Source organism: Carcharodon carcharias, chromosome 22, assembly GCF_017639515.1.
Source record: "Carcharodon carcharias isolate sCarCar2 chromosome 22, sCarCar2.pri, whole genome shotgun sequence".
In the NCBI taxonomy this organism is placed as follows: Eukaryota; Metazoa; Chordata; class Chondrichthyes; order Lamniformes; family Lamnidae; genus Carcharodon; species Carcharodon carcharias.
Genome location: NC_054488.1, coordinates 18,574,547 through 19,727,979, shown reverse-complemented (window position 1 = coordinate 19,727,979; position 1,153,433 = coordinate 18,574,547). Strand labels below are relative to the sequence as shown.

Below are 1,153,433 nucleotides of genomic sequence, written 5' to 3'. Positions count from 1 at the left end.
TTATTTTTCCATCCATTGTTGTATCTCTACCTTTCAGCCTATTTCGATCCCTTCCCCCCACCCCACCCTACTACGGCTATCTGTACCTTGCTCGTCCTGCTTTCTACCCTTAATTAGCACATTTCTTCGCTAATATCACCACCTTCAACACCTCTTTGTCCTTTTGTCTATGACATCTTTTGGCAATCTTCACCTATCACTGGCCCTCTATCCAGCTCTACTTGTCCCACCACCAGCCCCCCCCACCCACCCTTAAACCAGCTTATATTTCACCTCTTTTCTATTTTTACTTAGTTCTGTTGAAGAGTCATACGGACTCGAAACGTTAATTGTGTTCCTCTCCGCAGATGCTGCCAGACCTGCAGAGTTTTTCCAGCTATTTTTGTTTTGGTCCTGGAACTCTCTTCCTTACAGCACTGTGGGTATACCTACGTCACCACAGGAACTGCAGCAGTTCAAGAAGGCAGCTCACCACCACCTTCTCAAGGGAAATTAGGAATGGACAATAAATGCTGGCCTCAATGCCACATCTCATGCAATAAAAAAAAGCATACAAGAAAAAGCAAAAAAGAGCACAGACCCTGGGAGAGATGCAACAAACAATAAAAGGCGACACAACAGATAGTAAGAGCTACAGAAAAGGAAATTTATAAGGGATGTCAAAATCAATACATGTCTTTACAATAAATCAGGAAAATGAGTGTGACCAGGGAAAACATGGCTTCTTGCAAACTGATATTAATATTGTAAATAAAAATAAAGAAATGGCAGACATGCTGGATAATGACTTTGCATTGGCACCTACAGGAGAGGAAGAGGTCAGCTTGCTGCAAATCCCAAAGAAACTAATCTTGAAACAGGAGCAGAGGCTCATCAAAATTAATATAACGTTCATGAAGAAAATAATGGCACACACCAACTCCCAGTTCAGATCGTTTCCAACCCAAGGTTTCAAATTAAATAGGTGAGAAGATGCAGATGCCATAAATGTAATCTTCCAAAGTTCCCTAGATTTGGAAACCACACCTTTAAATTGGAAATTTGCACATGGCACTCCACTATTTAAGAGAAGTGAGAGAGGAAGAAAGAAACCAGAGAATTTTAGTCTGTTCTGTTGAAGTGTCATACGGACTCAAAACGTTAACTGTGTTCCTCTCTGCAGATGCTGCCAGACCTGCTGAGTTTTTCCAGGTATTTTTATTTTTGTTTTGAATTATAGACCAGTTAGCCTAACATCTGTTGTCAGGAACTAATAATGGGAATTTTCAGCTGATTGGAGAGAACCAGCATAGATTTGTAAAGAGTAAGCTGTGCCTGACTAGAGTAGTGGACAGGGGGATGTTTATAGATGCTACTGATAAGGGCCTCTAGAAGATATTCAATAAAATCCTCAAAATAGACTGTTAGCTAAAGCTGATGCTCATAGAATTGAAGGCAAGTTATTGAGCAGCTTAGGGAACTGCTGAGCAACAGGAGACAGAGAGTAGGGATACTAGGCTAGGACTCTAATTATCAGGATGTGACTACTGGCATCCCAGAAGAATTTATGTTGAGCCTCAACTATTTGCCATCTTTATTAACAAAAGAGATGATGGGACGGAGAGCTGATCACACAAAGATAAGGAGTACTGTAAGTAGATGGAAGCATAAAATTATAAAGAGATATGAATAGCTTAAGTGAATGGTCAAACTTGTGGCAAATGGATTTCAATACTGGCAAATGTGAGTTCATGCACTGTGAATCTTAAAAAGATAGATCAGAGTAATTGCAAAATGGTGAAAAGCTAGAAACAGTTGAGATCCAACGAGATTTGGGAGTCATGGGCAGATGCAGAATATAATCAAAAAGGCAAATGGAATTCTGGCCTTTGTATCTAGAGAACGAGAATACAAGAGGATAGAAGTTATGCTTCCATGATATAAAGCCCCATTAAGGCCACACCTGGAGCACTGTGTTCAGTTCTGGGTACCTTATACCTTATGAAGTGTATATCGGTCTTGGAGTGAGGCAGTGTATGTTCACCAGAATGACTTCAAAGTTTAGATTATGAGGAGAGATTTCACAAACTAGGATTGTAAAACTGTGAATTTAGAAGTTTAAGGACTGATTTGATCCAAGTTTTCAAGATATTAAGGAGAACGGGATTAGAGAGAAGCTATTTCTACTTAGGAGTAAGGGACATAGGCCGGGACTTTCCATGCCCGATCATGATGGCCATGCTTGGTGGTGAGATTGAAGAATCTCTCGAGAAGGCCCTAGTCACATTTCCCAATGACATAAATCCGGGACCTGAATGCCCCCTCCCCCATCAATGGCAGGCCTTGTTTCCCACCATCGAACGTCAGGAACTTAATTTTAATAAATTTGCATCTCATTATTGTGGCCACATGCCTACATCAAATTTAAACCCCACATCAGCATGATTTCACAATGGCATGATTTACAATTGCCTTTAAAAGGCGTGTACCTGGTGACCTCTACTTGGTGGGGAACTCGGAGGTGAGTGCACACAACTTTGCGCAGTGCTCACCATGATCCCAGTGGCTCCACAGATTTCTGGGGGCACAAGCAAATCTCCGCAGCGGCTTCTTCGTGGCTGACTTGTGGTGCCAGAGGAAGAGCGACAGAGCTGGGGAGAAGACAACTCAGGGCAAAGGCAACAGTGCTAGGGGGAAAGGGGAAGAAGGGGACCTCAGGGCAAGGGCAACAGTGTCGGGGTGAAGGAGGAGAAGACAACCTGGAGGCAAGGGCAACAGTGCCAGGGGTGGGGGTCATGTCAGCACTGACTGAAGTTTGAGTACAAACACATGTGTGCAGTGAGGGGAAGAAAACGGCTGGGCTAATGGCAAAACATGACAAAGGTGAGCACTCCACCACAGCTAAGAGCGTTTAGCTTGAGCTCAATTGACACACTTGGAGTCAGACTAATCAAACAAGTGTGCCCACTCAAGCAGCACTAATTCATGACCGTACCAATGATTGGTCCTCTACTGTTAACCCCTCAGACGCACACTTCAAACTTGAATGAGTGCTATGGTGCTGCAGAGCTATTGCGAGACTGGGCAAGCTTGAGGATCCTGTTGGGAAAGGTGGCCGTCGCACACTGATGGAGGGGTAGGCCCCTCGTCCTTTGCATTATGTTTCAGATGACATTGAAAAGCCGTCCTCATGGTACAAGCAAACTACAAAGCCTTTGAGTCCAGATTAGGAAAACGCCTGTGCCTGAGATGAGAGTTCAGGGTGCAGTCGAGTGGCTGAAGTTGCTGCCACTCAGTCATGTGGTGTGGGGCAGTGCTGGGTATGGGCATGGAGAGCCATCATGCACACTAAACACTGGGCATCCATGTGGTGGCCTGAACTCTCTGGCATGCGTTAAGGAGCCACAGGCAATGACTTGACCAAGAGTGGTCCTTAGGAGACAATTGCTGACCCTTGCATCTTTGTTTGATACTGCAGCAAGGAGGCCATCGGGAGCATCGTCATGAAATTATTAATGTAATAATATTTTTGGAAAATGTTTTTCTTTTAAAATAGAGCTTTTGTCTGTGGGTGTGTCTTAATTGGATTAAAGGCTGGGTGCTTTGATGTATACTAGTCTTGAGATGTAAGAGAGGTAGAGTGTATTTGCATTTTTTGAATAGAGCATTCAAGAAGGCAAGTGAAATCTGGCACCTAGCTAGCAGAGACCACGCAAAATGTTTATATTACTAATAACATTGATACTATGAAAGGGGTTTTATTGTTAGAAGAGGCTGGTGATACAATGAGAATTTACATTCAATGAGCTGTGCTGGGTATAAGGATAGCAGTTTTATGTGCCGAAGCAGAGGCAATGTAAGATCAAAGTAGCTCTAAGCCTACAAGTGTTTCCACAGGAACCAAAGTGAAAGGAACCTCATTTTGAATTCATAAGGTGAAAACGCTTTGCCTGGTGTCTGCTTACAAATCTATGGGTTGCAGTTGCCTTCATGGAGATTAGTTTTGGAACTTATTAAAAGTTACGATAGTACTAATTTGTAGCCACAAGTATTTATTTAACATGTGTAAATTAATTAAATGTTTCATTTGGTTTAATATAGAACCTCACGAGAACTGGTGGTCTGATTCCTGAATTTAGAGCTGCATCTCAAACATACCACTTAAAAATATAGGTTATGACAGTTGTTTAAAGTTTCCCTCTGGGATTTTTAAATAACTCAGCTTTACTGAAAGGCTGTCTCATAACAAATGGGGGCTCTTGCCTGGATAAAAAATATTTCTAATTCCTTGATTGGTTTGGAATTGGTGAGTGATAAGGTTACGAGTACGAGAAGCACCTTGAATTCAGGAGTTGGTGAGGTATTTTAGGAGTGGTAAGATTGCAAGATGGCTTTGCCAATTGCTAAGACTTGTCTGGGAGTAGAAGAGATAACTCTGATTGGATTGGAAAAAATAACCAAAAGTAAATCAACAGAGTTGGCAGACAAGTTAAAATTGGGGTTATCTGAGGGGGCTAGGAAATCAGATATAATTAAAATGATAGTACAGCATCTACAGTCGGAAGTGAAACCTGACACTAGTGAGTCATATCTGGAGGTAGTGAGACTTCAGTTGCAAATGAAAAAGCTTGAATTAGAAGCAAAGGACAGAGAAATGTCTTCTGAAAGGGAATTAGAAATTGTGAAGATAAAGAAGGAGGAAAGTGAAAAAGAAAGAGAGAGAAAATTCCAATTGAAAATGTTGGCAGTTAAAAAAAGAGGTGTCGGTAGGTGAGGAAGGATCCATCCCTAAAGTAGAACCCAGTGAGGAGATGTTTAAATTTGTACAAGCTCTTCCAAAGTTTGAGGAAAAAGATACTGAAGCTTTCTTTATTTCATTTGAGAAGCTAGCTAAACAGATGAAATGGCCACAGGAAAACTGGACATTGTTATTAAAGTCTAAGTTGTTAGGTAGGGTGCATGAGGTATATGCTTCGCTTTCAGAAGAAATGTCAGTGAATTATGATGTGGTGAAAAAGGCTATTTTGAGTGCACATGAGCTGGTTCCTGAAGCAAACTGGTAGAAATTTAGGAATATGAGAGAACAGCCTGGGCAAACTTTTATTGAGTTTGAAAGAGTAAAACAAAATAATTTGACCTTCTACAGATCTACAGATATGGGCGTTAAAAATAGAAACAACTTCTGCAGCTCTTAAAGAAGGAATTCTTTTGGAAGAATTTAAAGATTCAATCCCTTAGGTAGTGAGAACTCATGTGGAGGAACAGAGGATTGATTCTGTAAGATAAGCAGCAGAGATAGCTGATGGTTATGAGTTAGTTTAGAGATCTAAACCTTTCTTTTACTACCCTTTCAAATTGGAAAGGATAAAAAGTGGCAAGGTGAAAGGAGGGTAGATAGTCAAGGAAGAGGAGTGGCTGGGAATTCTCAGGAAGTTTTTTCTCAGAATAAAAAGGAAGGTGCTGAAGGTAGAAGTGACATTTGAAAATTGAGGTGTTTTCATTGTGATAAAGTAAGGCACACAAAGTCAGTGTGTTGGAAAATGCAGAGAAAATCTGTTGGAAATTTTGGGGTACAGAAAAACTCTGGAAGTAAAAGTGCTGTGTATTCTGAGGTTCAGGCACAGGGGCAACCAATGGTTTATGTGCAGGTGAAACGGAGGATCAATAAAAGGTGAAGGAGTGGGATTATGTTCATAGTTTACTCAAGAGAATTCTGAGCAGCAGCTTGCAGAAATGTTTAAGGACATTGTGTGTGAAGGGCAAGTCTTTCCATATGTATAGGGTGGAGTAGGTAAAGATGTTAAAATTTTAAGAGGCCCAGGGGCTAGTCAATTCTTAATGTTGTGGGACAGTGATATTTGTTGTTCAAAGGGAATATTACAGAAGTAGGTAATAATAAGCGGGGTTCATGTTAAGGAAGGTGAATTTAAAGAGCAGATGGAAGACTGGTGAAGTTATAGTTGGAGTGGTGGAAAAATTGCCCATTTCAGAGGTTCAATTTATTCTGGGTAATGATATAGCTGGATAGCAAATGTTGGTGATGCTTATGGTAGCTGAGCAGCCTGTATAAGTGTTTTCAACAGAGGTGTCACACAAGGAACATCCTGGATTGTTCCCCGAATACGTTGTAATGAGATCTAAGGCTCATAGGGAAGAACAAGACAAATGAGATAACCAGGCAGTTCAAAGGCAAAAAGAAGGTGGTATCGAAATCCAATTAGCTGGCATTGTATTTGATAGCATTATTCAGGAGGATGGAATACAGAACAGTTCAGCTGAAATGTTTAACTCAAAAAGGTTAGTGGAGTTACAGAAAAATGGTTTACAATTAAAACAGTTATATCAGAAAGCTTATCAGGAACAGAAGCAAAATGTATTCCAGGGTGGTATTATCTTCGGGAAGATATTTTGATGAGAAAGTGGTGGTCGGATTATATCTCAGCAAATGAAAGTTGGAGGGAGGTGCATCAGATTGTTATCCCATTAGGGTATAGAAATGAGATTTTGAAGATTGCTCATGAAATTCCAGTAGGGGGCCATTTTAGGAATTAGGAAAACACAGGAAAAGATAGAGGTTTTTTTTTGTCCCAGGTTGCATAGGGATGTAGTCAAATCCTTTATAACCTGTTATACTTGTCAAATAACAGGAAAACCACAAGCAGTGATTAAGCCGGTGCCTTCAATCCCATTACCAGCATTTGAAGAACCTTTTACCAGGTTCATGATTGATTACGTAGGACCCTTCCCTAAGACTAAAAGTGGAAATCAGCAGTTACTGACACTAATGGATGTGTCTACCAGGTTTCCTGAAACGATACCTTTAAGAAAGATTACAACTAAGGAGATTGTGGAAGAGTTAATTAAATATTTTATAGGGTATGTTTTACCTAGGGAAATACAATCAGGTCAGGGGTCAGACTTCATATCGCAGCTGTTTAAGGAAGTAATGAACAATTTGGAGATAAAACAGTTTAAGTCAACAGCTTATCACCCAAAGTCACAAGAAGCTTTCGAAAGATGGCATCATCTTTAAAAAAACTATGATGAAAACGTACTGTCAGGATTATCCACATGATTGGGATATTTGCTATCAGAGATGCTCCTAATTCATTGACTGGTTTTAGCCCTTTTGAACTAGTTTATGGTCATGAGGTAAGGGGATCACTGAAATTGATTCATGAGAAATTGGTGGGTCAAAATTCAGAAACTATTCCCTGGATTACATATCAAATTTAAGGGAAAGCTTGACCAGAGCATGTGAATTGGCTAAGGATAATTAATGCATTGCAGGGGACTGTAGAACAAGTTACTCCACTCAGCACGGTTGTCTGATAGATGTATCCCTCATTTGGTTGAGCATTGCCAACCTCACTGCCATCACAGAAACTGTCCAGACCATTGCTGGCCAGCTGGATTATTCTATTTTCAAAGACTGTGAGGACCTTGATGTTAACATTCCTCCACCAGTCTGGTTCATCCCCCTCCATTTTGTTGTATGCCAACTTGTCCTGCATGAATACAGATGGAGAGACTGTAAGCAGGATGCCTGCCAGGCCAGGTGAGAAGGATGTCCAGCATGTGTGGGTGGTGAGGGGTGCCATGGATGGCATGAGGACACGATCCACAGGGCAGATGGAGGTGGGTGTGAGATAGAGTGGTGATGTCCCTTGAACTGGCAGTGAATGAGATCCCAGTGGATGTGTGATGGCTTTGTGAGTGTGTGAGTTGAGAGTGATGAGAAGAATGATTTACCCTGGTGGAACGGAGATCATTCATCCTCTTTCTGCACTGGGTGGCTGTCCTCTTTTGCAGGGCATTGGCATTAATCACTGCTGCCACCGCCTACCATGCAGGATTGGTGACCTTGCTTGCTGGTCTTCACCCAGAGCAAGGGTAGGGGACCTCGTGGCAGGCCTCCACTGTGTCCAATAGGTGCTCGAGTGTGGCGTCACAAAATTTGGGGGCAGCATGTTTCCTCCCTTTGGCAGTCATGATCTTCCAGCAGCTTCCGGTCTCTTAGTGCATCCTCTGTGCAGGGGCACCTTTTCAATATGTTGTCTGGATAACTGAAGGCCGGAGGCCATGGGGTGAATCAGAGGCTGCCCCCCCACCGCCCCCCACCCCCCCCAAACTGATCTGACATGAAACCCGCACCTCTGCATTTTTTCAATAAAGTACTGCACGATATGGCAGAGAAAGCTTTCCCTGTCTGATGTTGGACTTTGCAGATTTCTGGGGTGATTCTGTTCATAGTTTAAAAGTTAGAGCCAGTCTTTTTGGGAGTGAAGTAAGGATATATTCCTACTCACAAAGGATGATAGAAGTTTAGAACTCTCTTACGTGAATGACAATTGATGCTAGATCAATTGTTAATTTTGAAACAGATTTTTGTTAGTCAATAGATGGAATTTTCCATGCCCGCTGGCATCAGGTGGTTTTGATGGACCGAGTGGACAATATGGTGAGAAGGTCTATCAAGAAGAGATTAATGTCTATAATGTTATTGGAATTTTTTTTCAATAGAATTTAGTGATGTCTGTGTCTATGCGTGTGTATGTTTGTGTGTGTCTTAATTGGATTAAAGCCAGCTGGTCTAGAGGTTTTAAAGTATAGAAAGAATTAGGTTTGAAATGGTAATTAGATAAACATGGGGAAATTTAGAAACATAGGTGTCAGGGGGGGCAATTTGTATTTTTAAATAAACCATTCAAAAAAATGGATGAAAGCTTGCACCTAGTCAGAAGATGCCAAGCAACATGTTTATTTTTTCAGCTTACTAATAAAATTGATGGAATCAAGATGATGTTATTGTTAGAAGAGGTAAAATTAAAAGCCTAGTGATGCAATGGAAAATTTACATTCAAAGAGAAAGATGTGTGCAAAGGAGAAAGGAGATTGTGTGTAAGGGAGAAGCATTTTAAGATCCATCAAGTGTAAGAAGCCTCCAGCCTGTAAGCCCCAAGTCTGTCTGCGAGGACCCAGAGCTGAAAGAAACTCATTTTGAATGTGACTGTCCAGGGTGTGCTTTGCCAGGAGTCTCTTTAAATCTATGAGTTTTACTGTTGCCTTAAGAGGGGTGCAACTGAGAGTCAGATTAATTAGCGGATGTTTGTAGTTATTGTAGTAGTAATTTTGAAGACATATGTACGTGCTTACAATTCTTCTTAGTCATAGAGTCATAGAGTTATACAGCACAGAAACAGGCCTATCGGCCCATCATGTCTGTGCCAGCCATCAAGTACCTACATCTTCTAATCCCGTTTTCCAGCACTTGGCCCGTAGCCCTGTATGCTATGGCATTTCAAGCTCATCTAAATACTTCTTAAATGTTGTGAGGGTCCCTACCTCTACCATACCCTCAGGCAGTGTGTTCCAGATTCCAACCTAAAAATTTTTCCTCAAATCCCCTCTAAACCTCCTGCCCCTTACCTTAAATCTATGCTCCCTGGTTATTGACATCTCCGCTAAGAAGAAATGTTTTCTTCCTATCTACCATGCGTATGCCCCTCATAATTTTATAAACCTTTATCAGATCCCCCTCAACCTTCTCTGCTCTAAGGAAACAGTCCCAGCCTAATCCAGTCTCTCTTCACAGCGGAAACACTCCAGCCCAGGCAACATCCTGGTGAATCTCCTCTGCACCCTCTCTAGTGCAATCATATCTTTCCTATAGTGTGGCGACCTGAACTGCACACAGTACTCTAGCTGTGGCCTAGCTAGCATTTTATACAGCCCCAACATAACCTCCCTGCTCTTATATTCTATGTCTCAGCTAATAAAGGCAAGTATCCCATATGCCTTCTTAACCACCGTATCAATCTGCGCTGCTGCCTTCAGGGCTCTATGGACATGTACACCAAGGTCCCTCTGATTCTCCATAATTCCAAGGGTCTTACCATTCATTATGCATTCCTTGCTGTGTTAGCCCTCCCAAAATGCATCACCTCACACTTCTCAGGATTAAATTCCATTTGCCACTACTCTGCCCATCTTACCAGCCCATCTATATTGTCCTGTAAGCTGAGGCTTTTCTCCTCACTATTTACGACAATGTCAATTTTCGTGTCATCTGTGAACTTACTGATCATACCTCCTATATTCACATCTAAATCATTAATGTACACTATAAACAGCAAGGGTCCCAGCACCGATCCCTGTGGTACACCACACATCACAGGTTCCAATCGCAAAAACCATCTTTGACCATCACCCTCTGCCTCCTGCCGCTCAGCCAATTTTGGATCCAATCTGCCAAATTGCCCTGGATCCCATGGGCTCTTACCTTTTTGACCGTTCTCCCATGTGGAACCTTGTCAAAAGCCTTACTGAAGTCCATGTAGACTACATCAACTGTATTACCCTCATCTACACAACTAGCCACCTCCTTGAAAATTCAAACAAATTTATTAGACATGATCTCCCCCCGACAAAGCCATGCTGACTATCCCTGATTAATCCCTGCCTCTCCAAGTGGAGAGTAATCCTGTCCCTCAGAATTTTTCCAATAGTTTCCCTACCACTGATGTTATTGTATTAATAATAGTTCTATAAAAAAACCTCTTGAGACTTGGTGGTCTTATTACTATTGAATTCAAAGCCTGCGTCTCGAAACATACAAATTGCAAGCAGTTGTTTCAAGTTTCCCTCTGGGATTTGAACAACTCTGCCTTTATGCATCCATAATGGGCCAAAAATCGGTTTCACACCATTGTGAAACCAGATTGTGATCATCCGCTTTTCCGTCAATGGTGGGCTGTGTTTCCCACTGTTGGACATCGGGAACCTCATTGTAATATATCTGCATAGGCCCAGCTCACTGGAATCATCCCAGCACTCTGGATCTTCTGGGCACTTTGGCATGATCGCACGCTGACATGTGTCACGACTGTACATGAGCAACATGCATCTGGCGCGATGCACTTTGCTTGGGACTTTGAGGTTTGTTTGCCTAGCTTACTCCAGGAAGCACTAGCAGTCATCAGTGCCAGGCTTCGCAGGCAACACCACATCACTTTTAGGGGGACTCATAGGCAGGTCTCTACTTACGTGATCAGCCTTAAGCATTTTCAATGGTTGCAGGGCTCGGGCTTGCTTGGGGAAGGGGGAGGAGTGGCCTCAGGCAAAGGAAGAGGCTGTAGGGCTAGGGCATTACTGGGGCAGGGGATATCCCAGGGTGTGTGTGAGGCACATGTTAATCAGTGTAAGTGACCTCAAGAGGATGAGGGCTTAGGAGGCCATCTCCAGAGGAGATGAGGCCAGATGGACATGTGAGGGCATGTGTGAGAGAGTGAGTGACGATATCCCTTGAGCTGTTAGTGAGTGAGCCAGTGGATGTGTGCTGGGCTTGTGAGTGTGTGAGCTTACAGTGATGAAACGGTTGTCTTACCCCATGGATGAGATCATTCATCCTCTTTCTGCATTGAGTTACAACCTCTTCTGTGCAGTGTTGGCACTGACCACCACTGCCACCATCTTCCAAGCCAGAGTGGTGGCACTGATGGACCTCCTGCAGCCAGACCTGGGGTAGTGGACATCGTGGAAGGCTCGAACAGTGTCCAGAAGGCATACCAGGGATGCGTCACTGAATCATGGGGCTGCATTCTTCTTGGTTTTTGGGGCCATGTCTTCACTGGTGCCCTCCTGGGCTAAAAGTGCGCACACAGCTGTACTTGAAATATGGCACCCGGCGTGATGAAGTGGTGAGGTGATGGCAAGGTGGGCAAATGACAACCTGCCCACCATTGAAACAGCATGTTTCCCGGGAATGCGCGATTAATGAAGTGGGATTGGGATGATGTGGCACGAAAAGCCGCCATTGCGGCCGGCAGGAAAAGCATTCTTTCCCACCCACTACCACACTTAGTGCAAATCTGGGACGAATCCACCCAATGGTTTTAAGGGATCTGGATTAAAGATGAGTGTATGGAGTTAGGTTTCAGGTCAGCCGTGATCTCATTGAATGGCGGAACAAGCTAGAGGGGCTAAATGGCCTACACACATTCCTGTGTTCTTGTGGGCATTGGTAAAGTAAGTGCTGGCCCACTTGTGAACCATTTACATGCGATGTAATTTATATAAATCATTACAGACGCATCAGACTGTTGGGTCTACAGAAGAGGTGACTGCCTACTTAGAGAAACAATTTAAATGGCTGATTACTCGGATGGGTGCACACAAATGCAAACTGTAAGCTCCGAAAATCAACATGTTGAGAGGAGCTGAGCAGCTTGCACCCAAACAGGACAATTATTCCTGGTATTTAAACAGCAGATTAAATGAGAGGCAATAGCTTAACTGATGGCAACAATTCCACAAAATATCACTTGGCCTGGCACTCAAGGTTATACTGGAAGCTTCTGTGTACATAAAGCACAGAAAGAGACTATATTCAATCCAACTGGTCTATACCCATGATTATGCTCCCGTTCTGGTTCATCTAAATCTATCTGCAGATCCTTCTATTCCTTCTTCCTTTGTGTACTTACCTACCTTTTGTCCCATGTACTCCTTATACCGAGGTGGTGAACCTTCTCCTTTGGGGCACAGCTTCTGGATCAGTTTATAAATGAATTGCCAAGATGGAACTGAGTCAAAGAAGCTGGGAAGATGTCAGGTCTCTCTGAGGAGGCATGGCGTTACGAATAGTACAATTTACCTCAGCTCACCACAGCATTGCTGTCCAATTACTGCTGCCAACCACTATGTGGGATATCCTGGGGGACAGTGAGGACAAGAACCAATTTTGGCTCTGATGCCTTCTATGGTTGAAGAGTTTGGGAAGATGATGTCATAGTGTCAATGTCATTGGACTAGTAATCCAGAGACTCAGGTTAATGTTCCAGTGACATGAGTTCAAATCCCACCATGTCAACTGGTGAATAATTAAGTAAATCTGTGTTTAATTTTACGTTCAGTGGGCAGATGCGCGCCCAACCCGAACGGACATAAAATTGTGCGAAGTGACGTCGGGCGAGCGTCCTGATATCATAAGGTGCTCGCACGATATTTTGCTCAGTGGGAACGCACAGCAGTCGGAAGAGCGCCCGCCGACAACTAAGTGGGCAATTCAGCCCATTAACGGCGCAATTCTAAACAACTGTTTGTGGCCCGTCCTATCCTTATGGTTGACGGACGGGCCAAATGGCCAGGCAACCTTTACATTTTTGATGAAACGTCATCCAAAGACAGGATGAAATCTCCATTAGGAAACAAAATAAAAAGAAATATCTGGGAACAACATTTTTACGAGATCTGCTTCCAGGTACTGATTGTGCTGCACGGACATTTGTCGCAGCAATTTTGTGCTTTCTTATATTATTTGAAGGTCTGCAGACCCTTGAGGCAGCTGTCTGCCTTCAGGGAGCTCAGTGGAAGTGCTTACCCACACCGGCGGTGATGCCAACCTCCTGCCCCCCACCCGGGCAGCGCTGAGTTTTTCAGCACATGTTTCACACTGGCTGTCCGTTAATTGGAGGCCCGTTTCCTGACCACCCCCAGGCCCACAGATCCTGTGCCCAACGAATGCAAAATTCAGGCCCCTAGTCTCAGTAATGGTGACCAAGAGACTATCATCAATTGTTGTAAAAACCCATCTGGTTCACGAATGTTATTTAGGGAATGAAATCTGCCATCCTTACTTGGTCTGGCCTACATGTGACTCCAGACCCACAGCAATGTGGTTGATTTTCAACTGCCCTCTGAAATGGCCGAGCAAGCCATTCAGTTCAAGGGCAATTAGGGATGGGCAACAAATGCTGGCCTCACTAGAGATGGCCACGTGCCATGAAAGAATAAAGAGAAACTATCTGGGCTTGCACACAAAGCATGACTGACTTTGCATTAAGGTTGAAGAGTAACTATTGGACAAACCGCGCCCCCCCCGCCATGTTTCAGTGCAATTAAAAGAGAAAGCAAGAAATTTATGGAAAGAAAACATGGAGTTGATTCTGCATTCTGGTGCACCATGGGTGGAGCAGTGCCCGCTGGTTTCATATCTCAGGTATGTGTCCCACTTCCTGTTCTCCACGAGTGCTGCTTACTGGGGGCAGAACCATCCCTTATATCTTCACCCATATTAAAAACATGGCCAGAATGAAACTCCTCCCAGTGCCCCTCGCTGTCATACTTCTACAGTCCTCAAAAAGATCATCAGTTGTTATCTTTGACACCTGGTCAGGTCATTATAATGATCTATTTTTCCAACAAGTTCATTAGATCATTTCCCTGCAGACGATGCACTGACCATTATGGTCGAAGTGTTTATCTATTATCTCTTGAATGCTGAAAGAATAGAGCTGTCCACAATCCTCAGTTCCCAGTGTGGAACCTGCTCCAATCAGGGATTCATTGGGAATCTGTGTGTGCAATCAAGAAATTCTACAGAAAATTGGGAATGTTAAGTAATAATTGTAGTTCAAGGTGCAATTCTGAACTTGTGTTAATTAAACATCCCTTAATAACATTTATAGGATTTCTCAACACCAGCAACCTGGGGACCAAGGCTATGCCAGATTTCCGATCCAGCGGTTTGGGATGTGGGCAGTTCGTGCCAAGCTGGGTAGGGTAGGGTCAGTAACAAAAACAGAATTACCTGGAAAAACTCAGCAGGTCTGGCAGCATCGGCGGAGAAGAAAAGAGTTGCCGTTTCGAGTCCTCATGACCCTTCGACAGAACTTGAGTTCTAGTCCAAGAAAGAGTTGAAATATAAGCTGGTTTAAGGTGTGTGGGGGGGGCGGTGAGAGAGAGAGAGAGAAGTGGAGGGGGTTGGAGTGGTTGTAGGAACAAACAAGCAGTGATAGAAGCAGATCATCAAAAGATGTCACAAACAATAGGGGTCAGTAGCTGCTTGAGGCGTGGGAATAGACCAGCTTGCAAGCATAAAGCGAATAACTAGTCTGGCGCTTTTGCAGTGCCTACCCAAATTGTCCAGGTAAGTCATTTTTTTTATTTTACTCAATTAAAGTTGATGCATGACACATTCTCAAAATGTCTGGGTTTTGGACGTCTGGTTTCTGGACAGTCAAATTTGAGACAATTTGTACCTGTATTTAACAGTCTGCTAAAGGTTTTGTTAATTTGTTTATATATGATTCCCTCTGGCTTGGTGAATTTATTCAGTGACTCAGGCAAAGTTCAATGACTCATCTGGGCAGCAATAAATATGTTACAATAGGATTCAGTGTCCTTGAACATGGTATGAAGTTTATCAAGCTTCCACAGCCTTCTGAGAAATACACACATGCATATGGAGACTGCCAATAGGATTTTGCTCACCAATGATGCTGCTCATAGTCCAATAGCCTTGCAACAGTCGCTGTCAATGTTTACATATGAATGGTGCAAAATAACTTGAGGTTGAGTGGTTAAGAATTGACGATGGTGAAAATGCTCAGCAGGCCAGGCAGCATCTATGGAAAGAGAAACAGAGTCAATCTTTCTGATCGATGACCTTTCCTCAGAATTGGAAAAGTGTGGTAAAGTGGAGTGCTATGTACCTTTAAGAGCATGTAGTTAGTTAACCATGTGACTGTATTGACCAATTGCTGCACAACACGGGCTTCTTCGGTAACTGTAAGTCTAGAGCTGGAGGTGATTGAAAAAGTATTCCAGTACTGTGGAAGGAGAGAGCTGTTCCATTGGGACGGGCTTCATTTGAACCATGCTGGGACCAGTGTCCTGGCGAATCATATAACTAAGGTTGTAGATAGGACTTTAAACTAATTAGTCGGGGCGGGGGGGAGGGTTCAATTGTAGGGAAGTTTAAATAATCAAAAAGAAATGAGAGACCAGAGGTGCAGGGTAGTGAAGAGGTAAACGGTAATCAAAGTGTGATAGGAAGGGGCAGAAAATATAAGCAGATGGTGCAGCAGAAATTAGAATCAAAATGAGTAATAATGGTAAAAAGTCAAAACTTAAGGCTCTTTATCTGAATGCGCACAGCATTTGTAACAAGATAGATGAGTTGATGGCACAAATAGAAATAAATGAATATGACTTGATAGTTATTACAGAGACATGGTTGCAGGGTGACCAAGACCGGGAACTCAATATTCAAGGGTATTTGATGTTTCGGAAAAAATGGCAAAAAGGAAAAGGAGGTGGGGTAGCTTTGTTAATAAAGGAAGATATCAGTGTGCTGGTGAGTAGTGATATAGATGCAATAGATCATGATGTGCAACCAGATTGGGTAGAAATAAGGAATAGCAAGGGGAAGAAGTCATGAGTGGGAGTCATCTATAGGCCCCTGAAGATTTGCCTCACTACAAGACAAAGTATAAATTGAGAAATAATGGAGACATGTAAGAAGGGCACTACAATTATCATGGGTGATTTTAATTTGCATATTGATTGGACAAATCAGATAGGCAGGGGTAACATGGAAGACAAATTTGTAGAGTGCATCAGGGATTGTTTCTTACAGCAATACATTGCAGAAACTACCTGGGAACAGGCTATTTTAGATCTAGTAATGTGTAATGAGGTAGGATCAATAAGAGATCTTGTAGTTAAGGATCCTCTAAGGGGTAGCGATCACAACATGGTAGAATTTCAAATTCAGTTTGAGGGCGAGCAACTTGGGTCTCAAACCAGTGTCCTCAACTTAAATAGGGGCAATTACAGAGGTATGAAGAAAGAGTTGGCTAAAGTGGGCTGGGAAAATAGGCTAAGGGGAAGGTCAGTGGATGACCAATGGCAGACATTTAAGCAGATATTTCATAACACTCAGAAAAAATTTATCCCGGTCAAAAAGAAGGACTCATTGAGAAGGATGAACCACCCGTGGTTAACAAAGGTGGTCAAGGAAAGTATTCAATCAAAAACTAAGGCACATAAAATGGCAAAAACTAGTGGTAGGCCAGAGGATTGGGAATTTTTGAGGAACCAGCAGTGAATGACTAAAAAACTAATAAAGAGGGAGAAAATTGATAATGAAAGTAAATTGGCAGGAGATATAAAAGCAAACAGCAAGACCTTCTATGGGTATATAAAAAGAAAGAGAGTAGCTACAATGGGCATGGGACCCTTGGAAGATGCAACTGGAGAATTGATGATGGGGAATAGGGAAAAGGCAGATAATTTAAACCAATATTTTGCATCGGTCTTCACGATGGAGGGCACTATTAACATTCCAAAGATATCAGATAAGCAAGGAGCTAATGGGAGGAAAGATATTGTAACAGTCTCTATCACAAGGGACAAAGTATTTGAGAAACTAATGGGACTAAAGGCAGACAAGTCACCAGGACCTGATGGCTTGCATCCAAGGGTTTTAAAGGAAGCGGCTGCAGAGATAGTGGAGGCATTGGTCGAAATATTCCAGAACTCATTGGATTCCAGGAAGGTCCCAGCAGATTGGAAAACTCCTAATGTGATGCCCATGTTCAAGAAGGGAGGGAGACAAAAAGCAGGAAACCATAGACCAGTCAACCTAACATCTGTTGTTGGGAAAATGAGGGAGTCCATTATTAAGGAAGAAATAGCAGGACATTTAGAAAAGCTTAATGTAATCAAACAGAGTCAACATGGCTTTGTGAAAGGGAAATCACGTTTGACAAATTTGCTAGAGATCTTTGAGGATATAACAAGCAGAGTTGATAAAGGAGAACCAGTGGATATAATGTATTTGGATTTCCAGAAGGCATTTGATAAAATGCCACATAAAAGATTATTGCACAAGATAAGAGATCACGTTATTAGGGGTAACGTATTAGCTGATTGAGGATTGGTTAACACAAAGAAGCCAGAGTCAGAGTTAATGGGTCTTTTTCAGATTGGAAAGATGTAACTAGTGGAGTGTTACAAGGATCAGTCCTAGGGCCTCAATTATTTACTATTGACATTAGTGACTTGGAGGAGGGGGCAGAGTGTAAGGAATCCAAATTTGTTGATGATACTAAAATAGGTGAGAGGGCATGTAGTGATGAGGACATAAGGAATCTGTAAGGGGATAGAGATAGGTTGAATGAATGGGCAAAAAACTTGGCAGATGGAGTTTAATTTAGGAAGAATCAAAAGACAGACTATTATTTAAATGGACAGAGGCTCCAAAAAGTGCTGCACAGAGGGATCTGGGTGTTCTTGTGCATGAAATGCAAAAGGTTAGCATACAGGTGCAGCTAGTAATTAAGAAGGCAAATGGAGTTTTGGCCTGTATTGCTAGGGGGTTGGAGATTAAAAATAGGGAAGTCTTGTTACAGCTGTACAGGGCGTTGGTGAGGCCGCACCTGGAGTACTGTGTACAGTTTTGGTCCCTGTATTTAAGGAAGGATATACTGGCATTGGAGGCAGTTCAAAAGAGATTCACTAGGCTGATTCTTAGGATGAAGGGGATTGGCTTATCAAGAATGACTAAACAAGTTAGACCTTTATTCATCAGAGCTTAGAAGAATGAGGGGTGATCTTATTGAAATGTACAAGATTCTGAGGGGGCTTGACAAGGTAGATGTTGAGAAGGTGTTTCCACTAGTGGAGGAATCTTGATCTAGGGGACATAGTTACAGAATAAGGGGACACTCACTTAAAACTTGATGTGAAGGAATTTCTTCTCTCAGAGGGTAGAGAATGTCTGGAGTTCTTTACCTCAGAGAGTTGCGGAGGATAGATCACTGAGAATATTTAAAGAGGAGGTAGATAGATTTTTGAAATATCGGGGAGTTGAGGGCTTTGAGGAGCTGGCACGAAAGAGGAGTTGAGGCCTGGGGAAGATCAGCCATGATCTTATTGAATGGTGGAGCAGGTTTGAGGCACTGAATGGCCTCCTCCTGCTCCTATTTCTTATGTTCTGAAATGGTGTTAGTGTTCTTTTCTTAGTTCGAATAAACCACCAGAGTTTGTTCAGTTAATTGGTCTCTCGGCCTATATTGTTTCAAACACCAACTAATGTGTTAATATCAAGGGCGCAGCTAGCATTCACTGGACAAAGCAAACCTGGTAACCAAAACCATAAACAAAAGCTAAGAGATGCAACAGGTTTTAAGTATGTACAGAGGCAGGGAAAGACAGGTCAGGTGGAAAGAATGGCCTGAATTTTCCCGTCAGTGATCTGAGGGCGGGGCCCTCTCGCCGAGGGGAAAATGATGCGTGATGACATCGGGAGGAACCCCTGACGTCATCCCGGTCCATTTAAATTTGTCTTCCATGTTACCCCTGCCTATCTGATTTGTCCAGTCAATAAGCAAATTAAAATCACCCATGATAATTGTAATGCCCTTCTTACATGTCTCCATTATTTCTCAATTTATACTTTGTCTTGTAGTGAGGCAAATCTTCAGGGGCCTATAGATGACTCCCACTCATGACTTCTTCCCCTTGCTATTCCTTATTTCTACCCAATCTGATTGCACATCATGATCTATTGCACCTATATCACTACTCACCAGCACACTGATATCTTGTTACAAATGCTGTGTGCATTCAGATAAAGAGCCTTAAGCTTTGACTTTTTACCATTATTACTCATTTTGGTTCTAATATCTGCTGCACCCTCTGCTCATATTTTCTGCCACCTGACCAACCCGTCTGTATGCGTGTCTAATGTTTGGGCCTCCTCTTGACTCTTTTCCACCCCACCAATGTTCATCTCCTTAGGGTCTTGAAGGGTGAGCGACTTATGAGGCTTAGGGGGAAAGGGATGAAAGGTTTAACTGACTGTACGCTAACTGATGCACTGTCCTTGTTGTTAATTTCAGCATCATCACCAGAGTGACCCGCACGTTGACACCGCAGCCCCCCTCCAGACCTGAGGCCCAAGACGTGCAACTTGCGGCACATCATTTCAACCAGCCAGGCACCAGTGCAGACACAAACACCTGGATGGGAAATTTACCATCAGCTAGTGTCCCAGGTCACAGTGGAGAGGGCACTTCACAATCACTGGAGGAGATGGTAGGGACAGAGAGTGCCGATGGTGTCAGCAGCCAGAGGGCTGCAGGGGACCAGGCACATGCTGAGTCTGGCACTGATGACGTGCCTCTGGAGTTGTCACCAATGCAGCAGCTGCCGAACAAGTGGCAGGAATCGCATTTGCATCTGGCAGGGTTGCATGAAGCTATGCTTCAGTTGATCTCTGCGATGGAGGAGTCCAGGCAGAGTGTAAGTGAAGGCATAAACCTCAGGGCAGAGCTTCAGGCTCCCTCCACTGAGAGATTGGCGACTCTCATGGTGAGAGGCTTTGATTGGATGGAGATTCTTCTGATTGGGTTACACTCTGACCTGCAAGTCCTCACAGTGGTAATGGCCATGGGTGGTCATTCCCAATGTGGGAGCTATTGTGGGCACCAAGTGTCGCTGCTCAGTGCTCATGCATCTGTGGTGAGCAGGGAGGTCCAATGTGACCTCAAATTGGCGCAGCAGCTGCCAGTCGTCACTGTGAGCTCCTCTCAGGGCGCTCCAGATGAGGGCAGCAGCTCTTCCACCCCTCTGCCAGTGACTGTTGCTTCCGATGAGTCTGCAACAACTGGGGAGGTGCCAGTTCTGGAACTGGCCACTCCCTCCCAGGCAGGCCCAGCACAGGCTCCATGAGCCAGAGGACACCCACCAAGGTCATCGAGGCCAACAGGACAGCAGAGGCAGCAGGCTGTCTCACAAACCATTCCGACCGATGGGGCGGCACCTAGACGGAGCACCCGCAAATGAAAGCATAAGGCACGTTAGGCACTCAACGGGTATGTCAATGGTGATTTTGTGTTGGCCTTAGAATAGGGGAAAATGTACTTATATTTGCCATTGAGACGTTTCTGTTTTATGTTGGACATAATAAAGTCCACTTTTCTGACCATGGCTGAGGATGTTTCCTTTGTGCTGCATTTGTCTTTTTCACAGACATCTCATGAGTGTTTGAGTGGACATTGATGTTTATGTACGAAGCCCTTAGTTGTAGCTGATAAGTTGGAAGATATAGCACCTATGTGCCATGTGTGGGAGCGCCAGGCAATGCTGGTGTAAACACGCTCGCCCCCACGACTATTTTCCCGTTCTCCACGGGAGTCGCTAACCCGCTGGGTGGGCCTTAATTGGTCAGCCTGTGCAAAATAGCAGCGCGGCCCGTTTTGGCGGTGGCAATCGGCTGCCCGCTGGCCACCAAGTCGGTCAGGCCCGCCCGCCCATCAAGGGCAAAATTCTGCCCTGGGTTACTGAGTGGAAAATAGGTCAAGGTTTTGGTTCTGGGTAGCATTTTACTTTTTGGGTTAGAAGGCTGTGTGCTTAAGTCTGTCACCACAGAGTTGAGTACAAAGTCTGTTGCAGTGCTGAAGGGTTGCTGCATTGTCAGAGGTGTTGTTTTCAGGGTGAGAGATTAAATCAATACCCTGTCTGCCCTCTCAGATGGACATAAAAGTTCCCATGGTACGATTTGAAGAAGTGTTCGAGAGTTCCCCCCAGTGTCCTGGTCAATATCTACCCCTTGATGACATCACTAAAAACAGATTATCTGGCTAGTTAAAATAAGTAGATTATATTCCCACATTGCAACAGTGACTGCACTTCAAAAACAAGTCGATAGCTGTAAAGCACATTGGGATGTCCTGAGATTGTGAATGGTCCTAGATAAATGCAAGTATTTCTTCCCCTTTTTGATCGCCACCCAGCAATGCTCACTGAGAATGTCCATCTAAGAGCAGGATTGGTCTTGGCTTTGATCATCCTCTGATATAGTCCTGAGGCAACTTCTGTCAAAGTTCATACAATGACCATTTGTGCAAGGTATTAGGGTTACCTGGCATCCATTGATCTACAATCTACAATCTTCCATTCAGGGAAGGAGGGAGGGGGAATAAAATTACCTCAAAAATGCCCCAAAAGGAACTAAATTTGAGCTACCAATGCAAAGATGGCTGAGGAATCTTTTCCCCAATTTCTAACCTGTGTTCACATCAAACATTCCAAGTTAGAGATGAAACAGCTTAGCTATAGAAGTTGCTCCATTCTGCTCCATTACAGTCCAGGTTGCTCCGTTACAGTCCAAGTTGCTCCATTACAGTCCAATCATTTGTTCAGCAATTCCATTTCCAATGCTACCTGAGGAATGCTCAACCCAATCATTGTGAAGAGCAGAATAGCGCAGAGTCTTGTTAGGTTAGATCACTGTGCCAGTAGGCTGCCCTGAGATTAGCTGAATGTAACTGGCAAAAGCGCTTCCTGTTGCTGCTCGGCACAGGGTCATTTCCAATTTCGTAACAATTACTACAGTGTGATGCTTGCTCAGAAGTAATTACATTGAGCCTGGTCGAATCCACTTCACACACGGCACTTAACAATTAGGAGGAAAAAGAGATTTCAGCCTGAGTTGGATTCAGACACAGGGCCAGAAGGTGAGAGGACAATGTGTTCAGCCACAACTAATAATATCACTGGAAGGGATGTAACACTGGGCAGAATTTTACAGCCCTGTCATAGCGGGGGCAGGGCCAGAAAATGCAGTGAGCTATGCAAATGTCCATTGACTTGGGCAGGGCCAGAAAACTCCGCTGGTGGGTGGGGGTGGGGGGGGGAGGGGTGCTGTAAAATTCCACCCACTCATCCTATTTTCTTGCACTTTCCTCTCTTTATTTCTCTTGCAAATCATTGACCTTTTAATGAACTGAAAGACTGGATGGGCAACCTGCTCATGGTATTAGCTGTTAGATGTCCAACAGCAGCTTAGCAGCAGCATGCTTCCTCATGCGGAGAGGCACCGCGTCTGTTCCGCATCTTCACACACAGTACGGCTGTGACTTGGAACTGGGTGGAGAAGGATCTGATCTGCGTCCCTCCACTCTGTGAGGATGCCCAACCACTGTAATGTTAATCTGCCTATTTTATATGCATCTTGTATCTATATACTGGTAACTGACAGCGAAATGTTCTTTTACAAGCTTGAGAAAAATTTATACCCCCACAGGGAATGCAGCGGTTCAAGAAGGCAGCTCATCATCACCTTCTCAAGGGCAAGTAGGGATGGGCAATAAACGCCAGCTTTTCCAGTGACGCCCACATCTGCCTGGCCAATTTTTTTCACGTTAATAGGGCCCCATTTTCAGAATGATGACACAAATAAATTTTGCTTGTGGACCACAAAATAAAATCCAGGCAGTGGAAACAAATCTAATAGCTGCACATTTGTAAACATTTCATAACCAGCATTCATTACAAATTAATATTGCATGTTGCTGATGGTATTTGCAAACTGTTTATATTTCAGAGTAGCACTGTTACTAATTAGAATGGTGACATAACTGTATGTTGATTAAATACATGTTTAGATGTTATTGGGTTTAGTGCTTTGAAGGTCAAATGTGCAATACAAATGTTAATTAAAAATCCTATGGAATCTCTCCAACTCATTAAATTTCTTGAGGTAAGTCAATAATCACAGGGAAACTTCCCTGAAAATAAATTCTCTACTGGGTTGTGAAAGCTAATTATTGTCATTTGCAGAATAGGAAGTTATGTCAGTATGGGGATCTACCAGCTTGTATGTGGGTCAATACTCTGGCAGCTTTCTTTCCTTGACAGAGCCAGAGTGGTTTAAGAAATCATGGAGTTCTAGGCACTAAGAACATTCAGGGCCTCTCCATTCTTCCCCATACAATCTCCCTCATCTATATGTTTTAGAATGTTTATATACTGCATTTACACTAAAGGACGGCATATCACAAGTACTATCCCCATCTCTTAAGGTGTTTTCACACACAATTTGTCCATGACAAGCTGATACAGTAAAACCATCACACGTTATAGAAATGAAACCAGGCACCCTCATGAGGATCCAGACTGTACACTTCTGGTTGAGTTTGTACAGGGGGCTGGGTATTTGTACACCTATGGGATAATATGTGTTGTAACATGCATTTAAGGGATAGCAGCATGCCATCATTTTAAGGGAAGTGTGTCATGTGATCCAGCCTCAGTGTCACTTTAGCCTGGAACAGAACATAGTACACACAGCTCTGTAGCTCTGTAGCTTCTATCCATGGACGGACTTTTATGTCAGCGGAATTTTATGATCCCACCGAAGTCAATGGATTTTTGAACGGCTCACCGTATTTTACGGCCCTGCCCCTGTAGCAATAGGGTTGTAAAATTTCAACCCCATAGTTATCCGTTCACATGTAGCTGTTCTTAATGAATGAACCCACAGTGTGTTTGCACAATCCTTTATGAGTGATTGGTGCCTTTATATCAGCATAACACATACGATAATATGAAGCTCGGGGTTTCCACCGGTATCTAGTCACTATCTCACATGCTATTCAAAGAAAGGGCCCTGGGCTTGAGAACTTCAATCAACCATACCCCCATAGTGACGGAGAATCTTCCAATCACTAACATCCATGTATCGATGTAATTTCACAGATGATAAAGAGGCTACTTTCCTGTGATATTAAGAAAAATAGGAAACTTGTTGATGCATCATTGAGCACCGGGGATTGAACTGCCTGAAATAGTTGGCTAGCTTCAAAGTTCAAAGTGATGCCTTTGTAACTGATGTCCATTGTAATGGCAAACAAATGCCTAATATAAGCATCTTCCTGCAAAAAGTAGGGACAGTGGTGAAGACCAACATTCCCATTAACAGCCTAAAAAGTACTGCTTCAGGCATTGTTCTGCTCAAGTGTGAGATCACACAAAAAACTTTAAAGGGATCGCATACTTTAAAAAAAGGGTCGTGTGCAACAACGAAGGGCAGAATTTTCTGCCTGACAGATGGGTGGGCCCGATCCAATCTCCAGCCAATCCCCGCTGCCATTTTAAGTGGGCGGGCCAATTAAGGCCTGCCCAGTGTGACATCCACCGGGAAGCCCAATGCTCTTCCTGTGCAGGCAGGGGGGATTCCCCAAAAGCAGGAGTGTGCTCTTTCATGCCTGCTCATGAAGGAGCACATATCTCCCCATGGCTAAGTCTCAGGGAGATCGCTGACACTTTTAAAAATGTTAAAAATAGAAGAAGAAAATCCTTAACATGTCGCCCTCATGTGACAATGTCACATGAGATGGGACATGTTCACTAATTACACTAAAACTTTATTAAACTTGTTAAATCCCGAATGAAATCTCATCCCGCCGGTAGATGAATTTTCATGTTTTCTCTATTCCCCGCCGTGGCTCCTGGCCTGCCCGCCAATCTTAATGTTGGATGGGCAGGTGCTTTAATTGTTTCAATGGTCCTGTCAATGGTCTCAATTGGCCATTGACAGGTCGGCGGGCGCGCAGCTGATTTCGCTGTGCCCCCACCTTCCTGAAGATTTAAATGGGGCGGGATGACGTTGGGGATTCCGACATCATCCTGTGTCATTTTACGCGTTGGCGAGCGGACACTGCCCCCTGCTCACCAATGGCAAAATTCAGCCCTAAATTTCCAAGGAACATAGGTGAAGATTTAAAGGAAACTGTTTAATTTTGTAACACACAAAAAAATTAAATAACAGTTGACTCTAAATCCCAAAGGTTTAATACCGAGGGTTTGCTATCTCACTGAAATTATCAGCTGTCAGCATATAACTATGACTATGGATAGAAAATACCAGACCAGTGAACATTTCAATTGCAGTATTTTTACAATAGAACAAATCCAAGATATATCTGCTCCATGCACTGTCTACTCAAAATAATTGAGTTTGCCTGCTATCAGGTACTCATTTTCAACTACTGTCATTTTTTTGCAGGAAGGATAGCAGGAAGAAATGTGGAACGTTGATTCAGCTAGACTAGAACCCATCAGAAGACATAAAATCCTATCATTCCCATGAATATGTGAGATTAATATAAACACAAAAGTAACTGCTACAGCTTGACACCATCCAAGACAAAGCAGCCTACTAGGTCACGCTATCAACCACCTTAAAAATCCACTCTCCCTACCACCAGCACACAATGGCAGCAGTGTGTACTATCTACAACATGCACGGCAGCAACTCACCAAGGCTCCTACTACAGCACTGTTATAGAGTTAATTTTTGAAACATTTGTTTTAAAAGTTTTAATTCTGAGCTGATCTCCCTGAGGCAGCGCTTAGCCTTATGGAGATCAGTGTGCTCTTTCATGCACATGCAGTCCCGGCTGAGGGAATCCACCCCCACCCACCCCGCCCCCACAACCTGCACAGGGACCACATAGCGCTTCCTGGCGGATATCACGCTGGGAGGGCCTTAATTGGCCCGCCCACTTAAAATGGCAGCCCGCCCCCAACTGGGGGCGCCAATCAGAGGCATGCCTGCCTACGCCCACTCCTGCTCTACCCCCATGATGGGTGGCAAATTTTTCCCAATGTTTTGGTCTCAACTACTTTCTGTGGTAGCGAATTCCATAGGCTCACCACTTTCTGGGTGAAGAAATTTCTCCTCATCTCAGTCCTAAATGGTCTACTGCATATCCTCAGACTGTGACCCCTGGTTCTGGATTCCCTTACCATTCGGAACATCCTTCCTGCATCTACCCTGTTTAGTCCTGTTAGAATTTTGTAGGTTTCTATGAGATCCCCCATCATTCTTCTGACTCCAGCGAATATAATCCAAACTGACTCAAACTCTCCTCATATGTCAGTCCCGCCATCCCAGGAATCAGTCAGGTAAACCTTTGCTGCATTCCCTCTATAGCAAGAACATTCTTCCTCAGATAAGGAGACCAAAACGGCACATAATATTCCAGGTGTGGTCTCACCAAGGCCCTGTACAATTGCAGCAAGACATCCCTGTTCCTGTACTCGAATCCTCTGGCTATGAAGGCCAACATACCATTTGCCTTCTTTACCACCTCCTGCACCTGCATGCTTACCTTCAGCAACTGGTGTACATGGATACCCAGGTCTCGTTGCACATTCCCCTCTCTCAATTTATAGCCATTCAGATAATAATCTGCCTTCCTGTTTTTGCCACCAAAGTGGATAACCCCACATTTATCCACATTATACTGCATCTGCCATGCATTTGCCCACTCACTCAGCTTGTCCAAATCACACAGAAGTATCTCTGCATCCTCCTCACAGCTCACCCTCCCATCCAGCTTTGTGTCATCTGCAAATTTGGAGACATTACATTTAGTTCCCTCATCTAAATCATTAATATATATTGTGAATAACTGGGGTCCCAGCACAGACCCCTGCGGTACCCCACTAGTCACTGCCTGCCATTCGGAAAAAGACTCGTTTATTCCTACTCTTTGTTTCCTGTTTGGCAACCAGTTTTCTATCCATCTCAATACACTATCCCAAACCCATGCGCTTTATAACACAGGATTATTCTTGAAGTTACAATCCTACATTTATCAAAACTATAATTACTGCATTCCTCTTACTTTAACTTTTCTGTACATTGATTTTACAAGGATATTTGTATTTACAAGGATATTTATCTCATGACATTTAAATATTTACACAGGTCATGAAATTATAAGTTCAGTCTTTCAGGTGGTTTCCTGATCCATGTGGAACGTTGTAGCTCCATGACTTCCAATTCTTTTGCAGGAACCACAGTCTCTAGAACCGCATTAATATCAGATACCTCATTAGGCACAGGCAGTTCAGTGTTGTGCACTCCGACAGAGACATTGGGCATGCCTATCCTTGGTTGAGCAACTTCAACAGGAACCATAGGTTCAACAATGGTTACAGGTGGAATATCACTTTGTTGGGTTATCTCCCTTCTTCTGAAATGATCCACATGCTTACAGGTGATCCGGCCCTTCACTTCCACATGGTACAACAATGGCCCAGTCACAGAGCTTTACTTTACCAGGTAACCACTTTGGCCCTCCACCGAAATTCCTTACATACACTGCTTCTCCAACAGTAAACTGTTGCTCACGATTAGGCAAATCGTGAGTTGCTTTTTGGTTCCCTTGGCTTCTCCCTACCTTCTCCTGCAAATTGGGAAGTAACAGGCTTCGTCTTGTTTGAAGACGATGCCGCATAAGTAATTCTGCAGGTGTTGCGTCTGTTGTTGTGTGGAGGGATTTTGTTCTGTAATGAAATAGGAAACGAGCAAGTTTAGTTTCTGAGTCACCTGTTAACTTTTTCACTCCCGCCCTAAAAGTTTGTACTTCTCTTTCTGCCAGTCCGTTAGATGACAGATGATACGGTGCCACTGAGGCTGATAAATTGTTGAAATTCAGCCTTCGTAAACGCAGTACCATTATCTGAGACGAGTACCTTGGGCAATCCATGGATGGCAAAGCTTTGGAGTAGCTTTTCTATAGTTGCACCTGGTGTTGGTGATTTTACTCACAAATGTCTAACCACTTGGAATGAGCAGCTGTAATCAGTGGAAACATGGTTGCAAGGAAAGGACCGACCTAATCTATATGCAATTTCACCCAGGTTCTGCCAGGCCACTCTCGTGGGTGTAATGGGGCTGCCACCAGCAACGTTTGGAGCTGTTGGCATTGCACACAGTGTTTTACCAGCTTCTCAATATCACCGTACATCCCCGGCCACCAAAGATAACTTTGTGCTATCTTCTTCATTCGTGAGATTCCTGAATAAGCCGCACTAAGAGTGGCTCCTTCCTTGTGTACTACTCATGCACCCCATAATAGATTACCATCTTGACTGCTCATCTCATGTCTCCAGTTGATAAATGGCTTCATTTCATCCGAGATTGTTAACCGGGACCAAACATGTGACACTTGGTCTCCCACTTGAGACAGGACTGAGCCACGATTCATCCAGTTTCTTATCTGCCTGGCAGAGACTGGTGAGGGATCCAGGAAATTCATCACTAATGCAAGCTCTTGAGGAAATGGGACACGGTCATTGTTCTCTTGCAAAGGAGGGCAATTTAGGGTATCGGCATTTGCTATATGAATCCCAGGTGTCAAGAAGATATAATGATTCTCATAATGTTACTGGAATTTATTGCAAAGTAGAGTAATAGCAGTATCTGTGTCTATGTCTGTGTGTGTGTGCACGTGTGTGTGTGTGTATGTGTATGACTTAATTAAATTAAAGGTAGCTGGCCTGAAGGCTTTGATATAACAGAAGATAAGCTAGGCTTGAAATGTTAAGTTGGTAAACATAGGGGAAGATTCAAGGTGTAAAAGGAACAATTACATTTTTAAATAAATCAAACTAGACTGAATTCAAAAGAGAGAGTGAAATATTACACCTGGCCAAAAGAAGTTAAGTGTGTTCATTTTTCCCAAGGATTACTGCTAAAATTGGTGCTATGATAGATTTTATTACTAGAGAGGTAAAAGCCCAAAGTCATAGTGAAAAATGGGAATTTCCATCCAAAGGGGAAAATATGTATAAAGGAGAATAAGGGCAGGAATTGTAAGATTTAACAAGTGTGAAAACCTCCAGCATCTATGCCTCAAGCTGCTGTCCACAAAGAGCTGAAGTTAAGAAAACTCACTCCAAGTTGGATTGTTCAGAGTATCATGTTTCTTTGCCTGGATCTTTTAAAATCTATGGGCTGTATGTTTTGCTGAGTGGGCGTGTGCACACCCAACCTGCTTGAACATAAAATGATGCACAATGACGTTGGACAAGCGTCCTGATGTCATTGCACACTCGCGTGATATTTTGCTCGGCAGGCACACACGGGAGCCGGCAGCGTGCCCGCCAACAATTAACAGGCCTATTAAGGTCATTAAAGTATTAATTGAATGTGATTTTTCACTTTGCGTCCAACCTCATGGTTGGTAGACAGGCGAAAAGGCCAGACAGCTTTTGGATTTTTTATGAAACCTCATCCATGGGCGGGTTGAGGTTTCCAACAGGAATTAAAAATAAAACAAAAATTTTAAAATATCTAAGGGTTCTTGGAAGATTACTACCAGTGCACCCACTATCTCTGTAGCTACTTTAATATCCTAGGATGCAACCCATCAGGTCCAGGGCACTTATCGAACTTTAGCCCCATTAGTTTCCCTAGTACTTTTTCTCCGGTGCTAGTTACCGTCAGTGATAGTTAGTGTTAGCTCTGTGCCTCAGGGAGCTTTCATTGCACACACCCATATGCATGCGCAAACTTCCGCACGCACCCTCCTCCTGCCCCCACCCAAGCAGTATTCAGCATTGCAGCGCACATTTCACGCTGGCTGGCCGTTAATTAGCCAATGTGAAATCGATGTCGGGGCTTGATTGCGAGCATCAGTCAGCTTTGCAACCACTCCTGGACCCACCTGCGCAACAAGGTAAAAATCCTGCTCTAAGTGTCTAACTGTTGCCTTAATGAAAGTGCAACTGGGAGTTAGATTAATTAGGGGATTTAGAAGTTAGCATAGTAGTAATTTGTAGATTTACATATATATACTTAAAATCATTTTTGCTATTAATAAAGGCTTAATTTAGTTTTATAAGAAACCTAGAAGACTTTATGGCCTTATTACTACTGAATTCAATGCATGTATCACAAAATTTATACAAATTGCAAAACAGTTGTGGCAGTTGTTTCAAGTTTCCCTCTGGGATTTGAGTAGCTCAGCATTTACCATCCACTGTGCCATAACACTGGTCTGTGTACAAAGGTGTTTTCATATGCTCCCAAAATTAGGGCCCATCTTTGTATTCATGCAGAAGCTATGGGATGTATAGCTTTTTCCTCACTAAACAGGCCCAAAAGTTGTTTGTGGTCTAATACTATAGTGAAATGTCACCTATACACCTATGGGTGGAATTTTTTTACACCAAAAATAATCAACAGACCTTCCTTTTCAACCTGAAAATATCCTTTTTCATCTGTGGTAAGTGTCCTGCATATATAGCCCATCGGCCTCTCTGTACAGTTGTCCACCTTGTGAGATGATACCGCTCCCACTCCATAGGGAAATGCATTGCAGGTTAGCACCAATTCCTTTGTCGGGTCTTAATGCACGAACAAATTTGAAGAGTGAGCTGTTTTACTTTCATGAAGGCATCATCTTGGGGTGATCCCTAAACCCAGTGCTGTTTTCACTTTAGCAGTGAATGTAGAGGGGCTAGAACCATTGATAACTTTGATAGAAATCAGCCATAATAATTTAACATTCCCAAAAATGATTTAAGTTCAGAGACGTTTTTAGGTGCCGGTCCCTCTCTGATTGCTTTAACCTTCTCTTCAACAGGGTGTAACCCTTGGGCATCTACCCAGTAGCCCAAATAAATGACTTAATTTGCCTGAAAGTCCATTTTTCCTTCTTTAGGCGCACTCCAGCATCTAAAAATCGTTTCAGGACTTCCTCTAGATTAGGCAAGTGTTCCTTTTCTGTGAATCCAGTTATCAGTACATCATCCAGGTAGACCAGAACCTGAGGTAGCCCTTGTAGCAAGCTCTCCATCGTCCTCTGAAAAATGGCACAGACTGAGGAAACAGCAAAGGGCAGGTGTGTGTGTTGATATAACCCTTTGTGGGTATTTATGGTCACAAATTCTCAGAAGGCATCATCCAGCTCCAGTTGCTGATATATATGACTCATGTTAAGCTTTGTATACGTTGTCTCTCCCGTTAGTTTGGCACAGAGGTCTTCAACCTTGAGAATAGGGTACCTGTCCAGTTTGGTTGCTCCCCACAGATCCGGATGGCTTGGTCTGGTTTTAGGGCAGGGACTATGGGTGTTGCCCACTCTGAGAACTGAACTGCTTTTATGATAGCCAGCCAGTTCAGCTCAGTGTCAACCTTCTGTCTCAAAGCATATGGCACCAGTCTTGCTTTCAAGAAGTTGCTTCTGGGTCCACATAAATCCTGGCCTGTAGGCCTTGGATTTTTCCCAGTTCAACCCTGAAGACGGTGTCATGTTTTTTTTTAGCAGCTCTGGCTGTCCCCCTGCTCACAAGATTTCAGACAGTTTAATTTAATCTCTTTCAACCAATCACAACCTGGAAGGCTTGGTCCTTCACCATCTGCCACCATCACTGATAGCTGTGCCAATTGGTGTCTATAATGAACAGTTACACTGGAGATACCTTTTATCTGGATTTCTGCGCCTGTGTACGTTTTCAACTTGGCAGATGTTGATTCCAAATTTAATTATTGATCACTTTTATTTAAATATAGGATAGTGTGTTCTCTTATTACAGTGGTAGAAACGCCCATGTCTACTTCCATTTTTAAGGGTTTACCATTCACTTGCGCTGTGACAGTGATTGGCTCCGTCTTTCACGTTGATAATAAATAAATGTCAGAATTGACTGTTTCTGGCTCTTCCACACTATGGGCAGAAATCTTCGCTGAGCAGGTGGGTTTGCGCCCGACCCACTTGAGTGTAAAACGACGCATGATGACCTCGGTTGAGCATCCCGATGTTATCGCGCATTCGTGTGATATTTCACTCGGCAGATGCACGCAGGAGTCGGAGCCACACCCGCCATTCATTAACAGGCCAGTTAAGGCCCTTGACAACCCAACTGATGGCGGTTTAACGTTGCCTGTCGCACGGGCAAAACGGGCAGGAGGGCAGGCCAAGTTTTGCAAAACCTCATCCGTGGGTGGGATAAGAAGGATCAGCAGCATTGTCAATGTGAGTAGTGAAGAGTTTTGGAGATAACTTGCTGCTGGTGGCTTATTGAGATTTGGCAGCTTATTCTCTGATCAGGGCTTCACTCTTGGCAATTCCAGGCTTCATTTCTGGACTCATTGGTGTCTTCCAGGCCCCCTGAAGATTCAGAAAGTATGGACCCTTCCAGGTTTCAGACAGCCTTCCCTTACCAAGGTAAAGGGGATTGTGGTCTCCACTGGAGGCACCTTCTCTGAGGGGGAAGAGAGGGGCAGAAGGGAGAGGAGGCCAGGTGTCCCAATGCAGCTTCCAGGGGAGGGACCTGTGGGAGGAGAGGCACAGGCACAAGGGGCGCAGGGCCAGCAGGTAGCCCAAGGCAGAAGGGGCTGCAGAAGATGCCACTATCCTGCTGCCAGAGTTTAACAGACGGTGATGCAGCTACCTCAATATGTCCGAGTTGCGATGTTGAAGGAGGCTCAGCCTCTCAAGGGAGACCATGACCTCCATTCGCCAGATGATTGGGCCTGAGATCAGCTCCGAGTATGTGAGTGGACACCCCATGCCAGTGGCTCTGAAGGTCACAGTGGCCCTCAGCCTCCATGCCTCCGAGACTTTCCAGAGCTGTGTGGAATCTGCCAATCAACTATCCACAGTTGCATCAAACTAGTGACAGAAGCTCAGGTGGGTATTGACTTTCCTTCACTTCAGTATGGATGAGGCCAGCCAGGCTGAGCGAGCCGGAGGCTTTGCAGCAATTGCTGGCTTCCACCATGTCCAGGGTGCAATAGAATACACACATGTGGCCATCAAGGCATCAGAATGTCAGCCTGGTGCCTTCGTCAAGGGATTCCACTCCATAAATTTGCAGATAGTATGTGACCACAGGATGCAGATTCTGCAAGTTTGTGCAAGGTACCCAGGCAGCTCCCAGGACTCTTACATCCTCAGACACTCCCAGGGGCTGAGGCTCTTCTCTGCTCCAGCCTGACTGGGTGGATTGCTGCTGGAAGACAAGGGCTATTCCTTGAAAAGCTGGCTTATTTGCCTCTCTGCCACCCAAGAACAGAGGCCGAGCAGCGGTACAACAGGAGCCATGCCTCCACAAGGGTGGTGGTAGAAAGGGTCATTGGTCTTCTCAAGATGCACATCTGATGCTTGGACCATTCAGGGGGCACACTATAATACCCCTGAGAGCGGGTGTCACTGATAGTGCTGCGCTCCCCACAACCTGACACTGATAATGGGGGACCCACTGGAGCAAGACGTTGTTGACACAGTTGCACAGGCCACAGATGATGAGTCCAATAGTGAGTCAGAAGAGGAGCATGGTGAGGAGAACGCTGAGGGAGTGGAAGCAGACCTCGGTAACCTTCAGGGAGGCAGGGACACCATGGACGCCTTGATCCAATGCTCCTTCAGCTAGACTGTCAAATAAGAACTACCACCTCATGCCAGGGCTGCCGCCTCCATCGTGGATCCACAGAAATGACCCTTTACTTGGCGCGCAAGATACACTCAGTGCCTGTGGAATAAAGGTTCGAGCCTCCGAGGTCCAGCATTACATACTGGCCTACCCTGTACCTACAAAATAAACAAAGCATACTCGGGCCAATAACACAAAATCAAATGTAATTTTATGTTGGAGCTCACATAGCCTTGAACAGAAAAAAAAGTGTTGGTAGCCACACCATTAATAAAAGGAAAGCAAATTTGGGGAACAAAAGATCACCTGTGACAAGTCCCTTTTGTGCTTAAGATGCTTTAAACTTACAGTTATGGGTGCTACATCTTGGTGCTCCCCCCTCGCTGGCACTGGCATTGGAGACAGCTGCTGACTCTGGTGTCTTGTTGGCCTTGATGACCTTGGCAGTCGTCCTCCAGCCCGTGGAGCCTGCGCTGGCCCTGCCTGGAAGGGGGTGGCCAGTGCCATGGTTGGCATCTCCCCAGTCACCACAGCCTCATCAGATGCCACAGTCACTGGCAGAGGGGCGGAGGAGCTGCTGCCGCCATCCAGAGCGCCCTGAGAGGAGCCCACAGAGATGACAGGCAGCTCATGCGCCAACGTGAGGTCACCCTGGACATTAATGGACGGGCACCTAGCTGGGATACTGGGTGCCCCATTGATCTCACACACGGACACTGAGGTCATTGCTTGTGTGAGGGCTTGCAGGTCTGAGTGCAACTCCAAGAACCCCTCATTCTGTCCCTTGTGCAGCCTCTCCATGGGAGTCGCCACTCTCTCCATGGACGAGGCATTGCGCTCAGCCATGAGGGTCAATGCATTGCTCACATTCCGCAGGGACTCCTCCACAATGGAGATCATTGCACACATGCCCTCGTGGATCACCGCCAGGTCCTCCCATACAGCATCTGCTGCCTAATGGACGACCCAGAGACCCATCATCAGCCATCGACTGAGCATCGCCATGGTCTCCAGCAGTCCTCCGACTGCCAGCGCCCTGGGCACCCTCTGTCTCCGCCTGCACCTCAAGCGAGTGTGAAGTGCCCTCAGCGATGTGCACCGAGATACTAGCTGCTGAACTAATGCCCACCGAGGTGCTGGTATCTGCACTGATGACTGCTTCAGAGAGTGGGTGTGACATAGGTGCTTGGTCCTCCGATGTCAGGGGTGGCCCTTTGGGGTCCGGACAGCGAACACCTACTGGTGAACCTAAAAGGGAGAACAAGGACATGTCATTAGTTAAAGTCATCACACTGTCACTGTGCATGCCAAGCACCCTGGTGAGACAATGGAGATCTGCATCATGGTGCCAGCATCTTTCAATAATCCATGGGGGCTCTAGGTTTGAGGCTCCCATCAATGAAGAGACTGCACTAGAATGGTTGCACAAACCAAATTCTCACCTCAGTGCACTACGCTCTTACCTTCATCAGACACCCCAGTCTCACTGCGGCCACTTGACCAAAGTGCATGGCGCCTCTCGAGCTCCAAGGCCTCCTGCTCACAATGGGAGAGGGTGAGGAGGTGTGGGGGTCCCCTGCCATTGCAGCCTCGCCAACCCCAGCTGAGCAGAACCTTGCAGGACACATCCGAGTCATGGCCCTCGAGCCGCAAGCTGCACAGTCCAAGCAGCTCAACCCATTGGCCAGCTCCAGTGTGATTGACAGTTGGCACTCAGACTCTAACACCCCTGAGTTCCACAGTGAGGAACGACCAGCCGAAAACAATTGAACGCACTGACTCATGCCAACATGGTACTCACCCTTCTCAGCAGGTTATTGAAGCGCTTCCGGCACTGCACCCAGGTGCACCGCACCATGTCATGGCTGCCCACCCGGACTGCCGCCTCCTCCCAGGCCCTTTTCGGGAGGTGCGGTAGCTTCTTCCTCCCATCTCTGGGGATATGGGTGTCCCTTTTGGCAGCCCCCTCCTCCAGGAGGGCACCGAAGCAGGGGGGCCGAGTGCCTCCCCACTGCCCCCCCACCCCTGACCCTGCTTTCCAGCCTGGCGTCTGCTGACACACTGGACTCCATTCTTGCAATGGCAGACAGATGTCCTTCCCTGGCAGCCTCTCTGGCTCTGTCTGGGCCATTTGAAACACGCCGATGGGCCGCCATTGGACCTGGCGGCCAACAGGCCCCACCCCCCCTGCTCGGCCCTTCCCAGCCAGTGACGAGCCGCGTTTCACGCTGGTCAGGCCTTGATTGGTCTGTCAGTGTGAAATCGCGCTCCGGCCTCAATCGCAGATAACTGTCAGATATCCAACTGCCCCCACCAAGCCCGCCTGACGAGGGCAATATTCTGCCCTCTGTACTTCATTGGACTTCATTTATTGTCTGGAAGCCTGTTTAAATCTCGCTTAGTAATGTTTCAATATGTGTCCACTCCTGTGACAAAAATAACATTCTAACTTTTTAAACTGCCAATCATTAGGAGTATGATTGTTTCCACGTCGATAAAAATTAGTTTTTGACTTTGTTGCTAAGCTGTTTCCTCTAATTTTTTGGTTGGTAGGAGCTGTTTCCAGCTTTTCTCGCCGCACTTTCAGCTGACTGTTCCTGCCCTACCATTTTGCGCACTTGAATCGCTTGTGAAACCTTTACAGAGCTTTCCATTGCAAGCACTATTTCTCACGCTTTCTTAGCAATCTTTGTTGACTAGCATCCTCCTGCACACCACAGACCAAATAATCCATGAGCATGTCATTCAGGGTTTCACTGAAATCACAATATTCCATTAGCTGTTTTAATTTCACCATGCAGGTAGCAATGGTCTCTCCTGGGGCCCTACTGCATGAATTGAACCTGAACCTCTCCATTGTGACTGAGGGCTTGAGTTGAAAATGTCCCATAATGAGGTCTACTAATTCACTGAAAGTCTTCGAATGTGGAGCACTGGGGGCCTTCAAGTTTGGAATTAAACTGTAGGCAGAATTTTCTGCCCGTTGGGCAGATGGGCCCGACCCAATCTCCTGTGGGTGGGAAGCCGATCCCCTCCGGAGAAGCGGGCCCCGCCACCATTTTACGTGGGCGGGCCAATTAAAGCCCGCCCAGCATGACGACTGGTGGGAAGCACAATGCTCTACCTGTACGAGCAGTGGGGGGTGGGGTGATTCCCCAAAAGCAAGAGTGTGCTCTTTCGCGCATGCACTCGAAAGAGCACCCATCTCCCTGAGGCTAAGTGCTGCCTCAGGGAGATCGGTTACAGTTTGAAAAATATGAAAAATAGAAAAAAAAATATTCCAACATGTCCCCCTCATGTGACACATGAGATGGGACATGTTCATAATTTGCATAATAACTTAATTAAAATTTTTGAAACCCCGAATGAAGCCTCATCCCGCCGCTGAATGAGGTTTCATGTTTTTTCTATTCCCCACTGGGGCTCCTGGCCTGCCCGTCAACTTTAAGGTTGGACGAGCAGGTCCTTTAATTGTTTAACTCATCCTGTCAATGGCCTCAATTGGGATGACGTCAGGGATTCCGCTCAATGTCGTCCCTCATCATTTTACATGTCAGGGAGCGGGCCCTGTCCCCTGCTCACCAACGGCAAAATTCTGCTTCCATAAATACTCAGAAAAATCGCTCTCCTCTTTTCCTCCCCTGTGATTTTGTTGGCATGAAAGTAGAATGCAAGATGTCCTATATACTGAGACCAGTTGTCTGTGGCTGGTTCAAAGGGATTGTTTCTGTCAAACTGTGGCATCTCAGATGAGTATACCTTCCTTTCTTTTTGAATAACTTAGATACTCACAATTGCTGGGCGAGGAACAGCTCCGGATTTAATTTATCCTCATTGCCAGTTTGTTATAGAATTGATTTTCCAGACAACCTTTCTTAATGGAAACATTGAACTTTACTTACAAGACAGCAGGCGCAAGTTGTGCATCAAATTCTATAACTAAAGAAGAACTCCATATTCGAGGTTCCCTGCACTGCTAACTGATTGGTTCTGATTTGGAAGTTCTTTCACTGTCACTAGGTCAAAAACCTGGAACACCCTTCCCAACAGCATGGTGGGTGTAATTACACCATATGGACTGCAGCAATTCAAGAAAGTGGCCCATCACCATCTTCTCAAGGACAATTAAGAACTGGGCAATAACTACAAACCTCTCCAGTGATGTGCACAACTCATGAATGAATTCTAAAAAGGAACGTAATTTGGACCTATATCACATCCTAGCTCATTGCTAACTCTAGGACTGTTCGTTGTCCTGCTCCACACTGCAGTTTTTATTTGGCAGGAGAAGCTTGGCGACAGAAGCCATCTTTCCTGATGTGGGAAGCTCTAAGGGCCAGGAGACCCCTGCCAGCTGGCGAAGAAAGATCTCAGCAGCGTGCAGGCACCAGATGTGATACACACCCCACATGTTCTACTTCACTATTCTTCTTCCAGTTTGCTGGCTGCACTGCCCGGGGAAATTAATCTTTCATTCTTGGCCATCAGGGCCCATTCCAGGGCCATCAGGAGAGTTGGCGACCTTAGTTGGTTGGATTTCTGCAGGACCCCTGGGCACAGGCGCTGTACATCCTTGTGTTACTCTGCCCCTGAACGAAGCAACCTTTCTAAAGGTGATGGACAGCTGTTCGCTCCAATCCTCCAAGACTGCAATACCCAAATGGCCATTTTACCTCCCAGTTTCATTCCGCCTCCCAGTGTTGATTTTGATCAGGCAGGGAACAAAGATTTTAACAGGGTTAAAGTATGAGAGAGAAGGGACAGGATTCTCTGTCTGCTCCTGGCTGGGATCTTGGCCAAGGATGACAGAAAATGTAGGCAGTGAGGCCTAGTGCTCCCCTACCACCTCAGCCCACCATTGCAGCATTTTCTTCATTTGTTCTCTTCATCTTTATCCACTGCAGTCCTCTTGGTGATCCTATTCCCACACGGTGTTAAGTAGGAAATATCAGGTAGCAGTTCCTGTGATGATACATGAACAGTGATGTATGACCAAGTTAGATGAGTGTGACTCAGATGGGAACCTGGATTAGTGCTCTTGTCCCTTTCAGTGGTACAAATTGTAATAACTGTCAGAACAAACTTGGCAAGTTTCAGGACTGCATCCTGTAGATCATTTTCTGCCTTATCTTAGCCTTTCTGAGGACTATGGATCTCTGGAATGTCTTACTTCCTTCAGCCTTCCTTTCCTCTCAAATTCTCAGCCTTTAAAATCCACGCTTTGTGTCCCATATTTGCCTATTGTATCACCGAGCAGCACTGAGGGAGTGCTGTGCTATCAGAGATGCTGTCTTTTAGTCAAGATGATAAAACAAGGCCCCATCGGCCTCCTCAAGTGGGTGTGACAGGTCTCATTGTGCTATTTCAAAGAAGAGCAATAGAATTCTGCTCTGGTCTGCCCTCAATCAGCATCACTAGGACATATTTTCTAGTCATTTCTCATTGATGTTTGTGGGAACTTGCTGTGTGCATATTGGCCGCTTTGCTTCCCTACATTTCAAGAAGACTACACACCATAAGTACAGTATTGGCTGCAGGGCACTTTGGGACATCCTGAGGCCATGAAAAGTGCTATGGAAATGAAAGTCTTTCTTTAATTACAATTGTTACTTATTCATTTGCCTTGTCTTCTGTTCTTTTTTCAAACCTTGGTGGTTCCTTCGCCCTGAGCCTTCAGCCAGGAATCTCAACAAGAAGTAAAATTCCATTCTTCACTGTGAACTGTATCTCAACGACACCAGAGTAGCGAAGAACACTGAGGATCAATTTTGCCCAACTTGCAAAAATGTTTTCACATCTAATATGTTTCAAATGTTTGACTTGGTTGGAGTATTACACCATTGCTACACATTAATTGTTGGTTTCGCATTAAAAATTCGAAGTTTTACTGTGCTATTAGCACCTTATTGGAAGGGCTCATTTCCTGAAATAGCCCCCTTACAATCTTGCTTCACTGCCCATTATGGTAATCTGGTGTCACAGCCACAGTACCACATGGCATTACATGAGACCTCTACTATTCACAAATTTCTTTTGGATGACTTTTACAGTCAAGCAGTTAATGCTAGAAGGCAGAACATTTTGGTCTAAGTGAGACAAATGTTGAAACACAAGTTTTATTTCCCATAAAAAGCTGTTTTCTGAATTAGGCCAAAAGATTGAATTATTTTGTTCCCATCGGTTTAATTAGTAATTGATTGAAAAAAAGTGGTTTGTTCTATTGCGATGATTTGATACACACGTGCAAAGCATTCTCAGCTTCCTGGATACTTGGTGTGTCTTTTTAGGTTAATCTTTAGTTACATATGAAATGTTTTGTCATATTTGTCTGGGATTCTCTACATTAAGAAACGCTCCTGTTAATACTTAAAATCAGAGAGTTTGAAGTGGCACATGAAAGCTGGAGAGGAACTGTATTTGTTATGCTGTAGTGGGGACTTTGATCTCAGATTTCAGGAACACAAATCAGAAGTCAGCTTTACAATGGACGATCAACCCTTTACAAACTTTGCAGTTATGGTTAGATATAAGGGTCTATTTTCTTAGTATTCATCCATTTCACCATTTGCAAATACAGTAGCATCATTAGTGGCTACAACTCACAATCTTTAGGGTATGTGTTTTTTCCACTGCTGTGAGGAATAATGAGCAACACAGTGTTTGTGCTAAGTGGGCCACCCGAAGTGGATATGGGTTTCTCTGAAGACAGAGCACAAAAAAAGCACAGCATTAAGATTTGTAGGACATAAAGCTGGTCAGTAGATTTACAGCATTGACCGTTAAGAAAGAGAATGGTAGTAAGTACTCCAAACCATTGTGGTCAGCAGGAAACATTCCCACATAAGAACACCACAGGTTTCTGTAGAGTAAGCCTCCCTCTATTCTGCCCTCTTTATCCTCTTTTGCCACACATTATTCCTGCCACAACTGATCCTGCAGTGCCATTTCCCACACCCTCTATCCTGAGGGCGCTCCAACTGCCAGTTTAATGTCAAATTAAGTGCACCTTTGTGTTGTGGGTTTACAGGGACTGGGAACTCAACTGGCCAAACTCATTTCATGTGGAACTCCTACAGCCAGTACACCTAGAAGAATTTTATCCAGAATAACCTGGGTTGGATTTGGGCCCCAAAAATAGTCTCTTGTTCCCTGAATTTGCCATCTTTGCTCTCTGCGGTTGCAGGTTCTCATTGTCTGTGTAAGAAGTGTTCAATAATGCTATAAATGTGTGCTGCTATACTGTAGTGAGTCCATTTTTTAATTTATTCATGCATGGGTTGTGGCTGGCTTGTTCAAACAGTAGCTCCTATAACACTCTGATTGGACACTGAATACTTAAGATGGATTAAGAAGAACTGACCCTCGAATATTATAATGTGTCAACATGTGAAGTGGTTTGAAAAGCTGATTTATTACTTATATTTATTTTCTATTATTCTTTGGGATATGGAAATTGCTGGCAAGGCAACCATTTATTGGTCATCTCAGTCTCCAATTGAGAAGTAATAGTGGGTCATCTTCTTGAACTGCTACAGTTGTGTGATGAATGGGCTCCCACAGTGCTTTTAAATAGGGAGATCCAGCACTTTGGTTCAGTTGCAATGAAAGAACAATGATATATTTCCAAATAAGAATGGTGTATGATTTGGAAGAGAACTTGGAGGCAATCATGCTCCCGTGCATCTAATACTCCTGATGCGAAGTTCAGGAGGTGCCACCTAAGAAACCATGGCAAGTTGCTACAGTGCATAGGTTGAAAACACTGCAGTTACAGTACCCCAATGATGGATAGACTGAATATTTTTGGTGGGCCAAGTGAATTGCTTTGTCCTGCTTGGTGCCAAACATTTTGAGCGTTGTTGCAGTTGAGGAGTATTCCTGTCACACTCCTGACTTGTGCCTTGTAGATGGTGGATATTTTTGGAGGAGGCAGGAGTTGAGCCACTTGTCATAGAATACCTAACTTCTGATCTGCTCTAGTAGCCAAGGTTGTTTATGTGGCTGATCCAGTTGAGTTTCTGGTCAACGGTGGCCCACAGATGTTGATTGTGGGGGCTCAGTAATGGTAATGTTATTGACTGTAAAGGGCAGTTTGTTGCGATCTTTCATAATGGAGATGGTCAGTGCTTTGTACATGCATGGTGCAATGCTACTTGCCACTTGTCAGCTCAAACTTGGATGTTTCCTGGGTCTTCCTGCATGCTAGCACAGATTGCTTCATATATGGAGAGCAAAGTAGGCTGATTCACACAATCATGGAAGCTGCATTGGGCCATTAGTATATAATGTGCCATTTGGGTCCATACAACATGAATTAGCCATGAGCAGGACGCTGCAATAGATAGAATCCAGAATGTCACTGGAGCCTTTTCAGTTGATCAAAGAAACTTTACACAAGTATTGGAGGGATGCAATTGGCCTTGAGTTCATTACTGTTGCTTTTGGCTATGATTGAAATACATGGATGCATAGAACACAATGCATCCCTGATGGAGCAGTGGCTTTACACCAGATACTAACCACTCTTATACTTTCTGCCAACATTATTAGCAGAATTGGAACCTGCCTCATCATGAAATAAACTGGAAGAAGCTCATATAACTGAAATAAGACTTTCCCTCAGCATGTTGCAGACTATTAATCATTTCCAATCAAATTGCTTTGTTTCTGCTAAAGAGATAGGTAAATGACTATTTGCTGCAATCCATATAATTACATGAATGCCCGTTGATATATTGTATTCACACTTTCCACTGAAAGTACCTTATTGTTAGGGATCCAAACCCCATAGCAGCAGCCTGAGCTCATAATCTGAGTTAATGCTACAGTGCACTTTCAGGGGAATGCTCTGTTGCTAGGTGTTCTTTGGATGAGATATTAAATTGACATCCCATCACCTGTTCAGGTAGACTTAATCGATCACATGGCACTATTTGAAGAAGAGCAGGAAGTTGCCTCAGTTTCCAACATTCCCTCTTCATAGAACACAACATGGTAGGTTCAGCACCATATAAATTGAAGTCTTCCTTTCCGTTTGAGTTGTGAGCATGCAAACTTGTCAAAAGCAATAGCTTCATCCATTGTTAAGGACTAAGTCTACCTTTCTGACCCACAATGTAGAACACAAGGCTGCACTCTAGTGAAAGGAGCACATATGCACAAGATTGGTTTCTGTGAATGGCACCTGAATAGAAATGCATTGCTAAGTGTCGTAAGAATTGCTGAACTCAAGGGACAAGTATTTTAGAAATATTCCTATGTCATGAGTTGCATTTTATTCCCAGCATCAGCTGCCCCCAGTTTGGGAATTCCATTTGTATCGTGTGTTTCTATGGTGCAGTAATAAAACAAACAACTGAAAATTGCACAACTTAAAAAAAACTCAATGAATCAATTAAATATTAGCTTGCTTCCTTTTTTTTTGTCTCTCCCCCAACCCCACACCTATCCAATTCATGCCTGTTGGCTATTTTTGTAGGAGCATGGGGAAGAATTGAAAAATATCATTTTATTTTTAAAAAGTTTTAAAAGGATTGCCTAAACTAAATAAAACAATATTTTCTCCATTTAGCATTGACTGCTTTCATAAGCTGTTTCCCCAATGGTAAGAAAAAGAAACAGCGCAGGACGTCCCAACGCACTGCATTCTTGATGAGGTACTTTCAGAGCGAAGTCACTGTTGTAATATAGGGAGCATGGCAGCGAGATAATCTGTTTTAGTGGTGTTGACTGAGGGATCAAAGTTAAACTGGAAACTGGGGAGAACTCAGCTGCTCTTCCTCAAATAATGCTGTGTGATCCTTTGCATCCATCTAATAGGGCAAACAGGCTCTTAGTTTAAAGTTTCAGCTAAAAGACAAACACTTTGACCTGTGCAGCACTCCCTCAGTACTGCACTGAGATTGTCAGCCTAGACTTTGTGCTCGAGAACAGGACTTCAACCCACAACATTTGGGCTCAGAGGTGAGAGAGATATAGGTGGACCACAGCTAACAATGGTAGCAAAAGGCATAAAACTGGGTCTTAGACATCCTAGCCTTCAAGTTAGGTAAAGCTGCTGTTGAACAGACATGGGCTATTGAATTGGCTGAACGAAGAACATAGGGGATAAATCAGGTGAAGAGGGCATCACAATCTGAAGGTGACCTGCCCCATTATCCTCAGGGAGGGCAAAGGACGGGAACGAATGATTTTCCTTGCTTTGCTGTGTCCTGCTGATCCAAATGCCCAACTGCAGAAACACAGAAACCTGCATCTAGTCTTTACCACATTTATTTATAAAAGATAAAAAGTTAACAAATTAGGATGATTTCAATGTACTGGAATTCCTTGAAACAAGTTAAGGATTCCTTGAGACCAGATGCTAATTGTTGTTAGATGTTCTAAACTCATTGCTGAGCATCACAGTATTTGGCCAAGTGCTTTCTCACAGTCCAATCATGAGTTGTTAATACTTTGCTGAATATGCACGGATAATAAAATGATCCCTTTCATACAACCTCACCACTTCTTGCCAGTCCTCGTACTACTGACACTTTGTCAAGAACTGGTGCCCCATTCTGGACTGGTCTAGTTTATTTTGACCCTGCCTGTGTCACTTGTTGCAGTGTCCAATTGGCATTGGGAGGATTCAGCAGTGATTCTGGAGGGGTTACTGTCAAGTTAGGTCCTTGCATTTTCCACCTTTCTCTTTGTAAGGGAAAAACTTTTCAATAATTTAGTGCCTCTTCTATGTCTTGGCCAAGTTTTGGAACTGGCTATGGGAGAACGATTAGATTATCAAAATACTGCATTATGTGGTCCATATGTTCCTCAGTTTGTACGTAAAATTTCAACGTGGACATAGCTGCATATTACCACATGATGTAACCACCCACCGAAGAAACGTAACATAATGAGCTGTGTATATATATATAGTGCATCTCCATATTTTGTAGCTTACTAACAGACTATTATTTTCATATCTTCTCCTCAATATGATTTATCTTGTTACAAAAAAAAACTTGGCTGCTTTGGGAATTCCTTTGCCAGATACAGGCTGTGAAGATGTAATGAGAGGGTGTAAATCCTGATCCAGAGTAGAACAAACACTTGCTGCCAAATGTCACAGCCAAAGCTCCATATATTAAAGAATGTAAAACTTTTCGGTTTACAATTGAAAGTTTACAATCTCAGCTGTTTAGCTCAGAGACCTGAAAACCCAATTACCTGTTAATCACTAACCCCTTTCAAGTCAGGGTGCACAAATCCAATGAGAACCTCCAACTGGCCCTGTCAGTCAAACCTGCTCCTGCAGTTAGAAGGTATTAGTTCTCTGCTAATGGACTGATTCAACCTAACAGGTTGGAGAGAGGGAGAAAGGACACAGAATATGGGTATTAGTGCCTCTCTAAAAAGCACATCTCATGGTGACTCAGGATGCAGTGATGTCGACAGAGTCTGTCTATGGTTAGCTCCGCTGCTCACTCCAAAAAATATTGCTGAGGCTGGGTCAATTGAAAACTTCAAACTGAAGTTGATAGCTTTTTGGTAGGTGAGGGTATTAAGGGATATGTTCCAACATCATCATCTTGGCTATGGTCAACACGCCCAGAAATAATGACCCAATTCTCCTGGTCTTCGGATCGTCAGAGGCTGGATGTAATGCTTGGAGGTACATTTCAGGGTCCTGCGGAAGTCCTGGTGCACTGATTCCATGGGAATTTCCAATGAAGTTTGAATTTCTGATGGGCAATTCCCTGCTCTCTGAGATCATCCAAAAAAGTCTCCAACTCTGGGTTAGAATCAGAGACTTTGGACGGTTCCAACTGGATAGTTACCCTGGGAATGTTAGACAGAAACATCCTAGTCTAACTCCTGTGTAACTATAGAACTGACCCTCCAACTAACCCCCTTGACATCCCCTATTACCTCCCCTGACCCCTGACCCCTGACTACCTCCCCCAACCGGTCCTAACTAGCTCCCACCAGCTGACTCCCCTGACCCCTGACTCTCCCCAGCCAATCTGACTAGCCCCTACAGACTAACTCCCCCAACCCTCCCAACTCCCCTCGACCAGATCTGACTAGGCCCCACCACCAAAGTCCCCACAGACCACCCGTCTCGGTCCCTGACCTTCCAACTCCATCAACCAGATCTGACCAGGCCCCACCACCAAACTCCCCACTGACCACCCATCTTGCCCCTTGACCCTCCAACTCCCCTCAACCAGATCTGATTAGCCCTCACCATCAAACTCCCCACTGAACCCCCAAACTCATCCCCTGACCCCCCCAACTCCCCTCGACCAGATCTGACTAGCCCCCACCATTGAACTCCCCACTGAACCCCCAATCTCACCTCCTGACCCCCAAACTCCCCTCGACCTGACCTGACTAGCCCCACCACCCGACTCCCACTGCCCCCCCACCCCGACACCATGACTATACATTCACCCGTTCACCCATACACTTACTCACTAACACATGTAGGAGATTTGGGACATTTAAAGTCCTACAGGAATGTGGCAGCTAGCATCGTGAAAAGGGGAACGGCTTCTGCACAGATTCTCTCTGCTGCTCCCTCCGAGGTTTCCTGTGCTGAGTGAGTTTTGCAGGACCCTCCATCGGAAGATTGGTCAGAAAAATTGGAGGAAGGTAAGTGGGTAAGTTTTTTTTTATCTGATCAGGGTCAGAAACAGGTTCTGGCCCTAATTGGAAGATTTTGGCCAATTTTCAACAGCAACACGGAGCCATAGTGCACAGACCTTATGACACAGTGGGTAGCACCCCCTAGTTCTGAGCTAGAAACTCTGGGTTCAAGCTCCATTCTGGGTACTTGGTGGCCACAGAAGGTGTGTTCATAATGTGGCTTAACTAGGTTGATAAACTCACAAATCCTTCTGATATGCCTGTGGCAGGTGGTACGAGTGGACGAGTCTCCTGGTCAGCCAGAGCCACGTGGTAGCTGCAGTGCAACAGCTTCTCCATGGTGAAGGCTCCAACCGCAGGTTCTTGCCAAAAGGCTATTCTCTGTGGCAAGCATCCTCCTCACTTCAAGGGACCACGAGACAGAGAAGTGACAACTGTTAATAGATATTAGACTGTCCACAAGCTAATGATGGTTTTACAGTATGTCTGCTCCAGCAGGTCTGGATCTAAAGTTAATTAATTTATTTTTGTAGACTCCAACTGATTATGGACAATGACAACTTATAAAACTTACTTCACAATATCAAAAAGACCTTTGATTTATATCAGGCTCTTCATGTCTTCCGGACATCCTGAAGTGCCTCAAAGTCAGTGTTGTTAAATAGGCAAATATGGAAACCAATTGTGCACAGACAGACCCACAAACAGCAAATGAATCAATGACTAGATACGCACCTTTTTTACTGGAAATATGGAGGTCTCCTCTGCCCTTCTTGGTATAACACCATTGGCTCTTTTACATCCAAATGAATATTCAGGGCTATGGTTTAGAAGGAGCAAAAAACAAAGCACTCGCAGTTCTGTGTCATTTTTCACAGTCTGAGAACTGTCAAGGGAGTACTTTGTTAACTGTAGTCACTGTTCTAAGTTGGAAAACTTGGCAGCCAATTTGCAGATGGCTAGGACCCACAAACACCAGTGAGATAAACGACAAATAATCTGTTTTATTGTGGTTGATTGAAGGATAAATGTCACCCAGGGCATCAGGAGAACTTATTGTTGCAATAAATGTCCTAGTTTCTTTTTAACATCCATTAGCAAAGGCAAATGAGGATCTCTGTTTAATATCTCACTAAAAAGAAGCATCTCCAACAATGCTGCACTCCCTCAGTTCTGAGCTGAAGCATCAACCTAGATAATGTGCCCAAGTTATGAACTCACAACTTTTTGACTTGCAGGTGATAATGCTACTACCCTAGTGCTATTGAAAGACAGTAGCTCTGACAATGTCGCACTCCTTCAATACTGCACTGGAGTGTCAGCCTAGATAATGTGCTGAAACCTCAAGTATGGCTTGATTTGCAGAATCTTCTGATATTTATTGAAAATAACTGGGATTATTTACTGGCATTTTTCCTTAACTGAAATCTGGTGTGTTGGTTCCCTTATCCAGATGAGGCACTCCCAGCCCAGGGAGGTGAATTTTTTGGCGGGGTGAAAGATGAACTCAGCTCGCTTTATCGAGTCTTTGTCTTCACAATGCTCAAACCTCTTCTGAACAACACACTGAAGGACGTCATTGCACTCTGTGCATTCTTCAGCATCATAAATTGTACTGGAGCCTTGATAGCTTTCATAAGCTGTGCTGGCCAATGCCTTCTGATTGCCAGTTGCACTGACCATTTTTGCTGCATTTCTAAAAGTATTGTTTGCATTTCATATTTATGGTCTTCCATTAGAATCTAATTAAAGCTCTCTGAGAACATATTCCACATGTGGACTTGCTTGGAGTCACTGTTATCTGCCAGATCTGTATGCAGCCAGCCTCATTTGCAAAGGTCAAGTGGCGCACTTCCAGCTGTTAATAGCGGTAAATGTGAATCACTTTCACCAGCTTACCGTTGGATAGCTTTGTGTACTGATGACCTTTTTCAGCAGTAACTTTAATGCCTGCCAAACCAAACATGGAGCCCAACAACCAGTGCCAAATCATTCATGTTTTTATCAGGGTTTGAGTGAAGCTTGCTGTGATCAATTGGTAAGCGCACAGCCCGTGTGGAATTGAGCTTTCTGGACCAAAAACATTGTAGATTCTGTGCAGCTAGGATGGCAAGAGTGATACTCAGCACCCCTGGGCTAAAGGAGGGGAAAATTGGCCAGGCTTCTTAACCCCCACTCTTAATTATACCTTTGGAGCTATCGGCAGAATCGTCCCAGGTTTTGTCTAAGTGTGGTAGCGGGCAGGAAAAGGACATTTCACCAGCTGGCCGCAATGGTGGGTTTTTCGCAACGTACATCCCATTCCTGACTCATTAATTATGCGTTCCCGGAAAACGCGTCTGGTCACTGGCAGGGTACCCTCTGATTCACCCACCATGCCATCACCCTAAGCGTTCAGTAACCCGGACGCCATATTTAAAGGCCGCCCTTGCACAGAGCTAGCACTCGTCAAAGGGTAGGAAGCTGCTGCAAATTGATGGTTGTCAAAGGGAGGAAACATGCAGCCCCTGATTTGGTGACACCTCCCTCAAGTGCCTATTGGATGCAGTGGAGGCCCACCATGATGTCCTCTACCCTCACTCTGGGCAAAGACCAACAAGCAAGGTCACCAATCCTGCATGAGAGGTGGTGGCAGCCATGGTCAGCGCCAACGCCCTTCAAAAGAGGACAGCCACCCAGTGCTGCAAGAGGATGAATGATCTCCTCTGTTCCGCCCAGGGTAAATCACTCTTCTCACCACTCTCACACAAACCCATCACACATCCACAGGGATCTCACTCACTGCCAGTTCAAGGGGCATCACCATTCACTCTCTCACACACACCTTCATCTGCCCTGCAGATTGTGTCCTTATCCCGTCCATGGGACCAGTCACCACCCACACAGGCCAGGCATCCTTATTATCTGGCCTGGCAGGCGTCCTGCTTACACTCTCTCCATCTGGCCCATGTAGAACAAGCTGGCACACAGCAAAAGGGAGAGTTTGCAGACCGGTGGCAGAATGCCTAAAATCAAGGTCCTCATGGACTTGAAAACAGAGCCATCCAGCTGGCCGGCGATGACTGGGACCAGTCATGTGCTGACGGTGAGGTCAGCGCTGCTGTAACAAGTGAGGATCCAGCAGTGCAACATCCATCAGATAACCATGCTGTGAGCGGGGTCCTCTGTCCGGCAGTCCCCTGCCGTGTACTAATTATCTCTTCTTGCTTTCACAGGCACATCTGGGAAGCAGCCGAGGGGGTCCATAACCCAGTCCTTGGCTCAAGCCCCGAAGAAACCTCGGAAGAAGAATCTGATGATGCCCTCATTGAAATTCCGTCACAGTGCACACCCACACCCTCCACCAGCACAGAGACACACACCTCGGCCGGATCTAGCTTTAGACTAGCCTCAGGGTCTCAATCTGATGAGCACAGATTGATCCACAGCAGGTGGAGGCAGGGACTTCCCAGGTGTCCGGCACTCGGACGACTGCTGGAGGCCAGAAATCTGTAGTCGGTCAGATGACGAACCTCTGGACTCGGTCATGTCACAGTTGCTGGAGCTGCAAAGGCAAGTTCGGGAATTTCATGAAGGGATGTCCACTGCACTCCTCAGATTGCAAGGCATGACAGAGGAGTCCATCCACCTTCAGGCTGAGCTGATAGCGCCGGCATGCCAATGCATAGAGGTCGCCACTGGTAAGATGGTGGCCGCCATGGAGACCTTGGTCCAGGACGTTGCTCCTGCACTGTTGCATGGCTGAACTCCATCGCTGATGTCATAGTTGACCTCCAACAATATCAATGTGAGGGCTGCGGGTCAGCTTGATCCCACCCCAACTTCCCCTTCTCCTCGAAGAGTCAGCTCGGGGCCCTCAGGCACCCGGAGGGAGGAGGATCAGCAGGTGCACACCCCAGAGTCATCTCCACAGCTGATTCCGGGTGTGTCCGGCCCAGCCGAATCCCCTCTTCCTGTGACCCCAGCAGCTCCAATTCCAGCTCCACAGGTTGAGGCAGGCGCCATTGCCACACAGCAGGACCCCAAAAGCAGACAGGGGCCCTCCAGAGGATGCTCATTAACGTCATCACAGACAGGGCATCGCAGTCAGCAGGCTGCCTCCACCTCCGCTGTGGGTATTGGGGAGCAACAAGGCGTAGTGGCAGGGTTAGGAAAGTTAAGCAGATGTAACTCTTTCTTGAGTCAAACAATCAAATTAAATTAACAAAATTGGGATAAATCAAGCACAGCCCCTAATTCAGGTCAGCTGTGGCTCTAAGAACAAAGTTGAAAGGAAACTTACAAATTTTAAACCAAAATGTGATTAAAGGGGTCAATAAAACACCCCAGTCCCTGCAGTGCCCACCGAGCACGGAAGGCCTTGAGAGTGCCGGCAGACACCGCGTGCTCCTTCTCCAGGGACACCCGGCCGCGAACGTAGCTGCGGAAGAGGGACAAACAATCGGGCGGGACTCCCCCGTCGATCGCCCGCTGCCTGGACCTGTTAATGGCCAACTTGGCCAGGCCCAGGAGCAGGTTCACGAGGAGGTCCTCCTCCTTCCCGACCCCCTTCCGCACCGGGTGTCCATAGATCAGGAGCGTGGGGCTGAAGTGCATACAAAACATCAATAAAAGGTTTTTCAGATAACTAAAAAGGGAGTGCAGCCTACCACACCCTAAAAAAGCATGGTCCACGGACTCCACAAGACCACAAAAAGGGCAGGTGTCCTGGGAGTCCGTGAACCTATGCATCCTGCGATTATAAGAGACTGCTGCATGCAACACCCTCCAACCCAGGTCCCCGATAGAAAGGGGGAGGACACCTCCGTAGAGGGCCTCCCATCAGGGGCCTCCGCCGCCGAACGGCAACAAGGCACGCCAAGGCGTGTCCAGGCGGCAGACAAAGGCGAGAAAATGGAAGGTGTGCAGCAGCAGTCCGTACAAAAAGCTCCTCCGCGCCGTGCCAAATGGCACAGAGGGCATGTCCCCGAGGCGGCTCATATTGCAGGGCACCAGCACCCGAGGGAGGGTTCGGGGCTTGGGGCCAATGTGGAATTCTGTCCGAACAGGGGAACGCTCAGACGGAAGACCACCGCGCACCTGGGCCACCTTGAGACCTAAAATTACTTCGGGTCCGAGCACGACCATTCTCAGGTCTTGGATGGCATCGGCTGCGACCTGGACACTCACAGACGCGCATCGCGCCAACTCCTGCGGGAGCATCCAGCCTGGGCATGGGTGTTAATCACATGTACATAATGTTCACTTTGTTAATAAACTTCTTGTTATGATGAGTAGTGTTCGTGTCGTTCAGATGTGAAACCTTGGTCCCTGCACAAGATAAAGACAGGTGCCTCAGTCTAGGGACTCCTCCTGTGCTTTGTGCAAACCTTTCCAGCACACTGATGGTGCACCTTCACTGTCACTGGTCACATCAGTCATGCTGGCACCTCTTTGGTGCTTATCATTGTGGCCAGAATGTCCTGGGTCGGCAGCACAGAGTTCCGTCATTCTCTCTCTGTGTGCACCTTTTGTAGTGCAACTGGCCCCCAATCCCATCAGCATCTGTGTGGCCCTGAAGGTCTAGGCTCACGAATGATGCCATAAGATCAGGAAAAGTTAGTTTCCCCGCTGCATCTCCAAGATATGACCCTGTGCACAGAGCACAAGCCATCTGCCATCAGCCAGACAGGAGTCAGACATTCATATAAGGTACGTGAGGATATATGGATTCTCCTCGCTGCATGTCATCCTCATCCTCCTGGAATGTGGGAACAATGGGCATCTGCTGCATCTCCATGACAGGAGCATTATCACAGAGGGTGTGTGCACTGCCATAAGCCAGACAGGAGTGAAACATTCACAGATGAAATGTGAGGTTCTATGGTGTCTCCTCACTGTATGTCGTCATCATCCTCCACGAATCTAGAAGCTGTGAGGGCCTCTCGAGCGTGCCTGCTGCATCTGGCCAGTGCAAGGGCCTCACCACCATCATCCTCGCCTCCGAGGACTTCAACTTCACCAGCCTCATCCCTATCGACATCCTCCTCATTGGAGCAGACCTCCAGATCCTCCTCAGCCAGCTCGTCTCCCTGCTGCAGCGCCGGATAGTGTAGGGCACAGCCGATGTGAACGATGTGCACCGCCCTCTGTGGACTGTATTGCAGAGCTTCACCAGAACGGTCCTGGCACCGGAACCTCATTTTCACCATCCCGATGGTTTTCTCCACCAAAGTGCGAGTTGCAGCATGAGCCTCATTATACCTACTCTCTGCTGCAGTCTGAGGCCGCCGCACGAGCCTCATTGGCAATGTCCTCTGTGGGTAGCCCTGTCCCTGATGAGCCATTCCTGCAGCCTCCGTGGACCCTGGAAGATATCAGGGATCTGAGACCAACTGAGAATGTAGGAGCCGTGGACTTTGCCTGGGAACCGTGTGCAGACCTGAAGGATGTGTTTGTGGTGGTTGCACCAGTTGCATGTTCAGCGAGTGGAAGCCCTTGCAGTTGACATAGTTGACTGCTTGTCATGACAGAGATCTGAGTGCCACATGAGTACAGTCGCTGGCACCCTGTACCAGTGGGAAACCTGAGATCTGCACAAATCCCAAGGCTCTTGCTTCCTGGCTTTCCTGATCCTGAGCAAAATGCACAAAGTTGTGTGCCCTCATGAAGATGGCATCCGTGACCTCATGGATGCATTTGTGGATGGAGGTTTGTGATATCCCACTGAGGTCACCTGTGCAGCCCTGAAAGGAGCCACTGGCGTAAAAATTGAGCACCATGGTCACTTTCACGGCCACTGGCAGTAGATGTCCTCTATGTCCACATGGTGCCAAATCCTGCAGCAGATGTGACCTATCAGTTCCTTGGATCTGTACACTCTTCGGTAACACTATTTCTTGGTCATTTGCGAGAATGAAAGCACCATCTATGGACCTTGGCTCTAGCTAGTGCCAACCAGCGAAGGCTCGCTGTGGCTCTTCAGCGACATACACAGGAGCCCAGATGCCCCTTATTCCTGAAGATGCTGCTCTTTCCTCTGCACAGCCAGACTCTCTTCTCCTTTGTCACCGCTGTCTATAAGCCATGAGGCATATAGCCAGGTCACCAGGCTCCATGCTCCTGATGTACTCCTCCTGCAGGATGAACGAGAGAGATGTGTAGGTTAGCTTGGGTATACTAAGAACCTCTCTTGGTTAAGTCTCAAGGCCCCTTAACGCATCCCAGAGAGTGCTGACCACCAAACGGATGGCCAGAGTTTAGTGTGCTGTATGGCTGCCCAAAACCCCACCTTCAGCAGACTGACTGTCGGCAGCTTTGACCTCTGGATTGCATGCTGTGCTCTCAGCTCAGGCGCAGGCATTCTCCTAACCCACGCTGCAAAGCTGCACTCTTAGCTTGAACCATGGGGGAGACTGGTCCAAACCGGGATGATAACATTGCAAGGGGCTGTGAGCGCCTCCACCAGTGACTGCTCCATGGACAGCTTTAGCAAGGCAATCGTACAAGTGCCCTGTCATCCAATTGTTCTGCAGTCCATAAAAATGTTCATTAGTTTGCAGTCTGTGCCTGAGGGGTGATAAGCTCTGGAGCACTTGGTGGCACTTTCATCCCTCTGCATTGCTTGACTGGGCTGATAAGCTAGAGGCTCGACTCCACACATGTCAATGTGGCTGTGCCTGAACTGTCTCAGCTGTGGAGGAGTGGTCACTTCATGCAAGGTTGAGTGTTGCTTATCGTGGCTTCTTATCCCCATCCCTACATGTGCATGTGCACTACCATCAGACTGGGCTGCCTTGCCCCCCCCCCCACTCACATCAGACGCAGTGCAACCCTTTCGCTGGCACCGCACTGTCAGCCAGCTGGGGAACAGCGACATGCCTGTGCTCTCGCCTGAATATACGGCACCTCAGCCTTGAAGTCCAGCGGGTGACTCTGGCCAGCGCTGCACAGCGTTGCTGTGCACTCACCTCCGAGTTCCCCTCCAAGTTCAGCTGGACAGATGCACGCCTTTTAAATTCTGTTGTGAAACAACTTGGCGTGCAATGACGCTGACAAGCCTGGATAATCCAGCATGGATGGATGATTCCGGCAAGCAGGCTTATAATAATATGCAGATGTATTAATGTGACGTACCCAACGTCCGGTGGTGAGAAACGTGGTCCGCCATTGACGGGCGGAGTGGACAATCTCAAACTGGTTTCACAATGTTGTGAAACTGACTTTTGGCCTTCCTGCCATATTCTCCACTCGTGCCCACCATGACGCCCAGCGCCAACAGGGACGGAAAATTCTGGCCGTAAGCTTTCTAGTAATGGTTGCTCTTCCAAGCCTTCCACCCGCCATCCACCCTTCCTGCCCCAAGCACCAGTGTCTCCCATTTTCATCTTCCTCACCAATGTGTTGCCCTTTAACTGTCTAGATCCCATACCCTGAAAGTACCTCCCTCAACACCTCCCTCTCCACCTTTAAGCCTGTGCTTAAAAATTCTCTTCTAAACTCTCTTCCTTTAACTCGGCATGTTTTCTTCACATCTCTGTGGACAGCCTTGTGAGGTGCTATATGAATGCAAGTTGCTGTTGCTGATGACGATGGTGGTGATAATAGCGACAACAGTGGGAGTGAAATTGACAGCCCCCCCCACTGGCGGGAGGGATGTAAAATAAAGCAGGTGGCCAGCCCACTGCCTTCCTGTCCACCCTCGACCTGTCCCCCACATTAAGAGGGGTGGTGGGTAAGGTGTTAGGCAGCCTACCCACCCTTAGGCCTATTGAGGCCCTCAAGAGGCCAATTAATGTAATTTATTACCACTTTTAAGGGCCTCATTCCAGCTCTGCTGCAATAATACACGTGGCTGGGGAAGGCGTGGAAAGGCCGAGTAGCTCGACAGGTTACACTACACAGTCTAAAGGTAGGCCGAAAGGGAGATTACCTCCCCTCAGGGGTATCCCCCAACTCCAAGATCATACCTCCACTTTTTGCCTCTTCCCTGGCCTTCTAAAACCTGACACCCCAACACTCTCCCTCCCCTGCTAGGATCACAAAAACCTCCCTGACCAAAATGCCCGAATTATCCAGTTGTTCTCGAAACTCGTTGTAGTCCCAGCAGTCACCACTACTGCACTCTGGCTCTCCTGGGGCTAGAGAGCTGCCAGCCAATCAGAATGGCTGGAATCTCTCAAGTGTGCGACTTCCTCATCCCTGAGGGGTGGAAATCCCACTCTTAACTCGTTAAGGCCGTCCCCGAGTGCATTATCATAGCAGGGCAGCCAGACTTAAAGTCGGTATGTCGCCAGCTGACTTTGTGATTGTTGGGGGGGTGGGGGTGGGGGGGATGCAGATGGGAGGGTTTTGGATGGGAAGGCGAGCAAGACATACACCCCCCCCACCATAGAATTCATCCCAGTGATCTTCAGATGCTGATGATGACCCCATTGGAAAGTGTCCATCTGTGAACATTGAGTAAGGACAGGATTGGCTTGGTGGGAATATCCCCTTCCTTCCATGCCCTGTCACAGTATCTAAGTTCAACCGTGAAGGTTAGCAAACTGATCAGGGAACTAGATGGTAGTTGGCACCCCAGCAGTTGTATCTCAATATTAACCTGTGTTTCAGCAGATCCGCAGAGAATAAAGATTGAGGGGAGACTAAAAAGAATCATAAAACAGCATCGCACTGAAACGCATGTCTCAACCTTAAGCCTGCCTCTGTGGGTCAATTACTCTATAAATATTTCATTACATTTTCAGAAGGAAAGAAAGATTCTTCGGAGTGATAATTCAATCAGTGATTGTGTACACAAAATGAACTGTGCAAGGTGATTTCTCGAATTGAACAGTAGCTATAAGCTCTGTAAATGTTATTGCCCTGTCTCTCCCTTGGGCGTTGCTTCACTGAAAAATGTAATTGGATGCAGTCCTGAATTAATTGAATGATCTAGCAGCTGGAAAATTGGACTTTGTCTAAAATAGGAAGAACAATTAAATCATCCTATAGTTTAATTGCAATCTGGTGTTTGTGGAGATCACCCTTTGAACAATTCTGCATATTTCCACACTCCCAGAATTAAGTCATACTCAAAGGAAGTCTGGCTTTGGAAATCGGGGCAACAACTGTGGCAGCCCCATCTAACCCTAACCCTAACCCTAACCCCCTCCCCACTCCCACCCCATTCTCTGTGACCATGGCTCCCAGTTGGAATTATAGGATTGCAGAGTTCTCTTTTCAATGGGTGTCTCAGCAGACCCCAGCAAATATGCATTATGCTATGGAATAATAACATATTGAAAAGTGTCATTGAGGGCTGGGTTTTTTCTGTATTCAGTCCGCAATTTCCCTCATTCAAGTCAAATTGTGGGTGGTGCATGCAGGTTTGGAAAACTCTAGGCCTGTAAGTCTATAGTCTTTAAAGACAGCATCATCGTGCATAACAGGCCAATGGAAAATGATGCACTGAATAAGCACACAACACAAAGGTGGAATTCACAGGAGTTTAGAGGGTGCATTTTCAACTTTGCTGCCTGGGTATGAAATTAGCATTGAGGGTCGATTACCCATTATAGAAACCGCCACAGTTACAGTTTTGTTTCATTGGAGAACTTTAGAGAAAAGTAAACTGAAGGGTGAATCATTTAAGCTTCATAAGATGTTGAAGGCAGCAATCTGCAATTGTATTGATAGTTTCAATTAAATAGTTTAGAGAGGAGCAGGGAGCCATCATTTCAAATTATGTTAAGCCAGAACTAATTTCAAAGTCAGGAAGCAAATCTTTCCCCCAGAGTATAGTGGACCTGTGGACCAGGCTACCAACTCAAGCAGTGGATGCTGGTTAACTGAGTTCTTTCAAGTGAGAGCTTGTTATTGGCTGGGGTGCAGAAATCCTCACACAAGAAGTATGTAAAGTATAACATCAATCATGGTCAGAGTGGTAGCTTGGACTAGCTTTGATTGGATCAGAGAAAAATTTTCCAAATTTTTTCCCCCCTTAATTGGCCTGGAGATTACATGGTTTTGATAGAGGTGGGGGGTGTCTGTCTGTAATGCACATGACATTTGTGTGGAGCAGGTTGACTGGAACAATAGGTCTTTACTCTTCATCATGGGATAGTTGCATCTCTGGGATATCTGTGTGAGGTTTCCAGTTAGTCTGTGAATGGCCAATACACAAGGCTAGCTGCAGTGCAGTTGGCCATTGTTCAGCTGTGAATCCAACAGCGCCTCAAAACTAAAGAGGGATGTGAAAAGATAGATTATATTTATGCAATTGTTATGACCAATGCAGTTGGTAAAGCTGAGTTATTTAAAAATCCCAGAGAGAAACTTTAAACAACTGCCATAACCTATAATTTTAAGTGTTATGTTTGAGATGCAATTCTAAATTCAGGAATCAGACCACTAGTTCTCCAGAGGTTTTATATAAATGAAACATTTTATTAATTTATACAAGTTAAATATACACACATAGCTACAAACTACTACAATCATAACTTTTAACAATTCCCAAATTAATCTCCATTAAAGCAACAGCAACCCACAGACTTAACCAGACACCAGACAAAGCATTTTCACCTTAAAAATTTAAAATGAGATTCCTTTCACTTTGGTTCCTGTGGAGACAGATGGAGGCTTACAGCTGCCTTTTGATCTGAAATTGCCTCTGCCCTGCACACACAAAACTGCTGAAGTTATACCTATTGAATGTAAATTCTCATTGTATCACCAACCTCTGAACTAAACCTCTCTAACAATAAAACCTCTTTCATAGTAACAATTTTATTAGTAATATAAACATATTGCTTGGTATCTGCTAGATAGATGTCAGTTTTCACCCCACTTCTTGAATGCTCTATTCAAAAAATACAAAGGCACGCTATCTCTCTTACATCTCGAAACTAGGGCACATCAAAGCACCCAGACTATCTGGCTTTAATCCAATTAAGACACACCCACAGACTAAACCTCTATTTTAAAAGAAAAATATTTTCCAATAATATTGTATACATTAATAGCTTCATGACAGCAACACATGCTGAATGCAAGAAGACAAGGGGAGTAGGCCATTTAGCCAATCAAGCCTCCTCCTCCATTCAATTAGAGCACGGGCAGAATTTTGCCCCTGGCGGGCCAGCTTGGTGGGGGTGGGCAGGGGCAGTCGGGAAGCTGACTGCCGCCCACGATCAGGGCCGGACGCTGGCTCAGCACTGACTGTGTGGGGTGGGGGGGAGGAGGGCGAGCGGGGGAGGGGGGAATTTCGTGCACGTGCGCTGAATTGTTTTTAAAAAAAAAATTAAGATTTGAAAAATGTGATAAAACATGTCCCCACATGAGGGTCTGTCACATGAGCAGGGACATGTTATTAATTAAAATTTAGAACTTTTACTTTATTTGTATTTGCTTTTGGAAGCCTCCTGCCTGTGGATGAGGTTTCCAAAAACTGCAAAGGCCAACGTAAGGTTGGATGGGCAGTGAAAAATTTAAGTTAATTGATTGATCAATGGCCTTAACAGGACTTTTAGTTGTCGTTGGGCGCACTGCTGACTCTGGCACACGCCCGCCGACGGAACTATCGCGCGGCTGCGCGTTGATGTCGGCATGCTCTGCCAACACCAACGCGCATCACTTCACGCTCGAATGGGTCGGGCACATGCCCGCCCACTGAGCAAAAAATTTTGCCCCATGTCTGATCTGCATCTTGACTCCATTTTCCCCCCTTCCTCCATGTCCCTTGATACCCCAAACCATTGACTTCACTGTAAGTAATAATAATGGGGAGGGGTGTTTAACGGGTGCCAAGCTATTATCATCCACTTTACACACTATTGCCCAAAGTCAAAGCTCCTGCCCACCCTGTGACATAAGGCAAATGATTTACAAGGAATCAGATGTTGTAAAAGGATATGGCTATAAATATTTAAATTCCATCAGAACCTCATGATTTTGGCACTAATGTACCTCAGACGCTATGGGATTGCTCTCCTCCCACCCAGTCCATGCTGATAGACTTTGTAGTATTTTCTATGGTTGCTTTTATCGATAGGTAATATTTGAAACTAATCCCACAATATTTCCACAAGCATCTTGCGACATCTTGCTATGCCAAAAGCACTATATAAGTGCAAGTTACTGTTATCAGCTTCCAGGATTGGACTCAACAATGATAAAGGAACAGCCATATATGTCCAAGTTGGGGGATTGTATGAACTTGGAGGTGACCTGCGACTCTTGTCCTTCCAGCATCAGAAACAAGGAGTGGAGCACCCACTGAAATCCATCCCCCTGCCCTTTCTTCCTTCCCACAAGTCCCCCTAGACAGTGACTCCCCTCCCTGCAACACCCATCCCACCATCATTCACCTACAATCCCTCAATGTCCCTCGCCCTCTGATGGGTGCATTGCCAGGAGCTGTCACCACTCTCAGTGGCATTGACACGCAAAGGAGAGCTGCTGGCACCTGGCTGACTGGCAGCTCTCCTGGGTTGGGGTGGGGGGCAGGATTTCCACCCCCAAAGATCCTAAGTTATAAACTAAATAGTGGGGGAACGTTCTGGAGCGGGGATACATAGTCTAACAAAGCAAAAGGACATGCAGCATTGTAGGGCAACTATTTAGGGAATGATTCCCAGAGTGCAACAGGAAGGGACAGAGTGCACAAACATTAAAGAAAAGCAGCAGATAGGGTCAAAGAGGGAAAAAAATGGTAAAAAGGCAAAACTATTGCCTCTTTACTTAAATGCACATGGTATTCGAAATAAGGTAAAAGAATTAATGGCACAAATAGAGGTTAATGGGTATGATCTTATAGCCATTACAGAGACATGGTTACAAGGAGATCAAAGCTGGGAACTAAATATTCAGGGTATGTGACTTTTGGAAAGAACAGGCAGGAAGGAAAGGGTGGTGGGGTAGCTTTGTTAGTATGATATGGAATAAATACGATACAAGAAATGATTTTGGATCGGAAGCTGTAGAATCTATATGGGTGGAGATAAGAAATAACAAAGGGAAGAAGACACTGGTGGGATTAGTCTATAGGTGCCCTGACAGTAGCTATACTGTAGGACAGATAATAAATCAGGAGATAATGAGGGCATGTAAAAAAGGCAGTACATTAAGCATGGGTGAATTTAATCTTCATATAGATCGGGAAATTCAAATTGGCAGAGGCAACCATGAAAAACAATTCGTAGAGCATATTTGGAATAGTTCTCTCGAACAATATGTTGTGGATCCAACCAGTGATCAGGCCATATTGGATGTGGTAATGCGTAATGGGGCTGGTGCAATAAATGACCTCAGAGTAAAAGATCCCCTAGGAAACAGTGATTATAACATGGCAGAATTTAGCATTCAGTTTGAGAGTAAGAAACGTAGGTCAGAAACAACTGTGCTAAACATAAATAAGGGTAATTACAATGGAATGAGGGCAGAGTTGGCTGGAGAGGACTGGGAAAGGAGGTTATCAGAAAAGATGGTTGATGAACAATGACAGATGTTTAAGAAAATAGCTCATAACTCACAACTAAGATCTATCCCAGTGAGGAAGAAGGATTCTAGGAAGGGGATAAACCAACCATGGTTAACTAAGGAAGTTAAGGATAGTATCAAATTGAAAGAAACAAACATACAATGTAGCAATGTGGTAAGCCAGAGGATTGGGAAAGTTTCAAAATCCAACAAAAGATGACCAAAAGAATAATAAAGAGGAGGAAAATAAGTTTTGAAGGTAAACTAGCAAGTAACATAAAAATGGACAGTGAGAGTTTCTTTAAAAACATAAAAAGGAAGAGAGAGGCCAAAGTGAACACAAGACCCTTAGAGAATGAGGCTGGGGAAATAATAATGGGGAACCAGAAAATCACAGAGAAGTTGAATAAATAATTTGCATCAGTCTTCATGGCAGAAGACACTAGTAGCATTCCAAAAATACCAAATAATCAAAGGGCAAAAGTGGGGGGAGGAAATAAATACAATAACTATCACTAGAGAAAAAGTACTAGGGAAACTAAAGGGTCTAAAGGCCAATAAGTCCCCTGGACCCGATGGATTGCATTCTAGGGTATAAAAGGAAGTAGCTGCAGAGATAATGGATGCACTGATAGTAATCTTGTAAGAATCCTTAGATTCTGGACAAGTCCCAGAGGATTGGACAACTGCCAATGTAATGGAATATTCAAAAAGGGAGGGAGGCAAAATCAGATAACTATAAGCCAGTTAGCTGAACATCCATCACTGAGAAAATGTTAGAGTCTATTATAATGGACGTAATAGCAGAGCATTTAGAAATGCATAATATAATCAAGCAGAGTCAACATGGCTTCATGAAGAGGAAATCATGCCTGGCTAATTTTTTAGAATTCTTTGAGAAGGTAACAAGCAGGATAGATATAGGGGAACAAGTAGATGTAATATATTTGGATTTCCAAAAGGCGTTTGTTAAGGTATCGCACATTAGGCTACTAAATAAGACAAGAGCCCAAGGTTCTTGAGGGTAGTATATTAGCATGGATAGAGGACTGGCTAACTAATAAACTAATAGAAGATAGAGAGTTGGGATAAGGGAGGCATTTTCAGGATGGCAACCTGTAACTAGTGGAGTGCCACAGGGTTCAGTGTTGGGGCCACAATTATTTACAATATATATTAATGACTTGGATGAGGGAAGTGAATGTACTATTGCCAAGTTTGCGGAAGACACAAAAATAGGTGGGAAGACAAGTGGTGAGGATGACACAAAGAGTCTACTGAGGGATATAGACAGGTTAAGTGAATGGGCAAAAACTTGGCAGATGGAATATAATGTGGGAAAATGTGAGGTTATCCACTTTGGCAGGAAGAATAGAGGAGCTGAATATTATTTAAATGGAGAAAGACTGCAGAAAGCTATAGCACAGAAAGGTTTGGGGCTACTCATGCATGAATCACAAAAAGCTAGCATACTAGTTCAGCAGGTAATGGGGAAGGCAAATGGAATGTTGACCTTTATTTCAAAGCAAATGGAGTTTAAAACTAGGGAAGCCTTGCTAAAACTATACAAGGCACTAATTAGATCATACCTAGAATACTGTGAACAGTTTTAGTACCCTTAGCTAAGGAAAGATTTACTGGCATTGGAAGCAGTCCAGAGAAGGTTCAATAGGTTGATCCCGGCTATGGAGGTATTATCTTACGAGGAGAGGTTGAATAGATTGGGGCTGTAGTCATTGGAGTTAGGAAGAATGAGTGGTGACCTTATTGAAACATATAAGATCCTTAGGGGGCTGACAGGGTAGATGGTGAGAGGTGATTTCCCCTTGTGGGAGAGTCTAGGACCAGAGGGCATATTCTCAGGGTAAGGGGTTGCCCATTTAAGACAGAGATGAGGTGTAATTTCTTCTCTCAGAGTGTAGTGGATCTTTGAAATTCTTTACTGCAGTGGGCTGTAGAGGCTTGGTGGTTAAGTATATTCAAGGCTGAGTGTCATGAAGCTATTGATGCATGTAATGTTATTGAAAATTAATTTTTAAAAATTAAGCATTAGCCTGTGGGTGTGTCTTAATTGGATTAAAGCCTGCTAGCCTGGGTGCTTTGATGTGTCCTAGTTTTGAGATGTAAGAGGGGTAGCGTGCATTTGCATTTTGGTGAATACAACATTCAAGAAGGGAGGTGAATTCTGGCACCTAGCTAGCAGAGGCCAAGCAATGTTTATATTACTAATAAAATTGGTATATTGAAAGGGGTTTTATTGTTAGAAGAGGTTGGTGATACACTGAGAATTTACATTCAATAGGTATAACTTCAGCAATTTTGTGTGTGCAGGGCAGAGGCAACATCAGATCAAAAGGCAGCTGTAAGCCTTCAACTGTCTCCACAGGAACCAAAGTGAAAGGAACCTCAGTTTGAATTTGTAAGGTGAAAATGCTTTGTCTGGTGTCTGCTTAAAAATCTATGGGTTGCTGTTGCCTTAGTGGAGATTAGTCTGGGAATTTGTTAAAAGTTATGATATTAGTAATTTGTATCCACGTGCATGTGTTTAATGTGCTGTAACTTAATAAGATGTTTCATTTAGTTTAACATAAAAACCTTTCGAGAACTGATGGTCTGATTCCTGAATTTAGAGTTGCGTCCCAAAAATACACCTTAAAAATACAGGGTGGAAATTTCTGAGCCCGCTGGCAGTAAGCATGATAGGTGGCATGCGCAGAAAATATGGCAGGAAGACAGGTCATGATCCGCTCAGCCCACCGACAGCGAGTCACTTTTACTCACATCGGTTGGTGGGGGGCTAATTGTAATACATCAGCATATAATTAAAAAGCCACCCCGCCATGCTCTTGGAACCCCACAGTATCATCCGTCCATGTCAGCAGGAAAGCACACCAACAAGTTTCATAACAACACACAGGCGCCGTGCACTTGGTGACCTTCACTTTGGGGGAACTGAGGTGAGTGAGCAGCAGCGTTCTCCACAGCTCGCCTGTTGTTTACAGGCCTCAGGGGCACCGGCGGATGGGGGCAACTGATGGCTGGCCCGCAGGTGGCTGTTGAGGTGTGGGGGTTGCGGGGGGAGTTGGTGTTGGTGGGTTGTCTGGGGGCAAGTGCTGGCCAGCTTCAGAGGCAAATACTGAGTTGGGGGGGGCTCAAGTTCTGCCCCAGTGCTGCATCTCATGCACAGGCAATCGAGGTGGGGGGCAGGGTAGGCGAGGGAAGTGGCATGTAGTAGGGATACCTGTATAAACTGACCCTGTCTGAGCAACTGAGACAGTTCAGGCACAGTCAATGAAATGATTGGGGTCGGACTCCTGGACTGCCGCCCATGCAAACATTGCAGAGGCACCAAAGGGCCACCAAGTGCTCCAGACCTTACACCCCCCACCCCCCACCCCACCCCACCCCCGGCACAGACTTCGAGTCCACCACCACATTATTGTACCGCGGGGCAGTTGGACCGCACAGGTTGTATAATCTCCTCGCCGTCGCTGGCCATGTAGCAGTCACTGCTGGAGGTGCTCACAGCCCCTTACAATCTCAGCATCCTGGTTTGGACCAGTGTCCCCCATTTCACAGGCTGACAGGGCAGCCATGCAGCTCCCTCATCTCTGACCATCCGAGGGGTGACCAGCACTCACCGGGAAGTGTTAGGAGGCGTTCACACAGGGTCAGGAAAGGTGCTAAATGCAGCCACGATACCCACGTCTCTCTCTCTCTCTTTCATGCTGCAGGAGGACCACGTCAGGATCATGGATGCTGGTGACCTACCTGTGTGCCTGATGGCTTACAGAGAGAGAAGAAGACGGAGGAGAAAGTGACTGAGGCTCCTGGCTGCGCAAAGGCAGGAGCAGCAACCTCATGAAGAAGGGGCAGCAGGGACTCTAACACACACTGCCCAGGAGTGACAGTGAGCCGTGGCTGGTCGGTGCCTAGTGACACCCAGGGTCTATAGACACTGCCTGTCATTCCTGCAAATGACCGAGAACCAGTGTCGCTGACGACTGCGCATGTCTAGGGAACTAGTAGCTCACACCTGCCACTTACTGCAGGACTTGGTGCCAAGGGGACATGGAGGGCATCCACTGCCAGCAGCTGTAAAAGTCACTACAGTGCTCAATTTCTATGCCAATGGCTCCTGTCAGGGCTTCACAGGTGACCTCTGTGGCATTTCACAATCTGCCACCCACAAATACATCCATGAGGTCACGGATGCCATCTTCACAAGGACACACAACATTGTGCATTTCTCCCAGAACTGGGACAGCCAGGATGCAAGGGCTATTGGATTCGCCCTGATCTCGGGATTCCCACAGGTGCAGGGTGCAACTAACTGCACTCATGTGGTGCTCAGAACTCCATTGCTACACTCGGTGGACTGCATCAACAGCAAGGGCTTCCACTCACTGAACATGCAGCTGATATGTGACCACCTGAAATGCATCCTGCAGGTGTTTGCACGATTTCCAGGGAGTGTGCATGATCCCTACATCCTGAGTCGCTCACAGATCCCTGGAGTCTTCCAGGGCCCACAGAGGCTGCAGGGTTGGCTCCTTAGGGACAAGGGCTTACCAATAGAGGCCGTAGCTGATGACACCTGTGCAGCGGCCTCAGGCTGCAGCAGAGCGACGGTATAATGAGGCTCATGCAGCAGCTCACAACTTGGTGGAGCAGACCATCGGAATGCTGAAGATGCAGTTCCGGTGCCTAGACCGGTCTGGTGGAGCCCAGCAATACAGTCCACAGAGGGTGTCATGCATCGGCATTGTCTGCTGCACCCTTTACAACCTGGTGCTGCAACAGGGTGAGGAGCTGACTGAGGAGGAGATGGAGGAGCTGCACGTATCCTCCGATGAGGAGGGCACTGACAGGGATGAGGGTGAGGGGGTCCTCGGTAGTGATGGCGATGGGGATGAGGCTTCTTGCACTGGCCAGAAGAGTCAGGCACACTCGGGAGGTCCTCATAGCTGCTAGATTTGTGGAGGATGGTGACGACATGCAGTGAGGTGACCCCATAGATCCTCATTCGCAGTTGGGAACATTTGACTCCAGTCTGGCTTATGGCAGGGCCAACATCTACTGTAAGAATGCTCCTGTCATGGAGATGCAGCGGAGGCCCCAATAGTCACTCAATCGCAGGAGGATGATGACAACATGCAGTGAGGACACTCCATAGACCTTCACATAGCCTCTGAGAATGTCTGACTCCTGTCTGGCTGAGGGCAACTTGCTTATGCTCCATGATCAGGACCATCTTAGAGATGTAGCCCTGAAACTTTAGACACATCTGATGCTGTGTCCACCTTCAGCACCTGAACCCTTTAGGAGTTGGAGCACAGCATCACTGGTCACAGATGCTGAAATGATGGGGGCCAGCCCCACCTTAAAGGTGCTGAGAGCACACAGAGAGAATGAGAGAACTCTGTGGTGCCTGCCCACTAGATTCTGGTAGCAATGACCAACACTGCCAAGGTGCAGGCATCAACAATGTTCCAGGGAGTGAGGGGCCGGACCATCACTCTGGTCTGAAGGCTGCACAGACACAGGGAAGAGGCCCTGGATGGAGATACCTGCCTTTATCTTGTGCAAAAAGGTTTCTCATCTGAGTGACAAGAACACTGCTCATCAGAACAAGGAACCATAGACAGGGAGACATTCTTACGAGTTTATTGACAATAGTGAACATTATGTACAAGTGATTAATGCCCGTACCCAGGCTGTGCAACTAATTCTCCATAACTTTCTTAACCCTGTCACTACGACTTGGTGCTCCCCTGACATCCACAGTGGAGGTGGAGGCAGCCTGCAGACTGTGACGCCCTGTCTGTGATGACTTTGGTGAGTGTCTTCTGCAGGGCTGTGTCTTGGAGGGCCCCGGGCTGCTTTTGGGGTCCTGCTGGGCCTGTAAAGCTGGAACTGTGGAGGTCACAGGAAGAGGGGACTCAGATGGGCCGGTCACTCCCAGAGTCACCTGGTAGATGGAGTGTGCACCTGCTGATCCTCCGCCCTATGGGTGCCTGAGGGCCACTGGCTGACTCCGTGAGCAGGAGTAGCTGGTGTGAGATCAGGCTGCCCAGCACCCTTCTCTCTGTTGGAGGCCAACTATGGCATCAGCGATGGAGTTGAGCCCACGCAGCAGTGCAGGAGCAACGTCCTGGACCAGGGTCTCCATGGTGGCTGCCATCCTGCCAGTGTTGACCTTGGTCCATTGCAATGCCACTGCTATAACCTCAGCCTGAGTTGGACAGACTCCTCCATCGTGCCTTTCAATCTGAGGAGTGCAGCGGACATCCCTTCCTGATGTTCCCGAGCGTGCCTTTGCAACTCTAGCAACTATGACATGACTGAGTCCAGAGGTTCATCATCTGACTTGGAGTCAGCAACGTTCTGGCCTCCAGCAGTCCTCCGAGTGCCGGCAATCTGGGAAGTCCCCACCTCCACCTGCTGTGGATCAGACAGTGCGAGCTGCTCACCAGATTGTGATCCCGAGGCTACTCTAAAGCTAGGACCCACCAAGGTGTGTGTCCCTGTGCTGGTGGAGGGTGTGGGTGAGTGCTGTGATGGGACTTCAGGGAGGGTGCCTTCAGATTCCTCTTCAGATGTTTCTTCAGGGTTTGATTGGAGGCCCTGGGTCATGGACTCCATTGGCTGTTTCCCAGATGTGCCTGTGAAAGCAAGGAGAGATAATTAGTGCCTGGCAGTGGCCTGTGAAAGAGGACACATCACTCACAGCATGAATGTTGCACTGCTGGATCGTCACTTGGTAAAGCAGCGCCAACCTCACCGTCCCAGTCATCGCCAGCCAGCTGGATGGCTCTGTTTTCAAATTACAGCATCCCTCCACGTGTCAGTGACCTTTGCCTCCTGTTGTGAGCCAGCTTGCCCTGTGTGGATAGAGATGGGGAGATCAGGATGCCTGCCGGGCTTGATGATAAGTCTGCCTGGCCTGTGTAGGTGATGAGTGGCCCCATGGATGGGATGAGGATAATGAAGGTGTGTGTGAGAGTGTGAATGGTGATGTCCCTTGCAGTGGCAGTGAGTGAGGGCCCTGTGGATGAGTGATGGGTTTGTTAGTGTGTGTGTTGAGAATGTGAGAAGAGTGACTTGCCCTGGCAGAATGGAGGAGATTATTCATCGTCTTGCAGCACTGGGTGGCTGTCCTCCTCTGCAGGGCGTTCGCGCTGCCCACCACTGCCACCACCTCCCAACACTTCGATGACTTTGCTGCCCATCCTGCGCCCAGAGCAGGGGTACAGCACACCCTGTTGGGCCTCCACGGCATCCAGCGGTCGCTCGAGGGACCCGTTGTTGAAGCTGGGGGGCTGCAGTCTTTTTGCCTTTGCTGGCCATGTCTCCCAGGCAGCGGCGGTGAGCTGGTGGCGATGAGCACTTTGCTGGAGGCTGCCTTTTAAAGATGGCGGCTGATGAGATGCAACATCGGGGTGATGGCGGGCGGGTGAATGAGAGTCCACCCACCATGGAAATGGCGTGTTTCGCGGGAGTGAATATGTAATGAGGTGGGCTTGGGAAGATATGGCATGAAAACCTGCCATTTTCATCGGGTAGGACTCCATTTTACCTGCCCGCTACCGCACTTAGTGCAATTCTTGGAAAATTCAGCCAATAGATTATGACAGTTGTTTAAATTTTCCCTCTGGGATTTTTAAATAACTCAGCTTTACCAACTGCTGAGTCATAACAATTGGGGGCTGTAGTGGGATCAAAATATTTCTAATTCCTTGATTGGTTTGGAATTGGTGAATCTTAATGTTATGAGTACAAGAAGCACTTTGAATTCAGGAGTTGGTGAGGTATTTTAGGAGTGGTGAGACTGCAAGATGGCTTTGGGATTTGCTATAACTTGTCTGGGAGTAAAAGAGGTAACTCTGATTGGGTTGGAAAAAATAACCCAAAGTAAGTTAAAGTTGGCAGATAAGTTAAAATAGGGGGTACCTGAGGGGTCTAGGAAATCAGATATAATTAAAATTATAGCACAGTATCTACAGTTAGAAGTGAAACCTGATACTAATGAGTCACAGCTGGAGGTAGTGAGACTTCAGTTACAAATGAAGACGCTTGAATTTGAACAAACAAAGGAACTGAACAAGCTTTAATTAGAAGCAAAGGGCAGAGAAATGGCTTTTTAAAGGGAATTAAAAATTGAGAAGATCGAGGAGAAGGAAAGAGAAAAAAAGAGAGAGGATTCCAACTGAAAACTTTGGCAGTTAAAAAAGAGATGCCAGTTGGTGAGGAAGGACTTATCTATAGCATAGAACCCAGTGGGGAGATCTTTAAATTTGTACAAGCTCTTCCAAGGTTTCAGGAAAAAGATACTGAAGCATTCTTTATTCCATTTGAGAAGCTAGCTAAACAGATGAAATGACCACAGGAAAACAGTACGTTGTTAGTTGGGTGCATGAGGTATATGCCTCGCCATCTGAAGAGGTATCAGTGAAATATGATATGGTGAAAAAGGCTATTTTGAGTGCGTGAGTTGGCTCCTGAAACAAACAGGCAGAAATATAGGAATATGAGAAAACAGCCTGGGTAAACTTTTATTGAGTTTGAAAGAGCAAAACAAAGTAATTTTGAACGGTGGATACGAGCGTTAAAAATAGAAGCAACCTATGCAGCTCTTAGGGAAGTAATTATTTTGGAAGAATTTAAAGAATCAATCCCTTCAGTAGTGAGAACTCATGTGGAGGAACAGAAGGTTGATTCTGTAAGGCAAGCAGCAGAAGCTGATGATTATGAGTTAATTCATAGTTCATGGAGCTAAACCTTTCTTTCATCACCCTTTCAAATTGGAAAAGGATACAAAGTGGGAAAGTGAAAGGAAGGAAGGTAGTCATGGAAGAGAAGGAGTAGCTGGAAGTTCCCAGGAAGTTTTTTTTCTGAGGATAAAAAGGAAGGTGCTGAAGGTAGCAGTAACATTTGAAAATTGAAGTGTTTTCATTGTAATAAAGTGGGGCACACGAAGTCAGTGTGTTGGTGATTGCAGGGAAAATCTGTTGGAATTATTGGGGTACAGAAAAGCTCTGGAAGTAAAAGTCCTGTGGGTTCTGAGGTTCAGGCACAGGATCAACCAATGGTTTGTGTACAGTTGAAGCAGGAAGAATCAATGAAAGGTGAAGGAGTGGGATTGTGTTCACAGTTTACTCAAGAGAACTCTGAGGAGCAGGTTGCAGAAATGTTTAAAGACTTTGTATGTGAAGGGAAAGTATTTCCATGTGTGGAAAGGTAAAGATGTTAAAATTTTAAGAGACACAGGGGCTAGTCAATCCTTAATGTTGTGGGATAGCGATATTTGCTGTTCAAAAGGAGTATTGCAGCAACAGGTAATAATAAGTGGGGTTTATGGAGATGCTGAATCTATTCTGTTGTGGAAGGTAAATCTAAAGAGCAAATGGAGGACAGGTGAAGTTATAGTTCGAGTGGTGGAAAAATTGCCCATTTCAGGGGTTCAATTTATTCTGGGTAATGATATAGCTGGATCGCAAATGTGGGTGATGCCTATGGTAGCTGAGCAGCTTGTAGAAGTGTTTTCAACAGAAGTGTTACACAAGGAACATCCTGGATTGGTCCCTGATTGTGTCATAATGAAATCAAAGGCTCATAGGGGAGAACAAGATAAGCAGGCAGTTCAAAGGCAAGAAGAAGGTGTCAAAATCCAATTAGCTGGCACCGTATTTGATTGTATTGTTCAGGAGGAAGAAATACAGAACAGTTCAGCTGAAATGTTTAACTGAAAGAGGTTTATGGAGTTACAGAAAAATGATTTGCAATTAAAACAGTTATATCTGAAAGCTTATCAGGAACAGAAGCAAAGTGTATTCCAGTGTGTTATTATCTTCGGGAAAATATTTTGATGAGAAAGTGGTGGTCGAATTATGTCTCAGCATATGAAAGCTGGAGGGAGGTGCATCAGATTGTTATCCCATTAGGGTATAGAAATGAGATTCTGAGGATTGCTCATGAAATTCCAGTGGAGAGACATGTCGGAATTAGGAAAACACAGGAAAAGATACAGAGGCTTTTTTTGGCCAGGATTGCTCAGGGATATAGACAAATTCTGTAGAAGCTGTCATATAAGTCAAATAACAGGAAAACCACAAGCAGTGATTAAGCTGGCGCCTTTAATCCCAATTCCAGCATTTGAAGAACCTTTTACCAGAGTCAGTGTTTATTGTGTAGGACCCCTCCCTAAGACTAAAAGTGGAAATCAGTATTTACTGACAATAATGGATGTGTCTACCAGGTTTCCTGAAGTGATACCTTAAAGAAATATTACAACTAAGAAGATTGTGGAAGAGTTAACTAAATGTTTTACAAGATATGGTTTACCTAAGGAAATACAATCAGGTCAGGGATCAAATTTCATGTTGCAGCTGTTTAAGGAAGCAATAAACAGTTTGGGGATAAAACTGTTTAAGTCAACAGCTTATTACCCGGAGTCACAAGAAGCTTTGGAAAGATGGCATCAAACTTTAAAAACTATGATGAAAACGTACTGTCAGGGTTATCCACAGGATTGAGATACAGGAATTCCATTCTTGTTATTTGCTATCACAGATGCTCCTAATTCATTGACTGGTTTTAGCCCTTTTGAACTAGTTTATGGTCATGAGGTAAGGGGACCACTGAAATTGATTCATGAAAAATTGTTGGGTCAAAATTCAGAAACTATTCTCCTGGATTACATATCAAATTTCAGGAAAGGATTGAACAGAGCATGTGAATGGGCTAGGGAACATTTAAAGTGATGACAGTGAAAACAGATAAGAAAGTTAAAATGTGCAGTTTTGTTTCTGGAGAGAATGTATCAGTTTTGTTACCAGTACTAGGTGATTCATTAAATGCAAGGTTTAGTGGGTTTTTAATTAGGATTGAAAAAAATTAAATGAAGTAAATTATTTAATAAATACTCCAGGGGCAGAATTTTCCCGGTGGCATGTGCCATCGCGATATTTCATTGGGCGGGTGTGCGTTGCTCACCGATGCGGGCCCACCATTAATTAACGGGCCACATAAGGCCCTTGATGCTCCAATTGACTGCGATTTTTTGGCACCCATGCAATCTTCGGGTCAGCACACTGGCGCAACAGGCAGGTGGGTAGAACACTTTTGTATAAGCCTCATCCACAGGCAGGATAAGAGGGCTCAGTCGGGTCGCAAGTGTGCTCTGGCAAATATTGATGTTTCAAAGTTCCTGAAACTTGCCTGTGTGATCTGCAATACTTCAAAACGCATACCAGCTGCTTGGTCTGGACTCACAACCTTCAGGTCAGCACTCTGTAGCGAGGAATCTTTTTTGGGCCTGCATTTTTCAGGAAGCCTTCCCTTAGCCTGGGAATGGGAGCTGAACTCTCCACTGGAGGCAGCTCCTCTGAGGAGGAAGATAGGGCTAGAAGGGGGAGGAGGCCAGGGGAGCCACCTATGGGAGGACAGGCACAGGCACAAGGGGTGCAGGGCCAAGAGGTAGTCCAAGGCAGAAGGGGCCACAGAAGACACCACTATCCCATTGCCAGGGTATACAGGCAGTGAAGCAGCTACCTCAATATGACTGAGGTGCAGTGCTGAAGGAGGCTCTGACTCTCAAGGGAGACAGTAAAATATATCTGTCAGATGATTGGGCCTGAGATCTCCGCGTATTTGGTCATGTGGTGCAGGGGGGGGCTCCTCATCCTATCCTGGGCTATGAGCACCTCCCACCATACTGCCACCTCTTTGAGGAGGGCAGCAAGGTAATCATCAGAAAAACAAGGGGTACAGTGCCCCCATGCCCTTCCTCCCGCCTGGCCTGCTCACCAGCAGCGCTCCGGGTAGCCCCTCCACTGGTCATGATTCACAGCCTTTGAAAGGCTGCAGCAACTTTTTGAAACAAGCCGCCGGGTCGCCATTGGACCCAGTGGTCATTGTAGACCTGCTGCCACCCACCCACTCCCACTGTCCTTGGGAGCCACGATTCATGCTGGGTGGGCCTTAATTGGCCTGCCCACATAAAATGGCAATGTGGAGCTGATTACAGGTGGCAATCGGGTCCGTGCCCGCCCATGCCCACTTCCACACCACCCCTTCCCCACCAGCCAGAAAAATCTACCCCAAGTAGAAGGAAGAAACAGAGGATGTGATCTGTAAATATGCTTCAAAAGTACTTTGACAGGGGAGAAGAACAAGAAGAGGTGTTAGTGATGGTGGATGATGAGAAAGAGCTGGAGGTGCAGGGAACTGAGATTGATTTCCCTCTAATCAAGTTGGATAATGAGGGACCGCTTGAAAATTTAAATGAAATATTGAATTACCTTCCAAGCAAGTGTCAAAAGTGAGTTGAAAAAGCTGTTGCTGTCACACAACTTATTTGTGGAGATAAGCATGGAAAGACAAATTTAACTTTACATGATGTATGTATAGAAATATCATCTTCAATAAAGCAACATCCCTTATAGATTAAATCCAGAAAAGTTATCACAAGTACAAAAGGAAATTGATTTCATGCTTCAAAATGATGTAATTGATCTAGTTGCAGTAACTGGAGTTCACCTATTGTACTGGTAACGAAACTGGATGGAATATACAGGCGGTGTGAACTGTTGAAAGCTGAATATGGTGACAAAAGCAGATTCATGTCCTATACCACAGTTGGAAGATTGCATTGAGAAAGTGGGACAATCAAAATTTATCACAAAGATTGACTTGCTAAAATGATATTGGCATGTACTGTTGTCAGATAGAGCAAAGGAGATATCAGCTTTTGTAATGCCAGGTGGACTATATCAGTTTAAAGTCATGCCATTTGGTATGAAGAATGCACTTGCGACATTTCAAAGACCGACAAACAAAGTAATTGCTGGTCTAAGCAATCGTGCTGTTTATATTGATGATCCAATTGTTTTCAGTCAGACATGGGAGGAGCATTTACAGCATCTGGAAGAATTATTCACTCAATTACAAGAAGCTAATTTGGTAATGAACTTGCCTAAAAGTGAATTTGCAAAAGAACAAGTTACATGTCTAGGCCATACCATTGGACATGGTAAGGTGGCTCCAAGAGACATGAAAGTCAAGGATAATGTAGATTTCCCAGTGTCTACAACAAAACAAGAAGTTTTGAGATTTCTGGGCATGAGTGGGTTTTACCGGAAATTTGTACCAAATTTTAGCCAAGTGGTTATTCCATTGACTATTAAAAAGGAACAAGAAGTTTCAATGGACACTGGAGTGTCAGGAGGCATTTGATAGTTTGAAAACTGTATTAACTACAACACCAGTTTTGGCAGTACACAATTATGCCAAGCAATTAAAGTTGGCCATTGATGCAAGCGATATAGCCATTGGGGCTGTACTGTTACAAGAAGATGATGCTGGAATTGAAAAGCCGATAGGATATTTTTCATGGAAGCTAATGTATAACAGAGAAGATATTCAATGATTGAAAAAGAGACCTTGGGTTTGGTGTTAGCATTGCAGCTTTTTGAAATTTATGTTGCAAACAACTCATCAGAAACAATTGTTTATACAGACCACAATCCTTTGAAGTTTTTGGACAAATTTTGAGACAAAAATGCAAGGCTTTTCAGATGGAGTCTATTATTACACCATTTAATCTACAGATTATACATATTGCTGGAACAGGGAATCTGTTCACAAATGCATTATCAAGAATCTGAAGCTTAAAGGAAAATTGGACATTTTTAAAACCCTGGATGTTGAACTGGAGGGATGATATTTATATATATATGTAATGCATGCATCTGGTAATGTAATGGTGTAATAAGTACAGGAGATAGTGTGAGATGGGTTTGCAAAATGAAGCCGTCTTTTAGAATTATGATGGTTTGTTTTTCAATAGGGAGGGGGATGTCATGAGGCTATTAATGTACATAATGTTTTGGAAATTATTTTTTTCAAATGGAGGATGAGTCTGTAGGTGTGTCTTAATTGGGTTAAAGCCAGCTAGTCTGGGTGCCTTGGTGTATACCAGTTTTAAGATGTAAGAGAGATAGAGTGCATTTGCATTTTGTTGAATGGAGCATTCAAGAAGCAGAGTTGTTTCTGGCACCTAGCTAGCAGAGACGAAGCAATGTTTGTATTACTAACAAAATTAGTACTATTAGTACTATGAAAGGGGTTTTATTGTTAGAAGAGGTTCAAAGGGGCTGATGATACAAGGAGAATTTATATTCAATGAGCTGTGTTGGGTATAACAGACAGCAGTTTTGTATGTACAGGGCAGAGGCAATATAAGATCAAAGCAGCTATAAGCCTACAACTGTCTCCGCAGGAATCAAAGTGAAAGGAACCTCATTTTGAATTTGTAAGGTGAACATGCTTTGGGTTGCTGTTGCCTTACTGGAGATTAGTCTGGGAATTTGTTAAAAGTTATGACAGTAGTAATTTATAGCCATGTGTGTGTGTTTAATGTGTTGTAACTTAATAAAATGTTTCATTTACTTTAATATAAAAACTTTCAAGAACAGATGGGTCTTATTGCTGAATTTAGAGTTGCATCTCAAACATAGCACTTAAAATTATAGGTTATGACAGTTGTTTAAAGTTTCCCTCTGGGATTTTTAAATAGCTCAGCTTTACCAACTGCTGAGTCATAACACTGAGACAGATTTTTAATCAGTAAGGGAATCAAGAGTTATGAGGAAAAGGCAGGAAAGTGGAGTTGAGGATTATCAAATCAGCCATGATCTCATTGAATGGTGAAGCAGACTCAATGGGCTAAGTGGCACCACGTCTTGTGATCTTATGGTCTAACCCACACCCCTGATCGGTTAAGTGTCTGCTGGGCACTTAATGTGGTGGGCCTTCCCCAAAGGAGGCACTGGGGGCTCCTTTTTCCAGTTATCCAGCTGGAGGGGAAGACCCCCATCACCTCCATTAAACAGCACCCATCAGCTTTAGTTCGAAGGTCATCCAGGGTTTGTTGCTGACATACAGTGGCGTGTAACCAGATTTACTTTATTAAAGCTGGAATAAATTCCTTTTCGCATTGGTTGTTGTATGGGTATTTTTGTGTATATTTTCCTCTCAAAGGATCATGAGTCTATGGAACTCTCTTCCTCAAAAGGTGGTGGAAGCAGAACTTTTGAATATTTTAAGGGAGAGCTGGATAGATTCTTGATAAGCAAGGGGGTGAAATGTTATCGGGGGTAGCAAGAATGCAGAGTTGAGGCTACAGTCAGATCAGCCATGATCTTATTGAATGGTGGAGCAGGCTCAAGGGGCCAAGTGGACTATTCCTGCTCCTAATTCATTTGTTTGTATGTTACTGATTTGAGCTATTCTCCAACATAAGAACATAGGAACAGAAAAAGGCCATTCAGCCCCACGGGCATGCTCCATCATTCAGTTTGATCATGGCTGGGAGTTGGAGTGGAATGGATCTGCAGGAGACAGTCGGGAGCTGAGGAGCGCGCTGGTTCAGCTGCTGTGACACTGCAGGATGGGGGGAAAGAAGCAAATGCGATGTCACAGGAAGTTAGAAAGTTGATTGGCCGGTAAGTGCTCAGTCTATGGGACTGTGCATGAGAAACCAGTTTAGGACAAGCGAGTTCAGGTAGATCTCCAAATAAAAAGAACTAAAACTTTAAAATGATAAACCAAAATTTGAAAACTCCAAATTTAAAATAAATCAATAAAGATAAAAAAAGCAATAAAAATAAAGTAATTTAAACAAACATCTAAAATTCACACCTTGTAGTTAAGAAGCATATAACATTTAGTTGTCAGTGGTACCAGCATTCAATAAACACAGTAAATTGTAGCATACATAGGAAGAAAGAAATTAAAGTAAACTAACTAAGTAACATAAGTTAAAATGGCAGGACAGGTGTTAATGTTGCAGCTGTGGGATATGAGAGACTTTGGACATCAAGGCAATCCATGACAAATACATCTGCAGGAAGTATAAGCAGCTAGAGGAATTCAGAATTAGGATTATTGATCTGAAGCTGAAATGCAGACACTGCACAACATAAGGGAGAGGGAGAAATACCTGGACACTTTGTTCCAGAAGACGGTCACAACTCTTAAAACAGGGTAATCTGCTTGGGTCAGCAGTGAGGGTCAGAAGGATGTGACTGTCAGTGAGGCAGGTAATGGGCCTAAGCAGACAGTAAGGGAGGAGCCTCAGGCTTTGCAGTTGTCAAACAGGTTTGAGGTGCTCACACCTCATGATGCCACTACCAAACACATCTTCCCTTCACCCCCCTTATCGGCATTCCGTAGGGATCGCTCCCTCCGGGACACCCTGGTCCACTCCTCCATCACCCCCTACTCCTCAACCCCCTCCTATGGCACAACCCCTTGCCCACGCAAAAGATGCAACACCTGCCCCTTCACTTCCTCTCTCCTCACCGTCCAAGGACCCAAACACTCCTTTCAAGTGAAGCAGCATTTCACTTGCATTTCCCCCAACTTAGTCTACTGCATTCGTTGCTCCCAATGTGGTCTCCTCTACATTGGAGAGACCAAATGTAAACTGGGCGACCGCTTTGCAGAACACCTGCGGTCTGTCCGCAAGAATGACCCAAACCTCCCTGTCGCTTGCCATTTTAACACTCCACCCTGCTCTCTTGCCCACATGTCTGTCCTTGGCTTGCTGCATTGTTCCAGTGAAGCCCAACGCAAACTGGAGGAACAACACCTCATCTTCCGACTAGGGACTTTACAGCCTTCCGGACTGAATATTGAATTCAACAACTTTAGGTCGTGAGTCCCCTCCCCCATCCCCACCCCCTTTCTGTTTCCCCCTTCTTTTTTTTCCCAATAAATTATAAAGATTTTCCTTTTCCCACCTATTTCCATTATATAAAATAAAAAAAAACCCACTAGAGCTATACCTTGAGTGCCCTACCATCCATTCTTAATTAGCACATTCGTTTAGATAATATCACCAACTTTAACTTTAACACCTATGTGTTCTATTGTACTATTGTTGTTGACATCTTTTGATGATCTGCTTCTGTCACTGAGATAAAAACAAAAAAACTGCGGATGCTGGAAATCCAAAACAAAAACAGAATTACCTGGAAAAACTCAGCAGGTCTGGCAGCATCGGCGGAGAAGAAAAGTCTTTTCTTCTCCGCCGATGCTGCCAGACCTGCTGAGTTTTTCCAGGTAATTCTGTTTTTGCTTCTATCACTGCTTGTTTGTCGCTACAACCACACCAACCCCCTCCACCTCTCTGTCTCTCTATCTCTCCGCCCCCCACACACACACCTTAAACCAGCTTATATTTCAGCTCTTTCCTGGACTCGAACTCAAGTTCTGTCGAAGGGTCATGAGGACTCGAAACGTCAACTCTTTTCTTCTCCGCCGATGCTGCCAGACCTGCTGAGTTTTTCCAGGTAATTCTGTTTTTGTTTTGGATTTCCAGCATCCGCAGTTTTTTTGTTTTTATATCTGTGTGGATGAAAGCAAGGTCTGCAAGGTGGATGAGCAGGGTGGCCATGGCACTGTGATACAGGAAGCTGTTCAAGAGGGGGGAGCAAAAAGGAATATAGTGGTAAAAGGGGACAGTATAGTGAGGGGGATTGACACTGTTCTCTGCAGCAAAGAGCAAGAGTCCAGACAGTTGTGTTGCCTGCCTGGTGCCAGGGTTCAGAACATCTGCTCAGGGCTGGAGAAGAACTTGCAGTGGGAAGGGCAGGATCCAGTTGTCATGGTCCATGTAGGTACCAATGACATAGATGAAACTAGGAAAGAGGATCTGCAAAGTCAGTACGAGGAGCTAGGTATCAAATTAAGCAGAACCTCAAAAGGTAATAATCTCTGGATTATTATCTGAGCCACGTGCAAATTGGCATTGGGCAAATAAGATTGGACAGATGGATGTGTGGCTCAAAGACTGGTGTGGGAGAAGTGGGTTCCAGCTTGTGGGGCACTGGCATCAGTACTGGGGAAAGTGGGAGCTGTACCATTGGGACAGTTTACATCTGAACCATCTGGGGTGAGTGTCCGTGCAATCACATAACTAGGGAGGTAGAGAGGGCTTTAAACTAAACAACAGGGGTGAAGGATCAAACTTGGTAGAGGTAATAATTCAAAGTGCAGAGTCAAGGCATGAGAGCAAAAAAATAATATGAGAAATGAGAGTCAGAGAAAGAAAGAAAAAGCCTAAGAGTACATCAACAGTCAAGACTAAATGTTACAAAGGTAACAAAAAGACAAAACTGAAGGCTCTCTGTCTGAATGCATGTAGCATTCATAACAAAGTACATGAATTGATGGCCCACACTGAAGTAAATAAATATGATCTGATAGTAATTACGGAGATGTGGCTGCTCGACAACAATGATTGGGTCTTTAATATTGAGGGGTACATGACATTCAAGAAGAATAGGATGCTAGGTAAAGGTGGAGGGGTAGCACCTTTAATCAAAGAGAGCATTTGGCACAGTAGTTAGAGAAGACCTTGGTTCAGGAGGTCAGGAAGTAGAATCGATTTGGGTGGAGGTGAGGAATAGTAGGGGAAAGAAGGTATTAGTGGGAGTGGTCTACAGGCCCCCTAACAGTAGCCACAGTGTAGGACAAAGTATGAAAGAAGAAATATTGGGTGTTTGTGATAATGGGATGGCAATAATCATGGGTGATATTAATCTACACATGAACTGGAAAAATCAGATTGGCAGTAGTAGCCTGGATGAGGAGCTCTTAGAATGCTTTCGAGATGGTTTCTTAGAGCAGCATGCTCTGGAACCAACCAGAGAGCAGGTTATATTAAACTTGGCATTGTGTAACTTGACAGGATTAATTAATGACCTCAGAGTAAAGGCACGCTTAGGTAGTATATGATTGAATTTTACATCCAGTTTGAAAGGGAGAAGAGTGGGTCTAAGACTAGTATCTTAAAAGTAAATAATGGCAACTATGTGAGGATGAAAGCTGAGTTGGCTGAAGTGAACTGGGAAACTAGGTTAGAGGTTAGATCAATAGAGAAGCCTTAATGATCGATTCTAATATCATCCCATGACAGACTTCAAGCTAACTGGCCTATAGTTTCCTGTTTTCTGCCTTTAACCCTTCTTGAATAGTGGGGTTATATTTGTTACTTTCCAGTCTGGTGGAACCTTTCCAGAATCTAGCCAATTTTGAAAACTTAACACTAGCGCATTGAGTACCTCATTAGCCACCTCTTTTGATGTCGGGGGTAACATATTAGCATGGATAGAAGATCGGCAGAATGTGATAAGTGGAGTCCCACAGAGCTCTGTGCTGGGGCTTCAACTTTTTATGATTTACATCAATGGTTTAGATGAGGGGAGTGAAAACATGGTAGCTAAATTTGCAGATGACACAAAGATAGGTAGGAAAATATGTTGTGAAGAGGACATGAGGAAGTTGGAGATGGATATAGATAGTTTGAGTGAGTGGGCAAAGATGTGGCAAATGGAGTTTAATGTGGGAAAAATTGAAGTTGTTTACTTTAGCAGGAATAACAAAAAAGCAGAGTATTACTTAAACAGAGAACTACTGCATAATTCTGAGGTGCAGAGGACCTAGGTGTTCTGGTACATGAGTCACAAAAATTTGGTATGCAAGTACAGTAAGGATTAAGAAGGCTAATGGAATGCTGTCCTTTATTACGAGAGGGATTGAACATAAAAGTAAGGATGTTATGCTTCAGTTATCCAGGACATTGGTGAGACTGCACCTCAAATACCATGTGCAGTTTTGGTCTCCTTCTTTAAGGAAGGATGTAAATGCATTGGAGGCAATTCAAAGGAGGTTTACTAGATTGCTAGCTGGAATGAGTGGGTTGTCTTATGAAGGAAGGTTGGGCAGACTGGGCTAGTTTCCTCTGGAGTTTAGAAGAGTGAGTGGTGATTTGATTGAAGTATACAAGATCCTGAACGGCCTTGACAAGGTAGACATCGAAAGGATGTTTCCTCTTGTGGGTGAGTCCAGAACTAGGGGCACTGTTTTAAAATTAGGGGTCACCCTTTTAGGACAGAGATGAGGAGAATTTTTTTCTGTCAGAGGGTTGTGCGACTTGGAACTCTCTGCCTCAGAAGGTGGTACACGTGAGGTCATTGAATATTTTTAAGGCAGAGTTAGATAGGTTTCTGTTATCCAAGGGAATCAAAGGTTATTGGGGTTAGATGGGAATGTGGAAATTGAAACACAAGAAGATCAGCCGTGATCTTGTTGAATGTTGGAGCAGACTCAAAGGGCCGAATAGTCTATTCCTGCTCCTATTTCTTAAGTACTTATGACCTGCACTTTAATTCTATTTTGCTCCCTTTTCTCCATGCCCAGGGCATGCTAACATAACAAAATTCTGTCTATCTCAATCTTGAAAGCTGCAATTGGCCCAGAATCTACAGCATGCTCAGGGATTATGTTCCAAATTTTTACTACTCTCTGTGCGATTTTTTTCCCCTGAATGACCTATCTGATTTTAAGATTAGGGGCTGAATTTTCCATCGGGGGTGTTAGAAACCCAACATCAGGATTGTATGGGGATCCCGAGCCTGCATTTGTCGCCAAGGTGACCGTTGGCACATCTTTACGTGAGGCAGGCTCCTAATTGGTCGCCTCCCTGTTCTTCATCCAATTAGGATAACAGGTGGAACACCAACACATTTTGGGGGGGGGGGGGGGGGGGGGGGGGGGGGTGGGGGGGGGGGGTGCAATAAGAGGACCTGGAACACTGGCCAGCTGGCAGCCTCGCCAGGAAGCACACCCAGAGGCCTGCTGAAAATTTAAAATGAAAGGAGTCCCGCAGTTGTTAGAACTATCAGTGTGGAGGGAAAACCCTTCAACAGGTATGGTTTTGGCCACGGATGAAGCTTTTTCATCCTTGCAGCTCATTCATATGGCTATTGTGAGGTGGCAGCAATGGCCTGCTACCTGGAGAGTGCCTCCAAGTTGCTGACGGCCTTAACGAGGGCTGGGAAGCTGTTCTGATGCCAGGAAAATGCAATTGACACCTGGAAATGGCCCCTAAGTTGGGCCTTAATTGACCTAATTGACATGGCCGCTTCCAAAGAGCAGGTTGCTGATTCCCATGGCAGTTTGTCCGTTGGGAACTCACCATGTAGACATGACCATATCGGGAAGCCTTACGAACGGGATTTTCAGCTTACTTCCCAGTGTCTCCAAACTACAGGGCTGGGAATATCCTGACCTGTGTCTTTCATCCTTGATTCTCCCACCAGAGGAAATCATTTCTCCACATCTACCCCAGTGCATAACGCCTCCATCTTCTCATCTGCTCAAGGGGATACAAGCCAAGTTTATGCAACCTGTCTTCATAATTAAACCCAGTAAACTCCACAGCCTTCTCTATATTTTGTATGCTCAAGGGCAAAAAGCAGCAGACTAACCATTTCTGATAGCAAGCCATTTTTCTCCAATTTTAACCATTTTGCTCTTCCTATTTGGGTATGAACATATCAGCTTCAACTTATTGGATTAGTTAAGGCAGAGATTGCAATGATATCGTAGTAGTCATGACAAATATCTTGGAGCAACCCCCATTATCAGTAGCATGTGTAATTTATCCTTAGCAGATGCATGCAGTTGGCTAGAAGCCTTAGCATTTGTCACTGGAGAACAGAACTAGATAATGCAGGACTGATGTCAATGAGAGGACTCCTGATATAACAGTGCAAGTCTATCCCAGTCTTATTTAAGTAATAGTGCATCAAGACCCCTATCTGGCACTTTAAGCTATGAGTCACTGTGCCCTACAGAAATTGAGTTTCTATATTTCCATTCCAGGAGGAAATCCCATGGTGACTAATGGGGGCTTAATATAGACAGTAATGAACTGAATAAATATGAGTTACTTCAAGGCCAGGGGATACAATGACACTATCAGCTGGGGCTCAGTGGGTGCTGCTCTCACCTCTGAGTCAGACGGTTGAGGATTCAAGCCCCTCTCCAAAATCTAGGCTGACCCTCCAATGCAGCACTGAGAGAATGCTACACTGTTAGAGGTGCTGTCCCCTAGATGAGGTGTTAAACTAAAGTTGTGTCTGCACTCTCAGGTGGACCTGAAAGATTCCATGGCACTATTATAAGAAGAACTGAGGAGTTTGCCCTGGAATGCTGGCTGATATTTGCCCTCAATCATCACCGAAAGAAGATTATCTAGTCATTATCTCAATGCTGTTTGTGGGATCTTGCTATGTAAAAAATAGCTGCCATTTTTCTTACACTCAACAGTGACTACACTTCAAAAATTCTGAATTGACTGCATAATGCTTTGGGATGCCCTGAGATTGTGAAATGTGCTATGTAAATGCAAGCATTTTCTTTCACTAAGGTTGCATGCCCTGAATGTGTGTGGTGCCTGGAAAGTTGCAGATCTCCAGTAAGGTTTCCGCTAATGAATCAGAGATAATACTGTTACTGAAGATTTCTGAACTGTTTTACAGGCCAGGTCTCTCTCTTTGTTTTACGTGCCATTTTCTTCCCCATGTAAAGGAGTTATAAGCTAAGATGTTCATTTGAAGAGCACATAATTTATGAAAGCTATGGAAGGACAAATAGTTAGCTACATTACAGCACTGACTACATTTCAAAAGTATCCCTCAGCTCGAAGTTCTTTGGGATGACCAGAGGACATAACAAGCCCTATTAACATGTAGTATAAAAGAGTGATAGATTCATGGGCCCCATGTGAGATTTGATACCAGCAGTGGTATGAATCTTTAACCACTTTCTATCAATTACCACTGACAAACTTGGATGCATCAATATTTTAATCATTGAGGTGCCGGCCAAATGACTTTGATCTGATTAGATTCTGTTCACGAGGTAGCACATTAACAGAATCACTTGACATTGACAGATAATATTTATGTATTTCTCTCACTTTTCACAGGGCTCTCCTGCTATCACATTAGCAGTGCAACACCCAAACTTAAAAGGTAGATAAATGATGTCGACTGCAGCACAGCAGAAATGGAACCCACAATTCTTGCGTAACAAGTCCCTTGCCCGGCACTGATTAAGCATCGGGATGAGGCCTGTAAGTGGCCATTAGTTACTCACTTTAGCGCCTCAATTATTGTCAGGGCAGTAAGACTGCCAACGAGCCTTCCTGTCTCGGACTTAATCGGCTTAATTAAATTCCGCCTTTTACATTTTTTTGAAGAGTAGGCACTCCTGAATTTGGGCCTGGATTTTTTTCCCTTTGCTCTCACCAGGCAACCACCACATGTCAATGTTGCCTTGTAGCCTCCCAGTAGTTCAGAGAATTCATCTCTTTTTTACTTCCACACAGCAACACAAGCAAGGCCAAGAAGCCAACAGAGCAGACATTTGAGTCAGTGCGCGATGGATAATGATGCTCGAGCTGTATAATTACTGTGGCATTATAATGTGGTAAATGTAATGGATCCAGTGACGAGGCATTAGAAACTACCACAAATGCACAAACAATGAAACATACAATGGCGCTAAGTTCTAGGGAGGAAATCTGGGCTTCAATGGAATCAAAATTAGGAAAAAAGTCAAATAGTCTGTTGACTCGCTAACATTATCTTATCACACAAAAGTCAACAACTACCTCCAGGAGTCTCAAGTAAACAACAACTTAGTGCCATAGAAACAGAAAATTCTGGAACTACTTAGCAGATCAAGCAGCATCTTTAGAGAGAGGATCAGAGTTAACTGGCTGGGTTTTTTCAGCCCTGTAGAAACAGAGTTGGAGGTTGTAGGGTGGCGAGAAAATAGGGGGAGATCACATCAGGGCGTCTCCCTCAAAATCTCCCCGCCTCCGGGCAAACTTCCCAGGGTTGGATTGGGAATGGGAATGACAGCCTGCTGGCCAACGGCAGTTACCCAATTGAAGCTGTTAAAAGATGGTCATAAAGGGTAATTTTGCACATTGATTGAATTCTGTAGAAGGTGCATCGCCGCATGGGACCTCAGCAGCTAGCTAGCTCAAATGAGGCGAGGGCACAGCAGGAGGGGATTGTTGCCTGTGGCTGACAGGCACATACAGGGTTGCCTAGCAGTATGGCTCAGGGCTGGCGCTCGAAGGGAGCATACATTAAAGCGATTGCTGTGTGGAAAGACAGCTGCGGAGGCTAGAAACTAGCAAAGGGAGATGGATACACTCAGAGATTGTCTCCTCCAATCAAGAGCAACTGAGAAAAAGGATCTTCAGCATCCACATGGGAACAGGCTGCAATGGGCAGAGCAGGACCAGCAGCACATGGAGGGTGCAGGGGGCAGTAATGCAGGTGAAGGTTAAAGAAGGTGCTACCCAGCGCATAAAGTTCACAGACTACAATTCAGCTTCACAGATGTGTCAGAACGACAGTGTCTCTGAAGACTGCGTTTATCAAGGCTGATAGTTGCTGACCTTTGCGGATGCTGAAGGCATTGAGGCCACTGGGATCTGGTGGGCACCCATTGCCTGATGTTCCGCTTTGTTGTTGCAGGATTGGTCCAGGGATCGGTTAGGCCTTTTTGTGGGATCTCACAATCTGCAGCCCATCGCTGCATCTGACAGATGCCTTGCTAGGGCAGGGGAGTTCCCAGGTAGATAATACAAGTCAGGCCAAGAGGGCAATCGTCTTCGGAGCCATGGCAAGATTGGCAGGAAGGGGTCCCGAGCTCTCAACCTGCAGGCTGTATGTGACCACCACAAAAGGATTGTGCAAGATTGCACAATGTTCCAGGAAACTACCCCCTTCATTCTTAGGCAGTCCCAAGTGTCTCAGTTGTTCACTCCACTGGAAAGCCATCATGGATGGATATTGGGATGAACACTGAGGACATGGCTGCTCACACCAGTACAGAACCCCAACAGGAACCATACAACAGCTGCTATATAACTGCAAGACAGTCAGTGGGCAACCAGTTGGCCTCTGATAATGCGCTTTAGATATTTAGACTGCCCTGGGGGCAGGCAGCATGAAGGGGGCAGGCAGCATGAAGGATGCAGAATGCCCTTTAAAGACGATTGGCTCCCTTGCGACCCCTGATGATATTTGGCCACATTGTGCAAGATATCTACAGAAACCGGACATCCACCCATACGGGCAGAACTGACGACTGCTGATGAAAGGTCATTGGCCTGAAATGTTAACGTTGTTTCTCTCTCCACAGATACTTCCTGTCGAATATTTCCAGCATTTTCTGTTTCTTATTCCAATTTCCAGCATAAGCAGTATTTTGTTTTTTTGGCAGTTTAGTGTTGTTCGAGTAGAAGGGGTAAATACTGAAACAACAGGACACTGCAGAAAGAAGCTCTGCATTGATACCAAGCACAGTTTCTCGCCCACAAGTTTCAAGGTCAGTTCAACTCACACTCGAGAACGGAGCACAAAGTCCAGGCTGACACTCTCAGTACAGTACTGAGGGAGTGCTGCACTGTCAGAGGTGCTGTCTTTCAGATGGCACATTAAACGAGCCCCTATCTTCTTTCAATGGTGGATGTAAAAGATCCAATGGTGCTATTTCTAAGAAGATTAAGGGAGCTCTCCTCAGTGCCATGGTCAATATTTATTCCTCAATCAATACCATAAAAGCAGATGATTTGGTTACTAGCATTTTGCAGTTAGTGGGAGCTTGCTATGCACAAACTGACTGCTGCATTTCCTACATAAGAACAGTGGGCTACACTTCAAAAATGAATTAACTAGCTGTGAAATGCGTTGGAAACTCCTGCGATCATGAAAGGTGCTATATAAAAGCAAATCTTCCTTTGTGTTTTGTTGAGGAATAATTGGGCTGAAGCATTTCTCCATTTACAGTCAGCATCTTGATATCCTTTTCTCTAGATGTCTTTGAGATGTGGAACAAATTAAATCCATTATTGATTCACTGGAGGAGTTGCTAAAAATAAATAGAATAACGTAGGCAAAAGCTTTAAAACTGCTGCACCCAATAATTACTCTCATTTTGATTGACGCTCTGAAATCTGACAGCAGGAAGTACTTAGGAACAGTACAGGGAAATAGCTTCCCCTGCGCTTCACCATGGTAACACAACTAAAATCAGAAAGAACATTAAGTGTGAACTAATCACAATCTGGAAATGATATTCAGACTTGGCAACCAAGACCTTGACTGGCGAAGCATATACTTGATATTTAATGGCACTGACTGTCACTCTCTGATCCCAGTCCCTCTCCCTGAGGTCAAAGGATAGAGCTCATTGCGTGAGTAAGTGGTAAATACTGCATTTCTTTAGATGAATCTCAACCAACCCAACAGTGCATTTGCTACTATAGTGCTGGTGTGAAGCACTTTAAAGTTGCATTATTGGGGACAGTGTAAATGCAGCCTGAATCCAGGATCAGACTCTGAACTGACATTCCAGCAAGGGTTCGGGGAGGCTCCCTGTGGGAGGGAGTCACACTAGGTTGAGTTTTGAATCTATTCAGGACTCAACAGCTGAATTACGCACAAAGGTTTAGCGTTAATGCAAAGTCAAAGCCGTGACTAATGCTAAACTTGTCATATTAATGCATCCCTAAACTAAATATCAGGATGATTGGTTACTCCTGGAAAGAAGTGCTTCAGATCTGCTCTTTAACCTTGAGCTCATCCAAACTCTACTGTCCTTGTCTTAACTCACAGGAAGTCCCGTTCCGCTGTCAACCTGTGCTCTAATCAAATTGGCTCCCAGTCAAGCAATATCTTGATTTTAAAATCCTCTTCCTTTGTTTTCAAATCCCTCCATGGTCTCACCCTTCCTTAGCTCTGTAATCTCCTCTAATCCCACAGCTCTGTGAGATTTCTGTGCTCCTCCAATTCTGGCCTCTTATGTATCCCTAAGGATAATCGTTCTGCTATTGGTGGCCATGCCTTCAGTTACCTAGGCCTTCAGTGTGTGGAAGTCCCTCCCTATGCTTTTCTGCCTCTCTATCTTGTTTTCTTTCTTTAAGGACACTCCTTAAAACCTACCTCATCTAACCTAATATCTTTTATGTGGCTCTGGGTTGTACCTATTTTGAGAAGAATCCTGTGAAGCACCTTGGGACATTTCATTACATTAAAACTGCTAGATAAATATAAGGTGTTGTTTAAAAATAAGGTGGTGTTCCTCACACAGCACAGCTATTATTGAACCACGCAGATGTAGAAGGCCAGAATGACATTCATGTGTCTCTGTACTTATCTTTGCTTTATGCTTGTTGGGAGAACGATTATAATAGAAATGAACCACTTGTGCATATTTGCATTGTCTTCAATATATTGCCTATGGAATGATAAAGGTTAAATACTGACTTCCTGTGGTGATGCTTGCAGTTGCAGTCTAGAGTATGGCTTTGACGCTTAACAATTAAGCTGTCCTGCCCCTTTAAGGACACTGTTCACATAATAATAATAGTGATCTGCCTAAGGCCTAGTCCTCTGCCACTTTCTCCATGCTGCTTTTCCTGTCCATTCCTCTTCAGTCGCACGTAGAAGCCTCCCGTTTTCAAATTCAATGAGTAATATGACTAGGAAGAAGAATGCATGAAGCGTTTCCCATTGCCTTCCCCATGTGTGCTTAATGGAAACACAAGTCCTCTCCCTGGTGGATCCTCCACCTGTAAGGAGCCAATCTCCCTCTAAGTTCTAGCTCTTTCGCCATTACTACTTAAAATTTGCTGGTTCCACCACCATTGGCCACGATCTGTAACCCTGATCCTTAGCTGGGCCTGGAGCAACTCGCAAAAGAGCAGGGATAAGCACCCCTGGGTTCTCAAATCACTCTGCTACCCTGTTCAGGTTCCTCCTGTGGAAAGATGGTGGAGGACATGGTGAGACGAGTGGGGAGATAAAAGAATAGCAGCATGGCAGTGAGAGTGAGAACAGAGAAAAACCAGCGGGGAGATGTGTGAGTTCAGAGCCCACTGACCATGTTCGAATAAAATTATAGTGTGACATCAGAGAGAAGTAGATAAGTGATTGGTCAGTGAGTATATTTTCTCTTCTTCTCTCTCTAAACTCTAAACTGAGAAATTAAAAGTTTCAATCAGTTAACAATAATAGGAAGTGAATTAATATGAGTATAAGCACAGAACAGGTCTAGAGGCCATTAATTTACTGGTACTATGGAGATACAAGTACTGAATTAAATTTATAGCTTAACCAGTTAAACTACTTAATATAACTACAAATATTTGTTGAGTAATGGTTCTAAACTTGAAACCTAATAAGTTAAATAAAACACAATAAAGATGTCAAAGTAGGCGATGTGCTGCAGCTGTAGCATGTGGGTGCTGGAGGACACCAGTAAGCAACTGCAGTTCAAACAACTTCAGCTCAGAGTTGATGAGCTGGAGTCTAAGCTTTCGAGACTGCAATGCATCAAGGAGGGGGGATGATACCTGAACACATTGTTCCAGGAGACAGTCAAACACTTTTAATGAGGTGCTTCAGATTTGGTCCATGGTGAGGGATAGCAGGGTGTGACTGCGAGGGAGGCAGGGGATCTGGAAGGTAGCAACGCAGGAGCCTAGCTCTCACTCTTGTCCAACAGGCTCAATGTTATTGTATCTCGTTTTTACAAGTGAAGGGACTGCAGGGAGAATGAGCAAACTGACCACAGCACCATCTTTAGGAGGCTTTTCAAGTGGGAGGAGTAAAGAGGAATGTAGTTGAAGCAGGAGAAAGCCAGCTGTTTTGGGTTTCTGGGCATGGGTCTTCTTGTGACTGAGCAGCTGATTCTCAACCCACAGATCTTTGGGTCATGGAGCAGGAGGTCCCACGAGTTAGTGGGATTCAGAGCACAGGATTTGCTTCCTTTCCTTTCCTACTCCGCTGCCACTCTGCTTCATCAGTAAGACGTTGTGACTCAAAGTGTGATGGAGCTTAATGGCCAGGTTGTCACCACTTTGAATGGTTCATAGAAAGCTCCTCCCAATCATGAAGGTCATGCTGCTGTGCTCCAAGGAGGGCATCAAAGTGTCTTCGAAGCATTTTCTTTGTTCCCCCCTCCCCAGAATGCTGACTATTTGAAAGTTGAGAAAACAGGACCTGGCGGTGGAGACACTTTTCAGCCATCCGGACAAGCTGTCTAGTTCATTGAGATTGATTGTGCAGGCATTTTGCCTGAATGTTTGTGGAACTTGCTTCAAAAAGGACACAAGCATTTATTTGATGGTCCTCGCATTAAATCCGGAGGATGCAGCAGAGGCATTGCTGATGGAATTTCTCAAGTGCTCATATGTGTCACTACGTCCAGGTTTATATTAGTACAGGTGTGCTGTGACAACAACTGCTCTGTACACTAGGATTTTTGTTGACTTGCGGAGGCCTTTGTTGTCAAAGACACACACCTGTAGTTTGTAGAAAGCTCTGCTGGCATAACTGACCCCTATGTTGGGTTTCCTTGTCAAAGGTGGCCTTTTGAAAGAGGTGGCTGCCAAGGTATGGGAAGTGGTCAACATATTCCAGTGTCTCTCCTCCAACATTTATGGGAAGTGGAATATTTGGCTGACCAGGTGTAGGTTGATAACTGAGTTTTGTTTTGGCAACATTGAAGGACAGGCCAGGTTTCTTCTGTGCAGAATTGAAGAGATCAAGAATGGTTTACAAATCTTGTGCAAAGTGAGCAGCGACACTACAATCATCCGCAAACTGTAGATCATGTATGTCCATGGCGGTCAGTTTAGTTTTGGCACAGATGTGAGTGAGGTCAAAGATCTTTCCATCTGGATGGTATCTAATACTGACACCAGAGGGTGGTTGATCTTTGATGAGGTGAACTGCAAATAATACAGGACTATCACACAGCCTTGTTTGACCCCAGTCCAGATTTTGAAGGCATCTTTTTCAGATCTCCCATTCAAGACAGTTGCAATCTTACCATCATGAAGCAGTTGCAAGATTGAGATGATTCTCCTTGGACATCAATTTTTGGAGCACAATCCACAGAGTCTTGTGATTTACCGAGTCAAATGTTTTGGTCAGGTTAATGAATACAATAAGGAGTTCCTGTTGTTGTTCTCAACATTGTTCTGCAATTTGTCTGGCAACAGAGACTATGTCAGAGGTTCCTCTGGAAAGTTTAAAGCCACACTGTGTCTCTGGGAGGCAACAGAGACTATGTCAGAGGTTCCTCTGGAAAGTTTAAAGCCACACTGTGTCTCTGGGAGGCAACAGAGACTATGTCAGAGGTTCCTCTGGAAAGTTTAAAGCCACACTGTGTCTCTGGGAGGCAACAGAGACTATGTCAGAGGTTCCTCTGGAAAGTTTAAAGCCACACTGTGTCTCTGGGAGGCAACAGAGACTATGTCAGAGGTTCCTCTGGAAAGTTTAAAGCCACACTGTGTCTCTGGGAGGATTTCCTCAGCCGCAGGAAGCAGGTAATTCAGGAGAATTCCTGTCAGGACTTTTCCTGCTATGGGCAAGAGGGAAATACCTCGATAGTTTCCACAACCTGATTTATCAACAAGATATTTACAATTGTCGCATTCCTGATGTCGGTAGTGAGATTGGAGTGGGGTCGGAGGGAGGATTCTTTTTCCTCCCAAGTGCATAGCATGAGTGTTTGGAGTCTTGATGTGAGGAAAAGCCCACCAGCTTTGAAGACCTCAGCTGGGATACCTCCAGAGCCTCCAGCTTTGTAGATTTTTTTCCGTTTGATTGCTTGTTGCAGCTCTCCCATCAAAGTAGGTTCATCCATGGATTCTACCACAGGGTACTGGGGATGGCCTGGTGAGTAACAGTTGCCATTGTGGATTCACGGTTGAGGATTTGTTGAAAATGTTCTTTCCAGCATTGATGGATGGCATTGTCATCTTTAGGAAGAGAACCAGCAATGAATTTTTTTCTATTTGACCTTGGTCTATGGATGGCCCTGCTGGCTTCGAAAAAGCTTCTCACGTTATGACGGTCAGCATATTGTTGGATTTCTTAGGTTTTCTCTTCCCACCAAATGTCCTTTATCTTTCGGATTTGTCTTCGGGCATTACACTTGAGCTGTTCTATTTCTGCCTTTTGACTTGTGACCTTAGCTTGTTCTGCCAGGTAACAAAGGTTGCTCGTTTTTATTCTAGGAGGTCACTTTTTCAGCATCGTTTCCATTGAACCAGTTCTGGTGATGATGATGATGCTCAAATCCAATGGTCTGGACAGAGGAGCCTAGCAGAGCTGAATTTATTTGATCCCACAGTTCTGGAATTGAGTTGGATGTGTGATGATTTTCCAGATTGGTCATGAGCTGCACTTGGAATTCCTCTCTTCGATAGGGCTGCTTTAGGGCCAAGACATTGATTTTCTTCCTCTAGAACTTTTGTACATTGTGATGTCTTGGTGCTGGGTGGATGTTCATCACCGATCAAACAAGTCTATAATCTGTTCAGCAGGCATCAGTCCCCTGCAAGGATCGAGTGAGACAGACATCATTTAGATCTTTGACCTGAACAATGTTATAATCTCGGAAATGCCAATAGTTTGATCTCGGATGCCTCCAAATGGCTTTGTATTTGTCCTTCTAGTGGAAGACAGTGTTTGTTATAATGAGGCCATGCTGAGCACACTTTGTCAGCAGGAAGACGCCATTTGCATTGGCTTTTCCCACCCAGTTTTTCCCAGTGGTTCCACTTCAGACGTCGGAGTCACAGTTTCCTGATGATGAAGCCCCCTAGAAGGATGATCTTTTCTTCCTTTGGGATGGCAGTGAGGGCTTCATCAAGGTCACGGTAGAATTTTTTTCTTAACATCTTCATTGGAATCAAACGTCAGGGCATAAGTGCTGACGATGGTGGCATATTGGTTGTGGCTGAGCTGTAGGTGGAATGTCATGAGTCTTTCATTTATACAATTTGGGAGGTTCTGTCAGTGCAACCAAGGTCCTATTCCAATGGCAAGACTAGCTCCATGGACATGAGGGTCAGTGTCAGCCTTGCCTTTCCAATGGAAGGTGTATCCCCCTGCTTGTTCTTTCAGATGCCCCTCCCCAGGAAGATGGGTCTCACTGAGGGTGCTGATGTCAATTTAGCTCATGATAGCTCATGTGATACGATTGCCGTTCTTCTTCCTGGATGGATACTCTTGAGATTATCCATGAATGTTCTAACATTCCAAGTTGAAAAATTTAAAGTTTTCTTTCTTAGACCACGATGATGGAGATCTTACAAGGGGTGGTTCCCCAGCCAGGAGAAAGAGGGACAGCCTATTTTTAGGGCACGTTTTCTAGCCCCCTTCCCATTTGGGGTGAGCAGAGGGTATTCTGAAGGGGACTGCTCAGTCACAGATGGTGCTGCCCAAAGATACATCTGTCCCAAATTTGGTGTTCAACAGCATTCATGCAACTGCTGCCAGTGTGCAGATTCTTGATTTGGGGCTTCCAGGTTTACTGTTCTGCCCCTGTTGCCAATTCTCCATCACCATAGGATTTGGCATATGGACACTGGTAGAAGCCTATGCATTACTTTGTTTAACATGGGGACTGTTTCAAGTTTAAAGACAGCAGAACTTCTCAATCTATCTCAGTGAGTGGTCATTATTGAATTGCTTGTTAAGGTTCTGCCTCCAGAGAGACAGTCTCATGGCATGATCACATGACTATGGAAAGCCAGATATGCCTTCAGGCTCATTACATTTCAAAACCCAAACATCCCCTTTTCATATTGAACAAAAGATGCAAACATCCCCCTTTCCCTAGCAAACAGAAGATACATTTGAATGTACGATCCTGTGTGACTGTGTGTTGCCCAGGTTACCCACTGTTCTCATGCATTAATAACTGCTTGTTCTGTTAGTCAGTCACCGCACATGCATTGTACACATAGGGCGGAATCATCCCAGATTTGCACTAAGTGCAGTAGCAGGTGGGTAAAATAATGGTTTACCCGCCAGCCACAATGGTGGATTTTTACGCCATATTGTCCCAAATCCCCCACATTATTTATGCAGTCCCGGGAAACAAGCTGTTGCACTGGAAGGCGGGGCTCATTTACCTGCCTGCCATCACCTCACCGCTTCATCACATCAGGTGCAATATGTAAAGTCCAGCTACATGTGCTCATCTCAGTGATTCCAGCTCACCACTGCTGCACAGAAGACATGGCCCTGAAACTGAAAAGGACTGCAGCTCCCAGGTTCAGCGATGCATCCTTTGAGCACATTTTGGATGCCGTAGAGCCCTGCAGGGATGCCCTCTACCCCCATTCTGGCCGCAGGATGGGCAGCAACAGCAATAACCCATGTTGGTAGGTGGTGGCAGTGGTGGTCAGTGCCAATGCCCTTCAGAAGAGAGCAGCCACCCAGTGCCGCAAGAGGATAAATGATCTCCTCTGTTACGCAGAACAAGTCATTTTTCTCATCACTCCCAATGCATACGCTCACAAACCCATCACAAATCCACAGGGCCTTCACTCACTGCTGGTGTAAGGGACATCACCATTCACCCTCTCACACTCACCATCACCGTCCTCATCCCACCAACAATGGCCAGGCATACTTATCATTTGGTCTGGCAGGTGTCCTGCTTATACTTTCTCCATCTCTATCCATGCAGGACAAGCTGGCACACAAAAGGGAGAGGTCACAGACTGGTGGCAGAATGGCCGAAATCAAGGTCCTCATGGACTTTGAAAACAGAGCCATCCAGCTGGCCGGCGATGACCAGGACTGGTCATGTGCTGACGGTGAGGTCAGCGCTGCTCTACCAAGTGAGGATCCAGCAGTGCAAAATCCATCAGATAACCTTGTGATGTGTCCTCTTTCACAAGCCACTGCCATGAACTAATTATCTCTCCTTGCTTTCGTAGGCACATATGCCAAACAGCCAACAGAGTCCGTGACCCAGAGACTCCAAACAAGCCCCAAAGAAATTCCTGGAGAGGAATCTGGAGACACCTTCCCTCAAGTCCCATCACAGCGCTCACCCATACCCTCCACCAGCACAGAGACACACACCTTGATGGGATTTAGCTTTAGAATAGCTTCGGGATCACAATCTGGTGAGCACATCGCAATGTCTGATCCACAGCAGGCGGTGACAGGGACTTCCCAGGTATCCAGCACTTGGAGGACTGCTGGAGGCCAGAACTTTACTGAGTCTGAGTCAGATGATGATCCTCTGGACTTGGTCATGTCTCAGTTGCTGGAGCTGCAAAGGCAAGATCAGGAACATCAGGAAGGGATGTCCGCTGCGCTCCTCAGATTACAAGACATGATGGAGGAGCCCATCCACCTTCAGACTGAGGCGATAGTGCTGGCATGCCAATACACTGAGGTCAACACTGGTAGGATGGCGGCCGCCATGGAGGCCTTGGTCCAGGACTTCACTCCTGCACTGCTGCGCAGGCTCAACTCCATCACTATGCCATAGTTGGCCTCCAACAGTGTGAATGCGAGAGGGGTGCTGGGCAGCTCGATCTCACTCCAGCTACCCCTGTTCCACAAGGAGTCAGCCAGGGGCCCTTGGGCACTCATAGGGAGGAGGATCCGCAGGTGCGCACTCCGGGCCCATCCATCCAGGTGACTCCAAGAGTGTCCGGCCCATCTGACTCCCCTCTTCCTGCGACAGCAGCAGCTCCAGCTCCACAGGCCGAGGAGGGAGCCACTGCCACACAGCAGGACCCCGAAAGCAGGCCGGGGCCTACCAAGTGTCAGTGCTCCAGAGGAAACCTGCCAAAGTCATCGCAGACAGGGCATCACAGTCAGCAGGCTGCCTCCACCTACGCTGTGGATGTCCAGGGAGCACCAAGACATAGCAGCAGGGTTAGGAAAGTTAAGAGGAATTAGTTGCACAGCCTGGGCATGGGTGTTAATCACTTGTACATAATGTTCACTATTGTCAATAAACTCCCAAGAATGTCTCCCTGCATGTGGCTCCTTGTTCTGATGAGCAGTGTTCATGTCACTCAGATGTAAAACCTTTCTACACAAGATAAAGGCAGGTGTCTCAGTCCAGGGCCTCTTCCCTGTGTCTGTGCAGCCTTTCAGACCAAAGTGATGGTCCAGCCTCACACTCCCTGGACACATTACTGATGCCTGCACCTCAGTGATGCTGGTCATTGCTGCCAGAATGTAGTGGGCAGACGCCACAGAGTTCTCTCATTCTCTCGATGTGCTCTCAGCACCTTTAAGGAGGGGCTGACCCCCATCTCTTCAGCATCTGTGACCAATGATGCTGTGCTCCAGCTCCTGAAGTGCTCAGGTACTGAAGGCAGACAAAAGATCAGATGCTTTTAAATTTCCTTGGCTGCATCTCTATGAGATGTCCCTGATCATGGAGCGCAAGTGAGCTGCCCTCGGCCAGACAGGAGTCAGACATTCTCAGAGGCTATGAGAAGGTTTATGGAGTGTCCTCACTGCATGTCATCATCATCCTCCTGATGTTGAATGTAGCACACAATCCTGCAGTCGATTGACTGTTAGGACCTCCACCGTGTCTCCATGACAGGAGCACTCTCACAGAGGGTATTCGTGCTGCCATAAACCAGACTGGAGTCAAATATTCACAGATGACTATGAGCGACTATGGACTCACCTCACTGCACGTCGTCATCATCCTCCACAAATCTAGCAGCTATGAGGGCCTGCCGAGCATGCCTGCCTCATCTAACCAGCGCAAGGGACTCATCGCCGTCATTGTCACCTCTGAGGACCTCCTTACCCTCATCTCCTTTGGCGTCCTCCTCACTGGAGGAGACATGCAGCTCCTCCATTTCCTCCTCAGCCAGCCCGTCTCCCTGTTGAAGAGCCAGGTTATAAAGTGTGCAGCAGACGGCGACGATGCTTGACACCCGCTGGGATGTATTGCTGGGCTCCACCAGACTGGTCCAGGCACAGGAACCTCATCTTCAGCGTCCCGATGGTCTGCTCCGCCAAGTTGCGAGCAGCAGCATGAGCCTCATTATAGCGTCGCTCTTCTGCAGTCTGAGGCAGCTGCACGGGTGTCATCAACCATGGCTTCTTGTCCCCGAGGAGCCAACACTGCAGCTTCTGTAGGCCCTGGGAGACTCCAGAGATCTGTGACTGATGGAGGATGTAGGCATCATGCACACTCCCTGGAAACCGTGCGCAGACCTGCAGGATGTGTTTGTGATAGTCGTGTAGCAGCTGCTCATTCAGCAAATGGAAGCCTTTGTGGTTGATGTAGTTCACACCGTGTTGTAAAGGAGACCTGGGTACCACGTGAGTGCAGTCAGTTGCGCCCTGCACCTGTGGGAAACACAATATCTGGGCAAATTCAATTGCTCTTGCATCCTGGCTGTCCTGGTCCTGGGAGAGAAAGTTGTGTGCCCTCGGAAAGATGACATCCATGACCTCATGGATGCATTTGTGGGAGGAGGCTTGTGAGATCCCACAGAGGTCACCTGTGGAATGAACCACTAGTGTAAAGACTGAGTGGCTCATTCGCCGTCCATGTCCCCGTGGTGCCAATTGCTGCAGTAGCTGACAGATGTGACCTAGTCTGGCTAGGCGCCAGCCTGCGATGGCTCACTGTGGCTCTTGGGCAGTGTGTGCAGGAGCCCCAGCTGCCCCTTCTTCCAGAGGTTGCTGGTCCTCCCTCTGCACAGCCAGGAGCCTCAGTCGCTCTCTCCTCCGCTGTCTTAAAGCTCTGTAGGCCATCAGGCACACAGTTAGTTCACCAGGCTCCATGATCCTGATGTAGTCCTCCCGCAGGATGAAAGAGAGACACGTGGTTAGCATGGGTGTACTAAGAGCCTGTTCTGGTTAAGTGTGAAGGCCCCTTAATGCTTACTGGAGAGTGCTGGCCACTACTTGGATGGTCAGAGATTAGTGCGCTACATGGCAGCCCACGCTTGAACCATGGGGGAGACGGGTTTCCCGAATGCGTGGCCATTTCCCTCATCTATCTGACCCCTACCACAAATGCTTGTGTGCTATATTCAACATCAGGACTGCCCTTAAACCCCCACCTCCACCACCAGTTGCCTCAACAGCAAAGTTGCCCTGAACCAACCTGCCACCAGTCGCCTCAACGGCATGGTTGCCCTTAACCCCAACCCCTGACCCCCCTCGAGCTTGAAGCTGAACAGGCAACCCTGGCGAGTGTTGCACAGAGTTACTGAGTACTCCCCTCCGAATCCCCCTCAAAGTGCTGTTGTGAAACACGTCGGCGTGCTTTCCCACCCACATGGACGGACGATCCCGGGGGGGTGGACGATTCTGGTGGGCTAGCCTGATAATGATAGGCTGATGTATTACAATGAGGTTCCCGACATCTGATGACAGGAAACAAGGTCTGACGTTAGCAAGCTGAGCAGACGATTGCGAACTGGCTTCCCGCTGTCGTAAAACCGATCGGGTCATATTGTCCGCTCACACCACCGATCACGCCCGATGCCAGCGGGCACAGAATATTCTACCCATAGTCCTTAAATGGTGCAGATCTCCTAATATAACTCATGTGCATTGACATTGGCTGTTCATCTGAGTGATGTTCCTTGTCTGGAGCGTGTCTTTCCCATGGCCCTTGTTGTTTCGTTAACTGTTATTCCCTTGCCGTTCTTGGAGACACCTGGAGCTCTGGGATTGATGGTGGTTCTGTACTCAGTACAACTGGTGCGATCCCTTCTCCCTGACCAGCCGACTGCAATGAAGGAACAGCTTCCCTAATTGTGCGTGTATGTCCACGGCTGTGCTAGTATATTTGATCTTCACTTCCACCATGTGGAGTTGAGCAATTTCTCTACAAATATCCCAAGTTTACACATGGGCTGGCTCCTGTTGAGAGCATTGAGAGTTTGTACCCTGACTGGCTCCTCATGTTTTTCCACAGCTACATGTTGATTCTTCAAGGAGCTGGGAGAAACTTCGACCTGTTTCCTGTAAAGTGTGAAACTCTGTGGAGAGTGTGCTTTAACGTATATATTCAGGGTGGGGTTTTCGAGTGTGTTAAAACATTAATAAGGGATGTCTTCTCTGTAGTTCAGTATACTAGTTGCCCACTAAGTAATGTTTAGTTGATGTCGGTTTCAATTTGTTTGTTACAGTAAAACTCTTTACATGTGAAATCTTGTTGTGTGATCCTTTGAGTCAGTCACTGGGAATTCTTTTTAAACGTTATCTGTGAGCAGCAAGCTGCTTCTGCTCCTGCTGCTGCTGGTCAGCCTGGCCTTCATCTCAGGTCCAAACTAACACAGTGTATGTGCAGCCCATGGATCAAATCTCCAAAGTGCAGATCAGACCACCCAAATCTCCAAAGTGCAGATCAGACCACCCAAATCTCCAAAGTGCAGATCAGACCACCCAAATCTCCAAAGTGCAGATCAGACCACCCAAATCTCCAAAGTGCAGATCAGACCACCCAAATCTCCAAAGTGCAGATCAGACCACCCAAATCTCCAAAGTGTAGATCAGACCACCCAAATCTCCAAAGTGCAGATCAGACCACCCAAATCTCCAAAGTGCAGATCAGACCACCCAAATCTCCAAAGTGCAGATCAGACCACCCAAATCTCCAAAGTGCAGATCAGACCACCCAAATCTCCAAAGTGCAGATCAGACCACCCAAATCTCCAAAGTGCAGATCAGACCACCCAAATCTCCAAAGTGCAGATCAGACCACCCAAATCTCCAAAGTGCAGATCAGACCACCCAAATCTCCAAAGTGCAGATCAGACCACCCAAATCTCCAAAGTGCAGATCAGACCACCCAAATCTCCAAAGTGCAGATCAGACCACCCAAATCTCCAAAGTGCAGATCAGACCACCCAAATCTCCAAAGTGCAGATCAGACCACCCAAATCTCCAAAGTGCAGATCAGACCACCCAAATCTCCAAAGTGCAGATCAGACCACCCAAATCTCCAAAGTGCAGATCAGACCACCCAAATCTCCAAAGTGCAGATCAGACCACCCAAATCTCCAAAGTGCAGATCAGACCACCCAAATCTCCAAAGTGCAGATCAGACCACCCAAATCTCCAAAGTGCAGATCAGACCACCCAAATCTCCAAAGTGCAGATCAGACCACCCAAATCTCCAAAGTGCAGATCAGACCACCCAAATCTCCAAAGTGCAGATCAGACCACCCAAATCTCCAAAGTGCAGATCAGACCACCCAAATCTCCAAAGTGCAGATCAGACCACCCAAATCTCCAAAGTGTAGATGAGATCTCCAAAGTGTGTGGCGTACTGTGCACAAACTCCTTTACACAAGCAGGAAAGAATGCAGCTGTGAATACTGAGTCTTTTTTGGAATACTTCCTTGTATGACTTCAGCCCCCACAACTGATGCAATTACTTCCCTTGCTTTCGCTGGCAAGTTCCAGGAAGCCTGGGAAACCAATGGAGGCAAAGGTAAACTGAAAAACCCACATCAATATCACTCGAATCGAGTGATTACACAGAAATTGACAACTAGCCCCTTCCGATGTGCAGGAGTGAAAAGTGAAAGTCAGAGGGTTGGAGCCAGTTTTTTGATGATGTCACATTTTTCCAGGATTTCAGCTCCCTACCCACACCCAAGCCCACACACTCACCCGTGTCAAAATCCAACCCTCTGACCACACCCCACCCCCACACCGCATTCCTGCATGATTCAAACCAGCTCAGATAAGCCATTTCCTTCCTGCATGTGACATCTTGTCATGTGGAACTTAGTGGCCAAGTTTGGCTACATCATAGCAATCACTTCAGAGCAACCCATTGTGTTAAGTACTTTGACATGTTTCTGAGAGGCATAGTAAAGCACTATAAAAATGCAGGTCTCTTTTTCTGTATTAGAAAGTGCAAGGCTCAGTTCAAGTGTTCATACTAGACCAACCGAATTGCAGGACAGGACTTAAATCTTTAATGTTATGATGGGAGAGTCCAGAGTACATCTTTCCTGGCTGTCAGACTACCTGTTTAGAATCATTCCATCCATCGAGTTATCTCCCAACAAACAGAAAAATAAACATGAGGACTCGAAACGTCAACTCTTTTCTTCTCCGCCGATGCTGCCAGACCTGCTGAGTTTTTCCAGGTAATTCTGTTTTTATATCAGTTGTGTTTTGTTTATTAACCTTCCTTAGATACACCACTAGCTCAGGGAGCAAGTAGTTTTATATTCTGACAGCAAACAGAGCCTTTTGTCATCTCTGTGCTCACTCCCAGTAGATTTATTTCCATTCGGTAATTTATAAACAGCTTTTTGAAGTGAATTGATGATATTTCCAATAACTGTATTTCCCAAAAGATCCTGGGAGAATTCTGAAACGAACTGTCAAATGATTTGCCCGCAAATTGTATCGGGTGATATGGAGAGCTGGGAGTGAGGGACAGGAACAGGACCAGTGAGAGGTTCTGGTAATGAAATGGAAAAGCACAGAAGCAAAGGCCGTATGGCCCATCATTCCCTGGCAGTGCTGTACACAGCTGGGTTGAAACAAATGCAGGTTATTGACCTACAAGGAAAACAGATTATCATTCGGCACCGCACTAAGCCACATAGCAATCTGCAGATAAAAATAATCTCAACATACTTAGGCTGGTAGCCACAAGCTTCACAATGTATACAGATACTTTCTGCTCCAGTTTATACATTTCCCCATGAATGGCAGCTTGCCTGCTTAGAAACCACACATTGCTGACTCTGGCATCAATACAGCTTGTTCGCTTGCAAGTTACATTGGGTATGGGTGGCTCTACGAGGAGCTCCCCGAAGGCATCGCGGCAAGGCCGGGGGAGATGCCAGGCAAAGTGCTGCCCAAAAAGTCCTCAACAGTGGAATGGGTGAAGGAAGACTGTGCATCTCACCGGTTGCGAATGTGGAAGAAAGCTGAAACGACAAGGTGGTCCCAGTCACTGTGATAAGACAAATCACTGAAATCTGATCACGAGCTCCTTAAGATCATGTGGATAATGATGGTGCCCTGAGACCCCTGTTTGGGTTTTGAAATGTAATATGTCTGATGTTACATCTGGTTTTCCGTAGTCATGTGACTGTGCCATGAGGCTGTCTCTCTGGAGGCAGACATCTTAACAAGTAGTTCAATGAAGACCTCCCCCGGGGATAGACAGTGAGAAACTCTGCTTTCTGTCAGGAGTGGAGAAAAGATAGATTTTTAAAGCCTGGAAATTTTGCAGAGAAGACATAGTTCAGGAAGACACACAAAAATTTTAACAGCAGCAAAAAGCTGCTGAAAAGGACAAAAGGAAAGCAAGTACATACCCAAGGCTGCAAGTAAAATACTGGGTGAGTAACATGGCTGCAGTAACTTTTCCAATCCCCTCTCCAGTAGAAATGAAAAAAGATATGTGGCAAAACTGGTAGTTCTTCCACTTGCAATAGCAAAACTATGAGATTGCAACAGACATAATTAACAAGCCGGAACCAATAAGAGTAGCCACACTCCTCCTGCTGGGGAGGGACTGCAACAAACTGTATACCTCTCTAAATCGAACTGATCACAAAATCACACAGTGCAGAAGAGGCCCTTCGGCCCATCGAGTCTGCACCGATACGTGAGAAACACCTGACCTACCTACCTAATCCTATTTACCAGCACTTGGCCCATAGCCTTGAATGTTATGATGTGCCAAGTGCTCATCCAGGTACTTTTTAAAGGATGTGAGTCAACCCGCCTCCACCACCCTCCCAGGCAGTGCATTCCAGACCATCACTATCCTCTGGCTAAAAAAGGTTTTCCTCACATCCCCCTAAACCTCCTGCCCCTCACCTTGAACTTATGTCCCCTTGTGACTGACCCTCCAACTAAGAGGAAAGCTGCTCCTTATCCAACCTGTCCATGCCCCTCATAATCTTGTATACCTCAATCAGGTCACCTCTCAGCCTTTTCTGCTCCAACGAAAACAACCCAAGTCTATCCAACCTCTCTTCATAACTTAAATGTTTCATCCCAGGCAACATCCTGGTGAATCTCCTCTGCACCCCCTCCAGTGCAATCACATCCTTCCTATAATGTGGCGACCAAAACTGCACACAATACTCCAGCTGTGCCCTCACCAATGTTCTATACAACTCCAACATGACCTCCCTACTTTTGTAATCTATGCCTCGATTGATAAAGGCAAGTGTCCCATATGCCTTTTTCACCACCCGACTAACTTGCCCCTCCACCTTCAGAGAGCTATGGACACACACGCCAAGGTCCCTTTGTTTCTCAGAACTTCCTAGTGTCATGCCATTCATTGAATACTTCCTTGTCAAATTACTCCTTCCATAGTGTATCACCTCACACTTTTCAGGGTTAAATTCCATCTGCCACTTATCTGTCTATTTGACCATCCCATCTATATCTTCCTGTAGCCCAAGACACTCAACCTCACTATTAACCACCCGGCCAATCCTTGTGTCATCCACAAACTTACTAATCTTCCCCCCCCACATAGTCATCTATGTCATTTGTATAAATGATAAACACTAGGGGAACAAGCTCATATCCCTGTGGTGCACCACTGGACACTGGCTTCCAGTCACTAAAGCATCCTACTGTCATCACCCTCTCTCTCCTGCAGCTAAGCCAATTTTGAAACCACCTTATCAAATTACACTGCATCCTATGTACATTTACCTTCTTTATAAGTCTCCTATGTGGGACCTTGGCAAAGGCTTTGCTGAAATCTATATAAACTACATCAACTGCACTACCCTCATCTACACACCTGGTCACCTCAAAAAATTCAATCAAATTTGTTAGGCATGACCTCCCTCTGACAGAGATTTTGAATGCCTTGAATGCACATTTTGAACCCCGAGTGAATGTTACATATGAAAGCTATGCGTTCAATACTAGAGCTCAAGGAGACAAAAACCATAGATCGGTACATGACTGAAGTGATACAGTTTGCAGAATCATGTGAATTCAGACAGCTAAAAGATAACCTGATTAAAGATAGATTAGTCTTAGGCTTGCAAGATCCCTTGGTGAGAGCAAGTCTATTGAAAGATGAGAAACTGATGCTCAAGAAAGCAATAGATGTGTGTAGAAATGTGCAAGTTGTGAAACGTCAGCTAGAGCACATTATGGCAGAGCAGACCAGGAGATACATTATTCTGAGAGACATTCCAGGCTGAAAGAGCAGAGCAATCGCAGGCAAAGGGCAGGGATGCAAATACTGCGGGGGACATCATACAAAGGAAAAGAAGGATTGCCCAGCATGGAGAATGCAGTGTTTTAACTGCAAGAAGCAGAATCATTTCACACATAAGTGTTTGGCTAGAAAGAAGCAAAACAAGTCTATACATATGGCCACTGGCGAGTTTTCAGCAGAAGAGTCTGATGAAGACCGAGACACGATACAACAGGTTGATTCCGTCAAGTGTATAGGTGACAAATGGTTTGTGACTGTTACAGTAAGGACTGCAGAGGAAGAGTATCAAGAAATGTCAGGTAGACACTGCTGCGTCATGCAACATAATGGCCTTCACAAATCTGTGCGAAGTGGCACAACAAGCCGATGGAAGATGAAGGCCTTAAAAGTGAGGTTGAGTCTATATGATGGCACAATACTCATACTAAGAGGACAATTTAGTCTGAGAGCCCAATGCAATGGCAAGAAGGAAGATCTAAAGTTCCAGATGATGGATGGGACATAGCGACCACTCATCTCAGCTGAAGCAAGTCTAAAGCTTGGGCTGCAAACCCTAAACATGCCAACAGAGAAAGGGCAAGAAAGGACTTGAGAAAGGACAGCAAAAGACCTCAGAAAAAAGGCAACAGAAAACACCAGAGAGAAGGAAACAAAAGACCCCAGAGCGAGGGAGACAACATTCAAGTAAACCACAAGTTTACCACCTTCAGTGCAAAATGAAGCAGTTTGACAGGAAAATATACACATCAGAGCTGAAGTGGAAGATTTGAAGGGCAAGATTCCAGCTGAGTATATACCTTTCAAAGTGCAGGATAAACTGAGGTCTTCAATGAGCCAAGCTGTGTGCAGTCTGAACAGACAAAGTTCAGAGACAACAGAAAGTTACCTGGAGGAAATACCAGCCCTAAATTCCACAGTTAGCAACTCAAAGCAGGAGTTGAGAAAACCCAACCAGATGTACAGTCAAAATGGCAGACAGAAAAGGCACACAAAGAAGTTGCAATCTTGGAACTCCATGGGCTCGCTCCTCTTCATTTCGCTGAGTTAAAACGTTTAGTGACCATCGGAGATCCTACCCTCAGTCTTCAGAGAAATTCCGAAACAACTTCCAGTAGCATGGCTCATTTTGATGATTCCCTCCCCCAGCCACACCAGGATGAATCTTCCAGAGCCCTTAAATTTCCATGGGTTCTGTCTTTTACCAGAGACCATCGTCCCACCTGCATTCTGCCAAATAGCTAACAGAGAAAAACAGCCTTTCCCCCCCCGCCGCTGACCCCAGCAGCTGCTATCTCTGTCTCTCCCGCTCCTGGACTCTCTCTATCTCTCCCTCTGTTTTCAGGGTTTTCTTTAATCAGAGTGCCTGAGACTCTGTATGCCTACCCATGGCAAAGCTCAGGTCATTTGTTTTCAGATGTTAAACCTGACATGGAGATTTCAATAGCATTTGACCTGGGTTCCCAGTCCCATTTTGTCCAGATTACATAAATTTATCAGCAAGCAGTACTATTGGGAGGTCACATGCTCTATTTTTACCTTGATTTGAAAGAGACAGTTTAAAACATAACCATCTTATCAAACCTTACACTCTTAACAAGGGAGAGGGGAGCCGTAGGAGGATATACCCAGTGTTAATGTTGAAATCCTGTCACAATGAAGAGTATGCTCTAGCTGTAAGTAAGAGTAGCTGTTACTAATTGGGGAAAGGTTAGGGAATTATTTCATGTATATGTAAGAACCGGTTTCCACCTGTGGTGAGGGGAGGAAAAGGGAGTCTGTACCTATGTTCACTGGGTTTTGTGAAAAACTTATGTGTTAAAGAAATAAAAATGGAAAATTCTGGAAAAACATAGCGGGTCTGACAGCATTGTGGAGAGAGAAACAGAGTTAATGTTTCGAGTCCGTATGACTCGGAAGAAGAGTCGAACAGACTTGAAATGAACTTTTTATTTCAGATTTCCAGCATCTGCAGTATTTTGCTTTTATCATATGTTAAAGAAAGACTGGCTCCAGATTCCTCCTTTACTCAGTGAGTTATGAAGCCCAGCACTTGGTGTGTTTAGTCAGACGATAAGCTTCATCTACAGGTCTAACCACAGTGCCTCAGGAGACTTAGGGTATCACCTCAAGACAGACATATTGGATGACAGGCATTTCCAGCCTGCTGAAACAAAACCTGCTCCCAACTGGGCCTGGTGGTCACACTTTACCAGTGTCGAAGTCACACTCACCAGCACACTCACCCTTTGCCTCTGGATTCTTCCAGGTCTCTGCTGGAGATAGTTGCAGGATCTCACAGTCAGTGCATAAGACATGGTTTCTTTGCCTGGGCCAGCAATCACCTCAACGTTACCATTGATGATGCCAGTCAGAATGAGCAGAGTCTCGGGTTTGTGGCTTTGGTTGACTTCCCACAGGTTCAAGGCCTCTTCGACAGCTCACATGTGGCAATTAAAGCACCCATTGATCACCCAGGAGCATTCATCAATTGCAAGGGCTTCCACCCCACCAATGTGCAGCTGGTGTGCAACCAAAAGAAAAGGTTTCAACAGCTGTGCGCCAGATTCCTGGACAGCTGCCATGGTGTATTTGTCCTGTGATAGCCCGCACTCCCTGATTGCCTCACACCTCGAAGGAGAGTTGCCAACTGGCTGCTTGGAGACTAGCACACTCACTTAAAACACGGCTGTTGATACCTCTCAGAAGCCCAAGGAATGAGACCCAGGAGTGAGACAATGAGTGCCAAATGATCACCAGATGTGCGATTGAGTAGGTCATTGCCATGCTGAAGATTGATTGATCTGGAGGCGTCTTTCAGCATACAGCAGCCAGGGTCTCCAGAGTGCTTGTGATGTGCAGTGCTCTGTACAACATTGTGCAGCAGCGAGATTTGGATCTGCAAGAGGAACAAGGCACAGCAGAGTTCCTTCTGAGGAGGAAGAGGAGTAAGCGGAGGACGGGGGGGGGTGGGTTCTGTGGAGGAGACGGAAGGTGACTTGGACAGTGCACCAAAGTCAGTGCACATGACTATCTGGAATGCCCTCATTATTACAAGGCTCAGTTAAATTCCACAAGTGCATCCATCGACCACCAGATGTGAAAGTCACTCTGCAACAACCAGCCCCTACTCCAGTCCACCCCGCTATCCTCCTCCCCACCCCACCCCCCAACTAATACCAGTACAGCAAAGCAGTCCTCAATCAACCAAGTCTCCCTTTCAAAGCCCCCACTGCTTGCCATCATCTCATGTTTTCACATTCATAGTCACACAATTGAAAAGGCTAAACATCAGTCAGCAACCAAAGGTTGGAAAGTGATGCAAAATGTGGCTGAAACATAACACAGAAACTTACCAATCTAACTATGAGTAACACACCCATATGTGGAGCTGTTCTGTTAAAAGGTGATTGACCTTTAAACATTAACCCTGTTTCTCTCTCCACAGATGAGTATTTTCAGAGCAACACTGTGCCTTCAGCAGAGGTAGAGGCAGACTGCTCAGATCCCTGCTCTGGCTCTTGTGATGTTCTTGGTTGATGTCCTCGGGGTTCTGGAGCTTCACTACCAGACTGCACTACCAGTACTAGCCCAGGGGCAGACTCAACCATCGGGTGATGAGACGCTACGTGAGCTGGGTGGCAACAGCTTTTTTTTAATTCATTCGGGGGATGTGAGCTTCACCGGCTGGGCCAGCATTTATTGCTCAAACCTAGTTGTCCTTGAGAAGGTGGTGGTGAGCTGCCTTCTTGAACCGTTGCAGTCCATGTGGTGTGGGTACACCCATAGTGCTGTTAAGAAGGGAGTTCCAGGATTTTGACCCAGTGACAGTGAAGGAACGGTGATATATTTCCAAGTCAGGGTGATTAGTGTCTTGGAGGGGAACTTCCAGGTGGTGGTGTTCCCATCTATCTGCTGCTCTTGTCCTTCTAGATGGTCATGGTCGTAGGTTTGGAAGGTGCTGTCGAAGGAGCCTTGGTGAATTCCTGCAGTGCATCTTGTAGATGGTACACACTGCTGCTACTGTGCATTGGTGGTGGAGGAAATGAATGTTTGTGGATGTGGTGCCAATCAAGTGGACTGCCTTGTCCTGGATGGTGTCAAGCTTCATGAGGGACTGTATTTAAATGCCCTCCCCATGGCAGGTTCACTAGCAGGGGCATTTAATCGGGCAGGAGGGTGGCTGGTGGGAACCCCATTACCTTCTTGCACCTGTCCTGATTAAGTCTGTGGGGAATGGTTTGTGGATGGCCTTCCTGATGTGCTACAAATTGAGGCCTTAAAATAGGCAATTACCTCACGTGCTGAGCTGTTGCACTGATGCTGGGAAAATGATAGATCAGTTGCACTGTGTTGGTTATACTTTATATCTTCGTCCATGCTGAGTGGTTTCTGCCTTCATCTCAGTACACATTCAAATAAGCCAAGCTAAAGTTAGGAGGTGAGGGGAGCAGTCTGAAACCATTTGGGTTTCACACCCGCTGTAATCTTCTGCTTATTCATTCTCGGGATGTAGTTGGCACTGTCAAGGCTGTCATTCATTGCCTATCCCTGGCTGCCCTTGAGAAATAGCGAGCCTCTTTTTGAGCTGCCGTCCATCTGGTGAAGGAATACCCACAGTGCTGTTAGGGAGGGAGCCCCAGGGTTTTGACCCAGCGACCGTGAAGAAACAGCTATACAGTTCCAAGTCAGGGTGATGCCTGACTGGAGGATTGGAATTGCCATGCTTCAGAAAGTCTACAGGCAATGCAACAGACACAGTTGAATTTCTTTTAACTGCTTTAATTTTTAACATTTTCGATGTCATCATTTGGACTCCAGTAGTTCTGTAACTGTGCGTGTGCAGTATTTCACTGGACCTGAAGGGCAACATGAAGCTAATAATGTAATCTGAGCGCTAGTCTTGGCTGAGTGGGAACACTTTTGCCTCTGAGTCAGAAGATTGTGGTTTCAAGCCCCACCCCAGGACTTGGCTCACAACCCAGGCTGACATCCAGTTTGGTACTAAGGGAAGCATACATACTGACGACGAGCAGTTCATGACGATAATCGGTGTTTGGGGGCCAATGTTTGCTGAGAAAGATAAGCAAGACTGGTCCTGTTTCAGGGGTTATCATTCCCACTGCAAAGGCAGCAATTACAGCCTCTGTACCTTCTGGTTGGGAATTATTGAAATAAGTTTCCCTTGAGAAAGAAAACAAGAAAGATTTGCATTTATATAATGTCTTGCCATCCCAAAGCACTTTACAGCCAATGAGGTACATTTGAAATGTAGTCACTATGGTAACATGCCAATTTGAGCACAGTAAGCTCCCACAAACAGCAATATGATTATTAATAGATAATCTGTTTCAGCGATGTTGATTTGAAAGATAAATATTAGCCAGGCCACCAGGGAGAACTCCCTTGCTCTTCTTCGGTATAGTGTCATGGGGTCTTCTACCTGAGAGAGAATTTAATGCCTCATTGAAAGTCGGCAACTCCAACAGTGCTACAGTCCCTCAGTACTGCATTGGAGTGTCAGCTTTGATTTTTGTGGTCAAGTCCCTGTAGTGGGGCTTGAACTCACAACCCCCTGACTCAGTATAATGGCTGCAGCTTCTGCCATTAGCACTGGGAGTAGTGTGGTATAGAGATGGTGGAGGACGGTGTTGGGGCAGTTTGAGCGGTGGATAACAGTGAAGTGAGGGAAGCAGGCAACAGTGATCATGAGATCATAAGAAATAGGAGCAGGAATAAGAGTAAAACAATGACTTGAGAAGGGAGGATCTCCCTGAGAGTTGGATGGGGTCAAGTGCTTCTGAACGGTGTCCAGAAGGGGTTGAACTGAGAAGGGGGTAGGAAGGGTTGGATTTGACAGCGTTACTTTAGAGCTAACTTTTGGGTAAGTGTAGAAACTCCACATGTTTCTCTATCTTTCCTATTCTTCAGATTAGAACCTGATTAATTGTGAAGGATGACACAGAAATTGGTGGGGTGGTAAATAGTGAGGAGGATAGCCTTAAATGACAGGAGGATATAGACGGGCTGGTCAAATGGGCTGATCAGTGGCAATTTAATCAGTGGCAATCAGAGGGAATTTAATCCGGATAAATGTGAGGTGACGCACTGGGGCAGGACAAACAAGGCACGGAAATACAAAATGAACGGTAGGGCCCTGGGAAGTACCAAGGGTCAGAGGGACCTTGGTGTGCATGTCCACTGGTCCTTTAAGGTAGCGGGACAGATAGATAAGGTGGTTAAGAAGGCATATGGGATACTTGCCTTTATTAGCGAAAGCATAGAATATAAGATCAGGGAGGTTATGCTTGAACTGTATAAAACGCTGGCTAGGCCACAGCCAGAGTATTGAGTGCAGTCCTGGAATCCGCATTATAGGAAGGATGTGATTGCACTAGAGAGAGTGCAGAGGAGATTTACTAGGATGTTGCCTGGGCTGGAGAGTTTTAGTTATGAGGAGGGATTGGATAGACTGGGGTTATTTTCCCCGGAACAGAGGAGATTGAGGGCGGGACATGATTGATGTGTATACAATGGGGGGCATAGATAGGGTAGACAGGAAGGAACTTCTCCCCTTGGTGGATGGATCAATAACCAGGGGGGATTTTAAGGTTAGGGGCAGGGGGTTTAGAGGGGATGTGAGGAAGAATTGTTTCACTCAGAGGTTGGTGGGAATCTGGAACTCACTGCCTGAAAGGGTGGTAGAGGCAGAAACCCTCATAACATTTAAGAAGTATTTGGATGTGCACTTGCGATGCCATGGCATACAAGGCTATGGGCCTAGTGCTGGAAAATGGGATTAGAATAGTTAGGTACTTGTTTGACCGGAACAGACTTGATGGGTCGAAGGGCCTTTTCCTGTGCTGTAGACCTTTATGACTCTATGATAAAATGCTTAAGATTAACCATACTTTAATTTTTATGGGAGAACATTTTCCCAGATCCGCTCCCTAGAAATGACCCATCCATTTTGTGCCTACAACATTTGGATCTCCCTTTCAAGGTCTTGCACTTTTATTTTTGTCTAGTGCTAATTAAGGAATGTTGAATGCTGGTATGATACAAGGTTCACATGCCAGTGTTGTGCTCAAATTGTGATCTCAATGGAGATGTGGGGGAAGGTAGATTGGGCAGCTTTGGCCAGTCTCCTAGATTTTTTCTAATTTAGACACATTCACTTTTGGCAGGTACAGATCTCGAGGTGAAAGGTGTTGGTAACTCTTGGTTGTGGGGTGCACAGATGTGCTGCTGCATTGTATTCCTGAATGTGCGTATCTTCTCATTTTATTGGCAAGTTCTTTCAACTGTTAGTCATAAGTGAGGAACTATCGAGTAGAAGGGGATTTTTTTTTTGAAGCCCAGCCCTCTAATTAGGCCATAAAGCTTGTGAGCTAGGGAGAAACCGCAGGATTATTAACTTCAAATAAAAATGGAACATTGGAAATGAAAGTGAATTGTAACCATTCCTCTGCCAGAACTGAATGGATCTAGTTTATTTTGCACAGTGCTGTTGATGGGAGCCAGGCACCAGGCATTTTATAGAAGGGTTTTGTAGTTTATTATTTGATTTTTAGTAATGTGACTCAGAATTGACACTGGAAGGGGGGAAAGGAGCTTTCACATAGAGGGTTACTCCAAGCAGCTATTGAAGGAAGCACACTAACACCATCTGACAGGGAACTGAATAAGTATTTTGAAAAACCAGAGTATAAAACAATTCCGTTGAAATGGCAAGCAAATGCAATTACTGAAAAATGCTCCAATTGAAGAGCTAGCATTGGCACAGAAACAATGGGCTGAATGGCCACCTTCTGCACAGACAATTTAACCTAGGACAACTTTCAGGAAAATTAAATATGAAATCCAAGAATGCGAGGAATCAGACCAGAATCCAGGGTGGTATTGACGCCTGCCACCTCAGTTTGAGTCAATGAGATTTGTCAGAACATTCCAGAAAGGTGTTGGGAGATTTTTTGGAATGTGGAATGGCATCATTCATGTGAGCCTGACAGCAAGGTCTGCCAAGGATATTCACACCCTTGAGGGCAGTAAATGTTTTGACTGGGAGTTCATTAAAGCCAAAGTTCAGGTGCTTTCCCCAATCATTGGACTCTTGAAGTGCAGCTTGGTCAAGGTATCCCAAGGTTATTGTTGGCTGCTGCATGTGAATAACTTTACGCTGCATTAGGACATTGTTATAGAGCAAAAAGAAAGGGAGAGGCATGAGGCAGAAGAGGTGTTTGCAGAGCACTAAGCAAGGCAGGCTGCGATTGACAACACCTTTGGTTAAATACTTATGTCTTCTAATGCATGACAGTCAACTGCACTTGTGCCTAATACCCTGCCAAAAAACAGGATCTCTGCCATTGCCCTCAACTTCACATCAAGACAATTAACAATGTCCGATATGGGTGTTTGTAACTTGGAGCCTCTCCTTTATGGCAGAGAAGGTTGCATCTTTTCCAATTCCTGCCTCTTCTAAGTGCTAAGTGTAGGCGCTGCTGTAAAGTATGAAACACAATAGTAAATTTGCACACAGCAAAGTCCCACAAACAGCAATAACCAGATCAGCTGCTTTATGGTGATGTTTGAGGGAAAATTATTGGAACATCTGGTGATTTTCTCTCCTTTGGAATAATGACATGTGATCTTTTTCATTCGCTTGAGAGGACAAGCAGGGCCTCGGTTCAACATCTGAATGTTGACACTCCCAACTGTGTAGCACTCCCACAGTACTACACTGAAGTATCAGCCTGGATTATGTGCTCAAGTCTCTGGATTGATGTTTGGACTCACTACCTCTTGACTCGAAAGTGAGAGTGTACGTTACCACTATACAAGGCTGACATTCAATGATATGATCCTAATTGAAAAAACATGAGAGTGGAAGTGAATTATGAACCTTCTAACATCAACAGTGAGCTAGCTCTCTGGGGAATGTTGGCCAACAAACATTCACCTTTAAGTCACATCCACACCACAATTAAATTACCCAACATCCTGGGGTAATTTAGCCATTTTACCCAGAGGGCATAAATAAAACAATCGTAAAAAGTCATCACAAAAAACTACATAGGAGGTAGATTTTGAAAACTTGGACCCAGACCATGGTAGTCATTACAATCTATAAATCTCTGTAATTCAAACACACCCTTCACACAATCAAGTCAAAGACTATTGCTAAGCAGTTCTTGAATTTTATTCACCAAGGTTACTTCATGGTCAATATAAATGGGGCTTCGCCTGTGTATCCCTATCTATGCAGCAACATTCCAATCCAACTTTGTACTACTAGGACAGCTTAAGGTTAATGTTGCATGTTATTCAGTGCAGACAGTTAGAAACAATTCTCTATTCCAAACACTTCTAATCTATTGAGAGTTGCATGTGGCCTCTAAGCAGCTCTGTTCTTGAGTTGAATTTATTCTTTGTACAGAAGGAACTTTGCATTCATGTGGTGCCTCATCCATCTCAGAATTGTCTCACGTTTCGCATAAAATGAATTATTTTCAAAGGCAATGGCTGTTATTTAAGACAATGAGTTCAAGGACAATAACAGTAACAGCTTCCTTCATGTCTCATTGAAGTTTCCAGACAAGCGTTACACCACTGTCAATGTAGCTGTAGTGCAGTTGGCATCGTTGCCTCTTTTGTGAGCTTGCAACATTGCTGATTGAGTTTTTGAGCGCAGTGATCCACATTGATATTATTATGGAGACTGCAGATGGTAACAGCCACTAGAGGGCATGATGTGATTAACTTGAGGGAGAACTGATGGGGTTTGGGGGGTGCATGTTGTGAGTTGAAGAGAGTACAATATGTGCAGCTAATCTAACAGTCAACATACTTTAAAACCTATAAGTGACTGAACTAACTGTAAGCTCCTAGAGGTCTGAGGGTTGTGATTTCTGTTACCAGCAATTAAAGCTGCATTAAGTTGCAATCCAGTTTTGAATGGTGCCAGCTATATTACAGATCATTTCTTGTTCAACTCAATAATGTAGGCAATTACATTGAAAGAGTTAAAAGCAAAATACTTGTGGATGCTGGAAATCTGAAATAAAAACAGAAACTGCTGGAAAAACTCAGCAAATCTGGCAGCATCTGTGGAGAGAGAAGGAGAGTTAATGTTTTGAGTCTGTATGACTCTTCATGACATTGAAATAGTCCTGGTTTTGCCACTGTGTGCCAGTTTTGCCCTCTGTATCCCCATCTTTAGAGCTGCACAATCTAATGTACTATTTATCAAAGCATGTTTGGATGTTCTACAAGAAATGTCTCCTCTCTCCAGGGATGCATTCCTTTGTTTCTGACCCACTGTGACCTCATTAGATGTGGTGACAATCCTGTCCTCCTTCCTACAGAATCCTTCCTGACTGTGCCCCACACCAACATCTTTCTTTTTTTTTAACTCTCATTTTATCCTGATTTTCATTCATTGAGCTTTGATAGGTAGATCCTACATCTAGGGTATCAGAAGAAAAAAAATGCATGCAACCTTCATACTCATCAATATACATCATATTTCAGGCTGAGATAATTATGGATCAGTTGTTGTGGGTATGGTTTAGACTGTGATGGAAGAAATCTCCACAGAATGTATTGATTTCTTCATTGCTACAGGGCTGGAGAGGAGTAGCACTCGTGGGGTGTAAATGTGTAAACGTGAGCAAGGATAAATATTTTGGAAATTTGTTTGAAATTATTTATGGAGGTTTCTTGTGGAATGTGAGTGGTACCTATGAGGCATATACCATTCTTTCTTACCTAACTGTTTCTTTAAAGGGAACTTGCCTGCATGGGCTAGGACCCTAAGCAAGAAAAGAGGAATAGACAATACTGAAGAGACTAAGATATAAGTGAAAAAGGAAGGAGTGTGTGACAATAATTGAGAGCAAAGGATGCTAAGCGCAAGTGGCTGATAAACTACTAGAAACATAAAAAGATGTGGAATGTTTACCAGTGGAAAAGGAAACTCAAGTGGAAGAGACTAAAGGTGAAATAAGAACATGGGGGAGTGACTAAAAGGAGAGAAGCAGCTCTTTACATGAAGACATTTTTTTCTAACCTTTTTCCTCGCTTTTCATGACACTTCATTTCATGACTCTGTCATGATTTCCTGACTGGATGACTCACTGCATCAAATCTCTTCATAGTTTCCTTCACTGTCGCTGGGTCAAAGTCCTGGAACTGTCTTCCTAACAGCACCAACAACGCATGGACTGCAGTGGTTCAAGAAGGCAGCTCACCACCACCTTCTCAAGGGTAACTAGACATGGGCAATAAATGCTGGGACTGGGCAATGCACTCAGATTCCATGAACGAATAAATGAATAAAAAACCTCTATTAAGTCTCCTTATCTTTCATTGCTCTGGTGGAAATAGCCCCTATCAGTACTTCAAGTATCCCTGCATAACTATTGGCTCCAACCCCTGGCATTTTCCCGAAGAACCTATGCTGGATATTTTCCAAGTCCTTTGTTTAGAGCGTTAAATTTCCTTTATTTAATGATGCACACAAAACTGTACTCATAAGAACAGAAGAAATAGGAACAGAGGTAAGCCATTCTGTCTTTTGAACCTTCACCTCCATTCAATAAGTCCTTCAGGTCTACCTTCCCACAGTATCGCCATTTCCCTCAATTCACTTAGAATCCAAAAATTTGTTGAATATACTCAATAACTGAGCAGCCACAGTTCTCTGAAGTAGTGAATTCCAATGAGTGAAGAGATGTCACCTCAACTCAGTCTTAAATGGCCCACCCCTTATTCTGAGGCTTCGGCCCTGAATTCTGAACCCCACAGCAAAGGGAAACGTACCCTATAGAATCTGTCCTGTCAAACCCCATAATAATTTTATACGGTTCAATGTAGGCCTATTCTGACTGTGGTATAACCAATTTGTACAAATTTATCATCACTTCCTTACCCTTGTACTCTATATCCCTAATTATAAAAAACAAGCTGTTGTTTGTCTTTTGCGGCTTTATGCATCTGCACTGACACTGTTAGGGAATTATTCATTTGAACCTCCAGGTGTCTCTGTTCATTCATACCCTTAAGCATCTTCCCACTGAATGCTTACTCCCTCTCTTTATATTTTCCCAAAACATATTACTTCACAATTACTCATCTTAATTGGCATCTGCCAGTTGTCTGCCACTCTGCTAGTCACACCATGTCTTCCTAAAGTCCTTTACAGTCCTCCTCAGTGTTTGCCAACTTTCTACTTTTGTGTTGTCAGCAAATGTGTTCCCTATGCCCATATCTAACTCAACAAAGCTGAGTGTAGCATAGATGTCACTGGGACATACAGCTTCTAGCCCTTCTCCAGTCCATTTGCCATAAATCTTTTTTCATTTTTCATTTTACATTTTTTCTTATATTATACACTTTAATTTTTGTGACAAGCCTCTTGAGATACCTCATCAAATGCCTCCTGATTCAGAAATATCATCTCTACTGCGTTCCCTCAATCTACCCCAATTGTCACTTTTCCAAGAGAAACCTCTGCTGAATTTTGTCAAACATGAATTGCCTTTAACAAATCCACATTGGCTGTCCTTGATTAACCTATGCATTTCACAATACTTACTGATTTTATCTTGAATTAGAGGCTCTAAAGAGTTTTCTCACAACTGACATTAACTGACATAACTGGCCTGTAATTTATCCTAAATTACAGAAGGAGGCCATTCAGTCAATCATGCCTATTTTGGCTCCTTGAAAGAGCAGCTGTTAGTCGAACGTTGCCACTTTTGGTTTGTAACTCTGTAAGTTCCTCAGCCTCGAGCACCTGTCCAACTCCTCTTTAGAATTATTTATGGAATCAGCTTCCACCATCTTTTCAGGGAGAGTTTTTCAGACTCCAACATCCCCCTGAGTGAGAACATTCATCTCGTCTCTAGAGCTGTGCACTTTGGGAGACCAAAGTTGATAGATATAAATCTATGACCTATAGTGACCCACTTGTCACTTTTCTTGAACAAAGGTGTTAGATTGATTACTCTTCGGTCCCACAGTGCAATTTGCCTACTTAAGAAAAATTGAAAAATTATGTCCAGAATTTCTGCTAACTCCTCTTCGACTTCATTAACAGCCTGACCATGCAGCCATGGAGCCCAGTCGTGTACATTAGCAATGCTAACTCTTTCTCTATGGTTATGTATCAGGAGGTCTTATGGTGAAGTGATTGGTGTCCCTGCCTCTGGGCCAGAAGCTCCGGGTTCAAGTCCCACTCCAGGAGTGGAATTTTATGGCAGTGGGATTTTACGTTCCCGCCGAAGTCAATGGAGTTTAGAATGGCTCACTGCATTTTACAGCCCAGGACTTAATAGGAAGGTGCATTCATAATGTAGCCAAACAGGTTGAGTATCATATCCTTCCAACAAACGCCAATAGCAGCATTAAGAGTGGGAGAGATTTCTGGTCAGCCATGTGAAGGAAAGAAAATTGAAGCCTCTACCATCACTATTCATCACTCAGGGCTACAACACTGCTGCTTGGGGGTGGGGGCTGGGTGGCAGGAAAGTACAGGGTTTGATCACTGTTCCAGCTGGGTTGGATCCTGTCTCCTTGCCCGGCCCATGGTGGAGGTTGTGGTGCTGTGGGTTAGACTTGCCTTCAGACAGCGAGCTCAAGAAGAAGGTTATATATTGCATAGCCTGAGAGACTCAGACAGGAAAACTCAAGGCCTGAATTAACAGGTTGGGGTCAAGTCTCCCAAAGCACACAGCAGTAAAGAAAGAGCCACCCATACAGAAGGCAAAAGAGAAAGGGAGAGAAGTAAAAACTGCTGAACTCTTCAATAATTTGAGACTTTTTTTGCAATTGTCCATTGAGGTTAGTTAATTAGAAAGCTGCTTGTTAAATAACATTTTCTGTCCATTACCAATTCCAACCAAAAGCTTTCTCCGAGTCATTGAGAGGAAGGGCATACTATGCCATCAAGTTACATCTGACAGCTTTAATGTGCACCATATATTAAATAAAAAATGATTTCTCCATGCTCGATAGAGGAGAGTGGAGATGGTGGCAGGTGAACCTATGGCCAATACACAGCTTTACTGAGAATCAATACGTACATTGTAACCAACAAGAAAGCTCCACATAAGCGTCACCATTCAATAAATTCAATCAATGTCAACTGGGCCCTTGGTTGTCATAACCACTGGAAGGAAAATTGAGTCCAAATTAGTTCAAAACCCAGAGGCAACCACAGGAAAACCAAGGGTTTCAGGGAAGTTCTGCTGCCAGCTGTATCAGCCTCTGAACTGGAGATTACTAGGTTTACCCAAACCTTCACCTGTCCTAGTTATGGAAAGGAAAAAGAATATCATTAAGTGTCAAGACCATCAAAAGAAGAAGATCGTCTTGGTCCCTCATCCAAAATATATCGTAAATAAGCTGGAAGTGACTTTGGGCTTGAAATTGCCAGAAGTAATAGGTTCCTAGCGAATTGGCAATTGTGTTTTTTCACTGTGCCAATTTTATTGCCCACTGACTTGGAAAATATCACCAAGATTTTTAATTTCAAATCAAGTAAATGTGGCCGAGACTAGAAAACAAGTAAAGGGTTTGAAGTATCTTTTTGCGAAATTCAATGAAAGAATAAAAGGTGTGGCTGCTGATTCGCTCCTAGCATTGACCAATTCCACCCCCTTTATATTTAAGTCTATTAGTGAACTCTCCCAATGGTTCAGTCAGTGACTGCATAAAACATAATGTCAAACTGAACAATTCTGAGCACATCCCGGACAGGGCAATTGGCAGGATTCCTATAGTTGACCACACTGCCCCTGTAGGGTTGAAAAGAATCAACCAAGTTTCAGGGGAAAAAATAGTTCACAGAATGGGGTATTGAGCAAGGGTAGTATTGATGAGGGACCAATGGGTTCATACTGAAAGTCAGACATGAGCAGAGTAATAGTTGTAATAGAGGATTAGTACAGCTACTTTGAAACAAACTCTTGCAGCTGCGGGACCATATACATCTTTCTGTACACGGTGAAGAAAGGTGACCTGAGTAGTTTGAAGGAATTCAAAAAGCTGGATATGCAAAGCCATCAGCTACCTGAACGGTGTTGTGAAGAAACAGTTTCTGCAATTAGTCATGACAATGATTACGAGGATGAGAGATGTCAGTTACATGGATAAATTGGCAAAGCTTGGAGAAGGGAAGGCTGAGAGGAGATTTGATAGAAGTATTCAAAATCATGAAGGGCCTGGGCAGAGGAGATAGAAAGAAATTGGTTCCTTCGGTGGAAGGGTGGAGAACCAGAGGACACCAATTTAAGGTGAATAGCAAAAGAACCAAAAATGATAATGAGGAAAAACGTTTTTACATGACAAGTTGTTAGGACCTGGAATGTGCTACCTGAGAATGCGGTGGAGTTAGGTACAACTGTGGCTTGCAAAAGGGAATTGGATCATTATCTAAAAAGAAAAGATTTGCAGAGCTAAGGGAAAAAGGCAGGGGACTGGGACAAGTAAGCTGCTTTTTCAGAAAGCTGGCACAGACATAATGGGCTGAATGGCCTCCTGTGTTGTAACAATTCTATGAGGCACCTGTGACATCCATGGCTCAATTAGTAGTGGTCTCACTTCTGAGTCAGAGGTTGTAGCTCACAGTCCCATCCCAGAGGCTTGGACTCAATATCTAGGCTGACATTTCAGTACAGTGCTGAGGGACAGCTGCACTGCAGGGCAGTGTTGTTTTTTCAGATGAGATCTTAAATCAAGGCTCCAGAAATGATCCCATGGCGCTATTTCAAAGAAGGGCAGAAAATTCTCCCTGGAGAACTGACCAATATATTTACCTCAAACAACAACATCTAAAGCAGATTATCTGGTTATAACCAATATGCTACTTGTCAGACATTGCTGTGTGCAAATTGGCCATCACATTTCCTACATTACAACAGTGACTATACTTCAAAATGTGGTCCATTGGCTAAAGTGCTATGAGATATCCCGAGGTCATGAAAGGCACTTCTTCTGTCTTCTGTCTCACCTGTGGTGGTGACCATAGTTATGTGGATCATAGGGGCATCTCTTAAGAATGCTCCCATTGCTGCTGTGGAGGCCTCTGGTTTGTCATGTCATTACCAGCTTGAGCTTCTTTTAAGGACATTAAGCTTAGGCAGACATTCTGAGACATCACATGTTTCATGTAGTAAGATCGGTGATCATGGTGAGGTGATGCTATCCAACAGTGCCAAGTTTGCATTACCAGGAGAAGATTGGCTTTATGCCATCAACAAAGTGACAGATCTTTGCTAACACATTGCCCTGCATTAATAAAAACACCGTATACAGTGAAATGAGTCCACAGTGACTCCTGAAAAAGATTCCCCTGGGTTAATACAAATCCTCCAGAGGCATTTTAATGCACAAGTAATGAATGACTATTCTACCTCAATCCCAATAATTTTCACTTACTGCTGTAGTGGGTCAGTTGTTAGCACTCTTGTCTCTGAATTGTAAGGTTCTGGCTTCAGGTCCTGCTCTAGAGCTTCAGCACAAAAATCAAGGCCAATTCTCCAATACAGTACTGAGGGAGTGCTGCACTGTTGATGGTGTGGTCTTTCAGATGAGATGTTAACCCAAGCTCCCACCTGCTTCCTTGGATGGATGCAAAAGACCCCATGGCACTATTTCAAAGAAAAACAGGGAAGATCTCCCAGTTCTGTCGAAGGGTCATGAGGACTCGAAACGTCAACTCTTTTCTTCTCCGCTGATGCTGCCAGACCTGCTGAGTTTTTCCAGGTAGTTCTGTTTTTGTTTAAGATCTCCCTGGTGTCCTGGCCAACAGTTATCTCTCAGGCAACATCACAAAAAATAGATGATTTGGTCATTATCATGTTGCTGTTTGTGGGAACTTGCTGTGTGCAAATTGGCTGCTGTGTTTCCTACATTACAACAGTGACTAGACTTCAAAAAGTACTTCATTAGCTGTAAAGTACTTTGAGATGTCTGGCTGTCGTGAAAAGCACCATATAAATGCAAATCGTTGTTTTCTTTTAAAATCAGCATTTCTGAATCAGGATATTTCTGGGCTTGTAGGGATTCACAGTTAAGCCTCTATACTTATTGCTCATAAATAATGCAAATCTAGTACCTATATTGCAAAAAGGATATAGAGGTACTAGAGAAGGTGAAAAGAAGATTTACACTATGATGCCAAAACTGAGAAGTCATAACTATCAGGAAAGATTGAAGAGGCTGGGGCTCTTTAGCCTAGCAAAGAAAAGCTGAGGCTGTATTAATAGAGGTCTTTAAAGTTATGAAGGGGTTTAATAAGGTAGGCTTCGAGAGAATCTTTCCACTCATGGGGGAGTCCAAATTGATTTGAATCGATATAAATTTATATGGCTTCAAATATAAAAAAACTCTCCAACAAATTCAATGACCAGGAACTTGCCCTCGTTGGGCAGGCTCAGGATGGGCGGGTGGGAGCGGTCACAAAGCTGACCACCACCTGCGATTGGGGCCCGACTGCAATTTCACATGGGTGGGCCAGGTAAGGCCTGTGGAGTGTGAAACACATGCTCAGCGCTGTCTGTGTGTGTGCGGGCGGGTGGGCGGGGTGGGGGGAAGGCCAAGCAGGGAACTTTGCGCATGTGCGCAAGTACACACAGACACACAGTGGCACAACATTGCCTCAGGGAGCTGAAGATATTAAAAAAAAATTTTTAAAACGATTTTAAAGATGTTACAAAACATGTCCCCTCATGTGATATGTTATTAATGAAAAGTTAAATTTTTAATTTTATTTCTAATTGCTGTTGGAAACCTCATCCCACCTGTAGATAAGGTTTCCTAAAAAATGTAAAGGCCGCTTGGTCTTTTTGCCTGCCTGTCAACCATAAGGTTGGACGGGCAGCAAAAAAATGACATTTATTTGATACTTTAATGGCATTAATAGGCCTGTTAATTGTCGGCCGGTGCGTTGCCAACTCCTGCGCAAGCCTGCCGACTGAAATATCGCACGAGCACACGATGACGTTGGGATGCTCGCCCGACATTTTACATACATTCAGGTCAGGTGCACACCTGCCCGACAAGGTAAAAGTTCTGGCCAATAAGAATTCAAGATAAACTTTTTTACCCAGAGAGCGTTAAGAATGTGGAACTTACGCATGAGAAGTAGTTGAGACAAATAACTTAGATAAATTTAAAGGGAACTAGATAATTGCTTGAGGGAGAAAGGAAAATAAGGATGTACTAATTGTGTTAGATGTGGAGGGGTGGGAAGTGTCTCATGTGAAGCATAAACACTGGTGTAGACCAGTTGGACTGAATGGCCTGCTTCTGTACTGTAAATTCGATGAAGTTGCCTATAAATATAGAGACACAGGTAGAGATGTCTCTTTTGTAATGACCGCTGGATGTTATAAGATGGGTTTGCTTTAAACTGTCTGTCTTAATTCAAGGTAAAATGGAACATGTGACCTCCTCTGCCTTGTGATAAGCCAATGTGAGCTGGTTGCCATTGGGACCAGGTTCCAGTCAAGTCCTCTTGAAACCCAAGTGTCAGACTTAATACCTGAAAACAAAGGAAGAAGCAGCTGGCATATCTTTGTGCAGATCTACAGGCTCCCAGATTTACTAACTCAAAAATCCTTAAAGAGAGAGTACAAGCGATAGAGACATGAGAAAAGCAGCTGTTATGAACAACAGGGAAATGCTGTTCTCTGTTAGTCACCAGGCTGAATGCAAGTGGAAGCATATTCTCTGGTCAAAGGGATGAGACCAGTAGAAATTTAAGGACAGTTGAAAGATTTGTCCTGTAGTGGCCAGGAGCAGGAATCACCGGAGTGGGCCTTGCTGCTGGAATTCACTTCGGGGATGCTCAAAAGAATGAGGGAAATGACTTTTGATGGACACTGGACTTTATGACTCAGTGAAATGGGGAGAAGTGAGCCCATTGGAAATGGGAATAACTTTGGAGAGGTTTCTGAAAGGACTACAATTTTGCACAGTAATGTATAAATATGGTGTGGGGTAGTTGGTCATGTTAAGAAACTAATAAGGAATACCTATTCTGCAGTTTAGGGTATTACTTGCCTACTAAGTAATGTTTAGCCTTTTTGATTTTAGTTTGTTTGTTGCAGTAAAAGTCTTGAAATGTAAAATCTTGTTATGTGATTCCTTTAAGTTGATCACTGGGAATTCAAATCTCTTTTTTAAAAGTGATCAGTCTCTATGGGGATCGTAACAGATAGCAGATGATAATTATATGGAAAAATGAAATTTCTTGTGTTAAAAAATATAATTTCACCTTCTCAAAATACCAAACTGCCCTATGATCACTGCCCAAAGGACTTTATCATTACAGGGGCTGGATTTTCTGAAATGAATCAGAAAATGTTAACTGATTAATAATTATTCACTACTCAACTTTAAGGGTAATTTTAGGGTATAGGTAAGGATATTGTCCGGTTTCAAATTTCATACATGTGAAAGAGGCCAAGCGTTAAACCTGTTATGGTTCAAAAAAGGATTAAAAAGGGGAATTATCCAAGTTCTTTAAATTGTGAAGGGAAAGTATGGGTGAGATTTTTTGTGCTGAACTAGGGAAACAGGATCAAAGGATGTGATTATGAGCTAAAGAACTTGCTATCTGAAATGTAAACTGCATTGTTGTTTAACATATATTTAACTTATGGAATTTATTACCATATCAAGCCGTGAATGGTCCAAAGGAATATGCATTAAAAGAATAGACCCTGGCTCAGTGGCAGAAAGGCACAAACTGACCATCAAACGAGAAAGGTATAAAGGATCTGTGCATGGAACTTCCTATTAAAGCTGACTCAGATTGTCTAAGTACACTTTACTCCCACTTTACCACAGTTTCAAACTGGTAGAGGAATCTACACTGACCATAGACTGTATGAAGATCAATAATATTTGAGATGTTTAAAATTTTTAAAGCCATGTTTAAAGGACGTGGCTGCAGAGAAAGCGGAGGCATTAGTCAAAATATTCCAGAACTCACTGGATTCCGGGAGGGTCCCAGCGGATTGGAAAACCATTAATGTGATGCCCCTGTTCAAGAAGGAGGGGAGACAAAAAGCTGCAAACTATAGGCCAGCAAGCCTAACATCTGTAGTTGGGAAAATGCAAGGGTTCAACATTAAGAAAGAAACAAGACATTTAGAAAAGCTTAATGCAAACAGTCAACATGGTTTTGTGAAAGGGAAATCATGTTTGACAAACTTGCTAGAGTTCTCTGAGGATATAACAAGCAGAGGTGATAAAGGAGAACCGGTAGATGTACTGTATTTGGATTTCCAGAAGGCATTTGACAATGTGCCACGTAAAAGGTTATTGCATAAGATAGGAGTTCATGGTATTGGGGGGGGTAATGTATTAGCATCAATTGCGGATTGGTTAACACACAAAAGACAGAGAGTCGGGATTAATGGGTCTTTTTCAGGTTGGAAAGACATAACTAGTAGAGTGCCACAAGGATCAGTCCTAGGGCATCAGTTATTTACTATTAATATTCATGACTTGGAGGAGGGAGCAGAGCATAATGTATCCAAATTTGTTGATGATACAAAAATAGGTGGGAAGACATGTTGTGATGAGGACTTAAAGAATCTACAAAGGGATATAGGTAGGTTGAGTGAGTGGGCAAAAACTTGGCAGATGGAGTTTAATTTAGGAAAGTGTGAGGTCATGCACTTTGATAGGAAGAATCAAAAGGCAGACTATTATTTAAATGGAGAGAGTCCAAAAAGTACAGCACCGGGGGATCTGGGTGTTCTTGTGTATGAAACACAAAAGGTTAGCATACAGGTGCAGCATGTAATTAAGAAGGTAAATGGAATTTTGGCTTGTATTGCTAGGGGGTTGGAGTTTAAAATAGGGAAGTCTTGTTGCAACTGTACAGGGTGTTGATGAGGCCACACCTGGAGTACTGTGAACAGTTTTGGTCCCCGTATTTAAGAAAGGATATACTGGCATTGGAGGCAGTTCACAAGAGATTCACTAGGCTGATTCCTGGGATGAAGGGGTTGACATTATCAAAAACGGCTTAACAGGTTAGGCCTTTATTCATCAGAGTTTAGAAGAATGAGGGGTGATCTTATTGAAACATACAAGATTCTGAGGGGGTTTGACAGGGTAGATGTTGAGAAGATGGTTCCACTAGTGGGGGAATCGTGAACTAGGGGAAATAGTTATAGGATAAGGGGACACAAATTTAAACTGAGATGCAAAGGAATTTCTTCTCTCAGAGGGTCGTGAATATCTGGAAATTTCTACCCCAGATAGCTGTGGAGTCTAGATCACTGAAAGTATTTAAAGAGGAGGCAGATAGATTTTTGAAAAATCGGGGAGATGAGGGCTGTGAGGAGTTGGCATGAAAGAGAAGTTGAGGTCTGGGGCAGATCGGCCATGAGCCTATTGAATGGCGGAGCAGGTTTGAAGGGCTGAATGGCTTCCTCCTGCTCCTATTACTTATGTTCTTATTCACATTGGAAACAAACTGGATGCTGTGATAACACAGGTGAGCAAAACTGCAGGGGCAAGCATTGTTTTTGTCCCAATGGTGTTTGAAGCTGATTCAGACAAATGGGTCGAAGGCATCTTCTTCCTGGCAGGCTCTTTAAGGTTTCTAAGTGAAATGGAGTGGATGGATGTACTACAATTCCCAGCGCGCAAAACTATCCTCAGTCAAATCCTTGCTGGCACTTATTTTCAACCTCGTTAAGGTCTGGGGAATCACTAGCAAAACTAGCAAGAGAGCTATAGACTATTCCAGCTCTCTGATCTCAGTCCAGATGAACAAGCTGCACATTCTCTGCTCTGTGACAGCTGTTAAGGTCCCTAAAGCACAGTGAGATTGGACAAATGGAATTCAACTGTAAATTAATGCAGACCACAAAACTATAGGAACGTAGGAATGGACACTGGAAAAGAGACAATCGCGTTCACCTTCTACTATACTGGTGTTCACATTTTACAACGATAATGGAATTCTTGACTAATCACAACAAACAACTTTCATCAACTGACCTGCAGTAGATGCAGACAGAGGAGAGGGAAACTGCAGTGGTGGAGAGCTTTGGGAATTATAGATCCAAAGTCACCCCTATTCTTCCAAAGTATGCCACACTTACCACAAAACATGTTTTGTCTCAAATTCCTCGTACACTATCCCAAAAATAATCTGAAAGAAATCTATCCAATTTGCATGTGAATAAAACAGCATTAGCTGCTCCCACTGTCCTAGGAAGACTATTTCATAGGTTGTCCATTTGTTCTTCACTGTTTTACTCTTAATGTCATGTCAAATTTGCACTGATAATTAACGTACTTCCACAAATTTATGAATAAAGTATATCCTTGGAAAAAAGAAAAGAAATGGTGGAGCAATGTAAATTGGAGACACACAATTCACCAGAATTGGCGAGGGGGGTGGAAACAGATATCTTGAAGGGTTGGAGGGCTGGGAGAGGTTACACAGATAGGGGGGTGGCATTGCCATAGTTTTGAAAACAAAGCTGAGAATTTTAAAAGCAAAATACTGTGGATGCTGGAAATTTGAAACAAAAACAAAAGGCGCTGGGAAAACTCAGTGGGCAGAATTTTGCCCCCATCAGGGAAGTTCAGGAGCTGGTGCGTGGAGGTGCGCTTTCGGTTGAGGGCCCGCCGCCATTTTACATGGGTGGGCCAATTAAGGCCCGCCCAGCATGACGTCCGCAAGGAAACGCTTCCCTGTGCGAGTGGGGGGTGATTCCCTCAGCCGGGAGTGTGCTCTTTCACGCATGTGCACGAAAGAGAGCACTCTTCTCCCTGAGGCTAAGTGCTGCCTCAGGGAGATCAGCTCCAGTCCGAAAAAATTTTAAAAACAGGAGAAATAAATTTCCATGACATTTCCCCTCGTGTGACACTGTCATATGAGTTGGGACATGACCATCGCTTTCATTGACAATTTTATTAAAAATTTTAAAACCTACATGAAACCTCATCCTGCCCGTGGATTTTTCTTAAGCCCGCCAGGGCTCCTGGCCTGCTCCTGAAGGTTGGACAGGTGGGTCCATTAATTACTTTAACTACTTTGTCAATGGCCTCAGTTGGCCATTGACAGGTCAGCAAGTGCGCAGTTGATTCTGCTGAGCCCCCGCCAACTTAAAAATTGAAATGAGGCAGGGTGATGTCGGGAGTTCCGCCCGACTTGTCCCATGTCATTTTATGCAATGCCCCCTGCTTGCCGACCGGGAAATCCTGTCGCCGACCCCCAACACTTCATCCCCCTCCCATGGCACCTTCCCATGCAATTACAGAAAATGCAATAACTGCCCCTTTATCTCCTCCTTCCTCACCGTCCAAGGGCCCAAACGCTCCTTTCAAGTGAAGCAGCATTTCACTTGCACTTCCCTCAATTTAGTCTTCTGCATTTGCTACTCCCAATGCGGTCTCCTCTACATTGGAGAGACCAAACGCAGATTGGGTGACCGCTTTGCAGAACACCTTCGGTCTGTCCGCAAGCATGACTCAGACCTCCCTGTCGCTTGCCATTTCAACACTCCACCCTGCTCTCATGCCCACATGTCCATCCTTGGCCTGCTGCAATGTTCCATTGAAGCCCAACACGAACTGAAGGAACAGCACCTCATCTTCCGCCTAGGCATTTTACAGCCGTCCGGACTTAACATTGAGTTCAACAACTTCACACCAGCAGGCCTAGCAGCATCTGTGGGGAGAGAAACAGAGTTATCATTTTGAGTCCATATGGTCCTTCTTCAGAGCTCTGAGGAGAAGTGGAAATATGATGAAATTTATACTGCATAAGGGGGGTGGGGCAGGTAAAGCTGGGTAGAAGACCAGCGATAGGTGGAGGCAAAGGAGGGATTGACAAAGATATCATGAAACAAAGGACAAAGGGAATGTTAATGGTAATGGTCAGTGGTAAAAAAAGTGCTGATGGTGGCATAAAGGTAAGAAAGCAGAATGTGATAATAGCAGGACAAGGGTAGCATTGTGTGAAAGAACAACATAGAACAAGTAACAGATGGTCCTGTAGGGGATGGGATGGAGGGAGGGGGCAGTGGTGGGGGGAAAAAAAGAGAGAAAATGGGATAGAAATGGGGATAAAAAAGGGGATAAAACCACAGATAAATGAATGAAAATAATAATAAGTAGGTAATAAATAAAAATGAACGTAGGAAAAAAGGGATTTAAAAAGGGGTGAAGATGGAGGAGAGAGTTCATGGTGTGAAGTTGTTGAACTCAATGTTAAGTCCGGAAGGCTGTAAAGTGCCTAGTCGGAAGATGAGGTGCTGTTCCTCCAGTTTGCATTGGGCTTCACTGGAACAATGCAGCAAGCCAAGGACGGACATGTGGGCATGAGAGCAGGGTGGAGTGTTGAAATGGCAAGCGACAGGGAGGTCTGAGTCATGCTTGCGGACAGACCGAAGGTGTTCTGCAAAGCGGTCATCCAGTCTGCGTTTGGTCTCTCCAATGTAGAGGAGACCGCAATGGGAGCAACGAATGCAGTAGACCAAATTGAGGGAAGTGCAAGTGAAATGCTGCTTCAATTGAAAGGAGTGTTTGGGCCCTTGAATGGTGAGGAGGGAGGAGGTAAAGGGGTAGGTGTTGCACCTTCTGCAATTGCATAGGAAGGTGCCGTGGGAAGGGGATGAAGTGTTGGGGGTGATGGAGGAGTGGACCAGGATGTCCCGGAGGGAATTGACCCAACAGAATGCTGACAAGGGGTGTGAGGGGAAGATGTACTTAGTGGTGGCATCATGCTGGAGTGGGCGGAAATGGCGGAGGATGATCCTTTGAATGTGGAGGCTGGTGGGATGAAAAATGCGGACAAGGGGGACCCTATCATGGTTCTGGGAGGGAGAAGAAGGTTAAGAGCAAAGCGTGGGAGATGGGTCGGACAGAGTTGAGGGCCCTGTCAACCACAGTGGGAGTGAAACCTCAGTTAAGGAAGAAGGAAGACATGTCAGAAGTGCTATTTTAGAAAGTGACATCATCAGAACAGATGCAATGGAGGTGAAGGAACTGAGAGAATGGGATGGAGTCCTTACAGGAAGCGGGGTGTGAGGAGCTGTGGTCGAGGTAGCTGTAGGAGTCAGTAGGCTTGTAATGAATATTGGTGGATAGCGTATCACCAGAAATCAAGACAGAGAGGTGAAGGAAGGGAAGAAATGTGTCAGAGGTGAAGCATGTGAAGTTGATAGAGGGTTAGAAATTGGAAGCAAAGTTGATAAAATTTTCCAGGTCCAGACGAGAGCATGAAGCGGCACCGAAACAATCATTGATGTACCAAAACAACGTTGTGGGAGGGGGCCTGAGTAGGACTGGAACAAGGAATGTTCCACATACCCCATGAAGAGACAAGCATAGCTGGGAACCATGCAGGTACCCATAGCCACACCTTTAATTTGGAGGAAGTGAGACAAGTTTAAGGAGAAATTGTTCAGTGAGAGAACAAGTTCAACCAGACGGAGGAGAGTAGTGGTGGATGGGGATTATTTGGGCCTTTGTTCAAGGAAGAAGCAGGGAGCCCTCAGACCATCCTGGTGGGGGATGGAGATGTAGAGGGATTGGACGTCCATAGTGAAGAGGAGGCAGTTAGGGCCAGGGAACTGGGAATTCTTGATATGACGCAGGGCAATAGAGGAATCATGGATGTAGGTGGGAAAGGACTGGACAAGGGGAGAGAGACAGAGTCAAGATAGGAATAAATGAGTTCCATGGGCAGGAAGAGGCTGACACAATCGGTCTACTGGGACAGTCCTGTTTGTGGATTTCCAGCATCCGCAGTAATTTGCTTTTATCTTAGTGTTCAGTTCACTGCCACTTCTCTTCCAGGAATGCCAACCTTGAAGAAGTACTGCTCTTCTCTCGGCAGGATTTCTGTTTGTCTCTTTTGCCTTGTTCACTTCATTGCTTTCCATTTCCCTCCTGGTGTTTGACAAGGAATTATGCACAAACAGGACTGGGTGATGTTACAGAGGTGGTCTTGAGGCAGCACAATTGTGTTATCTTTAGTACTTCACCATCGCATGGTATGAATAGAATTATGATAAAAGTAGGGTGAGGACTGACGCAATGAATAGGCTTTATGGCTGTAAGTGCTATGCATATTGTTGTCTTGATGCTTTTCAGGTTCATCTTGGTGGCACTTACTTTGACAAATGATTCTTCTTCTTCCCCAAAGGTCTAACAGCAGTTTATGTGGAAAGACCTGAGAAGCTGGATTGTTCCTCTTAGGGCTTAGAAGGTGAAGAGGAGGTTTGATAGAGGTGTTCAAAATCTTGAACAGTTTTGATGGAGTAAATAAAGTGAAATTATTTTCCAAGTAAAATGGTTAGAAACCAGAGGTCATAGATTTAAGGCAGTTTTTTTTTCATATTCTTTCACCGGATGTGGGCTTTGCTGGCTAGGCCAACGCTTTTATTTTCCATCTCTAATTGCCCTTGAGAAGGTGGTGGTGAGCTGCCTTCTTGAACTGATGCAGTCCATGTGGTGTAGTTACACCCACAGTGCTGTTAGGGAGAGAATTCCAGGATTTTGACCCAATAACAGTGAAGGAACGATGATATTGTTCCAAATCAGGATGGTGTGTGACTTGGAGGGGAACTTGCAGGTGGTGGTGTTCCCATGTGTCTGCTGCCCCCCTCCTTCTAGGTGGTAGAGGTCATGGGTTTGGAAGCTGCTGTCGGAGGAGGCTTGGTGAATTGCTGCAGTACATTTTGTAGATGGCACACACTACTGTTACTGTGCATCAGTGGTAGAGGGAGTGAATGTTGAAAGTGCTGGATGGAGTACAAATCAAGCAGGCTCCATTGTTCTGGATGGTGTAAAGCTTCTTGAGTGTTGATGGAGCTGCACTCATCCAGCCAAGTGGAGAGTATTCCACCACATTCCTGACTTATGCCTTGTAGATGGTGGACAGTCTTTGGCGAATTAGGGGTGAGTTACTCGCCACAGAATTCCTAGCCTCTGAACTGCTCTTGTAGCCATAGTATTTATATGGCTAGTCCAGTTCAGTTTCTGGTCAATGGCAACCCCCAAGATATTGATAGTGGGGGATTTAGTGATAAGTGGGAAAAGAGAAAATATATATAAAAAATATATAATAATTATTAGAAAAAAGGGGATCAAAAAAGGGGTTGGGATGGAAGAAAGAGTTCATGATCTGAAATTGTTGAACTCAATGTTAAGTCCGGAAGGCTGTAAAGTGCCTAATCGGAAGATGAGGTGCTGTTCCTCCAGTTTGTGTTGAGCTTCACTGGAACATTGCAGCAGTCCAAGGACGTACATGTGGGCATGAGAGCAGGGTGGTATGTTTGAAATAGCAAGCGACAGGAAGGTCTGAGTAATGCTTGCTGACAGGCTGAAGGTGTTCCGCAAAGCGGTCACCCAGTATGCGTTTGGTCTCTTCAATGTAGAGGAGACCACATTGGGAGCAACGAATGCAGTAGACTAAATTCAGGGAAGTGCAAGTGAAATGCTGCTTCACTTGAAAGGAGTGTCTGGGCCCTTGAACGCTGAGGAGGGGGGAAGTAAAGGGGCAGGTGTTGCACCTTCTGCGGTTGCATGGGAAGGAGGGGGTTGAGGTGTAGGGGGTGATGGAGAAGTGGACCAGGGTGTCACGGAGGGAATGGTCCCTACGGAATGCCGACATGGGGGGTGAAGGGAAAATGTGTTTGGTGGTGGTATCATGCTGGAGTTGGCGGAAATGGCAGAAGATGATCCTTTGAATGCAGAGGCTAGTGGGGTGATAAGTGAGGACAAGGGGGACCCTATCATGGTTCTAAGGGGGAGAGGAAGGTATGAGGGCAGATGCGTGGGAGATGGGCCGGACACGGCTGAGGGCCCTGTCAACCACTGTAGGTGGAAAACCTCGGTTAAGGAAGAAGGAAGACATGTCAGAAGAACTGTTTTAGAAAGTGACATCATCAGAACAGATGGGATGGAGGCGAAGGAACTGAGAGAATGGGATGGAGTCCTTACAGGAAGCGGGGTGTGAGGAGCTGTAGTTGAGGTAGCTGTGGGAGTCGGTAGGCTTGTAATGAATATTGGTGGACAGAAATTGAGACAGAGAGGTCAAGGAAGGGAAGGGAAGTGTCAGTGATGGACAACGTGAAAATGATGGAGGGATGGAAATTAGAAGCAAAATTAATAAATTTTTCCAGGTCCGGACAAGAGCATGAAGCAGCACCGAAGCAGTCCCAATGTTTTGCTCAGGCTCCTTGATGCCATACTCAGTTCAATGTTTGATGTCAAGGACCATCACTCTCACCTCATCTCACATTTTGAGTTCAGCTGTTTTGTCCATGTTTGAACTAAGGCTGTGATGAGGTCAGGAGCTGAGTGGCCCTGGCAGAATTGGCAAAAGAACGAGAGACGCCATGTGAGAAAACATTTTTTACACAGCAAATCATTTTGGTCCATTATGCCTTGCCTAAAAGGGTGTCAGAAGCAGCATCAATTGTAACATTGATAAGGAAATTAAGGGAAATGTTTCTTTAGGGGCTATGGGGAAAGGACAGGGGGAGCGGGACAGGTTGGATAATCCAAAGAGCTGACACAGGCACAAGGGCCAAGCTGCCTCCATCTGTGCTGAAAAGTTCTGCAATTCTATGACTTCCACATAGATGTGCACACTGTGGACCATACCAAAACAAAATGACTCCAAACCATTAGTAACTGGCCTACTTTATGTGTCTAAGTGGATGCGCCAAAAATACAATTCTCAGCCATTGGCATTGAACTGATCTCAGTCACAGTTGGTAAACTGATTATTGCAGTAATCTAAGGGGAGGGCCTGGGTCTCCTGGAAGACAATTCCTTCTTTTGTTAACCTGCTAGGCTCTCCTTCAGGCTATTAAAAATAGAATGTGTCCCACCCCATCATAAACTTCAAAGTTTTAAAAGAAAGGTAATAAAGGAAAAGTTAGTGGTGGAGCAGATTGTCTACCATCTATGTTTACAGCTCTGTAAAAAGTTACTGCACAGGCATTTACTGAATTTTTCAGAGTAATTAGCTTGAATATTTGCTCAGGATTTTTTATATAAAAACCATGTCATATGGAGTTGATGTTTAATACGTCGTGAAGTGCTGCCTTTGGTAGGCTACCAAAAAGTGGTTTCTGGCAGTGGCACAGTGGGGACAAAGGGGAAAGTGGGACACTAATGAACTGGCCTTTGACTTGGGCTGGTTTTAGGGTGCCTGTCAGCTGACATCTGTTCTAGGAAATAGTCTTGAAATTCACTCCAGCTCTGGCGTCCTTGTGTCTGTGGAAATCCTATTGGCTAAGCTCCACTGGTTATGGGCAATGAAGCCCTGGAGATGCATCGGAATTGTTTATGTAATCACAGAATCATTGAAATTACAGCACTAGAGAAAGCAATTCGGCCCATTGTCTTATGCTGGCTCTCAGAAAGAGCAGCCCTGCTTCGTCCCATATCTCCACTTTTTGTCTATTACCCACTAAGTTCCAAATCCTCAGGTATCAATTCAACTCCATTTTAAAATTATTTATGGGATCAGCTTCCACCATCTTTTCAGGTACCAGAATCCGACAACTCTCTGAGTGAAAAATGTTCTTATTTCCCCTCTAGGTCTTATCCCAATGATTTTGAACCTACAACCAATGGGAATCGTTTGTCTCTGACTACTCTACCAAAACCTCGCATCATTTGAAAGCCTTCATTAAGTCATCTCTTCCCCTTTGTTTCAAGGAGCACTGTCCTAATAACTGGAGCCCCTGATAACACTGTGCTTAACCTCCACTGTACTGTTTCTAAGATCTTTACATCTTTTCTGAAGTGTAATGTCCAGGAATGTCCACAATACTCCAATTGAGGTCTAACCAATGATTTATGTAGTTCCAGCATGATCGAGAGTAATAGGGCCTGGATTTAAGGTAACTGGCAAAAGAAGAAAGGGAGACACGAGGTGAAACCTTTTCACAAAGTGAGTGGTTACGATCCGGAATGAGTTGCCTGGCAGTGTGGTGGAGGAAGGTTCAACCCAGGCATTTGAGAAGAATTGGATTATTATCTGAAAAGGAAGAATGTGCAGGGTTACAGGGAGAAGGCAGGGCTGTGGCACTAGACGAAATGTTTATTCGGAGTGCCAGTGCTGAATGGCCTCTGTGCTGTAACAATTCTTTGATTCTGTGATTAGTTTGCTTTTATATTCTATTCTCTCATTTATAAATGCAAGTAAGCCATTTTCATTTTTTTTTTAACCAACATATCTTTGTGCCCTGCCAACTTTAAGGATTTGTGTCTCTGGATGCCAAGGTCTCTTGGATCATCTACACTTATCAAAATCATGCCATTTATAGCACACTGTCCTTCCACAGCAGTCCATCCAAAGTGCACCACTTTACTCTTCTATACGTTGAACCCCATCTGCCATGCTCTGCTCCTTTCACCCTCCTACCCATGTCATCCTGAATTCTATAACTATCCTCATTACCATCTACTACTTTGCCAAGTTTCCTGTGGACTTTTAATGCTGCTTCCGACACCCAAGCCTTGGTCATTTATAAAAAGTGGAGGAGCAATGGGAAACACCTTTGCAAACCTCCTTCACCAGAAAATCATCTATCTGCCTCTACCCTTTGCTGCCTGTCACTGAGCCAATTACATATCCATGCTGCCACTTTCCACTTAATTCCACAGGTTTCCATCTTTTTAATAAACCTCCTGTGTTGCATTTTGTTGAACTCTTTCTGAAAGTCCATACATGCAACATGCCCTGCACTGTCCAATCTGTTACCTCATCAAAGGATTCAATCAAATTAGTCGAACATGACTTACTTTAACAAATCTATGCTGGCTCTCCTTGATTAACCCATGACTTTCTAAATGAAATTTTATTTTGTCCCTGATACTTTCTAGTAACTTCTTCACCACCAATGTTAAGCAGTTTGGCCTATAGTTTCCTAGTTTATCCCTCTTCCCTTTCTGTGGTGTAACAGTAGCAGCTCTCCAGTCCTCTGGCACTACACTTGTGACCAATGCCTCTGGTATTCCTACCTTTGCTGATCTTTCATCAATCTAGGATATAATCTTTGAACCAGGTGACTTATCAACTTTCAGTTATGCTAACCGTTTTAATATACCTTCTCTAACTATTACTATACTTCCATCTCCTCTTTGAGTCTAATTTTCATCTGCTTCCTTTATGCGGACAGAGACAAATTGCCCCAAATGACTCTTTGACTCACTGACAGCACTGTTGCCTTTGAGTCAGAAGATTGGGGTTCAAATCGCACTCTGGATTTAAGTGCCTAATCTAGGCTTGTTCTGAAATGGCTATTGTGTTGTCAGAGGTACTATCTTTCAGTTGAGATGTTAAACAGAGTCCTGCCAGAAAGGTGTATATAATCTTGTGGCCCTATTTAATGAAGAGCTGGGGATGTCTCTTGACTACTAGTTATCCCTCAATCAACATCACTAAACCATATTATCTTAACATTTGTTTACTTACTGTCTGTGGGAGTTTGCTATGTGCAAATTGGTTGCCACATTTTCTACATTACTCTTCAAAATTCTCATCCTTGTTTACAAGTACCTCTATGGCCTTATCCCTCCCTTTCCCTCTAATCTCCTCCAACCCCACAACCCTCAGAGATATTTGTGCTCCTCTAATTCTAGCCCAGGATGCTGGTTAGCTCAGTTGGCTAGATGGCTAGCACAGGTTCAGAATGATGCCCACAGTTTGGGTTTGATTCCTGTTCTGGCTGAGGTAGATTTGGGACCTGCTTTCTCACACTTACCTTGAGAGTAGAAGGTTAAACCACTGACAAAAACTGTCAACTCAGGATGGAAGCAGCTATCTTTGAGCACACGTGACTGACTGCTGGCCTCTTGAGTACCCCCAATTTTATTTGTACCATCATTGGCGTTCATGCCATCAGCTGCTGAGGAACTAAGTTCTGGAATTCCCTCCCTTAAACCTCTCCGTTACTCTGCTTCTCTTTCCTCCTTTTAGGTGCTCCTTAATACCTGTCTCTTTGATAAAGCTTTTCACTATCTGCCCTAATATTCCTTTATTTGGCTTGGTGTCAAATTTTGTTTTATAATACTCCTGTGAAGCGCCTCGGAATGCTTTATGATGTTACAGGTGCTATATAAATACAACTTATTTGTTTGTTTCTTACAACAATCACCATAATCAAAAGTACTTCATCGGCTGTAAAGAAAGTGTCTATATAAATGCAAGTCTTCTGACTTTCTTTCTTCAGATTATGGGAGGCAGAGTAAGGTAGAGAATGTGGTTGGTGCAGTGATTTATCAAGCTCAACTTTTAGCTTGGAGGCTAAATTCAAATCCACCTGAGACACCTCCCTTGGTTGACTCCAAGACCCCTGGGTAGAATAAGTTTGTTGCCTCCAACGCCTTCTGTACTTTGGCTCACATTGAAAAACTGGCCATAATAACCGGGACCAAAGTAAATACTAACTTGGTCATTTGAACCAGAGAGGCTGCTGCTGAGAGAAACTGCAGCGATGCTTTTTTGGCGTTCAGGCAGTATAGAGAGACCTAATTGGTCTAACTAAGCAAGAAAGACTTAATTCCTTACACTGGTTGCCAATTTTTGGATAAATGTTCTAGCCCACAGGGATGCTCTCCTTATTTGCTTCATCACCATATTGACACTCCAAAACACTCCATCTTCCAGAACTGATGTCCCTAAATGTTACAGCCCCTATTGTTAACCTCCAAAAAGCTAAATTCCACAGTCCCTAAATTCTCCAAACCCCATCCTCAGCACTGACACTGCAAAATGCTTCAAATCCCAGCAGTGAATTCCCGAAATGCTCCAAATCCCAGCAGTGAATTCCCGAAATGCTCCAAATCCCAGCAGTGAATTCCCGAAATGCTCCAAATCCCAGCAGTGAATTCCCAAGTGCTCCAACTTCCAGTATTGAATTCCTGAAATTCTCCAGATCCCAGCACTAAATGTCCCAATCCCACTGACACCCCAAATTCTCCATTCTTCCACAGAGACAAATTACACAAATGCGGAGGTAAAGGTTTGGAAGAGTAACAAGGCGCAGAAAGGAAGGAAGGATGTTGGAAAATAAAGGGTGGAATAAAAGTGGTTAACTACACACAGCTAGTTAATTGTCTTCTTTCAAAAAGGATTAAAAACAATCTGCAGCCTACATGTATGTAAGTGTCTATTTACATTTAATGCTGGTAACCTTTACCTGCTGAAAAATTTGGCTTTATAACAAATCGATCAATTTGTTGGGTGGGTTGGGGTGTTGTTCACTCATATGCCCCAGCAACCAGCTTATTCTGTATATCCCAGTCTGCCTCCTATAACATTGGACAGATTTGGCCAAGTTATTAATCTCCTACAAACTATGACAAAATTCTCTATTTCAGCTTGGCTCAACTGTCTCAACTTTGGGTCAGAAGTTATGGGAATCAGCCCCTAACCAGGCCCATGTGCATATAATCTACTCTGAGCTGTCAGACGGCTGCATCTTTGATTAAGATCTTAAACTGAGGTCTCCCTTTCCTCCTAGCGCTGCTTGAAGTCGAGCAGTGTCCAAGCCAACATTCCTCATTAAACCAATACCACCAGGAACAGATTAAGTGGCCATTCATCTCATGATTTTAAGAGAGATGTTGCTGCCACAGAATGACTGCTGTGTTTGCTTACATAACAGGTCACTGCACTTCAAAAAGGAACTCAATCCGTGAGGCACTTTGATGTTTCGTCATGAAAGACACTTGATATTTATTTTACATCAATTAAATTACTAGCCCAGATCTTCCAGCCTCCAGATGGTCGGAGATTGGACGTACCCAGGAAGATGCACTATGAGACCTCTTGGAAGTCCTAATGCAAGGATTCCATGGGAATTGCCCGGGGAGTTTGAACTTCCGATGGGTAGTTCCCCTGCTCCCTGGGGCCCTCCGAAAAAGTCTCCAGCTCAGAGTTAGAGTCAGAACCTTCAGATTATTGAGACTTCCTTACCTGGATACTTACCCAGACAAAAGCCTAGCCTAACCCCTGGGTAACTATACAACTGACCCCCTCAATCACTCATACTGACCCCCCTGACTATCCCCTGAACCTTCAACTACCCCCGAACCCCATGACAACCCTCCGACCTGACCTGACTACCAGCTGACCCAACCGTACATTCCCCAACCCAACCTCACTATCCCCCCGCCCCGAGACCCGGCCGAAAAATCCCCCAAACCCCTGAACTGACCTGACTACCCAAGACCTGACAATCCATCCTAAACCATCCCGACAAACCCCAGCCTACCTACCCACCTCACTCATCTGCCACTCTACCCCTTTGCTCACTTACCTTACCCACCCTATCCTTTTACCCACCCTACCCCCTCAAACACTTAACTTACATAAGATTAAAGCAAAATTCTGTGGATGCTGGAAATCTGGTGGAGCAAAATAGAAGGTCAGAGATAGAAGGTGGGAGCTCAGGAGAGATTGACAAAGATGCCATGGACACAAGATAAGGGGAGTGTTAATGACTAAAGAAGGTGCTAATAGTGGCATAAAGGTAAGATGGCAGAATGTGTTAATAGCAGAACAAGGGTCAGCATTCTGTGAAAGCACAACATAGAAACAAGTGACAGATGGCCCTGTGGAGGGGCTGTTGGGAAAAAAGGGTGAAAAAAGTAAAAAATAAATAAATACTTACCTTCTCTTGCTTTTCAAAGAAGCTTTTGTACATTAAAACTCTTTACTTACTGGAATACAGCAGCTAGTGCCATTAAACGGGAGCATGGCTTCTGCACTGGCTCTCTGTGCTGCTCCCTGTGAGATTTGCTGCACTGAATAGGATACAAAGGATCCTCCTTCAAGAAGATCACTCAGAAAAATCAGAACAAGGTAAATATGTATTTTTATGTCTGATCAGTGTTGGAAATAGGGTGTCTGATCCTGATCAGAAGATCTGGGCCATTGTTTTTATATATATGCAGATGTCACAAAGGTATTTCTCTGAAGTATATTTGCAATGTTGACTTGTTAATCTGATCTATCTTTCCTGTACTACTCCCAAAACAAATCTAAATTGAGTCTTGCTGAAAAAAGAGACATTCTGTCAAAGGTTTTCATCTTACACTCATCAGGACAGATTTGCAAGAATGCCAACTGTAAAGGGAACAATAATTTATGCTGCTTGAGAAGAGAGAGCTGATTGGTTGACACGTCTAAATAATTGTAACACATCCCTGTTGGAGGTAATGTGACGGGGTAAGTTAACAGAGATTTTATCCTTGGGCTTTACAGCTGGCTTTCCTTCTTTTTTATTTGAGGTATTACAATTTGTATCTGGAGTGAGAAATCTATACTATGGTGGTATCTAAAGAGTGAGAAACATACACTGTCGTGACCTCTGGAGACAAAGAGAAAGTGATGCACATTTTCCCAAACAATTGGAGAGAGAAATGTACACTGCGATGATATCTGTAAAGTGAGGGAAATATAAATATGAAAAATAGTTTGAAACATTTTGACCTTCCATTTGAACATTGCAGAGTATGAGCAATATGATTGGAGTGTTTAAAATTATGAAAGGATAGGACAGAGTAGGTAGAAGCAGTCTTCTTCCAATAATTGAGAGGCTGAGATCAAAGAGCTATTGATACAAGATTAAATGTAAGAGATTGGGAACAGAAAGCAGGAGAAACAACTTCACACCAATGGTTATGAGACTATGGAATTCATTTCTGTGGTCAGTGATGGAGGCAGGAACTATGTCAACACTCAAGGTTCAATTACATCAGTGGATGAAGGAAAAGGTGTTGAAATGGCATTGAAGCAGGGCAGGTAAACGTGATTAGAGCTAGTTACTGGCATGGTTAGGCTGAATGCCCTGGCCCTGTGCTGTGAATTCTATGGCCTGAATTTTACGCTCCCCTACCGATTGGTTTTCAGGTGGGGGGAAGTGTGAAAAGGAAGGAATAGGATTCCCTCCTGGTTCCCGACCACTCCAACAATGCAACAATAGGTGGGCATGGCCTCGGTCAGGAGGCCCACCCTTGCCCCAGCTGAGGCCATTAAGTGTCAATTTTTGGCCACTTAAGGGCCGTTTCCCACCCAGCAACTCCATCAGAAATCCCCGTCTGAAGTCAGGCAACTCCCCCACTTGAAGTCCGCTGGACTCTGGACTTCCCTCCCCCCACCCAGCCTCTCTCCTGAGATCCCAATCACTCCCTTCATGCCCCGCCAGGCCTGCCCTACCCCCCGGAACCCATTAAACTTACCTCGGCCTCTGGTGCCTGGACTTAGTCTCAGGCGTCCTCATGCAATGCCTCTTCTGTCCTCTGCAGGAACTGGAGAGCTGCCAGCCGATCAGCTCCATTACTGACTCCATAGTTGTGTAGAGGAGAGGGGTGCAGGGCAGCTCAATCTCACTCCAGCTACCACTTCTCCTCAAGGATTCAGCCAGGGGTCCTTGGGCACCCGTAGGGAGGAGGATCAGCAGGTGCATACACCTGGGGCCATCCCCAGACATCCCCTAGGTGACTCCAGGGATGTCTGCCCCAACCGAATCCCCTCTTCCTGTGGCCTCAGCAGCTCCAGCTCCTTAGGCCGAGGAAGGCGCCACTTCCACACAGCAGGACCCCGAAAGCAGGCCGGGGCCCTCCAGAAGACGCCCGCCAAGGTCATCACAGACAGGGCATCACAGTCAGCAGGCTGCCTCCACCTACGCTGTGGATGTCTGGGGAGCGCCAAAACGTAGGGTTAGGAAAGTTGAGAAGAATTAGTTACACAGCCTGGGCGCGGGTGTTAATCACTTGTACATAATGTTCACTATTATCAATAAAATCCCAAGAATGTCTCCCTGTCAATGGCTCCTTGTTCTGATGAGAAGTGTTCTCATCAGATGAGAAACCTTTCTGCACAAGATAAAGGCAGGTGTCTCAGTCCAGGGCCTCTTGCCTGTGCTCTGTGCAACCTTCAGACCAAAGTGATGGTCCGGCCTCACACTCCCTGGAAACATTACTGACGCTTGCACCTTGGTGGTGCTGGTCATTGCTGCCAGAATGTAGTGGGCAGGCACAACAGAGTCTCTCATTCGCTCTGTGTGCTCTCAGCACCTTTGAGGTGGGACTGGCCCCCATCACTTCAACATCTGTGACCAGTGGCGCTGTGCGGACAAAAGATTAGATGCTTTTAAAGTTTTATGGCTGCGTCTCCATGATATGACCTGGGTCACAGAGCACAAGTGAGCTACCCTCGGCCAGACAGGAATCAGACGCTCTCAGAGAGCTATGTGAAGATATATGAAGGGTCCTCAGTGCATGTCATCAACATCCTCCTGCAACTGAGCAACTATTAAGGCCTCCACTCCACGACAGGAGCATTATCACAGAGGTTATGTGCATTGCATAAGCCAGACTGGAGTCAAACATTCATAGATGCAATGTGAGGATCTATGGTGTCTCTTCACTGCATATAACCATCATCCTCCACAAATCTAGCAGCAATGAGGGCGTCCGGAGCACACCTGCATCACCTGGCCAGGTGAGGGTCTCATCTTCGTCATCGTCGCCCTTGAGGACTTCCTTACCCTCATCCCCATCGAGATCCTCCTCATCTGAGGACACCCCCGCTCCTCCATCTCCTCCTCAGCCAGCTCCCCTCTCTGTTGCAGTGCCAGGTTGTAAAGGGGGCAGCAGACGATGACGCTGAATGACACCCTCTGTGGACTGTATTGCAGGGTGTCGCCAGAATGATCCAGGCACCGGAGCCTCATCTTCAGCATCCCGAGGGTCTGCTCCACCAAGTTGCGAGCTGCAGCATGAGCCTCATTATAGCGTCACTCTGCTGCTGTCTGAGGCAGCTGCATGGGTGTCATCAACCACGTCCTCTGAGGGTAGCCCTTGTCCCCGAGGAGACATCCCTGTGGCCTCTGAAAAACGTCAGGGATCTGTGACCGACTGAGAATGCAGGAATTGTGCACACTCTCTGGAAACCATGTGCACACCTGCAGGATGCATTTGTGATGGTCACATAGCGGCTGCACATTCAGCAAATGGAAGCCCTTGCGGTTGACATAGTTGACCATGTGTTGCTTTGAAGATCTGATGGCACCTGTGGGAAACCCGAGATCTGGGGGAGTCCAATCGCTCTTGCATCCTGGCTGTCCTGGTTCTGGGTGAGATACACAAAGTTGTGTGCCCTCGTGAAGATGGGAAGAAGGTATCCAGACCTTGTGGACGCATTTGTGGGAGGAGGCTTGTGAGATCCCACAGAGGTCACCTGTGGAGCCCTGAAACAAACCACTGGTGTAAAAATTAAGCGCCGCGGTTACTTTCAATGACAATAGATGCCCTTTACGTCCACTGCCAACCCCTGCAGAACTGGCAGATGTGACCGACCAGTTCCATAGACATGCACAGTCTCCGGCAACACTGTTTCTTGGTGATCTGCAGGAATGAAAGGCAGCGTCTATAAACCCTGGGTCTAGCTAGGCGCTGACCAGCAACAGCTCGCTGTGGCTCTCCAGCAGCGTGTGCGGGACCCCCAGCTGCCCCTTCTTCCTGAGGGTGCTGCTCCTCCCTCTGCGCAGCCAGGAGCCTCAGTCGCTCTCTCCTCTGTCATCTTCACCCTCTGTAGGCCATTAGGCACACAGCTAGTTCGCCTTCCATAATCCACCCCTCCCCCACGTCTTCGTGCACTACCTTCAACCACAGGGCAACCATTGCTACCCCCCGCCCACAAGTTGCATCAACCACAGGGCAGCCCTTGCACACCCCCTCCCCACAATGCACTTCAACCTTGAAGTCCTGATGTACTTCTCCCGCAGAATGAAAGAGACACATCGGTTAGCATGGGTGTACTAAGAATCTGTCTTGGTTAAGCCTGGGGAGCGCTGGCCACCATTTGGATGGCCAGAGTTTAGTGCACTGCATAGCTGCACAAAACCTCACCCACGTCGGCCCCACTCCACCTGACAGATTGGTGGCAGCTTTGCCCACTGGACTGCATGCTGTGCTCTCAGCTCAGGCACAGACATTCTCCTAACCAAGGCTGATCTGTTAGCTTGAACCATGGGGGAGACTGGTCCAAACCGGGGTGATAACATTGCAAGGGGCTGTGAGCGCCTCCACCAGTGACTGCTCCATGGCTAGCTTTAGCAAGGAGACTGTACAATGTGCCCAGTCATCCAACTGTTCTGCAGTTCACTAAAACACTCATTATTTTGCAGCCTGTGCCTGAGGGGTGAGAAGCTCTGGAGCACTTGGTGGCACTTTCATGCCTCTGCGCTGCTTGAGTTGGCAAAAAGGCTAGAGGACCAACTCCACGCATATCAATGTGGCTACATCTGAACTGTCTCAGCTGAAGAGGAATGGTCACTTTATACAAGATGTCCCTAATGCATGGCCCCTTCCATAATCCACCCCTCCCCCATGTCTTGGTGCACTACCTTCAACCACAGGGCAACCATTGCTACCCCCCGCCCACAAGATGCATCAACCACAGGGCAGCCCTTGCACACCCCCTCCCCACAATGCACTTCAACCTTGAAGTCCAACAGGCGTCCCAGGGGTACATCTCCGCAATGTTACTGTTTTTTTCTATTCATTCATGGAATGTGGGCATTGCTGGCTGTGCCAGCATTTATTACCCATCCCTAGTTCAGAGGGCATTTTTTAAGAGTCAACCACATTGCTGTGGGTCTGGAATCACATGTAGGCCAGACCAGGTAAGGACAGCAGATTTCCTTCCTTAAAGAACATTAGTGAACTAGATGGGCTTTTACAACAATCGACAATGGTTTCATGGTCATCAATCAGACTTTTAATTCCAGATTTTTATTGAATCAAATAATCAAATTCCACCATCTGCCATGGCGGGATTCGAACCTGGATCCCCAGAGCATTACTCTGGGTCTGTGGATTACAATCCAGTGACACCGTGCACTCATCTCCAAGTTCCCCTCAAAGTGCAGCCCGCCAAGTGCACGCCTTCTATGTGCTGTTGTGAAACACACGGGCATGCAATCACGCTGACGTGGGTGCACGGTCCAGCAGGTAATTGCTCCGGGATGGCCTTATAATGAAATGCTGATGTATTACAATGAGGTTCCCGAGGTCTGATAGAGGGAAACGTGGTCCGCCACCAGCGGGCGAAGCGGACGATCGCAAGTTGGTTTCACGATGCCGTTAAACCGATTTTTGGCTTTCTCACCGTATTGTCCACTCACGCTACCAAACACACCTGACGCCAGCGGGCATGGAAATTCCCTGCCCATGAGTTATTGTAACGTAGTGGCACTGTCACTGTACTAGCAATCCCGAGGCCCAGGCTAACATGCTGATGACACAGGTTCAAATCCCACTATGGTAATTGGTAGAATTTAACTTCAATTAATAAGTCTGGAATTGAAGGCCAATCTCAATAATGGTGAACACGGAACTCTCATCGATTGTTGTAAAAACTCATCTGGTTCACCTTTTGGGAAGGAAATCTGCCACCCTTACCCAGTCTAGCTTACATATATGTGGCTCCAGACACACAGCAATGTGATTGACTCTGTCCTCTGAAATGGCCTAGCAAGCCATTCAGATCAAGGGCAATTAGGGATGGGCAGCAAATGCTGGCCTTGCCAGTGATGCCAACATCCCATGAAAGAATAAAGAAAAAAAAAAGCTGATGAGTAACTGCACTGAAGTAATTCAATAATACATTTTTTTGCCACACAGCAAGTTTTGCCCTATCCATATTTTGATATCTTTTTGATGCATCACAAGTTAAATGAGGATAATTTAATTGGTTTATGTAGGACAATACAACAGCCAAAGTAACATCACATACTGAAATCTCATTGATACAAACTTAAGCCCCCAAAGATTGTTCCTGTCTGTAGTTGTCTTAATTTTTTCCTGGAATGCCGCCAGTCATTCATAAAAGGACCGATGTCCTAACCTTAGAACTTAGGAACAGGAGTAGCCTGTTAGCCCCCTGAACATGTTCCACTATTCAATATGATCATGGCTGACCTGTGACCTAAACCCATATCGCTACCTTTGTCCTACATCCCTTATACTCTAAAACTTGACAGATGAATTAAATAAAAGGAAATATTTTCTCTAGCCAGAACTTTGGAAATCCGGAGTCAAAATTAAAGTTTCAGCATGGTCTTATTGCAGGACACTTCAAAGAAGTTATCAAGAAGGATCTGTATATTTTTTGTTGCCTGGCAAGAAATAATATTCTTCACTATTGACCCAATGTCCGGCGGAAGCCTTAACTAGTTGGATCCCTTTAATCTACTTCCTTTGTTTCTCAGCTGTATTTTCTGCTTCTGAACTGCTAATGTGCCTTTGTCATTAATGCTGAATTGATTGGGCAATGACTGTATTGTAGGGCTGGTTAGCTCAGTTGCTTGTGAGTTTGGTGCTTAATAACGCTGATTACGTGGGTTCAATCCTCATCCTGGCTGAGATATTTCTTGGTGCCTGCCACATTGTGATATCATGGCATTGTTGAGCCAAGGTAGGAAACCCTTGGACAATGAGAACACTACATGAAGAGTGACAGAGAGATGACTTGTGGACAGACACAATTCGCCTAGTATTGGATGAAAGGTTGAGCTAGCCTTCTGCTGCCCCAAGTATTAGTGGCTCAGATGAATGTCTATCCATTGGTAATGAGCACTGCTAATAGACATATGGCACACAGACTAGACTGTTGGTCTTCGGCCAAGACTTGTACCTGAATCCTATTGAATGCCTTTCTGATTAAGTGTCAAGCTTGGCAAGGAAGAGCAATGCGTTTAACATTTCTGTGTAAAGGGCACAATGAAACACTGGTAAAGTAAGTTGCAACAACAAGAATGCAAGGCAATGTAGCTATGATTAACCAGCATAAAATGTCAAAACGATACTGGATGAAACCCCTCCATATTTCTTACTACATACCTTGGCTCTTTTGAATATGTTTGGTAGTCCAAATAAATTTTATCACAAAAATTGGGAGGAACACCATGTTTTTATTTCCAGCCCTGCAAACCTTCTACATTGCCTCTCTTTGACTTTTACGAGAGATTTTTTTTGTCCTCTGTTATAGCACTTTGGGATATTGCTGAATGCTTATATGCATTTGTTTTTTTCAAAAAATCTGAGATCTGGTTGAAATCCAGGAAGTGAGGGTCTATCCTTAAATGAGAGTGCTTTTTGTTTGTAAGTGCCAGCTTGACTCTGTTGGTCACGCTCATCCCAAAATCAGGAGGTTGTGGGTTCAAGTCCTGCCACAGATTTTAAACAATTTGTAGGCTGACCATTCAGTGTGGTGCTGCTTTATTATTATTCAAAGTCAAACAGGGAGCTTTCCTACTGCCCTTCCTTCAGTCAAAACCACAGAAACATTACCCATCGCATTAATTTTAGTTGAGTCTTGCTGTATAAAAATGACTGTTGTGTTTACTCACATAAAAACAGTCGCTGGAATTGATTGTATATAAAACACTTTGATACATTTCTGAGCATTGCGATAAGCAATTATATAGGTCCATGTTTCCCTCTTAGTAGACAGGATCTGTGTGGTGAATCTGTCCAACTAAAGGCAGAAGTCTCCTGGCAAAGCCAAGTTTACTTCAGCTTTTAAGAAATAATTACCTTGAAAATAAAGTAAACTTGGATTTATATAGCACCTTTCACAACCACAGGGCATCCCGATGCACTTTACAGCCAATAAAGTACTTTTTGAACTCTCAGCATTGTTTAAATGTAGGAAACTCAGCAGCCAGTTTGAACTCTGCAAGTTCCTGCAAACAGCAATATAATAATGACCAGCTAATCTGTTTTAGTAATAACGCTTGAATGATAATAATTGGCCAGGACACCAGGGGTAGCTCCTTTTCTTCTTCAAAATGCTGCCGTGAGATCATTTACGTCAGCCTGAGAGAGCAGATGGGCCTTGGTTTAACACTTCATCCAAAAGCCAGCACCTTTAAAAATGCAGCACACCCACACTCCTGCACTGGAGTGTCAGCCTTGATTTTTACTTCTGGAGTTCAGTTTGAACTCACAGCCTTCTGATTTAAAGGTAAGTAACTGAGCCACAACAGTTAGTGAATATGCTTGCAGTCTAAAGTAAAAAGTGAATTTTGTGTTTTGTCAAGCTATTTCTATTACCTCTTTATTCAAGGTTTTATTTTCTTTCCAAATAAGGATAAGGACTGAACAACCACACCATGATTGTGCCCTGCAAACTGTCAGTGCCACAGTGTACAAAGGATCCAAAGAATAGGTGGGGAGTTTTCCCAGTGCATTGACTGTAATATCCTGGTATCATTTAATTCAAACATCACGCTTGCTTCTTCTACATAATTGAGATTGCTGTAAACAGCATCACACGGCGAACTACTAAATGAATGTAGCATTTGACAAGTACAAAAAAAATGTGTGTAGTTACTCTTACATTATCAATAGCCTTTTACCTTTGCAATCAATACATGCTTTCGAGAACAAAGCAAAGAAAAAGTGTGAATGGATTGGATCTATGGTCTCAAACAGCAATATCTTCCATGCCAGTTACAACTGCCAGCATTAAAATGGGGTGTTAGGGAAGATGTGGTCAGAAATAATTGGAAGCAGCTCTTTGAATAGGTTAATTTTCCTTTTTGCTTTCAAACAGAAGAGTTTTGCAGAAGGGTAGAGAATTAAATTTTAAAATAGCCTGAGCGTAATTGTCATGGTGTGGGGTGAAGTGGGGGGTCATGGGGGGTGTTATGATAAGCATGAAAAAATCTTACAGACGTGCAGATTTTTTAAAAGTAAGTTTCATAGTGCTGCCTGTACAGTAACAGAAAGTTTATACCCAATGGCATGTATTTGTATTCACAAATGGTGCCAGAGTAGGGTCTGTACTGAATGACCTCTGCACATGTCATTTTATATTCCAGTTACCCAGGTGACTCAACCTCTGGTGCCTTATTAGTGCTGAATCTCTGTGCTTAACAGTATTGAGGAGGCCTGGTCCACCACAACCTTGGCAAACCCCTGGGTATCTCTGTTCCCTCCACGCTTTCTCACTCTTTTACTGACTATCATTGTTAATCAAAAACAAATGCACGTTGCTTGAAAGCTTCTTTCTCGGGATGAAATCTTTTAGGAAAAAATGATATGTAAAGAAAAGAACTCAGAATGAGATTTATTACAGAGTTTTGTGAAAACCCAGGTGCTGGAAAAATATCTATGCATTTGCTGTCATGTAACCAGCATAGACCCACTTCCAGTGTGGAGTAAGAGTCACTTGGACCATTGTAGCTTTCTCAGTTCTTTGTCAGAACATTCCAAAATTAATCCCGTCACCCTGAACTCCTCTTGTAACCAGAATCTTTCTCTGCCTCATATATTTATCCTCCATTTCTCTTAAAAGTTGTAATGGCCTCTGCTTCATCTCCTCACTGTGACAAAGCATCCTGTGCTCCAGCAACACTCCAAAAATATGTCTATTCTAACACCTAATCCTCAGTAACTATTTTTAATTGATGAGCTTTCATCACTGACTCTCCAACTTGAGAAATAATCATTCCCTCTTCACCTCATTAAAATTGTTCACAATTTTTAAAAGCTCAACTAAATCACTGCTTAACCTTTTTTAATGCCAGTGGAAATAGTAGCAGAATAGCAGGTCACCGTTCATAAATATGATTCCTCATCTCTTCCAAGACATCAGACCCCATTTCTTTCCAGTATTATTACAACTCAATTTGTGTCTATTCTAATTCTTCCACCAACATTTTCCCTTCATCTCAGGCAAGTCCATTCTGCAGTTTGCACCCAAATGAACACCAAAAACTTAAGTTTGGACAGTATCTTCGGAGATGTGCCCAAGTTACCTGTTGGTGAAAGGTTACGATGTGAAGATCACTGCTAAACGTGTCAATGCTGGAATGAAACCATGTGTTTCCCAGGAATATATGAGTAGTTGCAATCTTAACATTTTAAGCTATTGTGGGAAAACTGCATAAGAGATTAGGGCTTGACAATCTCACTTCTCCTTATGGGACTCTCTGTCAAACGCTCATAATTTAGAGCGTTCACTCGTTCACCCTCCATGTTTCTCTCTCTCTCTCTCTCTGTTGCTCTCCTTCTGCCTCCCTTTTTCTCTCTTAATCAAGAAATAAAAGCAGAGCAATTACACTACTTGGTGTGTTATAAGCCAAAGACTGGGAAGGAGGAGCAGATTTGCAAATAAATTACTGAGAGGTGCAAGAACCAGAGGGTAGCAATAATGGGACTCACAAGAAGGCAAAACAGTCTGCCAAGTCTTCATGCTGTTGTCTTAAACAGTCTTCCCACATTGGTATAAGATGATGAGATGTGACTGCAACTGCTCATGTGTTCCTGGGATACATACAGAGTCTGGTTCTGGAGATGCCACATTGAGTGGGGCAATGATTGGGCTAAAAACGGAGAAGGGGAAGAATTTCTGAAGTGTGTTCAGGAGAATTTTCTTGACTGTTATGAGTCCTGCTCAATGATGAAGGAGGCATTGCTGGATCTAGTCATGAGGAATGAAATGGGACAAGGGCAGAACATCCTAGTCAGGGAGCATCTTAGGACTAGTGATCATAGTATCATAAGGTTATGGCAAAGGACAGAAATCAATTTTGATTGAAAAATACTGCACTTGAGGAGGGCTAATTTCAATGACTTGAGGAGGAACTTGGCACAGGTAAAATGGAGTGAGTGACCGGCAGGCAATGTAATGGATGAACAACAATCTTTAAAGTGGAGCTGGGTAGGGTAAAATCTAAGCATGTTCCCACAAAGGGGAAAGGGAATTCAACTAAGCCCAGAGCTCCACAGATGATGAAAAAGTGAGAGATTAGGATGAAGCAGAATTAGGGGGTGTATGACAAATGTCAGCTTGATAGTACAAGGGAGATCAATCAGGCTGAAAAAATACAGGGGGCTGAGAATGGAAAAAGACAGTACAAGAATAGACTAGCAACTAACATGGAAGGGAACCCAAAGGTCTTCTGTAGGCACATCAAAAGTAAAAGTTTGTTTTCAGAAGAGTGTGGGCCAATTAAGAACCAAAATGGAGATCTTTTGGTAAGGAAGAAGGCTTGGCTGAGGACAAATTAAATACTTTACATCAGTCTTTATCAAGGAAGAGAACTTTGCCAAAGGAATGGGGAAGTTTCTGAGATACTGAATGAGATAAAAAAAAATAAAGGGAATCTACTAGAAATGCTGGCAATGCTTAAAATTGATAAGTCACCCAGTCTAAATCAGATGCATCCTAGGTTGCTGAGGGAAAGAAGGGCAGAAATTTCAGTACACAATATCCTAATTCTCCTTAGAAACAGGGGCGGTGTCAAAGGACCAGAGGACTGTACCATTGTTCAGAAAAGTGGAGAAGGATAAACCTGGCCATTACATGTCAGTCAGTTTAATGTTGGTGATGGGGAAGTTATTAGAAACAGTACTATGGGAGAAAGTTAATAGCCACTTGGCCAAGCATGGACTAAGGAGAGCCAGCATGGATTTATTAAGGGAAAATTGTGTTTGATTAACTCAATTAAAGTTCTTGATGAGTTAACAGAGTATGGATGAGAGTGGTACGGTTGATGTTGTGTATATGGACTTAAAAAAGAGCTTGATAAAGTACCACATATTAGGCTTGTTAGAAGAATTGAAACCCATGAAATAAAACATGGATTCAAAGTTGGCTAATTATATGAAACAGAGAGCTGTGATGAACAATTGTTTTTCAGGCTGAAGGAAGGTATACAGTGGTGTCAACCAGAGTTCAGTAATAGAAACACATCTTTTAGAAATACATTAATGATTTGGAGATAGAGAGAGCATTTTGAAATTTATAGATGGGACAGCACTTGGAAGTGTTGGGAACAGTGAAGAAAATAGTAATAGATTTCAAGAGGACATAGGCTGGTGGAATAGGTGGACAAGTGACAGATCAAATACAAAGCAGAAAAGGGTGAGGTGATACATTTTGGTAGGAAGAATAAGGAGAGGCAATTAATGCTAAATTTTAAAGTTAGTGGAAGAACAGATCAGTGCACAAATCTTTCAAGGTGCAGGTCGGGTTAATAAAACAGTTAAATAAAGCTTATGGGACCCTGAGCTTTAAAAGTTGGGAGCATAGAGTTAGGAGAATTCCCAGCTCCATGAACCTGACTCCTAAAAAACAGCCCCAGATGTTTTGATTTTCCTTCTGGGCATGTTGGGTGTAATGGGATTCCGGCCTGCCAGCCTCAGAAAGGGTGCTGAGGCAGACTGGGCAAAAAGCTGGCCTCAATAATCTGACACTTTGTCCCATTTGCAAAAAAACCCCAATAAAACAGAAAAAAACTACCTTCTAGTCCTCACTCCCTCATATCCCCTTACCCCCCTCCATTCTTACCATGCCCCATCCATGTAAAGCCATGTTAACTCATGCCCCCACCCACCATCTATGGCCCCTCATAGCCTCCATCCCAATCAATGCTTCCCACGCACACCCCATGGCCCCTCATAACCTGCATGCCAACCTATGCCTCTCCAGCCCTCCCCATGGCCTTTGTAGACTTTATTGCAATCCATGCATCTCCACCTTCCCCATGGCCCTTTATAGCCCCTGTGCCAACTTGCTTCAAACTCATGCCAACCTATGACCCCCACCTACTACCTTTTGACCTGACATCTTCCATGCCAACTCACCAAGCATCCACCATGGACAAACCTCAGGGGTCATGCTGAGAGCAAATAAAATAAAGCTTTGAGTGTCTACTGATTAATTCACTATTTAAAAAAATCTCATTGATAAAAACCCATGCGCTCCATTTAAATTCCTTCAACTACTTAGTCCCTTATAACAACAAGCAATTTTATTCACAGCCCCACATCAATGACTTTATATGCACTTGGAGCTGACAACCAAACTGTGAACTGACAGGCACTCCACTGTGATAATGATAGGTTGTGAAATCAGTCATGCAGCACAAATCCGATAATGATAACTCTCAGGATTGTGTCAATAAACAGAGTGATATAGCAAGCACTGATTTTTTTTTAACTTGCAGAGGGCTTTTTAAAATTTAGAGGCCAGGAGTGCTAAATCCCTTGACAACTTGACACCTCACTTGTTAGTTTCCTTGATAACAACCTTTACTGCTTGACATCTTCCTTGACAGCTCCCTTGACAGTTCCAATGAGCTTGACATTTGCACTGGGTTAAGTCCACTTTTTATGCACATTCATGTTTACTTTTAGCAATTGCAAAGGGCAACTTGCCTCTCCCAAAGGGCACCTTACCCTGCCCAAAGGTATCCCTGGGCCTAAACAAAAGGGTACCCAATATCTTCAAAGAACTTTGCTAACTTTAGACTTTAGCCTGATATACATAAAGTGCACAAGGCATGTTTTGGACATCCAATTGGATCTGACTAAAGCTAGCTGCACTTTAACATGTGCAGCTGCCTTCATGAACCATGGATGTGCAAAGGGCAAGAACCAGAGGTGACATGAGGAAAAACGTTTTTATGCAACAAGTGGCTAGATATTTGAAATCACTGCCTGATTGGGTCGTGGATGTAAGTTCAATAGTAGCTGTCAAAAGGGAATTGGATAAATACTTGAAAGGGAAACGATATTGCAGGAATAGGCTAAAGAACAGGGAGTGACACTGGTTGGATAGTTCTACCAAAGAGTTGGCACAATAGGTGGTAAGGTCGAGAAGTGGGAAATGATAGTTTCAGAGGGGCGAAGTTCAGGGAGTAAGTGGGGAAGAATATGTAACGGGGAAGAATATAACAACGGGGAGGTAGGTATAAGAGGGGAGGAAGGTGTAAGGGAAGGAGCATGGAGGCCAAAAGGAGTTCGGAGGGGGGAAGGACTTCAGGGGAAGAAAGGAGTCCAGAGGAGGAAGGAATCCAGGGGGAGGGAGGAGTCTGGAGGGGGAAAGGAGTCCAGGGGGAGGAAGGAGTCCAGGTGGAGAAAGGAGTAAGGGTGTAGGGAAGAGTAAGGGGTAGGAATGCCCAGGTGAAAGACAAGGGGGGGAGGTCTGTGGAGTCGATGACTGCCTCCTGGGGATCGAAATGATGGTGGGCATGGTAGAACGGGATGGTGAGAATAAGAGAAGACAGAGGGAGCCTGTAGGGTGGTAGAGTGAGGGTGTGTTGGTAGCAGTAGAGGGGGTGGTGAGGGTGGTTGGTGGGGACTTGGAGACAGACACAGACCCTGGGGGTGGGAAGGAGGAGGTCAGGGAGGTCAATGTGGATGGGGGTGGGATTTTCAGGAAGGTTGGGAATGTGTGGGTTCACCTGGACACCCCAGAAAGAAAAGGGTTGTGGCTGGTAGGTCACAGAGGGGAGGTGATGCCAGGGGGGTCAACAGTGATGGGAGAGAGGAAATGGGTGACTTGGAGAGGGAAAGGACGGGGGAACTGAAGACAAACTTTACCAGTACCGTGCTTCTAAAATCAAAAGTGAAAGGAGCCTCATGTTGGCCAGTTGAGATGCTCCATGGGAGTGTGGTCAGTGGGTGGGCGGAGATGCGGGTCAGCTCACATGGATGACTGAAAGTGAACCCCAGCAGGAAGCATTGAAAATGCTCAGGACAGTGAGATGAGTGTGATACAGGAAGGAACCGGGTACCTGGGAGAGTGCTTGTACGAGGCTCCGAAAGGCCCTGCCACACACACACCTCATTCTCCAGAATCACTCGCAGGCCGGCTGGGTGGAGCTGAAGTACTAGTGGGGAGATGTTGCAGGGAGAGGACTCATGAAGCCTGTCAATGAAGCTGAAAGACACCATTACACATTATTCAGTAAAAGTGAATATACTTTCAGATTATGAAGTGACAAAATATGTTCACCCATGATTTGTGATCAGAAATTCTTAACTTTTTGAAGCCTATCACTTTTAGGTGCTACCCTGACATCTGCAGCAGGGGTGGAGACAGTCTATGCAATGGTTGGCCCTGTTGCCTCTGATGACTTTGGCATTTGTCTTCTTCAAGAGTTTGAAGCCCCCAGCTTGCTTTGGTTGTCCTACTGTGGACCAGCTGCACCCTCTGCAGTGACAGAGGATGAGGTTGAGGGGGTCACAGGCAAAGTGAGCTCCAAAGGAGAGGACAACATCTGAGATTCCACAGTAGATGACCCAGGGGTGTCCAGCTGCCACTTGTCCTCCCTTCGGGTGCCCGGGGGCCTCGGCATGACTCCTTGAGGGGAAGGAGCACCTGGAGGGACATTGAGGTGCCCGTTTCCCTCTCTTATTGCCTCTGCAGGAACTCACTCATGGCTACCATGATGGAGTGCAGGTCTATGCTGTTTTGCTGGGCCAGGATCTCCATGGCGTCTGCCATCCTCCCCATGGAGACCTCCATACGTGCACATGTGGGCACCACTTCATCAGAGAGCAGGTAGACACACCATTTTGTTGAGGGCTTCCAACAGCTCTGCATGATGTTCCCCCGCCTTCTGCTGACTCTCCACAATAAGTTGGAAGACTGAATCCAGATTACCGCCATCTGACTCAGACCTCACAGTTGCCTCTTCCCTGGCAGTCCTCCAGATGCCAGGGAGCTCAGCTGAACCTGCCTCCTCCTGCTGTGGACACATGTCCGTGTGGTGACCAGAAGATTGTGAACCCGAGCTTGCTTTAGTCTAGGCCCCATCAAGGCGTGTGTCTCTGTGCTGGTGGAGGGTGTGGGTAAGAGCTGTGATGGGTCTTTCAGGCTGCTCATTTCCAGCTTTTCAAATGAGCGAGGTGTTCTTGGCTGGAGGTGAGGACCTGGATGGAGCTGAGGGACTGGCTGGCTGAGGGTGTCAGTCGTTTGACAGAGCTCCCTGTGAACCAAAGTAGAGATGCGGAGAATGCAAGAGCAGGGCCCTGGGACAGGCAGTCAGCAGCACCTAGAGGAGAGTGAGAGAAGGGCCCTGAACCAGGCAGTCAGCAGCACCTAGAGGAGAGTGAGAGAAGGGCCCTGAACCAGGCAGTCAGCAGCACCTAGAGGAGAGTGAGAGAAGGGCCCCGAACCAGGCAGTCAGCAGCACCTAGAGGAGAGTGTGAGAAGGGCCCTGAACCAGGCAGTCAGCAGCACCTAGCGGAGAGTGAGAGAAGGGCCCTGAACCAGGCAGTCAGCAGCACCTAGAGGAGAGTGAGAGAAGGGCCCTGAACCAGGCAGTCAGCAGCACCTAGAGGAGAGTGAGAGAAGGGCCCCGAACCAGGCAGTCAGCAGCACCTAGAGGAGAGTGTGAGAAGGGCCCAGAACCAGGCAGTCAGCAGCACCTAGAGGAGAGTGAGAGAAGGGCCCAGAACCAGGCAGTCAGCAGCACCTAGAGGAGAGTGAGAGAAGGGCCCTGAACCAGGCAGTCAGCAGCACCTAGAGGAGAGTGAGAGAAGGGCCCCGAACCAGGCAGTCAGCAGCACCTAGAGGAGAGTGTGAGAAGGGCCCCGAACCAGGCAGTCAGCAGCACCTAGAGGAGAGTGTGAGAAGATGGCCCCAAGCCAGGCAGTCAGTAGCACCTAGAGGAGAGTGAGAGAAGGGCCCCGAACCAGGCAGTCAGCAGCACCTAGAGGAGATTGAGAGAGGAGGGCCCCGAACCAGGCAGTCAGCAGCACCTAAAGGAGAGTGTGAGAAGATGGCCCCAAGCCAGGCAGTCAGCAGCACCTAGAGGAGAGTGTGAGAAGATGGCTCCGAGCCAGGCAGTCAGCAGCACCTAGAGGAGAGTGAGAGAAGGGCCCCAAACCAGGCAGTCAGCAGCACCTAGAGGAGAGTGAGAGAAGGGCCCCGAACCAGGCAGTCAGCAGCACCTAGAGGAGAGTGAGAGAAGGGCCCCGAACCAGGCAGTCAGCAGCACCTAGAGGAGAGTGTGAGAAGATGGCCCCGAGCCAGGCAGTCAGCAGCACCTAGAGGAGAGTGAGAGAAGGGCCCCAAACCAGGCAGTCAGCAGCACCTAGAGGAGAGTGTGAGAAGGGCCCTGAACCAGGCAGTCAGCAGCACCTAGAGGAGAGTGTGAGAAGATGGCCCCAAGCCAGGCAGTCAGCAGCACCTAGAGGAGAGTGAGAGAAGATGGCCCCAAGCCAGGCAGTCAGCAGCACCTAGAGGAGAGTGAGAGAAGATGGCCCCGAGCCAGGCAGTCAGCAGCACCTAGAGGAGAGTGAGAGAAGATGGCCCCGAGCCAGGCAGTCAGCAGCACCTAGAGGAGAGTGAGATAGGAGGACCCAGAGCCCGGCAGTCAGCAGCATCTAGCACCTAACATCACAGGAGAAAAATAAGTTCATTGGCTGGTGAGAAACTGCTGTTCGAGAGTGTCATCAAGTAACTGAGAATTAGAAAACACATTCTTTTTAAAAGGGACATGTTACATTTAACTAAGAAACACAAGCAATCAGGAAATAAAGTTAAGCTGAGGTCAGGTGAAGTAAACTTGCAAAAGTAAACCAAAGTAAAATAAAGTTAATGCAAAGGAAGTAAATTCAAGCCATGGCAGGATAGCACAGTTGTGTGGAATGCATTCTTGTAATATGTGGGAAGTTGTGAACTCTACCAGTGTCCTAAATGACCACATTTGCAGGAAGCGTCACCAGCTGCAGAACCTTGATCTCTGGGTTTCGGAGCTTGAGCGGGGGCTGGAGTCACTGTGGTGCATCCGCAAGGCTGAGAGCTACATAGATATCACATTCAGAGAGGTCGTCACACTATAGCTTATAAGCCTAGAGGCAGAAAGTGAATGGGTGACTGCCAAGCAGTCCAAGAAAATTAGGTAGGTAGTGCAGGAGTCCACTGGGGTCCTGCTCACCAATCAGTTTTCCATTTTCAATACAGGTGAGGGTGTTGATTCCTCAGGGTTTGTGGTCAGAGCTAAGTTTGTGGCACTACAGACAGCTCTACTGTAGAGGAGCGGGGAAAGAAGAGGGGAAGAGCAGTAGTAATAGTGGATTCATTAGTTAGTGGTACAGACAGGTGTTTCTGTGGCCATAGATGTGACTCCAGGATGGTATGCCCTGCTGCCAGGGTCAAAGATGTCACTGAATGGCTATAGGACATTCTTCTGGGGCAGAGTGAGCAGCCAGAGATCATGGTCCATGTTAGTACCAATGACTTAAGTAGGAAAGGGGATGAGGTCCTGAAAGCAGATTTTAGGGAACTAGAAAGGAGATTGAAAAGCAGGACCTCTAAAGCAGTAATCTCAGGATTACTCCCAGTACCATGTGCAAGCAAGCATAGAAATAGGAGAATTGAGCAAATAAACACATGCCTGGAAAGCTGATGTAAGAGAGAGGGCTTCAGATTTCTGAGGCACTGGGACTGGTTCTGGGGAAGGTGGGAACTGTAGAAGCCGACAGGTCTACACCCTGATCAGGACTGGGACAAATATCCTCAAAGGGAGATTTGCTAGTGCTGTTGGGGGGATTTAAACTAGATTGGTAGGGGGATGGGAATCTGAGGGCAAGTTCAGAGCAGGAAACAGGAGGTGGAGAAATAGTGAGTTACTCTGAAAGACAAAAGCAGCACAGGTTAAAAAGTGCACAGCACAGAAATTTGGCAGTGTTAAAAGGTATACATGTAAATACAAGGAGCATAGTAAATAAAGCCGATGAGCTGAGGACACAGATAGATATATAGCAACATGATATCATTGATATAATGGAAACTTGGCTTAAGGAGAGGTAAAAATGACAGCTTAACATCCCTGGATATTGAGTTTTCAGGCAGGATAGGGAGGGGGATAAAAAAGGTGAGGGCATAGCATTATTGGTTAATAATTCAATTACAGCTGTGAGGAGGGATGATATACTAAATGAAACATCAAACTAGGTCATATGGGTCGAGCTCAGACATAAAAAAGGGGCAGCCACACTGCTAGGACTGTACTATAGACCCCCAAATAGTAGAAGAGCAAATATGTAGACAGATTTCTGAATGCACAATCAATAGGGCAGTAATTGTCGTGGATTTCAACTACCCTAATATCAATACGAACAGTGTGAAGGGCACAGAGGGCGCAAAATTCTTGAACAGCATTCAAGAGAACTTTTTTAGCTAGCACATAACAAGCCCAATGAGATGGGGCACAATTCTAGATTTAGTCTTAGGAAATGAAGCTGGGCAGGTGGATGAAGTGGCAGTGGGTGATCATTTTGCAGATAGTGACCATAATATAGTTAGGTTTAGCATTGTTCTGGAGAAAGATAGAACAGGGGCAAAAGTTCTAGATTGGAGGAAGACAAATTTTACAAGGCTGAGAGGTGAGCTGGTGAGAGTGGACTGGATCCAGCTATTGGAAGGAAAAACTGTGTCAAATCAGTGGGAGACATTCAAAAGTGAGATTCTACAGGCATAATGTAGACATGTCCCCACAAAGAAAAAGGGCAATGCTGCCAAATCTAGAGCCCCTTCGTTATCCAGAAGCATACAGGGTAAGATAAAGCAGAAAAAGAAAGCTTATGACAGTTACAAAAATGTTAATACTGTAGAAAGCCTAGAGGAATATAGAAAGTACAGGGATAAAGTAAAAATGGAAATTAGGAAGGCAAAGAGAGGATACAAAAAAATATTGACAGGTAAAATCAAAGAAAACGCAAAGATGTTTTACCAGTACTGTTATGTTTTAACTACGGAGTCACTTTGTTCGTAAACCGGATGCAAGCTTATCTGTTGGCAAATGAGTCAATTACAATATACGGCAGACGTAGAGGCCAATATAAAATGAAGCACATACTATTTATTAACACAAACAACATAGCATTAGCATGATATGTGCTTCTCCAACCAGATCCTACTCTAGACTAACATTAACATGGTAGCCCACACTGCACAGCAATTGGGTCTTACAGTCATGTGATCATCGGCTCACAGTCTCTTAAAGGTGTATTACACCTCAGATTACCATATCCTACCCCCCCCCCCTTTACTTGAAAGTACATTTTACAATATATTAACAAAAATGAACTATTAACAAATTCAGTCTCTCAGGAGGCTTTTCCAAACGTGTCGCCATCGTAGTTCTATGACTTTGTATGGTTTATCTGAGGCCACCCTCTCAGGAGTTATCTGTCCACTAGGCTCCCCAGTAGGAACCTGTAAGTTGCCTCTTCAACTCCCTCAGGCTCAATGGGTCCTACAGGTACTTCTAAAGCAAGAGGAGTTTCTTCTCCCTGTGTTGTAGACTCCAATGGGAATATTTTCTCACTCTTTCGGGCCCCATTGCATGCACCCCTGCTGCCCTCCCCCTCCTAGTTCAACAATATGAAGGGCAACTGTAAGGCAGGTTCTGAGAATCAGGATGTTGGACAAGGCTAAATTTAACACGAAATGATCAGCTTCCTGTTGTGTGTAAAAAAAAAATTTGGGGCCTTGTTAACAATTTTGTTTTCTCTTCCTACGTGTCTTCTTTTGATGGGTTTTCTTCTTGGCAGCGCTAACTTTAATCTTGGCTTCCTCTTCAACTTCCCTATTAGCCAGACTAGGCTCACATATCAGTTCAACTTGAGTGAACTCGGCGGTTGAGCCTTCCAACATTGCATCATCTGTCAGCTCCTTTGAAAACTCATGGGTCTCTATTTTTAAGGCTTATTGGCTTCCACGTAGCTGGTTCTTCAGTTCTTCCATTTCTTTTTTATATTTGTTATTTGTTTCCTGGGGAATTAAGTATTGTTGTGCTTTCTTGGCTAATTGATTCTTCATCTCGGTCAGAGACATGCAGAATTCTTTCTGTTCTTCCTCATATCTTTTTAGAGATACAAATTGGGATCTGAGAGAATCTTGCAATATGTGAAAGTCCTTCAGCAGGTTTTCTTTTTCTTTTTAGAGGTTACTGACTTCAATGCGAACTCTGTCCTGAAGCATCGGCTCTATGAGTTCCTTTTGTTGAGCCTTTACACGCTCCTTTTTCCAAAAGTAACATTTCCTGCTTCTAACTGAGAGCTCAGTAATCCCTCAAGGTTGACCTGTCTTAACCAGCTTCATCCGAGGACACTCGATCCTCTGCCTGCTATCGCCATGAGGGGTAGATTAGCAGACTGGTTTTCGTATTGTACTGGAACCTTGCATATACCTTTCACTCATAAGCTTGTGCCAGTATATGTCTTTCATCCGGCATCTGAGTTTTCCAGCTTTAGTGAGTGGCCTCCTCCCATTCAGATACTTAAACCTGTGTTTCCCTGTGACTGTTGTGGATGCAACTGTATCCTCCTACATTCGAATGGGTTTTCTGTTGACTTCTACTGTCACGTAGATTGGCACTGTTTTACCCAGTTTTAAGTTGTGTAGCGAGTAAATATCTGACTCTGTTTCTTCTGGCTCCTCCATTATATAAATTTCATGACTGCTGCCTTTTCGTTTGAAATTTGGCCTCAATCTTCATTTACAATATTGCATAATGTGCCCATTGTGATGACAATAGAATCATTTGGTTCTTTTAAATTGTCTTTCGTTTGTAGGCTGCCTGGTTCCAATTCTCCTCTTAGGAATGTGGTTTTTACCCATTAAGCCTTGCTTTTTGCTGGTCTGTTAATGACAGCTGTTTCCCACCTTTCCACGGAGCCCTATTCTCCCGCGCCATTTCTAGCTGCTGCCTCCTTCCCAAAGTGAAGAACTGAGTCCCTGACTGCGTTTTCCATTGCGAGCTCCAGCTCCAGGGCTTTGCTGAACCCAAATTTGTCTCAGACAGCAACCTTTTTTGAATGGCGTCTTTGTTAATCCCACACACTAATCGGTCTCTTAACATGTCATTAATTGACGTCCCGAGCTCACAGTTCTCTGACAATTGTTTTAAGGCTGCTACATAGCGAGCAGCTGTCTCTCCAGGGGTGCGACACCTCGAATTGAAGGTTTCGGCTAGAAATGGCCTTTCACTAGATTCACCAGCTTATCAAAGCTCTTGGAATCTGGGGCGTTGGGTGCCGATAGACTACGAACTAGGCTGTACATTTGACTGTCACATGTTGACAAGAAGACCACTCGCCTCTTCTTCTTCCCCGATATGTCATTGGCCAAAAATGTGAGTCGTTCAATATCATGTGATCAGTCACCTGTGATCTGATCAAATGGTTCACTTTGGTGTATTGGAGGGCAATAACTTTGACTACTATGGTGAGGGTTTATAATGTAATGTACTTACAATTGGCCTGCAGTTAGGGCTACTTCAACACAGTTGAGTTTTCGCAGCTCTCCTTGGTGTCATTGACTGGTGGTGTTTTGCCTCATCGCCAGTTGTTATGTTTTAACTATGGGTCGTTTAGCTCATGAAACACTTGCACCCTTATCTGTCAGTAGACGAATCGATTACAATATACAACAGGCACAGAGACCAATATGAAATGAAGCACATACTATTTATTCACACAAACAACATAGCATTAGCATGATGTGTGCTTCTCCAGCCAGACCCTACTCTAGACTAACATTAGCTTGTGCTACATGGTTATTGGGTCTTCCAGCCGTGTGGTCAATCTGCTCACAGTCTCTTAAAGGTGTATTACACCTCAGATTACCACAAGTACATTAAGAGCAAGAGATTAACTAAGGGAAAGGTAGGGCCTATCAGAGATGTACATGTTAACTTGTGGGTTAACGCAGAAGATATGGGCAGGGTTCTCAACGAGTACTTTGTCTCTGTCTTCACCAAGGAGTGGGATGTTGTAGACATTCTAGTTCAAGAGGAGAAGTGTGAAATATTAGATACAAAAAGCACAGTGAGAGAGGAATTACTGGAGGGACCAGCATCCTTGAAGATGGATAAATCACCAGGGACAGAAGGATTGTATCCCAAGCTGTTGAAGGAAGCCAGGAAAGAAATAGCAGATGCTCTGAGGATCATTTTCTAATCCTCACTAGAGACAGGCAAGATCCCAAGGATTGGAGGTCTGCAAACATTGTACCATTATTTAAAAACGTTGCAAGGGATAGGCTGGTCAGTCTGACTTCGGTGGTGGGCAATTTATTGGAAACAATTCTGAGACAGGATGAACTGTCACTTAGAGAGGCACAATTGATCAGGGATAGTCACCATGGTTTTGTTAGGGCAAGATCGTGTCCTACTAACTTAATAGAATTTTTTGAGGAAGTAGCAAGGAGGATTGATGAGAACCGTGCAGTGGATGGTGTCTACATGGATTTCAGTAAGGTGTCCGACAAGGTCCCACATGGCGGACTGGTCAGAAATGTGAAATCTCATGGATACAGGGCCACATGGCAGGTTGGATCCAAAAGTGACTCAGTGACAGAAAACAAAGGGCAGGATTTTTCATTGAGCGGGCGTGCGTGACCCACTCGAGTGTAAAATGACATGCAATGACATCGGGTGAGCATCCCGCATCATCGCGCACTCGCACGATATTTCGGTCGGCAGGCACGTGCAGCAGTCGGCAGCGTGCCCGCCGACAAAATAACAGGCCGATTGAGGCCATGAAAGTGATAATTAGATGCACTTTTTCACTGCCAGTCCAACCTTATGGTTGGCGGGCAGGCAAATCGGCCAGGTGGCCTTTGGATTTTTCATGAAACCTCATCCATGGGCGGGATGAGATTCCAACAGGAATTGAAAATAAAATGAAAATGCGTGAATCTCATTTATAACATGTCCCTGCTCATGTGACAAAGGGGATATGTTTTTAACAGTTTTCAATTTTTTATTTTGTTTTTAAAGGTCTTCAGCTTCTTGAAGGTGCTGTGCGCCTTCAGGGAGCTTTCAGCGCACACACACTTCCACGCTCGCCCTCCTCGCGACCCCACCACCCCGACTGCGCTCAGCGCTGCAGTGCACGATTCACACTGGCTGCCCGTTAATTGGCCAATCAGCGGGAAATCGTGGTTGGGTCCACAACTGCTCCCAGGCCCCACCCCTCGCTGCGCCTGGCCGACACGGTAAAAACCCTGCCCGAAGGGTAATGGTCGATGGATGTTTTTGCGAATGAAAAACAGTTTCCAGTGGTCTTCCACAGGGCTCAGTGTTGGGGCTCTTGCTGTTTGTTGTATATATTAATGATCTAGACTTAAATGTGGGAGGCATGATTGGGAAATTTACAGATGACACAAAAATTGGCCGTGGAATTGATAGTGAAGAGAATAGCTGTCAACTCCAGAATGATATCAATGGTTTGGTTGAGTGGGTGAAGTGGCAAATGGAATTCAATCTGGAAAAGTGTGAGGTAATGCATTTGGGGAGGGAAAACAAAGCAAGGGAATACTCAATAAATAGGAGGATGTTGAGAGGTGTTGAGGAAGCGAGAGACCTTGGAGTGCATGTCCACAGGTCTCTGAAGGTGGCTGGACAGGTGAACACGGTGGTCAAGAAAGCATATGGAATGCTTTCCTTTATTGGGCGAGGTATGGAATATAAAAACACGGGTGAAGTGATGGAACTGTATAAAACGCTGATTAGGCCACAGCTGGAATTTTGTGTACAGTTCTGGTCACCACATTACAGGAAGACATAATTGCTCTGGAGAGAGTACAGAGGAGACTTACAAGAATGTTGCCAAGGCTGGAAAATTGCAGCTATGAGGTGAGATTAGAAAGGCTAGAGTTGTTTTCCTTAGAACAGAGGAGGCTGAGGGGCGAGCTAATTGAGGTGTCCAAAATTATGAGGGGTGTTGATAGGGTAGACAGGAAAGACTTGTTTCCCCTAGCTGAGGGATCAGTTACCAGGGGGCATAGACTTAAGGCAATTGGTAGAAGAATAAGAGGGGACATGAGGAAAAACCTTTTCACCCAGAGGGTGGTGGGTGTCTGGAATTTACTGCCTAAGTTGGTGGTTGAGGCTGTAACGTTCAACTCATTTAAAAGGTACTTGGATCTGCATCTGAAGTGCTGTAACCTGCAAGGCTATGGACCAGGTGCTGGAAAGTGAGATTAAAATGAGCAGCCAGTTTCTTTTTTCTCTTTTTCGCTGATGCAGAAATGATGGGCTGAATGGCCTCTTCCTATGCTGTAACTTTTCTATGGGTTCTATGATTAGTACATGGCAGCAGAGTCAAAAGCAGGAGAGAGAGCACTCACAGTTGCGTTGACAAAGGGATGATGTGGTGCAGGATCCTCACGTGGGAGTTCACCGCCGACCTCACCATCACTGCAGGCACAGTTCACAGTCCTCACCAGTCAGCACAATGGCACACTCCTCAAAGTGAGTGAGGGGCCTAATGTGGGCCACTCCAACCCCAGTCCTGGACCTCTCCCTGCTGTTGTGAGCCAGCGTCTCCTGCATGAAAGCAGATGGAGAGAATGTGAGCAGGACACGTGGCACTGCATGGAATGTTTGTGTGGTGAGCAGAGCCATGAACGGGATGAGGACACAAGCTCCAGAGGATATGAGTCTGATGGAGATGTGAGGGTGTGTGTGAGAGTTAGTGATGCTGTCCCATGAGATGTGAGATCCCTGTGGATCTGTGATGGGTTTGTGAGTGTGTGAGTTGAGAGTGATGAGAAGAGTGACTCACCCTGGCAGAATGGAGGAGACCATTCATCCTCTTTTGGCATTGGGTGGCTGTCGTCTTTAGCAGGGCGTTGGCACAGCCCACCACTGCCACCCATGCTGGATTGGTGACCTTGCTTGCTGGCACTCGCCCAAAGCCTGGGTACAGAATTTCGCGGAGGGTCTCCACTATATCCAGGTACTCGAGGGAGGCATCACTATATCTGGGGGCAGCATATTTTCTCCCTTTGGCAGCCATCAGTTCCCAGCAGCTTCCTATCCCTTGAAGAGTGCTAGTTTTTTACAGGGATGGTCCTTAAACATGGCACCCGGTTTACTGAATGCCTGATGCGATGGCAGAGCGGGTGAATGAGAGGTCACCCCACCAGCAACCCAGCATGATTAATGAGGCAGGATTGGGACGATACGTCATGAAAAGCCACCATTGTGGCCAGCGGGTAAAACGTCCTTTTTCCCGCCCACTACTGCACTTAGTGCAAATCTGGGATGATTCCGCACATGATTCTAGAAATCATTCTCTCCCTCTCCCTGCCACCATCTCTCGTCCTTTCTCTCCCGTCCTCTGTCAGGAGTTCACTTGTATGGTTAGAAATCATCTCTTGAGTCAGGTCAACACTCTTGGGCCATTTGTGGCATTCAAGCCTACCTAAATGTTGCAGAGTCAGAGTTATCAGAGCAATGGTATCAAGTTTTGAGAAATTTGTGAACTTCTTGATGTTACGTGGCTCAACTTTTCCAAGGTTTTCTGTGCATCCAGAAATAATTCATTCATTCAGGCATTGTGGGCATTGTTGGTAGGTATTTATTGCATATCAGTTATAATGTGCTACAAGTGTATGAGAGACATGAAGCACATTTGTGGCACTTCTGGTGACACAGGCAATATAAAATTGCTGCCAATGTTTCTGTACGACAAGGACTTGCTGTTTTCTTTCTTCTCTCTGAAGCCGGGCCTTTGGGATAAGTTACATGAGCCCACTTCAAATCATGGAGTAAATTAGCAAGTAAAGGTCTTCCAAATCCTTCAACAGATGTCTGTACACACTGTTGGCTCAAGCTGGACATTGGTTAATATTACCTGGATTGAGGAGGTAAATGACCGCTGAGAAATGTTGGCAGATGTGCCTTTAATGTATTGAAGTCGTGGGCCTAAGGAACTCTCCGACTGAGTCTGTCGCTGGGGATCATAAAAATCCCAAATTCATCCTCATCCTTGCCTAACAGTGCTTGTCCAGTGGGTAATGTGTACTTTAAAAAAAAACTCAATTAAGTAAAAGCAATCCTCAAAAATCAAACCACAGCACACCGAGCCTGGTGCCAGCTCAAAACTCTTCACTCTAGGGAACCGGACGGCGTAAAGTTTCATCGCTTTTTGCCGTGGTGAGTCAGTTTTGCAATCCATTGAACTGCTGCTCAATCAAACACAGGCCTTTTGTTCAAACTCAGCTGCGGAACAGAGAAAAGTAGCGAGAAGTTTGCGTGACTCTGCACTGTAGAAAGAGCGAGGCCAGTGGAGCTCAGTGAATGACTCCGGCATTCTGGCACCATTTCATCAAAGTATTTAGATACAAATCTGCCAGCTGGAATTTAAATTGAAAACAGAGATGCAGGCACAGAGTTAGGCAGATGTGGTGAGGTACTTCTGTTGCTCAAGAAGTTTACAGGTCAAGACACTTCTTGTTTTGTTTATCAAGTAATTCAAATTAAATTAATTTGATAGCTTTACTCTAAGACATGAAATGTAAATAGTTGCCAACCGGTGAAGGACGGACATTCAGGTGGGCTGAACAATATGTGTTGTGTAAAAGCTGACCAGTACACACACCAGAACAGATGCACGTCTCAGTTTTGACTCAACTGTGTGCTCCTTGTAAGCGAATATGGCTCATCGCAACTGACAGGTTGCAAATTGAGCATGGGACAAGCTGCATTAGTAATATGGGGATTGGCATCCAATTGTGTCAGCAGCTCATGTCAGGCCTTCCCTTTATAATGTGAATCCATGTATTCTAATCACAGGATTCTCCCACCCGAAATAAAGAATCTATGTATTCCTTTCATGATCTTAAGATATCACAGAGTGCTTTACAGTAATTTTTGAAGTGTAGTCACTGTTGTGACACAGTGAAATGTGGCAACCAATTCATGCACACTAAGATCCTGGAAGCAGAATGTGACAGCAACTGGTTCATGTGGTTTCTGTTGTTGGTTGAAAGATTAACATTGACCAGGGCTCTAGGAGAAACTACACTGCTCTTCTTCAAAATAGGGCCGCGGAATCTTTTATGTCCATGTCACAGGGCAGGCAGACAAAGTCTTGGTTTAATGTCTCACCTGAAAGATGGCACCTCCCACAGAGCAACACTGGGACCCCAGCCCATATTATCTGCTGAGATTCCTGGATCCACGACCTTCTGACTCAGAGGCAAGAGTGCCACAGCTACAGCTCTCAAATGGGGGTGAGGATCTGTCTTCAGTGCTTTGGTGATAATTCAACAGAGTCCATCAATGAAATTCAATGCATTGAAAATCAAGCAGTTCTACAAAGGATGAGCTGTCGATTCCATTGGATTGCTGCCCAGGTAGTGAAGAAGGCAACTTAGCCCATTATATTGGAGTTGATTCCCACACTAAATCCTGTTTGCCTATCAATGACCTTCTCTCCATCATAAGATCAGCTGTAGGGATGTTCGATGATGGTTTCCCAGAGTTCAGTGCCATTTGCAACTCCTCAGATACCGAAGTAGCTTACGTCCAAGACCTGGACAAAATTCAGCATTGGGCTGATAAGTGGCAAGTAACATTTGTACCACACAAATACCAGGCAAAGGCCATCTTCAACAAAAGAGAATCTATATTCTCCTCTTGGTATTCCCATTACTGACTCCCTCAGCATCACCATCCTGAGGGTTACCATTGACCAGAAACTTAACTGGACCATCTCTATAAATATTGTGGCTACAAGAGCTGGTCAGGACTTGGAACTCTGAAATAACTAACTCACCTCCTGACTCCTCAAAGCCTGTCCACCTTCTACAAGGTACAAGTAAAGATGGAATTCTCTCCACTTACCTGGATGAGTGCAGGTCCAGCCAAACTCAAGAAGCTCAACACCACCCAGGACAAAGCAGCCCAATGCAGTCCCTCCACCACCAGTGCACAGTTGTAGCAGTTTGCATGTACAAGATGCCCTGCAGCAACTCGCCAAGCCTCCTTGAATAGCACCTTCCAAACCTGTAGTCTCTATCATCTAGAAGGACAAGGACAGTAGATACATGGGAACACCACCTCCTGCAAGTTCCCCTCTAAATCACATACCATACTTAGTTGGAACTACATTGCAGTTCCTTCACGATCATTGGGTCACAAACTTGGAACTCCCTCTCTAACAGCGCTGTGGGTACTGGGGAAACTATTGATTATTTTCTTCTTTTCCAGAGCAGGGAAAATCCTGATTTGCATTCTCTTGAATCGCTTACTGTCTATGGCTGAGAAAATCCTCCTAGAGACACAGTGTGGTTTAGACCTTCCAGAGGAATCTCTGATATGGGCTGGGATTTTCCAGTCCCACTGCTGGTGGGACCGGAAATTCCCGGCCATGGTCTTTGTTACCAGACAAATCCAAAAAAAAAAATGTCAAGAACAACACCAGGAACTCTTCATTGCATTCATCAACCTGAACAAAGCACTGGTAAATCATGAGGCTCGGTCGGTGGACTGTGCACCAAGGACTTGGATGTCCAATAAACTTCATCACAATCCTGCAATTGCTTCATGAGTGGGAGATCTGAAACAATTCCCTTCCAAATCCGGACTGATGTTAAGCTCGTGTGTGATAGCCCCCATACTATTTACAATCTACCTGACAGTGACTATTCACATCGTCAAAGCTCAACTGCCCTCTGGTGTCAGTATTAAACACCATCTAGATGCAAAACTCTTTAACTTCAGTTGTCTCCATGCCAAAACTAAACTGACCAACAGACCAACATGGACATATATAATCTACAATTTGCGAATGACTGCAGTTGCTACTCTACACCAGATTTACAGATGACTGCAGTTCCTACTCTACACCAGTATTACAGATGACTGCAGTTCCTACTCTACACCAGATTTGCGGATGACTGCAGTTCCTACTCTACACCAGATTTACAGATGACTGCAGTTCCTACTCTACACCAGATTTACGGAATACTGCAGTTCCTACTCTACACCAGATTTACAGATGACTGCAGTTCCTACTCTACACCAGATTTACAGATGACTGCAGTTCCTACTCTACACCAGATTTACAGATGACTGCAGTTCCTACTCTACACCAGATTTACAGATGACTGCAGTTCCTACTCTACACCAGATTTACAGATGACTGTAGTTCCTACTCTACACCAGATTTACAGATGACTGCAGTTCCTACTCTACACCAGATTTGAAGATGACTGCAGTTCCTACTCTACACCAGATTTACAGATGACTGCAGTTCCTACTCTACACCAGATTTACAAGCCACTGTGGACCTTTTGATTCTGCAGACAAGGGTCTTGGGCTTGAATGTTGCCAAAACAAAACTCATATATCAACCCAGTCATGATTAGCGGTGACCGCTCCCCCTCACCTGCCCACCGCCCAAATATGTTGAAAGAGATACTCTGGAATATATTGAACACTTTGCATACCTTGGCAGACACCTCTCTCAAAAGGCCATCATGGATAAGCAGGTCCAACACAGCATCCGCTGCACCAGCTCAGCCCTCTACAAACTACAGCAGCGATTGTTTGACAACAATTAGGGGTGGGCAACAAATGCTGGTCTTGTCAGCAGTACTCACATTCCACGAGCGAATAAAGAAAGATCTATTCCTGTTTAAGTTTTCTTCTTCCCTTCTACAATACATCACGGCCTGAATTTCACACTCCCCTGCTGTCAGGTGTTTAGGCAGGGGTTAGGGCGTGAGTGTGAAATAGGACGAATGGACTTCCTGATGGGTGCCTGCCTGCCCCAACCTCGCAGCTATTTTATACTGAGGCATGACAGCCCTCAGTCCACCCTTGCCCAGATTGAGGCCCTTAAGTGGCCCATTATTGACCACTTAAGGGCTGTTTCCCACTCAGTCTCAATTTTTAGGCTGGCGAGAGGACTTCCCGGGTACGAGGGGAGACTGAAAATAATCGGGTTCGGGCCTCGAACGGAAAGGGGTGGGGCACCTCCATCTAATTCCGGGTGCCTCCCCCCACCCTCAAGGTCCATTGGCTGCTGGGGCTTAGGCTCCATGGACTGTGTGAAGTCCCACTTCCGTTCACTGCAGCTTCTGGTGCTGCAGGGGCTAGAGAGCTGCCAGCCAGTCTGATTGGTCAGCAGCTCTCTAAGGTGGGACTTGCTCCCAACTGGCGGTCACAAGTCTTGCCTGCAGCCAATTAACACTCAGCGTGAAATGACTGTGGGGCAGGCTGCATCGGCGGGAACGTGTTCCCCACCGACCCTTCAGGCAGAGGCCGGGAAACCCCACCATCCGAAACATCCTGACCCATGTCTGCTACCTTTAAAGCAATAAATAAGTCACTTTCATTGCAATAGTGAAAGTACTTTCCATATTCTTTGTGACATTGTCAGAGAAGACATTTCCATTTATGGGGCGAGGGTGAACAATACCAGGGGCCAAAAATATAAATATAAGCTAATCATTACTTAACTCCAATAGGAAATTCAAGAGAAACATTTTTGCCCAGAGGGTGGTTAGAATGAGGAACTTGCTACCACAAGGAGTAGTTGAGGCAAATGGCATTGAGGCATTTAAGGGCAAGCTGGATAAACAAGAAAAGGAGAAAGGAATAGAAGGTTATGGGTTGGATGAAGGTAGTGGGAGGAGGCTTGGGCACACCTTAAACCAGTTGGGCTGAATGGCCTGTTTCTGTGCTGTGCATTCTATGGAATATAGTGATGTATTCCCAATTACAGTCACTGCACTGATGAAAAGTACCAAAAAATTGATTGGGGGACTATTGTTTGTCTATCTTTATAAAGCTCAAAATCTTGCTAATATGGTGTGTTTGGGACAATACGACGTGAAAACCCGCCATTGTGGCCAGCGGGTAAAATCCCACCTGCCACCGCACTTAGTGCAAATCTGGGGCGATTCCGCCCACCTCATCAAAAGCCTTATGTCAAAGCTGGAACAGCCTCTCAGGTATTGCTGTCCAGTACAGTTACAGTCTGTTACAGTTCTGAAAGAATTCCAGTAAACTTCCTAGGTATCATAAACACACCTCTCTTTACTTTCATTCAATATTATTAAATTGTTTTGCGTTTAAGAGACAATACTGCTTTCCCTTGTATAAAAATCCAATTTCTAAGACTATCCAAATGACCTTTATTTTATAATTTGGAACATTGACCATGTCTTACCCAAGTATTTAATGAATAGCAAACTTTAACCTCTGGTCCCTAATTTCTAACTCTCATTTCTCAAAGTACCCTTGATTTATTCTCTCTGCTTCTGTTTCCTTATGAATATTCAAATACCACTGTTTTATTAATGACCATTTCATTATTAATCACTGTTTTATTCATGAACTTAAGTGCATCTGTGATCCCTCCAAATGCCAGGAAAAGAATTCCACTTCATATTCTCTCAAAAAACAACACTCTTCACTTTCTTCCATATTCTGTAGGTGCCACCTAATTAACAAAACAAAGTGGAAAATCTGCCATGAAGAAGCATCTTTCAGGAACAGCCCATCATAATTTACCTCCAACAAATTACTTTGATGTGTATGGACACTTGTTATGTAAGTACATGTGCAGCCATTTTTACGCAACGCGTGGTCATTCATATAGAAGTGGAATGAAAGGCTGATTAATCCATTATTGCTGGTATTGTGAGAGAGAAAGAAGAATGTTGGCCAGGAAATCAGGGAAGCTCCATATCTGATTTGATTTGTGCGTTGGCATCATTAACAAACGGTTGAACAGACAGGCCTTACAGCTCTTGTGAAGGGAAGCCTTTCTGATCATTCAGTGTCTTACTCAGCTGCACAGAAATACATAGAAAGCAACTCAATAAGAGGCCACTTGCTCAACCTAATCCATGTCAGCTTTAACTCTCCACGTCAGCAAATAGTTTTAATTACATTTACCCACTCAGTTCAATGTTTCTTCATCTACATAATCTGCATATCGAACAACCAAGCTGACACCAGCATGACTTCATTCACCTCATTGGGCTGAATCTTCTGATGAGTGGCAATCATCATTGGATAGGTGCTCTGCTCCTGTTTACTTACCTCGCACTTGAGCTCCACATTTCTCAGCCAGACCTCCAAACTGAGCCTCCTCAGACATGTGGAGTGTAGTGTCCTCCTTTGCAGGGCAGGATTGGTGGGAGAAGCCAAGCCATGTCCCCCTTTTATAGCACTAGCTGCCATTTACCATAAGTTTAAATGTCCTAAAGCCACTTTGAGAAGCTACAGAGAGAAGATGAGCATGTAAAGTAAGTAGGTGAGGGGTCAGGGTGGCAGGTAAGTGGGTGAGGGGCTAGATTGGCAGATGAGTGGGTGAAAGGGTAAGCTGGCAGGTAGGTGGGTGAGGGGGTATGTTTGCAGGTAAGTGGGTGAGGGGCTAGATTGGCAGATGAGTGGGTGAAAGGGTAAGCTGGCAGGTAGGTGGGTGAGGGGGTAGGTTTGCAGGTAAGTGGATGGGGGAATAGGTTTACAGGTAAGTTGGTGGGGAGGTAGAGGGGTCAGGAGGGTAGTTGGGTGGTTGGGTGGAGGGCTAGTTAGGTAGCCGACGATAGCCAAGGGGATTGGGGGATAGTCAGTGGGGAGGATTAATAGTATAGTTACCTAGGAGTTAGAACTCATTTCAATCCTTCTAACTTTTCTTGGGTAAGTATTCTGGTGAGTCAGAACTATCTGAAGTTTCCAACTTTAACTCAGAGTTTTGGAGGACTCCAGATGCAGTGGAATTACTCATCGGATGTTGAAACTGCCCAGGCAATTCCTGCAGAGTCCTTACTTTGGTTTGGACCATTGTCTCATGCTCATTTTAAATTTGGCCCTTCAAAGGGGTTTCTTAACAATCCATAAATCCTGTTAGTACTTGTTTTTTCCTCTTACCATCGCCAGGTCTATCGGTTCTTCTTAAGGTTTGCTGAGTCTTTTACTCCTGACTGCTGCCACCATGTTTTATTGTGTGGTCGTGATCTAGTTGGGGCTCTTTGAGTCTTGTCTATTCTCCCAAAGTAGGCTGCTCCAGACTCAAAATGGTTTCTCTAAACCATACTCTTTGTTTACAGTTACTGTGCGCAGACTGGAACCTCTGCACAAGATTGGAACATCTGCTCCTTCCAGATCGCTCTGATGTTAGCCCTTTAATCTACAACAGCTTCTGGTAATGCTCCCCTAAATTTATTTTTTGTCATGTGTGGCTTATTCATTTATGTGCATGGGCCATTTATTTTTTCTTTGAACGGCCATATTTGCAGTAATTTAAAAGGGCCAACTTTTGCTCAGTATATGCAGGAAGCTTTGGGTTGTTGCACAGATGCGCAGTTTAAAGGGAACATTGGCTTTAATAACTTTAATAACTCTTCACTGAAGGGTCTGAGTGGCTCAGTGGCCATAATTCTTGAGCTAGAAGGCCCTGGGTTCATGTCCCATTCCAGAACTTGTTGGCCCTGAAAGAAGTGTGTATGTGGCTCAAGGGCTGTTAATCAACCTACAAAATGCTCCACACCATTCTCCAAGGAAGAAAAGAGTGTAAAGATGTGCCAAGCAAACAATAATTCTTCTCTGTGAGCCTATTTAACCATAAGCCTGGGTCTTTTCCTGTCATCACCCAACAGGAAACCTGTTTATATTTCCCCACCCTAGTCAAGGTTGGGTGATCCTAACAATATTGTCCCAAATGTTGAACTAGCAGAGGTCAGCAATATTTCTGCTTGAAAAATAATATTTTGTCCTCTCTCTTTTGAAGCGACACTCAATCTCCAGGAGACATTGATAAATTGGTAAAATCACTGGAAGACATTTGCAGGAGCATGCTGTGACACATTTATTGAATTGTAACAGCATGCTCATGCAATCATTGTCATATATTCATGGATCCACAGTGACAGATTCATTGACTCATGGTGATACATTCAACGGGCTGAATTTTAATGAAACAGACCCTATCGTATCTGGTGGCCAGTAACGGGCCATGGTATTGTGCTTTACCCTAGCTCTTTAACTCAGCCACAATACTAACGTCCTGCTTCTGGGTTTCCTGGCCAATCTAGAGTTTGTGTGTGATGATGATCAACACTGGATCAAAGGAAGTTAAAGGGACCCCAGGAGGGCTCAGAAAAGCTGAATTCGAGATTGTTTCCTGAGGCTTCAACAACCACAGGAATGGGAGCAAGAGGTGGGAAAGCTGTCTCAACCTCCCCCATGCCATGCATACCCATCCTACCCCTTCCCCCACCCCACCCCACCCATTCAGGCTCTCTGGCTCTCCCCTTGAGGTCTTACTGGGGGGAACTGCAGTGAAGTGCTATTTCCCACGCACAGCAGGGAGAGACCAGCCTCTCAAACCAAGCAGAGGTGAATGGAAGTGGCTGGGAAAGTCAGCAACAGGAGTGTTGTCCCTCAAATCCGCATACAGTGCTTGAAGAGACTTAATGACCTTGGGGGCAAGAAAGATACACTTTTTAAATTTTTAAATTTTGGGATGTGAACATTGTTGACAAGGCCAGCATTTATTGCCCATCCAAAATTCCCCCTTGAGAAGGTGAAGGTAAGTTGACTTCTTGAACTTCTTGTGGTGTAGGTACACCCAAAGCACTGCTAGGGAAAGGGTTCCAGGTTTTTGACCCAGCTACAGTGAAGAAACTGTGGGATATTTCTAAGTCTGGATGGTGTGTGACTTGTGGGGGAGCTTGCTGGTGGTGGTGTTTCCATGCGCCTGGTGCCCTTATCCTTCCAGGTGGTAGAGGTCATAAGTTTGCAAGGCGTTATCGAAGGAATCTTGGTGAGTTGCTGCAGTGCATCATGCAATGGTACACACTGCTGCCACTGTGCATTGTTGGTGGAGGGAGTGGATGGTTAAGTTGGTGCATGGGGTGCTAATCAAGCAGGCTGCTTTGTCTTGGATTTTGACAAGTTTCTTGAGTGTTCTTGGAGCTGTATTCATTCAGGCAAGTGGAGAGAATTCCATCAAAACATGGACAAAGGAGCTGAATTCAAGAGGTGAGGTGAGAGTGACTGCCATGCCATCAAAGCATCATTTGACCAAGTGACGTTAAGGTGCTTCAGCAAAGTTGAAGTCCATGGGATTCAGGGGAAATCTCTCTATTGGTTGGAGTCATGCTGAACACAAAGGAAGAAGGTCAATTTTGGAGGTCAATTATCTCAGTCCCAGGACAGCCAGGCAATGACCATCTCCAACACGAGATAGTCTAACCATCCCCCCTTGACATTTAACAGCACTGTCATTGTTGAATCCCCACCATCAACATTTTGGAGCCTTATCATTGACCAGCCTTATAAATGTGTGACTACAAGAGCAGGTCAGAGGCTGCGAATTCTGGACGAGTAACTCACCTGCTGACTCCCCAAAGTCCATCCACCATCTAAAAGGCACAAGTCAGGAGTGTGATGGAATGCTCTCCACATGCCTGGATGAGTGCAGCTCCCACAACACTCAAGGAGCTCGGCACCATTCAGGACAAAGCAGCCCGCTTGATTGACATCCCATCAACTCCCTCCACTACTGACGCACAGTGGCAGCAGTGTGTACCAATTATAAGATGCACTGCAGCAACTCACCAAGGCTCTTTCAACAGCACCTTTCAAATCCACAAACTCTACCACCTGGAAGGTCAAGGGCAGCAGATAGATGGGAATGCCACTACCTCAAAGTTCCCCTCCAAGCCATTCACCGTCCTGACTTGGAAATATATCACTGTTCCTTTACTGTCGTTGGGTCAAAATCCTGGATCTCTCTCCCCAACAGCACTGTGGATGTACCTACACCACATGGGCCACAGCGGTTTAAGAAGGCAGCTCACCACCACCTTCTCAAGGGCAATTAGTTGTGGGCGACACCCATGTCCTGTGAATGAATAAGCAAATTAAAACCTAATCAACATCGCTATCTAAGTAGCCGACACTCTCACTCACCCTCATCCTTGCACCATCTTGCCCTACAGCCACCCTCCACAAATGTTGTCATTATCTCTGCACAAACCATTTCTCATGCTCATAACTCTCTGCTTTCTCTCCTTGCAGGAAGAGATAGGGACCTAGCCGCCCTGACTGGTGCAGAGGAGAGAATAGAAATCAGCAGAGTGGCGATGTGCATGGGCTATTGGTCACAAAGGGACTGGGATTACTCAGTTATCTGTGACAGAATCGGAAATCAGACTACAACTTGGCACGTAAGAAGTACTAATGTTCCTGTCCTGTCCCCACAAAGTGAAATGGCATTAGCATAATGGTGACTTTTTAACCTTTCTCTATAGCAGTCCTAACTCATGTCTGTCAGCTCATACAGGTCCATCATGCATGACCCAGGAGCTGGAGCAGGAGGTGGCTAAGGAGTCCACAGAGGAGACTGAGCACTCCACAGCATGACTCATGAGCACCTTCCACCAAGTTGGACACACACACATCAATGGGGACACCACTATCACACGGTGAGGTGCACGTCACATTTGAGCAGCAGCAGGCTCTGGAGACAGGAACAGTAGTGAACAGTCCCCATCAGAGGGGTCAGGACACTCCGAGCTCTCCTCAACTGAACATAGATGCCAAGGGTCCAGGGGTTATCCACAAAGAAGACCATTCTGGAGCAGCAGCAGAAAATTTGTGAGGTTCCGTCTGCATTTCCAGATGCACTGTGCACCCTTTGAGAGAGATTGGAGTCTATCTGAAACATGAGTGACATGAGGTGTTTGAGCAGACGTCCATCTCATGGACAAAAGTGACCATCTTTATGGAGATTCAGACATGGCAGGTGGCTGAATACGTGCTTGTCCTGCCCAATGGACTGCTTACTCAGATCTCCACTTCAAACAGGATGGAGGAAAGCCACGATTGTTCAACATCTCCCTGAAGTGCAATGAAGTGTTCTCTTAGTGTTTGGCTAACAGGGAAGTATTGGTGGACCATGAAAGGAAAGGTGGAGAAAGGGCACAAGGAAATGAGGACTCAGTTCAAGGTGCTCCTACTTCTCATCCTTTCCCACCTGCCCCTCTGTCAGAGCCCCACAGGCTGCCTCCTGCCTGCAGCAGCAAAGGTGCAATGGGGCAGTCTTTGCCAGGGCCTTCAGGGGTCCAAAACGCAGAGGATGCCCACCATGGGTATCCCAGCTGTCAGTACAGACAAATGAGCAGCCTGCCTCTAGCTCTCCTGAAACCACAGGGGTTGCAGCACACAGGGGCAAATGGAAAAGGAAAGGAAATACATTTTAGTTGCACTTGGCTGATCATAAGAATGTTAGTGTGTTAATTTATTGTAAAATGTAAATGAATCATGCTCTTTATTTCAAGTTTCCATTGTTCATTCACCTCCATTGATGCCTCCCGCCTTCCAAATGGACATTAGCCTTGAGGAGAATTGTATAACAAGAGGGGCAGATGAACAAAAGGTGTTGATGAGATAGAACCATAGAACCATAGAAAAGTTACTGCACAGAAGGAGGCCATTAGGCCCATCTTGCCCATGCCAGCCTGAGGACACCCAAGTGCCCTTTCTAATCCCACCTTCCTGCACTCGGCCCATAGCCCTGCAGCTTACAGCACTTCAGTTGCAGATCCAGGTACTTTTAAAAGAGTTTAGTGTTTCTGCCTCTACCACCAACTTGGGCAGCGAATTCCAGACACCCACTACCCTCTGCGTAAAAAAAATCTTCCTCATGTCCCCCCTACACCTTCTGCCACTTATCTTGAATCTATGTCCCCTGGTTCTAGAATTCTCCATCAAGGGAAACAATTTTACCTGTCCACTCTATCTATTCCCCTCATAATTTTGTACATCTCAATCAAGTCACCTCTCAGCCTTATTTGTTCTAAGGAAAATAACCCCAACCTATCCAATCTCTCCTCGTAGTTACACTTTTCTAACCCAAGCGACATTGTTGTAAACCTCATCTCTCCAGAGGTATTAAGTCCTTCCTGTAATGTGGTGACCAGAACTGCACACAATACTCCATTGGCCTCACCAGTGTTTTATACAATTCCATCATTATATCCTTACTTTTATATTCTATACCTCTGCCAATGAAGGAGAGCATTCCATATGCTTTCTTTACAACCTTGTCTACTTGAACTGCTGCCTTCAGGGACCTGTGTACTTGTACGACAAGATCTTTCACTTCATCTACCCCTCTTAGTATATTCCCATTTATTGTGTAATCCCTGTAACTGCTTGACCTCCCTAAATGTATGACCTCACACTTCTCTATGTTAAAATCCATCTGCCACTTTGCCGCCCACTCCACCAACCCATCTATATTGTTTTGGAGATTATGGCTATCCTCTACACTATCCACTACTGGGCCAATCTTTGTGTCATCTGCAATTTTCCCAATCGTGCCCCCCACATTCACGTCCAAATCGTTAATATATAACACAAACAGCAAGGGTCCCAACACTGAGCCCTGTGGAACACCACTTGAGATAACTTTCCATTCACAAGGGCATCCAATGACCATTACCCTTTGTTTCCTGTTACAAAGCCCACCTTTTATCCAGTTTGCCACATTACCCTGAATCCCATGGGCTTTTACTTTCCTGACAAATCTGCCATGTGGGACCTTTTCAAGTGCCTCGCTAAAATCCATGTACACAATATCCACTGCACTACCTTCATCAACTCTTCTTGTCACTTCCTCAAAGAATTCAATCAAATTTGTGAGGCAAGACCTTCCTTTAACAAATCCATGCTGACCATCCCTGACTAGTCCATGCCTTTCCACATGACAATTAATCCTATGTCTCAGGATTGATTCTACTAATTTGCTCACCACCGATGTAAGACTAACTGGCCTATAATTGTTTGGCATTTCCTTTGATCCCTTTTTAAACAATGGAACTACATTTGCATTTCTTCAATCCTCCGGTACCTCCCCTGTATCTAGTGAAGATTGGAAAATCATCCTCAGAGCATCTGTTATCTCCTATCTGACTTCCTTCAGCAGCCTCGGAAACAATCCATCTGGCCCTGGTGACTTATCAACTTCCAAGGATTTCAACCTTTTAAGTACTTGCTCTCTCTTTATGACTATCCCATCCAATATCTCGCAGTGTTCCTCCTGGACTACTATATCTACATCCTCCCTTTCCTTTGTAAACACAGAGACAAAATATTCATTCAAAACCCTTCCCATAGCCTCTGCATCTCCACACAAGATTCCATCTTCATCTCTCTTAAGTCCCACTTTTTCCTTAACTAACCTTTTAGCATTAATGTATTGGTAAAACATCTTTGGGCTATCTTTAACTTTACTTGCTAATCTTTTTTCATGCCCTCTCTTTGATTTCCTTATTTCCTTTTTTACTTCGTCCCTGCACTTCCTATATTTGTCTAGGCTATCTGCAGTGCTTAGTTCTTCGTGCCTATCGTACACTTTCTTTTTCTGTTTGATCGTCCCCTGTATTCCTCTAGACAACCAGGGGGGTCTAGATTTGGCAGTACCACTCTTATTTTTGTAGGGGACATGTCTACTTTGTACAATTAGGATCTCGCTTTTTAGTGCTTCCCACTGGTTTTCCACTGTTTTATCCTCCAGCAGTGCTGTCCAGTCCACCTCAGCCAAATCCCTTCTCATTTCTGCTAAATTTGCCTTCCCCCAGTTCAAGACTTTTACTCCTGCCTTATCTCTGTCCTTTTCCATGGTAATGCTAAATCTAACTGAATTGTGATCACTGTCCCTGACATGGTCGCCAATTGTCACGTCACCCACTTTCCCTTCTTCGTTCCCCAAGACTAGGTCTAGAATTGAATCTAGATGGAATGGTTTCTGACACTGTGTTTTGGTGTGATGGCTGGGAGGGTGGAAGGTGGTAGTGGGGTTAGTGTTGTTCTGCATCAGGGCTTTGTACACTCAGGATATCTGAACTGTGCTTGGCTGAGTCCACCTGAGTTTCTCTGGCAGCAAGGTGGGCAGCTATAGGCATCCTGGACACATCAGGCTCTTCCTCATCCTGCTCTTCCTCCTCTTCCTCTCCTGAGGATCAGAGTGGTCCTCACCCTGTTCCTCCTGCAGCACCAGTTCTCTTTCCAGTGCCATATTGTCCAAAGCACAGAAAACCACTATCATTCTGGACACCCTTCCTGGTAGAAACTGAAGGATGCCCCCAGGTATGTCCAGACACCTGAATCACACCTTCAGCAACACAATGGCATATTCAATGACAGTTCATGGGCTCATGTGGCTCTGGTTGTAGCCTTCCTCTCCATCCTCAGGTGCATCAACAGCCATATCATTGGAGGGTGGTTGTTGTCTCCAAGGAGCCACCTGCTGACTTGTAGGTGCAATGATCTGTAGGACATGTGACTGGCACTGAATGAAGGCATCATGGCAGCTTCCAGGATATCTTGCAAAGACATGCAAGAACATTTGCCAGGGGTCACATGCCCGCTTAACATTGATGGAGTGGAATCCCTTCCAATTGACATAAACTGTTGGTTGATCCGAGGATGCCACATGTCTGTATAGTCTATGACTCCACTGTAGCTGTGGGAATTCAGCCACAATAGCAAAGGTGAGAGCCCTGTGGTCCTGACTGTCCTCATCAGTAGCAAAGTCAATGTAAGTGGCAGCCCAACCTAGGATGGCATCAGTTACCTTGAGGGATGTACTTGTGGACATCCTGAAGATTTCAACAGCAGATCCTGGGAATGAGCTGGATGTGAAATATTCAGGGCTGTGGTGACTTTGATAACCGTTAGAATGCAGAACCACTTGGTCCACCGGGAAGGAGGTCTGGTTCCAGGAGGCTGCAAATGTCAGCAATGATAGTCTGAACCTTCTAGCGCTTTCATGTCAAGAAAGCAGATCACTGGTAGTATCATTTCCTGCTATCCCCTCTCTCCTGTGGAGCAGCATGTGGCCAATGATAAAGCAGTTGCTCCTGGTGTCAGTGTTGCTGCTCATCTTGCTCCTCACAGAGGTCCAGAGTAGAGCTGTTTACCTCCTCCCAGACTGAAGTGAAGGCTGACAGCAAGAAGGTCACATCAAGGTTAGTGAAGTCCAAGACACAAGACATGATTTCCAAGAAGTTAGAAATTACCTGTAAAACAGTGAATGCACACTTTCTTTTTATTTATTCTTTCATGAGATGAGGGCATCAATGGCAAGGTCAGCTTTTGTTGTCCCTTAATTGCCCCTGAACTGTGTGGCTTGCTTGGCCATTTCAGAGGGCATTTAAGAGTTAATCGCATTGTTGTAGATCTGGAGTCACATGGAGGCCAGACCAGGTGAGGATGGCAGATTTCCTTCCCTAAAGGGCATTAATGAACCAGATGAGTTTTTACAACAATCAATGATAGGTTCATGGTCACCATTATTGAGATCAGCTTTCAATTCCATGTTTTTTTGATTAATTGAATTCAAATTCCTCTACCTGTCATGGTGGCATTTGAACCCATGGCCCCAGAGTATTAGCCTGGAGAACTAGTCCATTGACAATACCACAACACACTATACCATCATCACCACCCACTGCACCCCCCCCACACCCACCCCCACCCACACCCCCACCCAAACTCTCAGAAGAAGTCCTGTAAGCACAAGCATTTCATTCAGATAGGGGAACAACAATGCAGTTTCACTGTTTAATCAATTTCCAGCCGGTCAGTTTCACAGAGCAATGAGTCCCCGCTGTGCTCTGCCCTTGTTGACACTGGCGAGTTTCACACATCTCAGGAACACCGTGTGCTGGCTGTTCAAGCCAGTCTACTGGATACAAGTCTGCATTAATTGACTCTTTACATATTTAAAATGCAGACCAAACAGCTCTATGGGAGTGTTCTGTGCATCTCAAAAAGTTCCCCAACAAAAGTTGGAGGTGAAGAACATTTTGATAGGTTTCCAACACCAGACATTTTGGGCTGTGTTAGCCCACAATAATTAGAACACATTCCCCTTACCAGTGAAAATTCCAACTTTTGAATCAGAGTGACACATTAATTGAATAAGTAAGAAATCCATTGAATCAGTGATACATTCATTGAATCACTATCACATAAAATGAATCATAGTGGCACATTCATTGAAATATAATGACACATCCATTGAATCATCGAGGCACATCCTTGAATCATAGTGACACATTCATTGAAATATAATAACACATCCATTGAATCATTGAGACACATCTTGAATCATAGTGGCACATTCATTGAAATATAATGACACATCCATTGAATCATCGAGACACATCTTTGAATCATAGTGGCACACTCAATAAATAAATGACACATTCATTGATGCATAGTGACAGATTTATTCAATCATAGTAACACATTCCTTGAATGACAGTGACACATCATTGAATCATAGTAAAACACTCATTCAATCAATGTGGCACATTGAATCATTGTGACAGATTTATTGAATCATAGTGACATATCATTGAATCCATATTGACACATTCATTGAGCAAATGACACACTGAAGTATAGTGACAAATTTATTCAATTGTAGCAACATATACATTGAATGATGGTGTCACAACAATGAATCATAACGTGATACATTCATTCAAAGTGACACATTGATTGAATCATGGAACATTGAATAATCATAATGACAGTCTTTGAAGGATATTCAATGAGTAATATTGAATAAATTACACATTAATTGATGCATTGATACAATTATTGAATGATAGTAACACATTAATTGAATCATGGGGACTCATTCGTGGGATCATAGTGACACATTTATTCATTCCAAGTGATGCATTAATTAAATCAGTGACATGTTCATTAAACCTTAGTGACACAATGACTGAATAAATGACACATTCAATGAAGCATAGTGACACATTTATTAAATTGTTATAATACAATCATTGAATAAGACATATTCGTTAAACCAAAGTGACACATTCATTGACTCAATGACATGTTCATTGAAGCGTGGTTGCATATTCATCAGTGACAAAGCGAATCAGTGACATCTTTGTTAAATCATAGTAACACATTCATTCACACATTAATTGAATCATTGTAGTATATTCATTGAAACACAGTGGCCGGTCGTTGAATCATCATGACACATTCATCAAACTTATAGAGACATTTACATTGAATCAGTGACACAATCTATGAATCTTAGTGATCAAATTATTGAACACATTCATTGTATCAGTGACACCTCCACTGAATCGTAGTAACAAATTCATTGAAATATAGCATCAAATTCATTGAATCGATGACTCATTCTTTGAAACATTTTGACAGATATATTGAATATACAAACATGTTAATTGAATGATAGAGACCCACTCATTGAATCATATTGACACATTCAATGTATCAGTGACACTTCTATTGAATCACAAGGCTGAATTTAGTGCTGCCAGCAGGAGTCCAACCTTCAGGCCTGAAAGTGGCGGCTGAACCCTCTTTAGTGGTCATTGGGACCAGGGCCCGCATCTTGATTGTCTGCTGCTGGGGCCAGCTTCTCTAGTTAGGATGGCTGCCCGCACTCAAGAGCTGCTGACCAATTGGAGGGCTAGCAACTTAGCAGCATTACCAGGGATGTAGCCACTGCTACACATCGATGGTAAGTGTAGCCTGGGGTGCCTGGGCCATTCAGGCAGGCCCAATGAGGGGATGGGGGCTGGTGAGAGCAGGCAGCCTTGCCTTGGGGTGTCCAATGCCATGAGGGCAGCCATTGCCTTCGGGACGGCCCCACCATGGGCCAAAGAGTGCAAAGATTATCCAAAAAGAAGAGCCTTCTAAGAGCCTGCTGCAAGGCCACTAGAGTTTACTTGATGGTCTCCCCATGCAGTGGAGGCCACCACACCCCACCCTACCACCCCACTGATCCCAGCCACTGGTGAAATGTTAGCGGAGATGGAAGTTCTTAGAGTTTCAAAGAATTAGAGGTGATCTTATTGAAACATATAAGATTCTGAGGAGGATTGTCAGATAGGTGCTGAGTGGATGTCTCCACTCATGGGGAATCTAGAACTAAGAACACTATTTAGAAATAAAAAGATTTCCCATTTAAGATGGAGATGAGAAGGAATTTCTTCTCCAAGAGGGTCATTAGTGCTTTGAATTCTCTTCCCCAGTGAACAGTGGAGGCTGAGTCATTGAATATATTCCAGGCTGAGTTAGACAGATTTTTGATTGACAAGGAAATTAGGAGTTTTGGGAGTGTTGTAGTGTGGCACAAAAATGGAGTTAAGGCCATAATCAGACACCTAAGGTTTTATTGAATGTGAAGCAAGCTTCCATTTCTTTTCTTCTTTTGTTTTTTAAAGAGGTCTTTAATTAGCCACTTAAGAGGGTCAATTGGGCTCAGGCTAGAAGGGCCAATGGGTGCCTTTCCAGCTGGTGGCAAGATGGCATGGTGGCAGGAAGACAATAGGCATGCCACCTGGCACCTTTCTGTGTCATCTTGCCAGCCTTCCTGTCACAATGCACATCCCTATAGGGCTGGTAAAATCCATCTTAAGTGGCACATTAATTGAATAACTCTGGAGAAATGCATCCTTAAGTTTCTATTCTTGTGTGTCCCAAAGAACATGAAATTAGTCATTTTTAGTGATGATTCACATGCCAACCTTCCTGATGGATATTCAAGTGCAGCTGGTTTCATAATATCTTTGATGGGTGAACATTAGAAATATTGGTCATTAGCCGGGGAAGCTAAGAAAGTTTTTTTTAAAAAAAGGTTGTTAAAAGTACTTTAGCTGCGGAAACACTGGTTGTTGCAAAAGCAGTGGATTTAGGATTCTATTTGTTAAATATTTTAGGGGAAATTCTATATAAGGGGCTCACTGAAGATAGTTGCCCTATTGAATGTTGCATAGATACTCATTCTTTGTGGCATAACATAATCTCTACAAAAAGTGTGAGTGAAAAAAGATTAAAGATTGACCTTGCTGGAATGTAAGGAGGAAGGAAGCCTCCAAGATTAAATGGGTTGATGCAAACCATCAATTATCTGATTGTTTCGCAAAACAAAGTGTTGCACTAAAATATTGTTGCAAGTCCTAGAAAAGGGGTGTCTCATAATGTAATGTTTTGACCAGAACCTGCAAAACATATTTTTTCTCTTTGATTTGTTTTGAAATATTGATTGTACATGTTAACTGCTACATTTAAAGAGAAAAAAAATTCATTAATTGTATCAATTGAAGTTAATTAAATACAGGTGGAAGGCATTGATTGGATGGTTACTTGAGCACATAAAGACATATACCCTTCCATGATTGGTGGGCACCATGGGTACTGGTGTGCATCATTGGCCCTCAAAATAACATTTTAATTTAGGTTTGATAAGTTTCCTTTCAGATTTTTTGCCTTATTGTTAATGTCCCTTTAAGGGGCTATCCCCTTAATTTGATTTGTTAATTTGACCCTTTAGTTTAATTGGTTATATTCAAAAGAGTATAAAGAAATTTACTGACACAGGAATTGACCAGAATCAGGTGATGTATACTTGTAAGGTTTCAGTCTGTGAATAAATCTATTCCAAGGACTGGCTTTGGAATCTTCCTTCAGCAATTGGCTATCAGGTGTATACAACCTTACTCCAGTATGATTACCATTCTTTCAGCCCTGTTTTTAAACATGTTGAGACTACCTTTTTCTGAAAAACATTACGTAACCCAGTTTTTACGTCGCTTATCCTGAACTTTGCATAAGCAATGCACTATATCATATCACGTGCCATAAAATTGGCCTGAGCATATCAATGCAGGGGGTAACACACTACCATGGTTATGTTTATAAATTGGATACATGGTGGCCGCCATTGGATTCAAGTAACTAACCGTGATGATGTATGAAGTACTCAGTCATTTGAAATAATAATAAAATGTATTTTTTTTTAGACCTTGGTTTTCATGTCTGCATGCTTCATAGTCCAACAGCTCTGTTATTCGAGCAGAATAGCAATCTAATATCAGTGCTTAGCTACTTGGAAGGGACATGGTGCTCTGCAATTTCAACATGAGCTGTTTAGTCTATACTCCAGACCCATGGACAATTGGAATATGATCTGAAGCCAATTAACCATGGTTCCAATTTGTAAATGAAAAACAACCAGAGGTAATAATTCCCTGCTGGAAACCATTCTGTTCACCAAGTAAATCCACCAAAGTCTGCACCTGGTGTTCTTCTCAAGATCCCTTGGGAAGCCACGTAAGATTCAGACCAGGTCCAGGTCAACTTGGTGTTTTGCAAACAGTTTTCTAGAGATTCATTTATTGTCCAATTTTAACCCACTCAAATCCCGTTCACTTAGCCACCAGTAAAATCAAGTCTCAGGCTCAGTTAGCATTGAAAGCAGGATTTCTCAGAGGGCAGTGTTTTCTGCCCAGTTATCTCTAGAGTGATTACAGCTCTGAGGAGAGTTAATTTGCTGGAAATGGGGCTTCTGCCCGAGTAAGTGTGGAAATCCCACCTCAGAGAGATGCCAGCCAATCTGATTGGCTGTCTGCTCTGTAGTCCCAGCAGTGCCAGTGGCAGCCGTGGCCAGGACTAGAACTACAGGGGGTCTCTAGATTCTAAGCCTCAGAGTCTGGGACCAGTATTTTATACAGTTCAAGCATAACCTCCCTGCACTTATATTCTATGCCTCAGCTAATAAAGGCAAGTACCCTATATGCTTTCTTAACCACCTTATCTACCTATCCCTCTGATCTTCGATACATCCCAGGGTCCCACCATTCATCGTGTATTCCCGTGCCTTGTTTGTCCTGCCCAAGTGCATCGCTTCACATTTATCCGGATTAAGTTCCATTTGCCACTGATCAGCCCGTCTATATCCTCCTGTAACTAAGGCTTTCCTCCTTACAATTTACCACCCCACCAATTTTTGTGTCATCCGTGAACTTACTGGTCAACCCATTCAAGTCTATTTTGTTTATATATACCACAAACGGCAAGGGACCCAACACCGATCCCTGTGGAACTCCACTGGACACAGGCATCCAGTCACAGAAACACTCCTCGACCATCACCCTCTGCTTCCTGCCATTCAGCCAATTCTGGATCCAATTTGCCAAATTGCCTTGGATCCCATGGGCTCTTACCTTCATTATCAGTCTCCCATGAGGGACCTTATCAGAAGTCTTGCTGACATCCAAGTAGACTATGTCAAATGCATTGCCCTCATCTACATACCTGGTTACCTCTTTGAAAAATTCAATCAAATTGGTCAGACATGACCTCCCCTTAACAAAACTATGCTGACTGTCCTTGATTAATCCGTGTCTCTCCAAGTGTAGATTAATTCTGTCCCTCAGAATTGCTTCCAATAGTTTTCCCACCACTGAGGTTAGACTGACTGGCCTGTAGTTCCCTGGTTTATCCCTTCCTCCCTTCTAGAATAATGGCACCACATTGGCTGTCCTCCAGTCCTCTGGCATCTCTCCTGTGGCCAGAGAGGTATTGAAAATTATTGCCAGCGCCCATGCTATCTCCTCCCTTGCCTCACTCAACAGCCTGGGATGCATTTCATCTGGGCCTGGAGATTTATCTACTTCTAAGCCTGCCAGATTACTGAAAAACTCCTCCCTTTCTATGCTAATTTCTTTAATTATATCACAGTCCTTCTGCCTGATTTCCATACCCATGTCGTCCCTCTCACTTGTGAACACCGACACAAAGTATTCATTTAGAATTCTACCTACGTCATCCAGCTCCACCACAAATTACCACTATGGTCCTTAATGGGCTCTACTCTTTTTCTAGTTATCCTCTCACTCTTAATGTACTTGTAAAATAACATTGGATTTTCCTTTATTTTACCTGCCAATGTTTTTTCATGCCCCCTTTTTGCTCTCCTAATTTTCTTTTTAAGTTCCCCCCTACACATTCTATTCTCCTGTAGGGCTTCCATTGTTATAAGCCCTTGATATCTGCCATAAGCCTCCCTTTTTCTCCTTATCCAATCTTGTATATCCCTTGACGTCCAGGGTTCCCTAGATTTGTTGGTCCCACCCTTTGTCTTTACTGGAATATATTGGCCCTATACTCTCCCTATTTCCTTCTTGAATGAGTCCCAATGTTCTGACGCAGATTTACCTAAAAGCAGCTGCTCCCAGTCCACTCTGGCCAAATCATATCTGATCTTATTAAAAATCGGCCTTCCCCCAATTTAGAACAATGATTTCTGGCCCATCCTTGTCCTTTTCCATAACAACCTTTAATCTAACGGAGTTCTGATCACTATCTGCAAAATAGTCCCCCATTGATGCCTCTACCACTTGCCCAGCTTTATTCCCTAAAATTAAGTCCAGGACCACCCCCTCTCTTGTAGGACTTCTACATACTGGCTTAAAAAGCTCTCCTGGATGCATTTTAAGAATCCTGCTCCCTCTAAACCTATCACACTATGACTAACCCAGTTAATGTTGGGAAAGTTGAAATCCCCCACTATCACTGCCCTATTATTTTTACACCTCTCTGAAATTTGCCTACATATCTGCTCGTCTATTTCTCTCTGACTGTTTGGGGGCCCCACACTTAAGTGGCCAATAATTGGACCCCCAATGGGGCCAGGGTGGGCAGGCTGTGAGCCTCTTGTAAAATTGCGGACAGGTTGGTCAGGGGCAGATAGGAGGGCATCAGGAAGACAACCCGATGAATTTTACAGGCCCCTCCCATTTGCAATCCTGCCAGCCGGAGACCATAAGCCAGCGTTGGTAAAGCACCTGAAGGGCCAGGCAATTAGCAGCTGAAGAGGAATGTTGTTGAGGAATGGTGATCCAGCTTTTGCACCCCAGTCAGATCGGCCGGAGGTGATTTGAAGTCACTGATCAGCAGAGGAGTCACTTGTTGCGGTCAATGGGCAGGTTCTTCCGGTCCTGTCAGTAATGAATGTCATGGCGGGCAGGAAGGGAAAATGTGGAGGAGGGTAAAAAGTTGGCTTCCTGCCAGTGTAGAAAAAATTGCCATTTTCCGCACTGGGGGAGGGGAAGAGTTGGGAAGGGTACACAAAAACTCATGACTGGACGGGGGGGAAACTGGGGGAGGGTGCACACAAAGACATGACTGGATGCGGGGGAAACTGGGGGAGGGTGCACACAAACACATGACTGGATGGGGGGGAAACTGGGGGAGGGTGCATACAGACACCAGAAGGTAAAAAACAGTAAAAACTGGGAAGTAAGTGTACTGGTCCAAACTGGTCTTGTATACTTTAAAATGGAACACCACTAAAAACTATTTTTTCCTTCTGGGTGGAACTGGTGCACACAGACAAGTGACTTGGTGGGGGGTGGGGGGGCAGGGGGATGACTGGGAAGGGTGCACAGAGACACATAACTGAGCAGAGGGAGACTGGGAAGGGGTGCAGGGGGTGACAGGGGCAGGTGGTTGAACACAGTTGGGGCCAGAAAGCATGGTCATTCCTGTGGATTCGTGCCACAATTTAGTGGGCTATGCTTGGCAAGCCTGTTCTGGTCCCAGTTCAGGGAGGGAGAGGCCAGTCAATGCTCTGTCAGTTGTGCCCAGCATGTGAGCAGGACATGGTCATTCTCTCACACCATGTCAGGCCTGGGGATTGGTCATTCTGGGCAGCAGATGGCACAGTCACAGTCAGGGGAGGCATCTGCAGCCTGTACATGGGGAACAATGAATGTAAGGGCAGGGGGTATCATGGGGACCGTCTCTGTAAGGTCACAGTGCAAAAGGCCTCCAGATGGGAAGATGGAAAGGGGTCAGGTTAACATGGACATCAGGGCATCAACATCCAATGGCTCAGAGAGAGGACTGGGACATTAACCACAATCATGATGGGATCAAGGATGAGAGGGGGAGAAAGGAGAGTGATCAGAGGGAGGGAAACCTGAACATGATGCCCCTCCAGCATGATGAGAGGGATCTCAACGATCACAGGGTGGAGGGAGGGAGGGGGTCGAAGATGGTCTGGCAGTAAAATGTCAGCACCACTATTTTTCAAGCTGATCCAGTGGCGCAGTTGGTAAACAAGCACTGAAAAAAATTGTCAGGGGAGGGCTCTCAGGACTTGTGGACTGGGTTGCCAATTGCACTTGTGGGGCCGATTGAAGGGGCACCCAAATAAATTGCGCTTTTCCAAATTGAGAGGAAGGCACAGTTGACACGTTAGGAACAGTCAAAACCCAACTTAGGGAACGTGGCACCTTAACTCTTGTAGTGCATTTGTGCGAGAGTATATCCCAATTGGGGCTATTGTAGGATTGGCTTTCAAGGACCCTTTGCCCCTCTGGTGGAAAATCCCGAGGGTCAGAAGGACCCAACTGAAAAGGGGCCGGGGGCCAAAATGCATCTGCCTAATGGCCCAAAGACCTCTAAACCTTGCAGCTGGCATGTACACTTAGTGAATGCCTGGCCCCACCCCATTCCCCCCCCACCCCCCACCCCCCTCCCCCTCCCCCAAACTATCAGACCACGATTGTAGGTTTGGGCTGCTGTGTAATCCGAAGGATACAGCCTGAAAGTGCCCTGAGTGAGGCTTCTGCTGCCTGGCAGGACTCATTGGCATCCAAGCTCCAGTGTCACAGCACCGTCAAACATGTGTCACCTTGTGGAGGGGGTGGTGGGGGTTGGGTCTGCTAGTGATGACCCAGAAGCCTGTAATAGCGCTGCAAAGGGACGGAGTGGTGATGTAATGACTGGGATGATAGGAACCCATGGGCTCCACACAGGTTCTCTAGTTGACGAATGTAAGGCCACCAATGCAGGCTTATGTTCATCCATGTTTCTGTTCATTACTTCCGTACAGACGAGCACAAGGGCATGATGGGAGTTGCAGGAAATGGTGTATCCATCCTGACAACAAAGGAGGAGGAGAAGAAGGGCCCATCACCACCTGGTGGGGCAAAGGCAAGAGCCTCACCCTGCTGATCAAGGGCCAGCGGGGCCCCTTGAAGACCCAGGAGGTGCGTAGGCATGTGGCAAGACCAAGGGTGTACAGAAGCCACCTCACATTCCTCCAGATAAGCGAGAGACAGTGGCATAGATGCTTTTACATGTCTAGGGATGTGGTGGCTCACAGCTGCCACATTTTCCAGGAGGAGTTGATGCCGCAGGGACTGGGAGGCCATCTCTTGCCAGTGGCTCTGAAAGTAACTGCCACTCTGAACATTTTTGCGAATGGCTCCTTCCAGGGCTCCACTGTGGGATCTCTGCAGGATTTCTTAGGCATCTACTGATGTGTACCCTTTTTAGCAAGGTGCACAATTAGATCCAGTTCTCCCTAGATGAAGCCAGCCAGCCTGCTATAGCAGTGGGATTTGCAGCAATCTCTGGATTCCCACAAGTGCAGGGTGCCATCAACTGCTCTCATGGCTGGAAGAGCTCTTTGGCAGCAGCCATTATAATTCATTAACAGGAAGGGGTTCCACTTTCTAAATGTGCAGCTTGTCTGCAACCACCAGAAGCAGGTAGTGCAGGTATGTGTGAGATATCCTGGAAGCTCCCACAACTCGTACATCTTGTGTCATTCCCACCTGCCACAGATATTCAAGGGCCCTCAGTGCATCCAGGGTTGGCTCCTTGGTAACAAAGGCTACCCACAAAAGCCATGGCTGATGACGCCTGTTCGGCGTCCACAAAATGCCTCCGAGAAGTACAGCGCAGCTCCTGCTGCACCATGCTCATTGATTGAGCAGACTATTGGCACCCTGAAGATGCATTTCCAATGTCTGGACAGGTCAGGGGGTGCTCTCCAGTACTCTTCCCAGAGGGTCTCACACATCGTCATGGCCTGCTGCACTCTGCACAACCAGGCACTTCAAACAGGGGGATGTCTTGCCAGAAAGAGAGATGGAGGAGCTGCACGTCTCCTCCGGTGAAGGAGACACTAAGAGCACTGACCTGGATGAAGGTGAGGAAGCTGAGGCTCCAGAGGAAGAGGCCAAGGCACAGACCAGATGAGGTAGGCGTGCATGTGAGATGCTTATAGCTAACAGGTTCCAGGAGGTGGATTAAAAAAAGCCAACAGTAGCCTCTTTGATCTGTGCCCTCCATGCTGGGCCCCTGTAACCACTTACGTTGTGATCCTCATTGTGTGCCCGCAGCACATCAATCTGAGTGAGTAGTCAGAGGAGAGTCACAATGGCCTCACCCTTGGAAGGCAATGCAGTCTCAGGAGCATGTGGCCCTTCTGTGGTGGGATAACAGCTGTAATACGGTATTTGGTGAGCAGATAGTGCAGCCTCTGCAAACATCTCAGAGACATTCCACTGCATATGGCAGCCTTCAAGAGGCAGGAGCAGCCCTGTAATCCTCATTGCTTTCCTGGCAGTATTCCCTGCATTCATGCACGGCACCTCAAGGATTGCAATCATCACTCATTGGATATCTACTTCATAGGTGGAATTTAATGGCCTCGTCACAGCAGGGGTGGGGCCAAAAAATGTGGCGAGCCATTCAGAAGTCCATTGACTTCTACAGGACCAGAAAATCCCACCGGGGGAGGGGCTGTAAAGTTTTGCCCCATGTCTCAGGTACATTCTGAATTAGGCCTGCGGTTTCTACACACAGGCATATTTCTCACAACAAGAGGTTACAGTAGAAGCATTAATGCAGGCTAGTCACTTGGTTAAAGCTGGTTTATTTCCAGGACAATGCCTCAGTGCTACTAACTTCCTAGTAACTTCCACACAACGTGTATCAGCTGTACTTTTTTATTCTGTTCAGTTGGGGTAACTAATGCCCATCAGCTGCTTAACCAGCAATTGGTTTTAACAAGATGATTGCCATATTAACAAGGCAATCATTCCTGCAAGACAAGTGCTCAGGCCTCTTCATTCTACTCGGTCCCCAGTGTGACATACATCCTCGCAATGCAGTCATCCGTAACTCTGAGTTATGGATGCCATGCAACAGTTCAACTCATCTCTCAGTGGACCGTGAAAGGTTCAGGAAATGCATAGTTTGATATGTACGAGGCACTCATGACCAGGCCTCCGTTTTCAGTCCCCCAATACCCTGCGCTGCCAAGCTGTCATTTTTTTTTTGGCCTGAAAATGTTGACACTCCATCTCGGCCTTAAGGACCCAAATCATTGATAATAGGGAACACACATCAGCGCCAGGATTTCCCAGTTGTTGGGCGGGCTCGATGGGGGCAAGTCGGAGTGGCCACAAATTGGACCGCCGCCCACGATCACCATTTCACGCTGGGTGGGCCAGTTAACGGCCAGACAGCATGAATCGTGCGTTTCAGTGCTCAGCAATGCCTGTGGTGGAGGGTGGGGGAAGGGGGGCAAGTTTGGAAGATCACCCATGCATGTGGGTGCGCACAGTAAAAGCTCGCTGAGGTGCAGAGCTGCCTGAGGGAGCTGAAGCTTTTTGAACATGAAAAATAAAGAATTTAAAAATGTTAAAAACATGTCTCCCCCGATGTGATCTGTCACATGAGCAGGGATATGTAACAAATTACTATGAAAATGTTTTATTTTTTTTTAATTACTGATCAAAACCTCACGCCGCCTGTGGATGGGGCAAAAAATCCAAAGGCCGCTTGGTCTCTTTGCCTCCCCTTTCATTTGGAAAGATTTGGGTTAACCAAAGAGACCTGGTATGGATTTGTTAAGGCAAATCCTGCCTGACTAACTTGACTGAATTCTTTGAAGTAACAGAAAAAGTCACATACGAACATACAAATTAGGAGCAGGAGTAGGCCACTCGGCCCCTCGACCCTACTCAGCCATTCAGTAAGATCATGGCTGATCTGATTTTAACCTCAAATTTCTGCCTACCCCCAATCACCTTTCACCCCCTTGCTTAGCAAGGATCTATCTACCTCTGCCTTAAAGATATTCAAGGACCCTGCCTCAACCACCTTGTGAGGATTTTAATTCTACAGACTCACAATCCTCTTGAGAGAAAAAAAACCTCATCTCTGTCCTAAATGGGCAACCTTTTAGTTTGAAACAATGACCCCTAGTTCTAGATTCTCCCACAAGAGGAAACACCCTTTCCACATTGGCCCTGTCAAGTCCCCTCAGGATCTTATATGTTTCATACGAGCAAGAAGCAGGAGTAGGTCATTCAGCCCCTCGAACCTGTTCCACCATTTAATGAGATCATGGCTGATCTGATAGTAACCTGAAACCTGCTTCCCACCTACCCCCAATAACCTATCACCCCCTTTCTTACCAAGAATCTATCCACCTCTGCCTTAAAATATTCAAAAGACTCTGCTTCCACCACCTTTTAAGGAAGAGAGTTCCAAAAACTCACAACCCTCTGAGTGAAAACATTTCACCTCATCTCTGTTTTAAATGAGAGGCCCCTTAGTTTTAAATAGTGACCCCTAATTCTAGATTCTAGATTCTAGAATCAAGTTGCCTCTTACTCTTCTAAACTATAGCAGATACAAGCCTAGTCTGTCCAACCTTTCCTCATAAGACAACCCACCCATTCTAGGTATTAATCTAGTAAATCTTCTCTGAAATGCTCCAAATGCATTTACATCTTTCCTTAAAGAAGGAGACCAGTACTGTATACAGTACTCCAGTTGTAGTATCACCAAAGCCCTATTCAACTGAAGCATAACCTCCCTGCTCTTGTATTCAATTCCTCTTGCAATAAATTATTACATTCTATTAGCTTTGCTAATTACTTGCTGCACCTGCATACTAACCTTTTGTGATTCATGCACCAGGACACCCAGATCCCTCTGCACCTCAGAGTCTGCAATCGCTCACCGTTTAGATAATAAGTCTCTTTTTTATTCATCCTGCCAAAATGGACAACCTCACATTTTCCTACATTATACTCCATTTGATAGACCTTTGCCCACTCACCTAAACTATCTATATCCTTCTGCACCCTCCTTATGTCCTCTTCACGTCTTACTTTCCTACCTAACTTTGTGTCACCAGCAAATTTAGCAACCATTCTATTTGTCTCTTCATCCAAGTCATTTATATAAATTGTAAAGAGTTGAAGCCCCAGGTCTGTGGCACACCACTCATCACATCCTGCCAACCAGAAAATGAACCACTTACGCCTACTCTCTGATTGCTGTTAGCTGGCCAATCTTCTATCCATGCCAAAATGTTATTCCTCTGCACCATGAGCTTTTATTTTCCGCACCTTATCAAATGTCTTTTGAAAATCTAAGTACAGTACCTCCACCAGCTCCCCTTTATCCATAGCACCTGTTACTTTTTCAAAGAACTCCAATAAATTGGTTAAATATGATTTCCTTTTCAGAAAGCCATGTTGGCTTTTATCTAAGTGCTCTGTTAGAACATCTTTAATAATAGCTTCTAACATTTTTGCTATGACAGATGTCAAGCTAACTGGCCTATAGTTTCCTGCTTTCTGTCTCGCTCCCTTTTTGAATAAAAGACATACATTAGCTAGTTTCCAATCTAATGGAACCTTTCCGGAATCTAGTGCATTTTGGAAAATTAAAGCCAACACATCAACTATTTCGCTAGCCACTTATTTTAAGACCCAAGGATGAAATCCATCAAGACCTGAAGATTTATCAGCCCACAGTTCCAACAATGTGCTCAGTACCACTTCCTTGGTGATCGTAATTTTCCTGAGTTCCTCCATCCTTCCAATTCCTGATTTACGGCTATTTCTGGGATGTTACTTGTATTCTTTATAGTAAAGACCAGTGCAAACTACCTATTCAATTCACCTGCCATCTCTTTATTTTCCATTATTAATTCCGCAGACTTTCTTTCTTTTGGACCAATGCTCACTTTGTTAACTCTTTTCTTTTTAAAATATCTATAGAAACTCTTACTGTCTTTATATTTTTTGTTAGCTGTCTCTCATACACTAATTTTTCCCTCTTTATGAATCTTTTAGTCATTCTTTGCTGTTTTTTATATTCTGTTCAATCTTCTGACCTGCCACCCATCTTTGCATAAGCTTGTCACAATCTCGTTTAATCCTATCTCATTGCACAAACTAGATCTAGTATAGCCTGCTCCCTGGTTGGCTCTAGGATGTGCTGATCTAAGAAAATATTCTATGAGTTAAAAGGACTTGGGAGTCCTAGTCCAGGATTCTCTTAAGGTTAACTTGCAGATTGAGTCGGTAGTTAGGAAGGCAAATGCAATGTTGGCATTTATTTCGAAAGGACTAGAATATAAAAGCAGGGATGTGCTGCTGAGGCTTTATAAGGCTCTGGTCAGACCACATTCAGAATATTGTGAGCAATTTTGGGCCCCGTATCTCAAAAAGGATGTTCTGGCCCTGGAGAGGGTCCAGAGGAGGTTCACAAGAACGATCCCAGGAATGAAAGGCTTAACATATGAGGAACATTTGAGGACTCTGAGTCTCTACTCGATGGAGTTTAGAAGGATGAGGGGGAATCTGATTGAAACTTACAGAATACTGAAAGGTCTGTATGGAGTGGATATGGGGAAGATGTTTTCATTAGTAGGAGAGACTAGGACCGAGGGCACAGTCTCAGAGTAAAGGGAAGACCTTTTAGAACAGAGATGAGGAGAAACTTTTTTAGTCAGAGAGTGGTGAATCTATGGAATTCATTGCCACAGAAGGCTGTGGAGGCCAGGTCATTGAGTGTATTTAAGACCAAGTTCTTGATTGGTAAGGGGATCAAAAGTTATGGGGAGAAGGCGGGAGAATGGGGTTGAGAAACTTATCAGCCATGATTGAATGGCGAAGCAGACTAGATGGGCCGAATGGCCTAATTATGAGTTCATCATCTACGCAACCTATATATAGATTCAAATCCTCCATGATAATCACTGTACCTTTCTGACAACTCCCACTATTTCTTCTTTGATACCTTGACCTACCATGTGATTATTGTTAGGGGGCAGGTACACCACTCCCATAAGCAGCTTCTTTCCTTTATCATTCCTCATCTCTACCCAAATCACTTCTATATTCTGGTTTCCTGAACTTAGGTCCTCATTCTCTATTGTGTTGTCATCTTTAATTAACAGAGCCACCCCTCCACCTTTTCCTAACTTCCTATCCTTCCTAAAAGTCACGTTACTTTAAATATTCAGGTCCCAAACTATTCCACACTGTAGCCATATCTCTATAATGGGTATTAAATCATACTTATTTATCTTTATTTGTACTATCAGTTCATCTGTTTTGTTTTGAATACTATGTGCATTCAGATACAGAGGCTTAAGTTTTGTCCTTTTATTATTTTTGTAACCTCTAGCCTTATCTTTTGGTCAATTGGCCAGGCAGTGTGAAAAGCGTGTTGAAATGTTCAGTGCTGCTGGCGTGGGGGTGGGAGGAGGGCGGGTGCTGATGTAAGTGAGGGCGCAGGATAGTGCGGAATGAAAGCTCCCTGATGTCCACGCATCAGAATCAGTCACCTGAACATATATATGATGAAAATTGTGTCCATACATTTTTATTTTTTTTTAATTTAATAACTGAAGCCTCATCCAGCCCTTGGATGATGTTTCATCAAAAATGCAAATATTGCCTGTCAGTTTCGCCCATCCGCCAACCGTAAGGTTGGACAGACCACGGAAAATTGGAGACAATTGGAACTTTAATGGACTTGATTGCCCTTTTAATTTTTGGGGGACATGTTTCTGAATTTCGTGCTCATCCCCCGACTGAAATATCGCGTGATCGCGGGATGGAATCGGGACGCTCGCCCAACATCATCACGCGCTATTTTAGGCTCGAGTGGATCTGCATGCTGAGCTAAATATTCTGCCCTTAGACTTGTACTCTCTATCCCATCCTATCATGGTCTGTTTATCATTTCCCATATTAATTCCTTCCCCTCTCACCTTGTCTCTACTCTTTGATATGTCACATCTCCCCACATTTGATCCCTCGCCATCACTATTTAGTTGAAAACCATTTCTACTTCCCTAGTTACGTGATTCGCAAGAACAGTCGTCCTAGCATGGTTCAGGTGTAGACCGTCCCCATGGCACAGCCCCCACTTTCCCCAGTGCTGGTGCCAGTGCCCCACAAACAAGAACCCACTTCTCCCACACCAGTCTTTGAGCCACGCATTCATTTCTCTAATCTTATTTACCCTACGCCAATTTTCATGTGGCTCGGGTAATAATTCAGAGATTAATACCTTTGAGGGTGTGCCTATTAATTTGATACCCAGCTCCTCATACTAACTATGCAGATCCCCTTTCCTTGACCTGCCTTTGTCATTGGTACCTACATGGACCATGATAACTGGATTCTCCTCCTCCCATGGCAAGTTCCTCTCCAACTCTGGGCAGATGTTCCGAACCCTGGCACTGGGCAGGCAACACAGCCTCTGGACTCTCACTTTTTGCTGCAGAGAACAGTGTCAATCCCCCTCACTATACTGACCCCTACTATGACTATATTCCTCTTTGCTCCTCGCACTTGAAAGACTTCCTATATCATGGTGCCATGGCCAGCCTGCTCATCCACCTTGCAGACCTCACTTTCGTCCGAATAGGTTGCGAACACCTCAAACCTGTTTGACAATTGCAAAGTCTGAGGCCCCTCCACGACTGGCTGCTCGATCCCTTTACCCACCTCACTCACGGTTACATCCTCCTGTTCCTCACTGATGATCAAAACAGATGACCCTATTCTAAGAGTTGTGACCACCTTCTGGAACAAAGTGTCCAGGTATTTCTCCCCCTCCTTTATGTTGCACAGTGTCTGCAGTTCAGCTTCCACATCAATAATCCTGATCCTGAATTCCTCTAGCTGCTTACGCTTTCTGCAAATGTGTTTGTCCTGGACCGCCTTGGCCTCTAAAACCACCCACCTTCCACAGCTGCAACATGACACCTGTCCTGCCATTTGTACTTATGTTACTTTTTAAAATTAATTTAGTTACTTTTTTAATTAGCTTAGAGTAATTTCTATGTATGCTACAATTTACTGTGCTTACTAAATGCTGGTACTACTGACAAATAAATATATACATTTCTTAACTACACATGTATGTGTTTTAAGTGTTTATTTTAATTATTTTATTTTAATTTTAAAGTTTTAGTTCTTTTTTATTTATATACCCAGCCTAATGCCCATGTCCTAAGCTGGTTATTGACACACTGACCCTAACACTAAGAACTTATCAGCCAATAGGCTTACTATCAACACACATAAGTACAGTGCCTATACTATTTCAAACTCTAGGAACAGAATAAACATTAACCACTTACTAGTTACTCACCACATACTCACCAAACAACTAGCTTCTTCTCCAACCAATCAAATTGCTTCTTTGCTGTGATGTCACTTTTTGTTTTCCCGTGCCGTTTTCAATCTCCCGACTGCCTCTCCTCTTGCGCTGTTTTCAATCTCCTGACTGTTTCTCCTCTTGCGCTGTTTTCAATCTCCTGACTGTTTCTCCTCTCGCCCCTGTTTTCAATCTCCTGACTGACTCTCCTCTTGTGCTGTTTTCAATCTCCTGACAGCCTCTCCTCTTGCGCTGTTTTCAATCTCCTGACAGCCCCTCCTCTCGCGCTGTTTTCAATCTCCTGACAGCCTCTCCTCTTGCGCTGTTTTCAATCTCCTGACTGCATCTCCTCTCGCGCTGTTTTCAATCTCCCGACTGCCTCTCCTCTTGCGCTGTTTTCAATCTCCCGACTGCCTCTCCTCTCGCGCTGTTTTCAATCTCCCGACTGCCTCTCCTCTTGTGCTGTTTTCAATCTCCTGACTGCATCTCCTCTTGCGCTGTTTTCAATCTCCTGACTGCTTCTCCTCTTGCGCTGTTTTCAATCTCCTGACTGACTCTCCTCTCCCGGTGTTTTCACTCTCCCAACTGCCTCTCCACTCGCATTCTTTTCAATCCAGATAAGTTGACTGAGGTAGTGCAGTTGATGTTGTAGGTTTTTATTTACTTATTTATTCTTTCATTCATTTCTTTTTATTTGTTTATGGGATGTGGTTGTCCCTGGCTAGGCCAGTCTTCATTGCCCATACTTAATTGCTCTTGAGAAGATGGTGGTGAGCTGCCTTCTTGAACCACGGCAGTCCACATGGTGCAGGTACACCCACAGTGCTGTTAGGGAGGGAGTTTCAGGTTCTTGACTCAGTGACTGCGAAGGAACGCAATATAGTTTTAAGGCAGGGTGGTGTGTGGCTTAGAGGGGAGCTTGCAGGTGGTGGTGTTCCCATGTATCTGCTGCCCTTGTCCCTCTAGGTGGTACAGGTCACAAGTTTGGAAGGTGCTGTTGATGGAAACTTAGTGAGTTGCAGTGCATCTTTAAGAAGGTACACACTGCTGCCACTGTGTGTCGATGGTGGAGGGCGAGAATGTTTGTGGATGGGGCGTCAATGAAGCAGGCTGTTTTGCCCTGGATGGGGTTAAGCTTCTTGAGTGTTGTTGGAGCTGCAATCTCCACTTGCTTGGAGGATATGGACCTTCAGAAGGTATTTGTCAGAGTTTCACAGAGGGGGCTTGTAAGAAGATGGGACCCTGTAGAATTATAGGGAAAGTGGCTATATGGTATGGAACTGGCTCAGTGACAGGTGGCAAAGGGTACTGATGAATTGATGCTTTTCAGACTGGAAGGCCATACATAGTGGTGTTAACCAAGGGTCAGTTTTTGGTTCCATTGCCCTTTCCAAGTTTTATAAATGACTCAGATGTAGGGAGCCACATTATAAAGTTTGCAGACAATACAAAACTTGGCAGTGTAATAGATAGTGATGAGGATACTTATAGACTTCAGGATGACATAGAAAGGATTGTCAAAGGGAAAGAAGCATGCCAGATTGAATTCAATGCAGGAATTTGAACTGATGGATGCTGGGATGACTGTGATGGAAAGACAGTGTACTATAGACAACACAATTTTGCAAAGTGTTAATGGGCAGGAAGACCTTGGTGTCCACATACACAAATCCTTAAAGATGGCAGAGCAAGTTAATAAAGCAGTGAAAAAGCATGTGGATTACTTGAGTTTATGCAAATATATAAATATATAAAGATCATGCTAGAACAGTATAAATCACTGATTAGACCTCAGCTTAAATATTGTGGACAATTCTGGGCACCACACTTTAAGAAAATGTGAGGACCTTTGTAAAGATAGAGAGGAAGCTTACCAGAATATTACCAGGGATGAGGAGCTTCAGTTGTGAGGAGAGTTTGGAAAGTTTAGGATTATTCTTCTCAGAGAAGAAAAGGTTAAGAGGGGATTTAATTGGGATTTTCAAGTCAATGAGAGATTTTGATTGAGTAGATAAAGAAAAAAGCATTCCCTCTGGTGCATGGGTCAATAACCAAATATATAGGATTATTGGCAAAGGAGCTGGAGAGGAGATGAAGAAAATTATTTTCACTCAGAGAGTTGCCTGGATCTGGAAAGTTACTTGCAAAGGCATTGGAAGCTGATTTCATAAGGGAGTTGGGCAGATATTTGAGGGTGAAGAACTTATTGGGTTACATTAAAAAAAAAGCAGGGTTGTGGGATTAAGCATGACTGCTCTTTCAAAGAGCCAGCACAGGCACAATGGACCAAATGGCCTCTTTTGTGCTGCAAGTTTCTATAATTCTCTGACAATGTGCTTTTGTAGTTGGGGGCGAAGTTCATGTGGGTATCAGTAACATTTGGGGGCATTTTCCAGGCCCATGACTGTGGGTTTGGAGACGGAGCGGCGGGAGGGATCGGGGGAGGGCAGGAAAATCTGGGAAAATGGCATTGAGAAAGTTTCCCTATATATCCCCACCTTCTCCCCTTTTTACTGGAGGTGGCTTGTGTGTGTACTGTCAGCAACCCACCCGGCAACAGCAGGAAACCACTGCGCTTGTTAAGAGTTCAATTCTCAGCCATTTCTCCAGGAGAGTGGAATCTCCCCAGCATTGCATGGGACCCACACAACTCGGCAACTCACAGGAGGTGTGAACAGCGGGAGGTTAGAGCAGCATGAATGTGGCGTGCAACATACAATCTGAGCTTTAAATGGCAAAAATGGCAGGCCTGAGGTCATTTTGAGGCAGAGACTTGCAGGAGTGCCTGATTGAGGCTGCTGTCATAGATAGGGCTGCGCGTGAATAAATAGCTGCTGGTTCAGTGAAGGCAGACAACTGCCCTCTCAATATCGCAAGCGCTGAATTGCCCTTCCACCTCCTCAACCTGCCCACTGTCCCTAATTGGACAGCAATCCCAAAGGTGGGATCTTCATTAGATGCCTTCCGAAAGATTGAACCAGAAGGCGCACCATTCTCAGTTCTGGGTTATGGACCTGGAGATAAAATAGCCACACGTTTAAAAACCAAGGTGGAAAATTTCAGCCCATTGTTTTACAAAGGCTGACTAATATCAACATCTACTGTGCAACAAACAAAACTTGGTCACTTGAGAGATGCACAATAATGTCTTAGAACTTGAGGATTGCTGAAAAGAGATTCCTGATTGGTTGGCAAGTGAACTTTGACTGGTAGAGGCGTTGTCATGGAGAATGCACCAAGCACCAGTGATGGTGACAGACAATTAACTATCAAGCGTTTTACGCGTGTACTAGAAGCTACTTATATTAATACACAGAGCCCTGTTCTTTGTAGACAGAAAGAACATGTACACACATTGCACCTGTTTTAGCCAAACAAAATAATTGACAGCCATTTGTTGACTCATTCTTCAGGGTGATGCCTTGACCAATCAGGGTCAAGATGCCGGGTTTAAATTTCAGAAATGCTTGGCAGTTAACTGTCTGTCACCATCACTGGTGCATTCTCCATGGCAACATCTCTACCAATTAGAGTCCACTTGACAACCAACCAGCACGCTTTTCTCATACAGTATAAATTGTTGTTTTTCCTTTGTATTGGTATTCTTGTAAAGTACTCTGATGAGTGCAAGACGAAAAGCTTCGACATGTGTCTTTATTCAGCAATGAAGAACAATACTTTAAAATATCGATGATGCTCAGTAGTTAAGTGCTTTTTCATGTTACGTTGGTTGCCCTTCCATCATAATGGGGATGTTTTAGCCACCAAGATGATTTTTTGATTCAGTATTCCCTCCTCCCTGTCAATGCACCAGGCAATCGAAGCTTAGGTAATGCAGACATATCACACAGGAAAGGACCAATGGATTCATGAAGCTTGATTCACATTGTTGAATCATAATTACTAATGACTAACCTTTTCTTTCCTGCCTCCTGCATCCACACTCACCCACCACCCCCTGGCCCCAAACCTCACACCCCATCTCCCACCCGTCCCCTTAACCATGTAATGTCCTGGACGAGGCAAAAAGCCATCATAAAAACACAGGGAAAACTAGGAAAAAAACACTGTGGAAATTTTCTCTTCAGTTCCCTCTGGCCATTGAGGTCAGCCCAGGACATGACATGGACCAAATGTTTGTTAGCCCACTTATTTTGAATATGATGTCATCCCTGTCCAGGTCAGGAACCAGTCAAACTCCATCTTGAAGGCAGACAATTAGCACACAGCATACCCGCTGGCAAAATATTCCAAAGGCTCACTGCTCCTCGGGTAAAGAAAAACTGTCTAAATTCCAGTCTAACCCTTCTTTTACACAGTTTAAACTCATGTCCCCTGGTCCTCTCCCAATCTCTTAAAGTGCAGTAATCAATTAACAGGGAAGCTATTTAACCCTTCTTATCTTCTAAACTGCAGGTTACCTCTACACTGCTCTAAAGTAAATTGACCAGGATCTTTGAGTCTATGTAAGTTGCTGAAGTTCCTTGCAATCATGCTGGTAGCTCTCCTCTGGTCCTTTAGCAAGGTCACCATGCTGTGGGACCAAAACTGGGTGCGGTACTCCAGATTAGTGGCCTGTGTAGTGTTCAAATGGCGCCCGTTGATTTGTACTGAAAGGTTCAATTAATACAATCCAATATCCTGTTTGCTTTATTACAATTTCTCTACATTGGGCACAAACTTCAAATGAAAAAGATCAGCCTCAGTCTCACTCCTCAGGGAACACTTTCCCCGGATCCGTCAAATGCAGGTTTTTTAATTTCAGCAGTTTCAATGAATATTATTTTGGGTGATTGTATGAAAACTCTGTTTGGCCATGCTGTCTTGCTATTTTTTTTTAAAATTGGATTCAGATTTTGATTTTCATTTGAATTGGCAGTGACAAGCTGAACACTGCCTGGTCTGCTGCTGAGTCCTTTACTTTGTAAGTCTGATACGTCGGTAAGTTTGATTCTCGTTTTAAGTTAACCTTTAGGCTAATCTCTTCACAAACATAAGAAATCACGGAGGGAGTAGAGTTTATTATGTCTGCTCCTTCACCCGGAGCTTTCCCATACTGCTGTGGCCTCCATCCAGCTACTTTTTTCTTCTGAAAGCAAGTATTGCCATGATATTTCCATGATTCTCAAAGGTCATCAAGCAAAAGTCATACATATTTACTCAAAAGTGAAGGGGCAGTATTGAGGCAGTGCTGCACTCTCAAAGGGGCAGTACTGAGGATGTACTGCATTGACAGAGGGACAGTACTGAGGGACTGCTGCACAGTCAGAGAGTTAGTTCTGCGGGAGTGCTGTACTGTCAGAGGGGCAATACTGTGGGAGTGCTGCACTGTCAAAGGGGCAGTACTGAGAATGTACTGCATTGTCAGAGGGACAGTACTGAAGGACTGCTGCACAGTCCTAGAGGCAGTTCTGCAGCTGTGCTGTACCGTCAGAGGAGAAGTACCGAGATAGTGCTGCACTGTCAGTAGGGCAATGCAGAGACAATGGGCAAAATTTTGCCCCTGTCGATGGGCTCAGTGGGGGCAAGCGGGGGCGGTCAGAAAACCAACCTGTAATTTCATGGTAGTGGGCCAATTAAGGCCCGCCCAGTGTGAAATGCAAGCAGAAGCGCTCAGCGCAGCCTGTGTGGGTGACAGAGGAGGGCAAGTGCCAACTTCGCACCTGTGGGTGGGTGTGCGCTAGAAAAGTGCCTTGAGGCACAGGGCTGTCTCAGGGAGATGAACAATTTTAAAAATTAGAAATAAAGATTTTAACAATGTTATAAAACATGTCCCCTCATGTGATCCTGTCACATGAGTAGGAACATGTTATAAATGAAAGTTAAGAAAATTTTTTATTTTAATTGCTGTTGGAACCCTCATCCTGCCCGTGCATGAGGTTTCCAACAATTGCAAAGGCTGCTTGGCCTTTTTGCCTACCTGCCAATCATAAGGTTGGACGGGCAGTGAAAAAATTGTTTCAATTACCTTGTTAATGGCCTGAATAGACCTTTTAACTGTCAGTGGGAGCGCTGTCGACTTGGGTGCGTTCCCGCCGACCGAAATATTGCATGACTGCTCGTTGATGTCCGGACACTCGCCCAACGTCAACGCGCGTCATTTTACACTCGAGCAGGTCGGGGACATGCCCGCCCACCAAGGTAAAAATTCTGCCCAATATTATACATTCAGAGAAGCAGTACTGAAGGAGTGCCACATTTTTGGATGGGCAGTACTGAGAGGATGCTAAATTTTTAGAGGGATAGTACAAAGGAAGCATTGCGCTCAGGAGAGGGAATGTTGCACTATCAGAGGTGCAGTACAGAGGGTTAACCAAAGGCCCATCTGCCTTCTCAGGTTAGTGTAAAAGATCCTACAGCAATAAACAAAGAAGAGCGGGGAAATTCTTCCAGGTGTCTAGGTGAATAACTATATTTCAACAAACATCAATAAAATAAATTGCCTGGTCATTAAAATATTCCCAGTTTGCATCTTGCCCTGTGCATTTTCATTTACGGTCACACATATATCTGTAAATCTTTCCTGGCCCAGTTTTGATCTCAGCCAAATATTTATCCAGCTCCTTCTTGACAGAACCAATAAAGGCATCATCATTGCTTTTGATCACACTCTCTTTCTTGTAGCCATTATTGCATTTAATTTCTGGCCTCTTGTGAGGTCTGTTCATTGTAAAGGTGTGTTCTCCAGTTCTGCCATTGCAGTTTGCAAAATAGCTATTTATAAGAAAGGTTTGCATTGGTATAGAACCCTGGCATATCTCGGTAATGTCACAAAGTGCATCACATAGCGACAAGTACGGTACAGTGACGCAATTCTTAAGCAGTCAATGTGCTGAGCATTTGCTACACAGCAGGATTCCACAGGCAGGTGATGAGCCTTGAAGAATGCTGGCCAGGAATCTTTATTATGGGGTCCTTAAGGTCCGCCTTCACCATGGAAACAAAAACTGGAGTCTCAGTTTAACCTTAAGGGATTACAGATTCAAATTCTTGAATTGAGTCAAATAACGGACTTTAGTATGTTGACGATTCTATCTTTGTCTTCGAGTAAAACTTTGAATTTGATTACTCTTCCTTTAGATCTGAGTTTACTTTTCCCTTTAATCAGGTGGCAGAATTTTCTGGCTGGTGGGTAGCTGGAGTGGGAGTGGACCCGATCGCTGCCCACGATCAGGCCTGCGCCGCCATTTTACACTGGAAGGCTAACTAAGGCCCGCCCAGCGTGAATCGTGGCTCCTGAGGACAGTGAGAGTGGGCGGGCAGTGGAGGGACTGCCAGGTTCAATGGTTTTAAAAAGCTGCTGCAGCCTTTCAGGGCCAGTGGAGGGGCTCCCCAGAGTGCTGCTTGTGAGCTGGCCAGGCAGGAGGGTAGGGCAGGGGGAGACTGTGCCCCTTGTTTTTCTGATGATTGCTTTGCTGCCCTCCTCGAGGAGGTGGCAGCACAGCGGGAGGTCCTCGTACCCCAGGATGGGAGGAGGACCCCCCCCCCCCCCCACATGACCAAATGTACCTGGGAGGAGGTGGTGGAGATGTTGAGCTCCCACGACGTGGTGGATGCACCTGGATCCAGCGTCGCAAGCACTTCAATGACCTGTTGCACTCAGGAAGGGTGAGTATCATGTTGGCATTGGTCACTTAACCCAGCAGGTAGGCTTTCCCCCCTGGTGCCCCCCGCCACACCCCACTCAACCCCCCCACCTACCCCCCGCCAGCCAAGGACCTTAGTTAATGTTCCTAACCAGGCAGATTTTGCACTTAGGTAGCAAGTATGGAGCATACAGCCCAGGCTTGTCCTGGAGGTCCATCTGTGGTTGCTAGCTGAAGGCTCATTGGATTAAAGTCTCCCGGGTGTCCCTGCCTTCCTGCAGTATGTCCGGCTCAGCATCTACCCCCTCAGCGTTCCCCTGTGCGTGCTCATCCTCGGACTCACTGTTGGACTCATCATTTGCAGCCGCAGCCAATGAGTCGATGTCTTCATCGTCCACAGCGTCCCCCCCTTTCCAACACAAGATTGTGGAGATGCAGCATGCAGCCACTATCAGTGACACACAATCTGGGAGGTACTGGAGTGCATCCCCTGAGCAGTCCAGGCATTGGAAGCACAACTTGAGAAGACCGATGGCTCTCTCCACCACAGCCTTTGTGTAGGCATTGCTCCTATTGTACCGCTGCTCAGCTTCTGTTCTTGGATGGCGGAGAAGCATCATGAGACATCTTCTGAGGGTTTAGCCCATGTCACCCAACAGCCATTCATCCAGCTGGGCTGGAGCACTGAAAAGCCCCGGCACGTGGGAGTGTCTGAGGATGTAGGTGTCGTGGGAGCTGCCTGGGTACCTTGCACAGACTTGTAGAATCAGCATCCTGTGATCACACACTACCTGTACGTTCATGGAGTGGAAGCCTTTCCTGTTGACGAAGGCACCGGGCTCACCTGCTGGCGCCTTGATGGCCACATGTGTACAGTCTATAGCACCCTGGACGCGGGGGAAGCCAGCAATGGCCACAAAGCCTCTGGCTCACTGTGTCTGACTTGCCTGGTCGCAGTGGAAGTAGATGAAGGTCAACGTCCGTCTGAACAGAGCGTCTGTAACCTGCTTGACACAGGGTGGACAGCTGATTGGGAGATGCTGCAAAGATCATCCACCGAGCCCTGGAAGGAGCCAGAGGCATAGAAGTTGAGGGCAACTGTGAGCTTCAGAGTCGCTGGCATGGGGTGTCCACCCACACAGTTAGGGGAGATCTCAGGGTCAATCATCTGACAGATATAGTTGACTGCCTTCCTTGAGAAATGGAGCCTCCTTCGACACTGCACCTCAGACATATTGAGGTAGCTGCTTTGCCACCTGTAAACCCTGGCAGCAGGATAGTGGCATCTTCTGTGGCCCCTTCTGCCTCGAACCACCTCTTGGCCCTGCACCCCTTGTGCCTGCGCCTAACCTCCCAAAGGTGGCTCCCCTGGAGGCTGCATGTGCACTCCTGGCCTCCTCCCCCTTCTAGCCCTCTCTTCCTCCTCAGAGGAGGTGCCTCCAGTAGAGAGTTCAGCTCCCATTCCCAGGCTAAGGGAAGGCTTCCTGAAACCTCCAGGCCCAACAAAGATCCCTCACTGCAGAGTGCTGACCTGTTAATCCAGACCAAGCAGCTGGTGTGTGTTTTGAAGTATTGCAGATCACACAGGCAAGTATCAGTAACTTTGAAACATCAATATTTGATAAAGCACACTCGCGACCCCACTGAGCCCTTTTATTCCGCCCATGGATGAGGTTCATAGGTTTATACAAATGCGTTCTACCCGCCTGCCCGTTGCGTCCATGCGCCGACCTGAAGATTTCACGGGCGCCGATAAATCGCTGTCGATTGGCACCTCAAGGGCCGGTTAATTAATGGCGGGTGCGCATTGGAGACCAACGCTCACCCGACGTCACCACACGTCATTTTACGCGGGTACATGCAGGGCCCACCCCTGCAAGTCAAGGGAAAATTCTGCACAGGAAATTCAAACTAGGTTAGGTGAAAATTAAAATAATTAAGAAGAATTACAATATCCTATGAGGAAGGACCATGAACCATCCACTAATTCCTCAGTTTTGTGCAGAATTTAGGAAAATATGAACATAAGAACAAGATTAGACCTTTTGGCTCCTCCAGTCTAGTCACTCAATCAATGTGACCATGACTGATCGGTGACCCAGTTTCATGCACCCACCTATTCTCCATATTCTTTAATACCTCTGGTTGAAGAAAATCTATCAATGTCACATTTGAAATTAACAATTGACACCACGACAATTGTTTTCATTGGAAAAGAGTTCCAAACTTCTACCATCCATTGTGTGTAGAAGTGGTTCCTAATTTCCCTCTTGAAAGGGCTGGTACTAATTTTTAGACAGTGTCACCTAGACCCACCAGCAGTAATCATTTCCCTCCATCTACCATATCAGTTCCACTTAGCATCCTGAAGATCAAGTCACCTTATAAATTCCAGGGAATAACACCCTAGTTGGTGTACCCTGTCTTCATAATTTAACCCCTGGAACCCAGGTACCATTCTAGTAAATCTAAGCTGCATTCCCTCCGAGGCTTGTAGTGTGGTGCCCAGAACAATACTCCCTGTGTTTTGTATAGCTGTAGCATAAACTCTACTCTTCTCCATTTCCAGATATAAAGGCTGGCATATCATAAGCCTTTGTTATTATTTTATGTACTGATCCAGGACATTCTAATAATCTGTGCATCTGGACCCTCAGTTGGCTTTAGACCATTTTCAACATTTACAAAGTACTCAGAATCTACCATTTTTAGGTCCAAAGTTGAAGGCCTCACATTTGCCTGTATTGAAATCCCTGTGCCACAGTTTTGCCCATTCACTTCACCTGTTAACATCGCTGTAATTTTAGGCTCTCGTCTGCACTCCTTAAAATGCTCCTTATTGTTGTGTCATTAGCAAATTTGAAAAAGTGGCTTTCTATCTCACCATTGAAGTTGCTAATAAATAAAGTGAATAGTTGAGGCCCCAACTCAGATTCTTATGGGGCACCACTTGTTAATTAGAACGCTTGCCCGTTATCCCACTTTCTGTCCCTGTCACTCAGCTAATTTCCTAACCAAGCAAAGAATTTGCATCAATTCCATGAGCTTCAAATTTAGCTAACAGTCTTTTATGAGAGATTTTATTAAATACCTTCTGGGAGTTCATATAAGTAACATTCCCCTGTCCATTACTTTAGTCAGCTCTTCAAAAAAATTCAGCAGGTTCATTAGACACCAACTACCCTTTTCAAATTCATCCCAAATCAACTCAAAATCTGCAAGATGTTCAGCTGCTCATTCTTTAATTATAAGCTCTAGCAATTTTCCGGCAAAAGATATTAAGCTAAATCCTCATACTAAGTATTCTATACTTCCCTGGCTACTCTCATCTTTCTGAAATAGCAGAATGGAGTGTGCAATTTTCCAATCTAAAAAAATGGCTCCTGAATCAAGAGCTTTGGAAAATTATAGTTAGAGCATCTGTAATGTTCTCACCTACTTTCTTTAACCCTGCGATGTAAACCATCTGGTCCTGGATATTTGTCACTCTTTGATGCCATTATGGTATGTGGCTCCTTACTAACTTTTCTGTTACACTTTTTTTGTTTTTTTTAGCTTTCCCCAGTTGCAATGATCTGTGCTACTTTTTCATTAATCTAGATTTTTTTCTTTTAGTTTATGTTCTCTCTTAATTCTTTAGTTGTCTATTCTCATTTTTTGGCAAGTAGAGTTCTTTCCTCCCAGAAGTATAAACTGATTCTGTATTAAATTGACCTGAGATTTGTCATTTTTTTTTACTCAAACTATCAACGTTCACTATTACTCCTCTGAGTCTGACCCCAATTTTAAGATTTAGCGCTAATGCAAATGAACACAGAATTCCTGAAGTTATGTTCTGTCATTCACTGCTCCAGCACAGACTGTGCTGCAGAACACCGCATTCCCACAGAGCTGGCAATGAGCAAAAGCAATTTATCTGATGTGAACTTCCCCCTTTCTGCTTTCATATCAGTGTTAAAAACACCATAAAAATCTTTGTTCAATGAGGTCTAACTGGGGTATTTTTTGGTGATATGAGAATAACTGCTGTTGATCTGACCCTGAAAAATTAATTTTATATTTGTAGAAAGTTCTTAAATGTCTCCATTATGATTAAACACTAGATTTTTTAAAGTAGAACTTTAAAATATTTTTAATAAAAGTTTGCTTGGGATATTTCAATTTCTACCTTAATCCCATGTGTATGTCCCAAACTTTATCCTGCTCTCTGTAAAATTTTTAAGAAGTAATTGATTACTAATACTTTTTATTTTCTGGTTTGCTGTCTGAATGAATTCTTTAATATGACTGGCTGCTTGGATAACTGGATAACATCACTGCAGCTCCATGCAGGAAATTTGCATTAAATTACTCTACAGTTACCTGCATTTTGAAGGAGTTCAAGGTCTGGCTACAGAGATCGTTAGCTCTTTCAATGCAGCTTTCTTCAAGGTCAGCCGTGAGTGCCCTTGCTTCACATTGACCACAAAATCTAGGCCATTAAATTATCTTTTTGAACGCCTCCCACTGATCTTCCATCATCAACTGCAGCAGTTCAAGAAGGCAGCTTACCATCACCTTCTCAAGGACAATTAGGGGTGAGCCAGTGATGCCCACATCCCATGAATGAGTAAAAATAAATCACCCATTAGCAGATTCACCCAGTTTGCTGTGGATTGCATTTGAAATCAGCTTTAACTAAGCCTGGGATCTTAGTAACTTTTATAAATTTCTCCTTTCAGGCATAAGGTTGAAAACAACCATATTAAGATCACTATTTATTAAATGCTCTGATCTGCTAATCTATTAACTGATCTGCTCATTATTCATTAATATAATTTAATAGATGTTAGAATGAACCTGGCATACCCCCTTATATGGACATGCTCTTGCAGGAAGCTATTTCAAACACATTCAAGAGACTTGCTACCTTTCTGATATGAGCTAGTTTGAATGTAAGAAACTGCTTCGCCATTCAATAAGATCATGGCCTACCTGATCTTGGTCTCAGCTGCCTGCCTGTTTCCCATAACCCCTGCCTTCCTATAGTTCAGGAACTTGTGTATCTCAAGCTTGAATATTACATTGGATTAGATAGGATAGATAGCACGGCAACAGGCCATGTGGCCCAACCAGCCCAATCCAGTATATATGCTCCACTCATGCCTCCTCCCATCTTTTCTCATTTAAATCTGACATTGTAATCCTCTATCCCCTTCTCTCTCTTATGGTTTCCCATAAATGCACCTGTATTATTCCCTTCAACAACATCCAGTGGTAGTGTGTTCCACATTCTCGCCATTCTTTGGGTAAAGAAGTTTTTCCGAATTCCCTGTTGAATTCCTTGGTGACTATCTTTATTGATATCCTCTAGTTATGTTTTTTTCCACAAGAGGAAACATTCTCTCTGTATCTATTCTATCGAAATGTTTCATCATTTTAAAGATCTCCGTTATGTAGCTCCTCAGCTTTCTTTTTCCAAGAGAGAAGAAACATACGAACATATGAACAGTGAGCAGGAGTAGGCCATTCAGCCCCTCGAACCTGTTTTACCATTTAATAAGATCATGGCTGATCTGATAGTAACCATAAACCTGCATCCCACCTACCCCCAATAACCCATCACCCCCTTGCTTACCAAAACTCTATCCACCTCTACCTTAAAAATATTCAAAGACTCTGCTTTCACCTCTTTTTCAGGAAGAGAGTGCCAAAGACTCACGACCCTCTGAGTGAAAAAATGTTTTCCTCATCTCTGTTTTAAGTGGGCGACACCTTATTTTTAAACAGTGACCCCTACTTCTAGATTCTTCCACAAGAGAAAATATAATCTCTACGCCCACCCAGTCAAGACCCCTCAGGATCTTATGGGCAGAATCTTTAACTCTTTAGGTGGGTGGGCGCGTGCCTGACCGGGCCGAGTGTAAAATGATGTGCGTTGGCGTTGGATGAGCAGGGCAGGCAAATAGGCCAAGAAGCCTTTGCATTTTTTTTGGAAACCTCATCCACGGGTGGGATGAGGTTTCCAAAAGCAAATACAAATGAAATAAAATCTTTAATTTTTAATTACATACATTTCCCTGCTCGTGTGACAGTCACATGAGGGGACATGTTTATTAATTTTTTCTGCTGTTTAATAATATTTTCAATATATTCTTCATCTCCCTGAGGCAGCTCCGTAACTCAGGGAGACTTTTCAGTGCTCTGTCACGTGCACGCACAAAGTGCGCGCTAGGCCTACTCGCCCTCTTCCCCTCGCCCGTACAGGCAGCACGCAGCGCTGCCGCTCGCATATCATGCTCTGCAGGCCTTAGTTGACCCGCCCACGTAAAATTGTGGAGCGCTGCTAATTACGGGTGGCGGTCGGCTTCCCGACCACCCTCACCCATCCCTGGCCACTCCCGCCGATCCTGCATGTCGTGGGCAAAATTCTGCCCTATATGTTTCAATCAAGTCACCTCTTACTCTTCTAAACTCCAGCGGATACAAGCCCAGTCTGTCCAGCCTTTCCTCATAAGACAACCCATCCATTCCAGGTATTAGTCTGGTAAACCTTCTCTGAACTGCTTCCAATGCATTTACATCCTTCCTTAAATAAGGTGACCAATATTATACACAGTACTCCAAATGTAGTCTCACTAGCATAACCTCCCTACTTTTGTATTCAATTCCACTCACAATAAATGATAACATTCTATTAGCTTTCCTAATTACTTGCTGTACCTGCATCCTAGCCTTTTGTGATTCATGCACTAGGACACCCAGATCCCTCTGTACTTCAGAGCTCTGAAATATCTCACCATTTAGATAATATGCTTCTCTTTAATTCTTCTTGACAAAATGGAATATTTCACATGCTCCCACATTACACTGTATTGGCCAGACCTTTCCTCACTCATTTAGCTTATCTATATCTTTTTGTAGCCTCCTTATGTCCTCTTCACAACTTACTTTCCTACCTATCTTTGTGTCATCAGCATCCTAGTCATTTATATAAATTGTAAATAGTTGAGGTCCCAGCACTGATTCCTGTGGCACACCACTGGTTCTTCAATAGGTACCTGAAAATCTGTTTCTTCAACTCTTTCAGGCACAATTGGCCCTTCAGACACATCTATGCTCAATTGAGTTATTTTAACAGGAGGTCTTGATTCAGCTGTGAACTCTGGTGGAATCATTTCTGGGTATTTTGTTTCCCCGCTTCTTATATGATCCACATGTCTGCTTATGACTCGATCTTCCACTTTCATGCGGTAGGAAAGAGGACGAGCTAGTGCACTTATTCCACCAAACAGCCATCGTGGTCCTTCTCTAAAATTTTTCACAAATACTTTCTCTCCTACGATAAACGCCCTGTCATGACTGTGACAGTCATGTCCAATTTCCTGACTTCCCTGATTTCTTTCCACTTTTTCCCCCCCAAGTTTGGCATAGTTAGGCTCAACCTCAATCAGAGACGGCGCTTCATCAACAACTCCGCAGGTACCTGTTGCTGCACGAGGCGAATTTCTATAATGGAAAAGAAAATGTGTTAATTTAGTTGCTATTGAATCTCCCGACAATTTCTTCACTCTGAACTGCTCTCTTGGCCAGTCCATTTGAAAAAGGGCGGTATGGTGAAACTTTCACATTAGCAATACGATTGAGGCTGATAAGTCGGTCAAATTCAGCACTCGCGAATACTGTTCCATTGTCTGATACGACCACTTCAGGTAGTCCATTGATTGCGAAACCTTGTTGTAGTTTGCTTATTGTAGCAGAAAATGTCAGCGACTTCACTTCATATATGCCCATCTATTTTGAATGTTCATCGACGATAAGTAGAAACATTGTTCTCATAAAAGGCCCCACCAAGTTGATGTGTACTCACACCCATGGCCTTCCAGGCCACTCCCAGGGGTGTAATGGAGCTGTTGCAGGTACTTTTTGTACTTGCTGACACTGCATACAAATTCTCACTAAGTATTCTATTTCTCCATCCATCCCAGGCCGCCATAAATAGCTGTGTGCTATTGCCTTCATTTTGGGAATTCCAGGATGTGCACTGTGAAGTTCATCCTTTTGAAGGAACCATCACTTGCGCTCCCTACAATAAGATACCTTCCTGGATTGTTATTTCGTATCTTCTCTGGAAATATGGTTTCATTTCATCAGCTTCCTGTTCTTGTGACCAGCCATGAAGAACTTGATCTCGCACTTTGGATATGATTGGGTCTCGATTTGTCCAAACTTTAATTTGTCTAGCACTCATCGGCGATGAGTCCAGGAAGTTCAATAATAAAATGAATTCTTGAGGAATTGGAACATCCTCATCGTTTACTTGCATGGGCAAACGACTGAGTGCATATGCATTTGCAATTTGACTCCCACGTCCACGAACAAAAGTATATGCATACGTTGCCAAGATCAATGTCCATCTTTGTATTCTTGCTGAGGCTATAGGGGGTATAGCCTTGTCTTTGCTGAATAATCCAAACAATGGCTTGTGGTCCAGTAAGATAGTATAATTATGACTGTGTACATATTAGTGAAAACGCTTAATATCAAAAATGAATGACAGGCCTTCTTTTTCTGTTTGAGAGTACCCCTTTTCTGCAGTATTGAGTGTTCTCGATACACATCCTATAGCTCATTCTGATCCATCATCCATTCAATGGGAGAGCACTGTTCCCACTTCATATGGTGATATGTCATACGTTAATACCAACTCTTTTCTGGGGTCAAAATGTACTAGAAGTTTGTATGTATGATTGTAACAACTCTTTCACTTTTGTGAAAACTTCTTCCTGTGGTGCTTGCCAAGACCATCACTGTTTTTTCTTGAGTAGGTAATACAGGGGTGCCAGTTCTGTTGACAAATTAGGCAAGAAGCGTCCATAGTAATTGATCATCCATGAGAATGATTTCAGTTCAGATGAATTCTTTGGTGCTGGTGCCTCGCTAATGGCTTCCACCTTTTTATCAACTGAATGTAGGCCTTGTGAATCTGCCTTGTGACCTAGGTATATTACCTCTTTTGCTTGGAATACGCACTTTCCTTTTTTCAACTTCACTCCAGCCTGCAAAAAACATTTCAAAACTTCTTCCAAGTTCATCAAATGCTCTTTTTCAGTGAGTCCAGTCACAAGAATGTCATCTAAATGAACTACAACATGGGGCAGTCCCTGTAGTGAACTTTCCCTGGTTCTTTGGAATATGTCACAAGCTGAAGAAACACCAAAAGCTAAACGGGTGTATTGGTACAACCCTTTGTGTGTATTAATGGTGACAAACTTCCAGGAGGTCTTCTCTAATTCCAATTGTTGATAAGCATGACTCTGATCAAGCTTCGTGTAGGTAGTTCCACCTGCCAGTTTAGCGTACAAGTCTTCCATTTTTGTTGTGGGGTGTCTGTCCAACTTAGCCACTTTATTGACTTAATTTGTAGTCCTCATAAATTTCAGACGCTTCAGTCAGGTTTGCGAACAGGTACAATTGGAGCTGCCCATTCTGAAAACTGCACTAGGTGTATCACTCCCAGTTTTTCTCATCTGTCCAGTTCAGCATCTGCCTTTCCCTGCAATGCATAAGGTATTGGTCTTGCCTTCATGAATCTGGATGTTGCCTTTGGATCTACATGCATTTTTGCTTGTAGCCCTTCAATTTTTCCAAGTTCGTCCTTGAAGACTGAGGCATATTTTTGTAGTAGCTCTGATAGCCCATTAGTTCTCAGTTGGAAGATTTCAGTCTATTCCAATTTAATTTCTTTCAGCCAGTTTCATCTGAGGAGATTAGATCCCTCGCCTGCTACTACCGTTAAAAGTAATTTCACTGTTTGACCTCCGTAGGGTACTGTGACTTTACATATGCCCTTGACTTGTATGTCTTTTCCCGTGTAAGTTTTTAATTTGGCATCAGTTTCTTCAAAATTTAGTTTACGTTCCCCAAGATTCAGATATTTAAAAGTATGCTCACCTATCACCATAGTGGCTGCTCCAGTATCCACCTCCATTCTGATAGGCCTCTCATTCACTCTCATGGTTACATAGAAAGGTCCTGTTCTTCCTAACTTTAAATTATACAATAAATAAATATCTGAATCTATTACTTCAGGCTTTTCAATGCTGTTAATCTCAATGGGTTTTTGCTTTTGTCTGAAAGTCTGACTGATTCTATCTTTACAATGTCTTATGAGGTGTCCATTTCAATGGCAGAAAAAAATTCAAACTTTTTAAACTGTGATTCATTACAAGGTTGTCTGCTTCCATATCTGTTGCCACTATGCCATGTTTTTGCTGTTTTTCTGCTAAGGTATCTCTTTTAATTTGTCTTTTTAGCTGAGGTTCCCCTCCCAATGTGGAGGACAGCTTCATTTTGCGCTCCCCGTATGGCTTTTGAGTCTCACACTGTACCTTCCATTGCCAGAGCGATTTCCAATGTCTCATGAAAATCTAAATTTGTTTCAGACAGTAATCTCTTCTGATCGGATCTTCATTTATACCGCACACCAAATGGCCTCTAAGCATATCATTGAACATTGTAAAAAATTTGCAATATGCAGTTAATTGTCTCAGACTTGCCACATAACAAGCAATTGTCTCCCCCGCAGCTCTATTCCTTGCGTTAAATTTGAACCGTTACATTGTCACTGACGAGGTTCACTAAGTCATCGAAACTTTTTGAATCTGGAGCACCGAGTGCCAACAAATTTCAAATTAATCCGTATGTCTTACTCCCACATGTTTTTAAAAGGATTGCGCGTCTCTTCTAGCCTGGAAGAACAACGTGAGGCGTTCAGCATCATGAGATCAGTTGTCCGAGGTTGGATCAAAAGGCTCCACTCTTCCAAATTGTGCCATGTTCTGAGGGGATTGCTTCGACAATCAGGAAGGAAATTTTTCTTTATTTACAACTACCCTGTGACGTACAGCCCGATTCCAGTTCTTCTGATTTCCTTTGTTCTTTCTTGCTTTTAACCTTGTCCTTCTGTGTCTTTTCTTGCTTTTTACTCTCATCGCCAGTTTGTTGGGTCCAGTGCCCTGGTTTGTTGGGGCTTAAAGGATCCAGATTATATGCTTGTTTCAGGGTGACAGAGTTGTTACCAAGACAGAGAAGATCAGTAGATTGTTCTTACAAGAAACATATTCTGTTTATTTACAAAAGGAATTCAGCAGCTACACTTGTGTGCTTACAACTCAAAAATCTGTCTTTACACTTCAGACTCTAACTCAAGACTACTGACTACAGAGGCAGCCCATGCTACTCTGTTATTGGGTATCAAGATCATGTCATCTTTCATTGCAGCATTTGTCTCAAAGGTACAATTGCCAAATCAGGATGTAGGCAGTACTCTAAGTACAGAATTTTGCATTGTGCCAGGTCCCCACCTCTTACTCCACCCCTGCTTATATTTCAGGAGTGGATTCACACCCCGCTCTGGCAGGTTGCTTTGCAGCTATTTAACACTCGGCGAGGTGTTAATTGGCTCAAGGTGAGACTTTCACCCCCATCTGTGGAGGAAGCTCTGCCTCCAAGAACTGCTGACCAATCAAGTGGCCAGCAGTTCTCTAGTCCAAGCAGTGCCATCAGGAGTGATACTGGTACTGCACCTACCCCAGTGAAGATCATTGCTGGAATCAGATGGAAAGGTAAGTGGGAGGTTGTTTCAAGACTTTGGCAAGGGGATGGGCATGCAGGGACTTGGGTGGATAGGCCAGAGAGAGAGGGGATACCCAGGGGAGAGAGAAGACCTTGGAGGAGGACCCTCTAATGAGTGCAAGGGCTCCCCCTCCTCTTGCCAATCACAAGGCCAAACAGTGGTCTTCCCACTCTGCACCCGTCTCTGCCCAACAGGGAAAACTTGCAGCGGAGATGGGGAGGGGCCACCCAATGCCATCGCTGCCACTGTAAAACTGCACTGGGGTGGCAGTAGGTATGTAGGCACCAGGAATGGTGTTCGTGACATTACACCTAATTCTAAACCTCTCTCCCAACCCCGCATGCCTCTCAACCCAGCTCCACGCAAGTGTAAAATTCTGCTGTAAGTGTGGCCTAACAAACGTTCGATACAGCTTTAATGTAACTTCCTTTTTTCCAATTCTGTTGCTTTAGAAATAATGCCAAGTACTTGATTTGCTTTTTTTAATGGTCTTGCTAACCTCTCGCATAAATTTTAGTGATTGATGTATTTGTTCTCTGGGGTCACTTTATTCTCTATCCCACCTAGGCTTTCACTTTCCAAATAATAAGTGATCTCCTTATCTGTTTTCAACTTCATTCGCCAATTATGTTCCCATTCTGCAGTTTTATTAATGTCTTCCTGTGATTTGGTAGTCCTCTTCAATATTGCTTATTTTCTTTTTATTTGAGAGTGAAACAGATAACAGAAAAACTCAAATATGTTCAATGAACCAGCCTCCATTGCTCTCTGTGGAATAGAATTCACAAGATTCACAACCTCTGAGACAAAAATTTCTTCTCATCTCCACCTTAACTGGGTGACCACTTATTCTGAAATAATGCCCTCTGATTCTAGATTCCCCCCATAAGGGGAAACACCCTTGCAGCATCTACCCTGCCAAGCCCCTCAGAATCTTATATGTTTCAATAAGATTACCTCTCATTCTTTTAAACTCCAATTAGTATTGGCCTAACCTTTCCTCATATGACAACCCCTTTATCTCAGGAATCAGTCAAGTGAACCTTCTCTGAACTTCCTCCAATGCAAGTATATCACTTTTTAAATGAGATGACCAAAACTGTACGCAGTACCCTAGATATGTTCTCACCAATGCCCTGTATAGTTGTAGCAAACCTTCCCTCCTTTTATACTCTACCATCCATTGCAATAAAGACCAACATTCTATTTGCTTTTCTAATTAACTGCTGTACCTGCATGCTAACTTTTGGTGTTTCCCAATCTATGTGAAAGTTAAAATCTCCCAGTAAACCCCTACTCTCTCTCCCTTTACTACTTGTTTGTTTGATCTCTGCATTTATGCAATCTACCACTTCACAGCTACTGCCAGGAGGCCTATACACAACTCCCACTGAAGAAGAGTCATATGGACTCGAAACATTAACTCTGTTTTTCTCTCCACAGATGCTATCAGACCTGCTGAGTTTTTCCAGCATTTTCTGTTTTTGCTTCAGATTTCCAGCATCTGCGGTATTTTGCTTTTATCCCATTACAATCTTAAACACTATCAATGGTTATAATCTCCGGATTACTACCCGACCCACGTACAAATTGGCATGGGGACGCAAGAATAAGGGAAGGAAACACGTGGCTAAAGGAGTGGTGTGGGAAAGAGAGGTTCCATTTCTTGGGGCACTGGCATCAGTATTGGAACAGGAGGGATCTGTACTGTTGGGACGGTTTCCACCTGAACCGATCTGGGACCAATGTTCTAGTGAAAAGGGGAAATAGGGTGGTCAACAGGACTTTAAACTAGAAGAGGGGTGGGAGGGAGGGTAAAACTCCAAGATGTATGACTAATGGGAAACAAAGCAGCAGGTGAGCATGTGGGGAGGAGGGGGGAGTGGATTCAACTTCATGAAAATTATGAAAAAACTGAAAAGAAAGGAGAGCCCAGGAGAGGCTATTAAAATCTCCAGAACACAAAATAGGTCAGAGTGTTTGGAAAGGGCTAGGAATCTAACTTTAAGCACATCAGATAAAGGGACGACAATGAGAAAGGGGAACAGGAAATACAGGACTGAAGGTGTTGTATCTGAATGCACGCAGTATACGAAATAAGGTAAATGAGCTCGTGGTACAGATTGAAATTGGCAGGTATGATGTGGTGGGCATTACAGAGACATGGCTGCAAGGGGATCAGGACTGGGAGCTAAATATCCAAGGATGTACATTCTATCGAAAAGATAGGCAGGTTGGCAGAGGGGGTGGGGTTGCTTTGTTAGTCAGAAATGAAATTAAATCGATAGCAAGAAATGATGTAGGGTCAGATGATGTAGAATCTGTGTGGGTAGGGTTGAGGAACCGCAAAGGTTAAAAAACCATAATGGGAGTTATGTACAGGCCTCCAAACAGTAGTCAGGATGTGGGGCACAAGATACACCAGGAGATAGAAAAGGCGTGTAAAAAAGGCAAGGTTACAGTGATCATGGGGGATTTCAATATGCAGGTAGACTGGGAAAATCAGGTTGGTAGTGGATCCCAAGAAAAAATATTTGTGGAATGTCTACAAGATGGCTTTTTGGAGCAGCTTGTGGTGGAGCCCACTAGGGAACAGGCAATTCTGGATTTAGTGATGTGTAATGAGGCAGATTTGATAAGGGAGCTTAAGATGAAGGAACCCTTAGGAGGAAGTGACCATAATATGATAGAATTTACCCTGCAATTTGAGACCTAAAAGCTGGAATCAGATGTAACAGTATTACAGTTGAATAAAGGCAACTACAGAGGCATGAGGGAGGAGCTGGCTAGAATTGACTGGGAGATGAGCCTAGCAGGAAAGACAGTGGAACAGCAATGGCAGGAGTTTCTGGGAGTAATTTGGGAGACACAGCAAAAATTCATCCCTAGGAAGAAGAAGCATACTAAAGGGAGGACGAGGCAACCATGGCCGACAAGGGAAGTCAGGGACAGCATAAAAGCTAAAGAGAAAGCATACAATGCGGCGAAGAGCAGTGGGAAACCAGGGGATTGGGAAGCCTACAAAGACCAACAGAGGACAATTACAAAAGAAATAAGGAGGGAGAAGATTAAATATGAGGGTAAACTAGCCAGTAATATAAAAGAAGATTGCAAGAGTTTTTTTAGATATATAAAGGGTAAGAGTCGGCAAAAGTGGACATTGGGCCATTGGAAAATGATGCTGGAGAAATAGTAGTGGGGAACAAAGAAATGGTGGAGGAACTGAATAGGTACTTTGCGTCAGTCTTCATGGTGGAAGACACAAGTGACATTCCCAAAGTTCAAGAGAATCGGGGGGCAGAGGTGAGTATGGTGGCCATTACCATGGAGCAGGTGCTAGGAAAACTGAAAGTTCTGAAGGTGGATAATTCACCTGGATCAGATGGATTACACCCCAGAGTTCTGAAGGGGATAGCTGAAGAGATAGTGGAGGTGTTAGTGGTGATCTTTCAGGAATCACTGAAGTCAGGGAGGGTCCCAGAGGACTGGAAAATCGCTAATGTAACCCTCCTGTTTAAGAAGGGAGTGAGGCAAAAAACAGGAAATTACAGGCTGATTAGCCTGACCTCGGTCGTTGGTAAGATTTTAGAGTCCATTATTAAGGATGTGATTTCAGAATACTTGGAAGTACGTGGTAAAATAGGGCAAAGTCAGCATGGTTTCATCAAGGGGAGGTCATGCCTGACAAACCTGTTAGAATTCTTTGAGGAGGTAACAAGTAGGTTAGACAAAGAAGAGCCAATGGATGTTATCTACTTGGACTTCCAGAAGGCCTTTGACAAGGTGCTGCGCAGGAGGCTGCTCAGTAAGATAAGAGCCCATGGTGTTAGAGGCAAGGTACTAGTATGGATAGAAGATTGGCTTTCTGGCAGGAGGCAGAGAGTGGGGATAAGGGGGTCCTTCTCAGGATGGCGGCCGGTGACTAGTGGAGTTCTGTAGGGGTCACTGTTGGGACCACAACTTTTCACTTTATACGTTATTGATCTAGATGAAGGAACTGAGGGCATCCTGACTAAGTTTGCAAATGATACAAAGATAGGTGAAGGGACAGTTAGTATTGAGGAGGCAGGGAGGCTGCAGAAGGATTTGGACAGGTTAGAAGACTGAGCAAAGAAGTGGCAGATGGGATACAACGTGGAGAATTGTGAGGTCATGCACTTTGGTAGGAAGAATAGAGGCATAGACTATTTTCTAAATGGGGAGAGAATTCAGAAATCTGGAGTGCAAAGGGGCTTGGGAGTCCTAGTCCAGGATTCTCTTAAGGCTAACTTGCAGGTTGTCAGTAGTTAGGAAGGCAAATGCAAGTTCTGTCGAAGGGTCATGAGGACTCGAAACGTCAACTCTTTTCTTCTCCGCCGATGCTGCCAGACCTGCTGAGTTTTTCCAGGTAATTCTGTTTTTGTTTTAGGCAAATGCAATGTTGGCATTTATTTCAAGAGGACTAGAATATAAAAGCAGGGGTGTGCTGCTGAGGCTTTATAAGGCTCTGGTCAGACCATATTTAGAATATTGTGAGCAATTTTGGGCCCCGTATCTCAGAAAGGATGTGCTGGCCCTGAAGAGGGTCCAGAGGAGGTTCATGAGAATCATCCCAGGAATGAAAGACTTAACATATGAGGAACGTTTGAGGACTCTGGGTCTATATTCGATGGAGTTTAGAAGGATTAGGGAGGATCTGATTGAAACTTACAGAATACTGAAAGGCCTGGATAGAGTGGACGTGGGGAAGATGTTTCCATTACTAGGAGAGACTAGGACCTGAGGGTACAGCCTCAGAGTAAAGGGAAGACCTATTAGAACAGAGATGAGGAGAAACTTCTTTAGCCAGAGAATGGTGAATCTATGGAATTCATTGCCACAGAAGGCTGTGGAGGCCAGGTCATTGAGTGTATTTAAGATTGAGATAGATAGGTTCTTGATTGGTAAGGGGATCAAAGGTTACGGGGAGAAGGCAGAAGAATGGGGTTGAGAAACTTATCAGCCATGATTGAAAGGCGGAGCAGACTCGATGGGCCGAATGGCCTAATTTCTGCTCCTATGTCTTATGGTCTTATTTCTTCATTTTACTCATAAACTCTCTACTACTGGCCCACCTCTTTTTGTAGCCTTAATCACGAAGACTTCTCTTCCCCTGTACTATTTTTCCTAATGTTCTTGTGGTCCTCATTGTCTGGTATAGCTAGTTCCCAGTCCTGATTATCTTGCAGCCAACTTGAATTTTCATAGCATTTTACATGATGTCCCCAAATTCTTTTCAGTCAATGCAGTACATTTGAAGTGTACTGAATGGAATTGCTGCAGCATATTTGTGTTGAAGCAAGGTTTCCCAAAGAGTAATGATAATCTTTTATTTTAGTGTTTATTAGCAGAAGAGCTCCCCTAAACTTCTTCAAGGAGTGCCTTGGGATCTTTTAGGTCTATTTGAAAGCGATGATCAGGCCTCAGTTTAACATCTCATTTGAAAGGTGGCAGCTCCGACAGTGCGCTGGACTTTAACTGAGATGATGAGTTCAAGTCTCCAGTTGGTTTGAAACCATTACCTTCAGTGTTGGGATAACTTGTGATCCAAATAAAATAGTTTACTGAACATTTCCATGAGGTCAGATCCTCTCTAATCCATATAACTAGGCCTTTATTGACACAAAAATTGCTTTGGCTTCCATTTCAGGAAGCCTTCCTGTTTCAGGCTGCGTTAGCAGTTTTTGCTGAGTTTTCGCTTTCAAATAGATCTAAAAGATCCCATGGCCCTCCTTGAAGAAGTTTAGGGGAGCTCTTCTGCTAATATTTATCCTTCAACCACCCAACATCACTAAAATAAAATATTAAAAAATTGTTTTTTTAAACAATGGTTGGAAATTTTACACCCCGCCCTCCTTCCCCCCTGGGAGCAGTCTGGCGGCTGGAGGGAGCATAAAATTGGGAGGGTTGGCAGGGACTGCCATGCCCATTGCCTACTCGCCTCTGCTGGAATTTTACCAGCAGTGAGTGAGGTGTCAAGTGGCCTGCCCACCCTTGGCCCTTAAGTGGCCAGCCAAGTATACCCTAGCAACCTGACTGCAAGCTGTTGTCCCACCTGTTCAGGCACCCTGTGCCCCACTGAGGGCCCTCCTAGAGGAAAGGGCTTGCCCTTGCTTGATCAAACCCCTCCCCTCACAACCCATAGCCTCCAGATCGCTGTGCCCCTTCTCACCCCTCATCAGGGCCTGTCTGACTGACCTTAGCAAGCTCGCCCCACTTACCTGCTTCTCTGGCCTCTACCGCTGTTCCTGGTTGAGGACCGGCTGCAGTCCCAGCAGTGACCACTGCTCCGAGTCGTGCTGCTGAGACTGGTGAGCTGCCAGTCCTCTGATCGGTCAGCAGCTCTTGGAGGTGGGACATCCTGCCTCAGGTGGGGCAGCTAATTGTCTGACGGGCATAAATATGTCTCCTGGGGCTGGTGGAGGCAGACTCGCCTCCCCCCCACCCCCACCTCCCCGACCCCCCCCACCCCCCCCCCCCCGCCCCCCACCGACTTTCCAGCTGATGGGCAGGACCACTGCCTCCATTAAATCACAGCCTAAATTGTATAACTAACCATTTGATTCTGATAGTTGTCAGCAGAACAGAATGACATGGTGATCATAACGGGGACCATTAGGCAAGTCGAATGACTGAGGAGGTTTGGTTGACTGTGTAATGGTTAACTGTGCATTTGAAATATTTTTGTTTAAGTGATGGGCTCTATTTGAGGAAAAGGGAAGTGGTGTTTGAAGGTTCACTGCTAGAATTCAGGGTGGATATTGGGATATGGGCTGTAAATGCCTGATTTAAGCACCAGCAACTCATATGCTATTCCAGCAATAACCTAAAGAGATTTGGCAACCTGCAGCATCTCAGAATTAATGAAGAGGTTAAACGCTGGCAAGCATTGGTCAGTTTTATTAGTCTACTGGCCTCATGAGCTGGGACTGTGCTGAATCCAAGAGTAAAAGATGTTTTTTCACTGTAGTTCGCCAAATAAGGTAAAATAAAACTTCATTATTAGATGGATATGAGGTTTGTGGAACATAAAAGTTTCCAACAGCAGCAATTAGGGCCAAGTTTGCTTGAGAATTTCTGCTCGCCTATGAACTTTCCTTTGCATTTTGATTAAATGTTGGAGAAAAATGAATTTATGCTGTGCCTTATTGTTAGAATGACATAAGGCACTTCACACTGTGAATTGCTTTTTCCCATTTATTCTTTCATGGGACTTGGGCATATTTGTTACCCATCCCTAATTGCCCTTGATTTGTGTAGCTTGCGAGGCTATTCCAGGGGGCAGTTAAGAGTCAGCCGCATTACCAAGGGGCACTAATACAAAAGCAAAATAATGCAGGTGCTGGAAATTTGAACTAAAAACAGAGAATGCTGGAAATACTGAACGGGCCAGACAGTGCCTGCTGGGAGAGAAACAGAGTCAGTGGGTAGGATTTTGCCCTTGTTGGGTGGGCTCAGTGGGAGGGAGGCAGGCGGGGGCAGTCGAGAAGCTGACCACTGCCCGTTATCGGGCCTGGACCGCGATTTCATGCTGGGCGGGCCTTAATTGACCCCTGCGCACACCACTCGTCACATCCTACCAAACAGAAAAAGACCCATTTATGTCAACTCTCTGCTTTCTGTTAACCAGCCAATCTTCTATCCATGCTAACATGTTACCCCCTACACCATAAGCTTTTATTTTCTGCAATAACCTTTGATGTGGCACTTTATCAAATGTCTTCTGGAAATCTAAGTATAGTATATCCACCAGTTCCCCTTTATCCACAACACATGTGACTCTTCCAAAGGACTCCAGTAAATTGGTTAAATATGATTTCCTTTTCACAAAACCATGTTGACTCTGCCTGGCTGCCTTGAATTTTTCTAAGTGCCCTGCTACGATATTTTTAACAATAGCTTCTAATATTTTCCCTATGACAGATATTAGGCTAACCTGCCTTTATTTTCCTGCTTTCTGTCTCTCTCCCTTTTTGAATAAAGGAGTTATATTCATTATTTTTCAATCTAATAGAACCTTCCCTGAATCTAGGGAATTTTGGAAAATTAAAACCAGTGCATCAACTATCTCACTAGCCACTTCTGCCAAGACCTTAGGGTGAAGTCCATCCAGACCTAGGGATTTGTCAGCCTGCAGCCCCAATTATTTGCTCAATACCCTGGTGATTGTAATTTTCCCGAGTTCCTCCTTCCCTTCCATCTCCTGATTTACAGCTATTTCTGGGATGTTACTTGTGTCTTCTATAGTGAAGACCAAAGCAAAATACCTGTTTAATTCATCCACCATCCCCCTCTTTCCATTATCAATTCCCCAGGCACAGTCTCTATAGGACCAACGCTTACTTTGTTAACTCTTTTCTTATTTAATTATCCATTGAAACTCTTACTATCCGTTTTTATATTACTAGCTAGCTTTCTCTCACACTCTAATTTTTCCCTCCTTATTAATCTTTTTGCCATTCTTTGCTGCTCTTTATATTATTTCCAATCTTCTGACCTGCCACCTGTATTTGTGTTTGATACTGTCATGAACTTTTTTAGTTAACCACAGATTGTGAATCCTCCCCTTGGAATTTTTCTTTCTCAGTGGAATTGATATATTCTGTGTATTCTGAAATATCCCTTTAAATGTCTGCCACTGAACTTCTATTGACATATCCCTTAACCTCATTTGTCAGTTCCCTTTAGCTAGATCCACTTTCATGCCCACATAATTGCTCTTACTTAAGTTCAAAATACTATTTTTGGATTCATTCATTTCTCCCTCAAAATGAATGTAAAATTCAATCATGTTATGATCACTGCTACCTAGGGTTGCCTTCACTATGAGGTTATCAACTAACCCTATCTCATTGCTCAATACCGGGTCTAATATAGCTTACTCTCTGGCTGGCTCCAGAATGTGCTGTTGAAAGAAGCTATCCTGAAAACATTCTATGAATTCCTTATCTATGCTACCTTTGCCCATCTGATTTTTCCAGTCTATACGTAGATTAAAATCCCCCATGATTATTGCTGTACCTTTCTGGCAAGCTCCCATTATCTCTTCTTTTATACTCTGTCCTACTGTTTAGTTACAATTAAGGGGCCTGTACACCACTCCCACAAGTGACTTGTCTTTATCATTTCTCATCTCAAACCAAACCACTTCTACGTCTTGGTTTTCTGAACTTAGGTCATCCCTCTCTAATGAGCTAATACCATCATTAATTAAGCGAGCCACCTCTCCACCTTTGCCTAACTTCCTGTCCTTCCTGAATGTCATGTGCCCTTCAATGTTCAGGTTCCAGTCTATGTCAGGCTGTAGCCATGTCTCTGTAATGGCTATCAGGTCATACTTATTTATTTCTATTTGCACTATCGGTTCACCTGTTTTGTTTTGAATGCTACGTACGTTTAGATACAGAGCCTTTAGTTTTGCCCTTTTATTATTTTTGTAGCAATGAGCCTCATCTGCTGATTTACTCTTAGAATTGTACTCTCTGTCCCTTCCTGTCACAGTCTACCTTTTCTCATATTAATAACTTTCTCTCTTGCCTTGTCTCTATTCTTTGGTTTACCACATCTTCCCAAATTTGATCCCCTTCCCCCACCATTCAGTTTAGGAATGGAGCTCCCTGTCCTTTTCAAATTGTTAATGCCTACAGGAAAAGGTGGGCAGGAGCTATGTTTAACAGCATATCCAAAGGATCTTTGTCAATGAAGAGAGTTCCACCCCATACAGAGTAGAAGTGGGTCAAAAACATTGGGCAGGATTTTTACCTCATCAGACGGGCGCTGTGGGTGAGCCCAGGAGCGATCTCCAAACCAACCAGGGCGCCAACCAGGATTCGCATGCTGCAATGCAGAGCGGTGCTGGGGTGAGGGCGGGAGGAGGGCCAACGTGGAAGTTTGCGCGTCAGCGAGGGTGCGTGCACTGAAAGCTTCCTGAAGGCACAGAGCTGCTGTTTAAAAACATAAATAAAGAATTTTAAAATGTTAAAACATGCCCCCTCATACATGAGCAGGGACATGTCGTAAATGAGATTTAAACATTTTAAATTTATTATTAATTCCTGTTGGGAGATGAGGTTTCATTAAAAAAAAACCCAAAGGCCGCCTGGCCGATTTGTCTGCCGCCAACAGACCTGTTAACTGTCGGTGAGCGTGCTGCTGTCTCCTGCGTGCACCCTCTGACCAAAGTATCGCACGAGTGCGCGATGGCGTCGGGACTGTTGTCCAATGTCCTCGCCCGCTATTTCTCCTCCGTTTGAGTCGGGCGCTCGCCTGCCCGACAAGAGAAAAATTCTGCCCGTTAAGTTTCCATGGGACAGAATTTCACGTTGGTGGGATTTTACAGTCCCGCTGAAGCCAATGGCCTTTAGGACAGCTCACTGCACTTTATGGCCCCGCCCCTGCCACGATAGGGCCATAAAATTCCACCTATGGTTTTTTTTTCCAAAAATATACTTTATTCATTAAATTTATAAAAGTACACCATGTGACCATTCAAAGTTGACATCACATAAGATTGAAACCAAATCAGTTTCTTCCAATGCTGTATGTTACTCCTTCGTTCACTATTGTAGTTCAAATATTTACAATATTCATTTCGTGTCAAACATACAGCCGGAGGAGTTTGACCCAATTTCCAGCCTCCAAATGTAAGCTGAAAGGCCTGAGAAGGTGGCCTTTTCCCATTTCCCTAATCCTAACCCTAACCCTAACCCATCTGTAGCAGCTGCCCCAAGCTATAGTGTGAGCCTCAGCACTTAGTCCTGGACCTTGGGATGTGCCAGCCTGCAACACTCGGCCATGGACAGCTCTTTGCACTGGAAGACTAGCAAGTTTTGGGCAGACCCAAGAGCGCCTTTCACACTCCGTGTGTGTCCCTGGGAACAGTCCGTGGAGCTCAGACTCCTGCTTTAAGGAGCTGCTCAGGATGAATCTCAACAAAAGGTCCCAGCCTCTCTTTCCAGACCTTCTTTGCAAAGGCACATTCCAGAAGGAGGCGGACTACTAGTCTCTTCTAGGCCACAGCCTCCTTGAGGGCAATGTGCGGAGGGGGGTGAGATCCCGTGAGTGCAGGCAGGATCTGATGGGGAGGGCCTTTCTCACCAACAGCCAAGCTACATCTTGGTGTTCGTGCTTGAAGGATGTTAAGCAAAGATTTAACTTAGGTGAGTTCAGAAATGTCTGATTCACAAAGCATTAAGTACAGGGGGACAAAGTCCCACCCTCGGCAGCTGTCGGCAGCTCCGGCAGTCCCGACAGCACCAAGAATGCAAACAGCCCCAAGAAGAAAGCCCATGGATCCGGAGAAGGTAAGTTGGGGTCTTGGGCAGGGAGGGTTTAGGCAGTTTAGGGAGAGGGTTGGGAATGGGGGTGCTGTGTCTGAGCTCCATGGACTGTTCCCAGGGACACACACGGAATGTGAAAGGCGCTCTTGGGTCTGCCCAAAACTTGCTAGTCTTCCAGTGCAAAGATAGGAAGGAAGGGGGAGTATGATCTTGGGGGGATGCCCCCAGTGTGCAAATACCCCAAAGGTAGTACTCTCCTTCCTTCCCACCCTCTTAAAACGTTCCTTCAGAAAACAGCCTGCCCACGCCAATCATATTATGGCATGGGCAACGTATTATTGGGGTCACTTGCCTTGTTAACAAGCCCAATTGACCCTTGATTATTCATTTAAATATGGTGGGAGGGCTGCAGATTTCAATGCCCTGCCCACCACCACTAGCTCCGCCCCCCCCCCACCCCACCTCCCACCGTATTATGGGAGTGAGCCTGGGGGTGGGCGAGAAGATTGCGGGGTTGGCACCCGCCCTATATTACGTGGCCCCCCCACCCCATCAAAAATATGCCCAGCGGGGGCACGTAAAATCCAGCCCAAGGAGATATTAGGACAAAGGACTGAAAGTTAGGTCAAAGAGGTAGGCTTTAAGGATTGTCTAAAGAATGAAAGAGGTTTGGAAAGGTCTACAGTGGTAATTCAAGAGCTTAGGACCCACTGGCAGCTGAAGATACAGATGCCAGAGTTTTGGATAATCTCATTTACAGGGGATAGGAGGTGGGAGACCAGGCAGGAGAACATTGGGATAGTCAAGTTCAGAGGTAACAAAACCATAAATGAGGATTCGAGCAGCAAATAAACCGAGACAGGGATGGAGTCAGGTGATCTTACAGAGGTGAAAATAAATGGGTATGTGGGCTGAAGCATATCTGGAAGTAAATATCAAGGTTATTAACAATCTGGTGCAGTCACAGACAGTTACCAGGATTAGGGATGGAGTTGGAGACATGAAATGAAGCTTGTGATTTGAGTCTAAAACGATGAGTGGAATTTAATCCAGACAACAGGCCCATCAGCTGCAGAAGCAGCGAGAGTCCCATACCATTCAGGCACTTATTTGGATCAAGAATCCCAGGGATAGAAATTATGCACCCCGCCTCCCAGAACAGATGGCCGATCAGAGGCCGGCAGTTCATCATTACATCGTGCCACTTTGGGAGTGGTGGTAGGTGCTGGCAGTGAATCCAGCAAAGGTCCAGAATCAGTGAGCAACCCAGGCCACAGGTTTACTGGCTGAGGGGTGTAGGAGGCTGGCTTTCAGCAGCCCCCCCATTCCTGATGCCGGGTCCTTCGATCAGGCACCGAGTGCCTTTGAACGAGGAACCCGTCCTGGGATTCCACAAGCAAACACAACGGGGTTTGACTTTGGGGCTTCCTGCCACTGGTTGGCACACAGCTCCAGTGGAATGAGGCCTTTAAGTGCGCATTAATTGACCACCTAAGGACATCAATTGGCAGGGGGTGGGAAGACCGTCCATGAGCCTTCAGGCCCTGGTCTTAATCGGGGCAAAGGTGAGAAGATGGTGGTGTCCCACCCAAGTAAATGCCATCCCCCCACCTCCAAATGTGCCAGGGGAGGCCCTTACATTCTGCCCAATGATTTTGGTCTTCCCAATACTTAACTGCGAAAAATTTCTGTTCATCCAGTGTTGAATATCAGACATAAAAACAAAAAACTGCGGATGCTGGAAATCCAAAACAAAAACACATTTACCTGGACCAGGTAATTCTGTTTTTGAATATCAGACGGTCTGACAATTTAGAGAAAGTGGAAGGGTTGAGGGAGATGATAGTGAGGTAGAGCTGGGCGTGGTTAGCATACAAGTGGAAACCAATATGTTTTTGGATGATGCCGCCAAGGGGCAGCACACAAATGAGGAAAAGGAGGGAGCTGAGGATAAATCCATGGTGGACACTTGAGGTAACAGTGCGAGAATGAAAAGAGATGCAGGTGATTCTTTGGCCATGATTAGGTAAGAATGGAACTTTAATCAAAGTTTGGAATATTTCTGGAATAAGTAATGAGGGTAGATTAACAAACTTACAAATAGATTCAAAGGAAACTCGATTCATTTCTGGAGATTGATGGATCTGGTGTGTAACTGGCGAGTTTGAGATTGGCCGGAAAGGGCTGTTGGTTCAAATGTTCTTTTCCTGTTCTAAAATTATTAAAATTCTTTACTTTTAAACATCTTTCTTTATTCAGAATGGCTAAAAATTTGGAGTGTGCCTCAGCCAAAGAGTATTCCCCACCCATAGCCCCCCTTCTACACCAGTAAGACATTTTCCCATTGTTCACACCAACTGTCCAATGGCCTAAGAGCTATGACCTATTTAGTGCCAAATTAAGAGATAAAGGTCCATGTCAACTAAGAAATGGACAGCAAATATCCAAGCTCAAATTACAGCTAAAAGAAAAAGAACTCATTTTCATACCCTTATGCCCTCACCTCAATGAATTTCGGGCTCGGCACGATGCTGAACTCTTCTACTGCCGCCTTCGTCTCCGGGCTCACTTCTTTGGGCAGGAGTCCTCTCCCTGTTCAACGGATCCTTTTACCCGTCTCCAATATTCTCCCTCCACCTGGACCCTTCCCTTTGGCCTCTTAATTGCTCTTGATCTTTTCATTGAGAACTGTCGGCATGACATCAGTTGTCTCAATTCCTTTGCTCCTCTCACCCACTCTAGCCTGTCTTTCTCTGAACTTACTGCACTCTATTCTCTCAGGTCCAACCCTGACTTTGTCATCAAACCTGCTGACAAGGGTGGTGCTGTTGTTGTTTGGAGTACTGACCTCTACCTCGCAGAGGCTGAGCATCAACTCGCAGACACTTCCTCCTACCTCTCCCTGGACTATGACCCCACCACTGAACATCAAGCCATTGTTTCCAGGACTGTCACTGACCTCATCTCCTCTGGAGATCTTCCTTCCACAACTTCCAACCTCATAGTCTCCCAACCTCAGATGGTCCGCTTCTACCTCCCACCCAAAATCCACAAACAGGACTGTACCAGCAGACCGATCGTGTCAGCCTGTTCCTACCCCACGGAACTCATTTTTTGCTATCTTGGCTCCATTCTCTCTCCCCTTGTCCAGTCTCTTCCCACCTACATCCGTGATTCCTATGATGCCCTACATTATATCAACAATTTCCAGTACACTGGCACCAACCGCCTCCTCTTCACCATGGACGTCCAATACCTCTACACCTCCATCCCCACTGGGATGGTCTGAGGGCTCTCCATTTCTTCTTTGAACAGAGGCCTGAACAATCCCCATCCACCACTACTCTCCTCTGTCTGGTTGAACTTGTTCTCTCACTGAACAATTTCTCCTTAAACTCGTTTCACTTCCTCCAAATAAAAGGTGTGGCTATGGGTACCCACATGGGCCCCAGTTATGCCTGTCTCCTTATGGGGTATGTGGAACGTTCCTTGTTCCAGTCCTACTCCGGCCCCATCCCACAACTCTTTCTCCGGTACATCGATGACTGCTTCGGTGCCGCTTCATGCTCTCGTCTGGACCTGGAAAAATTTATTAATTTTGCTTCCAATTTCCACCCCTCCATCACTTTCACATGGTCCATCACTGACACTTCCCTTCCCTTCCTTGACCTCTCTGTCTCAATCTCTGGTGATAGACTATCCACCAATATTCATTACAAACCCACTGAGTCCCACAGCTACATCGACTACAGCTCCTCACACCCAGCTTCCTGTAAGGACTCCATCCTAATACTCTCAGTTCCTTCGCCTCCATTCCGATGATGCCACTTTCCAAAACAGTTCCTCTGACATGTTTTCCTTCTTCCTTAACTGAGGTTTCCCAGCCACTGTGGTTGACAGGGCCCTCAACCATGTCCGGCCTATCTCCCGCGCATCCACCCTCACACCTTCCTCTCCCTCCCAGAACCATGATAGGGTCCCCCTTGTCCTCACTTATCACTCCACCAGCCTCTGCATTCAAAGGATCATCCTCCGCCATTTCAGCCAACTCCAGCATGATGCCACCACCAAATGCATCTTCCCTTCACACCACCCGCCCCCCACCCCCCCCCAGCCCCCTGGGACCGTTCCCTACGGGACACCCTGGTCCACTCCTGCACCCCCTGCACCTCAATCCCCTCCCATGGCACCTTCCCATGCAACCGCAGAAGGTGCAACACCTGCCCCTTTACATCCCCCCTCCTCACCACCCAAGGGCCCAAACACTCCTTTCAAGTGAAGCAGCATTTCACTTGCACTTCCCTCAATTTAGTCTACTGCATCTGCTGCTCCCAATGCGGTTTCCTCTACATTGGAGAGACCAAACGCAGACTGGGTGACCACTTTGTGGAACACCTTCGGTCTGTCCGCAAGCATGACCCAGACCTTCCTGTCGCTTGCCATTTCAACACTCCACCCTGCTCTCTTGCCCACATGTCCGTTCTTGGCCTGCTGCAATGTTCCAGTGAAGCTCAATGCAAACTGGAGGAACAGCACCTCATCTTCTGACTAGGCACTTTACAGCCTTCTGGTCTGAATACTGAGTTCAACAACTTCAGACCATGAACTCTCTCTCCTCCATCCTCACCCCTTTTTGATCCCCTTTTTTTCTAATAATTATTATTTTTTTTTATATATTTTTTTTCTTTTTCCACCTATTTCTATTACTATTTTTAAAATTTATTTCCATACATTGTTTTATCTCCACCTTTTAGGCTATTTTGATTCCCTCCCACCACCCCACCCCACCCCCACTAGGGCTATCTGTCACTTGCTCCTCCTGCTTTCCATCGTTAATATCATCATTTGCACATTCCTTAGCTAATATCACCACCGTCAACACCATTTTGACTTTTTGTCTATGACGTCTTTGGCAATCTCTCCTTGACCTCCACCTATCACTGGCCCTTTATCCAGCTCTACCTGTCTCACCACCCACCCCCCCACTCCCCCACACCCCCCCCAACAGCTTATATTTCACCACATTTCTATTTCTCTTTTGTTCTGATGAAGAGTTATATGGACTCGAATAGTTAACTCTGTCTTCCTCTCCACAGATGCCATCAGGCCTGCTGAGTTTTTCCAGCAATTTTTGTTTTTGTCTCAAATTACAGCTATCAGGTAGAGAAGATCTTGGTCCCACCAGCCTGTGCTAAAATTGAACCCTACTTCTCCAGCATAAAAGACGCAAGATGGAAAAACCTTACATTTATGTGGCACATTTCACAACATCAGTATGCCCAGGAGTACTTTACAGCCAATGAAGTACTTTTACTGAAGTGTAATGACTGTTGTAATGTAGGAATTGTGGCCATTAATTTGCACACATTCCCACAAGCAGCAACATGATAATCACCTGATCATCTCTGATTTTCTTGATATGTTCTAAGTTAAATAGAAAAAAAATTGACTGTGAGGGGTGGAAGTCCCACTGACAGCCTATTTAGACCACCTGTACCAACTTTGCTTGAGGTGGGGGTGGAGGGCCAGCCTCTGTAATATGCGGCCTCTTATGTGGCACACTCCTGTGGAGCACTTTAGAATTTTTACTATGTTAAAGCTGCTATATAAATGTAAGTTGTTGTAATTCTTTCTGATTTCTCAATTTTAGCTTAAGTACATCATGAGCAATTTGTCCGATCAGTTTTATTGGCTCCTTTCATATAATCTATAAAGCTTCAATTAGGCTACTCTTGAGGCCTTCTTTTTCCCAAAGAAATCAAAACCAACATCCTTAACCTTTTGCATAAGGTATGTGGCCTTTTCTTTAAACCCATTTTTTAACCATGCGTATGTGTTTAGATTTAATCTCCACAGCTCATTGAGTCAATAGTCTTGACTGTTCTGCCACTAACTCCTAAGCCAAAACCGCAATTTACGAGCATGCACCAGACCACATATTTAGTCAGTAATGCACATTTGGGGCAGATTACTGTCTAGCTGTTGCAAACTCTGTCACATTTTAAGCCACTCTATTCACAATCTTGGTGTCATATTTGGTCCTGAGATGAGCTTCGACCTCATATTCATACCATCATTAAAAACATCTATTTCTATCTCTGTAATACTGTCCGACGTTGTCCAATCTCAGTATATCTGCTGCTGAAATCCTCATTTATGCCTTCATTACCTTTTGACTCCATTATTCCAAAGGATTCCTGGCTGGCTGCTCACATTCTACCCGCTTGAGAACATCCAAAACTCTGCTGCCCATATTTTAACCTGCAGCAAGTCCCACTTCTCCAACATCCCGGTGTTCCCTGGCCTACATTGGTTCCTGTCAAGCAACATCTCAACATTAAAATGCACATTATTGTTATCAAATTCCTCCGTGATCTTGCCCATCCCTATCTCTGTAAACTCCTTCAGCCCTACAACCCTCCGAGATGTCTGCACTCTGCTGATTCCGGCCTCTAGTGCATTCCCAGTTCTAAGTGGTAACTGCCTTCGGTTGTCGAAGCCCTAAGCTCTGCAATTCCTTCCCCTCCCTACACCTCTCCATATGTCTACCTCAATTTCCTCCTTTGAGGACACTCCTTAATACCTCCCCCTCTGGCCAAGCTTTTGGTCATCAAACATAATATTTCCTTATATGGCTTGGTGTCATAATTTGTTTTATAATGCTCCTGTGAAGCGCCTTGGACCGTTTCATTCCATTAAAGGTGCTATGTAAATAGAAGTTGTTGTTGGTATTGAAACTTCAAAATCTCCTGAGTAACAATGGATTTGCAATATTGCAATAGAACTGTCAAAGGGCAACCATTCAGAATGCCAGTTGGATGAAGATGTCAATAGGAAGAGCCAGAGATAATGCAGCTGTGCTAATATCCTTTCATGGGAAATGAGCATCACTGTCAAGGTCAGTATTTGGTGCTCATCCCTAACTTCCTTTGAGAAGATGGTGGTGAACTGCCTTCTTGAAATGCTGCAGTCCATCTGATGCAGGTGCACCCACAGTGCTGCTGGGAAGGGAGTTTGACCCAGCAACAGTGAAGGAACAGCGATATAGTTCCAAGTCCAGATGATGAAGAGCGGGGATAAAGAGGATACAGATGCAGTAACCACCACCTAGAAGAGCTGGTGCATAAAGGACCTGGAGACTCTAACCGCCAACTAGAAAAGTGAGTGGAAAGAGGACCCAGAAGCAGTAACCACCACCTAGAAGAGTGGGCGAAAGGAGGACCCAGAGGCGGTCAGCAGCACCTAGAAAAGCTGTCCAATCCTGTCCAGTCTGTGTCTCCAGGGCAATGTGGCTGCATCCCAGGAAGAGGAGGCACTCAGGTCAAAACCTCCCTGTACATGGATGATGTCGCCGTCATGTGCTCGGATCCGATGTCTGTGCGCAGACTGATCCACATCTGTGACCAGTTCGAACTGGCCTCAGGAGCCAAGGTAAATTGTGGGAAGAGCGAGGCCATGTTCTTTGGGAGCTGGGCTGACCGATCCTTTGTCCCCTTCACTGTCAGGGCTGACGGCATGAAGGTGCTGTGGATATGGTTCGGAGGGACCGGGGCATGTGTTAGAAACTGGAAGGAGCGAGCGTCTATGGTGCAAAGAAAACTGGGCATGTGAGAGCGACACTCCCTCTCCATTGCAGGTAAGAACCTGGTCATCAGGTGTGAGGCACTCTCGCTGTTGCTGTCTGTGGCGCAGGTCTGGCCCATTCCTCACTCCTGAGCGATGGTGATCACCTGAACCATCTTTCGCCTTATCTAGAGGTCGAAAATGGATCCTGTCCGCAGGGACGCAATGTACAAGCCTCTAGATAAGGGGGGAAAATACGTGCCCAACATCGCCCTCATACTGATGGCCACCTTTGTGTGAGGCTGCATCAAGCTGTGCGTAGACCCTCGGTACGCAAACACCAAGGCCAGGATTTTCCCCTCGGTGATTTGGGGGTGGGGCCCGGTCACCGAGGGGAAAATGACGCGGGATGACATCAGGAGGAATCCCCAACGTCATCCTGATCCATTTAAATTTTTAGGCAGGCAGGCAGACAGCGCGATTAGCTGTCTGCCCACCGACCTGTCAATAGCCAATTGAGGCCATTGACAGGGTAATTAAAGTAATTAAAGATCTGCCCGGCCAACCTTAAGGCCGGTGGGCAGGCCAGGAGCCCCGGCGGGCTCCAGATTATTGATGAAACTTCATCCACCGGCGGGATGAATTTTCATGTCCGTATTGTAAAAAAATTAATAAAGTTTATGTGGTGTTTATTAACATGTCCCATTTCGTGTGACATTGTCACATGAGGGGAACATGTTAATAATTTTTTAATGTTTCTATCTTTAATGTTTCTGACACTCAGTATTCTCCCTGAGACAGGACTTTGCCTCAGGGAGCAGTGCGTTCTTTGACAGATGAGGAATTCCTTCCACCCCCCCACCCCACCGGCACAGAAAGCCCATAGTGCTTCCTGTCGGGGATGCCGCTGGGCAGGCCTTAATTAGCCTGATGTCTTAAAATGGCGGCAGGGCCCGTTTCGGCAGTGGCAATCGGCTGCCCGCCCGCCACCAAGCCGGTGGGGCCCACCCGCCATCCAAGGGCAAGATTCTGCCCCAAGTGTCACTACATGCTGAGGTTCTACCTGTCCCCTGTGCTGCGAAGTATGGGTCTGGCCACGCTGCTGCTGAACGCTCCAAGTAGTTGGACCGTGCGACACCACCTGTCCCTCGTGGAAAAATTTATGCAGAGAAACACCTTTGACCACAAGTCCATCAGGCAGTGGTCGGCACGTAACACCTTAGAGGCCCCACGGGAAAAGGAGATGGTAGATCCTGTGGAATTGTTCCCCGAGCAGACTGTCAAGGTCATTTGGCAGAATGCCTCATTGCCAGAACTTTCCAACAAGCACCAAGATGTAGCTTGGCTGGTGGTGAGAAAGGCCCTCACCGTCAGATTCTTCCTACACACCAGGAGTTTCACACCCTCTGCACATTGCCCTCGAGGTAGCTGTGGTGGAGAAGAGACCGTTGTTCACCTCCTTGTGGAACGTGCCTTTGCAAAGAAGGCCTGGAGAGAGATGCAGTAGTTTCAATTGAGGTTCATCCCAAGCAGTTCTGTGACACAGGACTCTGTGCTCTACGGGCTGTTCCCAGGGACACACACTGAGACAAACATCAACTGCAGCTGGAGGATCATCAGCTCAGTGAAAGACGCTCTTTGGTCTGCCTGAAGCTTGCTGGTCTTCCAGCGCAAAGAGTTGTCCCCGACAAAGTGTTGCAGACTGGCACATTCCAAGGTCCAGGACTACGTGCTGAGGGGCGCACTAAAGCTTGTGGCAGCCGCTGCAAAGGTGCAATGGGGAAAGGTCGCTGTCTAAGACCTTTCTGCCACAGTGCACCAAGGGGCTGGGAATTGTACAGACCCCTCGGGCTGTATGACTCATAATAAATGTATGCAATGAATACTAAATGTATTATAATTGTATTGAAGCACCTCAGAGTGCAACATGATGTTTGTTGATAACTCCAATATCATTGCACTGTCTGATTGTCTGTAATGACTATATTGAAATGATTGTAATATTCATTGATTGTATTGAAGCACCTTGTGATCCGTGTGTAAAAAAGTTGAATCTGATTGCACTTCTTCTGGTGGTGATTTAGAAATGTTTTGTAATGTTCTTCCAGATATTTTATGAATAAAGTATATTTTCCAAAATAAAATGGCTGCTTTATGAGAGAAATGAATGTGTGACATCAGAGGAAAAAATAAGCGATTGGTTGGTGAATGTTTGGCTCATTTATCTTCAAAATTTGTGCAATTTATTAATAATTGTAAGATTTTATTAGATGTATTAAGGTTTACTAGCAGTAGTAAGGTTTATTGGGAGTAACAGTGTTAATTTATTTTTAATTAATTTATTATTAACAAATTAACACATAATAAAGATGGCAGGGCAGGTGATGTGTTGCGACTGCAGAATGTGGGGTTTTCGGGAGACGGAGAGACCCAGGGCAAATGCATCTCCAGTAAGTATCTGCAGCTTGAGGACGTTCGCCTCAGAGTCGTTGAGCTGGAAGCTGAGCTGCAGACACTGCGATGCATCAGGGAAGGGGAAATGTTACCTGGACCCTTTGTACCAGGAAGCAGTCATACTCCTTATGAAAGGGTCTTCAGATTTGGTCAGGGACAGGAGGCTGTGACAACAAGTGAGACAAGTTTGAGAACCCAGTAGTTAGAAGTACAGGAGCCTCAGCCTTTGCAATTGTTCAACAGGTTTGAGGTTCTTGCACCCTCTATGGATGAAAGCGATGGCTATGGGGTGGGTGGCCGAACTGGCCAAGGAACCAAGATATAGGAAGCAGGGAGAGTTAATAGATATGTAATTGTAGTTGGGGACAATATAGTCTGGGGAATAAACACAGCTTTCTGCAGTCAAGAGTGGGATCCCAGGCAGCTGTGTTGCCTGCCCTGTGCCAGGGTTTAGGATATCTGCTCTGGGCTGGAGAGGGACTTGCAGTGGGATGGGGACAATCCAGTGGTTGTGGTCCACGTAGATACCAACAACACAGGTAGAACTAGGAAAGAGTTTCTGCTGAGGGAGTATGATCAGCTGGGGCTAAATTAAATAGCAGAACATTAAAGGTAATAATCTCTGGGTTAGTACCCGAGCCATGAGCAAATTGGCATGGGGTAAATCAAATTAGAGAGTTAAATGCGTGGCTCAAAGAATGGTGTGGAAGAAATGCGTTTTGATTCATGGGGCACTGGCACCAGTACTGGGGCAAGTGGGAGCTGTACCGTTGGAATGGCCTTCACTTGAACCATACTGGGACGGATGTTCTGGCGAGTAATATAACTAGGGCAGTGGAGAGGGCTCTAACCTAACTGGTGGGGGCAAGGGATCAAGTTTGGGAAAATAGTGATAAACCAAACAGAGAAGACAAGGCAAGAGAGCAAAGTAGTAATAAGGGAAGTGATAATCAGAGCGTGGTAGGGATGGACAGTGTACAAACTTGAGAATGCACCAACAGATAAGGCTAGAGGTTACAAAAATAGTAAAAAAAACAGAGCTAAAGTCTCTGTATCTGGATGTATATAGCATTCATGACAAAACAGATAAATTGAGAGAACAAATAGAAATAAAATATGTATGATCTGATAGCCATTACAGAGTCCTGGCTGCAGGATGACAAAGACTGGGACCTGAATACTCCATGGTACATGACATTTAGGAAGGATAGGAAGCTAGGAAAAGATGAAGGAGTGGCCCTGTTAATTAAAGATGACATTGGTACAATAAAGAGAGATGACCTTAGTCCTGGAGATCAAGATGAAGAATCAGTTTGGGTAGGGATGAGAAATGGTAAAGGTGAGAAGTCACTAGTGGGAGTGGTTTACAGGCCCCCTAACAGTAACTGCATTGTAGGATGGGGTATATGGGAAGAAATAATGGGGCTTATGAGAAGGTTACAGTGATAACTATGGGTGATTTTAATCTATATATAGATTGGACAAATCAGGTTTGCAAAGGTGGCCTGGATGATTAATTCATAGTGTTTTCAATCAATGGTTTGGATGAGGGGACCAAATGTGGTTGCCAAATTTGCTGTTGACACAAAGATAGGTAGGAAAGTAAGTTTTGAAGAGGATATAAGGAGTCTGCAATGGGACATAGGTTAAGTGAGTGGGCAAAAATTTGGCAAATGGAGTATAATGTGGGAAAATGTGAACATGTCCATTTTGGCAGGAAAAATGGAAAAGCAGCATATTATTCAAATGGAGAGAGATTGCAGATCTCTGAGGTACATAGGGATCTGCGGGTCCTGGTTATGACTCAGTAAAAGTTAGTATGCAGGTACAGCAAGTGATTAGGAAGACAAATGGATTGTTGTTGTCCATTCAGTGAACATCCCCAGTGAACATTCCCACTTCTGATTTTAAGATGGAGGGAAAGTCATTAATGAAGCAGCTGAAGGTGGTTGGGCCTATAGGACACTACCCTGAGGAATTCCTGCAGCATTGTCCTTGGACTGAGATGATTATCCTCAACAACCACAGCCATCTTCCCTTGTACTAAGTGCTGTTCATGATGCCATTATGTGTAATCCCTTTCAGGTCTTGGAATAGGTCACATTGGGTTTATAATCACGTGCACTGTATTCATTTAAAGCACTACATTTTTTTTTATTTGTTCATGGTAAGTGAGCTTTGCTGGCTGGGCCAGCAGTTATTGCCCATCCCTGATTGGCCCTGAGAAGGTGGTGGTGAGCTGCCTTCTTGAACTGCTGGTGTAGATAAACCCACAGCACTGCCATGGAGGGAGTTCCAGGATTTTGTACCAGAGACAGTGAAGGAACGGCGATGTATTTCCAAGTAAGGATGGTGAGTGGCTCGGAGGGGGACATTGAGCTGATGGTGTTCCCATCTACCTACTGCCCTTGTCCTTCTAGATGGCAGTGGTTGTGGGTTTGGGAGGTGCTGACAAAGGAGCCTTGATGAATTCCTGCAGTATATCTTGCAGATGGTGCACACTGCTGCCACTGTGCGTCGGAGGTGGAGGGAGTAAATGTTTGTGGATGGAGTGCCAGTCAGTGGGCTGCTTTGTCCTGGATGATGTTGAGTTTCTTGAGTATTGTAGGAGCTGCACTCATCCAGGCAAGTGAAGAGTATTCCATCACACTCCTGACTTGTGATGGTGGACAGGCTTTGTGGAGTCAGGAGGTGAGTTACTTCCCTCAGATTTCCCAGCCTCTGACCTGCTCTTGTAGCAACAGTATTTATACGGCTAGTCCAGTTCAGTTTCTGGTCAATGGTAACCCCCAGAATGTTGATAGTGGGGGATTCAGCGATGGTAATAGAACTGAACATAAATATGATGATACAAATTTGACAGGCCGGAGAAGAATACTGGATCATTGAGCCAGAGCATCATTACTAAACACTTCACTTTTCCATCTCACTACCCACTACACTCTCCCCATCACACCCAGCCCCCACTCCCAGTGATCCCCTACCTACACCACAGCCATGTAGCTTTCTGGGAGTGATAAAACCAGAGAAAAACTCAGGACCAATAAGGGCAAAAATACTCTGGAAAATTCCTCCTTCCTTTCCACCCGCACCCACCTCCCCCCTCCCCCGACCTCCAACTTTTCCCCAACCCTTAATCTACAAAAATGAATCCAAAAGATCACATGGAACAAGCAACATGAAAAGAAGCTGCTTCAGGTGCTGGCTGCAGATCTTCAGGGGCTTAATTGCTCTGCGGCTTTTTGAAGTGCTTGTTGCTTCCGAAAATAAAGAACATTCATTTATATAGTGTCGTTCACAAACTCAACACATCCCAAAATGTTTTACACCCAATGGAGTACTTTTGAAATGTAGTCACTGTTGCAATGTAGGGACCATGGCTCTCAAATTGTGCACAGCAAGCTCCCAAAGCAGCAATGGGAAAATGAGCAGATAACCTGTTTCAATGATATTGATTGTGGGATAAATATTCACCCGGTTTTGTTCAAGAGAACGCCATGGAATCTTCTAGGTCTGAGAAGGCAGACAGGGCTGCAGTTTAATGGCTCAGCTGAAAGATGGCATCCTCAGCACTGCAGCACTCCCTCGATATTGTGCTGGGTGGTTCAGCCTAAATTTATATGTCAGTAAATTGTTGGACTGGGGCTTGAACCCACAGCCCTTTGACTTAAGGAAAAGGGTGCTATCAAATAAGCCATGGCTGACACCATCTAATAAATGCTCAGCTTCTCCTTATGGATAGACCCAAAGGGATTTACTCCTGATTCCAAGCAATTACTTTATAAGCTTAATGTAAGCCAAAAGGAAACAAATGTTACATGTACTTCAAGCTATTAGAAAAATAGAAACATAGAAAATAGGAGCAGGAGTAGGCCTTTTGGACCTACGAGCCTGCTCCGCCATTCAATATGATCATGGCTGATCTCAATGCTGTACTCCCGAGATCTCCCCATATACCACGACATCTTTAGAGTCCAGAAATCTACCTATTTCCTTCTTAAATATATTCAGTGACTTGGCCACCAGAGCCTTCTGTGGTAGAGAATTTCACAGCTTCACCACCCTCTGACTGAAGAGGTTTCTCCTCATCTCAGTCCTAAGACGTCTACCCCTTATCCTGAGGCTGTGACCCCTTGTTCTAGATCCCCCAGCCAGAGTAAAGATCCTTCCTGCATGCAGTCTTTGTATCCCTGTCAGAATTTTTTATGTTTCCATGAGAACTCCTCTCATTCTTCTAAACTCCAGTGAATACAGGCCTAGTCAGCCTGATCTCTCCTCATACAACAATCCTGCCATCCCAGGAATCAGTCTGGTGAACCTTCGCTTCACTCCCTCTATGTCAAGTATATCCTTTCTTAGGTAAGGAGACCAAAACTGCACACAATACTCCACATGTGGTCTCAAGGCCCTGTACAGCTGCAGTAAGACATCCTTGCTTCTGTACTCAAGTCCTCTCACAATGAAGACCAACATACCATTTGCCTTCTTAACTGCTTGCTGCACCTGCATGCTTGCTTTCAGTGATTGGTGTACAAGGACACCAAGGACCCTTTGCACATCAACATTTCCCAATCTATCACCATTTAAATAATACTCTGCCATTCTGTTTCTCCTACCAAAGTGGATAACTTCACACATAACCATGTTATACTGCATCTGCCATGTATTTGCCCACTCACTCAACCTGTCTAAATCGCCTTGAAGCCTCTTAACACCATCCTCACCAGTCATATTCCTACCAAGTTTTGTGTCACCAGCAAATTTGGAAATATTTCATTTTATTCGCTCATCCAAATCATTGACATATTGCTCAAGCACTGATCCATGTGGTACCCCACTAGTCACTGCTTGCCACTCCGAGACGGGATTACTTAGAATTCACATGGTTAGGCCTCAGCTGAATTTTGCGTCCAAACTGGGAGACACACTTTAAGAAGAATATCAAAGAGAGTGTAAAGGAGATTAACCAGGGATGATGGGCGCAAGTTCTGGGGTCAAGACTGGAGACACTGGGAATTTCCTCCCTAGACCTGAAAAGGTTAAGGGGAGGTTTAATAAGTATGTTCAAAATTTTGAATGATTTTGATAGAACAAAAAAGAAGAAACTTTCCACTGGCTGCAGTGTCAGTAACCCGAGGACACAGATATAAGGTAATTCGCAAAAAAAAACATTATATTTAGAACTGTTAAAAGGGAAATTTGAACACTGGAAACCTGAGTGACAAACATTATTATTACAGAATGTAGGTGTAATGATTCCAATGGCATAAGGTGTCATTTCACTAAGTATTCTTAGGATTGCCAACTAGTGATTAAATGTATTCCTGGAGACTTCATCACGTGACTTGCCCTAACCTTCCAGCCACTGGTCGGCCAACACATCCATCCTTGTGGCACACTGCCTTCCTACTCCAATTGGAAAGCAAAAAGATTCATTACCCAATGGGATGATGTTTAACTGTCAGCCAGACAGCCTTTTCTTTCCCATTTTCAATATGTTTATATCTGCTAAAGAGAAACGTTCAAAGAAAATGACAATTTTTTTAAATGTCCTGATGATTTTTCTCCAGGCTTGCACACAGAAGGATCCCAGAGATTGGTCCTCAATCCCTGGAGACTGTAGGCCAATCCTGTACTTTAAGATCTGGGGATTCCTCCAGCCGTTACATTTTCCCCCACGTGAAAATTCCGTATCCACTCATTTCCCTGGCTTTCATTGCAATAGCAAGAAGATGCTTCATTGTCAGAGGAGTTGTCTTTCAGAAAGTGTGCCCCCCATAAATGGGCTTAAAATCGTGGCGTGTACTTATGATTTCACAATATGTGCTCCCAGTGGGTGAGACGCTGTGAGCAGGCTTTCAAAACAGCTTCCAGGTTACCATGGTTTAATTATTGCAGCTGAAGATCATGACTAATGAGTTTTGCATATCACCAAACAATTACCAATAGCCAACTGATAAGACCATTTAAACCAGTAATTAAGGGGAAAGAAATTTAAAATTCCAAATTTTGAAAGGAACTACTACTAAAACGCTCTCCCTGTACAGTTAATAAAATGATGGATTAAGCTTAAAATGAGCGCGAGACTCCTTTGAATTGAGCCTATTTTACTTGGCCCTTCCAGTGAGATCAGTAAAGAACCTTTCATGTCTCTTGCAGCAGCTCCATTGTAAACAAGATTTTAAAACATCCTATAGTGTGGTTTGCCAGGGTCAAGGGGCTCGGGAGTGACGCTTAGGCTGGTTTAATGGTTTCCAGTCGTTAGCTGGCAATTGACAGGAACACAATCCAAAACTCTTCATGCCACCCCAAATTGATATTTTTGAAAAGTCCCTGTCTTCTTTCGGTATTTTTTCTTTCTTCATAGACAAGGGTCTGAGGATTGAGTTATGTTTTGATGGTTGTGTTTTAACACAAAGTACACTACACTGATTGAAAACAAAAGGCTGTAACAAATTAAAATGCATATGTAGATCAGTCCAGTCTTAGGGCGGAATTTTCTGTGCCCCTTGGCATCAGGTATCATGGCAGGCGCAAGTGGACAATTTGGCGGGAAGGCCAAAAATCGGTTTCACGCCATCGTGAAACAGTTTGTAATCGTCTGCTCCGCCCGTCAATGGTGGACCGCGTTTGCCGTCTCCAGACTTCGGGAACTTCATTGTAATAAATCTGCATCTGTAGCAGGGGTTAGTGCTAGGGTTAAGGTCAGTAATACATTGCATAAGCCCAGCCCGTCAGAATCATTCCTACCCCCCCACTTCCCAATCCTCGCTGGATTGTCTGGGCATGTTGACATGATCGCGGCCCGACGTATTTCACAACTGAACATAAATGACGTGCATCAGGTGAGCTGCACTTTGATAGGATTTCGAAGCTTGTCTCTCTACCTTGATTCATTCAGCACTCCCAGTCATCCACGCCAGGCCTCACAGGCAGCACCACATCACTTTTAGGGGGGGCTTCACGAATAGCTACCAGACCAGCGTTTGGGGACGGGCGAGAAAAGAGCTCAGGCAAGGAAAGAGGCTGCAGGGTGAGGGCTGTACTGGGGAAGGGGCGTGTCTCAGGGTGTGTGTGGGGGGCACATGTTGATCTGTGCGAGTGGCCTCAAGATGGTGAGGGCTGAGGAGGCAGTCGCCAGAGGAGATGAGGCCAGATGGAGATGTGAGGGTATGTGTGTGAGAGAGTGAGTGGTGAGTGGTGAGCTGGCAGTGAGTGAGATGCCAGTGAATGTGTGTGCGTTTAGAGTAATGGGATGGTTGCCATGCCCTAGCAGCACAGCTGAGATCATTCATCCTCTTTCTGCACTGGGTGGTCAACCTCTTCGGTGCAGCATTGGCTTTGACCACCACTGCCACCACCTCCCAAGCTGGAGTACGGAGATTGCCGGACCTCCTGCAGCCAGATTGGGGGCGGAGGACATCAAGGTAGGCTCCAACAGTGTCTAGAAGCTGTTCCGGTGACAGGTCACTGCACTCTTCCTGTCTTTCAGGGCCATATCTTCACTGAAGCAGTCCTGGGCTGCGTGCATTAAGAACTGTGTGCGTGGCTGCAGCTTAGATATGGCAGCTGGAGTGGGGGAACGGTGTGGTAATGGCGTGGCGGACAATTCAGAGGCCGCCCACCAGCGAGACAGCGTGTTTCCTGTGGCTGCATAATTAATGAGGTGGGAAACGGGCAGTCGGCATGAGAAGCTGCCATTGTGGCCAACGGGTACCGCACTTAACACAAATCTGGGACAATTCTGCCCATAGAGTTTATAATCTGTTCCAAATAAATACAGCTAAGGCTAGTTGCCCTGTCCAAGATCCATTGTTCAGGTTGTCTGGGGACAATAAGCAATCTGTGACCTTCCCTCGGAAGACCAACAAAGTGGGTCTGCTGTGATAAAAGCAAAATACTGCAGTTGCTGGAAACCTAAAATAAAAACAGAAAATGGTGGAAAAACTCAGCAGGTCTGGCAGTATCTGTGGAGAGAGGAACAGAGTTAATGTTTTGCGTCTGTATGACTCTTCTTCGGAGTTCTTTAACATGGTCTTCTGACTCAGGTGAAAATGCTACCCACTAAGTCAAGACTGACAGCAAAGCAAAAGTGATTGAAATTCTTGCAGGGAAGTAACTAAATGTGGAGAATTTCTGGTTAAAATTTCATGTAATTGGCGTGCGTGTCAAGTGGTTGACCCGGAAGCGGACGTATAATCCACTCCTGGGTGGGATTGCATTTCCAACGTGATTTCACGTTGGGTGGCCAATTAAGTATGAAACGCGTCTCCTCAATGGATGGAAGGGCCGGGTGGGGGTGGGAGCCTGTCGGGTGCCTTATCCAATGGCAACCCGGTGTGGGATTTAAAATCGGCAGAGGCAGCTCCCTAAAGTTCGTTAGGGGACATTTTGTAGCTTTGGAGTTGTTTGGCGAAACATTTTTTTTGAGCAGAAATGGCATCTGCACCTGCTGGGTACGCCAGGTGGGAGGGCAAGTCCTGGGGGCAATCAGTCCCCCGGTTCACAGATGAGTGCCTGGGAATCCTCATGGAGGGGGTCAGTGCCAGGTAGGTCACCCTCATCCTCAGGGATGGCAAGAGGAGGCCAACACCACACCTGACCAAGAAAGCATGGGCAGAGGAGGCAGCCCAGGTCAGCGGCCAAGATGTGCAGTGCACATGGATGCAGCGCCGCAAAAGGTTCAATGATCTGCTGCACTCAGCAAGGGTGAGTATCGTGTTGGCATGGACCTGTGTGGAGAAATGTTAATGGCTGGCTGTCATCCCATTGTACTCAGGGGCGTTAGATTCTGAGTACCAATCGCCAATGAGATCAGCACCAGCCAAAGTGGTGAGCTCTGGCTGCTTGGCCTGAGTGCTTTGTCGGTTGAGGGCCACGACTCAGATGTGCCCTGTGAGGTGTTCCTCAGCTGGGGTTGGCCAGGCTGCAATGGCGCTGCAGGTAGAGAGGGGACTAATCCATATCTCTCTGTCCTTTCAGAAGAGAAGCTATAAAAGCATCGAGAGATCAAGGACAGGTGGAGGTCCCCAAACCTGCTCATATCGATGAGGAACAAGGTGGATGTTTTAGAGATGGAGTGCCGGCTCCCAGCTCGGTCCGCTGGCCATGGAGAGGCGGGGTCTCTGATGAAGGTAAGAGTGCAGTGCACAGATGTGAGAGCGTCAGAGTGTGCAAAAATTGTTCTGTTGCATCATCTGTAATGGAAACCTCAAACCTGGAGTTCCTATTGTTCATTGAAAGATGATGACACCATGATACAGATCTCCACTCTCTTACCAGCCCACCTAGCATGCACAATGACAGTGTGGTGACCAATACTAATGACATGTTGTTTTCCTCCCCTAAAATCGCCACCCAGCAAACAACTGCAGGACCCCAATGAGCCACCCTTAACACTGGAAGACCAGTGCCCATCAGATCCACCTATGTCACACCCCCTCTCTGCGCCTGGCACCAGCGCAGATATCAGCACCTCGGTGGGCAATAGATTATCGGCTACAATGTTGGTGTACAATGGCGAGGACACGGCACACTCGCATGCCAAGTAGGTGGAGGCAGATAGTGTCCAGGGTGCCGGCATGGTGATACAGGGATTATTGGACTTGGTGTCACAGGGATGCTGGTAGAAAAGCAGAACAAGATTGAGAAGTCACTTGCTTCACTGCCTGAGTAGTTTGGTGAAGATATGTGCTTCTTTGACCCATATGAACCAACATGACTGAATAGATTCCGTACTGAAGTCTACCATTGGGTGAAAGGTGGCTCAGCGGTGAGTTACATTACATAGGATACAGGGATGTTTCACAAATGATCCCAAAACTATTACATCAGCTGAGGTTCGACCATATAATGAAGTCATGGCTGTCCTCAACCCAAGTGAAGAAATGATTACAGGAAACAAGATAGAACAAGCTTACATTGATGTGGAGTCTTACCATGCCCTTTTGGATACTAAAAACCACTTATAACTAATGAATTATTTTTAAAGCGCTGCCCCTGTTATGTGGGAAAACACGGGTTTCAATTAGCATGTTGCAAGACCCCACAAACAGTGAATAAGAGAATGACCAAATCACCTGTTTTTGATTATGTTGAGCTGAGGGAAGAACATTGGCCCAGGAAACCGAGGGAACTCGCTGCTTTTCTTCAAATAGGACCAGATGCACCAAATGGTACTATTCAAATGACCATTCTCAGGTACCATACCTGAGAAGCTAGACAACAGATGCTTTACTCTTCCAACAAGCTCTCAAATTCTTATAACTTTCTTAAAAAGATCAAGGCCATAGTTTGACATTGATCAGGTGGTTGAGCACCCGACACACACGCAGGTGAAATTGCGCAAAGTGGCATTGGGCATGTGTCCTGGTATCATCGCACACATGAGCAATATTGAGATCAGTGCGCAGCAGTCAGATTCACAACCACTGAAAATTAAAGGGCCAATTAAGGCCATTGAAAAACCTATTGTCCACGATTTTATGTTGCCTGTGCGATTTCGCGTTCATTGCATGGGAAAAATGGGCAGGCAGGTAGTAATAAAGTTTAGAGCCACTCACATCCAGCATGAGATAATGGTGTGCTCTGCACCTGCAAAAGAAGTGAAGTATATTCCGGCCATTAACACCAAAGCATAATTTATATAATGTTGGCACTCACACGAGATGAACATAACAGTATTATGTGTTAATGGTCACGCCAGGAAACAAATTAACAAAACATGGCAGAACAGAGGATCACCCATGACCATTCCCTCTTGTGCTCATGGTGCCTTCAACTTACATTTGTGAGGGCTGCATCTTGTTGCACCTTCCCCGCCATCTCTGGCAGCGGCATTGGAGTCAGCCTGCTGGCTATGCTGTCCTGTTGGCCTGAAGACCTCAGCAGTCGTCCTCTGGCCAGTGGAGCCTGCGTAGGCCCTGCCTGGGAGGGAGCGGCCAATGCCATAGCTGAGCACTCCTCAGATGCCCCGGTCACTGGAAGAGGGGTGGGGGAGCTGCTGCCATTATCCAAAGTGCCCTGAGAGGAGCTCGCGGAAACAACAAGCAGCTCGTGCACCAACGTGAGGTGGGTCTAGACCTCCCTGCTCGCCATTGATGGATGGGCATCTAACTGAGATATTAGGTGCCTGTTGAGAGGGTGGCTGAGTTGCTACTCTTGATAGAGTTGAGCTGCAAACGCTTCTCGGTTGGAAACATTGGCCAGAATATAACATCGTCAGCGGACACATGCCCGACCTACTGAGCATAAAATGATGTGCGATGATGCATCCCGACATCATTGCGCACTCCATCGATATGTCAGCCGGTGGGTGCACGTGTGGGAGTCGGCAACGCGCCCGCCGATAATGTAAAGACCTATTAAGGCCATTAAAAAGGCAATTGGATGAAATTTTCCACTGCCCATCCAACCTTACGGTTGGCAGGCAGGCGAAAAGGCCAAGCGGCCTTTACACTTTATAGGAAACCTCATCCACAGGCAGGATGAGGTTTCCAACAGCTACTGAAAATTAAATAAAAATTAAAGCATTTCATTAATAACATGTCCCTGCTCATATGACAGAGCCACATGAGCGGGGACATGTTTTATAACAATTTAAAAATCTTTATTTTTAAAGATTTAAGCTGTTCATCTCCCTGAGGCAGCTCTGTGCCTCAGCGAGCTTTTCCATCGCACACCCACGTGCATGTGCGAATTTGAGCTCTCGCTGGCCCCCCACACAGGCTGCGCTGAGTGCTGCCACGCAATTTCATGCTGGGTGGGCCTTAATTGGCCCACCAGCATGAAATTGCGGTCTGGCCCCGTTCGCGGGGGGGCAGTCAGCTTCCTGACCACCCCCGCTGAGCCGGCCTGATGAGGAAGAAATCCTCCCCCTTAAGTTTATTTACAATACACTCAGCAGCAACTATACGTGTGCTTTCAACTCCAACTCTGTCTCTACACGGACTCCTGAGGGAGCCTGCGTAACTCTCCTATTGGTTACTACAGATCATGTGATCTTCCTTAACAAGTATTATTCTTAAAGATACATTACATGCTAAATAAAACTATAATTACGACATTCCATCCCCTCTAACGTATATTTATAAGTACAAACTTTTCAAGACAACATAATATTTACACTGGGTAAGGAATTTACAAGTTCAGTCTTTCAGGTGGTTTCCTGTTACATGTGGAATGTTGCAGCTCCACAACTTCAGATGATTTGTCAGGAACCTCCTTTTCCGGAGTTGCCTGAACATCAGGTGCTTCGGTGGGCACTTGCGGTTCTGCATCCTCAACCCTTACAGGAACATCAAACATGTCAGTCCTGGGTTGAGTATTCACAACAGGAAACACAGACCCGGTCATGATCACTGGTGGAACCAAATCTTGGTGATTTGTCTCTCTCTTTCTTAAAAGGTCCACATGTTTATGGATGATCCGGCCTTCCACCTCCACTTGGTAAGACAGAGGTTCAGTCACTGCACTTACTTCACCCAGTAACCACTTTGGTCCTTCCTGAAAGTTTTTCACATATACCAACTCTCCCACAGTAAATTTCCTCTTGCGACTACGTCAGTCGTGTCCAGTTTTCTGGTTTCCCCAACTCCTTTCCACCTTCCCCTCTAAATTCAGCATTATTAAGCTCAATCTCATCCTGAGACAGCGTTTCAACAATAACTCTGCGGGTGTGACACCTGTTGTTGTTTGAGGGGTAGTCCTGCAATGAAAAGGAAAGTGTGCTAGCCTGGTTTCCAAGGAAACACCGGTTAGCTTTTTCATGCCTGCCTTGAACGTTTGAACCTCCAGTCCATTTGAGGAAGGGCGGTACGGTGCAGTTTTTACATGAGCGATACTGTTGAGGCTGAAAAACCATTGAAACTCAGCACTCGTAAATGCCGTGCTGTTATCGGACATGACTACTTATGGTAGCCTATGAATGGCAAAACTTTGATGTAGTTTCTCAATTGTGGCAGCCGACGTTGGTGACCTCACCTCATATATGTCCAACCATTTTGAATGGGCATCGACAATGAGCAGAAACATTGTTCCCAGGAAAGGTCCAACGCAGTCAATGTGTAACTGCACCCAGGGTCTACCTGGCCACTCCCATGGATGTAATGGAGCTGTCACTGGCAACTTTTACAGTTGCTGACATTGCACACCAGTGCTTTACTAAACTCTCTATTTCACCATCCAAACCAGGCCATCATAGATAGCTGGGTGCTATGGTCTTCATTTGGGAAATTCCGGGATGTGCACTGTGTAGTTCAATTAACAGTGGCTCCTTTCACTTTGGGGGAACTGTCACTCGTGCTCCCCATGGCTGGTTATTTCATGTTGTCTATTGAAGTACGGGTTTCATTTCATCAGATACGGCCTCCTGTGACTAACATGTAGCACTTGTTCTGGTACTTGAGATAGGACTGGGTCCCGACTTGTCCAGTCTCTGATCTGTTGAGCACATACCTGTCAGGAATCTAAGAAATTTAACAGCAAAACAAGTTCTTGTGAAACTGGGGCCTGCTCATCATTTTCTTGTAAAGGCAAATGACTAAGGGCATCGGCATTTGTGATTTGTCAGGCCTGTGTATAAAAGTGTATTCATATGCTGCCAGAATTAAAGTAATTAATGAATTGGTCCTATTAGTATTTCTGTAACTTCTTTCTACATGCCTTCTTCTTTCTAGTGAAGACATTAAACTTGGCTTTCTTTTTGACTTTACTATTGGCCAGACTTCTCTCAGATGCAAGCTCAACTTGTCTGAGTTCAGTGGCTGAGTCTTCCAAAATTTCATTATCTATCTGCTTCTTGGAAAATTCTGCGACTTTTGCTTCCAAAACCTCTTTGGCTTCATTTAGCTGATCCTTCAGTTCTCCCTTCCCTTTTTTGTGTTTCTTTGCTGCCTCCTGGAAAATTGAACAATGTTGTGTCTTCTCTGCCGACCCATTCTTCGGTTTGTTCAGAGAGATGCTGAATTCTTTCCGTTTCTCCTCATACTTTTCCAGAGGTACAAACTTTGACCTGAGGGAACCTTGTAGTCTTTCAACAGGTTTTCTTTTTCCCTTCAAAGATTGCTCACCTTGTCTCGAACTCTGTCCTCAAGCAGGGTCTCTTTGAGTTCCCTCTGCTGTTCATCTAGCTTTTGGCTTAAAACAGCCTGCATTTCTTCAGGTTGTTGAGTCCTTACACACTCCTTTTTCAAAACAGGAATGCTTCCAGCTTCCTTTTGGAATCTCAGTGGCCAATCAAGGTTGATTTCCCTTAGCCAGTTTTGCCCTAGGAGGATTGGTCCTCTGCCTCTCAATACCAACACTGGTAGCTCTGCTGATTGGCTTCCATAATGGACAGTTACTCTGTTTATGCCTTTTACTTGAATGTCTTCACCCATATATGTTTTTAGTTTGGCAGCAATTTCTTCTAAATTTAACTGATGTTCACCATTATTCAGATATCTGAAGTTATGTTCCTATTTTCACTGTGACAAATATTGGTTCTGTCTTTTCAACTTTCAGATTAAACAAAGAGTAAATGTCTGAATTTATTTCAGGCTGTTCTACATTGTAGATTTCACTGGGCTTCTTCTTTTATTAAAAGCCTCCTTGAATCTTTCCTTGCGCTGCCTCATTATATATCCATTTCTGTGACAATGGTAGCATTTGATTTTTTTAAACTGCCAACCACTAAAAGACTGCTTATTCCACCTCTATTAAAATTGTTCTTCAATTTCGCTGCTAAGTTGTTTTTCTTTATTCTCCAGACTAGTAGAGGCTGTTTCCCGATTCTCGGCAGAGTCTTACATTTTCAAACCCTTTTCAGCTGGGGTTTCCCGCCCGATGTGGAGGATGACCCATTTTGCACACTCTGTGTTGCTTTTGAATCTCTCACTGCATTTTCCATGGCCAGCGCTCTCTCTTGCACCTTCTTGAAATCCAGATTCACTTCGGACAATAATCTTTTCTGCATAGTGTCCTCATTCACACCGCACACTAAACGATCTCTGAGTATGTCATTTGAGACGCATTAAACTCACAGGGGAGAATTTTCCCCATGTTGGGCAGGCCAAGCGGAAGCGGGCGTGGACCTGATCGCTGACCGCAATCGGGTCCACGCTGCCATTTTATGCGGGTGAGCCAATTAAGTCCTGCCCAGCATTTTTCTCGACTCCCGAGGATAGCAGGAGTGGGCGGGCGGCTGCTCACAATGACCAGTAGAAGGGCCCACCAGAGGGCTTCTGGTGAGCAGGCAAGTGTGGAGGGTAGGCCAGCAGAGCAGGCCAGGCTGGTGTGTAGGGCAGCAGGGCAGTGTGCCCCTCGTTTCTCATATGAGTGCCTAGCCGTCCTCCTGGAGGAGGTGGCAGCACGGCGGGAGGTCCTGCTTCCGAGGGAGGGGAGGCATCCATGACCAAACGTGCATGGGAGGAGGTGGCCCAGACATTTAGCTCCCATAATGTGGTGCGATGCACATGGGTCCAGTGCCCCAAGATTCAACAACCTCCTGCGCTCGGGAGGGCTGAGTACCATGTTGGCAGAGGTCATTTAATGCAGCCGTCAGCCTTCCACCCCAAGGCACCCCCCACCATCCCTCCCAACAACTCTGAGTGCAGTTACAGCATTGAATCCTTCACAGCTTGTTTCCCTTGCTAGGTGGGCCAGCAGATGTTGTCCATGCCTAGTTGACTCTGAGAGGGTTGTTCTGAGATGGGTTCTGCACCCGCAGCATGTGTGACACTAACACCCAGAGTATAGATTCAGGGGCAAACTCAAGGATCTGCACCTAGGCACAGGGCTGGAACTGGGAAGCGTGTCAGAGTCAGGGCACTAACATGCTGGGAGGGGAGCTTCCAGGTGGTGGGGCACTAATCCATCTGCTGGTCTTTGCGCTCCACGTGCTTGTGTTTCCTTGATTTGCAAGGTTAGACCGTGTGGTGCCAAATGTGATGTAGGCAGCATGTGGGCAAGGGAGGGGTCAGCCCTGGCTTCTTTGTGTGAGTGTGCAACAGCTGCGGGGTGACGAAGCACTGGAGCCCTGCAATGTCCCACTCTGGCCGGGGTGCCAGGGAAGCGATGGGAATCCAGGTACCGGTTGGACTAATCACTGCTCCTCTCTCCTTTTCAGGAGAAGACTGAGCACAATTCTGCCAAGTGAGTGCAGACTGGCAGAGGCCAGGCCCAGTTGGCCATCTTTACTCCATTTGAACATCAGGCCATGAATCTGGAGAGGCGCCATGTGCCCAGATCCATCGGTGGTGTTAAGGCTGGAGTGCCACAGGGAGGTATGTTTGCCGAACACTGAGGTCACCATGTGTATGTTGTGCACATGGCGGTGCTGAATGCTCAGTGATTGAAATTTGCAACATGGCTTGACCATTGCTTATGGAAGGATGAGCACATAATGATCCGGGGGGACAGGGATGCACATTGACACTGTCTCCGCTTTAACTAGTCAAATGTCCTTGTTCTTCCTTTCAGCATCACCGGAGTAGGGCCAGGATGAGGAGGCAGAGGGGCCGCCTCTCACACACAGGGCCCAGAGGAAATCCACTCACCAGTGTCGGCAGGCATCAGCGCAGATACTAGCATCTCAGTGGGAATTAGATAATCGGCTAGTGTCCCGGGGCACAGTGGTGAGGGCACTTAACAGTTGCTTGAGGTGCAGGCGTAGACAGAGAGTGCCCAGGGCGCCGGGGACCAGGTACTTGCTCGGTCAGTGCCTCTGGACACTAGCCGATTATCTAATTCCCACTGAGGTGCTAGTATCTGCGCTGATGCCTGCTGAGCACAGATGGTGTGACACTGGTGAGTGGATTTCCTCTGGGCCCTCAGGTGTGAGAGGGGGTCCCTCTGCCTCCTCATCCTGGTCCTGCTCCGGTGATGCTGAAAGGAAGAACAAGGAATAGTATGTGAGGCAGCAGAAGCTGGAAGTGCAGCAGGGTATGTGGGAGGATCTGGGGGAGATACGTGAGGCAATGCGTGGCATGGTGCCCATGCTGGAGGAGTCCACGCAGAGCATCACCGATGCGATGAGCCTCATGGCCGAGCGCCATGCTTCCTCCATGGAGAGAGTGATGACTGTCATGGAGAGCCTCCTCCAGGACACCCATCAGGGCCTCCTGGGATTGTGCTCTGACCAGCAAGCCCTCACAGTGGCATTGACCTCAGCTGGTCAGTGCCAGTATGGGAGATGGTTTGGGCACCAAGTTTCCCAGCTCAGTGCCCATTCATGTATGGTGAGCATGGAGGTCTGAAATGACCTCACGTTGGCACAGCAGCTGCCTGTCATCTCTGCGGGCACCTCTCAGGGCATTCTGAATGAGGGCACTCTGCCAGTGACTGTAGGATCCAATGAGGCTGCAGCGACTGGGGAGATGCCAGCTATGGAACTGACCACTCCCTCCCAGGCAGGGCCATCAAAGGCTCCAAGAGCTAGAGGATGTTGCCAAGGTTATTGAGGCCAACAGGACAGCACAGTGAGCAGGCTGTCTCAGATGCCAGTGCCAGCGAGGGGACAGCACCGAGACATAGCACAGGAAAGTGTATATTTAAGGCACATTAGGCACATCACGGTTTTCTCACTGCTGCTTTTATGTTGCCCCACTATTAGTTCATTAAGACTTGGTGTGACATCTTTGTTTTTTGGTTTCTAGAGTTCATTTGTTAAATCATTAAATTTTGATATGTTGCCATGCTTCAGGGTGATTCCTTACTTCTGCATGTGGATGGGAACCCATGATGTTATGAGTGAGTTTTTTGACACTGAGCTTTATTGACAAGGGCCTTAGTTAATGTTATTATCCAGGCTGATTTAGCACTCAGGTATCGAGTGTGGAGCCTGCAGCCTTGATGCGTGTTGAAGGTCCATCTGTGGTGCTAGCTGAAGGTTCTTTGGATTAAAGCCTCCCAGGTGTTCCTGCCTCCCTGGAGTGTACCCAGGTCAGTGTCTACTCCCTCAGCAATATACTGTGCATGCTTATCCTCGGACTCACTGCTGGACTCAACATGTGCATACGGAGCAACTGCGTCCACATCTTCCTTGTCCACTACATCACCCATTTCCAGCGCAAGATTGTGGAGAGTGCAGCATGCAACCACTATCAGCAACAGACGATCTGGGTGGGTACTGGAGTGCGCCCCCTGAGCGGTCCAGGAATCAGAAGTGCATCTTGAGAAGACCAATGGATCTCTCCACCACAGCCCTTGTGGTGTCATGACTCCTATTGTACCGCTGCTCAGCTTCTGATATTGGATGGCGGAGAGGCGTCATGAGCCACCTTCTGAGGGGATAGCCCTTGTCACCCAGCAGCCATCCATCCAGCTGGGCTGGAGCACTGAAGAGCCCCAGCACCTGGGAGTGTCTGATGATGTAGGTGTCGTGGGAGCTGCCTGGGTACCTTGCACAGACTTGTAGAATCAGCATCCTGTGGTCACACACTATCTGCACGTTCATGGAGTGGAAGCCCTTCCTGTTGACGAAGGCACTGGGCTCACTTGCTGGCGCCTTGATGGCCACATGTGTACAGTCTATTGCATCCTGGACACTGGGGAAGCCAGCAATGGCTGCGAAGCCTCTGGCTCGCTGTGTCTGACTTGCCTGGTCACAATGGAAGTGGATGAAAGTCAATGCACGCCTGAATAGAGCATCTGTAACCTGCTTGACACAACAGCGGACAACTGACTGGGAAAATCTGCAAAGATCACCCACTGAGCCCTGGAAAGAGCTGGAGGCATAGAATTTGAGGGCAGCTGTGACCTTCAGCACCACTAGCATGGGGTGTCCAGCCACACAGTTGGCGTAGATCTCAGGCCCAATCATCTGACAAATGGAGGCGATTGTCTCCCTTGAGAGACAGAGCCTCCTTTGGCAACGCACCTCAGACATATTGAGGTAGCTGCTTCGCTGCCTGTATACCCTGGCAGCAGGATAGTGGCGTCTTCTGTGGTCCCTTCTGCCTTGGACTTCCTGTGCTCCTTGTGCCTGCGCCTCTCCTCCCAAAGGTGGCTCCCCTGGAGGCTGAATGTGGACTCCTGGCCTCCACCCCCTTCTGGCCCTCCCTTCCTCCTCAGAGGAGGTGCCTCCAGTGGAGAGCACAACTCCTGTTCCCAGGCTAAGGGAAGGCTTCCTAAAAACTGCAGGCCCCAGGAATGATCTTTACTGTAGAGTCCTGACCTGAAGACTGTTACTCCTGTCCAAGCAGCTGGTATGAATTTTGAAGTATTCCTGCTCACAGAGGCAAGCAGAAGTATCTTTCACAATTAAATATCTAACAGATACCACTCGCGACCCCACTGACCCCCCTTATCCCGCCCGTGGATGAGGGTTATATAAGCCTGCCTGCCCGTTGTGCCCATGCGACATCCTGAAGATTGAACAGGCCCCAAAAAATTGCTGACAATTGCTGCCTCAAGGGCCTTAACTGGATGATTAATTAATGCCGGATGCGCATTGGAGAACATCACGTGCCCGCCCACCTAAATATCACAATTGTGCGCGGGCCTGCCCCTGCATGCCAACCAGGAAATTCTGGCCACAGTGTTCCTTTAGCTGCTTCAAATTTGCCACGTGCCATGCAATTGACTCATCTGGGGTTCTATTTCGCGAATTAAACCATCTGCATCATGTCTGAGGGCTTTGGTTGAAAATTACCCTTCATGAGTTCCACTAATTAATCAAAATTTTTCGAATCTGGGGCACTGAGTGCCCGACAAACTTCAAATCAACCCATGGGTTTTGCTCCCAAAAATATTTAAGAGGATCACTCGCCTCTTCTCTTCCCCTGTAATCTCTTTCTCTTGAAAAAAGAACGTGAGGCGTTCTATGTACTGAGACCAATTGTCTGTGGCTGGTTCAAAAAGATCAATTTACCCAAATTACAGCATTTTGAGAGAGGATAACTTCTTCAATTCTAATTTTGCTTGCTACTTACAATCACTGGGTGAGGTACAGTGCCAATTTCTGTCTAACTTGATTTCTTCTGCTCAAATCTGTTTATCCTCGTTGCAGTTTGTTGTGACAGTGGCCGAGTTGCTACTATTGATAGAGTTGGTCTGCAGACACTTCTTGGGTGGAAACATTAAGTTTATTTACAATGTATTCAGCAGCAACTACACGTTGCTTTCAACTCCAACTCTATCTCTACACCAACTCCTGTGGTAGCCCACACTACTCTCCTATTGGTTACAACAGATCATGTGATCTTATACTAAATAAAACCATAATTACTGCAATGCCTCATCCATCTCTCATACTGGCAGTGACGTTCTGAGGTCATTGCCTGTGTGAGGGCTTGCAGGTCCGTGATTCTGTTCCTGGAGCTGCCACTCCATGGGAGTCGCCACTCTCTCATTGGGGGAGGCAAACCGTTTGGTGCTGAAGGTCAATGCATTTCTGATGCTCTGCATAGTCTCCTCCATGACAGAAACCACATCATGCAAACCTTCAGGAATCTCCGTGAGATCCTCCTGTGCATCCTGCTGGACATCCACCATTTGTTGCCTAATGGACAATGCCATAGGCTCATCATCTGCCTTGGACGAACTCGAAATTGCATGGGCAACGTAAAATCATGGATAATAGGCTTTTTAATGGCCTTAATTGGCCCTTTAATTGTCAGTGGTGTGACTCCAGCTGTCACGTGTACCCGCCAACCTCAATATTGTTCGTCACACAGGCAAAACAGGCCGGCGGGCAACCCATTTTTAACAAATTATCATCCTAGGATGGAATAAAAAGAGCCTAGGGCATTGCCATTGTGAGTAGTGAGGTGTTTAGGAGATAGTTTGCTGCTGGTTGTTTAGTGCAACATGACAGTTTTATCTCCATTTTGAGCTTCAGTCTTTCCATTGCTAGCCTTCATTTCAGGACTCCTCGGTGGACTACAGCAAAACAACAAAAGCAAAGAAACACCCTGTACTGGTTACCCACTGCAGCTGCCAAGCGACCCAGACATCTTGGATCCTCCTAGTCTCTGGGATCATGGTGCAAGTAGTTGAGAGAGTTGGGGGGGTGGGGTGGTAGCAGCAGCAGGCACCCTTCCTCCACTACAATACATAAGTCTAGCTGTAAAAAGTACAAACTATGAAATTACTTATTGCTTGGACATAACTACCACTAAATTTCTGCGCACCATCCAATCTCTTTAAAGAGCAAGAAAAATCTAGCCAGCCTTCCCTGTGAAGCTTAAGAGCAGCAGTCAATGCAAGACAAACTACCCAACTGCATCAAACAGAAACACCACCAGATAGATGCTGGCATTCAGAAGGAACCATTGGGACTAAGTGGGTCAGCGTGTTATTATGCCATGATATCATTCTGGGACAAGACAAGGAGATAGTCTCCAAGAACTATCTCCGTCAGTACAGGGATTGAACCCGGACTGTCACCGTTATTCTGCACCATATTCTTAGCCAACTGAGCAAACTGGCTCCTCTCATGAAAATGTAAATGACATTTATTGGATGGATGCTGCATCTCTATTACCTGCACTGATGATGTTGTTGTGCACAGTCACCCTGAGTGGACATGTTCATGTAACCTGTAATGGAAATCGAAGTATTGCTGAAGTAATGTGTACCATTCGTTCTGTATTCCCTCCTACTTCCACAGATCCTGTAGGTGGCAAGCTGTCCTGCTCAAATAATTCAGTCACTCAGTATTTATAACATACAAAGAAATTCATGGTATATGATCCATCATCTGCTATGTGTTCCCTTCAGTCATGTGCAAGGTTTCGTTCTAAATATCAAAGAGCAGTGTGGATTGAAACAAGGGGATCAGGTGCATGGAAATATCTTTTTACAATGCATCATTTTCACATCATGAAACATATCATAACATTTTCCTATCCATGCTATTTTCCCTGCTCCCTTTACATGGCACTTGTCCCACAACTCCCTTTGAGTCTTCTGATGCTGCACTGGTTCTTTCCACAACCAATGCCATTCTTTGCTGTCTCATTTGCAATAGTTAAGGCTCATCCATCCCCCAGCAATTAGTCACTCTTGATTATTCAATGACCAGGCGGTTCAGAGACTGCTCTATGTAAGTTTGGCTTCTTGGACCTGGCACTGAGCCAAGCTTTATTCACACCGCAACTGTTTAGCAAAGTTTCCAACACTTCAAAGTGATTCAATAACTGCCTGAAGAGTGTGAAAAAGATTACTCATACAATCATAAAATCATCGAGTCTTACAGCACAGAAGGAAATTATTCTGCCTGTGCCAGCTCTTTGAATGAGCTGTCCAATTTGGGCCCGTATCTCAGCTTTTTCCTCAGAGCCCTACAAATGAGTCCTCTTCAAGTACATGTCCAATTGCCTTTCGAACATTACTAAGGAACCCGATTCAACCACCCTTTCAGGTAGTGTGTTCCAGATCTCATGCTCTGTGTGAAATGATCTCTCCTCTAGTTTTTTTTTTGTCAACTATTTAAAATTTATAACACCTGGTTACTGAGCCACTTGCTAGAAGAAGCAGCCTCTCACTTCTTGTTTTATCAAAACCCCTCATAATTTTGAACACCTCAATTACGTCGACCCTTATCCTTCTTTTCATTCAGGAGAACAATCCCAGCTTCTGCAATCATTCCACCTAACTTAAGTCCCGCATTTCAGGTATTATCTTGGTAAACCACCTCTTGTTGCTATCCTGCATTTCAGAATATTTTATTGTGTGAGATGCATTTAAGACATAAGTGCCAGTGTTTCTTTCAACACCCATTGTAACTGGCTCCTATTTTACTGCAGAATCACATCAGCGCCTTTCAGGAACATGTCTTCCTGAGATGTGGGGACTGGCTTGTAGCTTAGAAGGAAGCCAAGGCATTTTTTTTCCCTGCTTTAATTTGGGACAAACACCATCCAGAGTTTCTATGTCGCAGTATTCCAAAAACTTTTGCCAATGAATGTCACCTTCTTTCAGCTCAGATGCTTTGCCTGAAGTACATAAAAAATGTTTGAAAGGATTCTTAGTGAAGGAATCTTCCTGACAGTTATAATTTGGCTCAGCTCCCTTTTAAAAAAAATGACAGTCGTGCTTCAGCTATTTTTTACTTTAATTACACCAACTTTTTGATTAAAATTAAGCCCTTTCTATTGGTTATTCTTAAGTGGTTTCCCAGCTGCTTTCTGTGCAACCCAGGTATTTTAGAATCAGTTGGCTTTCCCAATTACCCAGTCTTGATGGGTTTTGTTAGCTAACGCACTGGGAGAGCTCCTTTGTTATTTTTCAAATAGTGCCATGGGATTTTTTACATCCAGCTGAAAGGGCAGACAGGACCACTGTTTAACATCTCAGACCTGCAGTGGAAGCATTAGCCTAGATTGTGTGCTGAAGTATTAACTATGAGGCTTGAAACAATGAACAAAAACAGAAACAGAAATATCTGGAAAAACTCAGCTGGTCTGGCAGCATCGGCAGAGAAGAGCACAGTTGACGTTTCGAGTCCTCATGACTCTTCAACAGAACTGTTGAAGGGTCATGAGGACTCGAAATGTCAACTGTGCTCTTCTCCACTGATGCTGCCAGACCTGCTGAGTTTTTCCAGGTATTTCTGTTTCTGTTTCTGTTTTGGATTTCCAGCATCCGAAGTTCTTTGCTTGAAACAATGAACCTCTGACTCCGAGGCAAGACTGCTACCAACAGAGCTATAACAGACGTCAGAAGAATGTACTGGTGCAGGTAGCAGTAATCACTCCCCAAGTGGCCTCAGGGATGTAGAAGTTATGCTGTGTTGTATGTTTTTTATTCTATTCAACATTCCCAAATTGACCTGGCCCATCTCTGCAAAGGAAACATTTCACATCAGGAATGGGATAGTCATGCAACGATTGTAGCAATTCAAGAAGAAGGTCTACCATTATCTTCTCAGGGCAACGAATGTGATAGTGATGCCCATATCTCAAGAATTAAACAAAACGGTTTATATTGATCCTATTAGATGGCCTGGTACACTCTGTTTCCTGAGTTAGATGGTGTGTTCTTTACTATCTTAATAGCGTCTTAATGCTTCACTGCAGTCACATTTTGCTGTAGGTTTCACAAAAAGTCACTTCCTTTCAGAAAATGTCATTTGAGCAGATTCCGAGTTCAGTGTATCCAGACACTCTCCAACAACAAATTGCATCCACACAGCACCATTAACAGAGGAAAATATTCCAAAACGCTTCACAGGAGAGTTAACAAACCAAATTTGTCACCAAACCACATAAGGGGACATTAGGATAAGTGACCAAAAGCTTTCAAAGAGGATAGTTTTAAGGGATGCCTTAAAGGAGGAGAGTTAAGGGAGGTGAAGAGGTTTAGGGAGTGAATTCCAGGACTTAGGGCCACCAATGTTGGAGTGTTGAAAATCAGGGATGGGCAAGGGACCAGAATTGATGGGGTGCAGAGATCTTGAAGGGTTATAGGGCTAGATGAGGTTACTGAGATTGGGGATGGGTGGAACGCAGGGTAGGGAGAGAGGCCATGGAGGGATTTGAAAACAAGGCCGATCATTTAAAAATTTTGACTTTGAAGAGTGAAGGCCGGGCTACCCTGTTTTCAGCTCTTAGGAGCTCTTTCTTTCCAAGTGTCTTTCCTCCAGTTGTTCTCATTATATGGTGGCAAGTGCGGCTTTTTATTGGGCAGCCTTTCAAATGTTTTAAAATGTTCATGCACTTCATGCCATTTGTTGCCAAGCAGCCACCCTCCCCCCGCAAACCTCCTGCCACTCCCACCTACCAACCTCCCAGGCCTCCTTTGTCATATGAGAATTTGCAGAACTTGAGGCCTCTTTGTAATATAAGATTGGACAAACAGCCAACGATTTTGGTACTTTACATATATCAGCATTCAACAGTGAAACCTGTGCTAAAAAGACTCCATTATCAGCCACTGGCTCAATCTGTAAAATGATTGCTTTAGTGATATGTTGCCAGAATTGAATTATTAAGGGGCTGTCTCTAAATAACAGAGCTCATTACACCCTTGGTCCAAACATGAACAAAAGAGCCACAGGACTGAAGGTGTTGTATCTGAATGTACGCAGTCTATGAAATAAGGTAAATGAGCTTGTGGCGCAGTTTGAAATTAGCAGGTATGATGTGGTGGGCATCACGGAGACATGGCTGCAAGGGGATCAGGACTGGGAGCTAAATATCCAAGGATATACATCCTATCGAAAAGATATGCAGGTTGGCAGAGGGGGTGGGGTTGCTTTGTTAGTAAGAAATTAAATTAAATCGATAGCAAGAAATGATGTAGGGTCAGATGATGTAGAATCTGTGTGGGTAGAGTTAAGGAACTGCAAAGGTAAAAAGAACCATAATGGGAGTTATGTACAGGCCTCCGAACAGTAGTCAGGATGTGGGGCATAAGATAGACCAGGAGATGGAAAAGGTGTGTAAGAAAGGCAAGGTTACAGTGATCATCAGGGATTTCAATATGCAGGTAGACTGGGACAATCAGGTTGGTAGCGGATCCCAAGGAAAGGAATTTGTGGAATGTCTACGAGATGGCTTTTTGGAGCAGCTTGTGGTGGAGCCCACTAGGGAACAGGCAATTCTAGATTTATTGACGTGTAATGAGGCAGATTTGATAAGGGAGCTTAAGGTGAAGGAACCCTTAGGAGGAAGTGACCATAATATGATAGAATTTACCCTGCAATTTGAGAGGAAAAAGTTCGAATCAGATGTAACGGTATTACAGTTGAATAAAGGCAACTACAGAGGCATGAAGGAGGACCTGGCCAGAATTGACTGGGAGATGAGCCTAGCAGGAAAGACAGTGGAACAGCAATGGCAGGAGTTTCTGGGAGTAATTTGGGAGACACAGCAAAAACTCATCCCTAGGAAGAAGAAGCATAATAAAGGGAGGACGAGGCAACCATGACTGACAAGGGAAGTCAGGGACAGCATAAAAGCTAAAGAGAAAGCATACAATGCGGCGAAGAGCAGTGAGAAACCAGGGGATTGGGAAGCCTACAAAGACCAACAGACGACAATTAAAAAAGAAATAAGGAGGGAGAAGATTAAATATGAGAGTAAACTAGCCAGTAATATAAAAGAAGATTGCAAGAGTTTTTTTTAGATATATAAAGGGTAAGAGAGAGGCAAAGATGGACATTGGGCTGCTGGAAAATGATGCTGGAGAAGTAGTAGTGGGGAACAAAGAAATGACGGAGGAACTGAATAGGTACTTTGCGTCCGTCTTCACAGTGGAAGACACGAGTGACATCCCCAAAGTTCAAGAGAATCGGGGGCAGAGGTGAGTATGGTGGCCATTACTATGGAGTAGGTGCTAGGAAAACTGAAAGGTCTGAAGGTGAATAAATCACCTGGACCAGATGGATTACACCCCAGAGTTCTGAAGGAGATAGCTGAAGAGATAGCGGAGGCGTTAGTGGTGATCTTTCAGGAATCACTGGAGTCAGGGAGGGTCCCAGAGGACTGGAAAATTCTAATGTAACCCTCCTGTTTAAGAAGGGAGTGAGGCAAAAGACGGGAAATTACAGGCTGATTAGCCTGACCTCAGTCATTGGTAAGATTTTAGAGTCCATTATTAAGGATGAGATTTCAGAATACTTGGAAGTGCATGGTAAAATCAGGCAAAGTCAGCATGGTTTCATCAAGGGGAGGTCATGCCTGACAAATCTGTTAGAATTCTTTAAGGAGGTAACGCGTAGGTTAGACAAAGAAGAGCCAATGGATGTTATCTACTTGGACTTCCAGAAGGCCTTTGACAAGGTGCCGCACAGGAGGCTGCTCAGTAAGATAAGAGCCCATGGTGTTAGAGGCAAGGTACTAGCATGGACAGAAGATTGGCTGTCTGGCAGGAGGCAGAGAGTGGGGATAAGGAGGTCCTTCTCAGGATGGCGGCCGGTGACTAGTGGAGTTCCGCAGGGGTCAGTGTTGGGACCACAACTTTTCATTTTATACATTAATGATCTCGTTGAAGGAACTGATGGCATTCTGGCTAAGTTTGCAGATGATACAAAGATAGGTGGAGGGACAGGTAGTATTGAGGAGGTGGGGAGGCTGCAGAAGTATTTGGACAGGTTAGGACACTGGGCAAAGAAGTGGCAGATGGAATACAACGTGGGGAAGTGTGAGGTCATGCACTTTGGTAGGAAGAATAGAGGCATAGACTATTTTCTAAGTGGGGAGAGAATTCACAAATCTGGAGTGCAAAGGGACTTGGAAGTCCTAGTCCAGGATTCTCTTAAGGTTAACTTGCAGGTTGAGTCGATAGTTAGGAAGGCAAATGCAATGTTGGCATTTATTTCCAGAGGACTAGAATATAAACGCAGGGATGTGCTGCTGAGGCTTTATAAGGCTCTGGTCAGACCACATTTAGAATATTGTGAGCAATTTTGGGCCCCGTATCTCAGGAAGGATGTGTTGGCCCCGTAGAGGGTCCAGAGGAGGTTCACGAGAACGATCCCAGGAATGAAAGGCTTAACATATGAGGAACGTTTGAGGACTCTGGGTCTATACTCGATGGGAGTTTAGAAGGATGAGGGGGGACCTGATTGAAACTTACAGAATACTGAAAAGCCTGGATAGAGCGGACGTGGGGAAGGTATTTCCATTAGTAGGAGAGACTAGGGCCCGAGGACACAGCCTCAGAATAAAGGGAAGACCTTTCAGAACAGAGATGAGGAGAAACTTCTTTAGCCAGAGAATGGTGAATCTATAGAATTCATTGCCACAGAAGGCTGTGGAGGCCAGGTCATTGAGTGTATTTAAGACCAAGATAGATAGGTTCTTGATTGGTAAGGGGATCAAAGGTTACGAGGAGAAGGCGGGAGAATGGGGTTGAGAAACTTATCAGCCATGATTGAATGGCAGAGCAGACTAGATGGGCCGAATGGCCTAATTTCTGCTCCTATGTCTTATGGTCTTATAGTCTTATGAGCTGAACTCCAGAGATGAGGTCAGGGTGACTTTCTTTGACATCAAGGTAGCATTTGACCAAAAGAGGTATTAAGGAGTCCTATTCAGATTGAAGTCAATGGGAATCAGGGAGAAAACTCTCCACTGTCTGGAGTATTACTTAGTACAAAGGAAGATATTTGTGGTTTGCCATTTGGTACAGAACTTGAGTATTGCTGAAAAAGAGACATGTCAAAGCTTTTCATCTTGCACTCATCAGGACACTTTGTTGCCTCTACCAATCACAGTCCACTTGCCAGCCAATCAGCACTCTCCTCTCATACAGTAGACAGGATTTTCTGCACCCGCCAGCTACTGTAATCTTCTGGTCCCTCCATAAGTCAATGGAGTTCTGCCTAGGGCGCCACTTCACCTGCAACAGGTCCCACCCACGATGCCAGTGTAAACTGCTGTTTTCCCCTTAATTGGTATTTGCGCAAAGCAAGACAAAAAGCTTTGACATCTCTTTTTTCAACAATGTTTGTGGTTGTTGGAGGCCAATCATCTCAGCCTTAGGACATCACCAGAGGAGTTCCTCATGGCAGTGCCCAAGACTCAAACATCTTTAGCTACTTTATCAAGATCTTTGCTGATGATTGAAGTGCTCAGTACCATTCACAACTGCTCAGATATTGAAGCAGTGCATGCTCACATGCAGCAAGAGCTGAACAACGTCCAAACTTTATCTGACAAGTGGTGAGCAATATTTGTGTCATATAAGTGCCAGGGGGAGACCATTTCTGATAAGAGAAAATCTAACCACCTCCCCTTGACATTCAATGGCATTACCATTGTTGAATCCCTCACCATCAACATGCTGGGGTTACCATTGACCAGAAATTTAACTGCACCAGCCACATGAATATTGTGGCTACATGAGTAGGTCAGAGATTGGCTATTCTGTGGCGAGTAACTCATTTTCGTATCCCTTTAAGACTTTCCACCCTCAACAAGGCAAAAGTCAGGATTATGATAGAATACAATGCAGTTATTTCAATGGGTGCAGCTCCAACAAACTCAAGAAGCTCAACAGCATCCAGGACAAAGCAGTGTGCTTGACTGGCACCTCAACCACCACTTTAAACATTCACTCCTTCCAACACAAGTGCATGGATACACCACCATCTGCAACTTCCCTTCCAAGTAATACATCATCCTGCCTTGGAAATGCATCACCACTGTCACTTAATCATTGTTGAATTAAAATCCTGGAATTCCGTACCTCACAGCACTACAGGTGTTCTTACATCATACAGGTTACAGCTGTTCACTGCCACTTACTCAAAAGTAATTAGGGATGAACAATAAAGTCCAGATCCCATGAACAAATAGAAAAAAATCTAACTGGCATAAAACATTGACATTTAGTAAAATAAATGTTCATCTATAAACGCTTATACTGCATAATTCCAGTGATGACTTACACACCTCTGCACTTTACTCCAATTATTGCTGATAGTGATGACTGCACAATTTAACTTACTGATAGTTTGAGAAGTGGTGAATCTGAATATTGTGCATCAACATTTGATAGTGGCAGAATATGATACATGACAAGTTACTGCAAAAGGTGCACCTGTACTCCTATAAGGGCCTAAATATAGGCCTCATTTTGACTATAGGGTCACTTAATACAATTTGAATTTCATCATATTTCGGACGGTAAAATATTCATGCCAGATTGTTGCTTAATATGAAGCTTATTTGACTCCATTACATAAACAGTGATTGGTAGTTGCCCTCAAGCAATTTAGGGTTAAGCTCTCTTGGACTTCAAAATAGTATTCCAGCCACGTGATAATATCCAGATCTTCAAAAATCAAATATGAGAATAGTGCTTAAACATTTTGAAGGGACTTGTGGCAGCGATTGCATTGAATGGAAATCAAAACTTGTCAACTTCAATTTTTAAGACTGCGGGGAAAACGATTTTGTTACTAATTGGGATTTTTTTTTGTCAGCTCAACATCTGTTCTTACTAAGTAAGCCTGTTGGAACTATATAATCCAGGGATGTTTTATAGCTATTGCATTGTGTCATGTACTGTTGAAGCCATTCTTTGGAACTTGAGAAGCATTGAATTGAGGGCTGTAAGAAATTGGCAGTGAGCCTAAGTTTCTGGAGATGGTTCCCATTGGAAGCGTTGTTGAACAGATGCCATGTGGGTGCATGATGTTTAGAGAGAAGGTTTATTGCAAAGGAAAAGGAAGTATTTAGTGGAAAAATAATTGACTTTGACTTGAAAGCAGGACAAACATGACATCAGTCTGATACTTGGGATTCAGATATAATGTAGTGTTTCATAGGATCACAAGCCTTCTGGCAGCAGCCCAGGACTAGAAAGGATTCAACGGCACTCTGAGAGAAGAAAAGGAAAGTGAGAAGAGAAAAAAGAGCAGGGGGAAAAGAGGAGAATGGGAAACGATGCTTGTGGAGCAGAAATAAGATGCTGAAAGAGAAACAAAAATTTGAATGGCACACAGAAAGAAGAAAGAAAGGTCATTAATTTTGCAATCTCAATGCCCCAAGGCACTTTACGGCTAATGAAGTATTTTGAGACGTAGTCACTGTTGTAATGGAGAAAACATGGCACTCAATTTACAAACAACAAGCTCCCACAATTAAATAAATGACCAGATAGTATGTATTCAGTGTTTAACTAACTTGTTTGAGTTTTTAGATTGAGGCAACACAGAGGATTCATGAGGGTAATGCGCTTCATTTTGAAGAAGAGTCATACGGACTCGAAACGTTATCTCTGTCTTTTTCTCCACAGATGCAGTCAGACCTGCTGAGTTTTTCCAACAATTTTTGCTTTTGTTTCAGATTTCCAGCATCCGCAGTATTTTGCTTTTATCTTAGTGAAGTTATTATAAATCTGTATAAAATACTGGTTCGGCCTCAACTGGAGTATTGCATCCAGTTCTGGGTACCACACTTTAGAAAGGATGTGAAGGCATTAGAGAGTGTGCAGAAAAGATTCACGAGAATGGTTCCAGAAATCAAGAACTTCAGTTACGCAGAAAGATTGAAGAATTTGGGACTGTTGTCCTTGGAGAAAAGAAGGTTGATAGGAGGTTTGATGGATGTGTTCAAAATCGTGAGCAAGTCTGGACGGAGCAGATAGGGAGAAACTGTTCCCATTGGTGGAAAGATCAAGAACCAGTGGACACCAATTTAAGGTGATTAGCAAAAGAAGTATTGGCAACATGAGGAAAAACTTTTTTACATAGCGAGTGGTTAGGATCTGGAATGCTCTGCCTGAGAGTGTGGTGGAATCAGATTCAATCATGGCATTCCAAAGGGGATAGGTTCATTATCTGAAGAGGAAATATTTGCAGGGCTATGGGGGAGAAATCAGGTGAGTGGGATTAGGTGAGTTGCCCTTGCAGAGAGCTGACACAGCTGTGACAGGCTGAATGGCCTCCTTCTGTGCTATAACCATTCAATTATTCTATGATTCTCTAATCTTGGTTGAGGGATAAATATTGGCCAGGACCCTGAAGCCTAATGTAGTTACAAGTTTAGCACCTCATTTTAGATTTTCTCTTGGGTACAGTACAGGTAGTCACTGAGTGTGTCTGGTGCACTTTTATACCAAGTTGCCAAGCTTGCCCCATATATAACTGGGGCCTCTTTGTAAAAGGAGAATGCTATTTGAGTAGACTGTTTACACAGCCCCTTGAACCTACCCAAAATAATCTATAGTTTTATGAAGAAGCTCATCAGCTCTAACTGTGTACTGTAGTGCAGGAAGGATTCTCCGAATTGCAATCTATCTTGATTGGCACGGGTACTCCTAAGGTATCCGGAGCAAATGTCTGAATGGCACAGGTCCTAAGTACAGTGGAAAAACCTCTTATGAATGCACAGATTGCTGCTGGAATCCACAATAGAGATGTTCCAGCTTCAATGTGCTGGATGAATGGATTGAAAGAACTTAGAGACAAAGATACATTAAGCTGATTACTGACCTCAGGTCTGCTAACATTGGTGGGCATGTTGAGGAAGTGCTCAGTGGGAAATGCACTAGCATCACTAATGCAGGACACAGCCAGGGTAATAAATTGAACCATTGCCTGGTTCATTCCGCAGGACAATGCCTTGACCAATCAGAATCAAAGTGCCTGGTTTGAATTTAAACAAAGCTTGGCAGTTAACTGCCATCATCAGTTAACTGATGCATTCTCCATGGCAACGCCTTTACCAATCAGAGTCTACTTGCCAACCAATCAGCATTCCCTTCTCACGAAGTATAAATTGTTGTTTCTTTTACACATGACGTTCTTGTGAATTATCCTGATGAGTGCAAGATGAAAAGCTGTGACATGTGTTTTTTTTCAGCAATACTCAATTAAAAAGTGTATTAAATGTGATCCAGAGAATTTTTTTCTGATAATGAGAATTAGGGAAACAGCAGGGCAAACAATGGGCATGAAGTTTGTTGAGGAAGCACTGAGGGCAATTTTGTCGAAGCTGCATGGAGCCCCCTGATTGATGCAGTATAGGCCGCAGGTTTCTTAAAGGAGCACTGAGCTCAGATGCCTGTTGAATGCTTCAGTCTTCCTGGGTGTGGCAAGTGTTTCTGCAGCAACGTCTTCTCGGTCAATTTCTGGGTTCTACGCTGACCTGGGTTGCAAATTGGCCTTTTTGTGTTCCATTAGTAGCCTCCCTTTCATTGCAAAGTTGCAGATAATGCAGCAATGATCTTGGAGACCCTGCTGGGGTTGTCCTGTAAGGTGCACCCTGACCGGCTGAGGCATTTGAAGCACTGCTTCAAGATACCAATTCTCTGCTCTATGACTGTCCTGATAGCTGCATGGGTCTCTTTGTAATTGTAATATACTGTGCCATTAATAAGGCCTGGAGAGTATAACCTTAGTCTCCTAGGCTTCCTTGCAGTCTACCTTTGCCTTTACAAAGTCCAGCACAGAAAGGAGAGCTTTTGGACTCCTGTCTGAGAGTCAGCCATTGATTTGCATGATACAGAGTTGGTGATCATTGACCAACGAGACATTTACAGAGGTGCACCATAAAGAAAATAAACAACCTGCATTATGTAACACCTCTCACAACATCCCAAAGCACTTCACAGCCAATGAGATGCTTCTGAAGTGTAATCATTGTTGTAATGTAGAAAATACAGCAGCCAATTTACACAGAGCAAGCTCCCACAAAAAGCAATGTGATAATCAGAAAATCTGTTTTTTGTGATGTTGATTGGGATCTTTTGGATCAACCTGATAGGGCAGATGGACCTCAGTTTAATGCCTTTTCCAAAAGATGGCACCTTTGACACTGCAACATTCCCTCAGTGCTGCACTGAAGCAGCAGCTGAAATTGGACCCGAGCCTGCGGAGGCAATTGTCCTCAGCGATTGCCAGGTAGCTGAGGATGGATCTATAGCTACTAGCATAATGGTAGGTGAGGCCATCCTGCTGATGGTGGCACCCATTGTCTCTGGTAATCCTCTGGTGGCTCTTCTGCTTCTTTGCCCTCTTCCATGAACTCTTGTAAACAATGAATCCAGTCTCTCATCACTTGCAATTGAACCTAATGCAGGAGGTGATTGGTGAACAGTGAGAAAAATAAGAATTTTATTCCTTTACTCTATCCATCTTCATTATCCACTAACCTGCTTGGAGTTACATTTTATAGTGAAGTTGTTACACAGCGTACAACAATGCACTTGGTCAGAAATATAATGGGTTAGATTTTAACTCACACACAACCCATCCATATTCACAGAGTTAAAACTGGGCCTATAGGGCAGGTTTTTCTTATTATTCATTCATGGAGGGATGTGAGCATCACTGGCAAGGCCAGCATTTATTGCCCATCCCTACTTGCCCTTGAGAAGTTAGTGGAACAGTTGGAGGGGTGGGGGAGGGGCAAGCCAACAAGTTCCCAAACTCGTGATACCTCACCTGTCTGCCACTTTGTTCGGTTGCTTCACCAGCAAGATCATTGATGATGTCAAGGAGAAGAGGAGCCTTTTGATCACTTTATCAGAAATTTCGAAATGAAAGTCGTGATTTTGAAACTTTGAAAGCTAGTCTCTCAGGAGTTTACACTCTACATACAGACTTGACGATAGAGCACTAGCAAAAGATTCTTTGTAAATGAGGCTTGACACTGGAGAATACTGCAGACACATGTGTCAGATCCTTCATTCCCTGTTCTCCAATATAACCCCTTTCATCGTCCTTAAGACATTCATTCAGAAGTCCTCTGAATATATATCTGTCCTTCATCTTACCATCAATCCCACTGCTTCTGTCTGGATATTTTGCTTATGCTCATCCTATTTTGTCTTCGCACTTTCTGTGTTCTTGCCAATTTTCTTGGCTAATTCCTCTCCTTCTGTTCCTTTGCTGAAAGTTTTGAAAAGGGTTTCACAAATGTTAGTCAGTCCTAAAGCAACTCATCCAAGTGTCTGTTACTCATATGAGCTCATTGAGTATTGACACACTGTTTAATCTTCTGGCAGACTCTCCCGACCCATTGTAATATAAGGGTCTGGCATAGGAAAGTTTAACATGGGACTGGGACTGGACAGAAGAAGTCTTGCACTGGTTCTGAAAAAGAGTCATATTGGACTTGAAACGTTAACTTTGTTTCTCTCTCCACAGATGCTGCCAGACCTGCTGAGTTTTTCTAGCATTTTCTGCTTTTATTTCAGATTTACAGCATTCACAGTATTTTGCATTTATTGCACTGGACAGAGATGTGTGTAGAGGCAAGCATGGAGACAGCTCTTAGCTTAGACCTTATACTGTATAGATGTATACAGTTACTAGTAGTTAATAAGCACTTGGAGCTAAACTATACAAGACTCAGGAGCTCTTTGTAGGACTACCAAATCACATACAACATCTTACAGCATGGTGGCAGTAAAGGATGGACTCCAAAATCCTGAGGCCGTGGAAAAGTAAAGAGCAGCATTCTGACCTGACTGAAAGCGCCAGAAGTGAAGAGACAGAGGGAGATCACCTAAGAGAAGCTCCAAAGCAGGAACAGAAGTAGGCAACAGAAATAAAACTCCACATTGCAGCAGAAGACTCCACTGAATCCTGTGGAAGTCCAGTTTTAACATCCAAAGATTGCAGTCAGAAGATCGAGCACGGGTGAACTAAAAAAAAACTTAAGTTCTTAACCAGAACAAGTTTTAAGAAGCGTTGAAGTCATCAGCAGTCAGGATTGCTGTTTTAAAAAGCACCATGAACAGCCCAAGTCCCGAGTCAGTGACTGACCACATGACGGCTGAGCTCACTTCAAACGAAAAAATTATTAAATTAAATAACAAATAGTCAGCAGTTAAGAGACCTGGAAAAAGCTGGGGATTGAGGCTTTCATGATCTGAAAATACTTTGGTACTGCAGGGGAGACTCAGAAAGGTCGATCCTGGGAATCACTGCTGAAAATTTAAAACACAGAAATCACAAACATCGTTACTGTGGGAGCCCGGCCAAACCAACAAGCATGGGCAAGCTCATTGGGTAGAAGTGTACTGCAGTCCCATCTTGGGTTTCCTAACAGTATTTAAAGCAACACACACTTTTAATTTTAAATGACCATGGAGCAAAAATCAACCTTACCAGACCAGTTTGGACTCATCCAAGCCCCAGACCAGGCACAAAATGTGGGACTTTGGAGAAAGAGATTCCTTAGATTCATAATTGCATCAGATCTAGACAAAAAGTCAGAAGCTAAACAGGTTAACATAATGCTTTTAGTAGGTCCAATAGTTGATGATAAAATAGCTAGACAAGGAATAAATGGATCTAGGGACGGGCAATAAATGCCGGCCCAGCGAACGAAGCCCACATCCTGTGAATGAATTAAAAAAGAAAAATCCTCAGCAAAATTTGATGAAGTTTTAAAATCATTTGACACATATTTTAATTTGAGCAGATTCTTGAAAGGGCTAAGTTTAACAATGTGTCCAACAGCCAGGAGAGCCTGTTGATTCCCACATTAGTGAGCTGCATAGAATGTCTGAAAGTTGCGACAATCAGAGCCAATCAGGGACAGAATAGTTGTCGGAGTGGTGGACGATGTACTCTCAGACATGATTCAAGCCATGGAAGGTCTGACCCATGAAAAGGCCATTCAGATTGTCAGGCAATCCAAAATCTGTTTACAGCACAGGCCCGTCTTAAGGAGTGAAAGCAAGCCATGGCACAGAGCAATCTCTACTGTCCAGCCAGTAAAGCAGCAGAGGAGCAGGGACAATCCATGCCAAGGAAAGCAAGATCATAGCCAGCCAATAGAGGGTGGGTGAACATGCCAGTGCTCTGGAACCAAGCGACCTCCAGGCGTGATCGATGTCCAGCAGTCTTAGCACAGTGTTTTAATTGCAACTGCACAGGATACTTCGGAAAGCTAAGCAAAGCTAACACATAGTTGATCTCAAGTCAATTTATGAGATTGAGATACCACACCAAGAGGAAGCACATGACCATGCTTTTTGAGTGATATCAAGGATCAGGGATTTTTGTTCTGGGATGCAGGCATCTCGGTTAATGGCCACCCCGTAAACTTTAACTTGGACACGGGAGCAGGAGTTATGGTCCTCTCAGATAAGGAACCATGGCTGGTGAGCCAAAGGTTGATGCCACCCATAATACAGCAGTATGGGGCAAGCAGCATCAAACTCCCAGTGAAAGGTACTTTGTAGGTGACACTCAGGTACAATGATGAAAGAATACGAGAAACCCTGTTTGCCATTCACAACAAAGCATGTTCCTTTTTAAACTGAAAAGCCTGTGTCGACCTCAACCTCCTGCAGAAAGTTGATTAGGCCAGCCAGCAAGGGCCTGGTTCCAATTTTTAAATGCGTCGACTTGGCACAGCTCAATAAAGCTGTGGTGAGAGGAGTCCACCTGACCTCCTTGGTGGATGACAGCCTGTCCAAAACTCTCTAAAAGCACAATTAATTCAAAGCTTGACACTAATTGTGGCATTTGGCAACTTTCACTGGATGCAAAGTCCAGATTTCCGACCACATTCATCATTGCTTTGGCAGGTTCTGCTTCAGCCACTTACATTCAGAGTCACCTCCGCAATGGAAATCTTCCAGGGCACGATGTTGGCCATTTTACAAGGCCTAGAGGGTGTCATCTACAACATGGGTGATGTTTTGATCCATGGCACGACAGTGAAATAACATGACAAAAGGTTCACAGGGGTGCTAGAATGCTTGCAGGAATCAGGGCTGAATGAGAAATGCGAATTCTCTAAGACCTCTATTTGGTTGTTAGGACACACCATCAACATCAAAGGCATCACTGCAAATCCACAGGAAACAAAAGCTATCAGCAGGTTCCCAACCCCATCCTCGATTCCGACCTCCAGAAATTCCTGGACCAGTTGGCAAAATCTTCACCCAATCTGGCACAGGTTGCAGGACCTCTGCAATACCTTCTCAAGGAAGATGCAGCAATGGTGCTGGGACATGTACCAAGAGAAAGCATTTGATTACATCAAAGCCAAGTTACTTTCAACTGACATCTTGGTCCACTATGAGCCACTCCTGCCACTACCATATCAGCAGGTATTTCATCCACAGGCCTCTGAGCAGTCTTATTTCAGGTGTCATGTCCATAAGACATGAAAGAGATCATAAACTGTTTAAATCAAAACCAGCTTTCTGCTTATTTTAAAATGGACTTTGCTGGACCAAAGAAACATAGTTGTTACAGGTCACATGATTTGCAAGTTGGCTACAGTTCTGGAAACTTCTAATAGTAATTATAGGACAAAGCTCAGCTCTCAACCATGTGGAATCTCACACCTATCATTGTGTGGGCCCATTACAATCAACGAAACAAGGGAGCAGCAGACAGTTTGTCACCCCAGCCTAGATTTATCCTAAAGAAAGAGTCATTATAATTCATTATATCAGCAGAGGTGCTAATAGCCACCATCTATCTCTACAATGGATTTTGACAGAAACACAGAAACTGATTGTTAACCCAAAACTGATTCAACAATGGGCAACACTATATGGGCTAATCTCCTCTGGCCTTTGCAAAGTTTTAATGTTATATTCCTGGACTCTTAGGGTGATCTACTGTTGACATGCAGCCTGTCAACACCAAAACAAGACTCTATGCTGGCAACAAAGCCTGCCCCAAGTCTAAACTTCCTTGACGCTCGGTTCTCTGACAGATTCCTGCCATCGACTGTGGAGTGAACCAAGACTCTATATACCAACCTTATCTTGCTGCGCCATCACCAACTTGAAAGGAATTTGTCAACTCCTGCTTTCAGCCAGCTGAACCCACCTGAACTTTAATTCCTACATGAAGGAACCCTCACTGGACTGTATCATTCTGGACAAAAACAAAATTACCTGGAAAAACTCAGCAGGTCTGGCAGCATCGGTGGAAGAAGAAAAGAGTTGACGTTTCAAGTCCTCATGACCCTTCGACAGAACTACAGAAGTTCTGTCAAGGGGTCATGAGGACTCGAAACATCAACTCTTTTCTTCTCCGCCGATGCTGCCAGACCTGCTGAGTTTTTCCAGGTAATTCTGTTTTTGTTTTGGATTTCCAGCATCCGCAGTTTTTTTGTTTTTATCTCTATATCATTCTGGACTCTGACATTCATGTGATTTAATATCCATATCTTTGTTTTTTTTGTTTTAAGTTAAACCTAGTTGTAAAACTCATTTCTTTCCTATCTCCTTCTTGTGTGTTTGTGTGTGTGTATTAGCAGTGACAACCCACCCCCTGGGTCTGAATGTATAAATAGACAATCCTTCTGGTTTAACCCTAAAGAGAGTCACTTTAAAGTTGACTTTACAAACAGAGGGTTTTGGGGAACACACCACGGCCTATTTCAAAAATGAAAACACCTCTATGGACTGACAGCGAGAAAAATAAAGGAGTTCAGTTTGCCTCTCTCCCTTCTCCGTAACACAGGAACAATGGGATGGATGTCGCCAGCCAGCGTATTACGCATCCAGAGGACTGTCAGGCATGGAGACAAGATATGCTATGATTGAAAAAGAAGCCATCGCAGTCATGTGGGTGTGTGAGAAGTTTTCGGACTACATTATCGGCCTAATGGTCACCATTAGAACAGACCATAGGCCACTAGTCCCACAGCTAGATGAGAAGGAGCTGACAAAGATGCCTCCCCCAGAATCTAGAGATTCCGTCTATGCCTCATGAGGTTTGCATACGAGATAGTTTACGTTCAGGGAAAAAAACAAATGAAGGCGGACACACTTTCCAAGGCCACAGTGGACCTTCCAATGAAACATATGAGGTGAATCTGATCGAGGAGCTTAAATCGTACTCCCAACTGGTGAGGAGACACCAGCCAGCTACCTCAGGAAAACTCCACCAAATCCACCAGGAACAAATGCAAGACGAGGAGTATGCCCACATCCACCATTATTGTCAACAAGGGTGGCCACAACAGAGACTGACAGGTTGTACCATGTAGACTTGGTTTGAACAGCAGAAATATTTTACCACCATCGACGATCTGCTGGTATACAATGAGCGCCTGGTCATTCCAGCCTCCCCTCAGCTGGAGATCCTCCCAAAATTACACCAGGGACACCTGGGCATTAACATATAGAGAGCACAGGCCGAATCCGCTGTGTGGTGGCCAGGCATTTCAAGAGCAATTGAGGACTTGATAGCGAACTGACAGGTGTGTGCACTACACAAACAGGATCAGATAGAGCCCCTTATCTGCACACAGTTCCCAAGCAGGCCATAGGAGCGGTTGGACATTGATTTATTCATCTTCAATGGCAGATCTTTCCTCATTGTGGTGGACTACTTCTCCTGATGTATTGATGTGAAGCGATTGTACACGCCAATCACAGAGGCATTGGTGAGAGCCTAGAAGGAGATGTTCACGAGCCATGGCATCCCAGACCAGATAGTGCCGGATAACTGTCCATGCTTTGCAAATGAATACACTCACCCAATTTGCCATCGCTTATGGCTTCTAGCACCATACCTGATCCCCATGATGCCCACAGTCGAACGGTGAGGGAGAAAGAGGTTCAGCACGGTATGGACCGTTTTCTGAAGACAATTGTATCACAGAATATGGCCGCATCACATGCTTTTCCCCATTTTAGTTTGAAGAATTTTTTTTAAAAGAAGACATTGTAAAATTTAAAAAAAACTTTTATATTTATTATATAAGGCACTTTTATTTAGTGAGCAAAGCATCTAAATGGATCATGTGACTGTCGGAGGTCAGGGGAAAGGGCGGCACCACGGATTTGAATTATAGTCATTTCTGCTCCGATTTATAAACTAAACATGAGAAATAATTGTATAGCCGTATAAGTATATGTTTGTCATGTCAGAAGCAAAGGCCGGAATTTTCCAGCCCCTCATGCTGGTGGGATCTTCCAATCCCACGGATGTGAACGGAGATTTCGATTACTCACCAGCCCTGCCACAGGGGAGCCTGCCGCAGTGGGAGCAGGAGTGGGAGTGGGGGGGGAGGTGCTGGAAAATTCCGGCCAAAGTCTCTGTTTCAGATACTTTTTTTCCCGACTCCTTTACTTTTAAACTGATTATGTAAAACTTGAAACTTAGATTTTTTTCTCATGTGAAGAGACCCCTCATAATGTGAGACCCTAAGGTTACTTAGTTTAAGTGTAAATCCGACACTGCGCCATAAAGGCTCAGCTGCGGAAGAATGACAACTTCCCAACAGCACTATTAACCTACAGGTCCACCCCACTACAATGCAGCTTAGACCCATCTGAACTCCTGATGGACAGAAAACTCCGCAAACAAACTCCCAATCCTGTCAAAGAAACTAATACCATTTGAAGACAAAGCTTACCAAAGCATCCAGGACAGATAGCAGTCATATAGACAGAAGCAGGCTTCTGCCTGCAACAAAATGTACTGCACCAAACACCTGCAACAGTTACACAAGGACGACAGAGTCTGGGTTAAGGACCTTGATAGAGAGGGCGTTATTGTCCGGAGAGAAGATGACTAGCCATCCTCGTACTTCATCAGTACTCCTGAAGGTGCAGTCAGGAGGAACAGGAGAAGCCTTCTCCTCCTACCTCGAGGTGATCCCCCCACTTATACATTGGGGAAAAATCAAAGAAGTCGACCAAACACCAGAGCGACCATATCCAAAACAACCTCCTACTCATTTACCCAGTACAACAGAGCCTATCACTCTTCCAATTGTTGTAAAGACAAAATCTGGAAGAACTATAAAGCCTCCAGGCTACCTGAACTTGTAAACACAGAGACTAGAAGGGGAGAGGAGGGGTGCTAGAAGTAATGCAAATATGTTGAGTAAACAGGAATGCATTGTAAATGCATTGGATAAAGACTTGGGGGGAGGTGCAGTATAAGGATCTGGCATAGAAAGGGTTAACATGGGACTGGGTACAGCATCTCTCACACAATGACGTAATGAAACACATAACTTGAGTCTAGAGGGCAGTCTTGTACTGAACAGAGATGTGTTTAGAGGCAAGCATGGCTCCTTGCTTAGACCTTATACTGCATATATGTATATAGTTATGAGTAGTTAATAAACACTTACTGTTAAGCTATTCAAGACTCCAAAACTTTTTCTGAGACCTACCGACCTACTCACAACATTTTATAACGCCCATGGCCTTACATTGGTTAAGCACACACAAATATCCTGGGCCAGAGAAAATGGTAACCAATTTCTCTTGCTGTGGTCATACCTTTCACAGCTTCATCACATCTCCCCGCCAAGTCTCTGTGCAGGTAATATGGCACTCATTGCTGAACTCATCCAGAGAGATACAACACTGTGAACAATGCTGAGAAATCAAGCTGTAGCAAGGAGCAACTAATTAATAAGTATTGTATGTTATTGTGAATAGTGCTGGTGATTTAGGATCCTGGTGTGCTGTGCGAGGTCAGCACATGGCAAATGAAGTGCTGCAGTGATCCAAAGAACCTGCAAGAAGCTAATTTACAGACATTATATAGAACTTAGAATTCTGCCAGCGTTCATTCCTTATGCCAACATGACACCGCTATCAACATGGCAGTCCCTGCACTTCAACCAGAAATGCACATGTGCTTTCTGCGCACCATGTTCAGGAATCAATAGGTGGAAAAGCTCTAGACCCATTTCTTCATTGCAGGCTTGCTGCTGCATTGTTTGACTCCTTGGGATCTTTGTCCTAATTTTTTGAAAAAAAACCTTGTCCCGCCCGAACCCAAAGCAATCAAAAGATTTTTGCAACATTTTAGAGACCAGATGCCTTCTTGAGTGGCCAGATACTGCTAAAAAAGAAATGCTCATTTAAATGACCTCTCCTTTGCCTGTGAATGACCAACCCATCATGGACCTGTTTGGGAATTTGTTTTTTATTAATTGATAGGATATGGGTTATGCTGGCTGGACCAGCATTTAATGCCCATCCATAGTTGCCCTTGAGAAGGTGGTGGTGAGCTGCCTTCTTGAACCTCTGCAGTCCATGTGGTGTAGGTACACCCACAGTGCTGTTAGGGAGAGAGTTCCAGGATTTTAATCCAGCAACAGTGAAGGAACGGTGATTAATTTCCAAGTCAGGATGGTGAGTGACTTGGAGGGGTACTTCCAGGTATGGTGTTCCCATCTATCTGCTGCCCTTGTCCTTCTAGGTGGTCATGGGTTTGGAAGGTGCTGTCTAAGGAGCCTTGGTGAATTCCTGCAGTGCATCTTGTAGATGGTACGTACTGATGCCACTGTGTGTCAGTGGTGAAGGGAGTGAATGTTTGTGGGTGTGGTGCCAATCAAGCGGGCTGCTTTGCCCTGGATGGTGTCAAGCTGCTTGAGTGTTGTGGGAGCTGCACTCATCCAGGCAAGTGGGGAATGTTTCATCAGATGGTGGACAGGCTTTGGGGCGTCAGGAGGTGGGTTACTTGTCGCACGATTCCTAGCCTCTGATTTGGTCTTGTAGCCGCAGTATTTATATGGCTAGTCCATTTCAGTTTCTGGTCATTGGCAAGCCCCAGGATGTTGATAGTGGGGGATTCAGTGATGGTAATACCATTGAACAACAAGGGGCGATGGTTAGATTTTCTCTTGTTGGAGATGGTCATTGCCTGACACTTGAGTGGTGCGAATATTACTTGCCACTTGTCAGGCCAAGCCTGGATATTGTCCAGGTCTTGCTGCATTTGGACATGGACGGCTTCAGTATCTGAGGAGTTGCGAATGGTGCTGAACACTGTGCAGTCATCAGCGAGCATCCCTGCTTCTGACCTTATGATGGAAGGAAGGAAAGTGATGAAGCAGCTGAAGATGGTTGGGCCTGGGACACTACCCTGAGGAACTCCTGCAGTGATGACCTGGAGCTGAGATGACTGACCTCCAACAACCACAACCATCTTCCTTTGTGCTAGGTATGACTCCAACCAGCAGAGAGTTTTCCCCCTGATTCCCATTGACTCCAGTTTTGCTAGGGTTCCTTGATGCCACACTCTGTGAAATGCTGCCTTGATGTCAAGGACAGTCACTTTCACCTCACCCTGGGAGTTCAGCTCTTTTGTCCACGTTTGAACCAAGGCTGTGATGAGGTTCAGGAGCTGAGTGGCCCTGGCGGAACACAAACTAGGAGTCAGTGAGCAGGTTATTACTAAACAAGTCCCGTTTGATAGCACTGTCGATGACCCCTTCCATTACTTTACTGCTGATCGAGAGTAGACCGATGGGGCAGTAATTGGCCAGATTGCATTTGTCCTGCTTTTTGTGTACAGGACATACCTGGGCAGTTTTCCACATCGCTGGGTAGATGCCAGTGTTGCAGCTTCACTGGAACACCTTGGCTTGGGATGCGGCAAGTTCTGGAGACAGAGTTCAATGCTATTGCCAGAATATTGTCAGGGCCCAAAGCCTTTACAGTATCCAGTGCCTTCAGCCATTTCTCGTTATCACGTGGAGTGAATCGAATTGGCTGAAGACTGGCTTCTGTGATGCTGGGGACCTTCGGAGGAGGCCGAGATGGATCATCCACTCGGCACTTCTGGCTAAAGATTGTGGCAAATGCTTCAGACTTTTATTTTGCACTGCTGTGCTGAGCTCCTTCATCATTGAGGTTGGGGATATTAGTGGAGCCTCCTACTCCAGTGAGCTGTTTAATTTTCCACCACCATTCATGACTGGATGTGGCAGGACTGCAGAGCTTAGATCTGATCTATTGGTTGTGGGATCGCTTAGGTCTGTCAATCACTTTCTGCTTATGCTATTTGGCACAAGTAGTCATGTGTTATAGCTTCACCAGGTTGACACCTCATTTTTAGGTATGCCTGGTGCTGTTCCTGGCATACCCTCCTGCATTCTTCATTGAACCAGGATTGATCCCCTGGCTTGATGGTAATGGTAGAGTGGGGGATATGCTGGGCCATGAGGTTACAGGTTGCATTTGAGTACAATCCTGCTGCTGCTGATGGCCCACAGCATCTCATGGATGCCCAGTTTTGAGTTGATAGACTTGTTTGAAATCCATTCCATTTGGCACAGTGGTAGCACCACACAATATGATGGAGGGTATCCTCAATGTGAAGCCAGGACTTCGTCTCCACAACAACTGTGTGGTGGTCACTCCTACCGATCCTGTCATGGACAGCAAGTTGGTGAGGATGAGGGCAAGTATGTTTTTCCCTCTTGTTGGTTCCCTCACCACCTACTGCAGACCCAGTCTAGCAGCTATGTCCTTTAGAACTCGGCCAGCTCAGTCAGTAGTGGTGCTACCGAGCAACTCTTGGTGATGGACATTGAAGTCCCCCACCCATAGTACATTCTGCACCCTTTCCACCCTCAATGCTTCCTCCAAGTGGTGTTCAACATAGAGGAGCACTGATTCATCAGCTGAGGGAGGGCGGTACATGGTAATCAGGCTTCCTTGCCCATGTTTGACCTGATGAGACTTCATGGGGACTGGAGTCAATGTTGAGGACTCCCAGGGTAACTCCCTCCCGACTGTATACCACTGTACCACCACCTCTGCTGGGTCATACCCAGGGATGGTGATGATAGTGTCTGGTATGATTCTATGAGGATGACTTTGTCAGGCATTTGCTTGAATAGCCTGAGACAGCTCTCCCAATTTTGGCACTGGCCCCCAGATATTAATAAGGAGGACTTTGCAGGGTCTACATGGGGAGATTGCCATTTCCGGTGCCTAGGTTGATGCCGGGTGGTCTGTCCAGTTTCATTCCTTTATTTTTGTGACTTTGTAGTGGTTTGTTACGACTGAGTGGAGTGGCTTGCTAGGCCATGTCAGAGGGCATTTAAGAATTAACCACATTGCTGTTGGTTTGGAGTCACATGTAGGCCAGATCAGATAAGGACAGCAGATTTACTTCCCTAAAAGGGATTAGCAAACCAGATGGGCATTTTATAACAATCAACAATGGTTTCATAGTCATCATTAGTCTTTTACTTCCAGATTTTTATTAAATTCAAATTCCACCATCTGCTGTGGTGGGATTTGAACCAAGGTCCCCTGAGAATTATCCTGGGTCACTGAACCATTAATTCCAATGACAATACCACTATGCCATTGCCTCCCAACCACTTTTCTAGGAAATGCCTGCCAAAACACGCAATAAAAATTGATTATACACATTTTCTTCTCCAAGGTAAAATTGCTGAAGAATTATGAGGCATTGAAAGGTCAGGAGTTAAGGAGTTTACTGAGAAATATCAATCAATACAAGCTTGCAATCCAACTTTAAAGACCCTTTAGTGAAATTGATCGCTTGAAAGGTATTGCATGCAATTGCTAAAAGCTCTCACAGATATGAATGAGATTGGAGCACCAGCTCAGTGCTGAGGAGCAGCCCTACAAAAGCATTACAGTTTCCAGTTTCCACACGTAACACAATGGCTGCCTAGTTCTGCTGGTGTCACTGGTAGCACTCTTGCTTCTGAGTTTGCAGATTTTGGGTTTGAGTCCCACTCCAGGGACCTATGAAAAGTAATCTCAGCTGACACACTTAGCGCAACCCTGAGAGAATGCTACATGGTCGGAGGCACCAGCTTTCAGATGAGATGTTCAACCACCTCTCAGATGGATGCAAAATATCCCATGATGTTATTTAACAAAAAACCAGGGGAATTCTCCCCAGGTGTCCTAGTCAATATGTATCCCTCAGCTACAATAATTAAAATAGTTTATCTGGCCTTAATTTCATTGTTATTGGTTGAAATTTACTGTGCTTCCTACACGGTACAAAAGTACTTTCCTCCTCCTGTGCCCGATGATTTTACGATTCCACCTCGAAATAGATCATGAACACACAGTGATTCTCAGTCAAGATTAGAAGTGTTTTCAGAAGTAAAGTTTGCACTGACTTATAATAAAACTCTCGAATGGTCCTTCCTACACAGTACTGATAGTCCTTGACAATCCCTGCCCTTTACTGGGTTAGCAGACTGCAGCTTAGGCATTACCATTTGTTCATAGTTCCCAGGTTAGAAAGGGTCAGAATCCATCAGGCTTCTCATCCCTAATTACTAATATGTGATCTCCTGCTGGAAGCTGAGTGTCCTTTGATGCCATATGAGGAACAGATTGGGCTTGACTGCAATTATCAGGAAAAGCTTCTTTATGTAGAGAGTGATGAGAATGTGGAACTTGCTACAATGGGGAGTGGTTGAGGCAAATAGTATAGGGGCAGGGTTTTCCGCTCGGCATGTGGGTGCGAGCCTGAGCGTGAAATAGCGCGTGATGTCGTCGGGGAGAATCCGCACTCACAATATTAATTGGCCGGCCGGTGTGAAATCACGGCCGGGGGCCGATCGCGGGTGGTGGGCTGTTTCCCGGCGCTCCCAAGCCCACCCGGCAAGCCCGCCTGACAACCCGAAAATCCTGCCCTAGCTGTCTTTAAAGGGAAATTAGACAAACATATGAGAGAGACGGGAATAGAGGATTAGGGTGCTGGATTTAGATGAGGAAAGATAGGAGGAGGCTCAAGTAGAGAATAAACACCAGCCAAATGGTCTGTTTCTGTGCTGTACATTCTATTTATTTTTATATAATCTACATAATCACGCTGAAACAGTTTACTGACCCTCACTGTCCCCATGTCATTGCAATTGTGCGGGCGCACACAAGAGTCAGCAGTGTGCCCGCCAACAATTAAGAGGCCTGTTAAGACCAATAACCAATTAATTAACCTGTATTTTTCACTGCCTGTCCAACGTTACAGCTGGCGGATGGGCAAATCAGCCAGGGGTCCCTTTGGATTTTTGAGGAAGCTTCATCCACGGGCAGGAAGAGGTTTCCTTCATTAAATTTTTTTAAAATAAACATTTTTGGGCTGAATTTTTCAAATTTACATGCTGAGGTGAGTGAGTCCGTCGTGTGGACATTTTTTCGGGAATTTTAAAAACTTTATCCATTGGCTTAAAATACTTCAGCTCCCTGTGGCAGCTTTCAATGTGTGCTCCCCCGCGCCCATGCAAGCTTCAGCGCTCGTGCCCCTCCCACCCCCATCCCTGCAGCGCTAAGCCATTAATTGGCCAGCCAGCGTGAAATCGTGGGTGGGGGGCCAAGACCACCTGCCCGACGACCTGAAAACCCTGCCCTAGATGTATTTAAGGAGAAACTAGACAAACACATGAGAGAGAAGGGAATAGAGGATTATGGTGATAGATTTAGATGATGAAAGATGGGAGGAGGCTCAAGTAGAGAATAAATGTCAGCATGGATTGGTTGGGCCATCTAGTCTTTTCCTGTGCTGTACATTCTATTTAATTTTATATAACCTACATTAGCTTGCTAAAACAGTTTACTGATCCTCATTGTCCAAGGTCACATGTGAAGAATGACCACTTTATTGAGATACTAGATGGTAGCCATCACCTATGGGCCTCTACCCCAGCAAGGCACATGGACAGTGGCAGGCAGGAAAAGGCCATTTGGTCCATCCAGCCTGTCCCACAGGACTATGGCATATATCGTGCATCACATTGTACATACTCCTCATCTCAGCACCTGAAAATCATGTGATCAGGGAATGGCAAAAAGCCAGGTTAAAAACCAAGCCAATTAAAGAAGAGTCAGTGCTTTTGGGAGGGAAAGCTAATGGAAGAAGAAACTTCTGAACAGAAAATGAATCATAATACAACAACAATTTGTATTCACATGGCGTGTTGTTATAATGATATAAGGGCACCAATTACTCATAAGTGATAGGGCAAATACGTTGTGGGTTCATTTATTTAGACTAGGCACATGAGAACATTTATACGTGGATAGAAAGCTTGAAGACACCAGCAGCAGAGGTGTGTGTATGTGCTCTGCTCAAAAGCAAATGTGAAACTAAGACTGGATCGCATTACGCACTTCCCTTCTAGTGATGTCATGCTGCTATCCTTAAAGGCATATTACTACATCATATAGAGCCTTTAGTACTGAAAAAATATCTCAAGGCGCTTCACAGAGGTGTGAAAACTATTTCTAATTTTTTCCCATTTGTAAATAGTTATCTTGTGGATAATATTACATTATTGTCCCATAAAGATGTACAAGCACATAATCATTTTGTGCATTAGGCTGCATTCTTCTACTTGTAGTCAAGGCAATAGTCTATCGTTTTGTGGAGACAATGAATATATAGGAGGTTTTACAAGGAAAAAGTTCCTAAGCTGCAATACTTACCCTTTGCTGTTTGAAAGACTTGCCTTAATGGTTTGAAAATATCCTCTGTAAGCTTCAGGTCATCCAAAACTCTGTTGCCTATGCTTTAATTCCATTAAGCCTCGTTTACCTATAATCCCTGCGCTCACTGATTTGCACTGGCTCCCGGTCAAACAGCACCTCGATTTTAAAATTGTCGTCCTTGTTTTCAAACCCCTGCATGGTCTCAGCCCCTCCCTTTCTCTGGAAACTCCTCCAACCGCACAACCCTTTGAGATATATGTGCTCCTCTAATTCCAGCCCCTTGTGCATCCCCAATTTTAATTGCTCCACCATTGGCGGCTCTGGAATTCTCTTTCTACACTTCTCCACCTCTCTTACTAATTCCTCCCCTTTAAGACACTCCTTAAAACCTACCTCTTTGACCAGACATTGGGTCACCTGACCTAATATCTCTTGATGTGGCTCGGTGCCATATTTTATAGTGCTCCTGTGAAGTGCCTTGGGATTTAATGTAAAGGTGTTAGAAATATAAAAACAGTTCTGATGCAAGGTCCACAGACCTGAAGCATTACATCGAGTTTTCTCTCCACAGATGCTACCTGACCTGCTGAGTATTTCCAGCATTTACTGTTTTTAATTCAGATTCCCAGCATCTGCAGTATTTTGCTTCTGCGACATAAACATAAGTTGTTGTTGTTGAAAACACCCAACGTAATGACATAGCCTCCATCATTGTGGCAAAAACGTGACATCATTGATGCATGTTCTTCTGTTCTGTGTCCCTCCTCAAATAAGGAATTGTAGACAGTGTTAGTCTAAAATTAGACTAACATTGAGGGCTGGGTACACCTTGTGTTATCACGCTGGATTCTTAATCCAGGACCTGAAGTTGGGTCGAGCCAAGGCTCACAGATCAGAAAGGAAAAAACATTTTTTCTATGTACCACCATCACATTCTAAAGCGCTTCACATAAATTACTTTTAATGTCCACTCACCATTGTTAGATATGCAGCAGTCTGCCTTGGCTCCATCAGACTGCCCAAATCTGTGGTAGCCTTCCATCGGAAGACGATGGTTTGTGCTGCCGTGGTTAAGTCTGTGTTGAGCATCACTTGGTGTGACTCAGGCCCCACTCTGGCATGGCAGTCTCTGCCACACTTGCTGCAGAGGAAGGTTGTGGGCTGAGAAGGTGCATGATTCCCTGGCCTACGTTTTCTATAGGTCCTGTTCTTGGCCAGCTGAGTGTTTCTTTTCTGCTCAACTCTTCCAATACCCTAACAAACAGTCAGCCTCCCGGGGTCATAGCCGTCAGTGACTGTCTCCCAGTTGTCCGTGTCAATATCTGCCATCTTCATTGCTCACTTGCAGGTGTCCTTGTAGCAGAGGTATGGACACCCAGGAGGTCATGCCCAGTGACCAGCTCACCATACAGAAGGTCTTTGGCTATCCAGTCATCATCCATCTGATGAACATGGCCGAGCCAGTGCAGACATCATTGCCGATGCTGTGCCCAAGGTGATGTGTGAATCAGTTGCTGCCACTGCTCTTCCAATGCCGCCCCACGGCAGGATACTGAAGATCAGCCCCAGGGCACTTACTCCTTCATTCCTGTTATGGGTGGGGATATGTGGTGGGATAACTTTTCCTCCTTTTTTCCTCACCTCTCAGTTGACTGAAACAAGATGTATTTTTGGAAGGAGTGCTTTAAACCCTTTGTGTTGTGGCTTCAAAGATAGACACAAACAGGCTTGCTGGTGAGTTTAAATCAAAAGAAAGAATAAGTGTTTATTTACACAACACCCGAAATGTAAATGCAATTGTCAAGCCAGTGCTGGCATGAAGATATCACAATTAAAATAAATAGCTACTCCAATTTTAAAAAACCTATGAGCAGAGTTTTCCATTTTTGAAAGTGTAGAGGAAGGCGGGATTCATGGCACGTATCCCACTGCTCGGAATGGCAGGAAATCACGCTCAATTCCATGCTTGGAAGCACATTAATTATGCACAAGCGAGTAGCTCTCCAAATCACCAAGCGGGTTGGAAGCTTATTCGTCCGCTCCACCATAACCTGGAGGGGACAAATGTCCTGGAGCCATATTTAGATGCCAACAGAGCACACGCATCTCATTCTCTCCAGCCCACCTGCCTTCAATTTGAGAGGTCGTCAAGCCAAAAGGAGAAGGCTGCACACGGCTTCAGCCACCAGGCCCTCAAGTCCTTGATCAGAGGGGTGCAGGTGCACAGGGATGCCCTACTTCCCAGGAAGCACACCAACCTCATCTGTCCATCCTGGGAGGCCCATTGCAGGGAAACCACACCCGAAATGCCATCCAGTGCAGGAAGAGGAGGAATGATCTCATCCGCTCTGCCAGGGTAAGTCATCCTCCAACCCCCTCCAGTAGTAAACTCTCATCATGGCATCATGTATCCAAAAGGCAACTGTTTTCAGGGATCTCACACAACCATTAGCAGGGGATGGATGTCATCACTGATTAATTAATGGAACCTTTCACATCAGCACCGCCCCATCCATCATGCTGGGCACACTGCTGGGGAGGGCTCACCACACACAGGTCACATGCCTCTATCCCAACCCATGTTCCATCCCTTCTCAGCCCTCATCCAGGACAAGCTTGCCCGCAACAGAAGGGAAAGTGCACTGACCAGGGGAAGCACAGCCAACATTATTACCCTCAGTGAATTCGAGGAGGCTGCAGCCGAAATCGCTGGGGAGGACAGGGGATTGCTCCTGTGGGGAAGGGCTGATTGGATGGTCTCAGCAACCTAGTATGGGTCACACCTCCATCAGTTCATCACATCCTGAGAATCACAGTGAGTGACGTACAGTCTTATATTCCTCATGCTCATCAACTAAAACCGATCAATTCTCTATTTAATAGGTATCAGCAGATTGAGGTCCACAAGGGTGCCCATCATACAACTGAGCCCCTAGACCACACCGGAACAGGAAGCTGAGGAAGAACCATCACTGCTCTCACACGTACCCTCCACCAGAGCAGAGGCGCACACCTCAGTGGGGCAGTGTTCTAGATTAGGCTCAGGCTCGCTTTCTGGGGAACACTTCACTGACAGGCCCCTGCAGCAGTCAGAGGCAGCTTCAGCCAGATGATGAGCCTCTGTGAGCAGCTGCTAACTAAATACTGGAGATTCAACAACAGGCAGCAGAGTGTCATGCAGGGATTCAGCAGTTGCTCAGCAGACTGGAGCAAAAGATGAAGGAACCTGTCTGTGTTCTGTCTGGTGTCATGGCTCCAACATGCGAATACCTCAAGGTTACCATGAAAAAGTTGGCAACCACCATGGACATCTTAGAATAGCAGGTTTTGCTGGATTTGCGCTCGACCCTGGACTCCATGGCCACAGACCCTGGTGGGCACCATCAGTGTCTAGGTGATGGGGAGTGGCGGGTGCTGGGGTTGGACACCTTTACTTCCCTCCAGTTGCCCCTTTTCCTCAAGGAGTCAGGGAGGACCATCAGGTACCCACAGGGAGGAGGAGCATCAGCCAGACACCCAGGGGGGCCTCCACTCAGCACACCCCAAGGCTGTCCAGCTGCTCAGAGTCCCCTCTGCCTGTGACTCCCAAGCACTCCAGCTGCTCAGACTGAGGAGGGTGATCCTGAGCAGGAGGCACTTATCAGCCTGGGGCCCTCCAGGCTTCGGATCACCAGAACGTCTGCCAAGGCCATCGCAGACATCAGGATGTAGCAGTCAGCAAGCTGTCTCCAGCTCTGCTGCAGATGTCAGGGCTGCGCCCACGCGTATTGGCAGAGTGAGGAAAGTTAAGACATATTGAATCACTTTTGGGTCACGGGTGTGCTACCACTGTAAAAATATTGAATTTTTGTAAATACATTTGATGTTTATATGAATGACTTGGCCAATGAAGGCGTTGTGATTATGTACACATGAATCCTCCTGTTTCGAGGTTTAACCATCCTCTCACTCAGTGGTAGCTTCCCTCTGCCAGTTTCACATTTATGTGATGTCAACCTCACTGAAAATAGTCTCCGCACCCTTGTGTGATGGCAGGGAGATGTGTTAAAATCTTTATCAGAAGTGTGTGATTTATGGTCTTCCAACCTTTCTTCCTCACGGAAGACCATTGTGTGAGGGGAACTCTTCAGCCTTGAGTGATTAGCGGCAGTTGTATCTCCTCAGTGGTAGTGACAAAGGACAAGACATGGACAGAAGGAGGAGATGCCTAGCCATGTCCTCATCCCACAGGCTGCTGTACCTTCTTAATTATGTGGCGACGACTGCTTCTAGTCAGTTTTCTCACTGTTCTTATTGTTGAGTGGACTCTCACTTCCAAGCATTTACAGGGGACACCATGGACTATTTTAGAGACCATGGCCTAATGAATCATGAGGTTAGAAGGTGCAATTGTGAATGCTGGACTAGCTCGCGATGTGAATGGTTGGACATCTCTTGAGATGAAAGGGAATGGCACTGAGGACTAGGAGAATCGTGGTCATCCCCCCTCGCCTTCACTTTACTCCTCCTGGAACCTGGTAGTGATTAAAGTGCCACAGGCACATCTTGGTTCCTCTACAGCATCGTCACGTTCAAACTGACCCTCATCAGCTCCGTAAGGTTCTTGGGCCTCCTAATCTTCATACTCTGAAGAGCTCTCATTCCCCCTCCATTTCACCCTCTGGGAAGGGATTGCCTCTTTGCAATGCCCAGTTGTAAAGGGTGCAACACAGTGATATTACGTGGAACCCTATCGGAAGTGTACTGTAAGTGCGCCACCTGAGCGGTCCAAACATCAGAAACACACCTTCAGAATCCCAATGGACCTGTGAGCAATGTGCCTCTCTCTGGAATGACTCTGAGGGCAACACACCGGTGTCACCAGCCAGCATTTCATTAGGTACTGCTTATTCCCAAGCAGCTGTCCCTGCAAACGCAATGGCCCCTCGAAAATCTCAGGCACCTGGGAGTGACTCAGGATGTAGGAGTCATGGCAATTCCCAGGGTACTGTGCACAAATATGCTTTGTGTGCTTCCAATGATCACACACCAGTTGTAGGTTCATGGAATGGTAGCCCTTGCGATTTATAAACATTAGGCGCTGCTGCTATGGAGCCCGTATAGCCACTATGGAGCCCATACAGTCGATTGCACCCTGCATGCATAGGAAACCTGAGATGGCGGTGAAGCCAGTGAATGTTGTCGCCTGGCTCTCTTGGTGAGCAAACCTCACATAGTGATGTGTCTTACTGTAAAGGGTATCTGTGACCTCCTTTCTGCATTTATGTGCCGTGGACTGTGAAATGTTACATAGATCCCCTGTGGACCCCTGGAACGACCCACAGGCAAAGAAATTAAGTGTGTCACCTCTAAAGCCACTGGCAGGGAATAGCCTCTAACTCCACGGGGAATTAGGTCTTTATGGAGAACATGACAGAGTGATCTACCAGAGCTCAGGATAAGCACAGACGTGCCCAACGTTGTCTCTCAATCATTTGTAAATAGGAGTCTTCTTCGATATACCTTGATCTGCCAATTCACCTCCATTGTCTGGATCTCTCCTCCTGACTCTTTTGTTCTTGCTCTGATTCCCCTATACATCATATAAGGCCGCCTCCTGCAGCTGTTCTCTGCATCCCACCTCCCTCCTTCGCGCCCCCCCCCCCCCACCCTATTGCATTAGGGCCCTCAAAAAGGCAGCATTGAGCCCTGGATCTATTTTTGCTTTTACCTTCTCTCTGAATCATTAATGATTAGCGGGTCAAGATAATGAAGCTCACAAACTGTTAACTATAGCAAATGTAATGGTCGATAGTGGTTTCTGCCCTACTTGCATTGTTGCTGATGCATCCTTGTCTATGAGGCACTACCACCCACATCGAGGTGAACAAGATGCCATCCCTGGAATGTTACACCTGAATCCTCATTGCTATGAAAAGGTTTGAATGACCAGCGCTACCTAACCTGCCTCAGTGCTCCAATCTCTGATCTGCCATATTAACAATAAGTTGCTCATGATTAAAGACTGGATGCCCTTTGGCATGTTATGAACACCAATTCTGGACAGCACGTGACTGGCCTCCATTATTGGAATGACATAGATGCTGCACCTGTGCCTCTTTGATGATTGCCTGCATTGCCAAACTTTTCATTCCGATGTATTCATGTTGAGACACAGTGAGTGTCATGTGAAACCAGTGACTGATGAGTATCCCTGTTACAACATTGGTAAACGCATTGGCTTCCAATGGCTTTCTTCGCAAGGACTTCTTCCTCCTTTCTCTCTGATCAGACTCCAGTTCACTCTTGCAGAACCAACAAGTTATAGCGCACCCCCCAAAAAGTGCCCCTTACTCCAGCAGAGGTTCCTCCCACACAGCCTCCAACCCCTCCCGTTCAGATTCACTTCCACTTTTGATTTATAACTGCACCATAACTCCAGCAGAGCAAGATGGTGGTCCTGGGCTACTATTTCAAAACGAGCTTTGACGCTCCCTCGCTCACTGTCTGTGTCCCAGAAATCTACCTGGAGCCTCACGATGTGAAGGTGGAGCTCCTCCCTGTTAATCTCCAGCCTCCCCCAATAATACCGGATCCCATGGTTGTTAAGGTCAATGTTCCTACCCTCCCCCCTGAGCCCACCATTTCTGAAGTGCCCGTGACCAATGTGGACCTCTACCCTCCTCATCCAGAAGCTGTGGGCATGGTCACCTGTTGAGGGTGAACCCCCTGGAAAGCTTCACATACCCACCACCCCCGCACTTCTTTATTATGTGTTCCCCAAATACAGGCTGCAGATGCCTCCCATTACAATCTCCATTCCACCTGCTGCCCAGTACAGAGACAGGCAAGCCCATGGACAGCGACTGTAAGAAAGCCCTGCACACTAAGCTGTACCTTACTCCTACTGAGGAGCAGTGGCCCTCCCTGGAGTTGGAGCCTCCCAATAATTATTCCATGCTGCATACCCACTGCACCCACTCTCTGACTGTTGACTGTGAGGTCCACAGAGCCCCAGGACTGTCTCTACGCTCTGACTACTGACTGCAAGCCCCAGACCAAGGACTTTGACTTTCAAAGTGTTCCTATTGGCCTCAGGACTGAAGACTACACTGTCTCCCTCCCCAACCACCTTCCCCCTACCCCCCCTCCCCCTGCCACCCTCTGCAGGTGACCCATCCCTCTTGTGACACACTAACAACAGCCCGTTTCATATTTGAGAGTCTGCGTGCATCCCCTACAATTCATACATGTGGTATCACTTTCACTCCCTTGTTTGTCAGCACTTCAGTTACACTTGTCAGGCTCCAACCTCCCATCCCTCGGCCTACCCTCCGCCCCCTATCATTCCCCCTCCTCTCCCACCTCCTTGCAAAGCCTCCCTGCCCCTCTGGCTGCCACCATGCCCCTTTCCCATCCCCCAAAACCTTGCAGAGCCTTCTTTCCCTATTTTTCCTCCACCATGCGTTCCCCTTTCCCAGCTCACCCCCCTCCCCCGCAACCCCTTCCTCAGTAGAAATGCTGGATTCTGAACGCTCAGCCCTGCATGAGTACCGCCGCAGAGTGCTGTCCTCCTGGACAATGGTGGCTTCCACCAGGAGCAAAACCCCAGCCCACAACACAGGCCACCGCCGGTCACAATAATGGTCAGTGTCTGGAAGTTGAGCCCTGTCTGAGTGCCACTGCATAGTGGCATCCTCATGACGAGGGAGGCAACCACTGAGAGCAGATCAACCCTCCAGCCCCAGCAGTGTGGCGTCCCACTGGCATCGCAACAAGGCTGGCACAGCGCTATGGAAGGCAGGCTGTGTATGTTGCACTCAGCTCGAAGTTACAAGTGAAGAGAGGTCCGACCTGTGCACGCCACCCCTTTTCAAATGAGATTCAGACTGATGTGATTTCCCATTGGAAGGCTGGAAGATTAGAAGGCGCACGTGATTCTGGTGAGAAGCTAATTTCATGAGCATTCATGAGATGGTAATGAATGCAAATGGCGTTCACGCCAGTGCTCAGCAGTATACCTGACCCACCATTAACCCACCATTGGGAGAATCGCAAACTATTTCTACACCAGCAGGTTTCCGATTTTTGGACCCCTGCTAAATTCTCTGCTCCTGCCCACCATGAAACCCAACATGGGTGGAATGGGAGAATTCCACCTACATTCCTTTTCAAATGTGCCCCGTAGGATGGATGGTGAGGGGTCACCTGACTTTTCAATTTTAACAATTTAGCAAACTTTCTGGAAAGTTCCAAATCAGATTATATTGAATAGGAGTCTCCCTTGAATAGACTTGCCTAAACAGCACTCTTCTGTGGAATTTCATATGTGCTATTGTCAAGACTTACTTCAAAACACAAGGACAATAACTTCCAGACTCTCTGACTCTGGGTCTGGCATGTAACAAAGGAGGGCTATCGAGACCGATTTTCCACAGTGAAATGCTAAGGACCACTACCTATCTTTTATTGTATATTAATGGCTTTTGACCACGTGACTGAAGCTCCTTCTTCACTATGGAAGACCATCATTTGCCTTCCATCATGTATCAATGGTCATTCATCATGTGATTGAAACTGCCCTCTGATTTTGAAAGGCACTTATCCAAAACCTGAGAGACAGACCAGGCAGTTTACAGGACAATAGCAACAACTTGACAGCTGCAGCATAAAAGTTATGTTGTCTTGCCTTTTCAAGACCTGTGAGGCTTAAAATGCCTTCTCCAACCAGTCTCAAATAGCTTCAAGTTCACCTGTAAAAAACTGGACCTTCAGTTACAACAGCCATCAGGACCTGACTACATAATCTACTGAACAGTCTTTACTTCAAAGGAATCCTGCAGGTATTTTTTTTTTTATTCATTCATGAGATGTGGACATCACTGACTAGGCCAGCATTTATTGCCCATCCCTAATTGCCCTTGTTTAGAGGGCATTTAAAAGTCAACCACATTGCTGTGGGCTTAGAGTCACATGTAGGCCAGACCAGGTAAGGATGGCAGATTTCCTTCCCTAAAGGGCATTAGTGAACCAGATGCGTTTTTGCAACAATCGACAATGGTTTCATGGTCACCATTGGACTTTTAATTCCAGATTTTTATTGAATTCAAATTTCACCATCTGCCATGGTGGGATTCAATCCTTAGTCCCCAGGGCATTACCCTGGATCTCTGGATTACTAGTCCAGTGACAGTACCACTATGCCACTGCCTCCCCCTCAAAAGTTTGATCCCAGCAATCTGAAGTTACTTGAGCTTCAATTCCAGAGTGGCAAAAAGCTCCCTACTTCCCTTGACTCTCTAAGACATATGAACTGATAACTCAAAAGCCATTGATATACAATAGAAGATAGGTAGTGGTCCTTAGCATTTCACTGTGGAAAATCAGTCTTGATAGCCCTCCTTTGTTACATGCCAGACCCAGAGTCAGAGAGTGTGGGAGTTATTGTCCTTGTGTTTTGAAGTAAGTCTTGACAATAGCAATATGAAATTCCACAGAAGAGTGCTGTTTAGGCAAGTCTATTCAAGGGAGACTCCTATTCAATATAATCTGATTTGGAACTTTCCACCCACGGTCGTTGACAGGGCCCTCAACTGTGTCCGGCCCATCTCCCGCACATCCGCCCTCATGCCTTCTCCTCCCTCGCAGAAACATGATAGGGTCCCCCTTGTCCTCACTTATCACCCCACCAGCCTCCGCATTCAAAGGATCATCCTCCGCCATTTCCGCCAACTCCAGCATGATACCACTACCAAACACATCTTCCCTTCACCCCCCTTATCGGCATTCCGTAGGGATCGTTCCCTCCGGGACACCCTGGTCCACTCCTCCATCACCCCCTACTCCTCAGCCCCCACCTATGGCACCACCCCATGCCCACACAAAAGATGTAACACCTGCCCCTTCACTTCCTCTCTCCTCACCGTCCAAGGGCCCAAACATTCCTTTCAAGTGAAGCAATATTTCACTTGCATTTCCCCCAACTTAGTCTACTGCATTCGTTGCTCCCAATGCGGTCTCCTCTACATTGGAGAGACCAAACGTAAACTGGGCGACCGCTTTGCAGAACACCTGCGGTCTGTCCGCAAGAATGACCCAAACCTCCCTGTCGCTTGCCATTTCAACACTCCACCCTGCTCTCTTGCCCACATGTCTGTCCTTGGCTTGCTGCATTGTTCCAGTGAAGCCCAACGCAAACTGGAGGAACAACACCTCATCTTCCGACTAGGCACTTTACAGCCTTCCGGACTGAATATTGAATTCCACAACTTTAGGTCTTGACCTCCTTCCTCTATCCCCACCCCCTTTCTGTTTCTTCCCCCTTCCTTTTGTTTTTTTTCCAATAAATTATATAGATTTTTCTTTTTCCCACCTATTTCCATTATTTTTAAATATTTTTAAATCTTTTATGCTCCCCCCACCCCCACTAGAGCTATATCTTGAGTGCCCTACCATCCATTCTTAATTAGCACATTCGTTTAGATAATATCACCAACTTCGACACCTATGTGTTCTTTTGTTCTGTTGTCTGTGACATCTTTTGATGATCTGCTTCTATCACTGCTTGTTTGTCCCTACAACCACACCACCCCCCTCTACTTCTCTCCCCCCACCCAAAACCCTCCCCCCCAACCTTAAACCAGCTTATATTTCACCCCTTCTTGGATTCACCTAGTTCTGTCGAAGGGTCATGAGGACTCGAAACTTCAACTCTTTTCTTCTCCGCCGATGCTGCCAGACCTGCTGAGTTTTTCCAGGTAATTCTGTTTTTGTTTTGAACTGATAACTATTTTGTTTTAATCACTGTAGAGTTTCCCAACTTCATTAATTGTTGTTTTCTTGAGTGTATGTTGTGTGATTGACATAGCAATAGACCTTTCTAGGATGAGTGTGTAAATAAATAATACTCATTGTTTAAATCATGAAAGCCTGTTGCTGGTGACTTTTAAATTGACTGCACACTAACAGTGGGGGGTGGGGGTGTAGGTGGGTGGTGACACAGTTCAGCCTTATCAAAATTATGGACAGAAGGTTTCAGTCTTTTCCCTGCCTGTAACACAACAAAAACACTCAGTCCCTCAAGAACACAGACACAGACACTCAAGAAAAAATGAGTTCGAAAGATGATGCATGTACTTAGATTATTGACAGGATAATAGGAAACGAATCATGTATCCTTAATGAATCCTTAAAGATGAAGATGTTGCAGGCCTCATGGGTTCCTTCACTTGGTTAATTGAAGAGAAATGGATTTTGAAAGTCTCTGGATTTTCATACAAAGTTGTGGGCGAGCTTAGAAACATAGAAAATAGGGGGAGTAGGCCATTCAGCCCTTCTAGCCTGCTCTGCCATTCAATGTGATCATGCTGTTCCTCTATCTCAATGCCATATTCCCGATTTCCCCCCCCATATCCCCTGACTCCTTTAGTGGTTAGAAATCTATTTCCATCTTAAATATGTTCAGTGACTTGGTCTCCACAGCCTTCTATGGTGGAGAATTCCACAGGCTCACCACCCTTTGCGTGAAGAAATTTCTCTTCATCACAGTCCTAAATGACCTAACCTGTATCCTGAGACTGTGACCCTTTGTTCTAGACTACCCCCCACCGCACCCCAGCCAGGGGAAACATCAACCCTGCACCCAATCTGTCCAGCCCTGTCAGAATTTTATATGTTTCAATGAGATTCCCTCTTGTTCTTCTAAGCACCAGTGAATACAGGCCTGGTCAACCCAATTTCTCCTGATTTGACAATCTTGCCATCCTAGGAATCAGTCTGGTGAACATTTGCTGCACCCTCTGTATGGCAAGTTTATCCTTTCTTAGGTAAGGAGCTTCTGAAGAAAAGAGATATTCTCTTTCAGGTGGAAACAAATTAGCCCTCTCTCACTGTTTGAGTTGACTCATTGTTAAGTAGTGTTCTCTATTTCTTACTGGATAGTGGTTCCCTTCTGTGCTGTTTGTCCCAGACTGACTTGCCCCTGATTCTTCCTTAAATAACATGTTTTATCGCAAGTCAGTTTCAACCATGTGCCCAACTGATCAATACTTCTATTACCCACATAGATGGTATAATGTTAGAAACTGTTGCTACACAATGAAGCATGAATGGTGGCCTTCACACCTACTTGTGATAAACTGGTTTCTTCATGCTTCTGTTTGTTAGGTTTCACGTTCACAGGCACTGGTCTGGGAGACCACTGTATTTGAGTTTCAGTAAATACCCAGGCTATAGGAGCTGTAAATTCCACAAGTGGTCCTGCATTTTGTATGTCTTTTCAAGGAAGGGTCCCCTGCCCATGTACATATACATTTTAATGACTTTCTGGAGACATGAATTAGTCCTTGACTGAGCAGAAATCACAAAAAGTCACTTGACCACCTGGAGTCCATCTTGGGTCAAGGTAAATTGTCCAAATGTCAAGCTGTTTTTTTTTCAAAAGTAGAAATGTCTATCAACTCCATAAATTCACAAGCATATGATGGTAGTGTCACACTCCTCACTCCTTTCTCTAACCAGTAGGAGTAGCTGTGTTCCATCCCATGCCTTTCAAAGGGAGAAAGGTTGAAATTAAGAACAGATGGGAGAGATTGTAGCTGTAAGAATCCTCTCCATGGTGCCAAAATAGCCACTGAAGAGCCCTTATTCATACATCTACTCATTTTGCTTTTAGTTGGCCATCTTTACAGTGTTTATTGTCCATAAATGCATAGCAAATGCCTTTAATGGCTGTCATTTATGGTTATTCAGTCAGAAATCTGTAGCTGGGCCAATCTGTCACTTTGTGGAATGGCAAAACAAATCTTATGGAAATCCATTTTGACTCCTGATTCATTGTGGTTGGGTCTCATGTACAAACTCTCCCTACCCCCTCTACCATCACTCCCCTTGTCGTGCAAGTAGAATAACAGCAAAAAAAAGGGGGATAATAAGTTATTAAGGCATTTTTGATTCACAATATTTGGGTATAAAGTACGAGAAAATGATTTGATTTGCCCTTTCTTTTAACACTGTGTTTGCAAGTGTCTGACTCGCCAAGTGGCAGCTCTCCCTGAGAACTCCAGTTATTTGAACCGGAGCCTCCTGTCAGTGAATTATGTTGACAAATTATTGAATTTGGCCTCAGAACATTAACCGCTCATAGTCACCTTTCTCATAATTTGGCAAATACATCGATGCCAGATACATCGATATTCAACAGGATCATGTAAACGCTCTGTATGTCACTGGGTCTGGATGTTACCATGGCAACAGAATAGTTACAGCTTTTGGTCTTGTTTCTGGTGTTAGTTTGATTCAAAGCATCAACTTGGTTCAGAGCTGCTCAGGCAGAACTGCTTGGTTTTCTCCTAGTCTTTAACTGACCTGCAAATTGTTCTCTGATATCTACATTATAATGCTCTTTTGTCAAAGGAGACTCTGACAATCCAAACTACTTTAGAACAAAATGTTGAGCGTATATTGACATTTCCTGGTCACAGCACTGGAATGATTGGGAACAACAATATGCCCACACTCCTGTGCCATTAATCGATACTCAGATCTTCCCTCATCTCAGCTCTCAATCTCATTTTCCCTTGTGTAGTCTCTCTTCGGTTTTCTCTCTCCTCTGTCTCTCTTCCTGCCCCACTCATTCTTTTTGCTTTTGTTTTTCTGTTCCTGGGTTTGCAAAGCTCTCTAATTTAACAGTCTGCTTTTCTGAAAGTTCAGTAAATCATGGCAAACAGTTAAACAGTGTAGGGGATTCATTGGCTGTTTGATAAGTCCACCAAATTTGATTGCTTCTGTTTCCACTCTCTTTATATATGATGCATACACCGTTTTCTGATCCATATCTAGCCTGTAACTATAGGCTTTGCGAGCACATCTAAATGCGATAAATCGGGTTTGCACTCTGCATCCAAATTCCCCCTCGTAACCATGGATACGAGGCCTGGATTTTCCACCTTGGCAGCATGCTGGTGTGGCTTTGGCAGAGCTGAAGTTCTGGCTGCCTGAAATGCTTGGCCCAGACTCTAGCCCAATTTTATGGGATTAGGTTAATTTAAATCGTGTTGTTGGGCTCCCAGGGGAGGTTCCCACCCTCCAACAGGGAGCCCAGAGGGTTGCCGGGGCAGCCCTCAAGTGCCGTTTGACATTTAATGGTGCCAGCCAGCTAATGAGGACAGCAGGTTCAAAGTTCACAAGGCAGGGGGGTCGAATTGACCTGTCCTTTGATTGAGCCGCCCGATTGCTTTTGGCTGAACGCTCCACAAGCTGCCGAGCAGTTGATGGGGAATTCCCTGTGCTCATCGATTGGGGCTTCTAATTCCCAGTGTGTGAGTGTCCATGGTTCAGAATTGGGAGGACTGATTTCAACTGCAGGTGCTTTTCAGGCTTTCCTTGTTGGACATATCCCTGGAGGCATCATCATGTGACCGCCTGCCTCTAACTGCCAGCAGTGCCCTGGTAATTAATCTTTAATTCATTGAGATTCCAAAGAAATCTGAAGGATTGGAAAACTAACCTAATTTCATTGGGCCGTGGCCCATTTTAATGATCAGACATCATTTGGGTTTCATTGATGAGCCCCCCAGTAGTTTCCAACAGCAACGGGCTGTCCCCGTGTTTCCAGTGGCCACAGGCACTGTGTTTCCAAAGGTGACAGGCTGCTGCCCAATTGGGGAGGGGGATTTCTGACAGGCCCGCCTCCTCTTCACAAAGTGAATGGGGTTTTTAGAGCGAAGTGTCGCTTCGCTCACTTCGAATCAACCTTGCTATCTGGAAGGTTCAGCACACCCACTCCTGCTTCTGGTTCTCTTTCAGTTACAGTGAGCCAGCTTTTCTGACAGAAAGAGAGGGAAAGAGAAAGAACTTGCGTTTACATAGCACCTTTCGTAACATCAGGGTGTCACAAATGCTTTGCAGCCAAGCAAACACTTTTACAGGTCAATTACTTCTCAGGGGCAGTTAGGGATGGGCATTAAGTGCTGGCCTACCCAGCGACACCCACATCCCTTGAAAAAGATTTTTTAAAATATCTGTTGTAATGTGGCAGTCAATTTGAGCACAGCAAGATCCCACAAACAGCAACACAATAAGGACCAAGTCATCTGTTGCAGCTTTTGAATGAGGGATAAATGTTGGGAGGGACACTGGGGAGAACTCCCCTGTTCTTGTTCAAACAATGCTATGGAATCTTTTCCATACACCTGAGGGAGCAGCGAAGACCTTGGTACTCATCTGAAAGACAGTACCTCCAACAGTTGTTAAGGTCATGCTGGCTGAGACACAAATATTAACCAAGATGCTGCTCTTCTTCAAATAGAGATGTGAGAATTTTTATATCCACCCGAGAGGGATACTGGAGTTCCAGCCTCAAGCTCATGTTTATGACTCAGGTGAAAGTGCGACCACTGAGCCAAGACACCAGTCAATGCATGGTTGCTGGAACAGGTTGCGTCAATTCATTGGATCAGCCCCACCCAGTGTGCATGATAGGAGGGAGAAGCAGCAAGTTGCATACAGGATCTGGAGATAGGGTTGCCAACCCTCCAGGATTGGCCCGGAATCACTAAGAATTGAAGATCTGAAGAAGAGTCATGTGGACTTTCAACGTTAACCCTGTCTCTCTCTCCACAGATGCTGCCAGACCTGCTGAGTTTTTCCAGCATTTTCTGTTTTTATTTCAAATTTCCAGTATTTGGCTTTTATCTTAATTGAAGATCAATCTCCAAGGCACTGTTAAGTGCAATCTAGGAGAAAAATCACCGGGATATTAAAAAACATTGGGGTTTTTTTTGTCATTTTCTTTGAACATTTCTCTTTACCAGTATAAAAATATTGAAAATGAGGGGAAAGAAAGCTGTTTGGCTGACAGTCAAGCATCATCCAATTGGGTAATGAACCTTTTTGCTTTCCGATTGGTGTAGGAAGGCAGTGCGCCACAAGGATGGATGTGTTGGTTAACTAATGGCTGGAGTTTGGGGGCAAGTCATGTGATGAAATCTCCAGGAATACATTTAATCACAGTTGGTAACCCTATCTGGGGATGGTCAGGTCCAAGAAAGTGTTGCCCAGTGTGAAGTAATTCAGCAGTTAGCAGAGGAATGAAATACTCAGCAATTGCTGCCACGTAAATGGAACGTGTTATTGCTGCCTGCTGTGAGAACACCAGCAACAGGTGAGTGTGTGAAAGAAATGAGGAGAGTTGTTGCAGCATGTGGTGCAGAGGGAGGGAAGTGTTCTAAGCACTGGTGGGAGCAGAGCAAGGTGCTTTGGTCAGATGTAATACAGAGAAATAGAGATTGGAAGATAGTTTACCTTCACCATCCCAGTCAGATCTTTGAAACAATACTGGCGCTGATCCCACATCCTGATGTAAGTGTGAATGTTTTCTTCTCTTTCCCTCTAGGCCTGCGGCAGCATCTTCCCGCTATCCAAAGGGAACAAGAGCGACCTGCGCGCCCTCACCTGTTTCACTTGCTCTGTCCACCATCATAGCTGAGAAGCGAAGAGCTCTTGTTTGTGTGTTAATGCTATGCAAAACTTACCCAGGGGTCACACCATATTGGTTTGAGTAGCAGGAGTCCCTGATTCGAGAGGCCCTGGAATTCTTTAACTGGATGAAGGACCCATCAGAAATCCTGGCCTACAATCGGGCGGCTACTTTAGTACATCGGAATCCGGCCAATCAAATTTAAATAACTGTCAAAACGGAGTGGGTCTCGGACTGATGTCATGATGTTTATTGTCTCCCCCCCACCACCACCGAAAAAAAAACTGCCAGAAGTTAAAATGGGCCCAGGTGCTATCTGGAGAGGAGGAGATAAAAGCATGGGGGAGGGGGTTTAAAGTATTATCCTGAAGTGTCACCTGTAAGGCAGTTTGATGCTGCGGGCAGCTGTGTGAAATATTTACTGTGATTTTAAAAGAAGACATTACTTAAAATGTGTTTTATAGATTTCTCCACCTGAATATGGGAATTGAGAGTAATTTGCTGTCAATCAGGAGTGGTGTAAAGATAAATTTCACAAGTGTGAAATTAATTAAGAGTCAGCTTTTTTATTTGTTCGAACATTCTGTTCAGCCTGGAGAGATGAGGCCTGTAATTAACTGTAACCATGCAAGGCTGGGACGCAGCCGAACAAAACAGAATTCAGCAAAAACAGTCAGGAAGCGTGCAGGAGAGGAAGATAGCTGTCTGCCTCGAACAGTTAAAAATAGTCAGGAAGCGTGCAGGAGAGGAAGATAGCTGTCTGCCTCGAACAGTTAAACCACCACCTGTTCTATCAGGTTGTTACGATCTACATAGAGACCTATAACCTTTGAAAAGAGATTTGAACTTCCAGTTGCTAGCTGAAGGAATGGTGCTCCAAGATTTTCCATTGTAAAACTTTACTTTTACAAATGGCTAAAATTGTGCTATTGACAAAGCGCTATTGAATTTTTGTAGGCCACTTGTACTTTAAACGACAGAAAGTGATACTTTATACTTATCAACCATTCCACTCTCCACAGAATTATAGTCCTTATAACAAACAGTCCACAGTTACTCCCACCTTCCAATGGGTTCCTGTATCCCCATCTTGCCAAATAGTAACTTCAAGTGACCATCTCCAAGTTTTCAGAGTTTCTTAAATCCACCACTAGCAGTGAAACGTATTCTGGTGATTCTTCATCCCCTGCCCTTGCCGGGACGAATCCCTCAGAATCTTTAGGTGGCTGCAGATTGTATCTCTTTGATTAGAGACCGCCTCCCTCCCAAATCTGGGAGGTTGCTCACAAAGCCTTTTCTTTCTGCAAACCACACAGAACACCTGCTGTCTCTCTGTGATATTCAGTGATTTGTAGGGAAACCTGTTAACAGATCTTAAACTCTGCTCATTTGCAGCATGAAACACATTAACCTTGCATCCAGATAGAAATGCTAATTAGCTATCCCTGATCACAACTTCCTTTCATCTTAGAAGTAAATGGACAGTTTACAACACAACTGTTACAACACAATACCAACAATGCTTTTCTAGGACTTTGGGAGATCAGAGTCTACTCATTGTAAACTCAAAGGCTGCTGTCATTGTCTCCAAGCATAAATATCTTGAACGTTCTTCCCAGTAAAACAATCTGAACCTTCCTATGATGTCTAACAATCAACCTACCCAGGCTTACTGACAGGTAGACTGCAGAACAGGTCATATGACTTCATTTACCCTAAATTTAAAGCTACAACCCCAAAACATAATGTTATAAACCTCATCATTGTAGGAAGAGTTGAAAGTGTCAATTCAATGCTGGGACATCTAACCTGCACCGGAATCCCACACCTAGCTCCTGGCCCCTAGCAATCCACAATAATACAAGAAACATGAGCAGGAACGGACCATGTAGCCCGTTGAGCTTTCCCGCCATCCAATACGATCATGGTTGATCTTGGGGGTTCAACTCCAATTTCCTGCCTGCTCCCCATAATCCAGCTCTCAAGCCCAGTATACTTTGTGTTTTTTATTTGTCATCTGGCTCCGTTTGATTTTGTTGACCCTGGAGGTTTCTAAAGTGGCGTTATTTATGCTCGTGTGCCATGGGCAGCTAAATCCTAATTCAGGGCATCAAACTCATTTCTTATAGCAACTAGAAACATATATAGCTCAAGAAGTAACTTGGGTAGCCCTTAGGTTTTAAAATTCTGCAGTATAAGAGGATTTGTTGACCAGGGAAAGCCTATTGTTCCATACTTTAGAAGCCCTGGCAATTAATGTTTTGCCATAGAAGAACAAAAACAACAAATACAACCTGTATTTGTATAGAACCTTGAATGTAATGAAATGTCCCAGAGCACCTCACAGGAGTGTTAGCAGATAGAAATTGACACTAAGCCAAAGGAGGCATTAGGACAGGTGACAACAACAGGTTTTAAGGAACGTCTTAAGGGAGCAGAGGAAAGATGGTGAACATCATCACAAATTGAGAACCTGAGCTGAGTTTTTGGAGCTTTGAGGGAATACTCTGTTGAGCATTAATCCTGACAACATAGAGAAAATAGAGAAAGATGATGGAGAGAGAAGTTGGAGACCAGAGAAGTATCTCACTTCGAATCTGACATTCAAATCAGCTCAAACATTTCATTATAACATATGAGAAATTGCACAAAGATTTTCTTTAACCCTGGCCATCTTATATCAGAAAACTCCCTTTATTTATTGGAAGAAAATTCTCATGCATTGATGCACTCTCTCAAATACATATGTGCACACATTGGTTATCACAACCCTTTAGCAGTGTTCAATGACTCTTTAAATTTGTTGGCCTTTCAAATGGTTTAGTAGCAAATTATTGGATTTCCACATGATTCGTGGACTAATTGTTGTGAGTTCACAGCTGAATGAACCGCAATGATATCTACACAGTGACCACTTGCATTCCCCATTCCCCAAAAACAAGGAATGGATCAGAACTGCACAGACATTGGAGGGTCATTTGAGTCAGAAAATCCATTATAAAATAAAACAACAGGAAAATTGCACAGATTTCGACCATATTTCCCTAAAGTTAAAAAGAACGAACTTCACAGCCACTAGTAAGAACCTGTGGTTGGTATATTTCCTACCATCAACTTAAGGGTAGTTTCATGAACCAGCAAAAAACAAGTCAGAGTTATTTAATAAGTTTGAACTAATTGGCACAATAACAAAAGTGTTTCTCAGAATGGATCATTGATATGGGAAATGAAAGTCACACTGGTCCAGTGGGAGTATTGTTCAAAGGCTATTGCATAAAAATTACAGCCATTTAGCCCCATAGTCCATGTTGTGTCCTTCCTTCACATAAACAGCAGTCCTAATCCCAAGTGGCTGCCAGGGTCCCATATCCTCTTATGACCCTTTCATCAGAATGTTCCACATTTCAATTAGATCATGGCTGAGCTCTACCTCAAGATGGAGATGGTACCATCCAATGCCTCCTCCTCTTTCTTGTCCTCCTTCTTGCCCCTCTGTGCAGAGCAGCCTCTATTCTACCTGCCTGCTGTATTGCACAGCCAGAGACCCTGCAGCCCCCTTCCTGCTGCACCTTTGTGTGGTCAGGTCACCAAATTCTCTCCCCGCCTTGTGAGGTGCAGCAACACTTTCTGCCCAATCCAGCAACTCAACACATCATGAAAAACATTCGTCAGCACTTCCACAAACTTTGCAATCGCAGAAATTAGTCTAACTCACCTTCCATGCAAGGTGGAAGGTCCTTTCAACAAGGTTGATGGGAGACCCTCTTTGCAGCTGAGAGCGTGTTCAGTTGTGAGTGGACAGGGTGAGCAATTAGGGAACCCGGCAGTCTAAGTTTGAAATAAGTGCGTCAAATCAGTCACAGAGGCTGTTTGACATCGTGATTTGACCAGTTGAAATGCTTCCAGGGTGCATACAACACACTCATGCAGCACTCTTTCCAGCTTGGAGCTCTGGGTAGGCTGTATTGGAAGCAGTTGGTGCTGTGTTTTTCTTCCCCTTGTGCTTACTTAGTAGATAAACATCAAGGGACCAATGACAATTGGTTAACACAAAATGCAAAGGTTCATTTATTGAGGATCTGAGAGGCTGGTATCAGTATTGCACGGCTGGAGAACTTGGACACATGTCCGAGTTGGTAACTTCCTCAGAGCAAACTGAGACCATGGCCGCCCTGTATCTGAATCACATGATACGTTGCATCATTTTCGTTCGAGTGATGTATACAGAAAACAGCCACACCCACTTAGATGCACCATTCTGAGGGCCTCTGTCTTCTGTACCAACCCCAGCAGCACTATGGAGCTGAATTTCTAGCCCTTTCCATTTAAAGGAATATTGCAGGCAGAGGATAGAGGCACCTTTTCTTTGTAAGTTGTGCGTGTTTTACTCTGACATACATTGTCACAGTGAATATACTTTATTTTAAAATAACTTAAACATATTTGAAAGTATTTTTTAAAACTTTCAAAATCTGCCTCGTGGCCACAGTCAGCCCGATTGAAAGGCCACGGTTGGTGAGCAGAGAGGATGGAGGGAAACATCTGGGATCAGGGTGGGCAGAGACATCGATGGAGGCATCCAGTGAGTCAGGGCATTGGGAGGGTCATTGACAGAGTGAGGAAAAGCAACAGATTGAGGGCGGAGGAGAAATGAGCGTAGAAGGGGTGGAAGGATTGCGGGGAGGTTGTAGAGGGCCCATGGAGCGCTGAGGGCCTGTAGAGTGCTTGGGGAAGGCATCAAATTGCAGGCTGGGGGTGTATAGTTTCTGGGGAAATTTACTGTTGGTGGGGGGATCAGGAAGAAGCATTTTTGTTCTTCCTGGTCCATACCGCTTCCATCTAGCAGTCCTCACCTCCCTTTAGCTACCAGGTTTGCTGAGAAACCTGGTGGTCAATGCTGAAGTTGGAACCGAGAGAGATCTGAGGCCCTAGCCTCATTAAAATATTTAAATGAGGGACCCATCTCCAGGAAATGAGTTGGCCACTGCACATCAGACTGATGTCCGCTAAAATTGGAAATGGGCAGGGTCGAGGCATGGAGGGATTTTACCTGCTTACTTCCCACCTGACCCAACCCTGCCTGTTTTTGGGAGTTACAATTCCCCCAGTGGTTCCTGTGCATGTGATATCAGAAAGTAAAGATGAGGTCAGAGAGATGGCAAGACGCATTACCTAGAGGACAGCAAGCTGGGATTGTGTCACAAGCAAGGAGCAATGAACATTGTGGAGTTTTGCCTAATTATTTCTAAAGATTGGGATACATTTATGCAGAACTTTCCCTCAGGGAATTAAATGCATGATAGGGCAGATAGTGCATGTCTTGTAGATAGTGATCTACATTTCCTAAGGCTCATAATTTGATTTTATTATTGATCATATACCACTTGAGGCATTGTGTGTAACTCATTAAGCACTAAGTTAAAAATGCTAATTTTTGCAGCAATGATAATATTTTGCTTGGTCCTACAGAAACAGTACACTGCCTGCAGAAGCAGAGAACATTTTTGAGGAGTGCGTCTCGTTTGACTTAATCAGACTCTTTGAAAAACTTTGCTGCCCCAGTTAAAACCATGTGTTAAAACCTTCCAGTTAGAACTCAATTGCAAAATGTTTCTGTTTACCTCGAAAGTGATGGGAGCCTGGAGTGTGTTTCAGTTCATTGAGGATTATGAATATTTATAATGCTATTGAAATGAAGTGCGCCTACTTTTTAGCATTGAAAGGTACGTGTAACAAACTCATTACCATTGCAACATATAATTGCATGTTTGTTTGTGAATATTGAAGAAAGCAATTTGCAAGTGAAATTTTTCACGGAATTAGATTGTATGACACCATGCAAGTCACCTTATAGATGAAAATATTAATGAAATTGGGACCCAAAAAACAGCCATGTGCAGGAAACCTTCAGAAGCTAAAAGGGCAGCAAAGTGAAGGCATTTCTGTCCCTCATCTATCAACATTGAAAGTAACGGCCAGAGTTGGGTATCGCATGCAGTGCTATATCATACTGTGCATGAGAACACTGTCTCCATTGTGGTTATTCACCTGTGCATGAGCAGAAATCCCTCTGCGCATCAAACAGGCTAAAATTAAAAGCAAATGAAAATAAATATCAATTAAATGATGCCATTTTAAAGTGGGTGCGAGAACAGGGAAACCTGGGCCGTTCACATTCACAAAGCTTTGTAAGTGGCAGAGCAAGTAGATGAGACTGTTTATAGAAAAAAACATATCGGGCGGAATTTTCCCAAATTTGCATGACCTGCAATCACGGGGGAGTAAAAATGGCGTGTGGCCCACCAGTGGTGATGGGGGGTTTTCATGCTGTATTGTCCCGAGCCCGCCTCATCATTTATGCACGCCTGCAAAACAGGCCACTTCCATGGCGGGCGGGATCCTCATTCACCCACCTGCCATCGTCCCGCCGTTGCATCACACTGGGCACCATGTTTAAAGTCCAGCGGCAAACACAGCACTCATTGTTCCAGCTCACCACTGCTGCCCGGGAGACATGACCCTCAAAGGCAAGAAAACTGCAACCCCCTCTCCAGTTTAATGAGGGCCCCTCAAGCCACTGCTGGATGCCTTGGAGGCCCACCGGGATATCCTGCGCCCCCGCTCTGGCCGTAGGATGGGCAGACACGTGACCAATCTGGCTTGGGGGGCGGTGGCAGCGGTGGTCAGCACCAACGCCCTTCAGGAGAGGACAGCCACCCAGTGTCGCAAGAGGATGAATGATCTCTGTTCCGCCAGGTTAAGTCACTCTTTTCATCACTCTCAACGCACACACTCATAAACCCAACACACATCCACAAGGCCCTCACTCTCAACGCACACACTCATAAACCCAACACACATCCACAAGGCCCTCACTCTCAACGCACACACTCATAAACCCAACACACATCCACAAGGCCCTCACTCTCAACGCACACACTCATAAACCCAACACACATCCACAAGGCCCTCACTCTCAACGCACACACTCATAAACCCAACACACATCCACAAGGCCCTCACTCTCAACGCACACACTCATAAACCCAACACACATCCACAAGGCCCTCACTCTCAACGCACACACTCATAAACCCAACACACATCCACAAGGCCCTCACTCTCAACGCACACACTCACAAACCCAACACACATCCACAAGGCCCTCACTCTCAACGCACACACTCATAAACCCAACACACATCCACAACGCCCTCACTCGCTGCCAGTGCAAGGGACATCACCGTTCACTCTCTCACACACACCTTCATTGTCCTCATCCTGTCCATGGGACCACTCACAACCCACACAGGCCAGGCATACCTATCATCTGATAAAAGCAAAAAACTGCGGATGCTGGAAATCAAAAACAAAAACAAAAATACCTGAAAAAACTCAGCAAATCTGGCAGCATCCACGGAGAGGAACACAGTTAACGTTTCGAGTCCGAATGACCCTTCAACAGAACTAAGTAAAAATAGGAGAGAGGTGAAATATAAGCTGGTCTAAGGGGGGGTGGGGTGGGACAAGTAGAGCTGGATAGAGGGCCAGTGATAGGTGAAGATAACCAAAAGATGCCACAGACAAAAGGACAAAGAGGTGTTGAAGGTGGTGATATTATCTAAGGAATGTGCTAATTAAGGGTAGAAAGCAGGACAAGCAAGATACAGATAGGCCTAGTGGGGGTGGGGTGGGGTGATGGAATCAAAAAAGGCTAAAAGGTAGAGATAAAACAATGGATGGAAATACATTTTAAAAATTCTTATCATCTGGCCTGGCAGGCGTCCTACTTATACTTTCTCCATCTCTATCCATGCAGGACAAGCTGGCACACAAGAGGGAGAGGTCACAGACTGCTGGTGGAATGCCCGAAATTAAGGTCCTCATGGACTTGGAGAACAGAGCCATGCAGCTGGCCAGGGATGACTGGGAGTGGTCCTGTGCTGACAGTGAGGTTTGCACTCCTCTACTAAGTGAGGGTCCAGCAGTGCAACATCCATAAGACAATCATGCCATGAGTGATGTGTCCTGTTTCACAGGCACTAATTATCTCTCCTTGCTTTCACAGGCACATCTGCCAAACAGCCGATGGAGTCCATGACCTAGGGTCTCCAAACAAGCACCAAAGAAGCCTCTGAAGCGGAATCTGGAGGAACCCTCCCTGAAGTCCCATCACAGTGCTTACCCATACCCTCAACCAGCTCAGAGACACACACCGCGATAGGACCTAGCTTTAGAGTAGCCTCAGGATCACAATCTGGTGAGCACATTGCACTGTCTAATCCACAGCAGGCAGAGGCAGGGACATCCCAGGTCCCCGGTACTCAGAGGACTACTGGAGGCCATAAATTTGCTGAGTCCAAATCAGATGAGGAGCCTCTGGACTCGGTCAGTTGCCGGAGCTGCAAAGGCAAGCTCGGGAATATCATGAAGGGATGTCCACTGCACTCCTCAGATTGCAAGGCATGATGTAGGAGTCTGTCCATCTGCAGGCTGAGATGATAGCGCTGGCATCGCAACACACTGAGGTCAACACTGGTAGGATGGTGGCCATCATGGAAACCTTGGTCCAGGACGTCGCTCCTGCACTGCTGCGTGGGCTCAACTCCATCGCTGATGCCAGAGTTGGCCTCCAACAGTGAGAGGGATGCTGGGCAGCTCGATCTCACTCCTGCCACCCCTTCTCCTCAAAGGGTCAGCCTGGGGAGGAGGATCAGCAGGGACGCACTCCAGGGCCATCCATCCAGGTGACCCTGAGAGTGTCTGGCCAATCTGACTCTCCACTTCCTGTGACCTCAGCAGCTCCAGATCCACAGGCTGAGAAGGGTGACATTGCCACACAAAAGCAGACCGGGGCCCTCCAGGTCTCGGCCCTCCAGGGGACGCCCACCAAAGTCATCACAGACAGGGCGTCGCAGTGAGCAGGCTGCCTCCACCTCCGCTGTCGATGTCCGTGGAGCACCAAGATGTAATGGCAGGGTTAGGAAGGTTAAGAAGAATTAGTTGCACAGCTTGGACATGGGTGTTAATCACTTGTACAGACTGCTCACTATTGTCAATAAACTCCCCAGAATGCCTCCCTGCCTATGGCTCCTTATTCTGATGAGCAGTGTTCTTGTCACTCAGATGTGAAACCTTTCTGCACAAGATAAAGGCAGGTGTCTCAGTCCAGGGCCTCTTCCCTGTGTCTGTGCAGCCTTCAGATCAAAGTGATGGTCCGGCCTCACACGCCCTGGAAACATTACTGATGCCTGCACCTTGGCGGTGCTGGTCATTGCTGCCAGAATGTAGTGGGCAGGCACCACAGAGTTCTCTCAATCTCTCTGTGTGCTCTCAGTACATTTAAGGAGGGGCTGGCCCTGATTTCTTCAGCATCTGTGACCACTGATGCTGTGCTCCATCTCCTGAAGACCTCAGGTACTGAAGGCATTCAAAGCATCAGATGCTCCTAAAGTTTCATGGCTGCATCTCTGTGAGATGGCCCTGATCATGAAACGCAAGCGAGCTGCCCTCGGCCAGACAGGAGTCAGACATTCTCAGAGTTTGCTTGAAGATTTATGGAGTGTCCTCACTGCACATCATCACCATCCTCCTGCAATTGAGCGACTACTAGGGCCTCCACTGCCTCTCCATGACAGGAGTATTCTCACATAGGGTCTTGACGCTGCCATAAGCCAGGCTAGACTCAAATGGGGGGGGGTTTGCTAGTGCTGTTGGGGAGGGTTTAAACTAGAATGGCAGGGGGATGGGAACCTGAGCAGGGGGACAGAGGAGGGGGAAACAAGGATAGAAACAAAAGACAGAAAAGTAAGAAGCAAAAGTGGAAGGCAGGAAAAACAAGGGCAATAAACAAATGGGGTCATAATTCAAAATAAAGCTAAGATGACTAACAAGTTTGAAAAGACAAGTCTAAAGGCATTGTATCTTAATGCACTGAGCATTCGCAATAAGGTAGATGAATTGACAGCACAAATAGATATAAACAGTTATGATATCGTTGCAATTACAGAGACATGGCTGCAGGGTGACCAAGGATTGGAACTGAACATTCAGGGTTATTCAGTATTTAGGAAGGACAGACAAATAGGGAAAGGAGGTGGGGTAGCACTGTTAGTAAAGGAGGAACTCAATGCAGTAGTGAGGAAGGATATTGACTCATAAAAAATCACAATGTGGAATCTGTTTGGGTGCAGATAAGAAACACCAAGAGGCAGAAAACATTGGTGGGGGTTGTCTACAGGCCCCCAAACAGTAACGGTGATGTAAGGGAAGGCATTAAACAGGAAATTAGAGACACATGCAATAAGGGTACAACTGTAATAATGAATAATTTAATCTACATATAGATTGGACAAACCAAACTAGCAATTATACTGTGGAGGAGGATTTCCTGGAGAGTGTACATGATGGTTTTGTAGACAAATATGTTGAGGAACTAACTAGAGAGCAGGCTATCCTAGACTGGGTATTGTGCACTGAGAAAGGATTAATTAACAATCTTGTGCAGGGTCCCTTGGGGAAGAGCGACCTTAAAATGATGGAATTATTCATTAAGATGAAGAGTGAAGAAGTTGAATCCAAAACTAGGGCCCTGAATCTAAATAAAGGGAACCATGAGAGCATGAGGCATGAGTTGGCAATGATGGATTTAGTAAGGGGGACCTTACTAAAAGGGTTGATGGTGGATAGGCAATGGCTAATATTTAAGGAATGTATGCATGAATTACAATTATTCATTCCTGTCAGGCGCCAAAATAAAACAGGGAAGGTGGCTCAACCATGGATTACAAAAGAAATTAGGGATAGTATTAGATCCAAAGAGGAGACATATAAAATTGCCAGAAAAAACAGCAAGCCTGAGAATTGGGACCAGTTTAGAATTCAGCAAAAGTGGACAAAAAGATTGGTCAAGAATGGGGGAAAATGGAGTATGAGAGTAAACTTGCAGGGAACATAAAAACTGACTGTAAAAGCTTATAAGATGTGAAAGATGTGAAGAGAAAAAGATTAGAAAAGACTATTGTAGGTCCCTGACAGTGAGAAATGGGGGAAATTAAAATGGGAAACAAAGAAATGGCAGAAAATTTGAACACATATTTTGGTTCTGTCCTCACAAAAAAAAACACAAGTAATTTCCCAGAAATGTTAGGGAACCAAGGGTCCAGTGAGAGGGAGGAATTGAAGAAAACCAGCATTAGTAAAAAGAATGGTGCTAGAGAAAGCAATGTGGTTAAAGGCTGAAAAATCCCCAGGGCCTGATAATCTACATCCCAGACTACTAAAAGAAGTGGCCTTGGAAATATTGGATGCATTGGTGGTCCCCTTCCATAATCTTACAGACTCTGGAGCAGTTCCTACGGATTGGAGGGTGACAAATGTAACCCCACTATTTAAAAAAGGAAGGAGAGAAATCAGAGAATTACAGTCCAGTTAGCCTAACATCAGTAGTGGGGAAAATGCTAGAGTCTATTATATAAGGTGTGGTAACAGAACATTTGGAAAGCATTAACGAGATCAGACAAAGTTAGCATGGGTTTATGAAAGGGAAATCATGCTTAACTAACTCACTGGAGTTTTTTAAGGATGTAACTAGTAGAATAGATAAGGGAGAACCAGTGGATGTGGTGTAGTTGGATTTCAAGAAGGCTTTTGATAGTGGGTAAAATTAAAGCACATGGGATCGGGGGTAATATGCTGGCATGGATTGAGAATTGGTTGATGAATTGGGATCTGGGTGTCCTTGTACACCAGTCAATGAAAGTAAACAGGCAGGTGCAGCAAGCAATTAGGAAGGCAAATGGGATGTTGGCCTTCATTGCAAGAGGATTTGAGTTCAGAAGTAGGGATGTCTTACTGCAGTTATACAGGGCCGTGGTGAGACCATACCTGGAGTATTGTATGCAATTTTGGTCTCCCTACCTAAGAAAGGATATACTTGCCATAGAGGGAGTGCAGCGAAGGTTCAATAGGCTATACCGGGGATGGCAGGGCTGTCAGATGAGGAGAGATTGGTTTGACTGGGCCTGTATTCACTAGAATTTAGAAGAATGAGAGAAGATCTGATTGAGATGTATAAAATGCTAACAGGGCTTGACAGACTGGATGCAGGGACGATGTTTCCCCTGGTTGGGGAGTCTAGAACCAGGGGCCATGGTCTCAGGATGCAGGGAAGGCCAATTAGGACTTAGATAAGGATAAATTTCTTCACTCAGAGGGTGGTCAATCTGTGGAATTCTCTACCACAGAAGGCTATGGAGGAAAAGTCACTGAGTGTATTTAAGAAAGAAATTGATAATTTTTTGGATAATAGGGGCATCAAGGGGTATGGAGACAAAGCGAGAATATGGTATTGAGACAGAGGATCAGCCATGATTATATTGAATGGCTGAGAAGACTCAAAGGGCCAAATGGCCTACTCCTGCTCCTAGTTTCTATGTTTTTATGTAAATGTGATGTGAGGATCTATGGGGTCACTTCACTGTATGTTGTCATTGTTTTCCACAAACCCAGCAGCTCTGAGGGCCTCCCGAGCATGCCTGCCTCATCTCGCCAGTGCCAGGGCCTCATCCCCATTATCATCACCTCTGAGGACCTCCTCAGCCACATCCTTATCAGCGTCTTCCTCATCGGAGGAAACGTGCAGCTCCTCCATCTACTCCTCAGGCAGCTCATCTCCATATTGGAGCACCAGGTTGTAGAGAGCGCAGCAGACGATGATGATGTATGACACCCTCTGCGGATTGTATTCCAGGACTTCACCAGACCAGTCCAGACACCGGAACCTCATCTTCAGCATCCCGATGGTTTGCTCCACCAAGTTGTGAGCTGCAGCATGAGCCTCATTGTACCATCGCTCTGCTGCAGTCTGAGGCTGCTGCACAGGTGTCATCAGCCACGGCCTCTGTGGGTAGCCCTTGTCCCCGAGGAGCCAACCCTGCAGCCACTGTGGACCCTGGAAGATGTCAGGGGTCTGTGACTGACTGACGAAGTTGAGGTCATGCACACTCCCTGGAAATTGTGTGCACACCTGCAGGATGTGTTTCTGGTAGCCCTTGCAGTTGATGTAGTTCACCGTGTGTTGCGATGGAGACCTGAGCACCACATGAATGCAGTCAAGTGCACCCTGCGTCTGTGGGGATCCCGAGATCTGGGTGAATCTGAATGCTCTTGCATTCTGGCTGTCCTGGTCCTGGGTGAAATGCACAAAGTTGTGTGCCATGGAGAAGATGGCATCCGTGACCTAATGGATGCATTTGTGGGTGGAGGCTTGTGATATCCCACATAGGTCACCTGTGGAGCCCTGAAAAGAGCCACCAGCATGTAAATTGTGCGCTGTGGTCACTTTCACGGCCACTGGCAGTGGATGCCTCCATATCCCTGTGGTGTCAAATCCTGCAGTAAGTGGCAGATGTGAGTGACCAGTTCCCTAGACATTCGCAGACTTCGGTGACACTGGTTCTCAGTCATCTGCAGGAATGAAAGTCGTTGTCTATAGACCCTGGGTGTCACTAGGCGCTGACCTGCGATGGTTCACTCTGGCTCTTGGGCAGTGTGTGCGGGAGCCCAGCTACCCCTTCATGAGGTTGCTGCTCCTGCCTCTGTGCAGCCAGGAGCCTCAGATGCTCTTCCTCCACTATCTTAAAGCTCTGTAGGCCATCAGGCACACAGCTAGTTCACCAGGCTCCATGATCCTGATGTACTCCTCCAGCAGGATGAAAGAGAGAGACATGTGGTTAACATGGGTGTACTAAGAGCCTGTTCTGGTTAAGTATGGCGGCCCTGGACTTCTTGGATAGTGCTGGCCACCACTTGGATGGCCAGAGATTAGTGCGCTGCATGGCTGCCCTGTTGGCTTAAACCGTGGGGGAGACTGGTCCTAACCGGGATGTTGACATTGCAAGAGGCTGTGAGCACCTCCAGCAGTGACTGCTCCATGTTCAGCTTTAGTGAGGAGGTTGTACAACGTGTGCAGCCCAACTGCTCTGCAGTCCACCAAAGTGCCCATGAATTTACAGTCTGTGCTGGGGTGGCGGGGGAGGGGAGAGTGGAGGTTTGTAGGGGGTATTGGGGACGGGGGGGATGGGGGGCTGGGATACAGCGGGCGGGAGGTCTGGAGAACTTGGTGGCACTTTGATGCCTCCGCTTTTCTTAAGTGGGCAGATAAGCTTGGAGCCCAACCACAATCATATCCATGTGGCTGCCCCTGAACTGTCTCAGTTGCAGAGCAATGGTCACTTTCTACAGGTTTCCCGAATGTGTGGCCACTTCCCTCGCCCACCCTACACCCCCCACCCCAAACACTCGTGTGCTATATTCAACGGCAGGGCCGCCCTTAACCACCAACCCCCACCACCAGTCACCTCAACAACAAGACTGTTCTCATAAGTCACCTCAGAGGCAGGGCTGCACTTGCCCCCCCACCCCCCGCTCTCCCTCACCCACAAAAGTCACCTCCAAGGCAGGGTGGCACTTAACCCCTGCCTCCCGAGCCCCTGAAGCCAGTAGAGCAACAGGCAACCCTGGCAAGCTCTGCAGAATGTTGCTGTGCACTAACCTCCAGTTCACCCACAGTGCAGGCCACCTCTGTGCTGTTGTGAAACACATCAGCCTGCTTCCCCTCTGATGTGGACGGACGGTCCAGTGGGGGTGCAAGAGTCTGGTGGGATGGCCTGATAGTGATAGGCTGATGTATTACAATGAGGTTCCCAATGACCGATGGTGGGAAACGCAGCCCGCTGTCAGTGGGCTGAGCGGACAATTGCGACCTGCCTTCTTGCGTCCTACCGCTGAAACCAATCACGCTATATTGTCCGCTCACGCCACCTATCATGCCCGCCATCAGCGGGCGTAGAAAATTCTGCCCATTGGATCTACACACAGCCTTCTGTACTCAAAACTGAGTTCAATAATTTCACACTGTAAGCTCTGACCCTCCCTCCCCCAGCTTGTTTTTTATGCTTTTGCTTTTGTGCATCTCTGTTCATTATTTTACCATTCACGCCCACTCGGAGCAAATCTTTTGCTCTTTGCTACAACCATTACCACTTCCTCTGCCTTTTGTACCTTGAAATATTTTGCCATTTAATCTCTCATGCCCTCCACCCTATCACAGACCTTCCCCTTTGTCCTTTCTCCCCACTTTCACTTGCATAAAATTTATCCTATTTCACTCTCTCGCTTCAGTTCTGAAGAGAGGTCCTTGGCCTGGGACACTAACTCTGTTTCTCTCTCCGCAGATGCTGCCTAACTGGCTCAGCATTCCCAGCGTGCTGATTTTGTTTTTAATACAGGACCCTCGGCTTGATGAAGAGCATATTAAATCAAAAGAAGTGGAGCTAAACCTTTCTAAGGTTCGGGCCCATCTGGAGTATTGCGTTCAATTCTGGGCATCACACTTTAGGAAGGATGTCAAGGCCTAGGAATGGGTGCAGAGGACATTTACTGGAATGGCTCCAGGGATGAGGGGCTTCAAAGATATGGGGAGACGAGAGAAGCTGGGATTGTTATCCTTAGTGCTGAGAAGATTGAGGGGAGATTTTAATAGAGGTGTTCACAATTATGGTTTAGACTGAATAATTTGTTTCCACGAACAGGAGCTTCAGCAACCAGCGAGCTTTTTTTTTTCTCTTTGCCCAGCGAATTGCTATTATCTAGGATGCATTGCCTGAAATGATAGTGGAAGCAGATTCAATAGCGTTCAAAAGGGAATTGAATATATAATTAAAAAGGAAAAATTTGCAGGACTGTGGGGAAAGAGCAGGAACATTGAGAGTAGATAGTGTTTTCAAAGAACCAGGAAAGGCACAATAGATTGAATGGCCTCCTGCTGTGTTTTAAGATTCTATTAAAAAAATTAAGTCCATTAAATTATGCAGTGTAATCCCAGCTTAATTTTAAGTACAGGTGGGTTAAGGGCTTTCTTAAAACAAAAAAGGGATGATTTTCAGATGAACTTTTAAGTGCCCATAGGCTTAGATACCATGGCATGATTTTATACAGTCCATCAGAAAAGAAATGGGCAAGTGAAGCGCCATTGAATACACAGAAATATCAAGAAAGAGTGAGAGAAAGACACAAAGAAAGAAGGGTGAAGGCAAGAAAATAAAGAAAATGATTGAATGGAAAGAACCAGAAAATTAAACAGAAGGAAGGAACAGATGATGAGAGCAAGTCGGAGAATGATAGACAGGAATAGACAACTAGGGTGGGGATTTTAACTTGCCTGTGACAGGCTGGAGTTGATCGAGGGAGGTGGGGTGGTTGCAGTTAAATCAGAAAATTTGCAAAACCCAATCTGTCACAAATGCTTTTGCTTCTGTTTTAAACACAGCAGATTTCTGGGCATCCATTAAATTTGGCAGGACCTCCGTGATCCTGAGATTTTCAAATCCCCACCCACAACAAACAGGCTTCCTCCACTCACTCCCCAAAAATATTGGGACCATTATGTTAAGGAAGAATGATTTCATTATGAAGACATATTGGAAGCAGTTGACTGAAGAAGAGTCATACGGACTCGAAACATTAGCTCTGCTTCTCTCTCCACAGATGCTTCCAGGTCTCCAAGTCTGCTGAGTTTTTCTAGCATTTTCTGTTCTTATTTCAGATTTCCAGCATCCGCAGTATTTTGCTTTTATCTTACCATTACCTGACAGAGTGCTTTATGGGAGTTAAGCACCAATTATGCAAGGAATTCTCCTTGGGTCTTGCATATCTCTATACAAGCTGAGTGGCAGAGGAAATGCTGATGGGATATTTTGGAGAAGGAATAGGCAAATTACAGTAAAGCCTGACCTCTTCTATATTGTGAAGACAATAAGCTTCAATTGATTGCGTTTGTCTTTATTAAACACTGCTATGGGAATACACTACAGCAATACTTTCTGATTGCATAAATATGCTCATGTTGTAGCAGTACATTCTGCATTGCTGCCCAGTTAATGTGTTGGTGTTGTGGCCAATAAAATGTGACAGGGATCGAACAATAAGCACACGGCCAACATAATGTAATTACATATTGGGGAAAGGGGTTAAAGTCCCCACCAAGTTGCTTATTCCTGTCTATCATCCTCCAACTGTTCTGGTCGGTTTAATTATCTGCTTCTCATTCAACCATTCTCTTTATCTTATTGCTTTGACTCTTTCTCTGACTCTTTCTCTGTGTCTTTCTCTCACCCTTTTTGTTTCTTGACACTCATGTCTTGTGCCTCCCCCTAACAGCACCTCTCTCCCCTATCTCTTTTTTGATTGTACAGTCCCAAATTAATCTAGAATTATTCCATGGAGCATAAAGTCTGCAAACAAGTAATAGTTCACAGTTTCATATAAGATGGCTGCTTTCTCTTATTTCTGTTAAGTGTGGTTTTCTTCTTCATCTGGTCCATGACACTGGCTCTTGCAGGATGAATTTTATATGAGGCACACTGTGTCGCTTATGTCTTGGATACTTAGACAACCCTGCAGCTTATGCCTCCTCTGATCCCAACCTTCCATCTCCAGAACCTGTATATAGAGAGGCATATCCAACAAAATGCCCTTAACTCCTGTTTATGCACATCAAAAATACAGTTCCTTCAGCTAATACCCACATGTGGCAGATGAGTTGAAGCTTTAGAAAAGGATTAATAACAGTAGTAATGAAACTGGGGGCAGCATGAAATAAGTGCATGGTTGTTCTGATCAGCTTGATGCTGGGATAGTCTGTAAGGCAGCTCAACTAGGAGAGAGGCTGAGAGAGAGAAAGGAAACTGAATAACAAGCTATTCAAAAAAAAGTGCTCAGGATCAAGACTCAAAAGATAAAAAGGGAAATTGAAGAAATTCTTCGCACAGGGGACTATTAAGTGGCTATTGAAACAGAAACTGTCAAATCATTTCAGCAGGAATTGAATATTGCAGAAGGAAATATAAAGGAATTTGGGGAAAAGGCCAAAATTAGGTGGCCTCAGTTGAGGTGTTTGCACTGGGCACAAATAGACAATCTAAGTGGTGCTGCTCTCTGTTATGATTGAGCGGTAGCAGATGGGGGATGGGCTAGAATGGTCAGCAGGTGACAGTCAGCATTTGGTCTAACAGGAACATGGAGCACATTCTACATGTGAATATTGAAGAGATCCTGCAACGCTGAGGCACAGCAGGGTTGAACACTTCACTTGCTGTCACTGCAAGCTGTTTTGTGACTATATCCACAGGTCGGCTGAGGACAATGAGGGTTGAATGTTTCTCCTTGGCAGTATCCTCACCAGAACTGTGATGACCAAGCTCTGACACTGGCCCATCTTATAACTTTCAAAAGGGAATTGGATATATAATTAGAAAGGAGACATTTGCAGGCCCATAGGGAAAGAACGGGGGAGTGGTACAAACTGGATTGCCCTTTGAGAGAGCTGGCCAAGCCTGCCTCTGTGGTGTATTATTCTAGAATCCTAAATCATGAAATTTAAGATAATTAGTGAAAGAACCAAGGGGTGTTGGAGACTATAGGGAAAGAGCAGGCAAGTGGGGCTCATTGGATAGCTCCTTCAAAGATTTGGCATCAGCACAATGGGCTGAATGGCTCCTTCTGTGCTGTCTAATTCAACAAATAATGATGTAATTGGATCAACACATTGGCGACAACTTCCAACAAAACTGCCCCCATAGGAAAAGGGAAGTAACATGGTGAATATAGTAAGCAACCATCAACCATGAAAAACCCAGCAGCGCTGTTAAGGTGCTAAGATCATAGTATGGGCCAAGAGTGTAATTAATACATATTTTGAAGTCTTATGCATCTGGAACATGTTTGACACACAGGTTGTGAGCCACATTATTACACACAAAAGACTCACCACTCACCTTTGTGCCTGATAATACATGTCAACTGCACCCATTGCTCATCAGTGCTCTGGGCATTGAACATTCTCTTATTGGCCCATACATACTTACATGTAAAACTAGAAATTTATGTCCGTTTGGGATTGAAAGTGGAGAGCATCACCTGTATGTGGATGACACTCTCCTTCTGGTTGGTTTTTCTCTAGGCAAAGCAATTTGTTCAAAGCTGATGCACTTAGTGATACCTTTATACCAGATCATTCCTAACAACCTATCAACCAACAGTTAAAAACTAGAAAGAATTTAGATTCATATAGAGTCATTACAGCACAGAAGGAGGCCATTTGGACCAACAAATCCATAGCACCTCTCATGATCTTAGGATGTCACAAAGCACTTTGCAGCCAACAAGGCATTTTTGAAGTGTGGTCACTCGATTTGTTGGAAATGTGCCAGTCAATTTGTGCTCAGCAAGATCCCACAATTAACAATGAGAGAAATGATCATACCATCTGTTGCAGATGTTGGTTAATGGACAAATATTAGCCAGGGAAGCAAGATCATTCTCTTGCTTTTCCCTGACTCCTACTATGGGATCTTTTATGTCCATCTGAGAGGGAAGAAGTGTTCTTGGGTTTAACATTTCCTCCAAAAGACAACACATCAGACAGTGTAACACTGCCTTTGTATTGCAATGAAATGTCAGCCTACATTACATGCTCGAGTCTCCGGACTTTGAGAGTGATGCACTGAACCAAGGCTGACATTTCTGCTTCATTCATCCAGTGCTTCATTCATCCAGTGCAGTGATAATAAAATTGCAATCTTCCCTCCTTGCTGCTCACTTCAGAACCCATCTTCCCACCTCCCCACCCCCTCCACCACCCACTAGAGTTGGCTTAAAAATCAGAGGCAGCCTGACAGCATAGGAGCAAGGCAGAGATTTCAAACCAACATTGAGAGCCAGGGTGAATTTAAAATGGGGAGCTATCATTTAAGTGGAGCCAAGCTGACAGGAATGGACTGGTTAAAAACAGTAAAAAGAGAGGAGATGCACTTAGCAATAGCAGCGAAGATGGAAGCGAGAAATTTGGTTGGTACAGTTATATAACAATGACCACATCTTATATGAATGTTGCGTCTATTTGTGGCGGGAATTTGGGGAAATCAACTTATATATGAGTAAAAGGGTATAGTATCATCCTGCATATCATAGTAGACTGGAAAATAAGCGAACATATGTTCAAATCCCTGTGAGAAATTGAAGTGAGTTTTTAAGATATCTGGAAGTGCTGGTAGCAGTAAACATGACCAAGATTGTAGCATAAAACCCACTTCTTCACTAATGTTCCTTTAGCAAAGGAAACCTGCGCACTTAAGAGCTCTGGCCTATATGTGACTCCAGTCCCTCACCTTTGTGGTTGACACTGAACTTCCCTCAGATGGCCTAGCTAGTCACTCAGCTGTACAGAAATCTAGGCAACTAAGGATGGGGCCACCCACATCCCAACGATGAATATATTTTTAAAAATTGCTCTGGAGAATTGCTAGTTTTCATAATCTTTGTGACCTTTGTTGCATCCTCATTAATATTGAGTTAAGACTTGGCTCTCCCCCCCACCCCCCCCCCACCGCCTCCCCCCCGCCCCAGTCAATAGCAGCCAACGTTCTACATTGGTAGAGCCTGTTTGAAAATCACAATATTGGTATCAAGCCGCCAACTCAGTTGCTGTGTTCTGGCCTGGTATGGTGTGGCATTTGAAAAAATAAAGGTCACGTTCCTTTCAATTACTCCACACATGTGAGGATATGTAAGAGAAATTCCTACTTACTGTGATTTTCTTGATTTTTTTGGACACTGGCCATTTAACAGAGAAGCATAACATACACAAGACACCGTGTCACTGCCAGAGGCTGGCAAATTTGTACACAAATTGCAGAATGACCCAAATATGTGGAGGTGCAGGCCTTGCACAGTCACTGAAGACATTTGGCATGTCAAATTAGCGAGGTCTGCTTAAAACTGCACAAGGCAAGAATGAGGAGAAACAACTGGTTGAAACACAAAGCAGATTTGAATCCCTGACTCAAGGTACAAGTGATTTCTCCATCATTTCGTCAGCGTGTGCCAGCTGCAGAATATGACCAACGTTCAGTGGGTCAGTGGGGCAGGCAGCTTGATGTAATACAGCAATGTAGTGTAGTGCTGGGTTTATAATTCAGAGTATTATGGGTTCAAATCTGCTTGTGGCATTTTAAGACTTTATATTCCTTTTTTTAATCTAGAAGTGAAAAGGTGGTATCAGTAAAAATGACCATGAAGCTGTCAGGTTGTTATAATACCTCAACTGATTCACTAATGTCCTCCAGGGAAAAGAACCTGTTATACGTACCAGATACAGTTGTCCAATAGGGAGTAAAAGAGTTAAATTATGAGGATAGGTTGCATTTCCTAGACCTGAATTCCCTTCATTGTAGAAGATTAAGGAGTGATCTAATTGTGGTGCTTCAGATGATTAAAGGGCTGATAAAGAGAAACGATTTCTTTTGGTGGAGGAGTCCAGACCAACGGCCTTGAGGTGGGTAATGGGAGTCAGGAAAATTTCCGGCTTGGCCCGCCTGCCTTGGGAGAAAGTGCACACAAAGGCAGGAACATCATTGCTGGGGGTGGCTGCTGGCTGAAGTGGGGCCAGCTGATCTGGGATAAAGTGTGGAGGCAGCCACAGAGGCTGCAGGTTGGGGAGGCGGGCTGTTTAAAAGGCCCATCTCAGTGCCGTGGGGCTTCATGGTTTTATTTTAACTGGGACAAAGCAGCGATGCTGGTATTTCACTCGCTTTCCAGCTGGCAGGCAAGACACCCCCTTGCTTGCTTTAAATATTGCTCTGGAGATACGGAAACCTAAATTTATAAGCGTGAAACCCGATGTCAGATTCCAATCTTATGAAGTGTCAAATGTTTGGAGATAATAATGTTGGAAATTTTTTTTACTAACAAAGCTTTTTGCCATCCTCCATGTGGAGAGGCTGGTTTTCTAAAATCAGGGTCCTGAGCATTCACCACTGTAAAATAAGAACATAAGAACATAAGAAATAGGAACAGGAGTAGACCATTTGGCCCCTCGAGTCTGCTCCACTATTAAATAAGATCATAGTTGATCTTCTTGTGTTTCAATTTCCACATCCCATCTAACCCCGTTAACCTTTGATTCCCTTGCCTAACAAGAATCTATCTACCTCTGTCTTAAAAATAATCAATGACATTTAAGTTATGAAGAGAGGTTGGATAGACTTGGGTTGTTTTCATTGGAGCAGAGAAGACTGAGGGGGCGACCTGATCGAGGTGTACAAGATTATGAGGGGCATGGACAGGTTGGATAAGGAGCAGCTGTTCCCCTTAGTTGAATGGTCAGTCACAAGGGGGCATAAGTTCAAGGTGAGGGGCAGGAGGTTTAGAGGGGATGTGAGGAAAAACTTTTTACCCAGAGGGTGGTGACGGTCTGGAATGCACTGCCTGGGAGGGTAGTGGAAACGGGTTGCCTCACATCCTTTAAAAAGTACCTGGATGAGCACTTGGCACGTCATAACATTCAAGGCTATGGGCAAAGTGCTGGTAAATGGGATTAGGTAGGTAGGTCAGGTGTTTCTCACGTGTTGGTGCAAACTCGATGGGCTGAAGGGCCTCTTCTGCACTGTGATTCTGTGATTCTGTGACCCCCCACATCCACCACCTTCTGAGGCAGAAAGTTCCAAAGTCACACAGCCTTCTGAGAGAAAAAAATTCTCCTCATCTCTGTGGTCCTTCAGTGATTGGCTTTGATTGTTCATGCCCCAGCTATTCACAACATATATCAATGATTTGGATGAGGGAACCAAATGTAATATTTCCAAGTTTGCTGATGACATGAAACTTGGTGTGAATGTGAGTGGTGAGGAGGGTGTTAAGAGGCTTCAAGGTGATTTAGACAGGTTGAGTAAGTGGGCAACTACATGGCAGATGCAGTATAATGTGGATAAGTTATCCGAAGTTAACCACTTCAGTAAAAAAAAACAGAATGGCAGAGTGTTATTTAAATTGTGATAGATTGGGAAATGTTGATGTACAAAGGGTCCTGTGCATCCTTGTACACCAGTCACTGAAAGCAAACATGCAGGTGCAGCAAGCAGTTAAGAAGGCAAATGGCATGTTGTCCTTCATTGCAAGAGGACTTGAGTACAGGAGCAAGGATGTCTTACTGCAGCTGTACAGGGCCTTGATGAGACCACACCTGGAGCATTGGGTTTTAGTCTCCTTACCACAGAGCGAGTGCAGCAAAGGTTCACCAGACTGATTCCTGGGATGGCAGGATTGTTGTATGAGGAGAGATTGGGCTGACTAGGCCTGTATTCACTGGAATTTAGAAGAATGAGGGGGGATCTCATTGAAACATATAAAGTTCTGATAGGAATGGACAAACTGGATGCAGGGATAATATTTCCACTGGCTGGGGCAGGGATCTAGAACAAGGGGTCATAGTCTCAGAATATGGGGTAGGCCATTTAGGACTGAGATGAGGAGCTATTTCTTCACTCAGGGGCTGGTGAACCTGTGGAATTCTCTACCACAGAAAGCTGCGAATGCCAAGTCACTAATTATATCTAAGAAGGAAATAGATAGATTTCTGGACTTAAATGCATCAAGGGGTAGAGGGAGAGAGTGGGAGTATGACGGTCCGAAGGAGGATCAGCCATGATTATATTTAATGGCGGAGCATGCTCGAAGGGCTGAATGACCTACTGCTGCTCCTGTTTTCTAAGTTTCTATGTTCTCCTATTATAGCCTCCATGACAATTTGCATTTGTGATCTCTGCTTGAGGAAGTTTTTAAATTAGAGGGTGAAAAATTAGTATACAGCTTTGGGTATCTCAGGTACAAACTCACCCTCTCACCTCTCTGTGGCAACGCATGTTGGTTGGTGATTGAGGATAAAGCAACAGAATGTAGCCCATCCTGTATCCATCACATTGCAATTTCCAAAGGAAAAATCAAACCTGTCCAAAACACATTTTGACTCAAGCGAAAGGTTGTCTGTTCAGTCCCCAACTCACTAATATAGAGGAAGAAGTGCACAGCATATGTGAAGGTGATGCAGATCATTACAGAGTTTGTTTGGAAATATAATTGGTTATTGATCTAACAGACCTAGCTGGATCATGCAATGAACATTACACGGCAGGCTTGCAGAAAAATGAGCTCTACTTCACTGAAAGTCTGTTCAAAATGGAAATCACTATGTCCTGAAAATAACTCAAAAGAAGTCATCTGATGGCTGATCACTTCTCACAGGAAGGAAAGGCATGACCTTTTTATCATTCATTTGTGGGATGTGAATGTTGCAGGCAAAGCATTAATTCCCTATCTCCAGTTGCCCTCCGAAAGTGAAGGTGGGCCTTCCCTCTTTGTACCATTTTGAGGACAATTCAGAGGAAAATTTAGAGTCAAGCAGATTAGTCCCGGAGCGGAGTTACATAGGAGCAGGAGTAGACCACTCAGCCTTTCAAGTATGCTCTGCCATTCAATTAGATCATGGCTGATCTATATCTCAGCTCCATTTATCTGCCTTGGATCCATATCCCTTAATACCTTTTCCTAATAAAAGTTTGTCAATCTCAGCTATGAAATTTTCAATGGATCCCCAGCCTCAACATCTTTGTGTGGGAAAGTTCAAGATTTCCATGCTCCTTTGTATGAAGAAGTGCTGCCTGACATCACCCCTGAATGGCCTGGTTCTAACGTTAAGATTATGCTTCTGTCATGCCTCGGTATGTTCCGAACTTCAAACTAATTTTTATACTTTAGAACTGAACACAAAAGGCTGCAGGAAAAGGCCACCATAGGGTCACCTGACTTCATTTGCGGATTGGAGCCACTCCGGAGAAAACATTAAAATAAAAACAAAATACTGCGGATGCTGGAAGTCTGAAATGAAAACGCAAAGTGCTGCAAAAACACAGCAGGTCTGGCAGAATCTGTGGAGATAGGAGCAGAGTTAACGTCTCCAGTCCAAACTGGCTTTTCAAAAGAACCATTAACTCTTCTTCTCTCTCCACAGATAGGAGCACAGGACTTAGTAGCAGGAGCAGGCTATTCAAACCCTCCGAGTCAGCTCCGTCATTCAATAAAATCATGGCTGATCTAGCTGTGGTCTCAACTCCACTTTCCTGCCTGCTCCCATAACTCTTGACTCCCTTGTCTAGCAAAAATCTATCTAACTCTACAGTCAATCACCCAGCCTCCATAGATTTCTGAGGAAGAGAATTCCACATACTTAGCACCCACTGAGAGAAAAAAGTTCTCATCATCTCCATCTTAAACATTAGATCTCTTATGCTTAAACTGTCTCCCCTAGTTCTAGTCTCCCCCACAAGAGGAAACATCCGATCAAGTCCCCTCGCGATCTTTTATGTTTCAATAAGATCACATCTTATTCTTCTAAACTCCAATGGATACAGGCCCAACCTGTTCATCCTTTCTTCATAAGGTAAGCCCTTTATCTCAGGAATGAGTGGAGTGAATGCTGAAAAGAGATGCTGCCAGGCATGCTGAGTTTTTCTAGTGTTTTCTGTTCTTATTGCAGCATCCACAGTATTTTGCTTCTATTCTGTACATTTCCTACATGGCTTCATTGCTGGGAAGTGTTTTGAGGTCATATAAATGCAAGTTCTTTCTTTCAAATGGGCATAGCCTGCACTGCAAAGAGGGTGAAAATGCACCTCAGATTTAATAACATTTGTATCAGAAAACTTGGGGATTGCATAAGTACCTGGAGTAAAATATGAGGCAAGTGGTAAGAAAACTGATGGGATGTGATCATTCCTGGACACTGGCGCTGGCGATGAATTGTGATGGTCTGGTTCAGTACTGTTCCTGCGCCCTGTTCATCAACTGAAATGGGGTTGATGTAATGGTGTAATGGTGGCACTAGTGTTGGTTGCGTTTTTTCTTTGATGACTTCCTATTTGGGATTTGTGAGTTGAGGTTTCTTGCTGCTAAAATGATCAGCATGTTGACGAAAGCCATTACATCAGGAATGTATTATTGCATCCCTACTTACTCAACTGATAAATCCATTGTTCACATTAGGCATTGATTCACAAGCTCCTTGTGACAAGGGTGATGAGTTGCCCCAGGCTGTTGGTATATTTTTCTGATGTATGGTTTATCTTTGCAATGAGATAACAGTCCTCAATCCATCGTATCAAATGGACAATAATAGAGTTAATAAAATATCCTGTAGCTCACAGCCAATCCATTCCATACTTATTATTTCAAGCTGCCATTGGCTTGAGTCCTGATTTTAACTTGCGATGGCAATCAGCTGATAAAGTACCCACCAGCCGCACTCCATCCACCTGGATTTTAATCTCAGGCATCAAAAGCATTTCCCAACATTGAATCCCACCCTAAGCCATTGGGAACTACATCGGGAGGGGGATACCCGGTGGCACAGGGGCCTCACAGAAACTGTCCCTGGAACCTTGGGCTGGGGGGAGTGGAGGAATTGTGAAAGTCTGTGATGTGGGAAGGGGAGCCCAGAGCAGGGGAGGCTCAAAGGATCCTTGAGAGCCAGGAAGAGCAGTCCTATACCTCTTGGTTCGAAATAAACCATTTTAGAACGAGAGAAGTTACATTTCCTTGTCACAACATGGTCACATCATTATACACAAAGGGAAAGGGAGAGAGCAGCAAAAAAGTTGGCGATTGAAGGTAGTGTGAGTTTGCAGACCACCACCTAAATTCATTGCAACAGTTTCTACATTAAACAGTGACTAAACTTCAAAAAGTACAGAGATAAAAGCAAAAAACTGAGGATGCTGGAAATCCAAAACAAAAACAGCTTTTGTTTTGGATTTCCAGCATCCGCAGTTTTTTGCTTTTACCTCTGTGTTTAATTGACTGCCACTTCTCTTCAAGAAATGCCTACCTTGAAGAAGTTTTGTTCTACTCTCCGTCAGGATTTTCGTATCTCTCTTTTGCCTTGTTCACCTTCATTGCTTTCCAGTTCTCTCCTGGTGTTTGATCTCCACCTATTACTGGCTGCTTGTCCTAACAACCACCCCCAACCCACCCCTTAAACCAGCTTATATTTCACCCCTTTCCTATTTTTACTTAGTTCTGTTGAGGGATCATGAGGACTTGAAACATCAACTTTGGTCTTCTCCGCCGATGCTGCCAGACCTGCTGAGTTTTTCCAGGTATTTCTATTTCTGTTTTTGTTCAAAAAGTACATCATTGACTTAAGTGCTTTGGGACATCCTGATGCTATGTAAAGTGCAAGTCATTCTTTAAGGAGCAAGTGAGCACGTGATGCAGGGAGTCCGTCCATTGGAAGCTTGCGCTCCTTAGACTCTGTGGCACAGCATACTTGTGAAGCCAGCAAACTTGGAGAGGTAAGGGACACTGACCTCTGCAAGAATGGATATGGGCTTGAAAGATAGGGTCCAAGCAAGCAGACCTGGGCAGCTGAAGATAAGACTGTTTATTTTTTAGTTGGTTAATAGATCATTCTCTGAACATGGTGGCTGAGGCAAGCAAGGGAGTGGTGGTCTGGGCAGCCTTCCCATCCTGCATCCCACTGGGAGCTGGCCAGCTACCATAACCCCAGTTGTTATGGGCAACTAAGTGCTGGAGATGCACTCAAAGTGGCACCTATACCCACTTGTCACGTGGCAACAATTTGCCCTCCCATTGACCCTGAAAACTTTTACAGGGTCAGCACTAGAAGGCAACTCGTGGATCTTTTGGCACCAAAATCATTTCACTTCCAAGATCAGGATTTGAATCCGCCCAGAAAGATGGAGATAGAAGGCAAAACATTAATTTTCCCCCTCAAAGGGTAGCTGGCTTGTGGAAACCCAGTGGCTCCAATCCTATTAGATCCATCCCAGTTCTGTATGGTTTGGATTATCACTAGGTGCACAGTGGATAAGTCTATTGTACAGCTGGCACTTTACTTTGGCTGAATACATAAAATTGTAGGCATTTAAGGTCAAAGTAAGATTAAGATGCTTGGTCTATAGGGATCAATGGTCGATTTGTAAAATATTTAACAGTGGCAAAATCAAACATTAAGAATGCTTCAGAGCTTAGAAATTACATGGCTAAATAAATAATTTATAGTATTTATAAGGTTGTATAATATATTACATTAATAAGGTTTCTTCCTTCCAGGCAGATTCCCTGTGTACTGTCTTCAATGACATGTGTCCCAGAGTCGCTGCTAGTCAGCTGGTAAGAGCTATAAGTTAAATAATGCAAGTTAGATCATGTCATTATTTTTCATTCTCCTTCCCAACCTTTAAATCAAAGGCGTCAATTGTCTGTTCTGTCCTACTCCTTACCTGGAAGCTGATGAATATCAGCCAACTGTGATATACAAATATGGGTAACAGAAAAAGCAGCATTTGGCTGTTTGTGGCATCAAAGGGCCCGAGCAAGATTGAAGTCAGATGAATGAAGGGGAAATCTCTCTATTGGTTGGAGTCATACCTAGCACAAAGGAAGATGATTGGAGTTGTTGGAGGTCAATCATCTCAGTTCCAGGACATCACAGCAGGAGCTTCATCAATGACCTTCCCTCCATCATAAGGTCAGAAGTGAGGATGTTTACTGATGATTGCACAATGTTCAGCACCATTCACATTTCCTCAGATAATGAAGCGGTATGTGTTCACATGTAGCAAGTTCTGGATAACATTCAGGCATGAGCTCATGAGCGGCAAATAACTTTCTCATCACACAAATTCCAGGCAATGACCATCTCCAACAAGAGAGAATCTAAGACATTACCCCTCTGAATTCCTAGCGTCAACATCCTGGAGGTGACCTGCGACCAGAAAGTGAACTGGACCAGGCACAGAAATACTGTGAGTGGAATTTTCCATGCACACTGGCACAGGGCATCATGGTGGGCATGAGCAGACAATATGGCGGGAAGGCCAAAAATCCATTTCACAACGTTGTGAAATTAGATTGCAATTGTCCACTCCGCCCGCCAATGGCAGGCCACATTTCCTGCTGCTGCATGTCAGGAACTTCATTGTAATACATCTGTATATCATTACAAGCCCAGCTCACCAGAATCAATCCCGCCCACACTAGATCATCCGGGCACGTTGGCATGATTGCACGCCAGGTGTTTCACAACTGAACATAAGCGACATGCACCTGGCGGGCTGCACTTCACTCGGGACTTTGAGGTTTGTTTGCCTACCTTGCTTCAGGCAGTACTCGTGGGTTTTTTTTATTCATTCATGGAATGTAGGCTTCGCTGGCTAGGCCAGCATTTATTGCTTATCCCTAATTGCCCTTGAGAAGGTGGTGGTGAGCTGCCTTCTTGAACCGCTGCAGTCCATGTGGTGTAGGTACACCCACAGTGCTGTTAGGGAGTTCCAGGATTTTGATCCAGCAACAGTGAAGGAGCAATGATATATTTCCAAGTCAGAATGGTGTGTGACTTGGAGGAGAATTTCCAGGTGGTGGTGTTCCCATCTTTCTGCTGCCCTTATCCTTCTAGATGGTAGTGGTCGTGGGTTTGGAAGGTGCTGTTGAAGGACCCTTGGTGAATTCCTGCAGTGCATCTTGTAGATGGTAGACACTGTTGCCATTGTGCGTCGGTGGTGGAGGGAGTGAATGTTTGTGGATGTGGTGCCAATCAAGCAGACTGCTTTGTCCTGGATGGTATCTGGCTTCTTCAGTGTTGTGGGACTGCACTCATCCAGGTAGGTGGAGAGTATTCCATCACACTCCTGACTTGTGCTTTGCAGATGGTGGACAGGCTTTGGGGAGTCAGGAGGTGGGTTACTCATCGCATGATTCCTAGCCTCTGACCTGCTCTTGTAGCCACAGTACTTATATGGTTAGTCCAGTTCAGTTTCTGGTCAATGGTGACCCCCAGGATGTTGATAATGGGGTATTCAGTGATGGTAATGCCATTGGACATCAAGGGACTTTGGTTAGATTCTCTTTTGTTGCAGATGGTCACTGCCTGACTTGTGTGTGGCGCAAATGCTACTTGCCACTTGTCAGCCCAAGCCTGGATATTGTCCAGGTCTTGCTGCATTTGGACATGGCCTGCTTCAGTGTCTGAGGAGTCGCAAATTATGCTGAACATTGTGCAATCATCAGTGAACATCCCCACTTCTGGCCCTATGATGGAATGAAGGTCATTGGTGAAGCAGCTGAAGATGTTTGGGCTGAGGACATTACCCTGAGGAACTCCTGCAGTCATGTCCTGGAGCTGAGGTGACTGACCTCTAACAACCACAACCATCTTCCTTTGCACTAGGTATGACTCCAACCAGCAGAAAGTTTTCCCCTTGATTCCCATTGACTTCAGTTTTGCTCGAGCTTATTGATGCCACACTTTTGTCCATGTTTGAATCAAGGCTGTAATGATGTCAGGAGCTGAGTGGCTCTGGTGGAACCCAAACTGGGCAGCAGTGAGCAGGTTATTGCTTGATAGCACTGTTGATGACCCCTTCCATTACTTTACTGATGATCGAGAACAGACTGATGGGGTGGTAATTGGTTGGGTTGAATTTGTCCTGCTTTTTGTGTACAAGACATATCTGGGCAATTTTCCATATAGCCTGGTAGATGCCAGTGTTGTAGCTGTACTGGAACAGCTTGGCTAGGGGTTCGGCAAATTCTGGAGCACAGTCTTCAGTTCTATTGCCGGAATATTGTCAGGGCCCATAGCCTTTGCAGTATCCAGTACCTTCAGACATTTCTTGATATCACGTGGAGTGAATCGGATTGACGGAAGACTGGCATCTTCGATGTTGGGGACCTCCAGAGGAGGTCGAGATGGTTCATTCACTCGGCACTTCTGGCTGAAGATGTTGCGAATGCTTCAGCTTTATCTTTTGCACTGATGTGCTGGGCTCCCCCATCATTTAGGATGGGGATATTTGTGGAGCCTCCCCCTCCAGTGAGTTGTTTAATTGTCCACCACCATTGACGGCTGGATGTGAAAGGACTGCAGAGCTTTGGTCTGATTCGTTGGTTGAAGGATCGCTTAGGTCTGTCTATCACTTGCTGCTTATGCTGTTTAGCACGCAAGTAGTCCTGTGTTATAGCTTCACCAGGTTGATATTTTCATGTATGCTACTCCTGGCATGCCAGGATTGCTACCCTGGCTTGATGGTAATGGTAGAGTGGGGGATATGCCGGGACATGAGATAACAGATTGTGTTTGAGTACAATTCTGCTGCCGCTGATGGCCCACAGCGCTTCATGGATGCCAGTCTTGAGTTGCTAGGTCTGTTCAAAATCTATCCCATTTAGCATGGTGGTAGTGCCACACCACATGATGGAGGGAATCTTCAATGTGAAGGCGGGACTTTTTTTCCACAAGGACTGTGTGGTGGTCACTCCTACTGATACTGTCATGGACAGATGCATCTGCGGCAGGCAGGTTGATGAGGATGAGGTCAAGTATGTTTTTCCCTCTTGTTGGTTCCCTCACCACCTGCCACAGAGCCAGTCTAGCAGTTATGTCCTTTAGCACTCAGCCAGCTGGTTAGGTAGTGGTGCTACTGAGCCACTCTTGATGGTGGACATTGAAGTCCCCAAGCAAGAGTACATTCTGTGCCCTCGCCACCCTCAGTGCTTCCTCCAAGTGATGTTCAACATGGAGGAGCACTGATTCATCAGCTGAGGGAGGGCGGTACGTAGTAATCAGCAGGAGGTTTCTTTGCCCATGTTTGACCTGATGCCATGAGACTTCTTGGGTCCAGAGTCAATGTTGAGGACTCCCAGGGCAACTCCCTCCCAACTGTATACCACTGTGCCGCCACCTCTGCTGGGTCTATCCTGCTGGTGGGACGGGACATACCCAGGGATGGTGATGGTGGAGTCTGGGACATTTTCTGTAAGGTGTGATTCCGTGAAGATGACTATGTCCAAAGTGGCAGGTCAGCCACCAAACCAGCACTGGATGCCGGCTGACGTTAAAATCAACCCACCGTGCAGGCTTCCGGTGCATGCACATGACACCTGCCCTATCAGCCTTAAAAATATAGCATTCAACACAGGCCACACCAGAAGTCATTGGGAGCAAGCCCGCTATTTGTTTCCCCTCCCAGTGACCATAACACCAAAACCAACAGCACTAACAGAGCCAAATTTTGCAGCCTATGATTCTATTATTGATGTGGATGGGTCGGAAAAAAACTTCACTGATACATATCACTTTAAAGGCCATATAATGGGGAAAAGATGGCTGATTCCTATTTGCTCAATTTGATACACAGGGGTATGCAAAATCTTTCAATTTTCACAGATACCCATTCAAAGAAATATCATTATGAGCCAGAGCACAGCACACCTGGTCCGTGAGGTGATAGAAATAATTAACCCACAATGCTCACAGACTCAGGACAATTTCAGTCTCAATGGACCAACCACTTGTTTGTTTTTCAGATCAGGAAAATACAGAGTAACTCTGTTACTGGAATATTACCTTAAGCAATAAAATAAACAATAATATTTTATGCATAAGCATTTTCATCATTGCTCCTGTTTCTACCCTGTAAGCCTTTTCCCCTGGTTCTTTATCATTCTCTCTGTCCTATTTTCAGTTTCACCTTTATTTCAACCATTTCCTGGGCATTGAACTCGTTTTCTTCCCGACTGCACAATCTTCAGTTTTCCTTTCTCCCTGCTCCCGCCATCCTTTTTGATCCTGAGTGTAATGGATTCCCTGAAAACTGGCTTTGAAGCATCCATTCAGCAGTGAACCAAAAGCTGACATTAGGAAGATCTCCCAGAACCACATCCAAGCCAGGAAGTGCTGCCGGCAGAATTACTCACCCATGGCTTCTTCAGCCTAACATCAGGCAGGTGAGTGAAGTAGCTTGCGCTGCTCAAGGTTTTAATTTAAATTTCATGACCATAAGCGCAGCAATTAATTTGACTGGCCCACAAAGTAGAAGATGCCATAAAACACAGAAAGACTTCCATTAAATAATGTTTTATAACATGCCTTAGTTATGTCTCAAATGTTCCATGTAATGTAAAGATAAAGGAAGACTTGTATTTTGCTCCTTCACTGCCAATGAAGCCCGGTCGCTGTTATAATGTAGGTAATTAAATATTTGAGAGTGTAGCGACTATTGTTACAGGTAGGCAAACCCAGCAGCCATTTTGGACAAACAGCAATGAATAACATGACCTGTTATTTTTTTTTCCTCATGGAACTGGAACAACGTTGGCCGGGTCTCTGAAATGCTTTCACAAAACTGAGGTCTTTAACATCCTGAGCCACTGAAAAAGGCAGATGGGACCTCCAAAGTGTTGACTTGGCTGCACTTTCAACCTTCTGGAGTGAAGCTGCTGAATCAGAGGAAAGCTTTTTTTTAAAAATTTTGTTATCAGGATGTGGGCAGTGCTGGGAAAGTTGCACTTATAGCCCATCTGTATTCGCTGTGAGAATGGTAGCAGGTGGCCTCGTGGGACAACCGTGGCCCTTTTTGATGAGCGTGTCCGCAATGGGGTTAGATGGGGAGGCCCAGCAAGAATGAAGACATGGCCACAGGCGTGAAAGTTGTGTTGGCGTTTGGCTTGGAGGGGAACTTGGAGGTGAGGGTGTTTCCATGACGCTGCTGTTTTTGTTGTTCTTGGTGGTACAATTGGTGGAATGAGGAGGTGTTGTCGGAAGCTTATTGCATTACAAAGCTGGCAAGGCCTTCGCAAGGCAAACGGTTGCGGCAAATGGGGTGTTTTGGTTAGAGGTCCAGCAATAAAAATCCGTGATGTTTTAGCATCCTTGTATACTAGGCTGGCAGTCACCTTAAATGAGCTACTGCTAGGCCAGGATTTTCCGTTTGTCGGGCGGGCTCAGCGGGGCCGAGCGGGAGTGGCCGCAAAATGGACCGCTGCCCACGATCAGGCCCCGATTTCACGCTGGCTGTCCGCTAATTGGCCAGCCAGCGTGAAGAGCGGGCTGCAGCGCACGAGCACGGAGGTTCGCACACGTGCACAAGTGCACAGAGCTGCCTCAGGGAGCTGAAGATTTTTAAAATGATAAATGAAGACATTAGAAATGTTAAAAACATGTCCGCTCATGTGACTCTGTCACGTGAGCAGGGACATGTTAGAGATGAGTTTGAAAATATATTTTTTTTTAAAACACTGGTCGAAACCTGATCCCATCCGTGGATGAGGTTTCGCCAAAAATGCAAAGGCCGCTTGACCTTTTCGCCTGCCCGCCTACCAGGCAAATGGGCAATGAAAAATTTCAATCAATTAGTTGACTGAGGGCCTTAATACGCCACTTAATTGTCAGCGGGCGCGCTGTCGACTCCTGCACACGCCAACCGACCGAAATATCGTAGAAGTGTGCAATGAGGTCGGGACGCTCGCCTGATGTCATCGCATGTCATTTTATGTTCATTCGGGTCAGGTGTATGCCCGCCCAACGAGCCAAAAATTCTGCCCCTAGTTGCAGCATCAGGTTTTGCCGTCAATACAAATGCAAGAGGTTGTTTTAAAGGTGTTGCACTGTGAACGTTGACAAATCAGGAAACAGATTACAGTCCATCCTAAATTTCTAAAACAGGTTAATCTGTTTTGAGAAATGCAGGCAGGTCATTTAATTAGAATTTTAACACCTTTTCAATCTTTTGAAGTATTTATTTAATTGACCGCATCACTTGAGCGTCTGTTTGCGATCAGTTGCAAGCGATCAGTTTGACATTGAGCAATCAGTTTGACATTCCTACTGAAACCATTGGGGACAACACAAAAAATAAAGAGGTTCCATGGTGGATTAGCTGTGGAACTCTAATTTAAGGTCAAGGAAATTCAATTGCTATGCTACTTTGATTTTTAGCAGAAAGAAAGGTCTGTTCTTTATTTTTCATATTCTGAGCGAGAAAGTTAAGTCTGTGTATTACTGGAAACCTAATGTTAGTTTTTGCTGCTGTTCACTTATCCACTTGCTAGGTACATGTACAGAAATAACTTTGATGGCTAATGGAATGTTGGCCTTTATTTGAGGGTCAAAGTTAAGCTACAGCTGACAGAATTCTGGTGAGACCCCATCTGGTGTATTACATTCAGTCTGGGCTGTGCCCCTCAGGGAGGATGTATTGGCTTTGGATTGAGAGCACTCCAGATCCACCAGGATGATATTAGGGCTAAAAAGGTTCAGTGATGAGGGCAGTTTGCATAAACCAGGCTTGTATTCCCTTGAATATGGAACCTAAGGGGATATTTAATTGAGGTACTTAAGATGAATAAAGGAATTGACAGGGTACATCTTCTTCTGTGTTATAATTGTCAAGATGATGTGGTGTGAGCATGTGGAATATTAATCTTTCATTTTATCGGCTGGACAGATATTTGTTTAACTTCTTTAAAAGAACTTTTAAAACAACCATAGTTGCTGTCTTAAGAGGACTGCCACAGGTCACCTGACATATCTGGTATTACAAGTTGGTCAGTTTCCGGAAGTTTCCAATGTGGATTACAACTAGGACATGCCAATGCAAACCTCCTGTGGAGTTTCACATCTGCTGAAGTCAGGAATTACTTCAAAGATGAACTGAAACTTATAACTGGCTCTCACTATTTGCATTTCTATAAAGCTACCTTTCAGACAGAGACAGAAGTCCACTGGGACAATGGCTATATAGATGCTGATATGTTCTTCCTAGCTTATCACAGGGAAGAATAATTATTCAAAAGTGATGGCTGAGACCTTGAAGAAATTAATCACCCAGGCCTGAGTTATTTGCAATTAGCATGTAAACGGTTAAGTACAGATACTGAATTAATACCTTCATCCTTGTAAATTACAAAAAGCCCTGCTACAATCAGATAAGGCATGGGAAAGAACCGCCTGATACGAATCCTCACTGGTCATAACATGGGCATTTGGTAGCACAGAACTTGAGTATTGCAGAAAAAAGAAACATTTTTTGTCAATTTTTTTTATCTTGCACTCATCAGGACGATCCATTTGGTATTCTTGTGAAAAGGGAACAACAATTTTTACTATATGAGAAGAGAGTGCTGACTGGTCTTATCGGAAACCTTGTAAATAGGGCCTGAGCCATTTGTTCACCATGTAAGCTTGATGCTGAAATAAGGCTCATCAAAGGCATCCTGCCAGATAATGCCTATTCTTGGGTGAGGATATTCAGTGGTTATGGAACCAAGGAGGCTAGAGTGAGCTAAGTTATAGATCAGCCGTGATCTAACTGAATAGTGGAGATGGCTCAAGGGGCTGAGTGGCCTCCTCCTGTTCCATTTCTTAATAATTGTACCATTGTTCTGTTAATTCCATTGTTTAATAATTAATTTGGTAGTTTATAGCTTAAGTGACAGACACTAGTGGGGTAACTTTGACTTTGTCATCGTGTGAAACGTCAGCAGCCTGCTTTACATCTCTCCTGATATTTATTTCTATTTGAAGCCAAGATAAAGAAATAATTGCAAATGATGTCCAACAGGCTACCAATTCACTGGACAGAATCTCGTGGAAGTGCCGGTGGCCTTGGCCACCAGTTGCGGAGCTAGCCTTGCATCGCTTCCTTTCAGGAAGGCCAGCTGCATCTTGTTCCATTCATGCACTTGACAGGCCAGCAGCAGGTTTTCCCCAAGGCTCAAAGACCCTAAAGGCAGAAATCCCATCCGCCAAGAGCTGCCAGCAAATCAGAGACCAGCAGCTTCATTGAACAGCAGCACCACCAGGAAGGTGGTGATTGAGACTGGCACGACACCACCCGAGGCCTAGAGGCATCACCAAATTCTAGGCCAGATGTGAGCCACGGCGGGAGGTCGCAGGGTGGGTGTCATGGGGAAGGGGAAAGGGTGGGTGGGTGGGGGTTAGCAACAAGGGCAAAGGGTGGTCCTCAGCAGGTCTCCCTTCCTAATGTCAAGTCCCCCTGATCAGGCACTGAGAGCCTTCGAACTAAGGACCTATTGGGAAGCTACAAATAACCCGCACAGGAATTCTCACCACGGTCCCTTCGCCCAACTCCCAACCCCCCAACCCCCCAACCCCGGATGGGTTAATACTGCCAGTGGCAGGGTGGGAAGGCTGTCCAACAGTCTTCCCACATTGGATTTAATCAGAGCAGAGGCAGGAAGGTAGTGGGGCTCCCACCCGCACCCTCTCTGCCTGATTACATGCCCCCGCCACCAAACTCATTTCAGGGGAGGCACAAGATTCCACCCACTGCCTCTCATTTTGCACCATAGTGCAAAGTTAAAATGTCCCCCAGTAAATTCCATGGTACTTCTGCTGAGCTCCAGCAGGAGATCAGTACAAACTGCGCCACCAACGTTACAATGAAAGATTTGATAGCCCTGTGGAAATTCTACCCCAGATTGTTTATCCTACCACCTTGTGAAGCCAAGATCATCTCCTGGACACCTAGGCATACATATATAACTCCTGGGCGAAAGTGGTGTTTGACTCCCTTCCGACACAGGGTTCTCTAGGAACTATTCAGCACAACGGTTCCTGAAGCAAGGACATTGAAATTGTCACTGAATTTCCTTTCCGATTTCAACTCCGCTGAAGCACTGTATTTCAGAAATCAGGGTTGTGGATGCAAATTCCATAATGTAAGGTTCACCTTACTGCACCGGCCTTTTACCCAGTCAATCCTTACATAAATCTTAGACAAAGGCCTGCTTTGCAAAATAGTGGCCTAATTACAGTTCAAGAAACATTTGACAGCTAGATCGTTACTGTTATTGCGAGATAAATGTCCCCTAGGTGCATAGAATTCACTTTCATATTGTTCGTCTTCTCTATGAACAGTGCACTAATTATAGTGAGGAATTTTAATGCAATTGTATCTGATACTTCATTCAATAATCTATTTTTCATCTGTTGGAAAACGAATGTTATTTCTGTTTAACTACAGATGGGCAGACATGGTTGTTGAAGAGCAAGAATTTAATGGTTCAATGAGAGTATAGAGAAACGATTCAATTTTATCTGCTTACTGAAGCAATTATTCAAAATTACTAGCAGACAATTATTACAATTCCATTCGCTAGTGAAAACGTTTCTCAACAGTGGCGATGGTTCGCTGTTTAATAACCATCTTCTTATTCCTGGACACATTAGTTTTTACCCACCTCCAGTGTGACCAACTCTGAGGAACAAAAATGAGGGACACATTAATGGGGCTGGCTGATTCTGGTGCGATCGGTGACGGGAGTGTGGGGGCATGGTGCTGGGGAGACTGGAGACTGGGTGGGGGGTGCGTGGGGGAGCTTCAAGGGGGAAGCATGGTCAAGGAGGTCCAAAAATGTTGCCCAAATACAAAACTATGCCCTTCCACATATAAAATGCTTTACTTACGGTCTGCCTCCTCAACCCCGTCATGCTGCTCTGTGCTGCTCCCAGATACTCCACGCATTTCCCCAATGCGCACGCGCACACCTCTGTCCAAATCACTTCCCTTGACAGGCCTGTTCAGAAGCCCCTCTCCCCAACTCCCTGTCCCCATTCACTCGCTAAATAGACCCTTTTCCCAACACCCCCATTGCCCCACTCGCTCAGAAGCCACTTTCCCCAATCTCCCATCTCCCTGCACGCTCAGAAGCCTGTCTCCTCAACACCCTTCTCCCCACTCACTCAAAGCCCCTCTCCCCATTCACTCACTCAGAGCTCCTCTCTGGGCACCCTCCCCCCCATACCCCCACAACCCCACTCCGGGCTTAGTGGAATCCCCTCCCCAAATGAGATCTGCCACCGGATTCCTTCCCCAACTTGCGCCTGCCCTGGCCCCCACCTTCTGACTTGGGTCTGCTGCCAGACCCGCAACCCCCTGACTCAGGACTGTTACTAAAGCTTTCCCACGCCGCCCGCCCACCCTTGACGGGCCTGCCTCTGGACCCCCGCCAACTAGAGCCTGCCCTGACCGCCCGCCTGCTGAACAAGTTTCAGAGAGAGTTAAGTCTAAGTGCTGACCAATCCACCTCATCATCATCAACTAGAGTGGGCTGCACATGCGCAGATATCAATGATAGTCAGACAGCAGCAAGAGGAGACTCTGAGAAATCTCCCAGTTGCTGCCCAGAGAAATACGAGACAATTAGCATCCTAGGGAGCCCACATATGGGGGCATGGGACAAATTGGAAAATTACAGGGCAACCACATAAAATAGAGGGTGGTTGATCACCCTGACCACCCCAACCATACCTCCCAGCCTTCTGAAGGCGTTGATTCACGTTGGAGGTCCTACGGTACTTGCTACAAGTGTTCATTCTTTAATAAACCAATTCTGGTGTTGCTAAAGGCACTATATAAATGCAAGTTCATTATTTCCTTCTTGCATAACATGGCTCAGCTAATCACGGTCAAAATCCTCTTGAAATAGGACAAGTTTCCATTCTCCTTTCTTTTCCTTACTGGTTTTCTTCAAAATTTTTCAGGGACCAACTTCTACTCCCTTCTGTCTTTTTGTTTTGGTTGAATATGTTGGTTTAGTTCCCCTTTGTGCTGTCCGAACCCTGCAGATTGCTACTTCTAATGTACGTTACAGGAGGAACTTTAACTGCTGCACAGAAGCCAGCAAGTTAATAGACCTCATTAACATTCTGCAGCCCAGAAGCCCACCCAAACTGGGAGGCCCTGATCTGCCAGATTACCATTTAGGAGTTTGCCAGTATTCTGAGGGTCTCGAGAGGGGGGAGTGTGGGCCATAGAGGGACAGCAGCCTCAATTTTCCACTTGGGGCCTGAAGGAGTTAGACATAGTGGACCTTCTTTCAGTAAGCTTCTAAAAGTGGGCTGGACTGGCGGGTGTCTCAACCACTGAGAAAACAGCAGCACTAAAAGGTCTGCCGGGTCAGGCAGGGGCAATAGCCAACCACTTGAATTTTAACTTGCAGTTCCACCCAATTTTAGCAAGACAGAGACGGTTAATACATCACATAGATCTATTATCTGTAGCATGAAAACCAACTGAGAAGGGGTCGTGCTGAGTGTGTGTGTGTGTGTGTGTGGATAAAGGAGGAGTCAGGCAAAGGAATAGAGACTGGTTATGTATAGAATATTCCAGGATGAGAGACAGGTAGCAATTGTAAAACCAGGGAACCGTCATAGAAACAGAAAATGCCGGAAATTCTCAGCAGATATGGCAGCATCTGTGAGAGAAATGGAGTTAACATTTTAGGAAGTTAGAAAGTACATTTTGGATAATGTGTTTGATTTCATTCAAATAAATCCTTTAGCCTGATGGATACCATTAACAGGATGATTAAGATTAGGGAGTTTCTTTTTAATCCCTGGACAGGTTAGATATTCGATAGATTGAAGAGCATTCCACACAAACCCAGTGTTTTAAAGGAAAAGACAAACACAAGGGAAATGCTTGAGTTAATGTTTAAAAATGCGATGGCAGCATTCAACAATAATGGCAATAATTACATGCATTCCAATCGACCTTAGATTTAGTATAATGTCTCAAGGTGCTACACAGGAGCACCATCAAAATAATGAGACAGTAAGGCAGATGGCCAAAACCTTTCTCAAAGAGAGGTATATGGAGGGAATTCCGGAGCACTAGGTAATGGGTGAACAGGACTTGGTGCAAGTTAGGATATAGACGGAAGAGTCTTGTGTTAGCTCAGGCTTACAGAGGATGTAAAGTGGAAGGTCAGTGAGGAGAGCATTACAACAGTCAAGTCTAAAGCTAGCAAAGACTTGAGGTTTGAGGATGAGGGTTTGAGCAGTAGCTAAGCTGAAACAGGGACAGAGGTGAAAGTAGGTGATATTGGTGATGGAGAGCATTTAGGGTTGGAAGCTTAGTGCAGGGTGAAACAGGACAAGGTTGTGAAAAGTCTGGTTAGCCACAGATAATTGCAAGGGAAAGGTATTGAATCAGTGTTTAGGGGCTGGAGTTTGTGGTGGGGACCGAAGACAATGGCCACCATTTTTGGCTCACACCACGATTAGTGTCGGTGCTACAGAAGCCTCAAAGCAACATTATGACATCTGACATGCTGCTGGCCACTTCCAGCATGTTTTGTGCACATTCCCTTCCTGGAAAGGGTGCTAGTGTGGCAGATTGAGGATAGAACTGATTGTAACATGAATAGATGATTTGATGACCATTTCACAAATTTGGTCTGCTTTGTGCTAATCTCCCTGAACACCTGTGCTAATTGCTCTGAACGCCTGTGCAAATGGCTCTGAGCGCTGATGCTAATCACATTGAACGCCTGTGCTAATCACTCTGAACGCCTGTGCTAATGGCTCTGAGCACCGGTGCTAATCACATTGAATGCCTGTGCTAATCACTCTGAATGCCTGTGCCAATTGCTCTGAATGCCTGTGCTAATGGATCTGAGTGCTGGTACTAATCACATTGAACACCTGTGCTAATTGCTCTGAACGCCTGTGCTAATTGCTCCGAATGCCTGTGCTAATGGCTCTGAACGCCTGTGCTAATCACTCTGAACACCTGTGCTAATTGCTCTGAACGCCTGTGCAAATGGCTCTGAGTGCCGGTGCTAGTCACATTGAATGCCTGTGCTAATCACTTTGAGCGCCTGTGCTAATCACACTGAATGCCTGTGCTAATCACTTCGAGCACCTGTGCTAATCGCTCTGAACACCTGTGCTAATCACTCTGAACGCCTGTGCTAATCATACTGACTGCCTGTACTATCGCTCTGAATGGGTGTGCTAATTGCTCTGAATGCCTGTGCTAATTGCTCTGAACGCCTGTGCTAATCATTCTGAACCCCTGTGCTAATCATACTGAATGCCTGTGCTATCGCTCTGAACACCTGTGCTAATTGCTCTGAATGCCTGTGCTAATCACTCTGAACACCTGTGCTAATCACTTTGAATGCCTGTGCTAATTGTTCTAAACGCCTGTGCTAATCTTTCTGGGCTAAACATGTGCTCAGCAGCACGAGGCCTCCTTAAAGCACCAGGCATTCAACTCTATGGTAAAGTGCAACTCATTTACTTGTGCTGTGAGAAATTTGGTGCAAGTGCTGTAGCTTGTTTTCAAAGGTTTCATGGTGAACTGCTGCATATATTCAGGAAGGTTAGAGGCTCTGGTGACTCGCTACATGATGGAGGCTATAGTTGCAGTGCCTCTGGGTCTGCAACATGGCCAATAAACAGAGCGGAGGGGAAGATCTGCACAAAGGGAGAGGGAGGAGTGCTGTTCACAGAAAGCTCTACCCATCACGGGCTTTTCAAGACCATTTCTCTTACCTCCACCTAACCAAGGAGATAATGGTGCTACCTCTTGGACCTGGAGCCTCACACCTGAGCGAGCGTGGCGCTACTCGCAGCTGTAAAGGTGAAGTGGCATTAAACTTCTCCAGGAATTTCCAGGTGGAAGGAGGAGATGTAGTCCTGAACACCCAGTGCACCATCCATTGATGTATCTGGGGAGGCGATGATGCTCACCTGTGTCAGGAGAGGCAAATATATTCCTTCCTCCCTCCACAGAGAGAAGCAGAACGAGGGGATGTGTGGTTTTGTCAGGCTAACGGGGTTCCCGAAGGGGCACCATGCCATCACCAGCGAGCAGGCGGCTCTGCGGGACTCCCATGTCAGTGGGGAGAGGCATAAGAACCGCAAGGTCTACCACTCAATGAATGTGTAGCTGATGTGTGACCGAGCGCAGTACTTCATGCTAGTGAATGCCCACTATCTGGCAGCAGCCAAGATGCCTTCATTCCAAAGCAGTCTGCTGTTCCCACTGTCTTTGCACCTCCAAGAACAATCATTCAGTGGCCAGAGGGTGGCCACACAGAGAAAAAGAATAACCCTGAACCCATGGCAGATGGCACCACACACCCCCACCGCCACCCCACCACCCAACCACGTGTGGACAAAACATAAGAGCAATGGAGCCACCAGCATCATTGTGGAGCAGACTGTAGGCATCCTGAAGCAATACTTTTGATGCCTGGACTGCTGGAGGGGGTGTCCTTCACTACACGCCAGAGCGGGTGTAGGTTAGGGCGGCTCATGACATCACCAACATGAGAGCAGCCATTGCCACCAGGGATCTGGAGGCCACCTCTAGAAGAGGAGAAGGAAGAAGGGGAGAAGGTATCCTGGTCCAAGAGCACGCGTTCAGATTCCATTATCCCTCGGACAACTTTTTTTTGCCACCATGGATCTACCGTTCCCCACAATTACATCCTCTTCCCCATCACCTTGGCCTACATCTTAAAGTAAAAACCACCAACAACAAACCTTTTAACATCATTATCCCAAAAACACTTCTAATTCTAGGAACGGAACCGTAGTAGGGCATTTCGCTCCTCGAGCTTGTTCTGCCATTCAATGGGATCATGGCTGATCTGCGATCTAATTATGCAAACAAAACTGAAATATTTACTCAAGTGCATTCTCCTGCTGCCTGTCTTGTGAATGGCTTTGCCTGGCCTAGTGCTCCCACCCAGTGCTACCCCAGTGACTGCAGCATTGTTAGTGGAAGGCTGCTGCCCTTCTCTTGGGGGAGATGCAGATGGTCTTGCAGGATGACAGGCTAGGTTGGACAGGCTAGAGTTTAGAAGAGTAAGAGGTGACTTGATTGAAACATATAAGATCCTTGAAAGGGGGGATGTGGAAAGGGTGTTTTCTCTTGTGGGAGAATCTATAGCTAGGGGTTACTGTTTAAAAATAAGGTATTGCCCATTTAGGACAGAGATAAGGAGAATTTCTTTCTCTCAGAGGGCAGTGAGCCTTTGGAACTCTCCCCAAAATGTGGTGCTCTGAATATTTTTAAGGCAGAGCTAGATAGATTCTGGATAAGCAAGAGGCTGAAAGGTTATTGGGAATAGGTGAGAATGTAGAGTTGAGGTTACAATCAGATCAGCCATGATCTTATTGAATGGCAGAGCAGGCTCAAGAGGCCGAGGGCCTACTCCTGCTCCTAACTCGTATGTTTGTATGACCTCAAGCAGCTCTGGGCCTTGAGGTCCAATTTTGGACAGCAGCAACTCAGCATGGGTGGTAACAGTCTGAGCTGGCTGGCTGACAGACAACAGTAAGGGCACTGGCAAAGTGGCAGTGATTGGATCACGAATGCTGTCATCCTGAGAGAGGAGAGCAGATTCATGATCACCATGGAGTCACTGCCACACACCAGGGACAGCACCTCAGCCATCCTAATACTCAGCTGGAGGTTAGATTGCTGGACTGCTGTGAGAACATGTAAGCCTCTTTGAGCACTGAGATCTGCAGCCATGATGGCAACAGTCTGAGCCAGCATGGCAGCAAGCTAGGTTTGCATGCCAACAGTCAGGGATCTCACAACATCAGTGAGCTTCCATTGCAGCATTCTGATATTGCGAGGCTTCTGCTTGTGCTACAATGGAAGCTGAGACATCAGTCATAACGGTTGGGCCCATAAGTGTACTCATGGAGTTCGCCACTTAATACAGGAGAGGACAGGCTCTAAGCTCTGCATGATATTCTGTGCCAGTTTGGACTTGGACTCCTCCAGGTGTTTTGACAGTAACAGGAGGCAGTCTGGCAGGTCTGCCAATGCACCAAGCACCTTGGTGTACATGACCTTCAGCATTCACCTGCATATGACTCCATCGAAGTCTTCATCTGAGCCCCCTGCAGCAGATCTCCTCTGGAACCTCAACCTCCAGTGATCCAACAAACAAACTATCCTTTCCCGATTGCTGCAACCCACTTGTACCTAGGAACCTACCATGTGCAGATCTCACCTCTATACTACTCTCTAAGGTACAGCTAATGCCAATACGTGAGCTGGTGGCTGCAATCAAATGACAGTGCTTCCTCAGCACTCATGTAGGGGTATTCTCACTCCTCTTCCTGTGGCTTCTGTGGCTGAGCAGGTAACAGTTCTTGGGTATCTGAAAGCAGGAGATCAGAAGGGAAAAGCTGAGAGAAGTGGGTTGTCGTGTAAAACAAGAGGTCCATGGTTACACTATCTGCAGCTTGCACTTCATGTCATCTGCCAGGACGAGGGTGAGTTGAGAAGGAGTATAAGACAGGAACCTACTGCCATTCTGAGTGTTCTCAGTGACACTCTAGGCTCTACAGCAGTCAGTCTCACCATCTCATCCGGTGAGCTCAGGGCTTGAAAGTGTTCCTGTCTCCCCTCCAGTTCAGTTTCACTCCCTTCTGTTCTGGTTCCACATCGTCCTGCAAGAGAGAGGGCAGAATGTCAGTCAGTGTGTGCCTGCCATAGCCAAATAGCTGAAAATACGTGAGGGCAGTGAGAGGTGAACATGAGACAGGCAGCATTGATAGTGGTGTGATGGGGAGGTGGAGTATGTGAATATTAGACCAGGGAATGGTACTGGGTGAGTGACAGGGCTGTGGTGCACTGAGCAGTGTGAGAGATTGGCGATGTGCTGGGTAGGAATTGTCCTGTGAAGATGCATTCACTGACCTTCACCACTCATGTGAGTTTATTAAACTTCTTCCAGCACTGCTTCCTGGACCTTGCGGCCAAATGTGGGGAGTTGACTTCCTTGGTTACTTGCTCCCATTCCCTTCAGAGCAATAACCTTGAGGGTTTCCTGTCCATCACCCCTCCACCCACCACCCTTGGAAAGATGACATCTCTCCTCCTGCCCACGTCCATGACTAAGGCTTCCAGCACCTCAGAAGCTAGGAGCTCTCTCTTTGCCCCAATGCTTTATTTCCCCTTTCTATAATGACAGCAGTGATGGTCAGCAGCAGCCTTCGCTGATTCAGTGCAGCTTCCCTTTAAGAGGGGCAGTGTAAGCCAGCGTATTATTTACCTTATGTAATTGAGGTGAAAAAGAAGCTTGAGACCACAGACATTTTAAGACCTGTGTAACACGGGCATGGAGGAATGCAAGTTGTGTAATTTGGCCAAGGCAGAATCTGTGATTCTGTGATTCTGTGAAATTAAAAACTGCAGGCGTGCTGGTCCCAGGGAAGAGAAACAGACTGTCCCTCGTTAAGGATAGCAAACATGCCTCCTTCTCCCAGCTTTGGAGATTGATAACAGTGTTAGTGATAACAAAGTGGAGTCAAGCTGGTTATAACACCTCAAGCATGACCTTCAAAGGGGTCTTAAACAGGAGACATCTGGAAGACGCATAGGAAAGGACAGTGATGTCATTGAAAACCAATTAAATGAATTAAAAGCAGGCTTTACCTTATATGGCACAACGCCAGAGCCAGAAACAGTATAAAGAAAGAGCAAAGACATTGTTGCTGCAGTCGGTAGGGTGACCTAGTCAGTCACTTTGAAGTCACGTATGGAGAGCTCATCAGCAGATTGACAACCGAGGAAGACTCCGGCTAGAAGGCAAACCACGCAGCTAGCATTATCGAGAATGTGTATTATTGATCAATGGTTTAATAAAGGTGAACCACATTTAGTGGAACAATATCCAAGTTGTTGTGTGCTGTTGAAACCTGGAGTAGAGGCAAGAACTTTAGACCAGGTACAGAATCTTACAACAGGCTGCTTTAAGAGCTGGAGGCTAGCTGGAATGCATGCAAGCCTCACACAGCTTAAAGCCCCCTGTTGAGTCTACAGCCAGCCTATATTGCGGGTCGTACTGGGCTGCACCCTGCAACCATGGAAATGAGGAGGCAGCACAAAGTTTGCGTGCCTCACGGGAAAGAATGGGGATAGAGCACAAATCGTGACCACTGCACCCAAAAATGGAGGCCAGTGACTTTTTAACCCCTTTGGCCTCAGTTCAATTCAAAGAAAATTCTGCTAATCCAATACTGGATTTCGGACAAGCAGAGTGACAAATCAAAGGCAGTGGAAGAGTCAGGAGATGTAGTGCATCTGAGGTAGAGCTGGGTGTCATCAGCAGACATGTTGACCCTGACACTTTGTTTTCAGATGATATCACTGAGGAGCAGCATGTAGATGAGGAAAAACCCTTGGGGGACACTGGAGATAACGGTGCAAGAGTGGGAAGACAAGACATTGCAGGTGATTCCAGGGCTGTGACTGGGTAACCAGACGAGAGTAAGTCCTACGTAACCGGTCAACAGAGAGGCATTGTTGGGGAATGGTATAAGGAATCTTGCTTTAAAAATATATCATCTCAATACTGGTGAAAAAACAGGAAAACTAAACCTACAAATCAATTTGAGTGGAAGCGCAGTCGGAAACACAGACAAGTGTTCTTCTCACACTTGTCCACTAGATAAACCTCATTTCCATCAGCCAGCAGAATAGCATGAGAGATAAAGCCCTATGAAACTTTCAGAAGTGCTTTAGGCTTGGAATCTGATTAATTCATCGATCTGTTCAATGAACAAGGAGGCTGGGGAAATCTGGGCCGTGAAATTGGGCTCCGTGGCGCAGCTGGTGCCAGTACTACGGAAGCCGGAGACCCTCCAAGAGGGATGTACAATGCCAACGTGGCCTGCTCAGCACCCCAAGACAGAAAGGGTGTTCGTCTGGGCCAGATCATGACCAGCTGATTTGACGCATAATTTACAAACTCGGTCCAATCAACATATTTGCTTGTCACTCATAAAAGAACATTCTTACATCTGTAAGAGGGACACCACCTGCCCCCAACTCCAATCCCCACTGGTGTTACTGGGGGCCAGGAACCCAACTTTCTTTTAAGGTGACTCAGATTAATTGCAAAATTCCGGGGTGTACAGTGGAGTATTTTAGGAGTTGTTGTGGTGAGTTCCTGGATTTGGCAGGGATTGTTGCAGCTTCCTTAAAGTGAGGGCAGAGGATCTGGTGAGCTGTCTACACAAAGACTGCAACAGGTAATGGGAGTAACAGTGGCGGTGCCTCTGAATCTGCAGGACAACAGGAAGATGGATTCAGAGGCTGTGGAGAGTGGAAGCTCTGCCATCCTCTGCTAAGTTGGAGCCGGATGCCTTCATGCTCCCTGACAGTGACAGGAGGCTATCAGGCAGGCCAGCTAATGCACCAGCATCTCGGTTGTTCATCCTCAGCAGCGTTCTCCTGTATGCCATCCCATCGAGGTCCTCATCTGAGGTCGGTGTTGTGGTCCTCATCTGCAATCTCGCCCTCCAGTGAGCTGGCACACAAACTATCCTTTCCCACTGACCTGGCTGCAGCTCACTCGTGCCCAGTGCCTAACCACATGCAGATCCCTGCTCAATTACTTGTCTGTAAGGTACGGGCAATGCCAATGCCTGAGCTGGTGGCTGCGAGTGTCCCATCAAATGGCAAGGACTCTCCATCGGTGCTGTGCTGCTGCTGCTCTCTCCCCTCCTCCTCCTGGGGCTGTTGTGGCTGGACAGGTGGCAATTCTTGGGTGTCACAAAGGGGAAAATCTGAAAGAGGAAGGTTGGGGGAGGGAAGAAGGGTATGATGTAAGGAGAGAAGTCCATGGTCACACCACTTGCCAATCATGTCAGATAACAGGATGTGGATGGACTGGGAGTTGAGAAGGGGCATAAGGTTGGGAACATGTCATCATCCTCAATGTTTCCAGTGATGGTGGTTGCCAGGGGCTTTGTGGCTGCCAATCCCATGATACATAGAAGCATTCCTTTCTCTAGGGCTCAGAATATACAGACATCTTTGTCTCTCAATACTCTGCTCCCAATGGTCACAGACAGCCTGGTCCTGCAAGAGAGAGGGAAGAATGTTGGTGATAGTGTTGCACTGTGTTTGGGTGAGCTGTCTGCCATAACTGAAGGTATGTGGGAGCTGGGCGTGAGGTTGGCATCAGTGTAATGTGTATGAGGGAGAGGTGGAGCATGTGAATGGCAGGCCTGAATCCTGTGCTTGGGAGTTCTGATGGTTCTGATGGGGATATAGGACTGGAATTTACGAGAGTATGCTTCTGGGCCAGCAGCATGTCAGAATTCATGAAGAAAGGCATCATTACCCTCATCTACAAGTACAAAGGGGAAAGGGAAGAAATTAGAAATTGGTGACCCATTTCACTGTTGAATGTGGACCATAAGATTCTGTCCAAAGTCATCGCCAATCGGGTCAAAGCCGCTCTGGAATTGGTGATCCACCCTGACCAGACCTGCACTGTGCCGGGCAGGAAGATCTCTGACAGCCTCGTGCTGCTCAGGGATACAATTACCTATGTACAGGACAGGGGTGTGGACACCTGCCTCATCAGCCTGGATCAGGAGAAGGCCTTTGATAGAATATCACACACCTACATGGTGGATGTGCTCTCCAAAATGGGGTTTGGGGAGGGACTCTGCAACTGGATCCAACTGCTCTGCACTAACATCAGTTGCGCAGTCTCAATCAATGGGTGGGAATCAGATAGCTTTCCTACTAAATCTGGAGTCAGGCAGGGCTGCCCTCTCTCCACTGTTCTGTTTGTGTGTTGCATAGAACTGTTTGCTGAGTCCATCAGGAAAGATGTGGGCTTAAGAGGAGTGATGATGACAGGCAGTGGAGGCACTCAGGTCAAAGCCTCCCTGTACATGGATGATGTCACCATCTTCTGCCCGGATCCGCTGTCGGTGTGCAGACTGATCCACATCTGCGACCAGTTCGAATTGGCTTCAGGAGCCAAGGTAAATCATGGGAAGAGTGAGGCCATGTTCTTTGGGAACTAGACTGACTGATCCTTTGTCCCCTTCACCATCAGGGCTGACGGCCTGAAGGTGCTGGGGATATGGTTCGGAGGGACCAGGGCATGTGTTAGAAACTGAAAGGAGCGGGTGTCTATGGTGCAAAGAAAACTGGGAATGTGGGAGTGACGCTCCCTCTCCATTGTGGGTAAAGACCTGGTCATCAGGTGTGAGCCACTCTCGCTGTTGCTGTACGTGGCGCAGGTCTGGCCCATTCCTCACTCCTGTACGATGGTAATCACCCGAGCCATCTTCCGCTTTATCTGGAGGTCAAAAATGAATTGTGTTTGCAGGGACGCAATGTACAAGCCTCTAGATAAGGGGGAAAAACGTGCCCACCATCGCCCTCATACCTTGTTGGACGGTCCCGTACCACCTGTCCCTCGTGGAAAAATTTATACAGAGAAACACCTTTGACCACAAGTCCATCAGGCAGTCATTGGCATGTAACGTCTTAGATGCCCTGCGGGAAAAGGAGATGGTGGATGTCAGATAGTTCCCCAAGCAGACTGTCAAAGTCAAGTGGCAGAATGCCTCATCACCAGAACTTTCCAATAAGCACCAAGATGTAGTCTGGCTGGTGGTGAGAAAGGCCCTCCCCATCAGATCCTTCCAACACGCCAGGAGTCTCATCCCCTCTTCACGTTGCCCTCGAGGTGGCTGTGATGGGGACAAGACCGTTGTTCACCTCCTTGTGGATTGTGCCTTTGCAAAGAAGGTCTGGAGAGAGATGCAGTGGTTTCTGTCGAGGTTCATCCCGAGCAGTTCTGTGACACAGGACTCTGTGCTCTACGGGCTGTTCCCAGGGACACACACCGAGACAAACATCAACTACAGCTGGAGGATCATCAACTCGGTGAAAGACGATCTTTGGTCTGCCCGAAACTTGTTGGTCTTCCAGCGCAAAGAGTTGTCCCCGACCAAGTGTTGCAGACTGGCACATTCCAAAGTCCAGGACTACGTGCTGAGGGACACACTAAAGCTTGGGGCAGCTGCCGCAAAGGCGCAATGGGGAAAGGTCACTGTCTAAGACCTTTCTGCTACAGTGCACCAAGGGGCTGGGAATTGTATAGACCCATTGGGCTGTATGGCTCATAATGAATGTATCCATTGAATAATAATTGTATTATAATTGTATTGAAGCACCTCAGAGTGCAACTTGATGTATGTTGATAACTCCAATACCATTGCACTGTCTGATTGTCTGTAATAACCATATTGAAGTGGTTGTAATATTCATTCATTGTATTGAAGCACCTCGTGATCCGTGTTTAAAGTTGAATCTCATTGCACATTTTGTGATGGTGATTTAGAAATGTTTTGTAATGTTCTTCCAGATATTTTATGAATAAAGTATATTTTCCAAACAAAAATAGGGCTGGAATTTACACTCTCTCACCAGCGGGTTTGAAGCCTGAGGGCTCATAAAATCCAGCGTATGGCCTTCCCACCACTTACCTGCCAACCCCTGACCTGTTTGAAATGGGTGGGGGAGGTGTTGGATGGCTCGCCCGCCAATTGAAGTCTTTAAGTAGCCAATTAATGGGCCTCATCCCACCCCTGCCACTATTTTACCCACAGCAGGAAGAGGCAGCTTCAGCTGTGGAGGTGGGTGTTGGGCAAGTCGAGGGAGAGGTCTCCTTTCCAGGTCCCCTGGGCTCATCGAAGGCAATCCCCACCAAGGTCATAATTGCCCCTCTACCCTCCCTTCGACGTCTCAAAGCCGGTCCCCACTCCCCTCACTGGGGCCTGATAGCCTGACCCCAGCGAAATCCCACCCCTCCTTATCTTTGTGTCCGTTGGTCACTGCCTGCAGTTCCAGCAGTGGCCACTGCTCTGGTTGGCGCTGCCGGGACTACAGAGCTGATGGCCATCAGATTGGCTGCCAGCTCTCTGAGGCGGGACTTCCTCCTGAGATGGGGTGGTGGTCTTACCTTAAAGCAATTAATCCAAGCATTAAGCTGCTGCATGGCAGCCATCAGGATTGGGGGTGGGTTCCCCCTCTGACTTTTTACCCGGTGGGGGGGGGGGGGGGCGGGGAATGGGCAGATGGTGGGGACCACGACACCCGTAAAATCCAGCCCACTGTGCTTTGAGCATCTCGAAAGGTTGGTGGTGCGGTGGATATGACGTCCTTTGAAGTTGCATTCACTGACCTTAATCACCTTCGTGAGGCCATTAAACATTATGTGGCACTGCTGCCAGGTTCTCGGGACCAGACTCCCTGCATTGACCACCTTGTCCACCTGCTTCCATTCCCTTCGAAGGGTGGAGTTCGAGGACCCCCACAGAAACAGTGGGCGGAATTTTCCGAGCCCGCTGGCGGTGGGTGTGATCGGTGGCGTGCGTGGAAAACATGGCAGGACCTGCATCATGACGGCGTGAAGGCAACTCGCGATCTTCTGCTTAGCCCGCCGACTGCGGGTCGCATTTCCCACCATCGGTCGGCGGGGAGCTAATTGTAATACATCAGCATTTAATTAAAAGGCCGCCCCACCAGGCTCTTGGAACCCCACCATATTGTCCAGCAGGAAAGCACGCTGACGTGTTTCACAACAGCACGCAGGTGATGTGCACTCGGCGGCCTTCACTTTGGGGGAACTAAGGTGAGTGAACAGCAGCGTTCTCCACAGCACGCCTGTTGTTTATAGGCCTCAGGGGCACCAAGCACTAACGCCTGGCCCTGGAGGCGACTGCTGAGTCGAGGTGGGGGGAGGGCGTTGTCCGGGGGCAAGTGCTGGCCAGCCTTGGAGATGGCCATTGTCGGTGCGGAGGGGGGTTAAGTGCTGCCACAGCGCTGCATCCCATGCACAGGCAATTGAGGCGGGGGGCAGGATAAGTGAGGGAACATTAGGGACACCTGTATAAACTGACCATTCCTCTGCAACTGAGATCAGGCACAGCCACAGTGATATGACTGGGGTCACGCTCCTAGCCTGACCACCCATGCAAGCAACACTGAAGCACCAAAGGGCCACCAAGCGCTCCAGACCTTACCCCCTACGCTCCCCCCACAGACTTCAAGTCCGCCATCACCCTATTGGATTGTTGAGTTGGACTGCACATGTTGTACAATCTCCTCACCAATGCTGGCCATTTGGAAGTCACTGCTGGAGGTGCTCACAGCCCCTTACAATCTCAGCACCCTGGTTTGGACCAGTGTCCCCCATGTCACAGGCTGACAGGGCAGCCATGCAGCTCCCTCATCTCTGACCATCCGAGGGGTGACCAGCACTCACCGAGAAGTGTTGGAGGTGGTCACACAGGGTCAGGAAAGGTGCTAGGTACAGCCACGATACCCACGTCTCTCTCTCTCTTTCATGCTGCAGGAGACCACGTCAGGATCATGGATCCTGGTGACCTAGCTGTATGCCTGATGGCTTACAGAGAGTGAAGAAGACAGAGGAGAGAGCGACTGAGGATCCTGGCTGCACAGAGGCAGGAGCAGCAACCACATGAAGAAGGGGCAGCAGGGACTCTAACACACACTGCCCAGGAATGACAGTGAGCTGTGGCTGGTCAGTGCCTAGTGACATCCAAGGTCTATAGACACTGCCTGCCATTCCTGCAGATGACTGAGAACCAGTGTTGCTGACGACTGCGCATGTCTAGGGACCTGGTAGCTCACATCTGCCACTTACTGCAGGGCTTGGTGCCAAGGGGATATGGAAGGCATCCACTGCCAGCAGCTGTAAAAGTGACCACGGCACTCAATTTCTATGGCAGCAGCTCCTTTCAGGGCTTCACAGGTGACCTCTGTGGGATTTGACAATTCGCCACCCACAAATACATCCATGAGGTCATGGATGCCATCTTCTCCATGGCACACAACTTAGTGCATTTCGCCTGGGACTGGAACACCCAGGATGCAAGAGCCATTGGATTCGCCCTGATCTCAGGATTCCCACAGATGCAGGGTGCAATCGACTGCACTCATGTGACGCTCAGGTCTCCGTCGCTACACTCAGTGGACTCCATCAACTGCAAGGGCTTCCACTCACTGAATGTGCAACTGGTCTGCGACACAACCTGCAGGTGTGTGCACGGTTTCCAGGGAGTGTGCACGATGCCGACATCCTGAGTCGCTCGCAGATCCCTGGAGTCTTCCAGGGTCCACAGAAGCTGCAGGGTTGGCTCATCGGGGGCCAAGGGCTACCTGCAGAGGCCATGGCCCTTGCAGCGGCCTCAGGCTGCAGCACAGCGACGCTATAATGAAGCTCATGCAGCAGTTCCTTGGTGGAGCAGACCAACGGGATGCTTTTCCAGTGCCTGGACCAGTCTGGTGGAGCCCTGCAATTCATTCTGCAGAGGGTGTCATGCATCTTCGTCATCTGCTGCACCCTTTACAACCTGGCTCTCCAATGGGGAGAGGAGCTGACTGAGGAGGAGATGGAGGAGCTGCATGTCTCCACCGATGAGGAGGACGCTGATGGGGATGAGGGTGAGGGGGTTCTCGATGGTGACGATGACGGGGATGAGTCTTCCGCTCTGGCTAGACAAGGCAGGCGCACTTGGGAGGCCCTCATAGCTGCTAGATTTGTGGAGGATGGTGACGACATGTCGTGAGGTGCCCCTATAGATCCTCACATCACAGACTCCAGTCTGGCTTATTTCAGCACCAATACCCTCTGTGAGAATGCTCCTGTCATGAAGACGCAGTGGAGGCCCTAATAGTCGCTTGATTGCAGGAGAACGATGACAACATGCGGTGAGGACACTCCATAGATCTTCACATAGCCTCTGAGAATGTGTGACTCCTGTCTGGCCGAGAGCAGCACGCTTGCGCTCTGTGATCAGGGCCATCTCAGGGATGCAACCGTGAAACTTAAACGCATCTGATGCTGTGTCTGCCTTCAGCACCTCAGCCCTTCTGGAGCTGGAGCACAGCATCACTGGTCGCAGATGCTGGTGTGATGGGGCCAGCCCCACCTTAAAGATACTGAGAGCACACACAGAGAGAATGAGAGACTCTGTGGCGCCTGCCTACTGCGTTCTGGCTGTAGGGTGCAGGTTTCAGTAATGTTTCCAGGAAGTGTGAAGCTGGACCATCACTGTAGTCTGAAGGCCACAAGGAGCACAGGGAAGAGGCCCTGGACTGAGACACCTGCCTTTTATCTTATAAGACCATAAAATGTAGGAGCAGAAGTAGACCATTCAGCCCTTCAAATCTGCTCTGCCATTCAATGAGATCAAAGTTAATCTGATAATTCACAATTCCACTTTCCTGCCTTTTCCCCATAAGTCTTGATTCCCTTACTGATTAAAAATCTGTCTATCCCAGCCTTGGATAAAATTAATGACCCTGCCTTTATAGCCCTCTGCGGTAAAGATCTCCACAGGTTGACTACCCTTTGAGAGAAGAAATTCCTCCTCATTCCTGTTTAAATGGGTGCCCCCCTTACTCTGAGATTATACCCTATGGTCCTAGACTCTTCCACAAGGGGAAACAACCTCTCAGCATCTACCCAGCAAGCCCCCTAAGAATCTTATATGTTTCAATAAGGTCGCCTCTCATTCTTCTCAATCCATTGAGCACAGGCCCAACCTACTCAACCTCTCCTCATAAGAATATCCCTCCCTACCTGGGATTAACCTAGTGAATCTTCTCAGACTGCCTCCAATGCCAGTAAATCTTTCCTTAGATAAGGGGACCAAAATTGTTCATAGTATTCTAGGTGTGGTATAACAAGTGCCTTGTATAGTTTTAGCAAGACTTCCCTATTTTTGTACTCCATTCCCTTTGAAATAAAGATCAACATTCTATTTGCCTTCCCTATTTCCTGTTGAATTTATATGTTCACTTTTTGTAATTCATGTGCAAGGACTCCCAAATTCCTGTGCTGCATTCTTCTGCAGTCTTTTTCCATTTAAATAATATTCAGCTCCACCATTCTTTCTGCGAAAGTGCAAAACCTTATATTTTCCCACATTATATTCCATCTGCCATTTTTTTTCCCACTCACTTAACCTGTCTATATCCTTCCGTAGATTCCTTGTGTCATCCTCACCCTTGCCTTCCCATCTACTTTTGTGTCATTCGTAAACTTGGCGATAGTACATTCACTTCCCTCATCTAAGTCATTGATATATATTGTAAATAATGCAGAAAGGTTTCACATCTGAGTGACAAGAACACTGCTCATCAGAACAAGGAGCCACAGGCCGGGAGACATTCTTAGAAGTTTATTGGCAATAGTGAACAGTATGTACAAGTGATCAACCCCCATGCCCAGGCTGTGCAACTACTTAACTTTCCTAACCCTGCCACTACGTCTTGGTGCTCCCCGGACATCCACAGCAGAGGTGGAGGCAGCCTGCTGACTGTGACACCCTGTCTGTGATGACTTTGGCGGATATCCTCTGGAGGGCCGCGGCTTGGTGGGCCCCAGCCTGCTTTTGGGGTCCTGCTGTGCGGCAGTGGCACCCTCCTCGGCCTGTGAAGCTGGAGCTGTGGAGGTCACAGGAAGATGGAATTCGGATGGGCTGGTCACTCCCAGAGGGTGGCCCCAGCGTGTGTACCTACTGATCCTCCTCCCTATGGCTGCCCGAGGGCCACTGGCTGACTCCATAAGCAGAAGGTGTAGCTGGAGTGAGATCGAGCTGCCCAGTGTCCCTCTGTTGGAGGCCAACTATGGCATCAGCAATGGAGCCAGTGTCAGTACAATCAGTCAGCACTATCTCCCTTCCACTAAGTGCAGCTCCCTTTTAAGAGGGGCAGACTGCCTTCAAGAGGAGCAGACTGATTGCAGTTCATGCTATCAGTGCACACTGAACGGCCCACTGCTGAGCTCCCAGGCAGCCAGCAGCATGGTCCCCGCTGTGGCCAATGTGATAAGCAGATAAATAAAGATGTAGCACTAAGCTTGCGTGCTGCCTGCCTCAATGGCAATGGGCCACGGCAGGTCACAAACCATGACCCACATGTCAAAAAATGAGCCATAACAAATTTTTAGTGCTTGATTTCTTTAACAGTCAGGTTTCAAATTTAAACGTTTTTAACTCCCACCCAAACCAACCCAGGAGTTTTGGAGGGTTAAAATTACCCCAATAGTGTTTATAATGTCTATCCGAAATCCATGGTGATGGTACTCTGAATGACAAGGTGATTTATCATTGAGACATGAGGGTTGATTGATTACTGTTGGCCCCAATTTTGCACTGATAAGGCAATAATATATGATAGAAGAAAGCTATTAATAAGTAACAATTTTAACTCCAAAAAATGCGTGAGCTATGGTCAGATAGAAAATTAAATGTAAAAAATCTGAAACAGGAACACAAAGCACATCGACCTGCCCAACTTCAAGTTTTAACAGAGGCTGGATGAGGAGCAGGTGAGCAATCCGGTGTTGGGAAGTAGATAGGTCATTGAACCAGTGTAAGGAGGCTTCATCCCTCCCTTTGAAAAGGATTTCTATATTTTTTAACCAGTTTTGGCTGAGTTTGTCATTTTAATTGGTCCCCAGGTGCAAATTTCCAGACTATCTATTCAAGCTAGCAGTGTGATTTGTCACTGCTGGTCTCTGGGCCTTAAGCTTTAGCGAAGGCCTCAGCCAAAACTGACAAATGTCACTTTGACAATAACAAGGTTGCGTTTATTGGAATTGCTTTAAAGTCACATTCACCACTGAACAATCCAGCACAAAGTGTCAATCAGGTGAGTTCAGCCTCACATTGTGGAACATTTTCCATTGGATAAAAACAAAAAAACTGCGGATGCTGGAAATCTAAAACAAAAACAGAATTACCTGGAAAAACTCAGCAGGTCTGGCAGCATCGGCGGAGAAGAAAAGAGTTGACGTTTCGAGTCCTCATGACCCTTCGACAGAGGACTCGAAACGTCAACTCTTTTCTTCTCCGCCGATGCTGCCAGACCTGCTGAGATTTTCCATTGGAATTGGGCAGGCTGTATGTTGGGATTCATACAGCACCATGTCCCAGCCAAGAATTCCAAATTGAATGAAGCTAGAAATCATGGAATAAAAACAGGAAATGCTGGGAACATCTAGCAAGTCAGGTAGCGTCTGTGAAGAAAGAAACACAGGTCAGCGGTCTTTCATTAGAACTGGGAGAGCAACAGCTTTAAACGGGTGTTGCACCAGAGCAAGTGGGGGGGCAGGAAAAGAGAGGTCTGTGATTGGATAGTGGAATGGTGATTTTAAAATGACAGATGGCGGAAAGCAAAAGGAAGTGATAATGAAGAAATTAGAAAAGTGAAAGATGGGGGTCCAGAGGATTTGTTAATAATGATAGCAGAACGACAGAGGGAGCATGGAAGTCTGACAAAACTGGGGAGGATTTCCATGGCCTGGGAGTGTGTAGAAGAAAGGCAGAGGATGACCACCCCATCAGCCGCATGCTGATAGGGGATCCCATGCATCGCCACACACTTCCTCACTCCCAGAGGTCCTGGTTTGTGTGCAATCCTCCCACCGGAAAATGTCATTTCCATGAGCAAAGATTCATTCAAAGCCAGGGTACAAAACTAATCACTCACTTATTCATGAGTGAACAGAGATCCCGAGTCCATCAGAAGCCCGGGAAGCAGCAGGTCTGCTAGAAATTGTTTGACACGGTGTGTTGATTGCCAGATAGATGCAATGGATACCTCGTGTGGCACACCTTGGCACTTTTCAAGCATATCTTCAAGCAGAGGATTTGGCAAAAGTACTGCAAAGAGACAGGAGGGAGGAATGAGACTGACCAGCACATGTTCCTGAATGAGTTGGAGTAATGTGGGGAGAAGGCAGTGTAGTGGTCACATCACTAGACTAGTGACCCAGAGGCCCAGGCTAATCCTCTAGGGATATGGGTTCAAATCCCATCACAGCAGCTGGTGGAATTTCAATTCAATTAATAAATCTGCAATGTTTTCTAAAATGATAGTCTCAGTAATGGTGACCGCAAAACTATCACCGATCATAAAAACCCATCTGGTTCACTAAGACCCTAAAGGGAAGGAAATCTGCCATCCTTACCTGGCCTGGCATGTGACTCCAGATGCACATCAATGTGGTTGACTCTAACGGTCTAGCAAGCCACTCAGTTCAGTTCAAGGGTAATTAGGAATGGGCAACAAATGCTGGCCTTGTCAGCGAGGCCCACATCCTGTGAAAGAATATATAAAAAGGAGAGAAAGATTACTGGATGGGCATGGGAGAAATGTGCCATCTGATCAAAGGTGAGCCCAACCAGTGAAGAAGTTCAATGATCTGATGAGAGCAGGCAAGGAAAGACACTGACCACTCTCCTTCACAGCATCAGGGAAGGATGACATTCCTAGCAGGTGTCAAGGGAGCAAGTACTGTAAACACTCACATTAGTAGCAGCCTGGGACCAAACATTGTCTCTTTCTCCTCAGACTGCAGCTCTACTTGAGTTAGGGGCAGATTGGACACCACCTTGCCTGTTAGCTGTAAGACCTTGGAGCTAGTCTGCTGGGTGTCAGAGCTTTCAGCTGACTTCCATTTGCCAATCCACTGATCAGCAGAATCCAGATCCAGGAACCATTGGAAAGGTGTGGGCTGAAAGCTGTAAGAGGCTGCCATCTGGCAGGACTGCAGGACCTGCCAGGCTCCAGGCTTCCCTCTCAAGAGTACCACAGAAGCAGCACATCAGAAGCAACACCAAGGCTGTGAGACACAAGCTCCAGAAATGCAGCCAGCAACTGCTTCCTCCCAGGTGTGAACAGCTGGGAAAGAATGGTCGCTTCAGTTCCATGGGCCTTTAGAACCACGGGAGCAGCCAATCACCTCAGGTGATGTTGCCCCCCCAGTTTGCACCTGGAAGAAACTCTGGAATTAGAGTAAGTGAAGCACATTGAGCCAATCAGAGGAAGCATGGTGTGAGTAAAGATTAGAATAGCTTATGCTTATTTGATTTGTTGGAGTATAGGAGAATTCCCAGTATGTCATACTGGCCAGAATCTTCTGTTCGGTGTGAGGAGGCAGACCCCACACGGCGACATGTAAAATGACGTCACCGCGCATCATTCCAATCTTCGGCGGGTGTGCACCGGAGTCGGCTGAACTGTCAAAGGCCGATTAAGGCCGGTAATAATCTAATTGAACTAATTGTCAGGGCTGCCCATCCAACCTTAAGGTATGCGCAAAAGAACGCAGGCCCCAACTCTCCCTCCTCCCCCCGCCTGCACAGGTAGCGCTCAGCGCTTCTAGGTGCGCATCACGCTGGGTGGGCCTTAATTGGCCCACCCACGTAAAATGGCGGTGTGCAGCCGATCGTGGGCGGTGATCGGCTGCACACCCACCCGGCCCGCTCGATGGGGAGAAAACTCTCCCCACTGTGTTGTTTTCCTATCCCTACAACTCTCTGAGATCTCTGCATTCCTCCAGTTATGCCCTTTTGAGTGTCCTTGATCTCCTTTGTGCCACCATTCATAGACACATCTAAGCTCTGGAATTCCCTCCCTCAGCCTCTCCACCTCTCTTCCACCCTTTAAGACACTCCTTAAAATCTACCTCTTTGACCAACATTTGGTCACCAGTTCTAATACCTCCTAATGTGGCTCAGTGTCAGATTTTGTCTGCTAATACTCCTATGAAACCCCCTTGGGATGTTTTACTACACTAAAGCTGCTCCATGAAAGCAATTGTTGTTGTTTTTGGTCATTTTGATTAAGAGGAGCAAGTGAATTCAATCAGTTTCTGACAGTGGAAATACACTGAACAGGGAGCCAATGATGAGTCTAATATGGCAAATAACCATTGTCCTGATCTACATCAAACAGATATTCACATACTGAAGGTGATGACCCATACTGTGGATACAGTTGCTAAGACATGTTCTGTCCCTTAGCCAAATAGTCATTGTTCACATGTTAACATTCATGTGTGAATGTCAATGCATTGTCAGACTATGGGACATCATGGCCAAGTCTGATTGCATGCCTGCCTGGTGTTCACACATTACAACAGAAGTCACAGGGCTGATGCATGGAAACACTCACACACCCTCCCTCCCACGCCTCCAACTTCAAGTTCCCCTCCAAGTCACACAATATCATGACTTAGAAATACATCATCCGTCCTTCATCATTGCTGGTTCTAAACGCTTGAACACTCTATTTAACAGAACCCTGGGAGTACCATCACCACAGGGACTGCAATCTTCAAGTTGAAGGCTCGCCACAATCTTCTCAAGAGGGACTAGGGATGAATAATAAATATTGGCCTTGCTAGCGACACCCACGTGCCATGAAAGAGCAAGAAAAGTCAGAAGTGGGAAACTCTGGCTAAAGGCTGAGAAATTGAGGCTAGTTGTCAGATCTGCATCACCTATAGAGATGGACAAGGGAACAGACCTAGGACCCCACTGGTTTAATATCAATTATCCACCAAATCATTGGGATAAAATTTATGGTATCTTCATTGAGTACATGGCATTTGAGATTAATGGCAACCAATTGAAATGATCTATATTCTCTTAAAACATATAATAGATTCAATTTTATGCAAACTGGGCCTAATAACTCTTTCTTACCTTGAAATCATTCAAAATACATTTCAAAGACAACAATGATTGACATTTTCCCTGTTTTGCTGACTATGATGTGAAGACCATAAAGACCATAATTTCTGCAGCAACTACAAGCCTGTCAGTTTGACCTCGGGGGATGGAGAAGTGTCTAGAAATTCGGGACAAAGCTAATAGTCACTTGGGCAGATGCAGGTTAATTAAGGAGAACCAGCACAAATTTATTAAGGGTAAATCATGCTTAACTTGCTTGAATTTTTGATGAGGTAACAGTGAGGGTTGATGAGGGTGATGTTGTTGATGTGGTATACATGGACTTCCAAAAGGCACTTGATAAAGTGCCACACAACAGACTTATGAGCAAAGTTAAGAGTTCATGGAATAAAAGGGCCAGTAGCAAAATGGAAACAAAATTGTTGAGGGGACAGTGATTAGTGGCTAATGGATGTTTTTCGGATTGAATTAAGGTTTGAAGTAGAGTCCCTCAAGCGATGATATTAGGGCTCCTGCTCTTCGTGATATATGGAAATGGCCTAGACCTTGGTGCACAGGACACAATTTCAAAATTTGTGGAGGTACACAACTTGGAAGTACCTATATTGTGAACTGTGAGAAGGGTAGTGTAGAACATCAAAAACACAGACAAGTTGGTGAAATGGGCAGACAAATAGCAGATGGAATTTAATATAGAGAATTTCGAGGTGATTCATTTTGATATAAAGAATACAGAGAGACAATTTAAAATAAAGAGTACAATTCTAAAGGATGTGCAGGGGCAGAGGACCCTGGGTGTATATGTCCCAAAATTATTGAAGGTGGCAGGACAGGTTGGCAGAAAGGTTGATCAGCATACATCATCCTAGTCTTTATTAATAGGGACATGGATTACAAAAGCAGGAATTTTAAAACACAGGTTCGGCCTCAACTGGAATATTGTGTCCAATTCTTGGTATAACGCTTTAGGAAAGGTGTGAAGGCTAATGCAAAGGGTACAGAAAAGATTCATGAGAATGATTCCAGGTATGTAGAACTTCTGTTGTGTAGATAGATTAGAGAAGCTGGGACTGTTTTCTTTGGAGCAAGTTGAGAAGAGATTTAATAGAGATATTCAACATCATGAGGGGTCTGGGCAGAGTAGACAGGTAAAAACTGTTCCCATTGGTGGAAGGATTGAGAACCAAAGGACATATTTAAGGTAATTAGCAAAAGAAGCATTGCGACATGAGGAAAAACTTTTTCACACAGCGAGTGGTTAGGATGTGGAATACACTGCCTGGGAGTGTGGTGGAGGCAGATTCAAGAAGAAGTTGGATTATTATGTTTAAAGGAAGAATTTGCAGGGCGATGGGGAAAAGGCGGGGGAATGGCACCACTTGAGTTGCTCTTGCAGAGAGCCAGCACAGACACAACGGGCTGAATGACCTCCTTCTGTGTTGTAACAATTCTGTGCTTCTGTGATATTTCAATGCATTGAAGGAACAGTATTGAACTGAAGCTGAAATTGTTTATGCCCCTGACAACATATTCAAAAGAATGCAGAGACATTGAATTATGCTGTAAATGTGGAGCTGTGGTACAATTAATTCATAATAAACTAGAGGTAAAATGAGTTTGGTCAAAATGTAATTCATTTTCTGGTATGATCACTGAACAGGAATTCACATTGCAGTGTTCGCATGTGTTACTTGTGGCTCAGTCAGTAGTACTCTCATCTTTGAGTCAGAATGTTGTGGGTTTACATCTCATTCCAGATGCATCCAGCCTTACATTTCAGTATAACAGTGGTGGAGGTAGAACCTTTTGGATGAGACATTAAACCGAGGCCCCATCTGCTGTCTCAGGTGGTTGTTAAAGATCCCACATTATTCATATAGCAGGAACTTGCTGTGTTCAAATTGGCTTACACCCCAGTACTTGGGGAGTGCCACATCAATAGTGATGCAGTTCCTTAGGCTGTGTTAAATCAGCATTTAGTATTAAGCACTGCTTGATTGGATTTTTATTATTAGAATGGAGGAGGAGAGAAGATTGCTCACAGAATGTATTAATCCCAAGGAGACAGTGAAGCAGCGTTCTGTTCCATGTAGCTCCTCCAAGGGATCGAGTGGCACAGTGGGCTTGGAACGCCATCTCTTCATTGCTGGGATATAGCATCCAGTTAAACCCGGGGGCTAGAACCTCTCGCTCTGCCTACAGACATTTATCTGAAAAAAGTCAGAGAAGCCGTGACTAAACTTCTGATGGGCATCAGCTCACATGAGAAAATGTCACATTATCCAGTAGCAATTGATACTAAATTGGCAATTTCATTCAGACAGGGCTGATGTGGGAAATGGAAAATCTCACACTGGTGCAGTAAGGACACTTTACTGATCTTGGGGGAGTGAAGACATATTTATGAGGACAAAGTGAAATGGGAATGTTTCTAGAGATGTATTCAGGTCCCTGAATTGATGCTCTTCACCTATAGTGAGCACAATATTTGATCTCACCAAAAATCCGATTCAACCATATGCGTAAACATGCGGATAGCTGCTAAAGGAAGCTAAATATGCATGGTGAGACACACTGGAAGTAAAAGAAATTGAAAAGGTGCAAGATGAAAAATGGAAAAGTTCATTTGTGGCAATGTTTGACAACTCTAAGGAACTAGGATGCAATTCCAATTATTATTGAACACCTTTGAAAAGTAATTCAGTAATATCGCCAAAATGACTACTGAGGCAGTTTTACTTTGAATGCCATAAGGTGACAACAAAAGGGAGAAGTAAACATTGCAGGAGGTGCAGAGACAAACAAAAATAAATTTTGAAGACTTGGCTAAAATAAGGTCAATCTCTACGGACTAGAGAGAAAACAATTAAAGGAGGACCTTGTTGAAGAATGCCAAATATGAACTGACTTAGCTAACAACTACTTGCATTTATTTGGCACCTTTAACATAGTAAAGCATCCCAAGCAGCCTCACAGGAGTATGATCAGAAAAAAATTGACACCCAACCAGAGAAAAAGGCATTAGGACCCGTCTTAGAGGAGGAATTCCAGAGCTTAGCTCTTAGACATTTGTTTGAAATAAGGCATTTAAAGTAGCTCAATGGATGAAAAATAAATTTGGTTCTAATATCAGGAGGGACTTCACCACGGAGCGAGTGATAAACGTTTGGAATAATCATCCGGGGTGGCTAATGAAAATGCAGACTTGAGATTGCCCAAAACATAGTTGGATAACAAGAACAGTTAGAAGGAGCTAAGGTCAGCCAAGGGACTTACCTTGTTTTAGCTGATCTTATGTTCAGTGGAAAATACTCTAACATGGTTTTAAGCCCTAGAGTCAGTGAGAAAGGCTTTTAGTCACTGGCAAGAAGAACATACATTTCCTGCCTATAAATGATGTCTCCCTGGATTTATTTAAAAGTGTAGATGTTCCAGAAGGTTCCAATAGCTTTTGCATACTGCATCTCAAAATGGTTGTAAATTGTATTCATATTTTATCAGTTCTGGGAAGACTACAAATTGAGAAGCCGTTTAGCTGAAATTAAATAGATTGGCACATGTCATAGTCACTGCTTCACAATCTTTTACTCAATAATTCAAACATTCATTAACAATGAACACTCATGCAGAAGAGTTCAAATGCATTTGCAATTGATATCCAGTATCTTTACACACTATCAAAGTATCCTTTCCAGCACACGCACCCCCCTGCACTGGGAACCATCTGAAAATACAATATAAATCGCAACTTCGAATGGTCCTCACTGGGTTACACCAGTAGTTACCCAGAAAAAATTAGAAGGATTAAAACCGCTTCTAACTTCTGGGTAACCAATGTACAGACCCAGACTGACCCCCCCCCCCACCACCACCAATACCCCAAACCTAAAATCCCCAGATCTCCCCCCACCCCCCAACTAACCCCTCCCATGGGATTCCGCCTACCTGCATGGACTCCTCCACCTCACCACCCCCACCCCCCACAGCGACCCCGACTCTCAACACCACCCCCTGTCCCAGGCCCAACCAGACCCGACCCGAGGCCTGACTTACCTTCCTGCAGCCCGACACCCCCTCTGAGGTGCAGACCCCCCCAGACCCCACCCACTCGTGGCCCGACGCTGGGCCCCAGGGACACGCTGTACTGCTTGGAAGTTGCCCTGCCTGAGCCAGAAGGTCAGGTGAGATAGGATCGAAAAAAATTTCAGGGAAGTAATTGAGCATGGAATGGCAATTCAACGATGATTACCACTCAGGGGAAGTTCAGGCCCAATGTTTAAATTGAAAACTTTCAGTCACTAAGGTGGCTGAAGCTATTATTCATATGATAGGGTTTGTAGAGCTTAGTCCATGTTTTTTCTTTCACTGAAATTACAGATTTATGTCTCACACCTCTCAAGATGGTGCTATTCACCACTATGAAAAAGGATTGTCCTGTGCAATTACATTCTACATGCCCAGGATCAGTGCGAATCTACCATGCTCAGCTGGACTGTGGGATGTAAAGTGAACTGTTCCAAAGCTATTCCACCCGACCCACCCCACCCCCACCCAAAAAAGGATTACATTCTGTGCAACATTTCATCCAGTGTTCTGTGTCAAGGGGCTAAGACCCCACACTATATATTTTTATTATATCCTCATGGCTAATTTCTAAAATTTTAAGGACTGGACAAAGACCCTTTTTATAATGGCTGAAGCGATATTTGTCTGTGACCCTGAACAAAAGGAGCTATCGGCAGTTTTGAAGAAGCTTACACCTCATTATCTCTTCAGAGACCCTAACAACCCCCTTGGGCTGCAGAGGCCAAATTCATAGAGAACTATATAAGCTAGGCCTGGCCAACTGGTGCTTATTCGTCTGCAAGGACAGAGGACGCCCACAACCTCCCTTTAAGATTAACGGTTGGAACATAACAATCTCGAGGGCCCAGACAAAGGGATACAGACCCGTCAACAAAGCCAGAGTGGAGAGGTGAGAGTCATGTGACATGACCCCCTAGCTGGTGAAACCAGTAATATTGCCTTGTGAAACTGCAAAGCTCAATCTGCCATGTTTCCAACCCCAAGCACAGCACAGCAAAGGAGCTCTGGCCAGGCTGAATACCCGGCCCCGTCTACATTGTTTCGATTGGAACTTCGACACCATCGCCTACAAGACTGATTCATCCCTGCATGCTTATTTCATCATAGAGGTCAACTCTATTGGAGAAGTGAATTATCCAGCATCAGTTCAGCCTACTGACTGCAGTGAAGGAATACACCATTGGACTTTGATTCTGGACTTTGGACACACGTGAAACAATAATTCTTTGCCCTGTGGTCTTTGCCCTGTAAATCTATCTTTCCCTATCTCTCTTTTACTGTATGAGTGCGTAGCAGCTATGTAGCAACACCCCCCCCGCGTTTTGAGTGCACACAAATAAAGTAACCCTCTGAGTTCATCCTGTCTTGAGTTGGCTGTGAGATTATTAATAGAAAATTGGATCACACCAGAAATGAAGGTTTGGGAAACATGCCACTGCTTATAAAGAGGGAAGCAAATCAGAACACCTTTCTGTTTACAAATGGGTGGTGAGAGGAGAAATCAAGGCTGTTTAAATTAAATTTCCTCCTATTGTAACATCCGACAGAGCTAAAACACCTAGCTAGAGGAAACTTCAGGTAATTGACAAAGGAACCTGAGGGTAAGCTTAGGATCTTTATTTAATGCAGTAAGTTGTTATAATCTGGAATGCACTGTTTGAAAGCAGATTAAAAAGTGAACTGGATAAACATTTGAAAAGGAAATATTTGTAGCACTATCAGGAAAGAGCCTGTGAGGTGAGGCTAATTGGGTAGCTCTTTTAAAGAGCTGACACAAACATGATGGGCCAAATGGCCTCCCTCTGTTTATTCTATGAACACTTTTCCATAAACAATTACAATCACCAGGTTACTGAGAAAACAATTAGAACCAAAAGCTGACATCCCCAAGACTTGATGGCTTGCATCCTAGGGTCTTAAAAGAAGTGGCTGCTGAAATAGTAGATGCATTGGTTGTAATTTTCCAAAATTCCCTAGATTCTGGCAAGGTCCCATTGGATTGGAAGATAGCGAATGAGACTCCTCTATTCAAGGAGGGACACAGAAAGCAGGAAACTCCAGGCTCATTAGCCTAACATCTGTCAGAGAGATGAATTTGTAACAAGGCACTTAGAAAATGTTAATAAGATCTGGTAGAGTTAACATGGTTTTGTGAAAGGGAAATCATGTTTGACTGATTTATTAGAATTTTTTGAGTAAGTAACAAGCAAGGTGGATAAAGGGGAGCCTGTAGATGTGGTGTACTTAGATTTCCAAAAGACATAAGGTGCAGCATCAAAGGTTACTACACAAAGTAAGAGCTCATAGTGCAGGTGTTAACGTATTAGCATGAATAGAGGATTGTTTAGCCCACAGGAAGCAGAGAGTAGGGATAAATGGTCATATTCAGGTTAGCAAACTGTTAACAGTGGAGTGCCCCAGGGCTGGGACCTCAGCTATTTACAATCTATATCAATCATTTGGATGAAGGGACCAAAAGTATGGTTGCGAAATTTTCTGATGACACGAAGATAGTTAGGAGAGTAAGATGTGAAGAGGACATAAAGAGTCTAGAGAAGAATTTGAATAGGTTAAGTCGGTGGGTGAAAATTTGGCAGATGGAGTATGTGGGAAAATGTGATTTTGTCCATTTTGGCAGGGGCAACAGAAAAGCAGCATATTATTTAAATGGAGAGAGATTGCAGAGCTCTGTGGTACAGAGGGTTCTGAATGTCCTGGTGCATGAATCACAAAATGTTAGTATGCAGGTACAGCAAGTGATTAGGAAGGCAAATTGAATGTTGGCATTTATTACAGGAGGAATTGAGTATAAAAGTAGGGAAGTGTTGCTACAGCTGTACAAGGCCTTAGTGAGGCAGCATCTGGAGACAGTTTTGGTCTCCTTAAAGAAAGATATAATTGCATTAGAAGCAGTTCAGGGGGGATTCACTAGACTGATTCCTGGGATGATGGGGTTATCTTACAAGAAAGGTTGGCGATGTTGGGCCTGTATCTATTGGAGTTCAGAAGAATGAGAGGTGACCTTATTGAAACATATAAGACCCTGAGGAAACTTGACAGGATGGGTGCTGAGAGGGTGTTTCCCTTCATGGGAGAAACTAGAACTAGGGGATGGAGTTTAAAAATAAGGGGTCTCCCGTTTAAAACAGAGATGAGGAGAAATATTTCCTCTCGGAGGCTTGTTAGTGTATAAAATTCTCTTCCTCAGAGTGCAGCAGAGGCAGGGTCAAGGAATAATTTTAAGGCTGAGTTAGATGGATTCTTGATTGACAAATGTATCAAAGTTTATAGGGAGCAGACAAGAAAGTAGAGTTGAGGTCGCAATGAGATCAGTCACGATCTTATCAAATGGTGAACCAGGCTTGAGAGGCTGAATGGCCTATTCCTGCTCCTAATTCTTGTGTTCTTGAGTTTCTTTCTAAATAGGGCAAGTAAGCCATAATTGGGAGAATGTAAAAATTCAATGGAACCTACAGATGTGGTTGTTAACCAGTGCAGTGTTGCAAATTTTATAGACTTTAATGTGCTTCCCACCTGGACACTGATCCATCAGTGCACTCCTAACCATCTGCAGAGCTGAAAGCATCTAATCACAGAATTGATTACAGCACCATAGGGATTCCCCTAGCATTTAAAAAAAAAGAAGAGAAATAATACTCACAGACCAAGATCAATGGAGACTGCAGGTTTCACACTGTAACTTTACAACTTTCCTCCAGGTAACTTTTTAAAGTGGCATGGAGCGGCTGCCCAAATGTGTTAACTTCCTCATCTCACCTTCTCATAGAGAAGAATTAAACATCTGCTTCTCGAGTTCATGTTTTGTTTTTGGATTCACAGATTCAACACTCGGAAAAGTGAACAGAATGGTTGAATGTTGACTTTCATTCACCTTCTACAGTTCAGAGTCTCTAAATGGGGAATAATTTAACTTAACTCCCTGGGTGTCATACGAATAAAAAAAAGACCCAGTGGGTGGGAATCCATTTCTTCTACATTCGCTACACTTCCATAGGGTAATGTGTCAGCCATCGTTCAGTCTCTCAGTCTCAGTCAGTAGATTGTGGGTCCGTATTCCCATTCTAGATTCATAAGCACAACAATCTAGATTGGGATTTGGTAGAACTCTTATCTCTGAGTCAGGAAACTGTCAGCTCAAACCCCACTCCAGAAACCTAAGCCCATAGGCCAGGATTTTTCCCTTGTCGAGCGGGCTCAGCGGGGGAGGGGGGGAGCGAGCAGTAAGCTGACCACTGCTCGCGATGGGGGCCCGACCACGGTTTCACACTGCTGGGCCAATTAAGGCTCGCCCTGCGTGAAACGCGCATTGCAGCGCTCAGCACTGTCTGTGTGCAGGGACAAGGAGGGCGAGCGAGGAACTTCTCGCAAGCGCGCAGGTGCACGCAGGAAAAGCTGCCTGAGGCACCGGGCTGCCTCAGGGAGATGAAGGGTTTAAAAATTAAAAATAAAGAACTTGAAAATGGTACAAAACATGTCCCCTATTGTGACACTGTCACATGAGCAGGGGCATGTTATTAATAAAATGTTAAAATTTTTATTTAATTTTTAATGGCTGTTGGGAACCGCACCCCACCCATGGATGGGGTTTCCTAAAAAATACAAAGGCCGCTTGACCTTGCCGCCGGCCCGCCAAACATATGGTTGGAAGGGCAGCGAAAAATTTAATTCAATTACTACATTAATGGCCTTACTAGGCCTTTCAATTGTCGGTGGGCGTGTGTGCCCACCAACCGAAATATCGTGTGCGAGTGCGCGATGACTTTGGGACGCTCATTCGGGTCGGGCCCATGCCCACCCAACAATCTAAAAATTCTGGCCATAATCTGGGCTTACACTCCTATGCAGCACTGAGGGAGCATTGCACTGTTGGGAGACCCGTGTTTCAGATGAGAGCCATGGGTCAGCCTAGGTTATTGTGCACATGACTATGAAGTGAAAAGACTAACACACTCCCCTGGCTCAAAGATGAAAGCGTTACAAACTGAGCCATGGCTGACAATTTAACCTACAGAAGTGTAGCAACGTTAGGAGAAATGGCAGTCTACTTACGAAAGATCCCGCAAAAAAGTAATCAACAAAATAACCAGTTAAACTGACTTCAATGGAGAATAAGATCAGGCAGGGTGTAAAACCAGTGTTGCACCCATCTCTTCAACTTCCTGATGGGCGGGTTGTTAAAATTGGCCCCAATATATATAACAGGAAGTTAGTACTATGTGTTAAGTACTGCAAATTCAGTCTATCCTGATGTCCCCTTTGGCAGTCACGAGGGAGAACCATACTGCATCCCAAAGCACATCGTTTTAGGTTCCTTTCAGATGCAAAACCAAATGTTAGCATTGTCAGTTATTTATGTCTATATCCGTGTGGCCCAAACCAGAAGAATATCTGTTACCAAGAATCATAAAATCATTGAATAGTTACAGCACACGAGAAGACGATTTGATCATTGTGTCCATGCTGGCTCTCTGCAACAGCAAATCGTCTAGTGCCACTCACCTGCCTTTTCCCCACTCTGTGCTCTGCACATCTTCCCTTTCCACCTCCTTCCCTCCTCACCTCCTCTCAAAGCGAGGCGAGAGTGACTGTCCTTGACATCAAGGCTGCATTTGACTAGGTGTGGCATCAAAGACCCCTAACAAAACTGGAGATAAGAGGAATGGGAGTCACACCATAGAACCATAGAAAAGTTACAGCACAGAAGGAGGCCATTCGGCCCATCTCGTCCATGCCAGCCCACGACACCCAGGTGCCCTTTCTAATCCCACCTTCCTGCACCCAGCCTATAGTCCTGCAGCTTACAGCACTTTAGGTGCAGATCCAGGTACTTTTTAAAAGAATTTAAAGTTTCTGCCTCTACCACCAACTTGGGCAGTGAATTCCAGACACCCACTACCCTCTGCGTAAAAAAGTTCTTCCTCATGTCCCCGCTACACCTTCTGCCACTTATCTTGAATCTATTTCCCCTAGTTCTAGAATTCTCCATCAACTCTATTTATTCCCCTCATAATTTTGTACACCTCAATCAAGTCACCTCTCAGCCTTTGTTCTAAGGAAAATAACCCCAACCTATCCAATCTCTCCTTGTAGCTACAATTTTCTAACCCTGGCAACATTCTTGTAAACCTTCTCTGCACTCTCTCTCCAGAGCTTTTATGTCCTTCCTGTAATGTGGTGACCAGAACTGCACACAATACTCCAGTTGTGGCCTCACCAGTGTTTTATACAATTCCAACATTATATCCTTACTTTTATATTCTATACCTCTGCCAATGAAGGAGAGCATTCCATATGCCTTCTTTACAACCTTGTCTACTTGAACTGCTGCCTTCAGGGACCTGTGTACTTGTACGCCAAGATCTCTCACTTCATCTACCCATCTTAGTGTATTCCCATTTATTGTGTAATCCCTGTAACTGTTTGACCTCCCTAAATGTATGACCTCACACTTCTCTATGTTACAATCCATCTGCCACTTTACTGCCCACTCCACCAACCCACCTATATTGTTTTGGAGATTATGGCTATCCTGTACACAATCCACTACTCAGCCAATCTTTGTGTCATCTGCAATTTTCCCAATCATGCCCCCAGGTTCACGTCCAAATCATTAATATATAACACAAACAGCAAGGGTCCCAACACCAAGCCCTGTGGAACACCACTTGAGACAACTTTCCATTCACAAGGGCATCCATCGACCTCTACCCTTTGTTTCCTGTTATAAAGCCAACCTTATATCCAGTTTGCCACATTACCCTGAATCCCATGGGCTTTTACTTTCCTGACCAATCTGCCATGTAGGACCTTGTCAAATGCCTTGCTAAAATCCATGTACACAACATCGACTGCACTAACTTTATTAACCCTTCTTGCCACTTCCTCAAAGAATTCAATCAAATTTGTGAGGCAAGGCCTTCCTTTAACAAATCCATGCTGACCATCCCTGACTAGACCATGCCTTTCCACACGACAGTTAATCCTATCTCTCAGGGCCTAGCACAAAGAAAGATGGTTGTGGTTGTTGGAGGTCAATCATCTCAGTCCCAGGACATCACTGCAGGAGTTCCTTAGGGTAGTGTCCTGGGCCCAACCATCTTCAGCTGCGTCATCAATTACCTTCCTTCCATCATAAGGTCAGAAGTGGGGATGCTCGCTGATGATTGCACAATGTTCAGCACCTCAGGTACTGAAGCAGTCCGTGCCCATACACAGCATGTCCTGGACAATATTCAGGCTTGAGCTGACAAGTGGCAAGTTCCATTTGCGTCACGAGTGCCAGGCAATGACCATCTCCAACAAGACAGAATCTAACCATCGCCCCTTGATGTTCAATGACATTACCATCGCTGAATCCCCCACTGTCAACATCCTGGGGGTTACTATTGACCAGAAACTGAACTGGACCAGCCATATAAATACTGTGGCTACAAGAGCTGGTCAGAGGCTAAGAATCATGCAATGAGTAATGCAGCTTCTGATTCCCCAAAGCCTGTCCACCACCAACAAGGTACAAGTTAGGAGTGTGATGGAATACTCTCCACTTGCCTGGATGAGTGCAGCTCCAACAAAACTCAAGAAGCTCAACACTATCCAGGACAAAGCAGCCTGCTTGATTGGCACCCCTTCCATAAATATTCACTCCCTCCACCACCGATGAACAGTGGCAGCAGTGTGTAGCATCTACAAGATGCACTGCAGAAACTCACCAATTCCTTAGACAGCATCTTGCAAACCCATGACTGCTACCATCTAGAAGGACAAGGGCAACAAACACTACCACCTGAAAATTTGCCTCCAAGCCACTCACCATCCTGACTTAGAAATATATCGCCGTTCCTTCACTATCACTGGCTCAAAATCCTGGAACTCCCTCCTAACAGCACTGTAGGTGTACCTACACCACAGGGACTGCAGCGGTTCAAGAAGGCAGCTCACCACCACCTTCTCAAGGGCAACTAGGGATGGGCAATAAATGCTGGCCCAGCCAGCAATGTACAGATCCCATAAATGAATAATAAAAAAATAATATAATGATCCAAATGTCGTTTGAAAGCCATGATTGAACCTGCCTCCACCACACTCTCAGACAGTGCACTCAAGTTCCTAATCATTCAGTGCACGAAAAAGTTTTTCCTCATGTCACCATTGCTTCTTTTGCCAGTTACCTTACATCTGTGCCCTCTGGGTCTTGACCCGTGCAGCAATAGGAACCGTTTCTCCCTATCAACTCAGTTCCCTCAAATTTTGAATACCTCTATCAAATTTCCTCTCAAGCTTCTCTCCTCCAAGGAGAACAGCCCAGCTTGTCCAATCTATCAACATAACTGAAGTTTCTCATCCCTGGAACTATTCTCATTAACCTTTTCTGCATTAATGTCTGATGCTTTATATTGCAAAAGTGCCCCATGAAAAACTTGCGCCCATGTATACTACCAGGATTTTTTGAAACTTAGAAATGCATCAAATCAATGAGGTTCCAAAAGCCTAGTATTCAACTGTGCTTTCAACTGGAGGTAGGTGGGTTAAGACAACACTGGCAGTATGTGAGAATGCTGCAACAGTGTCCTTGCATAATTAAACAAATCAGATGCATTGTTAGAAACCTAGGAAGGGGAGGCCATTCAGCCCCTCAAACCTGTTCTGTCATTCACTTATGGATTTCTTAGTAACAAGGTGAAATATATTTACTCAACGAATGGCTACCTTGCAGAACTTACTCCCACAGGAAATGGTTGGGCAAGTGGTTTAGATGCATTCAAAAGGAAGCTTAACAAGTACATGAGAGATAAGGCAGCAGAACATATGCTGAAAGGCTGAGATGAGGTGAATGGAATAGGAGGCCACTAATGTGGAGTATCAACACTAGCACAGATTAGTTGGGCTGAATGGCCTGTTTCTTTGCTTTGTTATTAGGTTATTAGATCATGGCTGATCTGTTTCTTAACTTCATTTGCCCACATAACCCTTAATCTCCTCACTTGACAATAATAGACTATTGTTGTATTTTTTCTAGTTTCACAATCTGTGTAACCTCTGTGGATAATTAAAATCCCCTAATTGTCCAGGCAAAATTGTCATCGTCAGCTGGCCATCAACTTGAGGATGAAGTCTACTCAGTAGTTTAGATCTCAATTGTCTCTTGGTGGATCGGGAGCATTGGCCGTGAATATCTATTGTAAATAGTTTGTTCCTTTAAGTCTAGCTTTTCCATTAATGTTTATGAAGATTTGATGTCTGTGGAATAAAGAACCCCTGTTTTATAATCTTTCTCCAGTCCATGTGCTTGGATCTCACGTCACAACCAAGAGGTGAGAAAAACAAATCACATACCTATTAGGGCATGCGAGTCAATGAGAACAATTTCTCAGCCTATCTCAAAGAGATTTAGGCTGTAAGACCCAATCCAAAAAGCCCTTCATGCTCCACTGTTAAAATGTTCATTATGTTCTCTGATCTAACCTGGCAGAAACATTATATGTAGGTGATTAGCTTTTAACCTGATACATAAGAATCTCTGCTGTCATTTTAAGAAAGCACTTGTCATGAAGTCACTCCTTTAATTGGACTCTCATCTTTCTGTCTGTTCATTTATGCCACACGTTCCTCTGCTGTTCTTTTTTTTATCCATTCATGGGATGTAGGCATCACTGGCAAAGCCAACATTTATTACTCATTCTGATTACTCTTGAGAAGGTGATGGTGAGCCATCTTCCTCACATGCTACAGTCCATGTGCTGAAGGTACATCCATAGTACTGTTAAGTTAGGAGTTCCAGGATTTTGACCTATCATGCTTGTGCCTTGAAAAAGCATTTTGTTGCTTTCTTGTCAAAAATTAGCTCAAACAGTGTCCCAAAGTTTTTGATCCAGTTTGTGTTGATCTCATTTTGAAAAGTAATCTCATACTTACTGTTGTAAGACGCCTTTAAGGGATAGGTGTATGACATCACTAGACAAGAAATGTGTCATGAGATCTAGTTTAGCTTCACTTTTGTTTTCAGCAGAGCGCACACACACACAGCTCTGCAGTTCTGATGTCTTCAAGCTTTATGCCTCTCTATAAAGGTTCCCATGTGCCCAGTCTCAATAAACGAACCCACAACATGTTTGCATAATCCCTTATTGGTGCCTTTTTCTCATTATAAAAACATGACACTTCTTGTCTCCAATATTCAACAGATCAATGTTGTCGATGTTTGCACAAAGATTTACCACATTGTGCTTACTCAGTCTGTGATCTTTATATTAGGACAGACATAGGTGTACTTGTTACCTTTATTTATCTGAGTCCAGGTTTTACAAAGAAGGTCAAATATTTTCTCTTATTCCTAGAGGTTGAGTAAAAATATTAATGAAGCTACTCAAAGATATGAAAGACAATGGACTGGAATTTGCTGTAGCCGACTGGTTACCTGATATGCTCGTGTAAAAGTCAAATTTTTGAGACTAATTCTTTAGGTCAAGGCTTCCTTCCATCATAAGGTCAGAAGTGCGGATGTTCACTGATGATTGCAAAATGTTCAGCACCATTCACGACTCGTCAGATATTGAAGCAGTCCATGTCCAAATGCAGCAAGGCCTGGACAATATTCAAGCTTGCGCTGATAAGTGTCAAGTAATATTTGCGCCATATAAGTGCCAGGCAATGACCATCTCCAACAAGAGAGAACATAACCATCTCTCCTTGACTCTCAATGGCATAGCCATCGCTGAATCCGCCACTATCAATATCCTGGGGGTTACCATTAACCAGAAACTGAACTGGACCAGTCACATAAATACTGTGGCTACAAGAGCAGGTCAGAGGCTGGGAATTCTACAGCAAATAACTCAACTCCAGATTCCCCAAAGTTTGTCCACCATCTACGGCTTAAGTCAGGAGTGTGATGGAATTCTCTCCACTTGCCTGGATGAGTGCAGCTCCAAGAACACTCAAGAAGCTTGACACCATCCAAGTCAAAGTAACCAGCTTGATTGGCATCCCATCCACCACCTTCAACATTCACTCCCTCCACCACCTACACACAGTGGCAGCTGTGTGTACCACCTACAAGATGCAGCAACTCACCAAGGCTCCTTCGACAGCATCTTTCAAACCTGCGACCTCTATCACCTAGGAGGACAAAGGCAGCAGATGCTTGGGATCACCACCACTTTCAAGTTCCCTTCCAAGTCACATGGCATCCTGACTTGGAACTATATCACTGTTCCTTCACTGTCACTGGGTCAAAATCCTGGAACTCCTTTCCTAACAGCACTGTCGGTGTTCCAACAACACATGGACTGCAGTGGTTCAAGGATACGGCTCACCACCACCTTATCAAAGGCAATTACAGATGGGCAATAAATGCTGGCCCAGCAAGTGTCACCTGCATCCCATTAATGAATAAATAAAAAAAACATTGGAATCAAGTTCATTTCATGCGTCTATGGCCCATTGACACAACGTTGCTAGTGAGGGTGCTCACAGATTTCCACCTTTAGTGAATGTTTCGCCATCTTCCACCATCCAACTATTCCACATCTTTCAAATACTATCTTTGAAAGGTTTATTTATGCACACATCCAAGGCTTGAACAACACTCATAAGACCGCTGTGAATAATTCCTACATTGGCATTGGCTGATCTCACATCATGGACTACATTGTTGGCAAGATGGGATATGAACATGTCCCAGATGAGCAAACATTTTTCTTTGTGTAGTCCTCCTGGTCTCAAATCCTATGCCTCTTTGATCCATTTCTTGCAATCGCCTTGATCCATCAACTCTTTCTCATGAACAAGAGCAACAATGCCTTACCAAAATTTCTCTTTGGTAAGAGCTTTGTGCTTGAATATCACCATTGGCTTTAACATTGTGCATCCATCATATGAGATGGAACCACTGCAAACCATGTCATCTCCTGGCCAGTCAGCCTTACAAGGATGGATTTTCCACCAATCTTGGTAACAGTCTTGTTTGCCTGCATGTTGGTGTTCCAATTTCCAATGCATTCTTCTTGCGATGTCGGACGACAAAATGGTGGAAACTGATGATGTTATCATTCAGTTCAGGTGGCAGGTGCTATGAAATTTTAATTTTTTAATGGAGTGCCAAATCACACCTTTACATGAAAATTGTGCATCACCCAGCACTGGCCTTGAATTCTAAAATACCATCTTTCTTCACTTCTCTGAGTGCATGGAGTTGGATGCCTCTGAGGGTGATAATATTTTGCCAATGCTTGTTAATCCATTCAGCCACTCTTTTCTCCAGTTTAAATTGTGCTGCATGCTTCTCATTCCATCTTGAAGGCATCGTGATACCCATTATTCATGTTGATTGGCTGGAAGATTGCTGCTAGAATTGGTGGAGGGAAAATCTAAGGATTCCTCTGGTATGCCTTTAAATGAATGAACTATTGTAATTGCCGGTGAGTAATCAAAAATCACAACACAGTTTGATCCCTGAAAGACTAGGGTTGCGTTTTACAGGAGGTATATGAAAAATTACGTTTTTTAAGGCCTAAGATCATGGGGTCGACTTTTACACAAGATCGACTTTTACTCAAGTATATGTGGTAGTTAGATTTTATTCTGCACAATTCAGCTTGAAAATGTTTTGCCCTGTAAGTTGCTGGAACTAAGAGCTGATAATGGCAAAGTGACAGCATCTGGGACCGTCACGAATGGCGACACCTATAGTGTATCTCTTTATCCAATGAGATTGAAGGACTGAGAAAGAGGAAGAACTGAAAAAGGAGGGTGAATTCGAATGGGTGAACTCAATGCCAAATCAGGCACAGAAAGGGAAATAAAAGATTGGGTTAAGAGAGAGAAAAAAAAAGAGGCAGAAAGGAAAAGTAAGAAAAAAAATTAAATTTAAAATTTGACATTTTAAAATCTCCAGCAACAATTCACTACCTGGAGGAATGAGATTCCTTACTTTTAAATGTTCACTTCCTAAGTCAGAGAAGTTGATTAGCAGCCATTAACAATCATCGTGTCATACAAAGGGTACCTATGCCATTAATTAATTACTAGACTTAATCATCTATGTTGAGTTTAATGGGCCATTAATACACAAATGCAGCAACTTCATGAAGTCCACTGGGAAATTAAATGTAAACTGCCTTTATCGCAAAGTTAATAGTGGAGTGGCGCAAACTGACCGGCAGCTTTCAGGGATTCTCATGGGGATTCTCTTCTACACCACAATTTGCTGGCCAATTTGCACATTAGTAATGGTGAGTGTCATTCAGCCAACATTATGCTGTTTTAGCAAATTCCTGCCCAATGTTATAGGAAAGTTTAATTACATTCTGAATCATGTCAATTGCCTGTATTATGGTTAGCATTTTTTGAGCCTATTGTGTACTCAGCTGGCTGAATGAAAAACATTTTGAGAAAACTCATTGGTTCAGCATTTTGGTAGGTTTCCTTTTCAGCTCGCTGTGTTCGAATTTATTTTTTGTTTCGGATGAAGCCGCACACAATTATATGCAGTCGCTCATGAACTTGCCATGGGATTGCACCAGGTGAGTCAGACACTGTGTCAGAGAGGTGCTGAGATCTGCAAGTGGCGAAGGGGTATACATCTCAGTTGAAGAACGCGGAAGGAATTTTGTAAGAGTTCTACCCGAGACTGTGAAACAAGTATGTATTTATTTGTTCTTGGATAGCAAATAATTAGAGTTTCCTTGCCCACTATAACAAGGTAGATAAATTATAAAATCATACAGCATAGAAGGTGGCCATTCTGCCCATCATCCCTGTGCCAGCTCTTTGAAAGAGCCATCCAAATATCCAATTCCCCTGTTTTTACCCAGAGCCTGCACTTATTTTCTTTTCAAGCGTATGTCTGTAAAGAGAATTGCAACATTGATTGCCGTTCTGTAACAAAGGAATTGTGTACCACAAAGAGCTTGAGTTCAAAGAAAAAGGGTGGCAATAGAGGATTCTAGTAGCTTAATGAGTAGCTCAGAGCCAAACATAACTTCTGGTAAAGTTAGTATCTGGGGAATACAAGTGTCAACTGTTGAAGAAAGGTGATTTTTTTTCAAAACACACACATGCTTATTTGTAACTTAAAGTTTGACAGAAGAAAGCTGGCCCATGTTATACCCAATGGCACGTGTCAGAATGTGAAGTAGGGCCATGCGATCTTGCCAACCGTTCAGGCATAAAGGGGTTTTATTGCCCATTAGGGACTGGAGAGGTCAAGCTGCTGCAAAAGCCTGCTTGGAAAAAACCTCTGCTCTTTCGACAGCTTGGCTGCAAGAGGAGGCTGACACAGCAGGAAACTTGTGTGCTTGCAGTGCAACTATTTTCAAAACCATTTTTTTCCTTTAAAAAGACATATTAGCTTCAATGTAAATTAACATTTTGTGGAACTATTCTGCTGTCACACCCTGCTCTGCTTACCACATCTACAAAGTGAGATGCTTACATAGTTCAAATCCGGTTTATGTGAAGCCTTATAGAGAGAGGAGACTTTCATTCCATTGTCACACTTTTTAAAATCCTCGTTAATTCTTTCCCATAACCTCCGAACAACAAATTGAAGAAATGACTTGATCTAAATGCACACCTTCCTGTGCGACTACAGTCTCCAATGAAAACAACAACAGCTTGCATTTATGTAGCACCTTTGCATAATAAAATGTTGTAGGCGCTTCAGAGGAATGTTATCAGGCAAACTTTGACACAGACTCACAAAAGGAGATATGAGGGCACAAGCTTGATCAAACAGGTAGGTTTTAAACAGTGTCTTAAAGAAGGATATAGAGGGAGAGAGGCTTAGGAAGGGGTTTCAAGATAATTTCTTGGAGCAGAACATTCTAGAACCAACCAAAGCGCAGGTTAGATTAGACTTGGTATTGTGTAATGTGACAGGATTAATTAATGCCCTCAGGGTGAAGGCACCCCTGAATAGCAGCGACCACAAGATGATTAAAATTTACATCCAGATTGAAAGGGAGAAGAGTGGGTCTAAGATTAGTATTTTAAACTTAAATGAAGGCAACTATGTGGACATGAAAGCTAAGCTAGCTGAAGTGAGCTGGGATACTTGGCTAGGGGTAGATCAATAGAGGAGCAGTGGCAAACGTTTAAGGGGATGTTTGAGAATACTCCAGAATAAGTTTATTCCAAATATAAAGAGAAATTCTAAGGGGAGGACCGTGGTTAACTAAAGAAGTTAAGGAAAGCATCAAGCTAAAGGAAAAGGCATATAACTGTGCAAAGATAAGTGGCAGGTCAAATGATTGGTCAGAATATAAAGAATGGCAGAAAATGACTGAAAGGTTAATCAGGAGAAAGAAATTAGAGTATAAGAAGAAGTTAGCTAGAAATGTAAAAGCAGATAGCAAGAGTTTGTACAGGTATTTAAAAAGGGAAAAAGTAAAGTGAGTGTTGGTTCTCTAGAGAGTGAAAATGGGGAGTTAATAGTAGATAATAAGGAAATAGCTGATGAAATGAACCAATATTTTGCTTCTGTCTTCACGATAGAGGATACAAAGAACATCCCAGTAATAGCTGTAAATTGGGAGGCAGAGGGGAGAGGAAACTTGGTGAAATTACAATCACTAGGGAAATGGTACTGAGCAAACTGATGGAGCTGCGAGCTGACAAGTCTCTAGATCCTGATGGACTTCACCCTAAGGTCTTAAAAGAGGTGGCCAATGAGGGAGTAGATGCTTTGGTGTTAATTTTCTAAAATTTGCTAGATTCTAGAAAGGTTCAATCAGACAGGAAAATAGCAAATATAACCCCTCTATTCAAGAATGGAGGGAGGCAGAAAACAGGAAACTGCAGGCCAGTTAGCTTGACATCTGTCACAGGGAAGGTGTTCTCTAATCGATTATTAGAGAAACTCAAGGTAATCGGTTTTGTGAAAGGGAAATCATGCTTACCAATTTATTGGAGTTCTTTGAAGGAATAACATGCACTGTGGATAAAGGGGAACCTGTAGACGTGCTTTCTTTGGATCTCCAGAGGGCATTTGATAAGATGCCACATCAAAGATTATTGCATAAGATAAAAGCTCATGATGTAGGGGGTAACATATAAGCATGATAAAAAATTGGCTGACTTGCAGAAAACAGAGAGTACGCATAAATGGGACTTTTTCCGATTGGCTGGATGTGATGAGTGGAGTCCCACAGGGGTCTGCGCTGGGGCCTCAACTTTTTCCAATATATATCAATAACTTAGATGAAGGCATGGTAGCTAAATTTGCAGATGGCATAAAGATAGGTAGGAAAGTATGTTATGAAGAGGACATAAGAAGGTTGCAGATGGATATAGATGGGTTGAGTAAGTGGGTAAAAATATGGCAGGTAGAGTATAATGTGGGAAAATGTGAAGTTCTTCACTTTGGCAGGAAGAATAAAAAAGCAGAGTATTACTTAAATGGAGAACGGCTGCAGAATTCTGAGATGCAGAGGGACCTAAGTGTTCTAGCGCATGGATCACAAAAAGTTAGTATGCAGGTACAGCAAGTAATTAAAAAGGCTAATGAAATGCTAACCTTTATTACAAGAGGAATTGAACATAAAAGTAAGGGCTTTGGTGAGACCACATCTCGAATACTGTGTGCAGTTTTGGTCTCCTTATTTAAGGAAGGATGTAAATGTGTTGAAGGTGGTTCAAAGAAGGTTGACTAGATTGATATCTGGAATGAGGGAATTGTCTTATGATGAAAGGTTAGACAGGCTGAACTTGTTTCCACTGGAGTTTAAAAGAGTGCGGGATGACTTGACTGAAGTATATAGGATCCTGAACTGTATTGACAAGCGGATGTGGAAAGGATGTTTCCTCTTGTGTGTGAGTTTAGAACTAGGGGGCACTGTTTTAAAATTAGCGGTTGCCCTTTAAAGACAGAGATGAGGAGAATTTTTTTCTCTCGAAGAGTTCTGCGACTTTGGAACTCTGCCTCGGAAGGCGATGAAGACGGGGCCATTGAATATTTTTAAGGCAGAGGTAGATAGATTCTTGCTAGAAGGGAATCAAAGTCTATCGGGGTAGATGGGAATATGGAATTCGAAATACAAACAGATCAGCCATAATCTTATTGAATGGCGGAGCTTGTTCGAATAGCCTACTTCTGCTCCTATTTCGTATGTTCGTATTTCCAGAGCTTGGGGACTAGACAGATGAAGGCATGGCCTCCAATGGAGGGGCGAAGGACTTTGGGGTTGTACAAGAGGCCAGAATTGGAAGAATGCTGAGATCCTGGAGGGTTACAGGGCTGGAGGAGGTTAGAGATGGACCATGGAGGGATTTGAGCAGAAAGATGATGCATTGCATGCAAAACTATGAAACTCAACAACACCTCATTTTCCCTTCCTCTCAAAATCCAATATTTTGTCTCCTTATTTTGGTCCTGTCCTAAAGAATAGGATGTTGCCCCTCAGAAAGACTTTTCAAATACAGAGAAATCAAACTCCATTCCAATTCCATTTTCTTTGTCCAACTATTCACACAGTAAAATATTGAAATGTCTGCAAATGATGCCACCAAGGGACAGAAAGAGGGTCCAAGGATACATCCTAGTGGACTTCAGAGCTAACAGTGCACAGGACAGGAAGAGAAGCTATTGCTGAAGGTTCTCTGTTTATGATCAGATGGGTAACAGTAAGACAGTCTCTTGTAATGAACTGAACAACAGGGAAAAGGGTTTGAAAGAGGATAGTGTGTCAAAGGCTGTAGAGAGGTCAAGGAGGGATAGTGCATTTCATTTACAGTCCCAGATGATGCATATCAGCAATAAAAGAGGGCCTGCATCTTGTTGCTATTTGGAATAACTACAACAGAATGGCTTCATACATCTATATTTATAACATTAAAAGGTGTACCTACTGTGCACAGATACCACCCTCTCAACGTCACTTTGTATTAAGAACACAGAGAAATTTTAAAACTCTAATTGTTTCTGAGCTGCATTTTAATCTTTAGCCTGAAACTGGTGGGGAGATTCTCATCTGATAAGTTCCCAAACAATGCATTCTGAAAGACTTCAGCCCCAGTTACTTAAGTTTTAAGGCTATGTGGCCTTAAAAGAGACATGTTCATCTCAGAGAAAAGGTAATTCTACATTCTGTGTTACAACATTCCTGTCCAACCATGACCTACAGCATGCACCAATAGTGTATACTTCCAGCCTCACTCTCACTTGGGCCTCAAACACTTTGGGTGATTTGAATGTTGTATTTATACAACAGATAACAAATTACAACTCTGAGGCTGGTAAATGGCATATGGGATCCTTGGCTTTATACATAGAGATATAGAGTACAAAAGTAAAATCCTTATAAATTACTGGTTGGGGCTCAGAGCATTGCATCCAATTCTGGGTCACACACTTTGGGAAGTAGGTCAAGAGTAGGATGTGAGGAGATTTACCAGGATAGTACCAGGGATGCGTGGTTTCAGTTATATGGAGCAACTAAAGAAAGTGGGATTGTTCTCCTTAAAACAGAGAAGGTTATGGGGAAACTCTTTCCACGAGCAGCAAGGTCAGTAATGCAGGCCACAGATTTAAGATAATTTGCAAAAGAAACAGGGGAAAGATAAAAACAAAAAATATAAAAACAAAAAAACTGCGGATGCTGGAAATCCAAAACAAAAACAAAAACAGAATTATCTGGAAAAACTCAGCAGGTCTGGCAGCATCGGCGGAGAAGAAAAGAGTTGACGTTTCGAGTCCTCATGACCCTTCGACAGAACTTGAGTTCGAGTCCAAGAAAGAGTTGAAATATAAGCTGCTTTAAGGTGTGTGTGTGGGGGGCGGAGAGAGAGAGAGGTGGAGTGGGAGTGTGGTTGTAGGGACAAACAAGCAGTGATAGAAGCAGATCATCAAAAGATGTCAACAACAATAATACAAAAGAACACATAGGTGTTAAAGTTAAAGTTGGTGATATTATCTAAACAAATGTGCTAATTAAGAATGGATGGTAGGGCACTCAAGGTATAGCTCTAGTGGGGGTGGGGAGAGCATAAAAGATGTAAAAAAATAAATAAATAAATAATTTTTTTTTTTCTTTTTCTCTTTTTATAATGGAAATAGGTGGGAAAAGGAAAATCTATATAATTTATTGGAAAAAAAAGAGAAAAGGAAGGGGGAAACAGAAAGGGGGTGGGGATGGGGGAGGGAGCTCACGACCTAAAGTTGTTGAATTCAATATTCAGTCCAGATGGCTGTAAAGTGCCTAGTCGGAAGATGAGGTGTTGTTCCTCCAGTTTGCGTTGGGCTTCACTGGAACAATGCAGCAAGCCAAGGACAGACATGTGGGCAAGAGAGCAGGGTGGAGTGTTAAAATGGCAAGCAACAGGGAGGTTTGGGTCATTCTTGCGGACAGACCGCAGGTGTTCTGCAAAGCGGTCGCCCAGTTTACGTTTGGTCCCTCCAATGTAGAGGAGACCACATTGGGAGCAACAAATGCAGTAGACTAAGTTGGGGGAAATGCAAGTGAAATGCTGCTTCACTTGAAAGGAGTGTTTGGGTCCTTGGACGGTGAGGAGAGAGGAAGTGAAGGGGCAGGTATTGCATCTTTTGCGTGGGCATGGGGTGGTGCCATAGGAGGGGGTTGAGGAGTAGGGGGTGATGGAGGAGTGGACCAGGGTGTCCCGGAGGGAGTGATCCCTACGGAATGCCGATGGGGGGGTGAAGGGAAGATGTGTTTGGTGGTGGCATCATGCTGGAGTTGGCGGAAATGGCGGAGGATGATCCTTTGAATGCGGAGGCTGGTGGGGTGATAAGTGAGGACAAGGGGGACCCTATCATGTTTCTGGGAGGGAGGAGAAGGCGTGAGGGCGGATGCGCGGGAGATGGGCCGGACACGGTTGAGGGCCCTGTCAACGACCGTGGGTGGAAAACCTCGGTTAAGGAAGAAGGAGGACATGTCAGAGGAACTGTTTTTGAAGGTAGCATCATCGGAACAGATGCGATGCAGGCGAAGGAACTGAGAGAATGGGATGGAGTCCTTACAGGAAGCGGGGTGTGAGGAGCTGTAGTCGAGATAGCTGTGGGAGTCGGTGGGTTTGTAATGGATATTGGTGGACAGTCTATCACCAGAGATGGAGACAGAGAGGTCAAGGAAGGGAAGGGAAGTGTCAGAGATGGACCACGTGAAAATGATGGAGGGGTGAAGATCGGAAACAAAATTAATAAATTTTTCCAAGTCCCGACGAGAGCATGAAGCGGCACCGAAGTAATCATCGATGTACCGGAGAAACAGTTGTGGAAGGGGGCCGGAGTAGGACTGCAACAAGGAATGTTCCACATACCCCATAAAGAGACAGGCAAAGCTGGGGCCCATGCGGGTACCCATAGCCACACCTTTTATTTGGAGGAAGTGAGAGGAGTTGAAGGAGAAATTGTTCAGCGTGAGAACAAGTTCAGCCAGACGGAGGAGAGTAGTGGTGGATGGGGATTGTTCGGGCCTCTGTTCGAGGAAGAAGCTAAGGGCCCTCAGACCATCCTGGTGGGGGATGGAGGTGTAGAGGGATTGGACGTCCATGGTGAAGAAGAAGTGGTTGGGGCCAGGGAACTGGAAATTGTTGATGTGACGTAAGGTGTCAGAGGAATCACGGATGTAGGTGGGAAGGGACTGGACAAGGGGAGAGAGAAGGGAGTCAAGATAACGAGAAATGAGTTCTGTGGGGCAGGAGCAAGCTGAGACGATCGGTCTACCGGGGCAGTTCTGTTTGTGGATTTTGGGTAGGAGATAGAAGCGGGCCGTCCGAGGTTGGGCGACTATCAGGTTGGAAGCTGTGGGAGGGAGATCCCCAGAGGAGATGAGGTCAGTGACAGTCCTGGAAACAATGGCTTGATGTTCAGTGGTGGGGTCATGGTCCAGGGAGAGGTAGGAGGAAGTGTCTGCGAGTTGACGCTCAGCTTCCGCGAGGTAGAGGTCAGTGCGCCAGACAACAACAGCACCACCCTTGTCAGCGGGTTTGATGTCAATGTCAGGGTTGGACCTGAGAGAATGGAGTGCAGTAAGTTCAGAGAGAGACAGGTTAGAATGGGTGAGAGGAGCAGAGAAATTGAGACGACTAATGTCGCGCCGACAGTTCTCAATGAAAAGATCAAGAGAAGGTAAGAATCCAGAGGGAGGGGTCCAGGTGGAGGGAGAATATTGGAAATGGGTAAAAGGATCCGTTGAACTGGGAGAGGACTCCTGCCCAAAGAAGTGAGCCCGGAGACGAAGACGGCGGAAAAAGAGTTCAGCATCATGCCGAGCCCGAAATTCATTGAGGTGAGGGCGTAAGGGTATGAAACTAAGTCCTTTGCTGAGCACTGAACATTCAGCATCGGAGAGGGGAAGGTCAGGGGGTATAGTGAATACACGGCTGGGGTTGGGATTGGAAGAAAGGCTGGGGACGGAGGAACAGGCAGGGGTGGAGGGTCCTAGATGGGTGTTGGTGTCGATGAGTTGTTGGAGCTTGCGTTCCTTAACACTTGAGAGAAAAAGTTTCTTGTTGAGGCGTTGGATGAGCCGAAGGATAAAATGAAACTGGGGGCACGCGCAGCTTTGAAAAAGGGTACGGCGGTGCTGCTGGAGGGAGAGGTCGAGTGTGTTCATATGGCGGCGCATGGCACCGAGTGTGGATTTCAGAATGTGACGGGAACAGCAGTCCGAGAAACGTTTTATGTCCCGGAGATACCTGTAATCCTGGGTGGGTTCGAAACATGAGGGGTGGAATTTCAGTTGAAATCCACGTGGGGTAAGTCGGAGATGGAGACAGTCACTGAGAAAGGAGATGTGGCTGTGAAAGCGGGTTTTAGTAAACACCTTGTCAAACACCAGGAGGGAAATGGAAAGCAAGGAAGGTGAGCAGGGCAAAAGAGAGATACGGAAATCTTGTCGCAGAGAGGAACAGAACTTCTTCAAGGAGGTAGGCATTTCTTGAAGAGCAGTGGCAGTCAATTAAACACAGAGATAAAAACAAAAAAACTGCGGATGCTGGAAATCCAAAACAAAAACAAAAACAGAATTACCTGGAAAAACTCAGCAGGTCTGGCAGCATCTGCGGAGAAGAAAAGAGTTGACGTTTCGAGTCCTCATGACCCTTCGACAGAGCTTGAGTTCGAGTCCAAGAAAAAGTTGAAATATAAGCTGGTTTAAGGTGTGTGTGTGGGGGGGGCGGAGAGAGAGAGAGAGAGAGAGAGAGGTGGAGTAGGGGTGTGGTTGTAGGGACAAACAAGCAGTGATAGAAGCAGATCATCAAAAGATGTCAACAACAATAATACAAAAGAACACATAGGTGTTAAAGTTAAAGTTGGTGATATTATCTAAACAAATGTGCTAATTAAGAATGGATGGTAGGGCACTCAAGGTATAGCTCTAGTGGAGGTGGGGAGAGCATAAAAGATGTAAAAAAATAAATAAATAAATAAATAACTTTTTTTTTCATTATTTTTTTCTTTTTCTCTTTTTATAATGGAAATAGGTGGGAAAAGGAAAATCTATATAATTTATTGGAAAAAAAAGAGAAAAGGAAGGGGGAAACAGAAAGGGGGTGGGGATGGGGGAGGGAGCTCACGATCTAAAGTTGTTGAATTTAATATTCAGTCCGGATGGCTGTAAAGTGCCTAGTCGGAAGATGAGGTGTTGTTCCTCCAGTTTGCGTTGGGCTTCACTGGAACAATGCAGCAAGCCAAGGACAGACATGTGGGCAAGAGAGCAGGGTGGAGTGTTAAAATGGCAAGCGACAGGGAGGTTTGGGTCATTTTTGCGGACAGACCGCAGGTGTTCTGCAAAGCGGTCGCCCAGTTTACGTTTGGTCTCTCCAATTTAGAGGAGACCACATTGGGAGCAACGAATTTAATTTAACTTTAACACCTATGTGTTCTTTTATATTATTGTTGTTGACATCTTTTGATGATCTGCTTCTATCATTGCTTGTTGTCCCTACAACCACACCCCCACTCCACCTCTCTCTCTCTCTCTCTCTCTCCGCCCCCACACACACACCTTAAACCAGCTTATATTCCAACTCTTTCTTGGACTCGAACTCAAATTCTGTCGAAGGGTCATGAGGACTCGAAACGTCAAACGCACTGACCTCTACCTCGCGGAGGCTGAGCGTCAACTCGCAGACACTTCCTCCTACCTTTCCCTGGACCATGACCCCACCACTGAACATCAAGCCACTGTTTCCAGGACTGTCACTGACCTCATCTCCTCTGGGGATCTCCCTCCCACAGCTTCCAACCTGATAGTCGCCCAACCTCGGACGGCCCGCTTCTATCTCCTACCCAAAATCCACAAACAGAACTGCCCCGGTAGACCGATCGTCTCAGCTTGCTCCTGCCCCACAGAACTCATTTCTCGTTATCTTGACTCCCTTCTCTCTCCCCTTGTCCAGTCCCTTCCCACCTACATCCGTGATTCCTCTGACACCTTACGTCACATCAACAATTTCCAGTTCCCTGGCCCCAACCGCTTACTCTTCACCATGGACGTCCAATCCCTCTACACCTCCATCCCCCACCAGGATGGTCTGAGGGCCCTTAGCTTCTTCCTCGAACAGAGGCCCGAACAATACCCATCCACCACTACTCTCCTCCGTCTGGCTGAACTTGTTCTCACGCTGAACAATTTCTCCTTCAACTCCTCTCACTTCCTCCAAATAAAAGGTGTGGCTATGGGTACCCGCATGGGCCCCAGCTTTGCCTGTCTCTTTATGGGGTATGTGGAACATTCCTTGTTGCAGTCCTATTCCGGCCCCCTTCCACAACTCTTTCTCCGGTACATCGATGATTACTTCGGTGCCGCTTCATGCTCTCGTCAGGACTTGGAAAAATTTATTAATTTTGCTTCCAATCTCCACCCCTCCATCATTTTCACGTGGTCCATCTCTGACACTTCCCTTCCCTTCCTTGACCTCTCTGTCTCCATCTCTGGTGATAGACTGTCCACCAATATCCATTACAAACCCACCGACTCCCACAGCTATCTCGACTACAGCTCCTCACACCCCGCTTCCTGTAAGGACTCCATCCCATTCTCTCAGTTCCTTCGCCTCCGTCGCATCTGTTCCGATGATGCTACATTCAAAAACAGTTCCTCTGACATGTCCTCCTTCTTCCTTAACCGAGGTTTTCCACCCACGGTCGTTGACAGGGCCCTCAACCGTGTCCGGCCCATCTCCCGCGCATCCACCCTCACGCCTTCTCCTCCCTCCCAGAAACATGATAGGGTCCCCCTTGTCCTCACTTATCACCCCACCAGCCTCCGCATTCAAAGGATCATCCTCCGCCATTTCCGCCAACTCCAGCATGATGCCACCACCAAACACATCTTCCCTTCACCCCCCTTATCGGCATTCCGTAGGGATCGCTCCCTCCGGGACACCCTGGTCCACTCCTCCCTCACCCCCTACTCCTCAACCCCCTCCTATGGCACAACCCCATGCCCACACAAAAGATGCAACACCTGCCCCTTCACTTCCTCTCTCCTCACCGTCCAAGGACCCAAACACTCCTTTCAAGTGAAGCAGCATTTCACTTGCATTTCCCCCAACTTAGTCTACTGCATTCGTTGCTCCCAATGTGGTCTCCTCTACATCGGAGAGACCAAACGTAAACTGGGCGACCGCTTTGCAGAACACCTGCGGTCTGTCCGCAAGAATGACCCAAACCTCCCTGTCGCTTGCCATTTCAACACTCCACCCTGCTCTCTTGCCCACATGTCTGTCCTTGGCTTGCTGCATTGTTCCAGTGAAGCCCAACGCAAACTGGAGGAACAACACCTCATCTTCCGACTAGGGACTTTACAGCCTTCCGGACTGAATATTGAATTCAACAACTTTAGGTCGTGAGCTCCCTCCCCCAACCCCACCCCCTTTCTGTTTCCCCCTTCCTTTTTTTTCCAATAAATTATAAAGATTTTCCTTTTCCCACCTATTTCCATTATAAAAAAAACCCCACTAGAGCTATACCTTGAGTGCCCTACCATCCATTCTTAATTAGCACATTCGTTTAGATAATATCACCAACTTTAACTTTAACACCTATGTGTTCTATTGTACTATTGTCGTTGACATCTTTTGATCATCTGCTTCTATCACTGCTTGTTTGTCCCTACAACCACACACCCCCCACCACCACCCCCCCTCCACCTCTCTGTCTCTCTATCTCTCCGCCCCCCACACACACACCTTAAACCAGCTTATATTTCAGCTTTCCTGGACTCGAACTCAAGTTCTGTCGAAGGGTCATGGGGACTCGAAACGTCAACTCTTTTCTTCTCCGCCGATGCTGCCAGACCTGCTGAGTTTTTCCAGGTAATTCTGTTTTTGTTTTGGATTTCCAGCATCCGCAGTTTTTTTGTTTTTAACTTTAACACCTATGTGTTCTATTGCACTATTGTTGTTGACATCTTTTGATGATCTGCTTCTATCACTGCTTGTTTGTCCCTACAACCACACACCCCCCACCCCCCCCCCCCCCCCTCCACCTCTCTGTCTCTCTATCTCTCCGCCCCCCACACACACACCTTAAACCAGCTTATATTTCAGCTCTTTCCTGGACTCGAACTCAAGTTCTGTCGAAGGGTCATGAGGACTCGAAACGTCAACTCTTTTCTCCTCCGCCGATGCTGCCAGACCTGCTGAGTTTTTCCAGGTAATTCTGTTTTTGTTTTGGATTTCCAGCATCCGCAGTTTTTTTGTTTTTAACTCTTTTCTTCTCTGCCGATGCTGCCAGGCCTGCTGAGTTTTTCCAGGGGAAAGATAAAGATGTTTTAACATGAGTTGTTATGATTTGGAATGCACTGCCTAAAAGCAGACTCATAAGAGACATTATGGCACAGAAGGAGGCCATTCAGCCCTTCAACTGCATTGAGAAATTCAGTCAGTCTCATTCCCCCTGCTCTATCCCTGTAACCCTACAAGTTATTTCCCTCAAGTGCCCATCCAATTTCCTTTTGAAATCATTGTCTCCGCTTCAGAAGCAGCAAGCTCCACGTCATTACCACACACTGTGTAAAAAAGTTCTTCCTCACATTCTCCCTGTATCACTTGCCCAAAGCCTTAAATATGTGTTCCCTAGTCCCTGTGCCATCAACAAATAAGAACTGGGTTTCCTTGCCTACCTTATCTAAACCTGTCATAATCTTGTACATCTCCATCAAATCTGCTCTCAATCTCCTTTGCTCCAAGAAAAACAAGCCCAGCTTCGCCAACTTCAAACTCCTCATCCCATGGAACCATTCTGGGTAAAAGGGAATTAGATATATAGTTGAAGGGAGATATTTTGCAGGGCCTTGGGGAAAGTTCAGGGTGAATGTGATTAATGGATAGCTCTTCCAAAGAGCCAGCACAGGCACGATGAGTCAAATGGCGTGGAACTATATCACTGTTCCTTCACTGTTGGTGGAAACCTGGAACTCCCTTCCTAACAGCACAATGGGCTTTCTTACAGCACAAGGACTGCTGCGATTCAAGAAGGTGGCTCACCACCACCTTCTCAATTTGGAGGGGGCAACAAATGCTGGCCTAGCCAGTGATGCCCACATCCCATGGTCGAATATTAAAAAAAGGTCTCCTTCTGTCCTGTATGCCTTTCAGATCCTGTGACTGGTTCAAGATAGAATCTGTTAAAGGTGCTGGAACTACTGAGCTAACTTAAGATGCTAGGCTGACTATCACAGCTCAACCAGCATTGGCAAGCAGACTGACCTTCTGTTCATTCCTAGCAGATTTTATGTTCCTTTGCTCGTTTTTTTTTTAAAGGTGTTCAGGCTCTCTTTCACTGTCCATCTAGTGATCCAGGCTGTGATCCCAGCACCTTGGCTTCCTATATACATAACGGTCATTGCACACAAAAACATTTGCAATGTGAAGTTCTTTGAAACATTTAGGTCACATAAGGCAGGTAAATTTAAACAAAACTCTGCAAACATCCCCAACGCTCAGACTCAGTTCAGCTTCTGTCTTCTCTCTGTCTCAGCTAGGCCCGCTCATAGTCCACCTACCCCATCATTCTGGCCCTAGGCACTAAATTCTTTCCACATTATTCTCTTCTTCCCTCCACATTGTTCTCTTGGCCCCATATTCTCTCTTCTTTCCCCATATTTTCTCCTCTTGACCCTTATGCTCTCCTCATGGCCCATAATCTCTCATCTTGCCCCCATATTCTTTCCTCTTTCCCCCACATCCTCCACCTTGCCCCCATATCCTCCCCTCTTTCCCCATATCTCCCACTTATTCCTCACATTCTCTCCTCTTTCCCCATATTCTCTCCTCTTGCCCCATATCCTTTTCACTTGCCCCATATCCTCCCCCTTTCCCTATATTCTCTCCTCTTGCTCCATATCCTCCCCACTTTCCCCATATCATCCCCTCTTTCTCCATATTCTCCCTTATTTCCTCATATTTTCTCATCTTGACCCATATGCTCTCCTCATGGCCCATATTCTCTCATCTTGCCCCAATATTCTTCCCTCTTTCCCCCATATCCTCCACCTTGCCCCCATATCCTCTTTCCCTTATATCCTCTCCTCCTGCCCTATATTCTCCCCTTTCCCCATATCATCTACTCATTCCCCACATTCTCTCCTCTTTCCCCATATTCATCCCTCTTGCCCCATATCCTTTCCTCTTGCCCCCATATTCTTCCATCTTTCCCCATTTCCTCCCCTCTTCCCCATATCCTCCCGTCTTTCCACATACACTCACATCCTCCCCTATATCCTCCCCTCTCTCCCATATCCTCCCCTTTCCCCACATCCACCCCCTTTCCCCATATTCTCTTCCCTTGTCCCTACATTCTTCCATCTTTCCCCATATCCTCCCCTCTTGTCCTCATATCATCCCCTCTTGCCCCGTTATCCTCCTTTCCAATATCCTCCCCTCTTTCCCCATATCCTCCCCTTTCCCCATATCTACCCCTTTCCCCATATTCTTCCCATGTCCCTATGCTCTTCCCTTATCCCTATATTCTCCCTCTTGCCCCATATCCTCCCCTCTTTCCCCATTTCCTCCCCTCCATCCCCATATCCTCCCCTCTTTCATTTCCTCCCCTCCATCCCCATATCCTCCCCTCTTTCCTCATTTCTTCCCCTCTGTCCCCATATCCTCCCTTCTTTCCTAATTTCCTCCCCTCCATCCCCATATCCTCTCCTCTTTCCCTATTTCCTCCTCTCCGTCCCCATATCCTCCCCACTTTCCTCATTTCCTCCCCTCCATCCCTATATCCTCCCCTCTTTCCCCATATCCTCCCCTTTCCCCATATCTACCCCTTTCCCCATATTCTTCCCATGTCCCTATGTTCTTCCCTTATCCCTATATTCTCCCTTTTGCCCCATATCCTCCCCTCTTTCCCCATTTCCTCCCCTCCATCCCCATATCCTCCCCACTTTCCTCATTTCCTCCCCTCCATCCCTATATCCTCCCCTCTTTCCCCATATCCTCCCCTTTCCCCATATCTACCCCTTTCCCCATATTCTTCCCATGTCCCTATGCTCTTCCCTTATCCCTATATTCTCCCTTTTGCCCCATATCCTCCCCTCTTTCCCCATTTCCTCCCCTCCATCCCCATATCCTCCCCTCTTTCCTCATTTCCTCCCCTCCATCCCCATATCCTCCCCTCTTTCCTCATTTCCTCCCCTCCGTCCCCATATCCTCCCCTCTTTCCTCATTTCCTCCCTTCTATCCCCATATCCTCCCCTCTTTCCCCATTCCCTCCTCTCCGTCCCCATATCCTCCCCTCTTTCCCCATTCCCTCCTCTCCGTCCCCATATCCTCCCCTCTTTCCCCATACCCTTGCATCCTCCCCTTCCTCCCTCTTTCTCCCATATCCTTTCCTCGTTCCCCATATCTACCCTTCTTTCCCTATATTCTCTTCCCTTGTCCCCATATTTTCCCCTCTTTCCCTTAGATCATCCCCATTACCTCTTGGCCTCTCCCCTTTCATTAGATCCGCCCCTCTTGCCCCAATATTGTCCGTCCCTTCCCCACTCCCTCCCCCCAATCCCCGCTGTCATTTCCTCCAGCCAATCACCACGTGTCCTCCCTACCGCCCCCCCCCCCCCCACGTTTTGCTGGCTCTGATCCGCATTGGATTGTGAGAGAGCCAATCACATAGAACGGCACAAAGGTACAATCCTCATTGGCCAGGCAGGCATAACCAATCGCCGCTCGGGGAGGCGGACATTTCCGAGAAGCTGTGACTGATTGGTCAGCCTTACCTCGGGAACGGCCGTTCTGACTGTGATTGGCGAAAGCGCACCAATCAGGCGAAAGGCGTGGACGAGTCGGGGCTTTTGAATCGAGCTGACAGCGGCTGGCCGCGCCTCACGCTGATGGACAGGGAAATAGACCAATCGAGCTGCAGGGCATGTTGAACCGTGACCCGATTGGCGCAAGGACGTGGGGGGAAGGGCCAATTGGCGACAAAGGGGGGCGGGGCCCCAAGTTTCATTGCGATTCCAGCTGTTGACACGTGGGGGCGGGGTGCGCTGCGGACTGACAGCTGGTCCGACCAATGGAGAGAGTGGACCCCACGGGGCCCGCTGATTGGGTAGCTGGGGGGTCCTGGTAACCAATAGCGGGTGAGATGAGGCATTGGGGCGGTGGGAGGAGGGGGTGGGGCGAGAGCGACTGTCTGAAGTTTGCCTGGGATTCCAGCTGCGAGGTGTGCAGGTTCCAGTGTGGCCATTGTCAGTTCCAGCTCAGTGAATACAGGGCAGTAACAGCAAGAGGGAGAACAGCAAGACTTCAATCAACACTCTACACCCAGCTAATCATTTCAAAGAAATATCGCAGCAGAAGATTCTATGCAACCAAAAAAAATGAATTTGCCATCAGTTATTCTTGCCTCAGAATATAATAAAAAGAGACATCATCGCTTGTAGTGGGATCTCTTTATTGCAAGACGCACGCATATCTCTTGTGTGGTTTTATTTTAAATTTCAGTCTCATCAGCTGTTGATTTTACCAGGACTTCAGAAAAAAAATGAGTGGGAATTAAATGCATCACAAGAATTTGCATCAATAATTGCTGCTTCAGAGTAAAACGAGAGAGAGAGAGAGAGATCCTTCTACAGGGATTTGTGTTGCAAAGATACAGCTTTTGATTAATTTCATCATCCTCTGAAGACTGTACAGGCACTCCGGGGGCAAAAAAAGAGGATTTTGTTTTAAAGATTTTATCACCAGTGACCTCTTTCTTTAAATGTAGTTCCTTTTTTTGTTTGAGAGGGCGGAAAAAATAAATGCATTGTTTCCGCGAGGGGTTCTCCCTCCACAATAATCAATGATTTCTCAGATATTACACAGAAGTATTTCTTCATCTCTGTAGAGGAGCCGAGACAAAGGGATTTTGCACAGCACTCCTGAAACACATCCTAACTATAAGCACCATTCTGGTTGTCTTTTTTTTAAAGAACTAAATCAAAAGAGAGACTATCCCTAATGGGATTCACGTTTTTGGTTATGTGAAAGATGGTTTCCAAAGAAGAGCTTAAGTGAATGAAAGAACTGAAGACTTCATCAGTCAATGCAAAGCAATTTAGATGTAAGAAAAACCTGATTTTTGATTATAATCATGCCGGAATTGGAATTGACTCCAAAGGAACAATTTGATGCTTTAACTACTCTTTAAGACGAGTGGAGAGGAGAAACAGGTCAAAATCCCTTTAAATTATTGTTCAAAGGGACTGTTGAAACTCTCGTCTAAATACTGGAAGAGGGGAGATGGCTGAAGATGAGACGGACACAAGTCCGAAAGAAGGGAGCTCACCGCTGCCCAGTACTTTTATCAAGCTGAACGACCTGGATCGAGAGGGCAGGCGGAGGGAAGGCGAGGAGCCGGCCGGCACCGACTGCAGGGAGCCCGACTCCCAGTACAGGGAGCTCCCGGAGGGAGCGGAGAGCTGCGAAACCCAGCAGGAGCAGAACCACAGCCAGGAGCACCTGCCTTACCCCGCACTCGCCCCCGTCGTTTTCTTCCACCTGAAACAGACGACCCGCCCCAGGAGTTGGTGCCTTAAGCTGGTCTGTAACCCATATCCTTTCCCCAGCTTGCACACTGACGGTAGGGGGTTTATTCCTGAATTTCCATTGAGCGTATGTGGGGTTTTTTTTTTTGTTCTTTATGTTTTCCTCTCTTGTTACATTTTGGTGCTGAATTAGACCAATTGCTATACCGTATTCTGAAAAAAGTTGCACAAAAACCCCTATAAAAGCAAAAAAAAAGTCTATCCAGCCACTGTGGTGCTATTTTACATCCAACGCACTGTTACTAAATTAAAGATTGAAATGTCAGTAGGAATGCTAGGGACAAAATGAACTGCTTTGCCCTCATGTCCCCTCTCCAATAGTCGAAGAGGTTCAAGTTTCAAGTGTTATCACTGGATGGTGTGTGAATGGAAATTGTTGAGTTTCCATATGTTTTGGGGTGGCGGAGAAAATAAACGGGTATGTAAAACTGACCAAGTTACATCACTAGGCTGCGTCCTACTGCACGCAAGAAATCACAGTTTAAGGATTTCCAATGTGTTTCTTTTAGTCAGTGTGGTTCTAGGGATTGTTTAAAATCAGCCGGCATTATCACCCGTGTAACAGTTTCATTGTCCAATACTTGGCCAAGAAATGATCCCCAGTGGATCGCACAGAAAAGAATCTTACAGGATTTCTGGTTTGATTCATTGGATTCTTTAAGATTTGCTAATCGCAGTTGCCAGGCTCTTGGATGGTTATATCTATCACTCAGAATATTTTCTTAAAAGATATAATCAGATTAAAGATGGGCAGACGTTAATGCATTTATTGTGTGCGTATTGTACTTCTGTACAGGTGTATACTTAACTACATGTTTATGCATTAACCATACCTACATAGAGGTCTAAATGTTTATTTTGTATGGGGATAGCTTTGCATATCTGTGCGCAGGTGGTGTATCTATAGGTATTTGTGTGCCTGCATATACATCAGTATTTGTGTGTGTGTGCGCATGTATTTATGTTCAGGACAGTTTGTGTGTGTGAGTGATTATGTATATATCTATGAGTATTTGTACATGTGTATGGATTTGTGTGTATTTATGGACAGGAGTAGGTCTGTGTGAGATCTATAGCCAGGAGCATTTGTACACAGATGTGTGTGTGTGTGTTTATATACCTGGATATTTGTATATCTGCGCGCAGGCTTGTGAGTGCAATAATGTACAGGAGCGTTTATGGTCTTAGGCCAAAAATGTGGGAACAGTAAAATGCTGAAGGTCATCAGTAAAGGGATCTCCAGTCTGTACAACTAGCTACAAGAAACCAGCATCTTATATACATTCTATTTATTTCTCCGTCATCTGTCCATGTATCTTCATGCCTTGTACATTAATGCTATCCTCCATATAGGGTAAATGTGCTCCCAAACAGAGATTGTGGACTAACTGACCCGGCAATCTTGGGTGTGGAGATATTAGGTGAGATTTTAATTCAATCAAAACCCACCCACTTAATAAGGAGTTAAAATCTGGCCCACTGTCGAATCCTCTTCTCACATGACCTTGCATATGTTGACTGTGCTCTCTGCCACTTCAGGGCACCCACCTAGTATCTGATGTTTAATTTGCTTAAGGGGAAGATAGCTAGCCTCCTGAAACAATAGTTCTTAGGTTAACGCCACATTTAAATACCTGTACATACATCTGTCTTTTAACCTGCACTCTTCTTTATGTACAGAGGAGATTCTGGCGGAGCAGGTTGAGACGAAATGCTTGTCTTCCCATTTACTGGAACAAGATTGTCTCGGGGAGTTGGAAGTCTTCCTGTTTATTTAGAAAGCAATGGTGCATTATTGTATATAAAATAAAAGTGCAATTAGGAGAAATATTTTTTTTAAAAAAACTTTTATCTGTTCTGAGCCCTGGCTGTATTCCGTCTTACACTATCAGATCGCGTCCACTCTTGTAGAAGTTCGCTGAGATGTTTGCACCTGCGGAATACATACTGCGGTTTCAAGACCAGAACTTTCCTTTTCCTTTGGGACCTAAGATTTCAGTGAGGTCTGACCCGTGCGATTCCTCGTTGAAGTCTCCCGACCTGATTCCTTTCCAGTAAGCGGCTGAGGGTGGTTAAAACCATCAAAACTGTTCTATCCGACGCTGAGGCAGGAATCACTTATTCTGTTTGAAGCCCATTTTCGGTACTTCTGAGGTGCTGTAATGGATAGTTGATGGCTGACAATTAGTGGGCCGCGCCAGCCCGTGATAACAGCAGAATACCGCGGATGCGGGAAATCTGAAACAAAAACAGAAAATGCTGGGAAAACTCAGCAGGTCTAGCAGTATCTGTGGAGAGAGAAACAGTTAACCTTTCGAGTCCCTATGAACCTTCTTCAGAACGGAAGAGAAGTGGAAATGTGATTAAATTTATAACTGTTTAAGGGGGAGTGGGGCAGGTGAAGGTGGGTAAGAAGGCCAGCGATAGGTGGGGGCAAAGGAGGGATTGACAAAGGTGTCATGAAGTAGAGGACAAAGGGAGTGTTAATGGTAGCGGTTAGCCTAAAAAAAGGTGCTGATGGTGGCGTAAAGGTAAGAAAGCAGAATATGATAATAGTAGGATAAGGGTAGCATTGTGTGAAAGAACAACATAGAACAAGTAACAGATGGTCCTGTAGGGGATGGGGATGGGGATGGGGTGGGGCCGGTGACGGGAAAAGGAAGGATAGAAAATGGGAAAGAAGGGGGGCAAAAGGGATAAAAAGGGATAAAACCATGGATAAATAAATTTTAAAAATAATAAATAAATACTTTAGCCTTCCCTGGTGTTGACTTGGTTAGAGGATGGTCACCATTTTCAATGTGGAGGGACTTGGTTCACAACATTGGAACCACCAGTTACAAGGAATTTTAAAAGCACTTTTAAGCATTTGGGGTTCCCAACTATTGCCCTGAAACAAGTGGTGCAGGTTTCTTCGATTCAGACCATCTCATTCCATCATACCTTCGCTTTGTTTTCTTACTTTATCCTTGTGGAAAGGGATCCCAAAATTTAGATTTAACCCGGTAGATAAATGGACAATTACGAAAACACACAGTCAAGTATAATTTTTGTTCTAAAATTTAGTACTTAAAGGCTCTAACCCACTGAAAAACATCTTAAATCATATTCAATGTAAAAAGAAATGGTGTCTGGTATTTAAGCCAATAAACACTACGAGAAGTGAGTTATTATGAAACCAGTTACATCTACCTTTGACACAACATAAACCTATTCAAAAAGGCCCCACATGCATGTTATTGGGTGCTGCATAAACACCCCTTCTTAAGAACCCTCTATTCCCTTAAGTGTACTGTAAGTGGCCTCAACGCTCGCTACTGGAGTCAGGGAGGCACTGAAAGTTGAAACCAAGCAAGTACCTTTCCCGACAAGCATCAGGTTGAAATTCAAATCTCGTTTGAAGAGGGTCACGGCCAGATTAATGTGAGGAAAATAATCTGATGCTGCCTATCTTGGGGGAAGCAAAAAGGGATAAATAAAGCTGGTATCAAGGCAAAATACTGCAGATGCTGGAAATCTGAAACAAAAACAAAAATTGCTGGAAAATCTCAGCAGGTCTGACAGCATCTGTGGAGCGAAAGACAGAGTTAACATTTTGGGTCCGTATGCCTGAAGAAGAGCCATGCAGACCCGGATCGTTACCTCTGTCTTTCTCGCCACAGATGCTGTCAGACCTGCTGGGATTTTCCAATATTTTTTGTTTTTGTTTCAGAAATAAAGCTGGTATTGGCAGGCACTAATTTGAGGAGGAACAGAGAACTCTCCTGGTACCATGGCCAATATTCTTTCTCAGTCACTGTCATCATAACAAAAAAAAATTACTTAGTCATTCACCTCAGTGGGATCTTGCTGTGCACCAAATGTAGGTCAAGCTTGTCTCATGTACTTTACATCACAGAATCACGGAATCACAGTGCAGAAAAGGCCCTCTGGCCCATCGAGTCTGCACCAGCACTTTAAAGTGTAAATTTTCTGAGAAGTAGTAAAATGATTTTTTTCCCCAAAAATATACTTTATTCATAAAATATTGAAAAGTATAATGCAAAACATTTCAAATTGGACACAAAGGGAGGTGTAATCATATTCAACTTTTCTCTATAAAGCATGTTGCACTTTGAGGTGCCTCAATACAATTGCCGTACATGTGATATTTACCATATACATTCAATGACAAGCATACAGCCCAAGGGGTTTACATGGTTTCCAGCCCCTCAGTGAACTCTGGTTGAAAGGCCTTAGACGGTGGCCTTTCCCCACTGCGCCTTTGCAGCAGCTACCCCAAGATTTAATCGGTCCCTCAGCACCTCGCCCTGCATGTTGGAAAGTAGTAAAATGTTGTTTCAATGCAGATTCTGTTTAAGTTGACCTGAGTCATTGAGGCTGGGTGATGCTGCACTCTTGTCTGTTCATTCACTTTTCAGTGACATTAATGTGTCATTATCTAGTCATTTGGTAGTACGGAACCTGAGTATTGCTGAAAAAAGACTTTTTTTTGGTCAAAAAATGTCTCTTTTTTCAGCAGTATCCTTATCTCAAAACTGCAATCTCCCCAACAAATCTACATTTTTAAAAACACTTCAAAGTCAGACTTTCTACAAGCAGCTGTCCATAAAGGACTCATTTGATCTCTGAAGAACTCCAGTGAACTCCACTGACTGGCCATGTCTCTGCTGTTAGTTAAGGGTCTCGCTGGGTCAGACTGCACCCAGAAGCACTTTTTCACACACAGGAAACCTGGAGGTCTCTCACCCACAATGCTGCAGATGATGAGGGCAATTGGTGCTTTCAAGACTGGTTTTGTGAGGTAAGGCCACAGGGAGCAATGGAGGGTAAATGGAGCTGAGTTACAGATCGACCATGGTTTAATTAAATGACAGAACAGGCTGGAGGGATTGAATGGCCTTCTGCTGTTTCTATATTTACACCCTCTATTTATATGAGTTTTTCAAATATTAATAAACCAAGGGTAATAATAGGTTATTCAAAAATTCAGCATTTAACTCTTTCAGTATTGAACTTGGGTGGCACAGTTGCTGCTGCTCACAGGGACCCGGGTTTGATCCTGATCTTGGGTGTCTCTCTGTGTGAAGTTTGTATGTTCTCTCCGTGTCAGCGTGGGCTTTCTCCATGTGCTCTGCTTTCCTCACACTGTACAAAGACGTGCTGGTTAGGTGGATTGGCTACAGTAAATTGTCCATCTGTGTGAGAGTGTGTGCGCCGTGATGCACTGGTGTCCCGTTCTGGGTGTACCCTGCCTAGCGTCCACTGCCTGTCTGGATAGGCTCCAACTCCCCGCAACCTTAAATTGAATGAAGCAGTTCTGGAAAAGTGAGTGAGTGTTGAACTTTACAATTCCTTATCAAAAAGTGCATTACTATTTATCCTAACCTCACACATTTGTCTGGAAGGCAGTACAATACCTCCCAACTGGAGCATGTGCGACTGAGGCAGGTTTAATGGACAAGAGAGGGGATTTTTCTGTGACAGAATTTTGGTCTCAGGGTTTGAGCTGGAACTGTAAATGCCCCACAGCTGGCTGTGAACATTCATATATATATATACCCCAGAGCAGTCCGTGTGCTGCTGATCACTGTAAACAAGGTCTGGTGCACAGCTTCCAGGGTAAGGTCAGTGCAAACATTTGTGGGGCTTTAATTCCTGTCTTTTTTTTGCAACACAGGGAAGATGCAAAAACCTTCCACTCATTGGGGAGTCAAAAACCAGGGACTATCAACATAAAATGGTCCCCGACAAACCCAGAAGCAAAATCAGCGCTAACTTCTTTACTCACAGAGTGGTTAAAATGTGGAACTCATTACAGCATGAAATGATTGAAGCGAATAGCATGGATGTATTTAAGTTTAAGCTAACTAAGTACCTGTGGGAAAAAGGAATAGAAGGAAATGCTGGAGATGAAGAAGGGTGGGAGGAGGCTTCTATGAAGAATAAACGTTGGGCTGAATGAACTGTTTCTGTTCTGTGAATATAATGTGATACTCTGCAAAATTCACTAAAATAATTCCCATATGTAAGAATAATTCCCTTGAACCCCACAAGGTTTGGGTGGGGGGTGTTTTGTACAGTGACGTTGGAGAAAATAGCTAACAATAATAAAGCAGGAAAAGGGACTGTCATTCAAAATGTATCTAAGCAGCCTCACTCGAGCCCCGTCAAAAGGTGTTCCTTCATTTTAGCTATTAAACTGAAGAAAAGGCTACAGTGACTCAGAGTCCCCTCCTTCCATCTTTCCACTCCCCTTCTACAAATCTGAAACTGGTGAACACTCACCCACCCCCCCAATACTTACAGGAATAATGGCCCAGATCTTCCAGTCTCTGGATAGTCGGAAAACAACATGCCACCCCCAGGTGCGCTATAGGACCCCCACAGAAGTCTCAATGCACTGATTCTGTGGGAATTGCCCAAGAAGTTTGAACTTGCGATGGGCAATTCTACTGTTCCCAGGGACCCTCTGATTTAGAGTTGGAGACTTCAGATGGTTCGACTTACTTATCTGGGTAGTTACCCAGGAAATGTTAAGCAGAAAAATCCTGTTCTAACTCCAGGGTAACTATACAACTGTCTGCCCCCTCGACCCCTGACTCCCCTGACCTGACCTGGCCTGTCCCACCATCCGACTCTGCCCTGAACAGCCATTACTCTCATGACCCCCAACTCTCCTCGACCCACCTTCACCTGACCTCAGCTGCCCAACTGTCACTCTATTCCCCTTACCCATCCTTACCACTTACGCACTTACCTTAGCAATCCTACCCCTTAGCCACTTACTTCACCCTACCCCCTTACCCACTTACCTTACTCACCCTATCCCCTTATCCACCCTATCCGCTTACCCAGTTACCTTTCCCAGCTTACCCCTTACTGTACCTGCATATCCTCTTACCCACACTACCCCCTTACTCACTTACCTCACCTACCCGATCCCCTTACCAACCTACCCTCTTGCCTCATCCACACTACTCCCTCACCCATCTTACTCCCTTATCTTACCCACCCAAACCCCTTTCCTCACCCCCTTTCCTCACCCATCCCACCCCCCTTACTCACTTACTTTCTGTAGCTTTTCAAGGAAGCTTAAGGAAATGTAAACTCTTTGCTTACCAGAATATGGCAGCTGGTGCTATAAAAAAAAGGGCCATGGCTTCTCTTCTCGCCACGAACCAGCACCATGAAGAAGCAGTTCCGCTTCAGGTAGGCACTCCGCAATTCTGGAGAAACCAGGATCGGAAGTCCCAGCCAGAACTGCGGAGCTCCAGCATAGCGTAGAAAAGTAGGAAAGAGGCAGCAATCCGACTGTGGTTGCTGCTCCTCGGAAGATTTGGGCCAACAGCTGGCTGAGCGGCGCCGGTTAACAGAGTTGGCACTGGATTATAGAGCTGCTTCATCAATCTGTTAGGATGAGATTGTTCCCTAGCAGATTGAAGTGGAATTCTCCAACTGAATTGAACTACTGAATAGATAATATATTTTTAATAAAGATTGTAGCATATGCTTTACGTTATTGGAAAGATACCAGGAGCAGTCATGTAGTACGTTGTCATGTAGGTGACAACACTAGCTGGCATACTTTTCCACTCCATTGTTCTGGCACATCAAAGTGACCATTCCTCATGTGTGACTATTTTAAGTTTCAGGCCTGCAGACGATATTCTCCCTGGTTCAGCATCAGCAGTCCAGTCGGTAAATGGACTGTTTGTCCCTTATAATCCGGAGTTGCCTTTATTGTCCAGTGCCTAATCACGAGGGCCATAAAAATGAAATGCGTCATTAGGTGAACCAGATACTGTAATCTCTCACATCCCACTCTCATCCAGAAGGTCAATTAAGAAACATTCTAATGAGATAAGATCAATTGAAAAGCAACAAACTAGCTTGTTTTGCATATAATATATGAATGAATAAGACAGAGTTGGCAGGATGTGTTGCTTGATGGATGTGTGCCACGTATAGGATGTGAATGTATTATTCTATAATTAATAGATTTATATTATAAGCTATAGTTTTTGAATTCTCTCATCTTATAAAGGTGATGATTCCTAATTTCAGTATATTTTCTTCTCAAATACAATCTTGGGCTTCCCCACATCACACACCGTTGGTTCTGGATGAGCGAGTGGGTTGGCCTGTCTAAGAACTCTCTAAATTCTGCTTGGAAAGCACAGATTCAAGGACCTCCCTACTGCTCCAATTGCCTGCTTGGAGACTGGGCTACAACCATATTATTATAGCACCATACCATGGGAACAAACCCCTTGCTCTACAGATCAGCATGTTGTCACTACCATGTATTGTCACTGTGCAACCATTAGACATTGTTTTAATTCTCTCTGTGGTGAGTGGTTAGATTGCCAATCATGTGGGCACATAGCTCAGCCTAAGAGTGCCTGGAAGTGATTATATAGGTGCCTGGAATCATTATAAATTCATCCAGTGGCAGAAATGCAAGCTTTCATATCAGTCTCTCTGCTCCCTCCTAAACAGCCTATACTCATCACTGGTTTGCCTTCCTCATTAGCAAACCACATTAAATGCCTATTTCCGTTGTCTTTATATTTAAAATGCCACACACCCGGTGGAGTCCATAATGCAAGGAGCAAAGGCCAAATTAAATCCTGGTTAATTGACAAAATGGTCTAACAATATTCTGGGCTACCAGCTCTTGTTTGTGCCTAGGTAATGAGCCCTTCATCTCTACCAGGCCATCATAGGCAGAGGATGCTAAAAGGATGGGAATTTTCAGTGACTGCCGATTGAATAACACTGAGAGAGATCTCAGAAAAGTCTGCAAAACTGCTCTCTCCATGGTGCAAGCTGTATCTAAGGGAAAGGCAGAAGAAAATGGGAAATGTATCAGAACAAAGTTTTTAAAACTTTGATTTGTAATTATTTTTCAGACAATTATCGCCTGTAGTTCAAAAGAAAGAGGGCAAGTATTGTTTCCTGCTTTGACATTCTGCTTGTACTAAAAGTGTTAGAAGACAAAAATGTACCAGAAATAACACATATGCAGACACATACACATGCAAAGACACAAACAAAAACACGCCAACACACACACATGCAATCACACGCACAAACACACAAACACATACACACACATCAACACACGCATGCAAACACTCGCACACACACACACAAACACTCGCACACACACAAATACAGACACATGCAAACACATACAGAAACACACACACACAAGCCCACACACAAACAAAATTGTACGTAGGTGATATTTTAACTGTAGAGAAAACTCATGGGAACATGAGCAAATGCTATTTTTCTTCCCTATCCAATGTTACATTATTTTGAGTTTAGTGGAAAGTGAAATTGGACAGGGTGTAAAGTCAACATTGCATCCAATTTTGTCCATTTTGTGACATGCATTAATTTTTTAAGTAATTGAAAGATGGCATTCCTTTTTCTGAAGCACTTCTGAATATTCTGTCTCTAAGTGCTGCTGGTGCCTTTGAAGTGCCCCACATGAAGTGGAAACATGTCAGGAGCCACCTGCACTGACATTTTGAGCTCCCCTATGCGGTTATTGTTCAGCATCACCCTGAGGACGATGCACTTTGCTCAGCACTGTGGCTGCTGCATGTCTCCTGTTGAAAGCAGCCAATCCTCTGAAAGCTGTACAGGTGGTCATTTAGCAATAAAGAGCTGGGCACCCAGTGACTGTGCAGTGTTAACCCTAAACACCATTGCAGTTTATTCACTGAGAAAAGATCCTCCTACTGGCTGAACAAGTGCAGGTTGCAGCCAAAGAGAGAGTTCAAGTTTGGAGCCTTGTTGCTGAGATCTGTTTCCTTAATGGAGTTGACTCAAGAACCTGATTGACAAACAGGCCTATTCTGAATGCTCAGTTGTGATCCTTACACAGACAGGAATTACTCCTGTTCTGATTATTAATTTGTTTTCAGGATATGGATGATACTGGCAAGGCCATATTTATTGACCATTACTAGTTGGCTGAGAAAGTGGAGGAACCTTTTTTTTACAGGACCTGGGCATTGCTGGCTAGGCCAGCATTTATTGCTCATCCCTAATTGCCTTCAATAAACTGAGTGGTTTCCTCAGCTATTTAAGAGTCAACCACATTTATGTGGATCTGGAATCACATGTAGGCCAGACCAGGTAAAGACAGAAGATTTCTTCTCTAAAGGGCATTACTGAACCCGATGGGGTTTTATGACAATGTTTTCATGGTCATCATCAGGCTTTTTTTTAATTCCAGATTTTATTGAATTCAAATTTCACCATCTGCTGTGGTGGGATTCAAACCCTGGTCCCCGGAGCATTACCCTGGGTCTCAGGGTTACCAGACCAGCGGGAATACCACTAGGCCACTGCCTCCCCAACCACTGCAACTGTGGCTTGTTACCTCAGGTGACATTACTGCTGTCCTACATGGTCAATGCTTAAAGGACATGTAGGCTAGACCAGGTTGGGGGCAGCAGATTCCTTTCCCTGGAGGACATTACGGAAGCCAACTGCATCACAGACTGGTATAACTGTTTCAGCAAGACACCAGTACACAAGCAGCAAGAAATTCTCTCAACGTTTCCCCCATGCTTTTCCACTAAGAAATCAGTTTGTATGTAGAGTACCTCAGACTTTTGCTTTGAGATAAGTCTCTTCAGCTAACCGTGTATGCATGTTCAATGGATTTGTGTGTAATCCTTTCCTGTGTTACTTTAATGGAACAGTTAACTCATTTCACATGAGTTGTACATCATTATGGCCCCCAAGTGAAAAGTCAAACTTCTAGGTTGTAATTTGCCCAGTGCCTCAAGTAGGTACTGTAGTTGTGCAAATGGAGTGTGACAAATCCTGTACATCTTGTATACAATCTGGGTAGAGCTCTTTTCTGACACTGCACATGAAGTTCGACTGTAAGGTTGGCATTTTATGTAAGGTCCTGTTGTATGTTTGTGACGATGATGAAAGTTTGATTTTTGTTTTGTTATGAAATTAATACAATATTTTTCTCATTATTCTGTGCAATGTGGGCATCACTGGCAAGGCTGACATTTATTGCCCATGCCTAGTTACCCTTGAGAAGTTTGTGCTGAGCCCTCACTGCCTTGAAGTAAGAAGTTTTGTTTCGTGCTACCTTTAGCTCATATTGCTCTTTGGTCTTTTGATTCTCCATGCTTTCTTTTGTAGCCTACATATTTCCCACCACTCCCACCTTTGAATTTGCCATTACTCTTGAAGAACAATGCATGCAGACCATTTTATGACAGAGCAGAATTTTTCGGTCATAATTTAATGACACTCAATCAGTGGAAGACATATTACAACAGATGAGATTGAACTAAAAATGCTGCTAATGCAAGCATTCTTAATTAAGGCCCAACTGCGTGAGTAGAGTTGGTGATGTAGTTCAGGATGGCCTCTCCCTTTCCTAAACTACAACAGTGACTTCGCTTTGAAAATCACTTTGTTGGCTGCAAAGCACTTTGGGACATCCTCAGGTTCTGAAAGGTACGATATAAGTGCAAGACTTTCTTTCCCGTATTTCTATCCTCACTCAAAGCAAATCGGTTCAACAATCTCCAGCCTTTGTCACAGTCTTTTGCCTTCCCCCCCCCCCACTCCAGTGCTGCTGTCCATAGGCCTTAATGGTCAGCATGTGTTCTTCCAGCTCATTAGTTTCAAGAGAATCAGAATGTTCAGCCGGGTGCAGTGAGATAAGATGCAAAAGGAGGCCAGGAGAACCTGAGGAGCTATGTATAACTTGAGGGAAGAGTGAGCTGAGGCTGACGCAGAGAATAACTCCTTCATACTTCAAGTCATTGATTTATGGATTAGACTGCTGCCACCTAGTGCAGTATATAGTGACTCCATCCAGGCATTCAAATGTAATTTGAATCAGTTCGGATTTATTAAAGCGGAGAAATGTATAGGTTCAATGCAGCAATTTTTTTTTTAATCCTGAGTAAAAAGTGAAACTGGCCTGGAATAATTGCCTTTAATTCCAGTATTCCCATTAATTAAATTCACTCCAGGCAGCAATGCTAAACTCTGAACTGCTGCTGCATGTGTGAGTTACACACTGGTTGCTGATCACAGTGACACACAAGGTTAACGTGATGCGGTGTGCCAATGTAGGACCTCCCAGAACGAAAAAACAGTAAAAACTGGGAAATAAGAGCACTGGTCCGAACTGTTTGTTCCCGCTGGGCTGTTTATTTTTTTATAGGGGCACCATCGGTGTGTGCTTGTTTTAAACCCCAAACCATTTTGTTGCCCAGTCACAATGAAGCATCATCGATTTCCTCAAGTTTTCCCATTCAACATTGTCTGCTTCTTGTGCCTAGAGCAGTTTGCTATGGTCCAATTCCCCTCAACTACAGCATCGATGTGGAAAACATTTCAAAATGTGGCTGCTATAATGTGAACTTGCTGTGAACTTGGCACCTTAGTGAAGTTAGCCTGTCCAAAATCTTCTTAATAGGTGACCATGGATGACCCTAATAACCTCCTAATGGTACATTGCTCTGATTACTGCCATTTATCCCACATATGTTCAGCTGAGGCAGTGGTCATTGGGTAAAGGTGGACTCTGTGGTAGAGTTTCTGGTGCTCTGGGTTCCTGCACTTCGAGGGGCGTATGGACATCTGTGTCTACAGTCCCTTAGGAAGGACATTCTGAAATTGAGCCATTTCACCAAGGGATGCACTATGAAATGCCCAGGGAGAGGAGGGAGGGACCTCCTTGGAGGGGGAGGTTAGGGTGGCAAAGAGTCAGCACTAGTACAGGTTATGGCCTGGAATATGGCAGCTGCCTGGCTCCTGAACAAAAGCTGATATTGAGAAAGGGAAGGCCAAAAAAAACCTAAATAAATATTTCTAAAATTGGAGGGTATACGCCAGTGAAATGTTCCCCTGTAGAAGCAGCGAGTTACTTACCTCATACTTAAACTGTTCTGTTTGTTCTTTCCCTTTCTTCATTTGGTGGTCCCTCGGCTTGAAAAACACATGCTATTTCGTGCAATGCCTGAAGGTTTGTGTAGGCCCAAGTCCAGCTTTACAGCAGCTTTTTCTCATTTAGTGTATTATGAGACTGGAATACCAGAGACAGGAATTTCAGTCGAGGATTTCTGCCAATAAAATTCCAATCACACTGCTCTTTGAAGTTTTTTTTAGGTTAGATTGCCATTTTCCTTTTAGGTTCCCCATTCTATTGACTATTTTTTGTTTCTTCTCCAGTCCTTGTTTATTGTTTTAAGTGGTTTTGATCCTGAAAGTGCAATGTGAATACAGAGGGGATAGAAGTTGGTTTGGGCAATGACACAAATTGTCCAGTCATCCATTGCAGTCAGTAAAACTGAATATCAGATATGGAGCGTAACAGGGAGGAAATGCAATACCATCCACTTAATGCTGCCCACAAAAGCAACTTCTACCCCACAGTATACTGCCAATTAGAAATGTTCAAGGGCTCAAGGCCTTTTTTTGATGGATCAAGCCAACATTCCCCCATTATCCCTCATTTCTTTCTTACACCAGAAACTAATCCAATTGCCTTTTGAAACCATTTGTGCTTTTGCTTCAAAAGATGACATAATACGGGGAACAGTAGCATCATGGTAATATTCTTCTTCAGGTGTCATGTCCTAAGATGACATTAGTAGCCATGGACGTCTCGGTCCATGGTTATGCTTGTCAAGAAAGCTCAGTAGTTCGCCAATGCCTTCTGTAGGCACATGGCTGACCAAGAATCTCTCCAACATTTACCACCCACCATTGGCATTTGTTAGAAGCATTTACAAGTTGATGCTCACCCTGTTTGGCCACGTTATCAACACATCTTCCTTGGTCCCCAAGTTCTGGAGCAGGACTTGAATCCAGAGCTTCTGGGTCAGAGGCAGGGACTTCACCCATGGCATCACAAGACCCCAGCCCATATGCAGCAAGACCTGGACAATATTCAGTCTTGGACTGACAAGTGACAAGTAACATTCACACCACATAAGCGCCAGGCAATGACCATCTCCAACAAGAGAGAATCTAACCATCACCCCTTGACATTCAATGGCATTGCCATCGCTGAATCCCCCACCACTAACATCCTGGAGATTGTCATTGATCAGAAGCTTATCTGGACTAGTCATATAAATACTGTGACTACAAGGGCAGGTCAGAGGCTAGAAATCCTGCTCCGAGTAACTCACTTTCTGATTCCCACAGCTACCCACAAGGCACAAGTCAGGAGTGTGATGAAATTCTTTCCACTTGACTGGGTGATTGCAGCTCCCACAGCACTCAAGAAGCTCAACACCATCCAGGACAAAACAGTCCGCTTGATTGGCACCACATCCACCACCTTCAGCGTCCACTCCCTCCACCACCTACACACAATGGCAGCTGTGTGAGCCACCTACAACTCACCAATCCACCTTTGACATCACCTTCTAAACCGATGACCTCTACTGCCAAGCAGATGTTTGTGAATTCACCACCTGTTCCACTCCAAGTCACACACAGAATTTTAACAGCACAAAAGGAGGCCATTCAGCCCATCATGTCTGCACTGACTCTCCAAATGAGCATTATGACCTAGTGCCATTGCCTTGCCTTTTCCCCGTACCCCTGCACATTGTTTCTATTCAAGTAATCATCTAATGCCCTCTTTAATGCCTCGATTGAACCTGTCTCCACCACACTTCCAGGCAGTGCATTCCAGACCCAAACCACTCATTGTATGAAAAGGTATTTTCTCACCTCACATTTGTTTCTTTTGCAAATCATTTTAAATCTGTGCCTTCTCGTTCTTGATCCTTTTACAAGCGGGAGCAGCTTCTCCCTATCTACTTTGTCTAGCCCCCTCACGATATTGAACATCTCCATCAAATCTCCTCTTAGCCTTCTTCTCTCCAAGGAGAACAGTCCCAACCTCTCCATTCTATCCTCCTAGCTGAAGTTTCTCATCCCTGGGACCATTCTTGTAAACCTCTTCTGCACTCTCTCCAATGTGTTCACATCCTCCATATAATGTGGTGCCCAGAACTGTACACAATACTCCAGCTGAGGTCTATCGACTATCTTATATATTCGGCATAATCTCCTTGCTCTTATCCTCTATGCCCCTATTAACAAAGCCCAGGATACTATATGCTTTATTAAATGCTCTCTCCACCTGTCCTGCCACCTTCAATGATCTATGCACATATACAACCACGTCCTTCTGTTCCAGCAACCCCTTCAAAATTTCGCTCCTATTTTATATTATCTGTCTATGTTCTTCCTACCAAAATGCATCACCTCACACCATCCTGACTTGGAACTATATCACCATTCCTTCACTGTCACTGGGTCAAAAACCTGGAACTCCCTCCTTAATAGCACTGTGGGTGTACCTACAATTCACGATCTGCAGCAGTTCAAGAAGGCGGCTCACCACCACCTTCTCCAGGGCAATTGGGAATGGACAATAAATATTGGTCTAGCCAGTGATATATCCCAAGAATGAATAATAAAAAAAAGGCTTCAGTGACTGGTCTTTGTGCCTCTTGAGTCAGATTGCTAGGTTGACATTCCAATACTGAGGTAGTGCAACACTGCCTGAGGCACCTTCTTTCAGATGTGACATTGAACTAAGGTTCCAATTTTACAGTTCAAAGTGAGACTAAAAATCCCATGGCAATATTGAATGCGTTCTCCTGGTCCCCTAGACAACATTCCTCTCTCAAGCAACACTGTTAAAAGTAGATGAACTTGCCCTTTGTGAAATCTTCCCATGCACAAAATGGCTGTGTGATTTTCTATATTGCAACTATACTTTATTGTGTATTTCTGAGACATGATGAGGTGTTACATAACATGAACTGCTCTGGTAGCTTATTCCACAGTTCAACATTTAAGTGAAAAACTTTCATCTGATTTCCTGTCTTAATTTGAAACTTGTGTACCCCAGTATCCAAATCTTTGCCACAGGGAACAATTTGCCTACATGAGCTCTGAGATTTCTTCATTATCTTGAAGAATTTATTTAAGTCAACTCAAAGTCTCCTTTTTTCCAAAGGAAAAAAGGTCAATTTTCTTTAGCTTTCCTCATAGAGTCATAGAGGTCGACAGCACAGACAAAGGCCCTTTGGCCCATCGAGTCTGCCCCAGTCAAACAAGTACCTAACTATTCTAATCCCATTTTCCAGCACTAGGCCCATAGCCTTGTATGTCATGGCATCGCAAGTGCATTGTTTAAAATCCTATGATTTGTCATTCTTTAATACTTCCACTTTACATATTACAAAGAAGTTAACATTGACTCCTAAACCACTAAAATTGACAGGTAGTTTTTAACTTTGTTTCTACTGGTGCCCTTGAATATTCACTTGTGAGTTTATGTTCGTGTGTAGCTTGATCAATACATAGCCCAGTGATGCAAAAATCAGCTTGCTGTTGCTCAGAATATCGAATTTTGCGAGATAGAAACTAGTCTAAGTATTCAGCACTCCGGGACGATTAGGGCACAGACAATTGCACCTATTCCCTCTCAATGCAATATGCCTGAGCCAAATCAGTCCCAACTGCAGTCAAACCCGAGGCAGTGTTTGTCCTCTGAACTCGTAGTCCACCTGGACTTGGAGGAAAGCTGTTTGGAATGCATTGTGTCAAACCTTCTTATCAGCCTTCAACGAAGGTCATAACTTTGAGCTGGATTTATACATAACACATATAAATTGCTTCCAAAGTGTCTTGGCTCAGTGATACTACACTTGCCCCCAAGTCAGAAGGTTGTAGGTTTAAGTCCCACTCCAGAAAGGAGCTCTTAATGCAGGCTCACACTTTAGACCAGTACAGAGGAAGTATCGCTTTGTCAGAGGTGCCATTCTATTGGATAAGTTGTTAAACTGATGCTCCGTCCAATCTCTCAGGTAGACGCAAAAGATCACATGGTATTATTTTGAGGGAGAGCAAAGGAGCTCTCCCCAGCATCCCAACCAATATCTATCCCTTGTCCAATCTTATGAAAAAAAACTGATTAGTTGGTCATTATCATATCACCATTTGTGGGAGCTTTCTGTGCACAAATTGGCTGCCCCATTGTCTACATTGCAATAGTAACTACTCTTTAAAAAGGTGGCACTTGCAAAACCCAAAGCTAAATGTCTGCTGTTTGATGTGATTCTACAATTGGGCAGCACTTGCTGAACAATCCTGAATGCGCTAAAAGTTACACTCACTGCTGATCAGTTGAGCTCATAACATGGCTCATTTATGCCTGCTTGAAATGATATATATTCATACATGGGGACCCATTCCCTGCAAACAAAATAACTATGTTCAAGCCTTGAGCCTTTTTTGAATTAAATAGGAGCTTGGGGAGCCTAGAGTTCCCTGTTGCTTTCGCTATGCCAATGCCTTGGTCAATAAAAGTGGACTGCCAACCAGCATCCTTTTATCCTGTAATATAAATTGCTGTGATCATTTGAAATTTGGCATTCTTGCATTTGTCCTAATGGAGGCAAGATGAAAAGCTTTTACATGTCTCTCTTTTCAGCAATATTCAAATATTTAATCAGCTGTAAATGCTTCAGGGTGCCCTAAGGCCATGAAAGGTCTTATATGAATACAAATGACTGACGTTAGCTTTTTTTTTACCCTTTTGGTTAACAAATCACAAAATAAATTGGAGAGCTCAAGTTTTTTAAAAAACCAGCAAACAAGGTGGAAAAGGGTTTAAAGGTTTATTATTGGGAGGAATTGGGTTAACATGAAATGTTTACAGGAAAGAACTTGCATTTATTTACTGCTTTTCACAAATTCAAGATACTCCAACATGCTTTACTTTGGAAACAAGGTCCCTGTTAGCTACACAAATGCAACGGCCAATTTGTACACAGAAGATCTCACAACTAGCAAAAAAGGTGAACGACCTGATGATTTGCTTTTGGTGCTGATATTTAATGGGATAAATGTTGGCCAAAACACTGGGAAAACTTCCCTGCTCCTCCCGAAGCAGTGCCATGGGATCCTTTACTTCCACCTAAACAGACAGATGGCACATTTCTATAATGTTTCATCTGAAAGATGGCATCTCCGGCTTTGCAGCCTTCCATCCATACTGCACTGTAGCATCAGCCCATATTATGTGATTAAATCCTGATTGCTTAACATCACAAATCTTCCTGATCAATATTCCTGTGCCCTGTGCTAGAAAACGCATCTGTGCAAAAGGTGTGAGAGAGGGCAGAAATAGGATTGGCTACAGTGTCCCAGTGTTCAAATAGGCTGTTAATATTCGTTGTCCAGAGTAACCCAAGGAGAAGTTACTTGCATGTGGAGCTGGATCCCTGTCAGTTGGCGTGTTCAGGGGAGGGAGAAAGGAAAGAGCGTGTTACTGTTATTGGTTCATGATCCACCCACAAGGTACTAATCAGCCAAAGCTGTAACTGCAAAGCCCATATGACAGCATGGTGACTATGGTCTGATGTGCGTTTCATGCGAGGATTTCCTTTAGCATGTTGATATGAACTGGATCCAAGTTGCCGTGTCTGGGTCTCATTTGCAGACAGCACAGGGACCTCCCTCTCTGACAGGGTGTAGAACCCTTGGCTTTACTGCTCTGCCTGGCTGTCTGACAGCTCTCCCTGCAAGCACTGAATAGGAGTCACTTAGGATTCTCAATAAGAGGGAGCGAGCAAACCACACGAACCCATAGATTAAACTCGTCAGGTTTTATTTTTCTTGGCTTTTGATGCATACTGCACATTCCCGTCTCTCAAGAAGTAAAAACAAAGTGTATGGTTTTACTTTACTGATTAATGTTTTTGGTCTGTAGTGTAATGCGTGCGTGTGTGAGAGGGATCATGTGTGGGAGAGAGTGTGTCCTTGAGTGAATGTGTTTATAAGTAACAGAGAGTGAGAGTGTGTGTGTGAGTGAGTGTGTCAGAGAGTCCCTGTGTGTCTGGAAGCAGAGAGTGAGAAAGTGAGAGAGAGAGTAACAGAATGTGAGAGTGAAAGAGTGTGTCAGAGAGTGCCTGTGTGTCTGGAAGCAGAGAGTGAGAGAGAGAGTGAGTGTGTCAGAGAGTGCCTGTGTGTCTGGAAGCAGAGAGTGAGAGAGAGAGTGAGAGTTTGTGTGTGTGTGTCAGAGAGTGCCTGTGTGTCTGGAAGCCAAAAGTGAGAGAGAGAGTGAGAATGTGTGTGTGAACGAGTGTGTCAGAGAGTGCCTGTGTGTCTGGAAGCAGAAAGTGAGAGAGGGAGTGAGAGTGTGTGTGAACGAGTGTGTCAGAGAGTGCCTGTGTGTCTGGAAGCAGAGAGTGAGAGAGAGAGTGAGTGTGTGTGTGTGTGTGTCAGAGAGTGCCTGTGTGTCTGGAAGCAGAAAGTGAGAGAGAGAGAGTGAGAGTGTGTGTGTGAACGAGTGTGTCAGAGAGTGCCTGTGTGTCTGGAAGCAGAAAGTGAGAGAGAGAGTGAGAGTGTGTGTGTGAACGAGTGTGTCAGAGAGTGCCTGTGTGTCTGGAAGCAGAGAGTGAGAGAGAGAGTGAGTGTGTGTGTGAGTGTGTCAGAGAGTGCCTGTGTGTCTGGAAGCAGAGAGTGAGAGAGAGAGTGAGTGTGTCAGAGAGTGCCTGTGTGTCTGGAAGCAGAAAGTGAGATAGAGAGTGAGAGTGTGTGTGTGAACGAGTGTGTCAGAGAGTGCCTGTGTGTCTGGAAGCAGAAAGTGAGAGAGAGAGTGAGAGTGTTTGTGTGAACGAGTGTGTCAGAGAGTGCCTGTGTGTCTGGAAGCAGAAAGTGAGAGAGAGAGTGAGTGTGTCAGAGAGTGCCTGTGTGTCTGGAAGCAGAGAGTGAGAGAGAGAGTGAGTGTGTCAGAGAGTGCCTGTGTGTCTGGAAGCAGAAAGTGAGATAGAGAGTGAGAGTGTGTGTGTGAACGAGTTTGTCAGAGAGTGCCTGTGTGTCTGGAAGCAGAAAGTGAGAGAGAGAGTGAGAGTGTGTGTGTGAACGAGTGTGTCAGAGAGTGCCTGTGTGTCTGGAAGCAGAAAGTGAGAGAGAGAGTGAGAGTGTGTGTGTGAACGAGTGTGTCAGAGAGTGCCTGTGTGTCTGGAAGCAGAGAGTGAGTGTGTGTGTGAGTGTGTCAGAGAGTGCCTGTGTGTCTGGAAGCAGAGAGTGAGAGAGAGAGTGAGTGTGTCAGAGAGTGCCTGTGTGTCTGGAAGCAGAAAGTGAGAGAGAGAGTGAGAGTGTGTGTGTGAACGAGTGTGTCAGAGAGTGCCTGTGTGTCTGGAAGCAGAGAGTGAGTGTGTGTGTGAGTGTGTCAGAGAGTGCCTGTGTGTCTGGAAGCAGAGAGTGAGAGAGAGAGTGAGTGTGTCAGAGAGTGCCTGTGTGTCTGGAAGCAGAAAGTGAGAGAGAGAGTGAGAGTGTGTGTGTGAACGAGTGTGTCAGAGAGTGCCTGTGTGTCTGGAAGCAGAAAGTGAGAGAGAGAGTGAGTGTGTGTGTGTGTGTCAGAGAGTGCCTGTGTGTCTGGAAGCAGAAAGTGAGAGAGAAAGTGAGAGTGTGTGTATGAACGAGTGTGTCAGAGAGTGCCTGTGTGTCTGGAAGCAGAGAGTGAGAGAGAGAGTGAGTGTGTCAGAGAGTGCCTGTGTGTCTGGAAGCAGAGAGTGAGAGAGAGAGTGAGTGTGTCAGAGAGTGCCTGTGTGTCTGGAAGCAGACTGCCCATTTGGGGAGGTGGGGGCGATGGTGAATATGACCAGGTGGGATGGCTGGGGGCAGAGGGGTACCTTTACGTGCCTCCTCCTGCCACCACTGGGTGGGATGGTCAATGGATGGCATCCCCAACAGAGAGATGTGCCTCTCCTCGAACCCCTCCCCTGGCCTCCCGATTGTGGCCCACCCCAACCGGGATATGTCTGATTGGCCTGGCAAGGCCACCCCCACTTACAGTCCAGCCACCTCCCTGCCTCCTCATCGGGAACTGGCTGCAGTACTGGCAGTGGCCAACTGTAAAATTAGGTTGTGGCTTCCAGGGCTGGTGGAGGTGGGCCCACCCTAGACTTCCTGCCGCACCGCACACACTCACACACACACTCACGCACACACACATACTCCCGCACGCACACACACACGCAAATACACGTACACAAACACACACTCACACACGCAAATACACGTACACAAACACACACACTCACGCACACACACACACACGCAAATACACGTACACAAACACACACACTCACGCACACACTCACACACACACACAAATACACGTACACAAACACACACTCATGGACACACACACACACGCAAATACACGTACACAAACATACAGACTCACGCACACACACACACTCCTGCAAATACACGTACACAAACACACACACTCACGCACACACACGCAAATACATGTACACAAACACACATTCACGCACACACACACACGCAAATACACGTACACAAACACACACACTCACGCACACACTCACGCACACACACGCAAATACACGTACACAAACACACACTCGCACACACACACACACACGCAAATACACGTACATAAACATACACACTCACGCACACACACACACACGCAAATACACGTACACAAACACACACACTCACGCACACACTCATGCACACAAACACACACATTCACGCATGCACTCATGCACACAAACACACACTCACACACACACTCATGCACACACTCGCCAAAAACATTTGGCCTTTGTGTCAGAGAGTGAGCGCATGAGCATAAGTGTGAGCATGAGTGTGTGAGTGTGTGCATGCATGTGTGTGTGTGAGCATGGATGTGAGCCTGTATAAGTGCATGTGTGAGTATGTTAGTGCATATGTGAGTGGGTGCTGTGTGTGCCAGTGTATGTGTCAACGTGTGAGTGTGCGCGTGCAAGTGTGTAAGTGCATTTGTGTGTGTGAGCATGTGTTTGTGTATGTTTGTGTGTGCGTGAGTGTGTGCGTATGTATGTTTGTGTGTGTGTGTGTGTGTGTGTGTGTGTGTGTGTGCACAAGGGCCAGAGCAAGCGACTGAGAGCGTGAGTGTGTGTGTATGTTTGTGTGAATATGTTTGTGTCTGTGTATAATTGTGTGTATGTGTTAGTGTGTGTGTGTGAGCTTGTGTGTGTGTGTGTAAGAAAGTTCTAGGGTTTCAATTTAACTGTGTGTTTGCTGGGGGACTGAGTGTTTTGTAGCAGGGGAAAAGGCCATATTGAACAGGTACTGCTGTTAGCAGGTTCCAGGCAGCAGAAGTGCAGCTGTTAGTTGGCTCAGCGTAGTTGGGGCTCAGAAGTCCCAGGAGCTGTTTAACAGCTCTGTGCAGTTAGGGTGCAGAAGTCCTGAGGAGCTGAGAAGGCAACAGAAGGACAGTGGCTCCATGCTGAAAAGTATTAGGACTCCAAATAAACTCAGGGCCATTTATAGCTTGGTGTAAGCTTGGTGAAATCCAGGGGCAATGCCAGCCCAGTGAAGCTAGCCAGCTATTAAAGAGCTGAAATCACAGAATCACAGAATTTTAACTGCACAGAAGGAGGCCATTCGGTCCATTGTGTCTGCACCGGCTCTCCAAATGAGCATTATGACCTATTGCCATTGCCCTGGCTTTACCCCGTATCCTTGCACATTGTTTCTATTCAAATAATCATATGATGCCTCTTGAATGCATTGATTGTACCTGCCTTCACCACACTTCCAGGCAGTGCATTCCAGACCCAAACCATTCCTTGTGTGAAAAAGTTTTTTTCTCACCTCACATTTGCTTCTTTTGCAAATCACTTTAAATCAATGCCCTCTCGTTCTTGATCCTTTTATGAGCGGGAACAGCTTCTCCCTATCTGCTCTGTCCAGCCCCCTCATGATTTTGAACATCTCTATCAAATCTCCTCTTACCCATCTTCTCTCCAACGAAAACAATCCCACCCTCTCCAATCTATTCTCATAGCTGAAGTTTCTCATCATTCTTGTAAACCTCTTCTGCACTCTCTCCAAAGTTTTCACATCCTTCCTATGGTGTGGCACCCAGAGCTGTACACAACACTCCAGCTGAGGACTAACAAGTGTCTTATATAAATTCAGCATAACCTCCTTGCTCTTGTACTCTATGCCCCTATTAATAAAGCCCAGGATACTATATGTTTTATTAACTGCTCTCTCCACCTGTCCTGCCACCTTCAATGATCAATGCACATATACACCCAAGTCTTTCTGCTCCTGCACCTCCTTAAAAATTTCACCCTTTGCTTTATATTGTCTGTCCATGTACCAGTAAGTAGAGGATGGAGTGCAAACTCAGAAATCCCAGGGGAACAGAGTCTCAGGAGATGAGACTGAAACCCTAGGAGGTGTGCAGTCATCTAGTCAGTCTGAGTTGGAGGGGCTTTGAAGGAATTCAGATGCTTGATCTTCGAAAGTGAAAAATTTGGTGTTCCTCACAAGGGAGACAGAGGTCCAATGAAATTGTTTCACTTACAGTGCCTACTGATGTCTAGGTTGGTTGCTGAGAAATCCATGGGATCTGTCTTGGTTGCATTTGCTAATTATTGTACAGTGCGGTGTGTTTGACCACAGTTTGCCTGTTAATTCACATGTATCTCACATTAATCCAGCATGTTAGTGTTTAAGATAGATATTGTAAATTGTTTTATCTTTCTGACCTTGTGTAGTAAAGTTTATTTTTGTTTGTTCAAAGCTTGTAGAATCTTGTGGCTTTATTCTCTTAGCAAGTGTCTCAAACTTTGTCTACTGTAAAAAAATGTTATTGATCCCTAACTAGATCTTATTAAAAACTTGGGTGTCTGATCTAGGATCATAACTCAAGGATAGTTTTAAAAAGATCAGCATTCCTCAACTGAATGGGGGCTCCAGTGATGGAGTGATGAAGGGTTGCTGATGATGCAATTTATATTTATAATACAAAAGGCTCCATTGGATTTTATACCAGACACAGGCCAAATGTTAAACTGCAGTTAGGAGTCAACATATACTGCAAGCAATGAGCACCAGCAGCTATCAAGAAGCAATGTGCATTATTACCAGGCAATGTACACCAGGCTATGGGTGGTACGGGACAATGTGCACCATTCAATCATCAAGAGCGACTCTGAATCCAGAGCCAGTGTGAGTCAGATGAACATTGTTGAGCTAGTAACTCTCAGATGTAGCAATAGTGATGGAACAAAGATCAAGACTATGTGCGATAAACAGATGCTGAGAGATAGAACGTTCACACCTGAGAATCTTAAAAAATATATCTAAAAATTCTACTTTGGAAGCCAGGCATTTTGTTTTTCACCTATATTAATGACTCTTTTTATAGTACTGTAAATAGGTCAGCACTTTCTATCCTACTGTTGTTACACAGCAGCATAATTTAAATAATGAGCTTAAGGCTGGGTATGTGAGTTGTGTTCGGGTGTGGTTCAGGCAGAGTTTTATGGGTAAGCACATTTCTGCTTAGCACAATTGGTTCAAGACGTTGGCGCTGACCCATAAAGCTTTTGCAGATCTGCATTAAAAAAATAACAGAGAACCACATTTCGGTTAATCTGCCCGAACTTTCTGGCTGCAGCCTAAAGCTGAGCTCCTACCATTCCTGTTATATTCAAAGCTGGGGCGAATTAATTTCTGAGCCCTTCGGACTGATTGGCCCAATGAATTAGACTGTGTAGATTCTGAGCATTGTCAACTCAACTGGCTTCCCCTGTCTCCACTATGATTCAGACGAACATTGATGAGGTGTTGCACATTCGCATTAAGAAGTCTTCATTCCATACACTGTAATCAAACCCTGTTCACCTATGGTGTGTACAGGAGAAGGAACAACAGTCATTTTTATGACTTTGGTGATAGTAACATTCTTTTGTCCATTTTTTTCTGTTTTCTCCATTATCCTCTTTTTTTGGGTCTGATGAATTCAGCAATGATGACACTGAGGCGGAGGCAAGGGGGGATTCAGTCTTAGAGTGAGAGACAGAGAGCCAGTGGGGGAGGGGGCTGTCGAATTCAGATTGGGGTAAAGCAGCGGGGGGTGGGGGGGAGGGGTAGTGAGAGAGAGCGAGGGGAGTGAGGGAGAGTGGGGAGAATCAGAGTGAGGGGGACTGGAGGATAGCAGGGAGACAGGGACAATAGGGTGTGAGGGAGAGTGAGGGTGTGCAGGGGAGTGAGAGAGATGAGGGGGATTGATGGAGAGCAGGGGGATGAGGAGGAGTGACGGGGAATGGGGGGTGTGATGGTTTTCAAAACTCCTCAATTAAATACAAGCAACTGGCTTCCCTCAGGGCAATGCTAAATCCCCCCCACTCTTCCTCACTCCTTTGTTCTCCCCCATTCTCCCTCAATCCCCTCACTCTCCCTCAATCCCCTCACTCTCCCTCACTCCCCACTCTCCCTCACTTCTCCACTCTCCCTCACTTGCCCTGCTCTCCCTCAGCCCCCATTCTCCCTCACTCCTCCACTCTCCCTCACTCATCCCACTCTCCCTCACTCCTCACTCCGAAACTCCCTGCTTTCACTCAATTCTCCCCCCCCCCCTCACGACCCAGGGAGGAGTGAGTTAGAATGAGAGAGAGCGGAGAGGGTGAGGGAGAGCAGGGGGAGTGAGGGAGAGTGGGGGATTGCAGGAGAGTGTGGGGTATTCTGAGTGAGTTGGAGTGGGGGAGTGAGGGAGAACGGAGAGAGTGCGGGAGGGCCAAGGTTAGTGAGGGAGGGCAGGGGGAGTAAATTCGTTGCCACATTGAGGGAGAGTGGGGGGAATGAGGGAGAGCAGAGGGGAGTGAGGGGGATTGGGGGGGTAAATTCATTGTCACAGTGGGTAGGGGCCAGGGGGAATGAGGGAGAACAGAGGGGAGTGAATGAGAGTGGGTGGGGGGGTTAATTCATTGCCACAGTGAGGGAGAGTGGGGGGAATGAGGAAGAGCAGAGGAGGAGTGAGGGAGAGCGAGCGGGGGTTTGAATTCATTGTTGCAATGAGGAAGAGTGGGGGGAATGAGGAAGAGTGGAGGGGGAGTGAGGGAGAGTGAGGGAGGGTGAGGGGAATGAGGGAGAAAGGGGGGAATGAGCGAGAGCAGGGGGGGTAAATTCATTGTCACAGTGAGGAAGAGTGGGGGGAATGAGGAAGAGCAGAGGGGAGTGAGGGTGAGTGAGGGGGTAAATTAATTGTTGCAGTGAGGAAGGGTGGGGGGATTCAGTACAGCTGTGAGGGAAGTTGGTTACTTGTACTTAATTGAGAAGGAGTTTTTGAAAAGCGCTCCCTGATTCCCCAGCACTCGGCCGATTAGAATGACTGTTCCAGTGCCGAGTGATTGCGTGTTTCAAAGCCACTTTGTAGAATGATATTTAGCAATGATTTCCTATAACTTGTCATCAGTCCTCTGGACAGCAGCCAGTTCTTCATGCACATTCTTGTAATTAAAGCGATCACAAAATATTTAAATTTTCTGTTGGTTTTCAGATTCTGTTGGAGCACGGGGGAGTTATATGTTTTGGTCATTTTTCTTTATTTGCTATGATATCATTCCATGTGTTTTTAACACATTTTCCATATTTAATACAATGGTTTTACACATGTTTAGATATCTGATTTTGGAAGCTCTACGTAACATTATTAACTGTTGCTATGGTAACGCTCTTTGCCATGTGGCTTTTGTTTTATCATTCCAGCATTTCCTATCCAGCATTTTAAGGTAGATTAGAATTGCTGTCTGCTTTGTGTCTTTCTGTTCTGTTCACATTTGAGTATATGTATCTCTCCTGGTCTCAGCCTCACCCTAACTTTCCCAGATGTCTCCTCCAGTCACAGTCTTATCAGAGCCACAAATGGCATCCTGTGTGACTGTGACCATTAGCCCTCCTTGTCCTTCTCAGGCAGTCTGCAGCCATTGGCATGGGTAACCACACCATCCTCCTCTCTTGCCTCTCTAGCTGGTAGGGACTACTCTATCCTCGCTCTATTCCTCTGTCTACAGTTGTAGACAGAGAATCGTCTGCAGTGGTTTCTCTCCCCACTCTTGTCTCATTCTCTCTAACGTCCCCCCCACAAGATCAGCCTTGCCCAGCCCCCACTTTTCATCTCTCATCAACCTGCTGGTGATCATGTGAATACATGACGTCAATTTTCACATGCACGCTGATGACACCACCTCACCATGACCTCTCTCGACCCTTCCACTGTCCCTAAATTGTCAGAATGACATCCAGTACTTGATGAGCAGAAATTTCTTCCAATTAAATATTTGAAAGATCAAAGCCATGGTCCCTGTTCCACACCACAAACACCGTTCCTTAGCACCCGACTCCATCCCTTCCACCTTCTGAAGCTGAACCAGACTGTACAGAACCTTGGTGCCAAAACTGATCCAGAGGTCAGCTTCCGGCCACACTTCCGACCGCTTACTTCCACCTCCACATTGACCGACTCTTCCGTGCCTCAGTCCATCTGCTGCTGAAACCATTAATCTTTTGTTACTTTTTGACGTGACATTCCAATGCACTCCTGCCTCGTCTCCCACCCTCTACCCTCCATAAGTTTGTGGTCATCGGAAACTCTGCTACTCATGTCCCAGCTCGCATTTCATCCCATTCATCTTTCAACCCTGTGCTTACTGATCTATATTGACACCTGGTTAAATAATGCCTCGATTTTAAAATCCGCATCCTTGTTTTCAAATCCCTCTAACGTCTTTCCCCTCCCTAACTTGGTTATCTCCTCTGTTCTCCAATCCTCTGACGTAGCAGTGACATAACTGTGCTTCCAATTCTGGCTTCTTGAGTATCCCCGATTGTAATCCCACCACCATTGCTGGCTGTGCTCTGGAATTCCCTCCCTATACCCCCGCAGGTCTCTTCTGCTCTCTCTTCCTTTAAAATGCTCCTTAAGACCTACCTCTTTGACCAAGCTTCTCCTTTTCCAGTTCCCTTTATTAGCCCAGTGTCAAGCTTTGTTTGATGTTGCTCCTATGGAATACCTTGGGATATTTTAGGACATTTAAATACAACTTGTTATTGTTTTTGTTATTGAAACTTTCCCTTTCACTCCATGCATCTGTCTCTGTCTCTTTCTCTCGTAATGTGTCTCACAGTTTCTCCCTCTGTCCCTATTGTACTCCACATTGGTCTCCTGCACATGAATCTGCTATTTCTATCTTTTTCTCTTGCAGATCTGAGCCTGCTTTCAGTAATTATTTTTATTTTTCTTCTGTCTCTTTCCCTACTTGTACTTGTGGCAGCCCTTCCTCTTTGTGTGTGTAGTGTGTGCATGCATGCGAGGGGTGCATGAGTGGTGTGTATATGTGTGTGTGTGCATGTAAGAATGCTGTTTGTGTGTGCATGGTGTGTGTGTATGTGTACGCATGGTGTGTATGTGTACATGTGGTGTGTGTGTGCGCATGGTGTATGTGCATATGTGTGGTGTGTGTGTGCGCGCATGGTGTGTGTGTGGTGTGTGTGTGTACACGTGTTATGTGTGAGTACACGTGATGTGTGTGTGTAAATGTGTGTGTATGTGTGTACATGTGGGCTGTGTATGTATGTGGTGTTTGCATGTGCATGTGTGTGGAGTGTGTGAGCGCATGGTGTGTGTGTACACGTGTGTTTGTGTGCGCACGTGGTGTGTGTATGCGCATGATGTGCATGTGCGTGTGTGGTGTGTGTGTACGCGTGGTGTGTGTATGTGTGCTTGTGGTGTGTGTGTGTGTGATGTGTGTATGCTTGGTGTGCGTACGTGTTGTGTGGTGTGCATTTGTGGTGTGTGTGCATGTCTCTGTGGTGTGCACTTGCATGGTGTGCATGTGTGTGTGATGTGTGTGTGTGCAGTATCTCCATCTGTGATTCCAACTCCCAATCTCTCTACATTGCCTTTTCTCTCTCTGTTTCACAAACTTGTTCTGACCTCCTTCTGCCCTGCCTGTGTTCCCCACTCTGCCCCTCTACCACTTCTCTGCCTCTTCCATCCCACCTCTGCCTCCCCTTCTATCTCAACTCTGCCGCCCTTTCCGTTGCCCCTGACATCCCCCTTCTGCTCCCCTTCCCCTTCTTCTGAGCTCCCTGCTGCCCCTGCTGAATCCCATTCTAGTCCCCCCCACTTCCCCCGCCCACATTCCTTGCTGTTATTTGGATCTTGTGAAGCCTCCTTTTCATTGAATGTGAAAAAGCTACTTGTCAGCGAGAAGGAAGCTCTAATGGAAAACATCAAGAAGCCATTCCATCAGCATTCGACAGCAACCGCTTGTGTCCCTAATAAAGCTTTGAGGCATCAGTACAGTTGGCTGTACTGATGCAGCAAGTAGAGCTGAAACTCTTCCTGAGGTTATCTTCACTCCTGGTTCCTCACTGGGCATTGCCTCTGAGCAGGCTGCTGGTTTCAAACCGAGCGTCTGCAATTGTCAACACATTACAGGATGAATGAAAGGCAGGGATAGGTACCTAAGCAGAGACAGCTACCTAATCAGAGATAGTGACCTAAGCAGAGACAGTGACCTAAACAGGGACAGCTACCAAAGCAGGGACAGCCAACTAACCAAGTTCACTAAGCAGAGACAGCTAACGAAACAGACACAGTTGCCAAAACAGAGATAGCTACCGAAGTCAAAGACAGCTACTTAAGCAGAGGCAGCTACCTAAGGAGGGACAGTTACCTAAGCAGGGACAGCTACCCAAGCAGAGACAGCTACCCAAGCAGAAACAGCGACCTAAGCAGAGACAGTGACCTAAGCAGGGAAAGATAACTAAGCAGGGACACCCACCTAAGCAGAGACAGCTACCTAAGCAGAGACAGCTACCTAAGCAGAGACAGCTACCTAAGCAGAGACAGTGACCTAAGCAGAGACATTGACCTAAGCAGAGACAGTGACCTAAGCAGAGACAGCTACCTAAGCAGACACAGTTACCTAAGCAGAGACAGCTACCTAAGCAGAGACAGCTACCTAAGCAGAGACAGCTACCTAAGCAGAGACAGCTACTTAACCAGAGACAGCTACCTAAGCAGAGACAGCTACCTTAGTAGAAATAGCTACCTTAGCAGAGACAGTGAACTAAGCAGAGACAGCAATCTAAGTTGAGACAGCTAACTTAGCAGAGACAGCTACCTAAGTAGGGACAGCTACCTAAGCAGAGACAGTTACCTAAGTAGGGACAGCTACCTAAGCAGGTATAGCTACCTAATCTGAGACAGTTACCTAAGTTGAGACAGTTACCTTAGCAGACAGTTACCTAAGTTGAGACAGGTACCATTGCAGAGACAGCTACTACTGGAGAGACAACTACCTAAGCAGAGACAGCTACCTAAGCAGAGACAGCTACCATTGCAGAGACAGCTACCTAAGCAGAGAAGGTTACCTAAGTTGAGATAGCTACCTAAGCAGAGGCAGTTACCTAAACAGAGACAGCTACCTAAGCAGAGACAGCAACCTAAGCAGAGACAGTTACCTAAGTTGAGACAGCTACCTTAACAGAGACAGCTACCTAAGCAGAGAGAATTACCAAAGCAGAGACAGCTACCAAAGCAGAGATAGCTACCAAAGTAGAGACAGCTACCTAAGCAGAGGCAGTTACCTAAGCAGGGACAGCTACCTAAGCAGAGGCAGTTACCTAAGCAGGGACAGCTACCTAACCAGAAGCAGTTACCTAACCAGAGGCAGTTACCCAAGTTGAGACAGTTACCCAAGTTGAGACAGCTACCTAAGCAGAGACAGCAATGTAAGCAGAGACAGTTACCTAAGTTGAGATGGCTACCTTAACAGAGACAACTACCTAAGTAGAGAGAATTACCTAAGCAGAAACAGCTACCTAAGCAGAGACAGCTACCTAAGCAGAGACAGCTACCAAAACAGAGACAGCTACCTTATCAGAGGCAGTTACCTAAGCAGAGGCAGCTACCTAAGCAGAGGCAGTTTCCTAAGCAGGGACAACTACCTAAGCAGAGACAGCTACCTAAGCAGGGACAGCTACCTAAGCAGAGGCAGCTACCTAAGCAGAGGCAGCTACCTAAGCAGGGACAGCTACCAAAGCAGAGACAGCTACCTAAGCAGGGACAGCTACCTAAGCAGGGACAGCTACCTAAGCAGGGACAGCTACCTAAGCAGAGGCAGTTACCTAAGCAGAGACCGTTACCCAAGTTGGGACATCTACCTAAGCAGAGACAGCTACCTAAAGAGGGACACCTACCTCAGCAGAGACAGCTACCTAAGCAGAGACAGCTACTTAAGTTGAGACATCTATCTTAGCAGAGACAGTTACCTAAGTTGTGACAGGTCCTTAGCAGAGACAGCTCCCTAAGCAGAGACAGCTCCCTAAGCAGAGACAGCTCCCTAAGCAGAGACAGTTACCTAAGCAGAGACAGTTACCTAAGCAGAGACAGTTACCTAAGCAGAGACAGCTACCTAAGCAGAGACAGTTACCTTAGTTGAGACAGCTACCTAAGCAGCGACACTTGCCTAAGCAGAGACAGCTACCCAAGCAGAGACAGCTACCTAAGCCGAGGCAGTTACCTAAGCAGGGACAGCTACCTCTGCAGAGAGAGCTTCCTAAGCAGAGGCAGTTACATAAGCAGAGACAGCTACCTCTGCAGGGACAGCTTCCTAAGCAGAGGCAGTTACATAAGCAGAGACAGCTACCTAATCAGAGGCAGCTACCTAAGCAAGGACAGCTACATAAGCAGGGACACTACCTAAGTAGAGACAGCTACCTAAGCAGGGACACTACCTAAGCAGAGACAGCTACCTAAGCAGGGACAGTTACCCAAGCAGGGACAGTTACCCAAGCAGAGACAGCTACCTAAGCAGAGACAGTTACCTTAGCTGAGACAGCTACCTTAGCTGAGACAGCTACCTTAGCAGAGACAGCTACCTAAGCAGAGACAGCTACCTAAGCAGAGACAGCTACCTAAGCAGAGACAGCTCCCTAAGTGTTGACAGTTAGCTAATCTGAGACAGTTTCATAAGCAGAGACAGCTACCTAAGCACAGATATTTACCCAAGTTGAGACAGCTACCTAAGCAGAGACAGTTACCTAAGCAGAGACAGCTTCCTAAGCAGAGACAGCTTCCTAAGCAGAGACAGCTACCTAAGCAGAGACAGTTATCTTAGCAGAGACAGTTACCTTAGCAGAGACAGTTACCTTAGCAGAGACAGCTACCTAAGCAGAGACAGCTACCCAAGCAGAGACAGATACCTAAGCAGGGATAGCTAACTAAGTAGAGACAGCTACCCAGCAGCAACCAGTGCAGAGACAGTTACCTAAGCTTGAACAGCTACCTAATCAGAAACAGATACCTAAGGAGGGACAGCGAGCTAAGCAGAGGCAGTTACCTAAGCAGAGACAGTTACCTAAGCCGAGACAGATACCAAAGCAGGAAAAGCTATCCAAGCTTCAGAGCTTTCTAAGCTGAGACAGCTACATAAGCAGAGACAGCTACCTAAGCAGTGACAGCTAGCTAAGTAGAGACAGCTACCTGTATAGATACAGCTACCCGAGCAGCAACAGCTACCTAAGAGGGTAAAGTTACCTCAGCAGGGACAGTTACCTCTGCAGAGACAACTACCCAAGCAGAGAAAGCAACCTAAGCAGAGACAGTTACCTAAGCAGGGACAGCTCCCTAATCTGCAACAGTCACCTAAGCCGCGACAGGTCCATAAGATGAGACAGATACCTAAGCAGAGACAGCAACCTAAACAGAGACAGCAACCTAAGCAGAGACAGCAACCTAGGCAGATACACCTACCCAGCAGAGACAGCTACCCAAGCAGAGACAGCTACCCAAGCAGAGACAGATACCTAAGTAGAGAGAGCTACCCAAGTTGAGACAGCTACCTAAGCAGACACAGTTACCTTAGCTGAGACAGTTACCTTAGCTGAGACAGCTACCTAAGCAGACACAGTTACCTTAGCTGAGACAGTTACCTTAGCTGAGACAGTTACCTTAGCTGAGACAGTTACCTTAGTTGAGACAGCTACCTAAGCACAGACATTTACCCAAGTTGACACAGCTACCTAAGCAGAGACAGCTACCTAAGCAGAGACAGCTACCTAAGCAGAGACAGTTACATTAGCAGAGACAGCTAACTAAGCAGAGACAGCTACCCAAGCAGAGACAGCTATCTAAGCAGGCATGCTACCTAAGCAGGGGCAACTACCAAAGCAGGTTCAGTTACCTGACCAAGCACATTTACCTCAGCAGGGACAGCTACCTAAGCAGGGATAGCTAACTAAGTAGAGACAGCTACCCAGCAGCAACAGCTACCAGTGCAGAGACAGTTACCTAAGCTTGAACAGCTACCTAATCAGAAACAGATACCTAAGGAGGGACAGCGAGCTAAGCAGAGGCAGTTACCTAAGCAGAGACAGTTACCTAAGCCGAGACAGATACCAAAGCAGGAAAAGCTATCTAAGCTTCAGAGCTTTCTAACCTGAGACAGCTACATAAGCAGGGACAGTTACCTAAGCCGAGACAGTTACCTAAGCAAAGAGAGCAATCTAAGCAGAGTCAACAATCTAAGCAGAGACAGCTACCTAAGCAGGGACAGTTACCTATGGAGGGACATTTTAAGCAGGGACAGTTACCTAAGCCGAGATAGTTACCTAAGCAGAGACAGCAACCTAAGCAGAGAGAGCAATCTAAGCAGAGTCAACAATCTAAGCAGAGACAGCTACCTAAGCAGGAACAGTTACATATGGAGGGACATTTTAAGCAGGGACAGTTACCTAAGCAGAGACAGCTACCTAAGCAGAGACAGCTACCAAAGCAGGGATAGCTACCAGAGCAGGGATAGCTACCTAAGAAGCGACAGCTAGCTAAGTAGAGACAGCTACCTATATAAATACAGCTACCTGAGCAGCAACAGCTACCTAAGAGGGTAAAGTTAACTCAGCAGGGACAGTTACCTCTGCAGAGACAACTACCCAAGCAAAGAAAGCAACCTAAGCAGAGACAGTTACCTAAGCAGGGACAGCTCCCTAATCTGCGACAGTCACCTAAGCCGCGACGGGTCCATAAGATGAGACAGATACCTAAGCAGAGACAGCAACCTAGGCAGATACACCTACCCAGCAGAGACAGCTTCCCAAGCAGAGACAGCTTCCCAAGCAGAGACAGCTACCCAAGCAGAGACAGCTACCCAAGCAGAGACAGCTACCCAAGCAGAGACAGCTAACCAAGTTGAGACAGCTACCTAAGCAGAGACAGTTACCTTAGCTGAGACAGTTACCTTAGCTGAGACAGCTACCTTAGCAGAGACAGCTACCTAAGCAGAGACAGCTACCTAAGCAGAGACAGCTACCTAAGCAGAGACAGCTACCTAAGCAGAGACAGCTACCTAAGCAGAGACAGCTACCTAAGCAGAGACAGCTCCCTAAGCGTTGACAGTTAGCTAATCTGAGACAGTTACATAAGCAGAGACAGCTACCTAAGCACAGACATTTACCCAAGTTGAGACAGCTACCTAAGCAGAGACAGCTACCTAAGCAGAGACAGCTATCTAAGCAGGCATCCAACCTAAGCAGGGGCAACTACCAAAGCAGGTTCAGTTACCTGACCAAGGACATTTACCTCAGCAGGGACAGCTACCTAAGCAGGGATAGATAACTTAGTAGAGTCAGCTACCCAGCAGCAACAGCTACCAGTGCAGAGACAGTTACCTAAGCTTGAACAGCTACCTAATCAGAAACAGATACCTAAGGAGGGACAGCGAGCTAAGCAGAGGCAGTTACCTAAGCCGAGACAGATACCAAAGCAGGAAAAGCTATCCAAGCTTCAGAGCTTTCTAAGCTGAGACAGCTACGTAAGCAGGGACAGTTACCTAAGCCGAGACAAGTTACCTAAGCAGAGATAGCAATCTAATCAGAGTCAACAATCTAAGCAGAGACAGCTACCTAAGCAGGGACAGTTACCTATGGAGGGACATTTTAAGCAGGGACAGTTACCTAAGCCGAGATAGTTACCTAAGCAGAGACAGCAACCTAAGCAGAGAGAGCAATCTAAGCAGAGTCAACAATCTAAGCAGAGACAGCTACCTAAGCAGGAACAGTTACATATGGAGGGACATTTAAAGCAGGGACAGTTACCTAAGCAGAGACAGTTACCTAAGGAGAGACAGCAACCTAAGCAGAGAGAGCAATCTAAGCAGAGTCAACAATCTAAGAAGAGACAGCTACCTAACCAGGGACAGTTACCTATGGAGGGACATTTTAAGCAGGGACAGCTACCTAAGCAGAGACAGCTACCTAAGCAGAGACAGCTACCAAAGCAGGGATAGCTACCAGAGCAGGGATAGCTACCTAAGAAGCGACAGCTAGCTAAGTAGAGACAGCTACCTATATAGATACAGCTACCTGAGCAGCAACAGCTACCTAAGAGGGTAAAGTTAACTCAGCAGGGACAGTTACCTCTGCAGAGACAACTACCCAAGCAGAGAAAGCAACCTAAGCAGAGACAGTTACCTAAGCAGGGACAGCTCCCTAATCTGCGACAGTCACCTAAGCCGCGACAGGTCCATAAGATGAGACAGCAACCTAAGCAGAGACAGCAACCTAGGCAGATTCACCTACCCAGCAGAGACAGCTTCCCAAGCAGAGACAGCAACCCAAGCAGAGACAGCAACCCAAGCAGAGACAGCAACCCAAGCAGAGACAGCAACCCAAGCAGAGACAGCTACCCAAGCAGAGACAGCTACCCAAGCAGAGACAGATACCTAAGTAGAGACTGCTACCCAAGTTGAGACAGCTACCTAAGTAGAGACAGCTACGTAAGTTAGACAGTTACCTAAGCAGAGAGAGTTACCTAAGCAGAGACAGTTACCTAAGCAGTGACAGTTACCTAAGCAGTGACAGTTACCTAAGCTGCGACTGGTACAGAAGATGAGACAGCAACCTAAGCAGAGACAGCTACCCAAGCAGAGACAGCTACCCAAGCAGAGACAGCTACCCAAGCAGAAGCAGATACCTAAGCAGAGACAGCTACCAAAGCAGGGATAGGTACCTGAGCAGGGATAGCTACCAAAGCAGAGACTTCTACCTACGCATGGAGAACTAACTAAGCAGTTATAGCTACCGAAGCAGCGACAGCTACCTAAGCGGTGATAGCTACTTAAGCAGGGACAGCTACCTAAGCAGGGACAGCTACCTAAGCAGGGTCAGTTACCTGACCAAGGATATTAACCAAAGCAGGGTCAGCTACCTAAGCAGAGACAGTTACCTAAGCAGGGACAGGTACATAAGATGAGACAGATACCTAAGCAGAGACAGCAACCTAGGCAGAGACAGCAACCCAAGCAGAGACAGCTACCCAAGCGGAGACAGCTACCCAAGCGGAGACAGCTACCCAAGCAGAGACAGCTACCCAAGCAGAGGCAGCTACCTAAGCAGAGACAGCTACCAAAGCAGGGATAGGTACCTGAGCAGGGATAGCTACCGAAGCAGAGACATCTACCTACGCATGGAGAGCTAACTAAGCAGTTATAGAAACCTAAGCAGCAACAGCTACCTAAGCGGTGATAGCTACTTAAGCAGGGACAGCTACTTAAGCAGGGACAGCTACCCAAGCAGGGACAGCTACCTAAGCAGGGTCAGTTACCTGACCAAGGACATTGACCGAAGCAGGGTCAGCTACCTAAGCAGAGACAGTTACTTAAGCAGGGACAGGTACATGAGATGAGACAGATACCTAAGCAGAGACAGCAACCTAGGCAGAGACAGCTACCCAAGCGGAGACAGCTACCCAAGCGGAGACAGCTACCTAAGCAGAGACAGCTACCTAAGCAGAGACAGCTACCAAAGCAAGGACAGCTACCTAAACAGGGACAGCTACCTAAGCAGGGTCAATTACCTGACTAAGGACGTTAACCGAAGCAGGGCCAGCTACCTAAGCAGAGACAGCTAGCCAAGCAGAGACAGCTACCCAAGCAGAGGCAGCTACCCAAGGAGAGACAGTTACCCAAGCAGAGGCAGCTACCCAAGCAGAGACAGATACCTAAGCAGGGATAGCTAACTAAGTAGAGACAGCTACCCAGCAGCAACGGCTACCTGTGCACAGTTACCTAAGCTTGAACAGCTACCTAATCAGAAACGGATACCTAAGGAGGGACAGCGAGCAAAGCAGAGGCAGTTACCTAAGCAGAGGCAGTTACCTAAGCAGAGACAGTTACCTATGGAGGGACATTTTAAGCAGGGACAGTTACCTAAGCCGAGACAGTTACCTAAGCACAGACAGCAACCTAAGCAGAGAGAGCAATCTAAGCAGAGTCAACAATCTAAGCAGAGACAGCTACCTAAGCAGGGACAGTTACCTATGGAGGGACATTTTAAGCAGGGATAGTTACCTAAGCAGAGACAGCTACCAAAGCAGGGATAGCTACCTGAGCAGGGATAGCTACCTAAGCAGCAACAGCTACCTAAGTGGTGATAGCTACTTAAGCAGGGATAGCTACCTAAGCCGGGATAGCTACCTTAGCAGAGACAGTTGCCTAAGCAGATACAGCAATCTAAGCAGGCATAGCAACCTAAGCAGCGACAGTTTCATAAGCAGCGACAGTTACCTAAGAAGCGACAGCTAGCTAAATAGAGACAGCTACCTATATAGATACAGCTACCCGAGCAGCAACAGCTACCTAAGAGGGTAAAGTTACCTCAGCAGGGACAGTTACCTCTGCAGAGACAACTACCCAAGCAGAGAAAGCAACCTAAGCAGAGACAGTTACTAAGCAGGGACATCTCCCTAATCAGCGACAGTTACCTGAGCCGCGACAGGTCCATAAGATGAGACAGATACCTAAGCAGAGACAGCAACCTAAGCAGGGGCAGCTATCTAAGCACAGACATTTACCCAAGTTGAGACAGCTACCTAAGCAGAGACAGCTACCTAAGCAGAGACAGCTACCTAAGCAGAGACAGCTACCTAAGCAGAGACAGCTCCCTTAGCGTTGACAGTTAGCTAATCTGAGACAGTTTCATAAGCAGAGACAGCTACCTAAGCACAGACATTTACCCAAGTTGAGACAGCTACCTAAGCAGAGACAGTTACCTAAGCAGAGACAGCTTCCTAAGCAGAGAGAGCAATTTAAGCAGAGTCAACAATCTAAGCAGAGACAGCTAACTAAGCAGGGACAGTTACCTATGGAGGAACATTTTAAGCAGGGACAGTTACCTAAGCAGAGACAGCTATCCAAGCAGAGACAGCTACCCAAGCAGAGACAGATACCTAAGCAGGGATAGCTAACTAAGTAGAGACAGCTACCCAGCAGCAACAGCTACCTGTGCACAGACAGTTACCTAAGCTTGAACAGCTACCTAATCAGAAACAGATACCTAAGGAGGGACAGCGAGCTAAGCAGAGGCAGTTACCTAAGCAGAGAGAGTTACCTAAGCCGAGACAGATAGTAAAGCAGGAAAAGCTATCTAAGCTTCAGAGCTTTCTAAGCTGAGACAGCTACATAAGCAGGGACAGTTACCTAAGCTGAGACAGATACCAAAGCAGGAAAAGCTATCTAAGCTTCAGAGCTTTCTAAGCTGAGACAGCTACATAAGCTGGGACAGTTACCTAAGCTGAGACAGTTATCTAAGCAGAGACAGCAACCTAAGCAGAGAGAGCAATTTAAGCAGAGTCAACAATCTAAGCAGACACAGCTAACTAAGCAGGGACAGTTACCTATGGAGGGACATTTTAAGCAGGGACAGTTACCTAAGCAGAGACAGCTACCTAAGCAGAGACCGCTACCTAAGCAGAGACCGCTACCTAAGCAGAGACCGCTACCCAAGCAGAGGCAGCTACCCTAGCAGAGGCAGCTACCCTAGCAGAGGCAGCTACCCAAGCAGAGGCAGCTACCTAAGCAGAGACAGCTACCAAAGCAGGGATAGCTACCTGAGCAGGGATAGCTACCGAAGCAGAGACATCTACCTACGCGTGGAGAGCTATCTAAGCAGTTGTAGCTACCTAGGCAGCGACAGCTACCTAAGCGGTGATAGCTACTTAAGCAGGGATAGCTACTTAAGCAGGGATAGCTACCTAAGCAGGGACAGCTACCTAAGCAGGGTCAGTTACCTGACCAAGGGCATTAACCGAAGCAGGGTCAGCTACCTAAGCAGAGACAGTTACCTAAGCAGGGACAGGTACATAAGATGAGACAGATACCTAAGCAGAGACAGCAACCAAGGCAGAACAGCTACCCAAGCAGAGACAGCTACCCAAGCAGAGACAGCTACTCAAGCAGAGACAGCTACCTAAGCAGAGACAGCTACCTAAGCAAGGACAGCTACCTAAACAGGGACAGCTTCCTAAGCAGGTTCAGTTACCTGACTAAGGACATTAACCGAAGCAGGGCCAGCTACCTAAGCAGAGACAGTTACCTAAGCAGGGACAGTTACTTAAGCAGAGACAGCTACCTAAGCAGAGAAAGCAACCTAAGTAGAGACAGAGAACTAAGCAGAGACAGCTTCCCAAGCAGAGACAGCTACCAAATCAGAGACAGCTACCCAAGCAGAGACAGCTACCCAAGCAGAGGCAGCTGCCCAAGCAGAGGCAGATGCCCAAGCAGAGACAGATACCTAAGCAGGGATAGCTAACTAAGTAGAGACAGCTACCCAGCAGCAACAGCTACCTGTGCACAGTCAGTTACCTAAGCTTGAACAGCTACCTAATCAGAAACGGTACCTAAGGAGGGACAGCGAGCTAAGCAGAGGCAGTTACCTAAGCAGAGACAGTTACCTAAGCCGAGACAGATACCAAAGCAGGAAAAGCTATCTAAGCTTCAGAGCTTTCTAAGCTGAGACAGCTACATAAGCTGGGACAGTTACCTAAGCCGAGACAGTTATCTAAGCAGAGACAGCTACCTCAGCAGAGAAAGCATCCTAAGCAGAGACAGCTACCCAAGCAGAGACAGCCACCCAAGCAGAGACAGCTACCCAAGCAGAGACAGCTACCCAAGCAGAGACAGCTACCCAAGCAGAGACAGCTCCCCAAGCAGAGGCAGCTACCCAAGCAGTGGCAGCTACCCAAGCAGAGGCAGCTACCCAAGCAGAGGCAGCTACCCAAGCAGAGGCAGCTACCCAAGCAGAGACAGATACCTAAGCAGGGATAGCTAACTAAGTAGAGACAGCTACCCAGCAGCAACAGCTACCTGTGCACAGACAGTTACCTAAGCTTGAACAGCTACCTAATCAGAAACAGATACCTAAGGAGGGACAGCGAGCTAAGCAGAGGCAATTCCCTAAGCAGAGAGAGTTACCTAAGCCGAGCAGATACCAAAGCAGGAAAAGCTATCTAAGCTTCAGAGCTTTCTAAGTTGAGACAGCTACATAAGCAGGGACAGTTACCTAAGCCGAGACAGATACCAAAGCAGGAAAAGCTATCTAAGCTTCAGAGCTTTCTAAGCTGAGACAGCTACATAAGCTGGGACAGTTACCTAAGCTGAGACAGTTATCTAAGCAGAGACAGCAACCTAAGCAGAGAGAGCAATTTAAGCAGAGTCAACAATCTAAGCAGAGACAGCTAACTAAGCAGGGACAGTTACCTATGGAGGGACATTTTAAGCAGGGACAGTTACCTAAGCAGAGACCGCTACCTAAGCAGAGACCGCTACCTAAGCAGAGACCGCTACCTAAGCAGAGACCGCTACCCAAGCAGAGGCAGCTACCCTAGCTGAGGCAGCTACCCTAGCAGAGGCAGCTACCCAAGCAGAGGCAGCTACCTAAGCAGAGACAGCTACCAAAGCAGGGATAGCTACCTGAGCAGGGATAGCTACCGAAGCAGAGACATCTACCTACGCGTGGAGAGCTATCTAAGCAGTTGTAGCTACCTAGGCAGCGACAGCTACCTAAGCGGTGATAGCTACTTAAGCAGGGATAGCTACCTAAGCAGGGACAGCTACCTAAGCAGGGTCAGTTACCTGACCAAGGGCATTAACCGAAGCAGGGTCAGCTACCTAAGCAGAGACAGTTACCTAAGCAGGGACAGGTACATAAGATGAGGCAGATACCTAAGCAGAGACAGCAACCAAGGCAGAACAGCTACCCAAGCAGAGACAGCTACCCAAGCAGAGACAGCTACTCAAGCAGAGACAGCTACCTAAGCAGAGACAGCTACCTAAGCAAGGACAGCTACCTAAACAGGGACAGCTTCCTAAGCAGGTTCAGTTACCTGACTAAGGACATTAACCGAAGCAGGGCCAACTACCTAAGCAGAGACAGTTACCTAAGCAGGGACAGTTACTTAAGCAGCGACAGCTACCTAAGCAGAGAAAGCAACCTAAGTAGAGACAGAGAACTAAGCAGAGACAGCTTCCCAAGCAGAGACAGCTACCAAAGCAGAGACAGCTACCCAAGCAGAGACAGCTACCCAAGCAGAGACAGCTACCCAAGCAGAGGCAGCTGCCCAAGCAGAGGCAGATGCCCAAGCAGAGACAGATAACTAAGCAGGGATAGCTAACTAAGTAGAGACAGCTACCCAGCAGCAACAGCTACCTGTGCACAGTCAGTTACCTAAGCTTGAACAGCTACCTAATCAGAAACGGTACCTAAGGAGGGACAGCGAGCTAAGCAGAGGCAGTTACCTAAGCAGAGACAGTTACCTAAGCCGAGACAGATACCAAAGCAGGAAAAGCTATCTAAGCTTCAGAGCTTTCTAAGCTGAGACAGCTACATAAGCTGGGACAGTTACCTAAGCCGAGACAGTTATCTAAGCAGAGACAGCTACCTCAGCAGAGAAAGCAACCTAAGCAGAGACAGCTACCCAAGCAGAGACAGCCACCCAAGCAGAGACAGCTACCCAAGCAGAGACAGCTACCCAAGCAGAGACAGCTACCCAAGCAGAGACAGCTACCCAAGCAGAGGCAGCTACCCAAGCAGTGGCAGCTACCCAAGCAGAGGCAGCTATCCAAGCAGAGGCAGCTACCAAGCAGAGGCATCTACCCAAGCAGAGGCAGATACCTAAGCAGGGATAGCTAACTAAGTAGAGACAGCTACCCAGCAGCAACAGCTACCTGTGCACAGACAGTTACCTAAGCTTGAACAGCTACCTAATCAGAAACAGATACCTAAGGAGGGACAGCGAGCTAAGCAGAGGCAGTTACCTAAGCAGAGAGAGTTACCTAAGCCGAGCAGATACCAAAGCAGGAAAAGCTATCTAAGCTTCAGAGCTTTCTAAGCTGAGACAGCTACATAAGCAGGGACAGTTACCTAAGCCGAGACAGATACCAAAGCAGGAAAAGCTATCTAAGCTTCAGAGCTTTCTAAGCTGAGACAGCTACATAAGCTGGGACAGTTACCTAAGCTGAGACAGTTATCTAAGCAGAGACAGCAACCTAAGCAGAGAGAGCAATTTAAGCAGAGTCAACAATCTAAGCAGAGACAGCTAACTAAGCAGGGACAGTTACCTATGGAGGGACATTTTAAGCAGGGACAGTTACCTAAGCAGAGACAGCTACCTAAGCAGAGACAGCTACCAAAGCAGGGATAGCTACCTGAGCTGGATAGCTACCGAAGCAGAGACATCTACCTACGCATGGATAGCTAACTAAGCAGTTATAGCTACCTAAGCAGCGACAGCTACCTAAGCGGTGATAGCTACTTAAGCAGGGATAGCTACCTAAGCCGGGATAGCAACCTAAGCAGAGACAGTTACCTACGCAGATGCAGCAATCTAAGCAGGGATAGCTACCTAAGCAGCGACAGGTTCATAAGCAGAGACAGTTACCTAAGAAGCGACAGCAATCTAAGCAGAGACAGCCATCTAAGTATGGACAGCTAGCTAAGCAGGGACAGCTACCTAAGCAGAGACAGCTACCTAAGCAGAGACAGCTACCTAAGCAGAGACAGCTAACTAAGCAGAGACAGCTACCTAAGCAGAGACAGCTACCTAAGTAGAGACAGCTACCTATATAGATACAGCTACCAGAGCAGCAACAGCTACCTAAGAGGGTAAAGTTACCTAAGCAGGGACAGTTACCTAAGCAGGGACAGTTACCTAAGCAGAGACAGGTATCTAAGCTTGAACAGCTACCTAATCAGAAACGGATACCTAAGGAGGGACAGCGAGCTAAGCAGAGGCAGTTACCTAAGCAGAGACAGTTACCTAAGCCGAGACAGATACCAAAGCAGGAAAAGCTATCTAAGCTTCAGAGCTTTCTAAGCTGAGACAGCTACATAAGCTGCGACAGTTACCTAAGCCGAGACAGTTATCTAAGCAGAGACAGCAACCTAAGCAGAGAGAGCAATCTAAGCAGAGTCAACAATCTAAGCAGAGACAGCTAACTAAGCAGGGACAGTTACCTATGGAGGGACATTTTAAGCAGGGACAGTTACCTGAGCCGCGACAGGTCCATAGGATGAGACAGATACCTAAGCAGAGACAGCAACCTAAGCAGAGACAGCAACCTAAGCAGAGACAGCAACATAGGCAGAGACAGCTACCCAGCAGAGACAGCTTCCCAAGCAGCGACAGCTTCCCAAGCAGAGACAGCTACCCAAGCAGAGACAGCTACCCAAGCAGAGACATCTATCTAAGCAGAGACAGCTACCTAAGTTAGACAGTTGCCTAAGCAGAGACAGTTGCCTAAGCAGAGACAGTTGCCTAAGCAGAGACAGTTACCTAATCAGAGGCAGTTACCTAAGCAGTGACAGTTACCTAAGCCGCGACTGGTACAGAAGATGAGACAACAACCTAAGCAGAGACAGCAACCTCGGCAGAGACAGCTACCCAAGCAGAGACAGCTACCCAAGCAGAGACAGCTTCCAAAGCAGGGATAGGTACCTGAATAGGGATAGCTACCGAAGCAGAGACATCTACCCACGCATGGAGAGCTAACTAAGCAGTTATAGCTACCTAAGCAGCGACAGCTACCTAAGCGGTGATAGCTATTAAAGCAGGTATAGCTACCTTAGCCGGGATAGCTAACTAAGCAGAGACAGTTACCTAAGCAGATACAGCAATCTAAGCAGGGATAGCTACCTAAGCAGCGACAGTTTCATAAGCAGAGACAGTTACCGAAGCAGCGACAGCAATCTAAGTAGAGATAGCTACCTAAGCAGGGACAGCTACCTAAGCAGGGACAGCTACCTAAGCAGTGACAGCTACCTAAGCAGAGACAGCTACTTAAACGGGGAAAGCTATCTAAGCAGGGTCAGTTACCTAAGCAGGGTCAGTTACCTAAGCAGGGACAGCTACCTAAGCAGGGTCAGTTACCTAAGCAGGGTCAGTTACCTGACCAAGGACATTTACATGAGCAGAGTCAGGTACCTAAGCAGGGACAGTTACCTAAGCCGCGACAGGTACATAAGATGAGACGGATAACTAAGCTGAGACAGCAACCTCAGCACAGACAGCTGCCCTTGCAGAGACAGCTACCTAAGCAGAGACAGCTACCCAAGCAGAGACCACTACCTAAGCATAGACCGCTACCTAAGCAGTGACCGCTACCTAAGCAGTGACCGCTAAGTAAGCAGAGACAGCTCCCTAAGCAGAGACAGCTCCCTAAGCAGAGACAGATACCTAAGCAGGGATAGCTCTCTAAGTAGAGACAGCTACCCAGCAGCAACAGGTACCTGTGCAGAGACAGTTACCTAATCTTGAACAGCTACCTAATCAGAAACACATACCTAAGGAGGGTCAGCGAGTTAAGCAGAGGCAGTTACCTAAGCAGAGACAGTTACCTAAGCCGAGACAGATACCAAAGCAGAGAAAGCTATCTAAGCTTGACAGCTATCTAAGTTGAGGCAGCTACATAGGCAGAGGCAGTTACTTGAGCAGGGACAGCTACTTGAGCAAAGACAGCTACCGAAGCACCGACAAGTTACCTAAGCAGAGACAGCAATATAAGCAGGGATAGCTACCTCAGCAGCGATAGTTTCCTAAGCAGAGACAGTTACCTAATCAGCGACAACAATCTAAGCAGGGACAGCAATCTAAGTAGCGATAGATACCTAAGCAGAGACAGCTACCTAAGCAGTGACAGCTACCGTATGTAGAGACAGCTACCCCAGCAGCAACAGCTACCTAAGAGGATAAAGTCACCTCAGCAGGGACAGTTATTTCTGCAGAGAGAGCTACCCAAGAAGAGAAAGCAACCTAAGCAGAGACAGTTACATAAGCATGGACTGTTATCTAAGAAGGGACTGGTACATAAGCTGAGACAAATACCTAAGCAGAGACAGCTCCCTAATCAGCGACAGTTACCGAAGCCGCGACAGGTACATAAGAAGAGACAGATACCTAAGCAGAGACAGCAACCTAGGCAGAGACAGCTACCCAAGAGAGACAGCTACCCAAGCAGAGACAGCTGCCCAAGCAGAGACATCTACCTAAGCAGAGACAGATACCTAAGCAGAGACATCTACCCAAGTTGAGACAGCTACCTAAGCAGAGACAGCTACCTAAGCAGAGACAGCTACCTAAGCAAGGACAGCTACCTAAATGGGGACACCCACCTCAGCAGAGACAGCTACCTCAGCAGAGACTGTTACCTCAGCAGAGACTGTTGCCTAAGCAGAGACTGTTACCTCAGCAGAGACAGCTACCCAAGCAGAGACAGCTACCCAAGCAGAGAAAGCTACCTAAGCAGGGACAGCTACCTAAACAGGGAGACCTACCTCATCTACCTACGCATGGATAGCCACCTAAGCAGTTATAGCTACCTCAGCAGTGACAGCTACCTAAGCAGTTATAGCTACCTCAGCAGCGACAGCTACCTAAGCCGGGATAGCTACCTAAGCAGAGACAGTTACCTAAGCAGATACAGCAATCTAAGCAGGGATAGCTACCTAAGCAGCAACAGTTTCATAAGCAGAGACAGTAACCTAAGCAGTGACAGCAATCTAAGCAGAGACAGCAATCTAAGTAGGGATAGCTCCCTAAGCAAAGACAGCTACCTAAGCCGTGAAAGCTACCTAAGCAGTGACAGCTACCTAAGTAGAGACAGCTACCTATGTAGATACAGCTACACCAGCAGCAACAGCTACCTAAGAGGGTAAAGTTACCTCAGCAGGGACAGTTAACTCTGCAGAGACAACTACCCAAGTAGAGAAAGCAACCTAAGCAGAGACAGTTACCTAAGCAGGGACTGTTATCTAAGAAGGGACAGGTACATAAGCTGAGACGACTAGCTAAGCAGAAACAGCTCCCTAATCAGCGACAGTTACCTAAGCCACGACAGGTACATAAGATGAGACAGATACCTAAGCAGAGACAGCTACCCAAGCAGAGACAGCTACCCAAGCAGAGACAGCTACCCAAGCAGAGACACCTACCTAAGCAGAGACAGCTACCCAAGCAGAGACAGCTACCCAAGCAGAGACAGCTACCCAAGCAGAGACAGCTACCTAAGCAGAGACAGCTACCCAAGCAAGGACAGCTCCCTAAACAGGGATACCTACCTCAGCAGAGACAGCTACCTAAGCAGAGACAGCTACCCAAGCAGAGACAGCTACCCAAGCAGAGACAGCTACCCAAGCAGAGACAGCTACCCAAGCAGACACAGCTACCCAAGCAAGGACAGCTACCTAAACAGGGACACCTACCTCAGCAGAGACAGCTACCTAAGCAGAGATAGCTACCCAAGCAGAGACAGCTACCCAAGCAGGGACAGCTACCCAAGCAGAGACATCTACCTAAGCAAGGACAGCTACCTAAACAGGGACACCTACCTCAGCAGAGACAGCTGCCTAAGCAGAGACAGTTGCCTAAGCAGGGACAGTTACCTAAGCCACGACTGGTACAGAAGATGAGACAGATACCTAAGCAGAGACAGCTACCCAAGCAGAGACAGCTACCCAAGCAGAGACAGCTACCCAAGCAGACACAGCTACCCAAGCAAGGACAGCTACCTAAACAGGGACACCTACCTCGGCAGAGACAGCTACACAAGCAGAGACAGCTACCTAAGCAGAAACAGCTACCCAAGCAGAGACCGCTACCCAAGCAGAGACAGCTACCCAAGCAGAGACAGCTACCCAAGCAGAGACAGCTACCTAAGCAGAGACGGATACCTAAGCAGAGACGGATACCTAAGCAGAGACACCTACCCAAGTACAGGCAGCAACCTAAGCAGTGACAGATACCTAAGCAGAGACAGCTACCTCAGCGGAGACAGTTCCTTAGCAGAGACACCTACCTAAGCAGAGACACCTACCTAAGCAGAGACACTTACCTAAGCAGAGACAGTCACCTAAGCAGAGACACTTACCTAAGCAGGGACAGTTACCTATTCAGGGACGGCTACCAAAGCAGCGACAGTTACCTAAGCTGCTTCAGCTATCTAAGTGGAGACACTAACCTAAACGGGGACAGCTATCCAAGCAGGGACATTTACCTAAGCACGGACAGCTCCAAAAACAGGGTCAGTTACCTGACCAAGGACATTTACCTAAGCAGAGACAGCGTCCTAAGCAGGGACAGCTAATTGCGCAGGGACAGCTACCTAAGCTGATACAGGTACCTAATGATGGACATCTACCTAAGCAGAGACTGTTACCTAAGCAGAGACAGCTACCTAAGCAGAGAAAGCAACCTAAGCAGGGACAATTACCCAAGCAGGGACAGTTACCCAAGCAGAGACAGTTACCTAAGCAGGGACAGCTACCTAAGCTGTGACAGCTACCTAAGCGGGGACAGCTTCCTAAGCAGAGACATTTTAAGTAGGGGCAGGTACATAAGCAGAGACAGCTACCTAAGCAGGGTCAGTTACCTGATGATGGACATTTACCTAAGCAGAGACATCTACCTAAGCAGAGGCATTTACCTAAGCAGGGACAGTTACCTAAGCAGGGACAGTTATCTAAGCAGGGACAGTTACCTTAACAGGGGCAGGTATCTAAGCTTGAAAAGCTACCTAAGCAGAAACAGATACCTAAGGAGGGTCAGTGACATAAGCCGAGGCGGTTACCTAAGCAGAGACAGCTGCCTTACCACAGACAGTTACCTAAGCTGAGACAGTTACCTAAGCAGAGACAGATACCAAAGCCGAGAAAGCTATCTATGCTTGACAGCTATCTATGCAGAGACAGCTATGTAAGCAGGGACAGTTACCTAAGCAGAGACAGCTACCTAAGCAGACGCAGTTACTTGAGCAGTGACAGCTACCTGAGCAAAGACAGCTACCAAAGAACCGACAAGTTACCTAAGCAGAGACAGCTTACTAAGCAGAGACATCTACCTAAGCAGAGACAGCTACCTAAGCAAGGACAGCTACCTAAACAGGGAGACCTACCTCAGCAGTGACAGCTACCTCAGCAGAGACAGTTACTTAAGCAGAGACAGTTACCTAAGCTTGGATAGCTAACTAAGCAGGGACAGCTACATAAGCAGCGACATCTACCTAAGCAGGGTTATCTACCTAAGCAGGGATAGCTAACTAAACAGGGATAGCTAACTAAACAGGGATAGCTACCTAAGCAGCGACAGTTTCCTAAGCAGAGACAGTTACCTAAGCACAGACATCAATCTAAGCAAAGACAGCAATCTAAGTAGAGACAGCTACCTAAGCAGGGATAGCTACCGAAGCAGAGACAGTTACTTAAGCAAAAAGAGTTACCCATGCAGGGACAGTTACCTATGCAGGGACAGCTACCTAAGCTGCGTCAGCTACCTAAGTGGAGACACTTACCTAAGCAGTGACAGCTATCTAAGCGGGGTCAGCTTCCTAAGTAGAGACATTTTAAGCAGGGACAATTACATAAGCATAGACAGCTATCTAAGTAGGGATAGCTACCTAAGCCGGGACAACAACCTAAGCAGGGTCAGTTACCTGAAGAAGGACATTTACCTCAGCAGGTACAGCTACCAAAGCAGAGACAGCTACCCAAGCAGAGATAGGTACCTAAGCAGAGACAGCTACCCAAGCAGAGACAGCTACCCAAGCAAAGACAGCTAACTAAGCAGAGACAGATACCTAAGCTTGAACAGCTACCTAACAGAAAGAGATACCTAAGGAGGGACAGCGAGCTAATCAGAGGCAGTTCCCTAAGCAGAGACAGTTACCTAAGCCAAGACAGATTCCAAAGCAGAGAAAGCTATCTAAGCTTGACAGCTATCTAAGCTGAGACAGCTACATAAGCATGGACAGTTACCTAACCAGAGACAGTTAAATAAGCAGAGGCAGCTACTTGAGCAGGAACAGCTACCTGAGTAAACACAGCTACCGAAGCACCGACAAGTTACCTAAGCAGAGACGGCTACCTAAGCAGAGACAGCTACCATGCAGAGACAGCTACCAAAGCTGGAATAGCTACCTAAGCAGAGACATCTACATAAGCATGGATCGCTAACTAAGCATGGATAGGTATCTAAGCAGCGACAGCTACCTAAGCACTGATTGCTACCTAAGCAGTGATATCTACCTAAGCCGGGATAGCTACCTAAGTAGAGACACTTCCCTAAACATGGATAGCTAACTAAGCATGGATAGCTACATAAGCAGCGACAGTTACCTAAGCAGAGACAGCAATCTAAGTAGGGATAGCTACTGAAGCAGAGACATCTACCTATGCATGTAGAGCTAACTAAGCAGTTATAGCTACCTAAGCAGCGACAGATACCTAACCAGGGTCAGTTACCTGACCAAGGACATTAACCGAAGCAGGGTCAGTTACCTAAGCAGAGACAGTTACCTAAGCAGGGACAGGTACATAAGACGAGACAGATACCTAAGCAGAGACAGCAACCTAGGCAGAGACAGCTACCCAAGCAGAGACAGCTACCCAAGCAGAGACAGCTACCCAAGCAGAGACAGCTACCCAAGCAGAGACAGCTACCCAAGCAGAGACAGCTACCTAAGCAGAGACAGCTACCTAAGCAGAGACAGCTACCTAAGCAAGGACAGCTACCTGAACAGGGACAGCTACCTAAGCAGGGTCAGTTACCTGACCAAGGACATAAACCGAAGCAGGGTCAGCTACCTAAGAAGGGACAGTTACTTAAGCAGAGACAGCTACCTCAGCAGAGAAAGCAACCTAAGCAGAGACAGCTACCCAAGCAGAGACAGATACCCAAGCAGAGACAGCTACCAAAGCAGAGACAGCTACCCAAGCAGAGACAGCTACCCAAGCAGAGACAGCTACCCAAGCAGAGGCAGCTACCCAAACAGAGACAGATACCTAAGCAGGGATATCCAACTAAGTAGACACAGCTACCCAGCAGCAACAGCTACCTGTGCACATACAATAACCAAAGCTTGAACAGCTACCTAATCAGAAACAGATACCTAAGGAGGGACAGTGAGCTAAGCAGAGGCAGTTACCTAAGAAGAGACAGTTACCTAAGCTGAGACAGATACCAAAGCAGGAAAAGCTATCTAAGCTTCAGAGCTTTCTAGGCTGAGACAGCTACCTAAGCAGGGACAGTTACCTATGGAGGGACATTTTAAGCAGGGACAGTTACCTAAGCAGAGGCAGCTACCTAAGCAGTGACAGCTACCAAAGCAGGGATAGCTACCTGAGCAGAGATAGCTACCGAAGCAGAGACATCTACCTACGCATGGATAGCTAACTAAGCAGTTATAGCCATCTCAGCAGCGACAGCTACCTAAGCGGTGATAGCTACTTAAGCCAGGTTAGCTACCTAAGCAGAGACAGTTACCTAAGCAGATACAGCAATCTAAGCAGGGATAGCTACCTAAGCAGCGACAGTTTCATAAGCAGAGACAGTTACCTAAGAAGCGACAGCAATCTAAGCAGAGACAGCAATCTAAGTAAGGATAGCTGCCTCAGCAGGGACAGCTACCTAAGCAGGGACAGCTACCTAAGCAGAGACAGCTACCTAAGGAGAGACAGCTACCTAAGGAGAGACAGCTACCTAAGCAGTGACAGCTACCTAAGTAGAGACAGCTACCTATATAGGTACAGCTACCCGAGCAGCAACAGCTACCTAAGAGGGTAAAGTTACCTCAGCAGGGACAGTTACCTCTGCAGAGACAACTACCCAAGCAGAGAAAGCAACCTAAGCAGAGACAGTTACCTAAGCAGGGACAGCTCCCTAATCAGCGACAGTTACCTAAGCCGCGACAGGACCATAAGATGAGACAGATACCTAAGCAGAGACAGCAACCTAAGCAGAGACACCTACCCAGCAGAGACAGATTCTCAAGCAGAGACAGCTACCCAAGCAGAGACAGCTACCCAAGCAGAGACAGCTGCCCAAGCAGAGACTTCTATCTAAGCAGAGACAGGTACCTAAGTAGAGACAGCTACCCAAGTTGAGACAGCTACCTAAGTTAGACAGTTGCCTAAGCAGAGACAGTTGCCTAAGCAGAGACAGTTGCTTAAGCAGAGACAGTTACCTAAGCCGCGACTGGTACAGAAGATGAGACAGCAACCTAAGCAGAGACAGCAACCTCGGCAGAGACAGCTACCCAAGCAGAGACAGCTACCCAAGCAGAGACAGCTACCCAAGCAGAGACAGTTACCCAAGCAGAGGCAGCTACCTAAGCAGAGACAGCTACCAAAGCAGGGATAGGTACCTGAATAGGGATAGCTACTGAAGCAGAGACATCTACCTATGAATGGAGAGCTAACTAAGCAGTTATAGCTACCTAAGCAGAGACAGCTACCTAAGCAGAGACAGCTACCTAAGCAAGGACAGCTACCTGAACAGGGACAGCTACCTAAGCAGGGTCAGTTACCTTACCAAGGACATAAACCGAAGCAGGGTCAGCTACCTAAGCAGAGACAGTTACCTAAGGAGAGACAGCTACCTAAGGAGAGACAGCTACCTAAGCAGTGACAGCTACCTAAGTAGAGACAGCTACCTATATAGGTACAGCTACCCGAGCAGCAACAGCTACCTAAGAGGGTAAAGTTACCTCAGCAGGGACAGTTACCTCTGCAGAGACAACTACCCAAGCAGAGAAAGCAACCTAAGCAGAGACAGTTACCTAAGCAGGGACAGCTCCCTAATCAGCGACAGTTACCTAAGCCGCGACAGGACCATAAGATGAGACAGATACCTAAGCAGAGACAGCAACCTAAGCAGAGACACCTACCCAGCAGAGACAGATTCTCAAGCAGAGACAGCTACCCAAGCAGAGACAGCTACCCAAGCAGAGACAGCTGCCCAAGCAGAGACTTCTATCTAAGCAGAGACAGGTACCTAAGTAGAGACAGCTACCCAAGTTGAGACAGCTACCTAAGTTAGACAGTTGCCTAAGCAGAGACAGTTGCCTAAGCAGAGACAGTTGCTTAAGCAGAGACAGTTACCTAAGCCGCGACTGGTACAGAAGATGAGACAGCAACCTAAGCAGAGACAGCAACCTCGGCAGAGACAGCTACCCAAGCAGAGACAGCTACCCAAGCAGAGGCAGCTACCCAAGCAGAGACAGTTACCCAAGCAGAGGCAGCTACCTAAGCAGAGACAGCTACCAAAGCAGGGATAGGTACCTGAATAGGGATAGCTACTGAAGCAGAGACATCTACCTATGAATGGAGAGCTAACTAAGCAGTTATAGCTACCTAAGCAGTTATAGCTACCTAAGCAGAGACAGCTACCTAAGCAGAGACAGCTACCTAAGCAAGGACAGCTACCTGAACAGGGACAGCTACCTAAGCAGGGTCAGTTACCTTACCAAGGACATAAACCGAAGCAGGGTCAGCTACCTAAGCAGAGACAGTTACCTAAGCAGGGACAGTTACTTAAGCAGAGACAGCTACCTCAGCAGAGAAAGCAACCTTAGCAGAGACAGCTACCCAAGCAGAGACAGCTCCCCAAGCAGAGACAGCTACCCAAGCAGAGGCAGCTACCCAAGCAGAGGCAGCTACCCAAGCAGAGGCAGCTACCCAAGCAGAGGCAGCTACCCAAGCAGAGACAGATACCTAAGCAGGGATATCCAACTAAGTAGAGACAGCTACCCAGCAGCAACAGCTACCTGTGCACAGACAATAACCAAAGCTTGAACAGCTACCTAATCAGAAACAGATACCTAAGGAGGGACAGTGAGCTAAGCAGAGGCAGTTACCTAAGAAGAGACAGTTACCAAAGCCGAGACAGATACCAAAGCAGGAAAAGCTATCTAAGCTTCAGAGCTTTCTAAGCTGAGACAGCAACATAAGCAGGGACAGTTAACTATGCCGAGACAGTTACCTAAGCAGAGACAGCAACCTAAGCAGAGAGAGCAGTCTAAGCAGAGTCAACAATCTAAGCAGAGGCAGCTACCTAAGCAGTGACAGCTACCAAAGCAGGGATAGCTACCTGAGCAGGGATAGCTACCGAAGCAGAGACATCTACCTACGCATGGAGAGCTAACTAAGCAGTTATAGCCATCTCAGCAGCGACAGCTACCTAAGCGGTGATAGCTACTTAAGCAGGGATAGCTACCTAAGCCAGGTTAGCTACCTAAGCAGAGACAGTTACCTAAGCAGATACAGCAATCTAAGCAGGGATAGCTACCTAAGCAGCGACAGTTTCATAAGCAGAGACAGTTACCTCAGCACGGACAGCTACCTAAGCAGAGACAGCTACCTAAGCAGTGACAGCTACCTAAGCAGTGACAGCTACCTAAGTAGAGACAGCTACCTATATAGGTACAGCTACCCGAGCAGCAACAGCTACCTAAGAGGGTAAAGTTACCTCAGCAGGGACAGTTACCTCTGCAGAGACAACTACCCAAGCAGAGAAAGCAACCTAAGCAGAGACAGTTACCTAAGCAGGGACAGCTCCCTAATCAGCGACAGTTACCTAAGCCACGACAGGACCATAAGATGAGACAGATACCTAAGCAGAGACAGCAACCTAAGCAGAAACACCTACCCAGCAGAGACAGCTTCCCAAGCAGAGACAGCTTCCCAAGCAGAGACAGCTTCCCAAGCAGAGACAGCTACCCAAGCAGAGACAGCTACCCAAGCAGAGACAGCTACCCAAGCAGAGACAGCTACCCAAGCAGAGACTTCTATCTAAGCAGAGACAGCTACCCAAGTTGAGACAGCTACCTAAGTTAGACAGTTGCCTAAGCAGAGACAGTTACCTAAGCAGAGATAGCTACCCAAGTTGAGATAGCTACCCAAGTTGAGACAGCTACCTAAGCAGAGACAGCTACCTAAGCAAGGACAGCTGCCTAAACAGGGACACCTACATCAGCAGAGACAGCTACCTAAGCAAGGACAGCTGCCTAAACAGGGACACCTACCTAAGCAGAGACAGCTACCTAAGCAGAGACCGTTGCCTAAGCAGAGACAGTTGCCTAAGCAAAGACAGCTACCTAAGCAGAGACAGCTACCTAAGCAGAGACAGTTACCTAAGCAGAGACAGTTACCTAAGCAGAGACAGTTACCTAAGCAGAGACAGTTACCTAAGCAGAGACAGTTACCTAAGCAGTGACAGTTACCTAAGCTGCGACTGGTACAGAAGATGAGACAGATACCTAAGCAGGGACAGCAACCTCGGCAGAGGCAGCTTCCCAAGCAGAGACAGCTACCGAAGCAGAGACAGCTACCAAAGCAGGGATAGCTACCTGAGCAGGGATAGCTACAGAAGCAGAGACAGCTACCTACGCATAGATAGCCAACTAAGCAGATTTAGCTACCTAAGCAGCGACAACTACCTAAGCGGTGATAGCTACCTAAGCAGGGATAGCTACCTAAGCCGGGATAGCTACCTAAGCAGAGACAGTTTCATAAGCAGAGACAGTTTCCTAAGCAGCGACATCAATCTAAGCAGCGACAGCAATCTAAGCAGAGACAGCAATCTAAGTAGGGATAGCTACCCAAGCAGGGACAGCTACCCAAGCAGAGACAGCTACCCAAGCAGAGACAGCTACCCAAGCAGAGACAGCTACCCAAGCAGTGACATCTATCTAAGTTAGACAGTTGCCTAAGCAGAGACAGTTACCTAAGCAGAGACAGTTACCTAAGCCGCGACTGGTACAGAAGATGAGACAGCAAACTCGGCAGAGACAGCAAACTCGGCAGAGACAGCAAACACGGCAGAGACAGCTACCCAAGCAGAGACAGCTACCCAAGCAGAGACAGCTACCCAAGCAGAGACAGCTACCCAAGCAGAGGCAGCTACCTAAGCAGAGACAGCTACCAAAGCAGGGATACGTACCTGAACAGGGATAGCTACCGAAACAGAGACATCTACCTACGCATGGAGAGCTAACTAAGCAGTTATAGCTACCTAAGCTGCGACAGCTACCTCAGCGGTGATACTACTTAAGCAGGGTTAGCTACCTAAGCCCGGATAGCTACCTAAGCAGAGACAGTTACCTAAGCAGATACAGCAATCTAAGCAGGGATAGCTACCTAAGCAGCGACAGTATCATAAGCAGAGACAGTTACCTAAGCAGCGACAACAATCTAAACAGAGACAGCAATCTAAGTAGGGATATCTACCTAAGCAGGGACAGCTACCTAAGCAGAGACAGCTACCTAAGCAGTGACAGCTACCTAAACAGAGACAGCTACCTAAACGGGGAAAGCTATCTAAGCAGGGTCAGTTACCTAAGCAGGGACAGCTACCTAAGCAGGGTCAGTTACCTAAGCAGGGACAGCTACCTAAGCAGAGTCAGTTACCTAAGCAGTGTCAGTTACCTGACCAAGGACATTTACATATGGAGAGACAGCTACCAAAGCAGGGACAGTTACCTAAGCCGCGACAGGTACATAAGATGAGACAGATACCTAAGCAGAGACAGCAACCTCGACAGAGACAGCAACCTCGGCAGAGACAGCTGCCCATGCAGAGGCAGCTACCTAAGCAGAGACAGCTACCCAAGCAGAGACCGCTACCAAAGCAGAGACCGCTACCTAAGCAGAGACCGCTACCTAAGCAGAGACCGCTACCTAAGCAGAGCCAGCTACCTAAGCAGAGACAGCTACCCAAGTTGAGACAGCTACCTAAGCAGAGACAGCTACCTAAGCAGGGACAGCTACCCAAGCAGGGACAGCTACCCAAGCAGGGACAGCTACCCAAGCAGGGACAGCTACCCAAGCAGAGACAGCTACCCAAGCAGAGACAGCTACCCAAGCAGAGACAGCTACCCTAGCAGAGACAGCTACCTAAGCAAGGACAGCTACCTAAACAGGGAGACCTACCTCATCTATCTACGCATGGATAGCTAACTAAGCAGTTATAGCTGCCTAAGCAGAGACAGCTACCTAAGCAGCGACAGCTACCTAAGCCGGGTTAGCTACCTAAGCAGAGACAGTTACCTAAGCAGTGACAGCAATCTAAGCAGAGACAGCAATCTAAGCAGGGATAGCTCCCTAAGCAGGGACACCTACCTAAGAGGGTAAGGTTATCTCATCAGGGACAGTTACCTCTGCAGAGACAACTACCCAAGTAGAGAAAGCAACCTAAGCAGAGACAGTTACCTAAGCGGAGACAGGTATCGAAGCTTGGAAAGCTACCTAAGCAGAAACAGATACCTAAGGAGGGACAGTGACCGAGGCAGAGGCGGTTACCTAAGCAGAAACAGTTACCTAAGCTGAGACAGTTCCTAAGCTGAGACAGTTCCCATTCTGAGACAGTTACCTAACCAGAGACAGATACCAAAGCAGAGAAAGCTATCTATGCTTGACAGCTATCTAAGCAGAGACAGCTATGTAAGCAGGGACAGTTACCTAAGCAGAGACATCTACCAAAGCAGAGACATCTAACAAAGCAGAGACATCTACCTAAGCAGAGACAGCTACCTAAGCAGAGCCATCTTCCTAAGCAGAGCCATCTACCTAAGCAGAGACAGTTGCCTAAGCAGAGACAGTTACCAAAGCAGAGACAGTTACCAAAGCAGAGACAGTTACCTAAGCAGGGACAGTTACCTAAGCAGGGACAGTTACCTAAGCCGCGACTGGTACATAAGATGAGACACATACCTAAGCAGAGACAGCAACCTTGGCAGAGACAGCAACCTTGGCAGAGACAGCAACCTTGGCAGAGACAGCTACCCAAGCAGAGACAGCTACCTAAGCCGAGACGGATACCTAAGCAGAGACACCTACCCAAGTACAGGCAGCAACCTAAGCAGAGACAGATACCTAAGCAGAAACAGATACCTCAGCAGAGAGCGCTACCTCAGCAGAGAGAGCTACCTCAGCAGAGACAGGTACCTTAGCAGAGACAGTTAGTTAAGCAGAGACACTTACCTAAGCAGAGACAGTTACCTAAGCAGAGACACTTACCTAAGCAGGGACAGTTACCTCTGCAGGGACAGCTACCAAAGCTGCGACAGTTACCTAAGCTGCTTCAGCTACCTAAGTGGAGACACTAACCTAAACGGGGACAGCTATCTAAGCAGGGAGATTTACCTAAGCACGGACAGCTCCATAATCAGGGTCAGTTACCTGACCTAAGTGGAAACACTGACCTAAACGGGGACAGCCATCTAAGCAGAGATATCTACCTAAGCAGAGACAGCTACCTAAGCAGGGACAGCTACCTAAACAGGGAGACCTACCTCAGCAGTGACAGCTACCTTAGCAGAGACAGCTACCTCAGCAGAGACAGTTACTTAAGCAGGGATAGCTATCTTAGTAGAGACAGCTACCCCAGCAGCAACAGCTACCTGTGCAGAGACAGTTACCTAAGCTTGAACAGCTACCTAACAGAAAGAGATACCTAAGGAGGGACAGCGAGCTAAGCAGAGGCAGTTCCCTAAGCAGAGACAGTTACCTAAGCCAAGACAGATACCAAAGCAAAGAAAGCTATCTAAGCTTCACAGCTATCTAAACTGAGACAGCTACATAAGCAGGGACATTTACCTCAGCAGAGACAGGTAAATCAGCAGAGGCAGTTACTTGAGCAGGAACAGCTACCTGAGTAAACACAGCTACCGAAGCACCGACAAGTTACCTAAGCAGAGACAGCTACCTAAGCAGAGACATCTACATAAGCATGGATTGCTAACTAAGCATGGATAGGTACCTAAGCAGCGACAGCTACCTAAGCACTGATAGCTACCTAAGCAGTGATAGCTACCTAAGCCGGGAAAGCTACCTAAGCAGAGACATCTACCTAAGCATGGATAGCAAACTAAGCATGGATAGCTACCTAAGCAGCGACAGTTACCTATGCAGAGACAGCAATCTAAGTTGGGATAGCTACTTAAGCAGGGACAGCTACCTAAGCAGAGACAGCTAACTAAGCAGTGACAGCCAGCTAAGTACAGACAGCTACCTATGTAGAGACAGCTACCCCAGCAGCAACAGCTATCTAAGCGGATAAAATTATCTCAGCAGGGACAGTTACCTCTGCAGAGCCAGCTACCTAAGCAGTGACAGCTACCTAAGTAGAGACAGCTACCCCAGCAGCAACAGCTACCAGTGCAGAGACAGTTATCCAAGCTTGAACAGCTACCTAAGCAGAAACAGATACCTAAGGAGGGACAGTGACCTAAGCAGAGGCAGTTACCTAAGCAGAGACAGTTACCTAAGCCGAGACAGATACCAAAGCAGAGAAAGCTATCTAAGCTTGCCAGCTATCTAAGCTGAGACAGCTACCTAAGCAGAGACAGCTACCTAAGCAGGGACAGTTACCTATGCAGGGACAGCTACCTAAGCTGAATCAACTACCTAAGTGGAGACACTTACCTAAGCGGGGACAGCTACCTAAGCAGGGACATTTTAAGCAGGGACAGTTACGTAAGCAGAGACAGCTATCTAAGTAGGGATGCCTACCTAAGCAGAGACAGCTACCTAAGTAGAGACAGCTACCCGAGCAGCAACAGCTACTTAAGCGGATAAAGTTAACTCAGCAGGGACAGTACCTCTGCAGGGATAGCTACCTAAGCAGAGACAGTTACCGAAGCAGAGACACTTACCCAAGCGGGGACAGTTACCTATGCATGGACAGCTACCAAATCAGCGATAGCTTCCTAAGCTGCTTCAGCTACCTAAGTGGAGACACTAACCTAAATGGGGACAGCTATCTAAGCAGGGACATTTACCTAAGCACGGACAGCTCCCTAATCAGCGTCAGTTACTTGACCAAAGACATTTACCTAATCAGAGACAGTGACCTAAGCAGGGACAGTTGCTTGCGCAGGGACAGCTACCTAAGCTGGTACAGTTACCTAAGGATGGACATCTACCTAAGCATAGACCGTTACCTAAGCAGAGACAGATACCTAAGCAAGGAAAGCTATCTAAGTAGGGACAGCTACCTAAGCAGTTAAGGTTACCTCAGCAGGGACAATTACCTATGCAGAGACAGCTACCTAAACAGGGACAGCTACCTAAGCAAAGAAAGCAAACTAAGCAGAGACAGTTACCTAAGCAGGTACAGTTACCCAAGCAGAGACAGTTACCTAAGCAGGGATAGCTGCCGAAGCAGAGACAGTTACTTAAGCAAAGAGAGTTACCCATGCAGGGACAGCTACCTATGCAGAGACAGCTACCTTAGCTGCGTCAGCTACCTAAGTGGAAACACTTACCTAAGCTGTGACAGCTAACTGAGTGGGAACAGCTTCCTAAGTAGAGACATTTTAAGCAGTGACAGTTACATAAGCAGAGACAGCTATCTAAGTAGGGATAGCTACCTGAGCAGGGACAACAACCTAAGCAGGGTCAGTTACCTGACGAAGGACTATTTACCTCAGCAGGTACAGCTACCTAAGCAGGAACAGTTACCTAAGCGGAGACAGGTACCTAAGCTTGAAAAGCTACCTAAGCAGAAACAGATACCTAAGGAGGGACAGTGACCGAGGCAGAGGCGGTTACCTAAGCTGAGACAGTTACCTAAGCTGAGACAGTTCCTAAGCTGAGACAGTTACCTAAGCAGAGACAGATACCAAAGCAGAGAAAGCTATCAATGCTTGACAGCTATCTAAGCAGAGACAGCTATGTAAGCAGGGACAGTTACCTAATCAGAGACAGCTAACTAAGCAGAGCCATCTACCTAAGCAGAGCCATCTACCTAAGCAGAGCCAGCTACCTAAGCAGAGACAGTTACCTAAGCTTGGATAGCTACCTAAGCAAGGACAGCTACATAAGCAGGGACATCTACCTAAGCAGGGTTAGCTACCTAAGCAGGGATAGCTAACTAATCAAGGATAGCTAACTAACCAGCAGGGATAGCTACCTAAGCAGTGACAGTTTCCTAAGCAGAGACAGTTACCTAAGCACAGACATCAATCTAAGCAAAGACAGCAATCTAAGTAGAGACAGCTACCTAAGCAGGGACAGCTACCGAAGCAGAGACAGTTACTTAAGCAAAGAGAGTTACCCATGCAGGGACAGCTACCTATGCAGAGACAGCTACCTAAGCTGCGTCAGCTACCTAAGTGGAGACATTTACCTAAGCTGTGACAGCTAACTGAGCGGGAACAGCTTCCTAAGTAGAGACATTTTAAGCAGTGACAGTTACATAAGCAGAGACAGCTATCTAAGTAGGGATAGCTACCTAAGCAGGGACGACAACCTAAGCAGGGTCAGTTACCTGACGAAGGACATTTACCTCAGCAGGTACAGCTACCAAAGTAGAGACAGCTACCCAAGCAGAGATAGGTACCCAAGCAGAGATAGGTACCCAAGCAGAGACAGCTACCCAAGCAGAGACAGCTACCTAAGCAGAGACAGCTACTCAAGCAGAGACAGCTACCCAAACAGAGACAGCTACCCAAGCAGAGACAGCTACCCAAGCAGAGACAGATACTTAAGCAAAGACAGCTACCTAAGCAGCGACTGATACCTAAGCAGGGATAGCTAACTAAGTAGAGACAGCTACCCCAGCAGCAACAGCTACCTGTGCAGAGACAGTTACCTAAGCTTGAACAGCTACCTAATCAGAAACAGATACCTAAGGAGGGACAGCGAGCTAAGCAGAGGCAGTTACCTAAGCAGAGAAAGCAACTAAGCAGAGACAGTGACCTAAGCAGGGACAGTTGTCTAAGCCGCGACAGCTACCTAAGCAGAGACAGCTACCCAAGCAGAGACAGCTACCCAAGCAGAGACAGATACCTAAGCGGGGATAGCTAATTAAGTAGAGACAGCTACCCCAGCAGCAACAGCTACCTGTGCAGAGACAGTTACCTAATATGAACAGCTACCTAATCAGAGACAGCTACCTAAGCATGGATAGCTAACTATGCAGGGATATCAACATAAGCAGTGACAGCTACCTAAGCATGGATCGCTAACTAAGCAGGGATAGCTACCTAAGCAGCGACAGTTTCCTAAGCAGAGACATTTACCTAAGCGGAGATATCAATCTAAGCAGAGACAGCAATCTAAGTAGGGATAGCTACCTAAGCAGAGACAGCTACCTAAGCAGTGACAGCTACCTAAGCAGTGACAACTACCTAAGTACAGACAGCTACCTATGTAGAGAAAGCTACCACAGCAGCAACAGCTACCTAAGCGGATAAAGTTACCTCAGCAGCGACAGTTACCTCAGCAGCGACAGTTACCTCTGCAGAGACAGCTACCTAAGCAGTGACAGCTACCTAAGTAGAGATAGCTAGCCCAGCAGCAACAGCTACCAGTGCAGAGACAGTTACCCCAGCTTGAACAGCTACCTAAGCAGAAACAGATCCCTAAGGTGGGACAGCTTCCTAAGCAGGGACATTTTAAGTAGGAACAGGTACATAAGAAGAGACATCCATCTAAGCAGGGATAGCTACCTAAGCAGGGGCCACGACCTAAGCAGGGTCAGTTATTTGACGAAGGACATTTACCTAAGCAGGGACAGCTACCTCAGCAGAAACAGCTACCTATGCAGTGGCAGTTACCATAGCAGAGACAGTTACCTAAGCAGAGACAGTTACCTAAGCAGAGACGGTTACCTAAGCAAGGACAGCTACTTAAACAGGTGCACCAAACTCAGCAGAGACAGTTGCCTAAGCAGAGACAGTTACCTAAGCAGAGACAGTTACCTAAGCAGAGACAGTTACCTAAGCAGCGACTGGTACATAAGATGGGACAGATACCTAAGCAGAGACAACAACCTCGGCATAGACAGCTACCCAAGCAGAGACAGCTACCTAAGCAGATACAGCTACCCAAGCAGAGACAGCTCCCAAGCAGAGACAGCTACCATAGCAGAAACAGCTACTTAAGCAGAGACAGCTACCCGAGCAGAGACAGCTACCCGAGCAGAGACAGCTACCCAAGCAGATACAGCTACCCAAGCAGAGACAGCTACCCAAGCAGAGACAGCTACCATAGCAGAAACAGCTACCTAAGCAGAGACAGCTACCCGAGCAGAGACAGCTACCCGAGCAGAGACAGCTACCCGAGCAGAGGCAGCTACCCAAGCAGAGACAGCTACCCGAGCAGAGACAGCTACCCGAGCACAGACAGCAACCCAAGCAGAGACAGCTACCTAAGCAGAGACAGCTACCTAAGCAGAGACAGCTACCCGAGCAGAGACAGCTACCCGAGCAGAGACAGCAACCTAAACATGGACACCTACCTCAGCAGAGACAGCTACCTCAGCAGAGACAGCTACCTCAGCAGAGACATCAATTTAAGCAGAGAAAGCAACCTATGCAGAGACATTTACCTAAGCAGTGACAGTTACCTAAGCCGCGTCTGGTACATAAGATGAGACAGATACCTAAGCAGAGACAGCAACCTTGGCAGAGACAGCTACCCAAGCAGAGACAGCTACCCAAGCAGAGACAGCTACCCAAGCAGAGACAGCTACCCAAGCAGAGGCAACTACCCAAGCAGAGGCTGCTACCCAAGCAGAGGCAGCTACCCAAGCAGAGGCAGCTACCCAAGCAGAGGCAGATACCTAAGCAGAGATAGCTAACTAAGTAGAGACAGCTACCCAGCAGCAACAGCTACCTGTGCAGAGACAGTTAACTAAAATTGAACAGCTACCTAAACAGAAACAGATACCTAAGGAGGGACAGCGAGCTAAGCAGAGTCAGTTACCTAAGCAAAGACAGTTAACTAATCCGAGAAAGATACGAAAGCAGAGAAATCTCTCTAAGCTTGACAGCTATCTAAGTTGTGACAGCTACATAAGCAGGGACAGTTACCTAAGCAGAGACAGTTAAATAAGCAGAGGCAGTTACTTGAGCAGGGACAGCTACCGAAGCACCGACAAGTTACCTATGCAGACACAGCTACCTATGCAGAGACAGCAATCTAAGCAGGGATAGCTACCTAGGCAGTGACAGTTTCCTAAGCAGAGACAGTTACCTAACCAGGGACAGCTACATAAGTAGAGACAGCTACCTAAGTAGGTACAGCTATCCCAGCAGCAACAGCTACAGAAGCAGATAAATTACTTCAGCAGGGACAGTTACCTCTGCAGAGACAGCTACCTAAGCAGGGACAGCTACCTAAGCAGAGACAGCTACCCAAGCAGCAACAGCTACTTAAGCAGATAAAGTTAACTCAGCAGGGACAGTTACCTCTGCAGAGATAGCTACCTAAGCAGGGACAGCTACCTAAGCAGAGAAAGCAACTTAAGCAGACGCAGCTACCTAAGCAGAGACAGTTACCTATGAAGGGACAACTATCTAAGCAGAGACAGTTACCGAAGCAGAGACAGTTAAATAAGCAGGGTCAGCTACCTGCAGAGACAGTTACCTAATCAGGGACAGTTACTTATGCAGCGACATCTACCTAAGCAGGGATAGCTACCTAAACAGCTTCAGCTACCTAGGAGGAGACACTAACCTAAAAGGGGACAGCTATCTAAGCAGGGACATTTACCTAAGCAGGGATAGCTACTAAGCAGAGAAAGCAACCTAAGCAGAGACAGTTACCTAATCAGGGACAGTTACTTATGCAGCGACATCTACCTAAGCAGGGATAGCTACCTAAACAGCTTCAGCTACCTAGGAGGAGACACTAACCTAAAAGGGGACAGCTATCTAAGCAGGGACACTTACCTAAGCAGGGATAGCTACTAAGCAGAGAAAGCAACCTAAGCAGAGACAGTTACCTAAGCAGGCACAGGTACCTAAGCAGAGACAGCTAGCCAAGTTGAGACAGCTACCTAAGCAGAGACAGTTGCCTAAGCAGAGACAGTTGCCTCAGCAGTGACAGTGACCTAAGCCGCGACTGGTACATAAGATGGAACAGATACCTAAGCAGAGACAACAGCCTCGGCAGAGACAGCTACCCAAGCAGAGACAGCTACCTAAGCAGAGACAGCTACCCAAGCAGAGACAGCTACCTAAGCAGAGACAGCTACCTAAGCAGAGACAGCTACCCGAGCGGAGACAGCTACCCGAGCGGAGACAGCTACCTGAGCAGAGACAGATACCCAAGCAGAGGCAGCTACCTAAGCAGAGACAGATACCCAAGCAGAGACAGCTACCTAAGCAGAAACAGTTACCTAAGCAGAGACAGATACCCAAGCAGAGACAGCTACCCGAGCGGAGACAGCTACCCGAGCGGAGACAGCTACCTGAGCAGAGACAGATACCCAAGCAGAGACAGCTACCTAAGCAGAGACAGCTACCTAAGCAGAGACAGCTACCCAAGTTAAGACAGCTACCTAAGCAGAGACAGCTACCTAAGCAGAGACAGCTACCTAAACATGGACACCTACCTCAGCAGAGACAGCTACCTCAGCAGAGACAGCTACCTCAGCAGAGACAGCTACATAAGCAGAGACAGTTACTTAAGCAGAGACAGCTACCTCAGCAGAAACAGTTACCTCAGCAGAGACGGCTACCTAAGCAGAGAAAGCAACCTATGCAGAGACAGTTACCTAAGCAGTGACAGTTACCTAAGCCGCGTCTGGTACATAAGATGAGACAGATACCTAAGCAGCGACAGCAACCTCGGCAGAGAGAGCTACCCAAGCAGAGACAGCTACCCAAGCAGAGACAGCTACCCAAGCAGAGACAGCTACCTAAGCAGAGACAGCTACCTAAGCAGAGGCAGCTACCCAAGCAGAGGCAGCTACCCAAGCAGAGGCAGCTACCCAAGCAGAGGCAGCTACCCAAGCAGAGGCAGCTACCCAAGCAGAGACAGATACCTAAGCAGGAATAGCTAACTAAGTAGAGACAGCTACCCAGCAGCAACAGCTACCTGTGCACAGACAGTTACCTAAGCTTGAACAGCTACCTAAACAGAAACAGATACCTAAGGAGGGACAGCGAACTAAGCAGAGGCAGTTACCTAAGCAGAGACAGTTAACTAAGCCGAGAAAGATACCAAAGCAGAGAAAGCTGTCTAAGCTTGACAGCTATCTAAGCTGCAACAGCTACATAAGCAGGGACAGTTACCTAAGCAGAGACAGTTAAATAAGCAGGGGCAGTTACTTGAGCAGGGACAGCTATCTGAGCAAAGACAGCTACCGAAGCACCGACAAGTTACCTAAGCAGAGACAGCTACCTATGCAGAGACAGCAATCTAAGCAGGGATAGCTACCCAAGTTAAGACAGCTACCTAGGCAGCGACAGTTACCTAAGCAGAGACAGTTACCTAAGCAGGGACAGCTAACTAAGCAGAGACAGCTACCTAAGCAGTGACAGCTACCTAAGTAGAGACAGCTGCCTAAGTAGGTACAGCTATCCCAGCAGCAACAGCTACTTAAGCAGATAAAGTTAACTCAGCAGGGACAGTTACCTCTGCAGAGATAGCTACCTAAGCAGGGACAGCTACCTAAGCGGGGACAGCTTCCTAAGCAGAGACATTTTAAGCAGGGTCAGGTACATAAGCAGAGAGAGCTATCTAAGCTGGGAGAGCTACCTAAGTAGGGACAACCACCTAGGCAGAGTCAGATACCTAACGATGGACAGTTACCTAAGTAGAGACAGCTACCTCTGCAGAGACAGCTACCTAAGCAGGGACAGATACCTATTTAGAGACAGCTACCCAAGCAGAGACTTCTACCTAAGCAGTGACAGCTACCTAAGTAGAGACAGCTACCCCAGCAGCAACAGCTACTTAAGCAGTTAAAGTTAGCTCATCAAGGATAGTTCCCTCTGCAGAGATAACTAACTAAGCAGGGACAGATACCTAAGCAGAGGCAGCGACCTAAGCAGAGGCAGCGACCTAAGCAGGGACAGCTATCTAAGCTGGGACACCTATCTAAGCAGGGACAGTTACCCAAGCAGAGACAGTTACCCAAGCAGAGACAGTTACCCAAGCAGAGACATCTACTTAAGCAGGGACATCTACCTAAGCAGGGACATCTACCTAAGCACGGACAGCTACCTAAGCACGGACAGCTACCTAAGCAGTGACAGCTACCTAAGCTGCTTCATCTACCTAAGTGGAGACACTACCCTAAACGGGAACAGCTGTCTAAGCAGGAACATTTACCTAAGAAGGGACAGCTACCTAATCAAGGACAATTGCTTGCGCAGGTTCAGCTACCAAGCTGATACAGTTACCTAACGATGGACATCTACCTAAGCAGAGACTGTTAACTAAGCAGAGATGGATATCTAAACAAGGACAGCTATCTAAGTTGGGACAGCTACCAAAGCAGTTAAAGTTAGCTCAGTAGGGACAGTTACCTATGCAAAGACAGCTTCCTAAGCAGAGACAGTTACCTAAGCAGAGACAGTTACCTAAGCAGGGACAGTTACCCAAGCAGAGACAGTTAACTAAGCAGGGACAGCTACCTAAGCTGTGACAGCTATCCAAGTGGGGACTGCTTCCTAAGCAGGGACATTTTAAGCAGGGACAGCTTAAGCAGAGACAGCTATCTAACCAGATATAGCTACCTAAGCAGGGACAACCACCTAAGCAGGGTCAGTTAAATGACGAAGGACATTTACCTAAGCAGAGACAGCAACCCAAGCAGAGACAGCAACCCAAGCAGAGACAGCAACCCAAGCAGAGACAGCTACTTGAGCAGGGACAGTTACTTAAGCAGAGACAGTTACCTAAACAGGGACAGTTACCTAAGAAGAGAAAGCAACTAAGCAGAGTCATTTTAAGGAGGGACAGGTACATAAGCAGAGACAGCTATCTAAGCAGGGACAACCACCTAAGCAGGGTCAGATACCTGACGAAGGACATTTACCTAAGCAGAGACAGCTACCTAAGCAGAGGCAGTTAACTAGGCAGAGACAGCTACAGAAACAGAGACAGATACCTAAGCAGGGACAGTTACCTAAGCAGTGACAGTTACCTAAGCAGAGAAAGCAACTAAGGAGAGACAGTTACCTAAGCAGGGACTGTTATCTAGGAAGGGACAGGTACAAAAGCTGAGACTACTACCTCAGCAGAGACTGCTCCCTAATCAGAGACAGTTAACTAAGTGCAACAGATACCGAAGCAGAGACAGCAACCTCGGCAGAGGCAACTACCCAAGCAGAGACAGCGACCCAAGCAGACACAGCGACCCAAGCAGAGACAGCTACCGAAGCACAGACTGTTACCTAAGCAGTGACTGGTACCTAAGCAGTGACAGTGACCTAAGCCGCGACTGGTACATAAGATGAGACAGATACCTAAGCAGAGACAGCAACCTCGGCAGAGACAGCTACCCAAGCAGAGACAGCTACCCGAGCAAAGACAGCTACACAAGCAGAGACAACAACCCAAGCAGAGACAGCTACCCAAGCAGAGACAGATACCTAAGCAGAGACTAATACCCAAGTTGAGACAGCTACCTAAGCAGAGAATGCTACCCAAGCAGAGACAGCTACCTAAGCAGAGACAGCTACCTAAGCAGAGACAGCTACCTCAGTAGAGACAGCTGCCTAAGCAGAGATAGTTACCTAAGCAGAGAAAGCAACCTAGGCGGAGACAGTTACCTAAGAAGGGACAGTTACCTTAGCAGAGAAAGCAACCTAAGCAGAGATAGCTACCTAAGCAGAGACAGATACCCAAGCAGAGACAGCTACCCAAGCAGAGACAGCTACCCAAGCAGAGACAGCTATCCAAGCAGAGTCAGCTACTTAAGCAGGACAGTTACCTGAGCAGAGACAGCTACCCAAGCAGAGACAGATACCTATACAGGAATAGCTAACTAAGTAGAGACAGCTACCCCAGCAGCAACAGCTACCTGTGCACAGACAGTTACCTAAGCTACAGCTACCTAATCAGAAACAGATACCTAAGGAGGGACAGCGAGCTTACCAGAGGCAGTTATCTAAGCAGAGACAGTTACCTAAGCCCGAGACAGATACCAAAGCAGAGAAAGCTATCGAAGCTTGACAGCTATCTAAGCTGAGACAGCTACGTAAGCAGGGACAGTTACCTCAGCAGAGACAGTTAAATAAGCAGAGGCAGTTACTTGAGCAGGGATGGCTACCTGAGCAAAGACAGCTACCTCAGTACCGACAAGTTACCTAAGCAGAGACAGCTACCTAAGCAGAGACAGCAATTTAAGCAGGGATAGCTACCTAGGCAGCGACAGTTTCCTAAGCAGAGACAGGTCCCTAAGCAGGGACAGCAAGCTAAGCAGAGATAGCAATCTAAGTAGGGATAGCTACCTAAGCAGAGACCGCTACCTAAGCAGGGACAGCTACCTAAGCAGGGACAGCTACCCAAGCAGAGACAACTACCCAAGCAGAGACGGCTACCCAAGCAGTGACAGCTACCCAAGCAGTGACAGCTACCTAAGTAGAGACATCTACCTAAGTAGAGACTGCTACCCCATCAGCAACAACTACCTAAGCCGATGAAGTTACCTCAGCAGGGACAGTTACCTCTGCAGAGACAGCTACCTAAGCAGGGACAGCTACCCCAGCAGGAACAGCTACTTAAGCAGTTAAAGTTATCTCATCAAGGTTAGTTCCCTCTGCAGGGACAGCTACCTAAGCAGAGAAAGCGACCTAAGCAGAGGCAGCGACCTAAGCAGAGGCAGCGACCTAAGCAGGGACAGTTACCTAAGCAGGGACAGTTACCTAAGCAGGGACAGTTACCTAAGCAGGGACAGCTACCTAAGCTGCTTCAGCTAAATAAGTGGAGACACTAGCCTAAATGGGAACAACTGTCTAAGCAGGGACATTTACCTAAGAAGGGACAGCTACCTAAGCAGGGACAACTGCTTGCACAATGTTCAGCTACCTAAGCTGATACAGTTACCTAAGGATGGACATCTACCTAAGCAGAGAATGTTAACTAAGCAGCGACAGATATCTAATCAAGGACAGCTATCTAAGCAGGGACAGCTACCAAAGCAGTTAAAGTTATTTCAGCAGGAACAGTTACCTAAGCAGAGAAAGCAACCTAAGCAGGGACAGTTACCTAAGCCGGGACAGTTACTCAAGCAGAGACAGTTACCTAAGCAGGGACAGCTACCTAAGTTGTGACAGCTACCTAAGTTGTGACAGCTACCCAAGCAGAGACAGCTACCCAAGCAGAGACAGCTACCCAAGCAGAGGCAGCTACCCAAGCAGAGGCAGATACCTAAGCATGGATAGCTAACTCAGTAGAGACAGCTACCCCAGCAGCAACAGCTACCTGTGCAGAGACAGTTACCTAAGCTTGAAAAGCTACCTAATCAGAAACAGATACCAAAGCTGAGACAGCTACATAAGCAGGGACAGTTACCTAAGCAGAGACAGTTAAATAAGCAGAGGCAGTTACTTGAGCATGGACAGCTACCTGAGCAAAGACAGCTACCGAAGCACCGACAATTTACCTAAGCAGAGACAGCTACCTAAGCAGAGACAGCTACCTAAGCAGAGACAGCTACCAAAGCAGGGATAGCTACCAAAGCAGGGATAGCTACCTAAGCAGGGATAGCTACCGAAGCAGGGATAGCTACCGAAGCAGGGATCGCTACCAAAGCAGGGATAGCTACCTAAGCAGGGATAGCTACCGAAGCAGGGATCGCTACCAAAGCAGGGATAGCTACCTAAGCAGAGGCAGTTACCTAAGCAGGGACAGCTACCCAAGCAGAGACAACTACCCAAGCAGAGACAGCTACCCAAGCAGTGACAGCTACCCAAGCAGTGACAGCTACCTAAGTAGAGACAGCTACCTAAGCCGATGAAGTTACCTCAGCAGGGACAGTTACCTCTGCAGAGACAGCTACCTAAGCAGGGACAGCTACCCCAGCAGGAACAGCTACTTAAGCAGTTAAAGTTATCTCATCAAGGTTAGTTCCCTCTGCAGGGACAGCTACCTAAGCAGAGAAAGCAACCTAAGCAGAGGCAGCGACCTAAGCAGAGGCAGCGACCTAAGCAGACACAGTTACCTAAGCAGACAGTTACCTAAGCAGGGACAGTTACCTAAGCAGGGACAGTTACCTAAGCAGGGACAGCTACCTAAGCTGCTTCAGCTAAATAAGTGGAGACACTAGCCTAAACGGGAACAACTGTCTAAGCAGGGACATTTACCTAAGAAGGGACAGCTACCTAAGCAGGGACAACTGCTTGCACAATGTTCAACTACCTAAGCTGATACAGTTACCTAAGGATGGACATCTACCTAAGCAGAGAATGTTAACTAAGCAGCGACAGATATCTAATCAAGGACAGCTATCTAAGCAGGGACAGCTACCAAAGCAGTTAAAGTTATTTCAGCAGGAACAGTTACCTAAGCAGAGAAAGCAACCTAAGCAGGGACAGTTACCTAAGCCGGGACAGTTACTCAAGCAGAGACAGCTACCTAAGCAGGGACAGCTACCTAAGCAGAGAAAGCAACCTAAGCAGGGACAGTTACCTAAGCAGGGACAGTTACTCAAGCAGAGACAGTTACCTAAGTTGTGACAGCTACCTAAGTTGTGACAGCTACCCAAGCAGAGACAGCTACCCAAGCAGAGACAGCTACCCAAGCAGAGACAGCCACCCAAGCAGAGGCAGCTACCCAAGCAGAGGCAGATACCTAAGCATGGATAGCTAACTCAGTAGAGACAGCTACCCCAGCAGCAACAGCTACCTGTGCAGAGACAGTTACCTAAGCTTGAAAAGCTACCTAATCAGAAACAGATACCAAAGCTGAGACAGCTACATAAGCAGGGACAGTTACCTAAGCAGAGACAGTTAAATAAGCAGAGGCAGTTACTTGAGCATGGACAGCTACCTGAGCAAAGACAGCTACCGAAGCACCGACAATTTACCTAAGCAGAGACAGCTACCTAAGCAGAGACAGCTACCTAAGCAGAGACAGCTACCAAAGCAGGGATAGCTACCAAAGCAGGGATAGCTACCTAAGCAGGGATAGCTACCAAAGCAGGGATCGCTACCAAAGCAGGGATAGCTACCTAAGCAGAGGCAGTTACCTAAGCAGAGGCAGTTACCTAAGCAGAGGCAGTTACCTAAGCAGAGACAGTTACCTAAGCAGAGACAGTTACCTAAGCAGGGACAACTATCTAAGCAGGGACAGTTCCCCAAGCAGTGAGTTACCAAAGCAGAGTTACCTAAGCAGGGTCAGCTACCTAAGCAGGGACAGTTACCTAAGCTGCTTCAGCTACCTAAGTGGAGACACTAACATAAACCCGGGACAGCTATCTAAGTAGGGAAATTTACCTAAGCAGGGTCAGCTATCTAAGCAGGGACAGCTACCTAAGCAGTTAAAGTTACCTCAGCAGGGACAGTTACCTTTACAGAGACAGCTACCTAAGCAGGGACAGCTACCTAAGCAGAGACAGCTACCCAACTTGAGACAGCTACCCAACTTGAGACAGCTACCCAAGTTGAGACAGCTACCTAAGCAGAGACAGCTACCTAAGCAAGGACAGCTACCTAAGCAGGGACACCTACCTCAGCAGAGACAGTTACCTAGGCAGAGACAGTTACGTAAGCAGTGACAGTTAACCTAAGCTGAGACTGGTACATAAGATGAGACAGATACCTAAGCAGAGACCGCAGCCTCGGCAGAGACAGCTACCCAAGCGGAGACAGCTACCCAAGCGGAGACAGCTACCCAAGCAGAGACAGCTACCCAAGCAGAGACAGCTACCCAAGCTGAGACAGCTACCCAAGCTGAGACAGCTACCTAAGCAGGGACAGCTGCTTGCACAGGGTCAGCTACCTAAGCTGAAGCAGTTACCTAAGGATATACATCTACCTAAGCAGGAACTGTTACCCAAGCAGAGACAGATACCTAAGCAAGGACAGCTATCTATGCAGGGACAGCTACCTAAACAGTTAAAGTTACCTCAGCAGGGATAGTTGCCTATGCAGCGACAGTTACCTAAGCAAGGACAGTTACTCAAGCAGAGACAGTTACCTAAGCGGGGACAGCTTCCCAAGCAGAGACATTTTAAGCAGGGACAGGTACATAAGCAGAGACAGTTATCAAAGCAGGGATAGTGCCCTAAGCAGGGACAACCACCTAAGCAGGGTCAGTTACCTGACGAAGGACATTTACCTAAGCAGAGACAGCTACCTAAGCAGTGACAGTTACCTAAGCAGGGACAGTTACCTAAGCAGAGAAAGCAACTAAGCAGAGACAGCTCCCTTATCAGCGACAGTTACCTAAGCCGCGACAGATAGATAAGATGAGACAGATACCTAAGCAGAGACAGCAACCTAGGCAGAGACAACTACCCAAGCAGAGACAGCTACCCAAGCAGAGACAGCTACCCAAGCAGAGACAGCTACCCAAGTTGAGACAGCTACCTAAGCAGAGACAGCTACCTAAGCAAGGACAGCTACCTAAACAGGGACACCTACCTCAGCAGAGACAGCTACCTAAGCAGAGACAGTTGCCTAAGCGGTGACAACTACCTAAGCAAGGACAGCTGCCCAAGCAGAGACAGCTACCCAAGCAGAGACAGCTACCCAAGCAGAGAAGGCTACCTAAGCAGAGACAGATACCTAAGTAGAGTCAGCTACCCAAGTTCAGACAGCTACCTAAGCAGAGACCGATACCTAAGCTGAGACAGCTACCTAAGCAAGGACAACTACCTAAACAGGGACACCTCCCCCAGCAGAGACAGCTACCTCAGCCGATACAGTTACTTAAGCAGAGCCAGTTACTTAAGCAGAGGCAGCTACCCAAGGAGAGGCAGCTTCCTAAGCAGGGACTGTTACCTAAGCAGGGACTGTTACCTAAGCAGGGCCAGTTACTTAAGCAGGGACAGTTACCTAAGCAGAGAAAGCAACTAAGCAGAGACAGCTCCCTTATCAGCGACAGTTACCTAAGCCGCGACAGATAGATAAGATGAGACAGATACCTAAGCAGAGACAGCAACCTAGGCAGAGACAACTACCCAAGCAGAGACAGCTACCCAAGCAGAGACAGCTACCCAAGCAGAGACAGCTACCCAAGCAGAGACAGCTACCCAAGCAGAGAAGGCTACCTAAGCAGAGACAGATACCTAAGTAGAGTCAGCTACCCAAATTCAGACAGCTACCTAAGCAGAGACCGATACCTAAGCTGAGACAGCTACCTAAGCAAGGACAACTACCTAAACAGGGACACCTCCCTCAGCAGAGACAGCTACCTCAGCCGATACAGTTACTTAAGCAGAGACAGTTACTTAAGCAGAGGCAGCTACCCAAGGAGAGGCAGCTTCCTAAGCAGGGACTGTTACCTAAGCAGGGACTGTTACCTAAGCAGGGCCAGTTACTTAAGCAGGGACAGTTACCTAAGCAGAGAAAGCAACTAAGCAGAGACAGCTCCCTTATCAGCAACAGTTACCTAAGCCGCGACAGATAGATAAGATGAGACAGATACCTAAGCAGGGACAGCAACCTAGGCAGAGACAACTACCCAAGCAGAGGCTGCTACCCAAGCAGAGGCAGCTACCCAAGCAGAGACAGCTACCCAAGCAGAGACAGCTACCCAAGCAGAGACAGCTACCCAAGCAGAGACAGCTACCTAAGCAGAGACAGCTACCTAAGCAAGGACAGCTACCTAAACAGGGACACCTACCTCAGCAGAGATAGCTACCTAAGCAGAGACAGTTGCCTAAGCGGTGACAACTACCTAAGCAAGGACAGCTACCCAAGCAGAGACAGCTACCCAAGCAGAGACAGATACCTAAGTAGAGACAGCTACCCAAGTTCAGACAGCTACCTAAGCAGAGACCGATACCTAAGCTGAGACAGCTACCTAAGCAAGGACAACTACCTAAACAGGGACACCTCCCTCAACAGAGACAGTTACTTAAGCAGAGACAGCTACCCAAGCAGAGGCAGCTACCCAAGCAGAGGCAGCTTCCTAAGCAGGGACTGTTACCTAAGCAGGGACTGTTACCTAAGCAGGGCCAGTTACTTAAGCAGGGACAGTTACCTAAGCAGAGAAAACAATTAAGCAGAGACAGTTACATAAGCAGGGACTGTTATCTAAGAAGGGACAGGTACATATGCTGAGACAACTACCTAAGCAGAGACAGTTACCTAAGCCGCGACAGGTTCATAAGATGAGACAGATACCTAAGCAGAGACAGCAACCTCGGCAGAAACAGCTACCCAAGCAGAGACAGCTACCTAAGCAGAGACAGCTACCCAAGCAGAGACAGCTACCCATGCAGAGACAGCTACCCATGCAGAGACAGCTACCCATGCAGAGACAGTTACCTTAGCAGAGACAGACACCCCAGCACAGTCAGCTACCCAAGTTCAGATAGCTCCTAAGCAGAGATAGCTACCTGAGCAGAGACAGCTACCCAAGGAGAGACAGCTACCTGAGCAGAGACAGCTACCCAAGGAGAGACAGCTACCCAAGGAGAGACAGCTACCTAAGCAGAGACAGCTACCCAAGTTCAGATAGCTCCTAAGCAGAGACAGATATCTAAGCAGAGACAGATACCTAAGCAGAGACAGCTACCTAAGCAAGGACAGATACCTAAACAGGGACAGCTACCTCAGCAGAGACAGCTATCTTAGCAGAGACAGTTACTTAAGCGGAGAAAGCACCCTAAGCAGAGACAGTTACCTAAGCAGAGACAGTTACCTAAGCAGAGACAATTACCTAAGCAGGGACAGCTACCTAAGCAGAGAAAGCAACTTACGCAGAGACAGTTACCTAAGCAGTGACAGTAACCTAAGTCGCGACTGATACCTAAGCCGAGTCAGATACCGAAGCAGAGAATGCTATCTAAGCTTGACAGCTATCTAAGCTGAGACAGCTACATAAGCAGGGACATTTACCTAAGCAGAGACAGTTAAATAAGCAGAGGCAGTTACTTGAGCAGGGACAGCTACCTAAGCAGAGACAGCTACCTAAGCAGAGACAGCTATCTGAGCAGGGACAGCTACCAGAGCAGGGACAGCTACCTAAGCAGGGATAGCTACCAATGCAGGGATAGCTACCAATGCAGGGATAGCTACCAATGCAGGGATAGCTACCAAAGCAGGGATAGCTACCTAAGCAGAGGCAGCTACCTAAGCAGAGGCAGCTACCTAAGCAGAGACAGTTACCTAAGCAGGGACAAATATCTAAGCAGGGACAGTTACCCAAGCTGAGACAGTTACCGAAGCAGAGACAGTTACCTAAGCAGGGTCAGCTACCTAAGCAGAGACAGTTACCTAAGTAGGGACAGTAACCTAAGTCGCGACTGATACCTAAGCCGAGTCAGATACCGAAGCAGAGAACGCTATCTAAGCTTGACAGCTATCTAAGCTGAGACAGCTACATAAGCAGGGACATTTACCTAAGCAGAGACAGTTAAATAAGCAGAGGCAGTTACTTGAGCAGAGACAGCTACCTAAGCAGAGACAGCTATCTAAGCAGAGACAGCTATCTGAGCAGGGACAGCTACCAGAGCAGGGACAGCTACCTAAGCAGGGATAGCTACCAATGCAGGGATAGCTACCAATGCAGGGATAGCTACCAAAGCAGGGATAGCTACCTAAGCAGAGGCAGCTACCTAAGCAGAGGCAGCTACCTAAGTAGAGACAGTTACCTAAGCAGGGACAACTATCTAAGCAGGGACAGTTACCCAAGCAGAGACAGTTACCAAAGCAGAGACAGTTACCTAAGCAGGGTCAGCTACCTAAGCAGAGACAGTTACCTAAGCAGGGACAGCTACCTAAGCAGGGAGAGCTACCTAAGCTGCTTCAGATACCTAAGTGGAGACACTAACATAAACGGGGACGGCTATCTAAGAGGAGACAGTTACCTAAGCAGAGACAATTACCTAAGCAGGGACAGCTACCTAAGCAAAGAAAGCAACCTAAGCAGTGACAGTTACCTAAGCCGCGACTGGTACATAAGATGAGACAGATACCTAAGCAGAGACAGCAACCTCAGCAGCGACAGTTACCTAAGCAGAGACATTTACCTAAGCCCAGACAGCTACCCAAGCAGCGATAGCTACCTAAGCAGAGACAGCTACCCAAGCAGAGACAGCTACCCAAGCAGAGACAGCTACCCAAGCAGAGACAGCTACCCAAGCAGAGACAGCTACCTAAGCAGAGACAGCTACCTAAGCAGAGACAGCTACCTAAGCAGAGACAGCTACCTAAGCAGAGACAGCTTACCAAGCAGAGACAGTTTACCAAGCAGAGACAGCTACCCAAGCAGAGACAGCTACCCAAGCAGAGGCAGATACCTAAGCAGGGATAGCTAACTGAGTAGAGACAGCTACCCCAGCAGCAACAGCTACCTGCACAGAGACAGTTACCTAAGCCCAGACAGCTACCCAAGCCGCGATAGCTACCTAAGCAGAGACAGCTACCCAAGCAGAGACAGCTACCTAAGCAGAGACAGCTACACAAGCAGAGACAGATACCTAAGCAAAGGCAGCTACCAAAGCAGAGAAAGCAACCTAAGCAGGGACAGCTACCCAAGCAGATCCAGTTACCTAAGCTGTGACTGCTACCTAAGCGGGGACAGCTTCCTAAGCAGAGACATTTTAAGCAGGGAAAGGTTCATAAGCAGAGACAGCTATCTAAGCAGGGAAAGGTACATAAGCAGAGACAGCTATCTAAGCAGGGATTGCTACCTCAGCAGGGACAACCACGTAAGCTGGGTCAGTTACCTGACGAAGGACATTTACCTAAGCACAGACAGCTACCTAAGCAGAGGCAGTTACCTAAGCAGACAGTCACCTGAGCAGCGGCAGCTACCTCAGCAGAGACAGCTACCTAAGCAGGAACATTTAACAAAGCAGGGACAGCTACCTAGTCAGAGACTGTTACCTAACCTTGAACATTTACCTAAACAGAGATGTCTACCTACGCAGAGACAGCTACCTAAGCAGAGACAGTTACCTGAGCAGAGACTGCTACCTAAGCAAGGACAGTTACCTAAGCAAGGACAGTTACCTAAGCAGAGACAGTTACCTCAGCAGGGACAGCTACCTAAGCAAGGACAGTTACCTAAGCTGAGACAGTTACCTGAGCAGAGACTGCTAGCTAAGCTAGAACAGCTATGTAAGAACAAACTGCTACCTAAGCAGAGAAATCAATCTAAGCAGAGACAGCTAACTAAGCAGGGACAGTTACCTAAGCAGAGACAGCTACCTAAGCAGAGACACTTACCTTAGCAGTGACAGTTACCTAAACAGGGACAGTTACCTAAGCAGAGAAATCAACCTAAGCAGATACAGTTACCTAAGCAGGGACAGCTATCTAAGCAGAGACAGCTACCTAAGCAGGGTCAGTTACCTCAGCAGAGACAGTTACCTAAGCAGGGACAGCTATCTAAGCAGATACAGTTACCTAAGCAGAGGCAGTTACCAAACAGTGACATTTACCTAAACAGGGACAGTTACCTTAGCAGAGAATTCAACCTAAGCAGAGAATTCAACCTAAGCAGAGACAGCTTCCTAAGCAGAGATAACTACCTAAGCAGGGACAGCTACCTAAGCAGAGAAATTTTAAGCAGGGACATTTACCTAAGCAGAGACAGCTATCTAAGCAGAGACAGTTACCTGAGCAGAGACTGCTAGCTAAGCTAGAACAGCTATGTAAGAACAAACAGCTACCTAAGCAGAGACAGCTACTTAAGCAGAGACAGCTACTTAAGCAGAGACAGCTACCTAAGCAGAGACAGTTACCTAAGCAGCAACAGTTACCTAATCAGCAACATTTATCTAAGCAGAGACAGCTACCTAAGCAGGGACAGTTACCTAAGCAGGGACAGTTACCTAAGCAGGGACAGTTACCTAAGCAGGGACAGCTACCTAAGCAGCGATGGCTACCTAAGCAGAGACGGCTATCTAAGCAGAGACAGCTACCTAAGCAGAGACAGTTAGGTAGGTCCTGATTAATCGGCTGAGGGAGTGCTGGGTGTGATGCAAGTTCAACAGGCCATTTCACTGTGGTTGGAATGAATGGAAAGGCTTGAACCATTGCCTTGTTGTGTTTAAATGCCAGGCAGATCAAATATTCCGACTTTGTGTCCCCAGGACATGTTCGGAGTAGACGTGCCAACTGCTGCTTGTGCAAGGATATAGGAGTGCACTTTATGACACTTCCTGCGATTAAGCTGCTACTCCAGTTAAAACACCCTCCCTCCACACCCCACCAGCCTCCCACTTTGCCGCTCAATGGCACAATAAGTAACTGAATGTATTAGCCGTAGTTCATTTGGCAGCACTGTCACTTTTGAGTCAGAAGGTCATAGGCTAACTTTTCATACCAGGGATTGCATATCAGAGGTTAAAAGTGTCTGACTTCTTAGCTCGCAAAGCATTCTTTGAAGAAGTTTTGGGGAGCACTCCTAGCTCAGGGACATTGAAGTGGCTCAGCTGAGGTAATGTGAACCAGCAGAGACTCTGAATTCAACCTGGGATCTTTACTGGTCAGTATGAATTGCACAATCTCACAAGCTAGCCACAAGGGAGCCATCTTCTGATAATTTGCATTTATAAAGAATTGTTCTATGAAATATGATGCACACAATTGCTTCTTGGGGTCATGAGTCAAAGAATATTGAAAATTATGTTACTATATACATGGAGCAGTGTTTAATGGAGGTGACAGGGCTCCTCCCCACCAACTGGAGAGCTGGCGAGAACTTCATGTTGCCTCTTTTAGGGAAGGCCTGCTAACATGCCACTCAGACAATTGACTGGGCAGTGATGGGCCTTCCCTAGAATCAAATAGCCATTCAATAGAGCTGTCAGCCTCTGATTGAGTCCATTATGAATGCTTAGCTGAGTTTCAAAATCTTATGAAGCACTTGGCTCAGAAGGGTTTTTTTTACACAGTTTGACAGTTTTGAGAGGTTATTAAAGGATTACCTGTCTTTCAATTTATTCCTGAAAAGAATTTTGTTTTTTTACAACTGAATGACTACCAATCAGAGGTCAATCATAGTCTGACAACTCTATTGAATGGCTCCACCACCGGGGAGGTGGAGACTATGGCTGTATAACCCCTACCAAGGTTTAGTATTATCATTGGATCCCAGGCCACAGGAGATGGTGGGAGGGAGGTTTGTGGGATAGGGTTTTTGGGGAAGGGGTTGGACAACAAGGGTAGAGGGTTGGTCTCAGCAACCCCAACCCCTTCCCAATGCTGGGCCCCTCGATCAGGCACTGAGTAGTTTTGAACGAGGGACTTCCCCCCATCCCACCTGGCAGCTTGCAAGCTTCCCTATGCAGATTTACCTATCATGCTCCTTGCATGGTGACCCCCCCCCCCCACCCCCCCAACCCACCACTGGGTAAATACCAGGGATGGCAGGTTGAGGCCCTTAAGTAGGCATTAATTGCCCACTTAATTTCCCACTTAAGAGCCTCAATTGGCGTCAGGGTGGGAGGCCGTCCACAAGCCTTCCCACCACGGACTTAGTTTGGGTGGAGGAAGGAAGGCGGTGGGGTCCCTACCCTCCCACCTAATTAAAGATCCCCTCCCACGCCCCCCCCCCCCACCCTCATGGGGGAGAGCTTTAAATTCTGCCCATGGGTTTGAGAAACACAAGTCAGAGCAGTTCCCATCTTTGCTGACCTGAACCCATCACCTCCTCCCATGCCCACCATGTTTTTATCGCCTAGAGATGTGTGCAGGCTGGGTTTGGGGCTCCTGCCTCCCGAGGCAACTGGAGGCTGTGGCAGAGAAGTGTGGATGTCAAGGCCAGCTGATGTGAATTCACACCTTGGTTCTCAGGGACATAGGCCCAGCAGTCCACATCGTTATTAAGCCCCCTAACCTTCACGCCTCAGCCTACTCAGCCCCCACAAACTCCCATGCCTCCTCCATGCCCCATGCGTCCTCCTTAGTCACTCACATAGTATCCATTATGGACAGACCCCAGGAGGCATGTAATAGCAATAGAAAACCTTTGAAATTGATAGGGAAATAATTAAAGCTCTAATAACCTATTAGAACTGTCACTCAAACACATAACTATTCATATTGAGAAAGCTCTCAAGGACCCATTGCAAAAAACTTAAATCTCCTCAACTAGTCATTACGTTGTAAAAGCAAATATCTATTTAGGAACAAATTCAAAGACAGATAATCCATTAATAACTCTCAAAACTGTCAGTCAAACTGTGTAAACAACCCCAAGCTGAGCTAAGTGCTTCGTAAGACTTGAAACTCAGCCAAGCATTCATAATGGGCTCAGCTGTCAGAACAAACCATCACAGATCCAAACAAAGGAGCCCATTGAAGCTGAAATAACAGATGGCTAGTTTTATTTTCTAAGCTACATTAGATGGCCCCTCAACCAAAGAATTCCAGGAGTAGGTAGCTGTTATTTTCATATAGGATTTTTGTTGTCATGTGGGATTTCTGGCTGTGTGTTATCAGTTTAGGTCACAGCTTGTTCTTTCCACTGCTTTTGTTTTTCCTCTTCATTTTGTCGGTGATGGGTCTCAGAAGGCTGGGATCCTTCCTGTAGACTCTGCCGCCATCTGATTTGATCCATGGTGATGGTCTCCCAGGATTTGATGTCAATGTTGCATTTCTTCATGTTGGCTTTCAGCACATCCTTGAAGTGCTTTGTCTGTTCTCTTCTGGTGCCTCTGCCTTGACTGAGCAGGGAGAGGAAGACCAGCTTTGGGAGCCTGGTATCTGACATCTGAACTACACGACCAGCCCAGCGAAGCTGATGGCGGATGCTCATGGCCTCAGTGCTTGTAGTGCCTGATAATGAGAGGACGCTGATGTTGGTGCCTCTTTTTCCCATGATTGTGAATGGACCAATGTTCTAGGATATTCCATGATAAAAATGGGAGTCAAGTGAAGCCTTGAATCAGGCCTGTGTCCCCACGCCACCTCCTCCACTCTAACGTAGGAACATATTCCTGTCAACAGCTGAGATTTGTCAAGCTATACGTTAGTTGAGTATAAAATGTGAGTTTCCTTATTAGTTCTATGGAAACATATCATCTAGATGGAATGCAAATACCCTCCTGCATTGATTTGGAAAGGTGTATTCATGGCACATCATTGATGTTATTATTTAATGTCACAAATAGCAGATTTTGTTTTCAAATCTTACAGTCTAGAAATAACTGAGGTGTCTCTATCTTTTATTCATGACCACTCAAAGGGAAAACAAATTATTCTCAGCACCATCTCCATCTTCAGAATGCATCGCTCTATTCTGCAGATGTTAAAGCTTTGGGGTTGTTGCGTTTGTTCACCACAAAGAAGACAAGCACCATTCTTCCTTTCCTCAGTTGCTGTTCAAAGTAGGGTTGGCAACCGTACCCCCACCACCCCACCCCCCGCCCCGCACTCCAGGATTGCCCCAGAAATTTTTAAAAAAATCTTTGGGTGAGCAACCTGGTATGAAAAACATGACAGAGCTAAAAGCAAATTGTGTATTTTTTAAATTTTCTTTGAACATTTTTTATCAGATGTAAAAATATTGGAGATGGGTGAAAAAAGCTGGTTGGCAAATGCCTCCAGGAAGACATCCAACCAGATTGCACAACCCTACTAAAATTGCCCTTTCTGAAGCCACTCACAGGTGAAACTTTTTCCAGTGAGATTGGCCAATAATGGAGTTACATTTGGAGGGGTGGTACAGTTCCCTCATGGCGTGGTTACAAAAGCCTTAGCTTCAATCCCTGTCTGTGCTGAAGGAGCTAATCTCCACTTAGATGAAGGTGGAAGTCTCTGCAATTGGCCGCATGGTCCCTGGGTTCCTCTTTCTGACCCTCCTTCAGTGTGTTTGTATGTCCATGTGTGTACAAAACCAGGTGCCTTCCTTGTGTTACTCCATGTCCCTGTGGGCTTGTTTCTTCGTCCCGGTATTATCACCTCCTTTCCTGAAGCCATTGAATCTTGGCGTTCTGAGGTAATTTTACAAAAATTGTGCATGTGACATGTAGAAACTAACCAGTTGCTACAAAAAAATCTGATAATTCAAAGAGCAGCGGCAACTGAAAAACAGTTCTGAATAAGCTTAATGCATTCAAAACCCAAACTTAAAGAGTTAAAATTGGACCCAAGGCCATTGCTCCAAAGTGTCTGAATAAGTTCAGTTTGTTGTTATTACATGGATTTTGGGATTTTTATTAGTGTTTTGGGATCGCAATCCACAATTAAGTTTGTTTTTTCTGTGGAATCCCACTTCCCTCAAGAATGACCTATAAAAAGTAATAATTACAATAGGAGTGCAGTGGAACCTGAGCTAGACATCTTAAGATGCAGTTACATCATAGAAAACAAAGAACTAAAGTGCAAATTTTTGCAATTGTGGATTCACAAGTTTTGAAGGAGGGGGAGGGGGGAACGGGGTGGGGTGGTGGGGGGAGCTGTTGCTGATGGTGAGATTCATTGAATTCACGTTCCTCCAGGAAATTTTGATTTTCAACACTTGATGGTTTCTATAACAGGCAGCTGACCAGACAAGAAGCTGAAAATCTACTTCAAGCGTCCCTGTGCAAATAAACTCCCAAGAGCTAACTGGAGACTGTGCAAACCCAGACAGAGGAACCAACTTTGATACAGGTACTGCTCTTAAGTCAGTACCTCGGGAGCATGGGGAGAACTCAGAGACCTGAATTTTACTGCCAGTTCCTGTCAGTGTGAGTTCCAGCTGACCTCTACCGGCCAGTGAGTTATGTTGAGAATTGGTGGGAGGGATCAGCTCTCCAATTACATTAAATATTTAGCTCGCGAATTGCCCAATGGACTACTCGAGAGCCTTTTCAACTTGACTTTGATTCCAACTGTTAAGGTAGTTTAAAGTCTGACTACCTAATGGACTCTTTTGTTATACTTCATTGTCTAGAACTGTCTTATATTGATGTAAAAGGTGATATAACTGGCACAAAAATTACTAGTTTGTAAGAGTCCACTTGCATTATGTCTGACTGTATTTCACTCTACTTAGCACTGTTCATCACTGGCTTTCACAAAGCATTGTTTATGCAAACCCGTGTTCAGGAGCATAGGTTATACTTGCAATGATAGCGATGTGACATTGTGTTAATTGCAGCACTGAAACTAATTTTCCATTTAATAATTCTGGTATTCAATGACAGCAGATGCTACCCAAAATGCACTGCAATGGAGAATATGCCATATACCGATTGGGGGGACAGAGTACATGCAAACATACGAATTAAGAGCAGGAGTAGTCCACTCAGCCCTTCGAGCCTGCTCTGTTATCCCATCAGATCATGGCTGATCTCATTGTAACCTCTACTCCATCGTCCCGCCTACGCCCAATAGCCTTTAACCCCCTTGCTTATCAAGAACCTTTCTACCTCTGCCTGAAAATTATTCAAAGATTCTGCTTCCACCGTCTTTTGAGGAAGAGAGTTCCAAATACACACAACGCTCTGAGAAAAAAGTTTCTCCTCAGCCGAATTGTCTCAGATTTGGAGTGTGGTAGAAGGCGGGAAAAAGGACATTATACCTGCGGGCTGCATTGTTGGGTTTTCACGCTGTACCATCCCATTCCTGGCGTAACACACCTCATTAATAATGCATTCCTTGGAAACACGCCAGATTGCTGGTGGGGCAGCCTCTGATTTGCCCACTTTGTCATCACCTCAGGCATTCCATAATGCGGGTACCATATTTAAAAGTTTCCCCTGCACAGAGCTAGCACTCTCTAAGGGATTGGGGGCTTCTTGAAAGTCATGGCTGCCAAAGGGATGAAACATGTTGCCCAAATTTAGCGATGTCTCCCTTGGGCACCTACTGGATGCAGTGGAGGCCCATGGTTAAACCCTCTACCCCCGCTCTGGGTGAAGGTGACAAATCTAGCATGAGAAGCGGTGGTCAATGCCAATGCCCTACAAAAGAGGACAGCCACCCAGTGCAGAAAGAGGATGAATGATCTCCGTTCCACCAGGGTAAGTCACTCTTCTCATCACTCTCAACTCACACACTCACAAACCCATCACACATCCACAGAGATCTCACTGTCAGTTCAAGGGACATCACCATTCACTCTCTCACTTACACATTCATCTGCCCTGCGGATCACGTCCTCATCCTGTCCTTGGCACCACTTACCACCCATGCATGCCATGCATCCTTCTCATCGGGCCTGGCAGACATCCTGCTTACACTCTCTCCATCTATCTTCGTTCAGGACAAGCTGGCACACAAAAGGGAGAGGTACCAGACTGGTGGGAGAATGTCGACATCAAGGCCTTCACAGACTTTGAAAATAGAGCCAGCCAGCTGGCTGGTGACCTTCTGGACTGGTCCTGTGTTGCTGGTGAGGTTGGCGGTGCTCTAACAAGTGAGGATCCAGCAGTGCAACATCCATCAGATAACTATGCTGTGAGTGAGTTCCCCTGTTCCGCAGTCCCCTGCTGTGCACTAATCATCTGGGAAGCAGCCGAGGGGGTCCACAAGCCAGGTCCTCATCTCAAGCCCCGAAGACACCTCGGAAGAAGAATCTGATGACACCCTAATTGAAGACCCATCACAGTGCTCACCCACACCCTCCACCAGCACAGAGACACACAGCTTGATGGGACCCGGTTCTAGAGTAGCCTCAGGGTCACAATCTGGAAAGCACATCGCACTGTCTGATCCACAGCAGCCGCAGCAGCAGGGACCTCCCAGGTTTCAGGCACTCGGAGGGCTGCTGGAGGCCAGAAATCTGCAGAGTCCGAGTCAGATGACGAGCCTCTGGACTCGGTCATGTCACAGTTGCTGGAGCTGCAAAGGCAAACTCGGGAACATCAGGAAGGGATGTCCATTGCGCTCCTCAGGTTGCAAGGCACGATGGAGGAGTCCGTCCACCTTCACTCTGAGGTGATAGTGTCAACATGCCGACGTACTGAGGTCAACACTGGTAGAATGGCAGCTACCATGGAGACCTTGGTCCAGGACATTGGTCCTGCACTGCTGTGTGGGCTGAACTCCAACGACAACACCAAAGTTGGCCTCCAACACAGTCAACATGAGAGGGGCGCTGGGCAGCTCGATCTCACTCCCCTTCTCCTCAAAGAGTCAGGCTGGGGCTCTCAGGCACCCATAGGGAGGAGGATCAGCAGGTGCACACCACGAGGCCATTCACCCAGGTGACTCTGAGAGTGTCCGGCCCATCCGAAACCCCTCTCCCTGTGACTCGAGCAGCTCCAGCTCCACAGGCTGAGGAAGGTGCCACTGCCACACCAACAGGACCCCACAAGCAGGCCGGGGCCCTCCAGGTCTCGGCCCTCTCGAGATCGCCTCTAGAGGATCACAGACAGGGCATAGCAGTGAGCAGGCTGCCTCCACCTCCACTGTGGGTGTCGGGGCAGCAGTAAGATGTAGCGGTAGGGTTAGGAATGTTAAGAAGATGTAGTTGCACAGCCTGGGCATGAGTGTTAATCAATTGTACTTAATGTTCACTATTGTAAATAAATTCCTAAGAATGTCTCCTTGCCTATGACTCCTTGTTATGATGAGCAGTGTTCATGTCACTCAGATGTGAAACCTTGGTTCCTGCACACGGTAAAGGCAGGTGTCTCAGTCCAGGGCCTCTTCCCTGTGCAGTATGGAACCTTCAGAGCAAAGTGATGGTCCGACCTCACACTGACCGGACTCATTAGTGATGCCTGCACCTCGACAGTGCTCGTCATTGCAGCCAGAATGTCTTGGGCAGGTGTCACAGAGTTCCATCATTCCCTGTGTGTGCTCTAAGCACATTTGAGGCAGGGCTTGTCCCCATCTCTTCAGCGTCTGTGACCGATGACGGTGTGCTCCTGAAGGGGGTCAGCTATTGAAGGCTGACAAAGGATCAGGTGCATTTAAAGCTTCATGGCTGTGTCTCCGTGATATGACGCTGGTCACAGAGCGCAAGTGAACTGCCCTTGGCCAGACAGGAGTCAGACATTTTCAGAGGCTATGTGAGAATTATGGACTGTCCTCACTGCAGGTCATCAAAATCCTCCTGGAATCTAGTGATATTAGGGCCTCCGCTGCGTCTCCATGATATGAGCCTGAGCACTGAGGCTAAGTGCACTGCCATCAGTCACACAGGGGTTAAATGTTCACAGATGCAAGATGATGATGTCAGGACTGTCCTCACTGCATCTCGTCATCATCATCCACAAATCTTGCGACTATGAGGGCCTCCCGAGTGCGCCTGCCTCATCTGGCCAGTGCAATGGCCTCTTGCCGGCATCTTTACCTTCGAGGACCTCAACATTGTCATCCCCTTCATCCTCATCAGAGGATATGTGTAGCTCCTCCTCAGCCAGGTCCCCCCCTTCCTTTGCAGCACAGGCTATGGAGCATGTAGCAAGCCACGATGATGTGTGACACCCTGTATTAGAATGCTCCACCGGACCTGTCGAGGCACCTCATTTTCAAAAAATGCCTATTGTTTGCCGCACCAAAGTCCAGGTCGTGGCATAAGCCTCGTTGCACTGTCGCTCTGCTGCAGTCTGAGGCCACCACACGCAGCCATGTCCTCTGCGGGTAGCCCTTGTCCCCGAGGAGCCAACCCTGCAGCCTCTCTCGACCCTGGAAGATGTCAGGGATCTGAGACCTGCTAAGGATGTAGGAGCCGTGGATGTTTCCTGGGAATCGTGCGTGGACCTGTAGGTTGCGTTTGTGGTGGTCACACACCAGCTGAACATTCAGCAAGTGGAAGCTCTTGTGGTTGACCCAGTTGACTGCTTGTTCTCACGGAGATCTAAGCGCCACATGCATACAGTTGATCGCACCCTGCACCTGTGGAAAACTTGAGATTTGTGCAAATCCCAGCACTCTTACTTCCTGGCTTTCCTGATTTTGGGCGAATGCACAAAGTCCTGAGTCTTCCTGGAGATGGCATCCATGACCTCCTGGATGCCTTTGTGGGCTGAGGCTTGCGAGATCCCGCACCGGTCACCTGTGGAGCCCTGGAAGGAGCCACTGGCGTAAAAATTGAATGTCATGGTCACTTTCACGGCCACTGGCAGTGGATGTCCCCCATGCCCCCATGGCACCAAATCCTGCAGCATGTGGCATATGTGACTGACCAGTTCCTAAGAAATGCACTGACTTCAGGGACACTGGTTCTCGGTCATCTGCAGGAATGACAGGTGCCATCTATAGACCCTGGATCTAGTGAGGCGCTGACAAGTGACAGCTCACTATGGATCTTCAGCTGTGTGTGCAGCAGACCCTGCTGTCTCTTCACCTTGAGGGAGGTGCTCCTCCATTTGCTGAGCCAGGCATCACCACCACTCTCTTCTCTGCTCCCTGTAAGCCATGAGGCAAGCCGCTAAATCACCAGGCTCCATGATCCTGATGTACTCCTCCTGCAGGATCAAAGAGAGAGACACGTGGGTTAGCATTGGTGTCCTAAGAACCTCTTCTGGTTAAGCCTGAAGACCCCTTCATGCATGCAGGGGAATACTGTCACCACTGGCCCCGTGTGTAGTGTGCTCATTGGCTGCCCGAAACCCCACCCACCTCCACCCCACTCCACTTGACTGATTGGTGGCAGCTTCGCCCACTGGACTGCATGCTGTGCTCTCAGCTCAGGCACAGGCCTAACCCACACTGCAAGGCTGCACTGATAGCTTGAACCATGAGGGATACTGGTCCAAACCTGAATAAAGATATTGCAAGGGGCTGTGAGCACCTCCACCAGTGACTGCTCCAGGGTCACTTTTCACAAGGGGATTCTACAACTTGCCCAGTCGGGCATTTGCTCTGCTGCCCCCTAAAACGTGCATTAATTTGCAGTCTGCATCCGAAGGGTGAAAGGTTCTGGAGCATTTGGTGGCACTTTCAATGCTTTTGCGTTGTTTGAGTGGCAGAAAAGCTTCAGAGGCCCGACTCCAAGCCTGTCAATGGAGCTGCTGCTGAACAGTGCGAGGATGCTTCCCTCACACCTCCTCCGCCCACCGCACCCCCAGCGTGTGCTTGAATATTTCCTTTAGTCTGTGATGCCTTGTCACTCCCTCCCTCCCCCCACTAATACCAGATTCTCCCACAAGAGGAATCACCCACTCCATATTAATACTGTCAAGACCCCTCAGGATCTTATATCTTTATTTGAGCAGGCCTATTTGAGTAGATTTTTTGTCCCAAGCATGCAATGTGAAGAACCATTGAAAGAAAGTGAGGGACACATCTGGAGCAGGTATCCGAGGGTGAGCTGTAGGGGGCCGGGAAAGCTGCTGCGTAGGAGTTGGCACATGACCAGAGGCTCAGGAGAAACTACAATTGCAAATGGTTGCCACTATGAAAATTGTTGATGCTTGCCAAGTGTTAGAGGAATGTGAGTGGGTTATTGATGAAGTAAATATAGCTGCAACAAAAGACCCTTCTTCCAGGAGGCCCACCCTCATCAACTTCCCGTGCTATTAAATAATGTCACTAACTTGCAAATCACAGAATGCTATGTGAATAAAATAACCTGTCTCAAACTTACATTGTGTTGGCATTTTGTAGAACTGTGTCCTAAATTTGTTTTGTTTAATCCCATATTTAAGTGTAAATTTATATTATATAAACAGTTGCAAACCATTATTCAAGAGCAATGTCACATTGTACTTTTCTTGTCTGGTTTTGGCCTGACCTCCATTAGTAAATGCTTCAATTACCAAATCACACTCTTTTAACCTGATCTTGTATGACTCGCTGTTACATGCAACCAGCTCCCAAGGCTCTGAGTGTCTTGCATTCTCTTGCTTTTTGTTTTTTTACACTGAACCATGAACCACTCATAAAATATAGAATGTCCTGAAGATTTGCATTTGTATAGCAAGTTTCAGAGCATCCAAAAGTGCTTTACAGCTAATGAGGTGTAGCCACTGTTATAACCCAACCAATTTCACACAGCAAGGTTCCACAAACAACAATGTGATAAATGACTAGATAATTTTTTTTTAGTAAAGTCAGTTCAAGGATAACACTGGGCCAGGGCAGCAGGAGAATTGTCTTGGGCTCCTTTGTGCAGCGCTATGCAATCTTTTGCATCTACCTGAGAGGGCAGCCAAAACATGACACCTCTGGCAATGCACCACTAGCTCAGTATTGCACTGAGCGGCAGACTTGACTTTATCTTCAAGACTCTGGATTGACCTTCTGACTCTGAGGTAAGAGTCCTATCCACTGAGCTACATCGGACACCCAGGTGACCGTTGTTCATTTGTGGGATGAGACAGGGAGTGTCAACAGAGAATCTAAGAACCCAATTTGAGGTCCACGTCCATGCCCTATAGGGGTGTCCCGAAATTGTGATCTGGAGCAGGAAACCCTGTGTGATCTTTCCCTTTCCGAGGCCAGAGATTGCCAAAGCCAATTGTAGAGGCCCCACTGAAAATTGAGCTGAGGTTTGCTAACTCAGCACAATGCAGAGTAGAAAGCTGAGCCTGGGCCCTTCCTAGATGCCATGCCTAAGATGATGCCTTCCAAACCCTTCAGATGTGTATCTTACCAATTCCACCACCCCCCGCCCCTCCCAACCCCCGACCACCGCCCCCACCCTCCCCCACACCCCCCCCCCCAACCCCCCCCCCCCCCTCCCCCACCCCCGTTGACAATTGTCAGGAAGCACAGCATTGAGAGCCCTGTGGAAATGATAACTTTTATGAAACTGTCACTGATCATAAAGTGCCGCTCACTTATTTTCATCAGCCGCACCATCCTGTGGGAAATATATACATATCAGGCTCGTCTTTATATGATGTTGGGCTCTGAAATGATGAGAATTTTCTTAACACAACCTGTTCACCTCTTCCAGTGGTGGAGGTCCCACTTGCTCATTTCCCTCAATTATTTTTTTGAGTGAAAAACGAGTTTTACCACTGAACCCGGCGCCGTCTGCCTCTAGGCACCCTCAACAGGCAATGTGCAAGTCAGTGCTGACTGGAATCTAACTCAATCTGGACCGCAGCCGCAGCAGTCCATTGCTCGTAATTGGGCTTAATTTCCTCTATTAAAATCGACCAGCCTCTGCGCTGTCAGCTCGAAGGTGGATTCCGACAGCTGGGCTTCCACTGAATAGATGGCTGCAATCTCCCTTAAATTTCATTCTAAAGAAAGATGAATACAGTTCTGTATAGGGATTACCTAGAAGGCAAGGGAAAATATAGTGGCAAGCAAGCATCAATGGAGCAGAAGAAGCCCTGCTAAAGGAACTCTTCCAACAATCATTAGACAGTGAATTTTCTTCAGTGGGTCCATAGAAACAATTATACAAAGCCAAAACTTTCTTTGGCCTTTAAATTTAACTGTACATATACTGACATACAACTTGACACATTCCTAACAAAATCCAATTTCCATTGTTTCAAAGGCAATATTAATTTGTTTATTTCACATGCATTAAAGCCACCATTGAAATAGCCAACAAAGGAAGTCAATTTGAATGTGTGAAGCATTCCATAGAGTTACATAGAATTTCCAGCATTGGCACTGGCTATTCAGCCCAACTGATCTATGCCTACCTCTCTTCATCTAACTCTATTGGTCCATTCTTCAGTTCCTTTCTCCCTCACATACTTAACTAGCTTTGCTTTAAAAGCATCCATGCAGTAATAGTTTTCTCCCCCTTGTTCTGTATGACAGCCTTCCTCCGGCCTCTTTGAATGCCACAATCCATTTATCATTGAATAATGGACAATCTTCTGCTGCATTCACTGCAAGCAGTGTCAAGGTGCACAAGCCCATTTCATTTGAGAAACATAAAGCCAGATGGGAGTAAATAAATTGCATGTTTTTTTTTATTCTGGTTTGCTTCAGATTGTATCACTGAATCAGTAAATGACTGTGCCAGAAAGATTTATAAATTGGCTATTTTTATCTAGAGTTCAATCAAAATCATAATCCAGATGTAAAATGCATTGGTCCACTGGTTGTGTTCAGTAGGTGCTATGCAGTTGTAAAGCAATAGCTTAGCTTGTGATTGATCATGAAGGAGATTGATAAAGCTGAATTGGATATATTGTTCAGTCGGATGCAGAGTTCAAGAGCCAGCCACGCAGGTCAAAGGTCCTAGGAATTAGAAGGAAGGGAAAGCAAAATGTGTTTATTCAAAAAGAGTAGATATTTGATTGATCGGCAGAATTTCTATATTTTCTTGAAAAAAGATGAAGGGGTAACCTTTAAAATGTTCTTTCCGGACTTCACAAATATCTCCAATTGCTTAATGGAAAAGAAAATTTTCCTTGTTTGATGGATGCTGAAGATCATGTAATTTCATTCCCACCAATCACAAACAGTGATAAAACAAAGATTTCGATAGAGTGGATATGGAGAGATTGTTTCCACTTGTGAGGATCAGCATACTAAAGGTCGTCAATGTAAGATAAACGCCAAGAAATCCAACAGGAAATTCAGAAGAAACATCTTTACCCAGAAAATGATGAGACTGCAGACCTCATACCACAAGGAGCGGTTGAAGCGAACAGTATAGATGCATTTAAGGGGAAACAAGAAAGGAAATGAAGGGAGAGGGGAATACATGGTTTTGCTGATAGATTTAGAGGAGAAAATATGGGAGGAGACTTGAATAGAGCATAAACACAGGCTCCTCTACATTAGGGAGACCAAGTGCAGAATGGGTGACTGCTTTGCGGAACACCTTCAATCTGTCTGCAAGCATGAACCAGACCTTCCTGTCACTTGCCATTTCAACACACCACCTAGCTCACATGTCCGTCCTTGGCCTACTGCGATGTTCCGGTGAAGGCCGATGCAAACTGGAAGAATAGCACCTCATCTTCCAACTGGGCACTTTACAGCCTTCTGGACTTAACATTGAGTTCAGCAACTTCAGGCCATGAACTCTCTCCTCCATCTTACCCCTTTTTAATACAACTTTTTTAAAAAATTATTTTAATTTATTTTTATTTATTTATTCATTGTTTTAGCCCTTTTACTCCAACGCCCCCCAGCCAGGCCATCTGCCACTTGTTTCCATTTTGTGCTTTCACAGAGCACTGACCTTAGTTCTGCTATTAGCACATTCTGCTATCTTACCTTTTTGCTACCACCAGCACCTTCTTTAGTCTTTAACTACCCTTTGTCATGTGTCCATGACATCTTTGTCAATCTTTCCTTAGTTCTCACCTATCCCTGGCCTTCTATCTTGCTTCACCCCCTCTTAAACAGTATAAAATCCATCATTTCTACTTTCCTTAGTGCTGAAAAAGTCATACAGACTCAAAATGTGAACTCAGTTTCTCTCTCCACAGATGCTGCCAGACCTGCTGAGTTTTTACAGCATTTTTTGTTTTTATTTCAGATTTCCAGCATCTGCAGTATTTTGCTTTCATAAACACAAGCTAGTTGGGCCCAAATGGCCTGTTTCCAAGCTGTATATCCTATGTAATCCTAAATTACAGTGCTGAGGGGGAAATCATTTGGTATGCACATTTGGGATTCAAGAGACAATTGGATCTGTTTCTGAAGAGAGGAAAATGCCAGTAAGTGTAGTTGATCTGTCAAAAAAGAAAGAATTTGCGAGACTGTTGACTTTTCCTGTTCTTAAAAACTCTTTGTGTCCCTGATAGATGACCTGATACAGGGATGTACTCAGTTTTATCAGCATGTTTGGTGCTAATTCGGGAGGAAGAATGCTTTCAGGGGTTAAACCCTGAGCAGGTGGAGGTTAGCTGCTATCTCTAATATGCAACCTACATTCCTGGTGCCATGATCCTGGTTCCTCCATGTCTCGTGTTGCTCTGTGCTCTGCTTAGCATTTCTCACACGATGGCTGGTGACTGCTACTCGGGCCTGTGAGTCTACCTTTGTCCACGGCTGACAGCTCCCTTTATCATGCTGTCCAACGGGTGTTGGCTGAAGGACTGGGGAATGACTCAGATGCGGGCTGCTTTTTCTCCGCTGACACCACAGTCTTAACTTGTGCATTAAAACACTGGGGTAGTTTTGCAAGCAGCACATCAGAGGAGCAAGACTTTAACAGCAGAGCATCCAAGATTTTGATTGCAAACAGCGGACATTTAAGAACATATTTCCTATACTGGGAGCTTGTGAACTATGTATAGGAGATACAGCTCCTGCTTGATGTATGTATTTTTTATAACACTCACGTGAAACACCTTGGAAGTTTTTATTATGTCAAAGACGCTATATAAATACACGTTGTTGTTGCTGCTGCTTACACAGCAGGACCCACTTTCATTTGGGGCTCATTAGAAATACGTCATGTTCTCTATGGCGCAGGTACATCTCCATCTGTAGGGCAAGTCATTAGTTGTTGCTCACAGAACATGGGAACGTGCATTTCTACAGCATTCAATCATATCCTCTGGACATCCAATGTGCTTTCCAGGCAGTGAATTACTTTTGAAGTCTAGTCACCGCTGCTATGTAGGCCAAATTAAAGTGGCACTGCCTCCAGGTCTCTGCTGTGGCTCAGCTGCATGCATTCTTGCTTCTTGCATTAGAAGGTTATGGGTTCAAGTCCCACTCCAGGGACTCAATTGCAAAGTCTTAGCTGACACTCCAGGCCAGTCCTGAGGGTGTGCCGCACTATTCCAATGCTGTCTTTCATTGATGGGTCATTAAACCAAGACTTTGTTTGCCCTCTCAGGTGGAAGGAAAAGATCCCATGATGCTGTTTGAAGAAATGCAGGGGAGGTCTCCCTGGTGTTCTGACCAGTGTTTATTACTTGACCAATATTATTCAGACGGCCTCTCTGGTTTTTATTGCATTGCTGTTTGTGGGACCTTGCTGTGCATAAATTGGCTGCCACACTTCCTGCATTACGATCATGACTACACTTCAGAAGTTGGCTTCAGGGCATCCTGAGATCATGAGAGCCTTTCTTCTTTCCTGGAAAAGTATACAAAATTGCAATGCTTAACATTTAAATTGTGCAATTTATAACAAGTGTAGGAATGAACAAGTTGTTGATCTGCTCTGTGTGCTCAGATACCCTGTTTACCATAACTGGCACCATGATTGTACTGTAAACTAGAAGGGGCAGCTCAAAGGGGCATTCTTGTTGAAGTATGGGAATGGTGGCGTTCTCACATTCAATATCTCGGCAGTTAACTTGGTGAAGCAGAGCAGTTTGCCCAGTTGTCAAACATGCCTGGTTTTAGTTTGATTGAAATCAACCACTACCGCCCAGGCAGTGGAGAAATGATCCCTATGGTCAGGTGACAGTATAACTCAGCCTGTGGCTCCATTGTCAACACAGGCGAGGGTCTATAAGATTTCAATAGAGGAAATAACCATTCCAGCTTTCTAAGGTATGGTAGTGTCGTGGTTATATTAATGGACTGGCATTCAGAAGGCCTGGACTACTGATCCAGCAGAACCTGAGTTCCAATTCCACCATGGCAGTTTGAGAATTTCAATTCAGTTTAAAATCTCTAGGGATAGGGAGCTGGTATCAATAAAAGTGGTCATAAAGCTGTAAAAACCCAACTGGTTCAGTAATGTCCTTTTCGGGACATATATGACTACAGCCCCATGTCAGCGAGTCTCAGCAATCCACTCGTTGCATCATTAGTCAGGGCGACTAGGATGTGTGATAAATGCTGACCCACATCCTGACAAAGAATAAATAAAGTAAAACTTAAATCCTCTGCTGTTGTGGGTCCTTTTTTAAAAAATATACTTGAGAATAATTATGATCTCAGCTGCTGCTTTGCAGTTTACAGACAATTAGAAACATTGGCATGACCAAGGCAAAGAACAAGCTGCAAGATTAGATACAGAACTGAATTTGGAATCTGAAGTAACCAAATTTGGATTTCTTTGTGAATGGCATTTGGTCTAAGCTCCTTGGGTCATATGTATGCCTTTTGAAATGACGATGCTAAATAGCCTGAACGACAGATGGGAAAAGCCATGCAGCAGCACGTTGCTTAACCACAATAATTACAAACAGGGATTCCTCTACAGTGCCTCTTGTGGTACTTATCATTTCCCTCACCAGCCATCTGATGCATCTCTGAGCAGGATGGCCCAAACTGCGCAGAGCTACAGTCAGTTTGAGATTGTTGACCTGGTTGGTCTCTGATTAAAGTGTATTGCTTTACCCGGGACGCTTTTCACTGGTCAGGAAAGGAAGAATTTCAATGAACCTATGTGGACTGGATTCGATCCCAGTAATTACTGGAGTGCTTACCCTTTGCATTTTTTCTCTGCAAGGATCCACTTTTCAGCAGCCTTATAAATCATGATTTTCAGAAACCCATCCAGGTTACTGCATTGTTGTACCTAATGCTAAACAGAACTGTCACTGTGATTGTTACTGAAATAGTATACTTGACAACATCAGGCAGAAAACGAGTCAATGAAGTCGATTTCATATTTTATGTTGACTTGCCAGTGCCCACACCCCTGCCCTGGGGCAAGTGTCTGTTCTCTTTTATACCCTCCCTGTCCCTGTACAATCCTGTCTTGCTTTTTCACTGAAGGGCAAGGTAAGTTGGTCATGGGGTCTCAAAGTGCCAACTGGACTCTATGTGAACATTATGGGCACATTTTAACTGTAGCCACCTTCCAGCAAACACTGGCTTTATATCCTACCTGACATTACTCTGCAGAGTAATAATGGCGGATGTAAACCCAGAATTCCACCTAGGAAGTTAAATTAAAATGACCCTCCCCTTATCTTAGGCCACGGCTGCATTTGGATTCTAATTGCAATCTATTAGACATGAGAACTCGGAGCTGGAGTAGGTCCCTCGAGTCTGCTCTGCTGTTCAATCCGATCATGCCTGGCCTTCTATCTCAACTCTACCTTTCAGCTCTCTCATATTCTTTCATTCCTTTACAGAGCATTGAACTGAAGATAAACATCGTGGACCGGGCTTGTTGCCTGACTAACTAGATATCTGATTGTGAGATGTACTGTAGATCGAAAAGAAAAAAAAAAGCCTCGGGACCTGGCCCACATATGTTGTCATGTGACCTGATTTAGTGTCCTGGGGGCTTGCCAGCATTCTGACAGGGTTTACTGAAAATAACCACCCTCTTTCCCATTCCAAATATCTGACTGTGCCACACATTGATGACAGCGCAATGGCTGAGGGACCAGAAAGCTCCAGCAATGGTGCGTGGAATCATGGCTCCACCTAGCTGAAGTAGTTTGGGGCCTTGCATGAGTACCCATCCCAATAAAGAGCTTAACTGGATGGGCCAGGGGGAGTCTGCTGGCATTGTGTAATATGGAAGCAAGCCAATGCACCCTTGCAGAATGCAGTCCAAGGAGCTGTGAAAGTTGAGGGGAGCAAGGATTTGTTTAGAGACAAGGGCTGTGTTGTACAGCACGGGTGTGATCAAGACCCAGGGATCGTAAGTCAGGTGATCTTCCCAAAAGTTGAACATTGGTTTTGTTTCTTGGGGTGAGCTGGAAGGTGTTTAAGCTTTAACATCTGAATGTGATGTTTTGTGCTCTGGCCTTTTATCCTTTCCATGCTGGGCTCAGGCAGCCTTCCCTGGATGTAATTATCGGCTCTGATCTCAGCTGGTACCTAATGGGAAGACTCTGTAATGATTCAGCCGGGACCAGTTTGTTTCCATTGCATCTGCAGGCCCTGGTGTATAAACACTGTGCCTGCCAGTATTGTATAGAGCACTATACCCTGCAGGCTACATCTTGCTACTAGAGATCAGATTCATGATTGTGGCAAGCAGAACTGTTTGTGACATTTTAGCAATGGGGGGTCAAGGAAGGAGATGAACTAGGAACAGACAGCTTCCCACAAGGAAAACCAGGCATCCCTGAGCCACTCCTACACTTCTGAGCAGGTGGCTTAAATGCTGTTGAAGGAGAGCTAGCTGGTCTATGAGCATAACATAAAGACACTATCTAGGAGAAACGGTGGCAGTTGCAGGGGGGGTAGGTGGAGGTGGGGATGGGAGCGGTGGGGGGGATGCTGAGGGGCTGAAATCCCTTTAAGATTGGGTGCCATAATTGTGGAGAAAAACACGCAGCATCTTTCTTCATGTATTGATATGAAACATTGAGGTGTAGCTTACATAGTGATTTAATTTCAGGAGGAATTTGATCGGTTGTTCCTCTGATCATCTTGACAGTTCTCAGTTTTATTCTAACCACAAGTGCCAATGTTGTCATTATTAAACTAGTCTGCAGGGCATTCATTGACAGGATTATTTTATCACTATGTCTCTCATGACACAAGCTATTGCCTGGCTGCACTAGGGATGGTAGATAACATCCCCAAGTTTGTATAAAGTAAGGTCAGTAGGTGCGTGCAAGGAGACAGGCAACTACACCAGAGCGAGACGGAGACTGAGCAAGTAGCCAATTAGGTTCATGTGGTAAGTTCTGGTAAACCCTTTTCAGATTTGAGCTATAGATTAACAAGCAAGATCTGACATAGAGCTAACCTTCAAGTAAGTTAGGTTAGCTTGTTAAACAGAGAACTTCCTGGAGTGGCAGATATCTGTCAATCACTTGAAAGGAGTAGGTTCAAATGGTGTTAATTACTGTAACAGGAAACTAAATCAGCTAGTGGCTCATCAGAGGGTCTATAAAAGAGACAGGCTTTTCAAACCACATGGCCAATAAGAGTTGCGTGAGGAGACAGGCAGCCAAGCCGGTGTAAGATGAAGACTGAGTGAGTCGTGAATTAGGTTCACATGGGAATTCAGTGCATGGGGGAAAGAGGTGAGGTATACATAGGAATTATTCTGTTAATAAAGTGAATAATTAAATTATGTCAACTAAATAACATAAGTAACAATGGCAGGACAGGTGTTATGTTGTAGCTGTGGAATATGGGAACTTTTGGACGCCAAGGCAATCCATGACAAACACACCTGCAGAAAGTATAAGCTGCTGGAGGAATTCCGGATCAGGATTATTGACCTGGAAGCAGAACTGTAGACATGGTAAAACATAAAGGAGGGGGAGAAATACCTGGACAATTTGTTCCAGAAGATGGTCATGCCTCTTGAAATAGGGTTGTCTGTTTTGGTCAGCAGTGAGGGACAGGAGGATGTGACCATGAGTGAGGTAGGTAAAGGAATGGAGCAGAAAGTAGTGGAGGAGCCTCAGACTTTGCAATTGTCAAACAGGTTTGAGGTGCACACAACCTGTGTGTACGAAAGCGAGCTCTGCAAGGTGGATGAGCAGGTTGGCCATGGCACCATGGTGCAGGAAGCTGTTCAAATGGGGGGAGAAAACAGGAATATAGTGGTAGTAAGGGAAAGTATAGTGTGGGAGATTGACACTGTTCTCTGCAGCAAAGAGCAAACTAAAGGCTGTGTTGCCTGCTTGGTGCCAGGGTTTGGGACATCTGTTCAAGGTTGGAGAGGAATTTGCAATGGGATGGGGAGGGTCAAGTTGTCGTGGCCCAATGACATAGGTAGGACAAGGAAGGAGGTAATGCATAGCCAGTATGAGAAGATACGTACCAAATAAAGAAGCAGAATCTCAAAGGTAATAATCTCGGGGTTAGTACCTGAGCCATGTGCAAATTGGTATAGGGCAAATGAGATTAGAGAGATGAATATGTGGCTCAATGGCTGTTGTGGGAGAAGTGGGTTCTGGTTCATGGGACACTGGCACCAGTGCTGGGGAAAGTGGGGGCTGTATTGTTGGGATGGTTGACACCTGAACCATGCTGGGATGTGCGTTCTAGCGAATCACAAAACTAGGGAAGTAGTGAAGGCTTTAAACTAAACAAACAGGTTGGGGTGGGGTGGGGGTAAGGATTCAAGTAGATGTGGCAAATCAATAGGTAGATTCAAAGCAGGAGACCATGATATTGATATGGGAAATGAGGGCCGTAGAATAGCAGGAAAGAACAAAAAGATAGAACCTAAGACTATACTAATAGTCAAGGCTAGATGTTAGAAGGTAACAAAACATCGAAACTAAAGGCTTTATTCTGGAAATGCGTAGCATTCTGCACTGGAGTGTTGCTTTGGTCTGCATTAGAGTACTTCAGTTGAAGCTTGGTGAGAGAGGGGCTTTTAATGGTTAATTTCTATTAAAGTCTAATCTTTATTTAATTTAGCAACCAACAAAAAGTTGCTCTTTGGGTTGAGAGAAGGTGAGTTTTAGTCCAGCTTTAAAATAGGGGTTATGCATGCTCTGCTTGCAGCTGGAGCTAGTTAATTAGTTAACTGGCTTAAACAGGTTTTCAGAAGCTAGATTCAGACAGCATAAAAGCAAACCATTGACAGTGCTGCTTTTGCCTGCACTGGAGTGCATTAGAGTGCTCAGTTAGAATCTGATGAGAGAGGGAGTTTGGTGGAGAGGGAAGGAAGTGATCCTTTCACTTTTGATTTCCCTGCAGAAGAGCGGTGGCCTTGTTAAGTAAGACCTGGTAGGTATTTCTTCTGTCCTTAATACTCTCTAACTAAAGGAAGTAATTTGAGGGTGAGTCATGGAAGGACAGCTCAGCCAAGTGGAATGGTCCTCCTGTGCGATGTGGGAAGTCAGGAACACTTCCAGTGTCCAAGGCGACCATGTGTGCTGGCAGTGTCTCTAGCTGCATCTACCCAAAATCCATGTTTTTGGAGCTGGAGCTGGAGCTGCAGCTGGACTCGCTGTGGAGCATCCACAAGGATGAGATCTTCATGGATAGCTCAGACAGTGAGGTGGGCACACTGCAGGTAAAGCGTACACAGACAGAAAGGGAATAGGTGACTGCCAGGCAGAGTAAAAGCACTAGGCAGGTAGTGCAGGAGTTACCTGTGTCCATCTCCCTCTCCAACAGATTTTCTGTTTTGGTTACTGCTGGGGGAGATGGTTTCTCAGTGGAATGCAGCAAGAGCCAAACCCATGGCACCATGAATGGCTCAGCTGCACAGAGAGGTGGTGGGGGGAAATGAGTGGGAGAGCAATAGTGATAGGGGATTCTATCATAAAGGGAACAGACAGATGTTTCTGCGGCTGCAAATATGACATCAGGATGGTATGTTGCCTCCCAGGTGCCAGGGTCAAGGATGTCACTGAGCAGCTGCAGGACATTCTGAAGGGCGAAGGTGGGCAGCCAGGAGTCGTGGTCCATATATGTATCAACGGCATCGGTAAAAAGGGGGATGAGGTCCTGAAAGCAGAATATAGGGAGCTAGGAAATAAATTAAAAAGCAGTACCTCAAAGGTAGTAATCTCAGGATTAGTCCCAGTGCCACGTGCTGGTGAGATCAGGAATAGGAGAGTAGACCAGGTGAATGTATGGCTGGAGAGATGGTGTAGGGGTGAAGGAATTAGATTCCTGAGGCATTGGGGACCGATTCTGGGGAAAATGCGACCTGCACAAACTGGATGGGTTATACCCCAACAGGACCAGGACCAATATCCTCACAGGGGTATTCGCAGTACTGTGGGGGAGGATTTAAACTTGATCGGCAGGTGGGTGGGGACCCGAGTGGGGAGACACAAGAGGGGGAAACAAAGATAGGAATGAAAGACAGAGAAGTAGAAAGCAAAAGTGGAAGGCAGAGGAAACAAGGGCTAGCAGCAAATAGGGCCATAGTACAAAAAGATGTGTAAAATGTTTTTAAAAAGCAAGTCTAAAGGCACTGTATCTGAATGCATGGAGCATTCACAATAAGGTAGGCAAATTAACAGTGCAAATAGATGTAAACGGGTGTGATATGATTGCAATTACGGAAACATGGCTTCAGGGTGACCAAGGCTGGGAACTGAATATCAAAGGGCACTCGATATTTAGGATGGACAGACAAAAAGGAAGAAGAGGTGCTGTGACTTCATTAGTTAAGGATGAAATGATATTGGCTCAGAAAATCTAGATTAGAATCAGTCTGGCTGGAGCTAAGAAGCAACAAGGAGGAGAAAACATTAGTGGGAGTTGTCTATAGGCTTCTAAACAGTAGTGGTAAGGTAGGGGTGGCATTATACAGGAAATTAGAGATGCCTGTAACAAGGCTGCTACAGTAATCACAGGTGACTTTAATTTACATATAGACTGGGCAAACCAAATTAGCAATAATACTGTGAAGGATGAATTCCTGGAGCGGGTATGAGATGGATTTTTAGGCCAGTACATGGAGGAACCGAATAGGGAATCCTAGATTTGATATTATACAATGAGAAGGGTTTAATTAATAATCTTGTTGTAAGACCATAAGACATAGGAGCAGAAATTAGGCCATTCGGCCCATCGAGTCTGCTCCGCCATTCAATCATGGCTGATAAGTTTTTCAACCGCCTTCTCCCCGTAATCTTTGATCCCCTTACCAATCAAGAACCTATCTATCTCGGTCTTAAATACACTCAATGACCTGGCCTCCACAGCCTTCTGTGGCAATGAATTCCATAGATTCACCACTGTCTGGCTAATTGTGCAGGGTCCTTTAGGGAACAGTGACCATAACATGATAGAATTCTTCATTAGGATGGAAAATGAAATAGTCTAATATGAAAGTAGGGTCCTAAATCATAACAAAGGAAACTACAAAGGTATGAGGCGTGAGTTGGCTAAGATAAATTGGGGAATTTCATTAAAAGGCATGATGGTGGATAGACATTGGCTAATATTTATGGAACGAATGTGTGCATTGCAACGGTTATACATTCCTTTCTGATATGAAAACATAACAGCATAAGTGGTCCAACCATGGCTAACAAAATAAATTAAGGATAATATTAGATCCAAAATCAGTTTGAAAGGGAGAGGAGTTGGTTTAAGAATAATATCTTAAACTTAAACAAGGGCAACTAAGTGGGCATGAAAGCTGAACCAGCTGAAGTGAACTGAGATAGTAGGCAAGGCGATAGGTCAATAGAGAAGCAGTGGCAGATATTTAAGGGGATATTTCAGAATACTCAGAATAAGTTAGGTATTAAGAAAAATTCTAAGAGGAGGACCCACCATTTGTGGTTAACTAAAGAAGTTAAGGAAAACATCAAACTTAAGGAAAAAGCATATAACTGTGCAAAGATGAGTGGCAGGTTAGATGATTGGTCAGAATATAAAGAACAGCAAAGAATGACCTAAAAGGTTAATCAAGAGAAAGAAATTAGAGTACTAGAGGATGCTAGCTGGAAATGTAAAACCAGACAGCATGAGTTTGTACAGGTAATTAAAAAGGAAAATTGTAAGTAAAGTAAGTTTTGGTCCTGTAGAGAGTGAGAATGTGGAATTAATAGTAGGTAATAAGGAAATGGCGGAGGAAATGAACAAATATTTTGCTTCTATCTTCAGTATAGAGGATACAAAAAACATCCCAGTAATAGCTGTAAATCAGGAGGTAGAAGGGAGGGGGGAGCTTGGTGAAATTACAATCACTAGGGAAGTGGTACTGAACAAACTGATGGAGCTGCGAGCTGACAAGTCTCTGGATCCTGATGGGCTTCATCCTAAGGTCTTAAAAGAGGTGGCCAATGAGGTAGTAGAGGCATTGGTATTAATTTACCAAAATTCACTAGATTCTGGAAAAGTTCCATCAGACTGGAAAGTAGCAAATATAACCCTTCTATTCAAAAAGGGAGGGAGGTAGAAAACAGGAAACTATAGGCCAGTTAGCTTGATGTCTATAATGGGGAAGTTGTTAGAATCAATCATTAAGGAGGTTATAACTGGGCAATTAGAAAAACTCACGATAATTGGGAAGAGTCAGCATGGTTCAGTGAAAGGGAAATCATGAACTAAGTTATTGGAGCTCTTTGAAGGAGCAACATGAGCTGTGGATAAAGGGAAGCTTGTGGATGTGCTGTACTTGGACTTCCATAAGGCATTTGATAAGGTGCCACATCAAAGATTATTGCAGAATATAAAAACTCATGGTGAAGGGGGTAACATATTAGCATGGATAGCAGATTAAAAACAAAAAAACTGCGGATGCTGGAAATCCAAAACAAAAACAGAATTACCTGGAAAAACTCAGCAGGTCTGGCAGCATCGGCGGAGAAGAAAAGAGTTGACGTTTCGAGTCCTCATGACCCTTCGACAGAACTTGAGTTCGAGTCCAAGAAAGAGTTGAAATATAAGTTGGTTTAAGGTGTGTGTGGGGGGCGGAGAGATAGAGAGACAAAGAGGTGGAGGGGGGCGGGGTGTGGTTGTAGGGACAAACAAGCAGTGATAGAAGCAGATCATCAAAAGATGTCAACGACAATAGTACAATAGAACACATAGGTGTTAAAATTAAAGTTGGTGATATTATCTAAACGAATGTGCTAATTAAGAATGGATGGTAGGGCACTCAAGGTATAGCTCTAGTGGGGGGTTTTTTTATATAATGGAAATAGGTGGGAAAAGGAAAATCTTTATAATTTATTGGAAAAAAAAAAGGGAAGGGGGAAACAGAAAGGGGGTGGGGATGGGGGAGGGAGCTTACGACCCAAAGTTGTTGAATTCAATATTCAGTCCAGAAGGCTGTAAAGTGCCTAGTCAGAAGATGAGGTGTTGTTCCTCCAGTTTGCGTTGGGCTTCACTGGAACAATGCAGCAAGCCAAGGACAGACATGTGGGCAAGAGAGCAGGGTGGAGTGTTGAAATGGCAAGCGACAGGGAGATTTGGGTCATTCTTGCGGACAGACCGCAGGTGTTCTGCAAAGCGGTCGCCCAGTTTACGTTTGGTCTCCAATGTAGAGGAGACCACATTGGGAGCAACGAATGCAGTAGACTAAGTTGGGGGAAATGCAAGTGAAATGCTGCTTCACTTGAAAGGAGTGTTTGGGTCCTTGGACGGTTAGGAGAGAGGAAGTGAAGGGGCAGGTGTTGCATCTTTTGGGTGGGCATGGGGTGGTGCCATAGGAGGGGGTTGAGGAGTAGGGGGTGATGGAGGAGTGGACCAGGGTGTCCCGGAGGGAGCGATCCCTACGGAATGCCGATAAGGGGGGTGAAGGGAAGATGTGTTTGGTGGTGGCATCATGCTGGAGTTGGCGGAAATGGCGGAGGATGATCCTTTGAATGCGGAGGCTGGTGGGGTGATAAGTGAGGACAAGGGGGACCCTATCATGTTTCTGGGAGGGAGGAGAAGGCGTGAGGGCGGATGCGCGGGAGATGGGCCGGACACGGTTGAGGGCCCTGTCAACGACCGTGGGTGGAAAACCTCGGTTAAGGAAGAAGGAGGACATGTCAGAGGAACTGTTTTTGAATGTAGCATCATCGGAACAGATGCGACGGAGGCGAAGGAACTGAGAGAATGGGATGGAGTCCTTACAGGAAGCGGGGTGTGAGGAGCTGTAGTCGAGATAGCTGTGGGAGTCGGTGGGTTTGTAATGGATATTGGTGGACAGTCTATCACCAGAGATTGAGACAGAGAGGTCAAGGAAGGGAAGGGAAGTGTCAGAGATGGACCACGTGAAAATGATGGAGGGGTGGAGATTGGAAGCAAAATTAATAAATTTTTCCAAGTCCTGACGAGAGCATGAAGCGGCACCGAAGTAATCATCGATGTACCGGAGAAACAGTTGTGGAAGGGGGCCGGAGTAGGACTGCAACAATCTGTTCCGATGATGCTACATTCAAAAACAGTTCCTCTGACATGCCCTCCTTCTTCCTTAACCGAGGTTTTCCACCCACGGTCGTTGACAGGGCCCTCAACCGTGTCCGGCCCATCTCCCGCGCATCCTCCCTCATGCCTTCTCCTCCCTCCCAGAAACATGATAGGGTCCCCCTTGTCCTCACTTATCACCCCACCAGCCTCCGCATTCAAAGGATCATCCTCCGCCATTTCCGTCAACTCCAGCAGGATGCCACCACCAAACACATCTTCCCTTCACCCCCCTTATCGGCATTCCGTAGGGATCGCTCCCTCCGGGACACCCTGGTCCACTCCTCCATCACCCCCTACTCCTCAACCCCCTCCTATGGCACCACCCCATACCCACCCAAAAGATGCAACAACTGCCCCTTCACTTCCTCTCTCCTCACCGTCCAAGGACCCAAACACTCCTTTCAAGTGAAGCAGCATTTCACTTGCATTTCCCCCAACTTAGTCTACTGCATTCGTTGCTCCCAATGTGGTCTCCTCTACATTGGAGAGACCAAACGTAAACTGGGCGACCGCTTTGCAGAACACCTGCGGTCTGTCCGCAAGAATGACCCAAACCTCCCTGTCGCTTGCCATTTCAACACTCCATCCTGCTCTCTTGCCCACATGTCTGTCCTTGGCTTGCTGCATTGTTCCAGTGAAGCCCAACGCAAACTGGAGGAACAACACCTCATCTTCCGACTAGGGACTTTACAGCCTTCCGGACTGAATATTGAATTCAACAACTTTAGGTCGTAAGCTCCCTCCCCCATCCCCAACCCCTTTCTGTTTCCCCCTTCCCTTTTTTTTTCCAATAAATTATAAAGATTTTCCTTTTCCCACCTATTTCCATTATATTAAAAAAAAACCCCACTAGAGCTATACCTTGAGTGCCCTACCATCCATTCTTAATTAGCACATTCGTTTAGATAATATCACCAACTTTAATTTTAACACCTATGTGTTCTATTGTACTATTGTCGTTGACATCTTTTGATGATCTGCTTCTATCACTGCTTGTTTGTCCCTACAACCACACCCCGCCCCCCTCCACCTCTTTGTCTCTCTATCTCTCCGCCCCCCACACACACACCTTAAACCAGCTTATATTTCAACTCTTTCTTGGACTCGAACGCAAGTTCTGTCGAAGGGTCATGAGGACTCGAAACGTCAACTCTTTTCTTCTCCGCCGATGCTGCCAGACCTGCTGAGTTTTTCCTGGATAGCAGATTAGCTGGCTGAAAACCAAATAAATAGGTCTTTTTCTAATTGGCAGGATGTGACACGTGAAGTCCCACAAGGGGTTTATGCTGGGGCCTCAACTTTTTACAATCTATATCAATGACTTAGATGAGGGGAGTGAAGGCATGATAGCTAAATTTGTAGATGACACAAAGATAGGTGGGAAAATATGTGTGAAGAGGACATAAGGAGGCTGCAGACAGATATAGATAAGTTGAGTGAATGGGCAAAAATCTGGCAGATGGAGTATAATGTGGGAAAATGTGAAGTTGTTCACTTTGGCAGGAAGAATAAAAAAGCAGAGTATTACTCAAATAGAGAACGCCTGCAGAATTCCAAGGTGCAGCGAGATCGAAGCGTTCGAGTGCATGAATCACAAAAAGTTAATACGCAGGTACAGCAGATAATTAAGAAGGCCATTGGAATGCTATCCTTTATTACAGGAGGAATTGAACATAAATGTAAGGTTGCTCTGCTTCAGTTTTACAGGGCATTGGTGAGAGCACATCTCGAATATTGTGTGCATTTTGGTCTCCTTATTTAAGGAAGTATGTAAATGCATTGGAGGTGCTTCAGAGGAGTTTTACCAGATTGATACCTGGAATGAGTGGGTTGTCTTATGAGGGAAGGTTAGACAGGCTGGACTTGTCTCTACTGGAGTTTAGAAGAGTGAGGGGTGACTTGTTTGAGGTATATAAGATCCTGAAAGCTATTGACAAGGCAGACATGGAAAGGATGTTTCTTGTAGCGAGTGGCTCCAGAACTAGGGGGCACTGTTTTAAAAATAGGGGTTGCCCTTTTAGGCGAGAGATGAGGAGAATTTTTTTCTCTCAGTGGGTTGTTTGACTTTGGAACTCTCTGCCTCCGATTGCTGTGGAGGTGGGGATCATTGAATATTTTTAAGGCACAGGTAGATAGATTCTGTTAGGCAAGGGAATCAAAGGTTATCAAGACCAGATGGAAATGTGGAATTCAAAACACAAACGGATGAGCCATGATGTTATTGAATTGTCCAAATGCTCTACTTCTGCTCCTATTTCTTCTATTCATAAGGAAGTGAAGTAATGCTGAATTTGCACAGGAGAGTGGCTAGGCCTTAATAATAACATCTGCTGTTCTGTACAGCCCACAACTGGGAGAATGTCAGCTGTGGTTCATTAAGTAGCATTCTCATCTCTGTGGGTTGTGGGTTCAAGCACTACTCTAAAGACTTGAGCCCATAATCTAGGGTGACATTCTAATGGAAGAATCGGAGGTGCTATATTTCAGGTGAGACATTAAACTGAGGCCCCATCTGCTCTTCAAATGCATGAAAATGGTGTCACAGATGGCATTTTGAAGAAGAGCAGGGAGTTTTCCCCCCCAAGTTTTAGCCAAAATTTATTGCTGAACCAACAACACTAAAACAGATTATCTGGTCATTGGCACTTTGCTGTTTGTCAGATCTTGCTGTGTGCAAGTTGCTGCTACCTTTCCTACATTAAAACAGTAACAACACTTCAAAATTGAATATAAAGCCTTTTTGGAACATCCTGTGGACAATGAAAATTGCTAGACAAATGCAAGTTTATTATCTCTTCATGGCATTCAGGAAAAGATTAAAAAATGCAGTAAAGTCAGGAAGAGTTGTTGCGTAAGTGAGCAATTAACTTCTCCCTTCATTTCGACCAAGGATAATTAAATGAATTGATCTGAGCATTTTATACTGCTTGTTATGGGGTCGAAGGTCTCAAATGATGCTATCTTTCCTGTCTTGTGAGCATGCCTAAAAATAGCTTCAAATTTATACCAAACAGCATGTTTATTTTTCTTTATTTTTGTTTAAGTTTCAAACAAGCAAATATATTACATTGATGCTTACTGGTTTGGCAATAACTGTAGGGCTTCTATCTATCAGATGACTTGTTTTTACAGTGACGTTCATTAAACATTTAGATGACACAGTTAGTTAATTCACACTGAAGGCTGAGTTGGTTAGCACTCTTGCATCTGTGTCATCACACTGAGGAGATAACGGAAATCGATTGCTTGCCTGCCCTCAGGGTTGGTGACTCTGATTGGAGGCATTCCTGGAGGTCTGATCATGTGATGGCTCTGACCACATGATGTCAGACCATGTGACATCAGATCAATTGATGTCTGCAAAGACACTGCATTCACCTTGCAAATTCCCCTCATATCCAGCTGCAATATAAACTCATTGATAGCCTATCCAGAAATGGAAGTAATAGATAAAATCCCAATATCCTACCTGTAGGAATCCTATAACCTGCTGATCTTCACTCTGAAACTGCAGCCATTGGGCTTCCAGTTCAGAGTGAAGGTAGCAATTCTGAACTGGAAGCCTCAGTCAGGCCTAATCTGTACCTGGATTTCACACGTCAAAACCAAGCGACACGGGACAAACTAAAACAAACCGAGAGATTGCAGAACGGACAGTGGGCTCAGTGTTTGGGGAATTGTTCATGGGCACATTATCGTCAACTCATCTCAGCAACAATATTTCTAATCCATTCCCTGGGCTTGAACTTAGTAAAAGGAAGTTTCATAGAATGCAATAATAGAAATGACAGCACAGGAAGTGGCCATTTTGCCTGGGGTGCAGGCTCTCTCTAAACTCCCCACATCCTCTTACGTTCCTTCTGTTCAAATATTTATCCCATTGTCTTTTAAATTATATTCTAGTCTCTACCTAAATGCTCACTCTTGGTGAAGCATTCAGTGGTCTCATGGCCTTCATGTCCAGAACCTTTTGATCGATTTGCCTGTGGCTCTTCCAGTGAGAATCCTCAGTTTCTTTCCCTAAGTTCCCATTGCATCCAGCAGTAAAAACAGACTCACTATGTACCCAGAGTAAGATGCCCCGAGCTTCACTTTGCTGTTTATTGACTGCTCCCTTCTCAGCCCCACTCCCACTCGCCACTTTTCACCTGCTGCCCCTGGCTCTGCAGGAAATCCTGGTCCCTGCCCCAACCAAACCCTGGCAGTTTTGCCCCTCCCCAGGCCCCAATTCCCCTGTCTCCCCTTTCCCTGTTTCCAATTGCCCAGTCTGCCTACTCGGCATGATTCGCATTCCCCAGTCACCCTGTCTCCTGATCCCCCATTCTCTCCCTGATCTGTGTCCTCCACTCTCCCTCTCTCGGACCCCCATTACCCAATCTTCCTCTCTCTGGATCTCCATTCCCCAGCCTCTCTTCTGGACACCCATTCCCCAGTCTCCCTCTCTCCTGGACACCCATTCCCTAGCTTCATACTCCGCCACTGGTTTTCAAGCCACCCAACTAATCCGGATTGCTCCTGACACACCAGTGGGCGCCACCTCTCTGGCAGTAGGGAAGAACTGGTGGACGAATTCCATCACCAAACTGGAACTTTCTGTGTGAGAACAACCAGTGACATCACCACTGGGAGTGAGGATGATCCAGGGACTGGGGGCACCAAGGCAGCAGGAAATTTATGGTGGGGAAATCTCTGGGGCTGCTAGCTCCTAGTTTGATTTCAGCCTGGAACTCGCTCCCGGTTATCCATCAATCTGTAGGGTAAATTTACCAACCCCATGTTTCCAGTTCAGAGAGACAAGGAAGCATAGATCAGAATCAAGACTCTAACATTGTGATCCTGGCTTTCTGACCCGAGCTGTATGATTGTGGCTCCCTTATGGGAACATAGAATCACCATCACGATCAGATTCTAGTCTGTAAACTCAATCCCTGGTATGTGTTATTCTATGTAGAAAGCTTGAAACTCTTTGATTTGATTCCAGCCTGTAGCTCACCCCTGGGTATCCATTGTTCTACAAATTTAAAAGCATCTCTGTGTATGTAAATGATAATCCATTGTAACCTTTTTTATGTTAAAGGCTCCAGATGATTTTCACTTGATTACTGAACGGAGGATTGCTTCAAGGATCAACGTTTGAACTTTTGTTATTATCAACTATTTACAGCTAATATCTTGTGTTAACAATTTGAAGTACTCTGTACCAGAAAGCATTGAAGGATTAATGTTGTTAAACTGTGGTTGTTTTATCTTTCTTCCCCTTAAATGTTGGGTTTTTTTTGAAGTATTCAGCACTGGGCTCAGGTACCATGGCAACCTGTTAAACACTGCATGGCAACCAGTGCCACATCCGTCGTCTGGTCTCTCAACACACGGAACCTCCGAGGCATTTCAGACTTTTTAGTGACAGCTTCACTGGAGAATATCATTATTTATCTTTAAAATGAACTTTCAGGGAGATGTCCAAATATAATGGGCATGAGCTGATTAATCAGCAAGAAGCTGATAATGGTGGGCTTTTTGACTTGGCACTCAGAGGTCTGATTGCACAAGAGCTGGCTTTCAGCAGAAAAGTCTTACCCACATGATGTCAATCTATCATTCCTTTTTATGGACCCACTGTGCATTTCCAATGTTTCTTTGCTATGATTTATGATTTTCTTATTTTTGAAATCGTAGCTGCTACTGACGTTTATATTTTCATAAAAAAAAAATTTCCCTCATGTTTCCTTCCCACTTCTCCTGAAAATTGCTGGCTCCTGTTGGGATACATCCCACGGCAGCGCCCACAAGAACCTTCTGTGGACGTCAGTTCCATTAAGGGCTCACACAATAATGTCAGTGGGCTATGTTACCATGAAGGACTTCATAACTGAGCTCAGTCTAAACAGGTTCTTTCCAATAGGAATCACTGAAAAGTAATAATTTGACAGAACAGTAGCTGAATGTTCCCTTCCTGGCCCAGTAATACTGTGGCCTACTGTGACGAGATTATCTAATTTAACAGAATGGGTGTAAAAACTGAGTTTGGTGATTAGCAAGTTTTTGCAGCGAAATGAAGGGATTTGAACTGAGGTGCTGGTGTACCACAAGATTTGCCCTGCAGCAATATTGGCTTTTGTACATGGGATACATGAGGCCTTGTAATGTGATGGGCAGTGTCACTGCCTCTGACCCTGAAGTTTTGGGTTTGAGTCCTCCCCCAGGACTTGATGGCCTAGGAAGGTGCATTCATAATGTGGCCAAACAGGTTGAGTATCAATCTGAAAATCCTTCCAACACATGACAGGACGGGGAGAGATTCCTAGTCAGCCATGTAATGGAAAGAAAGTTAGAGCCTCTGCCATCAGTATCCATAGCTCCAGACTACAATATGCCTGCAAAAGCGCAAGTTGCCACAGCAACTTGGACTCCCTGACTGATTTGTAAGACACCAACACCCTGGATATTTATTTTTAGACTGAAATAAAGAACTTGCATTTTTATGGCACCTTTCATGACTACAGGATAACCCAAAGCACTTTACAACCAAAGAAGTACTTTCTGAAGTGTGATTATTATTGTAATGTAGAAAATATAGGAGCTAATTTGCTCACAGCAAGCTGACACAAATAGCAATGTGACAATGACCAGACAATCTATTCTTAGGATATTGTTTGAGGAAAAAGATTGGACAAGCTTGTCTTTTACACTACAGAGTGCTGTGTGTCATGTTTTGAGAATATTATAGGCACCAATCACTCTAAAGGATTGTGTAAACATCTTGTGGGTTCATTTATTTACACTAGGCACATAGGAACATTTATGCAAAATCATAAAGCTTGAAGACATCAGAGCTGTGCTGTGTTCTGCTCTCAGGAAAAAGTGAAACTGAGACTGGATAAAATGACACATTACCCTTCTAATAATGGTATGCTGCTATCCCTTAAATGCATATTACAACATCTCCCTTTCTTTTTAAAGATATTTTCCCCCCTTCCAAAGAAGTAAAGCTATTTACAACACATGTTCATGTTTAGTTACCATTACATAAGGGCAGAGAATGTTGAATCTATGACCAGGATTTTCCCCTCGGTGATTTGGGGGCGGGGCCCAGTCACCAAGGGGAAAATGATGCGGGATGACATCGGGAGGAATCCCCGACATCAACCCGGTCCATTTAAATGTTTAGGAAGGTGGGCGGACAGCGAAAGCAGCTGTCCACCTGCTGACCTGTCGATGGCCAATTGAGGCCATTGACAGGCTATTTAAAGTAATTAAAGACCTGCCCGGCCAACCTTAAGGCTGGTGGGCAGGCCAGGAGCCACAACGGACTCCAGATTATTAATGAAACTTCATCCACTGGTGGGATGAAGTTTCATGTCCGTATTGTAAAAAATTAATAAAGTGTATGTGTTCTTTTATTAACATGTCCCATCTCGCGGGACATTGTCACATGAGGGGGACATGTTAATAATTTTTTAATGTTTGTAATATTAATGTTTTTGACACTGTCAGTATTCTCCCTGAGACAGGACTTTGCCTCAGGGAGCAGTGCGCTCTTTCCCACGCATGCACGAAAGAGAGCACTTTGACAGATGGGGAATCCCCCTCCCCCGCACTGGGCAGGCCACTGGGCAGGCCTTAATTGGCCCACCCACTTAAAATGGCGGCGGGGCCCATATCAGTGGTGGGGGTCGGTTGCCTGCTCGCCACCGAGCCAGTGGGGCCCGCCTACCATCCAAAGGCAAGATTCAGCCCTATGAGTCTCTAAAGTGAAATGATAATCTGCCGGGATGCCCAGATCTTGTATTGGCAACCATGTCTAGAGGTTTCATTAATTGCTCACAGTGATCTATCGGATTGTCATTCTTGGATGGAATGTTCCTGCATGGTGGCTGAGGAGCTGGAATAGATGTGATTTGTCCGCAGTTATGCCTCACCATTGTGCTTTTGTGTGCAATGACTTCATAAGACCTTGGTTACAAACAAATTCTTGTCACTTTGGTTGGTTGCCACATACTTTGTGGAATCTTGGATGCGAACTTGTTGCCTCAACTGTAAACCTGGAAATTCTGTGCCCACATTTTTGTCATGCATGTTGGTCATCTTCTCTTGCAGTTTTAAAAGTTGCTATCTAGTTTCTGAGTGAGTAGGATGGGTAACAGTAGGTAAATTGGTACATATTGGTCTGCTGAACATGAGCTTTGCCGCTGAAGGAATAGTTGCACTTAAAGATGTCGCTCTCAGACACAGCATTGCAATGTGTAGATCTTGCTTGGTCTGTCTACATTTGAGAATTAGAGATTTCACCGTGCGAATCATTCATTCAGGTAGGCCATTTGATCTTTGATAACAAGGAGAAGTAGTGTGATCAATATTCCACTTCTCACACATATCTTGAAATGGCTTACCAATAAATTATGGGCCAATATCAATAATGTTCTCTATATGCACACCGAATAAACTGAAGATAGCACTTAGTGTGTGGGCAACAATTACTCTCAAAGTATTGTGCAATTGTCGAATAATTGGGTTCTTGGTAAAGTAGTCAATGACGACAATGAAGTCAGTGGCATGGACATGAAAGAGGTTGGATGTGACTTTGGACCAAGGATGGATAGGAACTTCATGTGGAATCAGTGGTTCTTTGTGCTGACTTGGCACATGCCTCACACTTCTTGACGACGACTTCAATATCATTGTTCATACCTGGCCAACAGACTGTGTCTCTCACGAGACTTCTCATCTGATTTATGCCCATGTGTGAGTGATGAAGTTGTTGAAGAATATCAGTTCGCAAATATTCCAGTATGATGACCCGCCTGCTTTAAAAATGACTCCCCAGGAGATGCCTAACTTATTCCAATAAGGCCAAAATGATCTCATGTGTTCATGGGCATGCTGAATTGAATCAGATCATCTGTCAATGATAGCTTCTACAGTTTCTGTAATGTGGAACCTTTCACCATATCTTCTTGTAGTTCCTGGCATTTGTATTGTGCAAAATGTACCAGATCAATTTGGAAAACATCTTCAAGTTCAATGTCAATGTAGTTCTAAGGATATATCTTCTATTTTTGCTAGGTTAGGCAATCTTCTGAGTGTTTCTGATGTGACCATCGAGTTACCTGTCTTGTACCTAATCTAACAGTTGTAACCTTGAATCTTTATCAAGAGACGTTGCAATCTTGGTGGTGCACTGGACAATGGTTTTCGCCAAATCATCTCCATTGGCTACCACAAATCTTTTGCCAAATAAATATGTATGAAAAATGCATGATTCCAAACACTAAATCTAATGTTTCCCTCTCGATGTTGGAACAGTTGGATTGTGTTATGAACAGAGGTTTTGAAGCAAATGCAATCGGTTTGCCCTTTTGTAGTATGCGTGCTCCCAGACCTTTCTGTGAGGCATCTATCCCCAGGTTAGCTGTTTCCCTAGGATTGTAAAATTGCAATGTCAATGCTTCTGATAACTTTCAGAGCTACGAAGTGGCATTGGTGGTCATCGTGCCACAGGAAAGGCACATCCTTTCTCAACAATTCCATTAGTGAGGACGATTTTTGAGCGGGATTGGGAATGTATGGAGATGGAAAAATTAAAGAGACCTAGACATCTTCAAAGATCATCCTTATCTTGAGGAGTTGGGGTGGCTTTAATATCCTCTATTTTACCAGGATCAGGACATTTTCCAGCACTGAAATAAATAGAACCGAAGAAAGTGATCTGCTGCACATTTCAGACTGTTGAACACCAATCCTTCTCAATGTGCTACTTGCATCAATAACTGTAGTTTATAGTAATTTTCTTGCTTTGTTTTACCCACAACAGCAAGATCATTGGTAATACAGATGCATCCTACTACAGTGCATATAATGTGGTCCATGTGAGCTTGAAAGAGATCCTGGCTAACAGCCCGCAAAGAAGTAATTGAAAATAGTATTATCTGAATGGGGTACAAAATGTAGTAAGTTCTTAGGGCTTCTCCACGAGGTGTACCAACCAGTGTTTTGCATCAAGCTTCGGGTAGGATTTTACACTTGCAAATGTAGGATTTAACGCTTCTAATGTGGGTATTTTGTAAGGACAACATTTCAAAGCTGCATTTAAATATCATGGATTGAGGCATACTCTCAATGATCCGTCCTTCTTTATGACCCACGTGATTGAACTGCACCAATCTCTGTGTCCTTGTCTTCTAAAGATACCGTCTTTCTGCATTTTGCTTGATTTGACCTTCAACTTGTCTTGTATGTGGATGCTGCACTTATGTGATGGATCAATTGACAGACTTACATTTTCCTGTGAGTGTAATGCTGCAGCCCCTTGAAACTGCCAATTTTGTTGAAACGTCCTGGATATTTCGATGTAAAGTTATGAACGGAGGTGATCATAGCAGTCTTTGAGGTTGATCTGCCGTATGAGATCTGACTGAGTCCATGGATTGTCACTCATGCGAGGTCACGGCATGCCGGTAGACCTACAATCACAGGGCCTTAAGTCTCCATGATGTAGAACATCTGTGACACCTAGGAGGATTGACTGTACTTGCACTCCAGGGTTACGGACCCTGCATGTGGAATTAATGAACCATTGTTAACTGAAAGTTGTGCAGTAGTAAGTTTCACCATGGGCTTCCATGCTTGTAGATACATGTCTTTTAGAATTCACAGGGGTAGTATGTTGGCACTTGCCCCCTGTCAATTTTGGCCAATAACAAATGGTTGCCAACCTTCTTAGGGCAGATAATTTGAATCTTGGCAAACACCTCAGATGGTGTGACAGCATCTGTGTTTTCCATGAGATTGATTCTGTGAAACATGTGATCACAACTCTTCATCTCATTGTGCACACCATTGTCATGCTTTAAATTGTCCAGCACCTCATATATATGTATCTGACGGGATACTGTTGGTCATTCTTATTGCCTGAAGGTACCCGTTGTGTATGGTCTGTTTGGATCAGTGTAAGGATCTTTGTAGCTACACCAGCCTTTGCTCTAGTGCACTGCTGCTGCCAATGGCTCTTGCTGCCACATGCCTCGCAGAATTGGTGAAAAGCTGGGCATTGCTTTAGTGCATGCAGAAGACCACACCTTCCGCATGGCTTGCCGGGTTTGGTTGTGTTAGTGAGTGCATCACCAATTGGAGGTGTACTTAGGACCTGTAAGCTTTGTTGACCTGCCAGGATTGCTTTGTACTTACGTCCATCCTTGAGTAGCTCTTCGATGCTACATGCTTTGGGCTTGTCCAGCAGGTCTTTCTGAAAGGCTTCCACGGGAGTGGATGAGATCACCAACTCAACAATTCTGTCTGCTAGTTCTGCATTGGAAAAATCACAGTACGTACCCTTTTCTCTGCATCTGCTGCCAAGGTGGTCTATGGATTCTGTAGGCTGTTGTAAAAATGACATGTACTCTAATCGATGAATATGGATGTTGAACCTGATACTGAATCGGTCTTCCAATGTAGTCCATATCCTTAGAGGATCCTTTTAGCTCTTTTGTTAACCCTGACATGTTCATGATGTGTTGACCTTTACCCCAATTGCTAGGCAAATTTTTATGGCGTGTTTGTCTGGCTCAGACACATCTGAAGCAAGAAACCATAGCTCAGCATAGTATTGTGTAAAGATTTTGATTTTGAACAGTAGGTTAGATGCAGCCCAATTCAAACTGGGGAATGTTGTGGACATTTTGGCAATATTCCTCTGACCTTCCTTTTCCTATATTACTTAGGATGAGTATCACTGTAGCCACTTTTGCGTGCTTTTCTGAAGCTTCACCCATTATAATTACAACTTTCTCTGGCCTGATTTTTATGACGTTTTCTTTTTGCTTTTGTTTTATTTGACTCTCCTTTGCTCATTATTGATCCCGCCCCACACACCTGGTCACTCCCCTATCCCAACTGAGCTAACCTGGTGCTGGTCCTCTCAATGTTCTGTTCCACTCACAGAACTGACAGGCTATGCGTTGCAATCTCACCACAAGGGATTTGTCTGCTTTAGCTATTTACTTGAGCATTATCCTGGCTTGTGCCTTCAAAGCTTTTCTGTGTAGTCAGCACACTGCAATTTCAACACTGTCCAATGTTGTGAACTTGCTGCGATCTGACCAAAATGTCAAGGGTTGTGTCCGGCCATCTAGCACAACCTAAGGCTGTTCACCATGTCATACCTTGCTGCCACACTGTTTGACTGCTGAACACCATGTCCTGTTTTTATAATGATAGAGGCACCAATCATTCATAAGGGATTATGTAAACATGTTGTGGGTTCCTTTATTTAGACGAGGCACATGGGAACATTTATACAAATGTAGAAATCTTGAAGCCATCAGGGCGGTACTGTGTACAGCTCTCAGGCAAAAGTGAAACTGAGATTGGATCACATGACATACTTCCCTTCCAGTGATGGTATGCTGCTATCCCTTAAAGAAATATTACCACACTGTGTGCCAGCACTCTGCCCTTAGTTCCCCCATTGTTCAGCACAGCTCTGCATATGATACTTGCACACAGATGCAAAGCTCTGTTCAAAAGTCATCATGTTTTGTTTAATGTTAGCAAAGAACTAACAGGACAGCTGTCTCCTTGAGTTGGTCTTGCACTGTTGGCCAGAAATCGAGGCAACATCAGTTAGTCAAGTTCATTTCTCTGTTAAACTGCAGTTTCTATACAAGTGCAACATGAAACATGTGTAAGCGTGAATGGAACTGGGCCCTCTATGGCATCCTTTTACCTGTTCATTTATGTAGAGGTTTTGAGTGTACAATGTGTCCATCGCACTTCACATGCCACATTCAGAGTGTCAAAGGATGGGCAAAGACCAGCCACGTGCTGCTAGCTTCTTCTGACTCGGAACTGGAAATTTACAAACCTTGGTCAATCTTGTTCATCAACAGCAGTGTTTTTTAAATTTGTTCATGGGATGTGGGTGTCACTGCCAAAGCCGGAATTTATTGCCCATACTTAATTGCCCTGGAAGGTGGTAGTGAGCTACCTTCTTGAGCCGCTTCACTCCATATTCTGTTAGGGAGGGGGTTCTGGAATTTGACCCAACAACAGTGAATGAATGATGATAGATTTTCAAGTTGTGTGACTTGGTGGGGAACATGCATCAGACGGTGTTCCCATGCACCTGCTGACATGCCCTTCTAGGCGGTAAAGGTTTGTAAGATGTTATAAAAGGAGTGTGGCAAGTTGCTGCTGTGAATTTTCTATATGATACACCCTGCAGCCACAGTGTGGCAGCAGTGGAGGTGGTGGATGGTGTGCCAATCAAGTGAATGGCTTTGTCTTGGATGGTGTCAAGCTTCAAGAGCGTGGTTGGAGTGATCCAGGCAAATGTAAAGTATTCCATCACACTCCTGATGGTGGACAGGTTCTGGGGGGTCAGCGAGTGAGTTACTGACTGCAAAATTCCAGCCTCTGACCTTTCCATGTAGCCACGGTATTTATATGGCTGATCAAGTTCAGTATCCAGTCATTGGTGAGCTCCAGGATGTTGATAGTGGACAATTCAGTGATGGCAACACCATTGAATGTCAAAGGGATATGGTTAGACTGTCTTTTGTTGGAGACATTTATTGTGTGGCATTTGTTGTGGGGTGCACTTTAATTGCCGCTTAGCAGCCCGAGCCTAAATGTTGTTCAGGTCTTGCTGCATTATCCAAGGAGTTGTAAATGGAACTGAACATGATGCAATCATCAGCAAACATCCTTATTTCTAACCTTATGATGGAGGTAAGGTCATTGATGAAGCAGCTGAATATGGTTGGGCCTAGTACACTACCCTGAGGAATTCCGATAGTGATCTCCTGGGGCTGAGACAATTGGCCTCAACAACCACAACCATCTTCCTTTATGTTGGGCATGGATCAAGCCTAGGGTTGTGCTTGTTTGAATGAAGAAAGCTTTGTGACCTTAAAACACAGGCCAAGTTGAACATTGGTGCACTTTAATAGTGCAATAATATATATTGCTTGGTACATCACTCCTGTTCTTACAAAACAGCATGTGATCCATGAGCAACACCACAGGGCATTCTAAAAAGATACTCACAAAAGAGCTAAAAATATGTCAGGCTTAATAATCCTGCAGGACACCAGGTTAGGAAAGATGACAGGTATTGGTGCAAGCCTTTATAATATTTTGACCAAAATAATTACCCGTGCTCCAGACCCGTCTCTACGGGAAATTGTAGTCAGAGATATATGGAACGCTACATACTGTGATGGGATGAATAGTCATTAATGTGATTTGATAGGTATTCACAATGGTTGGCTGTTAGGCTTGACTGAGCTTTGCATTCACTAACACAAAAAAAAAACATACGCTCTTTGATTTAAGTAAGCAAACTGCGGCTCAGAAAGGAGGCTCCTTCATCTCATGTGTGGAGAGCGCACACACAATTTTTCTCTCTCGCTCTCTTGCAGTAATGAGATACCATTGTAGTATTCAATTTCCATACTTGTAGAATATAAGGTTTCTATAAAATTGGTGTTTTTTTCTTTCTTTTTCAGCCTGTTGTTTGCAGATTTGAAACTGGAAGCGCATTTTTTGTGGTGTAATTATAGAAGTTGCATAGGAACGATTAGGCCCCTGTTCCCCTGAGTGCCTTGCCTTCGTCACACGCGCTCACACACACACACACAGCTCCCCAACCTCCAAAATATTCATCTTCTGAAGCACAGAGCTTTCAGACTTTATCCTGATAACTTGCAAGTTAATTAAGCGACCGATTTGAAACCACACCAAGCCCTTGCTCTGGAACGGTGTTGTTGAGAGAAAGGAGGGCGGATGAACGCATTCTGTCACTCGTGTGGTAACAGATCTGCACTTCCCAATAGTCCAAACCTGCTGATGATCCCAAAGTTATTTTGCCCTCTTGCTCCTCCCACCTGCCTCCTGCTCTGGCACCCCAACCCCACTGCTCAAAAAAAAAACCCTGTTGCTGGTTTTCCTGCTTTCAGCCTTGCTTGAGATGAGTGTATTTGCAATGAAAGAATCGTGTGAGGCAGGACCCCTCAGATGTAAAGTAGAATACGACTGCTAGCCATTTGACTAACAGCCCAGACACCACATTTGTTGGCATTTTACCGCAGCCAAGAATCTATCTGTTTTGGGTGTTTTTTTTGCCCTCCGGGCCCATTGTGGTGACAGTTTAAAACGTATTGTATGGGGGTGGCAAGAGATTAAAATGGGCAAGACTCCCACATAACGTGCAACTTAACCCTTAAATCCATTTCCCACCTTCATTCTGATCCAGTAGTTGCGTGTGCCCAGGTGGCTATCCCATTGCAAAGAGACAGCGCAGGCATGGGGGGGCCAATGGGTCTTTTTCTGTGCTGTATATGATTCCATGGTGCACCCAGGAACACAATGACCATTATTTTGCTCTTATACATCCAGATTGCAGCCTTTCTAGATTTTCCAATTGGTTTAAATGGTTATCACAGCGTTAAAATAGCAGCAACAGCAACATCCAAACTTTGCTTTGAAGAATGCCATCATTCTCATAAAATGCAGCAGCTCTAATTTGACAATGTAAATATTTTCCTCTTCATTGGGAAGGACAGCGTTGGATCTAATTATATTACTTAAGCATCTCTGATATAAATGGAGTTACAAAGATCCAAGCAGCTGCTATTTAAACTCAGCATGCTTCATATGGTGTCCAGCTCAACTGAAAGGTAGACTTCCCCACCATTCCTCCCACAGCATCAACCAAGCAGAACTTAACCCAAAGCAGCCACAGGAGAACACATGGCTTATTGTTGAGGTAACCTGGTAGATGCGAATGAATTCACAGCAAGTTTCCACTTTATGGTATGCAGCCTGATTTAATTTTGCTTCTTGTTTTTTTTTTACTTTTCTCACTCAGGTGCTCCTTCCTTTCAAGCTGCCAGCCATCTGCTGGTGCCTTCGCCAAATGGCGGTTCCTCATAGATGATGCACTTTTCAACAGGGCTTATTTGGATAATCATTAGAAGGGGGCAACCTACCTGATTTCTCAATTCCCCCTCCCTAGCCTGGATGCATGGAAGACAAATATAGTCCCCTCAACATCTTGTTGGTGTGCGTTCAAACTGGGTAACTCAATACAAGTGAGGGATTCAGAGAATGATGTAGCACAGAGCGAGGCCATTCAGCCCAGCGTGTCTGTGCAAGGTTTTTGAAAGAGCTATCCAATTAGTCTTACACACCTGCTTTTTCACCTTGGTCTGCCATTTTTTCTCTTTTCAAGTAACTATCCAATTCCCCTTTGAAAGTTATTTATTGAATCCCCTATCAAGCAGTGCATTCTATATCATAATGACACTCAGCAAAAAAGAGTTCTCCTCATTTCCCGTCTGGTTCTCCTGACACTCAAATCAACGTCCTCTGCTTACCAAGCACCCCTGATGGTGTAAACAGTTTCTCCATATCTACTCTAGCAGAGTGTCTTCTTAACCTTCCAACAAGAACAATTCCAGCTTCTGTAGTCCCTCCACACATAAAATGAAGTCCCTCACTGAACCTGGGACTGTTCTGACCTTCATAGTTTAGTCCTACACTCCAAGGGTGAGCCTGAAATCTGTTATTTTACTGTTGTGAGCCCATCTGCACGCAATGTACATGAAGATCTCATCTTGCCCAGAGCTCACAGCAGGATAAGGAAGCAGCTCTTGCTTGTGTTAACTGAAGAGACCAGACAGATCTACCTCTCCAAGTCTCAGATTGCAAGTACATGCATGGAATAGATTGCCAGAATAACCATTACTGTTGTCTTTAGCTTCTTTCAAAACAAAAGGGATGGGTTCACATTTGGTTAGGAATGGGATGAAGGCCTCGAACATAACCGTGGACATAGAGTAACAAAGTGCCCAAGGACTATAAACATGGAAAATTCTGGAAAAACACAGCAGGTCTGGCAGCATCTGTGGCGAGAGAAACAGAATTAGTGCTTCGAGTTTGTATGACTTTTTCGGAGGAAAAGAATTAGAAGGCCATGTTAATAGGGTTAGATGAAGGGAAATGGAAGGAAGCTCATGTGGAATAAACATTGACATAGACCAATTGGGCTGAATGGACTGAATCTGTGCTGTAAATACTATGTGTTGATTCAGCCAGTAGAAGGCAGGAGAAACTTTAAAAAATGAGCCTTCACTCAACCAATCATTTTGACTGAAACGTCTGCCTTTGAACTTTAGCTCGTCCTTCATGTGTCATTGTCCTGGTCTCACCCATCGATCAGTTGGTAACTCCTTCATTTCTGAGCCATGAGGTTGTGGATTTAAGCCCCACTCCAAAAGATTTGAACACATAATCGATGCTGACACTCTGGTCCAGGAGTGAGTGAGTTGCATTGATAGAGGTGCTGTCTTTCAGAGGAGATGTTAAGCTGAGTATCCATCTGCCGTCCCAATTTGATACAGAGGATCCCATGAAACTATTTCAAAGAAGAGTAAGGGAGCTCCCCTAGTCAATATTTATCCTTCAATCATCTTTAGAGCAAATTATCTATCACATTGCTGTTTTTGAGGCCTTATTGTGAGCAGATTGGCTGCAGTATTGCCTACATTACAACAGTGACTACACTTCAGAAAGTATTTCATTAGCTATAAGCACTCTGGTATGGCTTGTGGTCACAAAAGGGCTATACAAATGCAAGTCTTTCTTTCTTCCCTGGTGGTGCCCAGACTATATAGTTGAGGAACTTATATTGGAGAGTTGCTAGTTTGGTTTAGTTAGTCGCACTCTTATCTTTATCACAGAATGGGTGAGTTGAGGGACTCATGAGGGTAGCAGCTGATCTTTGTAGTACTAAGGGAGGGAAGCATTATGACAGGTGTCTTTTTTATATATTCTTTCACAGGATGTAGGCATCGCTAGCTAGGCTAGCATTTATTATCTATTTCTAATTGCCCTTGAGAAGCTGGTGGTGAAGGTACACACACACAGTCCCTATGGTGTATGTACACCCACAGTGCTGTTAGGGAGGGAGTTCCAGGATTTTGACCCAGTGACAGTGAAGGAACAGTGACATAGTTCCAAGCCAGGATGGTGAGTGACTTGGAGGGGAACTTGCAGGTGGTGGTATCTGCCACCCTTGTCCTTTTTGTTGGTAGAGGTTGCAGGTTTGGAAAGTGCTGTCGAAAGAGCCTTGGCAAGCTGCTGCCGTGCATCTTGTAGATGGTACATACTGCTGCCATTGTGCATCAGTGGTGGAAAGAGTGAATGTTGAAGGTGGTGGATGCCATTCAAGCAGGCTGCTTTGCCCTGAATGGTGTCAAGCTTCTTGAGTGTTGTTGGAGCTGCACCCATCCAGGCAAGTGAGGAGTATTCCATCACACTCCTGACTTGTGCCTTGTGGATCGTGGACAGGCTTTGGAGAATCAGGAGGTGAGTTACTTGCTGTAGAATTCCCAGCCTCTGACCTGTTCTTGCAGCCACAATGAGATGTTAAGGTAATGTCTTGTTTGGCTGTTCCAGCAGGTCATATGGAGATAAGAGATCCCTTGGCATTATTTGCTTTTGCCCAGCCAACATTTTCCCTCCATTGTTATCCTAAAACAGGTTAACCCATTATTCAGTTAATTTATGGAGCATTTATGTCTAATGGCTGCTGCGTTTTTGTCTATATAACTGTGACTGCCTCACAAAAGTAGTTTATTGCATGAAGAGATATTTCAAAGTAAAAAATGCTATATAAATTTAAGTACTTATAACTGTGCAATGGGCATTCTCTTGCCCCTTCCCTTCTAGACAGGAGTTAGATTTATGCTTGAGTTGCTAAACTACCTTTGAAAAAACACTTGCAGGTAGCTACTATGATCATTGTTGGGGTGCACTATGCAGGAATACAGTTCTTTTTACATATTCCAATGAGGGATATATGTGAAGTTTTCTTTGGACTTAACTTATTTATCATACCAATATTTGTTAATGCAGCTGAACTGTTCCTTTTAATACAAGTGTCTGTTAGGGTGCATCGGAATACTAGAAAAGCTATCCAGGCACAAAACTGGAACTAATCCCAGGCCTGAGGCTTAGCGCTGGAACCTAAGATGCAGAAGGTTCAGTTCAAAGCTGTCTGGAAAGGATTCTAATGCCAAAACCAAGCAGGTTAGCCCATGAAAGGGATGTGGTGTTTGGTTAATTACGATTTATTTAACCATTCTTTTGCAAAGAGACATTCAGTGAGGAAAATGGATTTTGCTTTGATTCATACCCTGCATATTTGTTTCCCATCCAGAAAATCAAACAGCTTATTTAATCGTCCCTGGACTTATTTCCCTGTTTACAGTCTGCCTCAAAGACTGGAGAAGTGCAAACGATGGAATGCAAAAAACACACAATATCCAGTTCAAGTCACTGATGTGTTCTATTGTTACACCCCTTAGTTATGCTGTTGAATAATTAACTATCTGGAACTATGGGCATACTCCTGTATGTAAGATGCTTTGACCACTTACAGAAGAGACTAGCAAAGTAGCAGCTGAGAGTATATAAGGCAAAACAAAACTGGTAATAACTGGTCTGCCCTATGCCAGAGTTACCAAGAGGCTGTGCAGCAGTTGGCAGAAGAGCTACTTTGGAATTAGCAAACTTGGCACATGAAGAATTTCTCATTTTTTGTACAATATGTGGAAAGAAATGGGAGAACGGTTAAAAATATCTCAAAGAAAAGAGGGCACTAGCTTAATATGAGTTCATAAATAGGTGAACAAATACCAGAGCTGAATTATACCATCTAGTTCTACATCTACAACTGGGAACTGGGTAAAAATATAGCCATCTCATCCTGTGAGGCAAACTGAAGTTGTGATTTAACTGAAGATAAAATGGATTGTTCTCTTGATGGTAAGCCCAATATGTCATCATTCCTCAAAGGGTAAGGTCAAGTATCCCGTATCCAAAACCCTCAGGGCCAATTGCGTTTCGGATTTCAGATAATTTCCATTTCGGATATCGCATTCAGGCCTAGCCCTACTTACATTACAATGACCCAAGCATAGACTAGCTATAGTGTTATGACATGTGCCGGATGAACCAAATCCACAAGGGAATCTTGGTCGCGCTATCACAATGGTTTGCAACTTGGATTTATTGTGAGATGTGTGTACTGAATTCAGAAGTAATAAGTTCCCCAAGACCCTTAGAGATTTTAAAAATTAAATTAAAATATTAACAAAATATAAAAGATTCAGCACATACAATTACTTACTGCCAAAATAACTTGTAAAATTCCTAATTAATCTGACCCCTAGTTACATGTCCTTTAAGGCAACCTTGCAAAATAAATTTTAGATTTAAAACAAAACCAGCAAATTAACACAATAGCCATTTGATAGTGAAATTCCAAATGGCTTTCCACAACTTCAGTTTTATTATTTAGCAAACTTAAGCATAAACGCTGGAGGCTTCAATAAGGCTACTTCACACACACCTGTTAGATCTTATATGTCCTTTTGCCACATAGCCCTTCATTCTCCTTTATATGTGTTCTTCTCATTTTAATATATAAATTCTATTGTTCCATATGTCTTTGAAACTGTATCTTCTTCATAATATAAAAACTTTCATGCTGCCAATATATTGTCAGTAATCTTTGGGAAAAATAAAAACCTTCATCAGCCTTCCTTATCTGGCTAGTTGTAGATAGACTAAGATCTCTTTGAAATCCAAATCTCTTCATTTATCTAAAAATGCAAGTTCCCTTCACACCTTACATGCTACTCCATGTTTACTCATTAGCATGTCAAGCACCCAGCTTCTTTTGATGATTTCAAACTTGCAGTCTACTTGACTCCAAATGTAATCAAATCACACACATACCCAACTATACTTACCCCTATAAACCTACTTCACACTAACCAGAAGAATATTATGAAAATGATTACACTTGCATCACAATTGTCTAAAGTAAATAAAATGGCTAGAAAAATAAGATGTACCACCGAATAAAAAATTCAGGGTGCGGTCGACAAGGTTCATGTTGGCTTGGGTCATTTCAGCTTGGGTCACAGACTTCCCGCGCTAAAGGTCAATGCTAGGTACAAACCAAGTGCGGTTTATGGATGTGTTTGGTTTCCGGATACTCGAACTGTATTAAGAAATTCTTTGATCAAAAGTTAATTAAGTTAAGAGCTTTTCACATGAGGCATCTGGATTAGTAATTGGAGAATTTTGTTCCCTTCATATAAGCATGTGGAAGCAAGATTGCCTCAGTGGTGTGGTAAGCCTTTTGTATAACGTTATTGATAAGGGGGTGGTATTTGTATCCTTAAACATTTCAATCCAGGCTTAAATTTCTATTTAAAAAGGTTAGCTACTTGAAAGGTTTAGTGTTATTTTTATATATTATATGAGCTTCATCTGATGAACAATCCAATTGATTCTCCTTGAATGTGACCATCATGTTGGCTGTGGACAATGAAGCAAAGATTTTCTTAGAAGCCCCACTTTGAGTTAAATTATGGTTCATTCTGAATTGCAGGAGGAAAATTGACCATATTACAAGCTGGCATTACCCCCAAACCATGGAGTGAAAAGATAACTCTGAGAATCTGCAGGAAGATTATGTGTTGGATTGTCTTGTTCTTATACTGCTGCCAACTTTTTAATGTATAAATAAAGACGCTGATGATTTTAGCTGTACAAATTTGGCCTGGCATGTAAGGCATCCACTGATTTGGAAAAAAAAAATTCAGTGCGCAATTCTACTGCAATTAGGGTAATTTGTTAATAACAGAATCTGCTGGAAATGCTTAGGAGATATGGCAGCATCATTATTGTTCTGGTGAAAGGTCATCAACCTGAGATGTTAACTCTTCCTCACAGATGCTGCCAGACCTGCTGAATATTTCCAGCATTTTCTGTTCTTATTTCCATTTTCCAGCATCTGCAAGTCATACACTCCCAGGTCACAAAAGGTGCAGAAGAGCTGAGGATTTGTATAGTATTGCTGGGGGAGGGGTGGGGGTCGGGTGGGGGGGAATGCTGACAACATTATTGTGTGTTTGATGAATTCAGTTGGTTATTTTTCCAGCTGCACATTTCATATACGATAGCATTCTACCCTCGGTGAACACAATTTCCAATGTGCAACAGACTCCTAATAAACCAGAGAGATCACAAATAAAAGCCACAGTCTGTACTATGTTAAGTGGATTTCAACCAGGGCGGTAGTAAGAACACTACACACTGCCTCAGTGTATGGGGAGTTAAAATCACCCAGCATTCTCCCACCTGAATGCTAGCCAGTGACACCCATACCTACCACTTTAGTAGAAAGTGCACAGGTGCAGGCATTGGGTGAGGACATGTTTGGCTATGATTTCACCCCATGGTCAAAAGGCTTGTTTGTCCACGACCGCACATGAAGATTGTCCATTTGGGTTCGGTACCAGAGGATGGATCATGAACTTAACTGAGTCACTTTCTTCAGTGGTGGGGGTGGGGGGGGGGCGGTGCAATATTGGGGGTGTCAGGAGATGGTGGGAATGTCATTTTAGTTATTGTTTTCAAACTGGATTGAAAAGGAGAATCTGTGCTGTCGGTCTTCCAGCATCAGTATATTCTAAGGAGGTAAATGATATCATCACATCCCGGGGCCATATAACCAAAACTGGAACATTTAATAATTGCATCCCTCCCCTCCACCCCATAACACCCCCACCCTCACCCCGCTGACCCCGCACCCCCCACCCCCCCCCACCCCACCCCCTGCACCCCGAATCATTCCAACTTGAATTAACCAATGAAACAAAGCCTCAGTCCAGCTGCCAAATGTATAACTGTATTCTGGTTTGTTTGCGAGGTTGCGTTTCTGCAAAGTTTACATTTTTTGTGTGTGTCCCTCAAATGTTGTGGTCAGATTCCGGAATGTAACTCACAAGCATGTCAAAGGTGCAACTCCATCTGGCATACCTCTCGTATCACAGCAATGTCTTTAACAGCCTGTTATTCTTTTTTATAAATACACTTGGAGTCGCAGGCAGATAAACAGTGTTTGGGTTGCCCAACATTGCCAAGTAGCAAGGAGGAAGCCAACAACATGTTGGGGGCAGGAGTGAAAGCATTAATGACTCACTGAATCCTGAAATCTCGCTCCCTGGACAGCTCAGTGGGTGCATGCTCTGTATGGTGTGGTATTGAACCATACAAGCCAGAAGATTCCACGGTGGATTCCACTGTCTTTCCTGTGTTCACTGATTTTAGTGTCAGCTGTGCTCAGTGGTAGCACCTTTGACTCAGAAGGTGTGGGTTACCTCCCACTCTATTGACCTTTGTATCAAAGTTCAGGCTCACAATCTCAGTAGAGTACTGAAGGAGTGCTGCATTGTTGGAGGTGCTGTCTTTCAAATGAGATATTAAATTGAGACCCTATCTGCTCTCTCAGGTGGTTGCAAAAGATCCCATGGCACAATTTCAAAGAGCAGCAAGGTAGTTGTCTCTGGTGTCCTGACCAATATTTATCCTTCAGTCAACTTCTCTAAAATAGATTATCTGGTCATTATCACGTTGCTGTGTGTGGGAGCTTGCTTTGTGCAAAATGGCTGCTACATTTCCTACAATACAACAGAGACTACACTTCAGAGGCATTTCAATGGTTGTAAAAAGCCTGTGGGACATGAGGTTGCGAGAAGTAGTATTTAAATGTAAAACCTTTCTTTCTTTAGCTGGAACAGCACCAGCAGCTTGCATTTATTTAGCATCTTTGAAATATAGAAAGACAGTCCTTCACAGAGCTGTACCAGACAAATATTGGGTAAAGAATGAGACGTTAGGAGGGATAACCAGGAGACCGGTACAACATTTTTTTTTAACGTAGGGTCTTAAAGAAGAAGAGGGGGATGTGGAGACTGCAGAGGAGATTTTCCATAGAATCTCAGGATGAGATGGCTGAAAGCATGGCTACAATAGTGGGTGAAGGGACTAAGGGATGAGCCAGAGTTGGAGAGGTTGTAGGATTCATGGAGAATACAGAGACTAAGAGGGGGTAAGGTTATGATGGGATATAAATATCAAGATGAGATTTTTAAACTGAGACATGGGAGATCTGGGAGGCAATGTGGAGCAATGAGGGCCAGAGTGGGGGTGAGCAGGATTAGGTGCCAAAAGAGAATCAGGCAGCAGAATCTTGGATGAGGTGAGGTTGATGGTGGGTGGAAAATGGGAGGCCAATCAGGAGAGCATTGTAATTGTCGCGTCTCAAGTTACCAAAATCATGTGTTATTTTCCGCAATGGGCTGAGACTGGTGCTGAGACATATACTATTAGGAAGGTGAAAGTAGGAGGTATTTATGATGGAGAGAATTTTGTTTTGGAAGCTGAGCTCAAGATTGAATCCAAGTTTGTGAACAGTCCACTTCAAGCAAGGACAGTATCCAGAAAAGGGATATGAACTTGGTAGCAAGGGGAAAGGGTTTGTGGCCAAAGCCAAAGACAATAATAACTTTGTTCTTCCCAGTGTATAATTGTAGGAAATAGCATTAGGAAACACCATTAAGGAACATAGGGAGGAAATCAGACAGAGTCCCTGTTTCTGATTATTATTCTGATTCCTGCTGTAAAGTGCACCACGCCAATGTCAGTCAAAGTAGGAACTGCTGGTGATGCCAGCGCTAGCTGTCCCCACACTCAATTGGATACCAAAAGAGGAAGGAAGTGAAAGTGAAACCCCAATAGTCTAGGAGGTATTAGAATGAGAGTTGTAGGATACAAGTTGTGTCAGGAACTCTGTGCGCCATGCCTTCACATGGTGAATTTCTAGTTTTGGCTGTGTCACATGAGAAAGATGGGGGCAGAGACCCCACCCCCACAACCTCCCAAGTCAAGGAGAAAAGGCAAGTTGCAGGAAGCAATCTCGAAAGCATACCTTCTAATGGCTTGTGGCAGGAGCACTTTTGGTAAAGAGCACAAGTTGCCTCCTAAACAATCTTGGCTACAGCTTGGTTTGCAGTGACCTTAAAAGAGGAATGAAAAATTGGACACCATTTTGTCTGAGGGCTGGACCAGATCCAAATTAGACCCAGGCCATTTTCATTGCAATGCCACCATGCAGAGATTGCTGTTTAAATGTTGTGTGGTGCGGGATGGGGTGGTGGGGGAGGTTTGAATAAAGGAATAAACTGAAAGGTATTCTTCCTTAACCAGCCTCCTCCTCCCAACATTTGAAGCATGGAATGCTATTGGAGTCCTTGGAATTATGTGAGAAGAGATGAAGTGGAAAATGTCAGAGTTGTAGCTCCTTTCCAGCTCAATTATAAGTCGGTTGTAGTTTGAAATGTAGTTGAAGCATTCTTAAGATAAATCCCTGATAAATGCATCTGAAATGCTGCCATATAGTAGACCATAAAATTGGTACATCGCATTCCTTTTAAATTGAGAGTATCTCTGTCTGTCACATGGTGAAAGTGAGAAGACGTGTTATTGATATTAACCTGGTTACCAAGTAGTTGATTGATTTGGCCTTGCATGCCATTCTCATTTATCTGGAGAAACATTATTGAGGTTGGCTTTTGCTACTTTAAGTTTTGTTGTCACCCACTGCTCTCACATCATCCTAAAGGGTAAAGGTAGTGCCTGCCTTCTTCACTCCACCTTATCTTTAAACCCTCTCTCTTGTCTCCTCTGCCCTCATCTCCATCAACAAGTGCAGTGACTGATAGATTTCTTTGGCACTCAGATTGAGACCATCCAATCAGGTGCCTCTATTATTTCCCTCACTCCCACTAGCTAACCAAACCAAACTTTCACATCCTCCCCCCACCTCCCCTCAACACCATGCATCTCTTCTGCTCCTCCCCCTCTTCCTCTTTCCCACTAAACAAAAACCTTGCTCACCCTAACCCTACTGTCCGCTGCCATCTCTCTAGTTTTTCTCTAATCTTTCCTCTTGCCATTTTTGAGGTCACCAGGACCAGGGCCCTTCCCATGCTCCCTCAACCCCATTCTCATGAAGCCATTGATCACCCAACTTTCCTTCCTGACCCCCACACAAGCTGATATTTTCCCCATCCCTTTCCAAAACTGCCATTAGTATTCCACTCCTTAAAGAATCCTCTGTCCTTGTAAGCTGCTAACCATCTCTCAGCTTTATGTTCTCTCCAGCAGAGCACAGCATACTCCCACCTCCCACATTAGTGCCATCCTCTCCTTCAACCAAATCGCAATGCTTCTGATCAAGCTTTCACACCACCACAGTACTGGAATAGCCCATACTGAAGTCATGAATAATTGTTACCATGGAGCAGTATCTCCCCACTCATCTTTCTTAATCTCTCAGCATTTTCTCTTCCTTTGCCCAGCTCAGTGGGACTGCACCTCACTTGGCCTGGCTCAGATTTGGAATCACAAACAGTGCATCTCACTCATCCCAGCACCATCACTTCAGGAGCAACCCCTATCTCCCATCAAGGATCTGTCCATGGACCTCTCCCTTCCTCATTTTATTGAAGCCCCTTAACAGCGGGATTGACAAGCAAATAGTCAGTATTCACATGTCCGCTGATGACCCCTAGCTCTACCTCTCCACCACCTCGTGACTCCTCCAGTGCCTTTATGCTGCTCAGGCTGCTTGACCACTTGCTGTACCTGAACTGAACCCATATTTCACTTCCTTCAGCTACCCACCTCAGCTAGACTATATATATCTAGAAAGAGAGAGAGAGAGAGTTGATGGCTGGTCATTAACAAAAATGGCAGCAAAACGATATAGTTAATAGTTGGCATGTGAATTCTTTAGTGCAGGAGGTACAATGATAAGGGAAGCAGGACTAAACAGGTGTGAGAACAAGAAATCATGCTGGCTAACAACAAACACAGAATTAGTAGGTAACACGTCTTAATGAGTCGTGTGTTCTGCACTGAGTTCAGTAATTTGAAAAGCAGGTCACATTGTTGGGACAGTGTTTGGCCAAGGAGAATTTAGCACCCAGTGCCTTTGACGGTGCTTTCTCTCTTTTCCTCTCTTGTTTGCTCCCTCTCTTTTCTCTCACTTTCTCTCTCTCTCTACTCCCTGCTCCCCTATTTTTTTTTCTTTTCTCTGCTTTTTATTCCCTCTTTCTCCTCCATTCCCACGCTCTCCCCCACACTTTTCCCACTATTTTTGTCACCTTCCCATCCACTCTTTTTCCCAGCTCTTTTTTTATTTTGCTTTCTGTTCGCCATCCCCCTATCTCCCTGCCTATTTTTTCTGGAGGTCTATCTTCCGATGCATTTCCACACTCTCTATCTGTTCCTCCTCTGCCCTTTTCCCTTTTCTCTTGTCTGAACCCAGTTGTCAGATATAGTGCCAGTGAGGCAATAGGTGGAACATTTTGTGTAGTTTTTGGTATCTGATTTTAGAAAGGTCTGTCAAACCCATGAAAATGTAGAATATAGATTCATTGGATGATATCAGGGCAACAAGATTTACTTATGATGGGAGCCATAAAAAAAACAAAGGGTGTATTCATTGAAGCAGAAAATGTTGAAGGTCAAATGAAAGTGTTCAAAATCATGAAAGCTTAACAGAGTAAATAACAGAAGATTTCCACTGTCAGTGAATTGGTAACCAGGAGGCAGAACCTCAGAAGCACTGGAACGATAGAAGGGAAGGTTGCATGGAATTTTTTATTCCAAGATTTATTAGGATGTGGAATGCTTTATGACAAGTAGCAATTGAAACTGACACAAAGGGAATTCAAGAAGGAAAATATTGAGCAGAATGCAGAAAAATGGGATTAGAGTAGAGTTAATACCAATGCAGGCACAACAGGGCAGAAGTGCATTACTATTCTGGTTTGCCCCCCCTCACCTTCAGCATTTCACCCAGTGCTTACATTCCTCATGCAACAAGGAGGCAATAACTCAACAGTAACATTTAAAAAAAAACAATCTCCTCATCCCTCTCCTTGCGTTCTTCCACCCTGATGAAAAGCTACCTCCCTTCCTCCAATTCCAGAATCTTTCACTTCCAACTTCTCTAGGAACATCAGAACATAGGAAATATGGGAGCAGGAGTAGGCTATTTGGCTCATTGGGACTGCTCCACCATTCAGTTAGATCATGGCTGATCATCTATCACAACGCCACTTTCCCGCACAGTTCCCATATCCCTTGATGTCATTAGTCGAAGTCCCTCGGAAGATCAGTCTGCAGAAATGAATCCAATCTGGGAAAGCCATGAAGGACTCCTTTTGACTGACGGACTTTCCCAGATTTTTTTTTTTAGCCATTTCGGCCATCCGGGGATGGAAGAAACATAAGTGGTCTTAATTTGAAATCATGCCAAGAAACTCAGTAAAGTTGGCACTGTTCCAATACTTAGCCAGTCTTTGTTGATTTTGCACATATTTCTAATGAACAATTGGAAAAGAATGTTCTTTGTTTGGTACACTTGTACATTTTTTTATAGGCATTTAATAAGATTGATTACAATCTTATCTATATGATTTGTATATAGGTTTACCTGTAATGTTTATTAATTATTTTAATTTATTGTCTGACTTCCATCTCCTGTGTCTTTGCTCTCATTTCATGCTGAGATCTGCAAAATGTTGCTGCCTTTGTACTGCCAGCTTCTAGAATGTTCTGTCATATGTGGTGCTTTTAACCATATGGGTCCTGTTACCATAAGTATATCAATGTAGGGGGTGGCTTAGATTGTGCCAATCAAAATGTATGAATTCCTTGCTCCATATTACATTAATGTATCCTGCAGTGTCCACTCAGAACAGTGTGTTGATAAAAATCTGTTTTGACATGTTACGCCAGGTGGTAGCATTGGAAAAACTCATCAGTTTTGTGGCCAGTGCCTCATTTTTTAATAAACCATGATTTATGTTGCAAAAGGTGTCAGGTGTTTAAAATGCCTTGAAATGAATTGATGTCAGCCTGTTGGTGTTAAAATCTGTACTAACGGCAACTCATAGTGATGATGTTTGTTCTCCTTTCATCGGCTTGACTCTGCAGTTCTCCTTAGTTGTCAGTTCCCTCTTGCCTCTGAGCCAGAAGTTGTGGGTTCAAGTCTCACTCCAGGGACTTGAATACAAAATCTAGGCTGATGTTTTAGTGCAGGACTGAGGGAGAGCTGAATTGTTTTTCAAGATAAGACATTAAACTGCAGCTTCGTCTGCCCTGGCAGGTCAACATATAAAAAAAATTCTATGCCACTATTTTGAAGAGAGTAGTAAAGTTCTCCCCGATGTCCTGACAAATATTTATCCCTCAACCGGCATCATTAAAACAGATTATCTGGTTATAAAAAAAGTATTTCATAGGCCGTAAAACACTTTGGGACACCCTGAGATTATGAAAGGTGCTATTTAAATGCAAATCTGTCTTTCTTACTTAAGAGGAAATAACCAAATTGATCTAGACCAATTGTTCAAGTTATTGGAGTCTTGAAATAGCTTGTTTAGAAAAGAGGAGGTTATGAGTAAAAGAGGAAATCAAGTGGAATTCTCCCCCTAAGTGTAATAGAGTTGCAGACTAGATTACCCCCCTAGGGAAGGCCTTTGAAAAGGACAGTGCAAATGGGTTCACAAGACAAGATGCTGTTCCATTACAGCAGTGGAGTTGGCCACAGATGTGAGCATTTTCCTCCATCCATTGCACCATGAGATATAAATAACTTTCAGGAATGACAACATTGCAAATCCACAAGTCAGGTCCAGGCCAGTTCAGCTTCATGTTGTCGTCATCAAGGCTAACACTTGGTGCTCCTTTCTTGGAGCTGCCTATTCCACCGTCACAAACTGTGTTTCGTCTGAACAAACCTCTTTTGAAATTATAACATCTCTGTTCGTTTAAATGAACAATAGGGCAGCACCCAAAGTGAGGCTAATTATTATAGCAATTTGAAATATTAATGAATTCTTCAGAAGGGAGATCATAGTGTTAACTCTAGAACTTTCAGAATCTTGTGAGAACATTCCATATAACAACCAGGGATAAGTGTATTCTAATCACTCTGCCAGCAGCTGAGTTTTTTTTATTCATTCACGGGATGTGGTCTTTGCTGGCTGGGCCAGCATTTATTGTCCATCCCTAGTTGCCCTTGACATTTGGGCATAAAAACAGAAAGTACTCGAAATACTCAACAGACCATAGAGCATCCAACCTGAAATGTTTATTCTGGCCAAGATTCTCCAGTCCTACCACGGTGGGTTCCCTGCAGCAGATGCAGCGAGCCATTCAAATCTCCGGTGACTTCAGGACAGGAGAATCCTGCTGGCAGGAGGCACTAGAAAATCCCATCCTCTGTTTCTCTTTCCCCACTTGCTACCAAGGCTGCTGGGTATTTCCAGCATTTTCTGTTTATATTTAAGAGTTCCAGTATCCAGAATGGTTGGCTTATATGTATTAGATATTTGTGAATCCTGACTTCAAATATGATAGGCTAGTACTTTGATTGCTGTGTGGGCTGACAGATGTGGTATCAGCCATGACTCAGTGGACAGCACTCTCGCCTCAGAGTCAGAAGGTTAATCACCCAAGACCCACTCAGAGACATGAGCACAAAATCCAGGTTTACACGTCAGTCCATCACTGAGACATTAAACCAACGACCAGTCCGCCCCCTTGGAGGGTGGGTGGGGGGGTGGTGGGGTGCGGGCTGATGGGCGGGGGTGTAAAAGATCCCAAGACACCATTTCGAAGAAGAGTCGGGGAATTCTCCTCGGTGTATTGGCCATTATTTATCTCTCGCCCAACATCACTGAAACAGATTTTCTGGCCATTATCATTTTGCTGTTTGTGGGAGCTTGCTGTGCGCAAATTGGCTGCCATGCTGCCTACATTGCAATGGTGTCTACAAAAATTACTCCTTTCGCTGTAAAGCTCTATGGGATGGCCTGAGTTTGTGAAGGATGCTATATAAATGCAAGTCTTTCTTTATAGCTAAGGTGGGGAGCCATGGGTAAGCATGCCAAAGGGCAGTAACTTTGAATGACTGCTCAGTAAGCTGAAAGCCCATTTCACAAGGGGACAGATAAATCTGTCTCTTTCTGTCTTTCAATTATCACTCTACATTCTATACAGTCTATAGTGTTTCCAGTCTGTTGCATTCATGTACCTGTGCTGAGATTGAGACATAAAGTGATGTTAATGAGTTGCCTCTTTTCCATGGGATGAAGTGATGATGTATCAGAGCTGACAGTGCGACCCTCAGTATACATATCACAGACCTGTCAAGTCCCATATATTTCTAGTGGCAGCTGCTGATTTCTCCACCAAGTTATAACTTTTCCCAATTGTTCCATGGCTAAGTGACTGTTTGGATTTTCTGTCTGTCACTTCCACCCCCACAAAAAAATGCCTAAAGTCTGCGTGGATTCTCAATGAACATTTTTTGATCTGAGGTCCTCAACCATCATTTTATATTTTTTATGATTCTGTTTTTTTTTCCCTCTCACCTATTTCTCCACCCATGCTGGCTCATTGTTTCCTTTCTTGGATTCTCTCTTTCTTGATCTGTCTTCCTCTGTCTCTCACTCCCACACACACATTCATTCCCTCAAGTGGCACTGCAGAGCAGGCATGTCGAGTATCATGGACATATTGTTATCAGTGCTGCGATGGACAACTTTCATGATTCAATTTGAATTCCTGTCAAGACTCAAAAGCAAGCATCATAACAGGGCAGTGATAATCAGAGAGGAAGAAGTGGGCACGCTTGATGTACAATTGATGTCAAGTAGCTGCTAATACCATTTGATTTTTAATGCAAATCAGAGTCTGGATCTATTCTTCCTCGGTCCGCAGTTCTCACTGATAGTTCCTCTTGTGTCTTTAACCTCACTTGACCAGGATTATTGGAATACAGCTTTTGTTTTGAATATAAGGTTGACATAGTTTGTACTTGGGTGACTTATTGGTCTAATATTATAATGAAATGTTGGTCCTGGTGGGCTTTACAATTTAGACTTTAACTCACCAGTGTGCTTCTTGGGTGGGTGGTGTAGCCTCCGTGCTCCGAACCTCGAGACAAGTGCCTGGGTAGGCAACCATTCATCATTCTTAAGGCTTGTCCTTATGGTCATTTGGTAGGACAGAACTTGACTATTGCTGAAAAGTAGGACATTCTGTCGAAGCTTTTTGTCTTGCACTCATCAGATTAGTTTGCAAGAATTTTTCCAACCGTAACAGGGGGCTAACGATTAATACTGCGTGAGAAGAAAAATTGTCAGTTGGGCTCACACTGTGGCTCACTTAAACATGCTAGAAGCCACATATATTCTCACACAGATCCCTGCCTTATGCAGACAGAGGGAACAGGTCCACACATTGTTCCTTTTTCAACTAAACAGAAGCTTAGTCAAGCACTTCCTCATTGCAAATGCCAAGGTGATAAAAATGGGGCCACCACTGCGGCCTTAATCCAAAGTTACATCAGAGAGTGAAATGATTCATGGCCATGCATTTAGTATTTGATGCCTCTGTTCAGCCAAAACTTAGCACATTAAAAAAAACTCAACAGGTTCAATTTGTTTGCAGTGTTTAGGTGAGTGGTGAGATGGCATCAAGTTAAAAGCTTACACAGTGGAAATCTAGCAGACCAAGATAGCTATAAAAAGCAAGAAAGCATTTCCAAGAAAGTACTAAGATGTTGAAAAAGAGACTATGAAAAGAAAACTTGCAAGAGATATCAAAGCTAACACCAAAAGTTGTTTATATATACATTGAGAAAGAGAGTGGTAAATTGCGATGTGGATTCATTAAAGGCAGATGGATAATAACGGAATAGTAATCTTGTTAACTGAGTACTTGGTATAAGTTTTCACTGTAGAGGACAACACACCAACAGTAAAAGTGAACCTAAAAATAAACCGGAGGGAGGAACTTAGTGAATTTAATCTAAGTGGAAAAATTGAGAGAATAATGGGACTTAAGATGGACAAATCTCCAGGACTTCGATGATCTCCACCAAGGATATTAAGAGTAATTGGTATTGATAAAATTGAAGGTGTGTTAGTCATAATTTTTCCAAAGCTAAGATTCAGTAATTGTGCCTTTGGGTTGGAAAGTTGCAAATGTTCTTCTATTATTTAGGGAGAGAGTGACAGAAAAACCAAACAATGACTGGGCTGTCAGTTTCACATCAAATGTGGTGAAATTGAACAGAGTCTGTCATTAGAGATAATGGCTGTGCACTTAGGCAGGTATCAGTTGGTCAGAAAGAGTCAGCATGGGTTTGCGAAAGCTAGGTCAAGTCTAACTTCATTTTTACTCTTTCACGAATTGTGGGCATCACTGGCAAGGCCAGAATTCGTGGCCCATCTCTAATTGATCTTAAGAAGGTCATGTTGAGCCATCTTCTTGAACCGCTGCAATTCATGCTGTAGCAATTTGGTGCTTGCTAGGCCATTTCCGAGGGAAATTAAGAGTCAACCACATTGTTGTAGGTCTGGAGTCACATGTAGGTCAGACCAGGTAAGGACAACAGATTCCCTTCCCTAAAGGACATGAGTGAAGCAGATGGGGTGTTTTTCTCATGACAATTAATGATAGTCACCATTACTGACACAAGCTTTCAATTCCAAGCTTTATCTTATTAATTAAATTATTAGTAATTGAATTTAAATCTGACCAGCTGTTGTAGTTGAATTTTTTAAGGGGGCACTAATGTAGTGTATCAGGAAATGTTGTATACACAGGCTGCTAGATGGATTTTGGTAAGGTTCTGCACAAAGGATTCTTTGCAAAAATTAACTCACATTGAATTGGAGTTAACCTTGTGACATAGATTGGTAATTAGTTAGGAGGTAGACAGTAGGGATAAGTGATTCATCTCTTTTTGGTGGAAATTGGCAAGTGCTGTTCCCCAGGGATCTGCACTAAGCCTTCAGCTTCTCACCACCATTATTAATAATCCAGATGTCAGGGAAGAGAGTTATATATGGTATTAAGTGAAGAGGCACAGTAAATTGAGCAGATAGGAGGAGGAGATTACAAAGGAACATAGACAGAGTAAGTGAGAGGACAAATTCATGGCGACATGTGAAAGTGTGAAGACATTCACTTTGGGTGTGAGAAAATCAAATCAGGATATTTCTTAATGGTGAGAAGCTAAGAGCTGTGGAGAAGCGAAGGGAGTTTGAGCATCCATGTACATAAACCACTAAAAGCTGGAGCACAGGTACAGAAAGTTATCAAAAAGGCTAACTTTTTTCACACGGGAGTTAGAATTCAAAAGTGAGGAAATGATGCTTCAGGTATACAGACCGCTGGTCAGACACCAACTGATATATTGGCATTCATTTTTGGGCACCATACTCCAGGAAAGATATAGTGGCCTTGTTGGGGGTACAGTGCAGATTCATCAGAATGATACATTCAAGAGACTGCATAAATTTGAAAGTATTCCCTGAGTTTAGAAGGCTGAAAAGTAATATAATCGATTAACCGAAATTGTTCAGAAATTTGGTAGGGCAGATACGGAAAAACTATTCCCTCTGGCTGGAGAATCCAGAAAAAGGGGGTAGAAAATTAAAAGCTAGAGCATTTTGGAGTGAAAGCAGGAAGCACTTTTTCACTCAGAGTAGTGGACATTTGGAACTCTCTCTCTCTCTCCCCCAAAGGGTCTGGGTGCTGGGACACTGCAGTTGAAATTCTCAAGACTGAGTTTGATAACTTTTTGTTGGGTTAGGTTTTCAAGTGGTAGAGAGCAGAGGGAGGCAAATGGAGTTGAGGTACAGGTCAGCCCTGGTTTAATGCAATGGCAGAACAGGTTCAAGAGGCTGAAAGGCCAGTTTCTGTGTTTGTACAGTGGTATTTAAATACCTAACGTAAAACAAGTATTTTGGTCTCATTGATCCCCAATTTATGTGGAAAAGAATGCAACATATGAAGTCAGATTAGTTTACAAAACCAAATCAAAGCCTCAAGCAACCTTCTTATAACTAAAAGATAAAAATATCTCATTTAGTCACCTCTCATATCCACACACACCCCATCACCACTGCCAAATACACAACACACAATAACACTCATACACACACAATAACACCAATACACACACAAACGATACACACACAAACGATACACACACGCACACCCATACACACACACAACACCCATACACATATACACACATACACACACACACGATACTCACACATACACACACACACATATACACACAATAACAACCACACCCACACACACACGACATCCATACACATACACACACACATAGACACAACACCCATACACACGCACACACACAACACATGACACCCATACGCATGCACATGACACCCATACACACACACGACACTCATACCCACACACACACACACACACACACACACACACACCCATACACACACACACACACACACACACATACACGCACACAGACACAGACACACGCACACATGCACACAGACATGCACACAGACACTCACCCACATACACACAGGTACAGACACTCATGCACAGACATATACACAGACACAAACACAAACATACACATACACAGGCACACATACACACACAAACACACAGACACACACACATAGACACATATTCACAGTCACAAAATTCCCTTATCTTCACCTGATACAGCACAAGAATGTGCTTTACATATTGTTCTGCCAACCCACCAGTCCCAATTTTGCTCCCTTCCCAAAGGACTACTTTTACAGTATGTGATTCAAGGAGCTATTTTTCAGTTGTGTGTTTTAAAGAAAGATTTGCATTTATATAGCACCTTTCACAATCTCAGGATGCTTCAAAACATTTTACAGCCAACTAAGTACCTTTGAAGTGTGGTCACTGTTGCAGTTTGGAAACTTAACACCCAATTTATGTGCAGCAAGCTCCCACACTCAGCAATGTGTGTATGTGACCAAATCATGTGTTTTAGCTGTTGGTTGAGGGATAAATAATGGCCAGGTCACCAGGGAAAACCACACTGGTTCCTCTTTGAATAGCAGCATGTGATCTTTTGCATCCACCCAAGGGGGCAGATGGCACCTCACCTGATAAGCAACACTCCTGCCAGTGCAGCACTCCCTCAATACAACATTGGAGTGTCAGCCTGCATTATGTTCTCCAGTCTCTGGAGTGGGGTTTGAACGAACAACCTGACTCAGAGTCACAAGTGATACCCACTGAGCCGTGGTTGATACCCTGAAAGAAAAGGTATGCTTTTAAAGTCAGCTATTTGATTGCAGGGGGCGTCACCATTGACTTTGATGTCTGTTTATGCATGCTGACCAGCAGGAGGCAGTAGACTGCAATCAGGAGCAGGAACAGTGGATGATTTTGTCTTTCCTTCATTCAGTGGCTCTGAGGGCAGTTTTGTTATCCAACCACTAGCCCGACTGAGACCAGATAAGACAATCAAACAGTGATCCATGGGATCTTCTAGTCTGGATGGTTCAGTCAGGCCTTGTCATATTTACCATCTGCATCACTGGGAGAGGCAGAAAACCTTCTGAAATACAGAAGTCATTATCAGACCCTGGAGAACTGCTCCAGTAAATTGTGTTCCAACAGCACCGAATGAGATGTGAGTCACCTTCTACAGAAGATAGTTTCAAATTAACTTTCTTTTGTTCATGTCCAGATAAATGACTGCAATATTCTGTGATTTCTTTTTAATAGTCCAGCTCCCTGTAATGTGCTTATTTTTTTTTTGGAGTAATAATGGGCCCGGATACTGTGTCTATTAGGGTGGCTTTTCCTGCGATCATTTCAATGTGACAGCTGTTGTACTTGACAGTTTTTACTTTTCCTCAGCAATAAGGAATTAATAAAAAGCCATTAATCAAACCGCGCTGATGCTGCACACCATTTAATGACAGTTATTTCAGCAGCAGGTTTCTGCAATCCATGTTCTCCACCCAGTACAAGACTATCTGCTGCCTTTGTGTGCTCTGCAACTAGATTGTGGCCCCACAAAGCAGGACAGCAGCCAAACGGATAAAAAAAGCCAGCTCAATGTTACCCCGCCCACCACCCATGACTACATTCACCCACCCTCCCCCGTAGCACTGCCCTCACTCTATCTCTGTCCCTCACTCACTCTCTCCCCCTCACTCCCTCTCATCCCCCTCACTCGCCCCTCACTCTGTCACCCCCTCACTCTGTCTTCTCACTTCATTCCCCCTCTTCCCCCTCTCTCCCCCTTCACTCTCTCTCCTCCTTCACTTTCTCACCTCTCTCATTCCATCTCCTTACCTCACTCCCTCACTTCTCTCCCCTCTCACTCCCCTCCCCTCCTCACCTCACTCTGTCTTTCTCCTTCACCCTGTCTCTCCTTCACCCTGTCTCTCCTTCACTCTGTCTCCCCCCACTCCCTCTCCTCCCTCACTCCTTCTCTACCCCATCTCTCCTTCGTCACTCCCTCTCCTCACCTCACACTGTCTCCCCCCGACTCTCTCCCCCTCATTCTCTCTCTCCCCTCCACTCTCTCCCCTCCACTCTCTCCCCTCCACTCTGTCTCCCTCCACTGTATTATCACTCGCAGCTGCAGAGTGCTCTGTATTTTAACAGGCCCCAGTTGAGTGATATGGGGACCTGGGATGTTTATTACATTAGTGTCAGATGAACTTGTCTTTAACTAGGTGTAATGCCTCTCTGCCCTCATTTTCACTGTTGCAGGCGCTAGTCGGCTTATCTATTCATCTCCATGGGCCTGGCCTGTGTAAATATTATACTCTTACGCTCTTTAAGCAGCTATAAAATGTGACTGTACTGGATCATAATATTGCTGAAGGACAGTTACATTGTTAATAGCTTGCACTAGACTTGTATTTAATGAGAGATTTTGCAGTAGAGATGTAAGCCTTAAAATAGCATTGTGCAAAATATGCTATGAATCCTTAAGGCTGTCTTGTCAGCTACTTTAGCAGAGGTGAAAACCCAATTTAAATTACCAGCCTAATGCCTTCCTTGTACTGGACCAAAGTTCTGGAGAGCAAAGCACTAAGCTATTGAACAATAATATTTTCTCACAATTTCTAGACTCCAGAATGAAATACTCAAAAAGCTGAACTGATAAAGCACCGTCTCAGAGACATGCATGGAGGTGGATCACTGGAGGGTGCTGCCTCATGTGCTCACATGAACATCCGTTCAGGATTTTCCGCTCATTGGAAACGTTGGTTAACCCTGGGCCTATAGTGCAAAGTGGGAGATTGCCAATCAGCAGCCATTTTACATCCCACCCAGGAGGAAGAAAACAGTTCGGACCAGTAGTTTTATTTCCCAGTGTTACTGGTGTTCCATTTTCAGGTATACAAGACCAGTTAAGGTATACAAGACCACAGACTAAGAGCATGGGGAGGCAGTGGTATTATCACTGGACTGATAATCCAGGGACCCAGGTTAATCCCCTGGGGACCTGGGTTCAAGCCCTACCATGGCAATAGCTGAATTTGAATTCAGTAAATATCTGGGAATTAAAAGTCTAATGATAACCATGAAATGATTGTTGTAAAAACCCATCTGATTCACTAATTGCCTTCAGGGAAGGAACCCTATTGCCCTTACCTTGTCAGGACTGCATGTGACACCAGATCCACAGCAGTGTGGTTGACTCTTAAAAATGCCTTGTGAACAAGGGCATTTAGAAATGGGTAATAAATGGATTGCCCACATCCCATGAGTGAATTTAAAATAGAATAGTGTTCCATTTTAAGATATACAAGACGATTCTTATTTCTTATTCTTATTTCCCAGTTTTAACTGGGCACCTGATTGTCCATTAAATTTGGTAAGGAAAATTGGGTGGATGTAAAACAGACTGCTGATTGGCTTCTGTCCGAGGTGAACTTTTGTCCCTTTGTGGATTGAGGTCACCCAAAATTCCTTGACCTTCTGCTGAACAAGTTAATGCACGGCTGGATTCCTTCCACCAGAGGGATCTCAGCATGTTTTGTAAATAGCAGAGGTCCATCCAGTGACAGAAAATGGGCACTGCAACATTCCCGGGGCTAAGGGAGCTTGTCTTCCTATTCCACACACATTGTAACTCAGCCTGTCTCAGAATTCTCAGGTTCTAGGTTATGGGCCTGTCGAATGCCATGCTCATGATCCAGGGGGATGCAAAGAGTTTCTTTATGGAACAGGTTTGATTAATTGGACTCTTTTACAAAGTTAAAGCAAAGTTGGACAAAGTGAATGCTGTGGATACGGTGCTTCAGAACTTTCATTTGGACACATCTGAAACATTAATCCATGGCTTGAAGTGATGTTCAGCCCCTCGGAAGGCACCTGGTAGGAGCTGAGCTTGTTGCTGAGTGCAGGGGAGGTTGTGGAGTGGGGGTGGTGGGGTGTAGGGGAGGGGTGTGTGTGGCTTGTGGGGAAACCAGGGTGTTACTGACGAGGGCAGGGTGGAGATTATAAAACAACACTGTCAACTTAAATCAAGGGTATAACAAGAAAGGAATACCTACATGAAGTGGGAGAAGAGGAAGTGGATTCATGGGGAAGGGAATACCAATAGTGACCGAAAGGGAGAGACACATGCCAGCATTGGAGCAGCGCCAGGGGTAGAACTCCCACTTGTGTGCAATCAGTCCACAAACTGTGCTCAAAATTGCGACAATTTTCTGAATGGATTTTACTGATCAAGTTTCTGCCCAAATATATTTGCATAACCACCAAGCATAAAACAACATGAATCAGCACAAACAGGCAACTTTTCAATTAAAAGCATCCCTGGATAGATTTAAATATGGCAACCTGGTGCAGTTTTATTAATACAGCTGAAAATGGGTTTATCACAAAAAATAAGCATTTTAACTGAGAGTGCCTGGCCCACCAGTTGTGAGTAGCCATAAGAGAACCATTTGCTAGCTTCAATGTACAGCTGTCAGTTTCTTGGTAATTTATGCATTTTTTTTAATGCTTAAATGGTGCCTATTGGTGTCCTTGCACCTAAAAAGAAGCTCAGAAGAATGAGATGCAGTCTCACTAGATTCTGAAGGGACCTGATAGGATAGACACTGAGAGATTGCTTCCGCTGGTTGCAGAATTAAATACGGGGGCACAATTTCAGGATAAGGGGCCAATCATTTCGGGTTGAGGTGAGGAGAAATTACTTCACTCAAAGGGTTGTGAATCTTTGGAATTGTGGATGCTGCATTGTTCAATATGTTTAAGGCTGGGGTAGACAGATTTTTGGTCTCTCAGGGAATCAAGGGATATGGGGAGTGGGTGGGAAAGTGGAGTTGAAGCCCAAGATCAGCCATGATTGTATTGAATGGTGGAGCGGGCTCAATGGGCCATTTGGTTTACTTCTGCTCCTATCTTGCATTCTTGTGTTTCTTGTGTTCTTAGTTGTAAGTGGCCCCTGAAGGCCCACAAACTGCACAATTCGCACACTCGTGATTAATTCAATTTGCGGATGTGGACCACATTTGTGGGTGGAGCTAATTTCTAGTGCAATGTGTCTTAAACCAGTGCAAAAACGAATTTGCACTGAGTCTAAGTTGTCCTTGAATTTCACAAAATTGGCCAAATTTTGGGTGATTTGCATAGGGAATACGCAATCTAGCAGAATTTCCAGCCCGTCTTAATTGGGTGTGAGGGGGAGGGCTTTTACAGTGGGGGAAGAGGGCTAAAAAATGAATTGGGGTCATGGGGAAAAAAAGAGCCTTATCACTATGTCAAATATATTTCAAAGCAATTGAACCATTGAAGTTGGGAACAGAGTATCAGCACATAAATCCAGCACTCTACTCTTGCAGGATATTAGGAAAAACCTCAGCAATTTTGGGTCCAATCTTCTGCAGTACCTGTGATGGGATGCTGGACTCCAGCACCTTTAGTTATGACAAGCCCATGTCCCACTGCGATTTCAGTGTAACTACATCTATAGGCCGGTACTTCAAAGTATTTTGAGTTGCCATAGACGTCATCTATTTATGAAGCTGGTGGTCAGCTTTTGCATGTTTTGCAGGCAGCCATGGGTGGGGACAGGGACATATTCTGTAGGCATTTGAGCACACCGTCTGAGTGAGTGGCGAGTGTAACCTGCCAGAGAATAGTACCAGAGAGAGAGAACCGCACTATACTCGCGTCAGGAATTAAACTCCAGCAAAAAAGACGTGTTACAAATTCTTTTGGTTTTATTTTAAGCGTGAAATTGCCCCCCCCCAACCCCCAACCCCATTCTGTGCCAAAAGTGACATCTCTATTCCCCAAGCCAACCTTCGCTGTAACCTTCTTAAGTAAGCAAAGGAAATACTTGAATTTATGTACCACTTTACATAGCCACTGGAGGTCTCAAAGCACTTTACAGCCAATGAAGCTCTTTTGAAATGCCGTCATTGTTTAACGGAGCTGCCACGAAGCTGCCAACTTGTGCACAGCAAACTTCCGCAAACAGCAACGTGATACTAAGAACATAAGATGAGAACATAAGAATTGGAGCTGAGGAAGAGAATTCCAGTCATCCAACAACCCTCTGAGAGAAGAAATCCTTCCTCTTCTCCGAAACCCCTTATTTTGAAATGATGGCCCCCAGTTCTTGATTCCTTCATGAGAGGAACATCCTCTCATTATCTAATGAGCAGATAATCTGTTTTGCGTGATGTTGATTGAGGGGTAAATATTGACAAGGAATAACTCCCCTGTTCTTCTTCAGTGCCAGGCGATCTTTTACATCCACTGGAGCAGACAGTACCTCAGTTTAACAGCCAATCTGAAAGACAGCATCACCAACAGTGTAACAGTCCCTCAGTACTGCATTGGAGCATCAGCCTTGATCTTTTTAATTTAAGCCCTGGAATGGGACTTTAACCTAGAACCTTGCGCCCAGAGGCAAGAGTACTACCAACTGAGCCACAGATAAGTAATGCATTGGAAATTAATTGTGCCGAAGAGCTGTGCTTGGTTAAGGTTTTTTTTATATATTTTATTTTGGATTATTTTGACTGCTTTGGGTATTGAATTTGCTCACAACATTTAGAGGGCAGGATTTTAAGACTACTCCTTAAAATCCAATTTCTGACCAAGCTTTTGGTCACCAATCCTAATATCGTTTGATGTGGCACAGTGTCAGTTTTTGTCCGAAACGGTCCCTGTGAAGTGTTTCAGGACCTTTTGTTCCATTAAAAGTGCTGTGTAAGGGTGAGCTGTTTCGCCATTGATACATCCTAACAAAATGAGAAAGCTCATACATCACTGCACTCTGAGGAAGCCCCAGAGGAAGCTGGTAGGCTGACATCCTCTCAGGTCAACAGCAATTAGTGCACAGGATTTACAGTCAGTTTTCAAAGTATGTGTTACCTTGTCTTCTGTTCAAGCTGTAGCTGCAACATCCTCACAATTTTAACACAAAGGATTTGGGTGTTTTAGAACCAGCTTCAAGGAATGCATTACAAACCATGTCCTGAAAGTTCCCCTTGTCCCCACTGGAAGTGTGTGGCAGACATTCCACCTACCATTTTGGTCTCATCGTTCTCTCAAAAGCTGGGGAAGGGTGTCTGTAATGACTTGATGTACCGGACAGATTTCTACTTGAAACAGATAACTTTATTACAGAGCTCTTTTAGAAACTACGCGTTTGAAGCAGATCCACAACTAGAAAGCTCCGTGCCCCACCCCTAGCCCCACCCCCGGATTACCCGCGCTTAAGGCTCATCCATCAAGAACAATCACGTCACCCCTAATAGGCAGAAGTTATACCTTCAATCACTACATTTCCTCCGCCTTTAGTTTTTGTTTACAAGGAACATTTTAATCCACAACATACATATATATACAGGTCAAGTGATTAAAGATTAAATCTCTGAGGTGGTTTTTTGACTTGGTTAGAGCAGTTTAGCCCCACCACCTGAGGTTCTCCAACTGGATCGACATGATCAGGAACTGCAGCATCGGGTACATCATTAGAATGTGGCAGTTCAGGATTAGGAAATTCAACAGAGACATCAGGTATGTCTATTCTAAGTCAATTTGTTTTCAAACAATTTGGTCTTCCACTTCCACTTGGAATGACAAGGAACCAGTTTCAGAGACAATTATATCAGGAACCCAACTCGGACCATTTCCAAAATCCCTCAAGAAAACTGTCTCCTACGGTAAATCTTCGAGCTTTGCTATGAATAATATGATTCAATTTTTAATTACTCTGATTCTTCTCTCCCTTTCCCTCTAAGTTTGGAAACACCAGACTTAAACTTGTACGTGGGTGGCATTTCATCAATTATTCAGATGGTGTTGAATCAGTAGTTGCATGAGGAGTCGTATGATAATTGAGAAGAAAACAGGGAAGTCGAGTTTCTAAAGTATCTTTGGATAACTTCTTCATTCCTGTTTTGAAAGTTTGCAAAGCTCTTTCTGCTAACTCATTTGATGAAGGATGGTATGATGCTGTTTTAATATGTTTGATTCCATTTAAACCCATGAATCTCTGAAATTCTGCACTAATGTACCATTATCTGAAGCAATGACTTCTGGTAGGCCATGTACACTAAAACATTGGTGCAGCTTTTCAATAGTTGCGCTCTATGTCGGTGATCTGACTTCATACACATTCATCCACTTAGAATGCGCATTGATGATCAATAAAAACATGGTACCTAAAAATGGACCTACATAGTCTATATGTAGTCTAACCCAGGGTTGACCAGGCCACTCCTATGGATGCAGTGGAGCTGAAACAGGCAACTTCTGTTGTTGTTGAAACTGGAGACAGTACTTGACCACACTTTCAATGTCACTGTCTATACCTGGCCACCAGACATAGCTTCGCACAAGGATTTTCATCTTCAATATGCCTGGATGCGCATGGTGAAGCTCTGTCAAGAGTAGTTCTCTTCCTTGCGAAGGGATGATGACTCTTAATCCCCACAACAAAATTCCATCTTGACAACTTAACTCTGTTTATTAGGCACATAATGGTCTCATCTCTTCAGACACTGGTGAACTTGACCACCCTTGCATTACAAGGTCTCGGGCTTTAGACAAAATTGGAACTCTGTTTGTCCCATTTCTAATTTGCTTCGCACACACAGGTGAATAGTCCAAGAAATTTAGCACAAGTACAACTTCTTGTGGCACTGAAGCATGTACAATGCTATCTGGTAACGGAAGACACCTGAGTGCATCCGCATTTGCAATATGTAAGCCAGGACGGTGCATAAAGATATATTCATTTGCAGATAATTTCAAAGCCCAACACTGAATTCTTGCTGATGCTATTGGCGGAATGGCTTTATTCTCACTAAATGAACTCATTAATGGTTTATTGTCCGACACTAAGGTGAAATGTCGTCCATACAGATACTGATGGAATTTCTTCACTCCAAATGTTACTGATAAATCTTCCTTTTCTAGTTGTGAATAACCCTTCTCAGCTGCAGAGAGGGTTCTTCAGACATAGCCTATTGGCCTTTCGGAACCATCTTCTATCCTGTGTGACAACACAGCTCCCACACTGTAGGGAGATGTGTCACAGGTTAATATTCATTCTTTTGTTTGGTCATAACGTACTAGTAGACATGATGAATGTAATAGCTTCTCAACTTTTATGAAGGCATCTTCTTGTTGTGAATTCCATGACCAACGATGATTCTTTTTCAATAACAAGTGCAATGGTGCTAACACTGTTGACAGGTTTGGCAAGAAGCGGCCATAATGATTCATCATGCCCAAAAAAAAGACTTGGGTTCAGTGATACTGGTAGGAGGGAGCGCCTCCTTGATTGCCCTGACTTTCTCCTTTACTGGATACAACTCTTTGTCATCCACTTGATGACCCAAGTAAGTGACTTCAGTCGCTTGGAATGTATATTTCTCTTTCGTTAATCGTACACCAGCTTCCAAAAATCTTCTTAAAACCTCTTCTAGGCCGGCCAAATGTTTGATGCCCTTTGACCCTGTGATCAGGGCATTGTCCAGGTACACTACTACGCAGGGAAGCCCTTGCAATAGGCTTTCCAGGGTCCTTTGAAAGATTGCACATGCAGTCGATACACCAAAGGGTAGATGTGTATATTGGTCCAGGCCCTGGTGCGTGTTGATGGTTACATACCCTCTAGATGAGTTCTCCCGCTCTAGCTGTTGGTATGCATGGCTCATGTCCAGTTTGGTATAGGATTTTCCTCCATCCAGCTTTGTGTACAAGTCGTCTATTGTTGGATATGATATTTATCTAAATTAGCAGCCTTGTTCATGGTCAATTTGCAGTCCCCACAAATGTAATAGTTTGATGTGGTTTCATCACAGGGGCTATGGGCACTGCCTATTACGAAATTTGGACTGGTTAGATGATGTCCAGCTTCTCTAAGTGGCACAATTCTGCATCCATCTTCTCCTTTATGGCATAAGGCTCAGGTCTGGACTTAAAAAATCGGGGGTGGGTACCTCCTACTATTTGTAAGCCTTTTATCTTTCCCAATTCATCATGAGATACGCTGGCGTACTACCTTAACAGCTCAGGATTTCCTCCTGTTCTCACTTAAAAATATTTCTGACCAGTTGAGCTTATTTTTTGTAACCAGTCTCAGACCAGAAGACTGGGTCCTCCTCCCGTTACAATGATCACTGGGAGCTGGTTGTCTGTTACCGATACGACACAGGCACCATGGTGATGCCCTTCACCTGTATGGAATCTCCAGTGTACGTCTTCAATTGAGCTGTGCTTTGTTTCAGATTCAGTGGCCGGGTACCTTCATTTAGGTATTTAAATGTGTGTTCTCCCACCACCGTGTTTGAGACTCCCGTATAGATCTCCATGACTAGAGGTTCCCCATTCACTTGAAGAGTAATGATTATTGGCTTAGTTTTTACTGCTTTGACATTGTACAGGAATAGATATCGTGTATCAGCAGTTTCAGGTTCTGTCATATTATTCACTTCCATTACTTTGGTCTGTTGTCTTATGGACTGTCTCGATTTCACCCTGCATTGCTTTATTACATAACCTTTCTTGTGGCAGTGATGGCATTCTGCCTTCTTAAATCTGTAGATTTCCGGTACGTGGTTACCCCCACATCTGTAACAGGTTAACTTCTGTATCGTCGCTGAGATGTTTCCACTTGGCCTTTTTGTTTTTTGAGCAGCTGAGACTGTCCCTCACTTCGCTGCTGTCTCTCTAGTTTTCATGCCATGTCCAGTGGTAGGTTCCCACCCCACATGAAGAACAGCGCCATGTTATATGTGTTGTAAAGCCTGCGAGTCTCTCACAGCACTTTCCATGGCTAGTGCTATTTCCCTGGCATGCTTCAAATCAATGACCACTTCTGCGAATAAACAGCACTGAATGGCGTTGTTGTGAACTCCACAGACTAACCAGTCCTGCAGCATGTCATTGAATGTGTCTCCGAAGTCACAGTGCTTGGTCAACTGCTTCATCTTCACTATATGAGTTGCAATGGACCCTCCCATGGCCCTTACTCTGGACTTAAACTTAAACCTCTGCATAATTACCGATGCCTCTGGCTGAAAATGTGTCTTCACAATATCTACCAACTCATTAAAAGATTTAGAACTGGGCGTGTTCGGGGCTGTCAGACTGTGGATGAGATTGTATGTCTTGCTACTGCGTACACTCAAAAGGATTGCTTTCTGCTTCTCCTCTGCAGTAATTTCAATCACCACAAAATAAAAACCAAGGTGCTCTATGTACAGGCTCCAGTCTTCCATAGTCACAACACGAGGATTGATTCTGTCAAAGAGAGGCATGACTGGTGAATATACTTTTCTTTTTTCCCTAAGAACTGGTGTGGTCACATTCACAAGGCGAGATGCAGGGTCGGAGCGATTTTACCTTCGTCGCCAAATGTAATGACTTGACGTAATGGACAGGTTTCTTACTTGAAATGGATAAAGTTTATTACAGAGCTCTTTTAGAAGCTACATGCTTGAACCAGATCCACGACTAGAATTACCCGCACTCAGGGCTCATTTGTCAAGAACAATGATGTGACCCCTAATAGGCAGTAAGAAAGATTACACCTTCAATCATTATAGTATCATATACATATTGGGCTGGGTGCCTTTGTTAGTAGTGCCCACCCAGCAGTGAGGGGTCGAAGGGCAGGAGGCAAGGGCCACAGGCTGATGTGGGCCATGATTTGGGTCACTTGCTTGGTCTTTCATTAGATTCTTGCCAATCAAATGGCAATTCAACCCCACAAGATCGATTGACATTTTAAATCTTCTTCTAAGGTTCACATATGGCACAGAATGGCACACACACCTTCCCAGATACCTCATCCACCACCCCCCACACCCCCCCACCCCCACCCCCACACCCCCACCCAACCCCCCCCCCCCAACCCACCCAGCCCCCTCCCAAGCTGAAGATTAGATGGAGGGCACAGTGAAGGAATTTGCTGCTGAAGTTTCTCAGGGGCAGAGATGAGATGCTCACCCCTCCCCCTCCACCCAGCCCCCAAAATTCTAGTCCATCCATTCTCCCCACACCTGAATTCAATCGCATGAATGAATGGAATTTTTAGACTCCTGAAAGAATTGGTGATTTCAGCCCCATTTTCATCCCTCCTCATGTTCTCCCTTCCTCTCATGCTGGGCTAGGGCCTAGGCCTCAGCCATCATCTGGTATCTCACCTAGATGACCTTTCTTAATGTGTGACCCAAGGCAGTGACCACTAGAAGCTTGTTTCACTGGGAGAATTTAGGACATCCTACCCTAAAGAAAGAAGGAGAAAAAAGAAACTTGCATTTATATAGCGCTTCCGCGACCATCGGATGTCTCAAATTGCTTCACTGCAAATGGATTGCTTTTGAAGTGTGGTCACTGTTCTAAACTACAAAAGGGGACAGCAAACATGTAATCAGCAAACCCCCACAAACAGCAGTATGACAATGACCAGATAACCTGTCTTTGTGATGTTGATTGAGGGGTAAATAAATTGGGGGCTGTATCTTCCGGTCGGCAAGTGGGGACAGGGCCCGCTCGCCAATGTGTAAAATGATGGGGGGTGACGTAGGCCGTGTGTCCTGACATCACGGCGCGTCATTCAGACTTTCAGTTCGGCGGGCGCGCACCTGAGTCAGCTGTGCACCCGCCGAACTGTCAATGGCCTATTAAGGCCATTAGCAAAGTAGCTGAAGTCATTAATGGACCTGCCCGTCCAACCTTAAGGCTGGTGGACAGGCCGGGAGCCCTGCCGGGCTTCAGATAAAGCATGAAGCCTCATCCACGGGCGGGATGAGGTTTCATGAGGGTTTACAAATCTCACAATATTTTAAAATAAAAGTTATGGACATGTCCCAGCTCATGTGACAGTGTGGCATGAGAGGGCATGGCAGGGAAATTTTTTTTTCAGCTTTATTTAAAGTTTAAGATGTGAGGCAATCTCCCTGAGACAGCTCTTTGCCTCAGGGAGATCTGTGCGCTCTTCCACGTGCACGCGCAAAAGAGTGCGCTCCCGACTGAGGGAATCCCCCCCTGTCCGGACAAGGAGCGCATAGCTTATCTGGCCCGCTCATGTAAAATGGCGGCACGCCCCGATTGGAAGCCTGCCCACACCCACTCCCGCACTTACCCCCTGACGGGGGCAAAATGTTGCCCTAGGGGCTATCTCTTTTGTTCTTCTTCGATATAGTGCCGTGGAATCTTTTACATCCACCTAGGCAGTAGATGGGGCCTTGGTTTAATATTTCATCCAAACGTCTGCACCTCCAACACTGCAGCACTCCCTCAGTAATACAAAAGCAAAATACTGTGGATTCTGGAAATCTGAAATAAGAACAGAAAATGCTCAGCAGTTCTGGCAGCATCTGTGGAACGAGAAACAGAGTTAACCTGATAGGCCTCTGACCTCTTATCAGAACACTGAAACATTGGGTGGAATCTTCTGCTCGAGTTGGTGGCGAGCTTAGAGGCAGGAAGGGCTTGTAATTAGGCAGCACGGTGCTGTACCAGAAACCTGCTGCCTTCCCACCTCCACCAGAATTCAGTGCTGGGCAGAAGGCCCATGGTCAGCCTTCCCATCCCGCCACCTACCAATTAATGACCACTTAAGGGTCTCATCCCACCACTGCTGGGATTAACCCAGATGCAGGTGACATGCAGTGCGCAGGGCAGCTAAGTCTGTTGGCCATCTTGTCACCTCTGGAGGGTTGGGGGTGGGGAGGGTGGTGTCCTTCAATCAAAGGTACTCAATGCCTAATTGGGGGACTGGACATCTGGAAGAGGTTGCGGTGGGGTGCCTACTGAGAGCCACCTTCTTGGCCCTTGCTGCAGTGTAGAGGAATCTGGCTGTCTTTGTACATGAACTACAAACAGTCAGCATGCAAGTACAGCAAGTAATTAAGAAGGCAAATTAAATGTTGGCCTTTATTGCAAGGGGGTGGTGTATAAAAGTAGGGAAATCTTGCTACAACTGTACTGTGCATTGGCGAGACCACACCTAGAGTATTGTGTGCAGCTCTGGCCACCTTATTTAAAGAGGGACACATTTGCAATGGAGGAACTTCAGGGAAGATTCACAAGGCTGATTCCAGGGATACAGGGGTTGTCTTATGAGGGAAGATTGAGCAGGTTGGCCCTATACTTATTGGAGCTTAGAAGGTGATCTTATTAAAACACAATATGGGGCTTGACCATGTAGATGCTGAGATGTTTCCTCTCCTGGTGGAATCTAGAACTAGGGGGCACAGATTGAAAATAAGGAGTCTCCCTTTTAAGATGGAGATGAGGAGGAATTTCTTCTTTCAAGCGGCCATCAAGCTTTGGAATGCTTTCCCCCAGCAAACAGTGGAGGCTGAGTCATTGAATATATTTAGGGCTGAGTTCAACATGTTTTTGATTGACAAGGGAGTCAAGGGTGATGGGGGGCAGGCAGGAAAGTGGAGTTAAGGCTACATCAGATCAGCCATGATCTTAATGACTGGTAGAGCAGGCTCGAGGGGCTGAATGGCCTACTCCTGCTCCTATTTCTTAAATTCTAATGTAGATGCCTATGGTCTTCGTGGACTATGACAAATTACCCTACCTCACAGAAGAGAAAATGCAAAACAAATTCTAAGTAATGAGAGCTTCGAATCACACCCAAGAATTGAATGAAAAGCACAAGAAGAAAATAGAACATCAGAGTGGTTAATGGGTTATTACATTACAGACACATGGTGGGTAAATCCTCATTCACACTCTCTTAAAGTAAACATTACTCAGCCAACCACAGAAACCACCCAACTTCATTGTGGCTGAAGAACTCGGAATGCAGCAAGTTATCTCTGTCCGTGGGTTTGTTCAGCAAGTCATCACGTGGCAGGATATTGGGAAGTTGGACTGAAGAACCAAGGTCACCAGCAAAGGTGAAAACAGTAAAAAAAGAAGTTGGGACAAATCAGATAGTGGTGATCAGTTTAGACCAAAATTGGGTTTTAAGGGTCCGTCGAAAGAAAAGACTAAGCAGAATTCCACAGTTTGCACAAGATAGATAGAGAAGGGAGAGGCCATTTAAGTCCACCTCCGTTTGTCCATCCAGAATAAAGAAAAAATTCCATTGCCCTTATCATGTCACCCATCTCTTCAATCCAAAGTTTTCAGCTTCATTGTCAATCCCAAGTGTCAATCCCATTTTTTGTATGAAGCAAAGTTCTTCCTGATGCCTCTTCTAAATCCACCACCATCTGCTCAAAGCTAATTAGGGATGGGTAGTAAGTGCTGGCCTGACAGCAAAGCTCATATCCCTTGAAAGAATTAAAAACAGCTTGGTGAGGTACTTCACCATGTTTGCGGAGGTTTGTGGCACAGGGAGACTCTGAAATGCTTATCTTTCATTGCCATCTTGTCCCTGTGGGAGTATTTGCACAGCCGCAGATGTTATCCCTGGGACGACATCAATTGTACAACATTGTTTTCTTTTATCTCTAGCTTTGTTTGATTGAATTGATGATGATACTGACTGGTCTGCCTTCCAAGATATTGCTCGTATCACTGTAAAGCAAGATGCTCCATTGTGTCCTCCTTCACTCGGTACCAACTTGGCTCACTTGCCAGCTTGTGTATCTCTAAAATGGAAGGTTATAGGTGAAAGCCCTCAGTCCAGCACATGGCTGCACTCCAGTGTACTAAGGTGCACTGCATCACCAACATTCCTTACCCTTCTGATGGGGTATGAAGCCTGTCCAGTACAGTTTCTGTTCTTGGTTTCCAATCACTAATTGTGACTGACTCAGCCTGCTCAAGAGTCTTTGTCTGATGACACCTGGAGTTGTTGCAACTCCCATTGGGAATCAGAAAGAGCTGCCTACTCAAAACCCTTTCCATTTGTCCTTTTATATTCTTCTTATTTTAAATTATTTTATAGTTGCTATCTCAGTGGTCGCTTATGGCAAAACATTCCAATATCTGAATCGCCTTACTGTTGAAAAATTTCTCTAATTGCTACCTTTGTACCTCCAGTTATAATCTTCAGTCAATGCACCTTGTCACTAAACTGACAATTAACTGAAAGACCTTTTAGATTTATCCTCTCACCCTTTTATAATTAAATAAAAGCCTTTAGTGGGCAGCCATTACCTCCCCTGATCCAAAGAACCACAGCCACTCAGTTCGCCATGCCAATCCATGATAAACTTTATACATTATCTTTTCTCACTTTCAAACTGACCCCGCCCTCCTCCAAGCACTGGGACCAATGGTCCCTCCAAGTGTAGTCAACAGGCACTTCATACCTCCCATTAGCAAGGATGCTGCAATATGGGACATTTGCAACACCCTCCCACATTCCCCTCCCAACATCCCATCATAGCAGAGCTTTGAGCTGAGCAGTGGGGGCAGGAAAGCAGGGGGCGCAGCTGCCAAATTGCTGATTCCGTAGTCTTCTGGATAGTGCGAGGCAGAAGTAGGCCTTTGGTCCTGAGAGTTTTGTTCTCGGCTTGTGATGAGAGGAGCAGTTACAATGAAGGGCTCCTGCCAGCCAAAAAAGACTTCAGTCCATCCCCAGCACCTGCAGAACTTCCTGCCACCTGAAGGGTCCAAGGTAGGTTTCCACCTGGGAATCCAATGGCCTTATTCAAAATTGGGAGGTAGGCCAAGGATGCCCCCTCTCACCTACTGAAGGTGCATGATACATGGAAAAGCCGAGGACAGTACAAAGTAAGGTCATGTGGGAACCTGGGGTGAGCTGTATCTTCTCCTTCACTGTGCTTACAGAATGATGGTTCCACAGATGCTGTCAGGAGAAGAATAGCTTCAGCTGGGATCCAGGTGTCAGAAGCCAAGATGTCCATACCATGGGTTGCCAACCTGCCAGGATTGGCTTGGAGTCTCCAGGAATTTGAGAGTAATATCCTGGAAACAGCTGTGGGCAAACCCAGGAGAAAAGCCACTAAATCAAAAGTTTACTTTTGTCATCTTCTTTGGACACCCTATTAGTCACAAAAATATTGGAGTTGAAGAAAAGCATTGTCTAGCTGGGTGGAGCGATTGGAGGCTGGAGGTGATATAACAAAGCCTCCTGAAATAAATCCAACCCAAGTTGGCAACCTTATCCTAAACTCATCCATGAGACTGGACACTAGTTTGCAGGCTCTTTGGCTACACAAAACCCCAAAGCTGAGCATATTCCTGACCTCAGTTAACACCCCGTGCACAATGTTACTACCAGCAGGGACATTCCATGTGTAATTACACACTCTCAATCATCAACAGAGCTCCTGCACTTGGTGGGGGGAAAGCATTTTTAAGTGTCCATCTGATTGTAATCATTACCTTCTTCCAGCTAACTCTTGCACCCGCAACCGCCCCCCCCTCACCCCACCCACCCCCCCCTCCCCCCCCACCGCAACGCCCACCCCTCAACTCTAACCCATAACCACGCCTCCACAATTCCCCACTCTAATGTCCTATCTTGCTGATCTCAAGGCTAAACACATCAGGTAGCCCCTGAAGCTCAGAGTTACGGCTATGAGCACCACAGCCCAAACGTCTCCCCTTTGTCCATCTGTGCTCAATTATAGATTTGTTGGCAGTGGCTCATTTTTTGAATATTTTATGAAATATTTTATGAGTGAATTTACGATGCCCGTAATCAGCAAACAATATTAAAGGAAATCATAATTCACAAGGAAGCTGGCAAAGAACAACGTTTCTCACACATTGGGGAAATATTGAAATCCATCCCAACATGGTGGACATGCAGCGGTTTTTCCAGTAGTGGTGTATGTGGGCGTGCGTGTGTCTGTCTATGTGTGCATGTGTGGGTGTATGTGTGTATAGCTATGTTTCCGGTGTGTTGTCTGTGTGTGTCTTGCATCTATATGTATGTGCATATGTCCGCATGTAGGCATGTGTGTCTGCCTGTGTGTATCTCTGTGTTCATGTTGTCTATGTATGTGTACCTGTGTACATGTCTGTCTGTGTGTTTGCCCATGTGCATGTGTATGTGCATGTGTGTGTGTGTGTGCACATGATTGTGTGTGTGCGCGTTGTGTGTGCGTTTATGTGTGTACCGCGTGGGTGTATGTGTGTGTCTTGTGTGCGGTGTGCAAGTGGATGTTAGCAACATGTGGCTTGAGATCCCTCCCAGGATTGTGCCTCTGTGTTTTGGGAGCATGTTTGGTTTTTATGACAAGCTTTTGCATAACTCCTCCAGGCCTCCATCCTGTGAATTTTATGGCTCCTGCTCTTTATGTCATGTTCATTTTTTTCTCTCATTCCAATTGAAGACACACGATGTTTCCCCACAGACTTGGCAGCTAGCAAGATCCAAAGTGAAAGATGTAGCTCACTTACTGGAGCTTAAAAAGTGAAACTACTTTCTGAATGTACTCCACATCAGGGTTGAAGCCGCGTGCAGTCAAGATGAAGTGGGAGCTAGCTGTTTTTCTAGGGCAACATACACCTGATATACACAATTCCATTTCCCCTGAGAATGAGGTGTAAACAGTCCTGTCCCCAACTTCACCCCTTCCCCCTCCACCTGCTTTGACCCAGGTGTTGAAGAAACTGGCTAATGTAGGAAACAAATGTATTGTTCAACGTGCAAGAGGCCAAGAATAGCAGGAATGAAAAAAACAGGCTGTGCTTGACTAGTTCCAGAAGCTCAAAGAAGAGGATCAACATAAATTGCAAGCTGCAGCCTGCTAGCCTGTCTTACAATCAATCCCAGCTCAGTGGGTAACATTTTCACTTCTGAGTTAAGACTAGCTGCAAGTTCCATTCCAACCTCTCGAGCAGGCTGACACTCACCCTGCAGGACAGAGGGTATGCTGCACTGTCAGAAGTGCTATCTTTCAAATCAGATGTTAAACCAAGAGTCTGTTCTGTCCTTTCAGATGGATGTGAAAAATCCCACGGCATTATTTCAAAGAAGCGTTGGTTTGTTAACCCTGCGGCAGCCTAATTTTTAAAAAAAATTCTGGTCATTGTCACATTGTTGTTTCTGGGATCTTGCTGTGTACTAATTGGCTATTATACTTTATATATCATAAAAATGACTACTTTTTCAAAGTACTTCATTGGTTGCAAAATCCTTTGGGAAATCCTGAGGATTTGAAAGATGCTAGATAAAGGCACCACATTCTCAGGGCAACTAAGGAATGGTAATAAACAACAACCTTGTTGTAAGATGTTGTGTACAGTTCAGTAGGTCTCATGTGGAGGTTCTCAATCTTGTATAGTTTAACAGTAACTGTTTATTAACTGATCATAACTATGTACACATAAACAGTATAAGGTCTAAGTTAGGAGCTGCCTCATGCTTGCTCACTGGACTCGGTTCACATGTTCCTTTACATCACAGCGTGGGCAGTTCTGTACCCAGTCCCACATTATCCCTTTGTATTCCAGACTCTTATACTGCAGACTTTACCCCAAAAACCAAGTCCAGAGAACAAGTCTTTAAAAAACAGGCATCGTTGCATTCCGATCATTTTTTTTTCTGTCAATGGTTCTACCAATATAAACCAAGTTTATATATTTATTTTCTAAAACATTGGTAGGATTTGAGCAGCAATAAGTGCAGTGCCTAACAGAACGTGCAATTATTATAGCGGTCAGGGAGCCTTCAGTGGATAAACATGTGTTACTGTTCCCAGGTTTGATTCCCAGCTTCTGCTGTGTTCGTTGATTTAATTTAGGCTGGCAATTTGAAAGCTACAATTCTCTTCAGCTTCTCTGGGCTAGTGATCAGGAAAAATAATAAGATTACCCACACTGAATGCTTTCCAACTACTCTGAGGAAGACCTGTGTAGATGTGTGTTCGGGTCAGCCTTGCGGCATCCTCCAAGGGCTCACTGCTGCTTGGCTAAGGTAGGGTTCAAGTGCAAACAATCTGCTGTGAGTCAGTGATTTCCTTGGTGTATTGTTGCCAACTATGATTGGACTTATTCCTGGAGGTTTCTGTAGTATTAGGCTGTTCAAGGGCTGAAGAAGTTAATGTGTGGTGACACAGCATCGTCCATGTGATGATGTAAGAGAGAGTCAAATGCCTAGGAGTCTAGCAGGAGAACACTCAATGTTTAGACTGAGTAATACCTGTAGCCTTGTACATCTATAAATAGTTATGTCCTTACAATAAACCAGTTACTGTTCAGACAAATATATGTCTCTGCAACTGTTCCTTACCCAATCAGAACCAACATACAACATGGTGGCAGCAGTGCAGGACCCCAAAATCTCTGAAAATCAACTTTAAAAAAGTTTGGCATGCCTGACCTGAGAAAAGGTACCAAAAACATAAGACTTTGGGAAGACAATTGGAAATCACGAGAAGAGCTCCATAGAAGATGTGGAAGCTAAGAGGCAGAGAAGAAGTCAATTGTTCAGCTTATGTGGTGGTCTGTGAAAAGTCCCGATCCAGCAGCAGAGTCAAAGAACCAGGTGACGATTGAGGAAGGGAGAGCAAACCTTGAAAAAGGCTTAAAAGCTTCAAACTAATAATGTAGAAGCAGGCAGCACTGGGAGAAATTCTATTTTAATGAGCACAGGTTGATACACCTCACAGCCTGCATCTAAGATCAGCGCTATTACATGTGGTGATCGCATGGCAGAGATTGAAAAAAGAACAAATCAGCTCCTCAAAATGATTCCCCCAAGTGAGGCATTCTGAATTTCTAAGACTGAGAATTGCATCTGGATTAAGCAATAAGTCAGATGTTGAACAAGTCAATGCATTATTGTACTCTATTGGAGCAATTGCTGATGATGTTATAGCAAGACAGGACATGAACGAAACATCAGAAAAATTTGAGGAGGTCTTAAAAGATTTTTATAATTATTTTAGCCTACGGAGTAAAAAGATATTAGAAAGAGCCAAGTTTAACAAAAGGGTCCAGAAATCTGGTGAATCAGTGGATCCCTTTATCAATGACCTATATCGATTGGCTGAGGGTTGTGAATATGGTGATCTTAAATCTGAGCTGATACAGGCCACATTGTAGTCAGAGTAACTGATGGCACCCATTCTGACCTATTGCAGTCCAAAGAAGACTTAACTTTGGAGAAGATGATACAGTTAGTCAGAAAATCAGAGTTGAGTCAGCAAAATAGAGCCATAGTAAGGCAGGGGTGTGTGGTGGGTGGGGGGGGGGTGGAGACAAACCATGGTTTAGAAAGCTCCTAATGACAGTAAAGCTTATTAAACAAAAGAATGACACTCCAGTGCAAAAAAAGACCTTATGGAATAAAGCCTTGGCCTGAAGTTTGCACTCACCAGACGTGAGTGATCAGCTGACACGGGAGCGGACAGGAAACCGGCCTCCCACCGCAGTTTCATGCTAGCTGGCCAATTAACGGCTGGCCAGCGTGAAACACGCCCTGAAAAAGGCTCAGCACTCCCACTGGGGTCGGGAGGAGGACGGGTGTCTACGTCACCATGGGGGTGGGTGAGCATTTCCACTGAGCTCCCTGAAGGAGACAGCTGCCCCAGGGGGCTGCAGACCCCCCACAGAATAAATTAAACAACAAAAATGCTGCAAAAAAATGTCCGTGCAGCACAATCAAGCACCTGAAAGCATACGTCACAAAAATGCTGTCCACAGACATTTCTTTTTATCTTATATCCTAACAGAGATTTCATCCCGCCTTTGGATGAGGTTTCATCAAAAATGTAAAGTCTGCCTGGCCTATTGGCCCGTCCGCTAACTGTAAGGTTGGACGGGCCACGGAAAATCGCTCACAATTGGGCCATTTATGAGCTTAATTGTCAGCGGGCGCTCTTCCGACTGCTGCAAGCACCGGCCGAGCGAAATATCACACGAGTGCGCGATATCGGGGCGCTCGCCCAACGTCATCCCGCGTAATTTTATGCCCGTTCGGGTCAGCCACACCCACCCACAGGAGGTAAAATTCTGGCCCTCAAGATGACGGTAAATTATGCCAGCGCTGTGGTGCCTAGAAACCCCACAGGTAGAAAAATGTCCAGCAAGTACTGCAGAATGTTTTCATTATAAAAGGCTGGGACACTTTAGAAAGATGCGCAGAACTAAAACCTTTAGACACACAGAGTCTCACGAGAGAAACCTCACACACCAGGCCACCAATTCACACCATCTACAAGACACAAGTCAGGAGTGTGATGGAATACTCCCCACTTGCCTGGATAAGTGCAGCTCCCACAACACTCAAGAAGATTAACATCGTCCAGAACAAAGCAGCCCACTCGATTGACATCCCATCCACAAACATTCACTCCCTCCACCACCTTCGTACAGTGGCAGCAGTGTGTATCATCTGCAAGATGCGCTGCAGAACCTCACCAAGGCTCATCAGACAGCACCTTCTAAACCCACCGCCACTATCATCTAGAAGGACAAGGGCAGCAGATGGATGGGAACACTACCACCTGGAAATTCCCCTCCAAGTCGCACACTATCCTAACTTGGAAATATATCGCCGTCCCTTCACTGTCACTGGGTCAAAATCCTGGAACTCCTTTCCTAACAGCACTTTGGATGTATCTGCACCACATGGACTGCAGTGGTTCAAGAAGGCAGCTCACCATCACTTTCTCAAGGGCAACTAGGGATGTACAATAAATGCTGGCCCAGGTGAAACGTTTACACGCAATGACCACAGAGCTGGCCATTAGGTTGTTAAAAGAAGCCTTTGCAACACAGCATCCCAGACCAGGTGGTGTCTGACAATGGCTCCCAATTTGCTAATGACTATTTCATCCCTTTCATTGAGAACTATGGGTCCCAACACCTCACCCTGAGGTATCTCCAATCCAACAACGAGGTGGAAAGGGATGTCTGCACTTTTAGAACCCTCTTGAAGAAGAACGAGGATTCTTTAATGGTACCTTTAACATACAGGTCTACTCTACTGCCACGTATATTGACGAGCAACAGCAGTCTTACATGATACATACTCCAAAAGGCACAATAAGAAGGAACAGGAGAAATCTTCTCCTTCCGCAAGGAACACCTTCCAATATACATTTGGGAGAACCAGATGTTGAGAATCAGGCTGACAATGCACCAGGTACTGTAACTCTTACCCAAGACCCACCAAGTCAAAGCAAAAAAAGTCCAGGGAGAGACTACTGATCTTCCAAGCTTCACAAGGACATGGTCAGGGAGAGTTGTGACACCTCCAGACCACTTAAACCTATGAAGTCAGAGACTTGGGGAGAGAAGGAGTAGTATGTAAATGTAAATGTAAAATGTATTTTGACAAAGACTTGGGGAGGAGATGTAGTATTAGGGTATTCAGGGCTGAAAGAGTTCATGTGTGGGACTGGAAAAATAGTACCACCCACAAAATGATATGAGAGAGTCACATGACTAGGAGACGAGCAGGAGAATGCTCGCAGTTTAGGCTGTAGTCTTGTACGTCTGTAAATAATTATGTCCTTACAATAAACCAGTTATTATTCAGACCTACCTATGCCTCTGCAACCATTCCTTAGCCAGTCACAGCCAACATACAACAGTTTCCTCACATGATTTCTTGCCTCACCACCTTCCCCCCAACCCCCACCCAAACAACACCTGACACATCCATTCTCAAGGTGCACCATCTTCCTACGCTAACTGGAGTGTGGCCAGACTTTTCATGAGCTGACAGTTTGATCATAGATTGTCGTTCAAACAGCATTTTTTTTCCCCCTGCCTGGTATGTTTTGGAACAAGTAAACAAAAGTGTTCAAAGAGAGTTTCACAGAAGCAGAATCACAGAATTGTTACAGCACGGAAGCCATTTGGCCCATCGTGTCTGCACCAGCTCCCTGAATGAGTAATGCATCTAGTACCATTCCCCCTGCCTTCTCCCTGTAACCCTGCACACTCTCCCTTTTCAGATCATAACCCAATTCCCTGTTGAATGCCTTGATTGAATCTGCCACACCACAATCCAGGCAGTGCATTCCAGGTTCAAACCACTTGCTGTGTGAAGAAGTTTCTTTTCGTTTTGTTGCTTCTTTTGCAAATTATATTAAATTTATAAATTAAATTTAAAAAAGAACAATATTTGTTTTGATTGCTCCTTTCATTTTTTTTGTTTCTCTCCTGGGCTTCACTCACATCAGTGCCCTGGAGTTTATTTAATCTTTCATTTCGGAGGCTCCAGGACAGACCTACTCAGAGAAGGAATAAGGCAGCAAGGTGTGTGAAGCAGGTTTCATTCCTGGGTACAAGAAGAATTGCAGCAAACCCACTTCATTTCACCTTAGTCTCTTGAAAACCTAACTCGGTAGCGTTGGGGATCTTGGCTGGGTTATTACAGTCAGTATTTATTGAAAGTTATATTGAGCCTGCAAGATTCTCTAGGCAAGACCTCGAGTTCAGCAAATGTGAAGAAAACCAGAGAGCTTGAAAAGCGAACATAATACCGTACTTTAATTCTTTGTTCCAAGATTCCATTGAAAATCCATTTGAATCTGGGTTCTTTTTTTTACACAAGACAGGCCAGTAACCGGTAACAAAAAGAAATGCACAGAAACCATGACGTGAATTGAAGAGGATAAATTGATTTTTCTTTTTGGTAAGAAAGAGAGCAAATACTCTCAGTGATGGAGCTGAGCAGACTGCTGTCCAAACACTCTTGGAACACTCCTCATTCAGATCTCACTGACATACAGGTCCCCCACTGGCTACATGTTTGCTCCTCTGGAGTGTGTAATATTTCCTGCCCCGCACGGAAAAGACACTCTCTTAAGCTCACGCATTTCTGAAAATAGACGATTTATGTTTGTGTCTCAGACGCCAACATTTGGTTTAAAAACATATTCCCCTTATAACTGTATTTTATGATACACTCCGGTCAGCCTTGTCATGTTATATTACACTGTGTTTAATCATCACTATGTGCAGAGTTACAGCTTCAAGCTCATGTTACTGAGGTCTGGAAGAAGTTGTACTTTTGTGGTAATTTATCTAAGTTGTTTTGAAAGAAAGAAAGGATGAAATTGCATTGATATAGCACTTCAGGGCTCCCCAAAGTGCTTAAACCAATGAAGGACTTTTTGCAATAAAAACAGAAAATGCCGAGAAAATTCAGCAGGTCTGGCAGCATCTTTGGAAAGCAAACCACAGTTAATGGCCAGGAATTTCCATGCTCGCTGGCTTCGGGCGTGTTCGGTGGTGGGAACGGACAATATGGCTAGAAGGCCAAGAATCGGTTTCACAACATCGTGAAACCAGTTTGCGATCATCCACTCCGACCTCATTGTAATACATCAGCACTTCATTATAAGGCCTGCCAGCCAACTCATCCTCCGCACCCCCCCCACCCCCGCCGGCTGGATCGTCCGCTCACGAAAAAACACTCTGACATGATTCACAACAGCATATATAAGGCGTGCACTTGACGGGCTGCACTTTGCTCAGGATTTCAAGGTTTGTTTGCCTACCTTGCTTCGGGCAGCACTCGCAGTCATCAGCGCCAGGCTTCACAGACAGCACCACATCACTTTTAGAGGTGCTCACGGGCAGGTCTCTACCTACCAGATCAGCTACATGTGGGTGGCTTTTCAATGGCTTCAGGACTAGGTCTTGCTTTGGGAAGGGGAAGAAGTGGCCTCAGGCAAGGGAACAGGCTTCAGGGCGAGCGCTGTACTGGGGAAGGAGGGTAACCCAGGATATATGTACGGGGGCACACGTTGATCTGTGCATGGCCTCAAGATGGTGAGGGTTGAAGGAGGCAGTTTGCAGAGGAGATGAGGCCAGATGGACATGTGAGGGTGTGTGTGTGAGAATGAGTAGTGATATCTCTGGAGCTGGCAGTGAATGAGATGCCAGTGATTGTGTGATGGGCTTGAGTTTGAGAGTTTAGAGTGATGAGATGGTTGCCATACCCTGGCTGCGTGGATGAGATCATTCATCCTCTATCTGCATTGGATGGCCAACCTCTTCTGTGCAGCATTAGCACTGATCACCAAGCCAGAGTGGTAATGTAGCTGCCCCTCCTGCGGCCAGAGCGGAGGTAGAGGACATCACAGCAGCCCTCATAGCATCCAAAAGGTGCTTGAAGGCTACAGTCTTCTTGCCTTTTGGGACCATGTCTTCTTTGCTGCAGTCCTGGGCTGGAAGCACTGAGCGCAGCTGTACTTTAAATGTGGTGCCTGGCGTGATGAAGCGGCGAGGTGAGGGTGTGGAGGCGAGTCGGAGCCCGCTCGCCATGGAAAGGGCGTGAATCCCGGGAATGCATGATTAATGCGGTGGGTTTGGGATGATACGGCGTGAAAAGCCGCCATTGTGGCCGGCGGTAAAAGGTCATTTTTCCTGCCTGCTACTGCACTTAGTGCCGATCTGGGACGATTCCACCCGATGTTTCAAGTCCATATGACTCTTATTCAGAACTAAAGAAAAGTAAAAATGTTATGGATTTTACACTATTTAAGAGGTGGTGGAGCAGGTGAAGCAAAATAGAAGGTCAAGGATAAGTGGGAGCTCAGGAGAGATTGACAAAGATGTCATGGACACAAGACAAAGGGAATCTGAATGGTAGTATTAAAGACTGAAGAAGGTGCTGATAGTGGCATAAAGGCGAGGTAGCAGAATGTGTTAATAGCAGAACAAGGGTCAATGTTCTGTAACAGCACAAGATAGAAACGTGACAGATGGGGGTGGGGAGAGGGGGGAAGGAGTTGGGGAAAAGGGATTTTAAAAAGTGATAAAAAAATTTAAAAATGAAGTGAAAAATAAGTAATTCAAAAATGAAATAAAAATGAATAAATACAAAATAAAAATAAAAATTGGGTTAAAAAGGGGTAAGGACTTTTTGAAGTCTAGTCACTGTTGTAATGCAGGAAATGCAGCAGCCAATTTACGCACAGCAATCTGCCACAAGCAGCAATGTGGTGGTAACCAGATCATCTGTTTCTTTCAGTGTTGTGGCTGAGGGATAAATCTTTGCATAGGATAATTTAGATTCACCAGAGAGAGCAGCCCAGGTCTTCGGCCTTGGTTTAACGTCATCCAATTGAGACCACCTCTGACTGTGCTGCACTCCCTTAGTACTGCACTGGCATGTCAGCCTAGATTATGCGCTCTAGAGTGGAAGTGCTCTGCTTGATCACAACCCACGTGGTGCAGTAAACATTTGCCCCCAGTGCCCACCTAACTGGCACACACACGCCCCAGTCATTATAATATTGCCCAAACATTAAGGGGAGGCAGTGGCATTGTGGCATTGTCACTGGGCTGGTAATCCAGAGACCCAGGGTAATGCTCTGGGGGCTTGGGTTTGAATCCCACCATTGGAGATGGTGAGATTTGAATTCAATAAAAATCTGAAATTAAAAGTCTGACGATGACCATGAAACTATTGCTGATTGATGTAAAAACCCATCTGGTTCACTAATGTCCTATAGGGAAGAAAATCTGCCATCCTTACCTGGTCTGGCCTACATGTGACTCTAGACCCACAGCAATGTGGTTGACTCTTAAAATGCCCTTTGAACAAGGGCAATTAGGAGTGGGCAATAAATGTTGGCCTGGCCAGTGACGCCCACACCCCATGAACGAATAAAAAAAAAATTGGGGCTGAAGGTGGGGTGTCCTGGCCAGTGTTTATCCAACAACCAATATCACCAAAACAGATTATCTGGTTGTTATCTCATTGTTGTTTGTGGGAACTTGCTGTGTGAAAATTGGCTGCCAAATTTCCTACATTACAACAGTGACTACATTTCAAAAAGGACTTCTTTGGGTGTGAAACCACTGGGATGTCTGAGGCTGTGAAAGGTACTACAGAAATGCAAGCCTTTCCTTTAAGGGGTAGGTGGAATGGTCCAGCCCCCATAATCTGCAGTTGAAGTTAAGGCATAGGTAGATCCATGGTGGTGAAGTTGGTCTATACCAGCAGTGCACCTTACACCATGAACAATTTTCTTTTCCAAAAAACGGAATGGTTACTAACTCACTGAGGCAGTTTCCTGTTGACCAATTTCATATCTACTTCATACAAAAAGGATGTGGGTGTCACTGGCAAGGTCAGCATTTAGTGCCCATCCCTAATTGCCCTTGAACTGAATGGCTTGCTAGGCCATTTCAATTTAGAGTCAACCACATTGCTGCAGAGCTGGAGTCACATGTAGGCCAGACCAGGTAAGGAAGGCAGATTTCCTTCACTAAAAGACATTACTGAACCAGATAGGTTTTTACAATAATCAATGGTCACCATTACTGAGACTAACTTTCAATTCCAGATTTTATTAATTACCATGGTGAGATATGAACCCATACCCCCGCAGCATTAACCTGGGCCTCAAGATTACTAGTCTAGTGATATTACCACTACACCACCATCACCCCAAGTGCAGGAAAGCTCATAAAATTCCTCCAACTCAGTAAGAAGTTGCCCTGAGTTACACAGCACACAACTTAATACTGGATGGATATTGGAAGCATTGAACTGGTGGAGTATGACCTCTTCCTCTCACATTGGAGTCATGCCCAATTGAGGGAGCTTCAATCCACTTATGCCCTCATTGAAAAATATCAGATTCTGAGAGGGCTTGACAGATGCTGAGAGGCTGTTTCTCCCGACTGGAAAGACTAGAACGAGAGGTCACAGTCTCAGAATAAGGGGCCGGGTATTTAGGAATGTGATGAGCAAATACTTCTTCACGCAGAAGGTTGTGAATTTTTGGAATTCTGTACCCCAGAGGACTGTGGATGCCTAGTTATTGAATATATTCAAGGCTGATATGGATGGCCTTTTTTAGGCACTATGGGAATCAAAGGATAAGGGGGTCAGGGCAGGAAAGAGGAGTTGATGTAGACGTTCAACCGTGATCTCATTGAATGATGGAGCAGGCTAGTATGGCCAATCCCTGCTCCTGTTTCACCTTCCTATGTTCTTATGGTCTGTTCTGTATCTGACCAAGTGCTGTCATTGAGCGGGGTAAAAAACGTCCCATTCACAACATTGACATCCCTCAACCCAACGAGGGTGAAGAAAGGATGAGGAAAACGGAGGTTTGGCAGACCTGGAGGGAGGGGGCACCTGGGAAACATGACAGAATACTGGATGACTGGTCTAATTTGCATGTGATACATAAGTGGTGAGGACATCATCAGCACAATGTGCATTAGCTGGCTTAACTCTCTGAAGATGCTGAACTGCTCTGGCTGTTCTTCATTAGTAGAGCAGTCATGCATTCACTAGGATGCCCCATCCTCCTCCTCATATTGTACAATTAGGAAAGAATGTTTATCCTGATGGGGGATTGCTGGGATGCATGATATCCTTGTCTTATTGTCTGTGGATCAAGGCCAAGCCTTGTGGACAGCAGATTGGATCCCCCCTTCACCCACGCAGATGAAAGCCCTGGATTGCACAAGCAGGGTGGGTTAGTGCCTTGCACAGCACCACCCCTGAGCGGATGCCAAGACTCTAACCTTTCAGTCTGTCAAGCTTTATTTTTCAAGCAACGGTAATATAAACTTGGTGACTGCCTGGCTGAGTAATCGCAGAGCACTGTTTAAAGTACAGTCACACAGGAAAGGTTTTCTGCAGAATGCTAGAGCCCAGGGGCTGGAGGAAGGATTAACCCATGAGACATTCAATTCCTCCAGCAAGACTCCACACACACAGACTGTTTCCCTGCTGGGTGTGTGAGAATCTTGGTGGAAGTTTGCATCTTCGTCTATCTGAAGAAGCCCCTTCTGCTAAAGTGTGAGTTTAGGATAATAGCTCCTGAGGGGATATTGTTCCATTTGATACCCTTAATTCCACCATTTCAAATACTAATTTTTAACTGTTCATTGATCCACTTAGACTAGTCACTGTAAACATCACACTCGAAGCTCTTCAGATAGTCAGCAGCTGTCTTATTACTGTATAGTAAAATAGCATTCTTCCAAATAAATTAACTTCCTGTATGTATTTCCTGTAAGTGTATACTTCTGAAAAAGTAAATGGAGCTGATGGAAATTATATGCTTGAAGGTGGTGCACAGAATTATGATGGAGGGTATGGGTAGAATGTTATTAAAATTCACTTTGTCTTTTCGCAGAAACGTCCCAGAGTGCATCACATACAAATAATTATTTTTAAAGTGCACAGTATGTTGTGTCAGCGAATTTAGCATCCGATTTGAATAAAAAGAAAGGTCTTGCATTTATGTCATTTCTGTCATGAGCTCAAGACATCCCAAATAACTTTACAGCCAATTAATCACTTCTGAAGTGTAGTTACTTTTGTAATGTAGGAAACAGCAGGCAGATTGCACACAGAAAACTCTCACAAAGAGTAACGTGATGATCCGTTTCTATCGTTTGAAGAATAACTATTCTATAACCCAGGAGACTTCCCCAGCCCTTCTATGGATAGTCCGGGGGATCTTTTATGTCCACCTGGGAGAGCAGATGGGGCCTAGTTTAACATCGGCCATCCAAAAGATGGCACCTCCAACAGTGCTGCGCTCCCTCAGTGCTACATTGGATTGTCAACCTAGAAAATGTCTAGTTATGCTGGTTTAGCATTCCTAATGTGTTCCTAAAAAAACAATGTGCTAAACAAAAACGTATTATCTGAAAATCACTTTCCCATAAGATACCATTTAATAAGGGTGGGTTACGTTCCTGACCTGTAATTTTTACATTAAAACCTATTGGCTGCCTTGTACCTAATTGGTCCAAAAATCCTCTTTCTACTTTCTATTCTTTCTACTTACTTCCTGTTTGTCACTTCCTGCTACCTGCTCGCTGCTCCCTGCTGCACATCACTTTCATCTCTCAACCCCCTCGCCCCCCACTGCTCTCTGCTTACCTCTCCTGATTCCCTCACTCCCTCCAACTCTCCACCCCTCTTAATGATGCGCTCGCACCCCACATTCCCTCCCATAAGCTGCTTCCCTCTTCCAACCCCCTTGTTGCTTGCCTCTCGCCATTTCTCTCCTGAGATCCTGCTATGAGCAAAGGCTCAGGAGGCGGGTGGCCAGTGGGTGGGATTGAGGGGTCGGGAGAGGGAAGCAGCGAGTGGGAGAGAGAGAGGGGTTAGAGGAAGCAGCGACGAGCAGGGGAAAGTGAGGAGTCAGGAGAGGCAAGGGTGAGTGGGAGGGAGTGAGGGGTCAGGAGAGGCAACGAGCAGGAGGGAGTGAGGCGGACGAGAGACAGTGATAAGCAGGAGGGAGTGAGGGGACAAGAGACAGCGGTGAGCAGGAGGGAATGAGGCGGACGAGAGACAGCGGTGAGCAGGAGGGAGTGAGGGGTCGGGAGAGGCAGTGGTGAGCAGGAGGAAGTGAGGGGACAAGAGATGCAGTGGTGAGCAGGAGGGAGTGAGGGGTTGGGAGAGGCAGCCAATGAAGTGGCAAGCAATGTTTAAAAAACAGATTGAGCATACACAGTTACAATGTGGTTCTTGGCACATACGCAGTAACTGCACTAAAACAATGATACAGGTCAAAGACAGCAGGTAATTCAGATAAGTTCCCTAATTTACAAATGATGCTAAAATGCTAAAACAAAAACACGTGATTAACAGGGAATATGTGTATTCAACTGGCTGGAGCTTAACAACCACAGCCTCCTAACAGAACAGGTGAAAAGGCTACCAACCGAGCGACAGCTGACACATACAATCAGATGTTTGGCCTATTGATCTGTTTTTGTTGATGATGGCTGAGAGAAGAACATGGACCAGGACATTGAGAGAACTTCCTAGCTCTCATTTAAAAAGTGCAAAGGATAGTGCGAGTGCTGTGGCCTTGACCCACACCAGATTGTGGTCAGGGAGAACTTCAACAAGTTACACAAAAGCCTGAAGGTACAGAAAAGGATCTGCATTCAGATGGATGTGCACTGTCAGCTCTTCCAAGGCAAAATGTACATCACCACAAGAGGGGGCCACACCGCATCTTGCAGCATGTTCGCCTGCAACTCAGATTTAATGCAAATATGATGAGAACCTTGGAATGAATGTGCAAATGGGTTACAAACAATGAAGTCTCAGACTTCCTCTCCCCCAGCTGAGAGGTAAAGAAAAAAAAACTTTCACTTATAAAGCAATTTTCATGATCTCAGGACATCCCAAAGCATTTTCAGCCAATTAAACACTGTTGTAACATAGAAACCGCAGCAGCCAATTTGTGCACAGCAAGCTCCCACAAACAGCCACACGATAATGGCTAGATAAACTGTTTTGTGATGTTGAGTGAGAGATAACTATTGGCCAGGCCACCAGGAGCCTTGCTCCTCTTCAAAATAGTGCCCAGGGATCTATTACATCCACCTGAGAGGGCAGATGGGGGCTGCCGTCTAACATCTCATCCAAAAGACAGCACTGCCTCAGTACTGCACTGGAATGTCAGCCTTAATTTTCATGGTCACGCCCTGGCATGGGATTTGAACCCACAGCCTTCTGACTCAAAGGCAGGAAACTACCAACTCTACTTGGCGATTAACGTCAGTGCACATTTATGAGGGAAGTAGGATTGGTCTTTTAAAGATATGGGGCCTCTCTGGAACTATATCAGCAATAGAGGTATTGGCACTATCGTTGCTGTCCTGTGTTTGAAATGGTGTGAATGAATTAGCCTGCTGTATGTATGATTGGGCACTGCAGGATATAAATGGCATGTGGGGTCTTAGGATTCATAATTTTTCCCCTCTGCCTCAGCAATGCAGATAACTAACTGTCTCTACATCTTCCTTTACCGCTTGTTAAACTGGACAGTTTGCTTCTGCATTTTACATTTCTTACCTTACAACAGTGACTACACTTTAAAAGTACTTCATTGGTCGTAAAGCACTTTGAGATGTCCAGTGGTTGTGAGAGGTGCTATATAAATGCAAAACTTCCTTTTCTTTGCCCCTACCAATCTTCATTTTATTATACCAGCATCAGAGGTGGCCATTAGAGGAGATGTTTCTGCAAGAAATCCTTACTGTCATAGGAGCTCCTGCTCCCACACCCTCCCCCACCACCCTCACCACCCTAACCACCAGTTGATTGTGGAGGCTGTGGACAGAATGAATCCATTATGGGAGCACAAGGCTCGTCCCTATCAGTGATAACCCCATCAGCACAGCTTGGAGGAGAAGGAGAGCTAACATCCCTGGCATTGTGGCAATGAGATGCGCGTTACTAAAACAGTTACTCTTGTAGTACAAATTGCAACACAGCACCTTCCAAATCCACGATGTCTACCATCTAGAAGGACAGGGATAGCAGATGCATGGGAACACTGATTGGTGGAGATGTTGCCATGGAGAATGCATGTTCCATGTAGCCAGTTCCATGCGCCATGTTCCTCCATGTTCCGTGCTGCATTCTCCATGGCAACACCTCCACCAAGCACAGTCCACTTCCCAACCAAGCAGCATGCTCTTCACATGCAGTACAAATTGTTGTTCCCTTGCTACTGTTGGTAATTTCTTGTAAACTATCCTGATGGTGCAAGATGAAAAGCTTTGATAGCATGTCTCTTTTCTCAGCAACAACAACATATCGCACCTTTAACGTAATGAAACATCCCACGGCACTTCACAGTAGGACACCGAACCATATAAGGAGATATTAGGGCAGGTGACCAAAAGCTTGGTAAAAAAGGTAGGTTTTAAGAAGCCTTAAAGGAAGAAAGCGAGATAGAGAGGTGAAGGGAGGGAATTCCAGAGCTTGAGGCTGAGGCAACAGAAGGCAGGGCCACCAATAGTGGAACAATTGTAATTGAGAATGCACAAGAGACCAGAATTAGAGGAACACAGATATCTCAGAGGGTTGTGGGATTAGAGAAGATTACAGAGATAGCGAGGGGCAAGACCATGGAAAGATTTGAAAACAAGGGTGAGAATTTTAAAATCAAGATGTTGCTTGACAGGTAGCCAAAGTAGGCCAGTGAGCACAGAGGTGATAGGTGAAAGGGACTTGCTGCGAGTTAAGACATGGGTGGCAAAGTTTTGGATGACCTCAAGTTTGTGGATGGTATATGGGGAACCAGCAAGCAGTGTGCTGGAATAGTCAAGTCAAGGGGCAACAAAGGCATGAATGAAGGTTTCAGTAGCCTATGAGCTGAGGCCTTCAAACATATTGCCTCAGACACCTCACATTGCGACTCATGCAGAAGTTAAACCTTTAATGAGTGTGTCATATTCCAGAAATATTTACATATATCAAATTACATTTTCCAAAGAATGACAGAGGGAGCTGTATTTTTTCTCAAATGAAATACTTCTGCCATGCCCCAGATGAGAGGCATGTATCTGTATTTCATCCCGCAGTATTTTGAAATTGTCAGTTTTTAACAGATGAGAAGAACTGTCTTTTTTTATTATAAATAATTCTGTTCCAATTTGAAATGCAATCAGTTTGGAATCCTGCTTCACTTTACAATCCCCTGAAGCTGCACTACCTGATGACATGGAGATGCTGCAAATGAGATGTAGGTAGGAGAGGAGGTATCTGTGGTAACGACTTAAATCCAGTTTGTCAGTGAAGCGTGCTAGAGTGTTGAGCAATAATCAGAAAGTGGCCTCGTTCTATCTGTAGATCTGTAGCGCACACCTGCGGGTGAAATCCTGATGTGCAACTGGACTTTGGCTTGCAACCATACAATGTGGGTGTGAAAGGATAACCAATCCTCACCATGAGGAAGCGTCAGGAGCTTCCCAAAGGAAAATCCGTGGAATGCTCATCCTCGGACTGCTCTGTGGACAATGTCCAATGTGTGGTTTTGAATGGCGGAGATTCCCCTGTTGAACACATAATGTCTTTGGAACAGGAAACAAAATGGATTGGAAATGATAGGGCCGCTTGTGGAAAGACTGACAGCCGTTGCTGTGGTCAGTAAAATCTTTCCAATTTGTAATGTGCCCATAGCTGGTGCAGTCTGCAAATTGTTGGTCCAATGAGCTGCATGATGCTGGTTTGCCATCCTGATCCCCTTCCTTAACTGTGGTTCAGTTGGTAGCCCTTTTGCCAGAAGGTGTGGGCCACGTTCCTCTCCAGTGATTTCAGTACAAATGACATTCTAGGCGAGCGTTGCACTCCCAGCATCACTGCCTTTCAGATAAATCATTACAGCCTGTCTGTGCTCTCAGGTGGATGTAAAAGATGATGTGGCACAATCTTGAAGAAGAGGGTAGAGTCCTCCTGGTTTCTTGGCTGATATTTATTCCTTAACCAGCAATTCTAAAATAGGTTACCTGATTTTTTTGTTTTATTCATTCACGGGATGTGGGCTTTGCTGGCTGGGCCAGCATTTATTGCCCACCCCTAGTTGCCACCTTGAGAAGGTGATGGTGAGCTGCCTTCTTAAACTGCTGCAGTCCATGTGGTGTAGGTACACCCACAGTGCTGTTAGGAAGGGAGTTCCAGGATTTTGACCCAGCGACAGTGAAGGAACGGCGATATATTTCCAAGTCAGGATGGTGAGTGACTTAGAGGGGAACTTCCAGGTGGTGGTGTTCCCATGTGTCTGCTGCCCCTGTCCTTCTAGATGGTAGTGGTCGTGGGTTTGGAAGGTGCTGTCTAAGGAGCCTTGGTGAATTCCTACAGTGCATCTTGTAGATGGTACACACTGCTGGTACTGTGCGTCTGTGGTGGAGGAAGTGAATGGTTGTGGATGTGGTGCCCATCAAGCGGACAGCTTTGTCCTGGGTGGTGTCCAGCTCCTTTAGTGTTGTGGGAGATGCACTCATCCAGGCAGTGGGGAGTATTCCATCACACTCCTGACTTGTGCCTGGTAGATGGTGGACAGGCTTTGGGGTGTCAGGAGGTAAGTTACTGGCCGTATGATTCATAGTCTTTGACCTGCTATTGTAGCCACAGTATTTATAAGGCTAGTCTAGTTCAGTTTCTGGTCAATGGTAACCCCCAGGATGTTGATAGTGGGGGATTCAGTGATGGTAATGTCATTGAACATCAGGGGACGATGGTTAGATTCTCTCTTGTTGGAGATGGTCAAAACCTGACAATTGAGTGGCGCGAATATTATTTGCCACTTGTCAGCCCAAGCCTGGATATTGTCCAGGTCTTGCTGCATTTGGACATGGACTGCTTCAGTATCTGAGGAGTCGCGAATGGTGCTGAACATTGTGCAATCATCAGTGAACATCCCCACTTCTGACCTTATGATGGAAGGAAGGTCATTGATGAAGCAGCTGAAGATGGTTGGGCCTTGGACTACCCTGAGGAACTCCTGCAGTGATGTCCTGGAGCTGAGATGACTGATCTCCAACAACCACAACCATCTTCATTTGTGCTAGGTATGATTCCAAACAGCAGAGAGTTTTCCCCTTTGATTTCCATTGACTCCAGTTTTGATAGGGGTCCTTGATATCACACTCGGTCAAATGCTGCATTGGTGTCAAGGGCAGTTGTTATCCCCTCACCTCAGAAGTTCAGCTCTTTTGTCCACGTTTGAACCAAGGCTATCAGGAGCTGAGTGGCCCTGGTGGAACCTAAACTGGGCATCAGTGAGCAGGTTATTGCTAAGCAAGTGCTGCTTGATAGCACTGTTGATAACCCCTTCCATTACTTTACTGATGATCAAGAGTAGACCGATGGGGCGGTAATTGACCGGGTTGGATTTGTCCTGCTTTTTGTGTACAGGACATATCTGAGCCATTTTCCACATAGCTGAGTAGATGCCAGTGTTGTAGCTGTGCTGGGACAGTTTAGCTAGGGGTGCGGCAAGTTCTGGAGCACAAGTCTTCAGTAATATTACCAGAATATTGTCAGGCCCCATAGCCATAGCTATGGGCCCTGAAAATATTCTGGCAATACTACTGAAGACTTGTGCTCCAGAACTTGCTGCACCCCCAGCCAAGCTGTTCCAGCAGTGCTGGATTATTATCTCATTGGTGTTTGTGGGACCTTGCTGTGCGCAGACTTGCTGCTATGCCCTACATTATAACAGCGACTGCACTTCAAAAGTGATCAGTTGGCTGCAAAGTGCTTTGGGATGTCTTGAGGTTTTGAAGGGCGAATGGCAGGTCTTTTATTTTACTTCTACAAAGTGATCTCAACTGTTTCTCAATGAAGGAGGTTGAGGTGTCGAACCAGACATTACTGTCTGATTCAAAGCTCTGAAGAAGAGTCATACGGACTCGAAACGTTAACCGTTGCTCCCTCCACAGATGCCGTTAGAACTGCTGAGCTTTTCCAGCATTTCCTGTTTTTGTTTCAGATTTACAGCATTTGCAGTATTTTGCTTTTACCTTTGAGAACAATGTTGGGCAGCTGAAGAGAGTAGTGGCCTCCAGTTTCTCGATAGCCCCTCCAACTCAGCAATATCATCAAGAAGAGCAGAGGAAGATAGGGGATACAGAAAATTCAAAGGCGGTGAAGATAACATCACAAAAGGAAGTAGGTAGGATTAAGAAAGAAAGCTCTCTGATGTTTCCAAGATAAAAACAAAATACTGCAGATGCTGGAAATCTGAAACAAGAACAAAAGTTGCTGGAAAAACTCAGCAAGTCTGACAGCATCTGTGAAGAGAGAAAAATAGAGTTAACGTTTCGAGTCCGTATGACTCTTCTTCAGTTTCCAAAGATTCGCTAGCCACAGTGACCTTCCAAAATGACACATTAAATTAAACCCAGATGATTCCTAAGGTGTTGCCATGGAAGTGATAAGAATCAAGCACATTGAAAAGGATATTGAATTCCCACCAGTATTGTATATTTTAAGTGAGAAGTTGCTATTTGAAAGGCATCAGAAGTCACACATTCAGCCCATGAACAACCCTTGCTGTGTGTGAGATCATTCAATAGCTCATGATTTCCATTCATGCTTTCCTTCAATGCACACACCAATATTTGCAAATAAATATATTGATTGATGCTTTTAAGTTCTCCGCAAACTGTCACATACAAGGAATAGCTCGGTGCATCAATGATCAAACCCTTTCAATTTTGTTGGAAAATTATATCAAGTTAAATGGACCTATAGAGCTTTCTGGTCATGTTGGTGTTTACTTCAAAAGCCATCAATGTAGAATGCCACCCTTGTTGACACATGTCCCATGCTTGGTGAAGTTTGGAGCTTCATCCCACAGGGAGTAGTTGAGGTGAATGGCAGAATTAGATTTAAAGGGAAGCTAGATAAGTACATGAGGGAGAAAGGAATAAAAGGATATACTGAGGTTTGATGTAGTAGGGTAGGAGAAGGCTCTTGAGAAACAAGAACACCAGCAAGAACACAGCATAGACCATTTGGGCTGAATGTCCTGTTGCTGTGCTGTAAAAGACATCGGTAAGATTCATCCCCAATGCCAGAATTGTACAACTATGAGCTTTCAACATTCATCAGAATTACATAATTGCACCAATGTATGAAGTTACAAACTAACAATCTAATCCTACATGATGTCAAGCTGTGAGAGTGAACTTCTTCTGATTCATCATTAGATTCTAGTCAAAAGCCACCCAAGGATATCTGCCATTTTCTTATTTATCATGTTAACTTTACATAACAACATAAGAAATAGATGCAGGAGCAGGTCATTTAGCCCCTTGAGCCCTCTCTGCCATGCAATAAGATCATGGGTAATCTGATGGTGGCTTTAAGTCCACTTTCCAGTCCGCCCCCATAACCCTTGGCTTCCTTGTAGATCAAAAATCTACCTAACTCATCCTTGAATATATGCAGTGACCCAGCTTCTACTCTTCTTTGTGGAAGAGAATTCTAAACATTAATGACCCCTGAGAGAAGAAATTCCACCTCATCTCTGTCTAAAATGGGAGGCCTCTTAATTTGAAACTGTGCCTCCTAATTCTAGGTTTCTCCACAAGGTGAAACATCCTCTGAGTGTCAACCTTAACAGAATATTGTTTCAAAAGATAATTTTTCATTCTTCTAAACTCTAATAAGTATAGGCCCAACTAGCTCAACCTTCCCTCATAAGACAAACCCCACATCCCAAGAGTCAGCCTAGTGAACCTTCTCTGAACTGCTTCAAATGCAAGTAGGTCCTTCCTTAAGTAAGGTGACCGAAACTGTACACAGTTCTCTAGGTGTGGTCTCACCAATGCCCTATACAGTTGTAGCAAGACTTCTTTACTTTTATACTCCAACCCCTTACAATAAAGACCAACATTCCATTTGCTTTCCCAATTACTTGCTCTATTTACATGCTGACTTTTTGCAAGTCATTTACAAAGACATCCAGGTCCCTCTATACTGCAGCATTCTGTAGTCTATCTCCATTCAAATAATATTCTGCTTTTCTAGTCTTCCTGCTAAAGTGGCCAACCTCACATTTTCCCACATTATACTTCACCTTCCAAACTTTTGCCCACTCACTTAACCTATCTATACCCCTTTGCAGATTCTTTGTATCCTCCTCACAACTTGCTTACCTACATACCTTCATATCATCAGCAAATTGGCTACAATACATCAGTTTTTTCATCCAAGTCACTAATATAGCTTGTAAATAGCTGAGGCCCCAACACTGATCCCTGTGGCACTCCACTAGTTACAGATTTCCTTCCTGAAAATGACCCATTTATACTGACTCTCTGTTTCTTGTTAGTTAGGCAATCCTCTATCCATGCTTATATACCACCCCCAAAGCTATGAGTTCTTACCTTGTGAAGTAACTTTTTATGTGACACCTTAGCGAATGCCTTTTAGAAATCCAAATACAGCACACCTACTGGATCCCCTTTATTTGCCCTACTTATTACACCCTCAAAGAATTCTCATAAATTTTTCAAACACAATTTCCCTTGCACAAAACCATGTTGACTCCTCCTGATAGCATTATGATTCTCTAAATGCCCTGGCAAGTGTTTTGAGTATGGACTCTTCCCAGTTCTGAGGTATGGTCCACACCTAAAGTTTATTGAATTTTCTCTGTCCACAGATGCTGCCTGTCCTGTTGAGTATTTCCAGCATTTTCAGTCTCTGTTTCAGATTTCCAGCATCTGCAACATTTTGCTTTTTGTTCTGAAAGAAGTAAATTAACCTTTCGGAAAAATTACCTCACCCAGTATCGTAAGCGCCTCATCCACTCCAAAGTTTAAGTCACCATTTCCCATATCAGCTATTGTTGCCCTTTCTAAGTAAGGTTGAAAATTTGTGGCAAAATAAGTGTCATTTTTGTGTGTGTCCGTACATCCAAGAGACAAGATATTATAGATACTTCTATACTGTGGACTTGTGACCATTAAAGAACGAATATAGGAAACACGGCAGCAATTTGCATACAGCAAGGTTCCTCAAACAGCTATGAGATGATGACTAGATATTCTGTTTTTATTGGTTGAAGGATCAAATTTGGCTAAAGCACCGAGGAAAACACCACTTCGTTTCTTCAAATCGTGATGTGAGATCTTTTATGTCCACCTGAGGAGGGCAGTTAGGTTAAGTTTAAAGTCTCATCCAATAAATGGCACCTTCTATAGTGCGGCACTCCCTCAGTACTGCACAGGCATGTCAGCCTAGATTATATGCTCAAATAACTGAGTGAAAGGACGTTTGAAAGACTTGTCTCTAAGGGGTGCTAGGGTCTGAATTAATTTGGGCAGCCTCAACCCAATTAATAGTTGGCATCAGCCTGAAGGACAAAATAGCCCCTAATTAAGCACTTCTTCACACAAAACCTCATTCAGAAAAAATACAAGGTTGGCTGGTGTAGAAAATTGAAATGATTTTTAGGGAGTTGGCCTTCTAAGTTGGGCTGAATAGAAAACTATTGGGACAAATAGGGGCAACTTCACCTTGCATTGCAACATTGCAATGCAACTGCGACACAGAACAAACTGAGCTGTGTTCAACTATATTCAGCAAACTTTCCACTTGTTTACACTCTGTAACCAGGACAGATTTAAGTAGTGGGATTATGCTGGAACCTTTTCTGCAACTGAAGTTAACTTAAAAGAAGTTACTTTGTTGACATGCAGCTTGAAGCCATTTGCCAAGCTTACATTCTTGTAACATGGGTCCTTCATGGTCTCTCAAATAAGGAAGTGCTGACTTAAATAGTTCGGTTCAAAGTCTAGCGGTGTGGGCAGAGTGTTAGTGAAGCAACAAGCAACGCAGAGACACCAAACAAAAGCTGTGATTCATGCAAAATGTGATTATCTGTGGGATGAGAGGTTAACCTCAATGTGAGGCACAGGGAAGGTCAACAGACAAAACTGGAAAACTGATATACTCACAAAATGTCAAACCAGTGACTAATAACAATAATATTTGTTGCTGTACAGATCTATTTATCTTCAAATTCATTCTACTATCTTGCCCACCAAAAAGTTTGCGATGGCTGTGTCTAAGATTATGGTTTGTTTACTAGGCTGTAATAGAGCCTACTACTACTACCACCCCCCACCACATTAACCCTGCCTTGGTGAACGTGGTAGACTATTCATCAATGTTAAAGGACAGTTCAGTTAACTGATTTAATTCAACTTCCTTCAGAGCACTTGAAACCTCCAGTTCCTCTCTCACTGCACTGGCTGAGTTACCATATCTTGATCTTCTCCAATAGAACAGTAACAATCTTGTTTCCTTCTCAGTTCTTCAAAGTTACCTTTGGTCCCTCCACTCTTACTCCTTCCTCATCTCTTGACCTCATCTGACTCCCCATCTTCTTTAAACCTGTGTTGTATCCCTGTATCTTCTCCACTGCTAGTTACCTTTAAGAAGTTCCTGCTTTTTGCCAATTACTTAATTTCCCTCCACAACTTTCAGCTCTCTGCACGGCCTAAATGGAGATGTGATTTGAATATTATAACCATATCTGGAGTGGCTCTTCTGCCACATCCCTTGCATTCCTGGATAGCAGACAAGAAAATGCTAGGAACCCTCTGTAAACTTGATACTTGATCCTCTTATTTCTTCTGATGAAAACTTTCTTGACTTTTTCTGTTCTATCAATTGGTTTTTGCCAATTTTTAAAAATCTTTCTCTAGAAGCTCCAAATCTGTTCATGGACACACACCGTACTAAAACAGAGACTTGCTGAATTACTTCCACACATTCTTTCTGAGGGCCTTAACATTATTGAAGTAGTTACTTTCTGTCCGACACTGTTTCATTCCCCTTTAAATTCTTCAGGCTTTTAAAACCCAAGCATCGTGCCAGCTAACCACTTGCTCCTGATAGCCCTCCCTTTCCACTTTCACTCTTAATTTTCAGCTTTGATGGTGCCCTGCTCTATGGGGTTTGGTTTCTCAAGTGGTGGAGTCCCTCTTTATCTTTAATGAACAGGGTGGAACTCTTGTTAAGTGCAGGTTGTGGATGGAATCAATGGGGAAGCATTTTTCTGAGACACACAGGGCCCAAATGAGATCCTATCCATGATGATACATACTCATGAGTTACCGATTTCTATAAACGCACGGCTGCAGGTTCTGAGATACACAGCACTCTGCTGCACCACATCTAATTATAATGGTTCAGACATTGCTGACAAAATAATGGTAAGTTTAACTGTGCTTGCTGTTATTCATGTGTAAGTCATCCAACATCTTATGCAAAGGAACACCAGTTAACAATGAAAGGATGGGAAGCCTGAGCAATCAATTGCCAGTGATCGATTGCATACATTGGCACTTTGATATCCATTGGCTGCACTCCAGGAGGCACCTGAGGTCAGGCACAACTATTCTTCAACTGCTCCTAGTTGAGCCACAAATGGAGTCCAAGCATCATGTCAAATGATTGTGACCTTGACTTTGACCCTTGAAAAAAGCTCTGTGGCCAAACATGCACGGAACTCCGGCCTGGCCATGCTTATGCTGGCTTTGTGTTCGAGTGTGAAGTCTGGATCCAGGCCCCTATCTCCTGAGCTCAGTTGCTACATTCTTTGTTTACAAACCTTTTTATTAATGGGCAGGAGGTTAAAATTACAGAGCGCTGTTTTCTCAACATTCAAATGGCCAATATTCCAGGGGAAGACAAAGAAAACGCTTCAAGGACACTCTGAAACTCTCTTTGAAATGTGGCAGCATTGACATTAATGATTGGGAGGAGTTTGCTGCCAATCGTTCAAAGCAGCAGCGACTTGTCCATCAAACTGCATCATACTTTGAGTCCAAATGCCTTAATGATGAGGCACAGCAATGGTACAGAAGGAAAGAAAAGGAAGCAAATCCTGCACTCTGGATCCCACTACCTCATGGGACATCCTGCTGCATGTGCCCAAAGATCTGAAGGTCGAGGTTTGGCCTGTTCAGTCACACGAAGATCCACAGTAGAAACTCACGATCCTGAGTAGACATCATCCTTGAATCAAGGGGTAGTCGATGATGATGATGCTGCAGTGCTCATGGTGGAATATTGACAGCACCTTATGAAAGATCTGGTGCACAAGGTCCCAGGCTTTGATCTTCAGCAAAGCTAATGAGCAAACCAAGACAGATGCAAAAACATTATGCATAAATGGAAAATTAAAAACTCTCCGGTGTGCAACTGTGGTCACCCAGAACAGTCCATGGAACATATAATGGCTCAATGTCCCACTCATATATCTAACGGAGGCACCACAATGATATACTCTGCTAATCCTGCTGCAATTATCAGGCTTAACTACTTGACTGTAAAATTTTAGTTGTTGTTCTAAATCCACATCAGCCATAAGAAAGAACAAGTGACGGTGAAGTCTCATTGCATGCTCTTGTTTGTTGACTGTTATTATTCGTTGCCTCTCAGGGCCCAGAGCATCAGTCTGGGAAAGATGTTTTCTGACATGCTTTAGCCACACAGGCAACAAGGAATGGTTGAATCATTCACAGCCAGCTGGCTTATTGCAAAGCCAAAAGCTTCTTATTGAGTTCCCTTTCGAAGACTGCATCAGGTGTATGGGCTCCCAAATGTTTGCACTATTAGCAGGGCTTCTGTCAGTCAGTAAAAGAGTCTGTAGTAAAAGATCAGACTGTCCGATTGGACTGTGAGTTTCTGGGTATAATTTAGCTTCTAAGGAATGCACACAGGTGCTGAATTTTGAGAGGCAGATGACAATGCTGTAGTGGTTATGCGACTTGGTACAGTGGTCTAGTTAATTATAGCAGCCGTAATCATTCACTTCTTATGAGCTGATGATGTATTTATTAATGAGCTAGACAACTTAAAATATCACTGACATTACATCTTGTATATTTTCTCCAAACAGCTTCCTAGGCTCATATTTCATCTTCATTAATTCGTGATGTTGAATTTTAAACACATTGATTTGCATATTTATGAATTTTGGCAATTTTAACATGACATTCCTCACTTTTTAATAAATGATTTAAAACCCTTACTGGGAAAATGCATCAGCAAAATTTAAATCACTTGTAACCTCTGCAGTATTGACACTGGTGTTTTCTTTCTGAAAAAAACACAAGTACAAAAACTGTCATTATATTCATATTGAATGCAACATTTAATGAAAATTGTGATTCGAAGGGATTTTCCAACTTGAAGGTCTCTCATTATGAGTGGAGCAGGCTCAATTGCAAGAAGTATCTCACTACTGTCAGCATTGAAAAAATTTAATCTAATCATTGACTGCCAGCATATTTTTACAACACATCAATATTGCTAATACATATCACACAGTGAAGTACCATGCAAATCTCTTATGGTATTGGAACTGTCTCCTGCACAATGTCATGTCCTGGACATCTTCCTTATATAGACACTTTTAAGTGCAATGAGACCTTCACTTAGAGTTGGCAGGAGATGTATAGGGCTGTGGTCAATCTGTGAGTCCAGTGCCCTACAACCTAATCATAGAATCACAGAACACAGAAGGAAGACATTTGGCCCCTTGTGTCTGGGTCAACTCTTTGAAAGAGCTATCCAATGAGTTCCACTTCCCTGCCATTTTTCCCTCCTTCATGTGATAATGCAATTCACTTTTGAAAGCCATTTTTTCAACCTGCATCCGTCATCCTTTCAGGCAGTGGATTCCAGATCATAATAATCTGTGTTAAAAAACAAATCTCTCTGGTTCTCTTCCCAGTTACCAAAGTAATAGCCCATCTCTTCGATGGTGCAACCTCACTAAAGGGGAAAACTGCCCATAAGTGCTTTGCCGATTTAAAATTCCAAACAGGGGAAATTCATAAGAAGCATTAAGAAACTTTGGAATTCTTTGCAAGGGGAATGAATGGGAAAGAGTCTATACATAGGAATTCTGCACCAGGGAAAGGCTGCAGTGGGGTCTGTTACATTAGAATACAGTGTGAAAGGAATGAATGGAAAAAGGCCTATACATAGGAATTCTGTATGAGGGGAATATGTGGGAAGAAGTGTGTGACATAGGAATTCCATACAAGAGGAAAGACTGGGATGAGTCTGTTACATTGGAATTTTATGCAAGCAGAATGAATGAAGATTCTGATAGTCTGGAATTTGGTACAAGGTGGAGAGTATCAAACAATGGTGCTGGGTTTCTATGTGGGCCACACTCACATGATCAAACAATAATCAACAAGCAAATGCATTTCCCAATGGAGTAGTGAATAATGTGGACCAGAAAGCTCCAAGTTTGATATTCAGTTTGTTCTGAAGGCACCAGTTGCAGGTCTACCATTGTCTCAGGTCCGCTGATATAGGGAATGGAAAAATTAGCCAGGAATTCCATTCCTGATTGCCATTAAGTAGCTTCAGCTGCAAAATAGATATGTGGTGGTGTCTGAACAAGAGGATCAGCCTCGAGAGTGTTGCACACCATGGTCCAGTTGCCTACCTAGGCTCACACATGAGGGATGGTCATTTGAGTGGGATAGCAGAGGGCAGTTGACACCAGTTCACCAGGGACCCAACATGAATCCAAGCATGCTTGGCCTAAATAGCCAAGTGGTTATGGTACTGGGCTTGTAACCCCAAGATCAAGAGTTCAAATCTCACAATGACAAACTATGAAACAATGTAACTTCATCTGAAAAACAGATGAATCCAAGCATTCAAGAGAGCTGGAGAGAGAACAATGAAAACAAATCAATCAGTTGCTGCCATTTTAAAAAGTGCTGGGTTTTAGCAGAATGGGACAGAACGATGACAGACATCACCTGTAAAAGAATAACTGATTTGAGTCATGGACACTCAGTTGGCAACAAGCACTTGTACCAGTTGTTGATTCAATTCATGCATAAAACCTTTTCAATAGCATTACTCAGCACAAAAAAAAATTAAAAATCTCAGCAATCCCAGAGTGTGATGATGCAAATGAAGTGATCCTTATTCCAGGAAAACCCAAATTATCTTTGCTAATGAGTGAATTCCATCCTGGAAATTCTCATGGTTTTCTAAAATGGTTGTTGTGGGCTCTGGAATACATAACGAGCCGAATGTTGTTACCCCTTGTATGGCTCTAAGTAATTGACCCCACTCATTATACAAATCCCTTCTCACAATACATTATCCCTGCTCACACAATTTGTCCAGCAGAAAATGTGATCTACCTAACAATCTCACCTGAGAGTGACCATCCACCTCATCACAGATCGAGGTTCCTTTAAACTTTTGTCCTTGGTTTTACAGCTGACCTGAATTAGGGGCTGTGCCTGATTTATCCCAATTTTGTTGATTTGGTTTTCATTTAAAAGATTATCAAAGATCGACTGCACTCTGGTGTCAATATTCTAGGGGAGGCCAAAGAAAATGCTTCAAAGACACTCTGAAGCTCCTCTTGAAGGGTGGCAGCATTGACATTAATAACTGGGAGGAGCTTGCTACCAATCGTTCAGAATGACTACAACTTGTCCATCCAGCTGCATCACAGTTTGTGTATTGGAAATGTAGAAAATAGGAGCAGGAGTAGGCCATTCAGCCCTTCAAGCCTGCTCTGCCATTCAATATGATCATGGCTGATCCTCTTTCTTAATGCATACTCCCACTCTCTCCCCACACCCCTTGACTCCTTTAGTGTCTAGAAATCTATCTTTTTCCCTTCTTAAATATATACTCGGTGACTTGACCTCCACAGCCTTCTGTGATAGACAATTCCACAGGTTCACCACCCTCTGAGTGAAGAAATTTTCCCTCACCTCAGTCCTAAATGGTCTACCCCATATCCCAACACTTTAATGATGAGGCAGAGTGCTGCAGAGAAGGAAAGAAAATGGAGCAAACCTGCACTCCGGACCCCACTACCTCGTGGGATGTCCTGCCCCATGTGTCCAAAGCTTTGTGGGTTGAGAATTGGCCCGTTCAGTCACATGAAGGCAGAAACTCACAACCCCGAGTAGACGTCATCCTCAAAATGGAGGGATAGCCGACATTGACCCTGCTCACAATACACGTTCAGCTCACAGTATTTACCCTGCTTACCATTGCCACGGGGCTCTGCTCCATTGCCCTGAATGGCTGGACACTCTGATCTAATCTAATACTGCAGTGGAGCACTGAAGCAGAGATTTCTTCCTTCTGCTGTGCTATTAAACTGAAGAACTGAGGCCCTGCTGCTTGTTCCTGTGGATTAGGTCAATGTTAATGATCGCCTGGCTCTATTCAGAGAAGAAAGGGGGAATTCTCCTAGTGCCTTGCTAATTTTTCGTCATCAAACGGAAGGAAAACAGATTAACTGATCATTCGTCTTGCTGCTATTTTGTGGGTTATTACTGTGTGAAAAATGGTTGCCGCACTGGTCCATGTAACAAGTCACTTAATCTCAAAATAATTTGTTATATGCTGCGGTGCATTTCAGAATGATAGTTTTCCCTGAAGCAACCTGTGAGAGATGCCAGATTGTTCTCCTCCTGAGGACAGCTAATTACCAAAATATCGGCTGCATTATTCTTGACTGTTTCTGTAAGTTTGAGCTTGTAGAAATGTCTCATGATGAGCACGTAGGAAAGATCTAAAGTTTGTTTTGTGGTGTCGCTGGATATAATCGGGAGCGAGCTTTTCTACTGGAACTTTGGACTGGATTTCATGCAGCCCATTGTGATGGGAAACATAGCGGCTGGGCTCCCTTAATCACAGGAGAGGCCCTGGGTCAGTACAAAGGAAGATCGTTGTGGTTGTTGGAGGTTAATCATCTCAGTCCCAGGACATCACTGCAGGAGTTCCTCAGGGTAGTGTCCTAGGCTCAACCATCTTCAGCTGCTTCATCAATGACCTTCCTTCTATCATAAGGTCAGAATGGGGATGTTCGCTGATGATTGCACAATGTTCAACACCATTCGCAACTCCTCAGATACTGAGGTAGTCCATGTCCAAATGCAGCAAGACCTGGACAATATCCAGGCTTGGGCTGATAAGTGGCAAATAACATTCGCACCACACGAGTGCCAGGTAATGACCATCTCCAACAAAAGAGAATCTAGACAACTCCCCTTCACATTCAAAAGCATTACCTTCATTGAATCCCTCATTATAAGCACCCTGGGAGGTTACCATTGACCTGAAACTGAACTGGACCAGCCATATAAATACTGTGGCTACAAGAGCAGGTCAGAGGCTAAGAATTGTGCGGTGAGTAATTCACCTCCTGATTCCCCAAAGCCTGTCCACCGGCTACAAGACACAAGTCAGGAATGTGATAGAATACTCTCCACATGCCTGGATGAATGCAACTTCAACAACACTAAAGAAGTACGACACCATCGAGGACAAGGCAGCCTGCTTGACTGGAAGCCCATCCACCACCTTAAACATTCGCTCGCTCCAACACCAACGGACAGTAGCAGCAGTGTGTATCTTCTACAAGATGCACTGCAGCAACTTACCAAGGCTCCTTCAGCAGCATCTTCCAAACCCACAGCTGCTACCATCTTGAAGGACAAGGGCAGCAGATAGATGGGAACACCACTATCTGGAATTTCCCCTCCAAGTCACTCACCATCCTGATTTGGAACTATATCACTGTTCCTTCAATGTCACTGGGTCAAAATCCTGGAACTCCCACCCTAACAGCACTGTGGGTGCACCTACACCACATGGACTGCAGTAGTTCAAGAAGGCAGCTCACCACCACCTTCTCAAGGGCAATTAGGGATGGGCAATAAATGCTGGTCTCTCCAATGACGCTCACCTCCCATGAAAAAATTTAAAAATTGCTTCTGGCAGCAGCAAAACCTCCCCTAGTTAAGGCGGAGGTTGGAAGAAGCTGACGAGGGGTTCCTGGCTGCCGGTGGTAGGATGTCAATTAGGCATTAATGAGCAAATTAACATCCATTATCCCTGAGCCAACTTTAATTTAGTGGTGCTTCAGGGATTTAATGGGAGCCACAGAGTTTCCCCACACCCTCAAAAGGCTGCCCAACAATTACTGTTGGGTTTGCCAGTTGCCTCCCCGGGGTGGGGTAGGCGATGGTGGTGTTTCCCTAGTAGTTAGGCACTGTTCCTGCTCAAGGGGCCCAGCACCAGGATGTTGCGGGAGGGAGGGGCTGGGAGCAGAGTGCTGACTTACCTTTGACTCCGATCCCCCTACTCCCTTCTCCCATGATGCCCGCCCAGTGATCACTATCCCAACTTCACTCACCTCTGGCCTGGGTCCCTCAATGATCCTGGGCCCCTGGTGGGTGACAACTGCTGCACTGGTGCTGATGGCAATGAAGAGTCACCAGCCTCTTGTAGGGGGTGGTCCTGCTGCCAGGGACCTTAATTGTGAGGAAGACCCAAGGGTGGCCGCTAAAGTGCCTGAAAGGGCACTTGATTCCATTGGGCCAGCAGGACTGGTGGACGAGACCCCATTGGCCTGACAAAATCCCAGCCTTTGTTTTTTTAAAAACAAGATCATGAAAGGCAAGGTTGAGTGCCTGTGAAATACATTGGACTTGGAAAGCAATGAATTTTAAGTAAGTTTGTAGATTGTTGTCAAATACAAGCCCTGTATATTTGCACAGGCCATGTTTGCAAGCACTCTCCTTGTGTACGAACACACTTTGTATACGAGCACAGGCCCTGTCTATGAGCACAGGTCATGTATATTTGCACAGACCATGTATGTGAGTGCTCTCCTCGTGTATGAACACACCTCATTTACGAGCATATGCCATGTATATAAGCACAGGCCGTGTATATGAACACAGGCCGTGTAGAAGAATACAGGCCATGTATATGAGTGCAGACCATGTATATGAGCACAGGCTGTGTATATGAGCGCAGGCCTTGTATATGAGCACAGGCTGTATATGAGCACAGATCATATATATGAGTTCTGCAGTTATAAATCTAGAATGGATCAGCCTTGTCTCTCACCTATAAGCCAGAATGTCATGGGTTCAAGCTGCCCTCCGTAGATTTGGGCAGGTAAACAAGGCTAACAATTCAATGCAATACGGAGACAGTGCTGCACTGATGAAAGTGCCATCTTTTGGATGAAATGTTAAGCTTAGGCCCCGTCTATCCTCTCAAGATGTCAAAAAAACATTCCCATGGAACTTTTGGAAGCGCAGGACAATTCTCCTAATATCCCTCAACCAGCACCACTGAACCAGATCACACCGTTACTTGTCTCATTGCTGTTTGTGGGATCTTGCTGTGCACAAATCATTTGCTACGTCTACTTGTGTTACAGCAAGTGACTACATTTCAAAAGCACCTCATTGGCTGTGCAGCATTTTGGGACATGCTGAGATTGTCAATGGTGCTATATAAATGCAAATTTACTTGTCATGAATAATACAAAATGCATTTTCTCTTGCTAATAAGTGCATTTCTACATTAAGCAGTATGATAGAACAAGAAAAAATGCTTGTACTGCTGTTGCCTCCCTGATCTGTGAATGAACAATGGTCTATAGTGTTTGTTAATAGAGCAGTTACATCTCCTACACTGACAGCAGCCAAAGTCAATTAAAGCATTTGTGACTTTACAACTGCCAACCTAGGTAAAATTTTCCTTCAGCTTGTTGTTGACATTTTTTTGTAGCCCTATTCTTTGAAAGCTGTGTGACAATTTCCTACTCACAGCACAATGTGGGAATTCCTTGGTCACCGTGTGTGTGGTGATCCCAGGGAATGGGCTTGTGGAGGTGTCCTTTAGTAGTAAATCAGCGAAAACATAAGCTTGCTGTAAAAGGATGCATTCCTTGTGCAACTAGGATGAAGGAACCTTTTGAAGAGGCATTTAGAAATGTTGAGTTACACGCAGAAGCTGGTGTTTGATTACTATTTTTGTTTTCATCAACCCACCAGGTAATAACGTGAATTGTCTTGAAATTTAACAAAGCTTTAATGAGTCCATTTTAGTTTAGGAGAGCCGCTCAGAGCAGTGGTACAGGGAGTCAGTTATTGCTTTCCGCCGGGTCTTGCTCCCCCTGTATTTACTTTTTCAGTATAATGTAAACAAGAAAATACGTGCTGCAGTGGGAATTATGCCAAAGCTGTGCTGTGTCCATTTCCTAAGTCTCATAGAGCCACCAGATAGTGGAAACTTTCACAGGTCATGAGTGGCATTTCCAAACCAGCTTTTGAGTCTCATCCTGATATCTGATATTTCGCAGTTCTGTTGCCACAGTTACATAGTGCATCTTTTGAAAAAACGATGGGTGGGACTTTCCGTCCCCTTTTGCGTTGGGCATCATGGCGGGTGTGAGTGGACAATATGGCGGGAAGGCCAAAAATCGGTTTCGTAACATCATGAAACCAGTTTGCCCGTCAATGGCGTTCCCGCCGCCAGACGTTGGGAATGTCATTTTCATACGACTGCATATCATTATAAGCTCTGCTCATCAGAATCATTCCCCCCACCCCACCCCGCCCCATGCTGGATCATCTGGTGTGCCAATGTGTTTCACAACTGAACATAAGCAGCGTGTACCTGGTGAGCTGCACTTCATTCGGGATTTTGAGGTTTGTTTGTCTACATTGCTTCGGGCAGCCCTTGCGGTCCTCAGCACCAGGCTTCACAGGCAGCACCACATTACTTTTAGGAGCGGTAAGGCAAGGGGTGGCTTTTCAATGGCTGCAGGGCTAAGGCTTGCTTGGGGAAGGGGGAGAAGTGCCCTCAGGCAAGAGACGAGGCTGCAGGGTTAGAGCTGTACTGGGGAAGGGAGGCATCCCAAGGTGTGTGTGGGGACACATATTGATCTGTGTAAGTGGCCTCAAGATGGTGAGCGCTGAGGAGGCCGTCTCCTGAAGAGATGAGGCCAGACGGAGATGTGAGGTTGTGTGAGGGAGACTGAATGGTGATGTCCCTTGAGCTGGCAGTAAGTGAGGTGCCAGTGAATGTGTGATGGGCTTGTGAGTGTGTGAGTTTAGAGCGATGAGATACCTTATCCTGGCGGCAAGGATGAGATCATTCATCCTCTTTCTGCACTAAATGGCAACCCTCTTGTATGCAGCATTGGCACTGGCCATCTCTGCCAGCGCCTCCCAAGCCAGAGTGGTGACACTGATGAGCCTCCTGTGGCCAGATTGGCAGTAGAGGACATCGTGGCGGGCTCCAATGTTGTCCAGAAGGGGTCCCAGGAATGTGTCACTGAACTGGGGGGGAGGTGGCTGCAGTATTCTTGCCTTTTGGGGGCATGTCTTCCATGCAGCAGTCCTAGGCTGGAAGCACTAAGAGGTGTGTGTGCGGCTGCACTTTAAGTATGGCGCCTGGTATGAGGAAGCAGTGAAGTGATGGTTTGGCGGGCAAATTGGAGGCTGCCCTCTTGCGAAACGGCGTGTTTCCCAGGAATGCATGATTAATGAGGCGGGATTGGGACAATAAGACACAAAAACCCCCCATTGCAGCTCACCACCACTTTCTCAAGGGCAATTAGGGATGGGCAATAAATGCTGGCCCAGCCAGAGACACCCACAGCCCATGAACGGAGAAAGGAAAAGTGAACATTTTTCACTGGCTGATGATATCAAGTCAACACAAGTGACTGTTGTGTATCATGTGACTGTGAAATTGCATATTGCTGGCTTGTAGCTGCAAGGCCACCATCTCTCCATCTCTGATAGTCAGGCAGACTGAGACTCCAGCATCACCTCAGTTTCTGCAGCTGTAAGTATGGAAATGGCTGGAGAGCCACTTCCAGTTCTCTGCCTCTCGCTGCTGCTCTGTGCTCCTGCAAGGAGAAGAAGAGGCCTATACATGCAAGTAATGGGATGTGCTGAACGCATGGATGAATGGACATTTGTGACAATGAGGGAGAGGTATGATATTGCATTCATGTGACAGTGAGTCTCAGTGGTGGATGATCAGGTGGAGAGGTGAGGATGTGCATCGACAGAGAGGGAAGGATGTACTTGCAAAATAAGTGCAGGAATAAGGGCACATTGCATCAGCATCAGGGAGGTATCTGTGAATTAATGTGCATCCTTGCCACATTGGGGTTCCATCAGTATGGTTCCTGTCTTTGTTTCCCCAACCTGAACAATCCTTCAGCTGCCATTTTCCCAGTTCTGCTTGAAATAGTTCAACTGGAATAGACTCATGAAATAGACATCCTCAATCACCAGTCTAAAAACCTGGAAGGCAGTTGCAAATGCAGTGGCTGAAGAGAAAAGCCACTGACAAATGTAAAGTGGATACTCCCAGGTTCCCCAGATGCTGTCAGTCTCTACTGATTCCTGTGGGCCAAAGAGTTAAAACTCCCCCCCAAAGTCTACAGGAAAAGTCTACACCTTTGACTGTGCAATTCTGCACAATGGGTGATAGGGAGTCAATAACCTGTTTAACATCTCTTCTCATTTCTATTTCCATTGACTTCAGTTGGGAGGAATATAACAGGCTGCCAACTCTTTGAGCCCAATTTTAACTCACTTACACAGAGCTAAAATCAGGTCAATTATCGGTCACTATTATACTATCATACAAGTTCAAAGATCTACTGCTACATTCCTGCAAGAGGTGGCTGGCGCAGGTGCAAGTGTGTGTATCTGTGAAGGCACCGAGCGTAAGATAACCTTAACATGCATTTTGACCAAACATGTGTGCAATTTTAAGAGAAACCTTTGCCTTGCTGTATTGTATTGATAGGTAAGCTTTTGCCAAATGTGGGACTTACCCTGCCTGTTACCCTGGCATCTAATAATGTCGGCACTGGGAAAGGAAATATCTTCAATGATACACACCTGTCAGTTTTGGCAGGTGTTTTCAACCAGCAATTTTGGAGAGATTCTCATTTCCTCTTTGCTGGTTGACAGGTGCGAAAATGATTTTTTTGTTCAGTGTCAATTTTTTTTCCAAATTGATTTTTGTTTAGATCAAGTCAACCTGTGTAACAAAGCTTGAATGCTTTCCACAGGAAGGAGCCGTACACCTTTATTGAAAATTTCACTCTGAGGCAAGCCAAAGGTTTTTAAAACTGTGTAGATGTGTTTGAGCGAACATACAAATAATAGGAAAATTAGGATTGGAAAAGATTAGCGGATTCATTCGAGCTGTTTCAGTCACAGAACAACAAAACTCTCAGTAGAAGAAAGCTCAGAGGGTAATTCAAATTTATCAACGTTGTCTATAACAATTTTTTTTTCACTTTTATTCATATCCTTCCCCCCACTTTATTTATTATCATGGAACCATAAAATGATCCAACTCAGAATGTGGCTATTTGACCCGTCCAGCCAATGCCAGCTCGTGGTAAGAGATATCCAATTAGTCCCACTCCCCTGCCATTTCCCTAAAGCCCAGCAATGCTTTTCCCTTTCAAGTATATATCCAGCTCCCTTTTGAAAGTTGGCACTGAATTCATTTCCATTTCCCCCTCAGGCAGTGAATTTCAGATCACAATAACTCGCTGCGTAAAACAAAATTCTCCTCCACTTAATCGTCTCGGGTTTCTTTTTTTGCCAATTATTTTAGCAGTTGGTTTCCTATTTTTTCAGCCCCACGCACCATCTCCAGGATGAGAGGGGAAGCAGCAAGGAGTGGGGGCTTATTGAGGAGGTTTGCAGCTTGGCCGCAGGCGCTATCCCTGAATTTGCTGCTAATGTAATTAATTAATGGCTCAATGGAACATATTCCACTTGTCAGCCTCTGAAAGCAAAGGTAAAAGCAAAATACCACAGATGCTGGAAATCTGAAACAAAAACAGAAAATGCTGGAAAAACTCAGTAGGTCTCACAGTATCCATGGGGAGAAAGACAGAGTTAACGTTTCGAGCCCGTATGACTCTGAGTATGACTCTCGAGTCCTATAGCTCTGAAGAAGTCATACGGACTCGAAACGTTAACTCTGTTGTTCTCTCCACAGATGCTGTTAGACCTGCTGAGTTTTTCCAGCATTTTCTGTCTGAGAGCAAAGGCCCTTACTGGACTGGACAATGGTGGGATAGAGAGGTTTAGAGCCTCTGGTTCTCTTTTCTTAGGAGTGAGGGAGCCTGATTTCTGTTATGTGTCCTTGTTTAGTCAGAATAGGGACAGTGAACTCTAGTTTGTTTCCCATTCACTCTCCTAGTTCTGTGGACGAGGTGCAGCTTGTTAACTGGGCCAGGACCAATCAGCCATTGTCAATCAGTTTCTCTATTAATTGTCCCACCCCCCCCAAACAGTTTATATTTCACCTCATTTCTATATTTCCTTAGTTCTGATGAAGAGTCATACGGACTTGAAACGTTAACTGTGTTCCTCTCCGCAGATGCTATCCGACCTGCTGAGTTTTTTCAGCTATTTTTAGTTTTGTCCCTATTAATAATGCAAATTAGGCAATACTGCAATGGCCACAGTGATAATAACAATTCAATATGAATATGGATAGAGTTGGCCTGTTCGGAGATCCTTTTCCTCAAATTTTAGATCTTTCAAAGATGGAAGCCAAGCATGCAATCTTATCCCAACTCACCAGGCAGGAAGAGCACAGGTTTTACCCCCTGCCCTTTATAGCTCTTGGCTGACTTCAATGGACAGAATATAGACCAACGTTACATCTGATTCCATCAGTTTCTTGATAAGGTTCAAATTGCTCCCCTGTCCCCCTCAGTTTCTTCCATTCAGCACAAGCTGGAAAAGAACAACAGATCCTATTGGTAGGAGAATGTAGCTGCTTCTGACACACACCAGACTATCGCGTTTATGTCAGCAGATGGTCTGTACATTCTTGGCTGGCCCTGTCTTCAGGGAGGCTGTTGCCAGCGTTGTATTCTGTTGAGCTGTTGGCTGGATGTGTTTTTAACAATACCGTTGGCTGGTTGTGTGCTCAGCTAGGCTCTTGGCTAACTCTTCTTTCTTATTCTAGCATCTGAAAGGCTTTTGGCTGGATCTGGATTCTTAGAAGACACTTCAACACGTTTAAATTCCATATTTTTTCTCCCCCACTAGCCAGCTATTCTTCACTGCAGTTCAAAAAGAGAATCATGATTTAAAATCAATAAATTTAGACCACATTACCATTAATGGGATGTACAATCCCATGTAACGGACTCTCTTTCTGTTACAAAAATGTCACATGAAATCTTGCTGCAGACACATTTGACTCTTCTCACTGTGGATGAATGGTATAGTTAGAAGCTGCTAAAGGTTGCTATGTTATACTTAGAGAACCAATTGTTTCCAGAATCATATTGTTACCTGATGTAAGAACTGTGCTGTCATGTGCATGGAATGTTTAACGACCTTTTTTAAAATGAAGAATGTTTTACTTGTAATCAGGCAGGTAAGTATTTTTCCTGCCCCTTGTATCTGCTCCATTTCAGAAAGCTTCATCGACATTTTGCCAGCTTCCTGCAGGCTGACCTCATTTTTCTGGCTAGGCTTTGTATAGGAGATTTATGCAGTAAACCTGACACATTATCTAACCCTACCTGACCCCCATAAGCATGGAATAAATCAGCAATAGAAAACAATGCAGTATAAAAAAAGGACTTGTGAAAGGAAAATGCAAATGCTAAAAACCTGAACCGACATTCAAAACGCAGAGCAGCTCGACGAGTAAAGAAAGATAGGTTAATATTGTGGATGGGGCACTTGCTCAGAACTGGCTGGGGAGCCTTATTTAGGCAGGTCTTTTTCCCATCTCTCCAAGCAGGTGTACTTATTTTTAATGGGGTCTGCAACTTGTGACCAGATTGGGGCGGGGTTGCCAATGCTGGTTGGTCGTATTCCGGGAGGTTTTATCACATGACCTCCAACACTCTCGCCATTGGTCACCCAGCATTTGCATCCCCATAGCGCCTCACCCATGTCAAATATAAAGCCAACACGGTCTCCCTCCCCTGACTGGATGATTCTTAACGGTCAGCTAAACAGTTAAAATTTTCCATCTCTAATATTTTACTAACTAATAAATGAAAGTGCTCAAGGAAAGTGAAAACCATTTACCGTTTCTTAAATGCCCCTTTTATTTTTCCTCCTGCATTTACTTGCAGCTGTGTCCATGGGATTAATCTTTAATTCCTGGAGACTCCAGGGCAATCCTGGAGGTTCGGCAATGCTAAACAGAGACAGCCTTATCCCAGGAAATCATATCATCAGCAAAGCAAGGGTGTACCCTTAACATCTTGTCTTCGATTGGGATATCATTGGAGCCTGGAGTGTTAAAGGGCTAGGAAATTTGATATTCTTGTTTTAAATATCAAATGACATCTTCTTATAATGTTTATTTTACATAGACTTTGCCCAAATAGTAAATATTTTAAACATTTTTTGTTATCTTTTCCTCTCAAGTAAAAGTGTCTTTCATGTTAACGTGTTTGCCTACCTCATAATTGTATCTGCACTGTAACAAAAACAACATTTTAATTCAGCATCAAATCAGGAAACTTTCAGTATTTGGCCTTGTGTGATATTGACGTCCTTACTTGGCCAATGGGGATAAGGACCCAGTTATCTGCAAGTACAGGATCTGTAGTTGGAGCACGATGTGGAGGGCTGGTTCTAGACAACAATCAAATCATTGGTTCTCTGAGGGATGATAGACAGTTGACATGTGGACTCCATGTCAATCAGATGAAGCAATGCTTATTTTTATTCGTTCATGGGATGCGGGCATTGCTGGCAAGTCCAGCATTTGTTGCCCTTCCCTGATCGCCCTAGAACTGAGTGGCTTTCTAGACCATTGCAGAGGGCAGTTAAGAGTCAACTACATTGCTGTGGGTTTGGAGTTACAGTAGGCCAGACCAGGTAAGGATGGCCGGTTTCCTTCCCTCATCTGATCGTCTCATAGTCACCATTACTGAGACTAACTTTCCATTCCAGATTGATAAACTGATTTCAAATTCCACCAGCTGTCATGGTGGGATTTAAAACCGTATATCCAGAGCGTGATCTTGGGTCGCTGGATTACCAGCTCAGTGACATTACCATTATGGCACTATCCCCCCTTTCCATGTTGAAGTTTGCAAACAAGCTTACAGACAAATATGTTACACCCTAGGGGGCTGGACTGTTAAGAGGGCTTTCTTCTACATGGAATTCAGCTAGGTATGTTGTTCAAAAATATGAACAGGTTTCCTAGAATTGGGCAAGATCAGCAAGTACCATCAGCAAATAGCCTATTTCAGAGGCTATTTTCTCATCAAACACAGCATAAGTGATGAGGGTAGGTTGCACAGATTAGGCTTGTAGTCTCCTCAATTTGGAAGATTATGGGGTGATCTCACTGGGGTGTTTAAGAGGATAGGGTGGCTAGAAAGAAGTCATTTCTTATGGCTTTGGGGTCTAGAAGAAGGGATAATAACCTTAAAATTAGAACTAGGTCATTCAGGGAGGACATCAGGAAGCACTTCTTCACATAACGAGAAGTAGCAGTCTGGAAGCCTCCACTGTGAAGCTATTGAAAATTTTCAACTGAGATTGATAGATTTTGGTTAAGCAGGTGTTTTCAAGGTTATGGAACCTAAGCTGTAGTTGGAGTTAAGATACATATCAGCCATAATCTAATCGAATGGTGGGGCAGGCTCAAGGGGCTGAATGGCCTCCTTCTGTTCCTATATTCCATAGGGGCACCCAAAATATTTTAAATTTCAGCTGGTTGTTCTCAGTTCTCTGTTTTGCAATTCTTCAATCAGTTGGAGAGCACTAAAAGGAATGATTACAAGGCCAATTTACCATGTAACATCCATTAGAGACTCATAAATGACAGGAAAAATAGCTTCAAGAATTCTGTACTGCCTTTGTTTTGCAACAGTTTTTGTGCTGTGTCAATGAAATATTGTACTCCTAATTACTTGCTGCCTTTCTCCTTCAGTGCCACTTTCCTACTTGTAAATAAATCTGACTGCTTGGTTTAGCCAGAACACAGGGAACTGACAATATGACTTTCGGAGTAGACTGGATAATGTGGTGGAAATCCCATAGTTTGCAATCCATTCTGTTCGAATTAAAGAGAAGCTCATTATCCCATTCATTCAAAGGTTGGGGATTTTGATAAATATTTTGTGGAAACTGGCCTTTTGCTGTAAATCTGTTGCAAAAAGTTAAATCTGTTGCAAAAAATCTCAAACTGGCATATGCACCAAGTTGAATCACGTTGAAACATTTCAAAAGGATAAGGTACTACAGAGACACAACCATCCCTTCTGTTCAATTATATCAACACCATCTTTGTTAAATGAACAATGTGTATTTTAGGTTAGTAGTCCACGCTTGCATTTTGTATAACTTGCTGTTTATTTAATTGGCCAGCTCATGATGTAATGCAGTATATTCAATCTGAGAGCTTTTTCTAGATGTTCTATACCTTTTGTAACAAGCTTCCAGTTGGCAGAAGGCCATATGTATTCCAACGTATTTTTAATGAATCAATGTATTGTGAGAAGAGAATACCCACCTTGTGATCAATGTGAATTATTTCTCTGCTGGAAAATTACTGGCAATTTTGATCATATAATAAGTCTCTGCATTCTCAGTCATATTTGTAATTCCTGTGGGACAATAGGGAGAATTGTCCCCACCCCTTCCTCATGCATGTTAAATAGGAAGCAGAGAGATCCGAGGTCATTCAGGTTACTCTTAGGGTCACGACTGGCTAAAATTTCCTCACTATTGACGTTCAGTGGGGCAGGGCATCTGTTCACCGGCCTTGCTACCTTCCCACATGAAAACATTAAACTGCCTCTAGTCTTCCTCCGTCATGTGTGTCGTCTCAGAAGAAAAATGATACTTGCCTCAAAATTAGTTACCAACCCTCCAGGATTACACTGGAGGCTCCAGGCATGAAAGATTAATCTCTCGGGTATTGCTGTGAGCAAAACCCAGGGAGCAAAATCCTAGCGGCGTTTTCAAAAAGTAGATAACCCTTTCCATTATCTTGGAACACTTTTGTATATTAGTCATAAGAATATTGGGAATCAGAAAAAAATGGCCGTTTGACTGAGAGCCAAAAGTCACTCAAATGGATAGGAAGGAAGTCAAGTGACTTTGTAATTAGTGTGGGAAGGCAGTGCCTTGTGACCAATGGCAGGGCTGTGGGAGCAGGAAGCTAAGGGCAGAATTTTACTCCACCAGGAATTTACATTCCCGTTGAAATCAATGGAGCTTTAAATGACTTGCCGCATTTTACCCCCCACCGAGCTGGAGCCATAAAATTCTGTCCCAATTGATAGAACCTCCTGGAATTCATCTGGTGATGCACTGTCAGAGGTACCATCTTTCAGATGGGGCATTAAACCTCGGATCCGTCTGCCCACTCAGGTGGGTATAAAAGATTCAGTGACACTTGGCGGGATTTTCTGGCCCTACCCACCTCAGGGATTGTCTGGTCCCGCCAAAAGTCAATGGGCTTTTGGCTGGGCCGCCGAAACTCCTGCAGCAGATCCCGCTTACGAGGGGCTGGAAAATCCCGGCCACTATTTCAAAGAAGAGCAACGGCGTTCTCCAATAATTATTCGTCAACCAGCATCACTAAAATAGAAAACCTGGTTGTTATCACAATGCAGCTCGTGCAACTTTGCTCTGTGCAAATTGGTTGCTGAGTTTCCTAAAACAATGACTAAGGCCGGGATTGTCCAGCCCAGTCGCAGGTGGGACCCGCCGTGGGTGAGGTAGTGCCCCAGCCAGAAATCCATTGACTTGCAGCGGGACCGGAAGATCCCGGTGGTGGGCGGGTGCGGCAAATCCCTCCATCTATTTCAGAAAGCACTTGAATAACTTTAAGGCACTTTGGGATGTCCTGAGTTTCTGAAAGGTGCTATACAAATGCAAGACTTTGTTTTCTTTAATCAGGGTTGGCAACCCTATGCAAAGTGCCTGTTTTGTTGATAGAAGTTCACTTCCTGGCTGCACTGGAACATCTGTTTACACTTGTGTTACTTGTGCCCAATGTTGATGAGGTCTTAATGATGGGAATAAAAGGTATGACATTGTGGTTCATTTGAATACTTCTGCCCATATTTGAATGAGTGTCATCAGTGTCCAGTGGAAGTAACATTGGAAAATATGCCAGGCAATAAGTGAGGCAGGGAACCAATGGAACGTGTCCATGTTCTATTCTATGCCCCTACCACCCCATTATCTCCTGAAAATGGGCAGTGAACAAGGAAAATCCTTTCTTTTGCCTGTATTAAGTTGCACATATACAGATAGATCTTGATAGTGTAAAATGGGTTGCAGATTCACTAGCATCTGTTTTACACTATCACACAAAGGCAAGATCCATCCAATATAATGTGCACGACCAGTAGAGATGGTGAAGATTTGCTCATGTCCCCTACACCTGATGCTGTACATTGGATCTCATGTGGATCCACTGGTGTCAACTTGTATACATGTGTGGTACACACCAAAACATATCCTATTCACTCGGACCTGGTACTGGATACCTGTAGTTGTTATGACCTGAATATGTGCTATGTCTATATATTAAACAGAAACAGATGATGGTGACACAATAACCTCCAAAATTCATGATGGGAAATCTTCAATCTGTGTAAAAGGATGTTGAGTTCGATGAAGCATCACACATTCAATTTGCATCTCTTTGGGCAATGTGAACGACATAAACATGTGTGCTCCCTGTGACATTGGAATTCTCCACTGCACGATGGGCTAAACCAAGTAAAATCCAGGATGAATCAGCACAAACCCCATTATTCCTCTTTCTTGACTGTGTTGTACCAATGATCCCTTGTCTGGTTTTGCTTGGTTAAAGTTCACCTGCATCGTTTTTCACTGTTACTGTGTGAGATATCAATGGTCACTTGTTGATAGTAGAAGGAATTAAGATCCTTCCATAAGCCCAGACCGGTTTTTACAGTGAATGTAAGATCATCCATTTTGGTCTAGAAAAGGATGGGTCCAAATATTACTGAAATGGTGAAAAGCTGGGAATACTGGAGGTTCAAAGATATTTCGGGATCTAGGAACACCAATCATGAAAATGCAGTAGTCAATAATCAAAAAGATTAATGGAATGTTAGCCTCTTTAGCTAGATGTCCAGAGTATAAAATGGAGGGGGTTTTACTGCAGCTATACAAAGTCCAGGTTAGATGATAGCTGGAGTATTGGCCCAGATCTTCTAGTCTTCTGGACTTTGGAAGGTTCTGACTCACTTACCTGGAAAGTTACTCACAAAATGTTAGACAGGAAAAAAAGGTCTATCACCTGGGTAATTGTACAACTAACCATGGCTTTCCCCCTGACCATTCAACCCCCCACCCCCACAACCCTCCTACCCAACCTGACCCCCAACTCCCCTCCAGACACCCTGACTCTCCCCTGACCCTGAGACACCCTCTACCCTCCAATTCCCCCCCAACCCTTTGACTCCCCTTTCCACCCGACCTGACCTTACCCTGCCACTCTCCCAGCTGACAGCCTACCCACCTTGTCACCCTACCCACCCTGCCACCACTACCCTGCCACCCTCTACCCTGCCATCACTACACTGCCACCCACTACCCTGCCACCCTCTACCCTGCCACCCTCTACCCTGCCACCACTACACTGCTACCCACTACCCTGCCACCCTCTACCCTGCCACCCTCTACCCTGCCACCCTCTACCCTGCCACCACTACCCTGCCACCCTCTACCCTGCCACCCTCTACCCTGCCACCACTACCCTGCCACCCTCTACCCTGCCACCACTACCCTGCTACCCTCTACCCTGCCACCACTACACTGCTACCCACTACCCTGCCACCCTCTACCCTGCCACCACTACACTGCTACCCACTGACCTGCCACCCTCTACCCTGCCACCACTACCCTGCCACCACTACACTGCTAACCACTGACCTGCCACCCACTACCCTGCCACCCTCCATCCTGCCACCACTACCCAGTTGGCACCCTACCCATTTACCTCATTCACACTCATTTACTAACACACTGAAAAGCTATTTAAAAGTCCCAAAGCATTCCTGTATTGGTGAATGAAAACTCACCGAACTACGGCAGTGAGTGCCATAAAAAGGGGCCATGGCTTGGCTTCCCCTGAGGATTTTGTCCTATGAAGAAGGTCTCCACATTTCTGAAGAGGCCGCTTCGGAAATCTGGGCGAGAAATGTGAAGCTCCAGTCCAGTACTGTGTAAAAAAATAGTGATTGCCAGTCCTCGGAAGATTTGGCCCATTGTGTACAGTTCCGGACACTCTACCTTAAAGGAGATTTAGTGACCTTCGAAGCAGTGCCACACAGATTCCCCAGGATGCCATCAGAGCTCCGAGGATTAAGTTATGAGGAGGGATTACATGGAGTAAGCTTGCATTCCCTGGTATATACAAGGTTAAGGGGTGATTTCACTGAGGTTTTTTCAGATTTTGATATGAACTGATCGGGTGGTTGGAGAGAAATTATTTTCCACTGGGAGAGGGGTCGAGCACAAGTGGATAAAAGCCTTAAAATCAGACCTAGGCCATTCAGGGGAAAAATTAGGAAACACTTCATCACACAAAGGGTGGCAGAAGTATGGAGCTGACTCTTACAAAAAACTGTAGATGTTAGTAACTTTGAATCTGAGATTGATAAATTTTTGTTCGAGAAAGGTATAAAAGGATATAGAGCCTAGGCATGTGGATGGACTAAAGTTAGAGATCAGCCATGGCCTTTTTGAATGGCAGGATCTAAATGGCCTACACTTGTTCTTATGATTACTTGCTGAAAACCAGCCCCGGAGATCACATTGACCATGTTTGTATTCGCTATTAAATCACTTACTACCTGTATGATGTAATATCTGCCCAGCCAGGATCTGGTCCAAGTCATCTTGAGGGTGTTCAGAGAGTCAGCACACACTGCACTAGCTGATAATGTATTCCAGAGGCCTATTACTGATTGCTTAACATTGAGCTGATTCCTTCCCTTGCACAGTTAAACTATCTTCCCTAGTCCGCCTCAACTATTCAGCTAAACTAACCTTTCAGTAAGCCTCAGGGTCAGGGTCCTGACACTTTAGGGTCCGTGTCGGGACACAACAAGGTCAGGGTCAGTGTCCGGACACAGCAGGGTCAGGATCAGTGTCCAGACACAGCAGGGTCAGGGTCAGGGTCCTGACACTTTAGGGTCAGTATCTGGACACAGCAGGGTCAGGGTCAGTGCCTGGACACAGCAGGTTCAGGGTCAGTGTCTGGACACAGCAGGGTCAGTATCTGGACACAGCAGGGTCAGGGTCAGTGTCCGGACACAGCAGGGTCAGTATCTGGACACAGCAGGGTCAGGGTCAATCTCGTCCTTTCGTTGTTTTAAGACCTTTATCAGGTCACCTCCTGTCTACACTGCTCCGGAGTAAATTGACCCATCTCTTTTAAGCCTGGCTGAGTAACTTTTTCTGGTAGCATCCTCGATTATTTGAGGGTCGCCAAACCACAGCTAATGTTCTGATTTTATAACGGGGCAGGGTGTGGAGACAGGCCCCAAGTCTTCCTCAGCCAGAACAGAGATCGAACCGTTGGCATTATTCTGAACCTAACACACTAAGTGTTGAGCCAACCAGCCCCATTCTGAGTAACTAAGGTTATTCAAACAGGGGAATATTCTCGTGATTGAACTTTTTCCAATGCCACTAAAACTGGGCCAATGCACTGAAATGGTTGCCGGTGCCAGGATTGGTGTAACATGCATCAGCCTGGTGATGTAAGCCAAACTATAGCAGTGCATTGTCCACGAGAGTATATGAGCAGGGGCTACAGAGAAAGTCACTGACCTGAAATCGCAGCCCATTCCCCTTCACTTACCTGTGAAATGTCACTGGTAATGCAATAGATCAGTGAATAGAATAGCCACTGAACACTGAAAAGCAAACACAGTGCAAGGCATCAAGGGGTATGGGGAGAGTGGGAGTACAGCGCTGAGGTAGAGGATCAGCCATGAATGGAGGAGCAGGCTCGAAGGGCTGAATGACCTACTCCTGCTCCTATTTTCTACGTTTCTATGGGGAGAATTTTCTCCCCATCAGGTGGGCTGGGAGGGACCGGGTGGGGACAGGCACGGAGCCGATCAGCGCCCGCGATTGCCTGCGCGCCATTTTACCCTATGTGGGCAGGGGGGGGAGGAGGGAGAGTCAGGGCCTGCGCTCTTTCCCGTATACGGGTGAAAGATCGCAGAAATCTCCTTCAGGCACAGAACTGCCTCAGGGAGATTTGTTTCATCGTGAAAACCCAAAAAAATAGATTTGAAATAATTAATCGGACTTGTCCCCTCATATGGCAGTGTCACATGAGCTGGGACATGTCGATGAAAACCTTCATAAAACCTCAGCCCGCCCGTGGATGAGGTTCCGTGAAAAATGTGAAGGCCGCCTGGGCTCCTCGCCTGCCCGACAACATTAAGGTTGGACAGGCAGCCCTGAGAAGCAGTTTAATTATTTAATTAATGGCCTGGATAGGCCTTTGGCACTTTGGCGATTCCGCTGCACGTCCGCTGAACTGAGAATCGGAATGACACGCAGTGACATCTGGACGCACGCCCACGTCACCGTGCATCACTTTACGTGTTGGTGAGCAGGGCCCGCCCCCGAGCGCCGACCAGAAAATTCAGGCCTATGTTTCTGAACCTGGTTTACAGCAGCGACACTGGGAACAGGCGGGTAACACAGCTTACGGGGTGGGTAAAGAGTTTACAAAGGCCCGTGGTGTTGAGATAAGCCAATGTGCAGAATCTAACATTAATATGGAGCAAAGACAAATGATCACTGAGGATTTAACAGTGAAGTCGAAGGCAGAGAAGGGGAATTTGGCTGATGGCGACAACAGTGTTATGAACAGAGTAATATAGATATGAAATTTTAAATGTCAATAACAAACTGACTTCTAATTGATAGAACACTTTTCCCATTCGCTTACATTTTAATTACCTTCAAAGCACATTAAAATGTAATGCTGCTTTTTCATATGTATGTAAATTGCCCCTGGAATTGTGTGGCCAACTTAATTAATTACAGCCTGTATCACTTTTCCAAGTGAGTAGGTCACATGTAATTAAAGCTGTAAGGCAATCCGACATTCCTCGTTCCTTTTATCCTTCTCACAAGACAGCGAGCAGCCATTGCTGAGGTAGAGTGGTGATGGAGGGAGTCGGTGCCGTGCAGTTATACTACAGAGAGTGGGACAGACTGTACAGCTCTCTCTCTCTCTCCAGGAACAGATGGGGGGCAGGGAAAGTTGGGAGCAGCATTCACCAAGCACCAAATTCATGATCAGCTGATTTTTGATAGGACCAGCTCTCAAAATGCTAAAATGTTCAAAGTTACATCCTGTGAAAACCCTAACATGCTGAAGAGAGGCCAAGGGTGGTTGTTTGGCTCCCAGACTAGCAGTGCCTTGATTTAAAAATTCTTGCTTTTACCTTTATCAAGCCTCGCTCCTCCCTATAGTTTCCTCCCTATAGTTTCCTCCAGCCCTACAACCTTCTGAGGTCTCAGTTCTCCTCCAATTCTGGCCTTTTGTGCATCCCCGATTTGCTTTGCTCCATCAATGGTGGCCATGCCTTCTGCTGCCTGAGCCCTAAGCTCTAGAGTTCCCTCCCTAAACCTCGCTGCCTCTCTACCTCTTTCCCTCTTTAACAAAAGAAAGGCAGACGACTGAGCTACAGCGGACGCCTGAGAAGTGCTGCATCGTCAGGAATTCGGGTGAAACCCAGCTGCCTGCTCATGTGCTTGCTAAAGATCCCATGTCCTCTCTATTGTTTCCCCCTCAGTCACCACCACCAAAAGCAGATGGCCTGATAACTCACCTCATTTTCTGTGTATGGAATCTTGCTGTGCACAGATTTGACAACATAAGAACAATGATCGGACTTCAAAAGTAATTCGTTGAAGGTGAAGCATTTGTCTTGAAGATCTAATAACTTGTTTCTGTTGGGCAAGAAATTCAACTGTATTCCAACTCAGGTAACCCTGGAATAAATGTACGTAGGTGGTTGTATCTGTTTTAAGCATATTAAAATGCATCATTATTCACAGAAATACGGTGTGTAACATAATAATGGAGGTCTTGTGGTGCAGTGATTCGCATCCCTGCCTCTGAGCCAGAAGCTCTGGGTTCAAGTCCCACTCCAGGACTTGATGGCCAAGGAAGGTGCGATCATAACTTGGCCTACAAGGTTGAATATCAAACCTGCAAATCCTTCCAAGACACACCAATGGCAGGTTGTAAGAGTGGGAGAGATTTTTGGTCAGCCATGTGATGGGAAGAAAGTTGGAGCCGCTACCATTATTATCCATAACTCCATCCTACAACTTGCATGTAAAAATGGAAATGATTCTCCTCTGTTTGACTTTGGTAGTAACTCACTTCATTTCAGATCATTTGTGTCCTTTCTAGATTACTTACATATTTCCAGTCGCTTCTTTATCTCTGCCTGGCATTGAAAAGATAATTAACTGAAGAGAAAAGATTTGCAGGGCCACAGGGAAAAGGTGGGGGACTGGGACTATCTGAGTTGCTCTTGAAGAGAGCTGGCATGCACGCGATGGGCTGAATGGCTCCTTTTGTGCAGTAACCATTCTACAATTCTATGTTGCCACAGCAATCCGGACTCCCTGAGTGAACTGTTACGCCAAACATGATAAAGAAAGAAAATCTTGTATTTGTATTATTTTTCACAATGTAAGGATGTTTTGAGACCCACTCTAAAGCTTAACTCTTTACCAAGCTGTGGGTCACCTGGCCTAATACCTCCTTTTGTGTCTCCATGTCAAATTTTGTTTGATAATTTTTTAAAATTCATTGATGGAATGTGGGCTTTACTAGCTGGGCCAGCATTTATTGCCCATCCCTAGTTGCCCTTGAGAAGGTGGTGGTGAGCTGCCTTCTTGAACCGCTGCAGTCCCTGTGGTGTAGGTACACCTACAGTGCTGTTAGGAAGGGATTTCCAGGATCTTGACCCAGTGACAGTGAAAGAACAGTGATATATTTCCAAGTCAGGATGGTGAATCACTTGGAGGGGAATTTCCAGGTGGTGGTGTTCCCATCTATCTGTTGGCCTTGTCCTTGTAGGTGGTAATGGGTTTAAAAGGTGCTGTCTAAGGAGCCTTGGTGAATTCCTGCAGTGCATCTTGCAGATGGTACACACTGCTGCTACTGTGCATCGGTGGTGGAGGGAGTGAATGTTTGTGGATGTGATGCCAATCATGTGGGCTGCTTGTCATGGACAGTGTCAAGCTTCTTCAGTGTTGTGGGAGCTGCACTCATCGAGGCAAGTGGGAAGTATTCCATCACACTCCTGACTTGTGCCTTGTAGATGGTGGACAGGCTTTGGGGAGTCAGTAGGTGAGTCACTCGTTGCATGATTCCTAGCCTCTAACCTGCTTTTGTAGCCACAATATTTAAATGGCTGGTCCAGTTCAATTTCTGGTCAATGGTAACCCCCAGGAAATTAATAGTGATTCAGTGATGGTAATGCCATTGAAAATCAAGGAACGATGGTTGGATTCTCTCTTGCTGGAGATGGTCATTGTCTGGCACTTGTGTGGCGCAAATGTTACTTGCCACTTGTCAGCCCAAGCCTGGATATTGTCCTGGTCTTGCTGTATTTGGACATGGACTGCTTCAGTAACTGAGGAGTCGTGAATGGTGCTGAACATTGTACAATCATCAGCGAACATCCCCACTCCTGACCTTATGTTGGAAGGAAGGTCATTGATGAAGCTGCTGAAGATGATTGGGCCTAGGACACTACCCTGAGGAACTCCTGCAGTGATCTCCTGGAGCTGAAATGACTCACCTCCAACAACCACAACCATCTTCCTTTGTGTGAGGTATGAGTCCAACCAGTGGAGAGTTTTCCTCCATGTTCCCATTGACTCCAGTTTTGCTAGGGCTACTTGTTGCCACACTCGATCAAATGCTGCCTTGATGTCAAGGGCAGTCACTCTCACCTCACCTTGGGAGTTCAGCTCTCTTGTCCATGTTTGTACCAAGACTGTGATGAGGTCAGGAGCTGAGTGGCCCTGGCGAAACCCAAACGGGGCATCAGTGAGCAGGTTATTGCTAAGCAAGTGCTGCTTGATAGCACTGTTGATGACCCCTTCCATTACTTTACTGATGATCGAGAGCAGACTGATGGGGCGGTAATTGACCGGTTTGGATTTGTCCTGCTTTTTGTGTACAGGACATATCTGGGCAATTTTCCACATAACCAGGTAGCTGCCAGTGTTCTAGCCGTACTGGAACAGCTTGGCTAGGGGCGCCGCAAGTTTTGGAGCACATCTTCAGTACTATTGCCGGAATATTGTTAGGGCCCATAGCCTTTGCATAATACACCTGTGAAGCACATTGAGGTGTTTTATTATGTTAAAGGTGCTATATAAATGCAATTTGTTGTTGTACTGATGTTTTTGCATAAGAAATTGAAATGGAAAATTTCTGGTCCATTCCAGCGTCTGTGTGGAAGGTTGCATTGCCTTTACGTTTCTAGAAGCTCATCAGTCTGGTGCTATATAAATGCAATTTGTTGTTGTGCTGGTGGTTGTGCATAATAAATTGAATTGCAAAATTTCTGGCCCATTCCATTGTCAGTGTGATAGATTACACTTCCTTTAGGTTTCTAGAATCTCATCAGTGTCCCCAAGTGCACAGTCTGGCTGATCAATGTAAGCATGAGCATATTACATTTCTGTTATATTAAGAGTCTTGAGTTCTACCATTATGGCCAAATCTCCCTGTCCTTTCTGGGGTCTTTTTGTGGAGTTGCCTCCTGCTGTTCCCTCCAATTCTCAGTCCTTTCTCAAGACTTTTTATTTGTGCTGGTAGCAGTAAGCTTGTACAAAAAAGTGCACTCTGGCTTTGAAGTGAATCTGATACATCTTCCCTGGACTGAAGGGGTTAATGGTGCATTAAGATTTACAATTACCTTGTCTGCAGTTACACATCAGACATAATGTACAAATGCCCGCTGTTTTCTGTTTGATCGCTTTCATAAACATTGAAAAACCAGCTTGACAAATGATATGTAATTAGCTAACTACAAACAAATGCTTCACGTGGATATAAAAATTGGGGAGATGTCAGTGAGCTGCCAATTTTCTATCACCTGTTTTATGCTATCACACAATCAAAATCTCTCCTGATAAGCCCTGACTTCCTAAGTTTGGAAATTCCTGATTTTTTTTTCAAAATCTTTGATCTAATTTCCCATAAAATAAGCTGCCAGTTCTTCAAAGAATTCCCACATGAAAATTGGAAATTCTTCAACACTCCCATATATTGCACCTGTACCAACTTTTTTGCTTTAATCCAAATCTTCTTGCTACTTTCTGGCGTCTTTCTCATTGAAAGAAAAGAAAAGACATCCAAATGTAGTTAACAAAAGTCGTGTGGAGCACTGTGCACAGTATTGGTCTCCTTATTTAAGGAAAGATGTAACTGCGCTAGAGAAGGTTTACTAAGCTAATACCAGGAATGGGCAGGTAGTCGTATGAGGAAAAGTTGGACAGCTTAGGCTTGTATCCACTGGAGTTTACAAGAGTAAGAGGTGATGTTGGATCATGGTCACTAGTTTGGTTGAACTAATGGATCCGGATTGTGTGCTTACTTCTGGATGCTTGAGTTGGTACCATAGACAGTTCTTCTGTAGAACACATTCTATTTATCTACAGAAGAACTCAGCAGCTACACTTGTGTGCTTACAACTCACACCCTGTCTCTATATTACAGACTCTAACTCTAGACTACTCACCACGGACTACTAAGGTAGCTCGTGCTACTCTGTTATTGAAAGGTATATTACACATCAGATTACCACATCCCTCCCACTTTACTCAGAAATACATTTTACAGTTACAATTACAATTTTTCTCAAAATATCAAATTATTCACACAGGAATTTACAAATTCAGTCTTTCTGGGAGCTTCCTCATGTCTGTAGAACATCTCAGCTTCAGATGTTTTGTCAGGAACCTCCTTTTCTGGTGTTGTCCAAGCATCAGGCTCTTCGGTTGTCACCTGCAAATCTGTTTCCTCAACTCTTGCAGGTACAGCCGATCCTTCAGGCATATCTGTACTCAGTTGAGTTCTTTTTTGAGACAGCCATGAACACTGGGGGAATCTTGATTTCTTGATACTTTGTTTGTCTCCTCCTTATATGATCCATATGTCTCCATTTGACACAGTCTTCCACTTTCACATGGTAAGAAAGAGGTCCAGTCACTGCACTTATTTCACCTGGTAACCACATGGGTCCTTCTCCAAAACTTTTCACTTATACCATCTCTCCTACATTAAACTTTCTGTCATGACTATGCTAATCATGTCCAGTTTTCTGACTTCCCTGACTCCTTTCCACCTTCCCCCCTAAATTTGGCATTATTAAATTCAAACTCGTTCGGAGATGGCGTTTCATCAACAATTCCACAGGTGTGACACCTGTTGTCGTGGTCCTATAATGGAAAAGAAAATATGCTAGCTTGTTTGCTATGATGTCTCCAGTTAATTTCCTCATGCTAGTTTTGAATATTTGAACCATTCTCTCAGCCAGTCCATTCGAGGAATGGTGACACAGTGAATTTTTAAGATGTCTGATACCACTAAGGCTGATAAACCGTTGAAACTCAGCACTTGTAAATGCCACGCCATTATCTGCTACGACCACTTCTGGTAGTCCATTGATGGCAAAACTTTGACATAGCTTGCCAATTGTAGCAGAAGATGTTGGTGTCTTCACCTCATCTATGTCCATCCATTTTGAGTGAGCATCAACATTAAGGAGAAACATTGTTCCCATAGGAGGTCCCATATAGTCAATATGCAATCGCACACATGGCCTTCCTGGCCACTGCCAAGGGTGTACCGTTGTTGCTGGAGGTAACTTCTGCACTTGCTGACACTGCATATAACTTCTCACTAAGCTTTCTATTTCTCCATCCATTCCAGGCCACTGTAGGTAGCTGCATGCTTAATTTGAGAAATAGCTGGATGTGCTCTATGTAGTTCAGTTAACAATGGCTTTTGTCCTTTTGGAGGAACAATCACTCTAGCTCCCCACAATAAGATACCATCCTAGCTGGTTATCTCATATCTTCTGTGAAAATACGGTTTCATTTAGTCGGATTCCTGTTCTTGTGACCAAGCGTGAAGAGCTTGTTCTCATACTTTGGATAAGATTGGGTCTTGATTTGTCCAATCTCTAATCTGTCTAGCACATACTAGTGATGAATCTAAGAAGCTCAATAATAAAGTGAGTTCTTGAGGAACTGGGACATCCTTATCCTTTTCTTTCAAAGTCAAACGACTAAGTGCATCAGTGTTTGCAATCTGATTTCCAAGCCTGAGAATGAAAGTATACTCATATGCTGCCAGAATCAATGCCCATCTCGGTATTCTTGCTGAGGCTATGAGTGGTATAGCCTTGTCCTCACTGAACAATTCTAGCAAAGGCTGGTAGTCCAAAATTATAGTAAAATGATGGCCATGTACATACCGGTGAGATTTCTTGACACCAAAGATGATTGACAGGCCTTCCTTTTCCATCTGTGAGTATCCCTTTTCCGCTGTGTTGAGCATTCTTGATACATATCAAATAAGTTGTTCTGATCCATCATCCATTGGATGGAAGAGCACTGCTCCCACTCCATAGGGAGATGCGTCACATGTCAAAACTAACTATTTTCTTTGGTCAAAATATACTACTAGGGTGAATGAATGTAACAGTTGTTTCACCTTTGTGAAAGTTTCTTTCTGTGGTGATTGTCAAGACCAATGTTGGTTTTTCTTGAGTAGGTAATGCAGGGGTGCCAGTTCTGTCGACAAGTTAGATAAGAAGCGTCCATAGTAATTGATCATCCCCAAGAATGATTTGAGCTCGGAGGCGTTCTTTGGTGCTGGTGCCTCTCTAATGGTTCTTACTTTTTCCTCAAACAGGTGGAGGCCCTGTGCATCTATCCTGTTACCTAAATAAATTACCTCTTTTGCTTGGAACGTGTTTTTTTCTTTTTATAAACGCACTCTTACTTGCGAGAAACATTTCAAAACTTCTTCCTAGTTTGCCAAATGCTCCTTTTCAGTGAGTCTTATCACCAGAACATCATCTAAATAAACTACAACATGAGGCAAATGCTGCAGTAAACTTCCCATTGAACTCTGCAATATGGCACAAGCCGAAGATACACCAAAGGCAAATGGGTATATTGATACAACCCTTTGTATGTATTAATTGTGACAAATTCCCAGGAGGCCTTCTCTAACTCCAATTGTTGATAAGCATGATTCATATCAGGCTTTGTGTAGGTGGTTCCACCTGCCAGCTTAGCATACAGACCTTCAATTTTTGTTATAGGGTGTCTGTCCGACTTAGCCACTTTATTAACAGTCAATGTGTAGTCTCCACAAATTTGAATGCTTTTGTCGGGTTTAATTACAGGGACTATTGGTGCTGCCCATTCTGAGAACTGCACAGGCTGTATAACCCCCAGTTTCTCTAACCTGTCCAATTCAGTGTCTACCTTTTCCGGCTTTGCATAAAGTGCTGGTATTGCCTTCATAATTGGTGGGGGGATGGGGGTAGTGTCTGGATCCATATGAATTTTTGCTTGAAGCCCTTGAATCTTCCCGAGTTCATCTTGGAAAACGGAGGCATACTTTTGCAGTAGCTCAGGTAGCCCACTGGTTTTCAGTTGGAAGATCTCAGCCCAATCCAATTTAATTTCTTTCAGCCAGTTTCATCCAAAGAGGTTTGGCCCCTCACCTGCTACCACCATCAAGGGGAATTTAACTGATTGATTTCCATACTGTATAGTAACCCTGTTTATGCCTTTGATTTTGATGTCTCCTCCCGTGTAAGTTTTCAATTTGGCATCTATTTCTTCCAAATTAAATTTACTTCCTCCATGAATCAGTTATTTAAAGGTAAACTTGCCTATCAATGTAGTGGATGCTCCTGTGTCCACCTCCATTCTGATAGGTCTATCATTTACCCTCACTGCTACATAGATTGGTTCTGTTCTTCCTACCTTTAAATTATACAATCAATAAATATCTGAATCTGTTACTTCAGGTTATTCCACAATATGGATCTCACGGGGTTTTTTCTTTCGATTGAAAATCTGCCTGATTCTATCCTTGCAATGTCTCATAAGGTGTCCACTTCGATGACAGTAAAAACATTTGATTTTTTTAAACTTCCATTCATTACAAAGTTGTCTGCTTCCACTTCTGGTACTATTATTCCATGTTTTCAGTGCAAAGTCATTTCTTTTTATTTGTCTGCAAGCAGTGCCTACTTCCCGCATTTCATCAGAGATGTTCATTTTCGTACCCTTTTTGGCTGAGGTTCCCCACCCTGTTTGGAGGACGGTGCCATTTTGTGCTCCCTATATAGTTTTCAAGTTCCTCACTGTGCTTTCAATGGCCAGTGCTATTTCGAGCGGCTTCTGAAAATCAAATTTGTTTCAGACAGTAATCTCTTCTGAATCGTATCCTCATTTAGAGCTCACACCAAATGATCTCTAAGCATATAATTTATAGATGTACCAAACTCACAATATTCTGTTAACTGTTTCAGACCTGCCACATAACAAGCAATCATTTCCCCTGGGGCTCTATTTCTGGAGTTAAATTTGAACCATTGCATAGTTACCTAGCACCTGGGCTGGTAATGACTCTTCACAAGATTCACTAAGTCATCAAAACTTTTCAAATCTGGGGCACTGGGTGCCGTCAAACTTCGAATCAATCCGTAGGTCTTATTCCCATACATGGATAAGAGGATCGCTCGCCTCTTGTCCTCCCCCATAATGTTGTTAGCTTGAAAAAAGAATGCATAATGAGACCAATCATCCACGGTTGGGTCAAAAAGATCAACTCTTCCAAACTGCGGCATGATTCGAGGAGACTGCTTCACCAATTAGGATGGAAATTCTATTTACAATTACCGTGCAAGGTATGACCCAATTTCAGTTCACTTAATTTCCTTCCTCACTTTTTCTTGCTTTTTTTTTGCCCTTCCTTCCTTTTTCTTGATTTCTCCTCGTCGTCATTTTGTTGGATCCTGGTCACTAGTTTAGTTGGACTAATGGATCTGAGTTGCTGATTTGTTTCGGGATGGCCGATTTGGTACCATAAACAGAGTAGATCAGCAGACAGTTCTTATGTATTTATTTACAAAGGAACTCAGCAGCTACAACTTAAACCCTGTCTCTACATTACAGACTCTAACTCTAGACTACTCACTACTGATTACTAAGGGAGCCCATGCTACACTGCTATTGGATACTAAGATCATGTGATCTTCCATTATCACATTCTTATTAAAGGTGTATTACATATCAGATTACCACAGGTGAATTGATTGAAACCTTTAAGATCCTGAGGGGTTTTGACAGAGTGGATGTGAAGATTCTTGTGGGAGAATCTGGAACTAGGGGATCACAGTTTTAAAATAAGGGGTCATTCATATAAGACAGTGATGGGGAGAAAATTTTTCTCTCAGAGGGTCGTGAGTGTTTGGAAATCTTCTTCAAAAGGCAATGGTAGCAGACTCTATGAATATTTTTAAAGCAGAGCTAGATGTTTTTTGCTTAACAAGGGGGTGAAAGGCTATTGGGTGTAGGCAGGAGATTACAATCAGATCAGCCATGATCTTATTGAATAGTGGAGCAGGCTTGAAGGGCCGAGAGGCCTACTCCTACTCCTAGTTCGTATGTGTTCACAGAATCACAGAATTTTAACAGCACAGAAGGAGGCCATTTGGCCCATCGTGCCTGCACCAGCTCTCCAAATGAGCATTATGACTTAGTTCCATTGCTCTGCCTTTTCCCTGTACCCCTGCACATTATCTCTGTTCAAATAATCATCTAATGCCCTCTTGAACGCCTTGATTGAACCTGCCTCCACCACACTTCCAGGCAGTGCATTCCAGACCCAAACCACTCATTGTGAAAAAGTTTTTTCTCACGTCACATTTGCTTCTTTTGCAAATCACTTTAAATCTGTGCCCTCTCGTTCTTGATCCATTTATGAGTGGAAACAGCTTCTCCCTATCTAGTCTGTCCAGCCCCATCATGATTTTGAACATCCCTATCAAATCTCTTCTTCTCCTCTCCAAGGAGAACAGTCCCAACCTCTCCAATCTATCCTCAGAGCTGAAGTTTCTCATTCCTGGAACCATTCCTATAAACATCTTCTGCACTCTCTCCAATGTGTTCACATCCTTCCGATAATGTGGCATCCAGAACATAACTAGTTGACATAACTAGTGTCTAACATAAATTCAGCATAACCTCCTTGCTCTTGTACTCTATGCCCCTATTAATAAAGCCCAGGATACTAAGTGCTTTATTAACTGCTCTCTCCACCTGTCCTGCCACCTTCAATGATCTATGCACATATATACCCAAGTCTTTCTGCTCCTGCAACACTTTCAAAATTTTACCCCTTATTTTATATTGCCTGTCCATGTTCTTCCTACCAAAATGCATCACCTCACACTTCTCCGCGTTGAACTTCATCTGCCATCCATCTGCCCACTCCACCAACTTATCTATGTCCTTTTGAAGTTCTACACTGCCCTCTTCGCAGTTTACAACAATCCAAGCTTTGTATCATCTGCAAATTTTGAAATTGTCCCCTGCACACCAAGATCTAGATCATTAACATATATCAGGAAAAGCAAGGGTTCCCAGTACTGACCCCTGAGGTATGAACCATTGTGTTGGTTTTTATAAAAGGCCCAGGTTTGGTCTTTTATAGCACCACAAAAACTCTGTCATTTTTTTGATTAGCGTGCTTTTTTCGGATGTGTGTGGTAGAGTCCACCATGTCATCAATGCAGTCGAACATGTTATTTTCCTCACTTCCAAAATAGCCAACTCAGGTGACCAACACCAAAGCCACGACATGTTGTACAGAAAGGCCTCGTACTGAGATTCACAAAGTTCAGCAGCCTGTAGTAACACTAGAAATCAATCAAACAGCCTTCTAACCTATAACTGTCACAAGGAAAGGTCAGGACTTGGGATACAGTGTCCAATCTGATGATGAGGTTTTTAAAATGGATCTAGAGGTGGGCCATTAGGCTAACACCCATAAAGCATTTTAGTTACCAAGTGGATTAAATGAGTTGGGACTCTACAATTTAAAGGAGTGCAGAATAGTGACTGAGGTTTATCAGATGATGAAGTAAATTAGGGAGGACCAGGGCTCACAGTTTTAAGTTGTGTAAGGCCAGAACTAAGCTGAATGTCAGAACGTTGCTCCTTTCCCAGAGAATAGTGGACCTCCGGAACAGGTTGCCAAGTCACCTGTGGACATCCATTCACTGAATTCCTTCAAGTGAGAGCTGGACCTGTTTCTGGTTGGGGGCGGAGATGATCCCTCACAAAATGTCAGCACTTCAGGTAATTCAGGTCCAGTGTGACTAGTTTTGATCACCTAGATGATTTGGAGAGAAAGTTCCCAGATTTTCTTTCCACAATTAGACTGGGCTTTTCACCTCTCCCAGCAGGTCAGATGGTTACAAGTAGGGTTTGGGGCTCTATATAGTTTGACCCACAAGGTTGGGTAGGACAGGCTGGATGGACAAGGGTCTTTCCCTGTCCGTCACTGATCGCACGTTCATATTTGCGCAGTGGACACATGATGTTCCCTGAACTGAATAAACTAGGGCCCACTTCTACAGTGCAATGAAGAAAGCAGCTGTAGTTCCAAACCCCAGGCAGCAGTCATGGGTTATCTCAGTTTACCAGCTGCAGAGTCCAGCTTTGTTATTTGTCTCCAAGATTGCATATTCTATTCAGCCTGATCTCCACTCAGCAACATGTTGCTTCCCAGCTGGTATCCCAATTTGCATGTGGCGTCGAGGTTTTTCTGTGTGAACTGAGAATATCTTTTCCCTTCTGTCGTTGTTCAGTGACGTGTTTGAATCAGGCTTCATTTGTGAGTTGTTTGGTTTGTGTTGTATGGTTTAAAAAAAAAATTTGCATTTCGATACAGTAAAGTCCCGCCGCTCGCTGGGGTTACGTTCTCGCGAATTCTCGCAAAGGGTGAAATCATGAACGATGAACAGGCTTTATGAGGGGATTGAATTAGATAGGTTCCAGCCATCCCAAAATTTGACTTTTTCTTGCCTTTGGGCCCCCATTGGTAGCCTGGAAACCTGCGGGATAATACACTGTTCCTGCTCTCCATCAAAAGCAGGTCCAAATACAGTTATCCCAGCCTCGACAGAATAAATTAAATACTTTTACTAAAATGAAACAATTTAACAGAATTAATTTTCCTCTACCTTGTTTCCCTCTTGCTAATGGGATATGCATGGCCTCACTAGATAACGGCCCAGAGTGACAAACAGTACACTACCGAGATCTACCAACATCCCTCCATAGTGAAGTGGCAACAGCACTTAAGAGAGGCTAGCCCTTCAACCAGGCTTTAGTTACGACTATGGCGCTGAAATATCAGTAATAATATTCTATTAATTTTTGTGTACTGTCTGTAATTCAGCTGGAATAATATTATCTACGCCTGAATCTCAGTTTTAGTAAAGTACTGTACTGTACCTGTACTGTAAAGTGCTGGTCAGGAATTACTGTACACTGTAAATTACAGCAACCCACATGCAGTTACAGGTGATGCATATGCAGTGTGCACTTCCTACTGCAGGAAATACTGCATGGAAACCTTAGGTGGAATTTTACGACCCCTCTCTCCAGTGGGTCTTCCAATCCCGCCAAAGTCGATGGACTTTTGACTGGCTCACCACATTTTATGGCCCCGCCCCCCACCGCGACAGGGCTGAAAACTCCCCCCTCCCTTGGTTATTCTGTCTTCGAAATGTCGGTCTTTCTTTATTTCACGACCAGTGCAGTGAAAGTATAAACTTTTAAAGTTTAAATCCATGGATAGGCGAAGATTTGGGGTCGCAGTGGGTGATCCTGTGTACAAAGACTTTTACGTGGGTAAACAAATTCACCAAAGAAGAGGTCGCAAATGGCAGGACTACACTGTAGCACCTTCCAACACCCCAGAATGTCCCAAAACATCTTAAAACCAGTGAAGCATAGGGAAGCCCGACAGCCAATCTGTGCACAGTGCTCTCCAGGTGGGTGTGACTCAGGACCACACCAGCCATTACACTTATTACAGAGTTAGCCAGAAGCCTAATTTTCCACAGCAGTCAAAAGAAATGAAAGTCATCACAGTCACCATCAATGAAAGAGAAGCTTGTGCATTGTGGCTAGTGCTGTGGAATGCACCATGCAGTAAAACTGGGACAGATTCTTTTTATTGGCCTCATCCCAGCGCGGTACAGCCTCCCATTATTGAATTGATGGAATACTGGGAGGCAGCAGCTTTGTGATTTCCTGACTGGGTGCCCTTAATGCCAGGTGGGGAATAAAGTGGCTCCCTCACCCATCTCAGAGATGGTGGGGGTAATGGCTAATGGGAACCAATCTGTGGAATTTTACGCTGGTGGCATTTTACGGTCCCAACGGAGTCAATGGACTTTTGAATGGCTCACCACATTTTACAGCCCCGCCCCCGTCATGACCGGCCATAAAATTCCGCTCAATGGGTTCAGATAGGAATCTAGTTTTGTTACCCATTGACTTCATTGGGGTGTGAAATTGAACAGGGTGTAGGCCCAGCCCCACCTGGAACAATTCCCAATGCTCTCATAAACTGGACAATGAAGATTGGAACTGAGGTCAGGAAGGAACACCGACCTGCTCAGGATTGCAGGCGGCAATGGGATCATTCTCAGTTGACCTGGCCTATATTGGTTCAGTAGCAATCCAGTGCAACTCTCTGGCACTGAGGATGAAGCCATACAACATGGTTATGGACAGTCAATACTGTGGAACTCCCCTGTCAAATCAAATTTGTTTCCTTGTCCTTAAATATACAACACTGCTGCTTTCTATTGCATGCACTATATGGTAGTGTAGTGGTAATGTTGCTGGAGTAGTAATCCAGAAATCCAGGCTAATGTTCTGGGGACGTGGATTCAAATCTCACCATGGCAGCTGGTAGAATTTAAATTCAGTTCATTAATCTGGAATATAAAGCTAGTCTCAGTGATAGTGACCATGAAACTATTATTGATTGTTGCAAAAACCCATCTGGTTTGCTAATGCCCTTTAGAGAAGGAAATCTGCCAACCTTACCCTGATCTGGCCTATATGTGACTCTACACCCACAGCAATGTGGTTGACTCTTAACTGCCCTCTGAAATGATCAAGCAAGGACAATTAGGGATGGGCAACAAATGCTGGCAATGCCTACATCACATGAAAGAATTTTAAAAATGCACTAGTGACAAGAAATGGTACAAACAGGAGTAGCCCATCAGGTCCTCAAACTTGTTCTGTCGCTCAGTGGGATCATGGCTGATTTGTATCCAAGCACCTTTTACTTGCTTGATTCAATATCCCTTCCCCAATAAAAATCAATCAATCTCAGTCTTCAAATTTTCAATTGCATTTTTAGCAATTCAACTTCACTCTGACTCACAAAAATTGAGCTTTGAAACCTGCAGGATTTCTCTTTTGTAGCCCACTACTTATTGAGCATGACGGTTATAGGTAATACTTAATGAAAATAGCTTTTCAACTATTCTGGTGTTTTCCATCAATGCATTGACTGCACTTAGCAAGAGGAATTAGGATGTTTTTTTTTAAAAACAGCAACTATAGTGAGAATTTGTTTCCATTGTTAGATTTGCATATATGTAGATTTGATTGTGGGTGCTAATTGTCCTATTATCATAAACCTGCTAATCTAAGGAAGAAAAATTGTGAGAATAACTCAGTATTCCTCTCACAAGGGACAAACTGGCAGAGAGATTATTTTCATTCATCTGCTCTTTAAGTGTCTTGCTTCCAACTCTTTCCCACCCTCCACTATCTTTTCCTGCCCTTCTCACTTCATCACCCACATCTCAGCTTTCCTGTTGGCCTTGCTTTCCCATCATCTCCTCTGCTTCTCCATTTCTCTTCCTACCCAGCTCCATCTCCTCACCCAGCCTTGTTTCCCCCTTACCTACCATCTTCCCTCCCCCTTACTGCCTCTGTATCTTCTCTCCCCCTCCCCTTGAATCATTGTTTCCTTGACCATCTCCTTCCCCTTTCTTCCTCACCTTGTTTCTTCTTCACCTTCATTCTCTCTTTCTAGTTCTTCTCTTGTCCTTGATGCTACTCCCTCTTCTCCCCTTCCAGTCTTCCTTCTCACTCTCTTTCCTCTCATCTCTTGTTCCTCCCCCCATCTCCTTTCTAATCCCTCTCTCAGTTTTGGTTCCCCTCTATTTCCCAGTCCTAGCTGCTCCTTTCATCATCTTCCTAAGCCTTCTCCTATCCCTTGTTTTCCCCTTGTTTTAATCTTTGGCCACACCCCGGGACATGGGGGGAAGATCCAGTTAGGGACCTACAACATTTTGTTTTAAGTAGATAAAGGTTGAGATTCAAGGCACCTGTTTTTGGAATAGAGACACAAGATTCCATGGGTTTTGAATAAACAAAAAAACGAACTCTACTACACAAGTTCAGAAAGAGGAAACAATTTACAAATCGCTCTTATTCTCTAATGTTCAGGGTGAGTATGAGATACATGTGAATTAACAGACGAACTGTGATCAAACACACCACATACAGAGTAAGTGACAGATGCCACCAAGACAGAGTCCATGGATTTCTCAAGAAATTACCCAGACGTTAGTCCCACTGTGAGTCAACCAATCTCATTGAAGCTTTGTATTTTTCATGTTGGTTTCCAATCTCTACCTTTGAAGATCTCTCCAATGTAACAAATATTGGAACATCCTGTATCTTAAATGTTACAATCTCCACAGATGGCTAATTTAGCACCCAGAGACTCAAATATCAATGATTTCATGACACTCTCCATCCCCTCTCTTATAATTTGCTTCTCTCTCCATTTCCTACCCTATCCCTTGGTTCCTTCTCCATCTCCTATCCCTCTCCTCTCATATTGTTATGATCGGTAGAGACCAGTAACTTTAAAAAGAAATTCAGACTCCTAATTATTAACTGAAATATTTCATGCTTTAGACAAAAAACTTTTATTGTACAAGTTTTAAACAAAGTAAATGCTGTTGTATGCATGCCATTGTAATGTACATGTGCTTGGTAGAGTAAGGGTTAACATGTGACTGCAGAATAACCCCACCCATGGTACGATGTATAGAGTCACATGGCAATGGATTCTGAGAGAACAGTCTGGAGAAAACATTCTGGAAGCAGCCTCACCTGCATGGTGAACAGCACCATGCATGATAGTAACCTGGGATCTGTAAATAGTTCAAGGCTACCAATAAAGGATTCATGTTTAAACAAACAAGACCTCTTCATCAATGAGCCCCAACAACTGACCCCACATTATGACAAGTACTACTAATTTAACACTACCATAAACACTTATACTTTACACCTGAAAATCTCAACAACACATTTCTTGTTCTACTTCAATTTCCACCCAAGAGTTCCCCAATAGTTTACAGGATCTTGAGCGTGCCTTTACTTTTCCTGGGAGCAAAACAAGATGTGCCACAGCTTTCAGGAATTCATTTTATTTTCCTCAGCGTTCCTGCTATTCTCCAAGGTATGAGATTCTCTGGGGTCTTTCAATTACCATTGGGATAGGACACTCCAACTCTCTTTAAGCACCTCACAATTGTGGACTCCACAGCTCAAGAATGGCCCTCACTGTTTTCTTGCTGCGTAACTCCAAATCAGAAAACACCTTCGTTTCTGACAGCCTTTCCTACTGGTCTACAGCTCCTGATAGCTTCTCTCTCTGCTTGTCTCAAAGCTGTTCTGGACCCAGACATCAACTGTTTCTGTGAGAAACCATACAGATAAAAACCAAAAAGCAAAAAAAAAAACCTCCCTGCAATCTACCCCCATGGCACCTGGGATGTCCCAGATATAGATGTAAACTAATTACCTCCAATTCCCAAACCTTCCCTTTGTCCTGGGAAACCAGGTGAATAATGCAAACTCCTTATTCTACTGTAGACATCTGGTCTCAAACAAGAAACTCAAAGAGGAGTTTCCCATTATTTAGTGTTTTCTCACTTCCAACTCTAGCCTTATTAAATAAACACAGCTCAACTTTTGAATTGCAAATCATTTAGATCTGGTTACCAGCTTCGCAAAACAGGTCTTTTGAATTTATCTTGCATTTAAAAATGTCAATCTCCAAACTAAAAGGTTATATTCCTAAAACATATGAATCATGAAATCACATATTTGTAACAATATCTCTTGTTTCCCTCTCCATTCTCTTTTTCTCTCTTCCCCATCATTTGTTTTTTCCTTCATCTCTCCCGTATTTTCCCTCCATCACATCTTTTTTATGATAAACATTCAGTCCGTTCTCATTTGAATGCGTCTCTTGGCAATCTGTCCAGTCGAGCATGCTATTGATTTTTTTTTATATGCAGGACACTAAATGAGGGATCGGTCTTTTTTCTCTTTCTTCCAAACAAGGTTATATCTTTTTCAGACAAAAGAGTGAATCCCCAGAGAAAGCTTAGACCTGCCAACATTCCAGCTGCATAGAGCAGCGTTGCCTCACAGTTGGGAGAATTAACCGATTTAACGGCCAATGTGAGCGTGTGCAGAGATCTGACTGGCAATGATGCCTTAACATTTCTGTTGCTTAACTTCATTCATCTGGGAAATGTTCTGGAGTGGCAGGATTGCGTGTGTGCCCGTGTGAATGGTGTGTCGTATGTGTGTGTGTATGTGCACGCATGCTCTGTGTGTGTGTCAGCAACGGCTGGGTGGACAGCACTCTTACCTCCCTATCAGCAGGTTGTGGGTTCAAGTCTGACTCTAGAGACTGAGTACAACATTGAACCTGGTAGTACTGAAGGAGCTCTGCACTGTTGGAGATACTGTCCTTTGCTTGAGACATTAAACTGAGGCCCTGCCTGCCCTCTTAGGTAGACATAAAAGATCTGATGGTGCTATTTTAATAAAGAGTAAGGGTGTTCTCACCAATGCCCTGGCAACATTTACCCCTCAACTTACTAGAATAGATTGCCTGATCATTATCACATTGTTGCTTCTGGGACCTTGCTGTGCACTAATTGGTTGCTGCATTTTAACAGTGGCTACACTTCGAAAGTGCTTCATTGCCTGTAAACCACTTTGCTGTGAAAGGCACTTTTTAAATGCAAGTCTTTCTTTTTACTGGTCTGGAGTGTCAGTCTAGATCATGTGCTCAAGTCTGTGGGCCTCCAAGCCACAGTCTTTGAACCCAGAGCTGAGATTGCTTTCAGGGTTACCATAGCAGCAATCCACGCCTGTAAATAACAATGACCCAAGGGCAAAGAAATAATTTAATAAATGTACGGACCACTTCATCAACAGTAATGAAATGGCAATGGGGCTGGATTTTACTTACTCAGATAAGATTAGGTGGTTGCTTGTTTTAGCATCGAGACGTTCAATTTTTGCAATATACAGAATTAATCTGGTGATGGAGCAAGAATGGTCAATATCCAGTTATATAGAGCACTTTTTGTGTTGTCATTAATAACCAAATTCATCAACCCGGATTGTAAAAGACAGATGACAAAGGTAATTTATCATTGTCAAATGGTTAGGTATCAGTCTGGAGCTAGAGCAGTAAACCCTCTCTAAACTGCTGCCTTATATCTGATGGAGCAGCAGTTTCATGCATCTATTTACTCATGCTAGAGCAGTAATCAGTTTGTAGTATACGCCAGATCCCTATATTTTCCAGATCACGTTATACACCATGTCACATTATACAACAGATGCATGGTACACCAGGTACTTTACATACTGGATCATGGTACTTGGCGTATGCCACATTACAGGAATGGGGCTGTGTCAGTCTCCTTCACTGTGTGACTGGGGGAAGTTTTGGGTTTAGGGTTAGGACCCTGGCATCAGTGTCAGATGCACATTACAACCCCACACCATGTGAGAAAAGGTTACGCGGCAACAATTTTCTACAAATTGGCCAATTCATGGCCAAAGGGTGAACTTAAGCTGCCATTAGATTGAGGTTGATCGGTCGCCTCTCAAAGCTGGAGGCCCATTAGGAAGTCCTGTGGCATGGGAGTAGCTAATGCCTACAGTTCAGCTAAGAGAGAGAGAGAGGGCACTTCCATCTTGGGGGCCACCATTATGAAAGAGGAGCCCCTCAACAGGACGGCCTGCAGCTGCAGCTGTAATTGGACAGGTGAGAACGCCTTCAACATCTGCCTGGAGCGCTGCCCCTCGCCTCCTCCTTCACCCCATTCTGCCAGGAGTGGCCTAGTCCCCGACACCTCAGGGGGGCCCTGCAGTCGACTGGCAAATTCCAGCTGACGTCAATTAATTGGCCTTAAGTGGCCCTTTACTTTCCTGGACTAGCTTCCTGCTGCTCGTAGGCGTGTAGTCTTCCTGTCACTGATCTCGTCTCTGGGAAAGTGGCCCCAGAGCAGATGACATCATCAAACTGCCCTGTTGGCTGGCAGCATGTATTTTCCTGCCTGTCCGCCTCTTTACTCGCCCCCGTGAGAGGGTGACAAACCTGCACCCCAGCGCAAATTTCCCAAAAACGAGTGAAGGAGGCAGAAGGAAGGCATAGGCTGGGATACAGGTAAATGGACATGGCAGGGAGGGCGATACCCTAAGCTGAGGTTGAAGAACACTTCACTTTTCCCGATTAGTTGGCCGTACTGACAAAAAATGTCATTTTCAGCAGAGTCGCTGGCCCAGGCTCCAGATTGAGAAATTTAAGAGCCTTAAGTAATCTTCACAGGCCCCATCCTGACAAATGAGAATATGTTATACATCATTAATGTCCTGTTCTACAAAATTTAGTTATCTGTCTTGCAGGTCGCAAGATTCAGGAGCAATGCTTATTTGGTGGACGGTTCACACAGTGAGCCTGAGAGCAGCACATCTTAGCATGAGTCCCACTGCATCATTATCCGGTAACTAGGATCCAACCAATGTACATGCCACACACCAAACTCTTTAAGCTGCCTTACAATGGCCCATTATTGTCAATGTAAAACCCCATTATTCTAAACAAATTAGATGTTCTCCCACAGATTCTTATTAGCTGTGTAACTTTAATGAGTACAAAGAATGTGATACATTCAAGAACAGAGCCCTGTATCAGTTTAAAACCTCAAAGGGAGATCAGGTTTGTTAATTGTTTCTATAAAGGAATCTCACCAGCAGAAGCCATGTTGAAGGAGGAGTCTGACTATTCGGACACTGGGGCCTGAGTTATACCTTTGACGAGCCCAGGAGCAGCCGGGATACAGACTGCGATCAGACCCCGACCACAATTTCATGCTGGTTGGGCAATTAATGACCAGCCAGCATGAAAATTGTGCTGGAAAGCTCAGCGCTGCCGGGGTTGCGTGGGGGAGGGGGAGGCGGGGGGGAGAGGGTGGGCAATGACATCAACACTGGCGTGGGTGAGTTTTGCGAGGGAACTCCCCGAAGGCAGACAGCTGTCTCAGGGGGCTGCAGACCTGAAAATGATCAAATAAAGGTTTAAAACGCTGCAAAAAAATGTCCATGCCTCGCAAACAGGCACCTGAAAACATGCCTGATAAAAATGCCATCCACAGGTATTGATTTTTATTTTATTTCATGATGGAGGTTTCATCCCGCCTTTGGATGAGGTTTGATGAAAACTGTGAAAGCCGCCTGGCTGATTAGCCCCTCCACCAACTGTAAGGTTGGATGGGCTACAGAAAATCGGAATTAATTACGTTGTTAATGGGCTTAATTGCCCTCTTCATGGTCAGCAGGCGCGCTTCCAGTTTTTGCGCTTGCCCGCCGAGCGAAATATCGTGCGATTTTACACCCAATCGGGTCCGGCGCGTGCTCACCCGTGGGCTGGAACATTCTGACCTGAGTAGTCTCCAACCTGGTTAGAGATCAGTTTTCAAAGAACCCCTTAAACGAAGGGTTAATGGAATTGCTGTGTTCCCTGGGATTATTAGAAATGCCGTAGTTCCCTGCAGCTATAATGCAATTGCTGTGTTTCCCTGGGATTAATGGAATTGCTGTGTTTTCCTAAAATTAATGGGATTGCTTTCTTTTCCTGGGTTTAATGGAATCACTGTGATTCGCTAGAGTTAAAAGGGTTGCTGTGTTTTCCTGGAGTTAATGGGATTGTTATATTTCCCTGGGATTAATGGGATTGTTGTGATTCCCTGGGATTAATGGGGTTACTGTGATTCCCTGGGATTAATGGGATTGCTGTATTTTCCTGGGATTAATGGGATTGCTGTGATTCCCTGGGATTAATGGAATTGCTGTGATTCCCTGGGATTAATGGGATTGCTGTATTTTCCTGGGATTAATGGAATTGCTGTGATTCCCTGGGATTAATGGAACTGCTATGATTCCCTGGGATTAATGGAATTGTTGTATTTCCCTGGGATTAATGGAATTGCTGTATTTCCCTGGGATTAATGGAATTGCTGTGCTGAAAGGCTGGTTAGCCACATGTAGCCAGGAGTTGGAGTGCATCCTAAAGAAAGTGAGCAAATCGGTTCCACGTGTTAACTAACTAGACTGCCAGGAGTGAATTCAAACCCGTATAAATGCTCTGCGATTACTCCACAATACTCTTATTCCCTGTGGGTAATTTTATTCTCTTGAAAGTGCTTGTTAAATAAGTGTTAATTACCAAAAATCTATGTTTAGACTTGCCTGATTCATTGGTATTTGACACACAATTCCCTGCCTTGCTGTTCTTTAACTCCGCCAGGGAGAGCTGAAATCACAGTGGCATCAAACTGTGACATTCGCTCCCCTGCCCTCAGTGCATGTAAAACAGGCAGCAAACTTCCATTCTCTCAAATCGAGAAGCAATTTGATAGGACTGTCTTGTGAGGATAGCTATGCAGTAAGTTAGCCTACTCACTTAGCATGGTGTCTGACAGATCATTCCAGAGGAAGTGAAGTGGGGAGAGAGAGAAAAAAATTATGAAGAGAATACTCTTGGAAATCCTCTGTAATGAGATGTGAGAGTTTAACCTTCAGTTTTGCATCTCTACACTGTAAGTATGTTGCAGTCTATATAACTGCTGGCAAGACATTGAGTGAAAGAGGAGGAGGACCATATATTTGAATATGTTACCACAGCAGCAGATGTAATGCACATAAAAGCGCTTTCTCTGAATCACAGCTTACATTTATATGGCACCTTTATCAGGATGTGGGCATTACTGGCAAGACCAGCAATTGTTGTCCATCCCTAATTTCCCTTGAACTGAGTGACTTGTTTGGCCATTTCAGAGGGCAGTTAGGAGACAAGGCAAGAATGGCAGATTTTGTTCCTAATGGACATTAGCAAACCAGATTTATTATGGTCACCATTACTGAGACTGGCTTTTTATTTAATTACAAATTTATTAATTGAATTCAAATTGCACCAGCTACCATGGTGGGATTTAATCTCATGCCCCCGAGCATTAGCCTGAAGCCTTTGGATTATTAGCCCAGTGACATTACCACTACACCACCATCGCCACTAGTCACTGTCAGTGCTTGTATGGGGAGGTTACATAGATAGAGAAGGGAGAGTTCATGGAGAGATTCGGAAACAAGGATGAAAATTTTAAAATTAAGGCGTTGATGGACTAGGAGCTAATGCAGGTTGGTGAGCGCAGGAGTGATGGATGCAAATTCAGATACTGGAAGCAGAGTTTTGGATGAGTTCAGGTTCATGGAGGGCAAGAGGTGGAGAGAAAAGTTGGCCAGGAAAACTGTTTGGCTGCAGTACGTACTAGATACAAGTGGTCAAGCAGAAACCTCACAGAACTTACTTCAACAACGCCTCCACGGCCTCCGTTACAGACGGCAATGAGGGTACACCCATCACCTTACCAAGTCATACACCATCATTCCTTAATGGGTCAAAATCCTGAAATCCCTGTCATACATCATTGTGGGATCACTCTCACCTCGAGGAAGGCAGTGTTTCACAACGACACCCCTTCGCCATCACCACAGGGCAACTAAGGACAGGCAATGAATGCGGCCTTGCCATCATTGCCCGTATCCTGTGAAACAATTCAAACATCCACATCAGTTACCATCAGATCAACCTACCTTCAGCATTCCCGCTGCATATGGGACTGTCAGCAAGGCTCTGGGACCGCAGTAATATTCAGAGTTTTTTATGCCAAAGTAACCTGCCCCAAACTTCTCTTTCTGGTGGCAATGTGTCTTTAAGAATTCTCACAGAATCGCTGCATTGCCACAGCATAGGAGGAGGCCGTTTGGCCCATTGTGTCTGCACCCACTCTCCGAATGAGCAATCCACTTAGTGCTGTTCTCCCGCCTTCTCCCCATAACCCTGCACTTTCTTCCTATTCAGGTAATTATATTTTGAGATGTTCGTTATAACTTCATTGCCACAGTGACTATGAGCAAGGTTTTCAATGAGGCAGGCAAGCGGGTAAATTTATGCCAGTTTGCCAGCACCATCCCTGCCCTGGGCCATGTTCCTGGAGATGAGATTGGAGTTGACAGGCCAAACTGCCCTCAAGCAGCAGGCAGCTAGTTAAGGATAGTTAAAAGACTTATTAAGGCCTAATGTCAGAAGCCGACTGGAATTTTCAAGTCGGCCTGCAGGCCACGCCGATTTGCGACGCCGGCACCATCAGTCTGGAGGTGGCCTCCCAGCAGCAGACTGGGCCCAGCGCTGTGGGCAGGCTTTGAGGCCCTCTTCGCCTGCTTGGTCACAGCTTTAGCTGCAGGCCTGGCCCACCTGTGGAAGGGTCATGAGGACTCGAAACGTCAACGCCTTTTCTTCTCTGCCAATGCTGCCAGACGTGCTGAGTTTTTCCAGGTAATTATGTTTTTGGCCTGGCCCACCTTTTGGGGGCATTTAACATTTCAAAATGTTGGAGAGAAAGCTTCTCAAAATGGAATCGCGCCCTCTCTCTCGAACTTGAACTGCTGGCTACAGCTCCTAGTGTCCTCCAGCTTGAGAGCCCGCCCACCACCCTTAATTGGACTGTGAGTCCACCCTCTGGCCACCAATCGGCCAATTCAGGGAACCATGGGGTGACTGTTTCCCAGACAGGGCAGGCTTCTGACTCACCAGGGCTCCTTAGACAGCACATTCCAAGCCCAAGACACCTACCGTCTAGAAAGATAAGAGCAGCAGACACATGGGAATGCCACCACCTGGAAGTTCCCCTCCAAGTCATTTGCCATCCTGACTTGGAAATATATCGCCGTTCCTTCACTGCTGCTGGGTTAAAACCCTGGAATTCCCTCCCTAACAGCATTGTGAGTGTACCCACACCACATGGACTGCAGCAGCTCAAGAAGGCAGCTCACCACCACTATCTTAACAATATTTAGGGATGGGCAGTAAATACTGGCCTAGCCAGTGATGCCCACATCCCATGAAGGAATAACAATAAAAAAGAATTTTACCTGAAATCGGGATCCTGAAGCTTGCAGGCAAAACCTTGATTGATGTTTCAAAAGTTCTTCACTAGCTGTGAAGTGCTTCGAGTTTGTGAAAGTTAATACATGAATGCAAATTTTTGTCTTTTAACTGCAATGGAAAGAGCAGTGTGAGAGATGAGTGGTTATTTTTGTCATGAGTTAATTATTTTCTCTTAGAAGCTACACTTTGAACATTATTCCACTTTTCCTCCTCTTATTTTACCTATTATTCCTTCAACATAGTTTGAATTGTCTGCTGTTTGAAATTGTCCTTCATTGGCTACTCTGTCAATCAGTGATATTTGAATGTACCAGTGAACTTTGAGATTCCCAGTCAGTCCAATTCTTTCCCAACTGCTGACATTGTGTTTGAAAACCAGGCGAGAGTGGTGCCATCGATTATCTCCATCATTTGTTACTATCCCTGTAGAAACTTTTTAAAAAAGATGAATTACCCAATGACCAACAGAAAGCACCGAAGGACAAATTTCACTTTAAGACTTTTACTTCAATGAACTAAAATCAACATAAATCAAACGTTAATTAACAAGCACTAATACATCAAGCTAAAGAAAAGATACTTTTGCATTAACTAACTAATGCAATCAAAATATGCCTTACAAAACCTTTTTACTTCTGGCAGATATATAACATTAAAGGAACAGTCCCAAAGGCACTCCCAGCTCTCCAGCAGATGTTCATGTCTTGCCACCGTGCCAGGTCAAAATGTTTCCTTTTCTGTGTCCTTCGACAATCACAGAATCACAGAATCACACAGTGCAGAAGAGGCACTTCGGCTCATCAAGTCTGCACCGACACATGAGAAACATCTGACCTACCGACCTAATCCCATTTACTAGCATTTGGCCCATAGCCTTGAATGTCATGACGATGCCAAGTGCTCATCCAGGTACTTTTTAAAGGATGTGAGGCAACCCGCCTCCACCACCCTCCCAGGCAGCGCATTCCAGACCATCACCACCCTCTGGGTAAAAATCATTCCAGTCCATCGGGGTTTTCCCAGGTGTGATTGTCACCAGCACACCTCGATGATTCCCCATTCCTTAAATCTTCTAAAACCCTGTCTGCTCAGTTCCCTTTCTTTTACCAAACTCTTAAAAGCATCCTGCTTGGTTGCTAACACAACAGCTCTCACTGCTTTTCTACAGAGTAGCTTCTTTGTTCATGTGTCCCAGCCACTGTCCTTTTCTATGAGATACTGTGAAAGGTGTTAGAACTGTCACTTGACACTTCAGTGAGTTTCTGTTTGAGTTTCTCCCCACCCCATGGCAACTGGATCACATGGACATTTCTCCGAATGGAGATGTTTATCAGGAATTCTAATTATATATAATAGAATTATTCCACAATCCTGTTTTACTTTAAGTTAAAGGGACATTTTAAAATATAACCATCTTGTAAAGTTCAGTGCTCATGACAAATTTAATCCAGACCCAAGACGGATCAAATTTGAAATGTTTCTGAATATGCCCAAAGTGAATCAATTCAGACAGAAATGACACAAACTGATTACTGTGGGGAATTGTAGCTTCCCTTTCTTAGATCTTGTGTTTTGGCTTAAGGCTACACTGCATTGAATTTGTGACCACCAAAAAAGACTTGCATTTATATAGCGCCTTTCATGACCTTAGGGTGTCCCAAAGCACTTTACAGCCAAGTAAGTGCTTTTGAAGTGTGGTCACTATTGTGCTGTGGGAACCACAACAGCCAATTTGCGCACAGCAGTGTGATAATGACCAGATAATCTGTTTTAGTGGTGTTGTTTGAGGGATAAGTAATGACCAGACACTTGACACTCCACCCCTGCTCTTTGAAATAGTGCCATAAGAGCATCTATGTCCACCTGGGAGAGGAAGGCGGGGCTCTGGTTTAACACCTTCTCCAACAGATGTACACTTGTGCTCCCAGCACAGCCACCACACTGGAGGGGCAGGCATTCTGCCACACCCCCACAGCCATCTGACCTGAGCTCCCTACAAGCACAGGCCCTTTGTTGGGTGCATATTACAAAATTATCCTTTGGCTATGACCACCGATTCAAAATTGGTATAAAGTCTCTCTCTGGACAGGCCAACTCTGTCAATCCCTTGATAAAAGCAAAGAACTGCGGATGCTGGAAATCCAAAACAAAAACAAAAATAGAAATGCCTGGAAAAACTCAGCAGGTCTGGCAGCATTGGTGGAGAAGAGCACAGTTGATGTTTCGAGTCCTCATGACCCTTCAACAGAACTAGTAAAAATCAATTCTGTCAATCCTTTTCCGTTTCTCACATTGCATTTTGAAAAGAAAACATTGGATTTAAAGAGAAGCCCTCTCATTGGAAACACAAATTCACTAGAATATCAGGACATTTTCAGCTTTGATATCATTTTGCTGCTGAGAATTATAGCTGTGCGGGGATGTTGCTTGTTCACGAAATGCCTGCGGCTGGTTTCACTTTTGGCTTTGCCTTTGAGCTGTTTTAAATTAAAAATTGTTAACAGCTTCTAATCATGGTTCACATCTGTGACCCAGGTTCAGATCAATACCGAGAACATCTCCACCGTTAAAATATTAGAATAATACTGCACGGAAGGAGGCCCATTGGCTCACTGAGCTTCTGCCATTCCTTTGAAAGAGCTTTCCAATTAGTCCCACTCCCTCAGTGCTCTTTCTCTGCAAATTGTTTTCCTTCCAAGTATGTATTCGATCCAAATTGGTTTTGTGGCATCTAATCACTGAAAGGGATTTGCACATTAAACCTAACCCGCCCATCGGGAATGTGATAGGATCAGACGCACCATGCCCAATATTGGTATAAAACCAATTATCCACTCAATCCTGTGGGATTCCCTCTAGGAGGGGGGGCTAAGCTCACCCTCCCCACATAGTTACACTCTATAAGTGCCGATGGTGTGATTGAGATCTCAAAAAGGCCTTGTCTCAGTGAAGAAAATTCCTTTGTAGGGTGGTAGTTAGACCCCGTGTGGAGCCAGGTTTAGCATTCTTAGGTTAACATGTAGCGCATCCTATCAGTTGGAATCAGTGCAAAATAAATACACAGAAAGCTAAATTCTGCTGATTCTCTCAATAGTTCAGTCACTGGACATTGAGGTGCTGCAGGAGGTGATGGGGATATATGAGGCAACCTTGTTTATTGGTGAGGCATGACAGGGAGGTGGCAAGGGGGTTGGAGCAGACCGAGAACAAAGGTTCAGTTACAATTTGAATCATAAATCTATATTTTGCTGGTAAATTCTGTTGCCTACGGTTAATTGCTGAATGCATTTTTTTATGTGCTAAAAGGTGAGACTTCAGATACTCGCTCCACAGTGTTGTCTCTGTAATGCCACCTACTGGCCAGAGGCTGCATCTGCAGGATTACAGGCAACTGTTTACATGACAGTATTCATTCTTTCATCGTCTAGAGCATGGGAGGCTGTAAAAGGGCTTGTGAAAAATACAAATGGCTATTAAAGAATTGCCAGCTGTCTCTCCCAGGGTTAAAGGGGGGTGGGGGATAGTGACGAGAGATTCTTTGTAGGAGAGTTGCTGCTTTGGGAAGGTGAAAAATGACTTTTCTTTTGCAGCCTGGTTCACAGCAGCATTTGTGTAGGCCTTGGAGCAGCTCACCTGTCTGTCTCTATGGTAACATTCAGCACATGGCACATGAAGACAGATGGGAAATTCTATTTGACAACCTCATATATATTGAAAAACAAAACTTTGAACCCAATCCAACCGTTCAAGCCCCACACCAGGATTTTAGCATGTTAATTAATCTGCCACTCCAATGTAGCGTTGAGGGTGTCCTGCATTGCCTGAGGTGATGTCTTTTGGTGAAACATTAAACTAAGGCTGTGTCTGCCTGTTCCAAGAATTCAGGAGAATGTCAACTAGTACCACCAAAAACAGACCAACAGATCATTACGAATTGTGGGATCTTGCTCTGGGCAAAATGCTTTTGCTGACATAGCAGCCACTACATTCAAAGTGCTTCACTGTATATGAAGCAATTCGAGTCATTTATGAGCCAACTGATAAGACAATATAAACTTCACTTTCAGTCAGGATTACAAACCCTTTGTTCATTAAGTAAAATGGCGAGGAAAAGAAAGATCCTGCTTGCATTTTTATAGTGTTTTTCATGATCTAAGGACTTTCCAAAGTGCTTCACAGCTAATTAGTTTCTTTTGAAGTGTAGTCAGTGTTGTAACGAAGGATGAAAGGGCCTGAAAGTTAATTTTAATGCTTTCAAAACAATTCATTGCAATGTTTATCGGATTAAACAAGTGTACTTATCGGTTGCAGTGAAAGGACAAAGTTCAAGTGGCAGCATCACTTGGCAATGTGGCCAGATCCATGTTAGTGTCTTTTGAGTTTCTTCACCATGCTAATTAATGAAGAAAATAACTTCAAGTGAAAATAATAAGCAAGTTAATTGGATTTAAACTGTATTCACGTTTAGCAATGATTCATTGAAAAATCCAAACAGCACATTCATGGGCAAAACAGTAGTAAATGTTTTAGTGTTAAGCACTTCCAAGTGTTGAAATTCTCGTGAGGAAAATCAGCAGATTATGATAAAACAGTCTCCCTTCATTCCAATTTAAATCAGATCAGTTTACCGATGTGTACAGATTGATCTGTGGGGTCGCTGTAAACAATGTCAGTAATTGTGGATCAGGTAATAGCAGCAACCAGTTTGAGGTCACCAGCATGCTACAAGTGGCATCATTGAAGTGGTCTCTAATTCAAATTATGCACAATTAATTGGATATTCTAATGAGTGTCCATAGCGATATAGGAACATTATAAAGGGGAGTAGGCCATTCAGCCCCTCCAGCCTATTCTGCCATTCAATTAGATCATGGCTGATCAACATGTAACCAGCAATACCGGATGGAATGTGTAGTGTTTGCCCTATGCTTTGTGTTGGTAGCACTGGGAGGAGGGGGAAGGTTGATGTTGCATGTTATTTAACCTTCTCAAGGTTAATTAGGAATGGGCAATAAATACTAGTCTTGCCAGGAACGCTCACACCCCATGGATGAATATTAAAAAAACCCCATTCTTATGCCAGATCAAAGTGGAAAACTCAAACTGCAGAACTCACCACAGGCAATTATAGCATTGGTGTGAATCTGGGTCTTTTATATAACCATGTGGAAGCTGGAATTTTTTTATACTCACAGCTTTTCACATTCATTGAGCACATTTCAGCCAATTCTTTCTGCTTGTGTTAGTTTCTCTCTACCTGCCCTATTAACTTTGGTGATCATCTTAAACACCTCAGTTAGATCACCACTTAACCGTCTATACTTTGAGATGGTCATGAGAGGTGTGACTAAAGGTTAATTCAATCTAAGGCTTTTAATTTCTTTCCCCTGTAAGCCACCATCTCCTCCTCGCATGGCTACTCATCCTCTAAATGCCTCTGGTTCATTCTAAAATTAGATCTGACTTTAATTCTGCTGTGTCTGCCAACGCAGTGTGGAGAAACTAGGTTACAGCACAGAGGATGTTTTTTATTTAGCTGACGGAGACTTGTGTATATTTTGCATTTATAACATTGTGGGAGCATAAAGATCAGAAAGACTATAAAAAGAAACAACTTATTAAGCTGTAGGTTTGAAGTTATCCCATTGACAGGAGGAATGTTTGCTGTGTAATACCCACAATACAAATGTGGGTACAGCAGGAACATCCAGCTAGCCTATTGTGGATGGCCACCCTACCATCTTTGGCAAATGGCAGGATTGAGCTTGTCTGTCATGCCTTCTGTAGTAAATTAGTCTTTGACAGTGTCATTAACAGTCTAAACCAGTGATTCCCAAACTTTTTCCCACTATGACCCCATATTAATGCTTGGAAATTGGTGCAACCCCCGAGTGAGAGCAGGGGCGGGGGGAGGTGGGAGTGTGGGAGTGAGTTGTTGAGTGGGCAGGGTGGAGAAAGTTGTTGAGTTCTTGAGCGGGGACAGATGGTTTTGTCCACAACTATCTTGAAGACTTTGATGGGGCCTCAGAGCAAAGAATCGTGCATGTGCACGTGCACGTAATGGAGCCTTGGTATCGATTCTGGGACTGTACCACCATTCGCCATAATGTGTGTGTTTGACGTGCTTCCTCCATTACAAGTGCATCGGATGGAAGTTCCTGATTAGCGAATTGTAGTGCTGAACTGAATGGCCAGCCAGGACACTGAGACAACAACCAATCAAGCATTGGAAAGTTATCCCATTGCTGAGCTGTTTGGGGTAAAATATTCACGTTTGCGATGGCCAGAGTCTCTGCTCGACAATCGCCATTGTTGTCTCTGAGCTCATGACCCCAAATGATCATTGCAACTCAAGGTTTTGAAACCTCTGGTCTAAGCTTACCCATGAAGAATAGCTGTTTTGTCAAGAGCTCACTCCCATTTACACAACCTATTAAACCTGGACACACTCTGCCTGTAAAGGTTAGAGTGGACAGCACCCTTTATCCATCAAGGAAATTGTCTTTAGATTTATTTAGCTGAGCATTGTAAGACGACCTTCAAGATGAATGAGCCTCACCAAGTATCAGGTTCCCTGCTTGCTGCAGAGAAACCCAATGTGAGACACAGTGTTAAAAAAGCCCTGCAATTGAAACATTTTAAACTTCATTTAACCTTTTTAATGCTAACAATGGTAGTGAATTGTCCTGTCAAACTTAAAATCTAACTAACCATTGTCTAGAGCTCTACACAAACGTGAAGTATGTATGTAGTTCAAATTTCCCTGGCCAAAGGAGCAGTGTGGAGCCAACTATGTAACATGGGCCTGTCAGTTCTGTGTTATTCTGAGCAGGTTATAGCTGATATCTGTAGTGCAGCGTGTTTCTTTGTTGTGGTTAGAAGTCACTGAAAAATGATACAACCTTTTGCACAAACAATAAGGCAAGTATAATCTCCCTTCAACTCTGTGAAGTGAGCGATAAAAAAAGGAATTCTTTTTGTCAGAATAAACAGTTCATAATATCTGTCGAGTGACATGTTGCAGATCATTGCTTTGCAGTCTGTCTGTTAGCATTTTTGAGCAATGAACAAAATGAGAGGAGACTGGAATTTACATTAGTACGTGTGATATATTGCCCTTTCCTACTCTGGTTTTCTTTCTTTATTTGGATTTTTCAGATGAAAATTGGTAGAATGTTCCGCAGGCAATCATTGAGTTGTAAAAATTCCTACGTCGTTTGGGGATCATGCCAAAAGTTCACAACATGAAGAATGGATGTGAGCTTTTGGCAAACCCATACATCATCCAGCCGAGGCCTAAACATCTTCAACTGCTTCATCAATGACCTTCCCTCCAGCATCTGATCAGAAGCGGGGATGTTCGCTGATGATTGCACAATGTTCGGCACCATTCACAACTGCACGCACAATGAAGCAGCCTGTGACCGCAAGACCTGGGCAACATCAGATTTGGGCTGATAAGTGGCAAGTACCATTCGCACCCACAAATGATGAGCAATAACCGTCCCTAACAAGAGAAAGCCTAAGCATCTCTATTTGACATTCATTGGCATTACCATCAATATCTATTACTAGCAGTTTCCTGGAGGTTACCATTGACCAGAAACTTAACTGAACACGCCACATAGATACTGTGCCTACAAAAGCAGGTAAGAAGCTGGGAATTCTGTGGTGAGTAGCTCATTTCCTGACTGCCCAATGCCTTTCCACCATCTAAAAGGAACATGTCTGAATCGTAACGAAATACTTCCCACTTGCCTGGATGAGCGCAGCTCCAATACCACTCAGGAAGCTTGACGCCATCCAGGACAAAGTAGCTCATTTGATTAGCACACCGTCCACCACTTTAAACATTCATTCCCTCCACCAGCACCAGTGCACAGTGGCAGCAGGTGTGTACCATCTACAAGATGCACTGCAGTCTTTGAAGCCCGCAGCCTCTAAACAACAAGGGCAGTAGATGCATGGGAACAATACCTCCTGCAAACTCTCCTCCAATTCCCACACCATTGACTTGGAACTATAATCATCATTCCTTCATCATCTCTGAGTCAAAAACCTGGATCTCCCTTTCTAATAGCACTGTGGGTGTGCCTACACCACGTGGACTGCAGCAGTTCAAAACAGCAACTCACCCACACATTCTGATGGGCAAATAGGGATGGGCAATAAATGTTGGCCTTGCCAGTGATGCCCACATCACATGCATGAATAAAAGAAAAAATACTTGAATGTCCTTCGCTGCCAAGAGAACAAAGAAAATTCATGCAGCTCCTACATTGAGATGTAAAGAGGGCCACTGAGCTGACATCACCTGATCTTGAACTGAACCATGTAGGTCAGGCATCTCTCCAGATCGGCCAGTGTGGTGTGTGCTGAGTAAGCTGATCAGAGCCATTATGTTACAGTCAACTGCAGTGCTGCTAGGCAAGAGAGAGAGGAGGCAAGCAGGGTTCCCTCACACTCTGCCCCTGCTGATCCACCTGTTATAACTCATGCTGGAGCGTGCACCATTTTTGGGCTTGGGTCTCCATAACTTGAGCATTGCGTTGAGCTCTGGGCATTGTACCTCTGGAAGCATAACTTGATCCTGAAAGGGGTGCAACCAGAATCATATCTTAGAGGGTTATATAATGAAGTCCAGTTGCATAAATTTGGTTTGTAATCCCTTTAATATAGAAAATTGAGGGGTGATCTGATTGAGGATTTTAAGATGATTAAAGGAGTTGAAATGGTAAACAGAGAGAAACAATTTCCTCTCGTGGGGAAGTGCAGAACATGGGGGCAGAACCTTAAAATCAGAGCTAGGCTGATCAAGGGTGATGTCAGGAAATACTTCTTCACATGAGGATTAGTCGAAATCAGGGACACTCTCCCCCTAAAAGCTGTTGAGGTTTGGGGGTCAATTGAAAATTTGAAAATTTCAAAGCTAATATTATTACATTTTTGTTAGGCAATGGTATTAAGAGCTAAGGGTTTAAGGTGGGTAAAATAAATTAAGATAAAGATCGGCTATGAGTTAATTGAAAAGTAGAACAGGCTCAAGGGCATTAATAGCCTTCTCCTCCACTGCCTATGTTCCTGTTGTGAACCTTTGGTGAATAGGGAATTTATTGTCAATGTCTTATCAATTACATTGTCAAGGTTTGTTAATGCCAATTACATTGTTAAGGGAAACAGGCAATGGGTATTTGAACAGATATAAATAGGGGACAGCTGGGACACTGGGTGGAGGTGAGACATGTCAGCACCAAACAAAGTCAATAAACTTCCTCAGCAAGGAAAGCCTCTGGGTCTAGTTTTGACTTCACTAACCGGTGTGGATCCTGTTAACATTGAGTGTCCCTATGATGCCCTCTGTGGTGAATAGCACAGCACTACTGGCATCCATTGTTGCTCAGAAGGAATGTACATTTTGACAAGATCCTGGACCTCACCTGAGAAAGAAAGGGGAAAGACAGAGCCAAAACATCCCTGCCTTTCACCCTAAAACCAACTTAAGGCAGGAAAATAGATCACATTGTCATTTGTATAAACCATATTATATCATTTTTACTGAGCTGCTCTGATATTTAGCTGAGACGCTGATGCCTGACAGATGCCAGATTCTAGTGATGCGCACTCTTCAAGTGAACTTCAAGTGGACCCAGTGTGTTGAGTCAAAGCAGGGCAGAATTAGCTGAAACGATAATGTCAGGAATAATTACAGAGAAAATGGAGGATGTTCTGCACTAAGCATTGTGTCTGCTCCACTAATCTTATTGTCAGCAAGCTCTGGAGCCATCTAAAGTGAACTGGAACTCTCTGGAACCAGTGGGTGTGTGATACTACATTGTTAATAGCAGTAACAACAACTTGAGTTTACATAATGCCTTTGTCAGAGTAGAACATCCCAAAGCACATCATAGGAGCAATACAACCCAAAATTTTACACTCAATCACACAAGGTAATATTACAGCAGATGACCCAAGAGACCCAAGATGGTCAAAGAGTTGGATTTCAAAGAGTGTCTTAAATGAGGAAAGAGAGGCAAAAGGTTTAGGGAGGGAGTTTTAGAGCTAATGTTCTCAGCAGCTAAAGGCATGGCCACCAGTGGTAGAGTGATGAAAGCTGAACATGCAAAAAAGGCCATAATTGAAAGAGCACAGAGATCTTGGAGGGTTGTAGGCCTATGGGGTGAGGGGGTGGGGGTGTGGTTACAGAGATAGGCAATGAGTGGTGAGGCCATGAAGGAATTTGCAAGCTAGGGTGAGAGTTTCAAAATCGAGCCTTTGCCTGACCAGGTGCCAATGGTGCTCAGTGAGCACATGAATGGTGGCTCAGCGGGACTTGGTGCCAATCAGGATACAAGCTGGTAACCCATGAGACACAGCAAAAAGCTGCATCCTGGGAACCATGCCAGTTTACCATTTGTCATGTAATGGAGGCTGGTATCGCCTCTCCACAGGGATGAGATAATGAAGACTCATCTGAGGAGTTTTGTGCCCACTTAAAGGTACAATGAGGGATTACATTGGTTGCATTTTTGAAAAAAAAGATGTGATTTCAGATTTAACTTTTTGACACATGCCTGATTTCAGCTAAATGTCTTTATTCTCACATCTGGCATAGACAATAAGCAGGAAAAGAACAAGAGGGCACATACTTAACATTATCAATGCTAGGGATTGGTTGAAACTTTCCCCTCCCTCTGTTCCCATACCAAAATTCCCACTCCCGCACCTCACCCCAGGAGAGGAAGCTGGGGCTGAGACATTTTAAGGAGCTGGATAAATACCTGGGACAGGGCAGTATTAACTGAGATCCATGGGCTTCTGCACAAGTGGAGCTGTGGGAGGACAAGGGGGCAGGTCATCAGCAGAGGACAGCAGAGGCAGAGTTGAGTAGTGGAGATCTGAGGATGGGTTAATACCCTACTGGGGATCAGGTATTATTTATTCAGAATCTCTGCAGAGATTAAATGGATGAGGGAGAATTTACGATAAGATGAAGTTGCACATGGCCCTTTGAAACAGAATGAAATGACCAGAATGGCCTTTTCTCATTGCAGGTTGTGACTCAGAGAGAAAATGTCAGCTCAATCATTCAGACCAACTCTTTGTTCAGATCCAGTGTTTAGCAAGATGTACATTGCCCACCCCACCAAACCCCCCCCCCCCGCCCCCCCGCCAATGATTGGCATTGAAGGTTTGCAGAAATTGGCAGATCAAAGCCTAAGTAATGGATGCCACACCACACCAAGGCACAGTGATTACTTGTCTTTTCATTTCTCCCTCACCAAGTTCTTCTCTCCATCTGTTCTGAAGACTCCACCCCTTGCTGGATTGCAGTTCTGCAGGTGTTGGTTGCTATCACTTAAGTCAAAGACCAATCCGTTGAGTATTGGCAGACAGGAGCATCATTAACGAAATCCCAATGACTGGACATTGACCAGCAATGGGAATCTGTGGCTGAGTATCCCCCTCGCTGGTGCAAGAGCTCAGTAATAGGGACTTGCCATGGTCTGAGTACTGCAGGAATTCACCAAGGCTCCTTAGGCAGCACCTTTCAAACTCACGACCACTACCATCTAGAAGGACAAGGGCAGCAGATAGATGAGAACACCACCACCTGGAAGTTCCCCTCCAAGTCACTCACCATCCTGACTTGGAAATATATCACCGTTCCTTCACTGTCACTGGGTCAAAATCCTGGGTCTCCCTCCCTAACAGCACTGTGGGTGTACCTACACCACTTGGGCTGCAGCAGTTCAAGAAGGCAGCTCACCACCACCTTCTCAAGGACAACTAGGGATGGGCAATAAATACTGGCCCAGCCAGCGAAGCCCACATCCCGCTGATGAATATATAAAAAAAGGCAACATCGCCTGGTGTAGAAGAGAGCAGTGACTGACGTTGCTGGTTTTTACTACCCAATACCACACTGTATTTGCAAACAGAGTCAAACACGCCCTTGTGTGTTTATTTGGCATTTGGTTAACTCACGCTGAAACCCAGTTGCCTGTTTTCTGACTTGCACCAGGTCCATTTCACCCATCACCCCTGTGCTTACTAACCCACATTGTCTCTTGGATCATCTATGCTTCAATTTTAAAATTCCCGTCCTGTTTTCAAATCCTTCCAAGGTGTCTCCCCTCTATCTCTCTATAATCTGCTCCAGCCCCACAACCCTCCAAAGTGTCTGTGCCTCTCCAATTGTGGGCTCTTTGTGCATCCCCCTCATTCTTTGCCCCACCATTAGTGTTCGTGCCTCCAGCCATCTAGGCCCCAAGCACTGGGATTTCCTCTGTAAGCTTCACTATCCCTCTCTGCATATATAAAGTGCTGTTTAAAATCTCTATCTTTGACCAAACATTTGGCCAACACTTATCCTAACATCTCTTTCTTTGGCTCATTGTCAATTTTTGTTTAACTGCTCTCCTGTGAAGTTCCTTGGGACATTTTGCTCTATTAAAAATGCTATATAAATGCAAGTTGTTGGTATGTGGATGGAATGACATGTCGAGGCTATTGAAATGATTGCACATTATTGAATCCTTCAGGTGGGGCAAAGATTTGCCAATCTCCTGAGCAATTGGTTGCACAGGGGCTTTGAGGGTCTATCATATCCTGTTTTCAAGAGGCATAAGATTGGATCAATATTCAGGATGCCTGAGCAGAGCATCACTCCACTGTCTTCCCACACTCGCCAAACAATCCCTTCTTTCTTGAGGTTGGATCATAATATTTATAATGATCTCATTTGAGCTGAGGAAAGGGTCCAGACACTCAGGGTCATGATAGCCTGATTGCTTTGATGGACCTTCAGTTCAGGGAAGGCTGTTTCTCTCTCTGTGCAAGCCTGGCAGTCATGTTCCTCTCACACCCACAACTGGCAACCAAGATTACATGAATCTAACTGAAGATTACATGAATCTAACTGAAGATTACATGAATCTAACTGAATATTGCGAAGGGAGTGGCTCAGAAATCCACCGAGTTACCCCCTCCCATCCCCCACCTATTTACTGCTGTTATTTGATCTTGCAACCACCTACCTCATCCCTAAATGTGGAGAGCCTCGTGAAAGAGCCTGAAGGAGGGGTACAGCAGTGTTGGGGGGACAGATGACAACCTACAATTTCTACTTGAAACACCATCAGACTCTGCATTGTTTTGTTAGCAAAATACAGAGCAATCTTTTAAAAAGAACGACACCCACACAGACAAAGGAATCAAGGAGAAAGGTGGGAGTGATTTCTTTGCAAATCTTAAGTGTCTGCAGTATCCATACATCTGAAACGTCTTAGCTTTGTTAATGGTGCTTCATATGTTTTAGCCTGGCCAGTGGGAGGAAATGATACTTCAGGGCTCCAGAATACTTTCCTCTTGACCTGAGCGCTATCAATAGGATTCTAATTGCCTAAAAGCAGTTTGACACATTGTTGTGAACTGGATACAATGGGTTAGAGCTCTTGGGGCCTGTGTAAATTTTAATGTTGGTGAGTCACAGGTTACCCAAAATAGGTGGTTGAGAACTCATAAGTGATTTTAGGATAGTTTATCAAGTTAATTAAGAAACAACAGTTTATATACGATGCATAAGCTAAATATTTATGTGAAGCATATGACATCTACTTTCTAGCCAAAGTGTCAGGAAACTCTTCCCCCGGTCTTCCTCCATCTTCCCCGGTCTTCCCCCATTTTAGCTGTCACCCTACGAACTTAGAAATAAACTGGGAAACCTCGACATTTCTAGGAACTGTTTTGTGTTCTTCCAGAGAGAAGAGAAATGTTTTTTTTCGGCCGGTTAGCCTCATGCTGTGCCTGCTAATTCCATTAGAATTATTCAGCAAAGCATCATTTCTTACACCTGTCCACCAGTTCAGCTCCAGAATAATTTACCAATGGCTACATCTCTCTCTCTACCATTCTCTCTCTCCATCTCTCTCTTTCTCTTCTTCTCTGTCAATTTATGAGCAGACATGAGTCCACAACCTACAATCAATTACAGAGATGAGGAGAAACTTCTTTAGCCAGAGCGTGGTGAATCTATGGAATTCATTGCCACAGAAGGCTGTGGAGGCCAAGTCATTGAGTGTATTTAAGACCGAGACAGATAAGTTCTTGATTGGTAAGGGGATCAAAGGTTACGGGGAGAAGGTGGGAGATTAGGGTTGAGAAACTTATCAGCCATGATTGAATGGCAGAGCAGACTCGATGGGCCGAATGGCCTAATTTCTGCTCGTATATCCTATGCTCTTATGGTCTAATCGGGCATTAATCGCAACTAAGTTGTCCGTTTAACTCAGAGGGTGGGGTTTCCCCTTCGGTGGGCCCGAGAATGGCCGCGAAGCAGATCGCCGCCCACAGTCGGGCTCCGACCGCCAATTAACAGCCACTCAGCGTGAACCACGTGCTGAGAGCTTCAGCGCTGCCGGGGTTGGGGGGGTGGGGGGGTGGGAGGAGCAGGAGGAGCACTGAAGTCTGCGCATGCGTGGGTGGGGTGCGCTCAGCGAAAACTCCCTGAAGGCACGGAGCCGCCTCAGGAAGCTGAAGACTTTTAAAATGAAGAATCTACAAACAATATAAACATGCAAGTCAGTCACATAAAGAGGGACATGTTAAAAGCGATGTTAAAAAAAGCTTTATTTAATTTACTGTTGGAAACCCCATCCTGCCCCGTGGATGAGGTTTCGTAAAAACTACAAAGGCCGCCTGGCCTATTCACCCGCCTGCCAAACCTAAGGTTGAACCGGCAGCGAAAAGTATGACTTCATTACTTGCTTAAGGACCTTAAAAGGCCTCTTAACTGTCGGCAGGCGTGCTGCTGACTCTCACACGCGCCCGCGGCCGACATATTGCGCAAGTGCGTGATGGTGCTTGGACGTTTGCCCGACGTCATCGCGCACTATTTTATGCCCGACCGGAGTTGGGCGCGCGCCCGCCCACAGGACATCAAATTCTGTCCAGAACTTCTAAGAATGGCTAAATGTGCTTTTGCAAAAAGAGTTTGGTCCCTGGACATATGGTGGGACAGGGTGCAAAGAGCTTCATTGTTCACCTAAAAATGCCCTGGATAACCTGTGTCAGCCAAGTCTCAGTAGTAGCACTCTCACCTCTGAGTCAGAAAATCATGGAGTCAGGCCCTACTTCAAAGTCTTGAGCATGAGATCTAGGCTGACACTCCAGTCCAGTACTGTGGGTCATTGAATTGGGTGTTTGCATCTTTGGATGGGTCATTGAATTTATTCAAGGCACAGTTGGACAGATTTTTGATAGACAAGGAGTCAAGGGTTATTGGGGGGCAGATGGCAAAGTGGTGTCGAGACCACAACCAGATCAACCATGATCTTCTTGAATGGCGAAACAGGCTCAAGTAGCTGAATGGCCTACTTGTTCTCCTATGTCCTATGTTCCTATGTGGAAAGACTGGGAAAACTTGGAGTGCTCTCTTTAGAGCAGAGAAGGTTAAAGGGGGTTTTAAAGAGGTGTTCAAAATTATGAGGGGTTTTGATAGAGTAAAGAGGATGAAATTGCTTCCACTAGTGGGAAGGTTGGAAACCAGTGGACAGAGATTTAAGATAATTGGCAAAAGAGCTGGTGAGGGGGGCATGAGGGCAGATTGGGGCACTGAGGGAAATATTTTGTATGCAGTGTGTTGTTATAATCTGGAATTCAGCATCTTAAAGGATAGTGAAATCAGATTTATCAGTAGCTATAAAAAAGGAATTGAATAGGTACATGAAAAGGAAAAAATAATACAGGGCTATGGGAAAAGGACAAGGGCATGGGACTCATTGAATAGCTCTTTCTAGAGAGCTGACATAGGTACAATAGGTTGAATGGCCACCTTCTGTGTAAGATTCAATGATTCTAAGAAAGCAAAGCCCACTGAAAAGAATTGGGCCCAGCTATGAGAGTGTTGAACAAGAAGAACAATCATTACATTACTGATATCTTCAACTATTAATCAATACTTAGAGAAATTGACTGAGAAAAATGCAGTTCACTAAGTAGACTTATTGAAAAGGATGCACTGGGTAAAGCATGCTGTCAATTAGGAAGGAAGTGGATTTTGAAATTTTTGTCTAAACAGCACAGGAAAAATATTTAATAATTGGTGGTTCTCCCATCTTTAAAAGCTGTCAGTGTTGTTCCCTACTGCTGAAGATCGAGCCTTGGTGCCCTTTTTATGACAAAATGTTTTAGAGTCGGTTTGCAGTTTACCGGAGTCAAACATAGCTGCCCAGTATGGAACAATGTGGGACCGCAGAGGCCCCAGCTTCTGCATGTAACTGATCTTACCTGGGGTATCTGTGATTTCCCACCACAGGGTATTAGAGTTCTTACTCCTCTAAACAATTCAGTGACTCCAGCACTTAAGTGGATGTGGATGAGAACAGGTTCTGGAGGCGATGCTAATCCTGATAGCAATGGGCATGGCCCAATTGTTTGAGGCACTGATTGTCTAGGCTGACATGGATGTGATCATTTTAAAATTCTCACCCTTGTTTTCAAATCTCTCCATGTCCTCTCCCTTCCCCAGCTCTGTAACCTCCTCTAACTCTGAAACCCTTCAAGATCCCTCCACTCCCCGATTTTCATTGTTCCACCATTTGTGGCTGTGCCTTAGGCACCAAGCTCTGGAATTGTTTCTGATCAAGCCTCTCCACCTCTCTAGCTTTCTCTCCTCCTTTAAGATATTCCTTAAATCCTGCCTCTTTGGCCAAGCTTTTGGACACCTGTCTGATTATCACTTTATGTGATTCGGTGTCAAGTTTTGTTTGATTGTACTCCCTTGAATCACCCAGGGACATTTTAGTTGGTTAACAATGCTGGGATAAGTGCAAATTGTTGTTATTTGCTGTGGTACACTCGATAGCACATTTACCTCCAAGTCAGAAGGCTTAAGTAAAGCTCTGAGGTTGCACTCATTTTTTTGAGGCAATATTTTCAGATGTTCTGCATCAACTCAGGCTCCTTTTAATCATTCTATTCAGATTAACAGTGATCGGGAAGTTAAATATTCCTGAGTTGGCAAAACTACTGAGTGGTCCAGTGGTTAAATTGTTAAAATCTACAGGGAAGGGCGTCCCATATGTCTGTCTGGCTCCTCACAGGAACGTGGGATGCTCCCTTTGGGAAGTTGCTAAGTGACAAAGCGGAAAGATAGTTAGAGAGGACTCTCTTTATGACAGGCTCAGCGAGATGCTGAACATCACTGTGATGTGTGAGGGAATGACGGAGAAAGCAAAAAAAACATATTAAAACTAACAAATGCACAGCCAAGTAAGACATTTTGAAGCAGGACTCCAGGAAAACCCAGCCGAAATATCTTGATGGAAATCTCTTTTCTCCCTTCCTCCTTATTCTCCTTCACTGATATTGTGTGCCAAGCAATTGTTTCTGGCTAGCTTTCGAGCTGTGCACAGACTAGCTGCCCTTAAACTAACAGAGGAGAGGGTGTGGGTAAGTTGCCCACAGTAGTTCCTGGAGCACAAAGTAAGAATTGATTTGAGGGAAATGGGAAGAACAAGTAAATAATGATACCATGCAGATAGAGCCAATTAGCATCATCAGGAAATTATAAGTTGCAGCTTCTTCAGTTGAAGAAAACTTGACATTGGAACCAAAAGGCCCTACATTCTCAATCATTCGGCTCAACATAGTTAAGAAAGACTTTCAAACAGCTCCTTTCACAACCTCAGTATGTCCCAAAGCATGTTACGTACTTGAAGTGCATTCACTATTGTAATGTAGGAAACAGAGGGCAGACTTTTCCCTTGGTGGGCAGGCTCAGCGAGGGCAGGTGGGGGAAGTCAGGAAGCCGACCACCGCCTGCGTTTGGCACCAAACCGTGATTTCACACTGGCGGGCCAGTTAAGGTCCACCCAGCGTTAAACAGGAGCGGCAGCGCTGAGTGCTGCCTCTGGAGGGAGTGGGGGGTGGGAGCGAGTACGATTGGGCTGAGTGCTGACTTCGCGCATGCGCGCGTGTGAGCACTTCATAACCCCCCCCGAGGCATAGAGCGACCTCAGGGAGTTGGAGCGCTATTTAAAAAAAGAAAATAAAAAATATAAAAATGTAATGAAAAATGTCCCCTCATGTGACTCTGTCACACGAGCAGGGACATGTTATCAATTCAGTTGTAAAACTTTTATTTTCTTTTTATTTGATTTTAGGAACCTCATTCCACCCGTGCATAAGGTTTCCAAAAACAATGCAAATGCCGCTTGACCTTTTCACCTGTCCACCAACCATTAGGTTGGACAGGCAGTGAAAAATGTAGGTTAATTGATTATGTAATGGCCTTAACAGGCCTTTTAATTGTCGGCGGGTGCGCTGACCGAGCTATCACGGGACTGCATATTGACGCGACACGCTGGCCGACGTCAGTGTGCGTCATTTCACGCTCAAGCAGGTCGGCGCAGGCCCACCCGCCAAGTGAAAATTTCAGCCCACGGTGACCAACTTTTGCACAGAGAGTTCCAACAAACATTAATGTAACAATTAGCCAGATCACCTGATTTAGTTGTCTTGTTGCCCTCACAGACATTCTCATCATGGTATGAGGTGTTTTTTTCCCCATGAGTTTATGTTTCATTCTTAACCTTCTCGCTCTACGCCGAGGTTGAAGGAAGTTAGCTGTACTGATTTCTAGTATATGTAGAACCAACAATCAATAGGCTTTCTGATGTTACTTTGTTTTAAAAGCTGGTATAACTGTACGGTTATTAGAAGTTTCCTTTCAGATTTTGGGAAACGGTGCATGAGTAATTTGAGATACAATGTAGTGAGTGCTGCATGCTTGGGAGGAGCATTTGACCTTAGAGCTATGGTTCCCAGAGCTCTCCATCACAGGAATTTCCTTACCTCTGGCAATGTTGTGGACTAACTAATAGAGACTGATTGCTGTGATGAGGCAACAGCTCCATTAATGATGCATCATGGGAAGGTGGTGGCATAATGGTATTATCACTGGGCTAGTACTCCAGATACCCAGGCTAATTCTCTGGGCAAAAACAAAAATAAAAATACCTGGAAAAACTCAGCAGGTCTGACATCATCTGCGGAGAGGAACACAGTTAATGTTTCGAGTCCGAATGACTCTTCATCAGAACTAAGGAAAAATAGAAGAGGGGTGAAATATAAGCTGGTTTAAAGGGGGGTGTGGGACAAGTAGAGCTGGACAGAGGGCCAGTAATAGGTGGAGATTGCCAAAAGATGTCATAGACAAAAGGACAAAGAGGTGTTGACGGTGGTGATATTATCTATGGAATGTGCTAATCGGTGATATTAAGGGTAGAAAGCAGGATGAGCAAGGTACAGATAGCCCTCGTGGGGGTGGGGTGGGGGGAAGGGATCGAAATAGGCTAAAAGGTAGAGATAAATCAATGGAGAGAAATACATTTTAAAATAATGGAAATAGGTGGGAAAAGAAAAATCTATATAAATTATTGGAAAAAAGGGGGATCGGAAAGGGAGTGGGGATGGAGGAGAGAGTTCATGATCTAAAGTTGTTGAACTCAATATTCAGTCCGGAAGGCTGTAAAGTGCCTAGTCGGAAGATGAGGTGCTGTTCCTCCAGACCTTCACTGGAACATTGCAGCAGGCTAAGGACGGAGATGTGGACATGAGAGCAGAGTGGAGTGTTGAAATGGCAAGCGACAGGGAGGTAAATTACGGATGGTATAGGTAAATTAAAGGAATCTTGACTTGCTTTGTCAAGCAGTTCCTATGTTCTTATAATTGCTGAAAAGAAGCCTTTTCAATGAACTAATCTTTTCCTTAATTGTTTGTGGGATGGGGTGACACTGACAAAGCTATAATGATTGTCCTCCCTGAGTTACCCCTAATGCCTGAGAGGCTTTGGCAGTATTAAGATTCATGCAGACTAATTTCAGCAAGGTTCTTCCCAGGTGTTTGCAGTACCTTTGGTGAAAAGCTCATCAGATAAGCAAGAGAAAACTTGTGGAAATTCACTTCCAGTAGTATGGGACTAAAGTGACATGTTGGCAATTCCCCTCACTTGAGAGGGTGCTACACTGTCAGCGATGCCAACTTTCAGATGAGGCTTTAAACTAAGGCTGTGTCTGCCCTCTAAGACAGACGTAAAAGATCCCACGTTACCTTTTTGAAGAAGAGCAGGGAGGCTCTCCCCAGTATCCTCGTGAATATTTTTCCCTCAAACAACTTCACTAAAACAGATTATTTAGTCATTTGTCACATTGCTGTTTGTGGGAGTCTGCTGCATGAAAATTGGCTGCTGAATTTCCTATGTTATAATAGTGACCACGCTTTAAAAGTGCTTCATTGGTTGCGAAGCACCTTGAGGCTGGGAATGGCTATATAAACGCAATTCCTTTCTTTCTGGAAGACATTAGTGAACCATTTGGGTTTATGCAAAGGATCGGTAACTTTCATAGTCATCTTGCACTGATGCCAGCCCACAGATGATCAGACATACTGGATTCAGTGCATGTGGAGGGGATTTGAACTCACCTCTTCTGAGTAATTAGCTCAGTACCCACCGTCACAGCAAATGGGATCACTGTGTTCTCGTGGTTACTAGCCTTAATTAGCTTTATAAAAAGCAGGTTTTCTTTCTGCTTTACAACATTATCTGAAGCTGGAAGGATAGAGGAAAGCACAATTAAATGAGTCAATCCATGAGATGATTCTGATTTTGATGAAGTAACACATCCCAGGCGACCTTGCTGTTGAGGAATTGTATTCTTCAGCTGTCTGTAGCTCAGAGCTCACCAAGCCCAAATTTTCAATGATGCTCACAAGCTAGGGGATTCCCCTCAACTGCACACAACTGATAATAAGTTACGGCTCCAGAAATTAGTGGAATTCCCTATGATGAGGCCATCCCACAAGTCAGAGTTTCAGGCTATGTGTCTTGCTTGCCTCAGCGAACAAACAGATGTTGAGAATTTTCTTTCTCTGGGCCGGAACCTGATCATAAACAGCTGTTCTTGTCGATTGTAACTCACAGCTCCCAGCCATGCTTAGCATTCCCTTCCTTCTCCATTCACTTGAGAGAAGTAAAGTCACTGAAACTTAACCATGCCAAATCGGACAGCTCCCTGGGGACAGCGGGAGTCATGTGAATGGGCCCTTTTATAACCTTATGTTTATCATTGGGTCAATGACATAAGCCTAGTGATGCTGTCTGCACTGCTGCATGGAAATGCTTTGTGGTAAATAATCCATCAACATTGTAGTAAACACAGAGAAGAATGGTAGAAGTATTTTAGGAAGCAGATTGTTTATCCAATATCATTTGCTTTGGCATCCCTCAAAGTGGGTAATGATGATTACCTAAAACCAGCGAAAGGAATAATTTTGTTTTTTGTACTGTGGCATCCTAACTTTGTTTCAATGTTCTTGCCCCAATCCTTCATGTTGATGAGATGGGACAACCTCACTGCAGGAGGCACTAGGGAACTCATTGATTTGTTTCCTATCTTCTTCCTCTGACAACTTTTAAAACAACAACTCTGCTACCCCATTCCTCTTCTTTGGAATGGCACTGGGCCATCTACATGTCATGGTCACCTACTGTTGCCCTGCTCTTGTCAGTAGCTTTCGTTATATAATGAAGGTTGAGAAAAGTGACACCGCATATAATAGCCAAAACATGCGTGGGCTGAGGTTCCGCAGAGAGTTATTCGTATCTCAAAGTTTGCACAGTTCTTCTGCCAGAGTTATAGAGGAGGAGCAGCCACCTGTGGTGATTCACCTTCTGGACATCTGCAAAAACAAATGAACAGAAATATATGTTCTTTCTGTGCATTAGTGTGCATATGAGGGTGAAACTTTACCTAGCCTGGCTGGTGAAAACTAGGCGGGAAGGCAATTAAAATGATCAGACCAAACTACCTCCACTATTCCCACTGCCTTCCTGTGAGGTGCAATTTTAACCTTCTCTTTTCATTAGGCGAGTCAGAAGGCAGTGGAGTCCGTCTATAAGTTTATAGATTGAGTTCCGCTTACATTATTTGGGGCCCCCATTGTAATTTTAATACAGTGGTGATAGAATCTCAGAAGAGACACAGATGAGCAAGTTTGTTTTGTTCCTTCTGTCTGCTTGTGGAGAAGGAGGTTCTGGAGTGTCTTCCCTTCCCCCCGATCACAAGGCCCTCCCAACCACTTACATGATTGCCAAGAATGGTTCCTTCAGGAGCCCCACGCCTCCTGCAGTCCGGGATTCCACTCCCGGCCCTGGTCAATTAGCCCTTCCCGCCACATTGGGGCAGGAGGCTGACCATGCGGGTGAAGCTCTGGAAGCTCAAATCTCCCTGGCCTCGCCCTGCGGTAGGCCAGGTAAATTTGACGCCTGCCTTGATCAGCCTCATCACCACGAGCACACTCCATTCCCAGCCAGGCCTTGTTAAAGTATTGATGATGTGTTAGTGCATAGTGTATAAGTAGTAACCTTGCAAAGGAAGAATGCAAATTAAGATCTGACTACAGACTAGAGTAGACCTTAACCTTGTGCCTATAGACCATCGCACCAGGTTTGACATTATCGAACAAAGTCAAGAACACTTGCTTCCTTTCTTCACCTCAGGAAACTGTTGCTTGCAGAGCACCTGATATGTGAACAAAGTTACTGTAGCTGGTTTTGTTGGGTTTACTGCTAAAATAAAATTAAAGCCAGTGCAGAAACACAAGGTACAAATTCCACAGGGAACCCATAGAACCCAGGTTTTGAGGAGTTTGAGAATATGACAGATGTTGTCCTTTATTAAGGTGATGGAAAGAGACCAAGTTTCATTCCCCACAGCCTGTTAGATGTGGTAAAATGTGAAAGAAATGGGTTAAAAAGTGAGATGCTTCATCATCACAGTTTTTGAATGTTACACAGTTCCTCGCCTAAATGTTATTGCACTTCTTGGCCCCTCCCCTCATGCAACAAAGACCAGTAAAATATTAATATCTAAATATGCACAAATTATTCAATTCAAATTTGTTAGATTGCTAGCAAGAGATCCTACATCTATGCAAATTGTGACCTTTTGCAGGCTGTTCTTCACTACTGTTCCAGAGTGAAGACACAGCGAGACTTAACGTCAACTATCAATCCCCTTACCCAGGCATAAGCTTATGTCTGTGCTGCTAAGTGCTTGACTTCCTGTGCAACAGTTGCACAGTATATAGTTCGATGTGGATCATGATGAGAATTGACATTATTAAGTCCACTGGGTGCACTGCAGCCCCACTCACCATCCTGGAGAAGCGCCGCACACTGACACAAATTAGGAAATAAACTACTGCCCAATTCCCCAAATGCGCTGTTACATTTCATCTGACAATCCTATCAATCTGTCTTCAACACTCACTAGAAACCATTACAGAATCACAGGATTGTTACAGCACAGGAGGCCATTCATCCTGCCGGTGTGCGCAGCTCTCCAAAAGAGCAATTCACCAGGTGCCACTGCCTTTCCTTTTCCCCATTACCTGCACATTCTTCCTTTTCAGATAATAACCCAATATTCTTTTGAATGCCTTGTTGAACCAGCCTCCTTCACACTCTAGTTTGTAAATTCAGCCGTACATCCTTGTAATGTGTATTTTCCTCCCAATTTATAAGATCTGGCATTTTAGAATGCTCTTTGGCTTTCTTTTGCCTGAGATTTGAACCCCCTACATATAGTCAGCACATTCCGAAATTGGAAAAAAAAGACTTTACAGTCAGTGGCAAAGTGGGGTCTGATAGTAATGCGCCAAGGAGAAGTGGTTAGATTCTCTCTTGTTGAAGATGGCCATTGCCTGGCAATATTGTAGCTTGAATGTTGCTCAACACTTATCAGCCCAAGCCTGAATGTTGTCCAGATCCTGCTGCATGCCAGCATGGACTGCCTCATTATCCTGGGGAATGGTACTGAACACTGTGCAATGTGAACATCCCTATTTCTGACCTTATGAAGAAGGGAAGGTCATTGATGAAGCAGCTAGGTTGGGCCTAGGACACTACCCTGGAGAACTCCTGCAGCAATGGCCTGGAACTGAGATGATTGACCTCCAACAACCACAATCCTTTGTGCTGCTTATAACTCTCAAAAACCACGGGCAAACAATCACAAAGCTTTTTTTGTAAGCTGCAGAATTCACTTTTGTGGCTAGAGGTTGAGGCAGAAACTATGGCAGCATTCAAGATTAGGGGGATAAAGGAGAAGAGTTTCAATGTGATATGGGGAGCGGGTGGATAAATGTGTTTGGAACTATTTGTTCAGGTGAGGGTAAATGCTGACATAATCTGTCTGGGCTGAATGGCCTGCGTCCATGTTGTAACTTCATCCCTGGATTTTTAGTCTGGCCACCTTACAGAAATGGCAGAATTCCAGATGCATGTCAAAGTTCTCCCCCAAAGCTTTTTGATTATAATTCAAAAATGAATCTTCATGGAAGTACCCTTGAGTAATGCAATGTTTGTATCCATGCTTCAGCTTGTCTCACCCAACACCAGCCGTTAATTATTGAAGATCCAATGATATGCAGGTGGCACGATAAGAACATTAATAAAATATGAATGTACATGCTTGACTGTGGTTTGACCCTTCAGATAAATAATTCCCCAGCCAAATATGTTTGACAGCTAAGTATTATGGGGGCACATAACTGCAAACTGATGAAAACATGCTCTTTCAAAACATGCTGGAAACTTGAATATGGACCAGGACAGATTTTTCTCAAGTGCAGAGTTCCAGCGGACAGTCTACATCTGAAACACCGGCTTCTCATTTCTCCTTTCTGATGATGATGTGCCTGCTGTAGATTTACAGCTTTGTCTGTTTTTAGTTAACCATAGCTCCAAGCTCCTTGCAGCTACCAGGAAATACATCCTACCACAAGGCATCCATACTCGCATCTGAGTTTAGATATGATCCATCTGCTTTTACAACTGCAGCCATGATGCATCCACTCCTGCCTCACTTTTTCCCACTGCTCCCCATCCCATCTCCTCTGCATCATACAGCCCTTCTCTTCCCCACCCCCTGCCACCATGGTCCTCATCAATCTCATACCCACCATGAGGGGACTGTAGTCTACTAGTTAAGTCAATGGAGTAGTGACCCTGAGGCCTTAGCTAATAACCAAGTGAAATCCAGCCTGAATGTGACCCCAGAAGCACTTGCACCATTTGTGTCTTAGCCATAAAAACGGAAAGTGCTGGAAAAGCTCAGCAGGCCTGGTAGCATCCGTGGGGAGAGAAACAGAGGCCGGGATTTTCCGGCCCCGCCCCTGGTGAGAATTGTCATGGGCTGGACGTAAAATTTGACGGGCCAGCCAAAGGCCCATTGACCTGGGGTGGGATTTTCCGGTCTCGTGGCGGGCAGGGCTGGAAAGTCCTGGCCAGAGTTAATGTTCCGAACCCAATATGACTTCTTCAGAACTCAGCTCTCCAGCATCCACAGTATTTTTCTTTAATTATTGCACATTAGTAAGTTTTATTCCAATAATGCATCTTGATTGCATACTCCTCCCAACCTCATTGTGTTTCTCAGCCAATGACAAGGAATTACAATGGGCTCAAAAAATTAATACATTGTTTTAATATTTTACCAACTTTCACCACAGTTTCTGATTATTCCATTTATGTTATAATCCAGGTTTAACTTCCCTAACTATGTTTTGATTTGATTTAAAAAGCCCTTGCTTCAAATCAGTGTATTCATTATTTTAATTGCAAATTATATTACTCCTTTAATTAACATTTAAAAATGCAGCATGCTGTTGTGGAATGCTGCCCAGGTATTAAACACCTTGCAATATTCTGTGCATGCCTCTTTCTGTCTTTCTACTTTCTGATCTTTCTTGCTCTCAGCTTTTTAATGACATGCTGTCCGAAAGAGTTTGGCAGACTTGAAGAGCTGGGAATAAACATTTTAAAATGTTTTATGGTCCATTACATTCATTCTAGATGAAAAAGTCATAGAACCCTACCTCACTCAGTAGGATGAGAGTGATCAGGGCATAAATAGTCTTTTGTGTATTTCATTCCTGTTTAAACACTGAAGTATAATCAGGACGCTAAATGGATATTCACCATTGGACAGAAGGCGCACCTTGAAAATATCTTTTAAACAGTATATCAAGAAAGGAGGCTTACCTCAGTATTTCTGTAAGGTGTCAACCTTGGTTCAGTCAGAAGGTTATTCTGGGGACTTGAACATATAGTATAATCTGACACTTCAGTGCAGTACTGAGGGAGTGCTGCACTGCCAGAGTTGCTGCTTTACAGATGAGGGCCTGGATTTTTACTGAGTCAGGATGACTCGGGAGCCCTTTAAAAATGGTGGATGGATCCATCAGAGTAATAAATGTCTGGTCTCTCAGCCGAGCCACATTATGTATGCTTGGCTGAGAGCCCAAACGACCATTAGGTTTGTTGAAATAGCTGCACTCAAGAGAAAACATTTTTTGATTGAGAGATTGAGCTCAGGCTCTCTGATCTCTGCTGTCAATTTCACAATGTTTGTTTCCACAACATTAAGTGGTTTCAAGGGTTTGTGGCTTTTGTTATTGGTACTTTAAAGGGTCTGGATGATTGACCTTTTTATTAGCTTGTAGTGAAATGACTTTCTTTCAAAATAGGAGAATGTTATGAATGAATCACTTTTATTCAATTTTTTTTTATACATCCTACTGTCTCTATAGGGTTTATTGGTTCTATAGTGGGTCAGTAGGCATGGGATAGGGCTGGAGGGCCTTTGTGTTTTTATTTTAATTGAGACAAAGTCCCACGGTACCAAAGTGGGTCTTTTAAACAGTCCACCTCCACGCCTGGCAGCCCCTGTGGCTACCTCCAAACCTCTTCCCAGGCCAGCTGATGTAACCTCAGCCTGCATATCCTCCAACCCCACCCTCCCAGTAATGAAGATCCTGCTTTTGTGGGCACTTTCTCCCGAGGTGGTAAGCCAAGCTGGGAATTTTCCCAACTCCCGCTACCCTCCTTAAGGATGAAAATCCAGGCCAAGAAGTTAAATCAAATCTTCATCCTGCCCTCTCAGATGGGTGTACAATATCCCATAGCACTATTTTGAAGAAGAACAGGGGGGCTTTCCCTGGTGTTCGGGCCAATATATTTTTCCCTCAACCAACACTGCTACAGCAGATAATGTGGTCATTATCACATTGCTATTTGTGGGATCTTGCTGTGCACAAAATGGATGCTGCGTTCTTTACATTACAGTAGTGTCATCATTTCAAAAAAACACTTAACTGGCTTTGAGATACCCTGAGATTGTGAAAGGTACTATATAAATGTTTCTCAGCATTCAGATCTCCTTTGGATTGTTTTCAAAGAGGACAAATTTCTTTCCAGACCATTTTCATGAAGGTATCTTGCTTATAAGGCCCATTTAATGAAAGTATCTTCATTTGAGCTCTTTTTGGAAAGACAGCTCACCTGCAACACCCTCTTTGAGAAAGAAATTATCCACTCACAACTCCTGTTAGAGGAGTGTTGTAATATGCCTTTAAGGGATAGCAGTGTGCCATCACTTTAAGGGAAGTGTGTCATATGATCCAGCCTCAGTTTTACTTTGGCCTGGAACAGAACACACACACACACACAAACACACACACAGAGCTCTGCTCCTGGTGTCTTCAAGCTTCCTGCCCGTGTGTGTCTATAATTAATAAATGAACCCACAGCATGTTTGGACAACCCCTTATCAGCAATTGGTGCCTTTATATCATTATAAAAACACACGACAAGGAGTGTCACTTTTATAACTCCTTTTTGCTTCTACAAGCACGTTGCTTTCTCTTCTCATCTCTCTCCCTTTGGATCCCAGTTGTGGTCATGAATCTTCAATGGGGAATCACTGTCCAAAGGCTGTACAGCACAGGATGTTGAGGATACCCACCACACATCTCTTTTAGTCTTTGCCGAGGTCCCAAAAAGTCATGTGGTGTCAAACAATATGGGCTGACCAGCCTTAACTAAAAGCTGCATGATGGAAAGAGAAATTATAGATCCAAGACTCCAGAACTTTCTATTAAATGAAAAGAAGCTAAATGCAAACATGAAGTGAACTGCAAGAATGGGGGCAGCAGTGCAGCTTTCTCAGTTGGCACTGATGCATGTCTTGAACAGGCTGTACCTTTGAAGCTGTTGGTATTCTCTACACAAGTAGTTATTCTCAGGTGACATTAACAGTGATGATTAATGTTGATGTACCACCATTTTGGATATGTTGATTGATATCAACCCAACCAAACAATGTGTATCAGCACTGCATTGCATACATTAAGAAATCAATTGGTGCATGAGAACCTTTTGCCTTTAAGCATTATCATTAATAGGTGCCTGTTGTCGCACTAAGCCAACAGTGCTAAGTAATGCCCATCTGTTTCAGATTGTTTTGTTTAAAGTCTAGAAAACCTTATGTTTGTCAAAGATTGCACTATTGCTTAGCTAGACCATACCTGAGAGTAGTTATCATTAGAAGGAAGGTAATGTTCCATTTCCCAGCTTGTAATCCCTCACCTTAATGAGAGCAAGTGGATAAAAATAGCTGAGAAAGCTTCTGAATAGTACAGAACCCATCATTATTAATCAATGTTTCAACTTGCACTTCATTAATTGATGGGAGCCAGAATTAGAAGCTTGAATTCACATCATGTGCTCTTTCTAAAAGGGCAGCAGCTTCTCTGGAGATAGGAGTGTGTCTCACAATCCAACAGTGTGAAGAAGAGCCATGGGTTTGGCTATTATGTCTATATGTATATGGGCACAATCACTAGACCTCCAGAAACACGAGGACATCAATCTGAGACAGTCAGGTCTCTGAAGTGTGATAACTTTTCTCACATGTAGACCACCAGTCTGCAAGTGGAAGCCTAATCAGGCACTTAACCATTGGAAACTGGATTCACATTCACTCCCTGTGTCACTGGGGCTGGATACAGATTCGGTCCTGAATACTCAACTCATTCTCAGATTCGCACTCACAAAGGGACTCCATATACACTCACTCCCTGATTGGCTTGCAGCTCTCGAGATGAGATCTTCATCCTTAAATTGATGGGACCACCGACACCAGGCACTTAATTGTCTAATGGGCACAGAATTGTATCAGGGCTCCCAGGAACACCTGTGGCTTGTTGCCTCCATCTTTCTGGCCCACCAATGGGGCCACCACCGATAGCATTAAGTGCAACCCTCACTAGGAAATGAATACGCCCTCACTCCCTGATATACACCCTCACTTCCTGATTCACATTCACCCTCTGATACACCTTCACTCCGTGACACACCCTTACCCAGAGTTCATACTCAGCCCCGAAACACACACCCCCTGATTCGCACTCATTCCCTGATTTTCACTCCCTCCCTGATTCACACTGACTCCTTGACACACCGTCACTGCCTAGCTAATACACCCTCACTCCCCAATTCACACTCACTCCCTGATTCACACTCACTCCCCAATTCACACTCACTCCCTGATTCACCCTCACTCCCTGATTCACACTCACTCCCCGATTCGCACTCACTCCCCGATTCACACTCACTCCCCAATTCACACTCACTCCCTGATTCACCTTCACCCTCTGATTCGCACTCATTCCCTGGTTTTCACTCACCCCCTGATTCACACTCACCCCCTGATTCACACTCACCCCCTGATTCACCCTCACTCCCTGATTCACCCTCAACCCCTGATATACACACACTCCTTGTACCACTGGTGCTGGATGTCCTCTTCATACAGGAGTGCTTCCTTTTTAATTCATCTGAAGACAATGCAAAAAACGTTAGGAGGGTGCATAAATGGCAAAGCTGATATTGTCCCTTTTCAGTAGCATTGAAAGCCAAAATGATTGGGTAATGATGGAATTCCATATCCAGTTTCATCCCAGGAAATCCTCACCACTGGAGTGAACACCCTTCTGGCTTCTAGTGGGTCAGTGAGTCTATAGCCTTGTAATGTTGGGCTGACACACACCGGAGCAGTAAGTCCATAGGTTTAATTCCCTCTCTATGCTGAGCTGCTTTAAGCTAGAAGGATAGTAAAGGTGCTACTGTTGACTTTAGTGCCTGAAACTACTAGGGCAAAATCAGTCAGTGTTTCTGATCACTACAAATTGACTCCTGAAAAATGTCTGTATGAAATGTTCAGTGAGAACAAGATCGTAATGCCCAACTATGGTGTTCTCTACTGTCAGAGAAAGCAAGAAACTATATCCCATCCTCAAGATCCTGGGGCACTTAGCCAACCTTTAATTACATTTGAAGTGCAGTCACTACTAGTTAGGGTGTTGCACCAACCAGGTGCTTACAGCTCAGATGATAGGGGCTCAGTTTAACATCTCATCTGAAAGGTAGTACTCAACTGAAGTATCAGTCTAGATTATGTTAAGTCCTGGAGTAAGGTTAGAACCCACCATCTTCTGGCTTCCAAGGTAAGAGTGCAAACAGATGAGTTAATACATTACAGCTGACACACTTATTGAAATTCAGGCTCCAAAACTCCTACCAAAGGAGAGGTTTTATTTTCTTTAATGGGATGTGGGCATCACTGGCAAGGCCATCATTTGCTGCCCATCCCTAATTGCCCTTGAACTGAATTGCTTGCTAGGTAATTAAGAGTCAACCACATTGATATGAATTTGGAGTCACACATAGGCCAGACCAGGGCATTAGTGAATGGGTTTCTGTAACAATCATTTCATGGTCACCATTACTAAGACTAGTCTTGTAGTCCAGATTTTTATTAATTGAACTTAAATTCCACCAGCTGCCATGGTAGGATTTGAACACACATCCCCAGAGCATTAGCCTGGGCCTCTGGATTACTAATCTAGTGGTAATTACTAGTATGCCACTATCTCCCCTTAACAGGTGAGGCGGATCTCCACCTATCCTTCCATCCTGGCCCGGACTCTGTCCTCGATCCTGTGGTTGGGGGTTCAGTGACGTATAAGGGTTGGGCACCTGCACCAATCTGGCATTCATTGGTGTCAGCCCCACAGAGTGGGATTGGGGTGGGGCATGGGGTCAGGTGGTTTAAGAGCATCAGAGCCCTCCAGCTGAAGGCCTGTAGAAACCTTAAAGAACATCAATTGCTATATTGGGAAACGTCCATTTTGAGTCCACTTCTCCCAGGATATTATCCTGGCTCTTAGATATGGGGAAGACAATGGTGTAATGATAACGTCACTGGGCTAGTAGTCCAGCAGCACAGGCTAATGTTCTCGGGTTCAAATCCCACCATGGCAGGTGATGGGATTTAAGTTCAATTAATAAATCTGGATTTGAAAGCTAGTCTCATTAATGGTGACCATGAAAACTGTTATCAATTGTTGTAAAAAAAAACTGGTTCATTAATGTCCTTTATGGAAATCTGCCACCCTTTCCTGGTCTGACGTACATGGCAGCTCCAGACCCCAGCAACCACAGGATCGAGGACAGAGTCCGGGCCAGGATGGAATGATAGGTGGAGATCCGTCTCACCTGTTAAGGGGAGATGGTGGCATACTCGCAATTCCTAGGCCATTTCAGAGGCAACAGTTTAAGGGCAATTAGGGATGGGCAACAAATGCTGCCTTTCCAATGATGCCCACATCTCATGAAAGAATAAATAAAACTCAAACATGCTTTGTGTTGAGTGAGCAGCAAAGGCGCAGAGCTTTGGAGATTTCTGGCGGTGACTGGTCCCAGCTGATGGGGGAAAGCCCCATCTACTGAATTGCTGCACCTAAGAATAAAAGGCCAGAAGAACTGGGCCCCACGTCAAACTCCTAAGAGCATCTCTGACCTCCCCTTTCTCGTACTTTCCAGGACACAGATAGACCATTTGCACCAGCTGCTCCTCCTCCCTGGATCTTCACTTCTGCTGAAATCAGGATTACTCACACAGGTCTCCTACTCTCACTCATTTCTTCCAGGGATTCCCAAGGTGCGGAATTCCTTAGCTCCCTCAGTCTCTCCTTCTGCCAACTCTCAGCAGACGCTTAAAATCCAAGCTCGGCATCATCGGACACTTTACTTTGCCATATTTGTATTGCTGGTATCTTCTGCTGTGAGTCTTAGTGCTTCGCCTAAGTAATTTATAGAATCAGTAATTTTCTTCTTGAATGTTCAACCAAGCTGCACCAGTTCTGTAATCTCTTAAAGGGGCATTTCCACAAAAAGAGCAGCTCAGGCTTGAATGCAATGTGACTAAGTTTTCTTTCCAGCTTAATATTTTAGGATGATGTCGCTCATAGCAACATTAAACTTTAGCACATTGGAAGGCAAGTAGCAGGAAATGGTGCCATTGATGTATTTCCCCTGCTTGTTTTCGTGGTTGCCAACCCTCCAGGATTGGCCTGGAGTCTCCAGCAATTGAAGATCAATCTCCAGACCACCGCTGTGTGCAATCATCAACAAAAATCATCAGGACATTAAGGTAGATTGTTTATATTGTCATTTTCTTTTCTCTTTACCAGATGCAGCAATATTGAAAATGGGGGAACAAAAAGGCTATTTGGCTAACAGCCAAACATCATCCAATTGGGTAATGAGCCTTTTTGCTTTCAGCTGGCTTAGGAAGGCTGTATATCACAAGGATGGATGTGTTGGCCAACTAACAGCAAGAGCATGGGCAAGTCATGTGATGAAGACTCCAGGAATAAATTAATCACAGTAGAACCATCGTGAAGCAGCATGAAGACTACTTGTCCTGTATCTCGCAAGAGGTGGTGCATCTCACGTCATGTCCAATCTGAGCCAGTGCTGGTTGCTATGGTAAAATGAAGTTTATTGGGTTTTGGATTAGCAGTGATAGTTCAAAGGGATGCCTGGATTCTACCAGCACTGCTTCCCAGCTATTGAGTCTCCACGTCATTCACCAACAGGCAGTCATTGTGTCTGTTAAATGTCTCTGCACTTTCAGAGTGTCAGACAGAACTGCACCCACAAGACTGCTCCCACAGGGAAGAAAACAGTGCTCACAATTACACTGCTCCTTTAACTGCAGTCACTGGTACAAATCTACAGCTCGATGGTCTAACAACTCAACAGGTCGTTTTGCCTGACAACTGAGAGACTTTGAGAGCAGTGTGTGTTGAACCTGTAATTAGGTTTGAACAACATGTCTCCTAGCTCACAGTGCCCTGTGTTGCCGTTTGGATTGCCACCTGTGTTTACGTTCAGTTAATAGCATTTCACGCCCGCGTCTTACTCAGCAGGTGGAGTTTGACGCAGTTGAATAGGACCATCAATGGAATTACAGGATAATTATTAGTAATTAGAATGCAAGGAGTAACACTCAACAGCACCTTCAAGAAAACCAGAACTTAATCCACCACTCCCTAATTATAACAGCCCCATAGTGACACCCTCATTTAATACCACAAATTACATTGAACTAGGTTCTATTATGTAACCCTGTGCAGTGCCAGACACACTGCCCACTATGCACTGACAAAACAGACAAAGGAATCACATGCTTTCATTTTTGGTTAACTCATTCTCAGGATGTGGGTGTCTCTGGCTCAGCCAGCATTTATTGCCCATCCTTTATTACCCTTCAGAAGGTGGTGCTGGGACGTGATACAACCAAATGCATTTTCCGTGAGATAAACCCAATTTCCCTCCTATATTAGGAGGGCAGTTAAGAGCTGCAATGCTCTGCAGCGCAACGCCTGAAAGGCTGGCAGAAGCAGATTCAATAGAAACTTCCAAATGGAGTTTGGTTATATACTTGAAGAGGAAATTTTTCAGGGCTATGGGGAAAGAGTTGGGATGATCTGGATAGCTCTTTTAAAGAGCCAGCATAGGCACAATGGGCTGAGTTGCCTCCTTCAATGATGTATGATTCTATGATTGGCTCCAGACCCTCGCCACTGTTTGAAATTTATTGGATCGATTCATTGTGACATCAATTGACACAGATGTGCAGAGCCAGAAGCCCGTGTATACATTCTATTTTAATAGGGAAAATGCCTAAGGCTAAATAGGACTGTTTACAGGATGACAGCCAGTCATGTATTTTATCATGAGTGACCCTTTGGATTGTAACAGAATGTGGAAATTCTCTCATACTCTTGACCATTCTTCTTGTTTCTAAAAATATTGGAAGTGTTTCTCCAGAATGATTGTGCATTTTCTACTAGATAAATGTATTACCCCTACATGTCTAATTCTATTATTTCCCTGTTTTCTTGACTATCCTCATATTCCAACCAGTTGACTGGTCACACTATCTACTAAATATTTCTCGAATTAACTTTGCCTTTGAATTGCACTGTCAGATTTTGACTATCTTGTATGGCTTCCCCTTCACCTCAATATATAAAGGCATCTTAAACAGGATGACTTTCTTTTCTTCCTTTTTGTCGCAGTTTCTACACTGTTAGCTGGAATAAAATTAGGTTACTACATATGTCCACCTAATGCCCAGGAATAGTGCCAAGAACAGGAATACAAGTGGATCACACAATCACTTGCACAGCACAAAATAATCACACAGGCTTAGTTGTTCACAGAACTAAGGACACGTGAGGGCAGCCATTCAGCCCATCTATCCTGTTTGTTTGCCGATTGTCACCCTAGCCTTTCTGGGGCTATTGGCATTGTCTTGCTCTTTCTCTGGCTTTCTTCAAGCCTCCCTCAGCCCACGTCTCAATGTTATCCACCCGCCGGGTTTTTCTTCTTCCTCTTCTGTTTTTACTCTCATTTTACCATCAATTGTTGCCAGGGCAAGACTGTCAGGTCTTCGTTTCCAATGCCTGTACTTGGCTCTCTTTTTCTCTCTGGCTGTTCCTAACAACCCTTTTGATTCCTGAACTTCTGCTCTTTATCTAACCCACTCATCTTTCTGGTCACACTGATTCTGAGCACTCTTCCCCACACCCATATCTCAAAAGCTGTTATCCTCCTCTTTCTTTAGAGTTCAATTCTCGCATCCATAGAGTGCAACATTCCATCCTAGTAACTGCACCAGATGTTTTTCCACCTTCATGCTGATGCTTTTAGACTTCCAGACACTACTGAAGTCACTGGTTATGCATCTTGCCATAGCTAATCTAACCTGGATTTCATTCTTGGATGTAACTTTCACTAAAACCTAAAGCTTCCTATCCCACCTATCACAGCATGTTCATGTATCATGTTTTGGTACGACTGAAGTGTCATCACTGTTGTAATACTGAAAATTTAGAAGTCAATTGGCATACAGTAGGATGCCACAAACAACAATCTGATGTGACCAGATGTTGGTTAAGCAATAAATGTTAGCCAGGACACTGAAGAGAACATCCCACCACTTCTTCAAAATTGCTCTGTGGGATCTTCCACAGAGGGGCCCCAGTTTAACATTTCAACTAAATGATGGTGCCTCTGACAGCATAACACTCTCTACAGGGCTTTTTTTATTTATTCATGAGATGTGGGCATCACTGGCTAGGCCAGCATTTATTGTCCTTGTTCAGAAAGCATTTAAGAGTCAACCATATTGCTATGGGTTTGCAGTCACATACAGGCCAATTTTAAAGTGCATTAGTGAACCAGATGGGTTTTTACAATAATCATTTAATGGTCATCATTAAACTTTTAATTCCAGATTTTTATTGAATTCAAATTCCACCATCTGCAGTGGGATTTGAACCTAGGTCCCCACTATTCTCAGTCTCTGGATTACCAGTCCAGCAACAATAGCACTACACCATCACCTCCCATCATGCCATGAAGTGTCAGCTAGGAATGTGTGCTGAAGTCTTGGATTCAGACCTGAGTGCTGAGCGTGTGAGAGCTACTAGCTGAGCCAGGGCTGATGCCTGTTGCACTTGTTGTGTGAAGTTGTGTCTTGATGTTTTCCTAGAGTTTAATCTTTTGACCAGTTCACATGTAATCTTTGTCTTTTTATTCATGGTTTATCTTTAAATACTTCTCTTGGTTCCATCTAGTAACCTATATACCTCTTTTATATTCATTCGTGGGGTGTGAGTATTGCTGGCAATTCCTAATGCTCTTGTGAAGATGCACTGCCTTTTTGAGCCGTTGGAGTTCATATGCTGTAGGTACACCCACAGTGCTGTTAGGAAGGGGGTTCCAGGATTTTGACCCAGCAACAGTGAAGGAACGATGATAGAGTTCCAAATCAAGATGATGTGCGACTTGGAGGGGAACTGTAGGTGATGGTGTTCCCATGCATCTGCTGCCTTTGTCCTTCTAGGTGTAAGAGGCTGCAGATTTTGAAGATGTTGTCGAAGGAGCTTTGGTGAGTTGCTGTAGTGCATTTTGTAGATGATACACACTGCTGCAAATGTGTGTCAGTAGTGAAGGGAGTGGATGTTTAAAGTAGTGAATGGGGTGGCAATCAAGTGGGCTGCTTTGCCCTGGCCATCAACAAGTACAGCCATCTTCCTTTGTGCTAGTGGGGAGTTTTGCCCCTGATTTTCATTGCCTTCAATTTTACCAGGACTCTTTGATGCCATACTCGGCCAAATGCTGCCTTGATGTCAAGGGCAGTTGATCTCACCCCACCTCTAAAATTCAGCTTTTTGTCTATGTTTGGACAAAGGCTGTAATTAGGTCTGGTGCCAAGTGGCCCTGGCAAGATCCAAGCTGTGCATCAGTGAGCAGGCTATTGCTGAATAAATGCTACTTGATAGCACTGTCAATGACACCTTACATCACTGATGGGGCAGTCATTGGCCTGATTGGATTTGTCCTTTTCTTGTGGGTAGGACATACCAGGACATACATTCCACAATGCTGGCTGCACTACAACACCATGGCTCAGGGTGTGGCTGGTTCTGGAGCATAAGCCTTCAATGCTACAGCCAGGATGTTGTCAGGGCCCAGAGCTGTATTAGATCCCCTTGTGCCAAAGGGTTCTGATGGCAAAAATTTCCTCTTTATAAAAGGGAGCCGATGCCAGGAATATTTCTTTCACGGGACTATCAATGACAAGACTCCATGTAAAAGGGGTCCTGAATAAGATTCTAGATCAGCAACTCCTCCAGCGGATCACCTTCTGAAATGACCACTTGATTTCATTTGTCATGCCTGAAACAACTTCAGAGAGTTGTTTAACGGTCCAGTTTTTTCATGGGGTGGAGTTAACATGGCCAACTTGCCCAAGACTTAAGAGACCAACTGTTTAACACTGGGACCATTAACAGTCTGTACCTTTTGCTGCAAGATTAGTTGCAGCAGTTTGTTATTTGTGTAACTGATCTTCCTTCAGAAGGATAATGATCACAGGTAACATGCTCCCTACTAGGCTGACATTTGGTGTCCTCAGGCCTGAGGGTAATTTGGTTTTTCTTCCAGCCTCCCAGGGATATTGTCCCCGACTGTGTTGCAATCGGATCATTCGTCTGTTTTGTTCGTGGGGCGGATGCAGTAAAGCCAGGCTAGTTGTTTATTAGAATTAGATTTAAGCACAGATTTTGCCTCACAAAAGCAGCAAAGTCACAGCATTAGAGACCTGGTGATATGGCAGGCAGGAGCTGAGGAGGGTTTGTGATATCAGCTTATCAGTAAAAAGAGGGAGAAAGAGCATTTTTCCAAGGTTACCAGGTGGAAAGTTGTTCCATTTAGAGTATCTGTACTTTAAACATAGCTGTCCTTCTTTGCTTACAGGCTGCAGACAATGTAATCTAACACCGAGGAAGAGCTAACTACATTACCTTGCCTTCCCCCAGGCTGTCTCTTAACCCCAGCTCAGCCTCCTTTCGAAATTCACCCTTCCCTGAAAAATCAGTCATGGTCTCTGCCCCATCCATACAATCACCTAAGATAAAATTCTGTGGAAATTCTCCCTACTCCCCAGAGATGGTCCAGATTGTCTCACAATATTTGCTTCTGCTCGTAGCCCCACTATCCAACCCTGACCTGGCACTTTCTCTGTGCCACTTTCACCCAATCTTAGCAACATAGGAATCATTCTGCCTACTTGTGTACTGGGTTTGCTCTGTAGCCACTAGTAACATTCCCAAAACCTCTTTAAAAGGAGCTGTTTGTCTCTGCTATTGTTACTGGCCACCCCTTCCTCACACCCACTATCCAGAGTGGAGGTTGAGAGGGGAAGTGGGGTCAAATGTTTTCAGTTATCACGGGACTAGCTATAGGTTTTATACTAATTCAGCACTTTTTTATTCTTTCATGAGATGTGAGCATCACCTGCATTTTTTGCCCATCCCTCCATTGCCCTTGAACTGAGTGCCTTGCTAGACCATTTCAGAGTCACATGTAGGCCAGACCAGACCAGGTAAGGGCAGCAGATTTTCTTCCCTAAAGGGCATGAGTGAACCAGACGGGTTTTCATAACAAAAAGTGATAGCAGTCATGGTCACCATTAATGAGATTAATTTTATACTTCAGATTTATTAATTGGATTTAAATTCCACCGGCTACTAGGTTTTGATTTGAGCCCATGTCCCGGAGCATTAGCCTGAGTCTCTGGATTACTGGGCCAGTAGCATTACCACTACGCCACCATCTCCCCCTTTTTATTTCCCATGACAAAGCTGTCTGCTTACATCTACATCAGAAGTAAGCACAGACTCATTCATCACCTCTCAATGAATTTACAAGATGTGAGAAAAAGGTCTAAAACCATGCCAGATGCCTTTAAAAAAACATAGATTAAGTCCAATCACTCCAAATACAAGGAAGGGAAAAAAAGCACAAAGTAAGCACAATATGAACCCGAGTCTTCAGGAGAGGAGGGAGGAAGGGTTGTCAATCCTCCAGGATTGTCCAGAAGTCTTCAGGAATTAAAGATTAATCTCCAGGACACTCTGAGAGCAAATCCTGGAGAAAAATTTCTAAGAGGCTATATTGAAAAATATGTTTCAAAAGCAAAATGCTGCAGATGCTGGAAATCTGAAATAAAAACAGACAATGCTGGAAATACTCAGCAGATCTGGGCGCACCTGTAGAAAGAGAAACAGAGTTAACATTTCAAGTCAATAACAATGCTGAGCATTTCCAGCATTTTTTGATTTTGTTTTATATTATATAAAAAGGTGCATTTTTCATTTTATATGAACAATTTTATTTTAATAATTATAAAGTATTAGGGAACAGATTGAAAAAGAATGCTTGACTGATAGGTCAAGAATTATACAATCAAGTTCCATTTGTACGATTCTATTAAGTGAGGAAGTCTGTTCGCTTTCCAATTGCTGCAGCAATATGGTGGTCTGTGACCAATGACAAGAGGTCAAGTGGTCAACCTCCAGGAATACATCCAACTGGAGTTGGCAACTCTTAAGAGGAGGGGTATCAGGATGGGGGTGGCCATCGGAGACATAAATGATCAGCTTTGTGCAAAAAATAGAAACCTTCAGAAGCCAATCAGCATCTATGGAGAGAGGTAAACAGAGTCAATCTTTCAGGTCAGTGAACTTTTATCAGAACAGGTTTGTGTCAATAGCAGATGTAGAACTTCATTTGCTTGACTGCTGGATGAGAAATTAGAAAAAAGAAATATAGGGCGGAATTTTACGACCCTGTTGCAGCAGGGGAGGGGCCAAAAAATTCTTCAACGGGACTGGAAATTCCCACCGGCGGGAGAGGCCATGAAGTTCCACCCATAATGCCTAAAATGACTCATAATTTTGCCTTTAATTCGCAGTAAAATCTCATCTGGTTTATAGCCTTCAGCATGTTACATGCACTTTATGAAGGGGCTGGGGACCATGGGGGTCATACGTGCTCTGGTGCTCATTGAAAACCATTGAAAATGATGAATTATAAACTACCGTTTAAGTATAACACGGAGAAACAAGAGGATAATAACAATTTTGGAAATCCCACGTAAGCTAGAAAGAGCCTCTTGAAAAGAGAGTGTGGCTCTAGGCCCTAATTATATATATTAGTTCTGCCTGAAGTGGACTGCAGTCTATCTCCTGCTCCCTCTCAACCCTTTAAACTAATTTCTCGTACGCTTGTCAAAAAGCACAAATGCTGGATACGACCCGCCAGCCATTTAAAGTCGACAATTTAATTGCTGAATACATTCCCACATTTTCTGAGTTCATTGGAAGTTGACGATTATTTCTCTTGCAAATCCATTTGCCTCAAGCTAAGTTTACTCTGTATAATAAACAAAATCGATATAACCAATAAATGAAAGACTGAAGAAAACAATGACAATTTGTATCTATTTAGTGCCTTTAAATTATGAAACTTCCGAAAGTGCTTCGCAGGTGCATCATCAGACAAAATTTGGCTCTGTGCCACACAAGGAAATATTGGGGCAGATGACCAAAAGCTTGGTAAAGAGGTAGGTTTTGAGGAGTGTCCTAAAGGAGGAAAGAGAGGGGGAGAAATGGAGAGGTTTAGGGAGTGATTCCTAAGGGAAGGATAAGATTTTCTCCTTTAAGGCCTTTTAGTTCACAATGCCACATGCTGGTTTCTCTGTGCAACACAGCCTCAGTAGCCAGGTGAACAGATGGACAACAAACCTGCTCTAAGGACTCTGTAAGTGCAACTCTCAGCTCTGCTGCTAGTCTGGGAAGAATGAGGCACAACTCTCTGACTGACATTTCTTTGGTTCATATGGGGAAGGACCAGACCTCCAAGTGGCATTTCTACGTGGCGCATTTCAACATGTTTAATTAATTTGTGTGAAGAGTGGGAAACCCTGGATTCAAATGTCAGCTCTCAGTGACACAGCAAGCTGGTGTTCCAGCCCAACGCTACCGTGCTTCCCGCACTTGACGGCTATTGATGCAGTGGGTTCAGGGATGTTTTTGTCTATCATAAAATGTCCTTTTATTTGATTCCTCTTTAGGTTAAAGAGATACTACAGAAGGTAATTCAATACTCTCTGTGATGTAACGTGTCCTGTCTCTCATCTGTTGCTGACTTTAGTTAGAAACCCATCGCTAGTAATTTTGACTCTGGACTCTAACGTAAAAGGCCAATATTCGGATCAACCATCTATTATACACTTCTCACTATTTTCATTCCCATTGAAGTCATTGCAGGGATGGAAAAGAGGCTGATTCAAAACTGCCACTTTCACTCTTGCCTCTGGTGGCCCATGAAGCTATCATGAATGTTCCTTTCCATTATAGGAGGGGATGTTTCACAAATGGAAAGAGCTAGAACGTCTTTCATGCCTCAGAGCACATTGGACCTGAAACAAGGTTTCAGGGTGACCAGGGAAGTGCGGAACAGACAATGTCACAGCAAGGGGTACAGGTAGATTCATACAGCACAGGAGACAACATGGTCCATCTTCACATGTGAAAGCCCTTGGTTTGAAAGTGGGCTGAAGAATTTTCATAGACAGAAGCTTGATCTCCCAGGGAATTAAGGGATATGAGGAGCGGGTGTGAAAACAAAGTCAAGGCCAAAGATCAGCCATGATCATATTGAATGGTAGATCAATCTAGACAGGCCGTGTGATCTACTCCTGCTCCTATTCCTTATTTTCTGCTGTTCTTATGTGCCTGTGCTGACTCTTTGAAGTATCATTCTCCACAGCCTTGCAATTTTTTTTAACCTTAAAGTTCATGTCTAATTCCCTTTTGAAAGTTACCATTGAATACTCTTCCACCACCCTTTCAGGTACATTCCAGATCAGAACAGCAATGATCAGATAACTGGGTTGGCTGGGCTTGTTTAGAACCAACAGCAACGAAGTGAATTCGTTTGGCCCCATCATTACTGCTGAACAGAGTGGGTAGAAGTTAGCAGTTAGTTGTATTTATCCATCACCAATCTGATAAACACATGAGGGAGGAAGGTCTGGAAGGTATGCTGATAGGGTAGATGAAGTAAGGTGGGCAGAGGCTCATGTGGAGCAATTCCATGTAACAGTTACAGTAACTTACAGCACTACTGCCATCAAGCGATGGAACATAGCAACTTCATGACGGGGGTGAGACTGGGAGAAGTCACTGATGTCGTGTGGCCAACACAGCCTGTTATCACAATTGTGATAAATCAGGTTAATCCCAATTAATTTGCTTCAGTAACACACCTGCAAAAAAACCTGTCAGCTTTCTCATAGAGACATGAACCAGTTGATGTTTTGTGGTCTACACTGGATCTTCATTTTGAAAATGGACATGTTGTCCTTTGTCCGGCTACCCATTCTGGCAGTGGAGAGGGCCCGTGACATTCTGAGGCTCCGACTTCATTTAAATTCAGCAGGCGAATTGCAGGAGGGTGCCAAACTGGTGTCCCAACACAGCTCACCAGATTGAATCCTGAAAATTGAACTGGAACAGCCTCCAGAACTGCACAGGGTGGGGGGTTGCAAAAGCTGAGGGCTTAGTCCCAGGAATGCGATGGCCCAAATTATTTATGTCGACCCTGGAGGTGCTCTCCTGCCCCTCCAGACACACAGAAATAATTGAATGCTTATCTTCAAATAGCTTCTTCTCTTTCATTGCACATGAAGACAATCAGAGCCTGTGCAAGTTGCTACCAGTTTCTACCTAAAATGGCAATTGCAATTCTATTTACATCAGAGAATTTCAATTTCCATGATTAAAAGAAGCTTATCACCTGGAGGCAAGTCCTTTGGAAATCTGTGGGTGGGCACGTTTCAAAATGCTGTCCGCCACATCATCAGCATTAACAGGCAGCAAGACCACCAACTCCATGCTGAAGCCATTACTGCTCTGTTCAAATCAGGCATGGGCCACTCAAAATCAATCCTATTGTTCTTACAATGATCAAGAAATAGCATATAGTTAAATATGAGTTTAGATTCTTGTAGTTTCACTTAAATCCATTAGAGTTTAGATCTCAACGAATGTAGCTGACTGCTAAAGCCCCCTGTAGGAAATGAATGTCCTTAATGTGGATAATTCATTGGCCGTGAAGTACTTGGGGACCTGAGGCACAATATAAATGCAAGTTCTTTTGTTCTGTCCTTCTCTCCGCACTGTTGGAATATGCCCACTGTTTTTTCTGTCAAAAGCTATCCTTGTATTTCTCTCCAATATGCCTTTCAACAGATTGTGAAAAGAATTTATGCTTTCTCTCTTTCATAAGAACCAGTTGGAGGCTCCATCCTTGCTGCATGAAACAACAGTTGTGCGTCTACTTCGCAACAGAATGATATGAAATTCATTGCTTTCCCATTGCTCACTAGATGGATGCTGCTAATCTGCTAAAATGTAACTTTTTCTGCAGTGATTTTTCCCAGAAAATTCTAGCAATTTGCCCACAAGCTGTAAAAGAAACTGTGTATTTCAGCTATTGAGGAAAGGGAGGGAGCTCTGACCGCAGTTGCCTCGCGTATTTGTTACTTTGTTCCTTTCCCATTTTACCACTTGCTCATTTTCTGATTGATTTGCACTGCAAGGCACAAGTAGAAAACAGTAAGAGCCAGGTCATGGGCAATGGGACAACAGGGAAATGATATCTTGAGATGGGATAGAAACCAAAGGACCTGGACTGTTACTTTGAAATCAATTGTATTTTACTTAACGTGTCGATGATAATATGTTCAGAGACTTGGAAATTTACCTTTATTGAGCTGCTAACGTTCAAGATGATCAATTGGGTGGAAATTGCGGTGCATTCACACATACCCACTGCTCCTCCGCAGACTGTTCATTCCCAAACAGTTAAAGAAAGAATAGAAAAACTTCCATTTATATAGCGTCTTTCACAACCGCAGGATATCCCAAAGTGTTTTGTAACCCCTTAAGTACTTTTGAAGTGTTCTGTAAATGGCCTTCTGTCTCGTAAGAGGATGGTTTGCGCCATGGAGGCCAACTCAAAGTGACGCATCACCTGATGTGAACCAGCAGTCCCACTCTGGCTTGGCACTCGTTCCCACATTTGCTGCCAAGGAAGACAGTGCACTGAGAAGGTGGCCTCTGTTTTCTCTGGACCCTCTTCACGGTAGCCGAGCTTTTAATTTTTGTTCGCCTCTTCCAATGCCCTAACAGTCAGCCTCCTGAGGTCACGGCCATTGGTGACTGTCTCCTCCTTGTCAGTGTTGATGTCCGCCATCTTCATATCTCACTTGCAGGTGTCCTTACAGCGAAGATATGGATTCTAAGGAGGTCTTGACCCATGTAGTAATATAGGAAACATCGCAGCCAATTAGCATGCAAACAAGGTCCCACAAAAGTCAATGTTAAAATGATCAGATATTCTGCAGTTACAGGTGTTGGTTGAAGGATAAATTTTGGTCAGACAATGGGAGGATCTCACTGGTCTTCTTCAAATTAGTGCCTTGGGATCTTTCATTCCCATCTTTTACAAAAGGTATCTGCTGTCATGCTTTCTGGCACTCCATTTGGCTTTTAGATCCAATGTGCTTGGAAAATAAATATTATTTGTCATCCTAAATTTTATCTATCAGGAGACTCCTGTTCCCAAAAGGCCTCCTTCATTATCAGGTCAATTTTCTCAATGCAGAGACCCAGAAAGTGCAGAAGCGCTGTATTAGTCATGTCCCTATACAATTTTTAGTGTTACTGATGTAATATAGGAAGTCATCCTCATGACCATCTGCCTCCCAGTTCCTATCCAAGGACATTGCTCATGAAATCTCCCCTATTTTTCTCCCTGACCTCTGGTCAGACAGTGTGGGTTCATATCCTACTCCAGCAATTGAATGCAGTATTTAAGCTGAGTGTTCTCAAGTGCAGTGCTGTATTGTTGAAGGTGCATTCCTTTGAAAGATATTAAAGTGAGCCTCTTTTTGTCTATTTTAATGGCTCAAATGGGCATCAAAGGTCCCATTGTGAAGAAAAACAAAGTTTTGTTTGTTGTATTATCATGATGATATAAAGGCACCTATCACTCATAAGGGATTGGGTAAACAGATTGTGGTTTCATTTATTAAGACTAGGCACATGAGAACAGATATACATAGATAGAAAGCTTGAAGACATTAGCAGCAGAGCTGTGTCTGTGTGCTCTGCTCAAAAGCACAAGTGAAATTAAGACAGAATCGCATGACACATGTCCCTTCTAGTGATGTCATGCTACTATGCCTCAAAGGCATATTACAACATTTCTTCTACAAGCAACTAACCAACATAAACAAATGAACTGATCATTCATTTTGTTACTGCTTTTGGAAATTTTGGTGGACACACCATAGCTGTCATTTAAAGTAACTCAAGGTACATGAAGTACTTGGAGATGTTTCTGAAAAAATTGATAAGGCGACTAAATAAATATAAGTCCTTCTTTCTTAGTTCCTGGTGATTAATTACTTTAATTAATTAAACAATAAGAAAAATAAATCTTTAACAAACCTTGAGTTTTCTCATATTCTGTTCATCAAAGCAGCAACATCAGAAAAATACAGCCACCCAGTTTTAAATTCTACAATAACTGTGGGATTATAGAAAGTCATGACTATTGCTGGGGGTGCCTCTTCATGAATAACCTAATATCTACTGCGGTTTCTTTTCTAGGATCTGTTGAGATTGACAAAAGAGTAAGCTCATGCCACAATCTTCTACAGCACCTCACTGCACTTATTCAAGCTGCTATGGATCCTATTAAATATCATCTACATACTAACACTCACACTTCACTGGCTGATGTTGCTGAAAAACCAGCAATATTATCAGTCAAAGGCTGGTACCAGCTTATACCAGTCAAGGGAAGCTTGTGCCACAATATCTTCCTGCTTCTGTGGTTACTGTTTTGTAGTTCGCACATCTTCTTGGAGCACAGGTATTGCCCTAGCTTCTGTGTATATGCAAAGAATTGGCACCATTAGGTCTCAAGTCAGCTCTTGGAGTGTTTTTCTAAAATTCAACTTCAGGGTATAGGTACCACTGGCATTGCCCATCCCTAGTTTCCTGTGAGAAGGTGCTGGTGCTGGTCGTGTGCCGCCGCCTTGGACCACTCCAGTCCATGGGTGAAGGTACTTCCAAAATGCTGTTAGAGAGGGAGTTCCAGGATTTTAACCCAGTGACAATGATATATGCCCAAGTCAGAATGATGTGTGACTGGGAGGGGCACTTGGAAGTGATGATGTTCCCACGACCCTGCTTCCCTGTCCTATTAGATGATGGAGATTGTTGGTTTGGGAAGTCCTGCCTAAGAAGCTTTTGGTGATTTGCTGCAATGCACTCTGTAAACACTGAAGCCTTGGAGTCTTATGGAGGGAGGCAACTTCAGACCTGTTAAGGAACTTTCAGCTCCCTCAATGATCACAACCCAGACTTTCTGTAAACATGTAATCATGGCCAAATGAAGCATGTTTTATGTATTCACCAAATATTGTAATCTGAATTTATCAGCCAAGACAGTTCTGCCCTTTGGCAGAGGGGGAAATTAAATCTAATGAAGAGGTTTCGCCCAACTACTTGAAGGTCTGTGCTTGCCTGTGCAGATGTATCATTGTCCTTGACACATAACAATATTTAGGCTTCCTATTAACTTTACAAAGTGGCCAATTCCTGGTCAATGTTTGAGCACTGACAGGCAGATCAGGTTTTGGTCAGTGCACAAACATCACAAGGAGGACTGATTCGCAGTCATGTATGCAAAAATTGAACAGCAGCTGCAATTACTGTTTGGTGTATAGCACTAAAACGAGGTTGATTTCTTGTCAGGATATAAACACTAGAATAAGAACAGATTCCTGGGCCAGGGTATAAGCATTGAATGGAGACTGACTCCCAGCAGCATATAAACAATGATCAGTTTTGGATAGTCATCAGTGGCAAATTCAGATAAACATACCTCAGTTTGTTCAAACTATGGAGAAGTCTTACTTTTTAAAAAAGAATACAAACATAATTTATGTTGGCTTCATCTTCCTCCCTTTGTATTGCTCACAAATTCTGGATTTTGGTTGGCAGATTGAGTAGGCAGCCAAACAATTTGTAACTCTTTGCCAATGCTACACATAAGGTGTGTCAAGGTGTGATTGGAGGGGGAGACTCTTTCACCAATTTGTCTTTGAACCCTTTTCTCCTCTCCCTTGCCCATTGACCAGCCATTTCACTTCCACTTGACAACCTCACTGACATTGGCAGGTCACTGTCTAAAGAAAGCCTGAGCAGAGTCATTGGCTGAGACTGAGCGGGGTCATGACCTTTTCTCCCATTGAGCTGCACCTCTTCCTAGGTTACCTTTACATGTGTTCATGCCATAATCCTGTGAGCTATGTGAAAGGCTGCTTTCCCATGCGGAACACTGACTTTTGTAATACCCAGTTTTATGTGGCTAGTCTCGTTATATTTTCCTCTCAAAAAACCAGAATACTTTAAAGTAGCTTAATTAATCTCTTCAAGATGATGCCACAAAGCGGTGCGGTTGGTCAAAGCAAATTATTCACTATATTGTTGCCTATATAATAACAGCGACTGTACTTCAAGGGTAATCATTGGTTTTAAAGTCCTTTAGGACATCCTAATGATGTGACAAGGTGCCATATAAATGCAAGTGCATTTTTATATTAATGAAGACTAAAGTGACACACGTTAAAAATGTAAAAAAGAGGAATCAGACAGAACTTCATTCACCTAAAGGGGAACAGATCTGCAAAATAATTTACCAGAGAAGGCCATTGAAGTGGACAGTATAAATCAGGTTAATGGGTAATTAGGCATATTTCTGAGCAGATAAGGGATTGAGGGGCTTTGTGAGAAGCTGGTTAGATTGCATTAAGATCTATCAAAAAGTGATCAAGTTGGCAGTCAGAAGCCTGTCTCAATACAATATAAACTATTCCACACTGCCTAACTGTGGAAAGGAAGTGGAGCTTTCTGTACTTTCACTTAATTGCTCAATTTTTCTTTGTCATAACTATTCAAATATTTAAGATTTCTTTCCCCCTGCAGCAATTGCATATATATCCAGCTGAACTCCATGCCATGTACATGTGTACAATTGTCAAAGGATGAGGCTTGATGTTCAGATGACTGGCAGCTGTGTTTGCTCTGGGGAAGCTACCGGTACTTGAATTGTTTCTGCAGTTATCTAAACGTGATCTGCCTCCTGTGCAAATGGGCCTTGAGTGTCATCCAAATGGTCCATCTCTCAATGCTTTCCATGGTGCAAACTCCTATCAAGTTACTTTCATCCATTTCTTTTATTTTTCACAGGTGTTGTTTTATTATTGTAAAGCTGAGATTCCCAATGACAGAGTCCACGAAGGTTGAAAAGAGTGCAAAATGGGTCATATCATATCAGCTGCCTGTTATACTCAGCTTCATTGCAGTCAGTGAAACTAAGTATCAGGTAATGCATGTATTATCAGACCGGTGACCGGTCTGATAACTTCCATTTGACATCACAGCCTGAGACTGCCAAGATGTCAAGCTTGGGCCCCAATACAGAACCGTAAAGAGCCATACAGCACAAGAGGAAGGCCATTTGGCTGATCATGCCTGTGCCAACACTGCTACAGCAGGTCAACACTAAACACCATCTGAAAAGTTGTCAGACTGTTGCTATTGCCAGCTCACTTGAGGCAGCTAGGCACAGCAGCAAACCGAACATTAAGCTTAATGAGCCGGTACATACCTCTGTTGGTGATAATCTCCCATGTGCAAAGAAAGCAATTGTTGCTCTGGGCTGGATTCAATATGTTGAGGTCTACCAACTGCCTTACTACAGAACAGAGTAGCCTGATTTTATCATTCTCAAAGATTTTTTTTTAAACAGAAGCCCAGGTTGCCTGCACGTGCACAAAGTGCTTCTCCCATTGAACCACAGAACAAACAGTTACCAGCCCAGGGCACTGCACATCAGTTAAACATGTGGTCTCCAACTGCACACAGGGGAGCTGAAGTTAAAGAATTTTGAGCTATCTTGAGCCATACAAGCTTGTGAAATTCTATCAGTTAAGCCCTTACTGAATGAGTTCTACCACCAGCTCTTTCAAAAACTGAACCTCATTATTAATGTTCCTTTAGAAAAGGACATCTTTGTTTTTCTTCTCATGCCTAGTGGTGCATGAGGCAGACGAAGTGCATGTTTACATATGCTTCCGTAGCTAGTTTTTCCTGGAACAGGCCACCAGAGGCTAAAGGTTCAGGGTTGTCACTCTGCATCAAGCATGGCTAGCCTGTCACTCTTACCACAGGCATATCAGAAGGATTTACAGGTTGATAATCAACCTGTTTGGCCCTGTTATGAATACACCTTTAACAGCCAACAAGTCCTGGGGTGGATCTGAGCCTGGAGTTTCTGTCTCAGAGGCAGAGACACTACTCACCACAAGACCCCCCGTGGTAACAGCAGTGCCCTATTTAATATGACATCACATCATCATTGACCACATTAAAGGGTCACCTCACCATCAATATCCTTTTCAACGGGCCACCTTATTATTATTTTCCTTTTCTGGTCATTTCACTATTCAGCACGGCCACTTTTAAAGAATGCATCTCAGTACCAGTGCCTTTTTGAACAAATTACCCATATCATTGTTAACTACTTCAGCTACCCAGGGCAATCATCCCAAAGCCCTGGCACCTCTCCTCCTTTAAGAAGCTTGTTTTTGTCCATATTTTGTCCTTATACCTCCTCCTCTGATTCAGCATCCAATTCCTGTCAAGCTCTTTGAGATGTTTTTCTACATGAAAGTTAGTTCATGTGCTGGTGTTCTTGCACAAGAGGGTTGCACTGCCCCCCAAGAAACTGGGGGCCACTGCCCAAAGTCATCTCATGTAGGAATCTTACAACTCACCCCATCAGTGGCAGCTAGACTTAAACTCAGGCCACCAGAGGTGAAAGTCAGTGAACTTCAACTCGCTGTGACACACTCCTCCAGGGAAATTGCTTTGAAGCATATTTCGTTAAAGGTCAGGGGTGGCAGAAACAGTTAATGGAAGATTGTATAACAGTGAATCAAGGCTTTTTGGGCCTGCAGCAATTGTGTCTGCTATGCATCAAATATAACGCCAGACTGCCTTGTGTGGGCCTAGAACTGTCAGTATCGTCAGGCTTAACATCAGTAATTGAAGGCCAGGTCTGACCAGACTCAGTCAGCCATGTAATATTTGAACGTTTCCTTGATATTTCTCACTGCGGACAATGGTGTCCCAATTTGGTGCTTTTTTTTTATTAGAACGATTGTGTCTGTGCGATATGTGTGTCAGGAAGGAATGTTTGTGATTGTTCAATGTGTCACATGTGTCTAGTACATTTACGCACAATGCATTGTTTTGGATGTGCTTTCTTGTCTAATTTGTTTTGTTACTTTAATCACTAGAGTACAGATACATCCACTGTAACACCCACGGATTCAGATCATTAACAAGACATCACACTACATAACACAGTTTGTGCTCTCTGGTATGTCACACTACACCATTCCAGTATGTGTATACATGTCTTTAATGAGCTCATATTACACAATCCAACATGAGCACTCAGGTACATCATCCTACAAAATCCAACATGCATATAACATACTGTGGTTTGTTCACAACTCTTACACTAAAATTCTATCTTTGAACTCTATATTTCACGCATACTGCCACTAAATCACATTAAAGACATGTGTACATTAATGGTACATAAAAGTGACATCAAAATACCAACATGGAGACAGCAAGATGCATTTAGATCTGCTCAAACACATCCATTCATCCTGTTATCATGGCTATATGGGCCACTTAAGCCACTTTCTTAATACAGTGACCAGACCAACATCTCCCAGACCATCAGGACAAAGATGAATGACTTTCACCCATGTTCAGCAGAAAGCGAATTAATTCATCATGTTCTGAACCTGTAAATGACGTACAACAATTAGGTACACAGGTAATGTGAAACCCCATTCCCACATAATGCATGTGTCTGTCTGTGTTAAGATGCCACATGTGTGTGTATGATGTGCTAGTACCATGGTAACATTAGACACAGGGGTAGGCCATTCAGCCCCTTGGGCCTACTGTGCCATTACATCATAGCAGAATTGCAACTCAGCTCCAGTTTTCCATCTTTGCTCCATACAAGTTAATGCCCTTACTTAACAAAAATGGGACAGATGTATACACACACACACGCACACACACACACTCACACACACACACACACGCACACACACACACAAACACGCACACGCACACACACACACGCACACACGCACACACGCACACGCACACACACACACGCACACACGCATACACACACACGCACACACGCACACGCACACACGCACACACACACACACACACACACACACACGGCTGGATTTTATGTTCTGCTGCTGCGATGGAAAGCAGGGATTGACCCCACTTGGACAGTGGGGCCTGAGTCCATATTTTGTCTACGGCAACCAAATAAGTGGTGCTGCCGCTAGGACTGCCCTCCTATTAAGGGTGGCATCCAACCCAATCAGCAGCAGCAGCAGCAGCAGCAGTGCCACCACTAGCTGTGGCCATTAATGTGGTTGCACCTGCAGGATGAGAATGGGGCGAAGGCCGGGCATCCTGAAAGTCAGCTCAGTGGGGCCTGGGAATGCCAGGACCAATCAAGCAGGCCCATCAGGGGAGGGTCAGCAGTTCCTGAGGGCAGGCGGTGCCGTTGCCACGGGGATGACCATTGACACCGGGGGAACTCTCCGTGAGCCAAAGGTTACCCAAAAATGGGGCGATACTCCCCTGAAACCAGCTGGTAGGCAATGAGTGTTTACCTGGCAGTCTCCCCACAGGTGGAGGAGGCCCCACCACTGGTAAAATGCCAGCAGAGGCAGAAGTAGCCCTTAGCCATTTAAGTGACTCAATTTAGCTCCGGACAAGGGGGCTGTCTGCCCTCTTTCCAGCCACTGGCAAATAGGCATGGCAGTGGGTAAACAATGGGCACAACTTCTGCCACCTTCTGGTGTCATTTTGCCATCTTCTAGCCTGTTCCCCAAATTTTTTTTTTAATTTATTCACAGGATGTGGGCTTCGCTGGCTGGGCCAGCATTTATTGCCCATCCCTAATTACCCTTGAGAAGGTGGTGGTGAGCTGCCTTCTTGAACCACTGCAGTCCCTGTGGTGTAGGTACACCCACAGTGCTGTTAGGGAGGGAGTTCCAGGATTTTGACTCAGCGACAGTGAAGGAACGATGATATATTTCCAAGTCAGGATGGTGAGTGACTTGGAGGGCAACTTCCAGATGGTGGTGTTCCCACCTATCTGCTGCCTTTGTCCTTCTAGATGGTCGTGGTTGTGAGTTTGGAAGGTGCTATCTAAGGGGCCTTGGTGAATGAACTATTGGTAAAACTCAACCTGCAGATTGCATCATATACAAAATACACATAGGTGTCCAAATATGTGTATATATTTGATGTGCTCCACATGTGTGCATGGCTCTTTAAAACATCTTTGTAAATCCTGTACATAGTCTTCTCCTCCCCATTCCTGCTCTCTTTGCTGATTACCTTGCATAAACTATAAGGTTATTAAAAAAAAGCAAACCAAGCTCTAAACATTATTTCTATAGTCGAGAAATAAAGCAAAACCTGTATCTGACCATATTTAGAGTACTGTGTACTGTGTGCAGTTCTGGTTATATTGTAAAAAGTATATTGAGAGGGCGTAGAGACGAGTTACAAGGATGATATGAGAAGTGGGTGGGTTTACCTGTCAGGAAAGGATTGACAGGCTCAGGACTCTTTTCTCTTGAAAAAAGAAGGCCAAGGGGTGACTTAATGGAGGTCTTTAAAATTATGAAAGGTTTTGAAAGAGTGAGTATACAGAGAATGTGGGGTAGACCACAACTAAAGGTCATCAATATAAGATCGTCATTGAGAAATCCAATAGGAAATTTAGAAGCAACTTCTTTAATTGAAGAATGATGAGAATGTGGAATGCGTTACCAGAGGAAGTGGTTGAAGAGAATAATGTGGATGCATTTAAGGAGAAGCTAGACAAGTACATGAGGGAGAAGCGAATAGAGGGTTACAATTGTAGATTTAGAGGAGGACAGATGGAAGGAGACTCGAGTGGAGAGTAAACACCAGCACAGACTGGTTGGGCCGAGTGGCCTGTTTCTGCGGTGTACATCCTATGTAATTCTATGTAAATTTAAAGGAGTGAAAGGAAACAAGGGTGTCTAGGACTCGGGGACATAGTCTAAAAATTAGAGCCAGCGCTTCAATGGGGAAGATTTGGAAACACTTCCACACATAGGGCTGAATTTTCTGACTGGCGGGGGGGTGTGGGGGGCTGGGGAGAGAGAGGGGGGTGGGGGGCGCAGAGCGCGGGTGGGCGCAAACCCCCAATCACCACTCACAATCAGGTCCGCGCTGCCATTTTACATGGGTGGGCCAATTAAGGCCCGCCCAGCGTACCTCACAATTCTCATGCATAGCGGGCATGGGCAGGGGGCAGCAGGCGCGCTCAGGCCACCGGGTCCAATAGCGACCTGTATAAAGGAGGTGGCATCCTTGGAAAGGCTGCTTGCAATGGCTGGGCAAAGGGCTTTGCAGATGGGCAATGAAGTTCATGAAGTCTGGAGGGTAGGCGATCGGGGCAGGCCAGGCCAGAGGGTAGGGTAAGGGGGCGTGTGTGCCCCTCGTTTTTCAGATGACTGCCTTGCTGCCCTCCTCGAGGAGGTGGCAGCACGCTGGGAGGTGCTGGTTCTCCAGGATGGGAGGAGGACCCCCCCCCCATGACAAAACATGCCTGAGAGGAGGTGACGGAGGTGGTGAGCTCCCGCGATGTGGTGCGGGTGCACCTGGATCCAGTGTCGCAAGCGCTTCAACAACTTGTTGCGCTCTGGCAGGGCGAGCACCATGTTGGCATTGGTCACTTAACCCAGCAGGTCGGCTTACCCCCCTGCTGCCCCCGCCCCCACCTCCAAGTCTGAGTGTAGTGACTGCATTGAATCATTGACAGCATGTGTCCTTCACTGGGTGGGTCAGCAGATATTGCCCATGCTGAGGTCACCCTGAAAGGGTGGTGATGAGATGGGTTCTGCCCCCGCAGCATGTGGTACACTGAGACCCACATTACTGTTTTGGGGGCAACCTGGAGGAGCTGCACCTGGGCGCAGTGCTGGAACTCCAGGGCATGTCAAAGTCAGGGTGACGACATGCTGGGAGGGGAGCTTCAAGGTGGCGTGGCAACGAACCATCTGCAGTCCTCTGTGCTCCACGTACTTGCGCCTCCTTGCTATGGCAGGTTAGACCGTGTGGTGCCTAAAGTGATGCAGGCAGCATGTGTTCAAGGGAGTGAGGGGGTGGGAACAGGTCTAGCACTTTTGTGTGAATGTTCGGGGTGAGTAGCCACTGGAGCCCTGCAATGTCCCCCTCTGGTTGGGGTGGGCCATGCGGGAAGCGAGTCCATGTGCAATTTGCACTAATCAATGCTCATCTCTCCTTTTCAGGAGAAGACTGCTCATAATGTGGCAGATCGCTGTTCTTAGCTGCTTCGAGCAGGAGGCCCTGGATTTGGAGAGGCACCATGCGCCAAGGTTCATTGATGTCAGTGAGATACGTTTGCCCAACAGTGAGGTCACCATTGTTCTCCCAACAGCCATGGCAGTGCTGAATGTTCAGTGATTGAAATTTGCAACATGGCTTGACCATTGCTTATGGAAGGATGAGCGCATAATAATCTGGGGGACAGGGATGCACATTGACATTGTCTCCACATTAACTGATCCAATGTCCCAGTTCTTCCTTTCAGCATCAGTGGAGCAGGGCCAGGAGGAGGAGCAGTAGATGCCCCCTCTCACACCTGAGGGCCCTGAAGTCTCACCAGCATCACACCAACTCTGCCAGGCAGGCACCAGCGCAGATACTAGCACCTCCGTGAGAATTAGAACATCGGCTAGTGTCCCGGGGCACAGTAGTGAGGGCATTTCACAGTCATTGAAGGAGCTGGCAGAGACAGACAGTGCCCATGGTGCCAGCAGTCAGAGGACTGGAGGGGGCCCAGGCACATGCTCAGTCAGTGCCTGATGATGTCACTCTGGAGTTATCTGCGACGCAGCAGCTACAGGAAATGGGGCTGGGTGTGCGGGAGCATCTGGGGGAGATACATGAGGCTGTGGTTGGCTTGGTATCCATGGTGGAGGAGTCTACATGGACAATCACCGAAACAATGAGCCACATGTCCGAGCACCATGTGTCCTCCATGGAGAAAGTGGTGATTCTCGTGGAGAGGCTCCTCCAGAAGACCCATTGGTGGTTTTGAGGAATCACATTCCTCTGGGATGAGCCGTTCACAAGCAATCTCTGTGGGGAAGTAAAGCTTACCTTTCATTAAGAGAACCTAAAATGCAGTTAAGACATCGAGGTGCATCTTTGGAGTGACTTTGACTGAGGACTGTATGAGACTACTGTATAAGGGTAGAGGGGTGGAATCTTCTGGTCCCACCAACTGCAGGAGCCAAGGCAGATGAGGGCACTAAATTTGGTGGGATAAAGTATTGGAATTTTGTTCTCCCAAATTTCAAAGTGGGTTAAAGGCGGGTCGAGTTTCTCGATGAACAATATCTGGGACTCCATTTGCATGTATCAGCATCTCATGCATGCTCATTAAAAGGCCACCTCACCAGAACTAAGTTTGCCCTCAAAATCAATTTTCCACCAGTGAAAATTTAGAAGGTTCACTTTTACGACTGTGTATAAGTGGCCTGCACCTGGCGAGCTGCACTTCTCCCATGACTTTGAGGTCAGTAGATGCTGCCTTCAGCTTCTTGGGGTCCTTGTATAACTTCACTCGTATCGGGTGTCGGTAGCAAATGCTGTGCCAAGTCTGGACATGGGATGCAGGGGGAGGCTAGAATGGCAGGATAGGGGAAGCGAAGGCTGGAGAGGAGAGGCAGGTTAAGTGGGGAAGGTAAGGGGGAGAGAGTGTTTTAGAGCGTGGGGTCAGTGATGTTGACGGTGGGGTCCTGAGGGGGCTGAATTCAGGGTACTGGTCGTAGGAGGGAACAGTCATGGTCGGAGGTGGGAATGGAATGTGGTAGCTTGGCAAGTCCAGGGTGATAGCTTGGGAGGTGAAGGCTTCATGGGGTGGGGTGGTCACAGAGGTGGACTAGGCAGGTTGCTCAGGTGATAGGAGGGGGCAGGGGCAGGGTGGGTATGGGGACAGTAATGGGTGTCAGCACTAAGGGGAAGGAGGAAGGGAGGGCAGGTAGAAGTGGATCATTGCAGGGTTTAGGGTAACGGGGGGAGGTTCAAGGGTGACAAAGGGGAGAGGAATGATGATATTGGGTGCGTCAAGGATAATGGGGAGTTGGTGGGCGACAGGGGGAGGATAGAAGGTGGTGAACTGAGTTTGGAAGGTGACGTGCATCATTTCTCAAATCTGACCTTCACAACACAGTTAGTCAGTGTGGTAAAGAGTGGTATGTAGCTTTAAGAGAATGTAGTTAACTGACCACGTGACTGCATCGACCAATCACTATTCAGCGTGGGCTACTTGGGTAACAGGAAGTGTAGAGCTGGAGGTGATTGAAGAAGCACACATTACGTTACTGTCCTGTTCTTAATTCCAATAAACTACCAGCGTTTGTCCAGTTAATCAGTCTCTCTGACTATATTGTTCCAACTAAAGTGTTAATATCAAGGGCGCAGCTGGCATTCGCTAGACAAAGCAAAACTGATAAACAAAAACCAGAATAATTAACGACAGTTACGAAAGCTGCGGTAAGCCAGCTACATTACTTCGCCACTACTTTGAAGCTGTTTGAAAGCACAGTCTCCTTAATCATCGAGTATGCTGTGGTTTGGGTATCTTGACCATTCAAACCTGTTTCCAATGACTGGTCTCATTACGTCGAATGCCTAGTGTTCTTCTTTACCATTAACGACATCATGGGGTAGGACAAGAAGAGGGTGATTCTTTTGTCCACATGTGGGAGCCAAACGCATTGGCTGATCCGCAGCCTCAGGTCACCGAACACTCCCAATACGAAGACTTTCAACGAGTTAGTAAACATTGTAAAAAAACTCCTGAAGGCAAAGCCCTCAGTCACTATGCAGCGTTTTAAATTTGATTCAAGGAATAGGCTTCCAGGAGAGACAGCCACTAGCTATGTAACTGCTTTAAAGGGATTAACGGAAAATTGTGATTTTGGAACTTCATTTAATGACATGTTGAGAGACTGATTGATATGCGGAATTGGTGACGATGCTATTCAAAAGTGATTGCTATCTGAAACTAATCTATACTTCAATATGGCATTAGAATTGCCTCTAATGACTACCTGGATTGGCTCAGTTCTACTGAGAGAGCTGTTAGAGACTCAGGGGCAATAAAAGATACACAAAATGGCGGCGTCCATCCTGTAGGGCAGGAAGGACTGGTAACAAACAAAAACGTCGGACTCTGCAGAAAGGCAGGAAACACCCACCATGTACAGACCATTGAAGAACAGCAGTGCTACAGTGAAAACCCACAACATTAATGAGAGAAGTGCATCCAGGCAGCCTGCAGGCAAACAACAGTTCGGAAATATCGAATGCTTTTTCTGCCATCACAATGGTCACATAATGCGGCACTGTAAAGACAGGCTGAGACAGCATCTTAAAAACAAAGGTGGAAATCATGAAATCTGTCTCGTTGAAGAACCAGAGGAAGCAGAATCTGACATCTATTCATTACACAACCTGAAAATGGGTAGAACTCAGCCAATCCAGGTAGTCATTAGAGTCAATGAACAACCCATCAAGATGGAGGTCGATACTGGGGCATCAATAACTGTCATAGGAGAACATACGTTCAGACACTTGAATAAAGGAGTCCATCCTTTAAGTTTGGAAGAATCGGGCACTAAATTAAAAACATATACAGGCAAAGAAATAAGGATGAAAGGGATATGTCGACTCCTGGTGCAGTATGTGGGATCAGTCTGCAAATTTACCTCATATATTAGTAACTGGGGCAAGCCCCAGTTTAATTGATCTCAGCTGGCTCAAAAAGATTAAATTCCAAAGAGCCGAGATTTTTCAAATCAGAACGAGAAACCTACAGGAAATGTTACAAAAGTAGGCTTCCATTTTCAGTGACGAGTTAGGAAGGATTTGTGGGCTACAAGCCAAAATCCACATTGACCCTAATCCAGGTTTATCAGAGCCAGACCAGTCCCTCATGCTCCATGGCACAAGATTGAGACCGAGATAAACAGGCTGGAAAAGTTGGGTATCTTATAATCGGTGCAATTTTCGGAGTGGGCGGCACCCATAGTACCCGTACTGAAGCCAGGCCAAAGTGTTCGCTTAAGCGGTGACTATAAGTTAAATGTAAACAGAGTAGCCAAACTTGATAGACACTCGATACTGAAGACTGAAGACTTATATTTGAAATTGGTAGGAGGCAGCACATATTCAAAACTCGACATGAGCCCCGCCTACCAGCAGGTAGAGTTGGAAGAAGGCTCTAGGGAATTTGTGACCATCAATGCACATCGAGGATTGTATCAATATACTCCACTACCCTTTAGGGTCTCATTGGCATGTGCTATTTTCCAGCGTACCACAGAAAATCTCGTTCAGGGACTGCCCCACGTCATTGTTTATCTGGATGATGTCTTAGTCACAGGACAAACTGACAAAGAACACTTAGCTAATTTGGAGGAGGTGCTGAAACACTTCTCACAAGTGGGGGTGCACTTGAAACAAGAGAAATGTATTTTCTAAGCCAAGGAGGTAGTTTGCTTGGCCATAAGGTTGACGCGCAGAGCCTGCATCCCATGGAAGAAAAGGTCAAGGCTATTCGTGAGGCACCTATACCGAAGAACACTACAGAACTAAAGGCCTTTTTAGGCCTGATAAATTACTATGGGCGATTTCTCCCAAATCTATCAACCATATTGTCTCTGTTATACACATTGCTTAAGAAAAACCATAAATGGATTTGGCAAGCTCTGCACCAGAAGGCGTTTCTGAAGGTAAAGCAGTTGTTAATATCATCAGCCCTACTAGTCCACTTTGACCCAAAGAAAGAATTGATTTTAACTTGCGACACATCCCCTTATGGAGTCAAGGCTGTCCTTTCACATCGGATGGCGAACCACCCATTGATTATACATCTCACACTCTCAGTGCTGCAGAGCGACGATATTCTCAAATTGTGAAGGGGGGCTTGTTGTGTTTGGTGTTCAAAAATTCCATCAATATCTCCACGGTCACCATTTGCACAATATATCCGACCACAAGCCTCTGCTGGGATTATTTGAAGAGGATAAGGTGATAGCCCCCCATCGCATCTGCTCGCATCCAGAGGTGGGCAATGATATTGGCTGCTTGCGATTGGGAAGCCAGATCAAACACGCTGACACACTGAGGCACCCTGCCCCCTCCCCCCACTGCCGTGCACCCCCCACCACCCCCCTCCCCCCGCCAGATAACAATGTGAAGGTCCCAATTGCCCAGGAACTTGTCTTAGTACCAAATTTTTGGATTCCTCCCCTGTCCAGGCCAAACAAATCCATGGGAAAAATTATGCCCTTGTTGGGTGGGCTTGGGGATGGGGGGGTGTGGAGGGGGGGTGCGGTGGGGGGGCAGACCACAATTACAAGATGGCGGGCCTTAAACATGAGTGGCAGCGCTACCTGAACAGTTTTAAAAATTAGAAATAAAGATTTAAAAAATGTTATAAGACATGTTCCCTCATGTGGCTCTGTCATACATGAGTAGGACCATGTTATAAATGAAATTTTAAAAATTTTATTTTATTTCTACTTGATGCTGGAGACCTCATCCCGCCCGTGGATGAGGTTTCCAAAAGAATGCAAAGGCTGCTTGGCCTTTTCACCTGCCCGCCAACCGTAAGGATGGGCAGTGAAAAATTTGTTTCAATGACCTTTTTTAATGGCCTTAATCAGCCTGTTAATTGTCAGCGTGTGCGCTGCTGATTCCTGCATGCGCCCGCCAATCGAAATATCGCGTGACTGCACATTGACGTCAGGACGCTTGCCGGATGTCAACGTGCGTCATTTTACACGTGCGCCCAGCAGCTGAGGTAAAAGTTCTGCCCCATGAGTGGACGAGACAAGATCCATGTTTATCTCTCGTCCGGGAGCAGGCCAGGAGAGCCAAAGTCTGTTGACGTGAATCTTTATTTCAGTCGCAGATACGAGCTCACCTGCCAGGATGGCATATTGCTCTGGGGAGCAAGGGTTATCGTGCCCCTGAGAGGGCCAAGGCCAAGGCCATTACTGGCCAAATTACACCCTGGCATTAGTAGGGTGAAGATGCTCGCGCGCAGCTACTTGCGGCAGCCAGGGATGGACGTGGACATCGAAACCTTAGTCAAAAGTTGTCTTAAATGTCAGCAGGTGCAAAAGCTACCACCCCCCTTGGCTCCATTGCACCCTGGGAATGATCAGGACGGCCATGGGTCACCTCCACATCGACCACGTGGGCCCTTCTTGGACACGATGTTCCTTTTACTAATAGACACGCAATCCAAGTGGATGGATGCCCATGAAGTCCGGTCACCCACGTCTGCTGCCATCATAGACCCTTTACACCAGAGTTTTGCAGGAGGAATGCAGTCATTATTTGTGTTTGAGTCTGCACCGCATGTGGAAAAAATGTCACATGATTTGGAAGTACCAGTGGGGACTGTTGGACCCGAGAGGGTCGAAGACACAAACTTGCCCACTTCCACCTGGTGGACAGTTGACCCCCGAGAAGAGGGTCTCAGAAAAACCAGCCGAGGTCGTGGAGCTACAATGCTCGACACGTCCGAGGAAGCCTCCTGAGAGATTTGACTTGTAATTAGTTATTCATGTAAATAATTGGGTTGTTGTGATGCTTGTCGACTGTACTTTCAAGTAAAGGGGGAGGGATGTGGTAAGGTGGAGTACTATGTACCTTTAAGAGAATGTGTTAACTAACCATGTGACTGTATCGACCAATCGCTATACACAGCGCCAGCTACTTGGGTAATGGTAAGTCTAGAGCTGGAGGTGATTGAAGAAGCACACATTGTGTCAGTGCTCTGCTCTTAGTTCCAGTAAACCATCAGTGTTTGCTCAGTTAACTGGTCTCTCGCTCTACATTGTTTCAAGCGCCAACTAATGTGTTAATATCAAGGGCACAGCTCCCGTTCGCTGGACAAAGCGAACCTGATAACCTAAAACGTAAAAGTCAGTCAATGAGATCCCTTAAAGTGGGAGGCGGATCTTTTTATGTGGGCGGAGTTTAATGTCAGCATGTGGCCAACTAAAGGGACTCCCTAATAATTATGAGGGAAGTGGGTGTCAGCCATGCTTAGTTGTGTTCTCCTCTCTGAAGCCCATGGGTCTCATAACATCAAGATCCCGGCAAGGTGTGGAGCTGCCATTCATTCTGTGCCATTTGCTATCAGCCACAGTCAGAGGCAGGGATAAAGGGAGGGAGAGAGGTAAATGCCTCCCAGGCAGGTGGATGGTATCCAACGTGCAACTCCAAACCTCCATCCTCCAGGGTGAATGTTCATGGCTGATGAGGGCTCATGTGGTCAGTCTTTCTATGTTGCCAAGGCAATGGTCTCTCTATAGAGTCTCAAAGGCAGTGGATACAAGCAGGATTGTGTCAGAGGGAGGCTTCTTTCATGTGGCTCTCATTAGCCTGGTCAAAAACAATGTCTCCATGCGCAGTCGTGAATGAACTGGAGAAACACCCACCTCTGTTCCTCCAGGAAGGGGTGGTGTAGGAATGCCATGTCTAAATGGAAGCCACTGGCCTGCTGGCTTTCAGATGTGGGAAACTTGTAAAAGGATATGCTCCCTAAATTTATCACTTCACTTCATTCACACATCCACTGAGGCATTGATGATGCAAGCTGCAGGCAACCCTGCCTTGGTGCTGGCTCTCATCCAGGTGAGGAAGGGGAGGGCCTATTGCAGATTGGCACAGGGCCAGGAGGAGCAAGGGCCTGAGCAGGACGAGGCAGCAGGGCCTCAAAAAGGCCAAGATGCTGGTGAACAGGATCCACTGCAATGATGAGCATTGACCCAACTATGGGTGTATCACAAGCGGTGCTCTTATTTAGAAATGAGCAAAGGGCAATGCTGGGGCTTGTCCTGGGGAAGTTAGCAGATGTGAGCAACCACATCCCAGGACATACAAAGGTGCCTCCAGAATTACAGAATTGTTATGGTGCAGAAGGAGCCCATTCGGCCCATCGTGTCTGCACCGGTTCTCTGAGAATTTTAACTTAGTGCCAATCTCCTGCCTTTTCCCCGAAACAAGGTGCAGGGTTACAGGGAATGGCCTCCCTCTACACCATAACAATTCTGTGATCTTGGAGGCACCTTCATGTGTTCCAGGATGCGGTTGTTCACACCTGCCAACTTCCCCGGGACAAGCTGCAGCTGCAAGGACTCTGGAGGATTAATACGGAGTTCCTTGTCCGCATTGAGTGAATGTCTGTTTGAGCGCCCTTTAAATATGGCACCAGGACTTTCACCCACCCTGACACAAGGTTCGCCGAGCTCCTCACTGATGCATAATTAACGAACTGAAGAGCGGAAAATCGTGCTTGTTCAGTTGTCCTGTCGCCTAGTGGGAATCAAGCCGACTTGCCTGCCCACCACCAGACTAAGTCACCAGAATGGAAGACTCTGCCTGAGGTCTTCCTGGGGTCATGGTAAAACAAAAGAATGACTGGCATTTGTATAAGTCTTATCGAGGCTTCAGGACATTCCAATGCTCTTCACTGAAGTACTTTTTAAATTGTGACGTTGAACCGTTAGGAACAAAATGATGTTGGTCATTTTGGTAGAATGGAATGGAGCAGATGATGGAAATTCTTTGTCAAATCATCAAGAGAAGCAAAAACAAAAGTTTAACAGAGGGAATGGCTGAGTCATCAGGGTAATAGAGAGTTGGAAAAGAATAAGGAACAGCTTCAACAAGGGAGCAAAAGGTACAGCTACTGGTGATGCAGAAAGACAGCAGTGAATGGGGCATTAAGAATATCTGACATGGAAAATAAGAATATCACATTAATGCAGCACTGGCCACTTGAGATTAGGATTGTACTACACACCGAGGTTGATGAGACTTCGCACACAATTACATTTCAGACTGTGGTGCTTCTTGTTCCTCATTGTACAGCGTATCCATTTGAAAGGTAACCTTGAGGAGCTACCTCTAGTAGTTCACCTATTAATCTTGCACTGGATTAACATCCAGTAATTGACTATTGTCAGCTGAAGGGCATTTTCCCTGTAATTGACTTGGGTCAGGAGCAGTCACAAATTATCAGCTGCTCTTAAGCAACATTTTTGTGAACTCCACATGACCTTTTACTTCTGATACTCTCTTGCAGATACCATTCTGTTGAAACAGTCTTATTCCTTGTATTTCACCTGCTTGTTGCATCATGTTAGATGGGGGAGAAATATTATGGGTCAAGTGCAGTTGCTGCATCTGTAGAGTTGACCGATATATTTGAAGATGCTCTTTGCTGTGCGGGTACAGTTAAATCATTGAATACTACATTTCCCTGGTCACCATCTCCATTCCTCTCCCTGGCATTGTCACCATCTGTGGCTGTACCAGACCACTCACAACCTCACCTGAGATGAGCTTCTGACCACATACACATATCCAGTCAATTCCCCTATTTCCCTGTCTCAGCTCATTCACTGCCACATCCTTGCCTTTGTTATCTCAAGACTTAACTATTCTAATACTCTTTTGGCTGACCTCCCATCTTCCATCACCCAGAAACCTGGAACTCTTTAACCTCTACCACCCATATCCTAACTTGTACCAATTAAGCCCTATTTACCCATCACTCCTGTTCTCCCTGACCTACATTGGTTCCCAGTCTGGCAAATCCTTGATTTTTTTAAGGATTTGAAAAATCTTTTTTTTCAATTTCTTCAATGATCTCACCCCTCCCTATCAATGCAAACTCTTCCAGCCCTACAACCCTCCGAGACCTCTTTGTTCCTCCAATTCTTTCGTGCATGCCCAATATTAATCACTCTATTACTGGAGGCTGTGCCTTCAGCTGCCTGGCCCTAAGCTCTGGAATTCCCCCTCTAAATCTCTCTGCTTCTCTTTCCTTCTTTAAGATGCACCTTAAAACCTACCTCTTTATCTAGCTTCTGGTCACCTATCCTAATATTTCCTTATGTGGTCCAATGTCAAATTTTGTTTGATAATGCTCTTGTGAAGCATCTTAGGACATTTTATTTTGATAAAGTTTCCATGTAACTACAACTTGAAGACAGAATGTTTCTCTATTTTACACGGACAGCTGTCCATTTTCACATCTCTTCTGCATTTGAGCCTGAGGAGCTATATGGCCTACTCATACTCCTATGTTGCCATGTTTTCAAGCATTGCCCTTACAGGGCTCTGAAAATGACCCCCCACCCCCACCCGAGTATAGGCGGGCACATTCGATTGAGGTGATGTTGTTGGCGTGATCTCATATGTCACATTTTGTGTTACTAACACCTCAATAATGTTGGAAGCTACTTCCACAGGCATACTACAGGCATCCAGCAAAGCTGGCACAAAATGTGTACATGTAAAACATTGCATTAAATTTCTCCAATAGGAAGCGAAACCAAAGAGAGACAATGGACTGCTCATGAAATCTTGCTTCTCAATTGAATTAGCATCAGTGAGGGCAACATGGAATTCTTCTTGGAGTCTGCTTAGCCTTTAAATTGCTTCATGTGCCCACATCCTGTGGTGCCAACCATCCAACCCACACCACCCGACACCTCCTCCCACCGCCCCGCCCCAGCCCCCATGGTGCGATCCCATGAGCAGCTTGCAATACCATCAAGAGCTGACTGAAAATGTCCCCAAAAATTCGCCAAGGTCACTGCCAACTATCCTCAGACAGGCAAAAGCCAGCCTCACCACACTTTACGCCACAGCTCAAACTGTGGAGGTAATTTCCAACTGAAGTGCCCTGGGAATTGGGGGAGAGATTTTCCTCTCTTTGCTGTTTAATGTAAAAGATCGCCTAGGCAAGGTGCCTTGGAGGAAACTCAGGCAAGGAAGATCACATGACCTTGTTCTATCATTGAAGCCTCTCAGCAAAACAATTCATTATCATTTCATTGCGTTAAACTGGACCACTATACAAATGGCAATGGCATCTTTATGTCCGTTCCCCCAATGAACTGCAGCAGCTTTCAATTGATTTCTATTTGTAAAGGAAGAAAGGAGTTGTGTAGTTAACTAGGCCCCAAAATGGCCGGCAGTGCCTCAACATTGTTTTGCTATAATTTTCATCCCTGCCAAGATAATGGCTTAATGATACTGATGGCAAACAATAACACAGTGGAAAGATAGTCTGTATTTTTTTAATTATTCAAGCAGTAATGCAAGGCTCTCATTAGATCAAGTCAGCGGGCTAATTACACAGCTATTCACTTTTGTATTGTGTACAAATTCTCAATTTGCATCCCTAATCCTGGCCTAGATAAAATTCAGTGGCTGACTTGAAACTTTTCATATTTTGCCTTCTTGATGGTGAAGACCTAAAATTATTGGACCTTTGGTCTTTTGCTTTGAGACATGGTTTGGTTTCTGTGGCACAGGCTCCAAACAGTCACTCCATCAATACAGCACCGTGATCTTTAAAAGACAGTTTTTTGTGTTCAGTCACAGGATGTGGGCATCCCTGGCTGGGCCAGCATTTATTGCCCATCTCTAGTTGCCCTTGAGAAGGTGGTGGTGAGCTGCCTTCTTGAACCGCAGCAGTCCATGTGGTGTAGGTACACCCACAGTGCTGTTTGGGAGGGAGTTCCAGGATATTGACCCAGCGACAGTGAAGGAGCGGCGATATATTTCCAAGTCAGGAAGGTGAATGACTGGAAGGGGAACTTCCAGATGGATGGTGTTCCCGTCTATCTGCTCCTTTTATCCTTCTAGGTGGTAGTGGTCATGGGTTTGGTCATGAGTTTCAACTTTCAGCCATGGTGTCCTCTTATTGGGCTGTGGTGAGTGAAATAAAATGCACAAAACACCTCAACAGAGCAATGCTGTAGAGGGAAAGAAAGTCTTGCATTATGGTGCAGAAGACCATGGGTTGAGTCCCATTCCAGTGACTTGAGCACAAAAAATCTAGTACTGAGGGTATGCTGCACTGTCGGAGGTACCATCTTTCAGTTGAGGCGTTCAACCAATGCCATGTCTAGTCAGGTGGATGTGAAAGATTCCATGGCAGTATTTCGAAGGTGAGCAGGACAGTTTGCCCTAGTGTCCTAATTATTATTTGTCCCCCAATCAACATCAGTAAACAGAATAACTGGTCAAAATCATATTGTTGTTTCTGGGATCTCGCTGTGTGCAAATTGGCTGCTGTGTTTCCTATTTGACAACAGCAACTGCCCATCTAAAATCATTTCATTGACTATAGAAGACTTCGCAATTCCCCAAGGTCGTAAAAGGCATTATATAAGTCTTTTTACCCACTCTCTCTCTACTGCACAGTTATAGATTTCCAGTGTTTTATACATGACTAGTGTTATAATTCTAATCCTTTTGCCACCTCTCTTTGTGGTCTGCTTCATTGAGATTGCCAACTAGAGGGTAAGATCAGTCCATCTAAGAACTGGGCTGAGGGCGCCCAAGCTATTTCACACAGGACGGCTAAGGCCATGAATGGAGACTCTCACCTCGTCAGCTTGGGATAGATTCAAATTCAGTTCAAGTGCTCAGCCATTGTGTTTAGCCATAATCCCCAAAGGACTCAGTTTCAAAGCCTTTCTGATGATAGAGGAAAGCCTACGAAAGATACTTTACAATCTTGGGTGCAGGAGAAGAGGGACCTGTGGACATATGTGCAGAAATTATTAAAGGTGCCAGGGCAGGTTGAAAAAGTAGTTAAAAAGGCATATCGGATCCTGGACTTTATAAATGGAGGCATAGGGCTGAATTCCCGCCTTCAGCACAGGACGTGTGAGTCAGGCCATTTCTCGATGTTGGGTTTCCAACTTCGGAAAAGGCGGCACATTCACCGGGAATTTTGGTCTCTGGGAGTCATGTGTGGGCTGGAGTCATGGCTGCCACAGCCTGAGGTAGAAATGAGGTGGCAAAGAGACAGGTGGACACAGAGGCTGGGAGGTTAGAAGGTTCACCTCCAAATAATGGGACATTGGCTTAGTTCTATTCATGGTTGTTAGGCCTCTAACCCTCAGCCATCTACTCCCTCCCCCTCACCTTGGCCATGTGTTCAGCCTGCATTGTTGATACAATTGCATTATGGAATATCATTTTGAATGCTTAGCTGAGCTCTAAACACACAGATAGAATCAACCTTCTGTTGAATGTTTACACAGCTGCTCAGGGGACTGCTAACTTTGCTTTAATGATAGTTTTATAAGCTTATAGTATGTGTAATTTTCTTTGAAGTGTTTTTCTGATGCCAATTTGTTTATTTGAACAAAAGTGGGAGATGTTAAATGGATTAAAGCTTTTTCAATGGGAGTATGAATAGCTGTGTTTGGTTGACAGTTTTATGAGCTTGTAACGGAAAATTTTTTTCAAGGGGATTTTGAATGGCTGAATGTTTTTTTAATTTCATGAACATTTCAAAGACTTGACATTGTTATTATATGGCTCATTAGTTCTATACCTAGTGGATATTAGAAATGTGCTTCAAAGGCTCAGCAGATATTAGGACATTAAATCAATGTGAAAATGAAACCACAGGGTCTCCCACATACATTAATATCTGATTCTCAACACTGTTGAATACAGAAGAGGACTTTATCCAATCGATAAATTACTCCAATGCATCTCAACCCTTCCAGAGTGCTGGTCAATTTAAAGGTCTCTTTCCTTTAAAGGACTGAGCCATTTGATCAATCATGGTATTAATAATATATTTAACTTTTCAAACAGCATCTAATTGTGACAGTTGTAGTTGGCAAGAGCCTTTAAACTTACCTATCAAAACCTTCCTGACTCCACAGAAGGCTTCCACCTAGGTGCACAATCTGACTTACTTGGCATGGTTCCCACAGCCTTCAGGAACCCATCTGAGGTGAAACAGCAACCCAAGGGAAAATTGTACTTGGAGCAGGCATTTAAATAGCGAATCCTACATCACTTCGAGTGCTTGTTGGGTCACAATATCCCCCACCCCGCACAAACCCCCCACCCTCACTTCACGTTTTATTACCTAGGAAAAATGGTGGGCAGCGTGAATTGTCCGGTAATTTTAAGTTTGTGGCCCTGCAGACCTCCATTTTGTTCTCCCAATGCAGGTTTGCTCAGTGTTGGCAGGGAAAATCCAGCCCATAGAGTATAAGAGCAAGGATGTTATGATGAATCTTTATAAAATACTGGTTCAGCCTCAACTGGAGTTTGTGTCCAATTATGGGCACTGTACTTTAGGAAGGATGTGAAGCTGTTAGAGAGGGCGCTGGAAAGATTTACAAGAATGCTTCCAGGAATAAGAGACTTCAATTATGTAGATAGATTGGAGAAGCTGGGATGATATTAGGAAAGAGAAGGTTGAGAGAAGATTTGTTAGAGTTGTTCAAAATCATGAGGGGTCTAGACTGCATAGGTAGAGAGAAACTGTTCTCTTTGGCTGAAGGGTTGAGCATGAGAGGACACCAATTAAAGATGGTTAGCAAAAAAAAAATGGTGACATGAGGTGCTGTGAGTGGTTAGGACTGCCTGAGAGTGTGGTGGAGGCTGATTCAATAATGGCTTTCGAAAGAGTACCAGATAAGCACACAAGGATTAAAAGTTGCAGGGCTGCAGGGGAAAGGCGGGGGAGTGGGACTAGCTGAATTGTTCTAGCAGAGAGCGAGCTTTGACATGACAGGCCGAATGGCCTCCTCCTGTGCTAGCACTGTCCCATGATTTCATTTTAAAGCTCTCCTTTCTTGCTCCTGTTGCAGTGAGAACTACTTGTGGTTTGTGTTACGAGCTGCCCCTTGAATTATATTCTGTAGGTGTGCCAATAACACTGTTACCTGTCTCAAAGTATGAAGAGAAAATGATGCACAGGCAAACAAGAGTTCAGAACTGCTGCAGTAAGTCAATCTTGTCAGGTCATATGAGAGTTGGGGAGGGGAAGAATAAAAACTGACAGTAATTTGCTTCACTAATGAGGCCTGTCAAACGAGAGTCCTTTCTTGCCTTCCATCTCTATTGTACAGAGCCCAGCACTGTGCCCCAAGCTGATTATTCCTAAAACGATTCTCCATTCACTTTGTCTTGTCATTGTCCCCATCTGACCCTGTCCAGCCTTTTACCAGACGCTTGCAGCATTAACGAAGGAAAAGTTACATAAATAAATAGCAGGTCTCCTGTGGCTTTTCTGGTGGTTCAGAGAATTTGCTGCTTTATAATAAAAGGAATGTTTGTGTCATGTGGGGCATAACATCGAGGACCACTTGTTTACAGTGACAGAGAAGTTAAATTACACTTGTCATTAAATGGCATGTTGTGAGCATTGAACCCAACAAACTGTTGTTCTGTGAGAACCATAAACATTGACTTTCACTTCATTTCTATAGGCATTTAATATTCTTATCTTCTTCCCCCTTTTTTTAAATCTGAGGACACTGAGCCAATGGAAGGGAGATGCCTGGTACCTGAAGAGTGGGGAATGGGGCTTAGTTGCACTGGGTGCGGTGAGGGCATGAGGTGGGGGGTGTGGTGAGAGGCCGTTTGAAATTCAACAACTCTGGGTTGAGGGGACCGAGGGTTTGGTAAAACTTTGAGTGGCGCATGGGATGTATGAACTGGTGGGTTTCTGGTACCTGACAATAATGACAAAAAGGGTGTGGAAAGGATGTTTTGTCTTGTGGGAGACTCTCGAACTAGGGGTCCCTGTTTAAAAAATAAGAGGTCACCCATTTAAGGAAGGGATGAGGCTTCTTTTCTGTCAGAGGGTCATGAGTCTTTGGAACTCTTCCTCAAAAGGCACTGGAAGCAAAGTCTTTGAATATTTTTAGGCAGAGGTAGATATATTCTTGATAAGCAAGGGGGTGAAAGGTTATTGGGGGTAGGTGGAAATGTGGAATTGAAGTTACAACCAGATCAGCCATAATCTTATTGAAAGGCAGAATAGGCTCCTTCACCACAAGTCCTGGAGTGGGACTCAAACCAGGACCTTCTGGGTAAGAGGAAGGGATGCTACCCACTACACCACAAGACCTCAATTCTCAGGAACCCTTTACAAATAATCAATTCAGTGATTGGTTCATAGTCAGGTATCTTTTTCTCTGTCTCTCTCCCTCCATTCTCTCATTCTTTCTTTCTCTCAGTTTCTGACTGTCATGTGTCTCTGTTTTCTCTCTGTCTTCTCAAAGATGTCACTAATTAGGATATTTGCATTTCCAGCTATCAACAAAGCAGAAGTGATAGCAATCTCTACCTTTCTGTTTTATAAACTTTCAAAATTTATCTCATTTGTTTACTTTGGAAAATACATAAAGAACACAAATTAAGTTAAAATCATCGTGTTCACTATATCTCTCAGCTTAATGCATCTTCTGAGATAGAGGGCAGGATTTTCATTCCTCCATCCACGTCAGAATGGAGGTGGGGATTTAAAAATGGCAGGTAGGACCTATTTCAGGATTCCTGCCCCCCACCCCCCCCCCCCGCAATTCCATTTTGTGGGGTTTTTATAGTCCCAGTATAAGGGTGCATATAGCAAATTCTCACTCAGCAATCCCACCCTTGCCCACTCCATGAAGAAGAGACCCCGCAATTTTGATAGAATCGGGCAGATTTTAGCAGGACATGTGATTCGCGGCTCTTCGCAGGCGGCATGAGCCATGGTGGATGCCTAGTCTGGAACTGGAACCTTTTGACAGGTAAGTTTAAAAGGTGTTCCAACCTCACATGTGATACTTAGGCAGCGTATGATAATTTCGGTATGTTTTTATTGCAGTGATTTATGATAGGGCTTTTCACTTAAAAGGTAAGTAACCATTAAATTAACCAGAATTGTGGAAGTATCAGATGCATTTGAGTACTTTCTCCAGTGGAGAAAGTGTTCTTCTACATTTTACAATGTGGAGAATCAGATATTAAGGCAAGGTTATTCAAATGGTGGAGATTCCTGCCCTGCCACCCAAAGAGTCGGTGGGGAACACATCCCCACCAATCATGGGAGCCCTGCAGCAATTAAATTTGCTGAGGAGTTTTAATTAGCTTCCACTTGGGAGGAAGTCCTGTCTCAGAGAGCTGCCAGACAATCTGATTGGCCAAAAACTCTGTAGTCGCAGCAGTGCAGGTGGCATCAGTGACTAGGACTGGAACTACAAGTTCCAGAGTCCAGGGCCAGTTAAGTTTGTGTCATGAAGGGGCATAAAGGAGAGGTGAGGCAACTTCCACTGAGACCGGGTGGCTAAGGGCCTCAACTGGGGCAAGGATGGGCAGCCTGTCCTTGGCCTCATCTACCCACTGTAAAAGTGCAGACAGGTCGGGGTGGGCAGAAGGGTAATGCATGGAAGGGGCATGGGATTATGGAGGTGGTCTGGGCATGTGTCATGGAGGGGTACGGAGTATATGGAGGATGAATGGGAATATGGAGGGGGCATGGGGTGTGGGCAGGGATGATGGGTGTGGGCTAGAGGCCTTTATACCCCTTCCATACTTCCTCCATACTCACATGCTGCATCCAAACCCTCCATGCATCCTCTAGGGGGACTCACAACCATGTTGAGAACTGGGCTAATGTCCCAGCAGACAGAGGTGGGCTTTCTAACCTGCCCACATCGGGATTCACCGGCCTCCACTGCTGCCTCAGGCTTGTTCCAGGAGGTGGCAGGCCCATCCCCAGCCTAACCCTGCCTCCCCAGGATGAAAATATGGCTGTCGGCCACTGCCAGGACAGAGGTGGCATAATGAAGATTCCTGACTCCCGACTCCTGCCTCGCAGACTGAAATCGAGCCCAAAATAAATCGGTTTTATTTAAAAGCTTAATACACAAAACCAAATTAAATTCATCATTCATTTTATACCCAAATCCTTTTTAAAAATGCATAAAATGAAAATGGTGCCCTTAATTTCTATAACACTTTCCTGAACATACTCTCTGACTCTCACCTCCCAAACAATTACCAATTCTTCTCACAAAGCCACCCAAACCTGTAGCCTATGGGCTCCAGTAATCTAGTCCTCAAGGGACAGGCAGTTCAGCCCTGCTTGCATTAGTATTTTTTCATCCATTGCTTTGCCTTACTTGAAATATTTCATACTAAAGTTTGGAAATGGCTGCTTTTAGCACTGTTGCCTCATTAGTGAATCACTCCTGAGTTAGGATAACAATATCCCATAGCATCAGCAGCTTGAGGTACAAGTTAATTAATGGAAACATGTAAAAGAAGCTTAATAAGTGCTCCAGGCTACACAATATGTTTTGTGTGTAGCCCACAAACACAAAGTTCTTGGAATCCCTGGCCTAGAAATGTACAAATCCTTAACGCACATGTCGAATTGATTTCTCAGTTATCCTGGCAGAAGTGTTAACCCATTTTATTTTAAATAGCATGCAGAGAGCTTCGAAGTATTTTTGTCATTGAAATTTGATATGTAAAAAATACCACATTAAATTTGTGATGGATATGCAGAATGTGCGTCAATAATCTTAATTTTATACAAAAGCATTTTTAAATTAAAGAACCATGAGGAGGAATCACACATCACTGACATTTATGAAGGTAACAGAAACATGGGGCAGAACTTTTCGCTCGTCGGGTGAGTGCCGGACCTGAACGAGCGTAAAATGACGCGCGGTGACACCGAGCGAGCGTCCCGATGTCATCGCGCAGTCGCACGATATTTCGGTCGGTGGGCGCGCACGGGAGTTGGCAGTGCTCCCGCCGACAATTAAAAGGCTTATTAAAGTTATAAACAATCTAATTAAAATAAATTTTTCACTGTCCGTCCAACTTTATGGTTGGTGGGCAGGCGAAAAGGCTAAGCGGGATGAGGTTTCGATCCATCATTAAAAAAAATTTAAAGTTTTTATCCTAATTCCTAACATGTCCCTGCTCATGTGACAAAGTCACGTGAGAAGACGTGTTTTTCAACATCTTAAAATGTTTACTTTTAATTTTTTATATCTTCATCTCCCTGCGGCAGCTCCGTGCCTCAGGGAGCTTTTCCTGCGCAAACTTCCCCGCTTGCCCTCCTCCCCCACCCCCAAAACATAGGCTGCGCTGAGCACTGCAGCACACGTTTCATGCTGGGCAGGCCTTAATTGGCAGCTGCCCCCGCCAAGCCTGCCCGACAAAGGCAAAACTCTGCCCATAGAACCTTACAGCACGCAAGATGGCCATTCAGTACATCATATGTCTGCTGGCCCTTTGACAGGACACTCTAATCAGTCCCACTGCTCTTCTCTTTCTCCATAACCATGTAGAGTTTTCCCTTTCAAGTATCTATCCAATTCCTTTTTGAAAATTGCTATTGAATCTGCTTCCACCATCCTTCAAAGCAGTGCATTCCAGGACATAACAATCCACTCTGTGAAAAAATGTCTCCTCATTTTACCCCTGATTCTTTTGCCAAGGATATTAAATCTGTGTCCTCTGGTTAATGACCCTGCTGCTAGTGGAAACAGTTTCTTCCTAAACACTCTACGTAAATCCTTCATAATTTAAGCACATCTATTAAATCTCCTGGACTTTTTGGTCAATATTGCTTTATAGTTTGCCTCAAGCCTCATTTCTTTTGAATTGGGGAGTGCTGTTATTAAAATAATACCACTTAGGAAATACAGGATTCTTTGTTTTGATTTTTATGGAAATGCAATGGTGTGCCCAAAATTTCTTAAACGTAGTGGGAGAGTAGGAGACAGGGGGTTTTCACTCTCATCCCTTGGGTGATGAGGCAGAGGACCAGGTTGCTGGCTCATTGTTTTAACCCCATTTGTTGGCCATCAAGCAATGATATTTTACTTTTGATGTAGTGACTATTTTTTTTATTCAATCATGGGATGTGTGTGTCACTGGCTAGGCCAGCCAGCATTTATTACCTACTCTCATTGCCCTTGTTCAGAGGGCATTTAAGAGTCAACCACACTGCTCTGGGTCTGGAGTCACATGTAGGCCAGACCAGGTAAGGACAGCAGATTTCCTACCCTAAAGGACATTAGTGAACCAGATGGGTTTTTACAACAATCAGCAATGGTTTCATGGTCATCATCAGACTTTTAATTCCAGATTTTTACTGAATTCAAATTCCACCATCTGCCATGGTGGGATTCAAACCCCGGTCCCCAGAGCATTACCTTGGGTCTTTGGATTATTAGTCCAGCAACAATACCACTACACCATCGCCTCCCCCAATTATAAAACTAACCCAGCCCATGACAATCTTGACCATGTCAATTGAATCTCCTTTCGTTTCTACCTTCATTCTCTCCTGTGCCTGGCAGCATGTGAGGCAGACAAATCATGTGATTATATCTGTTTCCATGGCTAGTTTTTCATGAAACAGATCACCAGCTGGTCACCAGAGGCTGTAATTTGAGAGGCGCCTCCTCACATCAAGCAAGCCTGACCAGGAGACTCTCCCATTCTTGCTGTCTGCCATCAGTATATCGCCAGGATTTATAGGTTGATAATCAACATGTTTGGCCACATTATGAATGCTCCTTCTTGGCCAACAAGCCCTGGAGTGGGATTGGAACCCAGAGGCTCTGGCTCAGAGGCAGGGGCACCACCCACTGCGCCACAAGATCTCTGCCCGTAGAGTGAACATATTGGCAAATTTTTACCAGGGCCTTCAGGACCATACGGGATCATAAGCTTGCACTTGCCTGCAGCAACAGGAACAGCGATATCCCTGTAGGCAACCACCAAATTGGCTTTCTGTCTATTGGTGACAGCGGACAGGCTGTCAATGTTGCTGGCCCACTCAGAGGTCCAGCTGCTCCAGAGCCTCAGCAGTCCCACCAAGAGAGGTGGGCGCTGCTGAGACAGGCAGGTAACTACGAGGGCACCTCAAAACAGATGCATCCTCGGAGGCAAGGAATGAAAAATTGTTTTAAAGGAGTGACGGATGTAGGTCCATCAAATTGGAGGGGAAACACCTCCAGCTGGATCATTGGGGCTGACCTTTGTTGTCCGAGCCCCACACTCAGGGGGATAAAGCCTTCAGCTCCGACGGTCCACCTCAGACTGCCACAGAGAGGCCACCAGGAATCCATCGGGGAGCTGCCCCAACCCAGCTCCCTGCTATTTTCCTGGCCACCTCCAACTCAAAACCCACCACCTCTGGACCAGGAAAATTCAGCCTAAAGTATCAGGTTGATAATCATCTGATGAACATCCGGTCTGACGCTCAGAATAACGACTCTTTTTTTTAATAAAAACACATCACATTCCTATATTCTGCTTCTCAAAGTGCTGGCCAGTACTTAGCCCTCAAACAAGATCAAAAACAGATTATCAGCTCATTACCATGAGGATAAAAATAGAGATCCCAAATAAGTTAACAAGCCACCTGATCGAGATGGGTTGCATCCTAGGTAGCTGAGGAAAGCTATAACGGTAGGCTCTACAGGCTGTTTGGCCTTCTCAAATTTCTTATGGTCTTAGTAGAAGTTCGAACCATAATCTTTCAATCCTCCTTGAATATGGGAGTTGGTGAAGTTGGTGCAGTAGATGTTATCCAAAATTGTTGGGGTCGATCGCATTTCAGATATCACACATAGGAGTAGGCCTACTTACATTACAATAATTTGTCAGCTCAGATTGTTTAGGTTCAGGTCAGAACCTTCCTGTGCTAAAGGCTAAACCTTTTTTTTAATTCATTCATGGGATGTGGGCATTGTGGCTTAGGCCAGCATTTTTTCCCATCCCCAATTGCCCTTGTTCAGAGGGCATTTAAGAGTCAACCACATTGCTGTGGGTCTGGAGTCACATGTAGGCCAGACCAGGTAAGGACAGCAGATTTCCTTCCCTAAAGGACATTAGTGAACCAGATGGGTTTTTACAACAATCATTTCATGATTCCAGATTTTTACTGAATTCAAATTTCATCATCTGCTGTGATGGGTTTTGAACCTGGGCCCCCAGAGCATTACCCTGGGTTCCTGGAATACAATCCCAGTGACAATATCACTATCCACTGCCCCCAGACTAGTCTAGACTAGCTATAGCCTAAAGTAAAATAGCTCAAAAAGTAATGTGTATCACTGAATAATAAATGCAGGGTGCCTGTAAAAAGTTGCCACCCGTAGCACTATCTGCAATTCTATTTGTAGGAAAGGGTTCACAAGACAAACAGTGCAGACAAAAATCGTAAAGTAAACAGTGCAGACAAGCAACCAGAGGTCGGGTGTGGTTGGCAAGGTTTGTGTCAACTCAGATTGTTTTGGTTCAGGTCAGAAACTTCCTGTGCTAAAGGTCGGGTGTGGTTGGCAAGGTTTGTGTCAACTCAGATTGTTTTGGTTCAGGTCAGAAACTTCCTGTGCTAAAGGTCGGATGTGGTTGGAGAGGTTCGTGTTGGCTCGGGTCAGGCTCTTCCCGCACTAAAGATCGATGAGGTTCAAAAAAAGTGCGGTTTTCGGATGTGCTCAGTTTTTGAATTTACAGATAAAGGATACTCAACCTATTCCAACTAACAGACTTTTCAGAGTCCAGGAAATTTAATGCAAGTACTACCTCTTTTGGTACTGGAACAATGTAACACTATTGGGCAAAGGGAGATGACTGAAGGCGTCTGCATTTGTTATATGTACACCCGGACAGTGTATAAAAGTGTACTCGCATGCCAACAAAATTAAAGCCCATCTTTGAATTCCAGCAGAAGCTATCGTTGGGATTGCCTTGTCCTCTCTAAACAATCCTAACAGTGGTTTGTGATCTGCCACTATGGTGAAGTGTCGACCATGTAAATATTGATGGAAATTCTTTACTCCACTTACAATAGATTAGCCCTCTTTTTCAGTTTGTGAGTAGCCTATCTCGACTGCAGAAAGGGTTCTGGATACATTTCCTGCTGGCTTTTCAGCTTCGATTTCTGCCTTTTCTTTTTGTGTTTTGTGTTTGCCATTGGGTTTTGTCTCATCCTTCATTTTGATTTCACAATCGGCCAAATTTCTCTCTGGTGAAATCTTAACTTGGTTCAGCTCGGGGGTTGAGTTACCCATTTGCATTTTGGCAAGTTACATGTTTTCCTTCAATGCTTCTTTTGTATCCATCAACTGATTCTTCAGTTCTTCTGTCTCTTGTTTGTATCTTTTGGCTTCCTCTTGGAACATTAAACATTGTCGGGTGTTTTCTTCCAACTGTTTCCTCAGTTGGTTCAGGCCGGCACAGTATTCGTTTCACTTCTTTTCATGATTTTCCCATGGAACCAACTCTGACCTGAGGGAACCTTGCATCCTGTGAAGTTCCTTTGGTTCTTCTATCTCCTTCCAAAAGACATCATCATTTTCCCTATTCAACTCAGGATTTCTTCTTGTGCTGCCCTGAAAAATCTCTGGCCAATTTAGTTAGATTTCCTTCGCCAAATCACGTCCCAGAAAACCAGGTCCTTCTCCAGTTACAACAATTATTGGCAGCTAAGTTGTCTGTTGTCTGTAGGATACAGGTACAGAGGCGATGCCTTTCAGTTTTCCTGGCCTTCAGATTGTGTGGGGAATAAACATCAGCCTCAGTAACTTCTTACTCTAATATATTGTACATTTCATTTAACTTGACTTGTCTGAATGGCTGCCTTGATGTAGTCCTGCACTGTTTAACAACAGGCCTTTCTTGTGGCAGTAGTGGCATTCTAGCTCTTTAAATCTACAGACTTTGCGTGCGTGATTTCCCCCACAACGGTAACACTTCAACTTCTGGGTTACTGGAGAGCTGCTTCCAGCATTTTGTTTTGTTTTTCCAGTAGTAGGGACCGTGTCCCGCTTCACGGTAGCCCCCCCGATCTTCACACCATGCCCGGCAGCAGGTTCCCGCCCTAGCTGAAAAACTATGCCATGTTGCTCACTCTGCAGAGCCTGCGAGTCCCTCTCAGCACTCTCCATTGCTAACGCTAACTCCATGGCGCACTTCAGGTGTATCTCTGTGAGTGTTAGAGCAAGCGGATGGTAAATGTCAAGCAGCCCAAACCCCAAAGGGAAACTTGAAGCAGCTGCCCCAACCATTTGCAATTTGTACTTATTTCAAGATGCAAGGTTTGAATTCAGTTTCTTAAAAAATTAAATTAAACCTTTATTGAATAAAAAATATGATTTTAAGCTCATACATACGTTTACAAATTATAACTTCTAGCTCCCCTGATTAATCCAACTCCCAGTTACACCTCCACTAGAGCAACAATAAAAACAAATATTTTAAAAGACCCAGGCAAAGTAACACGATACCCTGAACAGTCGAATTCAGAGTGAGTTTTCTTAACTTCAGTTCTTGCAGTTAGCAGTTTGGGCACAGAGGCTGGAGGCTTTTCATGCTTATTAGATCTTAGAATGCCTTCCCTTACATACAGCCTTCTCTCCTTTATACATATTTTGCCCTTTGAATGCAAATTCCCATTGTTTCACTATGTATTTGGACTTTACCTCTCTAATAGTAAAAATCTATCATAGTACCAATTTTATCAGTAATCTCTGGGAAAAATAAACACACTGTTTCTTAACTTCCCCTGGCAAAATGAAACATTTCATTCCCTCTTTTGAATTCCAGCTAATCTGGTTTATTTAAAAATACAAATATTCCCTTTGTACCTCACATTCTAAAACTTTGCCCATGTTTACCTATTTAGCATTTCAAACCTAGCTTATTTTCTGATACATCAAAGTCTTCAGTCCAGCTGCCTTTAATTCAATGAAGACACACACACACACACACACACACACACACACACACACACACACACACACACACACACACACACACACACACAACCATAGACACAGACCCCAACATTATGAAAATTATTATATCTTCCTGACACAAGCAAACAGCGCTGAATGGCATCATTGTTTATGTCTCAACCAAACAGTCTCACAGCTTGTCATTTAAAGTATCATTGAAGTCACAGTGCTCCATTAACTATTTTAACTTCACGATCAACTCATCAGGGGCTCTTACTCAAGAATTAAACTTGAATCTTTGCATGATCACCGAGGGTTTAGGCTTAAAATGTCTCTTCATGAAGTCGACTAGCGCGGTGAAGGATCTGGAATTTGGCCTGTTCGAATCCATCAAGCTACGGATTAGGTTAGAGGTTTTGTTCCCACAGACACTTAGGAGAATTGCCTTCTGTTTCTCCTCCACCGTTATTTCGCTAGCTACAAAGTAGAAACCTTTTTGCACAATGTTTAACTCCAGTCCTCGACGGATGAGTCGAACGGGTTAATTCTGCCCAAGGGAGGCATTGTTTTCTTCTTTCTTCTTTTCTTCCCTTAAAATATTGAAATGCTCACAGTCACGAGGCGAGGTGCTGCATCGGCATTTTTTATCCTCTTGGCGAGTGCAGGACGGGTTTCTTGTAAGAAGCAGTAACCTTTATTAACAGACTTCAGAGGAGACTATATGATGTTCCAAGACCATGGCTAAAAAGATAAGCCGCTAAGATTCCCTGCACTTAGGGCTGATTGGTTTATACAGTCACACGATCCCCATTAACTGTTAGAAATGGATTCACTTATAATCATTGCAACTGGCCAACAATTTAGAAGGGAAATACGGGCTTTTTCTTTCACACAGGGAGTTGTTGTGATCTGGAATGCATTACCTGAAAGTCTGGTGCAAACAGATTCCGTAGGAACTTTCAAAAGGCACTTGGACATGTACTTGATTTGTCATATGATTCAGTTGTACAGCAGCAGGGTTATTTGAGACCTCAGAGTTTGGTTGTGCCTGCACTTTTGCAAGTCGCCCCAGGCCCAGATAACGGTCCCATGTTCAGGGTCATGAGCAGTGACAACCAGCGGAACCAGCAAATAACAGGAAAGCTAGAGCCCCTCTGCTAATGGCTGCTTACAGTCAGAGGATCCTTTGGGAAGAGGACTTGTGTTTCCATTAAGGACACTTGAGGAAGGCAATGTGAAACCACCTCATGTAGTCTTTTCCCTACTAATATTGATCATTGAAATTGCAAATGGCCTGCACCTAGAAGAGACCGAAGGGGAAAGCACAGAACTGTGAGATGGGGAGAAATAAGCAGAGAGTAGATCACTGTTACAGTCAGTTATACACAGCCTTGATCGAGCCCCATCTGGAAAGCTGCATTCAGTGCCATTGCCTCAGGAAAGATTTACTGCCCTAGGAGGGGCGCAGTGCAGATTCACCAGAATGAGACTGTGGCTTAGCGGGTTAAATTATGAAGAGAAGTTAAATAAATGTAAGGAACTAAGTTGGATAGCTTGTTCATTGAGCCCTCACAGGCACAATGGGCCAAATGGATTCCCTCTGCGCTGTAACATTTGATGATTTCCCACGTCTATAAGCTTCCTGATCTTCCTGGCTTGGCTTTCAATTTCAGGAAGTTATGTCCCCTTGTTCTTGTTTCCCCCACCTGAGAAAATAGTTTCTTCTCGTCAAGCCTGTTCTGTGCTTTTAACATTTTCAACACATCAATCAGATCATACATCAATCTTCCAATACTGAGGGGAATGCAAGCCAAGTTTATGGAGCTTATCCTCAAAATGTAACCCCTTTAGCCCTGGTGTTATTCTCATGTACCTGTGCTGAACCCCTTCCAAGGCCGATATATCCTTCCTAAGGTACAATGGCCAACCATGAATGCAATACTCCAGATGGGCCTGGCTAAGGCTCTGTACAAGTGAAACAGAGCTTCTTCTCCTTTGTATTCCAGACTCCATGAGATAAAGGCCAACATTCCATTAACCTTTCCTTCAACTCAAACCAAAGCCTAATCCTATCCTCAACCATAATCAATCCACAAACACTCACTTACAATAAGAATCATCAGATAATGATTTGAAGCAGCATTCTGACTGATGTTGCTCTCCCCATCTGCCCAGGCCAGTTAAGCCTTCCTGAAAAGCTGAAAGCTCCAATGGGATAGTAAAAACATGCACTCATTTATCCTTAAAACATCCCTCAATAACATTTTTCAGCATTTCTTTGGCCCGGATTATCAGCCAAAAGGATCGTACCGATGTCTTTCTGTTTTTGCAGGTAGTGTCCATTCACTATTTTAGAAGAATCTGTCATAGGTTGTAAAGTATGGAGTTTGTGGGAAAATGTTTTCTTACTATCCCTGTGGTCAAATCACAGGAATCCAAAGCAGAAAATAGTCCAACAGCACAGATTGAAGGTTTTATAATCCATGCACAGGATGCCCATCAACATTGAATAATTGACATTTATATATATATGGTCATACCCATATATAGCAGTTACATTGACAGTCATAACAAATATGGGCATATGACATTAGCACTCATTCTCATTCCTACTTTGGCACCTCTCTTCAAGCTGGTTGTTTTTTTTCTTCACATCTTTCTAAGTGGAATGGAGATGGTGCTGGTTTTCAATTTGTTTTCCCCCTTCTGCAACTTGATCCTCTGGTTAGTAATGGGTGCCCTTCCAGCCAGAACAGGGTATTCATTCATTCCTTCACTCTGCATACCATGGCCCAAGGAGCCTCATCAGTAAAATAGGTCTTTCCACCTCTTCCCTGGGTGGTCTTGTGGTTCAGTTGATAGCGTCATTGTATCTGGGCTAGAGGCTACAGGTTCAGATCCCGCTGTAGTGTTTGTTTCTCATAGAAGTTCATGATGTGGGAAAACAGGTTGATAATCCAACCTGCTAATATTTCCAATATGCTCAGAATAATATGAGGGAGATCTGAAAAATAATTGAATTTGTAATTGATTAAAATTACCAACATGCATTATATTTCAAAATTTGCTTTTTGACATTTTATTTCTCAAGCACACTCACTTCTTTCACAGAGTTTAACTCTCCAGTCTGGGCTTATAAATAGTGATTGTGTTTTCTAGCCTTTCACTTTGAGAGCCTTTGGGGAGCCCTTAACAAATGAGAAATACAATCAATAACCAGTGCATTATGAAATTATAATTGGGGTGGCTCACATCTTCTTTGTGAAAATTAATTTAACCATGAAGTATGTCCTTTTCAAAATTGCTGCCTAATGCGTAATGAACAGAGTGGAAAAACTCTGCACTGAAGCTCTTAGTGTTCAACTGCAGGTCTCTGGCGAGCTTTGATTAACACTTACAGTAAATCAGGGATGACAGGCTGCACATAGACTACAGGCTTGAAGCTGCACAGTACTAAAGGCTCCACAGACACCATTTGGTTTGGCACTAAGCCACACAGATCAGAAGGCTTGTTATCCTGTCTGTACTGACTGATCTCAGCCGGGGCAGTAGTTTTGGGAGGAAGAAGTGGGACTTCCATTGCACTCAGCGGGGACTAGTTTCGGCAGCACTAACAATCCTCGAAAGTGGTCAAGGCCGGGTCTTGGGCTGAAACATTAGTTTAGTCCATGGTTAGTGTGAGATACCAGCTTGGTGAAAAAGTTGAAGTCTGTGCTACGAACCACCACTTGGAAGCTCACTTAGGGACTGACTGCCACGTAAAATGCCTACTAACCATCATTAAAGAGACTGCATGTCATTTTAGTAGCCAGCGCTTGGCCTAATGCCCTTTCCTAACAGCGACCAGCTGTTTGGGAGTAAACAGGGTGTTGATATGGATTTCAAGTGCTACTTAAAGAGATATTCACCATTTCACGTTCATTTGCTCTCTAAGCTGTGGATAAGACCCTCTGAAACACAGCAGTCATGTTTCTGGGACAGTTTGTCATTTCTTTAGCAACTCTCTAGCAATATTTATTGAAACACTCAGTTGTAAGTACAGAACTTGAGTATTGCTGAAAAGAGAGACATTTTGAAGTTTTTTGTCTTGCACTCATCAGGACAAACACAAGTATGTCAAATTTCATGATCACCACAATTTATTGTACAGGAGAAAAGGGTGCTGATTGGTTGGCAAGTTGACTCTGATTGGCCGAAGCATTACCATGGAGAAATTCCTCAAGCTCTCAGGTACTTCAAAAACTATGCAAGGCTTGAACATATTCCTTTTGTTTGAAGAGAATGGCTCCCTGTGCATGAATGTATGTCGCTTCTAGCAAGTGTAAATGAGTCACGTTACAAGCTTAAATTGGTTGCTAGTGTAACTATTAGCACATTCAGGATTGTTCAGCAAGTGCTGCCCAATTGCAGAATTACTTCTAACAGTAGATGTTTTGCTTTGTTTGGGTTTTGCAAACATCGGATGGTTGAGTACAGTCTGTACTCTGCCTACCACATAACTGAGCAATATCGTGTATGAATTTCAGTGCTGGTGCAATGCCAGGAACAAAACTGTACATCCCAACAAGTGTCTGATTGAATCAAACAGCATGTTCCTCCATGTTCATAATGGATAGAGTACAGACCATAGGTAAATGTATGAAGTACAACATGATAAGGAGTGGTAAAAGCAAAATACTGCAGATGCTGGAAATCTGAAATAAAAACGGAAAATGTTGGAGTAACTCAGCAGGTCTGGTAGCATCTGTGGAGAAAGAAGCAGAGTTAATGTTTTGAGTCTGCATGACTGTGGGGGGTGGGGTGAGGTGGAGTAAGGTCAAGTCATTAGCAATAATATTTAGGTCTGGTATTAGAGCCACGACTGGAACAGACAGTAAGGCTGAATTTAAATGAATTAATTAGTGTAAGTGGGGAACATCTATCAGGCCTTTGTATTACAGTATTTATTTATTTACTCCCCCCAGTCCTAACTGATTCCTGGTCTAAATTGCAATTGAGCTTTTTATAGTTGGTTTGGGTTTTTGAAGGGAGAGACCAGATTATTGGTTGTTTAAAGTAGGATTGTAGCTCGGATGATTCTGACAATGCTGGATGGTTTTTCACGCTAGCAGTCAGTAATGCTCTGATACAGTGTATAGTTGTGAGGGTGTGTGGGATCCTCACAGAATCTTAAGTGAGGACTGGCATAAGCACATAGGCCTGCTAGATTTGCTCAATACCCAATGCACCACTGGGATACTGTCAATATAAGTTGGCCTTTTACTCAATGCAATATGTGTCCTAACTCTTTTAGGTTTTTTTTATTATTTCATGGGATTGACCATTGCTGGCAAGGCCAGCATTTATTGCCTGTCCCTAATTGCCCTTGAACTGAGTGGCTTGCTTGGCCACTTCAGAGGGCAGTTAAGAGTCAACCACATTACTGTGGGGTCTGGAGTCACATATAGGCCAGGCCAGATAAGGATGGCAGATTTCCTTCCCTAAAGGGGCGTTAGTGAACCAGATGGGTTTTTATAGCAATCGATGATAGTTTCATGGTCACCATGACTGTAACTAGCTTGATATTCCAGAGATATTAATTAAATTCAAATTCCACCGGCTGATCTCATGGGATTTGAGCCCATGTCATCAGAGCATGAGCCAGGTCATCTACATTACTAGTCCAGTGACATTACCACCAGCTTCCCTTGTTTGTATCATCAGTCTTCATCGCATTAAGGGAGTTTCCTGCTCATTCCTTGAGGATCACCAGCTGCCAAGCATATGGCTCTTTAGCCCAGCCTGGAGCAGAGCAATCAGTGTAGAGGAGGGAGGGAAGCCAATACATCATGTTCTCAAGTTCTCCAGATCCACAACACATGGCGCCTTGCATCAAGAAGGAGAAAATGAAAGAATGAATTTGTATTTATACAATGACTCAAAACATTTTACAACCAATAAAGCACTTTTGACTTGTAGTTACTGCTGTAATGTAGGGAAAGTGGCAAGTCATTTGCAGATAACAAGTTCCCACAAACATCAATGTAATAACAGCAAAATAATCTGTACTAGTGATATTGGGGGAGAGATAGGTATTGGTCCCGGCATGGGGGAATGACATTTCTTTGGAATATTGGGATCTTTTACATCCGCCTGAGGGGGAAAGCTTCTAATCCCTCACCCAAAGGGCAGCACCTCCAAAATGCAAATTCAGGATTGGAAAGGGTAAAGGAATCCCAATAAATGCAGTGTTGGTCCTAATGAAGCTGATTTTTGACAGTGAGAATCGGTTTTGGAAAACATTTTGTGCTTTTACCTCCAAAATTAACTGTGGGAACAACAACAACAAGACTTTGTATTTATATAGCATCTTTAACATATTAAAACATCCCCAAGTAGTTTAGAAAGCAAAAGAATAAAAGCTGAAAGTCTTAAACTTAACAAAGGTAGTAGAAGTTAATACTTGGATTGGGCATGTTGTCTTATGAGGACAGGCTTGGCTTATATCTGCTAGTGTTTACAAGAGTAAGAGGCAACTTGATTGAAACTATAAAACCCTCAGGGGTCTCGACCGAGTTGATATGGAGAGGATGTTTCCTATTGTGGGAGAACCTAGTTCTGGGGCCACTGCTAAAAATAAGGGGTCACCCATCTGGGACAGAGATATGGAGAATTTTCTTCTCTCAGAGAGTTGTGAGTCTTTGGAAGCCTCTTCCTGAAAAGGCAGTGGAAGAAGAGCCTTTGAATATTTTTAAGGCAGAGGTGGATAGATTCTTGATAAGGAAGCAGTGAAAGGTTAACGAAGGTAGGCAGGAATGTGGAGTTGAGATTACAATCAGATCAGCCATGATCTCATTGAATGGCGGAGCAGACTCGAAGAGCCAAGGGGCCTGCTCCTGCTCCTAATTCATATGTATGTATGTAGAATTATGTAAAGAAGCCAGAATGCAAGTTGGAGAATAGGATGAAAAAAGTTTTGTGGATAGTTCTTAGTTTTATAGTTTGAGGCCAATTTTCAGTCTTAAAGTTGCTCCATAGTCACAGAACTCCTGTTAATTCCATTGTGTGATATTCAAACCAAACCAATCAACCAAGGATAAGATAGTTTCCACAGCCTTACTGGCAGTTTCAAATTAATAAATGAGATTGTTGGCTTTTACCAACATCAGCTTGCATTTCTATAGTGCCCTCTACAGAGTAAAATATCCCAAGGTGCTTCACTTCAAATCAAATGTGACACTGAGCCACATTGGGAGATATTAGGACAGGTGGCCTAAAACTTGGTGAGACAGGTGTGTCTTTAGGAGTGTTGAAAAGGAGGAGTGTGGGACTGTGATTTGAGGAAGGAGTTCCAGGAGGAGCTTAAGACCCAGGCAGCTGAAGGCATGGCCACCAATGGCAGAGTAAACCAGAAATCGAGGAGCACAGAGATCTTAAAACGTTGTGGGACCAAAGGATGTTACAGAAATAGGGAGGGGTGAAGCCACAGTGGGATTTGAAAACGCGATAAGAATTGTAAGATTGATGTGTTGCCTGATCGGGGTGGGGGAGGGGGGTTGGTGGCAATGTGGATCAGCAAGCATCAGGGTGGACAGATGGATGGACAGGACTTGGCTCTGAAGAAGTCATACAGACTCAAAATGTTAACTGTGTTTCTTTCTCCTCAGATGCTGCTAATCTGCTGAGTTTTTCCAGTACTTTTTGTTTTTATTTAAGATTTTCAGCATCGCCAGGATTTTGCTTTCATCTTGGGTACAGGTAATAAAGTGTCGAATGAGCTCAAGTACATGGAGAGTGTGAGACTAACCAGGAGAACATTGGTAGAGTTGTGTCCAGGGGTAGTAAAAGTAAAGATTAACAGCAAATGAACTGAGGTATGGGCAGAGACCGGCAATGTTACAGAGGTGGAAGCAGGTACTCTTGGTAATATAAAGCATTTACCACCATACAAATTAGGAGCAGTAGGCCACCCAGCTCAGGCCTGCTCCACCATTCAATAAGATCATGGCTAATCTAATTTTAATCTCAATTCCACATTCTTGCCTACCCCTCGTAACCTTTCTTATCAAGAGTCTGTCTATCAAGAATCTAGCAATATGGGGTCAGGTATTCAGCACAGGGAAGTATAAATCTGGTAAGAAAGAAACAAATGTCAGGGCAGAAATGCAAATGTTTTTCAGGATTTTTGCAATCTTATCACCATCGAGCATGTGCATCCCTGAATTTCCATCATTATGAGTTCTGGCTTCACACAAGCCATTAAATATTCTAATGAATTCACACGCCAAACCACAACGACAAAAACCGTACACCTACAGATACCATCAGCACACTTTTCAGCCATCCTATTTTTATCCAGGGTGTCACAACATTAACCAGGGAATTCCCGAATCCCACTGTTTCCAGGTATTGCTGACTGAGCAATGTGACCAGCTAAGCCCAGCAGAAATCAATGCAATCATTCCCAGGTTATCTAATTCAACTTTGTTTTTATGAAAACGAAAAGGAGTTGCTTTCATACAACGCTTTTCACGACCACCGGATGTGCCACAGTGCTTTACAGCCAGTGAAGCACTTTCAAAATGTAGACACTGTTGAAATGGAGGAAACATCGATGCCAATTTAGCACTCATCAAACTCCCCCACACAACAATATGATCATAGCCAGACAATCCGTTTTTGTGATGTTGATTGAGGGATAAATATTGGCCAGAACAATGGGGATAACTCCCCTGCTCTTCTTCAAAATAATGTTGTGGGATCTTTTATATCCACCAGAGCAGGCAGTTGGAGCTTCAGTTTAAATGTCTCATCCAAAAGACAGCACCTCCAACAATGCAGCACACTGTCAGTATTGTACTAGAATGTCAGCCTTGATTTTTGTGCTCATGTCCTGGAGTGGGGCTTGAATACAACACCTTTATGCCTCAGGGGCTAGAGATCCACCAACCAAGCCACAGCAGACACACGTAGTTTAGGGCATAAACTTGACATGTTTTTCCTTAAGCGTAGAAGATCGAAGGGTGGTCTGGTCAAGGTGTTTAAAATGTTAAAATGATTCAACAAGATAGATAAAAGGAAACTATTAGCCCCAGTGGGGTAATCAAGAATGAGAGTACATAGGCCTGAATTTTCATCACTGTTTCCAGTGGGATGTAGTGGGAGTCAAGAAAATTCACAGCTAGGCCCACCCACCTCAGAAGAAAGTGCCCGCAAAGGTGGGATCTTCATTGCCAGGTGCAGTTCCGGGCTGAGATCAGGCCAGCTGACCCAGGGAAAAGGTTTGGAGGCAGTCACCAGGGCTGTCGGGTGTGGAGCTGTTTAAAATGCCCACTTCAGTGTTTTGGGACATTGTCCCAGTTAAAATAAAAACAGAAAGGCCCTCCAGCCCTCACCCTCACAGGCCCTCACACATGCCCCATCCATGCCACCTTATGCCCCCCACCCATCCCCTGTGGCCCCTCATTTCATCAATGCCAAGCTATGCACCTCCACCCAGCCCCATGATCCCTCATCCTTGGCCCGTCATGCCCCCTATGCCAAACAATGGTTTAGGGGGTGAGTGAGGGCATAGCTTGGCATTGGGGTACTAGGGGCTGTATAGGGTGGGTGGAGGAGCATAGCTTGGCATGAAGAGGACCTTTTGAACTGACCTTTCAAAAGGTCTCCTCATGCAGACTAGGTTTTTTGTTTCCTATGAGGGGCCGTGAACCACTACTCTTTAAAAACTTGGCCCGACTCCATGAGAATTGTGGAGGAGTAGGAGATGCCTATCTCCATGATGGAGCTGCACAGGTCAGGAGTCAAAGCTTGGCATTGGGTCAGCCAAGTGCGGCCTTTTGACATTAATCAGCCTGCACCCTTTAAAGACACTCCAAAAATCAAACAGCCCGAGAACGGTGACGGGAATCTCAGAATTCGGACCTGCCCGCCATTTTTAAAGGACTCATGAGTCATCCCGTCCAAGGTGAAAATTCAGCCAACAACCTTAAAGTTAGAGCCAGACCTTTTAGGAGGAGTAATAAGAAGGCTCCCCTTCACACAATGGGTAGCAAACATCTGGAACTGTCATCTCCCCAAAAGGCTGGGGATCAGTTGGAGCTTTCAAGACTGAGATGATACGCTTTTGTCAAGGGAAGGTATCAAGGCATGTGGAGCAAAGATGGAGAAATGGAATTACAATACAGATCAGTCATGGTCCAACTGAGTGGTGGAGCAGGTTCAAAGGGCTGAGTAGTCTCCTCCTGTTCCTATGTTACATTAGTGGGTTGCTAGGGATTGATATGGGCAGGGCATTTCACAGTTGATTGGACAGGGCAGGAGCCCAGCAGATTGGCCTGCTCAGGCCTTGGGCAGGAAAGAGGAGGATTGCCTCATGCATGGACCCTCCTTTCTGATTGGGAATTTCCCTGGTTCCCCTCTCCCCACTGGCCTTTGCAATGTGTCCTCCATCCCCCACCACCTTCCTCAAGGGTCTTCTGTCCTGGTCCCCCACAGAGAGCCCCCCACCTCCCACCTCTCTACCCCGCCCCCCCCCTGAGATTTATGTTTCATCCAATTCCAAGCTTTGTTTGCTGGGACGAGATGCAGTCCCAGCAGTGGCCACCTGTGGTAACTGGGGCTATGGTCCCTCCCTTCTATCAATCGGGGGTCACGTGATGTACTGCCGGGGCTGCGGCCAGTGAGCTTTTACTTTGGCAATCCGAGGATGGGGGTGGAGCTTCCTGACAAGAGCCCTGGTCAAGCGTGAAGCCAGCTGTAAATCTCTCTGTAATAAAGTTGAATTGTTTCTTGACAAAAACCTGTCTGCTCCATTGAGTCATCACACCACTGCTCCTGGTGATTGGCCGGCAGCACCCGGAGGCGGGGCTTCCTCCCCAGGCAGGAGTGAGCTCCCTGCCAACTTTTTTGGTGGCGGGGCAGGAAATCCCACCACCTGTTAAATTCTACCCATTTTTGGGGCAAAGTAGAAGGAATTAGACCTAACTGAGGAATGTTTGGCCTGGACATGCTTAACACTGATACAAGGCTAAATGCTGCAGATTCTGGAAATCTGAAATGAAAACAGAAAATGCTGGAAACACTCAGCAGGTCAGGCAGCATCTGTGGAGAGTAAAACAGAGATAACATTTCAGGTTGATGACCTTTCATCAGAAATGAGCTCATCGACCAGAAACATTGGTCGGAATTTTTGTGCATCTCCTCCCTACTCTCCTGGGAGTGGGCTGGCAAGCAGGGGCGTCAAATCGGATGAGATGTTGGTGGGCACTGTGCCCATCTCCACTGGAGGAGGAAGGCATTGGGTAGCCTGTAGGCCAATTGAGGCCCTTAAGCAGCCAATCAATATTCACTTAAAGGTCTCTTCCTGCCACCACTGGCATTATACCCATGGTACAATCTGGTGGCTTGCCAGGGGGCTCAGCAGTATCTCCCTCCTGGTCAAGCCCACTGCACCCCACAAGGGTCCCCCAGAGGAAAGGGTTAACTCCACTTGAAGAATCCCCCCTCCTCTCGATTGCTGCTCCCTCCCCTTCACCAGGGCCTGCCTGTCTGCCCCTGATGAGCCCACCCCTTCATCTCTGCCCTCCACCACTGGCTTGGTTCAGAGAACATTGTAATGCCAGCAGTGGCCACTGCTCCTGGTGAGGCTGCTGGGGCTGAAGAGCTGCTGGATCTGTTTGGACAGAGGGGCAGAAGCCATAACCTGAGTGACCTAATTGCTAGAGGTTCGCAAAGTAGCATTGTGGCTCCCAGGACCAGCAGAGGCAGGCTCATCTCTGCCTTTCCAGCTGGTACTCAGGGCTACTAACTTTGTTTCTCTCCAGAGATGCTATCTGGCCTGCTGGTAAATTTCCAGTATTTTCTGTGCTTGATACCAACACTGGCCACCTGAAAAGGGAAACGTTCCATTTGCCAGCAGCGCTATCATCACATTCAGCACACAAAGCAACACATGGGACCGACCTATGTGTTGTGCCTCTTCGTCATTTGCCCCACCATTACCTGCCGTGCCATCAGCTATCGAAAGCTCTAGGCTCTGGAATATCCTCGCCCCCCCCCTCACGATTCTCCCTTTGTTGAAGCTTCTGGTCACCTTAGCCCTTCTGCATCTTTTGACATCCTTGGTCTCACTCCAGTTGAGGTTTGTGTCTTTTCCGCAAAACCTCATTTTGTGTTCGGTGTGAGAAGGCAGCTCTCCCATGACTTGCTGTAAACCGCGTCTGAAATTGTCAAGCCAGGGTTTGGTTCAGAGTCAATTTTTGTCTGATATCACTCAAGTGAAGCACCTGCCGATAGCTCACTACATTAAAGGTGCCAAATAAATGCAAGCTGTTGTTGTTGTTGAGTCTCTGTAACTGTTTCAGGAAAGTGGATGATTAAATATGTGGGTAGGAACAGCTTTGGCAGTTGTATGTATTAACTGGGACCAGCGGAGAATGTTGCACGCAGAGGTCATCACCCAAGGTTCTGTAATAGAGATTAGAAGAATTGATGAATATCTAGAGTTTCCTTTGATTACATTAATGGACCAGGGAGAATGTGTACATGTTCCACAGGAGATTAAATATATGGAGTAGAGTCCGTGTTAGAACAGATTATCAATGGTCTGTGGGTTTGAGTGACATTTCCTTGGTCTTTTTATTCGTCATTATAACTTACATTTCATTCGGATTTCAATGGAATTTGTACAGCGTTGGGGATGTGCAACCGATGTCCCCTTGACCGGCCACCCATGGCAGCCTTGGTCAGTATTTTCCTGCCACTTACTGTTTCTGTGTATTATACAGACTGGAAATAAACCCAGCTGTTAGATTAAGCCTGTATGCATGGGTCTGAAATGGTATTTTCCTGCTTTTGCGGGATCCAGCAACATAGTTCTGCATTTTTACCTGTTTATGGTTTCTCATCTTTTTTCTCATCTCTCTCGGGAAGCTACTTATCTCTGAGTCAGACGGACAGTGTATGTACCAGGCACAGATGGTGAATGTAGATCTTCTCATGTCTGTCATTTCTGTATGGCTGGTATCCCACCAACCTGTCGTGGTCAATATAACATCCTGAAGATAGTTGTTATTGCTGGGAATGCAATCTTAGACATGGTTTTAATCATGGGAGATTCATTCTGCTTCTGGAAAGTATCCTTTCGCAATGAACGCAAAACATGACAGAATGGGAAAAGACACAAACTATAAAATTAATATCAGGCTCTTGTCACAGGTACCAAAACAGTATCAGTGTCATAAATTACACTCTATATGACAGTAACTGTGGTAAGCTATTGGTTTCACTTTCCACTTCCGCACCAATTCCTCTGGTGCGCCCCCAAGGATCAATCCTTAGTCCCCCTCGATTTCTAATGTACATGCTGCCCCTCGGCAACATTATCTAAAAACAGTGTTGGTTTTCACATGTACCCTGATGACATCCAGCCCTACTTCACCATCGCCTCTCTCAACCCTTCCAAGGTCTCTAAATTATCAGGCTGCTTGTCTGACATCCGTTCCTGAATGAACATAAATTTCCTCAAGTAAATATTGGGAAAACGAAGGCCATTGCCTTCAGTGCATGCATCAAACTCCATTCCTTGGCCACTGACTCCATCTTTCTCTTTGGCAACAGCTTCAGATTGAACCAGACTGTTCACACCTTTGGTGTCTTTTTGACTTTGTGATGAGCTTCTGACCACATATCGGTGCCATCACTAAGACTGACTATTTCCATCTCTGTAACATTGCCCAATTAAGTGTCTGTCTCAGCTTTTCTGCTGTTGAAACCCTCATTCATGCCATTGTTACCTTTAGCCTCGAATATTCCAATGCACTCCTAGGCAGCCTCTCACCTCCTGCTCTCCTTAAGGTCATCCCAAAACTCTGCTGCCCATTTGTCCTCACTCATGCCTAGTCCTGTTCACCCAGCACCCCTGTGCTCACCAACCTACATTTTCTCCGAGTTATGCAATGTCTTGATTTTAAAATTCTTATCCTTGTTTACAAATCACTCCAAGGCCTTGTCGCCCCCTTTTTCTGTACACTCCTCCAACTGCACAACCCTCAAAGGTATCTACCGTCCTCTAACACTAACCGCAAGTATCAGCAATTTTAGTCGCTCCCCCATTCTTGGCCGTGCCTTTAAGGATTAAAGTCCGAAGAGCTAGCATATCCTCCTTAAACCTCCCCATCTCTCTACCTCTCCTTCCTCCTTTAAGATGCTCCTCAACAATTACCAAGCGTTTGGTCACCTGTCCTAATATCTTCATGTGTGACTCGGCATCAAATCTTGTTCTATTAAGCTCTTGTGAAGCACCTTGGGACATTCTATTATGTAAAGATGCTATACAAGTACAAGTTGTTGTACTGAGGTCAAAGATGCAAAAGGATGAGGAAGAAGCAAGCCTGTGCCTCATTAGCTTTCTCTCCTGATACAGATACAGGGAAAGCAAGAATGGGAAGCGAATCATCGCATAATATCCGCCCGTCCACAGCTGCTAATGTGAAATAAGATTACTTTGCATTTGCATAACTCGTCAAGACTAAGCAAAAAAAAAATTACATCGAGTTTTGTGTAATGTAAACTGCAGTGTGGGATGTTTCAGTAAAAGTGACAATCTGGAAATAACATCAAAATAAAATGGAAATACTCCCATTGTGAGAACTTCACGGATTTGGGGGGAAATTGGTATTAAAATTTGATTTCATAGTGTTTCTGTTACAACTTGGCTGAACATTAAACTCCAGCATTCTCTACATGTCATGTTGAGCTGGACTGAGAATTTTTAAATATACTATAAAACTCATTTAAAATGGCAGCTTGCTTTTAATGATCCCACCGGGACTAGTCCTCATTGCTCATTGTTGTTGCTCTTTCACTGGGCAGCACCTGGATGCAGAATAACAAGGTTGCCATTTAAATGCTTTGATTGTAAGTAAACTGAATGTCTGCTTAAGATCAATTTAACTAAATTTAAAACTTTTTATTCTGGTCACTAACTTTCCATTAAATATGCTGCATTAAATGTATTCAGACAAATGAGCACACAAGCCGAAACACAAACGCACGTGTATGCAAACACTCATGTACACATAAATATACACACACATATACAGTCACGTACAAGTACACGTGCAAAAATGGATTTTTTTCAAAATCAGGCAAGTAACTTTGCAGCCTCAGCAATTAAACTCGCTTGGTTAAATTATTGCTGCCCTATGGCAGGCTACGGTTGTTTCCAGGTCTTCAAATCAATTGTTCCTCACATTGATTTTTCTACACAAACCAGGAGACAAAAGGAAAAAAGGAACAGAATGAGAAAAGCCCATGCGGCGTATCCAACCCATATGCACTCGGCATGATCACAACTCCACTTTAATCTCATGAAGGATTTACCTCCAATTAATCTGTAACACATCAGGGTATCAGGCCTTGAAACGGCACTTTTTGTCCTTGCAGCTAAGTATTTAATTTTGGCTGTTGCTGATTGATCTGCAGGATCATTAGCACCATCCATAACAATGCTGTCCTTGAGTTTGGAGGAATGGAGACTGCCAATCTCACAGACCTGGAGCGAACTTCCTTCAACTAACATGAAAGGTGTTGAGCTCTCTAAGATTGGTTGGAGGAAGTATTCTCCGGGACTAGATGATGCAGTACATTAGAATGCTGTCCTCTCAGCTCTCAAGTCCGACCTTGCCGATTACTCGCATTGGAAGCATTTCAGAGAAGGTTCACTAGGCTGACTCCTGGGATGAAGGGGGTGGCTTATGAGGCAAGGTTGAGCATAAGGTTGTCAACTCTGGCTGGACATATTCCGGGAGACGTCAGCGGAAGTGGCATCACAGGAAGCCAGTGGTGTGGCATGAAAGCTATTAAAAAACACAAGCTACATCATATTTCAAAGCATGCCCTTGAAATCTTTTCAATATTTTAATGCAAGAAATGGTGGTGAATTTTCAATGCTGTGCAAGGTAAAGGTGTCCAGGAGGTCACATATGGAGTCACATACGGACAGGTGCAAATAAATCAATATGCTTTCTGCAGGGGGCAAAATATTTCTCTCAAATCTGTGAGTTCCTCTTATCTTCTGCTCAAGAGCAGAGGTTTACCAGTCTTCCGAACCAGTGGCATCTTCCCAGAATGAGACAGTGCATTGTAAGACATGCAGTAAAGAACATTGGGGTTTGTTTCAGCTGAGTGGGCTGCTGGATAACACAGCTCTGTCTCTGTGTATGTGAGTGATAGATCCCAGAGTAGCAGTGGCACAAGACATGCAGCCACACACCACTCCAGGCAGTGCCATCACCAGAACCTCACCGGGAGCACAAACCTGAGGCTAGAGCATTCCACCACAGTGCATAGCGTGGACAACAGGGGGAAGTCACTGCCACTCAAAACACAAGGCATCACCTTGGGAATATTGTGCAAAACCCATATCCTATTCAGGAAACGGGCAGTAAGCCCACTCATTGTGACTTTATTTTCAAAGCACACCCCCTGTTGCCTCAATGAATGAGTCTGGAGGGACATCCCTCGCTGTTGGAAACTTTTTCCTCCTGGCATCAAGCAAAGCACTGAGGGACCACACGCGCACACTCAGTGTCTGCTACCTTCATTAAAGATGGCACAGACCAAACAAATGAAGAAGAGAGATTCCACCGACCCCCACCCTACCCGCTTCCCCTGCTCCCTTCACCGCAGATGTTGCAGCACATGATGCCATCCTTGCGCACATGCTAAGGCTGGATACTGGTAAACAAAGAAGCAGGTGCATTCCAATTTCCCGGAATGTTTTCTTTGGTCACAGGGGAGACCAATACTGATTCCAGTGGACTCCCGGCCATTCCAGGCAGGTTGGTAATCCGATGGAGTAGGTTGGGCCTATACTCGTTGGAGTTTGGAAGAATGAGAAGTGATCTTATTGAAACGTTTATGATTCTGAGGGGACTTGACAGGGTAGATGCTGAGAGGATGTTTCTTCTCATGGGGGAATCTAGAACAAGGGGGCAGAGTTTAAAAATAAGGGGGTCTCCCATTTAAGATGGAGATGGGGAGCAATCTCTTCTCTCAGAGGGTTGTTATTCTTTAGAATTCTCCTTCCCAGTGAGCAGTGGAGGCTGGGTCATTGAATATATTCAAGGCTGAGTTAAATAGACTTTTGATTGACAAGGCAATCAAGTATTACTGGAGACAAACAAGAAAGTGCTGTTAAAGGCACAATCAGATCAGCCACGATCTTATTGAATGGCATACAGGCTCAAGGTGCCAAATGGCTTTCTGCTCATATCTCATGTCACCTTACGAATCTGAACAGACGAAAAGCTTTATCTACTGATCAATTGATCTATCCATCTGCCAATTCAGATCAGTTAAGAATGTCACCAATGGCTCAGTTGGTACCACCCTTGCCTCTGAGTTGGAATGTCGCTGGTTCAAGTTCTGCTCAGAGGTTTAAGTAGAAAAATGAAGTCTGACACTCCCATGCAGTACTGAGGCAGAGCTGCACTGTCAGAGGTGCGAGCTTTCTAGGAGAGGTAAGGCCCCATCTGTAAAAGATCCTATGGCGCTATTTTGAAGAATAGGTGAGTTATCCCTGGTGTCCTGACCAATATTTATCCCTCAATCAACATCAGAAAGTGATCTGGTCATAATCACATTGCTGTTTGTGGAGGTTTGCTGTGTGTACACTGATTTCGGTCTTTCCTACATTACAACAGTGACTACATTTCAAAAGGTGCTTCATTGGCTGTAAAGCTCTTTGAGATAAAAACAAAAAAACTGCGGATGCTGGAAATCCAAAACAAAAACAGAATTACCTGGAAAAACTCAGCAGGTCTGGCAGCAGCGGTGGAGAAGAAAAGAGTTGACGTTTCAAGTCCTCATGACCCTTCGACAGAACTTCAACTAGTTCTGTTGAAGGGTCATGAGGACTCGAAATGTCAACTCTTTTCTTCTCCGCCGATGCTGCCAGACCTGCTGAGTTTTTCCAGGTAATTCTGTTTTTGTTAAGCTCTTTGAGATGTCCAGTGGCTGTGAAAAGCATTATATAAACACAAGACTTTCATTATTTCTACCTACCAATGTATCTATTACCGATCTATCCATCTTTCCCTCCATTTACTCATTTATAGATATCTTTTCGTTTCCTTTACTCTTTCACTTTCTTTTACTCATTTGCTCTCTCTCCTCCTCTCTCTCTCTCGCTCTGTCACCCTCCTGTTCTCTCTCTTCCTCTCCCTCCCTGTCTCTGTCTCTCTCTCTCTCCCTCTCTCTCTTTCTCTATCCTCTTGCTCTCTGTCTCCCCCCTCTCTCCCCATCTCTCTCTTTCTCCCCATGTTTCTCTCTCTCCTCTCACTCTCTCCTTCTCTCTTCTGCTCTCACCCCCTCTCTCTCCCCCTCTCTCACTCTCTCCTCTCTTTCTCCCTCTCTCTCTCCTGTCTCTCCCCCTCTGTCTCTCTCCCCCGTCTCCCTCTCTCTCTCCCCCCCTCTTTCTCTCTCCCTCTCTCCCCCTCTCTCTCTCCCCCCGTCAATCTCTACTCTCTTCCTTTCTCTCTCTCTATCTCTCTCCCCCCTCTCTCTCTCTCTCACTGTATCAATGCTATAAGTGACCTGGTGTAGAGACTTGTCTGGGCTGGAGTCAGATTTGCTGTTTGCTTTAGGCATCCTTTGAAATTCAGATCTATTCAAGTCTGCAGGACTGAATATCCAGCAAGGGGAAGAATTTCTAGCCCTGAAATTCTTCTTGGATATGGGTCAAAGGCAGAATTTCTAGCCTAACAAAGCACAATTCAGGCACTAAATTGCTGTTTTGCTTGGAATGACCACGTTGAGTGTGTGAGAAGTGGAAAGAATATCCTATTTGGGACAACAGAGGGCTTGCTCTAAAGTTGGGATTATAGCACGTTGCTGGGTGGAATTGAGGAAGATGTACTCACTGTCTAACTATACAATATCTGATGGCTGTCTATTGTTAATGGGTACTAAGAATGGCGTTTAGGATTTTAAACAAATTCTGATTGCCAAATGATATGATTGTGTGTGTGTGTGTGTGTGTGTGTGTGTGTGCGCGTGTGTGCATGTGTGCACACGTGCGATGGAGTGAGGGGAAGTGGGAGAATTCCTGGGAACGACCACTTTGTCCCAACCTGAGGCGCATGGTCGGAATCAGCAGCTGCAAAAGGAAATTCTTCCTTTTTCCTCCCTGTCTACACCCTGTAAATTTAGCCTGACAATGCCACAGGCAGCCACTTAAATGGTGATGGTGGTTTCTCACCCTCCAAGGCACGGTGATTCTGATCAGCATGACATTTAATTCTCTTTGTTCTTCTGCCAATTGCAAAAGCAACCAAATGTTACAGAAACAATTGGAAGCCTGCTCAAAGCTTTAGCTATTGGCTGGAGCCATTAAGGGGACACCACTTTTGGTCAAGGCTGCATTGAGAAGACTCCAGTGCCAATAATCAGCACTCAGACTTCTATCTTCCCCCTCTCCCTTCCCTGATTATATTCCCACTCCGATTACCACACGAGGAATGGTTGCATATTTATTTTAAGCATCAGCTGTTCCTGTCACACCTGTCACAAAAAAAGTCAAATTTAGATAAACATTTTTCAAGTTTGGACTTAGACTGCATCATGTAAAGACATTGAGCTATTTAGTGAGGTGGATTTTGTACAGAAAATTGATGAGGTTGTGGGAGAGACTCCTGTCTGACATTTTGTTATAAAAGTAATACATAGACATGATACTTGATGGGACTCAGCTTAATCAGTCCGTTACAAAGCTTTCAATGTATAACATTCACTGTATCTCTCCACTAATTCTCCTCTGCTTGTGATTGTGATTCTGATTCTAAATACAATAATGACTCACCCCAAGCCTTTGATTTACTACAGAGCTTTACTGTAAAGTGCACAACTTTCTATTTCCTTATTAAGCCAGGATGTTGGCCATTACGAAGGAGAAGCTGCTAGGAAAACTGAAAGGTCTGAAGGTGGATAAATCACCTGGACCAGATGGATTACACCCCAGAGTTCTGAAGGAGATAGCTGAAGAGATAGCAGAGGCGTTAGTGGTGATCTTTCAGGAATCACTGGAGTCAGGGAGGGTCCCAGGGGACTGGAAAATCGCTAATGTCACCCCCCTGTTTAAGAAGGGAGTGAGGCAAAAGACGGGAAATTACACGCCGATTAGCCTGACCTCGGTCATTGGTAAGATTTTAGAGTCTATTATTAAGGATGAGATTTCAGAATACTTGGAAGTGCATGGTAAAATCGGGCAAAGTCAGCATGGTTTCATCAAGGGGAGGACATGCCTGACAAATCTGTTAGAATTCTTTGAGGAGGTAATGAGTAGGTTAGACAAAGGAGAGCCAATGGATGTTATCTACTTGGACTTCCAGCAGGCCTTTGACAAGGTGCCACACTGGAGGCGGCTCAGTAAGATAAGAGCCCATGGCGTTAGAGGCAAGATATTGGCATGGATAGAAGATTGGCTGTCTGGCAGGAGGAAGAGAGTAGGGATAAGGGTCTCCTTCTCAGGACGGCGGCCAGTGACTAGTGGAGTTCTTCAGGGGTCAGTGTTGGGAACACAACTTTTCACTTTATATATTAATGATCTAGATGAAGGAACTGAGGGCATTCTGGCTAAGTTTGCAGATGATATAAAGATAGGTGGAGGGACAGGTTGTATTGAGGAGGCGGGGAGGCTGCAGAAGGATTTGGACAGGTTAGGAGAATGGGTAAAGAAGTGGCAGATGGAATACAACGTGGGGAAGTGTGAGGTCATGCACTTTGGTAGGAAGAATAGAGGCATGGACTATTTTCTAAATGGGGAGAGAATTCAGAAATCTGGAGTGCAAAGGAACTTGGGACTCCTAGTCCAGGATTCTCTTAAGGTTAACTTGCAGGTTGAGTCAGTAGTTAGGAAGGCAAATGCAATGTTGGCATTGATTTTGAGAGGACTAAAATATAAAAGCAGGGATGTGCTGCTGAGGCTTTATAAGGCTCTGGTCAGACCCCATTTAGAATATTATGAGCAATTTTGGGCCCCATATCTCAGGAAGGATGTGCTGGCCCTGGAGAGGATCCAGAGGAGGTTCACGAGAATGATCCCAGGCATGAAAGGCTTAACATATGAGGACTCTGGGTCTATACTCTATGGAGTTTAGAAGGATGAGGGGGGATCTGATTGAAACTTACAGAATACTGAAAGGCCTGGATTGAGTGGACATGGGGAAGATGTTTCTATTAATAGGAGAGACTAGGACCCAAGGGCACAGCCTCAGAGTAAAGGGAAGACCTTTTAGAACAGAGATGAGGAGAAACTTCTTTAGCCAGAGACTGGTGAAGCTATGGAATTCATTGCCACAGAAGGCTGTGGAGGCCAGGTCATTGAGTGTATTTAAGACCAAGATAAATAGGTTCTTGATTGGTAAGGGGATCAAAGGTTACGTGGAGAAGGCGAGAGAATGGGGTTAAGAAATTTATCAGCCATGATTGAATGGTGGAGCAGACTCGATGGGCCGATTGGCCTAATTTCTGCTCCTATATCTTATGTTAGTTGGGGCATTGGGTGGTAAGAGTGTCAGATCAGCTCAGCCTTCGGCCAACTCAGGAAAAGAGTGTTGGAGGACTAGGATCTCAAACCTGAGACTAAGGTCATGGTTTACCGGGCAGCAGTGATCCCCATGTTTCTATATCCTTCAAACACTTGCATAGTCTACAGGAGGAACCTCAAAGCACTGGGGAAATATCACCAGCGGCGCCTTTGAAAAATCCTGGTGACAAGAAAAGTGGTCCAACAGCAGCGTACTCACCCAAGCCAACTTGCCCAGCATCAAGGCGCTAGTAACTCAAAACCAGCTGCATTGGGCAGGACATGTCGCTCATATGCCTGACATCGGACTCCTAAAGCAAATGTTCTGTTCAGAACTCAGTCATGGTAGGAGACTCCCAGGAGTTCAGTGGAAACATTTTAAGGATGAGATGGATCATTTAGGAAAGTATCGAGAGACTTCCTTGGGAATATTCAGAGGCAAAGTTAAGACATGAGAGAGAGCACATGAACCTCCAAACCCATTTACCTGACCCTTGAAACAACAGCTGCCCCACATGTGACAGAGTCTGCAGATTGTGCATTGGACTTATCAGTCACCTCAGAACCCATTGAACTGGAGTGGAAGCAAGTCATTCTCAATCCTGAGGGACTAAGAAGAAGAGTCTGTACAATGTGACACGATACAGTTCTATGATAGCCACCCTCTCCCACATGATGAGTTCATTCCTCAGCAATGTTGGCACGGGAGATGTCAAGCATCTCAACTCACTCATAGGTATCCAATATTATTCCATATATCAAGCACTGGAATCCCTTAACAGGATTACAGTGAATAACTCTGACGTGCTATCCATGATTGTTTTATAAGCAATCTGTACCAATTGATTCCAGTCTATCATGCAGTCCTGAGTTGTTATTGTTCTATTTATAAACCACCCAAGCCCATCAACTTGACTTTATTAGGCTCTGCTAAGCTATCAGGCCTTTGGTCTTGCTATGAAGTGCCAGGGCTCTGGTTCTGTTAGGTTGGGTCAGGTCTCTAACCTTGCTACACCTTGTTCAGACTCTGGCCTGAGCACCTTGTCCCACTAGTCAAGGGTCCAAGGCTTGCCATAGCCATTCTCTAGCACCTCCTATAACCACAGTTGCTGCCAATTACCATTCCACCATCCTTCCACCCCAGACTGACTTCGTGGTGTAATCCACGGAGCCCACACAAAAAGTCCCCTGATTTCATGAAGATTAATTGGCCAATAAATAGACCATCGTCCACATCCTGAGAGTGAACCTCCTACGACCATCCAGGAGGAAATATCTCCTGATGTGTTTCAGGGATGTTGAACCATGGTTTAGCATCTCACTGCCCAGTCAGTGGTATAGTTGACTCCCAATATGGACGTACAGGAATTCATGCAAGAGCCATAACCTGGACTTTCTACTAACTGGAAAAAAGCCTCCCTTCTGATAGTGGAGCACCGTGTTGCATTGGAAGAGGTGCAGGAGCTGGGGTTGGGGAGTGGGGGGATGGGGGGGGTGGGGCTAGTGGCGGGGTGAGGGGAGAGTCAGGTGCTTGAGAGGGGAAAACAGGGGGAGAGGAACTTCCCATGTTATTAAGTGCAACTCAAGTTAGCTTATTTGGATTATTGACCACAGGGGCCACTCGTCTTTAGCCCAAAGGACATCAGGGCATTCAGAAAATCCATGTAAAGAGTGGAATTATAAAAATAAGTTCAATACAGTGAACTTTATTGTTGTTGGCAAGTGCCATATTTTCTTTTCAGGGAAATCTATGAAAAGCAGAAAGCCAATCCATTTGAAAGTAAATCCTTGATAAACATATGCACAAAGGCTTAGTTCTACATTGGGTTTGCCATGCTTGGATCGGGGGTGTGTTTAGATGACTTTACTGTAAGGACACCATACAAGTTAAAGATGGGAAAGGAGCCATCTGGCCACTGAAGCTCATCCCTCCAGTTCCTCATCCTTCCTGCTATAACATCTGGCTATATTTTACATGTCTCTCTAATGGTGCTGTCTCCACCCCACTATTCAGTAGATTAATCCAAACATTTATTGGTCTTTGAGAGAAACATCTTCCTGATAACAGGATCAAATTTACTTTTCACCATTTTGAGACTTATGTTCTTGGTCTTATATTTCTCCTTTAATTAGAAGTGATGTCTCCTAAGTTTCTAGGAATTATTCCATTGACTATTTTATATAATTGTCAACTGCCAGCCATCTTCATCCCTAGACTGCAGAACTTGAACTCCTCCAATTATTCATCACTGTGAACCCCATTACACTTTCCTTCTTAAATTCCCACTACTATTTCCTATTAAGCCATTACTGCACAGGAACCCTTCCATCTGGAAACTCCTCCCTTCCAAAGGGAGGTCTGACCCACAGCTTGGCGAGCTCCACCATGGGTAGGGCAAGGAGGCAGGTCCTGAATCCACTGCAGCCAGAATGGTGATCGAACCCCATGCTGCTGGCACCAATTCGATCCACATCGGCTGTCCAGCCGCCAACTGAGCCAACCTGCCGCCCCCAAGGAGTCTGAGTACACTTTTACATGCACGTTGTAGTCCAGATCTATGAATAGTGATGGTAGAGGCTCCAATGATGTTTCCGTCACAAGGCTGAATCTCTCCCACTCTTACCACCCGCCACTGGCATATGATGGAAGGATTTGCAGATTGATGGTCAACCTGTTTGGCCACATTACGATCACACCTTCCTTAGTCATCAAGCCCTGGGGTGGGACTTGAACCTAGAGCTTCTGGCTCAGAGGCAGGGACAGCGCCACAAGATGCCCTTCTCCCAGCTTAGTTCCCTGCAATGATTCCCATTGTGTGGTGTGTTAATGATATTTGACCAATAGCTCTTAGTTACCTGAGATAGATAGTCACCCTTCCTCTGAAATCCTAATGAAGTCCAATAATTCCTTCAGAGGAATAGCCAATATTCCACAAATTCCTTCCCTAGCTTCTATCAGAGTCCTAAGATGTATGCCATTTGGCCCAGGTGATTTGGATCTTTAGATCCAAAATATTAAGTATCCCATTATTAATCATGTCGCGCCTTTGTGACATAAGATGGCTTGTTTGAAAGAACCTTGTGTGTGACAAATGATAGCGTCTGTTGTGTTTGTGTGAACTGGGGTGATTTTGAGTTAAGTCAAGTGCTACAGTAGAATGGAGAGGTAAAGAACTGCCTGGACAAGTGTTTACCATAAAGTGGCAACAAAGAGATTTAAAGTCACAGTGCATCTCTTTACCATATGTAAACACTGTCGCTTTGAAATACAAGGTTCTCCTTTAAGTCATAATTACTACCCATTCCCAAATGAAACAGACTGAAAGCTACAATACAGAAACAGTACGTGGGATAAGTGCTGCCTTCTATTAACAATAGGACTATTAAGATTTTATCTTATTATTCTTTGGAATGTGGGTGTTGCTGGCAAGGCTGACAGCTATTGCCCATCCCTTGTTGTGCATGAGAAGCTGGTGATGGTGGGTCGCTTTCTCGAACAGCTGCAGTACGCATGGAAAAGATGCCTCTGCGGTGCTATAGGCTTGTGAGAGCCAGGATTTTGATCCATCTTCAGGCATAGGGTCCACTGGCTGGAGTTCAAGATGAATGCAGAATGGAGATCTACTTGTGTCATGGTGACCAGAGTTACAAATATGGAGAAGAGCAACAGACCCCAATACAATGAATACAATGAAGGGTCATATGGACTTGAAACATTAACTCTGTCTTACTCTCCACAGATGCTGTCAGACCTGCTGAGTTTTTCCAGCAATTTTTGTTTTTGTTTCAGTTCCCAATACAAACTAATTTCAACAACAACTACGGCTACAACAACGATTTACTTTTATACTGCACCTTTAATGTGACAAACATTCCACGGAGCTTCACAGGAGAATTGTAAAACAGAATAAGACCCTGAGCCGCAAGGAGATATTAGGTCATATGACCAAAATCTTGGTCAAAGAAGTGGATTTTAAGGATTGTCTTAAAGGAGAAAAGAAAGGTATCGCAGCAGAGAGGTGTAAGGAGGGTATTCCAGAGCTTAGGGTCCAGGCAACAGAAGGTGCGATCATCAATGGTGGCACGATTAAAATTGGGGATGCTCAGGAGGCCAGGATTAGAGGAGTACAGATACCTCAGGAGGCTGTGGGGCTGGAGGAGATTACTGAGATGGGGAAGCATGGGGCCACGGAGGGATTTGATAACAAGGATGAGAATTTTAAAATCAGAACGCTGGTTGAATGGAAGGCAATGGAAGTCAGCGAACACAGGAACGGTAGAGGAATAAGATTCCATGATTTCCATGGAAGACACTGGAACGTTTGTGTTTTATTTGAACTTTCAAGATTTTTTTTCTTTATTGGAGTTGTTTTTCTTACATTTCATCTCCCCAATTCACTTAATTCCACACATTATTCCCAAACACAATGGGCAAATGAGCAACCTGCTCCCGGTATTGACGACATTACCATTTCTGAGTGGCAATACACTGGCCTACTATAGGCTTTCTGCTACAATATGGGCCCATAAAAATGATTGGAAACTCAGTCGCACACCACGTTCTTGGCCAGTTCATTTGTTCATTTCTTGGGATGTGAACATTTTTGGAAAGGCCACATTCATTGCCCACCCTGAAATCCCTTAAAGCAACGGTGTTACAACTGAGTGGCGTGTTATGTAACCTGAGAAGGAATTAATCAACCATGTAATGTGGGACTGGAGCCACGCTCAAGCTGGAAAGAGAAGTGTTGGCAGTTCCCTCCCCTGAAGGGCATTGGTGATCCTGTTGGGTTGCTATGACAATCCGGCAACTTTTCATCATCATCTGTTTCTGGTGCCAGCCCAGATTTATTGAGCTCAGCTCGCAAGTTGTTATGGCAGGATCTGAACTGTAGTCCAGGCCCCATAGCTATCCCATGACCATACTTCTATTATGATGCATTGTGCTGTATGGAACAGGATCAAGTCAATTGTTTTGATGACATGCTGTACAGCATTGATCCATAACAACATGTTACACTCTGCTTTCATATTTAAAAGGGGTTTTAATTATTGCTGCTTAGATCAGTTGCATGAAAATGGGCAAATATTGGGCAGGATTTTCCCCCTGTCGTGGAGGGAAGTTGAAGTGCGGGTGCGCAAGAGGTGTGCGACTGATCGGCACCCCCAATTGGGGGGGGGGGGGGGCAGGGGGGTGGGGGGGGGGGGGGGGGGCGCTGCCATTTTACATGGGCAAGCCAATTAAGGAGCTGGACAACTATTTCAGGGGGAATCCCTAAGCCCGAGAGTGCACTGTTTCGCGCATGCGCACAAAAGAGCGCACTCATCTCCCTGAGGCTAAGTGCTGCCTCAGGGAGATCGGCTCTACAATAAAAGATATTAAAACTGGAAAAAACTAATCCCTGACATGTCCCCTCATGTGACACTGTCACATGAGTTGGGACATGTCCATAACTTTTTTAAAAACTTTAATTACATTTTTTTAAAACCTACATGAAACTTCATCCCGCCCGTGGGTGAGGTTTCATGTTTTTTCTATTCCCCGCTGGGTCTCTTGGCCTGGCCGCCAACCATAAGGCCGGACGGGCAGGTCCTTTAATTACTTCAATGACTCTGCCAATGGCCTCAATTGGCCATTGACAGGTCGGCGGGCACACAGCTGATTTGCTGGGCCCCCGCCTGCCTGAAAATTTAAATGGGGCGCGGTGACATCAGGTGTTCCACCCGACGTAACCATGTGTCATTTTACATGTCAGCGAGCAGGCCCCGCCCCCGCCCCCACCAACGGGAAAATCCAGCCCATTGAGTACATGGATCCTTGCGAACGTCAGGCATTTATATCAGAATGTATGTCTTGTCTCAATATATTCATCTTAACAAGGATGTTTACATTTAGAAATATGGGGGTCAATGTACATTTTCAGTGCCCAGGCAGTAACCTGGCAAAGCAAAAATCAATGGATTGAAAATCAGCTTCTCTAGGAAGTAGGCAATTCACCATCAGCTGGTGAAGCTGACATCTACTCCATGTAAGAAATAGTTTTCTAATAGCCTTATAAAAATCTTATAAAATTAATTGGATATTATAGGAATAGCTCTCCCCCTTACTAAGAAAGACTTATAACAGGTTGCTGGGCTGATCCATATGTAAATCCACTGAATCAAGGTTGAAACTGGAGAAATAAGGCTCACATGAAGGAAAATCACTTTGGACAGGAAAGAGTTTTTCATAGTGATCCATGCTCGCTTTGGCCTAACAATGGCCAGCTCAAGAAGACTTAAAACGTAAGAGATTGCCACCTCCAGCTTCAGAGATCAGCTTCATCCATCCATGTGTCCAATCTGGGACCAGCAAACCATTCAGAGGAGATTTTCCACCACCAGCCACGGAGATCAGCATCCATCTGCTTCCCCATTGGTCCGTTCTGGGACCAGTAAAGCATTCTCACATGTTACAGTGATAGGTCCCTTCTGCCTATTCAGCTTATGTATCAAATCTAAACTGATGCTCCTTAAGAAACTGCTTTAAAATCAGCTATGCCTTAGAACGCATTTTTGGCTAATCTGTGACTCCTGGACCAAATTGTAAGTTGTCCGACCCATTAGGACAAGGTGGTGGCTGAGCGGGTGAGAATGCTGCTTGGGGTGGTACTGAGGCCTGTGACTTACAGCCCAGGACTGGGTTGAGCTAACCAGTGTCCTCCCATCAGTAATGGTGATGGTGCAATTAGCTAGCCCGCCCACTGCAGGCTGGGGAGAAGACAAACCAGTCCGACAGTTCAATCACAAGATTGATGACTGGCTATCCAATGAACCAAGCTAGAAAGGGCATGAATGTGGACAATGGGTAAGATCATCAGTGATGCCCAGGCCATTAAATTACCTACTGGCACTTTGCTATCTATGACAGCACATAAGAAAGGGTCATTTTAACTTGACCAGCTCAGCAGGTTTAGGTATGCGGCCATTTGACATAACACTCAATTATACTGTATTGACTTTAACAGAGAGTAATGTCAGGTATGGCGTAAAATTGCCGTCTGATCAGAAATGACCCATTTCCCACCTAACGGATTACGTTACAATTACCTGAGGTGCCAGAGGGCAGCTGACACCCATGTGACTGCCCCAACGTGAATCCATAATGCCAGGAGAGTAAGGGAGGGCTTTGGAATGACAAATGACTTTTCAGCAGGGGTGGGGCCATAAAATGCGGTGAGCCATTCAAAAGAACATAAAATCCCTCCGCAGTGAGATACCACCCACAGAAACGAGAGCTGCAAACTCCAACATCAGTCGACTTATGCAGTTGAGGATGAACTTTCCCTGCAAGCTACTTTGCAGATTTCAAATCGTACAGTGAAAGGCTGAGCCCTACATATTCCTCTGGTTGAGAACCATATGCCTACACCATGTAGCTAAACCCAGAACTGATTACCCTCACAGGGAAGTAACCTGTGCCTGAGAGAATGCAAAAGATGTTCAAAAATAAGTACTGTCATGTTCCATTGTTTATTATAAGTAGTTAATATAAGACAACAGGTGTCAGTTGTTGTGTAGTTTTCACTTGACTTCGAATCAGAAGATTGTGGATTCAAGCCCTGACTTCAGCAAATTAGTATAGCACATAGGCTAAAACTAGTGCACAACTGAAGGTGTACTGCACTGTCAGAGGTGCTGGTGCTCACACGAAATGTTAAACTGAATGTCTGTCAGCCCTGTCAGGTGGATGTAAAACATCCCATTGCACTTTTTCAAAGAAGAGCATTGGAGCTCTCGCCTGTGCCCTGACCAATATTTATCCCTCAAACCAACACCACTAAAGAACATTTTGTCTGGTTATTTGTCTTATTTCTGTGGGAGCTTGCTGTGTGCAAATTGGCTGCTGTACAACAACAGTGACCACATTTCAAAAGTTGTTAGACGCCTGTGGAATGCTTTGGTACAACTCAAGGTGGAGAAAGGTGCAACAGAAATGTAAGTTCTTTACTCAATCTTATGCCACCTGACATGTTATTGGGGGGGGCGGTGTTGGTTGGGGAGGGGGCGGGGGGGGAAATGTTAGCACTAAAGTGTCAGTAATTCCTGAGCCTATTTTTAAGCTAAATTCACTCCAGTATTGGCTGTTTGCAGACTGGCCCACCAGCTCTGTGGAAACTATAGCCTTCACACAGTGGCAGACTGAAGCATGATCAGTAAGAATCCTAACCAGTTGTATATCTAGTTCTGTCAGGAGTAACAGTAACAGACGGCTGCCTAGCAATTATAACAATCTGATTGCAACTGCTCTGAATTTATTTTTCAGTTAATCTGTCAAAAGGATTTCCTTTATCTATTTCCTGTTATTAAGGATGAAGATTTCTCAGCTCGAAGAACAAGCTGTCATTCATTAGACTTTGAAAGTCTTTGAAAGGATTAATAGTTGGGCAGCTTGTTGCATTAAAGGAAGACATTTTGTAACGTCAATTACAAAGCAAAATACTGCAGAAACCTGAAATAAAAACAGAAAATCGTGGAAGTACTCAGTAAGTCAGGCAGCATCTGTGGAGATAAAAACAGAATTAACCTTTTTTCGTAACTTGCTTGACTAATGCTTCGATTTTGCCTGTCATCAGATACTTGTAGCTCTTGCAGCAAAAGCCTGTATTTCCACTGAGGAGTGCTACAGGGGTTACTTTACATGCCCACACTGGCAGCAGGGAGCCTCACCCACTGCGAGGATGTCGACAATGCAGCTGGGCTTTCTCGGGGCATCAACCAACAGTCGCAAGACAAGGAGGAGAAACCGATATGAGGCCCTGCTCAAGGGTACACATATAAACAGCAAGTTGAGGGCGGGATTAGCTCACCTGTGACACCCCGATGATAGAATAGCCCACCTGAGCTCACTCTTTAGACTCAGACCTAAGGTCCAGCCTCTCAGGCATAATAGCTGGTACTGTCATTGGAACAGGTCAGCAGGAGTCAGACAAGAGGAGCAGAAAAGTGAAAACAAAAACCATATACTTGCAACACAACCCTGGGCACGTGTTGGGGTTCCCTTGGAAGAGGTTCAAAGCATTTAGTGACAAGGGCCTCATTCCCAATCTGCCACTGAGGTGCAGTATCTGACTCAAACTGGCCTGTATGTGAACACTGGGTGGGAGGGAAGTGGAGTCGAGCCCAAGCCAGCTTCACCAGACTCTCGAGCAGCACTGCTGCCTCTCCAGGCTCCAGGGAAATACCCTCCAGAAACATGTTCAGCCATGTTCTGAGCAACCTCCCCTCAAGAACCACTAGCAAGCCTGGTACAACTGGGTCGAGTGCAGGTGTAATTGGGGGGGGGGGGGGTGATATGTACATCACAGGGTCTGCGATTTGCATATTGTAATGAGGCTCCCCTGGGTACCCAGGCTGCCCTTGTGAAAGCCCTGGGGAAAATGGCAATACCTGTCCAACTCCTTAAAAATCACACCGAATGGAGAGCACCAAAACAGGCTATTCAGCCCAACTGGTCTATGCCATTGTTTATGCCCAACACAGGCCTCCTCCTATCCATCTTCATCTCACCTTATCAACCTAACTTTCTAATTGATTCGAGTTATTCTTTAATAGTTGTTTATAAGATTAGTGCCCAGGGAATATTATGCTACTCACTTGCATATTGGCACAGTGAGAAGCGATGAACAGAAACCCCATGCTCAGGTTCCCTGGAGCAGAGCAGTACTGCTTTGTATTGTTTAAAATCAGACCACAGCAGAAGGCTGAGGGAAATCTGAGCAGGTTTGTAAACATATTTTGGTGCTGCCATTGATCAAGATGATAGCTAGCTTGGATAAAATCAATTGCTGTGCTAAGTCAGGCCACGTTTTGGATGACCACAGTTACACACTTTAACTATTTAACTATTCCCCAGAGTTGAACAAAGAAATTCATTTGTCAGTGTTTCAGTTTATGATGAGCTGAAAGGTCTTCAATTTAAAACTCAACCTAACCTAGTCCACCTATCCTGAAAATCCCAAACCCATTCCCATTGCAGAATCAATTTGTTTCTTAAATGATTCTAGTGTGTTACCTTAGTATGGTGCCTGGGAGCCCATTCAACTTGTAAGTCATTCATTTTGTGCAGAACATACTGCTATCAGTCCTAAACGCATCTTTTACTGGTTCGAACTTGTCGAGGGCAGGGTTGGACTCTGCTGTGACAGGGCCTCCCAAACCCATGGCCTCCACTGTCTAGAAGAACGAGGGCAGACGTGCATGCAAAAACCATCAGTTCCAAAATTCCCATCCAACTCATAGACCATTGCAACATAGACAAGTTTTTTAAATCCATTCACAGGATATGAGCTTCACTGGCTGGGACAGTATTTATTGTCCATCCCTAGTTGCCCTTGAGAAGGTGGTGGTGAGCTGCCTTCTTGAACCGCTGCAGTCCATGTGGTGTAGTTACACCCACAGTGCTGTTAGGGAGGGGGTTCACCATTTTGTCATGGATCAAATTCCTGGAATACCCAACTTGAAAGCTCTGCAGTTCTCCCATTGTCTAGATGCACACATGGACTGACGCTCCTTGAGTGATGCTCCAATGAGCCATGCATTGGACAAATTTAATTTGTGATTTGAAAGCATGAATTCACAATAATGGAATATCCAAATCCTTGAGTGTGACATATTCTCTATGAGCATATGAAGAGTGATTGACTGAAACCCCAGACCTGTGGGGTCATTTTGAATTGACTTGCCTGGCAAGAAACTGACGAGATCAGGTCAGTTTCATACTCAGTCCACTGACCGCAGTCAGGATGGTTGTGTTAAACAGGAGGTTGATTCTATCCTGCCACTTGGGTTCAGTCCATGAGTGAAGCATTTCCCAAAACCCTTTGGCTTAGATTTTTAAGGAACTGTGAAACCCCACGGCTTATCCAAAATGACTTTGGGAACCTGGGTCAACAGGTGCCACTTCCATTTCCAATAGATACTATTTTCGCTGGTTGGGGAAAGGGGGTGGGCGTGAATCACATGTGGGGAACACCTGAACTCAGGAGGGCCATTTGAACTCAGCGCTGAGCTCAAGCAGACCCCATTTTCACTGGTATGAGGGCCTTATTCCAGAGTGTGAGTTATGAATTTTTATAGTTGTTGCAAACAACTTGGAAAGCATGGATAAGGTCTGAAGAACTTTCAAGCTGTCAACTTATTTAAGCCCCTGCCCTTCACATTTTAAAAAGTCAGCCTGCCTGTGTCCCTGAATTGAAAAAAACCCATGCTTGCAGTTTCAGTAGATGTTTGTTGACGTAACCCTAAGTATTGTTTCAGCACTAATACTGCTTGACTGCTTTCACAAGCTGTCATTTTCACAGTAGGGGGTTGTAAGTTCACAGTTTGATGGACAAATTCAAGAGGTTCTTTGATTTGGGGTTAAGATTACAAATGATGTTTTTATAAAGGATTAATTACTCAAGAAGATTTAAATGTATTGAATGTGCTTTAAAGAATGAGTGTGTTTTTTTGTGTAGTGAAGTCTGTAATAGATACTGTCAACCCATTGTGGATACTGGGTGAGTTGGAACAGAGAGTGTAAAGGGTAGTCGGTTGGGGGTCATAGGTTGCCATGAGCTGGCATGGATGGGACATGGGGAGTGGGCGGGTGGTGAGGGGTGAGAGCTAGAGGGCCTAATATTGAACAACGCAACAGGGCCAGAGTCCCAGAGAGCCAAGGCAGACCTTTTCTGGAGGTGGGTGTGACAAGCCAGAAAATTGCCCGGCTCCACACACCCGCCTCGGGAGGAAATATCCAGGCCTTTATGTTTTGCGTGCATTGCTTCCTTGCAGTTGAGGGTTGTGATAATTTGCTACTATTTCCATTTCTTGAAGTTTTCCTTGACTCCTCCCTCTCTTACGTGGTTCGAACGGATGAGCATGTTGGTCATCTTGCTGAATTGCGTCACCCTTGGAATGTTCCAGCCCTGTGAGGACAACACCTGTGTCTCAGAACGCTGCAAAATTCTACAGGTGAGCTCTTCCTGTTTCTCTTTCAGATAAAAAATGCTGAATGTGGAAGCGGGTGCCGGGTGGATAAAACTTCTGAGATCTGAGTTCAAATCAAGAGCAGGGTAATGGGACCTAAGGCTTTCTGTGAGATGGAACTTAGAAAGCCACAACTCCTCTAGTCCTTCCTCCCTCCCAAAAAGGTAAACCAGACTGTGTGTTCAAATTTCAAACCTCAGCAGATGCAACCTCTGGTCTGAAGGGGGCAATGCGACAGGTTTCCAGATCCGACTTTTCCAGGACTGCATCCACCATAAAAGCTTAAGAAGACAGCAATCCTCCTTTAATAACCATCAACATGTGTTGGCTACATGTGAAACACAGGCCCAGGTTTTCGCTCCTGGGTCAGGTGCGCAGAGATGGGAGAATTCCCGGCTCTGCGAACCCGACCCTTTAAAAATGGCTGCCCTCAGTTCTGAACTTTGTGCCGAGGTGGGGGCAGGCTGGATTAGAAGTCAGGCCCCCCCACCCCAGGAACAAATGCGGAGACTGCCAAGTGAGGAGGAGGGCTGGGCGGAAGGCCTGTCTCTGTGCTTCAGCACTTTAAGTTATTTCTTAAAAAATTAAAAGAGAAAACAGCCCTCACTCCTCACCCCCACTGACCTCCTCAACACACTGTCCCTGCCCCATCCATGCCAAACTATGCCACCTCATGTCCCCCACCCCCCATGGCCTCTCATAATCTCTACGACAACCTATGCTATCCACCCACCTCCCTTTGCTCTTAATCCCTCCTTGTCAACTCACCTAGTATCCTTTGATGCTTCCTTGACTGCCATGATAGTTCCTTGACAGCTTTAACAGCTCCTTGATAGTTTGGCAATTATTTTTTAGTTCTTTGACAGCTTTGACAGTTCTTTGATATCTGGGCAGTTCCTTGCCAGCTGGACAGTTCCTGAACAGCTTGAGATAGTTACAATGAGTTTTTTGCTTTTTTTTTAACGCACAATCATTTTTACTTTTAACAGTCCCAAAAGGTGCCTTACCTCTCCCAAAAGGTGCCTTACCTCTCCCAAAAGGTGCCTTACCTCTCCCAAAGATGTTCTGGGACCATATCCAAAGGGGTACATTACCTCTCCAAAGGAGTGTCCTGGCTATCCAAATAAATCCATCAAGTTCAGACCTCCTCATACCTGGTCTATTCTGCACACTCAGGGTTTCACACTCCTGGGCTACAAAAATCCCGCTTCAGTGGAAGCAGCTGGTGATATCAATGGCCAGCTGCCTCGGTGAACTGTGTATAAGCATGAACCCTGGCCTGACTGCTCTCCTGCCCCTGCAAAAATGGAGCATGCCGTGTTTAAGGCTGGATTTAGAACTTCTTGCCATTTCCGGGATTTTCGCCATGATGGAGATGTTCTCTGCCATGGTGAAAATATGGGTCACAGTGTTACATTTGCGCCTACAATAGCACACAATAAGGAACAAGATTGGCAGTAAAAGTGTATGTTATCTTTTTAACCCTTCCACACTAATCTGTTCAGCCTGATTTTATTGATACAGTTGCCAGATGGTATCATTATGATTGCCTGGCTGAACTCCAAGAATGGCTAATGCACCTAGATCTCAGTAAGCGATGTTTATACAGCAGCAGGGAGAGGGGAAGCTTTTCTAACTGACATCTTTATTACCTTGTAATAACTTATTGTTTCTTTGAAGAGTCTTTTTCACTGCTTGTATGTTTATTTATGCAAGATTAAGAGGTCTGAAGTGGTGAAAAGCTTTTGATACTGATACTATGAGTGGATGAATGGTTGTGATTGACTGACAACTTTAAGAGGTTGTAAGTGGAGCCATTTTTTTCAAGGGTTCTTTTCAAAACCTCTACTTATTTGTGTCAGTTCCAGGATTTTTTTAAAGACTTGCCAGACTTGCTAATGGCTCACTGGTCTGTACATCATGGATTCTGGAAGAGTGTGTATGGAGGATACATGAGGGGCATGAAGTGGTATGGGGGCCATGTAGGGTGGGTGATGGAGTAAAGGCGGGATGACTGATCGTTTGAGGGCCTGGCATCCATCATTACAAATGGGCTGACATCCCAATAAACAGAATTGGGTGTTCCAGCCTACCTGCCTCACCATCTGCTCACCTCCATTGCTGCCTCAGGACTGCCTCTGGAGGTGATGGGCCCAACTCTATTCCACTCCTAACTCCCTGGAATGAAAATATGGCAGGTTGGGGACCGCCTTAATGGAGAGAGGCTTGCAGGGTCAGGAACTTTCCTGACTCCTAATGCCCGTGTCCTTCATGATAATCTGGCTCAATATGTCCAAATTGGGCACTATCTGGCTATTAATACAAGTGAATTCACTAAAATAAAAGCTAAATACAGCAGATGCTGGCAATCTGAAATAAAAACAGAAAATTATAGAAACTCTCAGCAGGTCAGGAGACACCTGTGGAGAGAGAAAGATTTAACATATCAGGTCAATGACCTTTTATCAGAATTGGAAGGTGCTTGAGATGAAGGGCTTTTAAGGAATTATGGAGGCAGGGAAACAGGGAAAGGGAAAGGACAAAAGAGAAGGACTGTGATGGGGTAGAGTTATTAAATGACAAAAGAGATGATGGTGCAAGGCAAAATAACACAGGTTGTTATTAATGAATTACATCTGATCCTGGGCCAGAAAGCAAAGTGGCCACCACCTGCCATTTTGATACACATCCATTAATATATTGGGGAGGAGAAGGAGTAAGGGTTTGAAGCTGAAGACAACTTTTCTTTCCATTACAGCAAAACACAGACACTGATGTTTCCGAATTTTAAAGAGGGGCACATTTGAAATGCAAACCATGAGATTAACATTCAATGGAATCTTTTCATCAGAGACAGTTTTGACATAAATTGGAAAAGCTCTTTTGAAAGCCTTGTACATCTCTTTAAAGGTTAAGCAGCTATGAAGTATCTGAAAGCCATTATGTTTTCATTTTGTACCTATTAGCATACAGATAGTTTGTTAGTGTCTGCACATAAGTAGTACAAGATCAGATCTGCATACGTCAGATATATCTTTTCATACATATTAAAATTAATGCATAACCAATCAGTAACAAAGGCCTTTAAAGACGAACACAACTGCACTAATATTCACAATTTGCATAGAATTCCCAGTTAACACAAACAATTTTATGAATCTGAGGGGAAGGAACATAGGGATATAAGAACATAGGAAATAGCAGCAGGAGTAGGCCATTTGACCCCTCGAGTCTGCTCCTTTATTCAACTTGATCATGGCTGATCATCTACCTCACACCATTTTCCTATGTTATTCCCATTGTTATAGCCACAGCATATGTTAATTGTTGAGAAAGCCAAATCCCAGAGGAAAATTTGGATTACCGCCCTTTGTTTCGCATTCTAAAAATGAGAAGGAAACGTACTGCTCTCTGCAGCAAGAAGTCCAGTGACACTTTTGGGATTTTAAAAATTAAAAGTAAAATGTTATTAACAAGGAGAAAAGAAAACTTAGTTTCACAGTTAAAATTAGTCTCACAAAACATTGCCCCAAAAGACTCCCTACTTGATCGGGCCCACAAGTCAATACCTTCCAGGCAACACTCCCTTATAGATGTTTAACTATTAAAATCCAGTAATATTACCCAAGGCAAACTGCTATAGCTTTAATAAAGGCACTCCAAGGTTTTTCTGGCTTGACTGGAAAGCTGATTCAAACTGCATCTTTATCCCAGCCTAGAGCTGCTTCCAGGAGATCTTCCTCGCACAGCCAACAGCTAACAGCCAACCAACTAAGCTCTCCAAAGTAACTCTAAAATACCTTCCTCCTCCTTTCATCTCAGGTTCCATTGTTCTCAACCCTCCTTGAAACCCAAACTCTTCCAAAAATAAAATCTTACATGTTTCTATTTTGTCTCAGCTTTTGGGTCAGTAAGATGTAATATACCCTCTTCTGTTTACCCATGGAATACCTGTAAGATGCATAAATATTTATTGTCACCTTTGACTTCCCTTTGATATTCAAATCAACTCTCAACTTAGCTAAAACTGCAAATGTGAGATCCAACATATTTACTTGTACCTCAAACCCACCACAATATCTCATTACAAATGCACACCTAACGCCTCTATCCTTGCATGTCTTACTTCCCAGGCAATCTGGCACTTGTTTTCCAAAGCTTAATCAAATCATTTATGCACACAAACACAGACACACAAACACAGACACGCATACACAGACACATGGCCTTCTTCACAGAATAACACAATATTCTCCAAAAATATTTTAAAAAGTAACATCCATTTTCACACCTCCCTCCTTGCAAAAAAAAGAACCATCATATTTTCAAAAAGATGGTTTCATTTTCTCAACCCATTTCATATTCCTTATTACAGTTATCTATACAAACATTACGCTATAGTGTACATGCTTCAATCATGAAAATATATATACAAGCCTGTTGTTAAAAATAGAGTTTATTCCAGTCCATTCTCCATTTGCCAATATCCAAGTTCTTCTGAATTTTAAACTCTTGACAACGCATTAGCAATTAAATTTTCTCATCCAGCCACGTGGATAACTTGTAAATTGAATGATTGCAATAATAAACTCCATCGAAACAGACTGGTGTTTTTGTTTCAAAACTGCTCCACAAACTTCAAAGGTCAGTATATATAACTGTCTTTGAAGAATTGTTTGCAACACACACTTCAAAATGCTGCAAAGCTAACACCAAACTTAAAGTTTCTTTCTCTATAGTGGAATATTTCTTCTGGTGTACATTCTGGTGTACATTCAGCTGCCAATTCCCAGTTCATCTTCTTGTAGCAATATAGCACCAACACCCACATCACTGGCATCAATAGCCAACTTAAACTGCTTTGTATAATAGGGTGCTGATAGAACAGGTGCTTTGGTTAGTACAGCTTTCAAGCTGTTGAATGCATTCTGACACTCCACTCTACTCTTTTTTAATAATCCAGTCAGTGGAGTAACTACACTGCTGAAATTTGGCACAAATTTCCAATAAAATCCACTCATATCTAGAAATCTCAAAACTTCCAGTTTTGTTGTAGGAACTGGGAATACTACAATAGCTTTTACTTTTGCATCTCATGGGGCCACTTGACCATGTCCAACAGTGTGGCTTAAATATGTAACTTGCGATTTTGCAAATTCACTTTTAGCCAAATTTTGTAAACAAATTGGCTTCCTGCAGTCAATCAAACAGTTCATTTAAATGTTGTAAATGTTCCTCCCACACTGGACTGAATACTATTAAGTCATCAATACAAACAGCACAATTGCTCAGTCCTTCAATCACTTTGCTTGTTAGTCTCTGAAATGTTGCTGGTGCATTTTTCATACCAAAGGTCATTACTTTGCATTGATATAGACCATCTAGCATCACAAGAGTTGACATCTCTTTTACCCTTTCTGACAAGGCTACTTGCCAATATCTCGCAGCAAGTCAATTTTTGTGATAAATGTTGACTGCCCACTTTCTCCTTACAATCCTTCAATCATGGAATAGCATATGAGTCTGCCTTTGTTACTGCATTCACTTTTCGGTAATCAATACATATTCTTTGTGACCCATCCAGTTTTGGCACCATTACAATCGGTGAACTCCAATTACTGTGAATGTGTTCTATGATGTCATTTGGAAGCATAAATTCAAAGTCTTTTCGCACTTGAGTTAATTTTACTGGACTCAATCTATATAGATGTTGCCTTATTGAAACTGAATCTCTCACATCAACATCATGCACAGCTAAAACTGTTTTCCTTGGTTTACTCCCACAAATTGCTTTGTGTGACTGCAAAAGCTCTTTTAAATCACTCAAACACTTTTTTGGAAGGTAACATACCATCACATTTAGATTCTTAAGTACTTCCTCATTGTTCAATTTAATCAGAGGAAGGTCAATTTCAGAATCCTTAATTTCCATCTCCTTTTCCTTACTCACAACTGCCAGCACCTACTCCTGTTTATCCTCTCTATCAAAGTATTTTTGAAAATATTTACATGGCACACTCGCTGACTCTTTTATCTTGGATATTCACTACATGCTTTATCTCACTCAGTCCCTTTTCAATCTGGTAAGGTCCACTAAACCTTGCCTTCAACCTTGCCTGACACTGGCAACAATACTAAAACTTTTTCCCCAACCACAAAACTTTGAGTCTTTGCCCTTTTATCTGCATTTGCCTTCATCACTTGTTGAGATATCTTTAAATGTTTCCTAGCTAGCTCATGTGCCTCACTTAATCTTTCCCTGAATTTCATCATATAATCCAGGAGAGTGGTTTCAGAACTTTGACTAATTAATTTCTCCTAAATCAATTTGAGTGGTCCCCTTACTTCATGACCATAAATTAACTCAAAAAGATTGAACCCTGCTAACTCATTAGGGGCATCCCTAATAGCAAATGCCAAGAATGGAATCCCTCGATCCCAATCATGTGGATAGACTTGACTATATGCTCTAATCATAGTCTTTAAAATCTGATAACACCTTTCTAAGGCACCTTGTAATTCAGGGCGATAGGCTGATGACTTAAATTGCTTTATTCTTAAGCTGTTCATTATTTCTTTAAACAGCTGTGACGTGAAGTTCAAACCCTGATCTAACTGTACTTCTTTTGGTAATCCATATCTTCTAAAGAATTTGGTTAAATTCTTTATAATCACCTTTGCTGTAATTTTTCTGAAAGGTATTACTTCTGGAAATCTTGTGGGCATATCCATGATTGTCAGTAAGTACTGATTTCTGTTTTTCAACTTAGGGAGAGGTCCTACACAATCAATCAGAACCCTGTTAAAAGGTTCCTCAAACTCTGGAATTGGAATTAGAGTGCAGGTTTAATTACTGACTGAGGTTTTCCCATCACCCGACATGTATGACATGTTTGACAGAATTTGGCTACATCTTTATGTAATCCGGGCCAATAGAAATGTTTTTGTATCTGAGCTTGAGTTTCCCTAATTCCCAAATGTCCAGCCATTGGAATTTCATGAGCCACTCCCAAAATTTCATTCTGGTACCCAGATGGTATCACTACTTCGTGCACTATTGCCCACTTTTCATCTGCTGGAACATGATGTGGTCTTCATTTCCTCATTAACACATTGTTCTTAATGAAATAACACTCTGGAATGTATCCTGTTTCTATTTCAGAATAAGCTGTCCGGCATAACTGCTTTAAGCCAGGATCCTTTTGCCGTAATTCCACTAACTTCAGTGAACTAAACACCTTAACCTTACCCTCTCTAACTTTCTCTTCCTGAGTAATTTTTTCAAAGATTGATCCAGCCAACTGAATTTCAGCATCCTCCCCCTGTGTTTTAGATTCTTCTTCTTCCTGTTTCACTTGTGCATCACGACACAATCTAGAAACAATCTAGGATGCTTTTTTCTGTAAAACCTCTGTTGATTGTGCCTCAAAAGGCTGCTCTACTACAGTTGGCATAGTCAATATCTGTGATCCAGTTATACCATTCCCTAGTATAAATTGAACCCCTGCAATGGGTAGTTTCTCTATCACCCCAACAATCACCTCTCCTGTTTCCAAATCACTTTTTAAATTTATTTTATACAATGAAATAGGTTTGACTCCCTAACAAAAACAAAAATACCTGGAAAATCTCAGCAGGTCTGGCAGCATCTGTGGAGAGGAACACAGTTAACGTTTCGCATCCGAATGACCCTTCAACAGAACTGACTCCCTCATGGATCCCACTAATTAGCACTCTCTCCTGCAATAAACCTTCTGGACAACAGAAGGCATTATCCCATAACATTAAGGACTGGCTAGCACCCCCCCACCCCCCTCCACCACCACCCTACCACCCTCCCACCACGCACCCCAACCCCACCCCCCACCCCACCGTGTCCCTTAAGATTTTGACGTCCTTTCCTGCTCTTCCCTGTAAACATGGATATACTTTCCATTTGCATATAAAATCTTTAAACATCTTAAACCAATCTTCAGAACTTCCTTGGATAGGTTGTGAACACATTCCCACTTCTCTACCACTGATTCTTCCTCCTTCACCGGTACAAAAGCCATTGGTTTGTGTTGCACGTGAATCCCAGAGCCCACCATACTCCTACTTACAGAAATCTTCTGAGGTCCTATCACTATAATCGGTCTCCTGTTTAACCTCCAACAATTTGATCTCATATGCCCAGTCTTATGACAATGGGTAACATATCAGTTTCCTTCCTTCAACTCTACTACCCACTTTTCCATCTTTAATAGATTGGCATCCTTCAGCTTGATCCTTATTACTAACACTTTTACCATCACTAGGTTTTCTAAGTCTCCAATTTCCTTCCTGATTTCCATATGACCCTTTTCCTACACTCACCTGTTTGTGTGAAATATCATAAGTATCAGCTAAAACAGCAGCTTCCCTGACCTTTTTGCTTTGTCTTTCATCTAAATATGTCTTAATGTTTACTGGAATGCTATTTCTAAATTATTCCATAATCATAAGCTCTCTTATTTTTTCAAAAATCTTGTCTAATTTTAATACCCTGAACCATTGATCCCAGATAATTTATTTTTCTCTTGCAAACTGTACAAGAGTCTTTCTTATAGTCCCAAACTTCAACTGATAAGCTTCTGGGACAAGTTCATAAGCATTTAGCATTGCCTTCTTTACTATCTCGTAGTCTGCAGATTGTTCGTCTGATAAGCTTGCATATGCATTCATTGCTGTGCCAATTAAATTTCATAGCTATATTTTCAAATGAGGCGAAATATCTTTCAACTCCATCCTTTGTAAATGTAGGCACTAACCTAAGATTCTTAGTTAAATCAAATTCCTCAAAAGAATCAAAGTCGCCATCTGAATCACGATCTCTCCTTTCTTCCTTTGTTCTAAGTTTCAATTCATGCTGTCTGGCATCTTTCTCTCTCTGAAGCTCTCTATCTGTTTCCCTCTCTCTTTCCTCATTTGCTATCTTCCCTCTCTGAAGAAAGTTCAAGCTTTCGCATTTCTATCTCATGTAACCTTTTTTTTCCATTTCCTGCTCCTCTTTTTCCCATTTTTTTATTCCTCTTTTTTTACTTCTGTTTCTTTCCCTTTCTCCTTTCTTTTTCAAGTATTTTAATTTCTCTTTCTCTTTTTCTTCTAATTTATGCTTTTGCCTTTCTCTATCTCTTTCTACATCAAACTGCTTCATTTGCAGCTGAAGTATTACTACCTCTAGCTGTGACACATTAGTTTCAGATGTCCCTTCCTCCAACTTTAAATGCTGGAACTAGGGGAAAGCCAAGGGGCCAGTAAGATTGAGCAACTTAAGGTAATGAATATTGGCAGAGAAGAAGTATTAGAGAAACTTAAGGGACTAAAAGCTGACAAATCCCCAGGGACCTGAGGGCCTTCATCCTAAGTTCTAAAAGAGATAGCTGCAGAGATAGTGGATGTGCTGGTGATGGTTTTCCAAAATTCCCTAGATTGTAGAATGGTCCCAGGAAATTGGAAGTTAGCAAACATAACATCGCTATTCAAGAAAAGAGGGAGAAGGCAAACAACAAACAACAGGCCTTTTAGCCTGACATCAGTGGTCAAGCAAATGCTGGAATCTGTTATCAAGGAAGCTGTAACAACCCACCCAGAAAATCAAAGTATGATCAGACAAAGTCAGCATGCTTTTACAAAAGGGACATTGTGCTTGACAAATTTATTATAAATTTTTGAGGATGTAATTAGTAGGGTAGATAAATGGGGAACCAGTAGATATAGTACACTTGGATTTCTGAAAGGCATTCAAAAAGGCGCCACACAAAAGGTTAATACACAAGGTAAGGGCTCATGGAGTTGGAGGTAAAATATTAGCATCGATAGGGAATTGATTAACGGGCAAGAAGCAAAAAGCCAGAACAAACAGGGCATTTTTAAGTTGACAGGCTGTGACTAAGGGAGTGCCACAAGGAGCACTGTTGGACCCTCAGCTATTTACAATATATATTCATGCCTTAAACAAAGAGACAGAAAGTAATGTATTTAAATTTGCTGACAATACAAAACTATAAAATATAAGCTATGAGGAGAACACAGAGAGGCGGCAAGGAAATACAGACAAGTTAAGTGAGTGGGCCACAAGGTGACAGTATAATGTGATGATGTATGAAATTCTTCACTTTGGTAATAAGTTTGGAAAAGCAGAATATTTTTCAAAAGGCATGAAATTTATAAATATTGATGTTCAGGTGGACGTGGGTGTACTTTTACAATGAATACAGAAAGTTAGTATGCAGGTAGCAAGCAATTAGAAAGGCAAATAACATGTTGGCCTTAATTGCAAGGATATTGGAGTATAAAAATAAGGAAGTTTTGCTACAAGTGTACAGGGTTTGGTGAGGCTGCATCTGGTACACAGTATGCAATTTTGGTCTCCATATTTAAGAAAGATACATTTGCTTTGGAGATGGTACAGCAAAGCTTCACTAGATTGGTTCCCGGGGGGGAGGGATTTGCCCTATGATGAGAGGCTGAGTAAATTGGGCCTATATTCTCTGGTGTTCAGAAGAATGAGAGGGTATAGGCACTGAGAACTCGTTTCCCCTGGCTGGGGAATCTAGAACACGGGGACACAATCTCTGGATCATTTAGGATTGAGATAACGAGAAATTTCTTCACTGAAAGCACTGTGAATCTCTGCAATTCTCTACCTCAGAGAATTGTGGGTGCTTCAATATTAAATATACTTAAGGCTGAGATAGGCAGATTTTTGGACTCTTTGGATGGAACAGGTTCAAGTGGCCGTTTGGTTATCCTGATCCTATTTCTTATATTCTTATTATTCTCTAAATCCAAAGTCTTAACACAAGTCGTGACAGATTTACAAAGGTAGATAGAGTTCATTCTTTATATATGAGTAAAGGCAGCAAGCATTGCCAGGCCACTTAACCTTTGCCTCTGACACAGGGAAGTTCTCCAATAGTCACTGAATAGTCACCAGGAGTAGGAAACCTGGATGATGAGATGCCAAGAATCAAGTACATAAGCTATTCACGGGTCTCTGAACTGAGAAGTGTACTCTGATAAAAGAAATCAAGTTGCAGAGCTGGAAGATCCCAAATTCAGTGACTGAGCTGTGCTGGGTTCAATGATGTCTAGAGGTGCTGTAAGAGCTCTCTCAATGTCCATGTGCCCAAAAGGGAAAATGTCAACTGCTGATTACTGTAAAGGATGCATGTTAAGTGAGGATGAAATCACCTGGATTTGCCCTTGTCTCAGCTCATCTGCTGCTGAAACCCTCATCCATGCCTTTATTACCACCAGACTCAACTGTCTCAGTGCACCCCTGAATGGTCTTCCACACTCTACCCTTTGTAAACTTGAGGTCACCCAAAACTCTGCTGCCTCTATCTTAAATCGCAGCAAGTCCTGTTGCCCTATTCCTCCCTCTGCTCACTGATTGACTTTGGCTACCAGTCAAGCAACGTCTTGATTTTAAAAAGCTCATCCTTATTTTCAAACCCCTCCATGGCCTCTCCCTCCTTATTTCTGTAATCTCCTCAAACTCCACAACCCCCCGAGATACCTGCAATCCTCTAATTCCTAATTCTCTACCATTGGTAGCCATGTCTTCAGAATGCAAGAGCGCATACAAAAGTGTTTAAAAACTGAAAAAGAAACATAGGGCTAAATTTTACAGGGGCCGAGGGCAGGGTGGAGGGTGTATTGCTCACCACCCCACGCTGCACCCGGAAGTAGGGTCAACTTTGAATGAGATTACCCCTCAGTGATAACGTACTGTGGGTGTTGTGAACAAGCTGAGAGCGGGTCTTCTGTTCCTTAGTGGAAGGAAATCCTGCCCTCGACAGCTGCTGGCCAACATAACTGGGCTCTTGCAACCTCAGCAGCACCTGAAGAGGGGTGGGTGCCGCTGGGACCACAAGGAAGCCTCAGGAAGAAGTATCGTGGATGCCTGACAAGGTAAGAGTCTGGGGTTTCTTGGCGAGGAAGGATCAGCCACCCTAGGGAAAGGAGCAAAGGGGATAGAAGCAGGTTTTGGAGGCCAGGTAGGGAGGCACAAGGGGGGGATTGATACTATCTTAGTGGGGGTACCCCCAATGTGCACAGGGCACACCCCGAAGGAAGTACCACCTCCTTCCTTCCCACTCTTCCACCTATTCTTGTTGAAAAAACGGCCTTCCCACTCTTGCCCGCCTTCCACTGCCCAACCTATTATGGCAGTGAAGACGGATTGAGTCCCTTAATTGCCACTTAATTAAGGGCCTCAATAGGCTTAAAGGCAGGCAACCTAGTGGGTGCCTTACCCACCCACCATATCACAGGCTGGGAGGTGGCGGGCCAGTATAGCACTGCATATTTTATATGGTTCCCCCACCCGCACCGAAAACACACCCAAAGGCAGGGGATCTTAAAATCCAGCCGATAATTTACTTATAACGTCCCTTACAATTTTCCTCCTACACGTTTGCTTCCAACAATGTATCAGGGATTAATCTGTAATTCTTGGAAACTCTGAGGGCCATTCTTAAGGATTGGCAATGTTGAAACTGGTATATTAACCCCAACCTTCACAGGTTCATTAATGCAAGTGATTTATAACCCTTCAGTCTCCTCAGCATTAAAGGTCAGACTATTTTTTATGGTAGATTGAAATCAACGACAGTTTCCTAACCATTAAACTTCAGCAAATAATTGCACTTTTGTTTTAAAGTGAGTCTATCCTATGCAACATTAATGTTTGCCGAATTGATCTGAATGTGATTGCTTTTTTTAAAAATCCACATGCTGTTCACGTTTCTCCCTGTCAATCATCACATTGATGGGATGTCAGGAGGTGAGAACTAGTGTTCATATTAAAATAAAGATATTTTTGATTCGGTTTAGTACAAGTTGCACTCTGGGCAGCCACAGTGAACCCTGTGTTTGCCTGAGCTGCAAATCGAACTGTCAAAACAGACAGCTGGCATTCAAGTCGGATAAGATGGACAAGCTCTAGCTGTCAAATGTTAAACATGTAGGGCTTGGTGGAGTGCGATGGTCCCCAAGTGTAAATTTGACCCAACTGATCTCATGGGAAAGAGTCGCTGTCAAATGGTTGATCAAATTTAAACCCACCCTATCCACACCTCGGCCCGAATTATACCTGTCTGATTTACACCCGTCTAATTTATACTCACCCACAATTTAAATGCCCTACCCAATTTACAACCTGTCTCATTAACACCCGCCAGATTTACACCCCGTCCCAATTTACACCCCATTAGCATAAAGGGTTAACAGATGGAATATGCTAATGTATGACAGATAATCACTGACATCAGTCAGTCATGTGTTAGACTCTTGAGCGTGAAAGAGAGAGAGAGGTTGAAACACCATGCCCAGGAACAACATTCCTACTATGTAACTTGTTTAGATGTAATACTAATAAACAAGTTTTTAGCAAGTACCAGAGTATGTCTGTCTAGTAACCAAGTACCATGTCTAGACTCCATAGATTAGAAGGACCATTGCAGAACATGGTGGCAGCAGTGAAGATATCTGTATAAGAAATACATCTGTGCTATTGAAGGAACAACAAAGTGAAGTAAACCTTGATAGGAGCTCATGCTTCTGAATCGATGGAAGGAGAAAGTTCACTGGAGAGGTAATTATCACTGTACCTGAGCAGCGCCTGCCCCTACCATGCACGTTTGACTGTCTCGAGGACCTGCAGAGAGGCCAGAAGTGGGAATTATGAAAATGCCATTTCCTTTGCTATCAAGCAGCATCAGGCCTTCACACTAAAGAGTGAAAGCATCAAGTCAGTTCCTTTCTTATGTTGTAGGCCCAGCAACAGATAATGTTCTCTTGAGGGAGGGAGCAGAGGAGTCCACTGTGGACTTTGAGACCTATCTCAAAGCCGTTGACACCTATTTTAGCCAGAAGCAAAACTTAGCAATAGAATGAGCATGTTTTAACCAAAGATCCCAATGACCTGGGGAAATCATTTGAATTATTTCTAACCGACCTATATCGCCTAGCTAGTACTTGTGGATATGAGGCACTGAAGGACGAGCTGATCCCTCATTGCATAGCCATGGGCATCTGAGATGACAAACTCTCTGACTTTCTGCAGACCAAAGACAACCTTACTTTGGATAAAGTGCTCCAGTACTCGGGGCAGGCTGAGCTTAGACAACCTAACCTGGCTGTAAATCAACATGACTATAAGGCTTCACATGACTCTGTTGACTGGATAAGTCCACAGGCAGCAGCACCACCCACAAGAAAGCCTGCCAAACCAGGCGAAAGGTGAGAAACCCCACACCATCAGACATTTTGAGATGCTAGCGTTGAGCTGTGAAAACCCAACATAGATGCCAGGGCGGCCCAGCAGGGGGCACAGAATGCTTCCACTGCAGCAAAACTGGACATTTCATGCACTTCTGCAAATCCAATAACTTTAATTGAGGTAGACGACAAGAAAGTATTAATGAAACATACTCCATCTGAGAAATTGGAAACTAGGATGAAGACAAGATTACAGAGTTCCTAGGGGAAGTTGATAATCTTCATCCAGTCAGTTAGAGTGCGAGTTCAAGTCTTTGATATCACCTCTAAAATTGATACTGGAGCTACTGTTAACATATTAGCAGATGACTGGCTTCAGCCAATACCCCTTCATCCATCAGTCATCAAATTACACGATCCAAATGGCACAGCCCTTCCAAACAAAGGCAGGATTACTGCTCCTCTTCACTTCAAGGGACAACAGATCATCGATTCTCTCTATATTCTCCATAGTGAATGTACATCCTATTAATTGGCAATGTTGGCATGCTTCTAGGAATCATAGAAAAATCAGATGATGCCCAGCATTTAATGATTCACTGTCTTTCATGGAACATTCTTCAACCTTTTATTTAGAACCAGCAGAGCTTCAGCCTACAGCAGCTGAGGTGGTTTATTCAATCAGCAGTAAATTCCTTTCTTTCGTAGAGACACCATCCACTAGACCCTGGGCGGAGATTGAAGGTATTAATCTCTCAGTTCTCTATGAAGTTAGGCCAGAGTTGGCAGACACAGGAAGCAGCAGACAGTGAACATCTCCATGAAGACCTGCTGGACCTGAATTGGCTCTTTCCAGAAGAAAGTGATGAGGAAGAAGCCCTTGCAGCACTGCGTGATCTGTTGGAGGATGAGGTCCTAGAGGTTAATTCAGTTGATAGACACACCATACGAAGTGTCAGTTGTTTTGGAGGCAGCTGTTTCTAGTGGCTGAGCAGCATTGTGATCTTTGTTTCACTGAACTTACCAATGTATTGTCTAGTCTATGTCTTGCTGTCCCTGAAGTCTACCACAGAGGATGCCTTGCCTGATTCCATGTCAAAGTCCAGAGAGGATCACACTGGTTTCCCGGGGTGAAAGTCATGTGACAACCATACTTCATCTCAGTTGAAAGTCTTCTTCCCCTTGGAGCTGGAGGTCAGCACAGAAGCTGTGGCAGAATCTTTAGCACTTCTGAAGATGAAGAATCCTGTACAGCAATCTTGTTCCTGAGGTGATTGTCAACAGGAAATTTTCCAATTCATGTGCAAATGAAGCTGTCTTGTCTCCATGTCCTCAGCACTTCTTCCCATTGCCCAGAGTGGAGCAACCTCACACAGAGAGAAGTGTGGCTCTCTTACCACTGCCGACAGAAAGTAGACAACCCTCCCGGAATATTATTGGGAAATCATCCCTTCATACTTTCCTGAAAGACTTACAGGAATTTTGTTTTTTTTTCCCTTCATCCTCATTGAAATCTTGGACCTTTAATACCTGCTGAGTCTTTGATGCAGCAATGAATGATGTGGCTGTGACAGTCTTCCCTGAAGATCATTCCTCTGCTGAAGCTTTTTCCCTGTGTGCTTCAAGGGAGCAACAAATTCCTCGGAGTATCCTGAGTTCTTCTCTTCTAGTCCCAGAGAGTCCAAAGTTGATGCCCTTCAGTCTTCTCTCATTGAAAGGTCCTCTTTGGCCTTGCAGTTCAGTCATCCTGAAGCCTACACTCTGCTCACCAGCAATGCTGCTAAATTGCTGTCCCATTCTGTGATGATGATGATGATGATGTCCTCCAAGATAAAGAAGAAACCCCACCATGTCACCAAGATGTCCTCCCTCGGGGCCAAGAATACTGTGGGAGATTGAATTCCCCAGAACTATGACCTGGGGGTGGAAGTGTAGGTTTTGGATTTGAGTCAAATACATAGTTGTAAAATGGGAGTTACAGAAATGCAATGCAAATAATTAAAGACATAGTCTAATCTTGCTGTTGAAAATTGGACAGTATATTTGGGGGGCAGTGTAATACAAATAGTTAAGAGATGGGATAAGCTAAAGTATGACATTGATGGTGATGTATAACTGAATTCAGACAGTCAAGAGAGAGAGAGAGGGAGAGAGAGGTTGGAACACCATGCCTAGGAGCAATGGGGCTACTCCGTAACCTCTTCAGATGTAGTGTTGATAAACAAATGTTAAGCAGAAAACTAGAGTATGACTACAGTCTGTCTAGTAACCAAGTACCAAGCCTTGATTCCATCGATAAGAAGGACCATCTCAGAACAACCTTGTTCGGATTTACCCCATCCTGATATACACCCACCCCATTTATACGCACCTGATTTACACCCACCTGGATTTTCACCCACTTGATATACACCCAACCGATTTATGCCCACCCAAATTACGCTCACCCGATTTACACCCACTTAATTTTCACCCACTCGATTTACGTCCACCTGGATTTTCACCCACCCAATTTTCATCCATCTGATTTACACCCACCCGATTTACACCCACCTGATTTGCATCCACCCGATTTACACCCACCTGATTTGCATCCACCCAATTTACACCCATTCAATTTACACCCACCTGATTTACACCCACCCGATTTACACCAACCCGATATGCACCCACCTGATTTTCACCCACCCACACAATTTACATCTGCCTGAATTACACCCTGTCTGGTTTCATCTCTGTCGTTGTTTGTTGTTCCTTGATGAGGATGATGTCAACATTTTTTGCCATGGGTTTTCATGTGCCTGAACAGGCCAGTCCTCAACCCACAGTTTTTAAAAACCTGGTTCAGGTTTCCCCATGAGGGAGTTGGATTTGGAGTTACATGGTTTGCTTCCTTTCCTTCTCTCCTCTGCCATCACTTTACCTCACCATCAAGACATTGTGACTTGAAGCATAATGCCACTTGATGGACAAGTTGTCGCCATTTTGAATGATTGGTAGCAAGCTCCTCCCAGTCATTAATATCAATGCTGCTACATTTCAAAGAGGGATTCAGTATGACAGCGGCCATTCACTTCATTAAAGATCAACTTCCCTCCAGTGTCTGTTCTAAATAATGTCTTGATGCAAATCTCTTTAACCTCAGTTGTCTCTGCCAAAACTGTCAACCATAGACATACATGATCTATAATTTGCAGATGACTGCAGTGCCCAATCTGCACCAGATTTGTCAGCCTTTCTCAAACTTTTTGATTCTGCACGCCAGAAACCCAACCCGTCCTTGAATGTTGCCAAAACAAAACTCATTGATCAACCCACACCCGATCAGCCAAATAATCCACCTCCCATATAGGTTTAAGGAAAGAGTCTAGAATACATTAGCTCTTCCCATCTGATTTACGCCTTGTCCAACCAACACCCACCCAACTTACACAAACCCAATTAATCCCTGTCCGACTTACACCCCTCATGATTTACATGCTGTCTCAAATTACCCCCCTCAATTTTAACATCACCCAACTTACATCTGTCCAATTTACACCCACCCCCCCAATTTAAACATCTCCTGATTTACATCCTATCCTGGTTTATACTCATCCAATTTTTATCCAGTCCCAAATTACACCCTCTCCCAATTTACACCCAGTCCCCATTAACACCAAACCTGATTTACACCCTGCCCATTTTACTGCACTCGAAAGTTTCTTTCAAAAATTGTTGAGCTTGGTTGGAGCAGTTGAAAGTTTCAATATCAAGACTGATAGATTTTTGTTCAGCAAAGGAATTAACTGTGTCGGAAACAAGGTAGTTAGACAGAGGGCAGAAGTTAATGCCCTCCCCTGTGGTGAGTTTGGTGGCATTTAATCAGGCAGGAGGGTGCTGGGTGGGGACCCACTGCCCACCCACCTCAAACCCGATTAAGACCCATGGACGTCCTTCTCATCCAGTGACTCCAGCTGCTGTTCAAGGTCCAAAATGCAGAGCTCAAAGTTCTGCAACTGTTGACACTTCTTGCACATGTCATCTGGGACACTGGTAGCATCCACAACTTCCCATGTATTACAAGACACGCATTCCACATGACTGTGCTGTCCTGCTGTGGCTTCAATTTACTTTCCTTGTGCTAACTTTATTTTACTTTGGTTTACTTATGCAACTTTATTTTAGCTGGCCTCAGCTTAACTTTATTTCCCTATTGCTTGTGTTTCTTAGTTAAATGTAAGTAGCCCTTTTTAAAAAGAATGTGTTTTTCTAATTTTCAGCTACTTGATGACGCTCCCTAACAGCAGTTTCTCACCAACCAATTAACTTATGTTTCTCCTGTGATGTTAGGTGCTCGGTGCTGCTGGCTGCCTGGCTTGAGGTCCTCCTCTCGCACTCTCCTCCAGGTGCTGTTGACTGCCTATCCCAGGGTCCTCCTCTTGCACTGTCCTCTAGGTGTCGCTGACTGCTGGCTCTGGTCCTCCTCTCAATCTCCTCTGCCACATGGGTTAATACTAATAGTGGTGGGATGTGGCCCTTAATTATCCATCTGAGGGCTTCGATTGGCAATTGGATGAGAAGGACGTCCATGGGTCTTAATCAGGTTTGAGGTGGGTGGGCAGTGGGCCCCCACCCAGCACCCTCCTGCCTGATTAAATGCCACCAAACTCACCACAGGGGAGGGCATTAACTTCTGCCCTCTGTCTAACTACCTTGTTTCCGACACAGTTAATTCCTTTGCTGAACAAAAATCTATCAGAAATAAAAAATTTACCATTGTTAAAAGTATGTCCCCACTCACGAGACTGTCACATGAATGTTATAAATGACATTTCAACATATTTTTTTTTATTTTTAATTCCTGTTGGAAACCTCATCCCACCCGTGGATGAGATTTCATAAACAATCCCAAGGCCGCCTGGCTGATTTGCCTGCCTGCTAACCGTGAGGTTGGACAGGGCAGTGAAATATTGAATTCAATTAATACTTTATGGCCTTAATAGGCCTGTTAATTGTTGGTGGGTGGGCTGCCGACTCCAGTGTGCGCCCACCGACCGATTGACGTCAGGATGCTCGCCGGCTGTCATCCTGTGTCACTTCACGCTCGAGTGGGTTGGGCGCGCACCCAGCCGCTTAGCGAAAAATTCAACCCATATGCTTCTATTTTGGGGATAGTGACTATACAATGGTAAGATTTAGCATCGTTATGGAAAAGAACAAAGATAGAACAGGAGTAAAAGTTCTAAACTGGGGGAAGGCAAAACTGTGTTAAATCAGTGGGAGATATTCAAAGGTGAGATTCCACGGGCACAGTGTAGATATGTCCCCACAAAGAAAAAGGCGTGGTACTGCCAAATCTAGAGCCCCCTGGTTATCCAGAAGCATACAGGCCAAGATAAAGCAGAAAAAGAAAGCTTATGACAGCCACAAAAAGCTTAATACCATATAAAGCCTAGAGGAGTATAGAAAATACAGGGGTAAAATAAGAATGGAAATTAAGAAAGTAAAGAGAGGATACGAAAAAATATTAGCAGGCAAAATCAAAGAAAATTCTAAGATATTTCACCAGTACATTAAGAGCAACAGAATAACCAAGGAAAAGGTAGAGCCTATCAGAGGTGTACGTGGTAACTAATAAGTTGATGCAGAAGATGTGGGCAGGGTTCGCCATGAGTACTTTGTCTCTATCTTCACTAAGGAGAAGGATGATGCAGACATTCTAGTTCAAGAGGAGGAATGTGAAATATTAGATACAATAAGCATAGTGAGAGAGGAATTACTGGAGGAACTGTCATCCTTGAAGGTGGATAAATCACCAGGGCCAGATGGATTGTATCGCAGGCTGTTGAAGGAAGCCAGGGAGGAAATAGTGGATGCTCTGAGGATCATTTTCCAACCCTCACCAGATACAGGTGAGGTTCCCAAGGATTGGAGATCTGCGAATGTTGTACCATTATTTAAAAAGGGTGCGAGGGATAGGCCAGAAAATTATAGGCCAGTCAGTCTGACTTCAGTGGTGGGAACATTACTGGAAATAATTCTGAGAAACAGGATAAACTGTCACTTAGAAAGACACGGATTGATCAGGGATAGTCAGCATGGTTTTGTTAGGGGAAGATTGTGTCTCACTAACTTAATAGAATTTCTTGAGTAAGTAACAAGGAGGATTGATGAGGGCTGTGCAGTGGATGGTGTCTACATGGATTTCAGTAAGTTGTTTGGCAAGGTGCAACATGGCAGACTGGTCAGGAAAGTGAGACCTCATGGGATACAGGGGAAGATAGGAGGTTGGATCCAGAATTGACTCAGTGGCAGGAAACAAAGGATAATAGTCAATGGATGTTTTTGCAAATGGAAAACAGTTTCCAGTGGTCTTCCACAGGGCTCAGTGTTGGGGCTCTTGCTGTTTGTTGTATATATTAATGAGTTAGACTTAAATGTGGGAGGCATGATTGGGAAATTTACAGATGACACAAAAATTGGCCGTGGAATTGATAGTGAAGAGAATAGCTGTCAACTCCAGAATGATATCAATGGTTTGGTTGAGTGGACAGAGAAGTGGCAAATGGAATTCAATCTGGAAAAGTGTGAGGTAATGCATTTGGGGAGAGTAAACAAAGCAAGGAATACTCAATAAATGGTAAGTTATTGAGAGGGTTTGAGGAAGTGAGAGACCTTGAAGTGCATGTTCACAGGTCCTTGAAGGTGGTCAAGAAATCATGTGAAATGTTTTCCTTTATTGGGGGAGGTATCGAATACAAAAGCAGGGATGTAATGATGGAACTGTATAAAACACTGGTAAGGCCACAGCTAGAATTTTGTGTACAGTTCTGGTCACCACATTACAGGAAGGACATAATTGCTCTGAAGAAAGTGCAGAGGAGACTTACAAGAATGTTGCCGGGGCTTGAACGTTGAAGCTATGAGGATAAGTTGGGTAGGTTAGGGTTGTTTTCCTTAGGTTAGAGGAGGCTAAGGGGCAATCTCATTGAGGTGTACAAAATTATGAGGGGCCTAGATAGGGTAGGCAGGAAAGACTTGTTTCTCCTAGTTGTGGGGTCAATTACCAGGGGACATAGTTTAAGGTGATTGGTAGAAGGATTAGAGGGGACATGAAGAAAATCTTTTTCACCCAGAGCGTGGCAGGTGTCTGGAATTCACTGTCTAAATTGGTGGTTGAGGCTGAAATGCTCAACTCATTTAAAAGTTACCTGGATCTGCATCTGAAGTGCTGTAACCTGCAAGGCTATGAACCAGGTGCTGGAAAGTGAGATTAAAATGAGCAGCTAGTTTTTTATTTCTCTTTTTGGCCGGTGCAGACACGATGGGCCGAATGGCCTATTTCTGCACCATAACCACAGAACCTGGTTCTACGGCAGGCGGGGTCTTGTCATGTGGGCGGCGTGACAAGCAAACTCATGCAGGTTGCTTGAGGGCTCCCGGTGTGGGAGGTCCCTCATTCAAATGCAGGATTGCAGAACCCGGCATTGCTGTGATCCACCCCCTGTCCCTATGACTCACCCTCACCCTGCCACATCCCTCAACTGTGGCTTGGGCTCCAGCGACGATAACAGGCATCAGATGGGTGTTGTACCATTGCAGCCTCCCCCTTCCCTGAGGCCTGCTGCTCAGTAGAGTGAACGGTAGATCTTGGAGGGCAGGACTTCCTACCCCGGGGTCCTTGATCTGGCCACCATCCAGTTAAGTGCCTGAGTGACACTTGATATGGCAGGCCTTCCTTATAAGCGGCAACGCAGGGTTCTTGCCAACTATCCAGCAAGTAGGCAAGATCCCTGTCACCTTGATTAAATATCGCCCAAAGTTAGGATGCAGATCAGCCATGATCTAACTGAATTGTGGAAAAGTCTCGAGGGTAGAATAACCTACCGCTGTTCCTATCTTCCTGCTGCGCTACACTCCGGCATGCCAACGTTTCATTAGATATTCAGGAGCTTGTGCAATAGAAGGATCTAAATCACCTTTTAGTGTGGCTACACTTTGTTACAAGCAAGTTGCTCACTAGACAAAAGGTGTTGTGCCTTTAATGTTTAACTCAGGGCTCAGAGAAACCCTAAGTGGAAATGAGTCTAATTCCCAGCTGAACAGCTAACAGTGGCACGATCACCGAACACTGTAAATAACTTTCCTCTCTGTGGGATTTTTTTGGTTGCCCTCTTGATAGGTTCTCTGAGATCCAGTCCCAAAATGGTCAATTCTTTCATAGCAGATGACAGTAACAGCCTAACATTCTGCTCAGGCTCCACTCGAGTATGACATACTGACCAGTAATTCTGTCTTTCAGGGTTTTGATGATTTCATCTTTGCATTCTTCGCTGTGGAGATGATTGCCAAGATGATTGCGTTGGGCATCTTTGGCCCAAAATGTTACCTCGGTGACACATGGAACCGTCTCGATTTTTTCATTGTTATTGCCGGGTAAGTTCTCTGAGCTGTGTGTGTCTTGTCTGTTGCCTCTTTGTCCATTGAGTGTACTATAGAATGGATTAGAGAATGGAGGATGCAGGGAAGTGCACACTGTTGAAATTCAGCCTTTTTTCAGGATCCAGATTTCTTTGTCAGTGTTATACGCTCTGGTTAAATCTCCCATTCTCCCTTTATCAGCTCACTGTTGCATGAAAACACACCTTTATCACAAATTCATCAGGTTTGAGTGCTGAAGCTGTGACTGCCCAAGATATTGATAAGCTTGCATGACAGTCCGATCCACTCCCAAGTCATCTGTCTGGAAGTCTTTGCTCCTGCTCCCACCTCAATTGTCAATGTTCAATCAATTGCCATACCACTAGGCAACTGTAAAAGGCACAAAGATTGCAGACTATGTTAAGTGCAAGAGCATACTGATTAAAATAAAGGTCATCCCCTTTTGAAACTCAAATGATTCTTCAAACTTTATTAGCTCAGCACCTAAAACACACTTCCTTGTGTGTGTTTGTCTTTCTTAAAGAGCTAAAACTGTCCAAGGCAGGTGATTAATTTAACTAACATTGCTCTCTCCTCTTTCATCTGATGTCTTCCTTCAGATGTATTTTATTGGTTGTCAAGTTTTTTGGAATGTCATGAAAGGTGCCATAAAAATGCAAGTTCTTTCTTTCTATCTTTCTATCTTTTTCTGTTTCAATATAAGGCTTCAGCCAGAGGGTTATAGGGAAACTGTGTTCTCAATAGTGAACTGAGGATTATTCTGCACAAACTTAATTGGTTTGCCTTACCTAGAAGTCTTGCTATAAGACAAATAAGGAAATAGTCTCTCTGTCCACTGGACCTCCTGCTCCGCTCTTAGCTACCCTTGCTGAGACTCCACTCCCCGGGAAGCTCCCACACTTCTCCCTAGGGGGTTTTCTGGTCATCCGCACTCCTACTCCCATTCTGTTCCTCTCTCAATATTTGGCTGCCCTTACTTACTCTCTGCTCCCACTCCCACTTCACATGCCGAAAATCCAGCACTTGCTTGGTTTTTTTTATCTCACCCAAGAAAATAAACAATACTAAGATAAAAACAAAAAAACTGCGGATGCTGGAAATCCAAAACAAAAACAGAATTGCCTGGAAAAACTCAGCAGGTCTGGCAGCAACGGCGGAGAAGAAAAGAGTTGACGTTTCGAGTCCTCATGACCCTTCGACAGAACTTGCGTTCGAGTCCAAGAAAGAGTTGAAATATAAGCTGGTTTAAGGTGTGTGTGTGGGGGGCGAGAGATAGAGAGACAAAGAGGTGGAGGGGGGGGTTGGGGGGGTGTGGTTGTAGGGACAAACAAGCAGTGATAGAAGCAGATCATCAAAAGATGTCAACGACAATAGTACAATAGAACACATAGGTGTTAAAATTAAAGTTGGTGATATTATCTAAACGAATGTGCTAATTAAGAATGGATGGTAGGGCACTCAAGGTATAGCTCTAGTGGGGTTTTTTTTTATATAATGGAAATAGGTGAAATAGGTGGGAAAAGGAAAATCTTTATAATTTATTGGAAAAAAAAAGGGGAAGGGGGAAACAGAAAGGGGGTGGGGATGGGGGAGGGAGCTTACGACCTAAAGTTGCTGAATTCAATATTCAGTCCAGAAGGCTGTAAAGTCCCTAGTCGGAAGATGAGGTGTTGTTCCTCCAGTTTGCGTTGGGCTTCACTGGAACAATGCAGCAAGCCAAGGACAGACATGTGGGCAAGAGAGCAGGGTGGAGTGTTGAAATGGCAAGCGACAGGGAGGTTTGGGTCATTCTTGCGGACAGACCGCAGGTGTTCCGCAAAGCGGTCACCCAGTTTACGTTTGGTCTCTCCAATGTAGAGGAGACCACATTGGGAGCAACGGATGCAGTAGACTAAGTTGGGGGAAATGCAAGTGAAATGCTGCTTCACTTGAAAGGAGTGTTTGGGTCCTTGGACGGTGAGGAGAGAGGAAGTGAAGGGGCAGGTATTGCATTTTTTGCGTGGGCATGGGGTGGTGCCATAGGAGGGGGTTGAGGAGTAGGGGGTGATGGAGGAGTGGACCAGGGTGTCCCGGAGGGAGCGATCCCTACGGAATGCCGATAAGGGGGGTGAAGGGAAGATGTGTTTGGTGGTGGCATCATGCTGGAGTTGGCGGAAATGGCGGAGGATGATCCTTTGAATGCGGAGGCTGGTGGGGTGATAAGTGAGGACAAGGGGGACCCTATCATGTTTCTGGGAGGGAGGAGAAGGCGTGAGGGTGGATGCGCGGGAGATGGGCCGGACACGGTTGAGGGCCCTGTCAACGACCGTGAGTGGAAAACCTCGGTTAAGGAAGAAGGAGGACATGTCAGAGGAACTGTTTTTGAATGTAGCATCATCGGAACAGATGCGACGGAGGCGAAGGAACTGAGAGAATGGGATGGAGTCCTTACAGGAAGCAGGGTGTGAGGAGCTGTAGTCGAGATAGCTGTGGGAGTCGGTGGGTTTGTAATTGATATTGGTGGACAGTCTATCACCAGAGATTGAGACAGAGAGATCAAGGAAGGGAAGGGAAGTGTCAGAGATGGACCACGTGAAAATGATGGAGGGGTGGAGATTGGAAGCAAAATTAATAAATTTTTCCAAGTCCTGACGAGAGCATGAAGCGGCACCGAAGTAATCATCGATGTACCGGAGAAAGAGTTGTGGAAGGGGGCCGGAGTAGGACTGCAACAAGGAATGTTCCACATACCCCATAAAGAGACAGGCATAGCTGGGGCCCATGCGGGTACCCATAGCCACACCTTTTATTTGGAGGAAGTGAGAGGAGTTGAAGGAGAAATTGTTCAGTGTGAGAACAAGTTCAGCCAGATGGAGGAGAGTAGTGGTGGATGGGGATTGTTCGGGCCTCTGTTCGAGGAAGAAGCTAAGGGCCCTCAGACCATCCTGGTGGGGGATGGAGGTGTAGAGGGATTGGACGTCCACGGTGAAGAGTAAGCGGTTGGGGCCAGGGAACTGGAAATTGTTGATGTGACGTAAGGTGTCAGAGGAATCACGGATGTAGGTGGGAAGGGACTGGACAAGGGGAGAGAGAAGGGAGTCAAGATAACGAGAAATGAGTTCTGTGGGGCAGGAGCAAGCTGAGACGATCGGTCTACCGGGGCAGTCTGTTTGTGGAAGTTCAGTTTCTGTTTGTTTTCCACAAACAGAACTGCCCCGGTAGACCGATCAGTTCCTTCGCCTCCGTCGCATCTGTTCCAATGATGCTACATTCAAAAACAGTTCCTCTGACATGTCCTCCTTCTTCCTTAACCGAGGTTTTCCACTCACGGTCGTTGACAGGGCCCTCAACCGTGTCCGGCCCATCTCCCGCGCATCCGCCCTCATGTCTTCTCCTCCCTCCCAGAAACATGATAGGGTCCCCCTTGTCCTCACTTATCACCCCACCAGCCTCCACATTCAAAGGATCATCCTCCGCCATTTCCGCCAACTCCAGCATGATGCCACCACCAAACACATCTTCCCTTCACCCCCCTTATCGGCATTCCGTAGGGATCGCTCCCTCCGGGACACCCTGGTCCACTCCTCCATCACCCCCTACTCCTCAACCCCCTCCTATGGCACCACCCCATGCCCACGCAAAAAATGCAATACCTGCCCCTTCACTTCCTCTCTCCTCACCGTCCAAGGACCCAAACACTCCTTTCAAGTGAAGCAGCATTTCACTTGCATTTCCCCCAACTTAGTCTACTGCATCCGTTGCTCCCAATGTGGTCTCCTCTACATTGGAGAGACCAAACGTAAACTGGGCGACCGCTTTGCGGAACACCTGCGGTCTGTCCGCAAGAATGACCCAAACCTCCCTGTCGCTTGCCATTTCAACACTCCACCCTGCTCTCTTGCCCACATGTCTGTCCTTGGTTTGCTGCGTTGTTCCAGTGAAGCCCAACGCAAACTGGAGGAACAACACCTCATCTTCCGACTAGGGACTTTACAGCCTTCTGGACTGAATATTGAATTCAACAACTTTAGGTCGTAAGCTCCCTCCCCCATCCCCACCCCCTTTCTGTTTCCCCCTTCCCCTTTTTTTTTCCAATAAATTATAAAGATTTTCCTTTTCCCACCTATTTCACCTATTTCCATTATATAAAAAAAAACCCCACTAGAGCTATACCTTGAGTGCCCTACCATCCATTCTTAATTAGCACATTCGTTTAGATAATATCACCAACTTTAATTTTAACACCTATGTGTTCTATTGTACTATTGTCGTTGACATCTTTTGATGATCTGCTTCTATCACTGCTTGTTTGTCCCTACAACCACACCCCCCCAACCCTCCCCCCTCCACCTCTTTGTCTCTCTATCTCTCCGCCCCCCACACACACACCTTAAACCAGCTTATATTTCAACTCTTTCTTGGACTCGAACGCAAGTTCTGTCGAAGGGTCATGAGGACTCGAAACGTCAACTCTTTTCTTCTCCGCCGATGCTGCCAGACCTGCTGAGTTTTTCCAGGTAATTCTGTTTTTGTTTTAAATAAACAGTACTCTCTGATGTTTCTTGAGATACTAATAGTATTACTTTATGCAGCTGTTTATCCCTGGATAAAAAGCACCCGGGTGTCACATCACTCATATCTGTAAACTTCCATTTATTAAAGAGCTGCCATTGGTTTCAGCAGTAGATTGAGCTGAGGTATTTACCCACACGATCGAATAGATTTAGGATCAGGCTCAAGTGGCTGCATGGCCTACTCCTGTTCCCATTTTCCTATGTTAAGTGCACAGCCCGTGCAGTGCACATTTTTAGCTGGCATGTGACTTTAGTGCATGATTTATTTCCATTGTCCTCCAGCCATTTTCTGGCATTAGGGATAACATAATATTTTAGTCACTTCATTACTGATGGAATTGTGATGGAGTCTGAGCCCGATGCCCCAAGCATTCTGCTCGCGGCTGAAACCCTTCACTTTTTTAATTCAAATCTGTATTGGAATGGTGTGCAGCTACAAAGTGGGAGAAATGCTTATCAGTTATAGATTTCTCAAGCCCCTTCCCCATCAACATTTTGCCAGCTATAAACCTATCATACCTCATAAGACTTCATCCTTGTACCATAGAGAGCGGCAAGAGTTGAATGAATGCCTATGACACATACTCCTATGATCTGCAAATGCCAGTTTCTAAGTGAAGGATATCTTCAAAACCTTTTCAAAAACCTTCGTCTCTTGCACCTTCTAATATTTTCTCCTTCAGATTTCTGCACTTCTGAATTCTTGCTTTTTGGAGAGAAAGATGGAGAAATCAGCATGGCAAATTTAATTTCTTCCATCACTGGATAGGGAATAGTGTTTAACAATAGGAGAGATAGGTAAGATGGAAAACCTGGAGGTTGGCTGTGGAAATGATGATATAGCTAAAGTTGGAAGTCACTATTTAGATCAGGTTGCTGGGTGCCTAGAAGAAAGGTAAAGTGTTGTTTCTGCAGCTTGTGTTGGACTTCAATGGAACAGTATATGAGCTCAATGACAGAGAGGGATTGGGAGGGAAAGGGAGCCACGAGTGGTTCGGTGTCACACTTGAGTACAGAGTGAAGTTGTTTAATAATATCGCTACTTAATTTGCCTCTGGTTTCCCCATTGTAGAGGAGATCACCCCAAAGGCAATGAATACAGTAGACCAGATAAGATATTTGCTGCCTTGCATGGCAGGGTTGCTTGGGGCTCCGGATAACTGTGTAGGAGAAGGTGAATAGACTGGTGTAACATTTCTGCATTTGTACAGGAAGGTAACAGAGAAAGAGAAAACTTAAGTAGGGGTGAGTGATTCAGGGCATCACAGAGAGAATGGTCACTCCAGAAAACAGAGAAGAGGTGAGTGGAAGATATGTTTGATAGTGCAGTCATGTCGCTCTTGAGGCAAATGGCAGAAGATGACCAGGGACTGGTGAGATTGAAGGAGACAACCAGCAGAATTCTGTCACAGTTATGAAGGCAAGTAGATGGGGTCAAGGTTGAAGAATGGGAAATGGGATAGACCTAACCAAGGTCCCTGCTGACTATAACAGAGCGGGAATCCTCAGCTGAGGGAAAAGGAGGACATTTCAGAAGTTCCGGTTCAAAAGGTAGAGTCGTCAAAGTAGGTTAAATGGAGACAGAAAAACTGGGAGAACAGGATAGAGTCTACAAGATGTGGAATAGGAGTGTGGGGGTTAGAGATAGAAATAGTGAGAGAGATGCCCATGCTATCTCAATCCATATTCACACACTTGTCTTTCCATGCACCACAAAGGAACAATGTAGTATAATGCACTGAAACTAATTTTTGTGCATTGAGAACCAAAGCAAAGTAGCACTGAAAAAAGAGCATTGCTTATGAGCATCATCTACACATACCATCTACCTCCCACCTCAGTGCCAAGCTCATATATCTGTACTTCCTGATGAGTTACGAATCTATCCGTATCCTTTGATAATAATGCATGAATAGAGTCACCATTTGCCCTACGTGGACACATCTGCTCCACAAGTGCATAACTGAACATGAAGCAGTTAACTTCTTAAATAGCATTTAGTTTGAGGCTTCCTTACCTCACAATCACACTCTGTCCTTTTCTGGCAGAGAGTGCCTCTTTTAATCCACCTGTTGATTCCTTTCTTTATATTAAAAACTTGGATCATGTCCTGATTTCTCTATTTTCCAACGAGAACAGATGTTGTTGCTTAATTACGTTTAAGCACTGAAAAAAATGTTCATTTTCCTAAGGCTTCCCTACAAGTGATTTACAACTGAGGTTCCATGTGCCTCTTATTTTTAATAATACTCCTGCTCTTATGTTCCTATCTTCCTAATAATAGCAGCCTTGTTATGGGATCTATTTCCCCCTATTAGAAATAGTAGAAAAAGAAGGAAATGCTTTAAAATGAAATGGGCCAGTGTCCCTACTGCCAGTGTTGATGCTCCACACAAGCCTCCTCGCCCCCAGGTTCACCTAACCCTATCAGTGTATCCTTCTATTCCTTTCCCCCTCATATACTTATCTAGCTTCCCCTTAAAGGCATCTGTGCTATTCAGTATAACTACATCATGGGGTAACAAGTTCCACATTCTCACTGTGAATTCCCCATTGCATTTAATAGTGACTATCTTGTATTTATAGCCATTAGTTTTGGACTTGCCTCAATTGAAAAGATCTTCCCTGCATCTGCATATCAAAGCCTCTCATTATTAGAATGACTTCTATTAAGCTACCACTCAGCCTTCTCTTTTCTAGAAAAAAAGAGTCCCAGGCTGTTCAGGCTTTCCTAATAGTTATAACCTCTCCGTTCTGGTATCATCTTTGCAAATCCTTTTTGCACTTTCTCCAGACAGTTAACAAAAATTGCCATTAAACAGTCGTGCAATGATCTGATCTCATTATCAGTTCTGCTGCCTTGCACCCATTTTTATAATGGCCCAGATCTTCTGAGGAGGGGCACTCATTGTTGGGTTGCCACTCTGCTCGAACATTTCTCCGACTCGACACTGCTCCACATTTCTCTTGCAACCTTCCGAGCCCGACTTTCCCAGAAATGCGGAGAGCAGCATCTCCTCGGAGAGCTCCATTGCAGTGAGTCGGGCGGGGTGAGGTGGGGCTGGGGGGTGGCGGGGGAGACAGGGCACACCCCGTTTTTATAGCACCAGCTGCCTCATGGTAAGTTTAAAGATCTAGTTTGAATGTTAGTGAACAGTTAAGTGGATGAATGAATTAAAGGGTAAGGTGGTAGGGTGGGTAGGTGAGTGAGGTAAGTGGGTAAGTAGGTAGGGGCTGGGGGGGGGTGAGGTGGCAAGTGGATGAGTTGGCACTCCTGTGGTTACCAAAGTGTTAGGCTAGGTTTTAATCTGTCTAACATTTCCTGGGTAAATATTCAGGTAACTGCTGAGGAACTGTCTGAAGTTTTTGACTCTAACTGAAAATTGGAGGCATTTGCGGAGGGTACCAGGGAGCAGGGGAATTGCCCATTGGAGGTTGAAACTTCCTGGGCAATTCCCACGTAGGTCAGCACGTCAGGACTTGCACCGAGTCCTGGCATGCTTCTCAGTCGAACGTAGGGTCTCCAACGACCCAAAGACCAGAAGATTTGAGCCAATAAGTTCTTCAGCAGGGATTTCGTTTTCCAAAGAAACAAAGGACTTTTTAAACAGATTGTGTTAAAACAAGAATGTGTGGTTTGATATGAGCAGATTAAGAACATTTGCATGCATGCGATGAAAAAGCATTTGAGCATGAGGAGAGTCAGTGAACACTGTACTAGGCTATGGTCTAATCCACAAGGGCCTCCAGCAAACAAAGAGCTTTCATCTGCCTGTGTATGGTTAGTGGGTTTTCATGGTACAGTCTAATGCTAACTGTTCCAGGAATCACCTGTCCCCTTCAAATCTCTCCTCCAGAAGACAGTATCTCAATAAAACAGAAAGGGAAAACTGAGAATAGATTAATTTAAAAGGGTCTGGCATCTCTTCTTATTTGGGAATGTTTGTGGTATTAATTGATGCTTTATTATAAATGAGTTCAAGAGATAAAATAATTGTCTTTTTTGTGAGAAAGAGGAGACCGATCGATATGGTGAAGAGGTAGAGTAGAACATAAGAATTGGTAGGTAATAAACGACCAAGGTCCATCTAGTTCACCTTCTGCCATCTTGGTAGTGGCAAGATACAATGATAGTGGAGCTTCTTTTTTATTCCTTCACAGGACATGCATCACTGCCAAGGCCAGCATTTATTGCCCATCCCTAATTGCTCTAGAACTGAGTGGTTTTCTGGGCTGCTTCAGAGAACAGTTCGTTAACAGTCAACCACATTGCTGTGGGTCTGGAGTCACATGTAGGCCAGACCCTGTCAGGACAGCAGATTTCCTTCCCTAAAGGGCATTTGTGAACCAGATGGGTTTTTAACAACAATTAATGATAATGATAGTTTCATGGTTACCATTATTGAGGCTAGCTTTCAGTTCCACACTTTATGAACTGAATTTAAATTCCACCAACTACCATGGTGAGATTTGAACCAATGTACCCAGGGCTTTGGTCTGGGCCTCTGGATTACTGGTCTAGTGACATTACCATTACACCACCATCTCCCCATCAAATAGTTGTTGACTAATTATTGCAATCAATCTATATCGATTAATCCACAATAAACCTAAACATGGTACAAGGAAAACCTCAGTGGTGGAGAGCTTTTGAAGCAATGGCTGAGTTTTACGCTCCCCCACCAGCAGGTTTGCAGGTGGGGCAGGCCTGGAAAATTCCCCCTGTGGCCTTTCAGCCACCCACCCACTCTTGCTCCAATTGAGACTCTTAAGTGCAATTAATGACCACTTAAGAGACTTTCCTGCCTGGCCTCAATTTTAAAGCTTTTTGGAGGAGTTCAGGAGCTGAGTGGAACCCAGCAAGTCACCCTGCTCAGGCCTCATTTGGGAAGGGGGATTGCCTCTTTCAACGTCCTTCTTTCCACATTGGTAACCCCCCCACCCACACAATGTCTGTCCATTATGGGTACTCCCTCCCGCCCAGCCTCTCTATCAAGACCTCCACCCCTCCTCTGGCCTTATCATCCCTCCCTGCCATGAGACCACCTGCACGTACCTGGTCTTGGTCTCAAGGACTTAGAATCTGGGGACTGCTTATAGTCCCAGCCCTGGCTACTGCACTACTGCCGCTGTTGAGATTACCAAACTGCTGGCCAATCCGAATGACCAACAGCTTTTTGAGATGGGGCTTCCTCCCAAGTGAGGGGCGTAAGTCCTGTCTCCAGCCAATGACTGCAAAACAAGCAGTATCAGTGGGGATGTGTTCCCTGCTGACTCTTCAGGTGGTGGGACGGGAAAATCCCACCATCTGAAAATCCTGCCCCGTGTGTTGTACTCCAGAAAGCCAATTAAAGGATAGAACTGGACCCAATATTTACACGCTTTTATAAGCATTTATTTACAGAGCTACACATTCATAACCCTACAACCACAGTTTCAGTCTGTCTCTACTTATAAGCTTTTGAGTGTAACAAATAAACTCTTTTCTTAATTTGTCCCAATTAAAGGGGAGAAATTAACAAAAGAGCAAATGGACAAATTTAAGGGGCAGCCCCTTAAAGGGGAATGTCACCAAAAGAGAACACCGCAAAGGAAGCTTACAAAGCAAAAAATGTGATTGTGGGGATCAACAATGCACCCCAGTCTCCATGGTGCCCATGGGTCATGGAAGTCCTCTAACGTGCCAGCGGACACCACATGCTCCCTGTTCAGGGACACCCAGCTGCCGGATAGGGGCAGACAGTCAGGCCGGATGACCCCCTCGGTCATCCATTGCCTGGACCTGTTGATGGCCAACTTGGCCAGGCCCAGGAACAGGTTCATGAGTAGGTTCTCCTCCCTCCCCGCCCCTCTCTGCCTGGGTGCCCAAAAATCAGGAGCATGGGGCTGAAGTGCAACCAAAAATTAATTAATTAATTATCTGGAAAATGTCAATCTCATTTGCAGTTGATGCAGTGAAAAAGGAGTGTCTTTATTGGCCCTCAACAGATCCTTCTGCAAAAAATTCTTATTTTCTATTGCTGTCCATGTATTTGTCTAATTTTGAAGTTATTTTCTCTCACTCCTTAGTTCTTTATTCTCCCTGTCCATAGGACGGACACTTTCCTGACCCCTGCCAATAATAGATCACTGAGAAAGTGGCCTGGGTGCTCATTGAAACTCTCAAAAAAGAGGAACAGCAAAAGAACAGCTGGTCCTTCAAGCTTGTCTCATAATGCTCGGGGCATCAGAACTAGGCACTTCTAGAGATACAGCACGCACACCAATAAGCCAGCAGCACATTCCAGAGGTTAACTGCTGTCTGGGAAAATATTCACTGTTTCATTTCCTGCTCCTTTCTGTGTAAAAGCATTAACCTCCGTTTATCACTCCCCCCACAATGGTCCAGAGCATTGTGTAGGGAAATCACCCGCATTGTTCACTTTATCTCACCCATGGGATTAAGTAGCTGCTGGGCTGGGGCGGGGAGCGTCGGGGAGCAGCAGTGTAAGAGATGGTGTTGGGAGCTCAGAAATGCGATGCTCCGGCTACCATGAGTGTGAGGCAGGCCTGACAGATTAGGTGGTCCGTCTATTTTACATGGGAGATGGAGGTGTAGTGATAATGTCACTGGGCTAGCAATCCAGCAATCCAGGCTAATGATATGGGCTCAAATCCCATCACAATAACTAATAGAATTTAAATTCAACTTCAATCTGGAATTGAAAACTAGCCATTAGCAATGGTGACCAAGACACTATCATCAATTGGTGCAAAAACCCATCTGGTTCACTAATGCCCTTTAGGGAAGGAAATCTGCTGTCCTTACCTGGTCTGGCCTACATGTCACTCCAGACCCACAGCAATGTGGTTGACTGTTAACTGTCCTCTGAAATGGCCTAGCAAGCCACCCAGTTCAGGGGCAATTAGGGATGGGCAACAAATGCTGACTTTGCTAATGACACCCACATCCTGAAAGAATAAATAACAAAGATGTTGAGATGTTAAGCAGTGATCATCATTTGTGCCTTTATGTCTGAATTGCACAATGCTGGTTGTCTGAACTCTTTTGTGGATATTCAGGAAAAAGATTCAGGCATTTGAAACACCTGCATATTGTTTCAGTTAAGAATCATTTAAAGAAACTGAATTGAACTTTTGTGGCAGTAGCTATGTGCTAAAAAGTAATATTTTCTTCCCTTTGCCTTGATGGTTTTGAAATACTTCTATAGTAGGACAGATAAATAGTCCTGTTGTTCCTTTCAAGAAATAATCGTTCAGCACCTTCAATGCCCAGGGTGTCGAGTTGAGCAATCAGGATACCATGTGTTCTGGCGTTATCCAGCTCTGACATCATTTTAATAGGAGACTGAATGTTTGTATTTCGTGAATGTTTCCCCTTTTCAAAGTCTTCTCGTCACCTGCTTTTTATTAAATACAACTCCTGCCATCCAGAATGTATTGCTTTGAGCTTGGATTTTGACAAGGCGAGGTTTTCTAACTTAATCAAATTCCATTGTATTCTCTTGGCAGAGCCGAGCTAACGCCATTCGTTTTTCATTTAATTTTCTCCATGTCTCAGCCCTTGCCATCTTTACATGGTTTAACAATCTCATCGGATCCCATCGAACTCAGTCTTTATGAAACGAATCCCGAGCGAAATCACAGCACCACCCCCCCCACCACCCCCCGCCTTTGTTTTATGGTATGCCACTGAACTGATGTAAATCTTGAAAAGTGTCACGCAATATATGACTGAATTTATTGTCTGACCAGGCAGTGTAACCTAACCTTTCAAAAAGCTCTAATATGAAGATTTCTTATAGGGAGATGAAGGAAAGTCTACTTTCTCTGGTTCGGGAGTTAGTGATGAGGGTTTATCAACTTCAAATTCTCACTGTGCTCTCGAGAAGTTATGAGATTTTCTTCTATAAAGCAAGTGGGTAGATCATAGAATGTTACACTGCCGGAAAAGTTGACCATTATACATTTTAAAGGCAAGGGGGGTAAATAGTTGAATTGGAGGAATATACAAGGCTGTAAGAAGAGAGTAGGGCAGGTGGATTAGTTTTGGTTGCCCAAGCACAGAACTGACACAGACACAATGAGCCAAATGGCCTTTTCCTTGCTTTAAGCCTCCATGATGCTATTGACCCATTAAGAGTCAGGCTTTGCACTCAGAAGATTGTTTTCCCTTTGTGAAATTTTATAGAAGATGAAAAGATGGTCTAACTGTGCTGTTTAAAGATGATTAAATGAGTGATTATTGGATAGAGAGAAACTGTTCTGGGAGTACAGAAGAAGGGGGAATAACCTCAAATCAGATCTAGGACTTGTGTTTTCATTCATTCACAGGATGTGAGCATCGCTGGCAAGGTCATCTTTTATTGTCCCTCTTTAAATGCCCTTGAGAAGGTGATGGTGAGCCACCTTCCTCAAGCACTGCAGTTCATGTGGTGTAGGTATACCAGCAGTGCTGTTAGGGAGGGAGATCCAGGGTTTTGACCCAACAACAATAGAGGAACAGTGATATATTTCTAAGTCAGGATAATGTGTGACTTTGAGGGAACTTGTAGTTGGTGGTGTTCCATTGCATCTGATGCCCTTCTCCTTGTGGGTGGTTGAGGGCACAAGTTTGGGAGCTGCCTGGTGGGTTGGACTGCATCTTGCAGATGGTATGCACTGCTGCCACTGTCCATCAGTGATGAAGGGAATGAAATTTTAAGGTAGTAGATGGGGTGCCAATCAAGCAGGCTGTTTTGGCTTGCGTGGTATCAAGTGAGTGTTGTTGGATTTATCTAGGCAAGTGGAGAATATTCATCACACTTGTAACTTGTGTCTTGTAGATAATGGATAGGTTTTGGGGAGACAGCAGGTGAATTACTCACTACAGAATTCCCAGCCTCTGACCTGCTCTTACAGCTACAGTATTTGTATGGCTGGTCCAGCAGCAGGTCAACACTGACCACCAGCTGTTTCTGGTGGAGCATTTGATATTGATAATGCTATTGAATGTCAAGGAGAGTTAGTTAGACTGCCTCTTGTTGGAAATGGCCTGGTGATTGTGTAGTGCAAATGTTAATTTGTCACTTATAAGCTGACTGTTGTCCAAGTCTTACTGCATGCGGGCAAGGACTGCTTCAGTATCTGAGGTGTTATGAATGGAATTGAACATTATGTAGTCCCAGCGAACATCCCAACTTCTGACCTTAAGATGGGGCAAGGTCATTGGTGAAGCAGCTGAAGATGCCCTGTGTAAGTCTTGCAGCAATGTCTTGGATGATTGGCCTCCAACAAACACAATCAAATTCCTTTGAGCTGAGCATGACCCCAGCCTGTGGAAAGTTTGTCCCAAATCCCCATTGGCTTCAATTTTACTCAGGCTACTTGACACCACACTTGGTCAAATGCTGCCTTGATGTCAAGGGCAGTGACTCCCACTCACCTCTGGAATTGGACAAAGAGGGGTTGAGCCAAACCCAACTTGTTGGAACACAAATTGAGCATCGGTAAGCGGGTCATCGGTGAGTAGATGTAACTTAGTAGCAGTGTCAACAATACCTCAGAACCTCTGAGATATCAATCCAATGTTAAAATCTAACATTTAACTAAACCTGCTGAATTCCATTTAAGACATGATAATCCCACGGCCCTACCAATACTCCCGATGAAATACTTAGCCCTGAAGCCATCAGTCACTTTGATAAACATAGATTTATTCCTCTACTATTAAAATCTTGCTCATATTCAGTTTACAATTTTTGATGGGGGTTTATTTCACACATGTCGCTCCTGTGATAGTTCAGAATTCATGTAATCTGCAGTACTGTAATACAAGAGCCCTTTCAGACGCTCCTCACAGATGACATCAACACTTACCCTGGACATGCGATAATTGGGCCGTGGAAAATATATTTTCAAATTCTAAAATTTGGCATGAATTGGTTGGTAAAGCAGATTATAATGCTGGATTGACAAACCACTGAGTTAGTGAACCGCATTGTGGGCAAAATTTCAAACTCCCCCCTAAACAGGATAGGCTGTGGCCTGGTGAGATATAATTTGTCAATAATAAAATTTGTCAAAATCTCAAATCCAACCCCAACCCATCTCCAACACGCCCAGTTTAATGGAGGTAGGCAGGAGCTGACTGTGAACTCACTCCCAAGAGGGGGGGTTACATAGTTAAACATTGCAATAAAGATGGGAACCTCACATTTAACCAGTCTAGCAGGTTTAACCCTGCCTGTCCAGGTTTCCCAAAAAAACACAGCAACTCAAAGAGAGTTGATTGAAGAATTTAAATCCTCCTTGACATTAGTTTGAAAATGGTACTACGCCCTGAACTTTTTATTATTACCATCAATTCCTGTCGCTTGTTTTTCTGATTTCTGACTTTTTTTGATTATTCCAGGCTCCTTTTAAAATATATATAGTTTAATACTACAAAATGGGAAACCTCATTCTCATCTAAGTGTTACTTAAGAGATTCTCTATAAATGGTTCCTGAAACAGGAAGATTGACACCAGATTGATTTGTGTTTCATGAGCTTTGCAGTTAGTGGCAGGTAGGGTGGTTGGCAGAGAGTGAAACAGGTCATAAATTTTCTCTCAATACTGATGAATCCCATGGAGACATGCCTTAGGCAAGAGGATGATCCATTTATGAGGCTTCCTTCAGAAGTAATCATCAGGAAATTCCCAAATGATCGAAAGCGCAAAATGCTTTATGCCTCATAGAATTTCCATATGCTTGAGATATACGCCCAGTGAGTCCATAAGCCCACTGAAGTATTTAACATGCTGCCTGCAGAAATTTGTAATGGGCTACCTGTAATGATTTACCTCGTGTCATTTTTAAAATCCATTCCCTGTCAGATTCGTCAAATTCACATGTAGTTTTGCATAAATCCTTCAAAAATGGACACAGCACTCAGCACACAAAAAAAAATAACTAATTTATGTCATTGAGCTTTTTGTTGCAAAATTGTTTACCTTGGATGTCTTCCTGAGGGAAAACACATCACATCAAAGCCTTGCTCTTGTCACTCCTTGCCAACTAAAGAGGAAATGACAATTATGGGACTCAGTGCATCATCACAGGGAAAGTGTCGAATTAACTCCAAGCAGTGTAGCTTAGCTCTTGATTAAAAGGGCACTGATTGCATCTTTATAGTCTTTCCTTGCTCAGGGAATGAGCAGTGGTGGTGCACCATTCCCTATCATTAGCACCCCCTTTAGCATTTTCACTTAACATCAGTGTCTTGCTTGGAGCATGTCATTTTCTAATAATAAATGTGCCTCTAAGACCATAAGACGTGGGGGCAGAAGTAGGCCATTTGGCCCATCGAGTCTGCTCCGCCATTCAGTGAGATCATGGCAGATCTGATCATCTTCAATTCCACTTTCTTGCCTTTTCCCCATAACCCTTGATTCCCTTACTGATTAAAAATCTGTCTATCCCAGCCTTGAATATACTTAGTGACCCAGCCTCTACAGCCCTCTGCGGTAAAGAATTCCACAGGTTGACTACCCTCTGAGAAGAAATTCCTCCTCATCTCTGTTTTAAATGGGTGACCCCCTACTCTGAGATTATGCCCTCTGGTCCTAGACTTTCCCACAAGGGGAAACAACCTCTCAGCATCTACCCTGTCAAGTCTCCTAAGAATCTTATATGTTTCAATAAGTTTATCTCTCATTCTTCTAAACGCTAAAGAGTACAGGCCTAACCTATTTAACCTCTCCTCATATGAAAATCCATAATAATTAAAAATACCTCAAAACCTCAATGATATCAATCCAATGTTATTATGGAGTTACAGACATATAATAAAATTATGGAGTTTCCCCACTTCTAACCATTGGTTTCACCTTGTTTCCTGACAGTTGTATCACGACAGTTGTATCACCAGCCTTGGCCCAGTGGGTAATGCTGTTGCCTCTGAGTCAGAAGGTTGTATGTTTGTCTTCCCTAGTTTCCAGGGAGGACAAAATCTAGGCTTACAGTCCAGTGCAGCACCAAGGGAGTGCTGAGGCAATACTGCCATTCTCAGTAACCCCCCACCTCCATTCTGGCGTTTGATACAGATGGGATATCTTTGGTAAGTTTTTCCCTAGCTATAGTTTAGATTAAAATTCAGACTCTGACTTAGAACTTTAAAACTGCAAGCTTGTCATCCCTCAGGGAGCTAGTTTAACAGAAACTGCCTGACTGTAGCAGTTATCTGTCAATCAACTGAAATTGGTTGCCTGAATAGGTGTTAATTACTGTAGCAGGAAACTGATTCAGCAGTTGCAGCTTGGGTGTGATTCCTTATTCCTCTATAATAGTCGATAGGTTTACCGACTGCACAGAGTAGGGGAAGCACAGTGTGAGTCGAGGCTTTAGTGTCATTGAGTGTTCTTCTATGTCTCCAAGCTAGGTGAGTTGCTATTACTACAGCTGTGTAAATTAGTAACTAGTTGACTAATTAAATAAAGTTTGACAGACATGGCAGGGATGATGGCGTGCTGTGACTGCAACATGTGGGAATCTGTAGAATGCATTGCAGTGCCAGATAATGATATCTGCAGTAAGTGTCTACAGCTTGAGTAACTTCGACTCAGGGCTGCTGAGCTGGAGTCTGAATTGCAGACATTGCAGAGCATCAGGGAGGATGAGAGTCACCTGGACACTTTGTGCCGGGAGGCAGTCACACCCCTTAGGCTAGGTAGCACTTCAGAGTTGGTCAATGGACAGGGAGTCCAGTGCATGGTATGGTGATCTAGCAGATAGTTATGGAGGAGCCTCAGTCCTTGACTTTTACCAACAGATACATGGTGCTTGCTACCGATGTGGATGAGGAGAAGGATTGCAGGGGGGATGAGCAAACTGACCGTGGCACCATGATGCAGGATGCCTTTCAAGGGGTGGTCGTGAAAAGGAATGTGGTAGTGATAGGGGACAGTATAATCGGGGGATAGATAGTGTTCTCTGCAGCTGCAACCAGCAGCTCTGAAGGTTGTGTGGCTTGCCTTGATAGGATTAAAGACATCTCCTTGTGGCTGGAGATGAACTTGGAGCAGGAGGGGAAGAATCGAGGTGTCATGGCCCATGCAGGAATCAACGACATAGGTAGAATGAGGAATGATGCTCTACTGAAAGAATTTGAGGAGTTGGAGTCCAAATTAAAATGCAACATCAATGGTAATCATCCCTAGATTGTTACCTCAGCCAGGTGTCAATTGGCACAGGGCCAAGCAGATTAGAGAATTCAATGTACAGCTCAAAGAGTGGTGTGGGAAGAAGAGGTTTTGGTTCATGGGGCACTGGCACCAGTACTCAGGGGAGAGTGATCTGTTTCATTAGGTGGGGATCCACTTAAACCAGGCTGGGATCAGCATGAATTGTCTAACAGGGGCTGTGTATAGGGCTTCAAACTAATATCACAGAATCACAGAATTTTAACGGTACAGAAGGATGCCATTCAGCCCATAATGTCTTGCGCCAGCTCTCCAAATGAGCATTATAACCTAGTGCCACTGCCCTACCTTTTCCCCGTACCCCTGCACATTGTTTCTACTCAAATAATCATCTAATGCCCTTTTGAATGCCTTGATTGAACCTGCCTCCACCACACTCCCAGGGAATGCATTCCAGACCCCAACCACTTATTTTGTGAAAAAGTTTTTTCTCAGATCACATTTGCTTATATTGCAAATCACTTTAAATCTGTGCCCTCTCGTGATCCTTTTACGAGTGGGAACAGTTTCTCCCTATCTACTCTGTCCAGCCCCCTCATGATTTTGAACATGTCTAACCCTAACCCTAACCCCTCTTCTCCCCCAGGAGAACAGTCCCAGCCTATCCAATCTATCTTCATAAGTGAAGTTTCTCATCCCTGGAACCATTCCTGTAAACCTCTTCTGAACTCTCTCCAATGTGTTCACATCCTTCCGATAATGTGGCACCCAGAACTGTACATAGTATCCCCGCTAAGGTCTAAGGAGTGTCTTATATAAATTCAGCATAACCTCCTTGCTCTTGTATTCTATACCCTCATTAATAAAGCCCAGGATACTATATGCTTTATTAACTGCTCTCTCCACCTCTCCTACCACCATCAATGGTCTATTCACATACACACCCAGGCCTTTCTGCTCCTGCACCTCCTTCAAAATTTCACCCCTTATTTTATATTGTCTATCTATGTTCTTCCTACCAAAATGTATCACCTCACACTTCTCCGCATTGACCTTCATCTGCCATCTATCTGCCCACTCACCAACTTGTCTGTCCTTCTGAAGTTCTACACCATCCTCCTTGCAGCTTACAACACTCCCAAGCTTCGTATCATCTGCAAACTTTGAAATTGTCCCGTGCGTACCAAGATCTAGATCATTAATATATGTCAGGAAACACAAGAAGTGGGAGAAGCGTTCAGGTGAAGGGAGAATTAAAAATCCAAAGAGAAAAGTTGAGGCATCAGAACAGTGTAGCGATGCAGGTAAAGACGGACAGAGAGTTTAACAGTACTTATTCATCAGCGAGTAAGGTCCATCCACTGAGAACTTGTGATCATAATACAATTGACTTCCATGTTAAGTTTGAAAGTTTGCTTCAATCGCAAGCCAGAATCTTAAACTCAAAGTCATACATAGGTATGAAGGGAGAACTGGCTAAGGTTCAATGTATAAATTGACTGAAAGCTATGACCATAAATAAACAGTGTGAAACATTTGAACAGGCAATTCAAAACATTCAACAACAGTACATTCCATTGTAAAAACAAATAATCAGTAAGAAAAGCCCATTTGTGGTTTACTCAGGATGTTAATGAAAGTCTTTGATTAAAAGAAGATGCTTACATTGTTGGAAAGAATAGTAGCAAGTCTGAGGATTGAGAGTGTTTTAGAAATCAGCAAAGGGCCACCAAAAATTTTTAAACAAGGAAAAATTGATTGAGAGCAAACTAGCCAGGAATATCAAATCAGATCGTAAGAGCTTTTACAAGTTCCTAAAAAAAGAGTAGCCACTGGTACCTTGGAAGCAGAGACAGGAAGAATTATTATGGGGAATGAGGAAATGGCAGAGACGTTGAACAAGTATTATGTGCCTGTCGCCACCCCTGACCACCCAACACCCCCCCGACCCGACCTGACCCAACTTCACCATCTGACTCCCCCCGACTCCTCTGACCCAACCTGACCCGCCCTATCCACACTATCCACACTATTACCCTACCCACCTACCACCCTACGCACCAACCACCCTACCCCCATACCCACCTACACGTTCACCCATTCACTCAGGCACTCATACACTAACACACTGAAAAGCTGGTTAAATGTCTCAAAGCTTTTCAGTGTGTTAGTGAACATTTACCGGAATATGGCAGCTAGTGCTGTAAAAAGGGGGCGTGGCTTGTCTTCCCCCAACAAGCCAGTGCTGCAAGGAGGCAGTTAGTTTGAAGATATGCTCTGCATTGCCAAAGAAGCCTGGATCAGAAGTCCCTGCCAGAAATGTAAAGCTTCAGCACAGCACAGGAAATGAGGAGCGGGGCGGCAATCCAATTCAGGCCAATATCAGCAGAGAAAAAGTACTGGGGACACTTCAGGGACTAAAATTTAACAAATGCCTAGGACCTGATGGTCTACATCCTAGGCTTCTAAATTAAATAGCTGCAGAGTTGGTGAATGCGATGGCTGTAATGTTCCAAAATCCCCTAGATCCTGGAATGGTCCCAGCAAATTGGAAGTTAGCAAATGTAACACCGTTGTTAAAGAAATGAGAGAGAGAGAAAATAGGGAGCTATAGACCAGTTAGCCTGAATCAGTGGTCGGGAAAACACTAAATCTATTATTTAAAAAGTCTTAGCAATGCACTTAGAAAATCATAGTAAAATCAGAAAAAGTCAACATGGTTTAATGAACGGGAAATCGTGTTTGACAAATTTATTATAACTTTTTTTAATTAGTTGGGTAAATAAAGGGGAACCAATAGATGTAGTATACTTGGATTTCCAAAAGGCATTCAACAAGTACCACACAAAAGGTTAATTGGCAAATTAAGAGTTAGGAGTAATATATTAGCATGGATAGAGGATTGGTTAATAGACAAGAAGCAAAGAGTAGGGATAAATGTGGCATTTTCAAATTGGCAGGCTGTAACTTACAGAGTGCCACAAGGATCAACGCTGGGGATTCAGCTATTTGCAATCTATATTAATGAATTAGATGACAAGACAAAGAGTAATGCATCTAAGTTTACTGATGATACAAAGCTAGGTGATACTGTATGTTAAGGAGGATACAGAGAGGCTGCAAAGAGATATAGACAGGTTAAATGAGTGGGCAACAGGATGGAAGATGGAGTATAATGTGGAGAAGTGGAAAGTTATTCACTTTGGTCGTAAGAATAGAGAAGCAGAATATTTTTTTAAATGTGCGAAACTTAATGTTCAGACAGACTTTGGTGTACTAAAACAAGGAACTCAGAAAGTTAACATGCAAGTACAGCAAGCAACTAGAAAGGCAATTAGTGTGTTAGCTTTTATTGCAAGAAAATTGGAGTACAAGAAAAATAATTCTTGCTACAGTTGTAGAGGGCTTTGGTGAGTCCACACCTGGAGCACTGTGTGCAGTTTTGTTCTCCATATTTATGCAAGGATACACTTGTATTGGAGGCAGTACAGCAGAAGGTCACTAGATTGGTCCCTAGGATGAGAGGGATGTCCTATGATGAGAGACTGAGTAAATTAGGCCTATAGTCTCTGGAGCTTAGAAGAATAAGAGGTGATCTCATTGAAACATACACGATTCTGAAGGGGCTTGACAGGATAGAAACTGAAAGGTTGCTTCTGCTGGCTGGAGAATCTGGAACACTGGGCACAGTCTCAGGATACGGTGACAATCATTTAGGACTGAGATGAGGAGAAAGTTCTTCAAAGGACTGTGAATCTTTAGAATTCCCTACCCCAGAGGATTGTGGATGCTCCATTGTTGACTGTATTTAAGGCTGAGATAGAGAGGTTTTTGGTCTTTCAGTGAATCAAAGAGATATGGGGAATGGGCGGGAAAATGAAATTGAAGCCAAGATCAGCCATGATTGCATTGAATAGTTCAGTAGTCTCAATGGGCTGTATGATCTACTCCTGTTCCTAGCTCTTGTGTTCTTGTGGAACATTATTGACACAACCCATGCCCAGCAGTAATTTTCTTCCACTCCACTTCCCCCATTTCAGTGCTTTTCAATCCCTCTACCTTGCCCCGTCAACACTACCAAAACACATAAGCTAGTACACAATCTCACATAATGTGAAGCTGAGATTATTCATATGGTCATTTGGTAGTACAGAACTTAAGTATACTGAAGAAAGAGACATGTTGTTGAAGCTTTTCATCTAGTATTGATCAGGACAGATCCACAAGAATGTCAATTGTAAGTTCCCTCTACTATTGGTATTCTTGTGAATCTGTCCTGATGAGTGCAAGATGAAAAGCTTTGACAGAATGTCTCTTTTTTCAGCACTACTAAGATAATTCCTAAGGACCCCACCTATTCAATGACCATGACTTAGTAGCCCTGATAATATAATACACTGGACACAGCGGAAGAGGGTATTTTCTGATTCACTATGTGTGAGGCAGGATTTTTCGCCGAGCAGGTGGGAGCGAGCCCAACTCGCTCGAGCGTAAAATGACGTCGGGTGAGCATCGCACACTGATGCAATATTTCGGTCAGTGGGCACGCGCGGGAGTCAGCAGCGCGACCGCTGACAATTAAAAGGCCTATTAAGTTCATTAAAGATTTAATTAAATGTTATTTTTCGCTGCCCATCCAACCTTATGGTTGGGGCGTGGATGAAAAGGTCAAGTGGTCTTTGCGCTTTTTAGGAAACCTCATCCACAGGTGGGATGAGGTTTCCAATATCAGCCATCTAGCCAACTGAGCCATCCACCCCACGCCCCCAAGGAGTTCGAGTTGCTGTGGCAACTTTTACGTGCATGTTATAGCCTGGAGCTATAGCCAGCGATGGTAGGGGCTCCAATTTCTTTCCACCATATGGCTGACCAGGAATCTCTCCCACTCTTACAGCCTGCTACTGGCGTATGTTGGAAGAATTTACAAGTTGCTACTCAACTTGTTTGGCTGTGTTATGAACACACCTTCCTTGGCCATTAAGTTGTGGAGCGGGACTTAAACCCAGAGCTTCTGGTTCAGAGGCAGGGATGCTACCCACTGTGCCCCAAGACTCCCCCAACAGGTAATTTAAAGGGCTAAATTATAAGGACAGGTTGCATAGTCTAGGCTTGTATTCCCTCAAGTATGGGACATTAAGGGGTGATCTAATCAAGGTGTTTAAGCTGATTAAAGGATCTGACAGCATAGATGGAGAGAAACTATTTCCTGGGGTGGGGGAGTGCAGATCAAAATGGGCATAACCTTAAAATTAGACCTAGGCTGAGCAGGGATGATGTCAGGAAGTACTTCTTCACATATAGAATAGTGGAAAACAAAAGCAAAAATACCTGGAAAAACTCAGCAGGTCTGGCAGCATCCGGGGAAAGGAGCACAATTAACGTTTCGAGTCTGCATGACTCTTCAACAGAACTAGTTACTCGAAACGTTAACTGTGTTCATTTCCACCAATGCTGCCAGACCTGCTGAGTTTTTCCAGGTATTTTTGTTTTTGTTTTCGATTTCCAGCATCCACAGTTTTTTGCTTTTATTTTAGAATAGTGGAAGTCTTGAATTCTCTCCCCAAAAAGCTGTTGAGGCTGAGGTTTGATTGAAAATGTCACAGCGCCGACTGATAGATCTTTTATTAAGCAAGAGTATTAAGGGTTGCAGAAACAAGGTATGTAAATTGAGTTAAGGTACAAATCAGCCATGATTTAATTAAATGGTGAAGCAAGCTCAATGTGCTGAAAGGCCACCTCCTGTTCCTATATTCCTCTGTTCCTTCTCAATATCAGGGAACTCAGCCTGTCTGAAAACTTCCCTGTGCTGCAAGATTCCTCCAGGAATAAAATTGCTTTTTAACTAAATACAGCATGATGCAAATGGCTGATTTAATGCAGCTGTGCTCCCCTCTCTTATGGAACACAATCTGTTAGCAAATAAAACCCAGCACCTGGAGCAATGGCAGAGCCTTCTGTTTGAGCCTCTCTATCAAGCTCAGGATTGAGAACGTGGTACCCAGAGTAGATTGATGCCCGGTCCTGCTCACAGGTGCCGTGCTACTTAACACGCAAGCCTGCCTGAGAAGCCCTTGAGTTCAGCGAACTTGACTGCCTTCCCATGACTCTTGCCAGACTATGCCTGCTCACTTTTTCCCTGGTCTCACTACTGTTTTCGTGTATGGGATTTTGCTTTTCGCATCTGGACTTCATCAAAAGCAATCGATTTTGACAGAACACAACCAGATTTGAAAACAAACTCAAGCAACACGAAGAAAAGTACCCATAGCAGTCACGGACGAAGGTGATGTTAACTCCTTTGAGTTTTCCTTTCCTGCCTCCACAGCTCAGCATTAGTGAGAACTTGGTATGCCCTTAAAACCCCAGTGAGTGAATGCCCTTTCTGGTGTCACATTGAGCCATGTAGTTCAGAAAGGACTTTGGTTCAACCCTCTGTCAGAGCCGAATTAAATGACCAAAGCTGGGATGTTGGGAGGGCCACTATAGTTGGGCCAGTGCAATTAGCCTCACTATCAGTGGCAGTGCGTTCATCACCTTTATACTAGTGTTAGCCATGGCTCAGTGGTAAGACTCTTGTCATTGAGTCAGAAGGTTGTGTGTTTGAGCCCTGCTCCAGAAATTTGAGCTGAGATTTTCATTGGAGGACAATGGGGGAGCATTGCACTGTTGGAAAACAAAGCCCCTTCTCTTTTGGGCATAAAGGAACCTATAACACTATTTTGAAGAAAATTATGGGAGCTCTCCCCAGTGTCCTGGCCAAGATTTATCCTTCAATCAACACCAGTAAAATAGATGGTATGGTCACAGTCCTGTTTGTGATTGCTTGCAGTTTGAAAACCGGCTGCTACGTTTTCCATATTACGCCAATGGCTTTACCTCAGATGTAAATCATTGGCTGCAGAGCTTTGCGATGTCCTGAGGTCATGAAAGGTGCCAAATAAATGCAAGTCTTTCTTCCTTACATCATGTTATCTCCACCATGATGCATAACAGTAAAAGGAAATACTAAAAGATAACAGTGTTTCTTTTTTCGAGTTAACAATATGGGATAATTTTTTGGGAATAACAAGTGTCTAACAGTAAGTTTAAGGCAGTATTTCAGTCTCGTGGTTCTTCAGTTTATGTCTTTGTATTTTCTTGTTGACATCTAGTCTTTTGAATTCCCTGGCAACCACTCATTATCCTCTATGTAAACAAGCTCTTAGACGATTGACTGTTTCAAATCTGTTGATTTTCTCAACTACTCTTCTTTATTATATAACTATTCAGATCCAAGCAAAATAATTCCATATAGTGGCATGGAAGCCTTAGTATTTGATAGCTACAGTAAACTCTGCCAGGTAGTCAGCAGGTTTTTGCACTGGAGATGTGTCCAGCAGGATATTCTGTCTATGGGACAGAGAGAAAAAAGACTTGTATTTCTGTGACATCTTTCTTCACCTCAGCATGCCCAAAATCGCTGTTTTAGGTAATTAATTACTTTTTGAAATGTAATCACTGTGGTACTGTGGAAAAAGTAGTGACCAATTGGCACACAGCAATCTCCCACAAGCAGCAATGTGATAATGGTTAGATAATCTATTTTTTAATGATATTGGCTGAAATACTGGCCAACTGGGAGTATAGCTTCCTCTTTTTGGAATCCTTTATGGGATCTTTTTATTTCCGCCTGAAAGGGCAGAGTGGGCCTCGGTTAATATTTCATTCAAAAGACAGCATCTCCGCAACACAACGCTCCCCCTGAAAGGCATTGAAGCATCGGCCTAGATTACGTCCTCAAATCCCTGGAGTGGGGTCTGAATAAGGCTTGTTGAGGCTCGCATCTGAAGAACAGGCATTTGAGTTATCAGGTATTAACACCTGTGAATCTGGATCCTAGAATGAGTTACTGTCTTCATGAAAGAGATGATGGAAGGAAACTGGACAAGAGTTCAAAAAAATCCTCTGCTGATTTTTATTTAAGGCCCGAGTCCTTATCTTCAGAATGGCACTTTGTCAGTAGATTTTGAAAGGAAAACCTTTTATGATTTTAAGTGTGGAGAATTTTCAAAAAATAATCGTACAAAATTATATGGTAACATTTGCTTTGTTCAAACAGGACTTCAAGGTTTCTTTTCACTTGTTATATTTTAAGATGTATTTATGTGACTAATGTAAGGCCACTGTGATATTTACACAACTATATCATAAATGAAGTTCAGTAAGTCAGTCTGACATTTTTTCTTTCATGGGATGTGGGTGTCACTGACAAGGCCAGCATTTGTTGCCCATCCCTAATTGCCCTTGAACTGAGTGGCTTGCTAGCCATTTCAGAGTTAAGAGTCTAGAGCCACACATAGGCCATGTAAGGTAAAAATGGCAGTTTTCCTTTCCTAAGGAGCATTAATGAACCAGATGGGTTTTCACAGCAATCAAGTAATGTTTCATAGTCACCATTACTGAGACTAGCTTTATATTTGAGATTCATTAACTGAAGGCAAATTCCACCAGCTGCTATGGTGAGATTTGAACCCATGTCCCCAGAGCATTAGCTGGGTCTCTAGTGATAGCCACTACACCACCATCTCCCCTATAAACTAAACTGAAACCGAGGAGTGTGAGATTTCCTAGAGGAGGTAGTCCCAATCTTCACTTTGGAATCCATTTGGGTCTGTGCACAATTAGAGCAAGGTTGTTCAGGGCTAATATCAGTAAGTGCTTCTTCACTCAAAGACTAGTGGAAATTTGGAATTCCCTCCTGCAATAAGTTGTTGAGGTAGGAGTGCCAGTTGAAAGTTTCCAAACAGAGATTGATTGATTTTTGTTAGGAAAGGGTATTAAGAGATATGAAACCAAAGCAGGTAGGTGGGAGTTAAGATACAGATCAATCATTATCTAACTGAGTGGCAGAAAAAGCTCAAGGGACTGAATAGCCTCATCCAATTCCCATGCACCTAATTTACATTCTGAGTTTAATGATTGTGTGAACTGTTTTGGAAAAAGCTGTGGAGCATGAAAGTCAGTCTGAATTAGCTGTGTTGACTTTATTAAAGTGCCTGCCTCGAAGTAGAATGTAATAGTGAGCCCTTTCTGAGTGCTGCTTTCTAACAAACTAATTATTAGCCAGTAGGTTAAAAGCAAAATACTGCGGATACCGGAAATCTGAAAGAAAAACAGCGGATTCGCAACGTCAACTCTGTTTTTCTCTCCACAGATGCTGTCAGGCTTGCTGAGTATTTCCAGAATTTTCTGATTTCCTAATAGCATTAAGATTGGCCATGAGGTTTCATTAACATGTCTTCCTCAACTCTTGTCATATCCCTGAACATGCTGACTCCTGTTGGAACGGAACTCCATAGGCACTGACTGCCCTCAGTAATCCACCCAAACAGCCATAATGATGAATTTTGAAATATTTGAAACATTGCAGGTGTTGCTGCAATGCTCCCCACTCCCAAGAGTGATCTGAGTGTCTTAATTTTAGGCGTGTGCCCATCCTACCCGATATATAACACCATCATTGCAAAGCCATGAGCTATAACATTAGTACTCTTTTATGACCTGAATCAATGCAGTTTTCTCACTGAGAAAATGCTTAGTGGTCTAGAGCCACACATAGGCCAGTGAACCAGATGGGTTTTTACAACAATCGAGGATAGTTTCATAGTCACCATTACTGAGACTAGGTTTATATTTGAGATTCATTAACTGAAGGCAAATTCCACCAGCTGCCATGGTATCAGTCATGAAGTAGTTTTGTTTTAAAGCAAGTAAGCACACTAAGAAAATGAACTGGACTAGCCATATAAATACTGTGGGCGGAATCGTCCATGCCTGTTGGCGCTGGCTGTCATGGCAGCCGTGAGCGGGCAATATGGCGGGAAGGCCAAAAATCGGTTTCACGCCATCGTGAAACACGTTTGCACTCACCCAACAGCAGGCTGTATTTCCCTGCGCCGGTTGGGAGGAGGGGAATGAAGATGGCAGGGGAGGTGAGGTTGGCAGGGGGAGGTGGTAACGGGGGAGAATACAGCAACTGGAGAGGTAGGCGTAAGGGGGAGGAACGTGTAAGGGAAGGGGTTCCAAGGGGGGAAGGAATCCAGGGGAGGAAGGAGTCCATAGGCGGGGAGGAGTAAGGGTGGAGGAAGAAGTAAGTGGGGAGAAGGAGTAATGGGGCGGAAGGTATCCTGAGGAGCAGGGGAAGGAATCCTGAGCAAGGGGAAGGAGTCCTGAGGGGGGGAATGGAGTCCCACAGCGGGGAAGGTGTGTGGGGTGGTGGATGTCCAGGTGAACATGCAAGGGAGGGGTCTGTGGAGTTGATGACTGCCTCCTGGGGAATAAAATGAGGTTGAGCGTTGTAGTAGGGAATGGTGAGAATGAGAGAGGGCAGAGTGAGGCGCTAGGGTGGGAGAATCAGGATGCATTGGCAGCAGTAGAGGGGACAGTGAGGGTGCTTGATGGGGACTGAGAGGCAGGTGCGGACCCTGGGGGTCCGAAGGAGGAGGTCGGGGACGTTAGTATGGATGAGGGTGGGTTTTTCGGGAAGGTAGAGAATGTGCACGTTCACCTGGACATCCCCGAAAGAAAAGGGTTGTGGCTGGTAGGTGACAGGTGGGGAGGTGGAAGGTGATGCCGGGGGGGTCCACAGTGATGGGGGAGAGGACATGGGTGACTGGGAGAGGGGAAAGGACAGGGGAGCTGAAGAAGAATATTATACGCACCATGCTTGTAAATCTGCAAGTGAAAGGAGACTTGTGATGGGCGAGATCGGGTGCTCCATGGGAGTGTGGGTGGATGGAGATGCAGGTCAGCTCAGATGGACAACTGAAAGGGAATGTCAGCAGGAAGCAATGAAAATACTCAGGACAGTGAGATGAGTGTGATGGGGGAAGGAACCACATGCGTGGGAGGGTGCTTGCATGAGGCTCTGAAAAGCCCTGCCACACACACACTTCTCTCTGCAGAATCACTTATGGGCCGACTGTGTGAAGGGGGGATGCAGCGGGAGGACTCGCAAAGCCTGTAATTGAAGCTGAAAGACACCATTACACAATATTCAGTGAAGTGGATATATTTTCAGATTATAAAGTGACAAAATGTGTTCACCTGTCCAACCATGTGCGATCAGAATTTTCTAGGCCTAACACTTCTCGGTGTTACCCTGACATCCCCAGCTGTTGGGGAGGCAGCCTGTGCAATGGTTGACCCTGTTGCCTCTGATGACTTTGGTGTGGGTTCTCTGGAGAGCCGAGGCCTTGGGGGTCCCAGCTTGCTTTGGCTGCCCTCCTGTGGGCCAGCTGCTCCCTCTGTGGTGATAGGGTGAGGTTGAGGGGGTCACAGGCAAAGGGGACTCAGAGGGAGAGGGTAGCCTCTGAGATTCCCAAGTGAACATTCCAGGAGTGTCCAGCTGCCACTCCTCCTCTCTTCGGCTGCCCGAGAACCCCTGCCTGGCTCCTTGATGAGAAGGAGCACGGGTGGGGGGCGGGGGGGGGGGGGTGTGTGTGTGTGTGTGTGTGTGTGCGGGGGGTTGGGGGGGGAAGGTGCCCTGTTTCCCTCTTGCATTGCCACTGCAGGAACTCATCCATGGCTAACATGATGGAGTGCAGGTCTGCACATATCTCTGTGTTCTGCTGGACCAGTGTCTCCATGGCATCCGCCACCTACCTCCCCATGGAGACCTCCATATTCGCACATGTATGCACCACTTCATCAGAGAGCAAGTGGACACACTCCTTCAACTCAGATGCCAATCTGTTGAGGGCTTCCAACAGCTCTGCATGATGTCCCCCCGCCTCCTTTTGTCTCTCCAGGATGAGTTGGGAGGCCAATTCCAGAGGCTCGTCATCTGACTAGGACCTCATTGATGCCTCTTCCCCAGCAGTCCTCCGAGTGCCGGGGAGCTCAGCTGAACTTGCCTCCACCTGCTGCGGACACATGTCCATGCGGTGACCACCAGATTGTGAAATCGAGCCTGTTCTAGATCTAGGCCCCACCAAGGTGTGTGTTTCTGCGCTGGTGGAGGGTGTGGGTAAGCGCTGTGACTTCCAGGCTGCTCATTTCCAGCTCTTCAATGAAGGGGGTGTCCTCTTGGCTGGAGGTGAGGAAATGGAGGGAGCTGAGGGATTGGCTGGCTGAGCGTGTCAATCGCTTGGCAGAGCTCCCTTTGAACCAAAATAGAGATAATTAGTGCATGGCAGCAGAGTCAAAAGCAGGAGAGAGAGAGCACTCAGCGTTGAGAGAAGGATGATGTGGTGCAGGATCCTCACATGGTTGGTCGCAGCTGTTCACACCATCACCGCAGGCACATTCCACATCCTCACCGGTCAGCGCGATGGCACACTCCTCAAAGTGAGCGAAGGGCCTAATATTGGCCACTCCATCCCCCGGTCTGGGACCTCTCACTGGTGTTGTGAGCCAGCTTCTCCTGCATGAAGACAGATGGAGAGAGTGTGAGCAGGACACATGGCACTGCGTGGAATGTTTTTGTGGTGAGCGGAGACATGGACAGGATGAGGACACAGGCTTGAGAGGGTATGAGCCTAATGGAGATGTGAGAGTGTGTGTGAGAGTCAGTGGTGTTGTCCCTTAAGGTGTGAGCTCCCTGTGGATCACAGAATCACAGAATCACAGTGCAGAAGAGGCCCTTCAGCCCATCGAGTCTGCACCGACACAGGAGAAACACCTGACCTACCGACCTAATCCTATTTACCAGCACTTGGCCCATAGCCTTGAATGCTATGGATGTGTGATGGGTTTGTGAGTGTGTGAGTTGAGAGTGATGAGAAGAATGACTTACCTTGGCAGAGCGGATGAGAGTGTTCATCCTCTTCCTGCATTGGGTGCCTGTTCTCTTTTGCAGGGCATTGGCACTGACCACAACTGTCACCACCTCCCATGCTGGATTGGTGGCCTTGCTTGCTGGCCTTCACCCAGAGTGGAGGTCGAGGACATCCCGAGAGCCAAAAGGCTTTCCAGGGACACGTCACTGAATCAAGGGGAGGCAGTTTCCTTGCCTTTCAGGGCCGTGCAGCAGTCCTGGGCTGGAAGCATTGAGAGTAATGCGCACAGCTGCACTTTAAATGTGGTGCCTGGCATGAGGAGGCAGCAAGGCAAATGAGAGCCCTCCCACCATAGAAACAGCATGTTTCCCAGGAATGATGATTAATGAGGCAGGATTGGGCTGAGGCAGCGTGAGAAGCTCCCATTGCAGCTTGCAGGTATAACATTCTTTTTCCCACCTGCCACTGCACCTAGTGCAAATCTGGGATGATTCCACCCTGTGGCTATAAGAGTAGGTCAGAGGCTAGGAATCCTGTGGCAAGTAACTCACTTCCTGACTCCCCAAAATCTGTCCACCATGTACAAGGCATGAGTCAGGAGTGTGATGGAATACTCCCCATTTGCCTGGATGAGTGCAGCTCCCACAACACTCAAGAAGCTTGACACCATCCAGGACAAAGCAGTCCGCTTGATTGGCACCCCATCCACAAACATTCACTCCCTCCACCACTGACACACAGTAGCAGCAGTGTGTACCATCTACAAGATGCACTGCAGGAATTCACCAAGGCTCCTTAGACAGCACCTTCCAAACCCATGGCCACTACCATCTAGAAGAACAAGGCAGCAGATAGGTGGAACACCACCACCTGGAAGTTCCCCTCCAAGCCACTCACTATCCTGACTTAGAAGTATATCGCCATTCCTTCACTGTCACTGGACCAAAATCCTGGAACTCCCTCCCTGACAGCACTGTGGGTGTACCTACAGCACATGGTCTGCAGTAGTTCAAGAAGGCAGCTCACCACCAACTTCTCAAAGGCAATTAGGGGTAGGCAATAAATGCTGGCCCAGCCAGAAAAGCCAACATCCTGTAAGTTAATAGTGAAAAAAGAGATATTATGGTCAGGTTCACTTGATAAAGATTCAGTTGATAAAGCTTGTCTTCACATAATAATAATACAAAATAAATATGCCATGATTCCCCATATCAACTTGAATTGAACAAAATAACTCCAATCTAAACTCCAAATCTGATCAAAGCTGATCTATGAAGTTTTCTATGATACCAATCTGATTAATTGCCTGATATGAATTTCAAAAGTTTCATCTTTGTCTACAAATTTCTTTTCCACTTTACACCATTCTATCTTAACATCTCTTCCAGTCTTACATCCCAGCAAGCACCCTCCAGTGCTCTGATTCTCATTTGCAACACCTCCCCTCTCCTGCCAGTTACTATTTTGGATGGTGCCTTTAGCACTATGCCCCGGCACTATCCTCCTTAATGTATGTCTGTCTGGCTTCAGGAGACTCTTCAAAACCCACCTCTTCAACAATGCCTTTGACCATCACCCTATCATTTCACCCAACTCCTGCTGCCTCCTCCCATTGCGGGTGAGGCAGCAGGAGGCTACATAAAAAGATGCTAAGCAATTGCATGTGGCATGTTCATGAACAGTCTCTTTTGAACCTAAGGCCTTGGGCATTTCTACTTTAATCAGCTTTTTCCAAAGATTATATATAATGCAGAAATGTTTTTAGTGATGGCTGTGGTCTGAAAGGATGCCTCAGAATGTTGAGGACTGTTAATAAAACGTCCATTTGTTGTTGATTTATGCACTTCAACTCAAATTACACGAGTGTCAAAAGAGATTTTAATGATTGTACAATGAAATACTAACCAATTTATTAACTAGGTTGAAAGGAAATGTGCTTGACTTAGAGCTAAGGCTGCACAGAAATATGACTGGAGTATTTCTTGGATATATTTGGCACATATTTGCTCAGATTCTTCTTGGTCCCAAACATTACGTTCAAAACCTCAGCAGCTTTGAACTCCCCAGATCAGCATCCATTTTGATACATAGCAGTTAAGAGACACTGTCTTCACAAAAATAATGTTGCTCAGAATTTAGTTCCCCACCAGAGGCATTTTCAGAGGCAGGGTCGGGGTGGGGAGTGGGGTGCCATGTGATCAGGTGGGAGGGTGCAGGGTAGGGTCGTACCACCTTCCCACCTCCATCCAATTAGGTCCAGGGCAGGAAGGCTTGCGGTCGGCCATCCTACCTGGAGGCTAACTGAGGTCCTTAAGGACCTCTTAAGGACCTCATCCTGCTGCATTGGTATTCAACTAGCAAGCGGGGGGACTCACCATCTGGGAAGGCTACCCAGAAAACACTGTCTGGTTTGCCTTTGACTTTTGTAGGGGAGGGGGGCCTGGATCAAAGGCACTGTGTGCCAGATCGAGGGACCCAACATTGAGAGGTGGAGGGGGCATGCCATAGGAAGCCATCCTCCTGCCCTTGTTGTCAACCCCATCCTACCCCCCCCACCACCACTCCTGGCCAGTGCCTTCCTCCTGGGAACCCTGTCCTTTCCCACTTCCCAAGGCCAGTTCTAACTCTTACCCAGTTCTAGCCAGACACCCATTACTCTGTTGAAACAGCTGCACCACAGGGAATACATTGCTTGATTCACAGCTCTTTCTCTCTGATCTAGTTTGTCAATTGCACAATGTTTATTTACACAAGATAAAGAGGGTTCAAGTGCTTGCAGTTTCTGCTACTGATAGTTTTAAGGGTCTGGATTATTGACACTTTTATAGGGCAGTAGTAAAAGAAATATTTATGAATGAATGACTTTTTTAAAAGCCTTTTCACACATGCTATTGTTACTAAAGACTTCAGTGATTCTGTACAGGGTGTATACTGGGTGAGTGGACATGGGAGTGCCATGCCATAGGTTGGCATGGAGAATATAAGCGAACATGAGGGGGTGAGTGGAGAGGAATAGGTTGGCATGGAGGGTATGAGGAGCCAAGGGGTGTAGGTGGGGAGCATTGGTTGGCAATGCGCATAGATAAGATCTTTTAAACTTACCTTTCAAAATGTTCTCTCATCCAGACTATGGTTCACAATACTGAGGGGCCATGAACCACAAGCCCTTGAAAAGCTGGCCCGATTCCACGAAAATTGCAGAGGGCTCGAAGATGTCATTCCCCACAATGGAACTGGCCACGTCAGGAGTGTAGGGTACTGGCTCATGACTCACACCAGCCCGCACCCTCATCCCATGCTAGTAAAATTGGAGGCACTGGGAATGGGGTCAGGAATCTTGAATCAGGTCCCGGCCATCATTTTTAAAGGTCCGCAAAATTGCCCTGACTCCACAAAAATCCAGCCAGCTGCCCTTAAATTCAGATGTTAAATGGGAGGCTCTGTCTGCCCTCTCAAGTGGATGTAAAAGATTGCATGGTGCTATTTTCAGATGAGTTCATACCCTGGCTGACATTTATTCAACAACTAAGATGACTAAAACAGATTAGCTGGTGTTGTAGTATTGCTGTTCTTGGAATCTTGCTGTGCACCAATTAGCAACTGTGCTCCCTGTGTTATGACGGTGACTATGCTTTGAAAGTGCCTCAGTGGCTGTAGATCACTTTGCAATATCGTGAAAGGCGCTATAGAAATGAAAGCCTTTCTTGTTTGGTGAGCTTATTTCTGTTGAGAGAGAGTGAAGAAAGCTCAGTTCTTTGGCAATGCCCTTTGTCAGCATTGTTGTCATGGGAACAAACGACCCCCTAAAAAAATCACCACACAAAAATTCAAAATACTGAACTGACTCTGAATTTAATTGACTGAATACAGCAGTTTGCCTTTTAAAAAAGACAATTTGTACTGACTGTTCCCAGAGAATGATGTCATGGCCAGAACAAACATGGCTGAGAGTCAACCTGTGATTTCATCCATCAACCAGCCCATTGAGAACATGGACAACTTATCTGTTTGAGTATCAACGTTGTGATCACGTTGTTTGTAAGGAATCCATCATCACACTGTTAATAAAAACTGCTCCTGTCAGTAATTCAAGCTGGAATTGCTTTAATTAGATGAGACAAAAAACATTAAAAATATATAAAAATAGAAGAAAAAAGACCCACCAACACTCGAGACTTCCTCGAGTGGCTCAGTTGGTATTTGGGCTGTCCAGTTGCAGAACTGAACCATATTCCGGCTTCAGGATCCGAATTTGCTGATTTCAGTGAGGGGCGATAATACAGTTAGTACAGTTGACCATTCTGGCTTGATATTAAAGACAAATCAGCCATCCTAATACAACAACAATAAATTACATTTATATAGTGCCTTTAGGACAGTAGAATGTGCTAAGCCAGTCCACAGGAGTATTATCAAACAAAACATGATGCCTTTCTGTACCCATCCCTCCTCCCAAACGCAGTAGGACGTATTTTTTTTACTCTTTTAAGGGGTGTGGGTGCCCCTGGCTGGGCCAGCATTTATTGCCCATCCCTAGTTGCCCTTGAGATGGTGGTAGTGAGCTGCCTTCTTGAACTTCTGCAGTCTATGTGGTGTGGGTACACCCAAAGTGCTGATCGGGAGGGAGCTACAGGATTTTGACCCAGCAACAGTGAAGGAACAGTGATATATTTCGAAGTCAGGATGCTGAATGACTTGAAGGGGAACTTGCAGGTGGCGGTGTTCCCATGCTTCTACTACCCTTGTCCTCCTAGGTGGTAGAGGTTATGGGTTTGCTATCAAAGAAGCCTTGATGATTTGTATATGATACATACTGCTGCCTGCAGTGGAGGGAGTGAATGTTTAAGGTGGTGGATGGGGTGCCAAATTAAGCAGGATGTTTGTTGTGGTGTCAAGCTTCTTGAGTATTAACAATTCAAGTTGGGCTTCTCTGCTCAGTGAATTCAAGGATGAAACCTGGAATATGGTTCAGTTCTATGCTGGACAGTCCATATACCAGCTAAATCACTAGCTGAGCCTTCACGTAGTCCTTTGGTTTGATGGGGAGAGTTTGTTTCCATGACAATAATGCAGCTTGGCTGTGATGCTTTCTGTGAAGTCATAACTCACTGCCTGTGCTTGCAGATGAGGGATGAGTATATGTGACAGTACTAGTGGTCTTTAAGATGTTTTGGTGAGGTTTCACTTACTCTATGAGTGACTTGGAGGCAGTCAGTACTTATTTTTTCTTAAACTATTTATTTAGAACTATTTACATTCAAGGCCTCATGGTAAGTATGTTGTTCCCTGGACACAGACTGTCCTGCATCTCGCTCCCTTGGAGCCTCTTCGTCATCTGACCCTGATGCCATGATTATATCATCATTAACAATGTTGTTTCATTGACATAACCATTAACTCTTTATTCCACATAAGAAAGAATAAAGGAAACAGAATTTATCTTTTTCTTTAAACAATCCAGCTGTCTCTTCCGCGGGATGTGGCATATTTTCAAGGTGTGATCTTTGACCTCAAACTACATTTGCTCATGCAGCTCCCACTGAACGGTTCCTAACCATCTCTGTGCCCACGGAGAATCTGGGGTTTGAGCAAACAGTGACTAGATAGTAAATGAATCACGGTGCCAGTCTCGCTCACTGATAGCACGGTGGGTAAAAGCCCAGTATGATCGCTCAAAGGGCACCATATTTGATTTCTGGTCAGTGCTGTGTTACCTAATCGTAGCTGGGGTGGCCACAATATCTCAGAGGCATAGAGCAGAAACGGCTGGACTGTGTTCCTGTTTTTGATCACTTTCCAATGGCTCAGTGGACAGGCACAAAAGTAATATTTAAAAATATTGACTTTTACACAGCGAGAGGAGGTCTTGTGGCACCGGTAGGTACTGCCCCTGCCTCTGAGCCAGAAGCTTCGGGTTCAAATCCCACTCCAGGACTTGATGGCCAAGGAAGGTGCGTTCACATGAGGCCAAACAGATTGAGTATCAATCTGCAAACCCTTCCAATATACTCCAGTGGCATTAAGAGTGGGAGATATTCCTGGTCAGCCATGTGACGGAGAGAAATGGGAACCTCTACATCGCTATTCATAGCTCCAGGACTGCAATATGCATGTAAAAGTGAATGTTGCCATGGCAACTCCGACTCCTTCTGGTTGTGCAGGAGGGGTGCGGTTGGCTGGACAGCTGGTGTGGATCAGATTGGTGCCAACAAGATAGGGTTTGATCCCCATTCCAGCTGGGGAGGATTCAGGGCTGCCTGTAGTGGAGGTCATGGAGCTATGGGTCGGATCTGCCTTCGTGCAGAGAACTGAAGGAGAAGGAGAAGTAGAACTCATTGGTTCTGGTATTGAATGGGTTGGCACTTCTGCTACAGTTACAGAAATCTCAGGTTAGATGGCATTCAGCTTTAGACATCACACCTCAGGAAGGACACGTTGTGGCCTTGGAGTGGGTGCTGCACGAATTTACCAGAAAGACACTGGGGCTAAAAGGGTTAAATTACAAGTTCAGGTTGCATAGAGTGGTTTGTACAGCCTTGAAAATGGGAGATAAAGGAGTGATTTAATTCAAGTGCTTAAGGTAATTAAACAATTTGATGAGAGATATTTCCTCTGGTGGGGGGATTCCAGAGCATGTGGCATGACCTAGAAATTAGAGCAGGACCATTCAGGGGTGACATTAAGAAACATTTCTTCACACAAAGGGTAGTGGAAATTTGAAACTCTGTCAAAAATCCTCTTGAGGCTGGGGGGTGGGGATGAGGCGGGGGGAATGTGGGCACCTGAAAATTTCAAAGCTGAGATTGAATTTTTTTGTTAGGCAAGCATATTAAGAGTTACAAATCAAAGCCAAGTAGATTGAGCCAAGATAAGGATAAGAATTGAAATAATTTAATGCTGCAGCAGGCGTGACAGGCTGAATGGTCTCTTCCTGGTTTTTGTGCACATTGTGGTCTGATTGTTGTCTGAGAGATGACTGCTCATGCTTATCATGTGCTAGTCATGCTGTGTTGTAGGGTGGTTGAGTTGTGCTATTAATGATAGAGTTGATCTGCAGACGCTTCTTGGGTGGAAACATTAAGTTTATTTACAATATGCTCAGCAGCAACTACATGTGTGCTTTCAAATCCAACTCTATATCTATACTGACTTGTGAGGTAGACCAAGCTGTTTTCTTATTGGTTACTATAGATCATGTGATCATCCTTAACAAGTATTATTCTTAAAGGCATATTACACACTAAATAAAACCACGATTACTACATTCCTCTCCTTTAACTTAGGTATACATATTATATTTACAAGTATATATTTTTCAAGACAACATAATATTTATACTGGGTAAGGAATTTACAAGTTCAGTCTTTCAGGTGGTTTCCTGGTACATGTGGAATGTTGCAGCTCCACAACTTCAGATTCTTTGTCAGGAACCTCCTTTTCCGGAGTTGCCTGAACATCAGGTGTTTCGGTGGGCACTTGCAGTTCTGTATCCTCAACTCTTACAGGAACATCAGACATGTCAGTCCTGGGTTGAGTATTCACAACAGGAAACACAGACCCGGTCATGATCACTGGTGGAACCAAATCTTGGTGATTTGTCTCTCTCTTCCTTAAATGGTCCACATGTTTATGGATGATCCAGCCTTCCACCTCCATGTGGTAAGATAGAGGTCCAGTCACCGCACTTATTTCACGAGGTAACTACTTTGGTCCTTCCCCGAAGTTCTTCATGTATACCGGCTCTCCCATGGTAAATGTCCTCATGCGACTATGCCAGTCGTGTCTAGTTTTCTGGTTTCCCCGACTCCTTTGCACCTTCCCATCTAAATTCAGCATTATTTAGCTCAATCTCATCCTGAGGCGTTTCAACAATAACTCTGTGGGTGTGAAACCTGTTGTTGTGTAAGGGGTAATCCTGCAATGAAAAATAAAACGTGCTAGCCTGGTTTGCAATGAATCGCCAGTTAGCTTTTTCATGCTTGCCTTGAACGTTTGAACCGCCCTTTTGGCCAGTCCATTTGAGGAAGGGTGGTACGGTGCAGTTTTTACATGACTGATACCATTGAGGCTGATAAACCTTTGAAACTCAGCACGCGTAAATACTGTGCTGTTATCAGAAATGACTACTTCTGGTAATCCATGAATGACAAAACTTTGACATCGTTTCTCAACTGTAGTGGCCAACGTTAGTGACTTCACCTCATATATGCCCAACCATTTTGAATGGGCATTGACAATGAGCAAACATTGTTCCCAGGAAAGGTCCAACGTAGTCAATGTGTAACCATGCCCATGGTCTACCTGGCCACTCCCATGAGTGTAATGGAGCTGTCACTGGCAACTTTTGCAGTTGCTGACATTGCACACAGTGCTTTACTAAACCCTCTCTTTTGCCATCCATCCCAGGCCACCATAGATAGCTGCATGCTATGTTCTTCATACAGGAAATTCCTGGATGGACACTATGTACTTCAATTAAAAGTGGTTCTCTTCCCTTTGAAGGAACTATCACTCATGCTCCCCACAGTAAGATGCCATCCTGGCTGGTTATTTCATATCTCCTGTTGAAGTAAGGTTTCATTTCATCAGATACGGGCTCCTGTGACCAACCATGTAGCACTTGTTCTGGAATTGAGATAGGCCTGGGTCCTGACTTGTCCAGACTCTGATCTGTCGAGCACATACCGGTGAGGAATCTAAGAAATTTAACAGTAAAACAAGTTCCTGTGGAACTGGGGTGTGTTCATCATTTTCATGTAAAGGCAAATGATTGAGGGCATCAGCGTTTGCAATTTGATTGCCAGGCCTTTGTATGAGAGTTTATTCGTATGCTGCCAGAATTAAGGTCCATCATTGTATTCTTGCTGAGGCTATTGGTGGTATAGCTTTGTCCTCACTAGCAATGGTTTGTGGTCTGAAAATTATGGCAGTGTATGTGGTAGTGAAATTTCTTGACAACAAAGATGATGGACAAGCCTTCTTTTTCTATCTGTGAGTATCCCTTTACCACTGTGGTAAGCATTCTTGATCCATAACCTATTGGTCATTCCAGGCCATTGTCCACGATGAGAGAGCTCTACTCCCACTCCATAGGGGGAGGCATCACATGTCAGCACCAATTCCTTCGTCTGGTCATAATGCACTAGGAGATTGGACGAGTGCAACAATTGTTTCACCTTTATGAAAGCTTCTTTCTGGGGTGCCTCCCAAGACCAATGTTTGTTGTTTTTGAGTAGAGAATGTAGGGGGGCCAGCACTGTACACAAATTGGGTAAGAAGCACCCATAATAGTTGATAATTCCTAGGAATGATTTGAGCTCAAGGGTGTTCTTTGGCGCAGGTGCCTCTTTTATGACTCTCACTTTCTCCTCAACCGGGTGGAGGCCCTGTGAATCTACCTGGTGACCCAAATAGATTACCTCCCTCACTTGGATTGTGCACTTTTTTTTCAAACATTCCAGCTTCTGTTTTAAGACTTCTAAGTTTGCTAAATCCTCTTTTTCAGTGAATCCTGTCACCAATACACGATCTAAAGAGACTACAACTTGGGGCAGTCTCTACAGTAAACTTTTCATTGTTCTCTGAAAGATGGCATGAGCAGAGGACACACTGAGAGGCAATGGTGTATATTGGTACAACCCTTTGTGGGTATTAACTGTGACAAATTCCCAGGAGGCATTATCCAACTCTAGTTGTTAATAAGCATGACTCATGTCAAGCTTTGTATACAATGTCCCCCCCTGCCAGCTTGGCATACAGGTCTTCGATTTTTGGAATGGGCTGCCTGCCCAGCTTAGCCACTTTATTAACCATCAGTCTGTAGTCTGCACAAATTTGGACACACTGGTTGGATTTAAGGATGGGGACTATGGGTGCTGCCCATTCTGAGAATTATATGGTTTGTATAACACTCACTTTCTCTCATCTGTTCAGTTCAATGTCGACGCAGGGCATGTGGCACCGGTCTCGTCTTCATGAAGTGAGGGGTTGCTTCCAGATCTACATGAATCTTGTCCTGCAAGCTTTGGATTTTCTCCAGTTCATCCTTATAGATGGTGGCATCCTTTCTAAGTAGCTCTGGTAGCATACTTGCTCTCTACTGGAAGTTTTCAGACCATTCTAAGTTAATTACATTTAACCAATTTCACCCCAGGAGACTTGGCCCTTCACCTGCTACCACCATCAAGGGTAGCTTTGCCGATTGGCTCCATAATGGTCTGTTACTCTGCTTATGCCTTTTACTTGAATGTCTTCATCTGTATATGTTTTTAGCTTGGCATCTGTTTCTTCTAAACTTAATTGGTTTCACCATTATCCAAATATCCAAAGGTATGTTCCCCAATTACTGTAGTGGAAACTCCCATGTCCACTTCCATTTGAACAGGTTTGCCATTTACTTTCACTTTGACAAATATTGGTTCTGTCTTTCTAACTTTCCAATTAAACAACGAGTAAATATCTGAATTTGTTGTTTCAGTCTCTTCTACATTGTAGATTTCATTGGGCTTCTTCCTTTGTTTACAAGCCTGCTTGAATCTTTCTTTGTGCTGCCCCATTACATGTCCATTTCTATGGCTATAGTAACATTCGATTTTTTTAAACTGCCAATCGCTAAAAGACTGATTGTTTCCACCTCTATTAGGATTATTCTTCAAATTCACTGCAAAGTTATTTGGCTTTATCCTTTGGCTGGCAGAGGCTGTTTCCTGCTTCTCAGCAGAGTCTCGCTTTCTCGCGCCTCTTTCAGTTGAGGTTTCCCACCCGATGTGGAAGACGGTGCCATTTTGCACACCCTGTATTGCTGTTGAATCTCTTACTGCACTTTCCATGGCCAGCGCTATGTCTAGCGCCTTCTTGAAATCCAGATTCACTTTGGGCAATAATCTTTTCTGAATAGTGTCCTCTTTCACACCACACACTAAACAACCTCTGTCATTCAGAGTCGTATTGAACTCACAATGTTCCGTTAGCTGTTTCATATTTGTCATGTAGCATGCAATTGTCTCACCCGGGGACCTATTTCGCGAATTAAACCTGAACCTCTGCATCGTGACTGAGGGCTTTGGTTGAAAGTGACCCTTCACGAGGTCCATCAATGCATCGAAATTCTTTGGCCAAGATTTTCCTCTCGTCGATTTGGGGGCGGGGCCCAGTCGCCGAGGGGAACATGATGCGGGATGACATTTTTAGGAAGGAGGGCGGACAGCGAAAGCAGATGACCGCCCGCCGACCTGTCAATGGCCAATTGAGGCCATTGACAGGATAATTAAAGCACTTAAAGACTTGCCCGTCCAACCTTAAGGCTCAACCACTGGCGGGATGAAGTTTCATGTCCATTTTGTACAAAAATAATAACGTTTATGTGTTCTTTATTAACATGTCCCATCTCGTGTGACATTGCCACATGAGGGGGTGTTAATAATTTTTTAATGTTTCTATTTTTAAAGTTTTTACCACTGTCAGTATTTTCCCTGAGACAGGACTTTGCCTCAGGGATCAGTGCATTCTTTCCTGCGCATGCACGGAAGAGCGCACTTTGACAGATGGGGAATCCTTCCCCCCAGCACAGGAAGCGCATAGCGCTTCTCATCGGGGATGCTGCTGGTCAGGCCTTAATTGGCCCGCCCACTTAAAATGGCGGTGGGCACGTTTCAGTGGCGGGGGTCGGTTGCCTGCCCGCCGCCAAGCCGGTGGGACCCGCCCATCATCCGAGGGCAAAATTCTGCCCTATGAATCTGGGGCACTGGGTGCCATCAAGCTTCACATCAAACTGTAGGTTTTTCTCCCACAAGTACTCAAGCGGATCACCCACCTCTTCTCTTTCCCCATAATCTCGTTCATTTGAAAAAAGAACATGTGGCGTTCTATGCATTAAGACCAATCGCCTGTGGCAAGCTCAAAAGGATCAATTCTCCAAAATTGTGACATTTTGAGAGGGGATAACTTCTTCAGTTATAACGGAGCTTGCTACTTACAATCACTGGGCGAGGTACAGTGCCAATTTCTTTGTAAGTTGATTTCTTCTGTTCAATCCTGTTTTATCCTCATCACCAGTTTATTTTAGGGTGGCCAAGTTGTGCTATTAATGATAGAGTTGATCTGCAGACACTTCTTGTGTGGAAGCATGAAATTTATTTACAATATACTCAGCAGCAACTACATGTGCGCTTTCAACTTCAACTCCATCTCTATACTGACTCCTGAGGTAGCCCACACTACTGTCCTATTGGTTACTACAGATCATGTGATCTTCCTTAACATATTATTCTTAAAGGTACATTACATTCTAAATAAAATCATAATTACTGCATGCTGTGTGGGCAGTACCATACCATGTTCCTCAGGTAGGATGCACTTGGGGGAACTTTTACCCATCTCCACTTAATGGCTGGAAACCACTCTCGGTCTGTTTTTCATTTTTGCTAGGAACAGGGTTTATAGCAGCCAGTGAAATACTTACAATCTACGTCATCTCATGACAATTATTTCAACAGTTTTTTCTTTCTCTGTGCAGTGCAAAGTAAGTTTGGACCCAAGTTACTAATCTGCTTTCAGCCAATCACCATTTCTCTGTGCTTCAGTTGGACATGGCTTTATGATGATATATGAGAATTAGTCTAATTAGGAAAAAGATGGCCTCGATTCTAATTTAAAATAAAAACAGAAAGCACTGGAAAAGCTCAGCAGATCTGGCAGCATCTGTGGAGAGAGAAGCAGAGTTAACATGGAGTTGTTTGATTCTAATTTGTTACCTTTCAATCTGAATTCACATCACATTTCCTGCTGTACATTAAATTGCCCAAATTATCCCAGATGTTCTAGGCTATTAAAATCCCAGCCTAGGGGCACCTTGCTAGAGGTCTTGAAGCCCTGTGTGCTCTCTCAGATCCCATAGCACTATTTCAAAAAAGAGTAGGACAATTCTCCCTGGTATCCTGGCCAATATTTATTTCTCAACCAACATCACTAAAACAGATTATTTGATTATTACGTGAAAATTGACTGCTGACTTTCCTACAGCGCAGCAGTGACTACACTTCAAAAGTACTTCATTGATTGTGAAGTGTTTTGGGATGTCTTGTGGTCATGAAACGCACTATATAAATGGAAGTTTTTTTTTGCTTCAAGTTACAGAAGTCTACAGGATGTGGTGTGCCGGCTGATGAAAGCATTTTCACTGACTTCTTGGTTTCTGCACAAACCAGTTGCCCCCAACAAATGTGCATAAGTAGGCATTACCCTTGGAATATAACAAGGCTTGGACAGAGACCACACAGAGCAGGACAAACTGCTGGAAGAGGGAGAATGAGAAGGAAGGCGAGGAAAGGCTCACAGGAGAAGGCCATATCCATCCAGGGGTGTTCAGGGAACAATTCTCCTACCTGAACCTCAACGAAGGATAATGTGTGAGATGTCCACACTTCAGTAAGGTCGTTGCCACTGAAATCTGCCATCTGCTGCAACTCCGGATCAGGACAATTACCGCATTGTCAGTGGCTGTGAAGGTACCATTGTGAATAAATTTTGTGTGTGTCTGCCTCCTTTTATGCTGGAGCTGAAGATATTCATAATTGCCATCCTTGTTGCATAAGGGAGATCACAGACCTTCTCTAGTCACTACAAGTTAACTATATTTCATTCTCTCGTGTCAGAGAGAAGCAGCAAGCGAGCCCATGGTTTCACTAGGATTATGGGTTTTCCTATGGTGCAGGGTGCCATTGCCTGCACACTTATCACTTTGTAGGACCAGCATGTTAATTCTGCCCTGTACCAGAACCAAAAGGAACCCCATTCACTCAACATCCAGCTAGTGTGTGACTGTAGGCAGTGAATTAGGTAGATCAATGACTGATATCCTGGCAGCAGTCATGATACCTTCATTCTGCGGCAGTCCTGCTGTGCCAGTTGCCTTTGAGCCACCACAATGAACCCAAGGGTTCGCAAGGGCTATCCATTGACAATATGGCTCATGACTCTGGTGTACAACCCGCACACACACATGCATAGCATGCACACAATGAAAGCAATGTTGCCACACAACATGTGATAGAGTGGACCATTGACGTCCTCAAACAACAATTCCACTAGGGAAGAGGTCTGCAGTATTGGGTGTAGCAGGTGTCGAGATTCACCATGGCCTGCTGCATGCTGTACAACTACCAGCTATACAACAGGCAGCTGAGGAACAAGGGCATGAAGAGGAAGAGGAAGAAAGGGGGCAACCCAGAATGCCCCTTTCTGGACCTGCTGCCCACGAAGAACTAATTTAAGTGCAATACTAGTAACCAACAGTCCTACACCCTCTCTCACTGACTCACAGCATCTGCTTGACCACAATGTGCAAATAAAAGCCACCAAAATGTAACATTCCAAACCAGGTTCATGAAGCAAATCGTGCCATATTACATACAAAAGTCAAAAATCACCCTTTACTGCCTGTCTTCTATGTGCCTTTGCCAGGCCTAGTGTTCCTACAAAGTGCTACACCAGTGGCTGCAGCATAGCTAGTGGAAGGCTGCTGACTGTTAGTGGAAGAAACTGCAAGTGGCCTTGAGGACAACCTAAGCAGCTCTGGACCCAGAGAACCTGGCCGAAGACTGCATCACCTCGCCATGCACTGCAGCAGTCTGGGCTGGCTGGCTGGTAGGCAAAGTGGCATTGGTGGGAGAATGAACACTGTCTTCTTGAGAGAGGATGACATGCAGGTTCACAGTCCATTCCCCCAGGTTTGGCACTTCAGTAATCTTAGAAAACTGTTGGAGGACAGATTGTTGTACCACTGTCCTTTTCAAACTGTAATCCACAGTCATTGTGCCAGGAGTCTGACCTTGCGTGACTTCAGTTTGAGCCTCCACTGTAGCACTTCGTCTTCTGGTGAAAGCTGCTTGAGCTGCAATGGAAGCTGAGATATCAGCCATCAACTGTGCCAAGTTGATGCTGGACTCCTCCATGCTCCTTCATACTGTATGCAGGTTTTCTGGCAGGCTTTCCAATGCACCTGGCATCTTTCTTTTACATATCCATCAGCTTCTCTTGTAGGTTGCTCCATCACAGTGCTTATCTGAGTCTCCTGCAACAGAACTCATGCAACCTCACCCTCACACAGTGAACTGGCTCCTGTACTATCCTTTCGCAGTCTGCCCAAACTGTCCTTAATTGGACGGGGCTCCCAGGTGCAGCCTGTTAACTGGCCGCCTTCTCGAAAATCTCCTTCAGTGACCCACTAAGGCCACATCCAGGTTTCTGACAAACCACTATTGCCGACAGAAGATCATGGAACAGTTCTGAGGGAGGGCCATTGACCTGAAACATTAATTGTGTTCCTCTCTCCACAGATACTGTTAGACCTGCTGAGTGTTGAGTAAGTGTTGAATGCTGAGTGCTTCCAGCATTTTCTGTTTTTATTGTCGCTTTATATAGAGCCCTTCACAACCTCAAGATGTGGCAAAGTGTTTTACAACCAATCAGTACTTTTCGCAGTGTTGTCATGTTGCAATGTAAGAAATGCAGCAGCCATTTCACACACAGTAAGGTTTCGTAAACAGCCATGTGATAATAACCAAATAAATGTCTTAAATGATATTGTTGGTGGGATAAATATTTAGCCAGTACAGCTTGGAGAATTCACCAGCTCTTCTTTGAAATAGTGCTTTTACATCCAATTCTGAGAGCAGACAGGGCCTCAGTTTAACATCTCATCAGAGAAATGATATCTCTGGCAGTGCCACAATCCCTCAGTACTGCAGTGGAGTGTCAGCCTAGAATTTGTGCTCAAGTCTCTGGAATAAGACTTGAACTCAATCTTCTGACTCAGCAAGAGTGCTCCCCGCTGATATCAAAGCATAATAATACAGGAACTCATCAATTGGGGAAGGTGCTAGTTATATTTGCAATGATTATGCATTTTAGACATGGAAAGCTGCATTAGAGAAGTAAACAATTAACAATTGGCATTTACAGTGAAAGTAACAAGTATTTTCAATGGAATAATGATGCCTGGCAACAGAATGAAAATGAAAAAAAAAATATTTTAAGTATTCAAACCAATGGTTACCACGGAAACAGAATATTCTGTGGCTCAGAGCACATCACAGCTCCTCCTGCTCAGGATCAGCTAGCAGTATATTGATGATTTACACTGAATGCCTGTGCAAAAGTCTAAAAACAAACCATTAACTCACTCCAGGCAGAAACTGCCAAGTAGCTATGTATACGGGACAGTTCCTGCTACGTTACCATGTCCACATCCACTGACAAACAGAATTGTGGGAGTTCCACCACCAGAACACCAGAGAACCCTTGTTGCCTTCCACCACCCCATAGTCCAACATGGAAATGCAAATGCCTTTGACACGACTTTTGGAGCTGGTGGGCCATAAGTCATTAAGCATTTCTGAGTTTGAGTTTTTAGAAAAATATCTATTCTTAACTGAGCTCGACGATAATCCAGTGAGGTGTCAATGTACTGCTCCCACCCATATCGTTCAATGGGCTTACAGATGCCAATGGTGTTTAACGCAACTAATATGCAACACTTTACACTTTGTAAGTGCTACGAGCATGCCAATTCCTGTTTAAAATCACTTCACAAGTTACTAAGCCCATCAGCTACTTCTTTATGGATATACCTTAGGCCTCCATCGATTGTCCTCCCGCTTTAGGGTTGCCAACCTTCAAGGATTGGCCTGGAGTCTCCAAGAATTGAAGATCAGTCTCTGTGAACAGTCCGGTGAACAAACCAGGAGAATAATCACAAAGTATTATACAAAATTTTGGCTTTTTCCCCCAATTTCTTTGAACACTGTCATTAATAAGAAATAAAAATGTTGGAGAAGAGGAAACAAAAGCTGTTTGATTGACAGTTTAGTTTATGCAATCAGTTGACAGAGGACAGGATTTTTCCAGTCCCGCCCATGGTGGGAATCGTCGCGGGCGGGACAGAAAATTTACTGGACAAGCCAAAGGTCCATTGGCTTCCGGTGGGAATTTCTGTTCCTGCAGCGGGTGGGTCCGGGAAATCCCACCCAAAGAGTCCATTCTCTTTTCAATGGATGTGGGAAGGTGGTGTGCCCAGAAATGGAGCAATGGTGGAGTGCGGGGAGAAGTGATTCGAGGTTAAAGGCTTTTCCTCTATTTATTCATGGGATCTGGGCATCACTGGCTAGACCAGTATTTATAGCCCATCCCTAATTGCCCTTGAGGAGGTGGTGGTGAGCTGCCTTCTTGAACCGCTGCAGTGTAGGAACACCCACGGCCTGTTAGGGAGGGAGTTTCAGGATTTTGACCCGGTGGCAGCGAAGGAACAGCAATATATTTCCAAGTCAGGATGGTGAGTGGCTTGGAGGGGAACTCGCAGGGAGTGGTTTTCCCATGTGCCCGGGAATACATCGAACCAGAGTTGTCAACTCAAGCTATATAGAGGAGGGAGGCCTCCTTAGCTTAATTATGTCCGTTCTAATGAAAGGTCCCACTTGCAACATTAAACTTGTCTTGTTCTTTCAGGTGCTAATGGGCCTGTTGTGAACATTTTGGTTGTCTTTCAGATTTACTGCACTTGAGGAGTTTTAAATTTCTTACTTCCCTTCCTTTTTATCTCTACGCAATATCGCAGAATCTGGAAAGAGATGATGGCAGTGTGAACCTAAATCATGCTGCTGGGAGTAGCAGGGCAGAAGAAATGAATGGTGCCCTACACCGATTATCTTGTCTGTTGTTGTGAATGACTCCGAGTGGATAACCATTGCTTTCTGTTTCTTTTTCAGCATGTTAGAGTATTCACTGGACCTACAGAATGTCAGTCTATCAGCTGTCCGTACTGTGAGGGTACTGAGACCACTTCGAGCCATTAACAGAGTCCCTAGTAAGTATGGAATAAAAACAGAAAATGATGGAAAAACTCAGCAAGTCTGGCAGCATCTGTGGAAAGAGAAACAGGCCCAGATTTTCGTCCCTACGTCGAGTTTGCTGAGTCGAACAAGTGCCTGGCTCAGCAAACGCGACCTTTAGAAATGGCTGCCTGCAGGTGGGATTTTTGGTCAGGGGGGTGGCGGGCTGAAAAAGGAGTCAGTGCAGGCGACCCTGGGACAAATCTGCAGGCTGTGTTACAATAAATAAAAAATAATAATAAAACAAAAAACATACCTCCAGCCCTCACCCCCTCACCCTCCCCCACATGTTCCCTATGCCCAGCCCATGCCCCTCACCCACCCCCATGGTCTCTCACTCCCTTATGCCAACTTAATGCCATTCTACCCACCCCCTTTCCCCTGTGCCCCTATGCCAACTTAGTGCCAACTCATGCCAATCCATGCTCCTGACCACCCTTAACCCTCTATGCCAATTCACCTAGTTTCCTTGGACAGTTCCTTGAGACCTTTGTCTCTTCCTAGTTAGCTTTGACAAGCTTACCAGCTGGACATCTCCCAGACAGCTGAACAGCTCTTGGACAGCTGGACACCTCTTTTGAAGCTTGACAGTTCCAGTGAGTCTGTGTGTAAAAACTACATAATCATGTTCACTTTTAACAATCCCAAAAGGTGCCTTAACTCTCCCAAAGGAACCCCATCCAAAGAGGTACCTTACCACTCCAAGGGGGTAGCTAATTAAGAGCTACTTAAGGGTTTCTTCCTGCCACGGCTGAAATTCTACCAGCAGTGAGGAGGGAGACCCTCTGCCACATGTGGAGACCACCCAGCAAAACCTGGGGACCTCCCTCCAGGCTTGATGTGGGGGCCTCCAGATTGGGAATTCTGTGGGCCACGATGGGCCCCCCCAACAGCATGGGCCACCGCCATGGCAAGACTTCCACCCTCCCTCATCAACCAACCCCAATCTCCCCCACCCCCAACTCTTGCCAGGGCCTGCCTACTTAGCCCCTACTACCCTGACCCCACTTACCTAGGTCCCAAGGAGGCATCCATGGTGCTGCTCCAGGTTTGTGCTATTCCAGTCCCGGTGGCACTACTGGAACTGAAGACCTACTGGCCCTCCAATTGGCCGGCAGTTCTTGGAGGCGGGAACTTACCCCTTAAAGGGGCAGGAACACTGATATCAGAGAGCTTATTGTCTCATTGCCACAGAATCAGGTCGCGGCTACCAGAAACAGCTGAGGCAGGGTTGGCCCCAGCTTTTCGGCCTGCCACTGGGGGCCAGTGCTGCCCTGACAAAATTCAGCTCCAGATTTTAACTCTTGAATTGAGACTCAGGCAGGTTGGCAAAAGGGGAAAGTGCCCATCAGTCATGACTCCCTCAAGTAACACATTGATTTCTGATGTGTACAGGGTTGTGGTGGTCATTTATCATCAGTTAACTGAGAGACGTATAATCAAAAAACAAGACTGTTAGAGCTGGGATGAACAATTCTCTTGTAGTTAGGATGTTGGAGGATGTCAATATGCCTTGACCCTGACTGAGCATTGCAACTTTCCACATTTATGGAGTATGATTGTACCTACAATGACCCCTGTTTTTCTCTCACATGGGCCTTTCTCTCACTGATGAGGAACTTTATTTATCTACAGTGATTGGCTGATATTATTCTCCTTAGAACAGAAAAGGATAAGAGGAGGTTTAATAGAGGTGTTCAAAATTATGAGGGGATTTGATAGGGTAAATAAGAAGAAACTATACCCACTAGCTGGAGGGCCAATAACCAGAGAACATGGATTGAAGGTCATTGGCAAAGAATCAGAGGGGAGATGAGGAGAATTTTTTTACTCAGTTAATTGTCGCGTTCGGAAATACACTGCTGAAGGATGGTGAAAACAGATTCCGTGGTAAGAATTGGATAAATACTTGAAAGTAAAAAAAAAATTTGCAAAGCTTTAATGGAAGGGAAGGGGAATGGGATGAATTGGATAGCTCTTCCAAAGAGCCCGCACAGGCACAAAGGGCCAAATGGCCTCCTTCTGTGCTGTTAACTTCAACAATTCTACAATGCCAAAGAAGATGAGGCAATATTTGCAACTCCCACAACACGCAAGCTGTGAAGGGGGTGACAGAGGAATCGAGAAAAGAGGAAGACCAGATAGGGAGATAAGAACGTAAGGATAACTACAAGTAGATGCCAGTTGGCTGCTTCCTGTGACAGACAGAGTTTACTACTTCTAACTGCGTTTACATTGCACTGAGGCGATGCCTTAGATACACAGGTCGGAATCCAGGCTCTGTCACCTAGAATCTGTGCGTGGCTGACAGCTTTTTAAACATTCTGACCTGTCCAAACTATTCAGAGGGAGACACTTTCAAATAAAGTAATATTTTTATTCAAAGGAAATTAATCTTTCTTATTGTGTCTCTCATTCATATCCCGCCTAGAGTTTTTTTGTCATTTTGGCACAGGAGGAAACCATTCGGTCCTTCATGTCTGTGCTGGTGCTGACTCCATGGCAGAGCTACTTACTTTAATCTTATTTCCCGACATTCTTCAATATTTTTCATCCCCAGCTGTTTATCTAATTCCATTCCCGAATGCCATGATTGGCTCAGCTTCAATAGCCACTAATCTTAATGGATTCCATATTTCACCAGCCACTTATGTGAATACATTTCTCCAAACTTCCCCGTTGCTTTAATGTTGGTTCAGTGGCCCTGAGGCAGCCAGCTTTGTGTTCAAGCTCCATGGTTATCTCAGAGAGGCTTGGGCTGAAAATTCAGTCTGCACTGTCAGAGGTGCTGACTTTCAGATGAGGGGGTAGAAATTGATATGCAAATTGTTCCCATTTTGCACTGCAAAACAGGCATGAAGCATTTAGCTTTGGCTGCACCCAACCTGTGCAGGCATTGATCCTGCTGCTAAATCTGTGGGCTCATTTTATAGGCATCCTTGGTGGATGCCTAAAAGGCATTAGGCCCCTTCTATACATCTGGGGCCTAAAACCAGTTGAAGAACCCGTTGACCTCTTATTTCAAATGACGACAAGCCTGCACAATTCAGGACTCTTGGCAGCCGGAATTAGCAAGTACACACTTTAATTTTTTTTTTAAATGCCTTTCTGCTTAACCAGAGAACAGATGTGCCACAACTGTACACCCCCTTCCCCCTGCACCTCCCCCCCACCCCCCCCCCCCCCCCCCCCCCCCCCCCCCAAATTAAGGAAAGGCCTCTTCTGGCACAGCAGGTGATCCAGAATTTCCTGTCGGGCGATAAGTTGCCTTTGGAATGCGCAACTTGCACCGGCGGCTGACGGCAATTTTTCAGGCCAGGCCCACGCGCCCATTTCTATCGATTCTCAGGCCTCTTGCTTCTGCAGTGCTGAAACTGGGCCAGGTCTTATCCCAAAACGCTAAACTGAAGACCTGCCTCGCATGAGGGACATAAATGATCCCAAGGTACAGGTTGACGAAGAAGCAGGATGTTAGCTTGGTGTCCCGGCTACCAATCAACCCTCAACCAACAACACCAAAAAAAAGACCGGATCAATTGGTCTCACTGCTGTTTGTCGCATCTTGCTGTGTTTGCCTAAATTACAGCAGAGGCTACATTTAGAAATTACTTCTTTGGCTGCAAAGCCCTTTGTGGGGCCGAGGGTGGTGTGCAGGGGGTGGGTGGGGGAACGGGTGTCTTGACAGTGTCAAAGGTACTACATAGATGCAAGTTTTTCTCCCTTTAAATGGGATGATAAAATCAAAATTTTGGAAGAGGTGGTACAAATCAGTGGTTCGTTATACACCCCCTTGATGAAAAGGAAAGTCGGGTAGAATGTAGAACTGAAGGCTGATCTGTTACTATCTGATTTGGACCCCCTTCCCCACAACCAATGTTGAATTTTACCTCCTCTGTTTCTGATCCTGTCTAGAATCCTTCACCACACGCAGGTCATCTCCCGACCCCGGCCCAGTTACTAGTGAAAATGATCTGCTATTCTTCCCATCCTTTTGCAGCATTGGTGGCCGTGCCTTCAGCTATCAAGCCCCTAAGCTCTGGAATTCACTCCCTAAACCTCTGCCTTATTCTCCTTCTCCTCATTTAAGACACTCCTTAAAATCCAATTCTTTGGCCAAGCCTTTGGTCGCCTGGCTTCATATCTCTTTATGTGTCTTGGTGTCAAACTCTCTTTGTGAAGTGACATTTTTACATTAAAGTCGCTATATGAATGCAAGTTGTTGTTTGCTCTTCTACCTTTGCTTTGGTTCCAACCCCATCCTCGTCATTCTCTCCAATTGCTTTCATGTAAACAACAGCAACTCAACTTTATTACCAATCAGGCATCTCCTGAAGATGAATGGCTGAGCATTAGCTATGTTTCAAAGTGTCAGATTAAAAGCCAGTCATTTGGGCGATGTCATTAATAACAATTATTGTATCGGTGGATGTGCTGTTGTACCAGCTTTTCCAGGGCCAGAAATTATCATATCCAGTTTAATGACAATCTGATAGATGATGAAACCCAAGACTACGCTGTTTAATTGTTGCTATAATTAGGTAAATTAATTTTCAAATCAGCTAGCCATAGCTCATATCTGTGAAATATAATTTTGGTTGAATCAGGACATAAGGGGATTTGATAGGACAACTAATAATTGCATCCATCATTTTCATCAATATTAACAGTTGTCAGGAGTGATTTTATCAGTGGCCATTAATTCTCCTCTTTCTATGAAGTATTTTTGGATTGGATTAAATGAGTAATTTTGAAAGCAGGAGACAGATACAAATGCCAATTGGATCAACATATTTTCAGCCACAATTATTGAACACTTCCTTCTTCATTGTTGGAACAATTTGGAGTTGAAATCTTGACCAATTTTTTGGTGCAAAAATGTTATAGTTTCAGCTTAGGAGGAACTGAAATTTGAAGTAATTGAGAATATGGTAACATGGGCATTGGGTCTTGTCTGAAGGCCACTCTACAGGGGAGAATAAGGAGAGCAAACAACAGAAACTTGCATTTATATAGTGCCTTTAATGTAAGACATCCCACAACACTTTTTTTTATTCATTCGCATGCAGGCATCGCTGGCTAAGCCAGCATTTATTGCCCAGGCCTAATTGCCCTTGAAAAGGTGGTGGTGAGCCACTTTCTTGAACCAGTGCAGTCCATGCGATATAGGTACACCCACAGTGTTGTTAGGAAGGGAGTGTTATGCTTCATTGATGTGTTCAAGCAGAATCTGACACTGAACCACACAAAATTTTTACTCAGCTGTAAGGCACACAGATGTGCACTGTAGGCCAATTTATTCTGGACTTTCTCCAATTCACTGTTTCCTTTCTGAACTACTGTAGAAAGCCTATCAAGGATACACTCGTAATCTCCGTCACACTCTTCTAGAACTCCCAGGACATTGTTCACTCCTGATACTCCTGTCTCCTTTGTCAAATTGTCTATTAGTCACATTCTTGCTTATGCCAATGCTGTTGTGGCTCCTGGCTTCACTTAATAACTACACCACATGTTTAACTACAATCTAAAACTGTTGCTTTTCAAATTCCAAGCTAATGATCTCGACTACTGTGGATCCCACGTCTGACACCATTTGTAAGATTTTTGGATCCGGGCCCACAGATACCTAAATAGGCAGTCAACTAGTCATAAGTAATTTTAAGATGGTTTATTGAGTTGAATAAGAAGCAACAGTTTAGATATAATGCATTAAGTAATTAGACAGAAAAAGTATACAACCCATAACAGTTGAGAGCAATTTATCGATCCTGGAAGACAAATGGGCGGTTCACAGAGTATGTTGATCTCAGTAGCTTATGATAACAGCATTCTGCTCTCTAGTTGAAGTGTTAGGAAACTCTTCCCTTCATCTTCCTCCTCCTCCTCTTCTAGTCCACCTTCCATCTGAAGAAGGCAGCTGTCCAACGTGCATGGCCCCCTACACCAGTATAACACCTACATATATATATATATATATATATATATATACACCCTTTTTGGGGGGATGCTAGCTTACCCAGTGTCAATCATCTATCTAACTCTTCTGACCATGGACATAGGAATGGTGCCCAAACTGTCAAGGTGGTTACCTCCTTCCCTGTTCATCATCCTGCTCAAGGTCAGCTTTTTAGTTTACATTTGTTAAGGGTTATATCCTGGTCCATTCTAAACAATTGCATAGATAAGAAATGCAAAAGGCGCCATCCTTCCAGCTTAGGAATGTTAACACGGCAGCCTGAACTAAGTGACCTTGGTGTTTCTGAAGACTGCTCAGAGGTCAAAGTGTTTAGAAATTGTCTTTCCAGAGAGACAGTCAATTTCTTACAACAGCACTTTTTAAAATTCATTCACAGGATGCGGGCATCGCTGGCTGGGCCAGCATTTATTGCCCAGGCCTGATTGTTCTTGAGAAGGTGGTGGTGAGCTGCCTTCTTGAACCACTGCTGTCCATGTGGTGTAGTACACCCACAGTGCTGTTAGGGAGGGAGTGTTATGCTTCATCGGTGTGTTATCAAACAGGATTTGACACTGAACCGTATAAAGAGGTATCAGGACAGGTGACCCAAAGCTTGTCAAAGGGTTTGGTTTTAAGGAGTGTCTTAAATGAGGAGAGCAAGAGGTGGAGAGGTTTCTGGAGAGAATTCCAAAGCTTAGGGTGCAGGCAGCTGAAGGCAGGGCCTCCAATGGTGCAAAAGGAAGCAAAGGATAGCAGAATTATGCCCGTTCTAATGTACACTGTCAATTCTGGTAGACAGACTCTGTTGGTTTGGTCAACCTGCTTCAAAGTGGTCCCTGTATTTAAACAAGGGTAACAAATTGCTGTCCCAGAAATTCTGCCACCTAAGTCTGACCTAAGTTAACCCCATGGATAAGTCTTGCCAAATCAGGAAGCTTGTGAGTTCACAGGCGGTTTTGAACACCTGCAAGCTTTGACCCATGGGGGAACCTAGAACTCCTTACTGTTGAGGGAAAGACTTTGAGGGGGAGGTGGTGACATACTGGTATTATCACTGGACTCGTGTTCCAGAGACCCAGGATAAATTTCTGGGGACATGGGTTCAAATCCTACCACAGCAGATGGTGAAATTTGAATTCAATAAAAATCTAGAATTAAAAAGTCTGATGATGACCATGAAACCATTGCTGACTGTTTAAAAAACCCATCTGGTTCACTAATGTCCTTTAGGGTAAGAAATCCGCTGTCCTTACCTGGTCTGGCCTACATGTGACTCCAGACCCACAGCAATGTGGTTAATGAGTGATCAGTGCTAGGACCTCAACTGTTGATAATTTATATAAATAACTTGGATGAAGGGATGGATGGGATAGTTGCCAAATTTGCTGATGACACAAAGATAGATAGGAAAATAATTTGTGAAGATGACATAAGGAGGAGACAAAAATATATAGATAGATTAAGTGAGTGGGCAAAGATCTGGCAAATGGAGTATAATGTGGGAAAATTTGAAATTGTCCATTTTGGCAGGAAGAATAAAAGAGAGGCATATTATCTAAATGGTGAGAGATTGCAGAGCTCTGAGATGCGGAGGGATCTTGGTGTCCTTGTTCATTAATCACAAAAGGCTAGTATGAAGGTACAGCAATTAATTAGGAAAACTAATGTTATCATTTATTGTGAGGGGATTTGAATACAAAAGTAGGGAGGTTATGCTTCAGTTATACAGAGCACTGATCAGACCACATCTGGAGTATTGTGTACAGTATTGGTTATCTTACTTAAGGAAGGATGTAACTGCATTGGAAGCAGACTAATACCTAGAATGGGTGGGTTGTCTTATGAGGAAAGGTTGGACAGGCTGGGTTTGTAACCATTGGAGGTGACATATAAGATCCTGAGAGGACTTGATAGGGTGGATATGGAGAGGATGTTTCCTCTTGTGAGAGAATCTAGAACTAGGGGTCATTGTTTAAAAAAAAGAAGCCGCCCATTTAAGAAGGAGATGAGGTGATTTTTTTTTCTCTTAGGGGGTCATGAGTCTTTGGAACTCACTTCCTGAAAAGGCAGTGGAAGCAGAGTCTTTGAATATTTTTAAGGCAGAGATGGATAGATTTATGGTAAGCAAGGGGGGGCGTTAGGTTATTGGGGATAGGCAGGATGGAGATTTGAGGTTACTATCAGATCAGCCATGATCTTATTAAATGGCAGAGCAGGCTCGAGAGGCCAAATGGCCTACTCCTTCTCCTTGTTCGTATGAGTCTTAAATGCCCTCTGAACAATAGCAGTTAGGGATGGGCAATAAATGCTGGCCTAGCCAGTGATGCCCACACGCCATGAATGAATAAATAAAAGAAAAAAAATGTCTCTGCTGCCCAACCATGAGCAGGTTCCACAGGCAGCCTTTCAGCATTGTCTCAGGCAGGGAAACATTTTCCTTCCTGCCCTCATCATGGGACTCATTATGGCCATTCCCATGTCTGTTCTTAAAATAGAGGCAGAACCAAAGCAGGAGGAAGAGGAAAAGAGAAAGGAAATGAATAAAGCCCCACCAATGGAAGGAAGGCTAGCTGGAGGATCATTCTGCTCCCACGATGAGATGTCGGAAGAGGTCTCCTTAAGGGTAGTTGTTCAGTAAGAAAACATTGGCGGAACTACATATCCTATTGCAAATTGACCTCTAAACATTCTGTCCAAAAAATGCAAAGTATATTCCAGAACACCGAACCAAATATCACAAAATGGCCTTTACTTTCTTTAGTGTTTCTTACTCCCATTGTGCCCACTCCTGTGCTGTTTTTAAACCAATCTTGGTGGTGTGCTGAGGTGGCACTTAGAACTGGGGATGCTGTTTGGTTGCACTGGTAATATGAGCCTGTGGCTTCAGTGCTTCTGAATCCCACAAAGAATTCCAGTAAGCTGCTTCGCCACTGCAACTCCACGGGCAGCCTCGTCCTGCACCTTGGCACCCTCATGAGAAGATGCCTGAGGGGCATTTGCTGCAAATTCTGCCTATTTATATTAGCCAGCCGCACAGGTGGGTACGGTCAGTGCCACTGCCTAACGTAGCAGTCAGCCCCGTCCAACGGTGCAGTTGGACCAGCACAATTTTGGGCCCCTTGTGCTTTCCTTTTCTCCCTACCTCTCCTGAGGAGATTGACTCTCGATGGGGTGCAGATACACAGTGCCTGATGATTCTCTAATATTCCGGCAAGTGGCCATTCTTCACATGTGAGACAAAACACCAAGTGTCTGCAGGCCCATCAGAGCTAATCCCCATCCTGCCTCTGCACAATGGTCACACACATACCCTTCCCCCTGGGTAGTGCTCAGGAGCAGTAACACTGGTGGATCTTTCACCTCCCTCGCGTACAGGCGTTGATGCTAATCATCAGACCCTAGGCTGTTATCAACCAGCTTAGCACAGTTTGTTTTTTACTTATTCATTCATGGGATCTGGGCATTGCTGATTAGGCCAACATTTATTGCCCATCCCTAATTTCCCTTAAGAAGGTGATGGTCAGCCGTCTTCTTAAATCACTGCAGTCCATATAACGTAGGGGGGAGGGGGGGTGGGGGTGGGGTGGGGGGAGGGGAGGGAGGGACGGGGGCGTGTGGAGAGACTTGAAGGTGGTGGTGTTCCCATGCATCTGTTGCCCTTGTCTTTCTAGGTGGTGGAGCTTGCGGGTGTGGAAGGTGCTGTCGAAGGATTGAAGCCCAGCTTTGTGCGGCTGAGCCCATCAACTCAATGGGGCAGTCCTTGTTGAAACTGGCAATTAATGTGCAAATCCAGCTGGTTCTTTAAAATAACCAGGAGGCTCAGGGCGAGATGCCACTTGTGCAAAGCAAGTTCTGAGATTCACAACTCATTGTGCATTTCTTCATCTCCAAATGTGCTGGCCGATTCTCACATTAATGACCGTGTGGGATGTTAACACCCCACTGATTTTCCAGGAATATTTGACTCATTGGGGAACCTAAAACCCCTTACTGTTGAGGGAAAGGCAGCTTTGCTGTGGTTTAATTATTTGTTGGGGATGGGGGGAACTCTATTTGTGTGAAGCATTAATGTCAATGTTTCAGGGTTGGACTGTAAAGCTCCCCCCACCACATGCTGAATTTTATTATTCACACATTGTCTCCAAATGAACCCTTTGGGGATTGAGTGCTCTTTACAACCTTTGGAAATCAGCAATGATTTCATGCAAATTTTTCAGATGTTAAATATTTATAGATCATTCATCCTGTGACACTTTTCTATCTATTTTTATTTTTTGACCTGATATTGTATAGACCACCAACGTCAAAAGCACTTTGATGCTACATGGACATTGAATAAAGATTTATGCTCAGCCACTCCTGGCAAAAGCCAGAGTCGTGACAATGAATAAAGTTTTCTTTGGAAGGTAATGAGATAAATGTTGAAAATCAATCAGAGCGCACCAGGCTCAGCCTTGGAGCAGCGTTCCATTCTATTAACCCTCCAGTTTTCTGTCCTACCCTCTGAAAGGTGCTGAGTCTTTACGGGTGGCCTTACGCCTTTAGGTACCTCCACCAAGCTAATTGTCTTGATGTTTCAACATGAGAGGGATCCTGAAAACTCCTGATTGCAACAGAACCACAAAGTTCCACTTTCAAGAGGAGGAAGATCAAGAATAATAGAATAGTAGAATTGTATAGTGCAGAAGGAGGCCAGTTGGCCCATTGTGCCCGTGTTAGCTTTTTGAAAGAGCTGTCCAGTTAGTCCCATTCACTTGCACAGCCTCCCTTCCAACTTTATGTCCAATTTTCCGTCTTGAAAATTACTAATGAATCAGCTTCTGCCATCCTTTCAAGCAGTGCATTCTAGATCACAACAACTCGCTCATCTCCCCACTGCCAATTAGGTTAAACCTATGTTGTCTAGCTTTTTATTTTTTCATGGGATCTGGGCATCGCTGGAAATGCCAGCATTTGCTGCCCATCCCTAATTGCCCTTGAACTGAGTGACTTGCTAGACCGTTTCAGAGGGCAGTTAAGAGTCAGCCACATTGCTATGGATCCGGAGTCACATGTAGGCCATACCAGATAAGGATGGCAGGTTTCCTTCTCTTTAGCGAACCATATGGGGTTTTTACAACAATTGATGATAGCTGTCATTAGCCTGGGCCTCTGGATTACTAGTCCAGTGACATTATCACTACACCACTATCTCACCCAAAATTATTCAACCTTCTGCCAGTATAGTTTCTCCCTATTACTCTATCAAAATGCCTCAGAATCTTGAACACCTCTATTAAATTTCCTCTTACCCATCTCTGCTCTAAGGAGAACAATCTTAGTTTCTCTAGTCTCTCCACATAATTCCCTCATCCCCTGTATCATTCTCATAAGTCTCCTTTACAGCCTCTCCAAGATCTTAAAAAGAGAAATATGTAAGGGGCAAAACAATTCAATCCTCAATTGTGAAGGTTCTGGTGCCTTTCTGAACAATTTTAAGTTTAAAACCCAGAGTATTTTTGTACATGGCGCAATGTCGGGTTTTCACCTGAAGCACACAACCAAGGTGCATATTCTGACTAAGACTTAAATACAGTTAAAAAGCAGCAAGCTGTATCTGTCACAAGGGATTTCTCAATGGCTTTAAATGTGTTCTGATGCCGTCCTCTGCACAGTTCTCCTTTCCTGGCTTAAGGCATGTTCGATTAGTCAGAGCATTTTTATAATCCTTCATTCTAATGTTCCATTTTAAAGATCTATAGAAGATCCAAATCTACAAATATAGTAAATGGAAATGAGCATGAGCTTTGATATCTGAAAAATAGATGGTGTGATACACTGCAACAAAGATGGAAATGCTGATTAAAACATATCAGTAATGTGATCATTTAAGAAGTATTAATTGATAGTGATACAAGTATTAATCAATATTTATTAATATATATTATCAAAAGATGGCAAAACAATGCTTAATTGACAGATGACAGACAAATGTATTTAGATAAATATTATAATTATTAATGAATAATTGATATACGCTTTGCAGAGGATATCTTAGCTGATTAGCCAACACAGCAAGAGAATGGTATATTAATCCAAATGAAAACATATTAATATTAATAGATGATTGATTAACCTGACAGATGATTAATACATCACTATGCTGAACAATTTGTCTTGCTGAGCATTAATAGGCTGACAAATGGTTGACAGCTGCTGTCAGGCTAGTACACTCACTGGTCCCCAGAGCAGGAAGGGTAAGAAATGGTTCTTTGTTTTTCTGCTCTTGCCCCACAGGTATGCGGATACTGGTGACACTGCTGCTGGACACTTTGCCTATGTTAGGCAATGTACTTCTCCTCTGTTTTTTCGTCTTCTTTATTTTTGGCATTGTTGGGGTCCAGCTGTGGGCAGGACTGCTGCGAAACAGGTGCTTTCTCGAAGAAAACTTTACAATGTGAGTAAAAACCTGGTTGGGTTGATCGAGTAGACAATTAAATAAAATTACCATTATCCAAGCCTTAAAATGCCAAGGTAAATGCTAAACTGAGACACAGCAGCTTTCTTTACTGGACAGAGTTTATTGACTTAGTTCACAGGCAACATTGCTCCAACCCCCCAGGGTCCCAGTATGTACCCCAATTACAAATACCCATCACCTGTTAACAATGTAACTCTTATAGAGTCAAAACAATATAATTGCCATTAACCCTGAACAATGTAATTAATAAGTCATTGACTGCATGTACCATCTTATATCTGATGCTGGCACTTATTGTTGCAGTGTTTCGCATGGAGGGGAATGCCAGCCCATGTACGCAACTAGACAGCAGGCAAACTAGCACCAACTCCAGCAGCACCAATACTCATTTCCTTGCTCTCTCAGATTGCTCGTGCCTCCAATGCATTTGTCCAGTTCGCAAGGAGGGAATTCACAAATGGCAAGTTCTCATAGACAGATGGTGGCTAGATAGTCTGCTTTAGGGGTGTTGATTGAGGGGGGTGCATGTTGGCCAGCACACCGGGACGAACGCTCCGATCCTTTTTTGAAATTGCGGGATCTTTCGCATCCACCCAAGATGGCAGATGGTGCCTCGATGTAACATCTCATTCAAAAGAGGGCACCTCCAACAGGGCAGTGCTCCCTCAGTACTGCAGTGGAATGCCAGCTCAGATTATTTGCTCAAACCTCTAGAGTGGGACTTGAACCCACGACCCTCTGACTCTGAGGGGACAGTGTTACCCACTAAAGCATAGCTAACATCTTAATACTTTAAGAGAGGGAGAAGGAAGAGGAAGGAAATATGTTCTGATGCCAATGAAATATTACCAGGTGCCAGCAGCTAAAACTCTGCTTCCCTCTTCTCTTTGAAGTATTTCCGCTTGCCCTCAGGGAAGCAGAGATTTATAATTGTGTTGACAGCTCGACTGTTCCTGCTTCTTTTAAAACATTCAAAATTCAAAAGTGCGTTCATTAGCGATTCAACTTAATTAAAAAGCAGTTAAAATCACAATTGTTTGAATACTTTTATTAACTCAATAGTGGCAAAGAAGCTGCAAGCGAAGCAAAGATGTGCTGTGTTTAGCACAATGAGGTAGATTACTGAATTTTCACCTCGGAGATCAGTGTTTCAGTCCATTATTGGCTATTAGGATGAAATCCATTTGCACGTTCTGTGGAGTTTCCCCCATTCCATACTGTTAATTCAAGTGGCCCCAATTGTATCTCTGCTCTTACTGTCAGTAACACTATTAAAATTAAAGAAAGAAAAACTTGCATTTATATTACACCTATTACATCATATAAAAACACTTTACAGCCCACTTTTAAAGTGTAGTCACTACAGGAAATGCACCAGACAAATTGCGCACAGCATGCTCCCACAAACAGCAATGCGATGATGACCAGATAATCTGTTTTGGTGATTTTTGAGGAACAAATATTGTCAAGGACACTAGGGTGAACTCTCCTACTCTTCTTTGAGATTGCGCCCTGGAATCTTTTACATCCACCTGGGGGGACCTTGGTGTAACATCTCATTTGAAGCAGGGCAGCTCCGACGTTGCAGCACTCCCTCTGTGCTGCACTGGAGCATCAGCACTAGGTTTTGTGCTCGATTAGATTGGGACTACAAACCCATGACCTTCTTTCTCAGGTGCAAGATAGTTACCACGTGACCAAGGATGGAAGACTAGACAACGTATAAATTGGGCTGTAAATTTTCTTTTGTTCCATTTTATTCCTTCTTCCAATGATCTTCCCTTCCCTCATAAAGAATTAGCTCATACCACGTTATGGTCTGCCCATTCTCACAGCCTGCTATGAAAGCCTGAACTGTGAGTTTGGCTGTGGAGGGCCATATTTAATCCTGTTCTCTCCCACCAGTCCACACAGACATATTCTCCAGCAGAAGAGGGTGGTAGAGAAGGAAAGCCACCAGGCCAGGATGATTTTGACCCTCCTAGTCTTGGGGCACTGGTGTAGATTGTAACACCCTTGCTGTTGTCAGCTGACTCAACTCAGTCAGAGGTTCGGACCTGGGGGATTCTTGACCTCTGTGATTCAATAACGCATCGAGGAAATGCCTGCATTTTAAAAAAAAAAATTCTCACTTTGCAAAATATTCTTTATGAGCGCTGCCCTCCAGCACAGGCACACCACCAATAAAAGTCACTGCTGTGAAACACATGTGCAATGTAAAACATGAATCATTAGTGAGCATTTCCTGCTTGGATCAGGATTATAAACTTTACAAATTTCATATGTTGGGAGAAGTAGAAAGTAATTTGAGGCATTAGAATTCTGTGCAAGGCTCGGAGGTACATTAGGTAAAGATATGGGCTTATCTGGACTCTTCTACTGACGTTGTAGAAAAATGTCTTACATCAAATGAAACCTTTGCTTTGAAAATGAATAGGTTCCACACCATTGTTTATAATGCCATTATGTAGCAAAATGATCCCATTTGTCACTGCCTCTTGGAGCAGAAGATTTTGCCTTCCTTTTCCCCCAGCCCCCCAAAAATGTCCACTGAATCAGATTCCAATGATAGGGCAGAGGACTCTTCTTGTGCCATCTTTAGGAGCAAAGAATTCCTGAACATGCGAATTATGAGCAGGAGTAGGCCACTCAGCCCCTCAAGCCTGTTCCGCCATTCAATAAGATTGTGACTGACCTGATTTTAACCTCATATTCCAGCCTATCCCCGATAACCTTTCATCCCCTTGCTTATCAAGAATCTAAGCATCTGAAGTACCATCTGATTCTTTCCTACTGCCCCCTAATGGGTTGGAGGAGCTCCTCCTATGGAGCTACCTTGTGGAGCAGAGGATGACTCTCATGGGAAAAAGATTTAAAGATACACAGATCCAGTACTTGATCAGCTGTGACTCAGCAGGTCACACTCTCACCTCTGAGCCAGAAGGTTGTAGGTTCAAGCATCGCCCCAGAGACTTGAACGTATAATCTAGGCTTGCATTCCATTGCAGAACAAAGGAAGTACTGCACTATCAGGGGTGCTGTTTTAGAGTTGAGGTGGGAAGCTCTCTCAGGTGAATGTAAAAGATCCCACAATACTGAGGGGTACAGGGGAGTTATCCCTAATGTCCTGGCCAACACTTATTCCTCAATATCATCAAAACATATTATTTGGTCAGTTATCTCATTGCTGTCTGCTGAACCCTACAGTGCTCAAATCAACTGTCATGCCTCCCTGCATTACAGCAGTGACAATACTTCAAAATTACTTAATTGATGACAAAAAGCTTTGGGACATCTTGAGGATGAGAAGGGTTCTATGTAAATGCAAGTTCTTTCTTTCTATTGACATTGACCATTTTTACTTCTTTCCCAGTTTTCTCCTCTCCTCACTTAAAGAAGTAAACGCTTGCTGATAACCTCCCAGTACCTCAATCAAGGATATTCTTCATGGCTGAGCTTTACAGTAAATGTTGGCATCTATTAACTGACAGGAGAACCACAGTAGAGCTTGATTCTGCCCTTACACGATGCCTACATGTTCATTTTGTAGCAGGAATTATGACAGAGTAATCCGAGGTGCATACACTGACTGATTTTCCCCTTCTGATTGAGTTTGAAGGCAGTTTTAGTGCCCAAATCATTAACCCAGTTCAGACCAAGTGAATAAGGGCATGCCAGAAAGCACTGGAACTTTCCTTCCCAAATCATTGTGTTCCAAACTGGGCAGTGAATTCATCAACTAATAGGCCGAAGGTGCACACCCACAAATCCATACGGTGAGTTCCCACTTTCCACTTGAATCTTTGTGGTGAAGCGAGGCCATGTGCCTAAAGAAGGAAGATAAATTTATGGGCAAAGACACCCCAGACTATTCACAGGCATCATCTTCAGAGCAGGGAGGCTTGAGGGGTCTCACCTTGGCTGTGGGTGGTTGCCTGGCAACTGGGTATGCAAAGGAGGTTAGGGCAGAGAAATACCTTTGCCAGTTGAAGAGAGAAAAGTACTGTAAACCCAAGGCAGAATTACTCCCATTTGCAACCAAGTAGGACAGTACAGTACAGATGCAATGCCAAAAAATGTCTCAAGCAACACTTTACCATTGCCATGGCATGGTTTCTTTTCAATTACTCTGGCTATCTAACCAGCTGACTGGTCCTTTCAAACCTTTAAAGTTGCTCATTGACTCCAACCTTTGTGAGCACTGGAACCAGGACATCTCTCACTGCAATGGGAATGATTCTGAACCAAGCCTCAACGTGTACCTATCACCTAAAGCTGTGTTTATGAGCTTTTGGTGAGAAAGTGATGGACTCAGGGCTTTTAGTGACACACCATTTGACAAAACACAATTAGATGGGAGGGAACATCACCACCTGGAAGTTCCCCTTCAAGTCACTCACCATCCTGACTTGGAAATATATCTCCATTCCTTCACTGTCGCTGGGTCAAAATCGTGGGGAGCTCTGCCTAACAGCACTTTGGGTGCCCCTACATAACAGGGACTGCAGTGGTTCAAGAAGGCAGCTCATCATCACATTCTCAAGGGCAATTAGGGATGGGCAATAAATTCTGGCCCAGCCAGAGCAGCCCACATCCCATAAAATGGATTATAAAAAAGTTAGAAACAAGAATAGACAGGTAGTGGTTTCCTGTGCAGAGTGATATAACATAGAGTTACCTAGATTCTACAGCACATAAACAGGCCATTCTGTTCAAGACCATAAGACATAGGAGCAGAAATTAGGCCATTCGGCCCGTCAAGTCTGCTCCGCCATTCAATCATGGCTGATAAGTTGCTCAACCCCATTCTCCCGCCTTCTCCCCGTAACCTTTGATCCCCTTACCAATCAAGAATCTATCTATCTCGGTCTTAAATATACTCAATGACCTGGCCTCCACAGCCTTCTGTGGCATTGAATACCATAGATTCACCACTCTCTGGCTAAAGAAGTTTCTCCTCATCTCTGTTCTAAAAGGTTTTCCCTTTATTCTGAGGCTCTGCCCTCGGGTCCTAGTCTCTCCTACTAATGGAAACATCTTCCCAATATCCACTCTATCCAGGCCTTTCAGTATTCTGTAAGCTTCAATCGGATCCCCCCTCATCCTTCTAAACTCCATCGAATATAGACCCAGAGTCCTCAAATGTTCCTCATATATTAAGCCTTGCATTCCTGAGATCGTTCTCGTGAACCTCCTCTGGACCCTCTCCAGGGCCAGAACATCCTTCCTGAGATACAGGGCCCAAAATTGCTCACAGTATTCTAAATGTGGTCTGGCCAGAGCCTTATAAAGCCTCAGCAGCACATCCCTGCTTTTATATTCTGGTCCTCTCGAAATAAATGCCAACATTGCATTTGCCTTCCTAACTACTGACTCAACCTGCAAGTTAACCTTAAGAGAATCCTGGACTAGGACTCCCAAGTTCCTTTGCACTCCAGATTTCTGAATTCTCTCCCCATTTATAATTTAGTCTATGCCTTTATTCTTCCTATCAAAGTGCATGACCTCACACTTCCCGATGTTGTATTCCATCTGCCACTTCTTTGTCCATTCTCCTAACCTGTCCAAATCCTTCTGCAGCCTCCCTGCCTCCTCTATACTACTTGTCCCTCCACCTATCTTTATATCATCTGCAAACTTAGCCAGGATGCCCTCAGTTCCTTCATCTAGATCATTAATGTATAAAGTGACAACCGGACATTACCCGTGGTTATGTTCCACACACGCCTCCTCCCACCCAATTTCATCTGATCCTATTGGCCATCCTTCCATTCTTTTCTCCCTCGTGTACTTAATTAGCTTCCCCTTAAAGGTATTCATCTCAGCTCCTCCTTGTGGTAGCAAGTTCCACACGTTCAGTGGGCTCTGCACATCATTGTTATTTCTAGGCCTTTAACTCTAATCTTTCATAATTGAAGCCCTGTGTTAAGGAGCTGTAGACGGGCCCTGTTGAATGACAGGCAATTATGCTACGCTGTTATCAAGAGTGCTGCATTATCACAAACTTAGAACAAGCTTCCTGTGAAAATGTTTCTGTTAGATAATTTCACCCAGGCCTTTGAACCTCTAATGGGACAGCACCCCATTGAGTCTGAATCATTGCAGGGAGAGAAGACCTATTGTGCCTTTGTGGTGAAACATAATTCCATATGTTGCATTGGTGAAGAATCTATAAAACAGGTTTTTATTGGACTAACTTTCCCTTTTTTTAAAAACTGACTGCCTAATCTCAGCACAGTGTTTGCCAACTTGAGGAAAATTGATGGAAAATTCATGGTTATTCACATGCCACTTTACAAACCTGAATGGCAAGTTGTTAGCAAGAAGCACACAGGGTGATAGGTACCAGAAAAGTCCAATTGGCCATCTGTCTGGCTTATTGTCACATAGAAAATAGGAGCAAGTGTAGGTCATTCAGCCCTTTGAGCCTGTTCCGCCGTTCAATGTAATCATGGCTGATCCTCTATCTCAACACCGTGGGACCTCCTGGGGCCACTTTTTCTGCCCTAGTGTCAAGCCTGTTTTTCTCTAATTCTGTTGCTTTTCCCTTCTTTTCAAAGACCTGCCTCTCAAGAGTTGGATCGATATTATCACACAGAAAATGATGACGAGAACCCATTCATATGCTCCCTCCTGAAGGATAATGGAATGCGCTACTGCCGCAGTGTGCCCCAAAGACGAGTGAACAACATAGAATGTACCCTAGACGATACAAGTTACTACCTGTTACTGAGTAACACCACAGACAATATCAGCTGTATAAACTGGAATCAGTACTACACCCAGTGCCAGCCTGCCGATCACAATCCATTCAAAGGAGCCATCAATTTCGACAACATTGGATATGCGTGGATAGCAATATTTCAGGTACTTTGATTTTTCTTCTCCTTTCATCAGGCCACCGCTTTTAGTGTGAGGCAGACTGGGAGGCTCCATTTCCCTACTTCCGATAAAGGCCATTATAAAATTCACCCGAGTCTGGCACCTTGGTCAATCACAGGATATTCCAAGGTTATTTACAGTCAATGAAGTACATTTTATGGAGGAAACACTGCAACCAATTTGCGCACAGCAAGTTCCCACAAGCAGCAGAGATAAATGACCAGATAAACCGTTTTTTTAGGCCAGAACTTTTGCATTGGCATGTGGGGGCGGGACCAGCATGCCAACGTGTAAAATGACACGCGGTGATGTTGGGCGTGAGTCCCGACATCACCGTGCGTCATTCAGATCTTTTGTTCGGCGAGCACACGTGCCAGAGGCAGCTGTGTGCCCGATGATCTGCCAAAGGCCTGATCAGGCCAATAAAAAGACAATTAACGTAATTCTCAATGCTGCCCGTCCAACCTTAAGGTTGGCAGGAAGGCGTAGAGCCCAAGCGGCCTTCATGTTTTACAAGAAACCTCATCCATGGGCGGTATGAGGTTTCCTGAAGGTTTTATTAAATAATTAAATATTTTATCGCATTCCATAAACATGTCCCAGCTCATGGGACACTGTCACATGAAGGGACATATCTAAATAATTTTTATCTTTCTTTATTTAAAACATTCCATATGAACTTAATCTCCCTGAAGCGGCTCCGTGCCTCAGGGAGATTTCTGCGCTATTTCACACGCATGCGTGAAAGACCGCAGGCCTTGACTTTCCCTCTTCCCCCCGCCCGCACAGGTAGCGCTTAGCACTACCGGCCGTGCATCACGTAAAATAGCGGTGCACAGTTGATCACAGGCGGCGATCAGCTCCGCACCTGCCCACACCCACTCCCGACGAGCTCACCTGACAGGGAGAAAATTCTGCCCTTAGTGATCTTGGCTTGGGGATAAATATGGGCCCCTACTCATCTTCAAAATAATGCTGTGGGATCCTTTAAGATCACATTAGAGGTCAGCTTAATGTCTCATTTGAAAGGCAGCCCCTCTAGCACTGCAGCATTCCCTCTGTAATGCACTTGAGTGTCAACGCTATGACTTTTGTGCTCAAGTCTCTGACAGGGGAAGGGGTCAGGCTTGAACTGATGAGCTACTGACTCAAAGGCAATAGAGCTACCACTGAGCCACTGATGAAATCGTACTTCCCTTATTGTTGTTGTAGTTTGATTTCCAAATTATATTAAAAATATCAAATTATGCTTGGTAGTTGTTAATTTTAGTATGCTGATGGACGCAAATATTAATTATGAGGCTGACACTTCCACTTACAAGATAGTGCTACTGTTCATTCATTGATATTTGGGTCTTTAAAAATGGTATCCAGAAGCAACAGTCATGAGGAGACAGCATAAGAACATAAGAATTAGGAGCAGGTGTAGTCCATATGGCCCCTCGATCCTGCTCCGTCATTTCATGCAATCATGGCTGATCTTCTGCCTCAACTCCACTTTCTCATCTGCTCCCCATATCCCATGAGATACCAAAAATCTGTCTTATCTGAACCTTGAATCTATTCAATGATGGAGCATCCTCATCCTTGAGGTAGAGAGTACCAAAGATTCACAACCCTCTGAGTAAAAAGGTCTCCTCATCTCAGTCCTGAATGACCAATTCCTTACCCTGAAACTGTGCCTCTGTGTTCTAGATTCCCCAGCCAGGGGAAGCAACCTCTCAGCATCTACCCTTTCAAGCCCTTTCATGTTTTTATATATTTCAATGAGATCACCTCTCATTCTTCCACCTCCAGAGTGTGGGCTCAGTTAACTCTGACTCTCATAATAGAGCAACTGTCTGTTCCCAGGAACCAATCTAGTGAACCTTTGCTGTTCTGCATCTAATGCAATACTAAATATGGAGACCCAAAGCTGCACACAAGAGTCCAGGTGCAGTCTCACCAAAGCCCTACATAATTGTAGCAATAATTCCTTCTTCTCCTACACCCTTGCAGTAAAAACCACCATGCCATTTGCTTTTCAATTGCTTTCTGTACCTACATGCTAACTTGCTGTGTTCCTTGTATGAGTACACCCAGGTCTCTCTGAACATCAACACTTAAAAGTTTCACACCTTTTTAAAAAGAAAATCTGGTTTCCTATTCTTCCCACTGAAGTGAATAACATCAAATTTTCCCACACTACCACCTGTTGCCCACTCACTTAACCTTTCTGTTTCTCTTTGTAGCCTCACTGTGCCCTTTTCAAAGCTTACAATCCCACATCACCTTATAACATCAACAAACTTCAATACATTACTCCCTGTCTTTTCACCTTAGTCATGAGTATAGATTGTAAATAGTCCCAGCACTGAACCTTGCGGCACTCCGCTAGGCACAGCTTGCCAAATTGAAAATGTCCTGTTTATTCCTACTTTCTGCTTCCTGTCCATTAATCAGTCCTTGATCCATGCTAACTCCATGAGCCCATGGCCTGGATTTTCCAGCCCTGTCATGGTGGGACCCGCCACAGGAGATTCGGCGGCCCAGCCAAAAGTCCATTGACCTTGGGCGGGACCAGGTAATCCCGGCAGCCGGCAGGGCTGGAAAACTCTGTTCCTTATCCTGTTTATTAACGTTTTATGTGGCAACTTTTTAAATGTCTTTTGGAAATCCAAGTTTATTGCATCTACTAGCTCCCCTATGAGTTACAGCATCAGAAAATTCTAATAAATTTGTCACGTATGATTTCCCTTTCTTAAAACCATACTGACTTTATCTGATCATTCTATGATTTTCTAAGTGCGTTGTTAAGACTTCATAATAGATTGCAGCTTTTTCCCAATGACTGATGTCAGACTAATTGGCCAATAGTTTAACTTCCTCTCTTCCTCCTTTCTTGAATAGCAGTGTTACATTTGCTAACTTCCAACATACTGGGACCATTCCAGAATCTAAAGTTTTGGAAAATCATAACCAGTGAATCCAGTATTTCTTTCAGAGAATGTGGGCCATCAGATCCTGGGGATTTGTTGGTCTCTTGAAGTTCTCTAATACTTTTGCTCTGCTGACCTAATTACTTTAAATTCCTCATGTTTTCATTTTGTTTTCTCTCAAAGGGTCATTAGGCTTTGGAATTCTATTCCCCAGAAAGCAGTGGGGGCTGGGTCATTGAATTTACTCAAGGCAGAGTTGGTCAGTTTTTTGATAGACAAGGGAGTCGAGGGTTATGGGTAAGATCCAACCAGATCTGCCATGATCTTATTTAATGGTGGAATAGCCTCAAAGGGCTGAATGGCCTACTCCTGCTCCTAAGTTCATTTTTATTGTCTCCTTGGTTACCCATCATTTGGCATCATTGGACAATAGTCTTCAGTAATTGAGGACAATAGTCTTCCTTGAGTGGCATCAGTAGAAAATAATCTTTAGTGTGTGGTGCCCATTCAGAGTAGACTTCATCAGTTATGATGATAAGAAATAGGCTTCTGTGAGTAGAATCAGTGAGCATTAATTTTTTCAGTGAGTAGTTTTGGAGCAGGATAATCAAGACTTTGCTCTTTGACACCCAGGTTATGCAGTGCAGCTTCATTTATTAATATGAGCATCAATATTAACTGCAAATTCTTAGGGTATGAGCTAAAACTGTTGTGTCTCGAATAATGAAAATGGCCAGGAGCGTACAAAAATGCCTCCGACTTGTTTAGTCGCAACTCACACTCAGCCACTCTTTGATCCTGAATTGAATAGTTTTTCAGTAAAGACAGGTACTACAGCCATTCTCTGAATAACAGTGGCCTTTTCCTTGCTATCAGTTCATTTCCGGTCTGTATCAAGACTGCTGCTCAATTTCCAACAGACACAAGTGGAATATTAAAATCTGATGACGTATTTTTGGATCATTCTTATTTGTTAAGATTCTTTTGTGACCACTTAAACTTCATTAACCAAAAGGTGACTGGTGGGAAATACCAGCGTGCCCAGTGGCTGTAAACCTTGTCTAATGAATGGATGCGACTCAAACCTGCGACATCTACCACCTAGAAGGACAAGACCAGCAGTTGCATAGGAACACCATCACTGGGTCAAAATTCTGGAACTCCCTTCCTAACAACACTGTGGTGTTCCTACAACACATAGACTGCAGCAGTTCAAGATTGCGGCTCACCACCACTTTCTCAAGGGCAGTTAGGGATGGGCAACAAACCCTTGCCTTGCCAGCAATGCCCACATCCTGTGAACAAATAAAATAAACTCCATTTTCCTGCCCCATCCCATAACCCTTGATTCCTTTAGTGACTAAGAATGTATCAATCCCAGTCTTGAATCTACACAACAATTGAGCATCCACTATCCTCTAAAGACAAACTAAACATTCACAAACTTTTGAATGAAGACATTTCTTCTCATCCTAGTTCTAAATGGCCAACCCCTTAACCTGAGACTACAGATCCTACTACAAGGAGTACCAGCCAGCGGGAACAGCCTCTCAGCATCTACTCTGGCTCAGCATCTAAGAATGAGATTGCCTCTCATTCTTCTAACCTCCAGAGAATATAGGCCCAATTTACTCAATTTGAACTTTTAGACCCAAAAGGATATCGGTATAGAGTTTCTTCCCAGGGCTCCACATATACAATGTGGGCTGTTGGCACACCTTCCTTGGCCAGGTGCAATTTAATTGAATGTCGGAGTAATCTGTCAAGGTTGGATGGCCTACTCCCGCTCCTAATATTCCTAGATCAGCATCGCTGGCAGCACCACCATAAATGGACTCCCGCTTGTTGGCGTGCAAGGCTTCTGAAAATAAATTGGAACAAGGACAGGGAAAGGAAGAAACGGTTGAAAAGATCTGAGAGCAAGAGAGGAGTGAAACTCTTGAACAGGGACAGATGCTGTGTGCGGGAGTGATGCCAGCTGCAGTGGGGAGATTAGTCTGAGCGTCTGGGAAGAGAGAGAACATCTGTCAATCAACGGGCATGCAAGAGGTTGGGGGTGGGGGAGGGAGGAGGTGGGGAAAAGGGAGAGGAAGGGAGATGGATTGGGTTTTGTGCAACCAACCTGCAAAAACAGTTGCAGCTGTGACACGTGAGATTCAGAGCACACATTGCCCGGACCACTGCAGTACACACCACATATCTGATACTAAATATTTCTGTTGCACGAATCAGGAATTATCTGTCTGTCCTGAAATAACATATGGCGTTGTTGGTGAATGAGTGGGGGCTGCGGAAAATGATTCTCACGAGCATCTGGAACTATTTATTAGCATACTGCATTGTGTCAGTAATCACTTCAAATGATTTTCAGGTCCTCTGTATCTCAGTGTTAATAGAAGGAAGAGAATAGATTAGAGAACTATTTATTGCTTCAATTTATTTTTAGAGGCCGGGACTTCTTAGATTGCACACAGATGATTAAGAGCCCAGTCCTGCACCTCTGCACTGTTTGGTGGGTGGAAGGTCACAGTGTGCCTGTGATTTGCAGATATGCAATCTGGATGGATGAAGCTCCATACAAGCAGCTGCAGTCAGAAAACCAGCCCAGCCACACCTGCAAATGAGATGACGTTGTATTGCACTACCGCTTAATGTAACAGCACTAAAAGCCTCTGCGTGCTTCCTCGACACACCCATTAACCTGTTTAAAATTAGCTGGTATTCATTTATTTAGCAAATGCAAATCCCCAGAGCCAAGCAGTAGCCTTCTCATTTGCTGACTTTAAGGTGAATAGTCCTCCAATTAGTCTATAGAGGGGACAATCCTTGGTAATGTGCAGCGTTGTTTATGTCTCTCCACAAGTGCACAAGGGGTTTGCAGTGAGGCCCCAGTGGTGGAGGTTGGCTGCACAGGGGCACTGGCCTGTCCTGAAACTGTTTAGCAAGGATTGCACTTGCCCTGGTAGTTCAAAGCCTGTCATTCGACTGATGGGGTTTGTCACAAGGAGCTTGTTCGTGACTTCCGTGTTTCCCATTCCTTGGTTCGAAGGATGTTTGCTGATAGATCTTCCTCAGGAAGGATGCTCCATATCAGGCACCGAGATGGAAGGTGGGCATTAAGTGGGTTGAACAGGTCAACGTGGAGTGGTAAGTGAAATGCAACACTCATAGTTTTAACCAGCTGTGAGTTTTTATCAGTTGGCAAAAGTGTGAGGGAGTGTTGTTTGCAAGGGCAGGAAGCCAGAAGAGGAGTGTTGCGGAGAGGGCTCCAGTTTTGATATGCATGTTGCATTCAACTGACTCTCAACAAGATGTGTTGTAATGACCTTTGCCAAACAGGTGCACATATCCTATCATAGTTCACAGCAGGGTAAGTGCTGAGGTCCGGAGTGTTGTGGTAGCTGCGCCCCTTGTAGATCCAGCAATATTGGTTAGTAGATTGTTTCTGGATTTTGACCTTTGCTGCTGGGTTCTTCAGATGTTCCAGGAAGGGTAAGGCTCTATCTAAAGTCACTCCCAAGTATGTTGGCTTGGGATCATACTTTAGTCTCTGACCATCCAAGTAGAGAGGAAAATTTTTTTTGGCACTGGCATTATGAAGGTGGAATACACTGGAAATGGTTTTAGAGGAATTCAACGTAAGACACCATGTGCTGCAGTCATCTGTCAACTTTCTAATGTCTTCATTAAGGATCTGGTTCAGAGTGTGGAAGGATGGAGTTTAGGTGGCACAACCTCCAGCAAAATGGACTGGTTAACACCATAGTTAAAATGTGGCTTTTCCTTTAGGAAAGGAAGCTAGAGGAAAAGATGTGAATATTGGGAGCAAAAGAAATTGTGGGTGGGTTGTTAAAAGTATTAGGTGTGGTCTATAACCGGTTGTCAAATTTGCTACCTGTCTGTTTTATGCTGCTCCAAGAAAAATTTCTCCCCAGTGTCTGTAGCAACGATGCAAAGAGAACTGGAAGGGAAAGGTGCACTGAAAAAAAAACTGCTGACACTACACAGAGCCCCCAGTAAACATCTGAACTTCCATTAGTAGCAGGGGAATTGTGCAGCAAAATGAGTGGCACAAGACACACATTAGCGTACTGCTGCAATTCAACAAGGGTTTTCAATAAGTTACATTTCATTCTCTGTCTCCTGCAGGATGTGTCTGGAGATTGTGCGAGGGGGTAGTTTGGGTGGGGGGTGTTTGGCTACAGAAGAAACATTACACAATCCCCCCATCACCACCCATTAAAAGTCTCCAGTTGATTAAGGTCAAACAAGTGTTGAGATCACCAACTTCTATAATGCTCAGTGTGCTTTGAGAGATTATCTACACATGAACATTCCTACATGCATGGATTAACTTCCAGTCCAAGCACGCCAGCTTGGAAATTTGTTTTAGGTTTGAGTGTTTGTTTTAATTAATCCATTTAAAAGAAGGAGGGGAAAAATAACAAGGTTTATTTCAGCACCGAGTCAAGGATCATGACCAAGCCTGGAATGGAACTATGACAGAAAGCTTGGCGCAGGTTTCCTCCCTCCTGAGGAAATTCCTCAGAGCTATTTCAGTTTTGTTTCACTGCAGGAACTCAATGGAATTGCATAATCGAGGTTTCCACTACACTTTTGGTGAAGCAACCTCAACAAAATGGGAACAGTTCCGAGAAATTTCCCCATCATGATGACTCCTATTTTGCTATTTTTCTGCCTGAATTGTTCTCCCTCTACTCTGGAAAGAAATCTCTCTTATGATACGTTATAGTTTAATGTAATCTCCCAGTGCTTTGCCCAAATTGCTATTCTCAGCGTGTGACTCTTAACAGTAAATGTAAATAACTTAATTGACTTTAGGAGCATTATAGCATTTATTAACATAAAATAGTGTTCAACACTATAAACCTACCAGCAGACATAGTGCCTCCCTCAGGTAGTGATAATTTTTCAGCACACCGTGCCCTGTGGTGAAATGAAGTGTCTAATCTTTTTACACTTGTTTCCATTAGGTTATTGTTATGTAAAGTAAAAATACAAGCATCATATCAATTAATCTTCTTCAAGGTAGTTTGTTTACAGGCAGTAATTTTTGCTTCTAAAGTAATTCAGGAAGGTTTTTTTCCTGAAGGCCTATGCAGAGGGATTTGGGTAATATTTTTGCACCATCTTTAAAATGATATTAAAGACCCAGTGGCTTATTGAGTTATATTGAGTACACGATACAGAAACAGGCCATTCAGCCCAACAGGTCCACGCTGCTATTTATACAGCACACAAGCCTTTGCCCACTTCTCTTTACCTAAACCAGACAGAATACCTTTCTATTCCCTCCTGCCTTATGTACTTAGCTAGCTTCCCCTTAAATAAATCTATGCTCTCCACCTTAACTACTCCTTGTGGCAGTGAGTTCCACAATCGCACAACTCTCAGAGTAAAGAAGCTTCTCCCAAATTCCCTATTTGGTTTATTAGTGACTATCTTATATTTATGGCTTTAGTGAACTCCCCCACAAGTGGAAACAGTTTCTCTATGCTTACCCTGACAAACCCTTTCATTACCTTGAGGAAATCAGGTCACCTATCAGCTCTCACATTTTTTGATCAAAGGGCCCCAGTCTGTTTAGCCTTTCCTGATAAGTATGTCTTCTCAGCTCTGGTATAATCCTCACGAATCCTTTTTGCACTTACCCCAGTGCCTGTGCATTCTTTTTAAAATATGGAGAGCAGAACTATTCACAGTGCCATATGTGTGGTCTAACCAAGGTCCTGTACAAGATTAATAGAACTTCTCTGTTTTTCAATTCTATCCATTTAGAAATAAATGCCTGTGCTTGGTTTCCTTTTGCAATTGCTCAACACTGACATTTAGATTTGATGAGCTGTGATAAAACTGGATGGCCAGAAATGTTTTCCTTCTGTTGTTTTTGAGTGACATCAAGTAACATCCCATATATTATACTGTGGACACAGGGTTCTCGTGTACTGAGCCAGCATCAAACCCAACACATTCTCCATAGCAACCAGCACCAAAATGTACAGTACAAATTTTATTTTTGTGGTTGTCACAGTTGAATCCTGTGACAATGGGGCAAATTGGCATAAATTAAACTGCACCTTTTATCTGCTTGTCCTTACTGACACAGCCAAAAAAACATTAGGACTGATTCAATACTGAGATGCTCTATCTGGGCTCAAATGTAGGGGTTCTGCATTTTTTATATAATCATTCATGGGATGTCAGCATTGCTGGCTCACCCAGCATTTAATGCCCAGCCCTAGTTGCCCTTTAAAATAAGACCATGAGACCATAAGACATAGGAGTAGAAATTAGGCCATTCAGCCCATCGAGTCTGCTCCGCCATTCAATCATGGCTGATAAGTTTCTCAACTCCATTTTCCCGCCTTCTCCCCGTAACCTTTGATCCCCTTACCAATCAAGAACCTATCTATCTCGGTCTTAAGTACACTCAATGACCTGGCCTCCACAGCCTTCTGTGGCAAAGAATTCCATAGACTCACCACTCTCTGGCTAAAGAAGTTTCTCCTCATCTCTGTTCTAAAAGGTCTTCCCTTTACTCTGAGGCTGTGCCCTCGGGTCCTAGTCTCTCCTTCTAATGGAAACATCTTTCCCACCTCCACTCTATCCAGGCCTTTCAGTATTCTGTAAGTTTCAATCAGTTCCCCCCTCATCCTTCTAAACTCCATCGAGTATAGACCCAGAGTCCTCAAATGTTCCTCATATGTTAAGCCTTTCATTCCTGGGATCGTTCTCGTGAACCTCCTCTGGACCCTCTCCAGGGCCAGAACATCCTTCCTGAGATACCGGGCCCAAAATTGCTCACAATATTCTAAATGTTGTCTGACCAGAGCCTTATAAAGCCTCAGCAGTACATCCCTGCTTTTATATACTAGTCCTCTCGAAATAAATGCCAACATTGCATTTGCCTTCCTAACTACCGACTCAATCTGCAAGTTAATCTTAAGAGAATCCTGGAATAGGACTCCCAAGTTCCTTTGCACTCCAGATTTCTGAATTCTCTCCCCATTTATAAATTAGTCTATGCCCCTATTCTTCCTACCAAAGTGCATGACCTCACACTTCCCCACGTTGTATCCCATCTGCCACTTCTTTGCCCGTTCTCCTAACCTGTCCAAATCTTTCTGCAGCCTCCCCACCTCCTCAATACTACCTGTCCCTCCACCTATCTTTGTATCATCTGCAAATTTAGCCAGGATGCCCTCAGTTCCTTCATCTAGATCAATAACGTATAAAGTGAAAAGTTGTGGTCCCAACACTGACCCCTACGGAACTCCACTAGTTACCGGCCGCCATCCTGAGAAGGACCCCCTTATCCCCACTCTCTTCCTCCTGCCAGACAGCCAATCTTCTATCCATGCTAGTACCTTGCTTCTAACACCATGGGCTCTTATCTTACAGAGCAGCCTCCTGTGTGGCACCTTGTCAAAGGCCTTCTGGAAGTCCAAGGAGATAACATCCATTGGCTCTCCTTTGTCTAATCTACTTGTTACCTCCTCAAAGAATTCTAACAGATTTGTCAGGCGTGACCTCCCCTTGATGAAACCATGCTGACTTTGTCCTATTTCACCATGCACTTCTAAGTATTCTGAAATCTCATCCTTAATAATGGACTCTAAAATCTTACCAACGACCAAAGTCAGGCTAATCGACCTGTAATTTCCTGTCTTTTGCCTCACTCCCTTCTTAAACAGGGGGGTTACATTAGCAATTTTCCAGTCCTCTGGGACCCTCCCTGACTCCAGTGATTCCTGAAAGATCACCACTAACACCTCCACTATCTCTTCAGCTATCTCCTTCAGAACTCTGGGATTTAATCCATCTGGTCCAGGTGATTTATCCACCTTCAGACCTTTCAGTTTTCCTAACACCTTCTCCTTGGTAATGGCCACCATACTCACCTCTGCCCCCCGACTCTCTTGAACTTTGGGAATGTTATTCATGTCTTCCACCGTGAAGACTGATGCAAAGTATCTATTTAGTTCCTCCGCCATTTCTTTGTTCCCCACTACTACTTCTCCAGCGTAATTTTCCAGCAGCCCAATGTCCACTTTTTCCTCTCTTTTATCTTTTATATATCTAAATAAAACTCTTGCAATCTTCTTTTATATTACTGGCTAGTTTACCCACATATTTAATCTTCTCCCTCCTTATTTCTTTTTTAGTTGTCCTCTGTTGGTCTTTGTAGGCTTCCCAATCCCCTGGTTTCCCACTGCTCTTCGCCGCATTGTATGCTTTCTCTTTAGCTTTTATGCTGTCCCTGACTTCCCTTGTCGGCCATGGTTGCCTCGTCCTCCCTTTAGTATGCTTCTTCTTCCTAGGGATGAATTTTTGCTGTGTCTCCCAAATTACTCCCAGAAACTCCTTCCATTGATGTTCCACTACCTTTCCTGCTAGGCTCATCTCCCAGTTAATTATGGCCAGCTCCTCCCTCATGCCTCTGTAGTTGCCTTTATTCAACTGTAATACCGTTACATCTGATTCCAGCTTTTAGGTCTCAAATTGCAGGGTAAATTTTATCATTTTATGGTCACTTCCTCCTAAGGGTTCCTTCACCTTAAGCTCCTTAAAAGGTGGTGGTGAGCTGCCTTCTTGAACTGCTGCAGTCCTTGTGGTGTAATACACCCACAGTGCTGTTAGGAAGGGAGTTCCCGGATTTTGATCCAATGACAGTGAAGGAATGGTGATATATTTCCAAGTCAGGATGGTGAGTGACTGAGAGAGGAGCTTGCAGATGGTGGTGTTCCCATGCATCTGCTGCCCTTGTTCTTCTTGGTGGTAGAGGTTATAGGTTTGGAAGGTGCTGTCAAAGGAGTCTTGGTGAGATGCTGCGGTACATCTTGTAGATTGGTATGCATTGCTGGCACTGTGCGCTGGTGGTGTTGCAAGTGCATGTTTAAGATGGCAGATGGGATACCACTCAAGCAGGTGCTTTGTCTTGGACGGTGTGGAGCTTCTTGGGTATTGTTGGAGCTGTACTTATCTGGGCAAGTAGAGCGTTCCATCATACTTGTGCCTTGTAAGCAGTGGATAGATTTTGGGGAGTCAGGAGGTGATTACTCACTGCACAATTCCCAGCCTTTGACCTGTTTTTGTAGTTACTGTATTTATATGGCTGGTCAAGTTAAGTTTCTGGTCAACGGTAACCCCTAGGATGTTGATAGTGGGGGATTTAATGATGATAATGCCGTTGAACATAGAGGGGAAGTGGTTTTATTCCCTCTTGTTGGTGATGTTCTTTACCTAGCACTTGTGGGCATGAGTGTTAGTTACCAGTTATCAACCCAAGCCTGAATATTGTCCAGGTCTTGCTGTATGTGGGCATGGGTTGCTTCATTAACTAAGGAGCTATGAATGAGGCTGAACATTGTGCAATCATCAGCGACCAACTCCATTTCTGGCCTTACAATAGAGGGAAGGTCATTAGTGAAGCAACTGAAAATGGTTGGGCCTAGGACTACTAGCCTGAGGAACTCCTGCAGTGATGTCCTAGGGCTGAGATGATTGACCTCCAACAATCATTATCATCTTTCTTTATGCTTGTTATAACTCCAACCAGTAGATATAAAAGTTCAGCCATGATCTAATTCAGTGGTGGAGCAAGCTCAAGGGATGATATATCCTACTCCTGCTCCTATTTCTTATATTCTTAATGGACTACCACATAAAACTGGGCTAATTTGTCCATCTCCTTGGTCCAATTCACATGACACTGGGGTTACCCAATGATGGGTCCTTCTGAGGACAATGTTAGCCTTATCAAGAGCCGACATTTTTGGGGGTACTACTAGCCCATATTTGCCATCGCAAATCTCTCCCATAGAATCTTAAAATGGCCTTGGGCTGATGCGGGGTGATGGTGGGGGAGGTGTGGGGTGTGTTATTGGGGGCTTCACCTGCTTATTCATCTTAGACTCCCCTTCTGCCTATCACCTTGTTGGAATAATTTAGCACCATGGTGGGATCCTGAGCTTTGTAGTAATGACCCTTGATAGGAAATGTTGGGATATTTGGTCATCAAATTGAATCCTAAGCCCAAATGTCTGATTGCACTCTCAGATTAAGATGTACAGTACAATGCCAGAGTCTCTTCAAAGACACCTTCAAAAGACTCGTACATCAGAGCACTGTCAAGTGTTAAGTGATCATGTTGAAAGTGTGTGGGTGTCTTCTATTTTTGTTCTAATGGTTTTGTAAATGAACATCTATATGTACTACCTGAAGACAAGGTACCCAGTAATTATATTCAATTGCAAATCCAAGTGGAACTATCAGCCAGTCATATCATTGTATCCTGTGATGTGATTGTCAGGATCCTTTCACTTTCCTTTCTTGGGATTGTCCTGAACAAGCCAGCATAGCATTAAAATTAAAGCTGGGACATTCAATGATAATGTCCATAAACACTTCTTCACACAAAGGATATTGAAAGTCTGGAAGCCTCTTTCCCAGAAAGCTATGGAGGCTGAGGACCAAAAGGAAATTTCAGCATTGACATTGAAGGGTTTTTATTTGGTCAGGGCTTGTAGAGAGTCACAAGATCATGGCAGGCAGATGGAGTTAAGATACAGATTAGCCATAATCTCCTTGAACAACCAAAATAGGTTTGAAGGGCTGAATAATCTACTGCAGTTCCGATATTCTCACTTCAAGCCATCAAAAGCTGACTGATGCCCTTACCACCAGCAATGACATTAACATCCAACTTGGACCAAGAACTCCCAAACCATGGGACCAAGCCTTTTATAGGGGGAAGTGATTGGAGTCATTTCAATGTATAGAACTATATTACTGTGTTATTATAAATAATAACATTTGCGGATATAAAAATTTTCCATTTTCCTTCCATCAGAAATATTTGCTTGTTTTCATCTTATAGCCTCGTTCAGTTATTAAGCCATGTAATTAATGTGCCTGCATAAATGATATAATTAGCATTTTTGCATAAATTATGTAATGGAAGTGATCACACAATTCTGGTCCTTGTGGATTTACAGCCTGTGTCTAGCACATCAATTGCCTAAAATCCAATGATCAAAAGAGGGGTAGAACCGAATAGATGTGAACAGTGATCATCAGCTCTTGGTTTTATTGAAATTAAACAGCGGAATGACTGGTTGAATTAGAACAACTTGATCAGATTTTGTTTCAAACTCTTTGACTGTTTAAAATATCTGATTTTCCCTTAGGTTATAACCCTGGAAGGATGGGTTGATATCATGTATTTTGTCATGGACGCTCACTCCTTTTATAATTTCATCTACTTCATCCTTCTGATCATAGTAAGTATTCAAGTAAAAATGCTTTCTCTTTTTTTGGCTGGGATTGTGGGCATCAAGCTGGCATTTACTGCCCCATCTCTCATTGCCCTGAAAAGGTGACATTACAACTGAGTGGCTTGCTAGGCCATTTCAATGGACAGATGAGAGTTAACCACCTTGGTGTGGAACTGGAGTCACGTATGACTCCTGAGTGGGTAAGAATGACAGGTTACCTTCCCTAACATACATGAGTGAACCAGCTGGGTTTATGATAATTTGAAAGGTTCATGGACACTTTTAGTAATCCCAGCATTTAATTTCCAGTTTACTTTTAGACCAAATACAAAATTCTCAAATTTCTAAAGTGGGATTTAAATTCTCATTGACTGGATAATTGATCAAAGCCTCTGAATTGCTAGTTTAGTAATATTTTAGTAAATAAGTTAATAATAATTTAGTAAAACCACGACACTACCATACCTGCTAGTTAGTGTTCTAATTCAAGTGGAGGGGGGCTGAGTGAGATTTCTAATTCAGGTGGAGGAGGGCTGAGTGAGATTTCTGATTAGAGTGGAGGGGGGGCTGAGTGAGATTTTTGATTCGGGTGGAGGAGGGCTGAGTGAGATTTCTAATTCGGGTGGAAGAAGGCTGAGTGAGATTTCTAATTCGGTTGGAAGAAGGCTGAGTGAGATTTCTAATTTGAGTGGAGAGGGGCTGAGTGAGATTTCTAATTCGGGTGGAAGAAGGCTGAGTGAGATTTCTGATTCGAGTGGAGGGGGGCTGAGTGAGATTTCTGATTTGGGTGGAGGAGTGCTGAGTAAGATTTCTAATTTGAGTGGAGGGGGGCTGAGTGAGATTTCTAATTCGTGTGGAAGAAGGCTGAGTGAGATTTCTGATTCGAGTGGAGGGGGGCTGAGTGAGATTTCTGATTTGGGTGGAGGAGTGCTGAGTAAGATTTCTAATTCGAGTGGAGGTGGGCTGAGTGAGATTTCTGATTTGGGTGGAAGAAGGCTGAGTAAGATTTCTAATTCGGGTGGAAGAAGGCTGAGTGAGATTCCTGCAGGGTTTTCCTCAGTACTAAGTTTAGAAACATCGCGGCTACAAAATTGGGCACCGAAGACCTGCTGGTTGCAGTGCTACAGGAGCCCAGGGAGACTAAAAATGCTCACAGATCTTCTTCCGACCACTTTCAGTGTGACCTATGTGGATTGCGGTGCATGGGTGATAGAGTGACCTTGCTATGCATGTGCTGGAAGCATTGCAGAGTGGGCAGATTGTGACCTCAGTCAACATCTAGCTCTGATTTGATGCTCAACTTGTCATCCTGAACTCATTGGTCCTGTTAATGATCTTTCTTAAAACACTCTCAGCTGGACATTTGTTCAGCTGCGCAAGGGTCCCCTGCCACTGGTGCTATTAAAGGGCATCAGCATTGGACTTTCAGGTGGGATACTTTTAACTATCTTTTGCTGTGCTGAGTGAGTGGAAGTCATAGGGTCATTCACAGCACAGAGGCCATTCAGCCCATCAAGCCTTTGCCATCTCTCTGTAGATCAATCCAGTCAGTCCTCATTCACCCCGTAGCCCTGTGAGTTTATTTTCCTCAAGTGTCCATCCAATTTCATTTTGAAATTAATTGTGTCTGCTTCCACCCTTCCAGGCCATTACCGCTTGCTGTGTAAAAAAATGTTCTTTCTCACATCACCCTGCATCTCTTGGCCAAAATCTTAAATCTGTGTCCCCACCTCCTCCCCCATCTGCTCCACCACCCCCTCCCTGCCATCCCAGTCCTTGTACCATCGCCATTGGAAATAGCTTTTCTTTGTCTACCTTATCCGAACCCGTCATTATCTTGAATACCTCTATCAGGCCTCCCCTTTGCTCCAAGGAGAACAACCATAGCTTCTCCAACCTAACCTTGTAGCTAAAATCCCCTCATCCCTAGAACCATTCCTGTAAATCTCCTCTGCACCCTCTCAAGGACCCTCACATCCTTCCTAAAGCATGGTAGTGAACCAGTCCTGTGTTGCATTGTGTTGCTGGAGGAGCTCACACAAGCTGTTGGGATCAGAAAGGGGTCGTGCTGGACCTTTGGAAGGAGCGGAGTGTGAGCAGAAATCCTGATTTTACTCACGGGGGTTAAAGTTACAGACACCCTTGTGCTGAAGCATGATAGGCAGCTGTGGAGCACAGGCAGAGGAGAGAGGAAGCCGTGTGCAGAGTTGGGGGGGGAGGAGGGATGAATGCTAATGTTGAAATTGTGCTGAAATAGAATACATGCTTTAAATTGGTAATTAAGCACAGCTGTCTCCAATTGGGGAAGGATTAGGGAATCATTGTAGGAGTAAATAAACCAGTTCATTCTGGGTGTTTGGGAGAGTCTGTGACTTTGTTTGGCTGTTTTGGAAATAAACCTGTTTTAAGGCACAGGCTAGCTTCAGGCTCCTTCTTCCTTAATGTACAATTTTTGGATTTAACAATTAATTTCCACTAACCTGGAAGGAGTCATAATGCACCCAGTCAGCCATTTCCACCATCTTCCAGCCACTATGTTGAACTATATGGTGGCTGCTTGGCGACAAGGGCTATCCACTCGTCCTGTCAAGAGTCCTCATTAAAATCGTCTGCAGCAGAATTCGTCTGCAAGCTCGGCCTCTGTGGAGCTGGCACATGTACTATCCTTTCCCCTGGGCCTGGCTGGTGCCTAGTGACTTACCACATGCCAATCCTGCTTCTAAACTACCCTCTAAAGCACCTCCAGTGCTAGTGTCTGGCATGGTGGCTGTGAGTGTCAGATCAAGTAACAGTGTTTCTACGTCGGACAGATGCACTTGTCTGCACCCTTCACTGTCAGACTCCGCTGCCTGGCTGGGTCACTGAAAGCATAAATACACAAGGGAAGGTGGGGCCTGGTTGGAAGGAAAGTGGTGCATGGTCACACCATCTGTACATCATGCCAGAATGCAGGATGAGGGTGAAGTGGGATCTGAGAAGGTGCATAAGGCAGGAACTGTCATTCTGGATGCCTCAGTGACCGTTGTGCCAATAACTCGGAGCACTCCAAAGGGCTCAGCAAGTGCAGCCTTGCCAGTTTCCCACTGATTCTCTCCTGTTCCCTCCTATCCTTCAGCACCTTCTCCTGCAAGAGAGAAGGAAGATTATTACTGAGTGTGTTTTGATGTGTTTGAGTGATGTGCCTGTCATTTCTGAAAAGCTGGAAGTATGTGGAAGGTGTGAGATGTGTGTGTGTGTGTGTGTGTGTGTGTGTGTGTGTGTGTGTGTGTGTGTGTGTGTGTGTGTGTGTGAGGCTTGCAGAAGTGTGAGGGTAATGTGGAGCATACAAATGTTAGGCATGAACCTTGATTGTTTGAGATTGCCAATGGTGATTGATGAGCTATGTTGTATTGAGCGATGTGTGAGATTGATGGAGTGCGGGGAGGCAACATTCGAAGGTGACCACCCGTGTGAGGTCACCGAAAGTTTTGTGGTACTACAGCCAGGTTCGTGGGGCCAGGCTCCTTGACTATCTCTTCCCATTCCCTTTGCGGTGTGTGCCTGGAGGGCCTGCCGGGCCCTGTAAAAACATGACACTCCCCTCCTTTCCATTGCCTGTGCTGCATCACACAATCTGGGAACCCTCTCTCTGGCCAACTGTTCCATTGGCATCCTTTATTCCTTCTGAAAAATACTTTGTGAAGCAAGTTCTAACACCTTCTGCAAGAATGCAACTGCCTATTTAAGAGGTACAAACTAGCTCTAAGAGGTATAGGCTAACTTTAAGAAGTACAGGGAACTTGCTGATCAGCGCAAACTGGCCCTGGAAAATTTTTAGCCTCAGAACCTATTACATTTCCAACTTTTCCCAGGTGAAAGGTCATCAACCTGAAAGTGAAATTTGTTCCTCTCTCCACAGAAGCTATCTAACCTGCTGAGTATCTGCAATGTTTTCAGTTTTTATTTCTGATTTCCAGCATTCGTAGTATTTTGTTTTTGTAATTGTCCTTCACTTGTTCCTGCCATGTTTCCACACTGATCGACTCCGAGCATTTATCACTCACTGCCCCCCCGCTCTGCCCACCTCACATCCCAACTCGTTTCCAGTCCTATGTTTTCCAAGGTTCCCTCCAACCGCTTGTAATGAATAAATTTATATCAACTGCATCAATCTGGCTGAATATAATATTCGTCTCTTAACTGTTTCTTCCCTGTCTTTTGTTTTCTTTTTAGGTTGGATCATTTTTTATGATCAATTTATGTCTAGTCGTCATAGCAACTCAGTTTTCTGAAACCAAACAGCGTGAAAGCCAACTGATGAAGGAGCAGCGAGTTCGTTTTATGTCCAATGCAAGCACGCTGGCCAGTTTCTCCGAACCAGGGAGTTGCTATGATGAACTTTTGAAGTACATTAGCCACATGCTGCGGAAGGCCAGGCGGGAGGTTGTGCGTGTTTGCTACCTGGTCGTGAACAGGAGGGGCCCTCAACCCGCCAGCAGAAGCGGGCCAAGTGCGCAATCCCGCAAGAGGCGGAAACACAAGCGGGCAGCCTCTGTCCACCACCTGATTCACCACCACCACCACCACCACCATTACCACGTCAGCAACGGAAGCCTGCGGGCACCGCGAGCCAGCCCAGAGATCAGCAACGTGGAGACCAACTCCGCGCACAATGGAGGCAACAGGCTAATCATGCTGCCCTCGCCCCTGCCCAACCTGCATCCTCCCCCTGCCCCCACTGCACCCGGCAACACCGAGTCTGTCCACAGCATCTACCATGCCAACTGTCACATCGAACCGATCCAGTGTAAGTCTTCCCTTAGGCAAGAGGCGGGCCTGCTCCCACCCGATGGACTCCAGAAGAACACAGATGCCAAGAGTTACCCGACCTTGCACCCCGGCTCCCCACATGAGGTGATCAGCCTGAACACCACAGGGGAGAAGACGCTCAAAGACGCAACCATGAATCCTGACAACACGATGGCAAACCTCAACATCCCTGCGGGACCGTATCGCAAAATGCATCGACTCCTGGAAACACAAAGTGCCGGTGAGTGAGCGAGGCCAAAAGGAGAACTCCTGTCGCCATCACCAGAATAGCAAGCATGTGCGTGTCTGTGTGTATCTGTGTGTGTGTAGTGATGTTCCAGTGCAGAGCCTTACCATCAACACCTCTCCTAGAAATCAGACATTTTATAAAGAAGTGTCATTTGCTTTGACCTGCCTTGTCACTCCCCCATGTAAGGTGGCATCGCCAGGTGAATTGGAGAACACAAAACTAACAGATGATCTTATCTTGGACCATTAGTACAAAATGAGCACTAACAGATTGATCAGCCATTCAATCCTACCTGCTATCCTATTCCACTGACTTGAATAGAAATGCATATCCACCAAGTATTAATTATCTCCTGTTTGGTGCTATCACCCAAGCTGATTTCCTACCCTGGAAAGTACTTAGAACAAGAGTAACACAAAATCATAACTAGCTTTGTCCATTTCTGTCGATTAAAACAGAAGCTTTCATCAAAACACACAAACGAGTTAGGAGGCGTAGGCCACTCGGCTCCTTGAGCCTGCTCTGCCATTGAAGGATGGGATTGGGCACCTCTTGAGCTGCCAGTCTGCACAGGTGTGACCTCCTGATCAATGGGATGGTATCTTTTACATTCTTGTGAGCAGTGGAGGCACAACAGAGAAGCTCGGCCGATGAGCTGACATGAGGCAGAGCGGCACCATATCACTCTAATAGGGGTTACTTGAGGTCCGGAAACCCCAAGAAAAATTGTGGAACAAATTTTATGTAGAAGGCTTGTCAAGGAACAGAATGGGGCAAATGGTCTATCTGGCAATTGGCAGCATGGCAGTAGGTTCTATAAATTGCCCATACCTGCTTCCCAGTGTTACTTTATGAATGGTGGTGCTGGGTGCGGGTATGGTGGGGTGTGGGGGTCAGTGTTGCTGTTTGTAATGGGAGGGGGTCACTCAGTGTTACTGATTGGAATGGAGGGGAGGGCATCAGTTTTACCATTTGGAATGGGGGGGTTCACTCGGAGTTACTGTTTGGAATCGGGGGGGGCATCAGTGTTAATGTTGGAATGGGGGGGTGGATCAGTGTTACTGTTTGGAATGGGGGGGTGGATCAGCGTTACTGTTTGGAATGGGGGGGTGGATCAGTGTTACTGTTTGGAGTGGGAGGGGTGGATCATCAGTGTTATTGTTTGGAATGGTGGGGGTGGATCAGTGTTACTGTTTGGAATGGGGGGGGGTGGATTAGTGTTACAGTTTGAATGAGGAGGGTGGATCAGTATTAATGTTTGAATGAGGGAGCGCCAGTGTTACTGTTTGGAATGGGGGGGTGGATCAGTGTTACTGTTTGGAATGGGGGGGTGGATCTTTGTTACTGTTTGGAATGGGAGGGGCATCAATGTTACTGTTTGGAATGGAATGGGGGGTGGATCAGTGTTACTGTTTGGAATGGGGGCTGGATCAGTGTTACTGTTTGGAATGGGGGGATGGATCAGTGTTACTGTTTGGAATGGGAGGGGCATCAATGTTACTGTTTGGAATGGGAGGGGGTGGATCAGTGTTACTGTTTGGAATGGGAGGGGGTGGATCAGTGTTACTGTTTGGAATGGGAGGGGCATCAATGTTACTGTTTGGAATGGGAGGGGGGGTGGATCAGTGTTACTGTTTGGAATGGGGGGGTGGATCAGTGTTACTGTTTGGAATGGGAGAGGCGTCAATGTTACTGTTTGTGGCATTTTTCATGTGGATTGAAAACTGGATTTTCCAAATTGGGCAGCCGTCCTCCACTCTCCAGATCGTGGCCCCATTTCTCCCCTTTCCCCCTTCCTCTACCCAGACCTTTTGGTCCTGAACGTTCATCACATCTTTCGAACTGAGTCAGATGAAGTGGAATTTGTTTTTGCATTAGTACCAGGCTGCCTCAGGGAGCTGCTCATTTTTAGACATCCTTGCCTTTCATCCCTTGTCCCATCAGGCTCAGTATCCCCTCTGAGCCTGTACCAATGGCAGAGTCACCAGCCCTCACTGTTGGAACAAAAACATCTGCCAAAATAGAGAAGCAAAAGGATTGTTCAAGCTAATCCTCACCCCTTCTTGTTTCATATTTTTGACAATGGCCTGATGGTGAGATCCTCCTGTTATGTCTCACTCATTCAGACGGGGTTAGTTTGGATGCTATAGCAATTTAGTGTAATGGTGTGTGTTGGTAAATGTACAGCTTAATCCTTCTAACTGTGCTGTACTTGGGAACCCTTCCCCAGCTGGAGTCAGCTCAGTAGTTCCCAAGATAATAAGAGAAGTGGTGCTCAGAGGCAGCACTGGTGATGAAGTTCCAGACCCGCAAAGCTTGATTTATTGTTCATTACCTTTAAAAGAGCAAAACAAAATCAAACTCAGTAAGCCCTCATCTGCCCAACCAGTGCTGCCTTGTGAACAATCCTGATTAAAGGATCAGGCCAAACAGATTCAGAGGTTTTAACAAAGCACATTCTAACTTGCATGAGGAGATCTAAAGCTGATAAGAGAATTCTTTTCACTTATCGTTTATCAATGAAGTACCATTCATTTCCAGTTTAAATAGTGACAATAAACCTCCTCAGTGCAAACAATAACAATGAGCTCTGCAATTGCAGTCAAAGAACTTGGCCTGTAGTTTTCGTCCTGTATGGTAGCCTACATGTCCTCCATTCCTTAGCACAGCAGTTCATCTGTTAGTAATTAGTCCCATTCACCATGGAATTAATACTGAGATGAATCAACAATATGTTTTGAGTCCACAATTAAGTATTTTGTAATAACTAAAATTGGCCTGAATTAATAGTTTATTTATATACGGAAGAGCAAGCATAGGGCTGGGATGAAGTCAGTGAACTCTGAGATTGGAGAGTTTGTAACTCGGTCTGACAGAGTTGGGGATGGGCAAGAAAATATTGGCCTTGCCAGCGACGCCCACATCTCCTGCACAAATGAAAAAAAAAGTTTCTGCTAATAGGGACAGAAACTGGGTGGGGAACACTGAGGTCACGTTATTTACGTGCTTGTGTCGATTCTGGAGTGGCAGTGGAATTATCCACCTTTCATATACTTCCATCATAATGGCCTCCGAAGATGTCAGCAAGTGTGCCGTACATCAGAGTAAGTGAAGATGTAGGCCGCTTGGACCTGACAAGAGGAATAGTGATGCAGGAACATTCATGCTGCTGTGGTCCTGATGCAGCTAAGTTATATACTATGCTATTCTTTTCATTTCTTAGTAATGACATTATTGGTGGAACTGGAAACAAAGGACTAAAATTGCGTGGGTTTTTCATCCAAGTTTTCAGTCAGGATCTCAAGCAGGCCTGGAAATGTCTTGTTATCCCCCGGGGGCAATCATGAAGTGAAGCACCAAACAATATCACTAAAACACCCATGCAGTTTCCTGCAACAAAGTAAAGCACTTAGTCAAAAATCCACCCACATAATCCTTGTCCAGGATATATGCATGAAATTACGTCGTATTCGCTGTACAGAAACAGGCCATTCGGCCCATTTGATCCATGCCAGTGTTTATGCTCCATACGAGTCTTTGCCCAGTCTGTTTCATCTCGCCCAGTCATCATACCATGGAGAACATATGCAATTTTTTTCTTTAAAACCCCTAGAATTAAGTTGCTGAAATAACTTCACAATCAGCCTCCATACTGATGGTTGTTCTGAAGATATAGGAGCCTAAGTTACATCCAAAAATGTATATAAAGAGGCCAAAAGCAGGCTAATATGCTCTACTGAGACAGTTTCACCAAGATTTCTGGCACAATTTCTGTCTTTTATCCTTGTTTAGCCTCAATTGCTCTGGCGGTTTTTATTGCCAATTGACAATTTATATGCCAATTGACAATTGTCACGCCCATTTTCAGAATGTCCATAGTATTGTCACAGCAGGTTTCCCCCATGAGAATTCCTCTAAAATGTTATAAGAGGAAAAAGTGGAGGTGCAACAGAGAGATACAGACTTGGTGACCTCACACCAACATTTATGGATGGATCTTTGCCTAACTGAGTGGGGTAGATTTTCATCTCAGCACATATTTCCAATTGGGATGCTCAGTAACTAGCAGTATAAATGGCAACGGGGCTTCTCAGTTTCCTGCAAAATTCAGGGACTGGATTTGTCAAAGAAAGAAAAAAAATCATGCCTTCTGCAAAAGAAAAGGTCACATTTAACAAGGCCACAGTCCCACAGGCTACAGTCCCACCAACCACAGTCCTACAGAACATATTCCCTCAGGGCATACTTACACAGGCCAGAGTCCCCAGTCCATAGACCCAAAGGCCATAATCTCACAGACCATAGTCACACAGGGCATAGTGACATATGCTGTGGGCCCACATAGTCTCATTGACTGCCGTCCTATAGAACATGATTCCAAAGGTTACAGTCCTACAAGTTTTAGTCCCAAAGACCACAGTGATATAAACTATAGCCCCACAGGCAATAAACACACAGACCATCTTTATGAAGGTCCCTTTCCTTGTGATTCTGAAGCTTTCTGAATTAGAATTGTGATCCATTGCAATCTGCAATATCCGTAACAACATATATCTTACAAAGGAAGACAACAGCACTAAAGGCATCCTTCAAAACTCATGGATGTACTTTGACATCGGCACAGACAAGAGTTTGGTTCAAAGATTAATTTAAAGGTACTAGACAATTGTTGATGTGGTGGTGGAACTGAAATTGGGGCCAGGGATAAAAAGAGCCCTTTAATATTCCCTACCAACACTCTATTGTTGAATCCTGATAGTCTCATGATTTCTTTGCTACAAATTATCTTGAACTAAGATTAGCTGCAAATTAAGTCTATCCTAATTCAAGGATCATTTTTAGCAAAGCAGTTATGGAGGTATCTTAATTCGGAAATAAAATATCAGGACCCATCAGTCGATCAGCAGATTAATCCCAGTAGAAAGAACAAATTGTCTTTTGCATAAAAATGATTAACCCAATAAACTGTGCTGCTTTATTCAGTAAGACCTGGCAAAGATGAGCTATTATTCAGTGTAAAGGGAAGTCATGCTTAATAGGAAACTGTTGCATCCCTTCAGTTGGCACTTCAGATATTATACTTTGATCAGAAATACTGTCAGTATTAATAAATGGAGAAAGGATATACTTTGGAGAATTTGGATACATAAGACCTCAATTGAAAACAGAAAACACTGAAAACACTTGGCAGGTCAGTAAATTCTACATCTTCTGGCTCTGCTGCAAAGTCATCGACTTGTGATGTTAACTCTGTTTCTCTGTCCAAATGTGCTGCCTGACTTGCTGAGTGTTCCCAATGTTTTCTGTTTTTAATTCAGATTTCTCAGCACCCGCAGTATGTTTGTTTTATGCAACTTTTATTTTTAAAACATTAAACATTGAAATGTGATTGTCCCCCTGCCAGGCCATTGTAAAAGCTCATGCAAGCTGTCTGGCCACTGCTTGCCCTACGGCTCTCCCAGTGGAACGGCTGACATTCCGAATTGTGACCCCCAAAGCTGCCCCATCTGCATCAGGAGCACTGAGTCCGAGGTGAGGGATAACGAGACGTTGGACTCGGACAGTGAGGGAGTATACGAGTTCACCCAGGACGCCCACTACAATGACCAGAGAGACCCTCAGCGCAGTCAACCAAGAATAATGACAGTAAACAAATGCTGGGCATTTTGGAAGCCGGTCTGTGACACTTGCCGCAAGATTGTTGACAGCAAGTATTTTGGTCGTGGAATTATGATTGCTATTCTCATCAATACGCTTAGCATGGGGATTGAATACCACGAACAGGTGAGGCACAACAAGTTGCTTCTGTAACCTTCTAATGTTTTTATCTTTCCCTATATTTAAAGTAAGCAAGAGTCATTTTGCTTTTTTATTTTAGTGCTAAGTCCTGGAAATTCATTGCCTACAATAGATTGAGCACAATGTTACAATGTATTTCATCAAGTCAAACCATTTGTGCCAACGTACTGAATTTCATCTATAGAGAAAACATTCAGATCAGCAGTTGATCGAGCAAGAGACAGGAACAAGACCAAACCTTCAGGAGCTGTTAAAAACTTAAAACCAGCAGATCTCTTTTTTGATATAACTAAGGAGACACCCAATTTTAAGATTGGAGAAGTAAGAGATGAAGTTGGACCTGGTCAGAGTGTCAAACCAATTGGAATCACTATGCCACCCTATCTAGGACACAATTGATGTTTAGTTCTATTGAAGACAGTGGGACCGAACACCAAACAACACGTTTAATGGGTGTCCGATACAGCACCACCTGTTTTACATCTGTGTCCATGTCCAATTTCAGCCTCTTAATATTTTTAGCTTGTAGCAACCATTCCTCACAATTTCATCTCATAAAAGCGAAGAATGCTGTGTTTTTTGGTGTTGGTTGATGGCAAGTTAGGAAGTATATAAAGAAACACAAGAATGAAGGAGGAAGATATGTTTGATAGAGGACCAATCAGGTGGTCAAGCTGATCTCAGTACCACGTAGCCACAAACCACTCAACTTCCTTGGGATCGTCTCTCTCTGTTTCCTTTTTGAACACTCACAATGAGTCAGTAATCACTGCACTCAGGGACAGCCTAATGGGGGAATTAACAGTTCTTAATGTGAATAGTTCCAACTGCAATAATGTGGAGCTGATACTGTCTTTGAGGAAATAGAAAACTTATGAGTTGAACTTCTGCACCTTCATCGCTCTCTCACCAAAATTCAGACTCTGCTTCTTGGCCTAGCAATTGGTCATCTGTCCTATTTCTCCATTTCTGTCATCTGTCTCTATTTTTATCCTGTGAAGCATCTTGGAATGTCTTCCTACATGAAAAGCACAATATACATTCAAGTTGGTGCTGCATAACTGACGAACAGATTTGCCTTCGCTTTTGGTTGTGTATCAGAATAAAGTGTGAACGCCATCCACGCAGGAACCCAAATGATGTGCTCGGCTTTGTGCATCCACTGCCTTCTTGGCTTCTAATCATGCCCCCCCCACCCCCCCCACCCAGTTTTCCATCAAAGGCTGCATAAAGCATTACAGTATCCTAGATGGCAGCTCCATGATTTAAACAATGGGGATCATTCTCCCTATCATATTGTTTGTATTTTACGCTGAGCTTCCTTCTGCTCGCTAATCTCAGTAGAATAGACATACAATGGGCCCTGCAGGGGAGTTGCGATAGACTGGCAGTGGCCCATGTAACTGCAGCTGTGCCACATTAACACCAATTGCAACCTTCCAACACGCATTTTGGACATGGCCAACGTGCCAATAAAGACTGTTGGCTTAATCATTTAAATATTAAAATGTATTTAAATTAAATTTGTCATAGTTTTCCATTCACTGCGGATTTAGTGGGTAGCCATTTTTAATACAAACGTCCATTAGTAAATTCATAACTTTCACAAGTCTCTGAAAATAAAATTCTGAGGGTATTTTATTTCTACGAACAACACACAGACTCTCCCATTCTGCCATTGCCATGTGTCCAGGACAGGAGGGCGTTTAATTTAAAACAGCCCTGATTTCTCCTCTCGCCACCAGTCCATAAACAGGAAGGTGTTTTTGATTTTTGATTTCCTCCTTTATAAGTGGTGACGTATTTTCCCCAGCCCTTCAGTTTTTGGGGTGATTCAATCTACTATTAATAACCCCAAAGCAAACTCGAGATAAAATCAGAGGCTTAATTTATTTTACATGCACTCAAAACATGGGGAGGGGTTGTTGCCAGGTAACCCTGGAACATTCACACAATAAAAGAGGGATAAGGGAAAGAAAGAGCCACAGGACAAAGACCACAGACAAAATAAGAATTACTGTTTCACGTGAGCCCAGAGTCCAGAATCAGAAATCCAATGGAGTACTCCTTTAGAGAGGTTAGTCAGCTGAAACTGATGCAGGGTGATCCACTTTTCCAGTAGTGCTGACTTCCATGACGGGAGAAGCACAAGGAGATGAGTCAGTCTTGCAGTAAGCACTGGTACAGAAGTTCAGATGTTCCAGTAGAAACAGTGTAGATGAGGGCCAGGCAGTTTAAACCTGGACAAGGCTCTGTTTCTGCTTCTGCTTTGTTGATGGAAGATGGCAAACAGAGGCAGGCTGCTAGCCTGGAGTCCAGTTTTCTCTCCTGAGGTTAAACCGCAACTGAAGACAGAATTCAAAAGCTGCATAATTAAAGCAATTCAAACAGCTCAAGTCTTGGTCATGTGACAATGTAGCTTCGGGTCAAACCATTCAGCTAATGAGGCATAATTGTTAAAACCCATTGTGTTTTGAGCAGGTAACTGTAGAAGCATTGGCACAACATTGGAGATGAGGAGTCCCAATAGCTCTCCCTTTGTACAGAGCTGGCCGGTGCAGACGTCTCATCAACTAATCCTTTGTGTTGGTTTGTCTGAAATATTTATACAGTGTTACATTCCAGGAGTTCAGGCACAGATTGCAAATAAATGAGCATTTTAGTGGACTGCAGAACAGCTGGTTGGACGACTGGGCACATTGTACAATCTCCTTGCTAAAGCTGGCCATGGAGTAGTCACTGGTGGAGTCCATTTTTAAACTACTCAGAAACTTCCAGAGTTACAATCATGTGGTCAGCTGCAGCCATTTTATTCATCCAGCCATTTGTCCTTCTTATAAAAAAACACAGAATTTAAACAAGCGAATATGGAAGAGAAAAAAAATATTTTAAACTTTTTTTTTCTTCGTGGCTTCTCGCAGGAAACATGACTTTACTGGGAGTGTGGCAGAAACCCTGTTCATCCATGTTAAAGCATCATAAACATGAGCTTTCATGGAAGCTCAGTGAACAACAGAGCACCAAAGTTGTAGGGTCTATGACAATCAGGAAAACGGTTGCCAACTCTGGTTGTTCATATTCCTGGAGATTTCATCACATGTCCTCCCACGTCCAATCACGCTTCTCCTGCACTCCTGCAATTGATCCTTCCTTGCAGCCCCTTCCCACGCCAGTCAGAAAGCATACATTCTTTGTTTCCTGATTTGATTCATTTTGATGGTCAGCCAAACAGCCATTTTTCCAGCTCAAATAATTCTATGACCAATAAGCAAAAGTGAATATGAAACAAACACCTAAGGCGGAATTTTCCATGCCCACTGGCATTGGGCATGTTCAGTGGCGTGAGCAGACAATATGGCGAGAAGCCCAAAAATCGGTTTCACGATATCGTGAAACCAGTTTGCAGCCTTCTGTTCAGCCCATCGAAGGTGGGCCGCGTTTCCAGGCATTGGACGTTGGGAACCTCATTGTAATACACCTGCATATCATTATAAGGCCAGCCCGCTGGAATTATCCCCCCTGCTCCCCCCCACCACCTCCCCCACCACCGCTGGATGGCTCTATTTCCAAAGTCCATGAGGACCTTGATTTCGGGCATTCCACTGCAGGTCTGCGACCTCTCCCTCTTGTTGTGTGCCAGCTTGTCCTGCATGGATAGAGATGGAGGAAGTGTAAGCAGGACCCCTGCCAGGCCAGATGACAAGTATGCCTGGCCTGTGTGGGTGGTGAGTGGCCCCTGGATGAGGAACAATGACGGTGAGTGTGAGAGAGTGAATGGTGATGCCCCTTGAACTGGCAGTGAGTGAGGGCCCTGTGGATGGGTGATGGGTTTGTGAGTGTGTGAGTTGAGAGTAATAAAGAGAGTGACTTAACCTGATTGATCCTCTTGTGGCACTGGGTGGCTGTCCTCTTTTGCAGGCCGTTGGCACTGACCGCAGCAGTCAGTGCCTCCCATCCTGGATTGGTGATGCCGCTGCCCCTCCTGCAGCCACAGCAGGGGTACAGGACATCACGGTGAGCCTCCAAAGCATCCAAAAGGCACAGCTAAACCAGCGGGGGGCTGCAGTCCTTTTGCCTTTCAGGGCCATCCTGTCTTCTGTGCAGCAGCCCTGGGCTGGAAGCCCTGAGAGGTGTGTGTGTGGCTGGACTTTAAATATGGCACCCAGCGTGATGAAGCGGCGAGGTGATGGCTGGCAGGCGAATTAGTGCCCGCCCGCCATCGAAACAGCGTGTTCCCTGGGAATGCATAATTAATGTGACGGGTTTGGGATGATACAGTGTGAGAAGCCACCATTGCAGCCGGCGGATGAAGTGTCGTTTTCCCCTCCCGCTACCGCACTTAGTGCAAATCCGGGACGATCCCGCCCCTATAGAAAGAGTTTTGCTTCGGGGAACCTGTCCAAAATACGTTTGAAATTACTCTGGTTAAGTTACAGTACAATTTTCTGATAACATTACATCACCACAAGCTTAAAATCTTCCATGGTGCAGTTTTAACAACGTAGCTGAAAAAGAGTTTTACCTTGAAAATAATTATCTTTAATCAGGCTGGCTAGGCCTCCACCAGAGAGGAATCTGATTTAAAATCACTGAAAATGACTTTTAAAAACTATACCGAAGCTTTTAATAGCTTCATTGGTGTACGCTCATCAGTTTTTTGAGTAAATTAAGTACTTATTGATAGGAGAAGTTTCCAAACCGTGTCTACGAGCACCTGTCTGCCAAAGAAAATTCGGTCAATTTGAACCCAGTACGATTGGTAGAATCTCTCAATTTTGGACATAGCCCATTTTGTGGACAGGGCCTTATCCAGGCAAACTGCATCTTAACCCAAATAAGAGATGTGGATAACATAACCATAATTGGTTTTGGATATAACTCACTTACATTTCGAAATCCCTGATCTTACATGCCAATTCCACCCAGATTGTGCTGATATTACCAGTGGGATGAGTTTCCAGCCACAGTTTCGCGCCATCACTAAAACCGTCCATTCTCAATTTCGTAATATCGCCCAACCCTGCTCTTGCCTCAGCTCATCTGCTGTTGACATCCCCATGCATGTCTCCTCTAGACTTGTCTATTCCAATGCTCTCCTTGCCGACATTCCATCTTTCACCCTCCATAAACTCAAGCTCATGCAAAGCTTTACTTCCTGCATCCTAAATTGCATTGAGTCCTGTTTACCCATCACCCCTGTGTTCACTGGCCTACATTGGCTCCCAGACCAGTAACGCCTTAATTTTAAAATTCTCATCATTGTTTACAAATTCCTCAATAATTGAAATAGGCGATCTTAGTGATGACACAAACATTCCTTCATGGCTGTGTACCCCCCTTATCCCTGCATCATCCTTCAACCCCACAATCCTCCATCATCTCTGTGCTTCTCCAATTCTGACCCTATCTTAATCGACTCTGTATTGGCGACTGTGCACTCAGCTACCTCAGCCCTAAATTCAGCAAGTCCATCTCGAAAAGTTTCTGCTTCTCCCCTTTCTCAGCTCCTTTAAAATGCACCTTAAAACCTACATCTTTGACCAAGCATTTGGTCATCTATCCCAAAGTCTCTTTATGTGACTTACTGTCATATTTTATTTGACAACACTCCTGTGAAGCACTTTGGGACATTTTACCATATTATTGATGATGCAAGTTGTTGTTGTTGGACTCGAGAAGTAATTTTACTCCATAATTTCTTTTTGACGATGCATTGATATTTCCCCAGGGTTTTTGGCCACAGCATCCAGCAGATTAATCTTTAATTGTTGGAATATTTAAAGCAATCCTGGAAGGTCGTCAATCCAATTCAACAAGTCAATTTGAAATTAGTAATGGGGTTTGGCTCCTGAAAAGAAAGAACTTGCATTTATGTAACGCCTTTCATGACCTCAGGATGACCCAAAGCAGTTTACAGCCAATGAAATACTATTGAAGTGTGGTCGATGTTGTAATGTAGGGAAATGAAGCAGCAGATTTGGAGTATCAGCTTATTCTGCTTTCTCAAACACTTCACCTGCTGTCTCAGAGGTGGGATTACTGCCACTAAGCCAAGGTTAACACCAGTGTAAAGGCAATGGGTTTACTTTTGAAGGGTTGTTCCTGTTGTAAGGTAGGAAATGCAGCAGACAATTTGCCTATTGTTTTACAAGAGTTGCATTTACTCTCAAAGTAGGTGTGTAAACCCTTCAAATTAAGCTTTTAGTTTCCACAGAGACCGCCAAATAAGTGGTTTCTTACCCTCCAGAACTGACTGCTGATCAGGCAGTGTCATGCCTGAGTTCACGTATGGAGATGCGGGTGATTCATAACCTCGCTGCTGTGTAATTGGGACAAACTAAGCTTCAGGGCCATCTCATGCTCACTTTGATGTTTGGCCTCCTTAAGGCACACTAGAGAATCCAAGGATCTTTGCTGAGCTGCTGTTCAAATCTCACAACAATCTCGCTGTCAATAGCTGACCCAGACAGCAAACTGATGACTGTGACATTTTAACAGTGGCCTTTGTAGTGAGTGTCACTGTGTAAATTTAGCTATTATATCAGAAAGGAAAAGTGAAACGTGAAGCGGTTGCTGACAAGTTATTAACGGCCCCTACAATAGGGCCAGAGACTTCAAATAAATTTCTTCAGCTGCTCTGGATGACGCACTAGAATTAGAATAGACCTTTACAAATAGGTCTGCTTCATCAGAAAATATTGGAGAAGGATAATATGCAATCAAAGTAAGGTCTATTGCTGAGGACCATGAGTGTCTGTGCTACAAATTAAAGAGTGGCTTAATGTCAGCGATAACTGTCCATTGGATACTCAATAATTCTTATTATCAGCTGCATTGCTCTTGTTTCAATTCAAGTTAGTAATATTCAGCAACACCCCTGTACCCTTCCCTCAACAACACACCTGTATACTCCCTTCAGCAACACACCTGTATACTCCCCTCAGCAACACACCTATATACTCCCCTCAGCAACACACCTGTATACCCCCCTCATCAACACACCTGTATACTCCCCTCATCAACACACCTGTATACTCCCCTCCGCAACACACCTGTATACCCCCCTCATCAACACACCTGTATACTCCCCTCATCAACACACCTGTATACTCCCCTCCGCAACACACCTGTATACTCCCCTCCGCAACACACCTGTATACCCCTCTCATCAACACACCTGTATACTCCCCTCAGCAAGACACCTGTATACTCCCCTCCACAACACACCTGTATACTCCCCTCATCAACACACCTGTATACTCCCCTCAGCAACACACCTGTATACCCCCCTCATCAACACACCTGTATACTCCCGTCAGCAACACACCTGTATACTCCCCTCCACAACACACCTGTATACTCCCCTCATCAACACACCTGTATACTCCCCTCAACAACACACCTGTATACTCCCTTCAGCACACCTGCATAATTCCTTCAACAACACCCCTCTATATTTCCCTCAACAACACACCTGTATACTCCCCTCCGCACACCTGTATACTTCCCTCAACAACACACCTGTATACTCCCCTCAACAACAGACCTGTATACTCCCCTCAGAAATACACCTGTACACTCCCCTCAACAACATACCTGTATACTCCCCTCCGCCCACCTGCATACTTCCCTCAACAACACCCCTGTATACTTCCCTCAAGAACACACCTGTATACTCCCCTCAGAAATACACCTGTACATTCCCCTCAACAACACACCTGCATACTCCCTTCAACAACACCCCTGTATACTTCCCTCAACAACACACCTAAATACTCCCCTCAACAACACACCTGTATACTCTCCTCAGCAACACACCTGTATAATCTCCTCAACAACACACCTGTAACCTCCCCTCAACAACACACCTGTACCCTCCCCTCAACAACACACCTCTATACTCCCCTCAGCAACACACTTGTACCCTCTCCTCAACAACATACCTGTATACTCCCCTCAACAGCACACCTGCATCCCTTCCTCAGCTACACACCTATACCCCTTCCTCAACTATACACCTGTGCCGCCTCTCAACAACACACCTGTACCTTTTCTCAACAACACACCTGTATCCCTTCTTCAGCAACACACCTGTACCTTTCCTCATCAAGGTGAGAAGTGACTGTGACTGCCCTTGACATCAAGGCTGCATTTGACTGAGTGTGGCATCGAGGGGCCCTAGTGAAACTGAAGTCAATGGGAATCGGGGGAAAGGTTTCCTTCAGTTGGCACAAAGGAAGATGGCAGTGGTTGTTGGAGGTCAATCATCTCAGTTCCAGCGCATCACTGAAGGACTTCCTCAGAGTAATGTCTTAGGTCCAACCATCTTCAACTACTTCATCAATGACCTTCCATCCATCATAAGGTCAGATGGAGATGTTTGCTGATGATTGCACAATGTTCAGCACCATTCACAACTCCTCAGATACTGAAACAGTCCATGCCCAAATGCAGCAAGACGTGGACAATATCCAGGCTTAAAAAATAAAAACAAAAAAACTGCGGATGCTGGAAATCCAAAACAAAAACAGAATTACCTGGAGTCTGGCAGCATCGGCGGAGAAGAAAAGAGTTGACGTTTTGAGTCCTCATGACCCTTCGACAGAACTTGAGTTCGAGTCCAAGAAAGAGTTGAAATATAAGCTGGTTTAAGGTATGTTGCGGAGGGGGGGTGGGGGGGCGAGAGAGAGAGAGAGAGAGAAGTGGAGGGGGTTGGTGTGGTTGTAGGGACAAACAAGCAGTGATAGAAGCAGATCATCAAAAGATGTCACAAACAACAGAACAAAAGAACATATAGGTGTTAAAGTTGGTGATATTATCTAAACGAATGTGCTAATTAAGAATGGATGGCAGGGCACTCAAGGTATAGCTCTAGTAGGGGTGGGGAGAGCATAAAAGATTTAAAAATATTTAAAAATAATGGAAATAGGTGGGCAAAGAAAAATCTATATAATTTATTGGAAAAAAACAAAAGGAAGGGGGAAACAGAAAGGGGGTGGGGATGGAGGACGGAGCTCAAGACCTAAAGTTGTTGAATTCAATATTCAGTCCGGATGGCTGTAAAGTGCCTAGTCGGAAGATGAGGAGTTGTTCCTCCAGTTTGCCTTGGGCTTCACTGGAACAATGCAGCAAGCTAAGGGCAGACATGTGGGCAAGAGAGCAGGGTGGAGTGTTAAAATGGCAAGCAACAGGGAGGTTTGGGTCATTCTTGTGGACAGTCCGCAGGTGTTCTGCAAAGCGGTCGCCCAGTTTACGTTTGGTCTTTCCAATGTAGAGGAGACCACATTGGGAGCAACGAATGCAGTAGACTAAGTTGGGGTAAATGCAAGTGAAATGCTGCTTCACTTGAAAGGAGTGTTTGGGCCCTTGGACGGTGAGGAGAGAGGAAGTGAAGGGGCAGGTGTTGCATCTTTTGCGTGGGCATGGGGTGGTGCCACAGGAGGGGGTTGAGGAGTAGGGGGTGATGGAGGAGTGGACCAGGGTGTCCTGGAGGGAGTGATCCCTATGGAATGCCAATAGGGGGGTGAAGGGAAGATGTGTTTGGTGGTGGCATCATGCTGGAGTTGGTGGAAATGGCGGAGGATGATCCTTTGAATGCGGAGGCTGGTGGGGTGATAAGTGAGGACAAGGGGGACCCTATCATGTTTCTGGGAGGGAGGAGAAAGCATGAGGGCAGATGCGCGGGAGATGGGCCGGACACGGTTGAGGGCCCTGTCAACGACCGTGGGTGGAAAACCTCGGTTAAGGAAAAAGGAGGACATGTCAGAGGAACTGTTTTTGAAGGTAGCATCATTGGAACAGATGCGACGGAGGCGAAGGAACTGAGAGAATGGGATGGAGTCCTTACAGGAAGCGGGGTGTGAGGAGCTGTAGTCGAAGTAGCTGTGGGAGTCGGTGGGTTTGTAATGGATATTGGTGGACAGTCTATCACCAGAAATTGAGACAGAGAGGTCAAGGAAGGGAAGGGAAGTGTCAGAGATGGACCACATGAAAATGATGGAGGGGTGGAGATTGGAAGCAAAATTAATAAATTTTTTTTTTCCAAGTGCCGACGAGAGCATGAAGCAGCACCGAAGTAATCATCGATGTACCGGAGAAAGAGTTGTGGAAGGGGGCCGGAGTAGGACTGGAACAAGGAATGTTCCACATACCCCATAAAGAGACAGGCATCGCTGGGGCCCATGCGGGTACCCATAGCCACACCTTTTATTTGGAGGAAGTGAGAGGAGTTGAAGGAGAAATTGTTCAGTGTGAGAACAAGTTCAGCCAGACGGAGGAGAGTAGCGGTGGATGGGGATTGTTCGGGCCTCTGTTCGAGGAAGAAGCTAAGGGCCCTCAGACCATCCTGGTGGGGGATGGAGGTGTAGAGGGATTGGACGTCCATGGTGAAGAGGAAGCGGTTGGGGCCAGGGAACTGGAAATTGTTGATGTGACGTAAGGTGTCAGAGGAATCACAGATGTAGGTGGGAAGGGACAGGACAAGGGGAAAGAGAAGGGAGTCAAGATAACGAGATATGAGTTCTGTGGGGCAGGAGCAAGCTGAGATGATTGGTCTACCGGGGCAGTTCTGTTTGTAGATTTTGGGTAGGAGATAGAAGCGGGCCGTCAGAGGTTGGGCGATTATCAGGTTGGAAGCTGTGGGAGGAAGATCCCCAGAGGAGATGAGGTCAGTGACAGTCCTGGAAACAATGACTTGATGTTCAGTGGTGAGGTCATGGTCCAGGGAGAGGTAGGAGGAAGTGTCTGTGAGTTGACGCTCCGCCTCCGCGAGGTAGAGGTCAGTGTGCCAGACAATATCCAGGCTTAGGCTGACAAGTGGCAAGTGGCCAGGCAATGACCATCTCCAACAAGAGATAATCTAACCATCACTCCTTGACATTCAATTACCATCACTGAATCCCCCTATCAATATCCTGAGAGTTACCATTGACCAGAAACTGAACTGGACTAGCCATACAAATACTGTGGCTACAAAAGCAGGTCAGAGGCTAGGAATTCTGTGGAGTGTAACTCCCCTCCTGACTCCCCAAAGCCGTTCCACCATCTATAAGGCACAAGTCAGGAGTGTGATGGAATACTCTCCACTTGCCTGGATGAGTGCAGCTCCAACAACACTCAAGAAGCTCGGCACCATCCAGGACAAAGTAGCCCACTTGATTGACATCCCAGCCCACTACCTTCAGCGTCCGCTCCCTCCACCACAGACACTGAATGGCAGTAGTGTGTACCATCTAAAAGATATACTACAGCAATTCACAAATCTCTTTCGACAGCACATTCCAAACCCATGACCTCTACCACCTAGAAAGATGAGGGCAGCAGATGCATGGGACCACCACCTCCAAGTACCACTCCAAGCCACACACCATCCTCACTTGGAACTATATCACTGTTCCTTTATTGTCCTGGAACTCTCTCCCTACAGCACTCTGGGTGTACCTACACCACATGGACTGCAGCAGTTCAAGAAGGTGGCACACCATCACCTTCTCAAGGACAATTAGCAATGGGCAATAAAAATGCTGGCCTAGCCAGAAACATCCACATTCCATGAAAGAATAAAATAAAACACCCGTACCCCTTCCACAACACCACACCTGTACCTTCCTTTCAGCAGCACAACTCTACCCCTTCCTCAACAACACATCTGTACCCTCCCATCAACAACACACTTGTATACTCCCATCAACAACTCACCTGTACCCCTTCCTCAACAACACACCTGTACACCTCCCATCAACAACATACTTGTATACTCCCATCAACAACTCACCTGTACCCCTTCCTCAACAACACACCTGTACCCTCCCATCAACAACACACCTGTACCCCTTCCTCAACAACACACCTGTACCCCTTCCTCAACAACACACCTGTACCCTCCCATCAACAACAAACTTGTATACTCCCATCAACAACTCACCTGTACCCTCCCATCAACACACCTGTACACATTCCTCAACAACACACCTGTACCCTCCCATCAACAACACACCTGTACACCTTGCTCAACAACACACCTGTACCCTCCCCTCAACAACACACCTGTACACCTTCCTCAACAACACACCTGTACCCTCCCCTCAACAACACACCTGTACACCTTGCTCAACAACACACCTGTACCCTCCCCTCAACAACACACCTGTACACCTTGCTCAACAACACACCTGTACCCTCCCCTCAACAACACACCTGTAACTTTCCTCAAGAACACACCTACACCCTTCCATCAACACACCTGTACCTTGCCATCAACAACATGCCTCTCAGTTAAGGTATCGTCCTTATAAATAATTTTTTTGCATCTTCAGCATTGCCTCTATTTGGGGCTGGATTTTAGGCACCCCCCCCCCCACACCCCCCCAGCGTGGTTTCAGCATGGAGGGTGCAGGCATGTAAAAAATGACAGGTGGCTTGCGCAGCACCTTCCTGCCCACCCCCACCCCCCAACCCAGTCTCTATAATACAGTAGGCAAGTGGGCAAGCCAATTGTTACCAAGCCAATTGACATGAACATTATGCTGCCCACGCCATAATATGGTTGGCATGGACAGGCTGGTGGGAGTGAGAAAGCTGTTTATAAAGCAACTTTGTGGAAAGGGCTGGATGGAGAGGGGAGGGATGTGTCATTTGGGATTATCCACATGGGCATCAGGCACAGCCCCCAAGATGTTACTCCCATCATTGTTCCTCCCTTCTGGCCTTCAAACTCTGACCCCTACCTCCATGCGCCCCTCTCTAGTCTCCTTGATCGCTCTCCATCTAAAACCGGGACCTACCTGGGTCCAGACGACAGGGCTGTCTTCATCCTGGGGCCTACTTGTGGTCCCAGCAGCATCCATTACTCAGTTCCAGTGCTGCTGGGACTGATAGAGCTGCCAGCCAGTCAGATTGGCCAGCAGTTCTTGTGGGCAGGACTGTCCCCCACTGAGAGGCAGAAGGCCCACTCTCTGCTTGTTTAGCCCACCCCTGAGGCATTGTCACTGTGGGGCAGACTTTTTCTAAGTCGGTCAGCTAGCCCCTTTTGCAATGGTTGGGGGGGGTGGTGGTGGTGGGGGGGGGGGGGGGGGGATGCGGTAGTGGGGGGGTTGGGGGTATGTTAGCGAGTAATATGACCCCCCATGAAATCCAGCCCATGCTTTTAGTTATCTGGAGAGCAGAAGTGTACGTTACTCCGAGTGTCGTCAAACTGAGGCTCTATATAAATTTAACCCAACTTCTCAACTTTCATTTCTGTTCCTGTGGAAATGAACTCCAGTGTTTGGTCTGCAGGTGTTTTTAATGGCAGGAAATAAAGTGTCATTTACAGGAATCACAGTAAGCAGGTCCTGCAATGTTAAGTATCAATGGTATTTGGCAAATTTGTAGCATTTGCTTTACTACATTTTTTTCTCTCTGCTTCTTGTTCAAGATCCTCTGCTCCTTTATAAATGCCCTATGTCACCTTCCTGCCATGCACCTCACCTCCCCCAGGCCTGACACGTAGCCACAGCCCAGCCTTCCCTTTTTTAACTCCAGTGCCACTGCTCTGTGGCTGCCCCATTGCGCCCCCCACCCCCACCATCCTTCCAGCTTCCTTCCAGTGCTTTGAGCTAATGAGAGGAAGGCCGACCCTCAAAATGGGTCCACTGGCAACATTAAGATCGCTCTGCACATCACCAGCCAGATGCAACAGTGAAGGTGAAAATCAGCTGTGCTACGCGAGGTGGGGTCAACACTAATTGAAACAAACAATTGTGCAAGTGCTTATTGAAGTGCTCAGTGGAACCAGTGAGGCAGGACTAAATTTTTTTCAGCTGTCGAATTTTGGACTGCTCTCACATATATAAGCCCCAAATCCCTATGACTTCAATTGTATCCCCACCAACCTTTGCTCTAGGTAAGTTTTAACAAAACTGTTTGTGGGACCTTGCACACTGATTGCCACATTTCCTACATTACAACAGTGACTAGTTTTGAATTGCTGCAGCCAAGTGTTGGCATGATGGGCTGAATGGCCTCATTCTGTGCTGTAAACATCTGGGGGGTCAATGCGGGGGATGTTACTTACAAACTGCATGTCTCTGTTACCCCAAAATCTCAGGTGGGGGGGCAGCTTCTGTACAACTGTCAGGCTCAGTAACTCCAACACACAAGTTCCCTTAGCTGATGAACATAACCCTTCAAAGATATTTAATAGACAAAACATGACAGCCTGTCTCATCTTGATGTTTCAGAGTGCCTCAACACAGAGATCCCTTGATGAAAATATTTGTTAGAGTATTCATTCAATGATTTCTATGTACCCCTAGTTATAATCAAATTCTTCCCCATTGGATATATACATGTTTATGTAAATCCTAATTGGTTGTTTTGTAGTTGTCTTACTTCCAACTGCAGAAAACTTGTGAACAATTGAAAGCTCCAGGTAATTGGTCATTGCAATTTGTTTAATATTTCTAAAACGTCAATAAAGCGCGTCAGTCAGTGACATACATGGAGTGTATGGAGTGACATACATGCAGTCAGTGACATACATGGAGTGTATGGAGTGACATACATGGAGTGACAGACATGCAGTCAGTGACATACATGGAGTGTATGGAGTGATATACATGGAGTGACATACATGCAGTCAGTGACATACATGGAGTGTAGCAACTGCTGTTATGTACGCCAACACAACGTTGAGTTAGACTAGGACATAATTGTCTATAATTAGTACGGTGATGAATGAGCCCATCAACCTATATTTTGTGGTATTTATTGAGGGGAAAATGTTGTCCAGGTGCAATTAAGCAAACTGAAGCTCACTAGATGGGTTCAAATTGATAAGGAGGAAGTGTTGAAAAGACTGTGGGTACTCATAGTTGACAAGGCACCAGGACCAGATGAGATGCATCCAAGGATATTGAAGGAAGTAAAAGTAGAAATTGCAGGGGCACTGGCCATAATCTTTTAGTCTTCCCTAGACTCAGGGGTGGTGCCAGAGGACTGGAGAATTGCAAACATTACGCCCTTGTTCAAAAAAAGTTGTAAGAATAAGCCCAGCCGTTACAGACCAGTGAGTTTAACCTTAGTGGTGGGCAAGATTCTAGAAACAATTATTCGGGATAGAATTAGTAATCACATGGAAAAATGTGGGTTGATAAGAAAGAGCTGGCATGGATCCAAAGGGGAAATCATGTTTAACTAACTTGCTGGAGGTTTTTGAAGAGGTAACAGAAAAGGTCGATGACAGTAATGATGTTGATGTGGTGTACATGGACTTTCAAAAGGCATTTGATACAGTGCCACAGAATGGGCTTATGAGAAAAGTTATTGCTTGTGGAATAAAGGGAACAGTAGCAATGTGGATTCAAAATTGGCTGAAAAATAGGAAGCAGAGTTATGGTCAATGGATATTTTTCAGGCTGGAGGAAGGTTTGTAGTGGAGTTCCGCAGGTGTTGGTATTAGGACCCTTTCTTTTCCTGATATATATATTAATGATCTAGATCTTGGTGTGCATGGGGGCAATTTCAAAGTTTGCAAATGATACAGTGTTGTAAACGGCGAGGGGGATGGTGTGGAACTTCAGAAGGACATAGATAAGTTGATGGAGTGGGCAGATAGGTGGCAGATGAAGTTCAATGCGGAGAAGTGTGAGGTGATGCATTTTGGTAGGAAGAACATGGAGTTACAATATAAAATAAGGGGTGAAATTTTGAAGGGGGTGCAAGAGCAGAAAGACTTGGGTGTATATGTGTATAGATCATTGAAGGTGGCAAGACAGGTGGAGAGAGCAGTTAATAAAACATATAGTATCCTGGGCTTTATTAATAGGGGCATAGAGTACAAGAGCAAGGAGGTTATGCTGAATTTATATAAGACACTCGTTAGACCTCAGCTGGAGTATTGTGTACAGCTCTGGGTGCCACACTATAGGAAGGATGTGAACACATTGGAGAGAGTGCAGAAGAGGTTTACAAGAATGGTTCCAGGAATGAGAAACTTCAGTTACGAGGATAGATTGGATAGGCTGGGACTGTTCTCCTTGGAGAGAAGAAGAGTTAAGGTTAGACATGTTCAAAATCATGACGGGGCTGGACAGAGTGGATAGGGAGAAGTTGTTCCTGCTCGTAAAAGGATCAAGAACGAGAGGGCACAGATTTAAAGTGATTCGCAAAAGAAGCAAATGTGATGTGAGAAAAACCTTTTTCACACAACGAGTGGTTGGGGTCTGGAATACACTACCTGGAAGTATGGTGGAGGCAGGTTCAATCAAGGCATTCAAGAGGGCATTAAATGATTATTTGAATATAAACAATGTGCAGGGGTACGGGGAAAAGGCAGGGTAATGGCACTGGGTCATAATGCTCATTTGGAGAGCTGGTTCAGACACGATGGGCTGAATGGCCTCCTTTTCTGCCATTAAAATTCCGTGATTCTGTGAAAAATATCTAACAATAGCACCTCCAATGATGAAAACCTCCCCTCAGTGACACACAGCAGGGTATCTCAGCAATATCTGCACCAATGTCCTGGTTTTAAGCTCAAACTATTAACCTTCCGATTCAGAAACAGGAGTGCTACCAACTAGCATCGGCCATGGCTTAGTTGGCGGAACTCCCACCTCTGGTTCACAATGTTCTGGTTGAAGTCCCACTCCAGGATTTGAGCACAAAATTAAAGGCTCATATTCCAGTGCGGTACTGAGGGAATGCTGCACTGTTAGAGGTGCCTTCTTTCAGATGAGATATTAAACCAAGGCACTATCTGCCTGCTCGGGTGGATGTAAAAGACTCCATGGCACTTCTTCAGGGTAAAGCAGGGAAGTTATCTTGGTGTCCTGACCAATATTTATCCCTCAATCAACATCATCAAAGAGCAGATTGTCTGGTCATTATCATACTGCTGTTTGTGGGAGTTTGCTGTGCACACAATGGGCTTCTACATTTTCTATATCATGACAGTGAGCGCACTTCAAAAATAGTTCATTGATGGCAATGCACTTTGAGATATCCGATGGTCAGGAAACACACTATAAAAATGCATCTTCCTCTCGTTTTCTTTCCAACTGACAACAAAACAAAAACTTATCTTAAAAATGAAATAAAGCGAGTGATTATGAAGGGAGTTTGATGAGCAGCTGCCGCACTCACAAAATTTAATCGTCGGATCATAAAATTAGGGCTGCAATGTTGTAGCCCTGTCTCCATCTCTATGAATGTGTCTCCTTGCTAGAAGCACGGGGTCATGGAAGTGCTACTTAAGCAGTATTTAAAAGCCAAAACCTTAAGTGCTTTAAATTCCTGGCTTTCATTATTGCCACTCACACAGACACAAAAAATCTTGTGTGAAAAATGGATTGAGGAAGAGTCACAGATGTCCTATTATATCACTTGAGAGCATTAATGGATGTTCATGGCTGCCAGTCAGTAACTCTGGAAATGGGACAAATTACTCCAAAGGGACTCCAGCTTCATTGAAATATGAGTGACAAAGAAAATGATTTGTTGCCTTTTGTTCAAGTCTCTGAGAGTTTGTGTGCAGACACTGCAGTGCAAATGTGTTTTGTCAGAGTTAATTGAAACTGCAGCCAGAAAGTCCCAATGAAAGAGGCAGTAATTATTTGACAGGAGTGTATGAGACACACAACAGGAGGAACAGGATCCTTGTGGACTAATAACTCGCTTATGCCAGAGCTCCAAAGGTGTATTGCTTCCAAATTAGCAGCATAATCAATCACCTTCCCTAGTCAACTGTCAGCCATGCATAAGGGAATGGGTGACAGAATGGATTGGAGAACTGTACAGCCCTGTTGCTTTTGACAGTCAAACTTACATCCAGCCATGGACTGAAGAGTTGAAGATCACTTCGTTCTCTATAGGAACATATATAAAATCTAGATCAAGGTATCAGGGGAACGATGCACAGGTTTGTGGATGATATGTGGATTCTTGCAAGTGTTAGGATTCCAGACGAGACTAAATGACTATAAGCAGATTTCAATGTGTGGGAGGAATAGGCCTCCATTTGGCAAATGGTATTAGAGGAGTGTAGTGTTATCCGTGTGAATGTGATCAACATTAGCACAGTTGCACCTTCTGTTACGATCCTGTTAGGAACCATTAATATTTAAGGAAGAAATCCAAACACACCAGCAATTAGCTAACAGAACTATACCACACGATTTCATGTTTTTTAACAAAAACAAACTTTATTGTAAATAAGAATTTGACACTGTAGTTTATAATTACTTGTGCTATGAACTTAGTGTTACTTTTTATTTCCCCCCAAGAGTTCCCTTATCTATGCAATTTTGAAAGCTCATTCACCTTCCCTGGGACCAACCCAAAGGTATGCCACAGCCCTCCAGAATTTACTTTAATTCTCCTTATTATTCCAGCTATTCCTTCAAGGTAAGATTCTTTGGGAGCCCTTCCATTAGCTTTTTGACTACATGACCCTCCACCTTTTCTTTACAAACCTCATGATTGTGGATGCCTCATCTTGTTTGGGTTGCTGACAGCTACCCAACTACCTTCCCACCCCTTTCCAAGTTAATTCTGCTGACTGCTTTCTGCCACAATGCTCTGCCAAGGACCACTGTTGATTTCTTCCACTAGGTGCAAGCTAAAACAAATCTTCAGGTTGTTTTCCCTCATGAAACCAAACTAAGATTGAGCCCCACCCACATTCCACCTGATACACAATGAAGTTAGTATTTTCTCTGCTTGAAGGACAGGCATGGCTACTAAAATGTATTTTCTTTGGCTCCCCCACTTAATAAGCTACAGTCTGTACCTAGACCAAAGCTGCAACTGCCTCTCTCTGTTCCCAAAGTGAACTGTTTGCTTCTGTCAGCAAACACAGGCAGATAAATTAAACAAAAGAACCTCCTAACAAAGGATCCATATAGAATCACTATCTCTATGACAATGTGCTTTGGGATGGTTCAAACAGAAACGCAAATGGATTATGTTACCTTCAACAAAACTTGTTGATTCTGTAACCCATATGAATAAATTCTATCTGTAATTAAGCTTTACAACCCTCTTTCCCAGAATTGCTAGCTTTTGGCTTCTTTTATGGAGATAATGATAGACACCCTGGCTCTAACGAGATGTACAGAAATGGTTCATCCATTGTTCAGTGTTTACACTTCTAACTCTGACTTTGCAGATAAACATAGGTTAGCTGTAATTAACTCCAAACTTGTTTGAATTGCATTTACTTCAGGGTTGCTTAACAGTTTCTCAATCAGATGCCCCCGTTCATCTGTAGTTAAAACTTTAATTCCTAAAACTAAAAATTATATTTTAAAACAAATGAATCATTAACTGGATTTTCATATCACTTACAAGGAACAGAACTGAAGCTTGTGGTGAAAGATAAAAGATCATGGTATCATAATTTGAAGGGGAGATGGCGATGTAATGGTAATGTTATTGGACTAGTAATCCAAAGGCCCAGGCTAAAGCTCTGGGGACAGGGATTCAAATCCCATCATGGCAGCTGGTGGAAGTTAAATCCAATTAATAAATCTTGAGATGAAAGCTAATCTGAGTCATGGTGACCAGGAAGCTATCAACAATTGTTATGAAAACCTATCTGGTCCACTCATGTCCTTTGGGGAAGGAAGTCAGACATCCTTATGTGGTCTGGCCTGTTTATGACTCCGGACCCACAGCAATGAGGTTGTCTCTTAACTGCCCTCTGAAATAGCCTAGCAAGCCACTCAGTTTAAGGGCAATTAGGAATGGGCAACAAATGCTGGCCTTGCCAGCGACACCCATGCCTTGTGAAACAGTAAAGAAAAATATTCAAGACTCTCTAAAAATTACAACCAAAGCCATGAAGCTATAGTTAAAGAAAATAATGCTTAAGATTACATTCACAGGACTATTCATTACAAAACAAAACATGCCATTTTATCCCTGTACAAGACCTTAATTACAGAAGAAGTAGGAGAGGGAGTAGGCCATTTGGCCCATCGAGTCTGCTTCCACTTTCAGCAGTTTCATGGCAGATCTAATCATGGCCTCAATTCCTCATGCCTGCCTTCGCCACCCCCACACCCTCCCCCCTTAACCCTCGACTCCCTTGTTGATCAAAAATCTGTCTAACTCAGCCTTAAATATATTCAATGGTTCATCCTCCATTGCTGTCTGGGGTAGTCAATGCCAATGATTAACAACACTCTGGGAAAAGAAATTCCTCCTCATCTCCGTCTTAAATGGGATACTCCTTATTTTGAAACTCTGCGCTCAACTTCTGGATTCCCCACACTCTCCTGTCCCTGACCACGGTCCAGATCTGAATTATCTGTCAGCATCCACTCTGTCAAGCCCCCTCAGAACTTTATATGTTTCAGTAAGATCACCTTTAATTCTTACTAAACTTTAATGAGTATAGGCCCAATCTGCTCAACCTTTCCAAGACAACCCCTTCATTCCAGGAATCAACCTAGTGAACTTTCTCTGAACTGCATCCAATGCAAGTATCAATGACGTCAGCTGTCCCTCAATTCAAGGATGATGTATACTCAGGGTTGTGAGTTTCTGCCATGGATCTTCATGTGACCAAACAGGCTGATTCTTGGCCCAGAGATCTTTGCGCACATGGGGCAGGATGTCCCACGAGGTAGTGGGATCTGGATTGAAGGATTTGCTTCTTTTTCTTTCCTCCTCTGCCATTGCTCAGCTTCATCGTTAAGATGTGCGGTGCAACTTGATGGACAAGTTGTCGCCATTTTGAACGATTGGTAGCAAGCTCCTCCCAATCATGAAGGTCAATGCCATCACGCTTCAAGGAGAGCTTCAGGGTGTCTTTGAAGCATTTTCTTTGTCCTCCCCAGAACGTTGGCCATTTGAGAGTTGAGGAAACAGAACCTGGTGGGGGAGATGCTTTTCAGCCATTGGGACAGTGTCCAGTCCAGTGTCCAGATTTCACAGGAGTTTTGTCTGATTGTTTGTTGAGCTGGCTTCAAGAAGGACACTAGTGTTTTTTTCATGCTCCTCCCATTGAATCCAAAGGATGTGGCGGAGACATTGCTGATGGAATTTCTCCAGCGCTGTTATGTGTCAGCTGATACTCAGCCCAGATCTCACTACAGCACAGGAGTGTGGTGACAACAACTGGTCTGTACGCTTGGACTTTTGTTGAATTTCAGAGGTCTTTGTTGTCAAACACTCAGTGCTGTAGTTTGTAGAAGGCTGAGCTGGCGCAGCTGATCCTGTGTTGGATCAGTCTACCTGACTGTGGCTAGTCACCTCATCAAAGACCAACAGCCCTCTAGCATCAATATTAAATACCGACTAAATGGAAAACTCTTTAACCTCAGTCAACCTAAGCCAAAACTAAACTGGCCACCAAAATGTCTGCAAAGGGATAGAGATAAGTTGTGAGTGGGCTAAAAATTGGCAGATGGAGTATAATGTCAGAAAATGTAAAGTTCTTCCTTCCAAAGTGAAAATAGAAAAGCAGAATATGGAAAGAGACTACAGAATGCTATGGTACAGAGGGATCTGGGTGTCCTTGTACATAAATCACAAAAAGTTAGCACGCAGGTGTAATTAGGAAGGCAAATGGAATGTTGGTCTTTACTGCAAAGGATTTGGAATATAAAAGTAGGGAAGTCTTGTTACAGATGTGCAGGGAATTCGTAAGACCACATCTAGGGTACTGTGTACAGGTTTAGTCTCATTATCTCATTATTTAAGGCAGAGCTTCCCAGACTGGGAGTTGCAACCCTTCTCTCTGAGCATCATTCCTTCAGCACTGACAACAAGATCCAGTATTAACAGAGCTTGCCCCACCTCCTTGTTCTTTCGTCTGATCCTTCCAAAATGTCAAATACCCTTGAATATTCAGTTCCCAGCCTTGGTCATCTTGCAACCAGGTCACTGTAATGGCTATCAAAGCTATTTGGTCATGAATACTGCATGCCTTCAGATAAAGAGCCTTTAATTTTGTATTTTTAACATTTTCCCTATTCTGACTCTATTTGCTGGTGCACCCTTATGTTTGTATGCTCTATCCCTCCCTGTCATACTCTTAACCCGTATTGTTACCCTGCACTACTGCTTTTTCCTTTCTATTTAACTTTCTAAATTTCCCCTCTTTGTGTACCCTTTGTGTACCCCACCCCCCACCCCCAACCCTCAAAAACACACACTATTTACTTTAAAGCCTTCTCGACAGCCCTAGATATTCAATAAGTTATTCGGCAGGACACTGGTCCCTGCATAGTTCAAATGAAACCCATCTCAACAGAACTGTGCCCTCTTCCCCAAGGACCGGTGCAAGTGACCCAAGAATTGAAATCCATTTTTCCCACACCAATCTTTGAGCTACACATCCAACTCTCTGATCTTATTTACCCTATACCAATTTGCTCATGTGTCAGGTGGTAATTCAGAGATTATTAGCCTTGTGGTTCTGCTTTTAAATTTCTTCCTAGCTGTTCATACACCCCCAACAGAATCCCTTTCTTAGACGTACCTTTGTCAATGGTACACATGTGAACATCAGCTGGATTCCTTCCCTCTTGTTCCAAGTTCCTCTGTAGCCCTAGGGAGATAACCTTAACCCTGGCACCAGGCCGGCGCACAACCTTTGAGACCCACGCTTTTGGCTGCAGGTAACAATACCTACTCCCCTAACTATATTGTCCCCTGCTACTATATTTCTTATTGCCCAACTTGAAGGGCCCCTGTATTACGTTGCTCATTCCCCCTGCAGTCCCTACTCTCTTCCACACAGGCTGCAAGAACCACGTATCTGTTGGACAAGTGCAAAAGTTTAGTCTGCTCCAGTGCTATTTCTGTATCCTATACCAGCCTCGCTCGTATTCACACTCTCCTGTCTCCGACCACGGTCCAAATCTGAATTATCTAGCCTAAGTATTGTGACTGCCTCATGGAACAAAGTGCCCCGGTAACTTTCTCCCTGCTGCATCGCAGTGTCCAAAGCTCAGACTCCAGCTCATCAACTCAGCCAAAGTTCTTTGAGCTGCAGACACTTGCTGCATATGTGGTTGTCATGGGTCTCACTGGTGTTCACCAGCTCTCGCATGCTTCAGCTGCAACACGTCACCTATCCTCCCATTTCTGATGTATTTTGTTTATGAATTAGGGTTTCTAGGTTTGAAATATCCCACAGTGATTATTCATACTTATATTAAGTAGTTTAACTAGTTAAGCTATAAATGTAATACAGTACTTCTATCTCCCCAGTCCTAGTAATCTCACCAAGCAATTACCTATCTGCTCTCATAATTAATGCCTCCAGACCTCACCATTTAAGTCTTAGGTCTCGCTGTCTCTCACTTCTTCTCTTGAACAGCTTTGTGTCTTGTAAAAAACACAAAACAGTACTTCTTTCCTCACTTAACAAATTCCCAAGCTAAGTGCTCTGCCAAAGCTGTACTCTGTCGATCTGGCCTCTCTGTTACTTAAACTTTGCATTAACGAAAGCCTCTATGTTTATTCCAGCAAGTTAGCTCTTGTTGACTAAATAACCAGTTCTAACTAATCACCTAATTAACCTTGACTAGGCCTCATTTAAATTATAATGCCCAGTTTCATTCAATGATATTGCGGCTTTGGGAAAAGTTCAGAGGAGAGCCACAGAAATAATTACCAGTTTAAAACATCTTAGCTGCCCATATGGCTTAATTAATTAATGGTATTAATTATGTAAAGGAAAAAATATCTCTATTGGTCTCTGTACCTCAGTTGGATATTCGGAAGCTCTTCTTTTTGCAGAAAATAACTACGCTTATGGAATAAGTTGACTCACTGTCTATCTTCAAGAGAGAGCTGGACCAATGTCTTTCTAGGCAGAGCTCATATCACCCAAGAGGGAGATACCAAGTAATGTAAGTCAAGGGCATTGTAGTCTCCTAGACTAGTTTCAATCACTGCCAGAGATCAAAGAGGAATGTTCCACATTTTCTATCCCCAATTGACATTGGTTTTTGGTCTGTGCTGCAATGTGTGAATGTTGGGTGATGGCGAGACCCAGGCTTGCCTGTGATGTCCCAGGATTACAATCAACTATCAACATACAGTCTCACAAGTGACAAATTGTCATCTGTTTCAATGAGGTACTGGAGGTTGGTTGGCACACTTTATACTTCAGGATGAGCCTGCAGCCTCAAAACAGAAGGAAAGAATTAAAAGGGAAACATGTTTTTGGTCTTCAGAGCGATTTGAGTAACCTTGCACATGAATCATAAACAAGCTAAGACAAGCAATTAGGAAAATAAGTAGGTATGTTAATCTTACAAAAGCAAAATGCTGCGGATACTGGAAATCTGAAATAAAAACAAAAATTGCTGGTAAAGCTCAGCAAATGAGGCAGCATCTGTGGAGAGCAATAGAGTTAACATTTCAGATTGATGACCTGTATGTATGTTTGTACGTATGTTAGTCTTAATTACTGGGGGTTCGAGTGGTAAGGAGACCTTTCTGCAATTACATAGACCTTTGGTAAGAGCATACCTTGATAACTGTGTACTGTTTTGGCCTCTAAAGCCATGGAAGGATATTCTTGTCTTAGAGGAGGTACATCAAAGGTTTTCTAGATTAATTCCTAGGATGAGAGGGCTGTCCTATGATGACCAATTGATTGTATTGGCCTATATTCACTGGATGCTGAAAGGATGTTTCCACTTGTGGGAGAGACTAGAACTAGGGGACAGAGTTTAAAAATAAGAGGTCTCCCTTTAAGGTGGAGATGAGACAAATTTTTTTCTCTCAGAGGATCGTGAATCTTTGGAACTCTCTTCCCCAGAGAACAGTGGAGGCAGGGTCAATAAATATTGTTAAGGCAGAGGTAGATAGATTCTTGACTAACAAAGGAGTCAAAGGTTATCAGAGGTAGGAGGAGTGTGGAGTTGAGGTCACAAGCAAATCAGCCACGATCTTATTGAATGGCAGAACAGGCACGAGGGGCTGAATGGTCTACTCCTAATTTGTGTGTTTGTAAGGAAATACTCAGCAGCTCAGGTTGCCTGACCTGCTGGGGATTTCCAGCGCCTGTTGTTTTTATTTCATGTTTCCAGCATCCAAAGCACATTAGTCTTCCATACTCTCCAGAGTTTAGAAGAATGAGAGGTTATCTCACTGAAATGTTAAAAATTCTTTATAGGCTTGTCAGAGTAGACACTGAGAGGTTGTTTGCTGGAGAACGAGGGGTCATAGCCTCAGGATAAGCGGTTGGCCATTTCAGACAATGACGAGCAGAAATGTCTTTACTTAGAAGATCGTGAATCTGTGGAATTCTCTACTCCAAAGACTGTGGCTGGTCAGTCATTTAGCATATTAAAGACTGATATTGGTAGACTGTTAGGTACTGTGGGAATCAAGGGATATGGGAATAGGATGGGAAAATGAAGTTGACGTAGAAGTTCAACCACGATTTTATTGAAGGACATAGTAGCTTCAATGGGCCAAATGGCCCACTCCATCTTATGTTCTTATGTTCTAACTGAACCTATCGCATTCACAAATTCATCATCATTGTGCTGTGTTGTTTGGGGTTGTCATTATAACAGTTGTACAGCCCTGGTCTTGACTGAGCACATTTTGGTGCCACAATAAAAACAGAAAATGCTGGAAACAGAGTTAACATTTCAGGTCTGTGACCTTTCATTGGAACTGAGCTCATCCACCTGAGACATTAATTCTGTTTCTCTTGCCACAGATGCTGCCTGACCTGCTGAGTAGTTCCAACATTTTCTGTTTTTATTTCAGGTTTCTAGCATCCGCAATGTTTTGCTTTTATATTTCATCATCAGCTGCGTCTGTAGTCTCACTTCTGAGAAAGTTGTAGGTTCAAATCCCACTCGAGTGACTCGAGCACAAAATCAAATGGACCTGGTAGTCCAGTGCAGTACTGAGAGAGTGCTGCATTCTAGGAGGTGTTTAAAAGAGATGTTAAACTGATCTCCCAGGTGGGCATAAAAGATCCCACACACACATTTCGAAAAAGAGCAGGAGACTTCCCTCTATTGTCCTGATCTACATTCATTCACCCAACCAACATCACTGAAAAAGATTATCTAAGAAATATTGCATTGCTCTTTGTGGAACCTTGCCATGTAAAAATTGGTTGTGCAATTCTTACATGATAATAGTGAATACACGTCCAAAGTACTTCGTTGACTGTAAAGTATTTGGGTCTTCCTGAGTTTATGGAATATGCTTTGATGAATATGTTTTGTTGGTCCATTATCAATCAACATTCATATCCTGGCTCCGAGTATCAGGTAGCAGGTTCACTCCTGAATCCTGCATGTGTTTCAGCTAAGGCACTGTCATTGATCTCTATAGTAAATTTGTTGAAAGTAAGACTAGGGATCTTTGAAGCATCATCCAGTTGGCAAACCCCCAAAGAATTGTATAAGCTGAATATGAGTGACCTGCGATAATTGAGCCACTCTCGGTTTAAACACCCTTTGCAGGAATATCTTCTTTTAGATAAATGAAATAATGGGTTCTAAGCTGGCTTTCAGGGATACCAAGTGAGCTAATTCAATTAATCTGAGAGCTTCCAATAGTTTGAAATGTACTTGAAGTCCAGGTCTCTGAACTTATGTGGAACAATCAATGATCTCCCTCATGGTGACAGTATGAAGCGAAAAGACAAGAACACTATCTCCTTAGGGATTCTTTGTAACTTCCTGAGACACTTCTTTTTCAACAATTTAATACTTTTTCCAATTCTGTCCCAAAAGCATATACTTAATTTTTATCTCTGATCAAAAAAACATATGTACAATCCTTATCACAAACCAAAAATGATTTTCATTATGCCTACCTCCAATCAAAATTCACAAACACAATCTTGATCTCCAATCAAAGTCCAGCTATCCAGCCCTGACCACCAACTAAAATTCCTTCAGTGTTTTTAAACAGTTTCATAGCAGAGCTTTGAGGGAGGATTAGCAGGTTTGTGCTGAAGAAGATTTTATTTATGAACATACGAACATACATACAAACATAGGAATTAGGAGTAGGAATAGTTCATTTGGCCTCTCAAGCCTACTCCACCATTTAATATGATCAAGGCTGACCTGACTGTGGTTTCAACTCCACTATCCTGTCTGCCACCTATAGCCTTTAACTCCCTCACCAATAAAGAATCTACCTACCTCAGCCATAAGAATATCCAAGGACCCTGCCTCCACCGCTCTCTGGAGAAGAGAATTCCACCAGGATATCAATCCATCTCAAATGGGAGGTCCCTTATTTTTAAACTGTGTTCCCTAGTTCTAGTCTCTCCCATAAGGACAAATGTCCTCTCAGCATCCACCCTGTCAAGTCCCCTCAGGACCTTATTTGTTTCAATAAGATCACCTCTCATTCTTCTAAACTCCAAGGGATACAGGCCCAACCTTTCCTCATAAGATAAGCCCTTCATCCCAATTGAGTTAAATCAGTCGAGTGAACCTTCTCTGCACTTCTGAACTGCTGCTGATGTAATTATATCCTTTCTTAAGCAAGGAGACCAAAACTGTACACAGTGCTCCAGATGTGGTCTCACCAATGCCCTGTATATCTGCAGCAGAACTTCCCTACTTTTATATTCTATTCCCCTTACAGTAAACAGCAACAGTTCCATTTGTTTTCCTAATCATTTGCTACAGTTGCATACAAACGTATTGTGATTCATGTACCAGGGCACCCAGATCCCTGTGTACCACAGAGCCCTGCAATCTCCCTCCATTTAAATAATATGCTGCTTTTCTATTCTTCCTTCCAAAATGGGCAAGTTCACATGGTACAAAAAGGGATGAGGTCCTGTAACAAGAACTTAGGGAGCTAGATAGCAGGTCGAAAAGCGGGGCCTCAAAGATTGTAATCTCTGGATTACTCCCGGTGCCACATGCTAGTGAGTACAGGAATGGACAGATAGAGCAGATGAATGCGTGGCTGAAGAGTTGGTGCAAGAGGGAGACCTTTAAATTCCTGGATCACTGGGTCCATTTCTGGGAAAGGAGGGAACTGTACAAGTCCAACGGGTTGCACCTGAACCAGAACAAGACCAACATCCTTGCCGGGGGTGTGGTTTGCTCATGCTGTTGTTTGCGGGGTGGGGGGAGGGGGGTTAACTAATTTGGCAGGAGGGTGGGATACAGAGTGAAGGTATAGTATGGGGCGATGCACAGGCAAGTATAGAAGAAAAACCAAGTCAGTCAGGAAAGCAGAGTATATATAGTCAAGTTAAGGCACAAGGGAGCATGGCAAGGCTGGATTGCATTTATATTAATGCAAGGGGTCTTGTGAGTAAGGCAGATGAGTTGAGGATGTTAATTAATACATGGGGATATGATATCATTGCTATCACAGAGATATGGATGAGGGAGGTGCAGAACTGGCAGCTCAATATTCCAGCGTATAGAATCTTCAGGTGAGGTGGTAGGGGGTTGTGGGATGTGTAAAAGTGGAGCTGATGTCGCAATATTGATCACGGAGCCAACTACTGCAATAAGCAGGGATGATATCTTAGAAGGTTCCTCAAATGAGGCCAAATGGGTCGAACTTAAAAACAATTGCTGGGAGTATATTATAGACCCCCAAACAATCAGGGAGAGATAGAAGGGCAGACATGTAGGCAAATCTCAGAGGTATAAAAGTAATAGGGTAATAATAGTAGGGGATTTCAACTTCCCCAATATTAACTGGGATAGACAAAGTGTGAAAGGTTTAGAGGAGGCATAATTCTTAAAATGTATCCAGGAGAGCTTTATAAGATGACACATAGAAAGTCCTACAAGAGAGGTAGGTGCTAGACCTAATTTTAGGGAATGAAGCCGGACAAGTGGTAGAAATGTCAGTGGGGGAGCATTTCGGTGATAGTGACCATAGCTCAGTAAGATTTAAGGTCATTATGGAAAAGGACAAATATGGACCAGAAATAAAGGTTCTGAATTAGGGAAAGGCCAATTTTAATATGATAAGACAGGATCTGGTCAAAATGGACTGGGAGCAGCTACTTGTAGGAAAATCTACACCAGAGCAGTGGGAGTCATTCAAAAAGGAAATAGTGAGAGTGCAGAGCCGACACATTCACGTAAACGTGAAGGGCGGGACCAAGAACCCTGGATGTCGAGGAATCCACAGGATTGGATAAGGAAAAAAGGGAAGCTATGGTAGATACTGAGAGCTCAAAATAGCTGAAGCCCTAGAAGAATATAGAAAGTACTTAAAAATGAAATTAAGGGAGTGAAGAGAGGGCATGAAAAAACACTAGAAGGTAAAATAAAGGAAAATCCAAATGCATTTTATAAGTATATTAGGGGCAAGAGGATAACCAGGGAACGAATAGGGCCCATTAGGAACCAAAGTGACAATCTGTGTGAGGAGCCGGAAAACGTAGGTGAGGTTTTAAATGAGCACTTTGCATCTGTATTCACTGTAGAGAAGGACGATGTAGATATAGAAATCAGGGAGGGGGGCCGTGATATACTTGAACAAATTAGCATTGAGAGGGAGGAGGTATTAGTGGTTTTAGCGGGCTTAAAAGTGGATAAATCCCCAGGCCCCGATGAGATGTGTCCCAGGCTGCTGTGGGAGACAAGGGAGGAGATTGTAGGGGCCCTGACATTAATTTTCAAATCCTCTGTAGCCAAAGGAGAGGTGCCAGGGGCCTGTCAGAGAGCTAATGTGATACCATTATTCAAGAAAGGTGGTAGGGATAAACAAGGGAACTATAGGCCAGTGAGTCTAACATCAGTGGTAGGGAAAAGTTTGGAAAAAATTCTGAGACATAAAATTAATCTCCACTTGGAGAGGCAAGGATTAATCAAGGATAGTCAGCATGGCTCTGTCAGGGGCAGATCATGCCAACAAATTTGAATTTTTCCAGGAAGTGATTAGATGTGTAGATGAGAGTACTGCAGTTGATGTAGTCTACATGGACTTCAGTAGGTCTTTTGACAAGGTCTCGCATGGGAGACTGGTCAAGGAGGTAAAAGCACATGGGATCCAGGGCAATTTGGCAAGTTGGATCCAAAATTGACTTAGAGGCAGGAGGCAGAAGGTGATGGTCAAAAGTTGTTTTTGTGACTGGAAGCTTGTGTCCAGTGGTGTACCACAAGGTTCGGTGCTGCGGCTCTTGCTGCTTATAGTGTGCATTAAAGATCTAGACAGGAAGTATGATCAGTAAGTTCGCAGATGACATGAAAATTGGTGGTGTGGTAAATAGCTAGGATGAAAGCCTTAGATTACAGGACGATGTAGATGGGCTAGTCAGTTGGGCAGAACAGTGGCAAATAGAATTTAATCATGAAAAGTGTGAGATGGATGCAAGGGAGCGCATGATGAATGGTAGGACCCTAGGAGGGACCTTGGTGTGCATGTCCATTGAAGGCAGCAGCACAGGCAGATAAGGTGGTTAAGAAGGCATATGGGATACTTGCCTTTATTAGTCAAGGCATTGAATACAAGAGCAGGGAGGTTATGATGGAGCTGAATATAGTTTGGCCACATCTAGAGTATTGTGTGCAGTTCTGGTCACCATACCATGGGAAGGATGTGATTGCACTAGAGAGGGTGCAGAGGAGATTCACCAGGATGTTGCCTGGGCTGGAGCATTTCAGCTATGAAGAGAGACTAGATAGGCTGGGGTTGTTTTCCTTAGAGCAGAGGAGGCTGAGGGGTGATCAGATTGAGATGTACAAAATTATGAGAGGCATAGATAGGGTGGTTAGGAAGAAATTTTCCCTTAGTGGAGGGGGTCAATAACCAGGGGATATAGATTTAAGGTATGGGTTAGGAGGTTTAGAGGGGATTTGAGGAAAGATTTTTTCGCCCAAAGGGTAGAGGGAATCTGGAACTCACTGCCTGAAAGGGTGGTAGAGGCAGGAACCCTCACAACATTTAAGAAGTATTTAGATGAATACTTGAAATGCTATAGCACACAGGACTACAGGCCAAGTGCTGGAAAATGGAATTCAAGTAGATAAGGGCTTGATGACTGGCATGGACACAATGGGGCGAAGGGCCTCTTTCCATGCTGTAAAACTCTAGGACTCTGTGGCATTTTCCCACATTATACTCCATCTACCAAATTTTTTGCTTGCTCACTTAACCCATCTATATCCCTTTGTTGACTCTATGTCCTCTTCACAACTTACTCTCCTACCTATATGTGTCATTAACAAATTTAGCAATCATACATTAGATCCCTTCATCCAAGTCATTGATATAGATTGTAAAGTTGAGGTCCCAGCACTGATCCCCATGGCACTCCATTAGTTTTATAAGTTCTCTGAGGGAAAATTATCTAAAAGGTGGCTTCAACATTTGACTGTTGCATGGGGTATATTAAGAAGAAATAGCAGCTACTCAAGTTGGGTCGAGAAGTTTGCTTTATGGTCTGTTCTGCCCAATCTGGACCATTAGTACACCAGATGCATTATTGGCTCAGGCATCTATCCATCATCCAGGAAGGCTGTCAGAAGACTCCTTAAATATGCAAATCAAGGTCCTGCGGTGATTGTAACGGTTATTTAAATATTTTCTTAAAGTAATTGGAATTTTCACTGAATTATTTAGCCAATTAAAGCATTTTGAAATGGCTTAAATCCCTGACACAGGGTCCAATTTCAACTCTGTGTAAGTGAATGGGTTTTGAATGAGTTAAAATCCTGTCCACAGTGTTCAAAGCAACGTCACCACATCCTCATCTTGTTTCCCTCCTTCTGTGGTGGCTGCAATCTATGAGTATTGGATTTTACCAGTTGTAGTACTATAGTGGAAACAGAAGTAATACAAACCACAGGAGACTTTTACTGAAATAACCTGTATTACAAAGCGGGGTGCATTTAAGATCTAAGATCACTTGCCATGCTCCAGTTTTTTCAATTGTTAGTTGCTTCACAATTGTAATCTTTTTTGACAATGTCAATGAAAGTATCCCAGCCTTGTAGATTTTCTAACCACCTGTAAATGATCAGGGATGGGCTGTCTAACACCCAAAGTAGTTCTCTTGCAACAATAATACCAAATAGCAACAAGTGAACCTCCAGTGCACCACAATGTGAAAAGTGCCATTCATGTTTGACAAATGGCTGTGAGGAAACAGATGCAGACCTGAAAAGGAGAGAATTAGGAAAGCTGACCAAACTGGTCAAGGAGATGGGTTTTGATAAACTTTCTAAAGGGGAAAAGAGATGTGGAAGGGTTTATGGAACAGATTGCACAGAGTAGGTCCAAGGCAACTCTTTTGCCACTGGTGGGGTGAGGGGAGGGAGATTCAGAAACGGCCCAGTCAGAAGAGTGTTTGGAGGGGGGAGTACACTGTGACTGGAGGAGATTACAGAGATAAAATGGAGTGAGTCATGGAGAGAACTCAAGACTGGAGCAAGGATATTAAACTTAATGTGTTGAAGGATAGGGATTCAGCGTAGAATGGCAAGGTGATGGGTGAACGGTGATTAGCGTCAGACATGATGCGAGCAGTAGAGTTTTGCTGGGATTTCGGGAGCATGAGAGACTGGCAGAAAGAGGATTCTGGTCATCCAGTCTACAGGTGACTAAGGCATGTGTAAGAGCTCCAATACTGAAATGGATGAGCTGTGGCAGAGGCGAGAACTGTTGCGATGGTGGAAGTATAGGCACTCGTGGCAAGTGAAGTGATCTGGGATCAGAAGTTCAACTCCAGGTTAAACAAGGCATCAAGGTTGCAAGCAGTTTGGCCCCGCCTGTGTCAGAGGTCATGGAAGGGGAATAGAATCAGTGACAATTAAGAGTAGAGAGTGAGTGGCAGGGCCAAAAAGAATGGCTTCAGTTTTCCTGGTGTTGAGCTGCAGCAAATTAGACTCGTCCCAGACTGAATGTCAGGCAAGCAGAGACAGTAAAGGGGTCAGAAAAAAATGCTAGGAAGATAGAGCTGATTGTCATTGGCATACTTGTGGAGGCTGACTCTGTACTCTTTCAGTGAACAAAACCCCATTTTTCTTGGCTTTCATTACAACTATAACCTCTTGCTCCTGGTGTTATTCTAGTTAATTATCATTGTACCCTTTCCATAATTCTCATGTCGTTCCTATCTTGCACAATATGCCATAATCCAATTGTGGCTAGACCAATGCATTGCTTTTGAAATTTAGTTTCAATTTCTCACCCATGTATTCAAATCTCTACATGACCTTGTTGCTTCTTAACTCTGTAACCTCTTCAAGCCCTACAAACCTCCAAGAGTTCTGTTCCCTGCAATTCTGGCCTCTTGTGCATCACTGACTTCCTTCGCTCCACCATTGTTGACTGTGCCTTTAGCTGTCTAGGCCCTAAGCTCTGGAATTTCCTCTTGAAACCTCTCTACCTTTCTCCTCCTTTAAAAGGCTCCTTAAAACCTCTTTCTGACCAAGTGCTGTCATAATGGTGTCTTCTTTGCCTCCGTGATATTACATCCCATTAAGCTCCTAAGAAGTGCCTTGGGGCATTTTACTTTGTTAAGGGTGCCATATAAATGCAAGATGTTGTTATTGCATAGTCAATGCACCTGGAATTAGAAGAGCAAAGAATTCACTGCATTATGACTTTTTGCTTTTTCTCCCTGAATGAAGAGAATTATAGGAAAAAGCATGGAGAAATAATAAATACTTTTAACTTTCAAACATGGTGAAAATCTCGAGCCAAATTTCTTTGTGACAAGACCGAGTTGTGCACATGTCTGACTTACTTCAATTTCGAATATCCAATTTAGTACAGATGTCAAGAGCTTGCTGGAAGCACAGAGGTTCTTATCTGTGGGATCTTGTCTGTCAGTGCATTTAATCTTAATCAGTGGCAGCTAAACCTACCGTGTCTCGTAATTAATCTTGTCTTCAGCTGTTCACCTGTATCGCAAGAATATTGCTTTCTTTAGGCAATTCAGATTTTAGCATTGGAGAGCCGTCATTTAGTGTTGTACACTTGCAGCACAGACCTTCCATGTTGACAGGTTCTGACTGTAGTCAGCAGCAGTTAGGGTCTAAGGATGCAGTAGTGTAGTACCTATATTAACTGTACTAGTAGTTCGGTAAACTTGACCACAAAACCGTCAATTGTTGTGAAAATAAAAATCTGGTTCCTTAATATTCTATAGTGGAAGGAAACCTGCCATCCTTAACTGATGTATGACTCCACTCCCACAACAAAGCTGGCTCTTAAATTACCTTGAAAGTGGGCTAGCTAGCCATTTAGTCAAGGGAATTGGGTACATAGGCAATAAATGCCAGCCTTGTCAGTGATGCCCCATCCTGGGAATTAATTAAAAGGGGGGAGGCCCATCTCTTACAGTATGTGCTGAATTTTACAGCCTGACTCTCCCCCACCTCCCCCCCACCTTTCCCCCCCCAAGCATATTTGAAGGCGGGGGCCTCAGAAAATACATTGTGTGGCCTTCCCACCATCTCCCCACCCAACTCCATTTTACCAGGGGCGAGGAGGCATCAAGCAGCTGGCCAACCCTTGGGCCTTTTGAGGAGAATCCCCTGTGCCCATGAGAGGCAACCTCCCACAAGGTCATATCCCCTCTTTAATCCTCCCTCCTTGGCCTCTCAAACTGGCTCTCCTCCCTCCACTCCCACTCCCCTAGGGTTATCAACTGCACTTAAATGCATTCCTAGAGGTTTCACCTTGCCTCCAAGCTCCAGCCATTAGTTGGCCATCACATCCATCCTTATGATACACTGCCTTCCTATGACAATTGGAAAGCAAAAAGCCTCTTTACCCAATTAAATGATGCTTTACTGTCAGCCAAACAGCCTTTCTTTTCCTATTTTCAATATTATTATATCTAGTAAAGAGAACTGTTCAAAGAAAATGAATTAATGTCCCTCTGATTTTTCTCCTGGTTTGCACACAGCAGTGTCCTGGAGATTGATATTTAATTCCTGGAAACTCCTGGCCAATTCTGTAGGGTTGGCAACCCTATACCCCCTCATCGCCCCTTGCTAGGGCCTGCCAGCCAGGCCCCACCGATACCCCGGATTTACCTGTCAGAGCAGGATCCATAATCTCCTCTTCTTCCGGACCACCTGCAGTCCCAGCAGTGGCCACCACTCGAACCTGGTGCTGTTGGGACAACAGGGCCACCAGACAATCTGATTGGCTAACAGCTCTCTAAGGCAGGACTTCCTCCCCAGCTCTGGGATGGGGTGGGGTGGGGGTAGAAATAGGTCACACCCTGAGACAATTAACACTGCCACCAGCCTAAAAAAGCTGCAGGGCAGCCAGTTTTTGGGTGCGCTGGCTGATGACTGACATTTCAGTTGGGGCCGGGTGTGGTAATCTGAGCTGTAATACACATTTAAGAGAATGTGAGCAGATGACCACATGACTATAAGATCCAATAGCTTCATAGCGCAGGCTACCATGTTAGAGTTAGTCTAGTGCAGGGTCTGGCTGGGGAAGTAAACATCATGGGAGTGCTCTGCTGTCTATGTAGATAAATAGCATGTGCTTCGTTTCATATTGGTCTCTGTGTCTGCAGTATATTGTAATTGACTCACCCGCTGACAGATAAGCGTGCAACCGGTTCCCGAGCAAAGTGGCTCCATAGTAGAATATAACAGCAGGGAAAGTGGCGCTCCATAAAATCCAGCTCTAAGTTTCAGCCCCTGCATTGAGACAGCCAATGTAATTTGTAATATTTGTTCAGTAAACGTTACTCCTTCTTCCTACATGTGCACAACTTGGGTCATCAGACTCCAGGTAGCAAGCATCATGGGCTGGTTTGCATTTTTCTCCTCCTGTAAATATATATTCCCAACACCAGCATATTTCTCACTTCATACAGCTTATCAGTACACTGATGTGTGATAAAACAACCCATTGGGCAAGTAATAGTATTGCAGACTGCAATACCAATATATTACAAATATATTGCACAGTATGAAATGCTGTTACAAACCTAGGAATATATTGGTTGACAGAAAAAGCAAAAATTCCCTAGCCTTTCCTCATACTTCAGAATCCTGGGAATCAGGCTTGAGGAACTTCCCAGCACTTCCTCCAACAATTGATTGTCCCTCTTGTGTCTCAATGATCAGGTTTGGATGCAACACTCAGGATACAGTCTGAACTGAGCACTGCACAGTTTGATCATGACTTCCTCGGACTGGAATTCTACTGATTTGGCTGTTGTGTATTTTTATAAGACCATAAGATGTAGGAGCAGAAGTAGGCCATTCAGCCCATCGAGCCTGTTTCACCATTCAATGGGATATGGCTGATCTGATAATCCTCAACTCCACTTTCCTGCCTTTTCCCTATAACCTTTGATTCTCTTACTGATTAAAAATCTGCCTATTGCAGCCTTGAATATATTCAACGACCCAGCCTCTACAGCCCTCTGTGTTAAAGAATTCCACAGATTCGCTACCCTCTGAGAGAAGAAATTCCTCCTCATCTCTGTCTTAAATGGGTGACCCCTTACTCTGAGATTATGCCCTCTGGTCCTAGACTTTCCCACAAAAGGAAACAACTTCTCAGCATCTACCCTGTCAAGCCACCTAAGAATTTTATACATTTCAATAAGGTCACCTCTCATTCTTCTAAACTCTAATGAGTACAGGCCCAACCTACTCAGCATCTCCTCATAAGAAAATCCCTCCATACCCGGATCAACCTAGTGAACCTGCTCTGGACTGCCTCCAATGCTAGCATATCTTTCCTTAGATAAGGGGGTCAAAACTGTTCACAGTATTTTAGGTGTGGTCTAGCTAGTACCTTGTATAGTTTTAGCAAAACTTGCCTATCTTTATACTCCATTCCCTTTGAAATAAAGGTCAACATTTTATATGCCTTCCTTATTACCTGCCGAACTTGTATGTTAGCTTTTTGGGATTCATGCATTAGGACACCCAAATCCCTCTGTGCTGTAGCTTTCTGCAGTCTTTCTCCGTTTAAATAATATTCAGCTCCTCTATTCTTCCTGAGAAAACGCATGATCTCACATTTTCCCCATTATATTCCATCTGCCAAGTTTTTGCCCACTCTCTTAACCTGTCTATATCCCTCTGTAGATTCTTTGTGCCATCCTTACCGCTTGTCTTCCCACCTATTTTTGTGTCATCCACAAACTTGGCGATAGCACATTCACTTCCCTCATCTAAGTCATTGATATATATTGTAAATAATTGTGGCCCCTGTGGCACTCTACTAGTTACAGGTTGCTGAAAATGCCCCCCTTATTACAACTCTCTGTCTTCTATTAGTTCGCCAATCCTCTATCCATGCTAATATACTACCCCCAACACCATGGGCTCTTATCTTATTAAGTAGAATTAAGTGCGGTGCCTTATGTGCGGTACCTTATCAAACACCTTTTGGAAAGCCAAATATATTACATCTACTATTTACCCTTTATCTATCCTGCTTATTACCTCTTCAAAGAATTCTAATAAATTTGTCAGACATTTCCCCTTCATGAAGCCATGCTGATTCTGTTTGATTATATTTTGCAATTCTGAATGCCCTGCTATCACATCTTTTATAATAGACTCTAGCATTTCCCAATGACAAATGTTAAGCTAACTGGCCCCAGGGGAGGTGCCAGAGGGCTGGAGAACAGCTAATGTGGTTCCGCTATTTAAGAAGGGTTGTAGAAATAAGCCAGGGAACTATAGGCCAGTGAGTCTCACGTCGGTGGTAGGGAAACTATTGGAGAAAGTTCTGAAGGAAAGTATCTATCTCCGCTTGGAGAGGCAAGGTTTGATCAGGGATAGTCAGCATGGCTTTTTCAGAGGGAGGTCATGCCTAACAAATTTGATTGAATTTTTTGAGGAGGTGACCAGGTGTGTAGATGAGGGTAGCGCAGTTGATGTAGTTTATATGGATTTCAGCAAAGCCTTTGACAACGTTCCACATGGGAGAGTTATAAAGAAGGCAAATGCACATGGGATACAGGGTAATTTGATAAGGTGGATTCAAAATTGGCTTAGTTGTAGGAGACAGAGGGTGATAACAGAAGGATGCTTTAGTGACTGGAAACCCGTGTCCAGTGGCGTACCACAGGGATCTGTGCTGGGTCCCCTATTATTTGTCATTTATATAAATGACATAGATGACTATCTGGGGGTTAGGATTAGTAAGTTTGCGGATGACACAAAGATTGGCCAGGTGGTTAACAATGAGGTGGGTGTATGGGTTACAGGAAGATATAGACGGGATGGTCAAATGGGCAGATAAGTGGCAGATGGAATTTAACCAAGAAAAGTGTGAGATGATACACTTTGGAAGGAATAATTTGACAAGGAAATATGTAACGAATGGCATGACACTAGGAAGTTCTGGGGAACAAAGGGACCTTGGCATGTGTGTCCATAGATCCCTGAAGGCAGAGGGGCATGTAAGTGGGGCGGTGAAAAAGGCATATGGGACACTTGCTTTTATCAAGCGAAGCATAGATTACAAAAATAGGGAAGTCATGTTGGAGTTGTATAGAACCTTGGTGAGGCCACAGCTGGAGTACTGTGTGCAGTTCTGGTCGCCACATTATAGGGAGGATGTGATTGCACTGGAGGGGGTGCAGAGGAGATTCACCAGGATGTTGCCTGGGATGAAACATTTAAGTTATGAAGAGAGGTTGGATAGACTTGGGTTGTTTTCGTTGGAGCAGAGAAGACTGAGGGGTGACCTGATCGAGGTGTACAAGATTATGAGGAGCATGGACAGGGTGGATAGGGAGCAGCTGTTCCCCTTAGCTTAAAGGTCAGTCATAAGGGGGCAAAAGTTCAAGGTGAGGGGCAGGAGATTTAGAGGGATGAGAGGAAAAACTTTTTACCCAGAGGTTGGTGACTGTCTGGAATGCACTGCTTGGGAGGGTAGTAGAGGCGGGTTGCCTCACATCATTTAAAAAGCACCTGGATGAGCACTTGGCACGTCATAACATTCAAGGCCAAATGCTGGTAAATGGGATTAGGTAGATAGGTCAGGTGTTTCTCACGTGTCGGTGAAGACTCGATGGGCCGAAGGGCTTCTTCTGCACTGTGATTCTGTGGCCTATAGTTACCTACTTTTTGTCTCCCTCCCTTTTTGAATATTATGTTACAGTAGCAGTTTTCCAATTTTCTGGGACTTTTCCAGAATCTAAGGATTCTTGGAAGATTACTATCAGTGCATCCATTATCTCTGTAGCTACTTCCTTTAATATCCTAGGATGCAACCCATCAGGTCCAGGGGACTTATCAGCCTTTAGTCCCATTAGTTTCCCTAGTACTTATAGTTAGTTATTGTATTTATTTCCTCCCCCTCTTTTTCCCCTTGATTATTTAGTACTTATAGAATGCTGTTAGTGTCTTCTACCATGAAGACTGATGCCAAGTATTTATTCAACTCCTCTGCCATTTCCTGGTTCCCCATTATTATTTCCCTAGCCTCATTCTCTAAGGGGCCTATGTTCACTTTGGTCTCTCTCTGCCATTATTATATATTTAAAGAAGCTCTTACTGTCCGTTTTTATATTACTTGCTAGTTTATTTTCTCCCTCTTTTTTTGGTCATCTTTTGTTGGTTTTTAAAACTTTCCCAATCCTCAGGCTTACACTAATCTTTGCCACATTCTATGTTTTTCTTACAAATTGATACCACCCTTAACTTCCTTGGTTATTCATGCTTGGTTTATCCCCTTCCTAGATTCCTTCTTTCTCACTGGGATATATCACTGTTGTGAGCCATAAACTATTTTCTTAAATGTCTGCCATTGTTCATCAACCATCTTTTCTGCTAAACTCCTTTTCCAGTCCACTCCGGCCAACTCTGCTCTCATTCCCTTGTGATTACCCTTATTTAAGTTTAGCACAATTGTTTCCGACCCAAGTTTCTCACACTCAAACTGAATGCTAAATTCTACCATGTTATGGTCACTGTTTCCTAGGGGATCTTTTACTCTGAGATCAGCTATTAAACCTGTCTCATTACACATTACTAGATCCAAAATAGCCTGATCCCTGGTTGGATCCATAACATATTGTTCTAAGAAACTGTCCTGAATACACTCTGTGAATTCTTGCTCGTGGCTACCTCTGCCAAAATAATTTTCCCAATCTACATGAGGATTAAAGTCACCCATGATTAATGTACTGCCTTATTTACATGCCCTCATTATCTCCTGATTTATTCTCTGTCCTATAGTATAACTATTGTCAGGGGGCCTATAGACTAATCCCACCAGTGTCTTCTTCCCCTTGTTATTTCTGACTTCCATCCATATGGATTCTACATCTTCTGATCCAAGATCCTTTCTTGTTAGCATACTTATTCCATCTCGTACTAACAAAGCTGCCCCACCACCCGTTCCTTCCTGCCTGTCCTTTTGAAAAGTCACATTCCCTGAATATTTAGTTCCCAGCTTTGATGTCCTTGTAACCACATCACCATAGTGGCTATAAGATCATACCCATTAACCTCTATCTGTGCCGTTAGTTCATTTATTTTGTTCCAAATACTTTGTGCATTTAAATAAAGGGCCATTAATTTTACCTTTTTACCATTTTTTCCTCCTTTGACCCTATTTGCCGCTGTCTTTTATGTTTATACACTCTGTTCCTTCCTGTCACACTCTGGGTATCATTACCTAAATCACTGTTCTGCAATGCTGCCATATCCTTCTGCTTTGTTAGCCTATGTATCCCCTCTCCAGAACCCTGACCACACACACACACACACACACACACACACACACACACATACACATACACACACACAAACACACACACCCCACCCCCGGTCTATTTAGTTTAAAGCCTCTCTACAGCCCTAGTTATTCAATTCGCTAGGACACTGGTCCCAGCATGTTTCATGTGAAGCCTGCCCCACCAGAACAGTTCCTTTTCACCCCCAGTGCCCCATGAACTGAAACCCATTCCTCCCTCACCAATGTTTGAGCCATGCATTTAACTCCTTGACTTTATTTACCCTATGCCAGTTTGCCCGTGGTTCAGGTAATAATCCCGAGATTAATAGCTTGGATGTTCTGCTTTTTGATTTAGCTCCCAACTGTTAAATTCTTTCTGCAGAACCTCTGTTCTACTCCTATCAATGTTGTTGGTACCAATGTGGATGACGACAACTGGATCCCTCCCCTCCCATTCCAAGTTCTTCTCCAGCCCTGAGGAGATGCCCTTAACCCTGGCACCGGGCAGGTAACACAGCCTTTGGGACTTACACTCATGGCTGCAGAGAACAGTGTCTATCCACCTAATTATACTGTCCCCTACCACTATTAAGTCCCTATTTCCTCCCCCCACTTAAATGGCTCCCTGTACCACGATGCCGTGGCCAGTTCACTCATCCTCCCCCCTGCTCTCGTCCACACAGCTTGCAAGAACCTCATGACTGTTGGGCAGTTGCAGGGGCTGAGGTACTCCCAGCTGTTGCTGCCAGAATGCTGCACATACTTTTTGTTTACATGCTTCTTACCTCTGGTCGCACCACCTGAACCTGATTTCCTGCATAGGCGAGCCCAATTTCCTTTTACGCTGCATAACTTACAAAGAGCTTGGAATGCAGGACAGCTTCATGGTGGGTCCAGCAGACCACACTTCCCAAACAACTTGCTTGCTTTCTGCGTCCTGGCTGCCGCACCAATACTAGTAGTTGCACCTAATGCATCTAGGTATTGTTATCCAGCTACAATGCCTTCATATTTTCTGCCATTTTCAGAAATGTGACAATATCATGACCGTTATTTTTCTCCAGGAGGTCTCTTTGGTGTTGAAGCCATAACCAGATCCACTATCTTCAGACAGTTCAGCTTCTGAGAAATCACAGACCTTGCCCTTATCATGGCACTAGCTGACAGACTGATCAATTAATTCTTGTGGCCGTTGTCCATAAGCCATTAGTTCTAAACGGTGTATTCTAAAGTTCACCTTCACATGAACCTGATTCCCCAGCATGTTTCAGTTTGGCAGGGTCCTTCTGATTCTCCTCAGACAGGCCGGAAGTGTTGACTCTGTGCAGCCCCTCAGTTCCAATGCCTATCTTTATTTTCACCGCTTGTTTATCCGGGTTCTGTGATGGTTAAGTCTAAAAAGCATAGCTCCACACTTTGTTTAAAAAGCTTAAATTCAGATAGGACATCTGTGATCTTCCAGTTCATGCTGGGGAATTTGGTGGTCATCGTCCTGATGTTTCCTGTTTTGTTCAGATATTATCAACGTGGAGGGATTTGTAGCTTCTCCACTCTGTGGGGAGATTCAGCAACACAGCAGTTGCATGGTTTTATTTTTCTTTTCCCCTTTTTTTGGCTGCAGCTTGGGTTTTTTTAGCGCCCTTTCTGTCTTTTACACGGGAACAACACCTGAGGGTGTCGCGATGGCCCTGCAGCTTTTACTGTCTGATTCAAAATCAACTGACCAATTCAAAATGGATTGCCCTTATCACCACCAATCCGGCTAGCCCACAATCCAGGTACTCACTGCTCTGTGAGACACTGCCTATAGAGGGACTCTGCCTCCTGGGGTGCTCAATGCATAAACAAACTTTGTAGAGCAAAAATCTTAGCCTATGGTTTTCCTTATGATTGTCAAATCTTTATCATTTTGTTTAAAAGAAACCACTGAAGCTCACTATGTTTGCTTAATACAAGCTTTATGAGCAGGAGGACCGTTAATTTAAACAGCCCTGATTTCTCCTCTCACTACCCATCCATAAATAGAAAGATGTTTTGATTTGCTTCCTCCTTTACCTATTTCCCAATCCATCAGTTTCTATTAATAACCCCACAGCAAACTTGGGATCGGATTAACTCAAAGGGTTAATTTATTTGCACAAACTCAAATCACAGGAGGAGAGCCACCACATTCCCTCCTGTGCATTCATTCAGTAAAACAGGAATAGAGAAAAAAGATATTTACAGGGCAAATACACAGAGAAAAGAATTATTGTTTCACACGGGTTCCAGAGTCCAGAATCAAAGTCCAATGTGGTATTCCTTCACGGAGGTTGGCAGGTTGAAAACTGATGCTGTATATTTCACTTTTCCAGTAGAGTTGACTTCATATGATGAGATGGGCACACAGAGATGAATTTGCCTTGTAGGCAATAGTAACGCTTTCCAGTAGAAACATTGTGGATGGGCCAGGTATTCAATCTGGCCAAAGCCCCTTTTCTGTGTTGCTTCTAGTTAGATGGTAAAATGGCAAGCTGAGTTTACAGTATAGCAAAGCAATATAATGGGTTCCACTAGCTAGAGGTTCACATCACATAACTCCCACCTCTCTACATTGTCTTTGACAAGTGATGTATATCCTTTGTCTGGGTCCCCAAGATTGTTAAATGTTCCAACCATTAAGACTTGAAAGGAAGGTTGCAGGGTCCTTTGTCCTAGCAGACAAATAGACTTTGGTTGGCCAACCTGGGTTAGGAAGTGCAGATGGCCTTTGTATAGTTCTCTTTGAATTTGGTCTGTACAGCCCATAAGGGTGTCATTAGTGTCTCTTCAGAGATAACGTGATGTGTGTTTCTCTGATACTGCCAGAATGCTTCTTTTGTTCAATGTTCACAGACAGACATAGTTTCAGCCATTTTAAATGTCCTTTGTCTGGTTTTTAAAATTTTAGAAATAGCCATGAGGATATCTATGTCTATTTTATAAAAAATATACAGGGTGAGGTCTTGGTCCCCTCACAAAGCTTACCAATCTCTCACAGGACTGGTAAACTAAACACAAGTTTGGTTTATTTGAAGATGCATTGTTCAGTAGGCAGATTTACTATAAGTATTCAACAGCTATTGTTAACAGGAAAATACAGCTGCAATTCCTTCACACCACATGCTGTTAGCTAAACTGAAAGCTCCTCTGAAAAGTGTCTGCTGGTTACATGGTTTATATCCTGGCTACTTACTCATTAGCATATTCTCTCTTAAAGCAATATCACAACATATGTAGGTCATCATTGCCAGCTGCAGGACAGCTTGTTCTCAATGAAACAGAAAAGGATAACATACCCATTGTTTCTTGTGAGCATTATCTGTCTCGATTCTGTGCACCAGCGGGCTGTGACTTTGCAATGTTCCCTCTTACCATCTAAGCTGTGCTGTCACCTTGAGCATTCCTCCCTGGATAAGGGATCATCATCAGGAAAGCACAGAAATGTGTGTATAGAAGCTCCCACATGAACCTCCTCTTTCCACTTATTTTGGGCACTTTTCTTTTTCATCAGGAACAAACTGTCCTCCAACTGGCAATGACAAACTCCACAGCCAAATCAATTAGGAATAGAAGTCAAACAAAGCCATGTGTAGTGCTCTGGTCAGACCATGCCCTGACCACTGTGTCCAAATATGATCGTTGAGACATGAATGAGATGTACAATTATTGAAGGAAGTACTGGAAAGAGCTACAATATTGAATTATCCTGTATCGAGCTTCTGGAGTATGAGGGAAGATGGGGCAATTTTTGCTTTATCGCTCAACCAACACACAAAAACCAAATTTCTGGTCATTTATCCCAATGTTGTTTATTGCAGTTTACTGTGTATATACTGGCTGAGGCTTTTCCTATATTACAGCAGTGAACTAATTTCATTGACTACAGCATTTTGGGACACTCTTCATTCTCTTCAGCCTTGAAAGGTTATCTGAGGGTTAATCTTGCAGAGTGCTCTATAAGATGGTTGATGATATGGAATACACACATCCAGAAAATGATTTTGCATTAAATCGCTAAACTGGGACAAGGTGACATAGGTTTAAAGTATTAAAAGGCACCTTTGGGACTAATATTAGGAAGCAGTTTTTCACACGAAGTATCATCAACACATGGATAGAGTAGTGTAGCTGAAGACCCTGGAATCATTTTTGAGCCAATGGATTTCTGAAATGGCAGGCTGGGTTGGTGGGTATTAGGATGGAAGGGTGGCCATCCTCATCCCTAATTATCTTGTTATCTCAAATGACCATGGTTTATGAACAGTTTTCATTTCTTTAACAAACCATCATCCACCCCACCCCCTCTCAATCATTGTTTTATCTAACACCACATGCTAGTCATTTCCTTGTGTTCCCCACCTGGTTCACTCTTTTCCTGTCGTCAGCTCTGTTACTAATACTGGACTTTACTTGCCCAGATTTGTTGCCAATCCAGATGCAATTATAAATTTCAAATCTGCCTTTCACAATCTGTATCACAGCTTGTCGTGTTCACAACCTGTCTCCAATCTATCATTTCTAAATCTGTTGATCGTTAATGATGCTGCTGAGTTGTTGTGAAAACACTTAATGCTGTAGCAGCACTAACAACATGTGTTTAGTCGGACATGTTAATTTTGCTTGGATGTCTTTATCACAAACTTCCCTTCCCCCATGTGCACTCCTGGGAGCACTGAAGTACCAGCAGCTCTTTGGAATCTCCCGCATCCTTTGTGCATCTTCCTATTCAGTGAGTATTGGTCGGCTGCTCAACTGTGGAAGCCGGCATCTACAAGTGCTCCCTTTCTAGTTGGACATATCAGTTAGCAATGAATTGCAGGATCTCATTCTAATTTATTTTCCCCTATGAGTCGCAGGGAGGACCAAGACCACTCAAAACACCTGACAGTCCTCTGACTGAGATCAGTTAACTAGAGACTACAGATTGAATCCAGGAATGTCCTGGTCTCTAGGACTCAGTTCCGCATTGGCAGGGCATTTGCCAACTGAGCACTGAGTTTGTATATTTAACGCAGCACTTATTGCCAACTATTGCCTTGGATTTCATGTCTCTCTTTGTATCATTCATGCAGCTTTTCTTCTCTGATGTTCTTTAATGTTTGATCACTGCTGAATTAATTGTGGTAGCATGTAGTTTTTCCCCTGCTGACATGTATTTCACATGGAGTCAGTATGATTTCAAAGTGGATCAGGGAATATATTCACAAGCTGATAAACTTCATTACTATCCAATACATCGTCAGATCTCCTCCACTCTTAGATTTAAGCAATCAACACAGAATCACAGAATTGTTACAGCACAGAAGGAGGCCATTCAGCCCATCATGACTGTGCTGGATCCACAAAGGAGCAATTCACCCAGTGCCATTCCCTCGCCTTCACCCCCGTAGTCCCGCATATTCTTCCTTTTTAGAATAATCCAGTTCCATCTCGAATACCTCGATTGAATCCGCCTTCACCACATTCTCAGTGCCTTCCAGGTCCTAAACACTCGCTGCCTGAAAATATTTTTGCTCATGTTGCCATTGCTTCTTTTGCCAATCACTTTAAATCTGTGCCCTGTGGTTCTCGATACCTTCCACCAGTAGGAACAGTTCCTCCCTATCTACTCTGTCCAAACCCCTCATGATTTTGAATATCTCTAAACACTAAAATTGGGCTGCACATAAGGCACTCAAAGCAGCAGGTCTTTTCAAAATGGGCATCTAAAGAGTTAAACTTACAATGGAGTGGGTTTGGAGCTTATATAATTTATATGTAAACCAAACAGTGGGCAAATCTGTATTGGCTTGACCCCTACATTAATCAATATATTCCATCTGTGTTGAAATGTTCAGTGCCATGCAAAACCCCAATGTGATTCCACCAACACTGTAACACAGCAGAGGGGTTTACCAGGGTACTATTGTTTTGCACGTTCACAGTTATTATAACCCCATGTAACAAGGCAGGACTAAGGCAAAGACTCACTTCACTCTAACGGCACTTCACTCACGGTTCCCTCATGGTTGATGGGTGAGGTTAACAGCAACGCTATGAAAAGGAGTTGATTTGTCTCCTTTCAAGCATGGGCTCCAGTAGCTGTGGTTGCTAATCTCTTTCACTGAAACAATAACAGTTCCATGAAAAAAGAACCACATTAATTGTGCTACACCAAGAAGAAATTGTCAGTGACCACATACTTGAATGGAGTACAGGCAGCCTGCCCAATCAAGCTGTATTTAACATAGCTAATCATTCCACCGTTTCATCAGTTCCTCCATGGTTCATTGCCATGGCACCTCCCGTGTTCTGTTCCCCTCCTGCCCGTCCAAATGCAGCAAACACACTGCAGTGAATTTTCGTTTCATTCCCATCAGATTACCTGAGGCATTCCATAAGTCTCCTTCTTCAGCTGATTCCGGATCCTTAACTATTTGGTAAAACTCTCACATTTAGAAGGTTGTGGGCTTAAGGTCCACTCCAGATATTGGACTTACATTGCAGTACTGAGGGACTCCTGAATTGTCAGAGGTGCTATCTTTCAAACTAGACATCAAAATGAAGCTGTATCCCCCTGTTGTCCTAAAAATAGCCACTGCACTATTTAGAAAATAACATAGAGCTTTGCTCTTCCCTGAAGACAGCTGTCCCTCAATCAACACTAGCTAGAACAGTTTAGCTTCTTAGTCACCTTATTTTCTCTTTGCAGGATCTTGCTGTGCACGGATGGGCTGCCATATTTGCCTAAACTGTATAAGCAGTGACTACACATGAATGAAAATCACTTATTCAAACTGAAAGAAAGTGAGGTGCCTAAAGAGGATGCTATTTGAATGCAATTTTTCACCTTCTTTTATACTCGCTGTCCACCCCATGACATCAACTTCCTTATGTACATCAATTCCACCCCTCTGCCATTGCCTTACTCCAGGTCCACCACTGTTCCATGAAACTATTCACCCATCATGTAGTGACTAGACCAGTACTTTCTCCAATTTGACATTGAAAAGGCTAAAGCTATCCTTCTTGATTCAAACAACATCTTTGCACTGTGATTTCACCTAGCTGTTCCCTCCAGCTGAACTCATCTTTGGTGTCTGCTTTGAGCCTGAGCCAAGCATCAAACCCCATACAGTCTGCCAAAGTGCACCTGACAAGTTTCCAATTTGTCCAAAATTCCCCTACCAGCCTGCTATCCTATGCTGAGCCCTACTTTCTTACGTGCATTGACTTCTGGCGATGTATCACCCAATGTATGACATTAAAAATCTTTGTACACGTTTACAAAACCCCTGAATGACTTTTACTCACTGTGAGGTTGGGGTGGTCTTAGGCAGCAGCACAGAATGATGCACCAATTTCAGCAGAGTGTAAAGAAAGCTGCTATCATCTGATATGCATTCCTGTCCAAGATGAACTCCATCCCATGTTTCTCTGAAAAATCTTCTGGTTCTGGAGACCCGCTCTCCCAATTCTGGCCTCCATTCTACCTTTGCTGGCCAGCCATTCAGAAAGCTCAGTTATATTCTGCAGATCACCAACTGAACTGTTTCCTCGCTACTTTAGAAAGCCTCCTTTAAAAACTATCGCTTTGACTGCACCGTACAGTTGCCAACCTTCCAGGATTGGCCTGGAGTCTCCAAGGATTGAAGAATAATCTTCTGTGGGTAACCCTAGAGAAAAGTCATCAGGACATGAAATAAGATTGTTCCATTTTCTTTGAACGTTTCTCCTTACCACATATAAATATATTGAAGATGGGAAATAAAAGAAACTGGCTGACAGTCAAGCATCATCCAATTGGGTAATGAGTCTTTTTGCTTTCCAATTGGTGTAGGAAGGCCGTGCGTCACAAAATTGGATGTGTTGACCAATTAATGGCTGGAAGGTGGGGTCAAGTCATATGATGAAACCTCCAGGAATACATTGAATCACAGTTGGCAACTCTATTGCACTGTTGGTGATTTTCACAGGCCTACTATTGCTGCTCAATGTCCATTTTTGCCATGGGAGTGTTCCAATATATTAAAAGTGCTTCATAAATGTAATTTGTTGTTTTCTGAAATCTTTAGTGCCCACAATGGTTCCAATCTGTTCGTACTTTCCACATTTCTATAGTCTGTTAAAAAGTCCCATAGTTTTTGAAAATCTCCAGTCTAAAATTGGTTGATGACATTTCATCTCACCTGTTATAAAGTGCAGAAAAATGCTACTTTCTATCATTCAGCTATACGGAACTTGGCACCTTGTAATTGACTTCTTTTTGATTGTCACAGAAGCCACAGCTTGTAATTAAGTGCCTTGGTTTCTAGTGTTGTGCTAATTCTGGAAGCAGCTTGTCAGCACCTTTCCACATGCTTCCAAAACCGGAAGATCATTGAGAGGAATAATCCTCAAGTAGCTTATCTCATGATGAGGATATGAATACTAGTTCCATATCAATACTGGGCCTACTTCCAGCCTACAATCTTTTTCTTCTATTGCAACTTGTCTCTTTTTCAATATCACCCTGCCCACCGACCCGCCCCCCGGCCTTTGCCCCCAACCGCCTCATTGAAGCCGTCCAGCTTGGCTCTGGCAAAACCCCACACTTGCTTGCCATTCCCAACTCAGTGCCGAAGACTTCCTCTGCAGCCTCGCTGCAGTACTGGCAGTGGCCACCACTGCTGGTGGTGCTGCCTGTACTGAAGAGCTGCCAGCATCTGATTGGCCAGCAGCTCTCTGAGGTGGGGCTTACTCTTTATAAGGGGTGGAAGTCTGTCTCAAATCAATTAAAGGCAAAGCAGTATTGGCTGCAGGACAGCTATCTGAGGGGATGAAGGGGCCAGGCTCCCCCCCAACATTTCAGCTGGTGGAGAAGGGACTAAGATGCCCCGTTAAATCCAGCCCCTTGTTTCTGCCCTGATTGTGCATTTTATGTAATTTCATTGGAACAGTATAGCTACCACACAATGCAGCGTGCCAGAGAGGGGGGATGTATTTATCTGCCTGGATAAAGGTAGTAAAATGACAGGTTATCATATAGTTAGGGACATCTTGCTGGGGAGCTTAGATATCTGTGACAGAAAGTATTTCAATGTTCACTACTAGAGAGTTTAAATATTAAAGGTAAAAAGTTGAGCATTTTAATCTAGAAGCTTCGAAGAGACAATGGCAAAAGTATAAAAAAAAGGGTTGGACCACAGCCCTTGCTTTATGCAGCTAAAGTCTGAAGAATGTGCAGGACTACTGGGAGAAGGCAGGGAGTGGCTCTAGGTGAATTGCTCCTTCATTGAGCCAGCACAGACATGATGGGCTGAATGGCCTCATCCTGTACCGTAACCATTCTATGATTCTGTGGATAAATGGTCTTCTTTCAGATCAAGGTAATATGGCTGGAAGGCCAGATCCAATTCAGTACCTATGGCAAACTTGCTAATGTGAAATTGTCAGGCCTGCACTGCAGGTTGCTGACTGACCGGCCTGGCTCACAATGGAAACTGAAGGGCTGACCTATGACTCGAAACCATGATAGATAAAGTGACCTTGGCAGGGCAAGTAGTTGAGTGGCTGTCTTGTTAGCTGGTTGAACTCCAACTGTTATATAGGGCAGACTTGAAGGGTCCTTCTATTCCTTGGCTTTGCCAACCTGCGCTTAAACTCTCCTGACTTTTATCAGTGCAGGGGGGTCCCAAGGTGGAGAGTACGCAGCTTCCATATTGGGAAAACAGAAACCAGGTGATGAATATCCACCTGACGAAAGCAAAATGCAAATGGTCCTTGACCTCCCAAAGCTAAACTGAAGGTTGGGGTCCTTCCTCTTCATCAATTAATGTCCAAATAAGAGTTAATGGGCTCACTCGTCAAATGCTTCACTGCATTGCACATGGGTTCACAGTTGGAATACTTGAAGGTAATTGAGCAGGTAAGATAGTCTCAGGCGTGTTGTATGTTTAACCGCACTGTAATTAGCTAGTTTAATTTTACTGACACATCTATAATGTAAACAAATTCATTTAGCCCCAAAATGTTGAAAAGATTTTGATGATATGGAATTGAACAGTGTGTGATGGCTCCTGGGACTTTGGCTTTGTGTAACTACCCATTTATGTTTGGCAGTTAAGTGGCATTGACTAAATAAATCTTTAAAAAAAAAGACTGCCAAGGCCTGCTCGTACTCAGCCCTGAAGTCGTACTGCAAAACACATGCACACAATCTAACAATTCGCAGATTGCACCAGTGACAGTCACATTTCCAAACTAACTGGTGCAGGGCAAGCTTATGCAAATTTTCTCTTCCGTTTCTCACAGGCCAGAAAAGACTCACTGCAAAAACGTCACTGCCAATCAGCTAAGGGAGCCTTTGAACAGCTAAAATGCTCATAATTTGGTAGAGAAGAATAAATAAAAACTTGACGTCAGCCTGCAATGATCTGTAATTTGAAGGAACTGTTGAAAGAGAAATTTGCACATTGTGCCTTTTAACTTGCACTCATACCTTGTCCTAATATCTCCTTCTATGGCTTGGTCTCAATTTTTGTCTGATTACATTCTTGCAAAGTGCCTTGGGATGTTTTACTATGTTAAAGCCACTATATAAATGCAAGCTGTTGCTCAATCAAATCATCAGCTAATCAACCAGCGATGTTGTCTGAGGCATAATTAACTTAACAACAGCAAGTGGCCTCTCATTTCATCAACATCTTAGCAACAAGGAATGGTCTACTGAGGCCTAAGTCTTAGCAACAGCAAATGGTCTATGACTACATCAGCAGTTTAGCAATAGGTCTCAGCATGGACAGGAATTAATTCAGATCAATCATTTATGTTAGATGCTGGAGATCTGTACCCTCCAAGCACCTTTCTTCATCAAAGTCCATCACTTTGACCCTTTGTGGGCTGCACATTCAAGGATAGTGATGCGCTAGCTGAGATCTTTTGATCTAGGTTGCCTAGTGAAAGGGTGAAAATTGGATGAATCTGGTCAGAAAATATTAGGGGTTGGAGATCCAGATGGCAGATTTTAATATCACAAATTAAAGTCAGCTTCCAGAACCTGAATAAAAACTCCTGTAAAACACTTTCAGTCCAATTTCTTAACTGTTTCGCTGGCATGAATGCGAGAAGTCAAGGCCAGACTAACCCCAAGTCAGGATGGCTCTTCGACAGCTCCCCAGTCACTGAATGAAAGACGACGTACCGAAGAGATCAGCCAGTTTTGCCTGATTACGCCTACCAGCCAGGATGCCAAGAACCATGTCTGCAAGCCCTGGCACACCTGCCTAACAACAAACAAGATACTAGCTGAGGGATTCATATTGGCCCTACACTTCTTCAAAATAATGCCATGGGCTCTTTTCCCAGTCAGATTTGTAAGAACAAAGGACATAAATTTAAGCAAATTTTAAAAAGAAATGTCAGAAAGAACTTTGTTCCTCAAATATTTGGAACAGTCAGCCATGCTAGAGACAATTAAGAAGATTCAAAATGCAGTTGGATATTTGGCTAGAAAGGTTACAGCCGTTTTGCTGAACAAATGACTAAACTTCATCTTTGTACGTCGTGTTTGCAAAGAGAGCAACAATTCACAGCTACTTCCTGTAGGTAGATAAAGCTCTTTGAAATTCTTCCCCCCACCCCCCCCCCCCCCCGCCAAAAGTAATTGAAAAGAACATAAAAGTATTAATTCAATCTTACAATTCAAGTTACTCAGCCCTGGAGAAGTTGTACTTCCATAACCTCAGAACACCACCATCCAGGTCTGTCTTTGTTGCCTTTAAACCTCATTGCTCTGGTTTTCAAAAGGACCCATTTGTTGCCATATTGTAAACTAATGATCATCCATTAAGAGAATGTTTGTTGTTGTATATTTCTGTAATGAACCATGTGTACAACCCATCTGAGGAAATTATTGGGCTATAAGTAATTAGTATTGGTGTGACTTTTCAATTCACAGTACCCACAGAACTACTCCAAGCGATGTGAACCTTGATTTTTGATTAAAACTTTTCATTAGGACTGTTTGGCTAACTGTCTTATGCAAAACCAATTTAATGAGCAGCACTGCAAAGAACTCATGAGGTACAGTAATTGTCTTATACACTGAGAGATGTGCTTTCAACTGCTAGGTGGGTTGGCAGGATCCTGTGGAGGATTTTTTTTAAGTGTTTTTTGTGTTTTAATGAATCCACTTTATTAATAGCGCCAGGCATCAATGAAAGATTTTAAAACTAATCTTCAGTTCCATCTGGAGAGCTGAAAATGTTTTAGATAGGCTCAGATTCCCCAAGCACTTAGTTCTTATACATCATCAGTTGATGTTTTTAACTTGGAATTAGCTCCAAAGTTTGCCAAGATGATAAAGATGTATCTATGATGACAAATGTCAGTGTTCTTTCTATCTTCTCTTTGCAATTTGTCCTGCTTACTTTTACATTTTGATATCTTATTTTGAACCCTTTAATTGTGCTTCATTAGGTTTCTCTTGTAGGCAGACCATGTGCTACTTGAGGAATAGAGACATAGGAGACAATGAGAGTGAAATTGTTCTTCATCAGCAACACTAAAGAAGTTGATAGCGAGATGATCACATTGTTTCACAGTGTGCCAAATTTTCTTTTGAGGCTATGTAAAAGAAGATCATGCATGGTATAAAACAGTCTGCCAATTTGCCATAAGTATGTTTCACACTATTGCTCTAGACCCTTGCTGAACACTGCAAATGGATTTTATTAAATGATCTTTAGGAATGGGGGAAAAGCTGACTCCCAATGGGTCTATGCACTGCTCAATGTGATATTCCATCCAGGTCGGTTCCACATTCACTCGCTGACCAAAGCTGAGATGGCAAATTCCAGCTGAGGTAGGAATGTTCAGTTGGTTCCCCAGGTTGAGAAGAGGGAAAAGTCAGATAACATTCCCACTGCTGATAATCATCCTTCATCCTGTTTGCCTGCCTCATTTCTTCTACATTGAAAAGTGGGAGACAGTCTCCAGATAGGGGGGGAAAAATCAGCTAACAAAAAGAGAACAATCTATTCACCATACATTAATAGTGAACCTTCAGCATAATACATGCACAGCATCAACTCATTCTCCTGTTTGATTTATAACCCAAACATCTAGCTGGATTTTGTGGTCGATGCTGAATATAGCAGAGGAAAATAATATAAATAAATAAGCCCATTTAGTGTGAAGATCTATTGGCAACATGGGATTAAGCACATTGCCCTTCACCAGTGAGACCAGGCAGACTGATGAGATGAAAGTGCCCTCTCTCTCTGTGAGTTGCAGATGTTTTGCATGAAGTTATTCTTCTGATCAGTCCAGTTCCTAACAGGTATAGGCATCATTGCACACTAATCGACAGTGGTCTTCAGAAAGGCCATTGGATATAGGGATGTGGAAAAATTCACACTGGTGCAGTTAGGCGAGCTCTTGTGAATTTGGGGTTGAGGCATATTGTTGAGACAGAGTAGGGAGAGCTTTACCCTGCATCTAAACGTGACACTGCTTATTGGAGGATAACAGTCATACTCCACAGCACTGAAATCTTTGCTTCGATGATTACAAAATATACACACCCCTCCACAAAAAAGCAAATGAGCGAAGTAGAGCCCTGGCAGCTGAACTACATACAAACAGTTATCCTCTATTTATTCTGATGTGTTTTTCATTTTCTTCTTCAGCCAGAAGAGTTGACAAATGCCCTAGAGATCAGCAATATTGTCTTCACCAGCCTGTTTGCATTGGAAATGCTTTTGAAGATCCTGGTATATGGGCCATTTGGCTACATCAAGAACCCTTACAACATTTTCGATGGCATCATTGTAGTCATCAGGTAAATTGTCATAAGTAAATGCAAAGTCTTTTCTTGAAAGTATTAAATAGTAAAACATAACATACAGGAATCTCTTAAAAAAAAATTGGAAAATAAAAATCAGGAGAAATATAAAATGGACTATTGACTCACTATCATCTATGCTATACTAATGGACAAAGTCAAAACCTACCTATCAATTTGTCTCTTCCTTTTATGTACCCCTCATTCCCCTCTCCATTTTTCTCATCTCACACATATCCTCTCTCACGCAGTCACCAATTCCACCCTTTGTCCCATGAAGTCCATATAAAGCCTTCAGATAGCATTGAGAGTGAAAGTTGCCGATGGTGAGGTTTGCACCCAGAGTATCACATCAGGTTCTCTTTCAAAGGGAGGGAACTTGTGGAGGTGATGTGGGGGTCTCGGCCGCTGCCTGGAGAGCCAGCAAGACCCACACATCGCTTTTCGAGAAGGCCCACCACTTCTTCCGCCGCTCAGGCACTTAACAGGTCAGTGGCAGGCCTTCTCCCAGGGTGAAGGGCCCCAGCGGCAGAAGGGCTGGTGGCTAATCAGAGGTTGGTAGCTCCTCTATAGACAGCAGCTCCCACACAAAGCCTCCAATCTAGGAGGGACCCAGGCACAGATGAGTGATGGCAAGAGGGGTCACCGGGAGGGGTTTGTGGAAGGGTGAGGGAGTTGGCAGCAAGGGCGGTTTTCAGCAGGCTGCCTACGCCCCCCCCTCCTGATGCCAGGACCCTCAATCAGGCATCGAGTTGAACGATGGATGTTCCGTCTCCCCCCGGGATCCCGCAAGCAAACTTGCCGCAGTTTGCTTGTTGTGCTCCCCGCATGGCGAGCCTCCCCACCCGTCGCTGGATGAATGCCAGTGGCGACAGGATAAGGCCCTCAAATGGGCATTAGTTGGCCACTTTAGGGCCTCAATTGGGACGGGAAGACCATCCACAAGCCTTCCTATCACGGACTTAATCAGGACAGGTGGCCGGGTTGCCATGTGCCACCCACCTGTGCGATTAAGTGCCCCCCACTACCAAACCCGCCAAGGGTGAAGGCACAATATTCTGCCCAATATGTTTTTCCCTCTACTGAATCTCCAACTGATAACTCCAAATTAACAGAGTGGTGTGATTCTCACTGGCCACCCTGATATACAGTAAATGATGAGCAACCCAGAAGTGCTGTGTAGTTTACATGGTTGTAGTGTGAGGGCACTGAATCCTATGCAAGTACCCAAATAATATATAAGTATATGTAATGCTCTTGGTTTCTATTTGCTTTTCAACTAAACTTATTGAATTATTGTTCTCTTGAGAAACGAAGGACCATATTGGAAATCAGTCAAGAGATGAGGGAGGGTTAATTAACTATTTTGGCAGTTTCATCAATGTTGCAGTGTGGCTGTGTAACCTATTTGTAATAGAGTTGATCTGCAGGTAACTTCCTAAGTCGAAACATTAGGTTTATTTACAATACAGTCAGCAGCAACTACACGTGTGCTTTGAACTCCATCTCTATCTCTACACTGACTGGTGGTAGCCCGTGCTGCTAACACGTTGGTTTACACAGATCATGTGATCTTACATCGCAGGACTATTCTTAAAGGTACAGTCCAACATTTAACAAAACCATAATTACTACATTCCTCCCCTTTTAACGTTGCTGTACATATTGTATTTACAAGTATATCTATCTCATGACATTATAATATTTATATAGATCATGAAATTTACAAATTCAGTCTTTCAGGTGGTTTCCTGATTCGTGTGGAATGTCACAGCTCCACAACCTCAGATTCTTTTTCAGGAATCACATTCTCTGGAACTGCATGAACATCAAGTACCTCGGTGGGCACTTACAGTTCAGTGTCTTCCTCTCTCGTAGAGACATCAAACATGTCAGTCCTTGGTTGAGCATCTTCAACAGGAAACATTGGTTCAGCAATGGTTACAGGTGGAACCGTATCTTGTTGTGGTATCTCTCTTTTTCTCAAATGGTCCACATGCTTACGGGTGACCTGGTCTTCCACTTCCATGTGGTATGATAATAGTCTGGTCACTGAACTTACTTTACCCGGTAACCACTTCAATCCTCCACCAAACATTTTTACATATATTTCTTCTCCAACAGTAAATTGTCTCTCACGACTATGCAAGTCATGGGCAGTTTTTTGGTTTCCTTGACTCTCCTCCAACTTCCGCTCTAAATTTGGAAATATTAGGCTCAGTCTTGTCCTAAGCCAGTGTCTCATCAACAATTCTGCAGGTGTTGCTCCTATTGTCGTGTTGGGGGTGGGGGGTGGGGTTGTTCTGTCGTAGAAAAGAAACCGTGCAAGCTCGGTCTCCAATGAATCACCTGTTAACTTCTTCATATTTGTCTACAGTATCTAGAATTCTTTCCAGATAAGGCTTTGGAAGTAACTTGTACTTCTTTGTACTTCAGCATCATCATCCATTGTAAGGGACTGGAATAACATCAAAGTAGGCACAGTTTAATAATTTGTTTATTGCCTCCTTCGAGTGTTTATAGCTGCTACCAGCCACCATTTTATTGTCTTTTCAGAGTTTAGTCTCATTCTTCATTTTGACTTCACTGTCGGCCAGACTTCTCTCAGATGAAATCTCAACTTGTCTTAGTTCAGTAGCTGAATCTCCCAAAACTTCAGAATCTGCTCGCCTCTTGGAAAGCTCGCCGATTTTTGTTTTCAAAGCCTCTCTGACTTTGTTTAGCTGATTCCTCAGCTCTTCTGTCTCTTTTTTGTATTTGTTGGCTGCCTCCAGGAAACTTGAACATTGTTTGTCTTCTCCGCCAACTGATTCTTCAGTTTGTTCAGAGAGGTGCTGAATTCTTTCTGTTTCTCTTTGTACTGTTCCAGAGGCACAGACATTGACCTGACAGAATCTTGTCATGTGTGAAGGTTTCTCAACAGGTTTTCCTTTTCCTTGCAAAGGTTACTCATTTCATCTTGAAGTCTGTCATTCAGCAGGGTCTCTTTGAGTTTCTTCTGCTGTTCTTGCAGGTTTTTGAGATAGACTGTTTCTTCAGGTTGTTGAGTCTTTACACACTCCCTTTTCATCCTGTTGTGATCCTTGAACTCTCCAGGCTCTTTCTGCCTTACTTTGCCTTGTTCCTTTATCGAGACATGAACTCTTCCAGCTTCCTTTTGAAACCTCACTGGCCAATCAAGGTTGATATCTCTTAACCAGTTTCACCCTAGTAGGCTTGGTCCTCTGCCTCTCAATACCATTACTGGTAGCTGTGCCGATTGGTTTCTATAATGGACAGTTACTCATCTGATACCTTTTACTTGGATTTCTTTGCCTGTGTACATTTTCAGCTTGGCAGATGTTTGTTCCAAATTTAATTGATGTTCACCATGACTCAAATATTTGAAAGTGTGTTCTCCAATTACAGTGAAAGCTCCTGTGTCTACTTCCATTTTTACTGGTTTATCATTCACTTGTACTGTAACAAATATTAGCACTATCTTCCCAACTTCCATGTTAAACAATGAATAAATGTCAGAATTTGTTGTTCCAGGTTCTTCAACACTGTATATTTCATTGGGCTTCTTCTGTTGTTTGCAAGCCTGCTAAAATCTCTCTTTGCATTGTCTCATTATATGTGCACTTCTGTGACCAAAGTAACATTCTACTTTTTAAACTGCCAATCACTAAAAGACTGTTTCCTCATCGATTAAAACTGTTCTTCAATTTAGCTGCTAAGTTATTTCTTCTTATTTTTCAATTAGCAGGGGCCATTTCCCGCTTTGCAGTGGAGTCTCGCTTTTTCATGTGACTTTCGGCTGACTGTTCCTGCCCAATTTGGAGTACGGCACCATTTTGCATGCCTTGTATTGCTTGTGAATCTCTTGCAGCGACTTCCACGGCCAGCCCTATTTCTAACGCCTTCTGAAAATCCAGATTCACTTCAGCCAGCAATCTTCTCTGAATAGTGTCTTCTTTCACACCACACACTAAATGAGCATGTCATTCAGAGTCTCACTGAACTTGCAATGTTCCGTTAGTTGCCTCAAAGTCACCACATAGCTAGTAATTGTCTCACCTGGGGCTCTATTTTGCGAATTTAACTGGAACCTCTGTATTGTGACTAAGGGCTTGGGTTGAAAATCTCCTTTCACAAGGTCCACCAGTTCTCTAAAATTCTTCAAATCTGGGGCACTGGGTGCCATCAAACTTCGAATCAAACTGCAAGTTTTGCTCTCACAAGTACTCAAGAGGATCACTCGCCTCTTCTCTTCCCCCATGATTTCGCTCACTTGAAAGAAGAACGCAAGGCATTCTATATACTGAGACTGTGGCTGGCCCAAAGGGATTGATTCTTCCAAATTGTGTCATTTTGGGTGAGTACATCTGTTATTTAAATGGACATTGATACTCACAATTGCTAGGCAAGGTACAGTACCGATTCCAATTTATCCTGATTTATCCTCATTGCCAGTTTGTTGCAGTGTGGCCATGTCACCTATCTGTAATAGAGTTGATCTGCAGACAACTTTCTAAGTGGAAACATAGGTTTATTTACAGTACAGCCTGCAGCAACTACACATGTGCTTTCTACTCCATCCCTGTCTCTATACTGACTGCGGAGGCAGTCTGCACTGCTAACACATCAGTTTACACAGATCAAGTGACCTTACATCACAGGACTATTCTTAAAGGTACAGTCCAACATTTAACAAAACTATATTTACTACAATAATTAATTATGTTTTGTCAAACAAGACTGTTTCCTCTTCCTGTAATCATCCTAGTTGTGATGTCAATTAATCCCATTTTGAAAACAGAGCCACAGCTTCTCAGGAGTTAGCCTGCCTTTCCTGCCAGTTTCTGACATTGCATTTGAAAATGTCACTTTTTTCTGAAGCAAGCCCTAGTTTCCTCCCGCACTTGTTGACATTTCTGCCTGTTGTGAGGTTCAAGAGCTGAATGATATTTAATTACAAGTTCTCATACTAATGTTATGCTTTTTATTTAATTTGTTCTGCCCTTCACTGCACCGCAGTGTGTGGGAAATTGTAGGTCAGCAGGGTGGGGGCCTCTCGGTGCTACGTACCTTCCGCCTGATGCGAGTGCTGAAGTTGGTACGGTTTATGCCAGCCCTGCAACGCCAACTGGTGGTCCTGATGAAGACAATGGACAATGTTGCTACCTTCTGCATGCTGCTGATGCTTTTCATCTTCATCTTCAGGTGAGTGGGAAGCAGTCCACCATGCCTCGCACAATAATTCAAGAGTCTATGAGCACACAATCTGTAAAGCATCACTGGGGAGAGGAGCAGAGAGGAAAATCAGGCGAGAGGTTATCACCACTAACATAGCCTGCCTGAGTTTGAATCAACACAAAGAGAATTGGGGCAAGTTCCCCTCTGGACATGCAGTCCTCCCTGCCCCATTTGCTTCTCCGAGTTCCACCCAGATGATGCTTCATGCCAAGCCTATTCACCCCTATCCTTTGGAAATTGTGGGGAGTCAACTCACTAGTGCAATCGGTTGGCAAATAAATGTGAAGCTGAAAGTAATTGGCAAATTCATGCAATAAGCACCCCTTTTCTCCTGTAGCATAAAATGTTGTGATCATTTGAAATTTGGCATTCTTGCATTTGTCCTGGTGAGTGCGCAAGGCAAAAACTTTCAGCAACATATCCCTCTTTTCAGCAATATTCAAATAAGCTAAAGTTCCACACCCATGATTTATTTCCACTTTGTAAATGCACTCTTTAAAGCTTCATATCTACTGCAGTGGAATAGATTGAATCAATCACAATCAATAGACAAGACTTTAACTCACTTAAAACCCATTCACTTACACAGTTAAAATCAGTGATTCAGATGCAAGTAGGTCAGGATGTATTTTGCTTCTATTGAAAGAAACAATCTGAGAGACAGGCACCACAGAGCAGAGCACAGTTAAGGTTGAAAGGTATATGAAGGGAACATACTTACAGGAGTAGGACAACAGCCCCTCGAACCTGATCCGCCATTCAATTTGATCATGGTTGATCTGTATCTGAGCTCCATTTAGCTGTCTTTATTGCATATCCTTTCATAAAAATCAGAATATAAGGCAAACCAGGAAGTAAATGGTTAGGTGGCGTGAAATTTTGATTTTAAAAGCTTATCATGGGAGTAAAGAGCAACCAGTGAGGTATGGATAACAGAGTAATTGTTGGAGGTAATGTGGACTTTTTCTAGATTTAGAGTAAACACAAATAAATTTCCAAAGAGAAAGAAAGGTGGATGTGACTAAAAGAAAGCAGGGATAAATTTGGAGGCATCTATCTTTCAAATGATGGAAGGGAAAAAAAAATTATATCTACAGTGTCTTTCACAACGTCAGAACATCCCAAAACACTTAACAGTCAATTAAAGAAGTTTTGAAGTGAAGTTTGTAGTTATTGTTATAGTGTTGGAAACCCAGCAGTAAAACTGCATAGAACAAGGTCCCGGTATCAGCATTGTGAAAAATGCCAGATAATCAGTTTTAGTGATGTTGACTGGGGGATAAATATTGGCCAGGCCACCAGGGAGAGCTTCATTGATAGTGGTATCATAAGATCTTTTATGTGCAATTGAAAGAGTGGACGAAACCTCAATTTAGTGTCTCAACTGAAACACAGCACTATCAACAGTGCAGCACTCACTCAGTATTGCACTAGAGTGTCAGCCTGGACTTTTGTGCTCAGGTCTCTGGGGTGGGATTTGAACCCACAAACTTCTGACTCAGAGGTGAGAGTACTATAAAAATTTCCTCCCCAGCACCAAGGGCAAACTCATCTCAGAGATGTAACTGGATGTCCACTAATGCTACTTCACCTTCCTTTGTCTTACAGGTCCCATATAAACCTTACATGGTAATTTTTTAAAAACTTATTCCTTCATGGGATGTGGGCATCACTGGCAAGGGCAGCATTTGTTGCCCATCCCTAATTGCCTTTAACTGAGTGACTTGCTAGGCAATTTTAGAGGGCAGTTAAGATTCAACCACACTGATGTGGGTCTGGTGTTACATGTAGGCCAGATTTCCTTTCCTGAAGAACATTAATGAACCAGATGGGTTTCTATGATAATCAATGATAGTTTCATGGTCACCATTACTGAGACTAGCTCTATAACTCCAGCTGCCATGGTGGTATTTGAACCCACACCCCTAGAGTATTAGCCTGGGTCTTTGGATTACTACATTACCACTATGCCATGATCTCCCCCCAAAATAACTTATTTTATTCCAAGATTGCCTCCTGTGACTGATTACGGGATAGATCAGATAGTCAACAGGGAGAAATGCATGACGCCACAGAACCTCTGTTGAAAGAATCTACATAAAGAGAAGGGGATTTGCGGAGGCACTGGGATGCTTCCAGAGAATAAAGCTTTGGAAAGTATCAGCCTTTTGATGTTGCTACAATTGCCAACAATCCCAAAGTGTCTTTTAAATTCTATAATTATATACCCTTTATTTCTAGTAATTATGTTATTCTGTTTTCCTTACAGTATTCTGGGAATGCATCTTTTTGGCTGCAAATTTGCATCAGAAAAAGAAGGAGACACTCTCCCTGACAGAAAGAATTTCGACTCACTTCTCTGGGCTATTGTAACTGTCTTCCAGGTATAGAAAGTTACACTCAAACCTTTAGCAATCACTGGTAAAGGTTCAGTTGAGCAATGTGTACAATTATGGGTATCACACATCACACTTTAGGAAGGATGTTAAGGCCTTGAAGAGAACATAATGGAGATTTACTAGAATGATACCAAGGATAAGGAACTTGAATTTTTGACAGAGTATCGAGAGGAGCTGGGATTGTTCTCCTTAGAATACAGAAAGTTCAGAGGAGATTTGATAGAAGTATTCAACGTTTTTAGAAAATGAGGAGAAACAGTCACACTGCCAGGTGGATCAGTAACCAGAGGACACAAATGTAAGATTATTGGCCAACGAACCAGAGGGTAAATGAGGAGAAATTTTGTGCTGTGAGTTTTAATGATCTGAAATACCTTCCCTGAAAGGGCATGGAAACCGATTCAGTAGTAACTTTCAAAAGGGAATTAGATATATAGTTAAAGAGGAAACATCTTCAAAGGCCAAGGGAAAAGAACAAGGGAATGGGATTAAAAGCAAAACAAAAACAAAAATACCTGGAAAAACTCAGCAGGTCTGACAGCATCTGCGGAGAGGGTAACAGTTGACGTTTCGAGAATGGGATTAATTGGATAGCTATTTCAAAAAGTCAGCAAAAGCCCAATGGGCAAACGACCTCCTTCTGTGCTGAATCCTTCTATGATTCTAATAAAGTCACCAGGGTGAAAGTGGGCAAAAGGTTTCCCAACTTCCCACCAAGTGCTACTACAGAAACTTCCATTTTCCCTCATTAGTTTTACATGCCGATTTTTTTCTAAAAATCATTTTTTTCTTTCTTTCTTAATGTTCTTCCCGGGCTGTGTACTGTTTGCAGCCAAACTGTCACTCGTTATAAGAGGTGTGAAAGAGTAGCATTAACTTTGCAGTGTGACAGAGATGGCAGCACAATTGTCACATTGGTTCAGGGTGCCCATATAGGCCTGATTTTCCTTGCCCTTCTGTGCTGACATGCTCAGGCACTTTTCAACACCTCCTCTGGCTTGCACAGCCGACTTGGAAAAGTTAGCATGTGAAGAATCACAGCATGGTTCTAATCCCTTTCCAGAAAGAATTGGCCTGGATTTAGAAGGGTGGGGTGAAAGGCGCATTGCTAATTGATTGATGAAGCATTCCAAGTACAACTGTTAATTATGTGCATAATACTATGAGTTGGACAACCCTGGTTTCCTCTTGGAGTTCAGTCATAATAGTCACACTATGACACTGGCATAAATGCAGGAATTCATCTAGTTTTCAATTTTTGGAACTATGCACAAAACCACACCTGTACTCGAACTTAACATTCTCATTCTTGTATTCAGATCGTTCCATGACCTCATCCCTATCTCTAAAATATCCTTCGGCTTTGCAACCCCTGAGATCTCTGCACTTCTCCAGTTGTGACCTCTTGTGTATCCCTGTTTCCAACATTCCATCATTGGTGACCGCACCTTCAGCTACCTTGGCCTTAAGCTCAGGCATTCCCTCCCTAAACCTTTCCATCTCTCTACCTCTATTTCTTCCTTTAACTCGCTCCTCCTTCACCAAACTTTTGATCAGCTATCCTAATTTCTTTTTATGTAGCTTGGTGTCAAATTTTGTCAGAGAATGCTCTTATAAAGCACCTCGGGATGTTTTTACTAAATTAAAGGTGATATATAAATGCTGGTTGTTGTTGTATACCTTGTGCACCTCTCCTCACTTGTGAAAAATTGGTCTCTTTCTTCCATGAACAAATGTTATTATAGCTGTAATGAATATCTCATTAAATTACAGTACCCCATGATGATTAAAGCTGTGACAATGTGTTTTTCTAATAATTGTTCGATTAAGTGCAATTGTATGCAGGGGTTATATTAATACTTTGAAAGGCTTTGTATCCAGAGTAGTCCCAGTGAACATTCACACATTTTCATCTGAGAATTGTATTCAGTTGATGAAGGGAGAATAAAAGAGGGTACCACAGATGGCAAGTTTGTGTTGGACAGTAAACAGAATCTGCACAAACTCCACCAATCTCTCACAAGGTGATGCAAAATCAAGTAGCTTTAACACTCTCCAGATTGGACTACTAAGGAGAAGCCTTTCAGGAGCAGAAGTGATGGGTCTGGAGAGTGAAGTCTATGCAGTTTTCCATAGAACTCTGCTCAATGTAACTATAGTTCAGCTTCCTAAATTGCAGGGCAATGGAAAATAGCTGACTTCGTTTGCACACAAGATCCTGGCCTTAGACCCATGTGGCAATGACTTTTGGCAAACTGCAAGATGTTATTGCAATTGGATCACAAGGTTGCTTTGTGTTTTGGAAACATTTTGCCAACTTTAGGCCAATATGTCACCTATTGACCTATGGATTGTCCTTCATGGAAGCATGTGGTAAACAAGCCAACTATACAACAACAACAACTTTGATTTATGTAGTGCCTTTAACATAGTAAAACACACTTTACCAGAGCTATGACTTGTTTTGGTAGAACTGGTGCACAGATGGTGACAATATTGCTCCGTAGGGCTGCCAATCTCCCACAAGCAAGTAGAATCAAGTCATTTTTAAAATAATTTCTCAAGGAGAAAAACCCTGTTGGCCATGATTTTCCATCAACTGTTTGCTGCTGATTCCCTTTTCACCCACTTATAAAATATCACTGGTCCAATTAAACCCTATGCAATTCCCAGTTGCATCATCCTCTAGATCTGTTGGTCTATACAGTGAAGATTGGCAAGATCTAATCATGAGACCCTCTTGTACTTTCCTATGTAGTTGATAATGGCCCTCGTCCAGCTTTAGCAGCTACTTGGATCTAACACTGACTCCCACGATCACCTGAATCGGCAGTGCACCAGCTGGCATTCCTAACTACCATATAATCTGCACCCCTAACAGTTTTTGTTGAAAGGAATGCCAAGCGCAATGTAGAACAGTTGGAGCAGGTCTGAAACAGGAAGCTGCTAACTTGCATTGGCATCCCACTTACCCAGTCAAAAGTTAGAATTTTTCTCTGGGCAAGTGGTCATATTTGACACCAAATCCTACCCAAGCACCTAGACACTGGTATCAGCTCCAAGGCAGGACTTAATGAAAGTCACGCTGCAACACTGGCCACAAAAACAGAACTGACTTGGGATGGTCAGGGAAGCCTATCACCAGAGAGCCTAAATGTGTCATCTGTTTATCAATGCAAAGATTAATGCAGAGCTTCATGATTCTCGGAGAGGCTACAAGGACCAGTGGAAAATTATCAAATAAGTTAAAAACTTTGGGGTCGATGTTGGCTGCCAACACTCCATCACCCATTTTAAACTATCAGATAGTCATGATGGATTCTATTGAGTCTTTCGCTAGTCAAGAATGATCCTAATGTATCTTTTACTCTTAAGCATAGGATTAACACTCCATTTGGAACTTGCTGCCTAAGAATGTTAATAAAGGCTGGCCAATAAGCTTTTATGAAACTACTGCAAGTCCCAAAAAGCTGACAGCACCAAAACTGCCCTGAATATAACTACAACAAGCAAAGAAAGAAATTACGTTCCATGTGCAGTGAGATAATCTTACGTTGTAGGTGTATTGAACATTTCTTCACTTGTTTGGAGTACATGAAAGCCTGAGCAGATAGAAATGTTGCCAGGACATTTTACATTTTCTCGGAGGATCAAGGGGCAAAATAGCCCAGAAAATTTAGATTCGGGATATGGAGTTAATGTGAGCAAATGGAGTTGAGGTACAGGTCAACTATGATCTAATTGAATGAGGGAGCAGGCTCAAGGGGCTGAATGGCCTACTTCTGTTTCTATGGTCCCAGGTTCACAAAGGCCAGTTCTCTGAATCTTAATACATTCAGATTGGTGTTGCCTTAATTTATGGAGAAATATTGATATACAGAAAATTTGGATGTCTACATACTGGGAGTATGATGAACTGGGAGTTTGTTGTATAGTGCAATTGGAAGTTTAGCTGTGCTATTTCATAATGGAATATTTTTTGTCTTCTACAGATATTGACTCAAGAGGATTGGAACAAGGTCCTGTACAATGGAATGGCCTCTACCTCTCCATTGGCTGCTTTATACTTCATTGCCCTCATGACATTTGGCAACTATGTTCTCTTTAACTTGCTGGTTGCCATTTTGGTGGAAGGATTTCAGACTGAGGTAAAATATGATGTGATAAATCTTTGAAAAATGCATGCAAATCAGTAATGGACAATGCCGTCTGGCTTAATGCTGTGTGTGATTGCTAAGGGCATATCCTAATGTTCACTGGCGTTCCCAGCTACCTGATAACTATGCAGCAACAAGAAAACAAAGATAATGGGGTCCTGTGTCATCCAGGACAATGACACAAGGAAGATAGGAAACCATTGAATCTAAAGGTTCCATACAGGGACCTGGGAGAGCAAGGCATTCCTAGCAGTCACCATTGAATTTATTGACATTCAATTGAAAAAAAATTAAAAGTCATTGGTAACAAATGCACTAAAATGCTCAATTAACATTCTAGTAATTCTCATGCTCAAAGCAGTTTTATGAAGTGTCTGTTAGCGTTTTTGTTATTTATTAACTAACACCAATTCCACTAAGACCATAAAAGTGTAAGAAATTATGATTTTAATAAGTTATTTCCATGATAAGCTGCGATATACCATTATACCATGATATTCAGCCAAACATCACGATATACTGTGATATACAATGATATATTGTGAAATACTATTCCACAGTGCTGCCCTGCATTGAAATGTAGTGCTCCACATTATCCATTTGCTGTCAATAAAAAAATAATAGGTTTGCCAGTGAAAACACATTTATCCATCAGCACATTGTTAGCAACCGTGCTGCATTATGTCCTGTAATAGGGTAATCTGGCATTAATTGTGGGGATCTGACAACTTAATCTGGTGATGAGTTGATTATTCTGAAGTTTAACATTTGCTATACTTTAAATATTCGTCGGAATTGACATATCATTCTAAATGCTAGGAAAAGATATCTTTACATTTAATCGCCCCCTTCGATTTGCTGCATATGATTTTGTTTTCTTGAAGCTGCTGTTTGGAGGGTAGTACAAGGCAGAGTGCACAGAGCGTCCCCTTCAATAATACTTTCAAGTGCTGCTCCCATAACATATTATCCAGACAGAGCTGAGCGACAGTTTCCAAGCATTAAGGTTGTGATGTTGGTTGGTGCACCTTCTAATCTTCCTTTTATAGTAGCAAAGATTATGCAGCAATCCAGACGAATGCACTTTCCCTTTAAGGAGATGCGATGGCAGTTTAGACCATGGGCTGAAATTTGGATGTTTATTTCATTGTGAGTTAATGCAGTGTCACTTGTTTTCTGTGTGATCGCCGATAAAATGTCTTGAAACAATTTTCTTATGGAGTTGATTTTGGATTTGTTATCAACTGATTGTGACATCTATTTCTAAATTCCTGTACTTTGTGTTGTTGATTGATGGTTTGTCTTCATTACTGTGCCCCAAATACAGCTGCTTGGTACTGTGTAGTAAGATGATGTATTACGGGTCCACATAAAACCTTCACTTGGAAATTTTCAATTGTGCCAAGAGAAGCAAAGCCATGACAACTGGGAAAGTGATAAACTTAATCCACATTCTGGGCTGAGTTAGTTGATCTTTACCCTGGGCTAAGGGAAGACATATTTTAGTTGACTGTTAGGATAGGGAGTTGAAGATTTGGCCAACCCTGGCCCTTGCATACTATCCAGTGAATCCCAGCGAGCAAGTAGACCCTTGGATACAGGTAAGAAACAGACTGAGTGCTATGTGTTCTTGTCTTTTGGCTCACAGACGTTGTTAGTAATCACACTTTAAGCTTGGAAAGATCAGAACTCTTTATGTTTAACTTGCCATGCTTCATATGATTGTTTTCTTGAAGCTGCTGTTTGGACGGTGGCACAAGGCAGATTGCACAGAGCGTCCCCTTCAATAATACTTTCAGGTGCTGCCTTGTACAGTAGAAGAACCAGTTTGAACTAGTTCCGTTACACACCATATCAGTCTCTAGTGCAGCCATAAAATGGGGGCCCTAGAACACTTAAACCTCCTAACTAATTAGTTCCTAGCTCTTTTACAGATATTTACCGGTAGCACAACAATATACTGTGTAACAATACTATATAACAACATACTGTGCCATTCAATGAGTTAGAGCTGAGGTGGGACATACGGTACAGCAAACAGAGTCTATTTTATAGCAACAATCCTTTTTATTCAGCAGAATCTATTTAAACAGAGCTGCTATGCACTGCAGCAAGCAGGATGTATGAAGGAAACTATTGCAGTGCATCCTGATAAAAGGAGGGTGACCTCTAACAAAATGCAATGAGTGGGGGCTAGTTATATACTACAAATCCAGCACATAAAATCAGACCAGTCGCTTAGAGCAGTGCTGTCTCCAGGCCTGATTGAGAAGGGCCTAAAACACTCATCTCCATTCTGGCCAGGACTTAAAGTGCCCCAGATATGCAACTCAAAAACACTTTCGACTGTCGTAGAAGGAAAGGCTGTTTGAATAGATGGCTGTCTAGGCTTATGCTACTTGGCTGAGATCTCAGAAGATGTGGGATCTTACGCAGAACCTGCCAAGTGAGGAGAGAAAATGATCAAAACAAACCCTTACTGTTGAACACTGGTTTCCTTAAATCTGTAAGAATGGTTCAATGATGTTGAGAGAGAGATTGGATCTAGCTTTGGTTCTGAGATTTACTACCATGGAAGGGCTGAGCTCACGCCTCAGTAATTCTGAGCGCCATAAACAGGTTACAACTGAGCGCACAATGTTTTTTGATGTGCAGCAAATGGTTTTTTAATGTTGATCCCTGTTAAGCAGCTGGAGGTCCCCAGGCCTTAAAAATAAAGCAATTGGTGCTGGTGTTTCTACATCTTTTTCAAAGGCAGGTCATGAATTTTCCTGATTTGGTGGCACTTTAATGAAGAATAACCAGAACAGACCCTGGTGGGTGTGGCGTCAATATGCTACATTAGGACACATCAATTTTCAAGTATTTCTATTATCAGGCAACTGTCCACTTTTGACAGATTATTTATCTTGAATAATTAGCTTTTGGCTTCAGATTCAACCTGGGTATATTGGTTATGAATGGTTGGAAGTATCGTTATAATCAAACCATAGGTATCCAGTTCCACTCTCTCACACTAGGTCAGGGGTCTGCAAACGGCAGCTCCAGAACTGCATGTAGCTCATTAAGGACTCGTGTGGTTTCCAAACTTGACCTATCGAGCTCATTTTAATGGTAATTAAATTCCTTGTTTTGGCTTTTTTATCTTTTATTAACATTGTGCTTATGAGAAAGTTTAATTCAATGAATAACTTTTTGGTAAAAACCTTTACAATGCTATTGAAATGTCTCAGTCTTTTTTCGCATTATTATTGGCATTTCAGTAATACTTGCACTCTGAAGATATTGGGCAGAATATTGCCATCAGTACGCAGGGGTGGGCCTGACACACCGACACATAAAATGACATGCGGTGACATCGGGTGTGCATTCTGATGTCATCGTGCATCATTACAATAATTCGTTGGGCGGGCGCACGCTGGAGGCGGCTGTGCACCCGCCAAGCTGTCAATGGCCGATTAAGGCCATTAAAAAAGTAATTTTTAGTAATTTAGCTTTTTAACAACACTGTCCGTCCAAGCTTAAGGCTGGCAGCAGGCAAAGAGCCCAAGCGGCCTTCACGTTTTTTAGGAAACCTCATCCATGGGTGGGATGAGGTTTCCTGAAAGTTTTATAAAATAACTAAATACATTTTCCACACTTCACAAACATGTCCCAGCTCTTGTGACGCTGTCACATGAGGGGACATATTTAAATAATTTTTTACTTTATTTATTAAAAAGTTTTATTATCTACCTAATCTCCCTGAGGCAACTCCGTGCCTCAGAGAGATTGCTGCACTCTTCCACGTGCATGCGTGAAAGAGTATAGGCCCTGACTCTCCCTCCTCCCCCCACCCACACTGGTAGCGCTGAGCGCTACCGGCCGCATGTTACACTGGGCAGTCCTTAATTGGCCCGCCCACATAAAGTGGCAGCCCGCAGCTGATCGCAGGTGGCAATTGGCTCCGTGCCTGCTCCCAAACAGCCCGCCCGCCCTCCATAGGAAAAATTCACCCCATTGAGTTTTTGACTAAATTTTTGAAATTGGCTCTTCTTGTTATTAAGGTTGTTGACCTCTGCCCTAGTGCCTCTCTCGGGCAGCAACCTCAGTGGGGGAGGGGTTTACAGAAGGCTGTGACATTGTCAAAAAGATAAGACATCAGCAATACTTTGCCAACCATCTTTTTTCATATTCTCTTACTCCTACCATGGTTGGTGAGAATGCCAATTTGAAGTGATGCATTTTGGAAGGAAAAATGATGAGAGGCAGGATAAAGTAACTAGTGTGATTTTAAAGGAGGTATAGGTACAGAGAATCATATCAACACCACTGTAACTTTTTAACAAATCTTACCTCAAAAAATATCACCGTTCTCCTCAGGCTAAGAAAATGACCATTGCAAAACATTGAGTGGACCTGGCTTATTTCAAAACTGATGCAATTGCTGCCAGTGAGAAAAATGATCTCATAGCAGATTAACCATCTCCTGACAATAGAAAAAATAGCCCCACACCCACCCGATCACTCAGTGAGTCAGGGTATAACCTGACCATTTTGTACCATACGAGGAGTGAGCAACATGCCAGTATTTAACTCCTTCCATGTTGACGTGACTTTCTGTGCAAAAGAAAGTTCTCTCCCATTTGCCTAACCCCTAGTTCCTGGTCAGTGCAACCCTAAGGCGAGGGTTGTCCATTCATTGCTGCTAGAGAGAGGTGTCCAGTTTCTTTCAGAGAGAAAATCTCTTGGTTCCTTATGGCTTATCCCACTTCAGTCAGACCTGGCATTCAAATTTGTCCAAAAGTTTTCACTTCATGCCTGGGCCTTTACATGGATCTCTTTATGTTGGTTCCTTCTCAGACAGAGGGTGAATCTGCTAAGGCAGGGTGCGGTGGCTGCGGGTTGTAAGGTGGCATTCACCACAGGATGTCTGTTGGCTGACATGAAGCAGTTTTAAAGCCTTCTATGGTGAGAATTATGATGTAGAATGTACTGTCTTTCTAGAAGGAGCAGGTCAGAAGCACTGAAAGTCAAAATAGAAAAGGAGCTATACCAGCAACAACAAAAAAAATGTTTTAAAGATTTCATTAATCATAGGCACTGAATTCTAGCCTTTAACATAACCAAGCTATAACCTGTCTCTTCAAAACAATTTGCTTTCTATGCCACCTGTTTGTAATCGACAAATGGGCCAAAGAAAAATAAAATTGATGTGGTCTAATTAGCAATGATAGAGCATGTTAACAGCAATGTAGAGTGGTAGATACATGGGAGTGATCATAGTTCTATAATCTGATTAAGGCATTCTGATGAGAATATATATGAGATGAATGGAGGCAGATGGCTCAGAACCTGATCTCCAGGACTGAGTAACAGCCTTGAAGTCACTCCTTAGTATCTGGTACTTTTTTCATAACATGTATTGTTTTAATCCTACCAGAGACTTTTAATGTTGCTTCCAACGTGATGAATTGGTGGAGGGCTAATCAATGCACAGTGTCATTGATGTGAAATGTTGTCCATTCAGGGAATCCCTGGGTTCTGAAGTCATAGCTGTAGCTTTACTCAAAATATGCTCTGGAGTTGACTAGTATTTCCAGAAGATATTACACAAAGCATAATCAATGTTTTCTCTTGGCAAGAACCATTTTATTCTACACCTGAAGTCTTTCCCTCCCAACCCATAATACTGCCCACTGGTGATCATTGTATAATTGGTAGCAATTTGAAATACCTGTGACCACAGTTACTGGTTACCATTAATGACAATGTAAAGGAGTTTGCCAGAAGACAAATCTCATAAGGCTGCTTGCTTTTTGGTGGTAAGAGAGGGTTTAGTTGAGTGACTTTGCCTGAATGTAAGTCACCAATGACAGTCACAATTTCATTTGCATTGGGATGGAGCAACCAACAAAACAGATCTGTAATAATATTCCACTAGTACAGATTCATACCTGTACCTCTGCAAAGTTAAATTGTACTTATATGATCAAAGTTGTCAAACATTAACTTGGGGACATGTTCAACTGTCCCGAAAAACACAATATCACACAAGTATTTATTCAAGTCTACAGTAAGATGGTTCTTAATGGATTGCTGGGAAAATCTGTGTATCTGAAGTGATTGTTACAGTGTACTGTTGGGCCATTCACCTTATCCAAGCCATTTCCATTTTCCATCAAAAGTTCTTCACTTGAGCAAATTGACAGTTATGCTATATTTATTTCTCCAGACTGCCAGTGATTTACAGTACAGAAATACTTTTTGTTATTTTTAGTGCATGGCTTTGCTAACAATGGTAGTTGCTAGGTAGAAGCAAAAGTGAGACAGGTCTATAAAACTTGCTTTGGCTGCTGCATGACGTTTGGGAGAGAATCCTTTGCATGATGGGTGCACAGACCTTGAATGGAATACAGTTGTCCTCTCACCTTTACCCTGCTTTCAGCCTCCAACTGCTGTTGTTTCTGCTCAAGTGTTTGGTACTTGTTGGTGGCTTTTCTGCTTTGACAGTAGGTGCCATGTGATAGTGTGTGAAGTGACTGGCTGTTTGTGTGCTGTCACAGAGTAAATTAAGTCACTTGACTTATACACTGTGTGAGGTGCTTTGGATGTCCGCTGGAAAATTAATCAGTTACTGTTGACAGTATTACCCTTGGGCATAAGTGTCAACTTGTCAGAAGTATCCATGTTGTCTTAAACCACTGGTGAAGAAAAGCCATTTGTTTTGATTCTGTCATCCCATGCACTACTTCATACTTGTACCCTCCCCATCTCTTTTCAAAAGATATTTTCCATGCTGTCGCTGCTACCTCCATACCACACCTCCTTTTGCTTTGTCGCTCATAACTCCCCAAGCTTTGTTCCTTGTTACGTTTAAGGTGCTGCATAAATGCAAGTTGTTGTTGCTATTATTGGCAGCACCTTTCTGTAATAGATCCTTTTCTCTCTCCCTTCTCACTCCCCCTCTCTTTCTCTCTTTCTTACAACACCATTTTCATTCAGTTTTTCTTGCTGTAAGATTTCAAAATGCAATTGCAACATTATGATTTACCTCCAGACAGCAGACATCTCCAGCTCGCTCCTGACAGTATCATTGTTCACAGCCTTTCTAGTAGTATGACTATTAATCCCTAGCTCAGAAATATATATGTATTTGATGCTAAAATATGAGTTATTAACATTCACTGATATTCAGGAGTGTCTTATATTCCTCCCACACTTTAACTAGGTTATCCATTTCCCCAAATCTCCAGAATAAATCCTTATAGGTGCTTATGATACATTAGAGGAGCAGTGTAACAGCATGCCACATTGCATTATAGAAACATCTGAATTCCTTTTTTAGATACACTGGAGCCCTCTAAGGATAAGTTTCATATTGGCAATAAATATTGATGTAACAAGTAGTTTTATTAACAGAGATGTTTTCTGCAGACAGGAAAATTCTTCTACCTTCAATTGGAGGATGTCCCTTGAAACACTTTTCAGAAATTAATTCACTTACCAAAGTCCTCGTCTAAAACTTTATTTCTTGAATTTTGCACCTGTTAAGTTGAGTGATAATTATACTTGACACATGGAACATTTCAGTCACCTCTAGTCGACAGTTAGATATAACGTTCTTACTCCACTCTGTCCTGACAATGTGCTCTTACTTCAACAGCACAATATTTTTCTATCTCTTGCACTGACCGTGCTATGACCTTTCTGAATGAGAGTGGTGTCAATTAAAGCCAAATTAATGCCACTTAGTTCTGTGGACTCATTCCCACTGGGAATTAGGTTGAGATTGCATTTTACTCCCAGATAAGCAGTGTCAATGATCACTATTAAGTAAATTCCAGAGATAACTAAACTATATCAATGCTACAGCAAGTTATGAACCCTTGGTGGCATTACCGTATCTCTTAAAAAATATAATGGCTCCAAGAACAAATTTAGAAAGGGAGAGGGAAGATTTTATTTTGTTTGATATATTTCACATTGGCTTTGATTTCAAATTAATTTCAGAAGTCTGTATCAATCTGGCTTGGAAATCCATGTACAAGGTGGCCAAAACAAATCATTTTCATTTGTTCTTTAAAGAAACCAAATATTCAAATTGCTGCTTATTAGTGCAAATTTCTGGCAGTAATAAGATATAAAATCCATCTCGTTTCAAGTATGATATGTCCTGTATTGGGAGAGATATTGGTTACCACAATATTATTGTGTAATGCGAACTGCTCCTAACCTTAGTGCAAGTACTTGACAAAAAATTTAATGGTTTTTTTGAACCTATTTTTCTTCTTCAATTAACTATGTTTTTGTTTCAAAGTGTCTGAAATATTTAAGTTGAATTTATTTCAGTCACCTCACTGTCGACACCGTGTTTGTTTCACTTCAGGAGGTCCAGAAGAGGGAGGACGCGAGTGGGCAGTTAAGCTGTATTCAGCTGCCTGTCGACTCGTCTGGGGTACGTAACTGTTCACCATGAATTACACACCTGAGACATTTCTAAAGTAAAGCAGCAGAGACGGGGGTTGGGGAAGCAAAGTTTGGCAATCTTGTGGCCTGCTTTCCTAGGAAGGAATTGTGTTTGTCCGCTTCTTGATTTTTTTTTTCTCACATTGGTTCCCTTAATAGATTTGAGTGAACACTTAGTCATTTTGTCTGGCTGTGAAGCCAGTCGAGGATTGACTTTTCTTTCTCGATTGAAGATGTTTGCAGGGTTCCTTTCAGAGATTTTTTTTGGACAGACTGAAAGGACCAATGCCAAAGAAATATTTTTCTTTATGAGATTGAATGATCATATGTCTCAATTTGAATTGAATGTGCAACCAAAATATATTTATCAACAGATCAGTATCAATGACACAAAAATGTTATGCTCTCTTTTTTTTTGAAGTGGTGTTTCAGTACTCACTGTGATGGCCACCTCAAGGGCAAAAACCATTAGAAATGTTTACTCTGCTGTTTTGTTCCCTATAGCACACAAAATAGAGAGGATAGCAGGATTTTATGGGTTGAATTATAAGGACCAGTTGTATAAACTTGGCTTGTGTTCCTTTAAGTATGGATGGGGTGATCTAATCGAGGTGTTTAACAAACTCAATAATCTAGATGCAGGTTGGTAGGGAATCGAGAACGAAGGCACATAATCTTAAAATTAGAGTGAGGTCATTCAGGAGTGGAATCAGGAATAAACATTTTCAGAGGAAAGACAGTAGCAATATGAAATTCTTTCTCCTAAAAAGGCTGTGAGTACTGGGACATTTGGAGCTTCCAAGGCTGAGATTGATAAATGTTAGTAGGGTATGGGTATCAAGGGACAGGGAGCTCAGGCAGGGAAATGAAATTGAGGCACAGATCAGCCATGATCTAATTGAATGGCAGAGCAGGCTCAAGAGGCTGAATGGCCTATTCCTCTTCCTATGTTTCTGTAAAGAAGTTGCTCCTATGATACTTGTAATTCCTTGTAGGTATATTTGATGACATAGTACAAGGTTGAGTGCAACCACAGCTACAGTGTCTCAAAACCAGCCACCTTGGGACTGACTCTGTGTCAGGTTGTGGTTCTTACCAGTTTTCAGGTGGGCGTGCCAGGGTTCAGGCTAGGTTGGGTCGAGCAGTTCAGGCCCGGTCAAGTCGGGCAGATCGGGCCAAGCCAATATAGGTGGGGGGGGGGGGGGAGGTCAAGGGTGGCTCGTACCACTCGGAGTGCGGGAAAAGACCATTGCGCAGAGTTGATAACTAGTCCAGCATGCCACCCAAGCCTGTGCGCCACCTGGCCGAAGAAGCCAGTAACTTGTTTTATTCATTTAATAAGAATTAAGGTTCATGCATGGCAACTTATAAAAATGCCTGGCTTTCAGATAGCCAGATTTGAGACACTGCACCTGTATAAGAGAGAGTATAGAAAGATAAATTGTACCAGGGTATTAAGTAGCAGGTACTAGATTTGCTACAATCTGAAAAAACACTTCACCAGCCCAGGTTCAGAATTAGACATGAAGTAAAGTGCCCTCTGCTCTGCCCCGATAACATGTCTTACTACATCAGTGGAAGAGGGAGATGGTGGCATAGTGTTAATGTCACTGGACTAGTAATCCAGAGGCCCAGTTTAATGCTCTAGGAACACAAGTTCAAATTCCACCATGGCAGCTGGTGAAATTTAAATTCAATTAATAAAAAAACCTGGAAATATAAAGCTAGTCTCAGTAATGGTGACCATGGAACCATGGTGGATTATCATAAAAACCCATCTGGTTCAAGAATGTCCTTTAGGGAAAGAAATCTGTTGACCTTATCTGGTCTGGCCTACATGTGACTCCACTCCCACAGCAATGTGGTTGAATTTTAACTGTCCTCTGAAATCGCCAAGCAAGCTGCTCAATTCAAGGGCAATTAAGGATGGGGAACAAATGCTTGCCTTGCCAGCGATGTCCACATCCCATGAAAGAATAAATTTATTTTTAAATCCATTTCTCGCACTAGCCATTCTCTGGCCTCCCTGAGTGAGATTGTTTCAATTGACACATGTTTAATGCTGTGGACCCATTTCCACCTCGATTTGATTAGGCTTGCGCACACTGATTTCACAAAGTCAGCTCTCTTTTTGAACTTTAGTACAGAAGAGAACACAATTCAAGTTATCAACAAAATCTAAGAAAGAGGTCTTCATGTGAGGAGGATTGTGTTGAGTTTTTTTGCTTATATGCTGTATATGGATTTTGGACAAGATATCGAAGTGCAGGTGCATTATCTTTTGTATTACTGTATAAATATGGAACTATGACTTGACAGTAACAACTCCTGTGGCATTGTATTGGCCATCATTTTGTAGAGGACTCACATCTCTTTGATGTTAGAGAGAGAGTGGATCTTGGACTGAGATGGGTCCACTCCCCCAGATAGTATACTGTTTGACTTTGGATTACATTGAAGCCTAGTTACCCTTCAGACTGCCAGACAAGCAATAGCATATTCCACCACTTGCCAGAGATAGGCTTCATGGAACATTGCTGATCATGATGAGTCCCCTTCCTGCCTTTATTCCAGGTTATACAACCTTCTGTGGCCTTGATGGCAGGTTGATGGGATATAGAACCAAACCAAGGAGTTGAACAGTTCATATATATCTAGCCTTTAAAATCATGAAAAGGATTTGAAATGGCTAGATACAAAGAAGATATTTCCATTTGCATGAGAGTCCAAAACAAGAGGTTGTAAGTATTAGACAGTCACTTACACAGTCATCTGGTAGTGCAGAACTTGAGTATTGCTGAAAAAAGACCTTTTGTTGAAGCTTTTCATCTTGCACTCATCAAGACAATCACAAGAATACCAATCAAAGGAAGCAACAACCTTATACTGTATGAGAAGAGAGTGCTGATTGGTTGGCAAGTGGACTATGATTGGTAGAAGCATTGCCATGGAGAATCCACCAGCATGTCCCTTTCGCTGTTTGCAATGGGCAAGGTACAGACCGTACCCAACCAGCCTGTACTTACAAAACTCAAGACATAGTGTCCATAGATATGATTCCGTGATTGGACAACATTTGCTAAATAATCCTCAGTGTGCAAAAATTACATTGACAACCAATGTAAGATTGTCAGTCAGGCTCAAGGTTTGGTGTATTTGCATGCACTGGAAGCTACATATGTTAATACACAGGGCCCAAGAACAGGTACACACATTGTGCTTCTTTCAGCTAAACAAAATAAGTGCCGTTCGCTGGTTCATTCCTCAGGGCAATGCCTTGACCAATCAGAGTCAAGCTGCCTGGCTTAAATTTCAAACAATGCTGGGCAGTTAACTGTCAGCTGCTATTAATTATTGCATTCTCCATAGCAATGCCTCCAGCAGTCAGAGTCCACTGGCCAACCAATCAGCACTCTCTTCTCATACAGGATAAAGTTGGTGCTTTCCCTGACATTGGTATTCTTGTGATTGTCCTGATGAGTGCAAGACAAAAAGCTTCTACAAAATCTTTTTTTTTTCAGCAATATGCATGTCACTAATATATGCAATAAGGAATTCAGGAGAAGCTTCTTTACCCAGAGAGTGGTGAGAATGTAGAACTCGCTGCCACAAGAGGTTTGTTGAGATGAATAGCATAGGTACATCTCAGAGCAAGCTCTTTTTTCTTCTTGTTCAGCCTTCGAGGTGAAGACAGCCATGCTCATCATCTGAGATGTTTGGCAGAGTTCCAATGGGCCGATCTACGCCTGGAAGGTTCTGCTGCAAATAGGACAGGATCAGCAGATGATTGAGTTTTGGATGAGCTGCTGGATTGGGATTTCCTCTGATCACATTTTCTCCCTGCCCCTGACATTGGCTTGTGTTCAAAGGAGGCCGCTTCGTTCTTTATTTGGTTGTGTCAGATGTAACGATCCCGGGCGAGCTTCCCCCAGGACTCCAAGTCGATATCAAAACTCCTAAGTGAATCCTTCAGAGTGTCCTTGTAGCACCGCTTTTGACCACCATGAGCACGCACCTCAGACTCAAGCTCACAATAGATGATTCGCTTTGGTAAGTGAGTGTCAGGCATTCTAGCTACATGACCAGCCCAACTCAGTTGTAGTTGTCTCAATATGGTGTGGATGCTTGGCATGCTAGCTCGGGTGAGTACCTCAGTGTCTGGTATCTTGCCCTGCCGCCCGATCTTCAGAAGCTTCCAAAGGCCACTCAAGCGAAAATAAAAGGGGAAATTAGATAAGTACAGGAGGGAGGAAAGAATAGAAGGATCTGATGGTGGGATTAGATGAAATAGGGTGAGCTGAGGCTAGGGTGGAGTATAGGCACTGGATAAACGAGTTGGAGAGAAGCCTGTTCCTTTGCTGCAAATTCTATTTAATATAAAGTGACAACATTGTAACCAATTATTCTAAAAAGGCAGGTGACAATTAATCTCAGTGTCAAAAGTAATATTTTGTTCTTCCACCTTCTGTCACCTTCTGTCCATCTCTGCCTGATTCAGTTAGCTCTTGTCTCTAAGTTAAGGAATTAGAGATGGTTTTCTCAAAAAGGTTAATGTCACTTGAATGGCAATGATCATGTTATTAATGACAATGAGAACAGAGTTCAGCTGGGTCCAATTACCTAATGATCCTTATGCAACCTTCCTGATAGAATAGCAAATGGCCATGTGTCCATGTCTAAGGTTGCATCCTCTAGAGAAGTGATGCATCTAGTTCAGCAGATCACCAGATGCTGACAAGTTTAACACTGAAGCTGTGATACTATATTTTTTTAAAAGTTCAAGGAATGTTGAAGGCTAATGTTTTGACTTTACATTGGACTCCAAAAAGAAAAAAAAAGTCCTTCTGTTCTGTCAGATTGTAAGTATCTAATGTCAATCTGTTTCTGTGGCACCAGACTGGTGACTGAGAACAGATTGTTATGATTGAAAGTTTGATACACAGAATGGTTCCCATGAAAGATGGCACTATTGACAGATGAGATATTGGTCTGTATTTATCAAGATCTGATCTCCATCTCTTTTAGTGTGAAAAGTGTGACATTTGCTGAGTTCCACACAGATGGAACAATTCTGCTTGACAGGTACATTGGAATAAATGTGTCTCCAGTGTTGCCCAGCATCTATCCTTGGCCCCGCTGCCTTCCTTGTCTACATGTTGTCTCTTCATGATACCATCCACAGAGCCTTCAATATGTTTGTTGACAACATGCTGCTCCACCTATCCCGAACCCACTGTGTTGTCAGACTGCTCGCCCTATTTCCAGTCATGGATGAATCCACGATTTCTCCAGTTAAACAAAGGAAGACTGAAGTCCCCACCATAAATTCAGTACCTTCACCATTTATTACAGCCCCTTCCCCTGCCATTGTCTCAGGCTGAACCAGACTATACGCTTTCAACACACTTTTCAACCATAAGCTGAACTGCTGACCCCATATAGACCCATCACAAAGATTATTTCCACCTCTGTAACAATGCCTATCTGTGCCCCTGCCTCAGTCGGTCTGCTGCCAAAAATCTCAGCCATGCTTTTGTTATTTACAAGCTCGACTACTCCAGTGATCTCTTAAGCCCTCTTCCATCTTCTATAAACTGCAGCTTAACTAAAAGCCTAATGCCCATATCCTATCTCACAACAAATTAGACTCATACATCATTCTTGTCCTTGTCAACCCAAATAGGCTGCCAGTTCCCCAACCCCTGAGATATAAAATTCTCTGCATTATGTTTGATCCCTTCATGTCCTTTCCCTCCCTATCTCTGTAACCTCATCCACCCCTATAAGCCTCCCTAGAACCCTATGTTCTTCTGACTCTGGACTATTGTACATTACCCTCTCCCTTTGCTCACCATTGGCAGCCACCTCAGCCTCATGTTCAGGAATTCCCTCCCTACAACCTTCTCCATCTTCTGGTTCTCCTTTAAGACCCTCCTTAAAGCCCACCACTTTGGCCAAGCTTTTGTTCACTCCTCCTAATGTTGCCTTCTTGGGTTCGGCCCCCATTTTTATCTGATTACACCTGTGTTAAGAGCTTTGGGGCATTTTTCTATAATCAAGTACTCTATAAATTCACATTGTTAATGATTTATTCAAAGTAATAGGGCATAGAGATATTAATTTGATTTTGGAATGCGGAACAATGGCGCATATGCAGATGCTGAAACCAGGTAGTTTTGGGCATTAAGTGCTAGCCTTGCCAGTGATGTTCACATCCCAAGAACATATTTTAAAAAAGACATTAAAGAGCATTATTTCTCTGAAGGTCATCAGTTTTTAGAATAGTTTACCAAGGCAGCTTCTGGGGGTAAACCTAAGTTCAAAATCAAAATGGACAAGACATCATCAGTTTTCCTGGATTACTTGGACCAACAGTCTTTTCTGGCAGGAAAAAAAGAAAGTGCTGGAAAAACTCAGCAGCTCTGGCATGTGGAGAGAGATAAACAGAGTGAATGTTTCCAGTAGGACTCATCTTTGGAACATGTACGATGGAGAGTCTTTTCTGGCCTTCAGCTTTCCTACATTTCAAATCTTTTAAACTCGATGCTTCCCTTCCTTGACCCACCACCTGCACCCCCCACCACAACCCCCTGACCATGGCAAACATCTCTTGACCCCTCCACTGCCTCGACGTTGTCAGACCGCTTGTCCAATATTCAATCACAGAGGAGCTGCAACATGACTGGATGTGTTGCTCCTGCTCAGTGACACCTTTGGCATCTGATCTCGAAGTTCAAGTGACACTCCAGGGAGTATGAAGTCCGGCACTGGCAATCGTTTTGAATGTATTCCATTCGTCCGTACAGCACATTTATGAATTGAGAAGATTGAAGTTGATTTTAGACTTTTATCCCTGATGAGGTGATTTCTGAACCTAGCATTCTGTCAGAGATGGGCTTCCCTGCAGTTATCACTTCTTTCTCATTTAGAATAATATTTCTAATTTTTAATAAATACCGCATGACTCAATGTCATAAATTAATTAGTTTGTGTCCTGAGGAACTGTGGATCTATTTTCTAATGGATCCCAATCTCCTTTGAAACTTCAGTTTCACCATGCAATCAGACCTTGTAATCGGCCTTCCTTTCAAGCTAGCCATGTGAAGATAGTCATCACAGTCACAGCTGAAACACATGCTGAGAAACATTCTTATTTTATTCCAATGTGTTAATAGATACATTTTGGCAGCACGGTATGTCCTCCACTCCTGCTGATGTACCTAAGAGAGAACAGAGGACAACTGAGAGAAAGAATTACCTTTTTTATATTGCCACAAATTGCCTGTGCTATTTTACAACTGTCAGTGAAACCAAACTGACATTTGAAAGCAGTGAGTGTGCAGATGATAATCGGAGGGTAATGCAAGAAGTTCCAAACTATGCAACACTGATTGGAAAAAAATGGTATCAAGAGAAAATTTAGGATTGTACTAAACATTTCTCCTGATCTATTAGTGTAAGCTGCCTGCTACATCATGCAAACCAGTATTTCGTTCCATAGCAAAGAATGACACCACTCCAACCACCAGAATGATTCTCAGTCACCAAGAGCACTTCATTCTTTTCTTCATGACTTACAAAGGGTTCGTCTCTAGCCTACGATTACATAGAACCTGAAGAGATATAGGTTATTTGGATATTTGTAGCAGCCTTGCCTGCCCATCATATTCTGGACATTTGTGGTCATTGAGTGGCCTGAGGTCCTCCATAGATCAGAGGTAACTCCAAAAGAAAAGAGGGGAATATTAAATACAGAGGTCCATCTCTAAGTATTCAGATTAATCACACCTACCTCATTCATCAAGGGCAACTAAATAATTATTTTACACATTCTAGTACAACAGACATCAATTGAAAGGAGAGAAATTGAGAGAGAATTTAGAAATATTTGGAGTGTGTTTTAGGAAACCCAGGTCTCATCAGCAATGTAGGGGAAAATTTGATTCTCTCGTTCCTCATTCCTGATCAATTAACACTTGTGTCCTCTATCCATCATGCTTTTGTTCCCTTTCTTTTTCTACCTGGACCAGAGCAGGCTTCTGTCAGTGCAAACTCAATACTGTCTCCTCTGAGTGCTCATATTTCCTTTGCATATCTTCCAAGTCCTTCAGAATAGAAACGAACATGCAGTTGTATTACATAAATAGTTTTCCTGGCATGAACTAAAATTTTCTTTCATAAACACTCTTTTTTGTTCAGAAAGTCGAACTGGAACAAAGACCTCAGGTAAATAATTTAGACCTAGTGCATTTCTTGCCTGCTTGCCAGCTAAATTTAGATGAGAGGTTGATGAGGATGAGTGGTATGTTGGCTTGTTGCTGCCATGGTGTTGTTGGACTAGGCTTAGAGAGATTCTTGGTGCTCTTGGGTGGCTGTCATTTTCTGTTTTGCTACTTTATTCTGTCGCAGCTCTTGTTGGGCTATGGGAGTCTGAAGTTCCACATCTCTTGGTTTGTTCTCATGTTTGGATCACAAAAGACCAAAGGCCACAACGTCCCCAGTGTCTTTTAAAGCGTAATGACTAATGCAACAATTATTACAACAAGCCTTTAGCAGCCATATGTTATTCCTTGTTTATAAAGAAATTACAGTTTTCCTTGGCTGAGAGCCTCAAAGCTGCGGGTCAGCAGCCACAACTGTCTGAGGTATTAGTCGGAATTCACAATGAAGCCTCAAGTCTAGATCCAGCCCTGTACAACATACTCCACAAGGAATGCAGATTGGCAAATGAAGATTTATGCAAAATAAACTAAAGCATAAATAAATAAACCTAATCCATTGTAGAAGCAAAGAATAGGTCGTTGGCTGCAATGTTTGTTGGTTATATCAGATGATATCGCAAACTGAAAACCCAAAGTAGTTGAATTTGGTTATCTTGGCCCAAATCCATTGGCATTTTGGACTCATTGTTGCCTGTTCTTCATAAAAAGTGGTGAGTACACAGAGGGATACACTTCCTGTATGTGATCATTATCTATATTCTATCATCGTAATGATTTGGACTTGATAAATGTCAAAATTAAAAGTAGATATTTAGTTTAAAAAAAAATTTTAATTGATTACACATATTCCCTTGTATTTGACTGTTAATGGTCTAACTAACGAGTTGGTTACAATATGATCTAAAGGGGGCAAGTGGTGAATTTGGTGATGCAGCAGCGGGAGAGCTCAGTGCACTTCTACAGTTAGCATTCTGACACTAGCAATCCTGTGCATAATTCCATAACTTTGATCAGTAAAAGCGTACGAAAAAAATGTGGATAATATTTATCATTCCAAGGCATCTTTATCTAGCTTTGCAACATGATAAGAGGCAAAGTAAGTGCAGATTGGAAAAATAGCAAGCAGCAAAGCTGCTATGTTCTGATGTGCATTCACAGCCTGAAAGAACCTCACCACATGTGAGGACCCAGAAAGTCTATCCTTTGCTTTATGATGAGTGCGTATGAATCAAGGAGCAGAGGAGAGAAGAACTATCCAAATCCAATTGGCCCTGTTAATGTGCGGTTTCTTGCTGAATGACACAGTTAGAAAGTCACGTTACGCGTCCCCCTTACCACCCCCGCCATCACCCCGCCAACAATTGTCAGTGTGCATGACTCAGGAACATCTAAAAAGAGTTAGGTGGCATGGTGGGGGAGACAACAATGACCTTTAAAAATGGGGAAACAAGCAGTCATTTAAATTCATTGTATTCGTTTTATCTGTCTTCAAAAAAGCAATTTGAACTTTGGTCCGCAAAGGTAATCCCTAATCTACAATAAATTCAACTTCTGGTGCAGATAAAGTGTGAGTCAAGAAGCTACAACATATAGTAAGAATCAAAATTTTCAAACTGGAATTTTGTAGAACTGATATATAAGCTACCTCCTATGGCTCAGTGGCACTCTCACCTGAGCCAATTCAGAAGGCGGTGGGTTCAAGTCTCACAACAGAGGAGTATAAAATCTAGGCTGACCATGTAGTGCAATACTGAGGGGGTGCAGTACTGTCTTTCTGGAAAAATGTTAAACTAACTGCCCTACTGGATGTAAGAGATCCCATGGCACTATTTCTGAGAAGAGCTGAGAGTTCTGGACAATATTTATCCCTCAACAAACATTACTGAAAAAGATTATTTGGTTATTATCACATTGCTGTTTGAGGGAGCTTGCTGTGCACAAATTGGCTGTTGTGTTTCCTATGTTACAGCAGTGACCACACTTCAGAGAAGTAATTCATTGGCTGTAAAGTGCTTTGGGACTTCCTGAGGTTGTGAAAGATGCTGCATAAATGTAACTCTTTGTTATAATAAGTCTGTCTTACTGCCAGGTAAAGAATAGCATGTGACATTTTGCTCTCTGGATGGGCAAGAGAGCCTGGTGGCCCAAAAGAGGAAAAATGTAGAAACTGGAGATTTTTTTTAATTGTGTTATTATCATGGGGTTAACAAGAAGCTCTTTGTGCTGCATGAGCTGCTCCCAATAAGCATGCTGTAATAATTGTTGCACGGCTGAAGTTAAAATCCATTTCAAAGATTAAAATCAAAGAAACTATTTAACACCTTTCTCAAAGACATTTCCAATAATCGAGGTAAGGACCATAATATTTTATTCACGCTATTGAATAGAGCTTTTTTCCTAAGAATTCAATTTAGCAGAGATTACTGACAATGACTGGGAACATAAGGGGATTGTGCCTGAGTTCTGCACCATTTTGTGTCTATAACTTGAAGTCTCTGTTTCATTTTCACTCAAGGGAGACATATCAAAGTCAGACTCAGAGGCTGACTTTTTTTGTCAGAGCCTTGAAGATGACAGTGGAAGCAAAAAGGATCTTCCAAACACCACATGTAAGTTCAGCTGTTGTATACGTCAGTTTTAAGTAGAAGCAGAAATTTATGTGGCTGCTTTGGGTATATCAAACATGATGACAACTGTACAAGTCCATATATTGTTGGTAGCCAGATATAAAAGAAAGTCTTTTAACATGATTCAAAAATTGTATTAAAAAATTGATGCAGAATTTCACTTTAAACTGGTAGGTAATCCTGTATGTAACTTGAACTTCTGAAACAACTATCTACATGTATTATTTGTATATGTAAAGTAAAAGATATAAGCAGGAAGTCCCAGAAAAGTTGAATTCCTGCCTTCACAATTTTTTAATGAGGCTTTTACGTCAGGATTTCTGATAATAAAATGCTACATCTCTGCTCGTCATTCTAATGCCACTCCTTTACCTGGCTGGGGTTCTCTACCCCAAGTCTAGATCCACTGGCCCACTCATTCCTGCATCTTTCTGGCCCATCCAATGCCTCCATGGTGCCAAGTCTTTTTCCATAGTAATGGGTCAGTGCACTACCCAGGATGAATTACCAAAGGCAGATTCCATGAAGTCCTTGGCACCAGTGGGCCTTAATATGCGAATGGATTCTGAACTATTGCCTGTCACCAAGGAGGAGTTGGGTGGACAACTGTGCTTGCCATTGCGCAGCTCCAGAGTGAATGTGGCACAGGGCAGAATCTCAATGATTCCCCACAGGAGCACATCAACCTGAGGCACTCTCCAGTGCCCCTGGCTGATGGCTGGTTACAAAGCAGCATTCGCATAGGACTAAATGTATGTTTTGTGGTAGTTTGGTTAAGAGGTGGGGACACAATAAAGAAAATCATTGGTGCATTGCAAGCGATTTTCCTCCATTAATGTAAGTGAACAAAAAAGATCACAGGCAAAGTACCTGCCATCTTTTGATAAGTTAGCTACGTCAATGCAAGGCCTGCCCAGAGGAAGAGTACATTTGCCAACTCTGATTGAACATATTCCTGAAGTATCATCACATTACCTCCTGCCTTGAACCACCCTTTACTCCACACACCCACCATTGATCACACCATAAGCCCATACTTACGACTCATCACCTTCCCACACCCAATCAGAATGCAAACAGATTCTTCATTACCTGGTTGGATAAGTCTTAATTGTTGCTCAAACAGCTTTTTTCGCCCCATGTTTGACATTTATATAACTAATACACAAAAAGCATTCAAAGAAAATGAAAGAAAACGCCAATTATTTTTAATGCACTTGTGGTTTTTCTTCTTCGGTTTTGCTTGCAACAGCATTCTAGATAATTCCTGGAGGCTTTAGGGCAATCTGGAAGCTTGGCAATCCTAAGGACACAATACCTCAAAAGGTTTTGCCTGCTATTTTTCAAAAATTTCAACAAGGTGGCAATGCCAGCCCTGTACCAATGAGCAGGAATGTTCGAGGGAACAAAAAGGAACAGGCGAAATTACAGGCGTCAGGGTGGTCAAGATCAATGTACTTTAACATCACTTTTGTCACCAACAGTGATGGCAGTGAATGGACATGTGGACGTCAAAACCAGTCTGACGCCACCACTCATCATCCACACCAATGCCACACCAATGCCAACGCCAAAGGGGATGCTTTGTGGGGATTCTGTGCATTTGTACAATGAATCCCGCAGAGGAAGCAACGTATCAATTGATCCCAACTATTACGAGCAAAGGTCACCGGTGAGTCCCTTTGTATTTTCTCTGATCTGAAGCAGATTTTGTATTTTGGCTTTACGTTTTGAGTAGCGCACTTTTATCCACATTGGGCAGAATATGGCGGCTTTGATGGCAGGCTGGGGGCTGGGGGCTGGGGGTGGGGGAATGGGGGGGTGGTAGTGGGGAGAAAAACGCAGATGGAGCTGAAAAGTCGTTTCCCTGCCGGTGTAAAATGACAGTGGGATCTTCCATTCCCGTCCGCCAAAGCGGGTCGGGATTCCTGCCAGAGACCGTCATGATGCCAATTTGCATCCCGTTTATGGGATGCAGATGAAGGCCCAACCAGTTTCACACCCCCACCGCTACCACACCCCACACCCCCCGAACCGGTCCCGATTGCCAGCGTGGCAGCAGGAAGTCGCGCCGGTCTAGAACACGTCTGGATCAACATGGCGTGTACATATCAGCACGAGCCTGAGGAAGGCCCAGGGCTGCCTCTGAAGTTCAGGATGGGGGCCCCCAGCAACAATGGACCCTGGAACATGCAGTCGTGGATAGAGGGAGCGTATATAAGGTGGATCTTCCATCTTTAGTGTCTTCGAGGAAGTCCATCTTCCAGCTTTAGCGTGTTCCTGAAGATCCTGCCTCTTTCTTCAGGAGGTCCAACTTCTTTTTTCAACGGTGGGTCACTGATGTCCAGACACCTTTTGAAAATGGTGCCTGGATATGCTGGCCATCCAGCCTGCCCTGCTGCACAATACATCGGGAAAACCCCCAACTGCTTAATTAATGAGGCCAGAGTCATACAATAAAGCACCAATTCCCAGTGGCCTCCATGGTGGGAAACATTCCCCATCCCTCTCCCCACCCACAGCATGGGACTTAATCCCAGAATAGAAAATCCCGTCCATTGTCTTTTTGCAACTGGAGGATTGCTGCAATCCTTCATTTTCTTCTTTCTGGGGACATCACAGATCCAGATCATTCTTGGTTTGAAAATGAGTCGCTTCGGTCACTGATTCTGTCACGGAAACCTGGCTGGGACATTTCACCAGAGTCGCTCTCGCTCCTGCTTCCCCTGCCGTAACCACACCAGCAGTGTTGTGCAAACTGTCAACGTATCAGCAATTACATTGTCGAGGTCCAACAACAATCATCTGGTTGATGTGATTTGTGTTGGTCCGAGTTGAGTGCAATACCTGACCTGGCGGCTGCGACGAAGGGCGATGCGTCCCGTAAGGCGTCAAAACAGTCGCTGATTAAAGTCACCAAGAAGCCGCCTAAGAAGCGGAGAAAATCTCGCAAGCAGAGCTATTCCATTTACGTGTACAGGGTGCTGACCCAGGTCCACCCTTCCACCAGGATCTCGTCCAAGGCCATGAGTGTTATGAATTTTTTCATTGTCGACATTTTCAAGCGCATCGTCTCCGAGGCGTCGCACCTCATTCACTACAACAAGCGCCGCACCATCTCGGCCTGGGAGATCCAGAGCGCTGTCCGCCTCATGCTGCCAGGGGAATTGGCCAAACACGCCGTCTCCGAAGGCACCAAAGCGGTCACCAAGTACACCAACTCCGTTCAGGTCGACAATTCTAAAGATTATATAAAAAAAGTAACAATCATCTGGTTGACTGGCAATTACATTGTCTAGCAGTTATATTGTTAAGACACTTGCATTGTTAAAACAGGTGATGGGCATTAGCTCACCCATAAATGGCTACAGCTGTAACACTCCAGCGGGGAAGGAACTGGGAGTCTATTACTCTAAGCTGGCTGAAGGATAAACCTGCTTGAGGTAAAAGACCAGCTTTAGACTCATTCTTCCCTTATATACAATTATTGGAGTTAACACAAACCCTGTCTCCACAGCATCTCCGGCAAAGTGACAGAGTGGGAGTAGCTTAGAGGAAATCTCCAGCCATTTCCCCCTTTCTCACTCCTCCAGTTTTCTCCCTGATTCTCTCTTCCCCTTTACTAAAGTCACTGCCTCATCTTGAGTAGAGATGGCCTTCCTACGTCCTCACTCAAACAGTGTGAGACTGGATACCGTGTGGTTATGGAACACACAGATGGTGCCACACAGATGGAATAGCACAATTTCTGAGGCACCGTACCTTTGTGACTGTAACTCTATTGATGTGAAATCAGTGAGACTGTGCTCAGTAACTTGGGCACGATGGGCTGAATTTTTAACCAGGGTTTGGGATCAGGAAATGGGAGCTAATTCCAGATTTGAACCAATACCTCATGCTTTCAACATGCCCACCACTATTTTCAAAGTTTCAGCCAACCAAAGGCCAGAGAGCGGGCTCACCATCCAATCAATGATGGTGGTGGATCCCCGATACTAGAGGGCCAATGAAAGGCCATCCAGCACTCAGAGATCAGCAGCCCCCCCAGTTAAGATGGGAGCTGCCAAGAATGCAGACAGCAAGGGACAAGGGCAGCTAAGTTTATTTTATTTTTATAGTGCCATGGCTGCCGAGCCATGATCCTAAAAGGAGCAACCACTCCAGTGGACGGTTACAGGCCACAGCTGTGGCCCAGCAGCCATTATGAGTCCAAGGGGATGGGTCCTGTGCTTGATCCATTGTGAATCCCCACTCTGCAACTTCCTCACATGAGCCACCATGGGTCCAGCCAATGTAAACTGCCGCATTGCCGACTGGAAATCCCAGTCAGCACCAGAACACGGCCTTAATAGACCCCTTCATTCATTTTAGTTGGCCTCGATTGACTATCCACCAGCCTGATAGTGGACGGATTGCAGCGGTTCAAGAAGGTGGCTCCCCACCACCTTCTTGAGGGCAAGTAGGGATGGGCAACAAATTCTGGCCGAGCCAGTGACACCCACATCCCATGAAAGAATGTTTTTAAAAGCCTCGTTCAAAATGGCCCGGGGTCAGGATCGTTGTGGCAAAATGATGCGGAGGCTAACAGCGCCAAACTGCACACCCACCCACCTTCAATCCTGACCCTGAACTGTTCTTTAAAAATCCAGCCCAATGACTCTTCATTCCAACCTCCCTCAATGATACCATTACCCCTCACTCTTCAAATAAAGCTGTACTATGGTGGTCAGAAAACATGTAGGGGAGATAGTTACAGTTAATCATAATTCCTTACAACTGTTGGTTTTTGTTCATTGTAGTGATAGTGACAGTCCCTCGGTAAGAGAAGGTCTGATGCTGAGACTTTCCTTTTTATATAAAGAAAGTGGTCCTACTTGTGATGAAAGGAGCCATTGTGGTGAGACTCCCTCAAATATGACTACGATAGCGAGATTCTCTCAAAGATCTGTTGATGGAAAGATTTCCTACAAGGGGTCATGGAGATGAGACAGTTTATGGTGGGAGTGCAGCAAAAGGACCCATAAGGGTACAAGTGCATAGTCTGCACACTGAAATAACACAAGGGAGTTGCCAGTGGTTTAGGTGGTTAGTGTGCTGGCGTGTCATGTCTTTTCTCAATTCACCTCTCCTCTAATATTACATCGGGGCCACAAGACTCAGGAGGACTTTGGAAGCGTCCTCACTACATGTTTCAATAGCTTCCTTCTTGCCTACAGAGCAGCCCTGTCTGTCTGTCGAATGGTGTTAGCTGTGCTTCACTGGGTAGCCATCTTGCCTTGGAGAAGGTTGTGAGGCTGAATATCAACTCAGAGGTGGGGAGGCTGGTTTGTGGTCAGGAAATCTGGAAGAATGTGTTCCCTGCTGATCCTGCTGAATCTAACGGCAAGGCCTGGTTAACATCTTTGTTTCCATTGCTTGACCCTAACCAGTCAGATAGAGAGGCTGGTTTGCGGTTGTGTGCATAGGCCTTCAACAGCCCAGCTGGGGAGTGAAGAGGAGCTGGGGAAGATCAGAGAGACAGGGGAGGAGGATCAGGTTAGAGCCAGGCAACATCAGGGGCGCTCATGTCGGGGGAGCTTGGATGTTGTCAGAGGTCTCATGGAGCATGGAAATGCCAGGTGGGGTGGCCGCTTGTAGGGGGTGGGTGAAGTAAGGGTATTGGATCCAGCAGCTCAGGGGAAGGCACTTAACCCCTGGGTCCAGCAGCCCTCGCTCCCTTTAGCCAATGCGTTTCCCAAGGCCCGGAAAACTCAACCAGCCCAAGTTAAATTCAAATTGATGGTTACGCAGCCTCAGTATAATACTTAAATGGCCAACCTGCCTCCTGTGCTGCCTCTGTTTAAAAATAGAAGAGAATGACTTGGGGGTCGGGATTTGGACTTTTAATATTTTAATATCTCACCCGAGCCAAATCTGGAGCTGAATTTTCCTCTTGGAGACTGTGTTAGAAACCCACCTCAGGTGGGAATCTAAGTGAATTTCGAATTTTCCCCAGGGTGAGATCTTCATTGATGTGGAGATGGGTTTCCTGTCCAATTAAAGGGAGTGGGAGCAGGAATGAAGGTGTGTTTCAGACACCCAAGGCAGCCATCACTCTGTCTGCTGATTGTCCTGAGAGACAGATGTTGTGCCAAAGCCTCTCAGTGCACCACAGGGAAGCGAGATATCACAGGGGAGCAGAAGAGAGAAGAGGAAGATTCTCTTCCCAGAAGGTGGCAGGAGAAGTTCACATCGTTGTGCAAGAGGGACACCTCTCTGTTGAGCCTTCTTCTGCTTCCATTTCCTCCTCCTCTTTTACCTCCTGCCCCATTCCTCCCCCGATGAGCTTCCCCTCCCAGGGTCTCACATCCTCAAGGTCCACGCCTCTCAGGACGGCCATGTTATGGAGAGGCACAGTGAAAGAGATCCTTTCAGGAGGGGATTGTAGGACACCACCTGACCAGCCCAGGCACTGGACCCAATGCCCTCTGAGCCTCCAATGCCCCTTCAGTTCGAAACATAGAAAATAGGAGCAGGAGTAGGTTATTCAGCCCTTAGAGCTTGCTCCACTGTTCAATATGATCATGGCTGATCCTCTATCTCAACATCGTTGTCCCGCACTGTCCCCATCCCCTTGACACGATTAAAGTCCAGGAATCTACCTTTTCCCTTCTTAAATATATTCAGTGAGTTGGCCTCCACAGACTTCTGTAGTAGAGAATTCCACAGATTCACCACCCCCTAAGTGAAGAAGTTTTTCCTCATCTCAGTCCTAAATGGCCTCATATCCTGAGACTGTGATCCCATGTTCTAGACCTCCAGCCAGAGGAAACATCATCCCTGCATCCAGTCTGTCCATCCCTCTCAGAATTTTATATGTTTCAACGAGATCTCCTATCATTCTTCTAAACTTCAGTGAATACAGCCCTAGTCGGCCCAATCTCTCCTCATACAACAATCCTGCCATCCCAGGTTTCAGTCTGGTGAACCTTCGCTGCACTCTCTCTCTGACAAGTATATCCTTTCTTAGGTAAGGAGAGCAAAACTGCACACAATAGTCCAGATGTGGTCTCACCAAGGCCCTGTACAGCTGCAGTAAGACATCCTGGTTCCTGTACTCAAATCCTCTCGCAATGAAGGCCGATATACCATTTGCCATCTTAACTGCTTGCTGCACCTGCATGCTTGCTTTCAGTGATTGGTGTACAAGGACACCCAGGTCCCTTTGTACATCAACATTTCCCAATCTATCACATTTAAATAATTATCATTGTTTTCCTACTGAAGTGGATAACCTCACACTTGTCCATGTTATACCACATCTGCCATATATTTTCCCTCTTACTCAACCTGTCAAATTTCCTTGAAGCCTCTTAACACCCTCCTCACTAATCACATTCCCATCAATTTTCATGTCGTCAGCAAACTTGAAAATATTATATTTGGTTCCCCCATCCAAATCATTGATATATAATTGTGAATAGCTGGGGCCCAAGCACTGATCCCTGCAGTACCCCACTAGTCACTGCCTGCCACTCTGAAAAAGGCCCGTTTATTCCTATTCTTTGTTTCATGTCTACTAACCATTTCTCAATCCATGCCAATATATTACCCCCATCCCATGTGCTTTAATTTTACATACTAACCTCTTATATGGGACTTTATCAAAAACTTTCTGAAAATCCAAATACACCACATCCACTAGTTCTCCCTTATCTATTCTGATAGGTCTTCAAAAAACTCCAGTAGGTTTGCAAACATGATTTCCCTTTCATAACTCCATGTTGACTTTATTCAATCTTGTTAATATTTTCTAAGCGTCCTTTTATCATATCCTTTATAATAGTTTATAGCATTTTCCCTGCTAAAGATGTTAGGCTAACTGGTCTGTAACTCACTGTTTTCTCCCTCCCTTTTTTTAATTAATTCCTGGGATGTGGGTGTCACTAGCTAGGCCAGCATTTGTTGTCCATCCCTAATTGCCCTTGTTCAGAGGAATTGGAGCCACATGTAAGCCAGACCAGGTAAGGATGGCAGATTTCCTTCCCTAAAGTACATTAGTGAACCAGATGGGTTTTTACAACAATCAATAATGGTTTCATGGTCATCATTAGACTTTTAATTCCAGATTTTTAGTGAATTCAAATTCCATCGGCCGTGGCAGGATTTGAACCCAGATCTCTGGATTATTAGTCCAGCAACAATACCACTTCACCATCACCTCCCATTTTTTGTGATCCTGATGTGTAGCCCAGAATCAGTAAGGAGGCCACCTGTCACCTATCCACACAATGTCAGGACAGTGATGACCCCTGAGTTCTTATTGCTGGCTCTTCCCCGACCTGTAATGGGCTGTGGCAACTTGAAAAGATTAATCCCTTCAAACTTTGAAAAGCATTTTACTAACGTTTTAAACTCTTCTTACCTCCCTGATCTGCCCCAGACAAGGGGCTGTATTTTATGTGCCCCCACTGAGTGCGTTTGTGTTGGGGGGAGCACATAAAATAGGGCGGGTGCCCATGGCAACACCTTCTTGCACAGCCCCGAGCTTACCCTCACAATATGGTGGTTGGGGAGGTGGTGGAGTGAGGGGGGTGCCAGCACCAAAAGCGGAAGCCAAATTGCAGAAGTTGTGGGAGACGGGCTTTTAATAAACTCACTAGGAGTTTAATTGGTCTCACCATAGATGTGGGCCAGTTCAGAGGCCGGCACTCTCGATCACCCTTCGGGATATCTGGGAGGGTGGAAACAGAAGTGAGACTTCCAACCATGTGATGTTGGCCCCATTTTTCCATTGGTTCATCTCTGCTGCCCCCCCCACCCCCACCCCCACCACCCCACCACTCCCCCCCCACCCCCCACCCTCACCCCCACCGGCCAATTTTGGGCATTAAAACTCCCTCAGTTGAGCACAAAATCTGGGCTGACGCTCCAATGCTGTACTGTTGGTGGTGCTATTTTTCAGGTGTAACATTAAACCTGAAGCTGTGTCTGTCCTCTCATGTGGATGTAAAAGATCCCACACCACTATTTCCAAGAAGGAAAGGAGAGCGATCCCTGATGTGTTATTCAATATTTATCGCTAACACAGATCATTTGGTTATTATCTCACTACTGTTCTCTGTATGGAAATCGGATGCTGTGTTTCTTTACAGTATAACAGTGACCGCAGTTAAAATAAAAATACCTTTTTAGTTGTGAAGCGCTTTGGGAGGTCCTGAGGTTGTTGAAGTCGCTATAGAAATGCAAGCTTTCCTCACTATCTAACCTCCTTTCCTCCCTCTTCCCATCCCTTCCTCCACTGGCTGTGCAAACAATCTAATTAATGCAATGTCCTTTTGATCTCTGTCACAGAATCACTGAATTGTTACAGCACAGAACCATCTTGTCTGCACCAGCTCTCTGATTGAACAATTCACCTAGTGCCACTCCCCCCCACTTCTCCCTGTAATCCTGCACATTCTTCCTTTTCAGATAATAATCCGATTCCCTCTTGAATGCCTCCACTGCATCTGCCTCCACCACACTCAGGCAGCGTATTCTACATCCTAACCACTCGCTGCATGTAAAGGTTTTTTCTCATGTCGCCATTGCTTCTTTTGCCAATTACCTTAAATCTGTGCCCTCTGGTTCTCAGTCCTTCTGCCAAAGGGAACAGTTTCTTCCTGTCTACTCTGTCCAGTTCCCTCATGAGTTTGAATATCTTTATCAAATCTCTTCTCAGCCTTCTCTCCTTCAATGAGAACAGCCACAGTTTCTCCAATCTATATAACTGAAGCTCCTCATCCCTGGGACCATTCTCCTGAATTTTTTCTGCACCCTCTCTAATGCATCACATCTTTCCTAAAGTGGGATGCCCAGAACTGGATGCAATACCCCAACCAGTGATCTATACCAATTTAACATAACCTCCTTGCTCTTGTACTCTATGCACCTATTAATAAAGCCTAGGAAGCTTCATGTTTTATTAACTGCTCTCTCAACTGTCCTTCCACCTTCGATGATTTAGGCACATATATACCCAGGTCCCTCTGCTCCTGCACTCTCTTTAGAATTGTAACAATAGCAACAATGAATAATAGCCTGGCCTTCTCCTCTCATTGAATGTGCTGAGTCTTACTAGGGTACAAACCCACCCCACCCCCCACCACCCCAGGCATTATAGACTCTCTAACATCTTCCTTGAGTTCCCATTCTGAGTCTGGATTGTTGGTAAGATATACTGGTCTTTTAATCCAGCTTCTTTCCTTTCAGACCAGTGCACGTAGCTCCCCCTATGCCCCCTGGAGCACAGCCAGTAGCTGGAACAGCCGACGTTCAAGCTGGAACAGCCTTGGCCGAGCTCAAAGCCTGAAGCGCAAGCATCAGTCAGGCGAGCGGAAGTCCCTCCTCTCAGGCGATGGCAAAGAGAGCTCCGACGAAGGTGATGGATCAGAGGATGAGAGAGCCAGTCGTGCAGGTAGCGGGAAGGGCTCAGGCCCTCAGCGCCTGGAATCTCTGGAGATAAAGGGCTCTATCGACATTCCCGACACCCTCCAGGTACCTAGTCTTCACAGGTCTCCCAGCATCCACAGCAGCCGGCTCCCACCAATGGATCGCCAGGACTGTAATGGTAAAACCTCCCCAGCTGCCGTGCTGCACCAGGTCAACCAGGATGAGCAGAGAGCTGAGCTTGAACATACTGAGGATGAAATTGATATGGTGAGCAACACCAGTGATTGAAAAATGCAAGAAACCAATGTTTGGTAGAAGTCAGTTGCACATATTATGTTTGAATATTTTATTTGGGACAAGAGTTTGAACCTGGTGTAAACAAAAGGACTGGAAGTTCGGTCACACTCTTTCTCTTCTGGTAACTTTGGCACTACTCTCTCCTCTACCCCAGACATATGATGAGAGTAAACTGAATGTAGAGAAACATGGAAATGCTGAGGGGAAGCCCGCTCTTTCTAACAGCTCTTACCATTTGTCTCACTGCGTCCATCTCTCCTTCTCATTCTCTCTTGTCCTCCTTCTCCCTGTCTCCAGCTTTCCCTCTTATCTTCAATCTGCATTTCTTTCCCAAACCCCCACCATGGTTGTTAGCAGGTTCACTCTGAGCTGAGTTTTCCAGCTCTTGGTGAACATTCCTCAGTAGGAAATTGATGCAATTTCTTTCATTGTTTCCCTGCAGTCCACATAAATATAATAAATTTGAAAGCCACTTGAGATGAAGCAGATGTAGATTGTTCGGATAATCAAATAAATCAGACAGTTCTCCAGAACCAAATGCATTAGGAGCAAGGCATGTTTGGTGAGTTTGCCTGCATCTGCTTCAAAGCAAGCAGTTGTAGCAGATGTTTCCACATCAGAAACAATTTGAATCTGAATTATTTTCTTCTGCATTGTTAGAAACATATTTGGGAGTTTAAAGTCCGGGTTAATTCCATTATATATGTTGGTACTATATATGTACTTAATTACAAGAGGATCAGTTATGATTGTTATTGCTTGCATCACTGCAACAAGGAAGCACATTGAATACCGATCTTCAAAGTGAAATCTTCCGTTTTCAGTGACAGGAATGAAACCCAGGGCGGGATTTTCCGGCCCTGCCCACCGCCGGGATCGTCCGGTCCGGCCGAAAGCTGATGGACTTTTGGCAGGACTGCCGAATTTCCCGCGGCAGGTCCTGCCACAACGGGGCTGGAAAATCCTGGGCCGAGTCTGAAATTCAGGCAACAGGACTGATGTGTGCCAACTTGTTTTCACAGAGTAAAAGAGCACGGTTGCGGGCGTGGATTCAAGCCAGGCTGCCACCTTGTTTCAAGGAGCGTGAGGGTTGGTCTCTCTACCTCTTCCCACCACAGTCCAAGTAAGAAACTAAGAACAATGGGCTTTGTGCTGTTGAGTAGAAGGAGTGAATTTCCAGAAACCCAATGGAAATGTTTTATTTTTTTTGCAAAAGCAGAACAAATGGGTTAGAAAAATAGCAGATCGTTGACCCCACTCAGTAACACAAATTGCACTTTTAATGTTGTAAAACATCCCAGAGCATTTCACAGGAGCATACGCAAACAAAATCCGACACCAAGCCACGTAAGGAGATGTCAGGATAGATGACCAAAGGTCAAAGAGGAAGGATTAAAAAGAGACTGAGACTGGACAGGCGGTGAGATTTAAAGAGACTGAGACTGGCAGGCAGTGAGATTTAAAGAGACTGAGACTGGCAGGCAGTGAGATTTAAAGAGACTGAGACTGGCAGGCAGTGAGATTTAAAGAGACTGAGACTGGACGGGCGGTGAGATTTAAAGAGAATGAGTCTGGACCGGCGGTGAGATTTAAAGAGACTGAGACTGAACAGGCGGTGAGATTTAAAGAGAATGAGACTGGACGGGCGGTGAGATTTATAGGGACTAAGACTGGCAGGTGGTGAGATTTAAAAAGGGAATTCCAGAGTTTCGGAGCCTTGGCAGCTCAAAGCACAGCCACCAATGGTGGAGGAATTAAAATTGAGGATGCCCATGAGGCCGGAGTTAGTGGAGTACAAATATCTTGGCCCAGACCTTTCGATCTCCAGATGATCATACTCCCAAGATGCGCTGGGAGCCCTTCGGAAGTCCCCACAAACAGACTTCACGGGAATTGCCCAGGAAGTTTGGACTTTCATTGGGCAATTACCCTGCACCTGGAACCTTCCAAAACTCTCAGTTAAAGTCAGAGACTTTGAATGGTTCTGATTTACTTACCATAATAATAACTATGGCTTAGTGTTATTGTCACTGGACTAGTAATCCAGAGACTCAGGGTAATGCTCTGGGGACCCGGGTATTCAATAAAATACCTAGAATATGGAGCCTAATGTTGATAATGAAATCATGTTGATGTAAAAACCGATCTGGATCATTAGTGCCCTTTAGGGAAGGAAATCTGCTGTCCTTACCTTGTCTGGCCTACATGTGACTCCAGATCTACAGCAATATGGTTGACTCTTAAAATGGAAATGGCTTAGCAAGCCACTCAGTTGTATCAAACCGCTAAAAAAAATGTCAAATGGAATAAAATCGGACGGACCACCTGGCATTGACCTAGGCGCCAGAGAAAACAATAGCAAATTCAGCCCTGTCGACTCAGCAAAATCCTATTACCGTCTGGGGGCTGGTGCCAAAATTTGGAGAGCTGTCTCACAAATCAGTCAAGCAACAGCCTGACATAGTCATACTCCTGAAATCATCCCCTACAGATAATGTCCCAGACACCACCATCATTATGCCTGGGTATGTCCTATCCCACTGCCAGGACAGACCCAACAGAGGTGGCGGCACACTGGTATACAGCCGGGAGGGAGTTGTCCTGGGAATCCTCAACATCAAATCTGGACCCCATGAAGTCTCATGATACCAGGTCAAACATGGGCTAGGAAACCTCCTGCTGATTACCACATATTGTTTCCCCCCTCAGCTGATGAATCAGCACCCCTTCATGTCGAACACCCCTTGGAGGAAGCACTGAGGGTGGCAAGGGTGCAGAATGTACTCTGGGTGGGGGACTTCAATGTCCATCACCAAGAGTGGCTCAGTAGCACCACTACAGACCAAGCTGGCTAAGTCCTAAAGGACATAGCTGCTAGACTGAGTCTGCGGCAGGTGCTGAGCGAACCAACAAGGCAGAAAAACATACTGGACCTCATCCTCACCAACCTGCCTGACACAGATGTATTTGTCCATGACAGTAGGAGTGACCACCACACAGTCCTTGTTGAGACGAAGTCCCATCATCACATTGAGGAAACCTTCCATTGTGTTGTTTGGCACTACACCGTGCTAAATGGGATAGATATTGAACAGATCTAGCAACTCAAGACTGGCATCCATGAGGAACTGTGGGTCTTCAGCAGCAGCAGAATTGTACTCAACCACAATCTGTAACCTCATGGCCCGGCATATCCCCCACTCTACCACTACCCCCAAGCCAGGGGATCAACCTTGGTTCAATGAAGAGTGCAGGAGGGCATGTCAGGAGCAGCACCAGCATACCTAAAAATGAGGTGTCAATCTGGTGAAGCTACAACACAGCACTACTTGCGTGCTAAACCGCTTAAGCAGTAAGTGATAGAAAGAGCTAAGCAATTCCATGACCAACGGATCAGATCTAAGCTCTGCAGTTCTGCCACATCCAGTCATGATGGTGGTGGACAATTGAACAACTCACTGGAGGAGGAAGCTCCACAAATATCCCCATCCTCAATGATGGGTGACCCCAGCACATCAGTGGAAAAGATAAGGCTGAAACATTTGCAACAAATCTTCAGCCAGAGGTCCCGAGTGTATGATCCATCGCAACCACCTCTGGAGGTTCCCAACACCACCAATGCCAATCTTCAACTAATTCGATTCACTCCATGTAATATCAAAAAATGGCTGAAGGTGCTGGATACTGCAAAGGCTATGGGCCCCAACAATATTCCGGCAATAGTACAAAGACTGGTGCTCCAGAACTTGCTGCACACTAACGAAGCTGGCCCAGCACAACTACAACACTGACATCTACCCAGCTATGTGGAAAATTGCCCAGGTATGTCCTGTACAAGAAAAAAAGAACAAATCCAAACCGGCCAATTACCATCCCATCAGTCTACTCTCCATCATCAGTAAAGTGATGGAAGGGGTCATCAACAGTGCTATCAAGCAGCACTTGCTTAGCAATACTTGCTCACTGATGCTCAGTTTGGGTTCCAGCAGGGACACTCAGCTCCTGACTTCATCACAGCCTTGGTTCAAACATGGACAAATGAGCTGAATTCAAGTTTGAGGTAAGAGTGACTGTCCTTGACATTAAGACAGCATTTGACCGAGTATGGTATCAAGAAGCCCTAGCAAAACTGGAGTCAATGGGGATCGGGGGGAAAACTCTTCCCTGGTTGGAGTCATACCTAGCATAAAGGAAGGTGGTTGTGGTCAATCATCTCAACTCCAGGAAATAACTGCAGGAGTTCCTCAGGGTAGTGGCCTAGGCTCAACCATCTTCAGCTGCTTCATTAATAACCTTCCTTCCATCATAAGGTCAGAAGTGAGGAAGTTCGCTGATGATTGCACAATGTTCAGCACCATCTGCGACTCCTCAGTTACTGAAGCAGCCCATGTCCAAATGCAGCAAGACCTGGACAATATCCAGGCTTGGGCTGACAAGTGGCAAGAACCTTTGCACCACACAAGTGTTAGGCAATGACCATCTCCAACAAGAGATAATCTAACCATCGACCCTTGCCATTCAATGACATTACCATCACTGAATCTCCCACCATCAACATCCTGAGGGTTACCATTGACCAGAAACTGAATGGACTAGCCATATAAATACTGTGGCTACAGGAGCCGGTCAGAGGCTAGGAATCCTGTGGCAAGTAACTCACCTGACTCCCCAAAGCGTGTCCAAGGCACAAGTCAGGAGTGTGATGGAATACTTTCCACTTGCCTGGATGAGTGCAGCTCCAACAACACTCAAGAAGCTTGACACCATTCAGGACAAAACAGCCTGCTTGATTAGCAACCCATCCAGAAACATTCACTCCCTCCACCACCAACGCACCACGGCAGCAGTGTGTACCATCTACAAGGTGCACTGCAGAAACTCACCAAGGCTCCTTAGACTACAACTTCCAAAACCACAATCACTACCATCTAGAAGGACAAGGCAGCAGACAGATGGGAACACCACCGCCTGGAAGTTCCCCTTCATGTCACACACCATCCTGACTTGGAAATATATCGTTATTCCTTCCCTGTCCCTGGGTCAAAATCCTGGATTTCCCACCCTAACAGCACAGTGTGTGTACCTATACCACATGGACTGCAGCAGTTCAAGTAGGCAACTCACCACCATCTTCTCAAGGACAGTAAGGACGTGGGTGATGTGTGAACATTACAGACATTAGGGTTTTGGATGACCTTAAATTAACAGAGTGTAGAATGCTGGAGGCCGTTGAGGATTGTATCAGAATAGTCAAGTCTGGAGGTAACAAAGGCACTAATGAGGATTTCAGCAGCAGAAAAGCTGAGGCAAGAATGGATTCAGGCAATGTTGGGTTAGATCCGATGGCATTTGGTGTGATATGATGCACATATTCCTTTAAGAGAGCATATCTTAAATTGCTGTCAATCACTACCCACCTTGACACAGGATGTGATGTGACCCACGAATCTGTACTTATTATACAGTGGCAGTAGTCGAGGTCAGATCTGCTTCACAGCCTCCCAGTTAACATTATATGCAAATGGTCTTATCTTCTAATAAAGAACCCACATTATTGTTTTACCAATCCTTGATTGGTACATTTATGTTGAATAGAAAAATGTAACATAGTGGCAGCAGGGTTTTTGAAGATTAGACTGAGAAGTATACAAGCCTCAACCCTCTCACATGCAGCAGAAGGACTGGTGTGGAAGTGAAACCACTATCAATTTCTAGCTCACCATGTATAAGTGATTCTGCAGCACTCCATGGATCCTACACACTGTAATTTTGTTCTGGGACATCACACTTCATTCCAGCCAAAGAGCAGACATTGGGTCCTAGAAAGATTGTTCAAACTAGGGAAAGATCCGAAGTTTGTGCAGGAACAGAGATTAAATAGCCAACTCTAGAAGGTTTAGCTTTAAGCAGAACTCCACAGACAGAGGAATCCATTACTGCTGCTTGCTGCCCCTGTAGGAAGTCGGGGGAGCGGGGGGTTGGTGCAGGGTGGTGGAGATTAAAACATTGCTAGGGAAGAACAGCCCATCCAGTAATTGCTCCTAACAACTAGACAAACCTAGACAAAGGCTGTAAGAAGTTTTTTTTCACTGTTTAAAATATCATTTTGAAGCCTGGAGTTCATTTTTTTGCCTGAATCATTGTTTTGTGTGGAACCTAAAGCAAGCCCTGGAAACCAGAACCAGAGCTCAACAGTGCCACCATTGCAGTCAAGCAACAACCTATGACAAGCTAAGGCTGAGAGAGCAAAACTAAATTCTGAAGGGCTGTAAGGAGGCCTGAATAGCTGTCCTGTTCCAGATACCCCTAGTAATCCTGCCAAAAAAACCAGAAGACGACTCAAAAAATTCCAACAATTAATTGGAAGGCAGCAGACCTCCTATCTGAGCTTATTTTATGCAGGTAATGTGTTTTCTGGATCTGAATATCCCCGAACCAGGCAAACAAGCCTTAAAAATTTTAAATTGTTATAAGCAATGAGGGCCTCCACGGATTGAACACTTCAGGTGTGTGTGAGACGATGCCTTAAAAATCTGGACAATGTATGGTCATCACTTGAAGATCTATTGCATGTGAAGCTCAACTTCTGAATACACCATCTGGAATTCATGTCTTCCAACTTTGATCAATTCATAAGTAGGTGCAGAGGCAAGGTGAGTGATTACGACTTTGCAGTGTCAGATCAAGCCAACAGAATAATCGAGCTCATGATAGCATCCACCCCAATAGAAGCATTTCAAAAAGACCTCATGGACCAACCCAAAGATTACAGCGTGGAAACATTACTGCAAAGCAGACACAAGTATGAAGCCACACTACTGGGTAGACAGAGTCAACAGGCTTGCATAATTAGTCCACCATTGACAGGATTGCCAATGCAGGCAAGCTTAGTAAGCAAAGCACCCATAAATTGTGTAGCTTTCAATAATATGCAAGACATTTGGCACCAGAGGACATTGAAAATGCCAATGCAGAAAACAGAGGTTCGATATCATGAGAAGACACAACTGGAGGCCAGATAGGTACAGCATTCCAGTCAACCAAGAGCACATAATAGGCATTGTCCTAATAGGATCTATGAAATGTCAAGCCAAGCTACATGGTCAGATAATGAGGATAACAAAACCGTCAATACACAAAGTGAACAGACATTCAGCACAGTGAACATCAAAAAAATGTGTTGGTACAGTGTTGTTAATGTCTTGTTAATTACATTGTTAAGGTTTCTTAATGTCATTGTTAAGGTTAAGAGAAACAGGTTATGGGCATTAATTGTCTTTAAGCACATATAAATAGGGGATAGCTGGGACTCTGAGTTGAGTGGGAGGAGAGTTGTGAGGCTGAACAAGTCAATAAATTCTCTCAGTAAAGAAAAGTTCAGTGTCTTGGTTTCGGCTTCACTAAGTGGATCCTATTAACAAGTGGTACCAACAGAAGCCTTTGTCACCATCCAGATTAAATGCCCACAGATGCAAGGCCATATAAATTGTATGCAAAACTAAATACCTGTACAGGGACAAACATCCTTCCACCTTGCACAATGAAATGTATGTACCCACAGAAGTGGCAAATGATGATTCAACCAACTCACTGCCGACAATGGCTCAGAGATTGTGTCCCTGGGATCTATCACACTCAAGTGTTGCTACAACAACTCGTCCTGGTCACCCCAGGATTTTATGTTGTGGAAATCATGGGTCCAGTGATCATAGGCCTACCAGGGTGCAGGTATCTGTCCTTAGTCACCATCTATGGTATTGTCAAGGCAATGATGAGGACCACAGACCACAAGGAGTGCCATTGGAAACCCTGTGCTTACACTGGGAGAAGACCACCTTTCTCTGCAACGTGGATCATTAGCCGACAGGCTACACAGCACAACTGGAAGCAAATATGTATACCTAATACAAACATGCAAACTTCATCATACTGCGGAACCAATGTGGAATTAATCCTCAGCAGACAAGTAGGCAATACCCCACAGTTATCACTCATTGATACTCCAAGGCATACGTGATGCCTTAATTGAAAAAAGGGGAAGATGGAAGATGCCCATGACTGGCATGCAGGTAATCAAAATGTCGGACAAGATTTTTGAGTACAATACCCAACTGACAGCATGCGGAATGCAGCTGAAATCCTCAGCATATGCCCAGAACCAAGATCATATCAAGCACGAACACCAAATGGCATGACAGTGCAAAGAAACAGATGCTAAATCAGAACAGTACCACAGCCAGAAACATCGAGTAATTCTATTGCAAATAGAAGACAGTCCAAGACGCAACCCAAATGCAGCATCCCTATCAATAACCAGCCATCTGAAAACATACAATAGTGTCCAACCAAGATCACCATAACTAAGTCTGGACAGATAAGCAAACTGCGAAAACACTTCAAAGACTTGTGAATTTATTGCTTTGCATAATGCTATATTCAGACATAATGTTAGTTTCTTATCTTTGATGTAAATAATTTGATTCTCTAATGGTAAACCTCAAATTCAGAAAAAAGGGTGTTGTGATGCGATGTACATGTACCTTCAAGGAAGCGTATCTTAAGCAGCTGTCATCAATTCCCCCTTGAAACAGGATGTGATGTATTAGTTCCATGACTCTATACTCAGTATACAGCAGCAGGAGTCGAGATCAGATGTACCTGGTTAACATTATCTGTGCATAGCCTTACCTTCTAATAAAGAACCCACATTATTGTTTTCCAAATCCTTCTCATTTGATTGGTACATTCATGTCCAACAGAAGAACACAACAGCATTCTTCGAAGATGAGCAGGGAATTTCTCTCTGATACCCTGTCTAATATTTATCCCTCAACCAATATGTAAAGTAGATGATCCAGTCATTTATTTCATCAATTTATTGCATCAGGCTGACTGTTTCCTACATTATAATAGTGACTACTCTTAAAAAACACCACATTCACTATAAATATATTTTGGGATGTAAAGAGATTGTGAAGGACACTATATAAACGCAAGTATTTCATATGTTTATCAGTTTAAATGTACCCAGTGGCTCTGGTCTCTCCAAGGCAATTCTGCTTTTCGCTACTTAATCAGTATCACTTGAGTGAAGGTAGACCAATTCCTCAAATAGGCAGCTGCAGCACTAAAGGACTGTAACAAGGGGAAGGAAGCAGTCACAGAGATGGTATCTCAGCACCAAAAAAGCCCTAATCAGTGAATCCTGAGAAATCCAGCACACATTCTGTTGGTGACTCACTGCAAATTCAAAATGTGGATATGTGGATCTGAATATTCTGGCAGAATACATGGAAAAGTAGGAATGTAGAGGCCCACAGAAGACTGCTGCAATCCATCTGGATTTCTTCTTTTCAAATCTTTAACCAATTCCCCTTTGAGTGTCACTATTGAATCTGCTTCCACCACCCTTTCAGACAGCACATTCCAGGAAGCAACAACTTGCTGAGTATAATGTTGCCTCTGGTTCTGTGGCCAATTATCTGAAATTTGTGTCCTCCGGTTATTGATTCCTCTGCTTTTGGAAACAGTTCCTCCTCACTTACTCCATCAAAACCCAGCAAGATTTTGAACTTGTAGAGTTAGGTAATGTCTGCCTGGTTTGGTCACCAGTTGTGAGGCGTTGCACATGTCTTACCGTATTTGTTCTGTGTAAAGGGTAAATGGATATTTTTCTTTTTCAGGATCCGCCTCATTTGCAGCAAAATTATTTCACACAAGATGTTCGACCACATTGTTCTGGTCATTATTTTCCTGAACTGCATTACTATTGCCATGGAGAGACCGAAGATTGATCCTAAGAGTGCAGTAGGTTTTATTTCTCCAACTCATTCTTTACGGCCTGTTTGATTTGTTTACTTACAATGCCTATGAGTAGTTTATGGTGGGTTAGAGGACTAAGATCTATTTATAATATGGGATGATCTGGAATGGGTCTCCTGGTCCTTCATAATGTATGCTGGAACGTGCATTTTGAAAATGAACTTTGAATATGACAGCAAACCAGAAGTAGTTGGCGGTTGAAGAATTTAAGGATGCCACTTTTGATCTGGCTTCATCCAAGATTTGAGGAAAGGGTAAATCTATGGGCTCATTTTTCGCCCCCCACCGCACCCCCCCCACCCCCCCCTCCCCCACCACCACCACCACCACCACGAAGTCAGAAACAGAATCGGGCGTGGAGGGGAACTGGCCCTGAAAATGCTGGTGCCGGCTGACCTATCAATACCAGGATACCGTACCCTGTGCTAGCCATTTTGGGGAATATATGAACATATGAACAAGGAGCAGGAGTAGGCCATTCATCCCCTCGAGCCTGCTCCACCATTTAATAAGATCATGGCTAGTCTGATAGTAACCTCAAATCTGCATCCCACCTACCCCAATAACCTATCACCCACTTGCTTACCAAGAATCTATCCACCTCTGCCTTAAAAATATTCAAAGACTCTGCTTCCACCACCTTTTCAGGAACAGAGTACCAAAGACGCATGACCCTCTGAGTGAAAAAATTTTGCCTCATCTCTGTTTTAAATTGGCGACCCCTTATTTTTAAACAGTGACCTCTAGTTCTACAAGAGTTTCCACAAGAGGAATCATCCTCTTCCCATTCACCCTGTCAAGACCCCTCAGGATCTTATATGTTTCAATCAAGCTGCCTCTTACTCTTCTAAACTCCAACAGATACAAGCCTAATCTATCCAACTTTTCCTCATAAGACAACCCACCCATTTCAGGTATTAGTCTGGTAAACCTTCGCTGAACTGCTTCCAATGCATTTCCATCCTTCCTTAAATAAGGTGCCTAATACCGTACACATTTCTCCAAATGTGGTCTCACTAGTGCCCAGTACAACTGAAGCATAACCTCCCGACTTTTGTATTCAATTCCCCTCGCAATAAATGATAACATCCTATTAGCTTCCTAATTACTTGCTGTACTTGCATACTAGTCTTTTGTGATTCAGGCATTAGAACACCCAGATCTCTCTGCACTTCAGAGCTCAGCAATCTCACACCATTTAAATAAATGCTTCACTTTTATTCTTCCTGCCAAAATGGACAATTTCACATTTTCCCACATTTGCCAGATCTTTGCCCAATCACTTAATATCTATTTGTAGCCTCCTTATGGCCTCTAAACAATTTACTTTCCTACCTATCTTTGTGCCATCAGGAAATTTATCAACATCCCATTCAATCCCTTCATCCAAGTCATTTATATAAAATGTAAACAGTTGAGGTACCAGCACTGATCCCTGTGGCACACCACTCGTTACATCTTGCCCATCTAAAAAAGACCCATTTATGCCTACTCTCTGCTTCCTGTTAGCTAGCCAATCTTCTATCCATGCCAATATGCTAACCCCTATACCATGAGTTTTTATTTTCCACAATAACCTTTGATGTGGCACTTTATCAAATGCCTTCTGGAAATCTAAGTACAGTACATCCACCAGTTCCCCTTTATCCACAGCACATGTTACTTCCAGTTGGCCTCCAGTTTCCCAATGTGACGGGGTGAGTTCAAATGCCTAGAGATGGACACCTGGCAGAAGGCCGAGCTGCAGGACTTCTGGCAAGCCCTCCCTCCCTGCTTGGGTAGTGGTACAGCCAAACCCCACCCTGTAGAGCAGTCGAGGTTCCCCACATCCCCCATAGTGTTGTCCTGGCTGCTTTTTATTTTTTTTTTCACTCTTTATAAAACGTTGCCGACAGGGCACCTTCTTGTTGAAGTCCCCTCCCAGTTATTTACCTTTCATTGTAGTTGGAAGTTTCTCTGAAGCTGGGAAGGTGTCTAACTGGCCCCTCAGCTTCGAGAGCCTGCCCATCACCCTTAATTGAACATGGAACTTGTCCCATGTGAAAATCTTGACTTTAATGGGGTCTCCCATTTAAGACAGAGATGAGGAGGAATTTCTTCTCTCAGAGGGTCATTTCTCTTTGGAATTCTCTTTCCCAGCGAGCAGTGAAGGCTGGGTCATTGAATATATTCAAGGCCGAGTTCGACAGATTTTTGATTGACAAGGGAATCGGGGGTGAAAAGTGGAGTTACAGCCACAATCAGATGATGTTATTGAATGGCGGAGCAGGCTCAAAGGGCTACATGGCCTACTCCTATGCCTATTTCTTACATTTAATCTGTTTTCCCTCGGACATGGGTTTCTGACCTAAAAAAAACCCAGCTCCTGTTTCCTGCCTCCTTGGTGGAAATTCAGCCCCATGAGTATTGTAAGACTTTGGGTACAATTTCCGCTTTGTTAAAAACCTTTATTAACCCACTAAGCAATAGTATATACTAACAACACCAGTTGCTTAGTAAGACCCACGTGCAGGAGCTCATCCCCGGGTGGTCAGTCTGCTGAACACATTTTTCTGCATGACTTCCTGTGACTGACCAGGTCACGCTTCCCTGGCTGCAGTAACAATACCCTTGTGGCCTATGGCTTTATACCCCTTTCTGGTCTGGTCCCTTGACATGTAAGATGCTACCTTGAATCGGGTCATGCTATTGGATTTCAGTTCCTTATCAATTCCACCATGGCTATGCAAGTCCACCTGCATGTGGTCATTTCCTGTTCTCCGCAGGGGGATGTCTCCAGATGCACTCCAGCAATTTGCATCTTGAAACGGCATGAAGGAAGCCATTTACACATATCCAGAGAGGCCATTGTCTATGAGAGTTGTAGGCAAAGCGTCTGGACGCAATTAATCTGGGCCACCACCTTAATGACATGTCCTGTCATGCCCGTGTGGTGTGCCCCTGTTCAGTTTAAACTCTCCTTATTTTTGAAAAGTCTAATATAAGCCCCAGTGATAATGTCTTCAGCCAGAATTTTTCTCCCTTTGTCCCAATTGTTGGGTATAGTTTGGTGGGTCCTATTAAGATATTCATTGTCTTAGGTAGTCCAACAGCAAGTATTTATTAACTACTAGTAACATTATACGTAGGTACAGCAAAGGTCCAAGCTGGGAGCTGTCTCCATGCTTGCTTCTACACACAGCTCTGTCCAAGACTACACTGACCGTCTCGGTACATGCCATGTGTTCTCTTACATCACTGTGTGGGTGGTCTGTACTCAGTCCCACGTTAACCCTTTTTGTGCCAGACCCTTATAGTACCCCTCCCCCAAGGCCTTTGTCCAATGTATTTACAAGTTATCCCAGTTTACCCCATGTACTTACATCATTATTACTACCCCATCATCCCTTCTGAGTTCATAGGTTCAGATGATCTGGAGGCCTTATAACTCTTCCACATCTTGTTCTCACTACTGTCAGAAGAGTGGTAAGCTCTGTCCATGCAGGTGAACTTTGGTTAATTAGAGGCTGTTCTGGCATCTGGGTGTCTTTTCATCCTCTTTTTCCATTCATTGGCATTGAATTGCTCTTTGTTAATTCCCCAATTGTAGCAATAGATTTTCACTAGGTTTAGCCTGCCCTTTATGGGGCAGATGAACTCTGGGCTTTTCCCTATAAAGTTTTTTTTCTACTCTTCATGCCGCTCACTGTGATGCAAGCTAGGATGGAAGATGCCTCTTTCTGTTGTGAAGATGTGGCTTGGTAATAAGCTCCCCTTTGTGTTTGGTGGTGTGATGTGCCATTATCAGTGGATGGCTGATACTGGGTTCCAGCATTGTTTATGGCACTGTTGTGCTGGTTGGGAATTGCTGCATCTACTCTGTGGTTTTAGGGTTCATCTCTCCAACTGGCATCGGAGCCGAAGTTTAAGGCTCTTCTCACTGCAGATTCCTCTCTTGACTGTCATCTAACTGAGGTGTCATGGTAACCATCTGAATGGTTGACTGATTTGACCAATGAGGGGCTTCTGGCACTTGTAACAGAAGTGAACAAACCTGCTCTGCAAAGAGAGAAGACAATTCAGAACTGAAGTCCCAGCTAGTGAATCTTTCTTGTTGGAGCTCTCAGGAACTTGCAGTTCTCAATAATTTACAACAGTGGCTGTCTTGATATCTTTTTCTCAAGAGAGAAAAAGACTGGTTACAGATAGTGTACATCAGCTGAAAGATTTGTTCCCCTCCATATGTTAACAGTTCCAGAATCATGCCAGTGACCAGAAGTCGGATTCCCCCGGGCCCATAAAGTGGTGTGTCTGCTGTTCAGAGCCAGATGACTCTCAGCCATGGTTCTTTGTCCAATAGGACTGTAACACTGGCTCCCAAGTCCAATTTAAAGTTTGTGAGATGGCCATTAACCGAGATGTCCTCGTTCCAGAATGAAAATCCAGATCTTTGACCTCCCCCCAAGAAGCGCGGTTGTGTGTCCACTTGGTGTGCCATGTCAACCTCATGAAGCCTCCAGGGGTCTCCTGTGCATTTTCATGTTTTGGCTTTGCACAGCTCCCAAAGTGTCCTGTTCGGTTACATTGAAAGCATTGATCTGGAGTTGCCAGACATCGCTCACGCCTGTGGGGTGCTTTGCTCCGCAGCGTGGCGTAGTTGCTCTCCTGCTGTACACAAACAGAAATACAAGGGAGATTAAAAATACCTTACAACATATCCAGCATTGGGCAGGGACTTTTCCAGGGAATCCCTCTTGAACTGCTACCAATAGAAAGAAATATAGACGGAAAGAGTTAGGAACATAAATAGAGTGAGACAGACAGACAAATGCATGAATGAATAAATGGAAGGATAGATAAATAGGGACTGTAATAGATAGGCAGAGATGGAAAGGCAGACAGATAGGGACAGTTATATTTTGTAGGATAAATAAGTAGTCAAAGAAATGGATGGAGACAGAAAGATAAATAAACTTATAACTAAATTGAAACATTAGACAACCCTTTGCACAATCCTGTTCCGGCTGCAAACTTCAAAGGAAATCTCAAAATCACACACCCAGTGCCCTAGTTATAGAGGCAGTATGTGACACAGTTGTATTAACCAGAAGATCAACTCAGGTTCTTGCTCCTGATTGTAATTCAGTGAGTCGTGCTGGAAAGTGCTGAAATGTTGGAACGCCATGTTTGCCCCACAATCTAATAGCCGCCAACTCTCCCTACATATGTTCCCCTATGAAGGATGACTATTTGGAAGGGGTACCAGAAAGCTGCCAATTCCCCTAGAGATGCAGCAGGGCAAAGCCACTCATTCACTATTTTGACTCTCTCCTATGTATCAACCATCTTTTCCCTTTGCCATTGTTGGTGCAACTTTCAATCGCCACACTCCAGCGCTGGAACTCTTTCTTAAACTCCACAAAAGCCTTTCCAAACTGGCCTTTTCAATTGTACTTTTGTCCAACTCTTGAAACCCTCATCCCATCTCATGCTCAGTGTCTAATCCTTCCTTAGTAAAGCAACTTGACAAATTTTTCTACGTTAAATGTGTTTTGTAAGTGCAAGGTCTCCAACCAGAACTGTCATTGTGGTGGCATGGAACATATTACGCAGGTTTCATCTTTCCTTGTCCCCTTACTCCACTGGCACCTCCTCTTACTGTGAGCAGCTCATCTTCGATGATCCTTCTCACCACTCCTTCATAGTTTTTATTCTTCACTCCCTCCTTAGTCCTCTCAAAACTCCCTTGCCAAAGACTTGGGCTTTCTATCCTTGTTTAGTCTCTGCACCATATGACAACCCTTTGCCAATTTCAATGCACACCTAAATTCCTCTAGCCCTTTCTCCTGTGATTTCTCCACACTCTGCACATCACATACTTCACCCACACCCACAGCCAACTCTCATCCTGTCACCTTACAGAGCTTTCCATTTCTGAGGTTTCTCTCAAAGACTCTGCCATTCTCAATCAACTGCTTGGTTCCTGGAAGAAATAACCGGCTATTATGTCATGTGTATCACATTCGCAGGGTATCCCAAAGTCCCTCACAGCAGGTGAAATACTCTTGAAGTGTAGTCATGTAGAGAATGTAGAGAAACCTCCACTTCTCCCTTCCCACTTACAGCTCCAAACCCTCACCTGCTGACCCAGGGAAAAGGTTATCCCCTTTCTAACACACTGTCAGAAACTCAACTCTTTCTCTTCCATCTGTAATGACATCATACAGCATTGACCTGCTCAACACTATGCTCTCAATAACTTGTTGTCTCCTTGTTCCTCACAGCTTCCCACTCCACCATTCCCCCAGTAGAGTTTCCTTTTCTGCAAGCCTGTGGCTAATGGTCATAAGCTTGACCATACCTGATACAAGACCAACGTAGCCATTTATTGTCGGGTCAATAAGCATTAATGAGCCTTCCTCTTCACAGGCAAATCCTTCAACAATTCCAGGATCATCCTAGAGGGTAAGGACAAAATCAAACTCTCCTCCTGAATAACAAACCATGTCCTTCAACCCTGCTCTTTTACCCCCATCCCTCCCCCACCCAATTCTCACTTTCAGCACCGTGAGGAGCCCATGAAATTTTTAATCTCAATGATCAAGGTTATTATCTGCACAACCACCTATTCCTCTATATTCCTGCATCAGCCTCCCCTCCTCTCCTGCCACACAAGCTTCCTTTTCTGTCCCCTCCTCCCATTTCCCACCAAACCCCTGACCTCTTATCACCTAGCAGCTTCTTTCTGTCTCCCTCCTCACTCAGTCCTCACCAAGTTTATCTCCTCGATAAGACCAACTTCCTGGACTCTCAATTTCTTCCCAGCCCAATTCTGAACCACATAGCTACCTTCTCTGAGCCCAGTACTAGCTAACATTTATAATAAATTCCCTTCCTTATTCTCCATACTTTTTGCCCTTCAAAATTGCTCTCAACACAGCCTTCCTCAAAAGCCCACACTCAACCCAACCATCCTCTTCAACAACTGCCCCGTATCTCCTTTTCCTCTCTCCGACACTCAAATATGACATAGCAATTAGACTCTGTGTCCCATTTGTCCTGTTTGAATCCCTTTGACCACCGCATTGGTTGTTCTGGTCAAGTCACAAGTGGCAGCAATTATGAGCTGTGTCAACATGATCGCCCCATGATTTTCAACACAATTGACTTCTGTTGTCCGCTATAGTTAGCATTGGGACACCATCTTAAGAATTCAGGTGAAGTAGTTGCGAGGATGGAAAAGGAAGTTGGAAATAGTAAAGACTAGGAGCCGGATTTTCGCCATCGAGGCAGGAAGCTCAAATCAGGAAATTTCCCAACTTGGCAGACCTATCTTCTTATAAGTAGCCCCCAAACACACTATTTTCACTCTGGGGGGCTGGGATCGAGTCAGGTCTACTGACACTGGAAGCAGTCGGACACAGTAACGGAGGCAGGTGAGTAGTGAGGCAGGCTGGTTAGAAGGCCTAGCTCGGTTCTCTGGGACTTTGTTGCAGTTGTACTAAAGGCTGTTAGGCCCTTAAGCTCTCACCTCTCACACCCTGTCATGCCCCCACCCATTCCCCATGCCACTCCTGAGGACATCTGTGAACTGTATCAACAGAAACAAATGACCAAACGTCTGTTTCTCCAGATAGCCTAATTACGAATGCGTAGCTGAGCTCCAAGACTCACTAATGGATTAGCTCCACCGGGGCCTGTTTTCTTGTGGAGTGGAGTGTTTGCTTCGATTGATTGTCATTTTTATGAAGTTATAGTAAGTTATTCTTTCTTTGAACTGTTTCTTTCAATATCCTCATATATAGTTGGGAAAGATTAAGAGGATTGAAGTGAGGTAAAGCTTTTGTTATTGATACTATAATGGCTATGTTTGATTGACACTTCTATAGGGTTGTAAGGACAGCAGTAATTTTTGAAGCATATTTTCTGAATGGATATTTCGCATTGTTATATGGCTCATTGTTTCTATAGTGCAATCTGGGCGAGTGGGCATGGAGGATGCAGGGGTCCATATGGGGGCACAGAGAGAGCATGGGGAACATGGAGACTTTGGAAGGGGAATGGGGGATGTGAAGGGGACATAAGGATATGGAGTTGGCATGGGGGGCATGGATAAGACCTTTTAAACATACCTTTCAAAAGGTTACTAAATCCAGACTATGGTTCACAACTCCTCTGAGTGGCCGTGAACCACATGACCTCGAGAAACTGGCCTGACTCCACAAACATTGGAGGAGAGTATGCGATGCTCAACCCGACAAAAGGACTGACCATGTAGTGAGTGTAGAATGCGGACTCACTACCTGTACCCTTAATTCATGCTGGTGAAAATTGCCAGTGTTGGGAATGGGGACAGGAATCCCAGAATCAGGCCCCACCCACCATTTTTAAAGGTCTTCAGAATCGGCCCAACCCCACAAAAATGCAACCCTAGAGCTAAAGCATTGTAGTATATCGTGACCATAGCACTTACCAGTTGGCAACTGCACATAACTTCTTCATACACTTGCAGTAATGGTGTGAGCCTTTATTCTTCTGGTATGAATGCTGTTGCTTTTAAGGGGATGAAGATCACTGACAGTGTACTGAACTCACGACTATTACTGCTCAAAATAACTGACTTCCTTTGCTGTTGACTATTCCTCACTCCCCACCCACTCAATCTCTGATTCCCTGCTGATCTATAGTTTCTTCCCACTATCATTTTATCCCTTACCAAGCTGACTTCTTCCATATCATTAAATGGTTTCTATTAGACATTTAAGAATAGAAATCACTGTTAGTGCTATGAACAGTGCTTAACACACTCGTGTCTGTGCAGTACCTAGATTTTAATTTTTCAAAATGTTTGGAATGTTCACATGGTAAAGGAGAGGCTTTGAGCAAAGAACGGGGAATTGTAACTCTTTAAATGAGCTGGTACAGACTTGATGGGCTGAGTGGCCTCATTCTGTCCTGTATGGTTGTATGAATGAGAGGAAATAACAGGATTACATTAATAAAATTAAGAGAGAGAGATTAGAAGGAAAACAATGATGACTGAGCCAGGGCTAGCCTAGGGCTTTGTCCAGCTCCTTCGGCCATCAACTGGGACACTCCTTGCACAGAGTCACATCCCAGTTTGACATATATTCACGATCATGAAGCCAAGAACAAACAAGGAAAAAACTTATATTTTTAAACGTTTAGAGAGTGTTGGCATGAGGTTGTTTTTTTATAGTTATAGAATAGTATAACACCGAAAGAGGCCGTGCATTGGACCTTCCCAAGAGGAATCCAGTTAAACCCACTGCCCAGCTCTTCCCCCCCATCCTTGCATTTTTTTTCCCCTTCAAGTATTTATCGAATCCCCTTTTGAAGACTGCTGCTGAATTTTTCCATCACCTTATCTGGCTGTGCACAGAAATCCGATTCATTCATTGTGCAAAAACATTTTCCCCTCATGTCACCTCTGCCTTCTTTAGCCGTAGGAACATAAAAAATAGGAACAGGAGTAGGCCATTCAGCCTGTTGAGCCTGCTCCACCATTCAAACAGATCATGGCTGATCATCTACCTCTACTCCACTTTCCCTCACTATCCCCATATCGCTTGATGTCATTAGTGTCCAGATTAGTGCCTAGCATCAAGAGAGGCAGTGGCGTGGCAGCATTGTTGCTGGACTAGTAATCCAGAGACCCAGGGTAAAGCTGTGGAGACCTGAGTTCAAATCCCACCATGGCAAAATCCAGAATTAAAAGACTAATGATGAGCATGCAACCATTGTCAATTGTTGTAAAAACCCATCTGGTTCACTAATGTCCTTTAGGGAAGGAATTCTACTGTCCTTACCTGGTCTGGTCTTCATGTGACTCCAGACCCACAGCAATATGGTTGACTCTTAAATGCCCTTAGTTGTATAAACTGCTATGAAGCCCACAAGGACTGAAATTGGATGGATGACTCGGCAGCAACTTAGACACCGGAAAAGACAATGGCAAACCCAGCCCTGTCAACCCTGCAAAATCCTCCTTACTAACATCTGGGGGCTTGTGCCAAAATTGGGAGAGCTGTCTCACAGACTAAACAATCAACAACCTGACATAGTCATACTCACAGAATCATACCTTACAGATAATGTCCTAGACACCACCATCATCATCCCTGGCTTTGTCCTGTTCCACCAGCAGGACAGACCCAGCAGAAGTGGTATACAGCCAGGAGGGAATTGCTGTGGGAGTCCTAACATTGACACCATGAAGTCTCATGGCAGCAGGTCAAATATGGGCAAGGAAACCTCCTGCTGATTACCACATAATGCCCACCCACCCCCACCCCCTCAGCCAATGAATCAGTATTCCTCCATATTGAACACTCCTTGGGGGAAGCACAGAAGGTGGCAAAAATGCAGAATGTACTCCGGGTGAGGGACTTCAATGTCCTTCATCAAGAGTGGCTCAGTAGCACCGCTACTGACCCAAGCTGGCTGATTCCTAAAGGACATAATAGCTAGACTGGGTCTGCAGCAGGTGGTGAGGGAACAAACATACTTGACCTCATTCTCGTCAATCAGCCTGCCACAAATGCATTTGTCCTTGACAGCGTTGGTTGGAGTGACCACCGTACAGTCCTTGTGAAGACAAAATCCTGCCTTCACATTGAAGATTGCTTCCACCGTGTTGTGTGGCACGACCATTGTTCTAAATGGGATAGATTTCGAACAGATCTAGCAACTCAAGACTGGGTATCCATGAGGCTCTGTGGACCATCAGCGGCAGCAGAATTGTACTCAACCACAATCTGTAACCTCATGGCCCAGCATATACCCCACTCTAATATTATCACCAAGACAGGTATCATCAACCCTGGGTCAATGAAGAGAGCAGGAGGGCATGCCAGGAGCAGCACCAGGGATACCTAAAAATGATGCGTCAACCTGTAAAGCTGCAACTCAGGACTACTTGCATGCCAAACAGCGTAAGTAGCAAGTGATAGCCAGGGCTAAGTGATCCCACAGCCAACAGATTAGATCTAAGTTCTGCAGTCTTGTCACATTCAGTCATGAATGGTGGTGGAAAATTAAATAACTCATTGGAGGAGGAGGCTCCACAAATATCCCCATCCTCAATGATGAGGGAGCCCAGGACTTCAGTGCAACAATCTTCAGCCAGAAGTGTCGAGTGGATGATCCATCTCGGCCTCCTCCGGAGATCCCCCGCATCACAGATGCCAGTCTCCAGCCAATTAAATTCACTCTACGTGATATCAAGAAACGGCTGAAGGCACTGGATACTGCAAAGACTTTGGGGCCTGACAATTTTCCAGCAATAGTACTGAAGACTGTGCTCCAGAACTTGCTGTGCCCCTAGCCAAGCTGTTCTAGTACAGCTACAACACTGGCATCTACATGGCAATGCGACAAATTGTCCAAGTATGTCCTGTACACAAAAAGCAGGGCAACTTAGCCAATTACCACCATGGGCCATGATTGTGGTTGAGTACATTCAGTCTACCCCGCTCATCAGTAAAGTGATGGAAGGGCGCTTGCTTAGCAATAACCTGCTCACTGGCACTCAGTTTGGGTTCTGCTAGGTTCACTCAGCTCCTGAACTCAATATAGCCTTGGTTCAAACATGCACAAAAGAGCTGAACTCCCAAGGTGAGGTGAGAGTGACTGCCCTTGACATCAAGGCAGCATTTGACCGAGTGTGGCATTAAGGAGCCCTAGCAAAACTAGAGTCAATGGGAATCGGGGGAAAACTCTCCGCTGGTTGGAGTCATACCTAACACAAAGGAAGATGATTGTGGTTGTTGGAGGTCAATCATCTCAGTTCCAGGACATCACTGCAGGAGTTCCTCAGGGTAGTGTCCAAGGCTCAACCATCTTCAACTGCTTCATCAGTGACCTTCCTTTCATCATGAGGTCAAAAGTTCACTGATGTTTGCACAATGTTCAGCACCATTCGTGACTCCTCAGATAATGAAGCAGTCCATGTTCAAATGCAGCAGTATCTGAACAATATCCTGGCTTGGGCTGACAAGTGGCAAGTAACATTCGTGTCACACAAGTGCCAGGCAATGACCATTTCCAACAAGAGAGAATCTAACCATCGCCCCTTCACATTCAATGGCATTACCACCACTGAATCCCCCACTATCAACATCCTGGGGGTTACCATTGACTAGAAATTGAACTGGACTAACCGTATAAATACTGTGGCTACAAGAGCAGGTCAGACACTAGCATTCCTGCAGCTAGTAACTCACCTCCTAACTCCCCAAAGCCTGTCCACCACCTATCAGGCACAAGTCAGGAGTGTGATATAATACCCTCCACTTGCCTGGATGAGTGCAGCTCCAACAATACTTAAGAAGCTTGACAACATCCAGGATAAAGCAGCCCGCTTGATTGGCAACACATCCACAAACATTCACTCCCTCCACCACCAATGCATAGTGGCAGCAGTGTATACCATTTACAAGATGCACTGCAGGAACTCACCAAGGCTCCTTAGACAGCACCTTCCAAACCCATGACCACCACCATCTAGAAGGACAAGGGCAGCAGACACATGGGAACACCATCACCTGGAAGTTCCCCTGCAAGCCACGCACCATCCTCACTTGGAAGTATATTGCCATTCCTTCACTGTTGCTGGGTCAAAATCCTGGAACTCCCTCCCTAACAGCACTGTAGATGTACCTACACCACATGGACTACGGCAGTTCAAGAAGGCAGATCACCACCAACTTCTCAAGGGCAGTAAGGGATGGGCAATAAATGCTGGCCTAACCTGCGACACCCACATCCCTTGAATGAATAAAAATAACTATCGATTCCTGTCTTGAACATGCTCAGTGATTGAGCCTCCACAACCCTCTGGAGTAGAGAATTCCAAAGATTCACTACCCACTGAGTGAAGAAATTCCTCCTCACCTCAGTCTTAAATGGCCTGCCCCTTATTCTGAGACTGTGTCCACTAATTTTAGGCTCACTCGCCAGGGGAAACATCCTATCCACATCTACCCTGTCACACCTTGTAAGAATCTTGTAAGTTTTAATTAGATCATCTCTTATTCTTCGAAACTCTAGAGAATACAGGCCCAGTTTCCTCAATCTCTCATCATACGACAATCCTGCCATCCCAAGGATTAGTCTGGTGAACCTTCGTTGTACCCCCGCTATGGAAAGTACATCCTTCTTTAGCTAAGGAGACAAAAACTGCAAACAGTATTCCAGATGTGGTCTCACCAAGGCTCTGTACAATTGCAGCAAGACATCTTCACTCCTGTACTCAAATCCCTTTGCAATCGAGACCAACAAACCATTTGCCTTCATAATTGCTTGCTGCACCTCATTAGTGACTCATGAACAATGACACCCAGGTCCCTTTGAATATAAACACTTCACATCCTCTTACCATTTAAGAAATACTCTGTCTTTCTGTTTTTCTCTACCAAAGTGAATAACTTCACACTTATTCACATTATATTCCCTCTCCCATGTTATTTGCATTCACTTAGCCTGGCCAAGTCCCCTTGAAGCCTCCTTGCATCTTCCTCACAACTCACATTCCACCTAGTTTTGTGTCATCAAATTTGGAAATATTGCATTTGCTCCCCACATCCAAATCATTTATGTGCACCCTCTTTTTATCTACCCTTCAGCCAATGGAAACAGTTTCTCTTTATTTACTCTATCTAAACCCTTCATGATTTTAAACACCTCTACCAAACCTCCCTTTAGCTTTCTCTGCTCCAAAGAGAACAAGCCCAGCTTCAGCCACCTCAGTTCCTTCTTTCAAATCAGTCAAATCCTGTGGATAGCTCTAAAATTGCACAAGGCTACAGGGGAGCTGGCAAGTTGGGAATAGATAAATAAAGAGATGTAATTTAGTATTCTAGTAATTACAGGAATAAGAATATAGGAAATAAGAGCAAGTGTAGGTCATTCAGCCCCTCGAGCCTACTCCATTATTCAATAAGATCATGGCTAATCTGATTGTGGCCTTGACACCACTTTCCTGCCTATCCCCAATCTCCCATGACTCTCTTGTTGATAAAAAAATCTGTCTGACTCATCCTTGAATATATTTAATGATCCAGCCTCCTCTGCTCTCTTGGGAACAGAATTTCAAACGCTAATGATCCCATGTGAGAAGAAATTCCTCCTCATATTCGTCTTAAACAGTAGATCCCCTATCTTAAACTGCCCAATAGTTCTAGATATCCCCCATGACAGGAAACATTCTCTCAGCATCCACCCTATCATGCCCCCCTTCAGATTCTTTCATGTTTCAATACCATCACCTCTCCTTCTTCTAAACTCCAATCAATATAGTCCCAACCTGTTCAACCTTACCTCGTAAGAACCATTCAGCCCTTCAAGTCCATTCAATGAGATCAAGGCTGCTCTTCTACTTCAACATCATTTTCTTGCGCTATCCCCTTATTCCTTGATGTTTTTAATAGGTAGAAACCTATCGATCTCTGTCTTGAACATACTCAGTGACTGAGCTTCCAAAGCTCTCTGGAGCAGAGAATTCCAAAGATTCACCATCCTCTGGGTAAAGAGTAATTAAGCTACAGCTAACATTTAGTAAAATTAGTGATGGTCTTATCTTCACGGTATGTGTATGAACAGTTAAGTGCCAACTGAGAAGAGGAGACAGGTACATGTTGGCTGCCAATGAGTTAAATCAAAGCTACATCATTGTGCTGGGATTTGACAGCCATTTGAAGTTGTTTAAGATCTGAGCCCAAAGTCTGAAATGAAGTAAAAACATCTATTGTACCATCTCTGAAACTTGCAGGTAGGTTACAGTCCTGCATCTACAGCTTTAGTGAACCATCACTAGACATGTGATACAGCGATTAAAAGATCACTTTGATAGAAGACATTTTACTTATTTATAGCAACAATGCTGGCGGGTTGTTCAACACATGGTCATATTTTATTGCTGGGCTTATTAACGTTTTGTTAAACATCAATTACTGTTCGCTGGCAGACACTTAAATGAAGTGAAGCCAGGAAAAAAACATTCTGTGCAAAGAGGGTAAAGAAATAGTTCCACTATCAGCAAGGGTGTGGATAGCAAACCAGGCAAAATTGGCACTGCATTGCACCTTGCTGAAGCCATTTATACCCACTGCCAGTGCTGTAATAGAAACAAGGCTCTGTGAGTAACTCTGGGATCAGTATTATATAAACAAGGCTCTGTGAGTAACTCTGGGATCAGTGTTGTTATATAAACAAGGCTCTGTGAGTAACTCTGCGGTCAGTGTTGTTAAATAAACAAGGCTCTGTGAGTAACTCTAGGGTCAGTGATATATAAACAAGGCTCTGTGAGTAACTCTGGGATCAGTGTTATATAAAAAAGACTCTGTAAGTAACCCTGGGGTCAGTGTTATATCAACAAGGCTGTGTGAGTAACTCTGGGGCCAGCCTTGGATAAACAAGGCTCTGAGTAACTCTGGGATCAGTGTTATATAAGCAAGACACTGTGAGTAACTCTGGGATCAGTGTTAAATAAAAAGAATTGTGAGTAAGTCTGCGGTCAGTGCTACATAAACAAGGCTCTGTGAGTAACTCTGGGGTCAGTGTTACATAAACAAGGCTGTGTGAATAACCCTGGGGTCAGTGTTATATAAACAAGGCTCTATGAGTAACTCTGGGTTCAGTGTTATATAAACAAGGCTGAGTAACTCTGGGGTCAGTGTTGTTATACAAACAAGGCTCTGTGAGTAACTCTGGGATCAGTGTTATATAACCAAGACTCTGTGAGTAACTCTTGGGTCAGTGTTATATAAACAAGTCTCTGTGAGTAATTCTGGGTTCAGTATTATACAAACAAGGCTCTGTAACTCTTGGGTCAGTGTTATATAAACAAGTCTCGAGAGTAACTCTGGGGTCAGTGTTGTTAAATAAAAAAGACTGCGAGTAGGTCTGCGGTCAGTGCTACATAAGCAAGGCTGTGTGAGTAACTCTGGGGTCAGTGTTACATAAGCAAGGCTGTGTGAGTAACCCTGGGGTCAGTGTTATATAAACAAGGCTCTATGAGTAACTCTGGGTTCAGTGTTATATAAACAAGCCTCTGTGAGTAACTCTTGGGTCAGTGTTATATAAACAAGTCTGTGTGAGTAACTCTTGGGTCAGTGTTATATAAACAAGTCTCTGTGAGTAACTCTGGGTTCAGTATTATACAAACAAGGCTCTGTGAGTAACTCTAGGATCAGTGTTAAGTAAGCAAGGCTCTGTGAGTAACTCTGTGTTCACTGTTGCCAGCCTTGGATAAGCAAGGCACTTTGTGTAACTCTGGGTTCAGTATTTTACAAACAAGGGTCTGTGAGTAACTCTTGAGTCAGTGTTATATAAGCAAGACTCTGTGAGTAACTCTGGGGTCAGTGTTAAAGAAACAAGGCTGTATGAGTAACTCTGGGATCAGTGTTGTTCAATAAACAAGACTCTTTGAGTAACTCTGGGGTCAGTGTTATATAAACAGGGGTCTGTGTGTAACTCTGGGATCAATGTTGCTATATAAACAAGGCTGTGTTAGTATCCCTGGGGTCAATGCTGTAAATTTGAAAGACAACACTTTTATTGTCACTACTGTGAATGTCTGCCACATGTAAATGAGTCAAAGTTGAAGCGCTAGCAGCTCCATCATACTGCAGAAACCCTTCTACTGCAGCATTTACAGCATTAAAAGAAGCATTAAGCAGAATTGCTGCATCACTCCGCAGTATAAATGTGGTATTAGATGGGCCTGTGATAAAGTTCTATATTATCTACAAGGTGTTAGACAGAATGTGCTAAGGAGCCACAGTATAAATGAATAATTAGATTGCGCTGTTGCTCCACACTGCAAATAGATTATTGAACAAGCCTGCAATATTGCTCCATGGTACATACCTGCACTACTAATATCACAAAATATTTCCCTGCAGTATAATCAGAGTATTAGACAGACTTGCAACACCACCCTGCAGTATAAACTTTACATCTGGCATTAAACAGGTTTCCGCGCTGCATGATAAACAGTACTGCACGGATCTGAGTACGTCATGTGTGATGAGCTCCCGGATCTTATTAAAAATGCCTTGCTTTTTCTGAGTATGGATTCCCTGGCACTCTGAGGTAAACTCTCCATCATTTCTTTTGACATGCAATTGAAGTGTCAGCTTTGGTATTTTTGTGCTTGCCAGCACAAATATACAAGTGTTTAAAAAGAAAATGTCTGTGGGATGCTTAAAATGCCCATGGGTTGCATCTGCACTTACTATTTCATATTTTGTTTGTGCAGTCAACATTCTCTGATCTCTGGCCCATGGTGTAAATAAAGAACATGTGAAAAAGCTGAAGTTTAACTAAACATTCAGATGGCTTTTTAATTTGGTATTTGCATGTGGCAGACACACACACACACAACAAAGTTTTCCTTTTCAGAAAATATACTTTATTCATTAAATTTGTAAAAGTACATTACATAACAGTTCAAGTTTGACATTACTTAAAGTGCAACAGAATCAAATTTCTGTCAATTACAGTATGTCACACTCTGAAGTGCCTTACTACACTTACAATTACAGGTTATATTTACAATATCTGTTTGCATTTCATGTCAAACGTTCACTGGTGCATACAGCCCAAGGGGTTTTGTACAGGTTCCAGCCCCTCATTGTACTATGACTGGATGACTTTAGGCGATAGCCATTCCCACATTTCTGGATCTTTGAAAATGCCAGTCTGTAACACTCAATCATTGTCAGCCCTTTGCCTCAGAAGACCAGCAAGTTTCAGGCTGACAAAAGAGAGTCTTTCACCATTGATGTTCCCGCAGCAGAGGTTAATGTATGTATCGGGTGGACATCCTGGGAACAACCCTAGAGTCCTGCCAAATGGAACTGCACAGGATAAACCTCGACAAGAACCATAGCATCTCTTTCCCTTTCTTTGCAAAGGCACATTCCAGAAAGAGGTGGGCGACCATCTCTTCCCGCAGCTGCTACTTTGAAGACAGCATGCGGCGGTGGCACTGAGTCTCCGGGTGTGCATGAAGGATCTGACAGGGGCTCTTCTGACCACCAGTCAAGCTCCATCTTGGTGCTTGTTTGAAACTCCTGGCAATGAGGCCTTTTGCCAAATGGCACTCACAGCATAGGTACTGAAGAGGAAAACCAAGATACTCACGCTGCAGGAAGGAGTGAATCTCTAGCTCTTGTTTCTTTCTTTGACCTGAATCGCTCCTCTTTCACTTTTAGCAGCTGGACTGGTGACCAGAGGACACACTTCTATGATAATTGACAAATTAATCAAAGGAGTGTTTAGGAGAATTTGTTTTAAGCAGCGAGTTTGTTACAACCGGTAATGCACTGCCTGAAAGGGTGGTGATAGTGGATTTAATAATAACTTTCAAAGGGAATTGAATGTTAAACTTGAAAAGGAAAAAACTTACACAGCTAATTGATTAGCTCGTTCAAAGAGCTGGCACCAGCACAATGGGCCAAATGGCCTCCTTCTGCATTCTTCCCTTCCCTCAATCTGTCTTGTTCTTCGTTACTCTCTGCTCCCAGTTCCTCTCAAGAAGTTTGGGTTTGTGATTTCAACTTAATGCCACAAAAATCATTTCCTGTCCATTTTATGTAACTCAGTTTAAAACAGGTAATTTTTTTTTGAGGAGGTGAGTTTATGTGATTCAGATCCAGCCTAAAGCATAGAACCTGCACGAATCTGTTGTGAAATTAGCTGGGGACAGTTTTAAAACCGTCTCTAGTGGGCAGCAACCTGTACCACAAAACTGAATGTCCAATGATATTCAGTGAGGTCACTAGGTTGGGTGGTATGGGAAATGGGCAATTCACAGCAGTGCCAGTAAGATTGGGGTTCCATAGTTTCCCATTGTACTTGCATTGGATGTGATATAGCGAATGTTCACTAGATCAGCCCCTGGGATGAGGGGGTTATCCTATGATGAGCTTATATCCTCTGGAATTTAGAAGAATGAGAGATGATCTCATTAAAACCTACAAATTTCTGAAGGGGTTTGATAGGATGGACGCTGAGAGATCGGGCCATAACATCCAACTAGCATCGGAAAGTGCTGGCCCACAGGAGTTAGAAGAAATAAATGCCTACTTAGCTGGTATTGAAAACTACGTTGACACTTAGGTTTGCTGGAGCCACTTCGGGCCTGCATCGAAAGATTCCTCATAGCCTCAGTGAAGCCTAGATCCAGCGAACTCAAGGAGTCCATGCCCCCTTTATTATGACACTTGCTGCTGTAAAGTGAGTAAATTTAAAGGGCCAGCGAAGTTGGCAGACCAGTGGGGAGATAAGTCGATAGGATTTGGTGGGGGGGGTTGTCCAGGGACAGTTCGGGGAGTGTCGGTCGGAGGTCTGGGGAGGTGGGGAAGTGGTGGGTGGTCAGTCGGAGGGTTCGGTCGGAGGCCCAGTGGGTGGGGCGAGAGGTCTGTGGAGGGGGTCCGAGTTACTGGGAAGAGGAGGGTGGGAGTGGGGGACGGTGTTGGGGGGTGGGAGTGAGGGAGGGTGTGGGGGCTTCTGAGGTTGGTCGGAGGTATGGGGGAGTGGTGTCCAAGGTCCAGGGTGGGGTCCGAGGTCCAAGGGGGTCATGGGGTGGGTGTCTAAGGTTCGGGGGAGGGGAGTGTGGAGGGTGGTTGGAAGTCCGAGGGGAGTTGGAGGGGGGGACCAACATCAGGGGCGGAGGTCAGTCGAAGGTCCAGGGTGGGTGGGGGTGGCGGGGCGCTGGAAGTCCGTGGGGAGGGGTTGTCCGATTTCCAGGGGCAGGGGCAGTGGGGGATATATAGGTTGGGGGGATGGTGGGGCGTGGCAGAGGTCAGGGGATGTCTGAAGTCGGGAGTTGGTGGGGGTGTCAGAGGTCGGGGAGTGTGGGGTGTTGGAGGTCGGGGGAGCGGAAGATCAGGGGTGGGAGATCAGAGGTCAGGGGGCTGAGGGATTGGCAGGTGGGGGTGTTGGAGGCCGGGGGGGGGTGTCGGAGATCGGGGAGTGGGGGTTCAGAGGTTGGGGGTTTGGGTGTGTCAGAGGTTGGGGGGTTTGGGAGGTCGGTAGTGGGTATGGGGGAGTCCCGAGGGGGCAGTGGGGGTGTCCTGAGGGGGGGTATGGGGTGAGACCCGTGGGGCCAGTCTGGGTCAGAAGTTAGAAGAAGTTTTAATTCTTCAAGTTTTTTCTGAGTAACTATTGGTGTAATCCTGGCGGAACCATCCGAAGTTTGTGGTTTAAGCTGTATTTTCGGATGGTTCCCAGCGCAGAGCAATTGTCCAGAGGAAGTGTGCACTTCTGAGCAATCGCCGTGCAAACCCTTACCTCGGAACTTTCCAGAGGGATTCCCCAGTGCATCTTTGGAGAACACCCCACCAAATCTGACGCTGGGAAGCGTGGAAGTTAAGAGCTGTTGTTCCCATTGGTTGGGGAATCTAGAACACGGGGGCACAGTCTCAGGATAAGGGGCCAAACATTTAGGACTGAGATGACGAGAAAGTTCTTCACTCGAAGGGTTGTGATTCTTTGGAATCCTCTACCCCAGGAGGTTTTGGATACTCCATTGTTGTCATTTAAGGCCTGGATAGACAGATTTTTGGCCTCTCAGGGAATTAAGGGATATAGAGAGCGGGCGAGGAAATGAAGTTGAAGCCCAAGATCAGCCATGATTGTATTGAATGACAGAGTGGGCTCAATGGGCCATGTGGTCTACTCCTGCTCCTATTTCTTACGTTCTTATAGAGGGAGCTTTACCCCACAAATGGATAATATGCTACATTTTAACAAAAAAGATCACTCTGACCCTAACTTTAAACTCAAGTCAACCTATTTGCCACGGGAAAGCACCATGTCATAAATAAACGTAACAGTTGAACAGACTTCAGTGACAGAGTAGACTACGCGTTTAACCGAGGGGCTACAGTCTAAGAATTGGAATTAAAATTCACTTCTTCAACTTGGTCTCAATTCTTTGATTGTCCCTCTTGGTATCAGCTGGAAGTAACTTTCTGAATGTTTTGATTTGAATTAATAATTATGATAACCCATCACACCTTCATCAATTGTTTCTAATTGATTTAAATTCAAAGGCTTCAAACATATCAACACAAGCAGAATTCCGTGACAAAACATGGATTAATACCAACTCACAGAAAAAGTGACACCTTTAAAAAAGAACCAAAACCTGTCAAAAAAGAACTGAATGTTCCGGAGATGTTAATGGATGCATTAATATTCCCAAGATATTAAAGGTTACAGAATCAAGGCAGATGGAGTTAAGATACAGATTAGCCATGACCTTATTGAATGCCAGAACAAGCACACGGGGCTGAATGGCGAATTCCAATCCCCACGTTCCTATCTGATTCGCACGGGAATGGAGAAGAGATTACAGCAAGGATGGCAGGACCAGGTTTATGTCTGAGGACATCACTTATAGGCTTGAGCAGCAGGCTTAATGGGCCGTATAGTTTTTTTTCTCTTTCCAAGTTTTCTTAGTGGGCATCCTTTAGACTTAGTGTGGTTACAAATTTAGAAGGTTAATTCTAAGTAACAGTCTGTTCAATGAACATGGCTGATCTAGCCCAGTGTTACAGCAGTCCACCAGAAACCACTTTGAGTGGCCTTGATTGAATGACTGCCATAGCTCACGCCCTATGATTCAGTATGCTATCCCCTTTAATATGACCTAATGTGGAACATGCTAAGGGAAAATTATTGGCCTTGGGATTTATTGACTTCCCTCCAGCTTATAGTTCAACAGCAGCATTTCCCTGGAAATTCCTCTAATACTTCCCTTGGTGTTTTGAGGGGAATTCTCCATGGTCTGCACGCAAGTGTCTGATAGTTTGCCAGACTGCTGAAGTCTGTCATGCCCGTACACAGCACACTGGATTAGGAAGCCAAGGAGTAATTGCTTGCAGCTGAAGGTTTTCTTGTGCAAGCAAAACTTTGATGAATCTGTTCATCAGCTCCTCCTTCTACTGTAGGATGAGAATCCTAGTTTAGAATTCAAAAGGATGCCGTTGCACAGCATTTTTCTGAATCCCCCCTCCCACCCCCGCAACAAACCCCCCTATCAGCAAGCCCCTCCACCCTGGGTCCCCCCAGTTTTCTCTCTCCTGCTCTGAAGGCAGTTTTTGTCTAGTTACACTAGAAAAAAGGAATGTATTACATTTATATGGTGACTTTCACAGCTTCACAATGTCTCACGGCACTTTACAGTCTATTAAGTACTTGTGCCTTTTGCCACTTTTTACTAAGTGTACTCACTGTTGTAACGTAAGAAACACAGCAGCCAATTTGCACACAGCAAGATCCCACGAGTAGCAATGTGATAATAGCCAGATGATCTGAGGAATTATTATGGTTGAGGAATAAATGTCAATGATGGCAGAGAAGAACACCCAGCATCGACTTAAGGGCTTAATGGCCTCCTTCTGTGCTCTAAATCTTTCTAACACTTCTGTTCTTTAAAATAGTGCCTTAGGAACTTTGGTATCCATTTGAGAGGGTAGTTGGGACCTCAATTTAACATCCAATCCAAAATATCACACTTCTGACATACAGCAGCTTTTTCAGTGCACTACTGGAGTGGCAGCCTAGATTATGTGCTTGAGACTCTAGAATGGGGTATGAACCCATGAGGTTCTGACTCAAAAGGCAAGAGTATTTCCCCCTGAGCCATAACTAACACTTAGGGTGTTGTCCTACGTTAAATGCACTGTATAAATGGAAGGTGTTATTGTTGAAGCATTGAATGTGCTTACATTTCATCCAAAGCCGCTGGCAACATCCTATCTTCTGCCCAAGCGATCGTTCTCTAAATATGTACCCAGGCAGGATATTCCACAGGAGTAACAGCTGCTCCAAGCTCTCCCCTGTCATTTCCTGCTAAAAATGTGGGAGGGTTAGGGGTGGACATCAAACATGGCCACTCAAATTGTGAGTGTACTGTCAGGGAGAAAGCAGAAGAAACCGCAAATCAACAAAAGAATACTTCAACAAGCACAATTTGAAGTTGAAGATTGGGTTCACATAAAATGGCCCAATCACAACCACAAACTTACATCATCTCTATCAGGGCCAAAGCAGATCAAGCGGTTGCTCGGTATCAATAGATGTCTGTAGGATGACAACATAACATGGAAGCGAGACATTTGATAGCAAGCAGACCAGAACATTTTGGGGAAAGTGATTACAAGGATACATTTTCTTTTCTGATGTGTGACTGTAACGTTGAATATCCACCTGGTTGTCAAAGTCATTCATGTGGTTCCAATCCCGTCTAACGTATAAGTGTTGGCATCGTTCCAAGGTACAACCTTTTCTCACAAATTCGTTCCTAAGTATGCAGAGATCATAGAATTCCTGTGAAAGCTTCGGTGAGTGCAAAGATGCATAATGGATACAGACAATCACACATCAAATAGCATTTGACATGTGAAAGTCGAAGATAACATTTCTGTCAGTCCTCATGCATTTCAACCCACATGTGGAAACATATGTTACAGTGAATGCATCAGGAAATATGATAGGAGCTGTACTCTCACAGTACTATCAAGTGGCACTTGCCTAGAAATAACCTGCTCACTGATATTCAATTTGGGTTCCACTAAGGTCATTCAGCTCCTGACCTCATTACAGCCTTGGTTCAAACATGGACAAAGGAGCTGAACTTCAGAGGTGAGGTGACACCCCTTGAGAATCTAGGGGTGGTTGACCGAGTGTGGTATCAAGGAACCCTAGCAAAACTGGAGTAAATTGGAATCAGGGATTGAAATCTTACCTAGCACAAAGGAAGGTGGTTGTGGTTGTTGGAGGTCAATCATCTCATCTGCAGGACATCACTACAAGAGTTCCTCAAGGTAGTGTCCTCAGCCCAAACATCTTCAGCTGCTTCATCAATGACCTTCCTTCCATCATGAGATCAGAAGTGGAGATGTTCGCTGATGATTGCATAATGTTCAGCACCATTCGTGACTCCTCATGTCTAAATGCAGCAAGACCTGAACAATATCCAGGCTTGGGCTGACAAGTGGCAAGTAACATTCGTGCCACACAAGTACCAGGCAATGACCATCTCCAACAAGAGATAATCTAACCATCGCCCCTTGACATTCAATGGTATTACCATCTCTGAATCCCCCACTATCAACATCTTGGGGGTTACCATTGACAAGAAACTGAATGGACTAGCCATATAAACACTGTGGCTACAAGAGCAGGCTAGGAATCCTGCAGCAAGCAACTCACCTCCTGGCTCCCCAAAGATTGTCCACCTTCTATAAGGCACTAGCCAGGAGTGTGATGGTATATTCTCCACTTGCCTGAATGAGTGCAGCTCCAACGACACTCAAGAAGCTTGACATCAACCAGGACAAAGCAGACCGCTTGATTGGCACCAATACCACAAACATTCACTTCCTCCACCATCGAAGACTAGTGGCAGCAGTGTGTACCATCTACAAGATGCACTACAGAAACTCATCAAGGCTCCTTAGGCAGCACTTTCCAAATCCACAATCACTACCATTTAGAGGGACAAGGTCTGAGGATAGATGGGAATACCACCACCCGGAAGCTCCCCTCCAAGCCAGTCAGCATCCTAACTTGGGAATATATCACCAATTCTTCGCTGTCGCTGGGTCAAAATTCTGGAACTCCCTCCCTAACAGCAGTTGTGAGTGTACCTACACCACAGGGACTGCAGCAGTTCAAGAAGGCAACTCACCACCACATTCTCATGGGCAATTAGGGATGGGCAATAAATACTGACCTAGCCAGCGATGCTCACATCCCATGAATGGATAATAAAAAATTGAAGGAAGCAAATGATCAATAACTTACACGTCATGCCTGTTGCCGAAAACTGAATAAAATTCTCTACTGGAGAACACTAGCCTGCATCTACGCCTGTGAACAATGTGAACTATGTATCCCAATGGTAGAAGTTTCATTATCCGTACCAATCACCAAGCACTAACTACATTGTCATCCACGTCAGGATCTGGTCATCGACCTCTGCACATCTACAGATGGTCAGATCACCTCCATCAGCACAACTTTGAGATCGAGTATCTCGCAGCTTCATGCAACCAAATAGCTGACATACTTAGCCATACTACTGTCGCAGACAGCGTTAGCAAAAGCAAAGCAACTTGCAATATTGAAGACCATGTGATCAAGGTGATTTCGCAAACAATTGCAAATCTTGTTATGCAACAGGAGAATCAGCAACCGACAGTGTACTGCAGAAAGTAAGCTAGTAACCTAAAAACCGATTGACGTCATGAAATAGAGGAAGAACTGATCCCATACTACAGAATATGCAATAAACTCACATTGTTTGATGACAACTGTATCACAAGTGGAACTTGAGCAGTAATCCCAAAAGTGCTACAGCAACATACATCATGCCTTTTCTATGAAGGACATCAGCGGTGTTGCCAAGATGAAGCAATGATCCCATGAAGCAGTCTGGTGGCCGGCAATAAATTGCACCATTGAAGATTTTGTTAGAAATTATGTAGCTTATACATTTAGTGAAGAATGTGTTAAACCATGTCCCACACCTCTTACAATTGACCTCATGGCCAACAAAATCATTGAAACAACTCCAAGTAGACAAATTTGAAGAAGTGCAAGCAGCCCATAGGAATCAACATTTTTCAATTATTGTTCATGATCAATGTAGCAAATGGCCTGAAATCACTGCAGCAGATTCCATAACCACCACTTCGATCATTAACATTCCAGACAATTTGTTTATAAAATGGGATTTGCCGGAGACTATCACTGCAGACAATGGACCACAGTTTGTTTCCAGTAATTTCACGGATTTTCTAGCGAGCTATGGAATTCACCCCCATCTGACATCATAATGCAATCCCTAATTCAATGGTGGCATCGAGCAATTCAACAGGGTGATCAAGGACAGCATGAGAGCCAGTATGTAGGAAGGGAAAGCATTTGAACAATCCATTCATTTCCTACTTTGCACATATTGATCTACCCCACACTCTCTGACCGGAAAGACACCCAGCCAACCTTATGATTGGTCTTGACTTTTAAATATTGCTGACCATTGTTAAACCATCACCACTATCCAACAAGAATGTCAGAGCAAAAGCAGAAGAAATTGCAAAGCAACAAGATAAAGCAAAAGCATATTTCAACAAGCGAGCACATGCAAGGAGACCACAATTTTGTTATCGGATGAGGAGGTGTGAACAGGCTTCCCTTTTATTCAGACTCCTTGGTTGGTCACAACAGAGGTTTTTTAAAATTTATTTTCCCTGTAAATGCCCTTTCCAATCCAGATATATTTACTTTTTTATAAGGAGTCAATCAAACCAGATTTCTTGAATCAAAGAAAGAGTAAGTTTATCAGTTACAAAACCTGAGAAAAAATAATAAGGTGCGATGACACACACAGATCTCAGAAGCAAGAAAAGCTAGAGTCCAAGTAAAAGTTTAAAAAATATATGATTATGTTCTTTGCTTGTCCTTGAGATGTAAATTGTTGAACATTGTGGCCATTTGAAGTTAGCTGGTTTCCTTTAAAATCCTGGAGTTGAAGTTCAGATAACTGCACTCTGCTAGAGACAATCTTAGCTTGAGAGAGAGAAAGAGCTTCCTTACTGCTTCTTTCAACAGTGTTTCCAGATGAGTTTTATTTTTCTCTGTTTCTGGCTTGGCAAAACTTGTTAGTAAAATTCCTGTCTGTATATTCCAAGAAGGAATTCAATTAACATGTCTTGCAGTCATTGTTGTAGAACAAGTAACCTCATTTTTGATCTTTCATCTCAGAAACTTTTGACACATTTCAAAATAGCAGAAACCAACAGGAGATGGGATTATTTCATCCTCCAAAGGGGGTTTTGAGTGTCTTTCGTGTGTACCTGGCTGGTTACCAGTTCCTATTGTCTTGACAGAATTACAGTTGATTAAAGTCCAGCACTTTGCATTTTTAATGCCTTCTTTTCAAGTGTCCCTTTTTGACATGGACCTTGCCACCCCCAGATGTGGTATTCCATGAGCAACATGCCAGCAATGCAGTCCATATAGTAACATTTCAGGAAAGGTCAGCATATAATTGCAGACATCAGGTGCCTCATGGAAGCCATTTTTGGTCAGTGTCTTTTCTTGTATTTTTTAAGTAAATATGTCTTCTTGAAGCGTTTCAGTATGTTTTTGGTTAGCTAGTGAAGTTATTGGTAGATCTCACTCAGACACAGTTTCCCATCGTCATGACAATTTGAAGTTAAAGATTGGGTTCACATTAAATGACCAAATTGCAACCACAAACTCATATCATCTCTATCAGGACCAAAGCAGATCAAGCAGTTGCTCGGTGCTAATGCTTATCTGTTGGATGACAACACAAAGTGGAATCTGAGATGCTTGATAGCGAGCAAACCAGGATATGTCAAAGACAGTGATTATGAGATTACATTCCCTTCTCTGATGAGTGACCACAATGCTGATCATCCACCTCATCGGGCTGATCACATTGAACCACATCCTCAAGTTTATAGATCTCAGCACCATCATCAACAACCTGAGGCATAAGACATAACATTTGCCAGTAAAACAATGGGAAAACATAACCAAGGGAATTTTCCATCATCTTGTCACGGGTTGTTTAAGAATTAAAGGCCTACTATAACCTATGCAGTGGATTGCAGGACAATGACCAACATAGGTTAGGGTTGGATGGGACCCAATTTAAAACAAAAACATGGCCAGGCCAAGAAACCGCAGCTGAGGCCTACTGCAACCATTTCTCACCCTTTCCCAGCCAATGACCAGCAGGCTCCCCACTGAAGCTGTGTCCCGATCAGCAACACCCCCCCTGCTCCCGTTCTGTCTCCAGACGAACCCTCTTTCATGTCTGCCACTTCCCTTCCCTCTTTAAGACCAACCTGCCACACTTCCTCCGCCACAGCCTTTCCCCACCGAGCTGTCTGGGGATGCCCAGCAGGCGCCTGATGTTAATGAGGCCCAATATTGGGCACACCTCCGGCCTACCCATTCCAGCACAGGCCAGTGGAGATGAATTCATAGGCTATGGTTCTTAACATAAAGAAAGATCACAAGGAAGATTAGACAATGAGTGAGGTAGGTATTCAAGAGGTAGCTCAGGCTGGGGGAAAAGCAATGGGATACAAGAAGAGAATTGCAGAGTAGGAGTGTGTGAACTATGGGCTGCACCACCACTGGAGGAGTGAAGGACAGGAGGGGGTGCATGGTGGAACAAAGCCAAAGGGGGAAATGTTGTGAGCCAGGTCTCGAGCTGGAGAGGTAAGAGGCCATATAGAGATTTGTGAACAAAGGTGATGATTTTGAACTCATTGAGCTAGAGTACAAGTAGCCCAGGACAGGTTTGTGAAGACAAGGGTAATAGGCAAGCAGAGTTAGTATGGGGTAGGATGGGGGAGGGTAGGTGGTGGAGTTTAGAGTGAGTTAGAGTTTGCGTAAGCTTAGTGCTTCAAGAGTTAGAGAAGTCACACCTGGGAATTGATTCAAGTGTTGTTCAGAGTTTCAAAAGGGAAACAGAGATAAAAGGTTTCCTGTAGCTGGTGGATCCAAGGTGGAGTTTGAAAGTCAGCACAGTGTCAAACAGGACACCGGGGTTGTTAGCTGGTGCATGCACCAACAACGACAGAGCAAGACTTGCATTTGAAGGCATCGAAATGAATCCAAACCATTAAGGAGGAATATGCTGCACAAGTTTAATTTCAGCTTATTTCTTCAGTGAATCCTGGATTCTGAAGGATCAGCTTCAGAAACTCCCATCGTCAACATGCTTCAATGAATCCAGCTAGCTTCTGCCGTCTTTTAAAGCTTCCATAAGCTGTTCTGCTGCATTATATTCTTACATTCTTCACGGGCGAACTATTTATTGAATCAGCTGGAAAAAATCTTTTCTTTAAAAATTGCTTCAGTGGCAGGAAGATGACGGTAATCACAGAGTGAAGCTGGACTTGAAATGAGTAAAGTTGGCAAGTGATGGGAGCAGCCTTCGAGTCATGGATTTACAATCTAAGCATTTTTCTACATCCTGTTGTTATTAAACTGACAGCCAGTCATGAAGAGATCTTTCCCTTGTCACCGTAGTGATAATTCAGTCATTGGGGCCAGGACTTGGGACCACCACATAAAGCAGCGTGACTGATGATTGGCGTGAGGCTGTACGAGCCAAGCTCCTGGCTGGGGAAGTTTGGAACTGGGGAGCTGGGAATCTCTCAGCAATACTGTCCCCCAAATGATAATTGGAGAAAAGGAATTCATTATCAGTTTGTGCGATCATTAATAGTTAGAATCGTAGCCTGCTTACAAGGTCAGCCTGCAGCCTCTTACAATGCTTTCAGAAGTATTCCTCTGCTATTTTGTTGCAAGCGTTAAGCTGATTATTTTAAATAGGAAAGCACAAATGAATATCGTATTCGTAAGCATAGCATTTTTTCATTATAGTATTTAGTTGCCTATTGGAAGTTGTGGTGTCTTCTTGAGCATTGTTTTTTTTTTACTAACACGCATCATTAACTGGCAGGAAAAGACCATCTGGTGCATCAAACCAGCCTCACACCATCGTAGCCCAAACATCATGGCTAAACAATCCCCTCCCCACATCGCCCCCTTCCCCCTCCACTACACGTCCCATCCCATAACTTCCAGGGAGAAGCAAAGAAAAAACAGAGGAAATTCCCCAGGGCCAATATGGGAAAAATGTACTCTGGAAAATTATTCAATTCTTTCAGGCTATCAAATCATGTCCAGGACATCACATGTGCCATCTGGAAAAGCCATTTGCTTTCACAGTGACCTCTGGATCTCTGGTCCAGTCAGGAATTGGTCAGCTCCCTTCTGAAGTCAGCACCCACCACATATATTTTTTAGGTACTTTTTAATAATACATAGTCTCAATCTTTTTCAGAACATCCTGGCTGGGGCCTTTCTGTTCCAATTCGCATGACATACGTTAGGGCTGGATTTTTAGGCCCTGAAGGGGGTGAGCACAGAACAGGGTGGGCAGGGAATTTTGCATTGTCGGCCTGCTTGTTAGCTCCCCAGTTCCATCTTATCCCCGGGTCTCATTTCCCAGATGGAGGTGGCTGGATACCTGCCCAAAAATGACGGGTAGCCACTTAATGATGGTTAAAGGCCTACTGTCAGAGGTGAACCTCCAGGACCCATGAGGCATCAGAAACTAGGTCAGCTGTCTGAAGGTGGTCTTCCTGTGGCAGACCAGCTGGCCAATGCTTTGGGCTTTGAGTCCCTTCCTTGCCTGCCTGGCTTCAGCTGCAACCATCACAGCACCTCAGAAGTGCAGCCGGATTTGTTACGTAGGGAAATCTGACAGCTAAGTTGTGCACAACCAGGTCCCAAAAGCTTTAGTGAGATAAATCAACAAAAACCTCTTTTAACTCTCATTTAGCAGTCTGGTTAATGCTGCGTCAAACTCCTTTGCTCACTATTCAGCAAAATCATTAAACAAAGGCATCAGTCAGTGCAGTAACAATAGAATTCCAACCGCTTAGCAAGGGGCTGCTCCCCATCTGGTGTGGTATTTCTCTGGTGCTGTTATTTCTCTCTCAATGAAAAAGTGAGTGAAAACTGGGACAAAGCTGATGGAAAATGACCATAGAGTTTTTATCCATTCAAAACTCTGCTCTAGTCTTACCCCTATCCTAAAATGGATTAGCAACAAGAACAAAAATGCTTGTTGAAGGCCACTCACAAAAGAAAATGAAGCAAAACTACATCATGAGTTCTCAGCATCTTGGACTAAGTGTTGCCAAGTGAGGGCCAGACTTTAAAATATCACAACAGCATTGTCCAACTCTACTAAAAAATTGACTCATGCTCTTCCAGGGTGAGGCAGTTCTGTAACTCGACCAGCAAAAAAAAAAGATTAACAAGTGGTAAACAGCATGATGTCCAGCTGGTGTTGGTTTAAAAAGTGGGGAAGTGGGGAAAGTCCTTTAAATGAACAGGCAGGCTGAAATAATTCAGGAGACCACAGCTTTTGAGAAAGAGACACTTAAAAAAAACGACAAGCTTTTCAGATGTCGCGCATTAGGCCAAGAAAATTAATCGACAAACAAAAGAATGAAAGTTAAAATAAGTTTCTTTTTATTTGTGGAAAAGTCACTGTTCAAACAAAATCCTGTTTAAGAGCTGAATTTGAGATTGCAAAAGCCTTGATGATTTTTGAACATTCCCATATTATTTAACATGGATATATACGGAGAGGATAGCCCTGGTGTGTGTAAAGTAGTTGAATACGTGTGCAGTTTTTTTCACATAAATATTTCATAATATATTATTACTAATCCCTAACACCTGAGGTCAAAGAAATAGTATTAGGTACTTGAATGTGTTGTTCCTAAGAGCCACCATTTGCTATTTTATCCCTTGTTCAAAATCTCTTGCTTTGTTCAGATCCTCTTACCTAGCCCCTCAGGATCTCCAAATCAGTTTCAATGTTTGCAGTAATTTGAGGTGGTAAACAAACACAGTTGCTGTCAAAAGACTCTTAAATTGTAATTCAGACATAGATATTTCAGAAGCACCAAAATCAGGCATCTGAAGACCGAACTAAGATTCCGGGGCTGAATTTTACAAGATGCCATCATCCCCACCAACACCGGCTGAAAAGTCAGGGGGAGCCCCCTGACCCACAATCCCCATGGCTGCCCTGCAGCAATTTAACACTGGGATCATTGCTCATTTCTTTAAGGTGAGACTTCCACCTCTTTCTCGGTGGTGGGGGGGGGAAGCTTCACCTTACAGAGCTGCTGGCCAATCGGATGGCCAGCAACCCTGTAGCCCCAGCAGCACCAGGCAGAGGGGGTGGCCACTGTTGGCAGTACACGCAGTCCTGCCATGCCGAGGAGTCCAGTTGAGTGCAGGGTTGAGGGTCTGGGTGAGTAGATCGAGAGGGGCTCTATTCAAGAGGCCAGCGGGGAGGGATAAATGTCAGGGGGATTGACCTGGGGCCAGATGCCTCCAGTTGGTCCAGGGTGCTTTGAAAGGAGGTCTCCTCAACCCTACCTTGCCCAACAGCAACCCACACAGCTAAAGCTGCTGGGCTTCCCACATGGCATAGGCCACCCCTGCTGCAGGTAAAATTAGGGCAGGAATGGGATGAGGCCCTTAGGTGGCCATTAATTTTAGACAGAGGCAGGTGCGTAGGTGGCAGGAAGGCACCCGCTGGATATTACGAGATCTCGCCCTGCCCTGGCCTTCAAACCCAGCCCATGGCGTTTCCCTGGAGCTCCCTTGCCAGTAATGTGGTGCTGATGACAAAGTAAGAACTTACGTAGCGCCTTTCATGACCTCAGAATATCCCAAAGCTCTTTAAAATCAATGAAGTATATTTTGAAGTATAGTCACTGGTGTAATTTCAGAAACATGGCAGCCAATTTGAGCACAACCAGCTCCCACAAAAAACAATGAGATGATTTGATTTTCGATACTGATTTAGAGATAGATATTGACCAGGATACCTGTTCTTCTTTGAAAGGACGGCATGGAAAGTTTCACATCCTGGAGGGCAGATTGGACCTTCCTCAGATAGGGAGGGAAGAACAAACAGGAGGGATTGTAGCCGGTTGGAAGGCAGGAGACATTAAATGATTAAAGGGATGATGGTGCAAGGCAGCAAAATTGGACTCAACATTGAGTTCAACAATTTCAGATCAAAACCAAAGCTCCCATTTTTCCGGACAGCAGATATTTATAACGATTGTGCTATTGTGATTTGCAGCTCCTCCAACTTGTTTTTCTTGCACCATTGCCATCATCCCTTTTGTCATTCAATCTCTCCTGCCTACTACCAGATTAAAGAGCTTCCCATTTGTTCTTTCCTCCCCTCTGCCCTTTTCCTGCTCTGTGCTTGCTTAAAACCTGTTGCATCTATAACATTTTCCAAAGGCTACTGAGCTGAAACGTTGGGCTAGATTTTACAGCCCACTGCCGGCGTGTCTGGAGGTGGGGGGTGCAGTTTATAAAATGCAGAGCATGCCCTGCCCGCTGCCTTACTACCCACCCCCAACCAGGCTCCCGTTTTATGATGGGGGCATGGTGCCATGGAGATGTCAGCAGTCCATTCACCTTTGGGCCTATTAAGGCCAATTAATGGCCACTTAAATGCTTCATCCGCCACCAGTATGACAAGAAAAGCCCCCAAGCCAAGCGGGTACCCCAGAAACTTTTACTGGGTGGGCTGGTGTCGGGTAACAGGAGAAGGGAACCTTTGGGGGTTCCCTTGTGCCCAGTGGAGCCCACCCCCCACCCCCGGCACCCCCACAATTTCCAGGTCGTGCTGTGCTTTAACCCTTCTCCTCCGGCTTCTGAAACTAGGCCCCGCTGATACCCTGGACTTACCTTGAAGCATGGCTCCATAACCTCTTCCTCAGGGATTCGCCATAGTCCCAGGAGCTGGTGCTGCTGGGAGTACAGAGCTTCGGCTAATTGGATTGACCCACAGCTCTCTAAGGCATAATTCTTCCCACACCACCCTCCCACCAAATTGGGGTGTTAAGGCTCACCCTGAGCCGATTAGTGCCCTGCTGAATGTTAAATGGCTGCGGGGCAGCTGGGTTTTTCATGGTGGAGGCCAGGGAACATGGCACCCTGCAAAACTTCAACCTGTTAACTCTATTTCTCTCTCCACAGATGCTGCCAGACCCACTGAGTGTTTCCAACATTTTATACTTTGATTACAGATTTTGAGCTTCAGCTGTATTTTTGCCTTTGTTCTGATATTGAATCTTTTCCCTTCTTAAAGGAGCGAATATTCTTGACATTTTCGAACTATATCTTCACAGTGATCTTCTTGACTGAGATGGCAGTAAAGGTAAGCCTCAGCCATCATGTTTTTTAAAGGCCAAAACAATGTGAAATAATTGTCTGTATCTGAGCGAGAAGGCCCCACCCTTAGCATAATAACAACATAATCCCTCTGGAGCTAACCCTGACTGTACAATCAGTTCACTTTCTGCCCATTTTTGTTTTCATCACTGGGGGTTAGGTTAAATTAAGGACTGATGATTTCACCCATAAAATGGTCACATTGAACAAAGGGCTATTGTAGATTCATTTGATGAGAATAAATCCCGTTAATCAAAGATTTTCTCCAGAGTTATGATGGGTGATCAAGAGAACGCTTGGAGAAATTCCTGTTGGTCCCTGCTTACCAAGATGCATTGGATCAGTATTTGGCACGGGAAACTTTCTCACCCACCCAGCATCACCATCAGACACTCACCCTGTCCTGAACAATTATAGCATGAGTAAGGTACAGATTGAAGCTCTCTTCACACTTTCCTCTCTGGATCACATCCCCTCCAGCCCATCTTAGAGAATAGATTTAGCCCTGGAGAGCCCAGTAGTCTATTTTTGTTGCACTACTTTGAACCCTCCCTAAAATACATGTCTTCATTCTGCATGTGCGCATCACTGACCAAGGCCGGCATTTATTACCCATCCCTACTTGCCATGAGCAGTGGGGGACCAACAGGAATTTCCCCAAGCGTTCTCTTGATCACCCATCATAACTCATGGAGCAGTGGTGGGACTTCTTCATGAACCACTGGTTTGATAAAACAAAGTTGCTTGCTAAGCCACTTCTCAGAGGGCACTTAGGGATCCAGTTGGGTTTTTAACAATAAACTGACAGCTTTACTTTAGATTTATTTAGGTTTCAGATTGAGTATTTTTAAACTAATTAAAATTTTCAAACTGCGATTTGGTGGGATTTGAATTTATGATCCTTGATTTTCACCTGCAACCACATCCCCTCCTCCTCTGGTGAGGGTTGGGGAACGCACTAAATTATTGGAATCAAGAAACCCAACTCGAACCTGACCCGTTCCCTTCCATTTAAGTTTTTAGAAACACAAATCAGGCACTTAATGAGGCTCCTGCAAGGGGACCTAGTTAACATTCAAATGTCATCGCCTGATGACATCATCAACGCACAACTTAAACTTCACTTGTTCGAAGTGGGTGGGGGCAACCCGAGCTGAAGGGATTCCCGGCAGTGGATCTGGAATGGGAGACACCGAATGACCAAAGAAAGTATTGAAGGTCAGCTCAGTTTAGCACTGCTTGTGGGCCAAGAGAGGCAGGAGTGCTAGCCCCAAGAATCAGAGGAAGCCTTTGTCTCACTACTGCCACTGCCCCCACTCCCTCAGCTTTGACCATGGCCCAGAGCCATTCCCCTTCCCCCACCCCCCACCCATTGGCAGCCTGACAAAAGTTATTCCTTGCCGTTAAGTTCGGTGAAGCCTCCACGACTTTAGATTACTTGTCTAGTAAAATAACCACTATGCTACCGTACCCTTGCAGTAAATACTTATTTCCTGCTTTCCATTGCAGCTGGTGGCAATGGGCCTTTGTTTTGGTCAGCGGACGTATCTCAAGAGCTCCTGGAATATTCTGGATGGACTACTGGTGATGATCTCAGTCATCGATATCCTGGTCTCCATGGTTTCCAACAGCGGGACGAAAATTCTTGGAATGCTGCGGGTGCTCCGCCTCCTGCGCACCCTCCGCCCCCTCCGGTAACCACACTCACTGCCGGGTTTGGGCTCAGCAGCCCAATCGAAAACAGAGCTGGGAATTTAAATACCTGAACAGATTAAGGATTATTTTACGTGTTTGTGGCCAGCCGGGGAGATGTGCTTGTCAGGAGCGTGTATGAGGACTTTGCTTTGGCCTTGTGCATTTATGCCTCAGTTGTCTCACCTCAGGGGCAATTTTATCGCTTCTGAGTCAGTAGGTTGTGAGTTTCAAGTCCCACTTCAAGGACTTGAGCACAATATTCTAGATTGATGCTCCAGGGCAGTACTGAGCAATGTTCCCTTTAATTTTTGTGCACGGCCTATTCATTAGGGTGTGCAAGCCTTTTAAAAATTTTTGTGCAGCCACAGACGTGCGGTAACCTAAGGGACAGTCTTGTGCACAGCCTATGCAGGAACATCCAGCTTGCTCCACGGCCACATGGCTGCACATCTTATAGGGAGCATTGGTAGTGAGAGAGAACCGCATTGTCAGAAGAGCAATATTGATGGAATGCTACACTGTCAGAGATATCATCTTTGAGAAGAGATGTTAAAGCAAGGCCATGCCTGCCCTCTCAGGTCAGTATAAAGATCCCAGGGCAATATTTCGAAGAATGGGAGGTCACCCTGGTGTCCTGCTACAAGAGGACAGGCTGGGAAAGTTTTAATGTCATATGGAGGACAGGAGGCCAAGATTGGTTAATGAGGATGGGGAAATGAATGCATATAATTGAGTTTTACTTGATCCCCATTGGGTACCAAAGATTATTTAAATCCTGATGTTTCTAAGAGAAGTCATACTGAAATCAAAATGTTAACTCCATTTCTGTCTCCACAGATGCTCTAGGCCTGCTAAGTTTTTCCAGCGCTTTCTGTTTTTTATATTTATACCCATATTTTTATTAGGAAGTGAATTGGTTGCACTGAACAGGCTTATACTGTATTCCCTTGAGTATATTTCCAGGGCTATGGGGAAAGAACAGGGCAGTGTCAGCTATTCTCTCTTTTCATGCAGCATCCTCATTGTCTGATTGTCGCTAATCATGGTTTACGGCATGGCATCTTTATGGGGAAAAGCAACCAGGCAGACCCCAAGAACTACCCCAGCCAGTACAGGGATTGAACCCTTGCTAATAGCATTATTCTATACTATACTCTAGCCAACTGAACTAACTGGCCTCCTTCACGTTGCTTATTAGCTAACTCTTACAAAGAGTCAGCACAGCCAAAAGGGACCAAATAGTCCCCTCCTCTGCTGTAATAGTCCCCTCCTCTGCTGTAATATTTTATGATTCTCAAGATGTGCTAGTGAAGGTAAAAGGTGCCAGGAAACAAATGGATGTAATGTTCAGTGTCAGAGGAGGCAAAATTATAGAATTGTAGGAATATAGGACTTAGGGGCAGAAGTAGGCCTTTCAGCACTACAAGCCTGCTCCGTCATTTGATAAGATTAAGGCTGATCTGATTGTAGCCGCAACTCCAATTTCCTGTCTGCCCCCCATAACCCTTGACTTCCTTGTCTATCAAAAATCTATTTAACTCAGCCTTGAATAAATCCAATGACCCAGCCTCCACTGTTTCCTTGGGAGGAGAATTCCACAGACTAACGACCCTCTGAGAATAAAAAATTCTCCTCATTTCTGCCTTAAAAGGGAGACCTCTTATTTTTAAATTGTGTCCCCTGGTTCTAGTCTCCCCGACAAGAGGAAACATGTTCCAGGTATCCACCCTGTCAAGCCCCCTCAGGATTTTATATGTTTCAATAAGATCACTTCTCATTCTTCTAAATTTCAATGGGCAGAGACGTAACCTGTTCACCTTATCTTCATAAGATAAGACCTTCATCCCAGGAATGGCTCAAGTGAACCTTCTCTGAACTGCTTCTAATGCAATTATGTCATTTTTCAAATAAGGAAAACCAAAACCGTACACAGTACTCCTGATGTGGCCTCACCAAGGACCTGTACAGCTCCCTACTCTTATATCCATCCCTCTTGCAATAAACGCCAACATTCCATTTGCCTTCCTAATCACTTGCTGCACCTGCATACCAACTTTTGTGATTTTGTGATCCCTCACTGGTACAGAGTTCTGCAACCTCTCTCCATTTAAATACTATACTGCTTTTCTATTCTTCCTGCCAAAATGGACAAGTTCACATTTTCTCATATTATATTCCATCTAGCAAATTTTTGTCTATTCATTTAACCTATCTATACCCCTTTGTAGACTCTTTACATCCCCTTAATGACTTACCTTCCTATCTACCTCTGTGGCGTCAGCAAATTTAGCAACCACACATTCAATCTATTCAACCAAATCATTGATAGAGTTTGTAGGTATTTGGGGCCCCAACATTGATCCCTGTGGCACTCCACCAGTTACAGCTAAGAATCCTGCTATAACTTCCTTAATAATGGATTCTAGGAATTTTCCAAGACAGATGTTAGGCTAATTGGCCTATAGTTTCCTGCTTTCTGTATCTCTCCTTTACTGAATAAAAGTGCTACATTTACTATTTTCCAATCCACTGGAACCCTTCCAGAATCTAAGGAATTTTAGAAGATTATCTATTGGAAAATCTTTGGAAGACCTCTACTATCTCTGCAGCTACTTCTTTTATGACCTTAGGATGCAGGTCATCTGGTCCTGGGAACTTGTCAGCCTTTAGGTCTAATAGTTTTCCTAGTACCTTTTCCCTGATGATGGTAATTTTAAGTTCCTCCCCCCTTTACACCTGTGGATTTTCAAGTATCTTTGGGAAGTTTCCTAAGTCTTCTACTGTGAAGACAGACACAAAATACCTGTTCAGTGGCTGCGCCATGTCCTGTATTACAACACAGAAGGAGGCCATTCAACCCACCATGTCTGCACTGACTCTCCAAAGGACCAATTTACCAAGTTTTTTTTTATTTGTTCATGGGATGTGGATGTCACTGGCCAGACCAGCATTTATTACCCATCCCTAACTGCCCTAGTTCAGAGAGCATTTAAGAGTCAACTGGAGTCACATGTAGGCCAGACCAGGTAAGGACAGCAGATTTCCTTCCCTAAAGGACATTATGGAGCCAGATGGGTTTTGACAACAATGGTTTCATGGTCATCATTCGACTTTTAATTCCAGATTTTTATTGAATTCAAATTCCACCATCTGCTGTGGTGGGATTCCAACCTGGGCCCCAATTACCTTGGGTCTCTGGGTTACTAGTCCAGAGATAATACCACTACACCATCGCCTCCCCTAAGTGTCACGACCCCGCCTTCTCCCTGTACCCATGCACATTCTTCCTTTTCAGATAACTATATAATTCCCTTTTGAATGCCTGAATTGACCCTGCCTCCACTACAGTCTCTGGTAGTGCATTCTAGATCCTAACTACTCATGGCGTGAAAAAATTTTTCCTCATGTAACTTTCTCCAGTTATCTTAAACCTGTGCCCTCTCATTCTCAATCCTTTCACAAGTGGGAAGTTCCTCCCTATTTACTCCGTCCAGACCCTTCATGATTTTGAATACCTCAATCAAATCTTCTCTCAGTCATATCTGCTCCAAGGAAATCAGTCCCAACTTCTCCAATCTATTTTCTTAACTACATTTCTTCAGTCCTGGAACCCTTCTCGTGAATCTTCTCTGCACCCTCTCTAATGCCTTCACATCTTTCCTAAAATGCGGTGCCCAGAATGACAAAATGCTCCGGTTGAGGTGAAGCCTGTTTTTTATAATAATCTCTTTGTTCTTGTACTCTATGCTCCAGTTAATAAAGTCTAGGATACTGTACACTTTATTAGCCATTCTGTCATCTTGTCCTGCCACCTTCAATGACTTACGCATATATATACCCGGGTCCCTCGGCTCCTGCACACCCTTTCAAAGCTGCCAGGTTGACTGCATAATGTACACTCAATTGAATTCTTTCATCCATAGAAGTCAATGGAAATTTGGCATGTGTACTAACAGGTAGTGATCCAGTACCTCCAATGTTCTACCCCAGCCAATGCTGAACATTACCCCTCCTTCTGCACTCTGCTGATGTTTGTTTTATTGATGGTGAAAATTCATTGTTACTGTAATTTTGCACAGAATCTCTTGGTACTCTGAAGGATGTAGATAAAACTTCCTTTCATCGTTATTTTATAAAACCAACCTTCATAGTTCAGCTTACATTGCTTCTACATTCCAGACAGTTCGCTTAAAAATCAGAATGTCCAGTCCAAACCAAGCAGGGTGTAAACGCTTGTTTTGCAACATTTCATCAAGCAGGGCTGCAAAGCACATTTGCAAACTGTTCGAAGAGCATCAATAATCTTGATGGAGCCAAATGTCAATGTGGCTTAGTTGAAAGCAATCTTGCCTCTGAGTCAACAGGATGTGGGTTCAGAATCTCATTCCATCAAATAATCTTGGACACTCTAGTGCAAGCTAAGGGAAAGCTGCCTTTGCACCAGTAACCTTCCAACAATGACTTCCCTTCACATCTTTACAAGGCACTCCTTCTCGCTAATAATCTTCCAACAATGACGGGCCTTCTAACTTTTACATAGGCCCCCAACCAATAACCTTCCAGTAGTGATAGTTCCCCAACTCATCGGTGGCAGCAGCTGTCCCACGATACAAGGAGGAAGTTTACTCAGGTCCCGAGTTTCTGCCATGGATCTTCATGTGACTTATCAGGTCGATTCTCACCCCACAGATCTTTGGGCATATGGGGCAGGATGTCCCATGAGCTGGCGGGATCTGGAGTGTAGGATTTACTTCCTTTTCTTCTCTGCTACCGCTCTACCTCATCATTAAGATGTTGTGACTCGAAGCATGATGCAGCTTGAAGGACAAGTTGGTGCCATTCTGAACGATTAGTAGCAAACTCCACCCAGTCATTAATGTCAATGCTGCCATGCTTCAAGGAGAGATTCAGGGTGTCTTTGAAGCATTTTCTTTATCTCCCCCTGAACGCTGGCCATTTAAGAATTGAGAAAACAGGACTTGGGGCAGGCAGTTTTCAGCCATCCGAAGATGCCCCTCCCATTGAATCCTGAAGATGCAGCGGAGGCATTACTCATGGAATTTCTCTCGTGCTCCTATGTGTTAATATGTATGCAGTCCAGGTCTCACTGCAGTACAGGAATGCAGTGACGACAACCTATTCTGTACACTAGGACTTTTATTGACTTGTAGAGGTCTTTGCTCTTAAACGTTCACTGTCATAATTTGTAGAAGGCTGAAGTTCGTGCAGCTGATCTGGTCAATGGTGGCCTTTTGAGAGAGGTGGCTGCCAAGGTATGGGAAGTGCTCAATATATTCCAGAGTCTCTCCTCTGACATATATAGGAAATGAAATATTTGGCTGACCAGGTGTGGGTTGATAAATGAGTTTTGTTTCGGCAACATTCAATGACAGGCTGGGTTTCTTGTATACAGAATTGAAGAGATCAAGAGTGGTCTCTTGTGCAGAGTGGGCAACGACAATACAATCATCTGCAAACCGTAGATCATGAATGTCCATGGCAGTCAGTTTAGTTTTGGTACAGATGAGAGTGAGGTCAAAGATCTTTCCATCTGGATGGTATCTAATACTGACATGAGAGGGTAGTTCAGCTTTGATGAGGTGAACTGCAGATAACACAGGACTATCACACAGCCTTGTTTGACCCCAGTCCAGATTTTGAAGGCATCTTTTTCAGATCTCCCATTCAAGACAGTTGCAATCATACCATCATGAAGCAGTTGCAAGATTGAGATGATTATCTTTGGACGTCAATTTTTGGAGCACAATCCACAGAGTCTCGTGATTTACTGAGTCAAATGTTTTGGTCAGGCCAATGAATAAATAAGGAGTTCCTGGTTAAAAACAAAAAACTGCGGATGCTGGAAATCCAAAACAAAAACAGGATTACCTGGAAAAACTCAGCAGGTCTGGCAGCATCGGCGGAGAAGAAAAGAGTTGACATTTCGAGTCCTCATGACCCTTCGACAGTTCTATCAAAATGCATCACCTCACACTACTCCACATTGAACTTCATATGCCACCTATCTGCCCACTCCACTAGCTATGTCCTCCTCACAGTTTACAACGTTCCAAAGCTTCATATCATCCACAAACTTTGAAATTGTCCCCTGCACACCAAGATCTATATCATTAATATATGTCAGGTAAAGCAAGAGTCTCAATACCGACCCCTGGGGAACTCCACTACAAACGTTCCTCCAGCCTGAAAAATATCCATTGTCCATTACTATCTGCTTCCTATTTTTCAGCCAATTTTGTATCCACATTGCTTCTGTCCCTTTTATCCCATGAGCAATAACTTTTCTCACAAGTCTGTTGTATGGAACCATATCAAATGCCTTTTGAAAGTCTATGTACGCCACGTCAACAGCATGACCTTTTCTGTTACCTCTTCAAAAAACTCCAACAGGTTAGTTAAACACGATTTCCCCTATAGAAATTGATGCTGGCTCTTCCTTATCAACCCATCTTTTTCCATGTGACTACTAATTCTATCCCGAATAATTATGTCTAGAATCTTGCCCACCACTTGAAGTTAACCTCACTGGTCTGTAATGGCTGGGCTTATTCTTACAACCTTTTTTGAACAAGGGTGTAATGTTTGCAATTTTCCAGTCCTCTGGCATCTCCCCTGAGTCTAGGAAAGACTGAAAATTATGGCTAGTGCCCCTGCAATTTCTACTCACTTCTTTCAATACCCTTGGATGCATTTCATCTGGTCCAGGTGCCAACTTTAAGTACCGATAGTCTATTCAACACTTCCAATTTAGAACCCTTCAAGTAACAGAGTTTCCTCATCTGTCACCATTACCTGGGTAGCATCTACCTCCTTGGTAAAGACGAATGAAAAATGTTCATTTAATACCTCAACCATGGCCCCTTCTTCCATATGCAAATTCCCTTTTAGGTCCCTAATCGCCCCTACTCCTCCTTTTACTATTTATATGCCTATAGAACATTTGGGCATTCCTCTTTATGTTGGCTGCTGATCTTTTCTCATAATCCCTCTTTGCTTCTCTAATATGCTTTTTCACCTTCCCTCTGAACCTCCTGTAATCCTCTTGGTTCTCAATTGTATTTTCTACCTGACATCTATCATAAGCACACTTTTTCTTCTTTATCTTAATTTCTATCTTCTTTTTCATCCAGGGAGCTCTGGTTTTGTTTGCCCTACCTTTCCCTTTTGATGGAATATACCTTGACTGTGCCCGAACCAATTCTTATTTGAAGGTGGCCCATTGTTTGACTAGTTTTTCCCGCCAATCTATCATTCCAGTCTATCTGGCCGTGCTCCATTCTTGACCCATCAAAATCAGCTCTTGTACAGTTAAGTATTCTTACTCCAGATTGCCTACCATCCTTTTCTATCATCATCCTAAAACATCCAATATAATGATCACTGTCTCCTAAATGTACCCCCACTGACACTTGATCTATTTGGCCCAACTCATTTCCAAGGACCAGGTCCAACGTTCTTTTTGGATTGGACACACACATTCCGAAGAACATTTTCCTGAACATAATCTAGGAACTTTTGCCATCGGGCATTAGACTTGAACTGTTGGAATTCTGCCTTCTTGACTTGTGATCTTAGATTGTTCTGCCAGGTAATGAAGAGTACTCATTTTTGATCTAGGAGTTTACTTACTTCATCATTGATTTAATCAAACCAGGCCTTGTCATGATAATGGTCTGGACACAGGAGGTCTAGCACAGCTGAATTTATTTGATCCCACAGTTCTGGAATTGAGTTGGATGTGTGGCTTTTTTCCAGATTGGTTGTGGGCTGCACTTGGAATTCCTCTCTTCAATTAGACTGCTTTAGAGCTGAGACATTGACCTTCTCCCTCTTAGACTTTTGGGCCTTGTAATGTCTCAGTGCTAGGTGGATGTTCATCTCCAATCAAACAAGCCTATGAACTGTCCAGCAGGCATCAGTGGCTTGCATGGTTCAAGCAATAAAGACATCACTTAGATCTTTGATCTGAACAATGGTATAATCCAGGAGGTGCCAACGCTTTGATCCAGGGTTCCTCCATGTGGCTTTGTATTTGTCCTTCTGGCAGAAGAGGGAGTTTGTTGCAATGAGGCCATGCTGGGCACATTTTGTCAGCAGGATGACGCTGTTTGCATTAGCTTTGCATGCCCGGTTTTTCCCAATGGCTCTGCTACAGACATCGGAGTCAGTCAACCCTGGCATTAAAGTCCCCCAGAAGGATGATTTTTTTTTCCTTTTGGGATGGCAGTGACGACTTCTTCATGATAGAATATAACTTTTCCTTAACATCTTCATCAGAGTTGAGAGTTGGGGCATAAGTGCTACTTATACTTTACTACTGGGGGGAGATGGTAATGTAGTGGTAATGTCACTGGACTAGTAATTCAGAGGCCCAGGCTAATTGTTATGACATGGCAGATGATGTGTGCCAGGCAGACCAAATCCACAAGGGAAACTTGGTCACACTGTCACAATGGTTTTGCAATTTGTATTTATTGTGAGAAGATGTGTGCACTAAATTCAGAAGTAATAAGTCCACTTAGACCTTTAGAGATTTTAACAATTAAATTAAAATATTTATTAAGAAAATAAAAGATTTCAAGCACATACATAAGACTACAATTACTTAATACTATAACAACTCCTAAAATTCCTAATTAACCTGACTCTGTTACACCCCCTTTAAGGAAACAATTCAAAATAGATTTTAGATTTAAACAAAACAGCAAGGTAACACAGTACCTAATTGACAATGGAATTCCAAATGGCTTTTTCCAACTTCGGTTATTGGACAACACAGACTTTCATACAAATGGCTGGAGGCTTTTTCAAGGCTGTTTCACACACTCCTATTAGATCTTACATGGCCCCCAAACATAGCCTTTCATTCTCCTTTATATATGTTTCACTCTCTTTAATATGTAAATTCCATTGTTCCACATATCTTTGCAACTATACCTTTCCCACAATATAAAAATTTTCATGTTGCCAATATTGTCAGTCACCTTTGGGAAAAACAAATACACTCCTTAGCCTTGCTTATCTGGTTAGTTGTAAACAGACTAACATCACTTTGAAATCCAAAGAATCCTTTCACTTATCTAAAAGTGCAAATTCCCTTCATACCTAATATGCTAAGACAACATCCATGTTTACTCACGAGCATTTAAAGTACATTTCTACACCTAGCTTTCTTTGATAATTTCAAGCTTACAGCCTACCTGAATCCAAATGTAATTAAATCACACAGACAGGACCATCTACACTCACACCCATTAACTTACTTTACAACAAACCAGAAAAATATTATGAAAAATATTATACTTTTGTAACATTAAGCTCTGGTGACAATCCCACCACTTCAGCTGGTAGAATTTAAATTCAATTAATAAAACCTGGAATATAAAGCCAGTTACGGTAATGGTGACCTTAAAACTATCTTCAATTGTTGTAAAAACACATCACTATAATGTCCTTTAGGGGAAGAAATCTGCTATATTTATCCAGTCTGGCATACATCTGACTCCTGATCACAGCAATTTTTCTTTATATTCATTCACAGGTTGTGACTGTTGTTGGCTAGGCCAATATTTATTGCTCATAATTGCCCTTGGTAGTGAGCTGCCTTCTTGAACCGCTATAAGCCATGTGGTGTGGAAACGCCCACAGTGCTGTTGGGGAGGAAGCAGAGGAATTTGAATTTGTCCTTGAAATTCAATGGCATTACCATCAATGAATCCCTCACTATAAATATCCTGGGGGTTACCATTGACCAGAAACTGAACTGGACCAGCCATATAAATACTGTGGCTACAAGAGCAGGTCAGAGGCTGGGAATCCTGAAGAGGGTAACTCACCTCCTGACTCCCCAAAGCCTGTTCATCCATCTACAAGGCACAAGTCAGGAGTGTGATGGAAAACTCTCCACTTGCCTGGATGAATGCAGTTCCAACAACACTCAAGAAGCTTGAAGCTTGTCTAGGAAAAATCGGCCTGCTTGATCGGCACCCCATCCACCATCTTCAATATTCATTCCCTGCACCACCAAATCCAGCTTTGATGTCAAGCTCAGTCACTCTCACCTCATCTCTTGAGTTCAGCTCTTTTGTTCACATTTGGACCAAGGCTGTCATGAGGTCAGAAGCTGAGTGGCCCTGGCGGAATCCAAATTGTGCGTCAGTGAACAGGTTATTGCTGACTAAGTACCACTTGATAGCACTGTCCACGACACTGTCTGTCAATTTGCTGATGATCGAGAGTAGACTGATTGGGTAGTAATTGGCTGAGTTGGATTTGTCCTGCTTTTTGTGTACAGGACATACCTGGGCAATTTTCCACATTGCCAGGTAGATGCCAGTGTTGTAGCTGTACTGGAACAGCTTGGTTAGGGACATGGCTAGTTCTGGAGCATAGGTCTTCAGTACTCTTGGTGGAATGTTGTTCGGGCCCTTGGCTTTTGCAGTATTCAGTGCCTTTAGCCATTTGCATACGAACATACAAATAAGGAGCAGCACTTGGCCCCCTGAGCCTTATCCACCATTCAATAGGTGATCTGAATGTAACCTCAACCCCACATTCCTGCCTACTCCTAATAACCTTTCACCTCCTTGTTAATCAAGAATCTATCCAGCTCTGCCTTAAAAAATACTTAAAGCTCTGCTTCCACCATCTTTTGAGGAAGAGAGCTCCAAAGACACTCAATCCTCTGAGAGAAAAAAATTCCCCTCATCTCTGTCTTAAATGAGTGACTCCTTATTTTTAAACAGCTCTATAGTCCCCTACAAGAGGAAGCATCCTCTCCACATCCACCCTGTCAAAACTTCTCAGGATCTTAAAGGTTTCAATTAAATCAGCTCTCACCCTTCTAAATTCTAGTGGATAAAGCCTCACCTGTCCAGCCTTTCCTCATAACCCACCCATTCCTGGTATTAGTCCAGTAAACCTTATCTGAACTGATTCTAATGCATTTAAATCTTTCTCTAACCAAGGAGAACACACCTGTGAGATGTGGCCTCACTAATGCCCTATACAACTGAAGCATAACCTCCCAACTTTTGCAGTCAATTCCACTCTCAATAAATGATGACATTCCATTAGCTTTCCTATTTACCTGCTCTACCTGCATACTAGCCTTTTGTGATTCATGCACTAAGACACCCTCTGATTCTCAGAGCTCCTCAATTTCTCACCATTTAGATAATAAGCTTCTTTTTTATTCTTCCTGTCAAAATGAACGATTCCACATTTGCCTACATTATACTCCATTTGCCAGATCTTTGCCCACTCACTTAACCTATCCATGTCACTTTGTAGCCTCCTTACATCCTCATCACAATTTACTTTCCTAACAATCTTTGAGTTGTCAGCAAATTTAGCCACCATTCCTTCGGTCCCTTCATCCAAGTCATTTAGATAAGTTGTAAAAAGTTGAGGTCCCAGCACTGATCCCTGTGGCACAGCACTCGTCACATCCTGCCAACCAGAAAAAGACCCCCATATGCCAATTCTCTGCTTCCTGTTAGCTAGTCAATCTTCTATCCACGCCAATATGTTACCCCTATACCATGAGCTTTTATTTTCTGCAAAAACCTTTGACGTAGCACTTTATCAAATACCTTCTGGAAATCTAAGTACAGTACATCCACCTTTATCCACAGCACATGTGACTCTTTCAAAGAACTCCAATAAATTGGTTAAACATGATTCCTCTTTTACAAAACCATGTTGACTCTGCCTGATTGCCTTGAATTTTTCTAAGTGCCCTGCTATAACATCTTTAATAATAGCTTCTAACATTTTCCCTATGACACATGTTAGGCTAACTGGCCTATCTTGATATCACGTGGAATATTTGGAGACTGGCATCTGTGATACTGGGAAGCTGAGATGGAGACCAAGATGGATCATCCATTTGGCACTTCTGTCTGAAGATGGCTGTAAATGCTTCAGCCTTATCTTTTGTACTGATTTGCAGGGCTCCTTCAACATTGAGGATGGGGATATTTGTGGAGTCTCCTCCTCCTGATAGTTGTTTAATTGTCAACCACCATTCAGCACCACAGAGCTTAGATCTGATCCATTGGTTGTGGAATCATTTAGCTCTGTCTATCACATGCTGCTTCTACTGTTTGGCATGCAAGCAGTCCTGTGTTGTAGCTTCACCAGGTTGAACCTCATTTTTAGGTATGCCTAGTGCTGCTCCTAGCACGCCCTCCTGCACTCCTAATTGAACCAGGGTTGATTCCCCCACTTGATGGTAATGATAGAGTGGGGGATTTGCTGGGCCATGAGGTTACAGATTGTGTCTGTAAGCAATTCTGCTGCTGCTGATGCCTATGGCATCTCACGGATGCCCAGATTTGAGTTGCTAGATCTGTTCAGAATCTATCCCATTTAGCACAGTGGTAGTGCCACACAACAGAATGGAGGGCACCTTCAATATGAAGACAGGACTTATTGTCCACAAGGATTGTGCAGTTGTCATTCCTACTGATACTGTCATGGACAGATGCATCTGTAGTTGATCTTAACTTCTCTCTGGAATGGTCTCACTAGCCACTCAGTACAAGTGCAGTTAGGGATGGGCAACAAATGTTGGCCTTGCCAGCAATGCCCACATTCCATGAAAGAATAAAGAAAAAATACTTAGCCTAACTAATCGTGTTCCGAAAGCTATAGTCCCCCAACCTATTATTCTCTAATAGTATTAGTACACAACTAATAATCTTCCAACAATGACAGACCTTCTAACTTCTACATAGGCCCTCCATCCAATCATCTTCCAATAGTGTTACTTCCCCACAAATAATCTTCCAATACTGATACACCTCCCATTGATAATCGTCCAGTAATTATTGATGCCCCGCCGATAATCTGCCAATAGTAATCATCCCTCAACTAATAACCTTCCAATGGTGTCAGCCCAATCCCAGAAATAATCATCAAATAGTGATAGAATTCCAACCAATGATCTTCCAATAGTGATAGCACCCCAATCAAAATGTTCCAGTACTGCTGAAAAAAGACATTTTGTTGAAGGTTTTTGTCTTGCACTCATCAGGACAATCACAAGAATACCAATTGTACTGATGAGTGCAAGATGAAAGGTTCAGCAAAATGTCTCTCTTCAGCAATTCTCAAGTTCTGTACTACCAAATGACTAATGTTCCAGTAGTGATAGACCCTTACCCAATCATCTTCTAATGGTGATAATGCCCCCACCAGTAATCTTCAAATCCATAGAGATGCCCAAACAATAATCCTCCAGTTGTGGTAATTCCCCAACTAATAATTTTCCAATACCGATTCTTTCCCAGACAATAGTCTTAGAATAGTCACAGCCCCCAAATAATAATCTTCTAATAACGTTAATTCTCCCTTTCAGTTATCTTCCAACAAAAGCAAAATGCTGAAGATGATGGAAATCTGAAACACAAACAAAAACTGCTGGAAATACTCAGCAGGGTCAGACAACATTTGTGGACAGAGAAAAATAGAGTTAGCATTTTGTTCACCAGAAGCTGAAGAAGGTGGAGATGTAATAAGTTTTAAACAAGTGAAAGGGAGAAGGGCAGGAAAAGAGAATAAAGGGGAAGGTCTGTGATAGCATTGAAGGTGGCAGAGATTAAATGATAAAAGAGTTGGTGTTGCGGAGCCAATGGAAGCAGTAATGGGGCAAGTAAAGAAACAAAGGATGTTTCCAGAGGTGGTATGAATGACAGAATGATGAACAGCTCCCATCCAGAGGCTAAAAAAAGAGAAAAACAAGACAGTTAAACCAAAAACAACAAGAAAAAGTAAGAAAAATAGAGCCAGACGTTAACAGCCTGAAATTGTTGAACTCAGTGTTGAGTTCAGAAGGCTGTGAACTCTTCCTCGAGTTTGCATTGAGCTTCATTGGAACACTAAAGGAGGCCAAAGACAGAGAGGTCAGAGTGGGAGCAAGGTGGAGAATAAGCATCCAGAAGCTCAGGGTCATACTTGCGGACTGAACAGAGATGTTCTGCACAGTGGTCACCCAATCTGCAAACGGAGTCCCCAGTGTAGAGCAGACCACATTTAGAGTATGGTATAATAAGTTGAAAAAGGTACACCTAAATCACTGTTTCATCAAGAAGGAACATTTGGGGCCTTGGACAGTGGGAATCGAGGAGATAAAAGGTCAAGCGTTGCATCTCCTGTGCTTGCATGGATAGGTATTGGGGGCTGATGGTGATAATTGAGGAGTGGACCAGGATGTCAGGGAGGGAACGCTGTAAGGGGAGGAGAGGGAAGATGTGTTTGGTGGTGGCATCATGCTGGAGGTGGCGGAAATGGCAGAGAATGATCCATTGAATATGGAGGCTGGGGGTATGATAGAAGGCAAGGACAAGGGTAAACCTATCATTGTTCTGGGAGGGAAGAAAAGGGCGAGAGCAGAAATGCGGAAAATAGGACAAACGCAGTTGAAGTCCCTGTCAACCTTAATGGGGAGAATCCCCATTGTGGAAAAAGAACGACAACCAGAGGCACGGACATGGAAGGTTGCATCATCAGAACAGATGCAAGGGAGACAGAGAAACTGGCAGAATGGAATATAGTCCTTACGAGAAGCAGGATATGAGGAAGTTACTCGAGGGAGCTGTGAGAGCCAGTGGGTTTATAGTGGACATTCATTGATAGCATAACCTCCAAAAAGGAGACAGAGGACCTGAGGAAGGGAAGGAAAGATTTGGAGTCAGACCATGTTAAGGTGAGAAACAGGTGGAAAATGGAAGCAAATAATCTTCCATTACTGATGGTTCCCCTAAACAATAACCTTCAAATACCCGTAGTTCCCCAACTAATAATCTTCCAATACTAATATCTACCCACTCTGACCTTCCGGCTGTGAGATTTCATGCCACCAATAAATCTTTCAACAGTGAAGTCCCTTGCACCAGTAGCTCTTCATCTGTGGCAGAGCAGGAACAAATATTTCACAATATTTATCGTAAGGGAGTTTGGTTTCTGAAATATTTTCTAATATATTGTGACTTTCAACACTGCTTGTAATACTGTAGCTCCTGTCATGTGTGCCATAGTGTAAGATCTCACCTATCTTTGCTTGGTCACATCACAGTGTGTTAAAGTTAATGAATTTTTTCAAAATTATTATTTTGAAAAATAAATAGCAGATTATGAATTTTAAGAACTAACAATTGTCTGGCAGAAAGAGCAGGAGGCAGGAATATAATCATAGGATCCTGCTGGTGTTATGATCCATAAGAGCTTCACTTGTAACTTGCATAAGAGTGTTGTGAGATTGAATTACCCCCTCATACTCCCAGACCAACATTTGTTATTCCTTAAAATGCCGATGGCCGGTTCCCCCTAATCACAGCTCCAGTAATGCCCAACACAATAGATCTCCTACCCCATTTTCTCCTTGCTGCACCTGGGAACTAAATGACACCCTACCCCACCTCCGCACCCCCCCCACCTCTACAACCCCGCACCAATGACAGAGAGGAAAATCTTCCCTTATAGCCCATAATTCATTCGCTCAGATTTTGCAGTAATAATGCCAGCAAAAGTATCAACTCCTGCACATGTGTAGAATAACACAGAAACCCAGAAGTTGCTGTCAGTGATCCGACATTTCACCAGGGTGCAGTGTTGAGATGACACCCTACATGCCACCACCTCAGACTGCAATCAATGGAAATCAATTGAATTGACAAGAACTTACACTTACACTGTTGGTCTCACTGTAAAAACCCTTGAAAAAGTTATGCCTTGCTGAATGAAGTGTAACTGAGTTCTTACCAGTGTACTAACTTCATAATTACTCTTAAACATCCTCACTGGCCCTGAAAAACAAATTTTATATATATGGAATGTCAAATTTCTCCACAATGATTTAAAAAAAATCCAATATTTTTTCCAAAATGACTTTTTTCCATTTTTTTTATAAGTTTATCTTTATTTTAGCTTTTAACTTAATCCAATATAATGATTTATTTTGCAATCTCAAAATCTAAATTAAAAGTGAAGGATATTGGTGCTTTTAACTTACTGGTTTGTTATGTGTGAAAATTCAATGTAATTGGTCCATTACCTGCTTGTTGACATCACTGCTGCTGCACACCAAGACATTGACTTAACCTGGTGCCAGAATTAAACTGCCATTTGCCTTATTTAATATCTTGTAGCTCTCCCTCACTGTGTCGTTCGGACTGAGAAGTAACTGTTTCATGCCGTGTAACCTCCCAAAGGACTTCTGATTTACAGAGCTTGAATAAATGAAATCGCAGCTGAAATTCCCTGGTGGTTCCCCACTGTTTCTGCAGTGAGAGAACTGGTGGGGCTTTCCTAGAAATCAGCAGGGATCTGTTTGTGCCAGACCTCTGCCAGTTCTGGCAGTCTCCTCTTTGCCAAATGGTGGCCATAGTTGGAGGAGGTGGGGTGTGCAGCATATGCAACACTTCTAATATATTAAAAGAAAATCTCAAGTGGTTTGACTCCTGGTGATTTGGAGGATAAATGTATAACACTACTGATGTAACAGGGAAAGACTTTTAATATATTAGTGAATTAAGACGACAAAGGAAGGCTTACATTTATATAATGCTTGGCACATTCTCAGGACGTCCCAAGTGTTTTACAACAAATGAAGTACTTTTTGAAGTGTAGTCACTGTTGGAATGTAGGAAACGCGACAGCTAATCTTCACATAACCAAACCCCACAAACAGCAATGTGGTAACAACCAGATAACCTGTGTTTTTGTGATGTTGTTTGAGGGATATATATTGGCCAGGATTCCAGGGATAACTCCCTTGCTCTTCTTCAAAATAGTATCATGAGATTTTTCACATCCAACTGTAAAGGCAGACAGGGGTTCGGTTTAAGAAGTCACCAAAAAGTTGGGACCTTCGCTAGTGCAGCACCCACCATCCCCACACACACACCGCCCCCCCCACACCTGCCCCCAACCCCACCCCCCTGCCCCTAACCCCACCCCGCCCCACCCCTGGCTGTGTCGGCCTAGATTTTTATCTTCCAGTGGGACTTGAACCCACAACCTTCTGGCTCAGCGGTTGGGATGATACCAATTGAGCCAGAGCTGACACATTAAGCTGTAGAAGTGTTGAAATCAGTTGGCATTATATAAATAACACTTCCAAGTTGCTACCAATCATTTATTGTTCTGTACATGAGATGTAGATTGTCACGTGTCCCCAGACTCATACATCAATCAATTTAGGTTTTCCCGCACGACATCCCAACTTCATAACTTCTGTTTCTGTTGGAAGTGCTCCTTCCTCAATCACTCTCCAAGAATTCCATACATGCACTTATGCGCAATGTGGGGAATCCTGCCATTAATGTCATTCAGCTGGGATCCCAGCTTGCAGAGTTACAGAATTCATATTCCACCAGAGCAGTGGCCTTTGAACCTGCACCCCTTACAGCACATGTAGCAATCTTTGTTCTTTTACCTAGGTAAAGATACCCTTTGATCTAAGCAGTAAGTGTTCCCTTGGTGAGATTAGGCAACCTTAACATTTGACCAAACTCCTTGCTGGCCCTTTGGTCTTGGAGCCACCAACATTTCAGCACTATAACTAAGGTTAGGCTAATTTTATGAATACATGTGTCCTTCAGCTTGATGAACTTCTAGATAGGTTATTCATTCCCTGTGTGGTAACATGAAGAGTACAAGATGGAATAGATGTCTTTAATGGGAAGCTAGGTAGGTACATGAGGGAGAAAAGAATAGAAGGATATGCTGATCGGGTGAGATGAAGTAGGCTTGTGTGGAGTATAAAAATTTACATAGACCAGTTGACTTAAAGGGCCCATTTCTGTGCTGTAAGTTTTGTACCATTCTGTGGACCTTAAGTTGTTCTAGGGTACTTTGTATTAGACTTTAGATGGGAATACCCTAGCAAAAAAATTAAGGAGGGCTGCCTTGGGAAGATGAACAGCTGCTGTGCTGTTGTGTGACAGCTGTCTTCTATTTCCATCCCCAGAGGGGATTGGAAAGGCAAAGGATGGCTCAACAGACAAACCACAATATTGTGGATGATTCATGATTGACCTGTTTTAGTAAGCTAAATCTGATCCATGGGCTAGAGGAAATTCCACATCAGTCCTTCATCATGATACTTCAAGAGGTGCAAACTCCTCTAATCTGCTTTAGCGTGCAAAAATGAATATCATCAAATAGAGTAAGAGAGGGACTCACTTGGAAGGCTGGTGTCAGCTTTCTGTTTACAATTCCCACCACTTAAAATGTCCCAGTTTTAAATGGGCAAATGCTGACATCAACCAGAGAGCGATAACCATTATCTACTTGTGTTTGCATCAATTTCTAAGTGGCCAGATCTGGCAACTTAAGTGTTCCCTTTGTTTTGGTACTCATTAGTTCCTTCCTCATTAGGCTGCACTGAATCACAAAACAAATATATGTAAATTACACTCTGTCAATGTTCAATTATCTTTACCTAATTACCTAAACTTTTCTAATCCCTGCTAAGCAGTGTGGAGTTACAGTTTGCACTAAGCACTGACTGCAGTTAGCATCACCTTTGAGAAGGTGGTGGTGAGCCTTCTTCAACCACTGCAGTCCATGAGGGTGCTCTTACAGTGCTGTGAAGTAGGACTTTGATCCATAGGCGACGAAGGGACAATGATACATCTGTGACATCTTTTGGTTATCTCCACCTATCACTGGCTCAACTTGTCCCACAACCCCCCCCCCACCCCACCCCCCGACCCCTTAAACCAGTTTATATTTCACCTCTCTTCTATTTTTACTTAGTTCTGTTGAAGGGTCATTCGGACCCGAAACGTTAACTGTGTTCCTCTCCGCAGATGCTGCCAGATTTGCTGAGTTTTTCAAGGTATTTTTGTTTTTGTTTTGGATTTCCAGCATCCGCAGTTTTTTGATTTTACCTTGGGACAATGATACATGTTTAAGTCAGGATGCTGTATAATTTAAAGGAAAATGTGGGGGTGATGGTGCTCCCATGCACCTACTGCCCTCGTCCTTTGAAAATTGCTAAATGCTGTTGGTCTTAACGTGGTTTCACCTCCACTTGTTCCTTTAACAGTTTATCCAGTGAGCAGCCTGCTGTAGCCATATTACAGTTGATATGTGGGTACTTTTTAAACGTTTCCCTATAGACATCTGTTCTCGAGACCTCTGAACTGGTGCATTTATTAGAATGCAGGTTGGGAAAAGTTGCTTCAGTATCTGAGAGAAGGCAAAAACACTTCACAGGACTGGTGCTCCTAGCAGAAATATTACTCTCAGTAATGGGGCACTGCAGAAATATGGAAATCATACACTGATTTTGTAGGTTAAAACTATACCGTAACAAAGGAATGAAATGAGAAGGAGTTTTAAAAAAGCTTTCAGATGCGCCCCCTAACAGCTGAAGATTAATTTTATTTAAATTTCTATGTGGTTTACTGAGTGGGCAATAGCTGGGCTAAGTATCTTAAGAACATCAATGAGGACTTTAGCTCTCACCTGGGATTTAACTACAGTACTGATGAATTTTGAAAGAGACGGTGTGTTTTCTAACAGATAATCCAATGCTTTGAGATACACGGTGCTCCCCTCCCCCAACAGTGGGGCAAGTTTGGGAGCCAGAAAGAATCCCGGCACCTATTTCCCACTCCTAAAGCTAAAATTTGGTGAAAAAAAATCACTCGCCACAGTCAAATCGGTCATTAATATAAATTCTCCTGCTCCAAACAGGGTAATCAGCCGAGCACCAGGCCTCAAACTCGTGGTTGAAACACTGATGTCATCCCTGAAGCCTATCGGGAATATTGTGGTCATCTGCTGCGCCTTCTTTATCATCTTTGGCATCTTAGGAGTGCAGGTTTGTATCTTCAATAAATCAGCCTGGTATGCAGAAGTGGGGGCTGTGTGTGTCTGGAGTGAGGGCTCTGCATATGGGTTGGGGTCTCTGTGTTTCCTGGGGATGGGGAGCTTTCTGTGTCCTCAGCTGGGGGGAGAGCTCTCTGTGTCCTGGGCCTGAGGGTTCTGTGTATGGGGTAAGGGGCTCTGTGTGTCCTGGGGTGAGGGCTCTGTGTATGGGGCAGGGGCTCTGTGTGTCCTGGGGTGAGGGCTCTGTGTATGGGGCAGGGGCTCTGTGTGTCCTGGGGTGAGGGCTCTGTGTATGGGGCAGGGGCTCTGTGTGTCCTGGGGTTAGGGCTCTGTGTCCTAGAATGGAGGTTCTGTGTGTTCTCAAGGTGGGATCGCTGTGTGCCTAGGGTGGGGGCTCTCTGTGTCCTGGGGATGGGGCTCCCTGTGTCCTAGGGCGGGGGCTCTGTGTGTCCTGGGGTGGGGTCTATGTATCAGATCATCATGCTGGGGATCTTGGTCCACACCAGTTGTTTCAAACTGCCATTTGCTTCTCCCCAGTTCTTGGTTAGCAGAAGCTTGCTCCACTTTACCAATATTTCCTGCTTCCTTTTGAGCCTTAACTCTTTCTCTGCTAATGCATCAATTAATCGTGTGTACTCAGTGTCTCATAATTATCAGGTTTCTCTCATTGTTTTCTCTGACTCATTCTAGCTATTTAACCAAATTGTGTTGCACACTTACAGGTCAGATTGCTTTCCGTATTTTTTTTATCTATTCATAGAGTCAGGGTGTTACTAACAAGGTCAGCAATTATTGCCCATCCTCAAATGCCTCCCTTGAATTGCTACAATCCTTGTGGTGGAGGTACTACCACAATGCTATTAGGGAGTGAGTTCCAGGGTTTTGATCCAGTGATGATGAAGGAACAGCAATATATTTCCAAATTAGGGTGGAGTGTAACTTGGAGGGAAACTTCTGAGTGGTGGTGTTTCTATGTATTTACTGCACCTGTCCTAGGTGGTAGAGGTTGCAAGTTTGGAAGGTGCTGCTGAAGGAATCTTGTCAAGCAGCGACCGTGCATCTTGTTGATGGTACAAACTCATTCATGGTGAATTAGTGGTGGAGATTTTACAAGTATATAAAAAGGAGAAGAGTAGCTAAAGTAAATACTGGTCCCTTAAAAGAAGAGACAGGAGAAGTTATCATAGGGAATGAAGAAATGGAAGAGATATTAAAGAAATATTTTGTGCCTGTCTTCACGGTTAAAGACACAAATTACATACCAAAGATAAAGGGTATCCCAAAGGGTATAAGAGTGAGGAATTTAAGGTAATTAATATCAGCAGAGAAAAAGTATTGGAGAAACTTAAGGGACTAAGAGACAACAAATCCTCAGGACTTGATGGTTCTCAAAGAGGTAGCTGCCGAGATAGTGAACTGGTTATGATTCCCCAAAGTTACCTATGTTCTAGAATGTTCCCAGTCGATTGGAAGTTAGCAAATGTAACATTGCTATTCAAAAAAGAGAGAGAGATAATAGGAAACTACAGGCCAGTTAACCTGACATCAGTCCTTGGGAAAATGCTGGAATCCATTATTGAGGAAGTTTGAATGGTGCATATAGAACATGATAGTATGTTCAGACGTAAAAAACATAGGCCTGAATTTTTCAGATGGCGGGGTCTCCCATCCCGCCATCCAAAGAGTCGGCATGGAGCACATTGCCACCGACTCTGAGTAGCTCTGCAGCCAATTTACAGTCAAATGAGCATCAATTTGCTGCAGGCGGGACTTCTGCCCTCCCTGGGGAGGAAGTCCCACCTTAGAGAGCTGCCTGCCTATCTGATTGGCTGGCAGCTCTCTAGCCCCTGCAGTGACAGCACTGCAGTGGACAGAAGAGGAAGTTCAGGAAGATGTCAGTGTTATGCACAGCAGATAGTAAATGCTGAGCTGTTCAAATCCCAGAAGGAAACTTCAAACAACTGCCACAACTGTTTTACAATTTGTATTTATTTCGAGTTGCATGCTTTGAATTCAGTAGTAATAAGACCACCGAGCTTTATAGGCTTCTGCAAACTAAGTTAAACCTTTATTAATCAAAAAAGATTTTAAGCACATACATAGGTTTACAAATTACTATTATGATAACTCCTAGCTCCCTGAATTAATCTAATTCCCAGTTACACCTCTGTTAAGGCTACAGTAAAAACACAGATATTAAAAGACCCAGGCAAAGTAACACAATACCTTGAACAGTCAAATTCAAAGTAAGTTTTCTTAACTTCAGTTCTTGCAGACAACAATTTGGGCACAAAGTTTGGAGGCTTTTCACACTTGTTAGATCTTAGAATTTCTTCTCTTACACACAGCCTTCTCTTCTTTAGACATATTTTCTCCCTTGAATGCAAATCCCATTGTTTCACTATGTCTTTGGACTTTACCTCTCTAATAATAAAAATCTGTCATAAGACCAATTTTACCAGTAATCTTTGGGGGAAAACACATACCGTTTCTTAACTTCTCCTGGCTAGATGAAACATTTTGCGCCCCCCCCGCCCCCCCCAACCTCACACCCTTTGAATTCAAGCTGGTCTGGTTTATTTAAAAATGCAAATGTTCCTTTCACACCTCACATTCTAAAACTTCCCCCATGTTTACCTATTTAGCATTTCAAACCTAGGTTCTTTTCTTATATCAAAGCCTTCAGACCAGCTGTCTGTAATTCAAGTAAAACACACACACACAGACACACACACACACGCATAGACACAGACCACACTATTACTGTACTTTACAATAAATTCCAATAACATTATGAAATTATTATATCTTCCTGACAGTAGGAGCCTAAGTGCAGGGAGCAGAGGTGCAGGTAAGTTTAAGGGCTCCTAGGACAGTGAGGGTAGGGAAGGCCTGGGGGGGCACAAAGTGGGCAATTGGGGTGTCGGGGGAGGGGGGCGCACCCAGTCAGAAGGGAACTTCTGACGGAAGTGCCTCCTCCCCGCCTTTCCCATCCATGATCTAGGCCCACTGATTTTCGGGCTTCCCCCATGCCAGTTCAATCCTCCTGTCAGCCTAAAAATTGAGGATGAGCGGGAAACAGCCCTTAAGGGCCTCAAATGGGGCAAGGACGGGCTTCCCGTCCAAGGACTTGCCCGGCCCAACATAAAAGTGCTGCGTGGTCAGAGAGGGTGGGAACCCGAAGGGAATCTCGTTCCTTCAATTTCGCTCTCCCCCCATTCCCACCTAAAAATCCCGCCAGTGAGGGACCATAAAATCTGGCCGTAGTTTTAAGGTGTTTGACAAATGTATTAGAATTTGTTGAGGATAGAGTAGTAGGGTAGATAAAGAGGAACCAGTAGATATAGGGCTGAATTCTCCCCCCGTCGGCGGGGGAGGTTGTGCAGGGGTGGGCAGGAGCCAGCACGACCTCGATCAGCGCCCCGATCAGGTGCATGCCGCCATTTCATGTAGGCGGGCCAAATAAGGCCTGCCCCACGTGACACTCACCCGGAAGCGCGCGAAAGAGTGCAGAAATCTCGCTGCGGCACATCCGTGCCTCATGGAGATTTGTTTAAGGTTCAAACATTCAAATAAAGCATTGAAAATATTTTAAGACATGTCCCTTCATGTGACAGTGTCACATGAGCTGGGACATGTCACGGAACATTAATTTAAAAATTTATTTAATTTCTAAACACTTCATGAAAGCTCATCCCGCCCGTGGATGAGGCTCTCCGCCTACCCGCCAATCTTAACATTGGACAGGCAGTTCATTTAATTGATTTAATTAGTTTCGAACAGGCCCTAATAGACCTTTGAGAGTTCAGTGGGTGCACAGCCGACTCGACTGCTCGCCCGGCAAACTGAAAATCTAAACGACACGCAGTGACTTCGGGACGCACGCCCGACATCACCATGTCTCATTTTACATATCGAGGAGCAGGCCCCACCCCCGCTCACCGACTGCAAAATTCTCCCCATGGCATACTTGGATTTCCAAAACAAGGTGGCACATGAAAGGTTAGGATGCAAAATAAGGGCTCATGTAATCAGGAGTAACATATTAGCATGTATGGAGGATTAGTTAGTAGACAAAAAGCAGAGAGTGGGAATAAATGGGCCACTTTCAATTTAGCAGGCTGTAACTAGTGGAGTGCTGCAAGGGTCGGTGCTGGGGCCACAGATATTTACATTCTACATTAATGACTTAGTGGAAGAACCAAGAATAATGTATCCATGTTTGCTGACAATACAAGGGTGGGTGGAAACATAAGCAGTGAGAAGGAGACAGAGTGACTTCAAAGAGATATTTGACAGGTAATGTGATGGACAACAAGGTGAGAGGTGGAGTATAATGTGAGGTTATTCACTTTAGTAGTAATAATAGCAAAGCAGAATATTTTTGAAAAGACGTGAAACTTTTAAATGTCAATGTTCAGAGAGAGCTGGGTGTACTCATAGAAGGAACACAGGAAGTTAGGATGCAGGTAAAGCAAGCAATTAGGAAAGCTAATGGCACGGTGGCCTCTATTGCAAGGGGGTTGGCGTACAAGAACAAAGAATACTTGTTATAATTGTATAGGACATTGGTGAGACCACACCTGTGCACAGGTTTTGGTCTCCATATCTAAGGAAGGATAGTCTTACGTTGGAGGTGGTATAGTGAAGTTTCACCAGATTGGTTCCTACGGGATGAGAGTTGCCTGATGATGAGAGACTAAGTAAATTGGCCTATGCTCTCTGGAGTTTAGTAGAATGAAGGGTGATTTCATTGAAACATACAAGATTCTGAAAGGGCTCGACAAGGAGCACACTGAGGGGTTATTTCCCTTGGCTGGGGAATCTAGAACACTGGGCACAGTCTCAGGATAAGGGACTAATCATTTAGGAATGAGATAAGGAGAAATTTCTTCACTCAGAGGATTGTGAATCTTTGGAACTTTCTACCCCAGAGAGCTCCATTGTCAAGCATATTCAATGCTCGTGACAGACAGATTTCTGATTTCTCAGGGCATCAAAGGATCTGAGGAGCAGGCAGGAAAGTAGAGTTGGAGCTGAAGATCAGCATTGATCATACTGAATAGCAGAGCAGGCTCGATAGGTCATATGGTCCACTCCTTCTCCTATTTCTTATGTTCTTGTGTTCTTATGAATGTTTAAGGTGAGCTGACAATCAAGCAGACAACTTTGTCCGAAATGGTATCAAGCTTCTTGAATGCTGTGGAGCTGCACTAATCAGCCACAGTTACTCAGCACAGAATACCTAGCTTCTGGCTTGCTCTTGTAGCCAAAGTATTTATGTGGCTGGTCCAGTTAAGTTTCTGGTCAATGGCAACCCCCAGGATGTTGATAGTGGGTTTCGCTGATGGTAATGCCATTGAATGTCAAATTTAGGAAGTTAGTCTCTCTCTTGTTGGGTCATTGCCTGGCACTTGTGTGATATGAACGTCACATTATGATTGTTGTACAGGTCCATGCTTGTGGGCACAGATTGCTTCATTATCTAAGGAGTTGCGAATCGAACTGAACTCTGCACAATCATCAGCAAACATCCCCACTTCTGAATTTATGATGGAGGCAAGGCTGATGATGAAGCAGCTGAAGGTGGTTGTGCCTAGGACCCTGCCCTGAGCAACTCCTGCAGTGATGTGTTGGGGCTCAGATGATTGGCCTCCAACAACCACAACCATCTTCCATTGTGTTAGGTATGACTCCAAACAGTGGGGAGTTTTCCCCCTGATTCCCATTGACTTCAGTTTTTCTAGATGTCCTTGATGCCACACTTGGCCAAATGCTGCTTTGGGGGAGTTTTTCCCAGGCAAGGGAAGGCAGGTTTGGGTGCATGCCGCGAGTTAAGCAGCGGGTCTGGCTTCACCTAGGTGGGTGTGGAAGCAAGTGCATCTCTACATAAGGTATTTAAATATTCCAATAGCAATTAAGTTCTGTTTTAACTAAAGATTCTAGATTTAACAAGCAATAGATCTATTCCTAGGGCTGTGTGGAACTCAGCAAGTAAGTGAGCCAAAGGCACAGTGTGGACTGCTTCCTCAGTGAAACTGACAAATTGGGAAGCCTTTGATCAGTGAAACTGAAGAGCCGCAACCATGGCCAGCTGATAGGCTATTGTTCACAGCACAGTTGGTGGCATTGTGGTAATGTCATTGGACTAGTATTACAGAAGCCCAGGTTAATGCTTTGGGGCGCAGGTTCAAATCGCACCTTCATTCAATTAATTAAAAAATTGTAGAATTAAAAGCTACTATCAACGATTGTCGAAAAAACCCATCGGATTCACTAATGCCCTTAAGGAAGGAAATCTGTCATCCTTACCTGGTATGGCCTACATGTGACTCCAGATCCACAGCAATGTGGTTGACTCTTAACTGCCCTCTGAAATGACCGAGCAAGCCATTCAGTTCAAGGGTGATTAGGGATGGGGCAACAACAAATGTTTGCCTTGCCAGCGACACCCACATCCCATCAAAGAATCATTTTTTAAAAAGTGCTCTCAGTTCGTGACAGGTGATTGCTGACGTCTTGAAAGTTACATCACCTGGTCCAGCACCTCACTCACCTTCAGCCGCTGTCATTTCCCTGCTCTCGGCCTTCACCACGACACTGGAGGCAGCCCCAACCTCCACCTCTGACAAAGAGTGAGAAGAGCAGGAGCAACAGCAGCTGCCTTCTGCTCAGACACAGGGCAGAGGGGACAAACAGAGAGGTCCAGTTCCAAAGGGGTGAGATCCCAGCCCCGCCCCCTCCTCCCAAACACAGGATCTATCAGCGGAGGAGGATCAATTCTTCCGACATGTCTGAGCACCAGATTCCTCCGGAGGCTCTGCCTTTCACGACAGATCACTGCTGCCATCTGCAGCCTCCTGGAATAAGACCTCCTTCCCAGAGGGAGGAAGAATTTGAGCCTTACTGACTGATGGCAACTACCCCAATTCATCAGTGACACACACATTGGGAAACATAATACAGCACCACCCACCTGCCCCCCCACCCCAACCCCCCACCCCCCACCCCACCCCCCACCCCTCACCCCACCACCAAGCCGACATGCTCCACGCCAACTCACCCCACAGCCATAGGTTAGGAAGAGGGGTAAGAGAGGGGAGAGGGTGGGTTTAAGGAAGGGAGAGGGTAGGAAGGAAAGTAGAGGTGTGTTGACCTAAGAGGGGGTGGGGGCTGCCCCACGATCAGCAGAGGGCAGCTCCCTAAGAGCGACACCTCCCACCTTCCATCCTGCCCTGTAAACATTTAAGTTTAAAAACCGGGCTTCCCGTTCCCACCCTGTTACCCACGCCAAATGTTTTATGGCGTGGGCAGCGTATTATCAGGGTCAACTGGCTTGAAAACAAGCCTTATTGACCCTTAATTATTTATTAAATATGGCAGGCGGGCTGCTGATTTGTGTGCCTGCCTGCCCGTCGCCCCTTCATCATGGGGGAGAGCTCAGGGATGGGTGGGAAGGTAGTGGGATGGGCGGCCACTCCATTTTACATGTCCCCCCAGGGGAAACACACCCGCCAAGGGCATGTAAAATTCAGCCCATTGTTACCTTTATTTATTGCAAGCAATGGTACACTCTTGTTATGATCTGGAATACAATGTGTGAAAAGGTGGTAGATTCAATAGTAACTTAATTGGAACTGGATATATAGTTCAAAAAGAGAAATGTGCAGGTCTGTGGGGAAAGAGCAGGGAAGAGGGACTAATTGGATCGCCTTTCAAAGAGCCAGCACAGGCACAGTTGGCTGAATGTCCTCCTTCCACGCTGTATCATTCAATGATTGGAGCTCATAGCAATCTTCCCAAATGAAACAATCCTGATGTGTAAACAGTTCCAAAGTATGTGCATCTATTTTCATTTCAGCTCTTCAAAGGCAAATTTTACATCTGTCTTGGAGAAGACACAAGAAATATCACCAACAAATCAGATTGCTTCCAAGCCAACTACAAGTGGATCCGTCACAAGTACAACTTTGACAACCTGGGGCAGGTATGGGAGGATTTAAGGCATGTTATGCATTCTCCAAACTGGCTGGAGAGATTGTGGGGCTGATGATGTACTCACTGGGCAGTGGCCACACCTCCATCCAAAGGCCAGCTGATTTCAGCCTATCTCAGGTATGATGGGAAGTAGTGCCTGATGCCCCAGGAGTGGCACCGGGGGTCAATGCCCATCTTGTCAGGAACCGGGGAAGCTTTGACCATTTTTGGGAGGGAGGGGCTCCCACAATTCAGTGGGGATTTTGATCAGTAAAGGCAGCCCCCAGAGATGGAAAAGAGCAAATCTTTGAGGCAGGACTTCGATCAGCCCCTGTCAGTAATGAGCACTGTGCATCTGGGACACTAATCAGCCACATTATGGGCAGGCCCTGTATTGGGAGGATTTTAATGTATTTTGCACACTATTTTTGCAGGATGGTCTAGGTATTTGGGAGTCCTAAGATTTCCACATCCAATAATAACAGGGTGCCCACTGTCACATTAGCAGCCTCATACAGTCAAGCATCTATATAAGGTGTCAGGCATTTTCAGCTGGTAACACCCTCCCCTCTTGAGCTCGAAGCTTGTGGGTTCAAGTCCCACTCCAAAGACTTGAGCACAAAATCGAGGCTGATACCAGGCTTGCCAGGGGCTGCCCCCAAATGTTTCATGGCCAGAACAAGAACAGTTCCCAAGTACAAAGCAATTCTGGTACTGGTCCTGTATCATCCTGGGAATTAAGTATCTGTTGGATACTTAATGTTACCAACAATTCACAGAGTGGATATTAGTTCCTCAGTCGAACGTTCTATATGTTTACTGCCATTTCCCAATATTTTATTTGCCTTAGCAAACATAATGACTCTTTCAGAGTTTGGTCAACCAAAGCACTTTCATTCTTTTTATTAATTAATTTAGTTATACTTTGCTACTTATTTGCCATTTGTGGTGTTTTTATTTTTTAGCACTTCCCAATATTAAATGCTCATTGTTTACCTGTCATTATGTCTTCATTAAGTTCCTGTACTTTGAACATTGTACTTTCCTTCATCATTTGTTAGCTATTTACATTCTACTTTTAATGACCACTAGATCATTCATAGTTATTGTGAACAACAGGTTCTAAGACTGACCTTATGATACTCAACTGATGACTATATTAGACTTGCCACATAGAACCAGTGCCCTTTCCCAATTATTGAGTCAATTTATTATCCAATATATTATGGCATCCTTCATCCTAGGTGTTTTCAATTTAGGCAAGTAATATTGTGAGGAAGCCTTTCAAGTCCCTTTTAGAAATTAAAGCATCAACCCCATATGTTATATCTTCAAGGGGTGCTTATAATGTTATTTGCATTATTTAGCCGTGTAACACAAATATCTCAAAACACAATAAACTACTTTAGAATGCATTGACTGTTGTTATGTAGGCAGAGGCATGCAGCCATCTTGTACCCTTAGCTGCCATGTTGTACCCTCAGCTGCCATTCTTTACCCTTAGATGCCCTTTTGTACCAGCAGCATCCCACAAACAGCACTGCGAGGTAATTAAGGGAATTAATTGAGGGAAGAGTATTGGCCAAGGCACAAGAAGAACTCTTGCCCTTCTGTAATTGAATAATGCTGTTGTGGCTTTAACATTCATTTTAACAAGTAGACAGGGTCTCAGTTTAACATCTCATTGAAGGAAACCTCAAGCTGCAGTACTTGGTGACTGCACTGTTGAGCCAGGCCAAGATGATGTGTATAGTCTTGATGGGGGACTGATGCAAAAATGAAAGTTCCGCCAGCTGAGCTAAATTTGTTAGGTACCACTTGGCTTTCGGTTGGAATTATAATTTTTAACCTGTTTACTTTGAATTATTTATATTTATAGAGTCCATTGTTTTTTCCTGCTATAAGTATTTAGCCAATAGGTCAACAATTGTCTGCATCATGTTTCTGACTTTAAACTGGTTTGGAATATAAGCGGTTATTTTCCAATCCTTTGATTAACACTGCATTTCATGAGCTATGAAATATTGGGGGCAAAACTCTTGAGCTGTTAACCCCATTCCTTTAGTGTATTCTACTCAGTTGTCAACTAATCTAAAATGTTAGATGTCCTCATTGTTAGCCAATTCGCAATTCTGAACCAGTTAGCATTTGTTTGTTAGTTTTGTTCTTACATTTGGCATGCACTGTGCCTTGGAAATGAAAATGTTATACTGCTGCCATGGGGTGTCTGTTTAGATGGCAAGAGGTCAAGGTGTTTACTGGAAGGGAATGTAAGCAACGTCTTTGACCTGTGCAGCCCTGGTCAGAGTGAGTGATGCCTACATCTCTTCAATCGAGGGTGATTAATTCTGCTGTCAGTATTCATTTCAGTGATCACCCCTGCGAAATACGTTACTGCATCTAATGAGCGTATATCTTTTCCTACTAACAGGCCCTGATGTCCTTGTTTGTTCTTGCATCGAAGGATGGGTGGGTTGACATTATGTATGATGGATTGGATGCAGTGGGTGTGGATCAACAGGTAATGTCAATTTGAAATATCATAATTCTTCTATGTGAAATTGCAATCCCTGTCTAAGAACTGGGTCTATATCATGACATTATTATGACTTCTCCTGACAGTATCCATGAGTTCCTACATCCAAAGCCAGTGGAATAGGAATCACTATTCCCAGTGATACAGCAATCACTATCCCCAGTAATGCAGGAATGACTATTCCCAGTAATGCAGGAATCACTATCCCCAGTGATGCAGGAATCACTATCCCCAGTGATGCAGGAATTGCTGTTCCCAGTGATGCAGGAATCGCTGTTCCCAGTAATGCAGGAATGACTATTCCCAGTGATGCAGGAATCGCTGTTCCCAGTGATGCAGGAATGGCTGTGCCCAGGGATGCAGGAATCACTATCCCCAGTGACACAGCAATCACTGTTCCCAGTGATGCAGGAATCGCTGTTCCCAGTGATGCAGGAATCGCTGTTCCCAGTGATGCAGAAATGGCTGTGCCCAGTGATGCAGGAATCACTACCCCCAGTGACACAGCAATCATTGTTCGCAGTGATGCAGGAATCGCTGTTCCCAGTGATGCAGGAATCGCTGTCTCCAGTGACGCAGGAATCACTGTCTCCAGTGATGCAGGAATCACTGTCCCCAGTGACGCAGGAATCGCTGTCCCCAGTGGCGCAGGAATCGCTGTTCCCAGTGATACAGCAATCATTATTCCCAGTCGTACATGAATCATTGTTATAGTGATACAGAAATCACTATTCCCAGTGATACAAAAATCACTATTCCCAGTGATACAGGAATCACTATCCCCATTGATACGGGAATCACTATTCCAAATAGTGGAGGAATCACTATTCCCAGTGATGCAGGAATCACCGTTTCCAGTGGTGCAGCAATCACCATTCCCAGTGATACAGGAATTAATATTCCTAGTGGGGCAGGAATCACTATTCCCAGCTGTGCAGGAATCACAATTCTCTGTGGTGTTGGCATCAACATTTGCAATGGCTCATGTCATCAACATTACTAAGAAGAGTAGCACCATCCATTCCTAATGGAGGTAGGAACACGTTCCAATTGGATGTGATGCAATCATTACTGTGGGCTAGTGGCATCTTGAATGGACTGGTGTTCTTTGTCAGATTATTTAGCCTGAAAATGAGAGACAAGGAAAAGGAGATGCTCGGATGTTACCCAACTTTACAATGAAAGCTGTACTACTACAATCCTGGCTGATGCTAATACTGGTCAAGTCAGATCTCAGAGCAAAACCAGGCTTGATAGATCCTAACTTTTCTTTTAGAAACGTGCAGGAAAGTTACTGAACAAATTCATGGGAGTCTGCTGATGAACTTTTAATACAAAGAATAAAATATTTACTAAAACAAAAAATGTGAACCACACCAGACAGAAAGATTGGAAAGACCTCAATACAAATGCAAAAAGACAATGCAAATTCCCACTATTGCTTTACCCCAGCAATATCTTTACAGACACACATAAAGCAGTGAGGAGTTACCATTGGCTTCACACAAAGGCTTTTTGCTTGGGACTGGCAGTGTTACACACAGTTTTCTTCTGGTGAATTCCTGAACATTACTTGATGCTCCTCACCCAACTTGTAACTCTCCCTGAGACACCCAAAAACCGTACTCTAAACTCACTGTTTCTTCCACTGCAGAGCAAACAAATTAGTTCCCTAAACTCAGTAACACCTCTGCTAAACTGATCACTTTACTGAGTCCTATAACTGACTATAACTGATACTGTCCCAATAGCCTTATAGTTTTACTTCTCAGAGAGCTTCAACCCCATCTTCTCTCTCTGACACACACACACTGGGCTCTCCCTCTCCACTCCTATATTTTTCTGTCTCTGTGTCATTGTTGCTAGGCAACAGTAAATCTTTTTCTACTTTTTGGTTTTCTTTTGTTTCCTGAACCACTGAACCTCTGACCCCTTTTAACCCATCTTTCACTTCAGGGGTGGTAAAACCTCATTAAAAATGTATATATCTAAACAAACCCAAGAGACCTGAAACCTTTCAGTGACAAGTCTATCCAGACATCCAGGCACCAAGGTTCATAAACAAAACCTAAGTGAAACTGAAAACATTTTTACTTTTCTTAACACACAAATATATAGATAAATTCAATTTAAAATGATACATTGTTCATAACAGTAGACTGTGAAAGAAATTGTGCCAACATATGGTAGCAATCCACAAATTGAACAGCGGGCTGAATAAAATACTGGGGCGCTGAGGGCGGGTTCCGTACCCAGAAGTCAATTGCCTTTTGGAACATGCCCAATATTACATTGATTGGGGCTAACCAAACTGAAGGACGGGTTTGAGGCCTTCATCCCACCCAATGAGCACTGTAGGGTGGGATGTCCAGCCTCCGAGGTCATAGGCTGAGACCTGGGACAAGATCAGAGCCAATACTTTAAAGGGCCCCCTGGCACAGGACAGTGTCAGGGAACCCAGCAGATGCAGGATCGGGTAAGAGGTCTCTGGAAGAGGTGTAATTGAGCAGTTTGCAGGCTTCTATGGTTAGTTCTGTGTGTGCAGCAGGTTGTGTAATACCCCTGAGGTCTGCACAGGCTGCCTGGAATAAACCAGTTGCAAGGAAGTTGAGCGTGACAGTGACCTTCAAAGCTATAGGCCTTGGTTGGCCCCCACCATGCTGTTGGAGGAGATCTCCCATGCGAGCCTGTCACAGAGTGATGTGACCGTGGCTCTCGATAGCCTGAGTCTTCTCCTGCGCTGAGTCTCTGATAATTGCAGATAGCTCAATCTCTGCCTGTAGACGCTAGAGGCTGCAGAAGATCATCTACAACTCTGCTGAGGGCTGTTGGCGCTATTCTATCCCCTTTGTGCAAGACCAGTGCATCCTGCACCTCCTGCTCTGCCCTTCTTCCTCACACTCTCCTCCTCTTCCTCCTCATGCTCCTCTCCTCCTCACTGAAGGTTATATCTCCCACTGAGACCACAATGCCCATATGTCACAGATACTGTATAGCCCTGTGAGATGAGCAGAAACAAAACCTAGCACTCAGCAGGGCACTCCACAGCCAAGAAAAGGTTTCAGAATGCTTAGTCTGTTCATTCGAATCTGCACTCCCTGCAGTCATTGATGTACTAACTGCTAAGCTTTTAAACCCTCCCCAACAAGCTTACCCATTAAAAAACGAATTCCCTACATGGCGTGATTCTGACTCTAAAGCCGTATTATTGCCTTCTGAGCGTATTATGGCAGTGAATTGGGTCGTTAACAACCTTAATTACATCTTTAATTGAGATTACCATCGTGCAGGCAGGCTTCCAACTTTTAAGCCCACCCGTTTACCATATTGTTCGAAGCCGGCGGGATGAGGTCGGAAGCTCCGTCCGATGTGATCAGGCCCAGGAGCACATCTCCTGATGCAGAAATCATCCCCGTTCTGGGAGCATATTATTTGGCCCAATGTATCTACATCTCCCCTGTATTTTTAGTGGCTAATGATTCCAGTAGTGTGATGTCAGTATTGATGTCCCACTTAGTGCAGGGCATGGTAGCTGCCCTTGATGTTGTACTCCAAATTGGATTACAGATCTTTCATCTTATGTATTGTCAGCTCAACATACAAGTGGGCTGTTGGCTCCTCCACATTAGTCGCCATGTGCTGAAAGCTGTCGGGCAGGCTGTCCGATGGCTACAGCTAAATTTTATGCTCAGAAATCATCCTTTTAAAAGAAAAGCCCCAGGGATCCACACTGTTGTCCCCAGCAGCTGAGAATGGACCTCAGATCACAATCCATTCAAATGGCTTCTAGTTTTCCCGTATAATTTACTCAATAGTTTTCTGGGTTTCACCCTCACTTTTGCACATTCCTCACTACTATCTGCATGCTCCACAGTATTACTGAAGGGTTAGATTGAAAGTAAAATAATATGCTCCGCAATGCACAGGTTGCCCACTTCTGTAACTGCCACCTCAAATTCCTTTGTCATATCTATAGAACCAGAACAGGAACAATTTATAGAATAGTATGTTAATAAGAACTTCATTAGATGCGGCAGTGGTAATGCTTAAGTGTAACACGTGACTGACCAGAGAGATGGGAAAGCCTGTCAATCTATCACCCCTGAAATGGGGCTAGATCGCTGCAGTCCATGTGGCATAGGTATACCCACAGCGCTGTTAGAGAGGGAGTTCCAGGATTTTGTCGCTGGGTCAAAATCCTGGAGCTCCCTCCCTAACAGCGCTGTGGGTGTACCAATACCACGTGGACTGCAGTGGTTCAAGGAGGCAGCTCACCACCAACTTCTCAAGGGCTGTTCGTGACAGGCAATAGATGCTGACCCAGCCAGCAATGCCCCATCCCGTGAATGAATTTTAAAAATTACTTCCTTGTTCCCTGTCACTGTCTTCCTCCACATTCCCACTTCCCTGGGTCTGAAGGGTCAGCTCTTCACAAATAGTGTAGGAGAAAACAGAGAAATGATTTCCCTTCTCTCATACATTCTCTCCTTCAAGTTAAGTACAGTTACTGTGAAACAGTAGAATACATTGAGCACTCAAGAAGGTTTGCATGCAATATACTAATTATATAATACATGGAAGGAGCTATCATTAGTGCATCAGTTGAGTTAGTAAAGGAGGCTTGGTTGATAAAGATAGGTGCTGGGACCTGTACCTTGAGACATAAAGAGCAGTATTGAGAATCTAGACTAGTAGTGTAAGGGAGGAAGAGAATATTCATTCTATTCAGAGTTAATACACTGGATACCTGTTGGGTGATTTTGGAAACCCCTCTCCGAGCAAGGTTAGTAAACAACTTCTGAGACTGCAACCAGGACCATTGCTTAGTGCTGCCAACACTGACATGGTCCTCTGTGTCCTGCCAAACATCTGGACCCACTGGCACTGGTGGGCAAGAGAATCTTCCTCCACTGCTGCAACTGTTACAACACACTCCTACCAGTTCTTCAGAGAGGAGGGAGCCCTGTTGCTGTAATGCCTGCTTACTGCTTTGGTTCTTTACTTTGAGGGGTTAGTTCCATCCTCCATCAATGGCCCCAGAAGACCACATACTGCACTCACCTTTCCATCCCCTAATGAGGGAGGAAGGACGTTCTATCACAATCAGACACCCAACAGAGTGTCCTGGATAGGAAAGTACACAATTCACCTGCACCAACACTCACCACCTTAACGAGCACAGTAACGCACCAGGAGCAAAATTAAAGTATGTTGCAATTGGTGCAGCAGAATGTCATGACTTATTCCTTCTGCAGACAAAGAATATGGGATTGTGGGCTTTATAGAGTCAAAGGGTTTAATTTTACGTCCCCTGGGGTGGGATGACAGACATGGGGACATAACATCAGTCACCATGGCAGCAGCACATGCCCATGCACCCCGCGGGTATTTTACCCATGACAGGGGAGGCATCGGGCGGCCATAGGGCAATAGAAGCTGTTAGGTGGCCAATTAATGGCTATTCAGGGGCCACCTCCCACCATCACTGGGATTTTTTTCCTGCAGTGGGGAAGCTCACTGCCACGTCCAGGCTGCCAAGTGAAACCTGGCAGCTTTGTGACCAGGCCTAGGTGGGATGCCTCCTACTCGGGTACCCTGTGCCCGTCGGAGGCCCCTGCCAGCCTGACTCTGGCAAGACCCCGAACACACTTGAAAGTCTGGGCTACATTGGTGTCTCAGTCCCAGCAGTGGCCACCGCCCATGGTGACACTGCTGGGACAAGAGAGATGGGAGCAGCAGTCCTGCTTCAAGCCAATTAAAGGCCCAATGGCCATTAAATGGCCGCAAGGTAAGCCAGCCAGACGCAGGCAGACTCGCCCCCAGCCCATCCCCCACCTGTGTAAGATTCAGCCTATAGAGTACAAAAACAAGGAGGTTATGCTAAACCTTTACAAATGACTGGTTAGGTCCCAGCTGGAGTATTGTTTGCAGTTCTGGGCACCACACTTTCAGAAGGACATTAAAGCCTTGGAGGGGGTTTAGAGGAGATTCACTAGAATGGTACCAGGGATGAGGGACATCAATTGTTTGGAAAAATTGAAGAAGCTGGGATTGTTCTTAGAGCAGAGCAGGTTAAGAGGATAAAAACAGAAAGTGCTGGAAAAGCAGGTCTGACAGCATCTGTGAAGAGCAAAACAGAGTTAATGAGTCCAATATGGCTCTTCATCGGAACTCAGATTCAGGGGAGATTGAATAGAGCTGCTCAAAATTATGAGAGGTTTTGATAGAATAAATTGAGGAAAATAGTTTCCACTGGCAAGAGGGTCAATAACCAGAGGACACAGGTTTAAAGTGATTGGTAAAAGAACCCGCTGCAAGATGGGAATTTTTTTTAACACAGCATGTCGTTCTGATCTGGAATCAGGATGGTGGAAGCAGAATCAACAGTAACGTTCAAAGGGGAACTGGATATATATTTGAAGGGGAAAGATTTGCAGGGCCATGGAGGAAGAGCAGAGGGAGTGGGACTAATTGGATAGTTCTTTCAAAGAGCTGACACAGGCATAATGGACTGAATGGCCTCCTTCTATGCTGTATAAATCTATGATTTTTAAGTTTCTTATTAAGTTGCTGCCTTCATGTTTCCAGCCAATCATGAATTACAACCCATGGATGCTCCTTTACTTCATCTCCTTCCTGCTGATCGTGGCCTTCTTTGTGCTCAACATGTTTGTTGGTGTGGTGGTGGAGAACTTCCACAAGTGCCGAAAGCACCAGGAGGTGGAGGAGGCCAAGCGGCGTGAGGAAAAGCGTCTCAGACGTATGGAAAAAAAGAGACGGAGTAAGGAGAAACAGCTGGCTGGTCGGTAGTCTTTCTTGTATCTTTCTGAGTCATGCTTGACCTTTGACCCCACTTCCCCAGTGCCTGATAATTGGGATATCCCAGAGCATGCCAGTTAGGCCTCTGCATGGTCCAGAAATAGAATCTCATCAGCCCACATAAACAGTTGCCCTGTCATTACCTCGCTTGCATGTTTTAGCAGCAACTCCTTCAGATTGAGGGCAAAACTGTCCTTTACCCTAAGCATTCTCATGAGTATAGTACACGGTAGTGCAAAGATATTATTGGCTGCATTGTGCCATCAGTGGTTGTCACTGCTGCACAATACTCTGCCAGCTGAAGGGGCCGATGTCATGCACAATTGACCTGTGAGTGCACTTACTGTTTTATTGGGTTTTCAGTTACAACATATATCACGACTGCTTCTCAACCGTTCACTAGGGTCATTGCTGGCAATGATCTTAAACACAGTATATCTGCAGGAAATGCAAAACTTCTTGCATACCTCTGTCAAATGGTTTCTTGTTCTTGTCAAAATTGAAGTCTATCAGGAATTGGAAATGGATAGGGAGAAATTTCCGCTAGAAATTATTGTGTCATGTATTTCAGCAGTGGTAGAATTGATGAACTCACAAGACACTAATCTCGCCACATGCTCAATAAAAATGGCTTTACTGAACCATAAGGTGCTGCAGGTTATTATAGAAAAATGTAGTGTTATGTGGCTGTAATATATGTTTAGAAACCTCACAGAGCACAATATGATATCCAACTACATGACCTGCTGTTCTACACAGGTATGTTAGTCTACTGTTATATATGGGTAGATAGCATACATTATACATTTCAACTTACCACTGGGATATATGGGTGTGTTAGTTCAGCATAGCATTTTAAGTTCTGTTCACTGAATTTCATGATGTATTCGCATATTCTCTGAACCCACATTAAATTTATTTCATAGGGTCGGTGTAGGTTATCATTTATATTCCCAAACTGGGAATGTAAGCATCTCCTTCCTAACTGTCACAAAATGGTTCTCTGCATGGCATTGCATGCCAATCCCAGACAGGCTTGTAGTAGCTGATTTACAGTTAGCTGTGGCTTGGTGCAGTTTGTGTCATTTTGTTTCTAGTTTCTGGATTTGGCCTTGCTTAGATGTTTACACCCCTAGTTGACCCCGTGAGCCTGAATTTTTTGTTCCTTGGTGGGCCCGGAAGTGGACGGGAAATGGGCCTCTGGCCACAATAGGCCCCCAACCGCAATTTCACGTTGGCTGGCCAATTAGCAGGCAGCCAGCATGAAACGTGCACTGAAATGCTCAGCACTGCTGGGTTGGGGGTAGGAAGAGGGCGGGCACCAACCTAACTGAGGGTGCAGGTGAGCATTTCTAGTGAGCTCCCTGAAGGAAGACAGCTTCCCCAGGGAGCTGCGGACCTCCACGGAATAAAGGAAACGACAAAAATGCTGCAAAATAAGTCCATGCAGCACAATCACGTGCCTGAAAGCAAACCTCATTGAAAAAAACCACTCCCCAGATTCCTCTTTTTATTTCCCCACGGAGATTTCATCCGGCCCTGGATCGAGGTTTGAGCAAAAATGTGAATGCCGCCTGGGAAAATGGCCCATCCGCCAACCGTAAATGTGGATGGGCCATGTAAAATCACTGTTAATTGCATCATTAATGGGCTTAATTGTCATCTGGCGCATTTCCAGCTGCCGTGTGCACCCTTCGAGTGAATTATCATGCAAGTGCCGATGACATCGGGATGCTCGCCCAACGTCATCTCGCACAACTTCACGGCCATTAGGGTTGGGCATGCGCCCGCCTGCGGGACCTAAAATTCTGGCCCACATCTTGACCAATGGATAGGTTATTCTAGTAGGGCAATTATTTGTTAAAAGCTCAAAGTCAATTTTTCCAACTGCAGGGAAAGTGGAAAGCCTTGGAAGAGTTGGTGACTTTGTGTTTAACATTTTTAAAAGTAATTGGCATTTTTATAAAATTAGTTAAGTGCAGGGACCTACCAAACATTTCAATTCTCAATTTAACGTGGAATAAAGTCTTGCAGACCAGGGAGGCTCTAAGCTCAATCCCCAGTATCTACAGAGTTAGCAGAAGTAGTTTTATGGGGGATACAATTGGCCTCAATAACCCAAGGTTAGGGAGGAGACAAAGCAGCCAAGGTTCCTGCATTGGATCACTATCCAGTGATCCCTGCTGGATAGTGTGGAAACTGGGTGAGGTCAGAATCAAGCTTGCCAGCAATGCCCTGCACAATTGACTACCCTATCAGCACTCATGACCATTAGGCAATTGGGTTAGGTACCCTGCTGAGAGCCATAGCCATTGAACTCTATTCCAGCATAACTCCGCAAATTCAGATGATGAGGACAGAAAATTAGATAAGTATGAGATAAAGTTGATCAGATGTGAAAGCAAAGTGGTTTCAGAGTATTTTTTTTCAGTGAAACTAGGTAGTAGTTAAGTACATTTCCTGTAGAATGTTTCAAATCGATTTTGGTTTTTTTGAGTCTCTGCCTAACTTTAAAAGAACTGTTTCTATTCAGAATTCAAAAATATCCAATCAAAAATAATTATATCGCAAATTTTTATATCACATGAAGTGATTCAAATCAAACACCTGAACTGAACTCAAGTGCAAAAGCAAAAAAAAAATTCAGAGCTATTTACTTCTAATACAAGTTCGACACGGCCAAAAGTAGAGAAGACAGAAAACTGGAAAGTAGGAAAAGTCACTCAGTGAATCATTCCTGCTCTATCCACAACTTGACTGCCTCAATTATGGGTTCTCCTCTATGTCAGACCTCTATACACACACTACCTAACCTTCAGGTGGGGGCGTTAGTTAGCTCAGTTGACTAGACAGCTCACATGTGGATTAGATTAGTGCCAACAACACAGGGTTCAATCCCCATTTCAGCTGAGGAAGACCAAGGGCCTGTCTTCTTGCCCTGTCCTGTATTTAAGCCATGGTTTGGCGACCCTCAATAGAGGATGCTACCTAAAGAGAGAATGTGTTCAGTCACTTTCCAGCTATACAAGCATACAAATACAACAGGCAGAAAAAGACCAGCTTGGCCCATCAAGCTTGCCCCACACCATTGATGGCTGGACCACTTCTTTCCTCCTCAAACTCCTCCTCTGCCACCACCTCACACCCACCCCCAACAACTGTGGGAGAGGCAAAAAATAAAATGAGCAGAGACAAGACAAGAAAGGACAGGGCTAGGAGGCAGTCAGAGATGTGCTGTCCCTATGTTTAGTAAGGCAGTGCATTCCATGGGATAATAATACCACATGTGCTCATCAGGTCATTCTAGGAGGGCATATGTTAAAATTATACACTCCCAGCCCATGATTTTAATCAGAGCTTTCATCTCTTTATGACACAGCTTGGTTGTGTAAGATAAGTACTAACGTACGAGCATGCGAATTAGGAGTAGGAGTAAGCCACCGGGCCCCTTGAGCCTGATCCACTGTTTGATAAGATTGTGGCTGATCTGACTGTAACCTCAACTCCACATTCGCACCTACCCCCGATAACCTTTCACCCTCTTACTTATTAAGAATCTATCTACCTCTGCCTTAAAAATATTCAAGGACTCTGCTTCCATCGCCTCTTGAGGGAGAAAGTTCTGAAGACTCTCAACCCTCTGAGAGAAAAAAAACCTCCTCACCTCTGACTTAAATGAGTGACTCCTTATTTTTAAAAAGTGACCTCTAGTTCTAGATTCTCCCACCAGAGGAAACATCCTCTTCACATCCATGTTGTCAAGACCCCTCAGAATTTTATGTCTTTCAATCAAGTCACCTCTTCCTCTCTAAACTCCAGAGAATACAAGCCTGGCCTGTCTAACCTTTCCTCATAAAACAACCCACCCATTCCAGGTATTTGTCTAGTAAACCTTCTCTGAACTGCTTCCAATGCATTTACATCCTTCCTTAAATAAGGAGACCAATACTATACAGAGTACTCCAGATGTGGCCTCACCAATGCCCTATTTAACTGAATTATAACCTCCCTACTGTAATATTCAATTCCCTTTGCAATAAATGCTAACATTCTATGAGCTTTCATAATTACTTGTTGCACGCTAACCTTCTGTGATTCATGCACTAGGACACCTAGATCCTTCTGCAACTCAGAGCTCTACAATCTCTTGCCATTTAGATATAAGCTTCTTTTTTTTTTCCTTCCAAAATGGACAGTTTCACATTTTCCCACATAATACTCCATTTGCCAGATCTTTGCCCACTCAATTAATATATCCCTTATAGTTTCTTTATGTCCTTTTCACACCTTACTTTCCTACATATCTTTGTGTCATCAGCAAATTTAGCAATCATAACTTCGGTCCTCAACCAACTCATTTATATAAATTGTAAAAAGCTGAAACCCCAGCACTGATCCCTGTGGCACTCCACTGGTTACATTTTTCCAACCAAAAAATGACCTTTTTATGCCTATCCTCTGTTTCCTGTTAGGTAGCCAACCTTCTATCCATGCCATTATGTTACCCCCCAATCTATGAGTTTTTATTTTTCACAATAACCTTTGATGTTGCACCTTATCAAATGCCTTCTGGAAATCTAACTACAGCACATCCACCAGTGCCCCTTTATCCTTCTTCAAAGAACTCCAATAAATTGGGTAAACAAGATTTTCCTCTCACAAAAGCATGTTGACTCTGCCTGATTACCTTGAATTTTTCCAAGTGCCCTGCTATAATATCTTCAATAATAGCTTCTGATGTTTTCTCTATTATAGATATTAAGCTAACTGGCTTGTAGCTTCCTGCTTTCCATCTCATTCTCTTTTTGAATAAAGGAGTTGCATTCACTATTTTCCAATCTAATGGAATCTTCCCCAAATCTAGGGAATTTTGGAAAATCAAAACCAAATTATCTTTCTCATTACTCACTTCTTTTAAGACCCTAGGATAAAGTCCATCAGGACCCAGGGACTTGTCAGCCTGCTGCTCCAACAATTTACTCAGTACCACTTCCCTGGTGATTGTAATTTTTTTGCGTGCCTCCCTTCCTTCTATTTCCTGATTTACATCTATTTCTGGGATGTTATTTGCATCCTCTATAGTGAAGAACAATGCAAAATATCTGTTCACTTCATATACCATCCCCATATTTTCCATTATTAATCCCCCAGACTCACTTACTATAAATCTTCTTTAGACACATCCACCCCCGTTGACAGATGACATTGAGCATCTTTTATGCGACAAAACAACATCGCGTGAAATCCAGGCACTCCATAAGCTTCAAATCTGTAGCTTCTGAAATGTCTCGTTCGAAGTCCAAGCAGAGCCACAGATGTTTGACAATAGCCATTTTTTGTCAATTCAGAAATCTAGCAGCATTTTTGCTTTCTCTGATGTACTTCTAGAGGCAGCAGGGATAATAGCAAGTACTGTGAATCTTGCGAAGATCAGTGAATCACAGCACACTCCACTCTAGGATTTTACGATGTTGAGAGAATCTTACTATCCAAGATAGCACAGAGGTCACAAGTAACAGCTAGCTTAACTCCACCAGTAGTGTCTTGATACCAGAAAAAAGCAGGATAGTACAAGGACACAAAACAGTGCGACATCAGAAAAGTGATGGGTCAAATAATATTGTGGCACTTGAATAGATTAGGATCAGAAATAACGGTGTGACACCACAACACTGGGACTGCAAATATCTGGTGTGAAGCTTGGGTAGCACAGCGACCAGAAGCAATGGGATTCAATGGATGTCAGTGGGGGTAAGGAGGGGAATGGCATCTTCCATCATGTTTCTGGTGTCAATTAAGTTCATATTTCAGAATTTTTTTGAAGAGCCTAATCAAAAGGTCAGACTGCCTTCACTAAAAAGCCATTACCTTGGACTTCAAAGTAATGTGAGTTTTACCTTGTTCCCCTACATCCTCGCATTAGTGACTTCAAAGCCCAACTGTTTTGGTTCAGCCTGGCTCATTCAGATTGGCTATCACACCCTTGCAAAAATGTCCATGAATCTCTATGATTGTGCACTATAGGTAGGTACCTGCACCAAAATACGTCACTTGTCTGGATGCAGACTGATTCACTCTATAGGGTAAAATGGCTTCAGATAATTGACATTTGTGAATTAGCAGCCTTTATCCTGCAGCCTCACATATGGGAGGACAAATTCTTTTGTGCCTTGTCCCTTTCCATAGTAATTTTACAATGGCTTACAGAATGAGAAATTGAAGGAGCCCTTCTAATACTGAAGCAGTCGTGTTCAAGGTGGTAACTCAAGGATCCAATAAGTCAAACAGTGCAAAAAAGGCCAGAATTTAAAATCTATCAAATACCCCTTGAGAAATACAGATAAAAGTAACGTTATAGATGTAACAGCTTATTATACATTCTAAATATTTAAGTAGGTCATGGACTGTCACACTTGTGACACTTAATAGAGGCAATGTTGCTTTGTTACATGTTTGTTGCAGTCAGACACAGCAAACTGCTTTTCATTGGTGATAAAATATTTAAAAATCCTTTTTTTTAAAGTAGATTGTAACCTTGCAAATATTTTTGCATCGATATTAAATTAATTTTTGACACATGAAGCGAGATGTAAAAGTTCCTCTTTTCACTATTTCAAAGAGTAAAGATGCTTCAGTAGAATGTGATGTAATTTGGTTTACCTGCAGCTAGGCCAGAGGTTGTCACTTTGCTTTGCATGCCTCCTCCTCCTCCTCCTCCTTTCTATCTATGGTCGATTCTTTTCTGGTGGTGTCAGCTCAGCTTTCCTATAGTCTGTGTCTCCTTCCATTCTCTCATACTTTCTGCACCTTGCTCTCTTCCTTCACTCTTCCACTGTTAAACTAAATTAGCAAACTTGGAGCCTGAATAGCTAATCTCTTCTCTCTCAAATAGAAATTTGTAAACCTTGATAAAGTAGTACATCAAGATGGCTGTTTTAAATTTGCACAGCTTAAAAGTGTTTATTTAAATAGCATGAAACAGTAAAAGAACAAAACATTCAAACTATAGGGAAATCATGGTAGCTATTTCAAAATAATCTAGCTGTCTTGCAGCTCTCCAAAGGGTTATTTGTGTTATGCATTTGCTCCTTGTAGATGTAATGCTGGAGGAGATTACCTTGGAAAGTTCAAGCAGCGCGAGACGATGCATTGAGATGCGATGTGTCTGTCTAGTGTCTGGCCAAATTTCCCCTTTTGCTGTAATTTCTAATATGAAACGTCACCCTCAGCTCTGTACCCCGCTAAGCTGTCACTACAAAAATCCAAAGTCAAGGAAAACTGAGTTAAATTGTTAAAAACTAACCATTCTCAATCTGGGCCTTACTGATTAATCCCAATGTTGACAATCCCTTCAAAGAGAAGGAAAATCACAGACCCTGCGCTGAATCAGTACTAAATATTTAGTTTGCTAGAACGTCCAAGGGGAGAAACTATCGGTTGTTAAGTCTGCTTTTAGCCACGCCGCCAATTGAGGTCCTTAAGGGGCAGGCTGGGAGCTCGCCACATGGAAGCACAGTGAGCACACTGTGGGTTCCCAGGATGGCGGGGAGGTCTATCATTCAAAGGTGCCCCATGCCTAATTGAGAAGTCTGTTATCAGGAAGGGGGGATCCTGCTAAGAGCTACATTCCCTGTCCTTGCTGCTGAACCCTGCCTCCATGATCACCACGCCACCAACCCTTTCACCACCACTCACCTGTGGCCTGGGATCCAAACACAATTCTGAGCCCCGAGCAGGTGTCAAAGCAGCAGCAGCCACCACCTCAGTGTTCAATAAATCTGCCAGCCTCTGATTGGCCAGCAGCTCTCGATGGGCAGGACTTCCTTCCCCAGGGTCCTTGATCCCAGAGGAAAGCCTGCCACTGGCCTGGCAAGTGCTTGAGCGGAGCAAGGTGCAGTGGATTCCTGGAAAGAAATGACTTAGGGTCATGCCAGCTCTCTAGGCAACAGCGAGACCCGCATCACCTCCACAAGATTCTGGCCAGGATGTCTGAGTACGGGGGACCTCTCCCTGCCCAATAGGTCACAGGCAAACTCGATAAGATTTGCTGTGTAGTGTTCCCACATGGTGAATTCCCTGCTGGCCGCTGGTGGAATTCCAATGGTGGCGTGGTTAGGCCCTTCAGTGGTCCTTGGGTGGCTGCTTTAGGGCCTCAATTGGCCTCTGAGCAGGAAGGCCTCCCTCCATCCTGCCCATCCAGAGCTTGAGCGGGGAGGAGTTGGAAGGTCGCATGGTTTCCACGCCACACCCTCCCAGCCAATCAAACAGAACACCCCACCCCTGAGCTCACCTGCGAGGGGCATAAAATTCTGCCCATTGTGTGTTTAAGTTTAAAAAGGAAAGCACTTGCATTTATACAGAAATATTGCAAAGATTTACGGGTTGATAATTACAAACACACCTTCCATGACCACCAAGTCCTGAAGTAGGACTCAAACCTGGAGCTTCTGGCTCAGATGTAGGGACGCTACCCATTGTGCAATTTTCAGCTAATGAAATACTTTTAACCTAATTGGGAAACAGAGGGGAGCTGAGGAGAAATTGTTTTCACATGAAGGATCATGGGGTCTGGAACTCACTGCCTGAAAGGACAGTAGAGGCAGGAAACCTTATTACATTTAAAAATTACTTTGATGTGCACTAGGGTTTTGAAAGACAGGCCTTGATCCTCTCTCTAGATAGTGGCAAAGTAGAATTGAGATGGTCCTTGAAGCAACGATGGGTCAAACAGCCATTTTCCAATCCACAGCGGGTGAGGCTCTGGTGCCCCCAATGGGACGTTGCAAAATCAGAGTTCTTGAAGGGACTTAGCCTCAGGTATTATCTGAATTAAAGTTTTGGTTAATGAACTGGTGTTCTCCATTTGTGCTGTAATCAGTGAATGGTCCCTTTGCAGTGATTTTCCTCCTCCCCTTCCCTAATATTGAATGCATCAATTGCTAATTTTATTTTCTGATCCCAGGTCACACTTACGGTGCCAGCCTTTGGCACACTTTCGATGTGAGGTGCAGCCTCATGCAATATATACTTGCAGTGACGGATTGGTGGATGCATTAGCAAATTCACCATTTAAATAGAAACTCTCCCCAGGAAAACTAATTAAAAACTAAATGTAGGATGGTGTTTAGTGAAGTGTAGGTAGCCTTCTTTGCTTCTCTACTTTTCTATATTGTCACTGCTCTTGTGACTTTTCCAGAACCTTTCTTCTTCTGTTTCTTTCGTGTGTCAATGCCGAAATTTCATATTTACCTGTAACACATTCCAGAGAGAGCCCATCAGTGTTTTCCTTTTGAATCATTTGACAATGATGAGCAATTTTACAGAAAGCAAGTCAGACTTACGTTGGTCTCTTTTGTTGAAGCATTTTTCTGCTTTGATATATCATTATAATTAGGTAAAAGGCCCTGCGTCTGCCTGCTCCTTGAAATTGTCCACTCTCGAGCACTCAGACTGTGAGGCAGCTAAAGCCGGTGATTCACAGTCTGGGGGAAGCAGGGCTTGTGTCTGTCGCCGAGCACCCTGAATGAGAGAATCAGCCTCTTTGCCTAAGCCGCTCATCAGAAACTCATTTAAGTAACTCGTAAATGACTCTGTCTGCTCTTTGGGTTTGGGCAGCTACGATACAGGCACATTTTAAACTGTCCTATATGGATCCTGCCACCTCATTGAAGGTTTATTTTGTTGCGCTGTTGTTGAGGGAACTCTTAGACTTAGCATGCAGCTGACCCTGGAGGCTGGGTATGAAAACACACTTGTTTATCCAGAATTCACTGGCCCCTGATTTGGATACAAGGAGGAAATCAGGCATTGCTAAAACTCCACACCTCCAGTCAACGCAATATTGGTGTGGCCACGGTTAGGAGAAGATATAAAGGCTGAAACCTGTGCTTGTCAACAACAGACCTAGAGGGTGAGGGAGAAGCAGCATCTTGTTGTGGTTAAGGTGATTCCAAGATGATAGTGCTCCAAAACGGAAGAATGAAACTATCAGTTGTCTATAGGAGACTTGGTAATCTGATACCCCAGCCAGACATTACTCCAGGGCATTGTTGTCCAACTAACCTGACTCATTGAGGGATAGCCCCTCTTGGAGCTGCCATTCTGCCCACTCAGCTGCAAGATGACCTTGCAAGGGAATGCTGTAATTAAGAGGGTGGGCCTAGGTGGACAAGCAGCAGATAACTGCACAGTGCTAATAAGCTGCATAGTTTTAGTTTATTAAATTCCAGCAGTACCCATACACACACATGCACATACATATGGGTCCCATCCATGAGATCTCTAAGTGGGGCATTTCCCTATGAGGTGAGTATGTGTGCTTCATTTCTGGCAAAGAGAAGCTTTGTTGATATGAGTTTCTCAGTAACTTGGCCTAGAGTTGTTTGGAAGGGTGATGAGTTTCCATAAGCATTGGACTCCCAGCTAGCATAAAGAAAAGACCTTGCAGTCAGGGCATAATATGATCTCAGTCATCCAGTCCCAGGGATTTATTGAGAAAGAATCAGGTACTTACCCTCGGCAGGGAGAGAGCACTTGTTCTTGGTTGCATCCTGATAGTAAGTCACAGATTTGCACTGGCAGGGGCTGTAAACCTGCCTGCCCTCTTGTATGTGGTGCCCAGTCCAAATGACCCAGCTCTTGTGAACAGACTGGAACTGTAAACTTGACCAAATTAACTCACACTCAGGTCACATCTAAACACAGTGGACAATTCACAGCCAGGGGAGCAATGGCCTAGTCTGTACCCAGACCCAAAGTGCACAAATTTGATTTTATTCATCACCAGCAAACCTATTAGATAAAAACGGATAGGTCCTGATTTTTTAAAATCCCAGTTCAAATTTCCATCTGTCAGAGGTAAATTAGCCTACAACAGGGGCAAGATGCCATTCTCTTCAATGTGAATCTCTGAAGCTAACTAAAAGAAAAAAAAGAAAACGTGTTTCTATAGCGCCTTTCAAAACCTCCCAAAATGTTTACAGACAATGAGGTGCTTTTCGGGTGTAGTCACTGTTGTAATTTAGCAAAATACAGCAGCCAATTTATACCCAGCAAGGCTCAACCCTGCGACATGATAATGACCAGTTAATCTGTTTTAATGATGTTGGCTGAGGGACAAATATTGGCCAAAACACCAAGGAGAACTCCCATACTCTTCTTCGAAATAGTACCATGGGTCTTTTGGGCCCATCTCAGAGGGTAGACACAGCTTCATTTTAACATCCCTTCTGAAAGACAACTGTTGACATTGCACTCACACAGTGATAAACTGGACAGCATGTCTAGATTTCATGCACAAGACTCTGGAGTGGGACTCGAACCCTCGACCTTCTGATTCAGAGGTGAGAACTGTGCAGAATCACCTGTGAGAGGAAGACTCCTTTCCAGCATGCTAATCTACATTTCCCAACAGGTACAAATATAAGGTCTATGACAATCTTCATCTGCAAGACCCTTGCTCTTGAGAATGATAGCACACAATGAGTGCAGAGAGTGCTAGGGGCTAGCATGTGAGATGGACTACAGTAAAAGAGTAAAAACAGTTGCCAACTCAAACCATGAAAGTTATACTCTTAAAAGGTCTCGCGCATAGACTAGAACAAATAATTTTAAATCCACATAAGTCTGACTTCTCCCTTTTTTAACAGAGCACCTATTATTACATCCAAGTATCAGAATCAGAAACTCTTCTCATAGAAGATATTCGAGTAAGGTTAGACCTACCCTTGTATTGATAGTGAAAGGTGAAGGGTGTAATTGGCTCAATAAAATAAATAAGGCGTGTTCATCAAATGAAAGCCAGCTGCCATATTAGATTGATAATGTAAATAAAGTAGAGAATTTTACTTCATCTCCCCACCCAATTGTGCCTTTCACATAAAGAATATCTTCCCTCATCATAAAGGTATGGTAGTGAGGTGGTTATGTTACTTGACTAATAATCCAGACAATGGGAGTTTATAATACCACCATTAAAGTTTGTAAATTGATGAATTGTGGTAAAATCAAAACAAATTCAATAATGTCCCTAAGGGAAAAAAACTTCTATCCTTATCTGTCCTGATCTAAATATGACTCCAGCAGTGAGTTTTAACAGAACACTTTGTGGAGTAGTTTTCTCATCATAAGAAGGCAGCTGACCACCACTTTCTCTGGACAGCTAGGGGCAGGTTATCAAGGCTGGGCTGTTCAAAAATCATCCTGAGAATTAATATAAAAAAGCCAACTTGACCCATCCCAAAAGGCAATGCATCATGTTTGCATCTACTAGGAAGTCCATATTAGAGTAGCTTGATCCCCATTTAATTTCCTTCCCCCCATCCCCCCACTGTCCCCCCCCCACCATTGGATTATATCTAACAAGTCTGCCAAAATTGGAACTTGTCCAATGAAGAAAATACAAATGTCAATATCCACAGAGAACATGAATTGAAGCTGGACTCTCAGCTTTCCAATCAGATCTGACATGGAAGAGCCATTATTTACACGTATTAAGTAATGTTTCAGCCTCTTCACTGCATGTAATTTGAATTGATCATTGAATGCTGTTAATTTAGCCAACTGGTAAAAACAGTCTCTGTACAAATTGCTTACAAATAGACGTGTCAACATAAAAGTATTTAAAAATTGTGCACATCAAAAGGTCATATCTTTTCAACAGTTTACACAGTCATGGACTATACCCAATTTACCAACCTCTTGCCTCTGTGACATTTCTCTCTAATTCCCAGGCAAACAAGTAAAATCTCCAGGATATTGATTTAATATTGCAGTCTGTATTATTCAACCCAAACCAGTTGTATTCTATAGTTAATGTTTTCAGTAATCTTTAGAAAATTGGACATGCAATGTTCCATTAAGTAACTGGATGTTGTACTATTGTTATTTATTCAAACATCAGCATCAGGACTAAAATCAATCCTGGCTCTGACTGCCCACTGATATTGGGACCTAAGGAATCACGCTAACAAATAACATTCCAATCAGCACCTTGTTTATATGTAACAACATAAAAAGAACAGGGACTAAAAACCATTTAGTCCATCTAGGCTGCTGTTCCCACAATCTACCCTGCCTTGCTCTGCACATTTAATCTCCAAAGGAAAATTGTGCAGAATTCCATTCCTGATACCCAATGGTGATCAAGATAAGTCCCAACTGACCTCCAGCCTTTGAAAGTTAATGATACAGATACAGATATATGCACAGATCAGCAAGGCCACAAACATGACATGAAATAATTTGTGCGCTTAATCACTATACAGACAGAGGAAGCTCCAAGCAGGGAGCTATTTACACTTAACTGATGTCATATCGATAAGATTAAGTTTTGGCGTTACGCCATGACACAAAACCAATGGCTGGAAGTACAAAAAGACGCTACTTAATTTGCTCTGAAGGGGAGTCCTTACCAAATTCACATGTAACCTGGCTCAACAAACTTTCCACTAGCCTGCCCTGGAGAATCGAACCTATTGGTAATCAACCACAGTAGAAGCGCTCTCTGTTGCTGCTGTGGCAACATATCCTTTTCGCTCAGGCCGGTTATATGAGCATTTACATTAGACTTTGATAACATCAGTATATATGAAGGTGATCCTTACTTAGCCAAAGCACCCGATTGGCAAAATCACATTCAGATGGGTGTGTTTTCAGTGACATCCAAGTGTAAATAGGGAATATACTTTGACAACCCACTTTTAAAAGTTAATGAAATGAAATTGTGCAGTTAAGGAGCTTTCTTCTTAAATAAGGACTAGGTTTGGATTTTATTCAACAAACATTAAAATGAATATTAACTTTTAAATGTCTAGTAAATCTAATAAGGCAGATTTGGGATGGTTAGATTTATTGCCTTTCAATTTTGTTGGAAAATTGAGTACTAATTGCACCCTTCCTGCTCCCTTCACACCAAAAACCACTTGACAGTTTTAGGAATGCTATCTCAAACCTATAAAGCTCTCTCTGGAATATTTCTGATTTTGTTGTCTGTTTCGGCTAATAAGTGTTAATTGGAAAAGTCTCAATCTGGGGAATAATGCAGTAATGAATCAGAATATTCAATTCATTTCAATTGTGGAATCAAGCCCAAAAGTTTTTTTTTAATGTTATTCTCAGGGTTTTCTTCAGCATGTTAAAGTGTTGTGTATTTCTGCCAACAGCTCCCCAAGCAAACAAAACACAATCAAAAGGCAAACCAGCCAGATTCTCAGTGTCCAAGGAAGAGGGCTGTGCCAGAGGTGATACTTAGCAAGGAGATGCTGCATCTCAGTGACGTCACCTCCTAAGGCATCATACTGTGACCATCCTACAGTAAGACACAAGTTTGGAGCCTTCAAGGCCAAATCCCGTGGCAAACAAAATGTCACCGTTTGAGGATTTTAAAAATCCCTTGGCCAGTCTTTTCTCATCTATAAACAGATGCCTCAGATCTCATTTTGTTCACCTTTGCCTGATGTTCATGTAACACACAGGCCGTGCCAGCTCTTCCCCATTTCCACACACTCAATAGGTTTGCCATATGGCATTTTCTCAGGAAGGAAGTAAGGGTAGAATTTCTGCAGGGGATGCCTCCATCTCCCCCCTGTGACGTCAGCAAAAATCTGGAAGAAACCTTTCCCAGCCATTCATGCCATTTCTCCAGTGAGATTGGGACCCACCCCCCCTGGAGATTGGGACCCAACCCCACCCCATGGAAATTCCAGGCGAGTGTTTCTTGAGATTGAGAGTTCCGTTAATTGGTGCAAGAAGAATATGCTAACTCATTGGTAAATCTGCTTCTCTAATTAACAGGTTAACCAGACTGACACGATATAAAGTTGAGCCCTGTCCTATCAAGCATGCATGCAGCATTGTGTTGCTGCTAACAAATGGCAAATCTTCACTGTTGGAGTAAACATAAATAAACATATACACCATTAGTCACAGAGCACATTTCAGCAGCCACACAGAGTTTGTATTTATTCAGCAGGGTAAGATTTAATTAACATAAAGCCATTGAATTTATTAAAATCATTGTCATGGCCTAACTGCGCACCCAAGGTTAATCTAAACCTGTCTTTTAAAAATCTCTTTAAAGTTAGTACAGATAAATAGAACTCAGTAAAAAGACAAGGTTTGCCAAGTTAGACATGAATGCACGCAGGGTTGTGCGTGGAGTACATTTGTAGGAATCTATTTCTTTTGGCTCCAGTTGCTCTTGATAGTCTTATGACAAGTACTGTTGTTGTTGCTGAATTTTACACCGCAATTTGTAATTTAAAAACCGACCTTCAAATGCTTTATTCAATAATGCCCAAACTAATAGCTCAAAAAATCTGCAGTCTTAAGTAAAATGCTGCTCTTTGAGATAAATATCAAACAGTGTTTGCAGTCAACTTAAATCAAATTTGCGATTGTTAAACCTAAGGAGTCATAACGAACTAGAAAGCCTCTCATTGGAAGACAAATTCCGATAGGACACAATCCCCCAACCTGCTGATTACACTATTTGAATAGTATCCTGAACAATGTAAAGTATAAGGCTCTCATAATTTTACTTCCATTTTTTTCATTCCAAAGATTCCCACCCTTCAAAGGCAGACTCAGAAAGACCACTGTGGTTTGTCTCCATGTGTGTTTGTCATGTTCTTTTTAATTATTTAGTACTGTCTTTGTGAAATATGCATTTGTACTGACTCCTCATGGTTTGTTCAACTGTCTGTTGTGTTGCAATGTTTCAGTATCCCCTTGCAAATGTGTACTAATGATTTTTGGAAACCAGGCAATACTAGTAAGGACATTAACACATTTTGTTGTTATCAATGCACATGTCTTTTTCCTCAAAGCCTTCAGAGCGTTACATGCTGAACAAGTCAAAGTTTGGTTCGTACTGCACAAATTACAGTTTACATTATAAATTCCTATATCTACAGAACATTTTTTACATATTATAAGATACTGATTTACTTCCTTTAGGCAGCCCTTTAAAGTACAGTATTTAATATGCATTGGTTCAGGCAAAGTACACATGCTATGCTTAGGTGTTCCGAGAAAATCTGTTTTCTTTCAGTGAAATTGTTTTGAGAAAGGGCAGTAAAAATGTAGGCACCTAGCATACACACCTGCCAGATAAGAAATGAGAAAAGAGGCAGATCAGGACATTATCAGCAATCAAGAAATAGCTAACATACATTCAGCACTCTTACAGTCTGGCAGAATGATAATGGGCTCTGATTGAGTTTTGTTCCAAATCACATTCTGAAGCATTCTGGAGTCCAGGTTTCATCAAACACTCTCAGACCCAGGATTTACAAACCATAACACTGTAAAGATGTAGCGAAGGAGTCCCGCACCCACACAACAAATTGCCTTTATTTAGCGCCTTTAACATAGAAAAACATCCCAAGGCTCACACACTGTCACAGTTAACAAGAGTTGAATATTCATGGCTCTAAGGATTACTTGTATGGTTAGAGTCATGATCATGGCATGTTACAGGGTGCAATGTTACTGAAGGTCTTCATGGGTTGAAAAAGACATTTTACTCATGTATCGCTGCAAAAAGCTGTAAAATTATTCTTAATCTTAAAACCACACTGTTCCCTCCTATTTGCAGCCTACCTGACTGCTGATACACACATCATGCAGACTCAAATGAGCAATCCCTATTCCAATGACGCACCCTGAACACATTTTGAAAATCCAAGTGTTCGAGCTAGTGCATTGTGGAAATTTGAATTTGTTAATTTTTGAATTGAGTCTGAGAAAACTTTCTAGAGAGTTCAGTCATATTTGTACCTATATCACCCTGCCCCCACCAACTTCAGCAATGAGTCAATAGGTGTACCTGGTTCACCAGGTAAATGGAGGTGTATCTTCTCGCAATATAAGAAGCAGCGAGTGAAACTCCTGTCATATTAGCCTGCTTCAATTTAGATTGAGAATTCAACAGTTCTTGCTGATGATTATAGAGGGGGAGTGCAGAAGAACTCTCTACCTCTTTTCCTAAGCCAAATTTCATGTAACTTTGTTCAGAATATCAAGTCAAAATGTCAAATTTCTATTTTTGTTGTCCAGTGGCTGTGTTTATGTCCAACGTGTATGTTATGATAACCTGTGCGACTTTCATTTGCTGATTTGTTTCCTGTTCCCCACATGTTCCAGGCCACATGCTCTAGCGGTTGATACCTGTTAGATTTGGTGTCAGTCAGTCTAATCCAGTCCAATCAAGCTTTAAGGACATGGATGTGGTCTCAGATTCTGATCCCCACTCTTTGTTCTCTGTAGTATCTTTTGTTGGCTGTGCCAGCGTGTGTATTCTGATGTGTGACAAAGGACACAGAAATTGTCTGTATTTCCCAAGACTAAACTGTTTGCTGTTTTTAACTACTGAACAGGTTATAAGGAGTCATGGACCACTGACAAAACTATTGGCGAATTGCAAGCAGATAATGGTCTCATTAAACATTTTACCATTCCATTGGATAGGTTTGCTATATTACATTGAACAGCAATTGAACTCTTAATCAACATAGAAATAAAGCCCAGTCAAGGGGAAAGTGGCACAGTGACTTAGAATGTTGTTCTTTCACCTCTGAGACCCCTGCAGTTGAAATCAGCATAAAACAATGGGATGGGAGTCACCTCCTTCATTGGGCTATAACATTTCTACATAATTGGGTCACCCTAACCCAGTCTTCCCATTAAGTGAAGGAGCACAGTTTAAAACTGCCTACAATTTGGCACTGACAGGGTATCTCATAGGCTCACAGGACAAATGGTACAGGGCTGGGCTGTAAGATGTATGCAATTTAAGATGGGTCTCCAAGTTCTTATGAAATTGGTAGTCCTGAGGAACCCATCCCAAAATTATTAAAAGCATTTCTATCAAATAAGTAAATTCATAGAAGTAGAAATGACTGTTGCTTTGTATTTCCTCTTTTAGTTCTTTTTTCATCTCCTCTGGAAAATAGCATCATCTGCGCCTGCAATTTCAATAATAATTTGTTACTATTGATTGGCTGATGACGTGATACAAGCAGAGCAATCTACTAAAGTCACTGTTAGGAGTGTAAACCATCTACAAGATGCACTGCAGCAACTTATCAAGGCTCCTTAAACAACACCTTCCAAATCCACAATCTCTATCACCTAAAAGAACAAGGGCAGCAAATGCATGGGAACACCACCACCCGCAAGTTCCCCTCCAAGCCACAAACCATCCTGACTTGGAAATATATCACCATTCCTTCAGTGTCGCTGAACTCCTGGAACTCCCTTCCTAACAGCACTGCGGGTGTACCCGCACCACATGGACTGCAACGGTTCAAGAAGGTGGCTCACCACCACCTTCTCAAGGGCAATTAGGGTGGACAATAAATGCTGGCCCAGCCAGCAATCCCATGCCCCTGAAAGAATTTAATAAAAGCATAATATCCACACCATTAGCTGCACCAATATAAAGTATTGGATGTTAAAAGGGAAACTAAAATGCAACAGCAGTTGGGTATGGACTCCCACTAAAACAAAGGGTTGAAATTAATGGACAATAGCTAATTGGCAGCCATTTTACACCCCATGCGAACTTCTAAAACAAGCTGCTGATTAACTATAGTTCGTCTTCTACTATCACCAAGGACAAATCTCATCCCTGAATTTATAGAATCATAAAAACTTACAGCACAGAAGGAGGCCATTTGACCATTGTGTCGATTCTGGCCCTTTGAAAGAACAATCATGCTTAGTGCTACACCCTCACATATTTGTTTGTAACTTTGTAAGTTCCTCATCCTCAACTCCCTTTTGAAATTATTTGTGGAATCGGCTTCCACCAACTTTTCAGATAGAGGCTTCCAGAACCTGACAATTCTCTGAGTGAAAAAATTTCTCCTCATTACCCATGTAGATCGTTTGTCAATCATATTGAACCTGTGACCTCTGATTATCGACCCACCAACTAGAGGGTATAGATTTTCTTCAATCTATTCTATCAAAACCTCTCGCATCTTGGAAACCTTGATTAGATCACTTCATAACCTTGTCTGTTCCAAGGATAACAGTCCTAACTTTTTGAACCTCTCCTCATAACTGAAGGTCCTTGACCCTGGTAACAACCCAGTGAACCCTTTTTAAAGCCTTTTACATCTTTCCTGAAGTGTTGTGCCCAGAATTGTCCAGAATACTCCATTTGAGGCCTAACCAGTGATTTTTTTTCTAGCTTTGATCTTCTTTGCTTCTGTTACTATAAATTGCCAGAAAAAATGATGTGGATAAAGTTTAAAGAGACCATTGCAATTCTGAACTTAGTACATCGATGTTTCAAAATGAGTGCTTTTCTTTTGATTCAGCATCAGACAAGGGGTCAAATCAATCGTCTAAAATGGATAATAGTCCATGCCTCCTTATTAAAAACCGTCTGTGAAGAGTGTGTTATAAGAATCTAAGCTTTACCAACTGCATGGGGATATAATCTGCTGTTAAGGACCTAAAAAAAAGTTGCTATTAATGGCATTCAGCTGCATGACCAGCATGTTAGATTTTCAAACCGTTAAATTGGATTGCTTAAGTTTACAAGTTATTTCTGGTTAGCCAATCATTTTGTTTGAATTACAAAGAAGAGAATCTGCATCCTGAAAAGACTAATTACAATTCTGGTTGTGATTGAAGGGACTGTTCAGTCGATCAATGCGCATTGTGCAGAAAGGTTTAAAGCGTAGGCAAGCTTTAAGGATAAGATATAATGGAATTTATTGGGTGTAAGCATTACTCAGTGTAAATTTTACTGAATTTGTTCCCTTTCATTTAGACAATTTTCCTCATTTGTTGATATTTTGATCTCCTACCAATCGTTCTCCTTCAAGTTGAAAGGAGGTGGTTATTATTTGTGCAGGAAAAATTCAGCAGTCTGGCAGCATCTGTGGAGGGAGAAGCAAGAGTTAATGCTTCAAGTCCAAAAAGACTCTTCTTCAGCCATATAGCAAAAATTATGTCACCCAAACTCCATCATTCTGTGGTGGGATACATTAACCTACATAATTCCCAAATCAACCAATTGGCTTAGGAGGTTTCAAGACAATGTAGGTTGGTGACCTGGTTAAAGGCAATCATAGCAATCATAGAAAAGAGGCCTTTCGGCCTATTATGTCCATACAAGCCAACAAGTAGCCATCCAGCTTACTCCCACTTTCCAGCTCTTGGGTCTGTACAATTGCAGATTACGCCACTTCAAGCCCATAGCCCAGAACCTTTTAAATGTTATGAGAGTTTCTGCCTCAATCACACTTTCTGGCAGTGGGTTTCAGATCCCCACCACCCTCTGAGTGAAAGAGTTTCCCCTCGGATCCTTTGGAAACCTTTAATGTATGCCCAATGGTTATGGACCCCTCAACTGCGGGGAATCAGGCCTTTCTACCCACTCTACCTAAACCCCTCATAATTTTAAACACTTCAATTAAATCTTCCCTCAGCCTCTTCTGTTCCAAAGAAAACAACTCTAGCCTATTCAATCTTTCCTCATAACTAAAATTCTCCAGTCCAGGCAACATCCTTATAAATCCCCTAAGTTCTACTTGTGTTGATGTTTGGTCCAAATGAAATTTTTGTCATGGTATTAAATCTGCAATAACATCTTTTAATATAATTTTTCTTATGGGAACAACGTGACAAATTAATTAAATTCTGGCTTAGCTCATTGGACATGCTGGAGAGCTCCCTCTCTAGCTTCACAAGGACCTACACTTGGAAGTACGGTAAATATTTTAAGACCATAGATCAAAATATACTTTTTTAAATAAATGTTTAAGAAATTTATTATCTTGAGATATGCCCAAATCTGCAGATAGTTTAAAAAAACAGCAATTTCCATTTATATAGCACCCTTCATGTAGCAAAACATTCCAAAGCATTTCATGTAATGTTAACAAGCGAAATTTGACACTAAACCACTTAAGGAGGTGATATACCAGGTGACTATCACTTTGGTTTCATGAAGTACTATAAAGGGCCAAAGAGAGATAGAGAGCCGAAGAGGTTTAGGAAGGGAATCCCAAAGTTTAGGAACTAGGCAGCTAAAGGCATGGCCGCCAAGGGTGGGATGATTAAAATTGGAGATGTGGAAGGGGTTGGATTTGCAGAAACACAGAGAACATGAAGAGCTGTAAGGCTGGAGAGTTTGAAGAGATAGGGAGGGGTGAAGCCATGGAGTTATTTAAAAACAATGCTGAGGATTTTAGCAATTGGGTCAGTGAACACTGGGGTAAGGGTAATCAGTACTTATTGCTAGTTAGGATACAGGCAGTAGAGTTTTGGAGGAACTCACGTTTATGTGGGGTGGAAGATAGGAGCTCAACCAGGGGCTTATGAGAATAGTTAACAGTTAATAGATGTAACAAAGGCATGTTATGGGGGCTTTCAGCAACAGATGAGCTGAGGGAGGGCTGGAGTCAGGTGATGTTATGGAGATGGAAATAAGAGGTCTTGGCAATGGAGGAGGCATGTCGTTGGAAACTCACTGTGAGTTAGACATGACACCAATATTGTGGACAATCCAGTTCAGCCTCATATAAGTGCAGGGAGAGGGATGGAGTCAATGGCTAGGGAGTAGAATTTGTAACAACAGCATACATGTGGAAACTGACATTCAGATGATGTCATCGAAGGGCAGCATGTATATGAGCAAGGATAGATCCTTGGAGGACTCCAGAGGTAACTGTGCAGGAGCAGGAAGAGAAGCCATTGCAAGTGATGCTCTGGCTATGATTAGATAGAGAAGAAAAGAACTGGGTGAAAGCATTCCTACCCATTTGGACCACAGTGGCGAGGCGTTGGTGGAGGATGGTGTGGTCAACAATATTAAAGGCTGCAGATAGACCCAGAAGGATGAGGAGGGATAGTTTACCATGGTCATGGTCACATAGGCTTTGATAAGGACTGTTTCAATACCAAGGCATGGTTGGAAACCTAACTGGAGAAATTCAAACAATGGAGTTATGTGAAAGGAGGACACATGAGGAGACAACAAGTTCAGGGACTCTGGAGAGGAAAGGGAGGTTGAATGTAGAGCAGTAGTTTACAGGACATGGGTCAAGGGTGTCTTTTTTGAGAGGAGCAATGACAGCAGATTTAAAGTTAGGGAGTAAAACCCAAGGAGAGGGAACCGTTAACAATACCAGCTGACATAGGAGCCAGGTAGCAAAGATGGGTAGTCAGCGGTGGGAAGTGAATTGATGGAGCAACCGTCAGGCATCATGGACAAGCTCAGCTGAGAGAAGGCATGATGGGGATTAGGAAAGAACCTAGAGAAATTTGTGAGTTCAATGCTAGAGCAGGTGACTTTATCACTGAGCTAAGGGAAGGAAGGGAAGTGGCAGAGGCAGCTGGACAGAACAAAGAGCTCCTCACACTTGCTGTTGAAGGTGGGAGTGGAGGAGCCAGGGGAGAGGGGTTTATGAAGATGGTTGGTGGTGAAGAAGAGAAGCCGAGGGTTATCTTTGCATTTCAGGATGAGCTGGAATACTAGAGTAGTTTTGGCAGAGGAGAACAGGACCCAATAGTGCATTATGTGGTCCAACCAGACATGGCGGTGAATGGTCCAACTATTTGTTCACCATACACAATGAAATCTGCTTCCCTTAGACATGAAGAGAGCAAGGATGAAGGCCACACCTGGAGAATGACCAGTGTGAGAAAGAATAATAGTTTTCTTTTGGGGAAGGGCATTGAAGGCAAAGGGGGAGGATGTGATTCAACAGTTTGGTCGCTGCAGACCTATAGAAGTAGAAAAGTAGAAAATCCAAGAAATCCACAGTAAAAAATCAGACAGCATCTGAAGAAAAAGAGAGGTTTTTGTGGCACTTTGTGCCACTTACCTTCATCAGAATGGCTGTGCACATCCACAACAGCATTCCCTGGCCAGGATTTTCTGGCCTTGCTGTGCTGGGACCCACCACAGGATGCTGTGGGCCAGCCAAAAGTCCATTGACTTTCCATGGGACTGGAAGATCCCAGTGGTGGGCGGGGCCGGAAAATCCCAGCCCCTGTCTTTTCTCTCTACAGACCGGATGACTGACTATGCCCTATCAGCATTTTCTGGCTTTAATCCAGATTTCCAGCATTGGCGTTTCCTCCTTTTAACTTTATCTGACTAGATTTTCATAATCTTCCTTGAGAAACCCAAGACTAAGAGGCGTAAATCTTCAAATCAATGGAAATAAAAATTGGGAGAGATATAAAGAACAAAGAACAAAGAAAAGTCTAGCACAGGAACAGGCCCTTTGGCCCTCCAAGCCTGCGCTGATCATATTGCCCGTCAGTTAAAACATTTTGCATTTCCGGGGTCCGTATCCCTCTATTCCCATCCTATTCATGTATTTGTCAAGCTGCCTCTTAAACACCACTATCATACCTGCTTCCACCACCTCCTCTGGCAGCGAATTCCAGACACTCACTACCCTCTGCATAGTAAAAAACTTGCCCCGCATATCTCCTCTATAGTTTTCTTCTCTCACCTTAAATCTATGTCCCCTAGTAATTGACTCTTCCAACCCGGGCTGCCTACTCACTATCACCATTGTACACTATTGGCCAAAGTCAAGCTCTACTCCAGGGTGTAGAGGACAGAAATGTCCTACTGGAACACCAAGGTGCTCTTCAGAAGTGCTTTGTTAGGTTAATGGAAGGGAATGCCAGCAACGTTTTGGCCTGTGCCATCCAATGGATAAGTCCACAGTCTGAAACTCTTACTAGTTGCAAAGTGAGAAACTGCCAAAACCTTTTGATCATTAACTCCAAAAACAATTTGCAAACCAAATTATTTTGTGAATATACAACATAATGCAAGTGAAGGAGGTTGCATGCCAATTGTAATCAATGGAATTCGAATCATATTCTATTATGGGCAGGTGATCTGCTCTGCCAGTCTGCTGTCCAGGAAGTGATGGTGAAAATTACCTCCAAGATCTATTGCAGGTTGATTTCATTCCCTTCACTATTTTGGACATATCATTGCTGTCTTCATTTCTGAAGATGTTTAAGTTAATTTATTGTAGCTCAATTGTTTCTGAAATTTTATAGCTGTGGCACCATTGATGTCAGGTGCCCATTGCCGACAACTCCTGACATGATACTTATAATAATTCAGTCATTATAAGATAGGCAGGCTCTCAATGAGAAGATTTGGGATTGAACCCCTTGTCTCTTAATATTATCATTTGGGTATGAAGCACCCTAGCATTTTCCAGTCTCAACCACGGTACCTTGGCAAGGAAGAGACTGCCTTGTCCCAGTAATTGTGGGCGTCTGCGTCGGGAGAAACCCTATATCCCATGCTGACAGTTCCAGTGGTGGATTACCTATGGAGCAGCATTAATGATATCGAGGGATAAGTAAGATTGTGCCCTCCCATTCTGCTGATTAAGGAAAATGTTAAAGGCTCTAGGAACAGGAGTAGGCCATTCAGCCTCTTGAGCCTGTTCCATCACTCAGTAGATCATGACTGATCTGTAACTTAAATCCATCTGTTGTAGAGGGGCAGCTTCTAAATTGGAATGGAAGATAAAAGGGAAGGTGAATTCAAACAATTTATGTTTATGGTTAAAAAAAAGAATCAAAATAGCAATAAGATAGCGCGGCAAGACATGTTCATTATAACTTCAGAAGAATGTTTGGTGACAATTAATTTGTCGAAGTTACTTTTTCTGTGTATTTTGCCCATGATTGTATTGAGCAGTCCCTTGTAAAACACAACTAACCGAATGATAGTGCTGCTGCTTAAGGAGTTGAGAGCTTCACAAAGCAACGGGCTGTAGTCAGGTCTCTTTGGAGACTAATTATACCTGCACATTACTCACGATTACCACTTCAGGCGTTCAGTGTCAAAAGAACAATCCTGTCATATTAGTGCTTTACTGAATGTGGGACTTGCAAGAATTTTGCAGAAGAGTGTTTTTTAAAAATTGAGCTAATCAGTTAAATAGTATACACAAATAGATTTGTGTCTTGTGCTGAGTACCTGTGAGAAACAGTTTTATTTCTGCCAAACACAGTACAAAAGCAAGGTGCCCAACCCAAAATGAAGCATTTCAGACTCACTAATGTAAAGTTCCCTCATATATTTTTGTCCTGTTTTAAACTTGGTTGATTACACTATAATCTGTGACTGCATCATTCTCTGGTGGCTGTGATTAAAAGAAGATGCACAGAATACTTAGTGACAGGACTTCGGACAGTCCGAGTTAGAAGTTCTTAACTATCGACCAAGTCGGAGCAAACTAATTTGCCTTTTGACTTCAAGTCATGGGTGGGACTGGGCACCTTCTCCAAGTTATCAGCCACTTAAGACATTGGACCGTCCATTTATGAATTGATGCTAAGATTTTGAAAGCTGAGGTAGGGAGACTAAACGCTAAGTTCAGGGCACTTTTGTGCCACTGAGGTATGGTAACATATACCAGGAACTAAACTTCCCAGAGCTGAAGTCACTACTGATTACCAACAGACCTTAAAGGATTACTGTGATGTCACACTGATGCGTTTTGTAGATCTGAACTACTAGAGGCAGATGCCTTTCTCTTTTCTGCAGGCAGCTTTTCTGCAGGCAGCTTTTCTGCAGGCAGCTTTTGACACTGAATAAATACTGGAGTTACTCTGGCAGGAAATTTGCTCAATTATGCATGGCAAAATAACAACTAGGAGAAAATGTCATGGTTTTGAAATCTAAATGTTTTTTGTTTAATGTCTTGCCTCCATTTAGAAGCTCAGTGTAAACCTTATTACTCTGACTATTCGCCTGCTCGGCTTTTCATCCACAAAATGTGCACAAGTCATTACTTGGATTTGTTCATCACTATAGTGATTGGGCTGAATGTAATCACCATGGCAATGGAACATTATCAGCAGCCAAAGGTAAGGATGGTTATTGTGTAATCAAACTGGAAACAGGAAAATGGCATTTGTCTCAGTTCTAAAGCTGACCACCTCCAGTTTCCTAACACTGACTGCTTTTGAAAGCAAGTAAGAGTTGGCAGGAGATATGACTAGAGCCAACAAATTGCAACTCATCTCATACGTCAGGACATCTTCAGGACTGAAGGGTGTGAAAAGTCCTGATTCTGTTGTTGCTTGCTTGATGATGTCTGTAAGTGATGCATCCAATCCTGCTGGAAGTGTCTGTGGAAGAAAGTATTGGACTGTGTCACTGCTGCTGGACACCTCTGGCAAGGTAGCCACTGATGTGAGTGTATTGAAGTTTATTGCTCAATGCTGGACTCTCAGGTACACAGCGCAATGCTGAGGATTTGAGATCTGATTGATTGGAAAACTGAAGAAAAAAGGGATGCCACATTTATTGAATATTTACATTGGCATCTCTCTTGCTAACAAGCAACATAAGTGCAACTCTTGGCCACTGATACGGTAAACTAACAGGATTCCTATATAAATAGTGAAAATATTCTGAAGGAATCTGTTGAAGTGGTAAGACTCCAAAGGGATACCAACTTAATAATATAATTTGACAACTTTTAAAATACACCATTATTAGCATCTTCGCCAACCACCTCCTCCACCCACCCCACCCAGATGCATACCTCTTGATGCCCAACTCCTGCTGTCTTCTAACTTCATATTTTCGCAGTAATCCAGGGATGGTTTAACAACTCCTACTCCCCACTGTTCCAGTAACAGTTTCAATGGCTGCATAATCCTCCTATGTCCCAGCAGCTCCTATATTAAAAACAATCGGGTGAAGCCATGATTTCTGTGAATTAACACTTAAAGTCCCGAACCTCAGTTCTTATTAAAAAAATCATGTTGTAGCTTAAAGCAAAAGTCTCTCCTGGATCAAATAGCCAATGCTCCATAGTCATGATAAGAATATTTGGGGGAAGGAGCAGTGAAGGGACATGTAACATTGAGGCATAGTGATGCAGATATATAAAGTAGAAAAAGCCATAAAAAGACAAATGGGTGCCTGGCTTTCACGCTTGGGGCAGTGGACATAAAGCAAGGAAGTGATGTTACATTTGTACGACACATTCATTAGACCATTATTTAAAAAGGAATTAGATAAGTGTTTGAAAAGGAAAATGTAGAAGGATATGAGAAAGGGCAGAGAAATCAGACTGAAGACGATAGCTCTAGTTGAAGAACTAGTAGTATCAATAGACATAACAACCACACAGTCTTTCTCTGCATTGGAAAGTCTTGGAATTACTGTTAGCGATATTAGTGGACAATTACCAAACCTATTCCTACAATGTTCTTCTGTTGGCTGTTTTAGTGGAGGTTTTAACCCACGGATAACAAGGAAAGGAATATGTTAATTTTGTTCACTAATACTCAAACAGCTGTTTCGAGCCTCAGGCATTTAACTCGCCTAAATTTGTCTCCAGGTGACCTTAACTGCTGCTATCTGATTCATGATGTTGCATTGTAATTAAATCTAGGGAAGAAAGATGAAGATGCCTCAATAGGACAATCAGCAGAAATATAGCAGTAATGGGGCAAAGGTCATGAAAGCTTTGCTTATCATAAGTTTATACTGGTAGCAAACTCCTCAATGAAACACTAAGATAAAAGCAAAATACTGCGGATGCTGGAAATCTGAAACAAAAACAAAAATAGCTGGAAAAACTCAGCAGGTCTGACAGCATTGTGGAGAGGAAGATAGAGTTAACGTTTCAAATCTGAATGACTCTTCAACAATTGTTTCACTTCAGATCCTTTAAAATGGATGGGTTTGATTAAATTTGGATCAAATCTATTCAATGATTTGATGTAGCATACTCAACCCCAGTCACTGATGTGCACAGCAATACTATGCTAATTAAAATATTTTTTACCCCAGCTTGAGGAATAGGAATGACTCAAAAAGGGAAAAAGAAACACTTACTTTGAAAGAAGATCTGATCTCATTGTAAAACCAAAACATATAATGAAAGACATAGAATCTTTCATAACCTTGACGCAAGCCAATGAAGTATTTTGTAAGTGTAGTCACTATTGTAATGTCAGCAAACAAGGCATCCAGGGGCACTGAGAAAAACCCCAGCTCTTACTTGAAATAGCACCGAGAGGACAGATAGGACCTTGGTTTAACATCTCATCTGAAAAATGGCACCTTCGACAGTGCAGCACTCCCTCAGTGCTGCATTGGAATGGTGATTAGATGTCATGCTCATGTACCTGAACTTTCCAACTTGGGGGCAAGAGTGCTACCAGTGAAACACAGCTGACACCTAGCAGTGTATGGCAAATAGTTATCAAAATATCTTGGTAAATAACATAATACACTGCTTAATATGTTGGATGTATGAATACCCCAACTGTTGATTCAAGGGGGCAACAGTAAATGGTTAAAAAGTAATGGAATCCTGAAACAAAATAAATCAACATGACATAATAATAAGCAGATTCATTCGTAACTTTCAAAAGAGAAGCTTAAAGGGAAAATATTACGAGGCTATGGGGAAAAAGCAGGAGAGTGTAATTAATTGGATAGCTCTACCAAAGAGTGAGCACAGGCTCAAGGGGCCAAATAGCCTCCCTCAGTGCTGTATCATTCTAAATTGGCATCCACAAAAGGACAAATTTGTAATTGTTCTAATTTAATGTTTTACCTTTAATCTCAATCTCTAATGTTCTCAGGTTCTTGACGAGGCTCTAAAGATTTGTAACTACATCTTCACAATTATCTTTGTCCTGGAGTCTGTATTCAAACTAGTCGCCTTTGGTTTTCGCCGATTCTTCAAGGATAGGTAAAATACCACAGCAGTACCGAAGTTGTGGGGGTAGGTGGGAGGAGCGGGACTAATGCTTGTTTCATTGTGTGACAGTTTGGTTTAGTTATGTTGGTACAGAGGAGCGATAAGTAAATTGACCCTCATTATCTTTTGTACCTTGTTTAATTGGAACAGTCATCACGAAAACACCTTTGCATTGTCCAGAGACACAATAATCTCACAGTCAACATGTTTTCTGCTGTAACGCTGTGATATCTCCCTGATGGTTGCAGCATTCATTTACTATTCTGAGGCACAGAGTGGAAGTAGTACAGATATATACATTGCAGCAGATACTCTATTAGTTTACAAGAAAATAAAAAGGGAACTCAGCTGCTGCATGAAATAATAACAATTTGCACTTATTTTGTCATTTAGCATTCAGGTTTTGCATCATCATGGGGTCAAATAAGGAGCAGTTGAATTTCCCGTAACTCAAAAGTGTTAATAGGGTGGCAATAGCCTCGAAATGGAGCTGGTAGACTGAGCACATGTTGACAATGATGCTCTGCTCTCTGCTGATTTTACAAAGGACCACTGCTGGCCAAAAACACCTGCCTGTTTCAAGCAGTGGGCCCCCTTTTAATCAACAAATTTGGGACCTATGACGTATATACAACCCAGATTACAGTTTAAGAACTGACACAGCAATAGAACTGAAGACATATTAAAAGAAGGTATCTTTTCAATTAATTTGGCAGGGTCAGATGGAGGACGAGTGCTCCACCAGCACCCCAGAGACAGACAGATTTGTTTCTATGATCATAACCCCAGCCCTCTCCCATTCCTGGACTTACCTTGTTAGCAGCTGAGGCCACATGATATTTACACCATGCAAGAGCCCAGAGAGCTGCATGGGATGCCTGATTGCAGGTAGCCAGCTCGCCACCTCCACTTAACTGAGATTTAATTGGACCTCAGAATGCCTCAGGCCCCTTTGCTGCAGAAACGGGTGGCTCTGCTGGCACACGCCACTGGTCCAAAAGTCAAGATCAACCTACCATAAGCCTGACTGCCAATTTCAAAGCAGCATTTAAAGGTTTGAAGTGTCCACATTCACAATAAGGTGTTGCCATTGTTACTGTTATAGCTTCATGCTGATCTAATTCTACCAATATTAAAAGGCACATAATATCAAAAAAAAACCTGGACATTTGGATCCTACAACATGTATTAAGTCATTAAAAACTAATATTCAACTCATTCAACTGCTCGGACTGCACTTGCTTGAAATCTTTAAGTTTAGAAAAGACTTCAACCGTGTGAGTTGAGAGGCGCTATATAGCCTTTCTCTGTGCAATAACACTACTCTAAAACATCAGACCTATCAATGTCACCTTATATTTGTCAAATCCCCTATGTTATCGACAGCGATCAATTTCATATTGCATGTGAAAATTGGACAGCATTTGTAATTATTATTGATGAAATAAAATCTGTTTAGCCCTCAATGCAACATTGCTAAGATTGGAAAACTCTCCCCTCTGACTGCGCTAAACAAGGGACTTCAAACCTCTAGGTTCTTGGTGCCATAATGCATTATCACCATCAGAAATAAAAACACAAGGCTTAAATCTAATTTAAGTTCCCAATTTAAATGTTAAATTAAAAACAGGATTTCGATGTGCCCTTGTGTTTACCTGCGACTCTCTAGGTTTCAAACGCACATTAGTATTGATTCAGCTACCGAGTTTTGAAAGTTGCTTGTGATAACTCCTTTGTGGTTTAACTTCAGATGGAACCAGCTGGATCTAGCTATTGTACTGCTGTCCATTATGGGGATCACCCTTGAGGAGATTGAAGTGAATGCTTCCTTGCCAATCAACCCCACAATCATTAGAATCATGAGAGTCCTCCGGATTGCTAGAGGTCAGTAAAACTGGAACTTACTATTCACTGCAGTTCATGTAAAACTCCCCTCAGATATAAAAATCCATGTCCCTTTATAGAGTTACTCCGAGTTGATAGTATGTGCATGTGTTTTTTGATATTAGGTGAGCTGGGAACCAACCGGGAGATGAGGAATTTATTTTTACGCACTGAGTTGTTGGAATCTGGAAAGCACTGCCTGAAATGAAGTTGCAGACAGATTCAATAGTAACTTTCAAAAAAGGAATAGGGTAAATAATTGAAGGAAGACAAATCTTCTTCCGTGTTGTATGATCTTAGGTCAGGGTCAGACAATATAATGATGCCCTTCCTGCTCTAATAGCCCAATGGCACTCACTGCCAACGTTGGGTACTTCATCAAGGTACTGGAGGTTGAATTATTCTCTTGGAAGTGTACCACAGAATGAAAAGGCACAACAGTTATTAATGCTACAAATTAAGCTATTCTGTACCATCCATCAGGTATAGTATGGTAGGACGGGACCTCCCTCCACTCCTTAGCCACCATTTACTCTTCCAAATTCCAGGGATAGGGTCCCGTAACTATTTGAGATGGAGACCTGCAGCAAGGTTGGCACTCCTCCAGATCTAGCAGGATTTCAGAACATTGCCTTGCAGCCCTTGGGGCCTAAGAGTTGCTTGGCCAAAATATGAATCAATTATTTATCTTGCACTGGTTGTCCATTCTCCAAACTATAATCGGCCTCCCTTTTAATCTATTGGCATTTGGATTTGTTATTGTGGAGCTCACTTGTGCTGCAGGTACATCACTTTTGTATGATAGGTGGAGACAGTGGGGTTGCCAGGGATCCCATCAGTCTCACCTCCAATACTGGCATTTGGGTTAGAGATTAGGATTGGAAAAATATACAACCACCATCCCCTTGGCAACATGGTCAACATTTCTCTATGAAGCTGCAAAGGGAGGGAATCCTTCCAGAACACTTATCCCAGCTCAAAATCCCCCTTGTCTCCCAACACCATCGCTCCCCTCCCCGCTATTTTGGGCTTGCCCGAGTTCAAGCAGATTTGAACTTTGAAGGAAAAATGATCATTTTAACAGAAGTGAACAGGCAACTGAATGGAAAACCTTCTTATCTTAAGGTACCTGTTTTGAACTTTGATCAGAGCAACTTTGATAGGATGCATTCAGTTCTGGACATCATACCCTCAGGAAAGATATAGTGGCATGGAGGAATTGCAATGCAGATTCACCAGAATTATGCCAGGACTTAGCAGGTTAAATTAAACTTGGTAGATATTCCTTTCAGTATAGGCGATTGCGGGAGTATTTAATGAGAAGTTTCACATGTTAAAAGAATTTAATAGAAAAAAATGAAGAGAACCTATTTCCCATGATGAGGGAATCAATAACAAGGACACATAGGCAGAATTCTCCATTGTGCTGTTCTCCACTGCCACCCCCCTGCATCCAGGGAGTAAATGGCAGGCACAAACCAGCCCCCACTCTAGCAAATAAAAGCAAAATACCCCGGATGCTGGAAATCTGGAACGAAAACAGAAAATGCTGGAAAAACTCAGCAGGTCTGGCAGCATCTGTGGAGAGAGAAGGAGGATCTCTGAAGAAGGGTCAAACGAGCTCGAAACATTAACTCTGTTTCTCTCTCCACAGATGCTGCCAGACCTGCTGAGTTTTTTCAGCATTTTCTGTTTTTACCCCACTCTGGCAGGTTACTCTACAGCCATTTAACGCTTGGCAGGGTGTTATTTGGCTAAAAGCAAGACTTACACCCCCATCTGGGTCGGACGTCCCATCTCCAAGAACTGCCAGCCAATGAAATGATTCTCTCTGGTTCCAGTAGAACCACTACTGGGACTGCAGCCTGTACCCAAACGGTGACCAGTGCCAGAGCCAGTTGCTGGGGGAGGGGGTGGGGGGGTGGGGGGAGGGGGGGGGGGGGTGGTAAGTGGGGGCAGTTTCCAGTGGGGCCATGTTAGCAGGGCCTGACAAGAGGGTTGGGGGGCAGTGGAGGGCTGGCGGTAGACAGGCCAGGGGGAGAGGAAACCTGGGAGGCAGGGAGAGAAGACCTTGGGAGGACCTCCAGTGGGCACATGGAGCCCATAAAGGAGGTACCCCTTTCTTCCCTGCCACCAGCCTGTGCAACAAATGCTGCCGGGCATCTCACCTGGCGTCGGCCTCTGCTCACCATGGGAAAATTTGCAGAAGGGGCAGAAAGAGGACCTTAAATGGTCTTAATTGGCCACTTAAAGGACTTCAGTTGGCCCCTGGGTGGACAGGACACCCAACACCACTCCACCACATATAAAGTCATGGTGGGGTCAGGCAAGTAGGCACCGGGAATGGCATCCATGGCATTGCACCAAATTTCATGCCCCCCACATGTCTGTCAACCCACCTGTGGGAGAGCAGCAAATTCAACCCATAATCTTAAAACCATTGGCTAGGCCATACAGCAGTGAAATCAGAAAGAACATTTTCTACACAAAGTATAGCAGAAATTTGGCAGTCTCACCACCTGCAACCCCCTCCCTATTGTCCATAACTCCCCAACCCAACAAAATTGTCTGATTAATTGTCAGTTTCAGTCTTGAAAGCCCCAATTTTTTTATTAGGTCAGGTTCTCAAGGGATATGGAGTCAGGGCAAGAAAATGGCTTAGCCATGAACTAATAGAACTACAGAACAGATCCAATGAGCTAAAGACCCACCCCTGTTCCTAATTTTCATTCTTCTGTAAAATTCCAATATAAACTCTCACTGGCTGCTTAAGAGAGTTGGACAGTCCTTATAATCATGGATTGGTTCTAGCAAGAGGCCATTCAGCCCATTGAGTTTGTGCTGGCTCTCTGCAAGGGCAATTTTGGGCAGAGTTTTACAGACCCATCACAGTCCATTGAATTCGACAGGACCATATGATCCCCCCGGCGTAAAATTCCGCTCTTGGTTAGTCCTATATTCCTGTCCTTTCCCTGTAGCCCTGCATTTTCCTTTCCTTTCTGTGCTTCTTTATTTATTTTTTGAAAGCCATAATTAAATGCATTCCAGGTTTAACCACTTGCTGCATGAAAATGTTTTTCCTCATGTCACCTTTTGTTCCTTTGCCAATCATCTTAAAATGTTTCCTCTGGTTCTTCCACCAACAGGAACAGCTTCTCCCTTTCTATCTGTCTAGACCCCTCATGATTTTGAACACCCCTATCAAATCACCTCTTAACCTTACCTTTTCTAAGGGGAACAACCCACCTTCTCCAATCCATCCATGCAACTGAAGCCCCCGCATCCCCGGAACCATTCTCACAAATCTTTTCTGCACCATGTCGAAAGCCTTCATATCCTTCCTAAAATGTGATCACAGAGTTGGACACAATATTCTAGTTGAGGCTGAAACAGTGTTTTTTCAAGGTTCACCAGGACTTCCATGCTTTTTTTTATTCTATCCCTCACTTTATGAAGCCCAGGATCTTATATGTCTTTTTAACCACTTTCTCAAACTGCTCTGCCATTTTCAATGATTTGTGCACATTTACCTCCAGGTCCCTCTGTTCCTGCACCTCCTTTACAATTGTATCCTTCATTTTATATTGCCTCGCCTTGTTCTTCCTACCAAAATGTGTCACTTCATATTTTTTTACCTTAAAATTCTTCTGCCATACTTTTGCCTATTGCACCAGCCTTCCTGTGTCCTCTTGAGATTTATCTCTACCTTCTTCACAATTCAAAATACTTCCAAGATTTTTATCATCTGAAAATGTTGAAATTGTGCCCTGTACACCCAAGTCTATGTCCTTAATATATATGAAGAAAAGCAATGGTTCTAGTGCTGACCCTTGGGGAACCCTTATTATATATACCTTTCTCCAGTCCATAAAATAACCCTTCACTACGCCTCTGTGTTTTCTGTCACTCAGCCAACTTCGTCTCCATGCTGCCACTGTCCCTTTTATTCTCTGGGCTTCGACTTTGTTGACAAGCATTTTATGTGGCCATTGTCTAATGCCTTTTGGATGTCCATATACACCACATCAACCGCATTACCCTCACCAAATGTTTTTGTTAACCCCATCAAAAAACTCAATCAAGTTATTTAAAAATGATTTGCCTTTAACAAACACGTTTGTTTTCCATATGTGACTGTCCAAGTGACTGTTAATTTTGTCCCAAGTTATCATTTCTAAAAACTATCCCACCATCAAGATTAAACTGACTGGTCTGTAGTTGCTGGGTTTATCCTTACACCCAATTTTAAACAAAAGACTAACATTTACAATTCTCCAGTCTTCTGGAACCACGCCTTATGTATCTAAAGAAGACTGGAAGATTGGGAGTGGCCTGTACCTCTGCATATTTGACCTTATTTCCTCAGCCTCTTTGGATGCATCCCAACCGGTCCAGGTGACTCACCAACTTTAATTACAGAGAACCTCTCTAATACCTCCTCTTTATCAACATTTAGACCACCCAGTATTTCAACTACCTCCTCTTCCACTATAACTTCAGCAGCATCTTTTTCCTTAATAAAGACAGATGTAAAGTACTCATTTAGCACCTCAATCATGCCCTCTGCCTCCATGTGCAAATCTCCTTTTTGGTCCCCAATTGGCCCCACCCCTCTTCTTACTACCTGTTTCCACTAGAATGCCTCCAGAAGACTTTTGGATTCCCTTTTACATTAGCTGCCGGTTTCTTCTCATATTCCTCTTTGCCTCTCTTATTTCCTTTATCAATTCCCCCTCTGGACTTTTAATGTTCAGCTTAGTTCTGCCTATTAATTTTGAACAACGTTGAATATCAGATAAAAATCAGATGGGAATAGAATTCCTTATAAGGCCAGTACCAGGTGTGTTTGAGGGGCAACTATTTTGTCTTGAATGGCAGAAGGATGTCATTAACCTTATTTAAGGATCTTGGTATTTGGATCAAATAAGGCTTATCAATTGAATTATTTAAAACAGAATACTATTAGGTGATACATTGTGTTACTTAGCTGCACAAGAACAAGTGGTCAGGAAACATCTGTGACATTGTGTTGTTTGTAGCATTTATAACCTCTACTTATGTCCCCAAAAGTCCTGAAGCTCTTGAAGATGGCGGTGGGGATGAGAGCCTTACTGAACACTGTAATCCAGGCTCTACCACAGGTGAGCACATTGCTGTAATTTTATACTGAAAGGTACAGGCATACCAGGGATGGCAAATTGTGTAGAATCTTTTTATCGCTCTGGACGTTCACTATGCTTCCATCAATAGCTCATCTGATGTTATGTTCCCAAGTGTGAGAAACTGTTCAATGCAACAGCTCAATGTTGTCACAATCCCAGGGGAAACTAAAGTCTAGATGGGAGTTGTCACATCAGTGCAGCGTTAACATCCTAGGCTGTTTTGTCATCATTACCAAAACGTGGAAGTGGCCGAATATTGGAAATCCCACCCCTGAACACCATTTTCATGGGGGAGTGAGTGAAGTTGGATCGGGATTTGCACATGCGCATTTCATGGAGGCAGCTGCTCACGTAAATCAGCAGCTGCCTCCACTCATGTCTAGTTTGGTGACCTAAGTGCATGAAACACGATGTGCACAGAATGGACCTAGTAGGAGTAGGTCTGAACTTTGTGGAGTCCTTTGGAGAGGTGAGGTACCCTTATGGAAAGGTAAAGTATCCATTTGGATCTGCCCCTGGACCTTTTGGGGAAATCAGGTGCCTGTTGGGAGAGGCAGGATTGGTAAAAGTATCAATGCATGCAAAATGTGCATAAACTCATTAGCTGTCAAGCTCATTGGGACTGTCAGAAGTCTCAAAAGGAACTGTCAAAGGCAGCTATCAAAACTGTCTGTCAAGCTGTCAAGGCATTTAAAACTCCTGCCCTTTAAATTTTGAAAAAAATGTCTGGCATGTTAAAAAAAATCAGTACTCGCTATTTTGGTCTGTCTGTTGTCATAAGCCTGAGGGCTACTAATACTGGATAAGTGCTACATGATTGATTTTACAACCTTCCATTATCACAGTAGGGGCCTTCCATGTCACAGTTTGATTGACAGTTCCAAGTGCTTACAGATCCTTTGAAGTGGGACTATGAATTCTAATGCTTGTTTATAAGGACTGAAAGCACTTGAATGAAATGATTATTCTATTAAATGATTGTATAATGTGAGAATGGATGTTTTTTAAATATTTTGGAGGAATATTATGTTATTCTGTGAGGAAGGCTGTGTGTCTCTGTATCTCTGTGTGTGTAAATGATTTAATTAAGCTGGGGAAAAGTTACTAGAAGACATATTATCTGGGGGGTTTAAAACATGAAAGGATAGAGGTGTTGGGTTTGAGGTACAAGTGTATAGATTAGATTTAACATTTGCATTTTTAGATAAGTTTGAGAAACTAATGGGACTAAAGGCAGACAAGTCACCAGGATCTGATGACCTGCACCCAAAGGTTTTAAAGGAAGTGGTTGCAGTCATAGTGGAGGCATTGGTCAAAATATTCCAGAACTCACTGGATTCTAGGAGGGCCCAGCGGATTGGAAAACCGTTAATGTGATGACCCTGTTCAAGAAGGGAGGCAGACAAAAAGCAAGAAACTATAGGCCAGTCAGCTTAATACCTGTCATTGGAAAAATGCTAGACTCCATTATTAAGGAAGAAATAGCAGGACACTTAGAAAAGCTTAACACAATCAAAGAGAGTCAACTTGGTTTTATGAAAGGGAAATCATGTTTGACAAATTTGCTAGAGTTTCTTGACACTATAACAAGACTTTATCAAGAACGGCTAAACAGGTTAGGCTTTATGCATTAGAGTTTAGAAGAATGAGGGGTGATCTTATTGAAACATACAAGATTATAAGGGAGCTTGACAGGGTAGATATTGAGAAGATGTCTCCACTAGTGGGGGAATCTCGAACTAGGGGACATAGTTGCAGAATAAGGGGACACTCATTTAAAACTGAGATGCGAAGGAATTTCTAGTCTCAGAGGGTAGTGAGTGTCTGGAATTCTCTACCTCAGAGAGTCGTGGAAGCTAGATCACTGAAAGTATTTAAAGAGGAGGTAGATTTTTGAAATATCGGGGATTGAGGACTATGAGGAGCTGACATGAAAAGGAGTTGAGGCCTGGGGCAAATCAGCCATGATCTTATTGAATGGCAGGGCAGGCTTGAGGGGCCAAATGGCCTACTCCCGCTTCTATTTCTTATGTTCTTATGTAAACTTAGTGCCAACTCATGCCAATACCAGCCCCAAACTGATCACCCTTTATGCTACACCTACCATGCCAACTCACCCAGTATCCACCATGGACAGACCTCAGGACCCATGCTGAGATTAAATAATACAAAGATCTAAGTGTCTATTGCAGACTTTATTTTAAAAATAACACTCCCATTCACTACCTTGACATTCTTTCAACTACAAGATCCCTTATAAGAACAAATATATCATCCAAGTGCATAATCCCTTATAAAAAAAACATTGGAATTCATAGTCCCACTACAAAGAATCTATAAGCACTTGGAGCTGTCCATCAAACCGAAATGGAAGGTACCTTACTGTGATAATGGGAGGTTATGAAAATAGTCATGCAGCATTAATCCAGTAATGGTAGCCCTCAGGCTTATGTCAACAGACAGTGAAATAACAAGCACTGTTTATTTTTTAAAAAAACATTACAGACATTTATTTTCAAAGATTCAAGGAGCAGGAGCTTTAAATGCCCTGATAGCTTGATAGACACTTTTGACAGTTGTCTTTGACAGTTCTTTTTGCCACTTTTGACAGTTCCAATGAGCTTGACACTTGATGAGTTTATGCACTTTTGATGCACATTCATGTCAACTTTTAACAACCTTAAAGGGCACTTGACCTCTCCCAAAGGGCACCTTATCTCCCCCAAAGGTATCCCAGGACCATCCAAATCTACTTCTCCAAAAGGGTACCCCACCTCTCCAAAGGACATTACAAAGTTCAGTCCTGCTCCTACCAGATCTAACCTGCACACATCTTGTTTTACACACCTGGGTCACCAAAATTAGACATGAGTGGAGGCAGCTGCTGATTGATGTGGGCAGCTGCCTCTGTGAAATAAGCATGTGCAAATCCCGACCTGGCCCCATCCCCGCTCCTGTGAAAATGGTAGGTTCCATGATTGTGTACGGGACTTTCAATTTTTGGCCACTTCCACCATTTTCGCAATGATGGGGAGGCTCTCAATTGTTGCGAAAATCCAGGCCTCACTTGATGCTGACACACACTGATCTTCAACACTCATTCAACGTGAACACTCAACACTGACAAAGTGGCTGAACTTCAAATTGGGATTTTGATCACCTCTTTCCCAGCCTGATTCAATTTTCAGGTGGGTTTTTAATTGGGAACCCTGCAGTGATCGCCATACAGCCAGGAGGCTATTTAAATATGCAAATTCAGGTCCTGCTCTTGTTGTAGAACTTCCCCTATCACACCCCCAGTCCAGTTTTCATGGAATATTGGACTGAGATTACCTGTCCGGTGTTTTACAGATGTTGAGCATCTTTAAAGGGACAAGCACTCCAGGCTGTTCAGGAAAGCTAAGTTTTTGCTTCTTTTCAAGTTTTAAGCTCCTCCTAGCCCCACAAAAAATCTTCCTGGCCTCTACCATGGCCATGGACAGGCTCAGAGTGTCATTGTCAGCATTGCACCTATTTCAGGCCTGACTTGAGAATCTCACACCCCTCTTCCCTTTCCCTATTTAAGGACTAAACATTTTGTAGATTATTCTCTGCAGTCTGCTGATTATTGCCATGTCAGCTGTCACACACTTGTTTTATTTTATTCATTCATGGGATGTGGGCGTCACTGGCTAGGCCAGCATTTATTGCCCATCCCTGCTGCAGTTCTGCACTGTCTCTGGGCTGACTGGTGTAGCAGTAGCTCCTAATCCCCATCCCTCAGAAGAGAAACTTATTGATAACAGTATAACTTATTCCATTTCTCACACCAACCATCTTAACACTTGCCCAAATAAAAGTGTCACATCAATGTAGATGTCACATTCACTACAAGACAGGCTGAGGCCTCAACTGATTTTGCTTATGGCTTTCAATATTCATGGGAAAGACACAACTTTAATTCTGTCTGAGGTCAGATTGAAACTCAGGTCCTGAAAGTGCCCCAATGGAATGTGACAGCCCCACCATTGCAAGAGAAGAGCCTTCAGTACTTTCTGGCTGGGTCCAATTGCCAGACCTGAAAGTACGTTATTCTACCCAAACTGGTTTCACAGCTTTTGGGAGTTCATGAAGTTCATGCATATGACGGTCTGAAAATTTGCACTACATTCAGAGGTATCATGTAATCATCCTATAATTAAATGTTTTTTTTTGTCAAATGTTCTCCAATTTAAAAAAAAGAAGCATTGAAAGGTATGAGATTTGCATTTTGGCTTGCAGCCATGAATGGAGCACGAGTCAGTGAGAATTACGTCAATGAAATAACCTCATTCGTGAAGTGCTGCATGAAACTGAGAAGTCAGAAGCAGTTTCATAGCTTTAACATTTAATTCCACATGTCCCCTTCCTCCTACAACTAGGGCAAGTGATTTGTTGTGGTAATTGACCTGCTGTCACTCAGATCCACAAAGAAATGGCCATTTTCGCTGCCTCCAAGATTTGGTGGTACTAAAATTACACACTTCATTGTAGGGTAAGATTTTGAAGAATTCATCACTGGATGGCTTTCAGTGTGACTCACTTTCCAGGGATGGAATTTAATTCCCTCCCCTGTGGCAAATTTAGTGGCAGAGGGGCATTCAAATGAATGGGAGGGTGGTGGCTAGGTACCCCGCTGCCTTCCCACTCTGCCCCGATTAAGTCTATAGATGCAAGATAAAAACAAAAAAACTGCGGATGCTGGAAATCCAAAACAAAAACAAAAACAGAATTACCTGGAAAAACTCAGCAGGTCTGGCAGCATCGGCGGAGAAGAAAAGAGTTGACGTTTCGAGTCCTCATGACCCTTCGACAGATTCTGTCGAAGGGTCATGAGGACTCGAAACGTCAACTCTTTTCTTCTCCGCCGATGCTGCCAGACCTGCTGAGTTTTTCCAGGTAATTCTGTTTTTGTTTTTGCTATAGCTGGAAGGTTCGTGGATTGCCCTTTTGCCCCGCCACCAATTGAAGCCCTTAAGTGTGCAATTAATGCCTACTTAAAAGCCTCATTCCACTGCGGCTGGTATTTAACTAGCATCTCACCATGCAAGAAACCAGAAAAACAAATGCTAGGGTTCCTTGCAGGCTTCCAGGGGAGAGGTCCCTCGTTCAAAGGCACTCATGCCTGAGCAAGGGACCCAGCATCAGGAAGGGAGGGGCCTGCTGAGACCCATCCCACTGACCTTGTTGCCAATTCCCCTCCCTCTCCCCTACCTCCACGACACCATCTCACAATACCCTGCCCGTCCACCCGCCCGCCATAACTCACCTGTGGCCTGGCAACCCTGAGCCTCAGATGGATGCATTACCGGCAGCAGCCACCGCCTCCCAGGTGGCACCGCTGAGAAATGAAAAGCTTCTGACCTCTGATTGGCTGGCAGCTCTTAGCAGGTGAGACTTCTGCCCCTGGGGTCCTTGATCCTGGGAAGGCTTGCTCCTACCCAGTTAAGTGCCTGAATGAGATGGGCCTTCCCCAAGAGATGTGGTGTGGGGCTCTCAACAGCACACCAGTAGGAGGGCGAGACCCCCATTGCCATATTCTGCCCCAGGACTGCAATATATAGGCTTTTAAAACACAAGCTTAACTCCACCTGGGCAATACCCCTCGACTTATCTCATCTTCTAAAGGTTTCCTCCCTCAGTGGTGTTCAAATGTTGAGCCTTGTCCACTCACTTGCATCTCTTCGTTTTGAACAAAGAAAGAAAAAACTTACATTTATAAGGTGCCTTTCACAACTTCAGAATATCCTGAAGTGCTTCACAGCTTCTGAATTACTTTTTGAACTATAGTCACCGTTATAATGTAGGAAGTTGAAGCCAGTTGAAGCACATCGAACTTCCACAAATGGCAACGTGACCAGATAATCTTGGTGATGTTGACTGGGGTATGAACATTGGCCAATGCACCAGGGCATACTCCCTCGCTCTTCTTCAAATAGTGCCATGGAATCTTTGACATCCACCTGAGAGGACAGACAGGGTTTAGCCTAACATCTCATCTCCAAAATATTTCATCTGTTTCCTCACTCCATAACCTCAACATTGATGAGACTATAAAGTGATCGAGTTTGTGTTACTGCAATAAAATTTGATGTACATATTTATTAATCCTCTCATCATTTGGCAACTAGACGAAATATTTATTTCATACTGTAATGAGTATAAACTTAGAAGTTACCGTTTGTGATTTTTGCCTCTGAATAGTTAACTATTCACATGATAATCTCCTGCTGTTCTAAACCTTTAAACCTCCTTTGAAATGAAGAAGTAAGGTCATATGAACACTTTGTATATATGCTAATGCTAATATTCTAATCAGAAATTTCTAGTCTACAGTTTCAAGCTGAATTCTCCATAATTAAAGTGTACCTATCATAATTGATTCTGGAAACTTCTCTGAGATGCCATTGAAAGTTATACAGAGGAGAAGCTTTCAGCATCAATTAAACTAAAAATTGTACATGTATTTGAATGATCCAAGGTTGATGGTCAGAAGACAAAGGATGAGATGGCTATTTTAAGCCACCCTATATGTGAGTCCTGCATTTTCACCAATGGAAAACTCCTTCATGGTCTTTATCTCTCTCTTGCAGGTCGGGAATCTCGGACTGTTGTTCATGCTGCTGTTTTTCATATTTGCAGCTCTTGGAGTTGAACTTTTTGGGGACCTAGGTAAGATACTGCAGGCACAAATACATTTACCTTGAGCTACTATTTCTTTGTACTGATTAAGGCCCTGCTTTCTTCATTTTAACATGGTTTACATAATTAGGCTTATCATAAGAACACAATGGTATTATTTACTAATCATGGTGATCAGTCTCTATCAATTAATCTGCAACAGGTGTAGACATATGAGGGAAGTAAACTCCCAGTGATGGAGAGCTTTGGGAACCATAGGTCTAAAATCACCTATTCTCCTTGAGTGTGCTACATTTATTACATGTCATGTGTCAACATACTCATATACTGGAGCCCAAAATGTTATTTTCTTAAATAATAATATGGCCAGAGGCTTGACCTCTTTGTTTGTTGTTCTTTGAACAAGGCATCTATCTTTTACATTGTAAGCAAAACCACCTACATGGATTTGTTGTTCTTTGAACAAGGCTTAAGATAGCTTCAGCCTGCTAACTTAGCAATAGTGAGTTCTAAGAAAGTATTCATTCATCTCTGATTATTTGCAGGCACTGTAATTTATTGGGTCTTCAATCAAATTCAATTTAATTAACTTTAATAAAGAAAAAGAACCTTGGGTGTGTCCTATGCCCTCATTAACCTTGTACTAACATTGGACCTCCAAGAAATGAAAAATATCAGATTGAAACCTAATAAGTGCCTTGAATTGTCCATAGGTGAATCTGTTCCCATCAGTTGCTATACATGTGTGCAATAATAGACAGCACTTTGGAGATTTCCTTTTGGTTTTATGTAGTTTGATGACATGAATATTCTAAGATATTATTTTTTGTGACAAATTATTTCCCTGTTTTGAATGAAAATGTGGGAAGCCCCATCAAAGATGCTTTGTGTTGGTCACGTTGTTCCATTTAACTGTCTTGTTGGGGCCGAGGTTCAGAATTCAGATTCAATAACACAATTCGTCCATTGCTAAACCTTGATATACATGTTTATTAATCCTCTCATCATTTGGCAACTAGACAAAATATTTATTTCATACTGTAATGAGTATAAACTTAGAAGTTACCATTTGTGATTTTTGCCTCTGAATAGTTAACTATTCAAATGACAATCTCCTGCTGTTCTCAACCTTTAAACCTTTGGCTTTCCTTGAGTATATTGGCCAGGATTTTGCAGTCTCAATGACAGTGAAACTGTTCACGCTCACCATCATTACTCCACTGGCATTGATTCTACTCTTCTCCTGAGGGTATGCTGTTGAGACACCTTCCCCTCCCAAGCACCCCTCACCACCATCCCAGGCAGCAATCAATGGAAGTCAGTTGAATTGATGAAAACTTTCACTCTTATGCTGTTAGCCTCATTGTAAAGCTCCTTGAAAAAGTTACACTTTGTTGAATGAAGTTTTTAAAGGTGTACTAACGTTACATTTATTGCTAAACACCTTCACTGATCATAATAAGCTTACTTTATATTTGTGGAATGTAAAATTTTTCCACAATGATAAAAAAAATTCTACATGTTGTTTTTTTTTAAGGGTTGTTTACCGTTAATTTACCTTCTATAATAATTCAATCGTAATCATTTAATTCACTACCTGAAAATCTAAATTAAAAGTGAAGGACATTAAGTGCTTTTAACTGTCCGGTTTGCTGTATGTGAATACTTCAATGTGATTGGTTCCTTACCATCCTGCTGACATCACTGTTGCTACATGCCATGATATCCCCACTTGGCGCCAGATTTAAATTGCTGTCAGGTTAGGGGAAAACCACACCACCGAGATCACTATATCTTTGTGAATAGTTTTCTTTGGGGTCAGAGGCGAGCTCCCTTGATTCGCAGATGACTATAAAATCCAGGCCATTGTATTATGAACGTATGAAGTGAATATAAAAAATTATCTAATTAATTGTTTATAATGATTAAAGGAGTTGATTGTGTATATAGAGGAAAACTATTTCCTCTTGGGTGAGCTCATAACAAAGAGGGCATAACCTTAAAAGCAGAGTTAGACCATTCCATGGTGATGTTAGGAAGCACTTGTTTGCACAAAGGGTAGTGAAAATCAGGAACTATCCCCCTAAAGAACTGTTTTGGCTGGGAGTCAATTGACAATTTCAAAACTGAGATTGGTACGTTTTTGTTAGGCAAGGGTAGTAAGAGGTATGAAAGCAACGTGGGTAAATAGAGTTAAGATACTGATCAGCCATAATCTAATTGAATGGCAGAACAGATTTGAGGGACAGCTTACTGCTGTTCATTTGATACGTTGATTAATTATGGTTTTAATTCCAACGTATGGTCCTTCAGAAATATTCACCATATAGTTGCCATTTAATTCATCATTGCAACAAAAACAGAATATTTGTCCCTGATCCTCTGAGGCATTTTTGCTTAAATAAATGGTATTTTTCAACATCTTGAATGTAGAATGTGATGACTATCATCCCTGCGAGGGATTGGGGCGACATGCCACATTCAGAAACTTTGGGATGGCTTTCCTCACCTTGTTCCGAGTATCAACTGGAGACAACTGGAATGGAATAATGAAGGTGAGTTTTTTCTTCCTTTGGCAACATTCCCAACATTTCCCTCGGGAAATGCTGACCTTCCTGGTGTATCAGATTGATATTGGTTGTCTGATACGTTTCAGATCAAGTCTTTGACAACCTTTGTTCCCAACTACAGAAGCTTTCACTCAAAAACACGAAGCTCTAGTTCAGCAAATGAGATCTGATACCATTTTCTAGTGAAAGTCAAATTTAATGTCATTTGCTGGCAATCTTTCTCATTTCTTTCCATCTATAAGGAAGGAAACATAACCGGTAGTCACAGGTACTTTTCAAGTCCTCAGAATGTCCCTCAATACTTTGCAAAATGAATTATTTTTGAAGTGAAGTCCCTATTGTTTTATAACCAAATCTAGCACCCAATTTACACACATCAAGGGTCCACAAACAGCATGGAGACAAATATCCAGATCATCTGTTTTGGTGAAAATGCTGGAAATACTCAGCAGGTCAGGCAGCATCTGTGGAGAGACAGAGTTAACGTTTCAGGTTGATAACCTTTCCCCACAACTGGAAAATATTGAAGATGAACAGCTTTTAAGGAAGTGGGTCACCTGCAATTGCCTTTCTTTCTGCCTTTTTAATGGTCTTTTTATAACTTCTAGCTGATAACTTTCAAGCAGCTCTCTTTTATATTATTTGTTTTATACTTCTGACATACTGAACACAACATATTTCCTATAATCACTTTAGACTAATTTGTCAAAATTGAAGCATGAGTGCAGACAACGATACCAATCAACCATAGCTCACCAAAATTGGAATTTCCACAAAGATATTATATATATGTCTAAAGCCATCAGAGTAGAAGTGCGTCTTGGACAACAGCACTAAACAGGCGGTATGTCATTGCTCCACCTATTATTTGTATAATAAGCAGCCGATTTTGTGCAGCACATTTTGCATTACTGCCCAAGATTAATTTCTCTCCTGTAAAATGTTACAAGAGGAAAGGAGGCTAGAGTAGTCCAAAACTCATAGGCCTGTTCTCTCCCCGTATTCCTGTATTTCTCTTTGCTCCAAATATTCATTCACCTTCCTTAAAATAAACAATGCAGTACTCGATACTTCAACCTTTCCCTTCTGCAATGCAGTCCGTACAAATTTGTGTAAAGAAAATTACCTAATCTCTTTTCTCTCCTACTTTGTAAATAGTTTTAATGACTGATTTCAACTGATTTCCTAATCAGAAGCCTTTCTCTGTACAAATTCTTTCAATGACCTTTATTAAATCTCACCTTGTCCTTCTCTGCTCCAGTGGAAATAATCCCAATAACTCCTCGTACCTATACTTTCCAATCTCTAGTGTCATCTTGGTGAACCTTAGCTGTATGCTCTCAACAAATTTAACATCCTTTCTAAACTGGAGTACCAAATAATTTTAATTTTGTTTTCTGCATCGAATTGAAAGTAAATGTTTTAATTGAGCCAAGTATCCATTAAACCAGGGGGCAATTTGCTGACAGGACAGCTAGAAGTACGTTAAAATTCAATTCTACGCTTGAAAAAGTAGTTGAACTTCTGCCTGCTTGAACATATAATCATGTTTACTCACTGCACTCTTTTTTGTTTCAATTCTTTAACTGCTTTTCCCCCTTTCATTGACAGGACACTTTGCGAGACTGCAACCAAGAGGGCACCTGTTATAACACTGTGGTGTCCCCAATCTACTTTGTCTCCTTTGTACTGACAGCTCAGTTTGTGTTGGTGAATGTAGTCATCGCGGTGCTGATGAAACACCTGGAAGAGAGCAACAAGGAGGCGAAAGAGGAAGCCGAACTCGAGGCAGAGCTGGAACTTGAATTAAAAATGTTAAATACCAATCAAGGGAATGTGGACGCTGTGACCTGGGGAGGCAGTGATGGTGGAGATGCAGGTGACAGCCCAGGGAGTCCATCTGAATCACTCCAAATTAAAGTGGATTCACCATTTTCTTTAGAACCACCACTGGTAAGAAACAGAATATTAGGGTGAATCCTTCTCATCCATAGAGTTTTAATAGAAAGCACATTGCACTGTAGAGTATTTCTAATAACCACAGTACAACAGTAGAATAGGTACAAAGGAATAGGGTCCCAAGAAGAGAATAATCTTGATCAAGAGTAGACACAGTTTCATTTACTCCTCAATCCATTAGCATCTTTATTAGTTCTGCTTTGTTCAAACCAGACTCATTTTGTTGGCCATGGGCCAATCAATAGCTCAGGATGTATTAGGGTTGCTGACCCTCCAGGATTGGCCTGGAGTCTCCAGAAATTGAAGATCAATCTCCAGGACATTGCTGCATGCCATCCTGAAGAAAAATCTTGGGGACATTAAAAAATATAGTTATTTCAAATTTTCTTCAAACATATCTCTTTATCAGATATAAAAATATTGAAAATGGTGGAAAGGGGGCAGGAAGGAAAGGCTTTTTGGCTGACAGTCAAGCATCATCCAATTGGGTGATGAGTCTTATTGCTTTCCAATTGGCGTAGGAAGGCAGTGCATCACAAGGATGGATGTGTTGGCCAATAAATGGCTGGAGCTTGGGGGAAAGTCATGTAATGAAACCTCCAGGAATGCATTTAATCACAGTCGGCAGCTCTACTAATATATTATGTAAGATTCAATCTGTTGGGTTCATATTCAAGGGCCCTCTTAATAATGTCCTATTTTAGTTCTGGAGGTTCAGTGCTCTGCTCCTTGCTGATGTCTTCATCATCTTCCATTTTAAGAAGACATCTGGAAGTCAAAATGCTAAAGGGCAGAAGAAAGATTGAATTTTCATTTATATAACACTTTTTCTAATCTCCGGGTGCCCCAAAGTGCTTTACAGTTAAAGGGGCGTTTGTGAAGTATTGTCACTGTTTAAATGTAGGGAAATGAGGCAGGCAAGTACTGCACAGTAAGCTCAACATACAGCAATGAAATAAATGCCCAGATTAGCTCATTTAGATTGAGGGATAAATGTTAGCTAGAACTCCCCTGGTCTTCTATGTATGGTGCTGTGGGATCTTTTACATTCACCCAAGAGAGTTGATGGGGCCTCAGTTTAACACTTTATCCATAAGACAGCACATCCCATAGTGCAGCACTCCCTTGCCACTGCACTCCAGTTATTCGACTGAACTTCTCAGATCTTCAAAAGTCATTATGGGGGAAATTTTAACCAAGACGGCAAGTGAGTTTGGGTTGGGTAAGGGATTAAAGTCTTAAAAAATCACATTCCCAAACCAAGCCTGCCTCCAACCTGCCCACTTCTGGTTTTAACTGAGGTGGGATGGTAAGCAGGTGACCAATCTGCTCCAAGGAGGCAAGTTGGTACTTTAAATATGATAATGAGACTGCGAACCTCATTGTTATTCAGCTTTTCAACTTTAACTCTGGTCGGCTGGGTTTCCCGAGCCTCAGGAAACCTGGCAGCTACATCAAGGTGAGCTCTTGGGAATCCAGGGGGTGATTACCTTGCACCTAGCTCCTGGATCCAGCTTGTCTGTTTGTGGATCCCCTGTGGTCTGCAAACCTCCCCACCATCCCCTACAGGCCTTTCTCATGAGGCTTCAAACCTCCACCCTGAGGCTCCCGAGCCATGGGCAAGTGGGCAAAATTGTTAGATGATAAGTGGATTACAAATGAAAGGTTTTTAATCCCAGCATGAACAACCACGGATATGAGTGATCAGAACCAATAATAAACAAGACAAGTGAGCTTATCTAAAGGCAAAGAATAATGGCAAAAATGTGGAGAGTGAAAACTAATGAAAGCAACAAAAGAAGAATCTAATGTGCACCAAGACAGAATATTAAAAAAAACACTTGCAGATGGTATCATGCTCAATAGAAAATATTTTTATGTGCATCAGGAAAGGACAGATTTAGATATGACAATAGTAGAACATAAGGACATAACTGCGTGGGTAGAATGATAGCAGATATAGTTCAGCATATTCCCATCTGCCATTTCTACTTTCACTGTAAACTTTGGACATATGAATTGCAGATGGGAACACAATATAAACGGGCAAACACTGAGGGTGTAACTTAGGGACCCAGGTATAAAAGTCACTTGAAGTTACAGTGTAGGCTCAGAGTGACTGACAAAACAAAAGGGATGATGGACTTCATCAAAAGAGTTAAAAGCAACCATAGCACTGGTGCAGTCATACAGAGTGCTGGCCAAAATCACAAGTGGTGCACTGTGTTCAGTTTTGCCATCTTACTTTACCTTGGGGTTTACCTTGGCAATTTACAAGATGTATATCTTAGATGAAGGCACTGAGCTATGATGACAGATTTGGTGAATTTACGTTCTATCCCTAGAGATTAGGAAATTAAGTAACAGAGTGATTGAGGTGTTTAAAATAATGAAGAGAATTTAAAAATGTTAATCAATTCTGCATCTATCAACTTCTGGGGCAGTGCATTGGAAGGTTTAGTGGTTTATTTTTAACTGATTACTTTCTAATTGCAAGATTATATCTCCTTGTTCTGGATTCCCAGCTAAAGACTCATCCAAGGAGACAGTTAGTGGTGTGGAAGACAAACTCTGAGCCCTGGATCTTCAGGGGATTTTTCCTTTTTCCATCCCGGTTACCGCCACTTCTCAGGGTGTCATTTAGAAGGTAGCAATAAGGGCCCAGTGTTCCCCCAACAGAAGTAGAGAGCTTTGCTGACCACCAAACCTCCTTTCCTGGCTCCTCTGCCAGCTACTCTTCACAGATAATGTCACCCTCCCTTTTAAAGTTCATGTCATTACTCCACCTCAAAAAAAAATCACCTGCGCTGTCCCCATAAATTACTGCCCCATCTCCAAATCCTCCAACCTTTTTCAACATGTTGTAGCCTCATAAATCAATGCATGTTTTCCCATAACTTTGTGTTTCTAAATCTCTCCAATCAGATTTCTGCCTCTGCCAGAGCACTGAAATGCCCTTATCAAAGTCCCAAATGATATCCTGTGTGACTGTGACTGTGGTATACTGTCCCTCTTTGTTTTCCCCCTTTGACTATGACATTGGGACACTATCCTTCCTCATTCTTCTCAACACCTACAGCCTTTGACACAGTAGAGCATACCATTCTCCTCCAAAGTCTCTCCTCCATTGCTCATTTCAGTGGAACTGCTCTTGTTTGGTTCCATTTTGCCAAACCAATCATAGTCAAAGCAACGGCTTCTCTAACCATCCCGGTACCATTACCTGAGGAATCCCCCAAGGATCTAAACTTGGCACCTTCATCTTTCTGCTGCCCTTGATGACATCACTATTAGACACGAGAACAGCTTCCAACTATACACTGCTCCACTTCTCCGCTTCTGCACCACGTCTCTCAATCCGTTCGCTGCCTCTGTACTGTCAGACTCTACCGGAAGTCCAGACTTGAATAAACCATTACCTCTTCTATTTAAATATTGGGAGGACTAAAGTCATCATCTTCATCTCCTGCCACAGAGTACTCTTTGCCAGTGATTAAATACTACTCCTTTCTTACTGTCTCAGATTCAACCAGATTGTTTGAAACCTCAGCTTCCCACCCCAAATCCTCTTCATCACAACGATTGCAATTCCACTTCCGACACATTGCCTCAGCAATTGCGTCTGCTTCTGCTTCAGTTTATCTGCTGCTGATGCCCTCACCTGTGCCTTTGTCACCTTCAGACTCCAATGATCGCTTAGCCAGCCTCCCGTCCTCCATAAGCTGCCCTGTATACATCAGATCATCAAAGCTCTGCTGCTGTATCCTATTCCACACCAAAGCCTGTTCACCCTTCAACCCTGACCTTGCTGACTTAAATTGGTTCCCCCAACACCTCAAATTTTCAATTCTGATGCTAATGTTAAATCCCTTCATGCCCTTGACCCTCCCTATGCCTGTAACCTCCTCCAGTCCTATGACTACACTGCCCCCAAACTCTCCTCTCTTCTGGCTGTAGCCTCTAGTACGTCCCTCCTCCCTTTGCCCCAGGCCTTCACCCTACTATTGGCAGTCATGCCTACTTGAAATAAGTTTGGGCAGTCTTAATCCAACTCTTAATATCCGTGAGTCCACAATAAACCTCCAAATTCACCACTAAACTGCCAAGTTCACTCAGAGGCACTACAAAATGGCTGGTTTGGGAAGTGTAAGTATATCCCATTGGTAACATAAGGAGCGTTCTTCTGGAGCTGGACCCACTGCTTGAGTGAAGTAAAGCCAACTTTACCCTGCATCTGACCTGGGTATACTTGCAAATGGCATTGGGCCTCTAAACAAAAATGTCTACGATACCTCAGCATGATTCCTTCATGTTGAAAAGAATAATGAAAAATATATAATACTAATATATAGAGGTTCCTATTTTCAGTGCCTCCGTACAGACTGCAAGGTCACCTTACCTGCAGATATATTGGTCAAGGGTGCCTGGAGGTGCAAGTTTCTCTATTATTTTTAAGCAACTTGGGGCATTTTATTACATTAAAGATACTATGAAAATGCAAATTATTGCTTTGTTTTTTGATTTCTGCACCCCCCCCTCCACTTTGGCTTCACCACTGGCAGCCATACATTCAATCTTCTAGGCTCCACGTCCTGCAATTCCCTCTCCGAGCCTCTCCATCTCTCTACCTTTTTCCTCCTTTAAGACCCTTCTAAAAACCCACCTCTTTGGCCAAACTTTTGATCAGCCCTGCTAATACTCCTTCTTTGGCTCTGGCCTGATTATGGGAGAAATTTAATGCACTCCCTCAGAGCGGGTTGGGAGGCAGTGGGGCATTTAATCGGACGTCAGTTGGGGACCCCACCTCCTTTCACTCTTTTCCCCAATTAAATGTGGGGAGCGAAGGCCATAGACAGCCTTCCCACCCCACCACCAATTGAGTGGCCAATTAATGCTTTGCAAACCCGTGCAATCCATTTGCGGTTTTCTAGAAGCTGATAGGCTTCATTTCATTGGGCATATAATCCTGTCAGGTCCCATTATGATTCAGGAAAGTGGCACCTCCCAGCCATAGAAGTCCCCAATGCAGGCCCGATCCCTATCTCCACCTATAATAAATAGAAGCAAAATCCTGGAAATCTGAAATAAAAACAGAAAACACTGGAAAATGCAGCAGATCTAGCAGCATCTGTGGAGAGAGAAACAGAGTTAACGTTTTGAATCCATATGACTCTTCTTCAGAGCTAAAGAGAGGTAGAAATGTAATGGATTTTATACTGTTTAAGAAGGGGTGGAGCAAAATCAAAGGTGAGAGTTCAGGAGAAGTTGACAATGAGGTCATGGACCCTATCTCCACCTCTTTGTCTCACTGACTATGTACGGGGCAGGCAGGTAGAGGGTCTACCCCTTACAAATGGAAACTTGGGAGCATATTTTGAGTTCTCGGCCAGGATTTTACCGCCCCTCCAGTCCAGCAGGATATTACAGTCGCGCTGAACTGAATGGAGATTTAAATGGCTCGCTGCATCCGGCGGGGTGAGACACGCCACGACAGGGCTGTAAAATCCAGGCTCTAGTGTCTCTGAGTCCTGGCCTATTTCTGTGCCCCTCCTCCACACCACTAACAGAGTTGCTAGAAGAACTGAGGCCAACACTAATAGATAGGCCAATACCTGGGTTTGGGTCCAAAAATCATTCAATCAAAGGTAGAGTTGCCAACTCTGACTGGATTTATCCCTGGAAGTTTCATCACATGATTTCCCATCTCCCACTGCCCCTTCCCCATATTCCACCATTGGTCACTCAACGCATCTATTCCCATGACACAGCACTATCCTTTATCTAGAGTAAAGCGAACAGAACTTATTATTCAAATGGATGATTCTTGAACAGCTAATAGTTACAATTAATAAATAAAAGTCCTCAAAGAAAATGAAAAAAAATACAATATTTTTAATGCTCCCTCTGATTTTTCTCCAGGAATTGCTAGCAGCAGTGTCCAGGACATTAATTTTTAATTCCTGGGGATTCCAGGATAATCCGAATCAGGGTTGGGGTCCAAACAATTTGTACCTCATTGAAAACAGATCAAACATGTTTCTGAAGGAGGCTGAACTTTGTGGCTTTATTCTCTCCCCTGCCTTAATCTTATTTAATCATTTGCTGCAGGGTTGGGTAAGGTAGTTAGGTGTGAATGAATAGAGGAAAATAAATTTGTAGATCACCAGATTGAGAAATCATGGATTAAGTAACGAGCACTGTTAGTGAATTTTAATCCTACTCGGTCTCAGGCATGTTGATGTAAATCAGATGATCATTTAATACTTCGTGACATCAAAAATTATGCCAAACAAATAGCTATCTGGCAGTATGATAACTTTGCATTAGCAGCCAACATCTCTAATGAGAATTAACTATTCCTTACAATGTACAGTGTCAGAGTGCAATTAATCAGTTTGTTTTTCAATGTTGCGCACCAATGTTTTCACTGTTGCGAAGTGGGGATTTTGTTTAATGACATGTTCTTTTTCCTTTTCATCTCCTATCCACACCTTGTTATGTATTGATGCAATCCTTCCACTTCCAATTCCCTTTCCTGATTAACCGCTCCCCCCCCACTTCACCCTTCCCTCTCGCATGCCTTGTGTACACAGGACAAGCAATTTTTTGACAACGTCTCCCTGCTGATCCAAGGTTCACTGGAAGGAGAATTAACCCTCATGGATAACCTCTCAGGTTCTGTCTGCCACAACTACGCCATCCCACAGCAAAACAAATGCTGTGCTGAGAAACAGGTTAATAATTCTAGTTTCTCTGCCAAAGTCCTGTATTCAGATCTGGAACCTAAGGATGGCTCAAAAGACCAAGGCTAAATGAGGCAAAGGGAATGCATTGAAGAGGATACACCAGGGGCTTTTCAAGAGTGTCACTTTTGATCAATATAGTATGAAGGTCATTTCATTATTTGCAGGAGTAGACATTGATAGAATATACTGCACATTGATTAATGTAATATGGCTTGCTGCGTCTGGCGGGGTGAGACACACCACGACAGGGCTATTTCCACAGTTTCCATGGGCCAGATGTTCAATATAGGGCTGGGAACCCGATATCTGGATACATCCCAACCCTACTCCCACGCTGTTTCGCCCTCACAATGCTACTTTTAAGTTCAAATGGCCTAATTGGTCAGGAGGTGAGCTCGGCGCCCAATTAGTGACACCGAATGCCTCCAGGAGGCAGGAGCTGCCTGCTTGGCGCCAGCAAAAAAGGCAGGTGGGAGCCATATTGGGACCTGCCACTCTCTTGCCAAAGAGAGCAAGAGGTTCCCTTTATGGCCAGTAGCATCCAGGGTGATGAAAGGACCATGCAGGCTAAACTACAGAACAGTGGTCAGGGTTAAATAAATGGTGAGGAAGTTTCTGATGGCCCTGCAGCGAATTCAACAGGTGCACACTAACGTGCGCCAGACTGTTTGGATTCACCACATTAAGGATTCAAAATTGTGTGTTCATTAAGGAGCTTAAAGGGCCATTAATTGGCAGCGAGGGGATTTCCCGTTCCCTCACTCATGTTGGCCCTTTGAGAATTTCCACCTGCCCTGGAGGCATCAGGCCCCAAGACAACCTCTGGGACCACAAACTTTAAATCCCACCTGCTTCATGTCCCAACACCAAGGCTCCTTTGAGAATCCAGCTCTATAACTCATTGGGAACTGTTTCACCTTTGGAAGGAACATCCCAAAGCACTTTGCAGCCAATGAAATACTTAGAAATGTACTATCTGCTGTAGTTTATGGAAACACAGCAGCAAATTTCTCACAATGTGGTCCCTCAAACAGCAACGTAACAAATGACCAGGTAATCTGTTTATTTGTCATGTTGGTTCAGGGAAAAATATTGACCAGGTCTTCAGGGAGAACACCGCCTGTTCTTCTTCAAAATGGTGGCATGCGGTCTCTTATGTAAACTTGAGAGAGCACACAGGGCCTCAGTTTAATGCCTCATCTGAATGACAACATCTTACATTATATCACTCCCTCAGTACTATACTGACGTTTCAGCATAGATTTTGTGTTCAAGTCTCTGGCGTGGGAATTGAACCCATAGTCTTCTGACTGAGAAGCAAGAGTGCTGCTAGCAGAGCCAAGGCTAATGACTGTGGGGGAACATATGGACACGACAGAGAGGAAAAAATCAGAAGCTAAAGTTGAGAGATGGGCCATCTACTAACTTTTGGTGTATTCTGTCCAATCGTACGAGCCGATTGTTATAAGAGCTCCTGTGCACATGGTAGTAGTATTCACCTCTTTGACAGACTGAGCTTGCCCAGATGTCGCAGCTGAGTTGCAGTTTATAGGCTAAGCCTCTCCAAATGGATGGGCAGGTAATCAGGTGTTGGACAGACTCCACTTTGCAGCTGCGTGAGCAGTATTCAAGTCTTAGACAGCTTTGGATTTTGTAGAGAATTGTAGGATGTTTCAATGTTATGCCTGAATTAAAAATCCTGAACACTGGACATGGATGGGAGGTGATTGATGTCTTGAAATTCCATTGTGCAGTCATCAGTCTCAAAGCTAACTACACTGAGACTTGATCATGTTCTTAGACTTTAGTACATTATAGGGCCCATATTCTGAATATATTCTGCCAACAAGGAACCTTATCCAATGGCTGCATATAATGTGCCTGCAATGCTCTGTTATGCATTGTCCAGCTGCTGAGATTCCCTTCTAGTAGTGCAAAGTCAGTAAGTAAGTCATAATCTGTTCAGTTTTAGAGATGTGAGAATGGAGGAATATTCTGGAGCTTTGATGCTTGATTAGCAACATTCATACAGAACTTCCCAACCGGGAAGTATGAATATGGAAGGTGGTGGCATGGTGGTCATGTCACTGAGCTAGTAACCCAGAGGCCCAGGCTAATCCTCTGGAGACACGGGTTCAAATCCCACCATGACAGCTGGAGGAATTAAAATTCAATTAATAAACCTGGAATTATAAAGCTAGTCACACTGATGTCCATCAGTGATGGTGAAACTATTGGTTGTCATAAAGCTCATCTGGTTCATGAATGTCCTTTAAGGAAGGAAATCTGCCAACTTTACCCTGTCTGGCCTACATGTACCAACATATGAATTAGGAGCTAGAGTCAGCCTTTTGGCCACTTGAGCGTGCTCTGCCAGTCAATGAGATAATGTCTGACCTGATTGCTGCCTCAACTCTACATTCAACCTACTCCAGGTAACCTTTGACTCCCTTGTAGTCAAGAATCTATCTAACTCTGCCTTAAAAATATTCATCAACCCTGCCTCCACCACTCTCCGCGAAACAGAGTTCCAAAGATTCATGAGCCTCTGAGAGAAAAAATTTCTTCTCATCTGTCTTAAATGGGAGACCCCTTATTTTTAAACTGTGTCACCTAATTCTAGTCTCTCCCACAAGGGGAAACATCCTTTCAGCATCCACCCTGTCAAGTCACCTCAGGATCTTACATGTTTCAGTGAGATCACCTCTCAATCTTCTAAACTCCAATGGAGCCCAGTCTGTTTAACCTTTCCTCATCAGATAACCATCACCCCGACACACCAGCCCATCCCAGGTAACAGTCTCTGAACTACTTCTAACGCATTTATATCCTTATGTGACTCCAGACCCACAGCAATGTGGTTGACTCTTAACTGTCCTCTGAAGTGTTCAGTTCAAGGGCAATTAGGTATGGTCAACAAATGCTGGCTTTGCCAGTGACACCCACATCTCATGAAAGAATAAAGGGGGAAAAAGATAGAGTCCACTATGGGGCACATTGTACATGATTTGTGCAAAAAGTCAAATGCCATTTGCCACTGACTTTCTCACTTTGTTGCAAATGTAGTTTAACTGAATTAAATTAGAATCAGCCTAAAATGCGACTTCCAATCTTACTTGAAGCTAATTAATTCTAAGTAACAAGGACCTTAAAAGATCTTGCATTTCTTTCTTTAGCACCTTTCACAACCTTTACAGCTAATGAAGAGTCTTTAGAAGTAGTCACTGTTGTAATATAGAAAAGGACACAACAATACAGCCCCCAGATGTGGTACTAATTCATACAGGTTAGGGAGGTTCTAGGTTCAGTCCTTGGACTGAGTAGATCTGGCTGGGCAGCAATAGAGTGACTTCAGTTTATAATTGCACCCTTGTTTGATGAGATAGGAAATGACCGAGGATTCCTGCCCTGATGATGTTCAGTGATTCCTGCTGGGCCATGCGAGTTAGGTGATTGCATGATTGGGCTAAACTGAATGTCCCTCCCCCATGATAAAAAAATTCACACATGAAGACTTCTGGTTCCTCAGCAACGGTTGGCACTCTTGGGAGAAGGGGGACAAAAGGAGAGAATTGAAAAAGATTTTCTTAATTATCAGTCTCGTTATCTTTCAGTTACTTAATACTTTGGTGCATCCTTTATTGTGAGATAATGGCCCATTTTGCAGATTTGGATATTAGTTTGTGGAGGGAGGATAATCAAAAGGAAATTCTAAGTTATAAAGACAATTTATTTCAGTTAGGGCAACTTTTACGTTTCAAGCTTTCAAGTCCTAGGCCTGTCAAAAGCGTGCCCATTCCAGGCCTTTCAGGTCTTGTCTTAAAGTTAGACTGGGGTTCCTGATCTGGAGACTGGACTATTTGCCTTGCATTGTGTATCGCTGTAATTCTGTTTCCTTTCTTCCTTTGGCTGGGCTCAGTGCTCAATTTAGGGGGTTGTCAGAAAGAGTTCTTAATGCAATTAATTTAATACTTCCAGTCCTCTCAGGCCCCAGACCATGATGCATCCAAATCATTTGGATATTTTGTGTTGCACACATCATGAAACCAGATCTGAATGATCATAGCTTTTCAGATAGATGTAACCAGGTAAAGGACCTGCCCTGAGGAATGTGAGAGCTATTGAAAAGATTATTTTCCCCTCCTAACTCTCCCGTACTCCGCATAGCATGGACCATTCATGTTTGCAGATAGGCAGATGATTTGCCCCCAATTCTCTGCAATGAGCCTCCTCCCCAGTCTTTGCCAGTAACCTGCTCCCCGACCTCTTAACTGGTCAGTAGAGTCACCTGGCAGTGGCTGTAAGCATCAAGAAAATGTAAATGACTTTAATGAAAACATTTAAAGAAAACATGTCACTGAGCAAAAGAATGTGCATGAGAATTTTCGTTGATTCCCTTTTGTCATTTCCTCTTCACTATTATCTCATCTGAGCCAGTGGGAATTTTCCATTCCTTGCAGGTTGCCTTGAAGTGAATACTGGTAGAAGCATTATTAGGCTATACAATGAACAATCGGTGCTCTTTGTTCAGTACCAGCACATCTGGGCATGCCTGAAACTTGATATGACACAACTTTCAATGCAATCCCAGTTTTAGGGAGACAGTGGGTGTGAAGGAAGGAGAGGATGGGGGTGTTGGTGGTGGCATTATATATTTTGACATCCTGTGACAGTGTAAAATGGGTGATGTTGATTGGATAGCCTGTTTTACATCTGTTCCAATGGAAATTAAACAGCAATCAGGAGTAGAAACTCTGTCTGATGTTCCTTTCTGTAACCATTGCGGCTAATTGTCATACCCCACTATTCTATCTGAAATCAGCCAAAACACTATAAACTGATGCTGAGATCTTCCTAGCCTCTGTGATGCAGCTACCCACTCAGTAGCCATGTTCACCCTCTGAGAAAGCAGCGTAGTTTAATATGTCACATTATAACAGTAATATATTTTTCTCCAGTCAGTTCCTGGGAGTGTGACAGATTATCATAGAATCATGCAACACACAAGAGTGCCATTCTGCCCATCATGCCTGTGCCAGCTGTTTGAAAGAATTATCCAATTAGTCCCACTGCTGTCCTATTTCTCAATAGCCCTACAAACTTTTCATTTTTAAGAATATATCCAATTCCTTTCTGAAAGTTACCATCAGCATTTTAAGTAGTGTAGATTGTAGATTGCATTGTACCAGGTGGTAACAATGGAAGCTAATAGTAAGAGCTGCAATTGTGTTGTTAAAGGTTGACCTTTGATCCTGAGAAGCTGCCATGACTTACTCATGGAGGTATCAAGGTTGAGTGCATATCCCTACAGCTGGTTAGCCGATGGCAGGTTACATCTGGGACTACTTCATCGCTCTCATTCACCTCCATTTAGTTGAACTGCAACCCTAAATGTGCATGGTTATTTACCTGGGAAAATGATGACACCTCTTGTCCACACAAATTAACGCTGCATGCAGGAAATGGAATGAGACTGGGAAGAGTTAATGTGATGCAAGGACATGATTGTGCTGGTACTGATGTCAAATCATTGAACGGGGTGGGGGTGGGGGCAGAGAAAAAGTGACATTCAAAACTAAGCTCATTCACATACAAAAAGGACCTGATTCAAACAAGTTGAAATATCTTGTTCTCCCCATCATGGTAATAGTTTAAGTGACAGAAGGCATCCTACTCATTCATTTAATGCCACTCTCCATTCTGTTTCCTACCAGGAACTTGCAGTGCTGTGGCTTTGTCAGTGACTATGGCAAGGGCTATCTTGTTTTATTTTTTACCTCCATGGTAGGAATGTGTCACTTTATTGGTTGTCCTGCTGACCCTAACACAACTGGGTTCTGGATTTAACGATTGCTCATATGGTACAACACAATCCATACAGTGCAACTGTATCATTTGGGCCAGGAAAGGTTTCATGTTTATTCCAATTGGTTTGTACTGAATTAACTAACCTTAGTCAAAGTATCAGTGGAGACATTCCAATTGGCCTCTGCTACAGTGATTTGGAGAGGGGGAATTCAGCCCAGGTTTCAGCTCCTGAATTTTGAGTCCTGCTGGATGCTGCCTAAGTGTGATTGCCAATGAGAACACAATGGACGATGCCTCCATGGTCAGACAGCCCACTGATGAGCATTACCTAGGGTCACGCAAGAGGAGTAGTTAATTAACGGAGGTACAAAGATGTGTGGAACTGTCTCTCAGCAGCTGAAGAGAAAGGGAGAAAGTTGATCAACAAAACTAAGCCATTTGAGCTGCAGGAAGTGGGCCGTATAACACAATATGAAAACATTTTTTTAGACAGTTAAATTGCAACTGACTGCATCACAGCTGATTGTCGACAGTGAAATGAACTTGTATATGTGTGTGATATATAAGTGCTATTCAACTCAGTGCTGTTAATAATCTCTCTTCATTTACTGACTTACTTCTCTCTCTGCGTACCGAATCAGAGTGATATGGTATAGTTTGCTAGCAGCACATTTGGTAAGAACCACTGCTTTACATCTAATATTTCTTTAGCATGTTACCATATGAGTGAGGTGTTTGAATAATCAAGGAGACAGCAGCCTCTAACTAGAGTGTAGCAACTCCTCACAACAGGGGCACAAGTTGATCAGGTTATTCCTTTTCGTCCAGCTGAAATATAATTCCAGAATAAACCAGTCATTGGTAACTTAAATTCAAATGTTTAGTAGCCTTAGATTAATTTGCCACTTACAGATTACAGGTAAACTTATTGTTGAAAGGTTACAGGAAGGATTGGTACCAAAAGATTCACTCACAATCTGAGGTTATTGTTCCATGTTTACTCCTGTTGGATGGCTGTGTTGGGAGATCAGAGCGTTATTCAAACAAGATCTTCAAGGATCCCTCTTGTTGCAGCATTGTAACAGAGCCTATAGTGGGGTTGGGGGTGGTTAATCTTCACCTTCACCTCTTAGCAGTGAGCTGATGGAATCACTTGTTACACAATTTTCCCAGTTTTCATTTCCACAACAGGAGTCCTCTAAAGCAGAGATGTGAATCATTAATGATCTATGCTCTTCTCCATTTGTTTCCTGCCAACCAAAAGGTTCTGTACTTCCCATTTCCTTATTTTATACCCTGAAGTGCAGGTGTTGACGTAATGTAATAGTCTTTTGGTAAAAGTCAGTGATTGTTGTAATTATAGATCATTCCCTTGTAACATTTGGAGATGCTCTCAGCAGTAAGCACTTGCTATTCTGGAGATTATAAGATGCAAAAGATTTCATAATAGAATCCTTATTGAGCACTTATTAAAAACAACACCAATAACAATGTATTTATTATTTATACAGCACTACAGTATTTGTTTCAAGACACATTTTCTATACAGAGAAATTTTTCCCTCTTACCAAGCCTGCTATGACAGGCTACTCTTTTCCACCCAATCTATATACATTTGAGGAAGATTAGAAGAATTGTTAATATACCATTGCACTTGGCTAAGCTTCTGCTCAAGCTTGAGCTACCCAGCAGTTATTGGGGCTACCTTCAAATGTCCTGCCTTCATTCCCCCAGTGATGACACCCATGGCATCATCCTCCACTGATTTTGATTTCTATTCTGAAGCAGCGTCACAACTAGTTTGCAAAGAAAAGCTACAATATCCTCTTTCAAGCTGACATTCCGGTCATGTTAATAAATTGAGGTTCATCCAGGAAGATGCCTGTCAGGTTAACTTTGAGCAGGTCCATCAGAGAATCACTTGCTGGTCTGCTTAACAAACTCTCATGGTGTCTGAGGTAATCCCTCAGTGATCAGGCACTGTGTTTATTTTGCCTGATGAAAATAATCAAAGATTGATTTAGAGTCATGGAATCATAGAGGTCTACAGCACAAAAAAACACCCTTCGGCCCATCAAGTCTGCGTTGGCCAAACAAGTATCTAACTATTCTAATCCCATTTTCCAGCACTGGGCCCATAGCCTTGTATGCCATGGCATCGCAAGTGCACATCCAAATACTTCTTAAATGTTATGAGGGTTTCTGCCTCTACCACCCTTTCAGGCAGTGAGTTCCAGATTCCCACCACCCTCTGGGTGAAAATATTCTTCCTCACATCCCCTCTAAACCTCCTGTCCCTTACCTTAAATCTATGCCCCCTGGTTATTGATCCCTCTACCAAGGGGAAAAGTTCCTTCCTGTCTACCCCATCTATGCCTGTCATTTAAGTGATGCAATAACAGCCACAGGTGCAGGCAAACCAGTATCACTATCAATGCCAGTCTCCTGCCCAGATAAATGGAAAGTGTTAGCAGCAGGAAAGGCATCCAGCTGGAAAACCATCCGCCAATCCAAAAAAAATGGCTGATGTAAATGGTGATCAAACATCATTGTGGCGACCTCATGTAACATGGAACAACGAAAGGGAAAAGAGAAAGGAAGTTTTATGTGATGTCTTCACTGAATTGGGGCTGCTTAGCATTAGATGGGAGCTGCCTTCACCAGTAGTATGAAGGAGGATATAAATAATGATACAGGGAAGAATTAACCTCCCATCCTCCATCTGCATTCTACCCTTCCCCCCACCCCCCACTGTCAATATATTATGAGTTTACAGTTGGATAATCTCTTCCTCACGTATCCTCTTTGGGAGAATTTGACCAATCCCTGATCATGTGGACCGCTTCTGTTTGTTTGAAGGCTGGCCTGGGGAGAGAAGGGGAAGAGATAAAAAATCTGTTAAAAAGCCTTGTCTCCTAATCATTGAGAAAATTACCTTTTAGAGAGACAATAGTACAGACCATTAAGTACATAAGAAATCAGAGCAAGAGTAGACCATACAGTCCCTCAAGCCTGCTCCACCATTCAGTACAATCATAGCTGATCTTCTACCTCAACTCCATTTTCCCAGCAGCTTCCCATATCCCTTGATTCCCTTAGAGATCAAAATCTGTCTGTCTCAACCTTAAATATAAACAATGATGGAACATCTACAACTTTTTGGGGTAGAGAATTCTGAAGATTCACAACCCTCAGGGTGAAGAGATTTCTCCTAATCTCAGTCCTAAATGATTGACTTCTTATCCTAAGACTGTGCCCCTATGTTCTAGATTCCCCATACAGTGGAAACAACCTCAGTGTCCACCCTGTGAAGTGCCTCCAAACCCCAGAGTATAAAGGTCCCTTTCTTTTAACTCAGCCTCTCATCATAGGACAATCTTCTCATCACAGGAACCAATCTAATGAATCTTCACTGTACTGCCTCCAGGGCATGTATGTCCACCATTAGACATGAAGACTAAAACTGTGCGCAGTAATCCAGGTGTGGTCTCAACAAAGCCCTATACAATTGTAGAAAGACTGACTTATTCTTGTACACCAATCCCCTGCAATAAAGGGCAACATGCCAACTGCCTTCCTCCTCTTCTTAGGCAGTCCCTCAGGATCAAGGAAAGACTCCGTTGACTCCACCTCATTGGGTTCTGAGATGACCTGATATGTGCAATGCATGATCTGCAGTCTCTGCAATGTGTGGGGCAGGTGGTGCTTGAAGGGTTGGGTAGACGGGTTGTTTGGAGAGTAGTGGGCTCCCTCCAAAGCCTCGACTTGGTCTCTGCATGTTCTCAATAAAACCCCGGTGTTCAGTGCCTTCCCAAGTGAGCTTCCTCCTTTTAGGTCAGTCACAAGTCAAAGACTACCATGAGTCAGCGGGGATGTTTGATCTCTTCAGGGGTGCTTTGAGGACAGCCCTAAAGCATTTCCCTGTCCTCCAGAAAGTCTCCTGCCATGACCGAGTTCCAAGCAGAGCAATTGCTTTGGGAGTTTGCTGTCAGGCATACAAACAACATGTCACGCCAAATGGAGCTGGTTTAGAGTGTTTAGAGCCTTGATCCTGGGCAAACTGACTTGGGAAAAGACGCTGCTGTTGGACCAACTTTCTTGCCACTGGATTTGGAGGGTCTTGCCAAGGCACTGCTGGTTGTACTTCTCCAGTGCTTTGAGGTGCCAGTAGGTTGCCCAAGTCTCCAAAGCATACAGAAGCACGGGGATCTCTGTTAACTGGTAAACTATGATCTTAGTCATTGGGTTTCAGATCCCAGTCCTTAAATACTTTTTTCCTCATTCGGCCGAAGGCTGAACTGGCACATTGGAGGCAAAGATGAATTTCATCATCAGTCATCTAAATGAGACTCGCAAGAAACGGAAAATGGTCCACATTTTCCAGGACCCCACGGTTGATCTTAATCGATAGGTGGAGTTGTTGTGCTGGTTGGAAGAGGAGCTTAGTTTTTCAGGTGTTTTGTGAAAGGCCTGTTTTCCCATTTGCTTCAAAGAAGGAGTCGACAATGATCTGGAGCTCTGTTACTGAGTGAGTGCACATACACACACACACACACACACACACACACAAGCAACATCTGCACATTGAAGCTCAATGACTGAGGTTGGAGTGGTTTTGCTTTTGGGTGAACAATTTCCTGTCAGTTCTGTAGATTATTTCCACACCTGTGTGTAATTTGCTGGAGATGATGTACAGATTTGCAGCAAGGAATTTGGAGAAGAAGGGTTGGTGTGATGACACATCGTTGTTTGACCCCGGTCTTCACTGAGATAGGTTTTGTGGTGGTTCCATAGATGAGGATCACGGCTTGCATGTCACCATGGAGTAGGAGGAGCTCATTTCTGAGGGCAGCCAAATTTGAAGAGGATACTCCATAAGCCATCGCAGTTGACAGAGTCAAAGACTTTCACGAGGTCAAAAAGGCTTGGTGCTGGAAAATGTAAAACGGTTAGTGCGGTTCCTTGCACTCGAAGTTACCACGCAGTGAAGATCGTGTCTGTAGTGCCTCTAGATGGGCGAAAACCAAACTGCGACTCTGGAAGGAGTTCCTTGGCCACTGGGAGGGGGCGATTGAGGAGGATCCTTGCAATGGTCTTTCCCATGGCAAACAGCAGGGAGAGACTCCTCTGTAGTTACAGCAATCAGATTTGTCCCCCTTCTTGAATATAGTCAACGATCACAGCATTCCTGAAAGCATTCTGCTTTCAAGATGAGGGAGACGAGGTTGCCTTCCTAATTGGCTGCTGTAACTGCATATTAACCTTCTGTGTTCCTTGTCCAAATACACCCAAGTCACTCTGAGTATCAACATTTACAAGTTTTACATTATGCTTACATTATGGAAGTTATGCTGGAACTATATAAAACGCTGGTTAGGCCACAGCTAGAGTATTGTGTGCAGTTCTGGAATCCACATTATAGGAAGGGTGTGATTGTACTAGAGAGAGTGCAGAGGAGATTTACCAGGATTTGGCCTGGGCTGGAGAGTTTTAGTTATGAGGAGAGATTGGATAGACTGGGGTTGTTTTGCCTGGAGCAGAGGAGATGGAGGGGGGACATGATTAAGGTGTATAAAATTATGAGGGGCATAGATAGGGTAGACAGGAAGGACCTTTTCCCCTTGGTGGAGGGATCAATAACCAGGGGGCATAGATTTAAGGTAAGGGGCAGGAGGTTTAGAGGGGATGTGAGGAAGAATTTTTTCACACAGAGGGTGGTGGGAATCTGGAACTCACTGCCTGAAAGGGTGGTAGAGGCTGAAACCCTCATAACAATTAAGAAGTATTTGGATGTGCACTTGCGATGCCATGGCATACAAGGCTACGGGCCTAGTGCTGGAAAACGGGATTAGAATATTGACCGGTGCAGACTTGATGGGCCGAAGGGCCTTTCCCTGTGCTGTATGACTCTATGACTGACTCTACATTTTTAAAAAGATATTCTATTTTTCTATTCTTACTACCAAAATAAAAAACCTCACCCTTCCCCACATTATACTCCATCTGCTGCCTTGTTGCCCACTCACTTAACCTGTTTATATCTCTTTGTATAATGAACACAAAATACTGTGGATGCTAGAAATCTGAAACAAAAACAGAAAAGCACTGTTGACACTCAGGGCCCAGGATCTGTCACAGGAAGAATGGTCACTGGGTGAGGTATCAGAGGAATCCACCTCGAGAAGGAAAATACAGTAAAACTTGGGAATGAAGGACACCAGTAAGACCTGTCTGAACTGGCTTTGTACACCTTAAAATGGAACTCCAGTGTTACTGGTGCCAGTATTGTTGATTTTTACTGGGATTTGAAAATTATGAATTCGTTTTTCCTTCTCAAAGGAACCAGACCGCAGCCAAGGCCTGGGCCTAATGGAAAATAGATAAACAGTCCAAACCAACATGATACATTAGTATTGCCTCCAGCTGAGATGCACACAAAGGAATCTATCTACCTTTCTATCGAACTGACATTTAAAGCGGGCTTTTTTTCAAAAACATGCAGGATATGATGTGTATCTGATTTGCAATGCTGACTGTAACCAAATTGTGATTTTATCGCCATATTTTTCTCGGATTCCAGTGGGCAGGTTCGAATGTGTAAAACTGGAGATTCCATGATGTGAAGCCTGTGAAGGGGTAGTTTTCAAAGAAAACTGGAAGGTGGAAAATCAAATTTCACCATCTGCCGTGGCGGGATTTGAACACGGGTCCCCAGAGTATAACCCCCGGGTCTCTGGAATACCAGTGTAGTGACAATACCACTGCCTCCCCCAAAACACAATGAGAAGCTGGAGACTCTCAAGCAAGAGGACTTGCAGTTCTCTGCCGAAACCCAGGAACCTTGAGGTGTTCAGTCTAATACTTTCCCCACTGAGCTGTTTCAGCTGATTGTCACTAGGCTTTCAATTCCTGATCTTTATTGAATTCAAATTTCACTATCTGCTATGATGGGATTCAAATCCAAGTCCCCAGAGCATTACCCTGGGTCTCTGGATATTAGGTCCAGTGACAATACCACTATGCCACCACCTCCGGTGAAGAACCGCTACAATCTAATTGAATGGTATAGCAGGGCCAAAGGGCTGAATGGACTACTCCATTTCCTTATGTTACCTGGTAGGAAGTGTGCAGTCAGACTGAGTGTGCTTGCGTTTGTAATTTTTTTTGCACACCTTCAGGCAGTGTTGTCAGCTCTCGGGGAGCTTTGCCTGTATGCTCGGGGCGGTGTTCAGAGGTCCCAAATGCGCTTTTAAAACAACAAAGAAAGGGTCTCATTCTAGAATTAAACTGAACCCAGTAAATAACCTGCAAGGATTGTAGTCAATTAAACTAGGACATACCCAATCAGTGGTGAACACTCCTATGATGATGTACCAACGGTGGAATAGCCCACTGGAGAGAATGTGGTGGGGCGGGGAGTGAAAGAACACGAATGTACAATAGCTGTAGCGGACATGTACATAAGAACCTGCTACCGTTCTGAGAGAGTTCTGGTAAGTGACCGTGCAGACTGTTGAGGTGTAAAGTCCATCTATGAACTGTTGTCCTAGTTTCTCACAACTGGTCGTCTCTCCCCTGTTTAGATCCCTCTAGCTGAGATGGAGGCTGTTTCTCTGACGTCTGATATTCAGTCTGAGAAATCGTGGTCGTTAGCACTGACGGATGACTCTTTGCCCGATGATGCTAACGTATTCTTACTAAATACGCTGGAAAGCAATGTACATACTTCACACCTGTATTCCACTTATAACAGGGCTCGAAATACTCATCCATTTTACTTTATTTTATCCACTTATAATGTGAAAGGAAGGCAGGACTGCACTGACCTCTGACTGACCTCTGTCTCAGTACTTTGTGATTCTAGGGATTGAAGCAATTAGCATTCTCAAGGTTAAAAACAAAAAAACTGCGGATGCTGGAAATCCAAAACAAAAACAGAATTACCTGGAAAAACTCAGCAGGTCTGGCAGCATCGGCGGAGAAGAAAAGAGTTGATGTTTCGAGTCCTCATGACCCTTCGACAGAACTTGAGTTGCTTTCTTGGACTCGAACTCAAGTTCTGTCGAAGGGTCATGAGGACTCGAAACGTCAACTCTTTTCTTCTCCGCCGATGCTGCCAGACCTGCTGAGTTTTTCCAGGTAATTCTGTTTTTGTTTAGCATTCTCAAGGTGTTTGAAGTCAGCTCCAGAAATGTACGAGAAAACAACACATGGTTAAAACAAAAACAAAAATAGCTGGAAAAACTCAGCAGGTCTGACAGCATCTGCGGAGAGGAACATAGTTGATGTTTCGAGTCGGTATGGTTCTTCATCAGAACTAAGGAAATAGAGAAATGAGGTGAAATATAAGCTGGTAAAGGGGGGTGGGACAGATAGAGCTGCATAGAGGTTAAAAGCTGAGTCCTGCTTTGAATGCATGGATACAGAATTCAAGGCAGGCTGGCTGGATATAGAAAGTTTACACCCTTGTTATCTGCTATGGCCTGTAAGTACAGCTTTATGGATGCCTTCATTCCCGATGACTTGGTTGGCTGTCAGTTGGTTAACCATCAAAATGTTTTTCATTTACAATGCACTGTAGGCATCCTAGCCAGTTACACCCTGAAGATGGGATAGCTAGAAGTTTTTTTTAGGTTAAGATTTATATTTAATATTTAGGTTAATATATGTGCCTGTGTTGGAGCTGGCATAAACACTCACTGTTGGTGTTATTGACCTTTTATCTCATAGAGTCCTAGAGTTTTACATCACGGAAAGAGGCCATTCGGCCCATCGTGTCCGTGCCGGTCATCAAGCCCCTATCTACTCTAATCCCATTTTCCAGCACTTGGCCCATAGCCCTGGGTGCTATGGCATTTCAAGTGTTCATCTAAATACTTATTAAATGTTGTGAGAGTTCCAGCCTCTACCACCCTTTCAGGCAGTGAGTTCTATATAGCCCCCACACTCTGGGTGAAATTTTTTTTCTCAAATCCCCTCTAAACCTCCTGCCCCTTACCTTAATTCTGTGTCCCCTGGTTATCGACCCCTCCACTATGGGGAAAAGTTTCTTCCTATCTACCCTATCTATGCCCCTCATAATTTTGTACACCCCCCTCAGCCTTCTCTGCTATAAGGAAAACAATGCCAGCCCATCTCATCTCTCTTCATAGCTGAAACGGTCCAGCCCAGGCAACACCCTGGTGAATTTCCTCTGCACCCTCTCCACTGCAATCACATCCTTCTTACGATGTGGCGACCAGAACTGCACACAGTACTCCAGATGTGGCCTAACTAACGCTTTATACAGTTCCATCATAACCTCCCTGCTCTTGTATTCGGTGCCTTGACTAATAAAGGCAAGTATCCCATATGCCTTCTTAACCACCTTATCTACCTGTCCTGCTGCCTATGGGCTTCCTAGGCTCCTACTAGTCATTGTGTACTCCTTGCCTTGTTAGTCCTCCCAAAATGCAGCACCTCACACTTTACAGGATTCAATTCCATTTGCCGCTGTTCTGTCCATCTGACCAGTCCGGCTATATCGTACTGTAGTCTAAGGCTTGCCTCCTTGCTATTTACCACACTGCCAATTTTTGTGTCATCTGCGAACTTACTGATCATACCTCCTACATTCGTGTCTAGATCATTAATGTACACCACAAGCAGCAAGGGACCCAGCACCAAATCCTGTGGTACGTCACTGGATACAGGCTTCCAGTCACAAAAACAACCTTCATCTATCACCCTCTGCCTCCTGCCACTAAGCCAATTTTGGATCCAATTTGCCAAATTGCCCTGAATCCCAATACCTTCTTGACCAGTCTCCCATGTGAGACCTTGTCAAAAGCCTCAACAAAATCCATGCAGACTACATCAACCACACTACCCTCATCTACACACCTAATCACCTCCTCGAAGAATTCCAACTTGTTAGACATGATCTCCCCCCAACAAAACCATGCTGACTATCCTTGATTAATCCTTGCCCCTCCAATTGGAGATTAATTCTGTCCCTCAGATTTTTTCCAAAAATTTCCCTACCAAAAGTTTCCTTCTCTGCTGTTTATGAGCACAATGACTCATGTACAAATTTAAACCCGCCTGAGTTGCCACAATTGGCTCAGTTATTACACTGTACATGTCAGTGGCACTGAAGTATACAGACCTTCAAAGTCCCAAATTGATTGCTACCAGCTTTGCTTGGAAGTATTCTAGAGGCTTCATCACAGATGACACAGTCAAGCAACCTTTTTCTTATAACTAATGAGCAAAATTGTTCAAAGAAAATGGTTAAAAACAAGGTTTTCTTAATGTCCCTAAGATTTGTCTGCCAGTTTGCTCACAGCAGAGTTTGGGAGATTAATCTTTAACTCCTGGAGACTCAAGAGCAATGCTGGAGGGACGGCAACCCTACTGCTCTCTGCTGAATTGTTAATCTCAGTATTATGGGCATGATAATTAGACTCAGTGAGCCCCAGAGCCAAATAGCAGCGGGGAGGTCAAGTTCTCCTAATCCTGTCCTCTGATCCCTGCTGGAAATGCTCATTCGTGCTGGGGATTGGATTGTTTTGTGATGCCCCAGTAGTTGCAGACCAGGCCAGCGCTTCTTGAACAGGTTTGCACATGTGAAACTAAACAGATCCCAACACCTGTGGAATTGCCCTGCACAAGTCACCACCTTCAGGAGAGGGAGGGTAAAACTCAGGGTGAGAGAAGGATATAAAGGAGTCAGTTCTAGTTGTTAGCTCACTGAGCTGGCAAGAAAAGCAGTAGAAGATAAATTGATTCTTATTGGAAAAATAAAGTCTGGCATGGGTGATTACCAATAAAAGTAATTGATTAAGAGGTATTTAAGGGACTATGAACAAATTAAGTCATGCACTGTTTGATTTAAGAAGTCGTTTTTCAACACCATTGCAGAAGATTTCCTCTCATAGCATATTATAAATGTGTTCACAATTTTAACACATGGAGCAATTCTTAGTTGTTAGCTGTTTTAATGGACTTCAGCTAATACTAGCCCAGTGAAATGTTCAGGAGATAAGGGACTCTATTCGTCTGAGAACAGGTATGGTCAGCAATAGGTTAAATGTGAACCGATCTGATTCTGAAAGCAGGCCTTTGAGAGACAGCTCCTATGTTGTTATTCAAATACCAATCAATGATCACTTCCTCCGGTCCCCTGACAGTTCTCCGCCCACAACAGATTCGACAGCAGAGTATTCTGCATTGTTAAAACAAATTCTCCCTCTCCTCCTTTCTTGAAGGTGGTGGCCCCTTACTGGATTCTGGTTCCACAGGTGATGGTCAGGCTCCATCACTTCATTCATTGAATTATGATAACATAAGCATCAGGCAGCACTTCAATGACAGAGGGAATTAAAGTTGTCCCCATTCAGCATCCAGACAGGAGTCTCTAAGCAGTAATCAGGAGAGATAACTCTTTCAAAGGTGCAGAGGCCAGATGTAGCTGGGATACTGTGTCTCCTAGCTGGGTTCATCTAGCCTCACCTCCAGGTCATGGTTTTTCTGTGTTTGTTATGGCTTAGCTACTGACTGAAAAAGCTGGCTGTAGTATTGTGGGACCAGCAACATTGGATACTTAAAACACTCATTTGAATAGACATATATCATTTTTTAAAAAGCTGTATATTCTGAGTATGTCAGATGATGTTAACCATAGAAAAATAGTGTTTAAAATGACAACATCTGAGCTCCTGGATGGTAAGGCACTGATTATGCTCTACACTGGAGACACTGTTGTGTCAGTAGTTGACTGGTGTTCTCATATCACAAAACCGTGAAAGAGTCTAAGGAACTCCATGTTGTAAAACTATCGACAGCTAACATGACTCTGGACGTTTCAAACTAAAAGCAAAATGTCATGGGTGATATTCTGTGGGCATCAAATTCTATTAATGTGATATTATGCATTCACTTTGGTGGGAAATGCACAAAGGAAGAGTATTTCTAGCCCTGATTTATATATAAAACCATCTGCTCCTCTCCACTGCCCAAGCATTCGCCATTTCCAGGCTGATGTGTAGACTAATGCTTTCATCTGTTGTGCAAACAGTTCCTTTTTCTCAAGCCAACATTTCTGAATCTTGTATCTGTCTTCTGTTAGATCTGGGCTGTGCTTCTTGTTGGTGTCATCCCATCATTGACTATGTCTCTGTGGTACAGTGGCACAGAAATGCTGTTGTGCTATGTTGTAGCTGTTGCCTATGACAATGAGTACTATTCCCATCATGCCTCATGCAAGAGCATGTGATTAATGGCCAATGTTGGTTCCAGTAGCCAATTTATCCTGAATTAATGGGCTGTATTAAACAGAGAAATGGTCCCTGTGTACAGATGCAATTCTTCTTGATAGTTACATGGCACAGACGTGCAGTGGCAGGTGCAGGTGAGCAAAAATAACACTTTCTAAATGGTTGAAAGTATTTGGAATTTGCGTAATGTTTCCTCCAAACTCGGGATGACAATGGAACACATTCTTCTAATTCTTGTATATTTTCTGTTTTTGCTGTTTTTTTTAACAATATTCTAGGTTAAAGCTTCTCAACCTGGGCTGAAGGACAGGGCAATTTTTTGTAAAGGTGGGAGTAGTGAATGCCATCTTTGCTGTCCCTGCTCTTAGACATTCTCACCAATCCTCCCAAATGTGGCTGCAGCTTCGGTTCCTCACTCAGCCATAATGTTACAGCAGAAGGTTTCATTTCTGCACCTGCTGGAGTAGATATAGGTGGACAGTGGGTAAGGACAGAAGGTTTGTTGTGATGTTCCCCTATGAACGGACAGCCTATCTACTTTCAGGTTCATACATGGGCATTTGAATGAATCTGATATTTGAGGACAACCAAAGCCTATGAAACCAGCCCCTGCCAGGAGTCACACCTTGAGGATTGGAGAGAATTAACTAAGTGGAAAATTGTTCTTTTTGGATGAAGTGTTGCAGAATATAACCCAGAATAAGATCATACAGATGAAATATGATTTGATTACAGAAGGAAGGTTTTTGGAGTGGATAATTAACTCAGTAAGTTGAGGATGCATGGGATAGCTGTTATGGGAGGTGTGACCACATCAGTATGTAGCTTACCTTGGAGTTGGTTTTGGGACCAAGAGGTAGCATGAAGAAACATCATCCAACTGATATATATTTATGAGGTTATCACCATTCAGTATATGGATAATATAGTACCAGCTAGCACATTGGGTGAACTAACACCAATGAATGGAAGTCACCCTCTAAGTCCCCAAAGATCGCCAGTTTACCAGCTCAGTCTTTCTGTGCAGAGCCAGAGTCAGGTATTTTGTTGACAGGTTCTTGGGCTCCTCCAAAATGCTACAGGTTCCAGCAGATTCTGTGAGTCTGGCTCATTCAATCCCAACTTTCTCTTTACCCTACCCCTTTCTACACAAAGGCTGATAGGTGGAGCCAAGTTGGATATAAATTATTAACTTCATCTAAACTATTTGATTGGATCCCAGTCTACACTTCAGTCCTTGACTCCGACTCACGCCGCTCCAGTTTTATTTTGAAGTGACACCAATAAAGAAAAGAAAGGCACAGATGAGGGTAGGAATTTGTCTTGGCATTTGGGCAAAATAAGTGATTTAACCTGAGCTACCATTAATTTCAATAGATCTCAATATCTGGCAAAGTAAGTCAATAGCAGGCAAGGCAAGTTTCTAGCCCATCGTTCTCATTTTCAGTTTAAATTTTTTTCCCCAGATTTTCATTTACAGTTTATCTTTAGTAATTATCCTTGCTGTCAAGCATACCTTTCTGAATTTGTGTAGCTTGCATCAGTAACTTGAAGAGATTGCTAGTAAAATGGCTAATGGCTTGTAGTCATTCATTTGAAGAGACTGTATTCCATAATGAAGAATACTGCACATATGCAGAGAGGATGAGATGTTTGCATGAAGCAGTTGACTGATGGAATTGGCATTGTCATGGTTTGTGTGCTGCACAGAATGCCCAATATTGTGACCTATCAATCTGTGACACACCACTGTGTCTTTTGTCATGCAGCGTAACTATATTGTAATCCATTGCCTATATCAAAGTGACGTAATGTGTCTTGCTCAAATGTTTTGAACTTTCTCTTTTTGTTGCATTTCTGTTGCTGTTACTGTAGGATGTTTTTGTGCCATTGATGACCTTCTGCATGAGTATGTTTCACATTATCAGCAGCTCAGCTTCCTTCAGTTCTCATCCTTGCCTGTGCCCCATGAATCTAATGGTGCCTTTTCTGTCCTGCAGGCTGAGGACACTCAGGAACCTGAGGCTAAGGAGGAGATCCCAGAGAAGAACCTTCTCACTGTGAGGAAGCCTTTTGTTGGTCGGACACACTCGCTGCCCAATGATAGCTACATGTTTCAGCCTGTCGACCCTGCTCCCTTGCAGGGTCTACAGAGGTCAGAGAGCAATCATAAGTTACAGTCAGGTATGTCTCATCCACAAGTACAGTTTGAATGAGATTTGGTTAGATATCAACCACTTGTTTTATCTACACAATGTAGCACTCATTACTGTCATTATTTCTGACAAAGAGAATTCAAGTTGAAGACCATCACATTTTTCTGTATCACTCCAAACTAACTCACCCGAGTACAAATCCCGTTTTGTAATGGCGGCATTTGCTGTTGAAGAGAAAAGGAATTGTCCCCTGGTTAAATCTATCTTTTTCTCCAGACAGTTATGACAGGTTTGTGGTCAGGTGCAAATGCCAACCTAGCTAACTTGACTACTGTGAATACAGCACAATTAATAGTCAATCGGTATCCCATGCCAACTACAGGAACAAAATACTGTAGGTGCTTGAAAACTGAAATAAACAAACAGAATTTTCTGGAAATACTCAGCTGGTCAGGCAGCATCTGTGGAGAAGGAAACAGAGTTTACGGTTCAGGTCAGTGACCTTTCTTCGGAACAGTTCAGAAGAAAGATCATAAACATGAAATCTTAACTCCTTTTCTCTCTCCACCGACGCTACGTGACCTGCTGAGTATTTCCAGCATTTTCTGTCGCTATTCCTGTGTCAACTACATGGGTTCTGCCGATGTGCGCTATAGCTGCTCCCACCAGCAAAACAACAGACCCAAAACAAAGCACTGTTACCTCCATAAGCTTCCCAATATCTATTAGAGAAGAATGAATACTTGGACTGAATTTTCCCCCCGTTGGTTGGGGGGGTAGCGGGGAGTTGACGGGTGGGCGCGTACGGGCGCGCTTCCGATCGGCACCCCTGATCGGAGGCGCAGCGCCATTTTATGTGGGCGGGCCAATTAAGACCCAGCCAGCGTGATGTCCACATGGAAGCACTGTGCGCTCCCTGTGTGGGCGGGGGGGGAGGGGATTCCTAAAATCGAGAGTGTGCTTTTTCGCACATGCGCACGAAAGGGCGCACTCATCTCCCTGAGGCTAAGTGCAGCCTCAGGGAGATCGGCTCTAAATGTGAAAAAGCTCAAAGTAGAAAAATAAAATTTCCCTAACATGTCCCCTCATGTGACAATGACACATGAGTTGGGACATGTTTATAATTTCCAAAAAAACTTCATTAAAATTTTTAAAACCTTACATGAAACCTCATTCTGCCGGTGGATGAGGTTTCATGTTTTTTCTAGTTCCTACTGAGCCTCCTGGCCTGCCCGCCAACTTTAAGGTTGTTTAGGCAGGTCCACTAATTACTCTAAATGACTCTGTCAATGGCCTCAATTGGCCATTGACAGGCTGGCGGGTGTGCAGCTGATTTTACTGCGCCCCCACCTTCCTGAAAATTTAAATGGGGCGCGGTGACATTGGGAGTTCCGCTCGATGTCACTGCGCGTCATTTTACGCGTCGGCGAGTAGGCCCCGTCCCCGCCCCCGCTCGCCGACAGTAAAATCCAGCCCAAGGGATTGACTGCAAACTGTCAACTCAGCTCGGGTCTCAGGGAACCATTCTAAGCTCCGGTTATAAACACTGCTCTGATTATTCATGTTGACATCTGAATTGTTTGATTAGATTCCAGCCTGCCCTAGTTCATTCTTTCTTCATACCAAGCACCACACTCTTCAACTAGTTTCCAGCCTGGAATTCACTCCTGGGGGTCCTTTATAATTTTCTATATATAAGCCAATAGGGCCTTCAGATGATATTGCAGATTTTAGCTCACATTCATGATTATCAATATTCCACCTATCTGAATCCCTTGATTAAATTTCAGTCAGTAATTCTTTCCCTCTGCACCTGTAAGTTGTAGGTTTAAACCCTGCTCCAGGATTTAGCATGTAAACTGGCCTGACACTTCATGCAGTACCAAGAGCGAGCTGCATTGCTGTGGGTGTTGTTTCTTTGATGAGCTGTTAAACCGAGTTAAACGCTCTCAGGTGGATATAAAAGATCCCATGGCACCCGTCAAAGAAGGGTAGGGGAGTTCTGGTCACTCACCAATATTTATCTCTCAATCACAGCATCAAAAACAGACTAACTGGTTATTTATCAGGTTGCTGGTTGTGGAAACTTGCTTTGGCCAATTTGTAGATAATAATGATTGCGCTTCAAGATTAATGGGAAGCATTTTAGGATGTTCTGAGGATGTGAAAGGTGCTTTAAAAATGCTTTTATTTTGTTTAATTAGAAAGAAACGTCAGAAATATACCTTGTCACACACAGGTAAACTTGGTAAATAACTGTTCATTGTTACTTTATAAAACAAAAATAAAAATACCTGGAAAATCTCAGAAGGTCTGACAGCATCTGCGGAGAGGAATACAGTTAACATTTCGAGTCCATATGACTCTTCAACAGAACTAAGGAAAAATAGAAAAGAAGTGAAATATAAGCTGGTTCAAAGGGGGGAGGGGTGGGACAAGCAGAGCTGGATAGAAGGCCAGTGTCACTGGCCCTCTATCCAGCTCTTCTTGTCCCCCCCCACCCCCCAACCCTTAAACCAGCTTATATTTCACCTCTTTTCCATTTTCCCTTAGTTCTGTTGAAGAGTCATACGGACTCAAAACATTAATTGCGTTCCTCTCCGCAAATGCTGTCAGACCTTCTGAGATTTTCCAGGTATTTTTATTTTTGTTCTGGATGTCCACCACCCACAGTTTTTTGCTTTTATCTAACTGTTACTTTATATTGTTCCCCAGGTTCAACCACATCAGTTCAATCTCAGCCCTCAGGTACCACTGGCCACCTCCAGGTTCCTATCGGGTTGTTCCTCCCAGTCAGCCGTCAGAACAGTTTTGATTCTGAGAATATCCCCAAGATTCCTCCCCCGAGGAGATCTGTGAGTGCTCACAGAATGCTGCGTAGGCAGGTAGGTGTCAGCATCTGCAGGCCCAAGTTCCCTGTACCAGTCTCAGCACAAGACTTTGAATTGCAGGTTCCTTTAAGGGTATTTTCTACCAGCAGAATTTGTTTTTTGTTTGTTTATACATAGCTAGAAATATGGCCATACCTTTAAACCAACACTTTTTGTATTGTTTTTGACAGCGCTTTCATTCTGAAATGTAAAACTAAAAGAGAGCGGCTCTCATTGAGAATTGACGTTTGACTTGAAGTTTGGATTTATCACTCACCCTGTAGTTGTTGCTGTGAATCAATCCCACAATCCTCTATAGAAAATCTATCCAACACTTTGCGATCTATGCCTGATCTTTCTATGTGTCTGTCATCCACACAGTCCATTCTCTTTACTCATGTACCCTTCCAATCATGTGTACTCCTGTTATGTACTCATCCAATCCTGTGTATTCTATTATCTACCGATCCTACATAAAAACAGAACAAATAGGAGCAGGAGTAGATCATACGGCCCCTCGAACCAGCTCCACCATTTAATAAGATCACCCTAATCCTTGACTTCAACTACACTTGCCCACCCAATGCCCATATACCTTGATTTCCTCAGAATCCAAAACTCAATTAATCTAAGTCTTGGATATACTCAGGGGTAGAGAATTCCAAAGATTCACAACCCTTTGAATGAAGATGTGCACATACAAAATAGGAGCAGAATTAGGCCATTCAGCCCCTCAAGTCTGCTGCTCCGCATCCAATAAGATCATAGCTGATCTGTTTGTGTTTTGAGTTCCACATTTCCATCTATCCTCGATAACCTTTTATTCCCTTGCCTAACAAGAATCTATCTACCTCTGCCTTAAAAATATTCAGTGATCCCATCTCCACTGCCCTCTGAGGCAGAGTTCCAAAGTCGTAGAATCCTCTGAGAGAAAAATTTTCTCTTCATCTCTGTCCTATAAAGGTGACCCCTAATTCTGGACTCACCCACAAGAGGAAACATCCTTTCAGCGCCCACCTTGTCAAGACCATTCAGGATCTTATATACCTCAATCAAGTCACCCCTCACTCTTCTAAACTCCAGTGGAAAGAAGCCCAACCTACCCTCATAAGACAACCCGCTCATTCCAGCTATGAATCTAGTGAACCTCCTCTGAACTGCCTTCAATGCATTTACATCCTTCCTTAATAAGGAAACCAAAATGGCACACAATATTCAAGATGCGGTCTCACCAATGACTTGTGTGACTGAAGCATAACATCTTTACTTTTATGTTCAATTCCTCTTCTAATAAAGGATAGCATTCCATTAGCCTTCCTGATTACATGCTGTACTGGCATACTAACTTTTTGTGACTCATGCACGAGAACACCGAGATCCCTCTGCACCTCAGAATACCGCAGTCGTTCTCCATTTAAGTTATACTCTGCTTTTTTATTCTTCCTGCCAAAGTGAACAACTTTACATTTTCCCACATTATACTTCATCTGCCACATTTTTGCCCACTCATTGAATTTATCCATATCCATCTGAAACTCCTTATGTCTTCTTCACAACATACTTTCCTACCTACCTTTGTGTTGTCTACAAATTTAGCTACCATGTCTTCACTCCCCTCATTTAAGTCATTGATGTAAATTGTAAAATGTTGAGACCCTAGCACAGACCTCTGCGGTACTCCACTCATCACATCCTGTCAACCAAACAAAGAACCATTTATACATACTCTTTGTTTTCTGCCAGTCAGCCAGCCAATCTTCTATCCCTGCTCGTATGTTACCCCTTAGACCATGAGCTTTCATTTTCCACAATAACCTTTGATGTGGCACCTTATCAAATGCTTTCTGGAAATCCTAGTACAGTACACCTACAGGCTCCCCTCTATTCATCGCACATGTTACTTCTTCAAAGAACTCTAATAAATTGGTTAAACATGATTTCCCTTTCATAAAACCATGCTGATTCTTCCAGTCATGTTGAACTTTTCTAAATACCTTTAATGATCAACTCTAACACCTTCCCCGTGACAGACATCAAGCTAACTGGCTGATAGTTTCCTGTTTTCTTCCTCCCGCCCTTCTTGAATAGAGGGGTTACATTTGCTACTTTCTGGTCTGATGGAACCTTTCCAGAAATTTGGAAAATTAACACCAATGCACCTACTACCTCATTAGCCACCACTTTTAAGACTCTAGGATGAAGTCCATCAGGACCTGGAGACTTGTCAGCTCGCAGCTCCATCAGTTTGCTCAGTACTGCTTTCCTAGTGATTCTAATTTCACCAAGTTCCTCTCTCCTTTTGACTTCCCGATTTACAGCTATTACTGGAATGTTTTTGTATCCTCTATGGTGATTATAGAAACAAAATATTTGTTCATTTCATCTGCCATTTCCTTATTATCTACTATTTATTTCCCATTATCACTCTCTAGAGGACCAACATTCACTTTACCTACTCTTTTCCTGTCTAAAAACCTGCAGAAACTCTTGCTATCCGCTTTTACATTTCTAGCTAGTTTCCTCTCATATTCTAATTTCTTTCTTCCAATTAACCTTTTAGTCATTCTCTGCTGTTCTGTCTCATCTCAGTCCTAAATGGCCATCCTCTCATCCTTAGTCTCTGGCCTGGATTTTCACTGAGTTAGGATGACTCGGGAGCCCTTTAAAAATGGCAGGCATGTCCCAATTCCAGGATTCCTGACCTCATGCCCTGGCTGTCTGATTTTTGGGAATGCCTTTAAAGGGTGCAGTCTGCTTCCTGTCAAAAGCCAAAATCTGGCATTCACAACCTAGCTGGCTCCATTGCAGAGATAGGCAGCTTCTACTCACTCCTCCACAATTTTGATGGAGTCGGGCCAGGTTTTAAGGAGCCTTGGTTCATTGCCCCTCAGAGGAGTCGTGAACCTTAGTCTGCATGAGGGGACCTTTTGAATTGTAAGTTCAAAAGGTCCTCCTCATGCCCCCATGCCAAGCTATCCCCTTCCATCCACCCTCTATGGCCCCTCATGCCCCCTCATGCCAAGCTATGGAATGCCATGCCCACTGACCCACTATACACTCTACACAACCAATGACCTCTATAGTAACAGTAGGGTGTGTAAAGGAAAGCTTTTAAAAAAGTAATGCATTCAAAACTTTCTGCTACACCATTTCAGTACAAGCCAATTAATGTATCAACAACAAAAACCACAACCCCTTGAAACCACTTTACATTGTGTAAATAAACATTGTGAAATTGACAGCAGAGATCAGAGAGCATGAGCTGTCAATCAAACAATGTTTTCTCTGGGGCACATCTGTTTCAACAAGTGTAACAGTTGTCTGGGTCCTCAGCCAAGCCTATTTATGCCCCTGTGGCTACCTCCAAACTTTTTCCAGGTTCAGATGGCCTGACTCCAGCCTGCACCCGCCTCTCGGCAATGAAAATCCCACCTTTGCAGGCGCTTTTTCCAGCTTGGCCCACCCACTTTGGGAGATTTTCCCAACTCCCACTATCTGCCTCAAGGATGAAAATCAATTAAGGCCTATGTCCCCAGATCTAGACTTTCCAACCAGGGGTAACAGCCTCTCAGCATCTAACCTGTCACGCCCTCTCAGAATCTTACTATTCTCAATGTGATCAGCTCCCATTCTTCTAAACTTCAGAGAACACAGGTCCAATTTACTCAGCCTTTCCTCATAGAACAGCCTTCTCATTGAGGAATAAATCTAGCGACCTTCATTGCACCTCCTCTAAGGTAAGTATATCCTTCCTTCGGTTTGGAGACCAAAACTGTACACAGTGCTCCAGATGTGGTCTCATTAAAGCCCTAGACAATTGCAGAAAGATTTTCTAACCCTTGTACTGCAACCCCCTTGTAATAAATGCCAACATGCCATTTGGTTTCCTAAGTGCTTGTTGTAAACTTTGCATTTCTTGTACAAGGATACTCAATTCCCTCTAGATACCAACATTCAACAGTTTTTCACCATTTAACAAAATTATTTTTTTCCATTCTTCCTACCAAAGTGAATAACTTCACATTTCCCAATATTATCCTCCACCTGCCACCTTCTTGTCCACTAACCTAACTAATCTGTATCCCTTTGCAGACACTTTGTGTCCTCCTCACAACTTATTTCCCTCCCTTGGTATTGTCAGTAAACGTGGACACAATGCACTGAGTCCCTTCATCTCAGTCATTAATATCAAATTATAAATAACTGAGGCCCCAGCATTGATTCGTGCAGCACCCACTACTAACAGCCCATCAAATTGAAAATGACTTGTTTACTCATACTCTTTGTTATTTGTCTTTAAACGAATCCACTATCCATTCTAATTGTTAGGGACCATGATAGGAGGAGTGCGCTGTCAGTTCCAGCCCCACTTCTCCACAGGCCGCAACAATATTTTAACAGTTTAATTCCCTCACCAAACTGGCCAATTGTTTACCTTTGATACTTATATACCCAGTATAAAAAGACTTTAAACGGGTTTCTTTCACTAAACACAAAATAATTGCTTCATTATAAAACAAACTTCTTTTGTAAAAGTAAGTTGCAAAACTGGTTAATATACAATTTGTAATTTGGAAGTGTAATGATTTTCCCCTTTTTTAAAATAGATTTCCCAACACCCATACACTCAAACAAATGCAAAACAAGACAAAACAAACATAATCCCTGCAGAGGTTGGAGTATGGGAACATTTTTTAAAAGGATAAAGTTTGAAAAGGTCTCAACTCTGTTGATTTAACAGAATTCTGGTCACAATAGATCTGGAAGTCCTTCCAGATGATGACACTGTCTTTGATAACTCTCGCTAGTCACAATTTGCAGACTTTCAAAATACAGATGCGTTATTCTGATGAGAATTTTCTGAACCCATTCTGAATTGCATGTAACATAAACAGAGAAGAGAGGGAGAGAGAGAGAAACTGTCCCTTTTGCTGCCTGCCTTCAAGGCACAAACACACTTTCTGACTCTTGAGTTCAAAAAGACTAAAATGTCCAGAGAACACTTCTTTCACTGCAGAAAGAGGCCATTCAACCCACCGAGCCTGCACTGGCTCTCTGAAAGAGTATTCCACCTAGTCCAACTCCCCTGCTTTATCCCCGTAAACTCACACATTCTCTCTTTTCAGGTAACAATCCAATTCCCTTTTGAATACCTTGATCAAAGCTGCCTCCACCACCCTCTCAGAAGATTTGTTCCAGATTGGTGTTATTAACTAATCAGCAAGAGACTCTAGCCTGGAAACAGCTGGTTTTCTTTAACTCAGATAAACAAAGTAGCTCTTCTCTCACCACATGTCCCCACTGGACATCTAGCTGTTGACCTGTGTTTTTTTTTTAAAAAAGCATATTCACAGTCCAGAATTAAACTTAAAGACTTTTAAAAGCAACTCAAGATGGATAAGTGTCCAAAATTGAATGTCCTTCCAATTTTCCAAAAAGCGGGTTCCTCACAACCCTATACTCCATGAGCTGCTATCTTGTGCAACAACGTTTTGTGTAACACCTTATCAAAAACCTTTTGAAAATCTAAATATACTACATTTACTGGTTGCCCTTTACCTACCTTGCTAGTTATATCCTCAAAAAACTCTAACAAATTTGTTAAACATAATTTCCCTTTCATTACACCATGTTGACTCTGCCTATTCATTTTATGATTTTCTAAGTTCCCTGTTACCACTTCCTTAATAATGGATTTCAGTATTTTCCCAACAATCGATGTCAGGCTAACTGGTCTGTTCCCTCCTTTCTTGGATAGCAATTTTACATTTGCTACCTTCCAATCCACTGGGACTGTTCCAGAATTATGGAATCGTGAAATATCACAAGCTGTGCTTCTGCTATTTCTGCAACCACCCCTTTCAGAGCTCCAGGATGTAGGTCATCAGGTTCAGGGGATTTGTTAGCTTTCAAGTCCCATTAATTTCTCCAGTACTTTCTCTTTACTAATATTAATTGCTTTAAGTTCCTCACTCTTATTAGACCTGTGGCCCTCCACTATTTCTGGTATGCCTTTTGTATCTAATGCTATGAAGACAGATGTAAAATATTCATTTAATGTGTCTGCCATTGGCTTATTCCCCATTACGATTTCTCCTGTCTTAGTCTCTAAGGGCTTATGTTTACTTTGGCTACTTCATTTCTAGATACTTAAGCTCTTCCAATCTATTGTTATACTTCTGGCTAGTTTACTCTCATGTTCTGTTTTCTCTCCCCCTATCAATTTTTTGGTCACCCTTTGCTGGTGTCTGAAACACTTCCGATCCTCAGGCTCACTAATGTTCTTGGCAATATTATAAGCCTCTTCTTTTAATCTAATACTGTCCTTAACTTCTTTAGTTAGCCATGGATGGATTATTTTTCCTGTGGAATTCTTATTTATCAATGAAATATAGATTTTGTTGAGAATTATGAAACACCTGTTTAAATAATTGCCATTGGTCATTTACTATTATAGCTTTTATCTAATTTCCTAATCTATTTTAGCCAATCCACCCCCTCATACCTATGTAATTGACTTTATTTAAATTCCGTACTCTAGTTTTAGACTTAAGTACATTGCTCTCAAACTCAATGAGAAATTCTATCATATTATGATCACTCTTTTCCAGGGGAATCTTTGCTATGAGATTACTAATTAACCCTCTCTCATTACATAAAACAAGTTCTAAAATAACCTCTTCCCTGATTGGTCACATGATGAATTGTTCTAGGAAATTTTACAATTTAATTCCATGAACTTGCTCTCCATACTATTTTTGCCAATTTGATTTATTTCATCTATTTATTTCGATTAAAGCCGCCATACAATTATTACATTGTCTTTGTTAAAAACTTCTCTTGGACTGGGCACTTTTCAGGCTCAGGTGTGCTATGAATTACATTGATACTCAATTTAAGATTAAAAGTGGTATTCACAAGGTGGTTCACCTGCGCTTGCTAGAAGCTACATATATTCATACACAGGGACCTGTCATCCGCAGGCAAAAAGAACATGTCCAGGCATTGCGCCTTTTTTGAAGTAAACAAAAGCTTGAGGGACAATAGTTCCCTGGTGCATTCTTCCTGGCATTGATGAGGCTATCAAGCTGAGCATTTGAATTGATTTAATGGAATTTGAGGTGACTAATAGGATTAACCAAGAAGGTGATAAGCTATCCATTTTCTTCAGCAATTCTAATTTCACTTTCCTAAAGCCTGTCCACCATCTAAAAGGCACAAATCAGGAGTGTGATGGAATGCTCTCCACTTGCCTGGATGAGTGCAGCTTCATCAACACTCAAGAAGCTCAACACCATCCAGAGGAAAGTGGCCCACTTGATCAGCACTCCATCCACCTCCTTAAAATTCATTCCTTCCACCACCGACGCACAGTGGTAGCAGTGTGTACCATTTACACGATGCACTGCATTAACTCACCAAAGCTCCTTCAACAACACCTTCTAAACCTGTGACTTCTACCATCTAGAAGGGTAAGGGCAGCAGATGCATGGAAACATCACCACCTGCAAGTTCCCCTCCAAGCCACACACCACCCTAACTTGGAAATATATAGCTGTCCCTTCACTGTCACCGGGTCAAAATCCTGGAATTACCATTCTAACATCATTGTGGGTGTACCTGCACTAGATGGACTGCAGCAGTTCAAGAAGGCAATTGAAGGCAGCGGCTCACCATCACCTTCTCAAGGGAAGAGCGACAATGCTGGCCTGGCCAGCAACACTCACCTCCCATGAAAGAATAAGAAAAAGGCTTGGAGGGTGAAATTTGATGTAGAAACCATTATACGAACATCACACTGTTCATCTGCTCAGAGCTGGTGTTACCATATCACAAAAGCAAAATAATGAGGATACTGCAAACTTGAAGTAGAAACAGAAAATGCTGGAAATAGGTCAGTTCTGATGAAAGGTCATTGACCTGAAACTTTAACTCTGTGTCTCTTTCCTTAGATTCTGCCTGAGTATTTCCAGAATTTTCTGGATTTATTTACTCATCGTAAGCTGCCTGACCTGCATTGTCCAGCCAGTTCCATTATAAGCAGGAACGTCTGATTTATGACCTGAAAATTCCTAAAAACAACAGGCTTTTGGAAAAAGGTTACTTATTATGGTTGAAATGCAGTGACATTTTTAGTATATGGTGTATTTGTATTACTTGCTTTATTCTCACTGAATTTCTTCATTTCTGTCTGATATTTCCACACCCCCACCTCCACTTCTCGTTTATGTTTTGACACACATAGCTGAGTTTTTTTCATCCTAGGTCTCTTAGCAATAACCCTGTTCATCACAGAAACTCTTGTTGCTAATCTATTCCTCACCTATTCCCTCCCCCACTCCCAGGATGGCGACCATACTGCTGTCATGCACATATCATTAACCAAACTACGTTCACAATAAATGTGTTTACGTGTGGAGCATCTTTCTCTTGTTTGTTGAAGCTGTGTTTCCTGCAGCTCATATTAATACCGATCTTCCGTTTTCTTCAGTACAAATGACTACACATCTGATGTTTGACAGGCTTTTTAGAATATTAGTCTCAGATTTTCATTAAATGTATATTTTCAAATACTTAAGAGTTAAAATGTGGGATCATTGTCAAAAAAATATAATTTGCACACAAATACTTTAATTGTATTGAATAAAGGAAGCACAGCTGATAAACATTGGAGAGAAATGGAGCCATGGGCCATTAAAAGTTTAGAATGAGGGTAATTTTGACTTTATGCGATAGTGTAGAATGGGCAATTTCCAATTCAGGTGCCCATGTTATACACCTCTCCTGGTTTCAGTTTAGGAGTGGTCTTCTTTAGTTCTCTGCCTGAAGGCAGGATCGACTCACAGTGCTGTAATCTCCGCCACAGGTAGGGCAAGGGGACCGGTCCTGAAACTAGCCCAGCTGCAACATGCATCAAGCCCTGGGCTGTTGGCACCAATGCAATCCACAGCAGCCATTCAGCCAACTGAGTCACCCAGCCTCCCCAAGGAGTCCAAGTTGCTGTGGCAACATACCCTTTTAAATACACGTTGTCGTCTGGAGCTATGAATAGTAATGATAGAAGTTCCAATTTCTTTCCATCACACTGCTGACCAGGAATCTTTGAGAGATGTAGGGTTCCTTATGAGTCCATTTCACCTGCTTAGTACATTTGCTGAGAGTTAGATTTACCCCTCTTTAATATTCACACCAAAGCTTCTTCAGAAAAGCATCTCATTTGAAGAACTATGGCAAGCTTGGTACAGTGGTATTAAGAGTGTGGGGTTGAGTTCTCCTGCTAACTAAGTGGGTTAATGCTGTGCCTATTTGGCATGAAGGCATGGAGAACAAGATTGGTAAATTTGCAGATGTCACAAAAATTAGCCGTGTAGTTGAAAGGATAGCTGTTGTCTCCAGAATGAAATCAATGGTGGTATGGTTGAATGGGTGGAAAAGTAGCAGATGGAATTCAATCCAGGGAAGTGTGAGGTAATGCATTTGGGGAGGACAAACAAAGCTAGGGAACACATAATAAATGGGAGGATATTGGGAGGAGTAGAGGAAGTGTGAGACCTTGGAGTGCATATCCGCAGGTCCCTGAAAGTGGGAGGACAGGTGGATAAGGTGGTAAAGAAAGCATAAGGAATGCTTTCCTTTGCTGGACGAGGTATAGAATACGAAAGCTGGGATGTAATGATGGAGCTGTATAAAATGCTCGTTAGGCTACAGCTGGAATTTTGTGTACAGTTCTGGTCAAAACATTACAGGAAGGACATAATTGCTGTAGAGAGAGTACAAAGGAGATTTACAATAACGTTGCCCGGGCTTGAAAATTGCAACTATGAGGAAAGATTGGATAGGCTGGGGTTGTTTTCCTTGGAACTGAGGAGGCTGAGGGGTGACCGGATTGAGATGTACAAGATTATGAGGGGCCTAGATAGAGTAGACAGGGATTCCCTGTTTCCCCTAGCAGCGAGTTCAATTAATAGAGAGCATAGATTTAAGATGATTGGTTGAAGGATTAGAGGGGTCATGAAGAAAAACTTGTTCGCCCAGAGGGTGGTGGGCGTTTGGAATTTGCTGCCTGGTTTGGTAGTGGAGGCAGAAACCATCAACTCATTTAAAAGATCCATGGATCTGCACCAAAAGTGCTTGTAACCTGCAATGCTATGAGCTAGGTGCTAGGAGGTGGGATTAGAATGGGCAGCTAATTTTTTATTTTTTGGCCAGTGCTGACATGATGGGTTGAATGGCCTCTTTCTGTCCCGTAACTTTTCTATGGTTCTAAGAATATCTGGAGCTCAAACCCCAGCCTCTGCTGAGTTTTATGGCCTCAGTTAGTATGATGGTAAAGGTTTTATACTGGGCCCCAGTGCCTCCACAATGGAGAGGGGAATGTGGTCAGGCTTTCCAGTCCTGACAACAACCCATGCTGAAAAGTGTGTATGGATATTATTTGAGGAACAATTACAATTGTCTGCATTTTTATCTCTCCTCACCCAAGAATAGCATATCAAAACTCACTTCAATCATTCACATGGGGAATGGCCTCTTTAGTGAAGGGCTGTTGAATCTTAGTCTGTAAAGAACATCTTCATGAAAGGTTAAATGACAACTGGGAGGAGGCAAAAAACATTGATAAAGATTGAAAGTTCAAATGGACGTTTTCATATTCTCATACCATTATTGATTGGTTATACGTTATTGATTGGTTATACACCTTTCAATTTAAAAGCAAGAATCAAATCAGACCATTTGGGGCTTCCTCCCCTTTTCTACACTGGCCTCACCCAAAACTCTTCTTGAACCCACCTGGAACTCTGTCCAAGTTGGTAATTTAAGGCAGACAGAACCCCAGAATAGGCTCGCCTGTGGCATTATCATGCACTTGGAAACAATGGGGCATAAATCCAACTTGAAAGGCCTGCATCAGCAGTAATAACTGTTCCAAACAACAGCCAGAATTACTGCCATACCTAAGGATGATAGACAGTACCTGTAAAAGAAAGTTACTTACTTTTGCCCAGCTTCCATCTTGTCTTCTCTCTTAGATCCTCAAATTTGGGTACAGTCTTCCAGGTGCCACTCAAAATGGACACCCTTTTAGTGTCTCTGCACCCCCTTGGCCATACTCTGTAAAATCTCTTGTCAATGTAAAGTAGTGAAGATTCAGCGTAATAGGCCCTTGTCTCTTGTTGCCCATTTTGAAACTGAATGATACATGCTGCATAGAAGAGGAAAATCAGCCACCTTACATCCACGGTTCTGCCCTTTCAGAATTTTAACTTGGAGGCACTGAGGGGTCATAAATCAACTCAAGTCAGCCAGGACAGGAATGCCAGATGAACAGAACCTGTTGAGGGACAAAACATTGGCAGCAGAGATTTTTTAGAGGGAGTTTTTGAGCAGAGTTTTTTTTAGTGAGCTGAAGTTTACAAGGCAGCGGTGGGTGCAGGAAGGCTGGCCAGAACAGAACTGGGCTATCTTAGTATGGCTGTGCCAAAGGCCTGGATGAGGATTTCAGCCACCAATGTGCCAAAGCAGAGGTGGAAATAGGTGGGGGGTTTTTTTGGGAGGGAGAGAATTAGGGATCAGAAGCTCAGCTGGGGTTGAATAAGACATGAAGTTTTGAACAGTCTGTTTTCACTTGAGATAGTGACCAGGGTGAGGGATGTTATTGATAGGGTTTGTGGAGGGTGCTGAAAGCAATGGCTTTGGTCTTCCCAATGTTTAACTGGTCATATTGCGGCTCATCAAAGACTGGATATTGGACAAGTGGCCTGGCAGCAAAGGGAGAGTGGAGGGGTCAAGAGAGGCTGCATTGTCAGTGTACATATGAAACCTGACCTCGAATGGTATCACCAAGGGTCAGCATGTAGATGAGGAAGAGGAGGGAGCTAAGGACAGATCCCTCAGGGATTATGCAAGACATTATGCAGGGGTGAGAAGAGAAACTATTGCTGGAGATGCTGTGGTTACAATTGGATAGTCCCAATAGGCTGGACAATGGCGGGGAAGCATTGGAGGAGAATGCTGTGTTTGACCATCGAAGGCTGCATTGTTGTTGTAAAAGAGGAGAGAAAGTGGAGCACAGTCAACCATAAAGAATTGCTGAGATTCATACATTGATCTGCAGGAAGGCCGGGCATGTAATTGTGAGGTGCCCACAGGAACTGGGACTCCTTATCTAGTGTTCATGTACACAGTCTTCAGTAGTGGAGTCTGAAAAACCCTGTGAATGGCCTAGTCTCAGCAAGGAAGCCTAAGGAAGTTAGGGGCCATTATTACAATAGCACTGGATGGCAAAAAAAAGCTATGGGAAATAGTGCAGTTTAATGATTAAGCCTCTCTAACTGCACCGACTGTATTTTCTCAGGTGGAAAAGGTTTCAGGAAAGTATTCATTTGTTATGCAAGTGTGCTGTTCTGTTCAATCTTGCACCCTCGGTGAAAGGAGATGGGTGTAATTTTCACCTTCTCCCTTTGGCCACTAAACTGATGTAGCAATTACCCACCTGCTACGAATCCCACCCACCCAGAACATCATGAAAGCCATTCTGTCAGTCTGTCATTAACGTAAAGGTGAAAATTACCCCGACATCATTACAGGAAGTGGCTACTGAATCTGGCACTCCTCCCACAGCCCATGTGCAATCTGCCTAACCACTTATAGCCTCAATTGTTCTTGTGAAAGGAAAGTTCTATAAAAAAACTCCCCAGGATCTGGGTGTGAGGAGAAATACATTACCACAGCATAAGTACCAACTTAAAGTCACTAGACTTTTCCAAAATTAGAGAGTTTAAAATCCTTTAATTTTAGTCAGTTTTGTCAGAGAAACTTTAATTGTAGAATTGTGTACTGCCTGTATTTAATCATTACTGGCTTATTTAGTGCTTAACCAGAACTGACAAGCACATATGAAATTAGGTGCAGCTGTGTTAGGCACTGAATCTTTTGCTCTTTTATGATTTTGCTAATTGGCATCTTTTCAAATCATTTACCAAAGCACCAAATAGATTTAACAATTGTGAGCATGCTAACCTTTCTTTGGCTTATTCTGTTCCTCCCACTCCCACACTTTTAACACCCAATGTAGGTTGCTGTAACAAATGACTCTCTGGATCCACTCTATATGGAGTCCAAGGAAAATTTGCAGATACAGCCTAATGAATCGTCAACCTTGAATGTGTCTGTGCCCCATGTCTCTGTTGTGCAACCGTCAGTGGTGTTAGTGCCTGCCTCACCTAGCGCACCAACCAAGCACAGTGTTCACATCCAACAGCACAGCCGTAACCAATGCAACATTACTAACTATGTGACATCTTCACCACGTCATGCTCGGAACCCCTTCAGGGAACTCCCTGTCTCAGCAGACCAGGAAGTCTCTCAAATCAACAGTGGCAGCAAGAGAGCTTCAAAACCTCCAATGTGCCCTACACTCCCCACGAAAATGTGCAGCAGCACAGGAAACCTCACAATGAAAGACGTCATAAAATTCTACAGCGTGGACACTCAAGGATTCTTGGCCAAGCCCACGTCGTGGTTAGATGACCCTCGGAGACATTCAATTGAGATCTGCTCATCCGTTGATGCTGTTCCGCAGCACCATTTCTCTTCGTCGTCCTGTTGGGCCATTAGCCAGGCAGCGACAGAACTGGACAGCCAGCAAGCAGCACGGCAGAAGCAGAAAATGAGCCCCCCCTGCATTTCTATAGACCCGCCAGAGGACCAGCACATGGCAATGCAAGGCACTCATGGGCAAACGTCCTCCAGTGACATGTGTTTGAGAAGGCGGGCTCCATCCTGTGACTCAGCCCCTCACAAGGAGTCCGTGGACCTTGTGGACCCACTGCTTCATGAAAGCACGCCCACCTCTCCTTCTCCGGCAAAGGATTTGCTGACTCTTTCCAGTTTTTCCTTGGATCAGCCCGAGGAGGACCACTGAACTAAATCGTCAAATAATTTTTGTTGCCAAAAAGACAATTTTTTCATCCTTTCCTAACATTAATGAAGAATTCTGCATTCTGACTGGCACTGGAGGTCAAAACCCCATCAATCCCCCTTCCCCCAACCAAACAGTAACCAGGGTTACTGGAGCCCCCACAATGCTGCTCTGCCTTGCACTCAAGCAGATGACTGACTGACCATTCATCCAGGTAGTCCTGAACAGTGGAGCGTCACTTTTTTAAATGTGAAAGGTTTTTCCCTTTTGAAATTGGGAAGTAATCTGCCGAGTGGTAATCCCAGAACATTCCAGGATTTGCTTTGTAACTCAGTTTGAGGCAACAAGCGATGGGCAATAAATGCCAGCCTTGCCAGTGACATCCACATCCCCAGAATTATTATTTTTTTAAACATTATCAATTGATACCCATTTTATCAGAATCCAATTGAGTTGGCCTGGACATTTTCCTTACTCTCCAAAAGGCACAAAGCAAAGATCCAGTCATTAATATATTTAGAAAAAAAAAGTAATATTTATAAATAAAATAAACTGCAATATTTACTCAATCTGTGTGGTTAACTGAAATTATTGGTTGCCTGGCATCGAAAAATGGCACTCCACTGTAACCGTGACTCTGTGAGGTCATCTCAGTTTCTAAAAGCTAGCGTAACCAAGACATGATTTTAATGTTGCAGCGGTTGTATGGGTTACACATCTGTTGCAGGGTATTGTTGTTTCTGATGTTTATTTCCTGATCTGTTATCTTTACTTATTTATTTATCAATTAGTTTGCTCCTCAGGACAATGGTCGAATCATAACTACTCACACCAGTTAGGTTTGGTGAGTTGGTCCCTTTCCCATTTGTTTTTAAATTCCAAACCACCTCAAGCTATACTGGCTGCAGGAAAGCTCCCCAAGCTCTGAGGAATAATTCTGCACATGCCGCCTGAAATTAATGTTGCTCTAGCAGCTCACGGAACATGGTTCACTTCAGATCATAAACACTTTTACTGTGAAGTAAGATATGTTTGTAACAAGAGCCCATGGATGGTGCCATGATATGTCCAAAGATAAATTACAGCTGGAACCTCTGTTAAATACATTGAAAGATTCCACTCAGTTCATCACTTCAAAATGTCACAACCCAGGCTCTTAAGCAAAGGGTTTTTTTTAAGTTTCAAGTGAATCAGTAAATTCTCTGAGGTATATTCCACACGGTGGAAAAATGTATCTCCAACTGCCATACATCATTACATTTTGCTGTTTCCCATGTTTAAGATTGTTATAGCAACTCAAAAATGAGAGGGTGGGGGGGGGGGGCGGTTGTGGGGGGGGGGGGGGGGGGGGGGTGCGCGGGTGGGATGGCTGTAGTGACACAGTGGCAGGTGGACTCCCAAAGCTTAATATTTGCCAGTGACAACCATGGCTGGCTGCTCCTTAAAAACCCCCACTACTTCTAAAAAAGCTATTTCTTGAATTTGATTTTGTGTTCACCTCGTTAGGAATGGGACTGTTCTATAATACTGTAGGAAGTGGCATCTCTTTCAGGCACCTCCTTCTACATATCTCCAGGTGCGATGGAACCCTGAATATTTATATCTCCAATACCAAATCAGATTTTTATTGCTTGCCATCAAAACTTGGACTAATGTTGTTTGGGGATCTAATTAATTCCAGAAAGGAAATCAATATTTTGATGAAGATAACTTATTTTTGCCCATATTGAGAAAGCATCCAATGATTCCTGTTCTTTTTGTAAGTGATCAATATAGTGACAGATGTAAGGTCCCTGACTCTGAATCTCTCAGAGAAACACCTTGTTGAGTACTATCCCACAGCAACTTCAGTCACATTGTTCACACCCTGCAGAAAGCCGAAGGTGTTGATGCTGTCAGAGGAGGTCAGGCAAAAATTTCTTCAAAATGGTGGGAAAAGGGGAATGGAAATCTAAAGGTCCTTAACATTGGCTGCTTAGACCACATTGACTGCACTTTATGTAACGAGCTGTCAAGGCCTAAGTTCTGAGGCATCTCACCAAAAACAGCCAAGGCTAGGTTGAAATGATACCATGTATTTTACAGGCGTGTTATTGAATTCTGATAATACAAATGGCAAAGAGCAAATTGTTCTAATGATGTCCAAAATATGGAGCAGTATTTTAAGCCACTTAATTTCTTGGGGCACATACCCAGTCATGGGCTTTCCAGTGCTATACGTGTGCAAGATCTTTGTTCGAGAGCATTCTACATTGTACCCTCGTAGCTCAATCACATTGATTCGGTTAGTTCAAAGCACACCAGCACTTTAACATTGCGGATTACTGTATGCAGACAGTCTGAGCATTACAGTGATCTCTTTCATTGCTAGTTTGTGCGTGCGTGGGCGGGTGTGTGTATGCGAGTAAGTGTGGAAGCGTTTGTCAGAATACTGTAGGTTATCCATCTACAGCCGTTGCACATACTTTATAGGACCACTCTTGTTACGATCTTACCAGCTAAAAATTATGTTTATTTAAATGTAAGTATTTGTAACACGTTCCTTGGGCTCGAGTAGAATTCACTCCAGCACAAGGGGAAAATTATTGACAATGTAAAACTTCAAAGGTTTAAAAATAGCCACTGCTGCAACCTTTTTCTTCCTATCCTGCTATCTTCCATATAGAATACATTGCAGAGAAAATACTGATCAAAATAGACACAGTGCAGTGCAATGTTAATATTTATGTAGTATATATTATAGAGAAATTGTATTTAATAGTTGTTGAATTCTATGCTGTATTCAGGTATTTTTTGGACCATATAGTGGGTCTGTGCGATCAGGGCATCAAAACTGGTGGCTCTTCAATAAGAAACTAAATTAAGGTAAATGGATTCTTAGGGCAGAAATTCTTCTGAGTTAAGTTAGGGATCACCTTGACAACCAGAAATGCAACGTATGCAACTTTGTTGATCTCATTTTTGATGCTTTGGGATGCTTTGACTGATAGCTGTAAAGTACTTTCCAAAGACCCAGCACTGAGGATTGCCATCACAATGGAATACCTGGATAGATTACAAAAATGGTTAAAGTGTTATTGTTCAGCATAACTGATCAAAGTTTGGTGCCTGTTAATAGCATCTATTTGAAAATCAATTTTCTGTCTGTTGATTTCAATCAATACATAGTCAAGGCATTGAATTTGAACCTGGTCATAGGGTTAGATCACCAGGCCAATGTCATCAAGAACCTGATGAAATAAGCTCTCTGCTGCCCAAGAGGAGATAGAGAGAGACTATTTCCTTTGGTGGGGCAATCCAGAACAAGGGGACATAACCTTAAAATTAGAACTAGGCTGTTGAGGAATGACGTCAGCAAGCCATTCTTCACACAAAGAGTAGCTGAAATCTGGAATTCTCCCCCAAAACACTGTTGAAGATTTTTTTGTTCGTCAAGGGTTACAAAACCAAAGGCGGGTAAATGGAGTTAAGGCACAAATCTGTCATGATCTAGATGAACGACGGAACAGCCTCTAGGAGATGAATGGCTTCCCCCTGTTCCTATGTGACTAATGTGATCATTTTGGAAGAAAAGCAAGAAATACAATCAAATGTAGGAATCTCAAAGAAAGATAAATGGTGATCTTATTGATCCACATTTTAGTTACGCCAAATAGTCACTCTGCTCAGCCCAGTCTTTCAACAATTAGTCGCATTGCTTATTACTTCAATCGGTCGAGGTCCTTTGTCCAACCAAAATACTTCACAGAGAATTGTATTAATAATATAACAGGTTCCTGAAATCTTAAAAGCAGTGCTTTCATTTTAATGTACCTCACATTTCGCCATTAGAGAAATAGGAGTGTTGTGGACCTCAGACAGTACGGGTTCTTTCCTTTACGCTCCATGTATCTAAAATCATTTCATTTGCTCCATTCAATACCTCCATAGTTTAAAAAAAAGTCTCGTAAGTCTCGTTTTAAAAGAAATTGAGGAAAAAGAATTTGGCACAACTCTGAAGTGTTACTAGCTGACGGTTACTGGCAATTGGCTTAATTCTCACGCAAACAGTTCTATAAAAAGGTACATGTTGAACACTCCTAGTTGGCTCCCGCTTAAAGTAATTTGAAGGATCTCCTGATTTTTCTTTTTATAGGCACATGTTAATAGATTTTGCCAAAGATAGATCTACATTTGAATAAAGTCCAATGCGAAAATCACTGTTGGTTATAACGCAGATAGATGGATGAATTCATGAATGAATGGGTGAATGATGACTTTAAACACGTCTAACTTTTTTCCATCAAAGCTACCCTTGAAAATATTACAGTTCTGTAACAGAAAACAGGAACAGGTTTTGAGCAGCCCTGTTCTTTTTTTAAACCATATTTTGTTCATTATTAAACACGCAGAAAAAATTAAAATCAACATTTGTTTTTTATCCTTTCAAAATTTGTACTGAGGTAAAAGCTGAAAAGGAGAGGCAAAGGAATCAAACCTGGGGAAGGTGACATTCTGCTCTAAGATTTGTACATCTGTTTAAAAATAAACTTTTGAAAATTGTTGAAGCTGCAAAGAGACTATTTTTGCAAAAAAAAAAGAAAAAAATGAAAAAGTTACTTCATGACAGAGCTGTTTTATTTTCCAAAAAAAATGCTTCCATTTCACAAGAAGGTTATTCAGAGGTGATAATTCTGGTTTCAGGCATCTATTTCCAGTCAGACATTAGAATAATCAATGTTGTCATGGGGGTTTCAAGTCAAATGCATACTGCTTATATATACTAAAAATAGTATTTTACCAAAAAGTGAGGGATGCTAATTGTGATGAAATTGTATTCCTTTATCAGCCAGCAGGGACAAAATTTAAAATATTCAGCACCTTAATTGTGCTCATAAGTCGTGTGATATTCAGGTCACAGAGTTAGGTTTTACTTTGGGAAGAAGGGAGTTTAAAATTTACAACAATGAAAGAAGTATTACCTTTCAACTGACAGTGTTATAGCTCGTCAAACATTACCTAACTGCTGGAGTTCATTGTGAGTTGATAACTATAATCGTTATCTAGTAAGTGATAGATTGTTCGGCCCAGCCCTCCCCACCCCATCCTCCCAAAGTTGTCAAGGTTCAGCAACATTTTTCTAATTGGTTTAAGTTTCCTTTATCAATTAAAATCTGTAGGAATCAATGTCATCAATCTCCTGTAAATTCCATTTCTGTACATGGAATAGTATCTAGTCTGTACATCTCTTTAGTCAAGTACATTCTGGAGAATTGAACATATTTAACAATATATATTTATATATTTGTCGTTACCAACATGAACTGAATCCTCTCAGTAATCAATGTGCAACGTTTGAGATAAATCAATAAACACACTTATGCTGAAGAAGATATGTATTTGTATGATAGCCAATACAGGGTAGGTATAAAGTATCACTCCTTACTCCTTCTGTTCCTGCTGGCTTGTAAGCAAGAGAGATCTCCAGCTTTTGCAACATCTGAAGAACACTGTCTGAAAGCAATGTCTGAAAATGTCCAAATTCTCTCTGAATGGACCGGCACCCAATGGCTTCTTCACTGTTTCTCGCAGCAGTTTTGAAAGGGATGAGGGAATCTTCAAAAGCAGATCAGAGAGGATGTGTGTTCAGTGGCAAACGTGTCTTGTATTACCACATTTTTGCTCCATATTCTTGTGCAAAACTTTAGTTCCTTTTAGATAAACTGTGTCCTGATTTTCTCAAATGTTTATGCAGTAGCCCTACTTTTATGTAGATTTAAAAATGAATTTTAAATTATGCTTTAAAATAAATAGAGAAGATTCTCAGTGTGTTGATGGTGCCCTCATTTGCTGTGTCTCTTACTTTGAAAATTGTTGAGGTTGAATCTTAGACTGAGCTTAGACCTGATTTTCAGAGTTAGGTTCTTCCTAGACTACTGGCCCAGACTCAACCGGATTCCAAATTACTTGGGTGAAGAGATTTAAAAATCAAACAAAGTTCCTTTTACCCAACTGCACTTCTGGAGAACAAAAGGACAAGAGAAGAGAACAACTTTTCTGCCTATAAATCAGGATTGCATGTGGTGCCTTCCTGGGTGCTTCAATGCCATTAAAACATATACTTGACCACAATTCCATTTGTGAACCAATCCAAGTAAAGACATAATGATGTTGCAGGTTCAGACAGGCTAAGATCTTCAACCCATCCACATCTAGTTGCACTTCTAAATAACCCTGAATCCTATTGGTTAATAAGGAAAAAAGGGTATTTGTATAATGCTTTCCACAACACAGAACATCCCACAGCACTTTACGCCCACTTAAATACTTTCAAAACTTGCTTATTGTTGTAATGTAGGGAAACATGGCAGTTAATTTGCACACAGCAAGGTCCCACAAACATCAAGGAGATATATAATCTTACTACTTAAACTTAGTTCCTCCAGTCCCATGGGGTCAATGGGCAGCAAGATTCTGCCACCCACCCCAGTCCATCGTAATTTCTTTTGCTCCAGCCGAGGTGATATCCCACTCTTTGAGGTCCTCTTTAAAATATACTTCACCAGGTCTTCTTCGGCCAGCTCCATCTTCTTTATCCATCTGGTGGCATCCATTCTACTGCAACAAATATATAATCAGACAGCTTATTTCTAATTATGATTGGTTGGGAGATAATATTGACCAGGATACTAGAAAAATCTTCCCTACTCTTCTTCACACAGTGCCTTGGGATCTTTTAAGTCTACATAAGAGAGTAGATAGCATCTTGGTTTAATGTCTCATCCAAAAGATTCCAAAGATCCAAAAATCCAAAAGATCGCAGCGTGGCCACTCACGCAAGCCTTGCACCTTAAGAGTCTGACTCATTCCATCTCAAAACTTATTAAGGTTTCTTGTTCCATCATATACGACATAATCTGCTCCACATGTTTACCACATTTTAGTTCAAAAAAAAGATTCCTCCTGGTTTTCCTTTGGTTTACCTTCGTATTGTAAATATGATTTCTACTTTAAACAACACTTAAGATATCACAAGCTCATACTCACTTCTTCTAATTCTAGCTGAAACAGCCAACAACACCTACATTATTGATTCCATTATTTCAGAAACTTGGATCATACTTCCACCCCAATGAGAACAGATTCAGCCTCCTCCACCTTTTCACAGATTCCATGATCTAAAACCTGGATCCAACTACACTGTTTCTGATCAGGTCTCCTCTTTAAATCCATCCACAGCTGTTTCAACAAAGCTTTAAATAGCTAAATTGGGCCTGTTCTGGTAATGACCCCAATATTTTACTTGAACTTGGGAAACAATTCATTCCCGTGAGTCATAAAATCAGTTCTCTAAAAATTTGGCATATTCCTTTTGTAAACGTTCCTTCCCTTATCCAAGTTGCAACCACGGTTGCCAACGGCGATTAAATGCATTCCTGGAAGTTTCATAACATGACTTGCTCCCACACTCCAGTCATTAGTCGACCAATACATCCATCTTTGTGACGTACTGTCTTCCTACACCAATTGGAAAGCAAAAGATTAAATTACCCAATTGGATGAAGCTTGACTGCCAGTCAAACAGCCTTTTTTCCCCCATTTTCAATACTTTTATATCTGGTAAAGAGAAATGTCAAAGGCAATGACATGATTATTCTCCAGGATTGCATAGCGTGATGTCCTGGAGATTGATCTTCAATTATTGGAGACTCCAGGCCAATCCTAGGGGGTTGGCAATGCTAGCTGCAACATTAAATAAAATGAACACAAGATTAGCCTCAGGACCAAACACAAGATTTAGTATGGCACTTTTGTCTATATCCTTCCGCCGAGCTGCTTTATTTTTCAGATCTTCTTTACCTTTCTTACTTTATATTTATTTGTGGCCTCTGTGCCTTTGATCATCAGTGTTTAACAGGCAATCTTTGATACACAGCACTTTTTATTTAGCCCTTGTCTTACATTAGATACCTAAATCCAGTTTCAACTGAAATCAGAGTCATCTGCTTAATGTGATAAGACGTTCAAGTTGGATGAACTGCTCACCTGCAAGCCCTTAAATGCACCAGGCCTGAAGGACCACAGCAGCCTGTTTACTGATTGGCAGAATGAGACCAATCAAGGAGCAACCCTTTTTGAACAAATCAATCAGCCTTTCTGCTTGGGAGGTTTTAGAGAACTGGAACCGAATCTTTGTAGTTTTCAAGCTTTTGGGAAAGGGGAAGCATAGCAGTGAGAATGGATTAAGAGAAAGATAGTGGCAAGGACAAGGGACAGAAGGGCAGTCTTGAGGTCATGAGAGAGAGAAGGTTGGTGGTGACGTCAGGGAAGGCAAGGATGGCAGTGAAGATAGGGGAAAAAATGGATGGTGGCGAGGGCAGAGTCGGGAAAGATGGAGATGAGGATAGGGAAAGAAGGATGGCAGTGAGGAAAGGGAGAGAAGGTTGATATGTTGAAGGGTGTGAAGAGGAGAAGGGTGTCAACTATGTTTGCACAAGCTCTTGGAATTTTTGAATATGGGACTCTTTGTGTCAGCAGTCTGGCTTTTAGTTTGCAATGTAGTTTGGCTTTTTATGTATTATTGATAAGCTAATGCTCAATATGGGAAAGTTTTTCCATATGCATCTGAATGTGTTTATTACAGTTTATTAGCATGAAAAGGATCTCTCAGCATTCCCTTGTTATATTCAAATTCCAAAGGAAATTGAAGTGAGACAAGATTATAAAATAAAGGCATGAAGTCCAGAGGTTTATTAGTAATGAACATCTGTGATTCATTTTAGAGGGAATTCCTAAGGGCTTAGATAGCTGAAGGCACAGCAGCAATGTTGGGGAGCCCCACTGAGGAGTTCACAAGGGACTAGAGTTGGAAGAATGCTAAAGATGTAGGGCTGGAGGAGGTTAAAGACGGGGTATGAGGCCATAGAGGATCTTCACATGCGGGTGACAGCAATGCTTTGGATGAGCTCAAGTTTACAGAGGGTGAAAGATGGGAGGCTGGTATTCTGCAGTATGATAACATAAAGTTCAGAATTAATCTCCACTTGCATGGGCTATCTGGAGTTGGATCTAACCTTGCACCTTCTGAGTCAGAGGCAGGAATGCTTGAGGCAGGAATTCTATCAGTAAACCAAAGGTTCTCTTCAGACCTGCCCTTGAGGAGGTTTTTTAATAAGCAGTTATTAGAAAGACATTGAAAAATGGCTTCTAATATTTTCAATGCTTGTACCTCTGAGCTGCCTGGCGTATTGTGTTTTTGAGCAGAAACCTGACCTCCCAAGGACCAAGAACTTTACCACTCATCATGAATAATATTTTACATTACAATAAATAGACCATTCTATATATTACTATCAAAGTTTATATCCATCAGTTTAGGAATAAAAATTAACACTTGCCTACTATTGTCCTTGCCCATGGTGGGGGAACGGAGATGGTGGTGTAGTGGTAATACCACTGGACTAGTAATCCAGCAGCTCAGGCTAATGGTCTGAGGATATAAATTCAAATCCCACCATAGCTGGTAGAATTTAAATTCAATTGAGAAAAGCTAGTCTCAGTAATGGTGATCATGAAACTATCATTGATTGTTGTAAAACCCCATCTGGCTCATTAATGCCCTTCAGGGAAGAAAGTCTGGCCTACATGTGGCTCTGGACCCACAGCAAAGTGGTTGACTCTTAACTGCCCTCTGAAGTGGCCTAGCAAGACATTCAGTTCAATGAGTAACAAATGTTGGCCTTGCCAGTGATACCCACATCCCATGAAAGAATAAAAGAAAATGTGTTTGACATTTAATGCACAGAAAATGATCCAGAAGCATCTGCTTGACTCAATGTTAGCATGTCGTGTTTTGATTTCAAGACTTAGATCCAGCACAGAAGCTGGACTGATATTTCAGTATGATACTGAAGGGAGGGTGCCGCCTTTCAGATTGAGATGTTAAACTGAGGCCCCATTTACCCATTCAGGCAGATGCAAAATAATGTGGTACTGTCTGAAGATTAGCAGGGAAGTTCTCCCTGTGTGGCCTCTCTTAACCAACACCTAAAAACAGACGATCACTTATCTTATTTGCTGTGTTTCCCAGAAAACAGTGACTGCATTTCAAAAGTAATTCATTGGCAGCGAAACACTGGGACACGCTGAGGTCATGAAAGTTGTTCTGTAAATGCAAGTTTTTTTTTTATTTTAATCATTTTACGTACCAATGAACTACCCACTCATCCATACTCAGTTTCTATTCTGCCAGGACCACTTAGCTTCAGATCTCATCACAACCTTGGTCCAAGCATGAGAAGAGCTGAATTCCAGGCGAGAGTGACTGCCTTTGATGTCAAAATAGCATCTAACCAAATTTGGCACCAAGGAACCCTAGTAGAACTAAATCCAATTGGTATCAGGGGGGGCAATTAAACTCCAGTGACTGGAGTCATACCTGGGACAATGGAAGATGGCTGTGGTTATTAAAGGCCAATCATCTTAGCTGAAGAAAATTAGCTTAGAAATTGCTGTAGGAGCTCCTCAGAGTAATATCCTAGGCCCATCTACCGTCAGCTACTTCATTAATGTCCATCATGACCCTTCACCATCATGTCAAAAGTGAGGCTGTTCACTGATGATTGGAGATGATAAATAATTGTAGCACTCTGTTCACAATTCCTCAGGTAGTGAAGCAGTTCATGCCTGCATGCAGCAAGACCTGTACATTTTCAGGGTTGGGCTGATAAGTGACTAATGACATTTGTGACACAGAAGTGCCAGACAATGACCATCTCCAACAAGATCGTAACTAATTGCGCTTGACAGCCAATGACATTACCATTGTCGAATCCCCCACCATCAACATACTGGGGGTCACATTGACCAGGAACTTAACTAGACATGTGCATAAATGCTATGGTTGCAAAGCAGATGAAAGGCTGGGTATTCTATAGCAAGTGGCTCACCTTCTGACTTCTTAAATCCTCTGCACCACCTACATGGCACAAGTCAGGAGTATAGTGGAATTCTCTATTTACCTAGATGAGTGCAGCTACAACAACACTCAAGAAGCTCAACATCATCCAGAGCAAAGCAGCCCACCTGAACAGCATTCCATCCACTATCTTAAACATTTACGCCCTTCACCATTGGCACACCATGGCTATAGTGCATAGCACCTAAAAGATGCACTGCAGCAAGTTGCCTAGACCTTTCCAGCAGTACCTCCCAATCCTACAACCCCCTACCCCAAAGGAGGACGGTGCAGGTGCATGGGGACATCATCAACTCCAAATTCCCCTATAAGCCTCAAATGACTCTGACTTGGGCATACATCACCTTTCCTTCATCATCACTGGGTCACAATCCTGGAATTCCCTGCTTAATAGCATTAAGGGAGTGTGCACAGTGAAAGATGAATAGGTACAGTTGTGTATCATGGATGGGTCAGTGTTTATGCAAATTGGTAGCGTGTCATTTACAGAATATTGTATCACAGCCGTAATAAACATTGTTTACCATTTTTACCCGGTCAAGAAGTATTGAAGATTGGGATTGGGTTGGAGGAAGGATTGCGTGTGAATTCTGTCACAGATGCACTATAGAAGGCATTTTGAGCTGATTCGCATTGCTGTGTCGTGACTCTGTAAACACGATATATGTTTGCCAACTGCATTATAAAACTGGCAGTAACTCTGTAATGGTAGTATTAGTGAGCTGACAGCACCATCTTGTGAGGAAAAATATGTTTCTCATGTGCGAGGATGAGAGAAAATAACTGAGAAACAGAACTGTAAAACCATGTTTTTCTTGGTAGCATGCAAGTTAATGGTGATGTTGTAAACCATGTTAGTGAAGCTTGTATAATTTGTACTGCACATAGTATGGAAAAATAATTGGTATTGAGATATCTCTGGAACAAGCTGAAAGGGACCTTGGAGTTTCAGCAAACTTAATGTGAAAATATGTCAAAGCAAAGCTGCAATCAACAAGGCCAGTAGAGAGTTGAATAGTACAGCCCAAACAGTAGAATACAAGTCAAACAAAGGAAGGCATGATCAAACTCTGATGCTCTAATCAGGTCTCACCATGAATAATGTGTCTAGTTCTGGCCACTAAGAAACAAAGGAAGCATTCGAGTACAGGACAGAGGAGCTCGAGTCTGGTCAAGGGTTGAGTTATAAGGAAACATGAGCTTTACAGGCTGGAAAGCAGACATTTGTGAGGTGATCTTATGGACATATAGGGATGCAAATAGTATGGAAAAGGTTACTATGGAATACTACTTTAAACAGTGAGATAGGACAAAGGGACACAGGTTCAAACTAATGAAAGGCAGCTTTATGACTCATGTCGGAAGCTTCTTTTCACAGAATGTGCTCACCACACCTCCTGGACAGTGTGGTGGAGACAAAATCCCCACAATCATTTGAGCAACATGCAGCGATGAGGAAAGAGGGCATGCATGAACGAAAGTGGGCTAAATGGCCTTCCTCATCTGTAAGCATCTTGCAATTTGAGCTCCAGCATTACATCCCCGACTCAGAATCACTTGAGATGCTTATTTATAACATACATTAAGACCCTGCTTAACATTCTCTCGCTTAAAATTGTTTCATGTTAATGTCTTGAATGAAGTAGTGACAATATACCCATTTAACTTTTACTTTAACACTGTTTGTCACAGACTTCCTGTTCCGTGGCCTTATGTGCACTTGAACTTTTCTCTAGAGCTTCCCCTATCGTCCTCAGTCCTGAAGTCCTGTTCCTACCCTCCATTCTTGCCTTTAACGTTCCCAATATCCATAGTAACCTTTTCCATACTATTTGCATCCCTATATGTCCATAAGATCACCTCACAAATGTCTGCTTTCCAGCCTGTAAAGCTCATGTTTCCTTATAACTCAACCCTTGACCAGACTCGAGCTCCTCTGTCCTGTACTCGAATGCTTCCTTTGTTTCTTAGTGGCCAGAACTAGACACATTATTCATGGTGAGACCTGATTAGAGCATCCATTGCCAGCACCTCTTTTAGCTGCTCCTCCTCCCCACCTTCACACCCCCATTCCGAACCTTGCCCTGCCTTTCTCTTGCTCCCAGCCTCATTCTCAGCCTTGCCCTTGCTCCCAGCCTAAGTCTCGGCCTGGCCCCCAGTCTCGCTTCCAACCTCACCCTCAGTCCCGTTTTCACTCAGCTGCTGTCCTTACCTTTAAGTCCCTGCTATCTGTTACCACCACCAGCTACCCCTCTTCTCCTGGCTCTTGTTCCCACTTTGAACTCACACTGAAGTCCTGGGGCTTCAGCTGCTACCTGTACCAATCAACCTGTACCACTAGGTGGAGCCCAGTCAATCCAAAACTGGCTGAGTGCAAATTTTTTTTAACATTTATTTACGCTTACAGTATTTTATGTTTTACTTCTTCTATATTTTTATATTTAAGGCTTTTTCATTTGTGAATATGGACATTTAGGAATGTACAGTATTTCAAATTATGTTTTAATGGGCCAAATATGACAGGGTGGGGGCGGTGGACAGATCGCCACGCTGCCCTCCCCTACCCACCCCAGAAGCAAAGTTTGCGAGGGCCATCTCACTCCAGCCCACCCCGCACTGCGGGCAAGCTAAGCAAGGGCCAAGTGGGTCTTCCACCTCTCACTGTGATTGGCCAGCAACTCCATCAGTCCCGGCAGAGCCAACAGTGTTAGTGGCCGCTGCCGGTACTGCAAGAGAAGGAGGCAGGTGGCCCTTGGATCCCTGGAAACAGGTAAGTCCAGGCTCTTGGGCAGGGTGAGTTTGGGCAGGTCAGAGAGGGTGGGGGTGGTCAGCGGGGAGGTGGGTTTAAGGCTGGGGTGGTGGGAAGGGAGAGAAGTGGGGGCTACTATTATAAGGGGCCAACCCTTCCCCTGCCACACCAATCGGCAAAGGGCAGCCCAAAGATAGGATCCCCTCATTCCTTCCTGCCCTTTGAAGAGATTGTTTTTTTAATTGGGCTGCCCACTCATGCCCAACTACCCATGCCAAACTTTTTATGGCATGGGTAGCATATTATTAGGGTCAATTGGTTTGATAAAATGCAGCCCAATGTTTTTTTTCTGCTGAGAAAGATCCTAAAGTATCTAACCATACAGCATTTATTTTATATTTAGCAATTTATTTTATTCAGCAAGTTATTTTAACTAGGACTGCATAGATGTACGGTACTGAATTTCAACTTATACATTGGGCTTTTTTTCCCCGGGCGTGAGATGTCCGAAGGAATCTAACTCTAGTTTTAACGTTGATTCCAATGGGAACCTTTGATTCACTTAAAGTCACGATTTCCAGGAATGCAACCACAGCTTTAAGTGAGAACTTACCATACGTAGTAACTGGCCTTAAATGGCACAGATCTTCCAGTCAGGGTGGGAAACCCTACTTCCTGATCAGACAAAAAAAAATACACACTTACTTTCCTCTGATTTTTCTGAGTGACCTTACAAGGGACGATCCTTCACATCTTGTAGGGAGTAACGCAGAGAATCGGTGAAAAAGCCCCGTTCCCCACCCCCCTCCACTTTTACGGCACTAGCTGCCATATTCCAGTAAGTGAATAGTTTAAATGTCCCAAAGCTTCTTTGAAAAGCTATGGAGGGAAGGTAAGTGTGTAAGGGTGGTGGGGAGGCGGGTAGGGTGGGTGAGTTAAGTAGGTAAGGGGGTAGGTTGGAAGGTGGTTAGGGTAGATAGGTGGAATGGGTTGGGGACTAGTTAGATCAGGTCTTAAGGGGGCAGGGGTCAGTTCAGGTCAGAGTTAGTCAGTCTGAATGATTGGCAGGAAGTGGGGGAAAATCAGTTATATAGTTACCCAGAAGTTAAGACTGGGTTTTTTCTGTCTGGGTAATTATCCAGGTAAGTAATTCGGAACAGTCCAATGTTTCTGACTAACTCAGATTAGAGACTTTTTGCAAGATCCCAGGGAGCAGGGGATTTGCCCATCGGAAGTTCAAACTTCCTGGGAAATTTCCAAGAAGTGATTGAATTGAGACTTCCGAAAGATTCACACCTTCCAGGGTATGTCCAGTTTCCAACTATCCAGAGATTGTGAATTGTGTCTTCAGATCATTGTCCGGAAGAGCCTGCATTGATTCCCAATCCAGAAATTCCTCAATTTTAAGATTTTCATCCATGTGTTCAAATTCCTCCATGGCCTCACACCCTCCTGGCTCTAACACATTTCAGCCCTACAAAATGTTATTCTCTCCTACAATTCTAACCTTTTGCATATCTCTGATTTTCATCAACCCACCATTGTTAACAGCTACCTAAACTCTAGAATTCCCTCCCCAAACGTCTCCACTTCTCCCTGAGTCATGGAGGGATAACAGCACAGGAGGCCATTTGGCCCATCAAGCCCATACTAGCTATATAGAGTAATCAAATTAGTCCTATTCTCCCACTCTATCCCTATAGCCCTCTTTCCCTTGTACCTACAAAATTTCCTTTTGAAATCATTCAGTCTTCACTTCCAACACCCTCATGGGAAGTGAGTTCCAGTTCATTATCACCTGCTGTGTAAAAAATTTCTTCCTCACATCCCCCCTATATCACTTGCCCAAAACCTTAAGCTGTGTCCCCTAGTCCTTCACCTAATGGAAACAGCTTTTCTTTGACTACCATATCTAAACCTTTCATTATCTTATACACCTCTATCAAATCTCCCTTCAATTTCCTTTGTTCCAACAACCCCAACCTTTCCCATCTAACCTTATAGTGACCAGAATTGGATGCAACACTCTGGTTGGGGCCTAACCAGAGCTTTAGAAAAGAACTCAAAATGTTAACTCTGCTTCTCTCTCCACAGATGCCGCCAGACCTACCAAGTTTTTCCAACATTTCCTGTTTTTTATTTCAGCATAACCTCCCTGCTTTTGTACTCAAGGCCTCCATTTATGAAGCCCAAGATCTCAGAAGGGAGGTCAGCAGCTGTAGAACCACAGTACAGGAATAATCTGCATCTTTTTGAGAATGTGGGTGAAAATTAAGCATGTTTTAGAAATTCTGCTGCTAGAGGGGAGGTGATGGCATAGTGGTGTCGTTACTGGTATAATAATCCAGGAACCCAAGGAAAAGCTCTGGGGAATCTGGGTTCAAATCCCACCACGGCAGATGATGGAATTTGAATTTAATAAAAAATCTGGAATTAATAGTCTAATGATGATCATAAAACGTTTGTTGTAAAAGCCCATCTGGTTCAATAAAGTCCTTTAGGGAAGGAAATTTGCTGTCCTTACCTGGCATGACCTACATGTGACTCCAGACCTACAGCAATGTGGTTGACTCTTAACTGCCCCCTGAACAAGGGCAATTAGGGGATGTTTTTGCTCCCACCACCACCACTACCCTCCCCCCCCACCGCCCCCTGCAGATTGTGCATTGCCCTTATCAGCCATCTCAGTACCCATCGAACCAAAGGGGAAGCAAGTCATCCTCGCTCCTGAGGGACTGTCTAAAGAAGATTACTTTTAACTTCCTAATAGCATTAACAAGTGAGTGAAAAAGAACCCTGGAAGAGAAGAAGCTAAACTATAAATAGTGTCAAACCACAGCAATGTAATGGAAATGAGCAAGAGGCTGTGTTTTGTTGCCACCTGTGGAGCCACTGCTGTATATAGAGCATGAAAAGATCGGCACCAAGCATACACAGCAGGATTGCTGCTCTAATTAAGTTGCACAATCCCATTGTTTTTATGAAAGCGCCATTAGTGGCTCAATGGGGAGTTTCCAGATGGCTCCAATACCTGACAAAAATACACAACGTCCTTCAACCAACATCATCAAAAACAGATTAACTTGTTATTCACACATTTGCTGTTAGCAGGACCTGGTTGTGCACAAATTGGCTGCTGCATTTGCATACAGAACCATGGTGATTACAACTTCTGAATTGCTTTTGAAGTGTAAAGTGTGTGGGAAGGTTCTAAGGATGTGATATGATGCTACATAAATGCAAATTCTTTTGCGTGAACCTGTAGTGGCCTATTACAAGTCGTATTGCAACATCTGCAATAATGAAGTTATTAATTAATTTTGCACAACTTGATCAAACGGTTCATTGAAAGCTTGAAAATAAACTGCAGTTTAAATAATGTTTTTTAGGTTAATTTTGGCCCTGAACACAATAACAGTAATAGGGAAGACAGTGGTATAGTGGTAATGTTGCTGGATTAGTAATTGCAGGCTAATCCTCTGGGGACACTGGTGTAAATTCCACCATGGCAGCTGGTGGAATTTGAATTCAGTTAATCAAAAAATCTGGAATATAAAGCTGGTCTCAGTAATGGTGACCATGAAACTATCAATTATTGTGAAAACCCATCTGGTTACCAAATGCCCATTAGGAAAGGAAATCTGCTGTCCTTACCTAGTCTGGCCCATGTGGTTGACTCTTAACTGCCCTCTGAATATGGCCTAGCAAGAGTCTCAGTTCAAGGTAAATTAGGGATGGGCAACAAATGCTGGCTTTGCCAGTGATGCTCACATCCCATGAAAGAATAAAGAAAAACAGTAAAACATTCTTTCAATGTTTACAGTTGTTTACAGGGGCCACTGTTTAGAAAATAAGGTGTTATTCATTTAGGACAGATGAGGAGACATTTTTTCCTTGAGGGTTATAAGTCTTGGAGCTCCCTTCCTTAAAAGGTGGTGGGAGTAGAGTCTTTGAATATTTTTAAAGCAGAGGTAGATAGATTCTTGAAAACCAAAGGGGCGAAAGGTTTTCAGGGCTAGGCGGGAATGTGGAGTTGAGGTTACAATCAGATCAGCTACGGTCTCATTGAATGGCGGAGCAGACTCGAAGAACCGAGTGGCCTACTCCTGCTCCTAATTCATATGTATGTATGTATGTATGCATGCTGAAGTGCAGTAACATTGTGCAATAGCCACTATCACTCAATAACACAGAGTGACAGGGAGGAACACAGATTCAAATCTCAGCCATCTGTTTCCAGTATGACTGGGTGGATTGGGAGAGCACAGGCTTCGGTGTAATCCAACCACATGGATTATGAATACTGGGGTCAAACAGGAGACACAACTGAGGAAGGCCCATCCGCTCCCCCCATGTTTCTATTTCAGATTACGCTCAGTTGTGGATAGTGCCCACTGCTTCAATTTACCTGAGCTAAAACCTAGAGTGATGGGAAATGGAGAGTGAGAGTAGAGTGATGTGGAAAGAAAGCAAGTATAAAGTAATAGGAAAGAGTACAAGTATGGGGGGGGGGGGAACGGGAATAAAAAAGTAACCTTTGCTTTACAAATTTGACGAGACTTTTTGAGGGAGTCACTAGGATAGTGGATGAGGAGAATCTAGTAGACATCATCCACCTGGACTTTCAGAGAGTTGTGCTACCTTATCAAAGACTATCTTATAAAGTTACCTAGTGCGAGTTGTCAGTGTGGAAATTTAATCTGCTGGATTAAGAATTGGCACCAATCTTGCAGCCAAAAATGGTGTTAACAGATGTGGATCAGCCTGGACGTGCTACTTTTGGTGTCTCCCAGGGAACACTCTGAGCTCTGCTACCGCCAGTGCTCTAGGGTGCATGGTCAGCAAGCTTGCAGACAATGCCAAAATTCATACAAGGTTAAGACAGCAAAGGTAAGGCATCAAATGTAAAGAAATTTAGATGTGCAAGGGGAATGTGCCATACATTGTCAGATGACATTTAACGTAAATGCAGTGTTACATAGGTATTCTGTGTTGGCGCCTTCAACTTTACATTTAAAGGGCTCAATACAGAAGGAGGTCAAGAGAGAAAATGATCCTGGTGTTATCATGCACAGGTCATTGAAAGTTCATGATCTGTGTAAAGAAGCTCTGACCAAAGTTAACAGGGTGTTAGCTTTTATTAATAGAACCTTTCTGTACGAATGAGGAGATTTGCAGTGGTGCACCCAGTTTTGTTCTTCTCACATGCTGGGGGATATAGTGGTATTGGAAAAGATTCAGAAGCTACAAGAATGATTCCTACCTTAAAGAACCTCATATGCTCAAGGACCTTAGTCTATTTCCTGTAGGGAAGCAGACTTAAGCTACCTGAAAGAGGTTCATAAAATAAAATGGTTGGCTGACTTGTCTATTGATAGATTATTCCAGTTTAACAGGTTGCAGAGGACCAAAGGGTACGAGTGTTAACTTCCCGAGTATGAATAGACTGGTCTTCCTTTTCCGAGAGAGCGTCTGGATCATGTTGTCATTGGGTGAAGTGTGTGCAGACTTTGCACCTTCAAGAGGAAGTGGGATAAGTCTTGACTGGGACAAATTGCATCATATCAAATGCAAGTGTCTTTACAGATAATACACTGTCCATGTGATCCCCAGGATGGGTTTCAATTGCCCGAGATGAATTTGCAAGAGTATTTTTCCACTTATTGGCACATAGTTTGGTTTGCTTGCCTCTCCCAGGAGATTACATGGCTGTAGGGGAAAAGGAAGTGTCTAGACATGATGTTCCAGCCAATAATGAAGCAGGACAGAATAGTTGGCCTTTTCCTGTTCATCCATTTCAAAAGTTTGTATCTCACATTCAAAAAAAGAGAAATGGCCAGTTCATCTATTTGTTCTGTAAATAATTGAGAGAAATGTGGTTCAGATTTCCCAGCTTCCTTCAAATAGTTACCATGAATAGGCAAACAAAAGATTACACCATTGCAGCACACTGTCACTACCACAGTCGAGTTTGAACCAGCTTTTGTGCTCCCATGCTAGAGTAGAACCTTCTTACTCAAAAACGCAAGAATATAGTATACCAACTGGGCTGACACTCATTAATAAGGATCAATTGTTAATCCATTTATTCCAATTTCTAAAGGTTTCTTACCAAAAACTAAACTATTCTCAATTATGGTTTCATGTTCTGAGCAAACAACTTTTCCCACTCACCCCCAATCTTGTTCACTGAGAAAGAAATTGTCTAGATTAGAACCCTCCTTGCAGCAAGCAATTATTTTACAATATTGACAGGAATCCTTGTTAAATTTATATACCAGGCAATCCAAAAAGGAATCTTTTAGGAAAAGTAAAATAGGTAACAAATAGCAGTTGTCATTTTGCACTTATTTTATTACATAGCATTTTCATAACTTGATTTTGAATGTATTTAGAGTCTTGTACAAATATTTTCACAGAAAACTTACTCCACGTTATTGTATTTCATACACTAAAAGAAACAAAATTAATATGTTTTAAAAGATTAAAAGGCATTAAAAGTACTAAAAAGCACAGTCAATAGGAATGACAAGTTGCAACTTAAATCCAGGTTTGTAAGTAGTCAAGTCTTTCAAAAGTCTGCTGTCTCTAGGCCTGCTTCTCCTATAATAAGTAGCTGCGATACAGCTGACTAAATAGGAAGCTATTGGGTAAATCTCAGGCCTAAGACACAGAAGTCTCAGGAAAAACAACAACTTGGTGCAACATCACAAAATACAATCAATTGCTCAGATCCAATTCATACAGATCGAAAAGGACAGAGTAGGACCAGGTTTATTCTAGGTTAATGTACGCAATAAAGCCTCAGCAGGGGGAAAACTCATACAGATTCAAGGCTGTGCATATTACACATGGGATTTACTCAAGAATCAACTGTGGTGTGCAACAGGAAATCAGTCACCTGCACTTCTGGTCTACTTTTCACAGCACTTTATCAGCAAATGTCTTTTTTAATGTTTCACCCTCACACTAAGTGGAATGGTAACCCGCCACAACAAAATATTTTGACAGCAGTCCTTCCAAATTAGAAATCTGCTAAAGTCACCAGAATCCTAAAGCTGACTTACATCTGTAACAGCCAATTAACAAAACACATATGTTAGTCAGTTCAGGTTGGCCGATGCATCAAAACCATTATAGCTCCACTCACAAAAAAAGGTTCTCTCACACACAAGTCTCGCTGTGCCGCACAGCCTCACTGGATTTATTTCCTTATGCTGTAAAGAAAATTGTCTTTCAGTCAGCAAAATGTTTGCAATCAGAAACTCTGGGTAGCGACTTGAATAAGAGTGACCTGCACTTACAGGCACCCACTGTCTCTCTCAAGCACCAAGATCAAGTATAATCTGTTAGATGCAAAAACACACTCCCTTCACTGAATTGCAGTCACTGTCACAACCACATCCTCAGGAAAGACTCCCCCACTGACAAGTTAATGTCAAATTAGGAGCTGTTTTGTGTCACCATTCCACTAGGAATAAACAAAAACTATCCATTTGCACAGAGCAGTCAACAAACAAAGTACTCACATTCATCAGTTTGGGCTAAATTTCAATGTAGGCCCAGGCTTGATGAAAGGGCAACGTCCAACTCACTGTAATCGGCCCTCCTAGTATTGGGGGTTTCAATATTCTACTGTTCAGTAATAAAAAGTTAGTTGGGAGTGGGGGCTGTTTCTACAGAAACATGCTGTAAAGCTCTAACTATTTCAAGTGCATAAATATAAATTGCTTTTGTTGTGTAGCTTCAAGCGCTGCAGGCCAGAATGCATGAAAAATTAAGTAACCTTGGCACTTTTACACATTATGTAGACATACTATTAAGAATTAGGTGCAAACTACCAAACATGATTGCCAAGTATATCAATCCAACTCAAAATTGAGAAATTTATACAAAAACTCAATGTTATGCAAAATGGCTTAACTGTGTTAACTAGCCATAACCATACTGTTGACCTTTAAGGCCTAGCCTTCAGTAGTAGTATTTCTTATTGGAAACAAAGCATCGCCTTTATTCTTAAAGGCCAGAAATTTCCCACCGGTGGGTGGAGGGGTGGAGAGGGGGGGGGGGGGTGTTGCGTGGAGGTGGGCGCGAACCCAATCGGTGCCTCCGATCAGGGATGTGCCATTTTACATGGGCGAGCCAATTAGGAGTGCTCCCTGGGCAGGGGGTGAATTCCCTTAGGAGATTCCCTGCGCTCTTGCGCACAAAAGAACGCAGAGATCTCCCCGAGGTACAGAGGTGCCTCTGGCAGATTTGCTTCAGTGCTAAAGTTTTAAATAAAGGTTTTTTTAACGCTTTTAAAACATGTCCCCTCATGAGCTGGCACATGTCAATGAATGAAAGCATACATTTTTATTAGATTTTAAAACACTTCATGAAACCTCATCCCGCCCGTGGATGAGGTTTCATGAAAAATGCGAAGGCTGCCTGGGCCCTTTGCCTGCCCGCCAACCTTAAGGTTAGATGGGCAGCTCATTGAATTGAATTAATTAGGTTTTAAATGGCCTTAATAGGCCTTTGACAGTTCGGCGGGAGCGCAGCCAACTCAGCTGGGCGCCAGCTGAACTGAAAATCTAAATGACACACGGTGATGTCGGGATGCACGCCAGCGTCACCACTCGTCGGCTAGTGGGCCCCGCCCCCCACTCACTGGTGGAAAAATTCTTCCCAAAATCTATATTGCCCATTTATCTTGGGGTTTAATTGGAATGCTACTATTCTGTGGAGGAACTTTTCAACTTTTTAAAATTGCTTTCATTTCCGCCTTAAGAGGGACACTTCAGGCAACAGTCGCCAGCACACAACTTGATGCCACAATTAGCAGCAAGCTCAATGCTAAATTGCTGGATTTGCCAAGATCAACTGTCAAGGGTGCAGGAAACCTTCTGAGGTTAATGCAAAAGCTTACAATCTATATCACTGATCTGCAACTTGCTAATCAAGTAGCTGCCAATCTTGAGTGCAGCAGTTTCAATTTTAACTTTAACAAATTGCAATCTCACTGAAAAAATCCACAATTTTTTCCACAATTTCACAAGATGTTTACAATTGCTAGAATTTTAAGCAAAATTGTTGTTTGACCCCTATAGGTCTAATTAGGAATTACAGGCTTTGCTAACCTTTTATCAAATAATGCTGAACTGAGGAATAACTAACAACATATTTATTCCACCACATCTCTACCAGCACACTTGGGTGGATTCAGTTCCTCAAATACAGCCTATAAATCTGATTGCTATAATTTAGTTCCAATAAATTTAGATTAAAAGCGCAACAGTAACATGCAAAACTATGTTTCCCTACCGTAAACTGGATTTTACATTGATCATGCATACTAAATACAGTAGGATGCACAAATTGGATGACATTATTTCCTTATTAAATATTTTCCAGCTAGTCTGGGATGAGTTAGTTCTGAGTTCTGGTCGGTGTCATGAAGCTATTAATGTATATGTTATTGGAAAATATTTTTCTTTTAAAATAAAAGGTTTAGTCTGTGGGTGTTTCTTAATTGGATTAAAGCCAGCTAGTCTGGATGCTACGATGTGTACTAGTTTTGATATATATGAGAGATAGCATGCATTTCCATTTTTTGAATACAGCATTCAAGAAGTTGGGGGGGGGGGGGGGGTGGTTGGGAGAAACTGACACCTATCTAGCAGATAACAAGCAATATGTTTACATTACTAATAAAATTGGTACTATGAAAGGCATTTTATTGTTAGAGGGGTTTAGTTCAGAGGTTGTTGATACAATGAGAATTAGCATTCAATGGGCAGTGGTAGGTATAACTTCAGCAGTTTTCGGGTGTGCAGAGCAGAGGCAATGTGAGATCAAAAGGCAGCTGTAAACCTCCAACTGGTTCCAACAACTCCAAAGTGAAAATCACCTCATTTTTGAACTCGTAAGGTGAAAATTATTTGCCTGGTGTCTGGTTAAGACTATGGGTTGCTGTTGCCTTAATGAAGATTAGTTTGGGAATTTGTTAGAATTATGATAGTAGTATAATGTATAACGTATAATGTTTCCTTTAGTTTAATGTAAAACCTCGAGAACTGAAAGTCTGATTCCTGAATTTATAGAGTCGCATCTCAAATATAACACTTAAAATTATAGGTTATGACAGTTGTTTGAAGTTTCCCTTTGGGATTTTTAAATAACTCAGCTTTACCAACTGCATCGGTCATAACAGTCAGCTGAACAAAAAACAAACCACTGGGTGAGTCACTCGTGCGTGCAGCTCCTTATCCAGTCCCCTCCTCGCTTATTTGTTGTTTCAAGTCCTGTGATCTGTTGCAATTTTTCTTGATCCCACTCCTAGGCCAGGATTTTCAGGCCCCATTGCAGGCGGGACCTGCCCCAGCCAGAAGTCCATTCACTTCCAGCGAGGCCGGAAGATCACGGCAGCAGGCGGGTGCAGAAAATCCCGCCTCTAGTATCCGACAGAAGGTGCATTAAAATTCCACTTCAAGGATTAAACTCCCTCGTTGTGAGGAAAGATCAGAAAAACCTTCACATGAATGAATGAGAGGACCTTATGAGAGATGAAAGGTTTGTTCACCAAGACATGAAGAAAACACTGAAGGCCCAGCACAGGAAGAGCACGGAGATTAGTGCAAAATGATTGAACTATGAGCAGCTCCCACTGATTTAATCACAAATGCAAGACATGGGAACATGAATACTAAAATAGTAAAAGGTTAAGTCTGGGACTTTGCACAAAGTGATAAATACTCATAATACTCGTCTGAATAAAGGAAGAGGGGCGAAAATGTGGTAGTCATTGAATAGCCGACTGGCTATGAAGAGATGATTGGTTGTGATAGAGGAAGCCTGAAGGTTTCTATGGAAAGATTAGTTAAATAGGTGGAAAGACCTCCACCATCTGTGGTAATATCTCAAAGCTGAACTATATTTGAATGAGTGTGGATTAGGATGGGACAAAGTAGTAAACACACAAACACATGTTTTTCATGGCTGTCTAGCTGTGTTGTTCATTTGGAGCTCCCCTACAGACAGATTTTAAAAAATAACATTCATCCAATGTCAGCTGCAAAAGGTTTTTGTTTAAAGGTTGAAGGAAACCAGGGTGTAAATTAAGAAGGGATGAGAGAAGAAATCCAGTCTTCCTGTGCTTCATTGGCTCAGGGGGGTGTTTGGGTGAGGTGGTAGAAAAGAGAGTGGAATGGAGAAGAATGGACCTGCCTTGTATTGTGGTCTGTATTGTTCCTTATTTACAACAATGTCTTGGACTCGAGCCCAATACAATCTGACAAAAAAAGAGAAATAAGTCAAGCCTAACGAGGCAGCCAAGAGCCAACAAAATGAGCTAGATGAAGGGTTAGTGGGTGAAACAGTGGCAGATGAAATGGACTGAGAGGTACAACCATTTTAATAAAATGGATGACATGCACACTCTGTTTCAATAGTGTCAGGATAGTTACAGGTGAAATTGAAAGATCCAGGGTTGTTAGCAAACTCAGTACTCATGTCCAGTTATCCTGGAGCAGTAACCAATAAAGCAAATGGAACGTTGAATTATGGTGCTAAATCAGAATGTCAAGAGGATGCCATGCTGAAATAAGAGTGCTCTACCTAGACCACACCTTAAATGGCATGCCCAGGCTTTCACACCAAAACACAAGGAAAACATTCAAGCCACAAGGACATGCAGGTTCTAGTGCAAGATGACAGTTACGAGCAGGCCCCACTGATTTACAGTGACTATAATATTTTATTACCAGGATTTTTGCTGGTGCTTTTAGGGACCATATTCTGCAACTCAATGCTTTTATGCTGTGAAAATCATGAATAAAGTGGCTCTTATCGAGGAAAGGCTGAAGAAAACTGGGCTCTTCAACCCAGAGAGGAAACCTTTTAAAAGATGCTCAAGATAATAAGTAGCACACAGAAACAGCAAGTTAGCGATAACACTTCAAAATAAACATTAAGTAAAATTAAGTGGGCATAGTTCCACAATGATGAAACTCAAATTTAAAGACGGACAACTTAAGCTCTTCATGCAGGGAATGATCTTAAAGTTGCGAAGAGAAAAATTTAACTCATTTAAGAATCAGTTAGATATTGTGATTCACAAAGAAGGGAACAGTAGTCTTTTTTATGAAGATGACCCATGATGGACCAATTGGACTTGCTCATTCATGTTAATCTTAGTGATCCTGCCTCTTTAATCCAAGAACAACAAACTGAGGTACTGTTTTGCATTGAGAACCAAGCGCTGAGAATGGTCTCTGAGGTAGGACACATCTAATCCGTACATTTACTCTCAAGTGTGGACCTCTTCATTGAGCGGCTCGTTCACTGATTGGCCACATCTATCATCTCTTGCACATCAAGCAGTTTCTCCCTGGGTTTGCCTGCTTCTTCTCCATTTGCCACTTCAACACCATTAATCTTTTCCCATCCAGAAAATGAAACTGGGCGTATACCTAAAACCAGATATATACACTTCTATTAAAATCTTTTTAAAAATCTGTACAGTAGTATAC

The 1,153,433-nt window shown here is 44.3% G+C and overlaps 3 protein-coding genes across 3 annotated transcripts in view; 2 read left to right on the top strand and 1 right to left on the bottom strand.

Moving 5' to 3' along the window:
• The first annotated feature begins 399,863 nt into the window (after positions 1-399,863).
• cacna1g (calcium channel, voltage-dependent, T type, alpha 1G subunit) lies at positions 399,864-1,127,760 on the top strand. Its single transcript, XM_041216784.1, has 36 exons — positions 399,864-399,989; positions 742,181-742,292; positions 764,839-764,972; positions 813,213-813,310; positions 825,568-825,727; positions 832,312-832,618; positions 846,762-846,854; positions 851,061-851,877; positions 857,291-857,670; positions 911,955-912,106; positions 917,129-917,314; positions 919,617-919,731; positions 923,739-923,894; positions 932,272-932,340; positions 943,089-943,182; positions 944,685-944,872; positions 953,434-953,880; positions 954,933-955,033; positions 963,594-963,717; positions 997,505-997,573; positions 999,097-999,281; positions 1,019,014-1,019,140; positions 1,027,010-1,027,135; positions 1,029,557-1,029,646; positions 1,036,250-1,036,442; positions 1,062,210-1,062,361; positions 1,065,104-1,065,213; positions 1,066,973-1,067,106; positions 1,072,177-1,072,247; positions 1,078,880-1,078,958; positions 1,081,362-1,081,483; positions 1,083,110-1,083,451; positions 1,090,051-1,090,191; positions 1,110,269-1,110,452; positions 1,113,140-1,113,309; positions 1,126,370-1,127,760. The coding sequence occupies exons 2-36, from the start codon at positions 742,194-742,196 to the stop codon at positions 1,127,216-1,127,218; spliced, it is 6,864 nt and encodes a 2,287-aa protein (XP_041072718.1). The 5' UTR covers positions 399,864-399,989; positions 742,181-742,193; the 3' UTR covers positions 1,127,219-1,127,760.
• LOC121293647 (putative uncharacterized protein DDB_G0294196) lies at positions 462,241-470,428 on the top strand. The gene is made up of 4 exons (XM_041216814.1): positions 462,241-462,374; positions 465,851-466,142; positions 467,009-467,193; positions 470,047-470,428. Exons 1-4 carry the CDS (start codon positions 462,241-462,243, stop codon positions 470,426-470,428), a joined length of 993 nt encoding a protein of 330 aa, XP_041072748.1.
• Positions 1,127,761-1,151,545: 23,785 nt separating the features above from the next.
• The window catches only part of fdxr (ferredoxin reductase), a 21,240-nt gene continuing 19,352 nt past the window's right edge, over positions 1,151,546-1,153,433 (bottom strand). Inside the window, exon 12 of the mRNA XM_041217275.1 lies at positions 1,151,546-1,153,373. Within this exon, the coding sequence (XP_041073209.1) occupies positions 1,153,243-1,153,373 (131 nt within the window). The 3' untranslated portion in view covers positions 1,151,546-1,153,242. The remainder of the gene's footprint in view (positions 1,153,374-1,153,433) is intronic.

Bases quoted from the DNA above. Each gene is read 5' to 3' on its own strand.
- cacna1g (XM_041216784.1), top strand. From the start codon at position 742,194: ATGAGCATGTTGGTCATCTTGCTGAATTGCGTCACCCTTGGAATGTTC. The intron at 923,895-932,271 runs GTAAAATATGAT...GTTTCACTTCAG, and splicing joins TGGAAGGATTTCAGACTGAG to GAGGTCCAGAAGAGGGAGGA. The intron at 1,019,141-1,027,009 runs GTTTGTATCTTC...TTTTCATTTCAG, and splicing joins TTGGCATCTTAGGAGTGCAG to CTCTTCAAAGGCAAATTTTA.
- LOC121293647 (XM_041216814.1), top strand. From the start codon at position 462,241: ATGGACACCTACCTCAGCAGAGACAGCTACCTCAGCAGAGACAGCTAC. The intron at 466,143-467,008 runs GTTACCTAACGA...CTCCCTAATCAG, and splicing joins TCAGCTACCAAGCTGATACA to AGACAGTTAACTAAGTGCAA. The intron at 467,194-470,046 runs GTACATAAGATG...CTGTCTAAGCAG, and splicing joins AGTGACCTAAGCCGCGACTG to GGACATTTACCTAAGAAGGG.